Consider the following 1,138,675-nt stretch of genomic DNA (forward strand, 5'->3'; position numbering starts at 1 on the left):
AAAAATAAAGTGTTACTGTTATCTCCATTCTAATGAGGAGCTATAATTAAGATTAAATTTTTATAAAGATAAGTTTTGAACTGAAAAATAGATTTCAGTTCAAAATAGCAAGAAAAAAATAGAAAGTTTTTTCACGTTTCTCTTGTTTACTTTGGTTTTTATCTTTATTTTACTTTATGCAGTGAGAGACCATAATGGTGCAGTAATTCACCAAGTCAGTGAGAGACCATAATGGTGCAGTAATTCACCAAGTTAGTGATTCTTGTTATAAGGGGGAAAGAAAGTGCCTGTTGTATTTGAAGCTTTTGTTTCATAACTTTTTTTGAAAACCTAGCCCATTTCATAATCTCGAGTGTCTAGGGCCCTAAACAGAATTTTTAATCTGGCCTGGTAACTCTAGGAGTCTATTCCTGTCATCCACTGTTGAAATTTGTGTGTCTATTTTAAAGACCCTTTTTTTTCCCTGTTATTGAAATACCGAAGGAAAAATGTAAACTTACATATTCTAAGAATAAAACCTGAATTCTGTATAAAAAAATTGTTAGTTGCTGTGTGCAGCTCTGGGTGGCTGTTTTCTAAATGAAATGGAAGATTTGTATCTTTTAAGAAAGTTGCTATTTGAAGGATATCCACTGAAAATGGTAACAGACAATGCTTCAGTTTATTTACTTAAAATACTTTGGGGGGGAGGTCAATCTGACTGTTTTTGAGGTTTTAGTTTGCTACTGTATCATCTGAGGACATGTACATGATGTACTTTATTTGATATTACCTGTTTTCTGCATGTACTTTGTTATGTGTTTTTTATTAAGTGTTTTGAGTAGCAAGATGGTTTGGGTTTTTTACTGCATCTGAACTGAAAATATTTTATGTACTCTTACTTCTGTCTTATTTCTAATATACTAGTATTAATGCTGAGCTGAAAAGACCTGAAGATACCTTTGGTTAGTTTACAGTTTGGCAATATAAAACAAGTTTTTTATTTTTTTTTTTGATAGATTTTTTTTTTTAAAGCAACCTTAAACAATGCAGGCTATACTTAGACTTTAGTGTGCTATAAAACCTCTGTGACAATTAGTAAGCAATGATAACAGCATAAACTGAAAACCAGTTGTTTTTTCACTAGTTATTTTATTTCTAATGGACACAGGAATATTGTGATGCTTTTTCTATTCCATTTTAAGGCCTTAACACTAGAAACCTAGCTTCAGGGAATGATCTAATAATAGGTGATTCTTCTTCAGTTTTTGAGAGTTGTTTTTAATATTTCTATTTAATAGTTTAAAACAGGTAGATGCTTCAGTTTTGGGGCCTTGATCTGAATGAATTTATGACCTAAAGGTATTAAATAGACACTGTATTCTACAGTGATGCAGAGTTTTGTGCTGTGTGGTATTACAGCGTGTTTCGTGGAATTGTTGGAGGCTTTCTAAATACATAGTTGAAAATGAGTGAAAATTTTATGGAGAAAAAAATTATGCAAGATGACAAAAGGAGCTGATAAAGAATGATGGGTGAGCATGCAGTATAAACAAAGCAAGAATAAAAATGGAGGAGCTTGAAAGTTGAAATGGCTTCAAGTTGAGGGAGGATGGAGGTGTGGGGACACGGATACAGAACTATATGTCCATCTGCCGTAGAGCTCCCAGAGCAGAAATGGCTTAAGAGACAGGAGGAGTTTTTCTGCTGTCAGTTAGGTTTCTCTGAGTGATGTAAGCTAAGCCAACAAAATCTTCTGTCAGCATAGTTGTTTCTACAGAGCTTTTGCTGGTACAGCAATGTCATGTGAGAAGGGCATTCATTTTTCACCTCCCAAGTCAACAGAACTATGCTAGCAAAAACTAAAGATATGTCATGTTTTATTTCATAAGGATTTCTAAATAGTTCTTTCCTCATGACTTTAGACAGGCATGTTCTTTGGGATGGAGTGGCTTAGCCATTCAATATATATATATTATCCACCAACCTAATGCTTTGCTATTTCTGAGGTATGCCATTTTTGAAAGGTTAATGCTATAACAGACAAAGGGCTTTTGTCTGTCAACATATGTTACGCTGTGCAGATGCTTGCCAGTGAGACAATATAAAAAAATAGGTTTTAGTTAACTGTCTTTAAGTCTGTTTCAGAAATTATTTTCTTCCCCCCTCTCCCTCTTCAGCTTAAACTGCCCCCCCCAAACCAGTGAGAACAGATCCTAATGGAGCTACAGATTTAAACAGTGTATAAACCATTTAAGATTATTGTAGTTACCCTAATGAGAATGAACTAGCCACAGAGTTGTGTTTTATACGAAGGTGCGTATGCTAGCCAAGTCAGTTTTTATCCGATACAGATTGTTCAGTGCTAGAACGGTAGTTTCATTGGAAACCCTGCATCTGTTAAAATGTGGATTGAACATTCCTGGTCTGTCAGGAGGACTTTCATTGTGCTTCATGTTGTGTAGTCTCCCTAGTCCAAACAAGGATTGTAGTGTGGTTTTCTGTTTTGGTTTTTTGGGTTTTGGTTTTTTTTTTCTTGGGTAGTATCCTAGTATGCCAACCCTTTCCTTTTCCTAAAGTCATAGAATGGTTTGGGTTGGAAGGGACCTTAAAGATCATCTAGTTCCAACCCCCCTGCCATGGGCAGGGACACCCTTCACTAGCCCAGGTTGCCCAAAGCCCCATCCAACCTGGCCTTGAACACTGCCAGGAAGCCAGGGGCAGCCACAGCTTCTCTGGGCAACCTCTTCCAGTGCCTCACCACTCTCACAGTAAAGAATTTCTTCCTGATGTCTAAATTTATCCTCCTTCAGTTTAAGGCCATTCTCCCATGTCTTATCACCCCATGCCTTTGTAAACAGTCCCTCTCCAGCTTTCCTGTAAGCCTCTTTAGGTACTACAAGGCTGCTATAAGATCTCCCCGGAGCCTTCTCTTCTCCAGGCTGAACAGGCCCAGTTCTCTCAGCCTGTCCTCACAGGAGAGGTGCTCCAGCCCTCTGATCAACTTTGTGGCCTCCTCTGGACTCTCTCTAACAGCTCCATGTCTTTTTTGTACTGGGGACCCCAGAGCTGGACACAGTACTGCAGGTGGGGTCTCATGGGAGCAGAGTAGAGGGGCAGAATCCCTTCCCTCGACCTGCTGGTCGCAGTGCTTTTGATGCAGCCTAGGATACGGTTGGCTTTGTGGGCTTCAAGTGCACATTGCCGGCTCACGTTGACCTCACCCACCAACACCTCCAAGTCCTTCTCAGGGCTGCTCTCAGTCCATGGTTAAATCGTTAAATTGTCTGCACTTTTTAATTACAAGTGCGTATTTTGGCACCATAAAAAAAAAAAAAAAAGAAAAAATATCTGAAGCCTGCTAGATTTAATAGTAAGCTGGAAGCCCTTAGCAGAACCCCTTTGTCAAGTTACATTGTAGCAGGGGCTACATCCTGAGGACTGTTTAATTTGCCATGAGGAAGCTAAAGTTGTCTAATGTACTTTGGTCTGACTGTTCATATCGTTAAAGTCCGAAGTGAAGTTCAAGAAAAGAACTAGTAAGAGAATGGCAGTACTCTATGCAGAATAGAACGGCTGACCCTCCTGAGGAGTCGGTGCTCCAGATTACTCTGAAGAAGCAGTGTATAGTTCTGGTGTTATTTTCAGCCTATCAGTGTACATTTAAAGTTTTCTGGGACATAATTTTTGCGTTTATGGATAACAAATGCTAACAACAAACTCCTGCTGATCTGCATAAGCACTTTAATACTGTAGTTTCCTATCAATATCGACAATAAAGTTTGTTCTAGTCTTGCTGGTTGTTAAATTTCTTATTCTCATAAATGCAACTATATTTCTGAAGGAGTTATCTTGTTATTCTTTTGTCACTGTCAGCTAAGTGTTTCTATTGCATTCAGTAGTTGACTCACAGGAGAAGGTGAGACAGAGTTTAAAAAGCTTTAGATTATTGCTCAGAATTTAAAATATAAAAAAAGAGGGGTAGTTACTAGTAATATGTCTTGGCTTCTCACATGCCTATTACTGTGAAAGATGTCTTCTTTAAAAGCCTGTCAATTGTCCTATGAACAGTGGTAATGTCCTAGCTTATAGCCTGAATGTGACAGAGAGGCACTATATTGTTTTTTCAAAATTGCTTAAAAGATTGTAGTATGCAAAACTCAGTTTTGCAGGAAAGGAGGTCTTTAAGTATAAGACTGAGGGCAATTTCAATTTCTGTTTCTGATATGCAGCATTATTGTTGTGGAAATAATACAGCACTGGCAACCTGTACCTATTGGAGGTGTGTATAGGTTTGAAGTAGATGTATGACATATGTTCTGGTGAATCTTGCTGTCATGCTTTAACATGATGTATCTTTCTGTCTGTCCTTCTTCTCTCACGGCTGTTGACTTAGCACCAAAGTCAGTGGAGTGGAAGGTAGTATGGTGGTGCCTCAGTCACACAAGTGCAAAGCCCCATATCCTGGTGTATGCAGTCAGGGAAGGTCTATGTGAGCTTAGACACCAGGCCAACGTGGAGTGATCAAGGTGTAAACACATTCTCTTCTGCCAACTTCTGCTGGTGTAGTAGTACCTCTGACAGAGCGACAAGACAGATAAGTAAGAGAGCAGATTGTATCACCAGTGCAGCAAGATTAACTAGAGCATACCGAGGAGAGCCTTTTATTGGGTTCACGGTTGTGGAATTTTCCTTCTGTCTTGTGAATTTCTTTCAGAGGGAGTTTTCTCAAGAAAGTCTGCGAATGTCTTCTGGTAAATTTGGTGCTATTTCTGTCCAGTTAATTTTTTTAATGAAGTCTACACTCAGTAGGTAATAGGACATAACTTGCAGAGATGGTGGGATGCATCCAGTCCTTAATTTTGGAAGAGGTAGAGTAGCTGTACATTATGCTTTTGTATTCTGATTTATTATCATACTGTTTCTTTGAAAATCTGATTACTAAATAGCTTGATAAATTGAATAAAATAAAAAGTATCTTCTGATGCTAATGCAGTTGTTAACTGATTAATGTATAACCTCAAAACCTGTAGATGGTATCATTGGGAGAAGCATAAATCTTTGATTTCAGTGTATTTAAGTCAATGCAGCATGGATTCATTTGTACAGCATTTTCCAGTACATAAATGTAAACAAGATTAGGGAATTTTTTTTTTATTCATGCTTCAAAAATGGACAAATTTCTTATTTAAATACTGTCTTATTAATAAGATCAGACCTGCATGCTATTATAGTTCAGTATGGAGGCTGGGATTCTTTGCTCCCTAGTTAGTTTAATTGCTCTCAAACTTTAGACATAAGATAACATGCAGAAAGCATGTGCAGAGTTATGTATGTGTTGGCTTTTTTTGAAAGAAGGGAGCAGCTGCCTCTGCATAATTCCAGTTTCTGTGTCTCATAATTGTACAGAGCTGCTCTGAATTTTCTGTTAAATGAATGGTAATCTTAAGATCAGCTGCTACATTTTTATAAAATCTACATGGTAGGTTTTAAAAGTCTTTGAATCCCTGGGCCACAGAGGTGAGTAAAGCACTGATTGGGCGAGGGAGAGCAAAACTTTGGTTGCAGACCCTGGCTTATGGCTCTCAGAGCATCTGTGATCATAGCTTGGCCTGTTCGTGGGCAGGAGAATTGTTGCTCCCTCTGGAATCCTCCCTTGCTCTCCAAGTCAGGATTTTTAAGGTTGTATGGGTTTTTTGTTTTTCCTTCTCCTTCCTCTCCTTTATCACATGAGGCAGTTTGCTCCAGTCCTTTTCCTGCCCCTCTCCTAAGGAAACTTTCCCAGAAGGGATTAACCTGTTCCAAATAGAGGTGCCTATTGACTTGTCTGTCTTTTGTCCCAGGATTCATCTACAGGCTCTCAGTTAATACATACTTATTTTATTTTTTTTTCCCCCAAATGTATTAATCTGCACCTTCATATAGCTTTATTTTAATTAGGCTGGTGCTGTTGAAGAGTGTCTTTAATTGACTGCTGGGGCAGAGCTGATAGAAAAGTCACCACTGCAAAAAGAGAGAGGTACAACTGTTTCTCTATCCTCTTGTTGTTTACTTCGTGCTGGCAAGAGCTCATATAAACTTCCTGTGCACTACCGTAGCACAGCAAAATCTACCCTAGAGCTTTATGGTTCTCAGTCACTTGTTGAATCACACCATGGAAGAGTTCAGCAAACACTAGAGCTGATGCGAAGGTGCAGGTGGGATCACACTTCAAGAGCATGGGGTAGAGGGTACGGGGAGAAGAAGCAGGAGCAAGACCTCCCTTTTTTGACAGCAGTAGGGTTTCCTGCTAGCAGTGAGTTTTCCGTTGATTTAGCTGTCTGAGGCATTGGTCTAACTTGCCAAAATTGTTTGAGAACTGTGTAGTGTCCTCAAGAACTGAGCAGTAGCTGGATACAGTAATTCTCTTTTAGTTATACCCATACTTTTTGTTAATGTAAGAACAAGATAATTTTGATCTATATCTTTCTGCTTAAGGCATAAACATTTTCCCCTTTCATTCTAACAAAGAAACATATCTAACTTTTTGTGAGTGTTTTTGGTTGGTTGGGAGGGTTGGTGTTTGTTCTAATCACAGGAACCTTGAGGTTATGATACTAGTATAAATATGTTTATATTGTGTTTAAATGTTGCCTAAAATAATTGAGGTGAAAAAGCTCTTGAATTGAGCTAGAAAAGCTCTTGTGGCAAGGTTTTTTAATACAAGTCTTGAAAGATCCTTTTTTTTCCCTAGGGAAGGTTCTGACCTTTCTCAAAAAAAAAAAAAAAAAAGCCTCCACAACCAAGGCAGGCTTGTATCACCAGTATCCTAGAGGTAAGGCAAGACTGTTCCCAGAGGCTTTACTGTACTCATCAATCAGTTCTTCCACTTAAGCTGCAGAGAGAGTTGCTGCACAAAGCTGCTGTGTAAGTTATGGTAGGAGGCCAGTGTTTGGGGGATTTTATCCCATGCAACTATTTCTATAACAAGAGTTTTTGAAGTAACATGGATCCTATACAAAGCTCAGGTCTCCCAAAGGAGAAACAAGTGAATTTGTAGATTCCCTGTCTGTATATTCCCTGACAGTATAGCTTCTGATGAGGACAACAGTAGTCTAGTCTTTTTGTAGTAAATGTAATTGTTGTTTAATGCAGAGCATCTTTTATGTATTTTTCCCCTTCTGGATACTTTGTCTCCTAGGGGAGATTATCCTTATAGTCCTGCTTTCAAGGGAATAGAAGTAAACCCAACATTGATTCTTCTCATTTTAATGGAATACAGCATAAATAGTATAGAAAATAACCTACCGCTGTGATTCGTCAGTACATGTGTACATGCATAAAGGAGTCTTTCTTTTAAGCAGAGGAATGTCAGCTCTGTGACTCCAAGCTCGGAGAGTTAAGAAATATAATGTAGCGAAAGCAAACCAACAGCAAAAAATGTGTAATTGCCGGTATCTTTTATTAGATTAATATAGTCTGTTCTCAACTCTGTCCCCACTGTTTTGAGCACGTTCCCAGCCTCTTCACTTAATTTGATCATCAAGATGGTTCTTGTAGTTGTGAATGGAGGATTCCTGATTGCTGGTCAGAAATCTTCTGTGTTACACTATGTTTGTCTTCCTTAGGATTGCTTTTCTGAAAGACATGGAAGGCTTTGGAAGTATGAAGTGTTTTGGAAGTGTAGAGGTCCTAGAGAGAATCAGTTTCCCTCTGTATATCTTCTCACATTTAGCACATGGAAACTATATAACATGTAAAAAAAGATACAAATTTTTTCATGTGTATGTAAAAAGCTGGGGCAAATACCAGACTTTGTTACTGCCTGTCTCTGTGCCTTAGTGTTTATTTCCCCACCCCAGCTGCTTCTTGGTCCTGTATCTCACCTGTCTTTCCTGTGGTTGCTGGCCTTCTGGTGCTGGGATAGACTGCTGCTTCCTGCTTTAAATTTTAATACATTGATTATGTTTTCTTTTCTTTAAAATCTACCATAGGTATACAGTACATCAAGTATGGCTTTCTCTATACTGTTTCACATAAACTTGGTCTGGTTTTGGGGAGATGGATAATTAAGTTCCAGCCTCCAGTGCTCAGATAATAAAGTTAAAGCAACTTCTGAAGACAAGTGCAGCTGTACATGTAACTAGCACAAATGTTTAGAGCTAAGACAAGGTGCTGCATACAGTCTGGAGAGTTCTGAATGACTTGCAATGAGCCTCGCTGGGAACTTAGCACTGACTGATTTTGACTGTCAGGTTAGGGGGTAAACTACGTATAATCATAGTAAAAATGAGGTAGGTGGATATCGTCTGTAATAAGGAATACTTTTTAGACTTGTGCGAGAAATCTGTTGAAATATCTGGTGAACAGAAGCCTGTGTAAGAAATTAATTTTCATTTTACCTTTCCACTGACAGTGTGCCCACTTTGCATGTTGAATGTAGATTTTTCACCCCCACCCTTCTAATCCAATTTCCTGCCCTGAATTTGATTGATACCAGCTATTTTGACAGCTGTTCCTGGGGTCTTTTTGACAGCAATGATATCAATAACAAAGAACAAAAAAATTGCCTTCTGTCTTTTACCTTCCTTTTAAAAGAAAAAGAATCAATTTCTTCCGTCATGGGCAGAGCAAAGCTTCCTATCTCCATCTAACTGCCAACAAGGAGGTGGAAGTCTTGATGCCTATTAGAGAAATTGGATTAAGTTGAGTAGATCCTGTTCCCAGAAATATCCTCACTCATTACAAGTCAATTTAGCGGGTTTGCGTATGATTATTTTCAAGTCATAACCTTAAACAAAAGATGTAGTGGTTTTCCATGTATCATGATTCAGGAGGCTTCTGTCATAAAACTCAGCAGTGGTTTTGTCTGCTATCTTTTTTCACTTGTCCTCTGGGTTGTGCAAAAGAAAGCAATGAGACCACAGCGATTACTTCCATCTCACAGCTGATAGTAACAATTTTCCCTCTGAAAAGGGGCATGTTCAGAATAGTTGCCTAGATAAAGTGGTTACCACTCTTCAGAAAGAGAATTAATAAAATTTTAAAATGGTAACACTATACCCACCACCATTCAATGTGATGAAGAAGGGGAAGAGCATACATTTCAATACTAAGTGTTTGGATGGGGACAGCAATCATGAAGGTTAAAGAAGATAAACATGACTTGTTATCCTCCACTCTTATAGGAAGTACAAGGACTTACGTGTATATTAAAGTAGGTACCTATTATTGTCACCTATAAAAGACACTAAAATCGGAAGGCTTTTATCACGAGACCTGTTGCTAGCTGTTTGAATTAAGTGCAAAACTAGGTAATGTTCTACCCCTAATATTCAGTCCTTTCAACTGTTCTGATAATTTTAGGGCAGAGGTATCACGTCCCTCTGCTAACCTCTATCAGTCTATATTGCCGTCCAGTCTATGTCCCCAGTTTGCAGCACATAAAGTTACTTCAGTCTTTTTAAATCCAATCTGTGCAAGTTTAGAAACTAGAACCAAATTATCTCAGCTCTGAAAATTGTCTGAATTAGAGGAAGCTTCAGGGATGAAATCCAAGTACTAGTAACTCACTATTGTGAGTCACAAACACAAGATTGCATTATGACTTTCAATGAATCTTTGACTGTTACTACTAAAAAAAAATCAAATAAAATAATCAGGTAAGCACAGATTCATCTTTATCTTATGTATGTTTTGCTGTTAATCTGAAGCACAGGGTTTGTCTTTTACTCATGGGTGAGCATAAATTGATTCCAGTTAACTCAGAATAGCTACATTCTGTAAAACCAAAAAAAATATTATTTCACGTGAATTGAAACTACACAGCTTTTCCTTGATTCCATCCCTTTTGCTGTAGATTATGTAGCACAAAATCTGCAGGCTTTAAATCTGTCTGCAGATGAAGTATCTGTTAATAACAAGTTAAAGCTCATTGGCAGGTTGTTGTAGAAAATATAAGTACTTTTTTCTTGTGCATCAGTTTTCTGGATTGGCATAGGCAAGCAAATATGTTTGCAGCATGAGTTTTGCTAACTGAGTATGCTGATACCCTTTTTTTTTTTCTTCAGTGGTGTTGCAAAGGGACAGGAGCTCTTAGTGAATTTGATAGAATTAAAGAAAAAACTTCCAAGTGTTGATTACTGCATTTGTGACTTGTGTGGGGAGTAGCAATTAAATTACACTTAATTTTCAGGATTATATTGCAACTGGGCATAAATGTTTGGTTTTTTCCTGTCTTCAGCCTGTAATTTTTTTATCTTTTATTTAAATACAATATAAATCATGTCAATCAACAAAACCAGCATCTCTATTCAGGTCTTGTTTACAGTAAAGGTGGTTAATCCGAGCTTCTTCATAAGTCTTAAATCACCATCTGGATTGTCTGGAAAAACTAACTCAACAGCCAAACAGTACTGTATATCCTTTGTTGCATTTCTGCACCTGTTTGTTTCCAATTTGTTCTTTCATCTGTGATCCTTTTCCCCCTGTTAGATTCAGTGAATAGGGTCTTTTACAGGCCTGAATCACAGCCCCTCTTTTATCTTTTCCATACTTCTTTGCAGTAAGATTTATTAAGTCAAAATGTCTATAGTATCTCGTATCTTTTATCAAACTGTATGTTTTTTCAGATCTAAAAAAGTAATTGTAGCTAGGCTTTTATCTCGCCTGGAAGGAAACTTGGAAGTTTATGGGCCATTGTGCTCATCCTGCATGCCATCACAGTCTTAGTCGTGCCCAGGGAGTAGTTCAGCATGACAAGGTGTTCTCCTCAGAATTGTAACTATTTGCGATGAATTAAGATACCTTAGCGCTTAAGAAGAGGTGTTAAATGCTACACACTGTTTAAATGATAATTTAAAATTCTTCTTACCCAAAGCTCTTTTGCAGGGTTTATTTGAGGGCAAGGGGCAAGTATATTATTCTTCATTATTTATGTGCATCTATCTTCTGAAGTGTTGCTTTGTGCTGGCTTTACAGTTGTTGTTTTCCAGGAAGGGATCAGAAGATTGCAGTATCTTTAAGTGCATGCAAAACAGTTTGAACACAAGCTGGTGATGCTCTTGTGGAATGTAGAGGATATCAAGTATTTGCACTCTTCTGTTTCATTGTAAATCATACTTTCTATCTTCAGTTCTGTAGGATTTTCTTGAAACAGGATATGGCTTTTCTCTCATGTAAAGTCAGTGTTATATTTAACTGGTTTTCTTTACATCATTTTATATTAAATTCTGTTGAATCATTGCATTGACAAAACATTAAAACTGATAAAAGGCTGGGCACTGTCACAGCCTGACCTTGTAATTTTGATATTGCTTTCTAGTGACCTCATACAGCAGAATGCTTAAATGCTTTCACATTCTTTCAGCTAAGATGTAACGTGCTGTAGACATTAAGATCTTGCACCACTTGTCTTTCTATCCTTTCTTCCTGCATGTAGTGCAACTCTTCATTTTGAAAGAGAACTGTTCAGTGCAGGTTCTTCACCTATATTGATTGAAATAGTGTTTATAACTGGAATAAATGTCTCATTCGTTTCTTAATTTCCCTTCAAACAGTTCTGATGTTTTTCACTTGTTTGTTTGTTTTCTTGAAACGATTCTAATTATCATGTTACATGGAAATTAAGTTCAACTGAGGTGACAGAAGGTATTCTTGATGTTTATTATCATTTGTACTGTTTTTAATAAGCCCCTGACTAGTCATGAGAAAAGCGTTTGGGCGGTGCAATAGAGAGATCCTTTTCAGCTATTTTATTTCAGTGTATCTTTCACAGGTTTGAAATATAGTTATTTGTTTTCTTTGCTTTAGGATATTTTTGCTATGTTTATAGGTTACATTTTGTTTGCTGTTAGATGTCTGTTGTTGCCTACGACTTCAAATGCGTGCTTCCTTGTGGGTGGTGATATTACTTAGTTCTCAGAAAAGTAAATTTGAAGAGGAAGGAAGATGGAACATTGTCAGTTTTGTAGAAATTTGTAAATCCTCATTCAAGAGCAATTACTTTGAATAAAATAAAATTGTCCTCTGTAATTCAAGTTGCCTAAAATACGGATTATGTATCATGCTTGTAGAGTATTAGCTATGACAAAGAGAAAAATGCTGTTATGCTAACAGGGATTTGTGAGCTTTCATGGCCTATTACTCCTCCATACCTGCTGGGCTGCCTATTTCAAACTGTCTTTTCAGACTCTTCTGGAAGATACCTGCTTGTTTATAGAAACAGTTTCACTAGGAATGCCAACAAAATGTTTATTATGACTACTTGTTAACTCTGTAATACAGAAATATCTCAGAAGTCTAATGAAAATTATTACTGCTAGATAAAGGAAGTAGAATGAATAGACAGGACAAATGCTGACTACTTCTGTACTTTTTTTTCTTGAAATAACTATTTAAGGTTTTGGGTGTCATCATGTTCCCTCTCCCCTCCCACCCCAAATAAAAGTATCATGTATTTCCTTTGTTGATTTTTAGGCATTCGAAAGGGATGTTCTTGCTGATTCAAGACAACATAGTTCTGTCCAGGACTCTACACTGGGGATAAGGACATGGGACGACTCCTGCCGGATTCCAGATGGTTCATTACAACTGACATCTTGGTTGACAACTGTGAAAAGGAACTTAGGAATATTTTATTTTATTTTTGTGGGAGACCACAATCCCCAAACTGTAGGACATATCAGGTACTAAATCAGATACTTACTTAAACTTTTCCATAATGTTATTTCATTGTTACTTGTTTTCTATGAAGGATTTTAAGCATTCAGATCTTAGCCTTTGTTTCTCTTAATTGTAAAACTTTTATTTGTACATCTTGCACTGTAGCTGAGTATGTCAAGAAGTTGTATTTCTTCTTAAGCTGAAGGAGAGTAGATTTAGATTAAATAGTAGGAAGAAATCCTTTACTGTAAGGGTGGTGAGGCACTGGAACAGGTTGCCTAGAGAAGTTGTGGATGCCTCATCCCTGGAAGTGTTCAAGAATTGGGCTCGTTCAGCCTGGAGAAAAGACAGCTCTGGGGAGACCTTATAGCAGCCTTCTAGTACCTAAAGGGGCTTACAGGAAAGCTGGAGAGGGACTGTTTACAGGGGCATGGAGTGATAAGACATGGGAGAATGGCCTTAAACTGAAGGAGGATAAATTTAGACATCAGGAAGAAATTCTTTACTGTGAGAGTGGTGAGGCACTGGAAGAGGTTGCCCAGAGAAGCTGTGGTTGCCCGCTTCCTGGCAGTGTTCAAGGCCAGGCTGGGTGGGGCTTTGGGCAACCTGGTCTAGTGGAGGGTGTCCCTGCCTATGGCAGGGGGGTTGGAACTAGGTGATCTTTGAGGTCCCTTCCAACCCAAACTGTTCTATTATTCTTACTTCTTAGGTAAAATTGGGGTGGTTCTGTTACAGCATTATTCATTATAGTTGTGTTTATATAGTATTTAAAATAATACTGTTATTAATTATTATATTGATAAATTATAATTACTGAGAATTGTTGTTATTATCATAATGACCAAAGCATTCTCTTTTGGTCTTATTTATTGCTTTTGAGAGAGTTATTAAAACTAGTTTCACTACATTTAGTAAGTAAGATAGTTCCTGCATTCAGAACTTACCCAGTTGTTACCTGGCAACTTTGAAACTTGAAAGTTTTAATGAAATTTATGAATGTTTGCACTCTTGGTGCATTATGATTCATCTGTTTACTTGCAACCCTTTTAAAATAAATCTATATGTAATTCTCTTCCTTTCAAATGAGAAAAGCTTCCCTTGCTTCTGTTGGAAGCTAGCTTGGTTTGGAGTATCTGAATGCTCATGTGTTTATTTTACAATACAGAAGGGAAAATCTGCAAGTGTTATCCTGTAGTGTAGCTCTTAGTTCTCATTTGTATAGATGTCTGTTATTATAAGCCTCTTGATAAAAGTGATTAAGAAAATGATCACTCTCTCCCTCTGATACAAGACGGGGGAAAATGTCATAACAGGAGGGGGAATCCGTTTTACAGCATGTTATGTTTATTTTGGGTAGCTGTGTATGTATGTAACTTTTAAAATTAATTTAAAATTACTCAGTGATCCACTTTTTCTTTGTCCTAAAGGTTCCATATTTCTTGTAGAATTTTAAAATAACCTTTTCTAATGAGGATGTCTGATATTCTTACTGTAAAAGATGAAACTGATGCAATGAAGGGTTCAGAAGCTGAATTTAAGGATACAGACCCAGTTGAAAACCTTATAAAATCAGGAAGTCAAGAACAGATTCAAGCAGAAAAGGATGAAAATTGTCCTGATAGCAAAAACAATATGCCGGTAAGAAGCTTTTCACTTTATTTTTCACTACTATATCATGTTAAGTCTGTGTCTTGTTCTTCTCCCTTTCTTATCATATGTGTTTCTTTGGTGCAGGTCAGGAAAACCTGTCTGGTGTTAGGGAAGCAAGTAGGATGATTATTGCTTCCTCTCTCCTCCTTTGCCCTACTTCTTTGAGGCGCAGTCATTTTTAATTATTTGAAGTAGATGAGCAGTTTTCATGGGAACCAGACAGTTTGTCCATATTTGTGTTTTCCTGAGCGCACATGTGAAGTTGAGTGTCTTCAATGTAGCAGAACAAGGGAAGAACTTGGCACATAAGCTGTCTTTTGCTGTTGCTGAATCCTGACTTGAATTTCAGAGACTGGGTTGTGTTAAGAATACACTATATAGTAATAGTGTGATTTGATCAAAACACTAAAATGTTGAGTTTTGCTTGTATGAACAAAGCACTACAGCACAGCTCAGCATGTCTGCCCTGAGTAGAGATGACCTATCTGGGGCTCTTGAGCTAGGTGCAGCTCACGGGTGGCTCAGGTGTAACCTTTACAGCAGGGCTGTACAGCATAAGGCTGAAGTAATCAGATGCAGGTAATCCAAATCCCCAGGTGTCAGAAGAATCAAGCCAGCAGAGCTCCTGAGGCCAGTAGGTCTGGCTGCTGCCCTTGTCACCAGCAGAAGGTCCAGTCTCTTTCTCCCTACATCAATGGTGGAGTGAGCTATCATCCCACCTTGGCTGCTAGCCAGTACTCCCCGTACCTTCCCTTTTCTCCTTCACTGCTTGACGATTTTGGTACACGATTATTAGGTAGGAAAGCTTAGGCAGTCATCATGCATACACTGAAGAGGCATATAAATGAATGGCCTTTGCAAGGTGGGAGATGTACCTATAAAGAAATTGTGACATCAAATTTCAAGTGAAAAGGAGAGGGGAAATAGTATGAAAATATCTTGTGTTAAAGGAGAACACACCAATAAGGATACTTTAAGAATGTATGGCAGCAAATTTAATACCTCTGAAGTTTAGTTGTGCAGTTAATGTTTATGCGCAAGAGTCCTGAAATACCCTCTTTGACATGGGACAAACTAGCTAACTCCTGGCTGAGGCTGTCCACTTGGTCATTGAAGACTAAGTGTCTTAGATGAGGTGAGAAGTTAAGGAAAGCAACTGAAATTTTCTGGCACAACCTAGAAAACAGGGCACACTTCTAAGAGAAAACACAGAAGCTTGTGTCAGACAAAAACTACTTTTCTATAGGAATTTTGTGTCTGTGGGTTAATAATAAACAGTTTTCTGATAAAAGTCCTGATTGGGATATGGGGTGTGGTAGTATTCTCTTGTGGGTTACAGAAACAGGACAGTAGCTTATTAGATTCTTGTTATTGAGAACCAAGTAAAAGGTTCTTTTGGGAGTAGTCTTGAGCAAGAGTAACAACTCAATATTCCACTGAGTGAAGTAAGCTCTGTTAAATTGCTTCCACATAAATCTTGTAGAACACTGTAGTAACAATATAGTCTTACACTTTAATATCTGCTGGCTTTATTAAGGCTGGCATCATTGTAGATAGATAATTTTATGGGAAAAATAAATCCCTAAAATGAAATACTTCTCAGTAACATAAGAAATAAGTGCTACTGAAAAGCTGGGAGATGTTATAGCTGAGCTGATATTTTCTTTAATCAATGGAATATCCCAGAAGTGAGCCTTAAAAATTAATTTAAGGTTTATTTTCATACAGTTCAGTAACTTGGAAAAATCCCATTCACATTTTCTTATTCAACAAATCTCATTCAACAAATTTTAGTGTGGAAACTTCTGAGACTCAAGTGGCAAATCTGCTTTCCTGCAAAGAAGTGTTGCTGTATAGTCAGGCCTAGTCTGGGGAAATTAATCTGTCGATGTTGTCGACGGCTGTGGGGTTTGGCGAGGCAGTTGGTTTCTTGGTTTTGTTCTTATACAGGAGTAATAGCTGGTGGCTGCAATAATTATCTAGCATATGCACAATGAACTGAACAGCCTTCATTACACAGTTGTTCAGTTCATCATGCATATGCTAGATAATTATTTCAGCTTTACTGTTGTCTTCATTTAGTGTTGATGTGAGCGTGTTCAGGAGTCTCCATCACAATCAGAACATTGTTGTTACATGAGTAGTGTAATTAAAACCCCAGTTTGTAGGCTGAGGATGTTGATTTCCAGAGTGGTAGGATGACATTCAGTTACAAAGTGGAACCTTAGTAATGTAAGCCCGTTGAAGTTAATGTCACTTGTACTGTGGTAGCTGCTAGTGTAAATAGATCTGTCATATCTTTGAGGCTTTCTCATTGAAAGCATGTCTTTATGCTAAAATAAAAACCAAAAATTTTGGCCTGTCCATGGTAAACAGAACTTCTGAGAGTAGTACAGGAGTCAGCAAGTTTTTAACTAATGGATGATTAGTTTGACTAGTGAAATTTTACTGGATGTACTACTTTTCATTAAGCGCAGGTTAAATGTCATGGTAGTGGTGGGAAAAAGAGCAAAGGATTTGCTGAGAAATGTTAGAGAAGATTATCAGAGGCTTATTGGAATTTGTTGTGTTCTTTTGTTCACTAATTGAGTATATCAGAGGATGGGTTGGGGGTGGGAGTTGTATGGGGTTTGTTTTTGGCTTCCCTAGCTAGTAGCTAATTGCTTAACAGGTTTCGTACCTATTGGCACACTGCAATGATATTCCTGAGTACAGTTATCACTTGATTTCTAAGCTGCTATTTAGCTTTACAGACAAGTAAGAAACAGGCTATGATCTTTCCTCTGTCTAAACCTACTGTGATTTGAATTAAGGTATGTTTCTGGGTCTTCACAGTTCCAGAAACTGGCGATTATATTTTGAAATGTAACTTTGGCTCTAAATTCCAGATTATTTTGAGATTATATGCATTAGTAACCTATTGGCTGTTGCATACACTGTTGGAGATACAATGTACATGAGAAAAAATATCTTATAGAGTACATGGCTAGCGCTCCCAATTTCTTTAAGCAGTCCGAGAGTAGAATAATACAGAGATTATTAGGGAAGATTTTTGAATTGTCATATTCTGAAGTGACCATCAAGTAACATTTAAATGAGACTGAAAATAAGAGGCACTCATATGAAAAGTAATTTTAGAGAAGTCATGTGCATGTCAGCACTATGGTAGTTCTTGTGGTCAAAAAGGTTTTGGTTCACCAGTCACTGTTGTCTCCCACCTGTTAATCTTATCCAGGTCAGGTGACAACATACTAGTTCTGAATTAGCTAGAATACAGGGTCTGAAGTTTGTTTTATTACCTTTGTCACTGGGTGGTGGAACAGGCAATACTTCATCCACTATAAGGACTGCTGTTATAAAGTTAAGGTGTCAGGAAATATTGACAAAAAAATTAAACGAATGGCCTGGATTTATCTTATGGGGTAGTGCCTTTTATTCACTGTTAGGAAGATGTATTTTTAAAAAAACCACCCCAAAATATTTAATCTCCGTAACAATTTGCATTGGCTTATGTATAATCCAGAAAAGGAGGTTTGTTCTTATTCTACAATCCAGGGAACCCGAGGGAACGGAATGAAGCTGCGACGGGGGAGGTTTAGGTTGGATATCAGGAAAAGGCTCTTCACTGGGAGGGTGGTCGGGCACTGGAACAGGCTCCCCAGGGAAGTGGTCACAGCACCGAGTTTGAGTTCAAGAAGCGCCTGGATAACGCCCTCAGTCATATCCTCTGATTCAGCTGGTCCTCTGTGGACCCGGGAGTTGGACTCGATGATTCATATGGGTTCCTTTCAACTCAGGTTATTCTATGATTCTAATCCATGCATTATGGGGGTTGGAGGGAAGAGGAATGTTAGTCTTAAATACCGTCATCTCTGCACTGAAAAATAACCATTAATAAGTAGATTTAAGATCATTGATGGGATGATGATTGCCAAGGCAGTAAAAGACTGAGGGAAAGAAAGCTGCATATCGCTATGTATCAGGAAAAGCACTTGCAAGCTGTGGAGAGTGAAACCAAAATACCACCAACAAAAACAGCCTCATGGAAGAATGAATGCAGGAGTTGTAAGCATCTGCCGTATGATATAGGCAAGGCAAATGGATTTATTCTAATTAAGCAGATATCCCTGTCCTTTGGAGGAATTAATTTTTTTTACTTGGCACCTAGACATCTCTCTCTGCAAGTTTCTTCCCTCCATTAGTAGCACAAACCTTTGGTTTTTTTCTCTCTGTTCCACAGCTTGAGTTCTCTGATGCCTTTCTTTGTCTCTTCCCCAGCTGTTCTAGTCTTGTCAGGATTTACCTGCCTTTGTCTCCAAAATATGTGGCTTAATACTTTGTAATAGATAAATGATGGGGCAGATTCTGTTTAGTTTCTTCTGAACTGTTGAAAATGCCTATGTGTCCAATGGCAAAACTATTTTTCTATTGGTCATCCTCTACTATGTCATGGAAGATTGCTGTCACTACCTCATTAAACAGGACAGCAAATAACCATAGACCATGCTATTCTTTCCTTCAGTATTACAAAGCTATCTGTGGTTGTTAGGACTGTAGCCCTTAACTGGATTTATAATTGAGACCTAATTTAGAAGGAAGGTGAAAAACTGAATGTCCTTAGAACACACTTTGTTCAGGTCTGTCATGTCATGCCTGTCTTCTGAAATGTCCAAATGGTACTTCAGAGATGGATATAGTACCTTCTCACAAAACCTTTCACACTTCTAAGTTTGTCATCTTGTGCCTGACCTGTTTTTATCGAACTTGTTTAGATAGCATAGTGATGATAGAAGAAGGTGTGTAACAGCTCCAGTTCTTTACTTTGTATTTAATATATGTGATTTTGGAGGTAATTAGGAAAAAATAAAATAGGCAAATACTCCTACTGCAAGCCTGGATATATATGATTATATGTAGTTGTATTTTAATTCCCTTTTTTATTTTGTAGTTGGAAATGAAGCATAGTAGTTGTTCTTAAAAGTTGTTGGGTTGTGGTTTTTTTTAAGACAAAATCATTATTTTCTTTATGCAATTGTTTAGAATACTTGCTTTTAAAGACTGTCTTGAAATCATGCCCATAATGACTTTAAATGGGATGTAAATGTATTGTTAATCTTGCTTTCATTAACAGTGTTTTCTCAAGTCAGTAAAAGTCTTAGAGCTGCAAATAAAAAGAAATTGCTTCATTTGCACTCACTAAGGATTGCATATTCTAAAGTAGCTATAAATTGTTTTTCATAAATGGGGAACATAAAGATGCTCTGTAGGAGCAAAACTTGATATATAGAGAGAAATTAGGACAGAACTAAAATTCACAGACCTGAAAAGAGAGAAAATATGCATTAACAGCTACAACATGCATTGACTACCTATTGTCCTGGAATTCCAGTGGAAATGTAGCTATCCTCAGTCGGTGTGGTTTTGCCTGAGAAAGGAACTGTGCCCTATCATTTCCAAGTTTTGTGAGTGTAGTTACTGTTGATATCGCAGGACTTTAGGTGTTGCATTTCCAGGCGCAGACCTTAGATTATCATAGGCCTTTTCTCATGTTAGCTATCCCTGCAGTCCAGCCATACCAGATTTATTCCAGTGCTTCCTACCTGTCAGGTGTGTGGTGCTTATTCCTCACAGTTACAACTGGATGTGGGGGCTTGTATTTCAGGTTTTAACATCCTTAAAAGTCCTGCAGGAAAGCCAGGAATCCATGTCTATCAAAGGATTGTTTTACAAGGCAGTTGTTTCTAGATAAGAAGTCTTAATGTGATGGGTGGGATGATACTTATCTTGTGTAACTTTAAGGTTTGAGTCATTACAGTCAAGGGAGAATCTCCATCCTAGTTCTCCCCAATGATACTGGTGTTGGTTTGGTCCCTAAAAATTGTCAGCTGCTCATGAAATTGAGCACCATAGTATTTAAATACCTTAGTTTACTACCCTGAATATCCTATGTTGCTTTGATTAACTTATTTCCCATAAGTTGCAAATGTCGATCTTTAGGGGGAAAAAAAAAATCTTTAAATGCAGCGTAATTGACAATGTTAGTTGGGTTCACATTCCAACCTGGAAACAGAAATGTAATTCTGCAAGCAAAATGGAAGATGAGCTACAACACACAAAATGCTTAAAGGAATGTACCATCAAACTTGTCCTATTGTGACTGAAATCTGAAAACCACATTAATTTTAAACATTCTTACAAAGAGTTCAGATTCAATACTAGATCATTTCAATTTCAATATCTCAAATTTTGGGGCATTTGCTTTATTTTTTCTGGCATGAACAAACATACTTAAGTTTTGGCTGCAATGGATTCCCAAGTCATTACTGAAGTAAGGTGAGGAGGAAATATGTGCTTTGTACAGATATTAATTAAATTTAATTATGCTATGGTTCCTGCTTCCCAGCAACAATCTCTTCTCTGTTTGTTTTGGGTTTTTTTAAAATCAGTCTTAAAAATAATTGAAATATGTATGTCTTATCTAATTAGTGAGCAGTTACTTCTGTTAACCAAAACTGTACACGTTATTAGTTCTATTTAGCTACTTTAAAATGTCCTGTATAGTGGAGTTGAACTTGTCATTCCCCCTATCCCCCAGTGGTGGATATGGGGTGTTTTTGCTTCTGTCTACTTGGTTATATCCTGCCTTTTGCAAAAGGTAAATTGCCCAAGTGTAGGTTCTTTTGCCTGTTGCTTTGACAGTGAACTGAGGGCTCCACTGGCAATGCTGATTTGATTTTAAGTGTATGCTACTTGATTTGAATCTACCTAAGATAATTAATGCTGGAGTAATTTATATGAGTCTGGGAAATCATCCAGTTCTTGAAAGTTTAGTAACTTGGTATAATAGAAGTTTTGCCAGGGATATGCAGAGTGCCAGATTTTAATATGCAATGTGTGCTTTCAGCATAGCTGATTGAAAGAAAAAATATTTTGCAGGTACCAGCAAAACTCAAAGTCTCTTTATTGTTCCAGGTATGAGAACATTTAAACTGTCTTTGATGCTCAAAATCTCAGCAAGCTTCCTTTAAAAAACATGATGATGTTAGTTTTCAGTGCTGCTATTTAAAATCCTGTTATACAGTGAAATGAGCTTAAATGAGCTCCCCTTCTGCTGCTCTTCAGCTAAGCTGGTACAATATCCAAAAAAGGCATTTGCGACTTGAGGAAAATGAGAGAAATAGCAGTTCTTCTGCTTTTATGTGGTAGAACCCTTTATTGTAGCTTAGGTGTTCTTTTGAGCAACACGTATGTCCTGATAAGAAATTAAGGCACTTGATAGACATCTGCCCTGTGACCTAGGGCAAGGAGGGCTGTCTTCATCTAGTTTTCAGAGTCTTTATTTAGTTTCTTTCTGAAAGGATCGCCCTTTCATAAAGGAGGAATTGTTTAATAAACAACATTTGAAATTATATTACCAGTGTTACTTTTTCCTTACAAATATTAGACCTGTGCTCAGTAAAACTAGTTCTGTTAAAGGCTTGCCTATTCATCAATTTTAGTTCTACAGTGAAACCAATACCTAAATTATGTTATGCCACTGTAAGTGCTTCTATTCCTGTCACAGAGGGTACAGTTAAGAAATTGTTAAAACACTTTTGTTGATTCAAATGTACCTTTCAATCATGCATACTGGAGAAAAATTCTGGTAATGCTTTTTTTTTTTTTTTTAAAGAAACAGTAGCAAATAGAAGAAGGGATCTAGGAGGAGAAAGAGCAAATTAATGTATAGTAAGTTACTAAAAGGGCTCTGGGAGGAGAAAGAGCATATTAATGCTTAGTAACTTACTAAAATAAGGGAGGAAAAAAATTGACCAGAAGCTCATTTTAAAGTCCACTTCCATAGGTCCTAAGATGAAAGAAAAAACCCATATGTTTTAACCTGCTTATGGTAGGTCATCATCTGTCCCCCTGGTAGAGATAATGCTGCTGCTTTGGTTTTTTAAAATTTTTTTTTTATCCCCCTCATATCGTTTTTCCAGGTAGTTTTCAGGAATAGGAAGAAAATTTATAAAAACCATGTCATGTTGCCAAGGAAATTAGGACATGAGAATTTAAAATGTAGGAGCTGGTTGAGAGACTAAACTGCTTGGATCTTACTGAACAAGAATGATGCTTGCTTCCTGTTAAATTCCTGTAATATCTATTGTCCGTAAATGAAGAAGAGAAATCAAGGACAAGCATGATGAAATTGGGAGAGCATATAATCCTTCAGCCAAAAGCACCTGCTGTTCCTTTCACAAATTTGACCGCCATGTCAGTAATAACTCTTAAAGCTTTCTCTTATACAGACTTTTGCATTAATAAAATTGTACTATGGAGTTTAATACAAACATTTTCTGTTGTGCCTATCATTCAGCGGCCAGTGCAGTCTTTTGGACAGACAGCAAAAAGGTCAAAGGTACAGTAGACTTGTGTGCTGGCATGCTAAGGAAGCCCTTCATGCTTGATGAAGCTTTGTTACTTTGTGAAAAGTGCCTTTAGTTTTATTTTTTGCCATTGAAGCTTTGTTTTATTCTGTTGGATTTTTGTCTTGCCTAGTTGTCTGCTTTTGTGGTTTGCCTTTATATTTTTGGTGGCTTTTTATTGTTATGGAGAGAAACACTTTCCCAAAGATTTTATTTAATTTTCCTTAGATGTGCTCTATTGTGCTGACAGTGCCTTCAAAAGCTGCAATTGCTTGGGTATTTTTGTCCTAAAGGAAATGATTTATTCTACTGAAAATATTAAAAATGCTGTTTTCAGCCGTTTTGTTTTATATAAGAGGAATGGGAAAAGAATGGCTTATGGTATATTTATATAATTTTTATAAGCCATAGTTTTTAATTTTACTTTCCTTTAGTCAAACACAAAGTTAAAGTTAGTTCGGAGCCTTGCTGTATGTGAAGAATATCCACCACCTCCCACAGCTGAAATATCACAGGACCTCCAGGTAAAAATCATGTTACTGAAGTTTCTGAAACAATTTGAAGTAATTTATTGTTCAAAAGTAAATCTCTTTGGTACTCTTGAAATATGCAGACACCATATGATTTGAAAATTTTTTTAAATACAGCTTTAATAGAGTTGGCAATAGCAGATGAAGAATTTGCTGCTTTGTGTTTCTGAACTGTAATGGTTGATATCTGGGGAACAAGAGAAGGGGTTTTGTTAGTGGTTTTAACCTTCTACTGTTACAGAGCACTTGAGGCAGTCTTCAACTGCTCAAGTGCTGTCTGCCATCAGTAAGACAGAAAAATAATTATTATTATGTAGCATAACTTACCAGCTTTTTATATTTAGAAAATTTAAACAGTTGTAAGCTCTGGTGTCTTATCTGAATTCCTGCGTATTAGTCATAATTGCTAGTAGTTCTGTTAACACATGCTTGAGGTATGTCTGAAGACTAATCTATTAAGATGGTATAATACACTTAAAGAAGTTCTTAAATGCTGGACAAAATGTGTAAAAATACTTTTGAGAATTTAAAACAAAACCTAGCTTTCCTGAATTTACCTTCATACCAGTCTGTATTTTTAGAACAAAATACTATTACTGATTTTAGTTCTGTGTATGAATGAAGGACGTCAAAATGCCGGTTCCTCCCCACCCCTTCCTAACAAAACTGAAATGATCCTTAGTGGCTTACTCATAAAGCATGCTGACTGACTTTGCTGTTATTTGAAAAACTTCTAAACCATCTTTTTGTGAAAAGTTGCCCTTTTTTTAACAAGCAGAAGGAACATAGAATAGCAGAGTGTGAGGGGGTTTTGCTGGGGGAATGGTAATTCAGTTTTGGGGAGGGAGGTTGAGAACTCGCATAGGTATTTGTCAAGCTAATTAAAATCTTGCAAGATCAAACCACAAAGTATCTGGGGTTTTTTTCCTTTGGAAAACAGAGAAAATCCTAATTTTTGTTGTCCTTAACTAATATACTTCACAGTATTTGGAAGAATTGACTAGACAAATTTTGAAACTGGGCATTCTAATTTGATGAAAATCTAAGCCTTAGATTGGTATAGGCTGCAGAGTAAGAGATTAAAAGACAACAGAAAAGCTAATGCTATTTACAATGATCTATAACCTGTTGTAATGTTTTGCGTAAGACTAACAAATTTGACTGAGATCTATTCTAGTCTTAGTTGTTTAGTCTGAAGCAGTAGGGTTTAACTTTTTCAGTCACTCTAATTACATAAGAGACATTAGGATTTTAAAAACCTCCAGCACTATGCAAGGCCATGTATTTAATTCTTTAAAGTCAGACATTTATAATAAGTGTTCTCTGCAGATGGTATTTGTTACCATGTCCTCTGGGAATCTGTCCTTAGCTGCGTACTGCAAGGTCCCTGTTAAAAGGAATTATTGCAGTAGTAGAAAAGTTGTAAAGGCCAGTTCTTACAGAATGAGTTGAATTGTGTGATAATCTAAGTTTGTATGAAAGGAATACCATAAAGCAGATTGTATATTAAGAAACAAAATTAGATCTAGCTGTGAGTTTTCTTTAGAAACAGTAACCTAGAAGCAATGGCTTATGAATTGTAATAACTATGCAAATGATTGAGAGAACAAATATGATTCTTCCCTGTAGAGAAAAGCATGTTGACGAGAAGAGTTAGAAGTAGGAATTTGTTACAAGGTCTGATGCTGGAGTGCACATCCTATGGGGCACAGCTCTTCCATGACCCTCTGTAACAACTCAGGCAATTTCTTCACCCATTCTGCTTTCTTTCCCAAAGAATCTTTGGGAATGGCATGGAAGATTTCTTTTGTAAGCACCAGTTGGCTGCTGGCTGCATAACTAGGAACTGGTGTGAGTTTTGGGATAACTCTGTAGTCTTCCCTATGACTGTTTCAGTCACCCCTTCCTCTCTAGTGTGTGTGTATACAGCAGCTCTTAGCAAGGTAAAACTCCTAGGCACATACAAGTGTAGAAATCACTTAGCAAGTCGCTGCTGGCTGCTTCTCAAAGGCTTTAATGAAAGAGGTCACAGACCTGCCAAACTGTCTCAAGCAGATCAATTTATTTTCTCATATACTTGTTTATATTTTCTTGAGCAGTTGCAACATGAAAAAAGATACTGTTCCTTACTGAGAAACCTAGGTAGGACCTCACAAATTTTTAAGCCCTATCTGTTAAAAAGCACTGGCAGCCTTTTACTAAAAGGTGCTATGAAAGTACAATCTTATCCGTTTTTTGCAGGAAGAACAACATAACTGATTTGATCTTTTATCTTTGTGAATACACCAAGTCTTTATTCTCTTGCTATCCTTTGTCTAAATATTAGTTGCTGGGGTTATTCTAATTCTGTGTGCTCTAATATGAAGTACGAACACTAGCAAAGGATGATTCATTTAAACTCTCTTTTAAAGAAGGGCTGTTTTCATATGAATGACAGTTATTATAGGTAACAAGTAAATAAACCTTCAAAAGATTGAACTTTTTCCTCTTTAGCAAAATAAAACAACAGCGCGGGGAGACTACCAGGGTCTGTAATGCTAGTTTATACTGATCTGTGTAAATTCAGGTTTAGAGATTGCTGGTAAAAAGCCAGGTAATGGACCCAGGCCATAGCGCCATTATGTAATATTCTGTAATGTTTCCTGACTCCTAACATTTTCTCAAGTGTTTTAAACTGGAGGAATTTAGCAGGTTTTGATGGCTGGGCGGGGGTGTGTGTGTGTGCATTTACTTTTTATTTAGCTTTTTCTTGTTTAATCAGGATTTGGTGACAATTTCTTGTGCTATAATGAGGATTTCAGATAGGAGATCTGAGTTACAGTAAAGAGGTTTTAAATCAGTGTGCCGTCAGAGAGACACAAACAGGATGAGATTAAAAGAATTTTAGGAAATAGAAGTGAAAAGATCTTTCGGCAGCTTTCCAGTCAAATAGGTCATATTTAATTAGATGCTACAGTTTTTATAGCATGAAATCACACGAAAGTGCCCTTTGGTACACAGTTCAGTTGTATCACACTTTGAAGTAGAATTGGTTGTAGTAGAACTGGCTGTTCAGATGGCTATTCCTTTTTTAGCTCTCATTGGGAAAAGAAGTATGAAAATGATTACTTGCTGAAATCCTTTGACTAAACTATTGCTGTATGCTGTTACTTCAGATGAGTTTAGAATATATGTAGTCAATCAATTTTCTAGTGAAGGAAAATCAGATAATGAAAATCTCCTTAATTTACTGATAGTTTTGTAGAGTATTATCCAAGTCAGAAATAATTTCTTAAGACATAAACCATGTTTCTTTTCTTTTTCAAGTAACTTTTATGCAGCTACCAGGTGAACAGTAGGTGTAGTGCACTTTGTAGTGACAAATAAATTGCTTATGTGAATTATATTCAGGTTTATGAGGTGAGGAATGGAAAGATATTTGTTTTGGACTCCTTAAGGTTTGTAGCCAAGTGAATTCTCAAGATCAGGAAAGAATTATACAAAAGAGTTCATTATTAGTGATTGGTAATGTATTTTCATCAGATTTGTTTATAGATAATATCATAAAAGCTGAGAAATCTTCACACTTGTCATGCTGTTTTGCAGGGAGTTCATGAATTAGTAAGTTTAATTAGAACATATAGTGTGGGGAAAAATTATAATCAAAGGGAGAGCTGATAGTTTTATCAGCTAAACTTTTTGTCTCATTTGAAAAAGTTGTTACTCCAAAAATGCATAGTGAAACTAGTTCTTAACCATAACCTCCTTGGTATAGGGTTCTCGTTGCCCAGCTCTGAAGGGACCAAGGGAGAGCGAGCAGTTTGGTGTCCTAGGGCAGGGAGGAGCATCACTGCAGGTTGTGCAAGGATGTGTTTGTGTGTGAAATAGTCTTTAACCTTGGAGAATCCTGACTATATTTCTCTGGCCAGCTTACATGAGCGAGATCAAGTCTGTGGAATGACACGAGGAGAAGCTTAGAACAGGTTTGAAGGAAGAGCGAATGGGAAAGGGTTTGGTGCAGGACAGAAGAGTGATAGGCAAGAATGGATGAGGGGCAGGTTCTTTGGGTTGGGAAGGATTAAATGTTCTTGGGTGGGAGGAGTGACAGCATCAGCTCAGTTGGCATCTGGGGAGCAAAATAGAGTTCCAGATAAAAGGTGATGGGGGAGTCTTGCTCTTACAGGACTTTGCCACTCCTCCTCTTGGAGTCATTCAGACACACGGTGTCTCTATTTCCTCCTACCTCCTCTGGTTTTGCTGTCTGAAATATGTTAGTCCTTCACTGAGGGTAAAAAGAGTAGAGACATGAAAAACAGATTACAATCTTCCACTATAGGGGACTGTTATGTCACTATAATTTCAAAGGGAAGCTCTTTTTTGCTGTATTTGGGAAACAGGTTTTATGATACTTCACTACTTGTATAAAAACATGGCTTTTGAGATGATTACACACAAAGTTGCTTTGTCAAAATATACAGGAAGTTAAGAATCTAAGCCTTGATGACAGTAAGGTTTGCAAATTTTCCCTTGATATGTTGTACTGTAAACATTTCCCTTTTTTGTGGATCTGGGAATGCTGGTCTGTCTTAGATTGAAACATCTGTTTTGTTTTTCTTTTCTTCTTGACATAAACCAAATTGAAACTTGAAACAAGCTTTTATAGTCAAGAACTGTGATGAATGGGGGGAAGCATCGTGGATGATGCATTACTTAAATTTTATACAGCTTCTAAGGTTATAGATCTGAAACACTGGAATATTTTCACATGTGTATCAAATAAGATACTTTAAATTCATTTTGAAATAGCATTCAGGGCCTAGATGTATGTGTAAATTCTAAAATGTACATGATACTTTCTATGTCTTCTCTATAGTTTTTGATTTTCTGGTAAATAATTTCATTTTGTGGTCGCATAAAGTACATGAGGGATCAGAAAGAATATGAAGGCAATTATTTTCAGTGTTACTTGTTTATTTTCTGTGTTACTGCTTTGTTTTGTAGGTAATATAGTACAAAACAGTTCTCCTGTAGGTATTGTTTGAAATAATTTCCGTGATGACTGATTTTTACTTTTGACAGGAGAAAATTCAGATCCAGTTGTCACAGTCTTTTGAAAAAGAAGAAAAGCCTGCAAAAGATGAAACGGAAAAGGAAAAATCCAGTGATAAACTGTCCAGAAAAATGTTATCAAGAGGTTTGCTATCTGTCATTGTGCTTTTAAATGTACTGCATAGATAAATAAGATTTAGCGAAAATGCAGTTTGCTTCCAGAACGTCATAGCATAAACATTACTTTCATTTTTAGCAAATGAAGCAAATAGATCAGACATCTTCGAGCTGGAGAAGGAATTGGTCCCAGAGGATGCAGTGCTTTCGAGGCTTCCTCAAACATATGTACTCCAGCACATGCTTTTCCTTTCTTGCCTGTCTAGCTATGCAGATCAGCGTAAAACTAATTGTGTTGCCTCAGTTGTGTGCAAGTGTTCTTTGGAAAACTGACTGTACAAGTCAGTACAAGTTGTTATCTTATTCCAGACTTCGTTGTTACAGGTTTTGTGAAACTTAAGTGAGAATGACAACTACCTTTGTACTTTTTCTTATCTTTATTCAACAGAAGTCAGTGTTCTCGTTCGTTTATTTATTTTACTTTTGATAGTATCTAGAATTTTTTTATAATGTTTTGGAGCAAGGGTGGAACTACATAAGTAAAAATGGGAAGTTTTATTTTTTCACTTCAATTTCCTGCATTCTGGATTGAAGATCTATTCTATATGCTGAAAACCTTTGGTTTTTTAACCTGGAACAGAACTGCAAAATTAATGATGTAAGCCTGTCTCTGTCCATATTTTCTAATGCCTCCTAAAGGCAGAAGACTTTACGCATTTAAGTTGGCAAATCATTGTACAGATTTTGCTTTAAATGAAGGATCCAGAATGTTTATCTAAACATCTTAGATCAGCCAGCATGTAGGAAATGTCTTTAAAGCTAGAATTCTTACTGAGACAGGTAGCACTTGTCCGTCTTGTGTCCCTCAATTCCATTAGGCCTTCCTCATGTGGCATTTCAATGCATTTTGTCCCAGCTGGCAGACACGTATTTGTGAAATGAAAAGCACTGGGATGGAAAACTTAACTGCATTTATAAATCTCAGTCTTTGAAATGATGCCTTAAAAAACTAGGGTGTTCTTTCTGAGCTAACTTGCATTTTGTATATGCCCACCTTGTAAAATTGAAAAAAAAAAAACCCAACACCACCCCTCAAAAAAATCCCAAACAAAACCAAACCTGACCGATCAAAAAAACCCCCTAACACTACCAAAAAAACCCACAAAACCAGCCAGTGTGTAGGTAATGATAAAGAGTTAAGAGCGAAGTAACAAAATGCCTAAGATAGAGGTAGCTGTTTTAAATTCACCCACTATCTCCTCTGGAGGTTAATTACTTCCCAATTTAGGATGTGCCAAAATAGAAAATGATGGAATTTAAGCATCAGTCTTCTAGTAATTATAGCTAAATTATTGCTTACTTGCAAATTAAGAAAATTAAATAATTATTCAATCTTAAAGTTGTTTTACCGAGATACCTTTTTTTTTCCCCCTTCCCCTCCTCAGAATCAAAAGTAATCCCAAACCAAAAATGCACAAACTTGCTTGGTTTCATTTATACTCTCTAGTTAATATACAGGCAGGATTGATAGCGTAACAAGATCTACAGATAAAGGAACCCACTATCCTTCATCTTTAGGGAACTAGAGATTCCCTGTCCTCAGGTGGACTTGGATTTTCTCCAGGAAAAGTTTTAGTTTTCATTTTTGAAGATTGGACTCTTTGGTCATGCAGGTTCCCACTATGCCAAAAGAGGCTGTTCTGCCGGCACCGTTGCTCTAGTGAAAATGCCTGCGTAGATTCTCTCCCCGCCAAATCTTACCTTGCTTTGTGCATGATCCCCCTTTATTGCTAATAGAAACTGATTTTCAATGATTGCTCTCCATACTGACCGCAAAAAGCCCTGGAACAGCTAGGATGTAGGCATAAGTTTGAGCTGTGCCTAACTGGAGACTAGGTTGACACGTAGAAGTTCTTGGAAGAAATCTAGTTCCAAAAATATTGTTAAAACACCTCTGGCTTTTACATCTGAGACTTGGAACTCTGGAAGGTGCTTATGTAAGGGAAGATTTGGTGTTAAATCACTTCTTTCAGTGACAGATTTTAGAGAACAAAATGTAACTTTGAATACTGTGTTTCACTGAAACCAGAAAGAAGCCAGAGGTTGTGAGACTTCTTTTTGAAAACTTCTCAACATTATGTTGTGAAAACAGTCCAACAGAAGAAGGATTTTTAATAATATAAAATAATATTTGTGAAGGTTAAACTGTTATGTTCTGAATGACAGTATTTCTTTGGGCAACATCCAGTAATTCTATAGATCAGCTGCTGGTCCACAGAAGCGCATACAACAGTGCAGTGTAGTATATTGAGAAGTTGGGTGACTCACGGTGATACACTGCTTGAAAATACGTAGCAATTTGTTAATAGCTGGGCAGTGTTACTTGAAGCTGTTGCTGTATTACACTTGAATTAGGAGGATGGAGGAGGTGGTGTTGGGTTTTCTGGGTTTTTTGGGGTTTTTTTTTTTGTTTGGTTGTTTTTTTTTACTTGTGAGCCTTTTCCCTGGAAACGGGAAATATTTAATTTTGGGAATAATGTGCCTAATAGTTATATAGTATTGATTCATAAATACCATATTCAACAATAATTAAAAAAACTAGTATTAATGTTTGTTCAAAGTGTAATTTTGCTCTCTTCCCCCCACCCTTAGATTCCAGCCAAGAATACACAGATTCCACTGGTATAGATCTTCATGAATTTTTAGTAAATACATTAAAAAACAATCCCAGGTAAGCATCAGTAATGCCAACTTTCTGTTTTTCGTTCTTGTCGTTGCCTGAGGTGTAACGCCACCTGTTTGGATTTTTTTATTATTTCCCACCCCCTTACCTGTCTAACACTACATGTCAGCCTGTGCAACAAAATCTCATCCTAAATAACTATCTAAAGCACCAATCCACTGTAATTTGTGTGTTATATGAGCAGAGGTTCAAGACACTGAAGTGGTTTAAAAGCTTTTGATGTTTAATAAGCAAATAATGAGTCTGTGTGCAGTACTATCCCTGAAGGGGCTCTCGTACTATGTCTCTCAAACTTGTACTCTTTTAGCGTCTGCTTGTTGGAGACTAAACTGCTTTCTCTCACTTAAATCTGCCTTGCACTGAATTCATAGACAAAGGAACTTTTTTTTTTAAAGCTGTACCATATAGCCATAGTTAGAGATACAGATCTTTGCTCTGCACATCGGGAAAAAAAATCTAATCTAATTAAAGTCCATCATTTGCTAGCAACAGAGTTGCTAACTGTTAGCAATGGTTCTGTTGCTTTGAGGTTTGTGGCACATTGCCATCTATCTTGTTTGTTCTTTTCCTCAATGGGTTTAATACCAGGTCTATGGCTATACATACCAGGCAAGAAATTAACTCGGTGGGATTGTGCTGCTGTTGCAAAAGCTATTCCACTACGATTTGTTATTCATTAATATTATAGTTATGATTTCCAATGTGATAATGTAATGGGATTCCATTTTATTGGCAAAAAATGTAAAATGAGCTGTAATAAGGAGCCAACGCCATTTTGTCCTATAAAGTAAAATTAGAAAGCACAGACCTCTGCTAGACTGTTATGTTTGAATTTGAAGTTGTAAAGCATCCCAATGAAAATGTAGGTGAAGGTCTGCTGTGAGTTTACCTGCTCAATAACTGGAAAGCTTGGTTATCTGATGTGCACAAATTATGAGCTGTGGGACAGTTCATTTCATCACTTTAATGATTTATGGGAACTGGCATAAACATTTTTAAGACTTTTGTTTTATGGTGTTTCAGCTAATGTTCATTTCTCACCTTGAGTTTTAGCTTTTTCATTTTCTCTTAATATCTCATCACGCTGCAGTGTGTGTCAGCTGTTAACCACTTGCTTGTTGGTATGTTGTAGTGCCTTCCGTTATCAATACTCTGTCACTTTGTGTCTCAGTGATCCCATGATGTGCTTCACAATCCAGGGGTCAGTTCAGGCCTCTGCAAATCTTACTACCCTTGCTAGCCAACAGTAAACCACCTAGTCACTGTTTTTCCTCCTTCTTGAGACTGTCTTCTCAATGACTGTACTTTCTGTTGAGTCTACTGGGCAGAGATAACTTGGAGGATCCTTGTATTCTGATTTCTGAGATGAGAACAGCACGTTTCTTTAGGCGGGTTCAATTAAATATAGCTTACTGAAAAATGAATACTTTGTCCTAAAAATACTGCATTTGACACCTGGTGGTCCTGTTTACCGTCTGCCGTCATCCCTTGATCACAGATCTTTGTGTATTCTCAAGATGAATACAGCTGCAGTTATTGGAGTGTCTCATATGTGAGTTGCTGTGTTTTTATTTTCAGGGACAGAATGATGCTGCTGAAATTAGAACAGGAAATTTTAGATTTCATTGGTAATAATGAGTAAGTACTGTACTCTTATAGGAAAAAAGAATTCAAGAGTGTTCCTGTTTGTTTAATAAAGCTACTATTCCTTTCTTCCAGAGCTCCAAGAAAAAAGTTTCCCCCAATGACATCTTACCATAGAATGCTGTTGCACAGGGTAGCTGCTTACTTTGGATTAGAGCACAACGTGGACCAGAGTGGGAAGTCAGTCATAGTAAATAAAACTAGCAATACAAGAATGTAAGTTTAAAAGCCTTGAAAAAACTTTTTGGCATGTAGATTTAACACCTGGGGTATATAATGCAATGATGCTGCATCTGTAGCAACAGGGGTCTATCTGCTCATTGGGAACTATGCAGCAAGGAGAGGTAGTTGCAAGATCTTTACTGTTTGCGTTCCAGTGCTGTATAATAATGTGATGTTTTGTGTTTAAACTTCCTTTGGGGAAAAAAAAGGATATTATCTGTAAATTAAGAATTTTTGTTGCTTTTCTCACAGAGATGCATTGCTAACTTTGTTTCCATGAAATATGAATTTAAATCAACCATTTATCTCTTTAAAGATTTACACCAGTAAAGTGTACAAAGTATGTTCATTGTTTCTTTTGGAAAGCAGAACCAGCCCTTAATTTAGAACAGGGTCACTTCTGTTTTGGTGAAGGGAGGGGACAAGACTTGCACAACTTTTGGCTTTCGTACTGTAAAAATCCACTGGGAAAATTCAGGCATTGAAGTCTTTTGTTGGAATAATGTTGCTTACAGATCTCACATGGCCTTACAAAATAAACATAGCAGGGAAGTGTCAGCTAGGTTAACAAATCATGGCATGCTGCTTTACTGTGAGGGCTGGGGAGATGTTGGACAAAGCACTAGGCGAATCCATATTCTAAAAAAAGTAGCACTGGGGTCATAGCAACTCCAAACCCTGTGCGTAGTTGACATTTTCATTCAAAGGACCCAGCTGTTCTGTCTGTCCTCTGCACTTGCTCTGTCTCCTCATTTTCCTCTCAGAAAGACAAAGGACTGATGCGTTGGTATATTTATGCCACCTAGCTTCTAGTTTCAACTTAAAGCATTTGCCTTATGCCATTTTTGGTTGAGTTTGGGTTTTGTTTTTTTTTTTAGTACTGCATAATTTGAACATGAAAATAGGAGTTTACAGCTCCTGCATCCTAATCCTAGTCTCTATGTACACTCTCTAGCTTTGGGAGAAAAAAAAAAATCTAATGATCCACCCTAATTTTAGAGTCTGTAGAACTGAGATAATATACCACACTGAAATTTCACTTAAGTAAACAGTTTCCTCCTCAATAGTTTCTAGAAAAATATATAGAGTCTAAATATATGTGGAATAACTTATGTATTTGTATATGTGGTTTTGCTTTGGCTATACATTCTCTATCTAAATTGACTTATAAAGGCATACATTTAAAATCTGTCTTTGCATCTGTCAGCATCTCTAGACTGAAGCTTCAGTCTAGCACTTCAGGTGTGGAATAAGAACTATTAAAAGATGATTTCTTCATTTGTATGCTTTTTTTTTTTTTCATAGACTACTTAAATAGTGTATGGCCTCTGGAAGCCCTCTATAGGTGTAGTTACTAATTAGCAGGCATTTCATCTAACCTGCAGACATTATGATTCTTAATGTTTTCAATATTCTTATTTTAAATCACTTTGGATATAAAATAAGAATTTAGAAAGAAAACCTTGGAGATCTGCTCCATGTTGAATAAAACCAAACTTACCTTTTCCTCATAGGCAGATTCCCGGCTCCATCGCCGATCAGTGATGTTACTGACATCAACAACCCAGTGCATACTGGGACGTCTCAGTGGAGTGGGAAGTTGGTGATTGCAGGGCAGTAAATTCAGGGACCTTTAAAAGAAAGAGGTAAGACAGTCTAAAGGTTCTCTGAAATGCCTGCTAATTATGTTTGGGCATCCAGTAACTAATAGTTAGGCTTGGCTGTTTTATAGAGAAAGATCTCCTGACTCTATACACATGTCCTGGGTAATGAATAAATGAAACAGAAGTAGAGAAGAGTATACATATGTTTTGTCTTTTATGAGACAAATATTTCCTGATTGTCTGACAAATTCTCTTATGATAGTAGTAGTTTTATTGTCTAGGTACTTGGTATCTATTTTTAATAACAAGAACTTGCAAAATATCTCATTTTCTTTCACAAAACAATATATATAGAAAATGTTGATTGCATCATCCTCTCACTGTGATCTTGTGAAGCTCTTGCTTGCCTGCATTGTACTGTTCTTCGTCTCTTGCTTATTTCTACATAATTTTGGTTTAGAAGTTTGTAAGTTTCGATGCTTTCTCCTCTATCTTCTTATCTTCTGTTTTCCCTTGAAATGAATTCTGAGGTATTACAGCTCTAGCAGAAAGCACCTATCTTCACTTCCATGCATGCCCAATGTCCCTTGCATGGCACCAGTCTGGATTCAAGAACACTTCTGATTCCCCAAGGGCATGTGGTTTACTTGCCACCTTAATTGGAAATTGAAGCAAAAGCTTTGAAGGAGGAAGAGATTTTAAAAGCAGGTTTGTTATGCCTCAGGAACAGGACTTGTCAGGGGTACACATCATCTTACGTCTTTGGTACCTTTTCCATTGCCTGGACAACGAAAATCTATCACTTCAGTTAGACATATATAAAAAGTATATTTAACGTTAATCTTGAATATATTTCAGTTTGTTCCACTCTCTATAGTATATGTTTACAAAACCATAAATCTTGTCTTTCTAATGACTTTTCATAGACCTGACCAAAAGTTTTGTGAGCATATAAAGGATGAGAAGAGTGATGATTTCCAGAAGCGGTATATCCTTAAAAGAGATAACTCTAGTTTAGACAAAGATGACAACCAGGTAAATACATACGGATTATTTCCTTCCACTTGCTGTATTTGATTGTGTATTTATACTATTTTCCTGTAGAAGTTGACACTGTATCACTTAATTTAGATGAGAATACGATTAAAAGATGACAGAAGAAGTAAATCCATAGAAGAACGTGAAGAAGAGTATCAGAGAGCTAGAGAAAGAATATTTGCACAAGATGTATGTATCAAAGCAAATCTTACGGTGTTTTGTATGAATACTTCACACACATACATGCACATGTGGGTTTTGTTAAAAGATACTTCTTTCCAGAAGCCTTCTGTATCTGACGGGGACCGAGCAGATAGGAGTTGTTAGGGTGGCCTGAGTGGTATTGAAGTTTCTGAGAAAATTTCTGTTTTCTCTAATCACCACTGTATGAAACTCAAGCAACCTTCAAGAATTATTTTTGGTGCCTTATCTAGCATTACGTATTTCAAATTCAGCAAGGGGCGAAATAATGCATTAAGTTACAGAGTTTTGGTACTGCAATCATTTCAATTGTTACTCAGAGCAATAATTATTTAAAAGAACAAACAAAACCAAAACACTATTTTTTTTTTTCTCACTTGTATCTGTATCAAACACATCTTGTGACTAGCCACAGTAAAATGATTTTAATTCCCATATGTGATATTTCAGTCAGAAATGTAGAAATCTAGTCTTTCTTGACTGGAGTTATTAAGCAGGACAACATTGTAAACTATAATTCAATCACAAGTATATCTTTAGTTACATTGAGTGAAACAGAACAAATATGTTTTCAAAAATACACATTACTTCTAATAATCCACTTTTTCTGACATTTATCTGTAGATCTCATGCATCCAAACCCAGATTCTTGTTCTGAAAAAAGAGTAACGAGCTCTGAGATGCTAATTTGCTATATCCAAATCTTTTCTGAAAGCCTTTTTTTTTTTTTTTTTTTTGTTCACCTTAGTTACGAACAAAAAGAATGGTCTTTTGGATATAAAATTAGCTTTTGCATACTCACATACCATGCATTGTACCCTTAGAAGCTTTGTGCTACATGTTAGAAGTCACAGTCAAGGACAACGTAATTGAAGTTAATAATAGCCGTTTTGATTGTATATTCTGTCTGCTTTTTAGCATACGTACTTGTACCCAAAGAATTCAGTACAGTTATTGCAGTAGCCAGCATCGTCTTCTACTTCACACTTTCAAGCGGAAGACAAGGCAACTCAGGTGGTGTAACACTTGTGAAGTCACACATCAGCTGGAAGTTACATAAGGCAGAGAAGGCCCAATAGAAGAACTGTAACTTCAGAAAAGATATTATATAAACAAAATGGTCAGCATTGTAACTGTTCTAATGCTAACTTTTCTTTCCTGCAGATGGGCCTTTTTATATTGCCTTCTTTTTCCCCTAACATGGAAATTATCCACCAAAGAGGTTCAGTTTTCAGACAGCTTAACATAAAGAGATGGTGTAAAACTCCATGCATTATACAAAAGACTCCAAATTGCAGCATGTTTTGTCACTGTGCTATAGTAGGGTTTCTAGATGCCATTCATATTAATTTCTACGCTTCTTTGCCCCTCAGTCCCTGTGTTCCCAAGAGAATTATTTCACTGATAAAAGGTAAGAAAATTTGCAGTTTAATTCTGTTTAATTTTCCTATTTTCTTAATAAATATTAAGCTATCTTATTAAAATGTCAACAGAATCCAGGAGGAAGAAACTAATAGTACACAACAAAGACGACAGATACTTAGGTATTTGATGCTTTCTTTAAAAAAAAATAAAACTCTAAAGTATTCTGCATGCATTTCACCTTTTCTTTTCTTTCTTTTTTTTTTGTTTTCTTTTCTCTTATTTTGCAATTGATGCTTATGCTAAAAGTTTAGTTTATAACTTACAGAATCAATAAGGAAACATCAGGGAGATCAGCCAACAGCCATCAGAGCAGTACTGAAAATGAGCTGAAGTATTGTGAACCCCGTCCCTGGAGCAGCACCGACTCTGATAGCTCCATCCGCAATCTGAAGCCAGCTGTAACGAAAGCCAGCAGCTTCAGTGGGATATCAGTTCTGACAAGAGGAGATAGCTCTGGAAGCAGCAAAAGCACAGGCAGGCTGTCTAAGACAGGTATAATAAAATCTGTACAAATACATAGTTACATAGCGGCGAAGTACCTGATGGATTGATACTCAATGCGTTTTGCAGATGTGTACATATGTAGGGGCCTGAGTCTCGTAGGTGCTCCGTGCGTGCAACTCCCTCTGGATGCAGTGGGTGCTGCATACATAGAGTGACTACAGACCTAGCCCTGTAGTGCCTAACTGCCTTGGAGAGCTAGAATTCAGGTAACACATTAAATGAAGACATTTTTGACTTTGGAAGTAAAATTTTAAAGTGCGTTATGGATGGCTTGAAGCTAAATGCATTTCACATTTCGAAGCATTTATCAACATAAGTACTTTGTTCAAAAGAAAAATTTAGAGTTCAACTCTTCAGTTTCAGTGTGGCAAAGCTGCATTGTGCAGTCTTGGGAAACTGTGCACTGCTGTCCTACTAGCTAGGAAAAAACAGCATTAAAGCCTATGAATTGTTAGTTATCTTTGTGTTATCTTTCAGTGCCAATGTTAGATTTAAATGAATATGGCTAAAAAGCATACTTAATTTTTAGATTGAAAAATCAGATCAGTGGACCAAAGTGTACTGTTTAATTTTAAGATTCAGGAATGTTGGGGGAAAAAGACTCATTTGATGAGTCTGGATTTCAAAAGTCTGTTAACTTGTAATTAATGTCCAAATAAAATCTCAGAAAATGCAGATATAAATCTTCTGTGGGTCAAAATGAAATTTGGTAAATACTTGTATTCCAGATGCCAACGTAATTTGATCCAATAGATAATCTTGGTTGTGGAGAATTTTGAGGCTTGTAACGCATGGGTGGGTTACAGATGTGTTATTTCAGAATTTGAAGTAGAACTGTAGAAAAGCAGAATATTATTACTTGCTTCTATTATGCTTGGCTTTGATCTTATTGATAAAACTTGTTTCTAATGAGGATCTGTTTAAATTTTTTGCTCTCCCTTAAACCACCACTACCTTATAGGTATATCACCTCACTTTTGTATCTTAATGGAGTAAACCAGTTACAAATTCTGTTTGTTGCATAAAAGAAATACATTCCAAAGTACTTCTGCATATTCTGTAAAGTCGTGCCATCATGTTGGGTTATTTTGTTCAGCAATGTAGTAGTACTGTTTGGCACAGCTTGAAAAGAAACTCCAACCTGACAATAGTGTATATATAAAATATATTCTTAGAAACCTTTGTTTTCTAAATTGCAAGAACATAAATGGATTCTTAAAAACTTGATTTTGGCATTCTGAGAGTTAGGCATTCTGAACTTTGAATGTTACCTTGAAGGTTGTTGCTTCACTTGCAGTTACAGGTTGTGGTGATTTTGCATGTGTTGAGATTGGTTTTATTTGTTCATTTTGATCAAGAATGTAATAGGCTTTAATTATGATGGCTTCAGCCTAATTTCTCTACATAATCTAGAAGAGGATACACTTGCAAACAAATCTTAATCAGAGTAACTTTGGTCAGGTAAAGATTGCTTTACAGAGCTGGGATTTGCTATTTTGCCCAGTTTACAATTAATAGCTTTGTATTTCTCTTCATCTAGCGATGAAAAAGGTTAATAGCAATAGCAAATGCTTCAGGCCAATATTTTACTATTTTTTCATACATACAAGTAAAAGGGTTACAATTAGAAATTTTTATGAAGGACTGCAAAGTAACTTCAAACAGTAGATAAATTTTGTCACAGCCCTTTCTGAGTCTTGCTTCCTCTTCTAGATTGTATAGAGGCTGCTAATGAAGACTTCTTAAGTTTAAACAACTATATTCTGTTTCCAAGTACTGCAAGTATAGCAAAGACTTCATAAAAAATATGATAACCTGTATACCTAGAGATCTAGGTATACAGTGATCTAGGAACAGTGCAGTTCTACAGACCTCTCCATTGTGGACTTTGGAATATTGCTTTAGCTGCATGCCTTGGCTTTCAGAAAGCTTGGGGTCTGGTTCTCCACTGCCTTGCAATGTTTATAGTCATTCATATCTGTAAAACGATTATTGCTTTCCATCAGCTATTTCATATTCCTTTTGAATTTTGAATTGTTGCATCAAACTAGGCTAAAGCTACCATATTACCATAATTGTTTCAGCTGTATTCTTGAAAAGTGTCAGAGGAGGGAAGAAATAATTTTGGGTTTTTTAGTATTCTGTAATTTGTCCAGCAGGTGAGTCAGAGAAGGCCTCTGACATCTAGTAGTGAAAAGAAAATGGCCGTTGCTTGCATGCAAGCTGTGTCTCCAGAGCATGTGAATTTAGCTAATGTATCTGAACGGACGTTGGGCCCGCTGCATCTGCGTTACCCCATGGCCTGCACATGTGCAATAGTTGTAGGCTGTGTGTTCATCGCTTTGGTGAATCCAGTTGATAGATGTACACGCATCATTTTGGAATAAGTAAACAATGACTTAAATGAATTGCAGATGAACATGTGTATATGTACAGGCATGTATTTTCTGTCCAGAAAATCGGAGCTAGATATGAAAGCCTCACTTTACAGTGCAAAGCAGTGCTGAATTGACCCTTGGTTCACAGAAGGAATTTTGTAATGGTATTCCAGGGGAGATGAAGGGGGAAGTTCATTGAAAAGGCAGCTCTTTAATAATGTACTTAAATGCTGAGCTTTAAGGGTAAGCATTTACAAGTATATATTTTTAAGTGAGCATGATGTTTCTGTCTCTAGGTAAAAACAATTTCTCATTACTCCTTTCCTAGGTTCAGAGTCTTCTAGTAGTGTAGGGTCATCCACGGGTTCTCTTTCTCACACCCAGCAGCCTCTTCCAGTGCCAGCTCTAAGCCAGCCTTCTCATGGCACGCCTGCCGTCTATCCAACTGTCAGCACTAGTAACTCTCTTTCCTTTGATGGTGGCATAAGCGGGCAAGTGGCACCTACTAGCGCTAGCTTCTTTTTGCTTCCCTTGGAAGCGGCAGGCATACCACCTGGCAGTGTTCTGATCAACCCTCAAACAGGTTGGTACACGCTTGTGGATGTTTTTGTTACAATTGAGAACTTGGAGAAAAATGCACGTGTGTTTACATAAGGTTGAATGTCAGTATTGTCCTTTTTATTTTTTTTTCCTGTGGTTGTGTTTGTTCAGTGCACTTAATTTAAAAAGAAAGCATGACTTTAGGATCAAAGGAATAAGGAAAACTCACTTGTTTTTCTCTAGTAGATTTTTAACTTATATGTTAAATATTCATGAGTGACTTGCACAAAATAAGACAATCCTATGATCTCTTATCCAGAACGCAGAATAACTTAAATTAATTGTTTCGGGTTTTTTCTGGAGAGGGAAAAGTCATTCCCAGTGCTACTATGAAACAGTTTCCATGAGGGGAGAGAGCCTGAAGAAGTATTCATATTGACTTGAAAGAATTTATCATCCTTCGTACTGTTTGTCACAACATACTCTTGTGTCTCTATGCTCATGACACTAACTTAATACAAGTGAAAGAAACAAGCATGAGATTACATGCTGTTTCTAAATGTCTGTTTGCCAGTTTGAAACAGGATTGTAATTGGCCAATACTCATATTTTTAGTAAGTAGTAGGAAATTTATACTTCATAAAGTAGATGCAAGGAGATGTGTGGATTAAATGACTAGTTAGCATTCTCTGAGCAAACTTTTACTTTGTTGTAGAAGTCAAGAAATCCTGAGAAATTTAATTTAGCTTTGATATAACACATTGTAATCTGTGGAAAATTATTATATTTTAAGTTTAATTTAAAGATTTGCTGTCCTTGTAAAAAAGAAAATACTTCAGATTATATTTCCTATCATTCTGTAGGTGAACTTTATTGCGTTTGAATATAACTGCATGTGATGTTTTAAACTAAATTTTTATCATTGGGGTTGTTAAAATGATCAGTTATTAAATTATTTCTAAAACTGAAAGGTTTAACATTGAAATAGATAATTTTATCATTTTCCTTAATATAAATTAATTGCAGTTGTATACAAAATTTGAGAATTTTTTTTCATTAATGATTCTGCATATTGATACGCTGCCTAAGATTTCTCATAAATGCCTTACTGTATAAATGGTTTAATCCAGCCCTGCTAAAAATTGGTTACAAATGACTAGCTGTAGCATCTAATTTTCATAGATAGCCGTTGGATGTGGAGCAGGATGTATTTGCCAACTTAGATCTAGGTTCTGGACAATAGCACTATTGACTTTGGTTTTCTAGTTCTACTGTGATAGTTGTACATCTTATACGTGAATTTTCCATTGTCTGTTGACCATCTGAAGACAAATATGATTAGTGAACAAGTTTTGCTAGAAAAATAAGTGGGTTTAGTGTTTGTATACACTAGAATACTTTGTGCTCTACATGAAATACAAAGACTGGCTGTCATTTTTCATACTATGAGTTTATAGCATGACCATACTAAAATCTTTAGAGGTGCTGTATGGCAAAACAGATATTGCAGGCACTGAAACAATACCATCAGCTTGACAGTGATTTCATGTAAAACATGATACAGTTTTGTCATTTAAAAAATAGCACGTTTTGAGTCATCTTCATTTCAGTTATGTGCTTGTCAATATTTTTTGCATGTGATTAATGTCACTTTCTTCCTCCTGTACTGTTGGTCATTTTCCCTGTTACGTTGATGGGACTTCCACAAGCAACAGGGAAGGGCAGAGAGACGAGTGGGATTGTGAAGGTTTTTAATCTGAAAGCATCTTGTACTTGCACCCCCTCAGAAAAGGCAGCAGAATTACAGACTTGACTCTGTTTGGTATTCATTAAAATTGGGTTGATTTTCAAATCGTGATTATTCCTACATTGTATCAATTTTTAATATATTTAAACCAGTCATTAATAGTCTTTAATAACAGAAGATTATGTTAATATCTAATGAGTGTCTAATAGAAGATAAAGTACACTTCCAGAACAAGGAATATCTAGGTTCAGATAAACTTTCAACTTACAATGTACTCAACTGATCATATTCTGTAACTGTTCATCTGGCTTTATTGTTCCAAATGACAGTCAGACCTCAAAAAAACATCCACTAGTTTCTCAGCATTTCTGACAGAGGATCTCATGACCTTAGGTCAACAGAGTTGTCGTTCTCAGTAGTTGAAGATGGTTATTAAAAACACTTCTTAGTTAGCCACTATAGGAAACAAGCTACTGTGATTACCAGAAAAGGAAGTAAGAAAATCTGACTCCCTGTTTATGTGAACATGACCAATTCTTGAGCATTAAAGAGAAAGCCATTAAGCTAAATTGAATATAGCTTGTCCAGCTGCATAATATGTAGCTTATTTTTGCAAGTCTGTTCATGTTTCCTGTCTCTTGCATTAATCACCTCAGTCCTCTCTTCAGTAACTTCTACACTCTTATGTTGGCCAGTTTAATCAAGGCCAGGTTGGATGGGGCTTTGGGCAGCCTGGTGTAGTGGAGGGTGTCCCTGCCCCACGGCAGGGAGGTTGGATACTAGATGATCTTTAAAGGTCCCTTCCAACCCAGGCCGTTTTAGGATTCTATGAAATATGATGGGATGAAGAAGTCTGAAGGATCATTAGTCTCCTTTGACAGGACCGTGGCTAGAGTGCAAAGGTTTTAGTCTCAGTTTATACCTTTTGGGAAAGAATCTCAGACAAAAAAAATATATTGGAAGAGCGAAAAATTTACATCAATATTTGGTCCATAAGCATCAAACTGAGCCAATGCAAGGCACGTGTCATTAAGCAGCTAGACGCAGGTCCTTGCTAGCTAATCTGTTGTTCCTTTGATTTGTTTTGTTTTTTCTAACCCAGGCACCAAAATAAATCACTGTTTGTTTATAATTTACTTTTAAGTAGTTTATTATTTAATTGTTTTTCATGAGTCCATTGCTGTAATATTGAACTATTAAATGGGAGAATAATAATACATTATTTAATTTGAAAGCTGAAAGCCAATTCATCTATGAATAGGGGAAGAGAGTCCTTTAACAGTAATCTTATTAGCAGTTATGAGAATACCATTGCAGCTATTGTTTTATATATATATTTTTAAAATATTTGCCTTTAAGCTCTCCTGTGTTCTGGTTGGTGTTCAAACTGATTAAAGGAGATTCATTTAATGGACTTTTAAAAGGTCCTTAAAACAGTATTTTCAGTAGGGGTTTTCTTTGTTACTCCTGCCCTTTTCAATCTACTTTATTAAAAATGAGTTTTCAAGAAAAGCAGGATACAGCAGATATTTATCTGTGCTCACTAAGTAAAGACTAGGATATTTTTGTTTACCTTAAATGTTTTAGTTTTTAACTGCATGTAGTTTGTCGAATGAGGCCTGTTTAGTCATTGCTATCATAAATGTAGTTGTGGGGATTTGGCATAAATCTGTCATATAAACCAGTATGACTTTGTTTATTTTCAAATTTCATTATTTTATTCATTTTGCTGACTGTAAATATACTTGTCTTTATTTTCTCCAAACTTAGATGATGCAGCTGGCTGTCATTTGGTTGTGTCTTGTTCTTTTTCAACTTTCCAGGTCAGCCATTCGTTAATCCAGATGGCACTCCAGTTGTGTACAATCCTCCTATGCCTCAGCAACCTGTTAGGACCCAAGTGCCTGGACCTCCGCAACAGCCGCCTCTTCCTGCACCACCTCAGCAACAGCCAGCGGCTAATCACATCCTCTCACAGGTGCACATGTCAAATACATGATGCTTGTATTGATGACCGATACTGTCAGATTGCTGCTTGATAACAAGGCATCATCAGTAGGTTTGTTCCGTTGAAGCATAGGTTAAGAAATAATAGCTACGCAGGTATGGGTAACTAGACTTTCCCCCCCACAGTCCTTGGAACTATCAGCTCTGCTAATAACTGAGCATGGTAGGCAGCCTTTTCTTAGAAATATAGAAGATATTTTAATATGAAAAATGTTGCGGTATCAAGAACACGCCACACCTAGATTGCTCTGGAAGAGAGGCTCTGCCTTCGTCCTTAGTCACACTGTGTGGTTATGCCCAGCATTAACAGTCATATATTCAGCAATTTGGGAAAGAGAGTTAATCCAACTGAAATCTTTGTCTCCTTGTCTTAAGGTTGTTTTTCAGCCAGATGACTTCTTGGGCTGTACCACACAAGCAGTACGCATGGCACAATAGTAGCAGCTTAGGACTGGTAGAGTGTGAACGCCTCTTTAGTAGCACTTTGGCTTACCCTGCTTACAAAACTGCACACTGAAGTACAGGATATACTTTATCCTAGTCTTGTACAAGAGGAATTTAGTAAAATAGGCCAGATAAAAGATAACCTCAGCCATTGAAGAAGATAAAAGCAATGAGTGTGTATAGGCAGAAGAAGGGAGGATTCTCCCTCTTTACACAGCAGCTATTTCAGGCACCAAGCTACTGGCTATAGTCTCCTGTGGTATTTTCAGTTTGTCCTCAAATTTTATAGGAGTTATTTATAGAACTTCATCTAAACATTTATCTTTGTTCATTTTCCCTGTTTAAATTTTCTGTTCAGGATACCTGTGTATGCCACAATAGAGATGGTCTGTTTTGGAAAAGGCTCATTTGTAGTCTTTCTCCCTGTCTAGTTTACAGAAGTGTGTATGTGGTGCTCGCACTTTTCTTCACAAATTCCCTACTACTTCTATAATTGCCATTTCAGTGGATACTGGAGTTGAACCTGCCCAAAATATTATCAGCAATGACACCTCTCTGATGTTCAAATAGCCATAATCTAGAGAAAACACTTTAGTATTGTTGAATAAGTGAAAGTAATATGTTTTAATCTGTGGTTAGTAGTAAGTTCATTCTGTCTTTAGAAACTTTGAAACAACTTGTATTTAGAATGCATGTGTAGTTTTTATTTTATAATTTCAAAAAAATCTCTAAAACAGTAAATGTTAAATAGAAGCAATTTCCTGACTTAGAGCTAATAGAATGTGTAACAGTTAAATGTATTTCTGCTGGGAGACTGAGCTATTGACAATTTACTTGTTTTAACTCTATGCAGTCTTGAGCTTAAAAAAAAAAAGTATCCGTTCCCTTTCTGGTCATGGCGCGTAGTTGCTTCTTCTGTTACAGAAGACTTTGGCTTTGTTTTCACTCCTCTTACTCTGATGTTAACCATGTTTATAAACCTGTTATTTCTTCAGCCTATGCGGTCTCTGCAGCCTTCTTCCCAGCCTGTACAGTACTCTGCAGTCTCTTATCCACCCCCGCTCCTGCCAGTCTCCTCTACACAGCAATATTCTGTGGTATTAAATCTTCTCTTCATCTCCTCTCTGCATGGGTTAATCTTTAGTGGATGCTGACCTTTGCTTGGTCCTTTCTAAGTGCTGTGTGATACAATGTAATGACTGGCTAGCTTTTCAGTCACAGTAAAATATTACCTGAGGGGGGGAAATAGTTCTTGAGATCTTAATGTGTTTATTTCAAGTGCAGCACAAATATATCTAAAAATAGAGATATGTAGATATAGCCTTAATTGTATACATATGATTTTCCTTTGTAAAGGAACAGCTTTTCAATGCTATTGTTTTGTTAGCCAGTCAGTACCTTGCTATGTCTCTGGATTAATCTCTTTCCATCCTTTCTTCTTGTTTCTTTGTCTACTCTTCCACTGAACTGTAATACCTTTTAAGAGATCAGCTGTTGTGGTTGTTTGAGGTTACCTTTTTCTAGCTGCTTTGCCAGAACTCTTTAACACTCCCATTTCACTAGCATCCCTTGTTTAATAAATAGAAGCTGGAAATGAAATATCTTAGGTTTTTGTGTTTAAAAAACCAAAACAAATAAAAAAAAAAACCCCACACAAACTGAAACCTAGTAAAGGAGAAGCATTATCCAAGGCAGAATCTGAACTAGAGTCCAGGTCAAAAATTGAGGCTTCCCAACTCCCCGTACTGCTCTGATACTCTGATGAATTGTGTTGGGTTTACGTGGCAAGGTTTTGGTAGCAGGGGGCTGCAGGGGTGGCTTCTGTGAGAAGAGACGAGGAGCTGCCCTTGTGTTGGACAGAGCCAATTTCAGGCGCCTCCAAGACTGACCCTGCACTGCCCAAAGCTGAGTCAGTCATTGATGCTGGTGGTGTCTCTGTGATATAATGTATTTAAGAAAGGGTAAAAAAACCCACTCTGCAGCAGCTGTGAGGGAGAGGACTCTGCAGACACCAAGGTTAGAAGCAGGAAAGGGAGGAGGTGCTCCAGGTGCTGGAGCAGAGATTCTCCTGCAGCCTGTGAAGGAAACCATTGTGAAGCAGGTTCTCTACCTGCAGCCCATGGAGGAGGATGGTGGAGCAGATACCCACCTGCAGCCTTTGTAGGATCCCACTCCAGAGCAGGTAGAGATGGCCTGAAGGAAGCTGCAGCCCGTGGAGGGCAGCAGCAGGCTCCTGGCAGGAGCTGTGGCCCATGGAGAGGAACTCAGGCAGGAGCAGGTTTGCTGGCAGGATCTATGACCCTGTGGGGGACCCACGCTGGAGCAGGCTGCTCCTGAAGGACTGCACCCTGTGGAAGGGACCCATGGTGGAGCACGCAAGAGCGCGAGGAGGAAGGGAGGAGCAGAGATGAAGTGTTATGAACTGGTCACAACCCACATTCCCAGTCCCCCTGTGCCACTGGGGGCGGGGAGGAGGTAGAAGAGTTGGGAGTGAAGTTGAGCCTGGGAAGAAGCAGGGGGGTGGGGGGAAGCTGCTTTTAGTATTGTTTTTATTTCTCACTGTCCTACTCTGTTAATTGGCAAAAAATTAATCTTCCCCAAGTTGAGTCTGTTTTGCCTGTGATGGTAATTGGTGAGCTATCTCCCTGTCCTTTTCTTGACGCATGAAATTTTCATCTTTATTTTCTCCCCCTGTATTGCTAAGGATGGGGGAGTGATAGTTTGGTGGGCACCTGACAGCCAGCCAAGGGTAACCCACCACAATCTTAAACAATAGCTAGTTTAGTATGTATTCAGAAGTTTTATTTTATTTTCAAAATTAATCGGAAATGTCTTCTAATAATAGATACAGATTTATCTGAATTCAATAGCCTGCATATAGTTAAAACTATATTGTAACTGTTATCTGTACTTTAGGTATACAATTCTAAAAGAAGTTGTGCTTCATGGAGGGCGTTTATTAGCAACGTTGTTTCTCATGTTATTTCAGAGTTTGCATGCATGTGGGCTGCAGTCAGTATAACTCCTTAGTAATGAAATGAGAATAGTTAATTAACCAATGTGAGCTTCCTATGTGAGTTTAGCATATGACTAAAGTGCTGTTAGTAGCAGCTAGTTTGGGCGTTAATTCACAATCATTGTTAGGCCTATAGTTTTAAAGCAGAGAATGAAACTTCTTCCAGACTTACAATAATTTCAAAGCCTTTCACATTCAGGAAATGGGTTCAAATACTAAGTGTGCTGGCAGTTTCAAAAATTTATTCCTGCTGATGGTAGCTTAAGTAACATAATGAAAAGAATTGATGGTCTTGGTTTGTAATCTAAATGCAACACATCTGTAGTTGGTACAAGGAAAGTTTGCTTTATCTGTTTATTGGTAATGCCGTGTTTCAGAGGTTAATCATGCTTGTTCTACGTATCTCACTGTAGGACAAACTGACCAGATCTGAATTTACTCATATTGGTAGTGTAACAGAAATAAATGTGTGTTGCTTGGGTTTATCCTTTGGACATTTTTAGAAGTAATATTAACTCATAACTAAGTATCAGTATCTCCTCACTAAACTAGGTATTATGAAAAGCAGCATGTAAAATCCAATGTAGAAAAGCATTACAGTTGTGTTAATAGGCATCATCAAAGAATGAAATGCCAAAGGCAAAGTTAGATTGTTATCTAATGAAAACAGGGCTTCTAAAGGTATTCTAAACAACGTTTTAAGTGCAACTTCATATTTCCTGTGATATTAAGAATATCTTTAGCCTGGGAACTATAAAATTTCATCATAAAATGTGAATGTAGCTAATCATAAAAGACAGATGTTGCACTTACTCTTTCTTCATTAACTCCTGTCTTCTTCAGGATGATCTAAAAGATGATCAGGTGGTCTTAAAATATTTTTAATGTTCCTCCATGTTTGGAGAGTCCACTTCTGAAGTATGAACCAAATCTTCCTGTTTAGGAAAAAACCCACAATACTCATGATAACTTCTAATTTCCAGGATGTTGATAATTTGATGCTGAATTGCTTGTAAAGAAAAAGAGTTACAATAATAGAAGTTTCAAATTTCACAGGACTCCTGCAGCGCTCAGTGCAATCAGTATCATAGTTTCAGATGTTAATAAAATACCTATAGTAGGTAACAGCTAGACTACATTTCCTGCAACTGTTACTTGATTTCAGGCTAAAAAAAGTTAATCCTTACATGTAGTATAATACCAAGTTAGAGGAATGTACCTCGTTATTCAGGATTAGAGCCTCATTAACTTAAGCTCTTAAAACCAAAAATTACTTTAGCAATATTAATGCCTTCTGCTATTTTAACTGGGGTTAGATGTTTTCACCCAAACTTCGGAGTCCAATCAGACTTTGACAACTGAATTCTTACAATAAGTAGATAAGAGGCAGATGTAATCCAAAAATTGAATATTTGCAGTAAAATGAGTGAAGTCTCTGAATGTGGATGTTCTTTCGTGCTGTGAGCCCTGAAGATCATTTACTACTGTGTTCCATCTTGTTCTTTCCTGTTGTTCTTTGGCTGGTGTTGCTATTGTGCAGTAATCAAAGACGTGCATATCTGAAACTTAATGAGATATTTGGCTATCTTATTCATTCTTTCTGGAATGTACATTTGTGAATGTAGGTTTTCCTTTTTTTTTTTTTTTTTAAACTATTACAGCAAGACAACCTAGGATCACAATTTAGCCATATGAGTCTTGCCCGCCAGCCACCGGCTGACCCAGCTGAACCTCATACTGCTATGTTCCAGTCCGCTGTCGTCCTCCAGCCCCACCAGCAGCCTGGTTACATCATCACGGCTGCTCCACCGCCCTCTGGCCAACCAGTTTCTGCTCCAGGCTACTCGACATCTAGCCACTCTGTCAACCAGCAAGTACTCCAGCAGCAGGGATATGTGCAGCAACCTGTGCCGCAGGTACAATGGCTCTGGTTTCCTCCTCCCAAAAGCTATATTTAAAAACTGATGGTGCTGTTCTATTAGTGAGCTTTTTATATGGCGTGGGGCTCCCTGTTAAATTCCAGCTGTGTGCATTTATTCTGGGGTTGGGGGGGTGGTTCTGCCTTACTTGCTTTGAAATGAATGACTTCAGTTTCCTTGAGGAGGAGTAATCACTCAGGTTTTCCTATTTACCTGTAGCTGATACAACTCATGTTCTGCATAGTTTGCTAGTGTCTCAGATGTTTCTTTGTAGAAATTGGGAATTGTTACTTCTACTATGAAAGTAGAAGAAATCATCTGATAAAGAGGGAATTTATGTAGTATGTGTTGTTAATTGCTAAACTATTTAACATTAGTTGCACCTTTTAATAGGCTTTGCATCTTTCTTTTATCGTGTGATTCTTTTTGCGTTTAGATGTCTGCCTCCTATAAACTTGCAGGTAGTGAATCTCTTTAATTGTTGTTTGTTTTCAGATGCCAGCTTGTTATTGTACCCCCAATCAGTATCCGCACTCCAGTCAACAATATCGACCTGTTTCTGTCCATTACAACACACAGCAAAACCAACCGCTGGCACAGCCTGGACAGCAGACAGGTTTGTTGAACTTTTTCAGCATTTCATCAGAACACCTTGTATGCGTTTTCTCCTGCGTTTGCTTTTTAAACTTATTTTGCTGTATAATTTCAAATAAAGTAGAAGTTCAAATATGAGATACAAGGTATAACTAACCTGAGGTGGAAAAAATTGAGTCAGTTGTTCATGAAACTTGAGATTTGAGCCATTATTATGAGTGTATCATGCTGTAACTTTAATTATAGGATAATTTTTATTTTTTTTTAAGTTTAGAACAGAGTAATTTAAAAAAACTTGTAACTTAGTTACTAACTTTTTAGTAACTTGCAAAGCAAGATGAATTAGTACCTTTAAATGATGTAATGTTGCAGAGATGTACCTTAACTGAAAGTTCTAAACAAAAGATACTAATTTCAGATATTGTGGCATGAAAAGACCGTTATGCAGAAGATATTGGTGATACTGTTTTAATTTATCTGTCTGTCCTATGATTAAAGGTATCTGGGTATTGGATAGAATATATAATGAGCCTTAAGTGGTTAGAATTAGTTTTCTGCTCCTCCTATTTCTAGTAAAGGCTATTCTACTGTTTCCAGGTTACCTGTCTATGAATGTTATCAAGCTGTGTTTCTGTCTCCTTTCTTTCCTAGTGTGTTTCCTTAGAAATTGTAACTGTAGCTACCATTATTCTAATAATCTGTACTTAAAAATATTTTTATGACTTCTTCAATAAGATTTGGATTCCTGAAACAAATTTACTTCTGAGTAATATCTTGACTCACAGTCAAAACTTTCAGAAGTAACTAGTGATGTTTGGAGGCAGAGATCCTTAAAAATCAGGCTTTTATACCTTGTCTTAGTTGAATACACTAGACTTAATGTCCTTTTGAGCTTCCTTCGGGAAGAAGGGTATTTTTAATTCCTCCCCTGTCCCCAACTATGTGTTGTCCTACAGAAATACTGTGAAAGATCAGCTTTTACAAATATTAACTGGATTTCTTTATCGCTGTTCTATGAAGTAGCCTGTAAGAGGGGTGACTCCCTCTTCTGCAGTTCTTCAGGGAAGTGCTCCAATAGCAGCAACACTTGAAGTTGTTATTCAGGGTTCAGTTCACAAATTTAGGCAGGATTATTTCATTGCAGAATCATCAAGATGTGTTGCCCACTTATGGTAGGGCTGTCAGATCATTTTAAAATACTGTTAGTACCTGATCACTACTTTTCGCTCTTCAGAAGTCAAAGTATATTGACATTTTTTTCAAAGGCAAACTAATTACTCTGTTTTGCAACTTGTTTGATGCATTGGTGTTAAAGGTGTGTTATCCAACTGTGTTACACAACCTGCTTTCCTTCCTCAGAATTTGTAATACCTAGACTACTTAATAGCAAAAAGTCTGAGGCTCAGCTGGAGTTACTTCCCTGTGTGAATAGCACACAAACTCTGAATCTGAGAGAGCCCAGTGTATATATGTAGCTAAACAAAGCAATCTGAATTTGAAAGCAGGGGGTGACGGTGCATCAGCACCAAGATGCAAAGGGAAGAATCGGTTGCTATTAGGTAAGTAAGTTTTTCTTGTCTATTTTTAGCTCTTTAACTGAATTTCACTGCCTGTAATGTGGACAGGGTGAAAAGCATCAGCAGCTAAAATCTCCTTCTGTGTCCTAGAAGAAATAAAATAAGAAAGCTGTGCAGACAGCTACTTTTCTACTTTGATAATGTACCTTCTACCTGTAACTCTGACAGCAAGGGATCGTGTTTAAGTCATGAAGCCAATAATTGCATTCAGTCCTGTTTTGTTTCCTAGCACTAATGGTAGAGAGAAGTATTTTACTAGCAACTGGATAATTTAGTGTTTAACTCAAAATCTTCAAATTGCTACCTAGCCATTGCTGGCTCTCATTTACTGCTTTATTGGCAAATTTGACTCTCTCTTGTAGATTGATTTTAATCCTTAAATATTTGTATTAAGTTGACACAAAGCTACATCTGAAATGGTTGATGTTTATTAGCAATGGCTGGGTTTGAGACAAAAGGCAGCATGTTACTTGGCTAATACAGCCATGCGTCTGGTCAAAAATGAGAATTAACAAATCTTGTATTGCATAAAAGCCGTGGGGTTTATTCATCTTATTATAAAGTGGTTACTAACTATGAAATAACTTTCCAAACACAAATTTAGATAAAAGATGACAACTTCTGAGAGCATGGCAACTGAAGCCAGTTTTAGTTTAATATTATGGAGTGGCCTGACTTTATGAGCTGTTGGATTCGGGGCCGTAACACTGTCTGAGAGGTTTACATTTCTCACAGTGAACCGGTCTCTTTTTCAGCTGCTTCCTGGCTTCCTTTTTAAAGGGGTTTCAGGTGAAATATTTGAGGGGTTCACTTTTAATAAAAATGCTTTAGTTGTGCCAAAGACGTTGGGAGAAGAAAACTCTTAAGAAAAAGGCATTTCCGGTTGTCATGATAATGAAGGCCCAGTTACCATGAGACCTAACTACCGGTTGATAAGTTAACTTTTCTTATATTAACAGTGATTTCTTTTTCATTATGTAAATACTAAGAAGCATGCTTCTTTTTTTTTATCTACTATTTCAGAGTATTTCTGTGTAATGAGACAATCTGCTATGGCAGGTGTGGGTTTTCTGCTGAGTGCTGCATTTCTGTCAAACCACTCTCTATGCAGAGGTGAAATTGCGAAGCTAAAAATAGAGCATTCTTCGGAACGCTGTGGGGAACCTTCTTGGCAGTCAATTTATATTGTTCCACTTCTCTCTGCTTGCAAAATTGATCATGTCTGTGTCTGGAAGTGCCAGAAAAAGCTGAAAATATTCACAGCAACATTGCAGTTTCTGGGAAATGAGGGGTTTGGATTGCAAATATATTGATTGGATCTGCCATACCCTGCAGCTTCACATTCAGCTGCTTTTTAGGTGCCATAGATCATTTTGTAACAAAGTACACTTAAGCATTTTGTTTATTACAGATATGAGATGGATTTTTTTTGTGCACAGTTCAAACAAGAGTTATTAAAAATTCTAAGCATGCATTGTTTTGTATAGTACTCTGAAAATATTTATATTGCGTTGTGTGTTTCTAATGAATAGCTCTCTTGGTTTTAACAAACTGAACCTTCTTCTCTAATTTTCTGAAGCGATATTTGATTATATTAACAGTCTGGTTTAGTCTTCATTGTTGCAATTTCTATAGTGACAGCCAGCTGAGACTGTTAATTCACAATGTTCATTGTACCCTGTGTGTATGCAATCAATGAACATTGGTGTGTTTTGTTTACAAAAAAGTGTTTTGTGTTAACTGAATAATTATTTTCAAAATAGACCATGCCATTTTTTTAAACACAGTTTAAAAAAAAAAAAATCCAAGCGAGTTTTTGCAGCTATATTTACTTTATTATAGTTCCATACCAAAGTAGGGAGCATGGGGAATGTCAAGGTCAGTAGAATGTGAATGTTAAATACAGACTCTTCTTGCCATCAGTGCATCTTGACAAGCCCAGTTTTGTTATTCTGGAGCGATAACTGGCTTTGTCTCAGAAACACTGATAGTTAATGGGTTTTTGCTGATGTGGTAAGTAGCACATACCTGTACAATAGACTATGACAAGAAGAACTGTACTTGTGTTCTGCATGTATTTTGGTCATGGTAGCACTTACCTACTATATGCTTTTAAAAAAAAAAAAGTGGGAGTTAAGGTTGGATCTAATAAATGCACAGATTTCCTGTTTGGCACTCATGCTTGGTTTGGGTTGGGTTTTTTTGTTTTTTAGGGTTTGGGGTTTTTTAGGCCATTTCTGAAAGATAGCAGAGGATATCAGTTAAGAATAAATTGTTGTAGAGGCACTGTAGAGAGGTGAATATGAACATCTTCCTTTTTTTCCCCAAGATAACTTTGAATATGAAGTATCTTCCACTGTATATGAACATGGCTTTTACCCGGAAGATTTTTCTCAGTTGCCCTTTTTAAAAAGATTTGCACACATGCCTTACACAAATTTTCTTGAAGCGTGATTCATTTTTGAATCACAGTAAAGATACTGGGACACCTGAGGTACTAGTAGAATTTAGCCTAACTAGATTTTCAAAACTAAAATACCTAGAATGGCCTTGCTCATAATAATAGACAAATAATTGGTTTTGATATTATCTAGCATGCTTTGTTCAAATGCTTTTAGCTTTCACCTATCAAATCAAGGTGTTAATGCATGTAACTCTCTAGAGTGTAAATAAACACCGCAAGCATGTGAGAGCAGCATTGCAAATAGTATGTATAGTATTTCATGCTGGATCCAAATGAATAAATCTGTTAATTTTAATGTTGGCTTCTTTTTATATGCATGATAAGTTCAACTCTTTTATGAAGTTGCTAGATTTAAAAAACCATTGGAAAATGCTACACATACATTTTCACATAGGCAACTGTGTATAAAATGTGTTCATTATTTCAAAATAAGACTTTAAACATATAATTTCAGGTTACCAGGTTTTGCCTAACCAGCAGCAAAACTACCAGGGTTTAGTTGGAGTTCAGCAGTCTCAGAATCAAAATCTGGTCAGTGGCCAACACAACAATGTTGGGAATCAAATTCAAGGTGTGATTGTTCCGTATCCTTCAGTGCCATCTTATCAGGTGGGTAATTTATTCATAACTTTCCAATCACTCTTCTGTGTGTTTGAGTGATTTTATTTAAGTGCATTGCTTTGTAAATGCTAGAAGGCTGCAGGCAGGTGTCAAAGGTGACTTTGGGGACAGAAATTAAAAAACAAACAAAAAGCGCCACCATTGAAGTGAGAAGAAACTCTGTCACAAGCATACAAGTTCTAGTCCTCTTAAATGCCAAGTGCTGTGTGTTAACTGTGATTCAGAGGATGGGGAGGAAAGCTCATACGATTTCTGTTGTAGAGAAAATGTCTTTTGTTAATTTATGGAGTCCCTTGGAACCAACATTTCCATTTTTAGGAAAGAAGCTAAAAGATTTTGTGATGGTCAAGAGGCAGAAAGAAACGTTGTCTGCAGAAGAAAATCTTAGTGTGTTTTCAATTTTAGGTTTCGGTGCCTCAAGGTTCCCAAGCAGTGCCCCAGCAGACATATCAACAGCCTGTTATAATTCCCAGTCAGTCAAATCAAGGATTGCCCACAACAGGAATGCCAGTTTACTACAGTGTCATTCCATCAGGTCAACAAAATAATTTAAGGTGAGTTTAACTCGGTTATTTGATTTCTTGGAAACTAGGTTTAATTGCCTTGTAATAACTGACAGGATCTGCTATAGTATTGCATATATTAAAATGTATTTTAAAGGCAGACTTACAGACATTTTATTATCTGTTTATTTTTGCTCTTATGCAATTAACTAAAACATCCGGTACTGCTTTCATTGGGACATACTTGTTAGACTAGAAAACATGTTTTTGTATCGCTTTCAGCAATACTTTGCTAGAGTTCCACATCTTAATTTTTCTGCATTCTTTTTCTTATACATGAAAGACCAGTGTGTTCAGCAGCAATGTCTTTTTCCAGTAACATTTCAGCTGACTATCTATACTCACTGGTTTTGTTAAAGGTACTACTTTAATAACGTGTAGAGAAAAGAGAATTTGAATCCCAGAAAAAGACAGACCTTCTTTGTTGGAGCTTTGTCTAGAAGGAGCTTAGCTTACTTTGTCCTTGTTGCTAACAAGCCTCCTGGCACAAAGCTGGCTATGAAACAAGTACAGGAACGTTTTCTATGCTCAGCTTTTGATATATATAACTTTTTTTTTTTTTACTTACCTTGGTAGCAGCAAATTGATTTACATGTCCAGACCTCCCTGTGTATACATCTGTGTCCCCAACACAGTTTGAGTATTTGTGAGCGAACAGATAGGCAGATACCTAAAAGAATTCATTAAGATTAATACTTGTTACAAATTTTTCTTCCTTTAGTTTTTTTGAACTTACAAATGTGCATCATTTAAAAATACCTTGTTTGCAGCTTTTAAACAAGCGGCAACAGTATGAAGCTTGCTTCATCCTTTTGTGAGTGCAGAGACTTAAATAGTATTTGTGTCATCGCTGCATGGCTTCACCTACTTAAATCTGAGTTTTTGTTCTTTGAAGGTTCTTTTTATCCTTTTCTTCTTTAGTTATATTTGAGGTTCAATGAAGTCATAGGTAGACAAAATTCCAGACTTTTTTTGAAGTAAGTTTTGTTTCTTGATCTTTCCTGTCATTTAGAATGTCCCTTCCTTTTGAACAGGGACACGTTTGTTAGGGATTCAGAGCAGAGTGGCAACTGATGACAGCATCTTGCTTTTATCAAAATAGTTACATTGCAGCACTTTGACAAGGAAAGCAGAATACTGTTCCGCAGGAACTGAATAGTCTCAAACCTTCAGGTCACTACTGAAAACTAGAATCAGTAACCAGATGAGAAGCTGTGTGAGAGCACGCATCCCATGCAGATATAAACCCATCTGGTTTAGTTTTCTCTGAATTTTGCCTCCTTTAATGGAAGGGAATCTTTAAATTAGAATGATATAATTGAACTGTGGGACAAAGGATGGAACAAACTTCCTGTGACGACATAGGTAAAAATGGTAAGTCCAACTGGATGGCACCTACTTTTTTCCCCACAATTTGAAGTAATACAATATTTTTTATCTCATGCCCTCAGAGTGTTTACTTTATCTGTTAGTACAGAAATGAAGTGCAGGATTCTATAGTAATCATTCTGATTATGGTCCACCAACCTGAATGTGTTATCCTTTTCCTACATATTACAAACGAATGAAAGGTTGTTTATCTCCTTGAGTCATCTCCCATGACTGGTTATTTTTCCTTTTTCCACCCCCTATTTGGTAAAGCCATGGAAAGGCAATCATCTCTCTAAGCTGTGTTACTGTACAGTGAAGTAGAGGAGTGCTTTGTTGGTGTGCTGAACAAGCTGGCTCTGCTGCATGGGGCCAGCCTCCAGCTGAGGGACCGCATCTGAAATCATCGTGGCAGGTTCTCTGGTGATCACTGAACTGAGACCTAGTTCTGGTTAATTAGGCAAGACAACAAATTGTCTTTTTGTTACTATTCTACATGTCTTTACTGATATAGCACTATTGACACAAAAATAGTTTATCAAAATAGGTGAATTAGTACAGCTTCTTAATGTATGCAAGGCCTAAGTTTTTGCCAAGGGAGAGATGTGAAACTTCAGAGTCTTCTGAAGAATGAGTGTGTTTGGGGCTAGGTAGAAATACTATTGATTTTAAAACTTACAAAATCTCAGTGATTTGCAGTACATGTAGACAGCAAATGCAGCAGTCATAATTAAATAAATGAGTGTAGCATAAATGCCTGTTAGTTATGCTCTTTTTTTTAATTTTTATTATTACAGTTCATCAGTAGGATATTTGCAGCCTCCTGGATCAGAGCAGATACAGTTTCCTAGAACATCATCACCATGCAACTCACAGCAGCTTCAAGGACAGCAGTGTGCAGGTTGGGGGAAAAATGTTTTTATTGAAAAACTTCAAAAATGTCTAGCTGTTATTGTGCTGGGTGATTGGGTATTTCCTATTAAGGGTTTGATTTAGAATTAACTACTGTATTACATTTCCTTCTGTGTTCCGTTTTTGAAGTTACATTGGAGGCAGGTTAACTTCCCATCTCAATTTGTTCATTATTGAAAGCTCTCAAGTTCCTTTCTTAGAATTCACTAACGTACATCATAATGCCTTGCACATCTGCTTGTGAGTTGAGACAGACATGGGAACCACATGTTCTCATTAGAATGACTTTCATCTTTTCCTGAATAGCTACATGGCTCTGACAAAGTTGAGATTTTGGGTTACATTTGATAGAACAAGAGCAAGGTACGTTTTGGAAGCGGTATACTTGGCTCTTCTACTCAAGAAGCATTCTAGATTTCACTTCATGGAGTAGGAGTAGTGATTTTTCTTAAGAGTTCCTGAGAAGAGGGTGAAAACTGTAAGCGTTCTGGGTTTGGATAGAGAGGAGAAGTAGTTTTTTGACCTGCCGAAAAGCTAAATGAAATATTCCGAAGTTGTGTTGGGGGTGTTTTGGTTTTGTTTTTATGGCAGCCTTATTTACTACTTTTACTTTCATAGTTTATAGCAACCATTCAAGTCAGAAGCCATCACCTCCTACATTATTGCCACCTTCATCAAAGTCAAAGCCACAACAGGCTGCTTCCATTGTGCACTACAGCATAGTGTCTCCACCCTCATCATGTAAAAGTTCGCCCACTGGTCTTTCCATCATGCAGCCAATAAAAGGTATATTTTATTGGGATTTTCATCTAAGCCATTCTGTGTAGAAACCTGTTGTAAATTATCAGACTGATTTCATGGCTAACTGCTACACCAGCTGCAACTTGAGTGCCATCTCTGCAAATGCTGCTTTTTTTCTTCTTTTAATTCTTCATCTGAATTGCTATTATTGTAACTTCTAAACATGAATACTTGGAACTTAAGTGAACCAATAGACAACTTCATGGGGGCAGCCTGGAGGCAGCCTTCAGATGGTAAGTGTCACTTAGCAGAAGCATCTAAGTCATGTTCGGAATGGTTTGATCTACAAAATATTTGGCTAATTTTTAGAAAGTGTATAAACAGCAGCTTCAGTGGCTTGTGAAAACAGTGGTGACATAGAGCTTGTCATATCCATGAAATGTTTGTAAATGTTAATATCCAAACCCTTAAAAACTCTGAGTTTCCAACCATAAAATTGATGGACTGGTCAGGAAATTAAGAGTACAAGGGTTAATCTCCTAACAAGAGGTTATAGAATAATCCTGTGCTCACAGTGGTATTGTCTTTATTTTACCAATAGGGAATTAGATACATTAGAGGTTTGGTTGTTGCCCCAAAAGGGGTCATCTGAAATAATGCTCTCTCAGTATTTTGCAAGCAAGCAATAAACAACCCTAGGTCAGTGACCTAGATTCCACTGTAGATGTGCTGTTTATATGAATGTTTATCTTTTAAGATATTGTTACAGCCTATTAGTAAATAGATAACATGCAATTAAGTGGCAAAATAGCTGGATTAGCAGTGTATTACTGTTTGTGGGCAGTTTTGGGTTTGTTTCCGTTTTGCTGCAAGTTTCTTTGGTTTTAATTCTGGAAGACGGTCATTTCAGGATGTCTAAAATCGGTCTCACACTAGTTTGTTGTTCAACCCTCTTAATCTATCCTTGAAGTGCTAGTTTTATGCAGTTTTGAAAGCCCAGTTCAAACCTGTTAAACCGTATTTTAAAGAAGTTTGGGGAAGGGGAAAGCCCTCTATGACACAGGGAGAACAAATTTTGAGGGAATAAAGAAAAGCATGCTTTTCAGTAAGCGATAGAGATGATGAATCAAGGCCACTGAGGTAAGGACAATGAGGACATGCATAGATGAGCAGCAGAGTTGCGTTTCTTTTCATTTGAAAAAGTTATAGAGGACCAGACTGCAAATCTGGGAAGCTTTTCGATGATTTCTTGTGCGTTTCTCTTCTCCCTTTATTTTCATTTACTGAAATGCTGTGGGACTAGAAGTAGTAGAAAGAACAAGTTTTTCTGGATGTACAAAGTTTTCTTTTGCAGTTTAAATAGCATTTTCAGATTGTGACACTTTTTTTTAGAAATGGTGCTCTCAATGGTTTTGTTGGGTGTTCAGTTCTCATAGAACAGAGATAAGTCAAAAGAGTATGCTAGAGTGCTGCAGAATAAAATACTATAATATTATAAAACCCTAAGATGTAAGTAATTTATGTTTATAAATATATGCATAAAATACTAAAATGAAACCAAATTTCTTGTGTAAAACGTAGTGTGTGTATAGATGTTTCGTACACCTCAGGTTTACATACAGGGATTACATATGGCTTTACCACTTGGAAATTGTTGTGTTATATATTATTGTGATTATGTAGTAGATATCCACAAACAGTCTTATGTTGTATTTTGCTGCGCAACAAAATAGAAATATTTGCTGTGTGGCCCTTATAGGGACAGGGCAGAGACTCTTCAATTTATATCTTCTGCTAAAGTTGGCCAGATACCTGATGCTTCCGCTTCAATCTGTAACGCGTGGGTAGAAGTTTTTGCTGTTAAAAAGAAAAGTATAGATGTGAAAACATAGCTAATATTACTTCATTTATTTTTACAAATATCACTATAGTAAATATTTCAGAATACAAATTACTAAAGCTAAAATAGTTTTAATATTATGAGTTAGTTATTCTACATTGTTTGGCTTGCTTTTTGAAGGAGTCTGTTTCTTCTTGTGGAGCCCAGGGGTAATGAAAACAATAGTCCATTTTAAAAAATACAAAATGAATGCATTTTACAATCTGTATCTGACTGCTCCTAACTGATGCTATGACATAGATAGTAAATTGAGAAGACTGTAGGCTTCCTCTTTAAAGGTGGATGATTAAATGATGTTTAAACCATGTGTTTTAATTGTGGTTTCTGAGAAATGCTATAAACGGTGGGGTAGAGCAGAGAAGGAAATTGCAAACAACCATTTACGAGTATACAGGACATCATATAAATTACCTGGGACAGAGCCAGGTCAAAGGGGGACGACGGCTTCTCTCTCTGGCAGTCTCTCGACACAACTCCTCATGTGAAACCTTACGGAGCAGAGTTGGCTGTTCAGCTGTTCTCCCCTGACTTTGTCATTTCTGTAGCTACCGCAGTAGCTAAGTGGTACAGGGTGTGGGGATCCGTTTGCAGCCGCTGCCCAGAAAAACGTTCTCAAATTATAAATGATGGTAGTTTTGCATCAGACTAAAGATTGATTCCTGGTCTTTCTGATGTATGCCATCACATCACATCAAAGAAAACATTTTGAGTCCATATTGCTGTATATCACATAAAACTAACTAGGTAACTTCTGGTTTTAAATAAAGCATATTTTTGCTTAATATCATGTTGTTCAACACATTGCTTTGACAACAACTACAGTGACTGTTGAACACTTTCAACTACTATTAAATAGAATTATTTCTTTCAAAAATTTTCTCAATAATGAGTTTCAGTGGTTCCACTGTCTCTTGTAGTTCTGGGAAGCCCTAAGTTAACGATTGCAGATTTATCCGATTAGTGAAAATGTACAGAAGATACTGCTCTAGTGTTCTAGAATTCAGCAGCTTATTTAGCAAAACATTCATTATGTTGTTTCACTTTTTTTTTATTCATGTCTGTCCTGCTAAAATTAAAATTGAAATGTGTGATGAACTAACTGTATCCTACGGATTTCTTGTCTTGTAGCCGTAGCACCACCACCAGGTGGAGGAGTAGTAATGATGCAGCTAAATATACCTAACAGTCCTCAGCCTCGGAACCATTCACCTCCACAATGGAAACAGAATAAATATTACTGTGATCATCAAAGGGGGCAGAAGTCCACAGAACTTAGCACTTTAGACAGTGCTGCACAGGTATGAGTTTGTCATTTTATTTTCCAGGATGAATTGTAATTTGCATAAATTGCATCTTTGTGTGTTTTTCACAAGTTCTTTTTGCAGATTAAAAATCTGCTCTGACAGTGCTTAATATAACTATTTTCACTTTACTTAAGTCTTTGAATGCTGTAGCCAGTGTAGGTACCTTTTAAACTACTAACTTGTTTATTCCAGTTGCAGCATAGTCCTCAACTAGGTAGTCCTGTCACCTCACCGGCCCAATCACCAGCACCAGCTCAGCTATCAAATATGAAGAACATCCGTCCCACCTTAACACCCCTTTCTATTGTGTCCCAGTTTTCTAGACCTTTTGTCCCTGGACAAGGTATGTTTTTAGTTAACTAAAAACGTGTATATTTTTTTTTATTTGACTGTTTTCAAATACAAGTTTTAAGAGGATTTTCTGACGAACTGTGGCTCACTTTAGTAGTAATGCTTTTGAAGCTGGATCATCAAAATTATCTACTTGAGCATCATGGAAAACTTCACCTTATCTCTCTGCATTGATACCATCCCCTGTATTCTCAAAAACTTTTGATCTTTGTGTTATTGTGAACTATTATTAACACACTACTTTTCAATGCTGAAATGGGGAATTTCACATATGAAAAAATATTAATAAAATGTTTGATATAATTTAGCTTCAAGTTCTAACCATAAATCAAGAACTGGATGCACACTGTCACAAAGGATATAATTTTAGAGCTACAAAGGTAAAATAAATAACGTGGGACTAGGTGATCTTAATATATTAGGTAGACATAGCATCTTTTGGGGGAAAGGACATAAGAATGCGATGCTGAGATGAATGCTCTGCTGAACTCACGTATTAGTTGATGATGCACTGAATCAAACCACTGCCAATTCTTCTTTCCTTTGTAGAAAAACTAGCATGATGCGACTAGAGCCCCTAGCCAATACTGTTGCTACTTCAATTAGTATTTCAGACAGTACCCACCCAAAGACAGAAAAAATTCCTTGTAGAAGAATTTCAGTCCTCTGCTGCCATGTTAACAGAGAAACAGAAAATAGGGCATTTTCACTGAGATGCGATAGTTGATAACATTTAAAAAACAAATTATTAAAAAAACTTTGTCAGTGAGCAAAGACGTCCTCCCAAACTCAAAATAATGGGAATATTTTACAGGAAGATTTACTTTAACTTACAGAAAGTTCCATATGTCTTCCTTATTGATAAAGAAAACCTTATTTTTTTTTATCTTCTGCATGATCTTCATGTCATTGCTTTGTATTCTGATGTTGTAAAAATTCCAGGTTGCCTGCTGTGAAGTATACCTCTCAACTTTATTAATCTTCTGTGATTACTAAAAACTTCTATTCCATTGTCTTTGTGGATCCTTGGAGAAAATAGGAATGTGAAGATGCACCTGGCACTAATCAGGGATAAAACTGTGAAAATTATTAAATTAGTACATGGAGAGGAGCTTTAGCCTTATTAAGCTCATTTTGAAATGAGAGGATTTAGAAAAGACTGCAATGAAGACAAGCTTTTAGTGTGTTTTTCAGTGTAATCCTTAAATGCAAGAAAGCTTGTACCTTTTCACCTTGTGATCAGTACGTGACTGACCTACCTTTATTTGATCATGCCAAATCTTATTTTGTTAGCTTAGCCAAATACACTATTTTGAACATCGGTATTATGCTTTCTCTTCTGTGTAAGATATGCATCACAATAAGAAGATTTCGTATAACAGAAAAACCCTTCTAATTACCTTTCTCTTTAAGGAGATGCCAGATACCCATTGCTTGGCCAACCCCTGCAATACAATCCACCATCTTTATTACGTGGACAAGTAACAAGCCAACAGGTATTAAAGAGAACAATCTCTTGACAACACTGAAAAAAATCAATTCAGGACTACCATTATAACCACCGTGAACAGGGGAATATGTTATTGCATTAGAAAAGTAATTGAGTGGAAGGTGCTTGCTTTCCAATAACGGTTTTATTCTGTGTTGATAATTCCCATTGTTCTAGTTTGTTGCATTAAAAAAAAAAAAAAGATAATTTACTGAAATTTAGCTTTAGGCACAGTGTAGATTATGGAAATTATTATTTTTTTTTTAAGCAATTCACCACCAGTTCAAAAAATCACAAAGAGTACATTTGCTGAAAGGATTTTATTTTAAATAACAATTTTTAAAAAAATAGAAAACACACATGGCTATTTCTAAAGAAAGAGTGGGTTTGTTTCTTATAAGAAAAACAAAACCAAAATATTAGTGTTAGCAAAGCTAAAAAGTTTTGCCATCTGTTTAACTTCTGGGATGGACACACAGCCTCTCTACTTTGCTCAGTTCTACCCAAGATCAGCCAGAAGATGTGGTGGATTGGGGTGGGGGTGGTTCTTCCAAGATTGAAGGTGATTTTTTTCATAATTTCCTCCCATTCTTCTGAAGACAAGGGTTGAATGTGCTTGACTGCAGGATTGCTAAACTCCAAGAGTAAAATTGGCCATGAAAATCTTTTCTGTACCAGTAGTGCTGGTTATTTTCCAGACATTCTTCTGCATCGTTTTTTACTGAGCTAACCTAGAAATGTTAAGATATGGGTGCGTTGGCATTAAAGTACATCATTTATGTCAATCTTTCCAGTGTCAACCTGGAAACAGACATGGAAACAGGGGAAAGAAACCAGCAAAGAAGGCTGCTTCAGCAGATCTTGGTGCGGGAGAACCAGGTATGGAATGACTGATTGACACAGTCCTCCAGCAAAATGAATTATGGTGATGGGCTGGAAATGTAACAAGAAAAGCACAGGTGAGAAAAGGGCCAGAATGAAGAGTAATTGGACAGAAATGGACGTGGCAAACACTGGAAACATAAGGATGGAGAGAAGACTTGATTTGGAGAGAGAGGAAGAGGGAGGTTAAAAGAGAAAAGTGTAGTTTTGAAGGCTGGAGAAGAGACCAGAGATCAGGGTTGAACAATAGTAAAAGGAAAAGCAAATTTGTCAGTGTACTGGATGTAAGTTCTATTATATTTTTAATTAAAAATTGTTATATTAAATATACATACCCTTGCTTCCTTTTACTTGCATGAAATGTGAAATCAAACATAAACCACAAAGTAGTTTGTGTTTCTTTTTCTCTCCCCCCCTCCCCCCCCAATATAAATAAGCACATGGATTTGGGGGACATCTTAGGAGATCTGTAGATTAGGTCCTTCGAGTTGTTAAAGATGTCATCCAAATAAAACCTGACATAATCTGTCTTCATATCTTACTGGAAAGACTTTTGTTGCAAGTGTTACCTACTATTAACTCTTTGCAGAAAGTTACAGATAAATCATCTTTTTCTAACAATTTATTGAAGAGGACTTTTTGAGAGAAGACAGGCTAGTTTTTTAGCACGGTGATGCATGAAGAGTCAGATGCTGTCAGATGCTACAGTGAGTTCTCAAACCTGCAGCAAAATCAGGTGTTGATTATTTTATTATTTTTCCCTCTCTCTTTTGAGGGCCCTCTTTGTATTCTCAGCTTTTATTTGTAGGTTTGTAGCTGTAAGCAGTGCTAAATGTGAAAGCAAAAGGCTCTGTAGAATACCAGAAATGGAATGTCTGTGTATTTGCTATCAGCCAGCTGGAGATACAAGTATGAAGTAACTCACTTTCCCTTGTACTTGTTGTATCATTAAGTACAATGACCAATTTTGATTCAATGTTTTTTTTCTTGTTTCAGTTGTGGGAAAAGTTCTAGAAATTACTGAGCTGCCAGAAGGCATAACTCGTATGGAAGCAGAAAAACTATTTGGAGAACTTTTAAAAGTTGGTGCCAAGATTCGGTGGCTAAGGGATTCGCAGTGTCTACAAACACAGCAGCAGCACCACCATCGTCGTTACTGTGGCAGCGGAGATAGTAGTGTGAACACTGAGCCATCCAAACCTAGTGACTTGGCTTCCACTTACACAGTTCTAGCTACGTTCCCTACAATGTCAGCTGCTCAGAATGCATTGAAGAAACAAAGTAGTACCTCAGTGAACAAGTTCAGGCTGAGAACAAGCAAGAAGCACTACGACTTTCATGTTCTGGAAAGGGCTAGTTCTCAGTAGCAGTTACATCAGTGGACACTCAGCCTTTACTACTTCCATGTCCTCCTCTCCTTGATTGGCTTGATGTTATGGGGTTTCTGTTCTCTTCATAGAGACTCCTGGGATGTTTTGTCATATGACATTAGCCATTGAAGAATAAATAACCCAGTGATCCAGCAAGATGAAGAAGAAAAAATTACAGTTAATCCCAGACAAATAGCAAGGAATCATCTTTGAGACAGGCAGCTTTCTACAAGGAATGCTGTTGAAATGCCCCCTACTTTTATAGTAGTTTTGTTTTATATTTTTGAATTCTTGTATCAGATCCAAAGTTCTATTGTACAGCAAATGTTCATAAAATCCATATTCAGATTTGTATTTTATAAACCCTTTTCACAGCCAGCACACAGCTGTCCATTCCAAGGCAGGAACCTGAGGATTGGCGGAGGGGAAAAGAGAACCATTTTCAAAGAATTGTACTCATTTTCTAGCAAACTACCCCAAGTCTTCACGTGAACCTGTTCTTTGTCCCTCTTGTTTTTCTTTTTTTTTTTAAGGAAAAAATGATAAAATTTTAGTAACTAACTCCTTAGATGGTCATTATCTTTTGAGATTCATTCACGCAATGTCAAAAGAAATTACAAGTAGGTTGTACCCTTGAAGGACTTGCTTCTGATCCAACAAGCTTAATTATTTAAAGGGGAAGATGAATAGGTTACAAAGAATGTTCACTGAATCACATTTTAGTATTTCTTCTTTTTAGCAAAAGTGTGAAGAAACTAAAACGTATCTTCACAAGTGACAAAATGTTTGCACTTTAATTGTGTTCCCACCAGTATGGATCTCTTTCTCTTCCTTTTCACGCTAAGATAATTGTGTTTGATAAGTGCTGGAAACCTTTTTAATGGTTTAAGTTTTCATCATTTGCAGATGCTCACTGGACATTAAAGATTCATTGCACATAAATGAAACAAACTTTTTTCAATTTGTGTAATTTGCAAGGCTGTACAATGTGTGCTGATGCAAGCCTTTTTCAGTTCAAGAAAATAAATGTTTACAAACACAATCTTTTTCAGTGCACTTGTTTAAACTTCTAGGAGTCTTCTGAAACCCAGATGAACACGTATTAATGGTCTGGACCCCTTCAAATGTGAAAAAAGAACTTTAAAATTACACAAATACTAGAACTTCTCAAAGAACCACTATTGCTGTTCCTCTTCTTGAAGCATTTATTTACATTATCCTGCCCTTCATAATTTTTAAATGTTTCACTAGATAAGTAAAAAGAGAGAGAAGTTGATCAGAGACCATGAGGGACTGCTCCTAGGGTTTTTTAATTATTTTTAGCACAGGCACTGAGTTGTGGTGTAGAGAAGCAACTACTTGTTTCCTTCTTAAGGCTATCACTTTGTAAAAGCTGCATTTGTAACTCCTGTAAGTGGAAACTCAAGGTAACCATTATGTTTAAAAACACATTTTACATAGCAAAAGTAAAGAATTTAAGATGCCTAAACCAGCATTGATTTTCATCTTGTGTACAAAGAAAACCTACCCCTGAACAACCAAACACAAACACACGAAATGGTAAGAACAGTCCTACGCATGTTTAATTCTTAAATCCTTCATGTGATGAATCAAAATACTTGGAAGAAAACTGACCTGTGGGAATAGTACAGCCTAATAAATTAGGTATATGGGAATTGATTACATAAAACGCTGTAGCAACAGGTATTCACATGACTAAAGGTAAACTTACACACAGATGCTTCCCTAAAAGAGAAAAGAAAATGTTCAGCTTCAAGCCCCTAGCCAAAAGACAAATCTACTTATCCCTGGCTGCTTTTCTAAATGGATGGTACTTCTTGGCATTTGAGTTCTTAAGCTACTTCTTGAATGAATACACTAGTTGAATGAGGAGATCTATTTCTTCCTCCTCAGGTTGGATTGTGGTAGTTTACTGCACCCAAAACCAAAGATAAGAGCCCCAGTTTATGCAGATTAAAATATTCCCCTCCTCCGAAGAGGACAGAGATAACATGACTAACGTACAGGTTCTGTCACTGCCTCTTGCTGATTTCCAGTGCTAGTTTAAGATTACAGTCTTAATCCTGTAAAAGTAGTTAACAGATTAAAGGTCTGTAATGACAGGTGTCATGACCCAGAGAGGCATCTGCCTCCCGTGGATAACACGGTCCAGGACAAGATTTTTTCATAGATGTAGAAGAACGGTCAATAGCTGAGAGCTTCCGTCTATTCTGAATGACCTAAGAACTAAATCTAACATCAAACCATTTCCAAAGGAATCTGCATGACTTTCTTCACTTAATAAACTTCCCCCATGATAACCAAAGAGAAGAAAATGTATTGAGAGGTAAGCATGGAGAACACAAGCAATCCAAACAAGAGGGGAGAGATACACTGATTAGGAACAAAGCCCAGCAAATATTTAATTCTTACCAAGTAAGTTGTAAACTTCAGTGTGAATTACCCTAGAAGAAAAAATTGGAACATTTAATAAGCCAGTTGTATTCTAATCCTGAATCTGATACTTGCCTATAATTACTACAGTCAGGTCACCCCTTCTGAGTATGCTTTCCTCTGTGCTAAACAGGAGCAGGTACATTTTTTTTTTGATCTGGATGTGCCCATACAAGCTACACAGATACAGTTAACACGACTTTGGAAGTGTTAAAGGCCTCTGATGTCTACCACAGGCACGGAACTCAAATATTTCTGCTTTACAGTTTTGTTCATTCCTGATTTTGTGTTATTTCATACTGGCCTTAGTAAGTGAACAGAGTGTAAACTCGTCTAACCAATACCATTTGTACTTTCCTGGCTTTTACACTTCTGCCCTTTTGGTTCCCTAAAACACACAAGCCTAGGTCTACAAAACCCCTGGAACTGGATTTGTTCCATAAATTTGGATCATGTTCTAGAAAGCAAATAAATGCACTTTATGGCATGAAATAGACATATGTAAAACTAGCATTGTCAAGTGTTGTCAACAAATCTTCCAGTACTCTAGTGTATTTTAGCTTCCTGTCATTTAAGACTAAAGCCATTTTTAAAGCAAATAGAGGCAAAAGGAATTAAGTGGGGACTTAAATTAATTTGCAGTGATTTAATACATTTAATTTTGTTGGGAACATGCCATAACTTTTAAAGCTGAGGAAAAAGCATGGGAAGAATAACCAGAAAAGCTGAACAAATCCAGCCATTACCCATTCTACCAAAGGCTATTATTTATTGATTTTAATTTTTAATTAATACTATTACTGTGTAAAATGCATCCCTGAGCTGTGAACAGATTCAGTGTTATTTATGATATTACAGTGAAAATGATAATTCAAAATTAAGAAGAAAAATGTAAAACCACATGGCCATGAGGTCGGATTCAGGTAGATCATAACAGCACACCAGAGAATCTACTTACAGCCTTTCACAGACTGCCAAACTACAGCCTCACGTACCTTCTTGGTAATAGGCATCTTGCATCTTACCTGAGACTCCTTCCTGAGCAAATTTAACCTATTATAATCTGAAATCCTTTTCTTTGACTCACACACATACACTTAAAAAATGACATAAAAAGAAAAGTAATGGAATATCTACAAAGAAGGAAATCTAGCACTGTACTGAAGACTGTAGTGCTGAGGCATGTCTACCTGCAATCATCCCTAATGCTACTGGGTTTTTGTAGGACACGCATGTTTCTAGATGCAGGTGGTACAGGGCAGCTGTATGTAGGTGGGAGATCAGTTTTGTCAAAGCACAAGAACTGTTCAGCTTCATGAATCAAATAAGGTACTTCAATACACAACATGCCTTTCCCAATATGACCATTTTTTTTTTTTTGTCTTACAATATTCAAGTAGCTCTATACCCTCCTCCTAGCTAGTAATGCAAGCCATTTCCCTCTCAAGGTGGAATAGTTATATTCTCATGCTATGACACTCATTTGTGCCTTAAAACTTCACACGTGACATGTCTGTTGTTTTGAATTTATCTTGTACTAACTTGTTTGGATGTCTGAAAGGCTGTCATAATTAAAATTGCAACTAACTTACTTTATAAATATCTATTTTAGCTCCATGACTTTTTTTTTCCCCATAGAAAATTCATGCAGGCTGTAATTTCCTGTATTTAGCTCTGAGGCAAAAAATGTTTATATTAAGTTTTGGAGAAAATTGATCAAACCACTTTTACATTACAGGTCATGAAAAAATGATTGCAGCTGGAATTTTTATATATTTCCAGCTCAGAAAAGACTTATTTCAATCACTTCAATCTTTCTAAAACTCAGTATCCATGAAGGTTGATGAGCTGCCTCTATTTGATGTCCTGCTTCCATTCACATTTGGGTTTGGGTGTTTTTTGCTATTGATGTCAACAAGTACAAACTTAAAATGCACAATGTCAATGTGACTTCATTTTGGAAGCCTTATTTCTTGGGTGTAGACGAGAACCCTTAAAAGGGCCTAATTTCCAAAACATTCTGAAAATTAAGTCCCTTTAAGTTATTGTATACTGGAACCTAAGACCAAAGTCACTATTCACTTCAGATGCAAGGTCCAGTGTATATGAAGTTGTCTCTTGGCTGACTTGAAAATGTATGCAATTACGTTCTTGCCACAACATGTATGAGCTTCCTTTTAGTGCAATGTCTGCCTTGTGTGTTTAGGCTTGTAGGGCTGGAGTTTGGACCTGACTCTGTTTGGCAGCCCCTTATTAGCAAGGTTTATTTTTTTATCCTGCTTGTAGCTACTTGATGTTTTGTGATGTTTGCCATTTGTCAAAATTTGTCAGGTTGAAAGTGGATCTTGCTTAAGAGATAATGATTAAGAAACATTAAAATTTGGTCCACGGCACAAACACTTTAGTGTTTGCTGCTTTTTTTTTTTTTTTTCAGTCTTACTGGTAAAGCACATGAGCCTAGTCATTATACGGGATGCATGCAACTGTAATGAACTGTTTCTGCACTTCTGAAGAGAAACTTGAACGTCAGATAAGACTAGCACTGTAAACCAAAGAGCTATATAGGAAAAATCTGTATGTTGCTGATAGTTGTATGCTTTTTAAACTGGTATAAATTATTAAAATAAACTGTGCTGCTGTGGATAATGCTTAAAAGTGAGGTTTATTCTTAATTCAGTTCCCATGCCTCAGTTAACTGAGAATCTGACTTAGACTGAGGATTGATGATAATACACTGTGCTGACAGTAGTGAAATTTTTCGGACGCAGGGGCAACAGAGGTGGAAGGCATGCTAGAAACTGGCTGCAATATGGACTAGCTTCAACCCTAAGTGATCAGTTACATTTGATTTCCCAAAATTACTTGACAGCTAACTTAAAAAAAAAAAAAGGCAGAAATATTGCACATCATACTTGACTTACACAGAACCTCGGTTTGAACTTGAGAGAGGAGACACTCGCATTCCGCTTTCTAATATCTTAACTTTTGCACTAGTTGTAGGGTTAATTAGGGAGATTGGTATGCAGCACAGCCTTGCCTTTCTTTTGGTTTCCAAATTAGGTACTCTAAGAAACAGCATTAAGTGATTATGACAGTCTGTCACATTAATTTATACATACTAGGAAATACACCAGGGCTTGTCTCCATGTTTACTCAAATGTGCTGCCTTTTTACATGGCTTAAACTAATACTTTGATTTGTTAATGAATCATTGATTAGCATTAAACAACAATGCAATTTTAAAAAGTAATTCACTAATAAAAATATTTTCCTTTTTAATCCAAGTGGATCTGTGCTGTTTTGGGTTGGTGGTGGAATTAATCTCTTGAAATGTAAATGACTGTCTGGCATTGTTTCCCATACTGATTGCTGAATTTGGTTTTGTGTATTTATTTTAACAAACTAGCTGACATTTCCACAAGAGTAACAGATGTAATTTCACTCCGATTTGACTTCATATGTTTTGAATAGTCTTAGATTCCCAATAGCAAATGCTCCAGAGGTGGATTGAGGCTTCCTCAGACCTTACAAAATGTGATTACAAGCAATTTGGGAATCAGGCTGGATGTAGGAGAACCCTTTCAAAATGTTGTTCAAGAAAGGCTCAGGAAGTTTCCCTGATCCATGTGCAGTTTTCCTTGTCTCTGTGCTGCTTATTTGTGTACACACACACGTTTGAGATGGTGCAATCCACCCACCACTTGATCGCTCTGTCCTACTTTACAAATGTTTCCTATTTATAAAGCAATTTGCTGAAGTCAACCAGGGACTTGGCACCACACTAGGGAACTGAATTCCAGGTATCAAATTAGTTTTTATTTCTCAACAGAACTTACTACTTAACCCCTCCCTTTTCCCAGACCTGCAAATGGAAGACCTCTGCTGTCTCCCAGGGACAGCCGCTCTACGGGGTCTCAGATTAATTATAGCAGCAGAGGCATGTGCAACAGCAGCAACTCGGTGACCCTACAGTTAGGGAATTATACTTTTAAAATTATAATTATTTGAGAATGTAATACAAATAGTTCCTGATGATGTAAAAGATTGTACGCCCTCACAAAAGTTACCTATCCAATCATTAGTAATCCTTTCCACTTTTATGTTTAAACAAAATTTCTTCCTTGCTTGAAGTGGTGTAGAAATTTTTGAAAATCATATTTGCAAAATAATTTCCAAAAAACATGTTCAATACTTCACTCACCCTTCTCATGCAACTCGGCTTCCATCTTAGGGTTTCAAATGACGTGCAATAAATGCAAACTACAGCTGCTGGGAATGTCATGAGAATTAGTGCAACACATCCACATTCTTCACAGAGCTTAAGATACTAATACACATTACAACCTAAACTATTCCTCTGTGCACATGCGTAACAGAGATGTCTTTTTGTTAATCCCCAAAAAATTTATAGTGTAATTTAATACCATCCAACCTCTACCATTGTTCTTAAATCTATTTTGTACCATGACAAAAGAAAATACCAAAAAAAACCCCTAAAAACATCTCAGCAGAAAAGATAGTGTTCTGACAGTTACTGAAGAAATTTGCAGAAGCACATGTATGCAAAGCTTACCCAGTAAGCAGGGTTACTGCGTTTTCCACATGCTGCATCTTGAGAGGGGTAAAACAACTTCTGATCGTTGATAACATTGATTTGCCTCTTTTCACAATAGCTTTGTAGGTTTTTTTAGTTGTCATTATCCAGTGACTTTTCTAATTGAACTCCAGGTTACACAAAGCCCAACAGTGAAAAGCTCTCCAGGCTGAGAAGCTGTATTTTTTGGCCTTCGTATGTTTGACAGTATCTGCCTCAGCAATGGTTACCCCAGAGTACATAGTCACACTCCCAACTGTGTTTCAGAAAAACTTAAGTGCAGCATTTTTTCCAAAATCTTATCATCAGAGGACTTGAAAGAAGTCAGCCTGTCCTCATTACTGTGAAACATCCATCAAAGAGACTGTCTGCCTTGGTTGGCTGTACCCCTGCAAAGGCTGTGCTGTAAATGCTGTGCCATCCCAGTCACCGTCCCTCACGCAGCCTGGCTCACCAGGGAGCACAGAGGATGTCCTGGCCTCACCTCCTGCCACTCACAGTGGATCTGTGCATGCCACACTCTGTACTTTTAACATATTCAGCATGGATTTCTGTCAAACAGTTACATCCCCCATCACTCTTCCCCTCTGTTGCACCCTTCACCTTCCCAGGGTGGATTCTGGGGCCAGGGTTAACTGTTGCCATCCTGTCCTCAGAGGCCCTGGGCTGCGTGAGGCCTCTTCTCCCTGCAGCTCCCCCGAGCCTGCCTCAGCCATTTTGCGGCGGGACGCAGCTCCGGGGCCAGGCACCGCCATGGCGGCGCTGCCGCGGAAACACTCGAGGCACCAAGATGGCGCCCGGCTGAGGCGAATCTGCCGCCAAACCGCGCGTGGCCGAGGGCGGGCTCGAGCCGCACACAGACGCCAATCAGAAAGCGGTGTCGCGCCGCGGCCGCCGGCGCACGCGCAGGACTAGCCGTTGGTGCGGCGGCGGCGGCGCATGCGCCCGGTGGCGGCTGGCAGAGCCTGGGGCCGCCGGCACTATGATGTGGTTCGGGGGCTCCATCCCGGCTGCTATCGCCGCCGCCAAGCAGCGGAGCTCGGTCTTCGTCGTGTTCGTGTCAGGTACGGCCCGGCCGGGGCGGGGGGAGCGGTGCCGGGTGCCGGGTTTTGGCTCGCCCCCGCACTGACACAGCGCCTGCGGCCGCGTCTCCGCCGGGGCCGGAGGGGGCCCGGAGCAGCCGCCGCTCACCCAGGCCTCTGGGCTGCGGTGCCGTCTCTGAGGCCGGCCGGGGACGGCCCCAGGCTCCGGCGGCGCCCGACTCGAGGGCAGTTCCCGGGCAAGGCGCTGCCCCGTGGGGTGCCGCTGCTCGCAGCCTTCCCCGTCGGGTGGGCCCAGCTTGCGTGCGGCCCTGTCAGCCGGCGCTGCTCGTTCGCTCGCCCCCGGGCGGAGCTTGCTGGAGGCTCTGCAGCGCCTTCGCCAGCTGTTGCTTCCCCGCCTCCCCCCTCCCGCCGTGCAGGGATTTCTGCTGTGTCAGTACGAGTCCCTGCTGCCCGGCCCGGCGGTGCGTGGCCTGCTGTAGAGATGTCCCAGCCCCGGGCCTGGCTTATGTTGTGGTATATCGGGGCTTTACGAACTGCTCTAGGGCAGTGAAATTAGTTGTTCCGATGTCTTGCTTTTCCCTTCACTATATCCTTGCGTAAGCCTGCGTTCGGTTCTTACTGCTGTAACTTTCTTAGCTGTTTGTGTACAGTGTCTTTTTTCTTTTGAGTTCACTAGTTTGTTCTGTAACTGAATGGTAATTGGAGAAACCTATAGAAACTCACGTTGTGTATGTTGCCTTTCTGCCTGGAAGAATGAGAATGGGTAAAGGGAAAGGATGTAAGACAGACTCTTGGAATTTCTTGGGTTTTTATGGGGGTGTGTGTGTTGTTTCATTTGTTTTTACTAGTGCCTCAAGTGCTCGTGGCTTGAAGTTTTTCAGATGCCTCATGAAAAAACAACCACGTTAAATGTGTGGCTAGTGTTGTTCCCTTATTGAATTATTGAACTGTGGGATTCGCTTAGTTTCAAGAAGTTCGCTCCCAAAGGGGATGTGAACAGAAAAGTGAAGCGCAGTTAAGTTCTTTTGTTGACACAACTCTCCTTATACTTGGAGAACAGCATTTTCTACTGGGTAATAAACATACTGTGAGAAATCAAGTTCTTTTCACCCCTCAACGTGCTGTGTTGGAGGAAGGGATGAGGTAGTGTATGCAGGCTTTAAGGCAGCACTTTAAATTTAATCATGATGACAGGTGGGTGCTATGAAGTGAAAGCATTTTATCATTGGACTTTTTTTTTTTCTTCTCCATAAGTGTGTGTTTACCTCTAGTGCCTACCTGATGGCTCTCTGCCTTCATAGTCAATAATAAGATGATCATAGTGTGTTGTACAAAATTAAATGGAAAGCTAGGTGGTAAACAAGAAGAAACCTCCTGACAGAGGTGTTTGCAACACTTGACATCTTTACCTGTGAAACATAATGTGCTGTGACTTGGTTAAAGGCTGATCTTCCCCCCCCCCCCCCCCCAACTCCCTACTCAGGCTAAAAGTTTTCTACTAGATTTCTTGGATATTTCAAATGCTCCGTATTGGGTTTTTGTGGCAAGGTTTTGGTAGCGGGGAGGCTACAGGGGTGGCTTCTGTGAGAGGCTGCCAGAAGCTTCCCCCATGTCCAACAGAGCCAATGCCAGTCAGCTCCAAGACAGACCTGCCACTGGCCAAGGCTGAGCCCATCAGTGATGGTGGTAGCGCCTCTGGTAACATTGTTAAGAAGAAAAAAGCCCAACTAGGCAACAGCAATTGCAGCTGGATAGAGGAGTGAGAATATGTGAGAGGAACAACTCTGCAGACACCAAGGTCAGTGCAGAAGGAGGGGCAGGAGGTGCTCCAGGTGCCGGCGCAGAGATTCCCCTGTGGCCCGTGGAGGAGACCATGGTGAGGCAGGCTGTCCCCCTGCAGCCCCTGGAGGATGATGGTGGTGTAGAGATTCCACCTGCAGCCCATGGAGGACCCCACGCTGGAGCAGGTGGTTACACCTGAAGGAGGCTGCGACCCCATGGGAAGCCCGTGCTGGAGCAAGCTCCTGGCAGGACCTGTGGCCCCATGGAGAGAGGGGCCCACGCCAGAGCAGGTTTGCTGGCAGGACTTGTGACCCCGTGGGGGACCCCACGCTGGAGCAGTTTGCTCCTGGAGGTCTGCACCCCATGGAAGGAACCCACGCAGGAGCAGGTCGTGAAAAACTGCAACCCGTGGGAAGGACTCACATTGGACAAGTTGGTGGAGGACTGTCTCCCATGGGAGGGACCCCACGCTGGAACAGGGAAGAGTTTGAGGAAGAAGGAGCAGCAGAGACGACGTGTGATGAACTGACCACAACCCCATCCCCCTGTGCCGCTGAGGAGGCGGCAGTAGGGAAATCAGGAGTAAAGTTAAGCCTGGGAAGAATGGAGGAGTGGGGGGGAAGGTGTTTTAAAGATTTGGGTTTATTTCTCATGATCATACTCTGACTTCTGATTGGCAGTAAATTAAATTAATTTCCCCAAGTTGAGTCTGTTTTGCCCATGACAGTAATTGCTGAGTGATCGCCCTGTCCTTATCTCAACCTGCGAGCCTTTCATTGTATTTTCTCTCCCCTATCCAGCTCAGGAGGGGAGTGATAGAGCAGCTTTGGGGGGCACCTGGCTTCCAGTCAAAGTTAACTCACCACACAGATATTTTTTTTTATAGTATCTATGAGTATTTTGAACTTGATACATATGTATTGGGGGTTAAAAAGTGCATGTTGTAACTTACTTCCAATATTTTTTATGAAACTAATGTCTAAAAGAACAGGCCAGTTTTGTGTACAAGTTTAATGTTTGCTAGGTGGATGTAGGAATATGTAGATATACAGAGTGGAAATAAATTTATGATTGCAGGAATGTAACCTGGTTTTGACATTGTAGTATGCTGCAAGGATTTGTTTTGTTTGTTCTTATGAGCCCTGAAAAAGGGAGGGAGTTACTTCATGCAGCCATATCTCCAAAATGAAAGAGTTGGTGAGTTTTGCCAAATTCTGGTCTACCGTGGGAACAGTGGGATCAGGGCAGCTGACCTGTGACAGAGCTGGTTGTGAAGCAGTTCTGTTATGCCTGCTGGGAAGGGGAACTGGGAAGCTTAAGAACATACTTTCTCACCATGTGTGGAAGCAGGTGTGTTTGAAGGATGCCGAGTGCTGAAAGAATAGTCTATTTTTATGCTAGCAGTGATTGGGTTTGTTTGGGTAGATCCATATTTAAAACTGCACAGTTGGTGGTGACAGTAGCTTTGAGTCTTTGAACTACATGCTTGCTCACAGGCACTGGAGACAAGCATTGGAAAGCAGCTTTCTGAGCAGGAAAACATGCTTTCACAAGTGTTCAGTGTTTCTGTTTTGTACGCTTCGTCCAATAATGTATACGGGGACAAAAAATTAATAAAGGAAAAAAAAGTTGTGAGAGAAATTGAAAATATAACTTAACTGTAATTTGAGGGTGGGCACTGTGGAGGATAGCTTAGATACAGCCTTGACCAAAATCAATGAATTCTGGTAGGTCCATCTCCGATTTCTGTACCATCTGTCTGTTCCTCTCTCCCTCTTCACATCTCTAAACAAGCATGAGAAAACGAAGAACTGGATTATTCTTCCTGGTTCTAAAATGTTTTCCAGTCAAGCAAGGAATAATGTGGCTATTTATCTTAACAGTGAGGTGGTGTTTGACTGCAATTGCATGTTGTTCAACCAGTTTTTTTTCTTTAACATTTTTGTTTGCATCTACAATCCTAACATTTTTTAGTTCCGTTTTTAAAACCTTCACGGCATACTCTGGTGATGCAGTTGTATAAGTATATTAAAGATCCCATTGCATTCTTTTTCTACAGCAGTTGTTTGTATGGAAAAGTTAGTGTTAGGCAAGTATTTAGATATTTTTAGTAGCCTAACTGGATAAGCACATGTTCTTTTGAAAAAGTGTGTGTGGTGAAGCAGCTGTCTGTCTCTGAGCATTTGGAAATGGGGGAGGAGGCCGAACCACTCCTGGCAGAACAGCTGCATCCATTGACCACAGTTGGAAGCACTGCAGTTAAAGGAAGAGGAAAGGTTCCTACATAAAATATCCTAAATACTTATTTGGTTATGTAGAATAATAGTAATAGAGATGAATACTTTCTTGCTTGTTCCAGTTCTTCCAGGGAAAAATCAATACGTACGGTTGGAAAACACTTTTCCAAAATCAGTGTGGTTTTGATATGCGTGTCTCTGAGCAGCACTGTGGTCTGACAGTCAGGGACTTCGACAGGGGACTGCACATACAACTCCTGATCTCTAACAAGTGAAAAATACTGCATGAAACGACAACTGGGATGAAACAAACAAATGGTTTGTGTTGTCATTGAATAATGGACTACTATACTTCTATACTTGTGACTCAAATTCTTCATCAAGAGTGCAGTTGATTCCAAGCTGCAAAGTAGTAATACAGATTGAAGACAAACAATTGGTTGCAGTCCAGTTTACTTGTTGAAAGATAGTTAATATTCATTGGAATGTGCTTATTAACCCAAATCCTCACTAAACAGGTGCTTTGGAAGATAAAAGGATAATTTATGATGTTTCTTCTGATTAAAATAACACTTCTGAATCTGTGGCCCCGGAACACCTTTTCAGTTTCCCTTACTTAAGTAGCTCCTCTTCTACAGTTATTCTTGCTCCTGTGTGCTCCCCTCTCCTCTTCCTCCCCTCCTACTGTTACTGTTCATGTCAGGAACTGGAACACAAAACTAAGTTACAAATAATCCTGCAAATAAATTCTTTTTGGTGTGGGGGTTTTTTGTTTTTTGTTTTTTTTCTTCAAAACACCCATCAAACTGTGAAACCTTGTCTGCTGAACTATGTATTTACAAGGGGTGGAAAATGTAGTTTTACCTATTAGCAGCTGGTGTACCAATATGTAATTAAATTTATAATGAGGGGTAAGCGTGTTTTAGCATGACAGTCTTAGCATGTTAGCAGGTCAGGCTTAATGTCAGGGAGAAGCAATGGTTCACTCTGTGTTGCAAGATCTCCTTGCTTATTATGAGAGTATGAGCACAATACTGAAGTATAAGCATACTCCAGGTAACATGAAAATGGGGCCCCTTGGTGGCTGCACAATTAGATGATGCAATCAAGCCAATCTTTGGATGCCATCGCCTCCAGTTCCCCTGTCTCTTCCATCTGTGTGGTCCAGCCCCTTCTGCTACCTCGGACCAGCTCACCGTGCCGCTGAATGACTGTGAAAGCTACATGCTTGCTGGCTTGGAAGGGTTTTTAGTATATTAGATTTTTGGCATGTTAGCAAGGTGAATCAGCTGGCAGGAATTGTCTCCAGACTATTAAAAAAAAAAAAAAAACAACTAACTTGAAAATAATCACAAGAGTGTATTTCAGAGGTTAAAGTTGTCACAAGAGTGTCTTTCAAAGGTGATTTCAAGCAATTGAAGGAAAGCTAAAATCAGACCAAAGACAGTAATTTGTGGTGTGTTTCGCTTCACACATGTGCTGTATCTTGCAGGTGAGGATGAACAATCTACTGAGATGGCTGCAAGGTGGGAAGATGAGAAGGTGACTGAAGCTGCCTCAGATGATTTTGTTGCTATTAAAATTGACACCAAAAGGTTTGATCCTATTCTAATTCTGTCTCTTATACAGTCTTTCATTGATGATGATGAGAGTATGAGGCTTTTGAAGTCCTTGCCCTACTTTGGAGGTAGTCTAAATATGAGGTTCCAGAGCATGAGTGAATTCAATATTCCTGAAACCATTAGAGCCTGAGAAAACTCTAACTTTCAAAATTCACTGTTGTGTTCTGCAGAATATTCATTGCGTATTTTGGACTGTATTTCAGTACTAGTAGAAGAATGCTTGAAGTTGTCCTTTTTCAACAGGAAGAGACACAAAAGTTGTGTTAAAAAGCTGGAACCAAAATGCAAGTACTCTTGAGGCAGTTCTTGATTTGCCAAGTTACATAATGAATTTAAAAACTCTCATGAATTCAGAAAGATAAAAATCTGTAAAACCCCAGAGAAAATACATTTTTCTCTATTGTAACACATAGAATAGAGAAGCATTAAAGTTCCAATGTAAATTACTCAGTTATTTTTATGTTTAAGTGTTCCAGTCCATGTGCAGAAAATGCATTGACATTTCCCAAAATGGTATGGTATTAGTTTGAAGTGCTCTATAGACATTTTATTAGACTTACTATAGTATTTGCACTCAGTAGATGTTTTTTCTGAATTGTTTCTTAGCACTGTTTCCCTAATCTTTTGTAGTCAACTGTAATAACCAGGGATTGTCACCGTGTCAACACTTATGCCAAATATTAATGAGAAGATGCAATGCAAATTTGCTTTTAGTGTTCCCTCAAGTATTTAAATAGTTTTGTGTGTGGTAGTAGGAGAGTTATTTTTATGATGAAAGATGTAATCTAAGGTTGTTGCAAAATGATTGCTCCTCCTAAACGAATCTTTTCTTTTAAACAGTGAAGCATGCCTGCAGTTTTCTCAAATTTGTATCCTTTGAGATCAGCTTAGATGCTACATTATGATTACAGATAATTGCTCTATACAAGTTAATACTGCTCTTAAGACAAATATTTACAAGCAACGTTATTAAAAATACTTCTTATGGCACAAACATATGCAATAAACTGTAGTTAAGACACCCTCTATTTATTCAACTTATTGTCAGTTGTTGAGGAAGTCAGCAAGTTGGGGTTTTAATGTTAATCCTATGTAATTCTCCAAATAGAAAATTATCCAAAGTTTTATGTAAACAAAATAATCCATTGGTATCACTAATCAGCATTACAAGCAATGCTTTAAATTGTTAGCTGGAGTTCAGAGTTACAGAGAAGGAAGAACAAGTAGTGGATTGGGTTGTGTCAAACACACAGGTATGAAGTTAGGTAAACATCTGCCTACTTTAAGCAGGTCACTGTTTACAGCTCGGGAATTCTGTATGATGCTGAGAAAGGGAATTCAGTACCTTAACTTGGATTTTCTTAATGCTATAAAGAATTCATTATTATCTACATAAGTTGGTGTGTCACACTCAAAATCTTTCAAACCAAAGCATAATCAATTTTTGGATATTTGTGTGTTGGAGAAAAATATTTTGGCTTAAACCATTTCAAAGAAAAGAAGAAATATTAATGAGTTGTATGTAATGATTTCCAGCATTTTTGTTAGAGTCTTTTTTCTTCCTCCCTTGGCCATGACTACTGGCAACCAGGTGGAGATAGAATATTGGGCTAGAAGGTTCTGTAGGAAGGATTTGCACTTTTCGTTTTAAAGTTACTTTATAAACTTTTGTCAGTTGTTGTCCTTAATTGTTGCTGTGCAGATCCTGTAGTGTGTGTTCCATCGAGTTTTTTTATAGGAGACAATGGAATCCCTTTGGAAGTAATTGCTGGCAGTGTTTCTGTTGAAGAGCTTGTTACCAGAATCCGTAAAGTTAAACAGGTAATGCTTGCTGCCAGACTGGATCTTTCCAATGGAGTTGAATGTGCTCACATGCTCAAGACAAGAGATGTCCCTGGCCCTTTACTTGTGCCTTGGGGAATTATGAATTATTAGTTCTGTATCCTTCCAACAACAAAATCTGCAAACTTAAAATCAGTACACAAATTGAACAGGTTGGAAAGCACTAAGCAAAAATGCTACGTTGTTTATTTTGTTTCTCAGATTGTTTTTAATCATCTGTGTAACACCTACAGTATTGAAGAAGCACACCAAGAACTCTAAACTGGAATGACATACCAATTACTCTGTCAGTAAAGGTCATACGTGGCTTTGTAATATTGTCTTGTAATTTGGATTTATAAAATTATGCTATGGAACGTAATATAAATATGGATAGCTTTATCACTTTGACTTCAAGTGTAAAACTAAAATGAGGAAAAAATATGAAATATATGATTGCATCACACTCAACATGTGGTAATTTTAGTTTTGTATTTTAAATAGGACTCCAAATTCTCCAAAAATAACTTAGTGTTGACTTTTGAACCTGTGGAAAATACTTGAAGTTTCATAGTCTCGGGGGTTTTTTTTCCCCAATTTCTTAGATGCACAGAGTAAAAGGGCAGCCTTTGGAAAATGAAAGTCAGTCATCTGCTCCCTGTCCTTCCTCTCAATCTGACGGTGCTTCAGAAAATACGCAATCCAGACCAGTAGAGTTTTGTGCTTCTCCTGAATCTGTTATGTCTGAGACAATAAGACCTTCAGCTGGTAATGTATTTTTACACAAATGCTAGCTAATTTGCTCTTGAAATAGTTTTCTTTAAGTTGTTAGAATGATGGTACATAAAGGCAATATATTGAGTGGACTTGTTGAGGAAAAACTTGGATATTCCAAAATGCTTCTTGCAAGTCTAGAAGGAAGAATAACTTCTCATTCTGCTCAGTTATAATGAGTGAGAAATTGGTAGTTTATAATACAATAAAAATTGTATGCTCTGTCTTGAAATAGGATTCAATTTAAAAAGTTTTGCTGGGTTAGTAACCTGAAACCAAATTCTTGGGGGGCAAGGGGAAGTCTAAATAGCAGAACCTCCTATCTTCTTAAGATATCCTTGTTGCTGTGAATTATGGCTAACAATGAGCATAAAATAAGAGGTGTATTTCTTATAATTAAAAAAAAAATTTCTCTTACGCATTACTTTCTTGAAAAACACTTGAAGATGAAGCAAATTCAGGTCAAACAAGCCAGGAAGCAACTAATTCTTTAGATGAGCAAATGAGTGATGCTCAGCCTGTGAATGATCTTACACTCAAAGTAGAAAGGTAAGTCGTGTTTTGCAGACTTCCTAAAGTATTGTATTTGTTTCTCAGGAGGCAGTTTTGTTGTGGGTTTTGGTTGGGGTTTGTTGGGTTGGTTTTTTTGGTTTTTTTTGAACAAACAGGCTTAATTACAGGATTTTGGTGCTCACTCTGTTATAATCTGGTAAACATTTATGTGTTCCTGTTTTTTGTTTAGATGTCAGTGAGAATACTAGGGTTGATACAAAAACATCTTTTAAATTAATCTTGTTTTTAACATTCTCTGAAAGAAAAGGGTAATCTGGAAAACCATAACTGTTCATCTTACTTTGATACAGCTTGAATACGGATGATATATTTGCTACAAATTTTTGAATGAGTTAAAACATTGAACTGATAGCACTTGAAACTGGGGTAAAAAAGTGCTAGCCTAGGTTTTGTGCAGTGGTACCACCTTAGTTCTTCCTGTCTGTTGGTTGACTGTAGTTGAGGCATACGGAAAAAGTCAGAGGAATTCTATTCTGAGACTCTTCTTTTGTTTTGACCAGTGAACAGTAATGAGATCTGATGAGTTCTAGTATTTTAAACTATGGTGACCAGAAGCATCTGGTTCAGTCCATGGTTAATTCATTCAATTGTTTGGTTTTAAGTACAATATTTAGTGTATAAAATTGGAGTTTTTTAGCATCTGTAAGACTGATATTATTTGTTATATCCTACCTAAAACCAGTAACACATACTTAGTAAATAGGATTATTTATACTGCTAAAATATATTTTAAAACTTTTTCACATTTAATTTCAGGGATTTTTGAAAGATGTTAAACAATAAGCATAATTTTTACTTATTACTGATAGGAAAATCCAGTCAGTATTTTACTATAAATACCAAAGTTCTCTTAAAAGGTGCATTAATCTTGAATTATACCATATTTGCATATGTCTACAGCATTTCTTTCAGAGGTAAACAGGCAAAACTGTGGTAATTACCAGTTTCTTTTTTAAAAAGCAAAACAGCTACCATACAAACAAAATTTTTCTGATTATCTGACTTCTCGTGTTGTTTGGTCATGCTTGCTCTTTCCCCAGACTTAAAATATGTTGTAAATTACTGTGGTTTTTTCCACGTCAATCCTTATTCTAAGGCACCTTTCTGGATAGATGAGACAGATGTGTGTGCATCTATGTCAGTGCTAGATATTATTTGCTTTCCATTTTAGGAAGTGATGTGCAGAAGAAACCAGATGGCTTAAACAGCTAAGAGGAGACTGAGATTCAGTGTTTCTGTTATCACATATCATAAATAATATTTGCTTATTGTAAGTCTTACATCTTACAGTTGAACTAACTTGTAAGATTCCTCATTTACTGAGCAGAAAATAACAGAAGGAATGTTAGAACTCCACTAAAGTTGGAAACTCAGTGGTGAATCACCACCTCATCTTTTTATGGATGGTACACCCACACGTGAATGTTACACTAGGCACCAGCACTGTGTTACAGTTCATGTACATGTCTCCGTTCTTCTGCAAGTGTTTGCAAATGTTTCATTAAAATTTTTAAGTAACAGATACTGCAATTTTAAGATTTTTCAATTTGTTCTTAAATATAGAATAACAAAAAAGCTTGAAGAAAGACGAGAAGAAAAAAGGAAAGAAGAAGAACAGGTAACACAAAAATGTAAAACTGCTTGCAATTTTTTTATACCCTTATTTGAATAAATGCTTAATTCCTTTTTAAACAAATGTACTTCAGTCTTGTCTTACTCTTGTCCAAGGCAATTTTGTGGTCCAATTTTTGTGTCTGTTGTTTATTCAGAAAGAAATTAAGAAAGAAATTGAACGGAGAAAAACTGGTAAAGAAATGTTGGAGTACAAAAGACGACAGGAGGAAGAATTGACAAAACGTATGTTAGAGGAAAGGAACAGAGAAAAGGCAGAAGAGAAGGCTGCAAGAGAACGTATAAGACAACAGATTGCAATGGTAAATTTTTCCTTTTGGAAAATAATTTGCTGCTTCTCTCTCTGACAAGAGACACCCATGTACTAAAAGGATAAATTCTCTCATTCGGTGAAACTTTGAAAGATTGTCCAGTTTTCTGTTTGGAATCCTGTGGCCTTGTATTGTAACAGTTCACGTGTTTGGGGTTTACGTAGCATTTCCTGTGTATAAAATGAAGCTTCTGCTTTCATATTCATGATGATCTTTTCTATCCGAACAAACACACCAACTTTTCTGTCGTATTGCTTGAGTCCAGTGGAGAGTTATCACTTAAACATAAAAATAATTGCAATTTAAGCATAGCTCTGGAACAGAAGCAAGGGGATATTTAATTGTGGAACGTGCAGAACACCACTGATCTCAGAATGGTGGTGAGGGTTATTTTCTAAGTTTGTATATATGTGTGTACATATATGGATATAAACAATTCATAGCAAATCCCTCCTCATTATTAGGTTGTGGCCTAGAACACTTTAATTGTGTAACTCGTCATAAGATTTTTCCCTTTATCTTCGCTGGAGTGTTAAACTTGCATGGGATGATCATCTATTAACTTTTGTGGGAAGTGATTCACTGAAAAGTGTGTGATTTTTGGCTAATGCCGTGGGATTGTGCAGTTTGGCAGTGAATAATTCTTTGCAGTGCTACTGTCTTTTCTCCATATGGCCTGCTGATACCTGTGTAGTTGGGTGCTGAGTACAGATCATAGCTCTCAGTTTTAATGAATATTAAGCTACAATTTATGGTAAAAATTAAGGTTTTTGTTTGGTCCTTTCACAGGATCGTGCCGAGAGAGCAGCTCGCTTTGCAAAATCAAAGGAAGAAGCAGAAGCTGCAAAAGCTGCAGCTCTTCAGGCTAAGCAGGCTGAAATAGAGGCCAGAAAAGAAGCATCTCAAAAGGAGCGAAGGTGAGTTGCTGTAGAGAAAGAAGTCTATACTTTTGGGGAGATAGGTAAAGAAATGTAAACTTTCAAGAGATTTAATATTTGTCTTACTCGATTAATTGATGCCATGTTGAACTGTTTAAATAGTGACATAAAAAGTTGGATTTCGGGTTTTGGTTTTTTTTATATTTATTCGTGGCTATTTACATGAATATTATGTTCTCTGATTAACTTTCATCCTTTTGACATTCCTGATTATAAAACACAGGCAACCGTGTGTGTTATTTTAATTAGATAAGGGCTTTTTCTATCTGATCTTTGATTTAAACACATATTTAAACCTATTTAAGCTAGGTGGGGAGCTCGATAAGGTGAGAATGTGACAGATAATGACTAAGTAATGTCAGAACTGTGGTGGGCAGCATGATGCCACCCCAGCTGTTCGGCTGTGTGCGCAATTGGCTTGGATTCAGCAAGGCTTGATTGGGCTCATCAGCTGTCTGGGTCAGAGCTGTCTCCTGCTTTGCCAAACAAGAATTTAAGAAATATTCTAACCTGTAGAGACCTTTATGTGGAGTTATGGAGCCACCGTGAGTCTGGTACTGTGCCTGAACACAGGGCAAACATGGGACTTAACAGCTTGTGCTGGGCCACGGCTAGATGAATATAGAATTACTTGCCAAGCCAGCTTAAATGTCTGTGGCCTCACAGTACAACTTACTGAAAAAAAGAACAAAAGCAATACAGGCTACACCAAAGAAATACGGGTTATATTTAATGAATTTACTGGGTTTCTGCACCATTAATGTAAATATAGCTTGAATGGTGATGGGTCTTGGACTCTGATAAAAAAACAGAGGAGATGCATTGTGCTGTATAGGCAGGTGGTTATCAACTGTGGATCCAAACTTAGGACCCACCTGTACTGCCATAAGTAGGACCACTGTCCCTCTCTTCCCCATTTCAATCCTACCAAGTAAAGCCCCGGGAGCAGTTTGACTGTAACTGTTCATATGCTGGCTGACCCGATACGTGTCCTGCAGTGCAATAGCCAGGATTCAGTTCCGCCTCCCAGATGGATCGTCCTTTACCAACCAGTTCCCATCTGAAGCACGGCTGGAAGAAGCAAGGCAGTTTGCTGCACAGGTAAATCGCTGTTTTGTTTTCTCAGCTACATGGTGATTACAACTTGGTGTAGCATCAACTATCTGTTGTGGTGGAATTGTCATCAGCTGCTTTCCTTTTTGTTTATTTGAAGGGGTTTTGGTAGCAGCCTTTTCCAGCACCACCAACTGCCTTTGCATTACTGCAACATATCATTAGGTAGTAGGATATGAAAAATCCTTCATTTCTCTATATAAAGACAATTGATAGTTTGATGTAGAACTCTTGGGTCAATATGGCAAGGTGTACTCAACTGGCAAGTCTGCGGTTGTTTTAAAGTGAACAGTTATAAATCAAATGTTTTCTTTACACTTTCACAGACAGTTGGTAATGCTTACGGCAATTTTTCACTGGCGACAATGTTTCCCAGAAGGGAGTTTACCGAAGAAGATTATGGAAAGAAATTACTGGAGCTCGAGTTAGCACCCAGTGCTTCAGTAGTGTTGCTGCCGGTAGGTGTTGGGTTTGGGTTTGCGTTTATTTGCGTTTCATTTTTGTGCAAACAGCAGTACTGTAGCTGTAAATTTGCTGTTAGTCAGCCATGATAAGATTTGGCTTGAATTTTGGTCTTTTCTGTGTCTAAAATTGCAAAATTACTTGAATTTTTGTCAGGACTGAGTTAGGACTTTTTCTGAAGCAGATAAATGGTGGCATAGATATTTGTCTGATGTGTAACCAAAGCAGTGCTCTTCTGTCTGCTGAGCTGCTTCTAAATGATTGAAATGATTGATACTCTCCCTACAAGTGCATGAGTTTAATATCTGACAAGTTTGCTTTATGTGTTCGTGACCAGGCGGGGAGACCTGCTACCTCTGTTGTTCAGGCTTCAGGCAGTGATCTGTGGAAGTTCTTGGGTACACTACTTTATCCCCTCTTAGCAGTTTGGAGATTTATTAGCAACTTCCTGTTTACGAGTCCACCCCCCTCACAGTCTACTGTGAGATCAGCTCATCAGCAAGAGCATTCAAATCCTCCGGCCTCTGGCAGCATTGAGCAAAGCAGGTAATCAAAACTGTTGATTTCTCAAGCCGCTTGCTTTAATTGTTTTTATCTTGTAGTGGGGAACTGAGCTGCCCTCTCCTTCTAGTTGTTGGCCACCACCTTGGTTAACCTGGTGGCTGGTAAACTGCATGGCAGCTCTGACTAAGATTTCTTGGCTTTTACATGTGTGATTAAGCAAGGTCCTTATTGTTTGCTTCAGTTTCCAATTACAGAGTAGAAAAAGCATTGCCTTGCAGTCATTTATTAGTAGAGAATTGAACTGTAACTACAGATGGGGGCTTCACTTCAGCTGATACTGTTTGGAAGATGAAAAATTTGAAACTAGATGTCAGATGGTTATGGTTGTATGAGAAAACTCAAGCAGCTCAAGTCCGATTTTGACAGTGAAGGTTTTGTATTGCCCAGAGATCTCCTGTACCAGGAGAGCTGCTAGGCCCTGTCATGTGCAGCAGCCATGCACCGCTTTGGAAATTTTCCAGGGGAAATGAGATTCTGTCAGTTTGTCTGACTGCTAAATGACACATTTTCAGGTGGGTATTGCTTCCCAAGGAAACAGCGGGCTGAAGAAAGAAAACTATTATTGGGGGTAAGAGGAGGAGGGATGTATGATTTACATCTATTGCATTTGCTTCTCTTGTGTAATTATTACTGGGGAAGACGTAAAACCTCACTGTCATTTGTACCCTAGGCAAGCAGTCAGGAAGCGAGTAGTGGAAAAGCGGGGAGAAGACTTCAAAAAAGAAGGCAAAATATATAGACTGAGGACTCAAGATGACGGAGAAGATGAAAACAATACTTGGAATGGAAATTCTACACAACAAATGTAGTTTTGAGTAACTGCAGTAATCACTGTCTGGCTTTTTTATTTTTATTTTTTTTTCTTTTCTTCTTTAATCTAAGTCAACTAAAGCTTCTGGACAAGTGAGGCTTATTTTACACTGACTGAATTACTTAATTTTTATTCCTGCAGTGGAGTATGGAATAAAGTCACCTAAGTCAGAAAAATCGAGTGGGTGTAGCTGAGTCCTAGAAGCAAAGAATTAAAAAGACTGAAAATCTCAATCAGCTTTCATAATCATTACCCTACTGCCATAGAAAGGCACTTTTTAATCTATAAATATTCTGCTACATAAATTTAAGGGCCAGATATTAATATAACGGTCATGGTAGGCAATGACTGATTAAAATGAGGGTTTCAGAAGCACTATAAGTAGCAAATCAGGTAACTAATTTATGTTTAACTTTTTTCTTGCTTCTGCAACTGCAAGCAAAACCTTGTAGTTTTTAATTCCCCAAGCACTCAATAAACTATTTTCCAGAAAATGTAACTGTCTTCTCTTGCGAAATTCCTCTGAAGTACTTGTGTCACAAGGAAGAAAGTTAGGATCATACACTGAAATTTAAAATACAGTGGACAGACTTTTTATTCCAGTTTAAGTTACCTTACTTAGGTGTTGTTCATATTAAAATCTGGTAAAACACATCTGAAAGAGGGTTTTGGGTCCAGGCTATGGTACAGGAAGAAAAAAGATGGGGCTTTATCACACAAAATGGAAACGTTGTTAACAGGGGGCTGCAATAGAAGAGTCTGGAAGCTTTTCTTTTGGAGGAAGGGTCATATTATCCTGCATGGAAGTGACAAGCAGTGTTCCTCAGGGGTCAGTGACACGGACAGCAGGATGGAGTGTACTCAGCAAATTTGCCGATGATGCAAGGCTGTGTGGTGTGGTTAACATGCTGGAGGGAAGGGAAGTCATCCAGAGGGACCTTGACAGCCTTGAGAAGTGGGCCTGGGCAAACTGCATGAGGTTCAAAAAGGCCAAGTGCAAGGTCCTGTGCATGGGTCAAGGCAATCCCAAGCACAACGACAGGCTGGGCGAGGAATGGATTGAGAGCAGCCTGGAGGAAGAGGACTTGGGGGTGTTGGTGGACAACAAGCTCAGCATGACCTGGCAATGTGCACTTGCAGCCTAGAAAGCCAACTGTGTTCTAGGCTGCATCAAAAACAGCGTGTGACCAGCAGGTCCAGGGAGGGGATTCTGTCGTTCATCATCCAAAGGGAGCTGATGAAGCAACAACCAAAGAAAGTTCCAAGTTCTGAATCCTTATGCACATGGGAATAAGCAATTTTAGATCCATCTTTAAGAAATCAATAATGAGTGGGGGGAAAAAAGTTAACGCAGGAAAAAATAATTTCCTTTGTATTTTAAAGCTGGTAAGCAAACAACAGAAAGATGGGGAGCCCTCTCTGAGGGAAGACACCCAATTGCAGTAGTACAAACAGGTTTCTTTGCCTTGTGCTATAGGCTTTTTTTTTTTTTTTAATAAAGACCAAACCAAACAAACTTAGCAAGTGGAAACTTTACAGTTTACTAAGTTCCATGTGTGATCGTTTCCGGGATCTTTTGGATAATTTTCCATACTTATATGCAAGAAGAGCCAAGCCCAATGCTCCGACTGCAGAAAGCGCAAAAAGCACGTACAGTGCTATTTCAGCGCTTTGCGATGTTAAATCTAATCCCAAAAAGCGCACGATGTCAGCCGGTGCTGGTGGGGTGTCTGTTGGTGTCACTGTTTGTGGGAACACAATAAGAAAGTATTAGTACACAGGCTGGAGTGAACTCTCATGCATGTGCATGCATTACTGCTTTCTGCCTCTGCAAGGCTTTCAACGCTGCTGAATTACTCTGGCAGTAGCTGTAATTCGTTTGGGATCAGCCATTGTCACAATTCTAGCTCAGAGTAAAGGGACAACTGAGGCTCACAGTGTAACTCGAGATCGAGGAGAGGTGAGTATTCTCTGGCAGCTATGGTCATCTCAAAAAAGCTGATAAAAATGATTATTTAAAAGCCCCACAGTGAAATGGTTGCTGTTCGGTGTACTCCTCTAGTTCAGAGAATGTAAGTGACAAAAGCAGTGTTACCAAAGACTTATCCAAAACACAGATTATATAAAGTATTAAAAATTGTTTAGAAAAAGTGATGTGGGCAGACTAAATGTGCATGATTTGGCAAACATCTTGGACAGTTCTGTTAATCAGGCGACAATAGACTGGAATAACTTTTTTACTGCGTTTTAGAGACAGGCATGTATTGAGGTGCTAGCACACAAAATTTAGTCATTGTTCTGGTTTGTGTGCAGAACTGACATAATTCCACATGAGTGTCTTCAGTCATAACATAGACCAATGATCAGTCAGAGCACTACTGGAGCCCTTAAAAAGGATATTGCAGAAAATGGTGATGTCTTTACAGATTATGGAAATCTTGTGGGATCAGAGACAGACACACACACGCATGCACACACACACAAAAAAAAAAAATTTCTGCTAGCTCACTTACCTTCAGGCTCCAGCTCCAGACAGGGGTGCGGGCCTGTTGCTGGGTCTGGAAAGCCGTTGCAGTTTATGATCTGTGAGTAATACCTGGCAGAGGCCTTGGGGTACCGCGGCAAGTCGGGGTCTGAGAAATTCACGTGATAGAACCCAAACCGTTCATCAAAGCCCACTGCCCACTCAAAGTTGTCCATCAGCGTCCACGCAGTGTAGCCTCGTAAGTCGACACCATCGAGCACAATGGCTATTACCGGGACCAGACAGAACAGATTAATTGTACAGCCAGTGACAGGAGGCATCACCACTAGGCCAGCAGCAACACAAAGATGCTCCAGGGCACCACGCAGCAGCAGGGTTAGTGCCACATTGGCCTTGGTCTCACTGTCTCCCCATTCCCACCTCTCGCTCACATCCTGTGTTAGCTCAGTTCAGCCTTAGTAGTAGGTAGATGAGGTAGGTTGACCTGACAGCTAACAAGCAATTGGTAGCTCAGTCAGCCTGCCAGTACTGGAGACTTTTCATCTGCTCAAAAAAAATATCAAAGCTGTTATCCAATGAACAAAGCTTTAGGAACAGCAAAGAACAGCCATCAACATGCAACTGTTGCTTAAACAAGTGTTTGTGGGGCCCTAGCTGCTAAAAGGCAGTGACCAAGCACTTCTGAACATCTGGCAGGCACCTCCCAGTATGTCAGAAAAGCAAACTGAAAAAGCCCTTCCCCGATGTTGCTTGATTACTGCTGTAATTGAAACCCATTTGGGGTCAGGTTTTTTTGTCGGTTTTTTTTTAAAAAAAGATGCAGTTTTTAGACACAGCAATAGTTAAATGAGAAGTTAGAATAGGTATTTGTTAACACTTAACCCATCAAGTAGTGGAACCTCCTCCTGCCGGATGCAGCTATACAAGGAAGCTGCAGTGACCCTACAAAACCCAGGGTTTGTTCTTCCTTTAGATCACCTTTCCCTGCAAAGACAGTTTCGCATGAACCCAAAGGCTCTCAGAAATGGACACAGAGTAAACCCATGTGGGCGTGCAGCTTGCAAGTGTGATGGCAGAGCACAACTTGAGTTAATACACATTCCACTTGTGGCACAACACTGCTGCTCTCTAGAGATTCAGATGATAAGGTTTAAATAATCATTCCTACCTTTCAGTGCTTCATTAATGTAGTTGCGATAGTAATGTGTTCGCCAAGTGTCATTGAGGTCTAAGGCTCCCCTTTCTGAAACCCCATTTTCAGTCACAAAAATGGGAGGGTTGTTGTACTCTTCCTTTATCCATCTCAGGAGCTTTCGGAAACCAAAGGGTGTCACCTTTAGCCAGAAGGAACCAGAGTTCAGCCAGCTGCGGTCGGTTACTGAAGCTACACCTCTGTGGAAGAGAACATGCTGACCAAGGGAGCAGTCCCAAGTGCCTGCTGCTGTGCCTGGCACCTCATTGCTCATAGCTCCAAATCATTGTACTTTGACACCATTTCTACTGTTTAATGAATAATGCAGTGCTTAAGCACACAAACTTGCCATTTACACCTATGTACAAGAATGCAAAACTGAGCCCAGTGTCCTTCCATGGGGCTAAACCACAGGGGCTGGGATGCCACAGCAAAGGGAAGTTACAATAATTTCATCTATTCTCTGTGTAAACATTTCAGAAAACAGCCTATGTTCACCTCCATGTGTGGTCCCACCACTACCTTAATTCTCATCAGAAAAACTAGTAAGCTCCTATTGTTTACCTGTTGAGGCTGGGGAAAGAAAGTGGTATCTAAATAAAAATCTTATATATAGTTAACCATGAAGTGATTTAGCTATTTAGGCTCTGAACTTACATTTATCCAGTGTTGTGAGGGAACTAACAACTGTTTAACAACAAATGGAGCAGTATCCATAAACCAGGATAATCTAGCAGTTCACACTGCAGATTGGGGGCAGGAAATCCAATAAATACTGTTTACAGCCGATCCTAAACCATTGGGAAGCTCACAAGCACAGATTCCTTCCTTTAGTAGATCCTCTAATTGGCTTTGTTCTGTTTTAAACATTCACGTTTATCATCAGGTCTGTAAAAAAAGGGCTGTTGCTAGACTTTTGTGAAAAATACCAGCACCACAGGTGCTGTTTGGGGATATTTTCCCTAGGATTGGTTATAACAGCTTAAAATACCTCACGGCTTTCTTTGCTATCAGTTTACGTCACTCTGTTGGCCCAGGCTCCAGCTGTGCATATTTTACTTGCCCAGTAATTTACATTGGGCTCTTACCTATCAGAGTCATATGACAGAACACCAGCAGGATAGTTCATGTTGTATGTTAAAACTGTAGTATAATGATTTAGACCAAAGTAGTCATATGTGCCTTTAATTCTTTGCTTTTCACTTTCAGTAAATTCTGGAAGTCTGCAACAGAAAACAGAGAAAAGCATAAACCCTACAAAATGCAAGTCTTCTCAGGATTTCCCTGTTCTTTTGCTTCTACCCCTCCCCAGTCCTTTTTCTGGCTAGAATATACAATTCACACTGCTTGCACTAACATTCTCCAAGAGAGGAACAGACCTTTCGCTGACCAGAGAAGGGACACCTGATAGCTAGAGGTCCTGCATCATCCTGCTTTATGAGACAAGAAACAGTGTTTTGGCCCCTCAGGAATGCATTGGGAGGAATCGGCAACAATCATTTTGGTTGTCATGTGCTCACTACACCCCTATGGAGACCCAGAGCTGCAGTATTCCTGAGTGACCTGTCTCAGCCACCATCCTGCAAGAGCACGACTAGCTCTGACAGAGGGGAGTATGAAATGGTGCCTGCTAGCAGCCACTGACACCCAGTGGGTCCTGTCCCCGCTCAGGGAAGCTGTCACAAGCCCCCCTCAAAACAGTGTGCTCCTGCTGGCACACACCCAAGGTGGAGCCAGCTACCCTGTGCTAAGATGTGCTTCACAGCAGCAGGGGAGCAGGCATCTGCTACAAGAGGAGCTCTTTCTTCTCTGTGTGGCAGTAGTAGTACTTGGTAGGTCATGGCAGAGGCTAATACAGCGTTGTCTCGTAAACTATGGTTTCTGCACAGGAAATAAAAACTTTGGAGCTCTCTACCCAAGAGCCACACTTTGAACACACTCCATGTGTACTGCTGGTATCCCTGATACCAGCAGCACAAGCACAAGGGGAGGTACCGCAATCCTTCTGGAGGAACACGGGAAAACCCAGGGGCAACTGGGAACTAGGCTCTGTGTGCAGACTCTACCATTTAATCGCAAAGTGCTTGGTTCTCTTCAAAAGGGAGGCCTCCTCTGAGAAGAACATCCCCCTTTGGGATCTGCAGCCCTACACAGTCTACTCAGAGTAAGAAACTGGAGTGAAGGACATCCAAGGAACAAGGAGTGAGGTTTCAGCTCTCTTCTAGCCAGAAGAGGGAGAAAATTCTCCTGGGAACTGGGTCTCTAGGCAAGCCCTGCTGAAAATGCAGCCAGTGCTCCCAGCAATTTGGTGATGCTTGAGTATTTGCAGTCTTAGACTGAGGACAGGACTTCCTCCCTAGATGGAGATGCTTGGGCACATTATCTCATAAAGCAACATACATCACTTTGCTGTCTTAATAATGGCAGCAACTGCCAGAGAAGAAATTGCATGTCAAAAAAAGTGCCTAAGAATGCAAGTGGTTTGGATACATAAGAACATAACTCAAATCTTGGAGGAGACCTGCCTTTGCTGCAGAGCATAGACCGACTCTTCCACCATCTCCCTCATTTCAAAACGAGCGGTCCTTCACATTTTCAGAGAGGAATGATCAGGAATAGCCCTAGATCTAATATACCCCATTAAATTGCTATTAAAGTGAAGAGGGAAAAAAGTGCTTTCCTTGTATGTGCCTATAAAGGGAGAGAAAAGGAAAAGCATTCATGATGAAGCACTGCTACCACAATAAGAATAATTAATAGGAATGGAAACTAAGAACAGTAATTCAGAGGGACCAATGAGTTCTCAGTGCTCGAGTTCAGTCCACAGTTTTAAGAAAAGTTAAAACACGTTTACCATGGTTGTCAGGTGAAGCACTGTGGCTAATGCGGAGCATTTACTGTATCACTCTGAGCTGCCAACTTATTACCCCAAAGATATGTTATATTAGTAAATTTAGTTTGCAAGAGAGGTAAAGACAGGGAGCAGGCAAAATGTACACTAGAGTTTTTCTGGGAGGATACAGTAAGATTTTTGCAGTAACATTGCAATAGAATCTTTGAAATTTAGCACTTCTGTCAGAAAAGCAGGTTTCAGCACAGCAAGTAAAACAAAACCAGACATGTGCCTGGGCTCTTACCGGGACTGGCTCAGCCCCTGAGCCAGACTGCGTTCCCGAATCCTTGTTTTCATAACTTCGTTATAATCACCATTTTTGAAAATGGGATGAGCAAACCAACCTAGAAGAAACTAAGCCAGGAAATAAGGGAGAAGGATAAATTAGGTATCAAAACAAGGGATTTAACCATTTCTCCTTCATGTACTGCTTTATAGATAGGACCCAAATTTATAATGAACAGGGACGTGGAGATACCCAGGGATGCCCACATAATGGCAGTAAATTTAATAAGCTTTTGTCACTGCAACCATTTTTTGTCTCATTTCTGTTGCATACTTGATGAGCCACAAGAAGAAGGTGATGCATTTCCTTGCAGAGATGCTGCTGGCTCATACTTTTGTTTCAATGAGATGCTGACCTGGGTTCTGGGCATCTCCAGCACCCAGAGAAGGGGTGCCATCAGGAACAAACCGAGGAGCAGCAGGGAGAGCTATGACCGGGTGTCTCTGTACCTGCAAGTATCGCCTGGCAGCATCAACGTCCTCCTGGTTGTATGGGTTCCTTGGTTCTGCCCAGTCAGAGTTGATGGTGATAGAGATTAATCCTCCTTGTTTTGCTCGGTAGGTCTCGTTGTAGAGGTGCCAGGCTTCCGCGTGGGCCTTTATTAAGTTGTGCCCCACCACGTAGGGGGCTCGCCCTGGCCGAACAGAGATGCCTGCAGAGACAGTGACAGCACAGATAATAGAGCTGCAATTCCCAGCCTTCTCATCGACTGCTCCCCAGGTTAACACAACACCCAGAACTGCCTGCTAGTAAATGAATAAAAGTGCAGCACCTGGTGTCCTTTGGCCCAGCCCTAGGCTGAAATCCCCGCTTTGGCAGAGACAGCTGAAGGTGTAGCTGCAGTGGGTAGGCTGAGCAGGACCCAGCATTGCTCCTTCCTCCCCCTGCAGACGGTCAAGGGCTGATTGAGCTCTCTGTCTGTACAGGGCTGCCAGCACTGGCAACAGGCTGCTGCTGCCAGTATGAAGAGCAGAAAGCTGTGTGTTCAGCTCCCATCTCTCCCCTTCCTTTGCTTCTGCCCTATAGCTGAGCTTGGCCCTCCTCCAGCACTAACCCTTCTCCACAGTCCTGCGAGCTGCTCTGAAAATGGGGTCTGCTCCAGATAGCAAGTGTAATCCAGAGGCTGCAGAGCAGGGGTAGGTTAGAGGAGCAGAAGAAGGAGAATGGGTCTTGGAGGGGACAGGCAAAGTGAAAGAAGGTCCAGTTCACTGCACCACAGCAGTCCAAACCCCATTTATCCCCACCACGCTGTCCTCCTTGCTCTACCTTTGCAAGCCCCTAGCATCTACTCTGCTGCAGCATAAAACAGAGCTGTGCGTACAGTGCTGTGAAGGCTCTGAGGTTAGGCCCAGCAGTCTTACCTGGAGCAGCTGTGCCAACACCATAGCCACAATATGCAGTGTTGTAGGGTTCATTTAAGGTTATCCAAAATTTCACTTTATCTCCCAGTCTCTGGAAAAGGAGCTCAGCATATTCCTTAAACCTCTGAACTATAGTATCATTCTCCCACCCACCGAGGTTCTGCAGTGCCTGTGGGAGGTCCCAATGATAGAGAGTTACCTGTGGGGAAAGACAGCAAGAGAAAGGACTCAGTCACTCTTACTTTTGGAAATAAGGACAGTAACCCAGCCTTATTTATGAACATAAATAAACTGTGCTTTGATCAGCAGCTACCTGTTCCTAATGGTGTTTGAGTTTATTAGCGATCACTCATGCACTCAAATAAAATACCTTTTTGCCAATGTTTCAGTTTCTTTAGGACGTGGGGAAATGACTCAAACTTTTAGGATTAACTCGAACTCCTGACGATGAAGATGAAGGTTTTACCAAAAACCACCACAACCTTGTGACAGCAAGAACTTGTCAGTGAAGAACTGCTGTGCCTGCACTGACTCTCAGATGAAATACAGTCCAACAGAACACCTCTTCGGGCTGGTACATCTGTTGGACCAGCCTAGAGCAATGCCACGATGGCACTGGTTTTCTCAGGCATGATCTGATGCTTGTGTAGGTAGTCCTGGATTGCCCCCTGTATAGTGTGCATACACATGTTTGGTGCAGCCATGTGCACTCCCTACGTGTACCAGCCTGGTTTGGGGAGGACAGGGACAGCCAGCAGTGGGGAATCAACAGGTAGAAGCAGAAAAAAGCCACATGTGTCCCAAGTCTATGGGGACAGGTCAGAGTCACTCAACAGTGCTGAAAGAGCTGGCTGATGCAGTGGTGAGGTCACTGTCCATTGTATGTGACAAACCATGCTGAGCAGTGGACCTTCGTGACTCCTGGGAAAAGAATAATGTTACACCCATCTCCAAGAAAGGCAAGAAGGAGGATCCTGGGAACTACAGGTTGGTCAGCCTCACAGATCACTGCATAGGTCCTTATGGAACCCACTTCCAAGCACATAAGAGATGAGAAGGTAATTGGAAACAGCCAACAATAAGGTTACTGTGATCTTTCTGGGTAGGAATTTCTAAGACATCACTATATTCCCAGTTCATTTGCTTATGCAAACCCCACGTTTCCTCACAGAACACCATGAAAAACAATTTCTTTGTGAAGGAGGGCATGGATGAAAATACACATATGCTCTGAGCATCAGACCTGGGTTCTGCTATTTTGTAGTTACCTGAAAGTTACCGGTTTTAGTTACCTGAGGCATAATGTTAGCTGCCAGAAGAGCATCGATAAGTCTTTCATAGTAGTTCAGTCCCATTTCATTGATGTATCTGGTGGTCCCATCTGGGAGAACACGGGACCAGGAGATTGAAAAGCGATAGTGAGACACTTTGAGGCTTTTCAGCATTTCCACATCCTCCTCAATCTTGTGGTAGCTGTCACAAGCTACATCTCCAGTGTCATCATTGCTGATTTTCAAGGGAGTGTGAGAAAATTGGTCCCAAATGCTAAGTCCTCTCCCATCTGCTCTCCATCCTCCCTCAATCTGTAATTGAAGGTTGGGGGGGAAATTATTAGTAACCCCCAAATTTAGGTCTTGGCCTAGCAAAGAATTCAGCCTGTTGGTCTTTGTGGCACCACACAATATTTTGACTTATCAGCTTAAGACTAGAAAAGGCAATGTTTTTGCTGTACCAAACTACTAAGACCTCTTGGGCTTCAAGGCAAGATGTATTAGCAGAGTACAATGCCACAGAACAGTCGTCATTTCAGTTCACCTGCTGCTCCATGTTGCTTGGCTCTTGTGAAGCCCATGCTGCTATCTCAATTCCTGTGCTATAACCCCGCCCTTACATATCTCCAGGTTCCTCCCTTTTACAGCAGTTGTTACACTAACCCTCAATTACGGTAAAATCTAATATTACAAAAGCTGTAGGTGTCTCATCCAAAATTAATTAACTGTCCACAGATACTTTAAGAGCCTGTCTCAGTTTCCTAACCTGATATGCTGAAGTTGCTACACTCCACCAAAAGTTCTTTGGAAACTCTCCATATAAAAATTCATCTTCTTTTGGCAATAGGATACCATTATTGCGGATAATTTCTGCATAGTACACAGCAGAGCGCTTTGGGGTTCTTGGCCTGTTGGGATTGTCAAAATCAACCTGGTGCAGTCCAAATCTTGAATCATAACCATCCAACCATTCAAAATTATCCATGAAAGACCAAGCGTTGTATCCTCTCAGATTAACACCATCCAACTTGTAAGCTGAAAGACAAGAAACAAATGGCAGAGCATCAGTCATATAATCACACATTAAATGAACCACAAGAAATTCACATGCAAGCACATACACGCTTCCAGCTTCATAAAGCTGGGACTGGACAACTAAGATCATAAGAGACTCTTCATAGTTGGAGGATATAGAGTACAAACGGCCATGTAAAGGAGATCATAAAAAGAAACATTATGTTTATATTGTGTTCAGAATATTTAAAGTCCGATATTAATTGCTTTTAAAAACTAGTCCTCAGAGGAAGAAAGTAACCAGAAATCTAGGGAGGAGACACACACCACCAACAGAACAAAAGCAAACACTGGTACCTTTTAAAGCTTCATCAATGTATGTTTTGTGGTAAAATATCCTGGTATTGTCATTAACATCTGATTTGGTCTTTATCCCCACCCCATTCTCGATTATGTATATTGGGGGATTTCCATATTCTTCTTTGATCCAGTTCAGTAGCCTCCTCAGCCCCCAGGCCACAGCCCGGTGGTCGTTAACAGCTGAGGAAGGCCAGGAGCTGTCAACCTCTGTTGAAACTTCCTGGTCATACTCATAAGAGAAGGGCTTCAACCGGGTTGTTGCATGGGTTACAATTTTGGAGGAGTAGGTGTTGAAGCAGAAAACATCTGCTGTGCCCCTGATGTAATCACGCTCCTCTTCTGTGAAAACCGGTAGGCGAGATGATGGCAGGTTCTGGAGCTCACTCCTGTTCCCAACTTTCCACTTCATGACCTCGGGGTAGTCCCCATTTTTGAAAATTGGGTGTGTAAACCACCCCATCAAAAATTGCATATATCTGTCTGCAGCTTCTATGTCCCTGGGGTTGCTTGGTGTCTTTGGCTCAGCCCACTCAACGTGGGGACATAGAGCAATGATCCCTCCCTGAGTCGCTCTGTATTTGTCATCATACGTGTGGTAGACCTTGGCGTGAGCTTTCAGTAAGATGTGGGCAACCCTATAGGGTGCACTGCCAGGGTCATTGACATTGGGTGGAAGTGCCCCAACACCATAGCCAATCCAGGCAATGACTTGGGGTTCATTGAACGTAATCCAGAACTTCACCCTGTCCCCAAAGGTCTGGAAACAGAAGTCCGCATAACTATCAAACAGGTCAATCAATGCGCTGCTCTCCCAGCCACCAATGTCCTGGAGAGCTTGTGGCAGGTCCCAGTGGTAGAGAGTGACGATTGGAGTGATGTTGTTTGCAACCAGTCCATCAATGAGACGGTTATAGTAGTCAACTCCATGGCTGTTTATTGAGTTGTTCCTTCCGGTGGGGAAAATTCGAGACCAGGACAGGGAGAAACGATAGTTCCTTACCCCTAAGGCTCTCAGCAGGTAAATATCTTCCTCCACCTTGTTGTAGCTATCACAAGCTATATCTCCAGTATCATTATTCTTTATATTCCCTGGGACATGGGTGAAGTTATCCCAAATGCTGGGTCCTTTGCCATCAGCATCCCAACCTCCCTCTACCTGGTAGGCAGAAGAAGACACACCCCAAGAAAAGTCCTCTGGGAATGTTCCATAAAAGTACATGTCCCTTTCAAAGTCTGTTTGAGATGAAAACTTCTGCCAGACAATCTTTGCTTTGGAGGGAACTTCTGATGCTGGTAAATTCGGCAACTTTGATGGCATGGGTAGGTCAAACACCACCGGTGTAGAAAATCTGTCCAAGACTTTGGATGGGAAACCATTGTTTTCAATAACACTGGAATAGAAATAAGCAGATGCCTTGGGAGTCCTTGGTCTGTTGCTATCTTCAAAATTCACATGATGTAGCCCAAATTTTAGGCTGTACCCCACCGGGCCTTCAAAGCCGTCAACCAGGGATCGAGCAATATATGACCGAACATCAACTGTGTCTAGTTTTACCGCTGTCACAGAAACAGTGCAAGACATTGTTATTCATTTGAACATTTTCTGAATACAGCATAGCACGAAATAAGCACCACAACTGAGGGTAACAGTGATAAGCCAAACAACTATGAATGGTCTTTTATGCAAAAAAAAAACCCCAAACAGAGTATCTGGCAAGAAAAGCAGTCAACACTGTAATAATAGGAGCTGTTCAAATGATAAAAATGCATGAGAAAAGACATATTAGTCAAGAGATATTTAAGTACAGGACACTTGTGCCACTGGTATCCCTTTCCCTGTGTTCTTGTTTTCAAGCACAATTCATCAATTTAGGTATATGGTGCTCTTTTAGATTTAACAACTATAGCTAAATGGTAACATTACATGTATTTAGTGCTTGCCTATCTTCCTTGTTTCTTTTAGCAGGACAGTGTATCCTATATCAGCAGAAGCAAGTCCAGCATCCTTCCTCACGTTGCCTACAAAAAAGCACTAAATCTCTCTCCTTCCAGAGAATTTCACTTCCACTATGCAGTCCTTCTTCTTTACTTCTGCTGAGGCATAACAGCAATGCTAAATTGTGTTTTCCATCTTTTAACACTTCTATCAGTAAGGAACTAGGTCAAGAAGATCAAATGGTGTAGACCAATGACCAACATTTTTAATACAGCATATTTAATAAAGTTTTCCTGACAGTATTGATTTGTGTATCTCAAGAGAGTATCAGTCAAATCTCTATTTGAAATCTCAAATCTTTGTATCTGTCCAGAACTACATCAATTGATAAGCAGTTTGCAAAGATACAGGCATACCTTGAACCTTGCTCAAAACAATTGAGATACAAGTATCTCCCTAAAAATTCTAACCTGAAATGTCACAGGATGCTCTCAGTTAGATCTGCTTATTGAGTAAAGACATTGTTCAGTCCTGATCTATGAGAGCTCTGTAGGCAAGAGCCTGCCTGCAGGCAAATCATCTACAGGGTAACTGAAATATATAAACACCGTTCTCACAGAGGGACTGACATAAGGGTCCAGGCTACATTAATTCGTATATATGAAAAACCTATTCCCATATCTAAACAGTATGGAGAGTTCCACATTGACCTCACATCACTGTGCAAGTGGTGATGTTTTAAAGTTAACCACCATGGAAGTGACAGAATAACTAGTTGCCATTATATTAAAAAAAAATATTAAATTTCTGCATACCTTTTAGAGCCTCATTGATGTATTGGCGGAAATAATCTACTCGCAGAGTGTCATTAATAAGATCCCCTGAGTCTTCTGTTGGCATTCCATTTCCTGCTATGTAAATTGGGATCTTTGTCCCTGTATATTCCTGGGACACAAACTTCAGCAGCCTTCTTAATCCCCAAGGGACCACATGGATCCAAGAAGAGGCAGTCTGTGGCCAAGAAGGATCTACATGCAAGGAGAAGTTCCCAATGCTCTCGTAGCTTGGTGTGCACGTCCCGTTAGTCACAGCACTGACCAGGCGGGAAGTGTAATGGGAAAGACCAAAAAAATCTGCAGTCCCTTTCACCCAGGACTTCTCCTCTTCAGTAAACAGAGGCAGCTGTGCAATTGTTGCAGAGCACTGCTGGTTTACTTCCTGGATCTGAGCCTTCAGGATATCTGGGTAATCACCATTAACAAATATAGGATGAGCAAACCAGCCAAGCATGAACTGCAAGTACCTCTCAGATGCTCTCACATCCTCAGAGTTGGTTGGAGTCTTGGGTTCAGCCCAATCTGAGTTCAGCACCAGCCCCACCTTTCCCAGTTGCTGAGAACGGTATTTGTTGTTATACAGGTGCCAGACCTTGGCATGAGCCTTGAGAATTGTGTGAGCCACCTGGGAGCAGAAAGCACAGGAATAAGTGACACACTGCTTTGCACAAGAACTCTCAAGCATTGAGATTACTGCCATGTAAGAATGTCGTTTCCATTCAAAAGAAGAAAGCTTGACAAAACCAGTAATAATAGCCAGAGAGTGCAGTAGATTTTGGATTAAGCAGAAGAATCTGGCTATCCATCACCACCAGCTTTCAGAATAGAAAAATAAAATAAAGACGCCTAGCACCCATTAACTACCGCATTTTTTTGCGAGTATAATAAACCCAACAAGCAAATAGTTGTCCCAGAGGCCACATTAGGCTTGAACATAGTTAAAAGTACAGAACCATCAGAGGAAAACACCACAACAATGGCAGCTGCAGGACCCTAGTTATTCCTGTGTCCCTACCTTGTAAGATGCTACTCCTGGGTCAGTGATTCCTGGAGGATGCTCTCCGGTGCCATAGCCAGCATAGCTGATAACCCAAGGCTCGTGGAAAGTAATCCAGAACTTGACCCGATCCCCAAAAGTGGCAAAGCAGAAGTCTGCATAGTTTACAAAAGCATCTATGATACTGTCATTCTGCCAGCCACCAAGGACCTGAAGAGCTTGTGGGAGGTCCCAGTGGAACAGAGTCACCATGGGCTCAATGTTAGAGTCTAGCAACTGGTTAATTAATTGGTTGTAATAATCAACACCCTTAGAGCTGATGGTCTTGTTGGTGCCAGCAGGGAAAATTCTAGGCCAGGATACAGAAAATTTGTACAGTTGGGGATGAAGACCCCTAAGTAGGTAAATGTCATAGCTGGTTTTATAGTAGCTGTCACATGCCACATCTGCAGTTTGGTTCTTGTAGACATGACCTGCATGCCCAAACTGATCCCAGATGCTCTCTCCTTTCCCATCCTCTGCCCAAGCTCCTTCAATGTTCAAAGCACCTGTGGATGTGCCCCAGAGGAAACCACTTGGAAAAACATCTTCCAGAAAAGAATCCCTCTCCAATTCAGACTGTTTGGAAAACATTTCCCACACTGTTTGATAGGAGGAGCGAGGGGCAAGAACAGCATCTGGATACTCCTGAAGAGTATTTGTTTTGCTGGAAAAAGAACAAAAATAAGTTACAATCTCCAAGGTGGATGCCAGTGCCACAGCACTTGCAAACACAGAGGATAAAAGAATTGTTTGCTTCCCATTCAGCTGCCATAAGCCACTTAGGGTATAGTTCCTTTGCCATCTGATCAATCCAACCCACTGCCTAGCAGAGGAAGGTGGAGTGCAATGAGCTAATTGCAGAGCAGCTCAAGAGCTATATATGTAATGCACTTCTTTGCAGGTAGATACTCATAATTCATTACACCTAGGTCAGAGGAGCAAACAAAATCCTTGCAATGTGCAGCAATTTTGCATGCTACAACTGCTTTCATGAGTGTCCATAGCATAAGCTAAAACTAATCAATGCTACTTCTGTATTCCTTAGCATCTCCCTGTGCAATGGTATCTCCTACACTTCTGTAGGCCAAATTGGCTTCTCTCCTACAAAAGCCTCTATCGTATTTATTTATTATTAACTATTTTGCTCTTGAAAAGGACAGAATGCTTGGAAAATGTACCTGTTACTATTGGCTTGAAGGTGCAATCTGGTAACCAAGGATGAGAGTGGAAGAGGATCGCATTGCACGTAATAGTAGGATAGAGGCTTGCCCGTAACAGCCAGAGGCTGGGCTCAGCAGAAAGGCATTCCTTCCCAGTCCTTTCAGCAACTAACAGCAGACTTTACCACTAAAACTCTCTTGTGTCTGCCTGCACATAAATTTCTTGGGGACATAATTTCATTATAGTATCTGATTTAAGGGACAAAACCCATACCTTAAAAAGTGAGATGATGAGAAGTCCAAGAACTCATTGACGTCATACCCAATCGTACGTGTCTCTTCCTTATTAATAGCTGAAAACAAACAAATGGTAAGTGATGGACTTAGTCACAACTTAGATGCCGTGGACTGCATGACACAACTTGTACATACAATTACACCTTTAGAAATAAGGTGCTTTTCATAACTAATAGCTATTTTTCTCACATCAAATATGTTGGGGTTTTATTAGATATTTCCAATTTCATGTTAAAAATGATCATAGAATCATTTAGGTTGGAAAATATCATCAAGTCCAACCATAAACCTAACACTGCCAAGTCCACCACTAAACCATGTCCCTAAGCACCACATCTATGCATTTTTTAAATACCTCCAGGCATGGTGACTCCACCACTTCCCTGGGCAGCCTGTTCCAATGCTTAATAACCCTTTCAGTGAAGAAATTTTTCCTAATATCCAATCTAAACCTCCCCTGGTGCAACTTGAGGCTGATGAAAATGATGAAAAGCTTTGGGAAAGATTTCCTGCTTCCCCTCACTCTACACTTACCATCCACCTGGAATTTTCCAAGAAGGCTATGAAAGAAACCATAAAGTTATTTTATCTAATAGCAGTGGCCTGGACTGGATAATTTTGAATTTCCTCTGTAATTTGCCATGCAGAGCTTAGCTAAAAAACTCTCCTCCTTCTTAAAATATGTCGCTCACCTGTGACAATGGCAGCTACTGGAATGAAAGGATTCTCTTCCATGGAACCACAATCAAGGAACTTTAGACTGAAAACCAAGATCTCTATGTCCTTCCAGACATTCTGCAAAACCAGAAATCAGGGACTTGTATGGAAAAAAGCATCAGCCAGCTCGTAAAACCATGGTCTTGGCATTTGCTGCTTTTAACACAGAATAGTAAATACCTAGAAGACTGAGAATTGGCGATAAAGTTCTTCAAAGTTAAATTCATAAATCAACAGAGTAAACATTCAATACCACTCACTATTTTTCTCTGATCCAAAAAAAAGCCAAATGCAAATCAAAGCATAAACCCCAGAAACCTTCAGTGTTCAACCTGTCATTGAAAAGGCAAAAGGAACTATGTCTTTTTTTGAAAGCTTACTTGGTAAAAATCTGTTGCCATAAATGGCCCACTCCAGATTTTTAGCGTAACTGCAGCATGCCGGGATACTAAAGATGAGTCACGTGGGTAGCTCCTTATTCTGCTGCTCAGTTGCTGGATGAGTCTTGTCTTATGGATGCTAAGAATGCAGTCACTAACAGAGGTTTAATATCAGGTACTAGCCTAGAACATCACTGACATTGTTGCTGCCATGTGACCTAATCCTTTCACAAATTCATCCTCTTTAAGATTTCTGGTGCTGCCTCAACTGATGAGGAGTTGTGAAGTTTGGTAGTACCATTGCAGAACCCATGTTAGAATAAAACAGTGTCTTTTAGTTTGTAGCTATTAGCCTAACAGCTTATCAAACACTTAGGATGTGAGAGAGAAGGTTTTTTCAGTCCTGGACAAATGAATTAAGCCATTCTAGTAATTAATAAATCACTAATGAGTATTGACCAAGATGATCCTTTCCAGCACTTTCGAACACCTGTTTTTAAGTCAGAATAACAACAGAGAAGTAAGTGAGCACTATGCAGCTGTTTCCTAGAGTAGCTGTTGTATGAGCTCTTACAGCAAATCAGAACTGTTTAGACATGCATCAAGAAACATGAAATTCCCCTTCTATTTATGGTCTGTTGTCTGCTGCTCTAATTTTAACACTGTGCATAATGTTACCTGGAATTCATTCAATTTCTTGTAGAAATCTGTTTCATTTCTACAATGGTACTGAAGGCTGAGAGACAGAAAGTCTACCGATTCCTGGAAACAAGAAAAGGAAAAGAATCATCCTGGACCAAAACATATTTTTTTTGCAGGTATTGCATTAAAAATATATAAAATTGTGAAATGTTTGATAAAGATACATTGCTGGAGTAAGAAGCCATACAGCTGTATGGGAGCCCTGGACAATATAATGAGTACAAACTGGATACTGTATGGGAAGATGCATTTTGTATCTCTCCTAAACAAAGTAAAATTTAAACAGCTAAATGAAATTCTAAGAGTATCTTATGAATTTAATATTAATGATTTACAGTTGATTTTTTAATTTGCAAGGCTGTCTATGATTAATCAGAGAAACCTTTGCAACTGTGTGGTTTGGGAAGGTCTTATCAATAATCCTTTGGGTAAAGTCCACTTCAGAAGTCTTTAATCATTCCAAACTACAAGCGTTATCCCACTAGAAATTATCAAGTTCAAGAGAACAGATCATATTCTTTTATTAAGCCAGCTGATGAAGTTGGAAAAAAACTGATAAGCTTTCAGTTTATTTTTCAGTCCAAAGTTTTCTTCTAGTTTAGTCAATTCACCTAATACAACATCTTTGCTTTCCCTATGTTTTGTTTCCCTATGTTTCCCTATGTTAACCAGGCTGGCAGATAAAACCACCACACAGCCATTTGGTCACTCCCTGCCCTTCAGTGGGATGGGGGAGAGAATCAAAAAGAATAAGGTAAAACTCGTGGCTGAAATAAAGATAGTTTAATAGGACAGAAAAGAAAAATAATAATAATAATGATAAAAGAATATACAAAACAAGTGCTCACCACCTAGAGCCAATGCTCAGCTAGTTCCTGAGCCGCCCCACCTCCCAGCCAGCCCCTCAGTTATATATGGAACATGACGTTATATGGTATGGAATATCCCTTTGGCCAGTTTGGGTCAGCTGTCCTGGCTGTGTCCCCTCCCAGCTTCTTGGACACCCCCCCACCTTCTCAGCAGGCCAGTATAAGAAGTTGAAAGTCCTTGACTGCTTGGCAACAACTAAAACATCAGTGTGTTATCAATGTTATTCTCATCCCAAATCCAAACCACAGCACTATACCAGCTGCTAGGAAGAAAATTAACTCTATTCCTGCCAAAACCAAGACACCCTACAAACCACACCTTGCTTATATCCTTGAAATGTCATGCCTACAACATTGCTTACCCTCTTACTAAATTTTGGAGAATTGTGAATACAAGCAAAAAATCTGCACTCTCATTTGTTCACTGTATCCTACATCAACATCCTCTAGGTGAAGATAGCTACTAACAGAGTTCGGTTTTTACAAAAAGCATGTCATCATCTTTGTAGAGATTATGTTCTCCTCCTGCATCCCTGTGCAACTAGATCACTTTTAGCGCAGGTCAGTCTGTGTTTTAACATATTAAGCAGATTTTTTAAATAGCAGTTATTTAAAATAAAGTATCCATTTCTTCGGTGGTACATTAAGCAGACTTGCAAAGAAAATAACAATGGGTACACTTTTTGCAGACACCTTGTCATTGAAGCACATATATTGCTAACATTGCCAATTACGAAAGCAAATATGTCTCCATATATCTTCATCAATTCCTACTAGCCAAGAAAGGACACTGAAGTAATTTTTAAAATCAGTGAGCTTCACATGATCAGACTAATCAAATAAGTAAAATTTACCAAGTTGTTCAACTGACCAACTTGCTAAAATTTTATTTAACTTGCAACAAGTCACTTGATCCCGTACACAAAAATTAAGTTAAATAAAATCAAATTTATATAATTTTGGAAATAATTTCTATTAAGGTGTTACCTGAAGAGAAACTGAAAGAAATTCTGATGAAGCACTATCCAAGACATCACCCATACCTAAAGCAATGGACAGCTTTCCACCTTGAAAAAAAAAAAGAGGCAGTCTATTGCTAGTATGTTAAGGACAAAAAATTTCAGTTCACTGCAGTTATTTTAAAATCAGTTGGAAATTTTTGAAGACGTGGATCATCAGACAGTGTCCTAGGTAGCTAATTTCAGAACAGCCACTATGATTGCAATGGAGAGTTGAAGAAGGAAGAAATTCAAAGGCAGAGTTTAAGGTGTCTTTGTCAATAAACCTTGTGTTATCGTGACTGCTCATAAACATCTTAGCACTGCTGCTTGCAGGAAGGTAGATCTGCATACAGCTGTCCAGTGGGTGCCTTTCCACTCCATGCATAAGTAATATCTCTAATTTTCATGCCTTTGCGGTGGTTCTACAGTGGTTATTTTTTTAAATCCATTCTGTGGTGGGTGATGCTGGGATGTTGGGAATTTTGGGGGGACAGGTTATGTGGGAGGGAAGCTGGGCAACTTCTAAGGGCTATCGCTAGATGGCATGAACTGTACAGCAAACTATTCCTGACAAATGCAGGAATTAAAAATAATTTAATTAAAAATATGAAAAAATATGATTCAGCCAGCTCTGCTGGTTGTTTGACTGGGACAGATCAATTCCAAGCCCAAAGAAGGCAAACCCAGGAGGACAGCTGCTTAGAAAATCCGGGGTGCTCATCATAGAACAGGTGAAATTCTCTTCCTCTGTGTAACACAGGTAGAGTTAAGATTTAGTTATTAAAAATCCCAGTGCCTGCAATGAAGCAAGCCAAACAAAGGACATTTCAGACTTCCTCACTATTATTATCTCTCAAGAGACTTCTTGTACCTTGTTTTTTCATGGTTTGAAGTACATTTCAGGAAGTTTTTAGTCCTTCCTCTGTGGGTCAGGAAGAGGTACACAAAAGTATTATCTACAAAATACCTTGATTATTATGGCTTTGTCATTGTACACAGAAAAAAAAAATCGAATGAGACTGCATTTGAGTAATCTCTAAAGCATTTTTAACTGGTAATTTATTTTAAGCTAAAAAGTAAATACTTTTTTTCATGTTGGGTTTTTTAACTTTTTAAAGTTAAATAAAATAATTTCAATCAAATGATGATTTTAAACCACAATCAATTTGGTTTAAGTGAATTTTGTCAATACATTTTCAAGGATTTCCACCTTTTGGGTGGAAGGCTGATAGTTGAATTTGACCTGATTCTTCAGCTAGATCTGGACCTCCAAAGCTGTATCCCATGCCTTAATGAAAAAGCCCACACCCATTGAAATAAGGAGTAAGTCTTTAAAAATGAGATGTCTGGGCAGGAATCAAAGATTCTTCCTAAGTCTCAGTCCCACTTTTACTATACAACACGTTTAAGGTTTGGTATATGAACAGTATGAGACTACAGTTTATTGGGGGGCATCTGCTGGTCTTTAAATTAAGAGCATATGGACAATAGCCCTTAGAGAAAAAGTATAATGAAATATTACAATGTTTAGTTTTGAAGTACTAGTTTCTGCTGCTCAAAACAACCGGAGGCTATTTAATACTTTTCCTGGTACTTAAAAGATTAAAAGCAAATATGCACACATGCACATATATATATTATCCCCAACTCTTTTGGCTATCATTTCAACTAAAATGCAATTACCAGTAAATTATAAAACAATTATGAAAATAAGGGATTTGAAGGAACCTATTAATCAAGGATTTCTATGTAATTCTGAGAGCACTGATAGCATATTCACACAAAGATTGCACGTAGCAGTTGCCATGTAATCCCATGACAGAATACTTGTGAAAAAGTCATAAAAAAATCCCTCCCACCATTCTCCTTACCTGCCAGCGAATATTTCTCATGGTAGACAGTGTAAGCTCTTTCATGAGCAGTAGCTAGGGCCTGGGCTCGGTACTGGGAGTCATCGTAAGGCAGGCTTTTAAGGACCTCTGGCAGGTCACTGAAGGTGAGCCACACATCGACCAGGCCCCCAAAAACACGGAAGCTGAACTCTGCGTATTCCACAAAAAGGTCAGCAAAAGCGTTGGCTTTCCTACCCCTGGCCTGTATGGCCACAGTGCTAGGGACACGCTGGTGATGCAGAACTACCACCGGCCTGAGGTCTGCAGCAACAACGGTCTCAAGCAGCTCCTGGTAGCACTGCACTTGCGCTTCATCTGGCTTCTTAGCATCCGCCTTCGGAAGAAGGCGTGCCCACAGCAGGATGATTTTGTAATGCGTCACCCCGATCTCACGAAGGTGGGAGAAGTACTGGGGCAGCTCAGGAGCCACAAGATCTTGTTGGCACAGGTAATCATGGGCTTCAGCCACAGCAGGACCCTGATCTTCCTTGAGTAGGACTTGGTCTTGCAAACGCAATCTATTTACTAACTTGCTGGGTAGAGGTCCAGCAATGGCGATAAAATTCTGAGCAAATTCCTGGTCTATCCCAAGGCTGGGAGACACTAACAGAAAGAAGACGACTGTCTTACAAACCAGCTCCATTTCTGGACCTGCTTCAGAACCAGTTACTCCATACTACTTATATTACAGTAAAAGTAATATTTTAACTGAAATTATCTATTACACAGATAACTGTTCCCACAACTAGCTGACACTAGAATGATAACACATCAGGACTTTCAATCAACAAATGAACGAATAGGCAAATACAAAAAACACTGTCAAACAATTAGTTGGAGAAAGGTCATGTGGAAACATTTTCGGAGATGCTCAGGTTCCCCTTTATACCTGAACATCAACTGACATTTACTGATAGCGCCTCCATTTCAGAGGGAGATAAAATAAGTAGACAATGCTTTTGATCTCCTCTTGGCTTTTTTTTTTTGTCTTAAAAGGAATCCCAGCACAGCTCTGGATGCAGAAAATAACAAGAGCGGAGTTATCTGCATTGCTGTGGCTGGGTGCCACCATGGCTGAGGGTGGGCAGGACAGCAAGAGGCACGTTTGTATTGTAATTCTCAGGTGCATAAAGGAAATCTGAGATGTGGCATCTTACCCACTTGGAAAAGTGGTTGTTAAGTGAATTCAGACAGCCGTGCTTATGCCCGATAACATTGAGGAATTTGAACAATATCATTTTATTGCTTTCCAAAGTACTCCTTCCCTCCGCCTTGAGAACACATGCTCTCTCAGCAGGGTAGACACATACAGATCACCAACCTGAACTGCTGCAGGGAAGAGATAACTTGACATTTCTACATTCAAATACAGCAAAACTGAAGAGCTGACAATGTTCACCTGAAACTACTGTCTGTGCTGCCTAAATACAGAACATGTCTAAATCAACTAAACACAAAATTCTACATAACTATATTGAAAAGTCAGTTCCATCTCCCAGTTTGCTTTCTTTAATAAACAGCTTTTTGTTTAAAGCATACCTGGAATCATCTGGACAATTTATTACTCTGTCAAGCAGTATTAAGTTACAGTAGAAAATGTCTCTCAACATTTGCTGTTACTCAAATAGCCAATCTTATAGCAGGATTATAATTTGTGTACTTTCACGTTGTTTGATTCCCAGTTGACTTTTTTTTTTTTTAAGGAAGCCTAGAAAAGCTTGCTGTTCTGAACAACTAAGTACTTTTTTTTTTCCCCAGACAACCTAACAAGTTTGACTAGGAACTTTACAGCACCACCTGCAGCTTATTTTTCTGTAGAGCAGTGTTAACTCCAAAAGGAGAACACCCCTTCTAGTCTATGAAGCCCACAGAACTGGGGAAAGAGAAGCAGAAAAACTACTTACTTTCTCCATGTGAAAAATATTTATTATCAAAGATTGGGGTGAGGGGAGGGGGAAACAAAGAATGAAGTACAAACATCTTCCTGTCCTTATTTTGAAAGTAAATCAACAATATAGAAAAACATGAAACTGTTGTTGCAGGTGGGTGGCAATTTTTAATGAAATGGAGCATTTGCCAAGATGCAGTTTATGAAAGAAATTAGTGGAGAGAAGTTTCTGCAGTTAGAGTTAGTGCAAATATTTATGATTCCTTCCATTCTATAAATATAATTGTTATCTTTAATGATATGCTTACTAAGACCAAGGCATATCTCCAAAGTTCGAAGAGTCTAACAGGAAAAAAGAAGATGACTGTTACAAACCAGCTCCATTTCTGGACCTGCTTCAGAAACAGTTATTTCACACTATTTATACTTAAAATATCTAAGTTTGGTATCTTTCATGCTATTACAAATGTTTCTTAGGTGCTGATATCAGGCTGAGAAGACAAATATTCAACTATTTTTAATTCTTAATAGATTATTTAATAATCCTGTAGCATACAGCAAATAATGGAGAGCAACAGAAATTTAAGTAAAATTTTTCGTATAGAAAAATCTACAAACAAGTTTAAAAATATAGTCTTTAAAATCCCTCACAAAGGACAGCAGTTTTCAATTCACTTACAAGTCAAGACATTCATCAAGATGGGTGTTTCTGACCTCCTGACTTAAAGTCTTGCTTTGGGCTTGGCTATTTTCAATTTTCTATTTTACATATGCAACAGGAGCATACGCATCTTTAGTCCATCTAAAAAGAAAGAGAAGCAATCAGAGTTTCTCATTATCCATTACTGGAAGTTAAAAAAAAACCTTCTTAAAAACCAAGCATCTGTCATCCAGGAAATTTAATCTTTCTTAAGACATTAAACATTTAGATCACTATTTTTTCAGCCTCAAAGCACAGGCATAGAAAATAGCAATCCCACATATGAGTGACAACAAATACACCCCCACACACATACAGACATTTAATGATCTTTTATTTATGTTAATAAGAAAAAGTTAAAAACCTATAGCATAGAAGTCTACTAAATACAATAGAAGAACAATGCAAAATTCCTCTTATTTAAAACAGAAGCATCTCCATAGCTTGATGCTGAAAAGAGCTTTTGAATGATTCTCCTCTGCATCTGGATGATGGCATTAAAACCCAGAATTAATAATGAAACTAATAATTAAGTGTGTCATTTCTTTAAAAACTTTCCAGGTATGCTCAGTGTAAATGAGCAATCATATATTACTAACCGCACATTGGCACGGTCCACAGTAAAGCATTCATAGGAATTTAAAGTGTTAGCTATACAGCAACCCTTGCAAGAAAAGAATGCATTTTCCAACATGTAACTAGTCAGCTCTACAATCCAGTTCTCAGCCCTTAGTCTTCCAGCAGATAGTTTGGGTTGACAACCAGGTATGGATCTTCATCAAAAGTCTCCTCTTCTCTGGATCCTCTCAGTCCTGACTGGGACAGTTCTATCAGAATGTGGTCCTGCAACAGACAAAAATTTGTATTCAAACAAGAACAGAAATGTTTGTTGAAAGGCATCTCCTTTTTATACTAGTAGAACCTCTTATTGATGAATTATTTAACCCTTTTAATTGTGAACTCCTTCTTTAACATGTTCCTCATCTTGACAATTATGTTTAGTGGAAATCTCTCATATGTTGTATACTTTCTGTGAACACTTCGATCTAGTGGTTTTGTACCTTTAAAAGTGAGAATATTTTATATTTTCATACTTTTTCCTCCAAACTGCCCTAGTGCCCCCATGACTTAAAGCTATCCATTGAATAAAGTGTTGTTTGTATTTCTGTATCCTAATGTATAACTAAGACTATATAAATACAGAAAAATATCACCCACACTTCTACAGGGACATAATATGGCACTTTGAAATTTACTTACACACATCTCTAATTATTTTAGTGTTTTCTCTATAATTACTTTTAACAGGTATTAAACAAAGAACGTGTTTATACTGCATCAGTCAATAACACAGAAGCACAAAACATATTTCTCAAATATTGCACTACATAAGTTAAAACCCTTTTCCACTATGCACACATCTCTGTACATACATAATGCGTAAGTCGGTGAATGACTCTCTCTATGATCTTCTTTTTATTTATTAGGTCTTCTTCAGATTCTATTTCAGATTCAATTTCCTTTAGATACCAATTAATTAGTTCACTCTTCTTTAATGATGAATCATCCTCTTCTGTAAAGAAAATAATTTGCATGAATACAACAGTAGTAAGATACCATTCAAACTGTAAGAGGAAAGGATTTATATGTTAACATGTAAAAGGCTGAAGAGAGAAACATGCTTTTTAAGATGTTTAAGAAACATTAGACTTTCTTCTGTTTCTTAAATCATCATGTTTTGTACATGGTTTAATTGGAGATATTTAGATTGAGAATTGAAGCTTTCAGTTCTATGCATCCGAGTGGCTTACAAATTAAATGAGCAGCCTAGCAATCACATCAGCCTTCAGCTTCAAGAAAAAGTAGTCGTAAGGACTCATACAACTTTCTGCTAAGTAAGGGCAAAAGAAAAATCACTGTCACGCAAAGCTGAAGAAGTCATCCTTCTACATATACTCAGCATTTTGAACAGATATTGTAAGTCTCTACACCCTTCCAAAAACTTTGTAGCATTGGTATATGCTATGAGACAACTGCTGCGTTTCATTAAAGGAGTAGCCTCACCGCAACTGAAATATTTCAACTCCCCAAGAAATGATGCAGCCATTTGGCACATATTGGTTAAGTATATACTTTAGGCTGTGGTTGCTGGCATACATTGAAGCTCTTGCTACAGTTTTCATTGCTGCTGACTCATCTTAAACCAGCATATGCTACAAATCCTTTTCTGGACCTGCTCTGTTGACATCGACTTACTAGGTTTTGACAAATGACTAAGACATCAGAGCTAGAAAGTCCAAGAAGTCCTACCTGTATCATCAGATGTAGTGTAGCCACATGTGTACAGGTTCACACCAGACCTAACAAGTTTGGTGTGTCAGCAGGAGTGAAAATCCCAAGTGCAATAGCATGAGATGTAGTTACAGTTTCTCCCTGAACTGAGTCTAATGTCTTTTTAATAAACAAATTCTTACCTTCCTCTGCTTTCCTGAGGTGCAGCACCAGGAGATTGGAAATTCGTCGATACTCAGAGAAGCCCAGTCTAAGAGAAGCTTTGGGTGCAGCATCCTTGTTCGTGTCCTCAGAATGGCCATTGATCCCATTCACAAGACCATTGACTCCAGCTGGAGCTTCTGCCTCACCTGTTTGGACACATGCCCAGGTTTAGTCTGTATTATCTTTCAACTGTTTAATACTCTGAGCCACTGAAAAGTGTTGAATTGACCAGCCGGGTGAGTGGACCCACAAGGAGGCTGAAGAAGTAAGAGTTAAGAACAGGAGTCAAGATTTCTAGACCTTATTAGATGAGAAACAGGTGAGAAACTGAAGAGAAGCATATACTCAAACAAGGTAAGCTGTAAAGGCTGGAAGTACTTTCCCCTTTGAAAAAATTATCTATGAGTAATTTACCATTGACTCCTTCTTGGTCCTCTTGATCCTCCATTTGCTGTTCATCATCTTGGTCTAAATTGATGTCAGGAGTCTCAACTCTAATGATGGACTTATTTAAAAGCCTGAAAGCTTCCTTCACATGTTTCGGGTGAACCTGGGGAAGATTTGGAAAAAAAACATGTATTAAATAGGCACGGCGGCTCTTCTAGTGTTAAAAGCCTTTTTTCCCCGATAGCTCCAGAAACTCAGCTCTAACTCTGACGAAGGGTCTTTCTATCCATCTCACCTGATTAATCCTAAGCAGTAAAGACTCTGCAAGTCAAATTATATCCTAGCACAAGTACTGTGAGTTCACACAAGGTTATGGAGGGAATAAGCAGCCTGATGAATCTTTCAGGCTTTAGCGATCATGTAGAGTCAATAAAATTTTTACTTAAGCCAAGAACATTTTGAAGAAAGATCGGTGGAGCAAGAAACATGAAAGAAATGGGTCTGAACAGAAACAATATGGAAAAAGAAAGATGTAATTAATGAGATTCTCCTCCATAACTGAAAAGCAAAAACTGGAAAAATAATCTCGAGCTGAGCCATAAGCTAAAAGCTATCTGTTTCTTTATAAGCTGAATTTAATTAAAAAGAACCCAATGGGTGTCCTTGCTCACAACCAGTGAGCAAACTTCTGTCACTGCATGTGCCACATAACCCCTAATCAACATTTCAAAAGACCTGCTGAGTTTTAAAGCAGGGACTAGATGGATAGTAATCATACTACAGTTAATAGGCATAACACAATATACATTTCAACATTGGTTGATGTGAGGAGGAGCTCAGATCACACATACAGGTATGCTTAGGAAGGTTCAGATACTTCGATGAACTTTGGCTTTTTAGATTGCAGATGGAAAGAGCTGTGAGAGATTACAAACTATGCAAGATTAGGAGAGACAGTACCAACAGCTCTGGGTGATACTAATAGATGATTGTTGTTCTTATTTGTCATGATTTGACAGGAAACAGGCTGAGAATGCTGATACAACTGTAATGCAAAAACATGCAGGTTCTCAGTTTGGATCAGCTGATCTCAGTTTTATAAGACATACCTTAAAACCAGCTTTTCTGGCATAAAAATTCAGACAGAGTATGACCACTTGTTATCACAAGTGAAAACATTATCCAAGCTCTCCTCCTCACCCACAGGATTTAAATATGTACAATACCATAGTCAAATAGCAAAGCAAGAATTCCCACATTTATATAAACATTTATGCAAACTTTCATCAAAAACCTGATACCTCATCACAGCAGTGCATACGGGCCATAGCTTCAGACAGCCGAATCATGCTTTCCAACTGTCGCACTGTTATTCTCCAGGATGACTTTGTCACTCCAGAGCCATCACGCTGCCGCAGTCGTTTATACTGCTCCACTATAAAGTCCTCAGACTCCTTAGATATCTTTGTGACATAAGACAGTATGACAGTTTGCCATGTTAAAAGTATTAAAGTTTATTCTTCTTGCATTAGATTAGCAGTTCCCAGACTTTTCTGTACTAGCTACTGCTTTACTCTGAAATATTCTATGTGATACACACATTATACATAAAGATAATGACAATCATATTATATTAAAATCATACTGCAATAATGATCACAGTAACAATGATATAACAATAAGTACATTGACACATTAATTATTTTACAGCAGATTTTTGATCATTTCAATTTTTCTGTTCCACTGACTTGCTTCCAGGCATAATTCATGTCTGTCTCTACTTGATTGTTCTGTGTTTGTTTACCTTTCATTTTTCATGCAAACACACACACAAGCATACACTTGATATACTAACACTGACTACAGCTTTGTGTACACGCTTTTTAGCCTGAGTCTATCTGCACATACACAGATCCAGCTGCAAAACAAACTCCCCACCACACGGAAATGAAATGGGAGTTTTCAAAACTGTGTAAGGGAGGGTGTCCTCTCCTTCCATTTGAGAAGAACTACATTACAAAAACTTCTGAAAACTCTAAAACACAGCCCATCCAAGCTGCTATTTGGGCAGAGCACAAAATTTGTACTTAGAGCAGTTTTCCATGTTCTGTATTTTACCACAAAGCAAACAAAGAATTACCGAGGAACAATATCCTTTAAAAATAAGACCAAACAAACTGTTTGATAAAGCAGTAAGTCAATAAAATACAAAAATCTCTGCAGCAGCTGTGTTGAATAACTCGTGCCCTTGCGGTATGAGAAAGCTATGAAATGAGCCCTCAGTCGTTCTAGACAGAAGTTAAGAACTGCCACCAAAGCAGTTAAGACTACCGATTGTAACAGTCTCAGGCTAGGTGTCTGTAGTTCCAAAAGAAAACAGCACGTGGCTCCAAAATATGCTATGTTTCTAGATAATAACTGAGTTTATAGCTCCTTTCTTAAGAGAACTCTACATTAAGTGTCTTTGCATTTGCTGGAAAAAAGCATGCCATGGAGTGACTGTTTCTTTGGACTTCCTCCTCATACAGAACAATTTATACAGGAAAGTAGAATTACCTTTGGTTTAAACTGTCTTGCAAACAGCAGATACCTTCTGATATCATCTAATGAATAGACACGATCAACAGATTCTTCTACTCTGGAATGCAGATCCACTATGCGTCTGGCAATGGCGTAATCTGTAACCTGGAATATTACTGCTCTATCAGATCACTTGCCCAACATCAGCCAAATATCAAAACAACAGCTATATTCTTCCTTCCCATTCCCCTCCCTCACTTGCACTCCTCATGGCAGAGCTAGTCTTTCCAGAAGCCAGACTCTGCCAGATCCAGGAGAATGCACTGGAGGTTTTTAACACAAGGGAACAGCAGAGAATGGATAAAAGACAGTTTTAGGATTTATAACCTCTTAGAACTCTCTAGGGTTACAAGTTAGCCAGAGAACAGGCAGAAAGCAGCACTCTGCAGCGTGGGAACTACTTTCTTCTTTTTCAGATGTCTCTTTCATCAGTCCCTTCTCAATGAGATAATCAGACTGAGCAAAACAGTGGAGAGAACAGCACTGAACCAACATTAATCTCTGGATCTCACGTGTTCCCAAGGCAAATGGCACATAGACAGGTGGTAGCAGTCTTAGCCTTAGTGACCAGCGATTTGTAAAAATGACTAATGGTTTTAAGTATGCAGGCCAAATCACTACAAGATGAAAAGGCAGTATCCTTGTATTCAGCAGAGTGTGTTCAAATTTGTACTGACAGCTTTTAACTTTGCAGGCAGAGAAGAAAAGCAGAAGGAAGACACTCTCATGAGATTAGCTTCACCTAAAATTTCAGAGGGCCACCAAGATGGTTAGAGGGCAGAAGCACATGATGTATGAGGAGAAGCTGAAAGAGCCAGGTCTGTTCAGCACGAAAAGAAAGCAACTGCCTCACTGGTGAGGACAGATGTGATGAAGCCAGATTGTTCTTAGAAGTACAGATTGACAAGAAAAGAGGCAACAGCCACAAACTGAACCATAAGAAATTCTGATTATAAAAGTACATAAATTACTCTATAATTCCTTAAAATTACCTCATTACATTCATCCACAAGGATGAAGAAGAGATCAAAGCGAGACATGATGGGAGCTGACAGGTTTATATTCTGTTTCAGTGACTTGGATCTGTCATAGCGCCCGCCAACTGGGTTAGCTGCAGCCAAAATGGAGGTCCTGGCATTCAGGGTAGCCTAACAATAAAAAAATAAAAAACCAAGAATGATCTGTGACCACTTGCTAAACCAACTCATCACAATTCAAATGGATCAGCATAACATCTTTTAGATGGCGTTTCAATGGAGGTATTATAATAATCACTCCTCAAAAGAGCCCAAACTCTTCTAACCAGGTCTCTGTCTCATGAAACAGTTTAATCAATCAATACTTTCACATTGTTAAACTCGTGCCAACAATACTGAAACGAGCCCTTAAAACTGCTTTTCACAACACCCTGTTTTTAACAGTGCAAATATACACTTTACTTCTACAAACACACATAAATCTATATCCTCTTTTGGGGTTACTTCAAGGTTAGGATTTTCCCATTGTCTGTTTCCTACCCATTACTATCTCCTTCTTCCTTTTGGTAACATTTCTGATTCTTTCTGGGTATGTGACACAAAAACTTTGCAGGTAAGTGATCTCTCTCCTGCCACAGTGAGGCAGCTGCAGAGCTGGCAAAAAAAATCTGCGAGATGATGCTAGATCAGTATATGCAACAAACGGTCAGGCGATCGTGCAGACCACACAACCAGAGGAATAGCACAAGCTACCTTTACTCCTGCTTTAGTAATGGATATAGTCTGCTGCTCCATTGCTTCATGAATGGCTACTTGATCCCGCACGTCCATTTTGTCAAATTCATCAATGCAACAAACCCCCTGCAGTGAAAGAATAAAAAATAAGAAGTTACCCAAATTCAATCACTTTGGGGAGAAAAGCATCACTAAGACAGTTTCCCCAAATTGATCAACACCATTCCAGATGCAGAAACCTCTCCAAGTTCCTGGACTCACGTTATCTGCCAGCATCAGTGCTCCAGCTTCAATGACAAATTCATGAGACTCTTCATCTTTTACAACAGCCGCTGTTAGACCAGCAGCACTGGAGGCTTTTCCACTGGTGTATACAGCACGAGGACTGAACTCGTCCACATGCCTATGGAGAGAAAGAACAGTGAGGAACAAACTTTAAAAGTCAGATTAAAACCTGCAGAAACAGGTAACTGTAATGCAGTGCTACTTTCAACCCCTCAGGCCAGGACTTGTTCCTTCCTTCAGGAAGCAATTAACATATAAGTAGGTCCTCCCACCTCTAATGATGTTTGAGCAAGCCTTGGAAACTAATCCTTATCTAACTGCGATCTTTTGCAGGTCTGTCATTCACCCGTGGTTACACCAGCAGAAAAAACAATCCAGCCCTCCTCCCACAAGTTTTCTGCTGACTTCACAAGCTAATACAGCTCCTTACGGGTCAGGTAAATGTCAGCACAAGTGGCTCCATAGTAGGAAGCAGCGAGACTGATCACAGGCAGCCTACAGCAGCTTTCGTGGTGCCTCTACATTTCTGAGTTGCAGCGTATGCTGCAAGGACCTCAGCTTCGTGGAGAACAATGCAGAGGTAAATGAACAGCATGACCAAATAAAACCATATTAAATAGAATTTCCAATTTAAAAAGCATTATATTATAAGATGTAGCATAAAACATAATTATTTCATCATTATTTTTCAAGGCTAATAGTTGTCTATTTGTCCAAAGTGTTGGGACCTACCAATTTAGACTAAGCTAAAAACAGGGGGGGGAAATAATTATTTTAAGATGTGCAATAAATTTTGTATTTTTAATATTCAGTGTCTTTTGAAAATATTTGGAAATTCATACTTTCATAACTACCTAAAGAACAAAAAAAAGTCTTAATTCATTCTTTGTTATTAGCACAGGGGCTTGTTGAGTTTGCTTCAGCCCTGTTCAAATACTTCAACCACATCCAAACAATTCCTGGAAAATATTCTTAAATATTTTACTTCCCTTTCCTCTGTTTAACATAGAAAAGGCACAGTACACATTTATAGCTCTAGTCACACTAGACAATATTTAAATACTGAGTTTTAATGAGATGCTTACTTTAGAAATTGACTCTTGGCTGTACTTGGATCACCAACAACACAAACATTGATGTCCCCACGCAATGAAGTGCCTTCTGAAGTGGTCTTAGGAACTCCTCCAAAAAGCATCAGCAGGACCCCACGTTTCACTTCATCATTACCTGCCCCAGAAAAGACACTCCACTAACAATCCAAAGAAAACACCGCATTTTTCCTATTAAAAAAAAACTTCAGCCCACTAGAATTTTAGAGCATTTGGGCACATCCGCTCAGAATTTACCTATTTGCTAAACATCCACAAAAACTGCATTTATGTGCTTGGTAGAGTTTCACGGAAGAATGACTCATGCTACGGTGGCTCAGAATATGGACAAAATTCAGCTGATCAAATTTTTCAGGCATAACCAACACAAGTCCTCCTAAGTTCTGAGCCAAAACCAACTGCAAACATACACACACACACACGCACAACAGCATACAAATGTTTGGAATCCTTAAATCTTTTGAAGGACATCCATATAAAATAAAGCTTATATCCGTCAGCTGTAGGGTTTAGTAGTAGATCACCCAATAATAAACACAACCATTTTGACTAGTCTTGCAGGCCTTAATGATTAAACACAGCAAGTACGCAGGAAATAGATTCTCCTTTTCTAGAGTAACCAGTGCCGGCGGGGAGAGTTTGTGGTAGTTGGCATAAGGCTTTCAAGCTTTCCCAAAACAGTACTACAGGGAAAGCAAAAAGAGTATTTTCGCAAGTGAAATCTTCCCTCTCTGAGGCACCAACTGGACTCTTACCATGGATAGTGGGGAAGAGGCTGGTGCACAGATTATGGTAAAGGTTCTTATCTTGGCTCATTTCAAAAACCTTTTCCCACTCTTTCACAGACATTTGGTTTTTAATGCTTTCTGCAGTCTGCTCTTCATCTCGGAGCTCTTTTCCACCAAACTAAACAAAGGAAAAAAATAAAATAACATGGTCACTACTGAATCAGAGTACTGCAGACAGGAGGTCACAAAAACTTGTTCTGTAAGCTGAATGGGAGGAACACATTCAGAAAAGCTGACTTGAGGCTAAGGAATCTCATTACGTTAAACCTTTAAAAACCAACAGACAATTACCTAGGGGGCAAAATCAATGGCATGTAACTTCAGTTAGTGAGAAATACCCAGAAGAGATGCTTTTCCAGAGATTAAAAAAGAGAGTAAACCAGTATGGCTTCCTTTGGCTGAAAAATGCCTCTGTTGTAAGCATTCTTCATTAACTGGAATTTACAAGGTCTTTCGTTACTCTGGAAAGCAGCAGGAAACTTCTACACCCAGAAAACAACAGATGCTATTTTTATCCTACGTAATGATGAAGCTGCTACCAGAATTAGAGATTAAAATATCATACCATGCTAAACCCCAGCCATAGTCAGTATTACTTATGTTGTAGTAACATCCCAAGATGTTATGTGATAAACCACATGGAAGAAGGATCGCTGTTTTCCCTGTGACAAAACGAAGTAATAGGATTTGCTGGAAGAAAAGGAAATGCTGCAGAAATTATGAAAGCTGAAGGGAAATAAATGGACTAGTTAGCTCTTTAGAATAAATTGATAACATCAGCAAATAATCACATCTGTAAAAACTGTTATGAACAGTAAAGTCAAGAAAAAAAACTTGCTATATAAATCTAATCAGAATATAAAGACAGACAAATGCACAGGAAGGTGGTACACATACATATTCAAAGCTTTATCCATTCCCGCTCCCTAATTTGAGGTAAAACCATACAGAGCAGAAATCATCAATATCTTTAACTCTATTTTCTTTCCAGACTCACCCGTGGATTTGTTGGTGCAACGTAACAAGCTAGAAAGACTAGCTTATATGACAGCTCTCTGACTCCAAGGGCACGAAGTCCTCGGATGCCTTCGGTTTCATAGCCCTCTGTCCCACTCACCCGGGAGCCGGTTTCTGCGCGCACTCCTGCAGTTAGAGTGGGAGTCAGAACAGCAGTTCCCAGAACAAGCAGGAGGGACATGTCGTCGAGGTCACAAGTGGCAGCAACAAACCTGGTGTTGAGAGCTGGGACACATCAGGCACGACAATCAGTGACCCTGTGAAATCACATTTGTCACCTGCTTGAGCAGACTCCACTGCTTCTGCACGCAAGATCACTTCCACGCTGCGAGGAATGCTACCACGCGGCAGCTCGGCCTGTGTCTCCTGAATGCGAACCTGGGGAGGGAGAGAATATTAAGCACTTAGTGGATGTCACCAAATTTGAAACTGCTTCAAAAGCTAAGCTAATAAATATAGTAAGTAGCATTTGACTGCTGCCATCCATGTCAATCATGAAATTCCTCATACAACCAAAAATCCCTTCACCCATCAGTATCTAAGGAGTCTTGAAGAAACTTCAGAGGATACAGAGGGGCCACAATGACAATTCTGAGGGCTAGAAAGAGCAGCTTGAGTTCAGTTAACGTGACTGACACAAAATATTGCAGGATGTGAAGCGCTGATTATTTTGCAGAGTAAATCAATCTATAAGAGCAAAACACTGCAGATACTAAAAGACACCTCTTTTCACACTTATATAAAACAACTACACATGATGTACCTGCAATATGAGACTAACAATGGCTCTAATATGTGGGTTTTCAGTGGCTTGCTTAGACAATAACCGTCACGCAACAACACTGCTTTGATGCTATTCATAATTGCCCATGCTTAAACATAAGACATAGACAGAAAGAAACTATTTCCAGAAATTCCAGTGCTTTTTCTTGAGGTCTTTTGATGTTGACAGTACCAAAATTAACTGTTTTCAATGTGTAGCAGTACAAACAACACCCTTCAACTACCACAGGAACATCCATTGTTTGCTGTCGTCCTCCAACCTCACCACTGTACCTTTTGGAAATCAACAAATCTTGATTTGTTTGTGTCCAGCAGGAATCTCCTTCTGTTGGCACAGACTGGATTTCTGCAGATGTTTGGCTGCGTGTATTTAAATTGCTGTTCCACATCTTTAATCACTGTCTGGCAGTCGAGGCACAGGAAGGTTCCACTTACAAGCTCAGGATGGACTGGGTGGGTACGTACCACCTGTCCACTGATACGCATCAGTGAGCCAATTTTTGCTGATGTCAGTTCTCGAATTCTGTTTAAAACAGAAATTCATAGGGATTAAATCCTTGAGTTGACATTTTTAGCCCCAAGTACTAAGATGCAACATATTTGTTTCATTCAGTCTGTGACTAAAGAACAGCTGTAACAGATAAAAGCACCAAAGTTACTAGAATATATTCTCATTTTATGATTTTGCATAAAAGGTCAAACCAATGCAAAAGTTACTTCACTAGTACTTCAAAAGCAACATACTCTATTTTTTTTAAATTATAGAAGTTACATTTGTTTGTGGAATATGATGAATCTGAGTATGATTCACAAATGAAAAACTGTTTAGAAAAATATCCTGCACAAGATCAGGAAACTTCTTCACAACTGTATTGGTCAACTGTACATTTCACACTATATAACCAAGACATTTTCAGCATGCTTTGATGCTTTTTTCCCTAGTAGTAAAAATACACAAGTTTCTGGAATTAATAATCATCTTACTTGTGTCTGGTAGGTAGATCTTGGAATGCAACATAAAAGTCCTTGTTTGAAGGAACATTCCCATGGTCTCTGGCAAAAGTCTTTACTGCCCGGCAGAGGTAAGGGTAAACCCTGAAATACAGAAAAGAAGTTGAAATTTTATACAAGCTATCAAAATGCCTTCTTTGCTTTAGACTACATCAAAGGCTTGTATCATACATTTCCAGGTTCTGGCTTTTACTGCCACATTATGTAGGAACATACAAAAGCTAATCTAAATATGCTAAATATGAGATTACTGCATAATAGTACCATTTGCTTTATTGTCTGAAAACAGACCTTTTAAAGTCTCATTTTATGACGCTTTTATCCTAATATTAAGGAGCAGATGCTCAAAATAAGCCACTGGCTCAATAGAATTTATTCTGTATTCGTGTACTGGCCATCTACTTTTTCACCAGAATAAATGCAATTGCCTAGTTAACTAATGATTTCCAGAGAGGAATCCATTAAAAAATAAATTTTGATTCAGTAAAAAAAAATTAAAAATTCCTAAATGTGTTTTCATGATGTAGAAAGCAGACAAAGGTCTCAGTTTTTACATAACATGTAAGACATTATGGGCCTGAGCGCAGCACTGCTCAGCTCTCAGGTAATCTCTACACTTCACCTGTAAAACTCCTCCTGAACAGTGGTAGAGAGCTGCTGATTGAACTGCTCCAAATCCGCAAAGCTTACGATCAACGTGTTCCGCTCTGGCCGAATCAGTTCTTCAGCATCACGCAAGTATTTGACCTCCCCATCGCTGTTCTGGAACCTGAAAGTGATTCAGGAATATGTTTCACAGTTACCTATCAGGCTGCAATTGAATACTTCTGAATTCAGGAGAGAAAGAGAAGAAAAGGATCGCACACATTACGGAGTGTGCAAGAGAACGACGGCATCCCACAGTCCCTTGCAAACGTCTCTTCCTTGCTACATCTGTTCTATGAACAGCCCAGCACAGATGCCCTGGATCTGCATGACATACAGCTGGTTTGCCACACAGAATTCTATTTAGGGTTTAACAACAACTCTGCACCAGGAAAAGCCCCCCTCCCCCCGCCCAGGGGTGCATTAACGTTTCCGTGTTTGCTCCTGAAGGGTCCCTCAGGAGACAAAACGTAGCGAGTCAGACGTATGAAAGTGTAACAGCCAAGCCCCAAAAGGGGTTTTCAACCTGGCCGTCACAAAACGTTGTTAAAAGGGGCCAAATGCAACTAACAAATTCCCATCCAAAGCATTTTGGGAAGGATTTTGCCAACCCAGACAGACACCTCACGGCAGAGCAGTGCCTCAGCGGCGGGCCCAGACGATAGGAGAGCTTTTCTGACTGAAACACGAGGGATCGGGGCGACAGGCCCTGACAGGATCTCACCCTCACCAAATGGCTGCCCCCTCTGTGAGGCCCTTGCGGCCCGCCGCCTCCTGACGGCCCTGCCCGCCCGCTGCCAGGCCCGGCCCCCTCTCACTCACTCCTCTAAGAAGTCCTGGAACAACTTCTGGCACTTCTCGGCCACCTCATCGCGGAGCTGTTGGTGCTGCTGCGCCGCGCCCGCGTCGCCCGTCGCCACCGCCAGGTCCATTCCGGCCGCTGCTGCCGCCCCGGCCCCCAACCCGGCCCCACACCCGTTCGCGCCACAACGCACCCCACGTGCGCCGTCGCTCCGCCGCGCCGGCCAATCGGCGGCCGTCGGCCCGCGGAGCCCCGCCCCTCCGCCCCAGCTCCTCCTTTCCTCACGGGCCTTTTCGCGCCAAAGGCGAGGGGTGCGTCAGAGGTGAGGGCGGGGTTTGGTGGTGCGTGGGGGTTGTTGTTCGGCGGGGGCGGATTCGTGCTCCGGCCGGGGAGGGTTTATAAAGCGATAATTCAGGGGGTAGGAGGAGCCTGTGAGGGGTCGTTTGCTTTGAAGGCCGCTTTGTCCTGGGCTTTCTCGAACTGCTGGGGAGTTTGGTTGGTTTTGCCAGTAACTTGTAAATGTTGTGGAGGACTTCAACGTGTGGTGGAGGAATGCATCCCACAGACGTGTACATGGGTGGCTTTTAGTATTTTCAGCTACAGTAACTGGAGTTAAAGCTCCACTGGTACGTCCAGGGAGCTGCTGAGGAAGCACGGAGCCATGGAAGCTCCTACTCGTGTTGTGTGCCGGAGGCATCTCGGCAGCTTCTTGCTGACAGGATGCACTAGGTAGGCTTGCACCTTCTAAAGGACTAGCCTCGGGTGAAAAGGGTCTAAGTTAAACCAGGTGAGGGGCAGGCTTTAGTTTGGACGCTTGGCTCTGTGTTTGTAAAGTTGTGCTTATAGGTAGGATGGTAGAAGGTAATGGTTGCCAAGTGTTACCATGGCTGACGGCCATCACTGAGTGGCAGCTGCTGGCACACGATGCCCGCCAGCAGGAACCCTTTCAATAGCCATGAAAAATCGCTTAGAAGTTCTCTGCCACCTGTAAAGTCATTAATCTGTGCCTAAACTGGGAATCTTCTTGTAATTAAGGCAGCTAAGGGTTGACTTTCAGTTCTGAAACCCTTTGAAAGGTGCTAGCAGCACAAGCTTCTGTACCGTTATTTCATATTACGGTGTGCTTGCCATATAGTGAAGAGAGGCTTAATTCCAAAATGGTAAAAGGCTGCCTGGCAATTTGGGTTTTTTGGGTGTAATAAGATTCAGCTCTACATTGTTCACTCACTTTTCACTGCAGAGGCCAGAGTAAGAGGTTCTGGCTGGGTTAGTCTTTTTTGAAAGCTGGTATTATTTTAATGCATATTCTTATGTGCTTTGGTGCATAATTACAGCTTTTCTTTGGGTTTTTTGTTTTTTTCCTCTTTGAAGATGGCCAAGGGCTAAAGAGGTGGCAAAGTAGAAAAAAACCTGCACAACTGTTTACAATTTATCCTATGCTTACCTGTTCTTTTAAATCTGAAGAAAATAGTAGAACTTGGTAATTTTTAAAAAAACTTGCAGTGAATAAATTCCATGTTTTGTGAGATCATACTAGCAAAAAATGTGTGCAAGTTGTGAAGCTTCTTTAAAAGAAATAATCAATTAACCTAGATAATTTCTGCTATTTTTTCATGATTTCTACCAAAAATAAAAAAATCCACCCCCTCCCTGCGTGCAGATACCTAAACAAGAAATAGTAAATAATTAAAATATTTGGTTGTGTAATTGAGAGATGGCTGTCAAGAAAACATGCTTGGTTTTGACTTTTCTTTTTTGTCCAACACACCTGGAATTGACTGGCTGGGGGTGGAAGCACAAGGTTTTCCTGCTTTTACTCTTCCCCTCTCCCAGTGGGCAGGGAGCAAGCACCTGTGTGGTGCTTAGCTGCCCACTGGTGCTAACCCCCAACAGGTGTGTGCAGCCCTGGGGAACACTCCTGTGCTTTGCTTCCAAAAGAACAGCCCAAGTCCTCTCTCCTGCTGGGCAGATTTGGAGAGCTCAGTGAACACAGATGGGTTTTTACAGGAGAAACAGTTAAACTTCAGAAGCAAACTGAAGCTTTGTGATTGTTTTGAGCAGATGACTCCCTGGCTACTCCTTACCAATATCCTTTCCAGTTCCTTAGCTTAAAAAATTGCATGATTGTAATTACCATCTGTGTATCATGAAAGAAAAAAAAAATCCCAACACTGTAACTGGTGGAGAAGCAGCAGCAATGTGGGTGCCATGTAAAATGCTAAACTTACTGCAAGTTACTGGAAATAAAGGACTATACAGGTTTGATTTTTCCAGAACTACCAAACCAGAGTTGCTACTTATCAAACATAAAGTTCTGAAATTACTATTTGCAAGGTTTCAAAGTAAGCTCTAATGCTGTGCAGCTCCCACTAAAGTATCCTGTTAAGATTACATTCAGGGTGAATGCATTTTGATTTATGATCATAATTATTTTCAGTTAGCTAAGAAAACCTGCATGAAAGGAATCAAGGTCTCCATCTGAATTCTTGTTCTTGTGCAGCTACTGTGAATAAATCAAACTACAACATGAGCTCAAGTAACTAACAGAATGGGGATGAGCACAGTTGTTGGATGAATGTATGCACAAAACTTACTGCCAAATCTAGAGCAAGAAACATAGTTCTCAGGATATTTTTTTTTTGTTGGCATGAAGTGTAAGTCAGTAATTTTGCTCCTTATTAGAAGGATGAGTTTCTGATGTGGAATACATTACCAGTTTTATATGAACAAAAGTAATTAAATTCATTCCAGTTGGCTTAGCTGGATAAACAACTGTTTTGAAACTTGAATTTGTTGGTAATAAGTCTGTGATGATAAGCTGTGTGTATAATCCACTTAGCTTTGTAAAGTACAACTGGGTACACTGTTAGATTTTAGAGTTAATCATTTTGGGAAGATTCCATGGTAAATTAATTTAACAGACTCATAAGCAAAACTGCAAAGTATGTTATTCCTTGAATTGTGTGACTTCTAAACCGATTTCTACGTTTCCAGGACTTCACTGACCTTTAGTATGATTGTTTTCTAATGGAGAACTCTTGTCACAAAACATTAAAATTAAGTCTTGTTCAGTGGCAGCTGCAAAAGATGATTTGCCCTTTTGTGAAATTCTACAGAATTTATACACAGCCTCACTGACCTTTTTGTAGCATAACCAATATGTGACTTCTCTGACATTTAAAAATCAAGGTAGCAACAATAACAGTCTAAACCATACCTCCTACTGAAAGCTCTTTATCATGTGAAATGTAAAGCAAAAATTAAGTCAGGAATTACAAATGTGTATGAATATTAGAGTAACTCTATTGCAGTGCCCAAGGAAGGAATTTAATCCTTTACTCTTTGGCATCCACACTTTAAAAAAAATGTTTTAAATTTGAAAAACAACTATCAGATGCAGTCCATAAAAGGAAGATTCAAATACACTGGTTCCTCTCCAAAGGCAGGTCACATCCTTTGGGTTGGGAGGAAGAGTAGTAGTTTTGCACATCACTGCAAATTGAGGAGGTTCAAGTAGGTAATTCATTTGAGAAAAAGGATGTCTAGAAATAATTTTAGAAGTACTCTGACTTAAAGAAACACCCAATTTCTCTAAATGTAGAATGGTTGCGCTGTTCACAGCATTTATAAATGAAAAAAACACCCTGAAATAGGTTGGCTTACATTAGTTGCTTTTCTTTCATGGGGAACAGATACATGAAATCCTTGCTGATTTGTTTGTTATCCTAGAGGCTGGGTCAGGCACGACAACACATGACCTGTTCTCAGACTCACTGTCCATTTATTTTCTGAGAATATTATATATCCTTTGTGTATTCCATGAGTGTGTTTAACCTTCTATGCATTCTCAGATAATAACATAAAATAAAGAACAGGCCTATGGCTTGTATACAACTTCTTTCAAAAAAAAAAAAAGGGGGAAGAAGATAGAAAGAAAATAAATTTAAACTTTAGGCAGTTAATGCATCATTAAAAAAACCCAAACACAACCCATATCAATTCATGCTTATCTTGTGAGGGTACAAAGCAAAAACCAGAAAGCCAGATACTGTATCTAATTTACTTTGAGAGATTTATTGCAATCTATTTTCATACTTTCACATGAAGACTTTTTGTTAAGAATGTTGTTCTCACCTGCTTCTCTACCTGACACTCATGTAAATTAACAATTGGCTGGGTTCCTCCTGACTTTTAAATTGCAAGCATCCAGTTATTTGAGCTTTGAGCCAATTCTGTACTTCAGAATATTCAATCTTGCTGACATGTTAAAAATGCAGAATTTTTATTGCATAATTTATTAAAATGTTTAGAAACATGATACAATTTAATGTGACACTAGAATAATAACTCAAAGTATCACATTTTCATTAAAAATGTGCACAGCTGCCAATACAAAGAGTTTTGATCTGTTAAAATATTTTCTTTTAAATAAACAGCTAAGGATAAAAAAAATTATTGTGGCACTTTAGTAAATGAGATTTTTTTTTATTGCATATTACAATGCTCAAATCAATAGAGGTTCATCAGTAGCAGGGGATATGCTTGCAATCGTATCATATTTGCAGGGCAAATCATCTCAAATTTTCAAAGGCAGCTCGTGTTAGGGTGTCAGTCGTTTGGGATCCCGTGGGAACATGGAGGTCTGACGAACATTATGCAGCCCAAGGTACAGCATGGTTACTCTTTCCAGCCCTACAACAAATGAAAACAACAACATCAGTATAGTCAGTCTTCTGTTTGAAACTCTTAAGGAGGTGCCTCACGTAGTAGTGTGACCAAAGACCGAGATGTTCACATTAGCGCGTCCAACTACAGGAAGGAGTTAGAACAAAAATTAGGGATTTTACATAAAGCGCCGTCTGCCGTGATAGATACAGACTTCATTTGGAACGTGTATCACTGAGCAATGGCACTGGAGGCTCAACCCTGCTCTGAATCACTTTGGACTTTCAGGAATGATGGTGTAGTAAACTGAAATGGGAGGTGGGTAATTGGGAGAACTGTACCTTGAGTACAGTAACAGCACTATAATCCTGTCCTGGTTTCAGCTGCGATAGAGTTAATCTTTCTTTCTAGTAGCTGGTACTGTGTTTTGGATTTAGTATGAGAATAATGTTGATAACACACTCTTAATATAACCAGTCTTAAGAGCTTCAGAGTAAGAAACAAGTGCCATAAGCGACTACAGTAAAAACCTACAGTTGGGGAAGTTTATCCCAAACCCTCTACAGTACAAGAATGCAGATTCAGCAATATATACCCATGAAACCACCTGCTGGTATCTGTATGATACTAAATATTTCACTGGTCATTGTGTTCTTTCTTCCTGAAATCTTAGAGTTTATGTGTGTACTGTGGAAGAACATGGGAGGACTTCCTAATCCATGGGCTACATATGCACCCCTGTCTGCTGAGATGAAACCCAGATGCGTACTACTTTTCACACACTGCCCTCCTATGTTAAGGTTTCCATCTGAAACAGCTAGAAACCACTGTTAATTCTGACAGCATCTCCTGTTTGGCTGGTACTTGCCCTGACCTCCAGGATGTGCAGTGAGGAGCATTTAGTTTACAAAAAAGATGTAGCTGCAGCTTCCTTGATGTCAGCTCTGACTGGCCTAAATGATTTTGAGTCATCTGCAAATGCTGTATCTCCTCTGCTCATGAGAACTGCATGATCATTGACACTTACATCTTGTAGGTATTTCAAAACAGTTGTTGCAAGAGCTTATCACAAATCTAATGCATTTACTGAAAGCAAAGTTGTTCTGAGAACGTGCTGAGAATGTACTAAATACACTTTACAAAAGAAAGGCAAATGCAGAAAGACTAAATCAAAGACATCATTGTGTTTATTGATCGGGACCTACAAACTGTCCTATTTCCGTATGCATGAACGGATTTCATTCTGCTAATGAAAGCAATGTGTATAACTAAAATTTGTTATTGAGGTGCCTAAAAACTATGGTCTTTTTCATGTTAATATGTAAAATCCACCCAAACCACAAAGCCTCAATACCTTTGCTGAAACAATCAGCATCAACCAAAATGATCAATGACATTCAGTCAAATCACTACATAAGACGGAAGCAATCACTTATTTCTCCTCACTGCAGAACAGCTTCATCAAATGCACTAAGAGACCAGTGGCTTCTGGAATTAGTAGGCTATGATAAATCCATACATAATATAGTATTTTCTTGCTTGCTTAAATTTTCCTCATTGGTCAAATTTGAAAGTGATGCGCGTGGCTAATAAACTGGCATTTTTTCTTGTGATCACCTACTTTTTAAACTTGCCAGACTGTGCCATTAATATTTTGCCTATTTATTTTAAGATGATCCTTATATTTTAGCTTTTCTCCTTAAGTTCTCCAGGATAAAGAGCCCTGCTTGAGACCAAGCAGTTTAAATTAAGCTCAGGCTACCAGAGAACCAAATAAAATACAGATACTTACCTATCCCACCACCTGCATGTGGAGGTGCACCAAAACGAAAGGAATCAATATAAGCCTTTATTTTCTCCAAATCTAGAGAGGAAAAAGATATGTTTCTCACTTGCTTAATGAACTCCAGGCCAAACAACGAGTGACTAGAGGACTGCAAACACAACAAAAAAATTTACCAATTTAACCTACAAACTAACAGCAAGGTTTTACTCATTAAACATACAAATTATCCAGGACTAGCTAGAAATTATGACTATAACAGTTTTGGTTTATAATTTTGTTAATAACTTAATCAGGGAAGAAATTCTAGAACTGAGTAAGAGCTAGACCCAGCTGATCATTGTACCTTACAGAAAATGGTGAGTTCTTGAATAAACTGCAGTGAGAAAGCGAAGATTTAGCAACTCTTTTTCCATCTTGCTACAGTGGGAGTTACTCTTGTTTTGCTACTGCCTACCTGCGGCTTCACATTCACAGAAAGCATAATTTTAATCTATGTTTTAGTCTTCTGACCTCCACCTAATTTACTCTTTTACCCTTCTATTACTAGCTGGCCTTGTCCCTGCTCAGTCTTTTTTTTTTTTCTTTAAATTTCAACAAAGAAACACTTCTTGCTTATTTGCTCTCCGTTCAAGATTTAAAAAGGACAGCCAACCAAAACTCTGCCAGAGTATTCTGTAAAATGTTTGTGAGAGTACAGGGAGGCACAAACTTAGTTTGTCTGCCCTCATTCTGTTAAAGGTATTTCCTGCATTACATTCTTTCTAAAGTCCTCAGAAACAATTCCTTTTCATCAAGGTGTTGCTGGGAAACTAACTAGTTTCTTAATGTTACCACTCTAGATTAAAATGGTTAAACAGAACCAGATGGCTTAACATTAAGAAGGAAACAGTACTGTGATTTTAGCACTACTGCCATATAACAAATTCTGCCCCAAATTCTTCCTCTAAAGGAAACAAATTCAATCATGATTTATATTCTTTTAAATTCAGCTTCACGTTTGACTTGTTACCAATGCCATGATGCCGGGCTCTTTCTGTCAGCAGTTGAGGATCGTGAATTCTCTGAGCTCCAGACAAGATCTCTTCCCCTCTCATGAACATATCATAGGAGTTAGAGTTTTTCTGGAAAAACAAAGATGAGTTTATTTCCTGCCTACAGTTGCTCCATCCTTAGGTGGCAAATACGCACCTCTCAATAACTTCACTTATGAAATCCAAAGTTATGCAGTAAGAATGCAATGTATTTGGAGTCTGCCAGGGAATTACAGCCCTTTGGCTCCTCTCATTAAACTGGAGTTGATTTTAAAAACTTCACCCACACGCCCTCTGAAAAAACATTAGACTTGCATGTAGTTATCCCAGCAAAAGATGCTCTAAAGATATTTACCCTGGATTTAGGAATAAACTGGGGAATTTCTAACAATGTAGAAAAGCGTATTTTCTGTTCAAGTGTCTGTTGCCCTGGAAGAATATTTTTGCTTCTTTTCAGTGATGGTGGCAGTGCTCTGACCACGGAGATCTCTTCATAAACCCAGTTTTAGCTAGATTTCTTTCTTTCTGGTATGTTTTCACCAGTGAAGAGCAACTGTAAACATTTTACAATGTATGTTATATGTAACAGTGACCTAATCTTGTTATCAGAATTTTAATTAAAGCAGCAGATCATATAAATATACTTTTATCTATTTTGTCAAGTTATCCCTACATGGAACAATTTAAACTACAAAAAAACCCCCACTGACAACAACAAAGAATTTTACTTACAGGGTTTACTGGGTCTGGCATTGTATAAAAAGGCCTCACAGCAAGAGGATATTTGTCAAGAATATAGAAGTCCGTGTCATACTGAAAGAAGGTAATTTAAAATAGTTAGGACAAGAGAAGATGATGTAAAGAACAAATTACAAGAGGAAGACACAACCAGTGAATCTTTGAAATAAAGTAAAAAAAGATGTCCCAATAACTTGACAGTATTATCTTAAAAAAATAAGAGTTATACATAAAAGTGGTGTATTGTTTTTCAGTTTTCCAATACTACCTCCATGTAAACTTACAAATGTTTACCAGTAAAATGTCTTCTTGTGGTAACAGGTACTTACTTTTTTGTTAGAGATCTCATCTTCTCCTATAGATTTAGTTAGAATCTGGTTTGTGGGGTTTTTTTAATTATCATAAGAACTGGTTTTGAAAGTACTCAGTATAACATGATAGAAATAAATATAAAAGATTGAAAATGGTTTGAAAGAGCTTAATAATGATAAAGACAAAACTGTCAGTAGATTATATAAGCAGCAGCAAAATGGGAATGCAGACAATTAAAAATGCTTATGCTAATCACAACCTCTTCACAACTTCTGCATATTCTGAGATACTGTATTCTCAATCAGTGTGTAAAAAGTTGTTTCACATGAGTAGGCATTTTTACCAACCCAGTGACTCCATGACATCAGGTTTCAGATTCATTGACAAATTTTTTTATTCTAAAATAATTGTTACCTTTTCCTTTACCAGGCGTCCCAGGAGCTTTTCATTAGGTGTGCTGAAAAAAGATTATCACCATTAAAACTAAGTGATTTAAACCTGTACTGATGATATACTTCATAAAGCTAAAAGGATTTCAAGCTACAGATCTGCTTCCCCCACCCTTTAGAAAATCTAGTACTTGTTTCTGAATGTTTTGGATTGTCCAGACAGAAATTTCAGAAATAAAGTGTATTTCTGTTCCTAAATATTTTTATTGGTCCTAGAAATCCCTTAAATTAACTGATACCTAAAGATATTCTTGCTCTTAATGTAACTACTTCCTAGTCTCCATATTCTGTTTACTGAAAAATTGTGTACTCTATTTCCTCTTGGCATATACCTTATGCAGCAATTTCCTCTTAGGCGCAGTAAGTGAGAAACACCATAAGCAGTTGCTGAGGAAATTATTTTGCTCTGTCAAACTCCTATGATTTAAACTTTATGCACAGATCATTTAACTGTAAAATCACACATTATCCTAATGGTACTGGACATATTATGGGAAAGAAATTTATTAAGTGTCTTTAGAAAAGTTTATATATAATCAGTTAGTTAAACCCATCTTTCAGTAAACCAATGGGAATGCCAATCATGATTGCTTAATCATTTTCCTAAGAAGTGGAAAGAAGAAATGGGAAGGTGTTACTGAAAAGACAGACCTTAAAACTGAAGAATCCTTTTGCTTAATCCTGTTCAAAGACACGTGACAATTCACATGAAGGACTGCAATTGTTAGAAAAAGAAATGCTTCTTATCCTTCGAAGGTTCAAGTTACTCTCTTTTTATGTTCTAAGTTATTTTCTTTTGGATTTCAGAGTTTGTACGTGTAGTCTACATTAAAAGGAAGGACTATTTTCATATCCATTTGTTTGTCAGGAGATCTGGATACAAGTACTGTTTATTCCTCAAAAAGCTTATGGTTCCTTCTTGAGGACTGTTAGTTGCACAGCACAAAACTGACACTTTACTACCACTTTCACAAGAGTCTGACACATTTGTGTACTGCCAAAGTACCTCAGATCTTCTTCATCCCCCATCTCAACACCAGCCTCTCGAAGCATGGCCACAGCTTCACGATATTCCAGCCTCAGTGTTGGCTCCAAAAACTTAAATGGCTCACATGGGAACTGCTTGTTCACTGTCTGAATTTCAGTTTGGAATCTATATACGAGCAAACAAACACAGAAACAAAATACAAAACAATCACGGAATGTTTGCCACAAGAGGTCCCTCTTGCAACATAGAAAACTTTTAAAGCCACTTTGGGAGAAATTCTGCACAATCTTACATGAAATGTTTCATGTAAGTTAATCCATCTACTTCAATGGTATACATGTTAATATTTTAGTATTACTTCTCTTTTATTCCTTTTGTAAGAAATAATTGACTAGGTCAAATTTTCACAGTAAAGACGTTGAGAAATCATCCTTTGATTTGTAGTATTTACCCAAGTTCTTTGATTTGAGCAATATCCTATTTCAAATATAAAAGAGAAATTTCCTTCTAGACAGATGAAAAGATTTGCATTTCTGCTGGCAAGACAGTCCAATTTGTAAGCAAATTAAAACCACTTTCTAAACTTGTGGCCTGGCTTTTTAATGACTTAGACTGTGAATAACAGAAAATAATAGTTGCTGCTTTCATGGCAGAGATGCAGGCCATTACAATAAATTTGATTCAAAAAAAACTTTCTTAGATAATAAATATTAATTTCAAAATAGAACAATCAGTCTACCTGTAGTGGCACAAAAAGAAGGACCTTTTAAATTAATGACGGTTCCTTTCTGTTAGGAAGTCCTTCCCACAGTAAACAACAAGTTTTCCTAGTGCAAGCTAGCATACTCTAGAAGATGCAACTCGGGCTAAAACCAGACAGTTTGCTGGCCTATGGCTAGAGTGAACTTTAAAAGTCAGACACAAAGAAATAGTTAAGAGTAAAGCAAAAATGTCTGGTTTAAAGTTTTGTTGTAAATCAGATTACTAATGATTATCTGACAAGCTGGGGATAAAATGCTCACCCATTTCATACCACAATGCAAGAGATCTCAACCAAACGAAATTGCTCATGAAATGGAAAATGCTCTCATTACCTTTCCTGAAGTCCCTTGAATATCTGCACCAAGGTATCTGCAATCTCATCTACCACTTCATGATAGTGATAGTTAAAAGCCATTTCAATATCCAGACCAACAAACTCAGTCAGGTGTCTGTGTGTATTGGAGTCCTCAGCTCTAAATACTGTAAAATCAAACAACAGAAAGTCTAACTGACCTGAAATTATCATTCCATTTTGAAAAATAACACTGACAATCAATCACATCAGCATTTGGATCAGGCAGACAATGCTGTCTTTAGACATGACAATTCTCAGTGAAAAACAAACTAGCTGCCTGAGACCATCATTTATAACAACAGCGACAGCATTATTGTAGCTGTGGTGCTCAAAGGATGCAAGACTTGTGGAGGCAGTATCTCTCCTTAGACCAGCAGACATAAGTAGAAAAAACAGACAAGCTTTCAGGCACACAAGACCTTTCAGGTTTGAAAACTGCCTTTTTCAGAGGAAATGGACTTGTGCACGTGTGTGTTCTGTTGGGTTCTTTTTTCCAGATATATGAGTCTAATATAAAAATGTCTCCTAGAAACCATGACTCATTTGTTAGTAAGTAACAAGAAATTTAAATCTTCTGAATTACTTGCATCTTTTTTTAAAATTTATTTTATAAGCTGTTATTGACTTGTTTTCCAGCACTTCCAGCTAACGAATCTTTAAACCTGTCTTTGAGGTCTTCGAAAACCAATGCTGTATTACCACCTAAAGAGGCCATGACCTATCAGCTTTTGAGAAACAGACCATGACACTGGAAGTTATTAATTTTTTATTATTTACTGACAGCCCAGTTAGAAGTATGCATTTTCTAAATAAAGCTGTTTGGTACATATACAAAAGCAGGGGATAAGTATATATTAATATGCAATCTGAAGTACATAAAACGTAGCTTGCCTATTTTAACTGCTTACTACTGGGCAACTAAAGGCAAAGAGGCAACTACTGGCCATGGTTAATCGAGAACTACGGCGTCAGTAATCACAGTTGTGTTCCATGTTTTACTACCTTCATCATGTTATTGATTTCCAACGCAACTCTATTCTTTCTCCTCACAGAACAGCAGGCACTGCAGAAGAGCACTCCACCCTTATTTCAGCATTTTAGATTTGTTCCAGCAACTTCTCTGTCAACTTTACTCTCATTAGTTGCCCCAACTGAATTTTGTAAGTGAAACTGTATTACGTGAAACCATTCAAAGCTTTCAGCGTGACTGTTATCTTATTTGTACCACAGCTGCTAAAAGCCATCACTGCACACTTTGGATAAACCAACACTTTTCTTACCTGGCCCAATGCAAAAAACCTTTTCAAAGTCAGCACATATACACATCTGCTTGTACAGCTGTGGGGACTGAGCCAGGTAGGCACTGCTTTTGAAGTATGATACAGTAAACACATTGGCTCCTCCTTCACTGGCAGCTGAAAAGCAAATGCTTGCAGTAATTATTCAAATTAAAATGTAAAAAAGAAATCAGAGGTAGAATGATAGTCTATTGATCTTATATTTAGATATCAGAAGGAGATTTTTCTTCAAAGCGTATTAGTGGAAAAAAATGTATTTCCATCCTTTAATGCTAAGGGAAGTTTTGCAGCTCAGGACTGTCACACATTGACTTGCAAATCTGTCCATTTAGCTGGGGTAGTTTATAATGTTTCTATTCCCAGCTGTCCTTCACCTCAGAGCAAGAACAGCAGAGGATGCATGCTTGTACCACCACATCTACTTGCAGCCCAGTATCTCTGTGGAAATCAATCTTTATCAGTGACATAGGCTTCCAGGGGTTAATTGCAGAGGCTGAGATGAAAGTGCATATCCTGTTTTGCCAGGACCATCCTCTCTAACTGCAGGCATAAGTACCCCTCAGAGCCAAAACCAGATTTATCAGAGGACATCTGCCAAAGTTATAAAGCTGCCTCAGTTTGAGGCAGTTTTCATAGAAGGTTACCTTGAGAGAACAGGAACCAAGAACACATGCATTTGAATCCCTTACTGCAAACTGCCTACCAAAACTTTCAGCTGAGTCACTTTAACTCTCCATTTCCCAGTGTGTGATACAAGAGTTGTAGTTCCCTAACTTGCTAACAAAAGCATGCCAGACTGAAAGATTAATTAACTAATCTTTGAAGGTTTTAATGTTAAGATAACTCTAGGTAAAGTACTAATTATTATTATTATTACCAACCACTCCACTGAGATTAATGTTTCTTTGTTTGATGACCACTACTCCCACTGAAACGGTTTCAGTGAATAGTTATTTTTGAAAACAGTTAACTTAAAATCTCAAATCTTAGAACAGCTATGATATTTAAATTTGAAGTTTAGTAAGGATTGCATCGACTTAACTTAGTTATTTTTAAAAAGTATGATCTCATTCAAACAATAGGATGCTTGCTTGCTTGCTTTCAATGGTACGCTGCACAGTAAGACTAGCACACTTCCTCAAAGGTCGTACGTGAATAAACTACTTGGGAGTCTTTAGTACTTCATGCTGTTTCAACTGTCTCGGTAGGAAAAAAGTTATCTAATCTTACAGTTCAACAATACTTTCCATGCTGAAAGAATAGTTGCTTACATATATTTCCTTTAAAAACCCTTTTTTATCTCAGTCAAGACCTATCTTCAAAAATATCAATACAGAAGTATAAAATTCAGTAGGCAAAACGTATGCCTATAATGAATGCACATATAATGAGAATAATATAAATATTCTGCCCTTTATTTTCCATGCCGTATGTCTTTGTGACATCCACAAAACTTCAAAGAACACCAATAAGATGGAAGAAAAACATCCATTAGTAAATCAAGTAATTTGACTTTTGAAAACAATACAGCAGATCAACAACAAATCTACATTTCCAGACTTTTAGTTGGGTTGAAGCTGTTATGCCACACTTTCAGAAAAATGATCTACCACCTTCTATTCAGCCATATGCTCAGTGCTAAAGAAATGACATATTGTATATAATGCCATCATCTTTTATATCATGCTATGTTTGTTGTAACTTCTTTATGATGGCAGCTACTTTTAATCTACATTAGTGTTGGGTTTTTTATACTGGGAATGGAATTGGCAGTGCTTAACATTGAGAACACTGATTTGAAGAACAATGCATATGATCAGACATCTGTATTTAACCAAATTAAAACTTAAAATGCACCGCAGAGTGCATAAATCAGGTATGTATAATACTTGTCCTGTCATTCTTTTAATATCCCAAGTCAGGAGAAAAGTAAACAACTCTGTTACCTGCTAAAAGAAGTTTGCTATGTTGCATCTAAATCAGAAATAGAACTTTTTTAAATAAAAAGCTACTACATTTTTGGCAGATAAGTTCACTCAGAAACTGTAAAAGAAGCAGACCTGTAGCTGCTGGATCACATATACAATACCTGAAATGATTTTGGGAGTCTGAATTTCCACAAATCCCTTGCGAATAAGAGTTTCTCGGAAAAGCTGACAAATACCAGACTGAAGGCAGAAGATTGCCTGACTAGTGGAGGTCTATAAGAAGAAGATAAAATAATGAATCCTAAGTTAGTTTTTCCTGACTCTGTTACTTTTTCTGGACAGCTGGAAGGATGAATCTCTTCTCTTAGGAACACTTGATTACTGTATTTGCCTAAACAGAGAAAAGTGCAAATCCATAATTGTTTATTACACAAAAAGAAACAGCAAGGAAACAAGGGAAACTCTTCAATTTCTGGGATATTCAGTTATAAAGGAGGCACTATGGTCAATTCTGCATTTAAAGAATCATTGATTTATGAGAGGTGCTTCTGCAAATAAAGGTTTTATAGTAAGAAATTGAATAAAAACACTAAACCTATTAAAAAACTTTCAGCACACTGAACGAGAACAGCTGCAGTAATATACAGTGCATAATAAAAGCAAAACCCTTAATAACTTACATAAGGTAGAAATGTTTGTGTCTGTTAAAGGCTACCAAATACGTGTTTCATGTGAAAACAGTCACATGTTAACCATGTACAACACTGCCACTAAAACATCCTAAAACCAAGGTCTAAACTCCCAGCACTTACAACAGTCCACATAACACCTGATCATATGAACAGCAGTTCTCCTGTCTTTTCAAAATTTACTCCAAAAGTAGATTTAGCTGAATTTATCATCATCTTTTTGTTTATGTACATGACACAGTTAAGGTACTTATCTGGTTAGCAAATACCTACACTAAATGTTGCTGTAACATTCTTGGGCTTTAGTGTGAAAAAAAACCCCAACCCTTAGTGAATACTGAAAACACTGCAACACATCAACACTGAACCCATATCTGATTTTGAGCTTGCAGCGTTTAAGACCTGACAGTTAGCAACCTAGAAACGAATATAAAACCTAACAAGTTCTTGCAAACAACTAAGAGAACAGTTCTTTACGATGATCTGCGTCATACCACTGTTTACTTCTGCTTTCTGAAAGGTACCCAACTTTTCAGTTAGGGTAAGAGCAGCGTTGTGGGCTTTTTCACATGACTTCTACCAAACCACAAAACAAAAAACCCCCAATCAAAACACATTATATAAGTACCCAAATTTAGGCAGTCAGTCAGTACATATGTTGAAATAAAACTACAGCCATCATCTCTGCAAGATAAAGATATCGCTTCACTGAAAAAAACAAAAGGGAAAACTGTAATAATATTGCAGATCTGTAGTAATTTGGAGTTATGTGCAATTTTAGCTGACTGATAAAATATTTCAGGAGTGTAAGTGGTTGACACTAGTAAATAATAGCTAGCAGCTCTCACTGTCTGATAGCATTAACCACAGCCACTACTCCCACTACTTTCAAAATGAAGGAAATGAGGTTTTGAGCAACAGTTACAAAAGTATCCTTAAACTTTTTCACCTTTTTTACATGAGTCTCCCAGAATCAGACATATGCTAAGACTTTGCCTGAGTTCTGGGCATAATTTGGCAGTGTTACATCAAAGCACTGGATATGCATTGAAAGCGATATTTTAATTTTATTTTAATATTTTTATTATTTTAATTTAATTTTTCTTAACCATTTCCTTCCATTAGAAGGTGAAAGACATTTTCCAAGAGATGACAACTTAAACAGTCACATTTGGGTTTACCAATACAGTGTTTAGACAAATTTCTAAAAATGCTAAGAGACAAAATATACAACATTTATTTAAAGCAGGATAGTAACAATGGCTCCTCTACCCTTCTGATGAACTAACACCAGTTCCATGCCAGAACAGGTAGGAATGCAGTCCTAGGTCATAGAGTCCTAGGAAAAATGGTTGCTAAACCCAATTTGAAAGCAATTGCTCGGTCCGACCTAAAAGTGTGCACAGAAACACAGCCAGTCAATAACCAACAGAGTTCTCCACCAACAAGAGTTTGTCAGGTAGTAACTCCTCCTGGCTTTAGTGAGGATGCAGAAAAAGACTGTCTTTCTAATCCCATCTATAATGATAAATTATGCTTATAAAATAGTATTTATGAAAGCAGCCAAATTCACAGATCTGGACACTGAAGCTTTTATTTAACTATAGGTGAAGGAAAGAACGAGCAGCAATTTTCCATACCTCAAATTAGATCTGACAAGACCACTCTTCTTTCTACCAAAGGTAGCTGAGTTTCAGTGCTCGTTCATTCAGAGACTGCCAATAAGGATAACTGCTGAGAATTTGTGATACTGCAGTCTCCTTGTAAGAATTAAGCAGAACAAGACATTTGAGATAAGCTCCTAAAGAACTGCAACTGTCAACGTGCAGTGGAGTCAAATGGATGACCTCAAAAGTTTTATGTGCCACTGCAACTTTCCAAACATTTTAAAGAGGATTCTGTATTTACACATGGAGCAAAACTTTCCAGATTTAATTAGATCCTTTGCACTGGTATAATGTTTAGGACAAAAAGAGAGTGAATTTATCTGAACAAAATAATTCAAGCTGTTATCCTGCCCTTAACTGAGATGCTGGTATGTGTATTACTGTGTTTGGTACGGTGGTAGGTAACACAGTTACCATTTGAGCTACTACACTTCGGTACAACACAGCAAACTAAAGAGACAGTTGTCAAAATTAATTTTTACCTTGCCTTAAAAAAGCTTTTGCCATGGCATTCTTTTCCTGTAGCGTTTACTCTAATATGAACTCTTCCACATACATACTCACAAACTAGCTTATCTGAGACCATGGCAAAGCCAGGAAATATTCCTTGAAGAGTTAAGCAAGAACAGAAACAAACTGGTGCCACTTAAATGTTGCTGCATTAACAGTGTTAAATGTTGTAATTTGGTCTGCAGAGTTGATTTTACAGGAAAAGTCATTATTTTTAATAATCACCCATGTTACAGACAAAAAATGTTTAGCTAACAATGCTGAAATATGAGTTTCAGTCATAACCGCTAATTTCACCTGTGTATTTATTATTTAAATGCCACAAAGGAAAATAATAATAATAATAGAACAGTGTGTATTTTAATACTATAAGCAAGATTATAAAAACAACTACCATGTTTTATTAAGCACAAGCTGCAGTGTCAGAAAAATTGTAGCCATGTAAGTTGTCAGAGACCAACAAATGTGTTTCAATAGAATTGAGGACAGTTAACACCTTATGTGATCATATCTCAAAGAGGTGCGACTGAGGCACAGGCGTGCAAAGTTGTGAACTTTTCTTTTTACTCTCATGTCAGTTGTAGAATTTGTTCCACTCTAACCTCAGTTTTGTTTTTCTGTTTGCCTGCTGTAACTACCTATCTTCCACCATGAACAGTCACTAAATGCATGAAGTAGGCTAAATAAAAAAGGGGAAATAATGTAACCTATATTCTTTTAAGTAATACACATTAATATAAGTAAGTTTGCAGTTCCTCTACTATATAAAGTTTTTGCTAGGAAATAAGATTTATGTTAAATAACAATTTTTTAACCCCAAAGTGAAGTCAAATTTGTTCAAATTTCAGTATTACTTATAGTACAAGAAGAAGATGTGAACATGAAGTTTGTTGTCTAAACGACTGGGACTGTGTTGTCTTCACTACCAAATCAGTACCCACAATAAAATAAACTGTACCTCTGCTTGTTCATTACAGCTTGAATTCAGACAGGAAAAATACAGCTTTTGCCATGAATCAACTGAATTCAACACAATGAAATCAAGCTTGAAATAATCAAGTATTTTGAAAAACAACAACCCTGCATTAAGATCAGTGCACAGTTGGATTATCATATAAGACAGTCTGACATCCATAAACTACTAAAGATACAGTTTAATGTTTATGCTCTACACTGAGCAGTTTAAGCTGGATAATACTGACCCTAAAAACTGCTTTGGTCTCAATGGACTGTGCATTAGCAGACAAAATTACAGCATCAGGACTGCAAAATGCGTATAATGCAAGTCAAATTTGGATAGATACTGTTAAGATAAAAACCCTGCTGGACATCAAAAATAAGCCAGAGCAAGGACATCAGTCAGACCATTGTTAAAATACTTGATGAACCTGATTTTTTTCTTCAGAGGAAGACATAATAAGAAGCAAAACCCAAGTCAGCGTTTCACTTCATTGTTTTTCATCTACCACAGATCTTCATGAAACACGGTTTCTGTAGGTGTTTTTACAGGCATGGAAAGTCTACGTATCACTGAATACTTCGGTTAAACTTAAGAACTGCAGAAAAGTGAAGATTTAAAAACACAGTCAGTGCTCCAATTTGCCTTTTTAATTGTTCCAGTAGAGGAATGATAAATCAAACGTCTCTAGAATCAACTGTTTTGACTCTCATTAAGCTATCATGAAAAATAGATACTTAGGTCCTTACAGTCACCTGTGGTTATGTGAAAACACATCTGGCCTATACAAGGACTCGTCCTTCTTCTTACCAGCTCTCTTGTCTCTACACCCACAATTTTTCTACTCCACAAGTATGTGATCTGTATTTTATGAGTTAATCCACCAGGAACAGATTCATTCTTCCTCAGTCATAGAATCATAGAATAGTTTGGGTTGGAAGGGACCTCAAAGATCACCTAGTTCCAACCCCCTTGCCATAAGCAGGGACGCCCTCCACTAGACCACGTTGCCCAAAGCCTCATCCAACCTGGCCTTGAACACTTCCAGGGATGGGGCCTCCACAACTTCTCTGGGCAACCGGTTCCAGTGCCTCACCACCCTCACAGGGAAGAATTTCTTCCTAATATCTAATCTAAATCTACTCCCTTTTAGTTTAAAGCCATTCCCCCTTGTCCTATCACTCCATGCCCTTGTAAACAGTCCCTCTCCAGCTTTCCTGTAGGCCCACTTTTAAGTACTGGAAAGCTGCTATAAGGTCTCCCCGGAGCCTTCTTTTCTCCAGGCTGAACAACTCCAACTCTCTCAGCCTGTCCTCATAGGAGAGGTGCTCCAGCCCTCTGATCAACTTCGTGGCCCTCCTCTGGACTCACTCCAACAGCTCCATGTCTCTCTTGTACTGGGGCCCCCAGAGCTGGACGCAGTACTGCAGGTGGGGTCTCATGGGAGCAGAGTAGAGGGGCAGGATCGCCTCCCCCAACCTGCTGTGGTCACGCTGTTTTTGATGTAGCCCAGGACACGGTTGACTTTCTGGGCTGCTAGCACACATTACTGGCTCACATTGAGTTCTTCGTCAATCAACGCCCCCAAGTCCTTCTCCTCAGGGCTGCTCTCAATCCATTCTCCGCCCAGCCTTTAGTTGTGCTTGGGACTGCGCCGACCCATGTGCAGGACCTTGCACGTGGCCTTGTTGAATTTCAACAAGGCCAAATCGTTATTCCTTGGAAAGGATTTTTAAAACCCCTCCACCCTAAATAATCACTATTTTCCCTCTGTACATCAGAATAACAACTACAGCAATAGCTTGGGATCTTGGCATTTAAATACATCCCATCCCTAACCTCAAAAAAAATACCAGACACCTCTGGGAGATATTTGTCAGCAACCAAATGCAAGATTGTTAAAAATACAGAGCACTACTTGTCTAATTTCACATGTACACATGAATGGAAGTCTTGCAATCTTTATAGAATACTTTGCATATTATATCTCCACTAATGTCATTGCCTTATTAATCAAAGTCCCTCTACTGCATCATAATCAAACTCTCTTTGGTATAGCTGGATGGAGTGATGCCATTTTTGGAAATCCAGTCACTTTAATTCATGCAATAACTGAGCTTCACAGCTCCACTTTAGCACAATTTGGCCCTACACAATGACCTCATTGGTTAATCACTACTTAAAATTAGTTAAAACTACTTAACTACTTTAAAGATTGTATTTAAATGGCCAAAACAAATTTTAATTGCATACGAAGGATTTTTTTTTAATCTGTGCCTACCCAAGATCTATGAATTTAGTTTGTTAACTCTTTCTCCAAAAAAACAGTATCTCTCTTCTTGACGTTCGATGACCTCCTACCTTAAAAAACTGGGCCACTGAGGAAACAGAACAAGATGGTACATGTATCTGTGGTTGGACTTCCTCCCACACTTGTATGAACAGATCATCACAGCATCTCTATTAGAACTATTCTGTTAACATTTCTTCCCTGCTGCCCACGATTTGGTTTTCCTAGAAGGAAGAGGTGTGGGACAGTAGTAGCTAACAATGGTTTCAGGTGTCTCTCCAAACTTTTAACACATCATGTCTTCTAATCCTCCTTACAACATGCCTACTTATGCAATACATTTGAAACACAAGGGGGTCTCTGAAGTCCTGTTTGTACTACAACTCCAGTCTATGCAACCACATCACTGAAATTCAATTACTCCTTTTTGGATGGGACTTTTTTAGTTATTTTGAAGAACAAACTGCCTTTGTGCCGCTGCTCTTGTGATTCCACTGCATGTGGTGCTCAGGATGTGCACATATATATAACTGCATGTATTCTCACTGGGATTTCCCCTTTCTTTATTAAATACCTTTTCTGCTTTTTCAGCTCTCCTTTGAAAAAAAACATGTCAAAGTAACACATAATTATTTAGAATCTTCTTTTGCACAAGCAAAGCTCCTACAGAACAAACAAAGCAAACTTATGACTCCACTGTTCCACAATAATCTGATTTTGTTCTGAAACAAGTAACGAAATGTGCAACAGAAAAGACATACAGAAATGTGACACAATCAGAGACAGAAACTTTACCCACAAATAGGAGTAAGGCAAGATAGATATCTAAGCCTAATCAAGGCAAAGCTGTGGCCAGATTACATCCAGCCACAGGTACAAGCAGAGGATGAGACACAAGGCACTGAAGTACTGAGATTTGACATTTCATCCCTCCATCAATTTCTTAAACAGTTAACCTGAATTCCTGTTTAGCACGAAATTGTTGTTTAGCACGAAATTGTTGTTTAGCACCACACTGCAGCAGCTGTTGGAGCTAAGGAGAAAAATAGCTTCTGCAGAAGGCAGAGTTAAGGTTTGGACCTCAAACCAAGGTGCCAAACGTTGCTGAATAAATGCTGTGCCGACAATGGTTGGGACGTGTAAGTTAGAAAAGGTTATAGAAGCATCCAGTTAGGTCACCAGTTGTACCCTCCAGGCAGAATGCTGACAGCTAATGTTCTATTACTATACTGGCAGAGATATATATGAAGTACTGGGAGAGTCCTGCTGGACTACTGAACATGTACAGGGACAGAAGAATTTTAGCCCACCCCTTTCTGTTCCATCTCTTCTGTTTATTCTGGCATTAGAGTCTTCCTTCTTTTTCCATTGCTATCTACCTTCTTAGGTTTTATTCTGCAGATGCTCTCATCTGAATTACAGCCAAGGACATCTGAATTACAGCTGATACTTTCGTGCCATTATTTTCAGCTAGTATTTTTAACTGGTCTTTCCCTCTGTATTTTTTTTCTGTTCTCTTTGGGGTTCACATGGCTCTTTCCAGTTTATTATACAGGTATTTCATTAATTTAATGGATTTGCTTAAGTTTCTCTGGAGTGCTGTTGAGTATTTTTTCTTCATCATCAGAAGTTCAAGTAACACTTGCACTTTGAGCATCCCAGAGTTCTCCCTTCAATTTAGGACGCTGCCTTACCACTACCATAAGCTGATGATCCTTTAAACAATTTTCACTTTCAACCATTAGTATAGAATCTTTTTCATCAAACGCTTAATTTAAGACACAGATGAAGAGACCAATATGATGAGATACTGAGTATCCTGAAAAGTAATCACAAATTGGCTCAGTATTATACATGAGGACAAGTGAAAAGCAATTAACTTTGGTCCAAGTAAAACAATTTGCACAAGTAGTTTTAGTTGCTGAAATAAGATCAGATGTTCAAATGCTTTAAGCATCTCGGTGCCAGAACCCTTCCCAATTTTTCCAATAAGTAACTGACTTTTTTTGTTTTATTTCCCAGGCCCATAGACTGGTTTACTAAGAAACTACCATTATCAGAACTTTGAAGGCAGTACTAGTTACACCATAAAAATGAGCTAAGCACACTCTTCAGTCAATGAAGGTTAATTAAAAATTTATTGTGGAGAGCCAAGTATGGGAAAAGACCAGAAAGCCTCATGTCAATATGAACTGTTAGTTACTTACACGCTTAGTGTTAGTTGATGTTTCATTAAAAAAGAGGGAAAGTTCTGTAAGTGATTTAGTAGATAGTTTTTTGCTGCTGATCAGAAAGAGTAAATATTTGGGAGGTATATGAATTCACAGAAGCCTGTGTCTCTATGACCTGGATGAAGAAAGGTGTTTCAGAAAAAAAAAAGGAAAAGAAAAAGATATGAATGCTGTGGAAGAAACAAAGACAATGAGATGAGAATGCAGTACATAGTGTAGTACAATTTCACTTGTGAGACATGTGTTATAGCACCTCAGTTACGTGTTAAATTCAAAACTTCCATCTTCAAATCTGAGCTCTTACTACAGTTTTTAGGTATCAAAACTACATTTGAGAAGAAATGTTGTCTCTAAATTGTCCCTATTCAGTCACCTTTGACTTTTGTAAATAAAAAACCCCCAGTATACACAGCTCCGTGCCAAATCCTAAATGTTCATCTTTAAACTACTAATACGTGTTGATTAATGTTAGGAAAGGTCAACATTTAGGATTAAAAAGCCCTGTGTTTTCACACCACCACTCTCAAATACAAAAATACGTTGTTTATTTTTCGTCTGGCCAACAATACTTGGCTTCCATCAAATCCACAACTTATTCCTTCGTAGATTAGAAATGGGAAGAATAAACAATTGCAGGTAAGCATGCATCACAGCACGTTCCTTACCCTCAGATCAATCACTCTGTTGTCCAGTCTTGTATCTTGGTTTACAGTAGCTCTTCCATCCTGAACAGTTATGCAAAAATACATAATGAATACATACACCTCCAAAAAACCAAAACCCAAAAAACCCAACAAAGCAAAATCAATGGAGAAGAAAACATCCTTTGGCTAAAAGCAAAGGGCTCCTTCTAAGTTGAGCAGAATTTCTAGATCATTCCAGAAAGAACATAGAGCAAACTTGCAGCATAGCAAAGCTTAAGGTGTAGCTCTTCCCAGAGGTCACAGGCAGAACACAACTATGAGAATCCAGAAGACACACACACAGGACTGCAAACTCTCTGGTTTTGACCTTTTACTGCAGTTCAACAGACATCAAAGCTATAGACAGAGATTTCTAACACAGTTCTGGATAGCATAAAGGAAGCAAAATGCAAGCCTAACAAAACCCCCAAATCACTGCATTAAGGAAGTTGCCTGGCTTTCATGCTTTTGTTCAATTACAAAGACAATAAAAAGCATTTGAGGATGCAAAGTTTTCACCTCCTCTCCTTCCACTTCTGGCCGAACAGCATCATCCAGCTGTAAGGGCAATCGGGGTTCAGCTAAACTGATCACGTAGATCTGAAATTGAGACAGGAACAGAAATAGCATGAGACTCAGCTCAAAAGGAGGTGTGACTTATAAAAGGATATTTCTGGCATAGACTTGAAACAGTGTTTGCATAGGCTGTTAGCTGTAAGACTGTGATTTTTTTCAAATACTTGAGATACATGGGTGCATTCTCATGACAATACTGCAAGTGCTTAGTTATTATTTTTCTTTTGAAAGATTAAAAATCTTTTTTTTTCTTCTGGGAAGCATTGACTTAAGCAAGTACACATTGCCTGAGGGACAAGCCTATTGGCATGAATGCCAGGTCTGAAACTACTACATTTCACAGAGTTTTAGGTTCTGGTTCCAGCAAGATTATCCCGTTCTTTTTGTTGTTAATGTATTATTTTACTTATCATCTGATCATATCTGAAAAAGCCATTTCAGTTTGTAAATTTATGAGATACCTAAAATACAATCAGAGAATGAAAAACACCTTGCTTTGCCATACAATCTAGTCATATGTGCAGTGAATTTTATATTCAGAAAAACTGAACATATGATAATCTGCACATATATTAAAACATATTTCTTCAAAATCTGCCGATTTTCCCCAACACTGTTAGCTAAAATTTACCTTACTGCTCTAACTATAATAGCTATCATACTCGAGGCGACTGTGTTTCAGCTGTATTGTAGGCTCAACAGTGGTTGAAAACCTTTAGAAGGAAAGGATATTACATAAAGGTTTAAATATGCTTTCTATTTAAACAAATTATAAAGCTGCACTTCCTCCAGCCCTACAGCATAAGCTACAGGAATTTTAGATTTCAAGAGCTTCCATACTGTTAAGCCAGTGCTTTACTTTTCCTGAGAGTTATGTATTCCATCCCATTGTACTAAAAGGAAGATTGTAACTTTCTGATAAAGAAACTTCTGACTTGCACTTAAAAAGAGGCAGACTTTTTATTACAGTATCTGCTGCAGTTAAGTATCAAAACTAGAATTACAAGCATTCCTAGTAAAATTATTCTAGTGAGATACTTTATTTTACTGTAATTCAAATGGCAGATAAAAATAGGAAATTCTAAAAATCAAATCTCTTAAAAAACAGAAATGTTTCATGTTTACATACGGTACACTGGAATTTGTAGTCTAAAGCAGTTTATTTCTCTGGTAAGGGATGGCTTACTGACAAAGTTTATATATGTAGATAGACAGGCAACCTAGACAGACAATCTCTCAAACAATTAACCAGTGCTGCATTTGCTCAAAAATTTACCCTTTGAACGTGAAGCTCAACGTCTTGCTGAGTACAACCTCCAATTTTCTGATATGCTTTCCTCACAACACCTTCTACATCCACAATGCTCTCTTTGTTGATGCTGTCAATAAAGATAGGATAGGAGGCTTACTAAATTTCATCGCACACTGCACCCGACTCAGTACTGAGCACTAGGACGTTCATGTACTGTATGGACTGCTGGAACAACAAAACAGAGTTAAAGATTTAGGTAAAGTTTCTTATATATATCATAACTGAGTAATGAAGGACTTTGCTAAGATATTCCCAGTCACAATAAATTCAAACTGGGATAGAAGACTTGGGAGGGAAGGAATTAGTGCTCGCTCGTTCTTTGTGTGTGTATACATAAACTGACAAGTTGCATAGTTCTTTTTCTAAGCCACATATACTCTTGTATGTGTCCACTGATGCAATTATCTGAAAGATGTGTCTTCATCAGCAGAACAACAAACTGAAAGGAAGTGCTAGATCTGGAGGGGAAAATCAAAACTGACTGGGTTTGTTTAAACTACATGACTTGTTACTGAAAGATACAAGATGCTTGCAAGTCATTTCTCTACAACAGGGGACATCTTAATTGCTCTCCACTAACAGCCACTAATAGTACATTATAACACCACATAACATCTTGAAAGTCTTTCAAAAATATGATATAAATTATGTGTGCTATATGCAAACAATAACAAAAGCCTCAAGAGTCATAGGTGAGAAAATTTGTATGAACAGTTTTTATTTAGGTATTTAAAGTACTGGACTTTAAACTAGTAATTTTCTACAGATAATTTCACTCCCACTGGAAATATATTTTCACTGTCTCTTTGCTAGCCTGCTTACAAAAGGCCAAATATCAGAAAATATTTATTTCCTTTTTATGAAAAATAACTGTTACAATTAACTTTATCCTTCACTTCTCAGGCCTTCTTGGAAAGCACTTTATATACATCACTTGACCACATAAGCCCTTCGAAAGGAGGAAAGTAGCAGGCCCACAATTCAACTGCAAATAATAAGAGGTGAGGGAGGATGTTATCAGACAAGCTGGCCACTACTGATCTCCGTAAAAGCAAATAGCAGTTAACAATCTTCAAGTTTACAAGGTTGGCTTTTCTTTTCAGTAAGACCCCTCCCTATGCCCCAAAAGACCCAAACCAACAAAACCCATACAGCTAAGTTGGAGGGTGGTGAGATAAATATTTATATGCACAGGAGGGGTAATCGAGGGGCAATAACCCCCAGTTAAAGGGTAAGGGAGGTAAGGACAGAGTAGAAACTGGTATAGGCTACTGCTGATGGTAACTATAGACCTAATCACTTGCATCTGCATCAGTTTATCTACCATCACCTGGAATAAGTCAGTCTAAGCTGTGAACAAAATCTAGATATTCTAGCCCTACAGTCTTTTCGCACAGCTACACTAAAACCACATGAGACCCCTACTAGGATTGAGAAGCTTCCCTTTAGAAACATCTATGTTTGGAATTAGTCAGTCTCTCACATTTTCAAAGTAGGATTCACCTGGCTAAACAATTAAGTTTATCTTTTGAGTTGATGAGGGACACTTAGCTTTCTCCTCTGATAAAGCCCAAGTGGTGCGACCCAGACACAGCCGAGACAGAAATCACCCAGCGTTGCCAACTATGACTGCTTGCTTGCCCTGCTTTCTACTATTCCTGAACCATCCCTATCAGCCCTAGGACAAGCTAGATGGATCTTCAGTCTAACGTGGGACAAACTTTTTAATGCTATAAAGCTGAGTTCAAACTTAAGTTATCCAACAGAATTTTTGAATAAAAATGATCAAAGTTTTGAAAAATCTGAGGATATTAAAGTAAGAGTGTAAAATTCAAGCATCAAAATTCTAAAAACCTAACAGCATCACTATAAGTAAATTACAAGTGACTAAAAAAAGCAAAATTTGAGCATTTAGTTGATTACACTATTGATGGTAACACTCTCAGGGGATGGAACTCACTGGTAGCTGCTCTACAGACCATGGTGCTTCATATGCTTGACTTATTTAACCATTAGGTAATTCCATATACTATATAAAATTTGTGAATAGTATGTTTTTCTGGTACATTTACACTTTAAAAGTGCTACAGTTGCTCAGATCAGTAAAATGAACAAACAATTAAATTTGTACAAAGCAGAGGTTGACAGTAGGCTTTAAATCAGTATTCATTTAGTTAAGGGTGAGCCTCCATTCATCTCCATTATTTAAGCAGAGGCAACAAACTCAAGAAGGACAAGGAGAAATGAGACTAAGTGCTTAGAAGTATATGCTCTTAAAAATTATTCTGTTTTAAACTCCTGAAAAAGACTGAGGCAGCAATACAACGCCTTGGATGCAAGACAATGTGATAATAAGAAACACACAGAGAATATATCATGCTCAAATAGTATTTTAGGCATAACTATAAATTCCCTTTGCTTTTCAAATAAGTGAATGTTTCACAGAAGTTTTACTCTTGTGCTAACTTTTATTCCCCTATACAGTTTTCCTCTATTTTTCCCGCTTTCTTTTTCATGTCAACATTTTGGCAAATGCCCAGAAAACAGTACTAATGGCACTAACAGCAGTGTCTTCATTGAAAATAGAAGTTTCTAATCTGCTGAATAAAAGCCCTCTCACTAATACTTGCAAATAAAAATACTGTTTTAAACTTATCAAAGCAAATTTTCTGCACTGTGAAAAAGAATAGTTAAATATAAATGTGTTGTATGATGGATCCGTAATCAGATTAGTGATGCCATGGCTGAGTATTAGTGAAGTCACTACAGAGCTTTGATCAGAACACGCATGGAATTCAAAACATGCAAAATGGTATCACTTTAAACACACAGGAAGAAACTGACTTTTACATCATTGTAACTGTAATATTGCTTTGCAAACTTGCATAACGGAACTTTAAAACTTTGTACTTGTGATTAAATGTGCTTTTTCTCTCTTTCTCTCTAAACTGGAGTTGCAATTAAAACAGTATGTTTCTTGGTCTGGAACACACTTTAAAACTGTAACATCCCTTAGTCATTACATTTGCTGTAATTTTAGCATGTATTTCAACTCAGTTCCTACCTATGTAGATCCCTGTATCCACATATGCATGTAATTGCCTGGGCACACAAAAGCACTACTGAGTTTTCTACTGCATATGACCATCTTTGTATTTACAAACATTCATCATCTACTCTAAACTTCCATTTGATAATTAGAAAATATATTTTTGCTTATTCAGACTACACATCTAATCTGGTATGGAAGTAAAAGTTTGTATTTTGAGTTTTGTCTGAACCATGCTCAGCAAAATCTAGTGCTGGAAAAATCTGAAGTCCCTAACATTGTGCATCAAATGTAAACTACAGAAACCTAGAAGGTTCTGTTTTGATCCCAACAGGTAATTTCAAGAATGTTACTGAGATGGTAATTTCAGTTTAAGTTACAACAAGAAACAAAACACTTCCATTAAATGCCAGTAACGACAGCAAAGAGTTCTCTGCAGCAGCGGCACTAAGTCACCTAGGTGATTTTTTGATAAAATTCCCCTGGGTAACAAAAAAACCCCAACAAACCAAAAAAAGTGAACAAGTAGCAGAAAAGCATGCCAAAGCTATCATAATTTCCATTAAAGACGACAATATTAGAAAGGACTAGAAACTAAATTAGGATGCATGATGCATTAAGACAGGACAGGTGACATCTTTATATTGTTTAATCCTTAAGCTATTTTAGTAATAGATTCATAAAATCCAATGCTAAAAAATTCCTCTGTATAGCAAACTGCTTCTTTATATGTAATATTCCTTCCAGAAAATCAAGACTATTATTACTAAAATGTCCACTAGATGCCTTATGTCCCTCTTAATTATCTGCATGTCTATTAGCCAAGACTTTCTCTTTTAACCACAGGATTGCATTATTTCAGTCTGTATGACAACATCTTTCATCAACAGCTTCATGTTGCAAGCTGAACCCCATGCAGGCCTCCCGAAGTGAATCACAATCAACATTTTCTTGACCAAAAGTTTGAAGAATTGGAAGAAACTTGGCTATTTATAGACTTTAAATAGAAAATGTTTTACTTAATAGAAGCATCTATCCTTGCTCAGACATTTTCTTGTTTTTTCTTCAACACTGTTTTCTGTAAGCAGACTGCATAAATTATTATATTAATACATTAGTAAATCTAAAAATATTAAATAATTGTCATAAAACATAATAATCAACAATCCTTTATCTGAATGTCAGTGAAAGCTGAAGGCAATAGTTTGAAAAAATGAGTTCACTTTGTAAACAGTTGAAAGTATAAACATTTTATACTCAACATGTATACTGTAATACTGTATACTCAACTGTAATACTGTCTGCATAAATACAGTTAAGTATCCATTAAGCCCTCTGAAAGGGGAGTTAACTGACATTGTATACATGAAGGCCAGGTAAACATGTATTCTTACTCTGTTAATTCTAAAAATATAACAATCTGTTTCCTACATTCTGACACCTGGATGAACCTGGATATCTTCTGGGGAAAACCAAAACAAGCCTATATTCTTTTAAAGATTTTAAGTAACAAAATTGACTATGCATTTTTAATCATTTTCACTGAAAAAAATTCCATTTTATTTCCCTTCCAAATTTACCTAGCTTCACCATCTGTTTATTGCATCCTGTCATACTTTTGTATCTGCAAAGTAAAGAACCCTCCATTGGCAGAAAATCTTCTTGTACAGGTACCATCAGACTGGGATTTAAATTAATTACTGATTTCTCTTGGATAGAATAGAAAGTTTTCTTTAGTCTCACAGGAAGGCAGATTTACCTGACCACATCATTTCATCTTGCAGCTTCACCATCAACCTCTTACAATTTGACATATATTCAGACACAAAGACAACAAAACTGGACAAAATATTTCAGAAATGGTTTAATGACTGGCATATATTACATTAATGGCATTTTATTGCTCTTCTTCAAAACTCAAGAGATCTCCTAGCACAGTAGGTAAGAGAACTGCATGGACTCCTGTTAAGTCAGTTATCTGTCATGATCTCATATTTCTCATCACTTACTTTCCTACATATTAATCCTGAACATACACAAAATCTGAACTAATGATCACAAAGGTACAAATTCGCACTGAGGAGCATCAAAGCGATTATTCTAAATGAACCCTGATTACTATATACTACTAGCCCCTAGTTTACCATTCCAATTTCTGTGTCACCAGCAAACTTAACAGCTGCAATTTGACATTTTCTTCCAGTTCACTGATATAAAAATTAAACTAGAATGGATAAAGAAAGTACTCCTGCAATGTCCAGCAGTTTTCCTGGTATTACCAATTTATCCAGCTGATGAACTTATGTACATTTTTCTACATTGTGAAGTATTTTCATACAGGTTTACCCGCCTTCCTCCCCCTCCCCCCTTTCTAATCTCTTTTCTGGATTTTCATTCTCTAGCCTACTATGAAGAGCCATCAAGTTACTTCCTGTTACACATTGTTTGGGCAGCTGTTAACCACCTCTCCCAACTGTTATATCGTGTGGGTATGGTAGTGGAGATGGGGGTGAAAGGCTCAATGCTGATATTAAAAAAAAAAAAGGGAAAGAAAACCAAAACCAACCATACCCAATACTGTATGGAAAAAAAGCAGGTGAATAAATTACAAATTGCACCACTTGGCACCTCTGCTGGCTGAGAGAGACAATTAATTCTTTCTCTTATACAGCACCCCTTGCAGGACTACGCTGATTTTTTTTTTTTCTGACAAAAGACATAAGAACAACTCCACAGCTGCCAATCCAGCATCCTGACTGGCTCTATGTTGTTGGCTATGTATTATTTGAAAGTTCAACTAGAAACTTTTCATAGTTAAACTCACAGAAATTTCTTTGTAAAACTGAGTTAAACCAGTATTAAGTATCTTTCACTAAAAACAACTCACATTCTTATGATAATGGAGATAATTAGTATATGAATGTTGCTAGACCACAGAAGGTTATGAAAGTTCTTGGTTTCCATGTGCCAATATCTAAAAGAGGAACTGGTTTGGTTATTATTTATGAAAAATTGTAAGAAAAAATGCTCATGATTTAATCAGTTCTCATTAAAAATTCAAGAATCAGAATTCCACAAACAATTTTAAAGAAATTTTTGGACCCAGTATTAAAATAAGAGAAGGCAGCACATGAAAAATAAAGTTTATATACTATCAGTGAAAAAGTTTACTTTAAAAATTTAAATTAAGTATAAAGTATTTAAGTTAAATGTTTTCTTCAATTAATGTGTATTTCCTCATTTAATGCTTAGGACACAAGAGGAGGTGATAAAAAAAGACACTGAGAAAGGCAAAGAAACTACAGTATAGTTATTTTTAGAGATCTAAGACCACCTCATCTCGTAGTAACGGCATCATGCCACAGCAGGTGAAAACCAGCAGGAAAGTGAGCGCAGACAAGGCAGGTACTGGTGCTGTGCTTCAGGTGTTACTGACACAGTGACCGCAAGTGTACTCAGAAGTCAGGGAAAAGCAGCAGCCTCTGGAGGACAAGAGGCAGCTGCAATGGCAGTATTAGGCAAAATCGTAGAAGATAAAATATTGGAAAAAGTGAGAGCATGGCAAGGTATTAGTAAAATAATAAAATGGTGGGAAGGAATCATGAGAAGATGATTGCACTAATGGTGTTAAAAAACCAAAAGCAAACCTCCAAAAGAAAACCCAGAAGGCTGTAGCAGAGAAAGTTCTATCATTCAAAGTGCAGGATGATAAGCATTTAAACATTTCAGAAGCACAAATCATAAGTAAAACATGCATGCTATAAATTAGAGAGGCCAAAGTATCAAGATTTAGCTAGCAAATGCTAACACAAAAAGGAGCAGAATGAAAAGTCAAAACACAGTACAAACATCACGGTCTGGCTACTCAGAGGAAATCAGGTCTGTCACATCAAGAAAAGTGGGGAGATGACAGGGAGTTGGAAAGAACGTAAGGATGAGGTTCCATCTAATTTAACAGCTCACTGCTGCCAGAAGAGAAAGTGCTTTGCTCTCTTTCCAGATACCTTTTTCCACCGTTTACCACTGCTTGTTAGCTCTGGACCTCCATGACCTAGTTTAGTTTAAATCACTAACCTAACAGAAAACAGACTACAAAAAGATTAGTGAATTAAAAAAAAAAAAAGTCACAGAAGGCTTACAAGTGGCAGAGTCACCACATAGAAGAGAGCATCACAACCATGAAGAGTTGTTTCACTGTTCTGTAGCACAAGTTCATCGAGAGAGTACAGGCAGACTGTTGGTAGGTTAGAGGGAGATGAATTGAGGAACGAGTAGATTATACACTTAATTCTTTTCAAAGATTCAAAGCGCTGGAGAGAACAAACTATTTCATGAAGAAACAGAACACTTCACTTTGGCTCATAAACACCTGTAAACAGCATGCTTCACACTGGCACTGCCAACACTAAGCACCGCCAAACACTGCTGGTTCTGTTTTCCCGTTGCCTTGAACCTCAGCAGCAGCAGCATTATCCAAAACCTTCTTAACTTGGCTTCTGGAAGTCTATACTGTAATGAATCCCTCCTCCCCCTGACATATTGAAGGTTGAAGGCTGTAGCACTTTTGCAGCTAATTAGTGGGGGCTCCCTTCCCAGGCACAAGAGTAGTGCCAAGAACTAGACAGAAGCAACTCAAGTGCCACATGTTAAACATATTATTGCACCAAATTGATCCGCATTTCTATTTGTGAACAAGTAGATATACATGATTAAAAGCTCTACTACAAAAACACCTTTGTCATGCAAGCATATTTAGTACTGGACAACCTGAAAGCACAATGCTGAGGGAAGTGGCAGGGGAAGGTAATTTTTTATCTTTAAGAATAAAACAAACCAAAATAACTGAATTTAAATTGCTGCAATAAACACTTGTTTGAAGTGGCAAGTCTACTTATTACCCTCCCAAAAAACATTTTAAAAGTAACTTAAATCCCTCACTAAACATTCTAGTGCCAAAAATAAGGTATAAGTAAGATTAATTCAGTGCACAGAAGCTACTCTTTAATTTCTTCAACTCAGTAAGCCACTTGCAATATGGAACTTCTTCACATCAGTTCAAGCTATAAAATGTATTACTACACTGCACGTCTTGTAGAAGAAAAACCCTTAACATGTGCACACACACCACACAAAATGAAGTGTCCCACTAAGCTCAGCTTGCCAGACTTTTTGTTAGCCAGCTTGAAAGTAAATGTAGGTTGTCTATGGCGAGAGAATGCTGCTTCAGCAGTTCAGAATGAATTTCAAGCCTGTTCTCTATTTTATCTTTTGTCAGTGTAATGTATTCAACGCAATAGTGAGCTGACAATTTAAATAACTACATTTTAAAACAAACGAAGCATTGATGTTAATGTGTGAAAATGGTCCCAACCCCTGGGAGTCCTGGTTCCCACCATTGTTTACTCTGACAACAGGATATAATTGCTTACTTACTTGGCAGCAAACTTTACCATCTGCTTGCTTGCATGCTGTCCCACAGCCACAAGAGCCTGGATATTAAACTGCTGCTGACGCAGGACTAAGAAACACTGCTTCCCTGAATACAAAGAAAAACAACGCAGGTGTATTAAGGACAAGTTACTCGAGGTCTTTGTGAATGAACAAAAATGTTTTACTACTATGATATTAAGCTGAGCTTTTAAGGGGGTGTGTGTGTCTGTCTCTCCCTCGCTGCGCCCCTCCCAATACCTACATCAAACTAGTCAGCTCTGCATGTACGCACACACCCCAAACACTGAGATAAATGAAATAATTCTGCCTTACATCTATAAACATGTGAATGGACATTTTCTAAAAATAACAATAAGTCTTCCAAGATAAATAATATCTACAAAACCCAAAATCTAAAAATTATAACTTTTAAAATATCTACTATTCTTCAACTGCAAGAAGTAAATCATACTTTTCCTTGTTGCTTTGCTTACAACTACTTCAAGTCTACATTATTTTAAAAGAAGTTTTTTCTCATCTTCTCAAATTAAAGCTGTAGAGCTCTCTTTACAAAGCTGCTCTGAGAGAAATAGGCTTGATTTTGCACCACAGGGACTAAACCAACAATGTTCATTCTATAATACATCACACATTCAGAATGAAGGGGAACAAAAGCAGTGTTGATTCTGGTGAATGACAAGAACCTAAAAGGCCCAAGTAAAAATTCCTGTAAGAGCAATTTATTCATGAACAGCTTAAGGAAAAAAGTTAATAGGAATTAATAATAATTTACAAAGAATGTAATGCATTTTGTTGACTTTTAAAATGGGCATTTCCAAGTTAACAAAGCTCTTCCCAATTTGTTTACCTGACAGTTACAATCATTTCATATTTCTCCTCATATATCATAGAGCCATGGAATGGTTTCGGTTGGAAGGGACCTCAAAGATCATTGCGTTCCAACCCGCCCTGCATTGGGCAGGGACACCCTCCACTAGACCAGGTTGCCCAAAGCCTCATCCAACCTGGCCTTGAACACTTCCAAGGATGGGGCATCTACAGCTTCTCTGGGCAACCTGGTCCAGTGCCTCACCACCCTAACAGGGAAGAACTTCTTCCTAATACCTAATCTAAATCTGCCCTCTGTCAGCTTTAGGATATTCCCCCTTGTCCTATCACTCCATGCCCTTGTAAACAGTCCTTCAGGTTCTTCAGGTACTGGAAAGCTGCTATAAGGTCTCCCCGGAGCCTTCTTTTCTCCAGGCTGAACAACTCCAACTCTCTCAGCCTGTCCTCATAGGAGAGGTGCTCCAGCCCTCTGATCAGCTTTGTGGCCTCCTCTGGACTCGCTCCAACAGCTCCATGTCTCTCTTGTACTGGGGCCCCCAGAGCTGGACGCAGTACTGCAGGTGGGGTCTCACAAGAGCAGAGTAGAGGGGCAGGATCCCCTCCCTCGACCTGCTGGTCACGCTGTTTTTGATGTAGCCCAGGACACGGTTGGCTTTCTGGGCTGCCAGTGCACATTGCTGTCTCACATTGAGCTTTTCATCAATCAACGCCCTCAAGTCCTTCTTCTCAGGGCTGCTCTCAATCCATTCTATGCCCAGCCTGTAGTTGTGCTTGGGATTGCCCCGACCCATGTGCAGGACCTTGCACAATAATTTACTCCTTAATTTAGATTTAAGGAAATATGGTGATTCTTCTTCCTCCGAGAGAGAAATTAACAACAAATACTTCATTGTTGTACCAGTATCTGATAAAATGCACCAATATCATTTTGTTTCCATGTTCTGACTCATAACATTTCCATTAATATGGTGAGAATACGAAGAAGCCAGAAGCTTTGTCATAGATAGCTATTTCGTAGTTATTGTCGATTTAGACTATAAAACATTAAAATCAACGTATATCTAACTTGAACATTGACACTAAAAATTTATTTTCATTTGTAATTATGTAGATTACCATTCCTGACACATAGCTGCAGATAATTTAAACAGTATCAGAAGATAAATGTAGAACATTTGACACACAATCTGATGGAAATAAAAGCAAACATAAAAAAACTACTACAAAATATTATTAAAAATTAACATTATAATTATTGTAAATAACTAACCTTGTGCTATGATTCTGATTTCAGAAATGCAAGAAAATTAATTCCGTATTTTCAGCAAACAGAGGACAACTACTTCTGTATTCCAGAGGCTGCAATATCTAAGTAAAGAAGCTAACATGGTATGGATGCACGTATTTCTTGCAGGCAAACATTAAGCCACAGATTTAAATTAGAAAGTACAGGCTTCAGAAATTAAACAGAGCCTTCAGTGGTATACACGCCTGTGTTTCAGATCCAGCAAGTCAAAGTGCAATTTTTCCATAAGACACAATATGCTAAGTCTCTTTGGATAAGTTAGGTGTATCTCACATCTTTGACATCTCAGTATTTCTTGCTTACGGTGTGGTTTGATACAGTATTTGTCTCCATTTCAGTCACAAATACTTTAGCAAAATATGACTGAAGTTTCAGCAAGGATGTATTAGGCATTCAAACAAAAAATACACAGCTGAAGACAGCTACAATGTCACTCAACTAGTAAATATTTAAGGAGAAGATTACAAAATAAATGGAGGGACCTGCTATTAGGCTAAGCAGAAGCAAAAGTTTGGCAGTTGTATTTAATCCCAAATACTAGAAGTCTGAACAATATCTGCATTATAAAAGGACTCGAATCTTTTTGACATGAGGAACAGTAGTTGCTTTCATGAGGAAAGAGGATGTTTTGTAGAACATAACCATTTCTAATCACACAGAAGATAAGTGATCAAACAAACCTCATTGATAGGAATAGTTAAAATATGACAGTTACAAAGCTTGTAGGAAGAAACAGAAATTTTCCCTAAAAAGTCAAAGGCGTGCAAAATATCAAAAAGACAAGCCATAATCAAATCTACTTCGTGATTAGATGCTTCCCCAGATCAAGAGATGGAAAAAAGGAAGCATCAGAGTGAGAAAAAAATTGTGATGATGGGATGTTCTCCATGTGTTTCAAAATATTTACATGGTATTTAAGTGAAAAGAATTAGACCAACTTTACTCACATTCAACAGTAAACTACTCTAAGTTTCTATAAACCAAACCAATATTGTGTCCCACAAGAATGCATAAAAAGATAAAAAGTTTCAAAAAAAATGTGGTTAAAAAGGTCTGACTCAGTCTAATGCAAAGAACTTTTAGTCACTAAAGAAATGAGAGAAGCCACCACACACGGAATCCTGTCAAAAGCAAGCACACAAAACCAAACAGGAATCCGTTTCCTTTCTTGGATGTAAGTACCAAATGACACAAGACCTCATGAGAGAAAAGGACATAAGGAAGGAATTTATATAAAGAGTAAAAAATGTTTGGTCATATAAATTAATACATTCTAGTTACAGACATCTGCCAGTGAAGAGAAAACTTTATATGGTTTATTATAAAATTTGGTCCAATACTTAAATTGCTCTCAGTGGTACTCTCATTTTCAGACATACTATTTTGATGTTTTATAAAACTTTGCATTCATAAACTAAAACCAAGTTTAGGTCTAACTTACTGCCCAAGTCCCAGCTGCCTGGCAGAACCCAGACTGATTTCCCAACTGCTTTTCAATGATAAACGTGACCAGTAGCTTAGGGTGGCTTTAAAATAAGGCCAGAACTAACATTTATTCAATCTACAATAAAACCCACAGGGCCGCAAGCACTTTAATTTTAGTACAACCCACAGAAATTCCCAACACTCCATTCTTTACACATCCTTCAGTTAATTTCCATCAGACTTCATGAGTGGCTTGCTATACAAGACAGCTGGATTCTGCAGTTCACTTTTTTTTTTTTTTGGTTTATTGGTCAGAACTAGACAGGGCTAAATAAAGGATATGTTGGTTATTTAGGAGTCAAATTGGAACTTCTGAGAAAAACTAAAGCTATTTTTGTCTAAATTTTTCCTGTTTCCTGCAAGACTTTCCTTTCCAAAACAGCAGGAATAGTGCCACGATCTGTGTGGGAAAGGTTAGTATTATTTTTTTACTCTTAAACATTTGCTTTTCTTGTAAGATTCTTTCTCCCAAAGCTTGAGTAAACAAGCATATGGCATTCCCTAGCAGCATTCCCTGAATGTCAGAATCGTTCTCTGTTGTCAGACCAAGACGGAACAAGAAGCACAATCAATAAATTGAGAACACTTCATGCTCATAATCAACTCCTTTTGCTTTCATTCTTCAGGTTGTGTTAAAGAGTTTGGAAAATAAGCACTGTTATTTCATGAAAAACAGTAGTCTTTCCTGAGGTCAAAGGTGGAGGACAACAAGTACCTTATTGTAAGTTAATATTACCATGTTACATATATGTTACTCCGATTGAAGTAAATGTTTATATCATGCAAGATATCATATATAAATGCAATACAGAGACAGTAATAAACAACCATTGAACTTTTTGTTGTTTTAAAGGCTGCATAGACACCTGTCTCCAATATACTAAATTCTGTTAATAGTCTGAACTCCTCCTACAATTGCAAAGAAACAGCTGTAAGGATACTCTTATTTGTATACTCATAGTGACATTTAAATTAGATAAAGCGTCTCCTGTCTGAACAACTTCAAGTTGTAATGACCAAGGCTTTCACACCTTTCAGGGTTGACCACTTCTACACATAGCAAAGAGAGACTTCAATGTGAGACCATACTACAGAACTACTGAGGAAATCACAGAGGACTCTCTAAATATAAAGATTCTAATACAAATCAAAATATGCAGTATATGCATATATTTACAGGCAGTTCATTATTTTAACTGACTGCAATACAGACACTCATTAAGAGGGACATTTTTAAAGAAAATTAAACCTCAAAAAGAGAAATGAATTTGGTATCTGTGACAATATTCTGTACTGGATTCTCGCTCCTAATTCGCATTATTCCCAGTTCTAAGACTACTGTTATGTTTCAGTCGTGGAGATAATTTCTTTACGCTCTTTTCTTTCAAGTCTTGGGAAGACAAGGTATTTACATCTCACTACAGAGCTGCCAAACATAACCAAAACCAGTACAACAGTTGTCAGCATCTGATGTCAACTGAAAAGGCCAAAGCCTATTTAAGTTTGCATATGGCAAACTGATATCCAGAGAGAACTTCTGATTCCAGGGAAGAAATATGGCTGTCGGACAGCCAAGTACGACAGCCCACACTACTGAGAACCTATAAAAAGATTTTCCCTTTGTCTTGTTAAAGAAAGATGATGTTTCTTATTTTAAGTTCAAATTGCTATAATCAGATACCAATAACTTAGAGTAAAAATTCTGAAATTTTAACACAGATTTTTGTTTCCTGTCAAAGAAAAGGTATAGTGAAAATATTCACATGCAGCAGAATAAATGTGGCCTGTCTGAAAACTTACACATTTATAATAAAAGTACATTTCACAGCAGAAGCTTGTAACTGGTTTATCTCACAACTGTTAACATCCACAGAAGAATGACAATAATATTTTTAAAATCCTATTATTTACAATTGTCCACACATTATTCAGTAAATATGCCAAACATAACCAAAATTCACTTTTACTACAATGTAATAGTACTACCCCATTTCCACTCAGCTGAAAACAAAATTTCCTTTTCCCTGCTTGGAAAAAGAGAGGTGGAGAAAAGACAAAATAGTTAGTCAAAGTGAACACTGAGTAACCAGGTGGCCAAGTTTTCTTGTATCCAAGACATAACTAATAGGTCATGAAGCCAAAGTAAACATTCAGGTTATACTAACACTATGAGGAAATAAAAAATAAAAACCCTGAAGGCATCTCACCTTTAGCTCTGCTCGTATGTATTCTGCCACGAACCCAAACCACTTCATCAGCCTTCTCCACTGTCAAGTCTTTTATTCGAATCAAAACTCTATCTGAATTACAGGGGGGGGAAAAATTATAATGGTTTTAGTATTTTTTGAAGCAAAACATTTTTCATTTTAAACTCCAAATACACTTTCTGTCATTCCTAAAATTTATAATAAATCCAAAACATTATTTTTTGTATCTACGGTATAATAGATGCACTGAAAACACACAAGATCCCATTTCTTTTCTCAGTGAACTGTACTTGATCAAGTAGTTTTAAATTGGTTCAAGCTTATTGTTTGACTTGTATAGCAGGGTCAAACTGCAGTAAAACAAAAGCAAGACTTACTGTAGTTCGCAGATGGCAGAACCCAGCATGACTACACTGTTTTTGATAGGACTTCCCTGTGCTCCACTGTACTACCTGCAATTATTAGTCTGAATTTCTGTTAGCTAAGGGATGTCTGCCCTGCTCCCCTGTGCAACGTCAAAGTAAGTATGTTGAACACAGCAAAACACAGGCTCAGAGGCGACATGGCTATTCTCTGTATCTACACAAGTAGGGTGAATATCAGCGTAAAATAATTATTATTTAAAATAGAGAAAGAAACCACATATAAATGTGCATTAGAAATTAAAAGATGATTTATTTTGATAAAAATAATAGCATTTTGGAGCAGCAAGAGTGTTACTGTGTAAAACCAGTAAAATTTGTTTTAAGAGAGAATCTCTTCAACAATCTGATCAAGCATTACTATCATTGTAGGAGCCAGGATGCATCAGAAAGAACCTTCAAATTCTGTGTACCCAAGAAAGCTAAATAACAACAGGAATGCATGGTTTGGACAGGCCAGATTTTGGATAGTAAAGGAAAAAAACAATTATCAAGGAAAGTATTTTTAAATAAATCAGGACTTTAAAAATTGTATATAACCACTATGAACTACCAGTATGCTGGCTGCATGCCACTATTATTGGAAATGTACTTGTTTAATTGTATTTTTCCATAGATTTTTGGCCAAATGTATTTTTACATAGTCTCAAACACTTCTTATAGTATCTACAAATCAGTCAGAGGATATACATAGCACTGCATAGAACCTCAACAGTTCTGACAACTACACTTACTCATTTACAGTTCATATGTGGTTAAAATCATTGCTTATTAGACACAAAAAAATCTTCAAGGGACATATTGATCCTTACGCATCTCTTCGAACTCGAGATATTCTACGATTCTGGTATGTAACACAAGCAAATTCACTCTCTTTTTAATCACAGACTTCTCCCTTGTTTCAAAATAACATTAAATTTACTAAGACACTTCCACTCTAGACTTTCCCACCAGAACTCTGGAAAAGTTCGCCTACCCCAGGTTACCATCTGTCATTCTGGACTCCTTCCCTCTCTCTCTGAATACCAGTCACAGCTTGCCTTGCAATCCTATTATTCTGCACTGGGAATTTTGGGGGGTTGAAAACATTTATTTGCTTATGCTCAGGACAATGTAGTTATTTTCTTCACAGACACATCAAAACCAGAACAGAATGAAAGTGCACAGATAAATGTGATAGGAAATTGACTCAAATATATTAAGTGCGTGTGTGTGTGTACGTGTGCACTGGGGAAGGGAGAAAGGGAAATAAAGATGTTATCACTTGCCAGCAACTTCCGATGTTCAAACTTTATTGGTATAGTACTATAGGGAACATGCAACCAGCACAACCCATAAGCTTTAGTATTTCTAAGAGTTTGATATTCAGACAGTTAAAATTACCTCAGTTGACTTAAAATTGTATTGTTAGAAATTTAAAACATTTTCCAGGTGTTCCAGAATGAGGTGTTACCCTTTTTATGGATTCTTAGTGTTTCAGGAACCATCTGCACTAGATAAATATTTTAAAAAGTCTTTTGGATACATAAGTGTTCGTGTTTCATCAAGACTAAACAAGACACCTTTAACACAAACATTTTTATATAGCATTAATTATTAAAAATTATTTTACCTTTTATAAAAAGGGTAATAAAACAATATCCGAAAAGAAACATCATAAAGTCATTTTTTCCAACAGCACATCACAGAATCACAGCATGGCTGAGGTTGGAAGGGAGCTCTAGAGGTCATCTGGTCCAATCCCATGCTCAAGCAGGGCCACCTAGAGCCAGCTGTCCAAGATTGTGTTCTGCTGATTTTTTACTATCTCCTCAGAGGGAGACTCCACAATCTCCCTCGGCAACCTGTACGAGCGCTTGGTCACCCTCCCAGTAAAAAAGTGTTTCCTGATGTTCAGAGGGAACCTCCTGTGTTTCTGTTTGTGCCCACTGTCTCTGGTCCTGTCAATGTGCTCCACTGAAAAGAGCTAGAGCAACTGTTTTGTCACTTTGCCTCCTGCAACACTTCCCAAATCTAGCCTTCTCTTCCTCTCATTTCTAAAATACCTGTAGTTCATGATAATGCCTACATTTATTAGCGTAAGCAATCATTTGTCACTTATTTTCTGTTGTCCAACCAACATATTATAGCTCAAATCTTCCCTCTGTACTCACATATTATTTCAACTGGAATTCCTTTCACTTCATTTCTATCTCTTCCATGATAAACATGAAGCTTCTTGCTCTCACCTTTAAGGTCCTCCCACCATCCTCTTCAGACTACCACCTACTTGTTCTTTCTTTGTTCTTTCACAAATGCAAGCTATACTTACATTTTCTATCTTCTTGCCACATAAACACAGACAAATAATGCAAAAATAAAAGATGTTTTAAACCATGCTACAGTTGCAATGAAGACAAGGGAACAAAGATTTTAAGCAAAATTCAAACAAAATACTCCCTAAGTCTGAAATTACACTTCCAGCCCCAATTCAATATTCGTGTTATCTCACCTTCATTGCCATTTTGAATCATGTTTAAGGAGAAACTATATTTTTTGTTTCCTTCATGTATAGCACAATCTCTTTTTTTCACTATACTAAATATCCTTATCTTTCTCTCAGAACTCTAACTTCTTCTAAACATGGGAGGAGAGGATAAAAACCCAAAAAGCTGTGTGGGTTATACAAGACAAAACCATTTTTCCACTCCCAGACCCCCATTCCCTGCCTGTCACAACATTTGAACAAAAGTTCATTTATCTTGCATCATGGAATTTTGAACAGTATGATCAATATTTCTGCTGTGTCTGTGAAGTGCCAGCATCTTTACAATGTTGGATAAATTTGAAAAAAAAGAAGACAAGTTTAATAAAAAAATCTGAAAGCCAAAAGCAGTATAAGATGAAAGCAGCTTCCAGGGAGGGGACATGACAATCATCGGGCTGAAAGGAGAAAAAGGGAAAGGCAAATGGAGTTTTACTAGCAGTCATAGCCTCAAGCAGGCAGGAAAGACTTAAAGACATGATGTAACAGGAAGTGAGAATATCAGATAGCCAGGGCAGCCAACATTAGCAGAAGAAAGACTAAAGTGGGCCAAGAATGAAGGCACAGGCATGTGTGAGATCAGTAGAGCAGGGTGGAGCACCTATGCAACAACTTTGTGAACATGTGAAAAGAGTTTGAATTTGCCTGCAGAGGAAGAAGAATCTATGAGTACAGCAAAAGGACAATAAGCCTGTCCCTTGGAAAGGAAGAGTAATTTGCTCTGATCACTCTAAGCTTTTTAACTTCCCGCGTCCAGCCAGTGTCCTCAGGACAGTGCAGCTACTACAGAAGCCTAAAAACAACAGTGCTGCAGATGTCCAACTGAGCTCCTACCCACATTTATGCTGTCTCTATTGTCTGCTGGCTCCAGTTACCAGACAGTATGTGGATCTGCATGTCATGCCACAATTCGTTATTCTGACTCAGAAATGGTATGTACCCACACAGACTTCAGAAACAAACAAAATTAATACAGCAGAGACAGATGGGAACACTCGCACTTGTGCTTCCCCACCACCCCCCTGCCCCAAGCAATAGTTCCTCCAAGGCATCCAATACAAGCAGAATACTTTGGGGAAAAACAAATATACACTACTGATGCAGGAGTGAGGACTTCACCCTCCTGTGAGTCCTTTGATAAGGGCTCTCCCTGGCAGGATCAACTGAATCTTTAAGTAAGAGGGCATTAGTCTCAAGGAAAGGTCTAGGCTGATCTTGAACTTTTTTTATTATAGGCATTTTGGTTTTTATTGTTACCTAATTTTGGTGTTCTGGATAACCATCTTTTAAAAAATGGAACAGCAGGAGTGTTGTAGATTGTATTTTAAGCCCAACGGAAAACCTACTCAATCCTGTCTATATACTGGCTGGGACTTTTTTACCCAAAGAGGACTGAGGGTCAAAGAGACAACTGATCTAAACACAGCACTCAGATTTCTTCATATAATTTCCTGTAGCTTTCACCATTTTTCTTCTCAACGTATTTTTCTCCACGGTATTTTTGAGTGTTTCTTTTGAACAGTTGGCAGGGCAGACTTTCTCCACAGGAGTATGATTTGATCCACTATCTCAACCTGCCAGCTTGGGTCTCCCATACAGTTGTTTACTATGGGGTGTGAACTGGCAGAGGAAACACAGCTTGCAGAAACTCTAGTGACCCAAATACTATCACAGAAGAGTGCAGGGAGAGGTGATCCAACACGGCATTCTTTCAGCCTACAGTACAGGTTAACCAGCCAGATGCCAACTTGGAGAAGTTACCTTTTTATTAATATTAAACCTTTTAGGCTGCAACTGCACACCAATTTATGGATTGTTATGTGGCTACACGTAACTATGGACAGCTGTGTTCCTGCCCCTTCCAGCAGGCATCAGACTCCTGGCCAACTTCTTTCACTTTGCTAAGCTGGCTAAACAAGTTGTTATTATTAGCATGTTGAAACCGATCAGCAGAAGACCCAGCATCAGGAAGAGGCAGACCACAGCAGTCGGGCTGGCTTACAATGTGATTTCAACTTCAGTTCCCTTTCTTTGACAGTTATTACAGATTTTATTCAATAATGACTGTTAATACAGTCTCTAGTGATTTTCATGTCCCATTACATTCTTGACATAATGTTCCCCTTCAGTTGGTTTCAACCTATGATTGCTTTTGTGGCTCCTCCTCTTCCCTACATTCTGCATTTCCCTTCCCAAGGGAGGTCAACCAAAACAACCATTCAGAGGAGAAAAAAAATCACCTAATCACAGATGATGTTCCTTTTTTACATTTCACTATGAAGAAGTTACAAGAAGCCAGTCTATTACCTTCCCTCGTTCCTGTTTCATGCACTGAATAATATGAAGATTAATATTTCCTGGGATGTTGGCCTGGGAGATCGTTCTCTCGCTGACAAGTCTTTCTGAATCCCAATTCCCCATCAGTAGAAAATGAGGATTTCCTGAATTCACAGTGGTGTGAATAATGATAAAACCCGTAAATATTAATATATAATATTAATGGATTTGGTGCTCATATGCAGGAGTAATGAAGGCTGCATACATAAGCAGACAGATATCCTATTCGGAGAGTGATCGCTGTTGCAGCAAGCCATAGTAGAACTTATTCCAAACAAAGAACAAAACTGACATCTCGGGACTCAGTAAATTATAAATCATAATAATTAGAAAAAAAAAAAACCAACAACAAAAAACCAAAAACCCCAAAGTCAAGCCTGGAGTGATGTACAGAGATAAAAACTGAGAAGCTGTGTATGGCGTGGTCCAGGCAAGAGTGAAGACTGAGGAAATTCCATAATCTCTCTGGACTCAGCTCCAATAGCCAACCACACTTAAGATTTTTTTTTTCTATTTAATCAGAATTTCCTGTGTTCTGACTTGTGCCCATGACCTCCTGTCCAATTATGACACACCTTCAAGAGTCTGGCTTTATCTTCTCTATATCCTCTCATCAAGAAGCTGTAAACAGTAATAAGATCACCCCACAGCTTCCTCTTCTCCAAGCTGAACAAGCCCAGCTCCCTCAGCCTCTCCTCAGAGATCCTGTGCTCCAGTCCCCTGAGCAGTTTGGTAGCTCTCCATTGGACTGGCTCCAAAACATTACTGTCTTCCTTGCACTGGAGATCCCAAAACTGGACATGGCACTCCAAATGCAGCCTCACAAGTGCCAAATGTATTCAAGGGAAAGAATGGCAGCAGGATTTGAATCAAAAAGCTTGGTAAATGATTTCTCAAACAAGTACTGAAGATATCAAGTATACAACTTCTTTTTTTCCTTCCTTCCTTCCCCCCTCTTTTAAAAAACTTTTTTGACTTTTTAACTGACCTGGTTTCTCTTGGGATTGTATCATTGATGACACTCCATATCTTTCCTTAGCGTAATCCTAAAATGGAGGTGAGAAAAATATATCAGAGAAGCATACACAAAAAGATGAACAAAATCATTACAGAGTTAACTGAGGTAACACAAAACAAACAACTATAGTATTAAAGTCAAGAAATAGTGTTTAAGACTCTTAGAGACATGATAATTGTGTCCTGTAAGAAAAAAAAAAAATTCCAACAACAGCAAACACACATCAGGATAATTTTCTACACAGAAGTTAATGTGAATACCTTTATAAAGAGTCTACTCCTGAAAAAAATATTTGAGTCCTACAGAAGTAGATCCATTGCTAAATATTTCCTTCCTACATTCAGGCACACTAAGAAATCCAGCAGATTGGATGTTGTTATGACAGCCAAAGCAAGCTTGACTGACGACTAACAAAATCTGTTAGGTAAGACACAGGGAGATGCAGCCTTTTCATCAAAAGGATCACAATTCTGTTTTCCCAACTAAGCCCACTCATTTGCAAATAAAAAAGCCTTGGATTATTTGCTTTATTCTATTCAAGATATGAACTTAAATTCACCCTACGTTATTTTGGGGAGTCTTCGTTTCTCTGCTTTTGATGAATCGCGGCCCGTGTATAATTTTATGGAAGCCACCTATACTCAGAATTCCTTACTGCTGATGCATTTCAACAGCAAGCAAAATCGATTTTCTAACACAATGAACTCATGCTAACTATTAATACTTTCTTCTTCTTCTTCTTGTTGAAGAAATACTGGCCCATAATTTCTCAGCACTTATCTGTGATCACCAAGCACAAGACAGAAACACCTGCCAGGCCAGCAGGAGCCACCAGTGCCCCTGCAGAAGTGGCCTGCTATGGAGCAGCAGCTCAGATGTTTCTGTAGGGGACTGCAAGGGGGAAAGGGCACAGGGGCAGGGCACGGCTGTTCCTCATCGCTCAAGCAGGGCCTCCTCCACCCGCACACGCGGAGATCAGACTCCGGCAAGGCTCAGGAGACGCTGTGTGACCGGAGAGGGGCAGAGCTGTTCAGTGAATCACGAAATGACTGCACCCGGCGAAGGGGGAGGTAAAAGGCTGGGCAAAAAGCAGCTGTGCCCTCGGGCCCGGCCAAACCCTCCCCTAGGGACCGGCCTCCCCACCCCGCGGGGGACGCAGCCGCCTGACCTCTCAGCGCCGGCCCTCGGGCGGCTCCAACCCCGCGCTAGGCCGGACCCTGCCCCTTCCCCCTCTCGGGACGGGCAGCCTCGACGCCGCGCCCGCCCCCTCCCTGCGGACACCCACATCGGCCGCTGACGACTCTTCGCTCTCCGAGCGGCGGTCCTGGCCCTGGCCGCGGCTGGCGGCGCTCGGCATCCTGCTGCGGCCGGCGCGGCCCCTCACGACCCGGCACGACACGGCTCGGCTCGGCCCGGCCTCTCACGCCACGCCGCTTCCGCGCGCCCGCCTCTCGCGAGAGTGGCAGCTGCAGAGCGAGAGAGCCGCGCCTGCCCCGCGCCGGCCAGCCTATCGCGAGAGCTGAGCCGTCACCTCGGGGCGGGGAGCGAGCGAGCGATTAGCGCGCGGGTGGGTTCTCTCAGCGTGGCGATCGCCTCAGGGCTGAGCGAGGAGTCGCTTCTCTCCTTGCGACGGGAGGGGGCTGTTGTTTGCCGCCCCCCTCCTCCCCTCAGCAGGCGAACAGCAGCCGAAACGGTCATTTTCATGAAACCGCCCCCGTCCTGCCGAGGCTCAGCACCTCCAGCGTTGCTCTGATGCTGAGGGGAAAGCTGCCGTGCCGCAGCGGAGGTGTGGTGGTCTGGGCCGCGGCTCTGAGGCTGGGCAGCGGGTGGGTTTGGTTCTCGCTTGCCCTGCTTTGCAATCTGACGTGTTATGGCCTGAGGCAACGTGTTGAACTGTGAGGTGGCTAACTAGTGTGCTCGGCTCAGCTTGGTAGCCGAACCAAAGTGCACTTTTGCCCCACCTTGCCAGCGCTTAGCCTGATAGCAGTTCAGTCGCCTGTCCCGCTGGTAATCCTGCTGTTTATTATTAGTTAGCTAAAACCCAGATTAGGTCTAGTAACTTGGGGAGAATGAACGTCAGTGCAAATCCAGGTGTTTCCCTCCAGCTGGGCGCTTAAATCAATGCTATGGTCTTGAGGCTGAGGCTTGCTGCAGGTGCCAACTTTCAAATGACAGAAATCAAAGTTGCGAGCAGCTGTTGAATCCTATGGCTGTAGATTGTTTATTTTGTGCAGAACGAGATGATGGAGTTAACTGTCCTGATTTAAATTGCTGTTTTGAATTTTCACATTTGACTAACTAATCCCTCTTGCGGTATCGATTAGAGTTCTTCATTTCCTGTCCTACAGTTGTTTATTTTACAGCGCTTTGTACTGTATTGGTTCAACATCTCTTCTCGTGGGAATCCCCTTGCAAAGTTCCCCTTCTGCCTCTGTCTCAGAGAATTATGCAGTTCACTATAAGACCACAGCTTTCACAAAATCCTTTCTTCTCATGCAAAACAGTGTTGCAAAGAATTAAGATCCAGTAACAGAGAAGGCAAATCACATTCAGTTTTCATACCTCCTCACCGCAGGAAACAAAGTTCTGATAGTGTAGTGTACTTAAACGTTAATATAACAGTAACAAAACACGTGGTTTTCTTACAGCGTGTCAGTTGTGTCTTTTCTGTTACCTGTCACTTAGAACACAAGGCTGAGCAGAACCACTGCTGAACCTTAACTAACAGATGCAAATCTCGTGCCTCACCACGGAGTAGACAGTACCATCTGTACAACACAGTGCTCTGTAATTCTCAGCATTTCACTGACTTTGCTGTGAAACTCAATCAAAACAAACCAACCCTGTATCCCTTATTTTTATCCTGGGAGCTTTCCAATAGTGAATAGCATAATGAGTATTTCCTCTGGGTCAAATAACCTGAAGGTGGTTCCGAAGGAAAAAACCTTTTAATATAATGAGGGTGTTAACTGAAAACAAAATATGGCCATTTAAAGGGCACTGTAGCTAATTATTCCATTGCCAAACTTTCAGAAGGAGCATTTTCCAGAGTTCAAGCTCTAAGGTCATTTGTCCAGAATCACTTTGTATTGCAGTGCAGAAAGAGGTTTTTTGAACAAAATTCTACAATACACTGAAAATAACTAAATTAATTTTAGGAAGAATTACTGACAATAATTATTTCATATTTGGTTAAATAGACCCCTCAAAATTATCCATTTAATTTGAGTATGCAGCAAAAATTTGTTTTTCCATATTTATCTCACTAAATTTCTTGCAAATCTTCTGTTAAGAAAACAAAATGCTACGTGCAGATGATGTAGCTCATCTGCTGCACCTTCTGTTCCATTGCACTATTATTGAAAATCATGTAATTGGGGCAGTACCTGCAGTGAACCTTAGAGTGATAAGTAGGAGCAAAGCCGGTGCTGGGCCCGAGTGGAAGGCGGAGGGGCTGAGGGACCTGCTGGGCGGCCAGCGCTGTCCCCTGGGCCTTCTCCGAGGATTACCAAATGGAAATGACATCACCCGCAGCCAATCGGGGGGCCTCAAGGGTACAGCTGGATGGAAGCCATATTCCACTTAAGTAACAAGACATGACATACCATGTGCTAATGCTAAATAATTTATCCCTCAGGCATATAGTGAATTGCAAAGCCAAGCTGAGGCCTGGTCAACAGTTTGTAGTTTAAATTAAAACTGGCTTTTCCATCTTAAAGGGAGGGAGGGGCTTGTCAAATGTTGTGATCAAAAGTGGAATGCAGAAATCTGGGGTTTTCTCTTCTCTTCTCTTCTCTTCTCTTCTCTTCTCTTCTCTTCTCTTCTCTTCTCTTCTCTTCTCATTATAATTTGATGTAATCAAAACACTTTTTAGCGATTTTGGGAATGTGTTCCACATTTCTCTATTAACGTGGGAAAATCTTAGAGCAAGTTTTAAGTCACTGTGAATAATGATATGCAATATATCCTTGAAACTTAGGCATTAGCACCTGCAATATCCTAAACTGATGCTATTCCAAAATTTGGTCATATGTGTATTCATATTACAACTGTTATATGGGCATTTCCATAGCAGAGTTGTAAATACGTCTCGTTAGGAATCCCGAGGCATTTGCTTCTGCTTAGGCTGAAGATCACACTCAGACAGCCTCTCTACCGGATAGTTTGAGCTGGCAGTATACAGAGGCTGAATATGATCTTAACCACAGCATTTCGTTGCCTGCTCTTGGCTACTGGAACTTGTAGCGTAGCCTTTCTTACTCAGTGGTCCAGCTAAGCTTGGCCAAACCTTTGACATGCTTTTGTTAAAATACAGTGCTTGATTTTACGTAAGAGCTGGGTCCACAATATGCTAAACAGCACTTCTGCTGAAACCATGAGAAGTTGCAAGTAGCCAGGACATTCAATAATCTATCTTTATGTAGCACTTTACAAAAATGGTGTCTTTCATCTTCCACTGTACTATTGATCAACAAATAAACAGTAAAAATATACACTGTGTTGGTAGGAAGGAGATAGGAATTGCCTTAACTTATTTTAGGATAAGAAATCAAAAAGGCCATAGGCCTATGGAATAAGTGAGAATATATTTATCTAGTCTCTATATATTTGGGTAGTTAAAACCAGGAGAGTATGTGGTGGTACAGAGTTAAAAGGAGCATGTAGAAAAAAAATACAAAACAAATTGGTAATGTCTCTGAGGGGTCTTCAGGGAATTCAGCTTTATTGCCACAATAGTACACTTTCCAGTATGCGATTACTCGTTGTCATGGAAGGGGATTTTGAAGATTTCTGTTATTTTGGATGCTGCAAAACATGCTTAATTTAAGTAAGAGGTTGCATTTGATTTTTCCTTTCCATATGCATTTACTTATCTAGGTTCTTGTATGATTGTCAGGCCAGTACCCAAGTTCCCCTTAGATAACAAAAAAGAGGAAAAAAACCCTCCACCACTGAAAAAAATGCAGCAGCAGCAGCTTAAAAATGAATATATTATTTATTTTTTTAAGTTAGGTAAGTTCGTAGTGTACATTCTGTGATAGGGAAAGCTTTTCTATTAATAATTTTCAACCTTGGCAAAAATGCATTTTTGTAATTGATTATTCTTTTTTTACTGAAACATTTGTACAATGAGTAACAAAGCCTTTGCATCTAAATCCAAGTAGGAACAGAATTTGGCAAATCTAATTCCTTCCTGGATTTTCGCAGCTCTACTTCCTTTAGGAAGTTTTTAGTCAATGGGAAACAAAGGCTTATTGAAAGGATTAAAGTTACAACTATTCTCTTTGTTTTAGAGCTTCTATCAGGGTTTTCCTCTAGTAAACAACATTTGCAATTAATAAAACTTCTAAAAAAACAGGAACTTTGGGGAAGTACGTGCTTATGATAAGCAGCAGGATTTCTTTTAACAGAACTCTATACAAAGGTGTAGTCTTTTTAAGTCAAGACAATGATAACAATTGAGTTTCTCAATGTATTTTAAAAGCGTTCCCTCTGATAAACACAAGACAACATGCTCTACAGTCAGGGATGGGCAATACATTTAAATCGGATATATCTTGTCAACAGTTTATTGCGTCCCAAAATGATTTTAAATAGCTGCAAACAACTCACGTTTCATATCATGCATAAACCTAGTAATCATGTCTTACACAATGAAATATCTATGCCCATTGGACATACAGTACTGCATATATTTATGAACTATTACCCATAAATTGTTTATTGTTTCCTTTACGTGATGCTTGAAAAAGGCATTTGGATAGCAGTTATCTGTGCATGAATAAGAACACATGGAATATTTAATCTTTATAATTTATCTTTTACTCTTTTTATGTCATGAAATATCTTATGAATATTTTCATGTTTATGTCAACTATATTTTTCTTACTAGCTTTATGTGTTTACTCCCAAGGAATTATCTCCTGTCAGAGGTAAACTGAGGGAAATGTTGTAATTTTGTTGATGGCCCTCCCTGGAGGGCAGTGTGGAGCTGTGGAATGATTGGGACTGACCGTTGCAGGAGGCATTTCATGAACAGCTCAGCTATTGTTCTCACCCAAGTGTCCAGTTCTTTTTCTGGGGTGGCTTGTGTCCAAAGAGTGCTGAAAACAGCAATCTGGAGAATAAAGGAACTGTGGTTCTGACTGGTTTGTTAAGCGCAAGCGCATTGTTGATTCTCACGTGCCATTTCTCATTTACAAAAAGCATCTTAAGCCATTGTCCTTCTGATGATGATTTTTACACTTTTATCTCACAAGTAGGCAGGTTGTTTTCTTTCAGATTTTTTTAAGTAAATGTTCCTGTGAACTGAGAGTATCTTTGCTAACCTCTAACCCAGAGTCAACTTCTGGTGAAGTTTTAAAGCTTTAGAAATAGAAGGTTTAAATGGGAATCCTGACTCAGACTTTATTTCAGCGGCAGGAACAGTGCTCTGTTATCAGTAAAATGTGACTCAGGCACCAACAGTAAATTTGATCTTTGAGATCATCCATTAAGAGTAAATGTTCTTTGTTGCTGTCTGAAACAAACAAGAAACAGAGACAAGTCATCTAAATGATTAAATGTGACACAGAGGATGTTAAATACTATTTTTTCAGACATTTTCCTACAGCAGTCATGAGCTATTTTGTAAACAAAGTGTGTTATTGATTAAGGGTGCTACACCAGATATTCTGCATGTATACATTGAATCAGACTGTGAAGATAGTCACATAGAAATTTGTATGTTAGTGTAAATGGACAGACTGATTCCTAGAGGAAATAAGCGTTAGCATGAGAACAACAGCTGAACTAAAATCCCATAAGCCAGGAAAAACAGCTACACAATTACACTAACAGGTGGTTGGTTTCAAAACAAATTTCAAGGTCTGACAGCTCTGTGCACCTGCTTTGGGCTGACTTCTTTTAAGGACTTGGATTTGGCAGGAACCATTGATAAAAACCATAATTCTTTGTGTCTGAGAAAAGTCATCATTACCATATAGTGATGATAAACTACTAAAGCTTGCTAAAAGTAGTACTTAGCCAAAAGGTGGTATGGGTCATTCTGCACACTCTGTCATTATAGCTCAAGCTTTTCTCTACCAGAGAGCTTCAGGCAAACACTGTTAGGATCAAACCTCTCCTTCTGTAAACTGAGATAATTCCATCTCACTAGAGTGGTGCGATTTGAATTACTTATGACTTCAGCCTTTGCCTTCACCATCATAAGAAAAATCAAGTTTTATTTGATAGAGGATTTCAACAAAGATATTCAGCAAATTCTGTTAGTTCTGTTATAAAGGTTGTACTCTTTCTTCTAAATTTCTTTTAATTGTTAACATTTCATTTGGGGAGTTTTTTTCTTTGCTTATATTTGTTCTTAGCTTATAGGCGTTTTTCCTGAGTTTTGGACAAAAGAAGGACGGTCATTTTCATTTTGGCAAAAAACCCGAAAACATGCTTTTATCATTTAAAATATCATGTACTGGTGGTCCTTTAAGGATGGCTCCCACATGTCAGTAAGAAATAATATAAATCTTAAATTTGATCAGAACAATTGATAAATGTAGCATTTTGGGTTGAAATTACTGTTTTTCTGCAGAATTGAAATGAGAATGAAGTGGCCTAAATGGAAATTGAAATGAATGGTCTAAATACCTAGAAATTCAAGTTCCTCTAATTTTCAGGTAGTAGAAGTATATACAGCAACAAATTTATCACATCTCTGTAACAGATGTTTATCACGTCTCTTTAAGCCTTCATTTTGAACACCTCACTTTGCAAACCTAGTACATCATGTTTTTATGTGATGCAATCTCAAGTTCTAGAACTGTGTTTTTGTTAGTTTCTTCTAGAGGGAGCAATAAGAATATGATTCCAATTTTAAAGTCTCCTCAACTAGTGTGATTAAATGGTATGCATACCTACAGCCTAGTACCGTTCTGGGGACACCAGTATGACCTGCACACTATGCAAGCTGCAGCTACTTTTCACCACTGTACTTCCTCTCTCCTCTTGTCTGTTGAGCAAAACTTGTAGGCATTTATAACTTTATGGTGTTCGGGACTGTGAGGAGTGCGTACAGTTCTTTATCCTACTGTGGGGGTTTCCACTCTATGTTTTGTTGCTTTTTATAAGACATAAAATGATGAGTATATGGTTCACAGCCTGTACCAGAGAAACAGATAAACAGGATGATTAACTTGGCATATGCCATCTCCTTTTTTACAAATGCAAATCTACATGATAACAGATTTTTGTTTTAACCGTTGTTCATTCAGAATGACTAAATACATTACCTGACAGCAGGGTGAGGTTTTTTTTGCTGAAGATTTTATTTCTCAGATCTTGATACATTACTCCTTTTTTTGGGTTGCTGAGGACATTCCTGTTAATTTTGCTTGGCTGCTGTATATGATTTAACTGTGTGACTGTCAAGGTCTGTCTGTTAGTTTTTCGTATTTTTCTAGTTACATTCCAGACTCCATGATCTGTAGACTTGAACCCATCTAACTGGAAAATAAGATGTGAAAGATACTAAGTCACACCTTGGGAAATACACTTAAAATGTACATCTTTCAATTTGCTATATCAGTTATCTAGATTTGCAGTGGTTTTGCCTTTGTTGTAGTTCAGCTAATAACCACTGGGGTGCCCTTTTTTTTGTTTGTCAACTTAAGGCAGACACTAGCACAAAGCCAAAACCTCCTTGAGGAGGAAGAGTTAGCAAAGCTGAGCATTAGGTTCATGGTTTTATCACTTGAAGGATCAAGCTAGAGAAAAAAAAAAAAAAAAAGATTATGTGGATGAAGAATCTGAGGATCTGCAGATTTTCCCTAATGAATATCTAACAGCAAGCCAGGGACAACAGCCTTTCCTACCAGTAAGCTAGTAGATACTGGCTGTCCACAGTAGTATCTTAAAGGTTAGCTTCTGTGGTAACCTGCATTTACACCAAATTAAGTTCAATGTGAAGCCAGACCCTCAGGCTGAACTGCTCCTATAAATGCACCCCTGTCCATTTCAGATAAAATCATCCAGGTTAACGAAACTCTGCCATTTGTTTAATATAACCTGACTGGCTTTACTTGAAACACAAGATAAGGGTTAGCAATTTCCACTGAAGTGTAGCGTGATGAACAATTGAGAAAAAGCCAGTGGGCAGTAGCTTGTACAGTACAGCTGTTTGCAAAGGCATGTTTGTCTATAGTGTGAATCATTCTGAGAAGATGTGCATCTTGGGGTTTGTGCATTTGGAGACTACCACTATACTTACTGCACTGCTGTAACTAACAGTTTCTTTATCCGGTATGAAGGCTGCTTAGAGTTGTGTTGTATTCTGATACATTGGTGGCTTCAACCTGCTGTGGAGTGATCCTTTGTCACTTTCTTAGAATGTGGCTCTAAGCTTTTCAGGTCAGGACATCTCAGGACTTAGCTTTGAATGCTTTTCTCAGAGACCTGACTGTTAAAGAGTGCTCAGATTTTAAATTGAAAGATTTGACCCACTTTGGAGAACAACAACAACAAAACTGGAAGTGGGAAGGTCACCTTTAATAGCACATGAACTACTTCTTAACAAGCTTTACAATTGCTTTGTTTCTTCCTCTTCTAGTGCTGTAAACATGAGTAGCCAAAGGAAGACCTTAGAAAACAACTCAAGGAAGCTATGAAGGCTGTTGAGAAAGCAGAGAAGCCAGCTGGACTGGTTAGTGTTAAACACATTTTCTAATAGTTATAGTGGATTGATTTCTCTACATTTCTCAGTAGCTACACATGACATATTTTGAACTGGTACAGTGAAGCAAGTGAGGGCATTCTCATACAGAAAGCTCACTTTTTAATGCATAATAATAAGCTGGGTTCTATTTGCAGTCTTCCTAAATTCCTGGTAAATAGACAACTGCTTAATACAAGGTTGAACAGAAGAGGAAGATTTAATACATCCTTTTTTCACTTAGAGTTTAGCCACTGGGCTTCCTGCTGGAAGAGAACCTCTCATTTTTCTTGGTTTAGGCACAATTGCTAGAGCAAGCACATTTGTCAATGAATTGAGAAATATGTGGGGTTTTTACATAATGTCAAAATTCTGAACCTCGTGCTTAGGAGGCTGTATTGTTTAGAGGGTATGTTGAATTGCTAGTAGTTTGTGATATTTTATATTTGAAGAATCAAGGAGATGAGATAATATCGACAAGTCATAGGTTAAACCTCTTAGTGAGAATAAGTTTGTAGATATCAAATCTAACTCTTCTTAGTTTGTGATGTCTAAAAAAGGTGTTGGGACTAGGAGGTATGGTTGATGAATGCAGGTGGTATATCTGTGTCTGTAATTTGAAGTAACCATCATGTATTTTCAGAGTAGCTATTACCAAGGTCACTGTAAGGTTATGTGGCATCTATGATCCCTGTCCCTCCTTTCCTAATTGTGCATAAGTAGGAGGATGATTTGCTCAAACAACATGCAGTGCCTTTGCTGTCCAGGGTGGTCTGCACAAGCATTTGCAATATGTGCAATGCACAGTGGGAGGACTTGATATTTCCCGGCTCCCTGATCGCTTTCTTTTCCCTTTCATTCCTCCACTGGGCAGCCTGTGTCGGACTCCACAGTGTATTAAATCTTGCTTGCAGACAAACGTGGTCATTTGGTACCTGTCAAAGAACAGCAGTAGGGGCAGGTGTTCTTCTGTCGCTATATTCTACCCCTTGCCACAGCATTTAATCTCTCTCCCTCAGTATTTCACTGCCTCCCATTTGAAGTAGAGACATCTCTGATGTAAATCAAAGGATGTTTTCTTTTCCTGTTAGGTCTTCAAGAGCCCATTTCTCCTTGCATACACTAACTCCCATTTGTAAATAGTAACTCTGTCTCCGTGGTTGATTAGGTTATCGAAATACATTCCTCTGCACTTCATTTTTATTTTCAGAAAAGCAACGTATGGCGCTTTACATTAGGAATCAAGGGAAGGTTTTGCTGGAATGTGTTTTGCAAGCTGAAATGTTTCTGACAGTAACACCAAAATTCTCATCTCTGTTAAGGGCTTGGATGCATTTAGAATATAGTCTTATCCAGAATAATTTATCTCAAATTGGAGGGAAATTTGAATTCTGAGGTGACATCAGGTGAAGTTTAAGTCATATGTATGCACAGCATGAACAAAAGGAAATAGTTCTTTATGAGAGACAGCAAAACTGAGCAGGTAGGAAGAAGGAGAATGCAGATTTTGCGAAGGGAATACAAAAGAAAAACCTTTTGTGTAATCAGTGTAGCAAACAATAATAATAACAGAGACATAAATGCAGCAAACAAGAAAGGATTAAAAAAATGTAGTTATACTCACTGAGCTGATTGAGCTAGAATTGCCTTTGTATCATCTACTGTCTTGTACTTGGAAACTGAAGTATATTAAACAACAAAAATTAGAAAAATACCTAATAAGCTAGTTTTGACTTTGAATGTTTGAGCTGTGAAATGCCTTTGTTTCATGTATTTATTTGTTTGTGATGTTATCTACAAATGGTGACTGATTTCTTCCTGTACAGTATCCATTCACTGCAACTAAAGAGGGATGGGACATTCAACTTTTGTCTTGGGAGTGAGAAAGTAAATTGTACGTGCAAAGAGAACAGATTATCTGTGTTATTGCTGTGTCGTTCCCAGGGTTTCTGTATGAAGCTCTCAGCCTTTATAAGTTGTAAATGTCATATAACTTTTTCTAGAGTAGGTTGAACACCATTTTAAATTATGGTCTAGTGATAAAGCTGTAAACTGAGGTTGACATAGAATAGCAAAGGAAAATAATCTCGTTTTAACTTGCTCTGTAGGTGGTACAGTGTTCTACAGAATCACTGAGCCATTACTTGCTCTCTAATTGTCCTTCATTTTCCTGTGCTGAGAAGCTATTAGTGCAAGGTATAAATTGTGTCTGTACTGTGTTTCTGCAGCTAACTGGTAAGGAATTAAATTTTTAAATTGTCACATTAGAGCTCATCAGACACCTCTACAACTTCAGACCATAAAACCTTCTAAAACTCAGGGTTTTTGGAATCACCCATCTCTTCTCAGGTGCATTGTTGCTATTTTGAAGGCTTTTTGGTTGGTTCCAACTCTAGGCCATGTTTTCTGTACAATATACAGCTTCAAGATCATGGATTTGTAATTAGTAGGGAAACCAAATTCATAAGGCTGTTCGCCATTTAAAGTATCACAGTTTAAGCTTAGGAGACAGTTCATTACAGCAATAATACTTCTTTGTCTTCACTACAGTTACAAAAAGTGATTTTTACATGTTGTGCGTATATGATCGAAGTGAAGCCACGGTCCCATTACAAACCTCGTAGCTTTCTTCTTTTCTACTTTGTCACAAGCCACTTTCTGCCCAGGTGGTTAATTGTAGGTTTGCTTTGAAAGAGTGTTGATTCTGGCTTATTGTCTCAAAAGCAGTGGCCTCAAACTGAACAGGATATAGCCTGGAATCATTTGAAATCCTATTGCTTCCAGTAACCTTGAGAAGGCTCATAAAAACGTGACATGAACTCTGAAGAGATAAACGGAGAGATCTGATTATGAATGGGAAGAAAAACTTTCTGTCCAGAGCAAGTGATTAAGCTTCACGTCTCCATTTCCAAAACCACCTCCAAACAAGATCAAAATGATCCCTAGGATTTACTTCAGCTATTATACTCAGTGTTTTAGTTTGGTGTAATTTTCCATCGAATAACAAAAAATGTATATGATATATTATAAAATTATTATTCTTTTTTCCTTCATTGTGATCTTTTTCTAGTCTCAGTTGGGTTTTCCTCCCGTCTTTTCTCCTGTGCCTCTTTCCGGAAGTTCCTCTCTTGATTTTCTGAGTTTGTTTCTCAGGAATGCTCTCAGGCAAAGGTTCTCAATGGTACGAAGTCAAATAGATTATCTTTTTTTTAAAATTATTATTCAATATTTCTTCTTCCCTTCATAGTCTTTATATGTTTTAGCCAGCTTGGAGGGGTATTGCATTCAAATATACGCATCATTAGTGAAGATCTGTGTGTGTACAACTGAGAGCAGAATTAGCTTAAAGTCTGCTTCAAAAGGAAATTGAGTAGGATCCTGCAATCCCAACCTGTTTCCCTTTCCAACAGCAATGAGCTGAATCAGAAGGGAACTAATGAATTCTGGTCAATTTCCTTCAGTGCACCAAAGCTCTTTAAACACATACTGAAAAAGGGAAATGAAGTGGGATTAGTCCATTTCCCTTTGAAGCCAGCTGTGTGTTCACAGTGCAAGTACTGGAACATTATTTCACTTGCCACTTTCTGGCTGTGGGCCAGACTGTAGTGTCATCTTGAATTGATGCAAGATCCAAAAATACGTTGAAAAACACATAGCTGCCTCTGGACAGTGAGTAAAGAAATTGGTATCTGTATGGTGAGTTGGCTTGTGTTGCTGTTCTTCAGTTCTTTACCTGTTTGGCAAGGGATCACCGAATTATTTCTTTTCATTAGCTGTGCCATGGCCATGAGCAGTTCTAGGGCCTTATTTTCCCTTTTAGATTGACTTCAAATGGGAGTGTGAATTTTTAATGTAATGTTAAGACATTTTGGTATTTCTTTAGCGCTATTAAGTTGTCATTTTGAGGGAGAAAAGTCCGACGTGTTTCATCTTACACAGAGTGTGTTTGGGTAGGACGGATGTTTGAGAAGTTGTATAATACTGAAAGTTGTATATGTGTGACTCATGCAAGTACTAACTATTGTTTTGCCTGTATATAGCACCTTTCTTTCCAGAAGGTCTCAAAACATTTTGTAAATAATGTGGTGATTGCCTAGCACATGAAACTCTCAGGGATTGAAATACCTTTTTGCTTCAAAAAGATGAGACGTTGCCACTCCATTTGTGCTTAGTGTTGCAGAACTATGGCTGCCACACAGTTGAACAGTTCTGATCCTTTGTGTAGGAGATAAGCAAGAGATGAGAAAAAGATAGGCAGGATCTTATCCACAGCACTATACACATAACGTACACTGGAATGAAAAGTGGCTGCAATCTCAGAAGGACTGTGCCATTGGGAAGAATTGGAACATTTGGGCTGGGACCTTTCTTGTGCAGAGCTAGTGGATCTCTGTGTCTCGCAGTCTTCCTTGTAATGTGCCCACAGACACTGGCCCTGGTCTTATCTGTTACAGGGCATCCGCAATTCACATGTTTTCCATGCCACTGTGGTTTTGTCTGTTTAATTACAGCACATTTCTGAAGGCACAAACTTAGCTAATAAATGGGCTGCCCTGACGGCATAAATGAGGCTGAACCAGGCATTTACTGGTACGGCAGTGTCAGCTAGAGGTTATACGTTTTTCACAATTTGTGTTGACATAGCTATGCTGGCAGAAATTTGTAGTGTAGGGCTGACTCTAGGGATCAATGGATGAAGATTCTTGGCTGCCCTTAAAGTAGATGTGCACTAACGAAATTAGGGATTTGTAGATTAGGACTGGGACTTCAGACTTGGTCCAGAAGTGAGAGAAGGATCAGAGGAATACCCAGAGCACCAGAGCAATATTGGACTCTGTCAGGCTGAATACAGTGCAGCTTCTCTCTGAGGTTCACGTTTGCTTGCATGTTGAGTGAACTGCTGAGTTGGTACCAGAACTGACAAAAGGCAACTAACATAAGCAACCTTTGTATTAAAAACATGCTAACAATAAATTTTAGAAAGTTAGCAATAAATATAAGGAAACTTGCTTCTTATTCTGACTGCTGTTTTCTACCTAATGATAATACTGTCTGTAATAGACAGTGAACAATTGTGATTGCAGAATTGAGTTCAAACCACAAAATCTGAATCTGTATGGGCATGCCTTTTGAAGATTAGGCAGTCCAAAACTAAATCCATGGATAAAGCAGTGATCTTTCTTCAGGCTGTGGAAAAACCAAAAGGAATTTCTTAGTTTGCTGTTCTTTGTTCTCAGGAAACCACAGTGAAAGGAGAGAAAATAGGAAAGGCTATGCTTGCATTCCTAAAGAGGCCTTTAAAAAAACCCCAAACACCCAGGCAATAAAGAGTCAGGTAGGAAATGATGAATGGCCTTGAGAATTTACATGCAAAACTGCCCTTATGGGAGAGCTCCGGGAAAGCTTAACAGATCTCCACAAGTGCTATTAACTCAGCCAAAAGCTAACAGAAAATTGTCAGTATTCTACAAAGCCCAGTGAACAGTCCTAAACGCATGCATGCAGATTAGACATGCATGACTTCTGGGGGCCCTGAGATGGAAGGGGATGCACCCGATCAGGAGAGCCCGGACAAAACAAACAAACTAAAAGTGCAGATAATTCAGTACTCCCTAACCCTCTACTCTGGAGATGTTCCCTTTTGTATCTAACACAACAGAGGTAGAAATTAGGCCACAGCATCACTGGAGCAGACGGGCACGCTCTGTCTATGCAGCAGCAGCATGTGCTTCTTTTCAGGGAGTTGCCTGGCAACGGAATGCTGTCCGCCTGAGTAACTGCAGGAGCCCATTGAAACCCACCGACGGGCAGAGGGAAGCAGAGAAAGGAAGAAAGAAAGGAGGAGGGGGGAGAATGAGCTCACCAGTTTAGAAATTTCTGGCAGCAAAGCAAGGACAATAAGAATGAAAGAGGAAAAACAAACTAGGAAAGGGGAGAAAACTTCTTGCTATTCAAGAGTCAGTCTCTCCAGAGATGTCTAATTTTATTTCGTACGTATCAGAGAAGGATCTGTTTTCATGGATTTTATAGAACATGTGACTTCAGATGATCACACCCAAAGAATATATTACTTCTAATGTATAGAATATGCATTCTTCTGAAAGGCAAAAAGTGCTTGTGGAAAGCTGAATGCACGTACACAGCCTCACTGTAGGTAATGAGAGGCATCCTCCGATGCAGCTACTTCCCTTGTATCACACTGCGGGTGACTGGGCTTTCAGGCCAGTAAATTCAGCTGCTATTAGCTCAGCAGGACAGGACATGTGAGCTCCTATAATGACGTCATTAAATGCGTTGCTGGGGACTGAATTTATTATAGGGACCAGCAATTAGATTGCATCGTTGTGCCAAATGACTAATTTCTATTAGTGTGGGAATTAGTTAAATATCACTTCATCTGAGATTTTAAAGAACCTAAGGGAGTCAAGTGTTTAACTCTCACTGAATTTCAATTGCATATCTCCCAGGGAAAATTAATGAGCTGAGTCCTAAGAAGCCTTGCTGTTGCCAAAGAAGCCTAAATTTATTGTTTGTTGTCCAAGTCTCTTTTCCCCCTCACTCATAGATATGGAGTATTCATTTTTATGTGCAGAAATAGTTATCAGTAATTTCAGTTATTAACGGTTTGGAAATTTGAAGGCCTTGCTCTATGGGACAAGCTTTCAAATGATTCCAACTAAATTCTGTTGTCAGAGTTGTGAAGTGAATAGTTGTGAAGACAAACATCTTGACCATTTGAAGAGTTAGCAGCTCACTGAACTAAATGGTTAATTCTCTCAGAAGTCAAGATCTGATTCAGGAAATGAGCACTGATACAGCCTTCACTGGAGGCTGTTGCAGTGTGCTTTCTTAGTGAAAACTCAAGCCCTGAAGAAAATACTGCAATTAGTTAAATATCCAAACAGGAAATACTGTATTAAATCAGACCAATATTCCGTCTGATATGAAGTCAATTTTTGACAGTTACCAGAAGCACAGGAAAGTATATTACAAATAATTTTGAAAAAGATTGCCTGTAAAGGGAATCTCTTTCAAACCATAATCTATTGATGGTAGGATTATTTTTTTAAATGTAAAGGTTAAAGAAAATACATGTCAGTATGATTAGTCATTGTAAGAACTCTAGATGAGCCACATGTCCCTACAGACAAATGCATCCATTATAAGTCTGAATTATTTTTCTATGATGAACAATTTCCGTGGTGCATGCTGCCAGGAGCTCTGCTCACCCTAGGTTGTTCAGTCTTCTTTGGTTTTCCTCTAGGTATGTATAGGAATCCAGCTAGTAGTATGAATGTGCTTAATATATTCAAATTCATTGGACAGTCATTATTGTACATGAAACTGATGAGATGTTAAGGACTGATTATACCCTCCAAGAATAGGGACATGCTGTCATACTGTCCTGTTGTGTGAAGCTCACTGTTCTGCAGCAGTCAACCACTTTTGAATTTCAGCAATGAAACTAGCAGACTCAGGTGGAAGCAAAATGGATCTTTTCACATTTACCTAATCGGTTGATGATTTATGGTGAGAGCAGAGATTAGGAAACTCTCTTTGCAAAAAATACCCAAAGAACTGGGAATAATATTTCCATTATATCTGAAAATTATATATATTTCCATTATATCCTGTGAGGTAACAAACCCAGACAAATACACTTTTTTCCATCATGAGGCATGAAAAGAAGCTATAATAAAATAAAATGTAGATAAAGGAAATAATTTTGTTTCCTTTGGAAGCCAGAGTGTTAATTACTGTGTTTTTGTTGTCTTTTAATAACTGTTGTGATCTTTTTAGAAAAAAGTTCAAGTGTCTGGGGAGAATTAGCTATCCGGGCAATGGGTGGTTGTGACAGTTACAGCTGTAGCTTATAGGGCACTGAAAGAAGCAAATCTTTTGGGATCAAACGTCCTACATGCTGTCCCTATGACATTCATACTTTAATTCAAAAGTGCAGTCTTCTGGCGTATTTTTTAGATAGTATGTTACTGCTGTCATCCGGCATATCATTCCTATTATTCTCAGTTCACTGGGTTGTGCAAGAAACAGTTTTTCTCCCAAAGCCCAGGAAATGAGCCATGTTGATTGTTCATCAGAGAATACAACCGAAGTTTAGCTTTGTGTTTGACTGCAAGAGAATTTTCTGTAATCAAAAACTGTGTATCCATTCTATGTCTGAAAGTAGGATCAGAAATTCCCAGGTTTTCCAGGATATGTGATTATTTCAGCCATTCTGATACAATAAGACTGGGCTCAGTCTTTGCTTTTCTCTTATCAGATTTGCCATACTCTACAATACAATAAACGCCCACACAAAAAACAATGTTAAAATAAGGTTAAGGTGAGGACATATACTCACAAAGGAAGGAAGTTCTGAAATACTGTTTTCATTAAAATCTTCATTCAACAAGCAGAATGTTATCAAAAGATGAAGCGTCTCTGGCTGAGGACTGAAAGTATCCTAAAATTTTTACTGCTGTGGTATAATCTTTATTGTACAAAATGATTCTTCACTGATCTGCTCGAGCTTGATAATCCCATCCACTATCAAAATGAATGAAAAGTTATTGCAGTAAATTAGTTGCAATACTTACTGCTGTAAATATTTATGTATCAGTAGTTTTTTCTTTGATGTCTTACTGCTCTGTGGAGAAGGACCTGGGAGTCCTGGTGGACAACAAGCTCTCCATGAGCCAGCAATGTGCCCTTGCTGCCAAGGCCAGTGGTATCCTGGGGTGCATTGAGAAGAATATGGCCAGCAGGTCAAGGGAAGTTCTCCTCCTCCTCTACTCTGCCCTGGTGAGGCCCCATCTGGAATATTGTGTCCAGTTCTGGGCTCCCCAGTTCAAGAAAGACAGGGAACTACTGGAGAGAGTCCAGCGGAGGGCTACAAGGATGATGAGGGGACTGGAGCATCTCTCGTATGAGGAAGGGCTGAGAGAGCTGGGGCTGTTTAGCCTGGACAAGACTGAGAGGGGATCTCATCAGCACTTACAAATACCTATAGGGTGGATGTCAAGAGGAAGGGGCCAGACTCTTTTCAGTGGTGCCCAGTGACAGGACAAGGGGCAATGGGCACAAACTGTTATTCCATTACAGCATCAAAAAGTCACACCTTTTGCAAATGTTCTGTGCCTTCAAGCAAACAATGAACAAAAATAGGTAGTGTTCATTGAGCCATCTGAACAGTGTAGGAGGAGCTGTGATTTTTTTTTTTTTTGAAGGTTCACGCATACAGGAGAGAAACCATTAACCATATTAAAATAATTTCTGAGGATTTTCTTGCTACTGTCACTCTTGGATGGTTTTATTCTGGAATAAGAATGTCCATACATAGAGGGTTTGAATTTTTGGAATTTTTTAAGTAGTTGTTCTACTTTGAACATATATTGTATCTTATTTGTATGAGCCACTTTAGGAAAGGCCTTATTTTTTATCAAGGTGCCATTCCAGTACATGCAAATTTTTATTGCAAGTTGCTATGGAAAGCTATGGTACAATTCAATTTAAAAATTCTATAGAAAAGTCTGAGGTTGCATGTATGTTTGTAATCCTGTACTGAAGATACTGCTGCTGTGAGGAGCTCTGTATTTTTTCTTATTTACTGTTGATCTTTTTTCCTGTTTGTTTCCATTTCTTTCTCTTTCCCCCTCTATTCTTAATTATTTTCCTCACGTTAGACAATAAAATCAGTGAATTAACAGAAAAAAAACTCATAAGGTAAAAGATTAATAGATTTTCAGTCATAGTAAGCATTTTAGTTATTATGAATTGGGATGTGTTTCTTTAAATGGACATAATTAACTGTCAAAATATGATGGCTATCAGATTAAGAATAAATTTGATTTCATTTATTCTGTATATAGGTACAGATCCTTTGTTGTCTAAGTTGTCATAGCTGATGACTTGTTGAACTGTGATATATTACCGGCTGGGGAGTGGCCAGTGTAAGAGTATCAATAGATCAACAGTTCAGTTTTTCTTTCATTTTGTAATTTTTTCACCCTAGATTTTCCTGGATTTTACTCTCCTGTGTTTTCCTCTGTCTTTTTCTGCGCTGCAGGGTTATTTAGGGAACAATCATAGTGTGTATAGGGTTGTTTAGTATAATACATGTTTTCACATTTAGTTTGGTATAAAATTTACATATGTTTGACAGTGCGGTGTCAAATGGGAGTAAATCCTAAGGAGGTGCCCCTTACTTAACTCAGTGTCTTGTGTTATCCAAAGAATAACTTCAAAGCTGATTATTTTACCAAGAGGCACCACACAGGGCAACCCTTTGATTTTCTTTTTTACTGCTCACAAGCTCTGATACAACAAATTAAAATAAAATTTCTCAAAGACTGCTTTATATTTTTAGTTGCCCCAATAAAAGAGATCACCTTCACATTTTTGGGTGTGCTGTAAAGTGCTTTTCCGTTGAGCTAGTGTGATTACCATTTGCACATTCCTTAGTTTAAAGGAAAAAAGAAAGCTTTATAACATGGAGCCTGTATTACACAGCCCTGACATTGTCTTTAATGTGATTCAGTACTGCAGCTGTTTATTCCCTTTTTTCTTCTCTCTGACAACAATTTAAGATGATTTTGGTTAAAGTTAAGTTATGTTCCTGTTTTTCACCTTTGTTATAAAAATCCTACCATATTTGAAAGTGTCATCAGTTCAGCAAATGTTTGAAATTGTGTAGAGAATTTAATGGATATGAGCAGATGGGTCCCTAGTTTCAATCCCTATAGTGAAAGATGTGTACTGCCGAGAACCTGCCTTTAAATAACGACTGTACCATATGTTGTTGTAAAGAAACACATTAAGGTTTGGCAAACTGTTTAAAAAAATACTTTGTATCATTCAACCTCTTATTTTAAGATTACCAAAGTTATCTCAAAACATGGAACCAGTAATTTGTAAATCAAACACTTTAGTAGGGCTGATTAGCATTTAACCTGGTATATCCTAAACAGCTATATGGATAGTTGAGAAGGACTTAGAAAATTGCTAGTGCTATATCAAATTGTACGTTGGCAAATCATTTAACTGGGCTGTCCTGAAGTTTTGTTTGATATGTGAGAACATAGCCATCTCACACTGTTTTTATTATGAATGCAGGAAGTAATGGTTATTAGGGCCTGGGAATCCTGTTAAAACACGTACTTCAATTAATGTTACCACTGACAGTAGCTTACTTTGTTAGCAAAGGAAAGAGCTTGAAGTATTCAAGTATTAGAAGTATTAAAAAAGCAAAAGGTACAGTAAAAATAATGTATTCAAAAGTGAAATAAAAGATGAAGTCAACCACCTATCTTTTAGTGCATTAAAAGTAACCACACACAACATGTGAACTCTTAACTTATAATTGGAAACAGCAAATAAGAGAACATGAAGTAAGTCAGTCAAGACTTGTAAGAAGAACTAATATCTTTTACTAGGCAAGTGACTTAAGTGAAATAACAGCTGGACTTTCTGGGGTATAAGCTCTTATTTAGGCCTGAAGTAAAGCAACTAACAAATATATTGTTCTGTCTCGTAAAAATATTAAATATCCCTATACAGCTTAAATCATTTATATGCATACACTATCATAGCTGTAGCATCATTGCTGCTAGAAAGATAATATGTTTGTGAAAAGAACTTTTTTGTCCTAGTTAGCCTCCGTTCTTGTTCGCAAAGTGATTCCTATGCTTTCTGGGAGGGAACTCAGATACACAATGAGTGCAGAGTCAATAGTAGTGCCAGATCCCATACAATCCCAGTTAGAACTGGTATGCTTTGAGATAGAGTTCCGTAGATGCACCTTGCATGGAATTACCATCGGATTCTGTTAGATATGTTCCAAATCATGGCCACAGTGTTTTCTAGAGACTGTTTCTGAAGACTCTGCTTCTTTAGTCTACAGCTGAACATTTATCTTCCAAGGCTGAACCCTTGATAACTTGACATAATTTTAAGTCACAATTTGTAGTCTTCACACAGGGAAAACACCAATTGTAAGTAATATTTGGTATTTGAACCCTGTTCTGAAGTGCTTACTAAGTTCTTAAATGTTATTTCTGTACATACCTAAGATATGCGGTAAGATCAATGGTGTACCCTGGCAATCTTTTCAGATAGAGAATTGACTCCCTCATTTAGGCTGAATGAGCAGTTGTGTTGAATCATGAAGTCTAGTGGGAACATGCTGTCTGTACAGTTTTTGCAGTCTGGCTAATTCTCTCAGGGTACTTTAGATTTGTCATTGCTTACTAAGGTATTTAAGGCAATGTAACTGCAGTATAAATACACTTACTCTTTTATAATGCATAAAATGTATGACTTTCGAATTGGAGGTGAAAGGTTTTCTAAGGCAGTGGTAACAGTTAGGTGGTGAAGGAATGCATGTTTAAGGATGTAATAATCTGATGCAACATATGGATGGTACAAGTGCATCCATAATTAGTAGTAGTGCTGTAGCTGTGGTGATCTGAGAGTACAGCAGTACAAGCAAGGTGAGGCTTCTAGGAAGAGGAAAAATCTTACTATATTAGTTTTCAGCTGGAGAAATTGATAAGCTTTTGAAAATGCAAGACAGAGACATGAAGTAGAAGCAGCAAATGTCAAACTGTATTCTGCTTGGGAGTAATGGCTTTGATAATTTAAATACTTAATTATGTTAAACACTTTGAAGGAAAAAAGGTGGCAAGCACTGCTGCACCACAAAGAGAGATGGAAAAGTCATTAGTCACTGGGATACTGAAGGATGATGATGGAAAACTACAATAAAGGGAAGTTTAGAAGCTAAAGAAGAAAAAAATCTAAAGAAAACTAAAAAGAAAAAAGTCTATTGAGATAAAGAGTCTAGTCTAAACAAAACCACAACTATGCTCTTCCAAAGTAACCCTGTGAATTTTAGTAATTCCTTGTGGGTGTTTGTCAGGACAAAATTTCTCCACCAACATCCTTGCCAGACTGTGATTTACTGTCTTAATGTAATTGTCTTCACGTTTGTATTTAAAGTAACTAGGTTCGTTCTTTGTTCTTTCATTTCCTTAAATTGAATGTTTTCTCTCTTTAAGTGTCATGCACTTGTTCTTTTATTTGGTGAGAGAATCAAAGCGATTCAAACAGATTGCATAGCATTGTCTCTAATCAAATGAAAGTAGATAACTCTGTAGTTTTAAAGTGAAACCTAGCAGCAGTTCCAATGAAAACAAATCTCATTAAGCGTAACTATTTTTTCTATTTATATTGTCTTGTTTTTCATCTCCTTGCAAATTGCTGTTTCTTCCTTCTTCTTTTGTAGTTCTAACAAACCAAAATGAAACTAAACGTGCTTTGATTGCATTTATAACATCATCCAAAGAATTCAGTGACTTTCATATCGTATGGAAGGTATATGCTCTATTTCTTTAAAAACTTAGTTATTTGAACTTTGTAGAAAGTTTGTTGGGTTGTATTATCAATACTTCTTCTTCCATAACAAATTTGTCTGAAATACTTTCAAAGGAAGATATCATATAAAATTTCAAAAAAAGACATGGAGTCCTACTGAAGTGTTTCCTGTAACAATACGATTCTCAAACAAGTGTTGATTATTAAATGCCTTTGTTAGTGTATATATTTTATTTTTAGCAGATGTTTACAAAGCTTCTCTTGTTGCCTATAAAGTGTCCTACCAAAATGGAATAGACTTCTGTGAAGCAGAGAACGAGATTTAGGATTAGCATTGGCCACTTGTTACTGCAGTAATCCCACTGAAAATCTACTTCTAAGCAATTATATCTTCCATTACTAATACTATACATTTTTATTATGAAATTGATAGAATGACAAATATTGGTCTGATTTGCCAATATATAACAAAGAATAAAATACCTGAACTAGTTTTCAAAGTGACACTTGTAATTGTTTGTGAATGCTAGTGTTTGCACACAACATACTTGCATATGCAAAACCAGAAATTTAGGTGTTCTAATCATAGCTGTGCCTGCAAAAGAGGTTTAATATTAAATATGCAGGTAGATAATTTGAAAGCACAATTCCTCATGTAGCTCAGTACTTCTAATATCAGCAGGAGGTGAGGACAGTAAGAATTGTGTAGTAGTAGTTCATTAAACATTTCTGTGAAATATGTTTCTGTGAAAATAAAAGGGTTGTATATTTAATTGGCTCATAACATCACATATTGAATGTACTTAGTTGCAGTAGACATTCAAGGATGTAAGAGCTAAGATTTTTTTAAGCATATTTAAAATAAAATTTCTTTTGAATAAACTGGCTGCTTCTGCATCAGGTGATGCATGAACTACCAGTTCCTTAGCAATAGCAATTTTATAAAAGGTATAAAATATACTGAAGTCATCACCTGTGGTTCTAAACAGTGAAATGTACACTTCTGTAAGCAACTGCATTTTTTAATGGAGAACATAGAGAAGTACTTACAATAAAATGTGTAGTAAAGTTTTACAAAAAGATTGGTGAAAAAAAAATTGTCTTAGCAATTTGGAAGGGAAGGGATCATTCCAGATTAAACATATTATAAATTAGAATACTTCTGTGCTCTGGAAACTTAAGGAGGGAAAGAAAGAGGATGGGATGGTAAGAGTATAAGAAAATCAGATTAGAGGATAGTAAGATCAAAATTACAGCATGGCTTCATAACTAGTAAACAGAAAACTTTGGAAATCAAAACTACCATAATTTCAAACAAGATATGGAGATGACACTTAGACATTTGGTGCTGTTGAAAAAGAACTGATAATAAATGGAAATTAAAGAAAACTCCCAGACAGTGGTATTTTCCACATTCTCAGAATTCCAGAATGGTTATCACTGGAAGGGACCTCTGGAGATTGTCTAGTACAACGTCCCTGCTCCAAACTGGGTCAACTAGAGCAGGGTGCCCAGGGCTGTGTCCAGTTGGGTTTTGAATATCTCTCAGGATGGAGCCTCCACAACATCCCTGTGCAGCCTGTTCCATTTTTTTACCACCTTCACAGTAAAAAATGTTGTTTTTTTTCCTTATGGTTGAATGGAATTTCTTGCATGTGCATTTGTTCGCATGGAGAAACTGAACTAAACACTAAACCAACTGACACTCCTAAACACTGCATTTTCAGTAAGGAATGATTAATTTCTTTTTCCTCCACTGTCTTATATAATGCTGGCTTTTGAGCATAAAATTATTTTCTCCTTATGTAGAAGAGTTTGACCCTTTGAGGAAAAATCTGAAAATTACTGTGTAGAAATGTTTGTTGGTCAGCTGCCACTGAATAATAGCAACCTTTCAAGTGATTGCTGTAAAATACTTTCTACAAGAGGAAAGCTACTAACCTGCATAGTAGGTTTTACTTTTAAAATTCATACTAGTGCCACCTCTGTCAGTATTGCTAGGGTGCATGTGGCTAAGGGTAACCAGTGCCTTCAGATCTGGATCTCGTATCAATTAATTTTATTTTGAATAATTGCTTGCTCTGGACATCTGGCATGACTACTTCTATCACATTGCTTTTGTCTCTACTTCCACCAGACATCTGCCCTCCAGACGTTGTTTTCATTGCCAAAAAAGTCTAGAAAGCCTGAGTTAGTCTCAGCTAGAGAACAGACTGTAGACAAAATCTTAAGGAACATAAATCAGTTTGTGGTTTCCATAACATTTTTAGCTTGTTATAGTTGACCTGCTAATTTAGCTAAAACTATAAATTGTGTCCTGTTCACTAAGATTTCTGACAAGCTAAGAAGCACTTCTTAATTCTCTATCAGTTGTAGATTTTGTCAAATGCAACTCATCACTAGGTCGTAGTGTCCTATCAATACTGTGAAACAAGAACTGTTTCTCTAACATTGGCAAAAGGCCATTGTCACAAAGATTTTGCAAGAAGACTTCAATTCTGAATACTGATAATAAAGAATATTCCTTCATTTGCTGGATACTGACCAGGTGATGACTACTTATATAACAATTTTGTCTTTCTATTTGGTATAATGATAGTATGCTGATAAATTTGAAAGCTGAAAGCTGTCTAAAACAAATTATAAGCTTATTGGTTCTGCTTTTATTTAAAATTATTCCTTTTACTATCTACTGCAAAAAATCAAATAACATGTTATGAATTACATGGCATTAAAAGTCCAGTTTTGGAGTTAGAGAAATGTAAGCCTCTTCATAGTTCTAAATTAGTAACTGAAATAGATGCTCAGACCTGAAATCTGTGCATATTAGCAATATGCAGTATTCTTTTCTCAATGTAGGTATTCAGTTGGCTGGAAGAAGTTGCTGGAAGAGGAAGAAAATCTCATTGTATTTTCACATATCAAATTTACTTGACTATGTTTAATTATATCTTTCTTGACTGTCAGCAGAAAAACTGCTTGGGTAATCTTTTCCAAAAGCATGATTAAAAATAAAGAAAAAAGCAGCAGTACTGTCTGGGGTTTTTGGGGTTTTTTTGTCCCTATTCTGTTTGCTGTGATAGTGATGTTTCCCTTTTAGGCAATTCCGGTTGTTTAAAATTTTTTTAGTTCTAGCTTTGTGCTAAAATACTTCATTCTCTACCTTCTCCATTTTGCTCTACCCACTCAGAGTTTCCCATGCCAAACTGCTGTTACTAGGACAATTCCATGACAGTTCAAATTCTCAAAAATACTTTTATGGACTTTTGAAAGGACACATTTATAGTCTGATCCTGAAGTGTTGTGGCTTCTTCCACTGTCTCATGTAAGATACTTAAAATATAGCCTGCTTTTCCACTATATTTACTTTAATCTGTGTACTCCACAGCTGTTGCCTTCACAGCAGACTTTCCAAATAAAGTAGCTGCTCTTATAATCTAGGAGCTGCAGATTGTCTTCTCTTTTATATCAAAAAAATGAGGTTTACAGTATTTATTTTCTAGTATTGAAAGAATAAAAGAGGCTAGGGAGCCATCTCAGACTTTAGTTGAATGCTTTTATTGTCAAATTCAAGCTCAGGATAATGATGATGGTAATAATACCATTATTTCAAAGGGTTAACTCACTTTTCTCTCTTAATCTTAATTTATTTCCACATTATAATTAATTTCATAGGAAATGTCTTCACTTCGTTGCAGGCCAGTATCACTGTTTGTATAGGATTGTGCAGTTCAATCTTTCTGTTACCTTGAGGATCAATATCAAAGGTTCTTGTAGTGGCAGTTGCTCATACTAAGTTATTTTCTATCCTTATATTTGTAGCTGGCAGGTAAAATGTTTTACAAACTCCACAGTCTATTTTGCACTTCTGAACTCTTTAAGATTCAGTCAATATGTAACAGTCTCCTCTGAAGTGCAGATCATGATGTATATATGTAACAACCCATCTTGATTTTATTTCTACCAGATCTTATGTGCCTGGGATCAATTCCAAATGTTAGGATCTATCCTTCAAAAGGTGGAGGCTTGTTCTCTCATGTCACAGAAGACCTACTTAGCTTTGGGAACCATTCCCTTCCCTTGAAAGTTTTGATTCTAAGCATATAAATATGACTTTGAACTGCACCCCTCCAGTGGACGTGATGAACACAAAGTCTCTAGCAGTCAAATTTTTCATTAGGTAGTGGAAAAACCCACACAGTGGTATCAAGGGAATGTTCTGTTATCTTCGATCCCTGTCTAGGTCATCAGTTGTGTACACTTCTCTTGTCTCTGTCATGTGGACAGTCTATGACACAAGGTCTCTCCTGAGGAAGCTGGCTTGTTCAATATCAGGTTCCCTTGAGTATTCTCTACCTCTGAAGAATCCTAGACACATTACTGTACAACTGTGCTGCTGAAGTCTGATGAATTACAAATGAGACCTGTGGAGCAGTTCTCAGAGTTCTCTGCCAGGATTTGTGAGTAGCCCGAGAGTGATCTTCCTTCAGGACCTAAAAGAAAAGCTGCTCTTTCTGTGGCAGACTCAGGCTATCTTCTGGGTTCTTGGTATGCATATTCCAGCTGCTGAGGGAGAAAGTTTCTATATCTGCAGCTCTGCCTGATGATCATTGGAAGATAAAGCATAATGCAATCATGGTAATTACAATAAACCAGGGTTGGCCAAAGCTGTTCTCTTTCTGAATTTGTTCCAGCTCTTACAGGTGGCATGCAAAACCTTGTCTTAGTTTCCAGACTTGCTTTCACATCATCTCCACCTGCACCTGAAAGCCATATGCCAGTTGTTCTTAAGTTTAGTGCATGCTGGTTGTTCTCTGGTAGGACCTAGACTTCTTTCAGCTCTTACAAAGGATATCTGATGGACATATATATTCCCAAAGGGCTATGTTCTCAGTATGGAGTTTAGCCAGGTCCTAGTCTCAGCCAGGGACTCTGATCCACAAAATTATAGATGATTTTCTGAATTTGAAAAATAGGAGCAATCTCCATTAGTTGGTTAGCTAGCCAGCTTTTTCTGCCATGTGTCTCCCTAAAGATGGATAGTCTGTGTTCTTCCTTCCTGTAATCCTGAAGTTCCTAATATTCCGGTTGTGAATTCCCAATGTGAAAATAAAATGGATTTACATCCTTCGTTGGGAGAGCTGTTTGAGCTGTGAGCTTGTTGATGACTTCTTTTTATGAACAATAATGTTAATTATGCCTTTTTCTTCTTCCAGAAGTAATGGTAGAAATTTAAGCCATGTTTCTTCCTACTCAACCTTTTATCCTGGCAAAATCTCTCAAAATTCCTTCTTTGTTCAAGGTAAATCATAATTGCCAGTTAAATCAAAAGATTATTTTGCCTGAGTTTCTTCCAAAAGTATACTCTTGAAATGTTGAGGGACTGCTTCCTGCTGTAGAGGTTGAATGCCACCTTTGTGTTTAAATAGACAAAAAGTTGTCATCTTGTGGAGCCCCTTATAAATGTTGGAGCTGAAAACAACTGAAAGATGGAGAGTACAGTTTATACTTTTGTGCCTGTGTGTACGCAGAAAGCTGTCATCATTAGGTCAAGCATGTTCTCCTGTTATTATGGAGACAAAAAAGGCCTCCACTGTTTTGAACACCTGGTGTTTACACAAATAATTTGAAGAAGTAGTTGGGCAGTAGATGCAGAAGGAAACAAATTCCACTTACTAGTGGCAGAGGTGCTGGAGGCCATGTTCATAGACAAGTTGGCATGCTTACTTACATATAGGCAAGATTGCTTTTCTTTTGCTTGTGTAAAATCTTGCTGCATTAAAAAATGATAATAAATGGAAGGATGTCATAATGTCCTTAGTCCTTTTAAACTCATTGTCTTTGTGTGCTATCTCTAATCTTACTTGTGATAAGGTGTCACAGTTTGGGCTTTTATATGCAAAATAGCTAATTAAAGACATGCTTTCCTTTTTCCATTTGTATGCCAACATTTCCAGTTTTCAGGCTTACAAGTGTAACTGATTGTTTCTAACACTTTGATCACAAACTCCAAACAGCACCTAATCTCCATAAGTTTGTTTATAGGAAGAACTATAAGGATAATCAGAAATTTTCATGCTGCTGAAGTAAAATATTTTTGAGGTAAGTATAATGTACTTCTCATGACTTAAGTCTGCAGTACATTTTCTGTCTCTGTATCTCTGCTCTTGCCAGTTAAGTTATTCTTTTTTTTTCACCTTCAGGACCAAAATATTTGAATTTATCTTCTCATACCAGGTTCTTCCATACTGGGTTCCCCTTGTTGAATAGTCTGCCTGTCATCATCCCTATGCTGTTAGCTATGGATACTGGGTGCTCCCTCAGACTATAGCTATGTATTAGTCTCAGCTGTGATAACAATTCCAATTGAGGCTTTTGCATGTTCCTAAATTGTTGAGAATACATTTTTAGAAATGGCTGGTGATTGAGGGTGCATATCCAGACATTTCTTTTAGAGGTGCTGAAATTATTGCTGCTGAAAGTTGCTGAATCTGGCCAGTCCAAATAAAGGAAAAAACCCCTGACTCCTGTTGTCCAAAGTAGGAGGGCAGCAATCATGCCCCAGTCCCACTACAGGAATGCAGTTCTGCCATCAGTCTCAGCTTCATTAGCTTTCCATCTAGTGCCAAATCTGAAGCAGAACTGTCTTCCTGCTTTCCGTGCTTTCTCATGAAATTGCTTCAATCCCTTTCACAGAACTCACAAACCCAGTCTCTACATTGCTAACTTTTTTTTTAAAAAAGCCTCTTCTGTACCATAAAGCTTTCTGAAGTTACAATATTGTACAATATACTTTTGATACCTTTCTATCTTCTAGTGAGTTACTTTTTCTCTTGATTGTTCCTACAAAATGCTGGGTGTTCAGTCCTGTAGACTGTAAGAATTTAGACGTCCTGCTGATTTCAGTAGGACTTTTCAAATTTGAAATACTGAACATAAGTACAATTTCACTGGGTCAGACCAAAGGTTTGTCTGAATCAATGACTCATCATCTTGGCACTCACCAGCATCAGAGTACAAGAAAAAGTATAGGAAGATGGTAAGTATATAGTGATATTTCCCAAAAATGCTCTCCCAGCCTCCAGTGATTTTCAGAGCAGGAACTTCTTAAACCAAATATAAGCCTCTTTGCATTTAATTGTCCATGCTGGATTTTCTTCCATCAATTTTGTGATACCACTTTTTGTATACCTATAAACTTTAAGCATCTTTAGCAGAATAAATATGATCTATTAATTGATCAAATGGTTGAATCCTGGTAAATATTTTATATTCCTGGATTTCAAGCTAATTGTCTCTTTTTATTTGAATCTTGAAACTTTTGGTCATAGTTCTTTAATTTGTAAACTGTGAATTACATGCAGTTTATCACTTCAGTGTTCAATATCCAACAGATATATTGAGATAGAAATCAGGTGGGCTTTCAAGATAATACAAATGCTGCTAATTATTAATATTTTCTTATCTCTGAACTTTCCATTCTGTGTATCTGTGTAACTGGGGTTACTCACTACTTACAATTCCTTTATCTCATTAATGGATGCAGCCATTACCCTCCCTTCTCTTAGCCTGAGAGTTAACTCTTTTAGCCTAACACTGGTTAGTTTCTTGACTAAGCAGTTTGTTAATATGCCACCCTTTTGTCTTCATGAGCTGTTCTTGTGACTATATATGCATCAGTGTAAAGCAACTGGTAATTTATTTATGTAAGATAGAAGCTGTCTCAAAATTATGTTTATTACACAGGAGAATTAATGCAGGGGGAGGGGAATGCAGTTTCTTTAAGGGATCTGTAGACAGGAAAATTAATTTGTCACGTAGACTGCAGCAGAGTAAGCACAGGTGCTATCCAGTGCTTGTGGGAGGATGCAAGCTGCTTAACTCATTCAGTACTCCAGACCACTCATTGTATGTGAGTATGCTACAGCAAAGCCCTTTGGAGACAAATACCTTGTCTATGTGATGGAGAATCAAATACCGCAGCAAAAAGTTCCTGGGAGGAAAACATGAAGCTAGGAGAAAGAAAAAGATAAAATTACAGAAAGGTATTAATTGGAAAGAGTTTTTCCATTGGTTCTTTTTTAAAGAAGTTCACTTTTTAGAGACATGTGGCAGCATGTCTAGACAGTTCTAACATATTTTATTCTCCCTTCATCTCTTCACCGTTCATTCCCTTTTAATACATTTCTTTTTTCACCTTTTCCTTTCTACCTTACTCTTTACTCTTGTCATTCAGCCTTTGCTTTATATTTACCTTTCTTCGTCTGGATCAGTTACTAAAAGTAAGCAACTATGTTTGATGTCTCATTAGCACTTTTGGAAGCTTTCTTCTTGCCTCCCAGTTTCTGGTTACAGAAACATGACAGTTGTCATGAAACCAATACAGTAAATAGTGGAATCTGAATGTTTGTCTATATGATGAATATATAATACTCAGTTCCTATAATTAAGGCAACTGAAAAGGTTTTAGCGTATAAATAAAAATGCTGTCTCCAGTTTAAACTTACGAAGCTGCACACAGGCAGCTTCAGAACAGCCACCAGCAGAGGTGCCAACAACAGAATCAGATATCACTGCTGGGGAAAAATACATTCCTGGGTTTGACATCTGGGTCCTGCAGCTGGAGTGACTAGAAGAAGAAAGGGAAACAGTACAGACTGTCATCAAAAGGAGGTACTGGTGCCAAGTGAGCATGGAAATTACATACAGATGCCACTTTTTTTTACTAAAGACAAATAGCTCAACTATATATAAAAACAACAGCAACAACATCCAAAGATGTGCTTAGAAGTGCCTGATGGGTAAACGTGTGTTCCTTTTGTAAATATAACTGGCTTATAACTGGAGATGTGAGATTTTGAAGTCGAGTTTATAGTTGGGTACATTTTAACATGTGAACAAATATGCTCAAAAGAATTGTTATGTATAAAAAGTCAAAGAACAAACATAGTGTATTCCAACTGTTTTCTGAGTAACTCATTGTTTTAGCATTCCATCCTGATACTTCACTTTGCAATATATCACTCTTGCTCAACACATCAGTTAACTACACAGGGCCCACTGTAATGACTTTTCTGAAAAGCCCCAACTATCTGATGCAAAAATTAGTCAGAATTACTTAGGTAGCTGTGATGGCAGTAGAAAAGAATGGAGAAAGTCAATGTGCAAGAGAGCCTGTGTTAGTGTCCTGATCCAAAGCTTATCAATCCAGTGAGAGTCTCCACTGATTTTAGTGGGTGTTTGAATACAGTTCCAGTCTAATGTTCTTCATTTCTGTTTAAGAGGATGAATGAGGGTATGGTAACTGGAATGACCGGATATTATAAGATTTGCTAGAGAGAAACATCATGCCTTAGTTCTGCCTTTTCTTTTTTAAGATTGCAGGAAAGTAGTACTTTCATTGACCATTCTGTTCTGTCTCAAAAGCTTGATTATTAATGATTTTAGTGAAAAATGTTATAATGGGATCCATTTTGTGCATATAATCTTCACTATACCTTGCTTTTACTTCTAAATGATATATCATATCTGAATTGATAACCATATTTGCCTGTATACAAACCCCCTGAAATCAGTTATTGGATGGACTACTATTTTTCATTTCTTTGTGGCTAGAGTTAGTGTCATAAATCCTTTCATTTGAAGTTTTTGTTTGAAAATTTAATACGTTTTATTTTACTTTACTTTGTCTGTTTTGTGTACATATTAGGCATGCTCTGCTTCCTGTCTTTCTTTCAGTCAAAGCACAACTTTCCTAGAACCATGTGATTTAAGCATCTCAACAGAGAAATAATGTGTTTTCACAAATAAAATGGAAAAAATAATCTAGACTTTAAGGTGTTTTAGGAGTTGTTTGGCTGATCAATATGAACTTCTGGGGAAGACAGATAATCGAGTATATCCACTAACACACATGTAGTGCTGTGTGATGCGTAATACGTGCTGTGAATACAAAAATACTGTGTGCCCTCTTTGTTGAGTAAACTATGCAGTAAGAGCAATAAGAAAGCAAGAAAAGCAATAGCATGAAAGCTCATTAGGGATGTTCTGACTAGAAAAAGTACTACCAACAGCTTTAACTAGACTGTGACTGGAGAAGACACTAGATAATGCTATAGAAATAAGAAGGAGGAGGAAGATTGTTTGGCTCAGAAATTTTGTAATGGGATAAAAAGCTATTTCTCTTTGAGATCCAAAAGAAATCTGTCCTGGAAATAGTTGAAAGCCATCCATCAAGTGTTAACTGTCTTGAAATAAATTAATGGTCTGAATCTATTGTACAATGGAAACATGTCCATACACTAGAATCAGTTATGCCCTGTTGATAACCTCAGCAGGAAAGCTGGATAGTCTAGGAGTCCTAAGGATTTTCCCTTGTTTACAGAAGTACTCCCAGGAAAGTTGTGATGACCTCAGTGCTGTGATTTTTCTGTATATGTGTACAGGTTGTACACACTTCAGGATCATCAAACCAGGCATCTTCTACAGCAGTAAATCAACCTTAATTAATAAAACTGTGTCATTGCCATAGTATCTGATTTTAGAAATAGAGTATCTAAGCCTTCTCTTTCTATTACCAGACCTTCAGCATCTGCAAGGAGATTCCAAGCTACTTTACTAAGAGGAGTAAATGGGAATGTTTATTTGGGGAGTAAGTAATTGCATAGGTGGTTTTGAAATTCTGTCTACTGACATACTTGAGGAAAGGTAATGTAGTTTGGCAGCTAATTGTCTTCTTCACTGAAGGACACTACATAATATACTACAAATTGAAAAGAAAAAAGCTTGCACCCAAATCAATCCTATACAAACAAGACCGTTTCTTGTTTAGCTTGTATTATAACTTGCTGTCTTGGTGCTATCTGAAGCAGCATCAATGGGTCTTGCTACCATTTGGGAAACCTGTGTGTATTTCAGTCACACATTGTTCTTGCAGGATTTCCTTAGGCTAAGCTGCAGAAGTGAAAGAGCTCCATTTAAGAGACTCTGTGAATAACTAGGAAATGAGCATCAAACTAGGCATTATCTGAAGATGTTTGTTAACATGCAGGATGTTCCTTAAGGCCTCTATCTTGAATGAGAAGAGTTTTTATTCAGGATTGCTTTTTGAAAAAGCAAAGAGTTCTTTTGCATGCATGTCACTATGGGCCCTACTCAGGCAAAGAACGCTATTTGATGCTCTTGGCACATGTCTACTTCTCTAGTTTCCTTGGATATACTGCTACATGCAGCCTTATTTGGAAGAAGATTATACCTTCTCAGTAGTGAGAATGGGCACGATTTATGACCTTGCATACTTGCCTATAAACTACTCCTTTTCTATTGCAAATTTGTAACTGAAATAATAAATCAAAACTGGATCTCTACTGAGGGATCTCTAGAGGAAAAAAAAAACAAACTGTGGAGAGAAGGCTCTGCACTTTCACTAGCAGATCAACTGTGATCCTTCCCTTATCCTGATAAAATACTACATTTCGTACCTAGCTGAGAAAAAGGAAATACCTTTGTATAGGCAGCAGACATCGCTTTCTAGGGAGTGTTAGGCAAAATGATTTTTTATTATATAGTGGAATGACAAGCAGCTGGAGAAGCAAGTTTTAGAAGGGTTCCAACTCAAAAGTACAGCCATGGACAGAAATTAAATTGAAGTTTTCCTATCAAAATATAGGATTATGACCCAAAGTATAATCAGTTAGATTTGTGTGTGTATGCCTGTGTGCTTGGTGTATGAACAAAGAATACAAACAATATAACTTTCCAGATGAATGTTCTTATTTGAGGCCTTGCCTACAAAATGTACACCAATGAAAGAAAATCTTAGTAGTTATACTGGCGTAACTTTCTGTAATATTGACAGTCCCAGAAACAGCTTAAGAGAAGAGACAAGAATTAACTTTCAGACTCTGAAATCCTTAAACTGTGAAAGCCATCCGCTAAAAAGTTACAAAGCCATAAAGTGTAACCTTGTTAATGCAAAGACAAAAGGGATCCGTTTATACATTGTCTTGTGTTCTTTGTATGAGCATTATCCTCATCTCTAAAGAAGTAGAGACTTAGAAGAATATACATGCTGTATTCATGTTTATCTAATTAATTTATAGAGAGATTCCTAACTCAGCAGACAGTTTTTGTATATCTAAGTCAAAGGTCCTAACATATGTCAGCCTTCTTACACAGATGTTCTGCATTTGATATCTAATAAATAATTAAACATTGGATTAAGCAAAGCTCCACAGAATATAGATGTGGCCAATTTAATATTTGGAAATGTACTTATTTTTGACAAAAATAATTTAGATACAATAATGATTGTAATAAGGCAAGGTGAGTTTGTTGACAAGATTCACTTTGGAGGCTATGTCAATTTGTGTTGATTCAGTGCAAAACCACACTGGGATATTGAATATATTAACCATATTCCACTTTGTGCCCACTGACATGTAAATTTGAATTATTAGCTTTTTACTTCAGATGGTTTTATCAATTGCCTATTCTGGATGGAACAAGATCTTTAAAAAATGTTAGAACAGCATAAGCTATCCAATTCCCTGGTCTTCTCAGCTACTCTAAATTAGAAGTGAAGCCACCACGTACTGTGTATGAAGATACCCACAGTTCAAAAACATTAGAAGTGTGACTGAAGCGTGGCTACACCAGCATATGGGGACTAATTTCTCATCCTTTCCCATTTGTAAACAATTAACTATTTCTTTTCCATAAACCCTGACTGTCTATTGTAATGTAATGGAACAAATACACAGCATCTGGAAAGAAACGAATTATAATTAAATTAGACTTTCCAATTAGAGAAAATGGTGGGCTTTTCCCTTGATTTAGAGTTATAATAATCATTTGTAATCTGATTTAAAAGGGGCTTATGGTTTCATTCATAAAACTGGGAGACATTAGGATTGACATGACCTCTTAGGTATCTGAAGAAATTATAGGCCTACAGAGGTAAGAATATATCATTAAGGCCTGAGCTGACAGCATTTTTTATTTCTACTGACCTTTGGTTGGATTAAGTCCAGTCATCAGAAAATAATTCCATTTCAAGCAGCTGAGAATTATTATCAGGTTTTGCTGATTCAGGATTAAGTGTACCTCAGTGGCTGAAGAGCTTGTTAGGATGAGTCCATTCGTTTATGGAGTTTGTGAAAACAGTAAGGAGGAAAACGTTGTAGCTGTTTTATTTCTGGTGTAGAGCTTGAATTACGGGTATATAAAAAGCACCTACAGCTCTATTTTGTTAATGTGGGACAGAGTTCGGTAGTGTTCTAGACTCCACTTACAGCTAGATTTACAAAACAAATTTACATTTCCACAAACGATGTGGACACTTAAATCTAAACATAAATCTTAAAAAGCTTTTGTCGATTTCTGGGAGATCTAAGTACCTAAATATCTACTGCTGATAATGTACAGAACCATTTCAGACTTGATAGTGCCAAATGACAACATACGATCTGCCTAACCGCCAGCAGCAGTCATCATAAACAAAACACTTCTCAGCTTTTTTTAAAGGACAGTGCTTACTCCTATAGGTGCTTTTTTAAACCCACACTTAATGCTATACAAAACATTGAAGAGCAGGAGGAGAAGCCCTCTTGCAAAAACAATGTCCCTTGTCAAGGGACATCGGTGCAAAAGCTCGGGTTTCCTTGCAGTGTCAGTGCACTCTCTCCTGGGAGGGTGCTTAATCGCCATGCTATTGTATTTGGTCTTGTGTGTCCTTTTGAAAATGTTTAACTTTGCATAAATAAATATTCACTGAGTCAGAGAGAGACTAATTCTCTAGCCCAATGATCAGGATGGATAAAGAGACAGGTAATCACAGCTGCTTCTCTGGCTGTATTGATTTCTGAACTCAGTTAATATCACCAAACAATACCATGTTCCAGTTCAGGTAGGTGTACCTTCATTTTCCTTGCAGGGCATGGCCTACAGAGGACATAATGGGCCCCAGTTTTGCCAGCAACAGGAAGAGTACATGAAGAGTAAAGGGTGTGGTACTAAGAACAGAGGATTTTAAAATGGATTACCTTTAGAAACTGAGAGTATTTGAAAGAGATACAAAAATCTTTGTTACTGAAACTGGTGAATGAATGAACAGGATTTCTTTCAAACACTTGGGTAGCGGAGTGGTTCTTAAATATCACAAAGGATCTTGTATCCTTCATCTGTCACAGTTTTTATTACAAAGTCCCCACAAAGTGCTTGATGATGAGGAGGAAAGTTTCTTAACAATCCCTCCATATTAGCTTGTCAGAAGAAGCAAGAATGAGTAAATTGAAGGATTCGTGGCTCTGTTGACTGTTTATTCTCTGGGCTGAATTACAGTTAGACTGTTGGATTGGTGTACACTATACTGAATGTTCATGCAGTTGTCAGGCTCTCCACTGCAGAGTATTAGAAGAGCCATATAGCTCCACACATTCATACTGTACAATCTGAGCATATTTAGTTTGGCTTCAACATAATGGGGCTGACTACCTTTCTTCAGTGGAACTACGTTTGCATTTGAGGCACAGATCTAATGGTTTTTCCTAAGCAGATTTCATACCACGAGGCAATTTCTTCTTTCCTTAGTTGATAGGTTAATTATAAGAAGGAGAAAGTCACAGCATAATACTTAAACTAAATGCTTTGGATTTAGTTCTGGATTTTGGGGGGTTTTGTTTTGGTTTTGGTTTGTTTTGGTTTTGGTTGGTTGGTTGTTTTAGTAGGAAGCCCTGTTAAAATTTAGTGGTTGTTAAAAAGGAGAAAACTTGCTCTCTACTTTTCAAGGATTCTGCTTTTAGAAGCCATACAAACATCCATCACATTCAACAAGTCCTGTGGACTATATATATGAATGTAAATATGGTGAACAATATAGGTTATAATAAAGAACATGATTAATCATGCTATTACAGATCTCTTTAGTTTAAAATACTGCTATTCAAGATCTCTTTCTTGAGCTTTGTTTCAGGGAAAAGTCCTTTGCAGGACCATAGTCATGCAGTCAACAGGTAATCGTATTTTGTTATGGAGAAAGCAGGGCTCCCTTATTTTAGAGGGGCATCTATTTTCTCCATACCTTTTCAACCTCTTACCCTGTACGTGAGAAGTGGTTTATATTTGTTTAACAGTTTGGCTGTTCACTTAAGGAAGTTTTGACAAGATAGCCAAACTGGTCTAACAGCTTGCTGCTCCCAAAAGAGAGGGTCTCACTTTGTTTCTCCTCGCCACAGCTCCCAGGTGTATGATTGCACCCTCATTCCCCGTGCAATTGCTCTGGCTTTTGACTTCTTAGTGAGCAATTCAGTTCACTATGCTGGCTGAAATCTATTAACTTTATTTTTTTGGTTCATTTTCTGTGACTGGTGGGCTTCACAAACACAGGGAATCAAATTAAGACCTCATTGCTGAAAGAAAAAAGTGCAAAAACATTTGTGTTATAACTTTTCTTTCTTTGCTGAGCCATGTGCATGACTGCCTGTTTTTTTTATATCTTGGATGTAGTCAGCCCGCTTTTTGAGCTGACTAACTTAATTAAAATGGTATAAAATAAATTAGAAAAAATCTATCTGTTTAGTCAGTTAAGTCTGTTCAAAAGAAAGTGTGATTGATTCAGTAGATAATGCACAGCAGGAGACAGGTCCACAGGACTAAGAATTGGAGAGTATTGAAGATCTCTAATGAAAGAATTAGAAGAGGAAGGGAGGGAGTGAGGCTGAAGACCTTCTCAGCAGAGGAAGTTAGATTGCTTCAAGTTCCTGTGAAACTCCAATCCTCAAGAGCTGAACTGGCTTGCCAAGGAGTCACATGAGCAGCAGAGGTTGAGGGGTATGCATAGTTAAGAGTAAAGGAGAGAAGAAAGGAAGGGGATTGTGAGGTGTGAGACTATCCTTTTTGGTCCTGCTGATTAGTAGATCAGTTGCCATGTGTCTGCATTATTAGTGCCCAGTTCCATGCAGGATAGCACTGTTAAAGAGTCACAGCAATGGGCTTGGGGAGAAAGAGAGCAAGCAAAGGGAGGTGGGGGGCATGACCTGAAAGGCCATGGAGAGGAAGGTAGTAAATACTGAGGGGTAAGGGAGGGCAGGAACTCATTAAATCTACTTTGCTGTCAAGCTAAATCTAACATGAAACCATGCCCTTGTACAATAATCCCTTCTTCCCTTTTATTCATGTTAGAGGCTCTAGCTTCTCTTCCCAATGCATTCCTGTACTGAGTTCCAACAGTGCACTTAACACTTGTATAAGATATATAATTCTTCCCCCAAAGAGCAGGAGTAATAGATTTCAGGCTTGCAATGAACCTACTATTGACAAGATACATCTATTGCTGTCACATTCAAAAATACAAAAACAAACAAACAAAATACAAAACCAGAATTATTCTCTTACTTTCCACAGATTTTAGAGGTGGAGTTGATCTGTGCAAACTGAGGTCCCAGTTTGGTCTTCCACTGTTGAGCACACCAACATTTCTCTTTGGTGAACTCATGTAGACAGACCTGGCAGAATGAGTATTTTTAAAGATATTTTAAATATTAGATATTTTCCCCAAGGAAAAGAAAGCAAATATTAGCCTAAGAGAGGGCAGTATTGAAAAGGAGTAACGATAAGAAATGTGTCAGGTGGGATGTCCAATAAAGGGCTGAGTAGTTGTGAAAGGAGAGTTAAAGAAAGATGTTGTACTGGAATTATTCAGGATTATTTTGTATTACGTCTGTTGAGGAGTGTCATGCTCACCTTTGGCAAGGTGACACATTAGGAATATTACCAGTGGTAATTGTTGCTGTCTGGTGTTACTGTAGCCTTGTGGAGTGCATCAGTAGTGAGAGCAATTTATGGACAGCCTGTGTTCCTGTAGCTGTGTTGGCATCAGTCATGACACCGACCAGCAGGTCCCCTCAGCCTTTCTTATCCAGACCTCTCTTTGGGAGATCTGCCCGATTATCGAGTGCTAAATAGGAAAGAACCAAGAAAATAATAAACAAATGTGTGCTGTGATTGCACTATAAGAAACTTGATAATAAAACCAACCTTTGAGTTTAAACTTTTCATATGATATAGAAGTAATTTATCTTTTGGCTAAAGAAAAGCAGATGTTGGAAGGGAAATGCACATGAGAAGACACAGAAACTGTTGTGAAGACTTTTTTATTTGAACGGTCTCTCTTTACTTTTTCTTACTTGTCCAGAATATTGTGTGTAGTTGTAACAGAACAGAGCCATTAAAAATTATATAAAGGTATATTTTTAAAGGAAAAGACAAGTAGAATAGAAGCTGTGAGAAAAGAATAGTAAACAAAAGGCAGCATCAACAGCAAAAAACCCCAACCCAAAACAAAACAGAAGCCAAAGAACTCTTCACAATGATGTGACCCCTCAAAAGTTCCTCATAATTTCTACTTAGTTTGACATGTTTGTGTGGTGACACTCTGTTCCTGGTGTGAATTCCTAAAGATAAGGATATTTAAAATGTTGACCTATTTGTTTCAAACTATGCCATTGAAGACAAATTACTGTCAGACTGTTGATAGCTGGGTATGCAAAGCTTGCGTTTCAGTAAGAGAAAACCATTTTGCTGAAAATTTATTTCTCTTATGTTCATCAGAACAATTCCACCTGCTCCATACTGAAAGATTTAATTTCTTGTAGATCTCTGACAGCAGCTGAAATCAGAGGAACTCGTAATCTTTGTTTTGTAATTGCTTTGGGCTATACGGTTGTACACTTTAGGGAGCACAATTCTTTAGGTACCCTGCTCTCTCTGAATTCAGTGGGGGTTTGTCACTGAAGCTGCCTGTCCTTTTAAGAAAATAGTAATGTTAATCAATAGCTACTACATCTGTAATGAATCCTGACTCCTCTGAAGGCAGTAGTAGCTGTGCTGAAGCCTGAATCACTTGTATCAACAATTGAAAATAATGCTTATAATCTACATGGTTACAGATGTAGATATATTTATGTTAATATATATATAAATAAACGCAAAGTATGCTTATAATCAACTGCTATTAAAATATACTTTCAAAACCAGTAACCATATCATTGTTTTATTCTATGTCCTGTTAGAACTAAAATGGTGGGAAGGTAATAACAGAGATGATATTAAACATTGATCATTAAACTTAATCCTGTTAAAGATTAAAGATTTTCAAAGAAAAAAGAGTGACAGAAAATTTGTTGCATAAAGATAAAAGGTTTTAAGAAATCTGTGCCTTCTTTATAAAAAATAATCCCATTGCTCATGTGATTTCAATTGACATGTGATTTATGGCTGTGAAAAAGGGTCTGTATAGCTCTTTCAAAACATAAAGCGAGGGAGTGGCATCCTTTGAGCAAAAACTCTGGTGCCCTATCTGCTTAAGTGTTTCCTAAGTTTCAGCACTATGAGAATATGAGAATACTCCATTGTTAGGGGATTTTGGAGGCATGCCTGGATCAAGGAAGTACTTCCTCGTCATGCTGTTTCCTTTCCCAAACAATATAAAAAATGGCCTTTTCAACCAAACATCTAGAGGTGGTCACTTTGTACATTGTCCAACTAGAGCTCAACATCACAAGATAAACCATTCATTTGTATGAATGGCTCCATGTTATTACTGCTACTTCCTTTTTATTTTCGTGGTGATTTTGTTTTGATTTATGTATATGCATAGAAGTTGAGCCCCTTGTATAATGATTGTGTCATAAGACTAGCCAAGAAGACGCGAGAAACTCCACCTTACTCATTGCCCTCTGTAGCCTGCATATATTAGCTCTGACACCCTCACTACCGCCACTTGTCTTTTCATATGCTCCTCTAACGTGGACTCTGTACAATCTGATTAGACAGAGTAAAAATTTACCATACAAATAATGGATTATAGCGTAATTTTATCCCACTGCTTTAAGTATTCTAACTTTACTTCCAAACAGCATTTCAGAGGAAGCAAAAGTGAGTCCATGTACATGTTCTGCTCTTGGTTTAGCCTTGCATGATCCAAAGGATTTCTAACTAATCTTAAGCATTCAAAATGCGTGCATTATAGTATTAGGTGAATATCCGTGTTTTAGTCCAGCATTGCTGTTAGCACATTATAACAACCATGGCAAAATACTTCGTGCCTGAATTCTGTGGAATGTCTTTGTAAATTCATTATAATGTATTTAATCTCTTTGCAAATACACTATAAATCTTTTAAATTGCCATGTAACAGTTTTAACTGGTTTGTAACCAATACTCGCCCGTACCCACATTTGTTTTCTGTTCTGTATCCTGAGTTGCATATTTAAAATTACTTGGGCATGGCTATTATTTTATGACATCAAGAAAACGCTGAGACTATGCATTGTGTATATCTTGAAGAATGTTGTTATGATTATTCTGTATACTAGAGAGGAATACTTTGGAAAAAAAGACTTGGAAAGTCCCTTTGAAAACTTTGGAACGTTCTTGATGTATGTGGACTTGTCCAATGTATAAATTACAAAATTAGGTCTATTCACTTTTGTCACTGAATTTAAACTTTGAGAAATGCATTTACTGGGACTACTTTTGTTCACAAAGATGTAAAAAAGTCACAGCCTCAACAAAAATCAGCTTAAACATTATTTTCTTTTGAAAAGGAATAAATTCATATTTTTTACCAACATGGTACATTTGAAATAGCTCAGTGGCTTTCAGAGAGATTTGCCTGATTTGCTCTGACTTACTCAGAGGTAAAAAGACAGAACTGGATTCATAATTTCTTACTGTTTCCTCATGACAACTTCATTCAATTCGTAAATATTTGCTCTGTAAACAGTATAAGTACATGTTATATTCATATTTTTAGATATATAAAGTTATTTAAAAATAAATACATGAAGCTTTTGACTCATTTTGCTTGCTGAGGCAAAACCTCAATGATCTTGCAACTCCTTTTAAAGATGTTCTTTTGTCCAGTTTCACTCATTGTACTGAAAACAATGGCAGTTTTATAAAACTAATGTAGGTCTCATCCCTCTGGGGCATGGGCTGTTTTAATTTTGCTAAATTATTTTCTACACAAATGCTTTCTGTTGTTTGTTTAATGTCCTTTTAGTGGTCTTTGGCAGTCACATGGACTGCTGAGTTTATTCTGCCTTGCACCCTCTTTACTGCTAATTCTGAGGTAACGGTTGACTGAAGTATAATGGGAATAACCTAAGTTAATGTTAGAGGGCTCTAGACATTTCCTCAACAAATAAGCAGCAGTGTGTTGACAGCCAATAAGTATTTTATAAGTGCAATTAAATCACAGTGATTGATTGGGCTGGGGTGGAAATCAGAATCATTTAGAACAACAAATTCTTCATGGGGAAGTCCTCACTAAATTAAGAAAACACACAAAGAAACAACAAAAATAAACCATTTAAGAAGTTCTGCTCCTATACCACGTTTTCCTCATTTCTCAACTCTGTTAACAAGGAACACCTTGATGGAAGTGAAACATTTTGTTTCTTGAGAATGCATCTTTTCTCTTGTTAATTTATGTTATGTTGAGTGAAGATATACATTAGAGTTAACTGATCTAAAAGAGAGACCTGCTTCCTCTTCCTTTTATTTCACTTTTCTCTCCCTGTGCCTGGCTCCAGGTTACAGGGTCTTGCACTTTCATGGTGCTTGTTGGATTTCTCATTGAGCTCATTCAATTCACTAAATTGCTGGAAATTTTTTTTCCCCCTGCCAGGTTAAGTTTTGTGCTGGTTCAGCAAACTGAATCAGCTCAACATAGAATCAGATGACTACTACTGTCATTGCAAAGGAAAAAGTGTGCAGGATGCAGCCAAGGTTGCAGCCTCCTGACTGGAGAGGAGGGAAGCTAAAAACAGAAATGTCTTGTATTTATGAAAATACGTAAAATAAAACATGCAATTTAATATATAGTTTAGCATAGTGGTACATGCTTCACAAAATCACTAGGATGCTGTGCTTGTGAAAAAACATTCTTTCTGGGTAATATCATTGCAATATCCATGTTTCTTATTTCACTTCTGTGTGCCTAGTAGGTATTGTTGTTGGTTTTGGGGGGTTTTTTGGTTGGTGGGTTGGGTTTTTTTACTTCCAAACTGTTAATTATTTATAGATCAGTAACAGAATGTTAAGATTATATTATTATATTAAGAAAATTTGTATGTAGACAGAATAGGGAAAGCTCCATAGAGAAGAAACACTTGCCTTCCACAGGAGATACACCAATAACTTTATTTCTAGTCCAAATGCAATGTCAAATAGCAAAATGCCTTTGATCAAACTACTTTTGATTGCTATTAACATGTGAAACTAAACTTAGAAGAACAGCAAAAGGCAGAAGAAATGTAGGATTGACTTTATATGCATGGCATAAAGGTTAGTCACATGTAGTTATCTTAGTTTGACTCCTAAGAGGCTGTAAACTTAAGTGATTGCTTCAATCGATTGGTTTTCATTCGTAGATATTTTGCCCTCAAAAAGTTATTTGTTTAAAGTGATACTTTAAGTCATTCCAAAGATCTTAACTGGAGTAAATGTATTCTGGTGAAAAAAAACCAAATGACTTAGAACTCACAGGTGTCAACTGAATAATCAGTATGTACTGCAGCTCATGTTCCTACTTTTCATACAAGAACCAGGCAATTTTCAAAGAAATCATTGTGTATTGAGAATTGGAAATAAAAGCATTGAGAAAAACATTTAACCAGAAATAAAAATACCACTCAAAGTAACTTTTTGTCATATACTTTTATTTACCTTGAACAGAAAATTTTGCAAACCATCAATTACTGAGAATAGGGAAAAAAACCCTAGGATGTAACAGAGGAGGCTTTGGTTATAAGTGCCATTTCTACAGCAGAGTTAAGCTATTGTAAACCAAACATCTTGTAGTAAGGTAAAAATCTCCAGTCAAAATTTTTAAGAATTTAACAGCAACACTGAAAACATTTACATATAAACAACAGAGAAATATTTTCTAAACTTTTAACAGTCACTTGCTACAATCCAGAAGTGTTTAGTTCACGTATCTATACATACAGACAAGCACTAAAACTTTTGTGAACTAACCACTTGTCCACAGGACCTGCCTAGACAGTTTGCCATCAATACGAAAGTTTTTTTATATAAATAAGTCAATTAAACTTCACAGAGACTAAAAGAAACAATATAAAATTCCAACTGTAAATAAATCTGTACAAAATGGTCAGTCTTGTTTTTCTGAAATCTTGCGCAACTTTAAAATGTCTGCTTATAAAATGATGGCAAGGAGCAGCGTTAGCTGGAATGGAAACTTGAAGACTCGGACTCTGTAGAAACAGAAGAATGTCCCCCACGTTTGCTTTTTGAAAGGATCTTCAGGCTTGATCCTCTGCTAACTGATGTCAAGGCATTTTGTGCTGATGTTTTGAATTTGGCACCCAGGAAGGCATACAGAATTGGATTCAGACAACAGTGGAAGAATGCCAGGGCTTCGGTAATGGAGATCCATTTATGCACTATTGTCTCCAAGCTGCAACGATGCCTGATGACTCCTAGCAAGATGAATGTGTCGATGCTGATACCGATATAATATGGCAGCCAGCAGGCAAAGAAGGCGAGGATGAGGATAACCGTTGTCTTCAAGGCTTTGCGCTTCTGATGGCCTTTTGAATGTGACAGCTTAGATATTATAATACAGTAGCAAGTCAGGATTATTAGACCAGGCAAGACAAGTCCTACCAAGATATGCTGAAATCTGAAAGAAATCAGCCAGTTTTCATGAGGGTACATGCGATCACACAGATACTTTCCTTCTACTTCACTAGTACTGGCAAAAATTATATCAGGCACTGTCAGAAGCACAGCTGGGAGCCACACGCCTATATACACCACCTTCTCAGCCAACAGCTTTCGTGGTCGCTGGCTGTTGGTAGCATGAACTATTGCCAGGTAACGATCTAGACTTATAAAGGCCAAAATCAAGACACTGCTATACAGGTTGACTGTGTAAATGACATGAACTGCCTTACACAGAATGTTCCCAAAGTACCAGCTTATGGCCGCATCCACTGACCAGAATGGCAAGGTGATGACGAAAAGGAGGTCAGCCACAGAGAGGTGCAGCCTGTATTTATCAGTCATGCTTCTTTGTTTCTTCTGGTAGCCCATAACAACAATAACCAATCCGTTGCCGATTATTCCTGTTAGGAAGATGATGGAGTAGATTGTTGGCAAGAAGATCCGGTTGAAATCGGCATTCTCATGCTGAAAGCATGGCTCTCCGTAGTCTCCATAGTCACCTGAACCACTCTCATCCGTGCCATTATCAGAAAATTCAATGATTAACCCAGAGGACAGCTAGGGAAAAAAAAAATAATTAGATGTTAGTCCCTCTGCAAAAGCTGAATCTACATGGCAGTACGTTAAGAGTAGCCTGAACAGTGTCCATCATCATGAACAGGCAAACTTTTTGGAGACCAGACCAAAACCCACAATTTTAAAATACATATATATATATAAAAAAATATACAGCAAATAAGAACAAGTTAAAGAACTTCCTTTCTCTTTCTCTAAGGACTGAGATCTTGTAACTAAGGACAGGGGATGAAAGGGAAAAGATAATGGCTACTCCCAGAAGTATCATTGGTTCTAGACACTTCAGTGCTCTAATCAGATGCATACTACAAATGGAAGAGCCCAGCACGAGGTTAGTCTGCACAGAATATTACCCAGGACTTTCAACTCTTGGAACAGAAAGCTATAAAAAAAATTACTTAGACAGAAATGCTTCTGCTCCAAAGTCCCTTCTCATTAAGGGGATGGGGTCAAGGAGAAATAGAGAAGGTACCATTGGCTGATGTAATGAAGGATAAATAATACCAATAATTCCCTGCTGAGAAGCAACTGACAGCTGCACATATAAGAAAAAAACCCCCACCAAACCCAAAGCCCATAAAGAAGAGAAAGGAAGAGGGTCAGGTCACCTCTTAAGCAGGGGAACTCAAACCCCGTGGCAGGTCATTACGACCAGCCACGTTCCCCTCCCTTTCTTCCCCACCCTTCGCGGCTGTGGGGGTGAAGCTGGCAGTGCTGGGCTGGAGCCAGACGGCTGTACTAAGTACAGCAGTGGAAAAAGGAAGCGAAATTCTGGTGAGGGTATGAAAGCGCACCAGGAAACCACCAACGGTTTTGGCCACGGCGCTGAAAAGCTATGCAGGCGGGCGAGTGCCACCTGGTTATGTACAATTCCTCAGGTTTTGAGATTTTAGTTTTCCTGCCCTGTATACCATTTAGCCCTGACCTCCGGGCGGGATGCGCCCCGAGCATCCCGCGGCACTTCACACACGGATGCACCAGCTCCACGCGGGCATTAAGTGCGGATTAAAGTTAGAACTTGCCAGAGACGTCCGTTTTGGACCTAACTGCTCTCAAAACCCCGTGATAGAAGAGCGGCCTCCGGAAGATCGGGACGCCGCCGCGTTTCGGCCGGAGGGGACGGCCGGACGCTGCCGCCGCTCCCGGCCCCACCGTGCGCGGGGGCGGAGGTGGCGCGGCGGTCCCCGCGCTCCGGCAGACCGGCAGCCCGAGGTTAGGGCAAGCACCGTGACAGAGTGATGCCATTCCCTGGAGTCAGATCACTCCCAACTTCCTCGCTTGCTTCCCCCCCTCATCATTCCTGTGGCTGTAACTGTTCTACCGGTGTTTTTCAGCCCACAAAAGGCGCCACATGTCACTGCAACTGACGGCCAAGCAAGCAAAGCCCGAGGAAAGAAGCGGGAGTCCAGCAGTGGCTGCAGCTGTAGCAGGGTCCAAAGCGCTGTAGCCAGACGCAGCAGCGGCAAGAGGTCAGGACCGAGCCCGGCCCGTTTGCACCCCGCGGACCCTCGCAGTTACGCGGGCTGGGAAGCAGGAGGCGGCGCGGCGCCCGGCTCCGCGCCCCCCGCTTTGCCCCCGGCCCCGCTCCTCGCACGGCTCGGGGCGACCCCCGCCCGCCGACGCCCCCAGTCTCCGCCGAGGGCACCTTTGCAAACACCACGCACATGGGCGAGAGCGGCGGGGACCGAGGGCTGTCGCCCCGCTGCCGAGGAGCAGCGGCGTCGAGCAGCCAGCGCCGCCCCGCCGGCAGGCTCAACCCCCGGCACTTACATCCAGGCTGTCGAGGCTGTTGTCCATGCTCTGAGCCATCTAACGGTTCTGGGCTCTCGAGTTGTTGCCGCCGCGCCTCTCCGAGCGCCGTGACTCGCAGCTGTACCAAACACACGCCCCGGCTCTTCTGGCGGGACGCGGCTCTTATAAGTTCCCCTGCTGTTTCCCCCCCCGCCCCGGGGGCAGCCCGCGTCTGGCTCCTCCCCGCGGGTGTCACCGCGCTCCCGGGCTCCGGGCGGCCGCCTCGGGCCGCTCTTTGTCTGCAGCGCCGGGCCATGGGAACTGCATTTGCCCCAAGTGCCCGCGGGGGCGTTGCTCCTCGCAGGGGCATTTGCCACCGTCTGATTGATGTGTTCATACAAGCGGGTTTTTGAATTTCCCCTCAAAAAAATTCTTTGAAGTGTGTTGCCATGGGTACCCCAGGCGAACTCCGGGTGAAGTCACTGGTCCAGGAATTGTGATAGAGGAGGAAGACGAGAGGTCCTGCAATACCGTTCAAAGTATAGTCAGCTCAGTCCTCACAGTTGTCTGTCTTCCCCGCTGAAGAGTATTGGGAGAGGCAGAAAGTAGGGGGATAGTCCTTACTGAGGGATGAGAGGTTCTGCAGACCTTTCAGGGGCTGCAAGGCGAGTGGGCTGCAGGTTACCCACTGAACTCTTCTGGTGTCTGTGGTTTTGGGTGAGAAGCTGCAGGTCTGAGATACTATCATGGTTCATTGTTCCAAAAAGCTTTAGAAAGTTACAAGAAATGTAAGCGTTAAGGAAACAATAGAAATCAGGATGAAAATACAACATTGCCAAAATCATGGTGCTGCCAGCCATGGATTTGCATGCTCAATATCTTGTCATCTAAAAATAGCAAACAGTGAGTTCTTTATTTGGCCACTAATATCAGGAACATGTCTCGTCTTTCTCCTTAAGCTTGGTAAATTAGTTTTTTAAATGTGAAGGGTGAATATCTTTAGTAATGATCTGTTTACAGTAGTTGGATAATTAAAAGAGAAAAACCTGAAATTGTAGATGTAGGATATAAATAGCAATCATAAAACAGGTTTGCAAGGGAAAACAAACACAAGTATAAAGAAAAATAAAACAGAATCATGGATTTTCTTGACAGTTGTCTCTGGTGTCTCAGTACTGTTGATATTCATGCAGGTAAACTAATTTGTAGAAAAGATTTTGATTAGAATAGTGTGTTGCTCCCCCCCCCCCAATTTCACAACTCGCATCATAGTGAGTAACTACATTGGGAATAAATGATTCCATTTTATGGATTTGCTCTTTACAGTTGGAATTTGGAGTGGAAAGAAGAAGAAGGGAGAGGGGCATTCTTTATGTAATAACAATATGCTCAAATTACCCTGGCAGCCACAAGGGATGAATAAAATGAAAGTTTGACAAAGGTTTTATTCTTAAATGCCCCTATTACCAGTTTACATGCTCTGAGTTAGCCACCAGTTTTAGATGCAAAGATTATTTCCAGGTATTTGAGAAGAGTCACTCTCTTACTCTTCTACTAAAAGCTCCAGAACTCCTTCTTATGCATTACAGTGAGTATGAGTTTGGTTATGATTAATAACAGTTATTATCTTTCTTTGTGTTAAAAACATGTAAGGTATGACCTATAATGTGATTATGTATGTACTTTAAATACATAATGTGATAGTAATTGATATTTTGTTAGCAGGTCTGGAATATCGTGTACAAATTGCATTAAAAGTAAACTGTAATTGATTATAACTCAGGAATTAACAGTCTTCAGAAAATTCAATATCTACTTTGAGTTTATATCCAGAAAAAATTGAGATGGATATCACGCTAGAATTCTATAGAAATAAAAAATCTTCTACTGAATCCCCATTTTTAGATACTAATCCTAGTCTTACATTACCATAGTTCTACTCTGCTGAACTTCTTTAAAAACAAGTGTGATAAAATTATGATTCTTGCTATTTTCCCCTTGTTTTCCATAGAACCTGTGATGTGTTCACTACTTTCTAGACATACAAATAGGAAAAATACATGCCCCAAGTAATCTGCAGCCCAGCTTTAGATGACTAGGTGGACAAATGAGCGGATGAGGGATTTTTATGTATGGATAAGTAGGATCATGTCGATATAATAATCTTTCACTTTTTCTCTTATGGACGATGCCCAGCTCTTGGCACCAGCAATTGCTGTGCAGTTTTCAGCAAGGGTATGCTGCTTGAAAGGCTCTCCAGACTACTGACCTTGCAAACACGTGAACCAGATTTTCAGAAATAGGCATATTGAACAGGTGCTAAAAAACTAATCAGGACAGGGAGCTGCATATAGGGGAGATGAACTTTTAGGAAAAATTAGATCCTACCTTGCCAGAAAGTCATGTGGGTGACAGATGTATTTTTATGGAGAACATATTCTTATCTCAGAGGGGCATAGAAGATTAAACACTGCTCCTTCTCTATCTATGCAGTGCAGGACATTAAAATATGCTTGTAGTGCAGGTGGCTTGTGGCAATGGTTGCAGATGAGCAAAAAAATATATATGTGTACATGAAGTCTCAAGCTATTTGACAAGTTGGAGAGTTGTTGGGTTATTTATTGGGGTGGATAGCATGGAGTGCATTGACATGTGGGGTATTGATGCACGGAACTGCAAGTGTAATTACAGCCCAGGTAGGCAAGTGTTATCACACCTCCATTTTTCTGTGCAGATAGATCTGTAACAGCAAAGTGTATTACAGGAAAACTGATTTTGTTAATTAATGGGATATGGGACAATGACTTAGTTATTTGTGTTCATAGATAACATAAGAAATTCGGAACTGAGGGATGATCTAGTTCCACGGATTAGCCCTGAAGCGTGGTAGTGCCAAGTGGTGGGAAATGTGGGGACTGATACCCTATCTGATGAGACGTCACTGAAAGATGTGTTTGGATGAAGGTCCTCTAAAACTATCATTCACACTGCTGTTTTATAATCTACGATCTCTTTTGTTTCTCCTATCAGAAAACCTATGTGAAAACTTCCAAACTTCCTTTGTTGCACAGAGGACCATGGAGGGCAAGTTAATGATTTCCAATGTGATAAAAGAAGGGAGCTGTTTCTGCAGAGCATGTAAATCAGAGTTAGCGACAAATCTTCTGAAGACAGAGCTAGCAAATAGCAATTTCCAAGCTTATGTTTTGCATAACATGTTTTTCTGGTCACAGAATTATTGTGAAAATCAGACCCTTCCAAACCAATGTAATACATTTATTACTGAAAATGTGCCCCCTGAGATTCAAAATCCTACATTCTTACATTGTTAGGCTAAAAATGCAATTCCTCAGGTTGTGAATCATTAACATATTTTTTTGTCTTCTAAAAAGAGACATCAGTGATGGTCATGCAAGAGCAAAATAGTTTCTAATAAACTTTTCTAATGGATAAAATATCCTTTTGATTCAATATCCACAGAAATAGAAAAATAAATTGCATTTTATTCAACTATTTTAAATTACTTACTTGATTTGAAGGTTTCACAACTGTCTTTAACAACGTAAACTTCCCGCTAATAAAAGGTTGATGACACCATTGTCTGTGGATGACACCTAACACAAAGGAGCTATAATCCTTACAGTGATAATATATGAATACCACTGTAGTGTAATAATTACAATGGTGTATTAATAAACTATTCCTTATTTTGTAGCCTTAATGGAGCTCTCCTTTCAGGACATATAGATGATTATGTCTTAAAAATACATAACCAGCAACATGTCTAAAATTACTGTACTATATAGTTGAGAATGAATAATTTTCAAATATTCACTGATTTTCTCTGTACATGTCAATTCCTGTACTGGAAGACTTTTGAAAGTGGGGGGAATGTCATCTGAAAAAATAACAGAAAATATGCTCAGGCTTTGTGAGACATTAGGTTTGAGTTGTAGATTGTTCTATTCTAAATAATACTCCAGGGAACTGATGTTGTGGACTTGTTGGCCACTAGATGAAAGGCGGTTTCCTTATAAAACTCAAATGTTTATTACCATACGCTGGATTGACTTCATGACAAATGGGTCTTCAAGTGGCTTGAAGTTGTATATATAGAGAGGAAAAGGATATACACTGCTTTTTCCATCTGATCCTCCTGTTGAAGTGGGAAAGGTATCAATCTTACGCCTGTTAGAATGGTTACAAGCGGTTTGCTGGAGTTGGGTTTCAGTTAATGGCTTTCTTTGCTCTTGGTTCTCAAAGCTCCCTGTCTCCATTTCTTTCTGCCTGTGCTGCAGTGGAAGAAGCCTGCCAACTGTTACCCTGGTCCTGGAAGGAGAGCGTCTGCCCACCTTATGGGCAGGGTGCCACCTAAATTTACTGATTTCAAAGGAGAAAGACAAAATAAAATCTGCAAAGGAGCAGGATATCTCTTTCAATTGGTAGTATGTTGCATTACTACAGGAATAAGTCCCTGTATGAAAGGAATGGTACTTGAATATCAGAACAAAATTAAAGGAAAAGTCTTACATCAGTATAAGGCAACAAAAATGTTATCAACACTGGCATAAAAGAGAGATTTCTTTATGGTTCCTTGCTTTTAATAAAGAGAATTTATTTTGTTTCCTTTAAGTATTGCCATGAGGCCAGGATGTCTGAAGTCAGCACAGAAAAGTCAGCAGGAAAAAAAAGTGCTGTCCTCTAAAAGGAGTCATAGTCACTCTTGTGTTTTAATCCCACCTCCATCTGTGGCCTGCGGCAAATCACTTAACCCTTCTGACTGTGTTCACCCAACTGTAAAATGGGGATAACAATACCTACTTACCTACCTCAGAGGAGAGTCATAGGGATTAATTGGTTGATGTTTGCAAGGCACTTTGAAGACACAAAATGCTTATTTTAGAGCTTGTTGAAATTATTGGTGACACTGATCAGCTAAAATTCAAAGGGGACCAAACTCATTAAGGTTCTGATCTTCTTCCTCCATTTGGCTATGTTTATGGGTTAGCAAATCTCACTGCATGCGGACAGTTTATTGTTTGTTTGGAAGCAGAGTAGACTAAAAAGATGCTTTGAACAACTTTGTTAATCCTTTTAACAAACAAGTCTTCATTTGCATATCACTGAAGCTGAAGGTTTTATGTTTGATGATTATATAGCAGAACACTTCTGGAGACACGTTGAAGTGGGTTTTTTCCAGAATTTTGGTCAGATCAGAATTACGAAAACAAAGTAAAAGCTACCTCATCATATCATGAGTAATTTCTTTACTATAGCCAGGTAGGATTTTGGCTTTCATAGCATTCAGATAGATTTCTGCTTAGCTATGAGATGTGGTTTTTTACGATGTTCTTTTATGCTGTAAAATTCCATTAGAAACTTGCTTGCAGTTCAGCTTGGATTACTAAGGATAGGATTTGCTTCTCTGCACCCATATTAAAAGCATGCTATATTCCTGTCTTAAGAGCATATGGATAAAATTAGAAAATCTAGTTCAGATATTCATGTATACATGTGTGCATTTTCACAATTTCATGATTTCTTAGTACATAGCTTTAGAGTTATGGTTATATCTGGGACTGTGCATTGCTTCTCCTACCAGTGTAAACAGAACATAGCTACCTGGAGACTAATTGAACAGGGCCCTGAGCGACCTGATCTAGCTTTGAATCCAGAGGTTCCTTCCAACCTGAATTATTCTATGACTCAAAGTAAGTCCATCAGACCATGTCCTCATTCCTCTGCTATTAGCAGTGCCCAGAGTTACCTGGATCAAAATACATCCACTTGTATTTACGTACATTAAGCCCATTTGCTCTACACAGTGGAAATAGCATTTTGATGATGTGTTTCCGCCCTGACAGTTTTTGGTCAATCTTTTGTTGAAATGGTGTTTGTGGAACTGTGTACTTGGGATGTAACAAAGTATGCTAGCATGTGCCATGTTTTCTTTATCATTTTCACACATTTCTTCTAATTTCTTTCTTTAGATGCGGTAGTAGGTATTGATTTTTCATGTGTTGTGAGCTTCTGAGCTTGCTGAAGTAATTTTTTCAGTTCATTTGCCCACTTGTTTTGTGTCTAAAAAGTGGCACTGAAAGCAGAGCAGGAGCAACAACTCTTCCTGTTTAGCTCAGTTTAGCAGTCTGAAGCTCACAAATGTTTTAGTTTTATTGCAACAGCTTTGAAGTACAGTCTGTATATATGAGTGCTGAACCTCAGCTTGGATACTTGTTTTTGCATCTGCATGCCAGAGATTGCTCCTGTCTGTGCTTCCTCTCAAAACTGGTGACTGAATCTGTTGTTCAGCAAGTAGGGAGATCACCTAAATTCATCGTTTCTTTCTTTGGCAATATAATTGATCGCATTTACTCTGTAACTGTCCATCAGTTTGAAGTCATTGAAAACATGACCCAACATTTCTAAAACAACCAAAAAAATCTCCATTAAATGTTACCAGATTTTCAGTGCTGCAGCCAAGCCCTCTATATACAGTACTTGCTTAAATACCATGAGTAAATACACATATACAGCCTGCTATATCCATTTATTTGTAGTCAAATATAAGGATGTAGATAGAGAGCTGTAGGAATATTTATGGCAGGTTCCTTCCTTTCTCTGTTCATTAATTGCCAGTGAAATGAGTATGATATTATACACTTATTGTTTTGAGCTGATTGGTTATGAATAGTGATATTTGCTCTTGCTGTTTTGAAAATTTGGTAGGTAGGATTTGGGGCCTAATCTTTGTAAATAATCACTGAGGTCACACAATATGGTTTCTTCTCAGTCATTAGGTGACCAACCTCTATGAAAGCAGGAGAACTGCTTGAAGAAATAATTTGGATGTTGAACCTCTGTTTCTGATTTAATGGGGAGGTAAATACAATTTTCAGGGTATCTCTTACTTCACAGAGTGCTCCAGCCACATGATATAAAGAGCTAATCTCTTACAACTGAACTTGCTAAACTTTCATCTTGCTGGTTCAAATTCATTTTTAGAAAGTGGAACAGGGAACTTTGGGCAAACTGTATGCTGAACAAAGCATCATCCACATAATTTCGATAATGGCTGGAACAAAGACTTTACAAACATCATGGCATGGGCTTTGGCTGATTTGAACAGAAAAGCGATAGCGTGCTAATGCCTGATCCAGATCAGGTCTATACAGTTGGGTGATTCAGCAACAGTCTGTTATAAGGAACTGTGGAGCCCTCCCCTCTACAAGAGAAGGTGAGACAGAATCCTTAAGGAGCATAAAAAATAGATGACCATCCTAGAAAGTAAAGGGTATTAAAAATCTCTTCCTGCCTTTTCCTTTTTCACAAGGAGGACTGCATTTGGCTTGTACATGTGGCCTTAATGTGAAATAGCTGTGTTCCTCCCGGCCGGGGAGGGAGGAACTTTCAATCCAAACTGAGTTCAGCTCTCTTTTTTTCACTGTCTCACCACATTACTGCACACATAGGAGATGCATCGAGAAAATTAGTTGTCACGAATATTTGTTCCATGTGTGCATGTTTGTTCATGCTTCAGTATACCTAGTTATGCATCAGTGTACATTTAAAAAAACCTTCCCCAAACGTACATATAAACAGAGAACAGGTGAGTAAGTGTCAGTGGAGAAGTAAGAAAAAATGCCATTGAAGCAAACTGTCATCTGTGTTTAGCTATATCATTACCCTCCAAGGTATAGCTGAACAGAAGTCAAGGAGTGTAGAAGCTTCAATACTTAGCAGTGATGGTTCCAATTCAGCTTAATCTACACTTCAAATTTTTCCATTCAAAATTGTAGTCTAAGATCCTGTTCCTTCATTCATGAGTTCAGTGCAACTGAACATGGGAAGAAAGACTTCAGTCCTCAAACACTCATTTAATAAATGAGTTTCTTATTCTAGGTATTTGCCATTATTTTAAGTAGATAGTTCTATATTTCTGAGGTTATTTTTCAGTACTGAGTGAATATTGTGAAAAACATACAAGAGGGGAATTCTAAAAATATTTCTAGGTTACAGTCTGTGTTCAGGACAGTCTGTACTAAGTGCTATTTTATCTTTTTTTTAACTTATAAAAACAGGAAGAAGCCTTGCTACTTCTGAGGACCCTGATAAATGTTTCTACCTGTCTTTTTCTAGAAAGATCTCTTCAGGTGCCAAGTAAGGGTCACTGTAACCATGGATACTTATACTCCATTTTCCCCTTGGGTTTCTGTGAAAAACTTGGTATGATGCCCAGTTTAAACCACATTTTGTGTTAGGTAATCATAGGCTCAGTCTGTTCTTGGGTATTGTGGTTTTAAGTTTTCAACGGTTGCTCTGTGGTTTGAAAGCTGTGTTTTTTATTCCCTCTTCTTTTCTAAGCAAAGAAGTTGTTAAAGCAAAGTTGCTTGATAACAATTATTCCACCAAAATAAAGTCTTTTGGGAAGGATTGATTGTCGTGTGGTTTAAAACTGAAACCAAACCAAGAAACCACTTTACTCTAGCATCACGTTCAATGCAAAATATGTAACATTTTGCTGAATTTGTGAAGAGACTATTCAATTCCTGAAATTTGTCAAAATGCAGTTAGGAATCAGAAGAGACTTGATCTGTTTTTAACACCTATCTTACAAGGCAGTCTTAGAAAGATTTCTAAATGTATTTTAGTGAAAAGTGGAATACTTATTTTCTATGAAATAGCCTGTCAATCCTCCTCTGATGCTTTGATATAGATCTACAAAGGTTCTTAGGCTAGCTGAAGGAGCACTGTAATTCAGCTGAGGGGAGAAACTAATTATAGATTTTCCTCACTTTTCAAAAACATTGGAGGTGTTGAATAAGAGGACAATATGAATGAGTACGAATGAGTATATAGAAATGGAAACTGCTCTACTGGATCTGGAAGCGAAGTTCAACAAGTGCCATGTGATCACATCAGAAGAACTGTATCAGCTCCATCAAATTCTGAAAGAACTGTGTTAAATGATAAGTCTTGAAACAGTTGGGTTTTAATAAATCTGTCAAACCCAGGACAAAGTCATGTGACTATTGAATGGGAAATGCAGGGCCTATGTTTAGAAAGAATAACATGGGCTACTAGTGCTTTAGTTGTCTTACTAGCATGCAAAGGTTTAGAACAGTCTTTGGTGGGAAGAATATTTAAAGGTGTGGAAGTAAATGGCAAATAGAGCAAAAAGTTGAATTTATAAAGGTATATTGTAGCAGGACTACTTAATAGCTTTCATTGATAATTCGTTTTCTAGGGAAAGGAAATAGAGTAGATACCACTTGTCTGGACTTTAGTAAAGCATTTCATATGATGCTATTTGAGTGTTTATGAGCTTAGTTTGTTAAGAGTCTGTGGGAATTAATACACTATATCTAATATGAATGAGGAAGTTTATAAAGGGAAATAACAATGATGACACTGAAAGGGAAATAGTAGGCTGCAGGAAGGCAACCAGTAGAGCTCTTCAAGCTTCAGTGTTGGAATCAGTCACACATACTATTTTGCATTAGCTTTGGAACAAAAAGTAGTAAGCTACTGAAATTCACTACTAGTGGAAAATGAGGTGCCACTGTTGAAACTGGGATATCCTCAGACATGACAGAAGGGAGAATTATATTAGCCACTTGTGGGATGAGTCTGAATCTCTCAGATACAGCTGAGAAAGGGATGTCCTTGCTTACTGAATGCATCAAGTGGGGTATACTGAAGGGAGAAAGACGTACTACTGCTGCCATACAGAGCACTGGAAAAGGTGTATTCTGAAATATTTTTTACAATTCTTAACAAGAAAAATGATTTCAAATGGAATAGGTGCAGAGAACGATGATCGGGGTGAAGTGTGGAATAGAAAGCTGCTCTTGTGAGAGGAGACTGAAAGAGCTTCTTTTCCTTAGTTCACAAAATGAATGTTGAAAAGGACAGTGAAGCAGGATAGTAGACACCTGAAAAGGAAAAGAAATACTTGGGCCAGTATTAGCACACAAATGACTGGATATAATAATATGCTTAATACACATTGTAAAAACATGAAAAGGTTTTTAACTGACAGAGGAACAAGCTTTAGGAACAATTTCCCAATACAGAGAATTTTAAACAATTGAGTGCTTTGACAGATTTGTTGGGACTTGTTGACCCTAGTTCAGTCCCATCATCCTAGGTTCTGACCTGAAATTCCTTTGATAGCTGCAATGTCTGCGAAAGTTAAAATATCACATACGCTATGATCACAGAATGTAAGCATTTGTGTAACTTTTTTACTACACATTTTTGTTAAATTCAAAAGAGTTTATGTCCCTTTCTTTAGGATTTCAGGTGCTATTAGGGTAGCAAGATCAATTTTATGTGAGATGGAAATAACTGCTGAGAAAGTACCCTTCTGGTGCCTAAAGACAAAGTAGTATTGAGTAGTTCATAAAATCCTGATTTTACTCTAAGAGAGAAGCAATTTTCAGCCACAAATGTCAGATTTTAGTGTCCAAGCCATGAATCTATGCCAGAGCTGGTGAACAAGTCTCTGTTGACCAATATAGCAACTGTACTGCTTGTATCAGGTGTAAGTATTTGTACGTTGAAAATATGGATCTTAGAGTAGCATATAAAATCAGTCATGTTCTGTACTGCTGTTTATCATGGAAACGTAATCAAAATCATCAATTTAGTAGTTCCTGGCTGACCGTGTAAGAACCACTTTTGTAGAGAAGATCCGAGAATGGCCAGGCATAACCAAAGTGTTAGTCTTTGAATAACAGTCAAACACAAACAATTCAAATCTTATGAACAAAGAGACGAAGAGCCTTTTCATCATCTATCTGTGTTATTGCCAGTGGAAGGTGGTTTCCTATAAGAAAGGTAGCAATCAAAGGCAAGAAGAGGCAAGTAACAGCAAAATGTAAACATACAGAGGCAGAATCTAGGGGTTAGGAGGAGGTCGGTGCCTGACACAGTAAAAGCAAAGTTTAATTGTATTCTTAGACTTCGATTTTTAAATTAGTACCCCACTGAGGGAAAGACTGCAGCCTAAACAGCAAATACATTTGGTGCAGGATGTTATATATTAGGGAATACAAACACAATCACAAATCCATTGGAAAGCTGGTTTGTTTTTTTTAATTATTGGAAAGGTAGCTTGGATGCTACCAGAATATGTCTTTTAATATTCAATGCTCTGTAGAATTTGAATGTGCATTTGTGTCTGTTCTTCAAGATAATGTCTAGTTGATTGCAAAGCAAAACTTGTGCAACTTCTTACGCTCCAATCAAGGACAGATGGACAAGAAATGGCAGTGAGTGTTTAACTGGCCTCATGCCCATTCTTTGTTCTAAAGTCCCTGAAAAGACTCTTAGTTCTGAGTTAGAAAACACTGGTAAATCCGCCTGTGATTCTTTGTAATATTCGTTAAATGCAAACCACTTTCCATACAGGTAAATTCCTTCTCAGAGAGACAGCTTGTGAGGAGGGCTCACAGAACAAAATTTAGAAGCCATTTAACTTAGTGGTAAAGGAAAAAAGAAAAACATGTAAAATAAATCTGTATATAGAATGCTTGTACATATAATAATGAAACAAAGTCCTGTGTACAATCATCTCAGAATAGTTTGTCCAACAGAAAATATCATGCATGGAATAATAGAAGGATCAATATCAGCTCAATTTTTTACTTGCAAGCGCTAGTAACAGAAATGTAATCTCCCTAGGAGCCCGTCTAACTTATGCATCTGGCTTTTCAAAAAAGTTATGTGGTGAATTATAACAGGAGCACGGAGCCTAGCACAACCTGGATGCCTGTGTTGTTCTCAAGGTGGAGAACTCACCTTGAAGTTATCAGCTTTTTATTTCTGGAATGAGGGCCGCTTTGGGAAAAGTTAGGTTAAATGGGGTAGGGAGTGAGGAGTAGCAAAGAAGGAAAGATGAACAATACATTCAGAAGAAGCAAATAGGAAGAGAGACAGTAGGGTCATTGAGGGACAAGCGCATGAAAAGATGGTGACAGATGAAGTTGATAGTCCCTCTTTTTTATTTTCAGTTGTCACAAAACCATAGAGAAGCAACCTTATCCTGGTGGATAGGAAGAGGTGAAGATTTCACAGTCAAGGACCAGGTCTGTTTGAATTGCTGCAGGCTGAGCAGAATGACAAATGAAAATACAGAAGGAAATGTAGGCCTTAGGGGAAATTTGTCCTAGCTCAGTGAGGACAGGGATAGTGCCATATTCACAGAGACTTATTTATCATCCAAGGAAAAAAGACAAGGGAAAATAGAGAAAATAACGGACGTATTTAAACTTTATTTCTGTGAGAAATATTTTAAATACAAATAGACAGACACAAAGTCCTTTAATAATACATGTTGGTACATTTGTGCTTCTATCTACTCTAAAAAGAAAGGAAAGCAATGCTTGTGAAAGTGTAAGACTGAGAGCTTTCAAGACAGGAAAACCTGTTTTATTCCTAGCGCAAATCGAGCACAGTAAGTAGAAGTCAAATATGGATCACATTATAATTTCTATCTCTTGCTGTTAAATAGGAATTCTCTTTATCTGTTTGTCCGCCATGTTATTATTAAAACATTTTGGATATAATTTTATCTCTATCAACTAGCAATTTTCCTTCTACTACTGTTAAACAGGAAACCTTTATGGATTATTCCTCTGGTTTCTTGCATACATACGTAAGTACACACACACACACACACACACACACATAGACACATACATACACACATTCTCTGCCCTTTGAACAGTGAAATGGTGTGGGCGGCAACCTCTCTTTTTAACTGTAACAGTGGGCAACCTGTAGCATGTTCCCCACCCACTGAACCACACGACAAAGATCCTCTGAGGACCAAAACATTCACTGCAACAGCTCACTAAAATAGATGGAGGGCTTTATTTTTTGTAGAGTAGTGCTATCATAGGTCCAAGGGTACCACTGGTCTCATTCCTAACTATGAGGATCTACCTACGAATAAAAGGAGTTTATTTAGTTCTTTCCCTGCAGTAGTCAACAGGGTGTCATTTAGGTCGAAGTGTAAGATGGGGCCACTTGTCCATTAGGAAGTGGAATGAAACCACTAATTCATTTTATGTAGACTACAAAACAGCTGCCAGACAGTAATAATTTTCAGTCAGTGCTGACCTGGGGTAGCTTTAACAAGTGACCTAGAAATGAAAAGCTCGGTAGACAACTGCAAATCCCCTGAGTTATTTGAAAAGGCATGCTTCTAAAAGATTTAGAAATGTATAATTTAGTAAGGGACAGACAGTATGTTTTAATTAATATGCTTGTATTTTTCTAGGTCAGATTTTCTTTTCCAGTTTACTTGATATCATCATTTATATCAGTAAAGAACAAATGTGAAATACTACTTCGTAAGAATTGTTATGTTTTGTATCAACTTTGCATGAAGTTAAATTAACTCACAAACAGGATAGTGATACAGAATCAAACTCCTGGAGTGCATATTTGCTTTTATGAAAATGAGTGAAAATGCTAAGGGTAAATGCAATGCATTTTGAAATCAGCAGAAATATTTATTTGGTTATCCCTGTCAAGAGAGGGACCCAGGACTGCATAATGAGACTGTTTCAGGGCAAGGGCATAGGCAAAAAAGGCTGACACTGTTTGGTTTTGAACAAACGTGAATAACAGGAGGGTAAATCATAAAACAATGAATGGCCTAGAGAAAACAGAGGAGGAGCTTATTGTCTTCTAATTTTACAAGACTAAAATAAGGGGACAGTCAATGAACTTAAAATAGTGGTGACCTATTGCTCCCTTGGCTGAGGAAGCCACACAGCTGGTGTGCCTCAGTACCAATAGCAGAGGGAGGTCACTGGCCAGACGTGTTGTGTGTGCTGCTACAAGTTTCAGATCAGCGAAGCTAAAAATGTACAGGAATCCCAGAAAGAAGAAGATGCTTATATGCATATTGTATATATCCAGAGTTGTTACAATCAGTAATATCTGCTTCCATAGTAATAAGTTTCAGGCAGAAAAGGGGTAGATGACTTTTTTTTTCTTTTCTTTTTTTCCTTTTTTTTTTTTTTTTTTTTTCCCTGATAGGGTTAATTTTCTGGTGTTTTAGTTCTCTAAATTCGTTCATTGTGGAATTGGATCCCATACAAGGGAAGTGGTGGGATTATATTGCTAGGATCAAGATTGACATTGTGGGACAAGCTATTAGTTCTTCTTACCAGTAATGTGAAAATGCATTAGTGGGACAAGCCATTAGTTCTTCTTACCAGTAATGTGAAAATGCATTTTTAGAGATCCATGGAAAATATAATGGCTAGCATGGGGGGAAAAGCAAAACATTTGTCAACTGGGGAGCAGGGGTGAAGTTGCTTTTTCACTGCTGGCCACTGTCAAATGAAGGATAGTGTGTAACACACACTAGGGTCTAATGCAGTGTGGAAATTCCCATATTTCTATTGACATAAACCACAACATTTTAATTTACTTAGAGAGGAACTACACTCCAATCCTTGCTACATAGAACTTGTCAGTTGGGACTCCAGGGTTTTATTAATGGCTCTACCTTTCATGTGCTGGATGACTCCAGGCAAACCATTTAACCACCACTGCATCAGCTTAATGCTTTTTAAAAAGAAGATAACAGTGTGTGTACTTGAATCCAAGAAACCTTGAATATTAGATGATCTCATATCATATGGGCTCGGTTAGGGAATATGCATGAAAAGCTAATGTAGCTAATGTTTCTTAAGTTAGGTTGTTGTTTACAACAACTTCGGTTTGGTTTTGATCTGTTGATAAAGATGACCTCAAACTACCTTCCATTGACTGTGACAATACCGTGCCTAAGAACAAAGCAGAAACTATTAGTGTGGCCTGCTTGGCCTTCTGTCAAAGGTGCAAAGTTGCCTTATATTACCTCATGTTTACTACAAGGCATTACTCCCCAAAGGCTGACCATGCACACCTTTTACTTCTACTAAATCAAGGTGATCCATTGTCTTATTCCATGTCTGTCATGGTACTATCCACTCATTTTCTGAAACTGTAATGCATACAAAATATTTTTCTTTTACTTCCAGCTAGCAAGAAACTTTTAGCCACATTATTTTGGGCTGTTTGATGGAAATATTGAGTTTTGCAGTTTTCCCCATAGATGCTGAGGTTGTTGACCTCTATTGAAAGAGTTTGTGGGATAGCTGCTGAGCCATTTCTGTCTTCTGCACACCTAAATTTTGCTCTTGATGTTGACAGTTTCATAGTTCCAGTAGGATAGAGCTGTCATCAAGGGAAGTTGAGATCACACAGCATGAAATGGTCCCTCATTTAAAAGACACTAAAGGAGAGGTTTGGACATGGAGAACAAATAATTTAACCTAACTGAATGCCACCTATGAGAGGAATGAAGGGGACTGAACATGCAGATGATGATGGTCTTCCAGTAGTTTTCACTGGTTTGAAGATTTAATGAAATATGCTTCTGAACATTGATTACACATGTAGGCACAGAAAATTGGAGTCCTCAGATTGTTAGTTTATGAATTTCTATAGTAAAGTTCTAATGAACTGGTGAAGAACGATTCTTTTACCGATCAAGGTAGAAAAGGTTTTACTAGCCATGAATTCATAGATAGGACATACTACACCTTTTACTTAGGTTTGTATTTTGGTTTTAGTATAGAATGTCTGCAATCCAAATAGAAATGTCTTTATCTGGGGTATAGAAGGCATGTTTGTTAACAAGCTAGGGGGGAATAAATTTGTAGCTTAGGCAGAAACTCCTTTTTTTGCAACATACATCCAAACTGAATGACTGCAGTATTAATAGTGCCCACCTACAGTTGTCTGTGAAGAGAGTTACCTATCAGTTGGTTAGGGAAAAATTCTGAGGCTCCTCGTTAAAAAGAAACATGGGATATTCCTTCAAAAATATAAATGAACTAAAAAATAATGAGGACCAATAAACAGAGCAGGGCTTTGCAGAGTGAGGATTTTCAACTGGCATAAGTTGACGCAGAAATTTAGACATGTATGTCAGTCATCCAGGATAACTGCTATGCATAAATTTAACATTTATTTCCCAGAAGCAGTGAGCAATCAGGGAAAGTAATAATAAATCTTGACTTCTAATTCACTGACCTGAAAATTGTAACTAGTTGTCATATATTGTGATTAGTTAAGTACAGGGTAAGAAAATACTTTACATAAATATTGAATATCAAATAATATTCAGATCTTTAGGTATATATGGTGATATTTAGAATGCTTAATGAGTACTAGATGCAGAAGAGCTTATATTTAAACAGAGGGTACATGAGCTTGGGAAACTTTCAGTGCATGAATTAATGTACTCCATAAAACTCCATTTTACAGTTTATGGTAAATTATCTTGACATGAATAGCAATTAATTCAGAATATAGTTTAATGAACTGGACCACGGGTTAGCATCTCTTCTCTTAAACCTTGAAAATTAAGAAACATCAAAACAATGACTTCTGATAATCCCCTCAAATAAGGCTTAAATTCTTGAAGTGATTCCTTTGCTGAAGTAGCTGCTCTGTGTAACAATGAGCCTTATACAAAGGCTCCCTACGGCAGGAAGATCGGCAGGATGCGGGCTTGAAAGTTTGCTGGACCAGTCAAGATTTTTTCTAGCCTTGGGCTACACAGCACCAGTTAATTTGAGGAACTGTTTAACTGACTTTTATTTATACAATGTTCCTCTCTCTGTGTTTAACTGAAAGCTCTTGGCTGTACCAGTTGGCATCACTGTAGCGCTTCTAAATAACTAGAAAGCTGAAATCAGTGAATCAGTGTTGCAGGTACAAGTATGGGCAAACAGAATGAAAACAAAGAAGTAAAATCGAGTTTTTGAGTAATTTTCCTTTTCTTCTTGCTATAGTTGGCATGATTTCTCTGCAAAGCAGTATCCACCTACCACTGACTACTCAACACTGCAGCTCGACAATAAACCCCCCTGTTCCTCCCCTTGTTCCTCCCCCTCAGTCTTCCATCCTGAAAAATCCCCTCCAACATAGCATTTCATTCTGAAAGCAGAAGGAACTACATGTTATACCAAAATGTTTTCTAAACATCCAGTAATTAGAAAACACATCTATATTGTTAAATGGATTTTTATAGAGAACTGAGACCCGCTGAAGTTTCTTGTTTGTGATGGTCCTGTGTTTGTATCTCTCTCAGCACTGTAAGAACCCACTAGAGTGTGATGTTTCTAAGAATCTTTTGTAATGGAGAGTTACTTTATTTGACAGCTCACACCACATGTAACCAGTGACCATTTTATGAACACCCTACAACTTGAATACAGCAAATGAGCAGTCAGGAGGGATGGTTCATATCTTACATTTTTAACTTAAGAGATTGTAACTCAAACTGGAAATGAGAGAGCAAAATTAAAATGGAAAAAAAACCCCAGAGTAACATCTTACAAAAACATAGATAATATATTGGATTTTATAAACATACAAACTAATAATTCTGATCTTTAACATAACTTTAATCTATTGTCTTGCTAAAAGGAGATCTGTTGCATTTTTGAGAGCAGAGATTTGAAAGGGAGAGAAAGCTGCAGTGAGCAGGTTCCACTTTCCTATGCTTAACAATTGCAGACCCACAGATCTTGCTCATTTCTAAAAATAAAGCCTTAACATAGTATCACAGATGAGGAGAAAACGCCATCAACCTGCCACAGAGGGCACCCCAGTTTCTGCGGTTCATGGTGAGTATCTTCTGTTCATTAACATAATCAAAAGGCGGTTGGTGACATCAGTTGATCCCAAACCTCCTGCACACTACTCTGGTACTTTTTCTGGTTCTTACCTCAAGGCTTTCCTGTGTTTGGTTTTGACTTTATACGCAAACTGATTTGAACTTACTCCTTGAGCTGAGTATTTCTTTGTGTAATTTATATCAGAAATACTCTTTTTTTTTCCTCTGAACAATAGTAGAAACAAATTTCATACAATCAGTTCTCTGTCAGAGAGATCTTGGTTAAAATAACATTTCCTCTTTCCAAAAAGCTGCTTTTTTTGCCTCTGTTTTTCAAAGGCGTAAGAAGCATCTAGTCAAAACCAATCTGCTTCCTTATGGGAACACATCCAGCTCAGTCTTCTCACTGTATAGTGCCTTCCTGCCACACTCTTACCTAGGGATGCTTTGAACCACATTACATGTCTATATGCTCATAGCAGGTATTTTGAGCTCTAGCCTCTTCTTTACTTTCATGGAGACTACAGAAGAGGTGAACAGTTTAATTGATCCATTTGCTTGGGTTCCTGCAGAATTTCAGTGATGAATATATATTGCAAAGCTAACTAGAATAATAACTAGTACTTTCATTAACTTTGCTTGCAGCCTGAATGGATTGGTACTTTAGTTAGAGTTCCTTCAGTGTGGTTGTAAGCAGCATACACAATCTCACACAAACCACCTGATTTCATATCTGTGAGATATGTCTACAGAAATCTTAGCATCAGACATAAGTGGGATGCAATGTGAAAAGCACAGCAGTTCAAGTAGTTTTTATGGAGTGGATGCTCTCCTTTAAGCTACTAGATTGATTAGAAGGAAGTAACTCGAGTCCACAGAACTTGAAATACATGATATTGCACTCACAAACAGATTTGGTGAGAGTACTTGCACAGCAAAGTATACAACTAATGCAAGCTCCACAAGCAAATCTTTCTCATTTGTCTCTCTTATTTAAAAAAGAAATGAAATTCAAGAGGTGACACTGATCCTTACATAACTGAAAATTTTTGTAAAATTTTGAGTTTTACAAAAACATCTGTGTACCTACCAAAGCCTGCTGTTTGCAGCAAATGCTTTAGGACCAACGGTACGGTTTTCTATTCTGTTTTTTTTTTTCTTGTGAAGTCGTTACCATATAGTTTTTAAATGCTTAAGATAACTCAGCTTGTCTATGTGGTAGATACACTATAGCTTTTTGAACCATAAGTTTTGATTTTTCTTACTTGGTAACGTTGACTTTACAACCTTAATTTTTAACCTTTTTTACATTTAACATTACATTTAACATACAGTCTAGGAAGTATGGTCTTTGTGTGTATAGTGTTTTAAGCTACATTTTCTTTTTAAGGCATTAATACATGTAGTATTCATGATTGCATCAATTATTTCATGCTTTATAGCAATTACTGCATTAACAATCAGAATAGCTAGTAGCTCCAGTGGAACAACAAGAATAATGATGCATTAATAGAGAATGAAATCTATATTTTTTGGATCAAGAAAATTTTAAAGACTTCACTGTATAGCTGTTTCAGCTACAGGCAGCAAATGGGATGGTGTACAGTAATTACTGAAGCAGGTAAGAGATTTCAGATATTGCAGGCCTAATGTGTAAGAACTCTGAATAAGAACCTACATTCCAGCAACATTTCCTATTGCAACTTTTCCAAGATTTTGATGAGAGCTCAAAACAAAAGCTGCTCTGTTCCTCCTGGGGTTTACGTCAACTAGTTGTCTTATTATTCCTGATACTTTGCCAATCATATTGTATGCTTTGAGAAAGGGATAAAAAGCAGCTTTTCTCCTTTAAAGAGATTTAAACTTCAAAATCTTATTACTGTGACTATTATTTGCAGCAGAGACAGGCTGAAATGCCAGCTATGGAGTTCAGTAGAGGTACTGCTGACAACATTTTTACAAGGTTCCACATAATGGCATTTCTGTATGATGACCTTAAGGTTATAGATGTTACCATAAATTTCAGATTATTTTTTTTTTTTAATGGATAGGAGTGGAGTACAATGGATGGGAAGATGCAATTAGAAACAAATCCAGTATGATGAGCGATCTTTATTTTCTAGATTTCTTCCATTTTCTGGCATTTTGTAAATTTTGAGTGCTTGACTTTACAAACTTAGAGTTATTTTTAACACATTTTTGATGTAAACACATTTAATTTGGTTGTTTGCAACAGCTGTAAACATCAAAGCAATGCAAAGAGGTACAGTCTTCTATGCATTAACTGTGCTCAAAGAGAGTATGCCTAGGGGACTGAAGTCCAGGGAACTGCAGCTGGTTTTTTTAGGGGATGTGCTTTTATACTTGTATCTGCGGAATAACTTTGTCTTAATTGAAATGCATTATTTGTATTTGCATTGTATTGTGCTTATAAATATCCTTTAACACAAGTTTCACAGTGCTACAGAATAATTTGGTTTGGAAACCTGTTTCCAGCTCTTTTAACTTTCATTTCTAAACTAGTCTTGCAGTCTTTTTGCCAGGACGTTTCCCCAGAACATTTTCCCAAAGAGCAACTGGGATTGCGTCCACAGATGCACAATTACAAATAGCCCTTAAGTTGCTAATACGTCGAGCCAAATAGGCTACCAAGAAAAGCAGCAGGATTCCCTGATAGCCAAATGGCCTGTGCACTGTACACCGAACACATTTCTTTCTTTCTTGTCCTAGAAGTCATGGGTAAAACCCATGTTTTGAAATGTTTGTCAAACAAAACAATAAACCTGTAGTTCAGTGGTAAAGAAGAGGTGCAAGTGCCTTTCAAATGTCTCCTTCACTAGTAGTTTTGCTTCCGTTTTCTGTGCTACTGGAGTGATTGAGAAATCTTATTCCATCCATAGGCCTTGTTTGCGTTCTCCACAGGTTACATTTCTCAGGATCTTGCCAGGTTATTTCATTATGGACTCAGTATTTTCTGGAAAGGTTTTTTTTGCAGTCATTAACTAACTTTCACTTAATCAAGCCTTCTATTTAAAGAGTCTTTTGGGGAATGAAGCTCCTCTGATTTCTTCCATTTTAAAAATCATCTTTTTAAGCCACTTTTGATAGCTTTACTAAAGCAAAATTGCCACTGAACATGTTCAACACAAAGTGAGTAATTCTGGATTCAACTATTTTTTCTTAACTGAAAGCTTCAGAATTGCATTTATTATTATCATTAATAATGATTAGGTCTTGATTTTCCTATAAGGTCACAATTTGTAACAAAAAAAAATATATTTCCAAAGCTCAAATCCATTCATATCATAGTCTGAACCAGCACCAACTGAAATGGAGAAGCTTTCAGTGATTTTCATCTGATGTGAGAAACTTGTTCTCAAATTTTCTGGATATGGGCATTTAGAATTGTTAATATGAGTATTATACTACCTGAGACCTTGAAATTTTAGTGGTTTTCAGTGAGAAAACTATAAAATACAACAAATGAAATTTCACTCAGTTTATGTCAATTTTTTACATTTGGTTACCAGTCCTGTCCAGAGTCAGAAATGAAACCAAAAGCTGGCTCATGGGAGAAACAGTCATGTGGAGTCAAATCTCTTTTTCCCAGGACCTAAACCAAAACCACACTAAGTGCTGAACTATGAAGATAGTTTTCCCCAACAAAAGTTCTGTGGCTAGCAGGAGGTGAGACAGATCCACAGACCACTGACAGAGCTGCAAATATAGCCTTGGCCAAAGATACCATTGCATCTGCTTGCTAATTTATGATAGTGTTTTCAATAGCAATTGCTTATTTAACACATATTGTCTCTTTACACATATGCTTACAGGTTCTTTTTTTCTGTAGAGACTAATTAAGGAGAAGAGCTTCTGATAACTATACAAAAGATTGTTTTACTATCATCTGATATACTGAATTCCCATGAGGATCAACAAAAATGAAAAAAAAACTCAGTGGGGTGACCCACCAGTAGTCATGTCCTGGTTGCAGCTGAGAGGGTTAATTTTCTTCATAGTAGCTAGTATGGGGCTACAGTCACAAGGCTGACATTTTCATAGCTGATGGCAAAATCATGGAGGTAAGACCATGGAAGTATTAACAGAATTTTAAGGATAACTGAGGTCTTGATACTATGCTTTTCAAATATTCATACTGTTATATAAAGTAGTAGAAGCAAGCAAAGAAATTGGTTTATTACTGCAATAAATTAACCTAACAGAAAGACTTAGAAGTCATGGGTCTGAATCATAATGTTGGTATTAATGATACAGGAAGGCGATGTTCCTGGTGTAATGCTGCAAGTTTCTAAAATATGAAATGTCATGCTTGCTCTGTATTTCATAGATGAGAGATAAATGGAACTACATAACATGAAATATGAGGGACTAACAGATTCTGGTATGAGCACTTTGTAAAATTATAAAGGTTAAAAAATGTTATCACAGTAGAGAAGATTCATCATAATTAAATCTGGGGAAAATGAGGTATTTGCAGAGTTTATTTCATTACATTGACCTTTTTATCATACACTACTGAAAATGTGCTGTTGAGGACTGACAGAGGGCATGTTGCAGTAAACAAGATCAAAGGGAAAGGCTTTGTTTTGAGACCTTATTCAGTGAAGAAAAAGTGTATTAATGGTATTGAACTCTTATGTAGCATTTTATTTGTATATATCCAAATGCTTTGAGATGTAAACCATTACCTCTGTTTTACAGATTATGAGATGGAGGCACAGAGATTTACCTAACAGTGGCATATTGAAGATTATGAAGTCAGGAGTTGAACTTAGAGGAAACTCTAGATCTCTTCAACTCCATCACAGGATGACACAAAAGGTATGTTAACTATCATATATGACTCCAAAAATGAGTTCAGTTATTTCTTGATTGCATAGCAATGCATCCTTTTTGTTATAAATTTTGATAGCATTAATTATATTGGTTAACTATGGGTAATTTTACCTAAGCAATAAGCCAGGTTACAATTCCATTGAGTTTGATAGGAGTCTTTAGGGGACTGCTGGTATGGGGTCAAGTAAACCTCCTCCTCCTATTTTTGTTATTATTATAGTTACTCTTTGTTTGGGTAGTGTCTGCAATGTTCTGGGCAATTTCCCAACATAAAAGAAGGCAATATTTCCTTCCCTAAGAGGTTACATGATAAAAAAAACAGACAAAAAGATAAAGAGCAGAAAAGGTCAGAGCAGAAACCATTAGTGTTTTAGCATCTAGTCACAGTTAGTGAGTTTACTGAGTAATCGCCAAGAACCCCAGTCTGGCTATAATCAACCTAAAAGAAGGCTCATCCCATTTCTCATCATTTAACCTGTTTTTGTGCAAAAGACTGTTGGTCATTCTGAAGAAAGTCATCTTTTTTTGTGCAGCTGTTGATTTGGGAGGGTACCATGCAAAACCTAATGTTTAAATAGGCTTTAGGCATACAACTCTTACTGATGGTGAACCGCTCTTATCTGCTGCTCCGTGCATAGAACGCTTCTATAATCTATACACCCTGGGTGATTTTTTTAATGTGTGAATGGGAGCTAATGTATTAAAAATACCAGTCAGTGCACAGAGGTAAAGGTACACATATAAGCAATTGTTAATAATCCAGTTAATAATAACACTACAAAAGAATAACACATTAAGAAGTCAAATATTACAGACATTAGTAATGGGACAGATTGTCTAAGGCTTTTAAGTCCCCAATTCCAATTCAGTTTAGGTCTGTATCAACCAAATGTTACTGTTTGATTGTTTTTCACAAGTCCTATAAAAAAGACATTTACTTGTCTTAATTTGTATGCCTACATCATGAAAAGTATGACTGCAATAAAAATCTTATTTTAGCAGACTTCATAGATGTCCTTAATTTACTGTTGACAGCATGTGGAGACTTGGAAACTCTTAATAACCCTTTTGGGGGGATTCCACCTGCATATAGACCTCATCAGATGGGTTACCATGCTTACAAGCACTATTTAGATTAAAAAAAAGTGTGTTTATAAAATGCAAGCATCAGAGCAGGGCCAAACCCAGTAATTACACTTCTGAGCTTAATGGTTTTTGGCAATTCAGAACTCAACCAAGTATTTTGATATTATTAATGAATATATTTTTATCTAGGATGATGATAGTTATCCATATTACCTGTCTGTTCTCTAATGTAAACATGAAACCTCTTGATATATCATTAGAGGAACCTATCTTTTCCACATCATTCTATTGCTGTATCTTTAGCTGCTGTAAAAGATACACTTTCTTTTGTTACAACACACATTAGATGATAGATAAAACCAGAAGCAGCAAGAAATAAACATCAGAAAGGAACAGTATGCTTATTGTCACAATACCGCACAGATAAAATCTAACAAACATGAAAGACTGGACAAGGGGAAAGAAGATCTTCCTAATTGCTTTACAAGCAGGGTTAGCAAAAAATACCTGATAAAAAATTAAAACCTCCAATGCCAGGTTAAAAATGCATAAAAATTTAAAACAATCAAGTAAGAAAAACAGTAACGAAAAATAAAAGGAAAATGACAACATTTTAATGATGATTTTTTCCTTGGATTATGTCTCTCGTGAGCTAAGCATTTGTAAATTTGAAATACATTTCTCAAAATGAGTGTTTTGCTGTAATTTGTTTCATTTTAACTGTTCACTTCTTGTACGTTAGGATCTGTGTAGACTAGGGGGTTTTCTAAACCGGAATAAAGATTGTTGTTTTAAAATATTGTAATTGCCTGTAACAGACTGCCAGGTTTTTTGTACTATCTCACTTCTTGCTCAGTTTGTTTGGTTTTTTTTTCCAATTTGCTTTCTGTCTAATGCTCAGGTTTCGCAAGCAATTTATGCGAGGGTTAACTGTAGATTGTCACAGAAAGGGGAGTTTTCAACTCTTCAGAAACTGGCTGAAAACTAAGTATTTTCAGTGTTAGTTTTCAGTAGGATCAGTGAGCTGATCTTGTTTATCCTTTGGCTGTATGATCTCTAGAGCCCACACAAGGGAAGTAGTGGGAACACGCAGCTGGAGATAAAAGGAAGTTGGATTGCCCTGTTCAGGAGCAGTGCAGTCTTAGATCAGCTTAAATTGACTGTGAAATCTCACTTTTAGTAGAGGGGGAAGTTTGCTGATTTACAGAGCAAGAACATTTGCACTAATGTCTGATTTCTGTCTTACACGGGTTTAAATTTACAGTAACTTTATTGAAGTGAGTGGACTTAAAATAGTCGGGAAGTGCTAGGAGTATTTTTAAAATTAGGAAAATTGTTATAACCATCAAAAGAAATAAGTGAATTTGTTCAGTGATACATAAAACAGCTGTTTGATTCCTTTCATTTCAGCCTTTACGGGCTTCCCACTTATGCTTGGGTTCTCCTGGGGCTGTAGGATCTGCCCAGACTGATTTCTCCCTTAATCCATTTACTTAAAAAATCAAAAACCAAACATGAAAATGTGTGTAGCAACTTTCCCAATGCCAGCCAGTAGATCAATCAAAACAGATCTTCTCATAATGGTTATGTCTATCCTCTGCTGACTCCTCTTTGCCATAGAAATGTGTTGTTGGAGGTGAATGCTGTAGTTTTTATTTCAGTAGATAGGTCTTACTGACTTACCGTCAGGGCACAGGGGACACTAATAGCCCTTAATGGCCCTTACCAGCCTCCACAGGACCTCTGCTACCCCACCCATGGCACAGGGACCCCCAGGACCATCAGTCCTTGCACCCATGACCTGTAAGGTGCCAGTTTCCAGCCCTGCCACAGCCTTGCCCTGCCCAGCCATGTGCACCACCGAGCCTGGTCCACTTGCAGGCTGATGTCCCATCCTGACCTTGGTCCTTGCCTCCAGCACACACTTGCCTGGTGCTCTGGGGTGTCCCCAGCTGCCCCCCAGCCTGCCCTGCTCCCTCACAGGGGTGGTGAGACAGGCCCTGGCTGGTGCTTTCGAGTAGTTGTAACTGTTGTAAAGCAGGCAGTGGTTTCAGCTATTCAACTGTATTATAAATCAATATCTATCACAGAAAAAAAATGGATATTCTGCTGGTTGTCTCTTGGTTTTTAATTTTGCCGTGTCACACTTCCATTGGGGAGGTCTGTTTTCATAGTCATTTTGCATGAAACTAAATGTATATTTATTACATATATTAAATGTGCCCCAAATTGCCATTGGCCAATCAATAACTATCTGATACAATTATTGCTATCAGAAATTAAATTAAATTGATAAGTAGGCAATCTCTGTGATCAGTAAAGTTTAATATTTAATGAAATTATTGAAATGTTCTTACTGTGGTATTGATTTTCTTTTTAAAAGTAATCATTGGAAGCATAATTTATTCTATTTTGATTGGGTTTGTCTTTACACCCAAAATATATTTGTACACTTTATCTTAGAAAAGATTTTGCACAACACTGATATTTCACATAGATGACTAGCTTGAGTGGCCTGAGATCTCTTTTTGTTGTTAAATGGGGGAAAATTGTCTGTCACTCATCTTCGAAACAGAAGCAACACTTGAGTGAGAGCTTCCCTGTCACCTTCATGTGTCTCCTTTTGTTTATCTGACACCGTTGTGAGACATTTGGAACCCTCCAGTTCAATATAAAACATTTGCTTGGCAGGTTGGGCCTCCTCTTCCTTTGATGGATACAGCACATGTGAAGAAGAGTTGTTGGACACATCTGATCTTTTCCTATATGCCTGGGGAGCTTAGCTCTTCCGATTAAATAACTTCTCCCTGTCCTTGAATAAAAAGCAGCTCCAAACTCTGTCTACTGAAAGCATTTCAGTCTCAAATCAGAGCAAAATAACATACTGCTGTTGTTCTCTAAGCATTGTTGTTAAATACTTTGTATTTCACATCTCTGCTCATCCTCTCTGTTTTCTGAGTGGTCTTTGCTAGGATTTGAAACCGTCTGTGAAGTGTGCTGTCTGCTGTACATATACCCAGGAATAGTCTGTTCCATTTCAGATACAACAGCAGAAGCAAGACCTTTGCTGTTTTCTGTAGTTAACAGAGATTAGGTTTTGAATGTTTACACCATTTCATTATGGGGAAGGATACAGGGAGAAATAAAACAAGGAAGAATGTTTGAGGTCAAAAACGTAAAAAAATCAGCAGTGCATATCTGCACTTGGATTTTTATTCATTTTATGTAAGGGAAAAAGTTGGACAAAGCTGCTCAACTCATTAAAAATGCCATCACACTTTATTTTCATCGTGATTTATACAGATACACACCTAAAACTTGAACTGTTGTTGTTTAGTGCATGGAAAATTACCTGTTCCCATTATTTTAAGTAGGCAAATCTGTAGCTGGCCTCTTGTGAATCACTTTTTTCTACTAGAAAGATTTACATTTTGCCTGATACTATTCTTCAAGCTATGTGTAGCAGAACTGCTGTGATCCTAGTTCATGGAGAGGAGCATTTTGAGAGACTGGGGAGCATATCAGCAAAATGCACTAAGAGCTTGTTTGCGCGTCTGCTAGTTAGTTATTGAATTACTCCATTTGGTCAAGCGATGGACAGGCATGTTTTTATAGTTTGAAGATGCTGGGTTCAAATCATGCTGGCTTGTGGAAAAAACCATGATTTTCCTTAAGAATCTCAAAAGGAGCTGTGCACTGAGCGCTGTCCCACACGGGAAGTGTGCTGTATCGCAGAAGTGCAACTCCAACAACACTGAGGTGAGAGCTTTCTTACAGGAGTTTGCACATACCAGGACACGAATGTTGAGTTAGAAAGACTGGGTGCAGGTGAAATTTCCTTGCCACTGAGAGGCCCAAGGCCTACAGTGAGAAGTAACTGCAAGCGGCCCGATAGAATTGTCTGCTGCGCACACTGCACTTGCTGTTAAGATGGCATTTGTTTTGATTGTACCTTAGAGATAGCAAAATAATATTCATTGCTTTTTTCAAATATCACAAAAGCTGAGAGCCACCAATCGTCTAAAGTAAGTGTACGTAAATACATGTGCATGTATATGGATAAATAATAAACTATACTGTATGTGCATCCTTGAGGATAGATAACAAATTGTACTATATGATGTAACTATCTGTATGTGGTATCTTCGTGTGTATGTATATGTGCAAAATCCTGCCCTTAACGATACAGTAATACTGGATTATATCTAAGCCATCCTGCTCGTGTAGGAAAGGAAATCAAACATTTATATTCATATAGAGTACAGTATACAATGACCACAAACCTCTAAGACAACTTCAACAACAAACAGATGTGGAATCTACTATCTGTGTACTTACCAGTACTAAACCCAGACTTTTTGCAGTGTAATGCTGATACAACATTCACCTTTGAGTTATATGTCCCATTCACTTAGTGCGTGCAGATGTCTGGAATTAAAAAATCGTGATTAGAAAATGCTGAAAATACTAGAATAGAATTAGAATTCCTAATTTATGTAGCAAAAAGCTTTTTTTTCCCCCTAAGTGATGTTTAGTAACCTATCATCACAATTAAATACAGAGCATAATAATTGTTTTCCCTTCCTATATACTTCTAATCTCTTTATGCCAAACCAGGTAAGGTACAGAACATTCTGTAGTAATTCTCACTGATCTAATCTGGGACATAGATAAGGCATATTTGACCTATTCTGCAAACCTTCATTATGAAGAGGAAAGATGAGTCTGAGGAGAAGAATGAGCAAATTGAAATTGCAAATTCAGGAAACAGTATTGCAACTTAAATTACTTGAGTGAGGAAACAAATTGAAGCTGTGTCACAATTTAGGTTGCAAAATGTAAAAACACCAAGCATAAGTAAAAATAAACCTGTCATTAAAATCCATTTATCCATTTTAACAATTCTTTTCATTTTTCCCCCCAAGATTGTAGACTTTTTTTTATCTTAAGTGGAATTGTTTAGAAGAAAAGTTTAAAGTACTGTAAATATATCAGAAAAGTTTTACAGGAACTATAGAAACTCAACTAATTACATTTATTGAAGAATAGAAAGCTAGCATTTAATTAGGATAAACTAAGTTGTGCTGAATACTTTACTGAGATACTTTCCAGCATATCCATTTGCCTTAATACTGTGCAACCTATGTAGTAATAGTCTGGGAGAACAAAATGCTGTCCCTAGATCTTCAATTTGTTTCACATTTTAAGCTCAGCCTGAGCACTTGGCGCTGTAAAATGATTGCTAGTCTTTGAATATACAACTTAAGACTCCTGTGTTTGGTTTTCAGAGATTTGCACATCTGTATTTTCACTACAGATCAATGTACATACAGGTACAAGTTTATCTCACACTTTAAATTGGCTCACTACTGCCTTGTGTTTCTCTGCCATGCTATTGCATCACAGAACAATGCAGTTCAGTAGTTGTCCTAGCAAAATTAATAGTAAATAGTGGCAGTAAAATTGCCTTTGAAGAACAGATCTGTCATCTTAAGATTAGTATACAAAGTTTCAGAATGCAAAATGCTAGATTATCTTCAAAATGCAGACCCTATCCTATGGGCCTCTTCATTTTTCATTTACAAAATATTGATGACAAAGGGTACTTCACTCATAATTATTGTAGTTTTTGCATTTCCTTGAAGTGCTTTGACATCTATTGTGAATAAAATTGTTAATAATGATGGTGGCATGTGATAATGGCCTCTGTGTAATCCAGTAACTATTAGCAGAAAGAAAGCTTTTGGAAAGCTTCTGGATTCATGTGGTTTGCAGTACTGGTAGCTGTCAGGTGAATTAACAGAACTTTTGTAGGGTTTCAAATGTTAAAACCTTTTCTTTATACAGAAATTGCCAAAAGTGAGATGAAAAGAGGAATTCAATATAAGGGAAGGGTTTTTTAAATTCCTGTATTTTATTTCAATCTTTTCTGTTTAAGTTTTCCTTTTCTCTTATGTTGCAATTCAAAAGAATTTATCCACATGCTTAAATAGAAATGATTTCAACAAGACCTATGTATGTGCTGAAGCCCCCTTGACTTCAGTAGGTCATTCATGCACATGTAAGCTGAGCATTGACTTGGTACAGAATTTTAGAAAGATTGCCACTTTTTTTAACATGTTATAATATTTTTGAGATTCATTGCAATAAAGAAGGCAAGGGAATAAACAGGAGAAGTTGGAAAGCAAAAAGGCAAACAAGATGAAAAGGGAACTTCAGAGAAAAAGTCCTCTGAGCACGATTTGTGGAAAATACCAATGTTGTTTGTGTGGTAAAATAAAGTATTAGATCAGCTGTGATCTATTGCAGATGTTTGACAATGCAAATCTTACCTCCTGTGTCTGCAGACTATAGTGCCTTTAGTTCTGCAGAGAAAAAGTATTTTCTATAGGATATATAGGGTGCATTTGACATTAACCCTTTTTTCTCTATAGATGTAATGAGGATAATAGTCATTCTTGGAGACAGAGAGAGAGGCAGAAATTACCTTTCAAGTTTTTGAGCGCAAGGCTATGGGACAGATCATAGTGAATGGAAGTTGGTTACGGAACACAAGGATGCAGAGGAGTCATAAAATGAAGCTGGAATACAGAGCTGGTGATTAGACAAATTACCTTGTCAGGAGTCTAGGGACAAATTATATTCCCAGAGAAATTAAATGTAGACAAAATAAAATTAAAAACTTGCATTATTTCCTGCAGAGCAGAATTAGGAAAATTCAAGTGTAACTGCTGCAACCCTGGTGCTGAATCAAGCTCCTGCTTTTAGGGATCTGTGTAGATCTAGATCATGGCTCTGGCAACCACCAGCTGCTCAGATGTAAATCTCCCAGGACTCCATGCTTCAGGGCACTATTCCTGATTTGCAGAGCTAGCATCCATGTTAGATGTTAGGCTTTCTTCTGTACTGGCTTATTCTGTCCCTAAAAGGAAAACTTCACTCAGCTGTAGGCAAAAATACTTTATATACAGTGTGTCTAGAAAGACAGTCCCCAGAAAGTAACAGCAATAGACCAAGTACAGTTGCTGGAGAAATGGTTGGGGAGCTGTGATGCAAACAGGATGTGATATGCTTCTGGAGGTGGGCTGTAAAGGCTTGCTATGAGCCCGTGGAAAACTCTAGAGATCAAAAGTGCCGAAAAGCAGGTCCCTAGAGAAGTAGGAAGTGCTTTACAAGACAGCGTCAGAGGACCTGAAAAAAGTGTCTAAGAGAGCAGAGACTCCAGCAGTGTCCTGGGAGCTGAGGGGACTAAAATCAAGGTTTAGGAAAGCAAAGAATAAAGATAATCAAAACCAAGGGCTTTTGAAAGGACTAGTTAACAGAACCTCGGGGAGTTAGGCATCCTGTTAGAGTCAGTGTTCAGTTTATAGTGTACATATAGTGTTTATGAAAATGTATGGGGATAGATTAGCTCTTTGGAACACTGTTGGTAATTTATCAACAATTCTTTGCTCTGTTTTTCTATAAACATTTATATTACCAGTTCTTTTATATTTTATGCCTCACAATGACATTTGGCTTTGCCAAATGTATCTCAGAGGAACTTTATTATTTTTGTATTGTTTGTGGTATGAGCATGAACTTTGACTTCCTGCCTTCCAATTTAGTTTGGTGTCTAGCTTTTTGCTGTCTGGGTCACTCATGTTACAGCTGGAGCTTCCTGTTTTCAAACCCGTATCAGCCAACCATGTAAACCTGAGGGTCAGCTCGTTCAGAGATGATGCATGATTCCAGTCACTTGTTTGCTGAAATAAATTAGATTTACGTAATGAAAGCTGTCAGGTGCTGTATCAATCTTCTGCACTAGTCAAAGTACTTCCTTATTTACAATTCTTGTTTCTCCATGCGCAACTCAGCCACTTAAAAATACTTATATTATTTCACTTAGAGGACAACTGAAAACTTCTTTCAGGTAAAACTCCTATTGAATTTTGTGAGCCTGATAAGAAACCTCATTAATAGTGGAAGATTCATTTGGAGGAAAACGGTATTCTGTGTGCAAAATCTTGGGTGAAATAGTAATCGTTTGGATGTAATTGCATCCTCTGTACCTGCAAGTGAGGACGTCCATCTGTGTATGTGTATCATCCCCTCTATCTGGAAAAGGAACGGAGAGTGGAGGGACATCCCTAGGTCCACACTATCCTGAAATATAGGACTTGCAAGAGAGATTTTATTAGGAAACAGGAAATGCTGTGTCCTGACTCTAAAAAAGCAACTCCGTAGTTTCTGTAAGGATGACTCTGATGGGTCATTGTGAGCTCCCCAGATCCATTTCTGCAAGAGTGGAAATGCCAGGTCAGATGGCATTTTAGAGAAAGGGTCCCCACATGGGTCTCATCTGGAGATTTGTTCACTTTGTGCTGTCCTAGGAGTTCTGGAAGGCAAGGCACTCTACCTCTCTGTCAGCTGTCAGTCCTGGATTTTCTCAAAGTAGCTTTCTGATGCTGTTATTTCTAAAATAACAGTAGCATTGCCAACCACAAGTGTAAGCTTCTCCTTTGCCCAGAAGTCAGCCTTCAAAGCATCATGAGATTTGCTTAAATCATGAGAACTTGAAGCTGCCATACTTACGAAGTTCTTTTTATTTGACTTCTTGTTTTTGTGTCTTCAGGATACACCCAAGTCACACTGGCAAGCTTTCCTGCAGAAAGGTCACATGCTGACCCAGAATTACATCAGCTGAGGCCTGAAGGAAAACATGAAGCGCTATGTTAGGTGCAATCAAATGCTGAGAGTTAGCAACGCTCTAGCAGATGGAGTGCAATCAAAACTGGCTTGCTCTTCCTTTTCTGATTCAGCACGAATTTGGAATAACTTTTGTTAAATCTGAAAAGTGTTTATTTTGCAGCAAAAGAAAGTATTTATCCATCTCTTTTGTGTTGCTTGGTTAATTATCTCCCCAGAAGAGATGATTACTAATTTAAAAAAAAAAAAAAAAACCCAAACATTTGGAACACCTAGGTGTTGCTGTTATTTACGATTAAGGAACCTTTGCAGAGTTCTAACAATGTCAAATGGCCCTTAAGTGCACTAAAATTACATTTAGGCTACAGCAATGTAATAAGAATAATTTCCACTGAATTTTCTGTCCATTTAGGGTTTTTGATCACAGCTAAGGAGCTGTGTTTGGCAAACAGGCCAACTATTTTGCCTGAGCAAAATGTGTATACCCTCTTCATATCCAAAATATTCATTGCCAATACAAAGTATCTCCTAATCTGTGTACTTGTCTCTCTTGCGTTTTTGTGGTTTTTTTAAAAATTAATTTATCTATCTGATAGATAATAATATGTGAGTTTCAGCTCAGACAAATTCAGATTGTCAAAGCAAATGTTGCACAGAGAGTGTGAGTGGTACTAATGGAAATAACTGGGTCACGGATGACCATGAGGGGAATCAGAAAATTAACATTTTCTTTTTACTTCATATTCATTTTATACGACTGAGAGCTTTGTGCATCTTTGAGTTGGCTATTGTCAGCCTCAAATCTGAGTTTTATGTTTTTATATTCATAACTTCTAAATTCCAGCAGCTTTCTTTATCATGTAACTTTTAAAAGAGAGTTTGTTGGCAGCAGGTGAAGGATATTGCCATGTTAGAGTTCTCCATGAGTTGAAGTGGTGGTGGTTTGTTCTAGAGAGTCTCAGGTATTATGCTCATCCCTGGAGGCCCTTTGCACTATGCATGAAGCCAGGTGCATGGTGTCATGCAGGGTTCATCTTCTCTCTCAGTGTGTTGCCTGGGAGAAAGTGTGCACACAGTGAATTAACCTGTCAAGCTTTTAATACGCAAACATATGCATATATCCATAGACACACACATACACAACCACAAAGAGATATGCAGACACACACAGCTATGCACAATGATCTTTCTTTGGTTTAGAGAAAACCAAGTCAGACAAGTGCAACATAAACATGGAGAAGCCAGCACATTTTCGTTCTTGAGGGAACTCATACTGGAGGCCTACGCCAGCAATTCAGAGCATTCTTACTCTAGTACAGATCAGTCATATCACAGAATCATAGAATCGTAGAATGGTTTGGGTTGGAAGGGACCTTAAAGATCACCTAGTTCCAACCCCCTGCCATGGGCAGGGACACCCTCCACTAGACCAGGTTGCCCAAAGCCCCATCCAGCCTGGCCTTGAACACTGCCAGGGATGGGGCATCCACAACCTCTCTGGGCAACCTGTTCCAGTGCCTCACCACTCTCACAGTAAAGAACTTCTTCCTAATGAATAAGTGTCCTCATTATGATTGAGTTCTGAGGTTTCTAAGCAATGAAGTTGTCAACCACAGTCTTTACCCTAAAGGTGTAATAAAATAATTTATGCATCTTGCTAGCAAACTGGGGAGCAACCATATGATTAAAATAAATTATCTTAAACTTTATTCATCATTCTACTGGATGGCAACATAGGACTTATTTAATACATTCATGACAGTCTGTGTTTCAGAGAACATGTGTTGCTATATTTTGAATTGTTAGCATTTCCTGAGGGTCATAGAATCATTTTGGTTGGAAAAGACCTTTAAGCACCTTCATACTCAATGTACTGCATTGTTATAATCTAGTTGGTAGGTGACAAAGAGCAGGTCTGATCCTACAGGAGGATCACATAGAGTGTATCTATATTTAGTTCACTGGAGGCGTTCTTTTTTAGCTGTGGGTTTTCTATGTCTGTACTTGAGTGGTACAGTCTAGAGTCTCTGCACTACCGGTGTGCAAGAAGCAGTTTCACAACTGATGGAAACCAAGGTTAAGTTGCACAGCAAGCACCGTGCAGAGAGCAATACTTACAATGTGGGTGCAAGAGGAAAGTGCATCTTCTCAGAGGATGGTCCCCCACCAGTTTGCTTTCTGCATGCGTGGGATTTTGCTAGTAACAGGAGCATCACGGTGGTGATGGGATTGATGAATACAGGGCCAAGTACAGTCCAGCTTATAGGTTGGAACACTTATTGAAGTGTTCCTAGGTGTTGGCCTTTGGGCAGCTTTTTAAGGAGAATTTACTAAATGCTTGTCAGAATCAAAGGTGAGGGTCTGACAGAGTCGAGGTGAAAAGAGCGAGACTGGCCAAAACATCTATCTATTTTTTACTGGATAGAACTTGGTGAGACTTATATAGTGTTATGGGATACACATAACTATTGTAGCCCACAACAGAAATTGTTCTCAGAGGGGAAGGTCTGTAACCTCTCCATGATCAGCGTAGCATTCAAATGCTTACCTAGGCTGACACACCGACGAACAGATTATTGAGTCCCTCATCTATTCTGTTGTAACATATATATTTCTCTTCAAAGGTATTCAACAGCATTCATACTAGGAATAGTGTTTAATTTAAATTAACACTGTAATCGATGAATTACATGATGCATACCTCAGTTCTTTATACTTCTGCAGAACTTGTGCTGATGGTAAAGTAGCATTGGATCCCCTATCTTCCTTTTATTTTGGTATTGTAGTGGTCTCCCACACAAGTTAAGTTTCAGCCCTTACCTAATTGAATCCCAAATTTATTAACTCAGGCAAGATGTTCAAGAAATTGAGACCTTCAAGCTGCAGTGGTAATTTCCTAATGCTCCCACCTTACAACAGTAGAAATTATATATACTCTTAATTTTCCCTTCAGGAATCCTCCGTAACTTGTATGAGCTCTTTAACTCTGCCATGAAGTTTCATTTGTATCTGTGGTGATAATTTGAAACACTGAGTCTTGCTTGTAATTCAGGTAGGTTAGGCTTGTCCTATGTTGTGATTTTACCTAATAGTGATGCAGCTTCTCGATATACCAAATGAATAAAAGCATGAGCTTCAGTGGCTGCAGGAAATGTTCTGTGGTTAAAAATTTTTTTAGTTTGTTTGTTTCTGTCTTCAGAGATTACATGTGATAACAGAGATTTTCAAAACCCCTTTCCTTATTTCTTGGATAACCACAAGAAAGAAAAGGGACAGATGTTTGAAGGGGCTAAGAAATTAAAAGAACAGTACTAGGTAGCACCCAGTTCTGGATATTGATTTAACCCCACTTTAAATCCAGCACTTGACTACAGAAAGCCTGCTGCCGGCTGAATTTCTTCTTAAAACAGATTCTCTACGAACTTCCTCATATTCAGTTCATGTGAGGAGGGAAAACAGCTGGAACTTGTGTGGTTTACTGAGTAGACAAGTCCCGTGTGCTGGAGCCAGGGAGTATCTTGGATTTAATCTGACCTAAAGATTCTGACTCATTATGTGACCCTGAGCAAATCATTTGACCTTCTTGATCTTCTGCCAGCTCAGATGGAAAATTAGGTAAAAAGCCAAGACTGCAGTGGAAATTTGGTTCTGTAACTGAACTGGATAGATGAAATGAAATGAGTAAACTTACAGGTGTTTCCCTGCACTTACACTATTGATACCAATGGGAGCCATAGAAGGATTTAAACAAAAGACAGAAAACAGCAAATGTTTGGCATTTTCTCTGGCTGAGCATAGTCTTTCATAATATGTAGTCTCTCACTGGAAACGACCCTTTACCAATGTGTTAAAATAAAGCAGTTCAACGTGCTGAGCTTACTAGGGTGCCATCCATGAGCAATGTGACTTTTATAGTCACAATCATTTTTTCTGCTTTTATATTTCTCGTTCATCCTTGGCTTTGGCATGGTATTTGACAGCACTCCCCTCTGCTTGTCCTGCCTTGAACAGAAGAGCTGTAGAAGTTCATAAGCCGCCATAGAAGATCCTACACAATGGGTAGAAAGGGTTCTCACTGTCAGAATCACAGGGTCTTATTCCTACTTCTGCCACTACCTCACACTGGGTCTCTGTTTTTATCTTACCTACCTACAAAATGTTTGCAATGAGACATTCTCTAATATATTGAAATTAGCAGTACTTGGAAATCCTAAGATCAAATACCCAATTAAAAAAAAAAAAAAGGGTTTTGTTTTTTTTTTTAAATGTAGTTACTTGTAAAAGTGTGATGAAAGCAATGGATGTGATAATGTTCACATTGGGGTTTTAGGGCCTTCAGGAAGGAGGATCAGAGAAAGACATGGTACGATTAAAAAGAGAAGAAAATAAAGTACATGGTGTAGCCTGAGCAGGAATTGAAAACAGATAAAAAGTTTTTCCTTGTATTCCTTCTCCACCCATGTTCCCAAAGTACCTTTAAAAACTGACATTCTGGAAAAAATTATTACCATTCTGGTTACATCACAGGCCACTTGATCAAGCTTGTTATGATGTCACCACAGCCGCAAAATTATTTAAAGTCTTGCTACTCACGTTGCTTTTATAATTTTTTGCTATGTATAACTGTTACATTAAAAACTGTAAACACCAGCTGTAAGTTTGTTTGACCTTCCACTAAGAATTCAAGAGTGACTGACTTAGTCCCAGTTGTAATTTTATTGCATTGTTTTATTTTTATTACCATGCTATGGAAAACATGTTCATATTACTGAAATCCATCTGAGAGAGATCTTATTACCTGAAAAAATGGGGGGTTTTGATCTTTATACATCAAAGGTAATCCTTTTCAAGTCTACAATTGGTTTAGGGCCAGCCACATGAATGCCACTTTTATACTTGTTTTCTAAGAATGGCTATGTCAGAACTGCCCCCCCCCAACGCCCTTTAGTTTACATGGGTTTTGTTTTTCTCTTTAAAAATGTATAACTATATATTAATTATATTTCTTTTCCACTGGTGCAAAGCAGACTCCAGTCATCAATGCCTTAAAGAATTACCTGGGAGTAAGGAAATTTTATTTGCATTGTTATTAAGTCTGAGACGTCTTCCCTATTTTAGCATTAAAGAATTATTTTCTCACGTATTTTTTCCAGTTAGTATGCGAGCCCATTGTGAGTTTTTTGGCCCTGAACATCTATTGTCCCTGGTGAACTTCAGCCTGATGCAAACTACCTACAGTATAGGCGAGAGAAAATCTGAGCTTTGAACTAATTCCTATCCTACATCAACTCCTGTCTTTGAAATAGAAGTAAAACTTTCATCTCAGCTTCTGAGAGGAGTGTTTGAAAACAGGATTGAGAACTGAATTTCATGGCCTGATCCTGCTTTGCTGATTTGAATTGTCCTACAGTTACACTGAAGTTATTTTGATGAGAGTAGTAAAGGAAACTGTTTCTGATTCAGTCTGATTCATCATGCCCAGACTTCTTTCTCATGACTGATTAAACAAAACACCATTTATTGTGTGTGTCGGTTACTATGGTAACCAGAAACACTGAACATCAATGATACTGATTAGAAATTGTGATTCTTTATATTCAGAAACATATCTTTTTATGTGCAGACTGTCTTACAAGTTTGGATTCGTCAGTTAACTTTGGAAAAGTGATCTCTAAATTTCCTCCCACAAACACGTATGGACCTAGGTACATACTAGTAATTTGTATGTGCAAATTAGCATTTTCAGAAGAAGCAAACAAAGGCGAATCATTTGTTTAAGATGTGGATCTGGGAAGGCTGAGTTCTTTCCCAGATTCAAACACAAACATCTTGTTTCGCCTTGGACTTTGTCACAATAAGAATTTTTTTTAAAAGGCCCATACTTTTGGCCACTTCTGTTTTCAGGCACAATAGGTACCTTAAGCCTGTTTTTTTCCTGATATTCTGTATATCTGTCATTTTAGTTGTTGCCTGTGAGAAACTTTAGTAGTTTCCAACTTTAAAAAACATGTCAAGCAAAAATACATTTATATTTTTGTAATATAAAGCAAGGTGAAATAGCATAAGTACTTTGTTTTCATGTAATAGCCCACTGTGCGGAACATTTTTTCACTTCCCTTTTCTGGACCATTGATGAGATTTTCTTAAAGGAAAGGAAGTTTTTGTTTTCTTCTACCAGCAGGTTCTAATTATTAGGTTTGTTTAGTGCTGTCTTTTTCAAACAAGTAACACATGAACTAATCAGACCATTCACATTTATAAATGGTTATACATAATGGATGTCATTTGACACGAAGATTATAGTAAGATGAATCTAGCTTGGCCTGAATCAATTGTGCAGAAAAGAGAAGCAGCTTTGATCTTGTCTCATGCAACAGCCTTCAGTGAATTTCCCTATAGCAGCCTTCCAGTACCGAAAGGGGGCCCACAGGAAAGCTGGAGAGGGACGGTTTACAAAGGCATGGGGTGATAGGACAAGGGAGAATGGTTTTAAACTAGAAGAGAGTAGATTTAGATTAGATATTAGGAAGAAATTCTTCTCTATGAGGGTGGTGAGGCACTGGGACAGGTTGCCCAGAGAAGCTGTGGATGGCCCTGGATCCCTGGAAGTGTTCAAGGCCAGGTTGGATGGGGCTTTGGGCAACCTGGTCTAGTGGAGGGTGTCTCTGCCCATGGCAGGGGGGTTGGAACTAGATGGTCTTTAAGGTCCCTTCCAACCCAAACCATTCTATGATTCTATGAATTTTACTATTCCTGCAAGTGCACCTGCTCAGGCCTTGGAAGAGGATGCTAAATGTATGCAGAAGTTGCCTTTGCACTTCCTCTTTTACTTGTGAAAGGATATCTCCCTGTTTCTTATCCATGTCTGGAGTGAGATTCCATTATTTTCCCCTCTGGTTACATGAATGCTTCAGGTCAGGCATTAGCTCCTAATGTCTTAGCTCCTATAAACTCCTAGCAGACAAGTTCAGAGATCTTAAATATGAAAGCAGTCTGGCTAGACTGTGACGGAGAGCAGCTTAACATTGCCAAAGTCTGAAACATTAATGTGGTGGATTCAGTATGAGGTATCTGAGATTTTTTTTTTTTTCTTTTTCCCCACAAGGAGACCCAAAATAAGCTTGCATGAAGAATGAATTTACAAATTCCTTATTGAATATGATTTGTCCTGGCCACGGAAGGGTCACTGGTAGGGCAGTGTAGGTAGGATTAGAGATACAGACTTGGCTTGATGATTTATTTTTAGTTTGAAACTAATATCACTTTTCTGTTATAGTGCTCAGTTGCAGTCCATGACAGATGGGAAGAATCCACAGCCATTTGAACTGCTTATAATATTTCAGCATTTACCACTGAAACCCTGTAGTTTATTGTGTGCTATTTTAGAGAGAAGTGATTAAAACAAAAAAAACCCCATAAATCAAAATTTCTTTCTCTCTTTCTTTCCTCTCTCCTCCCACCCCCTTCTCTTTCTCTCTCTCTCTCTCTCCCCCCTTCTTTTCTTCTTTGGAAGAGCTCCAAGAGATACATTAGGAAATCTAATGCCAAATGCCAACAAAGACTGAACTACTATCAGGATAAGACTTTCAAATATTTTTTTGTTAGAACACAAAAGCATCTACAAAATAAAGACTTTTTTATTTTACTGGATTACAGATAAAATGCTGAATACTCAGTCATCTCAATCAGACATTAAGCTTTTTGAAAGAATTCCACTTGACTTTAATGGTGTAACAGTTTTTTATCCAAAGCTTTGCTTAAAATAAAGCTTGGGAGTTTGACACCCAGACGTGTTTCTTCCAACCAACTTAGAATAAAATAGAAGTGCTTAGTACTCTTTAACTGCAGATGCCCATGAACTTTAAAAGGTGGTGAAGGATTGTTAAATACACATCAAGACTCAAGGAAGTGATTATTTTATATTTTATTTTATTTTATTTTATTTTATTTTATTTTATTTTATTTTATTTTATTTTATAAAATGATCCAAAATATGGCAGAGGAGCTGACAGTAGAATTCAGGACTCTTGATTCTGTTCAACACCATAACTTTGGAAGATACTACTTCATTATTCATGTGCTCCATGGGAATATTGACTTCAGAAAAAACTTACAAGAGTAAACTTGTATTTGCCAACATTCCTTTGCTATTGATACTTACAAATGAAGAAAAGCATTAGCAAGTTACAGATATTCTTTGTCATTGTCTCTGCAGTTAATCTCTCGCAGAAGATGATGAAGCTGGAAGGACTCCCAGATAACAGGTGGGCACTTGTTTGACTGTCCAAGTAGTAGTATCCTAAGTAGGACAAATTCCTCTAATAAACATAAACTACAGTGTGGTGAATGAGATATTACACGACAGTGCTAAAATGCAGAAAGTGTCCGGGGAGGCAGGTTCAAGTCTCAGTCACAGCATGGGCCCTTTTATGGCCTTATTGAATATGAAGCTACATCATATCTCACACAGTGGAAAGGTTAGGTAGGAAAAGGTCATGTAGGGAAATTGCTTAGGTTTGGCGTACCAGCAACAATAATCACACAAGAATGAAAGTGGGATGATGCCTTCAGGCCCTGCCTAAAGTTGCTGTCTCTTTTGTAAAACTAGCAGACTGGCTAAGATTGTAAGAGTTAATTAGTATACGGTAGGTATGGATGAAAAGATGAGACGTGTGCTGAGACGTGTGCATGATTCTTAGGGACGAGGGATGGGTGAATAGTCAAGTCACAGTGGGAATCCTGAAATCCACTGAAGACAGAGGGATTTAATGGTGCCACTAATGTGTCTAACCTCTGCTAATGCCACTAATAGTTTCTCTGTAGGTCAACTATTCTCTCTCTGCCTTTCTCTACTACATTGTACTGAGGCCTGAGCTTAGGCTACTATATTCATTTGCTGGTGTTGGTGGTAATAGACTCAGCTGACTACACTGACAGGTAAGAGATATTGCTGCCAAAGATATAGGGGAGAGATTTCTCATGTAAAACAAATTCTGCCCATTTCATATAGAAATCTTCCTCTGCCAAAGGGTTATATAAACTCCAAAGCTAATCAGGACTGCAAAACAAGTGGTCTTTAGTAGACAGCAATTAAGGAATTAGGGGGGTTCTCTAAAAGGGAAAGTCCTTTGCAGTAAAATAGGTGCCATGAGAGTGACAAAGTGATTATGTGGCCTCTTTGGTGTTGAAAGGAAGTGCTAGTCAAACTGGCTCCAGGACCCAGCAGGTGGGTTCCCCACCTGAATGGTCCCTGGAACATGTGGCTGCACCTCAGAACAAAAGGAACGTAAACAGTTTTGGATGAGCTCACAGACAGAGTCTGAGCCATAAGATAAAATCTTGAAAGAAAGACACCAGATGTAAACGCAGTTTAAAGGAGAAAGAAGTTTTGGACTAGGATGAAAAAAAAGAAAACTGAGAATTGCAAAGGGAACTGTAAGTAAAAGTAGATCAAGAATTTGGTGTCCACTGGCTGGTCATTTGTCTCTTGAAAGAAACCAGTTCTCAAGTTCCTATGGACCAGCTGATCAGTACAATGAGAATTCATAAATAGAAACACAAACCTTTTCTTGTTATTGATGCTAACACATTTTTTGTTAGCCTGTTGTTCTAATGTCCTGTGCTTGGGCACAGTGGCAGGGTGTAAGTCCATTAGTGAGAGATGGGAGGGAACTTTGTAAGAATGGGACAGAAAGCAGGTGTGTGATGGACTGGAGAATTATGTCATTCTTGTTACAAATAATCTCATCTAATTTATTTTGTCCTTTTCTGGTCACTTTAATTTTGTTTACTTTTGTTCATGTTAATTTAGTTTTCCTCTTGTCATTTTATGTATTCTAGCTAAGACAAAGAATGATATCCAAACTGCTTGCTGTTGGATGTTGGAATTAGAGATGAACAAAAACCCTATTATGTCATAAACTACAATGAATTATATTGGGTTTTATGCTCTGGTTTTGCCTGCTTCATTTGATTCCCTATATACCCGCTTCTCTATTTCATACCTCTGTATTCTTTTCCAATTATTTTTTGTTTCTCCCCTTTTTTTGCCACTCTCATTATGGAAGTGATTTCTCTACAGTGGACAGCTGTCCACCAGGAACTAGTTTCACCTGCCAATTTACTTCTCAGTTGCCCAGCTGTAGTGACTTTCAATCACTAGTGACCTGGATCCCATTCATACCTTTGACCTGAGCCCAGTTTTTCTGTAATGGGCTCTGATGAGCTGCTGACAGGGGCAGGGAGGAGAAACTACAAATCCTTCTATTGTGAAATAGAGTCTGACCTTCCATTCACTGAAGTCAGTGATTCCCAGGGAATCAGGATTGGGTCCAAAGTCTTGAAAGAAGCTTAAGCTATTTAAATTTTCACATGTAGCAACAGAAATGGCATTCTTGGCTCTCTAAATTACAGCTCCCACAAGGCCAACGCTGCTGTTTATTCTCTCTTGCTATACTATCTTGGTTCTGAATTCATCATGTTTGAGACCCTAGAATACAGAGTCAAACAATGCCACTTACAATGATCCAGAGTCCTCATTACCTTCCTTCTTCAGCTATGGGCAGCTAGTCTTGCATACATCATCCTAATGATATTTACCCAAAGCCATGAAAACTGCTGGAATTGTGCTTTGCCTCTGCTATACAAAGTACACTTTTTAATAGACATGGGTCAAAAGCAAATTGATGTTTTAGAGGGAAACAGGCTGCTCCTCAAAAACTATTAGGGATTCTGTCATCTGGAATATCCCTCTCCTGTTGACCTTATTTACAGATTTCATGAAAAATACAGCATCATAACATTGATGTATAGACCCTCTAGCATTCAATTTCTTTAAAGGATGCCTCCATAGGAAATAAGGATGCTGGTCATGAATCCATGCATGCTGAGGCAATACTAATGAGACTAAGCACTGCGGAATATATTGCACACAAAGGCTTTTTTAAAATGTAGTCATACACTTTGGAAATAAAGCAATTTGGCATCTTACCATGGCTACAAATGAGGTAGTGTTATGGGAGGGAGAGTCGGGTAATAAAAGTGACAGTTGTGGAGTGTTATTGACAGCTTTTTCTGTAATTGCAAACTGGGTCTGCGTTTATCCACATTGTCCAAGCCTTGGTGTTCTTTATGAGTAAAACACAACCATAGGATGGTAACATTTCATCTGGTCCTTTGGAATAATACTTTATCATAAGCAATTAAACCAGCTTTTATTATTATTTTATGCTTTTTATTATTATCATGCTCATGACCATAATGCAAATGCTCCAAGGACCATACAAAACACGTAGGTAAGATGATAGACTCAAGGCAGGGGTTATATAAGTTGAAGGAACATTTTGAGGGCAAGAAGAAAAAAAAGCTGGATTTTTTGAGCAGGAAAGAGTAGGTGGGCTCCATTAGAAGCATGAGTCTGCACAGCAGAAAGTAAAGGGAAAGGAACTGTGCAAGGGAGACCAATAGAGGAAGGGTATTTTAATAGCTGTGGATGAGGACCAAAGCTGAGGTGTAGAGAAAGTGAGGGAGGCTAGAGGAAATAATCAGGAAGAAAAAAAAAATCAGTAGAAATATAGGAAGTTCTTTCTGGCTACCCAGACATCCCTATTGTGACTGGTTTGGATCTGATGTTTATTTGGCCGTTCTCTGGACTCTGTTACACTGCGCACAGTGAGGGGAAGCGCTGCCTGGTTCCGGCCCGGCACAGTTCTGGGCTGGGATTTCTGGCCAAGGGCTGGCACCAGTTTGGCCCAGTATGGAGTACTGCAGCATTGTGATGTCTGATGAGAGACTCAGCAATAGCAGAGAGCAGAGCAGTGACCCATCTCTCTGCTAATCACTGGCTGCAGCAATCCAAATCATGGGCAGAGATGAGAACATTTCCTAAACTCAAGCAGTTGCAGTGGAATTTTTATACCAAAGCATGGAGACAGATATCACAAATGTTCTTTAATTAGTGTAAAAGTACTGTGCCTGGATTACTAGATGGGGGCACAAATCACTTATTGTGATTTATTAGGGAGTTATTAAGCATAGGGGAACTCCGAGATATGAAACACAGGGAAGAGGGACACCCAGACAGATGAAAGAGGAAGGCTGAGCACTGACGGTAGGCATGGGATTGAGCCTTCATCAATCAGCAGTCACAATTTAGAGGGAAGAGATCAGGAGTCCTTAAAAAGCTCTAAGAAAGATTCAAGAGAGGTGAAAACACTGATCTTAGAAATGCAAATAGTATTTTGTTTTATTTTGTCTAGCACTGCAAATGGCAATTGCTCCTGGGAACCTGTGCAAGAGAATACAGGCTTGGGATTCCTGAGCCTGTTGCTGATAAGGGATGGTAAACAGAGAACCTGTAGTCCAAAAGATCAGCCAAACAACAGGCATCTCCTCATGCTTAGGCAGATTTGAATGGACATTGGGGAAGCCTAGGGAGTGTCCAGTTAGGGGGGGTTTGCCAGGCTTGTGACTTCTCCATTTGCTTTTAGAGGCTCCATCTTCTCTCTTATTTAAACAAACTTAGCAAGAGAGCCTGGAAAGGCTGGAAGTGTTTATTCTGCTAATCTTTCCCATAATTTCAGTGAATTCTGTGCTTGTCTGGAATGCTCTAATACTATTTGTGATCTTTGGGTCACAATACAATGGCAGTCATTGTAAAATAATAGTATTTATGAATATGAATGTGAACGTGTGTTCATATTTACCATGGATGGTAAATCATTAACATAATGACAGCAAAATACCAAGAGGATTATCTAATTATTTCTCAGAATTTCTCTATTTTCTCTGTTGTAAGTTGAAAGGTAGGTGCGTTTTTACTCAAATTTGTATCAGTCTGTAAAAGCTGTGCTCTATCTTGCAAAGAAAACAATTTATCACTATGACAAATTTAATTATAATTCGGCATTCAGATGTACAAGGGATCATATACAAATACATTCCAAAGTGCTTTCTAACAAAATAAAATAAAATACAACTGTGTTTCTGTGATACAAAATTGTCTTTGCCTGTAAGGATAAAGTTATCAGGAATAGAGATCTTTAGACTGAAACAAGTATGTTCATCTAGCTTTCTGAACCTTGACCAGCAGTGCATTTTGTGTCTGGTATACAGAAATTTATAGCAAGTGTTGCACGCACTTTTAGCCTGCGTTTTTTGTACGATCAATAGATCAGTATTGAATGATATTAGTAGCTCAGAGGCAGCAATTCAGTTTAATAGACAATTTATGAAATTATGCACCACCTTATAGGCCTTTAAAACAATGTTAAAAATCAATTTCATGTTTGGCAAACAGTCAGTGTAGCTCTGTCAATACGGAGTGACACACTGAGGTCATACAGTAGCAAATTCTGCTCTCAGGTGGACATATAATGAGAAAATAACACCATTAAAATCGGTGGGGTGACTAACTTTACAACAGTGCGCAATGGGGCAGGACGTGACTTTTATGGGAAGATTCTCTTCCCATTGGAGTTGAACATTTTTGCTCACAAAAATGTCTAACCAGCATATCTATATGGCAACACCTATACATTGATTATATATGATATATTAAGTTCATAAGTAATCATTCTGCTAATAAATGATAAAAAATGTTTTATGCAACAATGTAACAGGAGACATACAACACGTTGCAGAATTTCATCCTGCATGCCTAAATTTCTACATTTGATGAAAGTTTTTGGGCTTGAAAACGCCGAGGTCTTTATTTTCATCTGGAGGAGTTTTAACAATTAGTGGATGGAAACTTCGAGGCTGTAACTGAAGTGTCCTTTTTTTTTTGAAACAAATTAGTTAACTTTATGACTTGGGATAATTACAGCACATCATATGAAATTATATTTATGGGAGCTAATCTGTCTTAATCACTTGTAACAGAAGGCACTTTGTTGAGAGGATTGAGCAGGACTTCAGAACAATTGATTTCACCTTCAGCTGTATAAAGGGGAAAACCAAGTAAGGTCCATATCTTTCTGGTTTAGTTTTCTCCAAGACTGAAAGCTAAATCATTGTTGCTGCTATTAGAGCACATTTATAGATTAGTATTTTGTGTCAGGGAGCAGCAAGTGCCTGCTACCACCTCAGGGAAGGTGAGCCTGGTACCGCGGGTGACCTCGGGGTGGCAGTGCCCTCTGGCACAACACTAAAGGGTCTGACCATGGTGTCAGAGCCAGGAGCTGGTAACAGGGTCCATCCACACCCCCAGACAAGGCAAGCCATAAACCAGGTCCAGGGTCCGTCCAGAAATGAAAGGAGACAGGGCCAGGGCTGGAGACAAGGCTACAACATGGGTCCAAAGTCCAACCAGGAGATGAGGCCAATGACAGGATTAGAGACAATCTATGGCATACATCTGAAGATGCACGCAACCAACAAGGCCCAAGGTCCAGCCAGGAGGCAAGCCTGGAGGCAAGCCTACCTACAAAACAGTCCTGGCAAGGACTGGAAGCCTGGACTTACATGGAGCCCCTGGGCCCAGGGGCAGGGGAGTGTGGCCCCCGGGAGGTGGGTCAGGGCCATTAAGACCTATTAGTGCCCGCAGATCCCTGACATTTTAGAAAAGATAATCCTTTCTCTGAAGAGCTACAAAAGTCTACAAAAGAAAAATACAGGGAGTTAAAAAAAGAAATTGTGCACCTCGGTTTCTCAATGTGTCTTAGTAGCACAGGTCATCAGCTGAGGCAAAATTAAGTAATCATTTAACTAATATTTTAAATGTTTTTCATAGAAGTAATCACAACGTAACAGAGGAGTTGAGAGAATAACTGGAAAGCCCATTACGGTGTTTTACAATTTTGTACCTCTAATATGTGATCACTACCAAAGCTCTGAAAATAGATGACAGAATTTGCAGCTGCTCTGTAGTAATTTTTCAATATTTTTATTATTAACCTATATGTTATTGGGGTATTGAATGCATTAACCCAGTGTGTTTGTCTAGAAGGCAGTGGGAGGATGAAGAAACAGGAATAAAGAAATCATTGTTGAGAAGTGCCTTATCTTGAGCCCACACTTGAGAGCTATCAAGGGACAATGGTTGAGCCATTGGTTTTAAGAACTTTGTCTTAATCTCTTGCTGAGTTTACAGTACTGGTTTTATCTAGGAAGGGCAAACCCTGAGAATACAGAAGAATAACCCCCTTGTGACTCTGGGTGTTTAAATGGGATTCTTCCTCAAAAGTGAGGTTAGTGTTTTGTTGGGGGAGACAGGGCGACATGTGCAATGTTTGAAAAAGTAAGGCCTGCCCATCCTAATGGGTCATGGAGTGAGCCTGTGGCAAAGATAAGGCAGAAATGTGTCTAGCTTTTCAGAACCTCATTTCTTTAATGATTGCTTTGATTCTACAGTTAAATAATGAATGTTTTTACTTTCCGGAGCTGTTTTGTCAATACATACGTCTGTCAGAATCTCAATGACTCTAAAGTGGGACTAAACAGGCTGTTAACAACTGACCTAATGCATATATTGCTGATTCCTGTTAAACTGAATAATGTTATCGATTGAAAATATCAGTTTTGTATTTATTCTAGTTTAGTAAATCAGGGCTGGGTAAAGACATGATGTGGCGAAGAATGAGGAGCTTTAGCACAAAGGGGGAGATTACCGCTGTCTTGTGCCTCCTGGATCCACTTCCAAGTAAATCCTTCTGTGTAAACTTATTTCTGTTCTTGGTTGTTGTACTCCAAATCTAATGGTACAACGCATCCTTCAATATATGCTTTCTGGTTTTTATATTGCAAACATCAGAAGTGAGAAGAAATTCACTGCAAGTTTTTATATTAAAGACTTTGTTACCACTCGTGGGACCTGTTTAAGCCTAAGTTATGAACTACTATGTGACAAATTGTGTAAAGCTGCAAAATTAAATTAAACAAATACACTGTTTATGTGGTAACTATTTACCATATAATTTCCATGCCACTCTATGGTACGACATTGCAATTAAGTGATTAATAATGACTATGAGTGCCAAAAGCACTCACATTATATCTGTGGCCTGAAAATAAGCTGTTATCAAATGAAATGAGCTAAACTGCACAGGAAATACTGAAGGTACCAATCCACACTACAGATGGGTAATGCAGTCGTCGTACAGCCTGGCTACATGCTTATTTATGTCTATAAATTGAAAAAGATAATGCTACTATTTCACTTATCACAAGTGCCGTATGGGCCTGTATGCTGAGAAGCCCATATAATATATGGCCTAGATAGATCAGTTCAAAAGAGAAACAGATTGTAGCTCGGAATTACGCTGCTTATATTCCCAGAGAATTCAGCTTTGTAACTCATTAGGAGAAGGAGTCCTTGTTTCCAAAGTTATTCATTGAGAAACTAACAGCCAGCGAGTTTCTTTGTCACAAAGGAGTGGAGTATAGGACTTAGGGGCCTCTTGTATATGCTTCACATGCGTGGTAGAGAATTCTCCTCTGCCTGGCACTGGTACATGGGAAGCACTGATATTCCTGCTCTCCTATCAAGGAGAGATGGATGAGGGTGGCATAAGGTATTGCAGCTTTGTATTTGTGCAGCCATTGCACAGTAGAGGGTAAAAGTGGAATTTCTTATTCAGTGTCCTGCTGGTTGTTGGATTCAGTCTTCACCCATTTATTACCGATTTCAGCAGTTCTTGCTGTGGAAATGTGGCAGGTATGGTGATGAAACCTCTGCGGACTTTGCCCAAGATTTCCCCTGAATTAAAACTCAGGAAAAGATTCATCTGCAAACTACTAGAAGGAAGGACGAAAGACAGTAGTGTGCCTGCCAAATGAATCATACCATGAGAGGTTATACTTGGAGTTTTGCTATTAAACTTTCACTGGAATAGGACCAGGAGCCTTTTTAAGAAGTCTGCCACTTTGTAGCACAGGGAGGCCAATGAAATATTTCTCCTGGCTAAAAACTGACTGAATATTTGGAATAAAGGGAATGGTAACTTAGAAGGAGAATTTCCATGGCTTTCAAACTATACATCAATGAGTTACTTGCAGTTTCTTCTCATTGTTTACTTAACTGGTATTTTCAAATGTCTCTCTTGTCGATTTGTGGCATTGAAATATGAGTAGGGGCATGACAATAGAAAGTGAAAAGGCACATTCCCCAGTTTTTGGGTACATTATTCCACGAATCTCTTTTGTCGTTGCACATGACCAACTGACCTTTGAAACTGTGTCAGAAATAACTCCGCATCTTGATGGATGACACTGACCTTAATAACAATAACAAAAAGAGAGTAAAAAATGCGGTCCCTTTTCTCTGTAATCAGCATGGACTGCTGGCTGTCAGGCTCAGACTTTCCTTATTGTTCTTCTCATTTACAAGCCAGACAGCATTACAATGGTTTTTACTTACTGGCTAGTACAAGAGCTAATGTGAGGATGGGCAGTGCGAGTGCAGCAGCCAGAACTTCATGGGATTAACAGAGAGGAAAAGGAACTTTAAATATACAGCAGGGACTTTGCAGACAGCAGTGTTACAGTCTGTTGTGGTAAACTGAGATTTACTGGTGTTTTTCCAACTTTATTTCTCCTAAGAAAAAAAAAAAAAAGGCTTTCAAACACTGTAGTGCTAAACAAAGCATTTACACCAAGCAGCATTCGCTGATAACACACAATATATGCATTATCATTGTGTACGTATTCCATTAAGAAACAGGCTTGGATTAGATTCTTGTGGATAGATTATGGAATGTTTCCTTTGTATTCATGACTGAAATGGAATAATTGGATTTACCTGATTCAGAGATCGGACCAGGCCTTGTTTAAAAGAACAGACAAACCAAGAATGGGAACATAAACTTTTTGTATCAATCCAAGTAGGGAAAAAAAAAATAAATAGAATGGCCTCAACTTCTCTAATACTTTTATCCTGATGTGACATGATACAAACTACTTATCAGAAAAAAAAATAAGATCTTCTATGCAACCTTTCAGTTGAAAATACTATCAGTTAAAACTGTTGATAAAAAAAGAGGTAGGTAATATTACAATCTGCAGAGTTAATGAGAGAAGTGCTACATTGGTTTGATAGATCTTTTGTCCCTCTGTGTTTAGGAAGCAGAGAATATTCATGGTACACAATTTACTAAACTTTGTTTAAAGAAGTGAGCCTAATACAGTGAGATTTTACCCCAGTGCTTTAACAAAAGCAATCATGAATCTATTCCAATCGGGTACTTTTCCAAATTTCATGCCCATTAAAGCATCAATTACCTCTGACTTTTCTATCAGCCTCCTATTAAGTTTGCACTTACTAAGTTTCCAGAAATCATGAGCAAATTAAACTAGGCATTAATCAGATTGCAGAGGGAATAACTTAAAAAAGGAGGGGAAAAAAAAAGATCAGTATAATTTATGATAATAGATTTTCAAATAAATTGCTTCCTTTAGTTAATAATTTGTTCTCTTGTGACTACATACTTGATATTACACTGGAAGCAGTTGTTTTTCTGACTAGATCAATTAGTTAATGTTTACACAGCACTTTGAAGATGTATGGCATTATGTAAATGCAGACTTGCTGTTACTATTGCTAGATCAGTCAATAATTTACCGGGCTCATAGTCCGCTTTGTAAAATACATTTAACAACTGTCAAGCTGCCTTCAGCTATCCTGCAAAAGGGGTTGTTTCTTCTTTCTTCTTTCTTTTTCACATTTTTGGAGGACCTTCAGTTGTGTTGGTGGATTTTCATTTGGAGGTCATCTTTTTTCAGAATACCGAATAGCCACTTCATTGTACTGAAGAGACCCAGGAGGGAGACAGGCTAAAGTTATTATTACTTATTATTGCCTCAATTAGTGGGTTTAAAAGCCCACTGGACCTGGAATCAATAAGATCAGAAATGGAATAAATTAGTTATATTTACTCTGTTTATTTTCCTTCCTCTGCATGACAGAATACCTATCTGTTAACACAGGGGTAGGGGAACATCTCAGTGAATTTCAAAACTATTTGAGTTTTGAAATTATAAGGATTAACTGAATGGAAATAAACACTGTCTTTTCAAAGGGTCTTGTTTTGGGGATGCACAGCAGGGGGCATTCTGCATTGTATGCTGAAGTCAAGTTAGATATGGAGACACACAATGGGTAAGTAGTTAAGCTTCGGTTGAATTTAGGGGCTTGAAATACTCAAAGCTGGTGGGAGTTTGGCTGTGTGCAAGGAAGCTCGCAGATACTAATCCAATCGTTCCTAACAAAGAGATGTAGTTTCTGAAATGCAATGCTTGTTTTGCTCTAAGACTTTTTTTTTTTTTAATTTAACCTTACAAATATTTCAGTCTATTGCTGAGCTTTTATATGGCAAAGTACTCTACATCACATCCTTACTGTTCTTTTTCAGAATGAAATGAAAGCTAAGCAAAAAAATGGGAAAGTGAGAATAGGGGCATTGCAGACATAGACACCTAAGAAATTGTGATTAATACCACTCACCAGTTTTATAATGCTTTTGTCTAGTGGCACTGGCCTGGAACAAACAATAACAAACCAACCATAATGTAACATCCCCTGAGAGCCATTTGGATCATGCAGGAGCTGGAAAGCCGACAGCATGAGCTAGTGAAAATTGTTCTAATTACTTGTTAAGATACACTCTAAAGTCTGGCAAAGGAATCTGCACTGAGTACCACAAATGATGCAGCAGTGCCACCACCTGAAAGAAAGGGAGACTCTAAGGGTGGGGGAGAAAGCAGTGAGAATAAGTAAAATAAATTAAATCATAGTCAAGGTCTGATTTTAAAATCTAACTGAAATCCTACTGCAGCCATTCCTAATGAGGCCAGCCTTTGGCCTTTCTCCCAGAAATCAGGTTTTTTTTCATCTCCAGCACTCAACCCAAAACATACTGGGGATGATACGCACACGAAGCATGAGCAGTAGAGAAAGAAAACTCTAACAGGAAAGGGTTCTCTCCTTGCATGTAGAGTAGGAAGGTGTGATGTAGGATCACTTTTTCCCTGAGAGCCTCCTGGAGACCAATGTTCCTTTAGCATGCCTCCCACTTTCCTGTTGGTCTTTGCACAAGAGGATTCCAGAGGTACTGGGAAATGAAAGGAGAGGTTAAAAAAGAACTACACTCCTTCAGTGTCCGTATCTTTACATCAATCTCATGTGGTTTCATGACTGGGTGATGAGACAAGATAGTAAGAAGTATGCTCGCCACGGAAATATGTTTGCTAAGGATAGCAACTGAGCAACCTTGCCTTCAATCTCTTATTTATTAGGAGAGACACTTCTCTGGTGTGAGGTCCCACAGCCTACGGCATACCTGATAGGTCATCTTCACAGCCGTACATATATCAGGGCCAAATAATTAAAAGAAAAAGAATCGTACTGCTTTCTGACAGCAACCTCTCCTTCTGCTGTATACCAGGGACTGTTTTACTACTTTATGTTAAATTAAATGCCCAAAGTTTCAACATTTCTATAGGAAACCCCGATACTTACTGAGGAATCTCAAATGTTATGATTATGACAAGGTAGAACACCACAGAAAGAGGTGAAAGCTGTCTATATAAATTTGTCAATTTAAAGCTTTAAAGGATTTAATATTGTCATCCTTGGCTGACTTGAAAGGGCCATATATTATGCCTCCTGAAGACAAAGTAAGAGTGAAATGTGCTGTTTAAATAATTTAAATTTTTAACCAGGAGTCATTGTAAATATTTTCTGCGTGCGAAATGGCTTTGTGTTCAGAATTTCAGGCTCAGTTGTCACTGTTAGTCCTCTGCAATGCTGATGTATGTGAGCTGGAATCGTGGACTCTTAACAACGAAGGCTCTGTTTTCATTAGGAACTTTATATACAGTTTAATATCAGTTATGTGGATTCAGGTTATTTGATAATGTTTTGTAGGTTATACAGCATTCAGGCAAGCCTACCCAAGCACAACACACTAACATGTTATCAAAAGCAACTTGCTGATGATCACCCAGTCACAGGCTGTGCTGTCTCAGTCCTGTCAGGTTTCCACCATCATTTTTAAATACAGTTTTCTAATAAAGACTGTTCCTAAAAAGTAAAAAAAAATAAAAAAGTTTCCCAGTTGCTGAGGAGTTTCTATCCATTTACTGGCAGCATGAATGATAAAAAAGCCAAACAGGTGCACAACGGAGAGCTAAAATCTTTTGTGAGCCTGTAAAAACAAACCCAAATCCCTCCACTCTTTTCTGCTGAGGTGAGTCTAAGAGGGAGCCTTCCTGTTTGTTTTTTCCCAAACAAGGAGGAAGCACTGAGCTTTATTTTCCTATATCTTGTTTAACCACCTTGATTAGAGTCTATATTCAGGTTCCTTAATGGACAGCATATTATATAGGTTGTTTGAGGTTAAGTAACAATGGGTAGCATGGCTAGCCCAGTTTCCCATGTCTCTAAATATAAACACAATAAGAATCCTGTTAAGACAATGAAACAAGATAGAAACAGGCTTGCTGCTTGAGCGTGGAGGTTCTTTTTCTTGTTTTCTGGCCATTATGTAAACTGACATTCTGTTTTTCCCATTTGAGAGCGGACTTCTGCCTTATCATCGTCACAGCAGATGTGCCCAGCAAATGTTTACCAATAAGGAAAAGAGACATTGCCGTTGTCCGGGTTGTTATTTCCTACAACAAAGAATAGGGGAGTTGGGATGAAGGAGGAGGACGGAAGGCAGCCGGTGTTGAAACACAACAGCGACAATGTAAGCAGAGACCCTGATGCGTGGTTAGGAGCAGAGCTGTTGCATAGCTACCAACTTCATTCACAAGTGTAGGTGTATGGAAGAAGTAACTGCTACCCAAATCTGTACGTACGCATCCACACCCACAAGCACAATGCTGCAATATCTTTTGATGAAAACTATGTAAGCTTCCCCCCTGCCCAGTGATAGTTACCCCAGATCAAACCCTCCCATGCCAATTTGTGACAGCTCTGTGAGTTGGGTTTCAATCCATGTAAGCCATATTTCTGTCAGCTTCACTTTATTCTAGTGCTGGTCATTTAGACCAAGATTAGCTTAATTATTAGTAATATGCAAAAGCTCCTGTTTCAGTAAGGCCAACAAATATTTTCTACACATGGAGGAGACGTTAATTCCACTAGAAAACTGAATTTCTCTGCAAAGATAGAAAATGCCTGCTTTAGAGCAAAATCAAATTAAACTATAAACAAAGACAGAATATAACAACCTATAAGCAGGAAGAATGTGCAGTAATAGCAAAAATTTAACTATTACATATTCATGAATATATCCAAATTTAATAAAGACAAGAAAGTTACAAGATTGAACTCAGCTCTGGATCTGAACTTTTCTCACTGCTCAGATACGATTTCTTTCTGCCCAAAGTGGTTGTGACTGCTAAAAAAACAATTTCTGAGAGTCATGAAGTATTTAGGTCTGGGTTTTTAGGTTGCATCTCTGTCTAAAAAAAGCAAACTAAATGTCTTTTGAAAGTGTAAGTAAACCCCAACAGCCACTAAACAGTCCTTCCAACCAGACATGACCTTAAGCTGTCAGGGCACTTGTGGTCTGTAGTTTCTGCAAAATACAAATTATAATTTTCCCTAAGTAAGTGTTAGGAGAAGGCTTTAGCTGGTACTTGAGGAAAATCTTGGAGCATAGGCAGGTAAAGAGTGTAAAGAGCTGAGAAGTGGTTTTGCAAGTAGTACAGCCTTCATGCTGTTCCTTTCTCAGCGTATCAAAAGGTTCTTTAAATTTTTGCAGTGGGAATAATAGGCACAGAGTTCAGGTCTCACTTACTTATCTGGCTAAGAGAAATATAAACCAGAGGTAAAAAGTGCAATACTGACCCTGTTAACAAGTAAATGTAGGGTGTCAGGACTTGAAGTCATTCTGATTTCTCCAAGCTATAAATGTTAAAAACCCAGTAGTGTCTACATTAGGATGAAAATGCATCAAATTCTGTGTTCAGTAAAAACAGGTTCATTCTCTCTGCGGTAGCTGATGAAGACGTGCTCAGCTGTGTCCAGCGCAGGTATAACCAAAAGCAGAATTTGTGTTCTTCAGGTTGTTTGAAAAGGTTCAGCCTCCGAGACAAAGTGTCACCATCTGTGAGCAAAGATCTTGGCAGCTGTATTCCAGACGGTCATTTAACTTGTATTAATATAACTTCACCCTCTGCGTTCATCCCTTTGTGACAGTTTGGAGATGCCATAGATATGGAAAGCAAGGGCACAAGGTTAGTTCTTCTGTGCTGGAGTCAACACACATAATATATTTCGACCTCCTGGGATTCGATGGAGTGGTTCATTAGTGCAGTGGAACTTATTCAAGGCTTTAAGCTTTTTCTTCCAGGTGTTCGTCTCTCTAATTATGCTTTTTCTTGTTTTTATCAGAAGTACTTATTTCTAGAAAGCTATAGGGTTAATAAGCCTGGAATTTTTAAAGAAGTCTTTGTGTAATTGTTATGGCACATTTTATATGCACTGCAACATCATACTCCTGTAGAGAAGAAAATCTATATTTCCCCATCATATTTTAAAGACTAATTCCCTGGGGTAATCTCTGTTCTCTACTAGTTTATTCTAAATAAAATTGATTTTTTTCTGTGAGATTAAAACCTGCCTTGAAGATTTTGAATGGTTTTGTTGTGTAGGCCTTTATTAATAGACTCCCTGCAGCTAAATTCTGTTTATATAAGTTGAAAACAATAAAAAGAGTTGACAGTTTTGTCAGTTGCGTTTGCTTAAAAAAAAATAATAAAAAAATAAAAAAAGGAAACACAGACACCTCCTCCTCCTGATGTAGCAAGTGACATTGTTGTAAACAAACTTCAACGAAGTGTTTAGGAAGATCTGACTCATTACTCAGGGCAGAGCGGGCTGTTGAGTTTATCTATGAAATGTTAAATCATGCAGAAAGGGAGCCATAGGACTCGGTGTGTGCTTTGTTAACCAGGAGATGACTGTTTATCACGATCAACAATAACTGACGTATGAGTCTGTGCACAGAGATACATCCTGCTGCGCACAGGGAACATCACAGGTTTCACTGTGGTGTAACAGGCGCAGACATCAGACAAGTGCAAGGATGCATTGTAAAGTGGCTGTGGGCAGTGGCTTCCTGTAGAGATACTGAAACTGGTAGCTTGGTTTGGGCTGAAAAAAAAAAGAAGTGTATAGCTCTTTACTAAGTTGCATTTTTCCTTCCTAAGAGGTCCCTGCCAGCAGGTAGCTCCTGGCTTTGAAAGTTAAGGTAAACATTGCACTACCGGTGAACAAATGTAGTATTTAAATAGGAGATAGTAGTGCAAATTTACAATTTCTGGTCAATTGTCTTCGAATTAAGACAGAGGAGCTGAGATCTAGGTGTTAATGGTGAAACATTTAATTCTAAACGTGGTTATCTTCATGGCACTGAGAAATCACTTTGCAGGTGATCAGAGAATGTCGCCTTTTTAATCCGCCTTAGTTTAGGAACTGAATGAACCATGGCTCTCTCCCATGGCATCGCATCATAGTTTTTGTTATTACAAAAGCAGGATGAAAGCAAAATTTTTCTTCAAGATAATTTGACAAATATGATTTGAGCTTGCCTAAATTTCATTCAGCTTAGATTTGCTGTGGGGCAGGCTACCACAGCTGACTTCTGCCCCCAAGTTCTGTCACCAAAACCATTGCACCTTAAAATTTCAGCATGATGCTATTTATTGGCTTGCATTCACTTAAGATATCATCCAGTTTTACTCTAGACATATTCTGTACTTTTGCTTTTTGGTGAATGAGTTCAAAATTTGGAATTTGTACTTAAATCTCTTTCAGCAAGCTTTACCTCAGCACAGATAAGAATCATGAAAACATATTTTCCTACATGAAACACAATCAAAACATTGTTCTTCTCCATCCACTTAGTATTCCAGCAGCCAAAAGTCTTTACATGTACTCAGCATTAAGCACATGTATTCCTACTGATTTGAGTTTACATTGCTCTTAAATTTCATCAAAAAATGCCGTGAAACTCACGGCCTTTAAATTGTTGTAAAGCAGAAGGAACTTCAGAGACGTCAAAGCATGATATACCTTTAAATAGCCCAAATAATGACACCAGCACCTTGTGACATAAGATGGGACACAAGCATCTTGGAGGGTTCAACCCAAAATTTAACTCTGAACTGATAATGCTGGAAAGTTTGTATCTAAACGCTGCTGTACTCTTGCCCTTTGTCCTTAAGCATTTTTGAATTGAGAGATTTTGCTCTTTGGAATAAAATTGGAGGAATACAACTTACAAGGTGCCATCAATTTATTTGTAAACAGGTTGTGTTAAGTTTCACTGTGGCATGTTTTTATGTATTTTCTTTATAAAAGTTCAGGAAAGCAATCCCTAAGTCATGTAGGCAATGTAGCACTGAGAACGCATAGGACCAGGTTACAAATGGGTGTATCCGGAGTGGGTAACAATTCAGTCTTTGTCACAGAAATGAAAAAAAAAAAAAAAAAAAAAAAAAAATTGGTTGGCCAGCAGACTGGTGGGGCAACTTGAGGGTATGAACCAGGTGAAGGAATCCAAAGCAAAGTTACAGGGAGGAAAGTATGAAACTAGAGAAAGAAAATGAGCTGAATAGCAGTTTCAGAACAATTCTGAGGTCCCTGTGTTGGGAACAAATGGAAGAAGTGAGCTGTCCTATCTTCCCTGAGTCAGAACTTAAAAAGTTTTGAACTTCAGTTATCTTTTGTGCTTGCAGTTTGATATGGGAATTATCTTCAAAGTAGTTATCTAAAGTTTTCTATCTGGAGAAAAAAACCCCAACAACTTAAAAGGAATACTAAATACAACTGAAAGCAGTGGATATCTACTAACTGCTGAGTAAAAAATTGTCCTTTTATCTTTAAATAGATTATTGATTCTGACACAACCACATCACAGTGTGGGTGGAAGAAGAGCTCCGGAAGAATTGATCATCTCAGAGAGAAAAAAAAAAAAAGAAAATTATTTTTACCCCCAGGAATGGTATTTAATTTTGTCTAGTCTTTTAAAGCATATTTATATAAGACAGGATTTCTGTTGAGTTAATCATAATTCGAGAAACATGCTGTTATAAATTCTTGGCAATATATGTTTTTGAGATTTCATTTGTCACCCCCTGAAAATGTATTGAACTAATAATGAATGGGGACTCCAGGCCCATAAATAGAAATAGTTAGTCAGAAACACTTAGCTTCCAATCTGTATTTTGGAGAACTCGTTCAGTTCTTTGGAGTGTTTTGATCCAGCTAGTATGTACAATGTCATGAATATCCTTCCAGTAACACTGGAGCTCATTAAAGGCAGCATGATTAATTGGTGTGAGAAAGAGGAGAAAGTTGATGCCGTAGCCTTATGCTTTAGGAAAAAACAGAAAGAGATGATCAGTTAGAGACTGCTTCTCATGATAGGCTGTACTTTCATGTAGTCTGATTGTTGTAATTGAAGATGTACGTGTTATGTTAGAATAAAAAATAGAATAAAAACGTACTTGCTATTCCAGTTTCTAGTTACTGCCTACACTTAGTATCTTTTGCTGAGATACTGAATTGGTTTTTGAGTGATACTCCTGCTGCCTAGTATTTCTTAGGCTGTTAAACAACACTGAATCCACCTGCTGGTCTTCTAAGAAAGATCATCTTTTCTATAATTAGAAATATCAGGAATGAATGCAATAGTGGTGGACATTTTCTGTAGAGACAGATATCATAGAAGAACAAGGTCCCATTTGAAAAAAAACCCACCAAACCCAAACAAAACCCCCAAAAACTTTTGTCTGGTATTTTCTATGAAAACAAACTGATTCTCCTTGTGTATTGGATTAAATTAAGTGTAACATCAATGAAGTTATAGAGAGACTAAAGTAAAATGGGTTGCAACAGGAGAAAATCAATCCAGATATTTTAAAGCAAGAATAATATTTAGATGCAAAACATAGTAAGATCCTTAGTGATATTATGCAACTTGTGACACATTTTTCTGAAATATAATCAATGTTGTTTGAACTTGGCCTTTTTCTTAGAAAAATGAGTTCCAGGAATGTTACAGAGGTGGAAACCAGCGTTAACTTTAGTCTGCTGTGAACCTCCTCATTAATTTAAATAATGCTGTTCTCAAAGCTCATCCAACAGCAACATATCAGTTCAACAATTTCCTTTTCAGTCCAGTTCATTGTCATCTGCCTTTTACCCAGTTTCCTAATCACCTCATCGTGTCCATAGAGTTGTGCTACTAATTTCCCATGTAGCATTGTTTGAAGACTGGTGCCGAAGTCCATACACTGTTCATAGAATCTACATGTAAATTGGATTGAATGTGGTAAAAGAGGTTAATTATCACTGCTAACAAACCTCTTGTATACATGTGAGCCTGATGATACGGGACACTGAAGGCCTTTGAGAAATGCTAAACTCCAATTTCTGTCAGCATCAGTCTGCAGGAGACAATCAGCAGTGTGTATATATATATATATATATATAAAATTAAATAATATATATACATAATTAAATTTTTAGAGGTGCCTTGATCCTTAAGATTATTACCAGGGAACTTTTCAAGCTGCTGAGAAAAGGCTGAGAGAGTGCTCTAAATGGAAAGGTATATTTGATATATATATGCTTCTTAAGTTCTGATGCAAGGGGAGTTAGGTCATTTTATTACTTTATGAAATGTGTTTTGAGAAGATACATCTATGAGACAACAAAATTAAAAGCAATACTTGCTATGTCCTATTCTTAATATAAGCTGGGTAAAAAATAATTCAAGTTACTGGTGAATGAATTGCATCTTTACAGACCTTTGTAAAGCAATAGAATAATAATCACTGGTCTCGCTCCATTGTTATTCCCTTGTTTTTAGTCTTCTAGTGTTCGTACACTGAGGTATCGCGCTTACAGATGCATAATCATTTTCAAATAAATGCTTCAGGCAAATGGTTGATGGAGTGCTGCCATCTCTTGGTTATGCAAATTATATGTTGCAATATATCGGGCACTTTTCTCAGATGGAAATGCCCTCCCTAAATAGCTTTACTCTGTTTGTTATGTGAAGGGCAATACTCAGCTCTAGTATTCAACATATTTACTGACATTTTCCATTTAATGTGTCCAGCAAGGCTATTAGTGGTATTTGAGAGACATTGACTTTGTCCTTCATATTAAAGATGGAGAGGTGGGCTGCTGTTGAGAAAAAGTGGTTTAAAGCGACAAAAGCACTACAAATGCTGTTCAGACATCTCAGCATGTGGACCCCTGTTCTGTAGCTAGCAGCATTGAGGAGAGACCGTGCACGTGTAGCCTTGTAGCCCAGAAAATATGGTGTTGCCATTGCATGTAGCATGTCACAGGCTTTGTGCTAAGCCTCGGAACTTGTCAGGCTGTGCCTGGACTGGAGTTTGGGTTTAACTTGCTAAGTTGTAACGGCATTATCTAACAAGCAGCTAGCTTTTGCTTAGCTTTGTACAATTGTGTGCTAATGCTTATTGTTGTATGTATTTTTGTAACTAATATGTAGTAACAACAAGTAGTCCTTGGTGTAGAGTGAATTATCTGTGACCCTACAATAAAACACAGTGTAGAAAAGTACAGGCAGGTGATGGTAGCAGATGCCTTGGAAGGGTGGGTACAGGATCATGCCAGAGGTCCCAGGGCTATGGTCAGTGACAGGTCATCACATGAAAGCAACTTACCCCTTGAAATGTTAAAAAGTACCTTCTCTACAATGCTGAAAATAACGAGGATTTAATCAGAATCTCAGGCACATTTGTCCCTGTGGAGCTGCTGGTACTCCAAATACTTGAGACTGAACCCACTGATGGTATTTCAACGTGCAGCTGCTCACCCACTGGCACCTATTGCCTACTCCAAGTCTGACTCAACCTTACAAAGCTACAACACTCTTCTTCATAGTACATTTGTCATGCAGGTTTCCTTCTGAGAGCAGTATGATAGGTAATCATAACACTGTGTGCTATTTAAATGATACACACCGAGCTTTAACAGCCCAAATCCAAAGGAGGCAAGCTACGCATCCCCTTTATATGCCATTTCCTTATACATTGTATTATGAATTATCCTCCTGGTTATTATCTTTTATAATACAACTTTAAATTGGTTATTTATCCATGCATAAACATGCAGAAAATTCCACTTATTGGCAGCACTATTTATTCAGTTTGTGACAGGCACCTTTAAATACTCATTAGGTGTTTCCTGGTCTGTACATCCTCATATCATGCCATAGATATGTTGGGTAGATTTTCGTTAGTCCTTTGATAGTTTACAGATATCCTGCTTGGTAGTCTGTTTTCTGCCTGCTTATCAGTCACACCCCTGTTTCAGTTGTATTCAGATATAATAAATAGATCTCATGTATTTCAGGCCTCCATAGGCTTTCAGTGGTAGCCTAAAAAATGTTCCTGTCGCAGCTCTACCTACTACAGCTTTTCTGGTGTCTATCCAAGGGTTTCAGTGTTGATCTCTTTTGGAATGGTTCTAGTTTTGAAAAGGCGTGAAATGTCAATTTGATTAAAGTGGCTGTGTGCAAATAGGCTGTGTTTACATGAATACTTGTTACTTCTAGGTTATAAACGTGACTGTCATTCTGTTTTAAAAACGAATGGTTGACAATATACCTCCAACGCTCTATTCAGGGAATATGGTGTCTCTAATTAGCAGAGTAAGGAAACGCATGTCTGCTGTATCCTAGGGACAAGATACATGCATGGGCCTGAGTAGGAAAGAAATAAAAAAAAAAATTACCATCTTAATTAAGCTTTATTTTACTTTCCTAGTTCATCTTTCTTTACTCACTTGTTTATAGAAGGTGATAGCAATGGTGGGAGATGAAATAATTAAATGAGATTTTTTAAAATCCTTGTGCTCTATCTCAAAAGCAGCTGCAGTCCACAAAATACCCTGACAGTTTGCATGCTCTACTGTTCTTTCAGTGCTCTCAAATCTCCCGTGTTACTTCTTCAGTAGGAGCATGAGATAAATGGTCTCATTCGTTGGTTGATTCAGTTTAGTTTCTGGTAACATCATCCTTACCCAATTCCTTGTTAAGTTGGTGAGACAGAATTAAGGACTGCAAGACTCTTCCAATTTTCTTGTTTTGTGTGGGTAAGTATCAAAAATTCATAGAGGAAATATTAAACATTTTCATAAGACTTAAAATTGAAAATGACTAAGTGGTTTTGAAACTACTGCCTAAGGACACGTTTTGTAATACTTGGAAAAAAGGCTCTGTCTGTTCTTAAACAGCTGTAATCTGTATGTGAGAGGTGTGGTAGGTCTACACTGAAAACTCTTTTCCCTCCTTGTCCACTTCAGCAACAGTGCTGCAGGTTGAAGAATGTGAAGGGGTAGAAGGGGCTTCCAAATTCATACTTGTTATCAGAAAGGTCAGGGTGCCATTTCTCCATTGCTGGTTGCCTGTATATTTAGATGGCCAGTAGAGATACCACATTTCAAAAACAGCAGGGTGTTACCTCCATCCCTTCCCATGACAGCCAGCCTGAAACTGCTCTTTAACTTTGGACTCCTACATCCCAGGTTTCCTTCCAAAATGAGAATCTCCTCCTGCATTGCCAGCAGCTACGGACAATGTCTTTCTTCACTATATATCAGAATCTTGGATGTTTCTTTTAGAGCACTGTTCAGGTCAGAGAAGCATTTTGCAGGTAGGATAGCTATGTCTGCATTATGTTAGTATTTTGAGATGCCAAGTACAACTGTAGAACAGAAAGGAGATTCCCTTCTGCAAGTGAAAACGGATGAGTTGGTATGGCTGAACTAGAAAGGCTGCTGGAAATCAGGGAGCAAAATTTTGTTTCATGGCCTTATTTAGCATCCATTGAAGTTCATGTGTTGTATGTCAGTTTTGATGGATATCTTATAGTGCCTGTAGGATAACAATACAACTATCTGCCATGCTGGTTACACCACCACTCAGGCAATTGTTTTACCCAGTTACACCCTGCGAAGTGAGCTGCAGTTTTCATGCCTACTCTGCTGTCTTAACTGCAATTAATGTGTTGTTTGTGAATAACTTACAGTTATTTCTTCTCATACTCTCCACCTCCATGTGAGGACAGCTCTTGTGCTTCCTTGACCCACACAGGGACACATCAGGCAGTTTGGAAAATGCCTTACTGTAAAAATACATTGACTAGTTTAGGGCGGTAATAAATTATTTTTGTTTTCACTTCTCCAAAAATAAAATGCTTAGCTTTTGAGTCTTCTTTTTGCAGGTCATGAATCATCTTTGTCAGTCACAGGCATTTAGAGAACATCATGCATGAGTAGTTAACTGTTGCTACAATTAGGAGGACAAAAATAACTCCTTGGACTTGAGAGCAACAATGCGCACGTTCAGAGCGTTGTTGGTGTCTAAGGATATGCTCCCTTCTCTAACACCTGAAGCGTTGGAGGGTTAGAATGAGAGAGTGAATGAGCCAGCTTACCTCCGAGAAGGTAGTCATCAGCTGCAAAGATCGCGGTTTGCAGGGAAATGGCTATTTCATTTTTTTGTATTTGTGCTAGTAATGGACCCTGTCAGTACGCATTCACACACATAACTTTAAGTGCAACTGTCTTTGATCGATTACACTGCAAGGAGACTGTTTGTAATTCTCTGTTTGTTCCAGTTTATATACTAGACCGTTTCTTGGTCACCTTATTATTCTGATTCTTGGGTGAATATTTAATAGATAATCTCATATTTTTAGAAATTATTTTATTTCCAGGCTCTTACATTAAATCTAATCAATATTTATACTTTATTCAAATAAAGCATGATAATTTTTCTTCTACGTATTTGACCTTGTATAAAATAGCAATGCTTTCTCTGCTATAAAACTCGGGTATGTTTTCAATCAGCTCTTCCTTTATTGATCTAGACACTGGCAGCAAGTTTTACAAGCTTTTGTTTTATTTCCCACTCCTCTTAGATGCTCATACACAAATGTATTTCAAACAACTGGCTATGAACTATCTATATTATTCTGATCCATATGTCAGTGAAATTATATCAACAATATTTACTGCACTGAAAAGCTTTAACAGCATCCAGCAGAACATCAGCTTGCCTGGTAATAATTCCCAAGCAGAAATAGATTACATTTTTCATAGCTTAAGAAAAAAAGGTTAATATTGATTTGAAAAATTCATACAGAGCCTTTTTTTTTTTTTTAGCATATTCAATAAAATAAGAGTGTGTATGGGTCAGTTTTAGAATTTGTAAATAATATGACTAATACTGGTTAGTATGATTTTTCTGGCATGTAGAAACATTTAAATCTCAACATCTTTTGGTTATGTATTTTTGTCTTGCAGAGATATTGTGTTACAAGTTCTAAGTATTTTATGATGCAATCAACTTACCAAGCTGTTCTAGAGGAACAAACTCTAGCATAAAATTAAAGTACTGTAGAGACAGTTATGTTTCTGCCATATGTGTGCAACATTTTCAGATTCAGGAAGTAGACTGGAAGTCACTCTGTTTTTACACTACAGTTAAGAAAAGAATACTATTATTTGCAAAGTAGTATGCTGTATTTATACTATCACTGTTCTTTGCAAGTTTGTTCTTATGAACCATGAGGAAATTGAGGAGAAAAAGTGCTTCTGATTACAATCTTATTCTGAAATTGGCAGTGAAATTGCTTAAATGGTTCATTTTTTGTATACAGGTGAGTAAAGATTTCATATTATTACACATCTGTCATCTTGATTGTTTGTGGGTCACGTAGCCTAAAACATGAGATGACAGCATTGTTGGTAGGCATTTGGAAAGGAAGGTTGGTATCTCCTTCCCTTTTCAACAAAGGTTACAGAAAACAAGTAACAGTAATCAGGAATCAAATTCTCAAGTCCTCTTTCTAATTTCCCATGGAATATAAGTACAGTTTGCACAAGACAGAAGAAAATAAAAACCTGAGCTAAATAGTAAAATAGAACACAAAGTCAATAAGGTTTATTAATAACACCATTCTAAAAAATAATCATAGAAATTTAAATACATACATGTTGTCTGTGTTCCTGGTCCAATGAAAACACCTTTTATAGCAAAACTTATGTCCAGGCACAGCACAGAACTTTGCCCAGGAGAAAATGGGAAACAACATGTTTAGAGTAAGTCTTAAAGCAGACAAGCTACGTATGACAGACTGACCGGATCTGTGGAATCGATGAACTGAGAAACCTGCCTTGGCATGATACTGTATGTTTTTTTCTTATGTAACTTACACCATGGGGAGAACAAAATACACGCCAAGAAGTTCTACAGCGAGGGCTGCAACACCCTACTTTTTAAAAAAGCTCTTACAACTCTCTTTGTGCATGAAAAATAATTCAGGCAGAATGAGAATACAAGTCCTAATGCAACTTAATACCCACTTGAAATGTTAAAGCTCCTTTTCTATGATGCCAAAATTAATGAGAATTTAATCAGAATTTCCTGATAATATGGGGCACAACTGTAAAGCTACAAATGAGAAGTATTGACTAACACATTCATGAGAAGAAAATCTGCTGGATACTTTGCAGGTATTCATTTTTTTCATTACTTGTGAGCAGGTAAATCTGTGCTCCTGAAGGCAGAAGTGTTTTGAAGAGCAATGAAAACGTGACCTCACAAAGAAGTGGCTTGGATGCTCATTTTGAGGAGCTTGCAGAACAGAGTTATCAGGAAATTGTAAGTTTTATATATTTAAGTATAATTTAACTAAAAACCAATTCCCTTGTGTAGGTCACTCAGAGACAATAGCAGAATGACTAGTAGACCTTTCAAGTGAAGAGTGAATAGCAATCAGTCAGGAGGAATTTCTGTATTTGCAGACAAAAGTGATATTCATTTGACTATTTCAACTGATTAGGAAGTTAAATCGTGGCTTATTATAAAAACAAAAAAGATGAAACATTATAAAGGAAAATCATTAATTTGGCTGCAGGCAGTTTGTCGCCTATGGCTCTTTAAGGGTCTAGATCAAGGACAGTGTCACACCAGAGGATGTGTGTTCTCTGTGTGGTAGAACTTAAGGATTTCAATTCAAGGTGCAAAGCTAACAATGTAGTTCACCTTTCTGGAGGTTAATAGACTGTACAGGGGTTTTAGACTACAATTACTACACAAAGTGGGAACATGCCTTTTGATTCATAACGCTGTAAGCAAGTAGACGGCAAACTTTTAATTAGACCGCTTTGTAATGATCGCTTTCTGTATTTGCTATTGCTTTATAGTTCACTATTTGGGAGAACCTCCTAAGCTGTGCTCTGCTTTGCAAGCCATTGCTGGTCCATGAAGCAGATCAGCGTCATGCACCAGGAGCACCAAATTAACACTGGGCTCTGGTAAAGCTGACTTCCAGAAAAGTACTACAGAGTTGTCCAGCTGCCAACAGCTTGCCGTGATGTCAATCTGTAACTTCCATCTTGGCCCAAGTGTGATAACAGTGTCTGTCCTAGGTGATCACCTAGAAACACTGCTCAATTTGTACTCCTTGTTCAGGATGTAGGAGCAGAGGCTGAGGAGAAATGAGTGAAAAAAAGGAAAACATGGGATTGCAGTCTTGGTTTGGAGAGAGTAGGAGGAAGTCAATAAAAATGGTCTCAGGATCCTGGCCTGGGAAAACTGAGCTTGTGCCTATGCTCATGCCTGTGCTTCCAGGATGGAAATATATGCCTCTATGCATGTCACACCATATACCCTGTGCACAATAAGCCTCGTGTTTCTGAGAAGCAACAAATACAATGTAGATGTGTAATAAATCTGCTGTTTTGTAACTTCTTTATTCCTTATAAACTGAATTTTTCATAAACTTTATCCATTTTAACTGTAAAGTTCAATAAGAGAGCAAATCAAAGTAAAAAAAAATCCAAAGAGCCCCCATTCTTACTATGATTTTTAAAATGGATTTTTTTTACACATTTTTAATCCGCTGTAATAAATTCTGATGTATTACTTTTCTAAAGGATCACTGATGGATAATCTTGTACTACTACTGATTTACCTCACAACAAGCTGTACCAGTGTTTGTGTGACAGCATAAGGCAAAAAGTCATTCCGATCTCTTTCAGCTAGTGGAATTAAGAAAATTCATGCATATCCCTACAGTTCAGTCCTTGAGAACTATTAATTGCCTTAAGTATAAGCTTAGGAACAGAGCAGAACACTTAATCTTCTAGCAGGTCTAAACCTTATTTACCATTCAGCTACAAGCTCTTTATTAAAAAAAAAATCTCCAACAAGAGACGGTTTTAATCTTCCAGTTCTAAACCACTCACCAGATTCCTGGTTAGGTTAAATCTGATCTAATAACGTAATTGTTAAACAGCTGATGATTCTTGTCAAACTCTTTGTGGTAGTTGCTTATGGTAGTAGTGCTTGGACCATTTGCATCCAGGCTTGTGGTGCTGTGTATGAGTGACCTGTCCATGAATCTCCTCTATGTGTGTAATGTTCCTATTCACATAATTTTTATGAGATGCTTTTTAACCTCAGCAGCACTGTGCAGGGCACAATTTCTCTCCTACTTTGCATAGACATAGTATAATGGAATAAATTGCTTCCTTACCACTAGTTTCCTTCGCAAACTGGCTGATCCTTCCCACTTTGGATAGCGAGCGTACTTTGCCTTTTAAATACTGATGTTAGGAAGCCTGGGTATGGCATTGGATAGTTTTCTGTACCACAACTTGTTATGAGACGGCCAAGGTGGAACTATCAGCGATGCTTTGAGCTCATAGGAGTTGAAACAACCTCCAGTGTATTCTTATGAAACGTGTCTGCACTGAGATCTGTAATAGTACATGTGGCATTAGGTCACCTCCTGCACACACCAGCCTTTTGCAGAGGTTGCAAGATAATCTGTAACACTTTGGACCTCCTCTAGCCCCCTCCTCTTAAAGATGCTCAGGTGATTTCCATGTAATTGTGCTGGAGCCTAGAATTCTCATTGCCCTAGAATTCTCATTGCCAAGAGGGAGCTATCCTTGTTCCAGGTGACACAGCTCCCATCCCTGTGATCTGAGCGGGTTTGAGCATGGACAGGCACAACCTTGCTCCATCCCACTGGCTCCAGCCACTCTCCCAGGTGGGGCCTTTCCACAACCAGTCTTGCTTGTTGAATACACAGTGACAAATTACTAACAATCCCCCCTGGTTTTGAGGGACATTTGAAACCAAACGGGAGCAGGTGAGACCACTCCAGTAACTTCTGTAATAACTAAAGAAAGCAATTTTTTTTTTTATAGTGTGTAGAAACCGAATGCAATTATTCCTTCCTAATACTGACTGAACCACCTAGAAACGGTCCCCAGAGAAATCGCACGCAGGTACACGGTGTCGACTGAAAACGCTGTCCCTGCAGACACCTCCTCCTCACAGGGACGCCGAGCACCAACCGCCGACGGAAGTTTGGATTTTTAGTTCAAAACTGAAAGAAACTGATTATAAGAGATGACAAAGAATACATTATCCTTTCTCTGATTTTCCCCCCTTTACAGGGGGAGGTGTGTTTAGAGACCGAGCAAGGGAAGGGAGCTCTGACACGAGGCTTTGGGAGCCCGCCTCGCTCACAGGCAGTTTTCCTGACTGCTTTCGGGCTCCCTTAGCTGCCTCTGCTCCCAGCCAGCTCCGCAGCCTGTCACGGCCCTTCAGGCGGTTGCGAGACGGGTTTTGTCCGGCGGAGGAGGGAGGAGTACCAGGGCCGGGAAACACCGCCGGCAGGACCAGGAACCGGCGGGGGCGCGGCGACCTCGGGTGCCGCCAGGGGGCAGCCTGCACCCCCGCACTGAGCCGCCGGCTCGGCTCGGCTCGGCTCGGCTCGGCTCGGCTCGGCTCGGCTCGGCTCGGCTCGGCTCGGCTCGGCTCGGCTGTGTATTTGGGAATAGCAAGAAAGAGCAGCCCCTGCCCGCCGGGCTGGCAGTGTTTCGGTGCTGTGGTGGGTTGTTGTGAGCTCCCGGCCTGTGTTTTAAAGGAATTGCTGTAATTTGTAACTCCTTTGCGACCTGTAACGTCCCTGCGTTTCCAGGCTGGGCCAGTGTGTGAGCAGAAGTTGTTAGTTGTGCTGCCTGATCTATGACTCTGAGGTAGGATCATTTGAGGAGTCCTCATTTGTGTGGTGAATAGGGCACAGCTCTCTGGATACGCTCTACCCAAGGCTAGACGGGGTTGAATGAGGTGGGAGAAATGGGTGGCTGTGTCCAAAACCCCCAAATTCCTTTTTGTTTCAGAAGATGGGCTGATTTCCAGCCACCCCAGAGATGAAAGGGCCACTGTTGCTTCCATGAAAATACCAATCCCAAACGTTTAAAATCTGCCCATGGTTTTGCAGGCAAAACTGCAATCCACACACATCGTGGCATGGGAACAGGTGTCATTAACTGCCAGCGAGCTGCTCACGGGTCTCCCTTTGGGAAAAATGCAAATCTTTAAACATACCATTTCTCTCAAAACAACAGAGAATTGTGGGTATGGTTGCGTTACTGTGCTGTCTGCAGTAGCAGCACCTCTGCGAACAAGCAGCTTGTCCTTCGGGTGCGTGCAAGTGAGGAGATGAACGCTGCCACTCAAAGGCTATGATAGAAAATCAGGTGTAATGCTAAAGCTGAAAGGAAAAGAGTGAAAGAAAAACTAGCTACTCCCTAGTGTCTGGCGTTACACATTTGGGTATAATGCCAGATGTATTAACCCCAGATTACATAGAAATGTCAAAGCGAAAACCCCATGAAAGCCTTTAAAAGCACTAATATTTATTTGCTGACAACCTTTTTGCCTTTGAACTGTTATCCTATGTCTGTGTGACTACAATTTTTACATCTAAGAGAATTTCACTAAGCAGAGGAAAATATGTAAATAAAATCCTTTCAGAGGAGCAAAAATCTGTTCTAAGAAAAAATACTACCCTGTAGTAGGGAGAGCACTTATTTAGATTTTGGTGTTTGAAACATTTCTTGCTCTGACCAGCACCAGAGAAAAAAGGCTTGGTTTCTGAATAATGTTCTCCCACGCCCAGGCTTTGCAGCCAGCCAGCGATGCCACACCACCTGTGGTTTGCAGGATTCCTCTTGCCTGGAGGAGGTCAGAGGTGGCGTGGGTGCCACTTCTACAGCTCATGCTGTAGCACAGAATGTACTGTGTACTGTGTAGCACTTTCTGTACTGCATGAAAACAGCTGCTGATCAAATCATCCATCTGTGAATTGCTTTAGGTGAAAACTAATCATGTGACAAGTTTAGTGAAAACAGCAAAGGGAAGTTAGTTTCATTACAATTCAGGAACGTGGCAAAGGATGACCTTCTATGAAAATGCTTTATGATATCCCTTAGGTGTGTTTTGTCTGATCTTTACCGAATGGAGTAAAACTTTGTAGAGGATACAGCTTTAGAAGTAGCTATCAAATGTGCATGCTTTCATAGTTTCTGTAATTGGAAGACTAAAATAAAAACCTATAAAGTATTCAAAGATACAACATTCAACAGGGATGGAGCAGCCTATCCATTAATATTGTTTGTGAAAATTTGGATCTAGATTAGGGTTAGGAGCAGTGCAGTATGATTTGAGGATGAACATAAAGGCTATGGCTTAACATGAATGAAGTGTAGTTCTAATGTGGTGTTCTCACAAGATTTTGGTTCTAAATGTTATAAGTCTTGGGAGGCTAGGGGGTCCAGGAAAAGGACATACTTCTATTTATACTGGAAAATATCCTTTCCTATTTGGGATCTAATGTAGAACTTAAATCCGAGGAATGAATTGGAATGCGAAATTCCTTAACATTTGTTATTTGGGTTTCCTAAGTGCCTGTGTAATTTATTAGTAGCCATTTAGATTATAACACCTCATACATTTTCCATGATGTCTAAAATATGGCTAAATTGCCATAAGTTTAAATTATGTTCTGTTCCAAACACAGGTAAAATAATTTTTTTCCTGTTACCTGCCATTAGCTTCTATACATAGCTATGTTAACTAGGAGTATGCAAATAAAGTTTGTGGTTGGTACTTATGTTGTAAGTTCTTTTGTGACTTGGAAGTGTTGTATGGAGTTTGAATGTTAAGACTTGCCCATAAGAGGTTCAGGAAACAAGAAGATGAATTGAAAAAATTTCAGTATCAAAATAATTCAGTATCATCACCAGTGTAGGGTGCTGATAAGATGAACAACAATTTCCTGTGTTCATGACAATACGGACTTGGCAAAGCGACTGTGCTTCTCTGATATTCTACAAGCCAATCCAAAAGCCAGATGGAAAGGCAGGGAGGAGGTCTGTAAACTCCTTGATGACAAAGCTGTCTTGTCACAACCGTCATCATAATGTTTTCTAAAAATGAGAAACTGGACATGGGATTGTCTTAAGTGCTCACTTACAGCATTTCAGCCACAGTAGTTACTAGCTGCACCCTTAGAAGACAATGTGATGCTGAGAGCTGATTCATGGAAGGAGAGTCCAGGTAGCATCTGAAAATATTCCTTCTAATCATAGAACCTGGTTGTAACACAAAATTGCATGATTAATCTTGGATAAAGGCATTCCTATGTAAGTTGCATCAGTAGCAGGTCTTTTTATTAACAAGTCCCTCTCACAGATTGCAGGGCAAGGATTTTTTCTAGTGATCTGTTCTCTCTCTGATGGTGGTTTTGGCTAATTCTGATTGGTTTTGCCTATCCAGTTTGAAGAATTTATTTGCAGTTCTCACAGGGATTATTCTGTTTTCTGTGGAAGAGAATAGAACTTTACCAGACATTTGTTTGCTGAGTTTAGATGGCAGATACAGACAGCTATAGCTTAGATAGGTGAAGGACTCTTCCTGAGAAGTCTTTGAAATAATGTACTCTGGACAGGGAGTTCCTGTATGTACAAGACAGGAGAATGGCATATTTCTCTTAGTACCTCTGGCGAATATCAGTCTTTTTTTGTGGGAAAAGGAAATTGCATAGATTTTCATAAATTTATTTTGGTTTAGAACTTTGTGCAAGTGGGAAGAATGTTCTGAAAAAACAAATTTTATGAGAAGTGAACAAACTGGGCATTGAGTAACACAGTAACTTGTCCACATGCTTTTGTGGGTATGTGGCTGTTGAGTCACAAGGGCCCAGAAAACTATCTCACCTCCTCAAGAATAGCAAGCCTTACCTGTCACTTAGAGAATCTGTAAGTAGGTCACCTACCGTAACTCCATTACAGCTACTGTAAGCGCTTGGTAATGAGTGGTTACATTTTTGGGACGAGTTCTCTGATGGTGACAGGTCAGCAGTGCCCTTCTCTATATAGTCACGCTGGCCGACTGGTGCTGCGAAGCTTGTGAGCTAATGGGATGCAGCACTGGCAGTGCTGCCCCTACATGATGCTTTTCCCTCCCATCTCTCATAGCTCCATTTTGTTACTGTTGATCTCTCCAATAGGCAAAGGAAGCAAATATACAGGAACCCACCATCAGGCTCCCTCTTGGTGGGCTGGAGGGAATTGGGTTACGTACGTATACTGGGATTTGGGAAGCTGGGAGGTATGCACAGGGTACAGATGCTTCCCAAGAAGTGCTCTATAATAGACCATGATGAAGTATGTTCCTTCCCAACCTCTTGGGTGAGTAGCTGGCATATGTCCTGAGGCAAGAGAATTTACAGCTGAAAGAATAAATAAAATGTGAAGATCTGCCATATAGTTGGCACTTATGGGATTCTGACTTCTTAGCGTCTCTCTGATCCTTTGGACCTGAATATTTCCTTTGTAGCCATAAAATAGGCTTGGACAAACAGAGATATCAAGCAGCCTCTGCTTTTACTTGCATGTAGTGCTAGTGTTGGCATATACGCTCATTTACTTATGAGGAGTCACAGACTTACTGCTAAGTTTAAATTCAGAAAACATACTTGTGAATCCCTTTTCCTCTCAGTGGCACTGAAAGAACAGCCGAGGACCAACTGAGGTAAAGTTTAATTTGACAAAAGTAGGGAAAATAGCTATTATTTATTCATTAGCTGAATAACATCACAGCACTAAAAGTGTGAATGACAGAAATAACCCAATGATTCCCATTTAGAGCCACAAAATCTTGATGTAGTAAGAAAAAATAGTTTGATGTGACACCGATGTAGACAGCTAGTTTGAAGCAGTTGGTGTGTATTATCTAAAATGCCATTAAAGTAATCAGTTTTAAAAGTACTTAAATTTTGAAATATCCCTGGATGACTTGAATATAATGCTATGAATCTGAAGCAAAATCTTCCTTTAATGGATTTAAATCCATTGCACACTATTTGAAGACTTGAAAAAAATAATTTTCAGGATTTTGACAGACATGATGTGAGTTCTTTTAGGCTTAGAGGTAAGTATTAATGATACAGCTGAATGAATGTCTTCCTTTTACTTTTCTGTAATTTATATATAAAAGAGAAATTTTGCAATAATTTTGTGTCTTCAGCCTGTATCTTTGATTTCCTAAATAAGAAACATAAGCATAATTTCAAAGACCTTTTCTGTTTCTTTTAAGATGTTTTATATGTAATTAATAGACTGTAAATATGGGATTTTAATGTCTAAAGAGGGAATCTAAAGAAAATGGAAAAAAATTCCTTTTTAAAAAATATGAGTTACTTCAAATGTGAGTGTCAGTTGAACTGATTGATTCAATAATTGTGTGATTTTGAATATCTTGGGTTTGCACAGTATTACAATATACATAATTCTCCTCATGCTTTGTTATGCACTGCAGACTCATTGAGACATATTCTTACTGTAAGTCCGCTATATAGATTCATTTTTAGACCTGCATATAAGCTCTTTCATTAAAAGTATTGTTTTCAATATTAAGACAATGCTGTTTTCTTGATCCTCACAGCCCTAAGCAGACAAGCCTTCATTGACAAGTTTTATTAAATCCAGACTCTTCCTGTTTTTTAAGAACTGTACAACTGAAGAGTTCTTGTGTGCATTATTTTGAGATTCACTAATTACTTCAGTAGGTTGGGAAACAAGGTCTGGAAATACTGGTAATAATATATGGCAAACATCCATGCATATTGCACAATGATTTTATAGTGGAGGGAGACATACAAATGAAATAGAAAACAAACACACTAAGAATTACCTCCTGGGATTTCTTGAAATAAAAGGCAATGTTAGCCAACAGAGGGTGTTTCAGCCTGTTAATGAGCAGATGTAGCTGGCAATCTTCCATAACTTGCTCTTAAATTAAATCATTATATAAGTAAAGCTTAATTTCTGATTTCCCTTTGGTGAGTTGATAGTGAAATATGCACAAAAGAAAGCAGTCCATGCTGCACCATTTATTAAGCTTCTTTAATGGTTATTTATGTGCATGTCAGAAATGTGTGGTGCTAGTGAAAAGGGAATACACGAACAGCTGTAGAGGCAAAGCGGTATTTTAGAAGTTGTGTTATTCGTTCCTGCTCATTACCTTTAGGCATATATTGTTTGGATGCCCATTCTTGAGGACTCGATATGAGAAATTGCAAGTGACGCTTTTTGGCAATGCCTTGATATTCTTTTTCTGCATATAAATTTAAAAAAAGGCTCTCGATTTTGTCACATATGCTTGTCAGACGTATCGGTATTTTCTCACAATATAAGTCAAAGAATTGATTTAATTATTTGAGTTCAAATTGTGCTGTATTTTGTTTAATTTCTTTTTATACTGGGAGTGCTCAGAAGATCTAGTTATTGTGAAAACATTTGTTTAAGTTGTAATCTTTTTATTTGATCCAAAGTGCTTGATATGAAAGGAGCCCATGGACATTTGAGAAGAAAAAACTCCAAACGGGCCATTTCAACAGTTGAGTTAAACAAGAACTGATTTTGATGTTGTGATTCATTGCAGATCAAATATCTATATGTAGGAATTTATTAAGATATATTCCTCTCTAATCAATCAGCCATATTGATGTAATTTAAAAAATATTACATATTTGAGGATGTACTTCCTCTGGTTTGGTTTTCTACTTTACTTTTACATTTTATAAGTACTACTGTTTGCTTTCTCATCCATAAAAGAGTTTGATAGCATGAGCTGTGTGAGAAAAGATTATTTATTCTCATTAAAATGTATACCTTCTGGATATAGATTCTCTGAAGTAAAGAAGGTAATGACTTTAGTCAGAGATGACTCCTCAGAATGCCTGCAGTAATGTGAAGCAGTCCCAGGAGATGTGGACAATGTCGAAGTGAAACTGTCTTAGGCATTATCTGCAACTGTCTCCTGAATAATACTGTTACATGGTTTGTTGTTTGTTTTTTTTTTTTTCCCCTGTGATTTATTAACTTATTTTTGATCATATAGTAGAAGGAATAATTTTCCCAGGGTTGGAATAATATTTTCCCTTCATAGAGGAAGCTCCACCCAAAGACCTTTGTGCTTCACTAACATTAAATACTGACTTCTCAATTCACCACTTGGAGAGAAATGTAAGGCAGGTGATGCAGAAGGTGATGCAGGAAGATTTCCAGAGATTGCACTAGTGAAGCAGCTAACCTGAGATGCACTGTAAAAAGCCTGGAGCTTTTATGGGAGCTTAGCAGGAATGCCAGTTCATCAGTAATGTGAATACAAGATGTCTCAAATATAAAAATTAAAGTGAATAAGTTCTCGATTGGCTGAAAATGTGATTGTATGTAGATTGCCCAAAGTCACATAAGGATTCTACTATGCAGCTAGGAACAGAATCCTGCTCGGCTTTTTTTTTTCCCAGTCATGGAGCTTACTTACAAAGCCAAGCCCAGCCTTTTAGAAAAGGATCTTGATGGGGAGCGACGGTTCTTCAAGCACTTATGTGCAAAAATGTTTTAGTGTCTGTGTATTTCTCAACTATCCCTGTGTCTGGTGACAGTCATGTTTAATAAAGTTCTCGGTGGCTTTTCATCCATGAAACTGTTGTAGAAGGGTGTAAAGATTTTCCTTTTATTTTTTTATTTCTGAAAAAAGGCTGTTTGTAAAATTGCGTTGCAGAGGGCTATCAGTATCAATTTACAATAGCTTTAATTCATCTGTGACCAAAAGAAATTAAAAAGTGCAGGATATGTGGATGATCATTAGAAAAAATACTCTGTGACACAGTATTTACACATACTAGCAATACTTAGTTTTATGATCATATTCCTAAATTCCAGTCAGGCTGAGCTTCTAAAAAATGGGATAGATGGGAAATATTAAATACTCTGAAAACAAATATAGCATCTTACTAGTTTTGGCTTCTGATTCCTAAAGGTTGCATGGAAGAAAACTCAGAGATCTGTGGCTTAGAAAAGCTGTTTTCAAAAGCACCTTAAACTTTTAACAGGTAAGAAGAGACACTCACCGTCACATGCTGAGACACCTGGACTCGGCAGTCAGCGGAGCCGTCATACAAGTCAACACATTAAATGTGCCATATGCATTAAATGTACTTAGCACCATCAATAAACAATCTTTTGGTTATCTGCACATGGGCAGGAGAAAGAAGGACAAAATGGTGAAGCTCGTGTTTCATATCCTCTATAGGCGACTATGATAAAACAAATGTTTGTAGCTTCAAGCAAGGGGGACAGGATTTTGATAATTCTGAATCATAGACGATTCAGAGTTTTGGACTTGTGTTTATACAAAGTACAAAGGTCTAAAATTCATGTGTTTTTGTTCTGATTAAAGGTGTGTACCACATACGTACAAGCACACAAGCTTATATAGGTAAATTACTGCACTCCACTGCAATTGCAATTACAGGATCTTACACCTACATATTGCTTTCCAGCAGGGAAGAAATGCCCAAATATGAATAAAACTGCTTCTATGCAAAGGCATTACTCTCACACTGTGTTCATTTCTAAACTGATACAGATTGGTATATGAAATGCACAGGCATGTTCAGTGATAGAGAGTAAGAGAAAATTTCCTGATATTTTTGCATCTAAAATGGATGAATTCTCTGTCACTCTGTTTTTCTCCACAAATACTCTGACATAAAGGCTAGATGGTTTGTGCATAGCAGCAGAAATGCCATTATCATGTTGATTGAGGTAAAGGGCAGAAGTGTTGGTCATAGGGATGCAGAAGAGAAGAAAAATCTCTTACTGCAAAACTAAAGTTTAAATCAATTTAAATGAAAAAACCTTTTACTGTCCAGGGAGGGAGGGACTCTCACAAAATCTGAGAAAGAACATTGAACTTGATACTAAAGAGCAGCATAGGGGGGAAAAAACGTGATGGGAGAGAGAATAAATCAGCGCAAAAGAGAAAACCGCCCTGGAGAAAAATCTAACTAGAGCAGAAGAGAAACATGAAAAGCAAATCGACTCCTTTGTTTCACACTTAGCAAAGCCTCAGTGTGGATTGCAGCATCAGTGTCAGCTTGAAGTTAAAAAAAACCCCACAATACTGAGTCCCACAGGTCAGAAACCACCTCAGCACAACTTCAGCCCTCTTTTGCTGACACATGTCGTTGGTTTTATCTGGACTGCTACAGCCTCTTCTTTTCTGGCCTGTCAGGACCCTTTATGGTCCATACCAAAGAGCTCTTTTTTACATTTTTCTTTCTCACACCCCTCTTGCCACGCCTGGTAATTCCTTTTCCATCTACTCCTATCTACTGCACTGCTCCTGTTCTCCCTGCTAAGCTTCTACTTATGTATGATCCTTGTCTCTACATTTACCTTCCTCTTTGCTTTTTCAGGGTCTTGTGTTCCTTTAGCACCTCTTTTCCACAAACTGCATTTGTAGTGTTCTGTCCTTCTCTCTGCACCATCCACCTGCCAGGCTTAATGCACCTATCCTTCAGTCCGTTGTTTTTTGGGTGACTCTTGACAAAGCACTTTACCTCCCTTTACTTCAAATTTCACAACTGTAAAATGGTGATAATATTGTTGACTTCCTTTGTATAATGTTCTGAAATCTACTGGTGAAAGCTCTGCATAAAAGGTGAATATTATGCTATTTAAATCAATAAGTACTAAGAATAAGGTGAGCTGTGGGTATCTCTTTCAGAGCTTTAATTTAAGATCCTATTTGATCTTCCCCTGTCCAGCTGCGACAAAGTATGTGCATGCTGCGTATCAAATGCAGACAGCAGCCTAAGCTCTAGCTCAAATTTATTGATAATACACAATGTGTACATAATTTCAAGGTTATATCATTGGCTTGAAAATCTAGTATCATGTCTTGAGGAGGGATTGTAAACTGCATTTGTGGCTCCCTTCCTGCCTTGGGCATAAGTATAGATGAGAGAGGAAGGGCTGCTGCAGGAACTTCGATTGCTGGTCTGATGAATACATAGAAGTACATTGTTAAGTGCCTGATACACTTTCTACACTTGCTAACTAAAACATATGGTCATGGCTTTTCTTGAAATTTTATCTCAGAATCATTTATCTCTATGTTGAGAATAAGCATGAGCAATTTTCCCCAGAAGGTGAAGTTCAAAGCTGCTACTTATGAAAACAGAGGCTTTGAAAGAAAATGCCACATCAGTTTTGACTCTGGCATCTCACCAGCATTTCCAGATCTCTTTTAACTTACCCTTTTGTGAAACAAACAATACATGTAAGAACAGAGCTGGCATACACTTAGCTTTCATTTGAAATGAAGATCATATTGAAATTATTTGAGATTACTTTTAGGTTTTACATGAATTATGAGTTGTAAGCTTTACTTAGTGGAGACTTCATGTTTACCTTGTTAAGCTGTTATTGCCAATTTCCCCATAGTTTTATGTGTAGGAGAATAATGTGATGGTTCATCAGATACTGAAGTACAAGATATTCTGAAAAGTATAATATTTGTGTGAAAACCTGTGTTTTCATAAACCATGGCTAAGTTTTTCTGAACTTGTTAATGCTAAGTGTTACACATTGATATCTTATAGGAATAGGTGTGGCTGCACAATCTCTCAAGGTCATTTCCAGAACCAGATTCCAGTGTTTATGGTATGATCATAAACAATCAGTCAGTCATAAGTCAATTGATATAATGATGTATATTTTTATCTTTGTTTTTTGCTTGTTTGGGTTAATTTTCTGAAATTCATTTGGTACTGACATTCTTACAATAAACCATTGTGTTCAAAGCTTTTAGGGATCTTTGGTAGAACTGATCGCCTGCGGTCCGAATGTCTCCCTTTATTTGAACCCGCTTATTCCCACATTTTGTAACAAGCCTGTTGGTAAGAGTGGTCTAGACCTTAAGGTTACGCTGAATGTTGTACTTACTGGAACTTCTCGCTATCCTGAGATGGTCTCATTTCATTAGATGTTACTTCATTTCTTCTTCAGTGCTATTTTTTTTCTTCCTCAATAGGCTGACGTATAAAACTTAAAACGTCTGCAGACACTAAGAGATGAAAAGTAGAGTGATTCATCTTGGCACTGATCCAGTCTGTAGACTGAACAATAGATTTCGTAACTGTCACTGCTGAGCGGAGTTCCTTGTCTGTCCCTGACAAGATAACAGTCAACTGCACTACAAGGCTCCAGTCCCCCATGAGGGAAGCTGACTGCTAGCTCTGATTGTGGATGTTTTGTTCATAGCACCACAGAATAGCATCTAAAGCTATGTCTACGCTAGGAAGCAAAGAATTTAAAACTTTTTGAGTTTTATGACTCATATTTGCTGTTTCTATTTCCAGTGTAGCCTTTATACAGAGATAAGAATATTTCCAGACGTTCTTAATTAATCCACAGTGCATTTAAGAAGAGGAAAGCTTGGATAGCTGCTAGCTTGGTTTGCAAAGTGCTTAGCCCTTTCCGGGCCTTGTCTGCATGGCTCACACAAGTGTGAACTCAGACCTGTTGTTAAGGTAGAGAGGATATTTAGGCTACCTTCTACTGAAGTGTTCCTGAGTTTGACAGTGAAGTAAGCAGCAGGCTATGTTGATGTGATTTGGTAAGAGAGCTCAGATTTGCACCTAGATGACAAGGCAGATACTGGCAAAATGACTATGCTTTCTTATGTTAGTTGCCAGGTTGTAGAATCTTCTCTCTAATCTACTACTGTCTGCGGTAGCCTCTATCTTCCATTTCTCTTGAGGATGAAACACGGTTTTCACTCTCTTCTGGAGTGTAGACAGGTAATCTGTCTTAATCTCAGACCTTGCAGTCCTGCTTTCTCTGAAAACAATGACTGTACAGTTTCTTTAAAGCATAGTGTTCACTTAAATGGAAGCATCTGTACCACAAGGGATGACATATGTAGCTTGCTTTAGGCTTTTCCTTTAGTCATACCATTCCCTGAACCTGAGGAAGATAAAGCTTCTTTGGAATCTCTCTCTGACTGCAAGCTGACCTCCATCCTCTCTTCCTGTGAGAAGGAATTTGCTTGTCTTTGATTTCATACTCCTGCCTTTGACAAATCAAGTTGTGGAAGTGGAAATGAGATCCTTGATGGTGACTCATTTCCCTGCCATCTTCCAAGTATGCCCTGGACATCTGCTCTGTTGTGTTCTTCTTTACTCTTCCTACTACTACAACGTCGTCACACAGGGGATTGTAATAATCTACCATGCTTGGGTATTTATCACTAAATAGTAATTTTGTGAACTAATCATCCTAGTTGTTCCTCATGTGCAACAGAGCTGTCTGAGGTATCTTTGTGGTGAGGTGCAATCCCTATGAGTGTTTAGTGTCAATAATTGATCAGGTAAGGTTGTTTGCATGTAAATATCATTTTTTTTTTTGGTAAAAATATTTAAAGCATCATTTACTTCTGGAAACAAGCAGCTCACTTCATTGACAGCAGACAGGCATGTACCAAGATGATGGAATTTTCTAACTTTTTATACTGAATTACTTCTAGGGAAAAGGAGAAAACTTACTCCGAAGTAGAGATAAGAAAAATCATTGTCTGAATTGATACCATCTTAAGTCTAAGGATGGTAACTGCATAGGCAGAGGTCTCCAGATTAATTTCTTGTATATCCAGTAGAGTTAATCTAAGAATGGCATTCTTTTGGATCAGTGTGGTATTGATGTTAGAAAATCACTGGGAAAGAAAAGAATTATTTTTATTAAGCAGGACTGAGCAGAGAAGTACCTGAGCAGAAGATATAGAAATGTCTGTTTGCACTTGATAAGCAGTAAATCACTTTATTTGAAACATTTTCCATGCAATAAGTCAGTATTGTCTTTTTAAGGTACTTCTCATATGTGTGGGCTCCAGTTCTACTGTGCTATACACTGTCCAAATATAAAAAGAGTAAAAGCCAGCCTCAAATAGTTGAAAATCTAAGTGAAAGGCAAACATAAAGATAAAACAAATAGATAAAGGGAAGAGGGGAAGATGTAGGGAGTACAAATGGTTTGAGTGAGTGAATCTCAGCCTTGTGACTAGTACCTTCAAGAAATGTAGAGATCATGCTGGTGTGGAGTTTTATGAAACATTTTGATAGAACTGTTATCAAGGAATGAATCAAAATAGTTCCTGTTAAGGAAAACATTATCTTTGCTGCCTATTAGAATTCTTTCATTACTTGAAGAGAGGAAGTCTTGTAGCTACAATAGTAAATACAGTTTATGTGGATAAAACCACTCTAAAAAAAAAATGATCTCAGCTTAAGAAGAAAGTTCTCTTGTGGATTAGGGAGCTCTAAGAAGGGAAGAAGTAGGGACTTGAGAAAAAGATTAATAGTTGAGTAATGTAAGGACCCATACCGGAACTTGTGAAAATTATCTAGAAAGGGAATAAATAGTACTTGATTTTTTTTTATTGGCAAGGTGAAATTACATGGAGCTTTTTAGTTGTGAGGAGATACAAAGAATGCAGAAGGATCAAACAGTGATTGAGCATTCAGTAATAAATGACAGGTGAGCTTCAGGGTAGACAGCTGATGGTAACTGATTCTGAAGGGACAATTGGAACTAATCATACTACCTGATAGATTCTGAATTAGCTGTAACAACTCCGAGAAAAAGACTTGGTCATTGCAGGGAACAGTATAGAGAATGCTGCAGTTCAGTGCAGTCTAGAAAGAAATTGAGATGTTAGGTTGTATTAAGACAAAACGAGTATCATTATGGGAATTTATAGTACACCTTTGCCTGTATTAAAGTGTTCACTCTCCGTCATTCCATCTCAAAAGGCGTATGAAATAATAGGAAAGGTCCTAAAGAGAGCAACTAAACTGATGGAGAAATACAAAAACAATTCCTGGAGAAGTAAACATGAGGATATTTAAGGCAGTGCTAAGGGGAAATTAAGATGGGACAACGTAATAGATGAATGATAGTGAGGTGAGTCTTCCCATTTTGTCTGCCATAAAATGAAGTGAAAAGGATGCTTCGGTTAACTTTACTTAAGTGCCATTGAAAGGCAGCAGACTCAAAATAATGACTAAAGCAAAGTGAACACTCTGTGAACTAACCGAGTGTTTTCATTCGTAACGCTTTGCTGAGAGAAAGATTCTTGGATGAGATTTTCAGGACTGGCTGCTTCCCAGTGGCTGCTGCTCTTCCTGGCATGTGGCCACTGGGTTTTTCAGGGCTCTTGGCACCCTGAGGTGCAGTTGGTCACCCAAGAGCCACTGCTGGCCGCTCCAGGATCAGTTTCTGATCCTGTTTTTCAGGACCAGACTTAAAATTGTACCTTGTCCAGCTGCTGTCTGAATGAGCCCTGGGTATTCTTCTGAATGCAATGCTGTTTGTACAGGTGACCAGAACAGCATGTGACACTGTCCAGCTTTCTGGCATCCTACATCCAAAGAATTCAAACTACCGTTCATTTCTACCTTTCTACCTTCGGGTCCTTATATGTTCTATCGTGGATCCTGCCATGAACACTTTAGGAGGTTAATTACCTTCCGTTGTGCAAAGCACTCTCGTTATCTGGCTTCATTACCAGTGCCGTCTGTTTAGTTAGTACTTTATCTGGACAAGTTCTGGTCTAAGTTCGTAGGATTATAGGATATCCTGAGTTGGTAGGAACCTGTAAGGATCATCGAGTCCAACTCCTAGGTCCACACAGGACCAGCTGAATCAGAGCATATGACTGAGACCGTTATCCAGATGCTTCTTGAACTCAGTCAAACTCGGTGCTGTGACCACTTCCCTGGGGAGTCTGTTCCAGTGCCCGACCACCCTCTCAGTAAAGAATTCTCTCCATAATGTACCTTTCATATTTTGTGTAGACTTTTAAAGTGGGCAGATAGATGACAATAAAATGATCAGAATATCTAGAATCTGTCATTTGCTCCCTCAAATGTGTCATCGCTTCAATTGAACAACTGCAGTAATTGTAATATATTCCCTTTTTAGGTCTGTGTACCATTGTTTAGCCTAAAAAATGACCACTGATTTTGGGTAACTTAAGGGTAACTTGGTGTTTTCTGAAGTTCACCTAAAATAACTCTGGGATTTTTACCCTTTAATATACATTTTAAAATAAATTATATAGTGATTCTTTTGTTATTTTTTCTTAGATTTTCATGGGCAGAATAAGCATGCTTTGTATGGAGGTTTAAAAAATAACATAGAAAAGACAAAGGCAGCAGGTAGGATTGGAAGGTACTCTGAGAGGTCCCTTAGCCCACTCAAGATGAGATTAATTATGCCAAGTCATTCCTGACTAATATTTGTCTAATTTGTCCCTAAATAATCCTGGCTGCAATTTAAACATATTAGCAGAGTGGGTAGTACGAGTAACTTCTTGCAAAACTTCTGTGTTATTTGAAGACTGTTGTTATGTCTCCTTGAGTCTTGGCTGAGTTAAACCCAATTCTCTCAACCTTTCCTCACGGAATGTGTTTTCTAAACCTTTGATCCTTCTTGGAGTTCTCAGCTGTCCAGCTGACTCATATCTTTCTTGATGTTTGGTGTATTAAACTCCATACAGTGGTCCAGCCTCAGGCTGTAGCCTGCTGAGGGCTATTTCATATGTCCTGCGTGTGACATCTTAATTGTACACCCTAGTACGAGGGTAAGTTTAGTAGAAAAAACACTGACTTGTGTTCAGTTTGTAAACCTTTAGCCTCCACATCTTTTTCCTAATTAATTGTTGTATAATTAGGTGTTCCCCATGTGTTTGTGCAACTGATGATTTCTACATAAATACAGTATATTGCACTTGTCTTCACTGAATTGTATCTTATTTGTATCTTCAATTTGTTTAGATAAGCTTTGAATTTTAATGCTGTCCTCCACAGTCCTCATGTGTCCTTCCAGCTTGATATTATCCACAAATTTAATTACTGTGTGTTTTATTCCATCATTCAAGTCATTCATAAAAATGCTGAATAGCACTGAGCTCAGCTTAGGCTCTTGCAGGAGCTTTACTCAATGCATCGTTTCCTTTTGGCAGTAAACCAACAGTTTTGTGGAAATTTTTTAGTAATTGTACAATAACTTCATTGAGATTGTATGACCAATATCAGAAGAGATTGTGTAAAAAGCTTTTCTGAGGTTAATTTAGAACTAATTCTGAGCTCAGAAGCCTATTAACCTGTCCTAGAAAGAAATCAGGCTGACTTTTAGGAAGCCTGTTGTTTTATAGGTGTTTATTGTTTTCGATTGCTTTCATAATTATGAAGGAGTCAGCCCAAGTTCAAACAGCTTGGGATTTCATTGTACTGCCCTTTAGAGATTGGCACTATGTTTGCCTTTTTCAGTGGCTGGACACTTGCCTGCCACTCTGATTTCAAAGGTAAATCACTAATGGATCTAAGTTTGAACCAAAACAGCACAAAACATTTCTGGTTTTGTTACTTGATTTGTTTCCCTGGACCAAGTCTTTCTACTTATTACTAATGTACTTAGCAAGTAGTTTCATGTTGCTGTTTCTTTGTGTATTTATAGTTGTACTTTGGCTTTTGTATTTTGCTTCTATGTTCCTGCAACCGCATCAAGATATTAAATAGGATGCAACTGGCTTTTATTTCAAAGCCAAGCCCTTTTTCATCTTTAATAAGATGACCTAATGGTCACTGCTAACCAGTGATTTCTAAGCAGACTGTTCACAATTTTCTGCATTGTATGTCTTTGCCTATTTTCCAGTCTATATACACTGGATACTGACTCCATTAAAAAAAGACTCTATAAGCTCTTCTGTTGTGTCACTCCTACACATTCCTTCGTGTTCATGGTCGAAGAAATAAACTCAGCTGTAAGAGAGCTGATTGTTGCTGGTTATAATTTTTTTTTGTTTCAGATGATTGCCTATTTATTTCTCTTTCTGATGCAGCAAATAGTTGGTGGTAACTAGAAACAAAAGAGCTGGTGTGTATACTCATTGTAAAATAAAGCATATTTTGTTGCAACAGTGGTGATTAGACATAAGCTGTCAGCATATTCCACTGTTCTACAGTTAACTATGCATTAAAAATATTAATGGGAATAATAGCTTCTATTATACAGAACGGAGCTGCTTTACAGTCCCTACCTAATGTACTGTGGAAATGTAGCCCCCACCTGGGGAAGGTAACAATCAAATAGCATAGAGCATACCAGCTAAGTCTGGGAAAAAGTCAGCAAAAACTCACACAGGAATTCAAAAGAAATGGGAAATTTCAGACATTTCAGTTAACAGATTATCTGGGGATGTGGGGGGCGTTCTTTCTTGTCTGTGGGTTGCGTGAGTAAAGGTTCAGTGGCTGCATTCTGGCCCGCAAAGGTAATTTCACATATGGCAGTCAGCGACAGTCAAAGAAGTTATCTACTGTCTGTAACACAAGTGTAAACTTTTAATATTCTTCTCTATTGACATTTAACTGGCCTGTCTGTAGCATAGAAATGGTGGGACTTAAAAATCAACTCTTAATGGAGTTGCTTCAGTAATGCAGACCCTTTCAAAAGGCCTGATTAAGCCAAATCGTGAATCTGTTTCAGATGAGTCCATTTATTTGTTTGTGTTCACTTGCTGTTGTACTTTGGTGGCAATAATACTCATAAGCAATAATAGCTGATTTTTCTCTATGATCATTTGCATAAGAAGTTAGATGAGAAAAATAGTATTGCCCAGTGATCTGTGCATCATCATCATCTGTGCAACTAAACATCATTAGCCATGGAGCTCACATTCTGAGTTGTAATACCAAGAAAAGGAATGAGAAAACATAGCTGAGCTGTGATTAGCGAATCTGAAAGATGGGGTCTGATGGGGAAATCCCTGCCCACAAGAATGATTGAACTCATTCTCCTCCAGAGAAGCAGCTGCTCGTGGTAGTGATATGGATGTCTGTGTGCTATAACTTGGACCAAAGCCATCCTTTCTCTTCTGAAAGGTCACCAAAGAGCCATTAAATAGCAGCAACTTTCAGCTTCACGTCAGGAGTAGTTTGCTAGTCACAAGGCAGCACTTCACAAAGTTTTAAATTCATCCTGTTACATCAAGAGCAATGTAATAAGCTCTGGTAGTCACACAGGACACAAACTATCCTCTTGGATAGCACTTAATGTATGCTTTGTCATCCCTGAATCTCCACAGTCTTGTAGAGTTACGCTATTACACTTAAGGAAGAATATGTACCTGGTGAATCAGTCCTAGTAAATCTGATTTACTTGTAGCAAAGCCTAAAACAAACAGCCCAACACATTCACAGTAGTAAGATCTACAGCTTCCTTTGCTATTCTGCACACAGGATAATGACAATGAAAATAACAGCAAAGGGTACCAAAACACCTTGAGGAAAATGACTTCTTGTAGTAGTGCCTGACCTCTATCTGTTGTCTGTCCTTTATATGTTGCCTGTTCAAAAGTGGAACCAATACACATTATTAAAAACCAAAACCAATTCTGTAGCTACTGAATGATAGACAGGGTATATATTTTTCAGATCTATTTTCTTGCCTCCTACCACCTTTCTTTTACTACCAAAAAAAGGGCAAAAGGAAACATTTATTTGTTTAAAAATGTGTACCTTGCATTTCTCTTCTGATAACAAAAAAAAAAAAAAAAAGGAAAGTGTTCCTATACTATTATTTATTACTGTGCATTGTCTGCTAAGGCTATGTTTTCTATCATGGGATTCAAATTGCTTCTTGTGCCATCAGCATTTTCCTTTTTCACATTTCTTTCAAGGCAAAATAGAAAATGTATTTCTCTGCAGTAGCGACAGTGATCTGGGAAAACTTTATTTAGGGTGAAAGGGAAAATAATGCAGTCGGAACAAGTATCTACACTAAAAATCTATTTAGAACATCGAAAACCAATGTATTCACAAGACAGCATTGTATCTGTTTTAAATTACGCTCAGGAAGATACAGAAACATAGTGTGTAATGACCACTAACTGCCTATTTGCATTGTAGATTAAAAAATCTGATGATGTAGTAATGAAGAGCTGAATTGAAAGACAGTGTACTTATGGAAGACAGTATATTTATGTTGCAAAAAAGCAGTGTGAAGGCAGTGCCGCTCTTGTAACGGTAGTACTTGGAGTGCATTTAAAAATAAACAAATGCATTTCCATTCAGGGTTATTGCACAGGAGACTACATAAATAAAAATCCAAATACTGCTTTCTTAATTCACACATACAGTTACATTTAATGGCAATAGGACTTCCAACATGAGTAAAACCAGCAGGGTCTGGCCCATAAAAATTATTCTTGTTTGCAGTCTGCCTGTTTTCTAAAGGTTAGCACTAAGATTTCATTTACTGTCTTCCGTAGCAGCAGCTCTGATTTAAGGAGATGCTGGCTTCTGTGCTCCAGTTTATCATTCCCCTTCCACAGTACCTCTTCAGCTGCACTAACACAAGTGTTAGTGGGGCCATTTGGCTAAACAAATGTGGAACACCCCCCCCCCCCCCCCCCCCCGCCAGTATTGTGTCCTTATTCCACGATGGCAATGGAGAAGAAAAGTGAAGATCTGGGGAGTTTAATGAGTGTACCTCATCCAAAGATAAATAAAAGCAGTCATTAGGGAATGACAGATACAGAAGCAGGGTTTGGTTTTGAATGTCAGACCTCTCCTCTAGTACAGTAAATCTTTTAGTGATGCAGTAGTCAGAAAGAAAGGAGTATTAAAGCTGATTATCTAGTTTAAAAAGCAATATTAAAATGTACATATTCCAGCATCTTCTGAATTTTAGAGTGAATCTGTTTGCATAACTGTAGCATTTACAAAATTTAGCTATGACAGGAACTGACAGGTTTATGTCAGACAGCTAAAAGTTTCACGTTTTCCTCTTTCTCCAGGTAATTAGACATGATAAAGAATTGTGTCAACAATGCAACAGGAAAGAAAGAACATAAATTGCAATGCAGTTAGCTTCTTTCTCCTTTCTTCTCTGAATACACGTGCTAATAGATACCATTCAAACTGCTTGAGTCACAGACAATGATACAAGGTTCTGTTCTGAAATCATTTAAGTATGTGCTTAACTTTAAAAATGTGAACACTGTAAAAGCTGCAAATACTGAGACCACTTACACTTAATCTTTAGGATGTGCTTAGTATTTTGCTGGATCAGGGCTAGAGTACTGAGCCTTTACAGGAATGAATGCAAGCTGATCTACTTATGAGAAGGTTTAATGGAAATTTCATTTTTCCTTTCATTTAAAATTCTGTCAACAGTATATCCTTCCTGGCCCCTGCGGGAAGAACTGTTTCTGGATAATGTTTCATTGTTACTGCAGCAAATGGGCCGTAAAGTAAATGTTCTAATTAGTCTTTGAATCATTAGGTTGGGTGTAGCTAGTCAGATGGAATTGTAAGCTGGTGTGTAGAGCTCCTTTTTTTGGATTGGGCACCATGCTGGAAAGCAAACGGAGCCCTTTTGCATGTTTACATAGTTTCTTTTTGTTTTTAACTCTGTTGTGACTTGATAGCCACTTGCTGCCTGGTATCAAGGGGAGAATCATATAATCAATCATCATAGAATCATAGAATGGTTTGGGTTGGAAGGGACCTCAAAGATCATCTAGTTCCAACCCCCCTGCATCGGGCAGGGACACCTTCCACTAGACCAGGTTGCCCAAAGCCTCATCCGACCTGGCCTTGAACACTGCCAGGGATGGGGCCTCCACAACCTCTCTGGGCAACCTGGTCCGGTGCCTCACCACTCTAACGGTAAAGAATTTCTTTCTAACAACTAATCTAAATTGACCCTCCTTCAGCTTAAACCCATTACCCCTTGTCCTGTCACTACACTCCCTGATAAACAGTCCCTCTCCAGCTTTCCTGTAGGCCCCTTCAGATACTGGTAAGCCGCAATTAGATCTCCCTGGAGCCGCCTTTTCTCCAGGCTGAACAATCCCAACTCTCTCAGCCTGTCCTCATAGGAGAGGTGCTCCAGCCCTCTGATCAGCTTCGTGGCCCTCCTCTGGACTCGCTCCAACAGCTCCATGTCTCTCCTGTACTGGGGCCCCCAGAGCTGGACGCAGTACTGCAGGTGGGGTCTCACAAGAGCGGAGTAGAGGGGCAGGATCCCCTCCCTCGACCTGCTGGTCACACCTCTTTTGATGTAGCCCAGGACACGGTTGGCTTTCTGGGCTGCTGGCGCACACTGCCGGCTCATGTTGAGCTTCTCATCAATCAATACCCCCAAGTCCTTCTCCTCAGGGCTGCTTTCAATCCATTCCTCGCCCAGCCTATAGTCGTACTTGGGATTGCGCCGACCCACGTGCAGGACCTTGCACTTGGCCTTGTTGAACTTCATGCAGTTTGCACAGGCCCACCTCTCCAGCCTGTCCAGGTCCTTCTGGATGGCATCCCTTCCCTCCAGCGTGTCGACCACACCACACAGCTTGGTGTTGTTGGCAAACTTGCTGAGGGTGCACTCGATCCCACTGTCCATGTCGCCGACAAAGATGTTGAACAGTGCCGGTCCCAGTACCGACCCCTGAAGAACGCCACTCGTCACTGTTCTCCACTTGGACATTGAGCCGTTGAGTGCAACCATCCTTATCCACCGAGTGGTCCATCCATTGAATCCATGTCTCTCCAATTTAGACACAGGGATGTCATGCGGGACAGTATGAAATGCAGTGTCAAATCCTTATTTTTTGTTTTATTTCCATACTTTTGACCTGAGAAGAGAGGAGATGAAGGCCGGTATTCCAGAAAGCACATTTAGCTTTAGTCTTTGCCTTGAGGATTTCAGGTGCAGTATATGCATTCTGCTTCAGATGATCATTTATGCAGATGAAAAATACTATTTTTGACCTCCAGTACCATCTTTAAATAGAATATGCTTCATGGGTATGTCTTGGTGTCCAGAGAGACTTTTATGTGGGTCTTGATTAAGTTAGTGCTGATACTGACAACAGTATAGGTACACTAACATGACTGTTGCTTCTAGAATCTCTACAAGACACACTGCTGTTTCATAGAGGTACTGCCTTGCTTTGAGTACTCCAGAGATGTCTAGGATGGCATTAGAGCGGACAGTGTTGAGGTAGCTTTCAAATACATAAGAAAGAAGCAACGAACATGTAAAAAAGTGAACCCCTGTGCAAGAGAGAATTGCAAATGGAATTGGATGTCCAAGATCCTCAATGTGTGAAATATCTGAGGCCATTAGGAAGGCAAATAGACCGTAGTAAGTCAAGGAAGGAAGAAACTAGGGAAGCTTGAGCTGAAATACTCTAAATTGGTCTTTCCAGGTTGGTTTGGGTGTTTACAATGAATTGCCTCGTGGCATGAGAACACTTTGAGGCTCAAGTCAAATAAGTTAATTAAAATTAAGAATAAGCAGCTCTTCCAGTTAGAGATCTTATTGAAACCAAATGAAAACATACTCCTATCCATTGTATTGGCTCTAGACTTGGTTCATTCTCCCCAGAAGACTTCTACAGGCACGTGAAACTTCTTAGGAAGCAGCCTGGCAAAGGATCTAGCCTCTAACAGCAGCTGCGAGCGTGCTGTGTTGTTCAAGAACTCAGACTCACATCTCACTGAGAAACTGCCAAGAGATTAAATAAACAGTCAAGCAAAGTATAACTCCTTTACAGGAGAACTGCTTTTTGGTGCAATAACACTGTGGGGATTCCTGCACTGCTGTTTCACCTTATCTTATCTATTGACATGTTTGCTTGGGTTTTATCTACGCCTTGACAGTTCTCCAACAAAGCTGTGGGCAACCAGTGGTAGTGTAGAGTGACATTAAGAGTGATCTGATCTAAACTGCCTGAGAAACAGTTGGCTTGGATGCAATGCTAATGTAGAACAACATTAGGAGTGATCTGATTTATTGGCACAGACCTAGCATCAAGGTTGGCTTAATGGCAAAAATGGCCCGTCTGCAGCTAGGACTGCCGAACATGGAGGAGTTGCACTAAGCCTTAGGAATGGCTGGTGTGCTGTTGCTTTCTCTGTGCGCATCATGGGTGTGTGACAAATCTATTACCATTTATCATGTAAATATACATTTAGAGACCTTGTAAAGCTGCCTGAATTGTGGCATCTGTAGACTAACTGCTCCTTGATAGTGTTGGTGGCTTAGTTAAAAGGGACTGTCTAAAATGCATGTCATTAACTTGATGGACTACAATAGCTCCAAAGGTTTATCATACCAGTTCAGGTGTTGAACCTGAGCGTGGGAATAATTCTGGTGGCTAGAGCAGAAGAATTGGAGGTTGGAAATGTCATGGGGTCTCTCACTGGTGTATTTTGAGTCTCTCTTAACCTCATTTCTCACCCTACTTACAGAAGTAATTGAAGAGAAAAATAAATGTCAGCAAAGGCTTTTAAAATCTGGGATTTTTGGTGCCTCAGAAAAGGAAAGTATTTCACAAGCATTCTAAATCAAATGCCTCCATTCAGGAAATAACAGTTATTAATTCTTTCAACCAAACTACTCAGAGCTTTTAGTTCTTGTGTAAATTGGTAGTCTACAGCCTGTTTAAGTTAAAAAAACCAAAACAACAAACCAATTCTTTATTATGAGTTTATTATGGGAGCACTGGAAATCTTGCCACCAAAATTGCACTTTTGCAGAAGAAAAATGGCAGCTAAGTTCTCTCATTAAAGAGATACCGGCTACCTCCATTAAAAAAAATAATAAAAGCTTAGGTTTAGAATCAAAGCTTATAGTTTATGAACTCGCAGCATCTTAGAAAAACGTAGTTTGGAAGGGTCCGTTGAGGGTCATCTGATCCGACCTCCTCCCCCAAGCAGGACTAACATCAGATCAAGGATTGCTCAGGATTTTGTCCTGTTAAGTTCTGAAACTCTTCAAGTACTCAAATATCTCCTTTTTTAAAAAAGCAAACATATTTTGGAGGGATCTCATTCATGTCTTTTAAGTCATATGTTTAAAAGCTTAGGCTTTAGAGATCAGTGAGAAACTGTTGATTGAAGGAACCGAGAGAACAAAAATGGCCTTTGTCTCCAGGAGGGAGGTGGAAGCTGTCTCTATATATCCGTAAATATTTTTTGAATAACTGTCTTTTAGTACCTAAACAATTTAAAAAAAAAAAAAATTAAGCAGATTTTCCTTCTTTTATGTTTCATTTCCAAGCTAAATTTTAAACCACAGTACATTTTTATGAGTGCTATACATAAAATTTTTGAAGTTAGGGTAAAGAATGGAAACACAGAGCTTTTATTATAGTGCTGCTAAAGAAGTTTCTGTAGTAAATAAAGTAACTTTAATATTTAAGAATGGCATTCTTGAAGTATCTTACATGATATTTCTTCTCAACTGTCTTTCTTTAGTTGGAAGAAAGGTAAAGTAGTTCTCCTAAACACATGTGCCACTGCATCATCAGTTATGTATATATTTTTTCAGGATATAATTAAATTTAATTATATGAATTTTATATATCTAAATTAAGTACTTAATTTTAATACTAAATATAAATTAAGAATCTCTGAATGGAGTTAATTTGTATATTTCTGGAAATATTTTCTTTAAATAAAAAAGTGGACCTTTACTGCCTTAGAATAATGGCTATAATTATTAAATAATGCCCCCAAAAGACTCAAATGTGCTTAAAGTTGTTTATTCCAAACAGAAAGCTTGTATTTACAAAGCTTGTCTTATCCACATGGGTGGACCATGAAATTATGTATCAAATTATTTCAAATATTTAATGAGAAAATTGTAAAGTGTTCACAAATAATTCAAACAAAAAGAGATTACATTAATCAAGTAAATAATTAATTGTGAAGCATTTGGACAGCTCAATTCTAACCAAATTCTTACAATGTCAGGAAAAGGAAAGAAAAGGATCTTTGTAATAAACACAGATCACCTTCACATTGTTCCAGCATGAGCACTCCCTCACTGATATGGAGTATTTGCAAGAATTCTTCTGTAATTTCCCTAAATTGCCGTGTGTGTATTGCGTTAAATGGACTTCAGTCATAGGGAAAGTCATCTGAGAGTGGGAAGCTGGAGGTCACTTGAAAACTGTAAGATAAGAAGTGCCTTAAAATAATGTAATATAAGGAGTAGTAAATATGTGTAATATGTTATTTTTAAGGGGCTTTGAGCAGGGAACATTTTGATGAACCATGGAGCCAAATAAATAACTTTTTAAGTAGAAGTAGAGGATAGAGATGAATGAGGGAAAAAAAGAGAAATGGAACAAAATGGATCAGGTAGGAGTAAAATTATTGTGCCATACTGTGAGAAGGAAGAGAGCAAACCTCATGAGTGCCACTTTCAGTGTTTTGAAAAAGATAGTATTTCTTTGCTAGGAAATGTAGGCCATTATCAGTCACTGATATTTCAAGCATAACATGGGCAAAAAAAAAAAGGTCAGGCTCCATTTTCCCTCCCCTCTTCACCTGATAAGTGCAGGGACAAAAACTTCAGACTACTAAAAGATGCATTTATCTATTTATTTACTGTGTTAGCTAGCAAAAGTCAATATACAGTTATATTTTGTAATTTATTTCACCGTGAAACATGCAGGAATCTGTTTTCTGCCATGTAATATCTAATGTTATATGAATCTCTACTCTACTTATAAACTAACCAAGAGGGATATTAATTATTTCATATTGACCACAATGCATATAATTTCAGATAACACAAATGCATAGTTGAAAGGCATGTTTCTTCTTCCATCCACTCTATATCTATTCATAGGATATTGATCAAACAATTATGAAAGAACAAGCAATGCAGATGCAGGCAAGTCGTCACCAAGTTTATTCCATGGCAAATGACTTTTCACTACGGCTACCTGCAAAATAGCTTTTTTCTTTCATGAAATGTCTGAGTCCAAACCTGAAAAATTTCATCTTGTGCTGTGAAGTTTCCTGGAATTTGTACAGTAGCTATACAGTGCTTCACTTTCCCCGTGAGCTAGCTGTTGGGATGTTCTCCTTTTGTGTTGAAAACCCTGGTTTGGAGCAGGACTGATCCAGCCATTCTGAAGAGCTCCTGGGTGGGGGACTCTGATGAAAGCGCACTTTGGACAAAAGTATTTAAGTTTTCAAGACAAAATTTATTTTGTTTTGGTTTTGGTTTTTTTTTTTTTTTTTCCTTTTTTTCAGGAAACAGTGACTTTTCCACAGAAAGCAAACACCACTTGTCATTTTTACAAAATAGGGTTGTAATTTTTTATTCACCTGCTTAAATCGGGGCTTTGTTTTCACCATCCTTTCCACCATTTTGGGACTGTGTTGCTGGGTTATGGCTGAGATGTGCTGCTTTGCAGAGCTGTGGTAATCCATTTCTTGAGTGGTTTTGGGCGCAGTCTCTGTAGACTTGCAACACCGTGGAAGAGCAGAACTTGACTCCTCCTGTTCTTTTACCTGTTGCAGGCTGTGAACATAGCATTTCAGCCACAACAGTGTACCAAAATGCAGGCAACGCAGCATATGTGTAAGTGGATTACATATACTTTTAGTTTTTCAAGGATTTGGTTTTCAACTTTACTCTTGCTGCAGCATTTTGTTCCCAAATAATTTCTCCTTGCTGTGTTTAAATTAGAGATGGGGAAGGGGACTGAAGTTTTCACCGGCAACTCCATAAACATTAATTGTGCTGCAGAAATACAGATGAGAGCGAACTTTGTCTTCCCTTGTGAGACCTGTAAAATATACAGACAAAAATGATATCAACAACCAGGTAGTTTAGCAAATCCTTCCTTAAATTTTGCTCTATACAAATAAGCACCAATAAATGTTTTGACTTTAAACACCTTGATTGTTTCGCATGCAGAATTTTAGACATGTCAGCTTTGGTTGTTTGATTTATACCTTTGACCTATCTCTAATTATTTTAACCTTATAATTTGCATAAATCCAATCTCTGCTGTCAGACTTGGAAGACAACAGAAATCCCCTCATGCATTGTGATTCACTAAAGAAATTAGAGGTGTGATACTGGGTGGGCTTTTTTCATTTGACCCTTTACATCTTCCAATTTTGAATTACTCTAGTGAATTTTTCGGCTCTTGAAAGCAAAAGATGTAGAGAACAGATTACTGCTGAGTGCTGCCTCATGTTACGGAAACTTTTTTTGCCTCCTTCTGACAAAGGGGATCGATGACTGCCTGGAACATCCGTGCTGTACCTGAGCTGCCCAGCTCAGTGGGGAGGTTTGGACTGTGGCTCTCAGGTAATTCAGGTCAGAGGCACTGGCTTGCTTCATTATATCAACTATCAAACTTGTAAACTCAGATTTGAATCCTCTTTCGAATTCCAGACACTGACTCATCAGGCCAAAGAGAATTAAGGTTTTTTTAGATCTGGAGTTTTGGTTCAAGCCCATTTTGAGCTGTGAGAATGCTGCCAGACTGCTATTGACACAGCGCTGTACGAATTGGGAGATCTCTCCGAGGGGTTAATGGTCCCTTCTGGCTTTTCTCAGCTCCCTGGAGCCAGAGTGAGCATCTTTCCTGCGTAGGTGGTAAACAGATAGGCAATGTTTTGTGGGAAACGGCAGTTTTAAACTTCCAAAATTTATTTCTGTGGAAGAAAGTGTCTGTTGTGAGAAGGAACAGCACATTTCATTCCCTGTGCAGTGAACAAATGAGCTCCTCGGCTGAGCGGAATGAAGTTGTAATGCTGCCTGCAGAGCTGGGAGAAAGGCTGCCTTTACACGGGCGATGCTGGTATTGGGGGCGCGTGCTGGCATGACTAGTATAAATGGTGGGACCTTACCCCTTGGACACTTGAAACCATTCTCCAGAGGATGGTGTCCACCAGAAATGATGGCCTTTTCAGGCACAGTTTCATACATGAAATTGAAAAGTTTATTTAGTTGGCATTTGCCTGGTGCTTCACCTCTGTCCAAGAGGGTGGTTAGTACTTCCTTACTTCACAAAAAGTGGTGACAGGCCTTCATATGTTAAAAGATGGGGAGCTGTTCTGATGTTGCAATAATGAAGGCCATTACTATCTATTAGCTTAGATGGATTAAAAGGTTAAAACATTTCCTGGTGAAAATTAATTATCCTGAGAATTCAGTTAGAAGTGTTCTTTGATGTCTGGCATTTGCATGCCTGTGATGAGGGATAGGTCACCTGCTATGTGCATGAACTCTCAAGGCTTACAAGAGCAGGAGTAGCAAAGTTCCCTGCTAATCTACTTCTCCTGCTTAAGGATGAGCTTCTTACTGATGTGGAGGAAGTAATATCTCACTGATGTCATTATCTGCAGGTATTAGAAGCATCTTTGTGGCTTTGATTAGTGATATTCTTGCTATCCTCCTTAGCTGGAGCAAGAAGACCTCTCCATCCTTTTTCATTCTGCTTTTGTGGTGATGCTGGTGAGAAAACTGATAGTAAAGGGTGGCAATGCAGTGTATTTAATAGTAATGTGACCAATAAGGCCTTCATCGGTCTGGCCATGGGCTGCATGACTCTTCCACATCCTGAGGTTTGATTATGTATTGACATTGACAGCACTGCTCGCCAACTAGAGTTCACCTGGACTAGAGTTTCTGGGTCAGTGCCAGAGAGCTTATCGCTCTGAACACCTAGCACTTAGCATATTTGTTTTAGTCCTTCCCCTATCTTACTCTGCCTTTGTGTTGTGTTTCAAGGGGCAGCGTGGCATGCTGTTGACAGAGTGTCTAGCACAATTTGGGAGTGACCCAACACCTAGTAGCATCTTTATACACACACATTCCTTTATGGAGAGAAGAAGTGGATTATGATGACCTGCAAAAATAAACACTTTGAAACCGAGGTCAGTGAAACATTGCTAGGAAATTACTTGCAGTGAAGATTCATAGCCATCAATGTTACCGGTCTGTAGTTACTGCCTTCATGGTCAAGATGCTGTATGCCCATGAAGTGGCACGGCCCTTCTCTTCGCAGTGCCTGCCAGTCCTGTGGCACACTGGTTTCGGAGTAGCCTCAAAGATGTTAAAAATCTCTGGTGCAAACTTCTACAGTCGGCTCACTTTCTCTACAGCCTCTGCTGGCTTCAGCATGAGAGTTAGTTATGGTCACAGTTCTCAACATCTCCACAACATCAAACTATGGTTAATAATAGTCTTTTTCTACCTACTTTGTAATTGTTCAGGAAAGCCTGAATCTTTAACTTCTTATGGTCAGGCCTCATGTGGAATATGCTGTCTTCATTTAGTTGGGGAGCAGAATCTGAGAGATCTGGCATATCTTTAAATATTTTACCCTGAAAAATCACTTTATTTATCAGCTCAGCGGCTATCACATTTGGTCCCACTTCATGTCCTTTCAGACCCTATCCAAGATGTCATCAGAGTTCACTTCACCATCCTATGTAGCCCACTATATGTTTTAAATAATGCACTTAAAAGAAAATTGGAAGATGTAAAAATAGATAAATTAGTCTTTTCAGTTTAGAGATGGACTCAGCAATGGGACTCTGCATTCTCTTACCAGGTCTAGAAGAGAGCTGTGTGAACTTAAATCTTACCAATCTTGTATGCCAGAATTTATTTTTAAATTTTTGCTAATGTCTTTGGTAGTAGACATGTTTATAGATTAAAAAAACCCCAGGTGAGGAGTGAGTCATGGTGTGTTCTTTAGGTTAGACTGCTTATCAAAGTTTAGACTAAGAAGGGCAAGCAGTGTATTAATTTTACCAGTCTCTTTTCATACACTTCATGCATATAAATCTCCAAAAACCTCACAGATCAAGTTGGCTGATACAAAGTCAAATACAGCTTCATGACAAAATTTGGCCAAAGGATGTCTTAATTAGTGCATATAACTGTTCTGTTTTCTTCACACTTAGGGATATTATGTCTTTCATGACTGGCTATTTTACTTCTTAGCCCTCTTACAGACAGTATGAATTGAAAGTCTGAACATAATAACTGTTTTGTAAACCTGAGGTATCAACTGGTTACTCCCGTTACTTTGTGAACAGAGTCAAAATCAGTCTTGGGGTAATTCTACTCATGGCAGTAGCCTTGCAACTGTGAGTAAACTTAGGCTATTAGTGTTGATTCCACGTAGGGCAAGTAAGTGCTTAACATTGCTTCTGTCTGGAAAGATTCTTGCCTTTCAAAGAAAATAGAAAAAGAGAGCCCAGTCAGCTCTGTATTTGCAGCACTTTGCACACCTCTGCTTTTGACCTTTATGTAAATGAGATAGCCATTCCACATCATTGAAACCATATGTTTAAATTATTGGATACCTCTCAGACCAGTGATGCCAGAACAATGTGCAGGCAACAAAGAGGAAGGTGATTATGGAAAGCAAGAATTACCTTCTCAAATGAACAAGTCATGGACATTTTCCTTTCATGATACCTAGGAGAACTGTCAAGCTTCTGTGAGCAATGTGGATCTGCCAGTGATATGCTTGTAGCAACAGCTAAATACAAAACTCCCTTCCACCATCAAATACAGTCTGTAATTAATAATTATCTCCATTGTCTCCATTGTCTTCCACTATACAGGAAGCCTGACTGGGAAGGAAGGTTTTATTAGCTGACCTGGTGATCAAGCTTTGAAGATATAACTTTGAAAAACTTACTGTAGTGCACAGTATCAGAATAAATACTATAACTCAATACCTGTGACTCATAACTCAGCTTTTACCACTATCTCCCTTTGGTTAAGGGCTGTGGCTTCATGCGTCTAATTATTTTATTTCTAGTTCCACTCTTTATAGATGTAACATAACCATGTACAGTGGTACTGTGATGAGCTGTGGCTTGTAAATTGAATATCTTTGGACCAGTGTTGCTTAGCATCTCTACTTACTGTACAACTAATGAAAAGAGGTTATGCCTAAATTAATCCCTAGTGCAATTCCAATAAAGAGAATGGAGCCAGGCATGCATATACTGCTCAGCGTTTTTTTACTTCTCCCTGTTATTCAAGTCTATGAAGCCACAGCAGAAGAGGGAAATAAAAGAGGGTGAGGAAGAAATAAGAATAAATGGACATCTGGTGACTTTGTAACTCCACCTGTGCTATAATAGAGCAATGCAAGTGTGCCAGAAAGAAAACAGTACATCACGAAGATTCTGGCTTTTATCTGAAGAATATCTCTTATCCATAAAGATCATGAAAAGCTTTACACTAGTGGAAGTGTGAATAACACTGTTAAGTCCTTTCAGTCAGAGAGGTGAAAAGGCAGTCATTGGACTGGGAAAGGGTAATTGACTGGTGGCTTCTGTGACCCTGCTACTCAGAGAGAGAAGGACCTTGTCAGTCAGACAAAAATTACTGCTTAGGAACAAGCACAGAAATTTAGTCATGTAGCTCCAGTTATTAGTTAGGTCTGTGCATTTTAACCCTTCATGCAATGGTTTAAAAATACAGGAAGAGACAAAGCTAACAGCAGTCTGAAGACATTTATGCCTTTAATCAGAAACATGCTAGCTGTTAGTGTCCTTCCTTTAAAAGCACAATTAGGGAGCAGCAGGAGGGAAAGGAAGGGAAGATGGTGAAACCCGAGGGAGCCTCTGGGAGCTCTGCTTCCTGCGGTGCTAATAGCGCTCCATGGAGTCACCTTCACGTAGGGGGTATGATGTGTGGCTGGGGAAGAAAGCTGAAGGTCACTGCTCCAAATTTTGCTTTTACACTGAAATGTAAAAGGAATTGCTTAAGCTTTACAGTGGCTGAGAGCAGAATTTGGCACTATCTTCCACTTGTGCCCTCCCTATCACAAGATTAAAGTTTTGCAGTCCAGCAGGGTTTGAGTGACCTTCACATCTCAAGGTCGGGCAGTTTTTTTTGTCTGAACTTCTAAGGCTCTCCTTGCTGCTAATCTTATGTATAGAAGGAGAAATTGTTCCTGACATGTAAATGCATCTGTCCCAAATCAAAGTCTGAATTTGACTTCTGGAAGACCCCAGGAGAGACCTTTCTGTTCCCATTCTGTTCTACAGTAGCTCTGAAAAGACTGGCTTGTGGATTTTGCCCAAGGAAGATATTAGAACAATCCTGTGGAGGTTTGTTATTGTCATCAAATGGACTTAAAAGAAAGAAAACAAATTGCTGTATTTTCAGAGAAAACTAATGCATTTTACTTTTGGTCCTTGAAGGTTGTTCAGGAGGGGACAGGTACTGTTTCAACTGACTGGAACTTTCTTGATGTGTTTCATCGCTTTCTGATTCAACATTTCAGTTTTTGGAAAAGTTGCTTAAAGTATTGAGGTGCCTCTATGTTTTTCCCATTTGAAAAGGAATTTCATTTCTTTAAAGTGTCAGCAGATATTTAGAGTACAGCCTTCCCCTAAGGAGAACCAGCATTTGTTGGATTTGATTTATCTGTGGGATGTTCCTTCATTTGTCATTGGTGAGGCAAAAAAGTAGGCAATCTGGAGGCAGGCTATAGTGGTGTGAGCAAAGACAAGCTCTCCTGGTGAAAGGCTTCTAGCTGGCCAGCTCTGCCTAAGAATGAGCAATGGTGGCTGGAGAAAGGCAGAGCTGGGTTACAATACAGTTGAATCAATTTAGGACAATTTGAACCTGAATTCTTTCTGATTATTTGGTTTCAACTACTGATGACTGTCAGTGAGCATAACTGTAGAAACACACCCAGCTCTGCCATGGGAGTGAGCATTTACTGTGGCATGGATAAGTATAGAAAGTTAAGCAATGCCTTTTTTCCTTGCTCTAAGACAAATTTTTGTGGTTGTTTCCAGCGATCAGACAAAGGCTCTGATCTGTGACTAAGCACATCAAGTTGACTTCTCTTTTGATTGATTTTTGATATTTACAAATGCTGTGATACTGGCAGATCAGACGTTATGAACTATATCCTATGGTTTTGTCTGTCAAAATCTAAATACAAGTACTATATAATAAGGAAGGCATTAACTTAGATAAACAGATTTATAATGAAGTAAAAAAAAATCATAAGAAAAAGTTAGGATATAACAAAATAGTCTTGCATCACTTGTCATTGTCTCATAATTAGCAGCTCATCATTTCTTGACCTTGTATAGCGTTTGTAGGAGACAGTTCCTGTGGTGCAAATAGGTCAAGACTCAGTCTGGCATCATTGTTATTGATTTTTATAGGCCTGAAATCCCAAGGAGCTGATGTGTATAGAGATAATACCGTGTGCTGTTCAGTGTATAAAATATACGTAATTTTTTTCCCTGAAGTGGGGCTGAATAAAGACTGTTTATTTTTCACACTCCTTAAATGAGGAACACAGTGATTGACTATAGCTATGAGGTGTACATATACTATTGAAACAAATTATGGGAAAAGAGTTGTATAATTCATTCACTGTTGTGAGCTAAGTTCATATAACACTGTCTCAATGACTGACTGATATTGCTGTTTAGTAGATGTGACATTTAAAAGTTTAATCATGATCCTGCAGCATTCTCTGGCTCATTCTAAATCGTAGAATAAGAAATGGGGCATTTGGCATGCTTTCAGGCACACTGCTATCTGCTGCAAAGTACTCAGTAATATTTCTAAATGCATGTATCAACCTTTTCATCTATTGATCTCAAAATGTTTTACTGAGTTAAGCAAGAATCATCACCCTTCTATGTAAAAAAAAAAAAAAAGGAGGGAGGAATGAAGAACATTACCCAAGCCCTTTACAAAATCAGACTGTTTCTTGTGATCATATATACAGCAGGAGACCAGTGTCCAGCACTTCTGTGCATTAGGAGAATCTTTCAGGGTCTGAGCTTTGAGGCTCATGTCTGCTTACAGTGAGACTTTAATCATTTTCAGAATACCAATTCTGTCTTGACAGAGTTGTAGGTAGCTGCACAGATGAAGACATTATGCTAGATGTATCTCTTGCTCCCTGTTTTCAGATTTTTTTTTTTGTTTGGGAACTTGAGCAGTAAATCACAGGTGAAAAAAAAAAGAAAAGTAAATCATATGATTATATTGAATTTGGTCTTATTACAGATATCAAAAAAACCCCCCAGAACTAGTGAAGAAGTTTTAAAATATTGAAATGTCAGTGGTATTATGCACATGACTTAAATTACTTTTCCCAATGAAGAAGAAACATGGAAATGTGTTCAAATCTTTTCTCTGTCTTCAATGAGCTGACATAAATTTGAATTCACAGTTTTTACTTCGGGTTTTTTTCCAGTCTGTTAATAATTGAATTGAAAATATTCTCACATACTTTCAACTTAGGTTTACCTGAGACATTATAAGGACTATTTTACCTCAGCAAAGGCATGTAGCCTATTGAAACGGATTTCTTTTGCTGAATTATTTGAGGGATTCTGAAAATTTGATTGTATATAATTCAGACTCAAGAATTAGGCAAAAGAAAAAAACACATGTACATAGAAGAATAAATACAAATGTTCTTTGGACCCTTACTCGATGTTCCTCTTGGGAGAAAATAGGACTTGCTTTTATGTCCCCTTGAAATGTCAACACTAGTTTGGAGAGTTGGGGAGGAGCCACCTTCCTTGCAGTAATGATCTAATCTTTTAGGAAGTTCAGGTGCTGGCGGCTGGAGAAGCCTTTGCAGCCCATACCTTGGACATTTGATGTGGTGGTTAGTGTCAAATTTTTAGTTTTACCAGAACAAAGCAACTGTGCAGTCTCTGGCCTCCTTTCTTCCCAGTGCCTCTCCCTGATGTTATCAAAATGGTTTAATGGTCTGTTTTTACCTATGTTCTCTTAAGAATCATCAGTTGTACCCACCCTCATTTTGGGGTTGGATACACAACATCAGCATGCGTGTTTTCACCCTGTGGCCTTCAGCGTCAGCCTTGGTGCTGTGCCAGGGATACTATAGCTTTCTGAAAAGCATATGAGATATCTGCTAATCAGCAAGTGGTGAGCAGCTAATGCCTCTGATGAAAAGCATCTTTGGGGGTGAAGACTGAGAAAATGAAGGGGTCTTGGTATTAAGCATGATGTATTTCCTTAGTTTGGTCTTGAACTCGACCTGTCCCAAGTAGTTATTTACTGGCCTTATATGGTAAGTGCTCTTCTCTTCCTTCAATTCTGGTGCAAAACTGTGAGGTTCACCTAATCGCATTTTCATCGTACTGATTTAATGGGGGAACAACGGGAAGCGGAAGGATAAAAATCACGGTGCTGAGAGGCTCCAAACCTGTTTTTAGCACTTTCTGTTCACAATGTGTGCTGGTAGTCATTGCATATGATTATGTATCATGGTCACAATATGTCCCACAAAGTAAGGAAATATTTTGCATTTTATATAGATGAGGAACTGAGAGGAAATGTACATATCGAAGAAAGCCAGATGTTGAATGAGGAGTTCAGTAAGGTTCATGGAAAAAGAGCCTTTATTCAGTGGTCTCTAAAAAGACTATCCTCCCTCCTTTTACTTGTGCTTTTCAGTTCTTTCTAACTGGGTGTTTAACCTGCTTTTCTTTTTCTGTATCATTTGCCCTTCTACTATTTTCCAGAAATCAAAAGCTTTGCTAGTAATAGTAGCCCATGAACTCCATCAGAGAGTACCTCGGCAGTGTAGACTGTCAAGTAGCTGACTCACTGGAAGAGTGAAAGGTACTTGCATGAGGTATTAAACCTAGTAATCAAGCAAGAAGAGTGGAAAAAGGTAGATTGTCAGTTGGGAGAATTTGTCCACTGTAAACTGGCATGATAAAACCCTATGTAGAAATGCTTAATCCCATTTATTATGCAGGGATTAAAAGTGACTTTAACTTGCTTGTCAGAGGGATGATGGATGAAAACTTCTTATTTATGCATTTGCTCAGTAAAGTCTATTAAGATGCAAGTCTAGGTAGAATTGAGTATGCTAATTTCAGAATAGAGCAAATCCATTACACTGGTGAATCTAACAAAATGTGTTTCCTTAGTAGACCCTACAATGGTTCTAAATGAAAACAATGTTCAATATTTTAAACTACAGTCTGTGCATATGTAGAGAATTGATTATCTAAGAGAGACAAATGTTCACTCATGGCTTCCCTTCTGGGCCCAGCAAAATTCCTGCTCACTTCCCATTTTATTTCTCTGAGCTCTGTTAATTTGTTCAGTACTCAGATTCTAATGAAAGTTACATTTAGGAATGTTTTATGTACCCTTTACTACCAAAGTTTTCAGCTGCATTTCCTTTCCACACCCTGTTACCTTCTCTGCTTCTTTCTTGTGTGAAAAGGTGCAATTTCTGGCTACCACTGTGAGCTCTTCTGTTATTGGTATGGAGGAGGTTAAATGTTCAACATCTTTGTTGGCAACATGGACAGTGGGATTGAGTGCACCCTCAGCAAGTTTGCCAATGACACCAAGCTGTGTGGTGCGGTCGACACGCTGGAGGGAAGGGATGCCATCCAGAGGGACCTGGACAGGCTGGAGAGGTGGGCCTGTGCAAACTGCATGAAGTTCAACAAGGCCAAGTGCAAGGTCCCGCACGTGGGTCGGCGCAATCCCAAGCACGACTATAGGCTGGGCGAGGAATGGATTGAAAGCAGCCCTGAGGAGAAGGACTTGGGGGTATTGATTGATGAGAAGCTCAACATGAGCTGGCAGTGTGCGCTTGCAGCCCAGAAAGCCAACCGTGTCCTGGGCTGCATCAAAAGAGGCGTGACCAGCAGGTCGAGGGAGGGGATCCTGCCCCTCTGCTCCGCTCTTGTGAGACCCCACCTGCAGTACTGCGTCCAGCTCTGGGGGTCCCAGTACAGGAGAGACATGGAGCTGTTGGAGCGAGTCCAGAGGAGGGCCACGAAGCTGATCAGAGGGCTGGAGCACCTCTCCTGTGAGGACAGGCTGAGAGAGCGGGATTGTTCAGCCTGGAGAAAAGGCGGCTCCGGGGAGATCTAATTGCAGCATTCCAGTATCTGAAGGGGCCTACAGGAAAGCTGGAGAGGGACTGTTTATCAGGGAGTGTAGTGACAGGACAAGGGGTAATGGGTTCAAGCTGAAGGAGGGTCGATTTAGATTAGTTGTTAGAAAGAAATTCTTTACCGTTAGAGTGGTGAGGCACCGGACCAGGTTGCCCAGAGAGGTTGTGGAGGCCCCGTCCCTGGAAGTGTTCAAGGCCAGGTTGGATGAGGCTTTGGGCAACGTGGTCTAGTGGAAGGTGTCCCTGCCCGATGCAGGGGGGTTGGAACTAGATGATCTTTGAGGTCCCTTCCAACCCAAACCATTCTATGATTCTGTGAAATACTACTGGTGCCCTTCCAGCTAGTCAGGTACATATTATAATCCTGAGTTATAGCACAATAGCTGTTGAGGATGTTTCTCCTGCTTCTCTCTGAAGTCCTTTGAATAGCATTTTTTGACCCTCAGCACTCAACCCCAGCTATACTTAAATACTCATCGAAATATCATGAAGAGACAGTACCCTCAAAGCAGAGGTCCATGGAGATGGCAATTGCCCACGGCTGGCCAGTGGGATGGCTCCAAGCAGTCCTTATCTTACCTGGTGTAGTAGGAGGTTGTCAGAGCTGTTCAGTGTTAGCGCAGGGAACCTAAAGTCTTGGACAGTTTTCCAATTTTTCATTTCATCTTAACCCACCAGTCTGTATCTATTTTAACTTTTCTAGAAATTCAGTGGGTGGCACAGACTTCTGCAAGTGAGGAAGTTTCAGCCAAGGCATACCAGTTAGTCAAGGAACTGGAAAAGCCCATCTGACCATATCTCATATTTTATAGTAATGCTCAATATTTGCTTAGATTGGAGAGAATTCTACTAATGCATCCTTTTTATATAGTGTTAAGTTGACGAACGGAAGGTAAGTAACCAGACTGTACAGCAAGTCAGGCACAGACTTCAACCTCAGTCTTCATGTCCTTGCTGCTGCGCTGGTCCTGATCCCACTGGAACATGCTGCTTCTTTCGAAAGTGTGTCTTTTATTCTAGAAATAAGTATATGAAAACAAAATAATAACAATAAAAGAAAATATTTCCTTAGACATAGAGTATGTGAGTAGATGGAGTGCAGATATGGACAAAGCTAGAGAGTGTTACTGTCGCCACTGGTGCCAGGGATTGCACTAAAATGTGCCTAGATGTTAACTTAGGGTTAACACAGTCAATCTCTCTACTCAGAGTATTTTCAAGAGTAAACATGTTGAGATATTGCTTTATTGTTTCTGCTAGAAATCAGCTTTGATTGGATTTTAGGAAATGGCTTATTTTTTCGATACTTTATTTATTTTTTATATCAGACATTGTAGCTTCTGCTATCCTATACATCTTCTAGGTACAGATGGTGCAAAAGCCATCAATTTCATATGTTCAGAGAGATAACGTATTAAGGAAACTGTGACATGTATACTAGAAATACTGTATACCTGTAGGAAATACAGCCTTGTATTTCTACATAACCTATTTACATGAAGTTATTGGCACCCAGAATTTCCATACTTCTGTACCTACCCAGCAAACTGCTATAAAGTTTCTGTGGTCAGTCATTCCCTGCTTTGCGCCTTATTTATGCATTGCACAGTTGATGTCAAATCAGACCTGGCACTTTGTTTATGCTGCACTTATTTTGCACAGATAGGAATGACTGACAGGACTGCAATGCAGAAAGGAATGCGACCCCTATTTCTCGTATGTGTGTGCACTTCTGGAATTTTTTAAGGAATATAAAAATGCATATTCAAGTCTAACGGTGCAGAAATTACTAGAAAAAAATGTTGTATTTTAAAAAAAATTAGTGATGCCACTTGAAGCTGAACATGCACAACCAAGAGAGATTTGCTGATGAAGTGTTACTGGGGCAGATGGTTTCTGAATGGATGGATAATAAAACAGAAGTGTAAGACTACTCTGAGCTGAATGTAGGTGAAGTGCTTTCTTTGACAGTGTGGTGCAAATGTGAACAAAAGGAAAAAATGATTCAACTGAAAATATTACAGCCAAAAAACCCAGGCTGTTTTGTTACTTTACTACCAAGACTACAGTAGTTCACTCTCTAATGGTTTTTCATCCTCATTAGTTTGGATTAATTGGTGAAATAGTTACAGATTAATTTAGTAGAAAGATGTTGTTTTTGTTGTTGTTGTTTGAATCAGAGTATTCTGTTCTGTGATGTACTATAGGAGTCATTCATAGAGAACTCATGACATGTATGAATACTCTTTTCTATGAGGACCAAATATCTTACCAAATTACAATACTGAAATGTAAAGACTAAATAACATAAGTATTTTCATGATAAATGTTGAACTGCAGCTTTTTCCTACCAAACACTTGATACTGGGAAGATAACGAAAACTGTGCTGCAACATGACTCACCATTCTACCTCCACTAGTGGTAGCTGTAATTTCGATACGGAAAAAAGGTACGAATGAATTCCTAGTTGTAATAAAAGAAAGTTGTCTTTTTATCAATTCTTTCCTGCTCCCACTGAAAACAGAGAAGAAAGCTGCATTGGCTTTGCCAGGAGACCTTGAGTGAAGCAGGGGCAAGCTAAGACTGAAGAGCTGGAGAGGCCCTCTCTTTTGTCTGGTCATGGTCTGGGGACACCGTAAGTCAGGGGACTGGAGGAAGCAATGAAGTACCAATTCCAAGTGGAGCTCAATCAGAAATTTGGCCAAAGAGTCAGAAACTGAGGGAGCCCATGCAGAGAGATAGGCATCTTGCATAATATATGTTCATATTATATTATGTGGACATATGGGTCAAAAGTGCCAGGATGTAGAACCCACCCTTTCCCAGGTGTTTCTTGAGACAGGTGGCAGTGCAAGCTGTTGGACATATAGAAAAATGAATATATGTGCTGCTGAGCTGCGGCTGTGCTGCAGTTTCAAAGTGTCAGACTTGCAATGCATTTTCAGAATGTTTCTGCATCACTTCGTCAGCAGGACTGACTTGGCATAAGCAAACCTGAGACTGAACTGGATCTCAGCATCTGCAGTCTAGCACCTTACGGATATGACAAAGAAAGATATAGGGCAAGGATCAGGATGGGCTACAGCAGCAGGCAGGAAAAAGAAGCGAGACACGAGACCTACCTGTTTTGTAGCACTGTCAGTGCAGAGCTAGTTCATTCAGTAGAGATCTCAGCTACGCTATGTGCAAGACCTATAGATGTTGAGAAAATGCAAAAAGTAAAACAGTACGCAAATGAAGCGTTGAAGAGAGCGAAGTCACTGAGCAGTTGGCAGCCATCGGTTAACTATGGGGAACTGGAGCTGTTGACAGCAGTACAGAGAAAATACTGTTTTGTTTAACTTTCAACTTTGTCAACGGGTTTAGTCAAATGGCTCTTTCAAAATTGATAAACCAACTGGGAGTTGAAAAAGTGGGAAATGCTGTGTTCTTCCATGCTAGGGGTAAACACATGACATCACTGCAATGGGGTCTGAAAGAGACACTAGGCATTGGATTACAGACTGATTACCTTAGTCAAGTTCAAACATAGAGCCTGGGTTGTAAAAATGATGGCAGTCTTTTTTTTCTGTAGTATCATTGAAATCGATCACTTTTCATGCATAGAGGGTTGATAGACAAGTCCCAGACATCACTGGACATAACCTTATTGATTTTCTTGATAATCAAAAAAGAAAAAAAAAATCACAGGGGAAAATGAGAGACAAGATGAACTACAGACCTCTGACTGGGTGATCTCTCAGTTTTACCTATACTTAAAACTTGTCTGTACATGAAAAAAACCCATGTATCTGTTCTTGTCCTTTTCTTATGCTTTTAAAAATGTTGATTCTCAAATGTGTCCTCAAGCAAAAGGAGAGGAAATAATAATGAGGGGCAAGAGTTGAAAACCAAAATTTTTGTGAGTCTAGACTTCAGAAATAATTTGGATTTTGTCAGTAGTTTAGGCAGTCAACTTCAGCCTCCCTTACACGAATTGGCATTTTTAGGACAAAACTTCATTGCTCAGAAATTCCTGATATTTTTCTCCCAAATTTAGTTTTATTTATCCAGAAAATGTAAAAGGAACATCTGAATGAATTCTGCTTTTACCAGTTCTTCTGGGCTAGTGTGGTACTGTAATCATGGACAAATTGTGTAATTCTCCTGGGCATCCAGCCCTGCCGTACAGCTGAGCAAAGGCTCCCAGGATGGAAAAGGCCTTTCTAGGAAGGCAAAAGCCAGCCTGGCGTGACAGAGATATTTATTGTCATTTTCTGTGGATTTTGAATTATGTCAGTCTATTCTCTGCGGTTATCATATCTAATAATGGAAGTAATAAGTCACTGTAAATAACTGTGCATTTCCAGACCATTCCAGGTGAAATAAACATCAGAAAAATATTAAATAATGTAAGCATTTAAAGTGAGGTTTCCAGCTGCCTCTTCCACCTTGACATTGCTTTTACATGGGAAGCGATAGGACTGGAAGCCTTAATAAGAAAACTTTGATGGGAGAAGAGGGTGGAGGAAGGAAAACTTCCTGGAGCTGTTGTTTAGCCTGGGGGTAGGCAGCGCTGCATCCACTAACGTCAGCCACCTAAACTGACTGTTATCTTCCTGCAAATGCTGGAAACACACAGACACTTTCATTCTTAGCTATATAAATCTCACCAATTTCCGTGGAAATCTCTGAGTTGTTCAAGAGAAAAGGAAATCATAGCAATGATCTTTGCAAGAAAAGCATTTGAATGAAGGCATTTTCTGGGGCACGTTTCATGTGCTGGAGTTCCTGGAGGACTGGGATCATCTGGCTGATGGAAAGGAGGATGAGGAGAATGCTAAAGTGTAATGGAAAATCAGTAAACGGAACAGATGGTACATTCAGGTGGAAAAGGGTGAATGTTGCAGCAGGTAGGCACCCAGTTCAAATGGTTGTTTAATTGTCAAAAATTGCAAGCATGTCCTTAAAGTTCTTACGATACTCCAAACTCTGGCAATAAGGTGCAGGTTACTTGAAACTGGGGCCTCTACAGGCTCTTCTGGAGGTGACTGGGGCAGTGGGACAAGAAAGGCAGCAGCTGTTTTCAGTTTTGGAAAGCAAGATTTGCACCAGGGTTTGGTTCAAAATCTAGGGAGGACTCAAAGCACGTGATGAAAAGCATCTCACTTTTGCATTGAAGGAACTGGAAACCTTAAACCTCATGATCAGAAATGGAAATCAGTGTGCTAGCTCCCTCAGAACGACAGGTAAAACATGAACTTGCTGATGTGGTTTATATTGTGGTGCATTTTGAACTTTCCCTTAAGAGATGTTCCTGCCTCAGCCACAATATGGAGGGCTGTCCTGAGACCATCCTGGAGGTTTCTATGCAGTTAGCTTGAGTTTTCATCATAGGTTTAAATAAAATAATGTTGAAAGTACTGGAGATCTCTCAGATTAAGTACTCTCTGTTGTGTCTTAAGGTAGTCTTTAGCCACTACAGAAAAGACTGATAACTTACAGAATCTCCTCCTGAGACAGTCAGTTTAGACATATCTGAAGACTTTTCTGGGAAAACTTGGGAAGAAATATTCCAAAGTGCAAAATGTTTATCATTATATTTAAATTTTATGTAATTTGGGTTCTTTATTATTATATTTCATTTATAATATTGCCAGCACAGTTTTGTGCGGTTTTTTCAGTGCTTGCCTATTTATGTGTTCTGTAGTTGGAAAGCAGGATGAACAATAGGGAAATAACTGTTACATTGGTGCTTTTATTAGCTTTATATCCAACGTGAAGTTAGCCAATAGGGACTCCCCCAGTCCCCTTCCTCCCTTGAAAAAAAACATTCCATAGAGGTTGGTGGAGAAGAGATGCAGACCATCCGTACTTTTCACCTAAATTTCGAAAACAAAGCTCAAATATTTCTTGCATTACCCGCTGGAAGGGTGAAAAGAGAATGGAGACCTGGGAAGGGCTGAGTTTTCTGCATAGACGCTGAGTAATGCAGAGAGAGCGGGACGGTGGCGTGCCCGTTGCTGTCAGGGTGGACGGCACTGGAAGGGAGAGGCAGACGGTGCGGGGCAGGAGAGGGGCTCTGTCGGCCGTTTGTGTCTCACGATGAAAATGCTTAGTTTGTCTGTATTTTACAGTCTGTGTGAAAACGAGTAAGCAGCTTTAAGAAGACTTTTTTCACATACACTTTAAAAATGTGTTTTAAAATCTTTTTATAATCAAAAAGTTTGTCTGAGTGGAAAAGCAGTGAGAGCAGCCCGAGGAGGTGGTGGAACTGCAGCTGCACCAGGACAAGGCAGAGGCTTTGCCAGTGACTGCAGAGGGCTCCTGCATTGCTGCCATCGAGAGCAGCACGTGCATTCAGGAGGAGCACGTGCAGGAAACGACAATATAGAAATATGGGAGGGCAGCAGGGAGAGATGGCAACGCCGGTCCTGTGGGAGCTGATGACTCCTGATATGAGTCTGAATAGACACAGATGCTCAGGAGTGACACACAAGGAGAGGCAGATAGAAAGCCTCAGGGTACAGTTCAGGATAAAAGAAGGAATGAATAGGTTTAACAGGAAATGTAGGAGAAAACGTGAGGAGCCAAGTGTCCGTGAGGCAGTGTGGTATACAGGTATGGGGAGAGAAAGGGGCTTTAGGAGAGAACAACTTAGCTGTGGAGCTTCTGTATCGTATCTGTGGAACAGAGATTGATGGAGCTGGATGAAAAGGTTGGTGATGGAGAAAGAAACTGAGGAAGCAGTTGTAGACCATATAGTTGCATTTGGAGGTACAGGAGAAAAGAGGTTAGCATTGGTCTGCAGAGAAATAGATGGAGGACATGGTAAAGAAGGTGGCCAGTTTAAGATCATGCAAAGAGGTGGAGAGGAGGGAGAAACAGCTGGGAGGAGTGCTTGGGGAAGAGAGGAAAAGCAGGAAGTGAGGTCCCGATGTCCTGTATGAGATCCCTCAAGCTAGTGGAGGGATAAAACCAAACAGCAAAGGGACCGCCAAAGTTGCCTTGGTGGGCGGTACAGAAAGAGGGAAACTGCAGTTAAGTTTGTTAGGACAAGTACAAGGGAGGAGAGGATGAATTCCTATGGGAGCAAGGACAAAAGTGAACAGACAATACGGCTGTACTGAATAGGTGAACACTACTCACAGGATGAACTTCTGCATCAGTTAACTGTCTGATGGCACATTTTTGTGGCACTGTAATAAATGTCTGCTCTGCTCCCCTGTATTCCTGTGATTTCTATTGAGGAACCACAATGCACATGAAAGGTCTTTTATAAGTGACCAATTTGCGGACAAATAGAAACTGGTTTTCTAATAGAAGTGCACTTGAACTGCAAGTTGAACAAAATGCTCTGGAAACTGTAACATGGTCTCTGGAGACAGGGGCAGGTTAACAGAGATGGAGCATTGCTGAGCAGCCTCTGCAGTGTGGGAAAGGGCGTGCAGGCACGTGCACGTGGCTCTCCCCAGCCATCCAGCTTCATTCATGCCTCGCACTTCTCAGTTTCGATAGGCATAATTATTTTTAAATATATTTTTAAGCTAATGGAAAGGTTTTTAAAAATCTGTTGGGATTTGCAGACTTTAAAGAGAGGTTTCAAAGAAAGTAATTGGCTTTGCCTTCGTTCAGACACTGAAACTCAATTTTCAGTGCAGGAGAGCATTAAAAACAGTGAAGAAAAACGGCCTAAGTGCATATAGTTGTAATACATGCTGCATTTGTAGCATCCCCAACAGGATACAAAAACAATATAGCTCAGGCACTTTGCTAGCATGAAAGAGCATCATTCCTTTTGGTATTAGTTTATAGCACATGGAGTCATCTCTCACTTGCAGGAAAAGTCACTGAAATAATTTATATCACTATTAAACAGCTTCACTGCTGATCCATTGCAGCCTCAGCACATTAACTATATTTACCATCTAAGATACAGAAAAGAATCTGTCCTATCTGACGAGGAAGCAATAAAGTTTTAGTGAAATGGACGTAAATCAAAGTTTAAGTTTGCCTAGTAAAAATACATAAAGCTACGTTTCAGATCATGTTTTATGCATAGCAGTATTCTGCATTTATGAATAAAACCTGAATTTCTTGATAAATACTATTTCCATATTGTTGATTGTTTTGGTCTGTAAATTAAACTGTGTGTACTTTCCGTGATGATCTAAAGAAAAATGTGGGTTTTGGCCCACAATATCTCCTTTGTTTTTTTGCAAAAATAAGAAGTGTGTTGGATGGTAGAAAGGGGAGAGGAAATGGCCTAAGAATGTAAAGCTGATTGGCATTCGCTTCCTGGAATCATCTTGGTTTCCAGTGCACAGTTTGCTGCATAAACCTGGATTTCTGTTTTTCTTTTTGGAGCTTGTGGTATTGCATCAAGCTGTCACTTTGTTAAGGTCTTGCAGAGTGTCTGTATACATGACAGACTGGCCACAGGATGGGGTTTATTGCCATAAGTCCATTCCTGGAAGGTGATTTGGCCACCAAGAACCTTTGTACATGTAAGGTAATTTTACATGGTAACAGGGAAACATGCTCCGTGGTTCTTCTGTCCTTGCTTAGTTCTCTTGAGATTCTCATTCACTGATTACCTTTACTCAGACATTAACCAAAACACTGTCTTGAAAGCTGGTGGGTGGTTGCTGCTGTTGTGAGACAGGTCAGGTTTTTGATTGCGGCTCCCTTCTGTGATGACAAAGACCAGCTGGGTTTTGGAGGGAGCTGGGTGTGCACCGATGTGGAGCAACAGTGTTTTGAAGATGGATTGCAAAGCTGATGACAGTGGAGTGGTGGAGCAAGTCCACAGAGCTCGAAGGAAGTGCCATAGAGGAAGGCAGCAATAAGAGCTCTCTACGGTCAGGAAAATTCTCTTCTTTCCTCTAAGCAATTCTTTTGTACTGTATGTGCCAAGTTGGACCACACAATCTGATGACTTCAGGCCCCCTCAGACATTAGGTGGGCATTGTCATCACTGTTTTAAATGTGGTGTGCTGGATGTACTTCTTCCCCATAGATGGGGACAAAAGGATCAACCAGTTTCTAGCGACTAGAGAGAAAATCCTGTTGCAGTCCAAGGGCTTTGTGTGGTCTGTTGAAGATGACAGACATTTTGCTTATGTGCTGGCCCTCACATATCAAGGTTATAAATCGGGAGAGGGCAGGGAGGAAGAGGATGTTTGGGTTTGAAATATGTGATATTTTGATATCATCTGAGTATGGCTTAGCTGTTTCACAACTTGTCTAATTTTTCCAAGACCACTAACTGGTATAATAAAACCACTTGCAAATCTTGCTTTGAAGTTGTGAAGGTAACTTGCCAAGACTGTTTTTTTTCCCAGGAGAATTCAAGTCATGACATTGGCATTCAGAACCTACCAGTGCCCGGCTGCCTCCTGAGATAACTCCACGCCCGCGCAGGCTTACGCTGTGGCATGCCTGCCAGTTTCCAGCGTGGCTCTGGACTGTGTGCTGCATGGGCTACGATACCAAGTAAGCTGGCCTCATCTGGCAGGCAGACCATCTCTCTATGGACTTAATGGTCTTATATGGCTCACAAAATGAGATCAGATGATAATTTGAGCATGCTGTTACATTTTTTCTTCTCGTTCTTATCATCATTATTATTACCATCATTATTATTACCATCATTATTAACAGAACCATAGCTTATGCGTCTCTCCAGCAGAAATAACCCTCAAGGTCTGTTGTACCTAGGCATGAGTAGATGTTACAAACAAACAAGCTTGTTTGCTTCTCTTAGTTTAAAACAGACTTTTATGGTTACTTTAATGTATCCTTTTTCTTTATATCTTGAAGGCTTAAAAAATTTCGCTGAGACGTATCAGTAAAATGGGACCTATGCTGAAGGAGGCAGCTATCAGCTATCCAAGCAAAAGGATGCTTCAGAATACATCACTTTCTGTAGCATCTTTCATGTGGAGAAAGTTACCATGCTCGGCAGGCTATCTCAACGTGTCCGATTGCCTATTTTAACAAACACATCTTTAGGCTTCCCGAAGTAAAGTAAGGTCATTGCTTGGATGAGTAATCTGACACTTGGAAAGAGATGCAGTGTGATAGGTCTACTGCTCTCCAAACAGTGTGCAGAAAAAATAATAGTAAAACTAAAAGATAACATATAAGCAATAAAAAATAGCAAGTGTCTCTTCCTAGGCACATCAATCCTGGCATCATCAGCCCAGCCACGAGTTAGATGGTGAGGGGAAAACACAGACAAAATGTGTCTCATTATAGCACTGAAGATTACATGCCATCAAAAAGATAAAATTACCTGAGACCCTTCCAGATCACCTAAAAGTTGGGGTTGTGTATATGCAGCACATTGAAAATCTAGCCCAATTTATCATGTCTGCAAGAAAGCAAATAGTTGGTAGGTTTTGTATTTTAAACAGCACTTGAGGTGCATGAAAATAAATAAATAAGGTAACCTTAAAGTCTAAGCCCAGGAATGAAAATCTGAGCAGACTTCAGCCTTCATCATCAGCTAAGCTCTCTGGGTGTGACAGGCAATTTTCCTTTTTAATTTTCTCTAGCAGTAAGGTAGCTAATGGTACATCTTAAAAGATATGACCTTATCCTTGTAAGGTACCTGAAGCTTGGCAGTAAATAGGATGGCCTCACTTTCTATGAAAGGCCGACTTGAAGGGAAAAATTCCCTTCTTGCTTGCATCAACAGACTGAGGAATGGGAGGGAAGATTTGATTCTTGTACACAACTTTTATTCTGCTCCAAGTTTGATACCTGTGATGGTTTTTAGTGGTAGCATTTTATAACTTTTTAAATTATGGGTGCCCCATATAGATAGATATGATTCTATTTGGTCAGAATAAATATGGTATAGGGCCAAATTTCTCAGTAGCATACCTAGGTACAGATTTTTCTTCCTCCTCACAGTCCTCTTGAAGTCAACAGAATGGTCTGCATTCGTAAAGTTATGGATTTGCTGGGTTTTAACATGGCAAGGATTTTGATGAAATAAAAAGTATAAATTGCGGCCAGAGCTATTTCAGTGAGTAACCTGACAAAGTATCATTGTGAATCTGTCATAAGTGTGGTGGGAGAAAACAGTGAGTTCTTTTTCACTGGGTTGCTGATCCAAATACACCCGTACTTAATTGGGAAACAATACAGTGCTGTGGTTACAGGATGAACCTCTTTTCCTTTCACTGTTCAGCTCTGTTGTTGTACTGCTTTTAATTTGCTATATATTTTAATTATAAATGCATAATTTGTGGAGTTAATGAACTCTGAGACCCTGGTCTGTTCAAAGAGCACAATCTGGTAATTTGCACATATTTTTAACTGATTTCCAGTCTCGGGGCCAAATGCTGTGATGCTGTGTGAATCTAACCGTAGATGGCAAGCGGGATAAAGGAGAGCAGGAGGCAGAGCCCTGCTATTCTGGCACGAGCCAGACTCCAGGTCCCCCATGGGAAGCAGACACGGTTTCAACCTTCTGCCAAATGACTTGTCCAATTCCCATAACTCTGTGGATCAGCAGAAAACTAAACCTGAACATCACAAATGCCAAAATAATGATCTAATCACTGGACCATGTGTCCTCTATTTAACTTGGCTTTAGAATTTGCACTCTGCTGATGTGAATAGGACAGTTCACACGTCCAACTACTGTTATTACAGGTGTCTAAAGAGTTGAGCACACATTGCTGCGTCGATTTAAACTCATTTCACATTTCAAAGGTTTTCTTTGTGATCAAAGGGGCTAGAGACTTCTTTATAAATGAAAGCAGAGATTTTGGGGCAAAATATATAGCAACCATAGAAAAGAAAAGACTGACAGGGAGGAGGGGGACTGGGAATCAACACAAAGCAGGCTTTTTTTTCTGGTCTGACTTTGCAAGGATAAGACTTTGTTGGGAAGAGGAATATCTTCCCATTCTCTAGGTGTGTTTAGTCAGGAAGTTGTTGAAATGTAACTGCAGCTGAAATATAACTGAAAGCACTTCTAATGGCTCTAAAGAATGTTTTTTCAGAAGAGAAGCCTGCTTCAAACAAGCCATATTATAATTTCCTTGTACTATTATGTCATCATTACTTACAGCTACAGAACCAAAGACCAACATTTGAGATTCTGGCAAAATGACTATGTGCGTTTACATGAACTAAACCATTTACACACAGCTTAGTCATTGTTAAATTTGATTACAATAATTCCATCATAAGATCATAATCAAATACAGTTTTTGCATGAACTTAACAGAAATGAAGCTTCACTGAAAAGATATTCAAACTGAACATAAAGCTGGTGCGGACAATTTGAATTGATGGAACAAATGGTGAGGACACGGGCAAAGTCATGTCCTTGCTGTGCTGTGCAGGCTTGGAGTAACCCTTAGTGTTGTTTATGCACTTTATCCAATTATTCTTTACTGCAAAAGGCAGAGGGGATGCAGGAAGCAGGGACCAGACCCCAGGACATTGCTCTTCTGCCTGAATCCTCTTACTTTTGGGCTACCGAGCAGGTTCCCTGACTGGTCCTGAGTATTTGTGGAAGAGTGACCCAATTTCAGGAGCAGGGATGCCGCACGGCCACGTCGGGGGGGCTGTAGCCTGCCTGTGCCGCACCAGGGACCATCCCCTCCACTCCTTGGGAGTATCATCCAAACAGGGCAAAAGCTGGCAGCGGCCACCTACTCCTTCTCTAACCCTGCCTACGAGAAGCTGGCCTATGATTCTGCATATCAAGAGCGATTGGCCTCAGTTTCTCCTAGACAGGATTGGTCTTGAGCAGTAGATGTGTACCCTCCCTCATGCTAGCCTGTGGGTGCTGGCATTTAGGGTGAGTTTGGAGTTGCCTCCTCTGTGCTGCCAGGGGAAGACCTACTAGTTTGTATCCATTTTCTTGCATGCTTGATAGCTTAAATCTCCTGAAATGTGCTGCATTTCCTTCATCTAAGGGCAAAATCTACCTAGTTTGACTGGACTGGCTTTATGTGTGTGACTTTTTCCAGTTTGTGTGCCGCCAACCTCCTGGCCAGCTTATCACCATTACTCCAGAGCAAAGGTGGCCCACTGGCAAACTATGGCCCACAGCTTGGTATTTCAAGAGCTCTAACAGATCCTGGTAACTGTTTTTCATGACTAGTATCAAGATGATCTGTAAAGATACCAGGCGTAGAGAGAGAGAAGATTCAGACGCTGCCAGAAGATGTCAGGGTGTTTGTTTATTTGCTTTAATTGTTGCAATGGATGTTCTGGGTCATGAGCTGCAATTCAGGAAGATTTAAGCTAAGGTCACTTAGCGCAGCTGGAGAGAGCAGCTCAAGCTGTTTGCCTCTACATGTGCCTGGTACAGATGCAGATGTTCTTTCAGATGACTTAAAATAATGTTTGTTCTGTCTTCTTTGAACCTTTATAGTTTTAAGTGTCTGAAGTGAGTGAGCATTCTGGTGCAGATCCTTGAAATTTATGGCATCTGAGGGTCATGGTTTAAAGCATGACTCTATATTAGCTTCAGAAACACAAGTAAGAGATCTCCTGGAGATACTATTTTATCAGGAGAATATTAATTGACTGGACCTATCAACACTCCTTTGCTCTCTGACTGCTAACTCTGACTATTTACTGATCATATAGGATGTTAAAGCTAATTTCTGACTTGAGTGATATATTGATAGGGATGTGGCTTTGAAGTCTAGAAGAGTGTTGATTTATAGAGACTGTGCTGTTTACCTTTAGAAAGGGAGGAATTATGTTGCAACAACAGGAGCTCTCAGAAGGCAGGGTCAGTGGTTGTCATTCATTCCCCAGAGTCCCATTATTTGGGCCTTCATCCGATAGCTTAGGCCAAATGTTTTCAGATGTTTTATACCCTAGGAAATTCCTGCTATTTTGGGAACAAAAGCAAGTTTGGATGAGTTTCTGGATTCGTATTTGCAATGTTCCTAGTATGAGAATCCCCCACCCCAGGTTGTCTTGTGCAAGTGATTTGTGAAAAATTCAAGGATCCAAGTACTATTGTAAAAAGTGCTGTATAATGCTTATGAGCTTAATCCTTAGTATAATCCTTAAGTTTAGTCTATCCTGGCAAGTTTCCTTGAATAAGTGTACTTTGCAGCTAGATCCAGCAAAAAGAATAAATTCCATGAGTTAAGCAGAATGGCCAATATCCTTTTTTAAATTAATTCTTGCCTGTGTGACTCTAGGCTTGCACAACTGCAATTGCTACTACGTCTAGTTTAAAAAAAATTTTTTTTTTCTTTTATGTCCCTAAGAATCTCTAATGACATCTATGAAAATTCACTGCTTATTTTTTTCTTCTTTTTTCTCCATTTCCTGCACCTTTTTGCATATCTGTCTTTATGGATTGGTCAGAACTCAACTGGTACAAATGGGAAAATGGGGCACAATATCAAGGAACCTCTTCAGGACTTTGTAGATGATTAGCTAGAACGCTCTACAGGTAATTTTGTGTAAGAGTATAGGTTGGCTCTTGTCATTTGTGATCTGTGAACAAGAATACTTGCCATGAACGCATCAACTAGTCGGGAAAAAAAGTTGCAAAAAGATTTGATCTTCCTTTGCAATACTAGTTCAAAGCCTATATCGTTCCCCAAATCTATGCTTAGGGTGGAAAAATCTGGTAAAAGATGCTTTTCCTGTTAGTGACAGCTAAAACTGAAGTATCACTTTCCTTTTCCTACAGCTTTGGGATAGAACTTACCTGCTTTCTTCATATATTTCTGAATTTCACACAATCCTACGTATGGCTCCAGTTTTTAACCATCTTCATTCCGTGCTTGCTCCAGATCAATGCAGCAATTCCACAAGTGTAAAAATCTCCTCCTGAAATACAAAAATCGGAAGAGGGTCCTACAGGATAGAGGTTACAGCCTCTTTCAAAGGGAAACACGCTGTTAGCATGGGGCAGGGAGACGTTTGCCTTGGCACTCTCAGTGCTGGAGCTCACTGACTATTGCTCTTTGCAGGGAAGGTTTAACAAACAAACACCACAACATGCGTCTGACAGGACATAGCAGCTGAACAAACAGACAAGGGTATAATTTATCCCTTTCCCTGTTTTTCAGTGTCTATTTAATGCATTAGCTAATATGATGCTTACTGTGTGATGTCAGTTATGACAGAAGCTGCTCCGTGTGTTGTTTTTACCTGGGTTTAATTGAGAAAAAAGAGAGGGCAAGAGGTGGAAGAGTTGGCACAAGAGAGGAAAAGGAGAGAGCTGGGAGGAGAAGGGAGAAAGGGCACTGTCACTAGTGACTGTAGGACATAGACACACCCCAGATCTCAAGAGCTGTCTTTGATTAGGAACCTAACAAGAAGTTCTTAATAATCTTGTCTAGACTTTAATTACTTGTGTCTTGGTTACCACTGCATCCTTTTCTCTGACCTTGACAATTGTAGCCATGCCAAATGCTAACTTTTTTCCCCATCCCCTTGGTCACAGCCTTTCCCGATGGATCATCTCTGAGAAGTGATAGATCATCCCACGACACCAGCCTGGCTTTGTTGCGTTTACAAAGATAGTGTTTTCTCTCAAGCTGCCTTCAGCTTGACTCATCTTGGAAATGGCTTTGTTGCTGTCCCTCACATTGCTCCTTAAGATTCATGCTGGCTAGATAACAAACATGTGAGGGTCCTCTTGTGTAGAGACCATGTCCCGTCATCCTGATGGAGCCTGTCTCCTGGTGCTCCTTTTCTGACTTCCTGGAACCTGTTAGGTCCTCTTTGATTTTGGGGCTGAAGCCACCTTTTTGCTATTGTTTTGTAAAAGGCTTAACAGAATGTGATTACCTACCAGGACAAGGACTTTTACACAGCATGCTAATAGGAATGATAAAAATGTATGGAAAAAAACTATTGAAAACCAGCTTTTCCTTGTATTTTAGTCATGTATTTCTTGATACATATGATACCAATAACTCCAACTTTTCCTTCCCAGTTAGATGATGACCTCCAGGGTCATCAATACCGAATGGTTTTTGGTTTCATCTGGCTGAAGGGGCCCCTGAACCCAGCTATTACAGCCGCTATTTCCATGTGAGTGCTTCTGCAATAACTGTGATTGAGAATCACACGGTAGGACACTGTAGAGAGCTGGAAAACTGCTACCTATGAGGAAAATTAGAAAAAGAATTTCCCCCTTAAAATGAATTTATCTGAGTCCTGTCTTCCTCAGATACACAGATTGAGGCTCAACTGCATAGAGTAGTTTTTTATTGTTTCTGTCGAGGAGGATGAAGGAAGGATTCTGATTGAATAAATGATGTGTGTGAGGCATGGTTGATGACTAGCAATCATTGATTTGCCCAGCTCTAGTTTTCAAACACTGCAATTGTTTTCCTATTTTGCGGCCACTGTATCTGAAACTATATCATGTGTAAGTACTCTGAATATTTTATATTGCCGTGCTTCTTTTTCCCCAGGTTTCTTCCTCCCTGCTTTCCTCAGCATTTTAATGGCCTGGGCTTTGAATTGTTTTATCATTCTAAAAGAGATTGACTGAACAAATAATGTTGCTCTTTTGTTGATTGCCTTGTTGTCACTTAAATACTATTCCAATATAGTGGGTAAGTTATTACTTCTAAGATAGATTTGCTGCTACATTTTTTCTCTGTCTTTGAGAAGAAGAAAGTTATCTCAGGATAAATGTTATTTCCTAGGAAGGAAGAAGGTACTGTGCATTTGAAACCCATGAGAATAGTTGATTTTCAGTTCAGGGTAATGCAGTCTTTAATTAACTGAAGAGGAGACTTTCAAAGGCAAAAATACAAGTTAGGTTTGTGGTATTCCCTGTGGTTTCACTTTCCTTCTCTCAGCTCTATGATTTTGCAACTTTTTGACCAGTGATACAATAAATAAATACTCTTAAATCTATATTGCTCTAATTTTCCATAGAAGGAGGATTCCAGAGCATGCAAACAGAATGGGAGCAAGCCAGCAATCCTGTTCTCATTAGTGGTGTCTGACTACACACACTTTGCCTAAGTATTTGAAAACAGCGTGGTTGTTATGAATTTACTATGATGAATTTACCACAATGAATTGGGACAGAGTGCAGGTCTCTATTAGATGTATAAATAATTGCATATTTGTCACATCCAGAAAGCCGGCTTGATATATGGATAAAGATAACTGTTTCTTGATGAGCTTAAGTCCTTGAGTTTTAGTGCTTGAAGAGATTTATGGATAGTTGCCTGAGACAGCACAAAGTTTATGTTTGGAACAATGTATTTTTAGAACCAATGCATGCAGGTAATAGGCCTGATTTTTTTATCTAAGGAATACCCCAAACTAATGTTGGAATCAATAGAAAATGTGGATGGTCAGCATCTCTGAAAGCTAATGCCCAGTAAGAGAAGCAATTTGTTTTCCTTTTATAAAAAAAGAAATCAAGAAACAGAGATCAAGAAATAAAATACCAAAAAAGAAAGAAAACACTGCTCAATTCTCTGCTTATTTTCAGAAAACAAGGTTTGTGCACCTTTTTTTTTTAGCATTTATAGCTCTTCTAAGTGTGAAGAGCCAGCTATGAAGAGGAAAATTCCCAATCAAAGGTGTCATATGTGGGAGAAAAGGAGCTGCTTGTTTTCAGGCTGAAGAGGTAGAGGTTAAGTGACAGTTTGAAAACAGCTGAGGCTCATTCTAGAAAAATCAGCCTGGAGCACTTATTTATAAAGGGAAGGAGACACAGCAGAGGTGCTGATTTCTGCTTCTCTTCAAGAAATGCTGTGAGACTGGCTTTTGTGGAGTTTGACTAGCTAGGTAATAGCATGTAGTGTTATTAAAAAAAAAAAAAAAGTATCCAACCCAAAAAATGTTCTCTGCTTTAGGGTTGCCTGTATCATATTATTGTGCAGCAGGAACAGAGTGGTTTTCACAGGGAGTGAGGCAATGATAAAAAGGTGTATCAACAGGGAAACACCTCCTGTCTTGGTCAGAACAACCTGGATCAACTGTAGTCTCTCCAAATCGATATCGAAGATCTTAAGGGATATAAAACTTTGTGTTGGCCTAAGGAAATAGTAGGAGCTATTGGAGCAGATCTGAGAGGCAGGTTACGAAGAACATGTGCTGTGAGCATGGTACTGTGCTTCTCTGATGAGGAAAGAGTGGTTAGCTGGGACAAGGGGACCTCCTGCAGGCACATGAAGAAGGTTCAACAGAGTGCAAGTACTGGTTCTGTGAGCTCTGCTCCACAGGTTATATCCCCTTGGGTAGCTAATGACACTTTTAATCCCAGGTGGTTCTCTGAGAAAGGCTTGCTGGTCCTAAAGCCCTTCAGGGCTTCCATTAACAGAGCCTAGAGAATCAGTGTCAAGAGCCTTGGACAGGACACTTGACAGATGCAGGAAAAAAGGGAGAAACTTCTTCATAGGCAGGTTGTAGACCCTGTTTTGCTTTTCACTGAGGAAATAGGATGTCATCTGGAGACAGCCTAGGAATCTTCCTAGCAGTGAATTGCTGCCTGCTGTTCAGGACCCAGGATGCTAAACAGTTGTTCAAGATGGTCACAAGGTTCCTCTTTCTTTCTGAAGCACATTGATAGTATCCTGTAAAACCCTATTTTATGACTGACTGGGAAAAACAATTTAATTTGCCATGTGGAAAGCAGTAATGTATTACTGGGATAGGGTAACAGACAGATTCTGTGTGCAGAACAGACCAGTTCTATGGTGCATGAATGTAGCACTATATAAAAATAAGGTTTAAAAAATAAAGGAAGCAAATGGATATTAGATGTATTGCAATATCTTCCTAATATAAAAAATATTGTGTACTGCCTGCGCAGAGGGACTTTAGACTAAGCCGAAGATTTGCAAATTTACCACGGAGGCAACTTTCAATGTAGCAGAGAACTGCTGGGTTTCGTATGAATCTCTGTTTCTTGCTTGCTTTTGAAATCCAACAAAAAAGCAGTCATTATGACTTATAGGTAGCAGTATATAGAAAGGCCCATTTGTTGCTACTCCACGCAGTTAAATGGTAATTGTCAGCCACACTTTTTTCTCTCCAAACTATGAGCTGTCTGTCTAACCACAGTGTGGCACTAATGGTATAAATGCAGCAGAACACAGATGGAAATTAAACAGCAGCTGGGCAATCATCTTCATAAATGTAATATTAAAAATATCACAATCCTTTAATTTTTGTCCTGCTTGTATAAGGCAGAGCTGCATAACAAATAAGTATCATAACTTTTCTGAGAAGTGCAGGTTGTGACCAGTTTAAATCGAATGACTCTTTTGCCCTCCTGTTCTGCCAGCAACTGCTTGTCTCACTAGGGCTTTTCTTCTACCAGTGTTAACAATCTGTTATACACCAGATTAGGGTCATTAACCACTCATTAGTTCCTGAGAGGGGAAGGCCACCTCTTGGTTGTTGAATATTGATTAGGAGGCAACAGAGCATACCAGTCTGAAGCCACCACAGAAGATGCTCAACTTCTGAAGCATTACCTCTGTATTTTATAATGCTCTGGATTAGATCTGCTGTGGCTACTTTAATTTTCATTTTTACTGGTTGATTTCTTTGTTCTTCCTCTCTTGTACAGGACCAGGTACTGGAGTGCTGACCAAATAATAAACAAAAATAATGCTGTCATCCTCAGCCTCTTGCAGAATGGAGTAGTCGTCTGACAACTTAACTTGGCTTTGCCATCCCTCATGGGCAAGCCTACTTCCTTTCCTTCCTCTGATGCATTGCAAGTGTAATGTGTCTTGTCCTGCTGCCAATACCACCAGAATAGATTACAGTGCTTCTCTGAATAGAGATACTGGTGAGTAATTTTCACCTCTGCTGAAATTAATTCATACATTTTTTCCCCAGTTTGTATCAAAATCAAATAACTTGACTGATTTAAGGTCCAGACTTGCAATTGGTAAATATATAAAACTCTTCTAAAGACAGTTTCTTGAAACTGGTAACATAATGGTAAATCCTGTTGAAGTTGACCTTGAGGTAATAACTTAAAAAGCTGATAACAGGATTTGTGGTCTAGTAGTAGTAGGTGTTTAAAAATTAAACAAGCAAAACATTGTTTCAGTATTAAAAAACCTCATATGTTGCCTTAATATGTGCTATAATCCAAGCCTGACTGTGCATAATAAGCTTGTAATTCCATTGATTCATTGATGGTGAGATAACAAACACCTGTAAATGGCAAATGGATTGTGTGTGAGAAATGCGATGCGTGATGGACTTGCTTCAGTGTTGCAACTTTTCTGTAGTCTCACTATGTCTCTGTCCTTCTGCCTGTTCCTAGCATATTACTTGGAGGTTACCTGCCTTGCTTAGTGTCCTCAGCATGCTATAAAGCAAACCAGTTAGATTTTACAGATGATTCCACTAGTTCAGGCACTGCTTTACCTTTACGTGTTAGCCCTCCTCTCCTATACATTATGCAAAGACACTGATTGGTGAGCATGTACAGCTGGATAAAGCAGACTGATTATCACACAGGAACCAGACCAGTTGCTTATGTTGCTGTCTTTGTGTTTCTCAGGGTAATTTTCTCCAGTAAATCTGTGTTGGCAATAAGAATGCTTGGGGCATTGTCATTTTATGGTATGGTACACATATGTTGTGTCATAAGAAAGGCAACCTTTTCATATAAAATTAAACTTTAATGTTAATTAGAAGTGTGATGTGGATATAAACATATAAGGGGAATGTTACAGTTAAAAGAAACAAAAGTGTTTAAGATTGTGAAATTAATGGCAAAGGCAGGTCAAACTGCTCTTTAACTCATTGCACCCCCACAAAAGTTACAGGGCCAAAATATCACATTTCTTAGGGCATGATGCTCTACTATTGAAGTCAATGAAAAGAAAAAAATCCATGCTATTTTGATAAGTGAAGCTTGATGGCTTTAAAAACTGTTAATATCATCTTGTTCATTAGTTGTTTTGGAAAATGAACCAAGCTCCTTTAGAGCTTTCTTCCCATCTTTTATGTCTCCAAAATCAGTGTAACAGATTATGGGCTATAGATACCATCTCACCTCTGCCCTGCATTCTAGGGAGTCCAGGGTTGTTTTTACTTTTATGAAATGTACCCCTACAGAAAAGAGGAAGATGCTTTTAATTTTGTTCTCCATTATACACTCCAGAAAATGCAACTTTATCTATATACTGGCCTGTGATGAGGCAGAAAGCAGGAGCTGCTCATCTAATAATCTCGTTGTATCCAATTCAAAAACTTGCCACACTTTCTGAGGCAACACTGTGATCATTTCTCCATCCAATCTATGCTAACTGCCTCTCTTAGCTCAATGTAGACTTCATAAAAAGTAAATATCAGGATCATGCAAAATAAGTTTTGCTTTGCTGAGCGTTATAGTCTGCCCTTCTGGTGCAGACTTATTTTCATTCAGAGAAAGTCTGTGTATGAGGCTCATAACTTTTTGGAAATATCTGTACCATCATATGGGTTGTTTTTTTGGAAGATTAATATGACTGGAGTTAAAGCATTTGCTGTTAAATAAATGTTTCTTGTTTTAATTTCTCATCACTCCCGGAGAGTTTGGATGGAAAGCATAGTGCTTTAATATAGATAGAGCTCTGAGGCAGATTGCTACAGTGACCAGGAGATGTTAGACTTCTTAAATGGTGCATGGGTATCTAGGAAGAGTGGAATACAATCATCTTGTCTGGAACATCAGACAAGGTGCTGATTCTAAGAGCTTTATTTCCAGAGTCAGAGCTAGAAATATCAGCTGCATTCTGCCCAGATGCAGGGCCCATTTGCTCCTGCAGTGCTGTTTGGGCCTGTGTGACAGACTATTCACCTTCTAGTTCAGTCGTGGGGCCAGCCAAGTTGCACGTGTGTTTAAGCAGCACCTTCTTAGCTTGGTGCAAAAGCCTTTGTCCTTCCAAACCAGACACTCTTTCTGTGATTTTAACTCAAATGAGGGCTTTGTTAGCTGGGAAGTATAACTTGTATACGCATTTGAGTCCCTAAGGACATGGGGAGAAGAAAAATGTGTCCTGGTGCATATCAAAACACGCAGGTGCTAAGGATCATCCCAAGGGCATGAAGGCCAGCTGATGGGAGTGAGATGAGGCACAGCTGAGAGAGGTCCCTGGGTGCAGTGAGAGCTGCTTGGAGGGGCTGTCCCTCAGGAGGACTCATCTGGATGCCCTAGACCCAAGTTGAAGGCTGCTAAAGCCTGAAGGACAAGAGTTTCTCTATTTTCACTGGCATGGGTGACCTCTTTCTTTCCGTGTTAGAGACACCTCTCCTTGGGCTGGCAGACAGGGAGGTTACCCTGAGCTCTCCCCTTGCAGAAACTGCTGTCGATGGGGGCACACGCACATAAATGCTAACTATAAATACACCTAGATGCAAAATTTGTATCTTTAAGTCTGTAACCAAGCTGTGCATACCCTGCATATGAAGAAATGGTGTTCAGGTAAGAGAGTTTTGTGGGAGGGGGTTAACTTTTCAAGTTAAGGCAATATTAGTGACCTGTAGCTCAATACTGCCAGATTGTCTTAAAATTTTAGACCTCAATCTCTTTTCTGTTTGTTTTCAAGATAAATGTGACAGTCTTCAGTCTAAGCTGTTTTTTAATTCCCTAGCCAAAATTGTATACCACTAAAAATAGACTTATAATAGATGTTACGGCTTTTAACTGTGAGGCCTTCAGGATGGCTCCGTTATATTGCAGTTCTGTTAATTAAAATGAAGGAGGAAAAATATATAATAGGATTGTGCTAATAAAGCATGAAATGAACAGTCTTACCTTAAGACACTTGTCTATCTGTTTTTCCTTATTGCATGAGCAGTTGTCTTTGTCTTCTCCAAAATACACTGAAATTAAGGGAAGGATGTTGGGTTTTTTTTTTTTTTTTTTTTTAAAGGAAACTTCTAAGCCTTCCTATTCACTGTCATTCTGGCATCCTCTGATTTGTCACTTAATTGTGTTTAGGCATTTCTGGGCAGTGGGTGGGAACACAGTGTAGCCTTGTTGAATAGGTGCTTTGCATTTAATTCTGATTGCCAAGTGCTACAGACTGAATCACTGGAGCTCCTCGATTAATAGTTTGAGGTTTTCTTCCTTTGTGCTTTCAGGAGAACTTATACTGAAAAATAACTTTGGCTTCTCATCTTAAACCTAGAGGGTTTCTCAAATAGTCTGTGATATTGTAAACCTGCACTACAATTTGTAGTCTCTTAATAGTTATCATAATGCAGAAGCAAAGCTTTTATATCAATATGACTATACCAGGAAAGAAAATTGAATCTTTCTGCATGTTTTCTGAATTAAATTTTAAAATATGCAGCAGCAGAATAGATCTAGAAGCTGTAGGTAATGTTGAACTTGATTCCTCAAGCATGATATTATCCCCACAGCATTTTTCCTTTTTCATAGCTGTACTACATACAGCTCCGTTCTTCATCTACAATCTATGCACATTTATCTCTCTATATATTTTTACACAGTTCTACCAAGCAGAATCGGGGCTCTTATGAAATGGATTGAAATGACCTCAGGTGTTGGCAGGGTTGAGGTCTAACAAATGTAGATCTCTGGATGACAATGGCTGCATTAAATACCATTTAAAACATTAGATTTTGCTAATATTTTAAAGTCTTCCTATTTTGTATTAATATGAACATTGTTCATATGAATAGTATTTTTAAAAGAAATAATGCAACTGTCATGTTTAAATAAAGAGAAAGTATATTATGAAGTCAGTTTGTCTATGTACTTTCTAAGAAAGAGAATTCAAAGGTGAGAGCAGAGCACCAGGTTCAAATGGGCACGTTTGCCTGGCACTGCGTCACTCACAGGAAATCTGCCACTGACAGCAGCCAGCACAGCTTTCAAACGGGTTATAAAATCCTCAAAATCAAAGCAGAGGCAAGATGTAAAATATGTTAACTTCTGTCACTTGCATGGCTCAGAGAGACACCACTATAGAAATAAAAAGTAATATTCCAAGTAAACCAAAATGACAGAACATGCATTGCAAAGTGCTGCTCAAGCATATAAAGTGCAATGCAGTCACTAACTCAAATGAAACATTCTGCTAACTGTTACGGGCATCAGTCTTACACCACGGCAGTGTCTGTGCAGAAGAGATCTGGGTAAGAACTGGAAAAAGTTCTGATAACTTATCCAAAAAAGTCATTAGAGCTAGTAAGGTGAAATTTTTTGGGGTATAGCTGATCAATCCATCTGAAACTGCTGCTTAAAGGAAACAAAAATATATTTCTTGGTAAGAGTTTCCACAGCTGAATTGATGTTTTTCCAGAGTTGAAATGCATCAGGTTTTTGATAGCCATTATTAGATGAAATAGTGTTGGGAGACTTCAGTTCTGAGCCGATCTTGTCTCATTTTGCTAGAATTAAAGGGTGATTTGTGAGGTTGCTGTGGTGGGAGCAACACTAGTAATTTTTTGTTGCAGGGCTTAAGATTTTATTGGGTGTTGTGCATGGGAAAATGAAAAATCTCAATGTACATTCTCACGTCTATATTTTTAAAATAAGTGTAATGATGTACTCACAGCTTAAAATGGGCATTCCTTTTGGTGTTCAAATAATAAAGAAAAGCAAGCTTTTTGATCATACTCTGATTGTGCAATATTTTTAAATAGTGAAAAATAGCTTGGATTAAGATTTTAATCTCAAATATTAATGGGTCTCTATATAAATTTGTCTGCTCAAACTGAAATTGTATATTAACAATAATAATAATAAAAAAAGAAACCCCAAACTTGTCTGCTTCTTTACTGACGGTAACAAGGATTGTATTGCAGTGTGCTGTTCATCTTGCAAACTAGGTGCTATTTGTTCTGATGGTACCACATATCACATTCCTGCTCTTAAAACTGTTCTTTCTACGGTTTTCAGAAATGATACCACGCTGTGTACCTGCAAGTCTGCAATCAGCCAGTCTGAATCTGGGGTATTCCTCCCATGTGCCAGGTAAGACTGGTCCTGGTCTCCCCTTCCGCCCCTGCTCCTGCACCTTGCATAGTCTCTGGAGTTTTCCATGGCAAGGGTCAATGTGCTTCAAGAGCGCGAGCACATTAAATTAGCTTAGCAGAAGCTCTGGTGAGCACTTGCACTGGTGTAGTGCAAGGAGGGTGGCCAGGAGAAGATCTTCCCTTCCTGACACTAGCTATGTGACATTAGTGAGGTGGGCACAGCTGCGACTGCAGTTCATGGTGGCACTTACTTTTTGGTCACTGCTTCTTCCCGAGCTAGGTCTCCCTTGGAGTTCATGCTCTGTGTCAGCAGGACTGAAATCACTGTGGGTTTTAGGCTGTCAAGCCCATGGCTTCTGTTGTCCCAAAGTCTTGGTTCTCTGAGGAAGGAGACTGCAAACCAAGCTTTTCTTTCCAACTGCAAGTGAAGAGCCTCAAGTGGAGTTTCAGAGTCTCTTGAGAGCATCTAGAGTTTTAAATGAGGTGTGCCAGATACTGTGATGGGAAGCGGACCAAAAAATCTCAAGCTTCTGGGGCAAGACATAAGCCTCTAATCCAGTTACTAGGGACAGACATAATCACACACATTAAAGACTTATTTTATGCTACAGACTGTATGACTAACTTGGTTTGACATGTCTGATACAAGTTTTTGTGTTTCACATAGTATTTTAGCCATGCTGTGAGCTGCCTGGTTATTTCTCCTTGTCTCTGCAAGCTGCTGCAGCAGATTCACTCTCTGGGCAAGCATGCCTGCTCTGGCTGCTAGCACATGTTTGACTGTGGTGCATATATACCTTAAAACCATGGGGGTTTTATTTCCATAGAGCGTTTCCATTTGGGTTCACATTTAGATTCTTAGCTAGTATGTTAGACAGTGCTAACTGGGTGTTTCTACAATTGTTTTAACAGTGGTTTTTCTTTGTGGAGTGAGAGTCTCCAAGCACACCTCTGGGATAAAGATAAGATTTGAAACTGGGAGCTGTATCATTTAAGAAAAATTCCAAAAAGAATTCAAAAAGAAATAAACAGCAGGAGAGATTTGATTTTCAAATCATGTTAGAGGGGAAAGTTTATACAACAAGAACAGAAACAAATCTGTTTGTATCGTGGTTTTTTTTGTTGGGTTTTTTTTGCTAGGCGTCAGATTTAGGGTATCGAATGGATTATTATTGGTTCTTATCTAAGTTTAGAAAGAGCTGTGAATATATAATGAATACAACAGAGAGATTTCAGTGTTTATTAGTTTACTGGTTTATTGATGCTTCACTTGCCTGTCTTTGCAAGTGGTGCCATTCATGAAGACTTGGCTAATCTCCACAGTCTAGATTTGTTCCATTTATTGCTTTTCTGAGTTTGCCTTTTGGCAAAAAGTCTCAGATCAGGAGCCGTTTGCATATCAAGGCTCACAGGTCTGCTTTGAAAAGCTGCCAGGTCTTGGAAGTCATGAATCCTCTCACTATAAATTAAGGGAACAATAATTAAATGTATTAATTCTAATTCTTAATTTTTTTTTGTAACAGGCATGCTTAATTTTGCCATAACTTCATGTAACTAAACAAAGATTACCATTGCATGCAGTGTTCTGGTTTTCACTAAGGGGAAGTACAAGGAAATACTGCGGAAGGGAGGTATTTTGGACATAAGTTATGGTGAAGTTTAGGTTTATTATGCAGGAAAGAAAACAGCCAGCACAACACTGGTCATGGTGCTGCTGATGTCCGTAAGGAAAGGTCAAGCAGAGTTGTTTCATCTCTTCTAGAGAGTTCTGAATCTGCCACATAAATGATGGTTTATTTTGGTCAGCGGAGTAGGGATAGCTGCACAGACTATTAACTACTGGCATGGGAAGAAAATACCTCAAACATCTCTGCTTCTTGAGTGAATGCAATCTAGCAGCAAAGAGAACAGCTGAGCAAGGACAGCTTTGGGTTTGATTCATTCAGATGGAGACTGTTCGCTGGATGGGCTTATGAGCAGGCTGTAGGCAGCCTGGTGGCGGTGGCCTGGGAAGGGTTAGTTAAGGATGGCTTTTACCTTTTTTAAGTGGCTAATTGTAAATACCTCTTCTGAAGGAGCTTCAGCCTGCAAAAGGGGAGGGAAAGTGCTCTGGAAGGAATGATGAAGTGGTGTTGATGAGCAGAAAAAGTAGGAACTGGCAAATAGCAGGGGTTAGAAAGGTGCAATCAAATGCTTATGAAGGGCACTGTTGGGCTGGAGAACAGGAAGGGATGGGGGTTGCTCTGAGGATAAGGGTGCAGAGGACTAAGGACCTACTGTCGTGGCTTGGTGGGGAGTGCCCACACTCCTGGGTGTAGGACCCAGCACATGCTGCTGGCCTGAGGACAAATGTTTTCCTCATGCAGACTGGGAGGCAGGAGGATCAATTCATGGCACTGCTGATCTGTGGTCATTGCTAAGCATCTTTGCTGGCTGCTTGTTTAAAGCAAAACAGTGCTGCCTCTTTCCAATCTAGAAAGGAGCAACTGAATTTCTGGGCATCCGGCACCTCCTTCTGAGCCCAGATCCTTGTTTGTGTGTCACTGGAGAGCTGGACGTGTGGTTACTGAAAACAGTTGCACCCAAAAATCACTATTCACTCTTCACAACTTAGAAATGACTGATGAGTAGAGAACCCATCAGTTCAGAAGAGCAAGGGAAATAAAAGTCCCAGCTGTCTGGACTTATTTAATACTTATCCCAGACCTATGTAGTGCTTCTCCCTCTGAAGATCAATTCCAGTTTTTGCTCATTTGGTCCCTCTCTGAGCCAAATACGGACGTGTTCTTTTAAAGGGAAGAAAAGAAAATGAGTGCCATCAGCACGGACCTCAATGGCAAGTGTGCATGTTAGTGTACTGCACTGTATGTTCTCTTAACAAACAATCCATAAATGAGCTTTTTCCTTTTCACTATACTCTATAGCAGAGTTTAGATTTTATAAGTTGACCAGCTTTTTTGTTCCCCAAATCCTCCTGTTGTGCTGTAATTGCCTTAATAAAATTTCCATGAATGTAGATATTTATAATAAGTTCTCAATATGAAGTCCAAATAGTGACTATTCAGTTCTGTAGTCTATGGATCATCTCTCATATGCTCTGAATCAGATACTGATGTTGCTCTATACTATAATGGGGTTATATTTAATTTTCTTAATGTCACACTTTTATTAATTTCTGGTATTGGTGCTGTACTAAATATCTTACTCATGTGACCACAATCTTATAGGTCTAAGGTATGATTAAATATGCACTGGACAGGTGTGGCTTGCATCCTGATACCTAAATAATGTTTATAACCTCTTAGCTGTTACATATCCTATATTTCATAGGCCAGTGTGTCATATTCCACTTCATGCTCTGTGACATTCTTTAGTCTTCATAAGGCAGTTAAGTGTATTCTGCATTTTCTATCAGTCTAAAACTTGTTGCTTTCAGTTAACATCTTTTTTTTTTTTTTCTCGCTCAGAATTTTTCCCCAGTCTATGACACTATTGATTGTGTCACTCATCCTTTATTACCAAATGGTTTTTAGTTGCGTCAGTAGGACTTACATACTAATTGTAGTCTCCTGGATCAGCTTCTCCAATGTAGTGACACTGCTACTATGAAGGTACCACTTAGGAGATGAATTCTAGCAGTGGAAGTTTTGTGGACAGACTTGAAAAAGCGAAACCTAAAGTCTCGAAGTCTGGAAGGCAAATAAAAACCCCCGAAATTTCAGTTCTTCTGATGTGAAGGACAGCCCGAGTTGTGACTTGGGTGTGTTGCCTACCATTATTGCTGTGGGAAGTAATACTGTGAATGACTTTCCTCTGGAACTGAAAGGAGGAAAGATGTCTGAGTGCAAATGGATATGGCTCCTGTTTGCTTCTGGTGTGCACAGAGGTCGAGGGAATTTGCTTTGTACAAGATACGGTTTGTGAAGACTTGCTATTTCCTGCTTTGTGCAGTTTGTCTTACTTGGCATCTTCCTCTAAGATTAAGGGATGGTGCCAAGTAGCTAAATCCAAAATATCAATTGTGTATTTTGGAAAACTGAAACATTCTGCTGCAAGACTAAAATAATTTTACTTTCAATAGTGTTTTTTTATCAAGTATATAAGAATTCCAAGTCTTGTATAGGGAGGTTGTGTGGAACAGCGTCAACAAGGTATAAAATTGTAAATCAGCTCAAATACACAGCTAAATCTTTTGGTTTTCTCTCACTAACCTATTTTAATGGTCTGAGTGTTAGGTGTATATAGTTTTCCTCAAACTCCAGAGATGGTGAATGTTCTTATAAGCCTTTTTTTTTTTCCAACAAGGAAAAAAAGAAGTGTAGTTGCACTTCAGTATTCCTTTAGTCGCAACGATGAATCCTCTGGCACTCTTAACTAAGCGTTTAATGTCAAGTTTACCTTTCACCCTTAACTCATCTAGACATTAACTGATCCATAAAATTCACTTTAGGATTCATTGCCAATTATAAAACTCTTCTTCTGAATTGTGATTTTTTTTTTTTAATATTAAAACATTTTAATCAGTAAAAGATCTTCACATCAAACAAAGGATAAATTAATGATGTACTGATGATTCCTCTGGTTCATTCAGTTTTCCATTTTATTACTTTATGGACTAGGAAGATAATAGCCAAATTCTTCTGTTGATGACACCAATGAAACCCCTGACTAATTGTTGCAGTGAGTGGCGCCGATCTGCATTTTCACACATCATTGAACAAAATACAGTGCAGAGTGCAGAGAGGAAGGTAGCTCTCAGGGGAGTCCATGAAGGATATAAGTGTCATAAAACTCAGAGCAACTGGGCTTAGTTAAAAAGCCTTTTGGGGTCCTGCCTTGCTACAGGCAGGACAAAAAGATGCTCTCTACTCCAGGGCAATACCACATGTCTGGATCCTTTGCTGAATTCTGATGAAAATGTCAGTGGTTTGGCTGCGTCAGGCCAAGAGTCCGTCTCCCCTGGGAGCAATGGCCAGCGTGGGGAGGACAGAGGTGGCTCACCCACTAACCGCAGCCAGGGATGAGTTACAGCAGAATCCCACTTCTTGCCCTTACTGCTGTTCTATTCCTCCACTAATTCACCCTTTCCCCATACTTGTGTGTCATTTCCCCCTCCCCTTCTATACTCATCTGAGCCATCAAGTCACATCATTTCCCCTCCACTCCTGCCTGCAGCCTGAGGACCCCGATCCTGTTCTCATGTCCTCTTCAAAATTGACCCTCCCTGCTCCCATCCTTGATTCTCAAAATTCTTCTCCCTCCCAAAACCATTCCGCAGTGGCATGTTTTGGCAGACGAATATCTGAAGATGGAGAGCAAGTTCCCACCATGCCTGCTCTGCCTGTGGGGAGCAGGTCCTGGGGAGGGACTGCAGGAAGGAGGCTTTCTTACCCTGGTGCTCAGGTCTTTGTCCCTTGAGCATTGCTGCAGTTGCTGCCACGTTTGAGGCAACACTGGGAGATGCAGAGATGTTCTGATTGCCACAGGATCCTTATTTCTCCATTGGAGCTATTTGCCCTCTTTACTCCCTGCTTTTTTCACTTCTCTCATGAATATTTGATTTTTTCACCAAGTCTTCACCAAATCTTTTTCACCAAGTCTAAATACTCTGCTGTCCCTCCTACCCCTTGCTGGGAAACTATTGATTTTGTTAGGGACAGGCTAATGCCTAGTGCTTCTGGAGCACTTCAGTAGAAGTGGGCTGGTACTGATGCTCTGGGAGAAAGCAGACTTATGAAGTTATCACAGAAGAGCAAAAAAAATCAAATCCCCACCTCTGGCTAGAATGAGAGGAAACTATGGAAAACATTTGCTCTGCTTTTAGGTAAAAGTTTGCTGGCATCTTTTCTGGACTTGGAGGCAGACATCATGGTAAGATTAATGAGAAAAAAAAAAAAAGGCAAATTGCCCAGATGTCTGGAGCCAGAGGAAAGCTGCTATTTGGGGACCTTTGATAGGACAGGAAGGTTTAATGAACCGCTGCCTGACTGACAGTGAAGTCCCAGTATCTGTAACTGCCTGACCTCCGGCTCAGTCAGGTGTTAGCCCATTACATTAGCTTTCATATGCATAACCATCCCCATCCTTGTAGCTCTAATATTATTTGAAAGGAACTGAAGTGAAAATACTGTCAAGACCCCTCTTTACCTTGAGGAAGGAGTAGGAAGAAATGATGTGAGAAGCTGTATTTACAATGAATCACTCACAGAAAATAGCTTATTGCAGAGAGAGATCTATGAAAGTGAATCCAGGATGAAGAGCACGCGTATGAGACTACCAGATCTATTAACTGAGGTTGTCCGAGAACCGAGGTATTGGTAAGAATCAACAAGAGAAGATTTTGCACTTACTGCTGGAAAAAATGTCAGCATCCCCTAAGGAATTCTAACTGCCCTTTGGTAATAACTGCTAGACCCCAGTGTTGTCAGGATTTGTAGGTGCTGTGCCAATCTAACTCACGGGTTTTTTCTTACCTGTGATGTAGATTTCAGCCTATCTTTTTCTCTTAAAGTTTCTGTAACTGTGCTGCTAGAAAAAACACATTTAACCAGCAGACATCAGTTATGTAGTTTTTCAATGTATCATTCATACAGAGTATTAAACAAAATGGGTTTACTCCTGATCTGAAACATTCTGAATAATACATTTTTAACTGCTTTTGTATTTTCTGGAAAATGAGGCCACAAAGGTAATTCAGACGTTTCTTTATGATGGTTTATCTCAGTATTTTGAAGAGGGGTATCGCTGTGTGAAGGTTTAAAAAAAAAAAAAGAAAAAGGCAAAAAGCAAAGCATTGTAACCTCTATTTGTAGTGGTTGATGACAGTGACTTGGAAGTGTTAAATGAGAAAAATAAAAGGGCTGCAGCATTCTGTGATAGTTCTCTATTTTATTGACAAATGCTTTGATGTTGAAAACTGCCATTGTGATATTTTTTCAGAATGGAAGACTATTTTTTTTATTATCTTATTTATTTTATTACTGCTTTAAAAATATTTCATTGTTTCCGTTTTTACAGTGTATGTAGTATAATAACAATGATTAGGGAAAATAAAAAGCTAAACACTTCTTGTAGGGTCCAAAGACTTTTGAGAGCGAATGTTTACAATATTAACAATGTATTTTTCTTTGAAATGGGGAAGAAGGAACAGTCATTCTTGGGCTTTCCTGTGAAAAGGGCAATTTTGTGTTGGGCAACTAAAATACTGGTTGTACACCCATAAATCAGTGAAATAGATTCTGTAGCTGCTTTTCAGCTGTTGCATATTCAGGCTATGCTAATACCACGAGTTTCTGGAGCTTACCTTGCAATGCTGTAGACTTACCTGAGCTACAGTTACACTATCTACTTCTTGATATTGCTGGGCTTAAGATCACTGTGGGTATGTCCTCTGTGCTTACTGGTATCTTAGAGAGATGTATTTTTTAGTCTGGATGGAGATTTGTACAGCTTTCTCTCAGACTAGGAGCTTGAAGCTAGCTTGAGTATGACTGCTGTGTGCTGCAGCCTGGTAGTGTCTCCGGTGTAACTGCCTGTCATGAAATAAGAGTTGTATTTTCTCACCTTGTTATTTGATGTATGTCAGAGCTGGCAGTTCAGCTGAAGCCCTTTGTGCTGGCAGAAATCAGAGTTGGTTTTGTTGGGTTTTTGGCTCCAGCTGGGAGTGTCTAAATGTTTCTAGAAGGAAATGACAGCTTTGTTAGATGCTCCTCTTACACCTTGGACCATCTTGGAGCTCCCCAAAATCAGAAGGGTTGTCCTGGTGTTCCTGCTCTGTTGTACTCAAGCTCTGTGCAGGTTTGGAATGGCTGTAGGTGTAGAAGAAGATTTTATCCCTCAAGATGTTCTCTTCTGTGTCTGTGGAAGTTTCTCTCTGTCAGAGAAGACAAGTACATTGCCCTGCCTAAATAACGTGTCTTTGAGATTGACTGTGAGAGTATACTGTTAGGCATGCACTAAAGACACTATAAATAGTGAATAATCTGTTGCAGACAAACCAGCTTCTATAATGGAATCAGTTGGATAGGTGCCATTTATCCTTATCATTTTTCTACTAAGAGTTTTACATTAGGGGAAAAAGACATGAAGAAACGTTTTCTAGCTCCTTGCCCGTCATCCTTGAACCAAGATTTATACAGGAACTGATCTTTGTATCTTTAACATTTATTGGTATTAACAACATAGAAGTGTAACAAATAGTCAGACTCACCATTTTTATAAGACATTGAAGAGGTCAGGAATGATTTTTTTTTTTTCTTCTTGGAAGTCACAAGGTCATATATGAAATAATATTTGGGAGGAATACCAAGAAAGCTAGAAGAGCTGCTGCCTTCCCTATTGAGCTATGTAGCACGCTTTACTAATGAGCTACAGTGAAAGAAGCCAGGCAAATGAGAACACAATTATTTACACTAGATGTGTAACAGCTACACCAGCTTAAGAAGCACCCAGCTGCCTCACCTCGTCTTGGTCGGTGAACTCCCTCCTGCGTTGTGGTTGTTCATGCAATTGTTCGAGGCAGCAGCATAAATTAGAGTAATAAAATGATCTGGGTGAAGTAGGTTTTATGGATAATTTTATTGATCTGCACTGTGGCACCACAGGGGGGTGGCATCACTGAGAGGCGGCAGATTGAGATAGAAATAGGAATGAACACTTGAGAGCAGGGTGGAAGAGTAGAATCTTCTTAGATTAATTTTGGCATAGTCTTGGTATGTCCAGACCTGGCCCAAATAATTACTAGCACATGAACTAACTGTGTAATTTGTCTTTCATTGCATCATCTATTTTCCTATTTTATAGGTCCATCTAGCTCAGAGTGAGAAGAAAAAAAATAAAGCAATTTGTCTCTATCTGGCATCGTTGTTCACCGTACCATTGCTTATGTATTAGAGTTAGCTTTACTGGTCTGATGGAGAAAGTGGTAGGAAAACCTGGGTGAGAAAGATTCAAAACCAGGAACTACCTCAAAAAAATAAGGTCCTGTAGAAAGCTGAATCTCAAAAGGAGTTGAGACTGATTGTCTGGCAGGAAAAAGACAAGGAAAAAAAAAAGTGAGATGCAATAAAAACCCAATGATGGTAAAAGTAAAACAAAACGGTTTTCTGACTTAAGATCAGTCATTTTATTGATTTTTAAAATAAAAGCTCTATTTTATTATGTGTGTCTGAATATACCAGCCAAAACCTAAACCCACAAATGCTCATATAGCCTCAGGCAGCCCCCAGCCCCCTGGCCAATAACTCTTGTCTGGCTCATGCTGCAAGTGCAAGAGTGTGTGTACTCTGTTTGCAAGGTCATTTATAAACAAAATCCCAGAGAATCGGATGAAAAGGGTCAAGAATAAGCTCTTTTCGCTCTATATTTGGCAAATCACTAAGCTTTTGATAAAAATCAAAACAATTGCAAAAAATCAGGGAAAAAGTTTAAAAAGATCCAGTCCAAGAACACATGGTTACCACTCTGTGTCTAGAAGCTGCTTCTTAAATTTTGTTCTGCAGCAGTTTAACACTAAGCTACCGCTGCTGCTCAGATTTGCTGATAGAGGAAATCCAGGGATAAAATCTCCTTTCAAACAAAGCCATGCCAAAGACAATGAAAGGAAAATAAAGACTGTCACTGGGAGTGCCTAGAAAAAAATTAATCCCTTAATATGGTAATTTCTTTCTATGAATTGTATAATTCCATTGCCTTCAGTGCAATTACACCAACTTAGGCCTGCTGAGCATTTTGACCAGCGAGTCCAGCTCTGCACTGAATGAATCTTCCGACAATGAACTTGAGACGTGTGATTCACTAACTCGTGTTTTCCTTGACACTGAAATGCTCATAGCGCATCTAGAAAAGCAGGGTACTTGATCCTGCCAAACAGCACTTGCTTTTAAGGAGGTTGCTGATATAACTGCAGAAGGTGAGATGGGTTAAGTCTGCAACAACTGATCATTTGAACCATTTTTAGGGAAGGGGGAAAGGCATCTGCAGGCACCGAGTCTAGTGGCACTGCTGAACTGTCTTCACTCCAATCTGGAGGTGTGATTCACTGTCCCTGTATGGCTGCGGTATCTGTAAACTGATGTGAACATGGTCACGATTTGGCCTGTAACCAGTTATTGATTGAGAAAGGTGAAGTTACTGGACATCTGTGCTCATTTGGAGCAACTAATGACCGGTGATGTGGTGGGGTAGGGTTGGGAGAGAATTTGGCCTGTAGCCACTTGTTGATAGAGAGACATGGAGTTAATCCCAGTAATGGTTCTAGTGCTCTAGGACTGGCTTCTGATTCCTGGCTGTCATTTTCATAGCAGTAGTCCTCTGTGGGAGTTGTGTGAATACCTACAAAATGGCTGGAGACAGAGCGAAACAACCCCCTTTCTGCATTTTGAAGAGAAAGAAGAACATTCAGTACAATCCAGTCCTCTGCAGTTATTCTGTTGACCACTGGGACTCTGTAGGTCATAAATTGGAAACTTCTGCATCGGGTCACGCGCTGTAGTCTTTTAGTAGTCTTTTCAATTTGTTTCTGGTGTTTGTATTCCTTGGGCTGACACATGACTCTTATGTTGGTGTTGGACTGCATATGGTGTTTGAAGAGAATGGCAGAAAATCTGAATACCTTCATATTTCACTTCAGACTCTAAAATTAGCTTCATACATTTCATAAAAGCACCGTTTGAAAGTTAGCCTTATGCTGAATGAAAACTGAATGTATTTTAAGTGAAGAGAATAATCTAAGGATTTGGTTTATCAGAAATTTACACATAATTAGTGCAAAAAAGGTATTTATTGGTGTTTTAACTTATTATAAAAAACAAAACCAAGACAATTACTAGGATTTCCAAAGATTGGAGAATTTATTTTAATTTTGAGTGGTCCTTGTACTAAGAACTTACTAATGTAGTCCTCAAATGCGTACAAATGTTCAAAATAAAACTAAAGACTCTTGAGTAGACTTAAGACATGAGTCTGGATGACTCAGATAATTACTTAAAACTAGCTTTTTTCACTGTTAAATACTGAGGGCAATGCCCTAGGATACCAGTGAGAGCTGCTTGTATTCGGTCGTCTTCCTGCCACTAATGGTCTGTGCACCGAGTCACAAAAGGTACAAAAGATATGATAATATGACATGTTAGAAAATCTTACATGAAATTCTTATCAAAACAGAGATTGCATGCTTAAAAACTCAGGCTGAAGCTCTGACGTCAAATGCAAACAGAGGAGAAGTCTTTCCATGCGTTTCTACTAGAATTGACACTTGACCAAAAGAGCTCTGGACATGCCTAAAAGTACTCAGGCATTGCTTTCTGGCTGGTAGCAGAAAGAACAGATAAGTAAAAAAGTCATGAATGAAAGGGGAAAAAAGCTTCTTTCCATTTCACAGGATAGTAGTATTTGTAGGTGTAACTACAGTATCCTTGAGTAAGAAGAATGAAAATGTTTCCTAGATAATGCCTTAGACCTAAATTAAGCTATGCTTTGCTCAGGAATGAGTAAACTGAGACACTTCTTTCTTAACCACAGGCCATTTTGCTTGGCAAACTGCCTTGCTTTTTAAACAGTGAAACACTTGATAAAACTATTCTTTAGTCTGGTAGTGCCTCAATAAAATTAACCCATTAGTCACACTGGAACAGGCTGTCAGTCTCGTATGCGGTGATGTGACTGGCATCACCAGTTGACTGCCATCAGCCTGATGGCTTCTTTTGCTTCCACTATTCTGTACTGCAAGAGAAAATTAGCAACTGCAAAGTTATTTTTATGCTAGTGCAAAGGTAATATCTCACAAGGGATGCTTCTCCTGATACTTATTTTGCTTATCTGAAGCAAAATGTCCTATTGCGAAGCAGAGCAACTGCTAGCTGTGTTTCTGCAACATGGATGAATGTGTCAGTCAAGATAATGACTATTCCAGCACAATCTGGTCTTTTTGTCTTGCCGTCCCCTTATTCCTTGACCTGCTATCATACCCACACCTGGAAAATTTAGGTCAGACAGGCTCCTTTCTGGCAAAACAGAGCAGCGTGCTTCAGTAACAACCCCCATGCTATTAGCAGGGAACAGGGCTCTGCTTCTCGCCGTGTGAGGAAGGTTCTCAAACTTCCTTGCCTTGTGAGTCATCACGGAGAAGACTGGCATGAAAGGTTGCATAGCTCCCACACCCACACACCTCCAACCTCTCTTGTACAGACTCCCTGTTAATGGAGAGACTGCATTAAAAGGACTAAACCTTCCCTCAGAGGATCAATTAGCAACCTTAAAATAGAATAAAGGAAGACAGAAGCCCTTGCTGAGCCCTGCTGCTAGTAGCTCTCCTTCTCAGACAAAAATCCAGGAGTAAGCAAGTGCCTGACAGATGATGGAGAGCCTTCTGTCCTCATTCCCCTCTTAACACTTACCTCACTGTAATTACAGGAGTGTTACTGGTCGCAGCAATCCAGTTAGAGTTGCAGCAGCGCTTCTATTAGCAACTTCTCTTTCCAGGGCTTTTCAACTCAGCTGTAAATACTCACTAACGGGTACAGTTTGGCACACAAGGCCTTATGCAAGGTACAAAGTTCAGAATGATTTTTCTATGTAATTGTTCTAAATCTCGATATTTCATGAGTGCACAACAAAAATACAAGTTTTGCTGATCTAACACAGCAGCGTCTACGTCTGTGACTCTGAGTGAAGAGTTCAGATATAAAATCCAATCTAACCCTTGGGTCTGCCAGAAATACCTTGTTATCCCTACCAATCAATTGATATCATCTTGGGAAATGCTAGTGTTTTGATAATTAAAAGTTAACATGCAGCTGCGAATGAATACCAAAACCTTTTTGATAGCATAGCAAGGGCAGAAGTCTTAAAGTGCTCCTGAAAATGTCCAACACAGTCTTGCTTATTTAGGAATTCATAATAGCTGAATCTAAGTCGTAATTAGATGGCGTTACCCAACGTGTCTTTAAAATTTCCTGCTACGTTATTTTTACTTTCTTATTCATATTATTGCCCTCCCACAATTGCCTTTAAGTGTTAAGTTTCTCAAAAAATATTAAGTGTAATTTTCAATGCACTTTGCTATCAGTAATTTGACACAAAGGACACAACGCTAAGATTTCACAAAATATCTTTGACTTCATCACATTTCATTATATAACATTTCATGGAAGAGGAAAAATGATAAAAATGTCTCAGTCCAAAAAGTAGTTTGAGTAAGTTGCAGATTTGTGTATGTTAAGCTGCCCTTATACAGCTTTGATTTGTGTGACCAGCACTTACTCAGCAGTTCAGTATAACTCTTATTGACCTTGGCAGCTGTCACATCGCTTGCTGGATTTTATGTCGCTGGAGGTGTCAATGTTCAGGGGGAAAGATGTGCAGAATATGCGTGGTTTTATTTGCAGGCGGGAATGAGGGAGAACCAAAACTGCATTTCCAACAGCATTATTTCACAGATGACAGTCACAGGAGACCTGTGACCAACTTTAACCTTTTAATAGTATGCATAAATTAAGGCTACGAGAGAATACTGAGCTGCCAATTATAGAAGCTCTAGTTCTAGGGTCTTTGATTAGCATATCCTTTCCTATCTGCCCCATGACAAAAATGAAAACCAGAGGCTTTATGAAACATTTTCTGAGAGCAGAAACTCATAGAAACTTATCTCCAAATAAATGTAATGTGCAAAGTGGATAACTAAAGCTTCCATTAGCTACTAAATACCCAGAGTGAGAAGGTGGAGCAGAATGTAGACGAGCATTCCAGTTTCCTTTCTTCCTTAAACAAACACCTGGTACTTTTTTTTTTGGCCTACAACCCCTTGTGCAGAATGCAAAGAACTAAGTCTGAGATTGACCTTCCCCAAGGCACTCAAGTTCATCCTGAATCCTTATCTGCATAATGGTTCTGCAGTAAACAGATGTGGCTTAGCAGTATTTCTAATATAAAATACAATGCTTTGCGAATGTCTTGGATGTCCTCTCGAGAGCGTCCCAGGGTGAGTTTGAATTTCAAGTTCGAATGCTGTTGTACCTCAAGGCTTTCTTTGGGAACATGCTTCTAGGTGGTAGGTAAGGTCCCAGGCGTCCACAGCCTGCTGGGAACTTTGTGTGTTGAAAAGGTTTATACTTTCCCAAACCGAGCTTTGCAGGTTGTGCCCCCTTCTGATGCCTGGAGCTGTGCGCTGGGGGCACAGGGTAACCTGACCTCACGCGCTGACTCTTACCCAGCCCTGCAAGAGACTTGCACAAGCCAAGGGCATTGATGCTCGTAACAGGGAACAAGTATAAGAACGAAGATCGTCATGGCTTGGGAAAAACAAACACACACTTTGGACCATTATACTGCTCTTCATTTTTCTGGCAGTTTTATCTAGGTGGTTTATCATATACTTCTTTTATACTATTAGAGCACTTCATTTGCAGATGAGGCTTTGTGTCAGAGTGTCTAGTTTATAAGTGAACATTAGTACATTAATAAACTACTTGAGATGGGAGTCACTATATAGCCAAAACCTCGTGCTTATACTGTCTCTGGTTTCATTTACGGTGTTTGGAGTTAGGATGAGCTGCTGGAGTAAACAAGCACAGATTACAACAGGTTAAACTCCTTCACAAAACTCCCCAGTATTACAACCTCTGTTCTTTGCTCCGCTGATTTTTTTTCTCTTTTTTTTCTGCCGACGTATTTTTCATTCTGTTGATCAATCTGCCCTGCCAGTTCATGTAACCCACTACTGGGCATGAAATATGCCTGAGAAGTGGCTTGTGGATGTTGCCTGTGGAAGCTGCCCACAGAAATGCCCTCAGCATTAGCTGCTGGAGCATCGTGCCAGCTCCTGCAGTAACTCTTGGTGACAGATGTCACCTTTTTGGAATGGTCAAAGCCATCTGTGACACTTTTGTTTTGACCTTGTATTGATTAGCCCTTTGTTTTTTTAAGGTTCTAGCAAATAACAATGCTAATCCAGATAAACCAAGTCACAACTGAAGGTCAGCATTATCTAGATGCCAGCCTCCAGCCACTTCCTGATGGGAGCTGAAATGGTACCAGAAAGATTGCGTGTGATTTTAGCGTGCTTTTACAAGGGACTTATTTATTCTCTAAATGCTGATTTCAATCACTGAAATTAATTGTGCATGATTTCCCAAAAGATGTAAAAAGGCAACAATTCATTTAAATATGGATAAATTAAAAATTTTAAAAGCTGCAGACTGATTTCAGTCTGTGTTACACCAAGCCATTTTTCTTGGATCCAGTGTTTAGGTAGTGTTTTTTAAGCAAGTATAGAACAAAAAGCAAAATAGCATGAAGACACCAAAGCTGATACCGTAAGAAGCCCTGTATGGGTAGGTGCACATGAGACGCTGATTTCTACTAGATGGATAAAGCTTAATAGTTCCACCTTGCAGTATAGTTTTGCTATTTTTAATGGCAGATACCGACCTAGTTTTAGCGGCTGTGCTGTGAGAAGAAGTATCTAAACCCTGTCCCTGCAACCCCAAACACTTCTGTCTGTCACATAAAGGTGAGAGAATTGGGGACTGATACAGGGTTTTTGCACTATTTCATTGGAACTAAATTTTCATTGACCTTTGGCAGAAAAGTCTCTTTAAGTACAGCCTGGTCTTTTACTTCCTGGAGAGCTAGAAATCAGAGTTAATGAGCGTATATTGAGGTGAGAAACCCTGGTGCCCTTTTCTTGGAAACGTGCTACCCTTTCTCCTTAATGTTACAGGGTGGCTATTAGGAGAAGCTCACCAGCGCTACAGAAATGACGAGCAAAGCAGTTGTTCTATCCCTTGCTCTCTTCTGGGCAAGGATTTTTCAGTCTAATCCTAGTTTTAGGTTGGGGTTTTTCGCTTGTTTTTGTTGTTATTTTTTTTTAATCGCAAAGACAAGTTTTAATGCACATTTCCTAAGACCAACATAGAAAAACTTATGCAAGTTTTAGGATATAGAGCTGGCTGAACTCATGGTCTTCAGTCGCCTAGTTTTAGTTACCACATTTAAATGTTACGGCTTGGGATGCTTTTCTGCCCTTTTACTATACAAAAGATGCCACTTCTACCATCTCTGAACTCCTATATTATTCCTTGGATATTTGAGGCCATGAAAACCAGAGTGGGAAATACTTTAAACCGTACAAGATTTGCCGTGGCTTGTTCTAAGACAAGAGCTTTTCCATTTAATATTGTACCTTGCTTTATGTTGAAGGCGTACACCAGACACTCAATCAGCAACGTCCACTATAGCTGCTGAGTCAACAAAGTATAGAAGCAGAGGGCGGCTGTGTCATACTAAATAGTTTTCTTTGCAGATCCTTTCCTTCCTGAGTCTCTTTGTACCCCTGATCTTATCGATTTTATTGGCTCTGCTAATTTAGCAGTCCTTGGGGCTGATGATCATAATTATAACACACAGCACAGCTCGAGTAAACAGGTCCACTGCGGATCTAACATTTTTGGCAAATAAACATACTTTTGGCAAGTAGTGCTTCTTTAATGCCTTTCACTGGTTACTACAAACCCTGAAGAGCTATTGCAGTATTATGCAGAAAAGGGGAGTTGTTCTGTATTAAGTTCAGCTCCATATATTTTTGCACGTAGCTCTAAAATTATTGTAAGACTGAGTTCTTCTGAAGCAGATGGACATTGACAGGATTCAAGAGCATTTTTATTGTGCCTACCTAACTACAATCTTTTTATTGTTACTAGTGAGGTAAATATGTATGTTTGATTTTTCTTGGACAGCTATCACAGAGTAGCTGTGTCGTACAGTTGGCAGAGTACATTTTAAATTAAGATGTTTGTTTTAAAGTTCAGTGGTAAAATATAACTGCAGTGCAGAAAGTTGCATATATTATAGACAGTAATTGGAAATAATTATAAAATTCTGTGCTAGAAAATTGTGATGAAAGAACACTTAGATGAATGACAAATGAGCTGTTCAAAGTTCAGGTGATGTCAAAGGTAAGGCTGTGTGGGCAAGGTTAATTCTCTTCCTTTGTGTACGTGCGCTGCAAGTATTAATGATCCACCCCCCCACCCCCTTGCACCTTGAAAGGTTTCTGCTGCAATCTGTGGGCAAACCCTGTACTCCTCGTTATTTTATGCCTGCCCTTGAAGGAATAAACCCCACTGTCATTAATTGCACCTGGGGTGACAGTGTGCTCTGGTGCAGGCCCACAGACTCTGTTCATACCCCAGTATGACACCAGAAGCTGGACAATAACCCAAAGCTCTTATTTTCCTCCTTACGTATTCCTGTGCCAGTCATTCTTTCTTTAATTTAGCTGGAAGGCAGAAGAAATAATTCTGCTTGGCAAAATAGATGTGACTTGAAGGGATTTGTGCTTCCCCTCTCTGGCATGCCCTTGCAGCCCCTGCCCGGAGCAGTTTGCCAGCGCTGGCCGGGGCACTCGCCGGGGTGAAGCCCTTGCTCCTGGGCAGCTGATCTGCGACCGCCCGGGCGAGGGTGATGGCCACCAGCTGCTGACTGCTCTGGCAGGTGGCTAAAGTTTCGATGATAAAACACACCTTGGGTCCAGGAATTCAAGCTCTTAGCATTCCTGATGAAGTCTGCAGGGACTTTACAGGATTAGGCAAAATTCTCTCCTAAATTATCCTTTTAATTCCTTTAAAAATAATGTGTAGTTGGTTCTGAAGTAGGACAGATAAAGGCGAGTATTGAAGAGGAATTTAGTGGTTCAAGATACATTTTTAGGATGCGGGGAGGAGGAGTGATCAGAGTTGGGAAACAACTAATGTGATCAGTTTTAGCAGCATATTTTTCTGTCAGTTTTATCCATGCAGCTCTTTGAATAAAATAGATTTAGTGGGAGTTCTGGACATACCATGATTCATCTGGCTAGAGCATTTAAACTTGTCTCAACAATTTGTTTTTACTTTGAATGGTATTTAAACTCTATCTTTCAAGTAGGTACAGACATTATTTGTATATCATTTAATCCTATGCAAAAATTTTTTCCAGCGTATTTCTAGCTATTATATCAAAATCAGTTTGCTGCCAGAACATCAAGTACTGCTTGATCTAATACGGCTTTATTGGATGAAAATTATACTGTAAGGTAGGTCTACTATGGTGGAAAGCCTTTCTTTCCTGTAGACAAATATTTAGTATCTGAACTCACTTGTAAAGCTCACTTTACAGGAGAGATGCTTCAGAGGAAAACCTTATCACCCTCAACGTGACTTTACATGCAAGTAAAGTGCTGAAGTGGAAACTCTCTCTAAGAAAATGAATAGAAATAAATTATCACTATTTCTAATGTTTTCTCTTGGATATGATCAAAAGACAAGCTTCAAGCTGGGAAAGTGGATTTCTGGCCAATCCTGCTTTTGTTTTATTGGGAAGCGACTGTCGAGGTTTTGCCACTGCCGAAGCCTGCAATTAGCTCAGAGTGATTTTCGGTCTCCTTGGCCTTCACTTGATTTGTGGACTGTCATGGAACAGTCTGAAATGTAACAAACTTATTAACTATAAGGAATTTTTAGGCCACAGTATGCTCTATATTTTCCAGTTAACCTTTTACTTAGTGCGAATCTACTTTTGGGATGATAGACCTTGATTAATTATTAGCTTTTATTGATCACTATAGTTATAGGAAGTTTGAGGTATAATTCCCTTTTTTTTTTTTTGGTTGACTAGCTTGTCTTTGTGAGCTAGTATTTTGCAGAAGAAGAATCTGTGCAATATATAGGACATATATAGGAGCAAAAAGAAGTTTTTCAAGAACGTCCTGCTGTGGCATTATCTACTCCTCTCTCTTCCACTGCAGAAGACAGCAGCCGAATTTGCACTCTGTCAGGGAGCTAAGACGTCAGGCTCTTTCATGTGACCCACAACCATTTCCAGAACTGTCTGAAGGGTAGAAGATGATTTCTTTTTTCTCCTTTTATCTGGACAACAGGATGCAGACAGCCTAATACAGATTTAGGTTTTTTGTGGAGAGTTTCCCAGGCAGCAAGGTACACTGTCTGTTTTTAGCCCTACCTTCCATTTGCATTCCTACATGTTTCAAATGAGCAATGCGTGCCTAAGTTAGGAATAACAGAGATGCTACCTGTTACAAATGAGGTTTCCTCTCTCCTTTCTTTCCTGCCTGGAAAGATCTAAATGTGAAGGATCACCTTTGTTTTTATGGGACAAGATGTGCCTTGTTCTGCAGGATTATTTATGAAGTGAATGCCAACAGGAGAGTTAGCTCTCTGAGGATCAGTGTTCAGGTCTGAGCTACTACCTTTGGCACAGTAATAATATCACTGTCAAAAAGCGGAGGTTTTTTTCCCTTTGACCTACAAATTTCTAATAGCATATCTTTTCTATTACTTGAATTTTTGTATGCATATAACTCAACCAGCGCACTATACAATCTTCTTCAGCACTAGGTCCTTAAATGCTTGGCAGTTCAACTTTAAACTCTGGAAAGAGTATATGCATCAAAACGTTTTCATAGAGGCAAGGAAAGTTTCTGAATATTATAGCTATGTTGAATCTGTAGCAGCTTTTACTCATTGCAGGGAAGTCCTTGGATGCTGTTGAACACAGTTCAAGGAAGAGTTCTCAGAATTATTGATATTCAGGCCAATAAATGTCTGACAGTTACCACCTGACAGGGTGGTCACTCTTCACCTTCCAGGTATGTTGCAACTAAAAACCTTGCGCAACCGCTGCTCACAGAGCAGATAATTGAGTCACGCTAACTTCAAAGGTATCACTCACATAAGGAAAAGGGATTTAGTGCAAGGTTTATAAATATGCTATAATTAGACCATTAATTGTGTCATCTTTTTGGCACAGAAGTTGAAATTTCCTGTTCCTATAAGTATACATTATTTCACAGTTTCATTTTAGCAATTGTTTTGCCTCAGACTGAGGTTGTTTGACATCTGCAATGCTGGTGCTGTAGAAATAAGGCCAATCTAAGACGACATGGATTCTGCATGTTAGTTAATTGCCAGATGTCTTTTGCTTCCTTATTGCAAAGAAATATTTTTTTTACAAGTATTAAAATTATGTGTTTCCATTGGCTAAAATTTACTGGATGCCAAATGGTATTAGATCTGTTTCCTATTAAATGAAGAAGAATGAATCTGAGTATAGAGTGAGACTAGTGAGCAGCAGTGCTTATTTTTAGATTATACTTTTAAAACTAAACACTATCTTAAGTCCAAGAGGAAGGTGCCATTTCTTTCATTACATTTTTACACTTGATTTCTTTTGGCAGGTTAAGACAGCAACTTTACATGAAATGGATGATTGGTTGGGAGATTGTGAATCCTGATTTCCAGGTTATTTCATTTCTAATAAATCATTTGTAGAAAAAGTGGTCTTCTGAAGTTTTCTCGTTAGTCTTCATTTTTTCTGTCTTTTCTTGATTTGCTTTTAAAAAGACTATGTTAAATAACCACCATCCTTCTATTCAAATTCATGGGTGCAACTAACCCCTCAAAACGAGCGAATGACCACTCTTTGATCACTGCCATGGTTAAGAATTTAGCTTTCACTATGAATATAACGCTGAAATCCTTTTTTCTAAGCCTAGAAACCGGAGATGGGTTCCTGCCCCGTATTAAGGTCCCTTTCTGCCTCCCTAGGTACCCAGGGAATTCATCACTGGCTGTGCAGAGGTCCTGGCCTGTGTGAGAGCCGCTGCAGCCAGTCCCACAGTGATGCCAGGCTGTGAAATGTTCTCTGCTGCCTGTCAGATCTGGAAATAATTTACTGTGCTGGGGGTCAAAATGCCTTCTCACTGCCATTGTGGTTGTGAGCACAAATGGAACTTTAAAACTACCTTTGTTCTGCTTTGCTCAGTAAAGGCGGTGGACTTCCAGCTACCTCAGGACCTAAGCCAGTGGACTTGCCATTTATATACCCATGCAGGGTTTTTTTCATTCCTTTTGCTGCTAGGAATCAAATATTTAATCATTTAGAAGGATTCTTTTCAGATTTCTAGATGGGTGAGAAGACATCAATCAAATTATGGGCACTTGCTGGCAATCATATGGACTTGATCTGCCTGCTAAGAGGAGCATGAATGAATTTAAATTAACGTTTAATGACCTAAGAAAAAAATTTCTTTTTTGGTCCTCCGCAAATGAAACTCTGCTTGTATCTGGGGATTAAGTTAAACTGAATAGCTTGTGAGTTCCTCTTCCCGTTCCCTTTCTCCTCACCATGTTTTTTCTTGAGAATGACAGAATGAAATCTGCACGTGAGTCTCAGATTTTCTCTAAAACTTCAATCCATTTAAGCCAGGTTGCCATTTTTAGGAGTCAGGGAAGCACTGAGTTTCCTCTGATTTATTTTCATTTGGGATCATGTAATTCTAGATGCAAAACTAAGAAGAAAAAAGTTTTGAATTTATTAGACACTCTCGTATTACATCCAGAAATAATTTAAAGTGGAAGAGAAAAGAAGTTGGTGACTTTGGTTCTGATTCACCTGTTTCAAAGTGCAATTGTATAGCGTCTCATTTGCTATTGCTGTCGTACTCCCTTGCCATGGCAAATTGAGCCAGACCCGCAGCAATCCATAGCTGGTCACAGGATTTCAACGATAACTGATATGAAACGCAGAATGGGGAGAGGCTGCTCTCAAACTTGTCTGGCAGTTGGGAGGGTTTGAAGGTATAAAAACAAGTTTGGAGACAAGTTTCTGCAACTGGTGGCACCCTGGAGTGTGAGATGGGAAAGGTAGTTATCAAGGAACATTTTTTAAAAAAACTAAATCAATACCTTAAAACATACGAAGTTGCTTTTGATCTATCAATGAGTACTGAAGGATTTCTGAAGATCTGGCGTAGGTCTAAGGGAGTGATGGATGCATGTAGTCATCTGCAGAATGTCTGACATGGTAAAGAAAGCCATTACTTCTCCACAGCAGCTTGGAATAATCCACTGTGTCAGTTTTCCTTTGGTGACTTTTATGAGCAATTATTTTATTCCAGGTATGAAATTCCTCCTCATCAGTCGCTACTGAGATTTAATTAGATGGTAAAGTTTCTCTTGTTCATACTTTAATGATCAGTAGTATTGGCCCTGTTGTACTCTATCTGTGATAGAAGAAACTTTTTACACCTTTGTTTTGAGCCAAAAAGGCAGGTTTAGGTATTCCTCCTTTAAAATGCTGGGTTCAGATCTGCTGCTGGTAATCCACCTGGGGAGCTGGTATTAGAGCTGTGCTATGCTCTTCCATGTCCTGGCAGTGCACGTGGATGTAATCTGTGTGTTCAAGTGTCATTTAGCTACATAACAGCGGATTACCAATCAATGAGATGTATTACCTCATCTACTCAGTAAAGGTTAATCAGAAGTACAGAAGAAAATTTGAGTAAATAAGTAAATCGTTTCCCCATTTCTTTACATCCAGTTAAAATATTTCTGTATTGAATCTTATATTAAATATTCTTGAAACCATCTTTTACTTGTGTACATTTTCCTAGTAATGAGTTTTAGATGGCTGTAGACAGACTGCAGAAAGCGACTGTTTTGCCCTTCAGACCGGTGAAGAAAAGCTTGTGCAGCGTAAGTGGGAGAGCGAATTAAGCCATTTCCCAGACCTGACCACAAAGAAATGAAGTTGCTTGCGTATGGTATGGCTTCGCCGCCTGTTTTGCAAAATAAAGCCTTACCTTTGGCAGAAGCTTCCTCCAAGACAAGCCAGTGAAATCCTTACGCCTTACAGTGAGTGTTTCAGTTCTCAGCTACAGCTCAGAGTTAGATGAAACGGGTATATTAGGACTCTTACTTGGTCTGGCATTTCTATAAAAAGTAGCAGTTGTTACCCTGAGGCGTGGTGACCGACTCTAGACATAGTTCAAGAAAATGGATGACTCTGAAGACAGCATAGTCTTTATTATGAGAGGTTTGGGGTTTTTGGTTTTGTTTTTTGTTTTTTTTTAAATAGATGGGAGAGTGGGCCAAAGATGTTGTGGGAGGAAAATCTCCATCAGTCTGGAGCTTTAAAAGAAGCCTAAATCTTTTTTCACTTGGGGTAGTATCTGATTGTATCTCCTGGTTCTTAACACAACATAGGAGATGTCTTGGTGGATCAGTCCAGTGGCCTGTCTAGTACTCTGTCTTTGCTAGTGGCAATGGAGAAGCTATTCAGGGAGAGGATGAGCCCCCTGCCTCCCTATGTGCCTGTTCCTCTCCTAATTCCCCAGAATCATTGAATTAATATTACAGCATGAGTTTTAACTGAAAGTAGAGTATTCTAAAATATTTTAAGCCATGGAAGAGAATAAATATGGCTTACTTTAATGAATATTACATTAATTTTTATAATGCTATCTATCCATTCCCCCCCGCGATTAAATACAATCAATTCACTTAAGAATAGTAAATATTAAGGTTTTGGGATGACCTATGCAAAAGTGACAACTTTTAATCTCTTAAATTAGTGATCACTCACAGTCACTTGATGTAAGTATGTCTTTTTATTAACTGTTGTCAACAGGTGGGAGATATGAGTTCTGTTGCCTTTCAAGAAGATGTTGCAGAGTTTATAAACTTATCCTAACCTAGGAGAAACCCAAGTTGTAGGTAGTTTTATGTTATTTTTAGTTGGCACAGGTTCAACTAGTGAATTACCATTAGTCATCATTGGCTCACTGATGAATTCATGTCCTTTTAAATTATTTTTGAACGTGTGCCTACAGGCTCCTTGAAGTAATATAAATGAATAAATCAGCAATGGGAGTCCACAAAACTATTACACCACGAAGCAGAAGCACTTATTTAATATTAAATATTTGTCTTAAGCTTCTTGCACCTTCTGTACAACTCTTTAGCTGTTGTTAAAAATGTTTATGTGTGGTAGACAGGTATAAGTATCTATGTGAAAGCTGAGGGGTGCGTGGAGGAGAGCTTGAGAGCTCCTGTGAGTTAAAAATTAAGTTTGGGATAGGAAACAAATAGACATTTTAATCATGGTTGCTGCTAGAATTTTTGGGTGTGTTTTTTTTTTCTTTTAATCTGAGTGGTTGGGAGAAAAATGACATGATGACAGTTAATTATAACTAATCCTGCAGCGCTTCAACACAGACTAATATAAAGTTCTGCGAGTTCCACGAGCAGTTAGTTATATCCTTAGGAAGCAATGAGACTTTGCCTTAAAATAGCTGTGTTGTTTCTTGGCATCTGAAAAAACCACCACGTTGCTTTGTAAATACTTCTGATATGGTGCTGAAAACCAAGGCTATAGCAAAAGAAGGGATATTTCAGCATATGTATGTAGGTCCTAGGACTACAAAGTGTCTTTTAAAAATATCTTTGTTAAGAAAAAAAAAATACAGAAATGTTAATCAAACATGAAACTTAGCAGTTAGTAAGACCATGGTTCAAGTAAAATGTTTCAGCTTGTTTTTATATGCGTCCAGAGTGGAAAATAAATCACTACAGAGTACAGGAAGAAATAACTAGATGAGGATTTCAGAGGGAGGAAAACATTTTTAAAGTTAGTAACCATTGCCTTAATCAGTTAGTAATATTAAGGCACACTACAGCACATGATCATTGCCTTTAGAAAGGTTTGGGTCCATTACTCCCCTGATGCTCCTGGGTGGAGCACAGGATGGCTTTGTGAATTATTAAAGTGTGAGAATGTGCCAATGACTTGCTTCACAGATTACCCGATTTGTGAAATGACACCGATCTGGAGATCGGACAAACTGGATTTGGAGGACAAGCATGGTGGAGAAGAGAGGAGCAGGTACACTGAACTAATTCCTAAATGTTGTTAGGAGGCTGCAAATACAAGTGCATAAGCTGTAAATGCATTTCTCTGGCAGGACAGCCTGGGCAAGAAAGTGATGTGCACAGTAAGCAAGCCTTCAGGAAAAATAAACTTAAACACCTGGCTTGATCGGAAGCATCAAATTCACCATCACCCTTAAATATAGAAGAAAAAAGTAGGGGATGATTTTAAAGTGTTTAAATCTTCTTTAAAAAAAAAGCAACAGAAATAGTTTCAAACTTGTTTTGTCGCTGTCCCTGAACTTTAGTTTAGCTCTTTTCTATGTATATCCCACCTGCACAGATATGAATGATGTTTGAATTGAATCCTTACTATTGGAAACCAGTTAAATTTAATGTGTTATTTTATATTAGTAAAATGCAGAAAAGTACAATTGTAGAAAGCTATGAAAAGCTTGGTAAGGTGATGGAAAATTGCGTATAATGCATTTGTTGTGTTGGTGTGTATAGACAGGACATATACTCAGGCATTCCTAAATAATTTGCAGAAGGTACACACGGTGTGTACAAATTCTGAAGAGCGCTGTGATGTTTAGGCACTAAAGAGGGAACCCCTGGAGGAGAGAGACCTGATGTGAAGGGAAGGCTCTGAGCTGGGCTGAACATCCCTCTCATCTTTGGTTCTTTAGGCAAAAAGTGGTGACTGCTTTTTAGTGCAAGAGAAATCAGAGAAATCTGAAAAACGTGGCTGAACATTAAGCTGTTGGCTGAATTTCTGTTCATTCTTTCATCCTATTTCTGTTCTGGAATTTTAAAGTCTGTTGGGGTTTTTTTTGTCTTAAAAATTGCAGCCATCTATAGTGTGAACACTTTCCTGTTTCATGTTGACAGGGAATTTAATAACAGCTCATTTAAATAATAAATTGTAGCAAGGTATTCTGTAGTAATATGAAAGCAGATTTTTTTCTAGTGTTAGAAATACTTCTGTGTACTGGCTTTGTAAAATACTCACAAAATAAAGACAGCCAAATCCAGTAAAGCTTGGTAGTTAGTGAAAGCTGTTCAGTATGAGTGGGGCTGAGGAAAACTGGATTTCTGCAGACAGCTTTCTACATGCAAAAACTTCTCAGCACTGCTGACATGTTTGGAGGTACCCTTAATCTCTTGCATGGGTGCTCAGAAGTATGTGACAGGATTCAACCTCCTTGAGGCAAAACCCTTCTTGGGAATCTCCTACGATAGTGCGTATCTGCACAGCCCCAAGGTGTGACTAAGGATGATAGGCAATAACTAAGCAGCATGTTAAAAATAGCAAGTCAATTTAACATCAGCATCGGAACGCCATTATTGATTGTGTTGAGCAAATCCCTTACCTTGTATTCAATGCTTAATTAAAGCACTGGAACAGAAGCGCTAAAAAAGAGCAAAAAAACCCCCAAAGCAAAACTGAAATTATAAGAAAATATCTTGAATGTTAATTTACTGCTCCATAGGCATTGATAGATTTCAAATCTAATAATTAGTCACTAGCATAAGCCTTCTTTATCTATTATTATCACCTTTGCTACTAAATAAGTAGTGTCTCAGGACACAAAAACTTGACAGATTCCCCAGCTGCTAAATTATTGCCGAGTAGTATTTGCAGGAAAGCCCTTCTTCTAGTAGATACTTGCTGTGCTTTCTGTAAAGCACGACTCCAATCAGGAAAGGTTAATAGCTTGTGAAGTGCCTTCATTGAAGCTTTTCTTCCTTCGCATGGCAGGTGGAATTCTTGCCCCGCCACGGCTGGTGAATAGGTGGCGATGCATTGCTCCATGCTGCACCCTTCTCGTGTTTTTCTTTAACCGGCACGCCGTGGTACTTACAAAGGACATTCTCTTACACACCAATACAAGTATCGTGTTTCCTTGAGCATTAGCAAGGCTATCACATTTTTAAACTCCAGGGACTCTAGCCAAGAAGATAACGGGCCTTTTGCAGTAGTTCTGGTCTGTGCTTTAATTTGTAGTGATAATTTATTTGATAAATATTCCTCCTTCAACCCATCATTGGCATCAAAAGGTCCGATCCTGCATTCTCCAAAATAACACTAAAGATGATCTTGAAATTTGCACAGGACAAATGATTCCAGGGTTGGTGACAATGAAAAAAGCCCTCGTACAGATCAAATCTGTGTGAGCGCAGGTAGTGTTTTCTGATCTTCATGCACCGGTGCGGATATAATTGTGTTAGCAGGCATGCAGACAGAGGGTATGTCCCAAAAGGGTCTACAATGCAAATAGTTAATGCTCTCCGTTGGTGGAAGGAATGTAGGACATCGGTCCTTAAGTCTAAATGATAACATATTATAATTATTTTATAACAACCAGTGATCTTCTATGCAAATCCACTCTTCCCGACTGCATCTGGAGTGCGAACGATGTAAATGTTCAAACGTTTTTCTCCCTTTTGTAGAAGTTAACTTACTCTTGGAAAGATTTTCAGTGTGTAAAACGTTAAGGGACAGCTCTGGCCACGTGGCTGTTGTTTGTCATGGTGCTTGCTAGGTACAGAAAGCAGACCCCAGTCCTCCTCGAACGCTTGGGTTGTTGATGTGTTTGCAAAAGAAGCAGCTGGCCAAGACCAGTCAATCCTGGAGGAAATTTTCTACTTTCACTCCCATTATCAGAAAAGCTCTTTGATTGCTCGAGGGTTTTTTCCCCCTGTGTAATATGCAACATCTGTAATCCTCTGTGGTATGGTAGACAGTGGGGAGTGGGAATAGGAGGGATGAAGGAGAGTGAGTCCCCATAAGGCGGCTAGGGAGCCACTGCACGATGCAATGGGGTTAAATCTCTGCTGATACTTAGGTCTGATTTGCAGTTTACACCCTTCAGCTGTGGTGTGTAATAAAGTCATGGAAAGAGGAGCTGTGTGTCCCTTAGGAAACACTTGCCACCATTTGTGGGACACAAAGAGCAGATCTTGAGTGGAGAAGAATAGGAAGGGACAGATGGCTTGTGGAGAAGAGGGGGCTGGTGTGCTGATCAACCTCGGCATGGCCGGCAAACTCCGCGCCGCAGGGAGGATTGATTTCAAATCCTGGTTCAGCCGTTATTTCAGGATCAGGCAGGGCCTGCACACTGGGATTTGGGGTATTGTACTCACTAGTGTGTGTGGGGGTTTGGACCCAACATTAAGACTGGCTGTAACTATTCATAGAGGTATACTCTAACTAGAGTGTTAGTAAAGATAAATATCCTGCCTGCATGCATTTCTTCTGTTACTAAAGAAGTCATCATCTAAGGATATGTTCACAACAGGACTGCCATCAATTATGCCGGTGTCTTGATAACTCCATAATTAAAAATAAATTATGTTTGGTCCTTAATAGGACTAGTATTAAACTGAATGCCTGTTTAATCTCTGTTAAATCTGCCACAAAGAAATGACACCATGAGAAGTGCGAATGAATGATATCCTTTTTTCCCCCTCCCTGTTTCTAATTACACATGATGGCACTTGCAGTGTCCCTTGTGAATGCACAAAATTGGTGCAGCGGGGGAAATGCAAGCTTCCGTATGCTGCAGTCTGTTCATTAGCATCGATTTCTGAGGCACTGCCCCTAAGGATGAAAGGATAATTTCTTTTTTTTTTTCACGTTCTCATGATCCTAGCTTATAATAGACTATTAAAAAGAACTTCGAAACCTCAGTGTAAGTTCTGGAACAACGAGAGATTTAAGAAACTCCTTGTAACCCACCTTTCCATGAAGCATTAAAGCCCAACGAACCACACCTCCTTTGTGCTTGTCCACTTGTCTAAAGCTGTGCCTTTAGGCTGCAAATCCATTGTGGCAGGCATTCATTATCTGCTTGGCTTTCCGCTTCTTTTCTGTGGTGCCATTGACTTCAATATGAAAGCTGATACTACTCAGTAAAAATGCCATACTTCATATATGGAAAAAGCTGTCACTTATTTGCAGTTATAATATTCTGGTAAAGATTACATAGTTCAAAATTTTCTTCCTTTTTTCTCCTCCCGAGTTGTACGAGCTTTTGTGGTATGGTGTAAAAGCATCATTACCACCATGCTTACAAAGAAGTCACTACAACAAAAAATAGAAACCTGATCAATTAATCTAACTGGCTTTGATCTGATTTGTACAGTCCCCTTTTATTAACTTTGGGCACAGGAATAAATGCTGAGTAAGTTCAACGTTAATTGTTATTACAAAAATTGCACCCAAGATAACTTTCCTTGATTTGGGTTTTTTTTGGTATCTTCCTCTTTTTAAAAAAATGGCCATCTAAAGAAAGAATAAAATTTAAGCCCAACTAGCTTAAGTAACAAATCATAGTATGTGCATATTAATGGTAAAGAGTGAGAAAACAAATCGTGAGCCCTAATTTTGATAGCTCTTCATCCGCATTACTCTAGTAACTACTTTTAGATAACATAAAAATCGATACAGTATTATGAAAGAATTTCTAACAAATGCAGACTATATCAATAGGGACTATTTGTAACAGTTTGCTCACTTTCCATTAACGTGGTAGTAGGATGCTTGTTATCTCGTACCGTTTTGCTCTGAATTTTTGCTCCATAACAGACAGACAATAAACTTGGTGACACATTTTTATGCGAGCTTTCCTCTTCATTTTTAAGCCTGGAATTCCATGTTTTGAAACTGTTCTCTGTTTCTTTATAAGCTTTATTCCAGATGCTGTGCAGGCAGGTTGGTTCACATCCCCGAGGTACCGAGTACAGAAAAAGACAGCTTCTTTGCCCATCTTCCTGAAGATAGACCTGCCTGTAGTCTGTGGCTTTCTGCCCAGCTCTGCTGGAACTGGCTGTTGCGTCGCAAGGCTTGCCAAAATTTTGCACAATAACAAGCTCCAATCTACATAACACCTGGCCTGTACAAACCAGGTCATTATGAACTTGATCCAAGCTGTCATTCAAGTGGCTTTGTTATTCCCTTCTTAGGCTTAGCCAGTCATCCATGAGCAAGAACTGGCTTAATGCTTCCAGTACTCACAGTACTTGGGTACCAGTTTTCTTTCTTTGAACCCCACAAAGCAAGCGAGATCCATGTAACAAGAGGATCACAAATAGAAAAAAACAAGAAGAAACAACAAGCGATCTGGGCTAAAAACCAGCCTGACAGGTTACTCAAAGTTCCAGGCTCCTTCATGCTCTATGTGCTTTTATTTTCCTGTTGCTGCTTCTTGGTCTCTTACTTCAGCTCTTCTACTCAAATTGAGACAAGCAGATTTATTTCATGTATTTCCTACATATTCACTCCATATTAATTTCTTACACATCTTTTAGGTATATATAGTTCTCCATAAAGATTTTGAGAAAAACTAAAGTCTCAAGGAAGAGAGTCAAAGCCAAACTGTGTGCGCTGAAGGGAGCTGGCACTCAGCTGGCTGTGGGACTGGAGGACTCTTTCCTCACCCTCTTGTATTGCTGCTGCTTTTAATGAGCGCTGCTCTTGGGGCTGCGGGGGGGAGTTCAGGCTCCCGTACCCAGATGCTAGATTAGCTGCATTAATGCAAACTCTACATTGGCAAATTAAGCTAAGACTTGCAGCGGTGCAGTTTCCCAACTGCTTCAACTCCAGCTTAACCATGGGGTGCAAAATGCAGCTATTCTCGGCAGACGACAACGCGAGGGCTGTAGGAAGGCAAATGGAGCGTAACTGCCTGCAGTGCAGGGCCAGTCAGGAAAAAAAAGAAGTGTCACTTATGAAAAACTCTTGACATTTCCAGAGGTGTTTTCCATTCTGTATCAGACAAAAATGAGACCTTTTAAAACTTTTCAATGGGAAAAAGAAGCTGGGGCTGGTGCAGCCCAGGTGGGTGCCCTCTGCCACTCGCTGGTGGGCATTTGGGGTAGGGCTGTCTGACCTGGGAAACATCCGAGAGAAAAAGCTTTTTAAAACAAATAGTCTTTGAGGAAGTGCTTCCACTTTGACGAATACAACTTTTCTCAGAAAACTTAGTTTGGAACACTCCTGACCAGCTGGGGTGCAATCTCTGGTGGACTTTCCTCCCTCATTAAACTTCCAGGATGACACCAAGTAATTAATGAGAGAAATGAGCAGGACTGAACCCAGAGGCAGGAAACTTGTGTTTCAATCTCTGATCCGGTTTTCACACCTGATGATAAATATCATCCCATCTCTGTGCCTTCGTAAGAAATTAAGCTCTCTGAGGCAGAAACGCTTGTTTGCGATACAGAACGTAACACAATGAAGTTCTGGTTTCATTTGGAGTCTGTAGATGCTATGGTGATACGAACAATCCTTGCGTTAGGATTTACCGATATTTAATGTTTCTGCAAAGAAAAATGAGAAACACGAGTGACACAACTATGTCTATTAAAACATTATATACACTGTTCTTGTTGAATGGAAAACATCTGGTGAGTTAATTTTCAGAGCCTGAATAGATTATCCCCGGGGTACAGTGTTAGCGCAAAGGTCATGTAGGAGTCTTGAAGGGCCTGACTGTCATTCGTTTATACCAGCTTCATCTCAGTGGAGTTATTGCTCCATCTCCGTAGTCATAATTAGTTTCACACTCCACATAGTGTGAGAACGAACCTTCTTTAACAATGCAGAAATAAGAACTATGTGAAAAGCTGGAATAAATATTCTACTAATTTCATTCTGCGTATAGTCACCTGGTACTTGCTAAGTTAGATATATGCATTAATTTTTCCTGCATAACACCTAAACTTACTGGCCAGGTATAAAAAAAAAGTAGGTTGCACTGAATAATGCCTAGTTGAATTTTTAAACAGTGCAGATAAACTAAACTGAGATCATTCACTTCATGTATTTAAAAAGTGATGGATTCAGTATCCACCCTGCCTCCTCTTCCTGCAATCAATAAATATTCCCTCCTTAATCGGGGACTTCAGCGAGTTTGGTGATCTCTTGCACTAATTAAATTCCTAAAAATATGACTTAGATGACTTTCAAAGTCAATGGGACTAACGTTCCTCTGGCAAAGCTTGTAGAGAGTGTATTAGTGATTATCTGGAGTTGTTGTGGAAGTATTGGAATTATCCTCCAACCGCATGGTAAAAAGGATTAGAGGATCTGTGAAAAATGCAGAATTGGGAATTTTGGTGTGGACTAAATACACAATTAAAGCTTAAATTAAAAAGTATTGACTCATTTTGTAAAGCTGCTGCATATTTAGTAAGATATGTGGAAAACTCAGTCTGTCTTTATCTTAAAAGTCTAAGAAATGACTTTCCACGGGTATCTAAATCCCCACGAGCATTGCAGTGGGATGTGCCTTCGGGCCCGGCCGAGCGCCCAGGAGCCCCAGCGAGTTGAGGTGGAGCCGGAGCCACCTTGGCCAGGGCGGGGGCGCAGGCACAGCCGAGACCCGCCGCACCGCGGGAACCCCCCCGGGTTCAGTCGAGCCCTTCGGCCCGCACCCGCCGTGCTCCCGCTGACCCCGGGGGCAAGGCAGGGGCGTCCGCCACGCCACGTCCCGTCCCGTCCCGTCCCGTCCCACCGCCGCGCCGCTCCCCAGCCGCCCGGCAGAGGGCGTCAGACGGCGCCGGTTCCTCCGCCGGAGCGGAGCGGAGCCCTGCCGGCGGTGTCGGGATGGGCGGGCGGCCTCCGCCGAGCCTCCATCTTCGCTCCGCCCGCGGCAGCGCGCCGCCGCGCCCCTCCGCGCTGCGGGGCTGAGCGGGTGAGTGCGCGCCCCTCCCGCGGGAGCGGCCGGCGCCGCCCCGCCGCCCGCCCGGGTTCGCCCGCGGCGCCGGTACCGCAGACCTCCTCGCCGCAGCGGACCGTGCCGGGCTCCATGTCGCGCCCCGGGCTGCGAGGAGGTGCGGCCGCCCCGGTGCCGGGGGAAGCGGGTGGGTCCGGGGCGCGTGTTTGTGTGTGTTGAGGGGGGGGAAGCGGGTGGACGGACCCGCCGGGTCGCGCCGCGCGGGAGAAGTTGCTGTGGGTTTTGGGACCGCTCCGGCTGAAATTCCTCAGCTCGCTCCTGGGCTGGGCAGCCCGGTTGCCCGCACCCGTCGGCCCCGGCTCCTCCGAGACGCTCCGGCTCCGGCCCCGGCCCCTGCCCCGAGCGGCTCGGCCGGAGGAGCGCGGCTCGGCGGGAAGCGGCCGCTCCCCGGGGGCAGCGGGACGTGCGGGGGTTACGGGCTCGGAGCACCGTCGTCTCCGTGAAACAGGTGAAGTTTTAATAGATATTAACCACTTCGGGCAGCACGCAGCTGCGTTACCGCCTGCTTGGGCTTGGTAACTGCTGTGAACTCCCGTCTGCTAAAGAGCTTGTAAAAGTAGCACAGCTTCTGCTCGCAGAGCTGTCTCTTCTGGGGTTTGTGCTTTTTGTCATGCAGGGTGGCTTATAAAAATCATACTTGGTCACCCACCCGCCCTCAGTCACAGCGCTGAAATGGATTCGTCTTTTTCCCTCCGTTGATTCTTCAATCGGAGATTTTAAATAAGGCTCTCCAATATGCTTCTTCCTTACAACCACTCATTACTTTCAACGTTTATTCTTAATTTGTCATGCGTGTCCTTTTCTTTATTTTATGTATTGCTGTTCATTCAAGGTCAAACCGTGTAGAGTTTGGACTTTATTTGTGTGAAGGTAGGAATGAGGACCAGCTGTAGGACATGTTCCTTCCCTCCTCCTCCCTCCCTCCCACTCATGCGCCTGCCTGAGCCGTTCTGGAAGAGGCTTTTAAAAGAATAGATGAGGGTCATAAAAGTACTTGCTGACCGCTGCCTCCAGCTCTTTTGTATAATTGAAATATATTGTTTAATTCCTCTAATGAAAACCAAAAAATCAGCTTAAAGAATTGATTTCCTGAGAATGTGATTTTTGAAAGAAGCTGTGCAGGGGATGTCTTTATTGCGTGTGCAGGGTAATGTACCTGTTAGAACCGGGGATTGCTGAAAGTACCTGAGAGGGGATGTGGTGACTGGTAGAGCTGCTGTTTCTTGTGCCTTGTCACGCAGGTGCCTTGTGTGAGTCTTCAACTTGCAGCATAAAAGCTTCAAACTTTAAGGAACTGATTTAAAAAGCAGTGAACTCTTTAGTTTCTGAAAAGATTTCAGTGGAGTTTAAGTAATGTCATGCCACAGGTGAAAGGGATGGCATTAAAGCGACATGCTAGAGCGCAGGGATGCTTCTCAAAGATAGGTGTGGGTACGTCGGGGTGTGCGATGCGTGTGCGGCGCTGCACGTTGACTTGGCTGGTTGTTGGGGATGTGACCAGCTCGGAATGCATAACATCACGTCTGTGTGGGAGTAGGCTCTTGGTGTGAAGTGCTAAATTTTCCTCAGGATGGAAGCAGCGAGATTCTGTGCCTGCCTGTACCTTATACCTTTGCCGAGTCGGTTTTAGAGCATTGTGGAAGTTACTGCTTTAACTGATGTGAACATCAGCAAGAGGAGCATGATCCTGCTGTAAGTTACGAGTTTTGCTGCTTTCTTTGGTGGGACTGGATAAAGTTTCATCATGGATTATTACAAAAAGTATGTAGACACTGTTTTCTGCAAAGCCTTTTCTGCAAAATCAGGGAAGAGCAGGTTGTGCACTCTGCTTTTTTATCTTGGTTCTCTGAGGGGAAGCTATGTCTACTCAACTTCATACATGAAAACAGAATTTTTTTCAGACTGTGGCATTTAAAAGCATTTTCTGAAGAAGCAAAAATAAACACTCCTCATTAGTAAGCTTCTCTTCTGCTTTGCCACAATGGTGTTTCAGAGATCCCATTTCACTCTGGTAATGGAAGACCAGAAGAGCTGTTGAGCTCCATCTGTATGCATTAGGGTAGGTGGTTGATTTGTACCCTGGGGCCGTATTATCTGCTATTTCATTACTTCTGGATCAGTAATGATATTCAGGAAAACTGTATTTGCAGTGACTGCTTTCTAGGGACATCTTTTCACTAGAAAGCCTTACTGATAAGGATCACACTGACGTGTGTTTGCTGACACACTGCTTTGGTAGGAGGCACTCAGGCTGCTGCTTTTAGCTGCCTTTGATGGCACAAAAGTTCTGGGATTTGCAAGTAAGAAGTGGGGATTCCCACAGGTCTCCTTGCACTTCAGTACAATTTGGGTTTTTATTTTCCCCTAAGCAGTATTCAGTCTCTTACATCTTGCCCTCAGACAGATCAGCAGAGCTCTCTTGCCTGTTTTAGACACTTGCTCCTTTTGTATTTGGGCACAGCAGCAAATATCCCAGTGGCTGGTAACAGAGGAGAGCATGTGAGGAGCATGAGCTGGAGCAGGTGAGACATGCCAGATGCTGCGGGTACCCTGTGCCAAGCTTGCTGCTGAATAACGGCACAAAGGTAGCGATGTGAGAATGGTTTTGGGGAGTGGAAAAACCAGGTGATGGTTGCACTTTGGAAGGTTTTGATCCCCCGTTGCTGTTGGTAGGTGGGCAGGAGGGTCGTGGTGGAAGATGTGCCGTGATGTGAACAGTCCTATCCAGGTGTCCAAGGCAACTAAGCTCATCTGGCTTTGCAGGCTGTAAGCAAAGAGTGGGATAATAAAATAACAAAAAAAATGCTCTGAGTTGATGGTGCTGCGCCGACAACATGAATACCTGTGTCTGTTCTGCTTCCCTGCCCTGCAATGCTGCCTGCACCCATGTACCTTAACCGAAGGGGATTATGAAATCTGAGCAACAGGGATGCTGTTGCAGATGAAAGAGGTGATGGAGGTGCCTCCAGGCTGTTGTTCAGGGAGGTAAGTTCTCCGTTCTCCATTAAACGTATATGCTGTGCTTTAATGGTGTGTGCTGTGCTGGGGTTCAGTGCTATCCGTGGGCTGGAAGGTGGGAAAACAGAATCCTGTCTGTTCGAGCCGACTGGTGCAAAGGCAGTTCTGGGAACTTCTCGGGGCGTTTTGTAGGTGAGGGAAACTGTCCTGCTGGACTTCTCGAAGTATCTTAAAAAAGTACGTGTCTAGGTTGTCAGTTGTTGGGAATTTTCTTTAATCTCAGGCGTTTATGTTTCAGTGTGGTGAGACAAAAGCATTGTTTTGACAAAACATAGCTGCTTTGTTCTTTATTAACACAATAAAAAAAGAAAATTTGTCTTGTTCTGGCTGCAGTTTGCAGGCTCCTGCGTTACCAGGGTGGCTGAGGAAAGGGAGTGCTGCTGGGACTGCCTAGGGGTGAGAGCTTGTGTAGTTTGCCTGTAAACCTGAGATGTTTAGAAGTTACGGATGGGCTGTCTTGCCTCATTATAACTGACTTTCATGATATGACAGAATCAACTTCCTGGCCAAAAATCTCTGTGCCATTGTGGCTTGTTGTTTGCTGCATTCTGGGTCCTCCCGTGCCATGAGGTTTTGCCCACACGCCACTCCAGCCCTTTTCCTGAGCTTTAAAAAAAAAAAGTCAGTTTATGACGTATTATGAGATAGCATTCCAGATACAGGTAAAGCTAGCTTTTCTGTTATTTGCCCCAAGATAATGTGAAGTAAAGTAAGTGGGAGGGTGTGCTGTGAAATGGAGATGTGATTGCCAGTGAGGCCAGGGCGGTGCTGGTGGATGCTGGACCCCATGGTGCTCATACTGGAAGCCGTGCATCCCACCATGTCCAAAGCTGCTTCCAGCGTGGTGATGAAGTGAGTACCGTGGTAGGGGAAACAGGGAAGGCACTGCAGACAAAATAAAGTACTGTTTATTTGGAAAAAAAAATATCCCAGGGGATAAAAAAGTTCTGTGGGTCATTTAAAACCAGAAACTCTGTGAGGACTGCAGGTTTCTCTGCTAGCTCTGTGAGCCTGCAGAGGTCCAGCCTCGAGTCACTGACAAATTGTCCTACGTTACTTCAGCGTCTGAGCACAAGTGCTTGTTGTCTGCAGTCTTGTTTTGAACATGACAACTGAAAAACACCGTGCTTCGGACTAGCAGGCTTTCTATAAACATGCTGGTAATGCTGTTTCTGCTTTGAATACCTCCTCATTGAGTCATCTGTAGGCATTCCTTTGCCCTTCTGCTATATTTAACTTAAACACTTTAGGACATGCTGCATCATTTTTCTTGGGAATGCTTTTAGTTGTGATTCCTTTCTATTATGTTTATTTGTTAAGCTTTTATTCTGATTGAAACAACATCTGTCATTTTTTTTGGGAAAGCTTTTTGGTTGCTTTCTCTTTTCTGTTGAGTCTCATCTAGCTAATGCTCATATTTTATGTCTGAAAATAAGCTAGCTACTTTTAAAAGGCAGTTGTTGTTTTTTTTCCCCACCTGCACTCATATAGAGGGCAGCTATTTTCAGAAAGTGTATGAAATGGGTGAGGGAAGAGAGCTTCAAGGACCACTGGGAGAGCAAAGGAAAAACTGTATTAATGATGTAGTAAATTCTACCTGCCTAAGCTTTCTTCGTCTTACTCGGTGGATTGTGCCTCCCTGTACCTGCCTGCCTGTTCCAGCACTGTCCCCTTTGCTTAGGGTTGGAAACCAGCCCTCTGCGGGGCTGCCGAGCAGAGCCAGAACGTGTGTGTGTGATGTATGGTATCCATGCATGTGCTGGGTGGGCACTAGTGGGGACAGGGTAACACGTGAGATAACCTGCTGATTCCTGCAGGTGATGCACAGTGCCTGTTGATAAAGGCAAGGCATGCAAACCCAGTTGCAGTGCAGTGAGGTATGGAAAGTATTTGAGCTGAGGTGATGTGCACTTAGAGTAGTGTGAACGAGGAGAGAGGGAAAATAAATGCTTTCATAAAAGAAATGAACATTTAAAACTACTTGAAAACTATCAGAAAGTGGAGAAATAGTCACCCTCCTGACTCAGTTGCTGAAACAGAAAATGTAAGTGTTTCTGCGGAAAAGAGATATTCTGGTAGTGAATCGTGGGTATTTTTGAAAGGTTGGAGATAGCCTAAATTAACGTGGCAAGCTTCTGGTCCCAGCCTTGCTCAGGGTGAGGGGGACTCCTTGTCTGTCTTCAGGTTGCCAAGGATGGACAGGAAGACGTTATGTGCTGTTTGGCTCTTTCAGACTGGCGTAGCCTTCCAAGAGAAAGATGAAATGAAACAATCTCGTCGGTTGTTAGGTGTATTCGTGGTCGTTTCCGATCCATCTCCCACAGTAGCTCGTAATTCTTACTGGCGGTGTTTCAGCACATGGTGAGAGCGGCTTGGGTTTCCATCTGCTGGCTTTTTGAACAGAAGATTGTGGAGAGTTTGTAGGATATATAAATATATATATATAAAAAAGTTGGGTTTTTCTCTTTCTTTTAATACATATGTAACAGGAGAGTGATAGTCTTCAGATAGACATTTTTATCTTTGCTTAGGCATCTATTCTCACTGAATCTCTGGGTTTTCATTGCAAAATTGATGTCAGCAAATAGAGAGCAGAGCAGTGAGGCTGAGGGTTGTGCAATATGGGGGTAATGACTCCTGGGCGATAACGTATGCTTTCTGAGATACTTAGAAAACTGTAGGCTGCAAATATTTGAGATTCTGTAATTCATGTCGGAGAGCCGTAGTAAACACGATATACAGTTTTAGTAATGGCGAAAGCAGCAGGCTCTGTGATTGCAACTATCTCTAGCAATGATGTACCGTTTATGTAGTATCAGTTTTTAGTGTGTGGTATTAATTCATGAAAGAAAACTTAGGTGGTGGGAGGCTTGACAGATATGGCAAACTTTATTTTACAAAACCATCCCAACAGAAACACAGTAGTGGCCTTTTTTTGTGTGTCTTGTTTTGCTGTTTAAAAATTCAGCTGTGCTCCATCTTGTGAAATGTTTTAAATCAGTCAGGAAAACAACTTGTCCTGTGTGGGAATATGTATTGAATTATATTACAATTGTTAATAGAACAGAGATACGCCCACAGCAAAATGTGTACTGGATGGAAGAGCGACCTGAAGATGTAGCACAATAAAGGTGAGTGCAATCCAGCTGTTAATGAACGGGATTAAAATTCTTGTTTATGAGCGAGGGAGGCTTTCCACTGGGATGGAGTCTGTTTTGTGGCTGGCTTTTTGTCTCTAGTGGGTTGAAACAGAACTCTCTTCCAGAGCCTTTCTGAAGCTCAGCACGGATGATTTGTGTTCTCCTGGAGAGTAATTTGTCAGGAGATGAACGGCAATATGCTCTGTGTTTGCTGGAACAGCAAAGACAAGTCCAGTTAAAGACTTCTTTTTTGGGGTAAAGTAATTTTTAATCTTTCCATCAAAAAAACTCATAAATACCTCTGCTTGGCCTAGATTTTTTCCATCTCAAATACTTTAGTGGCAAGTTCAGGTGGTGCCTAAAATGGAGCAGCCCAGAGCTTCCATTTGGGGAGGACACAGCTTGGACCACGGAGAGTGTATTACTAGTGAAAAGTCGCTGGTTTAGACATATAATGATTTGGGAACTTGTTGAATTTTGTCTAAACATTGCAGGATTTCATTATAATATTTTTTTAATTAAAACTTTGATTCAAAATAGAACGTGAAACAAAATAAGCAAAAGGTTAAATTTCTCCCAAAGAGGTTATTTTTCTGGAAGAAAACTTGGCTGCCTCTAAGTGAAGGCTTTAGCTTTGCTTTCTAGCAAAAGCAAACAAGAAAATAAGCATTCAGTTCTTTTTTCTTTTGGGAAGGGAGGTGTGGGGTATGTGTGCTTTTCTTTTATTTTTAAATATTCTTTTCCATTGAACAGTAAAGCCTATTAATCTCCAGGTCCAGCTCTGAGAGTGTTGAGGATTACTGTCTTGTCGTTACTTCTGCTTCGGTGTTGAGCTGGGAATGATTCTCTCTCCTTCTCCGGTATCTAAGTTAGGTATTAGAAACATACGTTTGATAGAGTAGCTCTCAAATAAGTTATTTTCTGAGGTTTTTGTTAATACTTTTTAGTTCTAGATGATGCTCTACTTGGGTTTTTGTATCTGTGGAGCTTGGGGCTGGAGTTTGGTAGGGAAGGATTTCTTTGCAGAGGTCAGTGTACTACTTTGTTAATTTGCATTGTTTTGCTAAATGCAGACAGATGTGAAATGAGTCTGAGGTGTTTGGTCAGCGTACTGAAACGATCAAGAAAAACAGGGACAGGGACAATGCATTGTACTGAAGCTAACTTGGTGGAAGAACGAGCAAATGTAGAGAAGCTTTACAGGGAGCGGTGAGACAAATGTGTGGTTCATAGGAAGGAAAACAGTCGAATGTGTTTAAAATAATAGAAAATTGCTCATACTAGGAAGTTTGCAAAGATGACAAATTTGGTATTGTGACTAGGGAAAAAGGATATGTGAGTGACAGCCAGGAGATGGTGGCAATTTGGAATTGAGATGTGATATGATGGGAAAGAGTTTTGGTGAGTGCAAACGAGAAATGGGAGAGGCAAACAAGTGAGCTGGTGTTGGGAAACTGATTCGGACTGCAGATGTGTTCAGAAAGCAAATGGGTTGAAGTCTCTGAATGACGAGGAGGGAAGAAAAGACGTGATGCAGCTTCGATTTTTAGTGAGCTGCACAAAAAGGATGTTTTGTGTCACTGACCATGGTGGAAATAGGAACTAGAAAGGAGAGGAGAAACTTTAATGAACAAACAAGATGGGGACAGAAATGATGGAAGCATGCATGTCAAGATTTGTTTTTTTTTCCTTGAAATAAAAAACCCTACCTTACTCCCATCCTGCCAAAAGCCAAGCCACCCCCCCCCTTTCATTTTATATATTTAGCTACATCAATGGTAATATATCATGTCAAATTCATTTGATATATCTGCTTATATCATGTCTAATTTTGGCAGGAAGTATAACACTAATTACATTTACTGTCAAGTTGATTGCCTCTTCCCTGTGTGGTGCTAGCTGAGCCCGGCTCTCTCTCTGTTTAAATAAGTGTAACTTTTTCCCTGGCTAGTTGGAAGAGTCTCGGCTGCGGAGTACCCTTACTCTGGATCTGGAGAAGTGTTAGCTTGTCAGTCTTCCAGATGAGCTGTAACAACTTTTATATCAGGAAAGGTTTAATGCAGAATGGTATTGATGGGCTTGAATTATCAGATTTGATTTTTTTTTTTTTTTTGTGAGAGAGATTGGGAGGGATGGGATATATTTGATTTTTTTTGGGGTGTACACAAGGTATTTGGCACCTCATAAAAGGCTGCACACATTAATTATACTTTGAAAATAAAATGCAAGATACCTTCATGGGGTAGTTCTGAAAATGACATGTTTTAGTAGCTTTCTAGGTATCAGCTTCTGTGTTTGGTTTTAAAATACAAATGAGATGAAGACAACAGATAATAAGTATATTATTCTGATTCTGGGATGTTCCTCGGGGAATATTCCTGAAAGAAGCAACAGGGAAGCTGAATAAGTAATTTTGTGGAGAAGAAAGAGGGGCAGGAGGCTGAGTGGGGAGCAACGTTAGCAGGAATAAAAGAAATGGAACTTAGCACTTTGGCTTGACTGAAAATAATCATAGCAATAGTCATCCTCCTGCAGAGGATGATGAGGGGGAATGCAATATGGGATGCTAAAATTCATGGAGCTGTGAAAGCATTTTCAAAACGATTTTCCAAAATGCCTCTGGAAGGCAGAACATCCGAGCTGATTTTTCAGCAGGCAGACTTTGGTAGGCATCTGATCCTACAGAGGAGCACATTTGGAGGTGAAAACTTTGGGAATTACTTTTCCAAAATTGACTCAAGTTTGTGGTTAGGATTAATGCATGTCTGCCTTTAGGAAGACAGAAATAGTTACTATTTTCGGCTAAACTTGAAAAGAAAAATCTGAATAACACTACTGGGACTGAAAGCTAAAGGTCAGAAACTTTGGATAGCAACATTAATTGCTCCCTTTAAAGGATATAAAGGACCGGAGTCTTTAAGGGCTTGCTTGAGGATGAGAGCAATATTAATGCCAGTGATGACACAGCAAGACTCAAAAAATGTGGGGCAGGTTTTTTCCTTGTAATTCCAAAATAAGATCAACATACCAGTAACTTGGGTGTTAACCGCTTGAGGTATTGCAGCGTTACTTCAGTTGTGTGCAATGTTTAATGTTTTCTATTCCATTGCCTTGGATGTGCAGGGTCAAGCTGCAAGAAATATTAGCAGGATTAGATGTTGCAGTGCGTCACTGGATTGCCTTGGGTCATTCAGCATAGAGATCTTTTTTCTAATTTTTTAAAATTGTGTTAAGTCTCTGCTAGATTGTTATTGCAGCCTTTCAGTAAATGATGCCACGCTTGATTTTCCATCTTTGTGTTTGCAAGTTATGCTCTGTTCTCTTGGGTGATGTTTTAATGTTACTGACTCCTATTAAAAAGACATGGTGGCTTAGAATATGGGAATTATCCTGTGCATGCTCCTACTGTGTTGCTGAGCTCTTATCGTTAGTTCAGGCTCTATTGGAAAAATGTAAATATTGAGGGAATCAGTGATACATGATAGAACTTGCTGCTGAAATGGATTATGGTGTTTCATCGCGGCAATAATTTTTAAGAAACTTGGATTTCCACAGCTGCCTGTAAGATTCTCTGTAATGATAACGAAGCTATTTCTGCTTTCCTTCTTTCACTAACATATTCGGAAGATTACTTGCATGCTTATTCATGCAAGCAAGGATTTTGGAAATCGAAGTTTCCCAGTGTTGCAGAAACAAATAAAAAGCTTTATTGTGTCTACAGTTATGTTTGCAAAAAGATCCTCATTGTAAAGGCACATGATGCTAAAAATTTTGTTGGGCTTTTCTCGCTCCAGGGGTGCTTTCTCTACTCTCTGCTTCCCTCGCTGTGTCCTTCAGAAAAAAATCTTCTTGTCTCTAGGGAATGGGGAGGGTTGTGGGGGAAGTATCAGAACTTGCAAACAAGAATGTTTTTTAAATATTTAAATTGGTTTAACTTCATAGCCACAGGTGGCAGATTTTTTTTCCCTCCTCTTGTTTTCAGATATGCTTACTGATGATCTGTGGAAAATGTTTTGGATTTGTCTTTTTCAGTTAGAAAAAAAAAAATACATGCCTGCTGACTGATTTTTAGGCTAAGTTACTAGGAGCTCATCTTCACTGAAATAGTTTTTAGTTTGTAAGAAAATCCTGTTGGACTATGTAATGATGCGTTTGAGTTGTTTCCTCCCTATTGCACATTCTACAGGAAAATATATTTTCTGTTAGTCTAGTAGATAGTTGTACAGAATAGATTTTACGTGCTTTTGAAACAGCAGAAGTCTCCCTGGCAATTCTATTAAATTCCGGGTAATTTGAGGGAGGGAAGGGAGGAGCACACCTCCTCCCCTTTCCATAACCCATTGGCTCCTCCTCAGGCTGGGCTCAGGAGAAATGTATGCGAAGCTGATGGATATAGCTAAGAAACTTTTGATGTGGATCATCTTGGATGCTGTGTGGTAAGCAAAATAGGAGATTGCATACTAAAGAAGGTTAAAAACTTGTTTCCAAAGAAAAATATTTCAAACTCTAGCAATATACCCTTAGACTACGTAAGTGATCTTGATTTTTGCATTTTTATGTTAGTAGAATCATAGAATGGTTTGGGTTGGAAGGGACCTCAAAGCCCATCTAGTTCCAACCCCCCTGCCATGGGCAGGGACACCCTCCACTAGCCCAGGTTGCCCAAAGCCCCATCCAACCTGGCCTTGAACACTGCCAGGGAGCCAAGGGCAGCCACGGCTTCTCTGGGCAACCCGTTCCAGTGCCTTACCACCCTCACAGGGAAGAATTTCTTTCTAACATCTAATCTAAATCGACCCTCCTTCAGCTTGAACCCATTACCCCTTGTCCTGTCACTACACTCCCTGATAAACAGTCCCTCTCCAGCTTTCCTGTAGGCCCCTTCAGATACTGGTAAGCCGCAATTAGATCTCCCCGGAGCCGCCTTTTCTCCAGGCTGAACAATCCCAGCTCTCTCAGCCTGTCCTCACAGGAGAGGTGCTCCAGCCCTCTGATCAGCTTTGTGGCCCTCCTCTGGACTCGCTCCAACAGCTCCATGTCTCTCCTGTACTGGGGCCCCCAGAGCTGGACGCAGTACTGCAGGTGGGGTCTCACAAGAGCGGAGTAGAGGGGCAGGATCCCCTCCCTCGACCTGCTGGTCACGCCTCTTTTGATGCAGCCCAGGACACGGTTGGCTTTCTGGGCTGCACGCGCACACTGCCGGCTCATGTTGAGCTTCTCATCAATCAGTGCCCCCAAGTCCTTCTCCTCGGGGCTGCTTTCAATCCATTCCTCGCCCAGCCTATAGTCGTGCTTGGGATTGCGCCGACCCATGTGCAGGACCTTGCACTTGGCCTTGTTGAACTTCATGCAGTTTGCACAGGCCCACCTCTCCAGCCTGTCAAGGTCCCTTAGTAGTTTCAGGAGTTCTGTAAGGATGATGCAGCCTTGCTTATTGGATCAAATAAGAATGAAGAAGGGAAATGCTTAAGCCTGAACTCAACTTTAAATACTTGGAGGTATTTCATTATAGTAAACATATTTTTAAAATTTTAGCTGATGTTCGACAGCGTCAAGACTTGCATGCTCAGGATGGACAGTGAAGACCCCATCAGGCAGGTGTTCTCACTGTAGACTGAATTTCTGTACTAACAATATCTGTGGTTACACATTATAGAAAATATTTGCATTTTCCATAGATTCAAATCCCCAAAATAAATAGTTGCAGGTTGAAATGCTGGCAGCCTGGCAGTGTATTTAAGCTTGCTCTGTAGATTACTGTTATGTTTGTTTGCTATCTGGGGATGCTGCTAGCAGAGCTAAAAAAAACTCTGAGCTGATCATTATTAAGCTTTTAAAAGGAGTAGCAAAGTATAAGTGTCAAATTGTGTCTGAAATCTGAATATCTATTTTTAGATGTGAACTTACCTAAAACTTTTCAAAATGCCTGACCTTATAATTAAAACTTCACTAGTTTTTTAGGTGTTAGTTTTGTCAAGATACTTTTGCAGTGTAATGCTCTTGGTGGCAGAGCTTTTTGTATTCTCCTCGACGGATAAATGATTAATGGTCTCAACACTGCCTTCTGGATCACCTTGTAAGAGGTCTCCTTCATCAATCTGGCAAGGGGATTGTATGGCAGTTTGCACCCTAATTACAGTCCCCAGCTGGGGATGTGCAGCTTAACAGATTACTTGTAGCAGAAGTACAGGCGGTGCGGATATAGATGACCATGGAGTTGTTTGACACTCGGGTGCAACAATTAGATTTCCTTGCTGGAAAAAAAATCCACTTCATATAAACAGTGCAACAGATAAAAATGTTTAGCTGGAATTAACTCTGTAACTTAAAGGTTTAATAATAACAGCAGTTCTGTGTTTTCCTGTTTTCATCTTTTCTTTTCCCTTCTCTTGCAGTCTTATAGATGAGGGCAGTATTGCAAGCCAGAAATTTTATTACCAATAGAAACATTAAGGTATTCCACAGGGCAAAACAAAAGTGATTCAAAAGGTGCTTTTGCAGATAATAAGTTTTAGCATTGAACAGTTTACCCAGAAGACAACAGATTATTTCTAGTGGTCTGTCATTATTGTTGGCCTTTTTTCTGGCTCATTTGTGGTGTAATGCTGCTACTCAATTAAGATGTATTTCAGTAAAAACTATGAACGACAACTGCCCTGCTTCCACCAAGCATATTGCTAAGCATATACGTGTGTGCCTGTCGCTCAGTCTGACAAATATGAGCGTGTTGCTGAGAAACAGCTTATTTAAGGACTAAGGCAGGGAGGGAAACTTGCACAGCATCCAGTCAAACACAAAAGCAAAGTGCCTGTTTTGGTATTTGACAATGAGAGGATTTTGCACTTTGAAAGTATGTAATTGCCAAATTTTTTTGCATATATGTATCAGTGTTGTAGTGGTCAGTATGGTCAAATCAGGTAACATTATGAATATCTTGGCAATCTGGAAAAAATCTCATTTGTATTTTTAATGATAAGAACTTATTTTCATGACTTTTTAGAAAAACATTATTAAAAAGTCTGAGGATTGTTTAGGCATTGATCACTTCCCACTGGGTGACGTGTACTTGAAGGATAAAGGCAGTGAAAGGGGGTACCAGTAGACTGAGGCTGGAGGTAGAAAATTTGCACTATTTGTGCTTATATCCTGAAGAGCTAGAACTGAAGAATTGTAGGAATTAGTATTTGTGTTTAGGACAGTAGAAAAGTTCAGTTGTGCAGTGGCTGCTGCGAAGGTGTGGGTGTGCATGTTTGACTTGGTCTAACTTGAAAGGGGGGGGGAAAGGGTCTTCCTACTCAATGAAAAAATAGTCGAATATACCTGACGTGTGTTTGAGCTCGACTCTCTCGGTATGAACGGGAGCTGGTAGGCATGTGTAAAGCAGGAATCTATCACGGTGGTGTCCTAGGATTAGAAGAAAATCTCCGCTAAAGTTTTTATTCCTAAAGATGGTCAGATAATGATTGGTTACGGTGCATTTACTCTTGCTGGATTTCCTTCCCCGCAAGAAATGGAGGCATTGACCCTGGAGTTGTTATATTATCTGGAAATCGCATGCACTGTATGGTGAAAACGCTTTTGAGACATCATTTGAAAGGTTCTGCTTTCTTTGAGCCAGGTTTGTGATAAGTTGAAACTCGTGACTTTCCCATGTTCTGGTTCCCGTTGGCTCCCATCAGAAGCGAGCAGTCTTTCTGTGCCTCGTCCTCGCAGCTGAAAACCGATGGCTGGCTGTTCAACTTCTCTTTATTGTCTTGTTAAAAAGCAGATGCAATGTTTCCTTTGTATCAGTCTTTCAGATGGGATAGCAACATGGTTTGATGTTCTTGTGAGCATTCATCACTCCTCCATTTGCAGAAGCAATTGGAAGCAAATGACCCAGGTTGTAATTATTACTCATATTTTGTGTTTTTTCCAGTTCTGTGGCTTCAGCTACTTATTCGAGCTGCCTCGACACGTCATGAAACACCACATCTCGATCTGTAGTCGTGCATATTAATTGCCAAGTGATGCACTGCCTCTCGCTGATCTGAGTTTTGCTTTGGCGGTTCTCTTGGGACAAACGTTCCAGGACAAATGCATCGTAGGTACTTGAGAGGAAAACATTTTCTCCTATTAATTTTAGCAAATGGAAACACTTTTTTTTTTTTTTTTTTTTTTACTCTGGCTGAAGACTTTGTCTTGGCTGCAAGCCTGAGAGATTTAAGCATTTGCTGTTCCTTTTATTGTTCAAACCTGTGCAGCATATTTTGAGTGAGCAGTCTGTCAAGTTATTAGAAATCATTACTTTGCCACAGAGTTATTGAATGGATGTGAAAACAGGTGTTTGTCAGATTTTACCTTCTGGACTGAATATTTTTGATGTTTGGGAACTTTTAGCCGCAGTCAACCATTGTGCTTTGTATAGGAGAAGGCTTGATACAGATTATCTGAGCAATCAGGGAGCAGAGATGCGGTTCTGTGATTCATAATTGAAATTTAGCCTTTAGATTAACTTCATTAGTATGCTGTTGGACAAGAACAGGGTGTTAATAAATGAAAAAATTCTTCTGGGTTTAAGCAGAGAGTGCCACAATAGGTCTTTGCAGTTCATTATGAATTTTTTATTTTTGCTGCGACAGCACTATTTTTGATTTGACCATGCTCTTTTTGTCTTTACTCATCAAAATTGTACAAATATTTCTGTACAGAGAGAAATAGAGGAAAGGCTTTATCTAATGTGAGGTTAACCCCAAATTTGTTTTAGTAAAGCCACATTTATGAGCCATGGTGAGATCAAGAAAAGAAACTCTAAAAAATAGACTTCATTTTCCCTTCTAAGTCATAATTTAGAGTAACAAGTGAAACCTTTACTTATATTCTTAAAAACTTTTAAACTTTCTGGGAAAGTAGAAACTAAGCAATCATCTCCAGTCATTAGATAGTAGAGTTACAAATGTTTATAAAATACGTACCTGCTTATCTTACTGAGATGAAAAAATACTAATTTCTGGCTCCCATATTCTGATTACTTTGTAAATTCTTGATTTTTTTTTAATTTTTTTTTCTTGGATCTGGATTTGCTTTAGATCATAGTTCAGCAAAGTACTTACTAGTACTTGAGCACATGTTTTGAAGTCACTTGGACTCCAGGTAGCTTATTAAAGTTGACCTCTGTTCCCAGAGAGATGTGTTACTGTAGTGCCTTATATCATGTATCTCTCCCAGTAGTGCAGGTGCCATCAGCGTAGAAGGGAGTATTCAGACTTCTCCAGGTGGAATTTTCTTGCATGAAATAAAGGTTAATGTAGTTGAACTTTAGAATAACTGTGAGGAAGTTGTTACTGTTTTTATTTGTTAGGCTGTTTTTGCATTTTTATACAATGTTTTGTATGCTTTGCATGGTTTTATGGAAGATTTCGATAGATTCTCATTTGTTAGTCATAGAGCAGTCCTAAGAAAGTAATCCTGTTAGCAGAATGGAAAAGAAGATTTTAGGGATTTTTGGTTCCTTACCATCCTCACAGTTGCTCTTGATCTCCCTAAGACCTGTATCAGAGTATTTTCACTTGTCTGTACATATGCTCTTCAGTGGAGAGTTGTATGTGTGATGTAATCCTCCGTACTTTGAGGTGGCATGGCATCTGCTTCTGCAAGAAAGGATTACGAATTTAGCTTTTTTTTTTTTTCTCTATGTGCAACCTTGAAGAACGTGCAGATTGCTGAACAGCAATACAAGTTGGTGTTGAGTGCTTGGAAGGTTGGGAGCTGAGTGTGAACTCCTTACACGGAGTCCCTGTGGGCTTGGAGAGATCTAGCTTGGGGGAGCTTTGTGGCTTAGTGCAACTGAGAGTCTAGGGTAAATGTGGTGGTGATGTTGGAAAGTTTGGAGAAGAAAAATTAAGAGAAAAGCAGAAAGTCTTTTTTATAACATGAGTGTTGTGTTAAGAGTCCTTGAGTATTTGTGAAAAGCATTGATTGTGATCTCCTGGCGTATCTGAATAAGGATATGTATGTTTGTGTTACATTTTTTCATAGGGTTTCGAGCGGGAAGGGGACTTAAAATGCTGAAAGTTGTGACTGAGAAAAATTAGCTTGTGTGAGGTAGTTTAAGATATATGGAGTTTAATAATTTCCATTATTTCCTCCTGTGGAAGACCAGTCCTGAACAGCAGAAGTAGTACACACCCGCAAATGTCTTAATTCTCACAAAAAGCTATTGTTAGGAAACCTCACTTGGCCTTGTTGAACCTCATACAGTTGGCCTCAGCCCATCCATCCAGCCTGTCCAGATCCCTCTCTAGAGCCTTCCTACCCTTCAGCAGATCAGTGTTCCTGCCCAACTTGATGTCGTCTGCAAACCTACTGAGGGCGCACTTGATTCCCTTGTCCAGATCATTGATAAAGATATTTAAACAGAACTGGCTCAGATACAGAGCCACTTGTGACAGATACCGCTTATCTGTCCAGGTAACTCGAGATAGTGCTCATTTCAAAACAGTTAAGGCAAAATGCAAACAATCGTTTATCTACAAAATTCAAAATAGTAAAATCAGGGATGAAGAAATGAGAGAAAACCTTCGCTTACTTGTACATTTACAAAGGTTAAACTGGACAGGTTTGTCTCTCCCTTTGTCTACGTGATGTGCTGGAGCCTTTCTTGACGTGGTGGTGGTGAAGTGTTCCCTCTTCTTGCGTTCTTGGTGCTTCCCATAGTGCTAATCGGAGAGTTTTTGTAGGTATGCTGGTGTTTGCAGTCAGTCTCTCTTCTGAAGTCTTACAAGAGGTGCAGACAGATTAAACCTTTTAACCATAATCTAGTTTATTTTTTGTTATCCAGGCGTTAGTGTGACCGGTCAACTAAACAGACAATGCTTTGGAGGTCCAAATGTATATAATTTCCTATATTTAATTGACTACTTTGTTACTCCTTGCCTTAATGAAGGGTAAAACCCTTCTCTATCTCTTTGGTGACTCATTGACTAACTCCATGTAAGGTGTCTCCTCTACTGAATCTTGTTTCATGCTGTCTGGTAATTAGGATACTAGATACAAATACCTTAAATGTTGCTCATTACTGGTTCATGATTGAGACCGTGACATAATGACAGTTATCTGGCTTGGTGTGGTTGACCCCAACCATATAACCTCTGAGAATATTATAATATGTAGATATCCTTATTCTAATGACAAATGTTAGTAGTAAGTTTAGTTTCTGTAAGACAAATGTGTATGAAATACAACCACAAATGAAAACCTTTCACCAAGCCAACAGCTTCTCCTGTATGTTCTCAGTCTCTGCGCCCTTTTCGCCTCTTAATGCAAAATGGGAAAATGTTGAAACCCACGAAAGTCAGTGTGAGGTTTCTTGCTGGTTTAAATGGGAATAAGAAAGCTAGTGGTCTCGTATTTAGCTTTAAATAAATTTCCCACTGTCTAGAAATAAACTATTTCAGATACCTTCATATTCTCTAGTAACATAACAATATAAAGTCTGAAAATCAATGCACCTTGAAAGAATTTAAGCAAAAATGAAAAAAGCTCGAATAGAATCTGCTTCCGGCCTTTAATATTAGTACTTTGAGATTCCAAATTTTTATATTATTTTTTTTTCTCGAGCAATTCACAGAATCACAGCCTTAGCTTTTAAAATACCTACTCACTTGTGGAAAGTAGCCGGTAGGTTGTTTCTGTTGAAACGGAGCTTAGTCTTTGGATTCACTGATCCTCTCCTAGTCAGAGCTGTCACTTACTTCAGGTCGGTTCAGGCACACTATAAATCATTACCTTCTTACTAGTCAATCAGTGATTGATTCAATTTTGCAGCACTTGAAGGCAGTCTTTCCCAGTTTAAAACTGAGTTAATGTGGCCTAGAAGGATTGAGCACATAGCTAGGAGCTTGGGAGTTCTGGGGCTAAGACTGGTATTATTGGTTGACAGTGGGGGCTTAGGCAAAAAATGTTACATTTACAAGGTAGAAATATTTGTTGTGCCTGAGTGTGTGTGTCTTTTTTTTTTTCTTTCTTTCTTCCTATTTCTTTTTTTCCTATGTTAAACTTGAGTTCTTTAAGGACCTGGTATCTGACATAATGTTCAGAGTTGTTTTGCTTCCCTAGCATCTGGAAGTACTTAGAGATGGACAAACATCCACCCTGGTGTGTCTCTCAAATGGAGATATGTGTACTAATGGAGCTTTAAAGAAAAAATAAAAGCTGTGCGTTTGCAAAGGCCTTTGACACCTCTGCAGAATAATTGAAAATAAGACCAAATGAACCTTTAAGATGTCTTGAAAAGTTTAATAGAAAATTGATTTTCTTTTGAAGGTACGGAAAGCCTTCATCCCATGCCATGTCCTGTCTACACCACAGCCCATAGATTGGAAACACTCAAATCCTTTGCGGTACTCAATAGCGGGTAAGAAGTGCATCGTGATGGGACTGAACTCTGGTTGGTATTAAAAAGCACTCGGGAGTGACTAAGTCCTTGAATGTGCAGTTTTGATTTTTGTGCCTTGTAGTCTAGGAGAGTTGTTCTCTCACACATTGGTGTTCCTGTGAAGACCTATGGGTATAGACTTGTGCCTCTCTGGGTTTCAAAGTTGGCTTGTGTATACGTTGTGTAACCTTTCAATAATCTCAGTGAAGGAGAAGGCACTGCTAGTATGAAGATGTAAAACGTTTCAGCTTATTAGTAAAAAGAAAAATCCCTTAAAAATATATACTTTTTAAAATGGAACAAAGTTCAGACTTTTGTAATTGTTTCAAGATTAACTATGCTTTATCAGTAATAACAAAGCAAATCTGTTTTCTCAAGGCAGATGAAACCACAAAGATAACTGATAGCAAATAAAGGAAAGTAGAAATGGACTTCTATCCTCTTTATCTTACCTCCTGCTGTCTGTGGGTCTTCAGCTGTGGTATTTTCCTGCTTACTTTGAAATTGCCCCACTTAGGTTGGTCTGAAGTTATTGTTGCTGTGAGGGAAGTGAGGGAAATGTTTTTACATTAAAAAGGTGTTTCATCTGACTAGCCTTGAAAGGCTTTTTTTCAGTAGTAGTTCCATTTTCAAAAATACAGCCAGCATCATAGTGTGGGCAAGTAAGGAAATCAAAGAAATACATTTTCTGACAGTATGCTGTATTTTTTTGCTTATCAGAATGACTCTGAAATTCTGTTCTCTTGAAACAACAACAAGGAAATATTTCTGGTTTTCTGATTAAAAAAAAAAAAAGAAATATTCTGTCTGATCTGCTTAACATACTTGGAGCAATTCCAGTGCAGCGAGGGATGCTCTGGGTAGTGAACAGATCAGGATCCTGCAAGGGAGGCCGCCCTTGGTGCATGGTGTTCAACAGAGTGTCTCTAACTTATTTAGCTCTTTTATGGCTTTATATTCTGTATTTGCTGACAAGTAATTGTTAGTGTTCTGTGTTGGGTTTGCTGCCAGTGTCGCAAACAACTGACTTCATGAATTGGTGCTCCCTGAAGGAGCTTTGCTCTTAGAACTCACACGGCACATGCAGCCACATCCTCAGCTCTCGGAGATGGGCATAAGCGGCAACTGTGGCAAGCCGAAGATTAGTCCACAAAGGTTGTTTCTGTGCATCTTTAGCTTCTCTAAATATACGCCTGTATATATGCCAAAATTTCTGAGTAATTATTCCATTAAAACTTGAACATTTGAAGGAGCTAAAACAAATGAGTTGTGATAACATTGTATATGACTTAATCTGCATATTCTGTTTAATAGATACAAATTGTTACTGTGTTTAGTTTAATTTGTCATCATTTGCCCTGCTTTACTATTGTTTTGGATGCAAAAAATATAATTAAGGTCCGATCTTGTAGATTCTTACTCTTCCAGAGAGACTTACTGACTTCTATATAGGAGTTGGTTGACTGACTCAAGCCTGTGTCTGCTGAGGCTTCCACTCTACCTTCTCCTTTCTGGGTGATTCTTGGTACAATTTAGAGTTTGACCACCGCAGTGCTGGAGTGGCAGCAGCTGTAGAGATGAGAATGAACTGAAGCCAGCACTTGTAAAGCAGTGAGTTAATATATTTATAAGGATACTATATATAGGTACTTTGATATCAATATATGCTATTAAATAATGTATAATGTATTTACAGGAAAGAAATTTCAGCTCTGCAGAGCAATTGCACGTACAATTACCTGGCAACAAGAATTGCACGCTATGTTTTAGGTATAGGTAATGTTAGTCTGTTTAAAGCCAAGTGGAAAATTGCTGTAAATGTCCACAATGAGCTAAATTCCATGTAGATTCTAACAGATGTGGTGGGTTGACCCCGGCTGGAGGCCAGGTGCCCACCAAAGTGGTTCTATCCCTCCCCTCCTCAGCTTGACAGGGGAGAGAAAATATAATGAAAGGCTGGTGGGTCGAGATAAGGACAGGGAGAGATCACTCACCACTTGCTGTCATTGGCAAAACAGACTCAACTTGGGGAAATTAAATTATTAGCAAGCAAAACAGAGTAGAGCAATGAGAACTAAAACCAAATCTTAAAACACCTCCCCCCCCCCTCCCCTCTTCCTGGGCTTACCTTCATTCCCCAATTTCTCTCCCTCCTCCCGCCCAGCAGCACAGGGGGACGGGGAATGGTTGTTGTGGTCGGTTCATCACGCGGTGTCTCTGCTGCTCCTTCCTCCTCAGGGGGAGGACTCCTCACACTCTTCCCCTGCTCCAGCCTGGGGTCCCTCCCATGGGAGACAGTCCTCCACCAACTTCTCCAATGTGAGTCCTTCCCACGGGGTGCAGTCTTTCAGGAGCAGACTGCTCCAGCGTGAGTCCCCCATGGGGTCACAAGTCCCGTCAGCAAACCTGCTCTGGCGTGGGCTCCTCTCTCCATGGGGCCACAGGTCCTGCCAGGAGCTTGCTCCAGCACGGGCTTCCCATGGAGTCACAGCCTCCTTCAGGTGCCTCCACCTGCTCCAGCGTGGGGTCCTCCCTGGGCTGCAGGTGGATATGTGCTCCACCATGGACCTCCATGGGCTGCAGGGGGACAGCCTGCCTCACCATGGTCTTCTCCACAGGCTGCAGGGAATCTCTGCTCTGGTGCCTGGAGCACCTCCTGCCCCTCCTTCTGCACTGACCTTGGTGTCTGCAGAGTTGTTCCTCTCACTCCTCTATCCAGCTGCAATTGCTCTGTTTTTTGTCCCGTCCCCCCCCCCCCCCCTTTCTTAAATATGTCATCTCAGAGGTGCTACCACTATCGCTGATGGGCTCAGCCTTGGCCAGCAGTGAGTCCATCTTGGAGCCGGCTGGCATTGGCTCTATCAGACACAGGGGAAGCTTCTGGCAGCTTCTCGCAGAAGCCACCCCTCTAGCCCCTTGCTACCAGAACTTTGTGATGCAAACCCGAAATAATAGATATTGAAACAGGCTATAAAATTGTTGAGAGGAACCTTTTGAGGTAGTAAACAGAATTTAAAACTCCATGTGACTTTGAACTTGAGAATTGGAGCATCTTCTGTAAGAGATTTGTCAATGTGGGAGATGCAATGTTTTAGTGAGTTACTCCTAGAATAGTTCCCTTGGGGAGCTCAGGTTTATTGGAAACCTCTCCACCAATGTTGGGAATATTTGTTCGGCCTTGCCTTCTTTAATAGAAGCAGAAATGGTTCTATGATAGGACTTTGGAGATTAAATAATGTTCTTTGATTATATAGAAGAAAATGAGAGCTGCTCAGCAGTGTAGAAGATTGGTCTTCAAATCCAGTAAGGCGGGTGGTCATAGGCAGAAGCCAGAAATCCCTGTGTAAATGTTAACACTTATTAAAAATCAATGTTCTTCTTTCTGTAGTTTCAGCATGTTAAGAAGAGAAAGGGGAAGAAAAGGTTAATCAAATACCAGTATAAACAATATGTTGGCTTATAAGGCAATCGTTTCTTATTTCTATTCAAAGCCATTGAGCTATAATTATGAGTAAGTTTTCTAGTTCATATGTGTAAACAAAACCAAACCACAACAAAAACCCAACCACCCAAAAAACCCTCCAAAACAAAAACCTGAAAACAAACAAACCAAACACTGCTTTGTTTATGAAATGGTAACAGAGGTCAGATGAACCGCACTGCTTTGGTTCGGGAAGTCTTGTCCCATCACCTTGTGCCCACCAAGGGCAGTAGAGTTGATGCGCTTGCATTTACTCTAGCACACGTCGTATCACTTGATCAGATTTAAGCTGTTTGTTCTTATTTGAAATAATGTAGGAAGTAGTAGAAGAAAAAAAGAAAAACACAGCTAGCATAGCGAAGAAGAACAGTTGAGTGTAAGGGCTCAGTACTGGCGGTGGTGGCTTAGGTGACCACGGTGCTGGGGGCAGTACGGGAGACTTGTGGGAGTCGTGTATGGGGGCACATCCCTCTCCTGGGACTTTGGAGGGGAGCTGCTACTGCTGTGGTTTCTTCTGGCCACATGGTGCTGCTGTCACGTCATACCTGCTTTTTCTTGGCTCCCCAAGGGTTCATGCTGAGGAGTAGCAACCACAAGAGCTGCCGGCAAGGACCTAGGACTACCTTTAAGTGTTAATCAAATCCCTTCCTACTCTGTCACAGCTCCATCCTAATAACCTCCAACAAGGATCCTTACCTCAAAACAACCTGACATTGAATGAGGGTAATACATTGCTCCAAGATGATGATGGATTCACTAATGTTATGTGACTTATCTTTCACGTTAAAATTAATGTAGTCTTTGATGTTGTGAAGGTTGAATTCAGAGAAGATAATTGATCCTTGAGCCAAAAAGGTGTCTTCAAAGTTCTTGGCAGTTACTTGGTAGTTCAGGTTGCAGTTGTGTCCTGGTTGTCGTTCCAGTTGCAGACCAGCCTCTCAGCACGGTGGATAAAGTACCAAAACTGGAAATGACACATGAACATGTGGAAACAGCAAAAACTGAGGGGCTTGTGAGTTTTTAGCCTTTAAACTAAAAGATTGGGGATTTCTTAAAGTTGCAAGTGTGTCTGTATGATGTTTTTTCATTCAGGCCTATGTAAATTATTAAAATATATGTGGGAAAAATAGATTACTTGTTGGTTGTCAGTACGAGATAATGCTACTTGTTTTTTCCAGTGTGTAGGATTATTGTTTTAGAATTAAAAAAATGTTGCCTCCAGAATTTTTCTCTGAAATTTTATTTACAGAAGATAGTGAAGGTTCAGGTACTCATCCTTGGAAATGTGTTTTGGGGTGGTGGAACCAACCCTGAAATGGCTCCTGCATCCTCTAATTCTGGTGCAAATATCATGGATTCCTGACTGCTTGCGTAGTTTCACAAGTAACATTTTTGGAGGTTGTTTGCCCATTAGCAAAGAATTCTGACACTAACAGCTTCCATCAGTGATGTGAAAGCTTTGTATGGTTGAGACTACCATCGTTAGGATGGAATTTGTCTCCTGCATGCCCAGTACGGTAACAGGAATGCAGGTGGAAAGCGACTGTGATGGAATTCAGTGATATGTTGATTATTACAGCCGATTGCAAATTCAGTAGAAAGGGACTCTTGAAACTATAGTTCAATAACTGTTGAGAGTCCAGATGCAATGAAGAACTGTGATCCAAGGTCTCAGGCTCTGGACCGTTGCTTTTATTTTTCTACATCTGAAAGGAGAGTGGAACTTGGTCAGAAATTGCTCGTTCTGTAGGTGTAGTGATATATTAGGGGCATGATGAACAAACTGTGCTTCTGTGTTTCTGCAGTGATGCCCCCGTCCCCCTTCTTTGGGGGCGATGTCTTTAATCTGAAGATTTGACTGTTCTCACCTTAGCTTGTAGAAGGATAGAGTCCAATTTTGTAGAATACTGTCATTGGTGGACACTGTCATCAAAATCAGTAGGAATCTCAATATAGTTATTAGTACCCATGACGCGACCAAGTTCATATGAAGGTTTGGTTGTTAAATAAGTATTTAAAGTATTTTAAATGATACCTTTGATTATAAATGTGCTATGACAGATGAAGTTACAACTTTAATATTTTGTTTCAAAATTCTTCTGTATTTTCCTGAATATTCAAGTGTATTTTCTTTATTACTTCTTTAAGGCCAGCAACATTATTATTTTAATCCATTTCTTGGATATCGTAATAAGACTGTAATGTGCAGCAGTCACTGACAAAACATTAATTCATTATAATATCATCATCAACAAACTTCTAATAACTTTAATTACATCTTTGTCATATTAAATGTTCATGTATAGGTACAATGGGAAAGGTTGTTTTCAAATTCAAGGAAAGTGCTAAAGAATGCTATTTGTCCCTAATTAAATATTGAGGGCTTATGCATTAAATATTTAATTGGCCAGCTGTACTGCAATCGAGTAGTGGAAAAATGCTAAAACCCTACATTTGCACTTAAAGACCATTTCTGGGGCAGTTAAGTGACCTGGTGCTAAATGAATTGGAAGGAAGCGGCTTAAATAAAACCCCCCTTTGGTGTGTTCCCGCGCTGCTGGTCCTGAGAAGTGGCCTTTGTTAATCACGTGGCTGCACCGGGGCTCTTCGGAGCACTTTAGTGTATAAGTGCACTGAGGACCTATTTCTGACTTCTGGCTTTCTGGAGAAGAGTCCAGGATGTTTGGGAAGGCCGTAAGGCACTTGGGGAAAGCAGGGAAGCTGCTATTTGAACTCTGTTACATGAGAAGTCTGTATCAAAATTGGCATTAAAACGATGCAGATTGACAAAAATTGTATCAACCTGAACCATTTCAATTTTACAGACTTCTTTTAAGCATATAGTTACTAAGAAAAAGCAGAGATGCTCTTTTGCAATGTGTGAAATAGTCCTTGTACTTTGAGGAGAAAATATAAAGACAAAAGGGAAGTAGCACACGACACTTAGGCTTGTGTTCACAGGATTGTGGATTTGGAAGGAGCTTAGACCTGGCCTTTCTAGTTGTCCGTTTTGAACACTAAACATTATTCAGTTTAGAAACGGGTAACTGAAATACAAAGGATGTCAAGGCAGAGCTTTAGGTGTGGAAATATTGGAATACGCTGTGAAATCATCGTGGGTCCATAAGGCCTCAGAGAAAGAAAAACGTGCATGCGGTGTGAGGCAGTGTTGCATTATGAGTTGGTCCGACACCCCGGGGTTTGGGGTTGTCATACTGGGTAGACTGCTTAAACTCTGTGTCTCAGTAGTGGACACCTGTCCATAACGTAGGAATGAGAGTTTTATGGTGAGCCTTAGCAGTTGTTACTAAGATGCTTTGAGGAACACGTGTGTTGGGAGCTCTGTGTGCAGTGTGTTATTCCAGCCATCGTCAGAGGTGATGTGATGGCTCTGCTCCATTTGCTCATCCTCTCTTTTCCACCCTCTCCCTCCCATTGCTCTGTAAATAAAGGACAAGGAGAAGGGAAGATCAGCCTCTGATCTCAAGATGAATGATAATTTGTTATCAGATGACCTCGGCACATGTTTGTCCAAAACTATTTTAGCCTGAAAATTGAGAGAGGAGGGTTTAAACCACAAATGAGAGAAGTCCTGGAACAGCATCTATTCTGAGGGATTATGTATCTGGAGTCTCTGTCTCTGCTGTTATATCCAAGAGAAGTTCCGCTCCGTAGTACATAATTCTATGGATTTTTATGGGCTTTTGTTTTGTTGTCAACAGTGTTTTAAAGCTAGGTCACACTAAAGTTGTGCTGGTGTCCGTGTGCTTGGGTTAATCAGATTATGAGGCTTAAGGAATGGAAAGCATGTTCATCTTCATCAAAGAAAGTTGAGATTTTTGGCTTTCTTCTGTAGCGCCTGTTCTCGAATCATCTTGGGTGTCCGTGATCTGTGCTTCTGTGTTTCTGTTCCACGCTGTGGTCCTGACTACTGTCTTTTACTCTAGACTTGGTTTGTCACTGGATGTTTGAAGTTGATGGTAGTATATGAGGAGATGTGCAGAGTAGATGTTTCATAGACTTGTAGATTAAATGTCTACCACACCTTTCTGTGGCTGCGGGGGGCTGAGCTGAGTGGTGCAGATAGTTCTTCCTTTGTTATGTTCCTTGAATATACTAGCTATGTTTTTTTTTTCCAACTGGAACTGTTGTTTATTACTGTTGTAATAAATTTTGTGATTGAACTAATGAAATGTAAAAAGAATCCATGATTTCATTGGGATGTCATAAAGCTGTACCTTTTAAAAGGTGTGAATTAGTGTAAAAAGTAGCAAGGCTTACTAAAAATGGGCATTATGCTGTGCAAGTGTGCTAACGTACTATGCATTCAGCCAGTGCACTGCATCCTGACATTTAATAGTTGTATTATTCCGTTTGTTGGTCATTTCTGAGCAAGGAGTGTCAATGAGAACTACATAAAATGCTGTTTCTTAAAGACCAGTGAGTTTGAGTGTACCTCACAAACTAGATTTGCACACTCTTTTTTTTTTTTTCCCCCACCATCAGGTATTTCTTTGAATATTATCAGAGTGTGTGTATGTCATAATTGTTTTTATATTTGAAAATATCTAAGTTATGGCACATATAATGTGTATTATAATGTATATGGGGTGCATAGCACAGACCCAAGGGTAGTCAGTGAAGACTACCCTCGTATGCAGGATAGAGAACGGGAATTGAAACTTAAGCTCAGCCCTTGCATGGGAAACTGAAGTCCACTAATGGGAAAGATTACCCAAGATTCAATTTATTTTGATAATACTGTGTTGTGACATCTGTCACTTTGTGAGGATAATTTGTATTGCAGAGTGAGTTGGAGTTTTTCCTCTGCATTTACAACAGATGGCTTGTGTATCTTTCCTACGGTCTTCTGAATTACATATATACATCCATAGGGACAAATTCCATCATTTGAATGCCTAAAACTTTTTCCAACATCCTTATGCAAAGTATTTTTTTATCAGAAAACTCTGATTGCAACTGAGACAGCTTAATGAAGTATTCTGGGCTTGACTGAAGTTCTTCAATAATTTTTTCATGTTCGCAGTGGAATTTCTGGTAATTCACTGGAGAGTCTGTAGCTGGTAGGATGGGGGTGGAGATTTACTTTGGATGAGGGATGCCTGCGTTCAAATCATCTCTTCTTGGCTTCGTTCAGATCTGGGACTTGGATTAATATTCTGGCATTCAGTTGAGTATTTTGAATGTGAAGCTGCGGTGAGTTGTATCTCTCTCATGTTTTTGATGTAAAATATATGTGAGGAAGATAACCTTCATAATCAGGCAGAACGTTAAGAAGTTGCAGGATGAAGTAAAGCAGTTCAGTTTTAATGACAGTCACGAATGAACCTTGCAACTCTCATGGGCATAAGGCAAGACTCTTCGTAACTGGGAAAACTGCTTTAATATGGCTTGAAATGTGGTCTGTCAGGAAGCCTTAAAAGGAACTTTAACTGTATTAGGCAATGAAAGGAGGCTATTACTTATCTAATTACCTAGATTTTCATTAATAATGCAAAATGCTCTGCTTTTTCATTCCTCCAGGTGATTAACCGAAGATTTTTCTCAGCAATCTCACCTCTGTTTTGAGAGAGGTGCAATGAACAGCCAATAGATCTTTATCTCACCTTTTAAAAAAACCCAACCAAAACAGAGTTGAAGTGATTAACCTTTAACACAAAGCTACCATGACTGTTAACATCTTATAAGGTAGCCCTGCTGAGCGAATGCTGAACGGTTGGGAAGAAGGTTAATGACTGATCCTCAGGAGAGGGGAGAAATTGATCTCCCATGATTTAAATATAGATTCAAGTATAAGTCTGAGACTGTTAGAATTTCATTGCTTTTAACTTTTGGTCTGAAACTACAGCAAAGCTTAGGTGACAGAACCTGCACTGAAATTATTAAAGTTAGATGAACGGGCAACTCAAGAGTTAGAGCTGTAATTTTAGCAGGACAGTGGGTAATACCGTAAACTGTAAGAGCAAAGCTTGAATAGGTGATGTAGTTACCAGGAGCTGGAGACAGTGTTAGAGAATCATCGTTTCAAACATGCGGGCTGATACTGATACTGGACATGACACGGTGTCCCTGGATTGTGCGCTGCCCTCGGACTTGCTCCGTCACTTTTCGGCAGCGTGCTGCCCTCTAAACTTTGCTGCCAGCTCCCGGATTTCTAGCAAAGGGAAGCAGGAGCTTCCGGTGCCGGTGAGATCTCGAACCTTTATTCTGTATGTCCTGACCGGCAGTCCTGTCCTGAGGAGGGAGCAGTGGGATTCGTAGGAGAGCTGTGGTTTGTTAGCTGGATTGCTAATGGCCGTGGCGGGATCTTTCTCCGTGAATTACCTTTCTGTCTCTGGATTAGTGCCATTATCTTAACAAAGCTTGAAAATTGCTAATCGCTAAAACTAACAGCTTACATTTGTGTGTAGCTATCAACGAAATGTTGTATATAAACCATGTGTCATGTTGTGGCCTTAATTGGCTTTTATCAGTTTATCCTAAACGATGGCCCATGCTTCACATAATCACAGGAATCTTTTTATCTCAGTAGCCACAAGGCTGGGATCCACGAGCAGGGTAAATGCACTGACTGTTGCTTCCATTCAAAACGTTACTGTGCTCCAACTGTCATTTAAAAGACAAAATTCTCAAATGTAATATTTTTTAGAATTTATTTTTTATGAAGTTGCTTCTATGCTAGTTTTTATTTTCATTGCAAATGGCATGGTAAAAGTCAAACGGGTGAATGTTTTATTAAGCTGAAGACCCTTAACAGGGCTATTGTTGCTGACATTAGAACAAAGTGATCAAAACCCACACCTAACTTTTTAATGAAGTTTTTTATATTTAAATAGGAAAAAATGCTGTGTGATTGTATAGTCAATGCAACTGATAGAAGGACTTTAAGAAATAATATTTTATTGAAAGTACTACTTTTTTTTAAGGTATTGGTCAAGGCATAATCGTTCAGTGCACTGTTTTTTTCCATAGCCACATGTTCATTACTTCTTTGTGCAGCCAGCCTTAAATTAAAGGGTCAGTGAATTAGATCTAATGCTAAGCTATTGTGGTATCTTGCTAAATATAATGTTAAATCCAGGCATACATTGTAAATACATAGTGACACTTACCACAGTTGTGAAGATTGAAATACCATGTGAGTTCCGAAGTGAGGTACGATGAGTTTTAACTTATGTGATTTTGCTGTTCATTTGTGAAACTTTACAGCAGGTCTGTGGGGAACAAAATTGCCAATTTGAAAGAAAAAAAAATTAAAAAATTGAAGCTTTATATTACAGCACTGACATTCATAAAACAATTTCTCTTAGGTTTGGAGCCAGCTCCACCTGTGGTTTTTTGCAGTAGGGTGCCTCACAGCGCAGGTTCATTCATTGAAGATGGAGAGCTGCATAATCTTCTGCCCTGGTCTTTGGCTGGGTGATGTGTCCTTGTACTCGCTGGAGTGTTTTTGTGCCGCCTCCAACTTCTCTTACGGTGGTCAGTGTTCAGAAGCTGCCCTACAAAAGGGTTGTTGCAGGCCATCCTAACGAGGGTTCATTAACTTAATTCCTTGCCCTGCTGTTTTTTCCTGGTGTGAGTGCAAGGGTGATGGTTGGATTGCTCGGGAGAAGGTTGTCTGTCGCCTTGCTTCTCTGCTGGAACATCTCCAGCCTAGTTTGCAGCCAAATAACCTTCCTTTCCAAGCTCCTGTTGCTGCTGCTGCCCTGTTGCAGAAACAAAATGCTGGTTTTTAAAGAACAAAATGTAAGAAAGACGCCGTCTGGGTTTTTCCTCAAATGACTTTAATACTCTGGGAAGCTCAGTGGAGAATTAGGTGTTTATGCATGGATGAGGAGAAGTTTAATGAAGAGGAAAACTACAGTCTTTACTCATTTTAGCCTTTCTACTGTTTTTCAAATAAATCCACAGAGAAGTTGCAATATTAACAGCGTGCTCCTATTCTTATTGTACCTCTCGGCACTTTAGCATAGGAATTAGAGACAAATAAACCCCCCCAAACCAAACCCAGAGGCAAGCTTTGAAAAATGATAATGGGAAAAAGCCTCAGAGAGCTGTGTGTTTCAGGCTTTACAGAACAAACTTTTTGAAAAATGGGGGACTCCAGGGCTACAGTGCTGTAAAGTGAACTGCTGCTTTAATTTTAATTGTCCAGGTGTTGAGAAATGAGGAGAAATTTGGTCAGAAAGCAGGGATTTTGCTGGGTACAGTCTTAAAATAAATAAATATATATACACACACGCCAAGTGTAACTTGCTGAGGGCAAGATGTAAAATCCTATTTGGCTTTATCCCGTTTTCTCCCCATATGCACGTATTTTGCTTCCCTGACCACGTGTGAGAAGGGGCAGTGTGAAGTAACGTATTCTGTAGCATTTATATTCATAATTTATGCCTGCAGTCTTGAAATAATCTCATTTGTCTTCCACTGTTGCTGGAACAAGTTTTGCTAGCGTTGAAGGACGCTGGAAGCAATGAGGGATTCTGTTGTTTCAGGTTTTCATTTGTCTTCTGTAAAGAGCGGCTTTGAATAAAAAGATAAATCGAGGAGTTGTGTAATATGATTGCTGGTACGTTACCAACCTGATTTTGAGGAGGCTCGCAGGACTCTGGCTTGTCTGTTCAATAGATAACCAGGTTTATTGGGCAGATAATACATTTCTCTCAGGCACAGGGAAAGAACATGTCAAACACCTTCTCTTGTCTTCCCAGGCGATAGATAGTGTCACTGGCAGCAGGACCGGAGAAGACCCGTAGCTTTGCCGGTGTGCCTCCAAGGATGGAGGGAGGTGGTGGATCCCGGTGCGTTCCCTGCGGCAGCGTTTATCTGCCCCAAGCAAAATGCAAATAGAGAGAAGCCAGGGCTCTGATCTCTCTTGCAGCTGGGAATTATTCCTGAAGTAAGCTCAGATCAGGCAAGCACCGATTTTTTGAATGAACCCTTACCAGGAAGAAGCTCCTGCCCTGCACACCAGGAGTGGTGGCTGTGTCAGAGGTGTCCTGGGGGATGACAGCTTTGGTTTGCCTGCACTCAGTCACAGAAACAGCTACACAAACTTTAAACTAAGCCAAGTTTAAACCATTAGCAGTCCAGCAGCAGCAGTATGGCACTCAGCATGGATTAATTTTTCCCTCTTTTCTGGAGTTCTGTGATTGTAGAGCATGTGCCTGTACCTGTAGTTTTTCTAGGTTAAACCAGCAGGTTATAGACTGCACTGCAAAAAGTGGTGAATCAAGAGTCTGTGATTTAAAACTTTTTTTTGAAGGAAATTTGTGGAAGATCTTGGCAACTACAAACATGGGAAACAGACATGTTTGTGTTAGGCATTTTGTGCAGCTTCTCACTTTGTTTACACTGGAGTAAATCTGAGCAAGTGCTGGTGATTTAGGATTTATTTGGTGTAAATTAGATTAAAAGTCACCCTTGGGGCCTAATTAAGCAGTGATACAAATAGTGGAGTAAGTTACACACTAGCAGTAGATTTCCCAGATAACAGGTATGAATGGATGCAAATATGCTTAAATTTTCATTGATATAGAAATTTTAATTGCATTTGTTGCTTGCTAGCTGGGTGACTGCCTACAGCCCAGGACCACGACCCTACTCGGCGTCTGCGTTCCCGCTGGCGTCGTGCAGCATCTCCTGAAGCTCTGCTGCCTTTGCTAGGCCTGTTTGGTGTTTTGCTGGTCGCTTCCACTTGCTCCTCTGAGCCGAAAGTACATATAAATGCGCACTTTTGGTTACTCTAAGCAAGAGGGTAGGACTTAAGGAAATTTTCTTAAAGACTCTTCCTTATTGTTGGTAAAACGTTGTATAGACAGGCTTCAGTCTCCCAGTCACAGCAAATGCAATTGCTTTCTGACTGATTAAACATCTTACCCGCAGAATAAGTTATTAAATTTGTAAGCTCTAATGTGCTGTCTTCTGTCTTGTTCCCGATAGCTAAAGGTGGCTGTGGAAAGTTTTAATACATTGTCCCTTCTGTTTCCTTGATGGATGTTCCGGCAGAAATGGATAAGGTGACGAGATCAGCATCAGCCACGTTTCATATGCAGCAGCAGTGCTGCAGATGCAGGCTGAACCCTTGGCAAAGCATCTCGTTTTCATAATACATCACAATATCTATCTGATTGGCTTTTAATGTAAAAAAAAAAAAAAAAAAAGTGTTTTTGAAGACTGCTGATGTAAAAAGTCGTGAACTTTTAAAAGTATTTCTATTCACTTCCACAGTTTGATTACTGTAAAGTGTTTGTGCAACTGCAATTAGGGGATGTCACCTTGTGGTTACTAGTATTCCAGGGAGTTAACACCTGATGGGATTGATCCTGCTGTTCCCGAGTGCAGTGTTCCTCGAACCTTTCCTGAGTGCCGCAGTTCTTGTAGCTGGGGCAGGTGACATTTGCTTTGATTGCCAGTTTATTGGGAACCGAGGCCTCCTCTCCCAAAAGCAGGGGAGAGGATTGTGCAGGTTGGTTCGGTCTATTGAATTTGAGTTTTATTCCCTCTCCCACACAGTAATGCCCAAAAGTCCGTAGCAGCGTGTAGCTTCTCTGAATCCTTTTCCCTGAGAAGAGTTCTGTCATTTTTATTACGCTTCTGCTCTGGCAAACGGGGCAGAGTTTTGTAGGGCACTGAGCTGCTTTTCACTTACCATAAAAATAAAAGTGTGCTGGGGGAGTCCCTGAGCAGCAGCTGGTGATGCCGTACCTTTGTCTCCTCGCTCAGCTTGGGGGAGCTGATTGTTTGCTACGAGTCTCGTGGTACGCACGTAGCATCCTCCCGTGAATGCTTTTATTGACGGGCTGAACAGCAGGAGAACAGCCGTGGTTGGGGAGGGTGGATGACCCGTTCCTCTGGAGGGATGTGCTCCCGTGGTGAGGGAGTCCTGCTGGTGACGTCCATGGCTGGTGGTGGTCCAGTGAAGCTAGGACATCCTGCTCCAGTGCTGGTGACCAGGATTAGAGCAAGCCTCGCTTCTGCTTTTTATGTTTTCAGTAAAAATACAAAACAACAGCCAAACTAACTTCCTCAAATCAGACCAAAGCCTTTAGGTTTAACTTGTGCAAGTCTACTTGATTTTAAAGCACTTGCTTCGGTTACCTGTTTTGGAGGTTTTTATGACTTATCCATTTTCTTTATTTGGATTAAGAGAATAATTGAAGTGAATCCTTACCATATAAGATATGGAAGTTCAAATGTAGGTCATATTTAAAAGGGTTTATAATGAACTTTGTTAAAAATGTCTCCTGATTTCCTCTGGTGTATTCAAGTGCATATTTTAAAAGCTGCTGTTTTAAAACCCAGCTTATATAAGCCTATATATTGGGAAGTTAAAGGATTTTTTTTTTTATATGAATTTGGGCCAGCTGTAAAAGTGAGATTATACAGTGGGTCTTTAGGAGGTGGAGATACCGAAAATGTGTCCCCCCATATCTCCTCATTCTTGCAGATGTCTGCAGGCCAGACATCCTGTCCCTGAAACAACTCCCAAGGAACACACTGGGGCAATGTTACTGCATCGTACAGACCCTCTCTCCATCTCAAGACACCAAGAGGTTTCACATGAAGTTTCCTAGACACTTGTTACTCACAGAAACTTGATACTGTCTCTGCTTTGAAATGTGTTTGGGTTTTTTTTTTTATTTATTTTTTAAATGTGGTTTAACTCAAAGAGAATGAGTGGATTCCTGTAGCTGGGCTTTAACACTAATTTTGTATTCCTCGTTTAGTTGGGTATAGGTGTTGCAGAACACACATACCTTGTTAACCAGTTGTTAGGTGCTTGTCAAGAGTGACAGAGCAGAGCATCACCATTGCCTCACCTGATTTCTCACTATACTCTTCTGCGAGGCTGCACCCGCTCTAAAATAGTGATATCTGTATTAAATATTAAGAAATACTGTACTGTGCTATGAGAAGTCTGTTGAAATAGAGAATCAGAAAGCTTGGAAGAGTTCATTGTGTAAAAGTGTGTATACACGTATAGGTTTTCTCTTCCCTGTCAGGGTGCGTGGGGACTGTTGGTGCCTCAACGTGACAGAGTTTGGAGCTGGAAGCCTGGGTCCCCGTGGGAGGTCAGCTGAACGGCAGGCAATTAATTGTGCTGTATTGCACAATATCGTGTGGGAACTTTAATTTTGTCAAGTGAAAAGCTTTAAGGCCAATGGCTTTGGAGGATTGCTCTAACTGTACGCTTATCCCATTTTCTTTTCATCTCAGTGATTTTTTTTCATATTTTTTAGAATAAGCCTAATACTCATGATGTCTTACTGAAAAATTGTTCACAATTATTTTATGGGTATCAGATGCTGCAGAAGGAGTATGGTGGTTAGTACTGAAATAGTGAAACAATTGGGTGCCTTGTACCTCGTCTAGAAATAATTGACTCATTAATCTTAACCACATCGACCCCATCACATGAGGGTCAAACATAGTTTAATTCTAATAGGTGGGAATATGTTGGTTTACGCTCCAGTTCTGACAGTTATTCTTCTTCCTGGAAAATTTGCTAACATTTTTATAAAGAAATTAGGAAGAAAGAGAGTAGGAGATACCGAATAAGCTATAATGCGTAGATGGAGACAAAGAAGCTGTGCGACAGAATTTAAGCCTTTACAAATGGGATTTTGAGGAACAGTAAATGAGAGCCGTCGAATGAGAGCAAAAAAAGAAAAGGATGTGCCTTTTTTATTTTATTTGTGTTTGCCCTGTGCTTTTGGTTGTATGCTGGTCAGTTTATTCTGCTTTTGGAAATGATTGTTCACCTGCATACTCAACAGTCAACTTGAGTCAGATGTTTAATGCTGTCTTAGTACAAGATAATTTCTAAGCTTGAATTGGTTTTCTTCTACCAAACCTGCGGATTACAAAACACCACTTTGTAATGTTGCAGTGAGTATGCTGTATTGTAATTTAAATGGTGTGGTTTCTCTTTTCTAACCATTGGCAGATACTGTTCAGGGTCTGGTAAATAACGGACGGAAATAACAGTCAAAAGGTGAATGTTAAATAGCCATTGCTGAACAGATGGCCATCAAAAATCATTCAGCTTATCTTTTATAGACAGCACAAACACAGATATCTACACTGCTGCTTAACCAATTTCTACGTGAGCTCTCTGAAATCATCGAGCAGTGTCCCAGCACTGCTGGCAGGCACGGAAGGCCAGCAGATGTGTGGATTCATGTCTTGTCTGTGCACTGAAACGCATGTCTGAGCATCATGGATTCTGGATTCCTTGCCTGCAGGCTGCTGCTATTGATCCCATGTGAAAACAAGAGACTTTTGCCGAAGGGGAAGTTTTGGGCTGAGAGGGGAGAAAAGCGTGGTCTTCCTTCAGGCTTTCTTCCTCCTCCATCCTGGAGCAAAGATGCCGTGTGTGGTTGGGCTGAGGAATGGGTATTGCTGAGTACTACAGAGCCATGTAATGCCTATTAAGTCAGCGATGATGTACACCTGAAATCATACCATGGCCAGTGGTGTGTTATGCCCGTCTCTTGCAAAAACTGGCAGTAAGCCTGTTACGCTGAATTTCAGACTCTTACAAATACTTCCCTGCATTCCTGCAAAAGCAAAGGCTGTTTGAGAGCTCTAAATGAGTTGCTGCACATGGAGTCTCCTCAGAAGGTGCTTCCCAAGTTCTGGTCTGCAAACTGCCCCTCCTGCAAGCAGTTCTTGGGTTTGTATTAAGTATATTTATTTATTTATTTATTTTTAGTTTAGAAAGTTTGTAGAAAGTACAGATGAGCCAAGACAGGGAAAGGAATGGTGACTGGTAGAGCTGTAGTTCAGGACACTCAGCCAAAAATAGGAGAACATAGAATACTAAGTTCTTGTTATCAGTGTATGTATAGTGTGTGGCAGGATCGTCATTAAAGGGCCCAGGATGGCAAAAGGAAAAGGTTTAAACATTTTATACTTCCTCAGATGCCCAGTGGCACTGCAGAGGCTGTCCGTACTTTTGCAGATGTGAGAAATACAGGTTAGGTAATGCCAAGAGCCCTGTTCGTGATACTGGAGATATTGGTACCCTTAAGCAAACGAGTCCTGAAAAGGCTGGGAAAGCTTTGTACTTGTTTTGTACTATTCCAGTCATTCTCTGAAACACCTTTGTTTGGTTATATGGTACCTAAGCAGGGGATTGTCTTGAAAAAATATATCTGATGTCTAGGTTGTGTAGCCAACATCTAGCAGTAAGCCACAGTTTCAGAGATGAGCTTAAGGACATTGCAAGAAGTCTAAGTTTGGACACGTCATTGGTAGTCACCGTTATCTTTAATCCAATAAACTGATGAAAAAGGTGTCAAAATAAAAAAAAAAAAAAGCCACCTGAGAAAGCTTCAGAATCAGATTCTGTTTAGCAATGTTAAATTGCAGAGTGATGCCAGGGGTTGTCAGCTGCTGGTGTTTTGCTCAGCAGAAAACCGAAAGAAGAATGCTTATGCTGTCTGATACTGATGTTGAAGTCATTGGGGATTACAGATGTATAAAGAGACAGGGCAGAGCAATGAGAAAATCAATATGATTTGGGGTTCCAGAGCTTGCCTCCACTTTATGAAAATGCTGCTGTATGCCTCTCACGAGAAAGAGATTCAAGGTCGCGGGAGATTGTCGCTCCATGCTGTGGAGTAATAGGTGATAACACATGTGGATTGCAGTAGCGCAGGTGAAGGCTCTTGATGTTTCGTAAGCTCTCCACGAGTCCGATAGCTTGAAATGAAAAAGATGTTAAGGTTTCAGGACGTAGCACAACCTAGACAAATGAATTTGTTTCCCAGTGATGTTGATATTTGGAGTGGACTTGTGTCCATCCCAGGAGCAGCCTGAGTCACCTCAAGGACTAACTGATTATTGCTGGCAAATTTAGTTCATAGTTTGGCCGTGTCCGTTTGGATGTTCTGTATTGTTTAGTTACGGAAAGGAGAACACGGTGAGGACTCTTGAGGACAGGTTAAGGACACTCTGCCCATCAGGGCTTTCTCAGATAGAACATGTGAGAGGTGTCGGAGAGATTGGACACGGAATAAATCAGGGCTTCTGCAAGAATGTGAATCGCTGAATGTGAAAGCGTCTGAATCTTCAGATTTGTCTTGTGGGCCCCTGCGCTCAGTGCAGAAAATACATTGCCAGAAACACTGATATCAAGTGAATCACCTGTGTTGTTATATAGCAAATAATGTTTTTGAGTAGCTAAAACAAGCTATGTGCTGTGAGTCTAGTAAGATATATGTATGTCGAAGATGATACATGATTGCTGTTAAACTTTATAAATCTTTCATAGTGTGGTAAATGGGCTAAAACCATCTAGGCTGGAAGGAATATGCAAATAAAAATGGAAATTGAGAAGGCTATAAGGGAAAGGAGAGATACCTATATTTGCGAGAGCACATGAGAAGAGGATCTTCCTTGTATTGCATTTGCATTCATGTAATCCAGCTCCGAGATCTGGGGAGAGGAGGAATTGCTAATCGGCACAGCTGTCTCGGCAGCAGGCTCAGGTAAGGACGAAGAGTCTTTCTTTGAGAGGAGAGAGGCAGTCGAGATTAAAGACAAAACTGCTCTGAGCAGCTCCATCCCCAGGAAGGGAGCATTAGCTGCCCAGGCCCTGATGCTGCCCGACGTCCTGGTCTCCAGCTCAGACGTGGTGCGTGACGGTGGGAAGGGGTCGGTTTGGTAACATCACACCACAGGGCAGAAGCACAGCTGGATTCATCTTCGCAGCTGGTAGCTCGGAGATGCTCTGAAAGGAATCAGCAGCTAAAAGCGGACTAAAATTTCAGATACACTTTGATATTTTTCCTTTGTGACGTGTTTCCAACTTGGCCGTTAAACACGTCACCTCTGCTAGCATCAACGTCATGCTTCTTTCCCTGCCTGAGGCTGCAGATGGAGGGGTGATGGGCTGATCCTGCAGCAGGGGATGTCTCATCGCTTGGGGAGCGGGGAGGCTGTCCCCTCACAGAGAATCGCATCTCACACCATGGTTATGGGCCCTCATGGGTTGGAGCGTCTTTTCTACCAACTTGGGGGGATGGATGAGACTGAAGGACACCTGCTCTGCTTGACATGAGCCAGTGCCCTTCCAACAACAAGTTGGGGTGACTGGTGGGAAGATGGCAGTGACTTAGCCATCCATGTCATGTGTAACTACGGAAAGAGTTCCTAATTTTTTCTATGCATGTCCCTTGCAAGTTGAACAAACAGGAGTGCTCACAGGCTTTGAGAGGTGCCCATCAGCTGCTGGTGGTGCTTGAAAGATTTAGTGTAATTCTCAGCTGATGTAGTTGAATTGTGAGATTTTGCATCCCCAGAGGAGCGTAATCTGCAGTGAGGGAAGGCAGATAAAGTGCAGTGTGCTCTGGCATGTTGCCTGTAAGCATGTGGCTGATGGTTGTTCATAAGATGGGAACTCATCTAGGACTGTCAGTACTGGCATTTAACTGGGCAGAAACCTTAATCCAACGTAAATTGTTATGAGGCTTTCAATTCCCACAAATTAAGGCTTCAGCAGTAAGTTTCTTTCAAAAGACAGGAAGATTTCCTAGCAGTATGACCTGTGATGTATTATTTGTCTACCCTTATGATTCAATTTTCTGTGTGCTGCTTAACTGCTGTGAGGAGAAAGGAAAAGTGATTTTGCGAGGCCACCCGGGAGAGCTGCTGCAGAGCAGGTCGTACTCATGGGCGCTCGGGAGTGCCCGTCTGGGGCTGGCAGTGAGAAAAACGGGGGTTTGCTCGGACATGGACCGCCTGGTCTGGGTTGGCAGCAGGATCGGTGCGGTCCCTTTAGTGAGGAGGCTCCAGAGCGGCCAGGTAACGGCTTGGGGTGCTCCACCATGCCGTTATGGCAGGCATATAAGGATGGGGTGTTGCTGCAGCCTCCCTGCAGTACCCCAATGTGTGTGTTTGTTTCTCTGTTGTGCTTCACCAGGATCAACAGATGAAGAAGTGGATGCTACTTCAAACCATCCGTGCTCGTATGGCTCTGTGGGGCACTGAAGCCTTGGTCCTTGCTGAGGGGCCTCGATGTGCAGGGGTTCCCATTGTGATAGTCCTCTCTTTCGATTTGGTACTGGCTATTTTAATGCAAAAACGTCTGGCAATTCCCCCCAGTTGTACTATTTAAAGCAGTAAGATGTGTTGAGGTGCTTTTAATTTTCTCTTGGGCTTCTGAGCCCCTTAGGATGCATTGAAGATGATGCTTGCAGATTTTATGTTGCAGTCGTGAAAGACAGAAAACTTCTTCTGAGATAAAGGAGATGCTCATGTAATAGCACAATGTATAGATCTGGTCCTTAAGAAAAAGAAACAAGGGAATGGTGGACTGTAAGAGGAATATTTAGAGAGTCATGTGTTTTCCCATATAGCAAGGGTGCTGATTTTTAGTTGGAGATCTTTTACCATGCCAGTTGCAGACAATCAATTTCATATCAAATAATATAGAATGTGGTGTCAAATTATATATGATAATTGATCTTGAGCTTGTGTATAATGTATTAAATTTTATTTTTAGCCTGGATTGTGAGTACCCCGTTCAGTCTGCTGCACAGTCTAAACCAAATTTCTTAGAGGGGTAGATGTCTCAAAGGCAATTATATTTCTGTATGTGTCATGATAGCTGGTGGCTCCCTAGAGTAGAGAGGCGAAAGGAATGTTCCTGCTGATGGGAAGGCTGCAGCATGTATGGTGAGCATCCCGTCTGTTGCCGATATCTGTGTGCGGGGTGCGGAGCCAGCAGCAGGAGATGCTGCATGTTGGGCCGAAGCTGGAGGTGCTGCAGGACCTATGGAAGGTTAGAAGGTATGGGAAGGGATTGGAGGTGTTGGTGAGATGAGGCAGCTGAGGTTGTATAGGAAACTGGAGGGAAGAGGTGTGGGCTACTAGAAAGCATCTGTACAAATCCAGGCTTCAGTGCATCCACAGGACACCTTAATTAGGTAAAACAGTGAAGGAAATAAAAATCTGCAGTTTTTTGGGGGTCAGAACTTTATTTGAATTAATTGCTTTTAAAACGAGACCATAACTTTTATAAAGGAAAATGGGGAGCTACTTAGATTTCACACTGATAATTTTCATAATACTGTTTTACATTAGAAGCTCAACCTCAGACCTATAAAAGGCCACTCTTCTGTTCAAGACACTGAAGCAATGAGGAGTTGTGCTGTGCAATTGAGCGGCTTGATTGAAGAAGAGACCGTATGCGAAGACAAGGTGCTTCATGTGTTGCCATTTTCTCTTGTGGATGAGGCTTGATTCCCGTGTGAGCATGGGAATTGGCTGTGATTCAGAGTAGACTCTAAAACCGTACACACATCTTTATGGTACGGGCTATAGTTCATTTCCTGCAAGGTGACTGCATGCAGTTTTAGGATAGACCCGAATTTATTATCTCCGTTGGTTTGTGTGTGTCTGCTTGTTGCTCTTTGCAGCTACAGTTCTTGGAAAAACCTTTGGTTTCCATGAGAATCTTAAATTATTTCAGAATCTGAAGATAATTGCAGTTATAGATTTGGGGGTTTTCTGTTGCATTCCCCCCCCCCTTTCACTTTGGTTCAAGATATGCATGTTTTCTTTGCTATGGTATTTCTAAGAGGCTGCAGTAGATGGAATGTTATTAATGAACATGTTTAAGTACATTAATGAGTGTATTTTATGTATAGGACTGCACACATTACATGTTCTGGGGCTTTATTCAGAAATGCAGTTTTCCTTCTGGAAATAAAAAGATTTTTAACCAAGGGGTTTGTTTTTGAAGGGGATTAAATTGCTAACTGATTTTATTTGAGTTCAGTGATGGCAGAATCAGGTCCAGTATTGTAATCCTTCATATCAAATGGGGTAACTTCCTTTTATACAGGATTTATCTAGTGCTTCTTACAGTCTTTCAAAGCAAGATTTAGGGAGAGCTTTTAATTCATGCTGATTTACTTTTTTGAAAGAAATTGAAATTTTCATCATGAAAGATTCATATATACCGCACTAATGAAGAAGCGTATGCATCAGATTTATCTAGACATAATTTTTTGCACGGTTTCTCTCCGTTAGCACTACCTCCTCTTTTTCCTCTAGTACAGTCTTTTTGAACTGGATCCTTTCAGAATGGAGTCCCTTCTTACAGAAGCTTAGTCCCTTGCACAAGCTGGGGTTTTTAACATTTTTAATCTGTCTTAATATTTTTCATATCCTATAGCCATACATAATAGCTTTTATTAAGATACAATGTCTTTTTAAATCCCCAAATAACACTTGACATGTCAGGATTATATATAAGCGTAACCTTTTTTTTTGAGTGTCTCTAGAAATCACAACGAGCCTGATGGACACTTACTTTTCACAGGCTGCTGTTTTAACTCCCCTAAGGCAATCAGAAGAGAACTTGCAATAGCATATGTAATATGAATAATTTTGGATACATTTCTTTTTCCTTTCTCTGAGATGCCTGTAAAAGAGGCTGACCTCTGGAGATTCTTATTGCCTACTTTCTGCAATCCCAGCCCATTTACTGTGTCCTGTAAGGGGCACCTGAAATCACTGCTCATATTTGAGAGTATTGCTAAAAAGGTTACAGTGATTTTTTTTTTTTTACAGTGATTTTTTTTTTTGGTGGTCAGACTCGTACTACTATATTAGAATGGAGAGGTAGCGAAGGAGCAGGGTTCACTGCTTGCATACCTTTTTGTTTGTTTGCTTAGTACTTTGGTATTTAAATTTATAGCTTTAAATGATGGTTAACTACAAGAAGAACTCATTTAAATATAAAACTTTCATTTTTCAACTGTTGACAGTTTCAAACCAAGGTCATATCCATATTTAAAGTACATATCATAGCTTAAGTAGAAGTTACAGCCTGGATACAGATATTTTCAGGAGTCGTCTTTGGTCTGTATAATGCAGGAAATTAGACTGGGTGTGCATAGTCACCTACTTAAATGGTGTCAGTCTTTATTAAATAAAATAAAATTTAAAAAGTTTCCAGAAAAACACATATCTATTAATTTGTTCAGAAATTAACAGAAGAGTTGTAAAGAATTTTGAATGGATTATGAATTCAGACACTGTTCTGAGTTGAAATGGGAACATGTTAAGTAGCTTCTCGTGGGTTTGTTGAGGTGTAGACTTGGATGAGGGTACACTTGGAAAAGTGTGTATGTACAAAAGCAGAAGGAATTATACCACTGTAACTTAATTCCTAATGAACCCGTGTTCATAGAATAATATGTTTATTTTTAGCATTGGGAGCAACTCTTGATTCTTCTCTAATGAGAAATGGTATTTGAGAGCAAAAGCTGGCAGCTCATGGGAGGAGAAAGTACCAACTTTCCCTTTTTTTGACTTATTTCCCTCTACATGTTGTTTTGCATTAATAAACTATGATATTTAATACAACAAATATGTAAAATGTGGAAAACACAGTGTGTTTTACCTGTGTCTGTATGTTGCTTAGAGTACGTAAAGCTCCCATTGAAATATCACTAAAACCGAAGCCTTTGTTCTGTGTGAAATCACTGATAATGTTAAAGTTCACCGCTTTGCCGTGAAGTGTGGATGGTATGTCTAGCATGCGTTAGGGTGCTAAGAAATAAAAACACTTATGCAGGTAAATGTTGAGTGGGTTCACTGGAACAGGTATGGGTCTTACCCAGGTATTTACCCAGTGCTTGTGCAACCGAGAGGCTTTGTGAGGTTTGTTCTCAAGTTATGCACCTTCCCCTTACAGAGGGTCAGAATCCTGCTGCCTCTCATCCAAACATCTTCCCGTGTTTTGGGCTCTCAGTGGATCCCTGCTCCCCCCCTTTCCTGGTGCACGAGGGTGGGCTCTGCCACTGCACCCGCAGGCATCACCCCCTCCAGCAAGGGGCTTTCTTAAGGCACGGTGGCTCTTCTGTACTTTTACTGAAAAAAAAAGGTTCGAGTTTTTTTTGTAGCCCGAGGTACCACTTCAACAATTTCTAATAATTCTTTTCCTTCTTGTTTAACTAAGTTCTGTTCAGTGCTTAATTGGGTGTGATTCCATATTACATAGACTCTCTGTGGTGAGCTTCATGGATAGGCACTATCTTTAAATGGTTGACTGTGTCATCTTGTGGCAGATCCCTGCTTATATTTCATCTCATATTCACCTTCTTTGTGGCTGTGCAGTAATTTGGGTCTCACAGCTATAGTTTGCAGGGGGAATTGTTTAGAAAAGTTGCTGGCTGAATGCAGTGCTGCTTTGATTACCTGGAAGACAAACTGGCATTAGAATAAGACTCTTCTGCTCAGCCTAGTTCTGATGCCAGTACAAGTTTTGTTAGAGATGCGGTCATTTCTCAGGATCATCGTTGAAATATCTGTTAGTAATTTGCCTAACTCAGAAATAAAGGATAAAACTTCCTTTTTTCTTTCTTTTCTTGGTCAATCAGTGTCTGTATAGCATTCTCTCATGGTTTAAATGCTTTTGTCCTAGTTGGTGCACCAGGTATCGATCTTGCTAGCAAGCAAGACAAACGCTTCTCAGTTGGCCATCAGTTCCTCCCTTCCTGACTATCTGCTATCATCTCTGCACTCTTGGGAGATGTGACATCCACCACTTATTCCGATGGAGTCCAAGGACTATCAAGTGTTGAAAGTGACAGCCACTTCAGTGGATCTGGGGGGAAGCGAGTGAGCTCTGAATTTGGAGAGTCCTCGTGGCTTTGGTGAGATGACCTTCTCCCGAGGTGGTCTTGGCAAAGCAGTCTACAGCTCTTCCTGTATGGTCTAGTGTTGTTGTGAACCTGCCTTTTTCACTCATGCTGACAGCTGCTTTATCTGAAGGTAGGTTATGCGCTGATGTTTCAATACTGTTTTTCATCTGATCTTTGCACATCACCATGATCTGGGTGGTGAACTCTCCCATTTGTGTGTATAGGTGCCATCGATGCCCATGGAGGCATCAGGACCAGTCAGATCAGTCATATGTATTCTGGACCCACAGGCTTGGCAATGTCTTACATCACTAACAACACTGTTAAAATAAAGTGATATTGTAAAAGTGTTTTTTAAAGTTCTTCCCAAATAAATTTCATAAGATTAAAAATATATGACTTACAATAATGTCTCTGTATATTTTGTATGTGATGATCCATGGCTGGATCTCCTTGCTAAATGCTGCATATTGTGTAAGTGTGACTTGTGCTTTTTCTTATTGATTATTCTAAAATACAAATTTACAATTGATTCTCCAGTCTGCAATGGATGCTGCTGAAAACCTCTGCTAGAAATAGATTTATATAGATGATATTCACTGCTACTTCCAGCATATGGAAATATACTGAAACACTATTTTTAGATGTTTTATATGGCAGTCAAGCTTTTTGCTCGCCCTCTTGCCTGTACTGTTATTTCTTGCAATTTGGAGAGTTTTGGATTAAAATAAAAAGAATATTAGGAACAACAATCAATTTACCCTTAGCTTTCACAGTCCCTTATTACATTTGCTAATTTATCAGTGGGTAGTTTTATCAGTGGGTAGGCGCCTTTCTTTTGTAATGGATATTGAGGATAATTTTAAATGCAACTTTTAAGCTTAGCTAATTTACATAGTACTTTGGGAGATTAGTCGCTGGTGTATAAAGAACTGTGTGCATTTGAGGGGTGTTCCTGTAGCCCTCTTGTGTGTGTTTTGTTTTTTAAAAGTTTGTAATAATAATAATAATAGATTTCCGTGGTAAAGTGTTTACCACTAAGTAAGTATTGCAGTTGGAAAGGGAAACTTTTGAAAATTGCTTGAAAGTCTTTGGTTAGAAATAAGCCTGGAGAGTCGAGCAATCTTCCTCAATTCACAATTCATACTGTGTTTGTCAGAATGCCTGGAGACCAGGCAAAACTATTTGGGGTTTATGTTCTGCTGTAAGCTGTTTCCATGCTTCTGGGTTTTGGGCTCTTTGGTTTTGGGGTTTTTTTGCCCCATCAAATGATCTTCAGTTAAGTGGAAGCTGCACTTTCCTGTCTCCTCTCCTTCCCTTCTGCCTTTGTATTTTTACTTCCTTGGTTTTTTAAGACATTAACATCACTAGCATTGGAACAGAAAATGTGAGGGCTACTAAATAGAATTACATTAAAATGATGATTTAATTGAGCTCTTACACACGATAAGATTGTCTCATTTTGCTGAACTGCAGTTTATGGAGGTCCTTGGCAAGGGGATGCCAAGTTGCTTTTGGCGTTCATTAACACTGAGTCCAAATGACTGCTAATTTTTCTAGGAGGAAAAGTAACAAATAGAGAAAAGTAAAGTCTGTGATTTTAAGTTTGTTTATATTTGCAAATGTGCATTTTCCTGTAAGTCAGGGGAAATTCTTTCCACAGGACAAGCAATTATCTTTTTTTTTTTTTTTCTCTTGTATCTTAGACATGGAATGATCCTGTGAAACAATTGCTGGCACAACAAAATCTGAGTCTCAGAAGTAGGACAGGAGACATTTTTCACTTGCTACAGATCAATCTTTTTGTATAACTCAAAGCAATTGCAGTCCTTTAAAAAAGACTCATGTACTGAAGAAAAATTACATAGTAAATGGAGTTCTAACTCTAGTAGTAACCCAATTCCCCGCTAGTTTTACCACATAAGGAAAAAAATAATATAGGCAAAATTACGACCCCACTCCTGTGCTGCCTCTGCCAAATATTATCTGGTAGACCGATTTTTAAAGAAGTCCCCAGGGCTTGCAATGTATTTACTTTTGCCACTTAAATTATAATTTTATTTCAGATTTGTTTGTGTAATCAGATATATTTTATCACTGCTACTATCAAGTCCTGTGTTTGGTTCAGATTCTCATCTTTCTGAAGGAAGAAAATGCTAGAGGAGGGTAAAATAGTTCAAATAATGTGGAATACAAGCCTGAGAATGGATGCAGATTTTAATATTGAAAGTGTTTATAGTAGCAGTCCCAAATACTTTCAGCAAGCAAGAATTTATCAGACTTGGGAAGCTGTCGACAATGGAGATTTTATTGAAAGTGCAGCTGTTTCACTGTAGAAGCTGGTAATCTAAGTGTAAATCCACAAAGAGAACTTCTGCCAGCACCGATTTCTTCTGAAGGTTGACTCAATTTTTGTTTGAATTCTGAAACATGGAGAAAATGAAGTCTGGTAAGTATCCATCTATGTGTATCCTTTTACAAAAGTCTTTATGCATTAGTCGACTCATTAGTTCACCTAATTTGGAAAAGTGAAGTATTTTGGGGAAAAAAGTAGGCAGTAAAATCTATTAACCTGCAAAAATCTGACAACTTTGTCTTGACTAGTACAAAAAACATGCGGTTTTTTTCTATGTCTTTTTCTAAAAAGTTTTAGCCTACTCTAACCACCACAAACTCCAGTGGACAAAATGCAAGTCCAGTATGGGCAACTGGAATTGAAAACTTTGGGCAGCCTCCTGTTGACTATCGTGTTTTTAAAATTCTCCTGTTAGCCCCCCGTGAGTTGTTCTTGGTCCTTCCCCTGAAATAGTGTTTTGTACTCCTTGCCTGCAGTTTACAATTGTGCCCTGTAGGACTAAATATATGTGTTTTACTTTGCTATTAAGAATGAAATGCAGCTTTAAAGCAAAACTAGCCAGTGAACATCACTGATTTAGTAGCATTTGTTGTATGGACTCTGAGTAGTCTTTCTTTAACCAAATGGAAATTAGTCCCTGGTGTGTTTATCGAATTTTAAGTTATTTAACTTAATGTAGTTAAATACAAATCTGGGGGTTTTTAATGGTACACATAACTATTAAGAATTAAGTAAATAGCATTTTTTGTAATTGCATTTTTTGGATATTTACAGGTACTTTCTGCTTGTTTCAGAGAGGAGGATGAGTAAGGCTTTGAGAGGGTTGAAAGCAAGTGTGATGAATAGATAAAAGCAAAAGAAGTCAAAGATAGATCTAAATTACTTTTTAATATAGACTTTAGTAATACGGAAAAAAAATAGATGTCATCATGAAACCTGACTATTTTAATATATTCCTGCAAGGCAACCTTAATTCTAGCATTTCTTAAATGCTGATTATTTGCAACTCTACAATTATTATAGTGTCCTATTTTGGATATAGTGTAGCATGTCTGTAGTGTTTCCTCTGTGAGCTTTTCCAGGAGAAAACAATAGAGGAGAAAATGTGGGAGGCATGAAAATGACCCCGAGGAATTAGAAAATAAGAGAGCAGACGCAGGTGAATAAAGGGCTAGTTAGAAGAAGGAAGAAAATATGGTAGGGTGAGAAAAAGGTGGCAAGTTTCCTAAAATGATAATCTGTTGTCTTTTGGGAGAAATCAACTGATTTAGTATGGGAAAGAATTAGAGGCAGGAGATGGAAAGGTTTGAGCATTGAGGAGAAGGTAGCTAGGAGCAGATGTCCAGCCAGGTGATTAAACTGAAGAGCAGGAAGAGGTGGCAGAACTGAATGAAGGAGAGAGAATTATTTTGAAGTGGGGGGAAAGCTGCCTGGTTGTAGGACTCAGAAGAGATGAACCACAACTTGAGATCTGATGTCAGTTGGCGTGAGCTTGGTAGACTGAGCTTTCTGGTGGGAAGTAGAAGCAAAGTTGAGGACAGTGTAGAATATCTTGTGTGATTGCTAGCTGTCTGATTCCGCTTTGAGCAGAAGGCTGGACTGGAGACCTCCTGAGGTAGAGACCTGCCAACCTGGGTTATCCTATGGATGAGGATGAACAGGCTTGATGACTGTACTCGTAGGAAAGAGTGGTCAGTGCAATGCAAATAATTGTGTGCTGGGAGAGGATGTATCTCAAATAAAGCTAGTCTTGAGAGAAACTAAGCAGTGAATGTGGTGGTACAGGACTGTGCGGCCATGTAAATTCACCGTGGTTCACTGGCCATGTTATAGAAGCAGAACCTCAGGAGGAAACGTATCTTCTTCCCCCCATGCCTATCCTCCTCTTCAGTAAATGTCCACGTTAATGATATTAAGAGGACATAAAATAGAAAATTGTCTTTGAAATCAAGTTGAAAATGCCTGTTTCAGTGAATAAGATTGTTGAAATAGGGCTGCAAAATTGATGAGGATGCTATAACCACAAGGCAAAATAGGTCCTCACCCTAGAAGCTGAAGTTGGTGAGAATATGTGTGGGGGTTAGGAGGAGTGAGCTGAAGGATACTGGGTGACAGAGGAGTTGGTCAAAGTTTTGAACATCAATGGAAGTGGTGTAGAAAGGAGAATGTAGTTGGCTTCAGTACTCAGAAGAGGAGAAACGTGGGAAATAATGGAAGAAATTGGAAATCTCAAGAGCGGAGGCAGAGAAGTTCAACGTTTCCAGCGCTGTTTGATCCATAGCAGTGAGAGAAAGAACGAGCTCTACAGGAGACAATAGAGCCACGTCCCTCAGGTAGTCACTGTGACAGCCGGTGGGGGAGTAGGAGATGAAGGGACTGTAGGTGGCTCTGGGTTTTTAGTGATGGAATAGGTGTTCCTAAAGCAACAGGAGAGTTAGAGAGGCTAGGTGGGAGTTAAGGGAGGTACTCTGCAGGAAAGGTGCAGAGCGAAGCAGAGGGAGAACTGGAATTTGGGCACTGGTGAGGGGGAGGTGGTCACTTCGCTTTACGTTGATAATTTTGATAACATAGATAACTGTGTTCTGTGGGCAGGGAGAGAAAACAGAGGCTGATACTATCTGCAGCTTAGATAGAGAACCTAGGAGATTTTGTTTTTGTGAAAGTGTTTCACCCAGGTTTGACAGGGATGTGAATTTGATTCTGTCTGATTCACTTTGGTAGTAGTTTTGGCACATTTTCTACGCTCAGGTGTTTAATTTTCTAATTCAGACCTACCACTGCTGAACGCATGAGTAGAAACTGTTCCTTTGGTAGAACTGGCAAAGAGACAAATGCTTTCAGGAAGATGTGTCCTTGCAGTGTGGGAAGGGTTGTTAATCAGGCACTCAACGGGAAAAACGATTCTGGATCCTTGTGGGCTTCACCATCAGAGAAACCAGAGAATACTTTAAGTTACCAGTAGCGTATTGAAGCTCTGAAATATGAAATTAACTGGTAATTTTCATAGGTCATGCTCTTTCCCATAAACCAAACTCATCTGCTCTCCTGGGGGGAGACAGAACAACTGGGCTGACTTCTCATTATATCTTCCTATGGCGTATCCTTATTGAATTACTGCCAGGTAGAGGCAGCAGATGCTCATCAAGCCACTGCAGGACTCCTCTGTTAATTGAACTGTAATGGGGATGACAGCAGGGAAGGTCAGGATGATGGGACCAGTGATGTAACGTGAACTCTGGTAAGAACAACCTGCACGGGCAATTGACCTTGCTTAAATAATATACTAAGGGCTTTTATCGGTTGATATCATTGTGATTATTTTTTTGTATCAATACTGCAATAATGTCAGGGACCCCCCGTGTGAATCGTGTTATATTGTGTTCAGGGCAAATGTATTTCTCACCCTAAAGAGATTAGACTTTCCAATGTGATAAAATACAGTAAGCGACTATAACCAGCTACAGGGGAAATGACATGGCAATGAAAAAAGTAACAATGACAATTTTTAAATGAATATACAGCTGTACTCAACTGGTTGCTCCAACTGCTTTAAAGGGTAATATCATTCTTTCTAACTGCTTTTATGGCAATTTGGTATTTTTGTTGTTGTCATGCGTAGTTAATCTTGGGGTGAAAGCAAGTCCAATTTTAAATAAATGTGCAGATGTTAGTAATGGTTTTTGATATGAAAAACATACTCCTACACCTGGTTCTGTGGTTCTTGCACGGTGCTGGGAATGCCTGAGTTTCAGGCCTGCATCCCAATGCCAGGTTCTGAGCCGGAGCACACGCCTGGTGTTTATTTCACTGCGGGGAAAGCGATGTGATGTGAGGATGTGAGCTCGTCTGCTGTGTGGAGGCACGCTGTTCCTGGGTGCTGCTGCCACGGCGGGGGGGAAATGAGGTTCGTGAAGCCTTTCCCTGAAGATCCTTGCACAGTAGCATGAAGAAGTTTGGTATAAGCAGTAGCTTGCGCATTTCTGCAAATCAATTCCACCTGAAACCCAAATGCTGTGTTCCCTTACAAGCCATGTATGATTGTACTGTGCTACTCTTGGTGTGTTGGAATAAGTCTGTGTAGCAATTAGCAAAAGCTGGATTCAGAGCACAGCGTGTGCCCCTTGGCATCTGTGCGTGTGCTCAGAAGCAGTGTTTAGAAGCAGAGTTCTTCGTCCCACTGCCACTCTTTTTTTTTTATCTATATATATTTAAAGTAATATAATTTTTTCTTAGCCCTTTTACTACACTCTTTGCCTGGGCCAATTGGCATCAATGACTGAGACATCCAGCATGAAGTGGATGGAAGGAAAACGAATGAATCAGTAGTAAGGCATCACAGAATAGATTTCATTAATTTGTTTTGATAAATCTAGTTATAATTATTTAAAGTACATATTGTTACATGGGACCAGACATATGCAGGGTTTTTTTTCCTGTAGAAATGATGAAGCCTTGGCTATAGGAGACTTCATCGCAAGACTTCACTGGTGATGTTTGCTAGGAAATGAAGAACTACAGTGCCAGTGCTTGATTAAGAGTGCTCCTCCGGAGAGCCTGTGCGTGTTTTGCAGTGGTATAGTGTTTGCATTCAGTTGTGCTCCATATTTTCTCCTTTCCTACGAGTTTGTAGTTTGGTGCAGGGAAATAAACAGCTGATGACAGAGGATGCGTTGGAATAAATGCGTTATTTCAGCACTTTGGAAATGAGTTTTTTGAAATGGAGTTTATCTTGTGGATGTGTGTGTGTGTCTTCATATTAGCTCATTTGGGTACAGACTAGAGCCAGGCAGTGCAAATGGCAAAATTGTAATGACTACATACAAATAGAGGTATGAATATTGTGGAAATTAATCTTAATGTAAGCGTTACAGCAGAAGGAAAACTTCATACGTTCGAGAGCTGTTGAACTTGACCTCTCCATATTCGTGTGTGCAAGAGTGGGGTTATTTTAGCCATAGTCACCAATACATGCGGTTCAGTTTTGAACCCCTAAATACTCTCCCCAGAACTGAGTAACAAGTTAAAATTGTAACATTTTCCTGCCTATCTGTAGTTAATTTGTTTGGTCAGATGCTTGGGTGTGTGCATGCGCGTGGTTGCTCTGGTTGTTGAATAGAAATGTAGAACAAATTATTTAAACTGGCGATAAGCTTCACTGTGGCAAGGAAGCAGCTGGTCCTTCCCTGCTAAGCAGAGTCTAAGTCTTCGCTGAGCTCATAGGCTTGGTGGTACTTGATCGTACTATTTTGACCTTGTGTTTAAGATTGATAAAATCTGCGTGGTGGCCATGTTCCAGTGAGGAGAAAAGATCCCCTTGACCTACAGCCCGTGATGCTGTATTCATGTCAAATAATATAAAGTATATCAGAATGCAGAAGAAAATCACTGCAGTAAAGCAATTTAATTTCTCTGAACTGAAAGCACTTTAATGGAAATACTAGGAAAATCTGCCGTTGTTCCTGCAGCAGAGGTTATGAGGTGTGTTTTTCTTTTTTTTTTTTTGAAACTCTGCTGCCTTGTAATTGGTGACTTTGAAGCTTTCTGATGTTTTCAGTGTGAACGGTCATGCTGCTAAAATAGGGAGTTTGCTCTCTACTAAGTCTGATTCCAGGCTTGCCTCTTAAAGGAAAATAATTTCAAATACTAGTTTTCAAATGGTATTATACTGCTGAATGTGCATTATATGCAACGTTTTGCCAGTGAAGTGAGAGTAATCCTCTTTGAACAACAACTCGCAATAGCATTTAGTGAAATGGTGTTGGAAGCAGTGCCAGCTCCCTTTCCATTTGTCTGCTTAATTGCGATTTAACAGTAATCCAAGATCTATGCAACTGTGACAGCAATTCTTAGATATAGCTGAGTTTGAAAGGACCTTTCGTTCATCCAGTGCCAATGACAAAAGCTACAGCAGAACAGCATATTGATAATAGACTCAAACTTTTCTCTATCCATTGAAAAATAAACAAAAAGAAACTTTTTTTCCCCCTCAAAGCTATAAAGTTTTGTTGTTACAGAAAGGATGCGCTATAGCGTGAAGACATCACTGAGCTTATTCTGAGCTGTGTTCTGCTGTGCTGGCTGACAAGCCTGCCATGCGGAGGCATCCAAGTGTAGGTATATATAGGTTATGTATATAACCTATATTAAAAAAAAAAACAAACCCAAACCAAACTTACTTAGGTTCAGGATGTGACTCCATAAGTTTATAAGAGGGCTGTCAGATACAAAGATCTGACTCAGGAGTTGTGGAAACCACAACTTATTGGAGGCTGGGAAGGTATAACAAGAAGTATTATTTACGCATGCTTTGTTCTTGTACTGCACCTTGGGCATTTGGCATCGTTCTCCTGTCGGAGGTAGGATCTGGGATTTGGCGGATGTTTGGTTTGAGTTGCCGCAGCCTTTCTTGTATATAATTAAATATATGAAAGTGCACAAGCAGTGTGAAAAGGTTACTTAAAAGTTATTGGACACTTTCTATGTTCTGCTGCTCAGAAAAAAAAAATCAATGTCTGAGTTCACAAGAGAAACCTATTGACAGTCTTCAGCATTTTGATCTTAATTGCTCTGTACTTGTTCCTGCTGCGAGGAGTACGATAGCAGCTTGAAGAACATTTGTGAAGGTAAATTAGCCTACTTTGAGTGCTAAGACAAAACACCGAGAGCACCTAAATGTCCATGGCAGTTAAATACCATTGAGAAGTCCAAGACTTGGATAACATTTGGGCACTTGCATGTGGGGTGACACCCTGAATGATTTTTGTGGAACGAAATGTTGGAGCGCTCCTTGGTTGTTGAGCATCATTTGTCCTCTTCTCAACGGGCATGGGGGCTGTGGGGGGGGGGGGAGGGGGGGAAGTGATCGTCCTGATAGTCCTCAAATGCACAGCACCTTCCACAAAGTTTTGAATCCGTGACTTTGAAATCTCCCTGCTCTTCTGGCAGAGTGTAAGCCGTACGTGTTTGTGTACAAATGAAGCAAGTTTTGCTTCAGCTACATTTAACTCATCTTCTGAACTGGGTTCCTTAGAAAATTCTGAAATCATACAGACTTTTTATTATTGAAAGTCAAGTGTGTTCCCATAGAGTCCATTGGAAGTACTTAAGAGTGAAAGAGATATAACAGCAGCATCGTTTCACAGAACAGTTCTGCTCTATCACTGTTTTAATTAAAATCGTTCTACTGAATGGAAAGTCTATTCTCTGGTGTTTTCTTTAATGTAGTCATAATGCATCAGTTTGAGCTCCCTTGCTGGAACATCTTTCATTATAATCCACTTAACTAAGTTTATAATTAAACTTCTAAATTCAAACCTGTTTTTGTTACTTTTTTTAGGATGTACGAAAACTGAAGCAGGAAAACTTAGGATTCATGGTTTTTACCCCAAACAAATTGATACAAGTTAAGCAGCAGTTCATTGACAGTACAGGAATTTCATATTCTTGCTTTTAATCCCCAGGATCTTCCATAGCTTTGGGACAAGAAGCGGATATGACTGAATAGAGGAGAAAAGATGAAATAACTAATAGAGTCTTACAATTTGACTATAGAGGTCACCAAAATACCTGAACTTTCAAAGATAACTGGTGAAGATAAGCTTCCAGCAACTGAGTGTTGAGGATGGTTGTTAAGATTTACACATGAAAATGGATGAGGGTTGTTTTAAGTTCAGCTTTGTCGATCTAGAGGTAGTGCAGGCTTGCTCCTGCCCAAAGCAGGCTGGTTCAGCCCATCTGCTGATTGTTTGGAGTTATCTTTTGTATGCAGATGCGTTAACGGCAGATGTTCTTTCAGGCATTATTTGCCCTGACAGTTATTGTAGCAAATTAACAAAGAATTGTGGAGCGTAATGTTTCGATTTCTGATGAGTGACCGCTTAGGACAAAAGTACTGTCGGTCAATTGTCAACCTGATGCATAAATTTAGCTCATTCATGATGTATGTTTTTATCCAGGATTTTCTAAAATGCTCCTGGAAGAAGAGTAAATATTCTTAACTGAGGTTTTCAGATGAAGTAGAGATACGGAAAACCAAGCTACTGTCCTCATATATGCAAAGTTCAGGAAAGATGGTCAGGGACCGGTTACAAGGGCAGGGAGTGACAGGACAAGGGGTAATGGGCTCAAGCTGAAGGAGGGTCAATTTAGATGAGATCTGAGGAAGAAATTCTTCCCTGTGAGGGTGGTGAGGCACTGGAACAGGTTGCCCAGAGAGGTTGTGGAGGCCCCATCCCTGGCAGTGTTCAAGGCTAGGCTGGATGGGGCTTTGGGCAACCTGGTCTAGTGGAGGGTGTCCCTGCCCATGGCAGGGGGGTTGGAACTAGATGATCTTTGAGGTCCCTTCCAACCCAAACCATTCTGTGATTCTATGATAAAGTTGCTCCACTGAAATTAAGGGGAGTGCTTGCAGCATCAAGTATTAGTGTCAGAGCGTGACATTAAGTGACTTTTTGTACAGGAGATTTCTGACACAGGTGGAAGTGGAATGGATTTAGGGTGCCTGTACTTTAACCAGAAGACTGTCTTCCTCCAAATGTGTAGGCAGAAGAATGTGTAGTGTTTGTTTTCCATATGGAAGTTTAACTATGTTCATGAAATAAAAAATGGGGCAGTATGCACATACACCCATGTTATGGGCACGTAGGCACTTACATCTGAAGGTCTGCTCCTAGTTTGATGCGTGTGACTGTGCAAACGCTTTCATTTTGTTAAACTCAATCCCTGTAGCACTAGCATTAGTGTTTTTTTGGAAGTAGTTCCCCCAGGGATGGTCTGCAGTGCATGTCTGTGGTGACCAGCCGTTGCTATACAGGCCAGGGATTCTGCTGCTGTAGGACAGAATAGAATTAGCTTTTTGGATAACAGCTTCCTGAGAAGGCAAGGCAGATTTTACTGGTGTCTGAGGATAAAGTGTATGCTATAAACGTCCATATTATCTTGGAGTATCACAAGCAATGGGTTTGTGCTGTGTGTTGTAGGCAAACAGTTGCATAATTACTGCTTACATTTGTGTTAAGAAAATTTATTCATGATTAACGATGCTTATCTTTGTGCTAGACACCTGCCAAACGATTTATAGCCACGCGTATGATCTGCAATTGCTTTTTTTTTTTTTTTTTTTGGTTGCTATTTAAAGTGTTTGGGATTATTCTAATTGCATCATGTATTTTAAATGGAGAGTGCTACCCAGGTGTCCTTGTCAGCATTCCCTTCTCATACAAAAAAAAAATAAGTAGGTCAGTTTTACCCGTGATGGGGAAGGTCACAGCTCTCGGTGAACTCAGGAGGAATTTAATTGATGTATGACAAGGCTAAAATCATGTCTCAGGTTCGGATCAGTTTACGTTGATCTTTTTCTAAATTCAGTAATAAATACTGTATAAATCCACACTGGAGCAGAGCCAGATTGAGCTTTCCTAAACCACAGAAATGGTGCAGAACGACTAAAGAAACCTCTTGCCCCGTGGAAACTTGCAGAGTGCAACTGGTCCCTTCTCTACCAGTGCAATATGTGTAGAGTGGGGAGTCAAAATTGGACCATCAATCTTTTGTCTTTCAGTTTTGGATGCTTTTGAAGACTCTAATGTGTCTTGGGCTATCACAGTGCCTGTCACTCGGAAACATCTGTCTCTCCACGTCTGCAGCTTGTGGCTGTCCGAGCAGCGGCTGGAAAATGGGAAAAGTTTCCCAGAGGCTTTTTCCCTCCCTAGCTAAGCAGGGATTAGTCCAAGATTTGGCTGCTGGATATTTCGTTGATGTTGAAAATGAAATTAAATTTTGAACACTTCAGAAATAAGTTATTTGTTTGTCAGCTGTATGCATATTTATTTATTTATACCATTTTGACACTATATTTGAATGCCTTGTTTTCAGCAGAAATGTAGGTTTTAAAATGGAAGTCTGTTATTTAAAGCTAGTTTTATTCAATCCTGTCATTAAGGGAATTAGCAGTGGATTAGATAATGTAAATGCATTGGTAATCATCATTAGAAAACTTGCACGTGGCTCTTTCAGGACTGCCTGTATATTCCCAACCATTACAGCTAGTGTGCGATATCCTTGTTTTTCTGAACAAGATTCCGTGCAAACCAAACAAAGCTAAAAGGTGCTTGTGTCTAATCCTTCAAATATGTGAAAACAATACCTCACTATTTAATTTCAAGAGAATGTATTAGTGCAGACTATTAATTGGCTAGGCCTGTATTATAAAGGATATTGAATAAATCCAGATAATCAGTTTTGGAAAAATGAGGTATTTTTCAGACTAAAACACATATCTTGAACATATTGAAGCAATTGCATGAATTTAATCATAAACAAGTCTTGGTGAAGTCAATTTTTAAAATGTAGATTTCATTTTTTTTCTCCATTTTTCCTCTGTATTTGCCAGTTTACAGTTAGCCGTGCTGACACATTTGGGAGCTGAGATATACTGTAACTAAATTTGATGTGAAGTGTTGGTGGCCTTCATAATGTAATTTATTCATGTTTCTGTAGATAGCATATGTTGCCTGTGCAATAATTTTTTATCGTATCAGGACAGAACAGCTACTGTTCCAAATTGTGTTATACAAACCTAGATATACAGACAAATTTTTATTATGCTTTGCTGTGGTGTAAATCAGTGGACTCTATTGAGCTTTGCTGGGGTGGGTGAGATTAGAATCAGTCTCATGGCGTCTAATTTATTTCTATTTTTTCTGATTTAATATAATCTCTGTTCTTGCTCCATGGGGAGCAGCAGCCAGTTATCTTTGTAGTCCTGCCCAAATAATGAACATATGCGAAACTCCTTGTTTTGGGCAGGAGGCTGCTACTGCCAGGGATTTACTGCTGTTTACTGACCCTTTGAATGCTGAGATGAAGGCAGTGTATTGAGAAGGCAGCTGATGAGCGCTACTGGTGCTTCATTAAAAATCTCAGCATCTTTATCAGCTGTTATCTGAGGGTTCCTTGGATTTTCCCATTTCATGCCCCCACCTGTTTAAGATGCGTTGTTTTTACGGCATTCTTCTGGACCTGGAGAGCTGCCCTGCAATTCAGATGAGCGTTGTCTGTGCAGGCTGGGCACGCTGGCTCCCCTCCAGTACTTAAATCTGAGCATCTGAATAATTTCTGTTCTTGTTTTGCATTTTTGGGTGTGAACAGTGTTGGAGCCAATGTCACTAATGCCTTCTCTTTCCCTTGACAGAAAGTCGGTGACTCCGTTTTCTGACTGCCGTAGAAGGTAACTGCAATGCTGAAGACACTGGGCGAGTCGCTCCTCCTCAGCTCTTCTGTGTGAGGTGAGCAGCCATCTAGATGGGCAAAAAAAAATAATTGCAGGATGTCTAAGGGCCCCCTTTTGCCCTCTCCAAGGACTTTCCTACTGTATTTGTATTAGGGAGCAACGAGGTCCTCCCCATCTCATTTCTGAAAAATGCTCAAGATTTCTGAGCTTCACTTGTGCTTCGTAGGAAGCCACTTGTGGTCTGTGTTACATTGTCTGGGTGTTGGGTCTCAGTGAGTTGCGTTCTGAATTAAATGTGAATTCTGAATTAAATGTGAATTCTGAATTAAATTAGCCTGGAAGATGTGAGCAAAGCAATAAATCTGATCCCTTGCCCGCATTACTGTATTTGGTCACCTTGATGGTTTTTCAATCTTACCTGAAACGCTGTTCATCTGAAACTCAAGAATGAATTAAACCAGATAACAGATATAACATTGTATCTCCTACCATAGTTAGTCAATATCTGATTAAATATAATTGCATGAATTTATCATGATAGAAACTGTTTCAAAGTAATTCCAATACAGCTTGAAATTAAAAGTTTTACTGCATATTCAATATGTACTATTTTCAGGTTTATCTTCAGTTTCTTATCAAGAACGATGCTGTGTATTATGTACTATGACAATGTTGCTTTTCATAAGGTTAGGAATGTAATGGAATTTTCTGGACTAAACTTCTAATAACTGATAATTTTAATGAAAATCACCAAGATTATGCCAATGAAGATAAATTTTGAAGACAGGTGTTGTCGCTCTCCTTACGCTAATATGAATGTGACTTTTTTTGCTTATAAAAGTAGGATTAATCGCTAATGAGTAGAACTATGTTGAGAATTTAAACATGGTATAAATACAAAAGTTATTACATAAGAAAAAATTAATATGTAAATTTAAATCAGAAACTAGCTCTTGTTTGATGTGGCACGTATCATGAACACTTTTTCGAGACTTCAAAACAGTTCCCACTTGAATGTGGATGAATCCAAAATAACTTGAAACTTATGTAAAATCTGCCTGAATAAGTGGCTGGTTGGTCATCTTCTGGGACAAGAGAAACAGAGATTAGAATTACTGGTCTGAATCAGAATTTTTAAGATTTTATTTTGTTGTATGCCTGCCTTAATATCTCTTGTTTTGGAGCTTTTCCATGGCATATAAGCAATGTGGATGTTGATTGAAGCAGACATTTAGAAGTTGGGCTCCTGCTTTGTATGGAGACATGGCCAGACATTCCTCTTTGCTTCTGGCACTGCACAGTGATTATTTTAATGAGTTGTATGGTGTAAAACTGCTCCAGCAACAGGACTTGATACGTTTCTGTCTCAGTCACAACGTGGCTCTGGTACTCGTCTGAAGTGTTGAAGAGCTTAATTGAAATTTGTCAGTTGGAGAGACCTCTCTGGAGTAGCCAACCAGTTGCTGGTTGACCTCAAAGATCAGGGACTTAAATGTGAGTCCCAAATTCCAGAGAAATGCCCAAGTAATGTCTAGTTTTCCCTTTCAGGCTGGTTCATCATGTGCTGATAGGCAACTCCTGTTTCCCTGCTTTTCCTGCTGCATTTCTCATGTTTTTGTGTATCCTGTGTTCACACATGGTATGGAGCTAAAAATAATTCCAGGTCTGGTATTTCAGGTGTTGGGGATCTTAAAATGTTGGACATGAGGTCTGCATTCAGAGCTGAATATTGCACCTGGAATCTATTCTCAGCTTTGGTTTAGTCTGCCTAGAACATGATAATATTCATGCTAAAGATAAATTAAATAGAGAAAAGAAGGGAGACATCACAGACTGTTATCAGATCCCTTGCCATTTATTTGCACTGGCAAATTTCTTTGTAAGAACCTGCTAAAAGCATTTACGATGGCTGGCTTTGTAGGATGGGTCTGCAGGTCCTCTGGGAGCTGGCCCTCCTGTCTTCCTCCCCCTTTTTTTCCTTTCCCTTTCTCTCCAAGTTGAGCCTCTGTAACAGACTTGTCCTCACCGAATCTGGCACACAGGGACTGTGAAATGCACGGTGGCCACCAGGTTACCCTTAGGCTGAGCGTGCAGCCTTGGTGTTTTAAGTCTTTTAGCAAGTCTTTTTTTTGTTTTTTGTTAATTCTAGGGCCAAAGAAGACAAGAGACTGAATTATCTGAATTATGCTTCTACAACAGAACTGGGTTTCTCCTCATTGGGCATGGCAGAGCCTGGGGAAGTCCTTCCTTTTGTTTGTTTTCTTAATGTTCCAAACAGCTGATCTGGAAGCCAGAAGAGGTCATCGGTTTGTCTGGAAAACAGGTAGGAAAAAGATATGTTGGCTTATTTGCTAGATAATTCCTGTATTTGAGGACTGTGTGATTGCCCTTTCTCCATTCTGTTTTAGCTCAATAATAAATTAAAAAGGCCTGATAATGTCTTCTATTCTGATTTTTTTTTGTAACTGAAAAATAGAGGAGTTTAATCTCTGTTTTAAATTAGTAATCTTCATGTCTCATGCAGTTATGCACCAGAGTGACTCTAGAGTATAGTTCTAGTCTCCTTTAATGCTTTTAATCCAAGAGTAAAATTTTTACTGGATCCTGATATCATCATCCTAATGTTGCTTCCTTTGAAATATTTAATCATTTTCTTTTCATGTTTGAATGAAAAGGGCACACCAGCGTCTTTCAGGATGAACTGAGCCAGAAGTCCACACTCTTGGTTGATCTATTTATAATTAACATTTCACTGGCACATTTAATGAATTATTTCTGTCCATCAGTCAGATTGGATACATGCAGCGTATGAATGTTCAAAATTGGGTGCGCGCAATGTTTGGGAACTTTTGTGAAGCCACGTTGATAACACTGTGATTCTTAGAGGGAGGAGGTAGAGAGGAGGTGGTATGATACGGGTGCACAGAGCTAAGCACGGCACATTGGATGCTTGTTTTGTAGCACAACGTGACAATGAATGTTCAATGAAATGGAAAGATTGGCAAATTCAGGAAATGTTTACTCAAAGTACTTCATCAAAAATGTGCAACTGAACCAGGGGTTTCATTGCCCGGGTTTTGGCTTTTATGACTGAGCAGCAAGATGATTACATTTGATGGAAAAATAATGCGCCCCCCCCCCTTTTTTTTTTTTTGAGATGTTCTGTGCTGTTTTGGTTGTTTGTTTTTTAATTGTAGTTCTATAACATAAGGAACTGAATTAGCTGAATAATGAAACAGTTATTCTGGGAGGACTCCTGTCCTTCTGGTAGGATCAACACAAGCTTTTTTGCCCTGGCCACTGGGATGTGCTGATGAAGTGCTGGTTAAATACAATCTCATACGATATTTCTAGAGAACTTTTTTTTTTTAACAATGTCGTGCATGTAAAATCAAGAGGAAATAAACATCATCATAAACTGTCTTTCTCCAATTCACTGTTATTTATGTGATGTTTGAACAAGCTTTGAAAGGTAGAGTTGTTTTCTTAAGACAAATTAGATCCTAAAATGCTGTCTGTCTTCAGTTCTGAAGTGTATTGTAGCATTGGTCTTCAGAGGTGTGCAGTGGAAGTCATAAAAATTTAATTTGACTTCATGATGCCAGCTGACAATAAAGAGATATTAATGCTTCAAAGACATCTGCCTCGGATGTATTTAGGACAAAAAAACAGGTGGTGCACAAGTTTGTGTGGACGTGGGGTACCGTGCTCTGAAAGCCTCGTGATGAGCTCGTTGCAAAGGTCTGCTGTCCAGGTGCAAAAGAAAATTGTCAGTTCTTGTGACTCCCACAGTGAATTAGAAATATCTGAGCTCTCAAGAGTCATTTTGAAAACCTTAAATCCTAACAGTATTTTATTGCACTTTCTCTGCTTATGTAGTGAGGAGAGATAGAAAACAACTTTGAGTGAAATGTTTTCCGAATGAAAGTAACTTGGGAGTTTGAGCCACATTTATTGTCCTGTTTGGCAAAACCATTTTTTTTCCTCCTCTCCAGTTAAATATTTTTAGACTTGTAAACAAAGTTTTCTTTTTTTTCACTGGAGTATTTTGTTGGAAATTAGAGAAAAGTTAAATCTAAACCCAAAACGTTTAATTCTAGGTTGAAATGAATAGTATGTTCACCCGAAAACTTCTTTGTTAAGAAGCGATTATTTCTGAAGCTTCTACTTTCCCTGCAGTAGGAGTGAAGCAGCAGCGTTTCTAAATGCTGAATCTCAGTCTTTTGTGGTTGTCCTAAGAAATACCACAATGGGAAGAGATTTCTCTTAATAGTTTGAATGGATACTGTTTCTGGGGGAAAAAATGTTGGTAAAAAGGAGTTGGGTGTCTTTTGCAGTGTTAGGGCAGAGGAAATAAACTAATGGCTTTCTTCCGATAGTTCTGTATGTGTTGCAGATCTAAGCGATGTATAGAAGCATGTATATAAAAATAAAATGGCAGGGACCTTGCAAGGAGCAGTAAATAGCAGTCTGCTGTCAAGGTGGCATATATGGCTTGCTTTTGTATGCATTTTTCTTTTTTTTTTTAAATTTTGCCTGAAATGTTTTTTCAGGTGTGGGTAATCACAAAGATGTATCTTTCTTTCCAAAGATTACAGGGAAATGTTTTGGGAAGAGAGAGATGGTAACTTGAATGGAGCAGGTAGATCTGGAGAGGTAGAGGGATTAACATAACCTGTTGTGGCAGGATATTAATAATAAAATAGCTTTGGGGCGTAGATCGTGGAGAGCTTGGCCTAATGAGGTCTGTAGTTTGTATAATAATGGAAAAAAATAAATAACCATGTAATAGTTTGAGGACTTCTGTGCCCAATAAAAAAAAATAATAAAAATTAAATAAAAGCAGAGCACAGTGAACCTAAAATGAAGTAGCTTTTACTGGCAGAACTGAGCAGATCCATTCTGATAGAAAGAAAACTTGCGGCTGTTGTCGGGTTTTTTTGTGTGTGGTTTTTTTTTTTTTTTCCAAATAAAACAATCTAATGATAAGTGAGCAATCCCTAATGAGAAAGGAGATGATCTATTTTGTTTTTAAGTCTTGAATTGTCTGTCGGAAGCGTGGCAAGTTAGTTACCTGCTGTAGAGAAATTCAACTTCTTGTTGAAGTGCCATGCTTTATAATTAGATAAGATTATGTTACTGAAAGCTCTGACTTTGAGAAAATGAATTCATACGTACTAAATTAAATTTTCATAGCACATAGAAGTCCAGAGATGCATCCTTAATATGGATTAAAAAAACCCCAAACAGTCATATCAGCCCTGAAGTTTATAAAGCAGACCTTTTTTTCTGCTAAATCCTTGGCTGTATCTAATAGACTCATACATTTTCATGCTAAACTTGGTGGTCTTGGTATAGGTGAAAGCAATTGCGTTGAAATCACTGCATCCACAAAAACCCCAGGCTCTATATTTCTAAAATTTACGAACTTGGCAGTGAGGTATATTATACATATTCCTCCCTCAGCTATTCGAAGGGCTGGCACTTGCATTTTGCTTGTTTGTGTCCTGTCTCAAACCCATTGATTTTTAGCTTTTGGTTTCTAGAGATGATGTATTAATGTCCAAGTATCTGTACCTTGTATCTTTCGGTTTCAGGACATTTCTTGTCAGATACTTATTTTGTGACCACCAGCCTAAACATGAAAGCAGTAATTATACCAATTAAATTATTCAGCAACCTCAAATAGCTGAGTAATTTTCTGACACTTGCTAACTAACAAAGCAGTTTTAGTGATACAATCTTGAGAAAATTTAATTGGATCTAAATCCTTGTAAGTTAATATTGTTTAATGCAATAGCCAATTGGCAATTTGCATATTTCACCATGTTGATTTTCTTCAACTCTTGAATAGTCCTAAAAGTGCCTGGAATTTCTGTAATGCAAATATGTCTGTGTTTTACTGATGGCCATTCAAGCTTTTAAAACTGTATATAGAGTATTAAGGAACATATGAATCCATAGCATGATTCAGTTTGGTTTATTTTTTGGTGAAACTCTAAAATTTAGTTCTAAAGTCTAAATTAAATCTAAAATATGTGCAACACAGGAAATATTTCAGGTGCTTTACAAGAGAGGGCCTGATAATTAGGATTACAAATGCTGAAAATTAGCCCTTCCCATAGATGCCCACAGTTGCTGCATGGGCAGGTTGCAGTCTCACCATCACTGCTGATATCTTCAGCTCCTCCATAAAGCACACCTCAGTAACATGCTGTTTCCCCCAAAATACTAACAGAAATTAAGGGGGTAAGAGACGTAGTCTATGAAAGGTGGCACTCAGAGCTAAAGCAGTGATGTAGCTTTTTCTTAACAAGGGGAGTATTTTAAAAATGGGGTTTTTTTTGGATGACAATGTTCTGATTTTTAAGGAAAATTGTTCTCTAATTTATTATTATGCTATTTGACATGAAAATATTATTCTGTGTACTGTGGAAGGGAGGAGGAGGACTATTAGAAAACCAGATGTGATGGCCCAGTGAGTTCTCCATCTGTAATTCTCTCCCCAAAATGAATCAGGATGGGGATTTAGCCCCGCAGGGACATGCTCCCTGTTACGAATGGAAGAGCACTGAAAGAGATATCAGACTGGGAAATGGATTTGAAATACGGCTGATCACAGTAGAGAGATTTTTACCTGAGGAAGAAACCATTAATCTTCTGGTGTTTGTGGGCTTTGAGGAGCTAGGTGTGGTGAGCTGTAAGTTTTCTTGCCCCAGGTGCAGAGTTATTACCCATATTTGAAAGTCATTCTTAAAATAGGGTTAGCAAATGGGTTTTGATCATTAGTCTTCCTTCAGAAAAAAATCCATAATGGAAAGGGTACAAAATGAACTTTTCAGAGAACAAGTTCTAACGTGGAGGAACCTTTGAACTACTCGTGAAGGTGGATGAGCCAGTTACGGCTAAGATGAAAAAGATCTTTTGTTCTTTGTGCTCAGATAATGCTGCCATAAAATGCCCTTTCTCAAGATCGTACTTTCAGGAGGGCCAAGTGCTGGTTTGGAAGTGCCTTTGACCTTATGTCTTAAAAGACAAACTTTTACCTGTGTACACCAGATGTTAAAAGGAGTCTAGATCTGCAAAGGACAGTAGAGCTCAAACCTACTGAAAAGCAGTTAAAAGATAGCTCTGCTACAAGTGATATTTTTCCCAAATCTCTACAAGATGAAGAATGATAATCTATCCCAGATTAAGTGCTCTTTTCTATTAGATGGGAAAACAATTCGTGAATGAAGTGCAAATGTCTCTTTAGGGATCTTTGTGTGGCATGTGGAAGTTTAATGATATTTCTCAGACTGTCTGATGCTTCCAAACTTCTCATTTTGTGGCAAATGTTCTAATTCTAGGTTATTCTTGTACTGTCTCGGTGGATGGAATTTTAAAATATTTGAACTCTAAACTGGAAATTTAGCCTTGATTTAATCAAACTTTGAATGATTCTGTGGTTCTTCGCTATACTAAGAATTTAGGACTGCAGTGGTTCTCTTGGGTTAGAGGTTGCACTCTTGTCGTATTGACAGCAGCAACAGTTAATAAATACTTTTAAAAATACCTATTAAGTTCCATTCTAAAACTAGTCAGATTGCTACCATAAACTTGATAGTTGAAAAGTTGTTCCAGAATCATAAACTTTTTGATTTTCGACTTTATTCATGATCAATTTATAACTTTGTACTTGAGCCAGACTATTCTTTAATTTAAGTAACTCTTCTTTTGCTAGTTCCTCCTAATGTATTTGCAATTTAAGGATATCAAGATATTCTGGACCCCTGTAAGTAAACATATCTTCTTTGAACTGGTTTGTCAAACAGAATCCTTTCTAAACTTTGCTACTCAGAATTATATAAAATCTCAGATGAGATTTCACCCACTGATATTTCACAATTTTAATTAGAAATGCCTGGCTTAAAATACCTCAAAATCACATCGGTGGTGCTCTTTTTAAATATTTTGTAATAAACAGTTTAATTTGAAGTAGTTTAGTTGTTGTTAATCCGTTGGTATAGTTTCATTAAGTAGCCATTAAAACAAGTGATTTAAATATAAAAAAATAGTACTTTAAAATTCATTCTAAATTGGTCTAAAATAATTCTCTACAAAGAATATTTTATGGGACAATATAAATTGTACTTTTATTTCTGCTAAACTTTGTAGAAAACCAATAGTACTTGAAATTTTGTAAAAAAGGTGGTTTTGCGAAAGTTCATTAGCAGCAAAACTTAATGTGCTGGCTGATACCAGTCACTGATATTTGGGAAGATTTAAGGGTGGCCTCAAAGCTAGTCATTCCAGTTCTGATACGGTGTCCTCATCTGGTATTGCTTCTGCAACAGTTGGATCTAACTGTTGTTCTTGGACTTGTGGAGGTGCATCTGTTACCTTACTTTATAACCTTTTGCAGTGGTGGTACAAATAATATTTAAGAGGGTGAGACATTTCAAAGTTGGTGGAGACCTTGTGTGCTTGGGCAGTAAATATTGGTGAGTTTGTCAGAGAAGCGGACAAACGTGTGTGATTTCATAGAATCATAGAATGGTTTGGGTTGGAAGAGACCTCAAAGATCATCTAGTTCCAACCCCCCTGCCATGGGCAGGGACACCCTCCACTAGACCAGGTTGCCCAAAGCCCCATCCAGCCTGGCCTTGAACACTGCCAGGAATGGGGCATCCACAACCTCTCTGGGCAACCTGTTCCAGTGCCTCACCACCCTAACAGTAAAGAATTTATTTCTAACATCTAATCTAAATCGACCTTCTTTCAGCTTAAACCCCTTACCCCTTGTCCTGTCACTACACTCCCTGATAAACAGTCCCTCTCCAGCTTTCCTGTAGGCCCCTTCAGGTACTGGAAGGCCGCAATTAGATCTCCCCGGAGCCGCCTTTTCTCCAGGCTGAACAATCCCAGCTCTCTCAGCCTGTCCTCACAGGAGAGGTGCTCCATCCCTCTGATCAGCTTCATGGCCCTCCTCTGGACTCGCTCCAACAGCTCCATGTCTCTCCTGAAGAATCTTTCCTATGCTGGAAGCTCATCTTCCAGCCTGGCCTGTCCTCCAGGTGCTTCAGATCTGCTGCTCTGTTGGATAAATGTGCCACAACAGCTCATTGCATACCCACCTGGGTCACGTCCACCATAGCTTTTGGATTTATCCTTAACCCACAGGGCTAAAAGCTCAGTGTATGGGACACGGCTGAAGAACCTTGCTTCTCGGCACACAGGGTGCCAGTGTCAGAGACATCAAAATTATTCCTGGAAGAGTTTTTGGTCAGAGATGTGGAAATGCTTAAACTAGTGCCCTTTTTTCTTGTGTGGTATCTTCTTGTTATTATTGGTTTCCTGCAGGGACTCGAAGACACCAGTGAAACATTCTTGGTGGCACTGCTTAGGGAATGAGTCGCTGGCTTCTGCATTTTTTACCTAGAAAAATGCACTAGAGCAAGCAAGTCAAATTAAAAAGGCAAGCAGAGGAGGAACTGAAATGACACTGAAACATACGTTATGATTAACGCTTTCCTTACTTGGAGATAATACGTGGAGTACAAGCTCCTCAGCGGAGATGAGTACTGTGCACCAGCGTGGCTGTAGACCGCCGGCCGTGCTTGCTGAGTTGAGATGTAAGCTTTTACAGCATGTGCCTGGTAATTTTGTTATTGTTGGGCTTGCAAAACTATTTCAATCGTTCTTTTACACAAAGACTACACGCTTTAACAAATATCTTTGTCTACCCAACATCAAATGTTCAGTAGGCGGTGGTTTAAACTAGATTACACAGGAGATTCACACTAATCTTTTAATGTCCCTCTTTCCTTCCTGAGAATAATAGTTTTTGAGAATAAGGTGCTTTTTTCTGGTTTTTGTTGGTATTGGGAAAAGTGTAAGTTATGCGTCTTATCCTTTTCTTTCCTCAATAGTTACTATGGGAACAGAGCTGCAGGTCACAGGGGAAAATCTGCAAAAGTGGTTTCTTTTAAACTGTTCATTTAAAAAAAAAAAAAGATAGCTTATTATTGGAATTGTAGCACTTTTCATTCAACTTTGTTGGATTGTATTGTTGTACATATTTCACTCACAAAAGCAGCACAGTGAGTGGCAAGAAAAACAGATGGGGATGTTTTTGTACTTTTTCCTTGGGGTTAATATTTTTTTAATTGAATGCAGCTGTTAGAAAGATTTCTGTTGTTACATATAGGCGGAGCATTAAAAATGGATGATCACATTTTCAGCCTGTTTCAGAGAAGTACTAGATTTAATTATTCTGCTGCCCTTGTTCAGAACCCTGCAGGTTTTTGGTTTGGTTTTGTTTTTTTTTTAATAATTATCTCTTAAGTTATTTAGAGTAAGAGTTTCACTTCGCCACTTAATTGAACGATTTCAGTATATAGGGGTAATCAGGTAATCACTTTCTCATTCAGCTCTTGTGTGGAGCAGAATTATTATGGGTGAAAATACAGAAAATTTGTACTAGAAATCCCTAAAATGCATATTGTTGTTCTCAATATTCAGATAATGCAGCTGACACTTTCTAGGCACATGAGTTTTGGGTAGTCTGCCCACTGATACCCCTATTTCCCTAGATTTTGTATTTTTTCTGTCTAGTATGTATGAGAATAGTCCTGCTGTTTCTTTGTATTCTTCTTTTCAAAAAATTTGAATGGTAAACCCCAGGAAAACGAAACAGAGAGGTTAGAAGGGATGGGGGATATTTCATGGTAAGCCAGATTGTTGACATAGTATTCATATGGCTTATTTTAATCACCCTCAGCTAGTGGATAGATATGATGAAATGCCCACTTAATACAGTAGTTTCAAATATCTGAGCTTCAGTTTGCATTGGGAATTCCTGCTGCGATCAGGAGGAGTGCGGTGTGTGAATCCAGAGGCAGTATCTGGTCCTTACTCCTGGTTACGCTGCCTGGTGTCTACCACTTCATAGACTTCTGCAGTTCCTTCTAGAGACCTTCTAAAGTTTATGATCAAATGTATCTCCGTGTCATACTCTGTATCACAGCGACTTAGGATTACAGAGCTAAATGTGGAAAAACATGCTAAAACCTCATTATAGCAGTTCTAAATATATTGGTTCTCTATGCTGGGGGATGAGTTGTAGACAGTTGCTGAAGTATATCCAGCTTTTGTGTGGCATGTCCTGGAAGGCTAGCCATGAAAAATCACTTTTCAAATGAGAACTTAATAAAAACTTGCCTGTTCTGAACGCTAAGCCCTACCCCCCGTACAATTAGTGGTTTCATTTCTTTCTCAGCAGTTGGGTAATGATTATGGCTCCAGATGCTGCAGGAGTGATAAAGAGAGTGATTAATTTCACTTGAAAGGGCATATGTTCAAAGAGGAGCCAGCCCAACGCCTCGAACGCGGAGCTCACATCGCTGCCGCGTCGTGCCTCGCACGACTTGGTACCCAGCTGTTGCGGGGGAAAGTACCAGGAAACCCATGTTATTTCTCTTAAGCCGATATATTTGCTGCTTAGTTTTGCCCACTCTGTCATAAATTTTTCCTTCCCCCAGCGTATTCCACAGTATCTGGTTTTAAAAGCTTTTTGTGTCTCTGTAAAGCAATGCTGTCAAACTTTGAGCAGAAGACTCTGAGAAGGGGCTGATGCCACCAGCGCAGCCCAAGTACCTGCGAACAAGTTCAGAGTGATGTTTATACCCTGTGCAGCATGGAGCGCTAATAAAAGGATTCATATTCCCCAGCATAGTCAACGGCAACTTTAAAAGTGTTCCCACGCTTTATTTGCAATAATGGTTCACACTGTATGACTTGCTGAAAAATCCTGACATTTAAAGTATTACATTTTCAATAGACTTAAAAAATCAAATGTGTAAGGTAGGTGCTTTAATAAGTCTTTATTAGGACTTTATTGACCTGTTGCATAGGTCGACAGAAGTATGAAACATGGCTGGTGGTGCCAGCCACGTGATTAAATACAGCGCGAGGGGATATCTGGTGTTCATTGTGTTATCACCTGGACTTTTTCAGTGGTTGGTGTCCGCCGGGGTTTATTCTATCACCCCTGAGATCCAAAGACCTTCAAATATCAATAGTTTAAAAATATCCAGCTATGTGTGAGGCATGTTTTACTTCTCTACACTATGACATTTATAACCATAAATTTCACAAGTTTGAAGCTGCTGAAGACAAAAATAAATTACTTGTGACATCTTTAAGATCTTTTGACCCATTAGTTAAATTGATTTGTATCACCCGGTTGCTTTTAAGCAAAATAAGCACTTTTCTTCTAGCTTTTGAAAATACTCACGGTAGAGACACTGGATACAGAAAAATTCTTTCTGTACACTTACTAAATTCTGATGCGTATTAGCTGCGTAGTTTTGAAGCAGCTGCCTGGATGGAGTACAGAATTGGAGTTTTTACAGACAAGGATTAAAAGGAGACTGTAATGATAAAACAACAGGAACTTTTCAGAAGTTCTTTTATTAAATATAGGCCACATAAGGTAGTGCTCACGTGAAGTTTTTATTGTCGTTCCCTTAATACTGTTGCTTATATTAATAAAGTAATGCTGAATTCAGGCGGAAGGAGAAATGAATTTCAATAAATTGATTGCAGCTCTGTGTTTTAAATGTGTACGCTGTATGACTAGAATAAGTAACTTACCTAAGCTTTCAGTATTTTCAGTTAAACTAATTCAGTACATCTATTTTTCATCTGGCATTAAATATTTCATAACCCAAGTGTAGTTGTATCTTGATTTAAACGATTGTTAATGTGAAAATTCGTGATTCTGCAGATGCGGATTCCCGAAGTTAGCTGTATTCACTGTCAGCAGCGAGCTTGTAACGTGTGAAGTTGTGTCTGTGCTTAACAGGCAGCCGACATGGATTCGTTTTGAAGTTGTAGAAATCCGATAATGAGGGTTTATCCAAACTTAACTATTATTGATCACACTTTTCTGTTAAGGAAATATCAATGCTTTTTCTTTTGCATTCCTCTGCAAAGTGCTAAGAAACCCCTACTTTTAGAATTGGCTCCAAACATGAAAAAGTATGCAAAATAAACCCCCCCAAAACAAGAGCCAAGTATATCTTTGTACACGTAGCACTGAGACGGAAGTTCTACCGTGTGTTAAATATGTTGCTTACGTGTTAGTGTCTATGTGTGTGTATGTTTATGCGTTATTTTTTGTGTATATTTATACGCCGACTGTGTATAATCGTGTTGCCATCCAGCCAAGGACACTGGTGTAGTGGCAGAAATAGAAACGTAGCTGCAGTGGTTTGAAAACTGGAGGAGGATGAAATGAGAGGCAGGGAAGTCAGAGTAAATGATGACAGTAATGTTATTGTGCCCTAAGGGTCTTGCAAAGTACAGTACTTAAAACCCAATTTTTGCTTTGTAGATAAGTGAGCGTGTCTCAGTTAAGTCAATATACGTGTGCAATAGATGATAAAGCTTGGTATTACACACCTTCTTTGATATTTTTTCATACTTACTGCTTTAAAGGTAGCATTATATTTATGTTTGGAACACTCTAAGGTCCTTTATGCTTTTTGTTACGAGGTTTCAAATGTTGCTTGGTTTAGTAATGGGAGCTCAAGCAGCCCGAAATTTTCACTCTCACGTTAGGTGTTTATTGATGGCTAATTGACTACTGACCTTCGATAGGACTCTCCAAAAAAGTAGGGAGTGACACTAGGGGATAACAAATCAAATAAATTGAAAAGCGGCTGAGAAAATGTAATTCTATGTAGTTTGTTTACGTATTGAAGGCTACTTTTTTGAATGAAAGGTAAAACCCAGAAAAATCCCTGCTTTGCCTATAGATGTTTTAACATTGTAATGTACTCTGATATAAAAAAAAAAGTTTTACTTAATCATTTTCTTCACTGTGATTTACTTGTCCTTGATTGATTTTTTTTTTTTTAAATAGATGAGCCAGCTTTCAAAGTCCTCAAAATGATTTAATTATTACAACACACAGGGCCCCAAATCAGATTTAAGGTATTTTGATACAGTTTATGGAATAAACCGGCGAACAGATGCTGAGGATGGAAAATTGCTGGTGCTCAGATCTACTAGATGATTCTGCAGGCAGAAGATTCCCCATAGACCTTAACTGAAAGGTCAGGAGCTAACCTTAGTATATGCCATTTAATACAATATAATTGGGATAAATACATTATAACTATATGTCTGTGTGTCTTAGTGTATCAGGAGCTAAAGAAATGGTAAACTCGCAGTGTTCTGAATATATTACCAAATAAAGCTATGCAGCATTCAATAAAGCAATTACATAAAAAGCATTACAGTCAACTTCAATTCCAATATTAGCAGTAATAATAAATCATTTTCAATCCGAGGGATGGTCTAATCGCTTTTTGTTGCTGCTTTGAAAGGTTACATTACTCAGTTATCTTGCAGCTGAGCAACCTTTTCATGTTTGCTTCATGTAGGATTTTATAAATGTCCTTCCTTTTAATCTCAGTATCTTGGTATTGGCTATTTTGTGAGAGTTAAAAAATTTCTCTAACCTTTTCTCATCCCAATATAACTTTTTACAGTTCTTAAACATCTTTGGAGTAGAAGACCTAATTGTCATGAGCAACAGATGAGATTATTTTAATCTCTGTAAAATCTCCTTTTTGCTCCTTGTGCTGGTGTTGCCACTTTTCTTTGTGCTGGAATAAGCATCCTACGTAAGTAATGTCATTCAGCTTCATCCAGCACTTGTTCCTGTACAGTTCAAGGACTTTTCTTCCTTCGGCACGCTTCAGATTGTGCGTCTCACCTTCTCCCAGAGCCTGTTTATCTGTCCGATCCCCGTGCCTGACAGTCGTTTCTCTTCTCTGCTTCGATCTCAGCTGCATGGGCAGCACGCTGCAGGCTCTCTTCTAGATCGCTGCTGGTAGATACTAATTGATACTTGCTGGTTAACCCTATTTAATTCCTTCCTTAATCAGGTAATTTGGCAAATGGTTAAGGACAATTGTATCACCATTAGGAGAGTACTAGTACTTGGTACTTTAACATAAAGACAGACACATGAGAAAACAGGAATAAGGTTATTTCTGTGAAGCTTTCTTCCTGCTTCACCTCCCAAGGACAACAGGTAGACTAAAGCGACAGACTTGATTCATTTTTTCTTTTTTCTAAAAGTGTAAGTTTCATAGGGCCTGATTTCTTTTTTTTTCCCTTCTTTCTTTTTTTCTTTCTCCTCTCCCAGAAGCCAGGATACTTTGTGAAAGATCCTTGGTTTCAGGTCTTCTGGAACCAATTCTAGCCAATCTTTTTTACTTGTGGACAATGCCATTTAGGCAATATTAATCACAATGTAAAATGTTGACTTTTAAGCAAAAGAGTATCTCCTTTTCTTAGATATGAACCTGGCTAACAGTTGAATTACTGTATCCTAGATGATGCCCACTGGCCCATAAATTTGCTTGCTCCATTGACAAGTAAAATTAGCATATTTTGCATGAATGAGAACTAACAGGTCCACAGCATTTTACGTTTTTTCCCATGTAAATAGCAACTGAAGCAGCTGGGAAATTTTAGCTTAAGAATAAATTATCAGAGATTTGTTTCTTTTCATGTCTTTGATGGTATTGGCAAAGCTGTCTGTTAACGTGTAGTGCTGATGGATTTTTTTTTTTTAAAATAATCTCTTTTAAATCCTAACAGTTTCTTCATGCCTGTCCTGAATATACATTTTATTACTAGTAACTGCCCTGCTATCGTATGGACACATACGTGTGTTCTGGTCTGCTTGTCTTCAGGTAGCTATTAACATTTGGAAGATCGATACATCTGAATGAATTTCTGTGGTGGTGGTTTTTTATTTCTATTCTTTATCAACATAAATCTATTCAGTCTGACTTCTGTTGTCTTTACGCTCTGACAGCTGCACGGAGGTGGCATAGGATGCTACGTGAAACTGCTGATTGTTAATATCATGAATTATTCTAGCCTGACTTTTTTTTTTTTTGTGAAACTAGGTTGGTAAATGCCACATGTAAAATTTCATAACTTTCTCATAAACCCCTTTTAGTATCTCTCCAGAGACTTTATTGATAAACTTTCCTTTAAGCATACATGCAAATTAAATGTGAGAACCTGCGGCTAAAAGAAATTGCTCCAAGGCAATGATTCACAAGGATGAAAAATCAATAAGAGTTTCATTAAGGAAGGAAAGGAAGTTTAGACAGGCTCTTTGCTTTGCGTTCCTATGGAAAGTAGAGGGAGAAACCATTGATCATTTTATTCAGCTTTATTCTTAGAAATAGGAGTCATAATGTTGATGCGGGTATTTTTGAAGCATGAATGTGGCTGGGTGAAAGAACCTGGCGTCTGTGATCTCTTTGACTGTATCCCCAGTGTATCTTTCCAAATTCTCCTTCTTCAGCTCTGCCTTTTCATTTGTATGAGCAGCACCTGCTGTAAGTGGAATTATCCTCCGGAGAAGCTGCCTCGGCTGATAACTCAGAACTTGTTTAAGCGGGTGTATTTATGCAGGAGGTTACAGCGTGGACTTGCAGAGCTGCTGCCAAAGGGAGCTGTGTCCTCCCCTCAGTAGAGGTTTCCACCCATAGCTCCACTCCTCAGTGGGTCAGGTTGGGTGGTCATGCTGGATGAGTCGATTCACATAGCTGACCTGATGGAAACTATATTTTTTTCTATATATTTTTAAGGGTTTTCTGTTGAATCAGCTGTCTGAGAGGTGGCCTGCCCTGCAGCAGATGGGGTGAGGATGAGCCATGGGAGGGCAGGAGGATGCTGTGGAGTGGGTAGGGGAAGGGGGATGAGACCAGCCCACGCGTGGGAGCTGCGTGGGTGAGCGTGCACGCTGATGTTGACACGGACGCCTGCTCGGTCTGTGCGTAGGAGCTCCTCTCTGCTGGGAAGATGGTGCTTGTGGAAGCTGGACTTCTATAGCAACCGTATTTCCCTGTCATAACTCTCAATTTTTTTTTTTTTTTTTTTTAGTTTTGCTATTAAAACTTGGTGATGACACATGTTAACAATCTTCCAGTGACATTCGGCAGTTGTACATCTGTTTGTTTTCATTAAATACTGTTTTTTGAAAAGTTTTAGCGATGATCCGATTAAAATGCACTTAGGATGGAAAACCTGGCAGAGGTTCTCTCAGCCAAGAGCAAATTTATTTCTCCGTGCTTGTTTAAAAAAAAAGTAATGCTGGCAGGGTTGAATAGTAAATATGAGCTGTACATCTTGTTCAGTGGGCTTTTTTTGGATGCCTTGCATGAACCGACGAAGTAAGTGAAACGCACATGACTGAGGGCTATGACAGAGTTGTGGTGATGGATTAAAATCAGATGAGCGAAGCTGCTGCCACCCCTGACCATCTGCCCTGCTCTTTGTTGTGCATCCCAGAACAGCGATATTTGGTCTGTTCGTGAATCAGCTTTTATAAAACAGTTTTTTAGTCTGGAATATTAAAGTAAGCTGAACCGGGGTTGATTTATTTTAATATGCTTCTCCTAAATGGTTTTGGGGGAAGCTTTCAGACTGCCCCAGCTGTCTATAAAGGCATGCTAAAAATGAGGTGTCACTTGTATTTCTGAGGCTGACTAAGGTAATGTACTCGTGCTGCTTCCTCGCTTGCATCTTCTCACTCCGCTGCTCTGTGTAAATGCAAACGCGTACCGTTACGTGGCTGCTCTGCTCCGGCGTCGGGGCTAACGGCGTCCGCAGCCCTGAGTGTCCCTGTACCACACGTCCCTCTGCAGCATCGCCTGTCCTGAGAGCCAGCACAAATGCTGCTCTCAGCCTAAAGTTTCTTCTCGGTGTATTAAAATTGCAGTCCTTTTCACCACTTTTAGCTTAAGAGCAAGCTACTGTTTGTTACTTAGATATTTGTATGATAACGTGTACAGTGATTTCCTAATGTACATCTTTATCTGCAGAGCAGCTGAACTGTAATGTGGGGAAATCTTTTGCTTGGTTTTAGAGCAATACTGGGTTAAAGTTGATTAGCTGAAGCAGGCGTGGTGCACCACAGACCTACGCTGAGTCGTGTTCAATGCAGTAAACAGGAATAAACAAGTGTTTGAGGCTGAAAGTCCCGTGCCTCTAAGGGCTGTGGGCTGCCGGGTGACCTGTTCACCTTGCCCAGTTTTTGAACAGTGGTGAGTGAACAGATTGGATCAGATCTTGTTTCAGCATCATCTGTTTCCACAGCTGAAGCTCCCATATGATCAGATCATATAAATTATTTAAGATGCAGAAGTTGTGTAACCGGAGTCTCCGGTAAAGGTTAAGGCTCCATCTGTTCTGCCAGCCTCGAGGACTGCACATTTCATGGCATCGTCTGTTGCTGGGTGACATCATAAGAGTCAGGAACGCTCAAATGTGCCCCAAACTGTTGCTTCACGTTTGCTTCACAGCAGTGACGACCTCGCCGCGTTAGCACCGTACGCCTGAGATGCTCTTGGCCCAGCTTCATTCACAGCCTGTGCTGCCAAGTGCCCCTTCAGCACCAGGTTTAGCATCCTCTGACAAAAGCTGGGCTGGGCTGTGTAACAGCACCGAGAGACAACGCACGTGACGGAGATTCTTGTGCAATAGGAGGAGAAGACAAAAAAATTTAAATAGGAAAACCCCCAAATCCAATCTTTTGTGTTCCTGTTGCACATGCTCTGTCTTGTTTAAATCATGTTTTCAGTTTAAAAACTTAGAGTTTATCAGCGATTCTGTTCAGACATGAGAGCAGTAGCCTTTTTTTGTGTAACAAAACCAAATGAAATTATTCCATGTGCAGGTGATGAAGAGGCTGTGAACGGAGTTTGGGAAGTTAAAACTTTTCCAAGTTTCAGTGCTGCCGACCTCCTCTCGAAGTGCAGGAGCTGAGTTTCTGAAATGTTCTCTGAAAGAGAATTTTGCTTTGTGACATTAAAATTAAATATTGACACTGGTTTCTCCCCAAACCCAAGCAAAATATGTATTCTCTATGTACTATATTCTACATATATAAAAGAAAGAGAAATATATTTTCTTAAAATGTGCCTGGCTTCAGGTGTAGGTTTAAGGAGTTGCTGCTTACAATACAATTGTGAGAATAAGGAAGAAGTTTAGTCTCGTAAATAAAGATTACAAACCTCTAAAGCTGAATTTTCAGAGCTTCATTTTCTCCTGTTCAGTTTATTGTAACCCATTTTGGAGTCTTTTTCTTAGGGCTGGCTGATTTCCCTTCAGTTAGAAACCAGGCGGGATGATAGATAAAATATGTACGCTGAAACTCTTCTATCGTTTTTCTAAACATAGTAATTATGTTCTAGCCCTGCATTCTTCTGATACAAAAACAAAACCCCAGGTACTGTGTTCCTGCTTTTTTCCCAGAATAAAGCCTGAATAGGCATGGTGGTGACAGCTGGATGGTACCGCCGGTGCTACAGGTTGTTAGAGATGGCGTTAATGGGCTCTGTTCTGGGGAGAATTGTAGCTCACAGCGTTTGGAGAGAAGGAGAATAACTAAAGTTAAATAAAGTAGGGGTTTTTTTTTTGTAATTTGAGAAGATTTTTAGACAGATTTTGTTTGGCAGACCTGCCTGTCCTCATCAAAAACTTTTTTTTTGTGTGCGTGCGTGATAGCTCGAAAACGAAGTAATTTTGACTGTCGTATATTAGGGCTCAGCACTTTGCAGCTATCAAAGATGGATGGGACGGAGCTGACGTGGTTTCGGTACCGAACTTTGGCATTTATAGATGGCAGCAGCACAGGCAACGTAGATGCTCCCGAGAAACCCAATTTCTCTGTTGCCTGCAGTTGCTGGTGGGGTGGGCAGGGAGCAGAGTCCATCCCTGTCTCTGATTGGGGCTATGGTGACGGCCAAGGAGCTGCGGAGCGGTTTTTGGAGGCGCACGTTTCCCCTGCTCCCACCGAAGAGCGGCTGAGCCGTTCAGCCTGAATCAAAGATTTATCCCAGAGAGAAGAAAGAAATTAAGAGGAGATAGTTAAATCTCTTTTTATGCTTTTTGACTTTATGGGATTTTTTTTGTTCTGTGCCGTGACAGTGGTTTTCTGAGCTGAACGCTGAAAATATAACAGAACATAAAAGCTCATAAATGTAACATAAGGTAGAAAGGCCGTAGAATGAATAAATACATTTACCTTCCAGGGAATATCTTTTGCCAGTCCACTTCTCTTCATTCAGATTGAACTCCACCATCTCAAGCGTACAGACTCCTCTGTGAATCTTGTTTCCAGAAAGAAATCGCTCCCAAATGGCTTTAGTGGCTCCTTCGAAGGATGCTGCTAACCAGTGAGGGCAGGCGGCCATCCTAATCTTTCCTAATTTTAATGAAACCACCTAGGTTTTTTTGTACTTTTAGAGAAAGTAAAAGAATGAGGGCTTCTAAGAGCTGTGATCACTTTTCTCTTTTGCCCCTGCACGGCTAACCCAAGCCCCGTTTCCTACCTGCTCTTGCCTGCATCTCCCCCTGTCCCTCCAAAGCTTTGCATCAGTTGGGAAAAGAGGAAAAACAGCAAAATGAAACTTAGTTGTCATATAGGACACACAGCGCCGACGGCTGTGATAGTGTGGGAAGGAGGTTGTTTGTCAGCACGTTACCATGCTCAGGGTCATCAATAAAAAGGAATGTACTTGTCACTCTTTTGCAATACTTTCCCTGGATTGATTCCTCCCCCCTCCCCGCCCCATTTCTCTAAATTCATAGCTTTGGCAAGAAATGCTGTTTATGGGGAGCAGTCAGCAGAGAGTTAAACTCTGGTGCATGGTATATAGCTTACCAAAGCTTAGTGGAATTGCAGCAAAACAGAATTTGCAGCAGAAAAATAACAATAAAATCCAGTATAGCAAATTGTGAGATGCTAACCGCTGCTGTTGTAGCAAGCGTTCTCCTGCTCCGTGGCCTGCCGGTTGTTCTCTGCGCTGTTGTGAATGCCTGTCTACACTGGGAAAAATGGGTGAATGAACAGACAGAGACAGTAGAGAATATCTGTGGTATAATAGTTTTGTCAGGGCTCTGTTTATTATAAAATAATTTTTTTAACTTAAGAAGCAATAAACTTTTTATTAAAACTCGTTAGCTGCCCAAAAATCATGGTGTCCTTTTATACGGTTTTAGAGTGGTTAGGCTTGCTTAAAGTCAACGCGGCATTGTTTTTCTCAAGCAAAGGTGTTTTACTCCCTCTAAAATAATGGGCGATCATTTTCTGCCTGGTCAGTTCCTGAACCCATCAGTAATTTCCTTCAAGTGGCTGAATTAGTGATAAAATATTTGAGGCCTAAATTTTGTTCACCATATTAAGTTTTTCTCTTAATTTTTCAGAAAGACAGGCAGGGAAAGCTATGATACCCGCTTACTGCAGCGACAAGCTGCTCAAATAATCTAATATAAATCAAATCAGGATTGAAGCGCTTCATTGATTTATTAATGGGACATAATTAACCAGCAATCAGTGAAGATTGCATTCAAGACCAGTATCAGCAATGCACCAGATGAACCACAGTACAAGATGCTTATAAACACTTTTCTGTAACTAATCTCAAAAACTTTTGACTCATCCCCCCTCCCCCTTGCAGTTGTACCCCGCATCCCCAGCCACGTGGGGTCCCCTCCCATGGCAGCTGTGGATGCTGTGCCCGTGTGCGCCCATCTGCCCTGTGAGATCTGCCTCCCTGGCGTGCGATCCGCGCCGCTGCTCTCTCCCCTCAGCTCTAAGAAGGAAAAAAAACCCAAATCATGCTTTTTATACTTCGTCAAGCTGATTTCTTTATTTGTTTCCAAACTTTCTGTGTAGTTCTCTGGGTGATGGGTCATGGTCCTCCTCTTTAGCACGGACAAGTTTTGGGCAGGCACCATTTTGGCAGTTTTAGGTGTCCCCGCTACTGTACAAAACTGATAGACTCCATGTAGGAGCGATTCTTGGAACTGCTTTTTCTGGGGGTGATATTTAAATCCCAGCCATGGGATCACCTGGGGTAACGGACTTTCTTACTCGTAACGTAACATACCAAGCAGCGTGATACAGCCGTGGCTGCGCGTCTCCCCACTTATCTCCATTCGCTTTGCGGCTGCATCCATTTCTGTTACTTGCTAAGTGGCCTTTCCATTTGAAAAGGGAGAGAAGAACAGATGAGAAAACACTTGCAGTTTTTGCTTTATTATACCTCGCCTTAAGAGAGGATATACTATTTTCATTTTAGCAAAGAAGAAATACTAATTCATGTCCATAGCTGGTTTCCTCTGGGTAAATAGGCAGTTTGTCTGCAGTAATTTCAGAGTGATGAATCACACAGATAAATTTTTGGTCTTTTGTTCGGTTCAGTTGGGATAATCTGACAGGCCACATCTCCAATTTCTCATTCAGTTTCAAGCCAAAATATTATTCCTGGTATCAGTTTATATTTCTGTCATATTAAAGAAACAGATATTTTCTTCACAGGTTATGGAACTGTTGCCTATTTAACATTTTTTTCCCCCTTCTATCCTCCACGTTCGAGATCCAACATGCTTCTGTGTTCAGAATTGTTGTGGATGGGAAGGAAGCGGGGTACCTGAATTCTCATTTTGCCAGTGCTGCACATTGTGCGTTGAGAAGACTCTGTGCAACGTGACCACATCAGAAATAAGGGTAGAGAAAATACGCTTTTAAAAAAAAAAAAAAGCATTTGGTGTAAGGCCCTCTGGGCTCTTCCAGCGAGAAACGCGTGTGCGTGCCTTGTCTGGAGCATGGGCAGCACACCGGGTACTTGGGAGAAGTGCTTTACTTCTGCACGTGTGCTGGCTGCACCGGCGTCCTTCGGGTGCGTGGTACAACGAGGGGTTTGATGCAGGTCAAGGAACGTGTCGCTCAGCGGCCGAGAGGGATGCGATCAGGTTATCCAGCGAAGGCTTCGGTAGGACCTATGTGGCCGTTAATCATCTTGTTGGCATGATTTCTTTAGCTTGGGATAGTCTTGAAACCTCACATTATTCTTAGCGTTCCTGCTGACCATCTTTCATATATTTATATTTTGTAATAAATTCTAGAGGCTAATCTGTATTCATTTTTATTATTTATTGATCATTTTATAGTTTTCATTTTGGGATGTCTGTGATCTTTTTTAACAAATCTGTGCTTCTTTCTAGCTTTTTCCTTAAGTACTTTACGGTGATCATTTACATCTCTTGTAAAAATCGTTTCAAGAATATAGACTTTTAAACAACAGAGTAAATATGTTATGCATTGGTAAGTTCTTCAGTCCTTTTAATTATAATTTTGCAATTAAGTCAGAACTACTCGGAAAGCATAGGCAACTACTGTATTTTAGTTTCCTTTAATTCTTTCTGCTGCAAATACCAGCAGCTGGTGCTCTCCCAGTAAATATCCGACCTCAAAATATATGGAAGAGATATTTGAAATATTGACTCCAATTATAGTTTTTAAAAAAAATATTTTACAGACAATTAACTATGACTACCAGTAATTTTTTTGAAGTGTTATGTTGTTTTGACTGCATACCTAATGATGTTTTAATAGATGTCAACTCTTAGAGAAATATAAAAATTAGAGATGAGGGTGGATTTTTCACAGCACAAAGGATAATTGGGTGTCTGACTCATATCAAAAGTTAACGCAAGTTGAATGCCAACCCCTTTTTGTGCCTCCAAATATCTCCCTTCAGAAAGCTAACTAGTTAGTGCTCCCACTGCAAGACCCAGTTACAGTTCTGTGTACTTTTAATACTAATTTCTATTTTGTTTTTTAGCATTTTTTTCCAAGTTAAATGAACGTGAGTTGGCTCTGGAGTGAGTGACGCTTTTTTGTGTGTGTGGAGTAAGTTGCGTGTCTCGGGGGCGTTGGCTGGGGGTGATGGGTACAGCAAGTGCTGCCTCGGTACTTCAAAAATCGCTATTGGGAATGTCGGCTTGGAGAGATACTCTTGGTAGGCTCCTCTCGGCTAACTACAGGCTTTTCATAGAAAGCTTAACATTTTGATAGCCAGGTATGTCAAAACTGATCAGCTGCAAAATTAGTATTTGCATAGGTTTTTTTTTTGAAAAGAGTATTATCTAAACTTTTTTTTTTTTAATTAGGGTTATAATTATTTAGCTGAAGGAACCCTCTGCTGACAGTAAAAGGAAAAGCCAGCCATCAAGCCTTAGAGATAGACCTATTATAGATGACATTGCCTGTTATGATACAGACTGTTTTTTGGACTTCATGTGTTTTTCTTCCTGATGCCTATCAGTGTCTGCTGTGGTGTTCTTTGTTCTCCTTCAGTAACCAAGATCAGCACCAGAGCTGGAATCTTATTTGACCAAGCAGTTGAATAATTTTCCTCTCTTAAGCTGTAGAACCACTTCTTTTTTGTGGAAACGCTGGCTCTGATCCAACGTTTGAGTCAGCAGGAATTTCCACCGACTTTGTGTGAGGTCTGCGGGAAAAAAAAAAAGATGAATGCTGCAAATCCAGACACCACTTCTAACGAATGATGTCCCAAAAGACAGGTTGATTTCTGGAAAACATTAATCAGATAAATGCTTCTTAGTAGTTTCTTCTTTGATGTAAGGCCAGAAGATGATGTGTGTGAGAATAAACGTATGCTTCTTCCTGACCTTCTGCAAACCTTGATTTCCCCTTTCTTCAAATAAGACCAAGAGAGCAGCAGCAGTGAGCACCCCCCCCGCTCCCAGCGAGGCTGTCCTCGTCCCCAGCATTGGCCGTTCTGGCTGCCTGGGCAAATTGTATAGGAAAAGGGGCAAATGCAGAGACTTCCTTGCATCCCCTTCCACTTCTGGCAGCCTGAAGCTTTAGGAAGTCCTGAGGTGGTGCCTGCACCTTAGGGATAATCACCTTAATAGCCCTGATGGAAGTTCCTACAAGCATCTGTCTAAATTACTTTTTGAAACAATTTGTACTTCTGGTATCCAAGTATCCTAGAGCAATGAGGTCTAAAATTTAATTCTTCATAAACGAGCTTTGGTCTATGCTGAAAGCTTGTTTGGTTTTGCTAACTGTATCCTTTGGTCTAATACCTTATATTCCTTTTCCTTACAGTTCTTGCTTTCTAACTGAATTATGTCTTTTATTTTTGTAAGGTTTTAAGATTGCTGCCTATCAGCTAATGGTATAAGGAGTGCTGAATATTCTTTTCCTTTTTTCCTTTCCTCTTGCTGATTTTCATATTGCATATGCACGTTAATAGTTTGGGGTTTTTTTTAATTTTATTCCGCCCCCCTTCAGTTTGATGAGTCAATCTATGTAATCCTCCTTTTGAAAAAAAGCCACGTTACTCTTCTCTGGACTTTCCCTAATTTTACTGTCCTTTTCTGAAATGAGGAATGGGACTAGGTGCAGCCTTCCAAACGGGAGTGCACTGTCCCACGTACCGTACCCTGCCCATGGATGCTTTGGGCTCCGGCATTTCCTGATGTTCTGGTCTCTCTTTCATTGGAACCGAATGTTCTGTGTTTTCTTACCACTCTTCAAATGACTCCAAGATCTTTTTTCTGAAATGTTACTAGTTATGGAGCATGTTACTAGTTATGTCTAGTTAGGGTTGTGTCTTCTCTGGTTAAAGGACTTTGCTGCTGAGTATAAACCTGAGCCAGGGAATTTGGTACCGTCCTGCTTCATGCTGTGGTCAATAGCTATATTTTTATCTATGGGCTTTCTGGTTCCTCCAAAGACTCTATTTTTGAAGTGTGGCCTTTTTTAAATAAAATCTGTGTTGACTCTTCCCCATTATAGTTACACGTATCTATTTATTCCATTGATTTTAGAGCTTCTACCAGTTTAAATATTTGATTAAGTTGTGGTTCTCCTGGCTTTGCAATGAACTGAAGATGAAAGTGGAAGGTTGTACATCAGTTAGATAATGGATTTCCTCAAACCTTATTTCCTCAGAACCAGAGACAAGGAGAGAGGAAGAAAAGGGAGAGGAGCAGGCAGGCAAGCGTGTGTCTGTCTGCTTTTGGACAGCACAAACCTGTAACACTCTTTATTCCCAGACATCGCACCCGAACAAACCTACAGGGAGCCGGCATTGCGCATCCTTTCACTTCTGCTATGCCCGCTGCTATGAAATATTTTTTTTTTTCTGATATTGAAAGAAAATAACCTTGTTTGCAAGCAGTTCTGCTTACCATTTCATAAAAATAACTGAGGTTTTCCCTGTACTTTTGTTAATGTCTGCTGGAGTTAACCTTGTTTTGCTGTTTCTATAGGGAGTATTTGAAATGTTTCTTCCTGAAAAGCTGAAGCATTCAGTGGCACTGAATGTGTGACCCAGTGAGGTGGTCATCTGTCGTCCCTCCCTTTTATTTAGCTGGGGTTGCAATCAAAAGCAGCAAAACCAGCTCTAAAACTTGGTTTAATAAGTCTTTAACGGTGTTGCTCCAAATGCTTTGCCGTTTTCAGAGCCAGGCAAGCAGCTCTGGCGTGGTGGAAGCTCGGCTGCAAGACTTGGAGCTGGGAAATGAAAAAGGGAGTCGTCAAAGCGCAGGGAAAGATGGTGATAAATAGATGCCTTAATGTCTCGGTGACAGGCCAGGGGACCTGATGTGTCTCTTTAATTTCTGACATCTGCAGGAATGCTTTCTCTTGGTTATGATTAGAATTTTAGAGAGTTTACTGCTGTGAAAAGAAGATAGAAGAAACTGCTAGACAGACAGACAACACCGGTGTCAAATTGGATTTTGTGTTCCTCGAAGTGCTGTAAGCCGTGCAAAGCTTTGGTAGTAGCATACATGGGCAACTGCGTTGTCCAGGTCAATTATGCATGTCTCTGTTGCTATAGGAGTGATAAGGAGAGTTGAAAGAGTAGGTGAGACCGTCGTTTCCACTTTTCTGGGGAGTTTGCTTGAGAACTCTGCAATTTTGTGTCCGCCCCCCCCCCGACCATATAAAGTTTGTTCTAATTAACTTTCCAATTGTAAGTAATTGAGTGTGTACTGTTTTTGTTGTTATGTGCCACTAAAAAGTACAAATGCCTGAGATCATCTCTACTAGTAAAAACCTAAACCAAAAGTGGGGACATGAAATTTAAGACTTGTTTGGAAACTGCAACCTAAAGCTAGAGCCCTCCATGACTTCATGGGTAGTTTGAAGGCAATTTTCATTTCACCATTCTCTTCTTTGGGGAATCTGTTATTTTTTTCCCTACATCTCTCTCTGGTTCTCTCTCTTGGATATGTACTTGGCTACTTACTGCCAAATTACACGTTTAAGAGGTGAAAAGAAAACTCTTAATATTTCCCAACCTTGCTGTGTAATGCCCATCTGTTGACCAGGCTGATGGAGTGAATGATGAGATACCCTGCGAGATGTGTAAAGCTATTGAAAAATAATTTTTTCCTGTTTCCCTTTATTGTAATCATAAAAAATAGATCATTAAAACTGTTTTATAAACATGAATGAGCTAGAAAATATTATGACAACAAAAGTTAGTAAAGATACAGAAATGAAATTTTAAGATGAGATTTATCTTCTTACTCTAATTTGTACTCCTGCTGTACTGTAAATGTAATAACCATCAAAATGAAAAATGCAACAGATTGATAATACCATTGAGTTTTAATTAAACCACTGAATTGAAAAGGGCCCAGATGGATAACTGGAAAATGTAGTTATAAGCCTGGTATGAAAAATGCTGGATTGCTAGTGATATGTCTTATAAATAAATGCTATGCCAAAAATAACCTCATTTTTAGAACATCTTCCTAAAATTAATCATTAAAGTTTCTAAAACAGATGGTTTCTAGATTTTATTTAATTTGGCTGCCAAACACTTATCAGGAATTGTGCTTTTAACAAATCCCTGTCCGAGAGTCTCGTCCAGTTCTTCAGTGTCCCAGGAAACAGAGAGGTAGCACCAAGGCATGTGAAAGCTCAAATGTGTAAAATCACAGCTCAGCCTACTTAAATGTGGAAATTGCATTAATTTGGCATAAAATGCTTAACACACAGAACGATTCGATGTGAGATAATGTTAAACGCCACCGAAGTAAATTTGCATCTTTTACTGTTGCGTTTTTTTTTTCCAAATTATACTTTAAGTGGAGGCTCTTAATCAAAAGGTAGCTACAGACTGAGACCTTTCTTGCTTCCTTTCTTGTCAGTTTATTCCAGGCAATATTTCTGTCACTAAACAGGCTGGTGTGTGTATTCATACATAACTGTGTGTGCATAAATGAGTAAAAAAACCCACAAATTTTCCCAATTTTCATTTCTGATGAAGTCTCCTGAAGTTATTGTCAAAAGGAATGTTCAAGTTATTTTGTAGGTATTTAAAAGTACAAAAGCACTAGTCAAATTAAATTAACTGTGATCAAATCCTAAAATTAGCATAGAAAGTTGCACAAATCAATATCTTGTTACCTTCAAAGCTTGTTATCTGTACCTTCTCATGAATTAATTCTAGAAACTTTATGGTAAATGATGTAAAAATTGATCTAAAGCTTGAAAAAAAATTGGTGATCAATAATTTTCTTCTGCTAGGAGAGAAATTCATTAAATTCTGTAGGTATTACATTGCCAGATATTCTTACTGAGTTCTGTTCTGATCACTACATTATTCTTGACTGAGAACACATTAGCTGTAAAAATTCATGAAATGAGAAACAGAACATTATAAAGATTTTCTCTGGGTATTGTCAGTAATGAGTTGTGCAGAAAAGTGGAACGTACTCATATTACCAGTGAAGATGTGTTTATGTCTGGTATTGTTTTACACTTAAGCATGGATAACTGTGCTTTTTTTATCATTATGTAAAGAAATTATTTCCTGATAAATTTGGAGAAACATAAAATATTTTGGTTTTTCTCCCAGAAAGATTTACCTTGCCTTTTCTGTGCCCAAATATATTTCTGAAAACAAAAATTATGGGCAGGAATGTTGAGGTTCAGCATGTCATTCAGAGAAGCGGTGGAAAAAGTCGCTCTTGCTTCCTTGGCTGTTGTGATTTCTGACAGAATTGTAGCAGGGTGTTGGTGGTGACGGAAGGGACTCCTCTTGGGGCACAGTCATCTGCTTCAGCTTCTGCAGACCCAACTCTTTGGCACGCTGCTTTTAAAACTAGTTTTATTTTCCGTTCTTCTTTACAGCTGTTTAGACCCGGGATATTGTTCCTTTGATCAGCAGAGGTGCACTGTGGTCCAAATTAAATTGTCTTTAGGAAACCCTCTGTCTGGATGCGCTACCGGTGAGCGCGTACCCTTGTGTGCGCTCCAGGGAAAATTCCCCCTTCTATTAGTTACCGTTTTCTTGCCCTGTTCTACTGACTGCTAGATGTTTCTCCTGTCGCACTGTCTGCCCTCTTGCCTTTCTTGTCCTTTTTGGTATTATTTTTCAACTCTTTGGGCATGCCTTGGCTTCCGTATGGATGTCACCCGGAGTGAAAAATAGGAGTCGTTGATATTCGTGTAAGTCACTTCCCTAGTACTTCAGCTTATTTTGATGATTCAGGAGAGCCTACACATTATGTAAATTGAAGAGCAAATATGACTTCCTATTGACAAGACAGGAAAAATACGATCTCAGAAAAAAGTGAAAAGCATCTGTTTTACACTGAATAATAAATAATTGAAACTGACTGAATTGTCAGAAAATACTAGTTAATAAATTTTGACTGATGTGTAGCACTATTATAATAAAATCTTTTCTGTGTATTGTATGGCATAGAATACACACATAAATGTAAAGTCACCATTTAAAGCACATATATCTAAAAACCCCAGTATGATACTGTGCTCACACATGTGTATGTTGATTAACTATACGTTATACCCTTAGAGCAGTTCATAAATTCTTCATGGAGAGCATTATGCAATGGTGTAATATGAACTTTCTCTTTTCCTGAATCTCATATGTTTTTTCTTTAAAGGAGGGTAGCAATGCAAGTTGAAGTATTGCTAATTCTTTGAGCAAATCTGATTGAGGTTAGATGAAGCCCGGATAACACTTGTTATCTCTGTGTCAAATTTTGAGCAATCGCACTTAAATTGTTACAAGAAGCGTGCTGCTTTTTTTTATAGTAGGGTTTCTAATGGATTTGCATCAGCAGAAATGAAGAGGCAAAATTTACATTCTTTATTACTGGAATCAATCTTATAAAGTAAAACATTGCCATCTGTTAGCAGTTTTATACTCAAAGCTTCCCTGGTCAGGCAGAGCGAGATGCCCGGTGTGTGCTAAAACTGTTGTCTTGGGGAAGCCTGCACCAGCGTTTTCCAAACATGCCTTTTATGACCCAAAGCGTTTCACTACCTAGGAATTGAAAGCTGTGTGGTTATGTATTTCAGAATATTTGTGCTACCTTTATTCCATAAAACAAACAAAATTTATGCTTCGGGCGCAGTGACTTTGAGAATATTTTATTAAATCCTAGGTTTTGTAATAGCTCAGCCTCACAAATATATTTTTATAAGAGGCTCACCAGTTGTTTCATGCAACTATGTGAGCAGAAGGCAGGCTGCAGAATCCAGTCTGTAAGCATTTCACTCCGGTGGCTCTCGATAGCCGTATCTACAAATGCAATGGTTTCTCGGGGTAGCTCCGAGGTGCCAGCCATAGTCTCCCTTGTGTCATTCCTGTTGTAACTTCAGATTAATAGTGTTTTCAGTTTCCCAGTAGTTGAAGTTCTAATACACATATATGTAGCATACAAAAACCTCAAGTCAATTATTAGGTTGAAACTTTACAGGCTCCTCCTCATTTGAAACTTAAGTCCATGGTAAGCGTATTATTTTTACCAAGGCCACAGCTGTATGTTAACCTGAGCCAGAAGTTTGACAAGACGTATTAAAAGCCCCCCCCCAATCCTAACTACCCTGTAACTCAGTGTTATGGAAAATTTTTCAAATTTAGGCTCTCTTATTGTGTTTACTCATCCCAGTGCAGGTTCACCCATGCATCATCGTACCCTTGGCCTTGTTAATTTGTGCAAATACGGCTTTGAAGTACGTTTTTAGGGGATGAGAGTTGTTAGAGCTTGACAGTCTAAATAATGTTTATTGGTACACTGCCGTTAGTGTTATGTTCATATATTACAGTGGAAAAAATAATTTTGTCATGCATATTGTGTGGGCCTTTGGGAGGTTAATGTTATTCCCAGCCTCTGGAGTTGTTTATTTTTAGTTGAGAGGAATGAGGGAGAGAGGACCTCCAGTTATCTACTCACCTGTGATACCAGCACTCCTGTCTGTTTTCAAGAGCTTGCGGTAGAGCAGTTGGGTGGAGATGTCCATCTCTCACGTGCCTTTGCGTGTGCCGTACAAAAGGAGCCTCTATTCCTGGAGGAACTCAATAAAATCCCCTTGTCTCACTGTATTGTCATACTTGCCCCACAAAGCAGTCTGTGAAACTTGACTGATACCTCCCGAGTGATACTGATGTGGAAATATTGCTCACCCTTTTCACATCTTTAATGCTTCTACTGAATCTCTCAGTAAATCTGAATCTACTCATCTAGCTCGCTCAGCTGGCGGAATAATTTGGAGTTAATGGATAGTAAAATTTGGCCTTGAGTTTTTGACTTTAAGGAGAGTAACATGTGCTTCTGTGTAGTAGAGAGGTGTTTTAATACAAATATTACTGTGTTACAAACTCTTGTAAAACTGTTTTATCATGAATGTGAGAAAGTGATGGAAATGCCTACAGCAGTTTCTTTTGATATAACCTGTAGTTCAAAAATTTTGCAAGAATTTTGTAATGAAAGCACATTTCTGTCTCTATTCCCTTGACATTTAAACCCAGGAAATAAAGGCGTGTAGTCCTCCGTACTTCAGAGATGTATGAACAGTCTGTCGAACTACTGCCTGAAGAGTATGAGTTGCCTTTAGTAGAAGTAAAATAACTGTGGACCTCCGAGTCTGATATTTTACTGGTTTACCTATGATCTTCCGAAGCCATTGCTATTTGTTAATTCATTTATAAAACAAGTGCCCTATCTGAAATTTTCTTGACAACCTCTCAAGTCAAAGATAAAATCAAGTACAAAATAAATGTACAGTGAAGTACGGGAAACTTTTATATACAGTAAAATTTATTGATAAAAGTGGTGTTAGGCTTAATAATAAGCACTTGATGAAAAGCAACACGTAATCTGTGATATATATGAGAGAAAGAGATAAAAAATAATAGCTTGTAAGATGGTCTAAGGAGGGCTTTTTCTGCATTGTGAGGAACATCTGGGCTTTGTTTCAAGACTCCTAATCACCTTACTCAGAGCTTTAGATCAAGAGAATAGTTTTTGGAGAGATCCAGTCCCCCGTTCTGGGATACGCTTACCTCAAAATAACGACCTTGTTCCAGCCACGGGATTGATGGTACACCCTTCACAGCCATCACCAGGTCTCCGTGCCGCTGCTGTGGAGTGAGTCACTACCTGTAGAGTACTGGTTGTAGGACCAGGGCAGTCCTGCAACAGCAGGAATTGTTGTTCCTAGTGATAGAGCAGCTGGTTTAAGCTACCACAGACTCTTGCGTTATGGGAGGGCTGGTGCTCATACACGGATGGTGGCAGAGATGGGATCTTGTATATCTGGACACAACAGGCAGAGTGTGGGAAGACCCTCTTTGCCTTCGTGGAAAGGGAAGCTTTGAACATATGTGTGCAGCTTTAGTATATGCAAGGCATTTCTTTAGAGAAGTAAAGTTCTCTGACATTGCAAAATAATTGCAAAAATGCCTTTTTTTCTAAGAACGGAGCAATATATGTATATAAAATCATTTTTATTTTATGCAAAGTTTTGATCAAAGTGTGATGTGGCAAAGTATTTGTACTAATTTTCCATGTGTAGCACACTCTTATAAACAGTGACCCATCTGTTTCCAATTCCTGCTTTGCTTGCGCATTTATAAATTGAGTGTTTTGCATAATGCGGTTTCTTGAAGAAGCGCACCTGACTTTTTTTTTCTTCCTGCACTGTAATGTTTCGTGGAGTCTGTTTAATAAATGGCATTTGGGTACTTTTTGCTGAACATTCTGGTTTTGGGAAAGAAAGCAACCATGTCTAATAAAACAAACTGATTGTGCTTCAGCTTGAAGTCAATGACAGAAGTGCCTGACTGCTTAAAGGGACGCAATGTTGGGCCGTGGTATTAGCGGGAAAAAGCCGTAATTACATTTGTTGAATTTGAAGTCTGAAGTTGTTAACTCAGAATCAAGTCTTTTTTCACCTAATTTACTGAAACCATATGGAGAATCCTCCTTCCATCATCTTTTTGCTTTCCTCCTATTAGTATCGTCACAGTTTTGCTCCATTTAGTTCCTAAGTTATTCTAGTCTCTCTCTCCTCCCTGTATCTACAGTTAAAACATATAAAAATTCTTTAGTACTGTTTTTATGGGCCCTATTTTTGCACTGTAGCAGTTCGGTTTTCAAACTGTCCAAGGAGCTGTATGCACACCAGACAGTCTTACTCAGTTTCATTTTGTCTTCCAGTCGCTACAATAATGAGAGTTTTCGGAAATGCCTCACCAGCAAGATAAGCCATCAAATCCAAAGATGTAAACAGATCAGGGTTTTACCTACTGTCAGCTTTGCCCACTCTACCGACATGCTGTTTTACACCAGGCTTCGGAAATCATTTAGGTGATTGATATAGCAATAAAAGGACATTTAATAGCAACCAAGATAAAAAGCTTTGCCTAACGTTCTTCGTCGTGTAATAATGATCCTCACAGCATTCAAGACCTTAAAAGATGAAAGTATAATACATAAAAATGCTGTCTGACAAAACTCTCCACACTTTGAAAATTGCTTCTAAGATGAGAGGACCAATTAAAAAAAAAAAAAAAGTTCCTGTTTACTCTTGTGACACCTGTCATTGCAAAAGAATTTGGAATCGAGTGAAATTGGAAAATGAACTTAAAAAATGTGATCAACCCTCTTTGGGGATGGAGTTATTTCCTGCTGTGTACTGTAGTTTTATTATTTTTTTGTTTAAAAGGGACTTTGGTCATTATCTCTTGCATTCAGAGAAGGTTAAACAGTAATCAAAAGAAGGTAGTCGCTAAATATTGTCTGTTCTCTTACATATAAATTTGGTTGAGCAACACAACTGTTACTTTGCCATAAATATTTTCAAGCAATTTCCCTCTCAGGTTAGATGACTGGTGTATGTTGCAAATTGAGTCTGAGTTTATTCTCCTGGGAGTTACATCCCCCATAGCCAAGAGCAAATTTTTGTCCCTTAGGAGTTTGTTCCCTTGGTAGGGAAAGGAGAAGCCCTCGTACCTCTGTTCTTCACTGGAGTGGGAGGGGAGAGGACCTCGGCTCGTGCTGATGTCCACCAAAGCCAGCAAGAAACTTGACGCCGTGGTGTTGTATTTATAGCGATCATTTACTTGGAGGAAACTAGGAGTATGCACAGCATCGGTAGTGGGCAAGGGGAAACATAGTCAGGCTGGAAAGCATGCTATGGACTTTTTTTTCCACTAAGGGAAGTGGGCATAGAAAAAATGAAAGATGTGGATGGCTGATGTTTTTGCTGAGGCAAGGAGGGAGGTCTTCGGTTTTGGGCAGGCAGCCAGAGCCTTGGCCATGCGGCACCCTTTTCCCTGGGTCTTCGGTTAAAATGAGATATTTGTTACTCTGTACTGAAGTGTACTTCATGGCAAAGAGCAGGGGATGAGTTAGGAGTTGCTTTGTCCGTCTTATGAACGCATTATAGGGTGTGCAAAACTATTGAACGTAGGGCTTAAGAGATTATACGTGCGAAGGAGCAAAGAATCAATTTAAGCCAGTGAGTCAAGGATTTTGCTGTTCTGGTGCACCCAGTTTATTTCTCTTGGTATAATATTTCTTGCAAGATTGGGACAGTAATATTTAGAAACGCTTGAATTTTAGTGTAGTTTTTTTGAGGGGCAAAGAGAGACTGAGAATAGCACTGTCAGGGCAGGACTATGGATGAAATCTGTGCTGTTTAATTAGGAACATAATATTTGGTATGGCTGGATAATGGTGAGATCGCAGAGGTGAAAATCACATTTGAAACCCGGATTCAAAGTGATCTGATAGTTGGGTTTCTGCTGAGAAAAGTATTCACAGTGGAAGGCGTGTGCATGCTTTTCCTATTCCTTTTTAACCTGATTTCCCATTTAGTACTGAACTAACTCTTTTCCCGTCTATCCCCATGAACCTTCCCAGTTTTCAGCATTTTGCAGCTCAGTAGACCATTTCAGCGACAGCTAGAGGCTTAAAAACATTTCAGGTAATGAATGGGGTACGCCACCTTAAAAGCAAGGATTTATATGCTTAATGCCTACCAAATATTTTTTAAAATGCTGCCTTAATTAGGAGTGACTTACAGGTACAGATTCTTACTGACACAACTAGAAAATTCAGAGGTGTACAGAAAGACTGTCCGTATCAGTGAAAGAGGAGCTTCTCTGGGGAGAAGGTCCATGTGTGGACCTCACCTGGGTGCTCCCAGTTTGCTGCTGGAGGAACCTATTGCTCTTCATTGACGGGCGAGGGCTCGTCCCTTCAGGGCCCTTCGTGGCCACTCCGTCCTCTCGGCAGCAGTGTTTTGTCTCACAGAAGTCTCAAAAGGGTGTGTTACAGATTCGTCTTTAGGTCCTGACACCTAGCCAATAAAAATGAGTTATGTGTGATTCCTCCTCCATATGTACCTACACTCTCAGGTGAGCCAGTTCACAGAAAATGTGTAAAATGAGTACTGTGAAATTGCAGGGCAATAGTAGGATGCGGATTCCTGAATATCTATGTGGGACGTTTAAATGTAATATTTTGCCTTTTGAAAACACTAGTTCATTTTGGTTTCTACACTAGCCACTAATGCAAGGTGATCAAGTGATTTCCATTTCATAGGGAACACATTATATACCCAAATGTGGGCTTGAAAGTTCCCTTTGAACTTACATTTGTGGAATTATCAAACCAGAAGGAAAATGCCTGAGGTGTTAATGTTTAATTGGCATTGAGTCATACTGCTGGCATAGAATTTTTTTTTTTTTAATCCTAAAAATACAGAACAAATATATCTAAGTGTTCCAGTGACTTTCACAGGCATTTACTTAGGCTGTATAGTATTCCATTTTGAGATGGAATAGTATTCTGTTTTGGAACTGGCAGCAGTCATTTAAAAAAAAGAAGGAAAAAAAAAACAACAAACCCCTTACCTGCCATTAAAATGTCTGCCTTAGAGAATTACCTGATGCATGAAGTCTGAAGTGAGTGTGTATCCTGTTCCTAGATCTTTTGGGATATATATGTTGCTAATTTATTAGTGCTGAAATATTTTATTCATTAAATAGTATTATGATTTGTTGCAGTTCATAATTGGCAAGTATTATAATTAACAACACAACAGTGGTTATTTCAGATGCTGTTGCGAAGGCACGGGCTCGTTATTGGGCTTAGTAGCTGTTGCAAATAAATTAGCAAATACAGGCAACGCTGATGTTTTAGTGGAAGTCTTTGCTTCTTAGTGTGTGTGGTGTTTTTGTGTTTTTTTTTTTTTTTTCCCCAGACAAGCAGAAGTATTTGAAATTAATAGCAATTCTGTATATTGCAAACTACAGTACACTGTTATTCTGTAAAACTAAGGTGCCCAATCGCAGGTGTCCGGTGGAGCTGGAGAGGTTAAGCATCACCGCCTTGAGCTAAGCGGCCTTCATCTAAGATGACTCTAATATTCCTTTCAATGAAAAGAAATAAAAACCAGCAAACGTATAATTTAAAAAGAAGTGGTTTCCCATCCTTCTGTACCCATCCACGCTACCCCTCGAGGAGCCACCGGGCTGAAGAGTTCAAACTCGTGTCCTGGGAGAATACTGAGTGCCGCTGAATGGGTAGAACAGCAGGGAGGGGAGGAAAACTTGGCAATTTGTGAATTAGCACTGGAAAAGGGAAATTGTTGCCATTTCAGTTCTTAAGTTGTCACTGGAAAACAGGATTAGAGGAGGAAGGATTTCTCTAAGCCTCAGGAGAAAAGCTATCGCAGTGGAATATTGACACAAGAAGAAACGCGTATATTCTGTGCTATTAAGTGTACTTAGGAAAATAGTTCACTGCCAGTCACGGTTTACTGTTATGATATTTTGCTTGTGTAATTCATAAGAACAATCAGAGAAAGACGACTTCTATTGAAGCCAACCTTTTTCCGCTCTGGCGGTTCTCCTCCTCGGTTCCCACTTGGCAGCTGATGGCGATGAAGCTGTCCTGGTCCCTACCTGCTGGGGTAAAACCTTCCCTGGTGTAAATACCTCAGCAGGAGCGTGCTGATTTCTACGCTTGGTGTAGATGCCTGGAGAAAAGAGGCTAGTCGCTCCAGATAATGCCAGCTGGTGTGGTTTCCTGATCTGTCTTTCCTTCCTCTACAGGTGGTTTTCTTAGGTCTGCGTGTGTTAAGGAAATGTAAGTTATTTTGTTTAGAGCCAGAGTTTTTTTAAGTTGGTTACCCTCCAGGTTTTGTCTGGCGTATCAGATACTGGGCCTTAGTCCACGGAACTACAAAATGGTTAAATAGATGAGAAAATGGTGTAATAAGTGGTGGAACTTTGGCTATATGGTTTGGAAACAGCTGCGTAAACAGCCATCCAATGTAGATTGACTCGCCGCAGATTTATTTCTCAAAATTCAACATTTTTAGAACACTATAATATTATCTTGGTTAAATGCAAGATGTTAAATCAAAAGGTGCTTTTAAGGGGGGGCAAAAAGGACTCAAACAGTGGCAGCGATGAGATGTTCTCTCAGTGATTACTTGGGTTCTCAGGGGAAACTGTGGGGAAAGTGTGAAATGGGAAATAAATCACATTCTGGCACCCATCAGCGTGCTATGTATTACTTTTCTTAAGCAGGTCTTGAGGTAAAGAGCATACTAAAACCTGAAAGGCTCTTGTCTAGGCAGAGAAAGAAAAGGAACACCTTTAGGATGACAATAGAGAGAGAATGACAGAATGGGAAAGAGAATAATTTGTTTTACCAGCTCTGAGGTGGAGGTAGTCAAAAAAATGTATAAAAGAACAGGATAAGATGTATGTACATAGAATCCATTCATAGAGACTTCTTATTGTTTTTACCCTCCAATCTTCATGTTAATACCTTTGGGTGAAAGAACAAATAATTATTTGTGTTGTAAAGAAATGGTTTTTAGACTCATTTTAATAGGAAGTGTCACAGCGTTGTGAAAGAGAAAGAATTAGAGGTGTTGTGTTAACAGGGTCGGGAAGCAGAGGCAGTCGCCCAGAGAGCTATTTTGAGAGTGGGCGATTTCATCCAGGAGGAGAAAAAGGCTGCAAAAAATCCCTTCCCCAAAGAGGTGAATGCTGGAGGAGCTAGGAGGAGTCTGGGGATCAGCTCATTCTGCAGCTCCTAACATCTACTGATTGTTTTAACTCAGGTATTCACGCAAATGTATTGAAAAATTCATGCAGTTTGTTTTAATTTTATATTTTGGAATAATTGCGGTAGATGAGTAGCTCCCTTTTGGTTATAAGCTCTCATTATTTCCACCAATAAAAATTACTTCATATTGTTCCCTTGGGATTTTAATTGCATTAAGAAATGATTGGCCCTAATAAACTTCTACAGTCTGTGATAATTATAATCAAATAAGATATCCATATAAAAGCATAAAATTATGCTGAAGCAAATGTATTCTTGATCATTAATTAGTGAACTATCAAAGGCGTTACAGATGGTAGTCATGTTGTGCTTTTTAGAATGAAGTCTGACCGTCGCAGCCTCGACTGTATGTAATAAATTTATTTTTCAGTTATGCTCGCATCAGTAAATACCTCTGAACATGCGTTTATATATATATATCCTATCTGCTACGTATATATTCTCAGTTGCTTTTTTGTGTGTGGAAGTATCAGTAAAGATATCTGGTGGTTTTAATAAGACTGTAACACTGTACAGTACTTTAAAAAACAGGTAAATGGATAAGGCTGCAGACCTTGAAAGGTAAAATACTGAGCAGCAGTTCACATATAGTTGGGTGTAAGGGCAGCGGAAGAAGTCTGGCATAAGCAGTGCTTGTAGAAACCATTGACTTCTTGGAGAAGTTTGTGAAGAGGAGTTGATGTTTGGTGGCGGATCGTGCCATGTTTGAGTGGCGACATAGGGAAATGACTCAATGAGGAGAGAAAGAAAAATTAAGTGGACTCTGTAGTTGCAGACCGTAGTGAAGTCGAAACGACTCTCTGACTCAGTGTTGGGCCACTGCGTTTGATAGCTTGGGTTGCCTCTTCTTGGGACACCTTGGTACCATCCCAAGTTCTGCCAACCCTGGGTTTTTGAAATGAAGTGCAAGGTTAAAGGTACATTATACTTCCTATTTCTGGAATCCTTGGGGAAATAGTGGACCTGCAAAAAGCAAATCCAAAGTGCTAGCAAGGCCAGGTGGGCCCATCGTTAAAACCTCGTGAGATGCTGCCATCAAAGCTGTTGCAAGCGCAGCTTTATTTACAAAGAATGCCAACCAGAACTAAAGATCAGGAGCATCATTACCACCAAATTATTTTGATCTAATGATAGATGACTCTCTTGTGTGTGGTACCGAGACAGAATGTGACATTTTTGTCTTACGATAACTTCCCCTCTAGTTAAACGGGCATCACAGCTGTCTTTGACTTGCAGGAAGACTTTGATTCCTAAATCCTATAAAGTGGATTTAGGTCCCAGTTTCCCTTTTATTGATTAAAAAGTTAAATTTAATTGCTTACGCAATGTCTCTTTCTATTTTACGCATTTTATCAGTGAAATACAGGCCCGCATCTTTGACTTCAAACACTTATATTTACATAAGCCGCACATTTACCGTTCTCCCTCACAGTTTACTTACTGGTTGAGCTTGCCTGCCTGCCATGTGATCTGACCACAACGGCTAGCCGCTCCTTAGTGATAATTTACATTATTATTGTGATATGGATTAGGCATCAGTTGGAAGCGAGTCCGAGTCGATACTGGCTTCTTTCCTATGACATCTTAAAAGAAATTATTTAACAGTCTGATATCCATTTGGAAGTACAAAGACATTACTTAAAATGTTTCTTGGCAAACTGAGGTTCATCAGTGAAACTTAGCAATTGGCTGGATGTCCAAAATGTAGGGTGGAGATAAATGAGGAATGGAGCAGGAATGTGGACTCAGTTCGCTCACCTTGAATTGATGCTGGCATAACGGAGAGCAGAGTTTAGTCCTCTGTCTTCTCCTTTGGAAGGTGATGCCATGGGTACTTCTGTCAGGTAACTGCAGGTCCTGACACTCGTAACCCCCTGAGCAGAGAACGTGGATGTAGTAGGGGGAGATACTTGGTCTTCTCTTAAAAGCGTTTTTCTCCTTGAGTTAGCAAGCATGTACATAAAACTAGACTCGAAGAAATTAATGAAGTCTCCTGCCAGCCCAACCTGTTCATTTGTCTGGGGCTTGAATTCCCTAAAGAGAGGAAATATGAAGGATTTTCCAGGAAGTAGCAGCTGTTCTTCTTCCTCCCCGGGGCAAAGGATGTGCATCGTGATCAGTAAACCCACCTATCTTTTATCAGGGTGATTGGCACCCAGTGACTTGTTCTAACAGTCCAGCTGGTGAATGCTGTAATCCTTGTGGGTCAGATGACATATGCTGTTGTTACTGCTGTGCGCCGTTGAGGTATATACTTGATGCTGAGTTAATATTTTAATGTAGCTTGCATAAACAGTTTCATTATAATTGCATGACTTAGGAGTTTAAGGTGACCATAAAAAGGTATTTCTGAGCCTCACTGAAGTTTCGATGGGGAAAATCTGTTTGCCCATAAATTATGTATGTAAAAAACCCTACACACTTGCTATGGATGGGTTCATTCACACATGAAACTTTAGAACGGCTTTAGTATGGCCTTAATCTAAGGAAGAGTTTATAAAATGCTCTGATTAGTTGATATTTAAAAAAATGAAAAGCAGCTGTTATCATAAGTATCTTTGTCATGCATAGTGTTCTTCAGTTATTACATGTGAAATTAAATTAATTATTTTAAAAGATTAAGGTCTGTTGCAATACCCAAGATTCTGAATGTTGCATTCGGAGACCCATAGTGAACTTGTTTTTCTTTGGAGAGCTGTAGTGAACTTGTTTTTTTGAGGCATTTCAGCATCTAATACATGGAAAGAATCTTTCTAAGGGGGCTGATGCAAAACATCTTGATTTCTACTTACACAAATATCTGAATCTGATTTATTCCCGAGAGTAAGCTATTTGAATACATGGCATTACAGCAGACACTTGTGTTTTTACCGATGTTCTGGTCCTTGTTTTTGGGCAAGGAGGAAACACACCTTAGATGTAAGTATAGCCATAGCCAATTAATTATTGTTAGTATAACTGCAATCCTAAGTGCATAATCATTATTAGTCCACATCTAATTGTAGCAGAAAAAGAAAGAAGAGTAATGCAGTTAAAGTTGTTATACACGCGTTTCCCAGCTTCTCCATCTTTCCTGGTGTTACGCTCGCCCTGCTGCCCTGTGTCCTAACGGTGGTGGTGGGTTGTCAGCATCTGGAGGCTTTTCCTTGGAGGAATATGACGTTCATGATAATGGTTCCTTCTTCCTGCAGTAAGGAAGAAGATCCTCACACGGGGTCATAAATTTCCTAACACCGTTTTTAATCCGCAGTCACTACTTTCCTAACGCGGTTTTACAGCTTTCAACAGCGGTCCATGTTACGCCCGCTGTTTACTGGATACGACCTGATCGCATGTGGAAATAAATAAGGCTGTCACGCGGATATGGTGTGCGATCACACATCCGTCACTATCCCGGGAAAATTCTTTGGGCAGCAGCTATTGTAACCAGACAAATTTAGATGAATGGAAATGTTGGCTTGAGTAATCATTAATAATTTGTATTTGCATGTGTAAAAATTAACGTAGGAAAGTATTTAGTTGCTTAGTTTGCCTGTCAAGATGGTTTGATTTGTCTAAATTAGAATATTTGGGAGAATGGGAAGATGGTGCAGTGAAATCGTTTGAGAAGAGTGATGAGACAATAAACCTAACTGATCTCATTGATGGAGCTGTTCTGAACCTTTAAGTAGAAGAATCTATGACAAACCTGCCAACATGACCTTAGTGTCTGAGCTCAGAGGTCCTGGAGTGAAGTAAGCGAGTATAGTAGAAACAGTTTAAATTGAGCATGCTGTTTTTAATGTAAGAAAGAATTTAATGTGAATTTTTTAAAAACATGTCCTGAAAGCAGTAAATATTCTTTAAAATAATCTAAGTTTTTTTTGTTTGTTTTAAAGACACCTGAAGATTATGCACATCATTCGCCACATACATGCATTCTGTTTATACTTTTTGGAACCCACTTTCTATATCTGCAGTAATATCAAGATTTGATGTAAACTAAAAATCTATCTTCATCGTCTGAGAGAGAACTTGAGTCATTTAAGGTCAATTTTCAAAGATGAGGTATATCTTGAATTTCTAAATGTCAAATATGACAGACTGTAAATGTTTTTAACATTTAATTAATATGGATTACATTTTCTTAGCTCCCTTTCTTCATTGATTTTTGCCATTTGACCAGTCATTTCTATTTGTGTATATAAAATATATGGCTTACTCTTAAAAGGATCTCAAATCAAATTGGCTTTATTTACTTCAGAATATTCTGAATTACGTTTATCATAGGAATCATAAGAAGGGAATAGACATTTTTAATGGAAGCCTATTTCCAAGTGGCTTGATTGAGTTAAAGAATGCTCACTGGAAAGAAAACTCAATTAAGAGCAGTTATTTCAGTATCCTTAGGGGAAGAACCAATTTTTCTTATTTCACAGAACTACCAGTCTGATTTATCTGCAGCTGCGTGTTGTCCATCAGTTGAGAGTGTAGACAGATTTATTACAGCTGCAGTTCGTGGACGGATACGCTAACTTTGCTGTGAACTTTGTCATTCTTTAAACCTGCCTGGGGAGAAGACTAAGAGCTGGATTTCCTTCTAGAAGAGGCCAGGTAACCCACTCCATTTCTCAAGAAAGCCCTGTCTGTAGCAGTTTATTGTTTCCTTATGGTGATATTGAATCTCCATGTTCTGGTTAATGATCCAGCTGGGACATGCTAATGAGCTGGTTCATATGGAAACAGCTTACTCATATAAAAGCAGCAAAACTAAAAGCCTTTTAAAATCCGTAGTTCAGGACTACTCGCTAAGTGTTTTTATTCCCCTCTCCCCCCAAAACACTCCTTGTTCTGCCTGTCCGAATTACTGTCAGGGGGTTTGGAGTAGTTATATGAGCAGATTTCAGTTTTTTGTTTGTTGTCTGTCCATCATGTCATCTTCAAAAGTATCCGCAGCCTCCATGGTCACCTCCAGGACACTGGAAGTGTCTCCTCAGAGGATTATGAGCTGGCTCCGGCGTGTCAGAACCCATGATACGGCAGTCGTGACATTTTACATAGGCTTCTGTCCCATTGGGTACAGGCTGGCTGAAAAAAACACTGATAAATTCCAAAATGTAAGCGAAATGGCGTAATTTGGATATAAATCTCTCATAGCACGTATACGTATATATACATATTTGATAGCAGGGTTATGCACGCTCACACATATATTCTTTTCCTTTTATTAAATAACATATGATTTTCCTCAATCGGCTGTGCCTTAAAATATGAAGCAAAAAAAGGGTATTTGTCAATATTTAGTAAGTTGGGGGATTGCAGGTGCTATCGTGATGAACCTAAATGTCACCTAAATTGAACTGAAAGTAACTTGAGGTAGGAATGGCTTTTTATCTTCTTGAATGGTGGTTGAAGTTGTGATTGTTCTCTGAAGCATATTTAAATTAATAACCACTGCGTTTTCTTGACAATACTGGTAGAGATAATGTGGGATTTCCATTATTCTGGCCTGCTTTTCGATCATTTCTCGGTTACAGTGAGGATGATGAATGAACATCGCCAAGGAATGATATTTTAAAACATTAGTTTTGCCATGTTGGTGACACAGTGGAACAAAGATGATTACCAATGCTGATGTTTAATTTAAAACTGTCTGAAAAATTTTGTACTTGACCCCTTTATATCAAGGTGAACTTGAGGCATCTTTAGTTTATGCAGGTTTCACAGGCAGTCATGACAATAGTGTAAGTGTTAGGTTTATTTTGCAGGCTAAATGATCATTTTATATATTCACTAGAACCACTCAGAGCTACAAAAGAGAACTCTATCCAGTTGAATCTTCATGCAAATATCTTTATTTGTAGTGTAAAACATTAGAACAGCTAGGTGCACTTGTGTAAATTAGTAGCACTGTTTATAAATATCTCTGCAATTGAAAGCAGCAGAAGTACCAGATGTGTAATTACATTAGCACAGATATTCTACAGAAAGCTGCTTCTGTGAAACAGAAACAAGCTTAATGTGAAAATCTGTGCTTTTGAGAGCATGCATGCTATGCACATCATTAACCTGTTAATTAAATCTATTAAGGGCTACATTTTTTGAGGCCTTGTTAAATGATTACTTACGTATAAAAATCTTCAGTTGCAAAGTGTGGGCTAACATTGTAAAAGCAGAGGCTTAAGTTTGGATCTAAAATATGCGTACAGCATATGTGCATCCGTAACTGATATTTTTCCATGTTACCAGTCTTTTACTTCAAAACATCGTAGCGTGGTATCTTTTATGGCACCAGTGACCAGATTTCCAAGTTCAAAATTGTTCATCTCTGCTCAGCCAACAGCCCCAGCAGAATGCCGGAGTGCTCCCTGCACCCTGCCACTTCTCTTAGTGGTTTTCAAAAGAAACGTAGATCTATGTTAGCAGAGTCCTCCTCAGGATATATATTCTGAGCTGTTAAAACATCTCAAAGGATGCGGTTTTATCCCTTGTGCTGAAGCTTGTGAAATGTATGTAAAGGTGCCCGTCTGTTAGGATTTCAGTGATAGCTGGAGACTGTTCAGAAACGTGTAACCACTGTAAATTCAGAATAATGTGAGCAAAACATCTGCCAAAAAGGTAGTGAAGATCAACCAGTAAGGCTGACCTCTGAATAATTTTAGGGCGCGATTTGATATTTGAACAGTTCCATCTTTTAAATTATTAGAACCGATGTTCTATTTTCAGTTTTCTTTATTTCAGCCATGTAGATATTGAGAAGAAAAAAGCCAAACCAACCCCACACCCTGCCTCTTCCCCTGAACGTCTTGTTCCCACCCTGGGACCGTGGGTTAGCGCTCTGCCCGCCGCAGGACTTGCAATGCTTGGGCTCGTGTTAATGGCCTGACACAGATTTATGGCCAAGACTACGGTACTGTCTTCTCTGTTTATCCTTAGAGCGTTACAGGCTTTTGCTCCAAGGAATCTAACTCAGCTGGAAAAGGAAAAAAAACTAAATTAAAAAATAAAATGAGCAGAAAATCGCTCTTTATGTTGTAATGTGTTATCGCCCCCATTCTAGGTTTTGTTGCTCTTATTTGAGAGGTAGGTTTGCAGAGAAGCACTGCAGCAGGGGGCTGTTTCTCTGGATGGACGGTAGTTGAATGCCATAGCCTGCTCTCCAGCTTCTAAATATGTCTAACATGCTAGTTTAAAAAAAAAAAAAAGAAAGAAAAGCAAAAAAGTTCAAAAGCATCACAAGATAATACAACCTCTTCATCGAATCCCTGGATCTCAAGCCTGGCCTGATGCACAGATCTTAAATCTGACAAAACTTGCTTTCACTCACCTGCATGTGTAGTCATTTAGAACGATGCCTGGCAAAATGTGCCTCCAGATGGGATGGAGATTTTTTTTGCTTCATCTGCCTATCTAGATATGCTATGCTTATATTTTGTAATTCTTGTCACAAGATTCCCAAGATTTTTCTAATCTTAACACCTGCAAGTCTGAACACAGTAATGCGATCATGTTCTCTGAGTGCAAACTCAGGTATTTTAGTTATTCTGTTCTTCTGGACCTTGCAATCAAGGAGCTGAATTTATGATGTGATGGGAGGTAACTTCAATTTGGAAACGAATGGCTTTGTCATTATATTAATCCCCTCCCAGTTGAGTTTTTGTGAACTGGATTTAGTTAGTTGGGGTTTGGTGTTTTTTTGTGGTTGTGTTTTTTTGGGGGTTGGGTGGGTTTTTTTTCCAGTGGGGTGTTTGTGGTTTGTCTGTGGTTTTTTTTTTTTTTTTTTTGTGTTTGCTATATGCCTGTCACTCTTCCCTGAAGTAAAAACCATCTTAAAGCCCTTCATCCTGGTTCACACTGGAAACTTAAACTCTTTGGCCCTCTTCCATTGATTAGACGCTGCTCAAGGCTCAGCCGTTCCTCCTGTCAGCAGCCTGGGCTCACAGCATCTGCTAGACGAGCGGATTGATTTACTGCTGGAGAACACTTACCGGTCCAAGCTTTGGCATAGCTGCTCGTATTGTTTATTCCTGCACAACTATTCTCAAGTATTGGCAGAGAATTGTTCTTTTCCAAAATACTTTTCCTCTAGAATTTGGAGACCTTAAGAAGAGTGTTTAGGGTAAATGGGAATTTAATTATAAGTAATTAATAGTGGATAATTGAATATGGACTGTAAATTTAAAAAAAAAAAAAAAGATGCCCAGTAAAAGCAGTTTGTGGAGTTCTACAATAATCTCTGTCCAGTTTTTATAAAATTGATTGTGCGCATATTTAAAAATAGTACTTTTCACATGAATTAATTATGCTATCTGTTGTCAGGGATTTGTTATTGTCGGTGTTCTCCATCTATGCAGAAATACTACTTAGTAGCAGTTTGGGCACCGTGGGAAATCCTGTCCATTGCGTAGCTCTTCTATAATGCTCGTTAAGAATAATGAGTGTCTGGTCCATACGGTTGAGAAGGTATTTCTAGGTAAGTACACGGTGTCTATATTTTACCGTCTGCCTTTTCTGTTCGAAGAGCTTTGGGCAGCCCCGCTTGTGCTCCTGAGCGAGGGGATACCCACGGGCAGAGGGGCTGCTGGCTTGGTCCTGCCTGGAGAATATTCCCCAGTAACACCTCTGTAGGTGTGAGCAGATGAGCTCTGCAGGATGCAATTCCAGCGTTTAACCCCAGCCAGGCTTGGTAGCACCTCAGTATGCAATTGTGGATTTCGGTTCCTTTACCATGGCCTATGGATTGCTGTGGTATCTGAAAAAGTACGTTGGCTTCTGTGCTGTAGTGGGTTATAAAATATGTGAGCTGGGAATAGCATGAAGCCAAGCAGAAAAATGTAGTTCTCCCTTAAAATGGTGTCTGGAGAAGGATGTACATGTTTCTGTGATTATGTGCATGTGAAGTAAATTCTGATACTTCAGAAAGGTTTTGCAGGTGTGCAGACTGGGGTATTATTTCATGACTTTCTCTGAGAATTGTTTTGAGGAAAAAAATTATTGAAATTTTCAAAGTTCTGAAAAACAGAAGGTTGCTATTATTTCAGTGAACAAATATAATTTAAACTTCATGAAAGGGGGAAGAAAATTAGAAACCGCAGTTGTCACAGTTCAGAAGAAGGTATGGCAGTATCTGTGGGGCTTGCCAAGTAACAAATTACTGCAGAAGTAATGGAAGAATTCTCTCTGTGTGTTGGAGCTCGAACACCGAGCAGATGTTGAACCACTGCCAGTGCTTCCCCCGTAGCTGTCCCACCGAGACCCTGTCTCAGAGCAGCGAACCTTTGACAGAGAATTTCCTGGTGTGGTTCCTTTGGGAGTCCGTTAGCACGGATCTTGACATTGTTTGGTCAGGTTCTTCGTGGAGACGTGGATGAGGTGGTCTCTTCCAGAGCTGAGTGCATTGCCTCTGCAGAGATCCTACCTGTTGGTGGGCTACTAGCAGGGAGGTGGACCTGGAGTGAGACCTGGGCTTTGCATGCTGGAAAAACAACTCGAAGTGACTGCCTGTGTGAAGGGTGGTGGGGGGAAGCCAGCCTATGGAAAAGCAGAAAGAGCCTTGTGCAATGCTTGCTGGTGTTAAACCACGCAAGGACCTGTATAAAACTGGAGTGGGCCTTCTGAATCACCCAGTTCCTTCAGGCAAATATGAAATAATCCCATTCATAAATACATTAAGCTCCTTTCTTCTTCCGTGCAAATATCAGAATAGACCTCCTCAACTTCTTACTTTGCCTGGAGGGATCTGAACTTTCCTATGGGTTGGAGAGAAGACTTAAACATAAGAGAGGAGGCTGGGGATCAGACGAAGGTATCAAGATGGGTGTCCAGCAACGCCCCGTGCATTTCCTCCGGTTCCCCGCTGGTAAGCCAGGCAGTTTGTGTTGCAGGAGATGGTGTGCAACCGATGCTGTATTGATTCTGGGTGTTTTTTATGGGGAAATAATGGTTCCTATTGGGAAATAAAAGCCCCAAAGTCAAGGTGGAGTGACTGAAGAAGCATTTTTCAGCTGCATTTTCTATTAAGGTTACATTTACAAACACCTTATAAAGGCTATTATGTTTTAAAAGGAATTGGTTTTCGTAGGTGTTCAGAATTTTAAAAAAGGTCAGAGTTTGATTATAACTATCTATAATCCAGTACAGAGATGTTTTTAATCTCACATGCAGTATACTACTCATAGTTGTAATCTGCTGATAACAGCTATTTATACTTTTTGTATTTATAGTGTACATAACTTCATATATATCATGGCCTCATCTCCTAATGTCAGTTGCTATCAAGGCAAGAAATCTGGTTTCACAAACACTCAAAATGTGTCAGATGAGTATTACGGAAATGCTTTGGAATGTGTGGGTTGGGGTTTTTTGGGTGGTGGTTTTTGGTTGGTTTGGGTTTTTTTGTTTTTTAAACTAAGAGTTAAAAGAAAAGAGTATTTTTCCTTGGGCTGTCTCTGGGGTGTGGGCATATGATTGAGTAGCTCAGCTAACACAGTTTACATTAGTGCTTAATATTGAGAAGTCCTGCCTTCAAGTGCCAAGGGGTTAGTAAATCACTGAATTTTCCTAAACAGCAGTGTTCATTACGTTTTGCTGCAGAGTGTCTTTCTTGCCGGAGTGTGTCTTGAGTGTTACCACATGTGCATAATAAGGCAAAAACCTGAAATGTAGAATTGGAGCAAACTGCTGCATGGCTATAAGTCACTAAGCTTCACTTTTATTCTGATCTAAAATAAGATGAATAACTAAGTCGCTGAATTACTCATTTGTGTAGGTCATGAAAGTTTAAAAAAGTGCTGCAGGAATTTAAAATTAATCCTAGGAATCAGAGGAATTTTATATGCCCTGTGTGACACATTGGAAATAGTACTAATAGTCTTTTATTTTGTATAGCATCTTTCATACAAATTACAGAGAAAGTGTTTTACTGAATTGCTGTTAATAATAAATAGCAAAATAATTGAGACAGTTAAGTACAGGCAAGGACGAAAAGCTGTATTTTGGCTGAGATGCGGCAGTAGATACAGGGGAGGCATACAGGAGGGCAAAGAGAAAGCAAAGGAGCAGGCAGTTACGCTAACAGCAGCTATATTAATATTACTTTGTAATAATAAATACCTAAATGTATCAGGTCTGATACCCTAGACGCTGTATGAAGTTGGTCCCAAAAGTTTTAGTCTGTTTGGTCTGCAAGAAAAGATGTGACCGGACTGAGTACGCTGAGATGGAGAGCGCATGGTATGCAAATGATACGACTTTCATCAGCATAGTAAGATCTTTACCCGAATCATTAGAAATATTTTTCTTGGCGTTATATTGAATGTCTTTGCATCATACTGAAAAGGAGATTTGGTGGTGAGAAAATGTGTGGTAGTGCACGCCATCTTTATTGGTTTGGTTCATAATTAATAAATATACTGCCAAATCTCCTTAAAAATTACATAATTCTCATAAAATTGCATAAAACTCACAAAAATTTCTCATACGATAGGTAGAGTGTTGCTGATAACCAACTCTGAGGAAACCAATTCAGTGGAATTTATTTTTTACCACCATTACTAATAGTTACAATTAACGGGTTGTAATGCCGTTAGGGATAAAGCTCATGTGTTGTTTGAATCAGCTGTTATCTCTTCTCAGAAATCATGGAATGAGTAGGAGCTTTCCTCTGCATACAAACACGCTGTGGTGGAAGGATGCTGGAATGACATCCAAAGCGGTTATATGACATTTCAAGCAGAAATATTCGATTAAAGTGGACAATCACAAGCAGTGATCTTCAGGAGTTACTGATCACGTCTGGTGGAGTTATTCCTCAGCCAGGTGTTAATGAAGTCAAACGCCTCTGTTACGATATTTGGGGACCTTTGTCTTAAGAATTAGTATATTCTGTTGAAAAACAAATTGTTAAGATCTAGAACAATTACTCCTAGATTTGATACTTAAACGCAAAGAAAAAGTGGAGGACTATTACAGTGATTGTCCGTTAGATTTTTCTGTGTCCCATCACTACCTTATATATCAGATTTGGCTTGGACAATAGCTATTACCTGCTTGAAATAAATGACACAATACTCTCTTTAACTGATTGCCAATCTTGTCCTAAGTTTGCAAGTTAATAGATAGCTACAGGACCAGAATAATTGTGGAAGATTCTTATTGTTGAATGAATTCTCAGATGGTGAAATGGCTGCAATTAAGCTAAATGTCACAGTAAACAAAGCATAATTATTGTAGCAATCCTTATTAAGCAATAGCATGCTTATTAAGCAGGTCTTACTGGGATTCCTAGTTTAGGTTTGATGTTTAGTGGTGTTTCATTTTGTCTGTGATATGTAATTATTGTCTGAATAGCCTGCTTGCCTTGTGCTCGTGTGACCTGTGTGTCAAAGAGCAGGATGTCACTGTATCCTTTCAGACATAATTATTGCATAATTGTAGGTAGGTCTTGCAGGCAGGAAAAGCAAATTGGTGCACAGTACCTCAGATAAACTACAATTGCAGTGTTATTGCAAGCTTTTAAGGGGATTAGAGAAGCTCTATGGGATGATAGTAGAGTACTCTTTCTGTCCGATACAAGATGGCAAAGAGAACAATGTGTAGTTTTTCTGTATTAGATTGACTTGATTTATTAATGCTTTTCATGTCATTATTACCCACAGTGTTATAGATGTCTTGCAGGAGACAGTAGGATGTCTTTGTTCACAGTTTTCCATAAGCAAAGACATCCCACTGACTCTTACCAGCTTTATACAAATCAGGCAAGTTTTGCTTAACTACTTATTTTTGGAAATAGTGATTTGATTCAGTTTCTCTTTGCTTTGGTTGACTGATGGATTTATTTATGCTATTGCAGGTTCCTTGGTACTTTGTAGGTCTCAGTGGTATTTTTTAGTGAAAAACTTCTTTTGGCATGGTAGTAAGTCCTAGTGGACAAAGCCTTACTTTCAGTCACATGCTCCTTCGTCAAGTAATCCAGGTCAGAAAGGACCACGGGAGGTCATCTGGTTGAACCTCCTGCTCAGGGCAGAGTCAGCATTGAATTCACACCAGGTAGCCCAGGGCTTTCTTCAGTCAGATCTTGAGAGCCTCCAAGGATGAGATTTTGCTGTCCCTTGGGACAGCCTGTTCCAAGGGTTATCCTCATAGTGATGAGGTTTTTCCTTATATCCAGCTGGGAACTCCCCTGTTTCAACATATGTCCACTGTCTCTCATCCTCCGACCCGTGTCCTGTTGTGATGAGATCAAACATCCATCTGGTATTTGATTAGGAGACGGACGATACCTATCCTTTATCTTCATCTTTTTGTACTTTGTATAGACAGATCACTGTGAAATAGATTTCATTTTGTTTACTGTTCTGTTCTAATTACCAGTGGCCTCTCATTCCAGATTGGGAGTGGTAAAGTATCTTTCTGAAGTTCTGGCTTTCTATGTCTGAATTCCAGTGGGTTTTTAATAAAGTGTAATTATTATTATTATTCACATTGTTCTGAGATGTTTCTTTTAATTGACTTAGATTTCTTTCAAGGAAAGTGTAACTTATGACTCTTTGAAAAATAATTCTAATTGCAAAGCAGACTATTGACTAGGAAGTATTTACATCCTTCTCCTCATTTAAGCTACTGAACAGGATATTTAACTAAGCAATGAAACATTGTGGGTAAGTTTACTGCCATGTCCCAAAGAGATCATCGGGAAGTGGAAAAAATCTATGGTAATGGGATTTGCATCTAATTTTTAACCTTATTTTTCATGCTTCTTTTTTTGGCATGCCAAGAGCAGACTACATTTTTAGCATGTTCGCCAGAGAATAATTGCAAATTGTGATGTGTCTAATGATAGTGTAATTACTTATGAGTCCTTGCTTAACTGTTTTTCTGTAATTTTTCATTCTAAATTCACATCTGACATTAAATAATGGCCACTTCTTGCTAAGGCTTCTGCTGCTTCTCTCTCTATCCCGTTAATGTAGGGACTGGTAAATCTGCAGCTATTGCATAGAGTAGTTCATGAGCAACACCCAGAACTGTGTAAGAAGTACTAACTGGATGAGTTCTGTGCAGTAGTGGAAGAGTGGTGGTAGGTTTGGTGAGTGTCATTTGTCCAGTCCTCTGCTAGAACTGCTTTGTATTACTCCATGGGGGGGTTTTAATGCTATTTTTAATGCTTTTTGCTATCCTAAGAAATAAGGAATAAATCCTTAATTGGTGTAATGTGTTTCAAGCTCCCATTGATGAGTAAAATACTGTTATGCACAGTGAAACAATATTACTCTTGGGTTTTTGCTTTAAAAACAAGAGTGGCGAAACCCAAACTACTTCTGTACTGAAACATTCACATCTCAAAAAATTAAACTGCCATTGCTGAACAGCTTCAGAGAAACAAATGGTACAATTGCGTTGTAATGCTTAGTCTTTGTGCTAGTTACTTTCCTCTGTTTAGAAAAAGCCACCTAGTACTTGAGGTTTTAATTTTTGACTATTACTTTTAGTGAGATGACAGTATATACATAATCCGCTGTCTGGTTTTGAATTTTGTTGGCATTTGTCTAAGAATATTCTTCTAAATCAAAGTGACATATCAAGGATGGACATTTAAATTGTTGATGGATCTCGTCACGTAACTGAACCTGAAAAGCATATTTAAAGATTCTTTTTTTTTGAATATTCAGTTTTTAAGGACATTGAATTCTGTCGAGTGCGTGTCGTTAGTGTCGTACCCGTTGCAGAGCACAGTGTAGTTTGATGCTGCCTTTCCCATTCTAGAGACGTGTCACGGCTGAGTCCTTACCTTGCACGCATCTCTTTTGCTGTGAAATAGAGGCATAAAAGGGACAAAGATTTTTCATGTAGCCTGAAGGATTCAACAAAAGCTGGAGGTGTCTAAACCCTGATGACTCTGAAAACCCCTCTTGCCCCCTGCTTGTCCACCACGGGAGAAGGTGCCAGTCTGGCCTGGGGGATGAGGAGCACCCGCAGTAGGGACATCGCAAGAGCAGGGATGTGTTGGAGGAGAAGCTCGGCTATATTCCATTCCTATTTACTTTTCCTCCTTTATTAACAAGGAAAAAAAGAACAGGAGTTTTTATTTATTTACTTTTATTTTTTATTACACAATGCCAAGCCCCTGGCTCTGGAGGATTAACTCCTCTATTCATGAAGAAAGAACAGGATTACCAACAAAGCCGCCATCAGCTGAATGAAATATCTGGTATTACAGTTGCAGCCATTATGGGGCTGTTCTTGGTTTTTATGCGTGCGTTTGGTTTTGTAGTGTAAGCATATAACTGATTCCGGTAGTTTTAAAATCAATTCTAAAAAACTTGACTGGAGTAGTGTTTCTTTAATATAAATCGACTTATTTATTGTAAGTTCATTTTCTGCCTTGAAAAAATACAAAAGGTAGGGTAGTTGGAGGGTATTTTCAAGCGAGAATTACATATGCATGTTCCTGCTGAGTGAAATGGCTCTGTTATGAGGCATTGGAAAGTTTTTAAACTTAGAAATGAGATGAGACCCTCTTGAGACGTGATCATCAAAATCCCTTTAATATGTTAAGATTCAGTCCGAGTGCTTTTTCTCTACCTTTTCTCTTCAGTTTGCAGGCAATTTTGTACTTTATAGCCCTGAGATGATTTTTTTTGGCTTGGTGGATTTTTGTGGGCTAATATTGGCACAGAAAAATCTTTCTGTTTAGCCTTGTCTGATTAAGTTCACATGGAAATCCTCAAATAAGATTCATACAGTTACATATATAGGTTCATGTGCTCCAGAACCAAAAATGACATTGCTGGGTTGAATTTTGGTTCATTTCCCTTCCCAAATAACTAGCTTTACCACCTTTTACAGTGCTGCGTGCTGCAAACGGAAGCGACTCAGAGCAGCACCCTGCGGGACCTATCCTGTGGCACGTACACTATCATTTCAAGGCAGTTCTTCCATTTTTGAACTCCTATTAAGAGTATGCTCTTATTTGCATAGTATTTACCCTCACCATTTTATCACCGCAGATGATGGTTCAGCTGCTTCCCAGTGCAGTTTATTCCATTGACTAATTGCTCTATTAAGACTGTTTTCCTCTTAACTTGACTTTCTTTTCCTATTAGACTGTTGTTCCTTCATGATCATTTTTATATTCATTTGTACAAGTGAAATTAAATATTCGTATTTCCTCAGGCTTTGGGATGCATTTTACTGCTACAGAAATGTGCCTGGCCTGCCTTTAATTTGAGATGTTGTGGGGTGTTTTGGTTTTTTTCCCCCCGCAAGTTTCCCTGAGTGGTCTCGTGATGGGAGTACGCTAGGAGGAGAAATGGCTTGCAGCCTTTAGGAAGTTTTTAAACCATTTTAGGGACCAACTGGTAGTTAACTTACTTTTTAATACATGGCGGAATATGGTTTGGATGCTACCGGGTGTCAGGAGTATCGCATGGCATTTCTCAACGCTCCTTCTTTTGCAGGTCACTGGGGCCGGTGCGTAGGTGACTGCGGCTCGGGGGGCGTTCGGAGTCGGGCCGTGTGGTGCACCCACGCAGAAGGCTGGACAACGTACCACGCCAACTGCGACCAGAAGGACAAACCCGAAAGCCAGAGGAGGTGCTTTAAAGTCTGTGACTGGCACCTGGAGCTGTTCGAGTGGGAGGTTTCGGGATGGGACAGGTGTGGGCTTGTCCCCTTTGCTGGCGGTGAGGTGGGAGCTGGGGCTTGTGTCACCGCGCAGCACGGGCTGCAGCGCCGGAGCGTCCGCTGCCTCCAGAAGCTGAACAGAACCGTCGTCGCCAACGAAATATGTGAGTATTTCACGCCGCAACCGCCTGCCGAACAAGCCTGCCTGGTGCCCTGCCCGCGGGACTGCATCGTGTCCGAGTTCTCCAGCTGGTCTGAGTGCGGCACAGGCTGTGCAAAGAGCTTACAACACCGGACGCGGGCAGTCATCGCTCCTCCTCTCTACGGGGGTGCCCCGTGCCCGAATCTCACCGAATCCAGAGCCTGTGGTGCTCCCCCGTGTCCTCTCGGGGAGGAGGAGCACACCTACAGCCTCCGAGTGGGGTCTTGGGGTGAATGCCGGCTGCCCCAGCCTACGGACATCGACCTGACAGCGAGGACTATGCTGGATTTCGGTTCGGACTCTGGAGAGCGAAGCACGTCCCGACTTCAAGGCTATAAAACCCACCACCATGCCGGGGAGGTGGAGATCGGTTACCAAACCAGGCAGGTCAGGTGTGTAAGGAGCGATGGAAAAACCGCTGTGCTGAGGTAAGGCCGCTTCGTCTTTTGTTTCATCCCCAGTGGGTTTGTTTGACGGGGTGCTTGCTCGGCATGGCAGCATCCCAGCAAACACACTCCCGTTCTTGAGTTTTAAATGCAAATTTTTATGTGTTTTCATTATGTTTTTTTTTTTTTTTAATTTAATTCCTTTCTTGTAAAGCTAGCATATGAGGAATATTTTGCATTCTTCTACAATTTGTGACTGTTTAATTAATTTTATGTTTTTAATAATTCTCTTCTGGGTTTTTTTTTTTTTGTTTGTTTTGAGGAAACATCGAGGAAATGGAATTATATATCACTTTGCATTGTTGCTGGGCCCTGGCTGTGGGAGAGGGAGGTCTCATTCTCAGCCATGTACTGCATATATTTGGCAGAAGAGGCTAAAATTGCACCAGCTTAAACTCCTTCATTCTTACAAATCAACACTGGATAAAATAAGTCTGAAAAGTTTGGCCTTGTGAATTTACTAGAAGGTATTTCTTAGAAGGATAAATCAGTGAGCAAACCCGTGATTGTCCTCCTGCTTCCTGAGGAGCCTTCCCATCTGCGTGTAGCTCTCGGATGCTGCTACTGGATACGTGACTTGCTTTTCTTTCTTGTCCTCGTCTGTCATCTAACAATTGCTCATGGTCTGTGTAGGTTGCTTTCCTGTAATTCAAATGTGAAGGTTACAGTAATGTGCAGCAAATAATGGAAAGATTTATTCTCTCCATTTCTCATATTTAAATTTAAGCTGAATTCTGCCATTTGACTTCAGGTTGGAATTGGGCAGGTGCCAGGAGCTATAGTTGACTGAGAAATTGAGTTCTGAGAAAGTTAGGATTTCTGGAGAACTTCTCATGTTCTGTTTTTCAAGGACATTAGAAGTCCTTGAAAATTCCTGCTCCTGAATTTTGCGGAAATCAATGTTTCTCAGTCATCTGTAGATCCTGGCACCTGCACAAACTCAAATGGCAGAGAGAAGGGGCTATTTTACGTCCAATTCTCTACCCCTGCTAATGTCTGCAGTGGTTTTGCACACATACTGAGGTGAAAATATACATTCTAACCTTTTTCTTACCCCCTCCTATTACACCTGTAGCAAAGTATGGATTTTTTTTTTATTGGTTGGAAAAAAGTCAAGCTTCGTGAACTGTTTCAGCAGTTTCTAACATCTTGACTTTATTACTTGTCTCTAAATATATGCTGATTCTAAATATACAGATTTTATGCTCATGTAGCTGCTTGACTTTAATGGAGTCACTTGTGATTTATGCCGCCGTGTGACCAGCATGTCTGCTAACACTTGTTAGCTGTTCTTCTGCTCTTGTATCTCATTCCTTATCAGAGGGGAAGGGGATCCTGGCTTTGTTAAAATTCCACTTGCTCTGCCCTCACGCGCTCACTGCTATGTTAGCTGTGACAATGGGGAACGGAAGACCCTGGTTTTATAAATGTTTTCTCTGTGTTGTGCTACTGTGTCAGTTATATGTTGAATTTCTGGATGACAGTGCAGACGGTCCTGGGCGTTTTAGTGACTCTACCCCAATTGAGCTGTCATCTTACTTGCTCCTTTCTGTTTGCTGGTTTTTTTTCCCCCCTCTTTTTTTCTCTTTTTTTTTTCTCTTTTGTTTTTTCTTTTTTTTCTTTTTTTTTTCCCCCCTTTCTTTTTTTCTGCTCTAGCCCCCTTTTTGGGAGTGTACAACTCCTTTAGCCACCTCCTGGCAGACTTTTTCTGCTGAGGCTGTATCTCAGATTTACTGCAGAGATCTGAGGCTTGACCCATCCCTGACTTTTACTCTAAAATCAAGAGGAAAGCCCATTGATTGTGTAGAGGACAAAAAGTCATGTCATTTTACAGTGTCCAGATAGTCACACATTTTCCTTTCTTCCCCCTCTTTTTTTTTTTTTTAAAACCTTCTTATTAATTGTAATCATTCAGCTTGAACTGAGAAACCAAAAATCCAAACCTAAAAATCCAGCCTAAAATCCAATCCATATTTAATTCCAGGGCTGCAGTGTCACTGATATCAAATACCCCTGACAACGACTCCCTTTAAGCGTCCCCGGTAATGTCCTCCTCGTTCTGTTGTGTGGCATATTTGCTGCCATTCTGCTGAAGAACGGACCCGATCTCGCAGATGTCGCTTTACAAGAGTGATGATATTTTGACTACTGATGAAGAAGAGCAAACGCATTTGCATAACCCAGTAGGGGGGTTTGGCAGGCAGCCAACCGTCTCCTGTAAAACTAGAAAGAAGCGCCTTATTTGTGCTTTTTTCATTTTCCTGGCTGAGATTTCCTATTTCGACTAACACCATCGAGTAAGTACCAATGAGAGATACAAATTAAATGTCTGGAAAACTGAGGCAAGAGAGAGGAATATCCCAAGAGATGCTTTAGCGGCGGGCTCTGAGCTGCTGGTTTGCTGCTGCCGGTTGAAGGCCACGTGAGGAAACGCTGCTCATCTCGCCTTCTAATTTATAATGCAATGGCAAAGATGCCTAATTTATTATCAACGTTGTTTAAATTACTGGTGTCTAATCTCAGGGCTGTGGATCAGCTGTCGAGCAGCAGCTGCTGCGCTCGCTGATGGGACAGGGCACTGGGTACGCTCCTCGACGTGAAAGATCAGTCTTTTGCCAAAAACTGGATTTTGGTGGGCTTGGGTGCACACTGGTTGTTAAAGACTAAAAGATTGAACACAGATGCTGGATTACTGGCAGGAGATTCATTTTGGCCTCTTCACTACCAAGTTTGATGGGAATTGCAGATGGGGCATCCTTCCTCTTGTGAAATAGGTAGCGGCGGTGGGAAGTGTGCCTGATATTTGTTACCAGTTTTTCACTGGTGCTTAAGTTACGCTGTTGAACCCTGCAAAAAGGATCCTTTGGTTTTACAGTGAACCCCCAGGTAGGAGCTGAAGAATCCTTTGCATTATAAGGAAAATATTTTTTTTTCATTTAAATAAGTGGTTCTACGAAGATCTGTGCATCTGTACCAGCCTAAAGGTGCAAGCAAAAATCCTAGGAATTTTAAAGGTAAAAACTGTTAACGGGAATTACTTGGAGAGGCACAAGCACGTGGAAGATTGGACGTGGTGTATCAGGGAAACAGAGCTGGGGAGCGTTTTTGATGAAAAATTTTTTCAGTTTGGAGGTTCTACATTTGTCAATATGAAAGGAAAAGGGAGAAAGGGAGAGGAAAGGGAAGGACAGACCTTTTTGAAAATACTTGAAATGAAGACAGTAGAACAGCAGAACATGAATAGACCTTGAGACAGGTTTGTTTCTGCTCAGAAACAAATTTGGTGTAGAAGCTTTTATATTTGTGAAAATAAAAGGAGTAACGTAATAGAATGATTTTATGGATCCGATTTGAAGCTTTTAAAGACTCTGTTTTAAAAAGCTTGAATTTTTTTTCATTCTATTTCAGACAAATTTAGATTTCATTCTGTTTCAGAAAAAAGCTTTAGTTTTGCTTTAAATCTCATATGCATTTCCATACATTAAAAAACCCAGCCTCTCTGAAAAAGTTGCCAGAAAGGTATGTGCTAGAACTTCTGCTCTTTTTGGTCTTGTCACAGTTGTAAAAAATCTACTGAATAGTTAGACAAAGGCACTCATGTTCCTTTTTTTAAAAAGAAGTAAAATTATTTAGTTTAGACACTAAATTGTAATTTAATGAAATGAGTGCCCGTAGCCAGACATTGAAATCCTGAATAAATTGAACCTGATTTTCTAACTAAGCATACTGAGAAGTTAAAGTCAGGAGCAAACAGTTTTAGGGTTTTATTATTATTATTTGGTTTAGGAGTCTTTTTAGGTACATATTTCTTAAACTCTTCATTCTATGATTCTAAAGATGACAACAATGATAGAATAGAGTTGGATTTGGGTTTCTGTGTACTTTACCTTTGTAAGTGAAAATTCAGGTCAAACTCAGTCAAAGGATAAGGCATCCACCAAGGCTGAGGTAGAGCAGCAGCATTCAGCTCTTTTGTTTGCCTCTGTAATTTGAATTTCCATTACCTGTTTCCTAGTGGATCGCACTTAACCACTGTGCCATTATATATTTTTAGGAAAAATTATTTGCAGTTTCTGATGTTGAGACTCTTCTGTTCTCTGGATGAATACAAAATTGTGGAGTCCGGAGCTGGAAATGCTGTGCTGTAATATGCTCTTTGATGGTTATAATTCTGATCTGGGAGAGGAGATGTGTGTTCAGATTCCTCCCAGCAGATGTAGGGATCAAGTCTCAGTGCTCAGGCTTGAAAACAAACCCCTGACCTGTTGGACAAGAAGGAGAATTTATTTTCTAGTGTTTTTTTAAAAAGTTTTATCTCTCATTTCCTTTACTTTTATTAAAAACACAGAAAACAAATGAACAATGACCGCTTTTTTTCATTTTCCTTAAGAGTAACACTTTTAGACACAGAGGATCTGGTGCATTAAGTTTTGAAGTCACTAAAACTTAGACATCTTAGACACCAAAGCCCAGTGCGTGTGGGTGTTCTGGGTCTCCCAGCTCCCTTTCCCTTTGGTCGGCAGGTGAATACTGCCCGTCCTCCTTACCACCCTGGAGCAGAAGGGGCTGGTGTTTCTTCTGCTGCACAGATTGAATATATTGTATTGCCAGTATCCCAAATAGCCCTGGCAGCCCTTGAGGACCCTCAAATACATTAGGAATCCTTAAAAATATGCGTGTTAACATTGATTGCCAGTTTCCTAAGGGAGAAAAAAGTTTTGGGCTGCTGTTAGTAACGTGGCAAGACTGTGCTTGTTATTAGACCCTAATGTTATTAGCCAACGCTTCTCTGGAGCCTTCCTGAGCTGCTGGGGCAGAGCCGGCTGCTGAAGCGGTTCCCTGTGCTGCTGGTGCTGCCTGCCGTACCAGGAACGTGGGCATGGTGGTAGCTTCTTCAGCATGTCACGTTATTTTGGAGGTGATCCTTTCAGTATGAAAGGTTCAACAGTAACCACCCGTCTCATCCTCTAATGCAAGGAAACGCATTCACCTTTCATTCTGAATGCAGGGATACAGTTGGGAAGGGAAATCAGGGATAATTTCTGTGCTGTGCCCAACGTGATTTAATGATGCGCTGCTTCTGGACGATCTCACTCCTTTTTACTGCTGATAGATGTGTTTCCCCTCATTTCCTTGCAGTGGATGTGATCATTGTGTGACTGTAAGACATGTAGCACAGATGCACCGAGCTGTTGGAAAATTTACTATTTTTTGGTGAGTTACTTTTTGTGCAGAACAGAAAGGTGGAGTGGTTCAGCTTGGGGCTGCACGATTACTCTATCTCGTGGGGGACAGTGTGGCTGGAGATGGAGGAGAAGAGCCGTACGGCTCCGTCAGCAGCAGCCTGCGGTTCCACGGTCACGGGGGACGTGGAGCTGTGCAGTAGGTACACGGGGCCGCTTCTCCTCCTCCTCTTCTTGCTTTTCTGCCTGTAGCTCCAGGACTATGTGAGCGTGAGTAGGTTTCCTGTGGTTTAGTGTTGGGGTTTTTTTTTATATGTGCTTTATTCCCCTTCAATACACAAGAGAGTAAGAGGGCTCTCTGCCACTTGAGTGAGTTAGGCTTCATGCTGCTTCTGTCTGCTAACTAACCGATCCATTTTACGTCGCGGGCAACCTAACATAGGTTGTGAAACAATTCCTGTAGTTTTACAGTATCAATCCAAGCGTGTAACATAACATAAAAAAAAAGCATCAATCACATAAGTACCCTACTATAGCACAGTTACTAGATTGACTCCCAAGAGGAAGATCTAACCTGATACATTAATAGGTGGAAAGTTAGTTTAAAAACAAGGCTTGTATAGTATCTCCTGTCCCCAAGACCTCCTTCCTCTCCCTGCTGGTTCAGAGACAGCCAGAGCAGCACAAATACACATCTGGTTTGCAGCAGATCAGCGAGTGTCTCGCACGTCTGGGCTTTATCTGTACTAGATTGTCCTAAATACATCTGTGACATGAAAGGCTGTGTCTGAATTTCATGCAAAAGCGTGTTTTTACATTTGTCTTTGTGTTGCTCAGTGTCACAATTAATTTGGCTTTGAGGCTCTGAATGAGTAGGTACAAGTTAATTAGATTCGGTTTCTGTTAGGCAGTTGCATGTAATTCTCCCTCAAAACCATCCACTCGAGCGGAAAGATGGAAATTGCCGGCTCCACGTCTTGTTCACCTTAAGGTCAATGAAGTTATCTCTTTAGCCTTTTGTAATAGGAGCGGTGGAGGGATTTTCAGGGAAAGAAACAGCTATTCAGTCTTTGCATACTTCAAAGGCTTCTGCAAATAGCAAGGATGATTGCTGGGCAGAGATGTCTTTTGCGGCCAGAGTGTCAGCATAGGTTTGAATCCATTAGGAGAGGTGTTGTAGGTATTGTCTCGCTAAGAATTGGGACTAGCAACATTAATTTTAAAGATGACCCCAAAGCAGATTTTTAAAGGCTTCGTTTTGTTTGGTATTTCAGTAAAGATCAGGCCAGACTTAAATCTCCTTTGCGGTGGCACAACTCCAAAAATGGATTTGGGTTTTGGTGCTGGTATCTGAATGTGAAGTTTTGATCACTCTTTAAAAGGTGAGATCAGTTACCCACCATCCAGTGTTCTTAGTTTAACTCTGGTTTCCTAGTACAGTCAGTTAGGACAGTGATTTGTATGTGCTAATATTTTATCTACTCAAAATCAGGAATTCTTTTTTCTGGTTAACATTGTGGCATGGGTGGCTCACCCGATAACTGTGTTGAAAAAAAAATTGAAAGGAAATTAAAGTTACAATTCATTCAGCTAAGCTAATGATCCAAACAAGACTCAAAATCCCTGGGTTGGCACATACAGATACAATGATTATTACTTTTCAGTCCTTGGTGCAATGGTATTGATGTGTTGTACCAGGTAGAGCTTTGCAATCAGTAGCATTTGACATGTAATAGGGGAATGAGAAATCTTTTCGAGTTGTAAGCAAGAATAATTTTATTGTGAGGGGGCTATATCACAGGCAGTTTCTACTTTATGAAGTTATTAAAATAAACCTTAGTAAATTCATCCTCACAGCTCCTGTGGGATCCATGAGTTTTATTCTAGATGAAGAAACTGAGGCCAAAAGTGTTGTTAGGCTTTTTTTTTTTTGTTTAGTTTGAAGTATGAATTCAAGCTACCAAATGCTGTATTTTGCTGGTAGTTGAGGGTCTAGTCAAACTTGATCAGGTATCGGAGGGAATATTCCTATTGACCTCTGTGAAAATGGGACCAATTTCTAGCCTGGAGGAGAAGCGAGTGAATGTCCTTTATCTTCTCTGCTCCCCCTATGAGATTGCCCTGCAATCCTGAAATGATTGCCCCAGTCCATTTTCTTCAGAGAAAGTTCGGTTAGTCCAACTGTGCTGTAAGTAATACCAAGTGAGGTAATGGCTGGTTCCCTGGCAGCAGCTCTGGATTTCACACCTTTTAAGTGTACATGTATTTGCCTCTTACAGTTGGCAAAAGCCTGACCATGAGCAACTGGAGGCTGGAGTAGACAAATTTAGAGAGAATTCACACTGAGTTCATGTATGGTCTTAATTTTGGTGACCGATTTGCATCATCTGTATAACACTAGGCGGAAGTCATAAAATCTTGGTTCTTTTTCTCCTGGTGATTCCTTTTTTCTGGGTTTTATCTTCCCCCCCCCCCCCCCCCCGTCCCATCCTTCATGGTGCTTCAGTGATGTTTCTGCTCTTACATACCTCAGTCCTCTTTCAATATATCCTTTCCCGCTCCATTAACTCAGCTATCCAGGGTTTTTTGAGAGACGGGAAAGGTTTTTGTCCCATTCTGGGAGATGAGTGGTGACTTTGTGGCTGATCGTGGGCAGGGTGAGGTGGAGCAGAAGGATCCGTGCTCTGCAGGGTCCCTCCCAAGAGAGACATGTTCCAGCCCTCAGCTGGCTGAGAGTGAAGCAGAGAAGGAAGGATGGTGACCCTGATCTGGAGTTTTGTCTCCTCCCAGGAGTATTTGCTACATTTGACATACTTGTCTATACTGTGAAAAACCATTGTAACTTTGGAACTCTTAAAAATTTTATTCTGGGACTTTGTATCTCAATACCAAAATGCCATGGTTGGCAGCTCTTAAAATTGGGTTATGCATTGCATTGGGCCTTGTGTGGTGTTTTGGTACGTTACAAAATGAATGAGGATCATGTCCTAATGTCAGCAGGGGTAATTGAGTCCCAAAATACAACCACAGTTGCAGTGTTCCAGGGTCTCTGGTGGTTTGTCAGGTTTGGAAACTCTCTAACCTCTTGTTTGACAGCATTTGTTTGATGACAGCTTCACGGAACCAACACCCTTCTTACTAGTGTGTGACTAATTTTTTAAAAGAGCAGAGTTGCTCAGCAGGACGTGCTGACACCTGGACGGATGGATGGATGGTGGACAGCCAGTCTTGTGCGCAAGGTGGTGGGAATGGTTACCAGCCGCAGTATTTCTCTTGGGCTTGGCTTTTATTTTCTGTCCTGGATAAACTGTGACATTCTAACTGCACAGAGCAAATATGTAGTACTTTTTGTATCTGTTTTAAGTTGAAATAAATGAGGTATATTATTTGCAAACTACTCGACACGCAAGATTGCACCCACAACTCCCTGGAAATGCGTTATGTGCACTGCGTTACAGCTCCACTTACAATGCCATTGTATTGGTGTGGATGCAGGTCTTCCAAATGACCATGGATTTCTTTTAGTCTGAGGCCAGACCCTGACTTAGGGTAAAATATTAGGGTGGTTTGGGTTGGAAAAAAAAATAAAAAAAAATTATTAAGCAAGACCTCCTCAGCTGTTTTACTGTGTTCTTATCGCAGCCTCTGCCTGCAAGATCCCGTCCCTTTGACCTTCAAGTCCTGCGTCATTGCTAGAGACTGCGAAACGTCCGAGTGGTCCGCGTGGAGCGCCTGCTCGCGGACCTGCGGCTGGGGAGATCTCACCCCGAGCTTTCGGAGCCGGCACCGCGCCGTGCGGAGCGTGGCCGTGGGCGCCGGGAAGCGCTGCCCGGAGCTGGAAGAGAGGGAAGCGTGCAGCGTGGGAGGGAAAGAGCTGCTGCAGCCATGCCCCAGGTATAGTGAGTGCTTTCAGTCCAGTTTTTTGGAAGTAAAGAAGCCCCTGTTTGACTGTCTTGTGCAAAGCACATCTTCCTTGCTCAGTGTCTGTGCGTGGAGAGTCGCATGTCACGCTTTCTCTCTGTGTCTAAAAGATCATTGCTTTGATTATTGTTAACTGTGATTAGTGGTATTATTTATTGTTAGTAATATTCTTGTAATTGTTGCTATTATCGTTATTGCTATTACAATAATTACACTTATATAGGGAAATAAATTTAAATTACACTTGTTACAGTTTATATTTTCATATTTTAAAAATTGAGAGCAGATACTCTTGTTCTCTGAAGGGTCTTTCATACTGATTGCTGTTTGGGAGAATTTCCTCAGCTGCACAGAGACTGGGCAGGTCCCCATGGCGTGCTTTTATTGGCTTTGAAATTGTAATTTTTACATAAGATTTAATAATTCCCCTTCATCTCCCCATAAAAAAAAAATAATCCCAGTCCTTCTGGAGGAGAATGGGAACTGCTCAGAGGTAATAGCTTGGACTTTATTTGGCTTCCCTTCAGGTACTTCTTGAAATGGGAAACTTTGCAGTCCCTGAGTGCTTGCTAGGTTTACGGCAATCTTTGTTCTGGCAGAAGGTGAGCATCTCGCCTTTCTGGTTTGCAAATCCATGCCGTTTTGCCTGGCCAGGCTAGCATAGAGGGTTGCTAGTTTGTTTTGCAAAGAAAATAAAATAGTGCTTAATTTTTCGTGTGACGTGTTCTGAGATTGAAATGCTTCAAGATTGATAAAATTTGATATGCAGGCAGACAAATCTCCCTGTATGAGTATGTTTAATAGGAGGTCCATTCAGTGCTCAAGTCATGAGTTTCTGGGGCTTTGCCAGACACTGCCAAAACCTTTGATAAAGCCTTTGCGAGATACATTTCTTAGGAAGGTGTAACCTGTAAAAGTGTCTCTATATCGTTGAGTTCATTCAAAATCAAATGCTGATCATTTTTATGCACCCTGCTAGCAGAGGAGAGGAAGTATAAAAAAATATTCTGTTGCTTGATTACATCCTACGAAAACGCTCTTACAGAGTGATTTTTGCTCCTGCCCAAACGCACATCAATTTCAAAGACAATAGATTAACACATTGTCTCGCTGATTTTGTATAGGAGCGTGGGTGCCGGTGACACCTGATTGGGATAGACCGTCTGGTAGTTAATCAGGGAGTGAACAGACATATGTCTGTCCCTAGTTTCTCACTTCTGCTTCTTGACATTGCAATGTATCAAAGTGCAAACTATTGTAGGGGCTTGGTGTAGAGTCAGGAGAGCCCAAAAGGTGAGAACCTGCGTAATACTGATAATTTTCTGGAAGTGTCACTCTTTCTATAGGAGGAAACCTATTGTTCTTTCAGTATATCCCTGCTATGCCTAGGTTTTCATGAGCTTGTGAACTCATAAACCTTCCCCATCCTGCCATACCTGCACACCCTCAGTCCTTCAGGCAACATCTCCAGCGAAGTAGATGTGTGAGCGGGGATAAACCGCCTAATGAGCTACTCCAGAAAAGTAACATTAGACCTAGAGGTTAATAGAGCCGCTTAACCAAAAATGCAGCAAAAAAACCCCAACCAAAACCCAACCCCCTCTGATATTTAGTTAATTGTTATTTCTAGGGCTGTAATATCTCAAAATGCAGGTGGTAGGCTATGACCTTCTCACACTACGCAATGTTGAGGAGAATTTTACAGCGATGCCTGGTTAGATGACTTTGATTTGGCCATTCAATACTGCAGGAATGAGCAGGAATGCAAAGCTGTGATGTTGCAGTATGTGCTGTGGGTCTGCTGGACGTAAGGCTGTGGAGGCCAGAATTTTGTATTAATGAACAGAAGTGAAACATTTTAAAATATATTATTTAAGTGTCAGCAGTTGGTAAAGGATGTTATGGGTCCATGTTATAGTTTACAGTCTGGTGATTTGGTGATGGTGTTTGGGAATTGGTGATGGAGATACTGGAAGTACTTCAGACTGGAAAGCAGTAGCTTTCGGCCATAGAGGGATGTAGTGTTAATCCCTATGAAATAATATAAGAAAACTTGATGCCCCTGTTCTCCTTATTTGAGCATATTCTCTTTGCAGTGTAATACCTAGAAGGATTATGCTTTTTTTCCCCTTAAATATATGCCACCTCATCTGTGGCTTTGCTGGGGCTTAAAAAACAGTTATCTTTTCTTTCTTCCCCTTACAAGATGATGATGAATTTAAGGAGATTCAATAGCAGAAATAAAAGGTGCTCTCCTTCATTTATCTGGTCTCAACACTAACCGTTCATTCTTTCTTTCTGGCTTGTGTTTGCCTAATGAGATTAGTCTTAAAATCTTTCAAGGTGAGAGTCCTATTTACTTTCCCAGTTCCTGGAGATGTTTTCTCTGCTATTTTTTGGTTGATTTTAAGACAAGTAGCCTTTCCTTTAGCTTTACTCTTTGGGCAAGAATTTTCCAAAGCATGCTCCAGGCACAGCAAAGAAAACAGGTGAAGACATAGACCAGAAAGAGAGGAGATCTCTGAGCAGGAGAAGGAAGGAGATTCTCCAGAAGCTGTATTTTAATGCAGGGACAGAGAGCACGCCACGACTGAATGAAGGTACATACTGCGGACTACAGCCACCAACACAGAAAAGCAGCAGCTCAAGAGGTAGCACTTGCAGAGTTGTACTCAGCAGGAGGAGATGGGTGAAGTTATATTCCAGCCTCCTCAAAAGATCCAGAGGGGAAAAAAATACCTTCAAAAGCAGCTTCAAAATGGCTCTGTTAGGTATTACCTCTACGTCCATGGCAAGGCTGCAAGTTAAAGGTCCCATCGCAGATACATGGCAATTAGTGTAAATTTGCAGTTAAATGGGAAGGCCTTTTAATTTTATGGCTGAAGTTTACAATAAGTTCTTTAATCAATAGTTTAAAAGCAAGAAAATAAAACACTTTAACTGCATGTAGGACTCCAGAGCTTTGTGCTTTGTTTTACTTTTGGTTATTTGTTCTGACGGGATTAGATTAAGCGCTTAAAAAGCTTAAATACATAGGAGGTGATTCTACTTTCTTTTATTGTGATATAAATTTGGGATAGTTCAATTAAAGTGAATGGGTATATACAGGTATAAAACTTGTGTAAGCACTAAGAGCATAAGTCCTATAGACTGAAGAGACCAAGAGGTTACTATAAATTGGAAAGATATTGAGCACTTCTTAGTTGCATAGCTGTCACTGAGTCACCAGTTTTAAAACAATGTATTATATCATTTTTATCCTTGATGTGTAGCTTTCGTGTTCACTGGGAATAGATAGATTTTTCCAGAATTATGATTATGTCTTTAAATCTTACATTTTGCTTGTGGTTGCTATGTTACAGGACAGGGATTTAGAGAAAAAACCTCTTTGCTTTGTTCGAAATTCAAAGCTTTTCAGAAGTTAAATGATGGAAAATAGGAAAGTTTTAAGACCTAATTTTTTTCAAAAGCCTTGAGGTTACTGCTGAGATATGGGTGTGATGGTGTCACTTTGTAAATGAGGCCCATTATGTGCCCCAATTAAAGATAAGGCATTAGTGTGAAGTAGAAAAGACTTGAAAGGAAATGCAGAGGACCGTGCTGGTAGGCTGCTGGAGTTACGCTTTGGGAGTGGTAGCAACACTGCTTTTCAGCCCTTTGGCCTTCACTGGTCTTGGGCACGCAGTGATGACCTCCATTCAGCTGGGCAGCTTCCTTGCCTCCCCTCGGATCAAGAACCGTCTGTGGTGAAGCTTTGGTTCTCCAGCTCTGCATTGGACTCTTCTGCGGCCGCAGTTGGATGTCTCAGTGTGAGAGCATGTTTTGCCTTGATCGTAACAGAAACCCACAGGACCAACGGGGTCCTGCAGTGGGGTCTGTCAAGCTTTGAAACAGCTAGACCTCCTGTAACCCAAACAGTATTGTTAGAAACTGGCATGATACTAGATATTGGTAAGAGTTAAAATGAGATGTGAAATCTATTGACATTTGAAATTGTCGTCACCAACAGGTTTTGGCATAGGGATCACAAAAGTACACTGGAGCTGAGCAACTGATGATCCAAATGTATAATGTCCCTTCCAGACTCTTCACCCTTTAGGGAAGGTGGATGGGATGGCAGGATGGTGTTGGCCTTTTAGCTTAACGCTGGTATGGCTCATCTCTGGTACTGCCTGCTCTGACGACAGAATGTCCAAAGTGGCACTGGTGGCTTTGCTCCTCTTCGTTCAATTGGAGGAATGACAGTGGTGTGGTAAACCCACTGTGGATATTGGTAATAACTTGCAAGTACTGGCTTGAGGTTGCCGAAGTTACAGCTCTCCCCCCCGGGTATTTGCCAGCCAGTAGTCTCTGCTCTTTACTAATGGCTATTAACAAGCTTCTGATTAAATTTAAGTAGAGATTATGTTAATGTTAATTCTCCTTCTCTTTAGTATATTCCAGAGATGGGCTAACTAATACCAAGTATTGGCCATGCTGCTTAAAACCCTGCAAAGAGTCCGAGGTCACTGCTTCCATCTGGAAAGGTCTTGCGTTAGGTTTCCCACTCAGTGGGACAGCAATCCCTCGGATATGTTTCTGGCGTAGCGGACTTGTTAATGGCCAAGAAATTGTGTACCTTTTAAACAACTAATACTCGGGGTCAGGATTTGTTACTGGAAAACTTGGGTCGGCTGAGGGCATGTCCAGCTGGGAATAGCCGAGATGGGCTGATGGGGCTGATGCTTTAAGCTGCTCACAGCAGAGCAGGAGCTGGCTGGAGCCCCCGATAGCTGCTCATTAGACTGCTCTGCGGTGTAGCACCATATACAGTTACTCTCTGAAAATATCTAAAGGGATTTTTTTTTTTAGATTCAGAGGCTGATGAAGTTTAATTATCTCTGAGCTCAGATTTAGTTATTTTGCATAATTTTAATCACTGATGGCCTAATTTTCGTAGGTGTTAACTCCCACAGCTCACGCAGGTGCTCACACCTCTGGAAATGAGTCTTTAGGATCCAGAGTTCACAGCTCACTACCTAAGCCAGATATTGATAATCAGGTTTTCTTTGGTCAATTGTTGCTTTAAGAAATAATTCCCTAAACCAACTATTTCCATGGCTGCGGAAAGACGTGTGTGTTCTATATTTAGGCTTCTAGTTTTTAAAGCGTAGACCTGAAGTGCACGTTGTCCTGAAGTGGTGAGGAGGAGGAATCCTCTTCACCTGGTGTTTGATGAAGAGCACTTTTCATTGCCTTTATTGTAGGAGGAAGGTTGCATTTAACACTGTGGGCCCAAGGACTGTGATTAGGAATTCCCAGAAGGAACTACTAGAAGAAAAAATTCATGACTGTGCTTTGTATGTTGTGGGCGTTCAAGTATTTCATGCTTGTCATGTGAAGTGTATTCTTTATTGTTTTCTCTGTTGGTAATAAACCCTGTGAGTGTATCCAAATTTGCACATGATACTGTATATTATTTAAGAGAGCATAACAGCTCATCTGAAAAGTACCTGTAAATTAAAAGTAATTGGCAGTATTCACAAACGTTTTCCATGTGTATGTTACAAAATTCATAAGTGCTTTGTGGCTGGAAATCATTCTTATGCCCATATTTACAACATAAGAAGTTAAGAGAACATTGATGTGTGCTCAGACTAACTAATGTCTTTATTTTTCATATAATTTTGAGATGCATGTTTCCTTGCCACAGCTGCAGTCAGGGAACAGATACTCGCTATGCAGAATACAGAGTTACAAGGTGGAAGGCTTTTTCTGCAGAGACACCCCGTTGCTCTTGTGCTTACAGAGATCAATCAGGAGGTTAACAAACAAACGTAGTTTTAACAACCGTGGATCTGCCGTAAGAGGAGAGAGCCTTTGTCTTGAGGGTAAAAGAAGGAAATTATTTTACATAGTTTACCTTACACAAAACCCAAATATTGTATGGAAAAAAGTAAACTATGAAATTTAGAGGAGCAAAGGAATAAAGCAGCAGAAGTGTGAACAGATTGGTTATAAAACCAATATTGCCTAAGATTTGCATTTAGGAAGCTGAAGAAAGACTTCGGGCTCGTGTTTACTCACTGATACTGTGACCTGTGAATCAAAATGAACTATGCCTGTGGAAACTGTAGTATTAGAAATATGCTCTTTGTTTTCAGACAGGTTGGGGAAATAATTTTTGCTTTCCACTGATACATGATACTATTTTCCTTATAGTTTTAATAAGTTCTTCCTGGCATTTAAGCTGGTACACACCAATGACGATCACCTGTCTGTACAGCGTTCACATATCTGTGCCCAAGAACATTAGCCTTTCTCAAAAACCATTAATACTCTGTAGGCGTGAAGCGAATATAGAATGAAAGTAGTTTTATCTAGAGCTTGCTGTGTATCGCAACTTCTGGAACCTGAAATGAGAGAACTATGTTACTTTAGCCAGTCCCTTGAAGACATTGGTGGTGCCCTAGGCGTTTATAAAGCTGTCACCTGTAGAAAAGCCGCCCGGTGCTTGGAGCTTCATTGACATATGTAGGGTTTTAGCTATTAAGTGCATTTCAGAGTGAAGCGTTCAGCTCTTGGCAGACAGAGGTGGTTTAGTGGTTTGAGCCACATGTTTGAAAAACTAGTTTTTGCGCTTAATCGAACCTCTTAATCTTCGTTCCTTTTTTGCGCCCTGCTCAAAGGTGGTGTCAGGATGATTTAGTGTTTCAGAATGCTTTGGAGATTAGTGCTGTGTGAAAAGTTTTACACAAGTGCTCCAGACAAATAACAAATACTTAACCTTTGTAAATTTAACGTTCAAAGTGTTTCAAAATGTTCCCCGTTTCAGATGGGGAAGTGCTACTATAAAGATTAAACCAATTGTATTTTGTCATGTAGTAAAGTACCACTCCCTCACCCATAGTCTTTTCAAAACCTCTTGTTTTACCTGGTCTCTTTTCTTTCCAAAGGTTTGCCTGGAGGACTTCTGAGTGGAAAGCTTGCCAAGTGTCTGTCCTCCTTGACCAGCAGGACCCTCACCATCAAAAGCAGGCAGGCCTTTGTGGAGGTGGCATACAAACCCGGGAGGTCTACTGCGCCCAAATCACCGTAGAGATTGGGATGCACCGACTGAAGGAAGGTGTGTGCGTGGGGTCGTTCTGAATTGTCTGGCCCAAGGAGATCTGAGGAGCAGAAACAGAGGAAGAAAGAAAGATTACACGCAATCATTAGTAGGCTTTGCCTAGCTGATGCCATCATTGTGTCCACCTTACACAGCGAAGTGTTGCTCAGCATTAGAGGGAGCAGGAGGACATGGTCCTCAGGGTCCTGAGGAACTGCCAGGAGCCACAACCTTCCAGAGTGAACTGGTGCCATTTCTGTAGGTGTTCTTGTATGGAGGGGGTGTTCAAAGGATGGTGGAGCTGAATTTTGCTTGGAGTTGAGTTTTCTTCCTCTCTTGTATATCAGGTAGCCCACCCCCTTGGTAACTGAATCCATTTATCTGTGGTTTTAGTCCTGGTTTAGAGTATAAAAAAAGATGTCACACTCCATTCCGGATATGGCTTTAGCCTCTGCTTCAGATTGATACACAATCTTTCTTGTGATTTGAAGGGGAAAGCAAAAATAATATTGTCACAACTTCTGAGCAGACAGACGGGTTTTGGACTGTGGAAGTGAGTTATTTTTCTTTTAGAAGAATAATGAGTAGATACAGATGCATGATGAATAATTCATCTTAGGCTGTTTTATTTACTCTATGTAGTGCTCTTGCAGAATATGTTTTTGAGCAGAGATGTAAGATAATAAGAACACAATATCATGTCTTAGATTTATTTACTTACAAAGGCAAAGCAAATGTTTCCTGGAAGCCCAGTGTGTCCTAGCATCCTGCACAGACTCAGAGATTATGTAAAACCAGACCCGTTTTAGTCTCTACTCAGTCCATGTATGGTTACTGCTTCACCCATCCCAAACATGTGGCACTACCTTGCTCTCCCAGCACAACCCCCCTCTGTTGTTCTGCACAAGTGTGCGATGCACGTGACTTTGAAAGTAAGAAAAATGCTGTTGGTGACAGGCGTGTATCATTTCTTGACTGTCTTCATCCTTCTGACCGCTTCTATGGTCCGTGCAGCTGCTGTATGGCATGTTGGTGAGGAGCAAGCTTTCACTGATTTCATTCACACTTCTTTATTCTTTTTCAGTATTGTGAATTACTCAAGAAGATTAGAGGAGTGCATCTGAAACCCTTACACCAATATAATTCGTAACAGACTTGGTCCTATATATCCAGTGTGTCATCACCTGCAGGTTTTTCCCTAGTTCAAAGTTCAGTTCAACTTAAAAATTGGAAGCCCTCCCCTCAACAAAAAGAAAACACTGGGATACCTCTTCCTTGTTCCTACAGTTCTAACCCTTTCTTTAGGAAGGAAAAAAAAATAAAAATATAGCCATCTGAAAAAAACAAATGTGCGGAGCAATTATACAAGGTATAAATTGTTACTGCTGTTCCGAGGCAGTAGTGCAGAATTGCAGCAGTCCTTAGAAAGTGAGAACCTCATCTGCTGTCAACATAGTCACACGCAAAGAGAAGGAGGGAAAGCCTGCCCTGTTATCCCTCCCTATCCAGGAATATTTAGTGTGTCTCTTTTACTAGCTGATCAATTTTTGTTCTTTGAATAAGTAAGGAATGACATCTTTTCTGGCGTCTTTTCTGGCAATCTGAACTGATAGAATACTTTTATTCGTCACTAGGGCATCTTATATTTTATTGTATCATTTTTTCAGTGATGGGGAGAAGATGAGGAAGTTAATCCTTCTATGTATAAGCAAATAGAGGTCTAACTGCTACCATCAAAAACACAGTAATTTTTCTTTCTTCACCTCTTGAGTGTCCTTAAAGGGATCATTCAGGAATCAAACAAGCGAGTCTAATAGGATATTACCATCCGTCAGAGTTGTTATTCTTCTGGTTACTTCCTATGAGAATTTGGACCTAGGCCCAGTGACATATGTGCAAGAAGATTTTGTCCCGTGGTCTCTCCAGCAGCATTCTTGGGTAAAATATGTTGAATCCTAGTTGGAGACAGGTACCATCTGTGCTGTATTTATTACATACTGCTCAAAGCTCTTTTATCCCCCAAGGATATCTTTCCCATTTTTCATTTGTTTAGTCTTCCCATCTATTTCTTCTTTTATTCAAATGTGTACGTTTAGACAGGGAGCCCCTGTTTTGAGTCCTTATGTATCAGTTATTCGGAAGGTTAAGTCTGCTGAAATCTTTCTATATTTTGATTATAAAATTCCAACTTGAAGATACTGAAAATGGAAAACTTTTACTGAGGTATTACTTTCAGAAATGCATTGATAAGATTTCATATCTTTCCTCTCCCAAGAGGTGACCTAAGAAAGAAATCCCTGTCTTGGTCCAAGTGTAGTTACATATTTTTTAGCCCTTAAGGAAGAAGTCCATACTTTTAACATAGGTGATGAGTGTTTGGAAGCAGAAGGTCTTCTAGTCTTTGAAGTCCTTTGTAATATTCTTGCATTCTGAGACTCTTACATCTAGACGAAGCTGGCCAGGAACACTTAGTAAATGTGTAAAGTAGTGTGTCATTCAGGTATCTGCGTTTCTGTGTATGTAGGTAAGCCAATGTATAGACACCTAAGTTATGAGACTGCGCTGTTTTTAATGTTAGCTATTCGGTCCAAGGAACTACATCTCTATTCAGTTGTGAGGCTTTTGTTAATTTTGACTGAACTTTAACACAATTAGCTTTAAACTGATCCTTGTGTTTTTCTTTAAGTATTTCATTGAATTTTAACACATTTGAATTTATAATGCTTAATTTTCACGGAAAGGTGATCATCTAATACTTCAGATTTATCATTATTCTTTTGATATCCAGAGATGGAAGCATCAAATCTACATGTTTGAAATGATGTTGCTTTTAAGGAGGAGACAAATTTTGCAGAAAAAGTAGCATAGAATATGCAAATGAGCTACCTACGGTACAGCCCCAATCTGCCCTTTCTGCCCGTCATCTCTGGATACTCCCTGTTCCTGGACATCCCGTGTCTGGAACAAACCGTAGACGTGGTGGTGGTTACACTTCTTCATAGCTCTTTTTTGATGTAAATCTGTTCACTCATATGGAGACTCTTTTAAATAAAGCAGAAATGCAGATCCTCAAGTTACTTTCATAGCCAGACACTGCTAACATGGGACACGTATTTTCTTCTCTTTTGTAAGTAGGCTTTTCTGGATTTAGATAAAATCAACAGTCACAAAAATCTTATCTGAAATGTGTTTTCCCACAATAAATTTTAATTAATCTGTGCGAACATTACTAACTAGCAATGCCCAGTGTGCCAACAAAAAAGACATTTGGTAAAAGTGTGGAAGAATATTATGCAGTGATCAGTTTATGAAATCTCTCTCCTTGTTTGGCAATACAACTCTCCTCTCAATAAATAAGTCCAATAATATGAGAATTAAAATTCCTCTTAGAGTCTGGGGATGGCGTCTGTGTTTATGTTCAGTTAATAAACATATGAGGTCCCTACATTTAATCTTCTTCAGGAATTTTTTACCTTCTCTTCTGAAGGCCAGGGAGTATCCTTTTGTTTTCTAATTAAAGTTTGCTTTTTGGATGTATCTAGAGACTCTAACTCTTTATCTGTAGTCTGGGAGATTGCATCCTTTATAAAATTCTCAAGAAGCATCTCCTCTCTTCTCTGAACTAGTTACCTACTCTCCCTAGTGACTGGGATTGCCGTTGTCTCCATATTTTCTGTAGCCTTCTAACTAGGGATCTGCCTGTCCTGTCATTCTTTCATAAAATTTGTGCTTTATATATCTTGACGTTTTTTCTTTTTCACTTGCTTGAATGAGATCCAATTTACTTCTCACTTTCACAATTTTCTTAGAATGTTTTTGGAGCCTGTCTGCTTAAGTTTTAATTATAGGACTGAAAAGACCTTTGTAAAATGTTGTTCTTCCTTGAATCTTCTTTATTGTTTACCCAGCATAGTAAACTTGGCTAATAAAGTGTATCTCTTATTACCATCTCACCAGCAAATCATTGTAGTTTCCCATCTTCTTAATCTTTGTTACTTTCCATCTGAAAATCCACATTAAATTCTCATACTCATACAAAGTTTTAAAGTTTTGTTTACAATTTTTTTGCTTAATGAGTGTCTCCATCATATTTGTCTCCATATATTTATTTGATCTTGAATTTCAGTAACAGATACGTGAAGTTGTTGTGCCTTCGTTATTCTTAGATACCTTTTAGTGTTACCCTGCAAAACTATTTTTTACAGAAGTCTTTATTACCTTTATACCCCTATTTCCTTTGAGAGATAATCAACCCTCACCTGTTAGTAGACGCCTGACTTTCTTATTCCACTGTAGCTCACCAGCCTATGCCCCTTTGTGCTTTATGTTTGGGATGCAATTCCACCTGGTTCATCTTGCATCAGGGTTTTTTTAGAAACTTGTGTGTCATCAGCTGTAGCAGCAAAACCTCCTTTAGTCAGTTTACAGTCCAAGACTTAGTAAATACTCACGTACCTTTTCACGTCTAATGATTACTTTCTGCTCCATCGCTGTGTGTATTCCCTTATGTATTTTTGTCTTACCGGCCACTTTACTGACAGAATCCCCAGATGATCTGAAAGTGGTCCCCTGCACTTTCATCCAAGTCCTACTTACACGAGTCTAAAAATGATAATTTTATTGCCTTTATCCTTTCTTGTTTTCCACAAAATACTGAGTTTTCTCCCCACTTCTGATAGACAAAAATATCTAATCCTTTCTTATCTAATGAGTGAACTTTTCAGACTATAGTTAAGTCTCATATGGGAGATGTTTTGGCACTGTATTTTATTTTCCAGAAATTAACGCCTCTTTGGAGTTACACAAGATGACTTTGAGGACTCCTTTCATTCATATCTTGTATTATTCTATATTTATTCTCATCCCTTTCTTTCTGGCCTTTTGTCTTTTTTAGTTCTAAAATATGTGTTTTTGCCTTCTTTGCTCTGTACGCTGTTTCCTAATGAGGGTGCTGCATTTTTTTCCCATGCAAGTTCTTTGTTCTGCTGTGAATCATGATCTTCCAATGTGTGTCTTCTGGGGGATTAGTGTTTCAAACTGGTACATGCAGTATCTGTTCAATAAACTATGGAAGTAGTTTCAGGAAGAGAAAAATACCAATGGAGAGTCCTATTTGAACGTGCCACCATCCCCTTGGGTGCTAGCTGTCTTCTGAGCCACCAGGTCTGACTCTTTAGAAACAGGTTGGTTGCACAGGTTGTTGTCATTTCTGGCTGTTACCATCCTGCATATCAATTGGGAAAAGACTGCCTTGATGGAGATTAGCTGTCCGTAGGGGTTGGTGTGGGATATGCACTGTTGGAAGAAATATGAACCGTGTCTGCAGTACGAACCCTATATTAAATGCACGCTGGGTTGTGGGGTTGTTTTTTTTTTTTCTGTGTTTTTGTTTGTTTGTTTGTTTGTTTTTTCAAAGTTATGCTGGTGAAGCTGCAGGAATGAGAAGATTGATTGACTCTACGGAAATTAGAATGTAGGGACTTTGACGTTTAAATCCTGTTGTCCTTGTCTGGTTTATGAAATTGAAAAGGAATAGTTTAGAATATATTAGTCATGAGAAAACTTGACTAGGACCATGGTGGGAGAGAACTGATGGTCAGCGATGATGTGAAAAAAGCTTTGTTCGACTGGCTCATTGGTGCAGCAACAGGAGCGTCCAGCCAGGGGCTTAGTTGACCTGAATCACAGAAACCGTGTTCTTAGGTGGAAGAACCCCCCCAAAAGATCCCTCTCATCCCAAACTATTTATCACTGGGATGACCAAACTGGCTTGAAAAGATGAGAAATACACCTCTGAAGTGTAAAATGTATTCAGGCAAGTCTGCATCAGATTTATATTGCTGGGATGCCGAGTTATTGATCTGTAAGCTCACCAAATGCTGAGCAGAATTTACGAGATACAACTCACATAATGGAAAAATAAATATGTAACAGCTGGCTTCTTCGGGGGAAACCCTTTAGAAGCAAGAGAGGAAATGATTTTACTCAGATCGTTGCGGTGCTTGACAGTAATGTTTAAATGTGTATTTCAAAAATTTTAGTTTGAATCCATTAGGGAAAAAAACATTTTCCCTAATGTCTTTTAGAGGTGTAATATTTTCAGTTCTTTCATGGAAACTAATTAAAGTAAAATGAAGAGAATAATGTATAAAAAGACTTTGACAGTGAAAGAAAAGTGCCTTCTCAAAGGTGGCTTATAAAGAATATGCCTTTTTTTGTCAACAAGCTGTTTGATATGACCATGAAATATTTATCCCTTTATAAATACTTTTATTTATATAGCTGGCTTTAGTATGCAGCAAATAATATGCTGCCCAGTCAGTTCACATGAGATACTAGGTTTTTAGTTCAGGGTTTCATCTTTGAAAGCTAAGATTTTAATTGCATTTGTATTTTTGTCATTATTTCTTGCCACTGGAACTGGATTAATTTCATTCAAAACAGTGACGGTTTGTTCTGAGTAATTTTGTCCCATTGTTGTTATGAGGATGGGGAGCTGCATTGTGTTCAAACAATAATGTTGAGTCAGAATAAAAAATAAAAGGATTTGTATGTACGAGGCTACACCACCAAGTGGGACACTGGGGAGAGATAACGAAGCCGATGGTGGCTGGTCTGGTCCTGGAACAGCAGACATTTGAGATAAATGAAGCTTGTGAACTTGGGCCAGCTCTATGTGGAGCAGCCCTGCTGCTTTCAGGGTCCAAGCTGGCTTGGCCATGCTACGAGTGGACTACCTCAGCATGTCACTAGCTTAGCTTTGGGCCACCTGTACCATGTTGTAGTATCATGGACACATCCATCGTGGTGTTTTTCTCATGGTACCAGGACTCCCGCAGTGATGTGGCATTCACTGAAGAGATTTCTGCTCCTTGGTGCTCCTTCCTCTTGAATGAACGCTAAACTTAGCGATGGGCAAAGTTTGCGCTCTTACGAGGCTTTCATGAAGTATATCCCCATCTTTGGGTTTTCTTCCCTGTTTTCCTTGTGGCTTCTCTCACCCTCTCCCAACAGTCCCAGTGACTTCCAGCATCTGGTGGGCTTTTCTGGATAACAGCCAACAAGGCTCAAACATCCTGGGAGAATCCCTTTTTCCTTGTCGTCATTGCCTTCACTGGCATCCCATCATCCCTGTTGCCTCCACTGTTTTTCCTGGACACTCTTAATGACTCGTCACCTCTGATCTTCACTCTGAATTTTTGCCAGATCTGTGATTTCTGTTGATAATCTCTACAAATTCTGCTACAGTGAAACAAGACAATATCCCAGCTGGGATCAGGATCCCTTTGTACAGCAGAGGGTCCGGACACAGGAAAACCTTTTATTCCATGGAGTGCTAATAGTCTGTGTCACTTTAATAAAATTGCGAGGATCTTTATTGTTCTGAAATACATTAAACTGTTGTTGCTCTTGGCAATCTGCTATTAACCCTCTTTCATGCTGTGATTAGCCTTCTATTCATACTTTGTTTCTTGTCTATTAAATAGATTTTAATTGAAAATAGGACTTCAACTTTGTGCCTTGTGGCTTCAAAACTAATTGATTCCTCTTAAAAGCGTAAAGGCACCCTTTCCATCAGGCATGGGGTGCATTAGGCTTTTTAATGGAGAGATTCACTGGACTAGGCTTGGCGCTCTTTTCCAGGCTAGTTAAATTACATTCACCACTTCTCTTTTGTCTAATCTTTTGTTTTTGCTATAAAAGCAAGTCTTTGGAGTTAGAGAAATTACTTACAAATGTTGTGCTGGTTTATCCCTATTATATTATGCACGTGTAGGTGGTTTTATAACACAACTCATTCCTTTGTGATTTTTCTCAAGTAATTTCCCTTCGTATTGATCCAAGTGTCTTTGGTTTATAAGTCCTGGCAAAGGCAGTAAGAATTTTTACAAAGATATGCCATCCCTTTCTTGTACCCTGGCAATCATTAATTTGGCTTAGTTTTGCGGAAAGATATGGTAAACATCTGGATTTATTGCCTTGAGAACTGGATATCAGCTAAAACATGGCTGCACCAGTATATGAGAGACAGCCCTGATATTCTTTACTTGTATTCCAGATATGTTAGTGATATTTAGAAATGTCTCATTTAGGTGTTACTATCAGAAATACTTGGTTGTTCATTGTAAAAGGGAAATGAAGTTAAAGTCCAGGAAAAAGTATTAGTTACCTCCGGAGGAGCTGAAAAACTAAATTTGAAAGGAATCACCGCAACCAAAATGCCGTCCTGTACATTTCTCTGTCTGGCCATGAGTGCTTTTTAACATAGTGTTGGTATGTATGCCTACTAGTATGTGTCTATGTGACTATATTCACAGAGAATTTATTTATTGGCTTAAAATTGCATTATGGAAATAATGATATCAGAACTGATTTCCTCTTCCACTCTTCCTCCAAAGCACTACTTCAGTAAAAATATATAGGGAAACAAGATACTTTAGAACCCAATTTATTATCTCCTGCTGGTAGCAATAACCTGAAAATAACAGCAAATAGTAAAATTCAAACTTGAGGCAGACACTGGTGCTGGGAACAGCTGTAGTTGCATTTATAACGGATAGATTCAATATAACAGCTATAGAAATGTGCAATGTTTCAGAGGCTCCCAGATTAGTACTTGATTGCTTTTTCAAGTTTGTTCTATAGATTGGGAAGAACACAGGATTTTAAAAGGTATGAAGAAGTGTAGTAAATAATCTGCTACTTGAATCAGAGATATTGCCTCCCCCTCTCACTCTTCGCTGCCCTGGCTCCTGCCTTTCCCCTTTCCCTCCAAAAGTGGTTAATATTTTTCCAAGGAAAATAATTACACAAAAAGCACTTTTTCTATATGAGGATAGGAAAATGCCATTACAAAGTCAATTATTGAGCAAAATCAGAAGGCTGGTACGTAAAGACAGTCCTAGCATCTGTGTTCATTTACCGTAGGCAAAATAATGAAAGAATAGCAATAGAAAATCACATCAATTTAAATAAAACTGATGGAAATCAACTGATGAAATTTGACTTGTCAATCAAATGGCTGAAGAAGGGATGAAACTCTTTTATGGGGAACCTCACTGGTCCATCCAGTCACTGGCTATCGTGCTAGGAAACGTGGCTCTTTAGACCCGCCTGGTTTTGGAAAAGGATGCTATTGTATATACATTTCTTAATGCAGCTTGTTTCTTTTTGTTCTTGTCTTATTCCTGAAGTCTTTCACTGGAGGATTGTAGTCAGTGTAGAGTGAATATAAACTGGCACAGGCCTAGAATATATTTGGATATTTGATTAGAATAGTCTGTGTATTTTTCTGATTTACAGTTTATAGAATATATAGAATTACTTAAGGAAGTGAGTAAACAAGCTAACTTATACCAGTGACAAGCAGGTTGTTGGTCCTGGGAAAAGAGTTCCCAGTGCTAGAATTAAATAGGGCATCAGCCCGAGGGAGGAAGAGGAGCAGGAAGGTGGTTGGCAGGGAGAGGAAGGCAGGATTTTCCTCCAATATCGGAAGGAGTCTTCCATGAGTCTGGGATGGTTGCTAAGCTCAGCTTACCAACAAAAACCTGCCCCTTTAACTTTTTGTAATCATTGTTTCTTGTTTTTGTTTTATCCAAACTCAATTTAAAATACCCTCGGCACCACTGGTTGTACCTGGTTAGTTTTCAAGGCAGGAGACCCAACCTCCTTTATCTAGTGACTTCCACATTTAGTTAGTTACATTGCAATATAGAAACAATCAAACATTGTTTATAGGGGGGAAAGAGCCATTGCTAATGATGACACCTTGAGTTGGAGCAGAGTAGGACTGAACTTTATTCCTTGGGTTTCTTTATTTCCTTTCATTTCTTCAAGTGAACTCTCCAAAAATGATACAATTTTGCAACGCTTGATGCTGAAAGGCAGGTTAAGCCATGCATGAGACTTCTTGGTAAAATAAATACTGTTATCCTTAAAACTCTAATACTTATCTCATTCTGTCTGTCACTTCACTTGCAAGGTCTCTAGAAGGGGTCTGTTTATGTTAGCATTCAGGTGAATTGGATTTATGCCACCTTGTTGTAATCTCTAAATGAGCATGTCAAAGGCCTTACAGTGCCTCAGAAATCATTCAGAAAATGGTCTTTTTTGCTAACATATTATCTTTCAGCTTAGAATTAAATCACATCTCTTCCATAATCTTGTTGCTCTGATGAGCTGGAATCATAAACAGTGATATTGGTCTGAAGTCTCAAGCTTCAGGATGTGCAAATCAAAATTTATTGGAATTTTGAGCACTGAAGTCTTGTGATCAGAAAAAAAAAAGTTGTGTTTTTCTTCAAATGATTGATTTTAAAGAAAATGGTAAAATATCTGAAAAAGAAAAGATTATCCATATATTGGACATATTTTTATAAATTCTTTTCAAGTCAATTCCATGCATGGAAGCAAAGAAAAATAGCCATTAAAAATAAAAATGACGATAAAGCAAACTCAGTAGCTATAAAAATTAATGAAGTCTTGGTAATACCATGACAGAATAAACTCAAACAAGCCTTTGCCTTTTGAAAGACCGCTTTGATATTGATTTATCTAAAGAGACAGCAAAATTCAGCCCATAATGTAATTAAAATGCACTATCATATAATGACTCGAAAGATAGATTTAAGAGTCTTTCCCCTTTTTTTCCTTCTTCCCTCTGCCCCGAATAAAAAGTCGAGAGAAGTTAATTGAAATGAAGAAATCTCTTATGATAAATGAAAATACAAAGGGAATCAGGTTTCCCAATTAATTGTCAGTATCGACAAAAGTGTACTTTGGCAGAGTTTGGGGTTGGCTCATCTCGTAGATGAAGAGGTTTGGGGATCCATGCCTGCCTTGGGTGCAGGCAATTCAAGTAAACATCTCACTTCCCAGGCAGGAAAGATGCTTTTTGCATATGTGTGTGTAGAAGAAACCGAGAGCCCTGCTCAATTTTGTTGAAAATAGATGAAGAGAATGCAAAGCATCCTGCACCTGTAATCTTGAGGTGGCAGCATCCCTGAAGGGGATGGGTACGGAGGGGTTCCCCTGTGCTCAGCCTTTTGTCACCTGCCTCTGCCTGGCTCCCAATTGCAGCGTGAGCTTTTTGGATTTCCTTCTCTATACATCTGTCTCTTCGGTATGGTGTAAAGAAGCCTCCTTGGCCATAAATCCGGGGGATTAGATTCCAGTTTGTTGCTCCAGCATTGTAGAAAATCAGGACTGAATTTATTATTAAGCATCTGTTTACTATTAAGCACAGTCTTATCTGGCCTGCTGAATATATATGATATAGATAAAACTTTACATGCCTTGCTGAACAGAGGATTAACTTTTTGCTCTGGGAGGTAAGACCCTAAAAAAGTACTGTTTTTTGGAGCATTCGTGAAAGCTAAGGCCAGCAGTAAACTTCAGAGCTCTCTGTGTTGGTCAGGGCAAAGTTACTACCCTGCTTTTCTTTTTCCTTTCTTTTTTTTCCCCCCTCTCAGTTACTAGACCAGTTGATGGGAAACTATGCCTGGGTCCTGCTCCATCTACCTCCCAGCTGTGTTACCTGCCGTGCCCATCCGAGTGCGTGGTGTCTGCCTGGTCGGTGTGGGGTCCCTGCCTTCACGAGAACTGCCAGGACCGTCATGGAAGAAGAGGTAATGGCTGGTCTTACACACTGTTTTTGCAGCATTGGGGGTTGTAAAGTGGGTAATGGAATATTACGATAAGATTGCAAAAGCAGTGGTGTCAAATTCTACATTGGGAGCTTAATGTATTTTTTTAAAAATTAATCTAACGTAGGATGAAGCTCTTAGATGTGCGTACAGGTGTAGAATATGACCTTTAAAAGCTTTTTGCAGTTATTCTTGAGAGAAGAAAAAAAAAAAAGATAAGATTTTTCAACCTGATTCAGATCCTTTTATCCTGCCCTGAACTTGTAGAAAAGGAGGATTTCTTGGGGTAGCAGCTGCAAAACTCCGTAGTGCCAGGCTGTCCCTCTCATCCCCCTCGGAAGTCCTCTGCACACCTGGATTTGAGGGCAGTGCTTGGGTGAGGATGGAGGGCGTCAGGACTGAGGGGTATCCCACATCTTGGAGCTTAGGCTCACCCCAGAGGTTGTTCTCATTCTGCGTTTGGTTTTAAATTTCTGGAAGAAGAGTATGCAAATCTAATTTAATCCCCCTGGATCTTAATTGCCCAGCGTACATGTTTCTTGCTGCAACACTTTGAGATTTTTTGCAGAGCTTTCCTTTACTTACAAAATAAGCTGAAGGGATGGCTGCTGGAGTTCCTGTCAGGGAATGAATAGTATCGTTTTGAAATGACACTTTTCTGAAAACAATGTATGTTTTTGAAGTGATTTGAGCCGGTCAGAATTTTTCAAATAAAAAAAATAATTAAAAAAACCCAAAACAAACAGTTAAACATAAATATTTGCAAAACCATTTCACTATAAAATTCTTTTGAATGATTTCTTTGTGCTGGTTTGAGAATGGTGGAAGTTCAGTCTGTTGTATTCTCTGGAATCTTTTATTCTTCGTTTTCTCTTCTGTTTTACGGCCAAAGCATTTCCATGTGGCCTCCGCTAATGCTGTGTGTTTGTCCCTTGTCTGAGGCCACCATGTATTTTTTTCTGCCTTTCTTAGAATTCTGTGTCATTTACATAACAAAACATGCTGAAAGATACTTATGTATTAGTTCTGCATTTTATATGGCAACATGACTTTTGGTTTTATTCAGAAGGAGGTAGATTATGTAATCAATTCTTTCATTATTTCTGTAACCTTTTTCTTCCACTTTACATTTGAATCTTCCAATTTAATAGGATGTCATTTCAAAGAGGTCTGATATGCATTATGTATCAGAAGTCCTTACACCTTCATAAGGCAGAATGCTAATTTCTTAGTAAACTGCTTTGCTGTATCTCAAAACAAGTCTCTTCATTAGTGGATTCCCAGGCAGAATATAGATGTCCTTTACATCTTCCGTTCCTTGACTGTTTCTCTCTTTTTATCTTAATGTTGTTATTACATTAATATATGCATCAGTGGCAAATTCCTGTATTAGGACATGTGTTTTTCTATCTAATGCTGATGAAAAGGAAAAAGAAATGTGAAAAATGTGGGTTGTTGGAATTTTTTACGCACTAGTAGATTTTGCATGCCTGGACTGTGGGGACACAAAGCCAGGTACTATCCCAATCAATTCGGTTTGTAAATGTTGTGCTCTTGTTTGTCTTTATATCCCTCAGTTCCAGATGCCCTATATATTCCTCTTGTTACTGGATTATTAGTATAAATATTTTTTGCAGTTGTCCAGTTAATTCAGTTTCTCTTTTTCCAGGCTTCAGAATGAGACAAAGGCAAGTGATTGTAGATGCCGTAGGCACCCTGGCAGGTTGTCCACATTTGATTGAATCTATTCCTTGTGAAGACCCAATGTGTTACGAGTGGATCGTTTCAGAAGGAATATGTGTGACTGACCATGGAAAATGTGGACCTGGGAACCGCGTGCTGAAAGCTGTATGCAAGAACAAGAAAGGTGCGTGATGGTATCGTCTTGAAAGCCCCGTGGTTTTTCGTGCCTCCTACAATGGTACTCTTCTGCAGAGCAATTGCGATTATTTACAATAGCTCCTTGCTGAATTTTTATGAAACTTTCAGATTTTTGAGTTGACTGTGATGCTCCTGGAAGCCTAGTGCTGATATTACCTGGGATTTTGCTTGGAGCCTTCCATTCTATTTTATCCTAAAGGAGGTCGCTCACCACTACAGGTGATGTGTTGTCACTGCCGGCCTTATCACAAAAGTGGGATACCGATGGCCCATTTCTCCCTAGAATCCCTTTTTTTGCACATCTTGTACTAAAGTAGGGCTGCAGCAGCAGTATGGACATTCACAAAATGAATCTGACCCCTAGCATTTCTTCTATCCTCAGTTTTTAGCGTGCGGTCTGAATGTTTGTCTTGTTATGATAACCCTCTTACAATCCTGAGAAGGGACGCTTGGTTGTGCTGCCAAAATTAATACAAGCATTACATGTAAATGAAATGATTGTACTAAGTAATACTTTACTTGGCAGCAGTTTGAGACCTGCAGTGCGTTCAGTTTGCAAGTTGTTAATAATGAATAAGTACATTTTTATATGACGTTTACAAACAACCTGCAAGAGCTTATTTCTTGTGCATGGTTTGAACCTCAGCCAAAAGTTTCATTTCTTGATAAGGTCAGTGTTGTCAGATCTTTAGATTCAATTATATGGAGCACGATTTTGCAGTCCTTAGTCACAGTGAGACTGTGCTGTCATCTCAAAAGGGGCAAAATTGTGGAACTTTAGAACCTGGTATTATATCTGAAAAGGAGAATTCTTCTTTTACGTGGTGCTGAGACCGATCGCAGGAAACAATTTCAAGTTGATAATGAGGGGTTAATTGGCAAGTGGTTAAAAATAGTGTGTCATTTATGAGGCATTAGAATCTGACAGAATAAAACGATGACTGCTTTGTCTGAAGAGCACAGATTCTCCTGAAATACATTTAAAATCTATGTGGTTTTCTTGTAAGTTTGTGAAATGGGGAAAAAAAAAAATCTTCAACTGTTATAAATTGACATAGTCAGAATAGAGTGGAGAGCAAAGAGCTGGCTCTGAAATTTGTCTGAGTGGTCTCTTCCAATGTGTGATCATAACTGTAGGGCTGGTCCTGCAGTGATGTCTGTAGATGAAGTCTTGTATTGCTAAGGAGAACCGTGTGCTTCATGCTGTTAAAACTGTGCCAACATCCATTTTTATGCTCTGACTTGTGACTAGGAAGGAAAACATATAACATGGCAGATGCTCATTGATCTCTGATCAAACCGCACTCTGTGGCTATGATCCTTAAGAAGCCGTGCCTTTGAAGTGTCTCTTCTTCACTTAATTGTTCAACAAGATATTGGAAGTTTCATAGTACCCTTTTTCACTTCAGTTACCCTATGTGTGTTATAGTTAAAAAAAAATAATATTTGAGATGTTCTTCCCACCCCACCACCTCGAGGCACACAGTGTCAACGATGTGATCGTTGTCCAGTTGTAATTGAGAAGGTTTCACAAAGAAATATCCAGATCACTAGGCAGATTAGAAGCACTGGTTAATACTAGTTTTAAACTTTTCTGAATTTTTGATCCTGTAGGATAGGACTGGCGGACTGCTTAAAGTCAAAGCTGAAAAAAAAGTCAATTTGTTTCTTTTTTCTGTCAGTCCAGTAATATTAGTTGCTTTGTTTATAAGGGTTTTTTTTTCTTTCTTCTGTAATGTTCTCTTATCTAGATTCCCATTGCAATAAGTGCTCTATTTTCTTGGATGAAAGCTGGAGTAAGCGGCAGAGTTGCATAAAGTGTTTTGCCTGGAATAGTTAGTTAGGAGTGGGAAGCCAGTAGGGAGTCGTGTGAAACTGTGAGACATATCAATTACAGGTAAAATAGCGTAAAGCCTATACTAATGCATAGCATTATACAGTTCAAAATTCTGTGTGAGTAACTGCCCCGCTGAAAGCGTGTAGCGTAGCTGCATTATGTGCTGGTATTTTCATTTACTTGAGCACCTTTTGTAGAATTCAGCTCTGTATCCTAAAATCCAGTCTTTTATCCAGTCATTCTGTCATCTGTGCCTGGCATTGTTGCTCCGTATTCCCACTGAATGCCAAAATGGATAAAATAATACATTTTTTTGGACCCTGTTAAATGACAAAATTTGATGTATCATCATCTTAACAACAGTTCATTTGAGCCTGGAGTATGTTGATTAGGGTACTTTGGGTCTTTCATGTATCTCTGCCTGCAAGATGTCTTCATTTTCATATAAATGCCAGACTTTTTGGCATGATGCTCTCTTCTTGCTGCAGAAGTAGCAGCAAGTTAGAAGTAGCTGATTTGTCAGGCCCATTTGTCAGCCATATTGCAGAAGAGCTTGGCATCGTGGCTTCTTGCCCTTACCCATCTTCTCCTCTCCCTCCATCCACACCGTGGTTGAACCCGTGTCCTTCACCAGCCCATGCTCTGGTGTGTAATGCTGGGCTGTTGCATACTGCTCTCCATGGCTCAGAGACATGAGGCGTTTTTCATGAGGAAGCTATTTTTCCCTTTGCCAAAAATGAGCTTTAATTATGTAGACTGCAGCGGAAGGGAACCGGCCATGTTTTTCAGTCCTCTCTTCCATGGCAGAGGACATGGCTGCTGCTAGCAGAGCCTGTGGGATCCTGTTAGCCTAAACGTCCCTCCAGCAAGGTGGAGCTTGGAGGTACATCTTTGTCTCTGATATATGTTGACAGAGAGTGGGTGAAGTAACAAGGCCTTAGCCCTTCTTTGTCCCACTGCTGGTGTCTCCAATGTCTTTCTCCCATGCCACGTCTCTTGCACGCTCGTGGTGCCAGCCCGTGCTGTGAGAGAGGGTTGGGAAGAACCTGTTTGGGAGGTGAGCAGGGAGCAGTGGCTAAGTAACCTCTTTCTCCAACTGAAACCTTCCCTTCAGAGCCTCTTCTAGTGCCCTTTCTTTCCATTTTAGAAAGCTATCCTTTCCGGTGAGAAGATTTTTTAGTACTGACCCAGGTAACAAACTGCTGCTGGCCTGAGATGGAGCTTGAACAACTCAGGAGCAAGTTACACATGGCTCTATCTCTGTTTGCAGGGTTTCTCTGAAGACGTCCCTGCCAAAGCACTATCTCTTTGGAAGGGCTTGTATGAATTTCAGTGAGGTAGCACTCTTACTTCCACTTGGTCTAGAGGTACAGAAATGACTTTTTGTTTCTTAAATAGGTTAATGTAGGGGGTCCATAATGAAGGGGCCTCCACAGGGCATGTACTATGTACAACATTTTTTCATGGAGTAGCTGGAGTCTGTAACTTGGGATTTGCAGGAGCTGGCATAGATGAGGAGGAATGAGAACACCGTAATCAACTCATTACTTTGTCATTGTTAGGTGTCTCTATGTTCCCACCTAGTAGTGTCTCTAATCTCTGTTAATAACTTAACTGAACATGCATATGAGGCTTGTGAGAAACTCTTAGCGTCTGGTCCATATCCCTTGAGTACGCCTCTTCTGTAGCTTCAGAAGACAGTAGTGTTAATAAATCAAATGAAATTAAATAATGTATAGCAATGCAATGAAGTAATGCATAGAATGGGAAAAGGCCTATATTGTGTGCTTCTTCCAAACAAAATTTTGCAGCAAAATGTTTTTTATTTAGCTAGTGAAGGGCAATGGATACTTTTGGGGAAGTTTGTGAAGCCAAAAGAATAGCACAGGAAAATGGATGATGATACTAAAAATTGGATTATGTAACCGTATCATTGGGTACATGGATCTATGATTCAGATCAAAGAATTTATTTGAAAACTCTGTTTTTCTATTCACAGACAACCCAAGAATTATTTGTGATTTTTCTCAGAGTTGTTGTTTTAGGTTGTTCAACAAGGAATTGAGTACTCTCCTGTTTGTAATGTATTGTTGATCAGATTGTTGCAAGTGTTTGATGTTTGTATTTCGGCAGTCTTGATTAGAACCGACAAACATTACTGTGCATTGACCAGATCAAAATAGCTCTCTGAAAACTTTCCAGTTCACTTGCTCTCCTTAAATGTTGCTGCTCGGTAGATACAAAACCATGAACATGGTCAAAACGTACTTGTTTCAAAATGCAATTGGACAGTAGCCAAAATGTATTGCATTTCATTTTTTGAAGATGATGACCGAAGTGATCTTTTGTGTGCTCTGCTCCTTATGTCTTTGTGATAAGTACAGGCATTTTGAGTGTGGTGAGACAAAAGAAATTCAATGTTGTTGTAGTGTGCAGAAAACTGCAGGTAACGTTAGACAGCAGGACTTGGCTCAGGGTCAGCAGGTAGAAGTTTGGTCCAAAGAGGAGTTGGTGTGCCTTCATAGGTAGTTACCCAATCTTTTGATTTAGATGCTAAGACAACTGGAATTAACATATAAATGTTGTTGGGTTCAGTCTGATGGAGGAATTTGGGACCCCTTTTTATTGTTACTTTCCATATCTTATTTTACATTGTATTAATAATAAGAAAATAGAAAACAAGAGAAATGTTGAACCAAACCGTGGTTTTTAGAAATGCACGTAATACTCCTGTAGCATGTGAACAGAGCACTCATTATGATGAGGAGTACAACCTGGTTGTACTGAGAACGTACGTAAAAGGAACTATAACAATAAATTCATGCAATAACAAGTATGACTCATAAAACTAACAATTCATTTTTCAGGCATTTTGTAAATGTTTCTGACAATACTGTAAACTAAATCTCACCTATTAGCAATGCTCTTGAATAGATTGTAAAATGTTATTATTCAGAATCATACCCTCAAGTCGTCAGTCTATTTTGTTGTAATTCCCATGTCATCATTTATTAATTTGCTTCTGCTTGTTCTTATTCCTACCAGAAGAACTATTAGTAGCAAAGACGATTCCTCTGTGATAGTGAACAGCGGAGTGTCTAAATAATAAAAAATATGAAATAATTTATACCCAAAGGCTTCATTGTTTCAATGAGAAATTATCAGATTGGTGACAAGGTTTAACGCAGAGGTAATGTGATTTTGCTGGATTCAGGTGGTTTTACTCTATTTGTAGTTAACTAATCTAATCACAGCTCAACAGCTGCTGAGTGTTTGCCATTCCTTTCTATACTGTCAGCTGGGGTATCAGGCTTACTTTGTTTTGTGGGAATTAAAATTGTGGGGTGGCCTTCCTTTTTGAGGACAGTATTTATAATGGTGCCAAATAATCTGTCGGTTCCCTATTGATGCCGTGTTGACACAGTGGTAGGGAGATGCGGGTGCCGAACCCAGAGGAGCAGAGTCCCAGGGCCAGAGGTGCCCAGAACAGCAGTGCTGTTGATCTTCAGTAGCACCCAAATGACTATTCCTGGGACCTGTCACAAAACCATCTTCTTCAGCAGCTTCTGCCTCACCTAGGTGCTCCCAGGCCCTTTGGAGGTTTCTGTGCACCCTTCCCAGTGTATCTGATAAATGACTAATACCTGGCAGGTCCTGGGACTCCCGGCTGTAAGGGGCGAACCACCCTGCTACAGACAATCTGCCAGGATGGTAGCTTAGAAATAAAACGTGCTGCAATCCTACTGTCATAGCTGTCATGGTGGCAATGTGTTTTTTTTAAGTATTCTCAGTGGAGTAAGCTGCTGGCTTTGAGCTCAAGAGTTATCTGAGCCCCGGGGGGCAGCACCCATTGCCTCAGCCCGGGCTCATTGAGCCCCAGCACTGCTGGACACGGGGCTGTACGAGTGGTCAGGAACGTAAATTGTTGTGGAGTAAAAAAATCAATTGTCCTCATTTCAGCAGTGTTACACCAGATGATTCAACCTCTGTTTTTCTTTTTCCTTTTTTTTTCTCCTGGTACTAATATTAAAAAACCCCACAACGCCCCCCCAAAAAACCCCAGAGCATGTTTGTAGGGGGTGGAGAATAGAGGAAACCCACAAAATAAGGGTGTTCACCAAACTTTTAGGCCTGTTGCTTCTTTGACTTTTGAGCAGAAAACCTTTAGACTACTGCTGCTGCTGCTGTTCTGGCAGTACTGGTAAGTGTCATTTCAACAGGACAGTTTTGTTTATTTTTCTGTGCGATCTCTTTGGTTCTAGGCAGTCAGTATTTAGAACATGGCACTTGCCAAGAAGAAAAGAGGAATTTGGTTTTTAAGCATTAATAAGTTCACTGAAAAAGTACATGTTTCAGGTGAAATACATCTATTCCCAAATTTCTGTTCCATTTGTTTATTTGTAAAACTGGAGAACAATATTTCAAAGAGTCAAAATGTTTTCTTTCAGCTTTTTTTTTAGATTAAATATTCAATGTTTGCCAAGTCTGTAGCAAAATTAAAAAAACCAAAATATTTTTACAAGAAGGTGTTAATATAAAAGCAAAATATGCCTTTTAGATTAAACAAACATTTTACCTTATCTTAAAATTACATTTTTCCTAAATCCTCCCCCAATCTCTCTGCAGTCTACTTAAAACAGAGTTACAGAGTTTCTTCTTCCTTTTACGGGTTTGGTTTTTTTTTTTTTTTGGTTCAGTGCCCAAACAGAAATCCATTATTCACACAGCTCTATTGACAAAGCAGACACTGAAATCCTGTTGGAATTCAAGCAAAGAGTAAAGGGAAGTAAGGTAATCAAAGCAGTGTTATTTTAAGATCCAATATTATGTTCTGCCAGAGCTTGACAGTGAAACTCTGCACTTACAGAAGCTGAAGACTCTTTGGGGGTAGAATATTAATAATGGTGTGCTCAGTTACCTGTCTATACTTCCAGTTCGATCACAACGTGTCCTGTGGTCCCTGAGAATGGATGTCCGCAGAGGCAGCTTGCGATGTGTGCTCCGCTCGGTGCACAGCGTCACAGGAGGCAGGAGCACCCCAGCAGCTCTGCTCGATTCCTCCGGAAGGAAGGGGCTGCTAGGAGAGGTGATGTCTGTTTTTATTCCTGGTTGAGGCCATGAAGCCAGCAGCTTTCTCAGAAGTTCCATTTTAAGATAAGTCTTAGCAAAGCCCAGTTCTTACCTGGGGACAATTCTTGATTTTTTCATCTTGTAATGGATTAATGCTATAGAATGAATTTGCAGAGTCTGTTTAATTTCTCAGACAAAAGATTTACTGTGTTCAATTTATTGAAAGTAAGTTTCTGTAGCACTGTAGCTGTGCTTTTTCAGATGCTGGTGGCGTGATTTGTGTCAGTCATCCAGAAGGCAGCTATAATCGGTATCTAGTGGTGATGTTAGCTCTGTGTAGTTGGTGGACAGAGATACCAGTGGACTTGATTAGGGATATAGCCAGCTTTCATCCTCCCTGTGCTTGTCGATATAAGATATTTACAGCTACCTGTGAAAATAGTTTTTTTTCCATGCCAGCTAGGCTAAGTGTGAGCTTGTGGTCGGTGCAGAATGCCCTCAAATGAATTTCTATGCAAAACCATGTTTGGTTTTTTTTCAGTGTCTAGTGCTCCTTTTTGGTACTTGATGTCTCCAAAAGATGTTTTTCAAGACTTCAGAGCCGTATTAAAATGGTGAGGGGCAAAGGCCATTTCCTCCCTATGGCTGTTTCAGGAGAGAGGAGATGGATTTTCAAAGATCCAGCTCCTGCTTGCATTAGTGAGAGGGAGCAGCAGGTGCTGATTTTTTTTAAAAAATGAACCAGAGCTTCAAACACCTTTAGATTCAGAACAAAGGTTCAAGGTAGCCCTTTCAGAAATGGGAATTACAACATTAAGAAAAAATACAAACATCGTTTATTATGGCAAGATCTGTATTGCCCTTTTATGTTTTAAATGTTATGGAATAAGTTTGACATAAGTTGATCTGAGCTTGTGATAAAGGTTACCTAAAGAGCATGGCATGTGTGAGTGACCTGTAGATCTGTTACGTTGGTGCAAGAGGTTTGAAGAAACTGTATAGAAGGATTAATATTTGTATACTAGGCTAGTGCAAATGTATGTTTTTAAACTTTATTTATAAACAGTTTTTTAATGTTTAGGGAATCTTTATTGAGTTTGATGCTTTCTAATTTTTCAGTTACGAGACTGAAATAAGGTTCCTGTATTGTATTTTATAACTGCAAAAGTATTTATAGTTAATTTTTAAAGTCTTGAAAAGAAATCTTAAAATAGATTTATTTGTTTTGCTCGTCACAATATATTGTAGACAAAAATCCGAGGTTGTTTCAAGAAGAAACAGGAAAAATACCTGTAAGTGCTAATAGCAATTCCTGTTTTCTCAGTGAAATGGAGCATGCAGCCTAAAATACCTGTTTGGCTGTTTTCTTTAAACCAAGCATAACTTTACATACATGTTGAGTTCATATTCTTTTTTAGAGAGTTATTGTATTTCCTAGGGAACACTGGTTCAACAAAGCAAAATAAGATCCTTCTTGAACTGTATTTGAAAGGTGGGTAGTAGGTAGATGACAGGTACTAAAATTAACGTGAAGACTAATATTTGCAGATGGAAGAGGAAGGAGGCTAGGAGGATCAGTTTGAAAAGTGTTATTAAGGACAGGATTCTGGATCTGTGACCCAAAGGTGGCTGAAGGTACCAGCAGGAGCAGGTGGAAGATGTGACAGTGAGAGTAAATCTCATCCATAAGAGTTGTGGTTTTTGGGACTAAAATGGTTCCAAAAGTAGTTAAGGATTTCACTGCCTTTCTACTAGTGAAGGAAGCATTTAACGTATCTAGGTATTTTCCTCATTCCTTGTAAATGATTTGGTAACATTTGTGTTAAGTCTTTCAAACACACAGCACCGGGCACACAATCTTGAGGAATGTAAGAAGTGGGGATGCTTTTTGACATCTTTTTCATCCTCTTCATCCCAAGCAGAGTCACTAAGGCGTTTTACGCTTTAGTCCCACGCTTGTTGGTTTTGATGCATATATAAAGGGGCTCTCTGAAAATACGCAGTGGCTATTCGTAGCATTCATGTCAGTGGTACTTTCACCTGGTTTTGACATGGTGCTTTTAGAGCCTCTTTACGCACTTGCGACCTCAAAACTTCCTCAGGCTTTAGTTTCCTGCCCATAATATCCCCTTGAGATACACGAATTCAAAGCTTTTTGCATTAATGCCATTCTTACGCCATTTCTCTTTAACCAGATATTCCACCGTGTGTAGATGACACCATTCACCCAACTTTTCTGAAGGATCCTGTAGCTAAATTGCAAGAAAGCCCAGCATGGGTTGTGCAGCTGTGAGCCTTTCATTTAAGCAGCCCTTCTGAACTCTTCGTATTGAGGAGACAAGTGACGGTCTGCAGAAATAATCACAAAATACTTAAAAAAAAAAAAAAAAACCCAAACCAAAGCAGCAACAAACAGGGAAAGTTTCACGTTCTACATTCTTGTAGCATTTGTCCCCTTCTGGTGTTGGACCAGCCGTGTCCATCCATCGAGCACGGCAGAGGGATAACTTTCCCTCGATGGTGGCAACGGTTTGTGACTTTTCTCCAACACCCAGCTGCTACTTCAGGGAGGTATTTGAATCTTCAAGGGACCAACCCCTCTGTCAAATGTCGTTTACATTAAGAAATGGTTTCAAAATTTTCTGGTGTTCAGCAGATGGCTAAACAGCACGTTTCCTTAGGACATGAGGCTAAAACAAGCCAGAAAACAGTTTTTAATGCATTTGATATTTTTCAAATTCTTAATACATAGAAAATTACCCAATTCTCTTGGCTAACCAAGACTCTTTTTTTTTTTTTTTTCCCTAAGAGAAATAATCAAAACAGTATAAAGGCTTTAAATGATCATTAGGGTAAAGAAACAACTGGCTGTATTTTACTGCATTCTGTATGTGAGGTTTAGTAGGCTGGAATCCAACTCGTACGATATAACTCACAGAAGAAGAAAATGTTTCAAAATAAGCTGATCAAGTTCTGTATGAGGTAGTATCTAGGAATTTGTTTTCATCAGATAATATTAAAAGAAATAAACTAAACCTGATTCTGCAGACAGGAGACTGAGACCTGGTACTGAATATCTGTAACGACTGGAGGCGTGTGGGGCTGGGGCCTTCCCTCCATCTCAGTCCACGGGAGGGTTTGGGGTGTGGGGAGAGGAGAGGGGTGACGCGGAGAAGTCAGGGAAGAAGAAAAGGCTGGGAGCAGCCTGCAGCCATGAGGTCTTTTTGCTGACTGTGCCTCAGACAAGGTGAAGGAGCTTCTCCCGGGGCCTGGTGGTGTGCGGTGCTCTGGGGGTCAGCAGTAAGTTTCTCCTGAGGCTTATATAAGGGAATAATTTGAATCTAACTTCAAGACACAGCTTCTCACATTGATCTCTGACCACAGCCCTTTTAGTGGAGGAAAAAAGAAGGGCTTTTTTGTGTAATTTAATCCTTTCCTGCTGGGTGGCCTTACGGAAGGCTTTTTCTGTAGCTGAAATTCCTTCGGTGCTGCACGTTGCATGCTGGACAGGAGTGATTTGTGAGAGCCACCTTTGTGTGGTAGTTCTGAATGCTGCTGAGTGGAAATTAAAGATAAGTGTTGCACTTTCTTTGAGTTTCTTTTTATCAAGCTGTTTATGAAGTATTGCTGATTAAAAACAATTTAGTCACTTGTTTTGAGGTTAATGGATGCTGGAGGGGAAGGCTCCCCCTTAAAATAAGAAGTTTTGACAAAGTTTTAATTAAGAATTCAGGACATGGAAACTTCGGGCTAGTTCTGCACTACCAAGATTGGCTTTGGAGCACAGTGGTCTGTCAGGTTTTTAAAGTAAATCTTCCTCTTAATTCTAATTAAGTATTGTAATGCCGGTACTCTTCATTAGGCAGCAATTTGTGATTAGTCAGGTGGTCGTAATGGAAAGAGAGGAATGTGTGATGAAATGGTAGAGAAATTGCCAAGCAGGGAAAATGGCTGCAGGACGCAGCTCCTGAGTGCTCTTTAAAGTCCTTTGTGGGCAGATTTCCCGCTGAATTCGGTGCTCTCTGGGAAGGACTCAATCCTCACACAGATCCTGGCTTGCGTGGAAACACGAGTTGAGTGGGCCTCGATTGCAGGACTTGAGCTCTGAGGATGTGACAAGAAATAATGCTAAGAACAGCCGTAAAAAAGGGAAGACTCCTAATTCCCCCAAAACTTTGAAGCCAAGCTATTATTTTAAGTGTAGATTACATTATCACATTTGTTTATCTGTGAATTGAATCTCATATTTAATAAAAGGTAGCTTTTGTGAAGTGCTGGAGTGAATGTGAATTAGTGAATTGAGAAAGATTAGCTCTTTGAGGAGATTGAGAACAATTTAAAATTCCATTGTTCGGTGTTTTTCTTTCTGTCTGTATGAAGCATGTCTGTAATTGTCTCAAATTAGGTACTGCCTTTGTTTAGAAGAGTTAAGCAAGTAACAGGATAAGATATTTCATAGTTCCTTTTTAAATAAACAGCCTGTTCAGTTTTTATCTTTAGGCAGTTTGCAAATGTCAGAGCAAAGCTTTGGAAGAGAACATATATATGAGATGGAGTTTCTTTAGAAACTGAATCATCTGGTATTGTTGGGATGCATTTTCCAGTGTTGAAGCCTGGTCTTCCCATACTGTACGATTTTAGTGTATTGGTTTACCATAGTTCTTAAAACAGATGCGTTATTTAAAAATTCCTATGGAGATGTGGGACTGTAAACATGAATTTGTTCAGTTCCTTTCTGGCAGCTGTGGTCTATATTTTGCCATCCGTTGCCTGATGGTGTTGCTACCAATGAACCCTCACACTGACCCAGTCATTACCAAGCCCAGAAAGGGAAAAAAGAAGTCAACACATCCGTGTGGACTGGGTCAGCAGCTCTGCAAGCAGAAGGCAGTGCTTCTTCCTTTCATATCACCGAGGAGGGAAAAACAATCACCCAAAGTTAGTTCCTGGCTTGGTCTTGAGGCTTGCGGTGTCCATGGGGATTTAGGCGCGACGTCCAGTGGGAGGAGGATGTTGTTTGAAAAGTGACTTTTCTGTAAGAAGTGAGAATACTTTTCAGCCCCTAGCAAGTGAGTAGGGAGTTCGCTGGGACTGGATGAACCCCGGTCGCTTTGCTGGAGGGACAAGTCATGTTCAGGTGGTGTGAGATCCACCTGTGGCACTGCACTTAAGTCTGACCCTCATTTGAGGGTGGTTTCCATTCGTTACTGCATGAGAGATAAAATACTAGGTCTTTTTGGTAGTGAAAATGCGATGAGCTGGCAGGACTGGTAAGTCCTCATGAACTTCATGACTCTTGGGCAGTTCCGTACAAATGGCTTCATCTGTGGTTGAATCAGGTGGGAGATGGGTCTTGACTGCCTGTAGTACATTGTAGAAACCAAGATGATTCTGTGAATTCAGATTCCATTTCTTGTTACCAGATGCAAAATTCCCATTACGTTTAACGTGGCATGAATCCCCCCCCTAGTTTCACCAGATTTCCCAAGTTTCACACAAAGACAGCACTGTTTTCTTGTGTGCTTAGTGCTGTGTCAGAGGAGTCTGGAGCCAAGAGGGTGTTTTGTTCTTTTTTGTGGTGTTTACAAATAAAGCTGACTGATTTGGTAACTCTCTTGGAAACTCTCCGAGACTGTAAATTTAGCAGAGTGCTCCCCGGGCATGCATAGATCTAAAGATAGCAGTTTCTTGCCTATCAATAAGTATCTTAAGGCCTTTACTTTTAATGCTATATACGACTTAAATCCCAGGAAAATAATTCCACTACTGCTGTTCATTTATATCATAGGAGTCTGCATTATTTCAGACTAGGCTAGGTTTTCTAATACATTATTTATTTAGGTCTTCAAAATCTCTATGGTACTGCATGTGGTTGACAGAGCATATTCTTGTTTGTTAATATTATATGGCAACCTGTTTTCCCAAGATGCTTAAATAAACGAATGCCTTCAAATAAAGCTGTGATTTTAAAAGCCACTTTTTTTTTTTCCCTGTTGTAACTACAGCATCTCATAATCTTACCTCTGATTTCCCTTCTCTACAACTGCCTATTTTAAATAGTTCTGGAAAGATCCTCAGTTCTTTAAATTTTTTTTTTTTTTTTTTTTTTTTTTAAGGAAAATACTTCTTTAGGTCTTGATTCTAAATACCTAGCCCAGCTTCCTCCCCCTGCCCCCAGGCAATAGAAGCTTAGAAATACCCTTATATTCAATAAAAACACCTCTTACACGAAGGGTGAAGAACTGAGATCATATTTTCTGACAGTCTACAAAGCTTAAAAATCAAAATACATGAGTGCTGCGTAAGCGAGGGAGAAACAAATGGTGTACAATACTTGGAAATGAAAGTCATGTGAATGAACGTAGGCCTGTACATCCCCAGCTCTGTATTAAGATTAAAGCAAGTTGTCTGCTCTACAGTTGCATAATTGCTTCTGTGACTGATTTGGTGCTGCTCTGTAATAAGTTGTGAATACTGTATGCTGACCTGGTTAATGGGATGTTTACTAAATGAATATATTTGTATAGTTTAATAGGAGGATGTTTGGAAAAATTAGCAGGATGAGAAAGAATGGCTCCAGAGAGTTGTTTTTCAGCAAGTGCTGAGCTTGGCAAGAGAAGGGCAAGCTGCGTGGCTCTTGGTGTTTGGGGGCTGGAAGGGTGAGGTTGCCCAGGGCCAGGTCCCTGTCCCTCTACACCACAGGGAGATCCGTGCATTGGTATGGAGCATCCCCGTCCTGAATCCCTGGGCTTGGGCTACCCAGACTCTGCGCCTCACTGAAGATGGTGCCAGTGTGGGGATACACACTATGGGGGCCAGCAGCCTCCATCCTGCAGCTGTGACAGCTTCATTTTTTAAAATATCTTTCTTGAATTTAGCTATTTTAAGTACTATAGACTAAGATAATTATTTCATGAAGTAATACTATCTGCAAATTAACCTTGGATCTTTGCTTAGGTTCAGAGAGAGAGAGATAAGGAATTTTATCACAAATTGCAGACTTACTGGGTTTAACATAAAGGCCGTGGCAAGTAATACATTTAAACTGCATTTAAGTAGTAAAGACCAGAATATCAAAGTCTAAAAGCAATAAACATTAATTTATTCAGAAAGTTTTTATATTTTCTTTCTAGTTTATAAGTTCTTTTCACACACTGTCATTTAATGAGGTTATATTCTGATTAAAGTAGAAAAATAAAAAAGTAAAATGTTTTATTTCAGTAGATAAAAATGTAGCTTTAAAAGTATATCAGCTTGCCCTGCGTAGTCTGAGCTAGCTGTACAATTTTCCCTTTGTTCAGTGTGGCTGCTAGACCAGCGGATTTTGGGGGAAAAACTCCCCCTTATATAGAATTTCAATCGAAATCCATATTTTCATTTTCAGTGACAACTAATACATTTCCTGTAATCCCTTTCAAATATTCACTGGCAGTATTCCCAGACATATATTTTGAAGGTTAAATGGCTTAGGATTTATGCACTATACTATGTAGGTCGGTCTGAATAAGCTAATAAGTCTGTACGGCCCCTTCATTGCCAGCGACCAGTTTGTGTCTCAGAAACACTGCGGCTGTGGTAGCACCAAGTTTTGACTGGTTAATGAACTGTGTTTCTAACGAGCCCAGGGCGAGGTGCTGGGCTGGAAAACTGCTTTTGCTGGTTGCAGAGCTCACTTGGGTGTCGTTACGTAGGGCTGCTTCACATAGTGTAGATGGCACCTTCCAGGAAGCTGAAGGTTTTGGCTCTCTGTCCAGAAACATCTCTTTTTTGTTTGTTTGTTTGTTTTTGTTTTTTTTTTTTTTTTTTGTTATAGGCTGCAATTGGTGTGAGTAAAGAGCAATAATTAAAATATAATATTCCTCAAGGTTTGCATTTTAGTATGACAGTTTGATTAAAATTGGATCTGCCTTCTTCTCTCCCTTGAGGACCATTGCTCGCTTTGTGGCTAATGAAGTGGAACCAGCACTGTGATCAATATTTATGGTGTCACTCGGGGCACCTGCAGTTCTTTCAACCCTTCTTGTACTGTGAAGCTGGAATAGAGGTTTTTAACTCCGAGCTAATTAATGGCTAAGTGTGCAACTTGATGTGACGTCTAGAAAGACTGTTCTTAGTACTGTTTCCTATGGGTCACGTGCGACTTGCACAGGTTTGCTAGTTCTCATCTTCGATCGGACAAAAGCCAGAACTTGATTTTCTTCAGTGGTGTACTTTCGGTTCCTTTAGTCGTCCTTGGTTGTTAGTTTGGCCTCTCCCTGTGTTGGGAACAACCACCCTTGGGGTACCCATGAAAAAGATGACATGGATGTCTTCATGGATTCTTTCAGCTGAGTTTATAAATTTCTGCCCTACAGCTTTTCTTTTTATACTTTGGTCTCTACTACAGGTTCCAGTTACTGCTGGAGATTGCATGTGTTTAAGTCCAACATGAATGCTGTGGAATTACTGCCAGTCTGAACTTCTGCATCTTACCAGTTTGGGGGCTGCTTCCAGCTCTGCCAGAATATTTTTCTACAGCTGCTCGTGAAGTCCACAGACTTCATAGCAGTATTTTCTGTCCAAATCATAGAATCATAGAATGGTTTGGTTGGAAGGGACCTCAAAGATCATCTAGTTCCAACCCCCCTGCCATGGGCAGGGACACCTTCCACTAGACCAGGTTGCCCAAAGCCCCATCAAACCTGGCCTTGAACACTTCCAGGGATGGGGCCTCCACAACCTCTCTGGGCAACCTGTTCCAGTGCCTCACCACCCTAACAGTAAAGAATTTCTCTCTAACATCTAATCTAAATCGACCCTCCTTCAGCTTGAACCCCTTACCCCTTGTCCTGGCACTACACTCCCTGATAAACAGTCCCTCTCCAGCTTTCCTGTAGGCCCCTTCAGATACTGGTAAGCCGCAATTAGATCTCCCCGGAGCCGCCTTTTCTCCAGGCTGAACAATCCCGCTCTCTCAGCCTGTCCTCATAGGAGAGGTGCTCCAGCCCTCTGATCAGCTTTGTGGCCCTCCTCTGGACTCACTCCAACAGCTCCATGTCTCTCCTGTACTGGGGACCCCAGAGCTGGACGCAGTACTGCAGGTGGGGTCTCACAAGAGCAGAGTAGAGGGGCAGGATCCCCTCCCTCGACCTGCTGGTCACACCTCTTTTGATGCAGCCCAGGACACGGTTGGCTTTCTGGGCTGCAAGCGCACACTGCCGGCTCATGTTGAGCTTCTCATCAATCAATACCCCCAAGTCCTTCTCCTCAGGGCTGCTTTCAATCCATTCCTCGCCCAGCCTATAGTTGTGCTTGGGATTGCGCCGACCCACGTGCAGGACCTTGCACTTGGCCTTGTTGAACTTCATGCAGTTTGCACAGGCCCACCTCTCCAGCCTGTCAAGGTCCCTCTCTGGATGGCATCCCTTCCCTCCAGCGTGTCGACCACACCACACAGCTTGGTGTCATCGGCAAACCTGCTGAGGGTGCACTCGATCCCACTGTCTATGTCACTGGCAAAGATGTTGAACAGCGCCGGTCCCAGTATCGACCCCTGAGGAATGCCACTTATCACTGTTCTCCACTTGGACATTGAGACGTTGATCACAACTCTTTGAGTACGACCATCCAGCCAACTCCTTATCCACCGAGTGGTCCATCCATCGAATCCATGTCTCTTCAATTTAGAGACAAGGATGTCGTGCGGGACAGTGTCAAATGCCTTGCACAAGTCCAGGTAGATGGTGTCAGCTGCCCTTCCCTTATCCACCAATGCTGTAACCCCACCATAGAAGGCCACCAAGTTTGTCAGGCACGATTTGCCCCTAGTGAAGCCATGTTGGCTGTCACCAATCACCTCCTTATTTTCCATGTGCCTGAGCATAGTCTCTAGGAGGGTCTGCTCCATAATCTTGCCTGGCACGGAGGTGAGACTGACCGGCCTGTAGTTCCCTGGGTCTTCCTTTTTACCCTTCTTAAAAATGGGGGTTATGTTCCCCCTCTTCCAGTCGGTGGGAACTTTGCCAGACTGCCAGGACTTCTCAAAGATGATGGTGAGTGGCCTGGCCACTTCTTCCGCCAGTTCCCTCAAGAACTGCGGATGCAACTCATCAGTTCCCATGGACTTGTGCACCTTCAGGTTTCTTAGATTTTCTTGAACCTGATCTTCTCCTACGGTGGGCAGTTCTGCATTCTTCCAGTCCCTGCCTTCTGTGACCTGGGCACTGTGGCTCAAGGATTTGCCAGTGAAGACTGAGGCAAAGAAGTCGGTGAGTACCTCAGCCTTCTCCATATCCTGGGTAACCAGGTCACCTGTTTCATTTCAGAGGGGACCCACATTTTCCCTCGTCCTCCTCTTATCACTGACATACCTATAGAAGCTTTTCTTGTTGTCCTTGACATCCCTGGCCAGACTAATTTCTATCAGGGCTTTGGCTTTCCTAACCAAATCAGCCCTGAAGTACTTTATTCCGCAGTTGTCTTGTATCTTGACTCCTTCAAGGTTTTGCCAAAATAACATCATCATCTTTGGACTGTTGGTGGGTTGGTTTATTGCAAAATTTGCCTGTTCCCTGCCAGTGATAGTGGCTGGAGGCAGCCCAATGTAATTAGTAAGTATTTTGGAGACACTGCTTTGGCAACCCTGCTAAATATGTGCAGTGAAAGCAGGATTAGTATGGGACCTCATCTTTTTTTTTTTTTTTTTTTTTCTTATTAGGGCATCTCTATGATCTGTAAGCTTATATAATTGGAAATTACCCATTCTTATTAACACAGGAGATACCCTTTGGTCCAAATCCTGACACGGGATAAATGTATGTAGTTCCCACTAAAGAGAAAGATAATGCATCCACATACTCCAGGGTGGAAATTTGCCCTTTTGTGTCCATTGCAGTTCTCCTGGAGGAGAATTTCATTTTCTAGTAAAGGCAATAAATTTTCGCTGCTCAGATAAGTGACTACAGAGGTTCATCATCAGGATTTGAAGAAATAAGCCTCCTAAGAAGATGGATGATGACAAGGGGAGTAAGAGTTGTTATCCAATCATTTGTCATGGTCCAGAACATTAAGATATATGGGTAAGACCCCAAAGGTGTGTAAAAGTTCCTTTTTCCAGCCGTCGGTTGGTACGTAATAACTTATCCTGTGCAGTCAGCCAGTATTACACACTCTCCGAAAACTCATTTTGTTTGCATCTCTTTGTATACACAGCACCTAAGTGGCAACATCTTATATATTGCTGGGAACTATTCTACACGTCATCGAAATGTAGCCCCATGATTACTGAGTATAGAGAGAGACTTCACTGGTGCTCACATTAACTCCCTTCTCTCCCTCCTCCATCCTAGTCCAGATGTTAAGATTATCTGCCTTGCCTCTTTTGCTGTGATGGTGTTCTGCTCCAGGCTTTCTCCAGAGACTTCTCCCTCTGTTTTTCTGTGGTTCCTGGCTTTACAGCAATTTCATTCTACTTCTTCCCCTGTCTCAAGGCTTCAGAATCATGTAGTAGCCATGGGTACAGTGTCAGCTAGTGAAAAACTAGATTGAACGTTCATAGTTGTAGGAGTGCTTGTTAGCATATATGTATTAATTCAACACTTCCTGCTGGTTTTCAGTATGTTGGGAGGTTATGTCGCTGGTGAAGTGACTTTAAAGTCTGTAGTGGAATACATTTCAACTGCTTAGGAGCAGGTAAAAATCTTGCTCTGCTTGCTTAGTTTCAAAGAAAACCCTTTCCCCTTATTTTTTAACAGGTGAGTATTCCTCTCTAGACCAAACGTGGTTGAGACCAGATTTCTGAAAGACTTCTGTTAAATTCTGGTTCTGCAGCTGGGATAGCTGATCTCAAAGGATCACGTTAATGTAGGAGACAACATCATAGTTTGCTACAGTAAACTGCTCCCTGTCTTGCTGCATGTTGCTGGAAAGTCATGCAAGGATGAGGTTTGCCTTGTCCTGTCTGGGCTTGCCATGGCACAGAATAGCTCAGTAGCCTAAATTTGATCAACTGAGCCTGTGAGAGCTTGGTATCATGCACTGAGTCCTACTAAACTCTGGGAAATCCAGCATGGCAACTTCATTACGTCTGTGTACTGGAGTTAAAATACAGCCCTCGTGTGTTTCCCCAGCCTTGTCTGGTGTTTCACGGTCAAAAAGCTTGATTGGCTCAATGTATTTATTCCCTTGCATTTCTGTCTTGCAGCTGGCTCAGGAGGCCAAATCTGATCATGGCTTACTCGCAGGCAGAGGATTTTTACTGCAGTTCACTTGACAAGGGGTTAGATATGAAAGTCTCAGGCTTAGTCATCTGTGGTGGCCTGAAAGCCTGTGTAGGGACATAGATGTGGGATCATGGTGTTGGTGCACCTCAGAGGTTTGTGATTAGACAGGCTCAAGTCAGGAGCTGACAGCAGTCCTGGCTATTGAGTTTTCAAAACCCTAGTGTGATCATATCGATGCCTGTGGAAGTCAAGCTGACATAGTCTGCCTTCAGGAGGACAGGGGCGATGGACCTCTGGGTTGGGAGCCCTGGTTGGACCATTTCTGACTGCACGTCTTCAAGCGTTCAGGTGTTTGGTCCTGTGGGCATTCTGCAAACTGGCCGTGGTGGGGAGATCTGTTCCTACAGGCTTAGGAGGCATCAAACATCACGTGGCCATGTTTCCAGGGAAGCAAAATGCAATTCTTCTGAGTCCCAGCCATGTAATTACAGCAGTAATAATAGCTATCATTTTTGATGCCTCAGTGCCAAATGTAAAGGTTGTTGTTTCTGCTACGTTTTCAGAGTAGTCTGTTCTGCTGCTTATTTTCCCTTTTTATGCCTTATCTATGATTGAACAATTACCAGAAATGTGATGAGGACATCGTATGCAGAAAGGCATCCCCTTGTCTTTTTTCCCAATGACTGAGGTGCATGTGAGTGGCCATTATCTCGGCTGCTAATCAGTGAAGCTGGAGCTAATGTGTGAAGTGACCTTTGTGAAGAAAAAGGAGGTTATGCCAATATTACACTTGCAGTTTGAGTCAACTTTTGCACTTTGTCATGTATTTGGTTGCATGAGCTGCTCCCCTACTGACTTGTATTGCCATATCATTTAGTAGTATATCAACCAATTTGAGATGCCCAAAATTTGTCTCGTATGTCAGTTGTGATGTTCTCACTGACCAGGTATTAGTCAGTGTTACGTGACGACCTCGGATCTTCGTGGTCTAAATTCCTTCTGTGCTCTCACCTGTTTGTGCTTTGTTTATTTTGACGCTATTCCTGCATAGCTGTACACTTTCCAGTGAAGTCAGTGGGATTTTTACGGCTGGAATTAGACCCAGTTTACAGCAGCCTGTGGGTTAGCAAAGGTTATTCTCCAGCATGTCACTTCTCTACAATTTTATATTGCTTAGGAGTCTGATGGATGACGTGCTCAATTATTTAGCATCTGTCAAGCTTTTGCTTACAACACCTAAACAAACACTAGTATTACCTACTTTTTTCCGAATATATAAAATACGATTCTGCTACTTTAATCCACAAACTTAAAATAAGCATATGCTGTTGCTTAACCAGCCCTTCTAATGAAATGGATTTTGAATTGAAATTTTAAGTATGCATGAAGACAGTGAGATACCATTTGCAGTGTTAGGATTTCAATAATGTATGGAATTAGCAGAGCTTTATTATATTTCTGTGCCTGCATGCCCTCTGTAGAGTAAAAGTTGTAATAAGTATAAGTTCAAAGGTAAAATTTTATTGCTGTGCATCAGAGGAGAAAAAATAAATTAGAGTAATGTAATCATGCTCATATATGTTATGAATTTTGAACAGTGTCTATTAGAAAGTTTGTCAAAATGTGCTTAGCTTTGAAAATACAGATTAACGCTGAAGGTTTTAATATTGTTCTTCCTTATGTGCATATTCCTTGAGAATAGAAGTGTAAAATATCTCCTGCCGAAAGCAATTGTCATAAAATGACACTTTCCCATTTTAATAGCTGAATAATCAGAACAGAAATATTTTCTAAGTTGTGGAGAGGTTATTGCTTTTTTCACACAAAGAAATTTAGTGATAGAAAACCAAATTTTATCCAGATATTCTCTCCAGTTTTTCTGTTTCAGTTCTTATACTTGAAAAGCTTGTCCAAATGCCTCCTGACAGTCTTGACACTTCAGGGTGTTTAAAAAAAGGGGTGTGTGTGTATGCATTCATTTGATTTCATTTACTGATTCTGTGTTTTCCTTTAATCTAGTAGCAAAGTTAAAATACCAGTTCTCCAACAGGAGCTGGCAAACCTGCCAGGGAAAGACTGGTTGGTATCTAACCGGGACCTTTATGGTTCGTGCAACTTTTTTTTTCCTGCTTTGGAGCAAATAAGGAGTAGGTCAGTGCAGGAGGGCAGCTGGCGTGGGCGCTTCTGACCTCACCAAACAACATTTGTCTGAACTGCCAACTCAGCACGTGGTCCCGGCTTCAGCATCTCTGAGAAAACCCCAGCTTGATGAAATTTTGACATCTAAGATAATTCCTTCTGCTGTGTTTTTTCCACTTTGATTCCTTTACTTTGTCCTCTATCATCTTCCTCTCTTGTCTGTCTGTGAGCCCAGAGGACATTACCAAAGCAGGGGCAATGACCTTTCTTTTTAATAAGTCTTTTATAGGTCTTTTTAATACAGGTCTTCAGGTTTTAGCTTCACCACTTAATCTGGAAAAAAAGCAGCAGCTGTAGGGGCTTATGTGCCTTACTTTACTTTTAAGCAACGAGGCCAGAGACTTGTTTAATTACAATGGTCCAGCTTGGGTTGTGCCAGAGCCTGAACCAAGCTACCATGTCCAAGCCCGTATGTTTGAACTCTGAAAGGACATGGTGGTGGAGGGTCAGCGTATCCCACCGAGCAGATACCTCTTGGGGATGCAGCATTCATGTTCTGGTGGATGCTGCTCTGCTGGCAACACCCCATTTCGCCAGCCAATGCTGCCAGTATGCTTCATCTTGCTGTGTAAACAGCCAAGCAGCAGTATCCATCTCCAGCCGAACCCTAGAGAAAGAGTGAACGTTTTCATGGGAATTAGTTTCGTCAGCCAAGAAAAAAAGAAAGTGGACCGTGCTGCCTTGTCTGGACCAGTAAGATGGAGAACAAGCTTCAGGCAAAGTTGTGTCTGAAGGCTTCTGATACACATAATTAATTTTTCTGATGCACCAGCAGATCTGTATTCATTACTGTTTAATTACACTACCCAAATACAAGGTCCTGCATTGCATACCAGGAGAGATTTCCTCTTGGAAACCTTCATTGGAAACAATGTTGTTTGGGGTTTCTTTCCCAGTAAAAAGTATAGTCACAGATGCCAGCTTTTAGGTATTTTTTCATTTTGATACAATTTGGACTCTGAATAGTAGAGAAAACAATGATAGATTTCTGTTTTGTTTTGTTTTTTTTTCTTTCTTTTGTTTACCAAAGAGCAACTGTCAGCTTTAAATCTGTGTAAACTTTCTGGAGACAGAAAATAACAGGAAACTTTTCTAAATAAACCTTCCACGTTTTAAGTCATAATAGGCAATTCCTGCCTTCAGATTCTTTTTTTTTGATGCCATTGTAGCTGAGTTGTAACAGCAGCCTCATCCTGCTTACAGTATAATCTGTGAACCAGTTCCAGAGGGTGGAGCAGTTTAGAGACCAAATGCACCTTAAATGGCATTAGAGGAATGATGCACTACTGACTGAAAATGTAGGCATCGTTATTAATGATGTAATTAAAGTTCCACCTCATGGGCAAAGTGGAAGCACACAGAAAATATTATTAATATTGTGTTTCCTACATTTGATTTATCCCCACTTTAAGTACTAAATGATCTATGCAAAATACAGTGGAAATTAAGCACTCCTCCTAAAACTCACAACTTTATTATGTAAAAACGGTTCAAGCATAGGTCAGGGTACATTAGCCAGAAGTAACTTAACCCATCTGAACAATGTCTTATGCAGTTTAGATGCATAGTTGATACTTGGCCAAACCGGTGTGTACACTGGGAGGTTTAACTCAATAACCAAAGATCAGGGTTTGCAATTTGCATTGCTTCTGTCAAGAACAGATTTCAGTCATTCGTTTAGACCCTTGACTCACGATTGTCTATGTTACTGGGTGATTTTTCTTCCTATTGCAATCTTTTAACAGCTGTCGAATAGGGCATCTTAATACCACTCTGCTCTGAGTTTTGTGGATCAATTAGAGGCAAAATTGGAAAAGAAACTACTATGTTAGTAGTAATAATAAAAATAAAAATAGCCTAGTATTTGGTCCTGCAAAATCTGAACATTTTCTGATAGACTCTGAAGCTCTCAGAGTTGCTTTATGGGATTAGGCCAGACTCTACATCTGAGCTAGAATGCATTTTTGTGTTAACTGCTTCTAAATGAGCACTTAGTTTTAAGTAGTTGGCATAAATCTAATTTTAATTTACTGTTTTCATTTTCTTTTGCATTGATCCTCTTTCTGTAGACATTCAATTGTGGACTTGGAGAAAGATGTTTTTCAAAGAGTCCAGATGGTATTTGCAATTATTTATTATCATTAGCAGTCACTGTATCTGAAAACAAGACTTTTGCCAACTTAGATAAACCTCATCTGCTGCACTATTGTTTACAGTTTTTCAGTGTCTTATGTTAATACAAAATCACTCTTGGGGCAATTTCTGGGGCTAGAAGAGAAAAAAGATGCGTTGGTCCCAATATATGGCAAATTGCTAACTCTTATTTTGGGAACGTCGCTTGGATAACAGTCAGTCATAGCCTTGACAGCTATGAGCAAGCCAACAAGGTGCGTCATTCTTAAGAGTAGCAGAATCATAATAATCAGAACAAAAATCATCATAATCAAACCGGTAGGTATAAAAGCATTGCACTTTTCCGTGCGTGCACACACAGCTTTTCTTTTCGGGGTTGCTTACTGTGTGAGAGCACCATTACTATAGTTTGCCCTTTGTAATATGTTCCTTATAATTTTTTTTGTCATTTTGAGAGTGAGGATAGAACCTTAATTCTGCAAAAATGGACTGTTTAGAAATTGGTGGCTGTGGTGCATTGGGAATAAAATGCCACCTTCCTTAGTATAAATTAAAATGCCTGAATTCCTCCACTAAAATTGTTCTGCCCCACTGCACAGATATATGAGGTGAAGCAGACTCTATACACTATTGGAATAAACGAGTCTACTCTTGGTTTTTTTCTTAAAGTTTTGGAAATATATGTATATTTCATAATATTTTAATACATTTGACTTATTTGTGTAATTGTTTCTACAATATTTTGTGTTGATTAGCATTTGGAACAAAGCAGTAGAGAAGAAAATAGAGGGACACCTGTTTCAATTATACTACATCACCAATTTCAACACTAAATCTTAATTGCAATCAGTCTTGATCAACCTACCTGTGTAGATTCCCTCATTTACAATGAGAAGGGATAATGAAGAAAAAAGTGTAAAGAGAGAGGGGGGAAAAAAAAAAACCACCCCAGAAAACGAATATGGATTATTTTTAATTCTTATACTTTATGTTTTCAGATTGCTGCGCTATGTTAATTGCTAGGAACAGCAGCCTGAATTTCTATTCTCTTCTCCCGGAATACAATGAACCCATGTTTACTTTCAGGTGCCACATGAGCGATTTCTCTTAATTCAGGAGGGGTTGTGCAAACAGCCACAAAGTAGAATTAATTCTGCTTTTACGCTCAAGCCCAGCAGGTGAATGTGCAGCAAATTCCTTTAAATGACTACTTGTCTTTCTGTGTGGGATAGGAAAAAACATTGGAGCCAATCTCTTACATAGGTAACCTCATGCAGCTGTATTGTTTTTTTAACCTTGAGACTGGTAGCTGCTGTGTAATACCCCATAGAGGGATACCGGGCTGTTCTCTGTAGGCTTGGCAGCTGCTCGCTGATGTGCCTCCCCCATGCTCGCTTTCTTGGAGCTTCCTTAGAGTCAATTTTCTTAGGTGCATTTATATAAACAAAAAGGGGAAACAGTTGTGGGTAAACAGTCCAAGTTGCAGTAGAGGATGTATAGGAAAGAAAAACAAATGCCGCTTTTTTTTTTTCTCTATACTCGTCATCATCTTTTTCTCATAACCTCTGTAATGATTACTTGGACATAGGTAAGGGACAGGATCATGGCCAGAGCTGCAGGGATTTGGGCAAGACTTTGGATTTTGTGGGGATTTTGTAACATATTTCCAGACATACTATTTCTTTTCCACATTTATTCTCATTCCCTCTGTCCATTTTCTGTACTTCTTCATCTTTCTTTTTCCTTCTTCTCCTGAGTTGTTACTCCCTTTTTCTTCATTGTGCATTATGTGGTTAAAAATGTTTTTTCCTTAATCTAATGAATTGTTTTTCGTAGTTGCATTTTAACTAAGTCTTTTCACTCAAACCCTTAAAGATTGCCTCATCTATTCTTTTTTTTTTCTCTTTCTGAGAATGATCCTGGTTGTATTTGTGTTTATTTCCTCTTTTCCACTGTGAATGGCTTGTTCTTCTTCGCTGCTTCATCTTTTTTTGTGGTAGATCTTCACTTCCATTCGTCTTCATTGCTATTGCATTCCTCTTCTCCGCTATGGGGCTCTGATAATAGTGATGGACCACTGCAATTAAATTTATTCCATACACCACTGCTCTCCCTGACAAACTGACACCGCTCTTTTCTGATGTTCTTACCTGTTGACTGGCATTAAGAAAAGTCAACCAGGAGCCGCGGATTTCAGTGAAGTGTGACATTGGTCTCCCGGTGACGACTGAACATGGCAAGCCCTGGATGCTTTAAGGTATCTCTAAAGCTGGTCGTGCAACATAGAAAAGAAAAAGAGTAATCCATGATGTTGTGATGAGATGAACACATTCGAAATAGTTATAAGAAATTTCTCCTATTGTTGCAGTTTGATTGTTATTGCTCTTAAATGTAACGTTGTCATTAGCTGATGAGATGCCTAGGCCAAGACATTGTCAGCAGACGACTTTCTCTGAATGTGATTGCCGTTAGCAAACTGGCATACAGTCAGTAGGAATTCTTCTGAATTTACTACTGTCTGTTGACATCTTATTCTGTTACAGGCAAGTATTTAATCAAAGTTTATTGTCATTCTTTTCTGAGGTTTAAGTGGGACATAAAATTTTACGATACATATAGTATTTTAGATGACAGCTTCATTATTTCCACTGAATAATTTGAAATGCTACAAGGAGAGAAATATTGATGTCAAACTGGTAATTGTCATTAAATATGCAGCATTTTTGCAGCAGTCATTTGTGCAAAAAATAAATTTCCAGAACTTGTAGGTAGCAATGCAGAGCCATCTGAAATGCAATTTCTTCCTCTTGAGCCTTTCCCCACCATGGAGGTCACTCAAGGCTCCACACATGTGTGTAAACCTGAATTCTTCAAAGTAAATTTTCAAATTTTCCTTTTAAAAAATGAAGGCAGTATAGTGGTGAAAGTCAAAAGGAAGATACTTGGTTTGTTATTGAGTTGATCTTTCGATTCCTGCTGCCTGATGGGATTTGTATTTTTGCTGCTTTAGCTGTATCCTTGTCCAGTGGATGTTCCCTTTTTCCTGAGCCAGGAGGGATGTCTGTGGCAGGAGTAATTAAACTGTATCATAGGAGTTAGGTGCACAGGTTGCTGGGAAGAATGAGACTAATGCACTGGAGCTGCAAGGCATTATGTAAAACAGGCAGATGCAATTTAATATTGAACTGATTCAGAATGAAGTGTTCCTGTTGATTCAGTCCCTTGCTGTGGAGTGCGTTATTCAGGACTCTGCCAGCAGCTTCTCCTTCTAGGATGGCAAAGACAGTAAGAAAAAAATCAAATTGCTGAAAAAAAAAGCTCTTTAGTTCAAGCAGAGTTCTGTGTCATCCCTTGTTTTGTTTTCCTTGTTGGGAAGAATTTAATTTGCTTTAAGGTGAATCAAAAATTCCATTCAGAATTGTATTTCTCCATGTAGCTTCTTTGTTATGTTGCTAAAGAATTCAAATTAGGGACCGGTACATTAGGTAATGATCAACTTCATTAGCAAATATATTTACAAAAATGCCGTGCTCATCTTCTTTTTTGTAATCATTATACCCTAACTTTGGAAGAAAATGAATTCCATCTTTCCTCCATTGAAAATATTATCTGTTGAATATATCTTGTGTATTTAGCTTTAATCACTATACTATCATATGTCACTGATCGTGACTAGCATGAATCAATTAATAGCTGTAAATCTCTGTAAAATGTAGGTGCAAGTTCTGTTTTACAGCATGTGCAGTTGTACTGGCAGTAGTTCTTTGTGGCTACCCTAAGGATAGAAAGCACTTCCCAAGGTTCACCCCCGTCTGAGCCCCACTTAGTTTTCACCATGTATCCTCAATGTTAGGGTGAAACTGTTCAGTTGCTCAGTCACCATCCTAACCAGGTGTCCAGTTGCGTCTCAGTAACAGCTGTGGATTTGTACTGTTTGGTATTACAGCAAAAAAAATACTCTTCAGAGTAAACATAATTCCTTGAGGCTAATTCTGGGCACTTGGACAGTGTCAAAGGGGAGAAAAAAGACGAAATGAGAGAGCCAACAAAGACAGCGGTGGTAACCTCTGGGGTAGGTTGGATTGGAATGGGCTGGATCGGGCCAAGCTAACTAGAAGACCCCACACAACCTAAGACTTTTTTCTTTTCTTTTTCTTTCTTTGAAAGCATCTTCTGTCCTTTTGACTTGGATGGCTCAGTTTACTGATGAACGATGCTCTAGTTTATTCCAACGTCACAGCAAGTTGCAGATAGGAACCAGTTTCCCATCAAGAGGGAGCTGCTCTGGGCTCTGACCAGGATAGACTGGGTACCTGAATTGCCATCTGGGCTTATTTCCTGGTTACCACGAGATGAGCTTCAGAGCGTCATCGGTTCTCTTCTAAAAAATTCGAACAGGGAGCAAAGTTCTAGCTGTCATGGTCAGTGCTGTCCTTTTCCCTGTTTTTCCTGAAGGAACGGTGGCTTTCACCAAGGCTGGCGTCCTTCTGCTGTGATCCTCCACCCTGCTGCTCTCCAGGGCTGATTTCAGATGCTATGTCTTGAGATCTAAGCATGTGTTTGGAGAGGAATTCATATCGCATTCAGATGCATAATTTACGTGCTTAAAGGCATTAGTCTTATTTTGAGAGGGAGAAAGCCTCTTCTAGAAAGATTATTCAGAATATCTGAGATAAGAATTACACCTTCAAGGTACTGGGTGGACAATTTGGAAGATCAGGAGATTGTAATATTCCCTGTAAATCTGTGACAATGCATAAGGCACACTTCAGATATATCCTGTACTAGTATTTTTCATGGAAGATGAAAGATTATTACTTCCCTTTGTAGTATATGGTTGTTTTCTGAGAATTCTCTGCCAGGCAGCTGGTACAGAAGAACGTTTCCCTTCTGCAGTAATACAAGCCAGTAATTAAACCTGAACACAGCGAATAGAGCTATGAAGTAAATCAAAGTGAGTGTTGAATTGTACCTTCATGCACCGGGTGGTAAACTCTTTATGACAAAACTCAAAGCTTCCTTTCTTTGCTGAGGAACCACGATTTGCAGCCTCTGTTTGCAGCGTTACTGTTGCTGTCACCTGCTGTAAATCCAGCATGAACAGAAATCACAGAGGGAAGAAGTAGAAAGTGCGTTTTGCTCCTTTGCCTCCTTTCCCCATAGGGTGGTCACTTGAAAATCTGTGGCACCTTGGCTCGTGGGTGGAGGAAGCCACCCCAAAGGAAACCCAAGTGTTTTGAGCCATCTTCTGAGTGGAGTGGATTTGACTTTGTAAAGTCAGTTTAAATCAGTGGAAAGGCTCCCGTAGCTTTCAGCAAATAGGGTTTTCTCTGATGCTTACATCTCTGGCACTGTCTGATTGGTGGAAAAAACGGGCTAAATCCAGAATTCAGTGAATTTTCCTGGTGCTCCCTTGCCGTAATGTAACGAAGATAACTTCTTGCATGGATGGGGGGGGTGGGGGGTGTGTGCTTTTGCAGCGCCAGTGTCTCGTCTCATCCCTCCTTGTTCAGAAGCCTGTCGCTGACTGTTCGCCTGTTTGCTGTGTCGGCAGTGATGGGAGAGGAGGACAGATGTTTCACCCTACTTCACCAAAGCATATAATCTCTTGATGCTACTGTACCATTGACTCCTGAAATCAAGCCTGCCCAGGATGCCCTCATGTTATCTGCCATGGTACAGACAAGCTGTCAAAATGTTAGCGGGGATTTTGACACTAAAATGACTCAAGGAGACAGCTGGAATAAGACTTACAGGTTTATTTGGGGTTTTTACATTATTTTTCTCTAAAGATAGTTCCTAGCATTATGTGAGCATCCAAAGCAGCAGTGGTGATAATGGGCTAGTTGAAGCGAATGATGGATTAAGCTTGGTTTGCCAAACTTAGTACCAAAGGATGGGAGTTGACTGTAGGGCAGGTTTTGGTCTACGTTTTCTTATTTAGTAGACTTAAAATAGTAGTGCAAAGCCTGGGCATATCGAGTCTTCCCTGATGAGCACAGACGAGGGGAGGGAGTATAAAAATAAAGTATTTTTAAACATATCTTGCAGTCTGATTGCCTGCCAGATTCCCCGTTACTTCTCATAATATGCTTGAAAAGTTTTATTTGTGCCTCGAGGGCGATGAGCCTGTCTTCATTTAGGGATGCAACTGCAGATAATACCGCCGTGCTATTGACAGCTTTATGCACTCTCGCTAGCAGCCTGCCTTCTTATTTACTCACTCATACACATGTTGCCTTGCAAAGCAGTACGGTTTTCTACCCTCCTAGTTATAATTGCATCCTGGGCCGCCTTGTTACGGAGCCTGTTCCTGTAGCGTGAGGTGAAAGAGCCAGTTGTTGCCATTATAAATTTTAATTTTTTTTTTCCCTGTGTATAATTGAGCCTGGATAGTCATTATGTTCTTTCCTAGATTCGTAATTAAAGCAACCTCGAAGGAGAGCTTTGTAACTATTATACGGGCAAAAGAGGAGGGTAACGTTCAGGGGGAGCTTGTGGTTTATAAACAGGTAGATTTGAGCTTCTAGAAATTTTGGATTTGTAGCTGAAAATTCGTGATGGTCTACAAACACTAAGTAAGAGAACAGTGTAACAAAGTCAGTCATGTCTGTTCATCACTTGAATTACATTTGTAAGAGATTGTTTGTAATTCAGTACCAGAAGAGTTACATTTTATGATTTTTTTTAAGAATTCCTCGTAAATTCTATGTAACTAATAAAATTACTGAAAATCTCATTTGATATTTTAAAAATGAAACTGTATGTTATTTTACTTTTTAAAAACAATTGTTCCATGTGTTGTACTCCACATGACATCCCTCGTGTGCTTTGTTTTGCCGCTCATGCTGCCAGCTGTTCTTTTGGTTGGTAGTTTTTTCCCCACCACCCCCACTGTCCAGCCTTCTTACTGAAAGGGGTTTTGGAAAGATGCTCCTCATCAGGAGGGAGACTTCGGTCCAGGTCCCTTGGTTCGTCCTCAACAGCAAATATTTCTTCCTTGGATGGGGGTGCTCCAACAGATCCTTTCGTTTGGATCTCCTAGTTTTTGAGTGAGAAGCAGAGTCAGAAATGGTACATGGTTAGTTCTGGTGAGGTTGCAGGAGAATGACCAAAGCCTACTAGACACTTCTCTGACCTACAGTCAGAAGAAGATTGTATTCTGTGGGGACCTACACAATTTATGTTGTGGAAAATAGGTTCTGTAAGTGGAGATTGCTGGAAAACATGGGGCAATTATCATCAATTCTGTTGATAATTGATACTACAGCTTTTTATTGATTGAATTATCTCATTCCTTGTGCTTGCCTGCTTTATAAAGTGGACTGCCTCCAAGATGTCACAAACAAAATTTGAAAGACTTTTTTTTTCTTTTTTTCTTTTCTGAAGAAATACTTAAGTCAGTTGTTCAAGTATTGCACTTTCAAGCCTGAAGCCTAACCATGTGCTCTTTTGTAGTACATTCCTCCACGGGCAGGCAGACCTTTGATATAAAGTTAGTCTGTTTGATGCAGACTGTGGATATTGAACCGAGTTGAACCTTCCTCCATGTCTGCCTTGTTTTGTTCACCCCAGGTGAAGAAGTACCACACCGCTTCTGCTCAGAGCTTCCCCGTCCTGAAGTTGGGGTTTGTGAAATCCCTTGTGCAACTGACTGTGTCATCAGCGAGTGGTCCCAGTGGTCCCCGTGTTCCCACTCATGCTCCAGTAAAAATGCTGAGGGCAGTCAAAGCAGGAGTAGGTCTATCTTGGCCCTTCCAGCTGAGGGTGAGTGGTAAACATTTTGGATTAATCATGTGTGTTCGTTTAATGAGTTGACTTGCATTCAGCCAAACTGTGTTCAGATCGCAGCTAATACTAATACCGTAGCGATGAGGAATAATACTTAATATTTGTCTGTACTTCATGCCTAGCGACTAGAAGATCTTTATGGGCTTGAGCTAATGCATGTGTCACTTAGAGAAATTCTGTCACAGTTCAAAATTACTTACTTCAGCCTATGAATTATTGTCTGTTGAGGGCCAGTCTGGGTGTGAATTTACTTCAGAAGAGCTGCATCCTATCCTAATGAAGTTCCTGCATGACACAAACTCTTCATGCGAGTGTCTTTATATAGGAACATATTAGTACTGATTTAGAACAGTGAACTGTGAAAAATGAGGAAATAGAGAAGGACCTGTTTATTTTATTAATGCAGACCTAGGATGTATTGACCTTCTTGTTTTTTTATTGCAGCAAGTAAATAGCTCTTGATGAATATATATGATTTCCTCTGGATCTTCAGGGACACATCATGTATCTGGATTTTTACGTATCAACATCAATGATACAATTATTTCCACAAACTATCTTGTATTAGAAGCGTAGTCTTCTAACTACAGTTACGCTTATGGTAATTCTTTTAAGTGTGGGTTTATCACACAGGATTTGAAAGATGTCACATCATATGCATAAAAATTCATAAAACGTGAGCAGGTCTAACAGACTAAAGCCTTGTTGACACAACAAAAACATCCACTGTTGTCAGCATTATGTGCAGCTAATGCAGCAGCAAAACACTTTTAGATGCAAATCTAGTCTAGGACTCTGTTAAGTGCTATTTTGTAAATTATCATTAAAGCCACCCACTGTTTCTGGGGCAATATAAGGACTTGATCTTGCAAACCCTTACTCATATGAATGGTCTGTATTCACATAAACATCCTTATAAGCACTTGCAAAGAAAATTGGGACCCTTCAGGATGAAAACTGCTATATAATTGTCAATTGAATGATCGTAACTATTACAAAAAAAAGTCTATGAGCTAGAGAATAATTAAAATGAAAAATACAGTTGGCTTCATACTTTCCATGGAAGTAGCGAAATGCAAGTAACAGATAAACATGGAATTATGAAAGTGAAATGTTGAAGAAGTGAATTCTGGAAGTACATAAGCTCAGTCATCTCAACCTGAAACACACTAAACTAAAAATTACGTGTTTTGAGTGGAATACTTTAAAGTTTTTCAGGAAGAAATAATTAGCTATTAAAATCAAATGCCCTGACTTTTTCTGTACATCTTTAGCAGTGAGTATAATGGTTTGCTATGCCGAGTCACACGTCTGGATACAGATAAATAGCGATTGATTTGAATTTGTGGAGAGCGGAAGTGGATTTAATACCATTAGCGCTGCAGTACTGAGGCAGTGTAATGTTACCTGCTTTCTCTTTCATGCTCAGCTCAGAGCTGAGCTGCCAACTTCTACAGAGGTCTGGTACCTTTTAAAGTGACATTTCTTTTGTGCTCTATCAGCTGAGGCAGTGTTAGCCTTGGCTTTGCTGTCTGAGGACTTCTGGGTGCCATCCTACAGGCTGACTTCAGTTCAAACCCTTGGGTCATTTTTCTCCAAGCTATTCACCAGATCCCAGAATATGATAACCAGGAGGCTGTTAATGAAACTAGAGGGGCTTGGTTTAAATCAGGTTTAAAAAAGATACTTCTTTACACAACAAAGTTGGGAACTTGGTGCAAGAGAAGATTGTGGAGGAAGGCAGTCTCAGCAGGCTGAAAATGTAGTAGAGGAACTGATGAACAACAGGTCCATAAAAAGTCCCTAAATAGCTACTGGAACAGCTAGGTGGTGGTGTGCTGTCCTGCTTTCTTCGTACAAAAGTTGTCAATGAACTGCAGAAAGCGGCCAGGCTCTTGTACTTTTGCTAAACAGCATCCCCCGCTTTCTGTTTTGTGGTCAGACAGCTAGGTTGGATGGACCATGTGGCATTTCTTATGTTCTTAAGTTAAAACTGCCTCGTTATTACACTCCCTTGTTTAGGAGAGCTTCTTTACCATGATTATTCTTGAAGAAAACACCTTAATTTTTCCTTGGGAAGCTCAAAATTTGAGTTAGATCTCCTCCCCCCAGCCCAATGGACCAGGCATTTTGCTTGCTACTTTTTTTTTTTTTTTTTTTTTTTTTCTTTGCATGTGCTCAAACACACAAGAGCAGTAACTGGTCTGCATTTTTCCTGCCAAGTAAAAATTTCAGGAAAGTAAGTTACCTGGGGCATTTTCTACTCCATCATCGTACTAAACATTTCAGAGACTGAACACTATGTGGAACAGTCCATTTTCATGAAAAGATGAGCAGTAATGTGACATGATTATCCAAATCAGTGTGCTAAGAAATTTCTATGCCTCTCTTTCTTTTCTCAGTACTATTCATTATGGCCATTTGGGGTCATACCTTATTTGAGAAGGCTCAGTCCTGCAAGGCAATAGGCATCCCTTCGAGGAGCAATATATCTTCATCTCCTGCTGATTTCAGTAGGGCGTAAAGGTGCTCTGAACCTTGTGCTATCTGGCCCTGACACTTAGTTCTTTCAAAACCTGCAGCACTTTGGCCATGTCACAAGTTGCCAGATTCTCCCTCCTGGAAGGGAATGGTTTTGATTTTAGCCATTTTTACTTCTTTCTTCCTAAAATGTCAATGCTTACTGTTAACAATTTCACTGCATTACTCCTTAGCTTTTGAACTATGAACATCTGCTGCTTTTATGGGATAAATTCAGGCTGCTGGCTAGAGTGTAAAAGCTTCTGGGGAGGCTGTTCAAACTCTCGTACTTTGAGGATTTATTACAAGTTGTTGACAAAGTGCAGTAGCTTAGCAAAATCTTTGGATGCAAATTTAAAGGATGCTGCTTCAAAAAGTAAAGGCTTCATACTCAAACCCTTTCTTTCAGATTTTCCCCCCTTGATTTGCAGATGTGGGTATCAGTTGATACATTCCTGCATCAGTACAGTTCAGCACTCTCTACAGCTCAACTCTTTAAGGCAACATGTGAATAGAGTCCAAATATTAGAAAGAGATGTTCCTCCTTGGGAAATTAGGAAGGAGAATGAACATAAAAATAATGCTTAATTTGTCTTTAAACCTAATTGCATGTTTGCCGAGTGATACTGGCATTTAAATGGAATTAACTTGGCTGTGTGTAGGAGTATCAATAAGGTAACTCAGAAATATACTTTGCCTATTTCTGTTTCCATTATGCGTTGGAATACAATTTTATGCAAGGCTAGTTTAATGGGGAAACAATATTTTAGGAGGTTATTATTGCAGCCAAAAAGGTCAACAGCTTTAAGCTTTATTTATTTATTTATTTTTAAGGAGGGGGGGAGATATTAAGCAAACCTAACATTTTTATTTATTTTTCCACATCTTCCTTTTGCCACATGCCATAAAATAAAAGATGGTGCTTTCTTGACTCCAGGTGGAAAAGCCTGTCCCCCTGACCGAGCCCTACAGGAGCACCGTGCCTGTAACGATCATCCATGCGTCCATTTCTTCTGGGAAACTTCTCCCTGGAGCTCTTGTTCTGAAGACGCACTGGTAACTGTGCTCAACACAACCATTAACTGGAGCGGAGAAGCCACTTGTGGAGTGGGCATACAGACAAGGAGGGTCTTCTGCATGAAGAGCAGTTCTGGCCAGGTCACACCTAAAAGGTATTTAAAGAAAGGCTATTAGTGGTTATTTGTAGTTATGACGTATGAAGGCGTTTTCACCGAGTGTATGGAATCTGCAGTGTTGAAAATAATTTCATTTCAGGAATAATTCTCCAGCTACTACTCCATCACTACTATGAAAGGGATACTAATATGTAAGAAAAATAAATAACTAGCCCTTTTTTAATTTTCAGTGTAAATCCAAGCAAAATGCATGTTTTTAGTGGTGTAGCTTTTTTGCTGTAGCTGCTCTGTTACTCAAATTTACAGTTTTCTGCAAATATTTTTCCTGAAGGACAGGTGTGAGGAAAATATAAAGTACATCTGAATATAACGTTCATCAATACATTATTAACTATGCTCTAATAAAGTAGAAAAAGTAAATAGAGTTTGCATTATATTTACACCACAATAAGACAGAACCATATGTGTGATCTATATTGTTCAATTGATTTATATAGCTTCTATAATGTAATACCAACACAACAAAACTATGTATTCTGCATATTCTGAATTTTACTTTGCTTTACTAAATAAGGAAAATAAGTAGCACAGATGTTTTCCCTAATATCAAAAAATCAAGACATTGCTAATTATTTTTTGCACTGTTAATGAGTCTAGAGACTTACAGCTGAGTTTCATGTCTTATTGTAGCTCTCAAAACAATCCTGTTCGTATAAGCAGACTGTGTTGATTTCAGTAAAGTTAATTAAAATTCTTGAGGTTAATGAGCTTAATTAAATAAAAGGAAAGAAATCTAGTATTCATTTATATCTAGAATCTATTCATATGCTTTAACTTTACCTAATTAAACATATTGTTTATAGAGCTATATAAAGTCTAAAATAGTTGTTTGCCCCTCCACTTTTGAGATGGTGTGAGGGGAAATGGAACCGAAGGGGTTAAGTAAATACTTAAGTGAAGTATCTGAAGGGAAAATAGAGTTTCAGTGGTGGTAAAATCCTGCCAAAAGAAGAGATTTTTGTACTGGGGACTTCAGAAAGGGGCTTTCCTCTGATTTTGATGTGGTAGCTTCAGTGCCGTGGCGTTGCTTGTGTTAGGGAAGTGGCTGGAGCAGACAGGACTGCTGAGTCCTCAAAAGAGCTTCTTACTGAAATTGTTTCTTTTGCTGCCAGGCTGCATATTGCTCTTACGGTGATAATGGTCTTAAAAATAAAAACCGTAGACCTCTAGAAATCTTTATGAAGATGGTTCTAAGTGAAGGAACAAAATCTCCATGTTTTAGAATTAAATATTCCCTCGTTACTGCCCAGGAGGGTTTGGGCCAGTCTGGTGCTGGGGTGGAGGGCAGCCCTCCTCGCCCGTACTGGACTTTATGTGTGAGTTGATGAAAACTGTCCCAAAGTAATGCTGAGTTTAGAACTGCCATGGTGAAAGTGAATATGGCTTCAGAAATGGGATACGTCATGTGAATAAATAACCTTTGTGTGTTGGCATACTGATTTTTTTTTTCTATTCTGCATATTTTCTGATTTTCTGAAGAAAAATTACACTGTATCTGAAGAAGGTGCAAGCCATAGAAAGCCAAATAAAACTAAATTTTTTGCAGAAAAATATTTCAGTCTTCTGTTAGATAACAGAAATCTGCCCTCTAGGATAATCATGCTTAATGAGAAGACATGTCCCTTTGTATTTATTTTCTTTTAAATTATACCTCCAAGTATCTTATTACTATCTCAGTAACAGAATCATTACTTTAAGGTTTATTGTCTTTCCTAGTAGGGTTTAGTGGCATATTCCTTTTTCAAAGGGGGGCATTTTGGGTTGCATTACTAAGAATTTTTGAATGATCTTTCTAAATAATAAAAATTAAAAAAGAATTATTTCCTTTCTACTCCCCCATTTGAAATGCAAGATCTGCCTGATCCCAGAAAATTATCCCTTCCATCCTTTGAGTTTTTAAATATTAACTGTGTCTGAAACTTTTATTAGAATATGCATGACATATTTTTCATTTAGGAGTTAAAAATGAATAAAAAAAATAATTACAAAACAAGGCTTACTTTGAACAGAAGTGATATCTTTGGTATGGCAGTACCCTCACAGCCCTGTGAGTGTCTTAGGAATAAAACATTTCACTATAGTTTGAATTTTTTATTATATTTTATCTTTGTGTTTGGATCAATAGGTGTCCAGAGTCCATCAGGCCTGAGACCATGCGGCCGTGTCTCCTCCTCTGCAAGAAAGATTGCGTTGTTACGCCTTTCAGTGAGTGGACTCGCTGCCCAACAGCATGTCAGCCTGGTAAGCCTTTAAGAAGAGGTCAAAATTTGGGGAAAAATTAGAGAATTGATGTAGAAACATGTGGTAGTTGTAGTTCCTGTCAGTCTAATAATTTTTAGGCCATTTATGAGAATGAGTTTTGGACTTGGGGTGTTGTGACACTGATGATGTTGGGAGGGTGTGGGATACTCGTGAGCAAATTTGGAGCTGTAAGTTCTCTTTAACTGGAATAAATTCCTTTTGGGCTTCTGCCTTCAAAGTCAGAAGTCCAAGGCCCCAACGTTGTGTGGCTACACATGGAATTGCTACGTTATATGAGGTTTATTTCTCCTCACCATCCTAGATGTGTGCACAGGGTTGTGCGAATAACTCCTGTGCTTTGTGATTTTTCAAGTACCATACATTTCTTTGATCCAGTTGGTTAGCTTTTGGACGCTAGGTGCTTAGCAATGTCTCTTTATAATGATCTAGTGTTGGTTTTTGTGACAAATTTGTGTGTTTCATTAATTGTTCAGATGAAAGCCTTCGCAGTTATCAGAATATTTCATTTTTGTTGGTGGCTTCCTTGCCCTTCAAAGATTTTTCAGTGGATGCTCTAGCATAGTCTTTATTAGATTTTTACAGGAAAATGAGTTGCTTTCTGAAACAGTGAATCCTGTTTTAATTAGCAATTTATTTTTAGACTTTAAATGAGGTGCCTACAAAGTAGTAGAATAAATTACCTGGTAAATTACTTTGTTTATTAAATAATAGTCTACAATTAAAATGAGAAGAAATTAATTATTTAACCTCCTTGGCAGTGTTATCATTTTAATATAATTCTAAATTAAAACTTCTTAGTTGGGGGAGTTTGCTTTTTGCTAGATCTGTTATTGATATGGCTGCATTGCAAGATTTTTTTTTTTAATTTGCATTGCAGAATTAAAACCTCAGCATGATAATGAAATTTCAAAACCACTATATGTATGTGAGTAGTTAGGGTGGGGGTTTTTGTGGTTGGTTTTTTTGGGGGTTTTTTTTGGTAGAAAAGTTATATTTAATGAAAACAATCCACAGATGGTGAATTGCTAAGCAGATCAAGCAGGAACAGGTATTGCCTGGCAGATTTAAAATTAAATGTGTACCGGCATAAGATCAGAGCTTAGACAAACATGCAATCACTAAATCAGGTTTACACAGAACTTTACCAGTTAAGCTGTTTGTAGTTTATCTGAGAAAATGCATCCAACTTTACTATCTAACAATAAAAAAGCTGACATTTTCCCTACATTTAAATGTCATCAGACCATAGGCTGTCTTCTGGCAAAGGATTATCTCATACCTCAGAAGTGTAGACAGCGGTGAACTTAGAGCAATAACAGATGGACGGACAACATAATTCACAAAACAAGTGCAATTGAATCCAAACACCTGTTGGTGATGCAGGAACAGGGAGGTTGTTGCAAGTTATTGATTCTCTGCCATTTCAGATACTTAAAGGTGACAACTGTCTGCCGCAGTCTCCTATATTATATCCGTTTTAATGGGTCTTTGAGGCTGAATCAAAACAAGAATCAAAGAATCAATATGGAGGTTTCAGAGTATGAAATGGTTTGAGTGAGCAGCATGTAGATTTTCCTCCATCACCTCCGTAATGGGTGGTGAAGAAGTCCTGGGGAAGTAACTACTTTCAGCATGGGTGATGTGCTCTCTGGTCTGTCAACATAGATTTAAAACAGGGAGATTTAAAAAAGCAAACAACTGACAATAAATAACATTTTTCATCTTCCTCCTGAAAATAGATGGTACCTATAAGTACCTCTCCTCGTCTGGGCATTGGTTGTCCAAAGGGAAGGTTAGAAATTTTACTGTTGCTTAATTCTCTAAACAAGTTTACATGAAATGGTAAGTAGTAACTGTCCTGTTTATTTCCCTGTGCTCATTTGAAATGAGATGGGGTAAAAGTGGAGAAAATGCATAGCGTGCCACAATAAGAAATTCCGATGACCTCTACCTTGTGTCAGACCGTTTCTGTCAAGGATCTGCCACTTCCAGTTCTCATGAACAAACACTCAACCAGAGTTGGTCAAAGTTAAAGACTTACCCCTTCGAAAGCTCTTACCTGCACAAAAATACTGGAGACAGCTCTGATTTTGGAGACTAAAATCTCAGAGAATCTGTTGTTACTTGTGTGCTCAGAGTCTTGTGTTGACCAGACTTTTCATACGGTCAGGAGCAAAGACTACAAAGCTGAATGTTTCCTGTAAAAGCTGGACCAGATATGGCACGCTTCACAGTAGTGAGCAAGGATTTTTTTCCCTTGCCTGAGAACGATTGTGCACCTTTTTGAGCCCAGGGCAGGGTACCAGGGAAGCCTTCGGGGGTCAAATGCAGAGGAAGGTAAGATGCATGAGCAAGGGAGTAATGAGAAGAGCAGATTGATAGAAGGACTCATGGCTCTGTGTGAAAGGAGTGGAGACTGGAGGCTAGTGGGACAGCAAGGTGGGAGTGGAAGCAGAGGTAAGGCACCCCGGAAATTCTCAAGCAGCATTATCTGAGTTGCAAAGTCAAGGTCATAGATGTTAAGATGGTCTTGAGATCCTGAGGCTTGATTTTTTTTTTCAGGAAGTCAAGCAGTCATAGCCATGCTTGAAATCAGCTGAGGTTTGGCTTTAAAAGGACAGACCTACATAATGCTAATACTCTGGAAAATCAGGCTATAGCAATTTTAAATGAGATATAAAAATTATGTTCATTAACATTTGTAAGGAATGCTGTAGAAAAGCCAATGAGGAAATCCAATTTTGAAAATGGGGTTTGAGTAATGTGCAATAAATGTTGAGGATAATTTAGTTTCTTGAGGTGGAGAAAATTACTGTGGGAAGCTCATTTAGATTTGGTACTGATTAATAGGAAGGAAATGGCTAAGATTCTAATGGTGGTAGATAATTTGAATGAAAATCATCACAAAGTGATAGAGTTCATGATTCCTCGGAGAAGGGAAGGATGACAATATCAGCAAGACATCTTCAAAAAAGAGTTCAACAAACTGAGAAAATTGGTAGCTACACCTCTTGGAAGCGTGTTCTATGCAGAGCATAGAAGACCTGGAAGCTACCAAGAAATACTTTACAAAGGACTGAAGCCCTACTGGACTCTACTTTCTGTCCTGAAACTATTATAATACAGCAAGCCAGTAGCACAGGGGAACAAGGCATGTGTAGGTCTGTATATGACTTGCATGTTCAGGCTTCAAACCATGAAGAGAAAACCTCAAACAGAGCTAGAGAAGTCCTTTTTTTATCTTTCTCATCATCAGAGTTGTGCAGAATCTTGTTTCCTTTTTGATTGTCAAATTATTTCACAAAAATTAGAAACAAGAAATCGAGGTTACAAATTAATCTATAGGAGGATATTAGATAACAAGAATTACATAAATGGATTAAAAGTAAGGGGAAACTGAATGAAATATATGTCTATTACTTTCTGAGAAATGAGGGAAACGCAACATGGGGAACGTGCAATTGCTGCCATTGTTTCCTGTCTGCAGCCAGGAGAGGAATGGACTAAAAAGTATTTCCATAAATGAGATGTTCCCATGTCAGGAGGGCTGTGTAAAAAGAGAAGGCAGTAATAAAGTAACGCCAGAGCATCTAGTGACTATCTTCTGGGTGCAAAAATTGCTAGGTCCTAAGGAGCTAACTAAAACTCAGTAATACCAAGACAAAGTAAACCAACTAACCAATACCCCCCACCAAAAAGAATAAAAAAAGAAAGGTCAAAGAAATTGTAGATTACTCACCCTAACTTTGTTATATAGAAAACCATAAGAACAAGTTACTACTCAAGATAAAAACGTTTCAAGAATCAGATCCTAATAAACTGGCCAGTATGGGTTTATTGAGAACAAATCATGCCCAATAAATTTAATCTCCTTTTTTTGACAGCATAGCTGCTCTAATTAAGCGAAGTGGTAGATTTTTTGACACATTAAACTTTTATCAGGAAGCTGAGGAACATTGACTTGAATTAAATCACTGTTAAATGGGTACTCAGCTGCTTGAAAAATCTCACAGTGAAATCAGTGTGAAAAGAGTCTGTCTCCTTTACTGCCTGCCATCAGGCATTGATACACATTGATAAGATCCTGTGAGCCTTCTCTCCAGGCTGAAGAGTCCCAGCTTTCCTGGTCTCTTCTTGTGTGTCAGATGCTCCAGTCCCTAAATTTGTGGCTGTTCACTGGACTCCCTCTGGTGTGCCAGTGTCCTCCTCCTCCTGGGGAGCCCAGAACTGGACGTGGCACCCAGTTGTCTCACCAGTGATGAGTAGAGGGAAAGGATCACCTCCCTCGACCTGGATGCTGTGGCCCTTCTTTGCCGCAAGGGCACATTGCTGCCTCATGGTCCACTTGTCCATCAGGACTCCCACCTCCTTCTCTGCAAAGCTGCTTCCAATCAGTTGGCTGATAGATGTCTGCTATGCAAGATCAAACTGGAAGATGAGCCAAGGGGAATCCTACAGAAAACTCTTGTTGCCCCAGTTCTGTGTGATATTTGAACAGCTTGTGTGCTTGAATGATAACATTAGTGGATGGTGCAGAGTTGAAAGAGGTAGCGAACACAGTAGACAATATATTAAATGATATTGAAATCATTGAGAAATTTCTCAAAATGTGACTTAGGAAGGAAAAATTGATTGCACAAAGACAGAATGGGGAGTAAAGACGTCAGTACTGTCTCAGGTGCCTCTGGAGATACAATGGACTACAAAATGAATGAAAGTCAACAATTCGAAATGTTAAAACTAATACTGAGCTTGTCAAACTGATGGGCATGTTGTATGTAAAACACCAAAAGTGTTACTGTACTCTGCACTGGTGAGGCTGCAGGTGGGATTCCTTGGGCACAACATTGTAAGCAAGCGAGCAACAAGAGGTAATTGAATAGGACCTGTGAAGAACTGGGTTTGCTTAGTTTAGAGAGGGGAGGACTTAGGGTGGATACAAGCCCTTGATATTCCATAAAGGCTGTGCATCAGATGATAGGGATAAACTCTTTTTTTACATCTAATGGACAGGAGATAAAAAAGGGTTAGCTTAATTTACAGGAGTGATGACTTGGGCTAGATTTTAAGAAAAGGCTCTCTGTGAGGCTTTACAAGCACTGTCAGGCATCTGAAAGGAGACTGTAGGAAGCTATAGAGGATAGCTGTTAAAGAAGCTGGAGGGGAATGTCCCTGAATGCACTTATCCTGCCTCAGGGTAGCAGCTGGGGTGAGCAACCTCCTGCCAGGTCCAAAGTCCCTTTGCGGTGATCTCACAGTGATAGCGTGTGTGCGAGTGAAGGCTTGTATAACTTGATATTTTTAGAGCCAACCATTTTTACTGCATTTGTACTTGTACTTTGTGTTCCTGGTGTGACTTTGCCTAAGTTCTCCTTCTACTCTAATGCACTGTGATCTTGCTAGTGCAGCTTGGGCCTTATCTTGAGCTGGAAAAATAATACTCGTAAGTGGGATAATTTACACACTGCTTTCCTCTCTTGGACAAATTTGATGAAGTCCACTATTAAAAGATGTTTTCCTGGTCTGGAATCCTTTATGGAGTTCTGCTGAGATCTCTTTTCAATATTCTAGCATCTGTTTTCGAAGCATGAATACAGTACCCGAAGCAGTACTAATGCCATACATAGCAGTTAAACCAACTCTTAGTTTGTAATTAACCACTTACACAGCCAAGGATTGCATTTCTTTTTAGCTATAGAGATATATAGATAAATCTTATCCTTGTCTTTCATGCTGCATTCTGTACTGTAGATTTTGTGAATTGTGTTTCTAGATGTCGATCTTGCATCGACTCAGGTTAAGTAGAGAGTTAGCCTCTGTTGGTTGCAATGGTTTTCCTATCAGGAAGTGATCATCTATAATTTCTAGACCCATAAAGATGAGTTATTGGTAGCAGCCTGAGACCACCAGAACGTGTTTTCAGAAACAAAACCTTCCATTATGACAGTTTGCTTCTTTGGCTTTTACTCTTTTTCTCTTGTTCAGGTGTTTAAGTATTTGCTCATACTTATTTTCTTGTCTGATTTGATGTTCTGTTAAATAGACATTTTTTGATGCACTTCTTAGGCTGTTGATTTATCAACCTTCCAGGTGCTGTTCTGCTGAACTACTAGTAATTTTAAAGCAAATAGTGGTATCTTTTGATCCATCATACCATTACTTCCCTCCTTTGGGTAGTGCCAGAGTGCTCATAATTTGAAAATATAAATGAAACACAAAGCATGTTTTTAACCAAGACAGCTAGATCGCTAACTCGGGGTGCCAACTGTGTCTAGAAGGCATTTTTTTCTTTATTTACAGGCAATGCCACTGCAGTTAAGCAGTCCCGTTATAGGATTATCATTCAGGGTGCTGCCAATGGGGGACAGGCATGCCCGGACACCTTGTATGAGGAAAGAGAATGTGAAGATATTCCCATCTGTCCAGTGTACAGGTAAAAAGTGTTAGCTTGGACTCAATCTCTTGCTAGCGGGTGTCCACTTCTCCAGAAATGCCTCTTGTGCGATTGTCCTGCACAATTTTCACCAGAAAACAACATAATACTGGAAAATGCAGTGTAATAAACAAATAACATACCTTGCAAAATGTGCAAAATAGAGTTCAAATGGGCGATTTCAGTAGATCTGGCATCATCAGAACAAGCACCAATAGACACGGCTCCTAGAAATGGTAACCTCAGGGTTCGATGTGTTTAAGGAAGCTATTACTGGGAACTCCCTCCCTCAATGTATCTAAAAATCAGTGTAAGCTATTTTGGGACTGCAAGCACTCAACTGCCTTAATCATAATTGTATGCTTGTTGCAGAAACTCTTGTCTTTTCCCCTGATGCTCTCACTCTAGCGAGTAATATGCACTTTAAAAAATTCTAATTAGACAAATAGTACAATAGGGCAATTACTCACTGCTCTTCATTAAAATTCTGTGACCCATCTGTTATACAATATTAGTAAATAGAAAAGCATTAGATCTTTGCATATAAATCTCCATCTTGCCTGTCCGGTAGGACATGGTCTCAGAGCAGAGTGGAGAGCTGAAGGTGGTCCCAAAGCAGGAGTCACACCGCCTGGCTCTGCCCAGCTCTGTACCGCATGGCTTGTCTTCTTGACTGGCATGCATCCCAGCATAGAAAGCAGATTGGGACCAGCATCAATTATATGAGAACAGGCTGGCAGGAGGAAAGCCTGCTTTCAGAGCCCAGTGGAGATGTTTCCTCTGTATTTTATGTAACTTTGAACCATGTCCTGCAAAAATGAAAAAGGCAAACATTGTTGAAGGATGATATGGTGAACCTTGCATGTGAATTTCAGTTCACAATGCTTGTTTCAGGAGTAATTACAGCTTTTTGACTATATTTCCTTAAGTCTCCACAGTACATCATCATTCGCAACTGAAGTTTTTGCCTGGACAGTGTCAACTGTTTCCCAGTTTAAACCACTTAATTGTTAACCTTTTCCTCTTGCAGGTGGAAGACCCACCACTGGAGTCACTGTGTGCTGGTGCCGGATTCGGTGAGACAGGGTGTGCAGGGACACAGTGAGGCATGTGGACACGGTTTGCAGTCAAGGGGTAAGCTTTCTGCATGCAACCTCCAAATATTTAACATGTTGGAGTGTGGCATTTAAGTAGGCTCTTCACTCTTTTACAGTGGCTGATTTAGAAACTAAGGGACTGAAGCACTTAACATAAAGTATTTTGGGAAGTGGACCCTTTGTACAGTTCTGCTGCTGTGCTGGATGTTAACGTACCAGTAACATGATAGTATACTTTGGAGTATAGGAGGGGATTTATGCTTGATATTCAGGTGTCTTTACAGTAACCTGCTCTTCTGCCTAAAGATGTAGCACATGGGCTTTGAAAGAACTATCTATCTATAGACCTCTATGAAGTAATCCATTCTTGGTTGCTAAAAATGAAAAGGATAATTTCCTCATGATTTTATATTTTACTAATAATTTGCCTGAGACGTGATTTTCATTAAGAGTATTGGAGAAGTTCGGTGTGGGTAAAAGCTTTGGGCTCCTGCCCTTGGCTTGATTAAGTGCTTTGAAACTATACCGATCACATCGTCTGAACAAAAGTGTTGAGAAAAATTTCACCATTCAGAGTGTGTGATCAGAGTCTGTAGTGGTTCCTGCAGATGGCTGGAGATTTGGCTGTTATCAGTCTCCTGGGAAATCTAACGAAACCTGTAACAAAAGGTTATTTTTTTATTGAAAAAAAAATAAATTACTATACAGGTATGCTAACTGAAGAAACTTGACATAATAATTTACTCCTTCACAAGTGCAGAAACTGTTCTTTAAAGACGAAGTGAATTTCTTATATAATCTGGAAACAAAGGAAAAGAAAGAAAAGCCCTGACAGTATGTGGGCTGTATCTGAAAGAAGAAATGTGTTTTAAACTAAAGCTCAAAGGGGTAAATATCTTTAACTAGGTTTTGACCACAGTCCTTTCCACAAAGTTTTCAAAGAGAGCTCTGTAAATTGAGATGTCCTAAAATGTATTCCTCAATCTCTCTGTGAAGGGATGGTAGTCTTTATGCTCCACTTGGTGCATGAACTTTGTATTAATCTTACTCTGATAGAATTTGAAGTATAATAGCAGAGTAGCATGCTTATTTTTACTCTGTGGAGAGTTCTCCACCAATTACCTAGGCTGTGTGCTGATCTGGGGTATTCATGGAAAAGGAATCTCATGGCCTGGTGGGTATAAGCAAAATTTGTTTCAGTGTCATGTTCACTTTTTGTCACTAACTGTGGTTTTTGTAACAGCCTTGGTTTTCACAATTACATGTAGCGATAGAACCAATCTGCTAGGTATTATTGAGGATGAGTGGGGTTTCAGGAAAATGATTTCTCAGATGAAATGCATGGAAGATGATTTTCAAGATATTTCCTATGAACAAAGGGAGTGATCTCCATGGAGAAGGCAGCTGGAACCAAGCTGCTAACTCTGACCCTATTGCTGCTGGATTTTCAGCGATTCTGTATCTTATCTATAGAAGTGTTGAGTAAGGGAGACTTTCCTAAAGCTGCTGTTAATACCTCACCTTGCTGTTTCTTGAGCTCTTCAAGAGCAGCTAGCATGTGTGAAGAGATGCTGTGTGACCATGTCTAGAGAAGCCATTTAGCCAAGGGTGATGTTTGCTTACATGCCTTGCCAACCAGAGGACTTCTGATCTCTCATTCTTCACAATGAAGGATGTCTTTGAAGGCATTTTGGAAATAACATGTGAAGTGAGGCTGGGAATTTGGGCTTGTTCAGCCTGGAGAAGTGTCTAATGAGAGTGGGGTTCACAGAGGAGATGGAGCCAGGCTCTTCTGAGAAGTGCACAGTGAAATAACAGAAGATAACAGACATAGGCGGTAGTGAGGGAAATTCCCAGATTACCCAGAGAGATGGTAGATTCCTTGGAGATACTGGAAACTCAACTGAATAAGGTCTTGAGCAGCCTTTTCTGACTTTGAGGTCAGTCCTGCTTAGAGCAGGCATTGGATCTTCAGAGGTCCCTTCCATCCTAAATTATATTGTACAGTTTTGTGACAGGGGAATCTGTGCCATCAGCGGAAGAACTCCAGGTGTTAGAGATAGATGCTTTCCTGCAATATTCAGGCATCCTACCAATGAGTTTGCATTTGAGGTATCACCACCACTCCACACAGTAATTGGCTTGCATAATGTGTCAGCCTCTTTAGCCAGTAAGTGCTTATTCTCCAAAGAGTATTTATATGAATTTGCCCAATTTCTTTTTTACCATGTAACAGCAATTATCCTTTTACCACTGAAGATAATCAATCTTGCTGTTCCTTAGAGCATCCATTTTTAGGATTTCTTTTCTTTTGCTGTCCATATCCTGGCTGTCACATAAATAAGAAGATTTTGGATTTCAGTGACTGTCATAGCTAGCCAATTATATAAGGGCATTGAATTTGTATAAATTATTTCTAAAGAAAGAAAGTGTATGTTTATGTGTACCTATTTAGAACGTGCCGAGGGAAAATTAAGTCTGAAATTGCTTTCAAGCACCATTCTTTTTCTAGGCTAGATTCTGAGGTAGATACTTACAGATCTTGTTCCATGAGTGTTTTCACTGAAATTGCACGTAAACATACCATGTAACATGCAGAATATAGCAGAATTTGTCTGTGAATAATAAGCAGAATAGCCAAAGAGATGACAGCCGTCTGAAGCTGCGGTTTTCGTGGCTTTATCTTGGAATGATATTACACTAATTACAACAGCCTTTCATTTTGTATATCAGCTTCAGTGGACTAACTTATTCAGAAAACAATCATGCAGGTAGGAGAAAAGTAGCATGAACTAAGAAATATAGCTGTTATTTAAACTTCATTAAGGCATGATTTGCAAAAAGCCCCTGAGATAGGGCACTTGAGTAAAACAGGGTGGGGATGTTACTGTTGCTTGACAGTGACATAGACAACATTTCTAACAGTAAATGAAGAGCTTTACAAGCTTTTCTATTGCTATATAGCTGTCATTTTCCTCGACAAGTGACTAATTTACTAGAAGGTGTCAAGACTGTGAGAAAATTGCTTCTGCTTCGGATGCCCTTCAGTGACTTTACTGTTCTCTGATGTTTGTGATGGAGGATCCTTCAGAAATGACCTCTCCCTTCAGTGCTGACATGAGCAGCCACCTTAGACATTTATGTTTTTGGGAAAAAATGTGTTGCTCGTTACAAGGGATTGTTAAGGTTTAATTAGTGGATGGAAAGCCTGTTTTAAGCAAGTGTCTTTGAAGGCTGCTTCAAAAGCCATTGATAAAGTAAATAGACATGTATTAAAGACCAGACTGGTGTAATGAGATTCCGCTTTAAAAACTAGTCTTAGAAATACACTGACAACATGGTTATGAAAAAAGTAGTTACTTTCCAAAAGCAAGGAGAAGCTGCAGCAATGGAACGTGTCATGTCTTATTTCTTCTGCTCCTGCCACTTCTTAACTGTGATTCATTTGGGGGATGTGACCGTATCTTCCCCCATTAACGAGACAGTAAGTCCATCACAGAGCTGTAGCTCCCCATTGCAAGGATACAGAAATGCTGTGATACAGAGCAGCAAATATTCTTAGAGAATAATTTATTGATTTATGTACAGGAAAACAACAACAAATCCCCCAATGCAGTAATGAGAAACTACTCCTTTGCTTTGGAGAATTGCAGTCTCCCTGGCTCACTTGAGGTCACGGGTGGATCAATACTGGATGGGCTCATTGGGCATCTGAGTAGAATATTTCTTTTGGTATTCTCTACTGTCAGACCACGTATGATGTATTCCTTTCCTTTTTAACTGGGTTGTAAATTCACACCACGTGGACTTTGCTAAGATGGTTTGTGTTAAATATAATCCATTTTAGTTGAAAAGTTGATATATGAATTGACAGTGAAAAAGTAGAAAGCAGGCAGCACCGGACTCAAGCAATTTAAGATTCCTGTCTCCTTCATTGCAGGTTTCTGGCTCTTACTCTGGAGCTTCCTGATAGCTATAAGCTATTGCAGACAAGACCGTTTTAGACTGAGATACAGACAAAAAAAATTATCATTATGAGAACAGAAATTATAACAATCTGCTATCTGAGTCTTCTGAGTGTGTCTAAATGCAGTGATAATTCCAGTGAAATTATATATAAAATATAGGCAGAACTGTGATTACAAACATCATTTGTAATAAATTAGTGACTATTAACAAGTGTTCCAAAGTTAGCAAGATGAAAGGATGAATTTTGGTATTGCCTGTTAACATTGCATCTACAAAAATATTTCAGACAGGTATCCTGTAGCTGTATTGTCTAGTGTATTATCAATCTGTAACACGGTAATGGCCATATACACTATTGTTGTTTCTGCTGAAATTATATTATGGTAACCTATTTATAATGAGACGTGCCATCAAAAAAGCATCAGCGTTACCATGGTTTTTTGCTCATAAGATAGTCACCCAACAGTTCTTGTTCCCTATTCTGTAGGTAGTTAATATAACTGCTGATTAGCTAAATTAACGGACGCAGTCATTGTAATTTGAGTTGCAGAATGCTTTTTCAGAGAATTACCAATTTCAGAATCCTGTTATAATTTACAGGCTAGAGGCAATGTGATAGCCTAAAGTTTACAATGAATACATTTCTGATAGTAAATGTGATGCAGACATGGACTGCTTCAGTTAGATGGTGGTATTTTATGAGCAGTGTTTTGTGGTGCAGTCCTGTGTATAAATCTGTCCAGCTGATAGCGGCTTACATGTCATCAGTATCTCCCTCCAATATTAACTTGACCTAGCAGGACACTGGCACCTTGAGCCTTGTTCTGAGTGATGCTGGGGGTTCATTAGGTTTGTCGGTGTTTTTTCTGATGATACCAGAGTAGGGTAACAAGTGGTTGCAGGGACAGAAATGGGAGCACAGCGAGCTGAACTTGAGTGGTCCCAACCAGTTTCTGCAAGACACCTCTGTCTGACAGCTGGTGGCATTGGTAGCAAATAGTTGAGGGAAAGATAATCACAAGGGTAAGGACAAGAGCTGAGTCTTGTTTGTGATATGTTTGAAAGGAAAGTTTGTGAAGCAAAGTCTGCCTAGGATTGGGATTGAGGTTCGAGGGGTAGACTTTCCAGGATGAAGAGCATCGGCCTGTTATCAGCCATGTCTGCCAGGGGCTTTGCCAACACTTTACTGATGTAGGTGCTCTACATCATACTGCAAATTCATAGAGTATGTATTATCTGTATTGTTATTTTCTTGTCACTGATAATGTAACTTTTAGCTTATAAATGCATGGAAAGTAATAAGGTGATAAGAAACAACCACACCAGAAGTGATTTACTATTTTTTATTCTCAATAACCTAACTTCTTTCCTTGACAAGGCAGTGGGCTGGAGGTTAGGCAATAAGGTAAGTGGAGAGCGGCACAGATAATATTCTCTTGACTTTAGGAAGGCATTGAGTCTAGTCCAACGTGACAGTCTCCCATGTACAATAAGAAAGTATGACCTAGAGAAATGCAGGATGAGATGCTTGTGCAACTTGTTGAAACAATGCAGTCAAAGCTCTGTTATCAGTTGTTTGCTGCCAGCCAGGAAGGCCATTTCAGATGGCTTCACGTGGGGTGCACATACTCTTGGCTGTCTTCACTATTTTCACTAACAGTGTGCGTAGTGAAATAGTATATCTATAATGCATCTGGGTTTTTGCAAATTGTGAGTGCTCTGAAGGACAGGCCAGAAATACAAGTTGGATAGATTTGAGCATGCTCTCAAATCAGAAAAGTGAAGTTTTCATTAAAGAAAAAAATATGCAGCACTGACACTATGTAGAAAGATGAGCAGCGGTACTGCAGAGATAAGTCTGGAATTAAGAGTTATGGCCTATGCACGAGTAGCATTATACTGTTCTAAAAATGTACATCATAAAATCATGTATTTCTTACGTTTTCCTTCTGATCTCCAAGTTCTTGAAATTTCTTCTTCTGATTCCTAAAATAGGTAATCCTCCCTTTAATTTTGGTCCATAACACTTTCTGCCACTGTAAATAATGACAAACAATTAAGGTCAAATAGAAACTTCAGAACTTTCTCCTGAGTAATTCCAATTCCTGGTTTTCCAACAGATTCAGAATAGATTAGGATTCTTTTTGCAAAATACCCAAATTTCATTAACAGAAAAAAATCAGACGTTTAGGAGTCTAAGCTCTGGCAACTGTCAGTGAACGAATTAAAATCTCTTGAATTTAATAAAATTTTCCCCTTGATTTTACATTTAAAACTTATCTTCGGTGTTGGTGAATTACGTATATCTGTGCACAGAAGTTTGTAATTTGAGAGATTTATCACTGCAGTATGGATTTTTTTTTTTTTTTACATGACTCCGGATTGTTAGTATCTAATTTCTATCAGTTTACCTATAGGCTTTGATCTTTAAATTATTTCCCAAAGCCTGGGTTTAACTGTGGATTTGATAGTAGATTAGCTTCATGCAAAAATGTGTGACAGTGTTTCACAAAGGGGAAAATAAGGAAAGGAGGGAGACAAAAATACAATACTAATGTCGTGTATGCATTTTTAGCCTTTCGTGCACCAGTGGAATGAGGAAGGCGTCCTCTCCCAGACAGATTTTCTGTGGGATTTATTTCAGTTTTGGAACATTAGAATTGACCAGGAGCAGGAGAGGGGAAGGGACAGATGAGGCTATGTGAGATGTGATGGATCAATCTGAGCATTTCATGGCTGCCTTTGAGATTTCTGCAGTTTAATTTATGAGAAATAAAATCACCTGATCGTATGGAAATCATCCTGGGCCAATTTCTTAAAACCTGGTGGCATAGCAGGATTGTCTGTAAATATGTGCATGTCTGCAGCTGGGTACTGGTTTGCGGAATGGAAATTCGTCCTTGTATTGTATTACATCCTGCTGATCTCCAGGTAATGTGTTCCTGTAGACCAATTTTTCTTTCCTTGTGTCTTAGTTGATGGGACAAGGAGAAGAAAGATTGATACTGATTTTCCAGTGACAGGTTGTTCACAAAAGAGTGATGGTGGACGACCCTCCTTTTTTCATGGGAGATGTCAGCAGGCATCACAAGATGCTTAAAACAGTGCTACTATATTTCAGTCTGGGTCTGGCCCGGCATCCACCTCAGGAATAGCTGCTGTAAGAGTATTTCATAGGTGGTAGGAGAATTGGCATGACATTACTTTATAGATGTTAACTAATAGCAAGAGAGACTCCAACTCATTTCTGTCACTGTAGCCTTATGCCAACAACATAAAAATTGAAGAGACTCTTAGAGAATTTGTCCTGACAGCAATCTACAGTGCAACATTTTATCCAAAGGCAACTCAGTAATCTGTAGACTTTCCGTAAAATAACGATGATGAAGACTGCATCAGATAAATTACATATATTCGATTTCCTTCAAAAGCAGGACAGTATATTCTACTCTGTACAAGGAAATAAGCAGGTTTTCCAGCTTAACTATATACTGTTCCCATCTGATGAAATATCAGCATCTTAGTACCACACACAGCATTTGTTTTCTGCAAGGGTAGGGAGGGGGAAGTCTTGATCAAGCCTTTTGAAGCCAGAAGGCATAAACACTGAAAATATATACTACAAGCATATACCCATAGAGGGATTGTTAAAAGATCAAAATAATGAGAAGTAAAGCACAGGAACATCAAAGCTTTCCAGGCTATGTATTTCTGCCTTGATTAGGAGGGAGGAAGGAAGAGGGGAGAGAAGGTTTTAGATCAATAGTAAATGGCCCGATCACCTCAAAGTCAAAGGCAGCACGATCCAAATGTGTACAATTTACAGGAATTGCTAGAGCATCTCAATCATAAAAGTCCCAAATGATCTGACAGCATTCATACCATATTTAACAGGTACATAGAGAGAGTCGAGATCATCTTATCTGAAGGAAACTCCTTTTTAAATGTAAGGGTAGATAGATTTTCATTTTGTCTTTCATCCCTCTGATTAAGTTCAGCTCTCTCTGGTCCTCCTAAGATTTCTTTCATCTAGTGTGTAGTCTGTATGATCTAAGCAACTATCATTGGTGAAAGTATTTTTTGGGGTCCTTTTTTAAATGATGGATTGTCATTAAACAGAGCATAGTAGATGAAAGAGGTCCAAGAAGAACCAAACTGTGCTGAGACTTACTCAGGAGGATGAAAGACATAATGAGAGACATAATGAAGAGCAATCTCTCCCTGAAACTGGAGACAGGCCCTTCCAATTATGACTTGTTTTTAGCACCAGCTTCCAGCAATTTAAAATGCAAGTTATGAACAGTTGATTCAGACTTTTCGTAGAAATCTGAGAAATTGTTATTTTATGAACAGTAGGCCTGGGTGGTCATGCTTCACGGTTTGTGGAGAGGATGTTATAAGCTAACAGAAATCTTTTCTGTGGCCATGGGTGCGTTGTAAGTAGACCTGATCACACAACGTCATGTGCTCCTTATCAGAAATACAGGAGCCATTGCATCCTAAAACTGTGTTTCATTAACTTAGAATCTGAAACATGAGGGTTTATAATCCTTAATATTTTATATGATGTCGTGTAACTGCCACTGTAACTAGCTATAAAAATATCCGGTTTTTTTCATGTTCTTCCTAACCTTTTGACCTCTGCCTGTGTTTGGCATACCACAGTTCCATGGGTTAACCCTGCAGCGAGTAAACTGTTTTATTTTCTTGATGATTTTCAATTTAATTGAAACATCCTTTGTTCTTAAGTCATTTGAGTCCCGTTTAGTCTCCTTTTCTGTTTGCTATTTTATGTAACACTTTCATGTCCCTCTTGTTCACCTCTCCATGTTGCAGGCAGTCCCATTCAGTACTGATTTAGATCTACTTTTTTGCTTTTATAAAATTTTAATTTCCTCCTTGTCATGGTTGTGCTGTTTACAAATCCAAAGATAATTCAAACCAAAACTGCTGTGGTTCATAGGGAAATTGTTAAAAATTCATCTGAGCTGAGAAGGATAAGATCCAGGTTCTCTGGAAAATGGCCTGAAAGAGAACTTTTCTTCAAATAGATGCTTTAAATGGGAAGCCTTGAGGCATGACCAAAAATAAGCAAGTTCATTAAAAAGCTTTTATACTATTAGTTGTCAAGAAAACTTGAGACATGTTATTCTCGAAGTCTTTACTAGACTAACCTCTTCTTTGTCCATAATGATCTCAGTCAAGTGGAATACCAAATTCTGAGAAATTCCAGAGACATTACGTGGAAGGATAAAGATCAGTCATTTATTCTTACAATATGACAGTACCAAAGGAAATTAGTTTGATATTTATTTTCCCTAGCTGAAGAAACGGACAGTTCTGGATTGAAATGCTGATCCTGCTTAAGTCAATGAAATGTTAAGGGACTCTGTCAGTTCACTGGAACACTGTCTCCCCCAAAAAAACCCCACAACAAACAACCAAAACCAACTATTGGTGAAAGAAAAAAGGGAGATGTTGAAAGGAATGTGGAATTTGATTTGTAGTGGATATTGTTCATTGTCCGAGTGCTCAGGTTTGGACTGCCTGGGAAATTTCCTTCAGAGGAGCTTGGGAAAAGTTGTATTTTGCATTTTCCCTTATTCTGCATTAGTTAGAAAGCACTTGTTATTGGAAATTAATGAGTCAGGTTTCTTTGAATAATTAAGCGCTAATACTCAACATGAATATTAGCATCCTAAATGGCAGAGCTCATCAGTGTGGCTTACTTTAAATCTTCAGGCACAAGATATGTTAAATGTGTCATGCCACAAAGGTGGAAAAGGTATCCTGATGTCGTGTTCGTTGAATCTGAATTTGTATATTTATGTTAGTCCAACAGCTTTATGTCTGCAGTAGAGGTTTTAGACATGAGTTTTCAATTTCAGAATAAATGAATAACCTTGGCTCAAACTATCTTTCAAAATTCCCAGCATCTTTCTTTCAAACGGGTGCACTGAAGTGACAGTAGAGTAACTGGAAGTGACGGGGATACTTATGAAGTGCTCACACTTGCAAGAATACATCAGGTAACCGTGAAATGGTCAATATTACATTTGCTTTACACGTCCAGTGGTGCTCTTTTCTGTTGGCACAGTTTCTAAATATGTTCAGAAATATTAAAAATACTGAGCAGTGTGTTTCACACTTTCTAAACCAGTCTGATGATTGCAGCATTAATACTTCCAAGCATTTTCCCTGTTGGAAACACCCCTTCTCCCCTTTTGTTAACAGTATTGTCATTGATTTGCTTCTCAAAAGACTCAGGAGAAGATTCCATCTTCTTTATATTATAATAAATCAAGAGAAACTTCATCCAAAAAATTGGAATTCCACTGGAATAAAATTACTACACAAGAAAAAGCCATCTCTATACTTTGATGGCGGTAGATAGTAATGAAAAAACTGTCACCTTCTAACAAAGATTTTTCTAAAGTCAATTTTTTTCCTGGCAGCCGCTGGTTTTGCCTAGTGCGTGCATCATTTATTAAAGGATTGCTGATACTGGCTTTGTGAAATAAGGAAAGTTTGAAATAATATATTCTGATATTTGACAGAGTTTTCCCGAAGTAGGGTATTTTGCAATGTCAAATTTTGGATCTTGGATGTGAAGCCTTGTAGCAAATGTGACTTTTTACTGCTTTTCTGGTCAATTCTAATGTCAGTACTGTTGTTCCTTCTTCACGGTTCACTGAAGTTTCAGTCCTACAATCATATATTTGTTTTCTTTCATATGTGCCCTAAGCTGATTGAAATTTCTTCTAATTACCTCTTTCCTACTGTCTCTTGGATATTAAAGTTCTGTATCTTTGTTTTTATTCTGGTCTTTGTGTTGGCAAAGGAAATGCCTGAACCAGAAGTACACAATATGAGGGAATCTAACCAACCTATTAAAATGTAATAGGCTTGTCGAAGGCCATCTACTTCAGCATTTGTTTAATTTGGGGTGAAGCAGATCAGCACGTCCTCAGGGGATGTATGACGTGAGAGGGCAGCACTCCAGCCCGCGCTGTGTGATAGGAATACATAGCCTTCCACAGCCTCTGCCCTTGCTGACCACGAGCCTTCGCTGCTGGCTCATTTCATTCCGTATGCTCTGGGAGGGCATCTTACTAATAGGTACTTACTAACGATAAGGGGGAATTGGTCTGCGGAACTGAGCAGCGACGTGCAGAAGTGAACTCTTGAGAGAGTTTGAGGGGTTTAGATCTGCTGTTACATTTTAACCCCTTGGAACATGTGATGTGGTCATGGCAGACGTCGTTTGGGGCACATTGGGAAATTTGTGGGGCAAATGAGACGTACGGTGTTGGTGCGAAGTTGCTTTGACCACCAGGTGCTCTTTTAGTATTGCTTTGGAAGGATCAGTTAGTGGAGCACATAAAAATCACCGCTTGCAAGACAGATGGGTTTTGTGCGGGCTACATTGCTGGTGAAGTTGCATGTGAGCAAACCTTCAAACAAACAGGGAATAAATACATTTGTGCTTTAAAATAAATAGGTATCTTCAGTGCCTAGTTTCATGGAGTATAAATTTTCATGTAATCTAAGCACATCTGCTCATAATAATTAACTTCTGTGGTGTATGAAAGGAAAAGCTACATCAGCTCTATGGTACAAGGAGATGGATTGCTTTCTATCTGTTCATCATAATGATTAATTGTAGCGTTTATAGGAAGATGGCTGCTTTTTATTCATTTTTGTTTTCAGATCATGTATCTTGCCTTTTTTTAAGCTTATTTACATGTAAATACTCTGCAAATCTGGTATGAAAGCATAAACTATCCAATTTTAAGTGCTTTGATGAGAAACAGGGCAAAATATGTCTCTGCTTAAATTGTCTTATCTGAAGACTTTGAAAGATGCCTGTCTTTCCTAGTAAGATGAATTTCACAGGTAAATGTAAATATTGAAAGTAACCATGAAAGAAATTTCAAAGGATTATGGAATTTCATTTGACCCTGAGAGCTGGTGTTTCCAAGGGGCAAACTTAATAATAATGAAACATTAGCGATTTGCAGTTGGTCCTGTGGTTTTGCAAGTATTAAATATTTACTATGAGCGAAATAATAATCTGATGTGTTTCCAGAAGTTAAATACACTTAATTCTTGGGCTCTAGTTCAGTAAAATTTGAGGATGTGCTTTGTGGAATGTATGCTTTCAGGTTTGCAGTAGAAGTAGTGATGGATATGCAAGTACAGCTATCAATTCGTGCTAATCTGTCAAGTAGGTTGATCAGGGGAGCCCAGTAATCCTGTTTGTATTTTCTCCCAGTGTGGTCATCATCATCTCCAATTACCTGAAAACAAGTTAATGTGTGTTGTATAGAATGAGGTCAGCCACAGGTTTTTTACTGGTGTTGAGTTTGCACAATGAGAATGGTGGAAGTGAAAGAAATTATGTGAGGAAAGTGTTTATTGAGCAAAAGTCTGAAACTCAGGTAAAGTTGTAGGAGCTGTGTACAGAATTCAGCCTACTATTTAAAAATCTTTCTGGGTTGCTGAAATCATATTGATTAAATGATAAACAAAGTACTTTCTTGAAATCTCATGGCGGTGACTGGCATAAACTCCCCGATTGAATTATGCTGCAAACAGAACGCTGTAAGGGTAAATGTCTTTACCAGTTACAGTTATATCTTCTTTTTTTAAGGGTTTCTTATTAAAAATTCTATCCCAGGATTTTCTCAGAAGATAAACTAGACTCAACAAAGAAGTTAATGCAAAAATAAGCTATTGCAATGGCATCAATGAACAGATACAATAAGCAAATAAGCAATTTGCAGATAGAGAGTCAACATCCCATGAAATGTTTATAAAGGTAATATTTAAGATCTCATAAAATCAAATTGTATTCAGATACAATAACAAAAGTCAGTAATAAAACAGTGGTGAATCAGGTCCAGAGAGAACCATAAAGCAAGAAGCTCTATTCCGTTTCAGAGGTTTTCCTTAGTGCTAAACATACTACATGTTTTTATGGCAACTCCACCCAATCTTTGCTTACCCAGTTACTCATGGGTAGAGTGTGCACATACACATCAAACTGCTAAAGGCATGTGCTTTTTGATGCAATATAATTTAATTATTAAGAAAGTAATTTGGATGCCATTGAGGATTCACGGTCTGAGCATTTTTGTCCTCAAGGAAACAAGCTATTCTAAAATGAGGCTACCATTCTCCATTCTCTTTCCTAGAGTCCATCAATCTATTACAGAAAGAGAATTGGTGCATTTAACTTTTTTCTGTTTTTGTTTTATCTGTGGTAGTTGTTGTTATCTGCTGGATAATTATTTGTTCCAATACTGTTGTGCAAATCAAGAATAAGCTGATGGGCCTGTATTTCCATACCCCTCAACCTAAAAAAAATAAAAATAGAGCTGATGTAAGGATAGACAGAGTGTTCACTGATACGTTGTGCTTCCTCCGTGAGGTCTCAAAGATGCCCATTTCTGACACATCAAGATCGGTTTGCTGGAGCCAGGATTCATTAGGACAAACAATTTCAAAATAGCCAGCGTATCCTTGACAGCTCTTTCCCTGAAAGAGGACCGACAGGCCTGAGATACTAGTTTTTTTTAAACTGCTAATTGTAACACTCCTGGGATTGCAGCTGATGCACTCAGCGAAGGGTGGTGTAAACTTGAGCCAGTTTTTGCGGAGGTGGGGTGGGAGAGTGCAGAGTATCTGGATTTTACCACATTTGCTGAAGGATCCTTTGTCACCTTTAGTACCCATTGCTAATTATGATTTTTGCATGCTTGTGCTGCAATCTTCTGCTAACCCTCAGGAACTTCAGCTAGTTTCCACCTTTTTTGTGTGTTTGTTCAAGGGCAGTGAATAGCTTTTGACTGAGCTTAGCTGACCTCTCATACATGGGCTTACCCCTACTATAGTTGTGCCCATTTCCTAATAGGAGAGCTTCTACTTTGGTGTTTGACTTGTTTCTGAACTGCAGCTTTCTTAATATCTGTTCCTTACCAGCCCAGTCTTCCAGGGTACCTTACTTAGCTTTAATGCAAATGTATTTATATGAATGTATTAGTTTACCTGCCCATCCCAGCTGTTATCTGTGTAATTTGACGGTCATTCTCTTTCAGCCTGCTATTCACCCTGATGTTCTCCATTGGTTCCTCCTCATGGCTTATGGTCTAGCTGAGTAGTTTGGTCTGTTGGGGTGGGGACAGAGTAAATTTTACCAAACTCACTGAAACAGTCTATGAATTCTGAGCTGTTCTGTCTTCCTGTAGCACCAGATGGAGTGGTGTGAATGGTGTCCTCCTACTTGTTCACAAGCTCAACTCATTTGAGGTCCTTTTCGCAGCATGGCACACGTGTTCCTTTCCCTTTTATCCATCAGCGAGGCATTCAGTAGGTCAGTTGTTGCCTATAGACTACCCCAGAGTGAAAAGGTCTATAATGAGTACATGAAATAAAACATCTCACCATCACTTGCATGTCTTCCAGAAGAGCTGTACCCCTTTATGTTACTGTTCCAGTCACGTGAATTCAGCTGTTAAATATTGGCTACCAGAGAGTTTCACTCAAAAATATGTTAATGTGATAAGTGCGTAAACATTTTCAGTCTCGTTTTTAAGGCTTTGTTGAGTAAATATAGCTTTATTGTGAAGCCTCAGTTATCTTAGCTGAAGTATAATGTGATGATGATGGAGCAGCTGTCACAGCTCGGGAGAGGGATGTGGGTGCATCATTGGGCCACCGCCTCTGGCAGTGCTGGGGCAAGGTACATTGCGCAGTCTTCTTTTGGGGGAGAAAAACCAGATCCCATTTCTTTATTTCCTTGTGCAAGTTATTCTGGAAAGAATAGTTTAATATTGATAGCAGGTGACTTTTGTTTACCGTTTATTCAGTGTTTTTGTAGGTGTAGATTTTGTGTTGATAAAGGATAATTTGATTTTGGGAGGTGATTATGTGTAACATGTTTGTTTGGGGTTGTTGCTGAAGAGTCCCACCGTAATCTTAGTGGAAAGTATATTAAACTTCATTTTAAACATACGTGATAGGTAGATAAGCATTTGAAACATTAAAGCGTTAAACGTTTCCTCACTTCTTCACAGTCTTTGCTTGTTCTTTTGCTGGGAGAGGACTGTCAATCTTGTATCTTTTAACTGAGATGTAACCTGTGTCCCTACCTTCAGAGTACACTTATTTTTTCTAGAATAATGTTATGTAGCAGTGTGAGATGGCTTCTTTTATCTTAGACAATGTAGAATACAAGAATCTGTGCAAGGCATTGTATGAATCTGAGCTTTTTTTGCTTATTTACTGTACTGGAAAACCTTGTAGTCTCATCAAGATTTCTCTTTTATTAGTAGCAGACACATCAGTATTGGCAGCTCATCTTTTTTTTTTATTAGAAAAATCTTGCTGCATTTATTAAGTTGAATAGAGGAAAAAAAAATTCTGTTTATAGTTCCTGTGGGTACATAATTCTCATCACACCCAGGAGATAATGCTGTGGTTTGGGGTATGGTTTTTTTAAGCTTCACTGTATTTTTACAGTTGTATGAATACTTAGGACAGTGGGTTAATAGTTAAAATAGCCATTTTGTGCATTCCTTTATTATTTTCAACAGCTAGAGAACAACTTATTTTTTTACTTTGGTGTAATCAGTAACTTTACCAATAGTACTTTTCAATACTTTTTTCTTTACCTTTTGACAAATTCCTATTTTGAGTACATTGTTAATCATACATCTTTAGTATGTGGTATTTAATTTAGCATCATTCTAACTGTTACTTTTGATCCCTACATGGAAGGCTGTGGGGATGTCTTTGGTTCACGCTCCTAATACTTTATGAGATAAACAAATAAGTAATTCAGGCTTTGTAGTCTGTGTGCTACATAATGACCTAGTCAAATTTTTGAATCTATTGTCAACACGTATTAAATCAGAACATCTATTTGAAACAGTAGTATTTCATAAGCTGCATTTGACAGTTCATTATCTTATCTGTGAGAACTCCTTTCTTCCTTCATCTCGCCTCAAAAACAATATCCCTGCAATTGAACTTTTGGTAAAAGTCAAGGTCACAGCTTTGGAATAAACTTATATATGGGAATTGCCTGTCTTCTCATTGCAAATGTGAGTAAATCAAAAGTACTGATACGGTAATCTAAATCTACAGTATGTTCTCTTGTGTTTTATTGAAACTAAGGATAAGAAGTTTCATTGACTTTTTAAAACTGTTCTTAGTGAACCTTCCTTGAGAGAGTTTCTTAATAAATCTATATAGATTTAACCTTGCACTTAAAAAAAAAAATCAGGAATGGCAGTAATTTATAACAGAGAGAGATATATATATAAAAAAACCTACAAGGAATGGGTTTTATGTGCGTATTTAGATAGAAGTGTGATGTCTATGTAAAATAACCACGTAAATTATCTCCAAGTTTTCTGAAAGACAGCACAAATACCTTGTGCTTTCTGTGGGGTCCATTCCTTGGAGAGGGCAGGGGAATAAGGAAATATTTTAGTCCGAAATCCACCTTTTTTTTCCCCCCAGGTGTAGAATTTTCTCATAGAACAAATGTCAGGAAGGAGACTATCTTCATGTGGAAGACTGATGCCATTTGGTTTCATTCAATTAAAGGAGGCTTGAAAACATCTTTGCTGTAATGAGAGAAATTTCCCAGGAATCCATTTCAATTTGTGAACTAATTTTAGTTTGATATTCTTGTATGTTATATTACTAATATATCAAAAAAAATCTTTAGGATATATGAGTTTTTAATTGTTTTATTAAGTGTTGCCAAAAGTTACAATCTTTGTAACTTCTTAATGTTTCCAGTAACTTCAGGTTCTGCTTGTAATTTGACATTATGCAATTAAAGAATATAGTTAATTTTTTCATACTTTAGAACAAAAGTCTTTATTTGACTTTTGACCTGCTGTAAGAAATCATTTCGTGCTTCCTAAAGTTGATATTCTGTTACTTCTAACACAGGTGTTTAAGGCTTTCTTACTACTTCTGTGTTGCCAAGGGAGTCACAGACTGTTTGCTTCTGGAGGAGATTCAGGTTTAAAAGAATTTGTGCATGGATGTTAAAGAGGGTTTTTTTTTGTGTGTGTTGTTATTTTAATAGGATATCTACCTGTGAAAATGAGCATTGCTTTTAACATTTTGATGAACAGTTGTGTGACATGCAGATTGTGCAGAGAATAACTTTGGCCTGGTGGTACACCTGATTGACTCAAACCAATTCAACCTCAACCCTCATCCCCCCAAAAAAACCCCAAACCTATGAAACACATGGTTCTTAGGCCTAGCAATAAATATACATTCTGCCCTGTTCCTTATGGTATATGAAAGGGTGAGCAGCAGGATTATCATGGTATTTGGACCATTGTTTGAAGAAGAGCCAGAACTGCAGGTGACATGGCTTCAGCAGAAATGCGTAAGGCTATGGGGTAGTGTAGTAAAGCTGGAGAAAAAGTCCCATATGGGGCTGGCATCACCTTCATGGGAATTTTCTTAAGTTTACATCCTTTGGCACTGTGCACAGATCTTGGGGTGAGAAGGATGGGAGAAGGCTGCCAGCCTGCTGCTGCCAGAGGGACGTCTGCCTGCCTTCATCGGGTCATGGGAGCGGTGGGCTGCTGTTACAATGTTGTCTGCCCGGACTCTGGTCAGGATCCTGGTTTTTGCACCTTAATTTGTGACATGGCTTAAACTTCTGCTCACTTGTTATCTGATAAGATTGGTACATTCAGCAGCTGAAATCCTTTGTGGAGTATTTCAACAACAGGACACATTATTTTTTATTGAACTCTTTAGTAGGGATGGCTGGTATCGCACTTGGCTGCTATCTATAGATTTTTCTCCCTCTATTACTAAAACCCACTGCTATCCTATTTTTCAGAGATAAAATGTAAAATAAAGTTCATACTTGACTTTCATTGCCATTCCCCACCTGGTGATGTGCCCCTGGGAGACAGCCTGTGCTTTGGGTCCAGTCATGGGTTCCTCCAGTTTGGCTGGACCGATCTTGATGCCAGATCATGCAGCTTTTCCAAAAAGACAGGAGTTAGGAGCCCGAGGGCCTGATCCTCACCAAGGGGAAGAGGTGTGCTTGGAGTTGAGCAAGGGGCTGCCAGGCTCTCCCAGCCCTCACAGCATCCTCTCAGGCTCCGATTCTCATTCAAATTCTCTATTCTTTTTCTGTGTTTCATCCTTTTCACTGCTGGACCTTTCATTGTCATTTTGAACCGTGGGCAAAACTATTTTCAAACACTAACTCTTGTTGAATTCTCTCTTACCTGATTTTTGGTTTGGGTTTTCTGTTTGTTTGTTTGTTTCATGCACATCAATGAGATCTGCTGATGTTGGGTGAAGAGCCAGAAAAATAAAAATCAAAGTCGCTTCTGAGGATCCTCCTCTTCCTTATTTGTTGATTCAAATTTTCCAGCTTAATTGGTTTCTCCTTTATTCCTCATTGAATGTGACCTTATAAAGCCTGAATGAAAGCAGTGGTTTTCATTTCTTCTAGTATTTTGTTGTGAAATTGTTCATTAATTTACAGTGAAGGACTGATATTACACATCACACACCCCCACCCCCATACTTCCCTCTTAGCATTGCCTTGATCTACTGAAGAGTAACGTTACCTTCAAGGGATGTTTTTTTGGGAAAAAACCCCGCTTATATTGCAATTATTATTATTATTTTTTTCCTGAAATGAATTTTGCATTATTCTAAGTGAAACCGTGGATGAAATCTTGTTATTTTAATAATATAATGCCAGAACTTCATGGCATAAAGTTTAGTAGCTAGACCAATATTTAAACTGTTGAGCAATGTTATTGCTCTACTAAACCTCACCACTTCACACATTTCTCTGCAAGACCTACTTTTGCCTCTGGCTGTAAATGAAAGATGAGATTTTATTATAAGTCTCCTGGATTAGGTACACAGGAACCATATTGGTTGACATTGGCTTTGATACATGAGCAAAAGTTTATATAGTCATTTTTGCTGTGTTTCCATTCTAAAAGTTAATTAACTGATAAGATATAACCCTGGAGCGTGGGTCTTCAAATAGGGCAAGACAAAAGTTTAAAGAGAAATTGAGACAAAGGTCTGATGCGATGAATGATCTATAAAAGGCAAAATACCAATGCAATATTTTAGAGAATCTCTCAGTTCTGCATAGCCATACAATCTTAATTGTATGTGTTATTTGGCTGTGCCATGTCAAACTTGCTAATAGAAACAAATTACTATGAATTTGTGATGTGCTGTATTTATACTTTCGTTATAGCAACAGCAAGAGTTAGTTTCCCAAGTACAGCACATTTCTATGGAAAGTTCCCTTTCCTTTGGGCTTCTGATGAATTAAAAGCTGCTATTTACTGTTTCTTTGAAATACACACTTAAAATTCCAAGTATCAGTTATCTCTTTTGAAAAGGAAATGTGATGTGAATCTTGATGGATTTTCAAAGTATTGAGTTACTTTTGCATTGAATTTTATTTCCTAAATAACTTATTCTAAAATGGAAGAATTAATTACCACTTTGGGAAATCTTGGAAGTGGCTCTGATTACGTTTCCTTGGTTTTAAGGGGAATGATAGTGCTGGGTATATTGGCCATGGTGTCTCTTCCCTCTCCAGGGAACAAAGGGTCAGGTGTTCCTCTGGGCTTTGTGTCACTCAGGTCTGGGTCACTGATGACTTAATGACTCCCTCCATGGCTGGCATCGACCTGCCTCTCCAGAGGTTAGCGTAGGTCCTGATGCTCTGTGTGAACACTAAGGACTTCCTAGAGATGTGGAGGATGTTTCTGCTCTTACAGGAGGAGGAAGCTTGTGGCTGAACCACACGTTTCCTGGGCTCAACCACTACATTTTCGTGGGCTCTTGTTTTCCTGGCTTTTTTGTTTTTTGTTTTTTTTTTTAAAAGAATATTTTTTAAGAACTCAGAAAAAATAAACATAAACAACTTCTGCAAAATTTTACTCCAAGTTACTTTCCAAAGATGACCTTCCCCTGCTTTAAGTACTCCTCACTTTAAAAGTGATTTTCTCTGAACTTGTAATGACAGTTGGCAGAAACCTTCTGCATCACACACAGAGCAATTTGATGGGAGAAACTGCTCTGAGCTCTGGGAAAGATGAAAAAAACTTTATAGGTGAAAAGAGGGAATAAGATGAGAGTCAAACTGGTGATTTATTATAGCCAAGATTAAAATGGTTTGTACTGGAAAGACTGTAAGATAAGAAAATATAGCATAGTTTCCCAGTCAGCTCTACCCTGGGATTATCGAGAAATAAGCATGTGAAGAATAGCTAAAAATACTAATAATGTGCCAGCAGGATGGAAAGTATTGCTAATTCTGATGCAATTTGCTTTCTGTTGTATTAATTTGTTTTTATGGCATTTGATTGTGTGTTCAGTTGAACAAACCATAAATTATGTGATCTGAACCAATGGTAAAGAAATCACAATTGAGAATTCTTTGTGTCCAAATATTGTATGTGTTATACATGAACAATCCTCTAGTAATCAATCAGTGTTTGGATTGTGTAATTGCTTTAGAAACAAATGCTTGCAAACAAATGCTTCACTTGTAGATAATAATAAAAAAAAAAGTGTAATAATATTGGTTCTTTTCCTGTTGAAATAAACGTGAGTTTTCCCATTGTTTCAGCAGAAGTACAGTCTGCTTTATAATTCCCACCCAATTATAACAATTTGGTACAAATTCAAGGAGAGTAGCAGCAGCTAAATAAGAAATGTTGTTTCCTTTTTTTTTTCCTATAAGAAAGTAAGAGAAGATCATCATAAGAAAAACATAATGTGCTGTAAGATATCTCCCTTTGCATCTTCTCTGATCTTCCACCTTGTATTTAAGAGACTAAAAGGGGAAAGCAAATAGTCCCTGTAGAACTGTTAGCTTCAAAAGAAGAGTAAAAAGGAATGTACTAGCAGTGAGAAAGGTCTGAACAACAAACATAAGGAAAGATGAGTGTAATTATTTTTATTATTCTTAAGAGGCAAACCTATTGGAACTCCTTTGCTCACACAAAAAAAATTCATTTAACATGACCCAGGGGAAATACCAATTCTTATACTTACGGGAATCAGGGTCTTTTATATGCATTATATAGAAATATATCCTTCAGTATCTTGGACTGTTAGTGTCTTCTGGGAAAGTTGGGGTTTTTTGAGTTTTGTTTGTCTTTTTTTTTTTTTCCCTGCTAAAGAAACAATGCCCTGAGGTAAGGTTTCTGTAAAACACTTTTTCACTGCACACTAGGAATGTTTAGGAAGAGGTATAAAAAGCCTTTCTGTATGTATAATTTATACATTATATGTACATGTATGAAACTCCCACATATCAGAGTGTGACTTTGTTCTTACTGGGATTCAAATCTGCATGCTTAGGTTTCCTACTGGGCAAATCTCCTGAAAGGCCCCAAACGTTTGGTTTCTCAAGGTTGTGCGTGGGAAATTTTTCACAATCTCTTTCTGCCTCTCTCACCTTTAATCTAAGTACAGGTTCTTTACTGTACTTAGACTGTGCTGACCCTTCAGTCTCAAGTACAATATCTTTATTTTGTCTCACAAGGTAGACAATATTGTATGACGGCTGAAAGATACTTAATTTAGATAACATGAATTATTTGAGTATGCATTTTTATTAGATTCGGTCAAAGTAGATTTAGTTGTTTTATCAGTTTTAGGCTGGAAATGAGTAGCCAGACTTCAGACCTCAAAGCGTTTAGCATTCTTATCTCTTCTCTACTGTAGAAAAGTGATAGTTGAAGTCAAAAGTTTTATGCAGGACCATATCTGCAAAATCCATTGGTACTTTAGAAAAATTTAACAGCGGTTTCTATAAGTGGAATATAGAAAGTGGGGAGGGTGTTTCCAAATTTCCATGTTACTACTTTCTGAATTGCACTTTTGGACTTTGATAAAGACGACAAGTCAGTATGCTGTAAAATGCCAGGATTGTCTGAATTCTGGAAAAGCTTAGTTAAAAATAAATATAAGAGACCACATTCTTGTCTTTACACCAGTCCAAATCTGCATATCTTTACTGAGGTGCAATGGTATGAACAGCATTATGTGGGCAGTGCTGTCAGGGAGGAATTGATAATTTCAAACTTGTTTATTCTCCCTTAAATGGTAGCCATGTGGCCAGGCAGTGAGAAAATATGAATTTTAGAGAAAATGGAATGAATCTACCCCAATGGCTGTCACACAACCCCTTTTTGTAATGACGAGATCTCTGAACGACAGGTTAATTGTGTTGTCTTACTTGGGGCTTAGAGCATGCCTGGTAGGACAGGATTTGGGCATTCACAACAGAATTAACTGGGGGGTAGGAGAACAGGCAGGTGAGAGCATGAGGCATCTGGATGAGTTGAAAAGTTGCTGAAGGGCCCATCTATGTCCACAGTGGCTTAGTTGCTGATCCCCAACAGGCCAAGAGCAGCAAAGAGTTTTGAATGCCAAAATGAGAGCTGGGCAGTGGGGAGCTTAGGACGAAGGGTAGATTAAAATCTCTAGTTCTCACCTAGGACCATAATGTTTTAAATATAATGTTGGGGGAGTTGTAAATATGGCAGTATGTTAGTGTTATGTTCTAGATTTAGTACCTGCGCTTCACTGTAAAGGGATAGATGGAGGGAAATGGTAGAGTGTTTGCCTTGCAGAGCGAGATTTTTGATTATTTTCTTTTCCTAAACCAACATAATGCAAGGCTTTCTAATGTCCAGTTATCTGAAAGATGATACAAATGGATAATTTTATCAAACCCAGTACCAACAAAATTCAGACTGAAATGGACATTTGGCTTGACAAGTTTACAGAGCTGTCTTCTGAGACCTTCCTAGGGTTGGGTTTGCCATGGGAGTTGGCTGTAGCATTGAGCTCTCTACTGCCATCATGACAGATGAACATGGGGTGCTACCAAAAACTGGACCTGGCTGGAGTAAAACAGGCTGCGTGAGGTTTTGAGGTCATCCAGCTTTCACTAAAAACACTGAACAGTGAATGTATAACTGAGGCAGAGCTTTCAAAGTAAAGTCAATGCTTTCTTAATCAGCTAAGTGATTTTCCAACTTGAGTTACTAGAAATACTGTAAACGTTGTGTTTGTTTTCCATTTTCTCTCTCGTGTTATTTGGCATGTTTGATTCTCTTTATTTACTGTGGTCTCAATGTGTGTATATATAACAGGATGTCTTAGTTTTATTTTCAAGTCGTGCAATAAATAATTCATCTTAAATATAACTTGATGGTAGGTGCTACAAATAAATTGAACTCAAGTAATTTTAGTAATTGTGGGCCACAGAAAGAGGGGAAAAAAGGAAGCATATTTTTGTATTTTTTTGTGTTCTCTGAAAGGAGCAGAAGCATAATTTCTATCATTAATCATCTAATGCACTTCCATTGATTTTCTTTTTAATAGAAAATGAAAGTAAAAGCAATTCAAAACCTATAATAAAGTTAGGAAAAAAAGGAAAAAAATCGTGAAAGATTCCTTAGACTGATTGCATAATGTAGAAGCACTCAGATTGCAGTTATTCTCTGGCCAAAGTAAATTTAAAACATTAGAAAATCATATTATTTTGTCTTTCTAGCCAGGCAGAGTATGAACCACTTGCAATAAGAAAACACTTGTATTAAAATGAAAATAGTGCTAGACATTAATGTATCAATCCCGTGTTCTGCATTCAGTGTGTGGCTGGGAGGAGGAATGGGCTTTTCAGCGATGTATTTCTCTCCTATTTCTCCTTAAACAGTGGGCAGTCATGGTTCACAGATGAGGACAAATTAAAACATCAAATCACATAGCTTGGTAAAATTGACATGTATGGCTCAATTCTTTCAGTGATTCAAATAATATATTCCCAACCAAATAATCGATAACCTCATCCATAAGTACCAAAGAAAAATTGTACTCTTAAGAAGTAATTTTAAAATGGAACAGAGGTGAGTCCAGTTTAAGGCATTAAATGACAGAAGTCAGCCTGCGCTGATTTTACTGGTTTAAATATACAGCCCTGGCCATATTTAATCCCTTTCAGACAAACTGTTCCATTCTCGTGCTTGCGCTGCGGCGTTAGCTGAGAAGCTCTGAGCCCTGAAGAGTGGAAGGTGTGGGAAGGACGTGTGCCTCTGGTTTGCAGACCTTGTGTGCAGATCTCTTTGTCCTTTACCGTCTGGTGAATGCTGATGACGTGTAGCCACAGGAAACTCTACGGTTGGGTCAGACACATGCATCTGGGGACAACTGCCCAGGCAGGAACAGGGCTGTGGCGGTGCTGGGGGTGACCTCCCACCATGCTGGCCCCCAGAAGGTTGCAGCTGAGGCTTCTCTTCTTTGGCTCCTGTATCTAAATTAACCTGTCTTTTTCCAGCATACATGTCTTATTGTGGGAAGGCCACAGAGAGAAACCAACCCAAAGAGCAGCTAAAACATTGACCTTTAACTTGAGAAGGATCTTCACAGTTTGGAATGCTTCTTTTTCTTCTAATTCTATCCCAAACTTCTCCCCTTTCTCCTGTTATAGTCTCTTCTCCACGCTAATGCTCTGTACCAAACTTTTCTACCCAATTCTTCCCTGATCTCTTTTCATGCAAATCATTTCAGTTGCTTTCCTTTATCTTTTCAGTTGATATTTACCGTCTTTATTGCTTCCCAACCTCATCTCAGGCTCCTCGTTTGTTTATGGTGCGCGTTGGTTGGGGTCTGTGTTTATTCAGCGCTCTGTTTGCTTGGTGGCATTTGTTAGCCCTTTAGCACTACTGTCAATATCATTAATAATTACAAAATGGGAAACTAGGGATCTCAGAGCCAGTTTCCCTGCTGCATGACTAGTTGTTCCAGCTCTTCCTCAGTTATTTTTACTAGATTTGTGCCTGTGATGTCCTTCCTGGCATCATTTGTTCTTTTCCTTGGATTTATTTTTAATGGTTATCGTATGGTTTGCTTCTGTAAGTCCAAAATTTGGATGCTGCTGCATCCAAGGAGGAGGTTACAGTGGTGAGCTTAAGCCTATACTTTTGTACTTACAGAATCAGGGCCTTAGACTTAAGCCTGAGTCTCAGCAAAGCCTTATCTTATGTCTTCTATTGTGTCTGCTTCTGGTCTCCTCCTGTAATTAGAGGTTGCGTTAACATACCAAGAATAACATAAATGTTCCACCTGGGATTTTGAAGAAACTCATTATAAGTATGAAGGAGTATCAATATAGAAAATAAATGAGGTCACCATGAGTTATGAGACTCTGTTTATAGTCAGCAAGTCTGGATCCTTAAAGTTTTCTTGTTTTTTTCCTAACGTATTATCCCTAAACTCCTTTTTCGCTTACCGTTAGTGATACGCATAAGAAGTGATATGTTATCTTGTTACATTGAGGGCTAATGAGAATAATTACGCAACACAAAATGAGAATTTTTCTGAACAATGAGAAGGTAAACAGCTACATTAAAGTAATTCTGTTTACTTTACATACTGGCTTTGATTTTTCACACGTTCTTAGAATTTGAAGCCAGAGAAGATTATTACATCATCGTGTCTACACCTCTTTCTTGTCTAACCTCATAGGTCATCCTGTTGTTCCTGTACTATGTCCAGCCATTTGATTTACAGTACCACATGGCTTTAGTTTTAGTGTTTTGCCTGACTGTACCTTCCTGGAATTATCAGTCATTGTTTTCAGATGTTCTAATGACATTTAATTCCAGAGTTTTGAAACTACTAATTTAGGTTTCCCCAATTGAAGTGCCATGGTACAACATAATTTTACTGGTTGGTAGTTTATATTCTCACTCTTCAGCTTTTCACCCTTTGGAAACGCATTTTTAAGTGAGAATTGATTATAGCTTTGGTAAATGAATATGATTGCCAAGACTGTCTGTAATTGGATTTTTACTTAAGAGGAACTATATTTATGTTATCTTTCTTTATTGGATGCAATGCTATGCCTATAATGTTTCTTTCTCAATACACTACTTTTGTTAGGACCATCTGTAGTGCTGTTAAGTCAGGCGTGTTCCTACTGAGAGCACTTGAGTTCCCCCAGTTTGATGCTGACATGCTGCTTTGGTGGTGATGTAACATCATCTAAGGATGCATTCAGCGCCTCTGCAATTTGACAGCGTACAAACATTTGATTTCACCATGTAAAAGTTTATAGACGTGTCTGGTATTTACTTTAATTTAAGATAAATGTAGTTAAAGAATATAGCTTCCATATGCTTCCGTGTGCCATATGCTAAGATGATGGCATACAAACATACTCTTGTGGGAGTAAATATAAAACAAGCAGACAGAGACTGTCGTACTGAATATCCCGTTGGCAGTCCTTGTTCAGTATCCTAACGGACCCCATACCAGCAGAAAGGGAAATTTCCTCCCCAAGCCATACATTTTACGCTTGACTTATGCCTCTGGGCAAAGTGGTTGCATCTGCAGTTTTCATTGCACATATTAATCTCTAAGTTTTGTTGACACCTTAATGGGTGTATCCACAGTGTCTGTTAAACAACTCCAGCTCTGCCCTGAAAAAAAAGATATTTTCTTTTAGCATTTTAAACCTGGTTACCTTTCAATTTAATTCATGATCTTGTTTTTATCATTACAAGAGAAGATGTACTTTTTTTTTGTGCGAACCATTGTTTTATATCAACAGAACTGCATTAAATTGTCATTGTAGAGCTTGGCCCCAAGTGTTTAATTCTGGTTTGGTGGCATTTACTGGTGGTAATAAGAAAGAATAGCGGGAGTTCGAAAGGAAATCCTGCATTTCCCCTCTTTGTGGGAATCAATATTATAATTTGAAACCCTTTATCTGGCAGCGTCCTGTTATTAGCTATTTCTATTCGTATGTTTGTGTCCATTCTAAATGCGGGAGAGACTGTAGAAATCGCACATTATATCTAGGAGGGATTTATTGTTATTATGTGTTGTTTGGTTTTTTCCCTCAGTGCATAGGGCTGCAAATGGACTGCATTTGCCCTCCAGTGGTATCCCACCAAAAAAAAAAAATTAAAAAAATGTTGACATAGCAGAAATGGCTTTGCGTTATGAGTTTATTTAAAACCATTGTGACAGCTGAGGATTATGGGGAAATATTTTTTATGCAAGATAAACCACACATGAGCCAAACCAATCAGTAGTTCGAAACCACTGAGGATAAATAATTTTACTAACTTTCCTGAAGGCCCACTGAAAACACATTTGTCTCATTCTGTTTCCAGAAATGCCTGTGTTTGAAAATATTTTTTCTCTTAAAAGTTAAATCTAACTTAAATGGGAAATAAGTTTGCAGCAAGCAGAAATGAGGTGAGTAGTTCCTGAGTGAACCACTGGAGTGGATCAGTCAGCTCTGCTGCTTCCTGTCTGGCCCTTCTCAATCCATTAAAATGTCATAATGGGCTTTTGTTTTATTATTTAATTTATTTTAGCAGTTCATGCTGCTCACCTCAAGCATAGTTGTAAGCATGTAGCAGAAATCCTGCCATTTCTTATGACTGACACGCTGTACAGCTCAGGCCCATTAAGCTCAGGCTTTGGAAGATAATTCAGTTCAAACTGAAGAAGTCATGCATTGGCATCGTCTTTGAAGATGTTTCCAGACTCTTGAGTGGAAATGAATTGCCTTCTAACATGACTGAAATGCATCGTACTGCCTAGGCCAGTCCAAGGTGGTGTGGGGTTTTGGTGTGGAAGGGTGCCAGGTGTTCATGACTGGCATTTTATTTTATGCCTGTAAAACAAGAAGTGCCTGCTGTCCCGGCAAAGTGACCCAGCTGCAGGTTGGATCACCAAGGAGGTGCTCATCTGGGCCCACCAGCTTAGTAATAACACTGTTGGCATTGATAAATGCAAAAGTCCAGGTGAGTGGGAAGCAAGCAGAATATTTGCTCTTTAGGCAGTATTTTAGGCATCAAAATAAGCTTTTTAGATTCCTTGCTCTTTGGCTGCTGGCTTCTCTCCTTGCCGGCAATCAAGCTTTGTTGCTCTGTCAGGAATGACCTGTTTCAGTTACCAGGATCTGAACTTCTAAAATTTCCTAGCGTAGAGAAGAGAAGCAATTCTGTGTTTTCAACCACCTGGCTGTCCCTAATCACCTCACAGGAGATCTTTTTCCACTTTTCCTTTAGGTGTTCCTAAAACTCCCATGGTCTCGCTCTGTTCTCTCCAGATTTACTGAGGAGCTCTCTTTGATGACATTCTGATGAAGTCATCCTGCCTTCCTTCAGTCTTTTAAGTCTTTGCCGTTGTGTGTATTAATTTAAAATTGTTTGCTGTAGCTTTGGAGTCTACCTGCTTTCATTTTTCACTTCCTTTTGTTTCCCATTGTTGCTGCCAATAACATCACCCTCATTCCCCTCTTCCTCACTCATGCTTCTCTGTGGGACATCTGAAGATGTCTCTTACTAGACTATTCCTTGTATTTTCTCTTTTCAACTCCTCCTTGTCTCCATGCTTATACATGTATAATCCACTGTTATATTTGTTGGTTTAATTTTACTTTACTCTTGTTTACTATTTCTTTAAGCTCCATGATCTCTGTCGAATATTTGTCCTGATCTCACATGTCCTTATACATCTGTAACATCTGTTACATTTTGCATCTAAATAGCCTCAGTGAACTTAGTGAATTATTTGTATGCTTAAAATTAAGGACATTTGTGCAGAAGATCAGACCATTAGATAATAACTCATTGCAGCATGAAGCGTGTGTTTTAACATCGATATTTAGAAGTTCCATCACTTTGTGTCCAGGAATGAATTGTGGTCTTCTGTCAGATAGTAGTAAACATTGCAACACGGTGGTTTATCATGCAATTGCAAACACTGCTTCATGGGGCTGGCAGCGTAGGATATTGTTCGCTTCCCTGCAGACACTAGTGGATGTAGAGATGCTGAGAAGATGGCTTGCATACATTTGGCCATATATCACGTGGACACGTTTGTGTTGCTGAATCTTTGGTGTCCTTGCTGAAGGTAATGAAGCTGCACAGACCTTGGGCATCAGAGTCTATTACTTGTTTAACCTTCCTGAAGAGGGCAGTTACCCCGCTTACCCATACAGAGTGGTGACCTCTGTCCTTCCGCTCTCATAATTGAGAAAGGGAATGTCTCCGAGTTTCTGACTGCTGGAGTTGAGAGATAGGAAGGGTCACAAGGATTGAAAGTGAAAGGCAAGGATCAGCAATTTAGAGGTAGTTATTAATATGCTGATTTACCGTCACTTGAGTCTAAAGAGACTTTTAACGATTGCTTGCCTGTTGCACGCTCTTCAAAATGCTGATTTTTTTCCTTAGAAATCTAATTACATTTTAATAAGATACTTTTTTATTTCCAGGTGGTTGCCAACCCATCCCTTGCTCCCATACAGAGCTGTAGTTAAAAACCAAAAATCATGTGTATTCATTGCAAAGTTATACCCCAGTAAATCCTTTAGCTGTAAGAAAACAGAGAGTTATTCTTCCCTTTTTCTTCATGCACTCCTAGTTACATAAGTGCTGGCAACCAGGAAAAATATACGCAGCCTCAAAACGCTGAATTATTTAGGAATCTCCATAAAATAATATCACAGGTTGTTAAAGTTAAATGCTAAAATCTGGATTAAATAATTTCATCTTCTGTAGCTTTATGGTACAATGTGTGGACTAGTCTGAAATTAGAGAGCCTGACATGACTAAACTCTCGGGGCCAGATTCAATTCCTAACTCTGTCCCTGACCATATTACTTTAATCAAGTTGCGACCTATCTTTGCTTTGGTTAACCTACAATGTAAGATATAAATAGCCTATAATCTTGCAGATTTTGTGAGAATTAATTATTATTAATGAAATGAAAGACTCTATGATGTGCAGGCTATTTTTATTTATTATAATTACTTATTATTAATTCACTGAAACTTTAGCAAGTTTTATTATAGGTTTCCTGTGACTCAGATTTATACATTAATACTTTTGTCCTCCATCATGGCTAGGCAGTGCCGTTATCCACCCTGAAAAATTAATCATAACAGTCCTAAAAAGGACAGGGGTGTTGAAGGAAAGGGGAATTGGCTCAGTCCGTACTCAGGGGCTCTGCCTCTGCCCATATGCGAACGCACTTCAGCCCAGATGGAGCTTGCCAGAATGACACTGTCCTCAGCTGAGACCCCCCCCAGAGCAGTTGGATTTTGTTGGGGTTTTTTTTTTTTTCCTTTTTTCTGCTAATGGATCTGTTCAGTAGTGTTCTTAAAGCAAGCTGTGGTGCACTGTAAAAGCAGGCTTCTAGTAAAGTGCAGTGGCTGCAGCCCCTTTCTATCACGGCTGCAGGCTGAACGCTCGTGCCTTTCTTTCTGAACATCTCCATTTATGCAAGAGATTCAAAAGTTCATATGGCCAGAGAGAGGGAGAGCATGAGTGTTTAGGGAGCTTGATTTGAAGGAGGCAGACCTGGTGCTTACGCCTTGCTGCAAGGAGCATTTAGCTGTAGCATCTGCTGCTGAGAGCAGAGGTCACCGCTCTGTATGGGAAGGCTGCTCAGACACTTGTTCCATTCATCTGAAATATGGAAAAGATGGCAGTTTTGGAGAAGGAAGCTTTCTGTTATATTCTTTCATATTTTTTTCCCACTTTGAAGCAGTTTCGGTTCCCTGTGTAGTGTGTGCATCACAGCTTGGGAATTCTGGCCTCGACCAAATATGCTTTATGGCACATAGCTGTTGTATTGTACCTTTTCTTGTTTGGTTGTACAATGTATCATTGGTTAAACTTTTGCCCCAACCCTTAAAATGACAGCCTCCTTCAGAGTATTGAATTTATATCATCATTTAGATAACACATTGCTGAAATAAGAATGTGTCTTTATGGTTTTGTGAAAATTCTAGCCCATCTTTGAGTGATGCATGAATAATGACCTAAAACTAAATCAGCTTTATCCTATTAACCCTGAAGAGCGAATCTTGCATATAACACAAGTACTGACTGCATGGAGTATAATACGATATATATAACAATATAAAGATTTCTGTACCGTTTTCAGCTGTTACGTGCTTGTCGGAGTACAACGACTCTGCCGATGTCGATGACTGCATGCGTTGGGCAGGACCTATGCCGTCTCTTGTACAGGAGTGTCTCGTTCCCTGCAAAGATGACTGCACGTTTACCCCCTGGTCTAAATTTACAGCATGCTCCTTTGACTGTGAGTCAACTAGAAGTAGGAGACGGTCACTTACAGGTATAATCTTTTATAGTATTTATCTGGTGGTGATACTTGTGAATAGTATTTCTCAGATGTTGATGGACTGACATTGGGATTTGGGAAAAATCTAGACGAATAGGGATCATCCTTAATTGATTTATTTATTTCTGATCTGATACTGATCATTGCCTGCTTTATGCACATGCATTTCAGGATAAGAGTATTACAGAACAACTTGGTGATGGAAAGCCATTTTTAGACATAAACCAAATAAAACAGTGACTCTGCATTGTGCAAGTTTATCTGACCTATTATTGTTCTGCAAATCATGCAGCAAATGCATCTACAAGAATAAAAATCAGTGTGTTTTTCTGTTTAAGACTGTGAAATCTGGATGTTTAAATCTGGGAGTTTTGTGCTCAGCAGTATCCAGTAGTTCAACAGGGCAAATTAATACCATGAATAAAGAAAAAACAGTATCGTTGAAACAGTTTTGTTTGATTTTTATATGTATTCATTAAACACTCCAGTTCAAACCATTTCATGGAGCGGTCTCCCATACTTGCCGTTGTCGTTTGTTATTATGTTATTTGAATGCTGCCCAAACTGAAAAGCTTTAAAACTCCATAACATTAATAGTTTGGGGCTGCTTGTTTTGTTAGGAGTTTTCTTCCTCTTCCCCCCCCCCCCCCCCCCCCCAAATCAGATCAATATGAATTATTCTGTTTTCAGAAGGTTTACAAGAAATTTGCTGTTATTGTTCTCCTGAACACTCACATCTTTTCACATTTCTGTGTGGTGTTGGAGAGCTATGGTGCAGCTGGCTTGAGTTTGCTCTGTTAATAGAGGTGAAATTTCAAAGACTTCCGCTATGGAGTAAAATACTAACATCGCTATAAAAATATCTGCTGCTGTAATGCCTGGGAACTGAATGGCAGAACAGTATGGTGGCTACCATCGCTCCTTTCTTCTAGACCCACTTGTACCTGGCTGCATGGCTGTCTTGTTATTCAGTTTGTTACTCTTAGAGTGATCCAAGTTTTTAGTAACTAATAATTACAGTATACAGACATAATGGCTTCAAGCTGCCGTTTGTGAGTATGGCTCATTAAAGGATAAAGATTTCTCTTTTATATAAAAATCATTATTATAAAATGCTCTTTTGTTTCTGCCAAAGAGTATATTTTAAAATGTTCTCTGTATCAATGCCTGTGTGTTTATAGTAGTACAAATCCTCTATCCCTATTGGAACAATAGGTGCCTGATCTTACAGAAAATAGGATTCTGTGAGAAGTGAATTAAATCTGAATTTTCTTTATGAACATGTGTGCAAGTTACAAAACAGTATGGTCCTACCTATCCCCTTTCTTACTCTGTTCTACATCAGACATAGATCCATTCAAGTAAGCAGAGCAAAAATGATTTCTGATATTCAGGTTTCGATGGCTTGTTTCCTCACCCACATTGCATCTGTGACCAAACACCACCAGGGAACCTTGCTACGTTCCCTTCCTCCTGCTCCCAGCAAAGATGTCCTGGAAAGCAAGTGGTGAACGTGCAGCGGGTGTCCCTGGTGGTGCTGGGCTGGGGACAGCACGGCACTGCAGAGAGCAGCGAGGGAGGACTAAACCAGACATGGGATTTGGTTTTAGCACAGTTCGAAAGGAGAAATTGTTGAGATTCATGCTGAGTTGTCTTTGCATAAAACTTCATGAGACTTGGTGGTAGCCAAAAGTCTCATCCGTGTGAACTCAGTCCAGAGATTTAAGGAAAGTGCTGTTTGGGGAGTACTTCATGCTGTTAAGGCTCCTTTATCCATTTTTATTCCACCTTTCTCTAAGCGTGCATGGATTGTACCTCCTCGTTCAACTCAGTATGTCTATGCTCAAGTGAATGCTTTGACTTCATTATAAAAGTTCATTAACAATGTCATTTACTGTGAATCTACTAATTGTTTGCTAAGTATTTGCTTGCCTCCCACTCAGTTTTTAATAGTATTATTCATTTTACTTTGTAAGTAATCATAGACTCTACATAGAAAATTAGTCATTACTTGATCAAAAGACTTATTACAGAACATATCAAAATTCAAAGTCATTATAATCAAAACACAGTTTTTAGGTAAGTCTTCAGTTAATTAATACAGTCAGTTAATTCACTGTACTGTGGATACAATGCATTTTCTGTAGAAAGGTATATTTTTAATGTTTTGTATCATTTTTTATTATAGCGTATACTACCTGATAATATTTAATGTAAGTAATATTTGTTAGTGTTCAGAAATTTAATTTAAAAAAGAAAATACTGTTTAATTGAAGGATTCATATCCTTGAAAATTTTTGCAGTGGTATTTTTAATAGTAATTTCTAAAGCAGTCTGTGAAGATGATAAAAATATCACCATCGCTAATTCTAAAAGTACTTCTTTGTGAAGATTATGGGACAAATGTCACTTTTGCCCTCAAAACAGGGCTTTCATAGCAACTTCATTAGAGGGAAGATTCCTACAAAACAGACGACAGGGCAAGTTGGAAAAGAAGTGTTATGTAAGTGTGAGATTATTAGCATCCTTACCTGTGGCTGATGTGCTTGACGTAATAATGGCAAAACACGGCCAAGTCCCAAATTCCCATGTTTACTAATGCAGTGCAGAACATACAGCTTGGACGTATATACTGAACTTGTAGATTCTGTCAGCTTGTCAAACGTGAAATGCTGGAAGTGCCACTAGAGAGCTCCCGATCTACTTAAAGCCTTTTAAAAGACTTTCCTTGAAGTATGTGGAGTTGTATCTCTTATACCTTACCTGGATTTGCTCATAACTATATATACACACACACCAAAAAAAACCCCCAAAACATGAAGATGCTGGCACTATTTGATTTCTTTGTGTTTATTATCCTGTTGTGCTGGCAAATTTTACATTCCCTAGAACTCTGGAAATAGAATTTTGAAAGAGCTGGGGCTTGAAGAACAGTGATATCGAGGGCCTGCGATCGGTGCCCTTCTCTCTGGAGGTACGTGTTTGTATGCAAACAGGTATTGGTGACAGCCAGCTTGTGCTCCTGCTGACATGCGGTGTAATGACTCTTGGTTCCAGACTAGAAAGAGGATGCGTGGGTTATACAACTTATTTTTTTGTTTTAGTATCTTATTTGTGTGCAATACCAAAGAAAAAACCATTTCTTTTGGGATCAAAGCTTTATAAAAAAATTTGCAGAAGTATTTTCAGTGCATCCAAGGTCCTCAAGGAACATTTTGAGGATGGGATACAGATGTGGTTTGTTAGTAAAGATGAATTCTCCCCTCTCTGCAGATGCCAAATGCAAAGACGTTCCTGAGTTCAGCCACATAAAGATTGCTCCACGTCGTGTTGGCTAACCCATGCCAAGAAAAGCATTGATTTTTATCTTTAGAGGCTGTAAACAGACCTTTGTTCCGTGGAGCAGCTGTAGGGATGCAGGGAGCATAAATTCTCTTCTTTACATTATCTCTCCTTGTACCGGGGACCTCTTCTTATGCCTACAAGTCCTCCAGGAGGAGGGCATGGAGAGTGCAGTTGCACAGCACTGTACCACAGGTTTACTTGAATCCTGCTACTTCCTGAAGCTACTGAAAGAGCCTTCTTTTAAAACCTGTTGAAGGAATAGAACAAAAGAAAACATTAAACCAGATATAACCATTGAAATGCTTTCCAGCCCTAATAATTTACTGAGGATTGTCTTTTCTGTTTTCTTCAAAGTATGGTATGTGTGCAGAGTGCATCTTTAACTAATTTGTAAAGTAGCCTCAAAGGAGAAGTTGTGGCTAATGTGGAGTCCTCTGGAAGTTGTCGTGGCAACCATTGATTGCGAGCAAATAGAGACAAAACAATCAATTTATTTTCATCAGATAATTAGAGAAAGATGATATTATATAAAATTACAAAGCGTTTTCTGGAGAGACCGTTAGTAGAGTAAGACTTTGTGTTTTGCTCCTTGCCCTACCCATCAAAACAGTATTTCCAAGTTCTGTGGTTGCCCCTGGAGATAAATACATTGCCCTTGCACTTGAGAGCACTGGCAGCAGCTAATAGATGCTTCGGAAACCTTCCTGGATATTAACATTCAGATTGTCTTGGTTCTGATGTGTTGAATTCATGCAAGTATAAATAATACGACGTGTTGTTATCAAAAGTAGCAGATGTTAAGCTAACGAACAGATTTCTGTGGTTGGCACAGGGAGAAGCAGAAAGCGAGACAAATGCCAGAATACAGAAGTTTATCCTCAAGTTGAAACAGAGCTGTGTCCCTGTGAGGTGTTTACCTCCCAGCCCCATGGAAATTGGTCCGACTGCATTATCGGAGGAGGGACATCTGAGCCACAATCGGGAGCGCGATCCCACAGAGATGCCAAGGAGTGTGGCGAGGGTGTACGACTGCGAGCTATTGCCTGTTACGATAAGACCGGCAGACTTGTGGAACCATCTCGCTGTAGCAGTTCGGGTAAGGAGATTTAAAAAAAGCGCACACCTGTAAATAGCCCCGATACTGAGTGCAGTTATCCGCTCAGCGCTTCATTTTGGAGCCTGTCATAGGTGTGTACCTGTTTACTTGCTGGAACAGCTTTCAGAAGATTGCTGTGAGTGTTGAACATTGTCCTAGTATCTTCTTATCGCTCTTAAAACTGAGGTTTTCCTCAGTATGAGTGTCTGCTGGCATTTCTACAATGGAAATGAAGTAGAAGAGGGCTACAGCTGGCTATGCTGTCGTAATACCAGAGGCATTTCTTTTATTTGTCATAAAATCCCATAAAAGTATAAGCTTAGGCAAAGGAACATTTCAGTTAGCATTTTGTTTGAAGATACTTCCTACTTCAGCTTTTAGTGTTTATAAATTTTTATTCCTTTTCACTGAATTTGGAGGTTTGTACGGTTGTTTTCAATGAAGGAATCAGGAATCTCCTTGAGATAATCATATTTAATTACAAAAACCTTCTGAGGTCACCTGCTGTCACTCATGCCAAGTACACATGACTGCAGCAGCAAGCAGTCTCCTCCTTGCAATTTTGTGCCAGTCTCAAGCTCAAATTCATAGAAAGTGTATATTCCAACGTCACTGCTTGCTGGGGCTCCGGACTGTGGTTCTTTCTGCTTATATTTCACATGTAATCAAGTAGTTTATATCAAACAGAAATAGGGGAGAATCAGAAGTAAAGCAAGCAGGAAATGTCATTCCATTTGGATATTTTCTCCCAGTTTCCATGATTTGCAGTTTATTGCAATTATTCCATTAAATCAATTTACAGACAAAAGCCCTTATCTTGGGGGCAAATTCTGTACCTATGCTGTCCCCAAACCACTAATGTTCTCTGACTTACAGTCAAAAAGCTTAGGACAGGACACAATGTGATGTAGTAAGTTGGAAGACTGCTGGTGAGCTGTGTGATAGTAGAGGGAGAAACGATGTCTCAGGAGGAGATTAAGTAATACAACAGGAACCATTAATGTTCCTGAGTATAGAAGGGAGCAGAGAAAGAAGTGGGGCTGCTCTGTGGAGGGTCTTCAGGGTGAAGATCAGCAGCCTGAGCTGCATGTAATAAAAGGAGAAAAAAAACCCCACGCTAATGAAGTGATTCAGTCCTGGAGTGAATTCCTCTTGCAGCTGTTGATGGCTGTTCCAGCTGGCTGCACGGATTCATAAAGCAGCTTTCTGTGGTTTGTGTTTTGACAATGTGCTGTTATACCAATTGATTATGCCTCTGTGGCCCATGAAGGAGGAGTGCTATACCTTTCCCCCACAACATTACCTTTTCTTCTGCAAAAAGGGAGCTGTTGGGTTTTGAAAGGTGGGTTTGCCTGTGTCGTGACTTGCTCTTTTGAAAAACTCAGGGTTTTTTATCACTATTAAAAAGAGGAGGTTGTGTATGCGTGGGGTTTTTCTGAATAACCTTGAAGCTTGTTTTCTGTCAGTGATATTTATGTGGCATTTTTAATGGTTCAGCTTCTCTTGGAAGGCAGTAGGGAGTGGTAGCTCAAGGGGATTATTGTTGGCTCTCTTGTCCTCAGCTTTTTATCTGAGCAGAAATGATAGCAACACGTCCTTGGCCAGGACCCATGTCAGAGGCCACAGGGGTGGTCAGTTCTGTACAGGACAGCCCCATCGTATGCCCTTCCTCCTGCAGTTGTACACAGTGCTCTGAAGACCTGTAGGCTTGGAAGTGGTATGTAAAGGAGAGGTGAGATCTGTCCACCTTCCGCCCGATAAGAGTTCCCCTAAGGATGAACTATTGATCTCCAGCCAGACCCCTGTTTAATGCCCAGGATGTAGAAGCTCCTAATTGCTACCCAGTGTTGAACACCTTCTGTTCCCCGCAAGGTGAGCAGGAAAGCAGCGTTGCCTCGGTCTCTGGAGGACATGGATATTTCAGTGAGTTTGGGTGTAGAGTGCCCAAAAGTGGGCAGAAAGCTCCACAGGCTCCGTGTCCGTCTCTGGGACCTGCCTTCCAACCAGAGCAGTTAAATGAAGATAGCCCGATATTTATGGTCTCTAGAGCTGGGAGCTTTCAAAATGCACCTCTGAACACATTATTGAATTAGTGATAGAAACAAATCATTATCCAATTAATAATTAGCAGAATGTTATTCAACCATAATAGAGCAGAGCAAATTACGGAAGCGTGCAGAATTGCTAAGCCCTGCGAAATGATTCATGGCAGTTTTTTTTAAGCAGCTCAGTTTGTCTTGTTCACAATTAGTATCAGGTGACCTTTTAACATTTGCTAGCTAACCATATTTATGGCTAATTAAGCCATTGCCTTATATATTGAATGCCAATCACTGTGATATCTAGGCATTGTTCTTGCTTTATGAGCTGTAGGGCTAAGTGTGTTCCTCTTCTCTTTCTTTCAGGTCTTCTGACTTTTCTTTGTTTCCTGCTCTTTTCCTTTTGCAGGACAGTACTCTTTCTTTCCCTTGAACCAGGATGAAAGTGAGAAGTTGTAAGGCTTAGACCTCAGTTCTTTGCTGGGTCCTTTTGAATAACTTCTACAAAGTGTAGAAAGACATGTAAGGATTCAAACTTTACCTTAGAAGTAGATGTAAGTTTGTCCCAGACTTGATAATGCCATGAGTACAAGCTATTGGACAGTAGAATGGTATAGAATAGAATAGAATAGGTCGGTTTGTAGCTTTTCTAGAGAGCAAACTTTGGGCTCTTCCCTTCTCACAGCAATGATTTTCACTTTCCCTGGCTGAAGCCTAGCTGTTGAACTCACCACTTCAGTAGGATTTAGTTCACCTGTGTCAGTGTGACTTATTAGGTGAATGTATCATAGTTATCAGGTGAATGTACTGTGAGTTTGAGTCTAATGTAGAAATTAATCACACCTCAATGGGGTTCAGGGTCTGAGACCCTGCTCTTACACTGAGTTTTGTGAGCAATTCTGCATTTGCAAAAAAAAACCCCAAAACAACAACCCAACCAAAAAAACCATTGAAGTCTGCTCATCTGTGTTTGTCAGCAGTCTAGACTCCAACTCTCCTAAGCCTATTATCTGCAAATACATTAACGTACATTTAAGCATACCTTCTCAAGAGGAGATGGATTTTCTCCCCACTGGTGTAGTTACAGGTCCAAAACCAGTGAAGACAAAGCATTCTAGCTGTGCCTTAATGGAAAAGCACCAGGAGCTTGCCTGGTGGTCTGCAGTTTCTTCTGTCAGGACTCGGGTCCTGGGCTGGAGGGACCCCTGCCCTGCCCAGTGCAGCTGAGCACAGCTTGTGTGAGCACTTTGGGTCAGCTGCAGTGGCTACGCAGGTCACACCTTGGCTAAGTTACCCATCTTCCCTGCAATTTAATCTCAGGTTAGCTCGTGATCATTAGATATGACAAGCTTAAAAATACAAATCCCAGTTTTTTCTGAATTTTATTCCTTTCTACACCAAACCTCATCTGTGATGTCCAGAATAAACACACTGTAGCTTTGTTTTTCATGACTGGCTTTTGTGATGAGTGTACAGCTTTATTTTAGTGATGTTAGCATTTTCCTTGATGACCCATCCAATGAGCTTAAGAAATGAATGACCTGCAGTTTCCAAATTGAGCTAATTCTTTTTTCCTGGATTTAGTTCACTCTTGTGTTCCTTCCTTTAATTTGGAAATGCACTTATGAAATTATGGATAGAGGTAACTATCTCTATATTACAAAAATGTAATTGATAATTTGCCTCAATTTGTCTTCCCATTGGAAGACTGGATTATATTGCATTTAGCTCACTGCTAGTCCACAGGGTCTCCATTCTCTAGCTGGTCTTTGGAGCATCCTCTTTGGGCGTGAAATCGTCCTCTTAATTGCAGTTCATCCGCTTCACAATCTGTCATCTGAGTTCTTCGTACTATTTTTGAATTTCCACCTCCTTTGTTTTGAATTATTTCATGTAGTTCCTTTGCCTCTCTTTCTCGTGTGCTGTGCCAACAGGGTTTTTTTTTAATCTTAGAGGAACATAGGGTGCCTCATCTGTTCCAAATCAAAGGCTGGAGATTTTTGTGCTCTTGCACAGAGGTTCTGCTTTTGATCCGACGGGCAATTTATGGAAAGCAGGAATTTATGAAGAGCGCTTATGCTATTCAAATTCTGCTGTGCTCGCAACAACAGGAACCTGAAAGAAAGACACAACAGACAAATAGATCCTGGCTTTAAATCACAGAGCGGTTAGCGTCAACCTACACTCACCTTAAAAAGCTTTAATTATCTCTAAATTTATGAAGGGCACGGCAGGGATGCTAGTATACCTCCTTATTCTCAACAGCGCAGTGTTTTGTTATATGTGGTTTAGTTGCGGGTGGACAAATCAAAGAGGACTGGGGTTGCTCAGAGGGTTCCCTGGCACCTGCTGATGCAGGGGTGTCGCTCGGTTCCTCCCAGTCAGGTCGATGTAACACTGCTACTGGGAATGCTCCTTGGAAAACGTCAGCTCTAATCCCAGACAGGTGGGATTAGCAAACAGATGCACCAGGAGGAGTTAAAAATTTTGGTGATGTGAAAACTCATAGTTTTTTGTGGTTGCTGGAGGGATGCTCCCTGCTCCGAGGCACATCGGGGCAGTGTGTGTCAGCGGTGACACCGCTGCTTCTGTCCTGATGAGCCGTTTCTTCAGTGCTGGGAGATTTAGGACAGTATGCAAAGGTCATGGATCAAGAGTTTCAACTCCTCCTGCTGAAAACCAGGTAGTATCAAGTCTCATGAAATTTGATTTTCTGAAAGGTCAGCCCAGAGTAGCGCTGTATTTCCACCTGGGGCATTCCTCTGGGGCTTACGCTCCTTTACGTGAAAATCCTGGCCACCAGCTTGACCACCATTGCACGACCTACCTGTGAGTTAACGCGGGGACTTGCTCTGAAACCCTGTGTGAATCCCTGCACTGTCATTGTAGGAGAAAAAGAGCTATTTTCATGTAGCTTTTCATCACTAGATTTTAGTAATCTTTCTGCAAAATTATATTTGTGTGTGCCAAAAAAATACAAGCAGAGCTTAATAGGTTAAAGAAATGTGACCCAAGTTTATGGTGGACTGATAGCAAAATGTACCTTTTCTACAAGGTAGCAATTTTGGAAAAAAAAGCTATATTGAATACATGCCTGTTTATTTTTGGAAGTGTGTCTGTTCTGACATTTACTGCAGTATACATTTTTCCATATCCAGTAAGTTTTATTTTGAAGAATGAAATTGTTGCTGAAATCCCTGATTTTGTTCAGAAAATCTTCAGAAATGGAAACTTTCACCTGTGTTTTTGAAAATATTCTTCAGCATTTAATTTCATTTTTAGTCTGAATGAAATTGTCTATGAAATTTCATTTTTTAGCACAAACTATTAATTACAGTATCCAATGAGTTTTAGTTTTAGGTGGTTTCAGCACTTCCATAAACAGCATCCCACAAACATCCTATGGATGAGGCGTCATTTCTGGAGCCCTTGTTCTTGACAACTGCATTTCTTCTCCAAGGAAAATGGACAGCCTTGCCTCGGCTGTCCTTTTCCCGGCTCCAGACACCACACGTGAACAGCCTGAGGATGTCTCCTCCTCCCTAAAACTGTGGCAGTGGTAGGTGGTCTTGGCACTGCCGGTTAATGACAATGTGTAGACCCCATGTTCCGAATACCCTACCCTTCTTCTGGCATTTGGGTTTAATTAAATATTACAGTACTCCAGTTTCTCTCTGTGGGTTTCCCTATGTGTCTCTGTAGTATATTTCTCTATGGCCTTTTTATTACAGAAAAAAATGAGTTACTTCCCAGGACCAAGGTTTTCAAAGATTGCTTCAGGAAAAAGTTTCAGCTAAAAATTCACCTTATTTTCTGCCCATCCCCTCCCCTGGCATGGGAATTAAGGCTGGGTTTGGATCATGGGAGGCCGAAAGGCATTGCCAGCTGCAGAAGGGGCTGTCCTACCCTCGCATCCCCACTTCAGAAATCTTCAAAGCCACTGTCACCTTTGTCTGGTTTTCTGCTATCTCAGAGCTAACTGGCTTCTAAATTTAGCCCTGAAATCCTGGCTGGATTCTCCTCTGGACCTCTCTTCGACATTTCTGCACATCTCCTTGGGTGCAAAGTGACACTGTTAATTACAGCTGTGGCTGCCAGGGGAGCTGTAAGCGCAGAAGCAGAGCCCGTGATGGACCTGCCCTCCGTTTCTTGTTTGACTACAGGATTTTTACGTATTGCTCTCATTATAGTACTCAACATTTATTTATTTCCTATCTTTTCCTTTCTTTTTTTCCAAAGTTTATTTGCCATAAGAAAATTTGGCCACAGTTCTTCCTTCCTGGATGTTAAAAGAATTATCAAATGAAATTGGATCAGAAGACAACTGTTCAGACATTGCTGTTCTCTATGTTGTTTTTTTTTTTTCTGGCAACAGAATCAAAGTTAAAAATCTATCAAAAAATGTTATTTCTGAATGGGTCAAACTGGCTATCAAAGCAGCTTATTTAAAGCAAGGTAAGACTTCCCCCGAGGCGTTAGTGTGTTGAAATGCACATTCTTCTAGATCTTTATTTTCTTACAAAAGTAAGAGTGCATCTTATGAGGAAATATTTAGAGGATTAGCTATTTGAGCAGCATCCTCTGTTGGTGCTGCATTTAGTTGTAGTGATCTTTGTTGTTATTCCTTGGCTAAATATAAATCTTTATAGTGTGTCTTTTTGCCCAAATTTCTTTTATGCTTTTTGCTGTATTCCATAAAATGACCCTTTTAAAGAGGCAGCAATACCAAACTATGCGAAGGAATGATTTTTTTACTAACCTTAAAGGAGCTTTCTTGTGTTTGACTATCACCGTCAGCCTCTGCTTGCCGAACCACCTTTGCCCACCTTTACTCGTGTCCGTGCCTTTTGTTTCTATTATTAGTCTCTGTCAATTTTTCTCTGTTTTTGACAGGTCGATTAAAGCTCTTCCATGGGAGCTGGGAACATTTTTAGGGTAGAAATAGTAACTCAGTGTAGAAAGAGTCTATCAGAGGTGTAGGAGAGCTTTGATAGCAAGTTAATGCACGGGCGATCTACTGCCCTGGTTTCTGCAGTAGGCTACAATAAGAGTATCTCTCAAACGTGGCCCGTCTCATCAGCCTTAATAATGCATTTGTCACAAATACAGCCTGTTATGAAGCAAGGCTTTAAAAAAATGTTACCATATAAAGATAGATTTGGAATTAACATTTTTCTCTCCCTGTGTGTCATTCCATTTAATGTGTTATATTGGAAATATGGAGAACTATCACTTCAGCCTAAGCCTTTTTGGGAATTATGTCATGATGAGCGGGACTTTCAGGCAAATAAATGGATGACAAATAATTTTAAGTGGAAAGTCACAGTTTCATATCTTTACCGCTGGTAGGGAGCCCTGTGGCAGCTGGACATAGAAGGCGTTTTAGTGGATTTCAGTGAGTGTTAAGGAGTTTCACGTCTGACACATTCTGAAGGTCTTCAGACGCAACATCGTGTGTTTCTGCTTGTGTGGAACAAGAGTCCTACAAAAAGAAGAAACCCACTTTTTGTACATAGGCAGTGGGAAAGTAATGGGACAGTGGTGAGGAGGATTGTAAGCACACTCAAGTGACTTGCGGCTGGGGTGTAGAAAAACACATATATCATTCTAATTGTTGTTTAGCCTTTTGTGTTGGGCAAGTAGAACGTCTGTGTTTAGATAACATGGGCCTCCAATAGACTTAGAGACACCCTATTGAACATGCTTGAGATTCTTGCCCTGCTATGGGAAAGACCAAAGCAAAACTTGTGTGCCTCTGCCTGGGTGCTGCTTTGGGCATCCCCCGGTTGACCAGGTAACGAAAATAAATTTACTCTTTGCATTTTATTTGTGGTTGTTCCAGCATCCTGCCTGTGCCGGCTCACACGTAGGCCAATGCGTGAACAAAACAAGCTGACTGCCAGAGCAGCAATGAGTGTGCTGGGGCACTGCATACAGCAATAAAGTTAGCGTGATAGGGGGAGATGGGCACGTAGGGGCTATCTTCTAAGGTGCCTGATGTAGGCTGCTCGATCAAAGAGTTTGTGAGGCCATCTTAGAAACATAGCAACAGCTGAATTTAGAAGATTTGAAGAAATGAGTCTGAATTGGGAAACGTGGGTAAAATTAAACTTCGGCTCGGTCTGCTCTAAGGATTACCATAATAATTGATGCGTAACTGAGAATTTATCCTACCTTAGTCTGTTCCTGGGTCTGAGAATTTATCCTACCTTAGCTGGTTCCTGGGTCTGAGATATACTTTGAAATCTCTCTGTCTTCCAAGGTTTGCAAGTGAGGATGGTGTAAATTAAATCACTGAGGGCTTGGTTTGCAAAACTGCTAATATCCCTCACTACAGACAGAGATTCCCTCTGTGAAATCTTGCATCTCATTTGTATTTAGTAACATCGAGGAGTGACAGTTAAAAATCATATTATTCAACAAGATTGCATCGCTTTCTGCTTCTGTCTGAATTCATTGAAGTCCTCCAGCAGAGGAGATTGAGCTACACAACCAGAGTGCTCAAAGTCACACTGCAAAATTGAAACAAAAGTCTATCAGGAATTCAGTACATCAGTACTCTGTGCTGTGGCCTGCTAATGTCACAAAAACATCCTATTTCCATCTCAAAGTTTTTCATCATCTAAATGAGTTGTGCTGCTCTCCCTGTGCCCAAGCAGTAGAAAAGCAGGACTGTTCCCTTGCTTAAAATCCTGTTTCCATCAGATTTTTTGAATAGCACAGCTTTATTTAAGAAGGTCGGATGCCTTTGTATCCGTGCCTCGGCAGCAAGGTGACTTCTAATAGCAGGAGCAAAACTCCTCATCCGAGCAGGCTGGACCTCGCCGCAGCTACCTGGTGTTTGGAAAAGCGCTCTCAGATCTCCCTAATGTCGTTAATGGTTAGTGGCATCTTTAAAACAGTGCCTGTATAATTGAAGTGTGTAGTTAGGTTTCTTATTCAGCGTTGATGAGATGAGAAGGAATGGAGGCAGTGTATTGATTTAAATATATTGATCTGGAGGGTCACTGTGTCACTCGCCTCCCGTGACGACGGGGAGGGAGGCTGCGGAGGTCGCTGCGGGCTCAGAAGCTTCTCCCTGCCTTTTCAGTGCCTGTGTGACCTGCTCTTGAACAGAGGCACTTCCACTCAGTAATACCTCTCCAGTTTGTAAATTAAAGTGCTAGGAATGTACATTTAAAGAAAAAAAAAAAAGTTTTCTTTCGTGTTGTTATGAGGCTTCGTGATAATATTAATTGCACATGGATCTAATTGCTTTGTGTTCCTTTCTTCTGCAGAGTCATCTGGTGGTTTATTTTGCCTGAAATAAGAGCAGTATTATAATGCACAATACGTGCCAATTACCAGGATACAAGGAAACGCATCAGTGTTTCCCATGCTGTAAAATGGAAACGGTCGCATTGCTGTCCATGGGAGGAAGCCTGTCTAAACAAGGCTTGTCTGTGTCTTGGGGTCACAGCTTGGCAGCTGAAATGAGGTGGCACGTTGTGTTGACCGTGCCTAACGTTGTGTCTTTAGGAAGTGGCAAAAAGATGCTCTCTGTGGAGGGCCCCACACTCTGAAATTGAGTTTCTTATAGTGTGCTCCAGCCGAGCCTGAAACCATTGACCTTGAGGCCATATATGATTTACTGATGGGGGCGGATATTTTTGGTGACATTTGGCGGAAGCTTTCTCCCCGTGATGGACCCTTGGCTTTGGAAGACGCTTTCTCGCCTGGTCCAAATTACCCAAGTCTATATTGATCTTCAGAGCACTCTGCAATGCACATCTATTTTCAGAGCTACTGTGCAACTGGGCCTCTGAGAGAAGTTAGATGTAGGAGAAAGAGGGGAATTTGACGGTCTGTGGACAATTTAATTTTGTCTTCATGATGTATTGTGGAGGTGTGTTCAGCCTTTAAAAAAAAGCCTTATTTTATTATATAAATCTCATAATAATAAAAAATAAACACAATCTCAAGGGTTTTTTAATATATGCTAATTAATTCATAATAAACTGTAGTGGGATGACTTTCCTGATATACGGAAGATGACAACACTGATAAAGAGAAAAAAAAAAAGCTACTCAGTTTTGTTTGGACAAAGCAGATGATTTCCCAGTGGCAGAGTGATGAGCAAAGTATATAGAAAAACACAGCTGAGCTACTACCCTAACTGCTGTTGATCCCAGTGGATGATTTTTTATTTGAGTAAAGACTTTCTTAAGATGTCAGGGCTCCCAAGCAGCTGGCCCAGCCCTTCACTGGGGGGGAGTAGCCCCAGGAGGAGAGGAAATAATTTCCACATCTGGTTTTGGATCCCAGGCAGATTTGTGCAGTGGATTTCTGCATCGAAAATTCCTTGCCAGATGAATGTACGCTGTGAAGTCCTGTTTATTTGCACTCAGAAGGCAGCAGATGAGTCTCTCTTCTCCGGAAGACTTCTCAGCTTGTTCTGCAATCAGTTACAAGGAATGTGGTAATTAATGGCGATTTCCTTATTTAGTTAAAAGATTAAATATATCAACTATTACAGTATATATGTAGCTCAAAGTGTAAGCTTGCAAGTTCTTTAAGGAAGAAAAACTGTAATGCAAAATCAAAAGAAATTAGGAATCATAATGCAAAGTCAGCATCAACCCAACTGCCTCATCAGGATTTACAGAGACTGTGAAATTGAGCAATAAAACCAACCTTTGGATGAGTTTCAATAACAATAATGTTGAGTTAAACTTACCAGTGTTCTTTACAAGTCCTCTCTGGTCTGTTTAGAATCTGTAATCGGTCTGCTACAAGATAACGAGAGCATGTGCCTCTTTGTTGAGAAGAGCAAATGGGAATAAATTAGCTAAGGGTCCATTATTTGAGCATTGCAAAATATTTGATGTGAAAGTTATTTTTGCTGGGTTTTTTGGTTGTGCATTTACTGAACGTATTCATTAGATTATCTCTTAAAATTTCCCAGCTAGCAAACTAATAATGCATAAAATCTCTCAAATCCTTGCATATTAAAAAAAAAAAAAAAAAGATTAAACATTTGTTCCGTGGCAATATTACATCCTTTTCAGATGCAACTGAAATTGTTAGCAGCTTTAAGACTCCCAGACTTATTCTGCTTAGTTTCCTTCGGTTAATAATGTTCTCCTTTGATGCAGGATTTAAATGTTTGGACCTGGATTGCTTAGGACGAGGTGCTCCCCTTGGAGCTCACGAGCTCCTGGAGCCTTTGGCCATGCCGTGGCTGGTGATTGCCTTATCTGTGGCACGTTGGGAAAGCCCCAACCATACAGCTATGATCAGCTGGGGGAGTTAGTCTCTTAATTGCAGTCTATGCTCGATGCTGAATTTTAACCTGAGTTAAAACATGAGGTTTGCTTTGTAGGAGATCCCAAAGCTTCAGCTGAGCAGAATCTGGCCCACCGAGTGCCATGGTCCACCAGGTCTCCCTTATAAAGTCTTTAGCTATTAGACTTTTAGTGCCGTGTGGATTTACTGGTGTTATTCTACATATTTCACAGTCAGTAACCAAATGAAAGTAAATATTAATTGTAAAATGAATCAGATCTTTTTTTTCCTCTCCCTTTGGTCTGTGTAATTAGAAACATTTTTTCTGTGTCACTGTCCGCTGTGCTGCTGCTGCCTTTGTTAAAGGGTGATCTCTTTCACCCTGTAGACTCCAAGGGAAATTAGTGGTGTTATTACCAGTGGCAGTTGTGGTGATGCACAGAATTGTCCCCTCATAGGAATGACCTTGAGTTTTACGAAGCACCGCAAGGTTTACTAACAAGGGTAGAACGACTAAAAGTTTGTTAATTGAAATGATGAAATATGTTAGAGAGGATACAAATGAGTTTAAAGCCAATTCAATTAGAAGTGCATCTGTTTCCAAAGCTGCTGCAGAAATGTTGTTTATTTTCGAATCACTTTTAAGTCAACCTCTTGGAATCCTGTTGGCACTTTTGTTTAACGCTGTGTACAGACCTTACACCTGCAGCAAACTTATCATTTGGCAACAATCAGGTGGATGCCAGTGTCTTACGTTAGCTTGTCAACCTACTAATCGCCTGCTTCTCCTACTGCCATCCGTTTGCGAATATAGAGGGGGACACGGAAGGACACTGCAGCCCCTCGCTGGCTGTGCCTGCTGTGAAATGTATGGCGTCTTGTGTAGGTGGGAAGGAAATTGTGCTACTCTAAAGCTCCCCCCCGACGCTGCAGTGCAATCCACAGCCTCTTCATGCTTCTGCGCCTCCGACACCCACCAGCCCATCATCCTATTGCCTTGGCTCTTTCGGGCTGCACGACAAAAATGAGGCAAGAATAAGAGTTTTCACATCGTGTATTTGAGCCTTTGCCTCCGACACGCACCAGACCATCATCCTCACTTGGCTTATCTACCTGCTATTGCTTCATCTTGGGCTGCACAGAAGAAATGAGACAAGAGTGATGATTGTTACATCATGTGTTTGAGCCTTCCCAGTACATCCTGTTGTAATCATAGAATCATATAGGTTGGGAAACACCTTTAAAATCATCGAGTTCAACCATAAAATTGTGGGTGCTTTGTTTATTATAGACACTGTAGGGAAGAGACTCCATTTGTGGCTTGTAGAGCAACAAGCACGTTGTTCTTAATGAATAAATAATAGTAAAATGAGCTGTGCAGCCTAGGTAAATGCATTTGTTCATCCCATTATGTTGGCAGTGTCTCAGTCGTAAAACAATAGCACTTAAACATAGAAAAGGCTTATTTGATCATCCAGCTCAATTTTTCCTGCCAATTCAGGACAATTCCCAGTATATGTTTCAAAGTGCCTACTTAAATATCCCATGCACTGGGGTTTCAGTCACTACCTCCTGTGACATCTGTGTGTGCAGCTTCAGCTCTGTGGCTTTTGGTTCAGATAGGACAGAGGCTCTCATCTGTTTTTTGAAATTAAATTACCTTTATTTTTACAGTATTTGGGATTTTGAGGAATGAAACAAAAGAGGTTAAAGGAAGCTTCAAGAGATAACATAAGAATACATGGAAAGCAGACTGAGCAGGGCTGGGACATCTTTTTCCATAGAAAGTCTTGGAAACACAAAGAATTTTGGTACCAGGTTCTGCAGAGGAGAGAAAAACTGGGAATGTGATGGATGAGTGAGATGTTTAAGGATGACATTGACAAAACCAGCAGCGTAAACTCAGCCTTGAGTTAGTCTTCCCAAACCGAGCGACAATAACTCAGAAAAGTGTTTATGCTGTTTCCTTTATTTGTATTCTGTTATGGTAAGAAGTATTTCTCTGGATAATGGCCTGAATGTAGAATTCTTTATTAATAGCTTGTTTTAATAGCATATCTCCCTTGTGATTTTTTTGTGTGTGTGTTTTGTATTATGCGCTGTGCCAATGGTACAAGTTTTCTGGGAATGCCAATACTAGGATTACTGTGGATATCCAAACTGAACTCTTTTCAACTCCTGACAATGGCAAGCCATGCTTGGCTCCTATGGGGAAAAACAAATATCCTGTTCTCATAGGCAATGGATGAGCTGAGTACAACACTATTTACTAATTCCTCAAAAAGATAGCCATAAAGGCATTCTCTATCTGAGCAGGAAGGATATATCACATAAAGATTTTTGGAGGAAAATTTTTTGTTGAATGAAATCTTTGATCCATGGGTATCTCGGCATAGGATTAACCTCAAGTGATTGATAGAAGAAATAATGGCAGCCTGTGAGAAGAGCTTGAAAGAAAGTTATGCTCCCATTTGGATTCTGTAGCATTGTTCATTGTGGAGAATTGGCTTCCTCTGGGCAGTATGGTAATTTAATGCTCCATTAGCTGGCCATTATTTGTTTATATTTAATGTAATTTAGAAATATGGGTGAGGAAACTCAAAAAGTAATAAGCTGGCCCTTTAGCAACAGGATGTCTTTAGAAATTCTGTAGTTTGCTGAGGGATCCCCACAGCACCTCTCAGGGATAGGTTTCTTTAGTTTTGTTTATTATAACTTTTCCTTCCTCTTTCTTATATTTTTTTTATCTTATATTTCTTTTTATTATAGAGGTAGGTCTTGAACTGCCAAAAGGCTTAGCCAGTTTTGCCTTCACTGATAAGTTGATAACCCCTCTGTCTAATCCTACTTTGAAACAAGGCACTTTCTTTGTTTCTGTTGAGAGTTAATTACCTAGGCTGTCACACAGCCCAAGGAAAAATGATATTTCATACGGTGGTGGAACAGAACTCTTTGGAGAACTGCCTAAGAAATGCTTCTCATAAATCTATCATGAGAAAATTTCTTTTACTTATTATAATGTATTATGAATTGCTTTGAGTGGCAACCTGAGCAGGTGGAATAGAATGTTAGCGGGATATTTGGGAGTTTCATTTGGGGGAAGAAAGTGAGTCTGTTTTGGAAATATTTGTATACGTGTGTGCATGGGTGTAATCTCAGATGAGAATGCAAAACATGCAAAGTTGAGATATCTCAAATACGTGAACACCACTGTAATGGATTGCGTCGGAATTAATTAAGATACCAAATTCCAGTGGCTTTGGAGCTGCAAATGAAAAGGCAAGGTAACACATGGAGATAAGAGGTAGCAAAGAAAACCAGAGCACACCGTGCGGGGACAGGTCTGCAGCTTCAGGGAAGAGTTACGGCATGGGTTATTGGGGAAATGATTACAGCTGTCAGGCTACGGGGTGGCCGCTGTAAAGGAAGAGGGAACAGTACCATCACAAAGGAAAAAGAGAGCAGAAATAGAGCATCATTGAACTGAAGGAGGGAACTATTGTTTCTAGCATTTTTTAAGGCACTGTTTATAAAACCAACATCAATATTTCTTGTACTTCTAGAAGAAGGATATTTTCTGGTGGGGGATGCCTAAATAAGTCTGAAAACTTTCTTGATACTGACTTCAGCATGAAGACCAGGAGGGAGGCAGCGTACTGCTGCTGTGGGTTGATACTCAGGATGTAACACAGCCCTGGTTCAGGCATGGCAGAGCTGGTAAATCCAGCCCTGGGCCAGAATAATCTCCACGCCTCAGCCTTGATGTTTCCTGGTTGTTTGGGGCTATGTCTGGGGTTTTGGAGGGCAGCTGCTTCTGGGTTGGGTTTTTCTGGGGTTTGTTGTTTGGTTGGTTTTGTTTTGTTTTGTTTTCCTCCCTGCTACAGTGACCATCACCTTGATAGAGTGGGGAAACCCTTCGTAAAAGAATAATTGAAAGAGCTAATTTGGCATTATGTAGGTAAGGAGTATAGAGGGAGTGTTCAGTGCAATGAAAACCAAACAGAAAGAAAGGGCATAAAAATGAGAAACATCAGATATACAGTAGGGGTGAAATTCAGTTATTTCCATGACTATCATTGCCACAGCTGTCAGAGGGTCGAAGCTGCCTGTAATAAAGGCTAATCTTAGCAGCCACCGGATTTCATGGTCTTACATTAAATCTCTTTTGTTTAAATTAAAATAGTACATGCAGACATGACAAGCAGATAGTAGAAACTTGAGGAGAATGAATACAGGAAGGTGCAGGAGCTGTTCCACACTGCCGACCCGAGACTGGTGCCAGTAATTCCCTGGAGACCTCAAGGGTTTGGCCACCCTTCCCTGCCTTTCTGCACACCAGGAGCTCCATGGCCAGTGCTGGGCTCTGCGAAATCACTCTTCCCATGTGTCAGCTCCTAAACCAGCTGTGGGGTTGTTCTTGTATGGAAGAACCTTGTTTTTACAAGGGTTGAGAAACCCTGTTGGGTTTTAATTCAGCAAGGTGTTGGTCCTGCAGATGTCTGGTGTTCTGATTTTAAGAGGTGATGATCTTGGGAGGACTTTTATGTCCAGCCAGGTTAAGGTGAAAGCAAAGCTTTAAAATGCCATTTATGAAAGCCAGAATAGGCAAAGCAGTTGGAAAGATGTATAAAGAGAAGCTCTGGTGCCTCCACCATCCTCCGGTCCCATCTGCTGGGAAGAGAGCCTCTGACTCCTGTCTGTGCCAGCTCTGGAGATGGCTAGCATCTACAGGAGTACAAGATCGGGCGGTACACTTACTTCTCCAAAATTTATTATGGCCACAGTCTCATAGGGAAGATAACCACTGCTTGTTGGTGACCACAGGCTTCACAACAGATACTTTTTGCCAGTATGTGTCCTTCACATCAGTCGGTTTTATTGTGATATTTTTAATGACCATTGCACTAAACCAAATAGAAATACGTTTTAGTCACTGCTGTTCTTTACAAATAATATCATAATGTTGCGTTGGGAAGGCATTGTTAGTCTGCCAAATGTCTTCTCTTTAAGAAGTTCTCATTTTGTGTTGATCATACAGATTGCAGTGAGGCATCAGAGGATTGGAGTTCATTAGTTGCGGTGATTAAAACCTTTCTTAAATTTTTGGTTTAGGTTACATTGAAGAATCTTGCACAGTCCCTTGCCCGTTTGATTGCAAATTAAGCGATTGGTCCAGTTGGTCCCCTTGCAGCTCTTCCTGTGGACCAGGGGTGAAAGTCCGGTCCAAGTGGCTTAAGGAGAAGCCTTACAATGGAGGTCGTCCCTGCCCAAAGCTGGACCTCAAGAATCAGGTGAGCGGCGTTAAATAGCTAACAGAAATCTCTCTGTGGTTACTGTGTTTTTTGATTATGATCTAAAGGTACTGTGCTGGTGAAGAAATTAGAGAGGAGTTTTCTCTGGGGCCCCACCTTGTGTCAGATTTTGTAGGCAATCCTCAAACTCCTTGAGGATTGAGAGGGAGATGTTCACGTAACAGGAGAATTTGACCTGAAACACCGTATTTCTTATATGAAGAAATTTTTATCTCCCAGAGCACAGGAAGCCCTGGACGAATAATTCCACCTGGACAATGTATAAGCATCAGAGAGCTCAGATGTCATGGATATTTTAAAACTGTTTAATTCTCTCTGAGACTATGGTTGCTGCAGAAACATTTGTTAAATACATATTGCTATTTTTAGCAACATTTCCCTTCAACACAACACAAGTTCTCTTGAACATTAATCTCTGTATATTCAATATTGAAGTATCCCATCAGAGGAAAATAATCGCTAAATTGCTACTCTTAAAAAAAGATCAGCATCTATTTAAATGCTACTTAATGCTGTATGCATTTCTGCAAAACTAATAGTGATTTCCTACATTTGCTGATTAATTCTCAACACTAATTAACACTGATGAAGTACTGTTTAGTTTTGCCTGTCCTTTATTTCAGATTCAACCATGCAAATTAATTAATAGAGCAGAAACAGTCATGCTGAAGGGACTTCATATATGTGTTATGAATATATATAAAAAATACATTGCATAGTATGTGTAGAAGGACTTTAATAATATTCATACAAAGATTTATTTGTGTAGTGGCTTGTAGGTGCTAGAGCTGGTGGATCCAGTTGTTTTTCTGTGCAACCGTTGCTGCAGCAGTCGTGTCCTGGGATGCAGCACCACTTCTAAAGCCTGGTTCTAAACTTGCCTCAGTTTCTTCACAGTTTATTTTTTTCCTGTGGGAAACTTAGTAAATACTTTTTTTTTTCTTTTTCGTTACTACTATTTGAAATTCATAGGCAGTAGCCTAACAGAAGCAGCAGGGACTAGGAAAATATAAAACTGCAATAAAGTGTATGTTGTCCATACCTCAGTGCTTTTCTTAATAGATCAGACAGATCACCAAAGAGGCAAAATGAAATCCCACAGTACGTCGTATGGTAACAATAAGCTCCTTTGTAATGAAAAGATACTGGGGTTTGTTACCCGTAGATACAGCAGACTACATCTATTAAAAGTAAACTTATTGCTGTAAAGTGTTGCCTATTCCCATGCACATTAGATTTGCTAATTTCAAACCCCTTTCAGAAGATAATAAAGCAAAGAAATTGTTAAACTTTGAAATTACGTCTTTGTAAGGTTTATCGGTGCATGGTGCTTGCGAAGTGCCACGGCTGGTATTAATATGAATGTGGTTGGTGGTTTTTGCCTCTTTACCAGGAACACACGTCTTGATCTAAACCCACTGAATTCATTAGAGGGCTTCCTATTGCAGGCTCTAGTAGTGACACCTTGGAATTGCATTAAGGTCTGTTTCTTTAGGTTTGTGATTTTTTTGGGTTTGTTTTTTTTGTTGATTGGTTGGGTTTTGGGGTGGGATTGGTTGTTTGCTTGTTGGGTTTTGTTCTTTGTTTTTTGAACAGAAGCAGAAGCTATTTCTAGCTGTTTTAGTGCACCAATGGATTACCTTTTTCCAATTTAGATTTATAAGATTGGATCAGATCCTATTTATTTCAGAGTTTTTAGGGTAAGAAAAAATTGTTTTGCTAGTAAATGTGTGTACATATATGTATATATAATGTACACTTAGATATGCATGCATATACACATGTTGTATGTGTACTTATATTTATTGCCTCCCCAAATGCTTCTCAATCCTTTGTGCAGTTTGGACTTTGACTTCCAGCACCGATTCAGACATGCCGAGGTCCTTGTGCCTGCTGCAGTGTGCCTAAGTTGCCTGCCCAGATGGTAAACGAAATTAGCTGATCGCGTTGCTGTTTAGCTAAGCTGGACACATATTAATCCACTGCAAGGCAGACTGTAGTCTCTTTGGTCTGGGCAGTCTTTAAATACTAGAGCAAATCTCTATAGATTATTTATCTATAAATATGTGACATAATAATTATTTTTATATATAATTTTTATATAAATAATTTATATTTTTATATAATATTTTTATATATTTTAATCTGGTAAAATAATACTTGCTTTTGTTTGATATCAGACATGAGAAAGCTAAATCACCTTGGTGCTGACAGTTGCTTTATCTTTCACTGGCTCCTGTGCTATATTGTGTGTTATGCAGTTGATAAAGACAGATAACTTAGAACCAATAATAAACTCCTCTAGGTGCCAGTAGATTTCCCTTATTATTTCCTTATTATTTCCTCCACTATTTTTAGTTATTTTTTAAAAAATATTGCTTCTGACCTTGAGTCGTCTTGTTGCTTAATCAATTACTTTGGAGAACCCTCCATTTTCCAGTGTTTTATAACTAAAGCCCTCAGTCAGTTTGTGTGTTTTTCTCATTAAGCCAAATAATCTTTTCACCCTCTTCTTGTGAAAGGTGTTTTCTAGGCTTCTTGGCAGACCCCTGCATGCCTTTTTTTCCAGTGCCTTTCAGACACTTGACATAAATTTAACTACAGAGAGCATTACTATTCCAGCAATTCTCTCTTACCATTTCCCACCATATCGAGGGCCCTGCCATCACAGATACTTTAGCAAAGCTACTGCTTTGGAGAAAGGGGCAATCTGTGTCATCAAAACAATTTATTTGATGAATATAAGTAATTATTTGAGTCATGTAAAGTGTTTCATAAAAGATTGTCTTCCTGGAATCGGTTCGGTCAGTGCAGTGCAACTTGCTTGTGTATTTAGGACAGAACTTTCTAGCAGAAGTTTAATTTTATACAGAGATAATGACATATCCTATTACTGCATGATATTCTGTGGCTTTTGTGCTCTTAATTCCACAGACATTTCGGCTCTTCTGGAGTATCTCAAAGCCACTCTTTTGAATGTCTTCATCCCTCCCTGCCTGTAGAACCTCTCAAGCAGTCCACTCTTGCTGTAGATGTGAGAAGAAAACTCAGTGTTAGGAGAATTGATTCAGTGTTTATATGTTGTTTCTTCTCATTATAGCTGATGGACTAGGCTGAGCCCTTCCAGATTTCCGTTCCAGGTTTTGTTATTTTCTAGTAGAAGGTACAAACAGTTTGTTGATACAGTCACTTCACACTTAAGCTTCCTCCGTGTTATTGCCCTGTGAAATTAAAACATGAATTACAATATTTTTGGGGAAAAGATGACAGTATTTTAATGCAGACCTGTGTAATATGTTGAATTACTTTTGTCTGGTACCTCTAAGTGTTTGAAAATTGTTGAAGAGTTGGCTAACTACATTTTGCTCCATCTTTTAAAGAAAATGGGCATTGCATGTAGAAGCTGTGCAGCTCTTATCTAAGGATATGATTGCTTCTGAACAGCCGATTGGATTATGGGGTCAGCTGGCAGATGTTCTTGGCTGTGCAGTGCATTTTAAAAGAGGGGTAGCATTTACATTTTTCTATTTCTGCTCTTACTTGAATGCACTTACACAGCATGCAGTTGCTAAGCTATTTAATATTTAGTTCTACATGATGAAAGGTTAAATATGAGTTATGGGGGGTTTATTGCTTGAATATTCTTTTATAGGTTTTTAGGATTACTACAAGAAAATGCATCTTATTTTAAAGACTCATGAATTCCAAGGATTATCTTTTTATTGATTGCTCTAATATATATTCTTGTCAAGATTTTCCCTCCCTCTCCTTCCTTCTCTCTCTCTCTCTTACTCAGTCCTGCTAAAGGACAAGTATCATAGCAAGTAGTTTATTCCCCTTACACATACTGTATATATATAAGTAAACATTTTTACAGGATTGAAAGCATTTGTAAAGGCAGGCATAGCAGGAAAAAAATGTAGTGTATTTGAAATGTAAACTTACTGCTTTCTTTAAAATGAGTATTTTATTCTTAATGACATTTTTCCAGTGTTCACTCTAGAATATGAGAAATACAGACACCTTGCACTAACAATTTTAAGTACTTTTCTTGAAATTGTGTACAGAAGTTCAAAGAAAGGGAAAAGGAGAGGGCAGTGATAAATTTACAGATCAGATTTCTCTGAAGCAGGTGTGAAGATGTCTGAATTTCTGGTACCCTTTTCATGGAAAATGACTGGTTTAGTCCTACTTGCACTTCAGAGAAAACAAATTTTTGATCATCAAAAAATATGTTAAATTTCTTTTCAAAAGTGAAAAATCTACAAAATTGCAGGCTTTGAAAACTCACCATTAGAATGTACAAGATTGGATGGGCTCAGAGACTGCGGTTCATTGTAGAAGCTGCTATCTGTTGTTGCACTAGAGGTGGTCTGATCTTGGGGGGGGGGGTGGGTCATCTTTCCTGTTCTCTAATCTGTAATGTTAGGAAAGATCTGTTCAGGAAATGCCTTTTCTTAAGATGTTTCCAGGGCATTTCACGCTTTAATTCCTCCAAAAAACCCACAGAGAAAACCAACACAGTAGTATGCAGACTGAAGTTTGACTTGCTCACATTCAGTAGCTGTTTCTCTAGGCAATTTTTGGCTCACATTTGGCAAGCTAAGTTTCCGTGATCCAAAAATACTCCTAGACTGTGTCAGAGGAGCTCTGCCTAAGGAAGAGCAACGTAGCATGGTTTATCACAGGACACTGTAATGAAACAAAGTCTGTTTTTATTTAGGTAGGTAACTGCTCTCAGAGCAATAATTTTGTGTACACTGAAGTTTCTGAATAAGCAATGTATAACACTACTGTATTTCTCCTGTTTTCCTTCCTTCAAGTTATGTTCTTGTCCTTACTTGCTGATACAAAATATTTAAAACCTGTTTCATTTATCTTTGTTCCCTGACTGTGAATTATTATAATAGTATTTATTCTCTTAATCTTGAGTGTGTCTGACTATAAGAGTTTGTTTTCATGCTTTCTTTTGGTGTAATACTTGGTTGTACTCTTCCTTTGCATAAATATATCTTTTATACATATGTATGTATGTATATGTGTGTTCTATACAGCATTTTCAAAACTGTTAGGTTCCTGTGGTAGAAGACAAGTTGGAACCCAGCATCTTTCATTGCTGTCACTGAATTAGCTCACATCTAATCCCTAGATAGTGAGTTGCATGTATACCTTTACCTTTCAGTATCAGAAATTAGTCTTCAAGAATTCATTAATAATGTATTAGCTATAAATAGCTCCTGCTTAAGTCACTTCTTTTATAATACAGATTTCCAGTTGTCAGAAAAGCCACTGAACTTTTTTGAGGCACTCATAAAAACTCTTCCTCTCACCAATTTCAGCTGCCAGGAGTTTATTGCTGAGCCCAGTCCTGTGCCACTGTATCAGTAGCATCGTCTGTGTAAGATCTCTTTCTGTGGCATGCAAGGGCTTGGCTGACCTATATTTTCCTCTGACTCTGCCTGTCAAGACTCATTGGCTTCATGTGCAACCTAACTTCTAGAAACAAAAATCCTATCCTTAATCTTGGTTTTACCTTCAGAAGGTCTGATTTCCTCCCACTCAGCCTTAAAGGAAGAAATTACAGCACAGAAAGCATTTGCCCTCTGATTCTAGTGAGTTTTTACAGTATCATAAAAATGACAAGTTTTTTTGCCTGCTACACTAACATGGGAGAATTTTCAGTGTCAAAAAATAGCGAGAACCGTCTGGTTTCCTTACACTTTTCCTCCTGTGACTGAAAGCTTGATACTAAACAGTAATTTAGTTCATTAATTGAGCAAAAGTAGCAAGCCAAATCTGTGTAGCCTGAGAGCTAGCTCATCTTCCCAAAGCAAGTGTCTGGAGAGCCTGCCATGTGGGTACTGCTTCGCTTCCTAAGGAAAATAGAGCCATTTCCCGTGTTGTCCTTCAGGATCACAACCCTGTAGCATATACTATAATTCCCAGCATATATTAACTTTGTATTCAACCTCAATAGCTATCCACACTTGGTTTTCATTTCTCCTGCAGGTTCTCTGTTGAATAAAGAGTTGTATAAACATATTTTCACAATTGCCACCCATGAAAAGCATTAGCCTTGCAAAAATGGAGCAGTTTAACAACTTCCTAGAAAGTATTTTTCACTTAACTTTTTTTTTTTATATAGGTCCTTTAAGCTTTTCTGTAGTAACAGAGCATATTAATATATGGTTGTTGTGGTATAACCCATACGGCAGCTAAAACCACCCTACCCCCCCCCCCCCGCACCCACAGTGGGGTAGGGGAGAGAATCGAAAAAGACTAAAACTCGCGGATTGAGATGAAAACAGTTTACTAGGACAGAAAAGGAAGAGAAGAATAATAATAGTAATAATGATGATAAAAGAACATACAAAACAAGTGATGCACAGCACAATTGCTCACCACCCACAGACCACCAATGCCCAGCTAGTTCCTGAGCTGCGGCTGTGCCCCTGACGAGCTTTGTCCAGCTTTTATATACTGAGATGACATCCCTTGGGATGATATGGAATATCCCTTTGGCCAGTTGGGGTCAGCTGTCCTGGCTGTGACCCTTCCCAGCTTCTTGTGCACCCCCAGCCCCTCGCTGGCAGGGCAGAATGAGAAGCTGAGAAGTCCTTGACTTGGTATTAGCACTACTTAGCAACAACCAAAACATCAGTGTGTTATCAACATTGTTCTCATCCTAAATCCAAACCACAGCACTACGCCAGCTACTAGGAAGAAGATTAACTCTGTCCCAGCCGAAAGCAGAACAATAGTGTAATGCTGTTTTCTGTAACTGTGAGAATACATTTGCACTTTGTGAAATTTCGTAACATCCAAAGCCAGTTACTTCATAGAATTACTCTGGATACACAAAAGTTAGCAGCCTTGTGCTAATTGATTAAACTACATTCTTCCACCTACTACAGCCCTTACCAAATTCTTCATGAAATATGCATCAAATCAGGACTTTTTGCTGTAAAAGAAAGTGATATGTTTACATCTGTGGAACTGAAAATTTACCCATAATTATTTCTGATTCAAATACAGAGTTCCTATGTTTGTTGTTGAAGAAAATATTTGTTCTTTAATATGATAGCATACTGCAAAATACAGTGAAGGACGGGAGTTATACCAAAAAAGCTTTGTCCTGTTCCTCTGCAGAAGAGATGGAATTAAATGGAAAATCAGCTGTGGACAGTTGGGCAGCCCAGTGGAGAAAGCATTAGCATTTCACCTAAGGAACTGAAGTTAAATTGGTTTGGGCAATATTTTTTAAGGAAAGAAGTTTGGTTTGTGCTGAATCTCTTGTGGACAATGTGTCATGTTGGAGGACCAGCATACGCTGTGTGTCATAAATCAGTGTGACAGCGTCTAACACTGAGACTGAACTTACTCTTGCTTGTCTTTGTCTTAGGAACAGGAGAACACAAAGGATTGATGCCTTGGTTTTTCCTTGGCAGCAGATTTAATCTTGGGGGTTTTTTTCCCTCCTTCCTCCTTTTAGAAAGTTTTTGGTTTCTTTTCTGTAAAGTTTTGCAGTGTAATTTGTTCTTAGTTTTAGGTTCAGAATTGTTAAGGAAGGGGAAATACTGCATAACAGTTAAAGTAAGTACATAGCATCTGTTCAAATTGGAACAAACCCAAGAATATTCAGAATAAAAAATGTTGGTACATCTTCACCTTTTCACATGATAGAAGTTGTGAAAAATGGCTATTTGGCATCATGCATTTTATCACATGTGACTTAGTCTTCAGAAACAGTGAATTACACAGAAGTATCCTCTCTCTTGCTTTTGGCAAGTTAAATGAAGGTTTTGACACAGTTTTCTTCTCTTTATTGTCTTCTATAATTTTTTTGTGTACAAAATTAGTTTCCAAAATACTGTCTTGCCGATTACAAAACAATGTTTGCTATAATAGAAGACATGAATGTGGAAATTTCTTTTGAAATAGATTCTAAGTCAAGTAGTGAAATTAATTACAGTAATTTATACTTCTGTAGAACCTAGCACATGGTTTCAAAACTTTTTGAAGTGCAAATGCAACGAGATATTGGCAAGATGGTGAATGGGAGCGCATCAGGCAGGAGGCAGCCCAGCTCTGTCCAGTCTAGGGAAGCTTATGTATGCAATCAGAATCACAGTGCAGAGCATCCAACCTGGATGAGGGTTGGGTTGGTAAATTAGGTACGGGCATTGGCCTAATGTAGCATCTACTGCTGTCAGAAGCCAACGTGAGGCTACTCTAGGAAGCAGCTTTAAGGAAAGACGTCATGGCAGTGTACCCCTAGCTCTGCTGCTGGGAAAATTGCAGTAAAGAAATGAGGTTTCTCTACAGGGCAGAGTATCTCATATATCCTTTGGTCAACCAAATATCTGTGTGTCTCCTCCAGACCTCTATACTGAGGTCTTCTGTGTTGGCTCTGCTAGGTATGCAGCTCCGGCATGGTTGTTAAGATTTTGGTCACTTTTTAAATTTTCCCAGTGGACAGAAGTGTCTTCTAGAAGGACTGAATGTTCTCATAAATATATAGCTGATTCTGTGTGTCCTCAGTTTAAAGTTGACCACGTTCGGGTGGTTGGCTTTATTTTAAGAGGAACAGAGTTTGTTAAAGATGCTCTGACTCACCTGCATGCTGTGAACATATCCTGAGCTTTCCGAGCAGAAAATTCCTACTTTCTGACTTTCCTTTATGAATAAGAGAGAATAATTGGAAATGAAGTTGCTGTTCAAACAGGGAGAATGGATGTGAAGGTGTATGCTGTGTTACTTCATCTGTCAGAGCTACAGAGAAGCCCAGGAACGCTCAGGCACCTCTTGCATTATGGTCCTTAAAATAACCCTGGTCTGGCCTTTTTTAAGTACTTAATATTGCTGTGTTGTTCTGTCTACAGTAGTTACCATTGATTAATACTTAACAAGTATTAATATTTTTCCTGGTGCAGACGTTTCTTGTGGCTGTTTCCCAGACATTATACCCATCTCATTTGTTTGGTTTGCTTTGTTTTATGTGCTGTAGCTGATTGATAGATTCAGGAATGGATTTTATTTTCTTTTTATGTTGTTTAATTGGTTTCCTCCTCCAAGACAGCAGAGTAAAAGTGCAAATGACCTTCTCTATTCCTCTTGATCTCTCCTCACGTAACTGGAAGGATTGTGCTGGACTTGCCATCAGCTAAATGTGTGCATTTGAACTGCAAGTTGAATACATGAATTTTGCATCTTTTTTAGGTGACAGCATCAGGATCATCACCATTACCAGACTGCTAGCTGGAGTATAGACTATTTTGAGATTTCGCATTTCAAGGCCCAATTAGAGCTTTCTGAGCAGTTGTCAAATACAACCCCCGTGTCAGGGAGGTCTGTTGTTTGCGAGGGCTGTTTTCCAAAAGTTGAAATTCATTCTAGTCACATGCAGGTGGGTTTGGGGAAAGAAAGGTGAAATTAAAGCTGTCTCCACTCTATTATCCTAGCCTCCTGAAGTCCCTTTTTTAGCAGGGATGCTTAAGAAAAGAGTTGCAAATACGAGTTTGCACAAATTCAGCTAATCCTTCCTCGGAACCTATAGATCATGACACGTCTTTGTGTTATAAATAAGTGTGTTGCAGGCTATAGCCACCAGTAGAAAACCTAAAGACGAGTGGATTTTTATGTATGAATGAAACACCAAAGGATAGATTCTTCTTCTCCAATAAGATGTATATTCTGCCCTGTCTAATTTTATTTACTGCTTCTCACTTGAGGAGTGCATAAATCAACGGTCCTGTGTAGTCTGTTGTGATTCATTGCTTAATTAAAAGTTACGAGGGCTTTTAATCCAGATATATTTTGTATTAATTTTGAGTCAGCTGTTTCCCATATTGTAACTTGACCAAGAAACCCGCATTATTTTATGAAGGGAGCATTTTGTGAGCCCTCATATTCACTGGCAGATGTGGCACACGACGGTGCCTCAGATGGTCCAGATCAACTTCGGAATTCAAGCTCAGAAGCAAAGATAGTTAAATATTAGTGCACTTAATAAAGTTTACCCAGTATTGATTATTGTTTGATGGCGAATATAGTCTATGTGTTTGTTAGAGTTACAGGTTAATTTTAAAAGGGATGAGACTCATTTGTGGTTTCACAATAAACAGATGTTAGCTACACTTTAATAATTTAAAAAGCAGGCTTAAAATGGTTATTTACACTTTAATGGAGAATTAATTTGGCTCTAGTATTGAACCACATGCTGTTGTCAAAACAGTACAACAACCAGTTTTAATGTTTTGTTTTAGTTTGGTCATTGGGTCATTATTTCTTTTAGTTGGTAGGTTACTGCTGGTTTTTTTCCTTAATTAAGTTTATAACCAGCATGCATTATAAAACCAGATTTTTCTCCATATGAGTTACTATCGAAGAATAAATATGACATGCAAATTTCATTTTTTGTAGTGATAGCAGAAATCGCTACCTTGAGAATTTCTGCAAAATTTGAAAAAAATTCAGCTGAACAGTTTTGAGTTGCATATGTTTCAGAGCGCTCACCTGATTTGAACTTCAATGTGTTTATCTCCTGCTTTCTCAAATATTATCTTCATTATTTGAAAACATGTGCTAGTTCCCCTATCAAAGCTTTGAAATTTTTGAGGAGTTTTTGATGTCCAATCCTGGCATTATAGATTTCAGGTAAGAAGATTTGATGTCAGTTCGGATTTCATTGGTGGCAAGGGGGTTTTGCCATGGGTTTTGGCAGGAATAAGAATTTCATATAGCTGAGAGTCAGCTGCCCTCTGATGGTTAGTTCAGCTTTGCTGTGATTTCATTTGTGTTTCTTGTGACATCTGATGGGATGGATGGGAAGAGCCTTGGGACCCTACCAGTAACCTACCTCTGCTCCGTGCACAGTGTCACTTCTCTTAACCTTACTTTTAAGTTTTGGATTTCCTAAATAACTTTGTATGTAATTGCAGTGTTGTCAGTCAACAGTCTTAATTGTTTCTGAAACAAAAAATTTGTTCCTGGATTTTTAAAAACTTTTTTTTTTTAAATTAAATTTTTAGAATCATTAATAACAATCATGGAATTACTTTTTACTTGATGAAAATGATACTGTTTTGCTATAAAATCATGCATTAAAATGTCCCATACCTTCTTTTGGATAAAAACCATAGATGTTTTCTGGATAGTCAGAAAGATTTTATCCAGGCTGTTCTGCAGGAGTTGGACAATTATTATTAATCAGTATGAACTTTGGCAATTAGAAATGCTAAACCAAATAATATCTGTCAGCTCTGCTGGTCGGTCTACATTCAACAATTTATTCCAACATCTCTTACGCTTGTCCTTTATGCTCTCATAAATTAGCTTTAAATTATGACTTTCAGTTTTAAATTATGACTTTGCTAAATAAAGACGAGAATTTTTCCTTTTTTGAGTAAGTGACATTATGCGGTACATGAACTTTCTAATTAACTACCGGGCATAAAGATATTTTCAAGCTTGTTCTGAGGAGTCTGAGTAAAAAGAGTAAAGTTTATTAGTCTCTTCTAAGCAAGACTTTGAAAAGTAATGAAAACCTAGTCATATGCTACTTTGATAATGTCTTATTATATATGTATTTAACTAGTGAAAAGAGTTAATACACATTTGTTAATGCTGTTATACAGTGCTCTATTTAATACATGGAGTTCAGGTTTTTCATTCAGTCCTCGGCAAATAAGAAGATGTGTGATCCTTGGTCCGCGCTGGACTTTCCTGCGGCACTGCACTTGGTTTTGGGTTTGGTGGGAATGCTTCATGGTGACTAAGTCCAACATACGGCTCTTTATGAATGTGCAAATTTTCAAAATTTCTTAAATCCATTCTGTTGCTTTAATTTAAATTCAGTGTACTCTTAAGTGGCCATCTGGAACATGTATTTGTATATGTACATCATTTTTTTCACAGCTAAATGGTACCGTCTTTGCTGTTATTAGTGCAGTTACTAAGGAATTACTCCTTTGTAACTAGGGATCTGGACCTGGATCAAAACATGCATGCCAGATTTTTATCCATCTTGTACGTGATGTCTGTTTTGAGAAGTTAAGTCCTGGCTTTAAATCCAAATTTTAAATCCAAATTTGGATGTAAATCTATACCCTTTGTCAGGGATATTAATTTCTGTTAACCCAGTGCATATTTTTGATAAAATTACAGTACAGCAAATGAGCGCTTTTAATTTTGTTCTGGTTTAGCATGTAGTTTAGTTAGAGTCTGATTTACAGAATGTAATCATGTTGCTTTTTAATAAGGCTCAGATCTTGTTAATGCTTGCTACAGGACGGAGTATTTTGCTCCTCTGAGTAGTCACAGAGAGAGGCTGCAAGACGTTGCTCCCACCAGGCTGCCAGTTTGGAGCCGAATGTTTCTAAATGCATGGGCATTAATGTTGTTCTTTCATGTTGCTTTTCCCCAGCTAGTAGCTGGTTGTAAAATTGGGTAGTAAATAAACAGATTTATATTTGTTGGCACACAGACATCAGTGAGTACTTTAGCAACTAGAGTAGAAATAGATATTCATTAGAAAATCCATTGGAGAAATCAATTATACTTTGAGTTTGTCTTGTTGAGAGAATGGAAATACTCGGTCCGTGTAAACCAGATATTACTCGAGTGATCAGCAGGTGGGCAGACGAAATAGGCTTTATGGGTAGTCTCACAGGTGAGTAAAATAATAAGAAAAGATTAATTTTCTATTCCACGTGTTCCCAGAGCAACCATTGACAAAACAACTGGTTTTTTAGAGCATGAGATATGGAAGATTGTATCTTACAGTGCACAGTACGTACACAACTCATCAGTCCTTAGAAAGAAAAGTGATGATTAAACTCGATCAGATGAAACATTTGCATATAAAAGAGGTTTTTCTTAATATTCATTTCAGGTCAGTGTTTGATAAATGACTCACAGATTTTCATCAGCATTCTCATGTCTTCATTTTTGCATAATAAGTATCCTCTCAGGAGTTGTATGCAAACAGCAGCATTTTCAGCGTGGTTACTTATCACGTTTGAAATTCTAAGTACAAGTTGTATCTGGGTCATATCTGCATGCTAACCTCAGAAATTAATCCCAGCTAGAGGAAGAATAAATATTTTTTAACTTAATTTCCTTGTTTTCACCCTGTCATAATAATATAGCATACCACGGTACCTGGGAGCTTAGTAAGGGAAGACAACACAGATGATTTCTTAAGTGCTTCAGATAACACTAAAATATTTACTTGTTTTGGAGTAAAATGTTCATTTTAGACAGATTTCTTTTAGTCTGATGCTATAGCTTTTTTTTTTTTTTTTTTTTTTAAATCCTTTCTAACAGGTCACGCTGCCTGTTAGACTGCAGATTCCTCGCAATGCTGGCTCTGTACACCTGATTGAAAATTTATTTGTAATCAAGTCAAAAGAACAATCAGTGCCTGACAGGTATTGATTTTCTGTGATGGTGCTATGTTTAAAACCGAGGATGGGACTCTTTTCGTTCAGTTCCTAATGACATTAAGGGAGTGACTTCATCTTCACGTCTGGCTGTGCAGAACAGCATTGGACAGTAATTCTTCTGGCAGCATCCCATATCAAAAGGGAAACTCAGTTGTGAGAAGTTTGAGTAGGGATCCAGGCTCTACATGGCTTATTTCTTCTTTCCCCCCTGTAATTCACAGTAAATCGTCTGTGCCTGAGCCGGTGATCGGTACTTTGCGAGTGCCAGGACGTGTGCTCCAGCTGCTCCATGCTGCCTGGCGGCGGTGCTGCCCGGCCGGGTGGAGTTTATGGCAGCTCTTTGCTTCTGGAGTGTGCCCGTAAATCCATGGCATGTTGTGCGATAGCAGATGCAAACACCAGTTTTATGTCCTGTCTTCCAGCTAGTGTTTTCCTAACTACTGTGTTATTCTAACCAAATGTTATCCCTATAGTCTCTGGCCTAACTCTCATAATTTAATTAAATAAAGGCAAATTCCAATTAACTTTTAAGAGACCCGGAACTGGCTCTGCTTTTTTAGAAAATAGTATTAATTTGCTCAATATTTCCCTTTTTTCTGTCTGTTCAGTGAAGGTGAGACCTTTGATCCAAGTCATGTGTAAAGCCCTACAAAGTGGCGTCCCTATAGAATAGTCAGTCGTTTCATATGCCAGAAGTTTGCATATTTTTGCTGGATTGTGATCTGATTCGCAGACTGGGTAACAGATGAAGTTTGACTCTAAAAACAGAAAGATGATTTTTTTGGCTCGAATAGATGTTTATCAATGGAGTTAATAATGAAAGGAACAATCAGTCTCCACATGCTTCCCTGAAATGCGTCCAATTGCATTTGCAACACTATCAGAGCATCTTTTAAATGGTGAAATAGGGAACATTTGTTTCTTAAAAAAAGGTTTTGTGTGTTGCAAAGGGAAAAATACAAAAGTTTGGAGCATGTCTCAAAGTCACATGAATGTAAAATGCTCTCTGGATTGTATTGCAAGCATCTAAGGGAAAGGAATATGTTTCCCAAGAAGGAATTACAGCAGAACCAGGTGATGCCAGAATAACCCAAGATAACGTAATTCTCTTTAAAGTAAAAGTATTGTCAGAAGGCTGTGCTTTATGTTTCCTCAGTTTAAATTGTAGCTTCAGTTACGGTACTGTCCCTCCATTAAGTTTTGTGGAAAAAAACATTTATTTTTAGTTCATTTTAATTATGTTGTATAACTTGCAGTGTGTAGTTAGATTTTGCTTAGGGAAGACCTCCACTCTACAGTTTTCCCATGTGAAACTGTTGCTGACTTTTATTGTTATATTTGATGTGTATAAGGGTATCTAAATCATGACAAGTAACCTATCTTTCCTAATTTGATAGGAGGTAGATTTTTCCATTAAATAATAGGCTTTTTCCTATTTCCATCAAATTCAATTGATGAAAACTCCTAATGGCTTGTATGGAAACCAAAGTGGGCTGCTTTGGTGATGCTTCCACCTGGCTTCCCACGCTGGTCTTGCTTGGTTCCTGAGCCGAAGCTGTCAGCGCTCAGTGTTGCAAACAGCACTGACTGGAAAAAAAGCAGCATTAGAGGCAGTAACTAAGAACAAGTTTGTTTGTTTTATAATTAAATTTGGTAACAAGCCATAAAAACCGAGAGTTTACCTTAATCATTATACGTTAGTCATTGCTTACGTCAATTTATCTTATCTTTAATATCCCAGAACTACCTAAACCCAGTTAACAACTGCCAAAGACAATCTCCAATTCATTACCTGCTTCTAGTCAAAGATCACATTTTCAGTGGTCTTGAATTTGCATTTAATTTGAGGTTTCATCAAGATAATTGTCTGTTTGGTTCACTCCTGTAATTGAAGGTTTGCAAGAAAATGAATGTGTGATCGCCCGTGGGAGAGGGGAGGTGCCGCAAGTATTACACCACCACCTTCCAGGTTCACGTGGGAAACACTCGTGGTATTTTCACAGGACACAGGACTCGTTTCTCCAGCATAGTCCCAGAAATTGCAGGCAACTTCATTAGCTAGTTGCAAACATTATTTAACTCTGCCTTGGCATTAGGCAGGTGATCTGCATTACTCCGGTGAAAAGGCTGACCCATCCTCTCCTGTTTAAAAACCTTATCATTCCCAGGCTGAGTGGATGGGGATTTTTTTCTGTCTTGTCTTTGCTGAAGTTTCCATTAGTACTAAAAGCTCTGCTCTCTGGTATTTTCTTGCCCTGCAGACTTTATAGGCAGAAAACATCTCTATTCTCTAATGATAAGAGAGCCATCCCTCGCAGCTTTCAGTTTCCAGACATATCAAACCCTTTTAGCCTCTCCTTGCAAGAAGGGAGTTTCGTTCTCACAATCACCCTGATATTTCTCTTCTGCATTTGTTTCTGTTTGAATTTGGGAACTAAGTGTCCAGATTTGTACACACTACACCAGAGAGGGTCTTAGCAGGGCTTTGTAAAACACTGGTAATTGCATCCTATCTTGTAGGGAAATTCTAACATAATACCTTCCTGGATTGCATTTTCTTCTGTTTTATTTCACAACCACATCACATAGTGTTTCATCTTGTGATGCCCCCCTGCAGTTTCCCAAGGCTGATTTTTTTTTTTAAGTCTCTAAATAGATGATCTGCACTCTGTAGTACTGAACTGCAGCATCTCTCTGGTACTCCAGTCAAGGAGCTGTGCAGTTCTTGCTCCACACCATCCCAGTTCTCTCTGTATAGAGATGTCATTTAGCTTCTTGTCTTAAGTAAACTTTTAACAGGACTGTAGCTATTTGTGTGCCAGTACAATTGGTGAAATATTAACCAAGACTGGCTCTAAGACCAGTCCTTCAGCAGTGACGCTAATAACTTCCTTTCCCCGCGATGTTCTCCATTTAATGTTGCTGTTACTCTCCTACCTCTAGCAATTTCAGGCCAATTTAAAATTTTTGTACTAATCCCCATCTTCTTCAATTTAACTAATAACTTCCCAGGTGACATGATGTTAGAGCTTTATCAAAATCAGACAGCTGAGATCGATTTCATTTCCTTTCTCCAGAAAGTGAGTTGTCTTCTCTACGAAAGATGTCAGATTAGTCTTCTGTGCCTTACCTGTATTAAACCATGTGGTATTTTCCCCCAAATTCTCTTAGCTTCACTGGCTTTCATTATTCTTTCCTTAAAAATTTTTCTCAAGCTTTGCTGCTGCTGAGCTTAGAAGAAAGGGCTTTTAGTTGCTCTTTTTATTTTTTCCTCTTTAAATATAGATATGATATTTATTATTTTGGATCGCATGATATTGTTCCTGTGTTGCTTGATTTATTTAAGCTTGGCTACCCTACATGAAATTTCATATGCCACTTCTTTCACTATTCTGGATGGAAATTACTTAATTCCTTATTTTTGGACATTTAGTTTCTTGAGAGATGTGTTTATCCCAACCGTGATAGTTTCTATGTGGTTATCATCGTTGACTTCAGTGATAATCAAAGCAGGTATTCATGTAATTTGGAGTTATGTACTGTCTTTAATCTGTACTCCAGCCTTACTGTGTAGTAGCTCCACTCCTCAGCAGGTTATCTCTTCACGTAGCCAACAAATCTTTCATTGCTTGTTTTCCTATCTTCTGAAGCAGCTCCCTTGGCCAGGCTTTGGTAGCTGCCCCTCGCTGCCTGCTCCGCTCTCCTCTTCGGCCGTTGCCAAGCTCGGTAAGTTGGGCCTTCTCTTTGGTGCTTTCTTCATCTCCACATGAACTCCGATATCCCAGCAGGACTTGTTCTGTCTCTTGGTCTGCTTGAGGACTGGGCACACTGCCTTTGAGTTTTTACTTCCGGAGATATGGGATCCCTGTAAGTATTGGCATCTTTGACTTGAAAAACTCTAGTCTGCTTCCCCAGGCAGATCTTTCAGCCTCTTGATTAGTGACTTCCCTGGCTGGTTCCTTTGCTGTGCACAAGTTGCTCCTTTGAAGCCAAGAGCTGTGACTGAACATGCCAGCCTGCCTTCTCTAAGGGTTCTGCAAACGTCGGTGAATACTTTAATTTTGAATCGGCATGTAATCACGTACTCCAAATTTATTTTTGTAACCAGCTCTTTTGTTCCTCTTACATATCAAAAAGAAATCTAGAATAGCACCTTCTTGTTTCAATCGCTGAATTCACCTGTCAGTGACTGGTTTGGGGAATATCTGGTTCTAATATTATTATTCGAAGCATTTGTTCTCTAATATATAAGAAGTTTTGTTAAAAAATAGCTAATAACACTGCATTTATATTAAAATCCAACTCTGGAGGTCTTGCCAGCATCATCATAATGGAACTGTCACAGTGCTACTGCATGGTCCCCAGATAATTTCAGCCTGGTTTTGATAAACTTCAGTAATTTAATTCGCTGGGTCTCATTTACCTCTCACTCTGGTGAATCTCCATGACTTAAGTCTCTCCTGATTTATATGTCTATAAGAAGAAACTTAAGCTAGCTAAGTGTCATCTTTATTTAAAGCCTTCCAGCGCTGTACTGTGCTGCTTTTCAGGAGGTAATGCAAATGTTTGCATTTATTTCCTGATGCATGAATTGTAATTTGCTGGGAAGAGTTTAGACTTTTCAGTAATACAACTGAAGCAGTATTTTAGTGCAAATTTTGACTTAAGATGTGCGTGGGTATTAGGATGTCTGTGGATATACATAGAAAAAATATCAGACAAAAGAAGTGAAAGGATGAGCTGTGTTGAAAGCACACTGTGTAGTTATGTATTTTGATTGTCCTAAATACTCTCATTAAAACAGAAAATCCTAAATTCAGAAAGAACTTCCAGTGGTTAGTTGGAAGGAAACCCACATGTAAGATACTGAGATGACTTAAATCCTGTTGAAAATTGCAGAAACCAGTAGAGCAGTCCAGTTTGGTTTCACTGAATGGGCAGCTCTGTAGAAGCTGAAGGTGCCTTCCTCCTCTGGCTGTGTGGTATTGCCCTTTGGCCAAGGATTTGGTCGTGCATTCACTTATACGCAGTGTTCAACCTCGCTGCTCTTTAGCCTTAAATTAAAGATAAATTTAAGACTTCAACTGCAAGTATCATCACGGGAAATGTGGCGATGTTAGCAATTGGTGTTTGATGAGGAATGTTTTTCACCTTGTAATTAAATAAACCCTGTGAATGTCCACATGAAAAATTAATAAGAATGCATGATACTGGCCAGGAGGTCACTGAGAAAATTAATTAAGAGAAAAATTTTCTGAGAGATACTATGGAAAAATGAACTTTACAAGTTCATGGCCTGGATGCTATTACCGGATACAGTTTATAGCAAGCAAATGTGAAAATATACAGATTTATAACAGAATAGAAAAGTTTAAGAAGAACTTTCAGTGGTTGCTTTGTCCTGTTTGTTCTCTGAAAATGCTCGCCTTTGGGGATGCTAGCTGTGAGTTCAAAGACAATAAAGACAAAGACCCACACAAACAGTTTTCAAAAAGGTCTTCATTTATAAATAGTGCAAATCTAGGAAAACTCCCTCTTTTTTCATGTTGTAAAATACCATTGTCATTTTTTTCCCACTTAGCCCCCAAGCTGCTGAACGTTGAAAGGTCAGTCTTGACAGACTGGCCACGGAGTAGTACAAAATGGGGAACGTCAGATGAAGTGTCGCAGTTCTGTCTCACCTATCTATCCATCTCAAATACGCTTAAATGGCAAATTACCTGTAGCAGGAATGATGGTCCTGGCTTCATATTCGTTTCACCTCTGGTCTTCTACTTCATATTCTTATTAGACAGCCCAGTCATTTGGTATGGTGATGGGGTTCAGTAAGGACACTCACACACTAAATTTTAGCTATACCTAGACAGGGCTTCACTGCTAAACAGCAATGGCATTCCTGAAGTGAGTGCTCCAGATTGGACAACAAGTTTGAAATAGAGACCATGGTTGTGAAGATGCTTGCTAAACTATAGATGTGCTACCTAAGAGTTACACTTCTTTTATTCCTCATCTTAAAGGAGTTTCACAGGACCTATTTCTCCTTTACACAACAGGTAAAAGCCAATTATCAGAGGAATGTGTGCATCTTATACAAGAGAGAACTGATGTATTGTAATGCTCCTTATACTGAGTATTAGAGAGACATTAAATGATTTTGCAAAGCTAGCAGATATACTCTGATAAAATGTATTCAGATCCTTACCTAAACAACAGATGAGAAAATCTGATCAGATCAGACTGGTTTAGATAAAAAACTAATGAGCGTGAAGACTAAGTAATGACTGCCAAATTGGGTTCATTGTTTGTATGGTGCTCTGGGCTGAAAAGTGGCCATTTATATGATATGTGACAATGACAGCTTTATTAAAAGAAGCATTGTTTTGGTCCCAGTACAAATATCACAAGTATCCAGATCTCCTGAACAACTGCATTCTGTTTTTCTTTTTAATTTGCAATTCCTTTTATTCTTTGTGACTCTTCCAAATTAGTGAAGCATTCTTCTGTTTGTCACATAAAATATACTTTTTTTTTCCCTGTGCATCAACTCTTACCAATAGCCCAGACACATCAACATAACACAGAAGAGGATAATAGGCTGAATTATCCTTAAGCAATTGCAGTTGTAACTGTTTCATGTCTTATTGTGGTATGTAAATTTGATTCTTTGCTGGGTCCCATGGACATATCTTCATTTTGCCTACTGGAAGGCACAGTAGGATAAATGGATTAAAGTAGAGGAACTAGCTCTTAGCACTATTTCTTATCAGTTTTATGGTAATGCCTTCACTGATGTAGTTTCTGTATATACACATAAGACAGGTTTCTTCAAAAATGGTTGCCTATCAGTATGGAACCAAATGTAAAAAAAACCAAAAACCAACCAACTCACAAAACGCTGTGAAAGGATCAAAGACCAATGAAAAGGGTGGTAGTGCTGAGATTGTTTGGTCATGCAGGTTAACAGTAGGTATGGTGATGCTATTTTTGCAATATTATTTTTTGAAAGAACAAGTACAATAAATAGCAGCCAGTATTACCGGGAGCCATGCAACCTAGATGTCATGTCTGGCTGGTTTTAGAAAGGAGAGGTGAGGCTTACAGCAGGAGCACATCTCGAGAAAGTACTGAAAGCTGGGAAAGGGAATGATATTTCATATTAATTCCAGTTAAGTATTCCAGGGGGGCTGCATAAAGAGAAGTTCAGACATGAGTGCTCCTCGCTGGTGTCATTGACGGAGCGAGATGGAGACAACTGAAGTGAGAGTGAGATGGGCTAAAATAATGTGTTGGCTGGAGAGGAACACTTCAGATATGACAGCGTAAGCGCTAGTTGAAAATGGAAGTTGAAGCCATGGGGGAGATAAAATTAGCCACGGACAAGATAGAAAGAAAGAAAAGCGGGCGAGCTGAGGGATAGCTCTCCTGTGCTCCATAAAAAGGAGGATAAGTGGAGGGAGCAAACTTATGAAAGGCATAGCAAAGAGACAGCTAACTCCTGTTCTCTATATAGTTATTCCTCGGTGCAATATATATATAAAACATCTTTGGATTAGAGACCAGCTTTTGTTATTTCTGGTTTGGACCTCAGGCTTTTAAAACCATGTAAACACAAATCACGAATGATGCGCTCTGGCAGGAGCACTACATCTAGATTGCACATAGTGCACGTGCTCTTGCCTGTTTGGGCCAGCTTGGGACAGCAATTTTTTGATGGCAGCTTGTATCTGCTGCTGATGTTCCCACACCGGAGAGCGCTCTGGCAGGCAGGGACACATGGCTTCTGCCTTTGCAGATGGAAGTACCTCTGCAGGGAACATTTCCAGCTAGGATGAGGAGGGAGGGAGGAAGTCCATCATCACCAGCAGGTGGGAAATTTGCTACTGGCACTTAGCTCATAACTTCAGAAAGTTTGGCCCAACCTGGCACAGACCTGCATTGTGACCATATGCTCTCAATGCTGCTTTTCATGTTAGAATGGTTAGCTTACTAAATTTTTATTGTTTTCTTGCCAGGTTATTTGTTGGTATGGGCAAGTGGCAGTCCGCATGGAGTTCCCCTGTGCCCAAGGGAATGGGGACCAGCCACTTGGACACAGGGGACTGAGACCGTGTTGCATGAGGGTCAGGCAGGAGAGGCTCTGCAAGGACCCAGGATTGACATTTCCTGGGCTGACAGAGGTGCGTGAAGGAATGGAAGCTCCATCTAGCTGCCCAAAATCAGCGGCCTCTAGATACAGTCATAGAATCATAGAATCATAGAATGGTTTGGGTTGGAAGGGACCTCAAAGATCACCTAGTTCCAACCCCCCTGCCATGGGCAGGGACACCTTCCACTAGACCACGTTGCCCAAAGCCCCATCAAACCTGGCCTTGAACACTTCAAGGGATGGGGCCTCTCTGAGCAACCTGTTCCAGTGCCTCACCACCCTCACAGCGAAGAATTTCTTTCTAACATCTAATCTAAATCGACCCTCCTTCAGCTTAAACCCATTACCCCTTGTCCTGTCACTACACTCCCTGATAAACAGTCCCTCTCCAGCTTTCCTGTAGGCCCCTTCAGGTACTGGAAAGCTGCAATTAGATCTCCCCGGAGCCGCCTTTTCTCCAGGCTGAACAATCCCAACTCTCTCAGCCTGTCCTCACAGGAGAGGTGCTCCAGCCCTCTGATCAGCTTCGTGGCCCTCCTCTGGACTCGCTCCAACAGCTCCATGTCTCTCCTATACTGGGGCCCCCAGAGCCGGACGCAGTACTGCAGGGGGGGTCTCACAAGAGCGGAGTAGAGGGGCAGGATCCCCTCCCTCGACCTGCTGGTCACGCCTCTTTTGATGCAGCCCAGGACACGGTTGGCTTTCTGGGCTGCAAGCGCACACTGCCAGCTCATGTTGAGCTTCTCATCAATCAATACCCCCAAGTCCTTCTCCTCGGGGCTGCTTTCAATCCATTCCTCGCCCAGCCTATAGTTGTGCTTGGGATTGCGCCGACCCACGTGCAGGACCTTGCACTTGGCCTTGTTGAACTTCATGCAGTTTGCACAGGCCCACCTCTCCAGCCTGTCCAGGTCCTTCTGGATGGCATCCCTTCCCTCCAGCGTGTCGACCACACCACACAGCTTGGTGTCATTGGTAAACTTGCTGAGGGTGCACTCGATCCCACTGTCCATGTCGCCTCCCGAAACCCCCACTGCCATTCCCCACCTTCCACCCTTGCCTCCCCAAACTGTCGCTGGCTGCTGTCAGTCCTCTCTGCCCTCTCTTGGATCCAGCTCTGCTGCTGCCACAAAATTCAATTTTGCAGCCTGTAGAGTTAGGACAAAATAACTCATTCAATTTTGCCTACATTACTGAGCAGCCTTGGGCTGACTCGGCAGGCAGATGGGTATTTAATTTGACGTTTGTGCCTCTGTAAGCTGGCGGAGAGGTTCTAGCAGCATTGTGGGGGCCAGTTAATGCAGGTGAGCAATTGCCAATGGTGAACTAATCTCTTGAAGAACAGTAATATGTCAGGTTATGCTCCAGACTTCTCTCGGTGGGATGATACTGCTCAAGGAAATTAAGCCTAAGAGATAATTTGGCAACAGTCTTATTTTAAATACTGATTAATGACTATTGTGTTAGTGTGGCTCCTGCTCTACTTATGTGATATTTTAATATGGCAAAGGAATTATGATTAGTGCTTTTAGGTTTTTAATGTTCAGATAGTTAAAATGCCCCGTAATAATCGCTCCCTTTAATATTCAGCATAACTATTACAGAGATATAATTGCGCTTTGGTGTTGAAAAGAAGAAACTGGGATCCCAATGTGATCGTGAATGCCTTTTTCTGGTAGCTTAAATCAAATCCTTAAATTTCAAAGTCCTTGGCAGCAAGTTTTAAGAACTTTAATTAAAAAAGAAGTCTTCCTTAAATAAATCAAAGCTGAAAGACTAAAAATTGTTAAAGGAGTTACTGCAATAATTGCAGTAAAAATTACATTGGAATATGTACCAAAAAGCACAAGTAAAAGCATCAAAATCAGAAAACAGATTCAGGAAGCCTGTAATCCAAGATGTACCTGTGCAGCATACAAAGTACCCCCAAGATTTGTAATCATTATTCTCATGACATTAACATATTTTAGATCTGATTCTGCAATATCTCATGCTATTGGAAGTCGGGAGTGATTTTTCTAATAGAATTACAAAAAACCCAATAAAAATGAGAGCAGGCTCCAGCTCTGCAAATTTGGCTGATCCTTGGCAGAAGCAAGAAATGTTTGCATATATTTCCCTTCTCCTGCCTCGGAGGTGGTATCTTGCATGCAGCAGTTAGTTTTCATCTCACCCAGCTTGTAATTCTGTTGCCTTCTGTTCTCCATATCAGGGAAAAAATACTCCATTGTGGTTTTGTAAACTGTGTTAAGAGGCAAAGGAGCGTGAACTCAGACCTTCCCTTGAAAAGAAGAATCCCCCCAGCACCTGTGCAGGACTGCCACAAGGCGCAGAAAAGCATCTCTGTGTTTGGAGTCGCAGAACGTGCTGCGAGGGATTTGGCAATTTGTCTAAGAGAATTTTTGATGTACGCTTGCCTCTCACAAGAATTACAGCTCTCCCGTGCGGCGCCACAAGCTCTGCCTCTCCTCAGCTACATCAGCCCATTGAACTTGTCCTTGCCTCTACCTCCTTCCAGTGTTGTTGCTTGGAATGTGCTGTGGGCTTGTGCCACCTCCCACGACAGCCTCTGCCACCCGCTTGCTCCTCTCCTCCCCACGCATCTTGGGCAGTGTCCCATACTGCCTCTGTGTGTGGACAAAAGTCTCCTTAAAGCATTACCTTTCCTTCTCTTAAATACCATTTTAAGATGATATCCTTGATGATGTTAGTCTGACAATTCACAAGAGTCCTGGTTTTGGTGAGCTCTTTTCATTACATGCTCTTCCCTGTGTTCCCTCCTTGCCTCTGTGAATGGCAGTGTCTCTTGCCATTCTTTCAGTTCTGCAAAAGTCTTCACAATTACGTATTTCAGTGTAATTTTTTCTCATGATTTAGCTGATCTTGTCAGTGTGTTGACATACCACAAGTAATACAGGTCCTTTCCCCCAATATATAGATTATTCTTCAGCTGTGGGTCCCTCTTTCTGCTCCCCTTCCTCCTTCATTTACCATAAAGCTAAATATGGATGATTGATGACCCTCATCAAGCTTCCTGGCATGGCATTTCCCACTTTTTTGGGATGAACTCAGGGATGTCACATCTAGTTAAACAAGAGTTAAACAAAAACTAAGCAGCTAATTTAGCACTGGCATAGGGCTGGCTGCTTGTTTCTGTAGGAGGACACCGAGGAAAGGATAGAAAGGGCAGGCAGCAGTATTGTTTATACGAGTGGGTAATTGCCTGTAGTGAGGCTGTGTAGCAGCTCCTGGCTTTCCCTGATGTGATTCTCAGGTGAGAATGAGATGGAGAAGAGGGAGATAGCTGAATATTTTGTTTCCCCTGCGATTTTCTATATGCATCTTCCAGTGTCGATAGAAGAAGTAACCTCACTGAACTCATGGACAGCAGTAATGTATAGAACTACCTAAAGTATGGGACTAAAGCGGAGAGCATGACAAAGGAGCAAGAAATAGGAATGGCTTAGCTTCTAGGGTAGGATAAGTTGGAGGTTAAAGGAAAATTGAAAAAAAAACAGGCACTCTGGAGATATTCCCATTAATCTTTCAAGCTGGGAGGCTGACATCCTTCCATAGTCAATGGAAGGAGGTGAATGCCTATAGCATGCCTTAACTAGAAACGTAAATTAGAGGGTTTTAATAGCACCTGTTTTATTGTTATGATCCATGATCTTATTAATGCATTTTTAAAATGAAAGAGTCAGACATCAAGAAGGATAAAGGGTAGGTGGAGAGCCTGAACATCTGTTAAATGTTCTTTTCTGTTCATTTTAATCATAATTTTGGGTGGTTTTTCCCTTCCTGTTTCATTATTTTTAGTTAAATGATATTGCAGCTTAGCATTAAACTGATTTTGGAAAGAAATTTGACTGCATTCTCCTCCTGCAGAGGTGGCTTGATATCTGTCATGCAATTTCTCGTGTTAATGCCTGAACCTTTTAATGTTTGTTTATTACTTGTTTGCAATGCAGTGATCTCTTCTGTAAAGATCTGTCCTCAAGTGTGGATTACTAGATTAAAGAGTTTGGCCATGTTTGTTGCCAAAACCAATTTTTTTTTTAGCCATTTAACTATGTTTTTTTGAACAAGTACAGTGCTGACTTTACTGGCCAAATGGCTTCACTTTAGTAAGAGCAGCTGCATTTTCTTGTATTTTTGTATTACTGAACCTCTTGTATTTTTGACAGGGAGATACGCACGGCAGAAAAATTTGCACACCCAAACACAGCTCTCAGTTATTGACAACTTACAAAACTTTGCAAATGTAGTAAGTGTTTGAGTATGTCTGGATTCATTTTTCATAGAAAGTTTGTAGGAAATAGAAAAATCCTCATAGAGGTATCCAAATATAGCTTGACCATTTTCTTCTGTGTTAAAATATGTCAGAGCGATGTCTGGGAAATCAGTGTCTTCCATTAGAGCAATGCTAGACCTCAGACAGGTGCCTTGCCGGTGGCTGACCCCAATATAATTGTACTGGATCTGCACCAATCGGTTGTCCTCTTGTGCGTCTCTCCCACACCATCATCACTTCCCTTAACTTTTACAGTAAAACCCTGTCAAACTCATAAATGCCTTTCCCATTTTTTTTATCTCTGAGGGCTAAACTTCTAGCTGACATTCTGATAGATTTTTATAAGAAAATGCCTACCGAGCACATTTTTGACAGCAGTTCTTGCACCTGACCAATTAGTGGAGCTTACGGTAGGTGTCTCTTGGAAAGCTGCACAGGCAGAAGTCCACTCAAGATGATAAGCTAGCAGTTACAAAACAAATGATGTCTCACATGAGTTGGTGATTACTGGCTCCTCCATAACTCTGTGTTCCCACAGTGAAAATTGAGATTAAAGTGCTTTTTAGCCCCCGTGCCAGTTTTGAAATCGCTCTCTTTTCTTCTACCTCTGAAGTTACAACACTTGAAGCATATTAATGACGTGCTGTATGTGGCTGTCTGGAGAGGGTTTACGGACCCACCAACCTTCAGCCGTTAACTATGTTCTCCTGGAGGATGTGTAGCTGACGGCGTGCACACCACTGGGTGCGGTGCAGAATAAGAAAGGGTTTTCCTAAAGCACCTGCAGCACCACGACTTGGAGCAAAATATTTACTCCGTGAGAGCAGCATCCCCTAGCTTGATGATGGCCACTTCTTGAGCTGTTCAAACAGGAGCTCAAGTAATCATGTGTGGCCACTCAAATTCAAAGCTACATATGTTGAAACTCGGGGCTAAAAAGTCCTCAGAGGATATTTTAAAACTCATTATGAATGAACAGTGAGGTGTGAGTTGGAGTGATTCTTTCAACCTCTGTAATTCTTGTACTTTCTGGAAATTGTACTGACACTTGAAACATCAGATTAACCGAGAGGTTTTTCAGCTCTGATTTCAGAGGTGTTTTAGGCTGAATATTAAGGAGAAAAGAGCTATGCACAGTGAAGTAATATCCCAGGTAACCTGATGAAAGCCCTATAAATAACTCTTTGAAAGTAAGACTTTGTTATAGTGAAACTAATGCTGTATTGAACTAGTTGGAAAGTTATATCGATGTTATTCAATAATGTTTTATCTCTACTATTTGTGATTCTAAGCTGTGAATTTATTAGATGTTACTTTTGGGAAAATGGACACTTATATATTCCTCTAAGAAAGGACAGTCATCCGGGATTCAGCACATGGCTGAACAAAAAAAGAAGCAAGAAAATTAAGTTTCGCTAGGAAAGTGGGGCAAAAGTTGGAAAAAAATAATATTATGTGATACGCGGGGTGGCCAAGTGGAATCAGATAATCTAAAAACCAAAGGTCACCTGTTGAACCAAATAAATAATTCAGGAAGACTCGGGGTCCCCAGGGATCTTGGGCTGAATTGGCAACAGAGCCCTTGCCTGCTGATGTGAATCGATAGCTGACAGCTCTGCTGCCGCTGTGCCGGTGGCTGGGATACCCCCCGTGCTGATCCTGGCAGTCTCCATCATCGGCTCGCGTTGTCCTGAGACAGCCATAATCTCCCTGCCTCGCATTGTGGTGTCTGCTCTCAGAAATCACCTCCCGCTGAACCAACTCATTGACCTACTTTTCCTGCAGGAACTTCCATGCTCTACATATACAAGGCTGTACGTTTTGAGTAAAGATTTAACAGGAATAAAATACCCATCAGCCAACTGACCTTCCTGATGTGGACAAGAATGTGGCAACCCAGGCCAGGTGACCGTGTTTTGAGCACAAAGGTGTCCTCAGGGTGAAGTCCCATTGACACTTAGATTTCTGCTGCTTGGTTGCATCCGAAAGTATGATTAAAGTGCCTTGGGGCACTTGCATTTTAGCCTCATGTTGTTGTTAATGTACATATTAAATAATCATAATCTATGCAGAGAAATGTTTGCAGCCTAAGGAGAGCTGGGTCAGGCAGTAGTGTAGTCCCTGTGTTTCTTCTGACTTCCAAGAAACCTCAGCAGTTCCCTTGCCTCCAGGTTTCTGCAATCCAATGCTGTGATGAATCTCGATGGTTGGCAGATGAAGCAATTCGGGAAAACCAGCCCATATATATCAAACACCAATTGCAATAAATGCTTTCAGATCATTGTCCCAACTGGTTATTGAAGAAGGAATGGGTGAAGGAAAGAATGAGAAAATTAGTGTGTTTTGAGAAAGAGCAAAACACAGAGGGAGACCCTGGCTATTTTTCAGGCCCTATCAGAAAATCAGAAACATTCAAAACCGGGAAGTGTTGGAGGGAGATAAGGGACACATACACAGGGGTGGTGACGTTGCGGGTGATAATCTACAGGAACCTGAGAGAAACGAACTGGTCTAATCTTCTTAGGTTTATCTCAGAGAAGAGTAAAAACAGTTATGCAGTATTGAGACACATGATTCCAGTTTGTGGGAGAATGCAGATAAAAGCAATGTGGAGCATCCTAGGAGCCAGTGCAGCCTAATTAAGGGAAAATACTGAACTTAATCCCATAAGACTCGGCTCAGTGGCTCTTTGTTAAGGCAGTGGAGTTCAACGTAAACAAGTTAAATATACTGATATAAAACTGAATAGTGTAATAAACACAGATAGAGAGTTTGCCTTCCCCTTTAATGTGTGGGAAGAGAGCACAGTAAATGGGTCAAGAAGCCAGGGGAGAGCAAGTAATGTGATGTTTGAATGTTCTCGTTTTCCATCAAAGCCTGGATAAACCTGTGTGCCCTTACGTTAGGGGCTTCAAGGGTTTGTGAGGGGTGTGTTGCCCAGGATGTTTCCGAATGAGAATCCGTGCTGTATTTAATGCCAGCCGTATCATCCAGCTGCTAGGGCAGGGGGAAGAGTGAAGTATTGGTGTGAAAAGGCTTCTGGGGCTGAACAGTGTCTGCGGGGGTTCATAACAGTTCCTGAGTACATCAAGGGTGTAAATATCAAAGAAAGACAGCGGTTATACAGGATGGGGCCCAGGGGTGTAGCTAGGGTAATGGGGTGGAATTAAGAGTGGAGATAGAGGCTGACTGTAAGGAAAAATCTTCCTAGCTAATCAACCTGTAGAACAATGCCCTTTTCAGACTGAAAGAGCTGTTGAAACAGGAGCAAACTAATTCTTCCTTCAAGAGTTTCTCAGATTCATTAGGTGCTACCAGAGGCCCAAGTGTGGATTGCTGCTGCATATAATTCTGCTGATGGAGTGGAGCTATGGAGAAGAACAACCCCATGCATGCTGTAAAGTGCTTGTGGGAACGGCCCTGTTATTTCTGCCGTGTGGGATGAGCACTCGCCTCTCTGCTGCTGTGCCAGCCTGATGGAGAACGCAACCTCGCTGGAGATGTGCTTAGTCCTGTCTGCTATTGCTATGTCTGCGCTTTGCAGCATGGCATCCCGCAGAGATGCCTAATGTTGTTGTCTGTAGAGATAAAATGGGGTTGCATCGGTGAAGCCATCTGCTTCTTGGCAGCAGTGGTTAGGTGCCATGCCATGCTGCGTGAGTACAGCTATGCCATGTTCGCTTGTTGACTTGTGCTGAGTACGGTTATGCCTGTAGAATATCCTAAGGTACATTTGTTCCTGCTGCACCCAGAGCAAATTTAAATAGAATTTCACAAAGAAAACAATTCAAAGGAGACAATGTGGCAGAGAAAAGTCTGGATGCTTAATATCAGGTTGCTTTGGGAAACCCAAGAAAGTTAGGCTTCTGTAGGCAGTCAGTCTGAGGGGGCTAATTCCCAACAAAACTGTGCATTCTTATCATTAGAATTATTAAAAATGTCAGTGGTTGTAAGTAGATATGCTATAAAGAAATCTGACTGCCTATATTACTGCACCCAGCAAAGATAAGCTTATCTTACTGTATCCTGCTTTGTTCTCTGTATTTTAGAGCTGCCATTGCACACACCTGTGCTGGAGACCACTGGGATCTTCCTTCAGTTCCTAACCTAATTTTCTTTAAGCCTCCTGTAATTCTTCCTCACGGAAAGGTGTATTTTAGCCACTGTGACATCTAACCTCATCCTCAGGAGGTCTTAAAAGCACAGCTGTTAAAACAGTATCAGTTATTGGCATTCTCTCTGCCCCTGGTCCTCCCCACTGGTGATGTCTCTTCTTGACTCCAGGAGTGCAAAAATACTTGAAGACTGTAATTTTTGGAAAGCATCAAAGCATCTTCTCCAGTGGGCACGTAGGAGGATTGAGGCCCTTTTCTCTCCAGTTGACCATATGAACACTGCGGTTTTTCGTGCTCTTTTGTACAAGCCAACAGCTTCCAGTTGCTGCTTCTTTTGTGCCTGGTCCGGGGGCTGCAGTGACAGTAATGAGGGGCTGCAATGGCTTTCCGTGACGGAGAGATGGCATTTCTGTGTACACATTCCTGCTTTTGGGTGGAAAACTCAATTGTCAGCAGTGGGGACATCTCTGATGTCTTCTGCGTGTTGTGCAAAACTGCGCAGCTCCTGCCCAGTGTGCGATAAGGCTTTTTCTTTAGTTGCTTTGTTTTCACTCTGCAGTGTTCGGGCGCAGCCATGGCCATTTTGTTTGGATGAGCGAGGAAGGGAAATCCCCTTTCTTTCTGCATGGGAAGCCTCAACTCGGAGATGCTCATGAGGGGCCAACCGGCTGGCAGCACACCGCAGCCGCCCGCTCGCCTTCCTTGTGTTTAACAATGCAGCCTGCTCCAGAGCCATCCGTCCAACACACGGGGAAGCCAGGCAGGAACAGAGGGGCGTCAGTTTTGTGGGTTGGGTTTTTTATTTTGAATATCCTGAGTTTTGCTGACCATCATGGTGATAAACCTGGTTTGGTTTCACTGGTGTTCAGTGTTTGCCTAAGTTAGAAAGTCAGGGATTGTCCTTAAGAACCATCGGTCACAGTATTTAGAAGGGAAGCACGTTACCTCAGGCTTTTGTTTTCCTCCAAATTGTAATGTCTTTTGGTTTTATTAAAAAAAAATGTTTCCATGTCTAAACACACACAAGCACAAATACCAGTGTCATGCAGCTGATTGTTGGGTTTTTTTCCATCTCCATGGTGCACAAGAGGGAATTTGTTTGGCACTTTTCCTCTCTGATAATTTTTGTGGATATAATAGAAAGTAACAGAAGGCAGCTGTATTATTCCATTATATCATCTGAAAAAAACCAAACCAAAAAAACAAACCCAAACTATTATTTGTACCAAATGCAGTGGATTTTTCGGTGATCTCTACCCAGGGAGTACTTCTTTATACCCATCTGAAACAGTGTGCTGTATGTCGGTCCTTCACAGTCTAGCCCTGTCAATATTTGGCGATTAAAAATGTTATTTGCAGACTGTCTGATGTCTATATGATAAACAGAGAGGAATTTAATGCCGTGCTTAAGTATTTTTAAATGCAACTTTGAGTGAGCAATTACTTTCCTTGCTGTCTAGTGTTCATCTCTAAGTTATTTATCAGTCTAAGTGAAAAGGTGATTAAAAGTGGATTGTTTCTCAGTTCAGCATACATGGGCAAGGAGGATTTGCGTGCATACAGTCTGTTGGCTCAGCAGGCCAAAAGCAACCGTAGAAATGAATGTGCCTGGACCCTACATGCTGGTGTGCAGCTGCACTGTGGGAGAGGCTTTGACACAAAGCGGATGGAGCTCAACTCTTAACGCCTGCATCGCTCGCTGAAAGCAAAGATTTCCAAAAGTGACTTTGCAAAATAAGCTGAAAATAACCGTGGGAGTGTTGTCTATTGTTCATATATAGAGGAAACGATGGCACTAATGTCAATATTAAACTGTCAGTTGATAGGTATAAAAGCATTAGCCTTTTGAACATTACTTCTTTTCCAAGTATTCTGATCTATTGGATGTTTCTCGTGTAATCAGAGACTGTTACGGGACTCGCCAAACCACAAAGAAACAACCGAAGTAGAGCCCAGCAGGGCTGCACATATTCCCTATTGCAAAGTAACTGGCCTTGCCTCTCCGCGCGCCTCTGTCCTGCTCAGCCCTATTTTGCTTTGTCTTGTACTTTGTCAAGTGTCTGTAAAACACAGTGAGCCTCTTCCTCTAGTATTTCCCTTTGTCTTTTCCTTGCCTTTACCCCTTTCTGTGTCACTGCCAGTATTGCTTGTTACCACATTTCTCCTCTTTTTTTGTTTTCACTGAAATGCGTTTCCGTACAGTGAATATTTACCCTTATTTGCTCACATGCAATTACAGTTGTTCTCTCTGTTTTCTTTCTTTTCACTTTCCTGTCAATCAGCTCATATTTGCTCTTTGTGATGTCCATGCATACATGTATATACTCGTCCATATGCCGGGTACCACACACTGACTAAGCAAGGGGTGTAGTAACAAAAATTGGCAGGAGCAGTTGGCTGAGAAGCAACCCAAAGGCCTGGAAGCCTCCATCCAGAGGCTGGAGAGTCCAACTTGCCTTTCCAAGTATGCAGTCTATTTTACCCACACCTGAGTTACAGCTGAGAAATGGCAGAAGAATTGATGAACAGATGCAGCCAAGAGACTGTTTGCTTTATTTAAATAATTGCTTTTTTTTTTTTTGTTTTCCTCCTCCATCCTGCGTGCTACTGGCAACATCATGACCTAGCTAAAAAGTTTATCTTCTCTGTTCAATTCCAGCCACTCTCTTGGTTCCAGTTTAGTAGCTAGAGCTAGTACAGTAAAGAAAATACTGTCGTCTTTGTGGGATCATCATTTATGGGATGATATGTGGACTGGCTGAACTCCAATGTGATTTTGATCTATAATGTAGAACTATTTTTTTGACAACCTCTCAAAATGCATGTGCAATCCACGCAGGCATACTACCTCCCTTCAACTTTAATGTACAATTTATATTTTAACTATATAGTATGGGCTAGTAAATGCAGTGCTCACTTAATGATTAATACACAATTTAGAAATCGTCTGTGGAGTTCCTCATTCAGAGTTTCTAAGGCTAGACGTAGACCATGATGATGATGATGGTTTGTTTTGACCTCTTGTATAGCATAAGCTACTTGGCTTTGCAGTCAAACCCTGCCTACCTGTGGAGCTGGAGCAGGTTTGTAGACCAGCACCTCACCTTGGCACACACTTTGGCTGAAGGCGGATTTACTCTGGATAAGCTGATCTAGTAATTAATTTCCTTCATGCTTAAAAAGTTCCCTTTTTTTCATAACTTGACTATGAATTTGTCTAACTGCAGCTGTCAGCCTTGGGAATATATATCTGTATCTGCTAGCTTAAAAACAGCTTTTCTAAGAGAAACCCTCTCTGTATATTCCCAAAACTGATCGAGTCTCCTTTTCCCCACCTCTCACCTGAACCTAAGAGGTAGGTTTCTTTAGTTTGTTACTGTAAGACAAGTTTTTCAGACCTTGAATTATATTTCTCGGTTTCCTTTAACCACTCTGTCATTATCATTGTTACTTTTAGAATGCGGAACTAGGACTGTAGGCAGTGTTATAACAGTGCTGTTAATATTTAATATAATGGTAATTCCACTGCCCTATTTCTGAATGAGGTAGAAGAGAGTCCCTGGATTCCAAAATGTGGTCTGACAATCTGTGATTTATTCAACGGAGCTCAGTGATGCTATGGATAGATAGTTTCAAGCTGCTGGAAGATCTCTTTAAAGCTCTCTCAGGTGTCTTTCTGTTACTCTGCATCTGGTATGATACAGCAGAGTTATTTCTTTTTATGACTCAGTATTGCCATTTTATCTGACAGCGATACCATGTTTTATTGACAGAACTGCCATTGTATGGATTGTCACTAATTATACTGGTGTTTTAAATATTTACCTGTAAAACAACAGTGGACATGCCACTGCTTACCTTGGCAATTTGATTCTGGTCTTACTAATCTTACTGTCATCTGTTGGCTGTCGGTTCAAATCCTTCAAATTTCCCACAAAGTTGGGTGCACGTCTCTGGACATGCTTCCCGAGCTGAATCTGTGCCGTAGCTGAAGTGGTACTTCAGTGTTTTACAAACTCTACATTTGTCTTGTCTTTTTATGATAGTATTGAAGCACATTCTCTTTATGGTTCTCTAACATTTCTGGATCCAGGGCAGTGGTACCACTAAGGGACCGGTTGTCTCTCATCCTGTGTTTGCTGGTCGGTCTCTCATCAGTGTATTTCTGTACTTCTCTTTCAACCCATTTTTTTCCATCCATTTCTCCAATTCATAAAGCCCATTTTGAATTCTGTTCCTGTCCTCCAGTTGCCTCGCTATCCCTCTCACCTTGGCAGCATCCACAGCGTCGGAAAAAATCATTTTCAATCCATCAGCCACAAATTAATGAAAACAAGGAATATGACTGGATACAGAACATAAAGCTCTGCAAAGCCATGCGTGAGGCTTCTTGCCTTGTTTTACGCTACTAAGTATTCAGAGTATGATTTTCCAACATACTTTGCACTCACCAAGTATTAGATTCATCCAGACCATATTTTGTTAGCCTGAAAGGTAGTGTGAAAGGCTTACTAAAGTCCACATAATACCTGCCATTTCATCCCTGTCCACAGCATCTGGTATCTTGTTAGCGAAGAACATCAGAATGATTTCACACAGTTTGTTCTTGACAAACCCATGCTGCCTGCTAGTCATCTCCTTGTTATTTTCTGCTGCTTGTAGATAATGTCTGTAGTAAAATAGTTTTCCAAGAAAACTGCTATGCAGTTCACTGGTTTTTTTCCCCCTTTTCCTCCTCCATCTCGCTCGCATTGCATCTTCTGAAGAAAGCTGGGCAATCTTGTCTCCATCATTCCTAAATAACCCCATTGACCCAGAAGTTATTTCGAGTGTCTGTTCCAAGTTTGCCCTTCTTGTTGGCCAAACTTTCTGAGCCAGTGCCCATCATAAAAAGTTTGTCTTGCCTTTCTTTCCCTTCACCCCGTTGGTGATCTTTCATTTCCTACTGTTCCCTCTATTGTAAATTGACTGGTTTTAGTGTTGGGCTGTCTCTGTGTGGTTCCTGCATTGGGTAACAGCATGTCCCTTTTCTTTATTTCTTGTCAGTTCCTTTCAGATCTGCCATTCAACTTCAATTTCTTGTCTCTGCCTTTTAATTTTCCTCTCTTTCTAATCTGCGATGGGCTGAGTGAATACTTTCATTTAGACCGTTTGCGTGATCTGTAGATTATTGTGTCCTCTAATTTATACCACATGCTATTTGCTCTGTTGTATTATTTAATTCTCTAAAAGGTTTCAGGTGGAGTGGTTTGTGTGTAGGACGCACTGCAAAACACAGCTGTGTTGCGTAGTCTCCATGTCCTTCTACTTTTTTCCTTTTACTTACTGTTTTGGGAAACAGCCTTTTTCACTCCATTATTTCCAGAATCATGGATGCGTGAAGGTGGTGCTCCGGGGAATGGCAGAGGTGTGAGAACTGCTGAATCACTCGTGCCCTGACGTACCCCTCCTGAACGCCTCAGTGGTACAGAGCAGGACTGGTGCTCTGGTCATGGTTGTTATGGGGTACATTACCCACTCGTACAGGAACAAATAAGGAGTTCTGTTTTCTGGTGGGATTCCCATAGTCAGACACTCATAAACTTCTTAAGAACAAGGCACAAAGAAAACAGAAATATGTGCTATGTGCTGATGTTTGCGGAACGTGGGCATATTTGTATGTAGAGTTATGCAGTCATTCCTGGTCAGATTTAGTCCAAAAACATATATTTATTTGTTATATAGCTTCTCATTAACCAGCAATATATATAGGCACTATTGATGTGCATTTTAAATAAATAGGTACTGCAGCAAAAATTCACCATGATCAATACTTTTTTTTTTTTTCTAAATTTTACTGATCTACCTATAAATGTTCAGACAATCCTTACTTGCTACAGCACGACCCAAACAGTGGAAGTCAGTAGTGACTTTCCATTGATTCATGTGGATTTGTACAGGTCCATGTGAAGCATTTAATCTCAAAATACAGGCCAATGATAGAAATATAGGAATCTGAAAAAAAATAAAATATATATATATATATTCTGTGCTCGGAAAGAAAAGAATGGAAATGCAGAAGAAAGATACCTGGAACTACAGAGACCCCAGCTACCCCACGAGGTAGTGGCTCGCAAGCACTTCCCTCTTATCTTTTGGCTCGAGGGATACAAGCACTCCGATGTTTGAAGTAGATTGGTTGGAATTTAACTTTTGGCTCAAGGGGGCCTTTAGTTTATTAAATATGAATGTTCTTGCTGGGGAGCGGTCTCAGAGAGAAGCATGGTTTCTCTCTGCAGCACATCACTTTTCTTGAGTGAATGCATTTGGGAAAGAAAACTCAGCTCTTCTGTACCTAAATCTTTTCTGTCTGGATCCGCCTATAAGAAATATCAACAAAACCTGTCAGATCGTAATAATTTCAGGATTGTAGCTGCCTTCAAATCTGTGAATTCAGCCAGCTTGTCACGAGGCTGGCCTCTCAGCAGCACTGCTAGGAGTTCTGCATTACCTGTAATTATACAGAGAAAATTGCTCAAGGTAATGCCATGTCTAAACGCAGTACTAACATCTGCCTGTCTTGGCAGTAAGACAGCTACCATAAATATGCGGTGCAACAGGCTGTCAAATATCCTGGCTTCTGCAGTAACTTGCTCTTCTAAGGAAAATTTTCCAGCTCTACTTACTAATCAGGCTGTGGGTGATCTTTCTGAGCTTTGAAGCTATGGGATCTATCATGCGTCCATCAGCGTCTGTTCTGCGCTCCCTACGAGCATCCATTTCTGCCCGGATGCTGATGAGGAGGAGTCAGACCTGCTGCTGAGCAGACTGGGGGCTGAGTGACAGTCTTATCCTAATGAAACAATCGGGTTATGAGCTAGTTTGCATTTCTGTTCCTGCTTTTGCAGGAACCTAAAACCAGGCTGTTTCTTGTTGTGACTGCGGGAAGCCCCAGGAGCACTTTGCAGTTCTCTCTGCTTCAAGCCTTTGGTGTAGTCTCATGGAAGTGTATTTCAGAAAACATAACTTTCAACTGCCTGACACTTCCCAGTCTCTTCTATTTCTTGTCTATAGTGCTATCAATCAAATTGTTCTTGTCGGCTAACGGGTTTAAGTCTCGTGTGGAAAATTTTAAGTCCAAGATCATACTATGTAAGGACAAATGTGTGACTGCTCTGCCACGCTAATTCATTCTTGCTTAAGACATGAAAATAAATTAATAGAATATCAATTTGAAGTTTTTAGACCTCGAAATGATTTAAAATCTCTTAAAAGAAAGACTAGGGCTGAAACTTTGTCTCCAAGGCATCATTTCTAACTTAGCAGTAAGCTCTGATGGTCTTTTCTTTAAATTGCCTATTGTACAGATGCCTACAAAGAAAGTGCTTCTTTGGGACTGTTTGTGTTTAGTACCAGCATTTATTTCATTTCATGTGACAGATGACTTGGCTTCTAGATCTAGTAATCACTCGCTTATATCCCACCGGGGCAGGTTTTTGACCTACTGAAGCGCTGTGATTTGGTTTGGGAGTGCTGGCTGGCTGGGCAGGGAACCGTGGTGGCTGCAGGCTTGCTCAGGAGCCCCATGTCCCTCAAGCCCGGGTGGCTCCTGGGACACGTGTGCGTGGGCTTCCTTTGGCGTTTCGATCAGATGAGAGGAGTGGGAGCACCAGGCTGCCCGGGCTCCGTTAGAAAAGCTGATGTTTGTGTTGTCCCTGCTGATGAGCGAGGCTGCCTGCGCGCTGCAGGACAACTTGATACCGACTTAAATAGTGCGGCTCCTGCACTGCCGGCAGAACCCAGGAGATCTCGGTGTCAACCGCCTCTGCATAGCCCGCCTCATCTGTCAGATGTGCGTGTGCTGTATGCCCACGTTATTGAATTTTTATCATTTAATTATTTTTTCTGTAATGAAATCTACTTGAGTTATTGATGGTGTTCATAGAGATCGAGTCCCACCTGATAAAGGCCAGCTGGCTGCGTGCCACCTGGCATGCCTTCTGCATCTCACCTGCAGGCTTCACTAAAGACAGTGCCACCCAATTAAGATTTAAATGTCTGAAAGCCTTTCATATCTGTTGTGAATGACATTCTGTAATTGTGGGGTTTCTTACCAGATTTCAGGTTAAGCTTCATAGATTTTTAAAATTTTTTTATTATCCTAAGGCTTTGATTGTGAGACACACTTACGAAATCCAGAGGATTGCTGGATGAAGCTGAATGAGCTCTGCTTTATTCTTCAGCATAGTCATACACTCACAAATAAAGGCCTGATTTCTGCTTGAGGGATTTTTTTTTTTTTTTCTTTTTGAAAGATGGGGAAATGGAAGGATTGAATGCAACCTTATGTTGTAGCAATTTTATTTTAGGCAGAGTTTCTGCTTTTTTTTTTTTCTTTGCAATATTATACAGCAGCTAAACTAATGAATATGTAATTTTCTTTCCTTTCTGCTTGTCATGCCCTGCTAACATGGACATCTACAAAGGCTCAGGTTGGTGTTGCAATCTGTCTTCATCTTATCTTATTGTTCTCATTTAGTAAAAAGGGGCTTCGATGTTGTTCTTCATCAGTCAGCTTTTTTTCCCCTTCCTCTCTTTAAAACTGGATCCAACATTATTACTGCATAACAGATTCATCCAGAGAGGTGCCACATTCGTTTGTTACCCCTGAAACTATCCTTCAGCTGCAGCAAAATGTGCTGTTTCAAAAACACGGGACATCATTGATTTATTTTATATCTACTTAAATTTGCTATGCTTGCCTAGCTTTGTGACAGGGAGACAGCAGAAGCTACAGCACCTACAGCTTCTGGAATCAGCAAAAATGCACCAAAACTCCCACTAATGAGTTTCTGCCTTGCTTTAGACCCCTATATTTGACAACATAGTAAAATGGCATTTGTTAATATCTCATCCAGATTCCATATTTTCTTGATAGCAAAGAAGCATAATTAAAAAATAAAATAAAAAGCAGACCCACAGGAACTGGCCATTTGTGATGGTATTCGCATGTCCTCTATTCACACTTAAACATCTCCACTTTTTTGCATAACTCTGAGACAAAATTGTCTTGCCTGAGCACTTCAGGTAGAAATAAATACCTAGTATCTGCAAGGTTATACCCTGTGCTGCATTCTACTCCTCAAAGGCTGTAGTGACAGTAAAACCTGGAATAAAACTGGGGAGGCAGGTTCGGGCCAGAAGCTTCACATTCTCCCTTGTTTTCTCAGGTTGAATGATGCCAACTTCTTCTTTTAATCTGCAGGAAGGTGCGCTCACACTTTACAATTTGGTGGGTTTAATGCCTGCACCAATCTTACAGAAAAGAAAACCACTTACCACTAGAAAATATGAATTAATAAACCTTGCTGAGCTACGTGTTAGTTCTATAAGTGTGAGCTGTAATGACTGGGCTTTGGCAGAGCTCACTTCAATTAACTTTTTAAACAAGGCATTTTCCATTCGTTGCACTTAAGAATTTGAAATACAGCGGTGTCTGTCTTTGCATATTTAATCATCCATTAGAAGAAAATAAAGGATTTACTAGGAGCGTTTTTTAAAGTCCAGCAAAAGAGTGGATACAGTAAAAGCATCTAAAAGGCATGGTGAGGGAATGTGGAGCATCCAGATGACTTTATAGCAAGAATATTCTGCTACTTTCCTAATTTCTCCTCTTTTCTTTTTCCTCATTTTACAGCCTAAATTTTACAGTGCTGCTTTTTTCGATGGCTTCATCCTGAAATGTCTTTATTTGAACTTTTCAGTATCTGATTTTAAGCTGAGATGTCATCCAGTTAGTGCAAGAAATAGGGCATTTCCAGATTCAGTCTCCCACTCCCTGAGGGCTCCCTCACCAGCCTCTTATAAATCACTTAATTCTTCATCCTCAGTTTTCTCATGTGTAAATCAGGATTAAAGTTGAGCGGTTTTGAGGGTCGGGCTATAAATAGATTATCAAGAGCTGGGGAAACTTCAGAGGATTGATAGTTGCTTTTACCCTTCCTACTAATCGAGAATCACTTTTCGATGTGTTTTTGAAGGCTGTCACCATGGTTCATCCCTTAGAGTAACGGTGAAGGGTCTGTTTCTGTAGGAGCTTCCACACTGCCCGCAGGGCAGAGACCGGGAATTGGTATGTCTTTCTGTCTGTGGTATAGTAATTGTTGCCCAGACTCTCAATTTATATTTTGTACTTTGAATAAAATTGATCCCATCCTTTTGCCAGATGCAAAGTTTTAGGCAGGTCCAGGTTTTCTAGAAACTTGGTTCAGTGCCAGTGAAGACTTTTCATAACGTTAGCGAAGTTCTAATTGATTTTCTTTTTTCTGTACCACAAAGGAGGTAAAAAACAGTAACTCCGTTGACTTGAGTGTAATGAAAACTAAAAGTGCTGAATTTGCTTCACGAATATTTGTGCAGGTATCTGCTAGAGGCATGAAAAATTCAGGAATTCCAATAATTTCAGAAGTCTTACTGCATGCTGATCTATTCAAACTTTTGTGCTGTAAGTCATTCTTGAGCAGTATTTTTTTTTTTTTATTTTGGTGGCTATTTGCAGCATCCAGATACCTAAAGACAAGTATTCATCAGTGAAACAGCTGCTTTGCAAAATCCAAATTGCTTAAAAAGTAATTGTTCAATCAGTTTTAATACTGGTGAGTGGTTAGCATATTTCTGGCGATTGTGATCAATAGATAAACTAACATGAAATAAAATCAATTTTATTTTAAAGAGAACTATTTAATGTTGAAATTTTAATGAGGTCATTTCTGTGATGTAGTGTTTGTTAATGTGCAAGTACTTGTCCTTCAGATATACAGTTAATTCACTAAAGCTTTTAAATGCGTGCTTAGATCTGCCAAATCAAACATGCACTTAGGTAATTAACAAAGTACTCCATTTTGAATTCAGTTTTAAAGAACTAAATCAAAGAAACTTATTATTAGAAATTATCTGTTTTGTTTTAAATGGAATGTGAAGGCAGTATTAGAGCATTATAAAAATTATTCAGTTAATGTATGGACACCTTACAACCGAAAAAGAGATTCGGATGAACTAGATGGAGGCAAATTTTCAGGTAATTGCAGTAGACAGACATCTTTGGAGCTGTATTTCCCAACATGCTCTGGATCCGTTTGTGTCAGGCTGGTTGCACGAGAAGTGATGACCGTGGTCCAAGTTTCACGAAGTGGTGGCCAGAAGCCGGAGGAGGAGGAGGGGGCCACTTTTGCACGGTGACATTCCACCGCTGCCTGCTCTTGTAGCCTGGAGATGCAGGGAACATCAAAGTGGGTACGCAAAAAGTGTTAAAAGTGAGCACATTGCTGGCCAGTCTGAGTAGGAGTGGTTTTAATATCTGCGCTTGAATTTCCTTACCAGCAAGTGTCTTTGCAAACCAGAGCAAATCAGCTCTTTCCTATAGGAGATCTTTTCTAGCTTTAGTCTTATTCATGGTGGTCTCCGTAGTTTAAAAGTAGGTTGTTACTTCTTTGGTTCTGGCTGTTTCAATGTATTAGGTCTAATGTAACCTTGGTATAAGGGCAGCAATGTGAAATGAACTTGTGTTAGCAATGAATTTAGCCCATTTTTATTAGAAATGAATAGCACAGAGGTTGTCCTCAGGGTCTCAGGCAACTGCTACAGTGATCAGTTTGGTTGTTCTAATATAATAAGCAGATATTGACTTTAGCTGAGGTGAACACCAAGATTTACTGTCTTGAAAGCTAAAATATCGACTGAGGGAAAACCAGAGTCAATATTTACCTTGAGGGACAATAAATCTTGATGTTCACTGAAATATGAAGTCCCTATGATTTTCAGAAGTGTTGAACCTCATTCTAGTTTACTCTGCAGGTGCTCATCAGAAACACTACCTAAAGTATAGGTATGAATTTCTTTTAATGAATCACGTCAGTTGAGCAAGTGTGCATGTTTCTATGTGTCCTTTGCAAGGTCGGTATTATTCCTGACCTACATTTAAATAAATAAGTTACAGAACATTATAAATCACACCAAAGCTCTCTGGTGGTTAGATTTTCATTAGTATGCAAGTATCAGCTATTAAAAGAGAAAATAAATAGATTAATGTTTGTATATATTGTTGAAGTAACTGTTGACATCAAGATACTTTAGCAAGGACTCAGAGTTTGCATTGGAGTGCATGGGAGCTGGCTTATTTTTTTAGGGCAAACCTATAGCAGTTTGTCTCTTAAAAAGTAGCATTTGTCTTTCTTCCCTTTATTTAGAACTGTACCCATCAACTTGATTTTAGGATTCAGACATTAATATATTCCAGATTAATTGTGGCTACAAAGAGTGATACAAGGGTCCTATGAAAGTCAGCAGCAAAGCTCCCATTGACTTCAGTCAGGCATCATTTCACCCCTTGGTTCATCGAGCCCAAAACCCAACATGTGAATATGAATAAAAATTGAGGAAAACAGTTAGTTTCCACAAATGCTAAAAGTATTTTGATTGTGTTTAGTTCTTGAGAGGATGAAAGGCGAGGTGCTAAGGGATGGAGCCAGGCTGACCCCCGCCTCTCTCTCACCTGAGCAGTGCAGAACAATGGGCCCCTGTGCCCAACCCGTGGCCTTTAGTTTCTGTCGTTCAGGAGATGGATGGTAGTACAATTCTGTACGTGTGTTGGGTGGCTCGGTCTGGAGGTTTTTGTACATGCACTGTTTGCATAAGTTTGGGGAAGGGTGAGCATTAAGCAGATTGTTTTCAAAGGAACTGTTGTCTTTGGGCTTGGGAAGATAAGTGGTGTAGTTGGACAAGAGACTTTGGTATCTGCAGTGGATGGCAAACACATTGTGTGCAGGGATACTGAGACTTTGTTGAATTTGAAGCTTGGACGCGTTCTGTGTTGCAGCCAGGGATCTGTGGGAGCACATCCCAACCTTCTCCCAAGTCAGGTACTTTGGGTCCCTGGGTTGGGTGAGGAGTGAGGACACCGCATCCCATCCCAGCCTCTGTTCAGGGTCAGGAGAGGGTGCTCCTGTGGACCCAGGAGGTGAGAAGTGATCCCAGGTTACCCTGGTTGGTGGGACCAGCAAGGCTAAGCCAAAATCCTTTGAATATGTAAACTCAAGAACATCATCTGTTTGACCTTCTTAAGTATCACAGCTGTTAGCAAAAGATAGGAATGAAAGGCTCTCAGTCTTTCTAGTTTTTAAGTACAAAAAAAGAGGAATTGGAAGGGATTGAAAACAAATGATGGGAAGCTAGGAGAGAGAAACAGGAGGAAAACATTGCCATGTGGAGGAAGGGAACATACCCCACGTCACGATGGTTTTTAAATGCAAACATAGTCACAAATTATATTCAGAGCTTCCAAAATGTGTACCCACAGAGCTGCAGCAGTGGAAATCTTGTGCCTGTTTCAGACTCCCATTTAAAAGGTGTAACAGAGTCTACTGATACCTGTTGTAACTTGCTCTGAAGAAACCTGCCTCTCCCAATGACGTGTGGTGGTTATTCACACCTTCCCGCTATCTTGGAGGTAATACCAGAGGTGGTATTGCTTGGCGCAGACATGGGGCAGAGGGGGGTGGTTTGTTCACAGATGGGACACGCAGTGGTGTCAGCACAATAACTTAGTAAAACAGGTTATTTGTAACAATTATATTTTGGGGGTTTGATGGTGAGTGTACCCTGGGAATCCTGACTGCGTTGGAGGCACTGAAGAGGTCAGCAGCCGACCACGCATGGAAGGCAGAACCTGCAGCAGCTGCAGGGTCAGAGCTGGGCGTTATGGTCCCGCAAGGATCGTGCAGCCAGTGCTGTGTGCCCTCCCTCCTCTGGCGCAGAGCTGGGTGTCTGTGGGAGGAGGAGAGCTGATGGGGCTTCACGTGTAATCATACCGGCTTGACACCATTAGGCAGCAGAATACAAATGCTCTATTAATGGCTTTATTATTGCGATCCCGCCTGCTCTTGAAAGAGCACATTTGAAGTATCACTTCACATCACGTGTATTTGTGTCACTGCATATAGGATCTCTGTTTTGTCCTCACACGTTTCCTCACAGAGATTTTTAGTTCACGTGCCATCCCATCCCTGCCCGAACCCTGCTGGTTTTGTTACACAGAAATCACATCAGGTAAGTGCTGCAGGAGGCTTTGGCCACCAAAACACAGTTGTGGTAAATTCCTTTTGTTAAGCCTGTACTGCTAGCCGCAGGTGGGCTATGCTGGTTCGGAGAGCTCTGAGGTTTAACAGATTTTAGCGCAGAGCGATGAGAGGTCACTGAGAGAACGAGCATTTCCAAGCTCTCGGTCTTGCCCAGGCAAGGAGCAGGGGTGAGTGCTGCAAGGCTGGCAGCGCTCGCGTCGTGACCTGCAGGATTCACAGCAATATCCTCTAGCCCTGTGGACAGGTTATTAATTAGAGCAAGGAAAAGAACCTTAAATCCCTAAATCCACTGTTTGTGCTGTGCCTGCCCCTGCTGCCCAGCCATGCTTTCAGAGGAGTGCAGGCAGCACCCGTGCCATCACCTCCCACCCTCTCCCAACCTCGTCTTTCTCTTCAAAAGTCTAAAGAGCAGGAACAGGCACCCACCTAGCTCTTAACAAACATATTAATAAATAAGTTTTACCTCCCTTAACACTGCCCGGTGAGACGTCTCCTCGCGGGCTGCAGTCCCTGCCCACCAGCAGGCAGTTCTTGCAAAGTTCGGTGCTTCGCTCTCTCTTGGTTCTGTCTCCCCTCTGTGTCGAGGGAACCTCCGATCACGCCTGAAGCACACATTTCCCTCTTCGACTAATCGTCTCCTGCAGACGGCAGTAGGTTTTGTCAGGCAACATAGCCAGAGCATGGTTTGGGTTTTTTTTTCCTCCCCTCCCCGTAGAGCAGGGAAACTAACAAATACTCCCTGTCTCTACATCCATCTCCTGGCTGTCTTTGGGGAACGTGAAGGCTTCATGGTGCCTAAAGAGGGGTTGTTATTCTCCCTGGTGCGCGCAGGGGAATGGCTGCAGGAGTCGGTACCTCTCTGAAGGTGGCGGGCAGGACGGTGGCCCCGCGCCGGGCTGGCTGTGCTGCCACGTCCCCCTGCGCCTGCCGGCTCCCCGCTTGCTGGTGCTGAGCACAGGTCCTGCTCAGCACGCACTTTCTCTCTTTGCTCTTGTGTACACCCGTTGATGAGCGTGGCTGCACAGCTAATGAGGGATGCTTCTGGTGCTGCTTGCTCAGTCTAGGAAACAGCCTCTGTATGCACTTTATACAATATATAGATACCTATATATCATATAGTTAGGCCAAATATTGCCGCCTCAGTGTGCAGGAATCATGAGCCCATATCATGTGACTGCGGTGCACTGTGATCTTTCAAAGACTTTCCTGCAGGCCCAGCGAAAGCTGGAAGCATCACACACCGCCTCCGGGCTGCGGGGTGACCCCACTCGCTTCTGCAAGAAGGTTGTTCTACCAAGCGCTGTCGCTGTGCACGTTCCAGCCCTGCCACAGCGGTACCAATACATTTTGCACGTTCTCTGCTGTTATTTGTGCATGGACTGTGGAAAAGGATTTGTGCTTAATAATACATAGGAAGAATCATACTACTCGTATTACTGCCTTTGTCCCCTTCGTTCCCCTCCCTTTCCCCTTCCCCTGCCTGAAACGTGATGCTCTTACTAGTTCATGCCCTGCTTGCCCCCACCAGTCCCGACTTCTATTGCCTTCAGCCCTTTCTTTTCTCCTTCATGTATTCTGCACTTTTTAGCCTGTCTTACTCTCTCCTCTCTGCTAAACCTATGCCCAACGTTTATATGCACCCACAGTTCAAATTAGTTTCTGACATTTGCTGTTCCTGAGGGGTTTTCTTTAGCAAGGTATCTTCTTTTCGTTTGATGTGAAGGTAATTTTCTGATGGGGTAACAGTTTTGTTTTCAGACTGGTGTCTCGATCTCCTCGTCCCCCCACCTCCAAAATGTTGTAAATAAAGTTTCTTTATTGTTGTGACCACAACTCGTGTGGTGGTAATTACTATTTTTAAATGAAGCTATAAATCATTAAACCTGTGACTGTTGTTTTGGGGTTTTTTTGCAAGAATAGTCAGAAGGAAGGCTATTGAGTTACGATTATTTTAATGGTGAGAACTGAATGGCTCCACAGCAGCAAGGCCAAAGAGATTTTGGTGTGTGGAAGAAGAAATCTTAGATGCACTGTATTTTTTCAGGGCTTCATTGTGCTTCATACAAAGCAGCAGAGAACACTGTATCTTCAAATCAGCTTCTGCTGAAAAACTGGATTCAAAATAAATAAGTTTTATTCATAACTGTAATAGAACTGTTGCTATATTCATTTGTTTAAACCTAAAAATCTGCTAACGTACTATTTCTCAGTGTGCTGCTTCTAGCAACCTGAATATCCAGCGCCTTTTAAAAATGTTTATTAATCTTTTGGCAGTATTTTTCTCTCTACATAGATACCATAGTTCAGGTGAATACACGATTGTGTTTGGGAGATGTGTTAGAGATAAGTCACTTGCAGGGAAAAAATCATTTATAGTTTTTGTGTTTAAAAATGAAATTTGTAGGACGCATAAGATGTCATTCTTTTATGGTAAATGACTTACAAGGATACCTTAGAAGCAAAGGTAAATGAGTGCTGATTTTAAGTTTGTACTTTCTGAAACACAAAAGGATGCGGCACACACGGTCCTGGTGAATGACGTGTGATAGATTATAGCGAGAGCAGTCTGAGCAAATGAAATTGTAATGGAGTTCTGGCTGCAGGAAATAGCTGTTATTTATCCTATTTCCTAAGATGCTGCATACATACTGCTGTTTATTATATACTTAAAAATCCCTTGGCAAGTCAATAATGAATAAATGAACTTAAAGGGTATTACAACACCCTGCACATAAGGAGCATAAGCCAGGATATTTTTCAGTGTACTCTTTCCGGGGTTGGCTGAGGCGTTTCTGCAGAGATGCTAACCTGGATACTTCAAATGAACAGTTTTGATTCTTTCTCCCGGCAGGTGTACGAGGCAGTCCCATGCTACACCGAGTGCAATCAGTATTCTTGGGTAGTAGAACCATGGTCTCCGTGCAAAATCAACAGTGAACAAAATTCCCTCCACTGTGGAGAAGGAATACAAACGAGGAAAGTCAGGTGCGTAAAGACAAAAGCACAGGTACTCCAGATTTAAAAGAGCTGTATTAAAAATACTTGCATAAAGCTGAAACATCTGGCCACCTGACAGTGAGTACGCTGCTGAGTCCACTGTATTTCAAATGAAAAGAAACATGCGTTTATGTGCAATGGTTTACAGGAAAAGCATCTCAGAGGTGCAGCCTTGTGTTATGATCGAGATGTCTTTCAGGAAGATGGCATGATGTTTAAATTAGAATTCTTCAACCTAAATGCCATATATACATAAAGCCCCCTGAGGTGCAAAGCCTCCATATTCTGATTTGCTAACATTTTCCCCAAGTAATGGCATTGAACGCGCCAGAGTGGTGTTCATTATTAGTGAGTATTCGTTCCCTAGGCACAGGGAAATGCTGAATTATTTCCAAATGTTGGGATGTTACTAGCAGGTTACAAAGGTTTGTTCTTGCTGGTTGTCATTTTCTGTTCACTCATCTGTCAGCCGATCAAAGTTAAAATCCCTCTGTATGAAGTTTGAAATGTTTATTTAAAGTAGTTATTGAAATCTGAGAGTAACAAAAGCATGTTGTGCCTGTAGCTGGTTTCGATTTGCATTAACAAATTAATTCTGCATTTTGACCAGCCGTGCTGCATATAGCTATTGTGTTATGTATAGTGTCCTATATAGGGTCGAGCAGACCTGTTGATGTCCATCCCTTCTGTAGTATGTTGATGATTCTCTAATGAAAATGTTTTCTGTATAGGTGTGTGAGTACTGCTGAGGACAATGGAGGGGAGACTGTGTCCAATGCACTGTGTAATCAGGCTGAAATCCCAGACAGAACGCAGAAGTGTAGCTTGTACTGCCCCCGCGAGTGTGCAGTGTCGGACTGGGGACAGTGGAGTGAATGTCCACAGGTAGGCTCTCCTGCTTGTGTCTCTGTTGCAGTGTTCCTCACGCGTCAGTCTTCTCTGTCCTTCAGCTGTTTCATGAGATCGTTATTTTCTAACAAAGTAAATTATTTTCTGAGGGAAGTTAGGCTTAATGGATCCTGCCAGCATGGTTGAATCTGGAGATTTTTATATTTCTACAGAGCCTGAGCTGTAAAAAATTAGTAAAGCACATAGTCATAACTGTGACAAATGATTCCACTCATCTTTCCATTTGGTCTACAGGAGAGGAGCCACACAAGTACAGTGGGTGAAGGGACCAGTATTCTAGCAGCAGTAAGGGCTGGCCGTGTTAGGAAATATTTGCAGGGGAGAGCTCTGTGAGGGATGTACGACTACCATCACAACCTGCTGGTAAATGGTGGTGGTGGCACTCCTCTGAACAGGTCTTAGGCCCGAGGGAACCACAACTCTCGCTTCCCAGCAGACACTTTTTCTGTCCAGTATCTCCTCCTCAAAAAAAAATTGAGGGAAGATTTGAGGCAACAGCAACAGAAGGGCATGGCAGCACGATGCCTGAATAATTTGTCATGTCACAAAAATACTCAAAACTTTGTGAATTATGCGGGGGTTCAAGCCACCGCCAACTGCTCTGTGTTTTCCTAAGTGTGCAAGATGGAAAGAAGCTGCAAATTCTGTCTTGCGAAAACTCTCTGACCTCAAAGCATGTAATTTCAAACCCATTGTTTCTCTCTGTTGTAATAGATGCCAGGTTTAATCTCAGGGGGTTTGTAATGGACTTGCATGATGTATTTAAGTGACAAACATACATTCATTGCCCCTGTGTTAACAGGGCCATTATCAAAACTCTGAGTGATTATTGGACAGGTATTTGTACTACTGCTGACACAGGTAATTTCCTTCCATAATATTTTGTGTAGCGTATCAATATACTCGGTAAGAACATGTCAAATAAAATCTTGTGTTTCATTTCCTGCATTTGCTTCCTCCTGAGCCAGCATAGCTTTGATGAAGTATACCACTCTTGCAACCGATACAGATGCTTGGATACCTTTCAAAGTCCCACTGTGGTTGGGCTGTTTCTTTGCCATTGACTTTTTTTTTTTTGAGAGATTTTCTTCATTTTAGCATGCAGTAAGCAGAGATCCTCGAGGCTATAGGGTATTTTTCAGGTGTCTTGGTGGCAGTCAGTTGGTCGTGAAGGGCTGCTTGAAGCTTTAAGCACCCTAGTATCCTTAAGGCACCCTGACTTTTGGCCTGAAGACTCCTTTTCAGCAGTGACAAAGCCTCTGCAGCCCAGAGAAGCAGGAAAGGGATCCCCAGAGCTCGTGGGCTGCACTCCATCAGACAGCATAGCTCTTGGCAGCCCCAGGGCTGAGTGCCACAGTCCCTGTGTTTCCTTGTACATCCTTTTGCCACGATAGATGTTAATTCATAAATGTGAGGGCATCTGCATGCCAACGCAATTAACTGAACAATATGTTTTCACAAGCTGTTCTGCAATGCTTTGTTGTGAAACTGAGATGACTGTGTACGGATGGAGCATGTGTTTAAATACTTCTGTCCAGATACGAGGCAATAAACATCTTGAGGTTTGATGGACAGATAAAACCCTCCCTTTGAAGAGTTTACAGCAGTGCTGTCTCCCTTTTATAGTCACTCAGGCTATTTGTGTTCCTTTGGTTTGGAGAAAGCACCACACAGCACAGTTCCTCCCAGCCTGCACACACTTAACATCTCCAAAGCAAGTGGTAGGCTTGCTGTAACTGGAGAATGGCTGTACCACAACGGTGGTGTATCTGCAGTATGTGTGGGCATACCAGTGTGATGGGTCAGGGATCGAGGGAAACATGGTGACCAGGAGTGAGGCATTGCCAGCACCAGGGTGATTACTGCAACCCTCCATCTCCTGAGTCATCACTAGGAAAAGTGGTCACTGAGAGTGGCCACAAGCTGGTGGACATGGTCAGTGGAGTTACAAAGGCAATGGAGCCTACGGAGGATCCCATTTAGTCTTTAAGGGAGGAGCTATGTGTGGTCATTTGAGTAGCTCCATTCAACTGGAGTGAAAGTGAGAGCCTGGGTCTGGACCTTGCATGGAGACCCTACATCTAGACATCCAAATATAGGAGTCTGCATCTGGAGCTGAATCTAGTTAAGTCTTTTGGTCAGACCTGCTGTGCCTCCAGCCTGCTTGAAATGTCTTCCGACAGAGCCCAGAAAACATATCAGTAAGTTTTCCTGCCTAGAACCTCTTGCTCGTTAGGACTGTCTATTTAGTTGTGTTTGTGGGAATTTTGCTCAATAGCTGATATACTCATGCATGGTTTCTGATTCATGCCAAACTTGAAGTAAATGCCTGTCTTCCGAGGATGTATAAAATGCTTTTTGAATATTCACCGAAAATCCATTTTCTAAGTATGGCTCCTTCCTCTTCCCCAAAGAATCTGAAAAATTTGAGGGATCACATCATATTGAAAGGAAAAAGCAAAACTGTACATCCTGGCTGCTCTTTTTCAAGCACATTTACAAACATATCAAAATAGTTGGCACTCTTTTAGTCGTAGCACTCTTGTGAGGCAGCTGCCAAAGAGCATTCTGGGAAATCTTCCCATATCTCTGGTCATGTTTGGCTTGCTGGAGATAAAGAGGATTTATGAGACTTGACAAATTCTAGTTTGTAAGAAATGAGCAACCACAATTTCAGCCTCATCTTTGCCTGAGTAGCTCTTTGATTTGAGATATTTACCTAGGATTTTGGTCAGGTGAGAATTCTTCTCCAGTTACTTTGGTGTTCTGCTCATATTTTATTGTATTGATAATAAATTTATCCTGATAGAGGAATAACTAACTCTTCTCAGCTGAATATAAAAAGGCCTTTTAGAATATCCAGTTTACCTTTTGTCGATATGTCATTGTACTCTGGATACTTTCTTGGGTATTAGTTGGTTTTATCTTGTAGCAGTACTCTTCCCATGTGAATTTTCCACTTTCAGGATGGTAAATGATCTTGAATCATGTTGAAATCAATGAGTCACAAAGGTGGCAACTGCTTTGTCAATAGGAAGTATTTTCTTCAATACTTCTTTCTGCTAAAACATTGTATTTGCTCTACCCTTTTTGGGTGCATTTCCCTTTTGCTTTTAAATATTTGTGTTTCTAGGGTGGTCTTTTGTAATTTCAGATGCTCCCACAATTCTTTTATGTGTATTTTCCAACTGAATTGTGATTTTTGCATCTCGATTATAGTGCTCTTTAACACTGGTACACAAAGCTAAATTTTAATATTCCCTCTAATGGCACTTTGCCGTGACCCAGAAATGCAGCTGTCTGAAATGTAATACCTCAAGGTTACTTTTGAGGTTTTGTCTCTTTACTGGATTCAAGAAACTCAAAATTACTGATTTAAAGCTTCCCTATTATTCTCACATTCTCTACTGTGAGAAGTAAGTTCAAAATGGTTTTCCCTCTGATTGAAGACTATTTTTTGGCTCATAAAGTTTTCTTCTTTGTCACTAAGTAACATCCACATAACTTAAATATCAAGGCTTTAAAACCATTTAAAATAACAGTTTGAAGCTTGCTAGTCAGAAAAAAAATAATAATCATGAGCAAATTAGATCGACTTGCATTTTGCTTCAGAGATTTCGTATTCGTTGCAGCTACAATAGCGTGTTCAGTCAGACATCATCACTTGATTGCTCAAAGACCCAGCTAAACAATCTGGAAACCCAAATCCTATCATCTCTGTTACATATTCAGCGATCGAATAACATGCACTACCTGCGGTGTCTCGACTTTGTATTCATCTGACTTGGAAATGTAATTAATTGACTTCAATTGAATTCATCAAAGCATTCGTACAAAGAGTTAATATGTGAGTTGTGCTACAAGTCCCTGAAATAATTACCTCAAATTTATTTTGTTAGCTCTCTGCTGCCATGTGGATAGCTGTCGCAGCCCCCACAGCCGATCGGAGTGGCCTCCTTGTTTGCCTCAGCTGTTGGCATTTCTAGCAGCTAATTCTGAGAGGTTTGAAATTAGTTAATTATAGGAGGTTACATGTCTAGTGAGTGTGAACAGCTGTCCTTGTTTCAGCGAGCCTTTTTCCTCGTGGATCAATAGCGATGCACAAGGCTCAGGATTTGTGACAATTGAATTATTTTTCTCTTAAATCTCATGGGGGGGTTCATGTAATATTGCAATAACTGATGGTATTAAATGAGGCACCAGGCAATACGGCTGACTCTCAGGTTTGGCAGTGACTTTCATCGTAGATGCAAGTCGGAGTTGTTGTGGTTTGGAAATGCCAACTGGAAGAGAAATCGTGGACTCTTGTAGGCTCTGGAGCTCTCTGTGTGCATTACTGAAGTCTTCATCGCGACTGGTGCCTTTATACGTGGGTTTGGCAGAGGACCTGCAGTGTGGAGGCTGGACGGAAGAAGGAAGCTTGCACAGAGTTATATTTCTAGCCCAAGAGATAGTTCATTCAGGTCAAGCATGAGAATTTTGCTGGTCCAAGGCTTTTCTGGAAGAACGTGCACTGCTCCTTATGCATAACTGTGACTTGATTTTTTTTTTTTTTTGTATGGCTTTATCAAAAAGTTGGTAACAGCTGCATTTTTTAGATTCATTGTTTTATTTTTATTCATCTTTATTAACATTTTTTTAAAAAGAAATGGCTATATATGGGTGCAGATAAGGTTTCAGAAGCTAGATGCATCTCAGAAGGAAAATTTATGCAAATGCATTTTCATTTCAAAAGACTGCTCATGTTATTGTAAATGGCTTGTTAAATTGTTACAAAACATCCACATCGGCACGAACAATATAACGGTTCATTGCACTGTTAAAAATAGTCAAATCCTATTGCTGCCAACGCATTTACCTTAGTTTGAGGTTGTATGTTTCCTTATGAATAGCCAGTTAAAGATAATGTGGCCAGCTATTTATAGTGTAGTATGCATTATACAAGCTGTTTGCTAAATTAAACAGCTTAAAGGGCTCTCTGATGGGTTACAGCCTTTGTGCTGTACAATTATGATGCATATGAAAGCCTGGATCAATGGACAGCTTTTAAAATCCATCACAAGGAAGGTCTAATAGTGTATATTAATGTGTGATATGTTAACAGCTCTTACTCTGGAACTTAGCATTCATAACCTCGCGGTTTTATTTTATTTAATATCCTTCTCTTCCAGAATAAACTTTTTGTGCTTTGTCTGTTCTGTTATTGTCTGGAGCAAAGGCTGGGTACATCCTTTGTGTATGTTTGTGTCTCTCACTTTTTATGTTAGCTTAAAATAGTGACAAGTGGTCAGGGTGGAAAAATGGGATTGGCTAAAAGAAATATTAAAAATTGCAGTAGTTAATAGTGCCAAGAATTCCTCCATAGAATCAAGATGATGGCTTTCAGAATTTCTGAATGGTCCTCTGGGAAAAACTCCGATTCATTCCTCCCTTAACATTTTAGGTACCTCTCATTGCTTCGGAATATTTTATTTGTGTAGTGGTTTATATAATCTGGCCTATACATCCCTGGCTCTAGCTCAGCTTTTTCACACTTCATAGAAAAGGATAATGGAAATGGTGAGATTTAATACAATAAAGTAGGCTGAGACAGTATAGTTATGCACGTAGAGAAACTTACTGTGTCTGTGTATGAGGTCCTGTTGCTGTAGGCTATTAATCTGTGACCTGAGTTAGGTCCCCGTTATTATTTCCATCCAGAAATTAATTCCATTCCTTTCACTGATACCAAAGGAAGCACACGCCTGAATTACACACCCCATTGCTTACAGTCATTGAGGAGGAATCTGGACTAAATCCAACAAACAACTTAGTCCGTAAAACTTAACAGCCAAACTGAGATGGCACCTAACCTTGAAGGTATGTAGAGTTCTCCAGGCCTCTGACCTTCTACCTCCATGCATCACAGCTACCTCCATTTCTTAGGACTTGTTTCCTCTCTTAAATTTATGGCCAGTTGGCACCCATATTCATCGTCCTTCTTTGATCCATAAATCTTTTCTCTATTTCTAGCCTGGGTGGTGTCAGAAGTGGGTTTCATTTGTCCAGAATAGAAGCAGAAATTGGACAAAGGTTTTCCACTTGCCAAGCAGGCACTAAACTCTGATGGTCCCCAAGCTGCATCAAGGATGACTTGATGGTCCTGGTAGCACTGGTAGTCCTTCCTGGTAGCACTGGTAGTCCTTCCTGGTATCACTGGTAGTCCTTCCTGGTAGCACCAGCCCTCTGGCAGAGCAGAGCCTCATTTTTCTGGAAGGATCAGGTGAAGGTCTCCAGAATTGCTCTCACCCCAGTTCGCTGGAGATGTCCCTGGCACTGAGACCCAAGCGAGAGGCTGAATTTCACCCCACCTTCTTTTCCCATTTCCTCTACGTGAGCTCTGTGCAAGAGTTGCTCCATCTGGGTCCATGCATGGAGGAGCAGGCTCTGTACATGGGCAGTACGGAGAGGTTCAGCACCTCCATGGGGTTCTGCATTGCGCTCAGTTCAACCATCACCTGGCTGTGACGCTATATAAATCTCTCTTAATAAATCTTTGCAATCTAAATCTATCACCTTGACCTTCAGTTTCTGCATAAGGAGATTTGCTGTTATGCCCAATTCTACTCTCTTGTTAACATGCCACATTCTCCAGCTATAAAAACTATTTACGGGATTTATCACCACAGGCATAAAAAGAAGTAGCATGACCATAAGGAGAAGATGTCAAAAATAAAAGTCAAAATTAAACTCCCCCTACTGAACACTTCTGTTGTATGTACTGGCCTTTCTGTTAAGAGTGTTGTCGGCTGCACCTTTCCCTCTTACCTTGTACTTCCACTGTAGAAGTGTTGGCCAATGCTGAGCACAAAACAGTTGTGATTACCTTACAGGAGGTAATGGCTGACTTAATATAAAAATAATTTTAAAAATCTTAATATATGATCAGTAAAAGTAGCAGTTATCAGTAGAACAGTAGGAAGTAAAATAACATCTTTGAAAGTATATCATCCACTTAGTGGGAAGAGGAGTTGGAAATGAAGATAGTAAAGGGTTGCTAAATCACGATGGTTTTTATTTATTTAACCTCCCCAAAATTGTAGATTCATTTATGCTTGTGATAAGAAACTGGTTCATACTGGGGTAGAGCAGATCCAGTCTTGATCCATATATCAGAACGGCACCTTCACTATTTCACCTGGAAGAGTATTTGAACAGTCAAGTTGTTTTTGTCATTTTCTTCATTTATTGGAATACTCAGAATCAACCACTTTGATAATCTTGCCCAAATCCGATAATTTCTTACTTTGATTACTCAAGTCATATTTCAATGTTTTGCTACCTTTTCTACAATATTACTGACTGCTGGTTTTGTCCTACCTCCTAAAAAAATTGCCATTGATGGTGACTGGGTTTTCTCTCAGTATTTTTTAAGATCCAAACTCAGCACTATATACATATCATCGGTAGTGATGGCAGCGGTGACACAGTATCTTCCTCCTGCTATGCAGCTTACACACATCTCCTCTTTATTGCTTGTTAATACCCTCAGCATCTCCCCACTGGAAACAATCCCTCTTCTTTACCTCTCACTGTTCACACCCCCTAACGACTTAGAGTCCGCCAGGCCATTCCTCAACCTTTGCCACATAGTAAATATTTATTTTTTCCAGCCTGGGATTTTGGAGGGGTGCTGCAGGAGCTGTGCACCCAAGCCCTTAGAGATGCCACAGCAGCTGGATACTCTGATCCCTCTTGCTCCTTTGAAAATCCCAGTTTTCATCTTTTCCTTTGCAAGTCATTCCCTCCTGATGCTTATTCAGCTCCATATATATTTGGCTCAATTTTTTACATAGTTAACTTGAAAGAGTAAGGCCAGAAAATCAATTAGAAAACTAAATTGACTTCTCAATTGACGTAAAGAGAAATTCAGCAAATAATATTACAGGATATTAGTTACAGTTAGCCGACTTTGAATTTTTGCATGTATCCCGTGTACTCAGCTTGATTAAATGAAGACTTTTCCTACAGAGATTCTTTATTATTCAAAACTAGTAAAAGTGGGGAGCTTATCGCATCAGCTCTGCCTTCTGAACAACATGGCTCATCAGCGCACTGAGAACTCCAGCCTCAGAGCTGCAGTAAACCCGTCTGCTGTTTGGATCCTGGCAAACTGAAGGTTTTGACCTGTAATCGAGCACGATGGGGTGCACACTAGACGGGGGAGGGAAAAAAATGCTATTTTATTAAAAGAAGTTACTTATGTACCAATGATGCATGTTTTCTGTCTGCAGGTTCTTATTTTGAAGGGAGCAGAAGCAGGTATTTCAGAGATGGCAGACTGAACTTTCACCTCATTCATTGATTTCTTTCTTTTCCTTTGGTAATATAATGTAGAGAAACATTAATTAGGAGTAGGTACTGAGATACCTTCTTTGATTTTTTTATTTATTTTGTTTTATGAGCAAATGGTTTAAGTTATTAGTCTCAGTTGTGAGGATGAACAATCAGATTAGTTGTGGAAAAGGCAGTAAACTAAGGTAGTAAACACTTAGCATAGGTTTAATTTTCAGATAATTAAGAACAATTGGGTATTTTAGGTGACTGGCTATTCAAATAAGATTACCATTTAAAATTGTTTGACAAGATGTGTGTCAGCAATAAGAACATAATAGAATTTTCTGCACATAGTGTCAGCATAAGGAATATGAGCCCTGACAACGTATTTTAAGACTGGACCATACTTTTTTCCTATTTGCCCTGATTTTATTCTGTTTAGTTATGCTATCATCTGTGCAACTTAATCCAGTTTGTAGCATCTGAGATCTAGATTTATGCTGCAATGTCATTACTTTTCTCTTTAATATTCACAATACAGGAATTACCCATATTTTCACCCATGCAGGGTTCAGTGTTTGCAGGCAGTTCGTTGCATGATAAGAAGCCTGTGGTTTTAAACGGTTAGTTATTTTTTTGTAATTAAAGTGCTCTATAGAAAAATCATGTTTTAAATTTCCAAGCATTTATGAAAATGTATTTGTACATGCATTGTTTTTTTGGTTTTCTTTGCTGTTCCTGAGCAATCTTTAGTCCTAATGAGAGACTGTTAGGAATTAAATAGATCACCTTATGCAGTAAATGGCTGTGAATACCTTTAATAGGGATTTATCTCCATTAGGTTTGCTGGGATCACTTCCACGCACCCGTTCCCGCTGTACTGGATTGCGGACAAACTGCTGAGTTTCAGGGGGTCAGAGCCCCTGCCCCTGGGGCTGCTTTTCTGTCCCAGCTATGGCTATTACGTATTCCCGTAATCACCCTGGCTTCAGAATAAGCTTATTTAGGCTTTTCTGTGATATCATTTAATGAGGCAAAGCAGCAATCCTTAGTGCTCTTCACCTTAGCCTTGCCCGCTGTCACAGGCATGTAATCTTTGGTGCTGCGACTCCTTCCTCCTGAAATAGTTCCCCTTGGCATGAGACGTGGAGGTGACAGCCGGGGTGGGGACACCGCCACGTTCCCCGTGGCCCAGCCAGTGCTTATGCTATAGCCCCGAATTAAGAAAACCAAGGAAAAAACCTTAAGAAGTGCACGGGCCAAGCGGGGTGACGCCTCCGTGTGACATCGAAAGAGAAGAGCTGTCCTGCGCTGTGGAGGAGGGGTAAGCAGGAGGCTGCAGGAAGGGATTCGTGGGGATGAGATGTCCTCTACGTAAAAGGGATGTTTCCTGGAAGGCAGAAAACATTTAGTCACTATTGCTAAGTCTGCCGCGAAACAGAAGGCAAAGCAGCCCCATGCCACAATGCTGAGAGAGTGAGGATTGAAGGCTGCTAAAAACAAATCATTTTCATGCCTGTGAGGTACGAACACAAATGAAAACCAGCCTCAGCTGGTTCATATTCACATGAAAATGTAAACGGGCAAATCCTGGTTTATAGGCAGTCGGACATCAGTATTTGTATCACATACTTTGAAAAGTCACCCCATCTTGTCAGCATTATAACTGATTTACAATTACAAATGTCTGTCCTAGTAATGAAAGCTTTGCTGTAACATCGGTTATTACTTAAAAACACATTAATTGTACCAGAAATCCTGTTCCATTATTCAGTACCATGGCATTTTACTGAAAGTCTTGGGAAGAGGTGGAGATGAGAGCACAGCAAAATGGCATGGTCTTTATCCCATTGTCCCCAAGGATCCTTACAAAAAAATATGGGAATAAGTAGTATAGGAGTGCCTAAAATAGCCAAATCAGGGTGGACAAAAAGTGACTTTTAGTAATACTGGATTCTTACCTTTGAACCACATTTCTTTTCCTTCATATGCTTTTAGGTATCTTTAGAACAGAAGCGCGATGATATCGTACCTCGGTATGGCCGTGGATGTGCATGTAACAACCCCAGGGAGTTGGTGTCTGTATGATTTCCTAGGGTCTCTTGTACTGTCCATCGCTTTTGTGTATAGGTGTGTGATCCGAATATTATGCAAACCCGGACTCGACAAGTGCTAAGGTCTTCTGTCAATACAAAGCCCTGCCCCGAAGAGTCACAAATGAAGCCATGTATTCTTAACCAAAACTGCTTCCAATATCAGTACAATCTAACAGGTAGGTGTAACTTTCCAATATACTATTAGCAGGAAGTGATACCAATTACAAAGTATATTAAATTGACATTCTGCTTTTCCAAATATCTTTGCATTAAAGATTCAACTCCTTAAAGGCTTTCTTCAGTTGTGTTTTTAGTTATGTTTGCTTGTGGTGTTGGTTAAAGCCTTGACATTAAGAGTTACATGAAGACATCACTGATTTCAGTCAAGTTAATTACATGCCTATGTTTTACAGGTTACTGGACAGATACACAATTTTTGTATTTAAGTTGTCATTTCAGATACACTGGAAATAAAACAAGTTAAATGGGATCTCTTCTATTTGATGGATTATCAACAGAATTAATTACGAAATTCCAGTTAACAGAGTATCATCTGTATGATTCCAGGGAAACCAATAATACCAACAAAAGCCTGGTTTGAAAGCAATATGGGCAGTATAGGTTGGCATAGAATATTCAGAAAGAAATGCATTATTTAGGACCCTAGAAGCAATTAGATCTGTTGCAAACAAACTAACAAAAAAAAAAAAAGGAAAAATTCCTTTTGTTTTGACCAGCTCAGATAAATGAGAAAGGCAGAGAGAAGAGAGGAGATCTAAGAGGAATTTGGGGGCTGGTGGGAAGAGAGAACAAAGCAGGAGAAAATGTTATATCTGAATATAAACTCAGCCTGTTTGAAATAAAAACCCCTAAAAACACACAGGCAGCAGGACGATGCCTTTTTTATCATCGCATTTCAGAAATGCAGAACATTTATGTGTTCATGTTTATCAGAGGTGGAAGACACAAAGTAATAGGTTTTCTTCTCATATGCTTCCTATTCATTGGTGGTGTATGGAAATTTTTGTTGTTTGTGTTATGCTTTTTTGTTTATTTTAAATGGTGTTTTAAGGCTTATTTTCGTTCAGTTGTATTCTGACCATCATAATTTCAGACAAGTAATAAGATATGAATTTTCTTCTCCTAGAAATACTGTTTTTATTTCACGAATATTAAAGCTTAGTTATAAATAATGGAAAGCTTTGCCTTCAGGCAAGAAATAGGTTAAATCAGAGTTACCCTTCAGAAACTTTCCTAGTTCCTTTATCAAAGTGAAATTTTGCTTCAGACAATTCTGTCTTCTAAATGTGCCAACTGGGTTGAACTGATACACTTTATCAGTGTTTAACAGTTTTCCGCACACTCTGATGTACGGTTTTCTTTAAGGGGATATCTGAGTGCGAAGCGAGAGGTTTATCCTCCGAGACTTGCTTGGTTTCAAGAGCAGCTTTCTTTTGCGTGGGTTGTCCTTGGGTTTGGGATGCCCTGACGTGGGGAAGCACTGCATTAGGGGAAGGTAGCCCATGTGTGGAGTAAAAAGATGTAAAACCAGAATGATGGCCATGACCTGCAGCGCTGCATCCTTTGCTTTGTGTCCGCAGGCTGGAGTGGGTGCCAGCTGGATGCCAATGCCACCTGCGGGCACGGAGAACGGCGACGTCTCCTGAGCTGCTGGCGCAGTGATGGGGCAGCCGTCAGCATGCAGCTCTGCCAGCGGGTGAGGATGGCATGCGTGGGGCAGGGAAACACCTGGAGGTTCATTTTGTCGCTAGAAAGCCGGTGCCTTCTGATCCGCACCAAGACACTGTCCGTAGATGGTGGAGAAGTTGCGTTCGGTGCTGGGAGCACGGCGGTTGGGTGCTTTGGGGAACAAAAGCATCCCCGGGGTGTCGGTGGGTGGTATCACTCCTTGACTCCAACGGGAGGTTTTGGGGTTGGAGTAGACCCTGCACCAACAAAGCTGGCCACCAGGGAGATTGTGCCCTACTAGAAGTTTGGGATTGTCCTTTCAGAGTAAGACCCAAACACCGCAGGATTGGTAGACATGAAATGCTTCAACACTGAAACTGCTTTCACCAATTTCACCCTTGGGAAAACTGTAAGCAACAATGTTGGCATCCCACCAGAGTCACTGCCAATTTTTGGTTTCCTGACCTGGTGCCCAGCGGTGGCCAGAGGGGCCTGGGGAGGCTGACGTCTGTGTTTCCTTGTCATCTCACAGCTTCGCCTGGAGAAGCCCGTGCAGACGAGCAGTCGGTGCATGGTGGGCTGCACGGTGGACTGCCGGCTCTCGGCGTGGTCGGCCTGGTCACAGTGCTCGCACACGTGTGGTGCTGGCGGTGAGTCCCCATGTGCCCTTTTCCCCCCCATGCCTCAGCAATGCAGCGCAGACGAAACCCCCAGCCCCAGAAGGGCTTACGCAGCCCCCAGGCAGGGGCACAGGGATCGCCCCGAGCCGCGCTGAACCCTTCAGTGGTGATTTTTGGACATTCTCAAAATCCTGGGGTGTTGGGTTTTTTGAACAAAGCCGGCTATTTTCAAGGTACTCAAAAGTGAAAAATGCAGTTTAGGAAACCAAGTGGACAGATGCCTGAGGGATTATTTTATTAATTAATTCAAACTCTCAGAATTCAGTCGTAGGAAACATTGACCCCAGAGACAGGAGGTGTGCGTAGAGCTAACGAAGCACTGGTGAGTTACAGGATTCTTAAGAAATGGATAAGTAACTAAATACAAATCCTCTGGTGAAGTTACTTTTAGTGACGTAATTACATCCCATTGAAGAAAAAACACTAAAACTATTTTTCATCATTTAGTATATGCCTCTGTCTCCATCTTGTATCCACAGGTCCCTTAATACTTGTATGACTCCAGTAATTCAGCGAGGTTTTCTATAGCCAGTAATGCTCACCACCAAACAAAAGTGAAAGAATTAGGACCTTTTTTTTAACTTTGTATGATTTAAAAAACCCTTTGCATATTGGCGTGAGGAAACGCATTGAAGCTTTTATTCAAAATAAGCTCGTGATATTATTTCCCAGGCTTCTGATGTGCACTAGATGTACAGCTAATGGTCTTTAAGATTCAAGAGCCATAATGCATATTTGAATCAAATTCACTTAAGGTCAAAAAGAAAAAAGCTCTTAACTTCCATGAAGTGATTCCTTCAGATGGATTTTGGAGATCAAAGCATGTTACAGAAAAAGCTTAATATTTGGATTAGTGGTGTTCTTTCTTTGCTGAGCTTTTAGCCCGTTTGTAAAGTAGTGCTTTCTTAGCAGAAATGAATAATTCATAGACAGTGTTTTAACAACAACACACTAGGAATACAATTAATTCCAAATTTTATTTTTTCTTCAAAATTTATTTTGGAGTGGCAACGCTTATGTTGCTGAATGGACTTAAATTATTTTTTTTGAGTGTTCAATCACTTACTTACTAAAATAAACAGAGCTACGTGTGCAAAGGCAAGTTATAACTTCTTTATGGCTTTTAGCTTGCTAAAGGAGCAGTTCATCCTGTATAATGTCTGAAGGTTTTTTTGTCCTGAGCTCTTACATTGCATAGTCTGCAAGAGAATGTACTCAAGTAAAGGTATGTCTTGTATTCTGCTCCTGATCCTGAAATGCTTATCTAAATCCTAAAGACTGGTTAAAGAGCTGATGGTTCCCAATGCATGTAAGGAGCAACGAGTTACTTCATGGCCTAAATCGGAGCTGGTCTCCTGCAGAGGAAAACTGGAAACATCCGTGCCCTGCCGAAGCAGATCTCCATTCTTCCTGGGAGTGTCCTGGCTGTAGGTGCCAAACCTCATTAAGGTACTTGAGTCACACAGTAAAGCCCAAGCTCAGCTCAGTCTGTGTGTCATTTTCTGGTCCTCAAAGATCATAACTCCCTTATACTGCTAGCTGGAGAGCTGGCTCGTACGGTTCAGAATGTAGATGTGGACAATTTAAAACCTGGAGATACTGTTTGGTGAATCTCATTCCAAAGCATCAATGAAACAAAAGTACTTTGCATCCAAGTTATTCCAAATGCATGGTTTATTTTACTGCAGCCCCAGTCCTGATAGGAGTTTTGCTTCAGCAACCACCAAGCGTGGAGCTATCAAACACCCGTAAAGGAGGGACCTTGGCACCAGTCTTGCAGCCATGGCCTTCCTGTGGATCCAACAGAAAAAACACCGTCATTTCAGCTTCTTCACTGAGTTCCGGTTGGTTATAAATACTACTCGATGATGGTATGAACAGAGAAGACACTAATTATGTACTCATCTACAGGTGGTACTTCACAGGTGAATACAGTGAGGGTTTCCTACCCGAAGGTTCATAGGCTGCAATACCTTTGAAATCATCAGGAGTTTCTTACAGGCATTTGGGAGAACAGGATGAAGCCTCAAATTACTCAGGGAGAACCAAAGGATGACAATAAACGAGCTGTGGGAATTGGCTGCAGTAAACACTGATTTGGCTTCCCTTTGCCAAATACCTAATTGCCCACTATTTGATAAAGCTAAAATGTAGGACTTAGATGCATGGTTCTCAGAAATAATTCACAGCAAATCGGTTGTACAGACCGTTACTGGCTCCGTCACAATAATATTCTGCTTTTCTGGCTTTTCTTGGAGAGCATGTCAAGGGCCTGCTGAAGTACTATAAACAACTTCAAAGAGAAACATCATTTAAATATCATTCAGATCAAAATTTAATGGTGCTGGATTTACGTTTTCATATGTTTCTTAACTCAAGCATTGTTGCTAACATTTTTATTCTGTCCATCTCTTCCAGTAATGGTTTGCTGTGATATATTTTAATGGATGGTACCTTTCTCTTGCTCAGGTTTTATTTTATGGAACAATGCATTTAAGCATGAAGTGGTGCTGCTGCGTATGTGGCACTGACAGCTAATATGGTTCTGGTACACAGCAGCCAAAGGCGAATATATTGATTTTTATAAATGATGATGAGTAAAGTAGATCTCTCTTTCCTGCCTGCACTGAGCCTACGGAGATGTGTAACTGATATTTGCCTGTTGCAGTTGTAGTTCTGGGCAGCATCTGTTCAGGATGGTAGCTGGGGCTTTAGGCTGACATTGGGTTATATATTAGGGTTCCTCATATCAGTTGCTGTACTGCTATGAAAAGATGTATAGTGCTGCGTTAATGGATGATGCTCCCACGGCCCAAATCAAAGTTACTGGAAAGATGTTTGGTACGGATAATCCTGAGCAAATTGTATTTCCTTTGTTAAGGCAAATGAATACACGAGGATGCGGAATTTTTCTATGCGATTGTTTTCCAATCCCATATGATTTCTCCCAAGTTGTCTAACAGAAGTGCTAAATAGTACAAGAACACCTCGACCCAGCCTTATCACTTACAAAGCTGACTTCATCAGATAAATGATGGCGCTTACCTGAATTACCCAGGGTTGAACATGCTGCCGTGCCTTGCTCAGTCCTCAGAGCCCAGAAGAGGCCGTAGCGGGTTGCAGAGACGTGCACCCCAGCACCAGACTGAAATGAAGGGGACAGGGATATGCAACCATCTGAAAAATTTGCTGGTTACGTTTTTACTGATTCTTCACCAATTTGGGAAAAGATTTTTGGCTCTAGCTCCTGAAGAAGAAACTTTCGTGACTTTTTCTCCCTTGCTTCTCAAACTTGGCAAGCTCAGTCTGATGGTGCTGGGAGACGTTGCTGGAAGAGGGGCCACCAAAACCTCTCCCAGAGCTGTGGATGCCCCAGCACCCACTGGAGGCACTGCCAGTGGGAAGTAGATGAAAAAAAACATTTATCACCAGTCCCATTTGCTTGTGACTTAACCTAACCTGACCTCCAGAGCTGTATTTAAGTAACTCAATCCCCGCTCTAGTCTTTCGGCTGCCTGACAGGGCTGTGTTTTATATGCTCTGCTCACGCTCATCAAACGGAGAATGACGTGTCAGTAATTTTGACTGGGATGAACTCTAGCAGGAATTTTAATCGTCTTGGTTTCAGCTGCGACGCATCATTTTGTGGGGATAAAATGGCAAGATTTTTGGAGGGTAAAAAAATCTTACTCTACTGATTTGAAAATATGACCCTATCGTTCTGAGATGAAATTTTATCTGCTGATGCAAAACAGGATTTTAAGTGACCAGCATTAACAAGACTAGCCTCTTTTTTCCTGCTTTCAAAACTAATGACAAATTTGAGGATATGAAGAAATACTTACTTTCAATTTTCAGCACACTTTCTGTCTTAATTTTCCTATCATTTAACACTGCAGAGCAAAGGAAACAAAGGTGTGGCATATTCATGTTAAGGAAACAACTAAGATTATTTTCATTCTTCCAGAATTTGTGTTGGAAGCAAATTAATTTCAGATGCTGTCAGATTCTGTTCTCCATAGGCAGCAAAAGATAAGGTATTTAAAAAGTAAAGTTGGGGAGTTTTTCTGCTACTTGAGTGGTAACTGAGCACCTAGACAATGTTTATGGAGTGAGAAAAAAAAAAATCAGAGCTTTAAGAAGCTCACTGCAGCAATTGTGCAAAGAAGGATTTCAACAAAACTTCTGTCTTCGATGATTTGTTCACAGTATAAAAAGAAAGTGATAGACTAAAGAGTCAAGCACCAGCTGACCATTGTGAATGTTGTGAGTTTAAATGGTTTGGATAACCAACTGTAAGATAGTAAAATGTACGTAAGTACAGACCAGTTGTTAATTCCTCTTAAAAGGAAAACTGTGTTTTCTATTCAATGATCTTCCCATTTATGTTTTGCTAGAAAGAAGTTAAACAGAGTGTACCAAAGGAAATTATTTCTTTAATTAAAATAGCTTGATGAATGCTTCGGGCTTTCAAGTCCCTGCTAAGGAAATCAGATCTTTTAGGCTTAGGAGATCTCATTTTCTGTTGCAGAGCTCCCTGGCTGGGGTGAGCCACCTGCCCCAGGGCGTCCTGAAAACCCCTCAGCCGCAGGCTCCCCACGCTTTCCCAAAGAGCCTTTTCCATTGCTCGCCACCCCTCAGCATTCAGGATTAAGAAGAATCCAGCAAATTTGGTCCATTTCTGGAGGGGAAGAAAGAGTGAATTTTGGCTTGTTGGGCAGGGGAAGGCTGCCGTGGGGTTTGCCGGCAGTGGGCTGGGGGGGTTTCTCTTCCCTTGCTCTGACCCCCGGTGAACCACAGGAGTTTCTTACCTTGCCTCGCAGCTGGTAGGGTTTTTTCCCACCTCCTAATGTATTTGATTCCGTGGTGGCTGAATGCACAGTCATGTGGATAAGAGCTTTTATCATCACTTCTGTTACAAACTCCCTAGGTCCAGGGGATTAGAATTGGAAAAGGGAGAAGTCTTAAAATTGGTTTAAATGGGTTTAAAAATGGAATTCAATGGGTCAGAGCGAGGGAATAGCATTGTAAAGGTAAGAGAGCTTGCTAAGGTATCTGTCAGTAGCTTTTTCAGGTATGTCTGCTTTTAATTTTTATTTGCTAAAACGTTTTTGGAACCCCTGCTCCGTAGACAGTCACGATGGCAGCTATTAGAAACGTACCTTAAACCCAGCTGCAGTATCGTTAATTAAAAAGTGCATGCATAAATAGCTGGGAGAGGGATCTGGCTGGATCTCGCAGCCTCTCCACTTCGCAGGGGGGTTTGCTCCCCCCCGGCCTCCCCTCTACCCATGATTGCAGCTAAACGGCTGCGATACAAATGGGAGAGCTCCGCCGCAACACGTTATCTCTTTCCTTTTCAGTGGGTTAGCAATTACCGCTTGCCTCTGTCTTGTTGCATGTGTATACCCTTATTATCCAGACCTTTTATTTTTTTTTTACTGCCTCTCAAATCCACACCTATTGAAAGTCAAGGCAGAAATTTTATCCCCAACACAATCTTCTGCATCCTGTTGCATAAGGGCTTTTTTTTTTCTTTTTTTTTTCCACTTTTCTTTTTAATTGGAGCAGGGATTCTAATTGAAACATTTTGAGTGAAAACATTCCTGGACGTAAACGGACAACAATGAAGACGGAAATGGAATTGCTGTAACTTTAATGAATATATTCAGTTTTATTATTTCAAAAGTAGTAACATAATTGCTTTTTCCATTCAGTAGCTGGAGAAGTTTTCACCAATAATAAATAGAGCTTTAATGGAAATGGCAGAAGTGGTTATGGATGGTAATAGCCACTAGAGTGTTTGCAGTTTTCAAATTAGATGCATATAATTGGTCATAAAAAGAAAATTTCATTTGTTAAAAATCTCTGGAAACATACTGAATGTGTAACATTAGAAATGATGCTGCCACAGGAATTATTTTCTTGTCATATTTAATAATCAGGATTTAGTCAAGTATTTAAATGTGTTGCATAAACAAATAATATATTTGGAAAACATACAAAACTGTGTTTAAAATCTGTGTTTGAAAATACCAGTGACAGCATCACTTAGACTTAACAATTGCATCCGTATTATCCAAATAGTCTTCCCAATTAATTGCTGCTTAAACAGATTTTAGTGGTGGAAAATGAACTAGGAATAATGATAAATCACAAAATCTGCCTTTCTGTCTTCCTCCGGGTCTCCTTCACCGTGTCCTGTCTTCTCCCCTCGCCTAGGCCAGATGGTGCGTGGGCGCTCGGTGGTCCTGCGGGCAGCGGGCGATGGCAGACCCTGCCCGGAGCAGCTCACCCAGCGCAGGAGCTGCCCGGTGAAGCCTTGCTACAGCTGGCTGCTGGGCCCATGGTCTCCCTGCAAAATCCAGGTATGGCTTTCTCCTGCGCTCCCCGAGGGTTCCTCGGGGTCCCTGCGGCCGGGGTGAACGACAAAAATTATCGTTATATGGCAGAATTGATTGAGGCCGCCGTTCGTGGGGCGGAGGGGTCTCTGTGGCCATTGAAGGTGCTGGTAAGATCTGTAGGAAAGCAGGGGAAGTTCAGGAGTGGTAAACCTCTGCACCTCATCTTCCAGCCATCAGCAGCGATTTACAGCAGTACAGGTTCAAGTACTGCGAGTTTATAGAGGTATTAAAGGAGATTTACAGACTAAATGTGCTTGAGTGGGCATAGTCATGGTGACCTATAATTTAATTATATAAAATAACTCTAACGAGAAAATAGATACACTAGATTTCAAGAGAGCTTAGTCTTTTTTACCATTTGTTTCCTTTTTTTTTTTTTTAAAGTACTGAATAGCAGGTCTTTCCCACAAGGTCTCTGGTACAATAGTGTGAGTTATTGTATGAAGTGCTGGTTTCTACTTTCTCCTTAGCCTGGCTATCTTTTTAATGATCTAAAAATGGCCGGATTCAGTTGCGATGTGCTGTACCTATGCTCAGCACCTCTGCATTGCCGGCACTGGAGCCGTCATTTTCTCACTGCCGGTGACTTCCATCAGGCTTCAATTGATTTTTTTTTTCCCCCTCTTATGCTTTTTCTTCTCTCCTTATCTATTAGATCACATTTCCAATATTAAAACATATTAGTCAGTAACCCAGTTTAAGCAGAGGTGAATCTTTCATGCTGAAGTTTCTTGGATGGAGTGAAGTCCACTCGGGCTGCTGTGAGCCAACTTTGCTGAGATGCTGGTGGGAGAAGCATGCTTGGGGTGGAAAAGTCCTTTTTCTGGTCTGAGGGTACAGGACCTCTGCGTGGATCTGTGGCTGCTTCTCCACATTATACCATGTAGGAGATTGAAGCCAGTAATGAGCGTGAAGAAACTTCCCTTGTGTTTTCTGCTCTGCCATGTACCACACTGCAAACGCCTTGAATACCTTCTTGGTTTCTAGATGCGGTTAGGTGGACATGTAGCGAATACTGTGGGTGGCACAACAGATACCCAGAATTTTCCCAGGTTTTCACAAATGGAATCTTGAGCATGACAGTCTTTGGACAGTCCAAGATCAGAAAAACAGAAATATGTTTATATTTTATATAATGAACAACAACTCATTGCAACTAGGGGTGTGGATATGGTCCTGGCATGTTCTGCACTCAGTATTTATTTGTGTATAACATAAATATAACAAAATGATAACATCAGTTGATAATTTGTCCAGCTAACGTAAGCAAATTCTGTTAAACATTAGGGAAGAGACCTTCAACTGTAGGAACTAACATAGCTGATAAAAGAATTAGCAGGGAAGCTGAATTAACGCCCTGGCATACTCCAGATAAATAACACCTCGTGCAGATTAAAAGTGTGCGCACCCAGAACCCAGCCAAATTTCAGCTCAGAGCAAGTAATCACAGCCTTCCCTAAACCAGATAGCATCCCGCGCTTTCAGTGAGATAGAGCCTGCTTCTCTCCTTAAATTACTGTGATGTAGTTTCTCTGCCCTTTGCTTTGTTTTGGAGGGGAGGCATTTTATTCATGTTCAGTTCTCTTTAATGAGGTGCTTAGGAATTAAATATAGTTCATAAATACAGGGTGATTTATTCCTGAGCTTTACTGGAAAAGAAGCTTAAGCTTACTTTCTAAAGAAAGCTTTCAGAAGTCCTGTTTTCAAGGATGCTTTATTAAATAAGGTAGATGCATCCTATGGTAAGACCAAAATGCATATTGCAAAAGTGCCTTCCTGTAATAATATAAACAGGACAATTAATTATAAGGCTAAAATATTTTTTCCTTGTATTATGAGATAACCAAGACTGCATTTCTTAATTGTAGAAGGACTATTGTATGCTAAATCGACTTCATGTGAATAATTAGAGGTGTCTGCATGTTTAGGAATAGATCCCGCTAAGTGTTCTGTATTGCTGATTTTCACAGTATGGAAATCAGTGCATTGCTCTCCAGGTAATTACACATGTCGCAGGCACACCTCCGGCGGGTGTGGGGCACTTCTGCTGCATTCAGAGGGATGCAGAACTTGGGAAATGCTCAGTACACGTAATCTTAAAGGGTTACATTACATTAATCATTTTCCTACTGGAGTTGAAGTGGTTTATCCTGATTAGTTAAAAAAAAAATAAATTAGCAATGGCTGACACTGTTCATAATTTTTCCATTAAAGGAATATAAGTGAAGTAGCTAGACACTATCAAGCACTACCTGCCTACCATTCATAAGAAGACTAAGAACCCTTCCTTGCTAAAGTGTTTTAAAAGCAGTCCCTTAAATGTGATCACACAATGCTTCCTCATTAAAGAAAACTTTTACCTGATTAAATGCTCATCGACCTGTGAAAGCATTGCCCGATCAACTCTTTACCTAAAATAATTGTGAACACACATTCACCCCAATAAAAGCTGAAAAGGGAAAACTTTTCTTAAAGGCACATCTGGGCAAAGCATCTCATTAGGCTTGTTATCTCTTGTCTTATTAGTGTGTTACATGTGGAAAGCATCGGAGGGTGATGTGAGAGGTTTGTGCAGATGCTGCCTTATGTTAGTGTGTCGGTCAATTCAAAAGATGCCTGGCTGTCAAAACACAGGTCTGGCATAAACCTTCTCCTTATTTTATGGGTGGGTGGTTGGGGTGAGAGGTGGAGGCTCCGTGCAGGGGCTCCTGGAGGACCCATACCCCTGGGCTGTGTTTAGGGGACCCAGGGTGGGTTCTGCATCCTCCACAGGGTAAAAATTTTTGTAGCCAAATGGAGGGAATCCCCTCTGGAGTTGAAATTCCTGCATATTTCCTGCCAGGAGCTTGTGACTCGAGGCAAGTCCTGGTTCCAGGCAAAGCTCAGGTGATCACATCTTCCAGGGAAGAGCATTTACAATACAGATTTGGTCCTCTGAGTTTTGAATACATGATCATCTCTTCTGATTCGCAGCTATTCCCGGCATCCTCAGTGTGCCAGTACTGCAGCGAACTTCCACTGATTCCACATCTATTAATTAGATCTTCAAATGTATAATTTTGGGGACATGAATAATTTTTAAGATGATAAGTAAGTTAATGCAGTACTCCTGCATTGCTTATGACCTTGCCAAATATACCAAAACCCATCTCCCTCTATAAATGACAAGATGACATATTATCTTTTAAGTGTGTTCAATTGATTGTAAAAAACACATTGTTGGTCTTGAAAGAAAGCAAGCAAATGCAAGCCACTGTTAAAAACCTTTATCTTTGTTTGAGAGTCCATGGTTTCTATTTATTTTTTATTCTAAGCATTGGAAAATAGGAATGTATGTCCAATATCGCATGACAGAAGAATGAAGAATGTTGCATGTGGACTTTATAGTGGAGACTCCTGTATGAAAAAAATGTATTGCTTTCACCTGTTATTTATATTTATATCTCAGTATTCATACAACTATTTATATATGGATCGGTATATAAATACCTATATATTGTTTACACAACAATAAGTATCTTTTAAAAAACTTTTTTTTTGTCCTTTACAGTAATGTTTAGACATTCCCTGAGCCACTTTGAGCTGGAAATACACTGCAGTTTGATTAGTGCCCATTTCCTCCTGAGAATTTTCTCCACATCATCTTCTGTTTCCACCAGCCTTTTCTAAGAGCTCTAACCCAATTGACAGCTGCATGAGTTATTCACACACCATTAATCTCAGACCGCAATAGAGGTTTCAGTGGTGAAACAGTAATTTAGAACAGTAAGTTACATACTGACTAAAGTGAAACACGGTGTTAAAAACTTGAAATCTGGCTGCATATGGTAAATCTACACTAATAATTCTCTAAGATGCTTTTGATTAGCAACTGCTCTAAATCCAGCTAGTTATCCTTTTATTTCCATTTCATTGTGTGTCTGCAATGGAAGGGATGGAGAGAATGAAAAAGCTACCAGGTGTATGCAGGAGAGCCGTTGCTGCTGGCAAACCCATTGCTGAATGAATGCACTCGGTAGGAGCCATTCTGTTGTGCAGATATAGTCCATTATTTTAAAAGAATCCACTGCCAAGTGATCCAAAGGAGCACTTCCCTTGGTTATATAAAAGCAATGTTTCATCCTTCTTCTTCAGTTTTATTTACTGAATTTTGTAAAGTGCGGTTTCAGCAAAGCTTCAGGCGCAAGTTCGTAGAGCATCACACCTCAAACCCAAGGCAGCTCTGTTCTTCAGATGAGAACAATTCCAGCCTCTAGAAACAGGCTCAGTGCTTCAGCTCTTACCACATCCTCAGCCCTTGACCATCGCTTAGACAAACAATATCGATTTTTCTGGTAAAGGAAGTCTTCTTCAGCAAGTAGTTTGGTATATGACTAAGTATTTCAGAACTGGGCTGATGAGTGTGGAGTAGCTCAGATGGAGCCTCCTATTGCTTCTTCAGATGAGGTTCGGTGCTAACAGGTGACAGCTGACGTTGTTTGATGTTTTGGTAGAGTGTGTGACACAAGCTGGTGATCTCTGTCTACTCCAGAACCAATAGCTCCCTTTAATAAATGACACAAACAGCCTAGTGTGCAATAACCCTAATTAAGTGTGCTGGAGGATTTTTGCTGTTGCAGGATTCAGTCCATGTAAGGGCTCCTATCGGGCTGTATCGTCAAAGGACGTGAGTGGAAATGTCCATTCCTGATGGGCAGGCTCTGCTCTTGGCCTCTTGAGAGAAGCCAAAAATTTCTATGTTCACATAACTGGGCACTAATTAAGAATCAGTAAATTTACTAGCTCTAGTAAAAGGCACAAAGGGCCAACCCCAAAGACAGTATTAATCTTTTACGGTACCCACCTCTTCTCCTGCTTTGGATACAACACGTGTTTCTGTGTGGCTCTGCCTCTGAGCTTCTGTGGAGATGTGTACAGAGGAGATCTCCATTTGTTTTCCCATAACTGGGGATACTATTGCAGTCCAAAGACCAAATTTATATCTTTGAAGTCTTTTTAGGTGGAATCAACCGTATTTCTTCTGCCATCTGCTAACGTCGGTGACGTGCGTCTCTGTTCCCTTCTGTCCTTTCATAGGGTGGGCAGTGTGGCGATGGATTGCAAGTCCGCAACCTCACGTGCGTAGTGCACGATGCGTCTGTTTCTGCTACATCCAAACCAGTAGAAAATGCGTTATGTGGTGAGCTGCCATTGAAAGAGAGCGTGCTGCAGTTACCGTGCTCTGTGCCTTGCCCAGGTAAAGTCTTTGGAAAGTCCTGGTGCATTTCGGCCTGTGATGGCTGTCTGAGGTGGAGATGCTTCCGTGGCTCTCAGTACTGTCAGCCAATGTACTAAGAATTTGTACTTCAGCAGAGCAGGTGAATGCTCAGTCTGCTGTTTCTAGAGCATCTGAAAAAGAGTTTGCTTTGTTTGGTTTTGATTTTGGTTTTGTTTTTCTTGAGAAAATGAGATTCCCCATGAAGCAGAAAATCTTAATAATTCACACCACTGGGCGATAAACTGGGGGTATTTCACTATTGCAGCTGTGGTACGCTTACGTTGTCCTTATCCTTTAAGACTGATTCCTTTTGAAAACCTGTGATTTATTCTTTCAATGTGCAGGTGACTGCCACCTGACAGAGTGGTCAGAGTGGAGCTCCTGTGAGCTTACCTGCATCAATGGCAGGAGCTTCGAGACAACAGGTCGCCAGTCCCGATCCAGGGCATTTATCGTTCAGTCTGCTGAGAATCAGGAGAGCTGCTCTGGACAAGCGATGGAAACGCGGCCTTGCTCAGGTAGTGTGGCCACAGCACTGCTTTCTCCCCTTCAAGAGTTTATTCTCGTTTTGTTGCAAGGTGAAGACTAACTGGTGTTGGTATTACAGGAGGGAAGTGTTACGACTACCTGTGGAAAACCAGCCTTTGGCGAGACAACGTACGCACGGTGTGGTGTCAGCGCTCAGATGGAATAAATGTCACAGGTATATCCAGAAATTGCCATGCACAACTATGAATGGAAGTCTCCATTCAGGTTTTTCTTCTTCTGCGTCGGTTACTCAGAGGGCAGTTGGACAGCCTTCCTAACTCCTCCAGAATTTCAGTTCAGATTGGTGTGTAGGAAAGGCAGATGGAGCTCACCAGCCTTGCTGTCAGGTCAATGTCATGCATGTCATAACATGAGAGTGTTTGGGTGAGTTACCCTTACTGTTGGGTTGGTCACGGGAAGAAATGAGTGTACATGTACTAAAAGGGCTTCCTGGGCTGGCTGGTACAGCCGTTCGTGCAAACTTCCTGTAACTGTGGAGAACAGAAGAGAACATCACACATGTGGTAGAGAGCCCAGCTTCTGTACCTCTTCTTCTTTTCAACAGACAGGAATCTCAAATCCCTCAAGCTGTGAGATTCCTGCTGTTGCCGTGACCTACAAATTCTGCCTGTGAAGGATGAAAAGGGAAATTCGTGGTCAGCACTTTGAAGCTCCGCGAGAGATTGGCAAAGGCAGTAGGACCTGCACATCCATAGGATCTCTCTCAATATGCACAGGGTGAATGAGGAGAGAGTAGAAATAAAAAGGCAAATGTTCTTATCTAGTTCTATTTATAATGACTAGTTAAGATAATAACCAAAGTTTTATGTGCAAAGGTTGCCGAGTAGTTAAGAACTCATTAACATGTTTTTATTCCTATAGAAGCACAGACTTCCCCAAGTGAGGATGGGCAAAGGCGTTATGTGGATTATGTCTTCTTATGTAGATAAGACAGTAATGAGGACACAGAAGATCTGCATCTAATTCCTGATTCTGTCCCCAACTTCCTATGTGGCCTGTGGCAAATTGCTTAAATCTGTATATCTCTGTTCTCCATTAACAAGATGGGCATGATAATAATTCCCTGCCTTGTTAAGACAAATTAATTAATGCAGTGCCTACAGATATTATGCTAATGTGCTCAATAGGCTAGTATTTTACTATATAAAATAAGTAAGCAAGCACTGACATGATGGTGATCCGAGTCAAAAACATTTTCGAACAGGCACTCAGTAGTTTCTTTTACAGGAGGGTGTGCTCTTCGGACGAAACCTGCTGAAGTTCGGCACTGCAGCCCGGCGTGCAGAAAACCATTCTCCTACTGCACACAGGTAATTGCCTGCTGCAGAATATGGTTGAGAAATTAACACCACAAAATCTGTTCAATTAGCTTCTGTATCTTCAGTGCATTCCAGGACCTAGAAAATAGTTTAGTGTGTCCATGGTACCACCTCGAGGAAGTTGTGGGAATTTCAGTCTGAAAGGAAACCTTCATAAACCTGCGCAGACAAATGATGGGGTATTTATGTGGTGTTGCAAGTTTGGTTTTGTTCCATGGAGGAGTTTTGGATCATCTTGGCTTAACTTTCATTGAATGCTATTGTATTTTCCTGTAGAAAATTGACTGTTTAAAACTTCTGTAAAAGAGAAAATAAAAGAATATGTCCTCTCCTGCTCCTCCACGGACGCAGAAAGCCCCCATGAGCGTAGGGAAGCTGTAGCAGTGTGATCCCACCATCCCCATTACTGCCTTCTAAAGCAAAACCTGGAAGTGACCTTTTTTGCTGAGAAGTTGAGCATCTGCAACACCTGCTGAATCTTGGAGCCGCTGCCACTTCTTTGCCTCTGAGCAAACGTGAGCCCGGAGGTTACAAATGTCCCTTCCTGCAGTACCGAACTCCAAAGTAAAGAGCTTCCCAAAACACCTTATCTGTGTCAGTAGTGTGATGGAGTATAAAACCTTAAAGTAGCCAGGGACAGTTGGGGTTTAGTTATTTATATTTTGAAAATAGCCTCCACAGCTCTCAGCTTCACATGAATATCTGGTGGGAGGAATTACCATTGGAAGCTAGCTCATGGGCAATTGCATGTGGCTGAGAGGTGCTCAGAGCCTACCAGCACATAAAAATGACGGGTAAGCATGAATTTATTAGCTATAAAAACCCTTGAGACTTCACCTTTTGTCCAAAAAAAGCTCAGGATCATATCTGTCAACAAGTGGGGGATGTTGTGACAACAAAACTGATGTCAAGACTTAAGTTCTTATCACAGAGATTGTAAATCAATCACCTGTTTGGATTGTAACCGTGGGTATCAGACCTTGGACAGGCATTGTAATTATAAGATAATTAGGAAAGAAAAACAATCTAAATAAAGCTGTTTTAAAGTAGAAATCCAGAAAATGGAGTATCTATTTAGCAAACTACTGACTTCTAAGAAACGTCTTGAAGAAGCTGCTTAGACTGATCCAAGGCAGTGGATAATTGGCCATAAGAAAGCAAGCTTTATTTCAGATAGCCCTGTGAAATACCGGAGTGGAAATACATTGGGAGAGTTTGGGTCTGAAGTGGGATTGTTTCTCGTTCGTCTCTTCTAATCTCTAGCAGGGTCAGTGGGAAAATTGTTACTGGCAAGAGGAGTCTGGATGAAGCCACAGATGCCTGTTATTAAGCCTGTTAGCATGAAAATGTTTGTATGTTGCGCTTCTCTGTAATTACTGACTCTTTTTCAACCAATTCCCCGAGTATATATATTGGCTTTTGGAACTGAAATGGGTTTGTGGGCACCAGTTCCTGGCTTGTTTGGTTTGGTGGTGGTGAAGTTTTCCATGCACGATGTACCTTGGAGTTTCTTCTTATTTTGCCGACAATTTGCACTGTTCTGCGAGAGGATGCTATTTGGTTTAATACTGAATTCCCTTTTATCACCTAGAGAGGAGTCTGCGGTTGTGAGCGAGGATATACAGAAATAATGAGATCAAATGGTTTCCTGGATTACTGCATGAAGATACCAGGTTTAGAAGATAAGAAAGCTGATGTTAAGACCATTGCTGGAAAAAATAAACCTGTCAACTCAAAAATGCATGACATTTTCAAAGGATGGTCTATTCAACCTTTTAATCCAGGTGAAAAACTTAAATATGAATGAAATAAATTGTCTTTACAGTGTTTCTGTAGAGGAAAGGTACAAGCTTTGTAGATCATAACATCAGAGATTGTGTCTGGGAGCTGCAGAGCCGCCTCCCAGTTTCTAACTCGCATGCCATCTTTCATTCCTTTGTGCTGGTCCGGAGTAATCACAATCTCTTATGTTGAGAGATAGCAAAGACAGAATGAAGCAATAATATTTTGCAAAAAAGTATACTCATATGTGATTTGGGAGATGCTTAGAACTATTATCTGATGATGTTTGTAGAAGTAATATATTTGGACCAGGAAAGATATTGATCACTGGCGCTTCAGAAGATTCAGAGCGGAAAGTACTTAAGATTTCATTAAAGAAAACATTGGTTGTTTCTTGCCATATTTCAAAAGTATATGAAAAACATAGGGTAGAAAGTACAGAGTGTTAAGTGTTGAAGTAAAGATATTAGAAAAACAACAAAAAACAGGCAAGCTGCTGTGCCCAAGCAGTGCATCCCAAGTGGATCTTTGGCTTCCACACTGTAACATGCTTCCCAGTTGGAAGTGTGTACTGGATGTGCCCTGGCTGATCCACAGGACTGGTGCCGTAGCTGTAATAGCCAATTACCATGTTGACTGTTATTTTGCAAGATTAATTTAGTCAAAATAAATTTCTAAAATGCAAATAGGACTTTAAAATGGGAGGTGAAGGTGTCAGGCATGTCAAGGCTTACTGAAATGCATTAGCTCTCCCCATTTTCTAAAATACTGGCAGTGCAGCCTTCCCCCTCTTCTGTTCCCTGACATTGGTTTTGTTTCCTATTAGTTTGTAATGAACACAAGACTTCAGAAAACGTGTAGCAAAAGGTTCTGTTACAGGATTCAGGGAGCTGTAATTCTGTCTGATATATGTGATCACACTTTGAATGTTACATTTACATATTTGATTTGCATACAGTAGTTAACCTTTGCGTTGACAGTCTCTGAGCTAATAGAGCTCGGTCCAAAGCCTTTTAAAGTTGGCTGGTTTTTGATCAAACCCATCATCCAGAAGCCCACACAGTTCACCAGCAGTTTGAGTCACAGGTTTGGGGTTAATTGCCTTTTTGTCAGCATCCGTGGCCCTCAGTAGACTGTCTTTCTTAGGTGTCATCTCTTCAGCTGGTACCTTTACAGGGTTAGAAAAAGGGAGAGAGGTGTAGGTGGGTGCTGCAATCCTCTTTTTAAATCAGTGTTTGAGGCTGCAGCCCTGAAAGCTTCTGGTGGGCTTGACCTCAGTGCAGCATTTGTGAGCCAGTTCTCCCCAAGGGACTATGAGACAGAAATAGGGACTATGGAGCTTTTACAGAACATGGTGTTATTTAATTTTAGGGCAGAAATGTTATAGAAACAATATATGGGAACGGAATAAACGTGCTTCCCAGGTGTGCTAAGTGTATCACCAACCCCATGACATCCTGCATGTGCCCTTCAGACCCCAGCTCAAGGCTGGTCCTCTTCAAATCACTCCCCTTTGTCTTAACTTCTTGACAAAATATGTAATTACTCCCCTTAAACAGGCTCTTGGGCTTACTAATCTGGGCGTTTGCAATAATTACTGCTAGCTGAGCCAGGAAACCGCTGTTACCCACCAGTTACGCCGGTCTATGGTGAACGCTGCCTGTATGGATGGCATTTACCACCCTTCAGTACCATAGTCCTTTGCATTTGTGGATGTCTAAGGACTTACATCTGTCAGTAAAAGTATACATGCCTTTCTCCAGTTAATTTGTTATTTTCCTTACTGGTTACAGTTTGGAACACAAATTTTATTATGATTTAATGAGGTTGATGTTCTTTTAAATGCTCTGCAGGAGTGCTCAGAACTGATTTTGAATCAGGCTGTGTTGCTCCTTTCTTTACCACGCTCTGGGAGTCCAAGTTCAGGTACAAAACCTTTTTTCAAGTTGAGAGGCGATTTAAATAGCTTTGTTTAAATTGTAGGATGACATGGTCCAATGCCTTTACATTGGGGATGAAAAGCATAGCTGCCTTCATAGCAGACATGGTGGGATGCCTTCTTGCGGCTGTGACAGTCCCTTTGCAGGACTGCTGAATGTTTCTTGGCCATCTCCAGTTGAGAGGGCAACAAATTTCATATCCAGACTTCAGCAAAAAAACTCAATGACCCAGCCCTAGTGAATGGAGCTCTCCTCACATGGGAGATAAGCTGTAATTGTTTTGAGGCGAAAATCTGTGAGAGGTACTCAGCCTTTCCACAAAATCTGGAAGGAAAAAAAACCACAAACAGAAAGAATAGGATCTGATTAAATATGTTTCCCTTTTAAAAAATTCATAATTCAGAGATAAAATGTAAAACAGGCTCAGTGATTGTCCTGTGAAGTAACTCCCCACTCGCATGACTGAGTTTGAAACGGCCTCTGTCAAACCGTGTCTGTGGGCACGGCGCAGGTTGATATTCCTGCCTCCAGTACGTATTAACAGCTCTGCTGATAGGAATCAGCTCAGACTACTGCTGCATGGAAAAAATACCATCGCTGCTCCCCACAAGGAAAGCTGTACAGCCAGAACGGAGCTAGAACCAGAAATATTGGTCTTTTAAAAATTATTATTATTAATGCAAAGCTTGTAATTAAGGACCTGTCCAAATAACTTGTTTTGAGACTATCAGAGGGAGATGTTTCAACACACTCAAGCTCACATTTGCATGAGGGGTTCCTGCAAGGGTTGCAGGTGAGTCCTGGCATTGCAACCCAAACAGCCCTATCAAGAGCCTTACCATGTCTTAAACCCACTTACGTCTCCTGCTCCCGTGGGCCGGCTTTATCCCTCTTACTATTACAAAGCATATTCTTGGTTTTATTCTAAGCCGAATTTATTCCCATTTGTTGCCCAAGCATTTTTCACCTCTGAGTAGCTTTTTGACTTCTGCTCGCTGGTGTTTACCCTGATTGACCCCCAAGTATTTATGGAGAACAATCCCATCTCTTCTCACTCCTCTTTTCTTTAGGCTAAACCTAGCAGGTGTTTCCTGCCTTTCTGTCTGGGTCAGCTCAATGTTGAACTGCCTTTGCTCGAGCAGCCACTGGGGCTTCTGAGCGAATGTACCGCAATTATCTCGTGTCTCTGCTCCTTTCCACGGCCAGGAGCCTGGCCGCGTTGTATTTCCGCTGCTGCCCATAATGAACTGCAGGAGCTCAGCTGGAGGGAAGGTTATGAAATAACGCTGCTTTGGAAAACTGAGACGAAGAGTTCATTTTCTGTTTTCATTGAGGCAAATCTACACTCCTTACCAAAGTTAAGATTTAGTCTTCAAAACAATTGATTTTTATTGGAATCTTTTCTTCTGTCAAAAATGTGGAGTTTATGGATTATTCACAGCCAGTCCTTGCTGTGTTTCCCATCAGTGATGCTACTTATTTTGCTTGTTTGCTTTGTCTTTACTTAATCTCCTAAGAATTTGTGTATTTTAGAACAAAATTTTTATTCTCCACTTTTCTCCCCCTGTCCTTTTTTCTCATCTTCCAACAGATGGTAAACTGAAGATGTGGGTATATGGAGTATCAGCTGGCGGGTTCCTGCTCATAGTTTTCCTGATTTTTACATCCTACCTGATGTGGTGAGTATGGCATATATTTTGTCCTTAAATAAAAGCTAGTTTGCTTTTGTTTAAACAATCCAAAATGTATCACAGTGCTCTGTGTTGCAGAGATTTAATCCTCGAGGCTTTAGAAAAGGATGGAGATTGGATTACTTAACTGCCTTCATTTGGCCCCTACCTCAGAGTAATTTACAACTCTCCAAATTGTAAACGTTAACGGACGTAATTGTGAAGAAGTGTGGTGCCCATGCAGGGAAAGAATTCTTTTTGGTTATCAATAGGCCCTTGTATTTACTCAGACTTCTGCTGGGATTAGAAAGGGCTTTATATTGTATTCTTTTTTTTTTAAAAAAAGATAAAGTAAAACTGAAAAAAGGCAAGGAGGCTGATTGGATTGAGGAGCTGGCTTCTGCTCAAGGAAGGGCTAAATAGAATAGGGGCATTCAGTTGGAAAATGATGTTTAATGTGGGAATACAATAGAGATCTATGAAATCATGAATGGAGTAGAAAAGGGTGCTAGGGAATTTTTATTTCCCACAATACAAGAAGTAGGAGGCATCTGATGAAATGATCGTTTAAAATAATAAACAAAAGATTTTATTTTTCACACAGCGCATTATTACCTTGTGAGCTTACCGCTGCCGGGGACTGTGCATGCCAGGAAGATAAATGGATGCAAAGATGGCATAACAGTTCACGGGAGATTGGGTGTTAATTGTGGTTTTCTGGATGTATGCTCCAGCTCAGGAAATCCCTAAATAGGATTTTGCCGTGAATCCATCAGGTGGAAACATGTCCTGTGTCTAAAGCTGCTGTTACCAGCCACTCTTAGAGATAGAGCGCTGGGTGTACCGAAGCCCTGGTCTACGCCAGTGCGTCACTGGGCTTTGCTGCTGAGGGACATGCCTGCCCTTCTCCAAAGGAGCCATTGCCCCGGGCAGGGGTGGCAGGCCTAGCTTGACAAAGCTAGTGTTAAGCTTTCTGGTTTGAATATTTGGAAAGGTGCTGCCATTGATGCATCTTGGAGGATACGAAGGGAGCAATGGCCAGCATCCGTGTGTCCTGGAGAGGACGGAGAGGAACCAAATGAAGTTCAACAAGGGCAAGTGCAGGGTCCTGCACCTAGGGAAGAACAACCCTAAGCACCAGTACAGGTTAAGGGCTGACCTGCTGGGAAGCAGCTCTGTGGAGAAGGACCTGGGAGTCCTGGTGGACAACAAGCTCTCCATGAGCCAGCAATGTGCCCTTGCTGCCAAGGCCAGTGGTATCCTGGGGTGTGTTGAGAAGAGTGTGACCAGCAGGTCAAGGGAAGTTCTCCTCCTCCTCTACTCTGCCCTGGTGAGGCCCCATCTGGAATATTGTGTCCAGTTCTGGGCTCCCCAGTTCAAGAAAGACAGGGAACTACTGGAGAGAGTCTAGCGGAGGGCTACAAGGATGATGAGGGGACTGGAGCATCTCTCGTATGAGGAAGGGCTGAGAGAGCTGGGGCTGTTTAGCCTGGACAAGACTGAGAGGGGATCTCATCAGCACTTACAAATACCTATAGGGTGGATGTCAAGAGGAGGGGGCCAGACTCTTTTCAGTGGTGCCCAGTGACAGGACAAGGGGCAACAGGCACAAACTGTAACACAGGAAGTTCCATCTCAATATGTGGAAAAACTTGTTCGCTTTGAGAGTGACCGAGCACTGGAACAGGCTGCCCAGAGAGGTTGTGGAGTCTCCTGCTCTGGAGAGATTCAAAACCCACCTGGATGCCATCCTGTGCAACCTGCTCTAGGTGATCCTGCTTTAGCAGGGGGGGTTGGACCGAATGATCTCCAGAGGTCCCTTCCAACCCCTACCATTCTGTGGTTCTGTCCTGCAACACCCACAGCTGTCCCTTAGGACCATGGAGCTGGCCTGGGCTTTACGAACATTGATGGTGCAAGCTGCCCCAACCCCCGTCAGATCAGGGCAGGCCACCAGAGAGTCGCAACTGTGGCTTCACAGCATCATTACCCTCTTTCATCCAAAACCAATTTATTCTCTCTCACTCTCTTGGTCTTTCTCTCAGTCTCTCTCTTCAGTTAAAAGCTTAAATAACAGCATTCAGATGCTGCTTAGGAGTTGCAGTTCCCTTGTTTTCCAAGCTAGGTAGCTACCATTTCTCTGTGGCTTCACAGAGGATTTCTTTAAATAACATTACATAGTTCTCCATCACTCGAAGGCTGGTGTGGAAGTGTATTTCTCAATAATAATTATTGTTGCTTCAATACCGTACCAAAGAAAAAATGAGAATATCCCACTCCTAGACAGTTCATGTTTCAATTTTTCTGCAAGGTGTTCCTTGTTTTGTCAACTGTGAGAAGACACGGGAGACAAATATGCTTTATTTCCTCTCCAGATGAAGAGCAGAGTTGGCTGCCCGTTTTTGGCAGGCTGTGTGTCCGTACCACACACGTAATAGCGCACAAGCAGATCCGTGTGGTTTTTCTTGGAAGTAGTCCCTGTACCGCAGTGTCACCGAGTCGCAAAATGAAATAGCTGGTGTAGGAAATTGATTTTTTTTTTTTGGTTGAAGTTTGGTTTTTGATGGCGTTTCTGAGCTTATTACAGTTTATAATTTTGTCTCCTGAAATATTTTTCTTGCAGCAAGAAAACAAAGCAGCATCAAAGCACTCCTCCACAGCAGAAGCCTCTAACCTTAGCCTATGACGGAGACGTTGACATGTAACCTAAGAAAGAAATCCAAATGTAGACATCGACTGCCTTAACTGCTTTCTTTTTTGGAACTCTCTGACTTCTCAGTTTTTTGAGGAATCTTCTGATGTGTAATATACTGGGCAGAAGTATTGCAAGCTTAAAATTTTGCCACCTCTTTATTAAAAAAAAAAAAAAAAATGGAGTCAAAGACTTGGATCTTGTGAAACTTTTCTGAAGAGACCAGAAAATACATCTCTTCCTGTTGAGCAATGGGAATAAAATAGAAAAAAAAAAAAAAAAGAGAATCTACAGACATCAAAAAGAATTAGTAAAAAAAGGCATGACAATCCTGAGGAAAATCTGACATTTACTGTAAATGACAAGTTTGACACAGCATCATTATGCACTATATTAGTGCAGCGTTCTTTATTCTTCACATATTTCAACAATGAGTTTTCTAGTGTTTACATTTCGTTCAAAGACTTTAAAACCGGATCATGTATTTTGAGAAACACGAGGAAGAATGAGTTGAAGTGTCTGAAGTTACCAGGTTTTTTAAAGTTTCTTCCTTCTTATCCTGTTTTTCGGTCTGGAATATGATTTTGTTTCATTTCCACCTACAGGACAGCATAAGGATCGTTATGAAAAAGCATAGGTGGTTTCTTAACCGAGAATATTTTTTAAAGAGTTGAGTAGATAGGTGTTTTGATGAATGGCTAGAGGATTTGGTTGTTTAAAAAGTATTTTAAATTAAATTAAATTAAACCATGTAGATACATTATGGCCAGTTTAAATTGTTATTCAGTTTAATTAATACAAACTCTGCTTTTGTATTTAAATTTTCTTATCTGAAATATTTATAAATTCTTTTTTTGAATTTAATTACCTGACCTTATTTAATACACATCAAACACAAATGCAGTTTGTAGAAGGTCTTGCTTTTTTAAATGTTTCAAAACCACTGAGAAGTTACATGTCGTAAACATCTGGGAACATTTGAAGAGGGTAAGTGTTCATAATAGTGTGTGTCGCAAGTAAGAAAGTGCCATCTTGTGGTATTGACTTGTATTTATAAGCAAATAAAATGCTAAAGAGAGTGAGAAAATTGCTTCTGGTATGTTGAATTAAATGTGTGTAAACAACATTCGTTATTAGTCTTTTAATGTGTCTGAGATTGCTCTCGGATTTCAAACAATTCTGGCATGTTTTGTGCGGTAGTGATTAGTGAAAGAAATATTGTAGACAAGTACAAGTTGAGAGAATAATTGCAGATCTGGAAAACGCTTGGTCTTATTTTTAGCTCAATCCTCCTGCTTATTCCAATAATTAGAAAGAAGAGGAAAAAGAACTGTTACCAGTCTGGCACCTATGCGGTCCTTCTCAATCCGGAGGTACGTCAGAGCAGACCATCACAAGAGAAGGGTATGACTAGGGCAGAAGGCAATGCTCGTCTCGTTATGTTGCTGTTCACAGCTTTGTAAAGTGATTTGTATATTACAGTTTCATTGAAAAAATGATGGAGTGGTAGATAGGTTTCCTTCCCCAGGTCAGGATCCCACCTATCCAGCGTTTCTCCTGCAGCATCAAATTGAGGTGATACTGTGTCATCAAAGCAAGGTCAGGAACACGCTTTCCTCTTCCTGCATTTTTTTAAAAAAAAAGGCTGATGGAATTGCAAGGGGAAATTGTCTCACCTATTTCTGGCCCTAAAGGTGTTCTGCTGGCCCTGCTCTCTACCATAGAGCGATAACTGTTTATGGTATGAAAAGCAGGATCTGGTGTTCCCCAGTAACACTGGGGGCCTAAATCTTTTTAGTGATGCTCTGTACTGTACCTTTGAGTAGCATGTATAGAGTAAGAGTTACAAGGGGAATAATGATCTAGTGTTACTAGGAAGAATACTACCAGATCTTAATATATTTTGTCTGTGGGATACAATGTGAGGAGAATAGTACTCTGAATAATGAAGGAATAAACTCAATTAAGCATGCTGTTCAAAAAGGCATTGGAGTGGGAAAATTGGTGTAATAATAACAAAAAATGGAAGCTGCAACATGGGGTCATTGCCCTCAACATCAGGGTAGATTAGAGTCCAAGCCATGATGTCCCGCGCAGGAGATGCGGGCTGTACCGTGAACTGCTGGGAGAGAGAAGGAGCTCCAGGTACAACCCTGGGCAGCGTGTGTTCATCCTGAGCAGATGGATCTGGGGTTGTGCTTCAGTTTGGTGGCCTTCACACTCTGTGTCCTCACTTGTGCTGTAGCACCTTCTGGCCAAAGCCCCACGGGGTCTCCAAAGGGAGTGGCCATGGTTCACGCTGGGGCCGAGGGATGTCATCTGCTGCAGAGCTGTTGCAGTTCAGTAATGCCCTTTACGGAATGAGTGCACCTGATTGAAATTGTAAAATAAAATAAGAGGGGAAGGCTCGCAAGGCTGCTGTTAGACAGCTGCTGCCGGGCATGCGCTGTGTCTGCTGGCATGCACGTGAATCCCGCGTCCGCTCGTTGGACAGCGCGCTGATTCAAATGTCATGATGTAATTGCAGTTATTTGATAATTTGGGATTGAATTAAGCTGTGCGATTGAACCGAGGAGCTGGTGGCCCTGCAGGGTCCGTGAGGCTGAGAATGCAGCGTAAGGCAAAAAAGGGAATTGGTTGTTTAGACAGATACCAAAATTATTGCTGTTTGTAAGAGCCCTGGGTATCCTGCTGGGAGGGATGCCCAGCCTCCCGTGGGAGCACTGCAGTCAATTCCTGCCCTTCAGAGTCCAAAGTGAGTCATGACGTGAAAGAAGGATTACTCCCAATTCTTGCCTATTTCGGGGTTTCTAAACTTTATGCTGAAGTAGCTGGTGGTGACCCCTGCCAAAGACAGGAGAGAGCTCTTGGTGCCGTTCGGGAAGGTAATTCCTATACCCCCAGCTAGGGCATCTCATTAAAGACACGATGTCGTTGTGAGTAAAAGCATCTGCAAGTGAAGCGTTTGCCAAATGCCCTGGCAGTCTGTCTTGGTAGTTAATAACCAGATAATGAAAGTCTGCATTTTGTCATCTTTTGTTTCAACACTATTGATTTCAAAGTCTGCTGCCAGGTGTCTTCTACTTTGGTATTACAACTGTAAAACATACAATTGTTTTTTTTTTTTTCCTGGGTTTTTTTTTTTTTGAGATCTGTCTTCTGTGGCATTTTCTCTCCTCCATTCCAAGACCCTCTAACGCACAACAGTAAAACAGCAGCAACTGAAATAAGACACCACAGAAAACAAATTACCAAGAAGTATTTGAAGTGTTGCATACCTGCATCATTCCTGCAATTATTTCGGTTATGCTCAGAAATGGGATATTTGCATGCACAGGTACCACGTCTATGCATATCATTGTGCCTAAACACTGTGAACACCTGGGCTTTTGTATGAGGTATGTAAAATCAAATGACATTTTTTTCTGCAGAAATATCTTGAATTCTTGGGGAGCTTTCATGTTAGTAGGGCTGGATCCCAGCTGTACTCCCCTCCAGCAGCCATACCAGGACTGTCACTGAACACTTGAATTTGGGTGCTACAGTCAAGAACAAAGACTGTAATTTTCTTTGCTCTGAAAGCAGAGTAGTGTAAAAAATTCCTTCAAGACAATGTAGCTAAAGACTTGTAAATTAGCTTGTGCTTGTATTCATATGTGTCGAAGAAGAGCCTAATTACTTAGTTTTCTTTCCCTAGGTGCACTTACATTCACGGCCAGTTTCATCAGGAAATGAAAAAAATACTATCTTGGGAAAAAAAAAAAATTGGTTGAGCACTTCCAGTTTGGATTAGTCCTGATAAGTATGAAGTTATCAGAGATGAGGTCATTTGCTGCTAAGGTGGCATAGCTGGTTTCTTGAAAGACTTATTTTTTGTAAATACGTAACTTAATTTGCACTTACGAATGGAAGGAGAGATGTAATTTAAATACAATTTTGGGGCTTGTTTTCACTCCAGAGGTAGCAATGCAGAAAAAAATGATCTAGCTGAGGTCCTTTTGAAAGATGGATCCGGTTACCTGATGTATTAACATGCCTCGGGACAGATTACAGTTCCGTCTGGTTTAAAATCTAATTTAAATGAATTAACTTCCACATTTTACAGCTGTGACATGCGCCTGTCCTGGACAGGAGCTTGATTTATATTATCTTTATGAAGATGTATCTGTGCGCATACTATTACGTGCCATCAATATGCGTGTGTTGCTTGATTCCCGGAGCCACGACCTGACAGGTGACTCTGTTACTGTCATTTAACTGCTGACATGACTTGTGCCACCGGCCGTACCGTTAAGCGGTCATGATGTGACACGACCTGACTCGTAACGCTTACGACGGGTCACGCCTCCTGCTTCTGTCAGATGTGGGAGATAAAGTAAGTCGTGTGTAACTCCTCCTGGTCTTGCTGCATCTGCTTTGCTGGCCGGGGACGAGCATCTCCCTGGGTGACAGCGGCCCCCCCTGCCCAGCGTAGCTGCACATATGGGGACGGGATGTGTTTGGGAGTGTAACCGATCGAAAAAGTTGAACAACTCTGTGGTTGCCTTAAAGAAGTCTGTTTGACCCCTCGGGATAACTAGGACTAGAAACATGAGTGTAAAGAACCGAGGAGTTCACCTGAAGTACCGTTAAATAAATGGAATCGCACCCAGCTGTTTCTTGTTCCTACCTGGCAGAGAGAAATGCGAGTCTGGCCGTGAAGTCTGATGGCACGGGACCCCGCTGTCCTTGGAACGGGTTGGTACTTGGCCACGCTTTGTGACTTGGTTGTATTTACATTTGGGGAGAAAAGACTAGGTTTGAATGAAGAGTTATAATAGTAATCATGGCTACAGGATGCTTTCTGCATAAATTTTTAATACATACCCTTTTACTTTCCAATCTAATACAGTTTATTCTTATTTTTTAATGTAAACATATGGTAAAATGGTCACATATGAAATGTCTGTGAAAAGAATCCAGAAACCCTATATTTGCGCTCGCTGGTAATTATGCTCATTTACTTTGATTACATGCTTTGTTACAATAGCGTCTAGAATGGGCTGTAGACGGATACATGGGTTAAAGCAATTTATAGGATTTATCCTGTCTGGGAAGAGATGTTTTGATGGAATGAAAAATCAGATTCAATTTCCTCTGTTAAGGAAGAATGTTAATTTTCTCCTCTGCTTTATGAAGGTTCACCTGCATGTTATGAATATTGTGGCTGTTACATGCCAATATGACATTTGGAAAAAAACCCCTCTTCAAACATAATAACAGTGAGGAATCTTTCAGCAGTACGCGATGAAGCGGAGTACCGAGCATTAATTTTTCAGATGAGGAAGATGGCAGTTGTAATTTTATGTTTTTTGGGTGCAATCTGGTTCCTACCCCAGGTGAGCAGGCTTCAAGTAGCTTTTCTGCAGAAGTGTCTGAGCAGATGGATGAAGCCCAGAAATGGTGTTTCCCAGCTGCTGCCGTTGCCCGGTAATCACAACGCTGTGCAGCAGCAGGATTAGGCCAAGGAACGATGCGATGTTTCCACTCTCCATTGCAACCAGCCTTTGGTAACTGTGTTCTGAAACTCGGTTTTAGCAGGAATTAACGTACAGTTAGCGTCACTCCTCTGACGCTGTTGTAGCATCAGGCAAAATCGTATTTGGAGATGGCAAAGGGGGGATGTATCTGATCCAAAGTCAGTAAATGATGCCTATTGACTTCACTTAGAGGTGAGCAGATCATTTCCAGGTTATTATTATCTGTTGCTTCCTTAGAATTTTCCACCTTCGGTGCCCTTTGCCAATATGAATGCATCGATCCTCAAACACCTCATGTGGCAAATTAAGCAATTTAATTACACAATTTGGTTTTGCCTTCTGCATTGCTAGTCGATTTAATTCAGTGACACAATTACAGAAGAACATCCCATCAATTGATGGGTCAGACCAGTGAAAGATCCGTGTGTACCGTGAGAAATGCGGTTTGCGGCTGCTCTTCTGCAGCAGAAGGGTGAAGCTTCTTGGCTTGTGTGCATTGGGTAGAGCAAGTGTATCCAAATTTATTTAGGTGGAGTAGTTGGGGTCTACCTGAGGATGGAAATCCAGGGTTGTTTCAGTGACAGGATGCAACAGAGATTTAAATCTCATCTGTCATCTTCCACACTTAGAGAAAAAATGTGGAAAGTACACAGTGACGGTCAACATCAGTGTTTTTGCTATTTGTGGCAGGTGTTTTAAGTCTTTCCTCTGATGAGACAAAAGCCTTGTCCTCAGATAAGCAATCCAAAGCAGGACTTTGCAGAAGAGATTTCTCTATGCCAGAGGGTTTTTTTTCTTCCAACACACACTATGAAGAATTCGGGGAGGTTGTAGCCCAGCTGAAGCACCAGTGACTGCTTGTGTTTCAGTCGCTATAGGTGAACTGTTTGTTTTCAGAGGTCTAAGAAACACATTCGCTGAAACTCAGACAGTGTGTCTGAGCCGTCCCTCCCAGTGACAGACACGCTGAGGGACTGCCAGGAAAAGTCACAGCGGCGGCAGGTCACAGCAGAGCAACTGACAGCGATCTGTTCTTTTCTCTAATGGCCCCACACCACCTTTTCAACTGGGCAAAACGCTTCATCTTCCAGTCCCTGACAGTCCTGGAGTAGAGAAAATGGGGTTTTATATCCCAGCCCTGGTCCTGGCTCTGGTTTCTATTGCAATGGCATCTGCACGATGGCCTTGGCAGAGGAGCATCAGAGACATACATCTATATAAGTTCGACTCCGTGACCCGCGGCTGCACTTTGTGGTGGCAGCGATGACCTTCAGGCAGGTTTCTCATTGCTGGGAAGCATCACAAGATTGCTACTTCTTCTCCAGTAGAGACTGGTGGAAAATAGCTGTTAAAGTCTGAATTGAGATGAAAAGCTGTAATGCAGGTGTGTCACGTCAGGGTTGTGCTGTCACTCCATTCCTTTGTACGATACAGCAGATCCACAGCAATTATTTTTAAATGCAGTCTCTATTACAGTAAAGCGGTAACTTGAAATATTTACTATTTTATTTGCTTCATGCCGAGTGAGATTTCACTCAATTTGTCATTAAAACTGCTGTCCTCTTCTGAGGAAAGAGTGTGTTTACATAAACTGCTCTCCAGTAATTCTGTGTTTTCTACAGGAGTAGGGGCTGACATAATTTCCCACTTGCATCAGGCTTTGTCCACAAAAATCTGTGCTGATGAGCCTGTGGGACTGAAGGCAGGTGTGAGGGAAAGGACTACAAATCTGTTCATCGCACTCAGCGGGCTGCGGGAAGGCCAAAGGGATCCAACTCCTGTTCCTTTGTCACTCCTGTACGTGCAACATGGATCATCTTTGACCAAAAAAACCCTCGAAGCAGCAACAAAAACCCCTTTTCAATTTTGCAAAGTTGTGCAGGATTTTTGATGTGCTGTCAGAACACGATTTAGAAATGAAAAGCCGCCGTCTGAGATGAGTCTGCTGGATCCCCTCGGCAGTCCCCACTGCACACGGTTATGATTTCCCTTTCACAGAAATCATACGACTGGCTGAACTGGCAACCCTGCTCACAAATCATGAGGGACGACTCTCCCAAATGATAAAAATTTTGAGTGTTTTTCCCATATAATGCTAGTGCTTTTACTCTTCATCATCTTATTTCCATTACCATGACAGCCAGGAAGGAACAAGTAAAATCCAGAAAGCCGCCTGTCGCGCCTGATCGCATGAACCCGGGAAGTGGATGTTGCGGGGGGGGGGAAGCCCAGTGCCGTGAGATGTGCCATGCAACGGGGAGAACACGGGATGCGGCACTGGCTGTAGGACCGGTTCCCTCCCAGGTCTCGGCCGCGGCACGTGGGACTTACTTGAAGCTTGTTTGCCCTGTCGTTGTCCTACAGAGAAAAAATATATGCGTTTATCAAGGCTGTAGAAATGCAAAGTACACACTTGCACCCATGCCAGCATTAACCCCCCCCCCATTCAGTCATTAGTCCTCTTCTGCCTTAAAATTCTGCTGTTCAAGGCATGAGCCTCTTTTAAACCCGGGAAACAGTCCGGCTTTGTTTCATGGGTGCAACGGGTCCGTGGGTGCGACCGTTTGGGTACTGCCGCCAGGACTGTGTTAAAACCCCATTTAAACAGCCAAGCAAAGTCTGTTACGTGTGGGGGACAAACCCCGCTGCCGGTGCAGGGAGCTGCGGGGCCGGGGGCTGCCGGCCGGGGGCCAGGGCCAGCAGCGGGGCTGGGAGCTTTGGAAAAGAAATCTCCCGATTAAAATGCTGTCGGTGCCCGGAGCAGTCAAGCATGTTCTGCATTTTGTTTGATATTAGACACTTCGTCTGGCCTCTTCTGCTGCTTGCTTTGTTTCTATTAATTATCTTTGATTTTCTTTTGCTTCCTTAGCGGCTTTGCTTACTCTTTTCTGTAAAACTTCAGATCAGCTTTCTAAAGCCAAAAGAAAATTTGAAGTGGAGCTTTTTTCTCCCTTGCTGACACTGAAACAATGAATATGGATCAGAATTTTCATTTCCTTTTTTTACCACATCCATTTACTTGATAGAACAAGCTTGCCAGCCTAGTTTTACTTTGATAAACCTAATAAGGAAGAAGCACTTTCCACCTCCATATTATTTTATGCCTTGTTTGTGACTTCAGTATCCCTTATACAGGTTTAAAGACAATTTATTCTTTACTGCCCTTGAGTCATTTCAGGAGAGCACTTGTGTTTTTCCCGACATAAAAATGTCCCCCTGTAACATGATGAATATTAAATAGGCGCCTGAATGAAAATGAAACGGCGTGCTCTGACCTGATGGTTCCATTTATTGCAGCGCGGGCGGGAGAGAACCGAAATGTCAGCGTTGTCCGGCCGTGGGTGCGGGGCCCTGCTCCCCAATTACTTCGTTAAATGACCAATTTCGCGAATGGGCCTGGGCGCTGGTGTGAAATCTCTTCTGCGGAGAGTACGCCCTGCTTTCCTAAAGAGTTCGTTTCTTTCCGAGCTGAAAGCAGACCTTGGCTGCAGAAATACGGAGCTGGTTTCTGCTCCTCTGCTGCCAGCTGAGTGGAGTGGTGCTGGCTCGGGGTGGCTCTTCCAGCAGGCATAAGGTGAAAAATCTGGGTTAATTTATAAGGGGGAGATGTTGCTCTTAGAGACACTGATAGTTTTGGGTTTGATATGACCAGGGCACAGGGATCAGACCCTCGTTGTGCCAGCAGCTCCCCAAATCACTCATCGTCTCCATGCGAGCGGGACGAGGGCTGAGCATCAGCAGCGAGAACAGCTCGGGAGCACGAAATACCCCGGGGAGATCCGGAGGCCGATGCACGGTGATGCCGGCACACGCCGACCCTGACCGGGGAAGGGGGGAAGAAGCTGCGGGTGAGCGGAGGAGGAACCGGCGGGTCCCTCGCAGAGCTGTGCTGGATGCTTCAGCCCCTTTCTGTGGTGGGCTGCCAGCGCCGGTGGGAGGCGAGTGGTGGTGCGACGGCTGCAGGCAGAGCTCAGCGGCCGTGCTGCGAATTGCCCCTTCCAGAGAGCTGGGCTTTCTGCTGCTGCTGCCAAGGCAGCAAACAGGCCCTCTCTTACTACAAAAGAGTTTTAGGGGAAGGTGAAATCAATCCCTTTCTCATTCTGGTACTCAGAGGACAGTCCTGGAAGTGCTACCTGCCTAACCCAGGAGGTCTTCAATCACTTTTCTGACCCGGAGCCGTCACTGAGACGTGGACTTTCCCATTCCTGATGGGTATGTTCAGCTGCTCGCTGTGCGGGGGGTGAAGGACAGAAACCCTCCTTGCACACCAGGCAGCGCTTCATGTTAGTGCTGGCTGCAGCGCTGGCATTCACATTCGCAAGGTCTACGCATAACTCACTCCCCCCCCCCCTTCCCATATAAGTGACATTTTTAACATTTAAAAGTACAGTTTTGCCTTCAAGGTTAAAATGGAGCAAAATAAATTCATGTGGAGGCTCAGCAGCACGGCACGGACTGAAAACAAGGGGCTAATCCCTAACTGTGGTGCAGAGTTGGTGGTGCCGGTGCAGCGCAGGTCTCAGTGTTACTTATCGACGCCCGTTCCGTGGCTGGCCGTGTCTGCGGGGTCTCTGCAGGGCCTGCTCTTCCGCCGGCTGAGGGCGTATATGGGTCTTCACCGGCAGGTTTCTTTAATTCCTTTTTTTCCTCCAACACTTTGCTAGTCAGTAATTCCGGTGTGGATGTTTTGCACGTGTAGCTGTGAGCGTATTTTTAAGTGTTTGCGGGATCAGAAGGGAAATGCAACTTGGTTTTTAGCTGTTTGCTCCCTCGTTTAGCTCATGGATGGATTTTGCTGCTCACCTCCCAGCCATACCAACTCGCTCTGGTTGCTCTTCCTTCCCTGGGTCATGCTTTTTCCAAAGACAAATGCAGGTCCGGTCCAAGTGACGATACGAGTCATTAAATGACTAAAGATGATGGTGTCATTTCAAGGGAGCAGCAGATGTCTGTAGTGGCCTTTCTGTGCTGCAGCCGGTAATGAAAGCAATGGGGTGGTTTGAGTAGCGCGGTGCAGGCTGGATTTATTATTCTTTTCTCTCTAGGTGTTTCTACGACCACTATATTGCGTGAATTCATACTGCATTTTCTTCTGTTCCATTCGGGAACTGCTGAAAAGATGGCTGTGCTAATAGGGTGCAACACAAGCGCCCTTACCGAATCAAACACGCTCACGTTATGATAACTGCTTTTCCACATGGGAAGTATTTCTTTTTAGGGAATAGAAAAATGACTATATTTGCACTACCTATAAATACAAGGGGGACAACCAGCTTAATTACTGCTTGCTTCAGCAAAAATGTCTGTGCAATGGCACAGAACAATAGCGTAAATCTCCCAGCGATTATTTTAACTAACACGTTCTCTCAACTGAAATGAAAAAAAACTGTCCAGGACAGCTCCCCTGCCATCCCCAGTGGCGAATGGGACTGCCCCATGGTGTGCTCTGAGACCACCTTGTGCTCTTCCCTGTCCACCGCCTCGCAGTTCTGCCTTTCGTTTCATGGGAAAGAACGAATTGGCAGTATTCCTACTGGTCTGCATTAGTAAATAATTGAACTCTATAAAACTATTAAACATTAATAGATCAGATGGAGCTACTGTGTTAAGATCTATATGAATGTTAGCCAAAACAATGTATATTTAGTATTCAAAGATTTATACTACGTTCAAGTCAGTGTGAATGCAGCAAGGCAAGTGGTGATTGATGTGACTCTGGTCAGGACCAAAGCAAAGACTTGGGGATATATCCACACGCAGTAGAGATCCATCATATCCCAATTTCAGTCTGTTAAAAAGTGATGGTGAGGTTAGGAGCAGCTCTCCTTTGTCTCGAGGCCAGGTGGGACTTCACTCAGTGCGTGCACGCCCAAGCTGGTTTGCATGTCTGATGGCTCGAATTTTAAAAAAAATTTGCTTCCCAGATCTTCTGGAGACCCTTGAAGAAGTTGAGCGCTGGCACCACGGTGTGTCATCACATGGCCACGGGTCTCGGGCTGCCATGGGGGACATTGCTGCTGGGAGAGGTGGGTGAGGGCTGCTCGTGGGGCTCACACGCACAGATGGGATCGCAGAGCAGGTGGTGGGGACGGGGTGACCCTGGGCAGCTGTGCAGAAGTCCCCGTCCCTTGAGGAGGTGTATTTAGAGCAGCAAAAAGGGGCACCCTCAGGAGCGTGCAGTGATGTCAGCCGTCGTATGGTAAGTGTCACTGGAGCTCAGCGTCTCCATCACTGCCGGCGCTGCAGCTCATTAACGCTTTTTTCAAACTGCTCTTTCTTTCCCAAGTGTCAGGCTCGACACGCGGCCAGACCAGCCACCGCTGCCGGGTGCCGGTGTCCTTGTCCTGGCAGCACTGCAAAGATGGGCTCTGCCCTCCCCAACTTGAGCTGCGTTTCCCCTCTAGACTCTGCCTTTGGGGTGCCTGTGAAGGCATGGCAAAGCCCAAAACGCAGTATTAATTGCAGTCAAGTCTGCGTATCTCATCACAAAACTAAAGGACAGTAGTAAAACAGCTCCCTCTTATTTCCCTCCCCTGTAAGCGCTTGCAAAGGTGTTTTGCAATCTTGCCGTGATGGCAATAAGCCTTTATCTGAACAAATTGATCCTGAGATGTTGGAGTTTGTACCTTGTTTGCTGCCACCTTGCCTGCTGTTTCTATCCTGGCTCTGAGCAGGTACAAATAATGAATTAACTGCTGGATAAGCCCCGTGCTCCCCTGAGCAATTATTCTGGCTTCTGCCATAGCAGACTCAATTTGTCCTGCAGTAAGTACAATTTTCTGAGAAGTTAGTTCTGGTTCAGGCACTAATCATCTACATCTGTGCGGCGTGGGTATTTTTTGGGGGGAGCCAGTTGTGAGTCAAGTTGTCAGGTTGGCACGTGAAAAAGCACATCCCCAGAGCGCCGCGGTCCTTTCGGGGATGCAAACACCCTCACTGCTGTGTGTGGTGTGAAGTCAGTGGAGAGAGGAACGGTATAAAATATGCAACGATCTTGGGCACTTGGGTAGCGGGTTAGCAACCCTTGCTTCCCCATCTCTGGAAGATCAGCACTAATGATTTAATGCAGATTTACATCTCAAACATGTAAAATTTGTTTGCAGAAGGTGCCGCAGGCTAGAAATGGAGGTGCTGGTTAAAAAGGTTATTTTGTACATCTGCTAATTAATACTGGGCAAGAAGTGTCCTTAGATAGTAAGACAGAAGATCATGCCAAACAGTGTGTTTGAGCAGCAGCCGGCACCTGTAAGCCTCACGCACGCCTGTCTGCCAGCTGAAACAGCAAGTTGTGGTGGTGACTGGGAGACCCCAGTCTGGAGATGCTGACCTGCTCAAGGCTTTTCTCCCCGTGTTTGAGCTTCAGGGCGCTCAAACACAGTGTGAAACGGGGCAGCGTCAGACACAAGTTCCTTATTTTGCTGTTCATCAGGTTTATGGACCACGTTTACATACATTAGCGAGTAGGCTTTGGCCATTTTCCTGTCGCAAAGAAATGACTGGGATGAAATTTCCAAGTCCTAATAGCTGGAAGCAGCGAGGCCGGGGTGGCAGGGGAGAGCCCTGGGGGTCTGCAGAGCTGCTGGGAAAGGCTTCGGGATTTGGGGGGTCTTCCAAGAAATTCCAGACAATCTTCCAAGTAATGAGATATGCCAAGAGGCTTCAAAGATGTATGTAAAGGAAATGGTGACCGCAGCCCAGCGTCATGATGAGCTGCTGCTGGTTGCTTTTGCTACTGGGCAATACCTGGAATAACGGCAGGCGTGCTTTGTGTGCCCCTTCTGTTGCTGTTTGCCCTCCCACCTCATCACGCTGATGAGCCAAATCTGGCCAATTCCCCTCCTTGCCCCCTCCTCTCCCGAGGCCGGCTGCAGGGACCCCTCCCTACGTACAGCACCAGCAGCTCTCCCCAAAACTTTTCTCTGCCTTTCCGGCCCGGCTTCGATCCCAGCATCTCTCACCTTTGATGCCTCCATCCAGTGCTGACCTTTCCTTCTCACTCCCGGCTGGTGGCACTGCAGGCATTTTGGGCAGGTCTTCTGCTAGACCTTTTTTTCACCTGGTTCAGTCTGTCGTTAGCATGAGCAGTATGAAAAGCTCAACCCAGCTTGTCTGGGGCGTTGGACTCGCACAGCGTTGGTGGGACCTGTGTGCACAGCCCGGGGATGCCCATGGTCCTCCCAGACACCTGCATCAGCCAGGAGCCCTGAGCATGGGTGCTAAGTGATGCCTCAGGTGTCCATCAGACATCGCCTGCACATCACAGACAAAGCGTGCTCTGACTGGTAACAGCCTTTTGGGGGGAAAAGAGGAGAAAATAGCTGGTTTGTGTCTTCCCTCAGAGATGCAGGGTTGGTGAGTGCACAGCAGTAGGACGAGCTCCTCAGGGGTTCCTCCAGTGACAGGGATCCACAGCAGGAATGATAATCCCACCATTTTCCTGCCCTGGAGTGGGCGAGAAATTTGGCAAATTGCCTTTTTGCTGGGTCTCGTGAGGTTTGTGAGAGTTTCTGCACCAGCTCTATCTCCGTAACCACAGTTTCCTTCTTTGCATAATGTTTTGCTGAGTCAAAATTGCCTGGTGTGTCAGAACAAATCATCTCTGTAAACAACAGTAACCGTCTGCATAATTGGTGTTAATCACCTGTGAAACCTCTGCACATGGCCAGAATACTACCGATGTCCTGGGTGCGACTCTCCCAGAGTCACGCAGTTGTCCAAAACGCAAAATCCAACACTGAGAGGCTTTGGCAGTGAGATTCTTATGGTCTTATGCCTGATCTTTAAAAAGATGCAGAATCACAGTCAGTGTTATATCCCGTTTACTCATTTTGAATATATTATTAGGTGTTTTTTCGTACCGAGAGAGCATAATTAAATAGCACGCCAGCTGTAGATGAACACTATATTGATGATGGCTTGTGGCACAGGAGATGTGTGAATTTTATTAACATTGTCATTTCCAATCCCCAGCATCATAAAGGACTTTTGAACGTTTTCTATTACAGTTGCGGATCTACCTTAACATTACTAAAGCAATCATAGTGTGGGAAATTAGGTATAAACTGAAAAATAATTAAAGGCCTGGTGACAACTTGATAACACTGAATAATTAAAGTGTTGGCAACAAATCCTGAATTTTAATTTTCTCGCTATAGCTGATACTAGTAATCGAGATCAACAGCGTCTTCACTGTTTTAGGAGAGCTCACTCACGTATGTATTATTTAAGGAGGGGAAGGAAAAAAGATGAAAACCATAGCTCCGGGTTAGGTCTCTAACAGCTCAGGAATCACATTAAATCCCGCAGACGGGAACGTGCCAGAGCCGACCGAGCCGCTTCCCTCCAGCGCTCTTCGAAGAGCGTTCAGCCGCAGGAGGTACCTTCGGCAGCCCCTGCAGTGTTATTTGTATTTAGGATGCGCTCCTCAGGCAGTACGTGAGTGGAAGCGATCAGGGACATTCATTTGAAACGGGGGCAAACACGAGATCTGCAGCACGGACGTGGGCAAAGGCGAGCCCGATGGCACGAGTCACGGAGCGCGGCTAAGTTCAGAGAGAAGAGATGGCCGGGTTACACCGGAGCTGCCTCATTTGCTTTTCTCTCCCGGGGTTTTTGAAGCAGTTATGGTCTTGGCGCATCGAGTTTACGGAGATGTTTGGTGCTGGTCCTTTCGTGACTCCTCACGCCTGCTTGGAGCTGTGGGTCACCTCCCGGCTCAGCGATCGGACCCTTTCTGGGGTAAGTAGTTAAAATGTGGTTGGGAGGGGAAGGAAATGAGATTTTATGGCCACATGGGAAAGCAAGGACAGGCGGAGGGAGCCGGGGCCATCAGGGCCTGTGGTCACCTCGGTGGCCGTGAAGTGCAATAAGAATTGCTGTAATGATGGCTTAAAGAGCATCATTCTCTGAAAAGATGTTAAGTACCTTAACGTTGCCCAGAGCTCATGCTGCAGGTTTTTACCCATGCAGGTAGCTGGGGCTGATCCTGCACCCCTCCGCTGGCCAGGGTCACCCCACGAGGCTGGCATGGGGGGCTGCAGGGGCAGCTCTGCTCTGCGCTGCATTACGGGGTGTCAACCCCAGCTGGATCTGGCCAGGATGGGACTCGGTGAGGAGCCCAGCAGAAATTGTTCCTAGCTGGAGGGAATGGCAGGGTTGCAAAGAGCTCCTGGAAGATCCTTTTATTTTTATGTACATTCAGGTAAAAATAAATAAATAAATCATTGAGGTGTTACAATGGCACACAGGTTACAAACTGGAAAACTTCCTGCATTTTGCAAGATGATGGAAGGTTGTCTGTACTTGATGTTTGCAGTAAAATAATCCCATTTTTTCTTGAATATCTTGTATATATATCCACATGCACGTGTAAAATTTTAGAATTAATTCTATTTGCTCCCTATGCTGAAACTAGTCATTACCGTACAGGGTTTTTTTTGTCTAATAAGAACATCTCATAATAATATTTTAACATAATTTCAAAGCCATGTTTAAATAATGTTGCTGGCGGCTATAAGCTGTATCGTGACTCCAGAGAGCAGCAAAGCCGAGCATCTCCCTCGCTGTCCTTTTCCCGTTGGCCGTGTGTGATTCGAAGGCAGCACAGGGGCACTTGTGTGCGCCATGCCTTTCCGTGGCAGCGCGTCTTCCCCTGCGTGCGTATCACGCCATTGCATTCGTCTCTGTGTGTTTATCGGTCAGCGTTATTGAACTGAATTTGACAGCGAGCACCGTGTTGCTATTTCACATGGGAGCGGGCGCAGCTTACCGCGTGGTGAGGAGCATTTTGGCTTTGGTTGCACGTTTAGGACTGGAAGCGAGTGCCTTATCTCCTCCCTTATCTCATCCACTTCTGATCCCTTGTCGGTTACCTTAATATCCTTCGTATCCCACCTGAGCCCTCATTTGGAAACTCTTTGAGTCAGGTATTGGCTTTGCTATTCGGTCTTCATTTGGGATTCCAGCAACAATCCAACTGTAAGTAATAAACAGAAGCCGGAGGCGTTTCTGTAGGACTGGGACACTAGAGAGCGCTTGGGGAGAGACTACGCACTCGGCACCCGGCTGCCTTCCCAAAGACTGGGAGATCTTGGGACGAAATAAAGCACAAACACCTCGCAAAGCACAGACTCCGCTCCGAGGAACTGATAATCTCAGCGAGCAAAAGGAAGAGCTGCTGGGACGCAGGGAGGAAAAGAAAAAAGACTTTGCTGAGGTCTCGCAGTCGACCAGCAGCTCCTCTGCTGCATGGCATCCCATCGTCTCCAGCAAACCTACGCCCACGTTCGGTGAGTTTGTTAAAAATCCCTCTGATGTAAGCAGTGTCTCCCAAGAGCTGCTGCTGGAGCAGATGGGACGGGGGACGCACAGCTGCAGCAAGGGTGCAGGAGGCACCCGGGGCCGTGCCTGCGCCGGGGCGAGGACGTGCCAGCCCTGAGCACGTCGCAGCTGATGTCACGGCCCCATGGCAGGGCAGGACCCTGGAATTGCTCCCCGCTACCTTTCGGGGATACCTGCAGATGCCGGGGGGAAGCGTGACCCCAGGAGGAGCAGCAGCAGTTGAGGGTGGGGTGGGGGTGCATCCTGCACATCATCTGCCTTGGGTGTGCGGCTCTTGCCATGGTGCAAAGCCCAGGGCAGGGTGAAGGTGTATTGTCCAGGCAAGAGTTTGTGCTGGGTTTGGCTCTGCTGCCCCTGTAAGAGCCGAGCAGTGCAATGGCAGATTGCAAAGGGACCCAGGGCCCTGTAACTCTATCAGGTTTGATCAATTTTTCAGTTGAGTTAGTAATACACCAGAGAGCGTGTCAGCGTGCGTTGTGGAGGTCTGCAAGTGCCTACCATGGCTAATCCATAAAGCTCAAATGGTTTCCTGGAAAACAGACATTTTCTTGTCACCATGAGGAGACTACTAAGCAGTGGGGGGAAAAAAAAATCAGAAGAAAAATAGACGGAGTCTGCAGTACCCGCTCCAGCTGCTGGGAACACCGTGGGCAGGAACCACAGGCTGCACCTGAAGGCCGGGCTGAAGGCAGCTGCCTGCACTGTCCGACAGCCGGGGACACCGCTGCCGTGCCCGTGCCCCTTCAGCCCTCGCCCCTGCAGTCCTTCCACCCTCTCGCCCAGGAAAAGCAATTGCACTTCTGTTTAGCTTTACTGAAACCTGGCAATCCAGTTTTAGCAATTCACGGAGATGGAATTTAAAACACAAAACGGTCCCTCTGCCCTCCAGTCCTCAAAACGTGGATTGCTATGAGCTCCATGCTCTAAGCATATTGAGTAGGAAAGACATTTCATCACTTAAATATGTGAATGCTGCTCCTGCTTTTCTGAGTTTGTCATTATGATATAAGATTATTTTGCTTTCAGGGTATTAACAAAGCCTTTTTTCTCAGACTCTCCAAGACACCCTGATTCCCTCTCCCCGCTCCCTGCCAACCACTGAAAGCTTTCATGAAATTGCTTTTAAATGAACCATTTGGACTTGTTTAGAAGCATCTTCTGTGTTTTGAACCCTGGAGTGCATTTTGGGCACTTCACCATACCCCAGAAACTGGAATTTTACTGTTAAAAACATGCTAGGAGTTTTTTCACAGTCACCTGATTCCAGGAGCTGGGAATTAATAAAAGCACCAAATATCCTGATGCTTCAGACAAAATAATAAGAGTGGGCACTCACTGCAGAAGCCCAAGGTGAACGGAGGTCAGAGCTGAAAATGACTGTGTGGCTGGGACCCTTCTCGCTCCTTACGCCTCCCAGCGTTGCTTACGCGTTGTGTGGATTCCTGCAGCCCGGATGTGCTCATGGTATACATCTATGGAGGGCTTCTGCCCTAGAAAGCAAGGCTGATTCTGCCTCTCCTCTGCCAAACCAGTCTTTTTAATTTTATCGCTCTTATTCATAGGAAAAATATGGATTTTTTTTTAAAAAAAAAAGGCTGGAGATTTGACTATTGACCCTGAGGAAAAAAAAAATCTCCTGGCTTTTTTCCACCGTAACCGTTCCAAAGGACGGCCATTTTCAGAGATTACAAGTTTGCTGAATACCCTTTTTCCCCCACTGTGTTCAATAGAAAGTCGTTTTCCTTTCCACAACCTATAAAAGAAGACTAATCCGCAAACTGAAAGCCAAGGCCTTCGCTGTTCTCTCTGCTGAGCCTTGATGCCGAGAATAATATTCGGCAAGCAGTAATCACATCTTAACTGTTGCCTAAGGCCTGATTCGTGCAGGATGAAAACTCAGCGAGTCATAAGTTTCCCAATGACCTCTGTCAGCTCCTAAAAAGAAAAAGCAAAGACAACAACAGTCCATGTTAGCGGGAAAGGCCAGCTCAAGCACAGCTAAATGGGGATCCAAACGTAAGAGAAAATCAGAAAAATGTCCTTCCATCCCCATCTAGTGGCTTTTGGTAAAATAAATCTGTAGTCCCTTTCATTGGGATGTTTTCTTCTCTACCTGTTAGTGCAATCTGCTAAATGATAAAGCAGGTTGCATCAGAAGTGCTGGGCTGAGCCAAAGCTGCTCGATTTGACGTATTTCTTCCGATTCAATTTCTTTATAAACATCCCTCAGTAAGTTCTGAGGCTTTCAAAGGGGTTTTCTTCCTCTGCTCACTTTGTGGCCAGAGCCACTGCGGCAGCAGAGAGCTGCTGGGCTCCAAAGGGACCCGCTGCCACGCTCCGGGGACCAACGGGCACGTTTGCTGCCTCCTACAAATACCAGGGTCTGAGAGATGGCAGAACTGACTGTGCATGGAAAGGAAACATCAACCCAACTTTCAAAGCAATGTTCATTTAGCTGAGGGTATTCTTTTTAAGAGCAGGACAAACCAGAAAGATTCACAGAAGATCAGCCAACGTTTCTGTGAAAGGTGAGCATCCCTCGTTGGACTCGTACCCGCTCTCCCACTGTTTGCTCTCTCTGTTTACCCAGAAAAGGGTGACTCGTCATTTTGTCTCCATTGATGGCATAAAAAGAAATATTCCAGTTTTGTAACAGGTTTTTCCCAGCAGCTTCTGCTGGGGTGCTTTGGCTGCTCGGAGTGCTGAGGCCTCTTCCCGGCGTCGGTGGTGCAGTGTCACGCATGCCGTGACAGCTGGGCTCAGCCTTGCTTTAAGAGGACGTAAGTAAACAGAATTTCATTTCAGGTGCAATTGAAATGTAACCAGTAACATCAATAATTCAGTGCTACTTTTGTGTTCTTTCTGGCCCCTATGGGAGCTCAGCACCCATGGGTCGCTGGGTCTGCCAGCAGTTTGCATCCCCTTGCACCCAGCACCGCTGAGAAACCTCAAAATAAAGCAAAGCTCCCGTGGTGCCGAGCTCCTCTGGACGTACCCCCCCGGCCCAGCCACCCCAGCCCTGGGAGGGTCCCTTATCACAGCCGCCTTTCTTACCAAAATCTCCTGTCCTCCTTAGTCCGTCCTCTTGAACCAGAGAAATTTCTCAGGGACCAGTCTGCGCAGCCTTACTATTTGCACTGCTGACTTGGAGCTAGGGACAACCCCCCCTCTTTTCGCTGGCAATTCTCCACATTTCCATACGTGGGGTTTGCAAATGCCCTGGGTTTGGAGCACCGTACCTGTGGGATGTGTTTAATCCTGCGGACGCTGTGCTCCCAACACACGCTATCAGCAGCAGCACGGGTACAGCCAGGGAAATCTAAATGCTGAGCGTATTTTCGCGGCTGAAGACCCGTGAGCTCTTGAGGGGGTAAAAGGCACGCTTTACCAGACCTGTCTTTGCTCTCAGAGATTTTTTTTTTTTTTTTTTTTTTGAACACAGTATGGTGTGTAGAGCAAAAGCTGGTCTTGACCTTGAATCAAAGAGCCTCTTCTGAAGGCGGTCACGTTGGCCTCTCCCTCTGCCCTTGCCCTAGCTCTGTAATTACGGCTACATGAGGTATGACCTCTAGTCAAATAGTTTGAAAAGGGCGGTGTTTTTAAAGTTCTGGAGGAACTGCACCACCAGCCAGGCTTTAATGAAAAGGCAGGAAGAGCTGTGTCAAAAAGAAAATAATCTCCAGACCTAGATGCTTTGGGTTTTTGGGAGGTTGAATTGAAAAGTGGCCCAGGAGCAATGAGTGCTGCTGCCCTCCGGGAGGGACGGCTTCTGCTTCTCCAATGATGTCATTTGTTTCAGTATTTATCAGAAGTCATATTCTTTTTCCTATAGGAAAAAACCCCATACATACATATAAAAACAAATACATTGCTCAAATTCCAAGATCTACCGCAGCCCAGGAGCTGTTAAATATTTAATAGGATTAATGCAAACCAAAATTTCTTCTTTTAGTCAGAAATCTTGCTTTAACTTTCAGGAAAATGGGTGCTACAAAATTGCTGGTTATCTTCCTCTGTACCAGAACTTGCCTAATGCAGAACAGCACGTTTGCACCAAATAGTTCGCTTAGGCGATCACAGAAACTGCTGGCTATACCTTAGAAGATTTGGTTAGGGAACTGAAAATATCCAGTTGATGAGAACACTTTCATTAAAAAAGGAACCACTGATGCAGAAGAAGAGAGCTCTGCTCACAAGAAAATCAAAGTTAAATTATATTGGCCTTAATCAGTTGTTCTAGGTGGAGCTGGGAGGGTCTCAAAAAATAAACTAGTAATGCCGTGAGGAACTCTCTGAAAATAATGAGGACTTTCCTGACATTCACCAGCGTAAAAGCTGATCACTGTTTAGAAGATAAATTCATTGAAATTTGGTTTCCAAATACGCAGACTTTCCTGCCTGGCGGCACAGGTTCGAGGGTCGTCGTGGTGGGCTGGTGGGGATGGAGCACAGAGGGGGCTCAGCGCCGCGGGCGATACCGGTCTGGGAACACTGAATGACCTTATTTCTGCAGGATCAGCCCCAAACTGACCTCCACAGCCGCAGCACGTAGGGAAAAACACTGTTGCTTTGTTCTTCTCGCACTGCAGCCCGGCTCTAGCTTTAGCCATCATGTCACTGATCAACACCCCCCCCCCCCAAGCTTTTTCAATCTGCACAAACCCCACAGTTTAGAGCGGATTTAGTCACGAGCTGGCCAGAACAACCGAAAGCACAGCGTGCGGAGGGTACATCCCCCAAAGCCACCCTGCCGCCCGTTCCTGCCCACAATGTGCTGTTGTTTCCAGCGCCGGGGGAACAAAGGCCGTTGTTGTGGGCTAATGCCGGCTCAGTTGTGGCATGTGCCTACGTGGGCTGTTGGAGCCGGGGGGGGCACACGGGGGGGGGGCCGGGGAGGGGTATCATCCCCCACTGGATCTACAAGGAGGTTTCCAAGGGCTGTGCAGCTCCTGGATGCTGGAGGTTGCTCTACAGCTCCCGTCGCTCCGGGGAGGTACGGCTTTCAGCTGGGACCTGCAGGGTGTCCGTCCCTGCTGGTGGCATGGGGAGGTCGAGGGGTGTCTGGGCCAGAGCGGGCGCTGTGGCTTAGCTGGGACGAGGCAGGGGTGGCTGGGGGACATGAGGGAGCTGTGCCTGCAGCCTCTGGGGCTTGGCTGAGAAAAGCCAGGTGCCGCCCGGCGTCCGGGGGCTGGCGTCTCTGGTGGAAATATTTAGGGATTGAAAGGGCTGATGTGAACATCACTGCCTGGGCGGTCAAACGGCACCAGGAGCCAAATCTGCATTTTAGAGCTAGCAAAGAGGTTCTGGTCGTTGCTCCCCTTTGATGTGAATATTTTGGTTAAGAGCAGCAATGTGGTGGTTCTAGCTTAACGTGCTGCTGCAGACCTACCTTGGGGTGGAGATAACTTCAATCCGTTTGGACACCAAACCTAGTGTAAACCAAGAGAGGTCACAGAAGCATCCCCACCCGTGACCATGGTCCCTGGCCTCGGTGAGCCATGCGGGGCAGGTGGATCTCAGCGAGGGAGGAGGGTTTATTTGTCGTCTGCTAAATCTGTTCTGCCCGTTGCCTTCAGGGGAAGGGAGTGAAGAGGATCCTAATGCTGCGCTTTCCACCATCGGACCTTGCTTGGAAATACAAAGTGTCTAAATCTTTTCTTTTTTACATGTTGTTATTAGATTTTAGTCAAAAGGAGCATCAGTCTTGTGGATGCTGGTAGGAGAAAAGGCTGAATCCAGGTGCAGGGAGCACCAGGATTTGCTGTACTGGTAACAGCAACCGCTGCACCTCCAGCCATGCCATCCCATCCTGGGCGACCTCCAGCCACCTCTGGCTCGGACAGCTCTCCCCCAAAAATCTTTCCTTGCTTTCTGATCCCTGAGGTTTAGCAAGCAGAGAGGGAGCAGGCTGGGCTTGCTGCCCCCCCCCACCCGACGCCAGCTGTCCGTCCCTCCCCCCCGCCCCCATCCCTTTCGCGGGGCACAGACGGGGGGTGCCAGGCTGCCTGCAGGGCTGCAGTGCCCCTGGCAGGTACTGCCGTTATTCCCCTTTTTCCCCTGAATAAGTGATGGGAAAAAATCTCTTGCTCAGGTCTCTGGGCTGCCAGCGAGTCCCTCTTCTCTCTGGAGAAAGCAGGGATCTCCCAGCGCATCCCCAACATGTCCATCCATCAGGCAGCAGCGCAGCAGGGATGCAGGAATGCATCTTCTCCTGCCCAGGGCAGCGAGCACGGAGGAGAGCCAGGGTTCAAAGCAAATTAAAAAGTGGATGAAATGGTTCCCGGGTCTGCCTGCTGACACCCCTCAGCCACTTCCACTCACGGTTTAAGGGTTTGGAAGTCTCAATATGTCCCCTTTTTTTTTTTTCCCCCTCCCCTTGAAAACAGCGCAGCTCCCTTGCGATGAGGACAGCCCCGCAGACGTCAGGCCTCCCTCGCTCCTTCCCCGCAGGGCTCGGGTTTCCCCTTCTCGCTCCAGTGACGCTGCCTGTCCCGACAGGTGCCGGCAGAGCCGCGGCCGCACGCCGAGGTCACCGCCACCGTCGCGGTGGGTCGAGCGGCCGGCGTGGTACGGGGCGGCAGGTGGACATGCTCACGTAGGGATCAGGTGCCTGGATAACCCCCAGCCCCGTGCCTGGCTGCCGTGTCCCGGCACGGCACCCGCCCCAACCATGGACCCGGCCCCGGAGATGAAGAGGTACGTGGATTTTGGAAGGGAGCGAGGGTGCGCGTTTCCCCACCATCCGGCTGGGTGGCAGAGCCAGCCGCCGCTGTCCCTGTGTCACGGGTGGACGTGTGTAAGGTGGGAGTAACAGCAATGCGCCCCGTCCTCGGAGGGAGGGGGCTAAGCTGGCCTTTGTGAGGAGACCTTTAGCCCCTTAGCAGCCTATGTTTAGGTGTAACCAAATTATGAGTTAGGAAGATGTTCTTGCAATTTGTGTTGCTAGAAACATCTTGAATTTAATGACTTTTTTTTCAACTTAAAGGTGCTGTATCAAAGTGACACAGTGAATTCCCTCCGTGCCCTGCACGTGCTGTCCGTAGCGCAGCCTGCTCAGTTCGTGGAGGGGGAGATGTTTAACCTGGCTAGTGGTGAGCTCCGACTTAGCCGGGAGCCACAGCAGAAGGAGTCGTGCCCATGAGCATCCCGCTCCCTGGCAGTCACTGCTGCGGTCCAGCTGCTGGCTGCCGGGGTCCTGGGGTGGGCAGCACCAGCCCAAAGTATTGCAGTCAGTTTTCAGATCTAGGCTAGATTTTAAGCCAGATTTTAGAGGAAGTCCATTTGTTCCCAGCAATAATTAAGTCTGTTTCGCCTTCCCAGCAACAAGCATTAATCAATCTCAGAAACCCTGCCTGGGGAGAAATGGCAAAAGCCTTGGTGGAAGAGTTAACTTGGCATCATCCGCCCTGGTGAATACTTGTGCCGCAGTCTATCCAGGTCACCTGGCAGGTCTCCTGTGATGGCTGGAAACATTTGACCGGTCAGAAATGGAGTTCGTGTCCCCAGACTCTGAGAGCTGTTCCTCTCTGTGCAGGGGAAGCCACGCTACCCCTCGGCATTTGAATGGGAGATTTATTCTGAAAACCATCTTGCTCGGTTCAGCCAGCTGAGAGGACAAAATAGCCGTGTGTTCTGACAGGCAGAGATGGAAGAGGTCAGAGGGTTGAATGGAAATTGGAGGGACTGACCTGCAGCCAAGCTGGAGCTTGTGGAGATGGGTTGAGTTCAGCTTGTCACTGATGAACTTGTGTGAGGTCTTTTCTGGGGAGAAGTGAGGTCAAGGTGGTGGAACCTCATGGGAGCCAGGTACGTGACTTTGCCAGTCAGTCAAATGAAATCAACTGGTCTGGCAGGACTTTGGCAGTGCCTCAGCATCTCCGAGACTTCTGGGCCATCTTAGTCTTTTCTTGCCTTCATCAACCAAAGCAGTGCGTTATTTGCACGCATGGCCACTTCCTTGCTACCTGCTAGCATGGTCATTGCATATTTGTATCTCAAAGCCCTTCTACAAGACTCCCTTCTTTCTTTTCCAGCTTGTTTCTTATTCACACGGGAGGTTTTATCCTGGCGGAAGGGACTCGGGGCTACTTACTGCTATTGCAGACTGCTTGTCCTGAAGCATTTTCTAACAGCAAAGCTTTGGGAGCAGCAATGTGTCTAAACCCAGGTTATACAGGACTATCGCCCTTAAGTCTTGCTGTGCATCTCGATATTGAAATGGGGTTACCCAGAAATGACTATTTCCCTTGCATAGGTAGCCTCTCCTCAACACTTTCTTTGCAGAAGGAGGTCCTTGCTCCAATTTAATTTCATCCCTTCCTTTTGCTAGTGGCACCTCATCCCTGTTTTATAGATGAGGCATGTTGTCAAAGGAAAATGAAGATGTGACTTCATTGCTGGAAGTCTTCACAAAACCACCTAAACTAAGAATGAAAACATGTGCCTGAATGGGAACATTTATGGTCAAGTGACCTCTTTGACTGTTCCCTGTTGCGTCCTGTACCTTCTACAAGTTGCCAATGTAATATTTGCAGCCAGTAAAACCTGAAGTTAAAAAACAAAAAAACCAACAAAAAACCAAAGCAAAACAGTCCCTGAAACATTGGGCCAAGCAGATCTTTTAGCACTTCAGATGCTGAAGCTCACCATAGGCTTTTCCTAATTTCACTGCTATTTCTTCTGCTCCATTCATGATTAAATGTTTCACAGGGTGTGTAATATCAGTTAGTCTAAAGCCTTCCACTGTATTGACTGTTTGATGATTCTTCAGAGGTAGGAAAAGCTTCCACAACACATCTCGGACAAGCACTGGTGCAGGTGGCCAGTCTGTTGCTGATACTTACGGGCGATCAGCTAACCACAAAGTTTTGGCTTTCCTTAGTCTAGTAAAAGAGAACAAATAACATTGATTATCAGGCAAGAAAAATTTGTCCTGGAGCATCTTCCTTTTGTCCTGCATTTTCAATGCAGCTTCAGAAAAGCGTACAGGTTCTTCAAATAACTGAAGTGCTATACTTTCCTTACAGGAATAGGTTCCCCAGCATGAACTTTGAAGCAGAGATTCTGACAGCTCCACACGATAATTCAGGTATTTGGGAGAAAAAAACCAAAACAACAAACCCACAGAAAAGAGATTAAAGTAAAATGCCCACTCAGTTTGCTATCACTACAAACGTATTTTAATTCTTTTGGAGTTAGAGATTGTTTAAAAGAAAAAAAAAGAAAAAAAACAACCAAATTCCAGGATGCTAAACTGACTGCAATTCAGGTCATTTCAGGTTTATGTTAGGGCATAGTTCAAAGTGTAGATGTAGATATCTTTACCTCCGATAGGGCTGGACATAGCGTCTCCACACACACCTACCAGAAACACAGCTGCCAATGACGTGTGGTTTTGGAAACAGCACAGGCTGTTTAAGATTTAAGATTGCGCAGTCCTGTATGAGACATACATAATTATCTTATTAGTGGCAACTAAAAATCAGATGATACATAAGCAGCTCCTCAAAAGGCAAAAATGAGGATGAAGATGTTCTGCTGAGTCTGGTCCTTCATCCTCATTTCATTTAGGAGGAAATGTTGATTTTTTTTTTCCTATTGAATGCTACCGTTCCAATGCTGGTCTCACGCATTGAGGCTGTCGCTACGACTGCCTTCCTACTGCAGCGCTCTGAGATAGACCCCAGAGCCAGTACTCAGCTGCATGGCATCTTCTCATGAGCCTCAAGTCAGTCTTATCGCTGCTCCTCAGACCCAAGCAGCTGGCCAGAGCTTCTGCCCTGGCAGCAGCGCTGACATTAGGATGAGACAGCAGGAAAGTGAGTTTTTGCAATAATTGCTTGCAACCTTTGAGTAGCCCTGGGTGTTGGTTCAGAGCTAGAAATCTTGGTCTCAGCCACCCACATTTGAGCATGAGCCCATTCAGATGAAATGCTTTTGCTATCAGTTGCCCTCCTGGCCACGAGCTGCAGTTCCCAGCAGGGAATTCACCTCTCCAGCAGCGCATTTGCAGTCCCATGCCGGCAAGAGTTGGAAATGAGGTGCACGGGGTTGACTATTTTTGCTTCAGCTGCAGGTGGCAGTTTTTGTGTTGCATCACCCCTAATAGCAAGCGTGCCAGCAGCTGGCGATTTGAGTTACACCGTCCAGCATGTGTGCGAGTGACGGCCCCTCCAGGTTTGGACCTGCTGTGCGATTCCCTTCACCTTCTTGCCTCGAGTCTTCCAGAAAAACATTCCAGTTACCTCCCTTTCTGCAAACCGAGTACCCCGTATCTAGCTAAGCGTTTTGGAGACATTTTCCTCAGGCTGGCCTGTAGTAATGAGGCACTTCACAAATATGTTGATGTGTGAACAGGTTGGAAAGTGTTCGCATGAGCCCACCCGCGTGGACGGCTCCTGGGCCATGCATCCTCTGTACCATCTTCCCAAACCTCTGGCTTCTGTTGGGTTGGGTTTCTTCCATGAGGTAAGTGCGTTGATCCTTCACTTGCCTTGAAGCCACTAACACACAATTCGTATTTGTTTCTCAAGAGCTGTATGTGATCCCTTCCATGAGAAGTCTCACGGCTGAGGAGTATGTGGAGGCCTTTAAGTCATTTTTGGATCATTCAACAGAGCACCAGTGCATGGATGAGTTCAACAAGGAAGAAATGCCCAACATCATGGCTGGGTAAGGAGCGCTTCCACCAAGTTGGGAAAGCCATCTGTTATCCTGGGAGGGCAACTTGCATACAAGGGTCAGCAAACATGTTTAAGGATTTTCTGGGGCAGGAATGAACTTTTAATGCTTTTCAGTTTTAAGTCCCTTGATAGCGGTCTTTAGGATATTCTGTTTAATGACTCCAGAATACGTGCTATTTCAATTAATACACTGTGCTGCCTCTCAGCTTATGTTCAGGAAAGAATCAAGACCTCATTTTCATGTCCATCTCTTTTCATTAGCTGATTTTCCAAGGATTAAAAGTTTTGCTGTTGTTGATTGGTTTTTTTGGGGGGTTGTTTTTTTTTTTTAAAAAATAAAGCTCCCTTGTGCTCTCTCCCTGCTTTTGGGACCTCATCACACATCAGTCCAAACAGAAACACATCTCTAATTCTCTTCTAGCACTAATTCTTGGTTTTCTCAATCCCCTAAGACCTCCTTATTTCTATCCTAAGTCGATTTGCATTGCTTAAGTACCAAATGATAATCAGTTTTGTGAAGTACTGATGTAATATATTAAGCCTGGATGACTGCAGATAGTTTTGGAACAGCCTGGATTCTAACCACAAAACAGCCCTTTCAAGTTTGGGTAATTTCTGGATGTTATAGAAACTGTATTTCCCATTGATAAAAAAATTTAGGCAGGCAAATTTTTATTCTCCAGATCATATATATACATATCTATATATAAATGGATATATATATAAAATAAGCAATAAAATAGTAATTAAAAAAATTCATATTCGGAAATTTTAATGGAAAAATTTAGTTATGTGAATATTAAATGATACAAAACACTGCGGCTTCCTGTGATGCTGATTGTAGGTCTGTCAAAGGGTGTCAACCCTCATTAGGGCCAAGGCTCCTTGACTAGCTCACACCCTCCAGGATTTACTACTCGTTCCCCTCTTGCTGAATCATTGTTGTCGTGTCTCCTGAGACTGTGCATAGGAAACTCAATCCCCCTGCACAGTCCGTGCCTGAGAGCAGAATAAGACCATAAAGCATGTCAGAGCAGCGAGGCACCTCGAGCCTGGGTTCCTCATCCACAAGCCAGGCTGTTATTAAATATTCTACTAGGAACCACATGATTGGGGTTTTTTTGGTCTTTTCAAAAGTCATTTTTCTAAGATAAAAATTATTGAAGATTCTGACCTTCCCTCCCAATTTCAAACCAAGATTAATGTTGAAAAGAGAGGATTTCCAGTCACCTGGATAGCCTGATATTTTACTTTTTTCTGGGTATTTATATCCGATGTTGGAAAACCAAACTTTTCTCCTGAGAGTGCAGAGGTTTCGCTCCGGCTGACCTCGTCCCTGCATCCCCAGCAGTGCCCATCCCTGCCAGACACAGCCCTGCTACCCCCAGAAGGAACCCTTCACCCTGGGGTTCCCCGAGGCCTTTTTGCACGGTGCCAGCCACAGCTTGAAGAAAACTCTTTGGCAAAGGATGAGAAACACTATGTCCTGATCCTATATCCTACTGTACTTTGAAATATGAGCTTGCTAATTCAGGGCTGGCTCCCACCACGCAGCTGGTTATAGCTGGGCTCCAAAAGGGATGCTCGAATTTCTATCCCAATTCACGTGGCAAAACATGAAAATTTCCGGGCCAATGTGTCATCTACCGTATTAGAATTAAAATGAAGTTGTGTGACATAGTGTGGTTAAGTAATGTGTGCTTATAATTTCAGTCTCGGCAATGGAAAATCGACTATAAATGTTCTGGGAGTTGGAAGCGGCACAGGTAAGGAGCTCAGCAGCGCCGCCGGTGCTGGGGGATGGAGGGTCCCTGTGGGCAGCAGAAAGTGATACTGAAATTTTGAGCAATGGGGATAATTACTCAGGCTTTAATAACTGTGTTTCTTGTTGAAGCAGCAAAATGGGGTGTGGAGCCGGGACGAGGGCGATGCTCCCTCCCTTCCTTCCCCATCCCCTTTCTGAAACACTGCTACTCAAATCTTTCCGAGAAGTGAGATGAGTGTGATGATTTTAGCTTAGTCTCTGCTTCTTGATGGCTCTCATTTGACTTTGTATGTCTCAGAGCAAGGAGTCCTGCCCTGGGTTAGGTATAAGAGCATCTTCAAACCTCATCAGAGAGAATTAGAGGCATCCGAGGGCTTTGTTCCACCCAAAGTCCTGTTTAGACTGTCCCAGCTGAAGGGATCTCTTTTGGCTTGGCTTTTAGGGATCCCAGAGGCCAAAGCTGGGCAATGCTCTGCTCTAAGTGGTGCAAAACCATCTGACCACAACCGTTACATGGGGCTGCATCAGCTTTTTCAAGAAGTGTTTCTTTGTTACTGCTGTGTTTTTATCCAGTGATAAGTAGAGTTTAACTGCAAATGATATTTCCCCCTAGAGAGAAACCCATCTTTTGGAAAAATAGCTATAAAGCTGTTCTAAATGCATTTGTATTTAAAAAAAAAAAAAAAAAACAAAAAAAACCACCCAAAAGAAAAAGTGGTGAAACATCCAACTTTGCTCCTAGGGAAACTGGGAAAAATAAAAAGTAGAAAAAAGAAGTGGCAGTTTGATTTGTCAGAATTTGCTTTTGCTTTAAGAAGTATTTTCAGCTGAATTTTAAGTGTTAATACTTTCAAATGAAAGTATTTTTCTCACTTTTTTTGCTTGTTTTCCTGAGTAAGAGAAAAATAGCATTGAATTGTTTTCTCCAACTGGGAATATGTTGGAGCATATGAGAAAGCAAGCAGGAAGAAATCATTCAGTTCTCAATCACACTCTATTTTCATTAAGTAATATAAACCCGAAATTCTGACTCCAAGAAAACACAAGGGAAAAATGAACTTTTTGCACCATCCTCATTTTTCCTTATTTCCTCTTCAAAAGATGTTTTAATGGAAAAGTGAAAACTCTAACATTTCCTGGGTAACCGCCCCTGACAGATGACGGGACGGGGGTACACACTCACACCTCCTCAGCTTGCCCGTGGCTGCACGAGCTGAACTTGTGCGGCCGGGCAGGGAGTGATCTAGGATGGCATTGAGCAAAAGGTTATATCTGATCCCTGACCTTTCCAGGCTTGGACTCTGATTTCACAGAGCCCCCAGAATTAGTTTAGTTGACGAAAAGATTAATGGGGATTAGTGGCCGACTCCACATCCTAGAAGGCTGTTGTCAGGTCCGCATCACATTTTCTCGTTCACCCCCTGTTTGCCCATATACCCGTTTGCCACCATCAGTGGTTCCCAGGGCATGGGGCAGTGATGCTCTGCCTCCTGCCTGCCCTGACCCTTCGGGGAGCCCAATTGCTGGTGCTCCCCACCCCAGGCACATACTTACTGGCATTTAGGACTGTCTAAAGTGATTCAGCTACTTGCTATAGGGATCTTCCTTCAAATACCAGTGTCAACAATATCAGTTCGTGCACCCACCTTCAATGGATCGAGCTGCAGCCTCTTTCCTTGTGTCTTTGGCCAGCCCTGCACCAGGACCACTGCATTCCTCAGGGGTCTTGGGTATTTTTCTCCAATTTCAAAAGACCTGTCCTCCTTGGATGCCCCGTAGTGCTGGCATGGCTGATATTTCCTGCACTCGGTATTTACTGCAACACCTGCCAAAGATGACAATTTTTCTCATAGCTGGTACATCAGCTGAAAGGCTACGGAAGATGCAGTATCTTGTATCAAGGCCTCTGTGTGTGACATTTGCAAGGGCAGGACTATTTTTAGGCCCCACCATCAGCTACAGACAGAATTCGTGCAGAGGTCAACTCAAGCTGGTCACCTCTGCTGTTTATTTCCATAGTCCCAGACGAACCAGATGGACTTTGTGCACTTGATGTATTGTGGCTCTTCTGGAAGAAAACAAGTGACCTGCATCACCTCGAAAGAGGCTGGGAAATTCCTAGGACAGAAAGACAGACTGCCACTTGATCCTCCAGAGCTCAGACAGCAATGGAGGAGCACCACTAGCTAAATTTGCAGGGCACCTACACACAAATATATGAGTCTCTATTTGCAGCTCCAAGATAACAACTAGTTAGCAGACACCCAGAGCTGAGACCACGTGGATGGGCCCCTAAGAGGGAAGATCCATGGTGCTGCATGTCAGTGGGTCTGTCCCCTTGCGCTGCAGTTCCCCGGGTCTCGGAGCGGTGTCACACCAGCAGCAGAGCAGCCATCACCTCCCCGTGGCAGTGCCAAAGGCACGGGGCGGTCTGTGGCACGCTGAGGCTGCACAGCTGTGCCGACTGCCTCCTTACCCCCATTCAGACTTCGTGTTTGGGTTGAAAACTAATGCTTCCTGCTAGTTGGGTTTTTTTAAACACTGATTATTTTGACCTGCTTGTCCCATGACCCAGAATATTTCCATTAGCAGGTTTCTGCGCTGTTGCTCATCTCGTCCTTGTTCTTAGTCTTATCTGTAACTATACGTTACCTCGAGCGGTAAGCTGTCACGGTAAGCCTATCACCGGGTTAGGTGCCACCACACAGGCCGCAAGGTAGATAGTGCCTCACTTCTGCTTGGGGGATCTCCGGCAGCAGAGGCGGCAGGTGCACCGCCATCCTCTCATCTCCTTTATGCACTTATTAAAGTAACGAATTTGTGTTCATTGAATAGGTGAGCAGGATTTGAAAATGATCAGGATACTGCAGTCTGCACACCCGGGGGTCCTTATTGACAACGAAATCATAGAGCCCAACGCACAGCACGTGGCAGCTTACAAAGGTAAGGCTATACCCGCTGCCTGGGGTATGGCGAGGACCACCGATTTGAACAATGATGAGGTTTTGCTGCTGGTTTGTGAAATTCATGGGGGTTTTCTACTTTTTAAAACAGAGTTGGTGAATCAAGCTCCAGACCTGCAGAATGTCTCTTTTATTTGGCACCAGCTCACTTCCGCAGAGTACGAACAACAGGTTAAAGAGAAAGGTGCACATAAGAAATTCGACTTCATCCATATGATCCAGGTAATGGACTATTGCTTTAACTAACTTTAACTACTCCCTTCATTTCTGCTGTATGCATCAAGTTAGGGGGAGCAGAGCTGAGCACAATTGTCCCATGAGCAACAACTTCTGCAGCAGCTCTACAAATGCCAAACCCCATTCCCTATCCACCCTGGTTTGTACTGGTTTAACTGTGTATGGCGGGTAATAAAACAAGAAGAGTCTCAGACCATCACATGTCACACAGAGGCCAACAATTAAGTTTGCTGCTGCAAAAAGCTAGAATTCTTTGGCTTAATCAGAGTAGTTTGGATGGCACCGAAGGGAAAGGTTAGTGAATGAACACCTGCGTCAGGTTTTGGGTCAGAAATTATGCTGCTGTGTCTAATACTGATGACACTGATGTTGTACGTACCAATTATATTCTGTAAAAAAATCTGTCATTCTCTTCCTTTAGTTACTTTTTCCCCCCAATTTTCTTTAATTTCATTTTGCTTTCATTTCATAAGATCTGATTTTGCAGCTGGAAAGCGTCTCAGAGTTTTGGTGGCTGGGTCAAGGGCTAAGTTACAAGCCCCGAGGGCAGCCTTTGAGATGAGCCCTGCTTTGTCCCGGTGCAAATTCCTTGCTGTCTGGAAGAGATCCAGCCTGCCCGTGGCCCACATATGGCCAAGAAATGCCCCTGGTGATAAGGACCGGTCACGGAAACCAGGGGACTCTCCTCTGCACGTATTTTCTGTAGATAAAGGGTTTAAGGCTTCGAAGGGCCGTTGCACTGTGAAGGAGGAATAACGGCGTGTGTAACTCCGTCCCTTCCAGATGCTGTACCGTGTGGAGGATATTCCCAGTACTATCAAGTTTTTCCACAGCTGCCTTGACCATCATGGGAAACTCCTGATCATAATTTTATCAGGTAGGGGCCTTTTATTTTTTGTTTATTTCCTGGTGTTTTGAAGAGCTTTGTGTAGTATGAGAATCACAAATACTCATCTGGGGGTTTTAGTAGTGCTTATTAATTAAATAAAACAAATGCTGTATTTCATAGGGAAGAAGCGATCTTGGGCTTAGCTTCTTGGACCCCAATGTCTGATGGGACTGCACAGGCATAGCCTTCGTGCTCTTGCTACCCTGCTTATGGAGTAGGTGAATTGTTCTCTAACTTGCAGAGACCTCCTGCTGTGAAATTACTGGCTAGTGAGAAGTGTGGCTATTAATGAACGAGGGTCAGTCATCCTTCATGGTGAAGCTGAGCTCTGAGAGGACCCTTCTTTGGGGGTCTTCCCTCCACACAGCGGTGACCCAGATCCCAGCAGGATTACTAAGAGAAAAAAGAAGCACTTACATCATGGCACTTATTAAAAAAAAAAAAAAAAGTCTTTTTCTAGTGTGCCATTCACAGATCCCCAGCTTGTGGTGCAGTGGATAAAGCACACTCCTCCACATTTGCCATTAAAACTCCCATTAGCATTTCTGGGGATGTTTCCCTTGCTAGCTGGGACTGACTTTTCGAGTATATATTCTTTGATGTATACTTAAAGTTGAAGTGCAATGTATAAAAACATCCACACTATTCTATCAAAGGGGCAGGTAACAGGTAGCATGCATGTGCAGGCTCAGTGCACTGATATCTCTGTGTGTACTCCTACTTCTGGAGAAATCCAGTGCTGGACACTCCTTGGAGTTTCCTTTAAACAGGAGAGTTTTGGAAGGAGGGCTGATGGAAATCACAGTTTTACCCCTCTCTGGGCACTGATGTTTATAAATGGACTCAGGAATGGGGAAAGCTCTTCTTCTGCTTCTGGCAAGGTCTGGGCCATCAGCAAGGGAACATTTCAAACTCATTTGGTAGTTGCATTAGCTGCTGTTTGACTGCCTTGGTTTTGCAAAAGTAACCTTCCCTCCTGCTCTGGCAGACAGTAGCGGATGGGCCAGCTTATGGAAGAAGTACAGACACTGCTTGCCTTCCACTGACAGCGGCCACTACATCACCTCCAACGGCATCACGGATATTTTAAAGAGACTGGGTGTTGAATATTGCGTTTATGAATTCCCGTCGGGCTGGGATATCACCGAGTGCTTTATCGAGGGGGACCCGGATGGAAGCCGCATGATGGATTTCCTGACGGGGACAAAAAACTTCCTGGGCACGGCCCCCCCGGGTCTGCGGCGGCGGCTGCAGGAGGCTCTCTGCCAGCCCGAGTGCAGCAGCAAAAAGGACGGGAGGATCATCTTCAGCAACAACTTGAGCATGATTGTGGTTGACTCCTAGAGTCCGGACCAACTGCAGAAGACAAGTTAGGGTGGGTGTAGGGGCGATGTGGTTGCAGAAGGGCATAGTGGAGAAAGCAAGCAACTTGCAGGCAAGAAGGTAAGAAAGTGGGGCTCAGGCACAGCCCCCAGTTCCCAGCCAGGGTCAGCGGACATTGCAACACTGGGGATGAGCTTTTTGTCCCGCTGAGGTCAACGGGGCCAAGATTTCACCCTGGTTATTTAGTCCAGCCCTAGGAGAATGTTTTCCAGAAAGTAAAGAGCTCCATCTCACTAAAAGCCTACATGGACTTTTTTTAAATGGTATGCATCTTGTCTGTGATTTTGACACTGGGATTTCCACTTTTCTATATAGCCAGCATGTTTACATACCCAAAGATGTGTCTATAAGTCAGGTGCCGCTTTGCAGCGGGGAGGAGGCTGCAGCCCCCGTGCTGGCTGTGTACAGACCCACTGCTTCCAGCTGCGCCAGGGCAAAACCAGCAAGGTGTCCCCGCTGCTTTGCACCCAAGTAATGTGCCTCACTGCACCCAGATCTGAGCTGTGAGTTGCTCTGCGCTAGGCTATTTCACATGGTTTTATCAACGTAGGTATTTATTGTCCCAAGCGTCTCAGCATCTCGCAATATAGACATGTCTTAAAAATTTATCAGCCTTTTTGTTTGGAGAATTTCTGAATCCCAGGATGGTACTTGCCCTGTGCTCTTTCAGGCAGATATTAATTTTGTTACTTTCTTACTACTGTTTTTCTCCATGTAAAATAAAAACAATTTTAAACCAAGGAAGTCACATCTTGTTCTGTATGTGTGGGCTTACAGAAAATGAAGAGCGAAGAGGTTATTTAGTTAAAAACAAACAAAAAAAATGCAAAATACTGTTTTATGGAAGCACTAAAGGTTTCTTGTAAGTGAGAAAGATGAGGCTGAGAACATGGAAGAGCTGGGCATGAGCGGCAGCTCGTCCCTGTGCTGCAGCCACGGGAGGCAGCTTGGCTCACTCGAAGCAGCATCGCTGCAGCACAGCAAAGCAGCACCTATGTTACTTAAAAATCATGTATATGGTTAAGATGTTAATATGGGTAAGTTAAGACTATTTCCACAGGGTCCTGAGTTGTTCAGAGGGCTGAAGGAGGTGGAAAGGGAGACCCTGCACGGGAGAGCAGTCAGCTTTGGTGCTGTATTTAGGGCCATGGTGCTGTGCAGACCTTGGGCTGGGGACATGGGGAGAAAGGGGCCTACAGTCCCACCGGCCTCATTGCAATAGCTCTCGGGGCAGGAAGCACCAGCTCAGATGGAAAATACCTGCAGGCACAGAACTCACCTCTATAAATTGATTTTTCCATGCTTAAGCTGGAAAACCTGTGCCCCCGTGCACCTGAAGGGGCTCAGACACCATTGCCTTGCTGATGCCTGGTGTCGATCAAAAGGCTTGTTCCAGCATCACAGATACAGGGGTTGGCACATTGGCTTGCAAAATACTAGATGACATTGTCACCCAGAGCCCCACTGATCCCACTAAACCTACCCCATCTCACACACCGTCTGTCTGCCCGGATGCAGTTACTGCCCGAGGTAGCAGTGCTCCCATCTGAAAAGGTAACGTCAGCTCGCACAGTCGTCATGACGCCGCTTTGTGTTCCTTTTTTGGGGGTGTTTTTTGGTTTTTGGTTTTTTTTTTAGTTTTGGTGTGGTTTTTTCCATATCTTTTTGAAATACAGCCTTTTCTCCTGCAGATGTTCCCTCTGAAACTTCTGTAAGGAAAAAAAGAGGAAAGCAATGAGAAAAAGGTAGCATAACATCATCCCTCTTGCAGGACTGCAGCACTCTGGTCTGTAAGTACTATTGCTGTCAGTCTAAGAAACATCAATCAAAACTGGACGACCTCCTCCAGAGTACCCCATACCTATGCCCAAGTTCTTCATTTTGATCCATTTTATTTTTTATTCCATAGGTAGCTCCTTTGATTGTGCTCCCTGACAGCACTGGGCAGGGAGCGTACGGCTGGGCTGTTGGACGGGCTGTCAGCACCGCTCCCATCAATGTTCTCCTTCCACTATTAATTCACAATTTATTTTCCAAGTGTAAGTGATGTCTCTGTTTCTCCCTGGCAGATTAAAAGGAAAAAGAAAATATAGCAAAAACCAGACTTGCTTTTCAATCTCCAATGAACCACCTACCTGTTAGTCTTTGCAGAAATTTGGAACAGTCCAAGTTCCCCCAGATCTTCCCCAGCCCAAGAGGTTTTCACCCCTCCTTGGAGTTTCCTGAGCAGACAGACACATTTCCAGCAAGCAAAACCCCTGAGCACAAAACTTACCCACACGATTGTAAATCAATGCGCAAATGCTCGAAAGAGAAGGAGCACTTCAAAGCAGACTGTTTAGTGACAGCCTAGGGAGATGAAACAGGGCACCCCATTAAAAGCGTGACTCCTTAATGCTTTAGCTGTAATTTGTCTTTTGATTCTCGAAAAGCGAATCATTTAACAACGACTCTGCTTGTACACCTGGAACAAATCCTATCCTAAGTGTCTGCTCCATTTATTTATATATTTATTCTTGGAGGAATACGCTAATTAATAACTATTTGTTGCGCTGTTTCAAATACGCTGTGCTCCCACGCGGAACGTCGGTCGGAGCGTGCAGGAGCGCGGTGGGGTCTGTGTGGCCAGGAGAGGGCTGCAGCAGCCAGCGGATTAAATCTGCCTCCCAAAACGCTTGAGATGCTGAGCTGAAGAAACAAAGCCACGTAGCCTGGCAGGCGAAAGAGGCACCGGCTCAGCTCCGCTTTCTTTGCTGGATCATTGCAAACTAATGTCAGATGTTGGGCACTGCGCTTTTTTCTACTGCAGAGTCATGTTCTTGGTGCCGGGCTCCTGCTTATAAAAAAGTTACGATTGCACAGCATGAGTGCCAACAAGGGCTGCAGAAAATGTGCTCTTGGGTTATTTTTTTTTCCCCACTCGATGACCGATACGCTGCAGCTTAGTTATCTTTCAAGCACAGACCTGCAGATGCCTAACCAGGTGCCGCAGCTGATCGGGGAGAAAACACGAGGAAGGGGACGTCAGGAACATGAGGTTCCTTCTGCTTTAACTTTAAGCCAAATTAACCTTGCTGATCTCGGCCCAGGATGAGCCCTACTCAGCAATGAGTTTCATGGCAGTGGCCCATGCTGCGGTTAGCGAGGAGCAGGTCCGTGGCTACCCGAGGGAACCGTGACGTTCCATCAGCAGAACAGCTTGCTCCAGCCCAAAGTGAATGCTTTTGTGGATGACCATGTAGTAAGCTGCTGTGTGCACTTTGGAGTAGAAGTAATGCCCACAAACCTGAAACTGCATTATTTTTAAATGGAGCAGTTGCAGATTTTATCCTCATTTCAAGTTGGTAAAAGATGGCCATTTCAATGGCACAGCATTGCTCTGATTAAGTATTACAGCCTCCTAAGAAGGACGTACTGAAAGCAGCTCTTTATAACATCAAGAAAGGATAATTCGCTTTTTACTGGGCCTGCATTCTGTCTTGGAGGCTAAATGGTTTGCCTTTGTAATGAATATTAAGGCTTGTCTACCCATGAATATTACCAGAGGAATGAAGGTAGCATAGGAACTGGAAAACCTAATAGCTTATTTCTGAATAATCCCATTAAAAGAGAAGCTCAGTAAAATACTGGAGCATATATTGAAAAGATTAAAACTAACCTCATTCAGGGAGCAAAACATAAAAATATAGATGCTGAGCTTTTTTTTCCCCCTTTCAATATTTGCCTAGAAATCTGTTGAGGCTTGTATCAAGGATGTAGAAAATCTTTGGGTACCTCATGCATTCTTCATTAATAAATACATCAAATAAATGCATGGCTGTAAGGCGGGATCTCTAACAGTCATGAGCTGTAGAGCATCTGTGTTAACAGTGCTCATGAGACACCAGGCTTTGCCTTGCAGTCTTCAGATTTGGGGTGCTAGCTCTGGAGGTCTCTGGGGTGAAGAAACCTGAGCCAAGATCTAGTTGTGGCAGAGAAGTTCCCACAAGTTTGTACTTGGGTTTCCTGACGGACAGCCCTTTCTCAAAGACCTCTATGATGGGAAGGACAGGAGTAACATGCATGTCTTTTGTCTTTTGATGGATTGAGTCCTAATGACCCAAAGCATGAACCATCTCCAAATGCTCTGTGTTCAGCCAGACAAAGGCCAGACAAACCTCCCTGAAGCTGCTGGTTGTACTTCTGTGTACTGGTGCTAGGATCATACCAACCTTCCTGGATCTTACAAAGACCTACAGGATTATTAGAATTATTAACCTTCTGGCTCAGGTCATAACTCTAAGGAGATGTTTATCATGCTGCCTTTTAAAGTATAATATTTTTTGAATATTGACAGCTGAGAACAAATATCTAAACGAAGTCTAAAATATCTTTATTGTTAACCATCGTTCCTTGGAGTCACTCAACTCCAGTACTTTAGTCTTGCTAGATGGTCTCCAAAGACGTCTGTGGGCCAGTGCATGGTCACTCTGCCATGTGCCAAGCTGCCAGGACACCACACAACAAAAATCTGGAAATCACCTTATTTTGGTGTGGACACAGTGTGGTGGTGGTACTAGTAAACACACTGGCAGGGCCATCAGTGCACTTGTCCCGTCCCAGCAAAGTAGCTCCAGGCTGGCTGGGGAGAGACAGCCTTCTTGGGATGGCTCCTTCTCACCCAGGGGCAGTCACCCAAACTCCTGGCTGGGGGGTGAGTGTCTCAGGGTCCTAATAACACCAGCTCCCCCTGCTTCTGCTCCCTTGGTCAGCCAGCCCAATTCTGCTGGGAAATGCTGAAATTTAGATGCACACCCCTTCAGAAATCATAAAGCAAATGAAAATCTCCTTCTGACAGAGGTATTAAGTCCTTTCCCATCTCTAAGAGCACCCTTATCAATGCAAATGTTCCTTGCAATGAGTCCTAAAACAGGAAAATAAATAAGTTGACAGCTTATCCCTCTAATACAAGTGTGCTCATGCGGCCAGCCTGGCCTGGGAGCTGGGGCTGCAGCCCGGACACATGGAGGAGGTTGAGGGCCAGCTCTCCTGCACCACGTTATTTAATGCTGCTGGGTTTAGGTAAAGCAGCAGCTGTTACAAAATGCAGGAAATGTGTTGTTCATCCCCCATTCTCCTTTAATTTCTTCTTAGAAAATATTAAAAAAAATCCCTCCAAGATAAATGTTTGAAGACTACAAGCTACAGCTGGGAAGATCTCGGGTATGAAGAGGGCTTGTAGAACACGTGAGATGGCTGGATCCCAGCGGGGCTTTTCTTCTCATCTCTGAGAAAGAACAGGTAAGAGCAGAACAGGAGCTTCATTTCTACCAGCTGCTTTCCGATAGTCTGATGACACTTTCAGTTAGACCTGCCAGCAAGTTTGTAGAGAAAACATATGTTTTGTCGTACATTGTAATGATGGTACCTCTGGTGAATTTAGAAACGTGATAAAGAAATTTTCAGAGCAGTGTCTAAGTCCCTCTTGCTTTGTTAACATTTTTTAGCATGCTATTAATCACTCTGTATGTATCTGTCAACAGCTGATATTATGGATTAAGGAAGATTACAGCTCATTGCTCCAGTGGCTCTTTTATTTAGGTTTTAACTCTACGGGCACTTTGCCATTGACTTCACTGTGACAGGACCAAGCCCCTTGCTTTTATGAACATTTTGCAATGCTTTCCTGACTCAGTGGTTTTACTTTATAAGGTACCTAAATGATCATCCAGAGAGTAAATGTTTTGATTTTATTATTTCTGGAAGAAGGGCTAATATGCTTTCAGTGCTGAACAAACAGTCCTCAAGATCTTGATTTGCAGATGTTTTCATACAGATAAATGTTGGCTTTGGTTTGTCGTGCTTGTGCAGATCATGTCATTTTTATTTGGGAAAGGAGGATGGTATTTGAGAAAAATAAGATAAAAGTTCTACAGATTTAATACATTTAACTTATAGACCTTCTCCATTATTTACTATCAGCCACAGGTTATTCTCCAATTATCCACTTTGGGATGCAAAGAAATCCCTGTGACTCATATGATCTAACACAAAGCAGAGGTAATTAACACTGGAGAATCAAACAACTCAACTGTGAATAACCTTCAGTCTAAAAATTATTCACCCAAACTTACCTCCTCGTGCTGGGACTTGTTTTTATACATGCCTAAATATAACGACAAAAATACAAATTTCAGCCTAGACATCCTTCCCGAGCTTATTTAATTCTTACAGCTTGCCTCCAAGGTCTCATCCTTCCCAGCTCCCTTCTCCAGCAGAGCATCTACCCCTCCATGGCCTTATCTCAAGGCAGACAAATTAAGGAAAACTTTCCTCCCGTGCTCAGGGGACGCAGGGTCATGGCCAACCTCCCTGTGACTCACTCGCAGTTCCTGCCAAACGTTAATGCAGATTTGTTTTTGCTTCAGAGCCTAAGGAGACATGAAACAAATGGCCTGCACTCGTCTGGGTGTTTTACTAGGAACGTCTCACCAAATTACAAATGCCTTAAAACAACAAGCAGTGCCAGAGAGTATCTTCACTGCACTTTGTATAAATTATTCCTGAGCCACTGCTTGAGGTTTGTTAATATTTCTGATGCTTTTGAAATTTTAGAGTAAGGACATTAATATAACCTATAGTACAAAGCCGGGTAAAGGTATTAATGGGAGAGTAAGCTTCTTGCTTTTTCCTCTGTACGGGTAAGCTGTATTTTGGGTCCCCGTACATATAGAGGAGCAGCATCCCCAGCAAATATGGTCCCCAAATTCATTTTGCCTCTAGCAGGAATTTAAATAAATCTTCCAGTTCCATCACTCAGCAACAAATTGCTTTTGAACATAATTAGCATTTATACTGGTACTGGAGTCTTGTTTATTTATGCATCACAACGGTCCCTGGAAAATGTAGGAATATAAGAAATGTCACTCAGGCTCAGGCAAAAACTCCACCTTGACCAGAATCATGTCCTGGCTAGGGAGGGAAGGAGAGAAGAAGAGGATATAGAAAACAGTCAGTCTTGTATGACATCTTTCTTCTTCCCCCCATCCTCCCCTGCCTTTTGGCAACCTGACGGTTGGTGACCTCTTGCACCAAAAGCTGCATCCAGGTAATCATACCTCTTCCTTGCCTTTCCTCACTAATTTCCATAATTTCTTTCCACTTTTTTTGCATAGATGAGCAACAAATAAATCCATTTCAAGTGCCTCTCCACAGTCGCTTTTTATCTTGGTGAAAGATGTCTCTTTTTCTTAAAATTTCCTCTAACACGAGGACCATCTGGCCTCCGCAAACATGACAGCTCAGCTCTGCTCTTCATTTCAAGGTTGCTATGGACTGGATGGCACCTGCTTTGCCATAGAGTCATCAACTCCTTGGCATCAAGAGGTGGTAAGAGCAGGGTGAGAAGGAAACCAGGACAAAGGAGAAACAACCCTTACCAGCTCCAGCACTGATGGCTCGAGGGACAAGAGGTGGGCACCAAGAGCCGGCCAGGAGATGCTCCCTAATGTTGCAAGGGGAAGAGATGAAGGAAAAGTTTTTCCATCACACGTTTCAGTCCTCTGGGGAGAAACATATCAGCTCATCACGGTGACACCAAGCGTGTTTCCAGCTGACAGTTAACAGCTTGCAAAGCAGAACTGGTGGGTTGTCTGTTGGCTGTCAGTGGCTGCTTATGGTGGTTTTCCAGCAGGTATTGCAATTTTATTATCAGATTGAAGTTGCTCTGAAGGCAGAGCACCAGCACTGTGGTGCAGGATGCTGCTTTTTGGTGGGCTGGGTTTGGGCAGGACTTTGCCCCTGTGCTAGGCGATCCCTGCATCCCTCAAAAGCCCGTACGCCAGGTTTGCAGGGCTGGCTGTGACTCCTGTTGTGCCACTTCCCTCCCTGGTCTGCCTTTAACGTTCACGTACACCCTGACTGCAAAACGGTCTACCTCCTGCTTCCAAACTCAGGCTAGAAATCATACTGGAGAGTACCTGCTGTTAAAAACTTCTCACTTGGACATTCAACAGAGGAACATTTAAATCTGAGCATGCAAAGGGAAGTTCATTTCTGTAATTAAGGGCCATCCCTGTTCCCCAGAGAGCTGCATTTTGCTCGAGTCTCTGCCACGGGCTTCCAGTGTCTGGCCATAATCACTTCATCTCGCTGGTCCCCAATTTTCCATCTTCAACATCTTCCTTTCCTTGCAGGCAGATCACGAGGCTGGATCCATTACTGTAAGTGAGAGGCTTTATTACTGAGGTGATAAGTGTCATGCCAATACAATAGTAATAATAAATAACTTCTCTAAAAGTGTAAAAGGGTCTGACATTATTAATTGCATTTCAAGCACTTGCAGTGTGTGTGGACTGGGATTGAATGCAGAACAGACAGAAGGTTTTCCTCTTGCTCACATTTTTGCACTTTGGAAAGAAATGGCCTTTCTTCAGCTGAAATGTCCTCTGTGCATTGACCCAGCAAGAAACCTCTCACCTGTGCAAGTCCCCACCACTCTCATCGGGGCTCAGATGACCCTGCCAGGGTGCAAAGGCTGAGAGGAACCCCTCTGAGAAGCAGGGGAGGTCTTGCTTTGTCCCATAAGCTTTTCTATCTGTTTCCTTTCAGAATTGCTTCCTATTTCCCCACAACATTCATTTCATCCCCTTTTTGTTGGTAAGTATAGGTTAGCAAAGCAAAAAGCTTCCCAAAAGCATCCTGCCAGGGTACACGGGTGAAGGAGACTTTCTGACCCTGGGACTCTTCTGAAACACCTGCCCATAACAGCAGCCCAGGACTTCGGCATCACAGCCCCAGTGCTCCCCCAAAGCAACTTTGACCTTTACATGCTGCCAGCGTCATCCCTCTGACCGTGAGGTTCCTCTGCCTCTCTCAGCCCTTTCTGCTTTCATCCCAAAAAGATGCAGATGCACCCTTTAGCTCACATGGACCTAAGGATAAAGAGGTAGCATTTAAATGCTGCGTAGAAAGAAGATCTACAAAAGCAAACCCTGCAGTAGTGGGGCACACATCCTCCTTTTTGTGCAAGGGACACAACTTGTCCTCCAATACCCCACACTCCAGCTTACCATCACCTCTTGTCCCAGGGGCTCAGCACCATCCCTCCCCTCCAGCCAGGCCAGCAGAGCCACTTGCCAGACCTCAGGCTTCTTTCAGCCCTTCAAGCACACGGTGGTACTTTGCAAAGGGACCTGGGGTGAAAAAAAAAACCAACCCAAATTTTGCCTTTACTTCATCTGCAATGGTTTCTATAACCCAATGACTCAACATCGGTCTCCTGCAGAACAAGGAAAACCCCTTTCCCTCAGTGACAACCATTACTCCTCATGATTTTTGCCATTAGATTAAAAGTTCTGAAAGTATTTCTGTGTGGGTTTTATTCTGGTAAAAGATTAAGTATAAAGCCATTGTCTTTATGCCTTTTGTTTTAATGCATTCCAGGGAAATTTACTGTTAGGATGAAACCGGGCTTGAGAAATTTCTGCTTGAGAAATGAGAATCTGGGGGAAGTTTTTAAACACAGAAACCCAAGATTTAGAATAGGAACAATTAGAAAGCCTTAACGGTGACAGGTTTCTCTTGTTATAATTATATAACTTAAAAGATGTATAAAATGCAGCCTGCTAAATAGCAATAGAGAATCCTGAGTTCTTTAAAACCATTATATTTTCTTCCTAAAATATTTCTCATGTCAGTTAAATCTTATCTGAAAGAGAAGGAAATTTCAATATCTACAAAATGTTAGCTGCTGCCACCATCATGGTACAGGAGAACCACCCTGCTTGAAACGCTTAGACAAATACAAAACAAGCACTTTTCAATGTCATTCATGTAAAACATAGTAAGACCCAACCCTCAGCGGATTCTGAATTTCATAGGACCGGTTGCACAACAAGCAGAAATACAGCACTGGCATCAAAGCCTCCCTTTTCTAAAGAGTTAGAAACTTTCTTTTCTTTCGCCTTTAACAACCAATGCAAATGCTCTAAACCTTCTCAGTCCTAAGTAGAGATGCTGTCAGATGACTTCAACAGGAGGCAATGGTTTTAGATGCTTATAAAAAATGTGATTTCCTGCATCTCTCCTGCAGGCTGTTATTCAGTGATGAACGGCAGCGAGCCTTCACAATGCCCAAAAAGTGACTAAAGCTCTTTGTTAGAGGCAGAAGTTGGTCTCGGCTACTGCAGGGCGCCGGCACAAAGCATTGCACAAGGCTGAAGCCTACCCTGTACATCTGAGTCGAGACGCTCGTGGATAAGTTCACCGAGGAAAAAACAGGTCACATCAGCAGATCTAATGTGTCCTTTGAACCTCCGGTACCTCATTTTCTGTCCTTTACTCTGGCATCTATCTTCCTTTGATCATTGAGTAAAGGGCGGTTGTTTCATTACAATGGAAATAAAAATAGTTAACACGAGGGAGTGGTGTTTTGCCTATTCACAATGACAGTGGAAAGTTGCACTCCCGAGTTAGCTTGAATAGAGTGAACATTCCTAAGTGCTAACATGAAAAGGACCTCTCAAAGGAGGTAATGCTTTCACCCAATTAATCTTTCCTAATGAACTTACCCTTCAGAGGTGGGTAGAGCACTTTCAGCGTGAAGTTTGCTTCCTGTGATCATTTGTGCCAATAAAAGTCTTGCAAGAAAGCTGATGAAAACTGATACGAATGTGCCTGAAGTGAATTTATTTTGATATTTGACTTGTCAGAAAAAAGTGGTTTGTACTTTTCAACCCGATCTGCTGTCGTGCTCTCTCTTGATGATTTCTATTCTTTAATAACTCCTCAAATGATAATAAGGCTCCTAGGCATCCGCTTCCCTTTGAATTCGCAGCTGAGAATATTCCATGTTTGAAATACTTGGAAACGGAGTTTTGTTTGATAACCTGTATTTCTGAGGTAGATAACTACTTTGCTGAACACCTTGATGGTTATTTCAGTAATAGTAGTCTGAAAATGCTCTTCTGGCTCTGAGAAATTTCAACTGAGGAAAGAAGCCTTTTTCCATTTAAGCTACTTTTTAATGATACTTTGCACTTAGGCAGATTCTTTTATCAAAGCATGGTTTATTCATTGGTGCACCAGATCCTCAATTGGTTTTGTCTAATTGTGACTCTCTTTATACCACATAGGCTTAGAAGTCCAACCATGACAGTTTTTTTACTGCTTTTTGCTGTGTTTTGGAGATCCTGAGAAAGAAAGTGCCGGGGGGGGGGGGGGGGGGGGGGGGGAAGTGTGAAAGTTCAAACAAAGCAGAGAGTATCAGACTAAAACAAATCCAGAGGGAGGAAAAAAATCAGACGGATTGATGAGAAGATTTTTTTAAAAAATCATATATTTATGATGCGATGGTTCTTTTGTAAAACTGGGAGGTGCTGTTGAACTGCAATTAGAACTGGTTCCAGGTAGCCAAAAGTGTGAGACCACCTCCAAATGAGAGTACTCAAAATAAGCTTCCTAATTCCTACTTCTATTTTAGGAACTTGTACTAATGATCTGATTTTCACAGATGCCGGTGAGTATTTTTGCAGCTTTGGAAAAAGAAAGCATGCCTGAAAATTAGGACTTCAGCTGATAAACTGAAATACCCAAATTTTAAATGTTAGCCACTGCAACTTGTCTACTGCCACAAAATGATTCATTAATGTGATCGTGAATAGATATTCTCCATCTCCAATCTAACCAGCAAAAGAAAAGATATGTAATGAGGACAATGGAGCTAATAGCTGGGGAGAAATTACTTTCCAACTGCTGCACATTTTTGGGGTCATGATAAAATTAGCCACTTTGAATTTGTGCAGCCCGGTTTCATACCTCAAACGAAGAATTGTGATCGTTTTTGAGCACGGCAAGCAGCTAATACTTCTCAGCCCCTGTGGCAGGAAGGAACAGTTTTTAAATTGCACTTTGTTAAATACGGTTTCAGAAGAACCCGTGTATCCAGGTGATGGGCACTGAATTAATATTTCTTTCCATATTCTGGAAGAGACTCTCAATCAAAGTGAGACTTTACAGCCTGTTCTTAATTTCACAGTTATAAAGATGAACATGCAACTTTTTCAAAGAAATAATTAGGTATCACGGAATAAAGCACTTCCCTACCAAATAATAATAACAAATTTAATTAAGTGAGAAACTATACTAGCTATAACAGATTTTAGTGTCTATAATTTCTTTCTAGATTAATGGGTATTTTACAGTCCACCCTACTTAATGTATAATAATGTTTTTTTAATTATTATTTCTGCTTCTCTTCCATGTAGGTTAGCAACTATTACATCCATTCTTTTCAATGAGCATCTTAATATAGTTTCTTTCTAATAAAAATATTTTTTGCCTTGCTCATTTTTGCCAGACTTTGTACATCTGCATCTGTTCTGTATGCTGGGGGTAAAACATGCCTGCATCTCTGTTTCCCTGGCAGTGCCATCGATGAGCTTGGGTTAGGGGGGGGTGCTCCCGTTCGGGGCCATTGCTGCTGCTGCAATGAATTCTTAGAGGATCCTCTTACCAAAGTCTTCAAAATCAGCTGTTTGGGGTTTTATTATGGCATCTCTATTTCTGTTGGTACTGGTGATAGCCCCCAGCTTTTTGTCATCAACAAATTTCATGTTTCTGTCATATTTGCTAAGACTTTTAATGGAATTACTATCTGTGTTTAGTCCACAGACGTTCCCCAGTAAATATTCTTTGGTCTCACAGTTACCTTTTTAAAACACCATCAGATGTCTCCCTTTTAGCCATTTCCTCACCCACTTTGTCATCTCTGGATGGCTCACCTGCTGACACTGTGCCCTATGCGGCACCTTATCCAAAGACAGGAAAGATTAGAACAGCAGCATTTTTCAGGCTAAATAAGTAAATAATCTTCCCAAAGAAGAGCCCATCTGACACGACCTGTGCCGTGCCCGAGGACCCTGTGGTGCATGAGACCCTGTTTTCCATTTCCACCCCTTCAATTAAAGTTTCCTCGGGCCTTTGCAGCAAAGCCAGCCCCACAACCTAGGCCAGGCTATCATGGCTCTGGGTTCCTGCGGCACATTTTCCAGTCTGCGGTTCCACCACTGTTCTCCTGGCTTGAAAGGTTTGTTACAGATCCTTCCTCCTAGGCCTGTCACGTTACATTCTTGCATCTCAAAACACATATAATCACATAGAATTGCTTGAAAACTGTCAGTTAGGGCAGATTGTGGTCCATGCAGGTTGTGTAGTGGCTGTAAAACCTGAACCTAAGCAATTGTGAGGTTTGAGATAGCAAAGGACATTTCTGCTGGCACTAGTCTTCAAGATTCTGTGTTTCCATTTGATATGGTCTCCCCCTTGGGAGCACCTTGGGCTTGTGCCTCGGAGTGGGAGGAGGGAAATGGTGCTGTTGTCTTCCAGAACACGAGCAGGTCAGAGAAGACATGTACCCCAAGCTTAGTTTTGAAAGCTTAAACATGCTTTTTGGCTTGTGGCTGAGCTGATGCCTGACTGAGTCTGCTGATCATAAAAGACACTGGTGCATCAGCCATCAGCCAACACCAGAGCCATCTATTTACCCAGGGAAGTGCTGCAATAGATCAATGTTAAATGCTTATTTGCGCTTCACTGCTCCAAGGCACAGAAACTAATTACCAAAGATAAATTAGCCCTTGTGACAATGACTAAGAAATACACGTCCCAGGATAGACCTCCTTGACCACAAACAGACATAATTCTCCCGCTGATTAGGAGCGGCAAAGGGTTATATGGTGTATCCTTCAGCCAGAACTCGCTCGGGATGGAGAGCTGTTGGGTTCGTCTGTGTGCTGAGGAGTTGGCAACCCTTTGTTGAGCCCCTGCCTCTTCCTTTTCCCTATATGAGTCGGTCACTTGACTTCTCTGTGTCTCTGTTTGCCCAGCTGTAGATTAGCAGCAGTAATAAAACATGTTATGCAGACACCAGAAGGCACAACTGATGGCAAAACCTCCCCAAGGGTGTTGCATTAACACATGAGCTTTCCCTCTACACGCTGCCTGCTCAGGGATGACACGTGCTTTGCTCCTCTTCTGTATCGCCTGTACACCAGCTGGCAGAAAGTTGAAAGTTTTCTGTGTTGTATGTGAATGCAAAGAGTTTTTCTAGCAAAAAGGCCTCAGTGGTTCTCACTGCAGCTGTAATTGGTGGATGCAGAAGAGAGCTCGGCAGGATTGCAATTGGTTTGTAATGCAATCACTCCAGTTTTAGCTCCCCTGAACCTTTTCCTTCTCTCTTCCTCCTCCAAGAGTTGCCAAATTTCACAGAATCGTAGAATCATAGAATGGTTTGGGTTGGAAGGGACCTCAAAGCCCATCTAGTTCCAACCCCCCTGCCATGGGCAGGGACACCCTCCACTAGCCCAGGTTGCCCAAAGCCCCATCCAACCTGGCCTTGAACACTGCCAGGGAGCCAGGGGCAGCTACAGCTTCTCTGGGCAACCTGTGCCAGGGCCTCACCACCCTCACAGGGAAGAATTTCTTCCTCAGATCTCATCTAAATCTACCCTCCTTCAGCTTAAAACCATTACCCCTTGTCCTATCACTCCCTGCCCTTGTAAACAGTCCTTCTTCATCTTTCCTGTAGCCCCTTCAGGTACTGGAAGGCCACAATAAGGTCTTCCCAGAGCCTTCTCTTCTCCAGGCTGAACAACCCCAACTCTCTCAGCCTGTCCTCATAGGAGAGGTGCTCCAGCCCTCTGATCAGCTTCGTGGCCTCCTCTGGACTCGCTCCAACAGCTCCATGTCCTTCTTATGTTGGGGGAGCCCCAGAGCTGGATGCAGTACTGCAGGTGGGGGTCTCATGAGAGCAGAGTAGATCCGAATCCAGAAACACCTACCCCATATTACTCCCTTACTCTCTAACCGGCAAAAGTGTCTGTAGCTGAGCGATGCAGGACGGATCTCCAGGTCCCTGGGGGAGGTGAGTGCCTGGGAGGCCACAGAGCTGCTCTTGATTTTCCCTGCAAGGAAAGTAGGAGTGAGCTGCTTCTATTAACTTTTTGCCCCCGAGCCCTTACAGGAAGAGCTCACAGTCAGGCTGGGCACCGCACGTTCGGCAAATTGTGTAAAAACAGCAGAGTACAGGGAGCAGCACTGATATCACGGACTCCAGCTGGTACGCTGCATCCATCATAATGAGCTCAGGGGAGACCTGCAGGACTGCAGTAGGAATAACCTGAGTGGGGAAACCTCCTGGGAATGCTTTGGGAACGGTTTCTGGAGGTGATGTGGCCCTGCACGCACACACAGTGCTTGGGGCAGCAAACCCAGCCTGCCTGGGGGGGGTGTGGGGGGGGGGCCTACTGGTGTCTCAGCATCTGCAGCAAAGCTCGTCTGTAACCTAGGTTGTTAAATGGCAGACCTCAGATGACTCTGAACTGACTACATTGCTCCTCTGTCTCCATGGAAATCTCCATACATCTATGGACTGATAGAGCTTAGGATTGCATTTGCCTTTTTCACCTGGTTGTATTTCCGTGGCACCACAGACCCATCTCGTGCTGCAGAGGAGCGGTACCTTGCTTGTCACCTTGTACTGTCCCAAACTGTATTTTCACCTCTCAGCGTCATATTCCAATGGTCCTCTATACTGAAGGTGTCCCCTGGGTTTGTGGCATCAGCACATTTTTATCACCACACACTTCATTTTCCGCCAAAATCATTAATGAAATATTAAGCAGTGTGACTGACCCTTGAGGAAGACCCTAGGAAATGCCCCCAGGTCTGGTCCTCCTGTCCACACTTTTCATTGCTGGACCCCAAGTATACTTAAGAGGAATGAACTGTATTTTTACAATTATGTAGCGACAAGCTAAGCTTTTCTAAATGTGAAAATCCAAATTTCTGCCTGAGCAGCTCAAACACCACTTCTGGCTCTGTGGCACCCTCTCTCCACCAGTACCCTGACCAGCAGCGCAAAACATCGAAAACATTGTTGGAGACAGCAGAGCTGATGGTAAGACCCACCGTGCTGGATGGGGTGGGCACGTCAGCATCAGCAGCCGGGTGTGGAGACATCATCCCCAGCTCTCCCTGCCACGGGAGGCAACCAAGCCCCTGGCATCGCCATTGGGAAAGGGTTTGGCCCTGACTTGTAACCCAGCTGGCTTTTGTAGCATCTCCTCAAGGAGATGCTACAAGCCTGTGGGTCTGAACTAACAAACCTGTGCTCACCTGGGTGAGGTGACGTGGAAATCATATTAGACCTGGGGGGTGTTACAGCCGCTTAGTCAAAGCCGCCTGGACAAGCTGGTGCTGTTGCAGTTAGTTTTTCATAATTTTGGTTTCAGGCAGCAGAGGTCAGCATTGCCCTGCTGATGGGCAACCACGATTCCTGCCTGCAGAGAACAGCAGAACATCACAAAGATCATTTTTTATTAGTCCTTGTTCTTTTGTTGTGATGAAATGGGCATGAATTGTGTTTTTAAGCTACACCAACTCCTTGAGGGGCAAGTGACCAAGCCACAAGCTGTGCTGGCAAGGGAGGTGGCAAGAGAGGCTGTGAGGTGTCCTCGCATATGTCATGGGCTGCTGACGGTGCCTGGGGACAGCTGAGATGTCCTCAGGGTGCTGCCATGAGCCCTGTGCCATACTTATGTCCATCTAGAGTAGCAAAGCAGCAGAGAGGCTGATACCCCCAGCACCGCAAACATCCCCAGACATGGGCGGGCGATGGAGCCTGGGTGTCTTGGCCATGCTGGGGATGTTCCTCCAGCCCTGTTCATATCAGGACCGTATTTTATCTAACAGATTCACATTGTGTTAAATGGCTAAGAGATATTATAAGCATGTGACTGACCCGACTGTCATTGTATATAGATAATTATAACACTTCTAAACAACATATTGGACAGTCTAGTTAGTTAGTCCATTAAATAATTGCTTGTTCTTTATAAATGTACTTTTGACATACTGTGGGACCAGAAGAGGAAACAGAGATGTGAGCAGACCCTCAGGGGAACAATTTAAGGCCTTGAAACCCTCCACAGCACTGCCTGTATGAGGAGTCAGCCATGGAGGGGAGCTCGCCTTGCCGGAGGAGAAGGGCAGAAGTTTTCCTGTTTGGTGCTGAGCTGTTGGGTGGACAAGCCTTGGTCTGAACCATGGGGGAGAGGTGGCAGCAAATCTTCATGGGCCTAAATATGCCTTGGGGTGCACTCCTGCACCACACGATTTATTCACACTTCCAATCCTAAAAAATATCTTTGTGCATCGAGCCAACATTAGCCAGGTAAGTGATGGAAACCGGTGATTGAATGTGTGATTTCTAAAAGAGCTTTGAAACACACAAGTAGCTTGGGGCTTTTAACACAGAAATTTCATGTTTATGTTTGGTGGTCATTAGAGTTGTATCTGGCCAAGAATACACGAAGACCCATAACATTTGCAAGATACCACTATAGACTATGTATTGTAACTGCTTACTTAGACTTTAGCCTATTTTCCTTCCCCCCACCCCCCACCCCCGATTAAATTATATCTTCAAAACTTCTTAACCATTTTCCTCAATGACCTGTGCCTTTATCAATGTGTACATGAGCACCAGGTTGTCCAGCCGTCCCTCTCCTGCTGCCTGCTTTTCCCTGCTCTGTGGCTCCAGCCCATGGCAGATTTGTCCCTTGCAAATGTAGCACTACAGAAGTATTATTAAATGTATAACATTTATTTTTAGAGCCATCAGCCTGGCATCAGGCAGCCCATTCACCAGATAGAGTATCTAATTGCTGTCCTAAGTCCTTAATATTTTTTTCTGAGCCAGGAAATTCATCTTTCTGATTGGGAGTGGTCTTTATTTTGAAGCCTTTGATTTTTTACCTACATTTCGAGTGATTCAGCCAGGCAGTTTTCAATCTATATGTTCTGCACCATGCTAATGTTAGATTACTTTCGGTGCCTAATCAAAATATTACACATCAGCAAGCCAGTGGCCGTACAAATCATATAGGTTGCCTCAGTGTTGTTGCCTTCATTAGTCAAAATCCTCATCTCATAATAAACCACAGAGGTTCTCGACAGGAGCAGTTTCCATCAGACCTGCTGTCTGGCACTCATTGTACAAATGTATTGTATTAATCTCCTCTTGAAGCAGGAAAATGGCATGGAGCAAAGTCTGAATGGCCCGTGGGGACTGTATTGTCACCCATGCAAAAAAAAAGGGGGGCTTTTACGGTTCCTGATGTCTGGGCAGTGCATGGATGGCTGAGGTGCTGGCCAGCCTTTGGCCCGGGCTGAGGGAAATGGCAGAACTCACAGTACCTTTCCCATTGCCTTCCAGGAGGTACAAAAGGAGCTGAATTCGGGCAGACTACCTAACAAAAATAAGTAATTTGAAGACTGCATTTGGTGTATCCTGGGAATGACCAGGAAATTTAGATGTAGTGGTAAACCTGGCGAGCTTGGCCTTCAGCACTGGCTATCCAGTTGAAGCTGAACATGAAATTACCCCCAAAAATGTGTGTGATATGTCAGACTGTTGGATTTCTCCAGGCTGTCTAGGGAGCCCAGCACTGAAGTCTGTTAGATGAACAAACTCTTATTACTACTCCCTCAGCACCCCTCAGACATTTACTATATCTCATGTATTGCTATGCTTTCTTAAATTTTCCATCTCTTGCTCTCAAATGCAATTTGCCAAGACAGTCCCATGAAAAACCTGCGTTAGACCACAACCGAGAAGTATGCCAGTGGGACATGGGTTAACATAGCTGCTTTGGTCTCAAGACATTTGGACGCGGTGCCACATTGAGGTGAAGAACCCACCCCTTGCACCCCAATACCATGGTCGGAGCATCCTGGACCTGGGTGCTCACTGGTCCACCCACCTCTCCACCCTGCAGTTTGAGAGATGTTTTCTATAAAAGAAACACAACACGGAATCCCCTGGCTGTGGAATAGATTCAATCAGTCTCAGTCCATTAGTTTAAATAATCAATAGCTGTAAGTGCCATAATGCTGTCTCCTACTTCATCACGAAAGCTGAAAAGTTACAGAAGGCCACATGTAATTATGGGCACTCTCTCCATTAACTTTAGGAAAATTAAACAGTAACTATTTGGGCGTCTGACAGGTTACTTCTCTCAGTAAACCTGGTACATCCAGCTTAAACAGAGCTGATCAATGGAAGAATAAGACATATTTTTATCAAGGCTTTTCGTGGCATTATCATGTTACTATGACATCCAGCAGCTCAGTGTGTGTTTTGGATGGCACAGCTGCATCTCCCCGGCTGCAGGAGGGTCCCCCTTCTCTTCGTGGCACTGACCTCAGCTGCAGGGGTCTGAAACAGAGATGTGCCCCTGTTTTTGAAGGACTGCTAAAGATCCCCTTCCCTTCCTCTGGAGTCAGAAAATCCTTGATTTATTTATGGTAATACATAACACTAAGGGAAAAATATAATAATAATAATAATAATAATAATAATAATAATAATAATAATAATATCCCATCTTCCCAACAACTACCTTGTTGTTGGCTCCTTTGCCAGCACTGAGTTTGGATGGGGAAGCAGCTCCAGCCAGGGAGAGGGATGAAAAATACTTTCTAGGAGACAGTGCCTCACGGTACTGGCCCAGGAGGTACTGTGGGGTTTGGTGCAGAGAAGAGTTTGGATGCAGCAAAGGATGCTGCAAGTGTCTTGGTGATGGTTCCCAGCGTGAAACCCAGATCCACAGGGAGGGCTGGGGATCGCAGTGTGGTAATGCATTAAATACCAGTGACACTTGCAGCTGAGACCCTGTCCTCGCCTTTCTGGTGCGGCCACAGTCCCCTCTTTTTGCTTAAAACGTGGCCAGCTCTGGCTTTTCCCCAGCTCAGCCCGGGGGTCCCGGCACCGGCAAAGCCGTGCCCTGCTCCCGCCCAACCCTTGAGGTGCCTCCGTCTCCAAAGCGGGACAGCCCAGCATCAACACACCAGTGCACGAAGGAAGGCTGTAAAACTCCCCAACCCGCAGGAGGACGAGCACGAAACTGAGAGCAAAGCACTGGCTACCTAAAGCACTGTTTACAGGGTAACCGTAATGACTCACAAAATCATTTATGAATATTTCAAGCATGAAAATTTGCATTGCATTTCTGCATCCTCTAAATGTTCCAGGGTTTTTGAGTGAATTATTTTTCAACCTTAATTATAGCATCATTTATTTCTTTTCAGCGGGTACAAACATCCTCCAAATTAACGGTACGTTCCTATTAATGTTCCATTTCTGATGTGACAAAATGGTACATTCATCCCAAAATACAACTAGGCCAATGAACCAAAAAATAGGTGATTAACAGAAGCCCAATTCCTAGAATAAATCAAAGATTTGATGTAGAGATTCTCGTCTCCCCAGCGAGTGTCTTAATCCCTGGTTTATACGCTTATCTGCAGTGCATTTCTTTCTGCCCAACGCTTTCATTTTTGCACAAAAGCAAAACAAAAGGCAATTAATTCCCCATGGAACAAACCCAAATGTTTTGCAAAATGAAATTCTTGTTTTCTGGCCAGCCTTAAGGTCATTTACTTGGGGAGGAGGCTGCTGCCCTTCGGTCTGCAGCCAGACTGCACCCGAGGGCTTCGGTGCCGCAGCACCTCTGAGAGAAGGATGCCTGGGGGTCTGTAACTATCCCCATCCCAAAATCCTGGGTGGTCTGCAACTGTACCCCTCCCCAAAAATCCCTCTGTTCTAAGCCATCGACAAAAACACGGTGAAAGAGGATAGTCACGACTGGACCGTGTTACTGGCGTGGGTGGCAACTAAGCTCTTTCGTCAGAACTGGTGCTTTCGTCTCATGGGTGACCAAACCCAGCAACTTTACCTTGCCTCTCGTTACCTGACTTGATGGATTCCTTCCATCAGGAGAGATAAAGACAAATTTTCCTTGATTTTTTTCCCTTTATGCCGCAGCTGCCCATCATGCAGGATGGCCTGTGGGCGATGCAAACCCACGGTCCAAAGCCTGGACATCGCAGGGGTCCGTCCCCTGCCTGGGACCCCGCAGCCCAGGGAAGGCAGAGCCTGCCCAAGCCGCCCATCACCGCTCTTCTCCGCCTGAATTAGTGTTTTACACCACAGGAACTATCTGTGCTGCAGTTGGAGCTTCTCTCCCGATTACTAAGAGACAGCAACAAGAAGCCCGTGAGAAACTAAAGTGTGTGAAAACAGGACAAGTGCTTGGGTTTTGCTTTATTTCATATGCCCACCCAGCTACCAGTGATTTTAGGGGTTTCTGCAAGCTCCTGCTTGTGCTTACAGGCATCAGTGGATTTCTAGCCCTCATGGACCTTGACCTATGGACTTACCTAATAACTTATCACGGCGTTTATGCAAACAGCCCTGCCCTTACATTTGTGTGCTATTTTTCTTCTACGTTCACCGCTATTCTCAGACTTGGTTTTTTTCAGTTCCCTCGCTGATACAACGAGGAGAACTCATTTTGCCTGGAGCTGGCCACCGTAATGTGGAAGTGAGGGGCTGCTCTGAGATCAGTCAGGGTCAACAGGAGTATTTTACACATATATCCTGAAGACAGGAGCTGGAGAAATATCACCTGTAAGCGTTACAAGCTATGCAGATGTCTTTCAGTTTTAATCATAGCAACATCTGGAGCCCCACAAAGCTCTTCTGCCACCTATGCAACAAGGAGGGGGGACTGAAGGAGGATTGTCCCACCACGCAGAAACACAGACAACGGAGGTGGCCTCAGGCCGTGCTGGGGTGAGCCTGGAACCCCCTGGGTTGGCCTTCACCCCTACCTGCCACATTACCCTGTCCGTGGTGCGTGCTTTGGTTTTCACTTCTGGGGAATTTTGAGTTTTGACTCGTTGTTAGCCAGGGTTTTTTGGTTTGGTTGGTTTTTTTTTTTGGCGGGGGGGTTTTGAGGATTTTTATTAGCCCATCACAGCTGGGAGGGGACAGTGGCGGCTGTTCTCATGCTCCTTGTTATGAAATACATCCCTAACTTGTCCCCACTTTCCCTTTACTGTGCCAGCCGTGGACATGGACCCTGTCCGGCAGCGCTTGGTCTGCTTTCTGCACTCTTTAGGGAAATTTAGGTAGGGGAGAGATAAACCCTGAGCCCAGCTGGATCGGGGGTGGCTGTGAAAGCTGCTGCCCCTACATCTAGTCAGAAATGAAGAGAGCCAGGAGAGCTGCCGCTCTGCTGCAGTCCTGAGGGTGGGACACACCTTGGGGGAAAAGCTGTGGCACGGTGGAGAAAATGCCAGGTTTTCTGTGCATGCTGATTGTCACTTCATGTTATGCTTAAATTTGTTCATTGACAGAGGGTGTTGGACCTGTGGGCACCCCCAAAATAGTAGTGTCCTTTGTGGCGCGCATACTCAGGTGCTTATCCAACTCTAGTCTGGATGCGACGGTGTGTGTAACAGAAAGTGGCTGGAACAGGAGGTCAGATCAGCGTATGTTGTTTGCAGGCTGAAACAGCGGGAAAAAAAGAAATAAAAAAATAATTCCCAGCTGCCCTGATGATTTTTGCACATTTCCACATGTTTTTATTCACCTGTGGCTGTGCAGATGTTTGCCTCTGGAAAGATAGAGCTGGACCACTTTTGCGTTTTGCTGCCTGGAGGCGGGAGGTGAAGCTTTAACCCCGTGTTATCAGGAAGCATCCCACAGGTGTACAACCACAGCCCAGGTCTCCCTCCTCTGGACTCTGAGTGGCATGGTTAGTAAAATCCATTATTTATACCACGAAGGTGTATTTTTTCCAATTTTTTTTTATCTTTGACACAACAACCGCTGCGCTTTACTGAATTTCAGTTTGCTTTTCATTTGCATGTACAGTACTGATCCTTGCATATCCTAACCCAAAAGATATTCCCCACCATCCTCCCCTACCCTTTCCGGCCCCCCCAGAATCTGGATGTGGCTGCAACTGGGAAACAAGGATCCGCAGCATGACAAGGAGGTGAACTCCCGTCGCTGAAATCAGGACCAAATCCTGAAGTCCTTTTCTTACTCGTCCTTTTGTCACCATTAACTTCACCAGGGGTTTGTCAGAGCAGAGACAAAATCAAACCCAAGTAAAACACTAAATGTGATCCACAGAACAGTCTCGTCTCAGAGAAGAGATTGCAAAGAGGCTTCCTGCTCAATAAAAGCATGAATACACATATGTATAAAGAAACGCAGAGGCTTTTGTCTGTGGGGAGATGAGAGGTGAATAGGGATCAAAATAACAAGATGGCAATGCAGCTTTCTAATAAAACCCTGATACCTTTAGAGTAAGTGGTCCCAGGTTTATTTAATCAGGAAAATAGCTGGGAGTTTAAATAACTTGCAATATAAAGCCTGCACAAAGGAGAGAGTGGGCAGGCCGAGTCGGATGTGTCGGTATCTTGCGGGAGGATATGATGCTTGAAAGAAGCAGTGACACATGGAAACTGCCTACAATGGCACCGGCTGGATTGAGGTGAGAGATAGAAACGGTATAAAAAAAAATTATTACAAGCAACAGTCGTAGGCCTGCAGGGCAGAAAGGGAAGGGAGAGCAGGAAGCGTTGCAAGAGATAAGGGTGAGGACACCACGCCGGGAATGGCAATTACTTGGGCTGTGACAGGGAAGGAGCTCAAGGGCTGCGACGGGGAGTGGAGGTGGCTGCGGGCAGCACCAGGCTGTCTCCTTCCAGGTCCACCCCGCTGCAAGCTGACAGCCAGGCTACCTGCAGGCATCCCTCACAGCCCTCTTCTCCCACGCATAACCTCCTGAAAAATGCCTTTTCAGACAAAATTCTTCACGTCTGGCTTCAGTGCAAATAAATACGTCTGCGGTTTAAGGCTTGAGGAAACAACAGTCATTTCTTTGGGAGTGACTTTCCACAGGCACGGTGAAACTCTGCAGTACTTTTACTTCTGGGGAAGTTTTAAGATGGCCTTTTCAGCATCCTTTGCTAAAACATGAATGTGCTCTGCAGGGAGGAGATTTCCAGTCAAGGCTCCAAATTAAGTTGTAATTAAAAAAAAATAAAATTGACAGCACTATCCATGAAAATCTCCTGTACATTTTCATTTGAGCGATGTTATGGTACTACGATGTCAAGGGCTTTTGCGTGATCCATGTACCTAGCGCTGATAACTGCTAGCAAGGAAGCAGTGGGTTTGTACTGATATCTCACTGTGAAATTCCATATTTGCAACTCTTTTTGGCAGTAGGGGGTATGCCTAGCTCTGAAACTAATATATTAGTTCAAACTGTAGTACAAAATGTAGTATAAATTAAAGCATGGTTATGCTCAAAGCCAAGCTATAGCATGGCCATACGGGGCCCTGGCGGGTCACAGACCATCTCACTTTCCACCCTGAATAGCAGCGTTAAAGGCTCTAATTGCATGTGACAGTCGTTGGTCATAACATCTGGCATTTAAAAAAAAAAAAAAGAAAAAAAGTGATGTCATTGTTAATCTCAGTTTTACAAAAAATTCAGCTTGTTTCTGAGGTCCTAGATGGCATTTGTTTTGTGGTTAGGAATTACACGGTGCCGTCAAAACATACTCCGCTGGGTGCGCTTGCTGAAAATCGAGGGCTGGAGAGGCAGAGGGCACACGGCGAGCAGCCCTCCGTGTCCATCCCGCGCTGTTTGCAGGAGTACTTGATCTTTATTTTCCTTATTCCTCCACTTTTGACCCATTCTTAGGCCTGGGAGAAGAGCGACTGAAATAGCAACAGCGTGGCTGAGCTTCTCCTCCCATCATGTGCCCGAAGCCGGAGGAGGTCTGGGGCCACACAATTCCTCTGAGAAAGTCCGGTCTTGCTGAGCCGGCTTCCCACGCAGGCGGTCCAGATGCTTGCTGGCCCTCTGTAATTAAAAGTATCATCATCAATAACCTGTGAGAATGTAACCTCAGTGTAATGAAGCTGGCAGAAGGGACAAAGACTTGGGGGCTGGAAGAAAAAAAGGGCGAAGAAAAAAAGGGCAAAGAAAAAAAAGGCAAAGGCAAGCGGCTGGTATGAAGGGGCAGGGTTTGCTGGGTGCAAAGTCCCGCATTCAGAGCACCCTTCTCTGTCACAGGAAAAAGAAACTCTTCAAAAAGACATATGGATTATTTTAGATGCTTCGTATATATAGGTTGCCGCTGTAATTTAATGCCTAAATTGGTGCGTGGGCTCTGGGCTATACAGACACCAGTTGGGAATGCCACCCCTGCGCTGGTACTGACAGCTGCCATCCAGACCAGCATCCCATAGACTGAAAGATAATAAACCAGATTTTGTCAGAAGGATACTCTTTACCAGGTCAGAGTAATTTAAATGCTGGGGTTTGACATGAATGATGGCTTACAAACATCTGAAGTGTTCCTAATACGTGGCTTTACAGTGATCTTAATGCGAAGGTTTTGACTACGAGAGTCATACGCAGCTACTGCCATCAGAGGGGAGTGAGTGAGTCTAAGCCGTTTCCAAAGCTTATCATAAGTTCCCACAGGAAGAGATATGAATGGCATGAAAATATTACACTTCAAGCAGAGAGATTTAGGAGGCATGTGAACCGCGCCGAGGAGCTGCAAGTGGAATATTCAGTTGTCAAAATAATGCTGCGACGGCAGCTGCGGCGCTCGCTGCATTAACGTGTCAGAGCCGGCGTGACAGCAGACGTCAGTGCCGTGCGCTCGGGGGGGGCGATGCCTTCCCAAAGACGGGCTAGAAAAGAGCCCTTCTCATTTTGGTTGATTGCTTTTCAAATGTGGCTCGTTCATGCCCTCTCCGTTGCACGCGCTCATTAGGGAACAGCTAGAGGAGGAGCTAAGGGGAAATTAATAACGCGGAAGGTGCCGATCGCTAATGGATGTTGTGAAGGTATTGGAAAGACAGTGATCTTCTGAGCCAGGAATATTTGTTTCGGAATAAATAAACAGACTACTGCTGTTACAAGTGAAAATGATTTAAAACATGAGCAGGAATTAAGAGCTGCACGATTTCTGTGTCGCGTCGTGCCTTTATCACCGGTGGGTCTGAAGCTCCGCTGAGTTAGCGTGGTGCCAGGGGTGGCCCCATGTGACAGTCTCTGAAAGAAAATGTCCAAGATGGTATTTTTCATTTCTACATAGTTAGGTGTTTCTGTCAGTTCTGTCCTCATAGCACGGCTTCTTGAAAAGAGAAAATAATTATTCCTATATATGGGTAAAATGCCCTAAAAATTGCTTTTTTTTTTTTTTTTTATAATGAATGATTGTTGCTCGCTAAAATCCATACCTGTGTAGAAAACCTAAATCAGCAGCAAAAGAGGCAAAGAGGAAAACCCAGCTCCTCTTCCCTGCAATAATTCTGCTTTCCCACGACATCAATATCCTGAGCCAGGTCTTTGCCGAGTCCTTCACGCTTCTCCAGCGCAGAAACTAGTTTCTTGGCAGAGATTGAAGTCCCAAGGAAAAAGTGAGCTGCATACTGCTCAGGGGCAGCGAGAGGCTGGGGCTCTCGTGTCTGGTCCATCGCTGCCTCGTGGCTTTGCAGGACGAGAGCTGTACGCTCTGGGTGATTTCTAGCAGCATCACTTTCTACCAGCTCCTTCTGGTAAGGAGTACCAGTTGGTGAAGGGTTGCACCATCCTTTGCCACCTCCAAACCCAGACGCAATAATGAAATCCCTTACTGACATTTTTTGGAACTTGAATTTCTTTCTGAGATTAATTTAATTAAGAATTTCAGTTTCAAATTACTAACTCAAATGCTCTAAAAATTATTTTTTTCAGTCTGGGAATAGAGTGCTGATTTGTTTCACTAATTACAAGCCAGAAGTTTGCAGTGCTCCATAATGAGATATTTCACAAACAATCTTTGATTCAATTAACTTTGGGGAGGGGAAAAAAGCAAAATTATTTTAACTAAGGCACACATTTGTAAAAATTTAATCTGTTCCTCAGATGTACTTGGGAAAATAAAAGGACACATTTGTTGAATAAATTGTTCTCAGCAGCCAAGTTCCGTTTTGGCCTGTTGCAGTTGCTCAATGTATTATGACAACAAAAATTGAAAATACAGCCAGGCATTAATTTTTGCTATTTTTTTTGCTATATATTATATTCTTTGCTATATTTTTTTTTTTGCCTTCATTGGTGTTTAAGAGGTATTTGGATAATGCCTTTAATAACATGCTTTAACTGATGGTCATTGTAGGTCCCTTCCAACTGAAATTTCTATTCTATTCTATCCTATCCTATTCTATTCTATCCTATCCTATCCTATCCTATCCTATCCTATCCTATCCTATCCTATCCTATCCTAGGGGTGGGGACCACCTGCAGCGATGAACCAGCTGCAGTGGTTCGAGTCTGGCTGTGCTGGAGAGGGGCTGAGCTGCTGTGTCGCTCTTGCATGAAGAACTGTGGCAGTCCAAAGTGTGAAAAGCCCAATTTTAAGGTGATGATGCCTACGCTGGGTTTGAGGAGGGAGAGCAAATCCTCACTCAAATCACATGGGAAATTCATGGTGTGCAGCCATGGGGGAGCCCAACGCACCCACCCAGGGCTGCCGTACCTGCAAACCCACCCCAATGCCGTGGTGAGGATGGGGGCTGTGAAGACATGAGCCCCTTCGCTGCCATGCTGCCATTCCCCTGAGCCACCCCGGTTTGTAAGGGCTGCAACTCATGAGCCGCAGGCGGCTGTGGCCTTGCGGCTGGCCCCTCTCCCCCTCGAAGGGATGTCTGCACCCGTGGCTGCGTGTGTGTGCATGCAAAGCTTGGGAAATTTCCATTTTAATAAAAGCAACCTTGGAGGAGCATGAGCAATAACCTGTCTGCTCTTTGGCACTGACAGTTCGGTTGTCCTGTAAAATGAGATTTTGCTACCCCAGCGCAGCGATCTTGTTATCAACTCCAGCTTACATCAGCGTGCTTTATTAGAAGACAGCAGAAATAATTCTTTAGACATTAAGCAACGTCTAGCTTCTGCTTTTATTAGGCTGGCTGAGTGCGATTCAATCAGATCCAGAGGTGAGCCCAATAAACTCCTGGATCTCTGGGCTCAGATATTTGGTCCATCTACAGATGCTTTGAAGCCTGGTGAGAGGACAGAAATTCGGTCTTTCCTGCCCAGCCTTTCCCACTCCTGCTGCCTCTTGAAAATCCAGTTTCCTAGGTCTGACCTGTGTACTTTGGACTCTCGGGTTTTGTTAAGGCAGGGAGGACATTGCACGCGGATGCATCCCCTGCCTGTTCCCAAGCTCAGCTTTGCTCAGCTGTGACTCCAGGCTTTGATCCCTGCTCCAAAGGGATGGATCTTCGCCCAAGCGAGGGTTGCTGCAGCCCTGTGTGTGACTGATGGTCTATTCTGGCACTGCCATCCCTTCCAAGAAGAAATCAGCATTACGCAGCATTACACCTCTGATCACCTGGCTTTACGCCCGTAACCAGCAGCCTGCCCCAATGCCCTGCCTGTACCCAGCTTTTTGGTTAACTTAGCACTTTTCCTCTCTGAAGGCATCAGTTGATTAACGAGTCGTCATAACACTTCTAAATCTTCAGTGGATACTTTTGTGCTGCTATTCCCACTTCTGCCGTGGGACCAACGAGGCCGTTGGAGCTTGTGGATGGGCACAGCCTACGGGAAATCCTGCATTGCTGTGGACATGGCTGGTGGCCACCCCAGGGGTGTGTGGCCGGGCACGTTCCCCTGCACCTTTCCTCCTTCAGCGAGGGCTGGCTCCCAGCATCGCTCCCAGCATCCCTGGGAGAAGAAATTATAATGATTCATTTGGACCAAGACTGTAACATTTAATTCCTTTCTCCTCCTTCCCAGAGTATAAATTTTCAGCCAAAACCCACACAGATGTGCTCCAGAGAAGGAAATAATCTGCAGATGTTGACTGTTCCCAGCTCTCACCTCACCTAAAAGGGGCCAGTGACAACTACTTGGGTCCTTGTCAGGCTTCTGGGTGGACTCATCCTACAACTTTATTTTTTAATATTCTAACATGTCACTGTTGGCCAAGTATCTACAGAGCATGAATTGTCCCCTGAGCTGTTGTGACAGAGAGAAGTTTAATGCACAATAGCTATTCTTTCCAAATACTGCTGCCCTCAAGGCTTACGGGATGTCCTTTCAACCACTCACCCTCCTGCCCTCTAGGACAGCGCTGTGTACAGGAGGACGCATGGTAGGATGGCACAGGGAGGTGATTTTTCTTTTCTAAATATTGCTGTTAAACAGTGCAAAACCACCTTAACGAACAAAACCATAGACCTAGGACAATGTGACCAGCTTCTCTGCAGGATTTCATTTTGCAGAGTGATGCCAGCCCCCATCCTGGCTCCTGCCCTTCTCCGTGGCCTCTGGCTCAGCACAGCCCTGCCCTGGGCACAGTGGCCTCTGCAGCACATCACGTATGGACACCGTTGGGAAGGGAAGGGGCTGGGGGCGGTGAAAGTAAGGTCTAGGCAGTGGTGCAGCATCCCCCCCTCCCAAATTACCCTGCGCCGGGGCAGCACTGAGATCACGTCGAACTGACACGGCTGGGATTCGGCTTAAAGCTCACAGAATGTGTCTCCAGAGGAAATTAAAGAAGCCAATTAACAGCAGCATCTTTTATTTTCGTAAAGCACTTAAAAGCACCAGATGCACATAATTTTTATTTTTGGCTCTCTGAACTTCAGCTTTCATATTAATGGCACCTGGCACTCGGAAAACTCATTTTTAGTGGATTGCAGAGGGAGAAAAGCATGAGTCAGATACACTGAGTTTATTTTCTTTTAACCAACTTGCGCAGCTCTAGTGATGCCAATTAATCCGGGTTTCCAGAACTACAAAGAAAACCAGGCAAACACCACCGACCTTGCTGTTCAGCTACGTTTGAACAGCAGCACTTATCGCCGGTACGGGGCCAGGACAGGGCTTTGCACGGCATTGCACAGCTGCCGCTGCAGCGGGGTTTGCACCCACAGCCTGTGCGGGAGCCGTTGCTGCAGAATTAACGTTCGCCAGGACTCTTCAAGCCAAGAGAATCTGGCTTTGTTCGTGGCTGTCTGACAGAGTAGCTGGGGTTTCGTTTTCCTTAAAATGCCTCTTGCAAATAAAGTCGCGATCACCGGTTTGAAACAGCAAAGCAGTTGTGGGGCCGCTTGTCGGTCCCTCCTGCGTGGCTTTGGCATCCCTCTTTGCCAAGGGACCCGCAGAAGGTACTGAAACGCCGTGGCCCTGCAGCTTTTGGCTCACTCCTTGGCCAAGGGCTTTGTACCTCCTTCTCTCCAAGTGGTTTGGAAATGGTGCTGTGTATGGAGATAAAAAAATGCAGCGGGTGTTGCCTTCCCACACAGTCATTGTTCTAGCTGAACAATTTTAACTGTTGATATGAAATCTTTATTTCAGTAAACTTTCAGCTTAATGTCAAACTACAGCCATTCTCCCTGTAACCGTGCCTTTGAAAGCAAGATTATTAATATCACTGGTATTATTTTATATGACTTCCTCAATATGAACTGTTCATTTCTCCATGAGCAGTTCATTTCTCCATCTAAGTCCAGAAGGAAAACTTCTTCATTTAACTTCAAAAAAATTCCTTCTCACTAAACATGAAGGAACGATGAGGCACACCCAGGGAAAATATTAAGGCTCTGAACACCAAAAGGCAGTGTGATAGCAGACACGGGTCAGTGCTCTTTTCCACGCCTGCGTTCCCCGGGATAAACGTGCTCCTGACTGGGCTGTGGAGGGTGCACACAACTTGGAAAATGCTTCCCGTTGCTTAAGCCCTGGGAAGTAAGGGATAAGCAAAATTTCAACTGCTGGCAAGAAAACGAACTAAAAAGCAAAGCAGTTATATCTGTAGGCTTCTGTAGGCAAACTGTAAATGACACTGTACATTGCTGTGTGCCACACGCTGAGACAACTATTTCCAATTTGTCAAGAGTCGCATTTCTTATATACCAGTGGCAGGGCTTTATTTTTCATCCGGACTCTAATTAACACGTTGATAGACCTCTGCGTCTAAACGCTCCCGGGGTGCTGGTGCCTGCGCCAGGTAGGGCCCGCATGGAGGGCACCGGCCGGACACGGCGGGCAGGGTTTAAACCGTCCCCTCTGCCTCTGCAGGCAACTGTCGCTGCGCGAGGTTGCGATGTCGCCTGCTCCTCTCTCGGGCGGTAAAATCCTCCTGCGTGCCGCCACGTCGCGGCCCCGGGGGTGGGACGGCAGCAGCCGCCGGGCAGTGGCCGGCCGGCCGGGAGCGCGTCCCCAGCACCGCAGCGGCATCGTGCCATGGGAGCCCGCGGCCTGGGGAGGCACAGACCGCTCGCACGTAAGTACGGCCGCCAGCCAGACAAGCGCGGGCTTAGCAGATCGCGTTAAACTCCTCCAAGAGGGATCCCTGCTTTGTTAGAGCTCACTGACAAGCTGTAATCCTGTGCTAATAAGCCGAAGCTCCTGCTGCAAATAGTTTACAGCGAAGGGCAAGCTCGCTTTGTTTTCTGGCTTCACGGGGAAGGTTTATAGAGTTTTACAGGGAGTTTAAAGCAGGTTTAATTCTGCTAGCACCAGCGCAAACCAGGGGTGGATCAAGCAACTGCAGCGTAAACACAAAGTCCATTTTTGAAACTCCTCAATCTTTTTAGGGAGTTATGTATAAATTTGGATTATCACTGAAGGGGACGTGCCCAAGTGAACATTATTATCCAAAAGTTTCTATTGGCCCGATTCAGAAAAAAAAAATAAAAAAAAATCCTTCTTTTCCTTCTCTTTACTCATTTTTAAAGTTAACTGGCCACAGTTCAAACGGCAAAACACATAATGAAATAAATGGGGCAAATTCAAACAGTCAGAAGCGTAATGAAATAAATGAGACAAATTCCTTGAACTGCACCTAACATGAAAACGAATCTCAGCTGCTCATTAGAGACTGCCGAGAAGGGGACGTCTACAAATTAGATCACGGGAAGTAGAGGGAGGCATAGTAAAAAGGTCAATCATCTATATCTCCTCTTATTAACTGAAAAATATTTTTGCAAGATTGAAAGTAGTAAAATATGTTAGTGGCAAATGGCCAAGCCTGTTTACGCACTTAAAGTAAAAAAGTGAGGAGTTGGGCAGAGCAGAGGAATGGGTAAACAAGGAATATACCACATTATTTTCAGGGTGGGTTAGCAGTAATTCTCACCTGATGTACATCCAGATGTTTGGTCCCTTATTCTCTCTCACAAAATTCATACTTGTTTTCCCCAGGTTAATTCAGATTTTGCTGGGGATTCCAGTGATGACCGTCTGGGGAAGGATCCGGGGGTGTCGGCGTACCTGCCAGAGGGCTCAGGTGTGCCAGCTGGGCTGGGTGCGCAGCCTGAGAGGCAGACACTGCCCTGCAAGTGGTTGTCCTCCAACGAATAGAGTCAATTCAGCTGTGTTTGTTGGTCTGTGGCTAATGCATGGGCCAGATCGCCTCTCTTATCTAACACCACCAGGCTCACTGAAGCAGGTGGCAGGGGGTGAGCTCCGTGGCCGGGGGGGGACACCATTGCCTTCCCATGCTGCTCTGAACTGGCCCTCGTGGGCATCTGGGACCCAGCAAAGTTTTTAAAGCTCTCCCATCTGCCTGTTACCAGGCCCCTTTCATCACCGTTACTGTTTAACATACTCGGATTTGCTGGTTTTTCCTTCAAAAGCATCCTTGCTCTCTGTGGGGCTAGGGTGTGAGGAGCGTACCAAAAGCCAGCTGTGCCTCGGCGGTGGTGTGGGTCTGAAATCACACCTTGGGTCCTGCTCCGGAGGTTGCTGCTGGTCTTTGGGACTGTCTCAAGGAAGGCAATTAACAGGCATTGCTAATTGACCTAATGGCACTGGTAGCAGCACATGCTAGAGGAGGTGCATCACCACCTTTGGAATGTGCAGACATGTGGCTCATGGGATGCAAAACCAAAACATGTCATGAGTTGGATGTTACCTTTGGCATGTGCAGCAAGGGAAGGTGGGCAAAGCCAAGCAGCTCATGTTATCATTGGAAAGGAGACAGGAGGAGCAGGAGGAGCTGGGGACTTGCAGCTGCTTGGCAAGACAGCTGTCCCTAGAAATTGTCCTTTGAAAAGGAGTGAGCACCAGAAATAGAATAAGGGGATGGCCAGGGAACGTGGAGATGCGAGGGAGACATTGTGCCAAGCCCATCTTTCTGCCGGTGCTGTAACTGTCCCAGCATACAGGGGAGAAGGAGTCGCTCCTATACAGAGCCTTTAGGGTTGGCACCATCTGGTATGACGTTCTCATAAACAAGTGAGGAAGACGTGGCCTCGATGAGGCATCTATTGGGTGGGTCGAAAACTGGTTGCATAGTTAGTCAGAAAAGTCATCACCAGCTCACTGCCAGAAAGGGAGGCAATGACAAGTATGAACCCGAGCCTGATACTCTTTTGTGTTTCCGTTCATGATTTAGGGGAGGGACGAGACTGTTGTTATTCGATGTGCAGCGGCAAGGGACTGGGAGCACCACTGAGGACAGACTTATAATTCAAAGGGACAAGAAAAGTAGTGTGGAAAATCCATGGTTTGTATTTCAGAGGTGAGTGAAGGCAAAGGGGAGCGGGGGGCTCGGTGGGGTGAGGGACGCCGTCCCAGCTGCGCGGGGAGCCGGGGGAGCTCAGTGGGTGGGAGGCTTCGGCTGTTGGCTGCTGCGCTTCGACAGCAACAGGGCTTGGCTGGAGACAGTCCAAGGGGAGCCGTAAAAACGAGAGGTGGCTGGGACATAACCTCTGCGGGGAAGTCAGATCTGATGGTAAGAGCGGCAGTGTGGTCCTTAAGCCCAGGACCCATAAGAAGGAAGAGGACCTCTTTCTCCTTGCCAGTTAGGACAAGACAAGATAGACTTAAACTGCAGTTTAAGAGGACTTAAACAGGTCTTTGTGCACTTTTCAAGGTACAGCCCAACGTTTCCCGGTAGCACGCTCTGCCTCCCCCGCTCCCGACTCTGTGTAAGCCGGGTTTAGCACAACATCCATTCCAGTAACTCACGTGGCTTTTGTGAATTAACTACTTAGCCCATGGGAATCATACCATTATCTTCAGAGGAGTTAGAAAAATAAAGAGTGCATTTATAAGGTTTTCATTGTTTTCACCCCACCATCAGCATTCCCTTTAAGAACATCAAACGCTTAAAAAAACAGATAGAGACATCTGCCAGCATCTCTGGAGATGTGTGTTGCACTTTCTTCTAATCCAGACCAAGTCTTTGGAGCCTCTCCATGCCTTCAAGAAATAGGGGAATTTTTCTTTTATTTAAGAACTGACTAAAGACCCTTTTACTGGGTTTTAACAGAGCCCTGTGTCAGCACAGTTAAAAAAATGCTGGCATTTCCTCTGCGCAGATTAAAGATGATATATTACCCTTTGCTGGTCAAACCTGATTTACAGCTTCTATTGCAAAATTACATTATACTTTTTTAAATGCTCTAAGATGAAGCAGCAGGGCCGAGGAGGCAGAGCAAAGTCCAAGTGCGCGCTGGTTTTTACCTCTCTGGCGTTTGTTATTCCTTCTATAGGTCTGAAAGAAGAGCTGCAGGGAGCAACCTGTCCCCTCCCGCACCCTTCCGACCCGCGGCATGGCATCGCCCATGAGGAGCTTGCTTACCGACCCCGCCAGATACCTCCAGTCTTTCCGCCTCTTCCTCACGAATTCGACCGAGCACCAGTGCATGCGGGAGTTCGTGGAGAGGCAGCTGCCGGCTGAGATAGCGAGGTAACATGGAGGTGGCCACATGGAGCTGGAGGACAGACCCGTGGCACGGTCCTGTGGTGGGGACGGGCTCGGGGGGATGCCTGCGAGAGGCAGATTGCTGTTCCCTGCCGGCTGCCCCGTCTGAAGGTCTCTGGTAGGGCTTGGCTGGAGATTTCATTTACAGACGCCGCTGAAGGGCTGTTCTTCGGCGCGAGCCTGCCTAGCAGGGAGGAGATAAGGCTGCACTGTTTCCTTGAGTGCTTACCCTGAATCGACTCTAAAATGCAGTAACAGATACTACGTTCGAACATTAAATTTGATTGGAAGCATCTTTTTAAAATGAATCTTTTCAGGTAATATTTAGGCTCTCTCTAGTATGTGTAAATAAGGCTGCTGCCTAGCCTGCCGGCACGTGTTTTTTGCTGGACCCCTGGCTTTGCAGGCTGGCTGGGGCAGCAGGCAGCGTGGATGAAGTCCTGGCTCTGGGGAGACCCTTCTCAGGGCCCAGGGACTTATGGGGCTGACGAAGCTTCGTTAAGGGTTTTTGAGTGTTACACTCACCTTTCTTTCTCCCCATTTTGCAAAATGTAATTTTTTAAGCTGCTGGTCCAGACACAGGGATGTCTCTGGTCCTCGAAGCGCAGACATGGAGAAGGCACGGACCTGCTTCTGCTTCTGTGCACTCCTAATTATAGCAGAACTCCTCTAGAAATTGCCAAAATAACTGGAAATGGGGACTCTCCAAAGAGCAGAGTTCTGAATGTGATACCCGGTCATAGGCATGCCTGGACATGCGCACGTTGCATTTGATTTCGTCCTGCAGGTTTTAGTCTTCACGGGATCTCCGCTGCTTCACATAATGCATGTAACCCTCTCTACTGGGTAGCTCTCCTAAAATGTATAAATAATGTTTTTCAGTATTGGAAATGGGAAGTCTACAATCAATATTTTAAGCGTTGGTGGTGGAGCAGGTATGCTATGGACTTCAACCTTGGTATGCTTTTCCCGTTTTTTCAGAGAATAGAGGATTACAAATTGCAGAAACGATCAAGTGGTAAATAAGTATTTTGTTGAAAAGTCAGCTCCAGGGGACAGATGGTGTTAGCTGGTGTGTGCCCATATCTTCTGAAAACAGCTTGTGCCTCCCCACCCTGATTCTCATATGTCCTCCGTGAGAAGCCTCCTTCTGCAGCAGGAAGGGGAGAGAGAAGTTTGAGCTGCCCCATAGTGTTTCTATGAAAAAAAAAAAAAAAAAAAGCAGCGATGTAATGTCTTAGATTCCTCAGAAAATTACTTGCATTGCAATTACTCTTTCCTGTAACTATTTACTGATGTGGTAACTGCCCATCATTGCTGCCTCCTGCCCTGCTTTGTGACCACCTCAGCTGCCTCTACGTTCTTGCGGACCACTGTCAATGCACAAGCTCCTCCTGGAGCTACTGTCACCCCAGACACTGGAGCTGAACATAGCTCCAGAAGAAATCAGAAGAAATAAGTCTCTTATCTGAAGTTCACTGGGTGGAAAAACAATACCGATATCATCAAGTGGCTGCTTCTCATTAAATTCTTGCTTAAGTTCCCCCATAATTAAAGCCTATGTTTTCTAATTCTGCTCTGCCCGTTAAGTCATCAAACTTAAATTTTATAAGAACAGTTAATTTAGTTTAAATGCTTTAGTCATACCATCTCCAAAGACTAATCTCAGCTTTGTCAATCTCTCCTAATAAGTAAAAAAATTGTATGTAAATGATGGGTGTTAGTTATAAAACAGACAGTGTGGCAGAGTAGGAACACTGCTCTCCAAATAAAGGAAACTGTTCTTCTGCCCCCCCCCCAAAAAATGGGGTTTTTTAACATGAACACTTTACTTAGTGAAGTACTTAACTCCCTAACCCAGGACACTCTGGCTTAGCGTGATGAATTTTCAATCAATATCACGCAGGAAAAACTCATTTTGTGATATAAAAACCCCTACACCACCAAAACCCTGCTCCTTGCCAGCTTGTTCCCACCACAGGTCCTTGGGAGGTCGGGAGGCACCGAATTCCCAAATGCCCCCAGCTGACCCTGGCTGATGGCGGAGGGCAGGGATGGAGCTGCTGCCCTGGGCACATCCGCCCTGGTGCTTCGCGGGGAGGGAGCGTGGGAGGAATGCGATTCCTCTCCCCTTTTCCACCTCGAGAGACAAGCAAACCATTTAATGCAGCATCCTACCCCATTACACCCGCACATCTACCGCGCCTGCCTTCGCCCACAGCCTCTCCCTTATTAAGTTCACACTCCAGCGCGCAGCACTCTGTACCTTTAAAAACCATAAAAGTCATCAACGCTGCTATAAAGTAGCAACTGTGCTATAAACTATCCCGTTACGTAAAATGTTTAATTAGAAACTTAATGGTGAACATAGTGGTAGCCTTTAAAAGGTAATTGTGTTGGAGAGTTTAAATAATTTGGATAGCCTAATTGCCAAATTGTTGATAATGCAAGCTGCCACAGATTTGACTGTAAAATGCCTCAGGACACTTGTTTGCATATAAAAGAGCTAACTGAAGTCAATTAAGGCTGTGGATTAAATTATGAATCAAAGGGGTGCTTTTTTTTGGTTAAAAACAATACAAGGGTGGTTTGGCCACGGAAGAGTGGAAGGGAATGTATTAACCTATCTGCATGTGGAAATGCAAAATTCAGTTTTCCTTTATCAGGACCTGCACAGCCTTTTCAAAGGGCTAATCCATTTTACAGAAAGTTGGTAAAGCAACCGAAAATCAAAAATACTGCTGTAGTTCATGACAAATTCTGTGTTCCCAAATTTTACCACGGCAGCCTGCAGACGACTGGCTTTGCTCCGGTTTTTCAACAGAATACAGGGTTTGCAGTGATAGCGAAGCTGCAGCTGTTTCTGCTCCTTCAGAAATTCAATTTCTCTCCCTCAAAGAACGTGCTTGCACAGATGCCACGTGAATTTTGGTGTTATTAATTGCTTTAAGAAAAACATGTAAGTCTGAAAAAATTGAAGTCTCCCACACTTTTTATGTTAAATTCTTGGGGTGTTAATGAGCAGGTGAGACCGGGGCTGGGGTGCCTGATTTTGACCTGTGGTGATGTGTGGTGGGGCCAGAAGCAGGCAGGGAGCTCTTTGTAGTGAAAAGGACCCTCCTGGGGAGGACCCGGTGTGCTGGGCTGAGCTCTGGGGAACACATTACGGCTATTTAATCCCCAATATTTTCATTTTGTACCTCAGATCTTCTGTATAATGGAGCTAACGTTGACGTGGTGGGAACATGGGGCACTGAAAATCATGAGGATGGGCAGAGGCCGTGCGAATACAATGGGAGCACTCCCTCCACGGTCCCTCAGCAAGGGCCCGTCTGGCCATCAGGATTCGCTGCACGATCTTCTGTTGAATGCACAATTTTGTTCATTCGTAGGGAATTTTATCGCATGGAGTTGTGTGCAAGCACAAGTACATCTTTCAGGACAAAGCTCAATATTTATCTGCAACATGACCCCTGGGTCCATTATTCACCACAGTTACCCTCTGCATCACTCTTTCTACCTAAATTTATTCTTCTGTTATTTTTTCCACCTAAAATTTATTTGAGCACAATAAGCAGAAGCAAGCCCTAAGCAAGCTAAGCAAGCCAGGGTGATATCGTCTGTGGACCCATGCCTCGGTCAGGAGCATCATCTCCCTGAGCTTCCTATATTGTAGATGGGGAGTGGTGACCATGAGCGATGACAGTTCCTTTTAAATTTTGAAATGTTAGATCTGTTGGTTCTTCCATCAGTAAAAATAATTGCAGCTAGCCTGAGCAGTATCCAGAGAGAACTAACTGTTCCTCACAAAGAAAGTACAGTCAGCTCTGGGGTATTCTGCAAACAGGGATTAGGTAAACATAAATGCTATGTGCACTATTCATCTTAATTATGGAAAAAGTCATAGGACAGTAAAGACAAACAGACATGAATGTTGTTTCTGATTCCAGTATAAACACATATTCTCTTCTCCCTCACCCACATGACCTGATAACCAGTGAGATGCTGCATTAAAAATGCTCTTACTGACTCCAAAGAAATCCTGCTAGGTTTGCTGGTGACTTGGGACCATCAGAACTGGCACCATCAGAGTAATTTAGGATCTTCCCTGGGAAGTTAGGCAAGTCCAGAAAATATGAGGTCACTCCATGTGCGTGACTCTGGTTTTCCCTTGGCACTGATGGTGGTAATCAGAGATGAGGAATGAAGATAGTGGGGACTGATATTTAAATTTTTCTCAAATCCTAGAGCTAAACCCTCAGTGGCAATCTGCTGAGAACCCAAAGCATCTACATCTACCTGTGTGATACATTTTCTGTACGTGTATGGCAGGCATTGGGCTTCAAAACTGGGGATGTGATGATGGTGGAGACAACATTTAGCTGAGCTTTGCTTTCATCTTGCATGTCGTGTTGCCTGTTTCCCTAGGTGAGATCGACCTGCTGATCCTCTCAAAAGTACAAGCCAGGTATCCAGGCGTCACCATCAACAATGATGTGATAGAGCCAAGTGCTGACCAAATCTCCAAGTACAAAGGTATTTTTACATTAAATAAATTAGATTTACAATAACTATGCTAAATGTGTTAAAAAGACTTGAATGCTAGATGACCCCATATTCAAATGCTTTCTTGGCAGAATTGGCTCTTCAAAGTTAAAATTCACTATTTTATGCTTTTTTTGCCATCATTGCTTTTCAACAATGTTCAGTCTCTCATTAAAATCTTAGTCTCTCACACTGCAAAGACCTCTGCGTGGCAAACTCTTGGGCTAGACAAACTTTAAAAGCTAAGGAAGATGGGAACTGATGGGTGATTGTATGGGAACAGAGTTAAATCCCCACATTTCAGACAGCTTTTCAACTTGCACCGAATCAGGATCCTTCCTCAACGTCAAAGGGAAAATTTTAGTGTCTCATGGTAATTCTTGCATATATTAAAAATCGTTTCCAAATAACAAATAGCTAAACCTCAGAGTGTTGCACTAAATTAGTTGCCATCCTTTGCATTAGAAAACATGGAAAGGAAAGCAAGATGGATACGAAAGATTTCTGCTGCGTGCTCTGTGGCTTAGAGCTTGTTTCCTCCCACCAGCCCAAAGGTCTGAGCAACATTCGTGAAGGAAAGCCAAGCATTTTCCAAGGAGAATTGAATGTTAGCAGGGGTGCTTCGGCCAAATTGCCCCACAAAGCGAGCATTAAATATCAATCCACAGTTTGATTATCTATCACTGAAATAACACCTACCAGGCTTTACCTTAGCAGGTAATTATGGTCTTGTATGGAGGTGACACCAGCTACTCCATCCAGGCTGTGAGCAGCCCGGAGCAGAGCATACCTTGCTGGAAAGCTGCTGCTGAATGGACGTGGCAGTAATGAATCAACCTCGTCAGCAGTATGCGTTGCTGGAAATGCTCCAAACCATAGTAAATACCAGGCTGTAACCCCACACTGTAAATCTCCAACTCTTGCTTAAGTCCTTAAAAGCAAAACATTCCCAGTATTAAGCAACTTGTGGAAGTTGAAGGGGGAAAAAGAAAAAAAGTAACAATCCCTTTCTCCCTGTAGTGAGGGAGGTCAGAGTCACTGGAAGCACCAAAGGCTCCCAGGAAAAACTTTTTTTTTTTTTTTTTTTATATCTCTCTGTACTACACGGACCTGATCTTTGAACAGATGGCTCGTGCAAAATCCCAGGAGCTTTTACATTGCTCCAGGCTGAGATGGGGAATGATGGGCAACTGAGCATCTGCTCTGTTTATAAGACAATTTGGGCACTTGCACATAGCATTTCTGTCCTGTCTGGGCTGTGGACCATAGGCTACGTGAGACTGGTGTTCCTCTGAATCCACCTACCACCAAGTAACTGGCAGTCCCATCCTATTTCAGTGAGTTTCTTTGCAGAAGAAAGTTAGAGAAAATATAAGACGTTGTCCTTATTTTAAGTTTTATGCTAAACTAGAAATGAAATATTCATCTGAATTTCTTTCTTTAAACTTTCTTATTTGGTAATTAATCATGTCCCCAGAAGGTATCATTAATTGGGTTTCTGAGCCCTAAGATTTTCCAGGGAGAATTGGAAACATTATCTGTGCCTCTGAGGATTTGGTAGTTATGTTTTCTGCCTAACCAGATACTTTCTCCTTGGGAAGGAGAAGCCACGCTCACAAGAGAAACTTCATACTGGGATGTACAGCGATGACAAACTGAGGTTTATCTTAGGCTGCATTGTACGTTGGAGGTGCCCCGAAAAGCCCCATGGCCAGGCTGTGGTTTCCCTTCATTCCTGGTCCATGTCCAGGTGAAGTCCCTTGGGGACCATGGTTGGAGTGTTGGTGGCCCCACAACTGAGCTGCGTTGCCATTGCCTGCACGGCACGGCACAACTGCAGGATGTCCGGTTTTGATGGCACCTGTCCAGGGCACACGACTGGCTTCTGACCCAGAAAACAATCTGGGTTGAACCCAGGAGAAAATTAAGGAAAACTTTTTAAAATGGTTAGGGTGATACATTTTGGCTTCAGATGAATCTTTGGGCAGAAACTTCCCATAATCAGAATGAGTTTGCCCTTTCCGAAATGTTGACTTTAAAAGACCACCTTGGCAAGCAATTCAGTTTTCTTCCCAGTGTCTCCTCGTAGACTGTCTAGCAATTGAACTGAACCAGATTGCACCAGATTATTTGTGATGGTGCTGAACGAAGCCTGAATTTAAAACAGTAAATTAAATCTGAACTGCAAGCGCCGGGGCCAGTGACTGATAAATGGAAGCGAACAGAGTAACAGCAGCAGCATCCGAAAGGGGTGGACCATTTCCAGCTGTAAAAGAGAGGAGATAAGCACTGATGGAGCATTTCTCATCGGTCCGATGGGTATATGTCCTAATCAGAGCCCAAAAGGAGAAACGTTGTGATTAGCGGTGTAAAGGCGCTGGTCTTAGCAAATCATGTTGTTGTGAACATGTGTTCTATAGCTAAGGCTCAGTCTGCCTTTGGGCCATGTAAGTTTTAAATTTATGTTAACAACTCCATGAAGCACAGGAATCGCATCAGGGCTAGCTTTGTCCTGGAGCAATCCCGAGCACCAGGCAGGAGCACAGTGCGATGAGCTCCATATGCCAACAGATGGACATTAGTATTCCAGCATCCCCTAAAATATGAAATTATCCCTCAGTTTTGCTCCCATAAAAGCAAAGAAACGCAATGATGAGCCAAGCCCTTGGTATAAGTTATTCCTTGAATCCACTTCTCCAGCTTTCTGCTTTCCTCAGTTGCTGGATATGCCTTGTATCAAGGTCTGAAAACACACTGTGTGTCACTCTTTATACTGGTCTTTGCTTTAAAACACTATTATCCCTTTTACCTGAAGCAATTGGCCGAAACTATGAGCTTTTGAAAAATTATCTGAACACATCACAAGCTAAAAGTCAGGAGATGGGCCCTTGCTCCCTCTCCCACCATGCCCGTGACACATTCCCAGAGTGAGCCATTTGCTTTCTCTGCCCTTCTCGAGCTTTTAATTGTGTTTTCTCTTCAAAACACAACCCCCTTGATCCATCCTCGAGCCCCTGTATTTCTTTGTTCAGTCTCTGGAAAACCCTTTGCCATGGCCTGGCTCCTGCTCAGCCACGTGGATCTTGCATGGTACCTATGAAGGGGTCATCAGCACTTCTGCCATTCAGCATGAAATGTGCTGTTCATGGCCTCATAACTCTTTATCCCAGCCAACATCTTTTAGTGCAGCTTAAGCCAGTCATGTTGAAGAGTTTCTTATTTATTTTTTTTTTTAAATCAAGTAAAGATTGGAGGAGCCCAAACAAGGGCGCAAAGATTAAAGCATCAGACCCTCTTAAGACTTCATCTACAAAGACCTTTACAGCCCCGTTCTCACATACGGGCTCAAGGTTTTAAATATTCCACTGCTGTGTTAAAGTGGTACCAAAACTCCCTGCCCAAATATGACTTTTGGATGTATTAAAGCTCTGAGTGGAAATCAGTCCCGTATTTGCAATTGAGATGATAACTCTGTCCTGCCTTCTCCTGTATTTCAGAGCGTGTGGCTGAGACATCAAGCCTCGAGAACGTAAAGTTTACCTGGCATGAAGAGACAGCTTATGAATATGAAAGTCGAATGAATGCAGAAAAGAAGTCTAAAAAATGGGACTTCATTCACATGATCCAGGTAAAATTCTCTGTAAAGTAAATGTTGTCAGACTTGGCTGCTAAAAGTATGCATGCAGTATGTGACCTCATTATCCACTCTAAGGGGAAGAAAGGTGAGTTTATTTCCCTGTAATTTAAAGTATATAAGCATAAGCGAACCGCAAAAATGAAGGATGAGTTACAGCAAAGCAACTTTGAGCACAGTAGTCCTATTAACCAGGCTGTGGGTGGCAGTCAACTAAAAATACATTTTAACTTGTGTTTTCAAAGCTCCTTGTCCTCTCTGTGAAATTGCCTTTGTATTTCCAAGTTTACTGAAGCCATTACAAGCTATCTTCACTCCTAAAAAAGGCAAGTCTTTTTATCTCAGGTTAATGAATGAACATGAGCTCGGTCCTGGAGCAGCAGGCAAAGCAGTGACAGCCCTGAGCTTGCAGCGTGAGCCCACTGCCCGGCGTTGTGCTGACGCATCTTGTCATCCTGCTGGTCTTTTGTCAAGATTGCCACCATTTGGTTGCTTTTACCTAGTGGTGCCAGTTATAATATTCACCAGGACCTCACCATATCTCTGTAAGCATTTCTGCTCTTTCCAGATGCTGTATTATGTAGAAGACATCCCAGCGACCGTCCGCTATTTCCACAGCCTCCTGGAAGCGCAGGCGAAGCTGCTCATTATCCTGGTCTCAGGTGAGAGCTTTTCTACCAGCGCTGCTCAGTCAGGCAAGAGCCATGAGGACATTGGGGTTCCTGCAAGTTCAACACAGGCCAGCTAGAAACCAAGGCAGGTTTTTATTTGAAATATCCTTTACCACCAATAGAGGTGAACTGGCTGAGTAATAAACGGTGTCCATTCACCTACATCCATTGAAATCTGAACGCCGCCTGCATCCGCGCAGCTCCGTGCTGCAGGTTGTGAAGCCGAAGGCTTTGTGAGCCAGCAAAGCCATGTCACGGGCACAAAACGCCTTTCTTTCGCCCTCTGCCCTTCCCCATCCCACAGCCTGGCCAGGGATGGATGGCAGCAGAGAGCCCTGAAGCGGGCGAGAGGCTCCGTCCCGCAGCTCTCGCTCGCAACAGCTCCTCCAGCCTCTGCTATTTTCTGTAAAAGGCTTTTCGGGCTGGGCACCGCATTATCTCGCTCCTGGAGACTTGCTGCATTAAGCAAACGGCTACGAAGGGGCTCGGCTGTGCCATACAGCAGGTGTTAGTGCACATATGGTTCATTTTCTTCTCAAACTGCCCATTTCCTTAATATCATCATTTTGGGTGGAAAACGGCATTCTTAGGCTGTTTCCGATCTGAGAGAGATGCTCTGTGGTCAATCCAGCAGGAAAATGCGGGAGCAGAGTAAATGACGATCTTTTAATACTGTGGGCAAGGTACACAAGAGATACTGCAATGCTGGGGTCTGATTTGACTCTAGAAAGCCTTTGATTTGCCTCACAAGCTGTGGAAAGTTTAGTTGTGTATACAGTCACATCTGATAGTTTTGTCAGGGATGTGAAGTGTTATTTGTTCAGAGGTTTAAGCTCATTTTTTTTTTATTGAATTTGGCCATGTCTGCCAAATGTAATGTGTTTGATGAATTTCCTTTTTTGTGTTCGGGAAGTGTCCACAACAAAGTGACGCTTCTCTGACCTGAGTTTATTCAAACTATTTTTCTCCAAAATGTTTTTGGTTTGAAGTGTTTTCAAGCAGTTCCCTACAAGAAATCTGTAATTTAAATGATCTGAGTTATTGTCCTTATTCTTGGACTGAACAAGAATAGATCATAGTATCAGACTATTGCTGCATATACTTAATTGAAACTCTTTTCCAGTTGCTTAACCTGTCCCTTTGGATATTCGTGAAATGTGAATACAGGGAGGAACATGTGTCTATTCAAAATTAATGTGATTAAACAATACATTCATGAAAATCATGAATTCATGAAAAGTCTTCACAGTCCTCTCTGGGCAAGGTGACTCTGTGTTTTCTGATGGAGCAGAATGGAGTAGAAATTGCTGGGGCCAGCAAGAAAATGGGAGAGAGGAATAGGGCTCAGAGTAGCAGAGAGGAAAGGACGGGGAAAACCTGGGGGGAAAGAAGAGTACGGAGAGGGGAAGGAAGAAGTGCTATGAAAATGAGCACTGAAGCAAAAAGAGGTACTGAAAGATAAACAGAACAAAGCTCACTTCAAAAAATGAAGGTAATGTCATCTCAGGCACAAACACATTAGGATACGTTAATTAAAAAACAGTCTGGGAACAGGATTGATAGCAGAGGGCTTGGTCAGTCAGTGGAGGTTGCAATCCCTCCTGCTCCGTCCCTGCCGGGGGAGCCGGCGAGTTGCAAGAGCTATGCGGTGTTATTTTTAAGACGTTTAAAAAAATCTGTTTACATCGCCTTGAAAACAAAAGTAGTGCCATATGCTGAGCCTATTGAGAGCTATTATAATAATGCTGCGTTCAGGTAGTGTATAATTGCTCGGCTCAGAGATGGCACTGAGTCACACAACACTGACACCAGCAAATTTTCTGCAATTAGTGCTCTGCATTCAATTTCCACCAGGTGAAAGAAAATATTGTAGCCTCTCTTCTAAACACCAAACTGTTTATTTGACTATAAATAACTGTTTGCAGATAAAGCATTTGCAAAACCGCCGAGCAACTGGTTTTAGTAGTTATGGAGATTTACAGTCATAACTCTCAAGAGCTGCTCATTAGGCTCCAAGTTATTTTCATCCCATCCAGTCATTCTGGGTGATCCTTTTATCAATGATTTATAGCAGAAATGCTGAATCACAGATCCAAGGTGAGGGGAAATAAATATCTGAAGGCACATCTGGGGAGTTTTCAGCTTACCCATCTGGTTTTCTTTGTAAAACGTCCCTTGAGAAGAGGTGCATGCTCGGCATGGGCTCAGTTCTGGAGGTGACAGCGGTGCTACAGGAGCCTTTGTCTTCCTCACCCTTCATCTTTGCACACCCAGATAATACACAGCCAAAAACATCCTTCTGGCACCACTGGAGAGGTCTGCTTGGGGTGAGGGGCAGCCCTCTCGTTGCCCATGCCCAACAGCATGGGAGCGAAGGATGAAGGCTGGGAGGATGGTGCAGCTTCACCCCGGGCTCTGTCCCTCCCACCCCTTTCTCCACCACACATCCAGCCACATGGACAATGTGATCAGAGTTTTTGCACCCCATGTGTTTCATGTAGCAGAGAGATAGTTTACTGGTAATAAGTGCTTCAATGAAGCTCATGTGTAGCTTGACCACAAAGTAATTAGGTGAAGGACTAGAAGAGGATTTGGTCTTCCATGCCTCAGGACACACATCCAACTCCGGAGAGACCCTGCTCACAATGACAACTACTGCTAAAAAGCCCAGATGATCACAAATTTGTTCAAATAGTGTTTTCCCTTATTCCTGAGCATTTTTCTGGTGGTTTATCTCTCAGGAACCAGCGGCTGGGAAACGCTGTGGAAGAAGTTCGGGTCTTCCTTCCCTTTAAATGACCTCTGCTCTTACGTTTCCTCTGCTGACATGAAAACGATACTGGATTCAGCCGGGCTGAAGTACCAGCTGCATGAGCTCCCATCCTACATGGACATAACGAGCTGTTTTATTGAAGGGAACAAGGATGGGGAGCTGTTGCTGGATTTTCTGACAGAAACCTGCCAGTTTTCTAAAACCGCTCCTCCTGAATTAAAGCGTCAGGTAATGGAAGAGTTAAGAAAGCCCGAATGCAGTGAAAAAAGAGATGGGAAGGTGCTTTTTAATAACAACCTGAGTGTAATAATGATTGAGCCATGACTTAACCTCTTCTTGAGTCAAAGCAAATAGTCAGAACCTGTTAACAGCTGAAACATATTTCTCATACTTTATAAATGGCTTAGTTTACTTCAGTACTGAATATAATTTTTGGAGCCTGTTAAGAAATCAGTATTAATATCTGTTGTTGTAAGTGAGCTTTAATACCTGATTAATTCTGTACAAATCTGTGAATGTGTTACTCACCAAGCAGTTAACTGTGTTTTATCGTACGAACGTTGAATAATCAGAAGTAACTCCGATCATCCACTCGGGCACTGCAGAAACCTGACCATTTCCTACAAAGCAATCAAGAACTGTATGCGGTTTCATCATCTTTATCTAAAACCTCTCTACAGACCAAATAAACAAATCCCAGCCTCTCAGTGCAGCTGGCAAAGGTGGAGGCTCAAAACAACCAGCCATTTGGGTGGCTGCTCAATGGGATCTCTTGAGCTTGCTGTGACTTCAAATCTCATACCTCCAGTTACCATAAAAGTGGCCTCGCACCTTCTGTATGTGTGATGGCTGCTCACTCCTGCCTCCGCATCCAACTCCATTTAATGGCACTGCTTCCCTCTCCCTGTATTTTCACCTTATTTTTATGATGCTGCATCTGCAGCGTGATTTGCAGACAGGTCCACGCTGGCACTGCAAGAACCAAGCGATTGAAGATGGTCGAGACACAGCAGTGGTAACAACCGTCCTGGAGAGGTGGATTTCACTAACGAGCCTTGAGGCAAAGCCATCGTTAGGAATCAGCTACTGCTGTCACGTCAGGCGCTTTGGTATTGTTAGATAAACGCACAGAGCTCCTGGTTGCAGCCTTTCACTAGCCTGGTGGCAAGGGCCGCGCGTGGCTTGTGAGCTTTGGAACACAGAAGAAGATGTAGAAAGGAACTCTGATGCCAAACTGACAGGTTTCAGTGGGGTTTCTTTCATTTTCAACGGGATCATGTCAAGTTAACCTGCCCGATGCATAGTATAGGATGTTCAGCAAGAAAGTGCTTCACCTCCTTGGTCCCTTCTCCATGTGGCGCTGTCTCTGCTCTGGTGGTTGATGCATTTGTTTTGCTAAATGATTTTACGTGTTTAAGAAGTGTTATGCTCTCTACAATGCACAATGCATGGTGGAATGCAGTATAGTTGCTTGAATGCATTTAATAGTCTGAATACTCAGTTTATCCAGTGAGACAGGTGTGATTTCTGCCATTGAAATAATTTGACTCAGTGTTGAAATGGTTTACTTTAGGTAATGCTTTAGCTGCAAGAAATTATGTTTTATTTTTGCATATATATTTCTTATACAATATAGATTATTAAAGATTTGAAGTGATTTACAAGAGACCATATTGGGCATTAATGGCTGTTTATATTCATTTTAGAGTGAATTGTTTGAAACGCACACTTGTCCTGCTGATCAAATATTAATTCCAGAGTATTTTAGAATGTTCCCGTGGTATTTCTCAGCTGTGGAACAGAACAAAATCTATCTCCGCTTTTCCACAGTGCTATGTACAGATTCCTGCATTAGGAGACCTCAGTATATCTGTGAGCTGTTACGGTGACATGCTGAAGCGGGAAAGAAAGAAAATCTCTCATTAGGACAGATTGCTGCATGCATTTCTAATAGGAAACAAATTAAAGTTACAATTGTTTTCATAGCTCTTTTGTGCTGTCAGTGACCTCTTCTAAACGGTGCGTGTGAAGGAGGTGACCGCTGAATATTGCCATATCAACCCTGTCAGGAGTGACGCATCTTTGGGAGCCACAGAAATGCCAGGACAAAAAAACCAACAAACCCAACCCAAATCCAACAACAAACCCCATCAACGAGATGCACATGCATGTCCTGTTGTTTTCTGGTTGAGCAGAGGTAAAAAAATACAAGAAAAAAGCTTTTTGGGAGGAGGTTTGTTCTGAAAATTTGGGAGACAGCAGGGAAGACAAGGAGCAGAGGAGATGATCTGGAGACATGAAAGGAGGGTATGACCACACACACACACACACACACACAAAAAAAAGGAGATTCAATATGAATGCTCGTGAGAGTTCCTTCCTCCCTTTAAACAGAAATGGAAAGGCCGGGGAGAGGGAGCGCTCGCTGGGTGCGGGGAGATGTGCGGGCTCCTATCTAACAGCAGAATTCACCGGGGAAAAGGAACTTTCACCCCAGGCTGGAGAAGAAAACTTATCTAAAACCAGACATGCCAGGGCTGTCCTTTGCCATTGCTTTCACTTCTGAGGAGAATTTTATTAAAAACTGGTGAAGGAAAAAAATACAGTAAACTCCATTCTGTATATGCAGCTGCTTCCATTAAGGGGCTGAGGGAAAACTGAATCAGAAGAGCATCTTTAAGGGATAAATTATTTTTAATTTTAAATTTGCAACACATGCATTTCCAAGAAGTACGTACTGTAAGTATTATTTAGCAGGAAATGAGTTTGGGGAAGCACGATTTTATGCTCGTTTGACCATAAAAACCGAAGGAGTCTTTGCAAATCTCTCAAACAACTTCCTAATAGCTTGAAGAGCCACATTTTAATGAGAGAATCACCCTTAATTACACAGTGAGATACTGCTATTCCAGAGCGTGTTTGGGGAGTCCAGCCTGTCCACGGACGGGGATTTATACTGCCATTTTGAGCTTACCTGTGTGCTTTCCCCACCGAATTAATTGTTTTCCTCTCAGAAAGTCTGCCTGATCTCAGCCAGCAGAATTTCAGTCCAAAAGCAGATCTCCAGACCAGCCTTGCTCTTTGCAAACCCCATGTGTGGGCCAACGGGATGAGTCATCCTCGCTTGCAGCCCTGGAAAGTGAATTTATAGGCTTTATACAGAGGTTTGCTGAGAGCAATGGTCTTAAACCAGAATAACACCGACTGATGGAAATAAAGATGGACATCGGGCTACCTGTATTAAAAATACACCAGAAATGGTCCTGCAAGCTCTTCATGCATGAATGCCCCTTTCTGGCTAACTGTGTTTCAGATGTGAAGTGTAAACATTTTACAGAAATGTGACTCTGGGTAAACGCAATCCTTAACGTTGCATCTCTAGGTTCATCAGAGATGGTTCTGAACGGTATTTTATTATAAATTGGGAGGCATCCTTTTTTCTTTTCATTTCACTGGCACATAAACCTGGAATATATAGATTATATTACAGGTACAGGAGAAAAAAGCGGGAGGGAGGGAGGAAGAGGAGGAGGAGGAGGAGGAGTTCTCCTTGGAAATAGCAGGCAAACACGCAGCCTGCGTCCCTCTGATAAGTAAGCGTGAGCTTGTGGCTCTGATGCTGCACCAGGTGATTATTTCCCAAAGTAATTCCTGCGGGAGGTTTGCCGTGCAGGGAAGGGAATAGCCCGATGCCTGCGGATCAGGCATGGCTTTGGAGCGATGCCATGCGGGAAGGCTGGGGGAGAGCAAAAACGGGGGAGGAAGATGCTGACCCCCTCCAAAGGAGCCCGTTCTTCACATATATATCCCCTCTGCATCAAACGCATCTGCCTGAGCAGCTTCAGGGCTGTTACTTTAAATCATACGTAGAAAAATATTCTCACTGCTCTGTTAATTACAACGGCAAATTGAACAAATGCACTTACAGCGCAGTTGCTGTCGCCATTTCTACAGCGGTGTAATTCATGCTTGCAGCCCATGATAGGATTTTTTAATGTCATTACACAGTGGGGCAAAGTCTTCATTTTTAATAAAAATACAAATGCTAAAATGAAATGGATTAATATCTAATTTTACATCTTCATTTACATGATGTGCAAAATTATCTTAAATATTTGTTATGGATGGAGTGGCTTTCCACCAATTTAGGCTTTTTTTCGTCCTGGAGAATGTTAACATAAATTGTAGCATAAATCATCGCCTTGTAGAGTACCAGAAGGCGCATATAAAAACCCATATCTTTACTGCACATATTTCCCATTAACCATAATCTATTAGTAATTGAAGTTCATTACAAATTCTTGTAGACTTTATTGCTATCATGCTGCATGACATAGTGAACCTGGCTTGCATAACAAGAAGTCCTTGCTGGGAAATATCCTATTAACAATGACAGTGCATTTGTCATTGTGATAATAAATCCAAAGCTGCCTGTAGATTATAAATTATTGCGGCGCCATTTCCACTCTTGTAGTTTAAAAGTTTTGTCAGCACTTCCATTTTAAACCCCTGCTTTTCAGGCAGTTATAACTTGACCATAAAAAGCTGCAGCGAGCTGAATCTCAGCTTACAAGGTCTCGGTCCAAGAGTGTGTTTCTTCCCCCAGTGAGATTCATATTCCATCCACACGAAAATCTTAGAAGCAGAAGCTGTGTTTATGACAGATTTTTTTCTTCTGCATTTGCATAGCTTCTAATTGGAAAACCCAGGACATTTGACAAGCAATTTGTTCATAATCTTTCTAAAGATTGTGGTAAAGTATGAAAATATATCAAGACAAAAGGATGGGTGCTAGGTTGATCTGAGTGTTTGCTGGTTTAACACCTGAAAAAGCCTCAATCCTTATCTCCAGGTGCCACAGACTTTGGGGAGGCATTGGCCAAACCCCACTTCTCTTCAAAGGAGAAACCGAAGAGAAATGGTGCTACCCATATGCCTTGCAAAGGTGTTTTGAGGATTAATTAATAACGCTGAAATTCTGGCATCCACTCAAGTCATCTTTCATCATGTTTGTGCAATTCTTTGAGCTCTATATAGGTTTTAAGTGTTATTAAAAGAAAATTGCCATAGAGTTGAACTTTAAGTGTTAATTATGACTTGAGATATAAATGACATCAGGTCAAATCTTTCACCATTTAACTCCGTAATTGACTTCAGCTCGCTACACCAGGGGATATCTATCTAGCTGAATGCATCTGTCTATCATATTTCTCAAGTGCCTATAGCAATGCATCCAATTAACTGGACGTAAGCATTATGCCTCAGCTGCTCCTAAATGGCGTAGGATGAAGCCTTCACCTCCCTGAAATCACCAGAAAACTTTCCCTCCCGCCAGCAAGGCCAGGTTTTCACATCAGCTGCAATAGATGCTCTGTCTTGAAGTATCGCTCGTGTTTTCATGGGGTGGATAGCGGAGTTTGCAGTAAATATAGTAATTGTCTTTTCACATCACTAGTGTCTTCCATCTGAAAATGCCCCAAATTACTTTAAAATCTTGATATGCAAAACTGCTTAACTTACCACTGAGGTGCGGCAGTCTCCTGGGTGAAATTCAGCAGCTGTTGGATGGTTCATGGCACCATTTCACAGCGATTTATGGCAGGAGGAGGAGGCGGCGGCTGTTGGTGGTCAAAGTGGCAATGCCGAAGAGCAGAAAGTAATTACCTGGGCTGGCACTGAGCCGAGGCACGGGCACTAACGTGTCTCCTCTGGCCAAAATCGCCATTAGCTCACTGCTTCCCCTCTTCCTCGGCAGTGGAGTGGTGGGACATGGGGCTGGCTCAGGATGAAGCCCGGTGCCCACCGCCACCCCAGCGCATCCAACAGCTTGCGCCAGTGGTGGAACCAAGGGTCTCTGCCATCAATGGGCTTGACACCAGCTGTTGTGCTACCTACTCTCTTGGTGCTCCTTCATGCTAGTGGCAATGGGGAGTTCTCCTACAACTGTCAAAGTCAGCCTTCATTACCTCATACCTCCCAACGCCTCCCGTCCCAATATTCCCACTTCCCTTGCACCTCAAGAGGTGCTTCACCACCAGCCTTTGCTACCCAGCAGAGTTCATAAGGAAGTCAGAGATGGATCTGATGGGTTCAAGTGAAAAGAATGTATCTTCTCTTTTTGCTTTAGTAGGATATTCCTCTTTCCATTCCTAGATGGTACCTAGCAGACATGCATGAGTGTGTGGGTCCAAGGTGGTACTGGTGTGATTCAGGATGGTGCTTTTTTTTCAAGAAAGGTGAACTGCTCTAAATAAGCACCAGAAAAAATTACAGCATATTGAAGATTTCTTACTCAGTTTTGTGTGTTCTGTCTGTATGATCAGGTTTCTAGCAAAAAAACCCCAATGAACACAGAAATGACCAAATTAATGACTCTCTGAAATCCTTGAACTGAAACCGTGTCATACTTTCCCACTGAAACGGAATATAAGGACCTAACATCTTTAAGACTCTTAATGCTATAAATGCATTTTTGTATTTTTGTGCCTGTGGTTTTGCAGAGGTGGCAATGAGGTATCATTTATTTTGGTGAGGGCAAACAGGATATTTGCCAACACGTATAATTTCTTTGTTTTCTTAAAGAAAATGAAATGACATTATTTGGAGGCTCTTTCAAGGATCTGGTGTGTTACAATGGATTCTGGCGGAGATGAATTAGTGGCCAGAGTATAGGTGATCTTGCCAAAAATGAATAGCAATGCAATTTATCATACGCTTCTGTAATTTATCTCACGACCATGTATTAGATTAGATAAAGACAGAAAGACATGTGAATTGGATGGACTGGACTAATACTGAAAACTTACACCTGCTTTTATTGAGGCTGACAGGAAGATTTCTGTTGCCTGCATTGCAATCAGAATTTGGCTTCACATTTTTAATTTGCTTTGAAGTATGATCTTGTCCAGCAACGAGGAAAAAAGCTAACTCAACATTAAAAAGTTTGTTGATCGTGTCTGCTATTGCATATTCAATACAAATTTGCCCCATCATATATTTCATATACAAGCATTTAAAAATTGTGAATATAAAGAACACTTAGATGCTTAAAAATAACAGTTATAAGCAGCTGTGAAACCACTCATGACGTGCTACGCTGTTTTTAAGGTAATAAACCAATGGTTTATTTTGTCCCCTTCCAACAAAATCCAAACTTCAAAATCCACATTTCTTACCAAATTGGTCTGTCTGTAGGACAGCCAGCAGCTCAGAGTGTTTACCTACACACAATAAAAAGATGTGCTACACTGCCTTCAAATTCAGTAATATCACCAGGTACCTTCTTTAGGCTTGTTGCGAACCAGTGATTGATATCTGTTCTTTTGCATTGCTTTCCTCTCATATCTCTTTGTCCTGCTGCTATAATCGATCACAGATTTTTCCATCAGGCTTCATGTCAGATTAGGATAGTGAACATGACTTGCTTAGAACAAACTGCTTCAAAGCGCACCGATGCAAGCTCAGGAGTCGAACTGCTCGAAAAATGATTGTTTTGGGCACATCCATGAAGGCAGAGCAATAGCAGGGAGTTGGAAATGTGCCTTTATGGTAAGGGTTTGGAATTGCTCCTCTCTATGAAGCTTGACACAATCAAAGCTGCCACCATGGGACTGGTATTTTAAGTGAGGAGCAATGCCCGGCTCTTCATTTTCCCAATTCAGGAAATTTCTGCTTAGAAGTCAGTGGATGTAGCTGGCAGGATCCGCACACATATTCTGCCTGGGATGTGAGCTGCAAAGTCACACTTAGCTTTTGTGTTTGGTGCTTTATGCGTGCTATCAAGAATTGAAAGGAATGAAAGCCCAACAACTTTCTCTGCTCTGCATAGAAATATATTTTAAAGATTCACAGTGACTAGTCTTCCTAGGAGAACTAAACTATCAATTCCTTACTTGAAAAACTCTTTGGGGGATTACTGCTTGTTTTTATAGTGCCTAGCACAATCAAGTCCTCATCTTGGTTGGTGGTTTTTAGGTGCATCTGCTGTGTAAGTAACAAATGATTGATTTTTTGTGAAGGATATAGCATTATTTATGGAAAAGGATTGTAAGGATTTGATCCAAATTTGGATCAGCGATTGTGGATGAGTTTGCTGACAGCAATTTCCTCCCCCATGACTGTTGTTGTTCAGATCTATAAACCCTGAAGAAGGGGTGGCTCTTCCCACAGCAGCTGGGTGACCTCTGGGACTCCTCCTGAAAGAGGAACATATGTTAAACCTTTACATGGGTCAAGAGAAGACAACAATGTATTGGACAAGAAGGAACATCCAGTGTCCAGTGCAGGAGGTCCCTGAGCTGAAATGTTGAGGAAAAATATCATATGTGTTTGGCTCGGTATGTATAAGATGTATAGGATACTCTTCCCTAGGTCCCCACCTGTAACCACAGCTGGAGAGACACTAACTAAACAATCATGATAGTCCAACCATTTAGCGCTTGTTGTAGCCCAAGCTGAAGTGACCATCACTGGAGATACTATACAAGACATTCATAGAATCACAGAATCATAGAATGGTTTGGTTGGAAGGGAACCTCAAAGATCATCTAGTTCCAATCCCTCTGCCACGGGCAGGGACACCCTCCACTAGGCCACATTGCCCAAAGCCCCATCCAACCTGGTCTTAAACACTTCCAGGGATGGGGCCTCCACAACCTCGCTGGGCAATGTGTTCCAGTGCCTCACCACTCTAAGAGTACAGAATTTCTTTCTAACATCTAATCTAAATCGACCCTCCTTCAGCTTGAACCCATTACCCCTTGTCCTGTCCCTACACTCCCTGATAAACAGTCCCTCTCCAGCTTTCCTGCAGGCCCCTTCAGATACTGGAATGCTGCAATTAGATCTCCCCGGAGCCGCCTTTTCTCCAGGCTGAACAACCCCAACTCTCTCAGCCTGTCCTCACAGGAGAGGTGCTCCAGCCCTCTGATCAGCTTCGTGGCCCTCCTCTGGACTCGCTCCAACAGCTCCATGTCTCTGTTGTACTGGGGCCCCCAGAGCTGGACGCAGTACTGCAGGTGGGGTCATTGCAGCACAGAAGTATTGTTACCTGTTTTACACACTAAATCTCTTCTTCCTCAATTCAATTTTTTTTCCCTGATGACTGACATCTGAGCCCAGGGCAGGCACTGGGCTGTTGAAAGCAGTGCTGCCACAGCCCACGGGAGCATGAACCCTGACATCCTGCATTTAATCCCAGGGAAGACACAGGCAGTGGTGCGTTAGCGTAATACTTCTAAGAAAATTCTGAGTAAAAGGCTTTTTGCTGTGCCTGTGTGTAAAACAGGTTCTCTCAGGTTTTGCAACGTGAAAGTGGATGCCAACACTGCCTGAAATGGCAGCTTTCTGAAAACAAAACCCAAGAAGGCTTGAGAATCAGCAGTCACAGTATATTTTCATTGGAAGCTGTTACTGGGCTTGGGATCTTTCCTGAAATAAGTCAGGTAAACTGCTGCTGAGACGGACATACTGCCAGGGCAGTAGGCAAACTATGAAATAAATCCTCGAGTACCTATGGGCTGCTGTAATGCTGCATGGCTGCCAGCAGGTAACGGTATGGGGGGGTGGTAAAAAAAAAGACTGAAAAAAAAAAACCCAACTAAAAGCTTGTACTCTGCAAAAGGTAGAGGCTTTGCAGCACAAACTTTGCGATATTTCTGGTTCCTACAGATCTGGTTCTGGCTACTCCTCCTCTCACCGTGCAGAGGCTTTGAGGCTGTGTCTGAAGACAGCCCTTGCTCCAAGGCAGGAGCTGGGGTCTGCTGGAAGACAAAGGACCACGGCCAGAGAAACTGGGGGATTCTTACCTTCCAGGTGAACCTCAGGCCACCCGGCTGAACAGTTGATTTAAACCCTTGGGTAGCTAACCCACACAGCAGGAAAGGTTAACTCAGATTACTAAGGGAAACCTCATTCTGGAATGATTTATAGAGAGGCTACGAACGCCCTGTAACCAAACAAGGGACACAGATGCCATGGTTTACTGTTCAACTGGCTTATTGATGTGTAAGGTCATTCATCACACATTGCTTTAGACTCCCGGGCCAATACGCATAAAAGCCGGTCTCACAACAAGCACAGCCTTTTTGACTCCCATCTGCCCACAGCAGCCCTTCCAACGTTGCTAATTACGTCTCTGCACATTACTATATTGACTACAACTCGCCTCAAAGCCGCAGCTGTACTGATGTGCCCCAAGGGTGTGGATTGTGTTAACGAACAAAAAAGACCCAGGGTCTCCATTTAAGAACCTGTTTCAAAGCCCAGAAGTTACAAGCTCGACCTCTAGACAGCCACACTTCCATTTGGAAGGCAGAGTTGCTCCAAGACTGCCTTACTTGTTGCAATTTGTTTGCTGTAATTCAGATTCTTGTGTATATGTGGCTGCATGCTTGCATTAGCAGTGCATGGAAGGGCTCCGTTTCTTATGCAGTCAAAAAAGAAAGATAAAGAGTAGACATGCTGAGAAGACGGGATCAGCTAGAGAGGGACCCCAAGAGAGGCAGAGCCGGTGCTGTGCCTGGGCTGCGGTGCAGGAGAGGATGAGATCTCCAGCTCTTCCCAGAAGAGGCGTGAGTGGGGGAAGTGGCACTCCGGGGGAAGAGTTTCCTCTCAGATGTTATGAAAAGCATGAAAAGCAATTAAAATAACCTTAAAATAGGAAGGTCTCTTCCTCTTTTTTTTTTTTTCAGAACACACTTCTGCGCTCCCAAGGCTCTCGTTGACCTAGATAGAGGTAGAGGGACATGTCTGGCCTAATGCACAGGCGAAAGTTGTTCTGTTTATTAATCGGGGACATGTATTGCGGCAGCACTTGGCAGCCCAAGCCCTTGGAGCAGCCCGAGGGCTCGGGCTGTAGCTCCCCGCAGCACGTGGCCCCAGGGCCGTGCCAGGAGCGCCGAGGGCAGCAAGCAGAGCCGCCTGCACCCCCCGGGGGAACGCTGAGCAGAGGAGTTAAGCCCTGCTGTTTTTAGGACATAGGTATTTATTCTGTTCATTAGGCATCTTCATGCCTAGGGTGTTTATAAACCTTCTGCTGGAACTGGGGGAGTCAGGCAGAGTGGGGTGATGGGCGCTTCCTTCCAGGGAGGGCAGGGGAAGCTGAGGTGCAGCTTCACCTCTAAGTGCATCTACTTCACATGTGACAAACCTCTTCTTTGGGCTCTCCGTGTGATTTGGAGGAGGTCTGTGAGCCAAGTCCTCCCACTGCAATGTCTTCACCACTTACGTGGGTTATTTGCACGAAACACAGTGGTGCTCGCAGAACACGTTCCAGCAACACACAGCGCTGGTCCCAGCAGTAACTACGTGCCAAACAGCCCAGTTTTAAGTTACATTATTGGAAGAAACAGGTAATTCCGGTTTTATATACAAGATCTCAATTGCCTAATGCTTTTCAGTCATGAACCTCATGCTGAGAGCTGCCTCTCTGGAGCTCTGGCTGTGCACGCTCACTTGTGAGCAGGGAAAATAGATGTGGTGTCCTTGCGAGGATTTGAAGAGGGCTTGAGCTGGAGCTTGAGGCTGTTGTGGTTTTAATCTTAATAACAGGTAAATCAATGGGCAAGGAGGGTGGGGAAGAGGGAGGGAAGGGGGGAGAGGGCTACAATATCCGGCCAGTGCCACATAGTGATGCACACCCAAGCGCTTATCCATGCTCCAAACGATGGGCAAAACCACCAAAGACAATCCTAACCTCAGAGCAGTTGGTAGCTATGAGTGTTCCATGTGATGGCTGTGATTCACGTAAAAAATAGCAGCTTTTGCCCACCAAGTGCCAGACCACTGCTGAAGGCTTCGTAGGCTCACAGCCATGGTGACTTTTAGGGATAAGGCTGGAGAAGGACATGGGTGTGGCAGACTTTCAAAAACCAGCTTAGGATGCCTGGAAAGGAAATTTGGTGAGTGCTCTTAAAAAAAATCTGATTGTACCAACAGTGTCAACATAAATGGAGCAGGGAATAGGAAACTGTGTAATGGAGTTTTTTAATTACGATTCCTTTTGCTTTCCTAAAAACCATTAAAAAGTCATGATGTGACCAAACAGCTCGAGCCTACAAAATACTTCCAATTTTATTTTTATACTCATTGTGTCCCTTTGTTGATTTATAGGTATTGAAATAATAAACAAAGCCAATCTTATCTTTTACATCTGATACCATAAAAGTGGTAATTTTAAAAAGGTTACCTAGAATCAGTGCGAAGCTTTGATTTCTGTCATTAGCATATTTAAGTCTAGCTTAGGAAAGGTTTCTTCCCTGAAACACACATTTTGTTAAAAACTGTTTAGTGCCCATAACCATTCTGCTGATCTTCTCAAAATATGTTCTCCTCATAGGCCAGAGCTAACCTGTGCATATGAAATGAGTTCAGCTTAATGTTGTGTTAAGAGTTTCGTCTCTGGAGCAGTCGCTCTTCTTAATAACATGTAATCATATGCCATCTATTTAGTTTTCATTTAACTTGCCCCATACAAGCAACGAATCCAGTTTAATTAAATGTTCTTTTAAACAGTGAAATGACACTGGTTTGTATTTTAAAAAATCTATACGCCACAGGGCACCCTCAAGACACAAAATCCTAATAAAGAGGATGTAAGATGTACAGCTAATAATACAGAGCAAGTTTGACATTTGCAGGGTAATTTAGTGAACCAAGTGCTTCCTTACAGGCTTCACGTGGGACCGCAGTGGCTGCAGTACCATTTAATAGAAGATGAAGAGCCATGTTTGCAATAATGCTAATAAACAGCTAATCTGAAAATTAGACTAGCATGTGGCAAAGGGATGTTGTGCATGTATAATAAATGGTGCTCAGCGACAGGATGAAGGTTGGCCACTGATGCCGAAACCCTGGCGCAGCGTTAATCGGCAGCCTGGGGTGGCTGGGCAAGGCTCGGTCACCTGCGCCCCATGAGTCCCCAGGCTGCACGCTGCAGGGAAAGGAGTGGAAAAATGCATATTAATGCTAAGGGATGGTACCGGGGTGTAGGAAACAGGCACTGCAGGTACACCTAACAGAGCTTCAAATAGCCCTGAGGTCCTGATGACCAGGGGAATGGCTTTAAGTTCAACCAGTGCTTACTGGTCAACCCAATAAGAGGTGAGGGCAGGCGTTGACCAAGCATCCCCTTTTAGTGTTACTGTTCTCCAAGTTAAATCTGGTCTAACGCTAGCCAGTAAGTAATTTAACTCTTCTTTTTTCAAGGGCAGCATAAGGTAGAAGAGGAAAATGAGGCAGAAACGAGTGGTAAATGTTCATTTTTCTCCTTTAGAAGAATCAGGACCTTTAATAAAGTAAGTATTAGGGCAATGAAGAAATAAACACTGAAAGCATAGCACTCATTACTAAAATGAAAGTGCTTGCTAATATATGCAGTGCACCTGGAAATGCCTATTCAAGTAATTACAAAAGGGAAAACCACCGGGGAAACAGGCAAGCATGAAGACAATAGCCATTAGAAACAATATTAAATTAAGCACGCCTTTTGAGATCTACAAATTCACTGATTAAATTGTGCATTACAAACCCTGCCTTGACTTCACTTAGCTGGAGTCCTGGAGCGAACCTGCAAAATTTGAAAACAGCCTCTTGATTTGTATTGAGCTGCAATTTGTATTGAGCACTGCAATAGTGCTGTTCCTAACTTTGCTTCGTCCTGGGATTTTTAAAAGACCCCCAAAAAAAGTTTGGGTTTTTTTTCAGATTCCAGTTAACAGAAGGCATTGCACTCCCCCAGTCTGAACAAAACAAGGGCAGAAAAAGGGCACTTCATGCCATGCAGCCTTAAGCTTGGCAAATGGCATAAAGACCATCAAAATCAGCAGGCACCTTCTCATTGACCGAATAGCCCTTGACTGTGGCCTCCCATGTGCGTTTGGGTCAATTTGGCCACCCCAGCCCCTCTGTGCACCCATGATGAGGAGCCTCGTGTTTCCTTGGGGAGCCCCTTCCCACCCAGCTATGGGGCAGGATGGCTTCCTACCCTGCATTTTGGCTAAGGTGCCTTTTGCTATGGGGCAGAGCCTGCAGGTGGGGGGATTACACCCCCCTGTGATTCCTGCCCCTTGGATATTCCTACCCCAGGGACAGCTCATGGGGCAGCGACCGTGAGCCACGGTTCAGAGCTCGATCTGTTAAGGTGCTCACAACTGGACGGGTGTTTGCGTGTCTGTCCAAAGAAAGGGAGGAATAGAGACCAAGATACGACCTTACTGGTGACAAAACTGTATCTTCTTACAGAGACATGAGAAATGAGTGAAGACAGGGTTATTAATATGTTTATTGGAGTCTAGGGTTGTTTATAACCATTTTCCTATTGTTGATGAGATTTCCAGGGCTAATGGAAACTCTCCCACTTTCTCCCGTTCTCTGAGACATCTCCTAAAATTGATTGTGGAAGTCAGCAACCACTTCCAATTGATTTTGTGTCATTAAACATTAAAAACCGTGCACAGCTTCTGTAGAGTTCTTCCTGCTGGGAAGTGGGCTATCACCCACCAGAGATCCCGGGTTACTGCTAAAACCATGGATTAGATGGGAGGGGAGTAAAATTGTTAGAAAACTCTTTTCTAGCTAGCACTTTCTTGTTACAGCACACACACATAACATGTGCTCCTTCCTCTTCCAAAATCTGGGAGATAGGCAGCTTTATTTAATTTTTCAGCTTTCAGCTTTATTTAGTGGGAAGAGAAGGGCTGGATGGAGATCACTCATTTCTGCTTCTATCCACTTGGTTTCTCTCTGTTTTTTTCTAGGCAATGAGGTGCTCCTGCTTTGTTTGCTCATAGGGAGCCACTAACATCCTTCCTCCCCTCGTTCCCTCAAGGATTTCCAGTGAGCCAGAAGAAAATGGCACCTTTGAGAAGCCTTTGCTCCCAGGAAAGCAGAAAGTGAGGGCTCCTTCCCTGGTTCTCAGTTCATTCCCTCCATATGAACAATCTGGAGCCAATCTGCACGGTGCAGATGGAAATTCCCGTTTTAGCTGGTGATGGGCAGTGGGGAAGCAGCGAGCTCCTATGCAGCTGCAGACTGCAGGGCTCATATCTGAAGCTTATCATAGTGTAGGCTCTCCGGAGACATATTTTGGGAATACGTATATGTAAATGAGGCCTTTCCAAAAACACAGGGAGGTCTGTGAGAAATTAATTCATCCCCGTCATACCTAAATAACAGACCTCTGTGGTCCGAAGCTGTCAGGAGACCAGGAGAAAACTGGAGCCACACGGACCTTTCCCCTCCGTAAACCCATCGAGGTCTCTGTAGACCTCTCCCACCCCTTTGTGAGTCATATTTCCATGAGCTGTACCAAAAAACTAGAGTATTGATGGGCTGCTGAGGGGATAACAGCTAGATGACAAATATTAGGACCAGCCACCTCGAATGGTGAAGAGAGTCAGCTGCTTTGCTCAGATGTCCTGGATACAAATGGAAAAACACTCTGACTGAGGGACAAAGGCTCCTGTCCCTGCAGGGAGCACAGTCAAGAGGACAGCTTTTGTGCAGCATTTCAGACTTTGAAATTAAGGCTGGAATAGCCCATAAAGTGACACATAACATATTAAACACCTTCTGCATCTTAGGAAGCACAAACTAGGTGTTGCAAATGGAGACTCATATGGCCCAGCTGCCTCAGGCCATATGGTCACTCTGCTCCTCGCTGTGCCACTGTACGTTCGGAAATGCAGCAGGACAGCGGTCGGGATGCTGGCATGGGCAGGGAACAGCAGCACATGCGAGGGTGAAAACGATGCTGGTCGGACAAGGGCTGCTTGATATGCTTTCTCTGTTGGCATTTGTGGACTTGGTTCAGCTACTCAATTTGTGATATGTAGAGCAGCCAAAATAACTCTATGCAAAATAAACAGCTGAGAGGAGATGAAAATAGAGCTAATAATACAGTCATTAGGAAGACAGCCAAAGCACAAATTGCAGTGTCTAGTGTGAAAAGAGAAGTCAGAGAAGGGAAATGACTGTACATACCCTATGCCACATGGGGGACACAAATATGGCCCCAAATAGCAGCTGTCTGTAGCAAAGGGACAGCAAGAGGCTGTGTGGTCAGACCTGTTGGCTTGGCACCGGCCACCATCCCAGCAGGATGGTGCTCAAGTGCTGGGCAGGTCGTTCGTGGCCCTGCCTGGTGGGCAACAGCTCGGCAGGGTACAGCGGCAGGCAGGGCAGGAGCATCTCACACCATAAATTCGTGCCACCTGGGAAGATGGGAGCACCACCCTGCTACGACAGATGTGCAAGACACATCTGTGAGGGGGTAATTTTCTGGCAACAAGAAGAGTCATGATTGAGAGAGCCACAGCCAGACGTTTCAAACCTGCAAACTGACAGTCCAGGGAGGTCAGCAGTGTCGATGGAAAACCATCGTCACTCCTTGGATGGGCATCAATAACTGCGGCTCTGCGGCTGCCTCATCCTGTCTCGCGGAGGCTACAGTCCTGCAAGTGGAGCTTAACCTTGGTGCATCTTATAAGTCAGGCACAATACCAGAAGTGGTTAACAGTACCAGAGCAGTCAGGGATATTTTACTGCCGTTTTCTTGATAGCCAGTGTTTCTGATCCATCTAAGGTCAGGCAGTGTATTTCTTTTTACCCTCAGGTGGAAGCTAATGATAATGCAGCTTCTCGACCTGCCATTCACGGCACCTATTTAAAGTTGCTTGAAGAGGATGTGCAACCGCACGTCCTTAAACAGAAAACTTCAAGTGCCTTTTTGTGCAGAGTGCTTTTGAGTTTAGACCTACCTCCAACCTGAAATGGGAGGAAAGTCCTTCCAGAGAGCAAATAGAGGGCAATTAAATATATTCTTGTTTATATAAAAGCCTTCTGCCCAAGATGATCCAGGCTATTCTCTTCTGTACGAGCATTTCTGCTGTGATAAAACCACTGCAGAGCAAACGATGCAAGCCCACACTTCAGAAGTATTGACCGGAATGATTTCTCCCCGCTCCTCTCGCCGTCAGCTTTCTCAGGTGGTTCCCCTCCAGTCTGTTGCATTCTTAAAATGGGGAAAAAAAAATATCCTGATTTCTTAATCACAGGTTACAGAATGATTGTGATTTCCCTCAATATCTCTCTGTGCCTCTAGGGAAATATAGTCTTGGCCAATTTCTGGTATCCGTCTTTCATAATCCCCTGTGTACACCAAGGCAGAGGGTTTAATTAGTGGTGTGGGAATGTCCACCTCTTGAATGATTTTTGCCTGCTTTATTCTCTCATTGCTGGAGGAAGAATGTTAGAAGATTTTTAGTTTTCTTTTTTCTTTTTTTTTAAGTAACACCGTGAACCTAAGAAATCAAACATTTGCTGAACTATTTTTATTTACAAGTAACACTTAAAATTGCAGTAACAGGAAGGAATATGAGATCTATTCACACCCCCTTGATTTTCTGTCTCCCTTGAGGTTGTCAGAATTTCCACATATACAAAGAATTTTCCTATTTCGCTGAGGCACTCATATGGCCTCTGCTAGAAGTGTCTTAGCTTCTCACAAAAGTTCATTTTCTCTCCATGATACAGATGGGGGACCAAGATGCAGAGACCTGAACCAGATTTAAAAAAATAATTGTGGTGTCTAGAGCTGAGAGTAAAAACTAAATGGCAGTTTCAGGAGCTCTCACTGTGTGAAACCAAGAGGAGCTAGTAACTGTTTTTTCATCTTTCAATATCTGAATGTCAGAGGGTATTTCAATACCTCTGTCCCTCGCTGATGTGCCTGTGTTCACTCATGAAGCCTGTGCAAGTTAGACCTGCACTCCCAGCTCTGGCCCAAAGTGCTGACTGATCCCATGTCCAGTGGTGATGCAAACTTAGTTAAATATAGAGAAACACATCCAGAAAAGCACAAAACAGTGATGAGGGTAACTAAATAGACTTTGCAAGGACAGTGTCATGTGTCACAGTGTTCGCCCATGCAGGCACGGTCCACCTTTGCCAAGGTGGTGAAAGTGGCTCTTCTAAATAGATGTTCTGGATGAGCTGAATCAAGGCACAAAGATTTCCCTCTTTCCTCTTCACTCCTTGCACAAAGCAAAGCAGAAGATACCTATGCCAAATCATTTCATTTCTTCCAGCTTTACTGCCAGCCTTCGGGCTGGCTCATTCTGGACCTGCTGCAATCCAATCTGCTCTTGCTAATACTTCTAATATAATATTTATAACAGCCCAGGTTGAACCAAAGGCTACTTACGCTGACAGATGCCACAAGCTATATCTCTCCTTTCCCTTTTATTGTTTGGTAGCTTCTGGCAAAGAGGGAGAGGATCTGGTAATGAAATGTTCCTTCTCTCCTTTAAACACACAGGAACATTTTGCTGTGCTGCCTGTTATTCATGGGGGAGTAATCAAGTGGTTGCCGGTTGGTTATCAACGTGTTGCGGAAGGGCAGGATATGTGATTGTAGTGGATAAGATATGTTTCTGATTTAATTATCAAGCTGCAAACACATATCAGCTTTCACACTTGTGGCTTTGGGGACGTGCACGTGGGCAAACTCAGGTGCAACAGTGTGGACAGAGGGACCTTTTTCTGTAACGGCTGTAAAGTCATTTCTCTGTGACTAAAGATAATGAGTTCTGCAGGACTATAAATAGGTGTGGAGCTGTTTTGCAGATAAAGCATCCCTTTGCTACTTTGCTACAGCAGAACACTGGGGAAAATTCTGCAGGGAATAATATTCTCCTGGCAGATGGTTGGACCAGGAGACCTGCTTGACATTTTCCATGTCTAGTTTTCATGATTTATATAGCATCACCCCTTGGAAAAGCAATTCTGAGAGGACATTACAATTCTATGATAATCCACTGTACTTGAAAGAGAAAAAAAATGCCAATATAAATATGCGTATCCCCTACGGTTGGAGCTAACCGACTTCTTCAACTCAAGTTCTGTTTGAGTTTTTCAACTTTCTTGGCTAGAACGACATGGAGTTTTTTGCTAGATGGCTGATTAAGCAAATTTCCATAGGAATAATAGTGATTTTAGGGGAGAGGTGAGAATGGTCAGAGGGAAAGAAGAGGGGAGATGAAGACAATCAGGCACCTCGGGCTCTGCACTGCACAAGACCTAAGCTCAGTCTCAGGTAGAGACCAGACTGAGGAGGTAATTGGTGTCTTCTGCCCTGGACATGTGCCCTAGCCACTAGGCTACTTATAGCTTTCTGTGGGGGAGAAAGAAACTTCCTTTCTACTAAAATTCCTGTTTTCACTCAATCACAGAATGAGAAAGGTTATGAAATATAAAAAAGAAAACTCGTAGAAGGAAAATAGCTTTTCTCCAAGCTCTATTCAAGTGCCTTGGGGAGGGGGAAGATCCTCCTTCTGGTCTTCATTAGAAAGAGAAGTCAAGGGGGAAAATCAAGATCCAAGAAGAGTAAAAGGCTTCAGGGGAAAGTTTTTGCTCAGTACAACTCAGTGTAATGTTGCTGACAACTAGGAGAGTTTTGCATTGCTCCATTATGAGCCTTTGCTCCATGTAGCAGAACTATGGGGCATAGCTCTTCTCCAAGGGCAGCATTCTCAAGAAGTAAAGATTGAAATGTTCAGTCATGTTCATAAGGACACCAAAGACCAGAAACAAAAATATTTCAGATAGAGGAAATGTCATCAGGCCAAACTGGTATGATAAGAAAATGTACAGACCACAGAGCCCATGATGGGAAATGACTGGAGACAGATGATTTTGAAATTAACAAATAATTTTAAATCAAGCTAGCAATGCATTTAAAACCACAGTCTAAACAGAAGATGACAATTAAGTCAGTAAATACAGAAAAGCTATGGGAAAAAAATAATATACTAACTTCATTTATGTTTACAGCTGCAATCTGTTCCCCACCCTTGATCTTTCTGTAGAAACGCAGTGTGGAAAAAAGGCTCAGAGCTTTCCAAGTGTCGTGCACAAACAGAGCACAGAAACCTGACTATTTGTTGGTTTTAGTGTCTCTTGATATATGTCCATGGCTATGACATAGAGCCCACTGATAACTCCTACTTCATACTATTGCTCTGTCCTGGAAAGGAGCTGTGCTGTAAGCACACAGTTTTCTTTAAGGCGAACAACACTCTGAGAGCTGGAAGCCCTCATCTTGTGCAGATTTAATCTAAAACCACAGAAAAAAAATTTCAAAAAAAGTATTCTGAATGCAAAGTAAATAGCAATTACCCTGACACTTCCATATTTCAGCAATGAACAGCTGTATTTGCTCTTGTGCAGGGGAACTGTTTTCACTTAAGCCATGGGGAGAGGAGGCTACAAATCCCAGAATTTCATTGCCTGAGGAATCCCCACGGCACATGCATTTGGGTGTGAATTGCTCGAGTCCTCTGCTGGAAAAGAGCACTCAGCTTACTCTTGCTGCTCTCGGACACAGCTGGCCAGGACAATTTGCATTGCCTGGAAATCAGGGAACAGAGCTTACGTCCAACTGATTTTGCTCAACTATTATTTTTAAAAAGTCCCAGCCTCAGCAGTCCTCGAGAGGTCTCTCCCACTCCTTTAATTTCTTAATGCATGCAAAACCAAACAGAAGAAAAACAGGGCAGAAGGTTGATGCAGTTAAGCTCTAGATTGACTTCATCCAACTTAATGCTTTTTAATCACTCTTTGAACAAAAGATTTAGTCTTCATAATCCTCCTTTTGCTCAATTTGCTGTTCCTTACTTTATGAAATCTACTGTTTTTTTGGTTTCCCCGACTCCCACCCCCTGAACGAGTTTGCAGGAGAAAAAAATGGCTAATATCTCAGGGAAAATTACTTTCAAGAATAAAATAAACTACAAATTATAGTGCCAGCTTTTCTTTTACGGCTCTTCATTGGAAAGGTGCACCCAAAACCACATGGAGCCCTTTTCACCGGGTAATCATCTGAGCTGCTAACATACCGATCTGAGCTGCTGACCAAAACTTCTCGTCTATCTCCAGAATGCAATTAGAGCCGCTGATTTCAAAGCTAATGCAGCCCTTGTTTTGGAAGACTGCTATTTGTTTTTAGTGTTAGAGACATTTGCAAAGGAATTCCTATCAGAGACTCTGCTTCTTGGCAGTCTCTAGCAATGCTGTCGCCACTGTCCTTTTCCAAACACTTGAACCTATTTTTTGTTCATATACTTTAGCTTGACTGTGATGGAAATTACCAAATCCAGCCAGCGCAGTGGTGTGGGCTGTCCCACACGCCGTGCCTCTCGGGGGCACCCAGACCCATGGCAGGAGCCCTTGGCTGCTGTGGATGGTCTGGCGTTCACCAGCTCCTCCCTCACCGCTCCGTCAGACAGGGGAGCATAACTCTGCCCTGACAAACAAGTCTTTCTTTCCTTTCCAAACATTTATCTCTGATTCATTGGGCCTTCAGGACTGTTTAGGAGAAAGTAATTCAACCTCAGTATTTCAGCTGCAAAGAAATACACTGATGTGGGCAGCAGTGCATTAGGCAGGAGAGCCAGACCCGCAAATCACTGTTTCCCATCACCCAAATCCTGCTCTACCCTGGATTTCAGCTGGTCTGGGTTGAACAAAATCCTCCAGACCTTTTCGTAAAGCCCAGAGCTATCTGTGCTCACACCTTTCCTCATTTTCACAATATCTATCTCAGATGTGCTGTAGACCTTGTTATGTGAGAACATTTGCAAAATAAAAAAAATAAATACAGTTTATCTTTCTTACAGTCTGTAGAGCTAAAAATACATCTCATCTTCCATTAGCTCCTCATTTAAAATACATCAAATCAATTAAATATCACTTTTAAGATATTATAAACTATTATATACTTGAAAACATATTTATTCTCCAAGTTGATCATAAATAAATATAAGTGCAAATTAATCTAAAGTACTCTGTGAAATTTTATCTTTCGATTAAACAATTTCAACGAAGCTCCTTAAGAAAACTTATTGCTGTGTTTCCTACTGTTCCATAAGGTCAGACAGATGTGATCAAACATGCATAACGTCAGATATATGCAAAATTTTCTTGCCATCATTTTTCTTTATGAGGAACAAAGAATACGCCTTAAACCATGTGAAAGAGAAAAGACCATACACCTAGATTCGAACTGTATCTGTATTCTTTTGGAAAACTGGAACATGATTTCCTCTGAATAACAGACACAGAGCCTCAGGCACTTTATATGTTCAAAAATTAAACTTACAACTGGCATACATCTGGCACTGATCCTGTACACTAAATCCATTTGGTTGGCCAGATGGCCTGAGACTTGCAGCTTTTTAATCTCACACACAAAGCACTTTAGGCTGGAAAAAACAATAAATACAACATAATACAGCATCATGACAAAAAGCCTGGTTTATTGGTTTTGGAGCTATAGGTACAGAAAAATATCTGCAAAGCAAGTATTGTTTTCACGATTTACTTCCTAAAATGTGCAATATTCTGTGGCTGCATTCTCTTTTCCTCCATTTCTTATACCTAATTGGTCCTCAGCAAAGGATGAGTGATTTGTCAGGTACAAGGCTGGAAGCTGGAGGCAGAGGATGGCGTGATCTGCCACGACTCCTGTCTGATAACGAAGAACAGGACTGTGAGATCTTAATATCTCTTTTATTCCTGCTCTCTTTGGGACAAACATCCCACGTTGTCCTTACGAATTAAAAACAGAGGCAGCTTTAAAAAGTGAATTTTTCTACTGTCAATATCTTCAAACAGCCAAGTCTTAGAAAAAAACAAATGGTTCCTTTGGTTTGCTCTGAATGTGTGTTTCTTTTTCTCAAATACTTTTCTGTGTGTTGTCAGTGAAATCTCTTTCTCCCATTGACTTCAGCAGGAGCTGCAGTCTTTTTCCTATATGCTAGTGATCAATTCCTGTGCCTATATTTGCTTTTTCTTTTTTTTCTTGTGAGCTTCATCCCATTCACATCAATGTAAAACTCCTACTTTTTCATGGCTATGCGAACAGCCATCTACTAAGCTGCCACAATATCACCCTAACTTTCCTCTGCCCCGCACCGCTGTTAAATGAACGCCGTTGGGAAGGGAGCAGAGTGCTGTGAGTTCGCAGTCAGTCCTTCCATGTTTTCTGCAGCGAAAGCAGGAGGATTGCACAGCTGCATGAACGAAGCAGAAATTCAACCTTTTAGCGTTACGTCCCTGTTCTTGCACTAATAAAGGCTGCACGTTACCGTCAGCTCATCGGATATCCCTTTCTTACCCTCTCTTTGGAAAGGCTAATGGAGCATCTTTGGCTTAGGCTTCTGTTATTCACCACACAACTAATTCGCTCAGAATAGTGGGGTTTAGGACAAACCGATGACTTCACTCACGGGCTCATTTCATCTTTCCAGTGATGCCTTTTTTGCTGGCAGCTTCAAAGGCATCTTAGTGGATAAACTGTTTGACCTACTAAAAGAAGTACAAAGAGAATCCCCTTCTCAATTAATTCTTGTGCTCCAAATTCATACTCAGATTTGTTTCTGAGCAGCTTTCATTTCCGTTAATCAGCTACGACAGTTTTAGTTCCCTTGAGTTATTGCTTGGCTGCAGATGTCCTCCTTCACTGTACTTTTCCCAATTTTAGGAAACGTTGCTACTGAAAAGGCAGAGGCTTGGACCTCAGCTGAACTGAATCAATATCTCCACCAAAGGAAATTCTTTCAAATTCAATAAAGTTAAAGAAAGCAGATTTATGTCACCCAAGGCTCCTGTCCCTAAATTTTGCAGAGATAGCATGTATGTGTCTTATTGACTAAAGACATGGTGCCAATGCCATTTCACACTCTTAAATTCCATAAATACAACTGGCTTGGGGGAAGAAAATTGCTCTATACTTTCGTACCAAAGATCCTACAGTAAATTTGTGCTTTGGGAAAGTAGTTGAATATAATGAGAGATGTTCACAGCATACATGGAAAATAAGCATCATCATCACTGTCTTACAAAGAAGAAAGCAGAGGCTGGGAGAAGTTCCACCCAAGGCCATGAGGAGAATTGAAAGTGGAGGTGGGAGAAGAGGTTGGTGATCTTCACCTGTCAGCTCTCTGCTCAGAGCACTGGGCAGTGCCGGTGTTTCCGATGGATGAAAAGAAAGACGTGTGGTTTGGAGTCAAGATCTGTGGATTTGTTAAAAAAAGATAATAAATGCACAAAACTATAGGGGTTTAGCAACTACCTGAGGTAGTTACCTACAGCACCTGAGGCTTGTAGATGAAGATTTGAGCTGAGAAGCAAAGCCATCAGATAAACTCTTTTGCTCATCCTTGGTATCCCCAGCACCCCATGTGTCACTTGCTGAAATCTCTTCAGCCAGACCAGCAGACACACAGCACATCTGGAAGCAGAAGACTTTAATTTGGATGCCTAACTAATTTATGAGCCTAACTTTAGCCAAGCAAGTTTGACAGTCCTGGCCTCTGCCTTTAATGCTATTAGTATTCTGGAGGGTCTATTGATGATTTCATGCCAAATCAATTTTGGCACATTAAAGTGATTTGTCTGAAATCCAGCAAAAGAGCTTTCCTAATAATTCAGCTCTCAGACTCTGCGATGCTGGTGGGAAGGTAATATGTGCCTGCGTAACTGCCCTCAATTTGCTCTACAAATTTCAGAAAGATTTTACTGGAATTTAAAGCTTTTTAACACATACACCTTCTTTTAAACTTTTGCCACTCATTTTAATGCCGAGTAATTTGTAGTTCACGTCAAGGTAATTTTAAAATAAAAAAAAAATATCAAAATTGTCTTTAAGGAAAAGGCGTTTCATCTTGAACTTAAAATCTTCCAGGTATGTCTTTTAGATATATTGATATTTGTCCCTGCAAAAATGCACATTAGACTGTCAAAATGTACACAGGCAAAGTACCCCTGAGCTATTTGATGTTAGTCAGGCAATGTGACTGTCTTTCTGCAAGAGCAGAGATGGCGCATGAATAAGCAAGAGCCAATGTACGATTTATCAGTGTCCTTCGTGCAGTATGTATCAGCTCCTTCCAAAATATTCTATCTTTTCACCCTATATGTGGATTCATCCAAATGGGACAACCCATTGCTTTTACATTTGTAAATTATATACATCTGAGATGAAGGAGCATATTGGCCTACGTTATAGGAAAGGTTACTTACACAGCACTCAAACCTGTGAAAAGAAGAAATATGAAATACAACGTTCCTCCTGCCTTTGTGCATTGGGTGAGGCCGGTTTGGAGGTCTAGTAAATATTGACAACTGGGAATGCTAAAGGCATAAAAGTTTAGTTGCTGTCTGGGTTTGATGTGTATATTGTTAGAAGTTGCTGGTTTTTTGTTGAAGGATATCAAATTTTTCAGTTAGCAAAGAAACAGCCAGTGGTGCTAAATAGCTTGAAACGGGAAACAACCATCACCTGAACTGCCAGCTCATTTAAATGAGTGTTTGAGTGAATATATTGCTGCACAGAAACAGAGTTGTCCAAGGTCCATCCAAAACAGTGCCACCCAAATTCATAATGGCTAATGATAAAGGAAAAGGAAAATAAACATTTCTGCCTCTTTGCATTTTTCCTCCCCATTACGGAGTTTACTGTCTATCCCTCTTTATGGGTCTTGGATAGGGCCCCGGCGCCAGCTAATGGCTTTGGGTCCATCCGCGCGACAGCCAGCTGTCCAAAATGGCTGGGGTCTGGCTCTGGCAGCCCAGCCCGGTGGAGGGGAGACCATCTGGCACCGCCACCTCTCCGGGTACCCGTCCTGCAAAACTCACCAGAAACCCTGCGGTGTGCTCCGGGGCTGTGCTGCCGGCAGTGTGGCCAGGCCAGGGCGGCGGCTTTTCCCCCAGGGAATTGCCTGCCGCAAACTCGTTTTGGGGTGACTAAAACCCCATTAAGGAACATAAAAATTAACCCTCAGAGCCTTTAACATGGCGTGAGAGTCTTCTGGTAACTGATCTTGAATGCGAATGTGTGTTACAGAAATAGATGTTATACATGGGAAAAAATAAGTATCTTTTCCCTGACTTTACGCTATGCAGGATGGTCAAGGAGACCTTTACAAAGGGACTAAAGATAATGTCCCAGAAACAAAGAGCACATTTTTCTTGCTCTAGGTAAATATATTGATATGCATGGGCAGCTTTTCCAGTTCTGGCATGTTGCTTCGATCTTTTCTTTCCCACCATGTGAACAAATGTTTGTTTGCTTCAAGTTCAAGACAGGCTTTCCAAGGCAAAATCCATCCAGATGGTCACCAGACAAAGGGAAGAGTCTCAGATTTCTCTAAACAGTTTTTTAAACCAAAGAAATTGTTTTCCAGTGTTCTTCCCTGATGATGCCTTTTCTGCTATTGCTCACGACACTGATGGAATAAGCTGCTTTGGTTGATTAAAGCTCTTGAATCCCATAGGCAGTTTAAATCCTATCAAAAGGTTCATCTTTTCAGATGTTCTTTTCAAGTTCTATAACTATGGTTTCTGAATTCTCCCTACTATTTCAATCCTCATAATTAAGCCCTTCAAGCTATCTTTATGTAGTTCCTGGAAATGACATGAGCACTGTATGTAGTACACAATTACTTCAAATTAATATCTATGTTATTGTTGTACATGTATTGCACACGATGCCCCAAAATTGCACTCTTCGTGTACTGCACATGTAGTAGATGTGCAGATAGATGTTTGATGAGCACTTGTATATTATTCCTGGTTTTATTTCTTCAAAACCAAAACAATCACCCAAACCTTTAACCCCAAAACCTCATTTTACATCCTCTGTGCTATTTGAAATATTGCATGTCTTTTCAGACCAAATGTTCTTGCCTCCTGTTTCAGAAACAATCACATTTGTGGGCGCTGGTGACACTCCATTTGCTGCAGGCTTGCTCGTCACAAAAAACTATACGCTGCTTTCATCCAGAAGCAAAACATAACAGGTAAGATCTACCACTTAGTGCACAAATGAAGTATTGATTCCTCTAGCAGAGCAAAGTCTTCAGCTGTGATTAGCCCAAATACGTTGTTTAAAGCAGGAGGGTCTTTATCACAACCCAGACCTTCATATCCTAGACTGTTGTGCATAGTCCCCTTTACCCACCACCGGGTGTTGCAGAGCACTGTCTGGGCTGGGGGATGGTGGAGGAGGTTCATGGCTGCTCAATGCTACGGGGATGCTGTGGTGCATGCGCCCGGGAGGGCAAGCTGCAAGCATGGTGACCCGCTGCTGGCAGAGCATCGTGGACAAAGGTACCAGGAGGTCAGGGCACAAAAGTTTACGTATGCCAAAAGATGCCGAATGGAAAAACCTGTCCCCAGGAATGTCCTGTGAGAAAGCAGGAGAGAGCCAGAACAGCGACGTGGTAGGTGGGTCAAAGGAGATGACAGACGTGGTAGGACCAGGTGCTTGGGGCAGTGAAACATGGGCAAGAAACACCAGTGAGATGTTCTCACAGGTTTTGCTCCTGATTATGGCACAAATCATGTTATGCATGGGTAGTAAAGCTCATTTGTCAGTGGTTTTCTGTTCACATCATGTTCAGTAATTAACATGCATTTCATGTGAGAGGGAGAAGACTTTTTTCAGTGATCTGTAGAAAAATCACATGCATTTTGGTATGATTTATTGTGGTGGGTTGACCCTGGCTGGGGGCCAGGTGCCCACCAGAGCCATGCTATCACTCCCCTCTTTCACTAGACAGGGGAGAAAAGGTACAACGAAAAGCTTGTGGGTCGAGATAAGGACAGGGAGAGATCATTCACTAATTATTGTCACAAGCAAAATAGACTGAACTTAGAGAGGAAATTCATCTGATTTATTACCAATCAAAACAGAGTAGAGGAATGAGAAATAAAATCAACTCTTAAAACACCTCCCCCCACCCCTCCCATCTTCCCGGGCTCAACTTCACTCCCGGCTTCAACCTCCGCCCCCCTCAGCGGCACAGGGGGACGGGGAGTGGGGGTTACGGTCAGTTCATCACATGTTGTTTCTGCCGCCTCTTCATCCTCAGGGGGAGGACTCCTCTCATCATTCCCCTGCTCCAGCGTGGGGACCCTCTCATGGGAGACAGTCCTTCACGGCCTTCTCCAGTGTGGGTCTCTCCCACGGGGTGCAGACCTTCAGGAGCAAACTGCTCCAGCGTGGGTCCCCCACGGGGTCACAAGTCCTGCCAGCAAACCTGCTCTGGCGTGGGCTCCTCTCTCCACGGATCCACAGGTCCTGCCAGGAACTTGCTCCAGCGTGGGCTTCCCACGGGGTCACAGCCTCCTTCAGGTGTCTCCACCTGCTCCAGCATGGGGTCCTCCACGGGCTGCAGGTGGAATCGCTACACCCCCTCATCCTCCCTCCATGGGCTGCAGGGGGACAGCCTGCTTCACCATGGTCTTCACCACGGGCTGCAGGGGAATCTTGCTCTGGCGCCTGGAGCACCTCCTGCCCCTCCTTCTGCACTGACCTTGGTGTCTGCAGATGTTCTTACATCTTCTCACTCCTCTCTCTGGCTGCACAAGCGCTCTCTAACTGTTTTTTCTCTTTCTTAAATATGTTATCACAGAGGTGCTGATTGGCTTGGCCTTGGCCAGCGGCGGGTCCGTCTTGGAGCCGGCTGGCATTGGCTCTATCAGACACAGGGGAAGCTTCTAGCAGCTTCTCACAGAAGCCACCCCTGTAGCCTCCCCGCTACCAAAACCTTGCCACGCAAAACCAACACATTCATACTGCTTTTGTAATTTCTTGAGATTCACTTCACTACAGCCACCTTTTGATGTGCTGAGACATGTGAGATGGTTAAATAGCTGTTATAGTTCACTTGGTCATCACACTTGGTACTATACTCCACATATGGCTTGACGTGTTTGGGATTAAAGATGACAGATGCCTGTCAGGGTGAACTGGATCCAGAACCCACCCATTCAGCAGGTCACGTGGGATCTGGTTACCATCAAGGCCACTAAGGGACTTGAAATACCCAGCTTCAAATTCCTGCTCCTTCAGTGTGAATGACCTTGGGAAGCACAAGATGTCTTTCTCTGCCTCAATGAAATGGGGAAAAATATGCTTCCCCACCTCACGTAGTCATGAGGATAAATCCCTGAAAGCTGCTGAGGTGCTCAGATCCTACGGTAACGGAGGCAATATAAGTACAATAGATTGATAGTCTTCCCATTAACTTTGGATGAGACCTTATAGGAGGCATTGTGCATTTCTTGCAATGTTCAAAGTAAGCAATTATCATTATTTCCATCTGTTCTTTCTCTGCCTGTGTCCTTTAAAAGTTACGGCAAAGGCTGATGAGGTAGAAAGACTGTATGCCTCAGAAATGAGCAAAGTGAAACAAAACCTCTCACCAAGGTATGTCTGGAAAACCAATACATTCTCAGAACTATGTTACCCATTGAGCAAAAAAATATATACATTGTCTTAAGCCTGAAATTTTTTGCAAATTATTTTGTGAACCATCATGAAGAATGTCTTTGGGGCTGGGTGAATGGCACCTCCTCACCAGCATGTTCAGGCTAGTTTAAACTGGGGTTTAAAATAAGTAATTTCTGAGTATTGGTATGTTTTAGTTTTAAAAATACATTTATTTTACAATCTTTGTAAAATTGGATCAGAAATGGACAGTGTCATTGATTTCTTTGAGAAGAATAACACAAAAAACTTGCTACAGGTAAAGAAAGCCAATCCTACAGAATGATAACTTCTGCCTAACAAAGTAATGCTCACTCATTGTAATTATATCTTTTACCAGATGCGGTAAAAGACCTATAAAATCATATGAAAGTGGACAGCTAACTATTGGCTTCATATAAACCCAGCTGCAGCAAAAAAACTGGAGGTTTTTTCCTCTTCTCTTGGAGAAGGGGAAAGGCAGACTGGTGGTAACATACCAGCATAACTTCTGAAGAGATAGAACGTAATTCTGATATCTCTAAAATTGTCGTGTTCTTAAAACTTACATATATGTTGGCCCTCTCTTATATTCCGTTTAGTTGGTGACAAGTATGCCACTAAACCTTCTCCCTAAATCTAAATTCCCTGTTCCTTGGGAAAATGCAATCTCTTACCTCTATTTCAGTTTCTCAGCTCCTCCGCTTGTATGAAGGTTTATGAATTGATGTTGCATCCCATTTTAAACACTATGTTCAGAGACTCAGAGACATGATCAATGGTTAGGAATAAATTCACATTTATCACATTTGAGCCTAGATAATGTGTTAGATATTGTTTTTTATGTTGCATTCTCAGCAAGCTTTGGCATCATTCAGGTATCAGAGAAAAACTACCTCCAGCGAGCGCCCTGGGAAAGATTTTCAGAGCAGCACTCACCTTGACCTACCTGCAGCAGGTTCAAAGGACGTGGTAAAAGGACAACCAAGGAGTTACTTGTTCTTTCTCACAGGTGCCATCACTCCTTTTGGGAAGCGGAGAATTGCTTTTCCAGCTCTATGTGGCAGAAAATCACTGTTGGTGTAAAACCAGGCAAGAACAAGGGGACTCAGGAAAGCTTTGAAAAACTTCTGGAAGCAGTGCTGGCTGGGCACTTGCGTCATTTTAAAACTGAACAAAGCAGGTGAGAGCAGGCAGAATGGTTCATTTTGCTTCCAGGATGATTTTCATGTGAATTCAGCAGGATTACGAGATAGTCCTTCCTGTTCCTAAGTGGATGGTGCGAAGGGCCAAGGTCCAACACTGAACATTTCCAAAGGGACAGGTACTGGCTTTCAAAACTTTTTTACAGTCGTTCAGACCCTGCTCAGAAAAGGACAGCATCACTCACTTCCTTGATAAGCGTCCAAAGAGGAATAAAACCCGCGAGATTGCTGTTAAGTTCATACTGCTGCTTTCCTTATTCATAATCAGCGTATACAAAACACATTGGTGCCTATGGAAGCATGGATTTCTGTCAAAGGCTCTTGTGGGCAACTCCTGCTTCTGTTAAAGAGGTTCAGCTTCAGTTTCCCAGCTGAATCAGTTGGCAACCGAGGTGTTAAAATTCTGTATTCTCTACTAGAAAACATGGGTAGAAGTGAAATGTCCATTTCAAAATATATTTCCATCTCTGTGTGGATAGGCCTGTGTGTCTGGAAATGTTATCAAGGTTAATTAGAAAAATTATCTCATCAGAACAAAAAAAAATCAGGTGAGTGGAATCTCTCTGCCTGAGACATGCTAATCTTTCCTAGCTCGGTTTCAAGTGCAACTGCGATCCATCAAAGTCATTCCCCCATGCAGTCCCTCGAGGACATCAGAAGTTTAGCGGAGTGTGGCAAGACTTGCATCACACCTCGGTGTTAATGAAAACGGCTGTTGCAGATACTTCCTCCAGCAGCGTGCAATACAAAATTTTTTTTAAAAGCAAGGCATATCCATGCTGTTAAATACTGTTGTTCCTATTTGAAAAGATACTTACATGTGCTTTCTCCCTGTGGTTTGTGAACAACTCCACTGAGTTAAAAAGAAGTCATGGCTGTTCTCTGTCTCCTTTGTCGTTTGATTGTTCTCGCTCAATATTTGCTAATATGCTTTATAATGTTATTTTTTTTTATTTTGTTCTAATAAAATAAGATGCATGGCCAGGCAGTACAGTGAATAGAGGCGCATTTCTGTGAGAGTCATTTTCAGAAGAGAAGCTAATGATATCACTGGTTCTGTACTTGCTTGGGTTGTATCCCACTAGTTTTTTTTGCTTTTTTTGAGTGGGCCGTCATCGACGCTGATACCTTGCTGGCTGTTCAGGCCATTGGTTTTGAAATGTTCATTGTCTCCTCCAGCAAGGTTTTTTTTGATCAAAAAGTCTCTGATTCACTGCTTGCCTGTCATGCAAATAAGGTAATATTTGGAAAAGGCTGTAACAGAAGCCAGATATTTCTGTTTTCAGTCTGCTATTCTCCTTTGGGAGGATTTTGCTGTGTCTCTAATTCCCGGCCTTCTCTCTCATCATTCACAGAACGCATCCCTTTGACTTCAGTTTCAGGAGAGCTAGATTTAGCCTGAGGTGTCTTCTCCAAGAAAAACAAGTTATAAATTGTTCACTGGTTTGTTTTCACCTTTGCTTTCTTGAGATTTGCCCTGTCCATCGGATGCAGGCCTTCACCTGGTCCCTCTGCTCGGGCACCGCACCTCCCAGGTGGTGGAGGTGGGAGCTCCTAAGTGCCAGCCTGAGATCAAGAAGCAGCAAAACCGTCAGCACCGAGATCTATTTTTATATTTTGCCACACAGCGTCACCATAAATAAAATGGAAAAACACTGCCGCAGCTCTCTTGCTCTCTCTTTTTATCAGTCGTTGTCCTTTCGGCTGGTGCAATACAAAACAAGCAGGAAAGAAAACAAATTAAATTACTCTCTGGTGCATAGAAAGAAAACGCCATTTAGCCCAGAATTCCCACTGGAAGTGCCAGGCTGCAACAGGGAGAAAATTTTTGTAATACTGGTGCCGCGATATGCAAGAGCATTAAGCGGTTGCTCCCTCCGTGCATGGGAAGGCAGCACCTTCACCCCTCCTCCCCTTGCGAGGGGCGCAGGGAGCCACGGTACCGTGGTGGAAACTCCCCGGGGAGGCTGCAGGGCACAAAGCGCTTCCCAACACGTGTCCGAGGGGAGCGCCGCAGTCTGCCAGCACAGCACAGCTGCTTCTCCATAGACCATTCAGAGCCATCCTCCGGGGCACAACCCTCCCGTGTGTTTGTGCAGGGGCCTGTGGGCTGCCTGCGTTTGTAACGCGTGCTCACAGGCCATTGACCTCATCCTTCCCTTGGTTAGGAAGAACAGCAGCCATTGACCCCTTAATCACAGTCGTCCTCGCAACACCACCCTACGGGTTCAAAGTGTCGTGAGGGGTTTATGCTAACATTTTCAATGTTCTTACTTTGGCCGTGAAGGGGATATAATTTTAGCCCTATTGTATGAACAGAAGTTGGTAGCTATATACATTCCTTACTTCTTCTTCTTCTTGTTATTATGATTATTATTATTATTATTATTTATTACTACTCTATTTTTTTTGCCATGGCACCTGTGAGCCACAGCAGCATAATGAAGGGAAGTAACCCCAGTCTGTTGCCAGTTCCTTCCATCTGAGTATCTCAAGCTGGGTTGCACACACTAATTGGTTTCCAAATCTCCGGTATCAGTGTAGTGGCTTGTGTGGTGTAACCCCGGTCCAGCAAAAGCACTTGCTCAGGCACTGCGCCCAGCATGCACGTGGTCCTACCGAAGTGACGGACACCTGCCTGCAGCCACGGGCAGAAGGCACCTGGGGAGCTTTCAGAAGGGGTTTAAGCGTTGGATTCCTGCGTGCCAGACCACTGCTAGTGTCTGCCCTCAGCACTGCTACAGTGCACTGTAAAGCAGGTGCTTTATAGATTAGATATTCCTGCTCTATAGGCAGTGTTTATACTTCCAAACAGCTCTGCAGCAGAGCCTTCATCACTCGGACAGGATATTTCTTGACTTGAAATCTTATTCACATGTAAACCTGAGAGTTCAGAGATGTGTATAAATTAACCAAGAAATACACTCCAGTGGACAAATGTGTCAATAAGCTTGAATACCTTTTTAAAAACTATTTTTTTTGTGAATAATTATTGCTATTCAGATCGGTGGCCAGACACAATACACAGGCTGGCATTCACCAAAGTCAGAGCAGCATTGTGAGCACATCGCAGGCTGCTGCATGCGCTCTCCAGCAGCAGTTCAGAAAGTTTTCAATCTCCAGTTTACCTTGCATGCTACACAAATTGATTCCTTAAATGTATTTTTAAAACCCAATTTTGTTTCCAGTATAATTCACAATTAGAGACCCTCTTCTCTGTTGCGAAGTGTTTATTTTTTTCCGCACTGATTTGCAGTGTCCCTAATGAGCAGTTAACAAGATGTCAATTAATCATGTAAATGGGAAGAAATAGATGTTCAGATGATTGCACTACCTGGAGCTAAGATTTGGGACTTCATATAGTTAGTTGTCTCTTATTTGGTTCTTTTTTTGGGTGTGTGTTAATGATTTCCGTGCCTTTCTGCTTATGCTGTTGAAGATAAAGAGATGCTCAAGACCTGCACTGCATCATCATCTTACTAGTCCTGAAAAGACACTTTTCTGGCAAGACATATATCACATTAGATGCAAAGAAATATGCCTGTGTGTAATGGGTCCCGTTCCTTCAGAAAGCATGAGCCTTCCTGCATGCGTGCTGCCCAGATAGTCAGCACGTGTCTACAAATCCAGCTTTTCTTGGAAACATGGCGCTTTCTGGGAAAATACAAAGCAACTTTGCAGTTCAAAAGGGATAAACATCATTTTGTGGCCATGCTGGACATTGCACCAATAGATATGAGGTATTTGTCACTCCTGACCTCCAGTCAGACGCCTCCTTAGTCATGGAGTTAGTTTGCAAACACATTTAAGATTTCAGGACAAAACTCCCAAATTCTTGACACGCATGTGGACAACGCTGCTTGTCAGGAAATGAGGCTGGGCTCAGGAAAGCTTAGACACACAGCAGTGTTAAGACTTCAACTTAGGTCACCACCAGAAAAGCACAAGCAATATCAAGCCTGTTAAAGCCCAGTATTTTTTTCATTATCAGGCAAAGAGACTCAGGGCTTCCATATTAAACTATCCTGGAGGATAGTTTAATCACGGACGACAAAATTATTTCCCTTGCATGATTGATTAGAAGGATAAATCGGAGTAATCGCATAGATTTAGAGGGCTGGTAGAGTGGAGAATGTTGCTTCTGATGACCGAAACATGAACTCACAAGCAGAGAGCCAGACAAAGGGTAGCAGTGCTGTTAAATTTCTGCTTAGGACATTTCCTTGGCTGCCAGGCTGGCCGGAGCAGCTGCTCAGACTCTGTAGGTGCGGGTGTTTTGGGATGCTCTGGCTACCCAGCGGTGTTTTGAGATGAGGGGGTCAGATCGATGGGACGTCAGCCTGAGGAGAGGCTGCAGGGACCAGGAGGACAGCGGGCTATTGGGGGAGCTTCCCAGAGGAGTTGCCTCCCTCCACTCCCCCAAATCGGCCGGGGAAGGTGCTTCTCCGCCATCACGGACACAGTTACAGAAATCCCACACCAAAAATGAGGAAGTCCCGGGGAGGGCACATCAGCCGGGGCAGCAGCCGGGCTCAGGGACAGGGCTGGTGGCCACATGGCTCCTCCTGCAAAGCCGTGTCCTGTGGCACTGCCCCGAGGGACTGTGCAGTCCTTGCACGTCCTTTCCTCTTCCATCCATCAGGAATTTCCCCTCATTAATTCGATTTTGCAGTTCTGTGTTTTCCCGAGTATACGCATTGATTTTGCTTTCTTTTTCATTTTTTTCTTTTACTTTTTTTTTTTTTTCCCTGGCAAAACTTATCCAGTGATTATGTGAAAGGCTGCGAAGGCATCTGGGGAGTTTCTCTTGCGCTGTTATGATTTAGGCTTGAAATTGCTTAATTGCTGTTTCCTGTACTTCTCATTTTCAGTTCCCTAATGACTGTATCAATTTGTTGCCTATTATTCCCAATGACAGGGCAGTGTTTTGTGTGCATTTTTCAACAACACATTTTAAAATCTCTTTCCTACAAGCTGCAGAGGGATCTAGCCTTTCATCCTGGTTTGCTCCTTGTTCCTGCGGCCATGAGGAATTCTCACGTACAGCATCAACAGTTGCAGGCAAGATTACATTTGGTCGATATCTGAGTACCACTAAGGATGCTCAAAGTTTTCCTAAGTTTTTCTATCAGATATTGCTTTTAATTTAAATGATTAATCACTGATGGAATTCTATTGGCTTTTTGTGAGGAATGACAGTAATTAAAATGTTATAAAAATCTCGAGTTAAAAAATACATAGATAGCAAAACAGTAAGGACAACAGAGACAGAAAGGCAGCAAAGCAAAATATCAATGACGTGAACAAGTGAGAGCAGAGAAAAACAAAATAGGCACAAATTAATACTGGGCTAAATTAGAAATTAGTCCCCAAAATGCAATGCTTCAATGTTGGCGAGATGCACAATCAAATCCAGGATATGTTTTTACTGTTTAAGTAGTTCTTAACCTTGAGACAAAGACCCTTCTTTTTGATGCAGTTCCCCAAGATAAAGCAAGGACTCTCTTGAAGTCAAATTTGTGCTGCAGGTTGGCGACTATTTATTAGCACAATAAGAAGATAACTTGTAGATCACTTTACATAGTACTAAATAGTTTTCCTGTTGGAGACAAATGTACCTGTTTTCTCTGTTCATTTTCTGTTGCCTTTGCTTTCAAATGCCCAATTCTGTATTTTAGCATTGAAAGATGAGGAATAAAGACCTGTTTCAGACCCCTCTTTGCCATCTTGTATTTCCAAATATTGATCGGGTACATACGAGCTGGTTTTGTTTTATGGGAGACTTTGAGCTGTCTCTGCTGTCTGTACAACCTCAGGAGTTGGTTGAAAAATCCTCATTTTTATTTGCTCTTTTATGTTGATGGGCACTTTAATGTAACATCAGTCAAATGCAAGTTAAACTTGAGTGATAAAGTATGTTAGATGAATGTATTTGCAAATGGGAATAGTGCTAATAATTTACTTTTAAATGGATTTATCACACTGATTATGGGGAGTAGTAACATTCAAAAATGGGTTACGATTAGAAGTAATCAAGCTTATGAATGGAATGATGTTCAATGCAGTATTAGCTATATCTGAAACCATATGGCATACTTTTTAGAAGATGACAGGCGGTAGCCAGCGTTGAGAAGGAGACTCCTCTTGGCTCCAAGTGCTAATGGAGGACTCTCAGCATATGCTCCTCCAAGAAATTTGCATGAAGTTTGAAAAGGAAATGCTAATGACGCCTTCATAAATTCTCTTCTTTCCTGGCTCTAATGGAGTCATTTCAAGCTTCTGACATCTTAGATTATTACTTGATCACAGCACCTAACAGCAGCTGCTGATACTAATGGTCACTGATATTTCTGAAACATACAAACCAGGATGTCCGTAGCGTGCCACAAGCACAGCTTCAGTGAGGATGTCAGGCTTCCTCCAGAGGCAGGACCTCTTGTCAATTTTCAATGAACAACAAACATTCTGTTTTTAATAAATACATCATTTACTACATTTATCAATTTTACTTAATTTCATTTAATCTCATTTTCAAAAATAATCTTCATTATTCCATTTTTCAGAAGTTAATATCTAGATCAACTGGGCAAAGTTCCCACGAGTCAGACCCAGAGGGGTCCAAGCTCCTCCACATTAGGAGCATCATCTCAAAGGTGTCATCCCATATAGGCAATTTTGATAACCTGCAGGTTATCTGAAAAGGTCGGGTCTCAGTTCCAGGACTTGTCTTAGACCTGAGAGCACACTGTTTGTTGTATATTTTATCTCTTAGCACAGCTATCACCTGAGCATCTGAATAACTCAGGTTGCACTGTAATTTGATATATATTCACATAAAGGGAAAGTTTAAAACTCGCACAATTGCTAGTCAGAAACATGGCTGAACAAATGCCAATTTTTGTCCAATTTTATTCAAAGCATTTACAGCTTACTTGGTTACTTTGATGTAGTGCATTGGGTCAAAATACCCACCAAGCACTTTTTGTTGTGTTTGAGGCATGTATTTAGAATTAGCTTAGACAAGGTGCATTACCCTTGAATTATCTGTGTGAGCTAAAGCAAAGCAGATGCAGGAAGAATGTGATTATCTTGGTAATGTTTGTGAAACAGATGCAAGTGCTAGCAGTAGAATAAAGCACCCTTCTATGTTATTAATGTTGTTGCCACCAGGTTAATAATATACCGCACATCCACCATCTCCTTACTCAGTCTACTGGGTAGATATGTGAAAAAATATTGTTAGGAAAAGGTCATGTCAGAAATATCTATCTAAAATAAGGTTTACCCATTGAAACACTGAACAGACTTTGGCTTCTGACTCCTACAGCATCACATCCCACAGGTAAAAAAAAAAAAAATCAAGAATCACATTTCTGTTCCCTTCACTTTCTTTTTCAATTTATTTTCCCTCAGTATAACATATTCTAAAAGGACAAAAAACAAGCACAAACTACATGACAAGACCACACATGATCCATGCTCACCTCTCGGCAAGAATTTAGCCGTTTTTCTCATGTTTACCCCAGGTTTGGTGATTGTTGAGCCCACATGAAGGAAGTGCACAGGTACACATCCCCCAGGCAGCAGCCCTGTGCCCGGTTTGCCCCAGGTGTGTGGGTGGCAGGGAGGGGTTGGAGCAGCCAAATCATCTCTGGGGTTGTCCTCCCTTAGCAGCCCTTCTTTTCATCCTGCCTGAAGGTGCCGTGCTATGGAGCACCTGCCCTCTTGCTTGGCCCATACATTGGTAATGCAAAGGATAAAAGTCCTTCATCCCTCTCTGTCACTGGAAATAAACAAAACGGATGGGGAAGCTACTGCTGTGCAAGGCATTAAGTCATACCTGACACAAAGTTATGATGTGAGGTGAACCAGGAATGAAAGGACTTGGGTACCTTAACACTCAGCCCAAAGTATGTTGGCATCTGTCGGCTTTTTTCTAGGCATGATTCCTTCGCAGATTTCAATCCCCGGTTAAAAAAAACCCAAACAACCAACAAGCCGGAATCCATAAAGACATCACGCATTTGCCTGCTAAAGAAAATTGGCAAAGGAAAGATAAAAAACATATATATTTCTGTCACCAGGCTTCTAGGGAATAAGTACAGAGCTCTATCTTACTCTTCAGTACTGCATAAGAAACCAAATGCAAAATTTCCTCCTTGAAATACTTTGGCACAAACAACTATTCTGCACTATTTGTTTAGAAATCCAGTGGGGCTTCACGGAATAAAAGCTAGTATCTTCATACTGGTAGTTGAAATAAGAACTAATTTCATGCACAATTGGCAGCGCAGAAGGAACTTCCTTGATATCCAAAGAGCAAAAGATTTTATGAGGCTGCATATGTATTTATGATTATTTAAGGTTCTTGTTATAATGAGACTCCTTTAAGGAGAGGAATTTTGTATTTTAATTTGCATAAAGACAATAAAAACTCTTTGAGAAGCAATTTCTCTCTATATAAAAAGTGAGAACATAGCACCTTAGTGGCACAGACATCTGTTACTTAAGCAGATGTCACCATGTAAACTCCATCAAGCAACACCATCCACCAATCAGAAACCACCCAAACTACATCCGCAGCCAAAATTCAGTGGGTGGCTGGGAGCCTCCAAAACAGGTTGAGAAATGATGGGCTTTTCTTCAATGTCCTCATTAAGCATTCAGTGGCATTTATTTGTTCATCGTTAACGAACGCTACTGTATCATATGGCTCCGTAGCTGCTCTTTGGTATAAAGTTAATCCCCACGATCTACAATCTGCAATTCTTGCTCATGAGATTCATATCAAAGGAGTGCTAGCCCTTTGACGCGCGAGATGAATAACCACTTCTTTGTTTCTCATTATGACTGGGGTTTAACGTCCTCGTTCAGGAACTGATGTATCAATATCTCTGAAAGAGATTAAATATTGCCTGCTTAAGTGCTACATGCAGTGACATGAACTCAGGGGACTGTATTCAACAGCCAAGCAGTACCGACGAAGTCTGGGGCTGATAAGCCCTTTCTGAAGTTAGCTTACACTTTAAATCAGGAGTTCATGAAAGGCATTAAGAAAAACTATTATATTACTAGAATGTATGGCAGTACGGTTTATATGTTACACCTTGAAGTAAGCAGTAGGATTTTCAATCACTTGATAACCTTGAAACTGCTAAGGTATCAAATTGCTATCATGAATATTGTGCAGGAACAGAAATAACTCAGAAAGCTGCCTTTGTGAATAATAATGAGGGAGAGCAAAGTTCTTCTGGGCTGGCCTCACAATAGCACCAGCAGGCAAATATACACGAAGGCGAGGCATGTACTTAAACAAGCGTATTTGCATTTGACTATATATCAATCAGTTACCAGTACAGCTACATCTTACCTGACCCATAGAGAAAACAAAAAGCCTCCCAGATAACTTTGCCGTGCAGGAAAAAGGAACTGCAAGAAACTCATTTTTATATATGCAACTGAAACTATTAGGATAAGATACCCTACACCTTGATAGGCGTTACATCTTGAACAGAGTATTTTAAAAAACATGCACACTGCAAATCCTTCCATGCAGGGATTTAATTTAAAAAGCCAAACAACATATCTTCCTGGTTTGCATGCAAGACATTTTGATAAATCCTGAGCTCTGATTCTGATTTCATTCACACTGGATGAAAATGCAGAGATTGCCTGGGTAAGAGAAATCTGAGCCAGCCCTCCAGACTCCCGTGTTTATGTCCTGAATCAGTGGGGTTTATACCAAACTCCTTTTTTTGTTCTGAAGTACAACACGGCTTTAGTCTTGTGGCATTTTCAGGTGACACAGCCTACTGAGATCATCTGACAGCCATGTGAAAACTCAATGTCTGGAGTGATTCATCATTGTGTCAGATTGTCCTGCACTTTGTCACAATGACTGACAATAGGGGAAACTTGGAAATAATACAAAGATTCAACGCTCGCTGATAATGCCTGCATTGTGATTAGAGCAGGCGGCGAGCGTGTGAGCAGAATGCTAATTCTGGCCCCCACCCCCAATTTCATACTGCTTTTGCTTTCAACAGCTGGGCTTCTGCGCTTGCTTTCTTAATCTTCACTCCTTGTGGCATTTTTAAATGCAGAACCTTTTTTTTTTCCCCAGTGTGTTAAAGAGCCATATTATTACAAATGCAAAAAGAGGCAATATTGCGCAGAATGGTAAATTCTGCCAGCGACGCTAGGCACTGCGTGGTGAGAAGTGTCTCTGGGTGGATGTGCCCTTCCCTCCTAAATCCCAACCTTACCAGGGTATCTCACCAGCACCTGAAATAACAATAAAAACATTCTGACCGGTAATTCCAGGAATGGTATGAAACCCAGCAAGCACACGTGAATTTGCACGTGGAGCGGAATCTTGCAGAAGGGCCTTATAAAAAATGATTACAGAGAATTTTTTCCTTTATTTTGCATTGACTTGCAATAAAGGTTTAAGATAATTACTGACTCAATAGGGTATTGACACATGAACAGCAAGAAAAACTGGTTGCAGCAACTTTCATGCTCTAAAGCTCCTCAAGTTTTATCAGTGTTCACAGCAACAACATCAAAGACCAGGGACTCAGCTGCATAATTAATTGGGATGAAAAGAGAGGCCCTTTCTGAGCGCTCCAGCTGTCCAAGTTATTTTTCTGGGTAAAGAATAGGGGGAAAAAAAAAAAAAGCAGCAAGAACCAGCAGGTCAATCATCTCTGCCTCTTCCAAAGTAACGAAAGCAGCAGAATTTCTCCCACTTCTGTCAATGTAAGAGGAGCGAGTGGCTCCAGCTTGTGTCCCCTGCCCAAGGACAGGCCAGCGGTCCCGTTCTGGGGTGTGCAGGATGGGACAAGCTGCCCCCCCGAGGGTCTCCCCTGTGGTGACCCGTGTGGCACGTGCTGCATCGCTGGGCGGGATGCAGGAACGGGCATCGGGCTGCGGTGAGCAGGGCGACGGCACATGACTGCAGCTACTGTGGGTGACGCGGGCTGCAGAGCACGTAATTAACTACTCTAGTTTCTTGTGGGGGAAAACGGCAGCTCTCCTCAGAAGACAAGACACAGGCAAGTGGCAACCAACCACCTTTGCTCCGTCTCTCCTTCAATTCTGCCTTTTTTACTGCTTCTCCCAGGAAGAGGCTCATGAGACAGCTATAGCGCTGAGCTTGGCAGATGATGCAAATTCCATTTTTTCCCCATTTTAAAAATGGAGGAGTGCAAATTTCTCTGAAGAATATAAAACTTGCTTACAAACTCAGATGGTATTTATAATTTCAGAGCTCAATCTCACAAAGAGCCCACTTAATTCGATGCGCACCATTATGCTTTAGAAGCTGGGCCCTTAGAAGTGAAAATAAAATTTAAAAAAATTTCTGATGGAAGAAAAAGAATGATTCAGTTATCTAATTGGAACTAGCAGTGTATTTTTCTTTAAGCAAATACCAAGTTTAAATAGATCCCGAAGGAAAGATGGACAAACCTCCTGCAGCCTGGTACTCTGCTGTAAGGCACTGGATCTTTGTACGAAGAGCTGCACGATGCCAAAACTGGTTCAGTGCATCGGAGAGAAACCAGGGGCTGATTCCTGTCTTGCTTACACTGGTATAAAACTGAAAAAGCCACAGGCCAAGGTGCAGTCACTCAGAACTCAGTCACTGGTGCACCTGAAAGAGAATGAGACCAGATTAAAACAACTGGTAGGAAGTTATCGAATTTCCAGTGTTTGTGTGAGCTGGAAGCTGAGGTCATGTAGGTTGCTTATACTGGACCGTAAAAGGCATTTTACTGCAGTCGGCTAGCATTTTGTGTCTAACAAATATGGGCACACAGCTTGAAAATGTTTAATGAATTGGTACATTAATTTAAGCTCGATAACACATTTCCATCCGTAACTGTAATACTGCTCGGTGAACACAAGTATACGGTTTATTTGCTGAATATGGTTAATTTCAGGATGGTGAGTGAGGATGCAAGAGCAGGGTAGATGTTAAAATACATCCACACAATAAATGATCCATAGATTAGAAAGATGTCAGAAGTTATCCATTAAATAAAGCTCCACAAACATTGCAAGCTGAGGGAAAGAATGACTTTATTGACATTGAAAAATCTCATCATTCACTTCATTTTCTTTAAAATGAGCAGTAAGAAAACCATATTTATTTTTTCACTCTGTTGCTTTGGCAAGATGAGTTTGAACCATCAGCTTAAGGTCTCTGGACCTTTCACTTGTGACAATGGTGATGGAAGACGCAAGTTTCCTAAAATGTCTTAACAACCACAACAGCATCTGTCCGTGTAGATATTAAAGATATAGTTGGGGAAAGCAATACAAATCCACAATGAGATTACAATCTAAACAGCTGGGAAACAATTGCTATGTTCAATCATTCAGGTGAAATCATCGCTGGCCTTTGGACTACCCATTACATTTTTTTTCCCTGGTTGTTTCTTTCTTATAATTAACATGTAGTATCAAGTACAAGATTTTTTTTTTTTTTTTAAAAGCACTCTTCCATATGGATTGCAATTATCTTTGAAATATTTTAATATTAAGAAAACAGCAAAAAATAAAGAGCAGTTTCATTTTTAATGTTCCAGTTTAATTAAGAAAATGTTCAAGTAATTTAAAAATGTAGGCATTAAAATACCAATTAAGCTTAAGGCAAGTTTTCCTATTAATTTTGATGACACCAATACAGGGGTGTCACACAGAGGTGACCCTGTAGAAACAGGTTGAGTATTACATTTGGCTATACTAGTGCTGAGAGAAAATAAATTATTTTATGAAGATACTACACCTATTTGGCTAATCCCAACAGGCTGAGCCTTGAGAATCATGGTGCAGTTCTCACAACAAGTAACTTAGCAAATATAACCTCCTTTCAAGGTTTAATTACAATTTTAATTTCTCAGATGTCCACTTTGGGTGGCCATCTTGTTGAAAAGTGAAAATATTTAAACATAGCTTTGACCGTGCAGTATGAACAAAACTGAAACCTGTAGTTTGAAATAAAGGCTATTCTAAAGTGCAGTAATTATTTAAAAAATCATTTATTATTCTAATTCTGTGCTGGCAGCTAAATGATAAATGTACCATTTTAACACATTAAAATTCATTTATCGCCTGAAACTCTAATGCAGGAATACTGCAAGTTTTCATGGGTGGCAGTAACATTAAGAAAGCAGAAGTCCATATATCTGATCTGAGTATTTACAATTAAAATTTTGTGGGTAGCTGGGCCCATTAAAAAGTTCAGAATAGATTACCTTGCAGGAACAGCTACTGGAAGTATCCTTACAGACCCAGAGAAAGCAATTCTTAAAGCCAGCCTGGTTATGATGGATTTAAGTTAAATTTATCTCATTTCATTTTAGATCTTAAATTGGTTAATGAGGCTGAAATATGCTTTATTTCAGGGAAGTCGTACTGATCTGGACGAGGAACAGAATTTATGCTGACGTTCGAGTCAAGTGCAAATACCACCATCACTTCTTCATTACCGCGTTAACTGGTGTGATCTGTTCTGCTCAGCAGAACTCGAACAAAATGTCAGCTTCCTAAATGAAGAAGCTCCTGGCTCTCTGCGAGAAACAGGCTGATTGGTTAAAAGTACTTCAACCTTTATTTAATTCATGCCTTATAAGTGCTCTTTGGCAGGAGCTCTTGGGATCTGATCTTATGTCACACTTACTGAAACTCATTTAATTATTTGCAGCTGAGGAGGGCAGGGAGATGGTTATCGCACAGGGAAAATCTAATCCTCTTCTTTATCAGCTTAAACCCCAAACCAGGGAAGGTGGTTAGGATTCCTGTGCTTACCTCAGTCCCACCCCCTGGCAACTTGTCTGGCAGTACAGGACCCTTTCCTTTTGGTGATGGCTATTTTTTGGGAGGGGGATTTCTTCCAGAGATTTAAGGGGGCTTTGCAAGCACATGTCCACAGTCTCCCTGAATGCAGACCCTGTCCTGGAAATCTCTCAGCTGCTGCTCCTTCCAGTGCTTCAGTCGGCAACAAAGCCGTCAACGGTGGGATTGCAAATATCCCCAGCGGTTGTTTCAGTTGCCAGATGAAGCAGACGGAGCAATTTGGATACTCTGCAAACGCAGGCAGCCGCTGCCAAACCAGGGACTGGGCGTTCACGCTGCCGCGACGGTGCGAAGGGACTGTGGCCCCGGTGCCTCTGGAGCACAGGTTAATACCATGTTTTTATAAAGACCAAACTACTGCCATAGATTTCTAAATGTTTTTCATGGAACCTTGATCAAAAAAAAAACAACAAAAAAACCCAAACCAAAAACCCTATATGCTTTGTACTGAGGGGTGGGAAAAGACAAACCCCCTACATTCTGCCCTTATGAGCAGAACATGAAATAGTTTTGATGGAAAGCGGATGCAGAATATGGGATTCAGCCCAAAGCTAAAGACAGAGAATCAGTGACTTTTATAGCTTTAAAAATTGGCTTTATGACTATCATTAAATTAAAGCATCTCTCCTCATAGGGGACGTTTGTTTCATCAGGGTTTGCGTATCTCTTAGCACAATTAGTCACCTCCGAAGTGCCGTCATCATAAAACTTAGTATTTTAAATTGTAACTTAAGAGAACCAGAAAAAAACATTGTGAATGAGGAAGTTCAATAGCGGTGAGCCTTAGACCAGCCTAGTTAGATTTAAGATGAATTCTTACCTGTGTGATCCCCTTTTTGCAAATTCCAACCTGAGCAACATATAAAATATATGGTATAAATGTTTCCTTCGAAAACTTTTGTACGCTTCACGATTACATAGCTTAAGAAGTTTGGAAGCCTTGGGCAAGCAAGCTAACGTATAAGAGGAACGCTTAAGAATTGTTTATATGCTTGATTTGTTTTACAGTGCATTTGGTCTTTAGTTTTGATTGGATTGTCTTACTGAAACATGAAGGGCATTTAGAAAGTAAGAAAGTGAATAGGAAACATTTGCAACTATATGCCCAAAAGCAAGATCTTAATGTCAGAAGTAAATTATAACATCTTACATTACTGATGACATACATTATAATTCAAAGCTTGGCAAACCACATCTAGGTTGCTCTTACCATGATCTGACAAAAATGTCTTTAAAGCCTTGTGTTTTTCAGGTTTACAGTAACCAGGCTTTATTTATGCTACGAATTTCATAAATAGAAAGCAAGAATTACCAAAGACAAACCTATTTTTTCTAAATACTGCTGAACCTTGTAAAAATTAAAACATTTATGCCAATAATGATAAGGGTAGGATGGTCCCAGGGGTAAGAGAGAGTTCAACCACCATCTTTTACTATGGCACCTTTGGGTGACCTTGAAGTGATCTCTAGGGATAGATCTGTGAAAGGATTTAGATAGTTATGTCTAAACTTGTTGCCTATAGCTGAAGGTATCCCAGGCCTGGAAGCACTTCTGCTGCTGATGTGGGATGTGCAAATGTGTGAAGTTTTGCTTGTGAACGGCAGAGAAGCACATGAGACTTCACACTCCCCAGCACGTGGCAGCTCTCTCCCATGTGTATCCTGGAGGATTTTCCAGCTCAGCATTGCTCCACAGGGACACAATCTTGCAGGAGGATTTGGCCCAAGCTCAGGATTCACAGGGGGATGGGCAGGAGATGAAACCTTCCCCAGTCCCTCATCCACGCATGCAAAACCAGCCACAGTGCTCAGGCAAAGGGTGCGTTTTAGCTCGCTGCTGTCTCCGGCAGCAGCCGTGGGGAATGGCAGGAGCAGAGCAGTTCTGTCCGTGCAGCCCGTTGCACTGGCCGGGGTATCCATACCCACTCCTCGAACGTGACTGCAGCCTCCAACAGCCTGCAGGTCCTGGACTTCCTATGCAAAGGGTGATTTCCCCATATTCCATAATCTTTAAAAGATTTCTTTTCCATGGATTTCCCTGATCTTCCCCAAACCCCTTCAACATCCACAGCCTCTTCCGGCAAGGAGCTCCAAAGTTTATTTCCCACAAAACCTGTGATTTAACAGAAACAAATCTCCTTTTGTTTGTTTTAAACCTGTTCTTATTTTGGGAGAGGGACTGGAAAGTCCCTGCTCACTCTCTCCCTGCCATTCATGATTTTATACATTTCTGTCATCTCCCCCATCATGCTTTTTCCAAGCTGGAGAGTCCCAACTTGGCTCCTTTGTAAAGGAAAGCCTTTCCAGCAGCTTAACTCATTCATCTCACAGGTATCTGATTCAACGCCTGATCTCTCCAGTACGATTAAACCTCAAATTTCCCACTACAGTGACTTGACACCAAGTTTCTCTCCTGGGTAAAGAGAAACTCTCCCTCTGCTTCAGTTTTTATATAAACAGGAGAGGAGAGAGAAAGCAAGAAGCGACAGCAGCCACTTTCTGCAGGATCCCACTGGGGCACTTACAGGAAAGACAGACTTGTGTTTCAGTCCCTGCTCCGCTAAATTCTCCACCATATTATCCTGATTATTCAGAGCTCAGGCACCTTTCACTCCGATGAATGAGAGTCTAGTTTAACCGCAGGGTGAATGACGATGAGGAGCAAGGTGATTGCTCCCAATTTACTCTGGTGGAAGTGGCTACCACTTTAGAATCAGGCCCACTGAACAACCAAAAATAAAAATATTCACAGCCCTTAAACATAATAAGTCTGATTTGTCTTCATTTCAGCTGCAATCAGTGAGGAACAACCCAGCTGACGTAAGCCTGAATGAAACATGAGATGGGATATTTAGGTTAACAATGGCTGAATTAGTCTAGGTTTAGATTTTAGTGCAGGATTTCGGTAAAAAAATGATCCACGCTGTCACAGTGTCCAGACACTGGTGCTGCAAGATCCTGGCACGAGTGCCACAGCATGGCCACAGCAGCCCCCAGCAGATGGGGATGCAGTGGGACTGGAGAGGACAACCCCTCCATGGGCTGGGGGCATCTCACGTTGGCCACCAGCTCTCAGGGCTGCAGCTGGTTTGAATCCGCCTGGTTCTGAGCATTTCAGAGCTCCTGACCTTCATCAAGCCCGAATTTACACCTAGTCTATAACTAAACTCCATGGGGCTTTTATTTATTCTGGAAGTGTACACATACCAAACTAGGTCTATTCTCTCAGTAGAGCACAAGAGATATTTGTTTTAAAATGCACACAATATTATCATCTGTTTTCTGGAAATCCTACATATCCCTGAGGAAAGTCCACCAAAAGTAAATCAAGTTTAGTAAACTAAAATCTGTTAAAAACCACACTATCTACCTTAAAAAAGAATATCTCTCTTGTATGGAAATGTTTGCCAATTATGTTGACTGTGAAGTAGCGTTCTGCTTCTGCTCTGGTTTGTACAGACAGAATGATGTGTGTGTGTATGTGCATGGAGCTTGTTCACAGCATATGCACAATAACTCTGCACTGGGCTCTGCTGGCCCGAATGAGAAATTAAAAGGGAGTCGTCAGATGGAAAATTAAAAAGTGGCAACAGTTCCAAAAAAATCTATTTAATTCATGCTGCTTATAACCCCCTGAAAAGAAACTAATGAAAATTCCTGAGAAATCTTACCACTCTGAGCACCCATCGGTGCCGTCATGATTTGCTGTGCTCTTTACATGTGCTTAAACTTCTAGAAGCAAAGCCTGGGCACAATATTTCAAGGCACTAAGCTCTTAGCGACTAATGCAAAATGTTGTAATCACTCACTAACCGCTTCTTTTTCTGTTTGTTTTTATTAGTTTTTTATTGCTTCCTTTACTATGATAGCAGCAACGCATCAGTCCTGTGCTCCATGGAGCAAGATCTAGTAATCTTACTTAAATCTGAAGCCTCAGGATGCAGTCTTGAACGTGAGGATACCAAGTTGAAGCTTTCTATCACAAGAACTGTGTCTGTCTCCTCCTAGATCCACTGAGGCGTCCGCAAAGTAATGGGAAGGGCTGCAAGGATGGGAGGAAACTCTCCAAGTACGTAGCTTGAAATTGCTGTCCGAGTTCTCCTTTTTTTGTTATTGCATCTGGATATATCAAATGCATGTTTATTAATCCAGACATGGTCCTTGCATGCCCTGTGAGGCTGTGCTTGACCTTTTATCAGCAGAAAGTCTTAATAAATAACTTAATGGAAGAGCTACACTGCTTTCAGGGAAATGTATTGAAAAATCACCTTGCTTTTTCCAAGGTACCTAGGCAGACTACTGTCCTGGTTTTACACTCTAACATCACATTTACTCAATCAAATCTTTCCTCCTCTGCATATGAGAAAATTTTTCTTTTTGAGTCAGCCTCAGAGAAATGGTCACTGGATTCAAACTCTGGGCAGATGGAACATCTCCCCATTCTCCAAACACCATGAAATGGCACCGTGGAGAAGAGGAGCACACACCAACACAAATACCATCATCTGCTTTTCTAGCACATGGAAATAAGGTGACTTGGCTTCAGCTTGTCTTGCTGAAGACTTACAGCAGCAACCGCTTATAGGAAGGAAATAATGTTTGGTGATTTACTACTATATGATATTTATGTAAATACATATAAGTTAGACATTGACATTAATGCCATTTATTATCATCAACATTATTAAACCAAGAATCAAGATCTTCTGGTAAAATCTCTTTATCTAGTCTAGCATGTAAGTACAAACAGACAAGTATTTCTTTAGTATACTATTTAAGCAGCTAAAAAACTCCAAAACCACAGTTACCCCAATGATGTCACAAGCATCAACTATCCTCTCAACAGGTTCCCATAAATCTAAGAATTAACCTGTGTGGCATGTGACAAATTTGTGATTAGAAGAAAATCAACATATGCAAACTCTGTTATGCAGACATAATCTGGATCCAAAATGTTTAATGCTTCCTCTTTGATAATGAGCCAAATTTGATATGAGTGCTTCTTTAGTTTAAGGAGTCCCAAATTCAGACAAAATTATAGTGATAACAGAGGCTACTACCCACCTTGAGAGCCAAAGCACAGCAGTTCTGCAGACTAGGGCTTTTACCTCTGGAGACTCTTGGTCTCAACCTGTATGGGAGCTCCTTTGGAAATCTCAGTCTTGCCACTTGTGGGTGTACACCCAAATTCAACGTTAGCTCGCAACTCATGAAGCAGGCAGCCTCTCCGTCAGAGGCCCAGAAACACAGCAACAGCAGCACATCTGCAGGTCAAGGACAGCTGTGCAGGCACCTCAAATCCCACTCACCAACACCATGCCGGCACAGTGGCCAGTCACCTTCAGCTTGGAAAAACCCCACCAAATTCCTACAACAAATTTAAAAGGGACCAGGCAGGCCTGGAAGTAGATTTGCCACAAGACAAGGCTTTGCATGCAGACAAGCTGTTGCAAAGACCACGTCATAGTTTTCACTCCTCGATGTTAATAGCAAAGAGTTAATTAATTTAAATGATCCTCCATCCCTGTGTTTCTTAGCCTGGGAATTTTGGGTGACCAGCACCCACGGCTGGTATTCGTCCAGTCAGTCTGGAAGGACCAGCTCAGCAGGAACAGTCAACAGGGTTTTTTAATCTCTCCACTTCTCATTTCTTCAAAGGAGAACGCTGATTTTAAGACACTAGGTTAGCAGCACACAGTGCCTGCAAATAACAGGAGCCTATCTCGATTGCAGTTTATGGAAGAAAGCACCCAGCCCATGGAGATTACATTCACTTTCCTATACTAGGAAGGAGTTTGACAATAAACATAAGCATCTGCAAAGATCTAGTAATGACAAGAAGGCCCATTTGTAAGTGACTATGTCTATGTCCATTCTGTTCAACACTGACATTTTCCTCAGAATCCTAAATATCTCTGCCACCATCACAGAAGGAAGCAACTTAAAAAACCTTCAGTTCCTAAATTGCCTTACGCAAACATTTAATTCTTAGGATGAGAATGTCTAAGCAATACCAATTTAAAATGGAGAAACTACAGAAGCCAGTGGCTTTGAAAGTGAATGAAATTGGTTTGCGATGAGATCTTGGTCACCATTTATGCAATAACATCTGACTGTTCAAGACATAACGCCAGTTCAACATGTAGTGGAGCCTGAGAACCCCTTGGAGCCTTGTCACTTGTATTTCTGTAAAAGTTTTCCATCAATATATCCCTAGTACAGATATGTTTAACAAATGCATTAAAAAACAAGTCAAAATAAAGCAACATGCTCTGCCTTTTCCCCAAACGCACAGGAAAACCAGGAGCCATGAAGAACAAAAACAAAGCTAACTGAAACCAGTTTGCTGCAGAAGATCAAAACTCATAGATTAAACTTTCTAAGAGTCCAAAAATGTATCAAACACTAAGCTTACTAAATCAGACTTAGCAGTCATTTACTATGATGTATATTGATTAGATTCTAAGCCTCAGGACTCACTGATTCAGCATACAACAGACACTCAGAGCAGCGAACAGAATTACAGAAAGAAGGGGAGATACCAGATGGAAACACATTAGTCAGCCCATGCCTTCACTGGCAGAAGACAGGCCAACCCAAACCTTCCTCCACAGATGATCTAGGTTTGATGCCTGCCTTACCTGTCACAGGTGTGACAGCTTCCAAATCTTGAGACTTGGAATTCCAAGCATGCTCTATAGCAAACATTGAAAACAGATCATCTTCTGTCTTCTAAACAGCAAAGGCTGTCCTAGAAAAAGCAATCATTTTCCCACTCAGCATCCATTGATAGTTCAGGAAACTATGAGTTATTTGTCTCTTCCAAATGCTCAAAAATACTGCAGTGTTTCAGAAAGCCCAATAGTGGGATCAAGCACTACCACTGTGTCCATTACACAGCTGATAGCATTTATGATCACCAGCTAATTGGGAAAAAGCAAAATGCACTTTTGTGGCTGCTCTAAAGCACCAATGTTTTTATTTGATTTTTTTTTTTTTTTTTTAAGAAATAAAACATATTTACACAGTATGTTAAATCTGAAGTAAATTTCCACTTGTTCTGTGAAAATTGAAAGTCAAATGAAAGGGAACTAATCTGGGTATCTTACTGTGGCAGAACCTGCAGTGTGAACTCAACCAAGCTATTAGACACTAGAGAAACCACATGGGAGGGAGCTGCAGGAAATGAAGCTTCATAAGTTCCACTGGTCACAGAATGACTCGTTTCTTTCTTAGTTAGGATTAGCCCTTATATGAGCAAATGGAAAAGCTGTGAGAAACTCCAGCAGGTAACTAATTACAGAATGCAAAATCAAACACAGCCCATCAGATATGTTCTCTACCCCTCTTTGAGTATGAAAGTGTAGTCCAGCGCCAAAAAAAGAAGACAAATTCAAGGCATGTCCATGTTTCCATTTATTTGCTGAAATTATTCTTTTTAAAATAATGTGGCAAGAACTGACATTTTGTGAATATACTAATTCCTGTTACTAAACTGCAAATGCCACTTGCATAGGGAGGGAAGAAATCATGAGCCAGATGCAGAAACTTGCTCCATTTGTGGGTAGTGTAGCTATTTATATGTTGACAAACAGTTGTGCCAAGAGCAGATGGATATTTTCTAGTATTGAAGAACTGCTAATTGTTTGCTGCTGCTGTTCCTTTCAAGTTCATGGGGGAAAGCCATTGGTGTTCTGCAGAGCAACGCATGAAGAAACCGGTTCGAGCCATGCATTTGGCAAAGTGGCCTCGCACCTCCTACGACGGCATGGAGGATGCCCTGAAGCAAGAAGATGCTCAGCCAGATGTCAGCTTAACAAGTCTCAGCAAAGCATGACCAGGAGCAGTAGCACTTCCCAAATCTTCTGCAAGTCCTTCACCAAGCCGTACGACTAATGCAGAAGTATTCAGCACAGAGTCTGATAAATATCACATGCCTATAAAGATTTTACAAAGCCATTTCGGCTTTGTCTCACCCACATTTTAATTATGTGGAAATATAAATGTACTTATCCTAAAATGCTGGAATGATATCTATTTAATCTGACAAGGAAAAGGCATCTTTCCATAAATCTGTATATAAATTATCTCACCGCTGCTTGTTTATATATGAGACTGAGGCATGCACTGTCCGCTTATTGACATATCGAATCACATTACAGTGAAATGCAAAAAAATGTGAAGGCAGATGAAGAGCAGGAAATGTTTTTTTGCAAACTGAAGTGCTCTTGTCCCACTTTTGTAAAAAAAAAAAATAAAAAGAAAAAAAGAAATTCAGGATCATGTATCTTGCTATTCTTCTATATATCAGTACTAAAGTACAATTTAGTTAGCTTAAAAAAGTTTCAAATCTGATTTATCTATGAGACACACTTCACAACACAAACCAATTTTGCTGTAGTAATACCATGTCAATATTTCTTGACAGAAGACAAATGTTGTTATTATTTTGCCATTTCTTACCTTTGTAAAAGTTTAGAATTTTACAAAATGATTCTTCTTTACATGTCAAAATGGTAAGTTGTTGGAAAGAAAAAAAAATTGGACCTGTTCTTATATCTATTGACAGTGATGGATTCTACAGTTAGGTTAAAAATGATTCTGGCACAATATCGATGTTTAAAAAAATAAAAAGTAAACCATATTTTTTAATGGATATGTGAATTTTTCCTATATAAACTGAGGAAGATAAAGCAGGGAAAAAAAATACCAGAACCATTTTTTGTTGTGTGTTGTGGTATTAAAATTGATTTATCTGTATGCTGGCTGCTGGAGCTATTCATGCAAACCTGTGCAGACACACATTGCTCTCCATAGTGGTGATCTTCAGAAAAAGTAGCCTTTTTTACTTTTATATTCATTCTTTCCTTGTCCCCTACTATGTTATGAGGGATAAATATGAAATATCATCTCCGCTTTACATTTAGTTTAAAAGAGATGACTTTTTAAACTGGCTAAACCTCTTGAAAGTAAAATATTTCAGGATTTTTGCTCTGTCATATTTTTAAAATCTCTACAATGCTTAATAAATATAATTTTGAAGCACCATGTCTTGCACTTTCATATGGATCTCCCTATTGTGCTAATATATTCTTGTTTCTGTCTGCAATTATGTGCTAACATAACAGCATACAAAGACGTGAAACAACCTCTTACCTCTGCTATAAGCTGAGAAAGAGAAAGAGCTCATCTCCAGTACTGAGCCATGGGATTATTGAGTTATAATTTGCACAGAGGGGAGCAGACTTTCCCAGCTGATGTGCAGATGTGCAAGAAGCTCACCAGAAAATGTCATAAGAAACACAATTTACAGTTGCATTCCTAGGCAAGCCGGGATTAAAGGACGGGGTAAAGTAACTATATAATAGCCATAGAGTAGTTGTAGACAGAAACCCAAACGACGTTATCCACCAAGTTAGCCACTAGTCAATCGGCACGTTACTCTGTAATAAAACGTGGTCAATTTTGACCTTTGCAGAACGTGTATGAATCAATCCAATTACTTGTTAATCTAGCCAGGTTTCAAAACTATTCCTCCCACTATCAAGAATGTGCAAGTGGCAGTTTATAGATTACTTATGGAAAGACCAACACTGGGGTTTGATATTTAAGCCTCAAGAGTGCTAAGCCAAGTTACTAGTGAGCTGAATGCAAAGATATGACTTCAAATATGGATGTTGAATAACAAATATAAATATGCAGCTCTATGATATCTATATTTGACTGAATTATGCCGGCCAGCTTCAAAAAGCTTTGAGTTTGTGGAACAGAAAGACCTCAAAGGCCATTATGGTGAAATTTAACCAAAGTTGCAGTACTTATATAAATATTCACACACTTTTTTTTCTTTAGCACTGCACTAATTCATTTTTAATTGTAAAAAATCAAAGGCATTTGATTTTATTTCAAAGACCACAGAATGAAAGTCTAAACATTTTCACTTATCTAAGAAGCAGCTGCACTGAAATCAGTGAAAATATTTTTGTGCTTTTATTTATATTGCAATAGCTATACTGGCCTAAAACTGACACATAGGAAGAATTAGGCCATATATTTAAGTTCAACACATTCTATGGTTCACTTTCATGCTGATTATTTTGATACGTTTCCCAACTCCATGCTGTGTAAGTAATTGTGGATTATTATTTTACATTGCAGTAGCTATATGAATGGTCTGTCAATTCTGGTATAAAAATAAATGTAACCCATATTCTGAACTCTAAGAACAGTCTTCATTTTACCTTAATCCTATGCATCATATAAGCAGAACACAAAAAAATATTACCTTAAAAATAAATTACCTGAACCTTAATCTGAAAATTGTACAATAACACAGTTACAGTATTTCAAAGAATTTAGAATTACTTTTTTTTTTTTTGTTTCCCATCTTTAATTCCTTCCTAGCATTGGCAGAATGTCCCACAGAGTACATTGCATACATTCTCAGGTGAGAGCTGGGGATACAGCAGGGTCAGTGAAAAGCAGGGAATATTTCAGTGCTTGTTCCTGTAAAATTACCATGCTTCTTTCCTCCTTTATCCTCCACTATGAGACACTAAGCAGATGATTTTGCACAGACTTATGGACCCATTTAGTTTGAACCATGCCACATGTTCCTCCAACTTCAGCAGAATTGCTCACATACTAAATTTAAGCACATACATAGCTGTTTTCTGTATTGAATTTATTGGCAGTTTTCCCTGCATTCATGCAGGTTTTAAAAACAACCAGACAATGGAAACACTAATTTTTATATAGAATAGAATAGAATAGAATAGAATAGAATAGAATAAAATAGAAAAATAAAATAAAATAAAATAAAATAAAATAAAATAAAATAAATAAAATCTGGCAAAGTGGGTCACGTGCTGCAGTAATACATAAGACATTTAACTTGATTAGGCTGGAGGGGGGCATGGTGGCAGCATTTATTTACCCCTAAACTTTTTCTGTATATTTACAACATTTTTCCCATAGTATTCTGAAGCACATAGAGCCATGCTAGAAGTGATTTTTTCTCAGTATCTTGAGACTTTAAAACGATGTCTAATGTTTATTTTCCAAAACCTTTTTATTCATCTAGATATGAAAACATTATGTTTTCTGTGCACATAGCATGTTACTTGGAATCAATGCTATGTGTCCGATTCCCTTCTTGGATCTGTAAAAAATCATATAGAGAAATTAATTTCTACTGCAACCTCTTTGACTGAAAGTAAAGATTTGTGCACAGCAAACTGTATAAAAATTAAGCACATGTATTTATCTGATAGCTAATGATATTAAGTCATTTTTGAGACAAGCATATGCCATGTATGATCATTTTCCTATTGTTAGGATTTCTACCAATAACTCCTCATAAAATATAACTGTGATTTTCTATTGCCCTGTTCTATTTATTTGCAAAATGCTTTTTGAAAAGTTAAGAAGGAAGGTAATCAAATTTGCATCTTTGGAGCAGAAATGTGGTTGTGCACCCCATTTGTTTTACTAGCAATCAAAAATCCACACAATCAAATCATTAAAAGTTTTCTAGAATTCGATCTCTGCATATACAAAATAGCATTTCATTCCTCACCATAAAAATTGCGTACAATATAAACTTTCCCGTATACTTCTAATTTTAGTAAACTAATATGTATTTCTAAACCCCCCAAGTTAATGTTCTTCACTCCCCACCAATCTTAGCACATTGCTACGTAGAAACCTGTTCTGCCTGACACAGGGAGCAATTAATTCACACTGCCAAACACAAGAGGAATGTAATGCTTTTTCAAATATCAAATCAGTCCAATTTCATTTAGACTTAAATGATTTTTCTGGTCCCTCTTCATGTAGATACCTCTGCAGCCAATTAGCATTGTCACTTTTAATCTGTAATACTCAGATACTGGTCATTTCCCATTAGAGTCTTATTAAATAGATTCTTATGGTCAGATAGAACCTTCTGCAGTGTAATAGCTGAGGAGAGAAAACTGACAGTCATTATGCAGCTGGCATTTACTAAAAGGTTAGATATTGCAGATAACCTTAATCACAAATTACACTGAACATCAGTGAATTAGCTCACAACTTTACAATTCCACCTAAACAGTCGAGTTGCCCACCCAAACACTCAGAATATTCCTCAGTTAAACTTAACCATCTATATGTTTCCTGATTAAAATGTTTTTAGGCTTTAGAGCATCTGACTTCACATCAGACTGTCACGTCAGGCAGAGAAGCCTGCTTCAAGAGCTTAGGGTTCTGCTCCCTGCAAAACCATATTCCCTTAAGCTGTGGACACGTGTCCTCTGCTGGATCCATCTCCGCTGCCCCACCTGCTAGATGAGAACCTGTTACTACTGAAGCTGCCCACGCTAAATGATTCATTTGGAGAAATCCCACAAGCAGCTCAGCCAGCAGGCTGAAGGGGAGATAACTTCTGGCAACAAGAGCCACTGCAAGCAGCTGGACAGTGACTTCTTCAGATGTGCTACTCTTTCGTGGTACGAAGCTCAAAAGGAATCACTGTCTCTCAGAGTGATCGTTCCTATACGCAAAGGTGACACAGGACAGGAGTCCAGTTCCCAGGGTTTTGCTAGAAAGGAATCCTCCCTGTCTTGTTAAAAAGACACTCAATACACTCTAACCCAAGTAGATGACAAGGATAATTTTTTAATGAAATCATGAAATCTCGATATTTGGTGAGATTTTTTATGACAGGTGAGTTTGGAAAAAAAAAAAAAATCTGTAAAGCAGCAGAGAACTCCTTTGAGCATAAATAAATCCAGAGGAAATGATGTGTTAGCTAGGATGTTGGTAAATGCAGAAATCAATATATCTATCACTTGGCCTTAAATAGTGACAGTAAAACCAGAATGCAGCAAAACTAGGTGATAAAAAGCCTGATTTGATTATTTGATGCCCTTTGAACTCAATAGAAACCCATTGACTTAATGAACAACAGAGCAGGTTTGAGTGACCAAAGTGCTTGAATCACTACTGGCTTAATGGTATGAGATCACGACAAAGATTATTAAACAGCAATCCGGATATCACCGGGAATACTTGAACCATTTCCTAGGGGCATGAGTAAGTATCTACTCATTATTGTGTTGTGGTGCTTACGGTATGATGGCAAGTATAGGATTGAGGGCTTAGTGGCAGGGGCAGGGAGGATATAGTTGGGTTGTGGTTTGTGGTGTGCCTTCTTTTAAGACTGCTTGCTACACGGACACCACTTTCCCCTGAAAATTTTATATGCTACATAACTAGTTAGTGAGTGTCACATAACCACAATGACTGACTGCTGACTCTTCCTTACATCTGCATCTGGCCACACTCAGAGATGTTCAGCCTTGAAAGGGATGGCCAGCACCACAGCTGCCTGACCTATGTTTCTCACACAAGTACGTAACTTACTCCCTGCCTTTTCCCCTTGAAGAAGGGCCGCCCTTGCCCTAAGGAGGTGTACCTTGCACCATTATTTTTGTTTCTATAGTGGAGGAGCGGAGCTGTTACACAGAGGAGAAACTAAATGACTCAAGGCTAAATCTGTGGCAAAATGGGGGAACTGATCACAGATCTCCATGTTCTCATCCCTAGAACTTCCTCCCATTGCAACTCTAGAAAATAAATCATTTATGCAAAAGCTATTAATTAGTTACTGCCAGTCACTGTTTCCACACATCACATATTTTCATTATGCAACTTTATTAAAATATCTATTTCACCCTGAGCAGTGCATGTGCAATTTTTTTTTTCTACTCAGATTTGTTTAACTGATTGCCTGCCTGATCAATCCTACTGATTGTTTATCTCTGGTGGCGTAACAGCACGCACGGAGCTATGCTGCAAACTGACAGGCATCTCACTGTATGGAATAATTCAATGCCTCATTAAAAAAGAGAATTAGACGTGGCTTCAGAGATTAGTGCCAAGAGAGTTTTGCCATTTTACATTCTCACTGATGCGAACTGTAGAGACATGTAGCGTTGATCAGCAGGATATGATTCAGAAGACACCACAGAGGTCAATGTAAGCTAGCCTGTGTAGGCTTTCTCATGAGTTACAGAAATATGTGTGGGTTTGTTTATTGCTGAAATGCCTTCAAAATACTCCTGTTTACAGAGTATTAATGTGACCCAGGAGAGAAAAAATGGAATAAAAGTTGAAAGCTCAGCATTAATGCTGCTTCTCGTGCTTATGCATCAGAATAATTTCTGTCAAACTTGAAGACATTATACTGTCTATAACACAATGCAGTTTGGTATAGTCTTACTTCTGCATGCTCTACAGCTAAGTGTAATATTCTTGAAATCTGGTTTGATTTTATGTTCCAGTGGGATCTACAAAATAAATCAAGGGGAAAAACTTTAAACAACCTCCAGTTATCTTCCTCTGTCACGTGGTTTTCCTATAACTTCCTATCAGGGATGAGTAATAGTAGTTCATTTGCACATTGAAATGTCGTTGGATTAGCACGGTCACATTTTGAGGCTATCAGAGTAAATGTTATACTAAAATATTTTTCCCTGCATCCTTTTAAAGTCTCTGCTTGGACCTTGAATTGAAAGCTAGCAAACTCCCTAATATCCTGCCAGCTTTCCTTTCTAAACACACATGGGGTTTGGGAAGGGAGATACGAAGGCAGCCTAACTTTTCTAGCTGTGAGGACTGACTCAAGTCTCCGGGAGGAACCTCCTTCTATTGGCCTGTCTGCAAACACAGGACGTGAGGACAGCGATGCACTGAGAAACCCAGCTATGTCCTTGCAGACTGTGTGGACAGCAGCCAGGCAGTCACGTACCGTATGGCCCTGCTCATTAGTAAAGCTCATCGCGGTGGAGAAAGGCCACTTGCAATGCCCGCCGCAGTGCACCAGGACTTCTGCTCTATTGTTGTACAGAAGAAGGAGAGCGACTCCCTCCAGCCCTCACGCTCATGATAACCAGAAGGCATCTCTTTGTGTACAAGTAATACAAATATTACACAGCTCACTACAGGGAATGAGAATGAGAGACTAAACCCTAATACCCATTAACAAATAACCACTGTTTCATTAAGTTGTGCGGCGAGGACTGCAAGAAACAGAAAACCACAGTGATTTAATATAGATTTCTAGTTGGAACATTATGATACCTGTAGAATACTTTAGTAAATTACTGATGTCAATTGTATTTCTCTTTGAGACTGGGGAAATAGGTTATTGGCACAATAAAACATCTAGAGGCATTTAAAATGTCAGTCTAATAGCAAGAACCAGTAAGGCTTTTAATTACCTTCTGTGCAATTTTTTTAATTGCTTCAGTGGCTGCAGTGCTTAGTGAATTCCTGACAGAGCAGCTGCAACTGACTTAATTTAAAACGTTTTTGAAGCTCTGGGAGGAAGTATTAAGAAATACAACAGAAATCCATGGAACTACGTGGGATATTTTATGCGGTGCATGTGAGGAAATCTTGGGCTTAGTTTGCAACGTGGGTAAGAATGTTTTGAACAGTTTGAACGGATATCCACGTCAGCATTCCCCTGGTCTGGGTAGAAGATGGTGTTGGCTGCCTTTTGTGGGAGCCATGCTATGGCACTTCACTTTAAAGAAAGCAAACCCTATCCCTCATGGCCCTGGCTGCTGTGGGGAAAAGAACAGAGGCTCAAGTAAAAGGCTGAGAGTCAGAAGTAGTCCCAGGACCCTGGCATATTAAACAGAAATTACCTTTATCTTGCAGATGCACTTGCAGCTCTTGAGATCAAACTCTGTTTTTTTTTCTTCAAGAGAGAAAGCTATTCTATTAACAGGGAAGAAAGTGCATGAAAATTTTCCCCTAATAAAATTTAGTTTACAAATAACTGGCACACCTTACCCAAGGGCTATCCACAGTGATCACAGAGGCGGACTTGACGAATACCATGTAACCAAGAGACCTCGTTTTTTTCCAGCAGATACAGCAAACGGCCACTTGAGCTGGAAATGCTGCCTAAACCCCAACCACCTCAGCTGCAGCTATATGCTGCCCATAGGGTGGAAGTGGCACATGGGGAACATAATTTCTCTTTGCCCCGGCCAACCCTTTGGCAGCAGATGCAAGATCAGACTGTCCTTGCCGGGAAGCAAGGTGACTCCAGCAGCACGGCATCGTGCCCATGCACATCCTGGGCTGGGCTCTTCCCATGCAGGCTATACATTCCTCTATACATTCCTGCCCTCTCACAGCACAACCTAGGGGACTGCTGGGCTGCAAAGACTCAGACCCACCCAAACCCACGTGCCACCTCCAGTGAAGTTCTCCCATCCCTGCCCTCTCCAGCCTTGGGTAACCAGCTTGGCTCAGTCACTTCGGCACCGCTGACCCATCCACCTCACTGCCACCGCTGCAGCTTCCAAACAATGGGAGCAGCAAGGTCCAGCTGTTGGCCCAACGCCGTTGAAGTTTCCTGGCAGTGGGAGGCTGTGACTGGGAAAATCACAGCAGAACTTCAACCTATGGCTCTCCGGCAGGGCAAACCCATATGCTTTCAGGTTTATTTCATACTACACTGCACTCTGTGAATAAAATGGACTTTTAATCCATTTGAAAAACCACACGGGGCACAGATCCATCTCACAAACCTCTCTTTCCCTCCTGGGGTTTATCTTGATTAGGCTGTAAAAATGCATCATTGAAAAGGATTAGCTAACATGTTTTAGCATTTTTTCAAAGGGTGCTTCTACCCTACAAAAGCACAGCGGTATCATATTCTGACTAGAATATGGTTAAAGGAAACTTTTTTCCTAATAAAATTGCAGGGAAGGTATTCTACTCTGGCACATACAAGAAGGTGTGGACCTCAACCACATGTTTGGTACACAAACTAACAGTATCTAATATACTTCCATAAACATAGTCAGGAAAAATTCTCAGAAACGTGATGTTTATGAGGACACATCATGGAAAGAGAAAAGAATTAAATACTGCCTAATCCAGCACATTGATTCTGGTGGACACTGAGTCATAAAATAAGACTACCCATCAAAAATTATTGGATTTATTGTTGTCAATTGTAAGTGGAAAAGATATGTATATTCCAGCTGTTAATTTTTGTCTTCCATTGAAACTGGGAGAAAAACACAGACACTAAGTAGAGACGTACTAGCAAACTTTCTAAACTGAGGTTTTAGTTAAATATACAGAGTAGTCCTTAGAGTGAATATTTAATAGCAATTTTGAAGGTCAGCTATAGTCAGTAAACAGTTCTATAAATTACGTTGAAAAATTCTTTTGATGAGTCCTTGCAATAAATCCTTTTTGTGTAAACTACAACATATTCTACTGGGCCCTTTCTGATTTCATTCATACTCACATAAATCAACAGAAAATCCATAGAAGTCAATGGAGTTACACTGAAAACAGAAACTTTTCATTTGATTTTTCTAGGAAGCGTAAATTCATTGCATCAGCTTTTCAGGATTAGTATAGTTTTGGGAGAACATGTGCTGGTGACAAAACACACCAGAAGATCTTACGGTCCATTAGTCTAAAAATTAATCCTTAACAAATACTTGTCATAATTTAAAATAATCTATTTAAAGGGGAGGGAGTGTCAGATTTTACTGAAGAACTGGATCAGTATCTTTAATTTAAAGCAAAGTGAGATGATTTGAATTGAAGAGGGTTTTGTGGTTAACTCAGAACATGGAAAATAAATTTTAGCTTATGACTGTCTTATGGGACAGATTTTACCCTGCCTAGCACACCACAATGTCTTTTTTGTTTGTTTAAATGTAAAGATTGCATATTGTTAGATGTGCATACAGATAAATGCAAAGAAAAAGCCAATATAATACTCTATGTGCACAAAATGCATCATCGTCATGAGAGGAAAGAAAGCATGGCCATGTGTGGATTTTTGTTTTGGATGTACGCAGATACTCTTCTTTTAACTGGGCCAGTTGTATGATCCTGTGTAAGCATTTCAATGTCCTACAGACATTTCAGAATGATTTGATCTCTCTTCTTTCCTTAGCCACCTATTTTCACAAAACATTTAACAGCAATCACCGATTTCTTTGCCAGCTTTGGTTGGATGTGTTCAGAAGTTGTTAGCAGGTGCACTGAAACTGGATGACTGCATCAGCCTTTTTTTTCCAGAGGATCAGACTAAAATATGATTGTCTAATAGCAGACAGGCGGACACATGGAAAAGCACCTAGATATAAGTCTAAGGAAACACACACCTCTAGCACAGCAACATCCAGGCCTGTTGCACAGCTTGACAACGTGCATTTAGCAACAACGTTTTACTGAAGAAGAAATGCAAATCAGATACTAGTTTTATTTGTTTTAAATCAGAAGCATTCTGGTTTCTCGTTGTAACATCATTTTCATTAAAACTTTCATTGAAAAGTTTAAGCAAACAAAGAAATTTGGCAAATTGCCCCCCCCCCCTTCAAAACCTCCTGTTAACAGCTTATGAGTTTATGTGGAATGAAAATACCTAAGAGTAGGCATCAAAATCAAGTGAGCAAGGTACGTGAGAAGTAGAAGAGGACAGTAACATCTTTACAATGAGAAATAACATTTAATATGATAGTTTGGGTTATGTTGTGCTGCAAAAGGATCCCCAGAGTCTTTAACAAAGGTGGGGAAAAATTCAGATATTTCTCCCAGATGTGTGGTGGGTTGATTTAATTAGGTGTTCCCCCTCGTGTCAGAAAAAAAAGTGTGGAACCATTCAATATTTAAGTACTACGCTATAAATTTATATGGTAAGAGCTCAGAGGACCCTTAAAAATAGGATAGGTTAGAATAATTTTTCATACTTAAATTCTGAAACTCATTCAAACACCATAAGCAGTGTATTGGAAGGCTATGTTTTTTGTCTGGTATCACTGTTCTCATTCATTTATCAATTTTTTTTTTTTTAATACTAGCTTCATATTATAGAATTTTATTGGATCATTGAATAATGTTTTCTATTTTCCTCCTTCTGATTAATGTGTTTATTGATGCAAAACCAACAGATATTAGTTTTGGGAATAAAAGGCAATACACTGAATTGAGCTTTGATGTTGGTTTCTTTACCAAAGTGTCTAAAAATAAGGAATGAAAATATCTGCGTCCATTTATCATTTCACCTACACAAGTTCCAGTATCCTATTATATGCAAGAGGGTTTGCACTTGAGACAAAGGTTTAATTATCAGGTTGCTGCTAGAATTGTGATATATTCTCAGGTAGCTATATTACCTGTGATGTCCTAGCAGCATTTCAATGTTTTGATTTTAACCAACGAGACACTTCATTTTACATTTCCAGAACGCTGTTAAATACAGTGAACAACAACCAAATTTTTTATTGATCTTAATGGAGGTGTTCAATGTTAACTTCGTTTCACTCTGACATCCATTTTAATTCCTTTTATTCCTTGCAGTGTTTAGTTTGGCATAGGACAATACAATTCATCGAGGCTCAAATATGTTTAATTATACCCGGTGGAAACATGTTTAAAATTCATTCTAGTTCTAACAGACATATATAAGCCAAATGCTTCCATAAAAAAGAAAACCCAACAACTGGAGACTCCACAAATTTCAATTCATTCCATGTAGTGGAAAGGGAGGGTAATCTCTTTCCCATCTGCATACTTTGATGAGGTATTTTAGTCCACAAATTCCTAAATCTGAGGTTATAACTTCAAAAAGGCAAAGTCAGCAGCCCTGAGGCAAGTTACAATCAGCAAACTATATCAGCTAGCCCTCCCTTGGCACAAAGCTAAAACAGAAAAAGACAAAACAGTGGTTTCCTGAAGACTTTTTTAAGGAAAAGGCCACCCGCCAGCTTAAAAGTAGGTTTACTACGCAACCAGTGGCACCAGCATGAAGAGGATGGCTGTGCCCGTGAGATAGGCTTACCAAAGCACACTGCGGAACAATCATACTACAACACCTTTTCAATCAGCCTGTAGCCTTACCCTATTCCTGTTCAACTCGCAGGCCAGCTGCGTGAGCACCTTCCTACCAAGAGCGCTGTGGGATAACAAGGCTTGATGGTGCTACTGGCAGGGTCTCTGTGTACCTAATTGACCTTGCGAGGGGGCACCAGTTCATATTAAGCCACTCTTCTCTTTACACTCTGAGATCTCTAACTGGCTTGACAGCTGCAATTTACCTCTCCAGCAGCTCCCAGGGTTTGTCCCTGCCAGATGATATTTAGCAGGGTGACTTACTTTGCCCTTAACCCTTTCTGTGCTGGCCTTTTCAGCTATTTACTGAGTTGCCTTCTTTTCTATTAGCAGCCCAGTAACCACCAGAATTATAAGCAAGGCAAGCTGCAGCACGGAGCAGATCCAGCTCAACACGCATTACTATTCTTGGTAGAACCAAGTTCAACCACCTCTAATTTCTAGGACTGTGCAAACATATGGTGTAAAGTTGGGTAATGCTATGAAGAAATCCAAGAGGCAGAAGTAGATTTTTATATTAAAGACATAATCGGCATTCATTTCACAACTTACTCTGTCCTTTGAGCATGCCTGAGAACTCCGGGTAATGCCACTTCCATTAGCTTACCACTGACTGGAATAACACATATCATTAAATGTGCATTTTGTTTGAAGGTGGAATTTTGCCTAAATGTCCTCTTGGTTTTCCATTTTCCTCCTCTATTTTCAGTCACAAATTTCCTTCACTGACCAGAAGCTCCTAGAATTAATTCAATTCTTCTTTGCTCTTTTCCCTTTGGCTGTTGTTAACTTGAATGGTCATTCCATTTTTCTCTGTTAATGATTAGATTAACACTTTTCTTGTTCTGAGTTGTTTTGTGATCCACCTTCTCTAGCAATTTAAACTTTCCCCCTTTGATGTGAGTAGTATCATAAACAGTACTCTAGCTAATGGCCAACTCTACCATATGGAGCAATAGAAATGCTTGGATCTCCTTTTGATTTATACTGCATAGGACTAGTAATTCAATTCACTCCACTACTTGATTTGTTTTTCATTGCCGGTACACATTGGGATGAATACTTTAGGGATTATTTTAATGCAGAAATACCCAGATTGCTTTATTTGTCTAGATATCAGCACACTTCCCAGTTTATGAACAGCTTTTGGTTTTACTGTTTATTCATTTACCTGCACTGAATTTCATTTGTCATTGGTAGGTCCCATAATCTAGTTGTCTTCCCAGACAAGCCATACTGTACTCATGGGACTTTTTTCTTTATGCACTCAGTTGAAGCTAGCATTGCTACTTGGAGATTCAGCTTATAATTAAGGGGCATATTCTGCTGATGCCAACTGCAGCTTCCTCTGCACAGACCTATTATTTCAATCTGTCACAATCTGGCATTAAAGTAACATTTGTGTTTTGGCATAAGCCTGGCTCCAACACTTGTTGTGAAATCTGAGTTTGTGACACACAAGCACTAGAACTACTTCAGCTAGCTTTTATTTTCACCTTTGACTTCAAAATCCCTTTTGGACTATTATGAAAAGTCTTCTAAGAATCTAAATACGATTACCTCCATGTCTTCCTTAATGACCAGGAGAGTAACAGTTTATTTTTCTTATTGAACTGCTAGACCAGCAGTTAGTCATCCCCAGGCACTTTCCCCTGAGAGAGACAATCATGAGTACCTCATGGACACGTGCATGCTTAAAATTGCATGTAACTGTACTTTGGTTTTTGCCAGTACATTACAGTAACAAAGCCTATAACATTCATTCAAATGTTTACAAAAACACATTTTTAAAATTGAATACTTTTAAAAATACTTTTTCCTACCAAAGCTCAGTATATATAATACAGTAAGCCTGAACAATATACCAATTTATTTTGCATGATCTAGAATGTTTATCACTTATGCTGGAAATACTGATTTCTCAGATAAAAGATATGGTCTTTACAGCTTACCATCCTCTTATTTTGGTGCTGCCCTGAATCACTGGGAATGAGAACTTTCCCTGATTGAGGTGCACCATGTTTTAAGTCCCTCTTATCTTCCAAAAGGGTTTAAAGACACCAGTCATGCCATTAAAGTGAAACCAGCAAATCTATATACAAGTAATTCTGTAGCCTTCTAAAATAAGACTTAAGGATATTAATAAAAACAGGTAAAAAAGCTAGAGTATAAAAAGGGGGAAAAGAAATAATGTCACATGTGAACATTAAAATCTAGTAACACATTATCCAAAGCTGAGAATTTCCTCCATCAAGAGCAATTGGCTACTCCTTCTTTACTATAAACATTTCCATTTGCTTTCACACTCTACAGAAAATAAATTTAGATTAAAAGTCAGTTTTTCACAGACTTCAGAACAAACTTTTTAAAAAATCATTTTGTTTGACAAAGGTTTGATACTTCTTCCCTAATTTTATTCTGAGCATCTAAACACATTAGTAAATTGTAAGGATTTACAAGAGCAAATAATGTCCAAATTTCAGGGGTGATCCTCTACTATTCATGCATTTCTGTACTGTTGGAAGGTAATCACAGTTTTTATTGCTCAGGTTGTGTCCTTTAATGGCTTTGTCTGTGGATTGCTACTTTTGGAATCATTTCACATAAGAGGTAGTTATGTTCATTTAACAATGCACCTGGTAGCATTGTGAGCAGCAATGTTTGCTAAGGCAACTGCATCCACACAAGAAGAAAAGTGATTTCCACATCCCTTGAAATGTTAAGAGTGAGTAAATTATACTTTTCTGATGAAATAAAGTTATATAGGATAGGATTCTTGAAGGAGAATATATGGCTGTATTAAAAATAAAAAATAATAAATGCAAGCAAATTCATGCAGGTAATCCCTTAGACCTGAAGCAAGACATGTGTACTTAAATTCGACTTAGCTTTCAGTTTCAGTAGCTTCATAACACAAGGAGAATTGAAGCAGAAGATACAGCAAAGAAGATTTTTTACCACCAGTTTCTGAATGGAAGATGCAGCATGAAAATGGCGAGGATGTAATATCCAAAATATCCAATGAAACACAAATGGAAAATAGTAAACAGATCACAATAAGCTGTGTTGCTTTTTTTTTGGCAATTTTTTTTTAAAGTGGTCACTTTCTCTTACATATTCCCCACCTTCTCTGCATTTTTATGCTTATTATTATTATTATTTCCAGCATGACTTGCAGCTTCCAGGAGCAGAGCTTGGAATAGCCACCAAGGCTTTTTTGCTGTAAAACAAACTACATGAAGAATCAGCACTGTATTATCTCTACAAACATGTACTCTTCCTTACTCATTTTGCAGTTCTCAATCTAGTGGATGTCAGGGTATTTAATACAGCCCATTCTTCATGGAGAATAGTCGTCCCATTTGCTGCTGTGAGATTGATAGTGCTGCGTGCTATCAATCCCAAAAGCTCTGATGCAGGCCATGGACCTCAACCAAAAGATTCCTTTCTGTGCTATCAATCTCACAGCTCTGTATTCTCTCCAAGTCTTAAATCAGGCTGGTTGGTATCTTTCCTGTTTCTGTATTCCTGCATCAGCAGTCTGGCTAAACATGGTCATCATTCACTACCTCTGTTTCAGCAGTGGTTACAAACATAATATCACTTTCTGCAACGTTACACTATTATAATTGTCATTACTATTTATTTATATTACAATAGCATCCGTGATGCGATCAGTGCTTTGCAAACCTAGAGAAAACCATGGACTCCATCCCCCAAAGCGGAAGAGCCATACAGGGAGTTTTTACCATAGTACGGCTTTCAATCTTAGACAGCACTGGTAAATATAAACTACAACAGTTTTGTATTGAGTAGCAGGCAACTGCAACGTTTGCTCCATTACAGATGTTGCAACCTTAATACACCGACCTCTGAGGCACCACAAAGGGTTGTTGTGTGTTGGAGTGGAAAGGCACAGGGTGCCCTGCTCTGACTGGAGCACTACTGGTTACTTTCCCTAATGGCCATTAAGTGGCCTCCTTAAATACTCTTGAAAGGCTTGACATGCAATGTGCTCCTGGAAAATATTTTGTGGAAATGCAAACATTAAAAAAATTATTAAATCAGGTTTCTCATCATCTTTTTTACATGGCTCGGTTCTGATTTTTTAGGCCAAGTGCATCCATAAGATGTAATTTTTACAAACAGGCACCCAATAAAAACACATTTAGAATATGGGTCTTGGGAGCTAAGAGAAATCTTCAGTCAAAGCTTATGGTTCACACATAGAAGAGTTGAAGCGTCCCTTGTATTCAAGTCTTAATATAAGCTGATAATTAAACTCTCTACCATTATTGTTGAATGTGGATTTTAAATCCTTAAAATATGGGAATGTCAAGTCACCTTTCCCACTGAGACAATTTAACCATTGAAATTTATGAACCGTAACCTTCATTATGACTTCCATTATGTAAGGGGATCTTAATTTTAAGCCCATTCCATTTTTCAGTAGAAGGCTGATGAAATAGTATGAACCATAGCTTTTACAGAGCTTCTTCTGTACAAAAACGATTAGGTAATATCCTACATGAGTATTTGGGTCTACACAGTGTTGCTTCCATGAATCAATGTTTTAAGTCAAAACTAGGTACTTACTAACTAGCTACTTACTCTGTTCTCCACCTCGGTAATACAGGAAATAAAAGGGTACAAGGACTCGGCATAAAGCCAAGGAGACTGCCAAATGCGTACAAGCAGCAGGAAGGACAGATGAAGTACCGCTATTTCTCCCTCTGCGGCTCTGCTGGCTGAAGTGTGGAGCCAGATGCGCACACCTCTGTTTAGAGGTCAGAATACAGAAATGAGGGAGCTGTCAGTTTATCCAGCTGAACCAAAAAAGATAAAAGGTAGGACAAAACGAAGTACTAAAGTGATGGATCTTTTACTTTTCATTTTTATTCATCCTTCCCTAATTAATATACATAATAAATATTTCTGGACAAGCACCCTGCTTGACGTGCCAAGATGAGAATCTGTAATGAGAATCAATAATTTAGTGGAGAGTCTATTTACTATTCTGTTTTTGTTGCCCATAAAGGCTGTCACAAAGACTGAGGCCCCACTGTGCTACATACTGGGCAAAACAACTCCATCTGAAATGTTTAGTGCCTGCAAATACAGCAGACCACGAACAGAAAAGGAAAGGGGAAAAAATGCAAATGACCAACTCAGTGAAGAATTGGAAATTATACTCATGACTCCTAAAAGGTGATCCACTGCTCTGGATCTGTATGACTGGGACAAGTGATCTGTAAACTTAGGATTACAGAGTTATTTGAAAAGATGTATGATTTTACTCTTACCAAGCAGACTCTATACCAGGCAGGGCAAAGCAGTAGTCTGATAACATAAAAAGGGAAAGGATGTAAATTAGACAAAACTGGTAGCAGAAAATGAGATGATAAGAAAACAAGAAGTGCCAGCTGATGGAGATGAGGGAAACAATGCTGCCCTCATCTTGAGTTCCTGAAGGTGGGACTTGGAAAGGGACTCCAGTGCGAAGTGGGCTTCCCTTTGCTGGTGGAAGAGCCGATGTCACTGTACGTGGTGAGGCTCTGTGCCAGCAGGCTCCCCGCTGGGTATGGTCAGCAGAGCAATTGCTAGAGGATACTCAAGCTGCTTAGGCTAGACTGACAGCCTGAGCTTGACAGCTCTGTAGGTTTAACCATAAAGATGAATTTAAGTATAGAAAATCCCTGTGAAATGCAAGGCTCAAATGGAAAGCTTAGCTAAACAAAATGCTCCACCAGAAAAAATAATTATCAGTGAAAACCAAGAAAAATCTTCTTTTTATGTGTGTAAGTTTTGAAAAGATTTCATTAAAACTGATAATTTCACATAAAAACACACACAGGTGAAATTAAAATGTAAAATTTCAATTGGCCCAAGGAGTTGAGTCAAGTAGACGAAGACAGAGATGTTTTTAATTACCAACAAAAGGTCCTTTATTAGTCTCTGACTTATATATTGATTTTCTCTGATTAATTTATATATGTGAGGTCCATGGACTACTTATAATGCAAGTTTTTGTAGGCATTGTCTGCTATAAATACTTAATTTCTCTCTCATCTTTCAAGGACAGGTTTCTTTGTTTTAAACTAAATTTCTTTTCATTCTAGAAAAGATCTCATCTAGTCACAACTTCAGTCTGCAATGAATGTATTTAGTGAACTAATTTATTCCTTTTTCGGAATTATAATTACTCATTTTTTATAGAAACTGTTTCATGCAAGAACCGATTTAACTTTCACTGCTTATAGTGTGAGACTATAAAGACGCTTGTATGAATCTTACAGTAATATCTTTACAGAAGACAGAAATGAGGATATAAAAATCTGAAATACAGTTCACTTAGATTGCAGTTTAGTAGAAGTGCGTGACACTTTATCAGTTGTATAAGTCCTTCTGACTAAATTATGTTACAATGATGATGCTATTAATCATGCCTACAGTATTCTCCCCATCATAAGAGATATCTCATATATACTCAGGCTCTACTAAAGAAAAATACCACATGCTCATTTATCCTCTATTAAAGAAAAATAATGGAAGCAAGGTAATTACTAGTAACAGTGATGTAAAAACCAAAACATGAACATATGCCAAAAACAATTGGGAAAAAATGAACAGTAAATTGTATCAGTAAAACTGTTCTGTTTTTCTGCAATAAAGCAAACTATAAAACGTCTCCATAAAGCTGTTAATGTAATGTAAATCAAGGCCTCCAGAACCAAGGTCATGCAAAAAAATGGAACTTTCTTAAGCCAGGGAATCAAAGTGAGGAAAAAAAATTCATTTTATATGGTATATACTACCCTATGTATTAAATAATGGTGGCCAAGATGAAGTGAGAAAGGATATAAAACGGCATACTGGACATGAATGGGACAGAGCACTCATCAGTATGCAAAAAAAAAAAAAAAAAAGTATGTTTAGAGGAAGGATAATTTAAAGGTTATTTCAACAAAAGCATATTAACTGCACAGACTTCAATATCAGCTTCAGCATTACAATCCACCCTAAATATTAATGCAGAGAGCAAATAGCTACTATTTCTTTCCCCTCTATGGCATGTGATGCTGGAACACAGAGAGTTTAGAAGACTCATTTAAAATGAGTTACTAAGCCCGCTCTGAAAGAAAAATATTTATTGTTGCTTATTGACTTTCTTTTGGAGGAAGGGTAGTTCTGCTGCATTGCAAAGAACAACCTTTAATGTGATATTTTACATCTAAGTCCCCATAGCTATCAATAAACCTTCATTTATCATAGAACTCTGACTTTAACTGCAGTGATTCCAAACACCTCTACACAAAAATTGAAATTGCCATGGCATTGCTTCCGGAAGCCAGGACATGTGCTCTGAATAGATCTGTACGCACAGCTAAGGGTATTCCCTCAGCCCCTACACAGTACAGACATCACTGCAAAATGCTGACATCCCACCTGGTGTGCTGAAGGATGCTCCAGCTCTGATGGCCAGGGATGGATGTGGAGGTGCCAAAGTGATGCCCCTGCAGCGGGACGGGTGAAGTCACGGGACTGGATTCAGACCCACACCTGAGCTCTCAGGACAGCAGCCTTGGCCACACAGCAAAAGCCCCCAGAACTTTCCTGTGGATGTTTTTCTGCCTTGTTGACTCAGAGGCCAAAACCAGAGCGAGAAGCAGATGGACTCTGCTCGTGGCTCTTGGGAGCTGCTGGCTCTGGACTTCTCAGCTCCTGGCACTTTCTCTGTGCAGGTGCCCTTTACACGGGCTTCCTAAAGGACCCCAAGGTCCTGCCCTTAATTGTGTGAATTTATTGCCTATGGAAAGCATTAGAGCAACACACTCTGTGCCTGAACCCCTCTCGGTGTAAGCTGGTGCAAGCTGGAGGTGGGAAGCTGTACAAGCCTGCTTCCTCCTGCTTTGCTGGACACTTTCCTCCCCTTCCAGGTACCACTCCTTACACTGCTTTAGACTCTGGTAGGGGCTGAAAGAGTGGGGGCAAACACATCTTGGCGACTCTTTTACTAACTTAGATCACTGCAGAATTTGTTCATATTTAACATATTTATTATATGTTAACATATCATATGCTCAACACGCTTAGAAACGGGCACCGTTGTTACAGGCAGCTAAGTAGAAACCAAATGAAAGCCTCACTGGTTTATAACCAATTTATATTCCTTCAGCATTTTCTTAAAATCACCTGTGAACTGAACCCCTTTTTCATTGATTTAAACTGTTCGAGCAGAAGAAATGTTCGTCATGTGTCTATAGTTTCTGTCAATGCACAGCAGTGTTTTTATACATTGTTGCACAGAGCAGCTAAAATTATTTCAGTAAACAAAATTATTTAATTTTCCCATATATCATCATTACATTAGGCTGAAAGCTCAACATGTTTTTCAAAGCAAAAGAAATGCCAAGAATGACGCACAGAGGCTTCATATTCCAAACCTGCAATTGTCAAAGGGAACATAATTTTTTGGCTTTTACACAATTTATCCTGCTGCACATATTTAAACTTCAATGCCTGATAACTGCTTCTGTGTATGTGCTGAAATACTTGCATGCGGAAGCTAAATATGCACAGGAAGAAATGCATCATTAGCTTCTGCATGCACATTACTGAAAATTGGAACAAAACGCCCTAAGGAAAGGATCTCATGAATTTACAGTTGAAATGGTCAAAGACCAATGGCTAAAGCATGCCATTTAACCATTCCACAATATGTTCTGCTTGTTGTTTGCTTTCGGCTTTTTTATATGGACTCCAACATATGTGTGCGTGCATGCATCTTCTGGGCAGAATGTGAATTAGATCAGATAAAATATATATCAGCTCAACAGGGTGCCCCAAAACGCTCACCAACCAACCCATCCATTGCTGCATTTGCCATCTTAAGCAAATTCAATTTCTTTCTTTGTGATAAAATAAGCCAGTTCGGAGTAGATAGCATCTCACAATAATGAGTCCCAAAGCTGTAATTTAACACAAACCTAGCAATTCTATTACACAACACATCCAGTTCATTAAAAACAACAAGCCAGCTTGTATATGATCTGTATCACCACAAATCAAATATCAGCAAACTAAGCTGCTGGGAAATGCATGGTCCAGTTGAAAAAAAAAAAAAAAATTAAGCAATGTAATCACCTCAGAAGACAGCTAATTTAGATTAAATGTTCAGATTAAATTATGTTTAAGAGCCATTAATACTGAGATAACCCATCCTCATCCGGTAAACTTAAAAAGATCTTAACTCTACCCAATATAAATTACAGCATATTCATAGTAAATATAGTCATATTTAATGTATTATTCAAAATATCTTTGAGTTTATTCAGCCAAATGGCTCATAGTATCAGAGGTCTGGTTAACAAGTATTAGTTTATTTACTAGAAATCTGCGCGAAAGACAACAGAAATCCATTCACAAGATATAAGTGAAATAATTTGGACTCAGTCCTTCATTTCATGAGCTGCTAGACACCTGGAAACTCTCATTATCTTTAATGAGAAGCTTCCAAACCTTTTCAAAATATGAATACTGGGCACAATGGGACCCCAGCTGATGCACCTCAGCATTTTAGCATTCACACCACTACAGTGCTACTAGCTGTGTTGCATTATACTTGCTTCACTTTGTTTAATGGAAAGAATCTATCAGGTTTAATGCTAATGAAATATTTTTTAAATTCCGCTAGGGTCAATAAAAGGCAAGAGATGTGGCCAATACATACCGTTCAAGTGGTCAATTCTAGTTTTAAAGCAACAAAACGTGTAACTCTTTCTTACAGGTTTACCGTTTTAATTGCTCTCTTAATCTAATTTTACATCTAATAGACTGTTCAGAATGCTTTGAAAATAGTATACATATTACGCAGCAATTTGGTTACTGCCTTACCATCCACCTACTGAATCACTCACAATACATTTACTGCCACAGCATCGGAATATTCACAGGACAAGAGCTGGGGAACAGGGTGGTGTTGTGGGGTCAGTTGAGATCCCATTTTGGGATTCCCATAAACCACACTGACCACAGCAGAAACACATCTGGAAGTGCAAAATGAGGCAGGGAATGTCGCTGCAACCCCAAAGAGGCTCTGTGCCTCCATAATGCACAAGTGAAAAATGATTTCTGGCTGTTAGGATTTGCAGTTTATATGGCCATTCCCCTATCTCCTACAAAGAAAAAGCAATAGCTGGGTTATTTGGTTTTTCACATATAGGAAAAACAGGTTCCCATTCGGTTGTCTAAATGCTACAGGCTGTATCTTTTCACGGGACCAGGACATCACAAAGAGTGGAAAGCATGATTAGTACAAATCACAGCCACTGACGGAAAAGGCCAAATCTACCCAGCAATGCATCTTGGTCGCAATTGCACCGTCAAGCAAAAGGACTTTTCTTGCCATAATCAAGGCTATGTTACACCGGCTTGACAGGGGAGTGAAGGGGACTGTATTATAATCTCCACAACAAACTGCTGACACACCAAACAGGGCACAGCCATGCTTAATACAAACTTAGTCCATCCCTATAAGAAAATCTACTTTAAATTGCCTTATCATGCTTCTGTAATGGCTGAAGAGGCATCAGTGCTCCCACTGGGCAGACATGGACATCAGGATATCCATAAGAATCCGGCTACCTGGTGTGACTTTTGCAGTTGTGTGCCTCGATGTTTTGAGAGCAGAGCAGGCCAGAGTCATGTGCCTTGCTCACAGTAGTGGTTACTGATACACAGCTGGGAGAAAAAAGCTGAGCACTATTTTCAGTGTTTCTTGGGGTCACTGTCTTGGGATTTGCCTCTTTATTATATAATAGATTTGGGAGAGTCCTCAGAGAGTCTTGGGTGGGCATATGGGTTCTACGGACGCTTGAATGCAACATTCATTTCTATACAAATAACGGCAGCACTAGCCGAAAGGCAGTATGTTAATTAACATCTAAGTGATTTGGAGGAAACATAGTACTACAACTTCGGCAAAGCCTGAGAAATGTCTCTGCCATGACACTGCCTCCAGAGACTTCCCGGCCTCGGAAGGCAAGAAGCAGCAACTCACTTTGCATGAAGAAGAGGAGTGAGAGGTACCATGCACCTTCCTCCACACAGAAATCTGGCTCACCCTCACTGCAAGAAGGATAATACGAGTCTATGAGGAAGGCTTAGGGGGTGTCCCCTACCTCCTGGCACACAAATCCCACCAAACGAGACCGTAAGAGCTATCAAAGTCCTGGGAGACTTAGTCGAGTGATTTCCAAGTAGCTAAAGTTTAGCCACCCTGCCGTAGATATTATGAAATCAGTAACAGTTCATCACACAATTTCTATAGAGAGATCCATAGTATTCCTAAAACTGAGATCACTAGGCAAGAGGTGACTTTAAAGATTTGTTGTCTTTTCATGAAAAATTCTGAAGATTAGGTTCATACTCATCTGCACACAATAATTGACCCAGAAGAGAGGTTGCATTAAGAGAAAAATTGTTTGATGAAGGTGAAACTTAAGACATATCTTTTTAAGATACTCTCCCTCAGTTCTGGGACCCTTAATGCACTGACTGGCTATGTCCTGGCTCAGAAGTGACCATGGCACAGAAAGATGTATTTTTTTTAGGTGTACAACTTGTCCTATCCGGGCTTTAACAATTGTTTCTAGGTGTTAAAAGTCTAACGATACATAAAACATATAGAGGAACAATTATGGCATGGACTAAAGATAGCTAGAGAATGAAAATGTTGAGTGTTTCTTCCTATATAAATTTGGAAAAAAATATGAGAGAAATGAAAATTCTAAAATTTCATTTTGCAACCATCAAACCCTCACTATGTTTCAGTGTTTCCAAATGTTTTCAAGAGCCTTCAAAGCCTCTAAAACCCCAGCAGTGAACCAGAAATGTGAGGCTTCCCAAAATACTCCAGGGTCAGGGAACATGTTAGTCCTGGGTCAGTCCCCAGTGCCCCAGGAAGAGAAATTTCCTCCAATGATGCCAAGAAGCCAGGAAGCCTGCGTGTGCTGCCAGTCCAACAGGGAGGATGGGTTGGGAGCAGTCTCTGTTACATTTTCAGCCTGGATGTTTTAATTTTATGGCAAGTGAATTTTCTCCTGGAAAATTACTGTGATGGCAAGTTCCTAGACCTCAGTCCTGCTCTTACCTGAAACGCTTCCTTGAACAGGATGGACAGTCAGTAAAATCCTGGAGGCTTGGATCACTCAGGCTGATAAGGACACGTTCTGCAGCAATGGATGGGCTTCCATGGACTGGAAAAGATCACAAAATGCATTGAAATACGTCAGCTACCAGGCACCAAAGAAACACGGACACCTTCCCCTTTAGGAGTGTGTGGGGTGCCAGTGTAGCTACAAAATCAGGTTTCAAAGATGTGAACAGTGTTTAACAGCCACCGCCTGCTGGCTCATGTATGATCTGCACAAGGCTTCACACAACGTCGCCCCTTGCAGAACTGCTGACTGGATACAGAGATGTTCAGTTTGCAGCAAGGGAGCTTGTGGATGAATATCTTATTATCACAAATACATACATAATTCAGCAGTTTACTTGGTTTTGACTGGGGTTCCAAGCCTGGCACATTACACAAAACCTGGCTTGGGCCAAAACAATTACAGATTTCCAAGTAAGCTTCCAGTTGCTGGAGGGGGGAAGAGAAGGGTGACAAAAACCTGTTCAAAATAAATGGACTTCTAGTGCCAATGGACATTGCTTGTCTCTAAACAGTGGTTAAGAGGAGCTAAACAGAGGTGCTGATCTATACATCATAAACACAGTACATACACTTTTCCATATATTGCTTGGTTAGAAAAGTTTTGCAGTGTCGTTTCTGATTCACAAAGGACTTCTGTTTAGCAAATCTTCAGATCAGCAAGCGGTAATTTTGCAAGGTTTCAGCATCATTGCATCTATCAGCTGTTATAACAAACCCAAAGAAATCTTGGAACTTGGCTAATCTTTTTAACCACTTATTTCAGAAGTTTAACTGTAATTTTTACTCCTTAATTGTAAAGATCTTCCTATTAACTATGAAGCATTCCAGCCTAACACAGTCCATATCTTGAACACCACCACTTTAGCTTACTTTGACATAGACATGTATTATACGGTGCCAATACCATGTATCATACCAGTCACTATTAGCTATGGCAATTGGTAGTTTTAAGTTTCCTGCCAAAGGGACAAAGTGAGAAAATTTTGTGTAGACATTGGTTTCAGGTGTTATGTTTCAGTGACTTATAAAAAATATAACTGTGATTTGCAGAGATACCAGTTATGCTGCTCTGTGCTTACTTTTTTTTTTTTTTCTGGAAAACAGTAAGTCATGGCTCCTTTGGCAAAGCTACAAAATGAGGGGACCAAGAACTACATAGTTGTTTTGGAAATGTGTATTTGCCTTACCTGAGAGAGAACACAGAAGCAAGTCAAGCCTTTAGATACAAAACATACCACATACCACTCTCAACAGAAGTTGACAGCACTATTCCTTCAGCATAGTAAATTATGCTGGAAATGAAATGAGAAATTACTAGTTTTCCAGATTCTATACATTGAGAAGTGATATACAGGATGAAATATCACTTCTCAGGTAAAGCAGCAGCCCTCGCCTCCAACTCTATACTACAACAGTCACCAATGAAATATAATTGCTGGCAAGAGAGAAGTAAAAAATGAAGCAGTGGATTAAGCATGGAACTGCCAGTAGTCAGGCAGACAGGGAACCAAAGGCAAGCAGTCTTTTCATGTGGATTAGCTTGTTTCTTTCTGCTAACTTACCACAATTAATTCTATATATATTAACAACTTGAAATATAAAATAAAGAGAAGGCAAATCATTTTGGTAAGCTACTGCTATTGACTTTAATTGGAGCAATGCATGTAGTATGAATATCAGGCTCAGACACTCTAATTCAAGTAAACATTAAGTTCCTCATATTCATGACGCTTTTAAGACCTTTTTTTTAATAACTTCTGTTTCTGAATAAGGTTGGGGCTTTAGAACACAACACTCAATTATTTTATATTATGACCATGAATTCCCAGCATATGCTTAGTTCTGTTTCCTGAGGAACTTTTTTCAAGACACCAACAACTTAGAAATTCTGGTAGATGCCTGTGGCTGAAGGCAGATGATGTTGCTGTGATGCAATGGACAGCTTAGACTCATGCCAACGTGCAGCTGCAGCCTGGTTCAGCGAGGGAGGTGTGTGAGGCAGCAGCAGAGCATCCGGGCCAGCTTTTGCCCTCCTTGCCCATGCGGGGCTGCAATTTCCACTTTAAGTGTGCAGACGCTTGAGGCTGATAGGACAATTCCAGAAGTGGTTTAAAATGGTAAAAGCAAACGATGTCTGTCTGTACAGCCCTCCTCCACCAACCAGCTCAGTGAATCTTGTACGTCTAGATTCTGATCACCTTAACTGTGCCGTAGAGGATTTCCCATGCTGTACACATCTCCTCAGCTACAAAATGCTCTAAGAGTACATGGAAAAGCATTTCTCACGTACAGAAGCACTTTCTTTTTTCCTTTCATTTTTTTCTACATGTTTTGCTTTCAGACCTAGCTCTCCAGCTTCTGCTTGATCTTTGCTATGACTTGATTCACCATGTAGCTGAAAAATAAGACTACATATGCAGCTGGGTTTGGCCCTAGATCCTAGCCTTTGTGAGTCTCTGGAGCCCCAGGCAGGAGCTGACATTGCTCAGAACAAACCTATAGATTCTAAACTCATGGAAATTAAAAATCCTGTTCTTGAATGCAATTTTTAGATCCCATCTCTGAAAACCAAATGCCAGCTAAAAACCTGGCCCAAACACAAAGACTAGACAGCACTATCCATCTCAAGTCACCTCTTGGCATCTCAGACTGCCCCGTACAATTAGCAAGTCAGTTATTCTGCACCACGTAGGTGGTCTGTGATGGTTTGGGATAGGCCTCATTGGAAGGCAATGATTTGTAATTAATTTTTTTTATTCAGAAATATTTTTAGCCCATCTTTTACCTGAAAGTTTACATATTAAACCCAATTAAAAATGCACACACATTGTGCTTTAAAAATGAAACTCAGTATCAGTCACTCTCCTTTTATCTCTTCAGTGCAGTGTTACTGCTAGAGAGAGAAGTAATTAATGAAGAGAATCAAAAAGTTTCCAAAGTGTTTCCTCTTCACAATATAATCATGATTATATTAATGTAGTGTTTTTATTAAATGAAAATGAAGCCAACCTAGGCCTGTAAACGTTACTTCACAGGCAAAGAAACCCTTATTAGCATTCCCTAGCTGCTGCTGCAATTCTTTCAGAGAAGTTTTATTGCTGCAATATATATTCTCTGCTTGCTACTAGATTTCTGTCTTGTTTATGGAATTTAAATGGTGTATTAGACTAAATTCTTCACTTTGCCTCTTTCCAGAAACAGAGATCCTAGACAGATGAGTTGATGAAAAGAAAACCAAATAGAAATAAAACCCCAAACACTTTCAAATTAGAATTCGGTAAACAGCCACGTCTGTAACAGATATCAAATTCTCTGCTGACCTCTGCTGAAGCTGTTGTGGGAGCAAGAGCAAGGAAAACATGGTCAGGCAGCTGCAAAAGCCACACGTTACCCTGCGTCCCAAACTCTGAGCTTTTTAGCTGTGGGGATGAAGCACCAGAACTGGAGGTCTGCAAACTTCAGAGTACTTTCCTGAGGGGTGATCCCCGAGTCTTAATTACACCCAGGGCTGGAGGCTGTGGCCTGCATTCCCTCCAGCCACCACCCCCAATGACTGGTCCCCGACACTGAGGGAAAGGGACACGGTGGCAGCTACTGCCTGCTGCAAGAAGGAGGAATGGGTGCATTGGATGAACTTGCTGTCTTGGGAGATGGAGGCAGGGGGAAGGTGATGGCTTTTGCAGCACCTGCTTGTTATCTTCAGTAATGAGCAGGGTTCCTGCTGAACTCATCATCTGGAGGGTAGGAAATCCCTGTCCTTCACATTGCTTTGTCCTGGGGAGGCAGTAAGGACTCTGAAGAGCTAATGCCATGATATCGGCCTCATTTCTTAGGAAGTCAAAAAGCAGTTTTGTTTCCATAGCTGTGTGTTACAGCAACAAGAGACAGCACAAACATACCAGGTCTTAAAGCTAACAAATGCAACAGGTTCAAACTTCCTTCGAAGAGTAGAATCACTGACTACCTATCCTTAGTGTCCTCCAAAGGCAGTGTAACTTCACACAAACTCCAAGGTCATACATGAAATAGGGGGAATAATATTTAGAAGATGAGGAAAAATCAGCTCTGGCACGCAGAGTAAGACTACATCTCTATGAATAAAAATCCACACTGTAAGGAGCATGTTAACCCCATACCAACCCCTAAAACTGACAATATGCAGGAGGTGAGCAACCCTTCCTCCTCCCTCCCTTGTCTGCTGGCTCCCAGTGCAGGGGCTGGTGCACCCCCAGCGAACCTCTCCCCTTCCAGCCCAGCTCTCGTACTCCACACCCTAATGAAGCTGAGATCTCAAATGGTTTCGATGTATGGAGTAGGTAAAAGGCAGGACCTAACTCTGCTGCTGCTCTTTCCAATCAAGAAGTCCTTCTAATGGAAAAGGGTCCTCAGTGCAGGCCCAGCAGTGCATGGATTCCATGAGTAAAATCCATGTCAAGGGGATTCAGTCCATCTGGTCTGAAATGTCGTTCCTCTCTCAGACAATTTATTCCCACTAAGCAAACAATTCTGAAAGGCATGTAGTGACTCCTAAGGTGCCACAGGAAGAAATTAGGTAGATACTTTTATCAAATGGAGCCTTCTCCCACGTCCTACATTTCAGGAGGCATGGGGGCAGGGAGTGCCTGCCTTTCCCTAGGGTTTCTCTCCATCTGGTTAGACAGTTTATGCAAATAAAGTCACGCTGTGGCCTTCCCCTTGTCCAAATGGGAGCAGACAGCTTCTTTCCCCACAGCGTTTTGGACCCCAGGGCTTACGTTTAAAGCCAGAATAACTCCACTGAGTTCAGTGGAGTTACACTAACATTAAAATGGAGGAGCCAGAATCTTTGAATCCTTAGCACTCCAGCCTTGGTAGTGTTATTTTATTTATTCAGCTCGTCTTTCCAGAAAACATCCAATTTAGATAATAGCTAGTGGGAGAAGCAATCCCCTTTAGGGATCAGCAGTGGTTGTTATATGATTTCTTAACAACTATTTTCTCAGCAGCAAACAAGTCTGCTACTGAAACAGTACTTTTGTAGTATGTGAGAGTACAGCTTCCAGAACTACTTAGGTCTATTAGAGCTGAGAAAAAACCCAAAAGATTCATAAAGCAAGATTAAATCATTCATAACAAATGCATTTGGCCAAATTCATTTGGCCTCTTTTTCTCTTGGTTAGATTGTGCTTTTTGACCACAAAAAGGCTGGGAGACACAGTGCACCGACCTAGCCTCAATCCAAAAATGGGGCTGAGAAAAACTTTTGATATAATAATTTACTGCTGGTTCCATTGGACTGCTTGGCATGATGAGGCTGCAGCATTGTTTGTAGGTAGTATGGATGGTGGCACACAGGTCCTAGCAATCCTTAGGCTTCTGCCTGCCGATGGCACTGCCCTGCACAACACAACTCAGTGTATGGATGCCAACCTGTATTTTTACAATTAGAACAGTTTTATAATTTCTTCTTTCTCTAAGATTTGTTTTGACTGTACCATTTTCATAAAAAACCTCAATTAACATAACATCACTACGTTCCTCAAAAATAGCTAGAATTTTCAAATTTTTCAGATTTTCAAATTAAACCCAAAAGAAATACTTTTATGTTATTTTCCAAGACTTAAATCTAAATGTAGAGGGCATATCTAGGTCCTTATCTGACATCTGAATATGTACATAAACATCCTCAAATTTCAAGCAAATATGTTTTGCAGTTCCAATAGTGAGGAAAAAAGTCCAAACATTTTAGGGCCACTGGAAATGGTTAATAAAATCAATCAATGCAATTAAATCTGATTGAATTCTTCAGCCTGCTGATATTACATGTATACACGTGGATGAGAGTCAGAGAGGAATCTTCTTGCTCTTCATCACTTAGTGGTGACAAACTGCCCTGCCTACAGGACTGCTGTGGTGGCAGTTGTATGGGGCGATTGAGGGTTATATATCTCCACACAATAGCTAACGATTCAGCAGGTGTTTAACAGTTCTTCTGATGATACACAAAAAGCCAAATGAATTTAACCAGTCTCCTTTAATTATATGAATTTTCCAATAAAAATCAGAAAAGGAATCAAACTAAACCTCTCAATAACATTTATTAGAAACTCTGGCATTTCTCATTAGCTACTTTGTCATTAATACATGTCTCTCTTTCGGTGGGCCTAAATTGAAGCTTACTTTTTGACAGCAGTCAGGAAAGCTAAGAAATATGCAAGGAACACATCTGTAGACCAAGTTATCCAGCTGCACGAGGTCAGTTTTGAGGGTCTGCCTGGATCCTCTCCCTGTAGAGATCCAACACTTCTCCAGAACTTCATCTGAAGACCAGCTTTGGCTTCTGCCCACATTTCAGGCCACAATAGAAACATCTCAGACAAAGAAATAATGTTTCCTGGTTTTGACTTGGCATTTGAACAAGAACCTTCAGTTTGGAGGCTGCCAAGTGCAGATAATAAATCTATTTCCCAAATTTATTAGTTCTGTTTGTTGTATACAGTATCGATACCCTTCCTTTTTTAGGATTCTGTTTTAAATCACTGTCAAATACTTCCTAAGAGTCTTCATTGTATTTTACCTTCTGATTGCCCAAGCAAAACAATTTCCTACTGACAGCTAATAAAATATCAACCAGCCTTCCCTGCTTGTACTGGTGTTGTGTATCACGATACTCGACGCAGTTGCTCAGGACAGCAGGCAATGATACGCTGTAGTTGACAGCAAGGGGAGCGCGTTCCTCTGTGTACCACAGTCATCCCTACACTGATGAATACAGAAAGTAACTTTTGCAGATTACTCTCAGCCCTCCATAGCTGTTCAGCTCTGGCAGATCTTTCAGAGCAAAGGGAATTCACCTTTTACAGGCTATTTATTCACTTTCTTGTCCTAAACTTATACTATCATTCCTTATTCTAAATAGTGGAGTAGCCCATACAGAGTAGGACACATTGTGCTAGACAGTACAACAAATTTTAATATAGAGATGGCTGTTCTCCCAAAGAGCTTATAGTTCAGAAGAAAGAAGCTATTTTTAACAGAAAATAAACTGACATTGTTCAGAAAAGATGTTATATTCAATGGATGGGGTTTTCTCTTGCCTTTTTTTTTTTTAAATTTTTAAAATTTTTTTTAAAATTTGCCATTTATGGACTGAGCTCCATGTACATAAGCCCAGCTCTCTGAAGGCCTGTGGAGGAGATTGAGGCAGCTATACCTGCATTACTTTTAGTTCCTGCAGATTTACCTGATCCAGACTGTTAAATAGTGGCTGTAGCTCCTGAATCAATTGATTGTGTCTCCCATCCTACAGCATGCAGCTGACTTTTACTCCAGTGTCAAATAGGCCAAGGTACGAATGGGTATATACCAGTGATTAAGGCATTAGACTGGGCTATCAGATCTCTCAAGCCTCATATGATTTTAGTTTACCCATCTGTAAAATGGAAATAATAGCACTGTTGCAGATGTTGCAGAAATAGGAGGCAATCAACTACTCTTGTAATCCTATTACTCTTGTAATAGGGAGGCCACATCATTATCTTGGCCAAGAATAAGGTATCTATCTTGCTCCGAGGATATTTATGCCTACATGAGCACAAACTATAAACTGGAAGAAATGCTTTGAGTTTGCAAAATGTTAATTAGGTCACAGGAGGGAAATCATAAGGGTAAAAACCAACACCGATGTAACTACCCGACTCCTGCAATTAACTCCTCTCTTCAGAAGGAAGGGTAGTACTTAGCAGTAACCCAGCTCACATGCACTAACTTTCTAAAAAGCTCTAAAAGGAAACCAATAACTATGGGATAAAAAGAAAAAATTCTCACAATAAGAAATTGATTTCCTCTGGAGAATTAGTCAGCAAAATAAAAATGAAATAGATAAATTAAAAGATGCTTATAAAAACTACCAAAAAAACCTGCAAGCACACACACAGCAAAGCCACCATTCAGAACCTAGACAAGCCGGAGGAGTATGCCAACAGGAACCTTATGAAATTCAACAACGACAAATGCAAATAATCTCCAGAAACAAAACAGGCTGGGGACCAGCACTGCAGAAAAGGACCCAGGGGTCTTGGTCAGCAGTTGGATCCAGCCCTGAGCAGAGTGGTCTGACCCCAGAGCTGATCCCACTTTAAGCAGGAGTTTGGACTGGAGGTTTCTATGTATTCATACAGTCTCCTTCGCCTGGCACAATACCATCCTACCAATAAACACTGGAAGATACTATCTTGGGGAATGATACAGAGCCTGCTGATAATTCAAACCATCGCATTAACTATATGTGCAATACACTTAGGGTACCTTATACCTTCAAGTACACATTAACTCATGCACATCTACAGTACCATGAGAGCAATGACGATTTTACAAAGGCCTTTGCACTCACAGGGATACTATTAACAATCTTATCAAAATCCTTGGCACTAACACAGCCCAACCTTACTGACATCTTACCTTGTCTCCTAGTAGCAAAACCTCCTAAGACAGACTTGCATTAGTCCTTGTACCTTCTTTGAAAAGCTTTAAAAAGAACTACAAGAAATTTGTGCAGATTTTGAAGTTTTCAAATTATTGGAATAGTAGCAGCAGGCAGCTGGTTTTGAGCAATGGCCAACACAGGGGGTCATAGTTATTCTCAGGGACTTTGGGATAAAATTGACTTTAGGAAAAAATTGCAGAAGTAGTTATCATTTTAGTACTTTTCTTAGTGGGAAAGGTTGAGATAATGTAAAGAAAGGGCAGGTTTGTTGTTATTCAAGGGACAGAATCTTTTTTTCTCTCAAATCTGTGCAATAGTTGTCACAATCACACTTTTAATAAGAGGGGCCTAGACCATCACAGAAGTCACCATTAAGCACTGAGCAACTATACCTTGTTCAGTTGTAGCATCAGATACACACAAATATCAAATGCTATTTGCATGATAGCCTTCATTAGCAAAGGTTAGTTACACCTCTTGCACTTCAAAGGTTCTTGGCTCTTATCTATAATTATGCGCTAGCTTGCCCAGCTGCACAGGGAAATTGCACTGATAAAATCTTTAGAACTCACGTAGACCTGCGAGAGCAGGTTTGATTTAAATTACGCAGATACCACTGACTCTACCTCAGGAACCCTGGGATCAGAATTTGCTGTCTATTATTAACAATAAAAGGATTCAGCATGGATTTGTCACGGAATGTGAAGCAGGGCAAATTGTGCCTCTTGGGATGTGATCTCTGAGTAACAGATTTACTCCAACATATTATCTGAATAAAGGCCTCATATGAAACCCACTGAAGTCAACAGAAAGATGCTCAGAGGACCAGACTGGCAGATACAGAATTAGACCCCTACATACTGCATTAGCTCTCCTAGGGTTGCACCTTTTCTGGAGCACAGCTACCAAGCAAGAGATTTGCAGAGGTTAGAAATCGCTAAGTCAAGAGAGATCCTGAGGCTTTGGGGCTGGAATGGGGAAATGGAAGAAGCCCAAGGACTAGAGAGGTATCATCTCACTCATCAGCCTGAGGGATCCTAAAAATAGGTAGCAATGAGACTCATAAGTCACAGCCAGTTATCCATACAACAACTCCTAGTAGCTACTAGTACATACAACTAGTCATAGATAGTTGTAGTAAGGAAGATGATGGGTTGAGTGAGTTGCATGTGGCTGTAGTTTGAGCAGGCAGGAGATAGGTGAGTCAAGATGATAAGGATATCACTTGCTTCCTGGGAGGGAGAATCCCCCTGAAGCTGGGATTGTTTGGAGGGCAAAGATCAAGCTCTCCTTCACCTTTACTGGACAAGGCTCTGGTGAAGGAACTGGGGCACCTGGGAAGAATATCAAAATGCTTCTCCAACTTCTGTGACCACCACCTGCCATGCCATCTGCCGCTGCCAGTGCCACCTGGGCAAATCACCGCTTGGATGGAGAACCAGGGACAGCAACCAAGGGAAGGGCAGACATGACATCCCATCAGCCTGAAGCCACAATGGCCTCTAGAAATTGCAGGCAGAACTGTTCCCGCTCTGACCAGGTGTACCGCAACCATCAAACACACTGCAGTCACCAGAGATGAGTGGGTGACATTTGACAGCCCTGACACATGTTATATCTCTGTGCATAATTGTATTTTTCATATGCCAGGTGAGATGGCATGAGTTCAGATATTGACTTTGATTCTGTGGCTATTAAAAAAAATACATTTTCACATATTTCATATAACTGTCTGCATTTTGAGAATACTTTTAATTTAACATGAAATACTACAGATGGAAGTTCTCTGAACCGGTTTGCTTATCTACACTCCTTGTTCACTTACATCAAAGACTTCACCAATTTCAGTGCTAACTATGATAAAAATATATTTTAACCACAAACAACTGTTAAACACCTGTATTTTCAAATAAGCTTAGATTACATTTCAAAATCACTATAATGAATACACTGTCCAATATTGTGACATGTATAAAACCAACTTGTCATCTCAAAGGGAAATTGATATGCCATATGACCTTGATATGGACACAATCTGTTTGATTTTGCAGAAGCACAAAATGGAATTATACTGCTTGGTAACTTCCTAGCGTGGTTTTTGAGGCTAGAAAACGGCTGTTTGCTTTGCAGCAGCAAAGTCAAACCTCAGATTTAGCAGTTTAGCTGTGGCTAAATGCTTGTGCTGTTTGTACGTATGGAGCAGGTGAGATAGATAGTAAGTTTGACCACAAAATTGCTTTTAACCACCTCTGCAACATCACTTCAAGATACTGCTTTGCTTTACAGAACACGCAGCTTGGATGAATAGCAATAGTGTAGCTTGGTTACCATGTATATTGTCAAGTTGCAGTGAAGTACAGTACCTTAAACTTGTACAGGAGGGAAGAGTCTCTGACATGGCTCTTTAAAGCTCAAGGAACTTGAGCTCACAGGAGAAATATCCTCCAAAGCCCAAGAATCTCTTGTTTCCAGGCGACTCATTCAAAGTGACATGCTTTCTGCTGTATTACAATTTATGGGCTAACAGAGGAAGAAAAAAATACTTTAGTTCCATGTGTGTCAAGGGATCTGATTCGTAAACAGGAACCATAAACAGTAAGCTGCTGCAGAACATAAAATACAAATTGTCTAAATGTTGTAAGTGGTGCTGGTGAAAGGTCAAATTTTTAGATGAAGAAAAATTTCGGACACTAACGTCAGTAAGAGCCAGACTCCTCTTGACAATATCAAAATATTATTGATAAAAAAGAGTAACTTACAGTTACACAATAGTTACTGTGGCTTTTTGAACAGGGCTGTGTTATAATCCCTCCCCGAAAAACAGCCAGAGCCTTTTGGTTTCCTACAGGCCCAACACTTGTAGACTTGCCAGGTTACCACATGGGAAACCAGTTCAGGGAACCTAAAACTGAAAAGGAACCAAGCCAAATGCCATATGGACAAACCACCAGTTCAAATGCTTTTACAAGTCTCGGTGTCCCTTTGGAAGTCTGGGTTGAGTGAATTCTTCCTCCTGATCAAATACTGTGTCAGACATCTACAAGGTCAAGCCTTGGGAGAACTTCTCAAGTTAGAGGAAGTCTTTGACCTCAATTCATTTATTTTTTAGCACAACAAGTTCAGTGATTACCAGAATTACATCAGACATACTCAGCTATTAAATGTTTGCAATACAGTAGCCTCAGGGGAAGCTAGGAAAAGGTAAATAACATAGAGATGTGATGCGATGAAACACAGCTGTCTACAAGAGCAGAAGCATGGTGACTTACACAGCTTGATACCAAGAGGTGCTTCTGGGCATCCTTCCAAAAAACAGTATTAATTAGCAAGTATATCTAGGCCCCGATTTCACAGTCCTCCAGTAATATTCAGACTCGCAAGAGATTGCAGCAACCTTGGCAGCTATTACGTAGGATTCACACTTCACGACAAAAGCGCTCTGTCGTGCTTCCCACCTGAAAGGAATAGCACACTACAAGAACTTTCTTCTTCTGTCTCATTTCATTAGTTTTGACTTCCAGCGATCACCCCCACAAGGCTTCAACATGCGCTGAACAACAGCTGCGTGGACTCTCCAACCAGTTCTGAGTGATACATATCTGGCAGAGGGTCCAGATTAGAAGGCATCACATGTATTGAAGCTTCTGTATTAATAGTAATTTAATAATAAACTGATAGTAATTTAATCTCACTGGCCATTTTCTCTCTTTTTTATCTTATTAAACAGATCAAGTAGTGTATATATTGAAAATGCTCTGTTCCATTGTGGTTTCTTTATAAATATGTTTCTATTTCAGTGAGATTACAGAGCACATAAAATTTTCATATAACTGAAATGAGCTGTGTAGGGTAAAAGTAAATGCCAGCAGGCATCTAAATATTGTAGCATCTGTTATATTTTACACTCTGTGATCACAAATCTTATAAAGCTTCACTGCATTTTAGCGGTATTCTTCACAAACTATTGAAGATTGATGGCTAGTGTAATTGCCATATCTGATATGCTATCATTTTTAATATACTGAACTACTGCAACTGCCCCTTTCTTTGTACTATCAACCTATGTCTATTTTATGTTCCCATAAAGAGCATACTGTACCAGTAGCCAGTTACATTACTATCAACTAATATTTTTACACATTGTAGTGTTATCTTAATTTTCACTGCAATACATTGTTATATGTAAGTACGGACAATACATGATAGTATGCAGCAAGATAAAACATGACCTTTCCTTTTATAAACAGCTAATTCTACGTATTTCAAAGATATTATATTTTTTTTCTCTTTCTTGTTGGTTATTATCTGTACTTTCAAGATAAGACTGGGTCAAAATGGGTAAGACTGATGAAAACGGGCTTCTGAATTTCATACACATTTGCACATTAGATTATCCAGAAAGGACAGCAGTACCTATGCATATGCAAATTGCTAACCAAATTGGAAGTTGCTAAAGTAAAACCCACAAACTGGAGTTAGGAGGAGATCAAGAATCCTAACAAAATACAGTTACATGCATAATGAATATCTATTTAGAAGCACAAACAACTATCTCACCACCTTTCCATCCATCCTGTTGACTAATGATGTGTAAGATTTGAAGAAGAAATTAGTCTTAAGGAGTAGCACTAGCACCTTGTTGATTGATTCAACAGGAAGCTCACCAAAGAGAAGCAGATAAAGTACATTTCCCTAGCTATTCAATTAGAGCTCTCATTTGTCATCCCCAGCCGGGCCCATTACTCCAAACTGCATTTCAAGTATGTACAACTGTCTTTTTGCTTTAATTTCTAAATAAATACAGCCTTTCTTCTAGTGGGGAGAGCACAGCGTCAGTCAGAACTGTCTGTTGACTTCACCACTAAGAGAAAGATTTTCATTTACAACAGCATCCAGTTTCCCAGTCAGTTAGGAGTTCTGACTCAGAGATATCAGAGGTTTAAACCAAGAAACATAATCTGCCCTTTCATTAGTTGTCTGCAGATACAGGATATAGTAACTTTGGTAAACACCTATAGTAATTTAAGCCAAAAGCTGGCAGTGGGAACTCACGTATGAACCCTTCTTCACACTAAAAGCACAGCTGGCTACAGCTGAATTCCCGGTGGAACTAGTGATTTCTCGGTTTGCAAGAACATGCTCACAGGGCTCTCCTGGGAGCAAAAATTTCTATAGATCATTTAAACTCACTCATCTTATTCTTAGAGCACTTGTAAATGTGTATTAGCACTTATGGGTATAATATATTCAGAGGAAAGGTGTCAGTCTTTGAGTAACAAGCCTACCTCTTTTGCATCTTTAATAAATGACTCCGTGAACAATATACAAAGCCACACATTTCTCATTAGCTGAAAAAATGAGAATGCTTCAGAACAGCTAAAGAAATATTAAAACACTGAACATCTGCAGAGATATGGTTTAATGAACAAAGACTATTGAAGGCACTCACTGTCCTAATTTCCACTAAGTTGACAGACAATGCCCCAAAACTGCCTTTCAGATCCAACATTAACGAATAAGCTAATCAGAGCAGAACAAACCATTTGTGTATGACTTTAAAATAAAGAATGGCAAGTATAGTTCTGCAACATATGTAGTGTTTTGTTTTTGTTTTTAAACAAGAGAATGATTTGTTTTGCTAAAAATGCACACACTTATGCTGAATAGTCTGTTCAGTATAAAAATGCCCAGATTTGTCTAAAATTACTGTACATTTTGTATGAGCTGCAATAAACTCCACAATTGTGAACTCTGGCCAAAATTCCTTTCAAAGCTCGTGAGATGTAGCTTGCCATAGCTCTGCCATTTGGCCATTGAATTTATTTTCTGTGGTGAACCTCAGTGCACCCATCAGTCTAGCATCAATAGGTGCCTTGCAAAAATGTCCTTTTAAAATGCTCCACAGTACCATTCAGTACATTTTCTGCAGTGGCTAAGCTTTACTCAACAGAAAAATTCTGTATCTGCCTACTGCATGACTCAGTAGAAATATTTTATTAGAAATAGCTGGTCATAATAGAGATATAAAAGAAAGGTGGTTTACTCTGAACTTATTTTTACTCAGAACTGAATTTGCAGCCATGACGTTTCATACCCCCTACAGCTTATAATTTGGAAAGTGGTCTGAAAATATGTTTGAGGAAATATTTTGAAGTCTGTCTTCTGCAGTCATTTGCTTGAATCCTTCCCATCTCTTTTAAAATGCCAGCTCCCTGGGACAAAGGCTGCCACCTTCTTATGGCATCTTGCACGATGGACCACAAGACCAGTGTTGGGACTAGTCATAGTGTGATTTGGGACTTCAATGATAGCATGATTTAGTACAAATCACACATCAACTATTTAAATGGAAATTATTCTAAATTATAATAATTACTGTAGTAATTATTTTTTACTAGGAGCCATCCATGAAAATATTTGCACAAGACTGCATTTAACATTTAGTAGATTCACCACAATTTTATCTAGGCAGTGAAATTATAGAAGACTAAAGATAATGAACTCAAAATTAGATCAATGGCAACTGAAACATATCCAAATACATTAAAATAGAGCCTGTTAAAAAAAAAAAAAAGTTACGGCACTGTTTTTTAAACACAGAGCTCAATCATGTAGCTCACACTATTTCTGAACTATTCCCAGGTAAGCAGGTTATAGGACTTTTAAACCAAAGACAGGACATACCCATTCTCCTCAATGATCTGGGCTTCCCAGATAGTTAACATACTGGGATCTTGAGGAATGATCATTTACCTCACACAGAAACTCTTTTTTATCATAGGAAACACAGTTCAAGCAGGGAGCTCTGCTCACAGAGGATAAAACCAGCATTAAGCACTGAATTAAATTAGAATGAATCTCTGAATTAGATGTGCAGAAATATTGCTGGGTTTTTTTATTTGTGTTTTTTGAGGGGTTTTTTCCGTATAATAATTCCCAAATCCATTTCACTGTGGAGCTGCAAAACCAGCTGTGCTGACCCAGGGTGGGGGCTGTATTTTTTGTCAGCAGTTCTGGTTTATGCAAAGGTCCCTGTGAAAATACTGCTCCAGACTAAAAAGGCCAAATTTGCACTAGAAGGAAAGATGCTGAAGTGAATGACTTCACCTCTGAGATGAATTTAAACAATGGTGCCCACCTGCTAATAGGTAGCTGAGAGGCCCAGAGGCACAAACACCATGGCTTATCTTATCAAGCTGAGGCATTTAGGGGAGAAATTGAAAGTTCATATTTGCATTGCTCACTCAGTTATAAGGTATGCAGAAATGCTGATCTTTGTACTGTTTGTTTTACGCAGAGGGTATAGGAACACACTAATGTTCCAGTGAAAAATGAATCAAATGTGCAGGTAAAAAGTTTATATTGTACAATTTATGGCCTGTCATTTGTTGTTGTTTGAATGGGTCAGACTAAGCCTGCTGATCTCTGAGAAGAGGGATGAAAAACATCCATCTGGCTGCTGAAGGATAACTCCTCACCCTGGAGGAAGGGAGCACTAAGAACTGAACGTGAACCATGAATTCCTGGGCTGCTCCTGAGTCAATGTGGGTACAGATACCATTAAACCATGCAGGTAGCATCTCAGTATGCCAGAGGCCTGAACCTGAGACAGGCACCTAGGAAAACTTAAGGTCTCAGGTCAAAGATTTAAATTCTCCCTCGTCTCTCTCCCCGCTTCGTCTCTTATATCATGGAACGAATAATTTTATTAAGTTTCTTCAGAGTGTAACAATGAGAATTAATGGAGTTACTGTTTGCAATGTGTTTTAACAACAGGAAGCAATGTGTGCTCCTGCAGTTATTGATAAGCCTCAAAATCTGTACAGACGGTGGACTCAGTGTCCCAAGAGCTAGGAGTGGATTTAAAAAGACATAGATCTTGTTAGAGTATACTGGGGAAACAAAGCAGAGTGCGTAAAGGTCTTGTGTGCACTGCCATGTCAAGAAGACTTTATTGACATGATCCCATCATTCTGTTGATAGATTCAGCAGCTGCAATATCTAATGCAAGACTAATAGAATTCTTCTTCATGTATCTGTCACCAATGATGTTCCATGATCTTGGTGGAAACTGAAGTAGGAAGAGCACTGAGAAATCATGTTAACAGAAGAAAAAAACTTGGAGAGAAAAAGTGGAGGGGGAGGTTCTTCTTCTCATAAGACACCAGGAGCAGCACTATGTTAATAGTCCCATTGGGAATGGAGTGCATCTGACCACTTGATGTCAGACTTGACCCACATTTCAGTCAGCTTCCATGGCAGCAGAAGCTCCAGATGAATTTGATACAAACATTACTACACTTGAAAGATATATCTTGAATGACATTTCTTTGGAACACAAGTTGTGGAAGGTCAAATATATGAAATAACATGAAAAGTGGTATTTAAATCTTGACCTGCTCAAAGAAGCTGAATAAATCTCCTCACGGCAAGAAACTCACATGGCACTCAAATCTTAATTATATTGAAATCCCTAGATCCAAACATGTCTTCAGGTTGCAGGGAAGCTTGCGAAGGTCACATCTTGGGCCTGCACCTAGCACAGCTCTCCAGAAATCAACCAGACAGAAATCTGGCATCTAGTAGTCCCTCAGCCTCTTAAAAATACAAAATACAGGTCCATTCTCAGCTCCAAAAACACCTACTGTCTTGATTAGTTAAAACTAAGGTATTTTATGACTCTTTGCAAGGCAGGACACTCTGAAGTTACGATCTTGCATTGCCTTCCAGATGCAGCTGTGCAGGCTGTACTGATCCCAGCCTCTCCAAAACTGCTCATGATTACCCCCCTGTCAGAGGTAATCACCTTCTGAGCTTCTTGCTTGAACACGCATGCCACGTTCAAGTGATGAGCATTCTTTCTGTTGTGGAAATACAGCTTAACAAAATGGAAGAAAACCACTCATCAGCTTCTAATTTGGGCAACATAAGCCAATTTCTCATTACAAATAGGTACATTTAAACACTTTGCAAAGCTTTACTGCCTTAATTTCAATCAAAGCAAGTGAATTAGCCAGCATTTAAACTGCTTAACTTAAACTAGATCAAGAAAATGCTCACCAACCGCTCACCTGATGGGTGGTGGTAAATAGCAGCAGAGGAAGCGGTGTGCCACCAGGCACCAGAAATGGTAAACAACAGAAGTTACTCCTAGAAGACATGTACCCACAACCTAAATCCCCAGCTCAAGAAAACATCAACCGATACTGCTTAACTTAACTCTGTGCTTAAAGTTGCACTGAGTTCAATGGCATGGAAGCATTTGCTAAAAATTACACTGAGGCTTAAATGTCTGTTGAAAGAACAAACTTAAAAATGTGCTGAAATACCTCCCTGAATGATGTCTAGGTCTTCACAGAGGCTTGGATATCAAGAAAATTAGAGTGGGTAATATGAAGAACTAAAATAATAGCACAGAAAGCTCAAAGCAGCAAGAAGAAAATGGACAACTGAGTGTAAATTTAAGCATCTCCAATTGGCTTCTAAAATCATTTATTCACAGTGTCACCAATCCAAGAAAACATTTATGCACTCAATTTATACATGAGCTTAGATTTCGGTGGCTTTAATGGGGTTTAAGCACTTAATTTTGCTGGTGTCAAGGTTTTAGTGATCTAAACCAATATGGCCCTTAAGATCAGGATTCTCCTTTTCTCAAACAAACAAGAAAGAAAAAAAGAAGAGAGAAAAACAGTGGCTGCTTCCTTCCTGCCACTACATGGGAATACATGATGATTTGTATATCCTGCAGCAGTGATGTTATCTTTATCAGAGCATTCAAACCACCAACATTCGTTACCATAGCCTCAGTGACTGAAATTACTGTCTTGAAATATGCAGTGCCATTTTCTACTCTATATACCGATTTTCAGCAATCATAAAAGACAGACCTTTCTAGGATCCAATGAAGCAAGACAATAATCTATATTCCCTGTGCAGAAGTAGAAAAAAACACAATTGAAACAATATAGTATCAGCAGAGCATATAACATAACAAGTATTAAAACTGTAACAGGTGTGAATGATTGTCAGGTAACTAATAATAATCATAGGAGTACTAATGTCCAAATAATTAGATTTCAAACTAAAATGTATTAAAAACAAACATAGGAACAGGTGGCTGAGCAGTTAAAAACTGATGGGATTTTTTTTTGTTTTTAATTGCTACCTGTAATTTTTTTCTTCTTTTCTTTTTCAAAGTAATCTTTTATCTTACTAGAAATAACAAGAGAAGTTAAATATATCATTTACCAGCTTCCCCATGAAATTTAGCAAGGCAGAAAGCATAATGATTTCTTATCTCCTAAAAAGGAGCCATCACATCTCTCTGAATTTAGATGACCACAGCAGAGAAATGGCCCACACTACTGGAACGGAACATTTATCTTTGTACCTCTCAGTCCTGATTCTGACTAGAATTCTTCTACATTTTAAAGGGAGATGGAAAACCATCATACACCTTTTAGTGTCTTATTAAATGATGAGTGGAAACAAAAGAAGGTTTAGGTTTTTTTCTAACTCCTCTGATGATTCAGGTTTTACTCTGATGCCTGAAGATGAAAAGGATCTTCACTAGAATTGCAGTCCTCGTAAGGTGCATACTGGTAAGTAACCGGTAAGTAACTGCCTTTGGAAATTTTTGATAGAAACCAACTGGTGGTAACAGTGGCTACATAAGACATGCAAATTCTTCTCATTCCCTCACAAACTCTTTCCTTCTGTATCTGTAGTTTATCTGCTGCTGTATTAAAGTTCAGCACAATTACAGATTCCAACAGAGATTTCTTGATAAACAGCACCAACACCACTACAACTGGTGCATCTGCAGAAGTAATTACAAATCTATAACCATCTGCAAGCCCCTCTTCTGGACAATAGGTAAAGATGAGATGTTTTCTGGATGGCATTCTAGGCAAGCCCTACACAGAGGATTTATTTTAAAATGGCTTTATTTATATATTTATATAAATATATAAATAAATCTTTATAATTTTATATTTATACATTTATTTTTTATATTTATGTATTTCAAATTCAGGACACCTGTAGTTGTCTGACAAGAACTGTCACATATGCCTAAGCCTTTGTTAGGGAACAAACTTCATGATAGGCTGTCTCAGGAAAATTTCATCAAACCTAATAAAAGAAATGGACAACCCTGCCTTAGATCCAGTCACCCAAGATTTGGGAAAATTGGTCAGATTTTTCATGGATTGCTCACAGGTAGATCTCTTTAAAAACTCCAACCTCCAAACTGTTGGTGACCTTGGTGTTTCAGTGCTCTGGGACCAGGGCTAAAAAAGCTTTTGATCTCATAAGCTCACCCTGAGTTCAGAGCTTGAGTTTTCATCTCAAATTTATATCCTGCCTTACTCTGCTCCTACTTAACTGTGGTAAGGTAAAACACCAAAAAAGATCCCATAAGTAGCTAAGACTTGCCTCTACTTCTAAACTAGAAGAGAAAGCATGAAAAAGGGTCCACGTTAACTGATCTGACTGTTCCTTACCAGTGCAAGGCTTCTCTGAAAGCTCTTGGACAGCAGGCCTAGCTCATTGATGCAGATGTTTGACTGTAGGTATAGATGATTTAATGTCTGCTGCTCTTCCATGATTCAGAGTGATCATGTAGCTATCAGCACTGCACAGGAACTAATTAGTGGTGGTTGGCTAGTGTCTAAGCGATTTGGTGTTGGAAAGCTGAAGGTATTCCCCACGTATTGCATATTTTTTATCACAACTGATACCTCATGTCGGTATTTCATGCTGGATAGTACAAGCTTCTCTATTGAATGTCCAATGTGTAGATGTCAGATGGTACATTTTGGCTATGAAAAGAAAAATTATACTTGATCTGAGCTAGTGCCAGACAGGCTTGGAAGAGTTTTCCTTAATAGAGAGTGGAAAATCTCACAGTGTCTAAGGCCGATGAGGCAGAGTGCATGTAGCACCTGGATCAGTGCCTATATTTCTTTACTGGGGCTGAAGTATTTTCTGCCTTTGATCAGTTTATGACTTTTTTGGTGCATGAGGCACTACTACCACATTTCATAATTCCCTCTAGTTTTCAAATACATCCCTGTGCCTAAGTGGAAAAAGTATGGAACAGACCAGCAAGAGATCAGGTCATAACTTGTTTTGCTTAGATTTGTTTCTCAGAATTTCTGACAATAAATGAAGTGCAGGCTTGCATGAAGGTGGCCTGGGGTCAGTGGGATGGGGAGGGAGGAGATTCTTTCAAGAATACTAATAAACGTTACTGACTGGGACAATGAATCATTTGTAGGTCATGTGGGCTCTATGAGGTTGAATTCATAGGTCTTTTATACAGGTGGCTGAACAGATTAGAAGCAAACTAACTCACTCCTTGAAAAGGTCAGAACGATCACGAAACTTAATCACTTCACAGCAAAACATAAACCCACTTTTTCAGCCAAGCCTTCCCATACTAAAAGGAGGGAAAGTAATTATATACATGGGATTAATTCAATTTTGAGAATTCTCAAATCCGGGGGGGGGGGGGGGATTTTCTAACATGTTTAGAGTTTTGCATATGCTTAAATCCTTCTCTGGACTAAAAACCCAAATCTGAAGCACCTTTGCAGTCACTGTGATTAGGTAGCATAAATCCAATGTGAAAGAAAAGAGTGAGGAGACAAGCGGAGTAGTTTGAGCTGAGAAGGGAATAGTTGTCACATGTGTCCTCCAGTGTAAGATCTAGGGAGAAAGCAGCAGGTGTCAGACTGAGATAACAAAAACAAATAAAGCTGTGGACCTTCATATTCAAAAACAGATGAGAGAGATTCCTAGAGTGGGAGAGGATAGATGGATAAAATTAGTGTCTGCTGACAGAGGAAGTTATCACTGATCACAAACCTGCAGAACGTAGTGTCACTTTACTGTCACCCAGCTGCTATATTCCTTGATTAGCATCCACTATCACTGATGGTTAACAAGACACAAAGTTGCCTGAACCCTTCCTGCTGTTGAAGATTGCTGTTCTCATAGTCCTAAGTGGTTTAGATATCAGTGACACACTTGTTGCAACTGTCAAGGAGCAGCAAGTGCCTGCTACCACCTCAGGGAAGGCGAGCCTGGTGCGATGGGTGACCCTGTGGTGGCAGTGCCCTCTGGCACAACCCTAAAGGGTCTGACCATGGTGTCAGAGCCAGGAGCTGCTAACAGGGTCCATACACACCCCCAGACAAGGCAAGCCATAAACCAGATCCAGGGTCCATCCAGGAATGAAAGGAGACAGGGCCAGGGCCAGGATTGGAGACAAGGCTACAGCATGGGTCCAAAGTCCACCCGGGAGATGAGGCCAAAGACAGGTCTGGAGGTGAGCTATAACACACTTCTAAGGTATCCATCCATTCATCCATCCATCCACTAGACAAACTGCCTACAGTGTGGGTCCACGGTTCATTCAGAAGGCAGGACTGGAAACAGATACGCCTGAACTGTAGCTCCGGCAAGGACTGAGCTTAAATGGAGCACCTGGGTCCAGTGGCACCCACAAAAAATGGGTGCCTGTCAAGGTTTCCTTTCATCTTTCCTATCACCTTTGAGGACTCCTGGCCAATTGAAAATGGCCAGCCTGCACAAGTTGCTGCACTGGACATGTAAGTCTGTTGTGACCCAGTAACACTTTATGTGTGCCTTCCACAGAGGGTGAAGCACTCTCACTCAGTTCTTTTTACACAGTTTAATCCAAAACATATGAAAGCATTTCAGTAAGAAAAGACACAAAAGTGAGAAGCAATAGGGCCATTGACTATTTTCCTCAAATGTATCTGTTGTTTTCATGAATACATCAAAGCATTTGCAGGACCATGGCTCATTTGCTAGTCACCAAAGTCACTTTAGCATTGCTGTTGATCTATTTTCATGTCTGTCTTGCACTGGGGCCCCCAGAGCTGGACGCAGTACTGCAGGTGGGGTCTCACAAGAGCAGAACAGGTGGGGAGAATCCCCTCCCTCGACCTGCTGGTCACACTGCTTTTGATGCAGCCCAGGACATGGTTGGCTTTCTGGGCTTTCTGGGCTGCAAGTGCACATTGCCAGGTCGTGTTGAGCTTCTCATTGACAAAATGCAAGCAAATAAAAGTCTTCAGATGATACATAATTTTGGAAGCACAAAGGTCTGTGCTGAAAATCAGAGATCTTGAGGATGAAGTAATAATTTCTGAGTCTAGAAATAAACTGTTCTAACATTCTTCTGCATTATGTTCATGTGCACCAGTGAACAGCAGATCTAAAAGCGTACAGACTGGTTCTTCTTTCCAAATAAAGTGAGTTAAACCAACTATACTTTAGTAAGCAAAATCTTTTATGTAAAAGATCACTTAGATCTAGAACACAAGTGGAATATTAGCTATTTTTAGAGGCATGAAATTTTTTATAACCTTTGATTCAGAACATCCTACTAAAAGGCTCTTTTCAAAAGCATGAAAGGTATGAAGATCTGTCTATATTATTGAAACCAGCAATTAGTACCAGATGTTACTGCACTTTATATTTAGACACCAAATTTCAATATCTTAAACAGAAAGAACACTCTTGAAGGACAGAAGGAATAATTTCCAAATGTAATTACAGCATATTGTTTTGATTCTCTCTCATTAATTTACCTGATTGCAAAGTAAAATTTAATGAAGTTATATTTAAATTTAAAATTGGACCTGTGAGTAATGTAACATCTTATTATCTTACTGCATGGGAAAAAATAGTTTTAGTGTATATTTCACATTTCATTAAACAGCCCATGGAGAATATAAAAATGTCATAATGTTAAGAGTACACAGCATATCACAGTTATTTTTTAACAAAACCCCCCAAAACATCAAAGTTGTTTTTTAATAAATCTGCGAACAAAAAATGTTCTTAAGAAAAAGCATGTGATGTAAGTAGTTGTCACTACATGCATTTGATTGACAGTCACACTGAAAAGTTCACTTGCCCAGCGTCACAAAGAATTTGTATCAGAGCTCAGAACTGAAAGTCCATGTCAAGATCCCCATCCCAAGGGGAAAGCAAACAGCAGTAGCCAAGTCCGCGTAAGCCTCAGGCACAACAGGCAGTGCCCGATTCACTGGTGGATCTTTGGGATCGCACACAGAGGATGTGAGACTTGCTCTTTGGAGCTCGCTCCAGAGAAAACGCCTGCCAAGGAGATAAAGGAGCCCGACTAAATAGCAGGAGCCTAACTTGTCTGCTTGTTGACAGCACTTGGCTGGGAAATACAACCACTTCAAGTAAACAAAAGCATCAGTGTAAATGGTCCAATTCTTGGCAGTGTTGACCAAGAAGAGAAGATAGTAAGGCAGCCCTGCAGCGCTGAGTGGAAGCCAAATGCTGAAATACTGTATTTCACTTGCAGGTAGGCATCTGAAAAGTGTCTGCAGCTACCAACAACTTATGTTTTGTAAAAAAATTAAATATTTATGGTGGTGTTTCCAAGCACTAGAATATATGCTACAAAAATATTCAGACACCTGTAGTTTCATATGAAGTCACACCTTTGTGGATGTGATTGGAGAATTCCCTCCTGGTAGTCGATCTGTTCCTGTTCTGCAGACATTACTGTCCAAACCCAGACAACCAGACCAAAAAAGAGACATAAAGCCACAAACACCTACCTAACATTTTTCTTCCATAAATAGAGATTACCACTTTGCTTTTTTTTTTAATAGGGCATCTTAATATCACTTTTAATCTTCAACAACCTGCCCCATTTTCAGAAAAAATTGTCTGCCCCATTACCAATAAAATAAATGGCAACAGGTGTGCAAGGCTATGAGACTGCTGTGAAGACTTAGGTGCAAGTGTTGCAAGCATTCCCATGCAAATTCATTGTCACCACAACTATCTGTTCAAAACACGGAGTGCATACAGCACAGCTCAATGTTTTAATGTCCAGGGGCTGAATAGGAACTGCACATTTCACCATAATTCTAGTATAAGTGCTAAAATCTGTTTCTTTAGCTGCATTGAAACCCACAGGCTAAATAATGCAGTCAGTGATTCAAACAAAACTTTCACCAACTTGAGAGGAAAAGCTTAAAAGCATTTAAGGAAGTCTGTTGAGATAATTCCTGCAGACCTGTATTCATGAGGCTTATCTGTCCCATTGAAGTGAACAGAATATAACACATCAGCAAGAGTTAACAGAATTAGTGTGGGCTCCTCTCACATGAACTCACTACGGAGTAATACTTTTGATTTTCTTACATTCACCCTAAATTTACTTTAATGGATGCAAACAATCAGCACGTAGACCTTTGAATATTTTTTAAGGGACGGTTTTTGGCAGAGGAACATTAGGATATTCTAGATCTTCATTTAATGAGCTGGTATCAATCTCTGTTATGCATTTTACTTAAAACGTTCTTCTATCATTTGTCCTAATATTTAGACATACCACTGGCTCTTCGGTCATCGGTCATGGTAGGATCTGTATGTCATGTCACCGTATTTATCTAGCAGTACCTTTGGCCAGAAGGAAGGAGACCCAACCGTCCCATCTGCTGAAGGAATATAGGGAACTCAGACTGTACTGGACATGTCAGAAACTGAGGTGGTACACATCACTACCTCTGCCACTCTCCTACACCTTTTCAGACGACCTTCCTCTATCTACCACCAAATTCACTTAATTAGAAAAAAGCTCAGAGCTGGACCAGGGGAAGAGGTACAGCAGCAGCATGGATGGAGATACATCATTCTTTTTTATGGGAAAGATGTCCAGGCATACTCCCTCCCCTTCTTGTTGCTGGAGGACGCTCAGGTTCACCATAAATCAATAGAGAAGGTAATCTGAGCAAAGTGCAGGTCTGGGAACAAACAAAATCTAATACCTCTAGTCAGCTGAAGGTATTTGTACAAGCCTACCAGTGCAGTATTATCTGAGGGACTAAACTGAAGAAATGACATCTAGGTGATCAGAAGTGCCATGTATATTTAAATTTATTCTGGTCTTCAGGTTCAGAAGATCTCAAAAGAAAAGCTCCAACTCAATCTATTTTTAAAAAAAGCAATCCAGGTGCTTGTACTGGAAATACTTATAGCTGTAATGAATTTAGAACTTGATATTTTGTTGTAGATTTTATATATTATTGTCTCCTTTGAGAGACAGACCAACTTTTTTTTTTTCTTTTTTTTGGTAGCTAAGAGCAAAACTCTGCCTCCAGGAAATTGCAATCTTAAATATTCGGCTGACAGAGATCTGGCATTATCTGTCTATTGTATGGGGGTTTCTTCATCAGTATGTAGCAAATTTAAGAACTAATACTTGGTTCATGATTTATTCCTTTAAAAAATAAGATGAAGAATTTTAATAATCCCTTCCACACATTTATAGTCAGTTCCTCAAATATTTCTCAGGTGAGCTGATATAAAATTATTTCCATCATTTGCATAAAGCTCTGTCTCCTGTTTGAAAATCTGCTAGAATTTTCATCCCTAACAATAATCCAAGATCTCTTGTTTTAAGTTTGTGTATGACCATAACAACCATATTTTAGCATTGATCCATTCCCATTTTTTCAGGATCTTGCGTAAGAATCCTCCCTTAATCTCTCTTTCCTTAGCTACAGAGGAGAAACTTCCTTCATAAATCATGTCTTAGTTTCTAAATCATCTCGGATTGCCCCTGCCACACCTTTTCAATGTCTTCTTGTAATGAAGTGGCTAAAACTGAGCACTCTTTTCTAATGAGACTAGTAGCATGCCAGAATAATTTCTGCAGCTTTATATACCATACTGCCAGAGCTATATTTCAGAAACTTGTTTGCTCTTTTTCATTTTTGCTATTGTTACCAGGAAATAGTGCTAATGGTTTACTCTATTATCTGCAGTCCTTTCTAGGTTCTTTTCTTCATATGATTTCCATGTTGTGTTCCTATTTAGATGGCAATCTTCATGCTTATTCTTTTAGTAATTGGCTACATTACTTCACATTATGCTGCACTGAATTTTATGAACCACTTAGCCACCCAAAGGCCAATATGCTTGTGTTATAAATATTACATTTCTGCTCATTCCAAGCAATGTTGTTATCACCTGTGTTTAAATCCTTAATCCATTCTGCTCTCGAAACACCTCTGAGAAGGGTGAGCAGCTGCAGTTAAATGGACTAACTGCTATGCAGTCTCTCATAAAAAAAAAAAAAAAAAAAGAAAACAACCACAGAGAAATTAAAAAAAAACAATAAAAACCAACCCATATCATCTGTGTAAGGCCAAGTTCTCCCAATGGAGTGATTTAACCATCAAGGGAGTTTCCTGACTTCTTAGCCAACTGCAAGTTACCACATTTCACATTTTAGATGTGACCCTGCGACTCCTTTTCTTGACCCTTGTGATGTTTTTTGCCTGTCAATCAAACACTGAAAAGGGGAGCCCAAGATGTGTCAAAGCCTTGCTGATTCTTTCTATACAAGGACTCTGAAAATGCCTTTTTTTCTAGTAACATGCTAAAAATCTTGTAGACTTACAGCTTTCAGCAAGTATTTCAATTATATTTTTTTGGTCTTGCAAGTGTAAGTATTGCCTCATTTTATCTACACAATAAGTCTTCGTGCTTCTTGCTCTGACTCTGCTACCCTTCTCTTTTTCATCCCTTCAGAGGTACCACTTCTTGCTCACATTAAATGGAAGTTACTTGTTCTCATTTTCACGCCCTTCATAGCCTACGTCTCACTGGAAATGACAACTCCCGCCTCCACTGTCTGTTAGCAGGGTTTCCAGATGAACTATTCCCTGCTGCCATCCCCGCTTGGGACGGTTTTTCCCCAACCATCCACAGAGCTATCCCATTATCCTCTAAAACCATTCTTATACCGTTCCTTGGCTTGACATCTCTAATGGACAAATGTTAGGCAGCTGGTATGCTGATACTGTTTGCCTTCATGCTTATCAACTGTTTAGTAGTTTCTTTGCACTTCACCATCTGTCCATCTCCATCTGTTGTCTCCTGTCTTATATTTTGGATGTAAGCTCTGGTAGTGGTGACCCTCTTCTGATTTTTTTTTCTTTTGTTAACAGAGCAGCTAGCACAGGGGGCTCTGGTCCATGACCGCCATTTGCTAGGTACTGTGTAAAACAAATTATTCAGTCAGCATGCCAGTGGACTATTTTCTCTGCATGGAGCAAGTATGCAACTGAGGGTGCTCATGGACATCATATCCTTTTGAATCTGTAACTAGCAACCATTCCCTTCTCCTGCTGCTTCCTGTTTCTCTGTTAATGTACAAGAAGATGAGTTGAGAGAAGGTAAAAAAAGTCAACTAATATTTAGCAGTTGCCTTACTCCTCTCCTTCCCCTGCTTTTTCAAGGATCTCTAGGAAATCAAGCTCAAAAATTATTTCTGCAGTTCCTCATGAAAGAAATGGAGATGAATTGAAACAGAGTGACAGCAATGACCTCAAAAATCACGCCTGGGAAAATATTCCTGTAATTGATGAAGGATGAGGGAGTTCTGGAAGAAATTAAATGATTAGTGCTAGCACAGTGGCCACAGCATCATGACAAGAGACATCCAGAGATAAAAGGACAGGGAGAAGAGCAGTGAAGAAGTATGGTATTCAGGATGCGTGACTGTGAGCAGCAGTGATCTGCCCAGCACAGATGATAGTGCCCTCAGGTACACAGGCGAGAAAAGAGGCAAAGGACCACACCGAAGGTGTGTAGGCCAGGAATATGAAGGGAAGACTATGACAGCATGGAAAGAAATGTTTTCCTTCCTAGACCTCTGAAATTCCTCCAGAACATCATTACTGGTTTTATAGTAAAAAATCTACTATATTTTCTTAATCTCGAACTCATGGCACAAATAAAAAAATGGCTTATGATGGTAAACACAACTATTCTTCTGCTCATACAATATAGAGGTCCTGAGAAACACCAAGCATCTGTGCTTAGGTACCAGGAAACTTTTAATGCCTCTGCAAGGGGTCAGAGGTTTACTTAGCACCTCTGAAAAAGTGTTCAGTTCTCTGCAGGATGGGCCCTTAGTTCCCTTCTTTTAAGCCCAGAGGCAGGAAAAAATCCTAAATACACCACCCACCAGATGTGATTCTGGCAATTTAGTTTTTACCCTCAAATAACTTTAGGCACTTCAGATGGTGCAGTTTTTGGTTTTGGTTTTGGTGGTTTTTAAAAATTATTTCTAGACACAGATTTTCTATGAGCAATGAAATGACAAACGGCAACACCGCACCTTTTTAATGAAGTGTTTATGTTCACCTTTTCAAAGACTTTATTTTCCTACAACTTAGGAGCTTATATGAAAAGTTAAAGAAGATTCAGGTTGAATGTATTTTAAGTCAATAAGGGAAATTTGGCTGAGTGGTGTTTAGGAAAGATTTATGATATATCTCATATATTGATCAGCACTAATAATTTAAATGCAGTCTATCTGGTGGCTTAGTATTTCAAAAGACAGATCAAACCCAGCCATTTAAAACAGCTGTTGCTGGAAGTCTTGGGAACAGTTCTCAGCCTGTATAAATCAGCACAGTTCTGCCAATTTCAATGCATCTATACTGATTTACACAGCAGAGAATCTAGTGCTCCACTTTTGCAAAAGCTATTAAAATGCATGCAGTAGATTGACCGTGGCTTAATACTGCTAATCCAGCTGCCTTTGGTCTCTTTATTTTCTTTACTTAGACTTCAGAGATACTGTGTAGGTAAGCAGCATTAAACTAAGAGTTCTTCAAAGAACTGGACAGTATTGATTGGCAGATGTTTTAATGCCATTCCTGTAAGTACCGTGCGCTGTTACCAATAGTTTCAGCCTAATGCATATCAGCCCAAACTCAGTGTAGCTCTCCTGACACTGGTGAAATTGTGAGGCTATACAGCAGCAGCAGACTAGCTTCCTGTAACGTAGGACCTACTTTTCAGGAATCAGGGCCCAGCTTTTATTTCAGTCTGTTTCTCATGAGATACTTTACCAGAGGCAGTGTAGAAAAAAACTTTCAAGAATTGTTTTGCTTTGTGGGATTCATTGTGAAAGTAGATGTCAGATCTTGTTCATAACTTAGTACCAAAACTCTTATCTGCATGCAACAAAGAACTGTCAGTTCCAGGCTATATGAAAAGCAGAATCCAATGTTCTTCATCTCCCTTCCTTCCTCCAATATTTCCCCTTTATCACCTTTTTATATTAAAAGAAAACATACACAGTTTTACACAGTGGGCTCTCTGGGGCAGGGACTGCTGCTTTCTGTGCTATCATAGAGCACAATGGGATTTCCTCCAAGCACTGCAATGGTTCCTGAGGATTTTTACTATATCTTAAGTCAGAGACCTTGGTGGTGAGCATTCAGAGGTATCTCCCCCATATGATAACTTAGAATCATAGAATCATAGAATGTCCTGAGTTGGTAGGAACCTGTAAGGATCATCGAGTCCAACTCCTGGCTCCACACAGGACCAGCTGAATCAGAGCATATGACTGAGAGTGTTATCCAGGCGCTTCTTGAACTCAGTCAAGCTCGGTGCTGTGAGCACTTCCCTGGGGAGCCTGTTCCAGTGTGATCTTTATATCTGAGACCTCCTAAGAGCTCCTGAGACACCAGGAGTGCCAAAAGAATGTGGACATGTACAAATACACACACTACAAACTTTTTCTGTTTTTCTGCAGGGACCTTTCTTGCCCCTGCTAATATCTGCTGGGCAGTGAGTATGGAAAGAGATCTCAGGGGTGGGAAAAAGGTCATTTGTCTCACTTTCTTAAGAATCTCCCTTTGCTTAAGAAGGTCTCTTTTTACCATGTAATACAGAATGTTTCCTGAGGAGCAACATATATATGTAAAAAAACATGCATTGTGACATATGGGAGAGTGATCCCAGCCTCCCACTGCTGACTGATCTCCAAGTCCTGGAAAAGTTCTAGTTTTCTTCTAGCGAAAAACGACCTATTGCATTAAGAATATTAGAGCTTGCTACTTGTCTCAGCTCTTGATTAGGAAATTAGTGCTGCCCCCTCCCTTCTTCTTCCCAAATTACAGCAATTGTACCTGTGAACAGGTGCAATAAGAAACCAGCATCCATTAGTGTATTTTCTGGTTTCATGATTAGCTGATACAAAACTGAAATGTAATCAAGTAAGGATTCATTCGTTTGATTAGCCATTGAAATTATTCTGTGCCTAATCAGATGCCTGGCTAGTTTGTCAGCCTCCTTTATGGAGTCTTTATCTCTAATGGATGGTCCAAATGCATTCACAACAGTGGATCTGATTTAAGTGTATGTGTGGGTGTCCTCTGACTCATCTTCGAGAGTCAAAATAGATGAAAGAACAGCTTTGATGTGAGCTTATTTCATTCCTCACCTACAAAGAAAAAAGCAATTTTGAATTCCGAAGACTTGTACAACAGAACAAGACTAGAGACGTTAAAGGAGAGAATGATCTATTGGAACAAGTTCTTTGTGCAAGCTTAGCTATAAAAGCTGAGATCTGCCACAAAACAGATCCAGGCTTAAAATCCCTATCCTAAGTCACTGCTGATACATTTCTCACTTACAGATACCAAGATTTTTGTGTTCTCAAATCTTACGTTATTTATTTTTGGTAAGTTTTCAGTATAGTATCAAGGAAAGGTTTCCTTAAGACTGGATAATGGTAAAGAATGGGCAAACCTTTCAGGTCCTTACTAGAACTCATGATCTGACTATGAAAAGAGAAAGAGAAGACAAGAGGTATCATGTGCAGTTTGTTTTGGAAAATGGTTGTTTCCCAGTTCGTCATTTCTCTAAGTCAGTGGGCTGTGGGTGGGTTCAAAAACAATCAACAAGCTAGTCTTTGTGAAGTTTTTTTTTTTCTCAGGGGTTCTTAGAAGAGCAGAAGAAAATGAGTGAATACTGCTCCAGGGCTCCTTCCTTCCCCAGCCTCCCTCCAGGAGAGGAGACTACTGCAGAGGGATGCAGCTCTTAGTCATGGTAGTACATGGATTGCCTGATTTTGCGACCAAAAGGGTCATTCTTTTTTGGTATCCAGAGCTAGTCAGGGAGTGTGCTCAGAGGACCCATCCTTCTACCACTGTTGAGGCAATCCAAGTCAGGCCTGCAGCAAAATCAATTTCCCCAGCTTAAAGCTGTGATTTTCTGCCCCAGGCAGCTGTCTACATATGTCCAAAGCCAGACCTGCTCAAATCAATAGTAAATTTTCTATATCTAGCTCATTATTCAGGTTATTCTATGACTATTCCATAAAATAAATTTCTTGCTTACCTTGCTCCTTCCTCATATACCCTTGGGTTGTTACACTGCAACACATGTTTAAAAGAAAACTGTTTCAGATGCAGGTTACAGAAAAGTTTTTGCATCTGATTAGAACACTGAGGTCAAAAACTTGCCAAACGGGAACGTGAAACTGGCTGCATTTTTAATATTGCTACAAGACTAAAAATGCTTTTAAATGCTAAATATCCTAAAGTAGTTTTACCTCATTTCCACGGAAATTATTTGAGCACACAGTTAATCCTGTTTGCTTCGATATATTTTTCCAAATATTCTTTAAAAAACATCACTGGGTAAAATTACCATATCTCTTAGTTTCTCTTATTTCTATCAAAACAGCCTCCATCAATCACAAGTCATAGTGGAGGTATATTATAAGCTACAAACATCACCTTAAATTGAAATGTTGCTCATTGGTGACAAAAACATTTTTGCTCTTCTGATTTTTGATGTTTTCTCATCAGTTGCTGCTATTTAAATCTCAGAAAAAGGCAAAATGCCACTACAGTATCTCAAATAATTTCTGAAGTTACAAGGAATAGAACTATTTGGGCTTTCAAGTTCAGAAATAGATAAATATTATAGATATAGCAAATATGATGTTTAGATATTAGAAAGCACTGTACTGGAGAAGCTTGAATGCAATAATTTAATTGTGATTTTCAGCCTTTTAAACACAAACTCAATTTAAAAATTAATCTTTGTTTACACTATATCCAAGACCTGACTGCAGAGTCAAAGTCTGCTGTCATTGAATACCATACACATTCAAGTTCAGATGCTAGAGGAAAAAGAATATATCATTTCAGCTATCCTGTTTATAAAGAGAAGTGGTTTTCCAGCCTCTGGTAATTAACAACTGAGTTCTATACCAGGTGTCAAACTGTTATCATGATTTCGGGATGGAAAGAAAGAATACAAGAGTACTCTCAGGCTAAGGAAGTAGTCTACAGGAAATTGATAACTAGACTTGCCGTTAAAGTGGGATCTATTCAGCTCCACTCGCTTCACTCAAACAGCAGTTTGTACCAAGAATGTGTCTTCAGATGAGACAACTCTCTCTTCCTCAAGCCCCCAACTAAATCCAGCTGTCTTGAGTGGTATTTTTGAAAGGTTGAATACAGCTCGCAGGATTAAGCAGTATTCAAGGTTAAAATATTTCTCAAAAAAGGATCCATTATCCAGGATGGAAAGGATAAAAGCTAGGGTTAGTGTATTGAATCTTTTACTATTTTCAGTACACGAATCAGTTTAGCTTCTTATTAGTATTGGAAGAACTTCTCACTGCCACAAGCCTTTCATTCCCACTTCAACACCCACCGTTGAAGGTTTCTGCCCTCTACGGTTAGAACATTCCCACACAAACAGCAGGGGACAAGGCCTTCTAAAATGGGTCTGAAGTAACAGAAACCTGGCAGAAGCAGCTGTCAGTTTCCCACCTTTATCACTTACCCCTCTTCCCTTCCTCCCAGTTGTATCAAATCATATGGCCTTCTCTAATTGACAAGAAATTGGATTGGAGTCAAGATTGCTATTAATTTTTTCCCCATAATCAATTACTAATACAAGATAAAAACAAGGATCCTTGTTAGAATCCCAATTAACACTCTGTAGTTATGTATTTGAAGGCTGATTTTGCTTTTTCACCTCTGCAAGCTAAATACCAACAGAATTGATTTAGTACTTCTGAAGTGAATGAATCATCTATTATTGACATCAGTAGTCTCATTCACGACTTTGGAAACTGATTAAAGGATAGCACTGACCGATTTAGTAGTAACCATCCTCAAACACCACTTAAAGAGTTCTCATATTTTGTCTGATGCCCAGTGTAGGTGAAGCATTAGTGAAGAAGGAGGCGGCTTTCTGTGCTTTTCTAAAGGGAGCTGGAACTCCCTCTGCTGCTATCTGCTATGCGTAGGTTGCGTCTGATCTATTGCTGCCCTACTGAAGCATGGGATGAAGATTTTTGGTGTAACTATGAACATAATGGGATGAAAAGAAGTATGAATCCCTGAATCAGGGTAGAATAAGCTAATGGGTTCACAAATGTCATGTCCAGGAACAGCCTCTGGAAATCAAATGGAAACCTCAACCTGAGAAGACCACAGAGGTCAAAGACCACTTGCATAACCATGATGTGCATCTGAAAAGAAAGGAAAGACATCTGAATGCATTATCTGCTTTGGGAACTATTTGGCGTGACTCATCTAAACTGGACTGTAGAAATACCAGAGACTTACTGCTGATGGACCCCCCTAGGGACCCTCCATCCTCCTCTTAGGTGTGTCAGGTATCCTGGAGTGGAAGGCTCACATGCGATCAGACAAAGCTGAGTCTTCCTCACCTCAAGGTCTCCCAGCTCTCATTTGGGTACTGAGGACTATGAGGACCATCCAACCACTTGCTTTCTGCTGGATGATTACAATGGTGGTCATGTCATGTCCTGAAGGAGTTCAGGGACTTCATTCTGCTCCTTTATGCAGACTCTGACCCAGTGTCCATCAAGCTAGTGGGAGTCAAAGCAATGATCAGATGTAATAATTTCTGGAGTCACTCATAAGCCACTGATCACATGCAAAGTCATCCAGACCCTTCAGTCATTTATTCCAACAGCCTACCCTCTAATACCCCAAATCATATTACAGGATTTCTCTGTCTGGAAGAAGTGAGAGGAGTGTAGCCCTTCAATTGTTATGTAGAAAATTATAAGCTATACTGAAATATTAAATGAATGAAGACACCAAGAGAAAGCTAGCTGTCAAGATACTAGAAGAAAAACACAAACCTGAAATAAAGTCAGTGACATTTAAAAAGAAAACTAGAGAATCTATTCAGCTTGGCTTTACAGTCCAGCAGCTTGGAAATGACGGCTCATGAGATGTTCTGTAACACAAACAAATGTACCTTCTGGGCACAATAGATATTATTGATCCTCAAACAAAAAGAGAGGAGATTGAAAAACACAGATTAGAAAAAAAAAATCTAGGAAAACATCAGTTTCAAGCTTTATGTCAAGTTTTAAAATAAATGCAATTGCAGATGTATACTTGGGAAAAGTGCTTCATATCTTCTGACACAGCACCTTCATAACTGCTACAGTTCAACACAATACTGTAATTCACAAAGAATTCTCACAGGCTTCAGCTGATGTGGACACTAATTGGAAAATTCAATGAACAATGGAAACTGTAAAGAAGTAACATTTCAAAATACAAAATAGTGTCCTCAGGAAAAAAACCCAAAAAACTTCTATAGAACAATAGTACAATATAAGCTCTTCAAAAAGCTTACTATCCTGCAAGAAAACACAAGGGAATTAATGTACAATGTTAAACAGACATTAATGGTCTGAGCTCTGAAACAAAATGAATTGAACAGAATAGTCACCAGTCCTCCTGGTGGCCTCTCACTAATAAGTAAAAGACAGCAAAAAGTTATGGAAGCAAATTCTGAAATTATTATTACTACTAGATTTGGCCCAAATTATATAATTATGTATCTAATTAATTCATTTAATCGCAACTACTTAGAGGGTAGTGCGAGAATGTGTTTCTGCATACATTGTATTTTGTTTAAAAAACAAAAACAACTCTCCCCACAAACAAACCCCCACTTTTGGATAATTCATTTCTAGCTTAGTACTGCCCTCAGAAAAGCACTCCGTAAATGTTGGGTGACAAAAGATGAAAAATTTTAGTGCGGGCATGTAAAGTTCTGGTGTACTCAATACTTCATTGTTTAACTCTTCTGTCAACTGCACCCTATGTAAGATATTAGATATAATAAAGAATCTTCTGTCAACTGCATCCTACGTAAGATTTAGATATTATGAAGCAAAATGTACATTTTTAAAATCAAGTGTTAAAGTTTTCCATGAAATTCTTCTCTTAACTGGATATGCACTGCCCTTTTAAACACATCTCTGGCTATAGAGCCCTGCATGACGGATCTAGGATCCATTCTCAAAAACAATTTTTTTAAATCTAAGTCTTCTGTGATAGTGGGGAATAGAGACTAAAAATAGTCTCCTACTCATAATTAAGAGCATTCATGACTTTTCATTGTCTTTCCATTAATGATTTCAGAGGTACTCCAACTGGAGTTACATTTAAATTAAAAATTAAATGCACTTATCACACATTATGTAAATTCATTATGATTGCTTAGTTACAGAATTGTTTATTTGAGAACCTTTTTAACAGTATTGTTAAAATAGACTATCAAGTTGCAAATGCTAAAGCCATGAATAATTATTGTCAAACTGCACAGTGAATTACCAGTTATTACACATCTTACACCACAGAGATGTTGTGCAGTTTATAATTGGCTCTAGAAACACTGCCAGAATTGATGCTAACCAGAAAATTGATGAGATTTCAGACAACAGAGTAATAAACAAGGTAACAAACCAGACATTCTAAGTAATTGTATGGATAAAGTCCCACTTTTCAAACACAAATATGTCTAAAATTAGCATTTTACGTTCATATTTCAGAACTTAATTGGAAATCAGCTGACCTGAAAAGGTACCAAAAATCTACTGATCTAGTGGGAGCTGATATTTTCCAGTATCACCAAACCCCTGGCCTGCTCTGCTTAGGAGCTTACCATTCGCACTTCACATCATTGGCAAAATCTGAAAACCTGCCTACAGGTTCTTATTCAGCATCTCTTGCTCAACCTCACTGCCTTTTCATGGAACACAATAATGGTTGCTTTTTGTTTTTCAAAGCTTCCTTCCTTTACACGTTCTTAGATGGAAGGCATTTCCTGCATCAAGAAATCTTCTTTTTGTATTTCCTACACTGACAGCACACTGTTAAGGCTCCAGAAATCAGCTGTGTTATTAAACGATTATTTATGTATGAGGTCATGGTAATTACCATTCCTAATGCCTTGCATACCCTAATACCTTCAGGCTGGTAATCTTTAGCATGTCTTCTTCCAGCAAGTGTTAAGAAGCTTATGCTTGAGAATTTCAAACAACTTGGAGAACAAGACACAATCCTGTTGCATTTACAGCCTCACTTTTAACTGGCGTGCCTTTTCAGCTTCAGTTCTCACACGCGTTATCATTCTTTCATCATCCAATCTTTATAGCAAGTCCGCAGGGTTCCATCAATTCTCAGACAGTCTTTCCATACTGAGTAATACACTTGTTTAAATTCCAAAAAGACACTACCAACCTATCATTTCCATACTCCTGGCCCTATTTGTTTATTCGTCTCAGCAAGATCATCTGAAAAGCACAAGCATCCTCTTCTGAAACCAGATACACTTTCCTGCAGCTTGTAAGAGCTGTAAGAGTACCCAGGAGGCATATTGAATAGATTAATGATCTTTGAATACATATACAGTTTTCTGCTCCCCTTTCTGAGCAACAGGAGTATTGCTCCTATTTCACTCATCTTTCCTCATTATATGTACATTTGATTTGTCGACACTACCTATTGGCATTAAGTAATACTATTTCATATATCTCCCATACATACGATTTCAACTCTCATTTCTCATATTTACCACTTGTTCTCTTTTCTTTAATTCCACGTCTTTTTATTGCCCTCTTACTTCCCTAGAATATTTCTTCCTAGCTTATTATAAATACCTACTGGTTCCAGTCTATCTGCTTCGGCCCAAAACCACACTTGAATCCTTCTGCAGGTTTCCAACTCATCCCAGTAACTTGCCTTTCTAAATCAGGAATTTTCAGCATCCACTAACCCTTCTCAACCCTGAAAATCACAGTGAGAGATGTGAGCAGGTCATTCACAGAAGCATTGCTCCCAGTCCAACACTGAAGAAAAAGACAGCAAAGTTCAAGGAAACCTTTTCACTCTGAAATTATATCAAGTCCTGAAGGCACCTAAGCATCAAGGCAAGCATATAAGGATCAGGAAGCTTTGTACATACTTCCTGCCAATGTTAAAGACACAAATATAAACCCTCCAACACACTCTCCCCTCCCCAACACAGCTCTGTGAGCAGTGTGAATACAGGTAAGTTGAGAGCAGATAATTTTAACCACTTTGAGCCATGCAGACAGCATTTTTAAAGCAGAGAGGTTGTAACCCTCGATTGCAACATCTGTTTTTGCAGCGATTCTTTAGCCGTGGCCTCTCGCTGCTTTAGCAGCTAGCTACAGCTGAGCCAGGCCCCTGGCACCTGCAGCAGTGCCTGCGCAAGCACGGCCGGCGAGGAAACTCCTGCTGCCGGTATATGCTGCATCTGCACCAGGAGGCTCCGCTCACCCAGCCGGCGGTGGCAGAGGCAATTGCCGTGCAAACAGCCGTTCGTGCTTTTCTTCCACAATAAACTAGCACCAGCTCAGCGCCCTCATTCACAAGTCTGCCCTGGATCACATGTTGGCACATGGCTCTACGTCTGCCAGACCGATACACAACCGAGTTTGTAAGTTGTAGGCTTTTGGGTCAGCTTCACACAGTGTCGGAAAAGAGAGATGACATCTGATCTAGCCTGAAGCCTGTCAGTGGTAAGTTGCCTAGTCAATATTTTCCTTAAGAAATTCGTACCAGCAGAGCAAGGGTCAGTACAGTTCACACTGGATCGGTAATTCACATTATGTGAAAGAGTCAGTTTGGATCCAAGGAAATAGTCAGAAACTCCACTGATTGTCTCATCACACTGCAGTTTCAGAGGTATCAAGAGTGTTTTGAGGAAACAAGCTTGCTCATCACATACTTGCATGCTAATAAGGGAGCATCTCCACCACACCGTAAGCTCTTTTTTTTTTTTTTTTTCCCCCACAGGAAATTTTCGGTGAATCAGCTTCCTGTGCATGACTGCTGGCACAAAGAAAGTGGTAAAGAACATATGGGTGGGAAGGCATGCCCCAGAACTGATGAACTTAAGCTGATGTGGATCAGCACCCTTAGCCTTTCTTAGTAGCAAAGCCAGTTTAAAAAGTTCCTAATCTCCCCCATCCCATGAATTCCTTCACCTTCTGTTATGGTGTTGCAACTGTGTGGTTTTTGTGCTCAGAGGAGGAAACTAGAGACAACAGGCATTCTATGAGTGTCCTAAGCCAGTTTTGCCTCCAAAGAAAGCATTTTCCCTAAGCATGTGTTTAAAAGGCTTTTAAAATACAAATAAATCATTTTGCTAATAAATACAAGACTTTGATGACTACATGACTCACCTCTAATCCTAACTTCCAATCTAAACTTGCAAAAATTAGCGTGAAATATCTTCACTGCTCAAGATTCATGGTCAGTAAGTGTTGTATTCAAGTACTTTCCTTCCTGCCCTGATGACCAGTCTTCCTATCAGCACTTCCTACACTGTTCGGCCCCTCACATTCTCCCTCAGCAGAAAGACTGGCCTCATCCAACTATCCTTCCAACCATTGCTAGCGTTTTAGTCTTGCTTTGGATTTCTCTAGAGGCCTGATTCTAGTCCCATTAAATCTCAGTATTAAAAACTCATTTACTTCAGAGAGCTTAAGCACAATTATATTTGCATTGTCGTAAGAAAAGCAGGTTGTGTGTTCAAACATTTACAATTTTCAAATGAAAACAAATAAACTGACCCGAGAAAGTATTTATTTGCTTTTGTCAGCCTGTCACCATCATTTGTTCAGGTTCAGACACAAGGCCAGAAGAATCTCTTCAGCTGTTCTGACACAGAAAGTGGGAGCTTTCATTATAAGAGTGCTTTACCACCAAACCTATACTCACGTACCCTGTCTGTTCAGGGCAACTTGCAGCTCACACGAAGCATGATCTGAGCTCCTTCCAGTCTCTCAGTCAGTCTCGTCACCACATTTTCGCGTCTCTTTTTTATGGTGACTACGTATTACACTCACTTACAAGCTTCTCAAACACCCCGCCTGGAATGGGCTCATCAGCCACTTTACAGGTCTCCACACAAAGAAGTTAGACTCGGTTTTCTCAAAGTCTTGCATGTCCACCCTAACACATCTAGACACCTTTCAAATCAAAGCAGCTTGTATCCCAGCACTGCGAATGGCAGGCAGAACTCCTCTGTGTATGTCTACTCTTGACCACAGCATCCTGAGGCACACATCCAGTGTGGTAGCTAGTGTGGAAACACAGACTAACAGGTCCGGAGCCTGCCATTTTCATAGAGAATTCCTGTGATCCTCTTTGCCCTGCCCAAAATGGAGTGTGGGCACTATGAGGTCCAACGCCTTCTTCCCAAGGTAACAAGAACGTATTCGCTGAGTGGAAGTCAGCTCCCTGGCAGTGTTCAAGGCCAGGTTGGATGGCGCTTTGGGCAACCTGGTCTAGTGGAGGGTGTCCCTGCTATGGCAGGGGGGCAGGAACTAGATGGTCTTTAAGGCCCCTTCCAACCCAAGCAATTCTATGATGCTGTGATTCTATGACTGGTAAGAGTTTATCTCCTCAAGGCCCAAAGTGCCAATGCAAACTAATCATTCAATAGCTAAAGCAATCTGCTGTCAGTAAAGCTAAAGGTGGCTCTGAGAGCTTTAGACAATTCCTCCTTCCAGATTTGGGCTACTGTCTTCTTGCTGGAGTTGACAGTGGGATCATGTTGCAGAATCAGTAATCTGAACAGGCCAGTTTGACAACTTGCCCACAGGAGAGCTGATACCCTCCCTCTTCCTCCTTCTGCTTCACACTGTGCTCTCCAGCCACTGAACCCATGCTGCTTTGGCAAAAACACTGGTCATTTTCTTTCTCATTAATGTTATATCTGTTCCCAAAGGCTGGTGGAAGGCAGGATGAAACCAAGAGGCAGGGGAAGAAGTAGGACTTCCTCCTGGAGATGAGCAAGCTCTCAGAACTGCAGTATCATTCAACAGATCACATTCATGTGCCTGAGCTGCTTCAGTGCCAAGTCTAGATACAAGTTAAAACTGTCAGCAAAAACCAACTCAGAAACACATCACCCTCTGGGTACTGAGGTAGATTTTTCTGCTGCTGGCAAGAAATGTAGCATCCAGCGGACAGCCGGAATGAACAACTGGAGGAAAATGTGGCAACATATTTTGAAATATGATGAGTAGATGAGTTAGAGCTCATCTCATCATGCTGTCACAACACTTGAAGCACTCTTCTGTTCTTACTTCATGAAGAGCTGAACAAATTGCACAACTGAATCTGTCAGCTGAAACCAACCACGTCAATCAAATCTGCATAAAACCACCCAAGAAATCAAACCAAGACATTTCTATGAGGACAGCACCAAAAGCTTCAGCTGGACCCGTTTTGCTATGTCAGCACCGTTCTGTGCTGACTGCACTGTGAACACGCAGGGCTCCAGATGCAAAAGCAGAGAGGGCTGATCTCATGATTCTCGGCCCCAGCACTTGTATGGTCACAAAGTGAAGCAGATGAGGGATGGAAATAAACCTTTTAAGTTTTGTTCCACCAAATCTGTTCTTTTTGATACACATCTGCACAAATGCTTGTGCTGTCACTAGGTCTTTTCTGGAAGCAGTTCATGTAACTACTCAGCAAATATCCCTGGTCATGTATTAACAGCCTGCATATTACTTACCAGTTGGGATTTTGTTTCTGTGTTATGTAGTTCATACATGAGAAGTTTTATTAAGTTTCTTCAGAAACTTATCTATGAATTTAAAAATAAGGAGCCCAGTTTAAGTTTGAAAGAAATGAGGCATATTTTATCTGGCTTGGCAATCCTTTTTGAAGGTTTCCCCACACCTTTCTAGCTCTGAAGAGCAGCTCAAAAGAGAAAATAAAGAAAGATACAAAAATCTCCGGTTCAGAGTCATATTCAAAGTTATTTTTAGTCTAAACAGTTACACTTTTAAATAGACAGATGACAAACTGTCTTTCAATGTTCAAAATGGTTAAATATTAATTCATTTTAAATAAAAGGGCATTATAGGTATTTATAATCTCCACAGGTATTTATAATCCTTGCCATTAACATGTAACCCTACACAATGTGTAATTTTGTAATTCTGTCACTATACTTTCATATTTATGCAAATGAGCTCTTCAGTCTACTGCAGCTGTTTCCTCAACCACATAAAGTGTTTGCTTGTTGCAGGAAAACATACGTAATTACATTAGGTTGGCTGCCAAGAAATAATAGTCCTAGAAGTAAAACCTATTGATCAGACAACTGGTACATCAGTCTGTATGTCACAGCACAGCTGCTGTTGCTAGAAGCTGTGGGATCATTCCTTTGTAAACTTTCCAGCTCTTCACAGATTCATGCCATGTTTCTTTCCCTCCATACAGCAGGATGGCTTAATGCTGTAAAATCAGCACCCTTCATTTCTCCTGATAATGACAACTGCTTTTAAAAAGGCAAATCTTATAACTTTCTTATAAACGTGTATCTTTCAGGTGCATAGCGCACATGCATGTACACTTTGCAGTATCAAGTGTATTTTCCATGGAGGCAGTTATGCAGCGGAGAGTCTGCGTGTTCAATTTTGGATTCTGGAAATCACTACAGAAATTTAGTGGCGGGGACGGAGAGGTTTCAGACATCAAAAGCTTGGCTGCTCCTCCGGGCGCAGGAGCTGCTCTGTCTTCTCTAGGTCCATCTGTACAGTCATTCTCTAAAAATTTCAGAGGCCAGCTGCCCAACAGAACATGCAGCCATGCTAACGGTTCTACCCCTACTTGTTGCTGAAAACTCTACAGCATGGTGATGGCTTATGAATCAGTTAAATGTGACTTGTTAAACTATGAGTGGTGGTCTGCTGGAAGCTTTAGTGGAGTATTTGAATCTACTCTAATGTCAACAGGTTAAAACAAAGCACAACCAGATAACAACTTACACAGACCACTTTGCTTCACTGCAGCCATGCTGGGGTGGAGTAACAAGCGAAATCTTAGTACCTTTGCAAGCAAACTGAGATTGTGAAGTTGATGTTTTTGGCAGGGACAGGCAGATGATGCAAATCAAAGACAAGAGAGAGGAGAAGATAACCTGTTAGCGACTACAGCTCTAGATGATCTGGCAAGCTCTGAGACACACTTCTAGCAGTTCCACATCAACAGAGCTCTTTCCTCTCCCACAAAATGGCCAGGCAAGTTTATAAGGATCACCAGAATCAGAGAGGAAAAACTGATTACTGCTACCACCAGCCATGCCTTTTATGTACATATGTTTCAGACTGACCCACACCACAGCCTCTAACTTATTTATACATATCAAATGTTTTATCTGCTATGCCATTTTATGATCTCTGAATTAAGGAAGATAGAATCTTCACTGCAACAAACAACTCTCAGCTGTAAACTATCCGCCTGCGCTCGCGACACTGTAAGCTCTCTAACCTCCTCCTGGTTTCTGCTTTGGTGTGACCACGAAGGTTGAAGTGTAAACTCCGTTACCCAGTATCCCAAACCCTTGTCAAACTGTAACAAAACACTTTGAAGAGTCAGTACATAAAGACAAATATGTTGCTCTAGCTAATTATGAAATACCTAGCTGTGACAGTGAGATTTAAACTTTAACAATTACTTTAGAAAAATGCTAGATATCTTTATTATCCTGTCAATTTTCAAGATAAAAGAAAACCACATAATATGCATTTTTTAAACCACTAGCTCTTGGCTCTGTGGATATACATGGCCAAGTTTTAGCAGCTGCAGTGGCCTGTTCTTATGCTGAATTTGGCTTATTACAGCCTGAAATTTGTTTAGTTTTATCAGATGAAATAAAAAGGTTTGTCAACAATAGCATATATTCTGTAAAAACTTATTCCATATGTAAGCCCCTTTGCAAACCCCATCTCTGAATTTCTTCTCAAATGAAAGCTCACAAAGGAAGAGCAGTGAAGAGCAACATTTTGTCACAGCTAAGTATGTTTTTCCCTTCTGTTTTCTATTACCACATCTCAAAATCTGTCCTCCCTGCCCCTCTCCAAAAATAAAGATTTCTCATCTTTTTCTTACAGCCTTGGACTTCCCCTTTCATCATAACCCACAAAAATCTCATACTGAATCATCACTCCAGTCATGGGAAGTTGGACGTGCCTCATGCTGGGGAGCAGCTGAGATACAGCAAAACGAAGCACGTTTGCACCAGCTGAGTATGTGCCTTATCAGCACTCATAGCCCCTGCCAGCCTGGAAATGAAGGACTGAACTTGAATTGGTGATTCATTTTAGTACAGCTGAGCCACCAGCTTTGTTCCCACATTATATTAGTGTTTTCTCTTTGGCCTCTGTTGACAGAGCTTTGCCACCCACTCATGAGAATGGGCTGCTGGTGTCTGGCTCGAACGTACACAGCGGTGTGCAACCCATGGAACAAATGCAGTCAGCTCAGACCTGCCGAGTAGTCTGTGCTGCCTGACAACGGAGGGATAGCTTTAGTAATCGACAAGTCAAAGCCTGCAAACCTCTGCTGAGATACTCACAGGCACACCAAGATGAAACGCATCATGCTGAGACTTGTCATTGGAGCCATGATCTGGTCAAAAAGGGTGCTCTGACCTGCAGTCTGCCCTGTTTCAGACCAGGCAGGTGCAGAGCTGTGGCAACTTGCATGCTGCCAGCAGCACTGGGCAAAGTCTGCTTGTCACATCGTCAGAACACGCTCACCCTTAAATTCAGTTGTCTGTTTCTAGAGCTACATAGCTAGAAACAGAGCCTCCAGGAATTGCCATTTCTGCTGAAAAACTAGTCAGAAATCACAAGAAAGTATAGTTTGGAGTATTAGAAAAAAGAGTATCTATACAGGCACTACTTTCTTCTTTTAAAGAGAAGCTGATAAACAAGTGCAAAACAAACACCAAGTTTGTGAAACAAAGTTTGATGGGGTGCAGAAGACCAACTGAATTGATGCTAAGGATTTCACAATCCCAGAGAGATGTCCCACAGCGCCCTGTAAAGGAACTCCCACTCAACCATTGTAGAGGAGACTACAAAACACTCTTTTACAACACTGCACAACATCTGCAGGTAAAACCAGTCTCTGTGAGGACTCTCTGAACCCAGAGCAGATGAGTTACAGAAGCTATTGCAAAAGAGCGAGAGTGTTACCAGTTGAAGCCACCCAGTGCAGGTGAGGCCTAAGGCAATGGCAGTAACATAGGAAAGAATGATAATACAAACCAGTCCCTGAGAAATTGGTCATTATCGGTGGTTAGTGTCTATTTCAGAATAAATAGACTGAAGAGGAATTGATAATTAATATTCTCAAACTAATTATGACAAATCATGACTACAGCAATTGCTGCCATCTGAGTAAAGCTATAGATCTACTAATTTGTCATTTAAACAACACCACCACATTCCTTTGTTAGAGCCTGGATGTGTCCCATCAGGTTTAGTAAAAGACTTCATTGCTACTCTAAAAGGGAGATCCATTTTCTTTGGAGTAATCAAAATAAAAAAAACAGTTACTGTGAGTGAGAACTGATTTCTCATGTGTGCAATGGGAAATAATGAGCTTTCAGCTGCTTCTAGAGTCAAGGCTAAAATACAAGCAAGCACAGAATCTGTACCTGAAACAAGAGCTCAAACAGGGCAAAAGAATTAGAGCAAAGGGAATTATGTTGCAATCATCAGCTTTACCCCAAAGACCCTCTTGTTTTCTCTTTAGGCCTATTCCAGTTCCTAATGTGGGAATTTCATTGACTTCCCTTGAGCCTTGTGTCAATTTTTTTCACTTTTAATGCACGACCCGTCCTCATGTGTATTCTGTCCCCAGATCAGCCCCAAACAGCTTATCAGTCTGCACTGTTGCTGCATTTGAAAGCTTTTCAACTTTGGACTTCGGACTTCAGACACTTTTTGCTACCAATGGAATTGTCCCTTCAGAAAATAAGGATACTTACTTAACTAAAAGAGAGAAGATCTCTAATACAGAAAGAAGTTTTAATCCTACACATATCCATGTAACTAAGAAAAAGAAAGCAAGAGCCCAAATATATCAATTTTACTTTGAAGGACTTACTAAAACCCATAAACTAAAGAAGCTTATTTTCTTGGAGATGATTTTTGGCTACAGCAATATCCGACATCAGTGTAAGGCCAGCAAAACTTCCTTAGTATGCAAGGAGGCGCCCAGAGTACTGTACTAATAACACAGTTGGTAGGACGTAAACTCCTCTGCATTTGTGAGTAGCCTGTTAGTCAGTGTGTAAACTGTAAGGAGCACAGATGAACAGGCAAGGTCAAGTACCACATAAAAAAAAAAAAAAAAAAAGAAGGCAGGCACCTATATGACTATAGAATCAATGGCCAAGTGATCTGATCCCTCTGCATGTGGTAGAATAAAATCTGTGGAAGCCAAATCCCTTCTCTAAACTCCCATCTTTCTTGAAGCCATATAACACTAACCAATGTTAATATAAATGTTGTCAGGCACTCAACCACTATTTAAAAAAAGAAACATTTCTCTAAGAAGTACCTTCCCCAGGTCCCCCAGCACAGTTTGTACTGTCTGTCTATTGTTAGACTGCACACTCCTTGGGCCAGCAAGTGTCATTTTTACTGCCTCTTACAGTGCTAAGCACATTATCGAAGCTTAGCATCCATAACTATGAAAACGAAAGCAAAGAAAAATCCCGCAAGTTAACTTTCATCCCAGTTCTGTTCTGACATCAGGAAACTGGACTTGTGAAGGATTTGTGAAGGCTGTTAGAAAAAATAGTAAAGATATTTAGGGCTCACCTACAGAGGGACAAACGGGAAAGTTAACACATTTTACTCCTTTATTTAACTGCATGAGACCTCTCCATGGACACTTATAATTATAGTGGCTTTAATTTGATTAGGGTAGGGTCTCTCTGCAAAAGGAAGCTAGTGTACAATAAGCTGGGCTACAAGCTGAGCTACAAATTTCTGGCTCTCTGGCTGCTCCACACTCACTCCCTGTGCAGTGATGATAGCTGAATTCACTTATATATACATACATACCCCAACAAACCATGCCTACACAGGGAGTTAGCATGAAGAGGAATAAACGGCGTGTCATCAATTCACACGCTGCTGAACAGCACTCTGAAGTGTCAGATGACAGTGATACAAGTCAGATCTTCAGGGTATGTGTACCTTTGCCATCAAACTTTAATCCAGGCATTCTCTGTTGCTTCTGTGCCCTCAGTTACTTCAGATAGCTTTGCCTCCATGTAGTGTGGGGAATGTACAGGCTGGCATAGACTTTTCAACCTCTAGTTTCTATGGGGTGACAGTACTGTACTATCTAAGAACAGAAGTAAAATGACATCATGCTGGTTGCATATATAATGCCATAGTGAGAAAGTCTGTCTCATCTCCTCCTGTTGAATATTTATACTAAAGAAGTGACTAGATTCCCCAATGAAGTTTGGGGTTCCATTGTGTTTGCAATTTTGTGCATGTCTGGAACAAGTCAATCACCAGCCAAGAATATTTATCTCATCTGGAGATGACAAAACCCCAGGGAACATCTACCTCACATGATCCAAACTCCACATAACATCATACTTCAGCAAGACTGCATACTTCTCTTATAAATAGGTTTCAATAGAAGCTAGGATTTTCGTGTCAACTTCAACTCTTCCTAGGATACCTAAATTGCACTCCTTCCTGTCTGTATCCATTTTCAGTGCAGCTGGGAATGTTATCACTATTGTAAAAGCTAGGACTTAAAGGACAGCAAACTATCAGCTGGAAGGTATTGATACCAATGTATAACTGGTGATACAGACGCAGGCACTGACCATGGCATCAGGGCTTGATCCTGACCTTCCTGAATGATGAACTAGGTCCACCCAGATTTTGACAGCATTATTGTAAAATAGAAACTACAAAACCACATAGTAATAAATGCATGCTTAGCTACTTCATCCCTTTGGTGAGAGGAAACACAAATGATCTTCTCCTCTGGAGCTACGTTCACAGTAGTCCTATTAAAAAGCAGACAGACCAAACACTTTTATCATGTTATATTACATATTCAACCATTCTATTAGAAGGAGACTGAATGGATGTACTCCACCAATTCAATCCAATTCTCAAGCAATACTGTCCTTTCTTGCTATTAAGCATCTCAGCTTCCCAATCTATAATAACTAGAATTGGAATCCTCTGTCTTTTACCACAGCATTTCCCACTGATTTAATCATTCTATTCATATTTCTTGCTGACCTGATTTTTCTCCCCTTTCACTTTTAAATCCCCTATTGCCTTGAATTAATCTTGCAGAGGGTTTGTACGACTGGGAACTCACTGAGTTTTGAAAGCAAGCTCTGCTAGCTCACGAAAGGCCTTCTCACACATCTATTTTCAAAAAAAGGTTAAATGCCTAGTGACAGAGGTAGCCAAGTGTCATTGATAAAAATCTCAGCCCACCACACACGCAAGAAGAGAATGAAAGTGATGGCTAAAGCAAATCTGTACCTGAGAAGCTGTTTCAATTCAAGTTAAAACTAATTGGGGGGAAACTGTATAATTTTGCATGGGAAAAGTAATGACAGAATCGCTACTAAAAAAAGGACCAGCCAGTTTCATGTGTACAATACTTAGGTCCTGCAATAAGCTCTCTTACTGCATGCTGTGCCATAGGCAAAATACAAATTATGCACTGCATCCATCAAAATCTGCAACTAGCTACAGTGCTCATGCCTTAAATAACAACACGAAGCCATTTAACAGGAGTTGATCCCGGGTTTATACTTTTCTCCCTCTCTTAAAACTGAAGTATATTTACACAACAGCTATTTCTACCGACAAGGAGTCTTCAGTATGATATAGACTCATGCTGTGCACCTAATACAACCTCACCAAATAAAAACGTATTTCAGTTGTGAGATTGTGAACAGAGGGCATTGCAGGCTGCTGCAGTTTCTTGTGAAATACACATTTATTTTCTCAGCTTAATTGCCCCTTCTTAGCTGCCCAAAAGTGAAAAGAGACAGAGACTGTGATTTCATGACACACATTGGACCTCAGTTATATAATAATTAAGCACACTAGGAATATAAATTCAAAAATATTTTGTTATAATCAGATATAAGCTCATATGTTGTAGGAAAGAACCATTTCCCTACAGTGAAAAGGGTAGAAACTAGCATCCACTGGTGCCCAGAAAAATATGAAATAGGTCTTTACTTTTTTTCTTACTATAACAGTCATGCTATGGAGTAAAATACTTATTCCAAGTATAATGGTTGTACTTACCATTTCTACTACTATTTTATAGATAAGAAAATTCTCTTAAACAGGGATCAAGAAACAGCATAATACTGCAGTACTGAACAACATAATACAACTGTAATGGAAATTCCTACTAATGTTTGCATTTCATATAGTTTTATGGTTTTGGGTAGTGGTTCACAGAATGTGGTCTATGGATTGCTGTTTGTCAGCTAAGTCATGTCAAGGGATCTATAGAGCTACTGAACACAGTGTTTTCAGTAAAGAATTTGATAGAAGTGAATGTATTCCTGAGAAATTTAGAGACCTAATATTGGTCCATAACTACACACTCAACAATCAACCTCTCCTTTCAATTATAGAGGAATATTAACAGAAAGCAGCATTCTCCACGTAAAGAACAAGGATTCAGGTTTCAGCTGAAAATAGAAAGGTTATAACTGGCCACGAGCTAAACTTTCAGCCAGGGGAAGATACTCTTATCCAATTACAAGAAAACTTCTTTTCCTCTCCTTTGCACCATGGTCCATTTGGTTTTTGTTTTGTTTTATTTTTTTATTTTTTTTAAATAAATTACTAAGAGCTTTTGGAGTTTCTGGGATGAAAAATATTGTGTAACTATTGTGCTAAGACAGAAACAAATGAAAACACCACATTTTTGCTTAGGTGCTTAGACATATGGGAAAAGGTAAAGGAGAAAATAATTTCAGCTGGAGTGACTATTGCATTTAACAAATGTGCATGTAAAAATATTTATGAAGATAAATTTCAGATTACAGTAAAAGGTACAGAATCTTTTCTCCTATTTTGACAATTCTGCTCATTATAATACCAGAGCTGTTGATAGCAGACTTATGAAAGTAGGTATTACAGAAACTAAGTACATTACATCTCATTTTCCTTCTTTATGCTAGTACTTTGACCTTTGAAAATTAGTGTAGATTCTTTAAGTGATTATATAGCTGTCTGTAAGTTTATGCCCAGTATCTACTGAAAATATTTGCAAATTTAAAAGAAATCATTTTCACCTTTAATTGCAGTAGCAAGACCATTATCTTATTACTGTTCTTACTCACCATGAAACCGCAAAGCTTGTGTGGGCAAATTATCCCTCTTGCTGCTAGATAAAATAACTGAACGTGAAACTGCTGAAATAAACTTGCAGTACGGGAGTTTAAAAATGAAGTAAAAATGTTATTCACAGGTTCAGAGGAGGAGCAATAATGAACACTTACTGGCTTTAAAGGTATTTGGTGATTTTACTCATGCAATTTCTTTTAGAAAACTATCTCATTGTTTTAAATGTCCTTGAGAGTTCCATGCCATTAGCTGTGAATTTGAGAAAATGAAATTCTATTTTCCATCAACATGTGCATTAAATCCACATCAGATCTTCCTTTAAGATGTTTATGTCAGTCAATATGGGTTCTTTATATCAGCCAATGTTTTCCATACTGTACCACATTAAAATGAAACATCTCATAAAGAGGACAAGATAGGTACACATTGTTTTCAGGACTTGACAAAGAACCGTTAGCTGCATATTGTCACCATATCTTCACAAAGCTGGGGTTGAGGGAGTAAGGGGAAGCAGAGAACAACAGAAATAAGAAGAGGAGGAAAAATACGTGTTAAAGAAAGATTCAGCAAGGCCCAAGAGCTCTTAGACACTGGCACCATAGCTTCCAACTCAATGGCAAACTATCCCTCAGAAGTGTGGGTGGGTGCTCCTGGAGAAGGCTGCAGATTTATTCTCTTGATAACTGCTACTCCTGGTCACGCAGCTTGCTACCATCCTTACCGTAGAGAGATTGCCTTCACAAAGATCACAACCTTTCTCTGGAGGACAATCCACAACCTAAATAAGTATTCTCCACATCCAAGGGTTGCTCAACTGGAGCTTGAAGCAGCCAACCCCTTTCCATGAGTCTGAGCAAAGCACAGGTCCTCTGAAAATGCTCTCTGCCAGGAGGGTCTCTGCGTGGCCACTGCGTCCTTAAGTTTCATAGCAATGCAAATACTGCTGATTGTCTGACATGACAGTTCCGCTTTCTGGCATAGCCATATTTGTCTCGCCTGGCTGCCATGTTATGCCTTGCCTTTAAGACAGAGAAGAACACGAAGGTCAGGACCATTAGTCACCCTGTTGACCAGAGGAAGAGTCTGGCTGAACAAGCATGGTGTTAGGACCTAGTCCTAACTGAGAAGTAGGAGTGAAGAGCAACTTCTGGTCAAGTAGATTTGCTACGCTGCACGCCTAGGATTAGTTTCAGTTTAGCCTGAGGCAGTCTAAACAGCAGTGATAACTAGAAAAAGCTGGAGCTGGAAACTGAACCTAAAAGTGAGGGGATGAACCACCTTTTGAAGAGTGATCTTCCCTCTGTACTAAAGTGATTAATTTAATGTTTGCATTGAGTTACAGCAATTTCAGCCAACCAAAGGGCAGGATTCCTCGTTTCTGAAGATACAAGTTTTGTTCAGATAAAAAGGATATCCTTCATTCTCCCATGCATTGATTCCCTGAATTGTCAAGAACTCTCGAATCGGTAAAAGAGGTACAACTCCTCCAATTTCTGTTTTTGTTCGAAATGCCTAACTTATTTGGTCCATACTCAATGCCACGCTCAGTCAAAACATTAAAAAGAATTAGAGATAATAAACTTAAGCTAAGTCTTCAGATGTTACAATTCTTCTTAATCAGTTTGGCCTGTATAAAAAAGGCCTGTACTAAGCCCTGAGACCATGAAGATCTCAGGTCTCTCAGATTTTTAACCACGATCACAATTTAATGCAGACTACGGACACACCAGGTAAAAATCAAATAGTTTAGTCTTCTTAAAAGTAATACAGAAATATATACTCAAGGATGCAGTTTCAGTATTACATTTGACTTAGTACAGCTAAACTGTAACTTATTTGCAATTCCAAATCATTAAAATCACTCAGGAGCAGTTTGGTACAACATTCTGAGTCCACACAAGAGTCCTGATCACTCAGTGATGGTACAAGAAAGGAATACTTGCTGTTGTAATAATCATCTCTGGAGGACATGCCTTTCTAAACCGTACAGATCACATTATGAGAATTTTGCTTGCCAGTTGTGTTTCAAAGTGAAAACTGAGCTACTGGAACATTGAAAAAAAGTCAGAAAAGAACCTTGGCTATTTTTCAGTTTTAGATCCCCATAAGCATTCAGATATAATTCACTTTCATATGTTAAATTGGAAAGGAGAAGATTTGAAGTTTCAAAGGCCTATTTATCTTCCTCCTTATCTAGCATGCTTGTTCCCTTTGCAATGAAACTTTTACTGTTATCTGTTCCTGTCTATTATCACATCATCCAACTTCTCTCTGACCTTCACCTGCACTTGCTGCTTCTCTCATTCCAAGCTCCTCCAGGGGATGCCAGCTCTGAACTGAACCATATAGCTAGTTTTTTGCAAACTCTTTTTTAAAAATCCACATCTACTGTGACACATGCAAGTCATGAGGTGACTAACAACAGGTCTAACAAAGGGAATCTGGGAAATATTTGATAGTAAAAATAGAAATAGCAAAATTTATTCTTCTTTTCTGCTCTTCATTGATTAGTTTCTCAGGGCACGTCTGCACTGTACAATACTACAGGATGCAGAGATACCTGAGCTACTACTGAATGAGCCAGCTCTGCAGGACAGAGCTAATTAGGCTAAGCACAGTGCCATGCAAGCAGTGTTACATCGCTTTAAAGAGGGAAGTTAGTATGTCTTCACAATACTGCACTCTGCCCTATCACTGCACCAGCTTGCTCAGTGGTAGCCTGATGATTTCTGGATCCATCAGAGTTTAGAATTTCATTAGTAATTGTGCAGATGCAACTCCATTAAAGTTAGTAAAACTCATATGATGACTTTTTTGTAGGTAGGTTTTTTCCTAAGGTCTTAGGGGTGTGCAAATAAACAATTTTTCTAGTAAAAACCCAACAGTTTTGAACTTCGGTTCATTAAATTCATACATATTTACTTACATAAAAGATAAATGGTTTGTTTGTGTGTGAAGACAAAATATACTGAATGCTGAAGGAAATCAAGGGGATCGGTCACCCAGAAGTGTGTGCATATAAACCACTTTGGAAGACATGGAAAGCAATTTCTTGACATTTTTGAAACAACTTCTACAATACAGAAATTAATCTCTTTTTATGCTGTTTCAACATTACAGAATTTTGAATAACTATAAATTTAATTTCCATCTACATTAAAAACATAGCAAAAAAGTATTTATATACATTGCAACATTACACCAGCCTGTGAAAATCTTCCTGTACGCTCATAATGAAAATCTACATTATGGCTTTGTACAAATATAACAGACAGAGCCAAGGAAGCTGTTCAATTAGCAGAGGCCTCAGCCAGTAAGTCTGGCTGACCACAATCTATAATTAAGATGATGATCCTCAAAAAAGTCATGTTGGAAACTAGCAAAATAGAGGAAATAATATATTTATAAGATGAATGCAGCGCTTAAAAGTTTCCAAAAGGCAAAAGTATGTGAATTAAAGTGTTTAGGCCCAGCTTAGAGACTTATTAAGCTTACTGGCTAATTAGAAGAACCTGTGATTTAGAAAGGAAACAAATGGACTAGACTAAAACAGTATCACTGACCAGTAATATCTGTATAAAAAGTTATCCAAAAATATGAGTAGTGTTTCAAAATATAGAAATCTCCATCATGATCAAGTCAGCCATATGGACAAACTGCAGGTAGTGAAATGTAAAGTGGGAGTTCAGAAATCTAAGAATTTGAAGTCAAAATGGCAAGATTTATAACTTAACAGATTTTGAAAGTAAATCTTTCCTTCTTTCAAAGAAAGAAATGAAAATATGCTGAACTAAAAGTGTAGCTAAGAAAGATATAGTCATTAAGGGCAAAAAGGGATTTGAGATGTGTTCATATAGCAAGTATAGTTGTGGTTGGGACATTTTATCACATAACTGCTCTCTCCCTCTCACAGTAAAGCCCCTGACTTCACACACAGCCTGATATCTTAGTTCAAACCAGAAGTGACTCCAGGCACTGAAAGCAAGGCAATGGATGTCGGTCTGACCCGGGCTGTGTTCCCTCATCACTGCCAGGGACGCCAGCAACCTCTGCAGAGCAGAGGGCAGCCAGGCTAGGGCCTTATGTCCCTTTGCTCAATAAGGGCACCCTGCTACGTAGTAAGGACTGTTCTTGTTGGTAAACTGCTATTGGCCGGTCACGTAAAGATAGCTGGACCCGTTATCTGGATGGGATAATAATCAGTGGGAGACATTTCTATCTTCCACCCTGGGGTACCCCAGGGCAGTGCAGGTGGGGAGCTTTGCCAGCCGTTCAGACAGAGGTCTCCCATCCGCAGGATGGAAAACTTCCTGAGCCCAGCTACTCCATTTGCTTACAATTAATCCACTGAGCTCTCAATCACCACTTCCCACCTAGTGAGGCAGAACAGAGACCTCACTGCACACTTCAGGGCACTAACTCTCTCCATGGGAAGCTGCTGGTGCACGCCACCAGGCACGGCACCAACCAACTGCATTAGGAATAATGATCTGGGTGCAACCGACTATCAGCTCTGTCCTGGGGGTCACTATCACAGGCTCATCTGTATGTACAGCTCTGCAGTATCACTATCTATTTTTGAAAATGTAAAGCTCCTAAGTAATGTGTTTATTTGTAATGCAGTGTAGTGAAAATAAAAAAAATAATTTTGATTAACTGCATGTCTTGAATTTTTTCAGGCTAGCCAGTTCCATAAACTACATTTTTATGACGTGCTCATCCTTGACATTTTGGCTTCTATTTTTCCCAGGTGGGTTGCTTAATGACCAATTTCCAACATGCTCCAAAGTGACTCAAGCATCATTTCTGCACTAGTCTGATCTCCCTGTCACAAGTTCTTGCTCACACAGATCTCTACACCCACCTTCCCTCTCAGGCTGGGGGCCATATCTAATTGGTTGAAGAGCAAGAAAGCATTAACAGTAATTACAGAAATGTTTTTCCTCTGCTCTAATTACAGTGACATCAGCATTCTATTAACCTTTAAATTACTGGTATTTTTCCAGGAGAGAACTGTAATGAATAGCAGTTAAGAAAAAAGCTCCATGATCTTAGTGCAGAGAAAACCAGCAAGAAACAAAGCAGAGGGAGCATATCTGGCGCCAGTATAAATGCCTCCTAACAGTGCTCTTCTGCTGCTGGACACCACTGCCTCTTACAGGCCAGATCATCAGCTATATTGGAACAGCTTCACTCTGTCTGGTAGCCTGATAGCTCTAAAGCACAGTTTTTATTTTCAGTCTTTGGATCTCTTGAGAAAAACCGCATGGGACTCGAAGTGCTAAATGTGGTGTGGTAGGTACCTAGCAGCTGGAAATAGTGAGAAGTTACTGTCTTGCATGTGCTCCTGGACAGACAGAAGTAAGCATTGTGCTGGATTCACCTTAATATCCAATGAAACACCAATAAACACAAAAGAGAAATGGTTTTCTTTTTTTTTTTTTTTTTTGTGATAGTCTAATTTCACCTGTTAAAAAGTTGATATTTCTTTTTATTCCACTGATGGGATTCCTTAATTTTTCTGCAACTGACCTCAGAATGGAAATACCTTTTTCAGAGAAGCTAAGGAAAGAATAGGTTGGCAGAAAAACAGTACTTTATGGAACAAGTCAAATGAAGTAGCTGATATTTTTGTGTATTCTGAAAATGATGTTTAACGATTTAGGGATGCTTAGTCAGAGGAAATGTTTTTTGTCCCTCTAGGCTTTTCAAGCACTTAATTCCTTTAAAGGAAGTCTGTGGAAATACTTCGCATAAGAATACAAATATTCAGGAAAAACAGGGAACCATTTATGCTGATACAGATTTTTTTACTCTGTTGTTTCTAGCAGAGCTGCCTGTTCCCCAGATGTACCTAAGCAGCACTTCTATAGTGATGTAACAAAAATTTCTGTTTAGAGTAGCATACGCAGAGGCTTGGCATAGCGAGAACACAGGAGAACCAGTAATGGAATAAAACAGCCTTATTACCTTATGCACAACTAGAAAGAACCCAATGCAGACGATTCTTCATGGAAACAAAATTGTTCTCTTCTTCCAGTGACAAGAATCGCTTTCATGGACACAGGTCTTAATTTAGTCTAGAATTCTGCTGTGTGTCCTTTGTAAATGTGTTTAGGTCTATCACTTCAGGTTAAGCCTTCTCTGGTTTTTGCCTTGATTCTGGCTAACATATTTATGCATGTGTATTGTGAATTTCACTCAATCTATTCCTGCAGAATGAGATCTGGGTAAAAGAGTTCCCACTCAAAGAATTTTTTTAAATTAAAAGTCTATCTTAATTTCCTTTTTTCAGTGTCTTTCCTAAGAACCGTTCTAGTTCATGTAAATAATAAAAAAAAATAAAATTGGACCAGGTGAAGTGAGTGCTATGACAAAAGAGTGTCAGTTGAGACTCAAATCCTTGATCTGAACCAGGCAGAGGAGGGACTTAAGCCAGCTTTCTTCTCTTGCTGTTTGACAGAGCCACACTGCCACAGATAATATTGGATTGATTCTCTCTCTGTGTGTTTGAAATTTCAGGCAGGATTTCAGGGAAACCTCCCTTGACCAAGAACAACTGAAACTGCCCTTCTCAAAGGAGAAGTTTCAGCATTTCCTCAAAACAGTTTTGTCAGCCGAGCAAAATATCATGACCAGCTGACTTGTATCATTTTCCAAACCAGCCAAGAGGCTTCAGGACTATGAGATTCATTTTCAAAAGTTTATACCCTTAGAAGTCTTAATCTCACTTCATTTGCTTGAGGGTGAGAACAGTCAGCATGGATTTACCACAGATCGGGTGAAGATTATAGAAAGCCAAAGGCACAGTGGAGCATGTAACAGCAGTACAACCCTGGCAGCATTAGGAACGTGGCACTTTCTGAGCCTCGGCAGAGGTGACTAGCTCCAGTACAGGAGCTCTTAAATCAGCACACACGTTTATTGAAAATGCACCTACGAAGAATTCAGTTCTAATGAAGCAAGTAAAAGGAACTGAAATTGCTTGGTATACACCTTTAGAAAATATTATTCATCTTAATATATTGGCACTGCTACAATTACTAGCCTGTTTGAATTTCCCTTACAGTTTCTATTACAGGAGGTTTGTAATTCAGGCATGAAAACCTCACTCTGGGTTGAAACTTGTCATTTAATGTCTTAGCTCATTTCATGCAGCTTTTCTGCACAGCCCAGCTCACCTCCCACCCCCACCACAAACAGAAGCAGCTACATGGGGTTCCCCAACCTACCATGCTCGTAAGGGGTCAGCAAGCTCTGCCTGCTGTCTGGTGTAAAGTTTGCAAGAGTATATTTTTAAAAGAAACACCTAGGTCTGCCCAAGAGCAGATGGGGTAAGAGCTCAGGAAGTAGCTCTTCTAATGCTTTAAACACAGTCAGAGGATGTCCCTAGCAATTTACTGACTTCTTGTTTGCCTATCACCAATATAAGGAATTTGAATCTTCCTGTCACCTTGAATAAGGATCCTATTGGCATACAGGTTTGTCAGAGGGAATGGTCTTATACTGGAGACAGAATGAACAAGCATAGCATGTCCATTGAGAATGAGACCGAGAACAGAGGAGCAAGAACAGATCAGCAACTGGGAACAGACAGCCACCTAGATGGCCTAAGAGATAACCAAGGGCCATATTCAAAAAAACTGCTCAGTGACAGATCAAAGAAATGAGCCAGAAAGGGACTGGAAGCGGAACCCTCTCTGGATGAGACTTTTACCATGGCAAAAGAGGTGACAACATTGGGATTCTTTCCAGACTGGTCATTACTGTTCGTTCTGACTCAAGCTGTGACACCACAAACCCTAACCCCAGATCTGTACAGTATCGAATCAGTTTGCCATCAGTTTGTTTAGACTTTCTTATTACAGCTAGTCCGAATGGGCTGCAGCACTCTGGGATAGGATAGGCTCATGCAGCTGAACTGGAATCAGGCAATGATATAGTACTCAGGATCTGTGGAAAAAGATGATGCTCAACATTGACTGGAGTAGGGGGAAAACCAGGGTGGCAGGAAAGACATAGACTAGAACAGGTGCCTATAGACTGGAAGTTACGTAAATGCCCTTAGTTTGTCAATTCATATCTTGTGAATGCTTGATTTGGCTCTGCTGAAGTTGTTTTCATGTAGCTCTGTGTGGGGATGTGGAGGTGCCACCCATGGAACAGTGGCCTCCATTGATTTGAGTGGAACTGGCAGTAAAGATCTCTGCTCTCTATTCCCAGTCTTCCCATTACACAGTACCACTCACCATGAAAAGTCACTTTCCTTCTCTGTTCTTCAGCTTCCCCATTTATAAAACATGAATATCATTATTCACTTACTTCACAGGAAGTGTTAGTGATTCAGTTAATCAAAGTGCTTAACTGAAAAATAGTATATGTGAACCTTCCTCAAGGAAAACAAAACCTGCTGTTAGCATAGTTCCTGACGAAAGAAATCACAATGAGAAGAAAATGAGTTGTAAAATGGTCATTTTTAAGAACTTTACTAAACTGTAAAGGCTCTCACCCATGACAGCATGTTAGAACAGAGTTCATATGAAAGTACAACCCTACAGATGATCATAGATGAGTACTGTATAGGCAGCCACCAAGGAAGTTATTCAGTTTATGCTGAATCATTTGATCAGAAAACAGTGTTCTTTTTGAATTTTATGTGCATCACGTCAGAGCATGATGAGATTCTATCAGTTCTTGTGCACTGATGCAGATTTCTCACAAACAGAAAAACTCTCAAGTTAAATCCACATACTTTAAGTCAGAGGTTGGTAGAGTTTTTCATTAGCCTCAGAACTAACCTGTTGTGTAAGGTCTTACACATATTATCTCTTCTTGCGAGAGAGAAGAGACAATAACCTCTTGGATGTATTGTAGTTTTTTTCTGATGAGATCCAGTGAGCCTGGATGATGAGCTAGCATCTTCAGCCTGGAGTTCCCATTAAAGCATGGATGCTTCCTCACTTTGCTTTACACTGACATTTAAATTTTGAAGAGAGAACTAGTACAAAAGAATATACAAAATTCAACTAATGAGGTACTCCAACACTTAGTTTGGATATATGGTTGGTTTGGTAGTATATACTGGATTAGAGTTGGATGGTGTGTTTCTGATATTTGCAGAGAGAGAAAAAAAACAACTGAACTAGAAAGGTTTATAAATTCTCAGATAAAAGATATATGATTCATTTGAAGGTATCTCTCTACAGCTCAGAAGCTGTCCTCTACTGTGACAGATTGAAAAACTCCAGTACAATTTGTCTTTTCAAGCTGTCCCTGAAAGAAGATTCTGGGGGAAGTTTTTCAAGTGCAGAAACATGTGCTGTCTTCTTAGCTTTTAGTTTACATCCAAGCTACTAAAGTGAGAACATTTTATATCCTGTCAGTTTTAATGTTTGTCAGTCTACTTTTATAATTGTGTCACTTGTGAGATTTTTTTAGAACAGAGACTGGGGTTTGTAAAGATGTGAGGTGTAAACGTAACACAGTAATTCACAGAGAGCTTTGTTTTCATAAATGTTCCAACACAGAGGACTTGCAAACTCTCTGGTTCTCATAGATAGCTTTGTAAACCCAGGCTTTGTCCTATCTCTCATGTTCAAAGTGGAATCAGTTTCTTATTCCAGAGCAGTGAATTCTGACCGCTGCTCACTGTCAAGGCACATTTTTTCATTATTCTGGCACATGTTCCTTGATTCCCTTGGACAAATACTTATTTATTTGCCAAAATACTGAGCAGAACCAAAGTTGTTTGTGATTTAAGTCAAATTTTCTCTAGGTATGTCTAAAAATTGGCAGATAATGAGTAAAGACAGAAGTCAACACATTTTGGAACAGTGAAATATTCTATGTCTATGTTATACAACTGTTTAGTTTTCGCTTTTCATTGGGAAACATTTTAGAATTCACTTTAAAATAAAAGAAAAATATATATATATAAAAGACGAAATCATGTAACTTGATTTTAGGAAAAAAGTGAAACATTTCTATGATGGGTCAAGCTGATGGCTCATCTGAGATTTACTCAGCTGTTTCGGGAGGCAGTTTTCTTGGAAGGCAGGGCATTTCTGTGCCAGTTGTTAAAAAATTCAGGCAACACTATATCATCTTATGAGGAGGGGGTTTTTGATAGCCAGTCCACTGGTCTTGCAATGCTGAAGTTCTCTTCTCATGGTCACATATCAGCTGCTTCTCAGTGTTGCTGGAGTAAGATTACAGCTCTGCCAGTCAGCCAGAACCCAAGTTATCACTGGTCTTGTAGCAGAGTGGCAAAAACCAGCAGTCAGTCTTTTCTGGATAATAAGCGTGTGTACGGAGAACGTTGGAGACAGTCTTGTCACACAACTTGTGTTCTTTCTTGGTAGTCTCTACATGCACTTGCAGGTGCTTCCACTTTCATTTCCTTTAGGGAACTAACACTGGGATACTTTCATTGTCCACACAACTCTCAGTAATATTTTGAGACTAAGCATTTTACTTCCTGCCTTTTGTCTGTTTTCTCGACATTGAACCGCAATGTCTGCTTTCTCAGTGTCTGCCTATTCTGCTTCCCGGTTCCTTTACCTTAATCTGTTGTATTTTCACTGCACTAATGGCTATTAATGTTTTGATCCTTTCCACTCTACAGCCTCATTCTGTCTCAGGTCACAGTTCCCATCAAACACTTATTACCCATTCCAGTATTTCAGAAGTTATTCCTAGTAACAGTGTCAATTGTGTTTTGTCCTTGCTTCCCAATGGGAAACTACAGAAAGAAAAAAAATAACAAACCAAACCAACAATCCCCCAATTTTATCTTCATTTTTTCATCATTGTTTTCATGGTCAGTTCAGTTTATGGTAAGATTTAATGCTTTTTTTCTGATATCATGCAAGTTCCTTTTTGGTCTGGATGTGCAGGTGACCAGATGGCCTGTCTGTAGGTGTTGCATTTTCATCTTGTTAATTGTGTTTCCTGCCATGTTGTGGATGTCATAAATCTGCTCAATGACATCAAATTTCATCTAGAGAGTGCTAAATAGTAATGGCTCAAGCTTTACAATCAAATTGTTCTTTATCTACTACTTACAGAAATCCAAGAACTGTGGCAAATGTCTGAGTCATGCACATATAGATTTATGCTGTCTCATCTACACTCCTCTTTTGCAACTTGTGCTTCTCATCTAAAAGCCATCCCATTTACTACTTGCATTAAAGGCTCCTTACAGTGTGTGAATTGGAAAAGCTTCAAATGCTGCAGGTTTTCAGCCATTATTGCTGCTCAGCCTAAGCCTTATCTTCATGGCTGGTACTAACACCATTCTTAATTTGCCTTCTTTCAGGAAAGACACAATGGTCGGCAATAGTGTACAAACAGGCCCCACACTTCTAAGGTTGCCCTGGGTCTAAAAAAGCTAATTAAGGCTTTATTAACCAGCATGCCATATTATATAACTGCAACTTTACTATGAACTAAAGTGTTGTACTATCAGGAGCAGAGATTTTTCTCTTTCAGCATTGTCCCTAACTGCTCCCAGGAACTGTTCTGGCAGTTCTATACTCTGAAGTCCTTGGGTCAAGTCCTCGGAGGCATCCCTTATCTGTACAAATGTGTCTGCACAAACCTCCACTCTTCTTGTATACTTTTTCGAAAGTCCTGTTGCATTTCTGTACTCTATTATTCAGAGCACAGAGAGAAGAACAAGTAACATTGACCATTCAATAACTGAAATACTCTGATAAAGAGGCTAAATGAATGTAAAACACTGTTTTCTATTTATTTCAAAGAAAAAAATTGATAGCCTTATCTCTTTAAATACACCAGCAGAAACACATATTGCCACTGATGGGGAACTCTCATGAACTAGTTGTTTTTTTAAGTTCCTCTTGTGATTGTTCATTTAGGTAGAAAAGAGCCAAATTCCCAAGCTGGTGTAAAAGTATTTGAGACAAGGTGCACACCATTATAAGACCTATCCACTTTCATGTACATGAGTAGTCAAGGAACTAGAAGCAAGTGAAAGGGAATATTAACTGAGATAAACAGTTGACAAGTACAACGGAATTCTTTCCCTTCATTGGAAAAGAGATCATGCTGTTAGTAACTGGGATTCGCTAATGAAAACAAACCGTGGGAATTATTCATTTTCATCATGTCTTCAATGATCATTTAAAGCTTTCCTAGAATGTGCTTTCATATTAGACATTTTGAAAGTCAATTTACCTGAAGCAGATAGTACTGATGGAGTAAAAGCAGAGTTAGTTCTCTGTTAACTTCAGCGCTCAGTGCTAACAGTCCTTCCCTGGACTGAAGGAAGGCAGCTCTGAGCTCACAAGGGTAGAAGCTTGTGATGCCACACAGTGAGTTTAGATAGGACCACGTGTCTAGAAAACCAGTAGTTGGAAGTATTCAGAGGGTGTGGATCCTTCTGTTCCACATCAGAAGGTGAGAACTTAAGTATTTCCATTAAAGGCAGGAGTAGAGTCTTTACAATAGCACTGCTTCCTGGAGAGCTGGCTTTTTGCAGATGGATACGTACACATTTCTTAAAACAGTGTGGGCAAGCCTTTATTTAAAACATATTAAAAAGCATTATAATATTCACTCTGGCACCAGCTCAAATTTCTCTTGTTATTGAGCTTCCCCCTATATCTATGGCTTGCCTTCCCTGCCTAAAAATGTTCTTTACCTGCACCATGTACTGTACATGTACAATACACCTTGGGAATAAGTCTTGTCATTAGCTTTAGGGTTTCTTTAAGCTTTCTGCTTTCTCAGACATACCTAGGGAAGTTATTTCTATAGACAAAGATTTATTTTCCCTTGATTTCTATGCAGCTCTTCTGACAAAGTATCATATCAACACAAAACTTCCCCCACTGCCCTAGGCTTTGAGTTAGCCTGTAACTCCAAGGTCTTTTCCTTACATTCAATCTTTGAAATAAAAATTGATTATTTATTAGGAATACATGATTTTGGTGAACTGTTACTGGGCTTGACATGAGAACTATCTAATGACATTCTGTGGCTTGCATTCTGCAGCTTAATCCTATTTATTTCTTCTTTTCTTAACTTGGATAGACAAGTTCTTTTCCCAGGACTGGAAATAACACTTTGGAAAGCATCTACTTTCATAGGTTTCTTTATATTAATCAAAACATGCCACCACAAACTGTTTTCAGCATAGGTGACAGACATGTTCTCTCTCTTTTAAATTGTAGATGGGAGGTTTTCCTGCAGTGTGTTTTGAGCTTGTTGTTTTGCTTTTTTTCCCCTTTTGATGCAAACTAACAACTGGCATACAGGTGCTCAAAAGAGGTTTTGGAGAAGCCACACTGACAATAGTACGTGGAAAAAATTAATCTTGGTACTGGTTGATGAAGCTTTGTCAACTAAGACTGATCAGAGTACTAAACCGAAATCATTCTCTATCCAGACATTGTGGAATTCATAGACTTTTTCATAGAGCACTGGATGAAAAATTAGAACAGATTTCTAGAACAACAGAATACCAAAGCTACAAATCAAAAGTATTTCAAAGGCACTTTGATTAACTGGAGTTATGTATTGTGCCAATTGATCTGTTTCTTTCTTGCCAGGTATTGTTTCTTGCCTCTTAAAATAAACTGACTGTATTCAGCAGTGACCTTAAAATTATCATTAGGGAGATATAACTCAGAGAACCTTGGATAGCCTCAAGCTATTCTATGTTTATGAGATCACGGCTTCCTTTGAATCTCTTCATTTTGAGGAGATGCTGCTGTCATCTTCTGTTATCTTAAAACTTGCAGGACCAAACAGATGTTTTAGAAGACAAAACTGTGTTTTCAGAAGACTTTTTAGAGTTTCAGCCATGACTGCCAATGACTTTGAGATACACACTTCATCTTCAGGTTTTTGTTGGCACTTAAAGGCAATTCAAGGTAGTTATCCAGGATGAAGATACTTAACTTTTTTTCTTTTTAATGAACTACCTTATATGCTTGCAAAAACACCCTGACATACTAAGATTAAAAGGACATGTAACATTCTAGTTCTTAATTATGCAACAACTGAAGTGCAAGGTATCTGTCTGGTCTGGTAGCTATCTGGTCTTTGTCACCAGGACTCATTAGGGAACCATTATTTACATTTTCTGAATTTAAATACAATATATTGCAGTTGTTCCACAGTGAATTCCTGCTTTTTGGGTATGACCACTACTGAACCAGTTTCTATACCACTATGGATAATTCTGGATAATTGTTGAAATCAATAGAGATATTCCAGCATAAAAAAGCCACATGAAAAGATCAGAGTCTAAAATTAAAATATTTAATGTAAATTAGTCAAAGTATAAAACAAGAAAGAGTCAAAAGAAATTAAGCAACTCAATTCTGAGTTGCAAGAAAATTGAGGTTTTAATGTATGTATGGGAAAACTATGGAAAATTCTTTTTTAATGGATACAGAATGAAACCTGCATGCAAATATGCTATATCATGATGTATAATTACTGAAAATCTCCCATCTTTCCAAATCAATGGTGTCAATAGATTGTTTTAAAAAAAGAAGCTACTTTCACCTTTTGATAAAAGTGGGATTTTGACCTTGTCTACACATAATATGCATGAGTGTTTACTGTATAATTTTCTTCACCAATTAGCATTTGTGTTATGTAAATTTGGTAAAGCAGTTGAAAGCTAAAATCTCAGGCGAAATTTGCATCCAATTACAGTATTGCAAAATGATTCTAACACTGTTTTATCACTATATATTTCTTATGCCAGAGAAAATCTGACTCAGAAGACCATTATCTGCCTTAATCTACCTTTTTCTGACTGGCAGTTTTAAGCTATCTACCTAGACAGAATATCTCCATCACTGAGTGATGCACTCTCGTCATACATACTACATTATTCATCTGAGCTTTTGCTCTAGGAATAGGATATTTCCATGCTGGTCTCTCAAATCCCAGAGCAAAAGGAAGCTATTCAGTTTATGAATCATAATATGTCCTGAGATACAAAATGCTTGCCAGCAAGGAGAAACGAACTAGATGAAAACATCAACAGTGTAAAATCTGTGCTAATGAGAAATACAGTATTTAAAGCACGTGCTGATATGTAAAAAGGTGTTAAATCTAAATAGATGCCAAAATAAATAAAAATCGATAAGAAACCCCTATATTGTCTTAAAATGAAAAAGTTGGCTATGTCAAAATTTCAAATATCAAGCATAAGTCTATTAGAAATCATCATGGGGCTGTTCTGTGTTCCTAGCTTGGTATTTAGCATTTGTATTGGTATCCTTCCAACAATCCTGAAAGGTGTTGTTTTTTGGTTTTGTTTTCTGGTATTCAGGATATGCTATATATTCTTATTTCTATTCATAACCAACAGTGAATCACTTATTACACAAATCTCCAATATTGCTTAGAGATGAAATTCAGTGAGCCCATATCTTTTCAGCAAAACTCAGGCACCATTCTGCTTCCAAGACTTTCCAATAGAAACTCCTACTTGTCGCACAGGTTATGTTATTTTAACTACTGTTAGACACATATTATTATATACATATATGTGTAAGTATTGCTTATTATCTAGTGTACATGGTCCAGTACACTTTTAAATTAACTTTATTTGGAGGAAAGCTGCACCTTTACATTTTAACTACTTAAACACTATAAAGATCAGACTAATTATAGCTAATGGTGGTAAATAAAGTTGTGTAAATTATGATTTTTGGGGGGGACGATGAAATTGAAAAATTAGAAAAAACAGCACAGACAGTGGTGGTTTATTTTAGTCATTATTAAAAATTATATATTTAGTGCTCCATGCTAAAAATGTTAGGTTTGCAGAACAGCTCAGTCCTATAAAATGCTAAGTTAGAAGGAATATTGGGCTTCTACTATGTGTAGAGAGAACTGAGACAAGTCCTGTTGTGAAACTCAGGAGAAAACTCAAGACTTTTCTAACTTTCACCAGAGGGGTAAATATTTCCCACACAGTTTTAGTCAGCTTTGCCTTATTGAGCATATCAAATAACACCACTGGTTTGCTATCTTATTTGTGATCCCTAACGACACTGCAATGGCAGTGAAGAGAGAGTAAAGTAGAAAGAACCTGGGACACAGCACACAGTTATAGAGCCATAGTTGTGGAGTTCTAGCAAATATGAATGAATTCAACAACTTATATGTGCATGAAGGAAAAATAAGGAAAAAAGTAGAAGATTTGTAGAAGTGGATGGCTGAAAAGAATCTGGGAATTTTTTGGGCAAGAAACTGGGGCTAATGTGTTACAGAACACTGAGGAGGAACTAACCAAAAATGGTCAGCAATATGAAGCAAGCCATTCCGCAGAAAAATTAATGCCATGTAGTGCTGCAACCAGTCTCCAGTGAGTTTTCTCCCATTATGCATTAAAGAAATACCCATAGGAAGGTATGATACCTGCTTTGAAGTCCTTTCTACCTATTTTAAGATGTAACAGTGAATCGAGCAAATGCAGAAAGCGAAATTGAGAGAAAGAAACATGACAATACAAAGCAAATTCTACTTAATAATTCTTTTTTAATGCTATTAACATATAAGCTTTCCTTGAACTAAAATGTGTTGCAAAGCTGACTAAAACTGTGTGGGAAACATTTGCCTGTCTGGTGAAAGTTAGAAAACTCAAATGTTTTCACATTTCACATGAATATCTTTTAGGCGTTTGTTTATTTGTTTTTAAAGGAAGAAGAAAGGGAAGCTCACGCAGAACAGCTGCAGAGCTCGGGCAAAGATTGGAAGTCCCAAGTTCAAGTCTCTGCTAAAATGAGTGTTTGTTTATACAAAGTATAAACAGGGAGGAACAGGGAAGATTCCTATTGCATATCAGCCAGTAGCTTGGTGGTTAAGGTTTTACCTGCAATGTGAAAGACAGGAGATCAAAACTCTCACTGAAGCAGGAAAAAGAGACACCTGAATCTGACTCACCCAACACTGGCAGGCTCTTTGCTGTAGCCACCAGAACACTGTTTATTCGTATAATCTCACCTTCCTCTCTCAGAAGAAATTGAATTTTTGCTAAAATCTTTCTGCCAAAACTAGCATATATTTTACAGTGAAGAGTGCTGGTTTCAAAACACTGACCTTTTCAAGTGAAGACCCATTCTGTTGCAACATTACTGAATAATTTCAGAGCTGTATCACTAACTTGTAAGAAATGAGTTGTTTGTTGCAGCTTAACAGGTTTTATTATTTTCCTTTTCAGGAGGAAAATCTAGAAGGAAAATATAAAAAGCAGTTAAGGTGGAAAAGTCAATCTAAATTGGGTAATGCCTTAATACCCTGGAATTCCAAATTCTGAAAAGCAATTCAAATTCCGAAGCCACCATATTATAAAAAGACTAAAAACTTCCCTGATGAAATTTTATACACTTTTAAAACTGTCTATAAAATTGTGACTCATATCAGCTAGATCAAGTTTTGCATTTACTTAATGCAAAATCACCCATACATCTTGGCAGAACATTTGCAGTGTTGTCTGCTTGCTCTTTTAAAAGTAAATAGGGTAGAATAAAATTAGATATTACGGATTTATCATGATTCCTCCAGAAAGTGCTCTCATTTGGACAAGAGACAGGAAAGGAAAACAGAAAGCATGTGATACCAATATTATCCTGAGTTGTTTGCCATTGATTTTCTAGCATAAGTTAATAAAATAATTACGTTGATTTAAAAATAGATTAAATTAATATTCTTATATTGAATTTCTTTCAAAAAGCCATGTTAATATGCTTCCTTATTCTTTCTAGAAGCATTCTTAAGTAAAATTATTCTATAAAGAAACCCTTAAGAATTGTTAGGTAAGGTGTTTGAAAAAGTTGGTCCTCAAGAAGGGATCCAGATTGACTGTAGTAGAGGAATATGATCAGTTGGACTAGATGATCGTTGTAAGTCCCTCCCAACTGAAATATTATTCTATTCTATTCTATCCTATTCTATTCCAATCCTTCCCAGCAAAGGATGGCACCACCACGGTGCAATGGAAACATTGCTCTGCCTCAGTCGAAGCTGGGACGAAAGAATGTCTACAGCAGTGTTTTTCTTCCTTTGGCTTTAATCTCTTTTTAGACAATAAAGTAACATAGCACCTTTCTCTGAAAAGCTTTGAAAAGTATAAATACCCCCATGTTTCTACCAGAAAGTAGTGTATATTGTGAAGTGCATATTTCTGCGGGGCCTCCTGCCTGCTTTGAGAAAGTACGATCTGGGCCACTCACTCTGAAAGCAGGAAAGTTTGGTTCTACCTCTGTGCCTGCCAGAATCTTTGCTCTGTTAAGTGTGTTTAATCATTTCACCCTGTCTTGTTTTTCTCTACCATTTTCTATCCTGTCTAATTAGGATAACAAACTCTGCATTTGTCTCATATGTTTTGTAAAATGTCTGGCATAAAGGGCCACTTATTCCAAGTGACCCACTAAGTGCTGCAATAATACTGATGTATCCTGACGTGACAGTATTTCACCTTAATGTGACACAAGAAGCTGGTACTATATGGTGCACTTTAATTTAGCTGAGAGGAGAAACAAACTCAGGGTACAAAAGTGGGAATCTAAGGGGGAATAGCAGGGAATCGGATTTAGCAGTGGATGAAAAGAACAGGAAAATAAAATAAACTAAACTTCTGTTAAAACCAACTGGAGATTCCAGATCTGGAAAGCGCTACTTGCTTTGCTTGGCAACCATTTACACGCCCTTCTGTGGTATTTGCCCACACGTACAAGAATATTATACATCTGAGGGCGAGGAAAAGAACACCTCAGCCCAAGGGATGCATGCGCTCTAATCTCACCTTTTGTCTGCTGACAAACATGCATGCGTTTTTCACAACTTCTGTTAATGATCCATCTTTGCAGACTTTCTCTAGAGTAGGATTTAAGGGAGATGGTAGTTAGTTACTACGTATGAAGATTAACTTGGCTCGCTGCTTTTCCTATGAGCTACATCACTCTATTTAAATCATAAGATTCCCATTGCAGACTCTTCAGTTAGAACTAGGAATGCACCCCTGATTTCCAGCGGCAGAGACTGAATTCTGTCTTGGGAAAAAGCGGGTATTTTTCACTTCCCATTTGCAGCAGCGTCTCCAAGCACTGAACTACTGGGCTCGCAATACCAAGAATCCTGATAGTTTGTGTTCTACTTGTGTCTCACACAACCCGCAAAGGCACACTGTGTTTTCTTCTAAATAATGGGCCATATATGAAAGGTAACAGCCTGGTCCTCCTCCAAGCGTCCTGTTCAGCTAGATGGAATAAGTCCTGTCAGTGGCCGTAAAGCTATTTCCTGCAAGGACTGGTATGAAAAAGACTCCAAACAAACAAAAAAACGCTGAGCCATCTGAAAATAACAGCGCAATGTTCACCAGGTTCCTGAAATAGTCCAGAGTGAACTAGTATTTGCAGTTTGGCCCTGTCAGTTCAGTTTTTCTCTGCAGGATGAATTATCCAGGGCGCTGTGCCTCACTAATGCAGTTGTATTGATTTTGAGACCTTGCTAGCTTGGGTGTCCTTACGCAGTACAATGCTGTGTAGATGTATTCTCAGCGCTCGTTCTCAAGGGAGGCAATTAAGGTGTCACTGAGTCTTAATTGTCTCCATAGATGATATTTTCCTTAAAGCCCTCGCCCTTAGAAAAACAAAACAAAGTGTTTATTTCCAGCCCTCCACAAAGAAGTTTGCAGTACTGCATATGGAATCTACAATTATAACATCATTTATTTTAAAGAAGCAACTAGGAAGATAACGTCAATGATTTAGAGAAATTCATTCCCCCTGGGCTAAAGGAATCAGATCTGAACCACAACTCTCTAAACTGTTGGGTGGTGAACATATGTGGGAGAGAACAGAAGGGCCCCAGCCAGGGAGCTCTTCAGTGAAGGGCTCGAAGCCCACGCCTGTGCCAGAGAGCAGCGTGGAACAGATCTGTGCGTCAGGTAAGGTGCCGAGAAACCAACGTCAGCACTACGTGGGGGAGCAGTTACGTAGGGCCGGTTCTTGTCAGGTCCCAATACCTGGTAGCAGGCGGAGCTCACGAGTGTCGTTTTCAGGTTAAGTTCATCTGGGGGGAGGGGAAAAAAAAGTAGTCCTCAGAAGCCCCAAGTCGGCCCCGCAGCGTGAACCAGCCGGTAACGGGGGTGATGACCGGGCACTTGCCTCAGGGGAGCACTCCAACCCCACCGAAAGCCCACACGACAGCCCCCTGTGCTCCCCCACCCCGGCACCGCCGGGCGCCTTCCTCATCCGGACCCTTCCCAAAGGCGTTCCGCCGCCCGCTCCGCTCACCGGCCGCCTGCCCGCAGCCGCCTGCCCCTGCCCCTGCCCCTGCCCCTGCCCCTGCCCCTGCCCCTGCCCCGCTCCCGCTCCGCCAGCAGCGCCGGGGCCCCGCGGTCCTGGCTGCCGGCCGCCTCGCGCTGCGGCCGCCGCCTCACCCCCTCAGCCGCGCGGGCCCCCTCAGCCGCGCGGGCCCCCTCCGCCCCGCCCCGCCCAACGGCCGGCCTCGCGCCCCGCCCCGAGCGCCGCGGGGGAGGGGGCGGGGCCTCGGGCGAAGGCCCGGATGGAAGCGGCGCGGCGCGAGGCGGCGTGACACACCACCCCACCCCCCCCCTGCCCGGAAGTGCGGCGGCGGGAGCGGAGCCGTACGGGAGCCGCGAGGTGCCGAGCGCGGGGGAGGGGCGGCAGCGGGTCTCGGCGCGGGCAGCGATGCGGCTCCGCCACCGCCCGGCCTCGCCGCTTCCGCCTCCCGCCGGGCACCGGTGACCGCCACACCTTCCTCCGCCCCGGCAGTATGAGACCCGCCGCGCCCCCCAGCCAGCGCCGCGCTCCGGTACGTACAGCCCGGGGCGGGGGGGGGTGTGTGTGTGAGCGCTGCCCGCGGACGGGGCGTGCGTGTGTTGGGGGTGAGGAGGGGAGGCCTTTGTTGTGCTCCCCCCGGTGCCGGCGGGGCGGGGCAGGCCCGGTCCCCCTGCCCACGGCCTGCGGGGAGGCCGGCCGCAAGCGGCGGAGCTGCGGGCAAGGGCCGCTCCCGCTCGGCGCGTCGTCCTGGCTCTGGAGGAACCTCCTCGCTCGGGGAGCCGGCGCTGGCCCGGCCCGCACCGGAGAGGCTGGTGAGCGGTGTTGTTTCTACGTATGTAATCTATACCTCGGGCAGCACGCGCTTCGTAATGGGCTCGTGCAGGCCGCGGCACGAGTGGCTCCAGCTGCACGGCGGGGGGGTGGCAAAACACCCTGCGAGCCCCTCGGTGTGTCCGTGTGCTGCCCCTGCGCTTCTCAGCCCGGGCTGCCGGGTGACGGCTTGGTCGGGGAGCTCTCGTCTCCCAAGGGGGGGGGGGGGAGGGAGAAAAAAATAAATAAATTGGGGTTTTGGCTTCCTTCCTGGGGCCGTGGCAAACTTTCGGGGACGCTGTAGCAGCAAGTGAATAATGTTGAAAAGCTCATGCTTGATTCATCGGTGCGGCGTGCACCATTTTATACGTGGTCGGGAAGTGGAGTTGACTAACACTGGGTTTCACCTGATGATGTCATCTACTGAAATTCACTGGAGTCCGGTGAAATTTGCGTCATATTAAGGCTGTTTGAGTGCAGAAGTAGTTGAGGAGGAGCATAAAGAATGGAAAAAAAAACCAAAACAAAGAAAACATGAGCGCTGTTGATGAGTTCGCAATATTTTTTTAACTGCCGTATGCTAAAATCAACAACTTATTTTTAAAATGTAGCTTTGCTGTGCGAAGATATTCTTAACTTGCTTTCTAAAAGGGTGTTAAGAGTTATAAAAATAGTATTTGAACAAAAAGGATTGTTTCTAACCTCCTGCCAGGAAGAACAATCTGTGAGAGTCAAGCTGGGTCATTCCTTATTCTTATCAGTTCTGCAGAATGCATTATTTTGATAGATATCCCATATGGTTAGAGGAATTTGTACCACAGTGATGCTGAAGCTGAGCCATTTGTATGACTGCCAAGGCATTTTGTTTAGCTCTTTAACAAAAAAAGAAAAGGTTTTGGTCCTTTTTATGTTTCTACTAAAAACCTTATTATTTCTGGAAGTAAAAGTCCCTTTTTAGAGGGACCCTTAGCAGTCACTGTCGCTTCTGAAAGGATTTTACCTGGCTTCTCTATCTGGGCCTTCTGGGATGTGTGACGAGGACAAACGTAAATGTTTGTGAAGGATTTCCAGTGTGTGTCTACTGCATAGGATTTCCCCCCCCTCCCCCCATCTCTGTAAATGGATATTTGCTCAGGAAAAGGAAAATAATTTTTAAACAATATGCCTTTTGAATACAAAGCTGCAAACATGGCAGGGTTTGGTACATCACCAGAAACTACTTTTAACTCTCTTCTGGAAACCTGAGATTTTAAATATCCAGAAATATCCTTGGTGTTATATTGCCTTGAAACAGCTTTCTGCCAAACTCTTAACTTCGGTACTTTGCAGTCTGCTTTTAAACTGTCAGTGAAAATAAAGAATTACATTCTGAACTTGCATAGGCGTTGTGAGCTACTTGTTGCTATTAAAAACTTGGACAAATATAAAATGAATTTGAAAAGCCACCAGTTTTTTTCTGGCCTAATCACTGATTTCAGCTGTCAACCGCTTACAGTTCTTGGACGTTCAGCTGAAGTCACATATTACAAAACTACTTTTTAATCTGGTTTTTTTCCTGTACGTTGTGTTTATCTGTTAATTTTCATGCCTTTAGAAGCACCTAAACATAAATTTAAAGGAGAGATAGTGAAGGCAGTTGTCATTAACAGCATAAAGTGGAAAAGAAATCGCTGAGGACAGTAATAGGTAGTGTAGTTAAGACTTGCGTGTAGATCTCATCGACTTCTCTTTTTATTCATTCCTCCTTGGTTTTCTGTCCACATTTGTTGTTTTCCCACTCTGTCATATACAGCCTCTTCACATCTCTACCTTATCTGTTCACTTCTTTCCTCTTATGCCCTTGTAGGAATGATTGTAGTTAGAGATTTGTTTCCAGGTTCTGGGGTCTGCTCAGAAGTAGGCTTCTGCGTGTCTGGCAAAAGAAAACTATCTCATCCCTTTTCCACCCCCCCTTGATGACAAGTGGATGTTTGTGGTATTTTTTTCTGACAGTTTTTTTGTGACAGGCTCGTGTGCTCCTTATAGGCTTTTCTGTAAAAAAACCCCCAGAACTGTCTACAACATGCTGCCCGTTTTGCTTCCTGTGTGTTTGGCAAAACATGGCTAAGAGTAAGGAAATCTAAATGAGATTGTGATGCTCATTAAAAGCAGTAACCTGATACTGTACTGTTCTAATCATAAAATCCTGTGATCTTCAAAATACCATGCCCTGGATCAAAACATTAATGCTTTTGAAAAGTGTTGGTGTCATTCCCTTCCCACTTTTTTTAAGTCTTTCCTTACTATTTGTGTTAAAGCACTTTGTCTTCTTAAGAGTCACAGTTAGTGCTTCCTTAACCATCTCAATCAAATCAGCTAATTTACCACACAGGCAGCGAAACGATGTACTGCTGATGTATTAACTTGTGCGAATTGCATGGTTTCAGGAGTCTACAGGCATACTGAGGTTGGAGGGACACGCAGCCCTCTCCTGGCTCTCCAGAGGTCATCAGGCTGAGGAGGAAGAGCAGCTGGGTAGCCAGAAAGGCTCTGTGTTTTGTCCTGTGTGTCCTGGGACCTGCATTTTTAGGACAAAATAGAATGGCCTTGCCTCAGCGGCTGTCTGATGCCTGCTCCATCACGTCAGAGATGTCCTGTCCAAGAGGCTTTCATACCTTAGCTCTTGGTTCCCTTTCCTCCCTCTGCAAAATGTGTGCCTAGTCACGAGAGACTTCTTCCTCGCTTTGATTTCTTGAGTAACTTTCCAGTTTATGTCCTTATGGCTCTTTGTTTCTACTTCTTCTTGCCCCACCCATAGCAAAAGGACTCGTATTGGAATTGTCCCTCCAAATGGAAGTAGGAAATCTCTCCTTCAGCTTGTGCTGGGTACTTGGGGACAATTGTTGCAACTGTGTTAGGGGTGAAGGTATTTTCATTGGGGCAATTTAGTGTTGCAGTAGTTGTTACTGAGGTGAGATGGTCACTTGCCCTAGTTCAGTGGGTTTCTTAAGTAGTGTGTATACTATGTTATAGAGTGTGTATTGTTTTGCATAAGTGTTTCATTTGTGCGGTAATGTTTTAGCTGTTCAACTTGTGTGGTGGGGCTGAATTTTGACAAGGAGTGTATGTTCAGTATTGGAGTGAGCTTAAACAGAAAACCCCTCAACTTTCATAAGCCTATTTTACCAGAGTTTAATAGTTTTCTGGTGTGGTTTTTGGCAACCTGGTTTAAAATTATTCTTTGTCAGCTGTAAAGTTTTTTTTATGTTCTTTACAAGGAATCACTTTGCAAGCATGCATGTATGTATCTGTTAAGGTTCTTGTGATCAGTGTTTGCACATAGCATCTAGGAAATGTAGTGGAAAGTGAGATACTCTTTCAGCTGATTCAGAAACTCATTGCCATGGAATAATCTAGAGAGCTCACAAGTACAAATTCCCTGAATTAGACTATTTATCCTTGATTCTGCCTTGTTCTCCCAAAAGCCATTTATCATTTGAATTTTGTGAAAAATATTACACTTGCCATTTTTTGTTGGTTGTTTTTTTTTTTTTTCTTCTGTGGAAATCATCAAAAATAGGTGACACAAACCAAATGTAATGTGTTATTTCCGGAATTTGACAGTTACTTTAGTGGAGAAAGCTAGTTTCTTTTCCATGCTGCCTCTTCAGAGATTAAAGGTGGAATGGACTAAGTGATTTCAAAGTGGACTTCATATAAAGTTGAGTGGCAGGAGAATGGGGAGAAGAATTTCCGTGTTGAGTTCTCACCTCTGTACATGAACTTGTAACCTTTTTTTCTTAAGCCTTAGAAATGACTAATGCGCTCTCCCTCAATGTCGTTGCTATATGGAATGAAGCTGGTGGGTTTTGTGAGCGCTTGCAAGACGGTAATTTACTAATTGCGTGCCTGTGAAAGTGTTCTCGAGACAATTTTTTTTTTTTTTTTTTTAAATTAAACAAACTTCAGAGCTCACTTAGCTGATAAGCATTATTTGAAGCTCTGGTTTGATTGTACCCTTGCTGTAGGATTGCTTTAGAATAGGCAGCTGCTTAGCTTTTAATTAGTGGTACTTTATCAATTGAGTAGTGAACAGCCTGTGTCAGTTCTATCTGCCCTCGTTCGTGTGACATTTGCTCTTTGCACTATATTGTGACTTGACCTCTTAAGTAGTTCAAAGGTGAATTATCATTTGATGTGTGATTTAACTGGCTGCTTTATAGAAAGAAAAAGCATTTGGGTGCCAGGGAGAATGCTCTTGGCGTAGGCAGTGCAGCTACTCGTGGAGTAAATGTCTCCAGCAGTTGGGAAACTTCCAAAGTTCATGGGGTGGGAACCTCTTATTGTTGTACATGCCTGTGTTGTGCAGTGGAGAGGATCACTGGGTGAGACATGGGAGCCAAGCTTTCTCTCAACCTCCTTCCTGGTTGTTTCTTTAATGTTTATCCCCTCCCAAGAGCTCATTTACCAGTTGGTCAAGTCACTTGCAAAATCGATTCATAAGTAGAGTTACAAATGGAGATGAAGGCACTGGGGGGTGTGATGACTTGCACTTGATTTCTTTCAAATGACTTGTTTTCTTTGGTATTAAATGTTTGGAAAATAAATTAGGCTTGGGGGTCTCTAAAAGGGTTTGGGGTTAGTTGCATCAGCTGTTGCTTCCTGAACAACTGAAATTACGTGTAGGTGCAGAACTCATTCTGGCCTGAGGAATAGCTAGTAGAGCTTTCTCCTCTGGTGTCATACTTTCTAGTTCTCTATTCCATGTTGACTTTTTCTTTGGAAAACTACTTTTCCCAAAAGTTTTAATTTTCCTGGCTTTCTTTATTCATACTCAGTTTCTAATTGATGGATCTGTTTTCTCCATCAGCATGGCCTGTAGCTTGTGAAGGACAGCCATTTTCAATATACGGAGTTGCAGAAAAAATTGCTGGTTTAAGTTGAAGTCTAAGTAAAAGTAATTTTTTGCTTTGAGTGCTTAATGTATTAATCTAATGATTCGGATTAGTTAGCTAATAATTTCTTAAAATTCTTTAGGGGAGGTACTTATTTACTGTCTGCAGCATTTAACACAATAGGACTCTGAATTACTTAATCTGTAGACAACACCTCAGCAACAAAATGGCACTCTTTGGGTGGCAATTTTTCTTACATTTTAAAATGGATGGATTCCTTGTTAACTGAGTTTAATTTCAGACTCAGTTGTTTGCTTATAGTCGAAACTCTTGAAGATAAAATCAGAACTGTTTTGTAATGAATTTAGATAGCAAGTGCTTGATACAGTTTGCTTCAGCTTTTTGGATGGAGCAATATATAATTAAACTATTAAACTTTAACTCCTTTTTATGAGCATCGTATGTACCAGTGGTCACACTGATATTTACATATCAACTTGAATAACTGTTCTTGTAACAGGACAAAATACAGTCATTTCAACTGATATGTTGTGTCTGTGGTGTGTGTGAAGTTAATTGCAGCAATTATTTGCGTACATCTGGATTTGTACCTCTTTTTAGGTGTGTTTTCACCCATTTGGAAAGTTCTGCTTACAGTCTGTATGAACTCATTTAAAGACTTGAGTCATACCACTTCAGTTCTGGAAATGTTATACTAGAAACCAAATCGTCTGAAATCTCTTGCTGCTTTGGCTAGTTGTAGGTTAATATAATAAACTGCTGTACTCACTGTCAAAGTTGGTGCGATCGTACTCTTAGGTCTGGTACTGCATTTGGCATATGGTGGTTTCGGAGGAATAGAATATATGAAATCTAGTTTTGATAGTCTTTTTTTGATCTCCTTGCAGAATACGTCAAAGTAGATTGTGCTTATTACTTATGTGCATATAGCAAACTTTTAAAATTATAAATGGCAGCAGAAGAATATTTGTGTTGCAATGGGTGATACAGTTTACAAGAAACTGCAACTTCTTATGCTGACGTAGTTTGCATAAATACGTTTTTGCAAGTTTTGCAAAATACACTGGGCAGGTGGTTGATCTGAGGGGAAAAAAAAAACCCCACAGTAAATACATCTGGAAGACTTGAATTAATACTATTATATCCCATGAGAGGCTTCTGATTAGGGGAGTTCCTTTCTTATGGCAAAAGATGCCTTATCAATAATGCTTTCCTAAAGTGTGATGGTTTGCTTTAATTATAAAAAAAAAAAGAGTGGGGAGAGGAAAGCATGATATAAGGTGTGGGGGAAAAAGCTTACATAGGCAGTAGCCCACTCAGAACTTGTGTGTGGTAAACTGTATCCAGAGTTAGTTGCTATGATTTGTTGTATGAATAAGATTATCAAGCAAAATCAACCTTTATTCTGTAGTCAGTAGTTTGGAATATTGTTTTACAGGCCAGGCATCGTTTTTAATAATTTAAATACCAGTTGTGTTTGGAAATGTGCCATCCCTTCCAACAATTGTGAGACTCTGCTCACTGAGTGGTGAGAGGAAAAATATATGGCAGTCGCATCGTCAAATGTTAGTCTGGGTAACTAATAAATTATAGTGTCTAAGTCTTCAGAGGTTTTCGGTCACTTCTAAAGGTGGGCTCATCGCTTGGTGTTAGCTGACTTCTTGATTTCCTGATATTAAATTGCATTTTTTTCCTTCTGTTTTTCTTTTTTGTGAAAGCAATTTTCCGTGGCTGCACCACAGGCATTGCACTGCGCTACATTTAATGAGGCGGCCTCGTCAGGGTGATTCACAGCGGGGTTATGTCTCATGTGGACAGAAGCAAAAAGCAGCAGACTTGCGTCCGCTTTTGGTCTGCCTTGTTTGACAGCACCGAAGATGAAACTAAATGTATTTACTTGCCATTACCAGTGAGGGACTTTGCAGTAGTAGTTCACGGCACGGTGGTTTGTGGAGTATGTTGCCAGCAAGAGTCTCTTGAAGGCAGCTGAAGCAGTTTATAACAAGAGAGTTTGGTATGACAGAACTTACTGCCTTTTGTCAATCCTGTTGCTTTTGTCAAACTGAAATCTGCTTAACCGTGCCTGGATTAGCCAGGCCATTCTGACAGCCCTACACCAGCCTGTCTGCCTTACTGTTGTTTTTAAACTTTAGTAAAACAGTCTTACCTGTAGAGGAACAAACTGATGGCATAAGGAGACTGTGCAGGGAGGGGGGAACATGAACGAACATCCTGTTGAACAAGGTGTGAGTAAGATTTTACACATTCGCACCTTGGCAACCAGGGCTTTTTGAAAGACAGCATTTTTCCTATAGTTGTGAATATAGTCTTAGGCTTCAGTTCTAACCCTTAAAGAGTTTGCACGGGTTTTGTCAAGTGAGCAGATGATGCGTTGGCCTTTTTGGAGAAAGACCCCTAGCAGGGGAGCCTGTGGTGGAGTAAGGTGCGCCATGGCCTGCTCCCTTTCCCTCTCACTCTGGGTAAGCAGTCCAAGGTTGAAAATCAGAGCAGTGAATTCTGCAGTCTCAACTACTGGGGAAGCAGCGGGGTTGGGTCTTGCAGAGCAAGAGGTAGTTATTGCTGAGGAGTCTTTTCTTGTGAGGCATCAAATGGTTCTGTGGAAACTGAAAGCTATAGAAATCTTTTAATGCTCAAACTAATTTTAAAGAAATAACCTTTGTGAGGAAAAAATGTGAATACTGGTTTGTTTTTTTTTGGTTTTTTTTGTCTTGGGACTTACTCTTTCTAATCCATAATTTTAAAAGCTTATGGCTGCTGAGTTTGCTCAACGTACTGTCTAGAGAGATAAGAGATACTTTGAAATTTTTTTTCTGTCTTGAGCAAGTAAGACTGTGCTGTGAGTGGGCAAGGTCAGAGGAAACTGCAAAGGTTTGAATCACTTTTGTTGTGGAAAAATGTATCTTAAGCAGATTAAATGTTATTAAATCCAAAAGTATAAGCAAAACAACTAATATCTGGATGTTTTTGAAACAATAGAGTAGGAGAAATTGTGTACTTGTCTTTGAACTTCAGAAGCCAGTCTCTGTTGGACTCGATCCTTATGGGTCCCTTCTAACTCAAGACATTCTGTGAACTTTTAGGGTTTTCTTTTTTACCTCTGTGGGTGTAAACCACAGAGCTGTATCCAAGACGGAGATGCCAAGTTTTACTTTCGTGGTTTTCCTCAGGTCTTCATATCAGTACGCTTTCAGAGATTCCTACTTCATAGTCACCAAAGCCAGTGAATGTGCAGCTCTACCTCTTGACCTACTTGTCTTTTCTTGGATGTTGCCTAATCAACTGTTGTGGATGAAACTTAATCCCCAGTCTGTTGAAATTAGTTCAGTTGCAAGTCTGTTTGGGAGAACTAGCATCAAGTGCAGTTTGGTCCTTGGGCAGAACTGAGTTTTGGGGTTTGGAAATCACATGTAGTTTTGGGTGGTTTTTTTTCCTGTTTCCTAGCATATAAATATCAGTTATTCTTTTGCACAAAGTGTGATGATCTTTGTGACTGATTTGGTAAGAGGCATAAAGCAGGTCCGAGATGAGCTGTACCTCTTAAAATTTCCATGAAGGTGCACAAATTTGTCCACTCTTTACTATGACACGTAATAAGGCAATAAATGCATGATCAAAAACCTCTTCTGACAACATCTGCAGGTATGAACTTTTGGCTGCTGAAAGCAGTTACACCATGTCAGTGTGAACTTTCCAGGTGATAACGATCTGCAGAGGTTAATGAGGAGAACATTATGCTGCTGTTGCTCTGCAGGAAATGCATGCACCTGTCTCCAGAGAGTATAGTCCAGTGCTTTTCACAAATCTTGTGAATTTAAAAAGAAAATTTTTAAAAAACAAACCCAAACACCCTATGCTATATCTGCTGGAGAAAGGTATTTTTGTTACAATTGAATTCAATATTCTGTTGGCTAATAGGGATATTTCTTTCATGTGCAGAAATGAAAGTCAAGATTAACGTTTTCAATTTGGTGAACTCTTGATTGTGTGTAACTGAAGTATTTAGGGAAAAAATGTCTTCATTTAATATACTTTCACATGCCAATGATTTGTTTGAGTAAGAGTAATGGAGTGAAACTAAGGAAGGGAAAAGATCACTTTGGCTGTATACCAGGAAAAAAACCCCCAACAGCAATAGATTATTCGAATAGAATAGCTTCCCAAGAGGATTCATGGTGGAAATACTCATCTTTTGGGCCCCGTAAAACTAGACCGGGCAATGAAATTGAAATATGCTGTAAGAAATAATCTCACATTTCTTCTCCAGGGAAATGCATGGATGACTCCTGCAGGGAATGGTCTAGGTTATCTAATAAGGAGCGCAATGGTTTTCCTATATTAGAGAACAATAATGCAAGGCTAATGCTGAGGGATTTTTATTAATAAGCTTGGCTTATGTAAACTAGACAGTTACAGTTCAAGCTCTGCTGGGCACTAGCTTTTCTCTCAGCTGAGGTAAAATTCAACTTTATTTTTCAAAGGCTTAATATAAGAAAGAAAATTCAGAAAAGCCTGAAAACCACACGTACTCAGCTTTACAGTTTTTACAACTAATAGTACAGTCTTTCTAATTTTGAGCTGCTGACATCAATGTTATCAGTTACGGCTACACCACCATGCCCGTGGTGAGAAGTTGGGCGTTTCATGCATGCTGGATTTCGCCTTGCTGGGGTGGTTCTGCTGGAACCACCTTGAGGATGTGCTTTTAAATTCTGGAGTCTTAGTCACAGCTATTTTAAGATGTCTCTGACCCCAGCTGCCTGCCCTGTCTCTGCTGGAGTTTACTGTCCCTGGAGCAGGGCTGACGGGATGTATATGTAGTTTCTGAGCTGTCACGGTCCAGTCCAGGGTAGTATTTTTTTTTTTCTCACTGGAGAACTGTGGAGAGGGTTATGAATTGGCTCGTGGTGTGGGTGCTGAAGTGTGTGTGTTTTTCCTGGCTGGGTGGTAGCTTCCAGCAGAGCTCAGGGATGAGCAAGGGTGAGATCTTAAGCGTGAAGCATGTAGGAGCCGCCAGAGCTTAGGATTTAAGCCCCGAAACCAGTTTAGGTTTGTGTAGACTTGGTTGCTATTGTGTGGTTCCAGAGCAAACATATACTTAAATAAGCATTTTTTTAATATTCTAAAAAAAACCCAACCCCAAACATTTTTCCTTTTAAAACATTTTCCTGTTATAGACCTCTCACTTCTTCAGGAAGTGTTGTAGGATTTTCCTGTGTGTAGCCCAACTGCTATTCCCTTCTCCTTGCACTGAAAAGGAAATATTTTGTTAGGAGTACTACAAATAATGTAAAATGTAGTATATCCTCAACCTTAACGTAGTGAGGTGGATGTATATGGCTGCAATTGTTTAAGTATTAGCAATACTGTTCACTCAAATGTTGCAGTGATAGATAGGGATTAAATTCAATAAATACTAAACACTGCATGTAAATTTTCTAGGTATATCTTGAGTGTTTTCAGAGAAGCAAATGATCATACTGAAGAAATTGGAAAACTGCCTAAGCCTAATAGACCTTTCAAATGTCTGTTATTGTGTTGTATATCATCCAGCAGAAAATTTAGTTTAATAGTTAGCTATATGGAAAATACGCAGCAATTCTTTCAGAAAGATCAATTGTGAAGAGATGCAAATCCTGCTAATTAAGAAACAATCCTATCTTTTACAAAGTTCAGATTTTTTTTTCTACTGGTAACATCTTACGAAGTTTTGTAAGCATAATCTGCTTACAAGACAAACTCTTAAACAAAAAAAATGGTGAATTTCTCTCTTCAGCTGGATTTTTTTTTTTTTTGGAAGTCTCTGAGATTCAGCAAGAAAGATAGTGTCTGTTGTGTGGATTTGAGCAACATTCAAGCCAGTTTAATCTGCCTCAGGATAAGCATGGCCCGGGTGATGGGTGGTTGCTACACAAGTCCTTTGTGACCAAGGAGAGAGGGACATGGCTTTCTTGGCTCTGAAACAGCTTGGCCTTCATGAGTTGATGCTACCTAGAACTGCACAAGTGAACCGAAGCGTTGCTTCAGATGGAGGGGTGCAAAAGTAACTCAGTCTTGGGCCTTAAAATCTCTTTCACTTCAGACTTAACCATTTTGATCTGGTGGGTTTGTTTCCTCCATCTTTAGCTTCACAAATGTGTTCTCTCTCACCCAAGAACTGATAGGATAGTGAACCTTAAAGCAATTCAATATTTTTTTTCCCCCAAGAATTTACCTCCTCAGTAATTTAAAAAACAAAACTGGTTTCCTGAATAACAAGTACTGACAGATAGTATTATAAGTAATATAACGCATTAGTTATGATCACCAGTGAATAAAGTATTATATATAATTTAATGAGAGGAAATTAAATCAGTATCTCTGTAGCTAGAGTGTGTTTATTTTGAATGGGGTTTTGGAAACTGATTTTATTGAATGGAAGGCTTATTCACTTAAGATTTTTTAAAAACCCAAAGTTTTGGCTGCACAATTAGGCAAACTATAGTTGGTTTCTGAATGATGTATTTACTAGGATTAAAAAAGTTAGAGGAACAGGGTGTTATCAGAAGGTAATCTCTTTATTTCAGCCAGTGATGAAATATCAGTATTTCCAAAGGGGAGGGGGAAGTTAATTCGTAACAGCTTTGCATTTCTTGAAATGTCCAGCCCTGTTCAGGAAACGACTGTCACCGTTCAAATGGAATATGCAGTACGTGCACATGGGATTTATGGGCATGGACTTTTATTAGGCTTTCCTTGGAGACTCCTGAATGGTGTTAGCATCAGTCACTCTTAGTAAGTTACTCTAACTTCTATGTTAGCTGTTGAATGTTCAAAGTAGTTTGTTGGTTAGAGATGTTTGATGTTTCGGGCAGGAGGCTCCACAGCCTCTGTCTGGGGCTTTGGGGAGACTCTGCACCATCACTGTTCAGAACTGCACCGTCACGTTACTGTTAAATGTGGCTTTGTTACTGAGTTTCTGGGCAGGACTTGAGAAGAAGCCAGTGCCATGCCCGACTCACATTCAGTTATGTGTTGAGATGTTGGAAGTCCTATGATGTGCCAGCCCAGGAGGGAAACACTTGGATCCTGGAGACTCCAGCTCTGGAGGAAGGGATATCAGAGAGAAGGTCAGCAGGAACTGATCCCCTGGTTCCCAACCCGCTGGCTGCCTTGCTCTTGAGGGAGCAGGCTGGGGTCACTGATCTGCCGGTTAGATTCTGGCAGGCTGGATTTGACTCCTGGGGGGTGTTGGCTACCCTGCAGAAGGCAGTTTATCTACCTATTCCTGCCAGTAGCTTGTTGACTGTAATCCTTATGGAAATAGAAAGATAAAGCATTGCTGCGGTCCTAGGTTAACATGCACACCTGCACCAGTGATGCTATTACTACCCTGAAAGAACTATTAGGATATAGTTGTTGCACTGAGCTTCCACTCTTAGACACAAGAGCTGGCAACAGATGATGTTAATGCTTGGGGCAATTCTTCAAATAGGTTTCTGAAGTGTTTTGCGGGTTTATTATTGGGGGAGTAGAAAATTCTTCTTTGTGCGTTTATGAGCATGTGGTACTTTCTTAATGAGCTAGTCATTTTTTCGGTGAAAAAGTTGTTGAGATGATTCCAACACAAAATGTAAGAGACTGGGAATGTGTTGCTTGTCTGGCTGCAAGAGGTTGAAAAGTAACTTTATTTAGAATAATGTTGACAAATACTCAGTTTCTGGGAAGGGAAACAAGATATGTTTGATGAAATTCACATTGTATTGGTGTATCAAGTACCTTTTGAATCTTAAGATCTCCTCTTAAGGAAGTGGAGAGCTGATACAGCTTTTGATGAAATTTAGTGTCAGTATGCTTTATGGAGGGTAGCCCATGCTTTCCTTACATTCTGTGTGCAGGTAATTAATAGCAATAATCAACTTCAGATGGCTTGAATTTTAACACAAGTATTTGTTTGACTAGGAGAGTACTTCAGTCAATTCCTAAATAAAGTGTGCTTTGAGAAATACCTCTTTTTTCATGTTATCTCTGCCTACTTGCCTACTGCTGCTCTGCAACTACTACTCAGCTCTGTGAAGATCCTGATTTAACAGACTGGTCTATTTGGCAGAGTGATTAGCAGGTGAAACCAATACCTTCCTTACAAGATGTAGAAGTGATAAGGTCATCATGTTTGGGATCTGGGAGTACAGGTTAAGTAAAATACCTTTGAGCTTTTGTTTGCTCTTTTGAAGTAAGACAATGAAATCGAACTCTCAGAGAGTAAAATCATCACTGACTGCTGCACCACATTCAGTGTTTCACTTCGTTTAAAAAACCAAAGGTGCTTGACACTTAAATGCACCTCTAATTTGCATTTTGAAAGCCAGAAACTTCTTTTGCCTGCATCCCTTAAAACTTGTTTTACTATTCCTGGTGCATGTTTCCTCTGATGTTTGGAGACTTCTGCCTGGCACAGTGGCCATGCTGTGGCTGTTAGCTGTTTGTTAAGCCATGTCCAGACAGGCATGGCATTGCCTGGAAACTCTGAGAGGTATTACCTGATAATGTTCTGTCACCTGGGATGCTTTGCTCCTGATAGCCTGCAGAGGAATAAATGCAGGTTCTAGCATGAAAATTGTCCCTCTAAGTTGTTTCATCCTGCAGATAACAGGCCTGTCTTCCAGCACTTCATTGATTTAATTCCACCCAGTCATTCTCTGACTGGCTTTGTGAGCTGCAGCTCGGCTGTTCCCAAGCATTTGATCTAATGGGCTGTGATGAGGGTTTGGTACTTGAAAAACCTTTTTGTCAGAGCTGATGACTGGCTTATCAATGATTCATAAACACTTTCTTCAAAGTAGTATTTAGTCTTCTCCCCAGGCAGAGTACAGTACGTAGAGCAAAGAGTCTGTAGGTGCGTCTTTCAGTCTGCCCATGTGAGGTTCCACTTTGTCCTGGTACCCATCAGTGGCCCGCTTGGTCTGGCTGTCAGCCTGGGGACTGAAAAAAGTCCTTCCTTCCCCCAGCACCTATACGTTCCACAATAACGTCTTTGAAGCTTGTGTTCTCTTTCGCCTGGTAGTTTTGCTAAGTATCCCCATGTCCCCACCCAAATCCTGAGTAATGGATTGAGTAAAGTGAGGGACAGATCAGCAGTACTGCTAAACTGTTTCCCTGCAGGTGGAAGCAGCCTCTGAAGTACAAATGCCCTGGGTAGAACAGGTACAGAGACAGGGCAGCAGACGGACCTGAAAATAATTGAAAATAACCACCTTTGCTTAGAGTTAAATTCTCAGTGAATCAAGCTGATTTAGCTGTGAGATGGGGAGGGGCAGGTAACTACTGGTAGCTGGCATAAGGTCACTGGACACTTTCTGAAGGGGTTACTGTACAGCAGTTATTTTCAGCCTTTTTCAATTTAGAGACCCCTTCTGAGCAAACTTGGCTCAGATCTGCTCCTGCCTGGTTACCAGGAGCTGACTGGTCTAATGGACTGAAAGTATTGAGGAACAGATTAGAGATGAGACAGTCCTGTGTGAGTGGCAGCATAAGGAATGGGCTGTATTCTTGTTTTTAGCTTTGGAGAATTGAAGAACAAACAGATTTAGTAAGGCTGAGGTAAGCTGTTCTAACACTTTCAGGATATGGTTCTACATAAAATTGATCATGTATTTGGGTAACAGCTTCACTTGTTACCTTTGAATAGGATGTGCTTCCAGAAATCATGATAGTATAAGTACCAATATTTGCTTTATGAAAGAAGGATGCTCACATGTAAACACAGTTTCCACAATACATATGATTGCTGCTTAAAAAAAAAAAAAATACACAGCAAACAATTCCATTATCTTAAATTTAGGGTGGCTGTTTGTTACTAGTTTTCATTTATGGAAAGTACTAATTAGGTACTGAAGATTGCCATGAATAAATACAAGTTGTATTTGGAAAAAAGTCACTTATGAGAGGCAGCTGGATTGTAATTGTGATTACATGTCAGTGTCTCAATGACCCATATCTTGCAGGAGACCTATTCAATGATTTTTTTTTTAATCTTGTCATAGTAGATCTGTTAGTAGAGATTTGTTAAGGGATCTGATTATATAGCATCTGCTTCCTCATCTGATAAACACTGATAATTAGTTTTGTTTTCAAGGTTTTATACATGATTCAGAGCAATTCCCATGTCAGTAGGCTTTAATGAGGAAGGACTAATTCAGATCACAAGCAAGTGGGAAGTGGTACCAGAGAGGCAGGAGGGAAAGCATCCACTGAGGATCATAGCAATTCACAGATAATACTTCTTTCCATAGGAATAATAAACTCATTCCCATTGTTACTGAATTGCATGTGGTCTTGCAGTGTCTTCTTACCAATGTTTGCATAAAATCTTGTTTCAAAGTGTGTTGCCTATCCCTGAAGGAAGAGTTCCAACATGCTTAGTGATGTGCAATCATGTCTTTTGAATAAAACAATTAATGCTGTTCTGTCACAAGTAAAAAGACCTATATGGTGAAGCACTTCCAAATGCTGGAAGACTGTAGTCTTCTGACGTTGTTTTAGCGACAGCAGGATATTTTTAAATAAAATTTTAGTACTAAGAGAAAATATTTCGTGGCAGAAACAATTGTGACTTTCATCTGGTTTGATCAGGGTTCATTTCACTTCTTTTTAGGAATGCAATGGAGCTGCTTAAGTGAGAAGCTGTGCTTCTGGCAGCTGACTGTCTAAAGCTGACAGCAAACCCTACCTAAAGGAGAGTCAGCCCCCCCCGACAGGCCCACCTTCTTGCATTAGCTATGTCCAAAGGCTAGGGCCAGGAGGTTGACTGACTCCATGTCTGTAGTTAGATGTGATGAATCTGGGCATGTGATTCAATTTCTGATGGGCAGGAGAAATTGTAGTGCTCTGTTAGGTGATAAACCGTAACAAAACTGCTTTATTTGCTATTAGAAAGTTCCTCAGAGTTGGTGAGTTGACTCCAGCTTTGTGCTTTGATAAGGAAAGAGCACATGGTTGTGGTGATTATAGTTCTTCAGTTGAATCTATTGGAATTAAAATATATGAGACAGCCATGAAAGATGTGTGAAGAAAATACTACTTTAAATGCAAGTTTAATTTCTTACCCTCCCTTGAGAATTCCCACGACTGTTTGAACCTATTCTACTCCCAGGTAGGTGCTCTTTCAGGATTGGGTTATGCCTGTGTGGACAATGAATGCATTGGTACTAATAACCAAGTGCTCACAAGGCTCTAGTTACTCTTCAAATCAAAGGAGAAGATCCTGAAGAAAGTTATAACATGACTGGAGTGATCAAGGTGGTAATTTGCAAAGGTGATGTTGAAATAATGTTGTTAGTGTTATTGTATGATGCATAGGTACTTGCTTTTATAAAGTATTGCATGAGGATTCAGCCTGCAAATTTTGAGTACAAGTGTGACATGTGTGACACCTAGCTTGTCTAAACACCAAAGCCATTGTCCTCTTCTCAAGTTTAATTTTCAGATGCATCATTTAGTCAACAGAGTACTATGGATAGCAAAATATGGATTTTTATTTTTTCCCCCCACTTAAAGTGAACAAAACATATGAATTACTTTTTTAGGAGAATTACTGAAGTTTGGATTGCTATCTTGATACTATAAACCCGCAATAAGTGGCAATGTCAAGGGTTCCCACCCCACCTCCTCCTGGGGAGATGTCAAGTGGACCTGTGGCTGAAAGCTGGTGTTACACACAGGTAATCTACATAAATTCCAATGGCTTTATTTTCTAGTCATAATAATAAAAAACCAAACAACGCTGAAAATATTGAGTTGTGCTGATAGTCTAACTAGTTCTCAGTTAATGCTTGATATGTAAGTTAAATTTTATTGACATTTTCTACATCTTTTGTTCAGGTTAAAGTAGTAAAATTTTCCTACATGTGGACCATTAATAACTTCAGTTTTTGCCGAGAAGAAATGGGTGAAGTTTTAAAGAGTTCTACCTTTTCGTCAGGGCCAAATGACAAAATGAAGTGGTAAGGTCTTTATTCTAGCAACTGCCTTGGTTTTTTGTGGTTTTTTTTCCACTCACAAAAGTTGCGAAGTTAAATTGCAAGTAAATATTAAAATTTGGATATTTCTTGAAATTTTACTGTAGATACGGATTGGTTCTGATTTCAAAGTTTCAACAGTCATAAGGGAAACGTTTGTTTTGGTAGCATGTATCATTGTATCTTATAAAAAATATTTCTGAATTTATTCTGGGTACAATTTAAAAATGTACAATTTCTGCATTTCTTTCAGGTGCCTGAGAGTGAATCCAAAGGGATTAGATGATGAAAGCAAAGACTACCTGTCATTATATTTGCTTTTAGTCAGTTGTCCAAAAAGTGAAGTCAGAGCAAAATTCAAATTTTCCCTGCTGAATGCTAAAAGAGAAGAAACAAAAGCAATGGGTAAGGGGATGTTTATGTACTACATGTGAATTTGTAAGAACAACCCAAAGAAAATGCATACTGTTATTTTTTCAGTTGAGAACAGAATTTAATACTGAGATAAACTTTAAAATATCTTTTTTAATATCCTCTTAGAAAGTTAATTAAAAATCTTGTTCATGTTTCACACATTTCTGATCACTGAGCTATGTTAATTCTATCCTGAGCAGTATAAATTACAGCGCATTACTAGCTGCCGTCACTCCAGATTCTTGTCACTTGGCCTTTCCATCAGATTATTCTTGCTTCCTGTTAGTAGGGCTGTATTTGCTTTGTTTCTAGCTACAGTGGAAGTAAGTGTTTGATTTCCATAGTTAATTAGGATAAACATGCATGGCTGTTTTGAGTTTTTTGACACTTCTTTGCAGTGTTTTGGTCTGTTTCATCTGATTTACACTGTAATCAGTTTAAAAACATGAGCCACATATCCAAGGAATTAGAAGACTTTGAAATAATTGGTGATTTAATTGCCTTCTTGATATGAAAAATGTATGGCGCTCAGTTTCAAACTTACAAGCGCAACCTTCACTTGAAACTTTTTGAGAAAGCTGGAATTCTCGTGAAAATGTGTAATTTAATGCTGGTCTGCACTGAGTTTGTGCTGTTGCTAGTCCTGTATATGAAGAATCTGTCTACTTTTTTTCCTTCCTCCTACTCCAGGACTTAAGAGACCTTACAGGGTCTGTTCTGTTGCAAATTTTGAATTTCTTGGGAAAAATCTATAGTTCTCCAGGACTTGCACCCAAAGTTCATGCTACTTTCTCCTTATGTAACAAGGCCCATTTGTAATATTTTAAAGTAAATCCACAAAACTGAGTTCAAATCTAAAAATTTAATTATTGGACTTTTTGGAAGGAAAGTAAATGTATATCTTTCACTCTGTCCTCTTCTAGTGATGGAGTTGGTTGCTTCAATCTCTGCAAGCCTCCTGCTTCTGGAGCTTATATGAACAAAACTACACTTTCATACATTTGGATTGTGGTTTTTGGCTTGAGACAGTCTTCTGGTCTAGGAGTGGATTGGTGTATGTTATATGTAATTAAATGAAACTGTGGTGTGTGCATCAAAAATATTATGAGATGATAATCATAGAATCACAGAATTACAAGGTTATAAAGGACCTCTGGAGGTTGTCTAGTGCAAACCCCCTGGTGAAAGCAGGGTTGTCTAGAGCAGTTTGCTTGGGACATGTCGTGCTTTGAATATCTCCAAGGATAAAGACTCCACAACCTAGCTGGGCAACCTGTTCTATTATTTAACTAGATGCTGCTGGTCCTTTTCTTGCCTCAGGGCTGCATTGCTGGCTCATGTTTGTTTGTTGTCCACCAGGACCCCAATGACCAGTCACCTATTTCTTCCTCAGTGGGTTTGTAGCAAACCCCGAGCACAACGTTGCTCACATCGGCCTGCCCTCTAATCTCCACCCGTAAACTCTCAGCTGGCTCATCCATCGCAAGGCAGAGCTCCATGAGGGGTGGCTCCCACGTGTCCTCAAAGACCATATATGCGCCCACTGCAGCGCCCCAGTGGTGTGAGCCATCCCACCATGTCACTGTGAGGCCAAGGAGATCATAGCCCTGCAACTGCACATGCCCCTCTCATTCCTCCTGTTGCTTCCCCACACAGCGTGCATGAGTTCACGGGCACTCGGTTGTGGTGATTTCCCAGAAAACATATGAGAACTGTCCTAAATGAAGGACGCGTGATGGAGGGATTTTGAGAATCTGAAGATCATTTGCCAAGCGGTACTTTAAATGCTAAAAATGACAAGGTGCTAAAACCCCCAAATCCTATGAGTAGATGTGTCTTCAGTTTCTGCTATAGTAGCTGTCCTGTATTTGGCACTACAGGAATTATAAACATCTTTTCATTTTGGAAAATTGCCAACAGAAATCTTATTTCTTGGACTTTCCAGCCATTTACCATCTGCTTCTGGAGATGTTCTGTTTTTATTTATATTTTGTAATGACCTGACTTTAGATGTCCGTTGTAAATTGATAATTCATGCATAGATTGCTGCTTCAAGTGATGAAGCTGTGTATAAAATAGGTAATGAACTAACATTTAAACTTTATTAGAAAGAAGAAAAATACATTTACACTTTTATGCTGCTTTATTTTTGTGGCTTTGTGCACTTAAATTGCTACTGATCACTTAATTTCAGAGGCTTAACACTGGTTCTTGCTGATAAAAGTAAAATCTAAGTCTGCCAAATAAAGAATTGGGCTGAATGTGGAGAAGAAATTTTTGAAACCTTTTTTGTAAATGTGATTTTCTGACTTTATTTTTTCATTGCATTCCATGAGGTTTGTTGTGAGTTTTTGGCAAGTTGGTAAAAATGTGAAAACAGTAATGCAAATGCCAAAAAACTAAACAGTATTTTTTTTTAAAATGGCAATTTTTCTTCCTTGACGTACATACTTTAAAAAGTGAACGGTATTCTATGTTTGTTCCGTTACACTCAAAACCTACTCTGAACTTCAGTAACTGCATTTCCCTCTGCTTCTGCATGGGAGAGGGTTTTTTTTGTTTGAATACGTGAGTGTGATGAGGTGACAGGGACAGAGACACCTCCTGCGTTGTCAGTTCCTTCATTGTATTAAAAAAACCTGATCAAAACCTGTACAACTTATTTTACTTGATCTAATTCTAGGGAAAAAACTGTTATGAATATAATTTTTCCAGCTATGGGCAGTGAGGACAATGTATTATATGTGTGTTGTGGTTTAACCTAGCCGGCAGCTAAAACAACCACATTGCCGTTCACTCACTAACCCCCATTGGGATGCGGGAGAGAACCGAGAAAAAGTAAAACTTGTGGGTTGAGATAAAACCAGTTTAATAAGACAGAAAAAGAAGAGAATAATAATAATAATGATAAAAGAATATACAAAACAAGTGATGCACAGTGTGGTTGCTCACCACCTGCTGACAAATGCCCAGCTAGTTTCTGAGCTGGGTTCCTCCCTGGCCATCTCCCTGAATTGATATACTGAGCGTGATGTCGTATGATATGGAATATGTCTTTGGCCAGCCTCCTGGCCATGCCCCCTCCCAGCTTTCATGTACCTCCTGCGGAAGGCTCGTGCCTCCTTGCTGGCAGGGACTGAGAAGCTGAAAAGTCCTTGACTCAACTGTCAACACTGCTGAGCAACAACTAAAATGTCAGTGTGTTATCAACATTATTCTTATACTAAATCCAAAACGCAGCTACTAGGAAGAAAATTAACTCTATCCCAGCTGAAACCAGGACAATGTGTATGTTTTCCAATGTAAGAGTGTGTTACACGCTCAGTCTGTTTCAGTGATGCTACCAAGGTAATTAGCGTAGAGAAGTCTGTCTTGCCTGATGTCTTTATTTTGGATGCTGTAGAAGGAACAATATTTTAACAGATTCTGACATGAAAAATACTTTGTTTTTATAACAAACTTCTGACTTAAACTTCTAAATTGCTTTCCTGAAGGCTAAAGTATCTATCCATACCACAAATGAAATGGTGACGTGTTTCTTGCCCAGCTTTTTTGGAATTAAAGGGAAGTTCTGTCTTGGAGAATTCTTACTGAGATTGTTTTTTTTTTTTTTTCCCCCTCCTTTGGTATTATTTCAGAAATATTCGTGCTCTCTTCATTTTGAACAATCTTTCTAAATATACTGCAGAATTTGGTTTATTCTACATATATTCTCAAAGCCATTCCCAAATAACCTCTTTCCTATGTTTTAGCTCCCCATAAAAGTGTATGATGCTCTTTCCTGTGGAACAAGTGGCCACCTTACAGTGAATGTGTACATGTCATGTACTAATTTTTTGTGGGCTGTGCACATTAGAACTGGAAAAGAAAAAAGGGTTGTGTGGTCACAGCAAATCTGATGGATCAAAAAAAAATTATCATAACTGTAGCTAATAGGTAAATATAAATAATATCTTTTTATGACTGAAGAAATAGCTTGTTACTTGAAAGCTTTTATTTCTGTTTTGCTTTTTTAATGCTTTTACTGTATTTAAAAATAACTTCAACCTGTGAAACAAAATTTTCCATTTCAGGAAGAAGTCAAAACAGATTGTTATGACAACTGCAGAAGTGTTGTCAGAATGCATTTGTGATGACAAAGTCATTGTAATGGTACTTCGCTGTGAACAGTTTCTGTTTTGACACTTTGGCATTCTTAAACATTAACTGAAAAACTTCTCTTGCTGAGTGCCTAAGATAACATCTAAGGAGATGATATGGTTTGAATTGCAAATTGTGCTCTGCAAGTGCTATCAAGTATTTTATAAAATAACACTATTACAACATTAAAAAAAGTTTAATCAGTTGTGGATTTCCTAAAAATGTGACACACATGATCCAACTGTGTTAAATTGATTAATTTTTGGATTGATATTTAGCCTTAATATAGAATATTTAGTTGTTGTTATTAGTATTTTTATTTAACTTGCTTTATTTGTACATAACTGTGTTTTATCAGAAAGCCAAAGAGCATATCGATTTGTGCAAGGCAAGGACTGGGGTTTTAAGAAATTTATCCGAAGAGATTTTTTACTAGATGAAGCTAATGGTCTTCTACCAGATGACAAGCTTACATTATTTTGTGAGGTGGGTATAGGTTTTTAAGTGGTAAACTTTTAACAAAAATGTTTCTGCTTCAATAAATAGAGGTTTATGTTGATTTAAACAGTAATATGCTGTAAAAGTTGTCTTCTGTAAACTATAACTATGGTAAGATACACGTTTACTTGCTTTGTTTGTATTGTATTTTTTCTTTTTTGATACACGTATACTGAAGCGTAGAATAAGTCTGAATTGATCAATGTCTGCATGCTGGTTCACATTATTAAAACCCCAACTAATTGTCAGAATCTATATTCCTGTAATATCATAATTGATGGCTTTAACCAGTGAACAGGTCTTTTGAGTAAATTATTTATTTTTATAGTAATTGTTACATTTCGTTTTCTGAACAAATGCAAGTGTCCTGTAGAAGGACTGTTTAATACTGAGGATTTATATTCAGAGCTGTGGTGTAAATTTACAACTTCATGGTCTATTATGGGTCACTTTTATAATATCAGTTATGTTGGTAACCTAAATTGTTATATTAAAATTCAGTAAAACGCTTACTCAATGTTAAAAATGGAAAGTAGAGACAGTTGCAGTGTAAGTACAGTGTATGTTAAATATACATTGGCTGGTTATCTTTGCTGCCATAAAGTGATTAGTGACTTAGGAGGATGATAGATGCTCTAACTGCTAATAAGTTTGCTTTGATCTGTGTATTTACAGGAAATGTGTAAAATTGTCTTGGCAAGATTACAATTTAATTATATGTCATTAAACTGTGTAGAAAGAATAATTGAAATGTGGCCCCTGAGACTAGATATTGCAAATATAGTGCATCTTATTTTCACTTAGACAAGTTAAATTAGCTGCATGATAAATTTGTTATGAATACAATTATTTGGGTGATAAAAGCAGATGTAACAAGTGTTTCATGGTTCTGTAAAGATACTTTTGAGTATTTTCTAATTTAAAGTTTTCCTCATAATGAATACTTTGAGGTAAATGAACAGCTCTTAAAAATAGTGTTTGGTTTTTGGAAGTAGGTCACTATCTAATTTTAGAGATAAAGTTTGTTTAAACAGATGACTGAACAAATACTGAATTTTCCAGAGAGAAATATTGTTATTTAAATGTTGATGCTATTCTTTAAATATAATTGTGTTTACTTACAAAACTTCTCAATGTTTTAAAGTGAGTGGCTGATTATAAATGCTGAAGGAAGTACATCATTTAGTTGTGCACAGTGAGCATGTTAACATAACTTCTGGGTTGTTTCAGACTAAAGCAAAAAAAAAATCCAAATCTTTTTAAAACTTGTTTATTCTGATGTGTTCTTCTAGCTCTTCAGCTGTCATTAGAAATAACAGGTGTTGTTTGAAGGAGCTGTTTCTATACACAAGTCCAAAGTTTTTTGTCCTTTTAAAACTTTTAAGTTCTGATTTCTGTGTTCGCCTTCCTACTTGTATCCTAGTTGGAAGACTGACTTAACTGCTTCCTATAACTATATTGCACTTGGCTTGATAAGTCTTACCAGCTATAGCAGGTATTTAGTAAAGGTCACTAAGTACCAACTGTGCTGGCTGGCTCTTCTTTTCTGCCTGTTGGGTTGCAGAAGGATTATTTGGTCTTCCTTGGCGACAAGATATTGCCGAATGTTCTTAAGATCAGTTGGGTATGTCCTTGGACTGGAAACAGAAGGGTTAAGTACTTTGCAAAGTCTGGTGTTGCCACCAACAAGTGACCTATTGATTAAATACAACTTCATAATTTTATTTTGTTAAGCAAACTGATCTCTGTTTCGCTCAGTTCTCCCTTTCCATATAATCTGAAATTACTGAAACCTTGCAAGTATTCTTATTTGCTAATAGAATAGTAAATTCTCTGCAGGGATGTTTTTCCTATTGAGTCCTTCCACAGATCTCTTACCTAGCTTAGGTTGAGAGAGTAGTCTAGAGTATCACTTACCTCATCTTTACTATTAAACCACCGCAGAGTCAAAACCAAGAAAATTATATACATTATCTGTATTAACTGTCATCACACAGAGAACGTGTTCAAGTCATAGTTTATACATTTTCATATACCCTTACACATGAGGGTACGCAATGCAAACAGGACCCGTGCCCCTAAGGTGTGCATGCCATGCAAAAGCTGGATAGCTTCCTGAGAAGTAGAGTAAATCAGACCTTGTGGAGTACCTGGAAATCCCGGCTAGATTGCTACTACTCCTAAGGTTGTTTGCTATTAGTTCTAACATCTCATCATCATCCTGCAGTTTTGTGAAGAAATACCTTCACTCTTGTGAATGACTTGATAAACACAACTTTAAGGTGCCTGATATAAGAATTTGATATCAGGTGTTGAGACAGTCACAAAACAGTCTCTTTTAGCCTAAGTTTTCAATAGTTGCGGGATTAAGTTAAATGGATTTTAGCTTGATTTAAATACATTTTAAAAATCCACAAAGAATGAACTTGATTTTAAGCATACCATCTTAAAGAGATGACAAGAGAGAGATGAAATATTAGACCCCTGTAAGTGTTTATATTTAGGATCTTTAAAAGTTGTTACAACCTATAGATAATCCATGCTGGGCCATTCATGTGTAGGTGACTTGAATTAAAATTTTGCTTGGGTTATATCTCAAAAGGATGGCGTTGCACAACTATCAATATATATTAGAAACCATTCTAAAGCAGCAGAAGTTTGGAACATCAGATCAGTTTAAGTAGATATAAAGAATGTGTGATGACCTTCCTAGGCACTGTCTGTAGCTAACAAGAGGATGCTGTGTGGACAACTCAGATCATGAACTTTTGAGTGGAGTCTCTGGAGAAGCAGAACTGTCTCCTTTGACAACAGAAGACTAGCTTTGCTAAGCTAAAACTCCACTTGTGTGTATGTATATTTCCTGGAATCACTCTGTGTGAAAACTGAAATAAAGTACACAATAGCTCTGTAGATATTTCAGTGTTATAAATGTATAGTCTTACTGTGAAAGTGAAATTTCACAGTGCTTTCGGGTATTTTTTTTGTCCTTTAAAAGGTAGAAGAATATAAAGGAATTTCTTATAATCACAAGGGGGTATGGGATGAAACAGGGAATTAGGCAATGATTCAAATCCCCAAGCTGCTGTCTTAATTGGATCATCCTCCTCTTCTGATCTGGAATTTGGTTTGCAGTGCTCTGAATTTCTGTGAAGCTTAGCTGTGCTATTTCTGCTTTATGCCAGATTTATTCCAGATGCTGTGCCTCTGGAAATCAAAGTACTGATCTTAACTATATCAGCATTTTTTCATCATATATTAATCCTAATTTTCTGTATTTGGGAGATGCAGTGATCAAAATCTTGTAGTATAGCTCTTCTCTCCTTTATGAAGGTTTTATTCTCAGGCGTGTGCTCTCAGACAACAGAAGTAAAACCTGCTGAGCTCTTCTGCTTTCCCAACATACTGATTAAAAGGACTTAGTATGTCAAGATATCTGAAAAATGCAAGTAAGAATGCTACTGTCCTCTTTACTTATGTGAAAGACTTAAACATGGGGAATAATGGCAATATATTCCCTTCAGATGCACATATTTCACAATTTTCTTAACTAGTTCTGTACAAAAATTACATCCTGTGGGCATGCATTTCATTATTGATGTTAACCTACCTACTACATCTTATTTCATTGACTTCTATTTCTAAAATAATGGCTTTTAATCTTGTGTGGAAGACAATCACTTGTGATCCTGCATCAGCTGGACACAGTAACATGAGATAATGAAGGAGCCATGTTACTTGCACTTAGTTTGCATTATCACATTGCAGGTCAAGTATGAACTTACTGTAATTAAAATTAGGAATGTCATATGATTCAAAATTTCTGCGGGTTATTTGTATGAAACTTTTCTGTTACCTTGTGATTCTGATAATCTGTTTAGAAGTTTGTATTGTATATATTTTACTTAAATGTGTGAGGAGTGTTGTACTGTTGATTTATCTCTGAAATAGCATTAACATTTTTTGATCCCACTGGCATCCCAAGAACCGTATCTCCCCTTGACTGACTGACTTTGGCATTTCTGTGAGGTGGCATGTGGTATTGTGCTCGCTCTTTTTTGTTTTGGTTGGATAAATACACAATGTTAGAGTCTCTAAGTAAAGCTCTATTTGTTTTATGTTACTTAAACCGATGCTTTACAGTTTACTTTTATGGTTCTGGCCTAATGCCAGAAACACCACGTGGTTTTTGCTTTGTTTTGGAATTGCTGAAATTCTAGCAATAGGTACTGTAATTTAATTATTATTGGCATTCAGTTATGAAGGAGTTGTCTTGCTGTGATTTTCTGTTAGGTAAGCGTGGTCCAAGACTCAGTAAATATATCAGGACAGTCTAATACAAACACTTTGAAGGTACCTGAATGTCGACTAGCAGAAGATTTAGGGAATCTCTGGGAAACAACAAGATTTACAGATTGCAGTTTTTATGTAGGAGGACAAGAATTCAAAGCTCATAAATCTGTCCTTGCAGGTACTTTCTACTTTTGTATTGCTATTATTTTGTAATTAAAATTGCTAAAATTTTAAAATTTGATTATATTTAATATTTACTTTTCTTGCTGCAGCACGATCTCCAGTTTTTAATGCAATGTTTGAACATGAAATGGAGGAAAGCAAACAGGTAAGCCTTACTGAAAACTTTATACACAAATGTTTGTGCCTTGTGAAAAAGGGAAAAGTTGCAGAAAACTTGAAGCATTGCAAACTGAGGAAGATGAGGACTGCATCATGGTGCATGAGCGGAGGAGATACTACTCCTGAACGCTTTCCCGGTGATTTCTACGGGAGTTTCTTTGTGTAGAAAGAGCAGATAGGGCTGACTGGAGAGGTTCTGGAGGATTTCTTCTTTCAATTACTTGTATCTGCCCTAGATCAGTTTTTTAACTCTAGCTACTGATGTAATTGATCTAGTAATCTCTGCCCCCTTTTTGCTGTAGTTTATACCTTCACATAAGCTTATTGACTTGACTGAGGTTTTGCTGTAGTGTATTAAAACATTTTGTATGGGAGCTAGGACACAAAGAAACAACAGGTGAATTATGACTCAAATTAAGCCCTGAGGCCGTGAAGCACTCCTTTTCATTCACAGTTTCTGCAGGCTCTTGACCTGTATAAGTGTTTTGGATGGATAGTTACTTAATCAGCACGGAGAGCTGCTTCTGCCTTTATGCACTTGCTATCTCCCACAGCAAGGAGCTGTTCGTGTTTTTTGTGAAGAATATCTAAAATGGGTTGGTTATAGGCAGAATCCATGAAAAGGCAAGGAACTGATCACCTTGCTAAAGGATTGTAATAGACGATCATCACATAGTCTTGGAGGCTGCAACAATGCCACTTGTGTGTACAAATACATCGGATGACTACGGTGCTGTAGTACAACCGAGTTTCATAAACATGGCATTTTTCTTCCCTGTACTTCTCCAATCTGGAACCTTTCACAGGTAGAATTGGAATATATTGAAGCACATTTCTGGACTGAAAGAAACCCAGACATGGCCCAGCTTCAGAAATGTGCCGTGCCAGGGGCCTTCACCTTCATGTTAGCAGTAAATCTCCAGTGCAGCCCTACTCCTAAGTACTATATGTGGTTCAGTGGGTAGGAAACCAGAACATGTGCACCTCATGTGCTGGTAGTCTGTGGTTTTTGTACCCCATTCAAAAGTCTGGTGCTTTCTTCTACATCTTTGACATAATTTCCCACTTTGTTATTTGTTTGTAGGAGGTACTATTAGAGCATGGGGTCAAGCGTGCAATACCATAGTTTTAGGACTGTCTTCAGCTACATGATGTCAGTTAGATGTGCTTCTTTATTTGCTTTTTGGATTCTGAGAACAAAACATGGGCTGTGTTGGCTCAATGTAAGTTGAGCCACAAATGGCTCACTTTGTTCTGTCTGCTGCTCCAACTCCTGATATTCCAAGCACATCATTGTTGAGTTGGAAACTCAGCAGTATTTTTAAATATTCCTGAAACCATGCTTTGATTTTTACATACAGCCTGTGCAATACAGTCCGGAGTTAGACATTTTGAGAAGAAAGCTGCAGTTACTTTTTGTCTAAGCTTTTCCAGCTGATTTCTACCTGACTTTCAGCTACTGATTTTGATTACTTTCCGCTTACTGTTGAATGTTAATTGAAATTTGTAAGGATTTTGTATGATGGATGGCAAACGTAAACTTGTAGCGTGCATGCAGATGATATTTGATATGTTCACTTTAAAATGGTAGCTAAATTCCAGAGGGTTTTTTGATTATTCTTCTTTACCAGAATCGTGTAGAAATAAATGATGTAGACCCTGAAGTTTTTAAAGAAATGATGAGATTCATTTACACGGGAAAAGCACCAAACCTTGAAAAAATGGCCGACAATTTGTTGGCAGCTGCAGACAAAGTAAGTATTTGACTCCTAAGTTCTCAAACCTGATGTTTGCTTCTGGAATGTTGTGTTGTTTTTTTTAAAAAAAAATTTACTAAAATCTTTTTTCAGATTGATATATATTTTTTTTAATATGAGAAACAGTTCTCATCAGAAATGGATAAAGATGGGAAAGAATAGACTTTTTTTAGCAGTAGAAAGCTGATATATCTATCTTGACCAGAAGTGCTTCAGATATTAATTGTATTTACTATCAAATTTTTTTCTTTTTTTTAGAAATGGGGGACTGTAATACGATTTGGAAAATCAGTCTTGAATAAAATGTATCTTAGATCTTTGTATTCTTGAAGAGGATTTATACAAGTCTTTGAATTAACTGTGTGCTCCCTAAAGTACTGCTACTTCAGTCAGAACTTTCATCTTTTTGTCTTCCCTATAAACTTAATGGTTCTAATCTTTCATATCTTCTGTATTGAGATCTTGTCTACTCTTTAAATTGTTGCTCTGTGAAATACTTTTTTTTCCTACTATGGTTTTTGAGGTGGGGGAACTTACAGCAGCACAGCAATTAAGGTGAGATTATTCCCTTTCATGTTGTAACTTAGTTTTCTAACTTTTTATAAACTTGACCCAATACCTTGTTCTCTCTTCACTGCTTTACAGCTTGAGTTGAAATTTTAGTTAACTATCATCAGAGGACACCCAGTTGCCTTTCCCTGGGAAGGCATAAGTAGAATCCAGAAAATACTCACTTCAGAGTGTGTAATCTGAAACTTTTTCACTTTTAGCCAAGTGTATGGCAATTTCTTAAACTACTTTTGCAATTTCTGAATTGGTTGTGCAATCATATCTGTAAAACATTAGTGGTGAAAACTGCTGATCAATCCTAATATAAATCATTTCAGATAAGTTGTCCCAATAGTTAATTTCAAGAAGCAGTGATGATTTTTTTTCTTTTTCTTTTTTTTCCTGGCAACATAATATGTTCAATTTTTTTCAAGATCTCTTGACCTGGCACTGTCCTGGCCGTGGTGACTTACCACTCTTATTCTTTCCACCTCTCATTGCAGCAGCTCATCTTCCAAAACTGATTGTGTTTTGTCAAGTTTCAGTACACCCAAACGGAGAGGTGAAATGGTGTTATTTTATGAAAGCTGGCCTATATTTAGGACATAATTGATAAATGTAGAGAATATTCTAAGGTACAGTTGTATGATTGCCTGCAATAGCAGGAAATAAAAATGGTGAGCTTGGAGGTCTCTGTAGCTTTTTGTAGCAGTTAAAAACTGCTAGAAACTTTCTACCATTCCTTCTGAACGCAAAAGAATCTAAAAATGAGTGTCATGCATATTACCAAAGGCATTATGCTGCTGTATTATCTGGTAGGTACAGATTTGTTACAATTGATACCTCTATTTAGAGTAAATAAGTATCCTGAGGAGTAGTATAGTAATAAAATGTAAGTAAACATGCATAGGTCTAGAAACAGAGAAGTGTTAGGCTAATAACTTCTCTTTGGTGGCATTTCTTCATTACATAGAACAGTTGCTAATACAAATGTATGAGTGGCAGCTTGAATATATGCCACCTATACGTCTAAAATTCTTTTCAGACTTGAGAACTGTACGTGAAGGGTACTAAACTAAATGGGATGAGTAAGATCTCAGTAGAAATGTGTACAGCTGAATGAAACTTGGTCAGACTATGACCTTCAAAAAAGAAGCATGGTTTAGTCATGCAAAATATAATATGGGAATGTAATTATTTTATATCTGTTTTCTGGTAGGCTATGTCAAATGTATGGAAGAAATTAAGAAATTCAGATAGGGGCGGGGGTAAGCTTGGAACAAGCTAGTTTCAAATAGCTGATGTCTTTTCCCTTGGACAGTTTCATGAAACTGCATTTTATGATGTCTTGCCCCTCGATTTGAGATGTAAACCTGTCTAATGTTGGTTTTATTAAAGAGCCTGTGTCTGTTACTCTTCCTCCTTTACCAAACTGAAGGGAAATGAAAACTTCTAAATGAGTTATTTCTGTTGTTTTAATAGAAGTTCTCCCAGTAAAGAATTTGATCAGTTTGAAACCTAATGCATGTCTTGCCAATTGAGGACTCTTCAATGCAGCATATTGAATTTTGAATTACCTATCTGGAAGCTGCTTGATCTTAAGCTTGGGAGGCACCAAGCATTTTCATGACTGGAACTGTCGTAAAAACTGTAGAGATAACGGTAGAAAGAATGAGTTTGAAGAATGATTAGTGTAGTTTTTTCTTTTATCAGTATGCACTGGAACGGCTGAAGGTCATGTGTGAGGAAGCACTCTGTAGTAACCTCTCGGTAGAAAATGTTGCTGACATTCTTATCCTCGCAGATTTGCACAGCGCTGAACAGTTAAAAGCACAAGCAATAGACTTTATTAACAGGCAAGTAATATTTATGAGACTCTAGATATATTTGTGTTTATGCTTTGTGTACCTTTTCAATATTAGCACAGTTCTCTCTTACAGGTGCAGTGTTCTTAGACAACTTGGGTGTAAAGATGGGAAAAACTGGAATAGCAAGTAAGTTTCCCTGCCTAGCAATGTTCTGTACTGCTAAATAGACTGCAGATCTTAAGAACTGTTGTTTCATTTCCACACTACTGAGGCCAGTCACTGACTGTAAGTAAAGTAAGATTCAGCAGATGCTACCCTAGTTATGACTGTGACTTCCCCTTTAAATGATAGGGAGAGTTAACTGCCCTCGGTGTGAGATCCTAACAACAGCTGGTTTTCATTCCTCTCCTAGGGACATATCAGTGCCGTGAGATGGTGGCAGCAACCTTTATAAAGGAAACCATTCTCTTGACTAACCAGGTTTGTGCCTGGAGGAGTGACAACCCCAGTGTGGTTTCAAGACCTGCTTAGGTCAATCTGAGCCTGCAGTATTTCCAAAGAAAGGAGGGCGGTTGCTCTCTTAGCCTTCGGCAACATGTTTGTGCACCTTCCCACATGCCAGAGCTGGTACTCTTGAGGCCACACAACTAGTTGGTCAGGTCCCTCTGATCTGGCTGCCTCTGTAAGTGCTCCTGCCTGCACTGGAAATAGGTTGAGAATATGTGGCTCAGACTGTAGGACTGATTGCAGCATATATTTAGAACGGCTCGAGTGAATCGTGGAGTAGAAGACAGACAGCTTCAGAATAGCCAGTGGTAGGCTGAAACAGTAAGAGGACAGGAGAGCATGCACTTTGTACTATCAGAATCTCCAGAGAAGTTAAAAGCTGTGTTGTACCAGTTACTTTAAAATCAGAGTGTATCTCCTTAAAAATAAAAAGTTTTCACAGGCCTAATGGTTGAGCGTTATGTGGAAAAGGAGGGGGGTGGTAGAAGGTAAACAGTAAAATATCAGTGGAAAAACTAATAAAGATAAGTCAGAATACATAACAGTGTAAACTAGTTGATGTGTTCCTTCTCAAGTGACTTGGATTTACTGACCTGACTTCTGTCTTGGATAACTGCTAGTGAAGATGCTGGTCATCTTTGCTTCAGCTAAAAGCATCTACAATAAATCAGAGAAATAATGTGAGAGGGCCTGGCTTAATTTACTGACTCTGGGCACCAGGGAGTCTGAACTTTGGTATTGTTTCTCAAGGCACTTACCTTTACTGACGCACAGCAGAAGATTAAAGACTTGCATTAGCAATCTGCAAAAGGTTTTTTAGAGATTGTATAGTGTAGAGGTCAGCTGCTAACTTTATGCTTGACAGTGTTCCTGAAGCAGTATGAGGGTGCTCATAAAAGGCTTCTGAAAATGCAGGGCAGTGGAAACTTGGGATTGATGCATAAGCTGTTGGTTCCAAATTACACATTTATCCTATGTCAGTGTGGCATGCATCCCAACCCATGTAATATTCCTCGTGTGCAGAGTGAATTTTGTGCTTTTGTTGTATATTTCACACAAAAGTAAATATATACATTGAGTAAATACCTTGTTTTTAATCTCCTGGATGTCAATGTGATACTTGCTGAAATCTGTTGTTGCTTCTGTATTAGAAATCAACAGTGGCCACTGAAAGCCATTCTGAATGTAGAAAGAGCAAATATCCTCAAGTATGTTCCACTGTATTCAAATTGCGAGCTCCCAGTAAAGGGCCCTGTAGTCAGCCAGCAAATCTGTTTTCATGGCTTTTTCTTGTATATGAACTACATCATTTTTGCTGCAGTTTCAGCTGATTCATCTTGTCATCCTTCTCTCTCCCCAAATTGAGCATGCCCTTCTGTGTAATGAGATTATCATGTCTTCCCTTGCTTTTTGTCTCTGCACAAGACCTCATTTCCTTCTAGTTTTCCTCTTACCACTTTTATTGTTTTTCCTGAGCAATGTCGAGGCGGTTATCTTAAACCCAACACAGTGCCCAGTATTGGACAGGGTTCTCTAGCTGCGGTCTTGCGGGTGCTGAGTAGAGCAGAAAGTACCCTATGTCGTACATGTGATGGTATAATATACCCAAATTGCAATTTGCTGCTACTTTGCAATGGCATCCTTACCAGCATTCGTAAAGTCCGTTGATTTATAATGCTCAACTGCTCTTCTGCAGTAGTTTTGCCTTGCCTGCTCTTCTCCACTGTGCATTTGTGCATTTGGTTTGTAAAATTGTGTGACTCTTCTTAATACTTCTGTTTTCAGCCAAGCAACAGACATAATGGAAACAGCAGGCTGGAAGTCCATGATCCACTCCCACCCTCACTTAGTAGCAGAGGCCTTTCGCGCACTAGCATCTGCACAGTGTCCACAGTTTGGCATTCCACGCAAACGGCTAAAACAGTCATGAAATCTTCCATGAACTGTAGAGAAATTGAATTGACTCTACTCCTCCATGTCCAGAGGTGTTTTCACAAACCATAACAAGAGTTTTTGTTATCCTTGTCCACAGAACAGAAGCTGAAAAAGCCTATTGTTTGCTTTTCAGAGGGATAATTTATGGTTTAATCCTCAGCTTTAAATTAGACTGATTACTCTAATTCACTGAAAGGCCTTAAATTATCTTCAATGACTCTCTAGTCCATATAGTCTAATGTATCTTGATTTTTTTATTATTATTTTTTAATGTGCCTTGTCTTTTTGACTAGGCTCTGCAGGATTGCACTAGCTCCATAATGCAGTAAAGTTGATAACTGAAGATTAATTTTTGAAAGGGATCTTCCATTATTTTCAGAAGAAAAAAAAAAAATTATAGTTTGGTCCTGTGCTAACTGGAAGGTTTTAACTAGGCTCTCATTAAAAGCACTTGAACCAGAGGCACATAACGTACCCTAGACAAGTGCTAAATATAGGGAGAGCCTGTTTACCTTCAGCAAATGCCTACAGGCTATTTATGGCAATATACTGCTTTGAACATAATTTATTTTTCATTGTGGGGGCAAATATGCAATGGTTTGGCCCAAAAATGTATTTTCATTACAGTTTGTAATGCTTATTGTGTGTGTGTGTCAAAGCTGTCCAAACGGTAAAAAGAAACACAGAATAAACCTGTTGCTTGTGTTTCTTTATGGTCCATCATTAGTTTACATTTAATGCAGAACTGAACGAGAGGTAAAGAGTTCAATGTGAAAACAGAATAGCATTGTGTATGGAAAAAATACATCCCACATGTATGGTTACCTAGAAAAGTAAAGGATGCATAGAATGACCAAATGTAAATTGAAGAAATGGGCCAAATGGATTCTGAATATGCACTTTTAATGTGTAACTTTTGTATGTTGTGTGGTACATATATATTTTGCTTTTGATGAATTAATGAGGTACAGGTAATTGTGGCTTAACTTTTTAGATACATTTTAAGATGCCCACAGCCACATGGGATTTAGTTTTGTTAGAAAAGAAAGGCATGTCTTTTTAAGACTCAATTGAAGGTGGCTATTGCAAGCTTTCATATTTAAGTAACAGAATATTTTCGCTTATTTGAGAAAGGCATGTGAATAGTAAAACTTTGAAGGGATTTTTCCCATCTTGACGTGTATGCGCAGCGTCCATTAACACCTAAGGAGGTCGCATACACATCAAGAGGAGCGTTTCCCTGAAATGTCAGATGGTATTTGCAAGCAGAGACTTGCTCAGTCTTGCATTTCAGTTACTGTACTAGCATTGTGGATGGTATTGAAATTCTGCATAATGTGAAAAGGATGAAACATTTGTAAACTGCTTGTCATGGGCCAGTTCTTTATTATATGAACCTTAGCTTTAATACCAACATCCTCAGTGTTTGATAGCTTTGTTTACAATTGGGAGGAAAAGTCTGCAGTAGTGCACACTCTAAATGTTTCCTGAGTTACTGCATTGAGTTTACTGTAATAGTGATAATATGCTATATTTCTTTTTTTGGGAAGACTTGGGTTTAGCAGTGGGGAATGGGAGGAGAGCTCACCTAATTTATAAACGTATTTGCATAAGGGTTTTAGTTTGCCTATTTAAAAAAAAAAAAGTTATGCAGGGAGGAGAGAGGAAGAATTTCAGATTGTTTACTATCTTCAAATCTATCTCCATCCTCATTTCATTAAGATTCATCTGAACTGCTCTGAACGAAATTTTTAGAGGAAAGAGTATATAGTTTTATACTATGGCATCTAGTAAACCACTAGCAAAGGTAAATTGGAAAAAATGCCCAGCCCAATTTTGAAGAATAAAATAACCTCTAAACATGCATTTTCTTCTTACCTTGTAACTAAATCTTTATGATGGATAAAGTATAAAATCAGAAACTTTAATAGTACGTAAGGCATCAAATTATATATTTACAGAGATTTATCCTTTTAGCAATTTTAAAATATTTATCTAAAATAAGGTCTCATAAGCATTCTTCACAATAACACGTAAAGGTAATTGTTCCCTCCAAAACTGCTGCACTGTGTAATGCGTTAAGACTATATATCCTCATACTCATCACTGGTAAAACTTGCAGCTCTAACATACAAAGTGACTTGAATATTTAATGCTGTAATGATTGTCCACTTCTGCTTGTTCTAAAGTAACAACATACAGTAATCTAATGGAAAGCTTAAGGAATTTTATGAAGACTTTTTTTTTTTAGAAGCTTAATAGCACACTTTGTACCAAAAAAATGTCAGACACTGTGCTGTAATATTATCTACATCATAGAGCATCCACTTTTCGAGTCAGGCAGTGTATACCATACATTACACTAACAGAACAAAAACCCAACCCACAATAATTGATCTGTTTAGATTTGATATTATTTATTATCTGTATTTTTAAGTTTTTTGTCAACCCTTAAGAAAAAGGTAAAACAGTTGCTGTATTCTTAAGTGAGTGCACTAATTATTCACCTCTTCTTTAATTAAGTACATGCAGTGTTCTCACTGGAACAGGACAGCTGGTAATTACAACCTTCTCCTTCGGATTCACTAGCTTGTTTTGATTCCCCACATCTCAAGAGCTTGCCCTTCAAAACCTCAGTTGTCAGTTCTAAGTGCAGCAGATAGAAAACTATCTAATCAATGGACAGGTTTTTCAGGCTGAAATCTTAGGGGTTTTTTCTTAGTTTTATATACAGATAAGGAATATAATGTATGAAGGTGCCATGTTTTGGCTTGCCAACACTACTCCCTTGGATAGATGTGAACCACCGCTTCCATACTTTTCTGGGGAGAACCCTGCATGTGTCCTGTGTGTGCGTGCGTGTGTGCGTATGGCTGTGCGGTGTTTTTTGTCAAGAATGACTTTCTAAAAATAAGGACTCAATTTGCTGTTGAAATGCTATTATGTATTATATATATATTTTTTTTTTTTTCCATTTGAACCTCTCCTAAGGAGATGCTTTGGGTGGAAGATGCTTCAATAAATAATCCTTATTTCCTAGTCCATTTACTGCATGCAGAAGTATGAACACATTGTGCCTTTTTTAGGAAACTGTTGTAATGAAGGGAAGGTTTAACAGGATACAAGATCTTTTTTTAAAAGGTATTTTTAAAGGTGAAGCAGAATGCTATTTGATACACAATTGAGATGGAAAAGTTACGAATTACCCATCTGAGCTCTCTTGCATGTTGATTCTTGCTTCCTAAATTCAGTTTCACTGAGGTAGAAACACAAAAAAATGTGGAGTAAGTATTACAGATACAAGTTGAGTAATGGTATATTTTTGTGAAAATGTGAACATATTTGCTGTTACAAGATAAGTGTACGTCAAAATGTGATAATCATGGACACAAAGTTAGTTTTACAAGTTACTCTAGTTCTGATGTTTATCTAAACGTTGAGTATTTAGTATAAAACTCACCTTTGCACAGAAGGTCAGTAGAAGACCTATATGGAGATAATGTTCCTTTTAAATCCTCATGGAAAGGTTTCTCCCTTGGGAGAATAAACTGATGTGCAGTATTTGAAACTGTGTTTCATAAAAGACAGTGAATTGCAATTGTGAGGTATTGCTACCTGAAATATTGTTGAATTTTGTTGGTTAAAATTCCGAAGCTTAACTGATTTATTTTTTTGTAATTGACAGATGGAATGTTAACTGTCCTCTTTGTCTGGTGTTGATAGCATATTTAGTGCAGAGCTTAGCTCCTTAGCTAGCAAGACACTGACAGTCTCATAACTTGCCTTCTGCTTACAGTAAATGGACTATGTTTGTAAAGGGAATTCACTATTTCAAGTGTTTTGCAAGGAACTTCACTGTATTTGTAACCTGGTTTTTGAAGGCTTAAGATCACTGAGTCCTATTTTAGAAATTAAACCAGTGAAATGACTTAGACCTGTTTTGGGGTGGAAATGATTGAGAGAATTCAGATATGTAAACAGTTGTATCAAACCATCCAGCCTTTTTTTATCAGCTGATGTTAATGGTGAAATACTTTTTGTACCTTGTTGCTGAAAATATTTTTGCGTTTCAGCACATCAAGTTACAATAAAGTTGTTACTTCTACAGAATGCGTCTGTCTGGCTTGTATTTTTTCTTGTATACGTTTACGATGGCTACCTCTGCTTCCCTCCTTTGAGAAAGGTGTTTTACCAGCGCTGTCAGCCGAATGTAAAATACACTGCTGTCCTTTTGGGAAACCTTTTTTTGGGAGGATTGCATTGCTGTCTTGCTCTGATCTCCACTAACTTTGTTATTTTTCCATTTTGACTCTTTGAAATAACTGAGGAGCTCTGAATAGCCTATAATGTGCCTACCTGAGAAACGATTGCCTTTACAGAGACTGTCAGAACCGATACTCGGTGGGAAGAAGAGTTAATTCTGTGATGATGATGATGGGCTTCAAGGTTACCAAGAGATTTGGGGGGGTGTGTGTGTGTTTTCCACCTACCATGGAAAACTGTCTTTTTTTTTTTCTGTCAAGGAGTATAGGCTTATGATGACTGCATGCAACAGGAAGGTTGCTTGCATTTGTTACGGGAGAAGTGGTATGTAAGAATAATCTATATGGGTAGTTCGTGGGGTTTAATGTGTATATAGATATTTTGCAAAGATATATAGGGCTGTTGGTAATGCTGCTCTATATATTTCACTCTGGATGTGCTGAACTCCAGAAAAATGATGAAGTCACGGTAAGTTACTTCATAAAAAGTGACGCAGGCCATTTGAACAAGCACAATTACCTGTCTTGTGTTATCTAGGCTACGGTGGGAACGTGGCACAGTCGACACTGCGGTTCTTCCTAAGATGATTTGGGTCACAAGTAAGGTTACAGAGCTGACATCACAGGGCTGTCGTGGGTGTCTCAGCATAGCACGTCGCTGCTTTGTGTGTAGGTACATCTAAAATACTCCACCTTTGCTGAAAACATACATCCCTTGAGTTACTCCGCAGTGATTCAGGTTGAAGTTCCTCCTGGGGGTTATACCAACTGTGGCATGACTGACACCTTCACAGGCAGTTTCAGTAACCTCCAAGGTGAATGTGACTACGTACCGCTCTGAATGGTAATGGCAATTACTTGTGCAAGTCCAGATTTCTGAACTGCGCTTCCATTTTTGGGTAAAGAATATTAAACTTCACTATTTTTTTTTTGGAAGGATATATTTTTATCCTTAGTGTTTCTGAAGTAGTTTTTCTTCAGAGATGTTTACCCTGTCGTCATACAAAATGTTTCTTCATTATTCAGCTGAACAGACTCAATTAGCATTGATTAAAAAAAGCAGCACCCATTTTCCTTCTAAAATGAATTCTAATAGTCTTTTATGTAGAAACCGGGCACATAAATAAAGCTTTTCCTCCTTTCAGTTGAATGTTAAAGAAATATTTCCTAGTGTCAATCTATCTGAATCTCGGTTTAACTAACATATTACTAGTAACTTTAGCAGCTTTTTGAGAATTGTCATTTGAAGTCCAGCATACGTCCTTCTTTCTTTAAAAGGGGAAAGCTCAAATAACGCATCTCGATTGGTAAGATGCTCTAGTGAGAGATGCTTTTGACTCTGATATACAGAATTGCCAGCCCAGCCGTACGCTGAAGGCGTTTGATGCCCTACCAAGCAGTCCCTGTTACTGCCACTAGAAGAAAAGTGTTTAAGAGTGCAGCCTGCGAGGTGAGAAATACCCGTTAAAGTGTCTTTGTGCTTCTTCTTCAAACTCCATAGTCGTTATTGACTAATCATGACAACTTATATCTTACCTTTACCATGGGAAATTCTGATTTATTCTAGGATCTTACCGAACTTACTGTTTTATTTCCTAAAGAATTCGGCAAGTTTAGCTATGTTCTATATGGAAGAATATAACCTTTTAATATTAATGCTTTTCTATGTTTTAGATGACTTCTGTTACAATTACTATTTAAGTTAGTCTCACCCATTCCACTACAAATTTGACTTGCCACGTTTATTAAGTAAATCATATTAACGATCAAACTACTTCCATTATGCACAAATAACTTTGCACTTAACATTGTGATAGTATGGTAATAGAGGAAATGCTGTTAATTGCTGTTAAAATTAGAGTAGCTTTGCACGGTTTATCTTTCTGCAAACTTCTTGGTAATTTTCCACTAGAAGAACATGTTTTTATCGTCGTGGATTTTGAAGATTCCTCCTTTGTTCTCTCAGAGAAAGCTGGAAGAAATACAAGTGCAGAAGTCGAATGAAGCGTTTCAGATACCTGGTGCGAAGGACTTGCTTTTTCCATTACAAGCACTGCATCTAGGCAAAACAACCCAGCCCCAGACTCCACTGTGACAGTTTCCGAGTGCTTTGGAATAGAGGTGGCGTTCAGGGGTTGTCAAATAAGTTTGTTTTAAACAGTATGTGAATTTGATGCTTTAAGTGTAAAATTGGGTTTCTCATAAGTCAAGTATATATAACAGAAATGAGCTTGTGATTCAAGGGGAAAAAATAATTTTGCAGAGTTTGCTTGGCCTTGGCTTGTACAGAAACTACCAAGAGTGTTTTGAGTTCTTGGTTAAAGTACTTTGAAGGAGACTTTGAGCTGTAGCAATATGTGGTGATGATCCTGCAGATTGGACTTCCTTTGAAAACAGTACCTGACACTAACGTTTTTATCTTGCGTTCTTAGTAGTGTTTGGAGCATAACAGTATTTTTGTGCAGGTACTGTATTTCAATCAAGGGTACGTATATTATGAGCGAAGATCTGTGCTTTGCCAAGCTTCTGCGTGTTTCATGTGTTGGCAGTGATGGGCAGACAATAAACTGTGCTACGTCAAACTTGGTGCTGCTGATTGGAATGGAGGCAATTTGTGCTGCATTTTAAGCAGTTACGGGTTTTTGACTTCCCACATTTCTCTCTGCATAGTTGACTGAGCCATTTCAGTTAATAAAGGTAAATTCTGAAGCATATGCAAAAAATTCTAATAGGGTGACTTCTTAAAGCATAGAAGCTTTAACTGCAGTTAACCCATTTTAACCTTAATTGCCAAGTAAACCATTTAAATTTTTCCTCTCTGAGTTGGTAACTTTCTGTAAGCTTTAAAATTTCATGTATTGGGTACGCACAACTTTCTAACCCAGCTGTGTCAAGTTTATAAAGTCTTGAAATTTTAAAACAAGCCACCTACTTGCTACTGAAGTACACAACTAAAACACCTACGCGCTGTGGTCAGCAAAGGCTAAGTCCTGCTAAGGGTAGTTGCACCAGCCCCAGGTTTAAAAGCTGCCATGTTCTCTGTAGAGCTCCCACCTTATGTTTTACAAGAGGGTGGGGGGAAGTCTATTAAATTTTGCATCTTGTCCCCGTCAGCTCTTGCAGGCGGGCTGTTCCTTGAGTTCTTACACTACCAAGGCTTCACTTCTCCCTTACAGCACGACTGTGGTTTACTCTGCTGGGTCAAAAGACTCTGTACCAGTACAGCTTGCCTGGGGAGGATTATCCCGGGGCAACAAAGAGGGACATAAAAGTCGTTTGCCTTTGTTTTTTTAAGAAAAAAATAATAAATACAAAATATCTAGTGAACCTCCAAATGCTTTATAGTGGAATTTCAGCAAGTTCAATTTCTCTGATTAAAAGAAATGGAGATACAATGTCTCTTTGTAGCAGTGCATTTTAACAAAAAATGTATTGTGTCAGATGTAGTTAACCTCAGAACAAAGTATCAGAAGGGTTAAATTGTGTACTAGGTCAGGAAAATAGGAAGTGTTTTACCAGTGCTGCTAGAATAGCAGGCATCTACTTTTGACAAGCTGACAGACCGGAGAAGGGAAACTTAATGAATCTTAATGCTTTCTGTCATGTACTTCAATTTTCTCAAATTATTTCTCCAATTAGTTCTAGTCTTTGTGAAGGAATGATTAATGATAATTAATACATTCTTATAATTTGCATATTCAGGCTCCATTGTTTCTAAAAAAAATGTAGATTTGTGTATGTGGGTGAGCCAGTTTTGTCTGTTTTTTTCTCTGGGGCGTTGGGGGTTTCAGATGTTCGGTTTCGTATTTTCAGTTGAACAGGGAGAATTTGGTAGATGCATTAGATTGTTGAATATGCTTTTTTTCCATAAGAAATAATTTGGGCATAACCCAGGTCTTGGATCTTTGCTGTAAAGCAGTTTCTTCCCAGCCGCTCTTTAGTGGATGGGTAGGGGATGTAGGGATGGAAAGCTGTCGTCAGGAGGCTTAACTCATCCTTGAGTCTACAGCAGCTTCAGAAAAGATCTGAAAGATGGCAAAAATGGGTAAATCCTGATGTGGGGCATCTACTCGTCACAGGTTGCTTTTATTTTTAGAGTCTGTACGTCTCCTCTATGTTGTCAGTCAGGTTTGTCCTACTCCTGACATGCACGTGTGGGGGGACTTATCCAAATATATCTTCATATGAATTTTGTGTTTTAAAGTCAGTAGCAGGAGGTTTTGAAAGTGATTGGGGTTTTTTTTGTCTGCATAGGAGCTCAGGCTGTCCATGCTGCTCTGTAGGTGTCTAACCTTTGACTCCTAAAACCAACCAGACAAAACCAATTTTGGTTTCTGCTTAATTTGGTTTCTTCTGATAAAAATGCTCATCCAGAGGAAAGAGCTGAGATCAAACACAAGTATTTTCTCAGTAGCAGAAAAAAGGGCAGCGAGATAAAACTTCATAACAGATTGGTAGGAAATAAAAATTTAACTTGGAAAAAATAGAACTTAATATTTGGCAGGATAATTAACTCAAACAGATTTTGTGCAAAGGAGATGCTTTAAAGCTGCTAATGCAGAAAAATACCTCGAGGCTGTAATGAACGTGCACGGTGGGACCTCGCAAAACCAAACAAGTCAGTGTGACTGAGCTGCAGGTATCGTGCTGCGGTCTGAGGAGAAGTGTCGCTGCTGAGCAGTTCCCGTTTGAGTTTCCCCTTTGATGTTTTTATTCAGCTTTTGATCGTGCCCAAACTACCGTTTGGTTCTAGATCATTTCAGCGTTCTTCTGCATCTGGGAGAACATGGGGATGGAAAACAAAAGATTTGGAGTAAAAATGAAGCTGTGTCTTCTGCAGAATGTGGGGGTCGAAGGAAAACGCACGGATTTCACTGATCACAAGCTGTACGTTGTGCAGCGCTGGAAGACTGTTAAAACAAGGGGCTCCCCTTGCCCACCTCGTTTCAGTGGCTTAGGGAGCGGGGTGCTAGACTCAGGGCTAAAGGTGTGAAAATGCGGAGACGGTGCCACTGCAAACCCTCAGCGTGCTGATCGAGGTGCCCGCGGGAATTGGCAGGAGCAGGAATGGGTCTGTCCGAGCCCTGGGTTCTCTGTCTGAAGTTACCATCTCCTCGGGTAGCTACAAAAAAGGCTACTTCTTTAGACATAATTTATCCAAGAAATGGAGTGCTTGCAATTTCAACTGCTTTTTTTAAATCAACAATTACTTCATTTTATTGTCTTGCCACCTGTTTAGTTAAATATATGGTGTTTGCTGGGGCAGCGTGGCCTGGTTGTGTGCATGTCTGAATATTCTGTACACAATTTAATCAAAAGTACTCGGGCAGAATATTGGAACTGGCTCTCTGGAAGAATTATCCTGGAAAAAATACTGGTATAGATGGTTGGGAAGTGTTAAGAGGGGGCTGAGCAGCGGAAGTACACACAGCAGGTGGCTGCGGTTTTCCAATAAAGTCAGGTTCTGGGCAGTTAGAAAATGAAACACAGAGGTAAAAAGTGCAGGTATTTTACGACACTGTTAAGAGGAAGAATGTGAAAGGTCTGTGTGTTTGTGGGGTTTTTTAAAGTATATAAAATAATCAGCTCTTTAGGATACTCCACGTGGTATAAAACCAAGAGCATTTCTAAATTGGGCTCACTTTGTGTAATGAATAATAATCTCTGCACTCTTGGTCATATTCTATGAGCAGTCGTTGTATTTACTTTAAGTCAGTGCTCTCAGCGAGTCCATAATCATCCCTCGGTGCTTGTTTGCAGAGAGCAAACAGCATTTGTTCCCGATTCCTCCCGATACAAACGTGTAGAGGAAGGTGCCGTTGCACTGAGACTGTCTCTAACGATAATCCTTGTTTGCGTTTCAGCGTGAATTACAAAGACGGAAAGAAGTTTTTCCAGGCGTGAATGTTTTTCTTCAGTTTTTGGAACCAAACACAAACCCCAGGGCTGGCTCAGCACCGTTCAGTGCCACTGAGGCCACGTCAGTAATAAAAATAAGACATTATTTAGCTGTATGTAGAGATTCCTATCACAGAACCAGCAATAGTGCTGGTGTAGTTTTGTAATCTTTACTTGCTCCTTGTAAGGCTAGACTTTGAGGGTCAGGACTGGCCTCTAGTCCTGCAGATAAGCAGGGTTTAAATGCCCGTTCCCCCGGAGCAGGAGAGCAAATGGCAGGGCTGGCTGGGGAGAGCCGAGGCATCATCTGCTACCAGTTAATATCCTCACGCGTCGTTGTCGAAACTATTGATTCAGCAATTTTAGCTTAAATAGTGAAGCTGAGGGTGGGGTGAAGTTTGTGTTGGCTGCGCCAGTGGGAGCGAGCAGTTGGGCAGTAAAAGCTGTACTGGAGCCCTGATCGCTCTGGTGATTCTCCCGGTGAGCAAAGACCCCATCTGTAGCCTTCACCTTCTTCAGCTCTCACAGCAGGACCTTTTTTCCACCAGTAGAAATGCTTGAGGGTTTTTTTTTTCTAACCAATTCTCTAAACGTATTTGTGCATGCTGCATCGTCGCAATTTGCAGCTGAACGTACTACTGGCTTGACGGCAAGCTGCGTGCATCAGGGATTAACTTCCCTGAAGGACACTCACCTGTGAGTGCACACACCTGCACGCCCAGCAGAAATGTCCACTAGGATTTGTTCAGCGGCTGTGTGTGAGCAGCCCTGGGTGGGAACGGCTGCTGCAAGCCGGAAGGAGAAAGGGCAGTTGCAGCTTGCTTGTATTGTGATTTATTTTTTTTCGTTTGTGTCTTGAGCAAATATTTGAAATGGAGGATTCATCAACTGACGAGCAAGAGTGTTCACAAGGGGTGAGGGCTTTTGTTTCCAGCGAGTTAGAGCGGGAAGGGTCTGACCCCTTCACACTGCAAGCCAACTGCTCTCCCATTTGCACTTTGCAAATTTTTTTTTTCTCCTCTCCTCCTGGTTAACTGCTGCCGAGGGAGCAGGTGAAGAGAGATGACGCTAAGATGTAGATGGTGGCTCTGTTGTGAGCGCCGTGGGCAGCGGCCTGTTTCTGAGTGGGCGTGTGGCAGAGCTGCTGTCGCCTGGGAGGGTCCGCAGGAGGAGCGGGGAGGGGAACAGGCTCTGTCTTCGGTCCTCGCCCGGGAGCTGTGCTGATGTGGTGTGTGTCCTTCTGGGGGCCGGTAATGGGATGGGAACGCACACACGTGCAAGAGCCTGCAGGTTAAAAATGACACTTGCTAACCTGGCAGAGCGTGGTGGGTTGACCTGGGCTGGAGGCCAGGTGCCCCCCAAAGCTGCTCCATCACCCCCCCTCCTCAGCTGGACAGGGGAGAAAAAGTGTAACGAAAGGCTCGTGGGTCGAGATAAGGGCAGGGAGAGATCACTCACCACTTACCATCACAGGCAAAACAGACTCAACTTAGGAAAAAAATCATCTAATTTATTAGCAAGCAAATCAGAGTAGAGCAATGAGAACTAAAACCAAATCTCAAAACACCTTACCCCCCACCCCTCCCTGCTTCCCAGGCCCAACTTCACTCCCCATTTCTCTCCCTCCTCCCCCCCAGCGGCACAGGGGGACGGGGAATGGGGGTTGTGGTTGGTTCATCACGCGGTGTCTCTGCTGCTCCTTCCTCCTCAGGGGGAGGACTCCTCACACTGTTCCCCTGCTCCAGCCTGGGGTCCCTCCCATGGGAGACAGTCCTCCACCAACTTCTCCAATGTGAGTCCTTCCCACGGGGTGCAGTTCTTCACCAACTGCTCCAGCGTGGGTATCTCCCACGGGGTGCAGACCTTCAGGAGCAAACTGCTCCAGCGTGGGTCCCCCACGGGGTCACAAGTCCTGCCAGCAAACCTGTTCTGGCGTGGGCTCCTCTCTCCACGGATCCACAGGGCTTGCCAGGAACTTGCTCCAGCATGGGGCTTCCCACGGGGTCACAGCCTCCTTCAGGTGTCTCCACCTGCTCCAGTGTGGGGTCCTCCATGGGCTGCAGGTGGAATCGCTACACCCCCTCATCCTCCCTCCATGGGCTGCAGGGGGACAGCCTGCTTCACCATGGTCTTCACCACGGGCTGCAGGGGGATCTTGCTCCGGCGCCTGGAGCACCTCCTGCCCCTCCTTCTGCACTGACCTTGGTGTCTGCAGATGTTCTTACATCTTCTCACTCCTCTCTCTGGCTGGAAAAGTTCCTGCTAGTTTTTTTTTCTCCCTTTTTAACTCTCTTACGCCAGAGGTGCTGCCACCATCACTGATGGGCTCAGCCTTGGCCAGCGGCGGGTCTGTCTTGGAGCCGGCTGGCATTGGCTCTGTCGGACACAGGGGAAGCTTCTGGCAGCTTCTCACAGAAGCCACCCCGTAGCCCACTCTTCCCCCCCCCCCCCCCCCCCCCCCCCCGCCTTGCCACAAAACCAAATACAGAGAAACATTGTTCATGGTAGAGTGATTACTTGTTTTTCTTTAAATATGTTGCTACACTAGAATGCCAGACATCAATATTATTGTCACTAGTTTGCAAAAGTAACGAAGTTATAGAATCTATTCATTAGATTTGTGTTTACCTAGAAATAATTTTAAAAGAACCATTTTTCCTTAAAAATCGCAAATAGTACATTTCTGAAAGTGCAGAAGTGAGGAAAATTCCAAAACTCAATTCAGCTGGAGGGGGTTGTGTTTAGTAGAAGTGAGTATGTGCAAAGTGAAGGAAAGCAGCTCTGAAAGCAGAGCTTAAAACTTCCCGCTTACAGCTGTTAGTACCAGCTCATAATTTGTAACACTCCTTAAAGCTTCGTTAAACACTTCAGAGATTTGAATGAAGTGTAGGGAAATGATGATTTGAGCAATCTCAAATTTTGGCGGTGAAATTGTTGAAATTTCCAATGACTGAAAACCGTGAACATGTTGCAACGGGTTTGAAAGTCCGATCAGACATTTTACCAACTGCAGCCCCTTGTCTGTGGAAAATGGTAGATGAGGTGTTAACTAAACGTGTATCTGGCTTCTTCCCGTTTCTGGAACGGGCTCCGTGTTGACCGAAGGTAGTTCAGAAAGTCCCTGCGGGCAGCGCGCTCGGCATCTGTTCCAGCACTTGGTTTAACGCCTGGGTTCAGTCGAGACTCTTGGGCTACTTTCTTCCTCACTGCTCTTCCTTCGTGGTGGCAATACCCCATTTACTACCTGTAGTATCCTCTGGGTGGGGAGCACTTCTCTAAGGATGTAGAAAGAAAACTGTGCGCTTTGCGTTACGTCTGCTACCAAGATCTCTCTAAAGCAATTCTATAATTACTGAGAAAATGGCCATTAACCATCTTCTGTCCGTTGTCTGCCTCCTCTTGTAAAACGTATCCCAGTCACCAGGAGTCAACTCCTATTCTGTGATTGTCTGTAGATCCGCTTTCTTGTAGAGGTTTCTACACGTTTATGGGGAAACATCGTAAAGTTGTTAGTTCCAGAGGGGCCAGACTGCTGACGTAAGGCGCTGCTGGCTTGGTTTACGGGGTTATCGCTGGGCGCGTAAGCCAGGGGATTCAGGGAGGACGAGGCAGGCGTGATGGCGGTACAGCTTGTTTTCGGAAAACGTTAGCTTAGCAGAATATTTCCCTTATTAGAAAAATGCATTAGCCAAGTACACGTGCGTATTTTGAGCTTCGATATTATGCTTTTGTCCTGCAGTAGATTAAAACGTCGGTCATATTCGCCATATTTCATAGTTCTCTGGAAGCCTCAGGGAAGGTGGACATGTCTAGTGTTACTTATGTACCACCAATAAAACAACCCTCTAGAAGGAAATCTGTGCAGGCCATACAGCAAGATGTCAAATTAATTGTACAGAAATAATGAGTTAGCACCAAATGCTAATTAAATATTGATGGAAGTCATACTTTCAATTATCTTCATTATGGTGCAATGTTTTATGTAGACATGAAATGCTGGGAATGTGGGCATACATTATTATTAGTCTTGTCATATGAAAATAGTAATTTCTCTAAAATCCATTTAAAATGCACTGGAGGTCCATGGATAGTATCTTTTTTGACATAGTAGATTTGCATTAAGTTTTTTCATGTTCATCCTTTTTCTTTCCCCTTCCGTTAAAAACCCTGCGAAGCAATCGCCTTTAACGGGGAGGCTTTGTGAATACAGGTTCCGCTGCTGCTCTAGCCCATGGCGCTGGTCTGTTCCCCACGGCTTTTCTCCAGTCAACGCACTAAAACTTGGTGACGGGAATGGGTCTCGCTATGACTTTCAGCAGGGTTTTGAGCTTGCTAGCTAAAGTCCCTTCAGTCCTCCTGGTTCCCAAGGAAGTAAGAGGTTGACTTCATCTTACTGACAGAAGGTTTCTGAGCATTTATTCTCATTTATACCCACCCTTGTGTGTCGTCGTCTTCGTCACAAGTTTTTCTTTGCTCCCCTGAAGTGAGGTGGAGACTGTGAGAGCTCATGATGGGTATCTTGCCGCAGTTAGGCTACAGGAGCAGAGCTGGAAGGGCCAACCTCAAGCTCTAAGAGGGCAGCGTAGCAGAGAGGAGTCCAGAAGCCGGGAGCCTTGCAGTGGGAAGCTGAGCTGAAGCAGAGAGGGACGGGTAGGTAAGGTGTAAGCCAGGACACTGTGCTTTCAGGAGAAGGGGATGGGCAAGAGGGGACAAGGCTTTTAAGCTGAAGAAATGAGAGGACAGTTTTTTTGGGGAGGACTTCATCACTCAAAAGCAAAGGTCCAGGACTATGTGTTGCTAGGACTTGACTGCCAAGAGACTGGAGGAGTGGAGACTAATTAGATGGCAAGAGTCCCAGGAACAGTCCTACTAGAATATTGTCTTGCATGCAGTTGCCTTTGGGGAAGATGGACAAACTTACCACAAAATTCACAGGTCGAACATGTACAGTAGTGCGCAATCTCGTTACTCTCAAGTTCCTTTGAGCTCTTCTAGAAAGACAGAAAAATTACTTCCAAGATTTCCAAAGTCTTCCTGGAAAATGCTGTCCTAGAACTTTTTTTTTTTTTTTAAGAAGTAGCGATTTTTTAAATCGATAAATAGAAGGCAGAAACTGAGGTGAAAAGGAATCCTTTCTGGAGACTTTGTGGAAGGGAAAAGCTTGTACAGGACTGCGTGGGTGGGCTGCTTTCCCAAGCTGGGCTGGAGAAGCGGTCTACTTGCCTTGAGTAAGGCAGTGGTAAATGGGTGCTGGTACGGGAGGGAAAAAAATGTTTTAATGCTGTTCTTTTGTCTCTTGGCCGGAATGGGCAATCTTTGCAGCAGTGAACGTTATGGATGCCCACAGCAAAGCCCGCGTGATGTACATGTGTGTGTCTGTGCCTTGGGCGGGTGGGTGGGTGGGTGACAGAAAAGCCCCATCCCCAAGAGCACGAATGCTCCTTGTCGCTTCCGAGAGCACTGAGAGCTTAAGAGTGGAGGCAGGTGGGCGACGTGTGATTAGAAAGGAGCGTGCAGAGCTTTTTCTTGTAGAGGGTGCGGCCTTAGTGCCATTGTCTAAGTATAAATTGTTCCTAAGAGATAACTCTGATACTATTCAGTGTGGAATACGTGTGAATCCAGCGAGAAGAGTTTGAAAACTACCGGTGGTGAAGCATGGCAGAGCAAAAGGAGCACTTGAGCTGAAGAATAGATAATGCCCAGTAGAGCAGAACCGCGGTACCAGCTGCTGAGAGGGTAATTCAGCGCTCGTAATGATTTTCAACTTCACTCCAAACCTATCACTTTGGAAGTATCCCTCATCTAAAGTACAAAGTTTCCCCAGACCATCAGAATAGAATCTCCACATCCTGAGCGTGTGAAATTAATGACTGAATATTATGCTGAGAGCCATTTAATTAAAAACACTTCCATTAATAATACAGTTGGAGAGTGGATGTGTGTTATGTAATTAAAGATAGTACATCAGTAAATGATACTATGCAAAACCAATTCAAAAAATTCAAATGAGTTGGTGTAACATAAGGAACTTAATTCAAGTGGGAATAAAAGTCAACGTGAAATAAGCTCAGAGTTTTTTCCTGGAAGCTGCAATTAATCTGCTTCTGGCAACACAGTTCAATACTCATATTTTAAATACAGGGCTCTGCTTGTTTTAAAGATAAACTGGTATGGCAAATCGAAATATATTTCTCTCCAATCCTTTTGCCAAATAAATGTTACGACGTACCAATGAGCTCGGCTGACCTAATGGTCCTGGACCGCCTTGCACGCTCTTCGTCTGCGGTGCCGCTCGTGCTTTGAGCGGGCAGGTTGTGCTTGGCTGTGGCAAAACACTGTGGGGCTGGTATTTATGGTAGATTCACTTTAAAACCGGGAGAAGGAAGTGGACGGGAGAGGGTGTTCCCTGAGGACAGAGCAATCGCCCTGTGTGGCGTGGCCCCCAGGAAGGCCGGGTGAGCTGGCGTCTTGTTTGCCCAGAATACTTTGGCTAATCCAAATCTTCAGTGATTGGAGTCGGAAACGCTGCAGTTAAATATATCTGACATGAGAAGTGGCTTGGAGTTAAGTAGTCTTATGTACTATATAATAAATAGGCTTGCTTATCATCTTCAATATGGCAACTTGAAATATTTTTAATCCTTCTGGTTTACCTGCTCAGAAATCTGTGTTAAATATTCTGCACTGGGATCCCAGGTTAGCAGTGCAAGTCTGCTCAGCATCGCCTGCCGCTGCGGCGTCTGCTTCAGGTGCTCCTTCCGAGAAAAGGTGGTGGCAGCGCGTACGTACCGTTGGCTTAGACCAGACTGAAGGCTCCTCACTGACCAGTTCTCGTACTGAGCCGAAACACTCGTGCTCGTGTTCAATTTAAATCAGCTTGGCACATTTTGAACCTAAACTTATTTTTTTAATTTTTTTTTTTTTTTTTTTTAAGACAGCCTACAAGGAAATACTGTGAATTGTCAGGCGAGTAACTGCAGTAGCTAACACTGCCATTACCACGTCTCTGGGGGGATGCCCAGAGCTTGACCCTCCAGAGCTGGCGCGGGGTGCTGGTACCCAGTGGTGGGGTCCCCTGGTCTGCACCACCGCCCGCTCCCTGTGCTGCGGGGAGCAGCAGCCGCGCACCCACCCCGTGCGAGCAGGGGCACTTTGCCTGGGGGGGGACAGCCCCAAATCCTTTCCTTCGAGGACATACCTTTGCCATTCTCTAGCGCAGCTCGGGATGAGTGGCGTTTCATCGGGGGCTTTTGAAATGTGGGCAGGAGGGGGTGTGATCGCTGCCCACCCATCTAAACCCCTCACAATTAGGGCATTTATCCAGAGCCGGCTCTCACGGCCGCTTAGGTGTTTATCGCTTTCATCGCAGGGATGAGAATGAACGTTGCAGCAATGCAAGAAACTTGCTTTGAGCTTGCCTGCGACTCTGAGCTGTAGGCTCCAGAAAAAAAAATTGTCGAGGTGTATGTATAGAGGGACACCTATAGAGTCTGGGCACCTAAACGTGCCCTGTGCCAGGCTCCGGCACCCGTTGCCCTCTCCCCCGATGTGGCTCGCTGCTGGTGAGCGCAGTGGATCTACTTCACCGCCTGCGTTCGGGGGCTGGCAGCATCACCGTTATCTGTAGCATCTCTAAAACAAAAGGTCCCGAGTCTTGTTACAGCCAGGGTTACTTCTCAGGAAACAGGAGATGCAAACCTGGCCATCACCAGAAGATCTAAGCAAACACCCTGATAACTAGGTGCTTTTTTTTTTTTTTTTTTTTGGCCTTTTTTAACTTGAGGGCTAATTCAAATAACCTCACAGTCTCCTATTTCACTATCCTCTTTCTTGCCAATTTGGAACCAATTATAATGTATCACCTTTCAGGAAGATCACCAGTTTATTTGGAGCTGTTAAGATAAGGTAGCCAAAGCTTAATTGACTGCATAGCGATGAGAGAGCCACGGACTGCCTGGGAATGAGGCAAGAGGATGGAGAAACGGGATTTGCATCGGAGGGGGCCCAAATGCAGAGCTGCCAAGGGCAGGTGTGGAGGATGATGACTGAAACAGGAGCTGCCGGTCTCGGATCAGCCTGGTACTAAAACTGTCTTGTTTTTCAACAACGGTTGAAGCGAGAGGTGCGAGGTGAGTGGTGGGACGGCTGAGGAAAGGTTTGGGAAGGAGGTTTTGCACAGTCGCTCCTCTGTTGCGGACGGGCTGTGTCCCACCGTGTCCCGTGCCCCTGCCCAGCTCTGGGTGAGCCCCCCGAGTCCTGCCTGCTGACGGGGCGAGAGACACCCCCGGTCTCCCCGTGCGCCAGCTCTGTGCTTCTGGCATCGCTCCTTTCCTGGAGCCTTTTGACTTAAGCAGAGAAAGGCTCATCGTCTCTGAACCCACAGTATAATTTATCTTCCCCTGTCCAGGTGAGGAGTCATGGATGCGCGTTCTTCCTAAGATGAAGAAAATACATTAAAAAGTCCCTGAAATAGTAGATTTTTTTTTTTTCTCCTCTGTTCTGACCTGAGGTCAAACCCAGAGAGCAGTGCAAGAAATCCTGTCGGCTTGACCCGTGTGGCTGTTTCATCACTGTTGGATAGGAAGGTGCTGATATTTCTTCTGGATCCTTGTTTGAGTCCTACCGCTGTTTATGTAGGTAGAATTTTTTTCTTCCCTGAGTAAATTGTTTTCCCATGAACATAATTGCTTTTTAATTGGGCTGCAGCTGGTGCTGGATTTGTGCTGAGTTGGAGACTGAATTACATCTTTGGAAAAGCATTTTTTTGTGATTTTTTTTTTTTTTTTTTGCCTTCAAAATTTAGTCTGGATGACTGAGGTTCTTGCTTGAGAAGAGTACCAACGGCTGGAAGCTTGCTCTGACTGAAAACCCCCAGGTATTTTGGGCTGGAGGGCTGCAGACGTGGTCAGTCTCAGCAGGAAGATGTTGCCATGCTGCCAGCAGCATCCGGCAGACTCCGTTCAGTTCACATCGCTTCTGAACAGGTTTTGCAGACCTGTGCTTGAGGACCCTCCAAGGGAGGTGTGGTTTGACTGAACCCAGTCCCTCAGATCACAGAATCATAGAATGGTTTGGGTGGGAAGGGACCTCAAAGCCCATCTAGTTCCAACCCCCCTGCCATGGGCAGGGACACCCTCCACTAGCCCAGGTTGCCCAAAGCCCCATCCAACCTGGCCTTGAACACTGCCAGGGAGCCAGGGGCAGCCACAGCTTCTCCGGGCAACCTGTGCCAGGGCCTCACCACTCTGAGTACAGAATTTCTTTCTAACATCTGATCTAAATCGACCCTCCTTCAGCTTGAACCCATTACCCCTTGTCCTGTCACTACACTCCCTGATAAACAGTCCCTCTCCAGCTTTCCTGTAGGCCCTTCAGGTACTGGAAGGTGCTGTAAGATTTCCCTGGAGCCTTCTCTTCTGCAGGCTGAACAACCCCAACTCTCTCAGCCTGTCTCCGTAGCAGAGGTGCTCCAGCCCTCTGATCAGCTTTGTGGCCTCCTCTGAGCGAGAGAGGTCCCGGAGACCGTGATATAAATCTGTGACTTTAGTTTTGGTAAACCTGTTGAGGGGGTTACGCTAACCCCTAGGTTCCTGTCCAACACAGTACAGGCAATATCCTCTGAGTACCCTACGGTGCTAGTTGCCAATATGTGAGAAACGTCGTTTTATTTGCTAGTTTCAAAACAACGAAGGAAGCCGCTTCCGGCAGATGTGCGTAAGGGGAGGTTGCAAGAGACTGAACGGGAATGGCAAAGTCCAGTTTTTTCAAATGAGACACCCTGCAGCTAAAAGTCGACTTGATTGATGGGTATTTCATTGAGCTACTTGCTATGTGCGACTTGGTTTTATCTTTTCAACTGTGCATATTTGAATAGGGACAGTGGTAATGGCGAATCATTATTATTCTATAAATAAAACATTATCCAGATGATGCTGGTCAACAGAGCATAAAACAAATAGCAAATTCTAATGGCCTTGAATTACAATTAAAAACCAAACAGCGCGGGAGGCTGATTTGCACTGAACACCTTCGCCTCGTTGCTGTGAGAGCTGTTCCAGTTGCGTCAGGATTATTCAGGGGTTTGCTCTTTTAGCACAACCTAGTAAATTTGCCCTAAAAAGAAAATGTAGCAACCCTGGGGAGCTCACAGCAACCTGCGCTCCGCTCTTTGCTTTTTTTCTGTCTTGCTCGCCGCCGTAGGACAGCGTCGCCGCTTGTGTGATGTCGCCGGCGCTGCCGTGATTCAGAGGCCGAGGAGCTCGTGGCAGGATTCGACCAGGGGTACGAGGAGATGAAAGGGCTGAGGATCCAAAGGGTGAAATTCTTGAGGGGGTAAAACAAAAACCAAACTAAGTTACTTCCCTGTTCTAAATTGAAACGATTACAAAAGAAAATACTGAATGCGCGCGGTTCCCGCAGCGCCGTACGGTGGGCTGTCTGAAGGAAAAAAGCTGATATTTGTGTGCATCGTGAATTAGCTTTTTATTGGGATTTTTTTATACGTATGTCCACATTGGGAGAACAATACGAAGTGTATTTAGTAAGGAGTTTAAATATATGTTTGCATTGATATAAATTCATGCAAAATTATGCTGTTGAGATTTGGATTAAATTAAAATACTTATATTAGAAACTTTTAAATTCAATTAAGTTGCTTCAGTCATAAGTGATTATTGGCCACTTGGGACGCTTTCAAAAAATGGTATTTAATTTTCCAACTTTTTATTTTAAAATCCTTTGAATAAGACTCATGAGAAGAAAACCATTGAAATTTGAGACTTGTCTAAAATACTTATCTATTATACAGGAAAATGTTGTGGGCTTGGTTTTTTTTTTTTATATATGATCTGTTCTGTGTGAAATTACATCAAATTTAGTTCTGTTTACACGGGCAATGTGAAATTTGACCTAATGAAATCTGTCCCTTTGGTTCATTGGATTACCTCGCTAGGTGTAAATAACACCTTCTTAATCTGATTTTGACTGCAACAACATTGGAAGCGCAGTGACTTTCTCAAAATGGATCTGGAAAAAAAGTAACGCTTTTAAGCTGATTTTTAAAGCATTGTGATTGGAAAAAGAGTGGTGGTGAGATCTCTGGCACGATGGTTTTGGTACCAATGCCGTTGTCTTTCAGCAGACTTCGGCTTTCTCCAAGATGCCTTGTGTTCGCCAGGGAGCCGAGCGGGTTTGATGGTCGCTCCTTGACCGTTGGGACGTGTGGGGCAGGAAAGCTCCTTGATGGGACTTGCAGGTGAGACAACAGCTCCTCCCACCACCCTGCGGGAGGACAGGCTGGCAGGGCTGGGTTACCCCGCTCCTCCTGCTGTCATGGGCTCTGTTCCGCTGCTGCTCCTGTGGTGGCACCAGCCTGGGCTTTGCTTGAAGAGACTGAGACTTGATTGAAGTCAAAAGAAGTCAAAAGTTGGTTGTGGTTGGGTGCGTGTCTTCTTGGTGTTCAAGAAGCTCAGGTGTTAAACCTGTTACAATACTTGTCCCCTGACTGATCACGGCCTTTCCCTGTGAATTCCCAGGGCGCTCTGGGTGTTTCCGGAGCGATGTCTGTCTGCTGGAGGCCCTGGTTCATCCTCCTGAGGTCTGGAAACCCCAGCCTGGGACGTGGCTGTGCCGCAGCAAGATGTCGTCTGCCGCGGGGAGAATCCAGCTCCTGTTTCGATGAGAAACACTGAGCAAGGGCAGAATCGGCAGCGGGCTGCCGCTCTCCCAGCGCGCTCCTGGTTGGAAACCTCTTCTAATGCTGACCAACCCCTTTACTTTTAATGGACCTTGCACAATTATTAAACAGTTCATGATAGTCTTCGTCTAAACATGCACTTCACTTCTCAAACATCATGAAATGCTCTTGAACCTATCCTGCCCAGGCTTGTAGCACAGCTCACTGTAGCACATGCTTAAATATCTCCTAGAAAAACAAATTCCAGCTGGGGAAAAACGTTCAGTGATATATTGCAGCCCCTTGGTTTTACTTTGTGTCTTTATATATACAACACTTCAAAAAAAAAAAAAAAATCAAGTATGTCATAAGCAAGTGCCAGATTTAGCAAACTCTCTTTATTTACATACAAATACATGTACGCATATATTTGTATATGTACACATATTTAAGTGTATATACATATATGATTTCCACATACTCTACAATAAATAGCATGTAGGGTTTTCTTTTAATTGCCTACAGTGCTGAGTAAAAATACATGGCAATAAAATCATGGCTTACAGCTAAGTTACAAAAGCACCAACCACTGAACTCGTAGCAATAAATCCAAGCTTATATACAGCCAGAACGAGGACACGCTATACAGAATACAAAGTAGACCATCTTGTAGGAATCAACAGTCATAGACAAACTAAAAAACATCATTTAGAGCAGGAGAGACTCTGTATGAAATAAGATGAAGGAAAACATTTAGATTATTGATCAAACTAAACCACACATTTAAATTTGTCACCTAAAGAGAAAAAACAAATTAGCCAGTTACTTGTAGTATTTTTTTAACAGAATAATTTTTTTGTATGAGACTGTACCAAGGAAATCAGAATTAATCTCATGAATGAGTCTTTTTGAGCTGTCATAGTCATTTGTCTGGGTGCACACCACTCGCACAGAGTATTTTTATAGTACTTTAAGCTGAATGCAACTTCTTGGACCCTGCATGTAAGTTTGGAGGCAAAAAAAAAAGCCTCTGCAAAAAAGCACTTCCTCAGCCAGCATCTTCCACGGGACCTGTGACATCGAGCTGTCACAAAGGACTATGATAATGAATCGGCAACGGCGGCAAAATCAACACCCAACGAAAGCGCATCGGCCGGAGCTAACGGGGACGGACTGCCCTGGGACCAACCTCTGTCCTATTGACACAAAACCACAGCCAGACCCTCCCTTCTTACAACTGAGTGATGGAGTGATGCTGTTCTGGACTAGGGGAAGGTCTGGCTGAGTATCTTTGTTTGAAATCTGCCTTGTGAGGTGAAGATGCATAGATTTTTGTCCTCTTTATTTGTCATTGCTTATATTTTGACTTGAAGGACGCAACGCAATACTAAGGAAGACAACTGGGTGGCATTAAGCAGAAAGCTTGCGTTATTCCTGTATCATCCTTACGCTGTGATGCGTTCTCCTTGCTGCGATACGGTGCTAAGAGGGCTAGAGAGCAAGATAACGGCTTCCTTTACGTGGAAGCCAGCCCCCATTACCGTTTTCAGACTTAAACAGAGATTATCTTTTTCCGAGGTATGTATGTTCTCTATCACTGCAAAACTTGTACTGGTGTATATGGAAACGTTGGAGAAGAATCAAAACCAATGGTGACCAAGGAAGGAAGAAATGTACACCAAACCTGCACACCTGGTGGGTCTAATAAACTAAAGCTCATCAATGTCTAATTACATCATTGCATATCCACGGGTAAGAAGTCAGAAGGAAGAACTACTCACTCTTCACTTCAATGAATACATACAACTACTACAACTCATAGAAATGTGGATTCCTTTCCTTTTTTTTTTAATCCTAGAAATAGCACTTTCTCTTAGTATTTGGACTTGATTCCTTGAGCCCTGTGTGTGTGACATTCCTTATGAAATTAGCGGGAGAGCTGTTTGTTTGGATTTTGTATATTAGCAGCTGGGAGTCTGCTTCATCATTTGTTCTTTATATTGACATCTTCTAAAGTTCCCAATGAGAAATAGGATCCTACTAAGTGCTGTCCAATTCAAGTAAAAGACAAAAGCTCTCTGCCATCGAGTCTAGTTTAAAAAACTGTTTTTCCAAGATTGATGTTCAGTACAGACATAATTTTCTTTGATTTTTTTTTTTTTTTGTCATGTGTCTGCCTGGTAGTTCCCTTATTAATGATGAGAGTGTTAAAATGTAGTGGTCTCAAATGAAAATGATTGTTACATAAATAGTTTGATTATTTACGATACAGCACAAACACAGCTACAGTTTTTAAAGACTTTTTAACCTGATAGGAAAACATCTTCTTCTCCAGAAGGTTAATGGAAATGCTTATTTTTATGAGTGATGCTGTATCTCTAGTTACTCACAATTGTATCAGCCAGAGGACAAGTACGGAGTCTCACTATGGTAATTATAATCAGGACAGACCTTTTGCACCAGTTTGTAATCTACGCTGTAAAAAGCAATGTAAATGCAGATAACTTTAAATGGTTTGGAACACAACCAGGAGACATGGCTTTGAGTCTGCTCTTGATAGCAGATCTTTGAAGGGTCGAAATTGCACAAGGCAGTTTTTTTAGCGCGGTCTGTTTTTTCATACTCAATTCGGCAATTGAAGGACTTGGATTCCTTGGTCTCCAGTGTTGACTGTGGAGATGATTCAAACTCAACCACCTTGGAAGGTGGCACCAGGCTTACAGAAACATTTCCCAGACCCGTGGAGTTATGTCGGAAGTAAACACTGAAGGTCCCATTGCCGTGATCGACGATCTTCCCTGTGATCAGGAGGTTCAACTTAACAGTTTTGATGTTAGAGTGGAAATCGCCCCATCCAAACATTTTCTTGAATTTCCCAGTTTTTACTATAGGTCTGCGTTTAGTTCGTGCGAGGGATTCCTGAACCTCCGTGATGTTGGACAACCAATCCCAAAAGTTTTCTATGCTGTCAGAGTAGGACACCTGGCCGTGTTTCAGTACTGGAGATGGCTTAACAAACAGGCGTAAAGGATTGATGATCCTGGAGTGGACCACGTTGTCGACCAATGTCTCTGCAGCATCCTTGTCTTCCCAGTCCAACACGTCTGTGGCTTGTACAACTTGATTAGTGTCACAAAATACCTGTTTCAACACAGAAAGAATGGTAAATATAAAGTGTGAAAATAAAAATGTCAAGATACAAGAGGAGGCATCAATATTTATTTTTATACCAATAGGGTCTGAACCGGTCCAGCCAGGACTACTGTAAGGAGTAATGTCTTGCTGCCCAACGAAAGCTCAAGGATTTTACTCAAAATAGCTTACAGAAGATGCAAAAAACTCAGCGGGAGCTATCCACTGGGACAAATGGATAAATCTCTGCACAGGTCGAGGGCTGTGATATGTGAGAGCAGGCAGACAGCCTTTGCTCATAGGTTTGTTAGATTAAAAATGTACCTAAGGATGCTGGAAAACCTGAACAGCAACGTGGCTAAACAGCTAAAAGATGGAGTGAAATAGAGACACGGAATTTTCCATTCCCCTTTGGTTTTCTCCCCACTTAACCTCCCAACTAGTTTAGGCTTAAAATCCTGATGTACTCAGCTGTTCCTGGTGGCGTAATTGTGTGCTAAAATGTTTATTATACATTTGTCTTTTCTGGTCTTGCCTTTTCCATTTTTTTTCCAAACTGTGCATGCCTATTTGTGTTCTTAGTTTGAGACAGATCATGAAAATAACCCTATGTTTGGGTGTGTTGGTTTCAGGTACTAAGCTGCCTGTATTTAGCAAGACCTGACCTTCTAGAAGTGCCGAGCAATCCCGGCCGTAGAGCACATCTCATCATTTTTCAGAAATGTGACTAGACCAAGCACAGTCTAATGCAAAATTGCGTGCAATTGGAAGTAGCAAATAGCTACTTCTGGTAGCGACAGAACGGTGTGAGATTGTGGAGTCAAACATGCAGGTCTCTAAAGAGAAGATTTCTAATTTAATGTATAGACACATTGCCAATGTGTGTTTTTTTTTCTGGTTTGCATGACAAGGTTTTGGTAGCTAATGGGGTGGCTTCTGTGAGAACCTGCCAGAAGCTTCCCCCATGTCTGAGAGAGCCAATGCCAGCCGGCTCCAATACGGACCCACCACTGGCCAAGGCTGAGCCCATCAGTGATGGTGGCAGCGCCTCTGGCGTAAGAGAGTTAAAAAGGGAGAAAAAAACCCGACAGAGCAATTGCAGCTGGATAGAGGAGTGAGAGGAACAACTCTGCAGACCCCAAGGCCAGTGCAGAAGGAGGGGCAGGAGGTGCTCCAGGCACCGGCGCAGAGATTCCCCTGCAGCCTGTGGAGAAGACCATGGTGAGGCAGGCTGTCCCCCTGCAGCCCATGGAGGTCCATGGTGGAGCACATATCCACCTGCAGCCCGTGGAGGACCCCACACTGGAGCAGGTGGAGACACCTGAAGGAGGCTGTGGCCCGTGGGAAGCCCCGCACTGGAGCAAGCTCCTGGCAGGACCTGTGGATCCGTGGAGAGAGGAGCCCACGCCAGAACAGGTTTGCTGACAGGACTTGTGACCCCGTGGGGGACCCACGCTGGAGCAGTTTGCTCCTGAAGGTCTGCACCCCGTGGGAGAGACCCACGCTGGAGCAGTTGGTGAAGAACTGCAGCCCGTGGGAAGGACTCACATTGGAGAAGTTGGTGGAGGACTGTCTCCCATGGGAGGGACCCCAGGCTGGAGCAGGGGCAGAGTGTGAGGAGTCCTCCCCCTGAGGAGGAAGGAGCAGCAGAGACACCATGTGATGAACCAACCACAACCCCCATTCCCCGTCCCCCTGTGCCGCTGGGGGGGAGGAGGGAGAGAAATGGGGAGTGAAGTTGGGCCTGGGAAGCAGGGAGGGGTGGGGGGTAAGGTGTTTTGAGATTTGGTTTTAGTTCTCATTGCTCTGCTCTGATTTGCTTGCTAATAAATTAGTTTTCCTAAGTTGAGTCTGTTTTGCCTGTGATGGTAAGTGGTGAGTGATCTCTCCCTGCCCTTATCTCGACTCACGAGCCTTTCGTTATATTTTCTCTCTCCTGTCCAGCTGAGGAGGGGGGTGATGGAGCGGCTTTGGGGGGCACCTGGCCTCCAGCCGGGGTCAACCCACCACAACATTCTTCTGTGCACTGAGAGAGAAGTAGTGTTGAAAATGCAACAGGTCAGAAGCAGAATCCGTGTTTCAACAAGTCAGAAATGATCACCTAACTTTTTCTTTTTTGGTCCTTTAAAGCTTAAGTATAAGTTTTGGAGAATGTGTTTTCAGGGTTTGTTCTCTTCAGGACTGTCTGATACCATCACATACACAGAAAAACTTTCTCAGTTGCAATTATTCTTACAAAATGTGTGAACAGAAAGGAAAGGCGCTTAAAATGGAAAGAAGAACAGCATTGTACTGTCCTCATCCCCAAAACGCTGCCGCCTCTTCCTCCTGGCAAAATGCCGCGCTCGCTTCAGCACCCATCTCGCAGCGCCAGGATGGGGGAGGTGGGCTCCCAGCACTGCTACCGCACAGGATGGGGTTTGCACTATCCAGTTAACCACAGCGAGATCACGGGTGGAAGTTTGCCTAAAGCCGTCCAAACACGGAGCGCGTGCTGTCCTCCTCAGCCGCTGGAGGACACTCATTCATGGGGTGGGATTTTGTGCTGCCTGTCTCACTAGGGAAACGGCGATGCTGGGCTTGTTTTTCCTTCTGCTACTGATCCCAAAGGGGTCTTCGACGCCTTTAGTTCCTAACAGTGTTCATTTTCTATAATAGTCAATTGTTATTTCTATAATCTTTGATTTTTTGTTTCATCATCTGGCAAAGATCAGAAACTCCAAAGCCCTTGACCTTGGCTGGTTCCTGTTCTCTAGCAATAGGCTCTAAACCAGCGCCCGAACCCACCTACCACGTGCTCTTCCCAATCGTCCCTAATGCAGCAATTAAGATTGAATTTTGAATGACAGCCACCGCCACAACGTTCACAATTTGAATGTTGAAAGGTGGCCATCACTATCGCTAAATAAATCTACAGCTGGCTCTGTATGTATTGGCCAGGTGTGTCTCTGCAGAAATACATAATTTTCTTCTTTAGATTAGAAAGGGGGGGGGAAAGACAACAATGATCACTCGCAGCCTGAGACCTTGTACGCCAACTTTCCGCCTCTACGCTACGTTTTTTATGGCTGAGCTATGAACCCAGGAAAATAGGAGATTCTAATGGAAACAGTGACAGATGCTTATCTGTACCAGCACAAATAGCACTGTCATAACGGTGCTGGGGGAAGCATCGTTTCCGGTGTGATGGAAAGCTCCTGGTGAAGCAATGTCATGTTTATGCATGGTTCTTCAGCCGCTTCTAAGCCTGCTCGCAAGCTCGGAGTCAGCCGGGTGATGCCCAGAAGAGCTGGCCATCATCCCTGCCAGGGAAACAACGCCCCTGCTGCAGAGAAGTCACTCCGGTCAGATGAAACAAGAACCCATGCACACGCTCACCCATCCTTCACCCCAAAACTGACCTGAGGCCTTTAAAAGCATAAAAAAAGAGGCTTTTCTGCTGTGTTTCTAGATTCCAGCTGGGACCAGGGGCCTGACAGTGCTGAAATACCAGAAAGTTTTCTCTGTGTTTGCACGGCTAAATGATCTGCTACTTAACATGCTAACGACCACTCAAAACCGTGGGCGCCTATAGTTGGTATTGCTGTTAGCAACTGAGCCGGAGGGATCTGTGGCTGGAAATTTTAAGGAGAAATACATAGAAACGAAGCTGCTTGGTTCAGAGGACGTTCTAACTTTGGTTCTGTCTGCACCCAGCTCTGACTGTCCTCTGGCAAGGGCACAGGAACGCACACAAATTGTCCTGCTGGGCTACTTTTCTTTTGCAATGTTTATTGAAATCCATGCAATGGCTCTTCGGCTTTTTTCCTCCTCTCCTTTTATGAAGAGATCTAGAGGGCGTTGAGTCGTGTGTTGCTGGTAATACTCAGTGTATGTCTCTTCAGGGGGCTCTCACTCCAAATGAGATAGCAGAGCATTGCTTTCTGAACTGCTGTTTTCAGAGGGCTCTGATATAGAAAGAAGAAATATGTCGGTGTAAGGTTGGGGTGGCTGAAGGGTGGGAACCAGGCAGGTTGGTCACGTCAGTAAGATATTAGGGCACAATAATTTCAAAACCACGATGGTTGAATTGCAGAGTTGCACCGTGCTAAGCTACTAATACTTTTAATTATCCATGTGTTACACCGAATGAGGTGTAATGAAACATAGGATAATGAAACATGTCCCCGGAGCTACAGTGACGTGGACTAATTCATGTGGCGATGAAGCAGCTTTCATAACACGGGCATATGAAATCATTAATATGTCGAATTATAAGATGTAGTATTCCTGTGTAAGGCCTAGCCAGCAATCACTAGCCACTGTTGGAAGTCATACTTTCCACTAATTTTTTTCCTATTTCTTTCTCTCTTTGCAATAGTTTGCAGACTGCAGGATTCTCCGATCTCATGCAGCCTTAATTCTTGACTCTGCTTCACCCTCCTGCCATCTTGTCTCACTGATCTCATTGCAGGAGTGAGGCCCAGAGCCTGACAAAGTTGTCAGCTCGGTCGGTTGCAGGGAAGGTACTTTGCAGGCTCTGGGGAGTACATTTGTTGTGTTTTGCAAATGTTCAGTGCAAAGGTGTCTAACAAAGAACCGCCTGGTTCTGCTCAGTGCCCAGCGCAGGAGCAGGAATGAGGGTGCATTGTTCAGAAATGTGAATAATATTTGTGCTTTTTTAATGTAAAACCTTCTTTGTGTGTGCGCGCGGGCTGGTTTTTTTCTATTTTGAGTAACGCTTTCTGCAATATAGGAGAGCCAAACTCTAACACGCCATTTTCCTCTATACATTGCAAAGGCCCTTCGCTTGATGACAGCTTTTTTCTATTAGCAAGGATGGGCCGATGTTCTTTGTTCGGCTCTTTATTCACGTTGGTTAGCAATTTCCGGGAAATAAAATAAATGTGTATGAAAAGAATGCAGCACGTGCTGGAAAAACTACTTCCTCAGCATCTTCCTATTTCACTATAGTGCTTCTCTATAGTGGCGAATATTGCTAGTAAGGTATTTGAAAAAATACTACCTTAGAGAGGTTAGTGTATACATTTAAATAGATGGCTATTGCTGTCGTTCTCCTCTGCTGCACCTGCATTTTCCCATTCCCTCAAAACCATCAATTTCCAAACAGAAGAAATCACCTAATCTTTTTCCATATTACTGAGTCTGTAAAATGTCACCCAGTTACCCAAAAATTTCCATTAGACTGTAGATATTTTCCAGTAAGAAACATGATCTTGCACCTATCGAGACGTACAGAATCCACAACATGCCTTGCCGTTTTCTTTTGCTACGTTAACCGCAAGAACGGCTCAAACCAAACTATGATGTGCTTTGTATTTATGTAGTTTTAAACTTCAAACTGTCGGTTCTCCCTGTGCGCTTGTCTGAAAGATTGTGATTGCTCTTCAAAACCTTTTTTCTTCCATGAGTGATCCTGACCGCGGTAGAGCAGCACAGGGTTAAATAACGTTCCCTGTGAACTGTTTTTGAGAAGTGAGCATGCGTTGATGAGACACTCGTATAGGTAAGCGCTGCATTTTCTGTATTTGCCAAATAAATTTGGGTTCATTTGGAACTCGCTCCCACGCCTTTCTCTGTGGGCATGGCACTAAATACAAGCAGGTGTACCCGTGCAAGAGTTACTCGTTCTGATGCTTTGGGAATTTTATCCAGGTTATTCATCAATCACCAGCAATCATTTCTATAGCTTCAGCCCTGCCAGGAGTCGTTTAAAGACTCTCGGCAATTAGCTGAAATACATAGGTCTGTTGGGATGAACAGCTCTGAAGCAGCATTCGGCCGCTCACTGGTGCTGCTGTGAGCTTCTTATCCCGGCCATGGAGAGGAAGGGGTGGTAGGAAGGAGGTGGTACTTGGTAACCTGCCCTCACCCCCAGTTTCACCAGTGAAAAACTCGTACTGGAGGAGGCTTCCAGTGGTCTCCTCGCCCTCTGCTACTCCCATCCCTGAGGCTGTAGCTCACGGGTTTGCGTTTGTGTCACACCGCAGCAGGACAGGATACTTCTCTGGCTTCCTCGTGCTAATTTCGGTACAAGCCGGGTGCTGCAAAGATAACGCAGCATCATCGAGCGGCTGTACAAAAACCTCAGTTTGAAGGGGGTGTGAGGGGGGAAGAGAAATAGCTCTGCTTTGTCTGTTTGAAAATTCAATGATTTCAACACATTTATCAAATTTTAAATAATTTATGTCTTGACAGGCCTTATCAATTTTGCAAAGCACACACATTAACCAGATACAATGATCTCATATTAGCTTTTTCAGCATCTTACACTGGAGCCCAGAAAGATTAATAAAAACTCAGCCCGTCATCAATTAAATGGAAAAACATAAAATTGTGTTCCATTATAGCCTTTTTTTCTTTTTTTCTGTGCAAGAAAATGATGACGGGTTCTAATAATTCATTACAACAAGCTGAGCTTGAACTTTACTGATTATTAAATACGTTTTTCCCAAAGGCAGAGGCCGTGATGGGTTTTATGGCAGCAGATGTGATTGCTGTCAGGAATGCTTCAAGGAATTCAGGAATTAAGCAACACCTTCCTTCAGCAGGACTGTATAAAAGAACCATGTTTGTTCCATTTACAGCCTTAGTTTTTAGGATTTATAAGCCCGTGTGCTTTCATAATTGTAAGGTGGATTAACTTGCATTTACCACTGCAGTTTTTGCTAGGAATGAAAGCTGTGAATTAACAATTTAGGCTACGAAGCAGAAAAATCCTTAAGGATGTCTCAATCTTCAGCTGCCCAAACACATGCTCAGGTTTTTGCTTGGAAATTTTTGATCCCTTCTCCCAAAAATTCTGCTGGGAAGCTTTTGGATTTCCCTTGAGAAAACAAAATTGTGCAAGTCAGCCTGCCCCAAGAAACAAGGAGTTGCTTTGCACTGAATCAAAAATCTCCCATTTCCAGACAGTTCCTGAAATTTGCACTGGTTCCTCCTCCCAACTTTTCCATCCGTGGCAGCTCCTAGCCAACTGGCCCCCGTGCTGACGTGAACTGGACAACAGTAGCTGCAGCGATTGACAATTGAGTGTGTACTCTGTTTTGTAGGCAGCATGTAACATCCTGCCACGGTTTGGAGTGTAGTTTGTTTTTTTTTTTTCCTCAGAAGGCTTATTTTAAATTAGATAAGTATAGAGGAGTTGATATAAGCTACTTATTAGAAATTGGTTTGGTTAGTTAAAAAGTGTATGTGAACACCTGAGGGCCTGACAGCAGGGTATGTGGCTCTCATACTGGGAAAATAACAGGAGAGCTCCAATAAAATACAGCTTTCTTCTGTATTTTATTTCAGTTGTGAAAAAAAGTACAAAAGTGACTTGAAATATTTGAGATGAAGGGGCTGCTAAAACATGGCCACGTATTTGGCTGCTTGCTTTACTTCCTGAGCCGAATTCTTCTGCCGTGGTTATGGTGCAGCTGATGAGGGACCCCGAGGTGCTTGGGGTGACTGTCCCCTTCCGGGGGGCTGCAGGCTGCCGAGGGTGCTCCCCCGGTCCTGGTGATGCTAACTACCTGCGCGGCAGCCCGGTCTGACCCACGAGGAGCCCGTGAGCCGTCCGTGTTGCATGTAGTCCTCCGAGCACTGGGCAGGTGGGAAGGAACAGAGTAAGCAGGGATGTACTTTTGTCCGAACTTCAAAAAACAAAAGAAATGACAAAAGACATCTCAACTGGAGGTTGAGAGTGGGGTCTTTGTGTCCTCCGCAGCCCTGGAAGCAGTGCTTGCAGTTTGCAGCCTGGAAAAGAGGAGAGGTACGAGCAGCATGCCGGCCAAAGCAAGACCCAACTACTACTGCGAGTCCTGCCCGTTAGCTTGATTGGTTGAGCAACCCCAGTTTTGTTACGCATTTGTCAAAAGCTGGGAATTAATTATTTCCCCATGTAAATGAAAAGACTCCACCGAAATTGCCGTCACCATTTGCCCGTGCTAATGGGGGTGGTGGGAAGTAAATACTCAGAAGAGAGGCTGAACCTTGGAAGCGTGGATGCCCTTGCTCTCCAGGCACCTGAAACGCTTTCCTACACTTGTACAACCTCTCCTTTGTTAAAGTGTAAATAAATAAATAGTAGTTGTTGTGACTGGCTGTCTCTCTCCTGTGGGCGATGACAGACTCTTTGAGATACTCTGGGGCAAAGATAAAAGTCAAGTTGGAAATTCAGAGTTTGCGTGCTTGATTTCTGTATCATTTTAAAATGGATCCTAAAGAGGGACTGTGGGGTTCACCGTGCTAATTTCTGCAATGATATCCTTTACGGGGGGAAACTGCAGAGCAGGGGGTGGGTTTTCAGAAGCACTGATCTCCAGCTGGATGCAGGCAGAATACCCAGACTTTGCAGAGTCCCCCACTCACGTTGGGGGGGTTAAAATTTGGAAAATTTTAAAGGCTAATGCAGCTATTGCTACTTTCTTTCACTTGGGAAAGGTGGACAGAAATCCTCTGTTCAATAGCTAATATAATTGGATTGCTTTAAAAATTTTGTCCTGTCTCCTGTAGTTAAAACTAAAATGACAAGCTGCTTCAGCAGAAAAAAAAGCCTTCATGATCGAACCTTGCAGCCCATTAAATTTTCTGCTTGTAAATGAATCCTACAAAGAGATTTCCCCCCCTGCGGAGGGACGCTGTACTAGCATCCCCACCGACAGAAGGAAAGCGATCGTCTCTGTACTGCGTCCTGCTAGCAGTCACTGGTGATGGGGCTCCCTCCAAACCATCGCTCTTTGGGAAAGTACCAGAGCGGCATAGAAGCAAAGTGATGGCAGGAAAATGAGGAATGACAGAATAAAAATATATATCAATATATCCATTGTGAATATTAATGCTTTCTGATGTATTGTTGTCTGACAGTCAAATACTGCTAAACACAAGCACACACTTATATACCTGAAAGAGACACAAAAATAAGGATGAGCCTGAAGCTTTCCCTCACTTTTTAGCCTTTTCCCTTTCAGACTGTCACAGAAGGGAAGTCAGAAAACATAAATTGGAAACATGAAAGCCAATGTGCGACTCAGCACTATTTTTCCGTCCTGTAATCTGGCAAGTGCCTCTTCTGTTCTCACGCCAAGCGTGCGAGGAGCTAATGAAGTGTGGTTCACGGCACACCGCTGAAAGGTGCTTTGCCATTTTTCCTCAAAAGATCTGAGAGAGAAAGATCTCTAGCTACATCTGTACATACCTAAAGGCTAGGGAAGGTAACAGGTAGAAATCTTTAATGAGCATTTGAGATGATAACATTCAAATAACCCAAAGACAAAAATACAAATCTAAAACGAAGGGGTATGTTGGGAGAAGTTCCAATTCAGGCTATGATTTCATTGCATATTTTTAAACAAAACAGATACTTCAAACTCAGTATCATATTTTACAGAAAAAAAAGAATCACTTTAAAATTCTCCAGTTTTTGTAAGAAAGCAAAATAGTGTTTTACTAAAACAGCATTTCAGTAAAGAAACAAAATTGGGAGGAAGAAGCAGCTGAAGAAAAAAAGAGTGAAAAATAAAAATAAAGCCTGCAAGGATTTCCTTTGTCAAAAATATATTTGTGAAAAGTATGTGCCATCTTTCCCACAACCCTGATGAGCAGTTTTAGGTTATATCTGAAGTGTTCCCTCCAGCCTCAATTGGACAAATTGTTTATAGCATAGATAGCCTTTAAATGATACCCATGCACTGAAGCGATCTACCTTTTTGCCAAGAGAATAGAAGATGTGTTCTGCGAACTGCTTCTTGCCAAAAAAATGTGCACAAATTCTACTCATGAAGACTTCACCTCTTTCTACTTGTTTGGGGTTTTTTTCTCTAAATCTAAAATAGAGATCTTTGAGATAGATAGAAAATAGGTATCTTTCTTATTTGTATGTTTGTAGAGGAACAACTCATATAATTTGGTCTGGTATTATTAAGTAGTTTTTCTCTTTGCTGTATATGAGACATGCAGCTCTTTTTGAAGGGTGGAGAAGTAACATAAATGTAAACCATTCCGTGAATGATCTGAAAAAAAGCCTTGTACAAAAATATCTAATTCAGTTACAATAGATATAGAAAACTTAGATAATGTATTTGTATATATAAATATATTAAATGTTCAAGAAGAATTTTTGGTTCATGACCGGACAGATAAGGAGATGCTGTCAGGGAGAGGGTCAGTGATCCACCTGACTGGCGACACAGTGTCTTAAACTGTGTTAGAGATTGACCGTCCTTCAGCAAATAAAACAAAACGGTCATCAAGTCTATGACATACTAATGGCATAATCTAGCTAGGTGGGACTTCTGAAGGACTTCTGAAGATAGACGTTATCCCGTTTGGTGATGGCCTGTGTCTTCTGGCCGCCCGAGCACATGTCAAGGCTGTGGTGTGGGGGATGTTTCTTTTGGTGCCTCTCCCCAGACCTAGCATGACCATGGTGCCTGATGCAAAACAGATCAAGGTACTTGTCCATCTTTAAGAAGAAAACACAACTCATGCTCCGACAATGTATAGAAAAGAACTGATTTTCAGGTGCTTTTTGAGTCACTGTGTACATTTGCTTGACATTCAAGCTGCACTCTTGCAATCCTTTTTCACCGTGCTTCCCTGGTACTGTGGACACGTATTGTCTTATGGGACTGAGACTTTTAGGATGAAGATTTGGCATTTAGTTATTTTTAGAAGACATTCCTGTTCACCTGGAAAGCTTATGAGATGCCCCAGAGGTTTTCAATCTCCGCTGAAGTCACCATGCCACTTGCAGACGCTGCTCAGCAGCTTGCAGGACCAAAACCTGGATGAGGCTCCTCTTACCACGAATTGAAACGGGAACACTCAACTCCTTTGCCAAGACAGCACCTGCTGACCATCCGTCTGCTGAACTTCACAGTTAATAATTTTCCCTCCTGCTTATTTCTTTAATGCCTGGGAGATTTTGCTTTACATTTGCTGAAATCAGTTCATTAAAATACTAATTTCCAACTGTAATTATCTGTTGGTGAGCATTGCTGGTTGAAGCAGTGGTAGCACTGATACGCTCTTAGCTGCAGGAGAGTTCCCAGATGCTCGAGGTCCCTCGAAGCTCCTTGCAGGAGTCACTGTGGCACTCAGCTAGAGGCAGGTTGCAAGGAGTTTTTGGGGAAAACGTTTTAAGAATCATAGTTAACTATTAAGGCTATTTTATGTGGTGGGGAAAATACATTCACGGAAAACTGCTGTATCTGTTAGAAATGAACCTGATTTTACTGAAGTTGTCACCGAGGTTTTGTATGCCTTGTAAATCTTAAATTAAAAATCAATTACGGAACTGCCCTTAATCTCATCTTCGGAGTTGATTCATATTTGGATGCAAACTCGGAGACCCTGAGTGACCTCCCTCCGCGCTAAGTACGACACAGCAACGGCTGATTTTTCTATCTCGCTACTCACATGTCATTATTCAATTTTTTACTGCATTATGAAGAGAGTTTTAATAATCGAGCCAGATTAAATGAATAAAAGGATGCTTCTGACAAGTTAGAAACAGAGAGAAGCTGTGTGTTTCTAGCAGATTTCAAGCTCTGTGTTATTACAACACGTAAGAGATGATTAACAAAGAAAAATATTACAGTTATCTACTGCCTTTGAGAGTCTAACTAATGAACCTCTAACAGCTGCTGTTGAAAAATCAGTAACACTATCACTATCAATTTCAAGACAAAGCACAGCTGACAGATGTTTGAAGTGATAAATCAGGCTGGCACAAGGATTAAAATAACAAGCCCCAAATGGCCTTTAAAAGACAAAGGTGCTGCAGCAAACTATTTTCAGCCACTTTGGATACTGTCAAAAGTTAGATCACTGATACAATTATCTTGCAAAACACTAATGACCAAAGTAATATGTTATGAAAAATCTAACAATGGCGATACTTGAGCCAAGTTTTTGAAAAGAACAGGTTTTATAGTCATTTGTGCTTTTAATGGCAGAACTGAGAATGCTGCGCTGCCCTGAATATTACTTCTGGGAATGAGTTATGAAAAGTATGCACTGGGTTGAAGCATAAAATGTAACTGAATTGCATTCTTCTATGTTTTAATTAATCCTATTTTAAAGCAAGAAGTTAGATTTTAATAGGCAGCGAACACCGTTATTTAAATATGGCATAAGATTTTTCTGTTGCTTCACTGCAGGATGCATTTCCTAACAACCTGTCACTGACGTGATGGAGATAAAGAGCCCGTTCCGGGAAGATACTGTGTGCTCACAAACTCTGCTGCCTTTAATAGGAGACAACTGTAGGGAGGGGAGAGCGAGCTGAAACACAATCCAAGTTTCTGAACTTTATCTCAGCTTTCACTGTTAAGTGCATCTTGTCAGAGGGTGCATAACTCTCTGTCGGGGTAGGGAGGAAATGCTCAGTCTAAAGAATAAAAAAAATGCAAGTATTTTCGCTCCTGGCTCAGAGAGGGTCCTGCGGGAGGGATGGCAGGACAGGTGCCGAGCTGGCTCCAGTGGTACTCAGAGAGCTGCCCTGCCCCTGGCCGAGCACCGCTGGCACCACCTTCACACCGTGGTTTCGGTACAGCTCAGGGACCCCACAGAGCCCGGCGTGCAAAGCTCCCAGTTGAGGAGAGCTGCCACAAGTGCCTTCTGCGCTGACATCTTGGGAGAGCTGTGGTCATCCCAAGCCCCTGGGCAATACTCCTCTGCTAACTGGGGTGATTCAGTGACTCTTGGTGACTCCTCCTGAATCCTCCTGCTATTTGAAGAACAAATGTGTGTGGATGTATCTAAGAGTCCATCAGCTGGGCAGGGATGGAGGGGACAATTAGTAATCTCAAGTTCAATGCTTTCTTCCAGAAAACACGTTTTGTTATTTACTTCAAGCATGATGTTCCTTCCTGGAAATCCTACTTCCCGCACGTGCTTTTGTTAACGCACCGAGAGGGGGACAGCCAGACCCGAGCTGCTGCAAACTGTGGGAGCTGCGCGGTACGTTCTTGGCATGTTGTGATGGGTTGACCCTGCCTGGGGGCCAGGTGCCCACCAGAGCCGCTCTATCACTCGCCTCCTCAGCAAGGCAGGGAGGGGAGAAAAGAAGATGGAGAAAAACAACCCCAAACTCGTGGGTCGAGATAAAGGCAGTTTAATGTAGCTAAAGCAAAAAGCCGCGCGCGGAAGCAAAGCAAAAAGCAAAGATTATTCTCCACTTCCCATCAGCAGGCGATGTCCGCCCACTTCCTGGGAAGTAGGGCTTCAGTAAGCGTGCCCCTTACTCCGGAAGACAAACATTGTAAAAAAAAAAAACAACGAATGCCCCCGCCCTGTTCCTCCCCCTATTCTCAGTTTCTTACTGCTGAGCATGACGTCATATGGTAGGGAATATCCCTTTGGTCAGTTTGGGTCAGCTGTCCTAGCTGTGTCCCCTCCCAAGATCTTGCCCACCCCCAGCCTGCTGCTGGGGAAAAAGAAATGTTGGAAAGCCTTGATGTGTGCTGGCACTGCTCAGTAGTAGCCAAAACACTGGTGTGTTATCAACAGTTTGCTAGCTACCAATACACAGCACAGCACCATGAGGGCTGCTGTGGGGAGAATTAACTCCATCTCAGCCAGACCCAATACACATGTCCCTAAGAAAATTATTTCTGCTCAAAAGCTTTGTGATAGAAACACGTGGGAATTACGAGAGTCTGCTGGATTGCTATCGATGTGGAGGAAGAAGGTGACCTACAGCTCCACAAGCAACGCTACATGTTGAAGGTTAGGCTGCCTGGGGAGGGAAGGGGTACAGATGCCAGGCTGAAGCTGCTTCAGAAGCACAGTAGGGAGGTGTGAGGGTCACACGTCAGGGAGAAGCTCCTCCATTTATGTCTTTTCAATGACGTGGAGGCCCTTTGGGAGAAGCCTGGCTAGCACAGGGGTGCAGCCTTCCCGTAGTAGTGTAGTGTTCCCTGCGCTGAACGCCCGTCCCTTGTTGGGGGGTACTGAGCAGCCCCTTCGTGCTGCCTTTCCCCCCCTGCTCCGGCACAGGGGACTCCATGGGACAGATTCGGGATGAGGGCAGGGCTGGGGTTTGTCTTCCTCCCCACCACGCAGCCAGGTGTGGAAGCTGGGCTGGTCTGGGAGCTGCCTGTCCTCATGCCTGCTGGGGGAGCAGCAGCCTGCTGGCTCACAGCTTCTCTCCTCCCTGCAGTATGCGTGGAAGACCGCGGCAGTTTTCTAAATTAAATTAAAATCTTTTTCCTTTTCAAACCACTTAGCGTGAGGTAGCACATTGGGGCACTTTGAGATATTTTATTGCTGCCTACACACATACATGCATGCTGCTTTCCTAAATGGATTACTCTCTTAAAGAAGAGAAAATCATTGACTGAAGCTGCCTTATTATTAAGTTTTAAGGTAAAACAATATTAGCCTTTGCCTAGCAGCAGCCAGCCACGCCTGCGGCCATTGTGCGCTGCATAATGGTATAGTAACAGTGACTTCATACTTTAAGGTCCTATTGGAACCCAATTTTAATCCCTTTTAATTTATTCAGCCATCTTTATGTCCCCAAGAAGAGGAAAAACAGAATTCCTTTCAGCCTGAATTTGTTTGTGCTTTGAAGACTCGGGGAACAGTTTGAAATTAGGTAGTCAAATCTTTTCTAAATTAAAAGCTTTCTAAAATAGAAACATTTTACTTAGCATTTTTTTATCAATATAAAAAATCAGTTTTGATTAATTTTTAAAGCAAACAGACAAACAAACCACAATTAGTCCCACTCAAGACCAGTGCTAGGTACATAAAATGTTAATTCCAAAATGAAATGATAGGTTTGAGCCACTTTTAAAAATTACACCGTCCAAATCTGAAATCCAGTCACCATGTAAGTTTTAAGAGGGCTTAATTACAAGTTGGTTAGTCGTCTGACCTGATATAATAAATCCATGACTTGGGTTTAAAAAAGGGAGAAGAGATTAATTTGATATCCAGTCCGACTGGAAGAATGTCACAACGCGTGCCTGCTCGTTCCCTTTCAGTAATTTACAGAGATATGTAATATCTAGGATCTTTGTACATGCACTGTAAGAACAGAGAGAGGATCTGAAGAAAGAAAGACTTACATCAGATGAAAATGTTACATTCTAGCACAATAGGATTTAATACAAATTGCTGTCATTTGCATAGAAAAATATAATTTCAAACCTATTTGCTCCACATATGCCGTATCTGTATCAAACAAAAAGGGAATACATTCAACACATCTTTACATCTTTCAGTCTTTCTTTTACTGTGAATTACTGTGCACATAACCCCAAGTATTAATTTGGTCTCATCCCACGATGCATTTGATGTATTTCAATTAGCATATAAAGAATAACATTTTCAGGTTGTATAAAAGAACTGTACTAGCAGGGTGCTTGCAGTTGGTGAAACAAGCACTAAAGGCAGATACATCACCCGCAGGAGGACCGGGGCAGGGGACATGGGACTCGAGCACATTGCTTTTAAGGCACACATGTCTAAAATGTATAGCCTAGAAAATATACGATCCTGGAAACAAGGCAGTAGGAAGTGTTCTCTTCAGATGCATACTAAAGGTGTTTCAGAGGAAAGGCTATATAAAAGCATAACCTTAAAAAGTCTTCCCTGGGTTACCATGAATAATGCAAATTGGAATGCAAATTGCAGTGGATCCATGTGTTGTAACAGCAAACCGTATCCCAAACCTTTGACTGCAAAACCTCCAAAGGCCTAAATATGAGGTCAGGTTGGATAAGCATTCAGTGAGAAATCTCAGCTCTGTTGATTTTGTTGACTTCACTCACAGCAGAGCTTTTTTCCCCAAAGTTTAGGTAATGCCTACATTATCTGCATTCCTCTTTTAACAACCCCTTTGAGCCTCTTCTCTGCTCCTGGACTTGACCACACACAATAACGCAACAAAAGTGTTCCTTTTGTGCCTTGGTGTTCAAATTTTTTTCGGGATTTTTCTTTTTCAGTTGACCATAGTCTTGAGCTCTCTAGCAGATAATGAATTTGCTTCCAAAATGGAGTTTGCTAATTTAAGCTTTACTCTGAAAATAGCCACTGTGCAGTAATCAGTTCTCACTACTTTTTAAAAAGCAGAGCGAGCCAGTTCAGAAGAATCCATAATTGCAAGTAAGACTACAGGTCACTGCTTAATTCACACACTGTCTGAATGGGTTTAATAAAAAATAAAGTCTTTTTCATTAAATAGCCACATTCTAAGTCTGTGTAAGAAACCTAACCACAATTTATGAATGGGTTTGGGACTGAATGTTAACAAGTGGCATGAGTAATCTCAAAACCCAAACAAATTGGGGTTAGGAAGCACAACTTTTTAAAGCAAAAGATACGAGATGACAGCTGATAAGCAGAAAGTGCAAGGACTGATGATGCGTAAGTGAAGTCAGGCTTAAAAAGTCATACATTCCTTTGTGTTTCTAATGCATGTTTTCATACAGATGGCAGAGATCAAAGAAGGAAACAAATCTAAATGTAACAACTGCTGCCTAGACCAAAGCTGGTAATAAGCATATGACAGACAAAAAAGCAACTCTGTTGTAAATGTTTTCAACTGCACAGGGATACAAAGGGTGGTTCTCCAGGGACAGCAAGTAAACCCTTGTATTAAAATGGAATGTGCTGCCCTACTTGATCAATGACAAAGATTTTCTAAAGTCTATAAATATGTATGTGCATGACTGAATCAGTAATAAAAATGTGATTTTATAAATCTGAGTCTCCATGATCAGGCCAATAAACTGTGTGTTACATCAAATAACATCACAACTTGTGCTATCTGTGGAAGTGCCAGTAGCTCGTGATGAACCATTTCAGGAAGGGCTTGTTTGTCTGCCCTACCTGCCCACAATGCTGCAGAGGTACGGATGAAGGGAGCACAGCCCCGTGACAGTTCCCTGTGTGCCTGGATCACCCACTGGTACAAACTTAACCTGGACCAGGCACGACCATCAAATTAGGTAAAGTATTTGATGGTCATGTATTGCTAGCGTGGTGTGGATTTTGGGTCAGAAATTGGAAATAAATCTGGTTTTCCTGTTCATCTTGGCTGGGGTTGAAGCAGGGAACCTTCCAGCTCCTGTTCGAGGCATAGTAGCTTCTTCCATCCACAAGTCACGCACAGAGGAGAGCAGGATGGCTGGACTCACAGTGAAAAACAAGGACTGTTATCACCTATATTCAGAGAACAAGAAGCTTGAATACGTTACTTTACAGAACAGAGTTGGTATTTCCAAATCATGCTCCAGAAAAGAAAATCTTGGCAGATCTCCTTCCAGTCAGAAAAGGGCAACACCTCATTAGTGTAGATAAGATGTATATGGCTAGCGTTTGGCTTTGCTTAGGGCTCAGCTAAATTTCAGCCAAAATTCTGAGAGCTGAGTATGGATCAAGATGTCTAAACAATTTTGATGTGCACTTCATTGCTGCTCAGTACTCAGGAAGAGATGTTTTCTCTGGGGTGCCAACAGCACGCTTCACTTTTAGCTGCTTTTTCTCCCCTTGTCTTCATAGTCACTACACAGGATAAATGTAGCACAGATGGGAGGGAGGAGGAGAGGTCGCTAGGCTGCTGGTTTGCTCCTTGCTCTGGTTTGGGATGCTGCTTTCCTGGCCTCACAGCCAGACCATGGTGTTCCCACCACTGTTCCTCTCTTCTCAAGGTACGAGAGCTGCTCCCACTCAGGTCTGGATTCAGAAACTGGGGGTCCCTGCTTGTTCTGTTCTTCCCCAGAGCCACCCTGCCCTGTGCTGTACATTGGGAGCACATCACTAATACCAGGCTTTGCACTAAAGACAACCAGTCTCCTCTTCTGTCTCCCGGCTTGTCATGGAAACCCTCTCATTCCCCACTATCGGTGAATGGGCATTCAGGCAGGCACATACAAAACCAAGAGAAAGCAATGAATCTAGAAGAATGGAAGTACTAAAAGGTCAGATAAAGTCTGATGTTCCCCATTTAGAGATGTACTTGATTTCCTGTACATTAAGTCCAAAGCTAAATGTGCTATACTTAGGTCATTTTTTATAAGAAAAATCTTGCCTTTTTCATGACTGTATGAGAAAAACATCCCCTACCAGAAGTCAGACCAATGCAGCCATCCATGAGTTTCAGAAAGAAGTAGCTGGAAAGCATGCTGGCTGCAGATTTAACTTCTCCTGTCTGATAGCTACAGGCTAGGCTCATGCAAATAACTGATATGTGTGATTGTGACAAAAGCAAATTATAACACCAGGTGATCCTGAGAGAATATACGCTGTTGCAGGTCAAGAATGGCTAACCACTGCCTTTGGTTTTAATTATTCATATTACGTGATAAATGACTGAACAAGATACATGTGGTTTTTATTGCTCCACCCATGGCTTCAACCAAGCATCTCTCATTTTTCGCTGTGGCTAATATTACAGTTAAAACTTGGTATACAATCAGGGAATTTATATATAGATTAAAAAAAACAACCCACCTTTCTCAGCTGTGCTGTGCAAAATATTTTTTACACAACCATTCCTTTTCTGATTTCCTTCATGCCTATATTATTTACAGAGCAAACAGAGGGAATCGAATCACACAACCTACAAAAAGAGTGAAAAACAGGGCCTTACTTGCTCCCAATAGTAAAGAAATGTAGCGTTAAGACTTGAAACTCATTTCCAATTTTCCGTGTTCGTAACACAGTCTCTAAACAGTGCATTATCTCACAAACCAGATGTGCAGCAGTATCTAGGTACAACAGGGTGCGATAAGTATGGAATTTCAGCCTTATTTCTTCTTTTATGTTTTAAGTCAAATCCTTACTCTGATTTTAATTTAGGTTTTTGTCTTGTTTTCCGTGTGCTTTGGGGGGTGGGAGACAAGTGGGGACTTTGGCGTTCAATTATAGAAATGGAAAAAGAAATCATCTGGGACTCCGAGTATCTTAAGTTAACAGCACAAGAGAAATCAACATCCAAACTGCTAATTTTCTTTAAATTGGTATAAAACTAGAGTATAGAAACAACTTAAGCTGATGCGATTAACTTCACTTAAGTGGAATTTGCCCCCAAGACAGCAGTCTCTTGGCTGACACAACAAGCTGCATTTGGAACAGAAATAAAGTGGAGAGATCTTGAAAGTTATTTGAACCACTGTCAAATGCTATTCTGAAAATATTATTCAGATATTAAGTTATACATTTCAATAAATAACCACGTTATCTTTGTGTTACTAAGAGGTTCACCAATAATAGTAAGAATCCCCAACTGTTGTGTCTCAGCTGAGAGGTGAACCCTCGTAAAGCAGTCAAATGGTGTTGCAAGAGCATGTTTGTCATGTATAAGTAGTCACCCTGGAAGTACACGAAATAAAACTTTGCACCAGGATGAATATAAAACTTGGATACAGCATGCTAATCTTTGGGTATCTTAATAGTACTTGGGATTTGGAAAGTGAGTTTCAGCTCAAGGGAAAAAGAGAGACACAGCAAGAGAAAATTCTTCAAGGCACATTTTTGTCTTGCTATTTCTCCAGGAAGGTTCCTCTGTCTGCAAGGATTTCTTGCTGGTTCCTCTGGGCTTCGACTGGGACCCAATGCCTGAACATCAAATGTGGTGCTGATGGTCCTGTACATGCAAAGATGGTTTCTGTGGAAGTTGAAATGGTTCTGTTCCTTGCAGGATCAAATGGCTGCATACCTTTAAAGAAGCTGAGCATGATGTGCAGTGCTTCCAGTCATCCACAAATGAATGAGCTAATTAAATTATTTTTTTTTGCTCTAGTATACTGCATAGTCCAATTAAGTTGCTAAGCCAATCATCTTGAAATAAATCAACCATATTGTTACATAATTCTTTTTAATAAACAGAGATATCATTATATGAACTAGGTTCTAAGGGTGCCAGATGCTCCTAAACAGGGAGTCTAATTTATTGCATTGATTTTAAGAAGCAACCCATTCATGTGTGATAGACAGAAATCTACTTTAAACTCAGATAAGAATTAGCATTTTGGATGATAAAAGCTTTCTCAAACATAAATAAGAGCACAGAAGAGCTAAATATGGACCTTCCTTAATTCCCCATCACACAATCATATAAAACTGTTGTCCCAAAACACTGAATAAATGTCCTTTTTAACACAATTAATAGGATTGCAACAGAAAAGAGGCCAAAAGCCCCTTTCAAAATGATTGCACCCAATATGAAGAAAAAACATACAACATCCAAAACCAAAGGTTTTCCTGAAGAAAGCACATGCTGGAAGGTTAGTGCTCTGTGATGGGAAAAGGGGGATGAACTGGGTTCATTACCACCCCACGGTGCTGCCCAGTAATTGTGCTCAGCCCTGGAGGAGAGCAGGGACTGCAGCAGGCTTAGAGTCTCAGACAGATGGGGAAACCTGGTTCCCTCTGTAAAAAAAAGAAAAAAGAAAAAAAAAAATCACATGCTTTAGTTTTGATTAACGTTTCAAGGATACTATTAAAAGAGATGGGAAGTAGAGATGTTCCCTTCAAATACTGTCAATGACGTAGGCTCCTTCAGAGGAGAGCACATTGCGCACATCTAACCCAGCAATCAAGCAAGACTGTTTTTATCTTTCTGCCCTTGGTTTATGCTTTTTTTCTCCCATAAAGAAGATTATACAAAACAAAAAAATGTTTTGGTTGTTTTTTGATAGGTTTGTTGCAGGGTTGAATGAGTCATACAGAAGTCAAGGTATGCAAAGTAGCTTTAGTCGACAGTTCTCTTCTAACTCACCAGCAAGTGCTTCCTGAGGAAATTGCTACTGAACATTAATAATCTGCACCCCTCAAAGATGCAGGCCATCGAACATCATTGAGAAGAAAGAGGTGGTGATTACTGAATATTTTTGGTGCACCTATGCCTACCACTCCGATTTGTTCTTGTTTATTTTGGACCTCAAACAAAACAGCTTCTGCTTTGTATTTTTCCTTGGACAGCAATGATTGAAAGCTAGTTCTCTGGATAAAAGTTGAAGGAAAAACCCCTGTGGTTTCCATTTGGACATTAGAGATTTGATGTGTTTTGCTGTCACGTTCTATTTTTAAATGACACCGCACAGGTGTTCAGACTCCTAATCCTTAGCTAAATCTGTCATCTCCCTGCAGCTTGTCACTACCTCAGCTAACAAACTGAGGGGAGAAGGAAGTTCCCGTATGGTAGAAAAGTGCAAGTGCTTGACAATGGGTAACGGTAATTTCTTTCCATAGCTGAAAAATATCACTACACTTGATAAATTTTCAGGTGTTATAATTGCTTTGAGGTTCATTTGCCTATCTAGATTTTCTCAATTTACTAATTTATCTACAAGCCCTTAATATGTAGGACACAAACTAACAGGTGATTAAAAATGCAAATCGTTTTTGTCGGAGCAAAAGTTAGTCTGACTCGAAGCATAGGTTGGCAGTTTTACCTCTGTGCTTGCTATCCATAAAACACTGGTTGAATTCAGAAAGATGAGATTTACAAAGAATTACAAATCATCTTCCCATGTCTGCCTTAAGCATGTATTATTTCTATATCTGTACGTATTGCTAAAACGTAACACAGCAAAGAATATAACAATCAGTATTTTAAGCAAGTTGGTCTTGAGTTTTTACTCCAAAAATGGGGCTAACCCACACTAATGCTATTCTTGAAACTTCTACCGAATCTTAAGTACTGCTGGTGTAAACTTCGGGGAAAAGTATATGATATTCAAACTATACAAGGATAGAGAAAGACAGGAGAACGAAGCAGTTCTTACAGGACTGGTGCTCCAGAGTCACCAGGAGACTGCACATCGCTGGTCCCCCCGGAGCATCCTTGTCCCCGAGGAACATTGCCAATGCTCCAGAAGCACATTGCCTTCTGTCTCTACACAGCCATTCTCTGTTGCAATATTGGAAGACCAAACTCAAGACTTACCCTTTAAGGAAAGCTTAGATCTCCTAAAGAGACTTGAAGTGAACCATCACATCCTTCTAGTTAATTTAGAGAAAAAAAAATTATGAATGACAACTATTCTTTTACAGATGATTATTTAAATTTTGGCTTAATGATCATTTAGCATCCCTCACTAAACAAAACCAGTGGTGCCTATCTCAGTGATATAGTATTGAGCTCCAAGGGATGCACAACTAAGTGTAACTAATTCAAGTCCTCTGAAGTTTTGATTCTATTCCCTACATAATCCTTACTATCAGTCACAGAAGAGAATTGAGTCAGGGATTCCCTGAGCAATCTGAACCCATACATAGTCCACAGGGATGGATGAGTATAATTCAAGTGTCCTGAAAGAGCTGGCTGATGTTATTGTGAGGCTGTTCACTATCAAGTTTGAAAGGTTTTGGAGGTTGGGGGAGGTCCCTGATGATCAGGAAACAACCCAAATGTAGTGACCATTTTCAAAAAAGGCTAAAAACAATCCAGGAGATTACCAGACTGACTTCAGCCCCTGGGGAAATCATAGAGCAAATCCTTTCTAAAGTCACATCTGGGCACATGAAGGGGAAGATGATGACTGGGAATAGCCAACATAGATTTACCATGGATTTACTAAATTTACCATGCTTGACTAAACTGTTTGCCAAATATTTATCAAAAGACTAGATCTGTGGATGAGGAGAGAGCAAAGGAATGTCACCTACATTTTGAAACAGGTCCCAAGCATCTCAGTCTCTAAGTTGTGATGGGCTCAGGCTCAGAAGGTAGTGGTTGATGGGTCGTACCCTAACTGGAGGTCAGTAGCAAATGGAGTCCCATTCTTCTGTAAGACTGTAGACTGAATTCACAGAAGGATTTTGTAGGCTTAAATTTTCATAATCACTATCATTACTGAAAAGTTTTGACGTAGTTTTCTGGAAAACACAGTATAAACAAAATAAAACCCCTGAAAACTAATCTTCCTAGAGAACATGATTTAAACAATCTTGTTTGCTTCAGATTTCATTATAAAGTTATTTTCAAAATATATTGTTGAAATTTGTTGCTGTGGGGTTTAAGAATCTAAAGGAGGGGTGTTATTAAAGACGCAGAATTTCCATACTAATGAAAATGTAACTTTCAATTCAACAGACACTGATGGGTGCTGAGTATTTAAATTAACTTTCATCTCAGCATTAGCAGTGTGCTTTTACCCCTCAAGACCCGTACTTATGCCAGCAGTGCAGTGACACCGGGAGGGTGGACTTCCTTCACCAGGTTAAGCAAGCATGGCTACCAGAAAAGGCACTGCTGCCACCTTCCTCCCACTCTTCCAGTACACTGCCTTTCCTTTATCAGAGAAATGCTTGTGCCAAAACACTAGGTATGATCCTTTAAAAAAAAAAAAAAATTCCTAGCAGCTTTATTTTTTTAAACTTGAAGACTCAAAGTTGATTATCTCAATTATAGGCTTTGAAAAGCAGCATATAAATGAATTTAGCAATTCTTTTTCCTTGTTTCAAATGTACACATTCCTTGAAACAAAAGTCAGATTTGTACTGTGTGGTCAACTTAAAGGACAGCTTTCACCTGCTAACTTCCCAGGACATTGCCTTACGTATCTAAACTGAACATATCATAAGATGAGATGTTCTTCCTTGCATATGTGAGTTGTCTGGAAGACAGTGCACTTGAATAGATGGCTAGGGTGAGTGCTCAAAAGCATTTTGAAGAAAACATTTTTTTATTTTTGCTGGATGGAGTTATAAAGACAATTATCAAAAGATAACATTTAAGATAAATTCTTCTTTCACATGCTCATTCATATATCTGCACTGGGGTATTTTTATTTCACAAAGATAAAAAAAAAAAAAAAGATTCATTGTGATCTACTGACTTAATCTTTCATCTTACATGGGGATGCAGTATTGCAGACCCCATCACTTCCAGGATTGTGACACACCATAGGGAGAGCTCAACCAGTTGGTCCCAGAATTGAGACCGCAATCAGAAAATGAGCATCCAGATTGGAAAACCAGACACATTTTTGTACTTTTATGAGTTACATCTATCCGTTGTACTTATTTATACTGCCTTACAGAACATTAGTAAATGCATAGAACATTAATATACTTTTAAGGTAGTGTAATATATAAAAGGAAAAAATAGGAAAAGCTCTGATGCATCTACTATCAAATCTTTGCTGAGAGGGATGAAACTGTTAAACTTCTCACCTTGCAAATACTACTTAAATTGACAAAGTACAGCCTAGGAAGGTTATTCTGTATCTTATCCTCCAGGGTCAATAATTCTATACTTGGAGCATTCTCTGAACCTATTTGTGTTTCCATACAGTCTATAATTCAGATAGGCATGCACCTTGATGTTCCTAACCAAATTGATTCATTTCTCCCACACATTTATTGCTCTTCTTTCTGACTACTGCAAGAAAAACTAGCACCTTGTCTAGCTCTTAATGGAAAGTTTATCTATTAAAGAGGATGACATGTATGGGAAACAGGTGGTTGTTCCAGGTAAGAAGACTATTTTACAGACTACTCCAAACATATTTCTTTCAGGAACAGGAAATCTGAAGCAATAAGGTTTATAGCAACAGAACATCTGATGCTTTTTACAGCATCTTTCAACAGAAGTTTTTCTTACACATTGACAGTTACAAAGGTTGTCAGTGCTTGCAAAGAAATGTGTCCCCTGGGAATTCATGGGATATTTCTTTAATCAAAAATTACAGAGTGATCAAAATATTTAGGTATACAATCTGTTTATGTGTAATTCCTGCTGTTACTTTTCTTTTCAGCCACTACCGTATTTACTCAGAGCACTGATGCTTGCTCAGCCCTGTACACGAAGCAGAAGGCACCCCTGAAGAGCTTACAATAGAAGTAATACGTCAGGAAATGTTTCTGGCTAAATACAAAAATACTCTCCCTGAGCTCTGAGCTGATCAAACCCTCACAACTGTAGTCATCCTACCTTTTGGTGTTGTGCTTGCTAACTTGTGCAGAGTGCCAATATAGTCACTTAGTTCACATGTTCAGAATATACACATAGCATGCATAGCGTCCCATTCTCATGGGCTGACTTTGGAAAAAACAAACCACCAAACTGCCTAGGTAGTGTGCCCAGAGATGGATAAAAAAATTTGGTAGTGATAGCATTGCAGTTTGAAGTAGAAAAAATATTCCAAGAAAGTTATTCAGAATATAGTGTCTTCCTCCTGAATCTAGCCCATTTTCCTCATCTGCAAAATTGCCAAATTCTCCAAGAGTCCTCTACGGTTAGATGGTATCTTTTAACCCTAACAAGTTGGGTCAACACTGTGGATATCTTTCCATTAAGATGTTCTGTGAAAACCAACAGGAAAGAGGGAAGAAAAAAGACATTAAGTTAGTCCAAACACGTATGATCAGAAGAAGAGATCAATAAAGAGGCACAACTTGCTGTGACTCACAATACTAACGTTGTAGTTCTTTGAGAAAAAGGTCCCCAGGAACAGGCAAATAATGCAGCCTAAAGCAAAATGTCTCAAGAGTGACAGAAAAGAAGATAGCTAAGCATAACAGGAAAGAATTAGGAAAACTTTGTGTATAGTATTAAGAAACTAAGCAATATGATACCGTCAGCTATGACATCTTCCCATTATCATGGGACTTTCTTAAAAAAACCAAACCAAAACAAAACCCAAACAAAAAACCCCCAAACTGAGGAAGAATACTAGGAAGCGTTCAGTATGAGCAATCCTACAGCATAGGAAGATATTGGCTTTTCTTGGTATCCATCTGCTAAAGAAAACAAGAAAAGAGCAGGGAGAGCTTGAGAGACAGCAAGTACAGTTTTTCCACAGGTTCATAACAGATGCATAGGTCCTAAATCTATAACCTCTAAGATCACACTGTAAGACACATGACCCAAGTAGTCCTTATATTCTAAGAATGCTAATTCCTCGTAGTTTGTTTTGGAGCATGCCTCCCCGAGCACCTGAGCTCCTAATCCATGGATGGGTTCTCTCGGGATACAAGTCTCAGCATTCCTTCATTGATTTCTGTTGAAGGATCCAATCCAGGATGTAGTTTTCAAACACCTTTGACTAAGGTCACAAAAAGAGGAAAAAATGCTTGAAATTATACCTCCATCACTTTTTATTTTGTTTCATCTTTTTTAATGCAGTGTCTCCTTGCAGGAAGAAGTACATCTTTTGGTAGGTGTGAGAGGAAAGTCACTTTCCTGATCTCACTGAAAAGATGATACTGTCTTGAAAGATGCAGGCTCACTTTCCCTTCTGCTACCCTAATTAGGGGATAAGCACTGACTTATTTGCACAGAGAGAATGGAGATATTATCACCTATTTATCTGGTAGTCATTAAAAGCTTCTGTTCTTCTACTTTTGGCTTCCCTTAAAAAGCCTGCTAGTCTAAGTGAAAGGCGGCATCCCTGCAACCCAGAGGAAGGCTCTGAAGTTTCTAAAAGAGATACATTTTAAGCTACTGCTTCTTTCTTGGGACCTTGCTAGGTATCTCCCTTCCTTCCGTGTGGGGAGCTTGCTGAATCTCATTCTCGGGTACCATGTGCAAACTGCAGGTGTTTAATTCAAAGCTGTGATATAGAGAACATCTGTACTATCTTTCAATGACTTTGAATTTTCCAGAAATGCAAAAAAATTCCTGACCATATTTAGCTAAGATGTTATTCTCAAACTGAAGAAATGAGGAAAAAAAACCCACTTTATTTATGTAGGTTTTCTTGCCCACTAAAATTGATTACTACTTCTTTTCCAGTTGAGTATTTTAAAGAGGAGTCTGAACCAAATGAATTATACAGTAGCCCATATTTTCATTACAGCCAAGGAAAGATTAAAATGGGTTTTTGTAGACTCTATGTGTCTACATAATAACAACCAAAACCCTGAAATGTGGCCACCCCAGGAAGTCCTGGTGAACTTCCGATTGGGATGCAGGTGTGTTTTGGCTTTCAGGCTCATTTGTTTCAAATATTATTTTAGCCTACTTGCTAAGAAAATCAAGCTTCCTATGATGCTGTTGCCCATCAGTTGTATGTCATTCCCACTCAAATAACTGTTCAACCATTCTGTGCACTTCAATCAGATCTGCCAGAGCTGGTGATCTCAAGGATAATTAGATTTTGATTAAATAATTGTAGTGGGTAGGACAGAAATTGGGGCATAGGGCACATATAGTAGAGCAGGCTTTATTAATAGCTGCTTACAGACCAGTTTGGCTCAATATTCCTTGAATGCACAGAAGGAAATTACTATCACTGGTATGGGACAAGTCAGTTAAGTGACTATTGGTTTGTGTTATCAGGACTACAGTTTTATTATCTAAATAGAACATACAGTTGAATCTCCTTCACAGTTACCAGCTTTATTGACATCAATTAAAAATAAATCTAGTACTTAATCTGAACTGGACAAGACAATCCAACCCATCAAGACCCAAGAAAGATACAATACCTAATATAAATATATTTTTCACCATATTTATCTTTTTATTCCATCAAAAATATAACTGTGCTGTTCATTGAAAGAATATTGCAAACTCACCAGAAAGCAAATTTCTGCAGAATGTTATTCTTAGTCATCATAAATACAAAGTTAGCTATTTTAAATTCGTTCCTTCCCCCATTGTTCAACATTAAGTATTAAAACCAGCAACACTGACCCTTCAGTCTAAGCAAGCAGAGTAACAGATCCCATCCAATATCCACAAAAAGGTTTTGTTAAATAAAATGTGGAGTTTAAATTCCGTAGTCACAGCAGTGTTAGGCTGTCCATTGCTGATAATACATAGCTCATCCATATCTGAATAAAAGGATTATGGGGTGAATAACCATAAAATGGATCTGAGTATGAGGGTATGTCATGTTTTTTCATTCTTACGTTTAGAGGCATTTAATTTATTTTAAATCAAATACGTCCTAACTCAACAATGAATTTATTCTCCTGTCAGACACTCAACTACCTTGGTATTATTTTAAGCTAGCTTCAGTTAGGTGCCAGGAACTGGATACTGAGTTTTAGTGAGAAGAAAAATAAGAAGAGACTCGAAGAGTGAGATGGATGAGAATGGTTCTCTCACTTTTTAAGACCTTTAAGGAAAAACATCAGCTGTGATTTCACCAGAACTGCTGTAGAAAAAAAATCTGGGATTTTGGGTTCGAGGGGGAAGGAGAGAAAGCATGAAAAACCAAAACACCTCTGTGCCCCCAGAATGCTAATGTGATGGAAGTGCAGTTTGTTGTATCTCTTGTTCTTGATCTACATTTACACACCAGAGCTCACTGCCACTGCGAGACCTTGATAGGGTGTCAGAAAGGAAAAATATGCTTTGTAAAGAAATAGTGCAGTGTCTATAACATCTGCAGTCCTGTAAAATTTGCTTCTTAAAAAAAAAAAAGTATGACAACCCCCATATCATGTTCGAGTCTTTCACTTTAATAGTGGATATTCACTCAGATTTTGCCTTGTAACAGCTGAGTTAAAAATGGACAATTTTCAGTGGAAATACTTTAGAAGTATTTTACAATACAGCCTAGGACTCAAAGCTGATAAAGTCTTTGGATTGATCAGCTACCAGAGAGTTTGGACAGACAGCTGTCAGCAAGGGGTAAACTAATGACCACTAATAGATTCTGGAAAGGTGGCTCAGTAACTATTTATTTGTTTCCTGTACAAATACAGTATGTTTTGCTTTAAAAAACAAACAAACAAAAGTTGAAGTATTTTTTTTACTGGGCAATAGAAAGGAAGATATTTCTTTCTACCTGGTCCTGGCTACCATACTTTGGATCAGATGGGCATCTCCAAAAGGAATAGGAAAATGAGGAAGCTGCTGCTTCTCCCGGAGGAATTGAGCATTCTCTGCTTGGAAAAATCCTCATGAGGATGGAGTGGGGAGGGAGGGAGAGAGGGAGAAAAGGAGGTGGCAAGCAGGCAGCTCACGGCAGAGTACAGCCTGCAAAAGCTCCCTGGAGGGCCAGAGACTTCCTTACAGCAGAGAGCAGACCCAAGCCAGGGGAATGCAGAGAAGACTGATGGATTTGTCATTCAGTACATAAGATTGTGTAGTTTGATTCAAAATTACCTCAAAAATGGATATTTCCAGTACTGGAGGACTACCACGATGACTGCAAGTTACACAGCAGCTCAGTAGCAGGATGAAGCAGAGTCTGGCATAAAAGTGCAGCTGTATCAGAGGATTTGTCCCAACCTGATAAGGAGTTTAACATCAGTCTTTTCCTTGTCTTGAATGGACACAGAATTGAAATTAGCCAATGGACAAAAATTAATCTGTTTTAAAAGAAAGTAAGGTGCAATTTACTTAGCGATTTTCACACATAAGTGTTTCAATCATCTAATTTAAAGTGGCCCAGGCAACACACCTGATCACTCTTCAGTGGTGCCACAGTGACAGGTAACATTATCTACTACGAATGAATCTTTCCACAAAGCTGATTAGCATTTTGTTAGTTTAATGAGTGGAAAACAACACAGGCTTTAGCCTTCTCCCTGGCACACTGTTTGCTCAAGAAACTGAAGACTGGGCTTCACTCCTCCCTTGCTCCACATTATGTCACTCCAAAAATGTCCCTGTCGCCGGCCAATTAAGATCAGATTCAGCAGCTCTTCTCAGCTGCTATAGTGCTTTAATCATAAAACAAACAAAAAAAGTTTGAAGAGTGAAGTTTCGTCTTTAACTTAAATAAGATATTGCTTCCTGACTTTTTCTTTTTTATTGTTTCTGAATATCTTAGAGATTTTTATTTGCTTTTAAACCAAGGAGGCTCCAAACTAAAAGCATATTTTAAGACTCCATAACAGAACAAAGTACAAGACGAGGATTTTGTAATTATCCCCAAATTAATCATTAAAATCTGTGAAATAGGGACTTTAGTTTCTCACATGCAGTACTAACTTCCTGACCCATGGGAACACACACCTACATAGCCTACAAACAGTAGTTGTACAGTTATGTCTCCTGTATTTAAATCTGCATTTATACCTGGAGGTTGCTTAGACATATTTAGGTTTAAACCTTGCTGCTCTGGTCTCTCAGCAAGATTTCGTGGCACTGACCAGTGCTACTGTAGCTGACTTCCAGACTGGAGTTGGGTTGAACCCCATGATCCAAGGACTACAGTGCTGTTTGCATGTGCTTGTGTAGACCGCAGCCTCATAATGCAACCTCTACCCTGCAGTATATTAAATAAATATATTACAATTATACTTTGTCCTGAAATTATACTAAAATATATTGTAAAGATGTTCAGGAGGTTTTTATATGTTTTATGTTTTCCTCCTCGAAGTGTCACTTAAGGGTAGGAATAAAGCTATTTATGTCATTCACATACGCTCCTTAGTACAAACCCTGAATTTACTCAGTTTCCAAATACATGGCTCCGAGAGGACTATAACGCACATACAGTTTATTGTACTTTAAATACATACTCTTAATTATATATTTTCTTGTCTTTTGAAGACAAAAAATACCAAACTAGTGTGATATTTTATTAAAAATGCACATATATTAGAATTTTATCCAAGGAAAGCACGTGGTAGAGCACTAAAATCCAACTTGGAAAAAAAGGTGCAATGTCACCTTAATAGTAATGGGTTAAAAATCCTAAGCAATAAGTTACATCAATCAACATATGGTCATTCACCATGGATGCAAACACATCACAGGAGTCAGCTTCTCCTCTGACAAAGGTCATCCTTGTCTCTGTCTTTGTACGGAGGCGGGCCAGCGAAGGAGAGGGTCAATTCTGCCGTGCAGAACAGGCTTCTGGTCCTCTGGAGGTGAAGCTGAGAAACATACCCTGGGGCTCTATTTTGTTATGCTGAGCCAGCCTTTCTTCCCTCAGTTTCTCAAAGATAACGATGGCATACATGAACACATCTTGACTATACAGTACCACGAAGTCTAACTACAGAGTACTATAAAGCGACTGTTATGTACCTAGTCCTGTACTACAGTCTCTGAAGATTTCTGCTAAAAACCTCCCAACTGCTTGCAGTAAGAAAATTCAACTTGGGAATACCTTAAAGCTGCTAGTGGTGGAGGAACACACTCACTAGTAACAGCTACAGCTCAAGGCTAGAGAACAAATCACTGGCATGAGACCCTCTAAGCCCCATGTGGAACAGCAGTTCCAAGTTTCCAAATATTCCTTGTCATTGTTGGTCTGTCTGTCCCTCTCCTCCTGCAGTACCTACTCAGGCTCATACCACCTGCCCAGGGATCTGTTTTATTTCCATCTTCTTCCTCTCGCTCATGGTCACCTTACTCCCTCAGCCAAGTCCCGGTGCTCTTTTTCTTCAGGTCAGCCTCAAGCACAGCCAGCTCCTTCTCCATCAAAACCATAAAAAGCCATTATATCTACATAATAACAGAACAAATACAGAAGCACTTCTATGCACAATATTTTATTTTCCTAGATAATGGCTAATTAAGGTTGAGTTTATACTGGTGATTCATGGTATTAGAAATACCAGGTGATCACCAAACCCAAGTACTATAAAGCCAGGAAATTCTCAATTGATAATAAACATAAACCAAACGTGCTAGATCTGGAGAAGGAGAATTAGGGCATTTGAAGTAGCCTCAACTCTGCACTGTAATGACACAATAACCATAATTGGTCCCAATGCACATAAAAACTGATTTTAGAGACATTAGATTCTTTGTTTTATTTTTTATTTCTCCCTATTCTTTCATTTTCACTTCGCTGCTAATAATAGCTTCTATTACTACCAATCGTTTGGAACAAAGAGAAAACCTATCTCAAGAACTACAACTCTGAAGGCTCTTTAATTCTACCTTAAATTACAGTCAAGTCGTTCAAATTCTGTATTTACAGTAAGTGCTGCCATTCCAGAGAGAGCAGAGCATCATACCAGCACTGAAATCTCTGCTGCAAAGACAAAACTACTTAGCCTTAACTGTGGACCTCTCTTCATAGCCCTTTATTTCCTCTCCACTCTTAATTTGTTTCCTTGAACCTCTTTGTTAACTGTGACTGAGCTTACAGCTGACACAGAACACCAGCCCACAAGGAGATTTCCTACAGGAAAGGAATCAACATTTTTTACAAAGTCCTGACCTGCAGACCTCATAGGTTTTGTTAGAGATTCATCCAGAAACTCATCCACTCCTGTCCCATCTCTTGCTCTCCTGGGAGAGTGCTGACAACTTTCTATTTCTGCACAGAACCTATAGCTTTTCCAGCATCCCAAGTGCCTGGCATGTGGAATCTGGGAGCAGATGAACATCAGGGCTCCAGCCCATGCTCCATGCCGTGAGGAGTCCTGCTGCAAGGTCCAGACTCCTGGGCTGCAGCCTTACAGTGAGGGTCCTCCATGGGTTGATTTAGTGCAGGGTGTATCCCAAGTGCATGACTCAACGTGCCAGGACGACCGTGTTGTGTGACTCTGCACAGATGCTAGCGCATTTTCAGTGCTACAAGGGTACAGTGATAGTTTCTGAAGTACGAGCCACAAGGAAACAGCTGATAAATGGGATGAATATAGACAGAGTATCAGAGAAACCTGCAAGTGTGAAAAGTGCTAAATTGGGGGACAGGGACTCTAAGAGGGTGAAACACGACTCTTGTAGACTTACTTAACAGTAGCAATGCTCTGCTAGAAGCAGAACCTACCTAGCAGGTCCACCCATTATTTTCTTTACCTCTGACTGATTCTTTAATTACCTAAACAAACCACAGCTACAAACATGATGGAAAATTGAGAGAAAGAAAATGGGATGGGAACAATAAGTAGGCTTGGGGAAATACACACAAGCATATTTAAAATTTAAAGTCAAAGCTGACTCAAAATAGGATGTTTGGAAATCAAGTTCAGGATGAATTTATAATAGTCATGTGAATGGGAACTTTCACTTTCCTCTTTTCCAGTTCTGCAACATTTGATCTAGTAAAGAGTTCAAGGCCAGTATTTTTGCGTTTATAATGGGTATAGCGAAGTGGTGAGTTAAAGAGGTGGGCAAAAATCAAGACTAGAAGATAGATTATCAGAGCAAATGCATCATCTTGTGAACAGTCACTTATCACAGCAATTTTGTGATAAAGGCAAAAATTTCTTCCTTTTTCCTTGCTGGATTTGGTTTTGATACATTGACAAGTACGTGTGAAAGACTCAAAGTGACAGTCTTCCCTGAGCACCAGAAGAGCCCACTCTGTTTCTGAGGAAGATGTAACCCACACCTATGGAATTACAGCTTTTGTCTTAAAACCATTCAGCATAGACTAGCGCTGATCTTTCCTTATTGCAGCTATTTACCAGAAGTGCCAAGACTTACCATGTCTTATTCAGTACTTGAGCCAGATACAGGTAACACATCACCCACAGATCACAGGCTATGAATCAGTTACTGCCCAGTGCTCATTGCCCACGCTGAGCAGCTCTTGCTTCTCCTCATATATTTTTTGTTTGTGAAATGTTGATTAAGGGTAAAATTTTCAACAGCATAGGAGGAATTTGGTGCACCTAGAGCAGAGTTGCACCTAGAACAGGCACTGGCTACAGACCAGTGAGTGGTTTCTGCTGTTGCACCCTTTCAAATCGCACACCCGAGTGCCATTCTTGCAGAAACCAAGGCTCAGGAAGCAAAACAGAAAAGTGAGACCGATCAGTGCATCCCAATTTAGCATTTGGGCTCCATCGATCCTTCTGTTTCACCTCACTGTTGGTTACATTTTGCTACCGGTAATGAGAAGTACTTACAGCACATCTCGGACACGTAGCTCTCGAAATGCTTTACAATGGCAGAAAAAATGCTTTCCATGTTGCAGACGGAAAGATTGAGACTTGGATTTTACGTGCCCTGTGCTAGGGAAGCCTGAGGTATCTTGCGGTCTAGGGATGTCAGTCAAACAGACTTGCTGTGCAGATTTTAAATAGGATCTATAACCTTTCTGTGCCCCAGTCAACCTACAAATAAACTGAAAATTATCAGTTACCAATTCCACAGAACTAGGTCAAAAGATGTGACATAAGGACAAGTTGAGTTTAGCGTTGCATGTTAACCTCCTATGTAAACTAAACCTAGCCCCATCCACCTAAATACATAACTCCTCATTCAGGATAATAAATTCTCAAACTGCTGAAACCAGCATTTGTTGAGCGGTCTTCAACTTCAAACTGCCTGCCTTCCTTAGGTTACTGCTATTACTTTATTACACAAGAATGAGATGTAGGCTTACAATGCCTACAGCATCGAGAAAAATACCAAAATAAACCAAATGAAATGTTGGGCCCAATATATTTCATGACAAAGATCTCCCTGAAATTAAGGGGGATGGAATTTGATCTGTGTGCTTCAAGATGACCGGAGGGAAGCATTTACCTTTCCGAAACAGAGTTGAGAGTTTCTGATTCTCACTGCAAGGGCATGTTACGCAGACCATGTTTGTAAGGCTATGGAGACAAAATTAAAGTAGCCAGGAGGAACATACCTCTCTATTTCTACACTTCACGTAGTATGCATATTTTAAATGGAAATGCAGCTTTATCTCAGCTTTCAAGCTATTTCTGCGTATGAAGCAATGTTTTATTACTATGGCAAGTTATAATTGTTCTTTTCAAGGCAAGTTGTTAAACTCTGTTTTAACAAAAATCTCTATAAAAATTTTGGCTTAATTGTTTTTCATTATAGGTAAAAATTCCAGCCCTTGAAAAGTCCACAACAACAACAATCTGTCATTGAATTTCATTCATATCAAATGTTATACTTCAATCTCGGTGGAGAAAAAAAAAATCATAAAATAACATACCTTGTCTTTTTTCATCTATACAGACACTACTGGGGAAAAAAACACACACCTGCTTTTAAGGGTTTGTAAAATAATTGATTCCTATGTTTATAACATGGTGACAACTCTGCCATGACAACGTTAGAAGGCAGTTTCTTGATAGGAATGGTGATGCAACTTTGACTATAGGCATTAGAAAATGCTGCTATAATCTTTCCTTAATTTCAGATTGCAAAGATGTAGGAATAAACAAATAGTCGAGGTGCTCAATTACCCTGTCCTGTCCGCGAGTGTTTGTAACTATACCTTGCCAAGGGAAAGTAGTGGCTATACTAGCTATCTATAGCTAAAGCAAACTCTACTTCTTGATTCAAAGCCTATATACAGCCCTTATTTTTTCTCTTTCTTAAAGGGGTAAATTTCATACATTTCATGCTATTTTACACAATGTTATGAAACATAGCATTTTAAAGGTGCAAATTAATTGTCTGAATACAGACAATTTTTAATTTTTTTTTTTTAAAAACAAGATTTCCTTAAAATGACAAATAATATTCCCAGGGAAGTGGCAGAAGTCCTCCTCCTTTCAGGCGTTTAAAACTAACTTTACAAAACACTAGCAGACATACTATAAACCATATAATACTAACACCTCAGTCTTTTCAATTTCCAACATGTAGAACTCCGTTATTTATAAAGAGATAACTAACAGGGCATTCATCAATTATATGAGAATTGGAAAAGCTTACTGAAAATAAATAGTAAAGCAAGAATACCTATTAAGGATAATACAATACAACAATTTTTGCTCTTCTTAACAATAACAGCCAAGACATGTACTGACAGTGCATTGCAAATTATTGTTTTCATCTATATTGACAATATAAGGTAAACCTGACTTTTAAAATAAACACATTTATACAGAGGCAAGTTAGCACCTTAACCTGACTCAACAGCAGGCTTCCTATTTAATATACCCAAATATGCAAATTAAAGAAATATATATGTGTTCATACTTCATGAATACTGGTACACCATCTATTAATCAAAATAATACTCCAAGAATATGCCACAAAAATACATCCATACTAAAATAAGGAAGTACTAAACATGAACTTCTGATTGAACACTATTAGCTTCAGCATATAAACAATCATTTAGCTAACACTGCTTTCAGAAATCCAGTGAGATTGTCTGCCATAATCTTTAGCATCCCCTCAATTTTGTGAATTTTTATATCGGTATTATCCTACATTTGTGCGTCTTTAAAAAGTAGGGAAGTAGATAACACATTTCTGTATTTGAAAGCCAAGCAAGTGTTTGAAGTTAAATCTAATTATTTTTTTTTTAAAAAAAAGTACTTCTACCTTCACTAAAATGCAGTGGCAAAATATTTTGCATTCTAACATCTCTGTTTTCATTAAAAATTAAGATTGTACCATCAGGAAGGGTTTGATGGTAGTATTTCAGCATACAGAATGCTGCTGTATTGCAACACTGAAATACACAATTTTTTCTTTCTTGGCGGAAATGCCAAGCCTTTAGCCTTGTATTAACATTAACCATGTTGATCTTTGGTTTAAAAAAAACCAAAAACCCTCAAGAATTAGTACCACCAATGTCTGCCTGCTAAAACTGCTAATTAGATCCCAGGAAGCCACCAGTCACTCCAAATACTAGCCAGAGAACAAAGAATAGTACAGAGTATTCAATGCATTACCACCAGCATCAAATATTTCCAAACTCTATTTATAATGAACTGTGACTTTAACCAGATGTTAACTAGATATTCTGGTAATAGTATGCCAAAATGTATTTACACAACTTTTTATAATAGATTAGCATTAAAATATATACCTAAAATGACTTAAAAATCTCACACATTGTCATTTAGCTTTAATGTATTATTTGAACTAATTTATGTCAGCTATAATACTAATTGACTCCAAAACTTTGCCGGTTTGTATACAAAGAATGGAGAAAAAATGAATACTCCTGGGTAAGCTGAGTGCCACATCCACCTGAAAACCTGTACTGACTACACATGATTTTTGTTTGATTCAAGACAGCAACTTTGCCTATTCGGTCAGCCTTCGAGGCGTGCAAGACCACAGCCAGCAAGTTCCCAACATCATCCATAAAACATTGTGTAACAAACCTGATCCCTGTTGATACAGGTTTCAATCAATCCCTTTGATATCTGTTTAAAATAAATAAATAAGGAGGGTGTGAGTGAGTGAGAGAGGTTGCAGGTGTGAGGAAGGAGCGGTTTTATTTAGTTCCCCTCTGCTCAGCAACTTTGTAATCCATTTACTGTTTTCCTTTCCCATCTCTCACCCCTGCACGTTGTTTAGCTGGAAACTGGGCTGGAAGAACGTGAAGAATGTAAACAGCCTTTTCTTGTCCAAAAGGATAGGAGTGTGAAAGAAATGTGTGCCTTATCGCAGGACTGCAGCTCGCTACTTCATTGCTATGATAAAGTGCTGGAGCAAAAAACATTACACGACAAGCACAATCCAAAACCGGATTAGAATTTGACATAAGCTTCCTCAAAAACTAATCAATCAACTCACGCTGTAATATTAGACTCCAGTTCTTAAGGAGGGTGTTTAATCCCTTCAAGGTTTATTACACACTCCCTATTGACTACAGTGACAAACTTTCAGATACAAGGCAGCTAGGGAAGAGAGGCATAACTTTTACAGCGCGAACTGGAGATCATTATAGGAGTAGCTAACACCCTCCCTAAAAAAAATATTTCAAAATTATAACAACACTTGCTCAAGTGCAAATTGCCAAACTCTTTTGCAAATAGGTTTGTTTTTTTTCTCTTTTTAACCTCTCCCGCCATAATAACACGAAGACCCTTTGTTTTCTGCCACGAATGCCCCCCAAACAGGACAACTCGCTGCCTCAGGGAGAAGTTGGGCTCTACCTGGCTCCAGCCGCGCACCTCGCTTCGCTTCCCCCCACATAGCTTTGAGTTCTGAAGTCTGCATTTCACCCCGTCACCGCCTCAGATTCCCCCCACTGCGTGCAAAGGAATGTGTAGCGTGTAGTACAGGCGTGCGCGACAGCTTATAATAAAAATTAGTAAAAAACACCTTCGCGTGCGCTGCAGCAAGGCGATGCTAACGAGGGAGCTTTCAAAGCGCAGGTGACTGTACCCACACAACCCGCCGTGTCGTGCACACGAAAAGAGGCACTCGAGGACATCAGAAAACTTTTCGGGAACGGACAGTTTCGGGTGTTACTCGGCGCCCACCAGCCGGCCCGCGGTACCCGGCTCCACGGCGGCTCCCGGCGCATCCCGGAGCCGGGGAACCCCGGGCGCACCCCCCCGGCTCCCGGGGCCGCTCTTTGCTCGGGCACCTGAGAGCCCCGCCATCCCAAAGAACCCAGCCGAGTAGCAAACGCGCGGAAAAGCACAGACCCGCTTAAAAAAAAAAAAAAAAAAAAAAAAGAAGAAATAAAAAGAAAGAAAAATAGGTGCCGGGCTGTAGGAGGCTGCCCGCTGGTGTGGTGCGGGCTGCTCGCAGTCAGCCCTGCCTTTGCCTCCAGAAGGGACCGCGCCTGCCGCCCTCCCCGGCGGGAAGGGCGCCGGTTCCCCCAAAGTCTTGCGGCAGGGGGGCAAGGGGGCACGGGGAAGGAGACTTACGAGCTGGAGGACGCCCTGGACCACGACGAGGGGCAGGGGCTGCAGGTGCACCATCTTGGCTGCCGGTCTAGGAGGCGACTCCCCTCGCACGGGTCTCGCACATCTCCGCTCCGGGGAGGAGGGGGGGGGGGGCAGGACCGAGCGCAGGGACACACCGCCCCGCTTGTCCCCCCTCACGGGGCGCTGGCAGGCAGCGGCGAGACCCCGGCACTACCGCGCCGCTCCGCGCCGCACCGCTCGGCTCCGCGGGCGGCCATGGCGGGCGGGAGGCGGGAAGAACAAGGCGGGAAGCGGCGGTGGCGGCGCTGCCAGGCCGAGCGGCCGCGGTACCCCCCGCGGGGCGGAGGGAGGTCCCCTCACAGCCCGCCGCAGACCGGCGGCGCGGCAGCGTCCCGGCGGCCAGAGCCCGCTGCCCCACTGCCTACCATGGTGCTGCCGGGGCGAAGAACCCGCCCGGCCGGGCCGAAGTTGACAAGAGCCGTTGCGGGGGTGGAGGAGAGGGGGGCGGCGCGTCCCCGCCGGGCGCTGAGTAGACCCCGCTGCCCCGGGCGGGGCAGCCGTTCCCGGCAAGTTTAAAGCCGCGGCGGCCCCTCCTCCGCCTGCGGCCACCCCCCTGCCGCCCTGCTCGGAGGGGAATAGCGGTTCTCGGGGCCCGAGCCTGGCTTCGCCGCGGGCGAAGCGACCTGGGCGCTGCCTTCCCTCAGGGAGCCACCTGCACCCGGCCCTGCCGTTGGCCTCCCGCTCTGGTGTAAAAGGAGAGACAGAGAAAGGGTCTGACTTAACGTTCTCCGCCCGGTCCTGTTTGTACAGCAAACCCACTGTCACAGCCCCATTTCTCTCGGGAGGATCTGCCCCCCTGGAACCTGCGCACGGGTGGGCAGCGGTAGCCCTTGTGGGGAAACTCGACGTGTTTCTTCTTCTGCCCAGCTGTGAGGAGACACGGCGGGACGGCCGGGCCCCATGGCCTGTCCTGGCACCCGCCTGCCCAGCCGGGCCCCTCGGCCTGCCCCGGGACACCACAGCTCTGGCAGCTGGGGATGGCGTCCGCTGAGCGGGCACGGGGACAAGTTCAAGTGGGTCCTTGCGTGGGGCTTGAGCTGGGCAGGGGAGCGGGAAGAGCAGTGCTGCTGGTGCGGTGCGGCGAGGGGGGCCTGGGCAATGGCGCCCAAGTGTGCCGGGAGCCCGGGGGCTGGACAATCTGTCTCCATAGAAGTCACTCTGAGGTTATATCCTTTTATTAATGTAAATTAATGAATACGGTCTGGACTAATTTTTGAGATCAGCACGAGCTGCCTGAAACTTTTGTTCCCGTGCTTTCGAGCTGCAGGAGTGACAACCTTGTAATGTGGCAACCTTGAAAGTGTAAATAAAGTTTTGGGCACAGGAGGCCGGGGTCAGAGGGAAACCCGGGCCACGTTGGGCACACGTGTCTCCCACGCGGCTGGGACGGAAGCGGTAGCGCCATTACCCGTAATGGATACGCCTGTGTCACGTCTGGCGGTGCCGGCGTTTGCCAGTCGGTAATTCACACGCGACGTGATACGCAAGCTCCCTGCCGCGGGGCTGAAGTGGAGGTAGTGCTTTCTGCCTCCAAACGCTGCCTGTCATTTGCAGATTAGTTTCCTGTTAATTCTTGGTTGCCCTGTCTCATCTTCTTACTAGGTCTGTGTTCAGGTTACATTTTGACTACTTTGTATTTTCAGCCGCTAAAATCCTTGCCAGCAGAAATGGCTTTGCACAAGCCCTTCCACTGCACTCGAGAGCAGCCATGATTTTACCAGATCATGATTTTTTGTGGTTATTCAGTGGTATCCCATTGGTTCCTTTCCCAGCTCTGCTGCTAGGTGTCTCATAAAATGTACCATGTGGATGCAATTGAGCCACAAATCGCATTCTCTCATTTGGGTTCAAAAAAGATGCCTGATCTGTAGCGACGGAAATTACATATAAACTGAACAACTCTAAAATGAGTTCATTTGCAGCAGATTCAAAGATTCAGAGAGAAAACTGAAACACTAATGACCAAGGAGTCAATGTATTATAATGTAATTCATGTGGTTACTTCTTGTAGCAGTATTCAAAAGTTCTTTTAAAAGTGTTTATTTTAGTGATCTTCAACCTGTTGTGCTACCATTTGATTTTATTTTTAATATAGAATGATCAGCATAAAATATGTTAGGACCTATATATTAGAATTTAAATCCACAAGTTGTCTTCACATCCTGGATAGAAAACAGTTAAATGCTGCTATGCATACGTTTGATATCAAAAAAATGGTATTTTCTGTGGTACCAAAATGATATTTTTGCGCATGTAAATGAATCAGTTATTGACTTAACCGTAAGGAAGCGTTTTGTTGAGCTGGCCAAGGGTCTGGCATTGAGCACCCTGTGCAGGGATGAGCCAGGCAGGCAGGTTGGAGTTTATTTACCCTGTGCCCGGTCAGGTCTCGGGTCCTTATAAAAAATGGAAACATCTTGAGCGCTATCTGCTGCTGGCAGGCGGTACTGCCTGCAAGTGCCCAGCGAAGGTTTTATTTCTTCAAGACGAATTGCATTATGCAGCTGGGTGAAATGACTGTTATGCAATTAGCTAGAATTATGAAGACTAAATTCGGATGAAGAATTTAGATAGATCTTTTTTTAAAATGAAAAGCTATGCTCTATAAATTCAAGGAAAGCTGAATTTCTGTAATTGGCTTTTAATGGAACAATAGTGTTTAAACTAAAGTACTGTAGTTCTATCCTATTAAATACAAACAGATGCGATTTAAATGACATTAACTTTGTCACACAAGCTATCAGAAGCTAGCCTTAAATCATACTTTTTCCAGATTAACGAGCAGTAAATGTTTGTAAAGCGCTTTGAAGATGAAAAGCATCGTGCACAGTAAGTGATAAGTATTATTGTTATTTTTATTACTTCCTAGAAAAGTCACAGTAGTGTTGGTTAAGAACAGAATATAGGGCCTGAGCTTTGCATTCCCTTGCTTTGGTATGTTAGCATGATCTTCAAATGTCATTTAAATGGGGAAGGGAAAATTTTCTGGTCTAATTTTAAGGCACAATAAGAAATAGTTGATTCTTCTCAGGAAATAACAGTTGTATACTGCAGGAAGTAATCCTAATCTCTCTAGAAATGGATTGATGAGCCAGCTGTGGAAAAACTAAACTAAGAGCTCAGGGACCTACTAAACCATCTTGGCTGCTACAAGACAGTGAAAACTATCTGATTAACATATGTTCTCGAATGCTTGTGCACAAAGTCAATAGTAATTTTTATTCTTTTATCAAGTAAGCACCAACAAGTAAAAACTGTCATTAGCGTCAAACATATTTGTTATTCAGCCTCAATTAAATTCTCAAATCTCATTCCTCTGAGTTAATTTAAAACACTGACATCAACCTTCGCACTTCTTAGTCCTAAGACTCCTCACTCTGCTTCCAAATATTAGAAATGCCGGTCTGGAAAGAGCTGCCTGTGTCATTCAGTCCATCTCCCTGGACTGCAGGCAGTGAAGTGTAGGTTCTTCTTGGAAACACTTCAAGATCCGTCTTTCAATTAGCTAGCTAAAAGTGGGGGGAGTCCCATGCTGCATTAGGAACCTGTTGCAAAAATGCACTCTGGCACTTGAAAACCTTCTCAATTCTAGTTTCCAGATTTACTATATTTGATATCTGGTTTTAGGCACACTTGTCCTTTTGCAGTCACTGCTTTATCTTAATGAGCTCTTCTTTCTCCTTCTGACAAAGTGTAGCCCAAAAAATCTACAAGGTACAGATTCCCTTTAAAATTTTATTAATTATGTGAGCCAGGCAGTCTCTCTCAGGCAATAGCACTCCATTTCCTGTGTTAGTCTAGTAAAACTCTTCTTTTGTCTATTCCCATTGGAATTAATCTTTTTTGAATGTGGGTGAACATCCAAATTTAGATGTTAGTAGTCTCCTGGAATATCATTAATGCCTAATCTATCTCTGTTGAAAATATATTATCTGATATATGGTGTTATTGTATTTTCCTTTTCAAGGAAACTATATTTTATAATGTATTTTATTATATTACGTCACAATTATATTTTCTCTCTATTGTTCCAGTTGTTCTGATGTGTTACCCAGATCCTTCACACTACTGACTGCCTATCGGTTCTGTGTCAGCCCCATATGTCAATAGAAAGGTCCTAAATTTTGTATCGGAATTGCTAATTAATTTATTGAATAGTAGTGGTCCCAAGATCAATCTTTGACAAACTCTATTAGTTATTTCCTTCCAGACCTTGAACACAACCTGTTAAACCATACCTTGCCCTCTTCACAACTTTTTCCTAATCGCCTTCTCCAGCCTATCTAATTTTTTTCCCACATGACATCCAATCGTATTTTGATCGAAGTCCTGATAGATGACTCTATTTCATTTGTCTAGAAAATTAGTAACCTAATCAAAGGCTGCTAATGAAATATTCATCATCCTAGATTAATCTACCTTTCTGAAAAAAACTCCAAACCAAACCAAAAACCAAATAAATTTATCCCATTTTCTATTTACCCAAGTTTCCAAGCCTTCCCCCCCCCCCCCCCCCCCCCCCCCCCGCTTCAGATTGCTTTCAGCAGCTTTGCATATTTCTAAAACTCATGTTTGCTGATATGGTGTTTCTCTTCCTTTCCATATTCTTAGGGATAAGAATTGCATTTGCTCTTCTACATATATACCATTCATGATTTTACAGATTTATTACAGATCTCTTCTACCTGACTTGCAGTTTCCCATGTTGGTTATTTCAGGATTCTGGAGTGAAGATTGCCTGCCACCGCTTCTGCGTCTACGCTTGTCTGAATGTATCAACTGTTGGACATCTGTTTTATCATGGATGTTATAAATTTCACTTCCATTTTCTCCTGCCCTTTGTGTTCGCTATATTTGCCCTAATATTCAGAATCTTCATTCATATTGAAAACTAAAGTGGGAGATTCATCTGAGGGCACAACTAGACTCTCCTTAGTTCTTTCTTTATCCTAAAGAGAGAGTGCCTTGGTTTTTTTCTTTCCATATACTTTTGTATGAGGCTGAACAATCTTGGCTACTTTTTCATGTGAAATTTTATATTTCTCACTTTATTACACTTTCTGGCCTCTAATAAACACATTAGCTTTGATTATCAATATTTTGCCATTTTTTTGTGGTCTGTGCTTACCTTTAAATATTAATTTTTATCTAGTTAGGCCAGAACAATTGACACCGAGACATTAGGAACCTAAGTTGCAAGCCTATTTTTATTTATCCATTGATTTAATTTGAACTATCTAAAGTTTTTTTTTAAAACATCATTAGAAGTTGATTTTCTAAGATTGATTTCTCTAAATATCCTAGCTACACAGTAAGCAAATAAGCCTGGTTCAGCTTCCCCTTTTTTTGTATTCCTGTACTTAATTGTTTTCCTCCAGTCCATACAGGAATATTAGTAGTGTTGTTTCCCCAAGCAAGACTTGGCAAGCTGACGTATTTTGTGTCAGTACTCCTGGGTCCTCCCATTCTCCAGGATCCATGCATCGCTGCCAGAATATTTGAGTTTGTTCTCTTGCTATATGTAATGACTTTCATATAATTTTTAAATCTTAATTTTATCACTTTATTCTCTACAGCTGCTTTAACAGCAGCACTTTCTGTCTCTTTGCTATCCATCCTCTTATCTTCTTATTTTTTCATTATTCATTGTTCCCTCATTTATCTGAGGTGCTCAGTTGTCTTTAAGTTGACCTGTAAGCTTGGCTTGAAACAGAAATTGCCTCTCCACTGGAATTTTCTATCACATCAGTTAATTTGGGTTACACACAGTGTCTTTTTCTCAGTGCAGCTAGTGTACTGGGTTTCTCTGTAATGACTAGTCTAAATAGAGAATAATAGTCTGCTACTGCCATTTACTACTCCTGCTTTAACGCAGGTAATGGATGTGTGCTGTAGCACTGACAAACTCTAGTTCAGATCCTCAAAGGAGTTCATTACACATTTAGATTTAAAGCTTGGTTTTAGAAGGCTATGGGGGACCACTGTATCAAGCTGGTTTTCTTCTGTACCCTTTAACTTGATTTTTGATCTTGAAAACCATTTGAAAGAGAGAGAGATGAGTCACCAGTACTTACTAACTCCTTCTGGGTTCCTAGAGTTTACATATATTCAAAGTTGTTTAAAAATCCAAGCAAGTGAAGTATAACACAATTTACCAATGAGCACAGATCTGTGAGTAAATACAAAGGCGCATCCAGATCAAATTCTACAGACAAATACAACGTCTTGATGAAGCAAAACTTTTAGTAGACATGCTGACACTACTGGAAGAAGATCAGTGAGAGCAGGTCACTAATTAAAATGGAGAGGTATGCAGTAGTGGTAATCAATACATTTTAAGCCTTTTTATGATCATGAAAGAATGAATAAAAAGGGAGATCTGGAAATTAGTAATTGTTAGTTAAAGTCTAATGCTGGGAAAAATACCTGATCAAATGTTAAAGGAATTGATACAATAGGACCTAGAAGACAATTTGCTGACTAATCTTCCTGCTTTTGCATAGACCAAACTTAACATTCCAGCATTTTTTCTGATTATATCTTTATTCCTATTAATAATAATATTTTATTAGGTGCAGAAGAATTTGCAGGATTTCAGCTGTAATAGTCACAGTAAATGTTTGTTATTTGTTGTATTGTGTTTGGGGTTTTTTAAGATGTATTTATGTATTTGGTTTTGTGAATCAAATGTTTCTAGATTTGAGTGGCTCCTATTTAGAACTGTGTCAGGTGAAACAAGTAATCTATTTAATCTGCTGTACACAGTATCCCACAATAGTTTTAGATGTTGTTACGTCAAAATGCAGGGGATACTCTAGGCATAGATTAATTCTGATTTAAGGTACTGCTTTACATTTCGTAGAAAGTTAAGATGGCTCAAATTCTCCACATTTTTTATTTTAAAATCTACTAGATGTATTATAATTTACTAGAACAGTTAAACTTCCAAAGTTTATAAACTATGGCTAGACATGTCAAAACAGGAATATGGAAAAGATTTTGGAAGATATAATAACGAGAAAAAGTAGTGATGAAAATTTTTCTTTAAAGGCAAATGAGCTATCTGTAACTGGGTAAAAAAAAGGCTATTAAATAAAATTGGGTTTAGAAGTCATACTACCTAGAGTTATTGCAATACTAAATATTCACAGAGCAATCATAGCATTTGAGGGCAGAGTGTCCTTGTGTTAACACTGTCCGTTGGGTTCCCCCCCTTCAGAATTTTTAATGTCTTTTCCTCGTCATAAATTGATATATTATTTCATCAGTTGATTTTTTGCAAAGGAATATTTTATCATTTAGAACTGACCCTTGTGTGAGATTCATTTCTGCTGTGGCTACTCTATTTACTTTAGCTCTAAGGTTCTAAATTCTAAAATCGGTTTATTTTTGAAGATTTTTTTTGAGAGTTTTAATTTTTTAACTATTTTTTTTTCCTCATAGAATATGAATAAACCATATCAGCACACGTGTACCATGTGGTTTATGTTTGATCCAGGAGACAAAATAAGTAAATCTGCATTAAGGCAAAAATATTTGCTGTGTAATTCTGCTAAAAAAATTCTGACTTAATATTATGAAAAAAAAAAAAGTCACAGAGCTGTGCTAAAATGATGACTGTGACTCAGGAGATTAGAATTTGCTATTGCATTCATTTAGTATTGAAAAAATAATGTTCAGTGAACGCTTCCAAATCCACTTCACTGTCACTTTTATTGCAATTCTAAGTCATAATGTCTTATATAAAAAGATGCATTTTTTTTTTACTGTCAACTTTCATATGAGGAGTGATAAGAAGAAATCTGTATAGAACATGCATGATTACTAAGTATCAGGGTGAACTCTGGCTAGTTCTAAAAGACAACACAAATATAATACTTTTAATGTTTTTTAGAGTTTTAGCAAGTCAGGGATATAAATAGCTTAAAGAGATGGTAACATGCCCAAGTGAACTTTTTCAAAGACAGAGAAAAATCTATCTTTTTCTTCCTTAAATATGTCCCATGTGGTTTTTAAAAAATCATTTTTTCTGGCCAAATTGACCAAAATGAGTATCTCTTTATTTACATAATTTCCAACATAAGCAGTGACTTGAATCACTGATTAAGATACTGTGCTCTGCATCTATTTTCACATTGCTTATCTGCAATTGTCAGATTGTATTACTCTGTTATTCTAAATCTACCCAGGCTAGACCGCAGAACCTGTCCCAGTGGCCTTTGGTACCTCATGAGATAAAATTCTTCATAAAACATCCAGAACATGTGTTATGATATCAGAACCGTTATAGTAGGTTGACAAATAATGCAAGCTCTTAGGCTATGTACGTAATTGGTTGTTTTTGAAAATTAGCACAAATTCTTGATCATCTTCCACAATGCCAAAGCAATTATTCACAAGACAGTTTTATATCCCAGGGAAATCAGGACTTTTTCGAGCTTTCCTTATGTCGTGACACTATGAAAGAGTTTGTGTTTCCCAGATCCTGTCTGTAAGCTTGTCATTAGGCAGCCGAGGTGGAGAGTAAGCGCAATTTCTTCCACTGATTTCCTATACTCGCTGCCACAGTGATGGGATCAAAGAATTACAGCCTGTAATAGAAGCCCTGCTGCTGCTAAATGTGGTATAGGTGTTGCAGACCATTGCAGCCTGTAGTTAGTTACTCATTTGTGTGTTCAAACTTCTAAATGTACCTTTTTTCTGCTTCATAAATCAAAAGTTTCTTTTGACATTCAACATAAAATTTTGCAATTTAAATGATAAGGCAAAGAACCCTGTTTAACACCCCTAACATCTAAAATGGAGTATTTTTTTTCACTTTTTCAGGCACAGTAACCTTCGGAGCAAGCATCAGCCTACTGCATTCACTTTTAAATTGTGGCCCAGGTGGGTTCATAGCTGCTGGGGAATAAGGGAGTTACCTTGGGAAGGGTAGTTCAGGAGTGGGGAAACCAGCATGAGCCTCTTATTTTTGTTTAGAATACAGACCAGAACCAGTGAAGAACTTTGGATGAAATTGTCCTTTGACCCTGTGGAGAAAGAGCTTCCGTCTATGGATGAAGAGAGTAAGAAAAGCAGACTCTAATGTCCAACCCAGTTATTTTGGAGAACTGGAAAAGCCTGCTGTGAAGGTGTTTGGTTTGTTCAGCATTGGAATAAATCAGAGGGCCTAAGGAGTTTTCCCTGAAACAAAGTAGTTTATTTTGTTGCTTTTTGTTTTGCATTTGCTGGGATTTTATTTGAAAACTCTTTGACCTCTGGAGACGAGGTGCTTGAAATTCAAACAAATGTGGGGAAAAAGAATGCTGGCTGGGAGAAATTGTTCGTTTGTTGGACCAGAAGCCCAGGGGCACAGCCATAGGTTTGCAGTGAAGTTTGCTACATATTCCAGTCAATGCTATTTCGCTTTGCCTCTTGTCCTGAAAAACCTGTCTCAATAAGGGCGAGTTGTCTACAAATGGTATATTGAGACCAATTGTCTTATCTCAGGAGAGCAGCAATAATTTATGAGTGACCTATTAACATTTCCTATGTAAGGTCACACTGCAGTTTGTTCTATGTTGACCACAGATTTTACTCTACCATCCAGCTCAGGGGATAGATGCCTGTATGAAAATTGAAATATATCAGTGGATGTTACATTACCTTTGAGAGATCTGGGACAGACTAAGATTCCCCTTTTTCTGGAAAGTGTGGTGGCAATTAATCTGCAATGTCCTTGAGGTTACAGGAGTCTAAAAGTGCATCATCGGGTATCATCAATATCATCAGGTCTGATACTGCCGGACTGAATAGGAGACATCATCCCTCTGCCCAGAGGGAGACAAAGCCATGAACCTGGTGTGACTGGAAGATGAGGAACGGAATGTTCCTGCTGGTGTCTCTTCAGAGGTTTTCTTTCACTTACAGTGGAAAGAGGCATATATATATATATATGTTCTGTTCCGTTCATTTTTATCCACCGAGTCTTTGACAAATCTATCACGTTTCCATTTTTCCTGCTTGCAGAGTTCTGTCAATTTTTTGTGGTTGTAAGACAAAGTTGGAAAGACTCACGAAAACCTCTGCCATCTTTAAAAGTCTCAGAAGTAGGGAAAGAAAGATTTGACAGATTAATTTCTCTTTTCTTTTGAGAGAGGAACCAGGAGGGAGAAAGAAAAGAAAATGCCCAGGTGGATGAGAAGAGTTAGGTTTCTCAAATCAGAAAACATTCTTCAAAAGTGTTACCAAAGTTAAAACCCTAACAAACTTTGATCAGATGATTAGTGGAGGCGAGTACTACTGTAACTTTTCAATCAGCAAATATCATCAATACAGTAATTAATTGAGGGAAATATGCTTTGTAGGATTGAATAATTCATAAAATAGCTTGGGATTTCATGCGATCACACAGTTCCCTCCTTATTCTGAGATCACACGAGACACCATGTAGCAGACTGCGAATGGTCAAGTGTAGCAAGTAGAAACCTTCAATAGTGTGTTCACTATTGAAAGGCCTACAGCTCAAAATTCATTTTAGGAGTCAAAACTATTGGCATAAACAGATAATGCTCTGCACTTTGTCATCAGTAGCAATGCTTCCAGTCATTTCAAAGCAATAGTGGACATAAGTTTAGGCAAGTGGAACCTGACATATATACACTCCTTCAGAGTTACTTCTGAAAGTTTTTAAGTTACCAGGATTTTTTCTTTAGTAATTGCAATTTCCACAAGCTTACAGCATTTGTAACAGTTTTCTAGAGACACTTACTGTAGTTAATTTTCTAGGACAACCAATATTCAAGATGAAATCTATTGATACTGGTGCTTAATACCATGTGTTTGGCCAGACAAACCTTACTGTAAGAAGTGGAAAGATGCTGGGAGGTTAAAAAAAGAAGAAAAAATGTTATAGTGAAGTGGGTTATATTTGCTGTATTTCATTTTTCCTTCTCTTTGCAGGACTTGGAGAGGCTTTGAAAAGGCTTAACTACTTTTATTGCAACCTTATTTTAGCAGCCCTGTGTATGTGTGAATGGGAATGGCCAAGCACAGACCTGTGTCTATTGAAATGGTCTAGTTCCGTGGCTTCTGACCTGAGGCTAAGGTATTTGTTTTAGGAATCAAGAAAAATGGGAAAAATATGCTAATTATAAGTTGATTTACATTTACAGTATTGTAACGTTGAAACATTTTTAAGGGGCTGCCAACTGAGAAAAGGTGAAAAACACTGATTTAGCTATTCAACTTAATAAAGCAGTGGGTTTATACAGTTAGATGTGATTATGAGGTAAGATACAGAAATTTCTTCATCTCGTGAGACAGAGAGAGTGCCACATGTATGGCTGTTCTATCCATTAGGTCTTTTTATTTCTTCTTGTGTTTTTCCTGCAGTGTCACATCTGGCACATGTTGCATAGGCTGGTTATACACAGCAACCTTTCCGATGCTGATGCACTCCCAGAGTGTGGAGGTTCTTATCCATGAGGGCTGATGGTGGTTTAGCCCGCAATTGCTCCTCAGGGCAGAGAGAGTTAGCTGGTGCCTCTTCTTTCCATTTGTGACTGCCTAATGAGACTCAAAATATGATCAGTCACTCTGTAGTATGTGTTCAGTATTAAAAGAAAATCACGGACTGTAGGCAGGAGGTCATTCAGCATTGCCACTAACAGCTTTTGATATTTCTGCATTAAAACCCAAGCCAAACATTACAGGCACTGAACCATCTGCAGGCATAAGTGGGCTTATTGTTGCTTAACTTAGTACAAATGAAGAGGTCTGTTATGTACTTCTATCTGCTTTTGTGTGATCAGTGCTCCTAAACAATGAATCCTCTGCTGCTATCGCTGCTGTCAGAGTTGAATGAGATGCAAAGAGGTCCTTTTATTTTATTAAGTGTATGTTGTTGCTCTCTGCTCCCTCGCAGCAACATGATCTGACAATAAGAGACAGCTCTTCATAAGATAATGTCAATAGTTTTTTTCCAGAATAGCTTGTCATACCTGTAACCCTTTTCCCAGCGGTTCAGCTGTCTGTGATGCAAGACCCAGCTTGCACACAGCATGCTTGTAACCCTGACTTAGACTTCTGAGAAACCTGCTAAACTGATAGAAAGAGCTGTAAAAGCTTCCATAGAATAGAGCTGTGCAAAACAAGAAAGGTGAAATTGCAGAGGTAAGGTAGGTGAGAAGGGTATATTTGGCAGTTCAAGGATTCAAAAGGAAAAACAAATGTGGAAAGATATACAATCCTAAGGAGATCGAGGATGGCAACTCTGCAGCACTGAGGATCAGCCTCTCCCAAGGAGAAATAGAGAAAAGCCTCCTCACATGATTTGCCTGGCTGGCAAATGTTGGTTGGATGTCATCTCTGAAGCAGTGAACTCAACCATTGGATTGGTAGCTTATTAATCCTATCAATCGTTTTTGTGTATTGGACAATAATGAATAGGTTTGTACTTTTACATGGTGTGTACCCTACTACCAGAATCAGAGTGTGTGTGGTAGAAGTTGCCTAAAGTAAGCCAGAGTAAGACTGTTTCATACCCAAGAATTTGCCTACAGAGAAAACGAAATCAAATCATGCCTTTGGTTTGCCCAAGTGCAGCTTATAACCTCAGCTGATCATGTGCCCATGTTTCCTTTCTCCTTTCTAATTCCTACTTCTCCTTCAGAATTCAGGTTGTTAAAAAAATCTTCAGACCTTTTGTGCTTAAGCTTTCGGAGTTCAGCTGTAGTTTCACCAGTGAGAGCTTCACTCTTTCATCACAGCTGGCTTCTGTAGCTGTACTGCCTCTTCACAATCTAGGTCTGATTTTTGTGACTTTTCCAGCAGCCACATAAACCAGATTTCAAAAAATTTGCCAAAGTTAATTGTTGCTAGGGGGTTCTGTGTTTGTAACAGTGACTTCAGAGAACAGAAGTCACTGCTGAATCTGTTTGGATTGCTGAACTTCATTGCCATAATCTTCCACTGATGGCATTCAGCACAGCTGTGGAAGCTCGCTGAAGATGTGGTACCCAGTGTATGTTATTAACCTACACAAATTATGAGGACAGTGGAGCTAAAGGAGCAGTCACATAATCTCTCGGGTGAAAAAAGCCCTAACAAAATACCAGCTTAGAAGAATTTCAGAGAACATTTTTATGGTGTAAAACTGCTTTTGCTGAAGGTCTGAAGGAAGACCTGGAGATACAAACACGGCAGGCTGCCAGAGAACATTTTGTCCCAGATGGGTATCCAAGACAAAACTAAATCCTTTCAGACACTGAATCAATCAAAAAAAAAAATGGTACATGTGGTAGCCTGGAAAAGCCAAAGGCAAATACTAAAGGTTGCACACCCAGGTGAACATAGCCAAAATTAAATATTCAGATTCTATGTATCCACACACTTATCTAGAAATTAATTCTCTTTCTAATTTGTAGACCCTAATTTTGCTTCCTAATAGTGGGGGGTAGGGAGTGACAATGTGGCTCCTCATAAATTTTGATCTGTTGTTTTCAAACTGCATTTAGGTGCCAATTAACCTAAACATTTGAAACTGTCTAGATCAGATATTATTAGCTGCAGCTCCATGGCTGTTCTGTCAGCTGGAGGCAGTGCAATTATCTTGCCTCTGCTGAAGTGAGGCTAATTTCTTGCATGTTTCTGTGTCCTGAACTATTTCGCATGCATGACTCAAATTTAAGCCAAATTCTGCTTATTTTTTATGGTATCATAGTTCATCCATATAAAAAATATTATTTATATGTCTATATATACAGTTATATTTATATATATACAATATTTTTCTATATCTAGATAAATATATATATGTGTGGAGAATCTTCCTCTGTTATGCAAGCTCATCCACTCTGCTTTAACAAATACTGTAATACTATTAAATTTCTGCTGTGTTAGCTATTTATAACACTGAATGTAATCTTTACATTTCCAACTCTACAGAACAATATATTTCTGAAAGGACATAAACTAGAGCTCCAGTTCTAGTGGAGCAGATTTTATAATCTTTTTGTACTGAGATATGTTACAACAGAGGTTAAACTGGGCTATAATGTGAGGAGACAGAAAGCTGGCTTGTACCTTTAGGGACAGCTGGTAATTCTGGCATGTCTGCTCATGCACTATTAGCACTATTTAAATATATAATGACATTAGATCCTGTTGCTCCTCTTTTAACCTTATCTTTGTTAAATACTACTTCAGAGAAGATTCCTGCCTTTCCCCAATATTATGATACATCAAACTTATTAAGAACTGAAGAAATAGGGGAGGAAACACTAGGAAAGACAAATCAGGGAGCAAATTATGATTAATAAGATTAATGGTAAGGTAAAAAGGAAATGAACATAAAAAAGAAATCAGAGGACAATAAGAGTATTTATCAAAGAGATAAACCATTGTGTCACCAGTTGCCATGCTGAATATAAGGTGTCCTCAGAAACTGAGAAGCAATAGTTGCAAGTAGGGTATATTAGGGCAGAGTTAGAAGCTGGAGAAGTGGAAAATCTGTTTGCCTGTGTTTACAGTATTAGGTTGACGTAGACCTTTTACTGCTGTTCATCATGTTATCAGTGAGATTGTCATTACCTTGGGGGTCTTTAAATCTCATCATTGTTTTACTCCATTAATACTACTTAGCAGTACAAAGGATTTTTGCATATTTCTTTGCAGTTCATCTGTTTCAACTCAAAGCACACTGAATTTCAAAGACATATAGAAATTTGGACTTTTTGAGATAGTCTATGGCAATAATTGCCTGGTGATGCTCTCCATGAATGAGCAGCTGGTTTCAACTTCTGCTCTTTGACAGATGGGCTTGTAGAAACTTAATAATCCAAGGAGCTGCAAGGAGAAGCCTGGGGAGCACACGTTCCTCCTGCTAGGCACTGAGAGTCCTGAGGCAGCAGGAGAGGCCCTGATCTGAGTGCCCAGACTTCAGAGGCCTGGAGGACCCTGTGTCTCTGGCATATGAGCCCACCAGGAGCATAGGCTTCCCAGCCAGTGTTTCCATCAACGCTCCGGCCATACCTCTGGCATGGGAGCCATGCGAACTACCCTTACAAGCTCAAACCAAATGGACTTGCTGCTTTAAAAACATCTAAATGCTTTCACATGTTAGGAGACTCTCCTGAGACCTTGCCTTATTAAGAGCAATTGTGTGTGTGATACGTTGTAATAGAAAAACACTATGTTGTTTGACAGAAGGGCTTTCTTTTGCTACAGCGCTGAAGCAGCTGCTACTTACAATGTGGAGAAAATGGAATTTTAGCTGCTTCTGAGGGACAGAAGAAGGCTAACGAGGTCATTTCAGGTAAGAAAAAAGCACTAAAAATAAAATATAGATTCAGGTTTCCTTAACATGAATTTTCAATGGCCAGGTCATTCTGGCTGTAGCATCAACTTGACACAGGAGATGTGTGAGCTGATTGTTGATTCTTTGCACTTTTATAAAATTACCAGTTAAAAATACTGTTAAACTGATATATTGTCAGAAAGTGAAAAGGATATATCCAGGTTCCATTAATAGGGTAGGAGAGCATACATGAGAAGCTGCCTATATACTGTGAAAAATCTGTTATAATACACCCTAAGCTTCCTAACCTGAAAGAACCACATCACATGAATTGAAATAAGCCTTGCATACAAGGGAGCGAAAAATGCACTTTTGTTACGTTGCCTGCAGCACTTAATATAATTGCTTACTCATAGGAGCAAACCATAGATTGCAAGTGCAAATAGCAGTGCTTGTTTTCTCAAGTCCATTTTGATTTTGAAAACGCAAAGAATTATGAGTTTAGAATAACTAAAATCTGTACATGCTACTTACTTGGGTTTTGTTTCTCTTAAAATTATTGTATGGAAACCACTTAAGAGAGTAGTAAAATTTTGGAATTCATTATTTTAAATTTAGCAGGTGTATACTCCTAGATATACTGCTGCTGCCTTTTATACGGGAGAAATTGTTACATATGTGTGTGTATTGTTCGATAGCAAGAAAATATCTTGTGTAGTCAAGGATTCTTAAGAGGCAGGCATGGAAGAGTTGGTTTTGTTTCTAGAAATGATGTCCCGAACTGCAGATACAGGGCTAGAATTCCAAATTTATAAACCTTTCCATGTATCTGTACCAAGAGACTTCGTCCAGCTTATCTCTGCTTTCCAGAAATCTTGTAATTTCTGCAAAACATTAGTTTGAAAAACACCCAAACAAAGAACCACACACCAAAAAAACCCAAACCAAGAATCAAGGAAAACTTCACTCTGACTCAGCCCTTGAAGGACTTGTAAGAGACATGACTACAGTATTTTGGTGTGAGAGAATACATAGGAATGTAGGTTTAAAAAGACCCCAGTGTTTCTGTCTCAAAGTTTGTTTCCGCTGTAGGCGTTTTGCAGAGCCGGACGAGCTAAGCAGCCACATGCTGCCATCTACTGACAAAAGGCACGATAGGTACCCTGGAACAAATACTGGCAACTACGATCACATTTATTTCATAACTTTTTTCTTTAAATTCATGCACTGTAGAAGACAACTCAATAATTGAAAGGCAAAGTCTGAAGGAAAAATTGTTCAGAATCAAAAAAAAATTGCAATGAAAATGAGTGAAACGAGTGCTATAAATCACAATAGTATGCAAGTCATCAATATGCAGCATGTAAAAATTGTATTTCACATTTGAGGGAAAATGTGGGAGCAAAGAAACCACTTCTTTATTAATGTTTCATTTCTTTCCCAACATGCTGAAAACAAGAGAAATAGGCAACATTTCCCTCAAGTAAGATACTTGAGATTGAAACAGTTCTACAAATCTGAAAGTTAACGATTGTGCCGCCAAAGGGGAATGTTGTGTGAACGTGTGCAGTAAACAGTACTTAGCATGAAAGAGATTCAGTAGCAAAACGACATTTGTAATCCCCTCTGAATCTATCTAACTTCACATACTTGAATGAGTAATGTGTCTTACTACTTTTAACTCTCTTACTCAATCTCTTGGGACCAGGTCTGTAAGGAGTGAGGGCTTGTATATGTGCAGTCAACACATCATCTGGGGAGCATATGGAAGCAGCAACCATTCTTCAGTGCTTTTAATGAATTGTTATGAAAACTGTTTTTCAACACATGATCTGTTTTTATTTCCCAGACTGCTATATAACACGCTAAGAGAGTGGGGGGAAGATACTGTGTTTCTATGAAAGGTGCCTGCTAAATGTCGCTAAATATTTTGTATGTGAATGAAGAAATATATGCAATTCTTCCTTCATTCCCATGAAAGAGGAACCTATATAAAAATCCTGACAACTTGATCATATGTCTGGATGTTGATCAGAGAGAAAAATCATTCTGTTTGTGCCCAAGCTTACCATCTGCCTTTAGTGATTTGATGTATCTGCATTTGCAGAAGAGGTACCCCTCTCCATACTGCAGAAATGTCTAGAGTCTCTTAGCTTTTTGAACCAAGTATTGACTCTTGAGGAGTGAAATGGCATAAGCAGTCCAAAGCATCTCATGTGAGCCCTTGTTTCCACTGCTGGGAGTTTATCTATCTGACTGTACAAACTGTGCCTCCACACGTTTCCCGTCACGTCTTCTCAAACGTCTCATCCTCACGTTTCCTAAGTCACCTTCTCCCATTTCCTAGATTTGCCTCATTTGTCCACGCTGTTTGTGGTTGATAAATGGCTTTTTTTGGTGAATGTGAAACAAGCATTTTCCTAAAACAGTTTAAAATCTGTTTAGTTAAAACTTTGCTGTCATGAAGTTTACATCCTGTTCTGTTTCTTGTTTACAGGACATATCCATCTTTCGAGACTTCCTTATGCACATGAGAATGCATGTTTTTGAATGAACGCATGTAATGCTGGGACAGGTTCTCTTATTATTTGAAATACTGAGTTTATTTGCTGCAACTTAGAATTCTGATAAAAAAAATGAGGAAAAAAAATTTCCAAGCACTTTCATGAGTAATTTTCAGTGGTTTTTTTTTTTTCCTGTCTCATTCAGAATACCACCAGAGACACTAAATGTATTTTAGAGAGCAATAGATAATATTTGTGTTTGGATAGAGGAGTTTGTCCTGTAATGGAGATAAAAGGTTGACAATAAGACTTGTAAGCTGAACTTTCCTCTGAGGCAGTGTTGGGTCCTGATGAATTTTTTTGTATTACTTTACCATGTCGATAACTGGATTTCGTGACACTAACTTACAGCTGGGTGTTGATGCTGTCCAGTATGTAGCCCAGGACCTGAGCAAAAGCTGGAGAATTGGAAGCTGGACCTCAAAGTGCTCAAAGTTCAGTTGAGGAAAGGCTGAGCAGAAAGAGGAGTGGGACCTGTCTCTTTCCAAAGACTGTGTGTAAATGCTGCCAGCAGTGTTTGTAACCTTTGTGTAACTAGAGTGGTTGAAATTTCCTGACATTTCTGCCTGCCTATAGACTGCCAAATAGCCACAATGAGCTGAAAAACATGTTGTTGGTTATGGAGCCAGTGGTGGTGGTGGTGGTGGGGATTCCCCTCTTCTTGGTGTGTTTCTCTTTTGCCCTTGTTTGGCTAAAGGATTCCTATATGATATTCAGCTGCTTATTATACATTTCCATAGAAACTCAAGGCTACTATGATGAACCAGTTATCCAAGGCTGTGTTCTGAATCAGCTTGCGGAGTAAAATTGCACAGGACTTACGCAATGGTCAGCAGGCTAACCTGGGTACTGTCCCTGTGGATTTCATTCTATGTATTTCTGTTTGGAGGTTAAAGAAGTTGGCTCTGGGATGTCTAAATGGTGCTCACCTGCTGCCCTTAGACAGCAGAGATGCAGGAACTGTGATGGCGTAAAAAGACCAAGCAACCAACAGGCTCTTTCCCTTGTCCACCACTTCGGCTGTTGCTTTTCTTCCTACTAGAATTTGACTGTTGGAGTACCCTGTATGAAGTTTGTCACTTTATTCAGACTTTCAGGGTGAGTGTGAGGGCATATGAGTCTCTGCCTCTACTCTTTTGATTTTGGATGAAGTCCAAAATTGGATGGCACCTGTTTTCTACATCTGGATGGGATGCAATCCACATTGATGGAAATGTCATGAACAGCTGATCTTGAAGCAAGGACTGTCAAAACACCCGTGTTTTACAACCTTAAGCCCATTTTTAGCACCAAAAACATAAGAAGGTTCTGATACACTGAACAACACGAAAACCTGTTTTCTTTCTGTTGTTTTGTGTTGAAATTTTGTTGCGAACCATATCAAATACTGATGCTTTCAAATTCCAAATGTATGTTCTGGTACAGTCATAAAATCAAGCCTTGACTCTGAACCTGGCCTCTGAATCTAGATTTGATTACTGCCTCCTGAGGCTCTCTCTAATGAACAAAAATGGTAGGAGGTGAGATATGAAAAAGATATAAGCTTGTTCTAAATTAACCTCTAACTAAAGAACATTCTGAAAGAAGTTAAAACCAAAACCTTATAAGGATACATACATATTTTATAAGTCTTCTGCATGGCAAGATTTTTGTAAGTCTTGCCATAAGGTACAGATCAGTCAGGTACAAAAACATAAAAGATTTTAATGCTGTGCCCAGCCCTAAGTAATTTCAACACAACTTTGTCCTGTATTAGAACCTGTGCTGTCTCAGGCTAAATATTTCCTCAATTTTTGCACATGGTCTCATGGAAAAGTATAGGAAGTGCAATGGTGGTGAAGATTTTATAAAAGTGTTGCTATCCTGTCTGATTTTTACAGGCAGTCTCTTTGGGTACTGGGTTGGTGGGGTATGTCTGGTAGCAAAGCAAGTTCCTTCTAGCTTTTAATCAGGTTTTAAGCTAAGGGTTTGGCTAAATTTATGGGGCAGAGTATTTTATTGATAGAAGAGCTTGCCAGACCTCTTTGGCAATGCTCTCTTTTCAGTTAAAGACCTTGGTGTAAATCTTTTTAATGGTTCAGCTACAAAAAATTTCAAAGAATCTTTCCCCACTTCTTACCATTGCACTATCATCTGCGTAAATCATCTTGCTTACTCATTCTCTTAGCTACTTTAGATTGTTAGTCTTAATGACAGGATTGCAGTAAAAGTGGAAAAAAAAGTATTTTAAACTGTCATTAGTCCATAAAACTTTGATCATTTATAGTAAGTGGGAATTCATCTTGGACTTTTAAGAGAAGGGAGAGGTCAGTCAGACCATCCCTACTCCGTTGTGCACCCATGTGATACAGCACACCTCAAGGGAAAAATAGAAGGTGGAAATGTAAGTATTAAATGTTCTAAGACTTGGATACAGCTAGTCTGTAAGTTATAAAATATGATGCAATAAGTACCGCGGGCTTTTTCCTTGAACATTTCCTGTACTTTACTTTAGTGTTGCATATTTTAGAGTCAGAGTTATTTTAGTGGCACAAAGTCTGATTGCAGTAAATAATTTCAGAGTTATCATTGTCATCTTTCAGCAGTTCCTGAAATGTAAATGCCATGCTTATTGTAGTACTGAAAAAGGACTTTTCCATGTATATTCTGTATTTGTGTTTGTTTTTAATAACTGTGACAATGTGCAGAAAACTCTTCCAGGGTAAATGATAGTCCAGTGCAGAGAAATCTTACAATATCATTAGCATTTTTCTAGTTAAATCTTTAAAAAAGCTTTTAGTGAGACAGAAAGTCTTCCTTGGGACCTTGTGTTATATTAATATGAACTTCAACCACAGCCCCTGTTTGCCAAGTTTCACCAGTATTGATAAACTGGAATGCATGACCAGACCTTAAATATTCTAAAACCAGGCTTTTGCTGTAATTTTTAAGATATATTGTTTGTCAGATTAAGAGTCAGCCACTTGAAATGTTCATACTTCACGTATGAGTTCTCCTTGAACTTGAAGATGAATTTTGGATTACCTGAAAACATAAGTGCTGCTGAAGTGTGCAGGTCTCATTCAAAACAATTCAATTAAAAAAACTTTGCAGAGTTCAAAGCATTGCATAAGTATATAGGAACTTGTTTCCTAAACCAGAGAGAGGTCTATTCTGATCGTTAATGAATACAAGTTGTTTCACACACATAAATATTGGTCTAGTAGTATGTGTGTTTTCTGGTTTGTTTTTTTATACATGTATTATATAGCACATCTGAAAATTCATTCCTGCCATTCTGTCAAGCATCATTTCAGTTCGCTCAGTGACTCTCCCCCCCCCAGCTCTTTGCAAACTTACACAAAACCCATTTAGATTCTATTTTTATTGCTCTTAGTTTCAATAGAAACAGATATTTGTGGTAATAATTTGATGAAAATCTGATTATCTCTTTTAAATGAGTAGAAAATGAAAAATACCCTGTTATACCTGCTATGTAGAAAAGTCAGGCTGATTTTGGAATACTCTTGCCCTTGCGTAGTTGGTGTACTTGTGAAGTGGCGCAGCATGCTGCTTTGCTGTTCTGAACTCATGCTTTTGCTTCACTGTTCCCCTTATGTAAAAATCAACAAGCTTTAACAGGAGTAACCATCTATGCAAATGGAATAAAATAGCACGTGGACTGCCTTCCTTAAACATTCATACATCTTCTGGGCAAATGTAAAAATTGTTTTGAGCAGAAATTGTACATGGTGTGTACTATGCTAAAGAGGTTTGCCAGGTTTTCTCTTTCTCTGCTAATTTATATAAACTCAGGTTGCATGAAAGAAGAGGAAAACACTGGGTAAATATCTATATTGAATTTCAACCTGGATTATGAATAATGATTTTGAAGTCTTAGAACCCAGCTTATAATATATGCATTTCAAAAGGGCTTGCTCCTAGCTTGCTTTATTCAGCATCCTTGTGAATATTTTTTATTATTGATTTTTGTTGTTGTGTTTTCCTACAAGATTTCCTAGATGTACTGGAGGTGTCCTTTGTACAATTTCATTTTCTTTTATTGGTTCCCTTAGGACATCGTTATCATTTGAATAAGCACAGAAAACTGTATTTTCCTCCTGTTTGGATTTCTTCCATACACTTTACAACAAGATTGGTCAGGGAATTCAGAATTAAGACCCTGTTTCACATTTTCTTCCTTGCCTATCTGTGTTGCAACTAATATTGTCCTCAGGGTATTTAATGAAATGAGACAGGAATGTATCCTGGCAAAACAGTAGGGCCATGCGTAAGGGGCTGGAATGCACAAGATCACAAATTATATGAAAATGTTCTTAAACTAAAAAAGCTGATATGAAAAAGTTTGCAATCAGAATTACACTGTAAGGAGAAGGTATATGTCAGAATTAGAATATGATATCCACGAGTTAGGAGAAAACTTTTTTGAAGTGTATTCTTCTTGCAGATTTCTTCTCCTTTTCTGCCCCATCTATCTTTCTATATAGTCTGACTCCTACTTTCCATTGATTAAGAAAACCTCTTTAAAATGAAGTTCTAATCCAGCCGTGCAAGCAATTTCGCTTCAGTCATGGCAAAGAGAACAAAAGAAAGTCTTCTCTCAGCTTGCTTATCCCAAAGGTATGGATGGTTTCTGCTGTGGTTTTAGGAAAAAGAAATATGTAAATGGCAAGTTTTCTACTGACTCTAAGATTTCAAGGAATAAAAAAAAAAAAAAAAGAAAATAAGAGCACAAAAATCTTTAAATTAAAAAGCTGAGCAAGAAGAATTTTTCAACCTCATTTTATTTGTCCTCTAAAGCTTTGACTGCTGGGAAGGGAAAAAAAAATATCCAAATTTCAGCTGGACTAGGAATGAAAGAGAAAAGTGTCAGGCCTTTCAAAAAAAACCAAACAAACAAACAAAAAAAACCCAACCCAAGAAAACTAACGCCAAAAGCAAGCTGAAAAGCATCTTCTGAGTGCAGGATGTAAGGGATAAGTTCTGCCTTAATTGCAAGCATGCAAAACCTCAGAAAATTGCAGAGCTGCTTGAAGTTGATGCATCACATAAAAGCAGAGTCAGATTTTGCTGTTGCAAAGGGTCTTTTCTTTGGCTTTCATTTTATTGTTTTTCAATGTAAACCAGATTTACTTAGATTTATTGTGCTGCTAGTCCTGGTTTAAGATGTGAACTCTTCACACTACTAGAAGCACCACATAAAGATTTAAGCGTGAAGCACTTTTACTAAAACTGTTCCTGTTCCTCTGCTTTGGTATCATGTCAAACCCTTGATGTTTATTGCTTTATTATGTATTTGTGTTTGAATGAGCAGCTTAGTGAGGCTCCATCTGCTCAGTTCTGGTAGAGTCCAGGAAGATGTGAAGGATTCAGTTAAAGTGTTTGAAGAGTAGTAGACAACTCCAGTACTGTGGCCAACACTCCCTTCCCTCACTTCATAGCTCCACAGATTAACTGGCATTAATGCAAGCATTCACAGCTGCACATGGAATATTACAGAAAACATGATGGCTCTGTGTTTGCCTTGCATATGCTCATTTGCCTACAAATAGGTGTAGAGTCTTGTTCTGGTTTTCTTCTTTTTTTTTTTTTTTTAAATTACTTTTCTATATTCTCTCTCGAGAAAGTGTACAAGGGTGGCAAAAGCTATTTTGGTCAATGTACGGGACCATTATTTTTGTTTCCATTTATTTGCATCAAATAAAATCTTCAAACTATGTTCTAAAGACTCACATACTATTGAGGTCAGACTGAGGAATCTGTAGTTCCCAAGTTATTCCATCCATCCTTTGAAAACATACACAGTGTATTTTCCCTTTTCAAGCCTGAATTTCTTAGTTTTATTAGACATATCACACTATCAGAATTTCTTTATTAATGGTATTCATAATTGGATTCAGTAACATCCATTCCTCAACCTCATTGCAGTTAGCTGTCTCACCTCTACTGAAAACTTGAGAGTAGTCATCTGGGTGAGTATTTACAGAGACTAACTTGGGTGTCTCAGTCTAGAAGCCTAAACCGGGAACATAGCTGTCCTATATGATTTAGAGGCAGGAGCTAATAGATTTCCTCTTGAGGTATGTAGGTTGAATGCCTAAAATTAGGCAATCTAAATATTTTTAGAATTTTTAGTCACAGCCAGATTAGCTTTAATTTATGCCTGATCGTGGTTTCTTGCATCCCTGATGCTTATTTCCCCATTCTCTTACTTATTACTGAAGAATACTTCTGTTCTAAATTTTGCTGCAGATTCTCATTCTGTGTGGTTTTTGATAGGTTTCAACTTTTTCTCTTGGATCTTGAGATCACATTTGATCCTGAAAAGGAAGCAGCTTTCTTTGCTGAATGGTCTTTTCTGTTTTTATTCCCTGTAGCCTCTGCATATTTATAACACCATTCTGGGGTGGTTTTAGCTCAGTGTGAAACTCTTTTTTACTAGCTTTTAATCTTTACTTGAAACACAAGTGCCAAGTATATTTTGAATTTAAAAATCTTGTAAATCTAAAAGATTTTTTTGGCTAGTAATAGCTAGTATTTTCAAAAGGTTAAGCTGCATGGAAAATGTGACAAGATGTACTTATAAAATTAGTGATAAATCCAACTGGTATAAATTCAGTTTTTGATGTACATTTTAAATACACCACATCGGGCAATTTTAAATCAGTCTTCTATGTTGGCATCTATGGCTGGCATAGATGACAGGCAGCTGCCAAGTCCAGATCTTGTTTGTGATTCTGCAACCTTTACAGAAATGTCATGGCTGGGTATGGTGTTCAGTTGTATTAACGCTGATGTTAAATTTCAAAGCACCCTTCTTCCACTGAAAGGAGGCCTGAAGCATATCTCAAAATGAAGTTGATTTTACCACTTTGAACCAGATCCAGACAATAACTGATGCTGTGATACCTGCCTAAGTCTTCAGCCAGTCTGAAACACTTACTCAGTGTTGTGATCTGCATTACACAAAGCCTGCGATATCGAGTGTCCTTGTTGCTACCAACCCAACAATCCTCTACGTGCTACTTTGCTTCTATCAGTTTAATCCAGTTCTTCCTGGGTGAGGAGGAGGGAGATGTGCTCCTGAAGGAGATGGCCATCAGTGGGGAATCGCTGCCCTAGCAGGCTTGGTCGTAAGGCACTGTAGGTATGCGAGTGCTGGCTCTAAGGGAGAAACAGGAGGTCAGGCAACAGTTACCCAATTTCATCCTTTGGCTGACCCGGCTTTGTCTGATAATGTAAGGAGAGCCAGCAAAGCGTAGTTTGCACGCTGGGACAAAATCTGATTTTGGATGGATTCTGTGTACTGCTGCAGGGAGCTACTGAATTGTTGTGCTTTCGCTAGTTATATTATTGTGCTTGAGGATGTGCTCAGATTCTGTTTAAACAATAATTAAATTTCATTTGTAGGGGATGACTGAATGTGTGGAAAGACAGATAAAATAATCAAGGACACAATTATTCACAAAAGCAATAGAAATTCTAATAATCTTATAAAGTACCACTTGAATTCTTTCATAAAACTGCTGGATTATTCTTATTTCATATTTTTGTCTTGTACAAGTCAATTTTAGGTAATTAAATACACTTTTTCACTCTTATTGGTCTTTGAAGTCTACTGTACATCACCAATTTATATAAACTAGACTTCACAGTCTATTTTTAACTTTCCATACTTGAACAGAGTGTTTGGCTATTGACCTTTGCAGGGTCACACCTGTGTATATTACTGAGTAATAGCCAATTTGTTGTTCTAATCTGTTATGTGCTCCACACATTTGATCAGACCTAAAACCAAAATAGTTTAAGTTAATTTAATATCATTTAAAGATATGGAATTATTCTTGCTGGAAGATTAGGGAGATTTCTGTTAAGAAATCAGAATTTTTTGCGATGACTCACAAGTGCCTGACAATCTTTAGAGGAAGTATCACTATTCTAATCTTTTGGGACTTTTTTAATAATAAATTTTATTTCAGAATTGTAACACCTTCATCTATATGAAAATCTAAACCAGAGAAGCTCTTAAGTTAAAAATATTAAACCTCCATAGTTTCCCTGGACATCTTTATATACGTGTTAATGGCACCTAATTATCAGATACCCGCTGATATTTTCTTCATTCACTGAAAGTGAATGTCTAAATGGATTAGATAGATAATATATAAATATTTTCAGGTCATCTATGATTTAATTTCTTTCCACAGGTCTACTTACCAGGTGGAAACAGGCACAAAAATAAAAGCATATAATGTGATTTCTGCTTTTTAATTATATATCCAATTATAAAACGCAGACTTATACAAAGATGAAAATATACAAATATATGCGTATTTTTTAAATGAGTTATTAAGCACCAACTTACTTAATGAAGTGTTGGGGTCTGAAGATAAGCAAAATGCATAGTCCATCTAAGGCAATAGACTGTAGCACTGCTGTTACTGTCAGTCACAAGTTTAAAATACTCCTGATCACAAGCCTTTCTGTCAGCAACCTTGAATTAAATTCCACAAAGCTCCTAATTAACAGAGAAATGTACAGTAACGTCATGAAATGGGAGGTTTGTTCCTGTACAAGGGACTTGCTAAATCTTGCATTAATTTCATTTAGAGATGAACACCTAAAGTAATAGCTGCAATTTAGTGTCCATATTAGCATTATTCACATTATATTGCCTGCATTAAAATTATTTATTTTGCCCATGTAAAAAACCCAAACAAACAAAACAAACCCTAGCAAAACTAGATTATTTTTTTTTTCTAGGTTACTAGCAAGTATCCAAGAGCCATCTGCAGAGGGCTCAGGCACCTCAGAATATTGAATGCTTCAATTTCCTCTCTGTACTACATCATGGTGCTCAAGGCCACTTCAGTGCCTATTTGTCATGCCTGTAAGCACCTGAAATCTGATTTTTCTTATTCACCGTGCAGCATACGCAAACACCAATGTAGAAAGATCCATAATGGGATTCTAAAGTTTAGTGAACACGACACTTAATCAGTGCCATGAAATTTGTTTTAGCTATACTTTCATATACAAGCAGAACAAGAGGTACTATTTTAATTTTCCAAGGTGACACAGACTTATTAGAAACAGAAACCTATCCTTAAATGTTGAGGCAAACCGAGCTGTAGGCTTCATTTCTGTGTAAAATGGGAGCATAATGGAGTACCAATCCTGAAAAAAATTGGGACTTGGACATTGTCTGATGTAATATTCCAATTCTGCGTAGCAGATTGACTTGTCAGGGATTCACAAGAACACTCAAACCACGTACCATATGTCATCAAGTAGCCACACAGAAGGGGTTTTTGTTATTTTTTCCCCAGCCCGCACAGAGCTCTCCCTTTTTCTTCCAGGCCTGTACGTCGTTCAGCTGCTCTGCTGACATTTGGTTGTGGAACAGTAGTTGTGCGTTCGGGGACCCTCTCAGCGGAGATTGCAGAATACTCTGTTTTGAGCTGAGTTACTGAAACGTGTGTTTCAATTCTATGTCTTTGGACTGTAAAAAGGAACATACAATCATAGAATGGTTTGGTTTGGAAGGGACCTCAAAGATCACCTAGTTCCAACTCCCCTGCCATGGGGGGTTGGAACGCTGAGCAGAGCATCTTGTTTCCCGACTCCTCCTCTCTGTGACCTGGCTGCATGGCTTCTGTTCAACAGAGATGGAGTATACCTCCATCAGTATCTTTATGGAAGTAAGCTGGTAGCAACCACACGGAGGTTGTACACTCTCTTCATCACTACTTCGTTGATGTTCACCCCTAGAAATATTTCTGCATTAGTTTGATCATTTTCTTAATTTGGAATACACAAAGATGGTCTCTTGTGTTGCTGCTCATTTCAACGCCGGTCAATTTTAGCGCAGTTCAGGTAACGGTTGGTCTAGAAGTACATATAGAGAAGCGTGTTAGGATGTATGTAGATGTTAAATGTTTGTATGCATTGTCATTTTTAATCAGCATCTGAATACTGGCAATTTTTTTTCCCCTATAAAACCTTAATGTCATTTTCAAAGACCCAAGTCTTGTTGAAATTCAAATGAACTTGGATGTTGACAGGTAAGTTCCTGCAATTCCTGACTGTGCAGTTTTAGAAGCTATTGCCCCAACTGTATGTGTTTTCCTGTGGCAGAGCTGGCAAAAGGAACCGGATCTTTAACCACCACAACTAACAGTCTAATGTGTCTGCTATTGATCTAGTTTAAGCTATTATACCAGTCCAGGAACAGCAGTACCTCCAAGCTTTAATCTGCTTCTGCCGGTACAGACAGTAACTTTCAGCAGATGGAGATGGTGGGCAACAAATTCCAAATCACTGGTGCAGGCATTGCCTAACCTTGTCTTTTAACAGGCTTCATTTTCTGCATTACTTAGACTCTTAAGCTTCCTTTTTCCTTTTTTTTTTTTTTTTATTTTTGGCATCTGTTAAACTACTTATGAAAGAGAACCAGATCTGGAGGGTAATGGAGTGAAATTATTAGCCTTTTAGAATTAGATGATAATTAAACCAACATGAGAAGATCACTAACTATAAATAATGCCAGTGAAAATAAGTTCGCTAATTCTTATTTACATTATGGCTATTTTTGGACCCCTTTATACTCTTTGAGGCCATAAGATCTTTAAAGTCCATAATGGAAATGAGAATGGGCCTTTTAAATAGTTTTAATTAAACAGTTTAACCAACTTAATTAAAACATTTCAAGAGCGGTGGTGTTTTCCTAACAGTAGCAATTCGTTAAGTCATTTTTCCTATGTATTTCCCATCCTGGGGAAAGCTGGGCCACATGAGTATAGGCGAACACACCAAGACGGCAGCGAGAAATAGTTTCTGCACAGAAGAGGATCTGCTCATTTGTAATATGTTAGTGACAGCTGAAATGCGCCAATCAATGGATTGTCTCATGTAATGAAGTACAGTGCAATGTTATGGCATTTGCTGGAATGTAAAGGCACACCATAACGTGCATTTTATTTCTGCTTCATCTCATTACAGATGCTAAAATAAGCAGTAACATGTTTTATGTAGCAGAAAAGTAGTCTTTGATTTTTATCCTGACTCTAGCTGGATTCAGCTGTATTTTGTGCAGTGTAGGAACGTTGTGGATTGCTTTTGTTGGCTGTTTCTCTTTGGGCCTTTCTTGCTGGCCACTGCTGGTGCTTCAGTGGTCCTGAGCTATGCTCAGCTAGTCCAGGGCTGGTGCTTAGCACCTACCCAGTATAGACACTGAGCATTCCAGAGATTGCCTCCTACATCAGCCAGAAACTCTCACTTATGCTGTTATCTTTCGCAGCACCTGTTATTAAAGCCTGTCTTTCCCACTCAGGTTTTCTTTGAGCAGCGTGGCAAATGAAAATAATTGGTTGCAGTGGTAATAAACCAGCGCACAGTAGGACCTTACTACCCTGCAGCCTGGCTCCTGTTTCCCACGTATATGTCTTGAATCAGTTTGTTATACCTCTTATCATGATGCTAAAATTTCTATCATGCATTTCTGATACGCTAATTACTGTATATCCATGTATTTAGCATGTACTCAGGCTCCAACCACTAGCAGCACCACATGTTCTTTAATTGTTACCCTTGAAAATGTCAGGGTCTCATAACTTCTTTTTATACTGCTGCAGGTGTCTTCAGGAGGCCTTTATTTAGAGAAGAAGATATGGATATCCTGTGTCACTGTTACCTAGTTTGGCATTCACAGTCTCAAGTCTCCCTCCATCATTTCCTTTGCACAGACACGCTAGTTAAGACTATGTATTTATCTACATACAGTATTCTTTTAAGTTATAATTTTTAACAGATTTTCCACCCAGCCAGACATTTCAGATAGAACTCGGGGAAGTTCTAATAACCGCAGAAAATAGTGCCGAAAGGGGTCTTGATGAAATATGCAACCTGGGTGAGGTTTACTTTTCTGGCAAAGGCTTGTCATGATTGTGATATGCGACACCTTAAAAATCATTTTCTGCTTGTCTTTCTCCATCATTTGTTTATGCAGTAGATTATTCCTTTTCATGTGTAGTACTATGTATATTTCTATATTGAAATGCATCTTTTTAAGAACATTTTTCCTTTTATTTTTAAGTTCATCTCTAATTCTAATCCTATCCTCCAAAGCTATCATCTGTAAATTTAAACCTTAATCCATCATCCAAACAAATCATTAAAGCCTTTTTGCTAATTCAAGCCCAGAATAGACCTGAGAGGTCCTTCTGATAGAACCAGAGTCCTGCCTCTGACTGTTTCTACTTTTGGAAATCCCCTTTGCAGGCTTGTTCAGTTCCTCCTTTCTCCAGGAACCTTTTCCACTCTTCTGTTGATATGCATACCTAGATACCACTCATTTTCATCTGGAATAATAGATCCTGGCACTGCCCAGAAGTATAGATTTTTCCTGTGAAGTCCTTGCATTTTTCAAGTTTTTCTGATTATTTTGTTCTGCAATCTTCCTTTACAGAGAACCATAAGCTCATTATTTCATAGAATCATAGGAAAATTAGACTGAAAAGGACTTCTTCAGTTACTCAATACATCTTCCATTTTCAAAGCAAGGCTGACTTCAAAGTTAGACTAGGCTTGCCCCGTCAAGGTCTAAAATTCTCCAGGAAGGTTTCCACAGCCTCCCTGGACAACCTGTTCCAGTGCTTAACCATACTTGTGGGCAGGAACATTTTTCCTTAAGTAAAAAAAATTAAAATATTAAAAATTACCTTATTGCAACTTGTGATTATTGCTGCTGGTCCTTCCATTTCAGAAAAGCCTGGCTCCACCTTCCTTTGTAGCCACTGCAAGACTGCTGTTACATTTCCACCTAGCTTGCTTTCTTGTGTCCATTTTAAACATCCTTCTTCTCATAGCCTGTCCTAGGTGTCACGTGTTCCAGCCCTCTTACTGTCCTTGGTGTTCTCTGCAGTGATTGTAGCTGCTGAAATCTCCTCTTACCTTTGATTCTAATCTAAAGGATTAATTTGATTGAGAATGGAAAGTGAGATGATCCTCCCACGCCTTATTTTTCACTGTTTGGTAAAGATGCTATCCTCCTCATCCTGCATTTTTTCTCCTGATACAGGGTTGGTATTTTAGATAAAAATGAGAGTTTCTGTTTTCTCTACTTATTTGTTTGGAGACTTCATTACACTTTGCTGCTTTTCATACCAAAGATGTTATTTCCCTAGGAAAACTTAGCTTCACGACCCCCTTTCAGGATAGAGCACAGCTGTCTGATCTTATCGGGGCCTGACAGATGCCTACCCTTTCTGCCAAGCACAATTCTCGTCTTGAAAGAATTACCTTTTTCTGTAATCTTTGCCTTTAAAAAATGATCTGCATAGATATGCTTGGAAAGTAGGGTTTATTTTAATAATGTGAAGGAAAGACAATCAGATGTTAGAGAGATATGCCATAACAAGTAGAATTACTTTTATCACTTACTTATTTCATCACCCATTTCAGTGTAATTGTCTTATATTGGCTTCTCCTTTGGAAGAACCCATAGCAATTTCCAAATGTTTAATTAAAACCTTACAACACTACTGTGATGTGAACATAGTAAATGCATGAGAGAAGATAAGGCCTTTCTAAAGCAACTGGTATCTGAAGTGTTTTGTTACATGAACATTTTATCTAGCACCATAACAGGGGACACTTTCTTTGGTGCATCATGGTTCACTTGTATCAGGATGTCAAATCCTTGCAAGAGCTAGATTTCTTCGTTTGATTGGTGATGGTTGTTGTTTTAACATAAATGCTTTACCTCATGTGGCTTCAGAGAGTGTCCACAAAAAGTTCCAGTGACACAACTTAGGGGTCAGGAAAGAGAAGTTGGAGGAAAAACTGCCTTAAATTGGCCTTCTGCTGGGGAAAATGCATGCATGCATACATCCTGATTTTCAATTAGGCATAATTTAGGTACTTAATTGTAGCACAGCAATTCATGAGGATCTTTCCTAGTTGCCTAAATGACGATAAATATCTGAATATTCATTAAAACAACAACAAACCCCTCTCTGGTTGCCCAGCTCATGCCCAGTTGCTCCACAATCCTTGCAGAGCTGAGCATCCAGATACCGACCTCTCACCCGCGGCTGCTTCAGAGTCTCAAAACAGACACCAAATATGCCTTGTATGCACCCCTGGCAGGAGAAGGAGTGGGGGCTACAATGATTAGTGCATTTGTAAGGGGAAGTGTTGACCTGGACTTGAACCGGGATTTCTCCTGGCAGCACAGAGAATATCCTCCTCGGTGGGCTACCGGTTCCTCTTCTTTATCAAGGCACTATCTTTCTCCTTCCTCTCCTGAGGAAGCTGGTATTCATTACTGTACAACTTCAAAAGTGGGATGAATCTTCAAGGTTTCTGATACTCTGTATTATGTTGTAATAACTAAAGAATTTAATTTGAAATAAGATGCTGGGCTGCCTGGAATATGAATATCCAAATTTTGAAAAAGTTTTTGAATAAATACGTTCAGAGCAGCCAGTTCAGTTCTTCTCACCATTAAGTAATTTTTTTTCCTTAGCTTTCACAAAACTCTACAGTATTTTTAATCCCAGTAATAATTTTCTCTTCCTCCCCCACAATCCCCATGTTGATTCTTCAAAAACACTTTTCTTCAATCTCCGAAGGATTCCTGGTATAAGATATCCCCCAGATCTTTTGCCTTGGCAGCATGTGGTCTATTTTAGCTAATTTTATATAAACTCTTTATCTTAGCCTTGTATTATCCACCAGCTATTACTATCAATCAAGACGTTACTACTCTCTTTTCAAAAGTGGTATTTAGACAGCTCTTCTATGTGTTGTATATTTTTTGAGAGATTCTCTCAACGTAGTGTCTAGTGTTTCACTGTGCAAGAGGCCAAAACACAGAAAACAGCTTTTTTTTGTGGAAAGAAGTTGGAAGGTCTATTTTGAAAGAATCTAGTAACCAATGGCATAAAAGATTTTTGTGTCTCAGACTTTCAGTGGACTCTAATTTACGGTTAACCCATTATGGCTTCTGAGAAATGGCTCATACAGTCTCATATGGACTATATATAATGAGGGAGTATGTGATGATGTAAGGTGAAGTACGATGTTTAAAGATTTATTATTTACTGATTGCCTTTCAGAAAGGGCCACAGAGAATCATTTTGGTGACTAGAATGTATTTTCAAAGGGTGAATTTGGCAGACGTTTAGCATAGTCACTTGACTGAGAAGCTTTTCCTCTTGCAGTGACATTCTATTTGCTGCCTTAGGAACCATGAATCCTTCTGGTCATAAACACGGAACATCCAAAGGAAATTGCTTATAGAGAAACATGGCACTGACTGCTCATCCTGTGGGCTCTTCAGCTTATGTACTGGCTTGTTTAGCCTGATGCTGGAAACTGCTGAACATCCACTGGTAAATCAACCTCTTCCCTCCTTTCCCCTCTGTCCATCCTCCATCCTCTCCCTCCCTCCAACTCCTCCTGTATTTGGCACTTACAATGTCGCGCAGGTCCCGAGCTGAGGATCCTCCTTGTTCGTTTTTCCAAGCTTTCTACCCACTTTCCTTCTCTCCCGCCAATGCATGCCAAGCAGCCTAGGAGAGATGCGTAGCTTGCAGATCAAGCCCTACAATTTCATGAAATCACTGAGGATGCATCTTTAGACGCCACGTTAGAAATCTGAAGCTCAATGCATGGAGCTTTGGTAGTTGGAGTAGATACAAGTGGCTTGTGTCTTGGCTGGATAGCTCAACCTTAAGTTTTAGCGTAGACACTTACTATGACTTTCTCAGTGCTAAAGAGAGGGACGCTTTACATGAGAATGATGCCTCCAAAACATAACTGGTCCATGGTTAATGCAACCATTCTGGCAGCCCTGTAGTGTGTACGTACATACATACATATATATGCTGCTAAAATCTTGTATGGATAGATTTCAGAAAGGTAAAGAAAAAGATTAAATACTTGTATCTTAACTGAGATGACTATGGAAGAGAACTCCCACTTTAGTGTTCATAGTTTATTGTTAAAATTAGTAACAAAAATACTGTTTATTTTAGCAAATATAAGTACATTTTGCAAACAAATACAGATTCTTGTAAAGAAGCAGATTTTCCAAGAAGGTATTAGAGAGGAAAGTCCCATTTTGTAGAACAGAACTGAAAACAGTAGCTAACGTATGAAAGTACTTTGACTTACATTATGATTAATTCATAAATAAATAAGAACTATGTTCAAATACTTCTTTAAACTTAACCAGTAAAATCAAACAACATGATTTATTCGTTTTGCTTGATGCTGGTTTTATATTGTGATGTACCAAGCTAAGTACAATGATTTATACAAAGTACTATGCTTGGAATATTTTAACAATCATTTAATAGGATCTAAGATCAAACGGTGTATATCTCACCATTCCTGCTTTATTCATGCATCATCTAAATTGAATAGCCAAGTGTTTACAGGAAAACAGATGGGAGTGGCATTAGGCATGCCTCTGTTCATACATACAAAACAGAAAGCACTTACAAATATGTGGAAAAGACAATGTCTTAAGCAGAACAAGAGGGTGCTCAGCAGCTCTGGAAAAACTTGCATCACTCCTTACCATCAAGTAAGGTGCTCACTCTTACACACCCGAGTTTCAAAATTTTGGCTTATAAATATATATATTTGTGCATGCCACAAAAGTGGTTAAAAAAATAGAACTGATATTATGCACAAGCTCATACAGCAAAAATTCAATAAAACACCTAATGATGAGTGAGCTCTTTATATGTGAAATCTGAGCACTCAATTCATCTGTGTCTCTAGAAATTAAATTCTTTTTCCCTAGATTTATAGAAAAAACATTACACAGTAACAGGTCAATCCTGTATCTTTTTTAGCTCCTGGGGGTAGAGAAGTTTTACATTATAAATAAACTTCAGCAAAAGTAAGGAACCTGTCCCCACCTGTCCCCATTTAAATACATATCGTTACATATATATATAAAAATGCAGGCTTGGGGTCTGTTCCTTAGAGAAATCAGTGTCATAATTATTTTGGATAGATATTATCTGTCTCTACCATGAATATTTGGACCATGGTGCTCTGAGGCCTAATTTCTGCCATGATCAATCACTGTTACTGAAATTCCAATATTATTTAGTAATTGCAACTCTGAGCATTATACCAAAATCTTCAAGCCCAGTTGAATTCAACAGTTTATGCTGAGTAAAGAGAGAATTGGATGCTACGCTGAGCCACGTTAAACAGGAGAGATGGCCAAGTCGTAACAGCTGGCTCCTGCTTTTGTCATTGAAAAGCATTTTGTATAAACGTCATACAAAACTAGGGCGATAAAATCCCATTTAAACTGAGAACACCAAGTTATAAAATCCCATTTAAACTGAGAACACCAAATTCCTGTAGAATTAAGCAAATTATTCACGAGAGTTTCAAGTCATGAGCTTTCAGCTAATACTATGGTGCAAAAGTGGACCTGACTTTTTGGACTAATTTCCTTTGATAACTAAGTATAGAGATATCCTATTAAACCCAAACATGCTGCATTTGCCAAGAACTACTCTAAAAACTCTTAAAACTGCAATAATGTCACAACATTTTGAAAACTTAAAATAATTTTATTGTCTTACTTACGACTTGCAAAATTCAGAGCATACTCAATGCACAATTTTCCTAAAATTGTTTCAAACTGCATTATTTTTTGCCATTTTAGTGTATCATACTGAATGATACAGCTGAATGAATAGCTTAGTATTAATTGTCTGTAAAGCAGATCAGATGCTTTGGTTTAATGTGTTCATAAGAATGCAGAGCTGAACTGTAAGATCAGCTGTAATTATAAAGTAAATAATTTTTTAAAAGACAAACTTTTTCAAATTAATTTAAAAAAAAAAAATCCAGGAAGACACGTTTGTAGAAATCTTTATGCGCACACACATGCCGACACAATGCAAAAATTAAAAAGCACTCTGTATATATGAACATGAAAGAGTTCCAGCTTCACGAATCAATGCCAAAGCAAAACAAAGATCGTAATCTGGCAGCAATTTAAAGCTCCCCATTAAAAAACTCCAAACGATAGAAACCTTTTAAAACCAGAAAACACTGCTCAATCCAGGAAAATACAGCGTGTAGCCTTTAATCAGTGAATAGACCAAGATGATGTGAAATCACTGGAATTTTGCTTTCGTATTTTTCTTGATCAGGATTTTAAGGGAGAAGTTTATGGTAGGTTCTGTAGGTACAACAAGTTTTTCCTCATGGTGATAAAGGAAAGATGGTCAGGGCGTGTTGGGGAGGGGAGAAGAAAAACTAAAAATGTGAAGTTGCATGAGCAATATACCAAGATCTTGTTCTTGCTAAGTTCTTCATAATAAACGCCAGAATTTGCTTTGCACCTTCTCTAAGGGAAGAGGAGAAAATTCCATACAGAAAGTAAAGCGAGCACCGCAGCGCTGCTTCTTCCCTCCTCCCACCTGGCGAAAGCAGCAAGGCTGGCCCGGGGAACCGAACAAATGACATCAGGGGAGGCAAAAACCCCCAAGAGACAAGTATTCTTTGCAGCACTTCTCCGAGTGGTACAGTTACCAAGCTTTTAAAGAATACAGAGTGCCTCCCAAAGTAACAAGTTAAGCTTAATTAAGGCCTAATTAAATATATTATAAATAACTATTAAAAACATTGCAAAATTAAACTAGCTATATATTTTTTAAACATCCGCTTCCTGGGGTTTAAGATTAGCCTTCATTAACATCCGAAACTGAAAATACAACATGCATATTTGCTTTTTAGACTCAATTCTAAAAAAAAAAAGTATACAAGTTAATAAACTGAGGGGACATAAATGACATCAGTGATGTACGGTCACAATTTGGAAATGACCTGGGTGATGGGTAAATGTAGAGAGCCCTTGGGAAACCCTCCCTACCGCGTGCTTGCGGTAGAATTAGGAACATCCCATGCTATTTAAGGACTGGCACGGCTCACACTGCTAATAAGAAAAGAGCATCGCTTACGCAGCACTTCTCCACTTTCCTGTCCTGGCTACGTCCCGTGTCGACGCGCTGCTGTGCCTGCGCGCACAGCGAACTGTGGCGCTTTCGCTGGAAGTTTCCTGACTTTCTGCGAACACCTTAAAATAATCTTCCAGCGTCCCTCAAACCTCCCGAGCATGTCAGCTGTCGGTATCAGCCCCCCGCCCCAAGAATTAGCGTGCAGCTGGAGGAGTGGGCGGCAGCGCTGCGTGCAGCCCGAGCTGGGCTGAAGGCGTACGGCACGACGCGTTCATGACAGCTTCCCCTGACGGGAGACACTGTGTGTTCGGAAGTTCAAGTTTCATCATGCGACACAGGTTTAGGAGACATCACGCTCAGGGCTCGGCTGCTTAGGTTTAACGTTTCTCGCACTAAAATAGCTGCCGCACCAGGTGCAACTGTCTCTACAGCGTTCAATTTCATTTGCAAAATACCCCGAATAAACCTGTCACAAAGTGAAACAAAGCGCATATAGGCTTAAAAAGTAACTCCTTTAGGGCTGCGTTACTTAAATGTAAACATACAGCGTGAGTGCGCCGACGTTACCCGGAGCAGATTTACAGGCAGTGCAAGGTTTGCGCGAGATTCTCAGCCCGTTCAGTGTCCACTGGACGCTGGACCGGACAGCGGTTTCTCCCCTTCTCGGTGCTGTACGAGGGACAAAGAGCGCGGGTTAGGACACACCGAGGACAGTCCCAGCCCCGCGGGGGACACCGATAACCACCCTCCGCCGAACAGCGCCCGACGTGTTCGGGAGCCGGCCCTTACCGGCTGCCGCTGGTCGCTGAGGCAGAAGGTGCAGATGGACCGCGGCGCGGCGGCGCCCGGCTGCGGGCAGGGCTGCGGGCAGGGCTGCGGGCAGGGCTGCGGGCAGGGGTCCGGGCAGGGGTCCGGGCAGGGCTGCGGGCAGGGGCCCGGGCAGGGCTGCGGGCAGGGGTCCGGGCAGGGGTCCGGGCAGGGCTGCGGGCAGGGCTGCGGGCAGGGGCCCGGGCAGGGCTGGGCAGCGGCCGTGCCCTCAGCCTGCCGCCGCTGCAGCAGCAGCACGTTGGCCAGGTGCGAGATGTAGCTGGAGGCCAGGCGCAGCGTCTCCACCTTGGAGAGCCGGCGGTCGGCCGGCCGGGTGGGGATGAGCCGGCGGAGGGCGCCGAAGGCCGTGTTCACGCTGTGCGTGCGGTCCCGCTCGCGGGCGTTGGCCGCCGCCCGCCGCCCGCCGCCTCCCCGCGCCCCCCGCCGCCGCCTCCCGCCGCCCGCCGCCCGCGGCTGTGCCGCCCCCCCGCCGGCCTTCATGGCGCCCGCCGCCGCCGCCGCCGCCGCCCCGCCGCCCCATGACTTTTATGCGCGGCAGGTGCCGCATCGCCCCTGCTCTCGGTGGCTGCCGCGGCCCCGTGTCCCGCCGGCGGCGCGGCGGGTCGTGCTTGGCGCGGTTGCTGCTTTTAGCCGGGGGCCGCCGCCACCTGTCGCAGCGAGGGGCCCCGGGCTCGGCCCGGCACCGGCTCCCGCGGAAAGCCCCTCTGCTCCGCCTGCCGCTGCCGGGCCGGGGCGGGGGGCCGGGGGGAGCCCGCGAGGAACGGCGGCGGCGGCGGTTGGCACCGGCCCCCGGGAGCCTTGTGCCGGCCGGCACCCTCCCGGCCGGGCGCTGGAGACGGGCAGGCGGGGGCCGGGAGGCTCCCAGGGCCGCAGTTAGCCTTCCGGTGCCGGCCGGTGGGAACGGCCCGCGGCTCTTCGCAGGGTGAGAAACTTGTGCAGTCTTTACCCGGGCTGCGCTCCCCTGCGCTGCTCCAGCTGTGCACACGTGGATTCATGTATATATATATATGTGTGTGTATGTTAGTTGGAGTGGGCTAACAGAACAAGCACGGAGGCAGATTTCATCGCCTTCCCCAGCAAACACTAGACGCACATACAAATCCGATTTCTTATTCTGTTCAGAATGCGTGCCTGCCTCAACCATTCACTTATTAAAAGGTCATCATAAGCACTAGTTGATTACACCTCTTTTCTCCATAAAAATTTGACAGCCTGTCTGTGCTCAGAAACTCATGAAAGGTCATGGTGCAGCTTTTCTCAAATGAATCATCTCTACCTGATTAAGCAGCCTTGACTGACTGGTTTTTTACGGTCCCAGAAGCTTATTTGTGGTTGGTGGTGGTGGTGTCTAAATATTAACCCTTCTTCCCAAATCAGGGCTGGATTAGCAGAGCCGTATCTCTTTAATCACGGGCGCGCACATGTAGGACAGACAGCTGCTTTGACATATTTGGCTGGGAGTCATGCCCGCTCAAAATACAGCTAGTACCAACAGGCAGGGCTGCATCTATGCGCTACGTTTGTCTGCTGGAATGGCAAAGTGCCAGTTTGCGTTCGTTGCCCCTTCCCTTTGGGCAGAGGTTGTCGGCAAAAATGGATAAGCAGCTCTGTTGGCCAGGTGCAACTGTACCTTGGCGTATTAGTGAGCAAAACTTCTTTAATGTGATTTTTATTTATATTACTTGGGAGAGAGAGGGGAAAAGGGTTTTGATTTCCCATTGGACAAGGTTTTTGAGATTTTTGTGATTTCCATGCAATAAACTTAGCTCCAGGTTGAGGTACTTTACTAGCAAAGGCTGCAGAAATATGAGGCTGGACAAGCAGGTGCGTGCCGTGCCGTTGATCCAAAGGAGTTCCTTTGGGGTGCAGAGCAGGATGTGGCCCTTCATCATCAGATGCTGGGGAAAGCCGTGTTCAAAATCATGCAAGCGATAGTTTTCCCTGGAGTATGCGAATGTAACCGTATCATCCTTCCATAGCGTTAAAAGCGCGATCTTCTGTCTGCTTAACCTTTGAAAAAGTAAATGGTCTAGAAAGTTCTGAAGTTGAATTTCAATAGCGCTGCCTTTAGTTTCCTGAGAAATGAAGTTCCCAGGTAAGCTTGCACTGTCTTCCGTGCCGGTTTCTCCCGTTTAGTCACATACAATATTTCTAGAGTGAAATTCCAGCTCAGTTGACGTCAATGACAAAACTCCCATTGACTTTAACGGAGGCAGGATTTCACCCTTGGTGTGTTCCAGGAGCTGAGCAGTGTAGGTAATTGATTGTTTGTCAGACTCAGTCATTTGCTTACCAGTGTTTTCCTGTCCTTCGCATTTCAGTTTCTTGGGGTTTTTTTGTTTTTGTTTTTGTTTTTGTTTTTTTTTTTAATTACTGGAAGTAACACAAAACAAATCCAAGCCCCCCTCGACAAAAAGAACCCCGAGACAAAACTACTACTAGCATTATCAAAATCAGAATTTATGGCTTATTGATAAACTGGAAGAATGAGAAAAGGACTAAGCGGTACACAGGAAGAAGATGATGCTGTGTCTGCAGAGAAAAACGAAACGATTTTCACTGACATTACAGTAATAGCTAATTCAGGGGTTAAGGACAAAGGGGTGGCCAAATGATTCTTATTCTGTCACCAAGGCAGTTTGAAAAAGTAGAGCAAGAAATGTTTTTTTTTAGATAAGGAGACTTGTAAAAGGGCCAAAATGCTGGTGACTTTAATTACTGGGTTATTGATTGGGATAACATTTATGCAAGTGCTAGGGGGAGCATATTCCTCAAGGAAGGTGCAGTAGTGCAGGATTGCTGTTATTTTACAGTTTGCTGAATCGCTAATAACAAGCAAGAATGGGGCTGCATGAATGTAAAGCAGAAGAGTGGGCAGTATTTTATGTGTTGTGTTAAGGTTTTGCCTGAAATTTGCCTTCATGCTACATGGAGAAAGATATCTGATGGCCGTTGTTAGGAAGCATTCAACAATATTCCAAAGACTGGAAATATGAAATACTTGATTGATATAGTTGCAGTGTAGTGGCTGGCATTTCTTTAATTTGCATTTATTTTTTGAAGAACACTGTTAATAGGGAGTGTATACAAGAAAGAATTTGGAAGAAGACAGTTTGGAAAAGCTATACCTATGAAGAGAGCAAGTTAATTAGAGGATAACAAAAGAAACAAATCTAAATTAGTGGCTCAGAATGTCTGTGGTCACAGCCAAAGAGCCTTCCAAATGTATTTCCATTAAATAGGAAGTATAACCCAAAATTGTTTCACTTGCAACAAAGAGACATTTAGAGACAAAAATGCCTTAAAAAAGAGTGCTTGAACATTGACAACATCATTCCACGCCTGCAGATCCCACTGGCTTCAGCTGGATTCCCCTGTTTATTCAGGAGCAGAAATACACCATTATCCTATAGATAAAACCAAATATTTTTTTGCGTAACCGTGATCATATTTTCCTGCCTCACGCCGTGGTGCTCCTGTTGTCACGTGCCTGCTGTGCTTTTGGAGGACTATGCTCTTTAATGTGGTCCCCGTCAAAGCCATTAAACATACATACATATCTATTTCCTTCTACAGTATTGCACACACCTACGAGAAAGTATCTATGTGTCGCGGGCAACATTTGCACGGATCTGTAGTACAGATTTCCGAGCCATGGCAGGCAGTCAAAACTCAGATCAGCCATCCATTCGCGTGGATTCTTCAAGTGGCTACGGGGCTCCCTTCCTCGTAGGGAGGAATTTTGGCCAACGCTGAATTTTGGCATCGTTGTGAGCTCCCTCGTGAAGAGGCACCAGGCGTGCAAGCCGCGCAAGCTTGTGTGGAGTAATCTGCGAGGCTCCTGTTTGCACAATTAATATCCAGCATACGCTGTGCTACCTGATAAAGCAAGTCCGTGAGATATTTCAGTCACATCTGACAGATTCAAGGTAGAGTCCGGAGGGATCTAACAAAAAGAAACAAATAAAGGGCATTGATGGCTGGAAATGTCCACACAGTTGAGAATAATACATTTGACAAACTGTTACTCATTATGTGTCTGGCTGGCTGGCTGGCTGTGAGAGCTACTTCTGTCCTTCACAACAAACCTGGATGATGGAGTTGTCACTTTTATTGCAGTTCTTAATAAATGTGACTGCCATAAAATACACATTGATCGAAGAATCGTTTAAGTGGCATTTTACCTTATATGGGTTCTGTAAGAGAATGATTTTAAGGAGAAAAGATTGAGGAGCAGTCAAAATACGGAACGGCACCAGACAAGTTTTTGGAGAAGGACTCGCACAGAGCACGTTAAATGAGGAAAGGTTAAACGTGGGGTGGATTTAAGGCTTCATGTGTTTAAGTCATGTCAGGTGGGATGGTGAACCTTCCAAATTTTAATAAATATCCTCCACACATTTTGAACTAGCAGTCTGCTACAGCAGAGCAATTTCCCAGGTAGGGGAGGAGCAGGACCAGCTCTGCCCTGGACTGCTGGTAGTTGATTAATGTGGGATCTAACAAGTCCCTTCTTGATATTCTACCCAGCCAGATTTAGCATGACACTTATCTCTTCACTTGCAATCTCTTCACTTACAATCTCTGTTCTTCATCTGAATTGATCTGTGCCATGATTCTCCGGTGTGTTAATGAGTTTTCTGTGTGGTGGAGTGCTAGAGGCCTTGTTAAACTCCAGAGACATCCTGCCTACTGCATTTTATTTATACGCCCACTCTGTTACTCTTGACAAAGAGAAGCTGAGTTGTTTATCTTGAGTTTTTGTCAAAAAATTTGTCTTACAGTAATTTTCTCTGCTCTGGCTGCCCACGGAGGCAAATCCGAATATATTATTCACTTGTTATTTCAAAACCATTTAAACTTGCCAAACCTAAGTGGTGTTTTACAGAATTCTGCTGATACTCTCGAAGTTGTTATTAACTGCCTCAGAAGTAATTTTTGATCATGGTTGCATTCAGCAGAATGATGACAAGGCATGTTCTTTTCTCTGTCAAATTGAAACAATGGAAGGACAGTATACCTGCCCTCGGAAACGAAATGTTTTGCAAGCAGTGCAGAGACTTTTTTGTTCACTAAAACTGAATGCAGCTAAAGCTCTCCCCGCCTGCTCCCTTAGTTCCTTGCTTATTAGATTCATCCTAACCAAGCTTGACTGGGGGTTGGGAAGATGTTGTCTACAACATTCAGCTGTGGTCTGTGGTTTGGGGGCTGAGATCCTTTGCCGATCTGTTTGGAAAGCCGTGTGTTGGTGAGGATCCAGCCCTTTGATGAAAGCTGTGGTTGCTTGTGTCTCTTTACGAAGCTGGCTGCCTGGCTAGAAGGGGCTCTTCCACTGTCCTGTCCTGTGCCACGTGAATCCACGCCTCAAACGTACACTGCTGAAATGTCCTCTGATTTTACAGAGAAAAGGGACTTGAAGCACCGTCCAGCAAAGTGTTGTGGACTCTTATGACGAAGAAAACCTTTCTTATGACGAAGTACCAACAGCTTGTGCTCTTTCTGTGTGCTGCCAGATGCTGTCAGCGTGATGGTCAGTCTGTGTACTGTCTTACTACCCTGCAGTCCATGTTCTTGCCTTTTCAGAGGCTCGTGGTTTGCTAGGTCTGTTTTGCGATGTCTTATGATCCAGGCTTAGCAGTTTGGTTCACTCATGGAGAATCTAGTTTTTCTAGCTTCCATTGAGTTTTCTAGGTCACCGAGAAGGGTAAGAGTAGAATATCTATTATTAAATAGGCATAGAATTGTCATACATACCAGTGTTTGGGGTTTTTTTTGTTTTTGTTTTTGTTTTTTTTTAATAAAGGTGGCACGTTACTGTAGTAATGCAACTGAATGTTAGTTATAAAAAATACTTGGCTGCTGTAATAATGAACATGAACATGAGATGTAGAATCATCCACTTGTGTGGAACAACTATTGCAAATACTTCAAAATGCTTATTGCCATTTGATTTGTTCCATCTTCCCCTCCCCATGATTGCTAGATCTTGCAAAGAAAGCTTTTTTTTTTCATACTTGTAGTTTTACAATACGCTTTTATGAAGAGCACTATACTGCACAAGATTTTGTAGATACTTTAAAGGATGTATTTTCAACAGTTTCTTTCAAGTGCTTAGAGCTGACAAATACAAAGATATCCAAAAACCCATGAAAGACTGTATAATTACTGGAGCTTCTGCAATATAACCACAACTGAAGTTGTTTGTATGGTTTCTTTCCCTCTTCTTAGTTTCTTGAGTGTCCTCCTATGAAGATACTCAAAATCTGACATTCTTTAGATACTTCACTTTATTCTCTTTAGCGCTTCAATTGAATACCTACGCTTCTGTTAATGAAAACGACTGTGATCATGATTCCATAGTTCAAATTAGATTAGAGGACAGATTCAATTTCAGTCACTCAGGTTCAAGTCAGAACTGACTTCATTGTCACCAGTCGAGTTAATCTGTCTGTGACCAGTGTAGCTGATGGCATAATCAGAATGATAATCGATTGCTGAACTGTAGGCAAAATGTTAAGGTTATTTCACAATTGCTCAGTGTTACAAAAGCAGAATGTAAGAGTTGGTCCTCAGCTGTTAGCAATCCCTTTGGTTCCAAACTGACTTCATGGGGAAGCCAGTTTTAAGCTGCTGTTAGAAATATTACACTGATATTAAAAGGACACCTGAAGGTAAATTCCTTTATATTCCCAATTTTTGTAAAAGAGAAGTCAAAGTGGAATATATGTGCGTGTTTATAAAAACATAAAACTATTTCAGTTTCAAATGTGTGTTGTAAAGAAGACAGCCAACTTCTCAGTGCCATGGAGAGAAATAGCTGTGCTGGAGCCACCTTTCCCAGGGCAGCCTGGCAGGCGTGTGAGCTGCTAATGCCCAGTTGCGTGCCCAGGCACGGCCACAACCGACCAGCAGTGTCACGCAGTGCCGGTATTGCCCAGTACCCATCTCCTCTGCTCCAGCCTGAGAAGTACCAGAAGTGACAGGACAAGGGGGAACGGCTTTAAACTGAAGGAGGGTAGACTTAGATTAGATATTAGGAGGAAATCCTTCCCTGTGAGGGTGGTGAGGCCCTGGCACAGGTTGCCCAGAGAAGCTGTGGCTGCCCCTGGCTCCCTGGCAGTGTTCAAGGCCAGGTTGGATGGGGCTTTGGGCAACCTGGGCTAGTGGAGGGTGTCCCTGCCCATGGCAGGGGGGTTGGAACTAGATGGGCTTTGAGGTCCCTCCCAACCCAAACCATTCTATGATTCTATGACATGCTGGAACTGTTTTGTGAAATGGTTTCTGTTTACCGGCCACCCTCTGGATAACGCAAGGGCACCCTCATGCAAAAATGTTGTATAAGAGTCAGAACTACAATTTTGAGACCTGCTTAAATCCAGTTCAGCATTTGCAAAAAGCCTGTGAGATTCCGTAGAGATTTAACCAGGTATTAGCAGGCTGTACCAGTGAAGGGGTGGACGCGTAGGCTGTCTGTAGCATCTGGCAAGACACAGTCTTCATCTGATCTTCAGCTGGAGAGGACCTCTATGGGGCTATTACAGTTTGAACAAATTAATTCAGCCCTTAAATATCTCTGAGGTGTTTTAGGGTCTCCTTTGGTCCCGGTAGCAAAGTATGGGGAAGGCCATTTAGAATAAAATCATCTCATCCCTGACCTTTTACTCACGTTTGAGGCAGTGGGGGTTTCAGGCATACACTACTTTTATCTACCTTTAGATAAGGATGTGGAAGGTTTTCTAAAAAGATCCCTTAGTCAATTACTGATTAAACCTAAAAGGGAAGGCAGAAAATTTCACAAATTGGAAAAATTAAAACAGACTCCAAACAGTGATCTACTTTTAGAATTTTATCTAAACTCCACATCCTTTAATTGAAAAGAGTGTTTTGGAATCCTAAATACACAGCCGTTGATGAATATGTCTGTTCAGTGGTTCTTTGGAGCTGGAATAATATGGTTTAATAAATAATAGGTGAATTATGGCAAACAAAGAGTTTACAGTGTGAAAGCTTAAAAGGGTATGCTGTAATGCCAGACAAACATTGAATGATGTTTTTGGTATGATTTTTTAGCTCTATCAATGTAGATAGAATCACATAAAATAAGTTTGATTTTAAACTGTTTAGATTAGGGGCTGTGCAGACTATAACAATCTCATGTATACTGCAAGTATATGAATAAATTATACTGATGGATTTTTTTTTCTTGAATCTGTTATTGAGTAAGTCTTTTGCATATATTACAGATTTCACACCAAAGATCAAGCTTTCAGACACAGAAAACCCTCTACAAAGATTATTTGACCTTTCTTCAGGTGCCTATGGGGATATCACTTGGAAAAGATAAGGCACTCTCATTAAGATTCCTGGTGACGGTTGCAGACGAGGTGGTCCTGCATAACACAACTGCAGGGTCTTATATCCTGAGTCTTTAAAGATTGTGCAGGTACAAAGAGTGGCTTACTGGTGCTCCAAATTAAGCCAAGCTGTTTTGTTTTACTTTAAACAAGTGCTGTTTGCCTTGTGTTTTCTGAATATATCCTGCTTGCCTGATTTACTGTCTATCTTACAGCACATTTTGGAGTCTTGTAGACCTCTTCTTTCATGCTTCTCTTCCTTTTAGAACAGAGATATACAACCTTTCCATAACAAACAACTGCTGATTAGAGTCACAGTTTTTCCTTTCTCACTTCAGACTGTCGCTAACCCCTCTCTGTCCAAGACTTCTGCTTTGCTTTGGGCCAGCACACACTGTCACGGTGTTTCAAACGCTGGTCCAGAACAGCCGGCTTGTGCGCGATCTCAGCTTTTGTGGAAAACGTGAAAATGCAGATAATATTGTAATGAAGAAAACTTGAAATCCTGAACTGAGCATACCTGACGGAGAGCTGCCTGAATTCACAAACACACTGAAACCATACCTCTGTTATGCGCGAAGTAAGCTCTTCATCTTTATTAAAAAGCTTTTTAGTCGAGTGATTAGAGTTATGGCTTTGCTAAAGCCCTTGCTGATCGGAAATGTTTAAAATTTTTAATCCCTTTGAAATGAATGACATTTAAATTCATTTTATTGCTTTTTCCAATTCTAACTAAACCTCCACTGCAATCATTGCTGTTACTTACATTGATGGGAGAGAAAACAGTAGGCCAACCTGTGCTGATATTGGTAGAGTACATATAATTTCTTAGTGTGTCTGCTGTCAGTTTTCTTTTTTCCAGTTGTACTTGCCTGTTCTTTAGGACATTTTGCTCTCTGTAGTAACCCGCTGCCAAATCTTATAAAACAACATTTCCTTTTATATTAAGAATACTACCAGAACCTTGTAAAGAGGAATTCTCTTCTTGTATCTGGCATTAAGAGTGTGTCATTAAAGAAACTGCAGTTTGACATATCCAGCAGCTGTACTGAAAATGATTTCTTACAGGAAATAATGGCTTTCTGCTGAAATCATTAAAATGAATTCTTGACTTGTCTTGGGATCTTTGAATGTATGGAGAGGCAGACTTGCGTAGTTGTGTGCCTGTTAGGCGTATCCGCATGCTGACCTGCCTTCTCGGCAGACCCGCCTCGGCTGCATGCCTGAAAGGTGCTGTACAGCGGCTCATAACTCACTTGCCAGGCAGACAAGAACAGGTACCTGTCTAGGAGACATCCCCTTGTTGATGACCTGCCTCCAAGGCAGATCTGTCTAGTTATCTTTTCTGTCTTTGAAGCAGCTCCATACAGAATTCTGTCCTTAGCAGCCTGAACTGCTGCCTGCCTGGGAGGTACGTGGCTTGGTAAGCTTCCTGCTAGACAATCCCGAGCAATTATTTACCCAAAACATCATCTTTCTGAAAGGGACATTTAGAATGTGAATTTGTAAATGATGGTTTTAGTTCTGACTGATCACTGTGTCTGGTATTCACTGTTAACCTCACATGTATAAGAAATATAACAAACATCCCTTTCCCACGTTCAGAAAAATAAAGAAGCCTGTCAAAAAATTCTGCTAATATAGCACAGAGCTCGCACATGCCCGTGCTCACTTCTGTGGCAGTAATCTAGCTGCCAAACTCGCTGAAGGGAAGGAAGGGAGTGGGGAGACTTTTTTTTTTTTTTAAATTCAAAATTGCTATTCTGTGTTGAAGGACTATAGGGAAGGCGGACACTGTGTTTCAGTGTTCAGTCTTAAAAATTGCATATGATCATTATGAGTCAGGGAACCAGTTCTCAGTCACTTCCACAATATCCTAAGTGCCACATGCTCATTTTTAATCAAAGAAAAGCTTTATTTTACTTGAACAAAAAAAAAAAAAAACCACCCAAAAATTACTAGTTAACATTAAAGTACAATTTAGATCCTTTTCCTTTCCTAGAGAAATTCAGATTGCAGGTCAGGCATTAGACTTGAGAAAAAAGTGGCATGTACATCCTCAAGGCCATAAACCTGCAGCAGTAGAGTCACCTGATAAGGGATGGATCAGATACGAAGTATTTTTATGTCTGGGGCAATACTGTTGTGTAAGTACATCAATGCAATTCTGCAGTAGCTTGGCTGCAGTCACTCTGGCAGACATGGAACAAGCCCAGAATTAAGTTCTTATTTTATCTCTGCTTGTGTTTTGTAGTGGAAGCAAGAGTCTTCCTTTAGCTATGTTAGTCTTGCATACACTATGACAAATCCCATGTGTTTGGAAAACATTATATTAACTCAGGAAGTGCAGCCGGTAACAGTAGGTATGGCAGTACCTGTTGGTCTGTTTTTCCTGGGGTCTGAACCAGTTCAGTAGTGGACTAATATCTCCCGTCATGGGTAATTTCTCCCTCTTTCAGTCCCCCCTAGATCTCTTAGCTGACATCATACATCCAGGGCGAGCTCTTCCCAACTCGTGGCTGACCCCGAAGGCGTTTGCACGTGCGTCACACACCCGGATGCACGGGCTGTGCGATTTCTGCTGCAGTTCTGCACGTGGGCTAGGGACTACGGGGGGTTTTCCACCTCTCCTTACAGGCACTCTGGTGCCTCTGTATGATAGAAAAAACATAATTAAAGAAGACAATCTTGTACTTGGAATGGAAAGCAGTGCAATTTATATTAGGTCTTTAGTTCTGATCTAAGCTAGTTTCGTAGTCTGGAAAGGCTTTTTCTCTCTCTTCTGCCTAAATTAATTTCATCTATTGCATATAAGGAATAGCAATTAGGAGCCTGAAGTCATGCTGTGCTATCCAGAAATACAGGTATGCTCCCTGCTTTTTTTCCCCCCTCATCTTTCTTCCCCTCAACCTCTTTCACCCCATCTTTATCCCAACTTATTTTGACTAATGATTATGGTTGAAGAAATTGAAATCTGCTCATGGGTATTTCTCAAGCAGACTAAGTTTGTCAGCTAAATTATTCATTGTGAATTAGCTCCTTGGAGGCAAGGACTATACTTAGTGTGACGGTGACCGGACTGGACCTCTGGGTACTGCTGCAACAGTCAGATGTAGCGTTGACAACATTCACAGTTTCAAATGGGCACAAACGACAAAGTAGGTTTCTCCAGCACACGTTAGCTGTGTGGAGCTAAAAGGCATGACCTGCCCAGGAGAGGGGAGCTGGGTGCTGACGGGGAGCAAACACCCAGTTGCAAATAAAAAGTTGCACGTGCTAAAATGCGGTGACACTGTATATAACATTTGGGTGTAGGAGATTTGTTAAAATATTGCCTTTGTGGGAAATAGCTGTGTCCAAGCTCTTCCCAAGCACGTTATATATGTATCAGCTGATAATATGTGGCAAATAATTAGTCCAAATACGCTTAAATAATTTTTGAGAAGTGATTGGAATAGTGCATTTTAAAAACCAAAGTATATTGAAGAAACTGTACCAACCTCATGTTTTCATCTATGGCTTTATAAGCATTTATGTTTTTATTGGTGTAGTGTCCTTTTCTAATCTCAGCATTGTGGAACTTACCAAATGTGTTGCAGAAAAATCCTCTGATGCTCAACCATGTGCATTTTGAGAAACAGCGGACACGAAGGAGAAGACTTTAATGGATACGGACAGAAGAAAAGAGTTACTGAAATCCAGTGACTCTGTTAGAGAACTAATCCACATGGGTAAAACCCCTCCGAACCTTGGAACCCTCCAAGCTTTAGTGGGGCTTCTGAACCCTCCAAGCGTTAGTGAACCTGATAAAGAGTAACACAGATCCGACCTTACCATGATTTTTAGTTTGAATTTTGTGATGCTGAAGTCCCTGCCAAGTTTTTCCCAAAACTGTCTAGGTCCTTCATCTCTACCCTGCATAGCAAAATATATCCCCACACAGTATGCCACAATAAGAAAGATGAGTGCAATTATCAGCTGGGAGCGAGGTGGGAAAACCTCAGATTTTCCTCATTTCATAACCCTTCACTGGATCGAATCAGACACTTTGGGCGTTTGAGAAACTCATGCCAGCTTCTTACGCTCAGTGTTTTTTACACCTTGTTCAAGGTTACTTTGTGGGGTGTGAACACCCATTCTGGTGCACTGGGTATAGAGTAAATTGCCTGGAAGCACTATTTTAGGCATGAATGGAGAATATTTACTTCCATCCTTTACTCAGGCCAGATTTTTTCACAGGCATTATGGTTTCAGGATGAGCTATGACCTGTTTTTCATTTTCTCCTGGCTGTTTCTTTCAAAAGATGGGTCTATCTCTGTGCTCCTTTCCAAATGAAATCCCACTGCTCATCCTGTTTTTAAATCAAATCAGCGTTCCACCCCATCTCCTTTTTACCACCTGAGATATAATAATTTAAATGCTTTGGGAAGGAAACCCAACCACTCAATTTAGTGATAGGGAGAAATGTGTTAGACTAAGCATTAGTGCTACAGACACGGAACTCCTGAAGTCTGGTTTTCCTGTGGTTTTGTGCCTGTTTTGGAGCTTGGCTATGCCCGAGCTCTGATTCATGCTGCAGCTTTTTTCTTGATCAGCGCGCGAAGTGCATCATCGTTGTCTAAGCTTTAGTATTGAGAAACTATATTAGGAACACAGGGCCTTCGAGCCTGCTACCTCTCTGTCAGGCTTGGTTAAACAAGCTGAAAGATTAAAAAGTTACTGAGTGTACTGCGGGACACACGTGCACAAGCAGGATGCTCGCATACATTCGTTTCCCGGAAGAGTCACACAAAAAGCCCAACACGTCTGATCATCTCCCTTGAACTGCGCACTTTCGGTGGGTCCTGCTTGTCCCTGGCGTCACTTTAAAACCAGATGTAAGCTTACCTGAGCCTCTCTCTGTGTCTGACTGATGACAGTCTGTCTGTCTTTTATCCACACAGCCTTTGTCTGTCCTGGGGCGCTGAAACTGCTCCCAGCTGGATTCTGCATCTTGAGCAGGCGGTTGGGTTTGGACTCGGGGCAGCCTGCTCTCTGCTGCATCTTTTCTTTAGGTGTGATTGCATCACGGTATGACGCGTGGGTCCGTTCTTTCTGTCTCTGTGCCTGTTAGCTTTTGCTGCCTTTTAAGCCCTCAGTTCACAAAAACCCCCACGGCACAATAGCAGGCAAACAAACCAAGACGTGTATTTCTGCAAAATAATTGAAGTCTTTCCCACTTTTAACACAGCATGTAAGGAACCTATTTTCTACTTATGTGCACTGAGTCCGTCTCTCACAATTACAGCATCTCCGAATTACGGGCTCCTGGATGTGCTCTTGGTGCACGTCCAGGAGCGCACCTTGCCCAAAGGCAAGATGGTAGCTTTTGCTCACTCTGAGTTTACTTGTAGATTGGAGAGCACGAGAAAAAACGTGCTACCGGCATGGCCAGCAGCTAAATGTCAAAATTTGGCTCTAAGACAATACTACTTAAACTATTTCTCTAAGTAAGAGCTCCTTACACAAGGAGGGATTGAAGGATCAGACTCATAGCATTGTAAAATCACTCTCTTAGGAATTTTCAGAACTGCCTAGAACATTTTGAATCTAATTCTCCAAACCCTCAGGCAGCTTTGAATATCTCAGCTCTAATATATTGAAATAACAGACACTGATAAAAAAAAATGAGAGGGCGATACTCTGGTATACCTAGGCAATTCCCAGAAGGGTTGTCAGAATAACTGCGGGCCGTGCTGCAGAGCTGTGTCAGCACTTCGGTGTTGATCAGGGGTGCGCAGAGGGGTGACTCAATGGGCACCCTTGTGCCCATGGAAGCCCAGCGTAGCTGCAGCTGCCGCAAAACCCGTGCTTTACTGTTATAATGCAATTTTTGGTGGCAGTTGTTATTGCTACATCGGCAGACAGATCAGCTTTCCCTGTCAAACCTGCCTCTGTGCTGGGACTGGTTTCTTTAGTGGGTTGCTGCGGTGTAAATCTCCCCGTACAGAGGCAGCCTTGGAGGCAATGTAACTCAGAATTTCATCCTGATCTCTGCATTAGATGTATTTTTAAAGGTCTTTTATCTTGCTTGGTCAGATATATTTCCTTAGGAAAATTCTTATCATTTCTTTGCTTTTTCACACGTTATCTCTCTGCGTGCGCAGCAAGGTGATGTCTGTCGGCGGTGGCGTTCCTGGGGCGGCGAGGCCGAGGTGGCGGATGTTGGAGCGTTGTTTCATCCCAGAGCATCGGCCTGGCCGGCTGCACAGCCTCCCGGCACACGTTCCACGAGATGGCACTGCGTTCCTGCTCTTAAAACAGCTGTAACTTTATTTTAACCTTGTTCTAAGTTAAGTATTTCATCAGAAGAATTTCTTCTGAACAAAGATTGTGTTTTCCCTCAAAAACTGAACAGGGAAGATTGTTTTCATTGTCTTTTTAAAAATATAGGAGCTGTAAAAAAGCTGCAGTAAACTTCAGAGTTTAAAGCGGCGACTTTAAAGGATCTTCCTCTTAGCGTGGCACCCAGTTCACCACCTCAGGTCTCCCCCTCAGCTGCAAATCTTGCAGTTATGCAAGGGGACTGCGTGAGAAGCTGGCCACCTGATTATATGCCAGATTCGCATTTTTGTAATGGTGATGAGTTGTTTCTTTTCTGAAGAAATGTTTTTCACCTAACATTTTTTCCTCTTTCTTTCTTTCTTTCCTTTTTTTTTTTTTTTAACTCCGAAATCTCCAAGGGGTACAGTCAAGCCACTGATTGAGAAATGAGAGGTGGCGACAGTGGTGGTGGTGGGGACAGCATAAAAGAGTGAATTTTTCTCTTGTGCTATCAGCTGAAAAACACCTTGGAATGTTTGCAATTAGATTATTTTATAAATATTGTATTACAAGAGTATAAACACTAAAAAAATCACTTTGTAAATACTTGTTTGTAAGAATCGTGCTTTTAATTCCTTCAGTTGAGAGTCTCTGAGGGTAATACAGGAATAAATTTAGCATAAGTAGGATAAACTACCTATGCCATCAGTTTTCTCCAGTAGTTAATATTACATTTAAATTGATAATGATGAAAATGATTTTTGGATAACTTGCCATTTGAGGTATTTGTAATTTTAAAAATTACATTTTAATGTAATCTCTGCTGCCTTATATGAGCTTCCATTATGCATGTTGTTATAACAAGAAAAATGAAAGAGGAGAAAAAACTCCTAGAAAACAATTTCTATAAGGCCGACAGGTAGGGAAAACCTTAATTTACATTTCAGTCATTGCTTGGGACTCAGGAGGGAATAAATATATAAAGACAGCCTGTTCTGGATCTTACACTGTAATACTGTCGAGAGCTGCGAAAGCTGCGACTCCTGCCCTTTTAGTCATTGGTGGTGGAGTTCTGTACACAACCGAGTAGGAAATGCTTCTTTATTTCCAAAATGAATTCCAGTCAGAGGTAGGCTAAAAGCACCATTCATTTAGATTAAAGATACCGAAACTATCAAGTTTGCAACCATTTGTCACAGTTTAAGTAGCAGTGCATAAATGTCGTGCTGTTGGTATACAATTTAATCTCTGCTGACAACAGCTCCATTTCTAAAGTTTCCTCAGCATCTTTTTTTAATGGTTTACATTTCTTATAAACAGTCTCTGCTGCTTATGCAGGAGTGGGACAGCTCTGTGGGTTATCGGGCCTCTGTCTTCTCCGCGGCGGGCAAAACCGGTAAAGCACGGAGGGCAGCGTGTGTGTGAGCACCAGCCAAATGACGTTTGCATCTGATGGCATGTGTGTCTGGCTGAACGTATGGCTTTCCATTCTGCAGGGTCATTTGATGCTTTTTGTTGTTTGGGTCAGAACAAATTGGGTAGGTTTTGTTTTGGTGACTCTTCTGGTCTCCACCTCGTCCTTGCTCCTTCTCCTGTTACTTCCACTGTCCAGTGGAAAAATTACTCATATGAGTAGAGTGTGTTTTTTCTCCATGATCTTCAGAATTATTCTGTTAAAAAACATGAACAATGATTATGATTTTATCAAACACAAATACGTAACTTCTAGTGGTTGTCACTTATTGTACTGTTGGCAGAATGTTTACAGCTTTAGGACTTTACTTGCATTAAAGCATTGGCCCAGAGAGAATAGGTTATAAATCCTAGTGTCTCTTTCCAGCGATAATGTCCTCTATAGACCTCCTTGCTTTGTCTTCTGATTCTATCTGTGCTTGAGAATATGCCCAGCCTGGAGCACGTGGAAGAAAAAATGGTGAGTTATGTGCTGTTAACAAACTTTGCTGAGCTGTTTCATTGCAACTAGCAGAAGTTTTATGGAAATTTATCTTAAATAGAGAAAGTAAAGGTGTTGCTAATGTCAGAAATGTAAGTTGCAGAAACCACATTGTTTCATACTACCAGAGACATAAAAGTCTAAGTGTTGCCTAACCCAAAGTGAGAAGAGTCTGAGTTCAGGGTGTCCTAAAGGAACTGGAGGCTTGTTTTAGTGGGATACAGCTGAACGTGACTCCTGAAGATCAGGGTTAATGTGCTTCTTACGAAGTACTGATGAGAATGGTTTGTGGCAGAGCTTCTGAAAAACTCTCCAGTCAGTGCTGCCAGGCTTTTGTACTTATCATCCACAGCTTTTAAAATACCCACAATTGTTCTCAGTAGAAAAAAAGCAGATATGCTTGAGTAACCATTATACCCACAGAAGAAAAGTTTCAAGCGTATGGAAACAGAATCGGTCTCAGCTGACATGTTTAAGCCGTGTCAGTGCTGAAAAGCATTATAACCTCCTGAGTCTGCAGGAAAAGTGCCATCTCTTGAGCAAAGATCAGTTTAGCTGAAGACACTGTGAATAAATAGCAGCATCAGATTCAGATAAAGGAACAGGACTGACAGAAAAGCAGGCTGAGACTGGAGTTTGGTGGTAAGAACTAAGGAACAGGGCAGCGAGGAAGAGCAAAGAGATCAGGGGTTATTATATGCAAATACCTTATCCAAAATGCTATGAACTTTAATTTGCAGGAGCAAATATTATATGAAATTCTTGATAACAGAAAGCCAGTGCTACATCTGAATTCAGCTTGCAGCCTTCTAAAGTACACTTCATGGAAGATAGCTGTCCATCTTGTCGGATTGTAAGAAGTCTGCTTCACACTGGTGCCTTGCATCCTTTTTGGCTCATTTAGCTATTTAATTTACTTTGCAGCACTGGTTTTCACAGTATTGTGATGCTTTTACTGCACCATCTCTGCACATGACTAAAAATGTTGGACCATCTCAACACCCGTTGCATAAACGGTGTTTCTCTGTTTTCCTTTCTGCATTTTCATCACAGATCATCTTTCCCTGGCACCAAAGTAAGTCCTTTTCGCCCTTCGCCTTTGCACAGCTGACGGCCACGCTGGCCCGTCTCCCCACCCAGCCTTTTGGGCAAGCCCCACCACTGCTGGGACAAGTCCTGGTCCACCTCGCACAATGCCCAAACAGGTCTTGGGATCCCCTTTGCCTTTCTGATCCCCTTGGCCAGGCAGCCTTCCTTTCCCCGTGCCTGAGCAGGGCTAGCACCCTACTGCACAGGTCATTTGGTGTGCAGGAGAAGTCATTGAGAGGAGAGACAGATCCAGCTGGCAGGGAAAAGGCCAGATTAAATGTTTACTGGACCAGTTTTGGTCCAAAGGGAACCTCTGGACCAAATATATTGAGAATCCTGTTCTCTACCTTCTCATACGCTGCCCGTACAGTAACCCAACCTTAGCTCCTTTTTGTTTTCACCACTCTTCTTGAACCACTGCCAGGTTGTAGTCACAGTGATTTTACACGGTATTTCAACTGACATACTTTTTTCCCCGTTATCTTTTCCTCCTGTGAATGAAATCAAGATCCTAGAATCCTCTCTCCATAAAGGGTTTGGGAGTGAGTGAGAAGAGCCGAAATTTTGAGCACACAGTAAACACATTGTGAGTTTCAAGAGAATCTTATTTTCCCTTCAAAAACTTATCCTTTTCTAAATTTGAAACTTTTATTTCTTCAAGGTCACTTCAGATTTAATTTACCAATAAATGCGAAGAGTTAATTTAATAATCTAATATGGCATTTTTAAAAAAATGCCTAACAAATATATTGTAAGTATGATCACATCTCACTGAAATGAAAATCAAGACCACTCAATGTCCTTTTGTCAAACTGATTGTATCTAATTAAAAAAGAAAGAAATCCCAGCGATGCAGCTTTTCTTCCCATTAACATGCACCGCATAGGTTACTACCTAATTTAATACAGAATGTTGTCTTGCATTGCTCCATCCCTGATGAAACCGCTCTGTTTAGATGAAGTTGAGGGAAATTCTGAGTTAGAAGAAGAAACAGCAATCCCCACACTAATACACAATGATATATAATTTGACCATTTATTTCCTTTCCTTAAGAAGTGCATCCAACTATGGAAGCAGCTGTACTAGCCCTTGGCCTCATACCATTGCTAGCTTGACACTCTGATTTCTTGGTAAATAGATAAACATGCCTATAAGATTAAGTGACAAATTCACATCAGCACCCGAAGCTCTTTGATCAATACCACTAATCCATTAAAGATTACAACAAAGACTCTTACGTTTCTGTCCCTTCATTCTGGTATTAAATGCGACCAGAAAAATAATGGACTAAAATCTTTCTAAAATTAAATGAAACAAGAAAATTACCCTTTGCACATTTTAAAGATAAAGAACCCTCATTAGTGCATCTGCTGGCCCGGACAGACTGCCTTTGAAAGCACTTTAAGTATAACAAAGTAATTTTCAAATTAAAAAAGGAGCGGCAGGTGTAGAAATGAAAATGTAACAGGGGCAGCCACACAGCCAGATCCAACATCCCATCTATCTCCTGGATCTGACAACAGTTCATTTGACCAAATGGCAACTGCACCTGAAGGAGAGGGGGCAACAGCTGAACCCAAGCCAAGGCAAACTGCTGTTGAGAGCGTCGGGTTCAAAGTCCCTTCAAGTCAGTGGGAAATTTTCTGTTGACTTCACTTGCCCAAATCTGGCCTTCATTGTTCTCAATAAATGAGAGTTAATGATACAGCGTATCCTCTTTCCCAGGGGGAACCCCCCACCCTCGTGAGAAGCTTCATCGGAGTGACTGAGTTACAAGCCAACAGGACTTTGCTGTAAGTTATTTAAAGTTTTTTACATGCGTGAGAATGTGCTGGGCGAGTCAGGTTCCGCGGTGATGAAATCGGAAAGGGCACTTACTAACACAATGCTGAGGTGACCCAAGTAAGTGTGCCCTACTATCTGTGACCTGTTAGTTTTGAAAACCCACCTGACTATTGAAAGAGGTTTGTTTATTGCTTTTGATTCACTTGCCTCTGATTTCCTTTTGTGTTCTCTTTTTTATTTTCCCACTCTCCTCTGACATAGTCTTTTGCTTGTAATAATTGAAAACTGGTAAGAAAAATGTAACTTTTCTATAAACGTTCTCCGTGAAATAACATTTAAAAATGTAGCACTCGATGAGCCTTTGAGCCAACTGCCGGGGTTGTTAGATCAAGGTCATAATGAGTTGGTACGTTCGCTTACTACAATATATAGGTGTCTAATGGCAGCTGCAATCATTTACTTTCACTCCCTGGCTCTTTGAGAGTTATTTGCTTGGTTGCGTGAGGTGTCAACAATAATGCAGACGGGGATGAAACCTGGAGAAATTAACATAAATAGTGTCAACATGCTGTCTTCTGATGTAGTGCCAGTTTCTTTAGAATTGCATTTTATTGCCATCAATATTTTCTTCTGATCGTCGCTACTGCGACATAATTTCAACGCTGAAAATTAATTTCATCTAAATGTACTGTCCTGTTCAATCAGTGATGGAGGGTTCATCCAGTCACTCCCTCCTCCCCACTTTTTTCCCACCTGCTATGCTCTCTGCTGTTTACAGCTCCTTCTCTAGACTTTCACACCCCCAACATTTGAGAAAGACGGAAAAATGCCATGGTATTTCATTTAGTCTGTGCTAACGCCACTCCCTTGGGTTGTGAGGAAGTGAAAATTACTTTGTAAGAAAACACTTGGCTAACATAGGAGAAAATATCACTAAATGCTGAATCTGAGAATCAAAGTGTAGACAAGGTGCTGTTCCAAACTATTAACGTCATCCCTTTGATGATCTTTAGACATGTTGTTTCATGGCCGGTAGCTCTTGAACACTGCTGTGTGTCTTGCGTTTTTGTTGCTTTCCTTTTTCACCTCTCTGTTGAACGTTCACAATACAGTTACAGGTTCCTACGGTAGAGAGAATGGCACTTCCGTAGGGTTCCTCGTGTGGCAAGTTATAGTAGGGTGAGCACCACAGGGGAAGGATGAGATTGATGTCTTCTCTTAAAAGATAGATTTTAATCTAGTTTCTGAGAGGGATCTTGAATCCTGGAGGGAGAGGGAGACGAAGAGAGCTCAGGATGGGTAATAAAGTTCATAGCTTCCAGCTATGGGAGCAGGAGGGATGGAAACAGTTGCCAGGATTTCCGTGCATCCCTTGCCTGGGAGCAGGCATGCATACAAGGTTGTCTTTCTCTGCCAATTACATCCATTCCTCTATCTCTGAATTATTTTGCATGATTATAGTGTCTGGTTCTTTGGAGTGAGTTCCATCATGTGAAGTGAAATATGTGGGAGGAGATAGAGGAGGAAGGAAAAAAAAAACAGGCAAAAAACATAAAAAAGGGGCTAAAAAAGGTCACTCTAGAAATACTTGAAAAGAGCGGTCATATTTATATCTGCGAGTTGCAGCTGCAGAGTCCTAATAGTAGCAGCAGGGTTGTCTTGCTAAGAAAGAGCAGGAGGAGATCAGAAGACACTGGTCTGGTAGAAGACTGGACTGCTGTACCTGGTGGAGAGAGGAATAGGCAGCGGCCACAGGTTGATGGAGAGCCGCGGGCTGGGGCAGCCGTAACGAGGTGCCCGAGAGAGCAGCAGACATCAAGGTTAAATCACATCCACCCTGAGGCTGAAGGTGATGCCAGGTAGTAACAGTATAGGCTTTGGTCTGTGCTATTTTAAGTCCATTTGTCTGAGTGCTGTACCCCTTTTGACAAAATAAATCGCACTTTGTTTTGAAGAATTTGTTTTCTGCATCATGGCCTTTTAGTCGTGCCTCTCATCTTCCACAAGAAAAGCGGTTGGAGTCAGGTCTGGCAGGCTGCAGCGGCAATTATCGGCCAAGGGGATATGATTTAGAGACCTGGATCAGAGGGGTCCCGGGATCCTGTGTCAAACGGAAACAGTTCAGGCAGGTAGCTGCGAGAGGTGTGGACAAGAGTCTGAGAATTTGGGAGGGGACAGGTGCCTGCTACTACAAATACAGGAATTTCCTCCCTCCTGTTGATACCTAGCCCAACAGGGAAGAGTCATCTGTGTTATCATTAGTCTGTATTACCAAGAACAAACTGCTAACCCAGGCAGCCCAGTAAGATGATTTTGCCCCTTAAAATGGGATGCAGGGAGAGCTGGAAGTCTGTCTTCAAGAAATTTAATGCTCAGATATCTATCTGCAAACCCTGTGCGATGTCCAAATCCATTTGGATTCTGTGCTTTGAATGACAGCTGCTGTGTATTCTTCAGCTGGACGTACTCTGCAGACTTTTAGTGCATGGTAGGGGATGCTCAGACAAACGTCACCCACCGAGGGAACATCGCACCTTTTTTACAGAATTTTCACCTGAAAGATAGGTTATGTATTTTTTACCCTTCTTTTCTAGAGGGAGTAGTAACAGTTCTGATTACTTCTGAGTGATAATGATACTTAGGCCATGGGTTGCTGACAGAATAGAGGTAACCAAGAAAACAGAGACGCTGAATACATATATCATGTCTTGTTGCCTTTCATAGGTGTTTTGCCTGTGTGAGCAGGTGACTTTACCATTATGGGTTTGAGCATTTCTCTGCCTGGATTGACTCATTACGTTCCCTCCAGACAGATTTGCTTCTGTATCAATTTAGCGTACCTTTAACTACAACCAGGAACCCTTTAAATTTCATCTGTGTTGTAGAGGATTTTCTACGTTCTAGTCTGAATTCGAGTTTGCTCAAAAGTGGTCAAGATGCTCTGTGGATCAGACACATGCAGAGTCCGCTCGGACTGAAGGAGCTGGGAGGATATAAGGCTCAGAACTGAGAAATTAGCTATGAAAATGTAATGGGGTTTTTAACTGAGTAAATATTTTCAGAGACTGAAAATGTGGCCAGATTTGAATAGTTTAATGTGATGGCAACAGGATTTTCCTTCTGTGTGATTTGTCCCTCTGCTAAAAATTCAGTTCTCTGCTTCTGAGCATCAAAGTACAAGATAAGACTGTCCCAAACATTAACATGCACAAAGCGGAACTCATTAAAAAAAAATAAAATGGTTCAGCTGCTTTAGTCAAGACAAAAAAAAAAAAGTCAACAAACATCCAAAACTAAATGTCCCATTTGGAAAAATTCATTGTTACACTGAGAGATATTTATTTGCAAGGAAAGACTGGACCTTGAATAGAAAAGGCTAAGTATGCCTAACTACAGGCATCAGTAATTATGGAGCGAACGTAAAGACCTTCCTTTGAGTCAGATACAAATTTTTTAGGTCATATTTGAATAGTAACATGCAAAAATTGCAAATGTGCTGGATTTCTTGCTACTTTTTTCAGCAAAGGAAAGACTTCCAGTTATCTGTCCTGTAAGCTTCTGAGAGAGTCTATTTCTCTTGAATTTATCTTGAATTAAAACTTCTCATCACAGCAGTGAATCGTGCCAGAAGACAGCCTGGAGTTCTTACTGGTGTCCTGGACTTCCCACACCGTATTCATAATTCTGCTGGCCTCGGACTGGTGAGGCCAGCGTTTTCAACCTTAGCTTCTCCAAACGTTTATTAAACATGGATGTTTTGAAGCTTGACCTTTTCTTTGCCTTTTTCCTCTGATCTCGCACAACTCTTCCCCAGACATCCAAAATCTGTTTTCTTTGCATGTAGTACTTAAGGTGGTTTGCTTTCGTGGCATACCTACATCTCCGGAGAAAAATAAAAAAGAACATTTATTAATTTTATGGGTGCTACATTCTCCTCCTATGTCACTCTTTTGGGGTTTCTTCCCTTTTAATTGGGAATGTGATGTAAAGGGCTAATTCTGTAGTCTTGGATTTCCCAGTTCTCTTTTCTTTCAGGGAGTGTATAACACTTTGCAGGACCTTCACTCAGGTCTGGATCCAGCCATTAGATTACTGAATATTCTTCAAAAGGTAACTGTGAAAATCTCATTACTTAAAACTCTTTTGAATGAGGCAGTAGGAAATACACCACATGAAGCAGTCGTGCGTTATTATTTAAATGGCCTAAGATAGATCCTCTTTTTCTTTAATAGCATCTTTGACCTCCCTTCCTTCTGTAGTCAAGTCACAAAAAAATTACATTTTGTAGCATACAATTGTACATGGTGCTGTCATTTGGTTATTTCTTTTTCAAATGAAAACCACTTTCCTCTTCTTCCCCCCTCCGACTTTCTAAAATAAAATTGAGCTTCTAGGAACTTAATGTGCAAACTTCACTGTTACATCCTGCAAAATTGGGATTGCTTAATGGAACAAGAAAAGAAAGATTTTTTTTTTTTTTAATTATGATCAAACTTAAGCAATTTTAGATATTCATTTATGGTCTGGTGAATGCAGGGAACTAAATCCAGAGTGATTGCCAGAAGCAACAATTACAGTTCCCCTTTTCCTAATTGAATTCTTTGATGATAGATTCAAAATCAGAAGCTCAAGTACTCAGTCTCCAAAATTCAGACACCTGGGACATTACAATGATGAACTTGCATAAATATTACAGGGATATTTATGATGTTCATGCCAGCTGAATAGTGGGACGTTCTATATGGTTGAATTCCTTTTTTTAGAAAAATAAGGAAACAGTAAAGCTAGGATTTTTCATTTTATTCATTTTTGTTTTCACCCTGAAACTAGTGAATGGTAAACATTTCCCTTTTAAAGGAAAGAGTCTCAAATTTTTATAATTTTGGTGGATTTTTGAAAAATTGTGTGTGAATGAAGAATTTCCCACTGTGTTGGAAAATATTTCTGCAAGATTACCAATACCGGCTGTTTCCACCTTTACTAGGTACAAAATAATTAGTTCATAGAAAAATTCACTGAGAAAATTTTTTAAAACTAAGTGATTGGTGTTTGGCAGCAAGCAGAAAATTAAACTTCAGTAATTCATGGAAAGCTACTGTATGCGTTGCAGAGATTAGAGGGAATACTGGTATGTGTATAGCATAACTGAATGGTGTTTTTCAGCTGATTTGTAATGGCAGACTGCAGTATGTAAACACCAAAGTCTGATATAAATGCACTTTGTGTTACCGGTATAAAGAACATTTCGACTTGATGATGCCAACCAACCTGCCTGCTGCTAGATATAGGAACGTAGGGTGTCTGAAACGAAGCTGAGGAAACAGCCTAGAGAGACTGCATTTGCTTGCTAGTTTTAATTAGCCATTCTCCTCTCTCTGTTCTCATGCAGGATTTTCAACCTTCAAATACATTTAAAAAATTCATAATGTTTACTGCTTGTTCACATTGCAGGCCATTTGAGTTTTTTATCATACGTTTTTATAGTCTTCCTGGGAAAAAAAAATTATATTCTACCTTAAATCCCTTACTGCCTTGGTCTTTCTTAGTTCAGGTTGCTTGGTCATTTGTTATATATGTCATAGGAGGTCACATATCCTTTGTAGCATTTTCCTTCCCTGCTCCCTTTAGAACTTCTTTATGCCTCAAAGAGTTTGCTTCTTTATTTCTTCTTTAAGAATATCACCCTTATTTTTCTACTAAATCACTAGGCTATTCAATTCCGTGAATAACTTGTTTTCCCCATGTTATGCCATCTCTATTTCTATACATCCTTTGTATAAAAATGTGGCAGTTCAGATTTGTCAATATGAAAAAAATAAGGATTCTTCTGCTAAAATTCCTTTAAAGAGGGAAATTGCACAACATATCTTGACAATTCTCTTTTGCATTTAAAAATCTGTCTCTGTATTCTTAATGAAATGGTGCTAGGGTCTGTGCTTTTAGCATATATTCCCTGGAGCCAAAGGGGTTTTAATATAGGTGTAGAATTTTCTCTAATCTTTTTTTTTTTTGAGGTTCCACATTAGCTGTTGTTGTTCAGCAACTTATACCTGACTTGTTTCAGCTCCCTAAAGGTGTACTGATAGTTAATGACAGTTAAAATTCCTTACCCGCTTTGCCTGAATTTCTTTGTGTGTTATGTGTGCGCCCGCACATGCGTGATGTGTATTTTCATCGTTTCGTGAAAGATGATCTTTATGTTCTTGATCACTTCTTTCCATTACACTATTTTGAGTCATGACAAACCTTTTGATCTTTCAGTTCTTAAGACCCGTTATCGTAGTGCCGTAAGAACTACAGACTGGGCTGAGGATGAGCCCGCACTCTGCTGGATGCTCTATAAGCTTATACCAAGAGTTAGTAATTATAGGTTGCAAATTCTTTGAGATTAAAAAGTCAGATGTAGAAGAGGCTGTATTTAATGGAATATTATCATCCTTTTCTTATGAATGAGAGGAACTGAAGTATTCAGACAAGTGAGTGACTTGCCCAAGGTCAAAAAGGAAACCGGAGCTGCTGCCTCATCTCCCTAGCTGCAGTTTCAGCGACCTAAATGCACACTCATCCTTCATGTGAGTTCTCAAGCGTGGTTCTTTGGTGCTTCAGGCACTTTTCCTAAATAAGAATTTTGTGGAATCTTTTTTTTTTTTCCCCCCAGTTTGTTTTGCAGAAGTAAATAGACAGTAAAATTAAAGAAAGAAGATGCGATTAAAATGATTTTCCATAAAAGGGGAGTGTGGTAGAAGCAGATGGAAATATAAAAACATTCTGGCTTCGATTTCACGATCATCTATAACCTCTTCCTTTAAGAGTTTTAGAAGATTTTGAAATTGAAGGACAGAAAAAAGAACATCAAATTCTGCAGTTAGAAAAGGATGGAAATTTTAGCTGATTTCAGAAGAAACACTTCATAGGGGTAGACCCAGTTTAGCAAAAGAAGAATATCTGAGCACATATTTTCAAAATGGAATTCCCAAATTTTCTTTTTTTCCTACTTATATGATGCTTGTGAGGTGGGCAAAGCAGGCCCTTTTCTGGTTTAGCATTTCCATTTTGATGGGTGGTGTGAATAAGAATTTGACTAAGTCGGTGCCCTTGGTCCTCCAGCCTGTCTTCTTTTCTATTGCGCTTTCCCCCCTACCCCCCTTTTCTTTTTTATCCCCATTTTTTGGGTACTATTACAGGTGATTTGGCTGAGAGATGCAATGAGTGTTTGTACATGAGCAGCAATGCTTTTTTAGCTATCAGTAGATTCATCACCAAATAGGCTATTAAATAATTAATTATATTTATTTTTCCAGATTATTTTTATTGATTTCCAATATGCAAGACCATAGTGGCAAACATCAGTGCCTGTGTATGGAAAGCCAGAGTAAGATCCAGCTGGTGTGATTACACTACAGATGATGTATTCCTGTAGTAGTCACATGTGAGACATGGGGCACTTCCTAATTAAGCTTCTTAATTGTTCCTGAAGGTGCATTAAATCTGGTAATTTTATATATTTGAGTGGGGGTGTCTGAAAAGGAGGTACTAGCATTACTATAACATAAAAAAATGCAGAAGAGCAAATAGCGTATGTGGAGGGGATAGTGGCGATTCCTCGGGTTCCGCTGGTGGTTGTGATCAACAAGAGTGGTGGACGCCTTGCTGATGGCTTCCCGTTCAGTTGTTCCTGTTACAGCTCCGATCCCTGACAATAAGGAGGTCCGTGCTGATTTCCAGGAGACCTGTTAAGTCTTGAGCCAGCAAAGCGCACCGTTCCTGGTGGTAGAGCTCCTAACTGCGAGCAAGACCGCTGTGAGCTGCTCCATGTGGTCAGGCCCGTTGCTCACAACCAAGGCAGTAGAGGCCCATGGGTTACCTCGTGGTATTGAGGTGAGATTGTGTGGTCATGGTACGGGGGCCCTTTTTTAGCCTTTCCATGCTACAGCTTCATTTGGGATTCCTTGTTAGTAAGAAATCAGTCTACAAACGGCTCCTTTTAATGTTTGGGTTTGTTGTTGGTTTTTTTTTTTTTCCCTTTGTCCCAATTAGTTTCTAAATGGAAGCCTCTTGTTACTGCAAATGTGCTCATTTAATATTTTTAATTTCTCTTATCATTTCTGCATATTTTGGGGGAATAAGGCAGTTCATATTGATTCATATTAGCAAAACGATCTATTTATTCACCTGAAAAATATAGCCTTAAAATAATTTACCTCTCTAAAAGTTATTTAAATGTGTAACTGAGGTAAGTGCTCGATTCTGATTCAGTTAAATTCAATAAACACCTATTCATGCAAATTCGGTTAGCCTTACAGTTCAGACATTCAATTAATAACAAGATTGATACGTGAAAAATTCGCTTGCGTAATCATTAGATTTCAAAATGCCTTACAGAGAGGGCTGTAACATATTTCCTTTTTATAGATGGAAAAGCGAGGCTTGCAGGACTGAGGTGATTTACTGATGAAATGAACCTGCCAGCCACCAGCAGAACTGGGAGTGAGCATATACTGAGCCTGGCCAAGCCCCATCTCCGGACAATTATATGTAATGAAAAATAATACAAATATAATATGTAATGTAATATACGTAAAGAGTACTTAAGAGATGGAATTACTCATGCATATGTTATGAAATTGTATATATCACATGGGTTATAATGAAGGATATTTTTTGAAAATAAGATATGAGGATATTTATGCTTTTACTTGAATAATTTATGTAACTTGCATTTTTAATTTTTTTAACTTTTAGAATTATTTTTTTGAGGGTCTAGACACATCCTTTGTAGGAAAAATACTCATAAGAGTTCTTTATCTCAAAACTCGTGGCAGAGTCAGGGGACTTTGTTAGTTTGTGGAGCTAGTTTAGGTGTTAGAGAACAGTGTCAACCTGCAACTTCCACTAAATTGTAGAGAAACTGTAAGTGCAGTATAAATGGAATTAGAACTGGGTGAGAAAATATGGTTTCATCATAAATCAAGTGATATTTCAGGTGAAACAAAAAATAAATGTACAGGCAGAATATTGTAATTGAGTCACGTTCAAAAATATTAAAAGCTTCAAAGTGAATAATTGTTTCCTCTTGTGAGTTCCTTTCCAGCATTAAGAGAACACGTGTAATATTGATGTATTGCACCAGTCATCTGGAATGCTCCTTACTGCTGGAGTAAACAGAGTCACTTTAATATTTTTGAAGGTTTTTCTACATTGTAAGAAGCATCTTGGGAGCTTATTAAGTTCATTAGAATAGCGAAGAGATGTTAACAGCTTAAGTGCTTCTTTCCTCCAAAACAAGTTTTGTTATTTTGAGAGGAAAAACATAGGCAGCGAGCACTGGAAAGAGACTCATGCTGGATGAAATGAGGAGGGGGGAAAAAAAAAAAAGGCCACTATTGCTGTTTACAGTTGTGGAATCTTTTGGGAGGCTTTTGAGTTTAGGGAGTCTGTGTGTTTTCACTATTAAAGCTTCATTTTTTTGCATCATGTGAAGAAATATCTAGCAAGAGATAAAACACTAAAATAAAGTTCTGGTAACAAGATGCAGCTTTCAAATATCTCAGCAGAGAAAATGTTGGAGTGTCTGGGGCATCTGTTGATCTGACAAGTTGTATTATATACAAGCAAAATATATACTTTAAAGAACTGTGTGCCTCTCCTCCACTAAGAGTACTGTCTGAAGTTGACGCTTCTCATTTTCAGACTGGTAATGTGAAGAGTTATACTGGTCCAGAGCACCTCCTTATTTTATTCAGCAGCTGGGACCCAAGATGAAAGCCTGATCACATGGATCACAAGCAAGCCTTCAGATAAGAGAAAGGACCTCCTGGAGTCAGCCTGGATGTGGGAAGCCAGAGTAAGGTTTAACTCAAAGATGGACATGTGTGCTGGTTTTGGCTGGGATAGTGTTAATTTTCTTCATAGTAGCTAGTATGAGACTATGTTTTGGATTTGTGCTGAAAACAGCGTTGATAACACAGAGGTGTTTTCGTTATTGCTGAGCAGCGCTTACACAGAGCCAAGGCCTTTTCTGCTCCTCACACCGCCCCACCAGCGAGTAGCTGGGGGTGCACAAGGAGTTGGGAGGGGACACAGACGGGACAGCTGGCCCCAGCTGCCCAAAGGGATATTCCATACCCTATGGCATCATGCTCAGCGTATAACCGGGGAGGCTAGCTGGGAGGTGGGATCGCTGCTTGGAAACAGACTGGGCATCATGTTTGTTTTTCTTTCTCCACAGGTGGTAAGCAATTGCATTTGTGCATCACTTGTTTTATATATTATATTATTCTCTTCCTTTGTTATCCTATTAAACTGTCTTTATCTTAACACTCGAAGGGTTTTTTTTCCCATACTCCTCTCCATCCCACTGGGGACGGAGAGAGTGAGCGAGCAGCGGCGTGGTGCTTAGTTACCGGCTGGGGTTAAACCATGGCAACACGTGATGAGCACGTGAGGATGCTGCTTGTATCTGTATTGGGAGTAAGGATCCTATGGGACTGATTCAAAAACTTCTTGGCCTTTGGCTGACTGCTTGGCATGGAAAGGATGCTGGAGAGAGACTGCTGAGGCAGACCTGTCTAAGTGGAGAAATAGTTCTGTGAAACCTTAGCCTGAAGGTAATTGCTGAGTTTGCATTTTTGACGGCATTATCCAAATAGCTAGGAGCACCAATGGTGACAATGGATGCACCTTTGTGGAGCCACATAGGAAGTTGGAAGAGGGATAGAAAGGCTCATTTAAAAAGTGAAGAAGGAGAAGGAAAGAAGATTGGGAGGTGACAGCGTCACAGGGGAATCAGAGGAAGATAAAAATTCAAGTGAAAGGCTGCTTGCAGGTGGGATTCATTCACAAATGAAGCAATAGAAGAACGGAAACTGATTCCAGTTTTAGAGACCACATTAGGACTAAGTTAATGGTAGCTAAAAGCTAGATTGAACTGGGTCTAGTTTGAGACTGGAAAAGAACAACTCTGATCAGCTGTCGTAGACAAGAAGTTCAAAGAACTGAGAAAGAAAAATGATCAACTGAGAAGCAGTGGGGCTAATGAAAACGAACCTCTCTCAGGTTTGTACTGAGGAGGGGGACACTACCGCATAGTAGTGGCGTGAGGAAAAGAATAAAGAAGGAAATGTAGACAGTGAGTGAGATCAGAAGCTAGGATGGGCAAGCCGATGAGTTAGAAGAGTAACAGAAACATACACACCTCTGGCATGGAATGAGGAGAGGCTTGAGCCTGGCTCTGCGAAGGCAAGTATGGTGCCAGCAGAGCTGTAAGAGGCCCTCCTCCTCCCAGTTCCTTCTGTCTGCTCAGGGACATTTTAAAATTGTTGTAGTTGATAGGGAGGCCCAAAAGTAAGAAGTATTGTTAAAACCAAGAAGGATCAGCGTAATACACTGAATATAGAGTAATAACGATAGTGGAATACTCCGGCAGGAGCAGTAAGGGCACAGACCACAGCCAGCCTGAGTCAGAGGTTGGTTGGTTCATGAGGAAACTTATGCGTCATGGTTACTTACAACAGCAGAGGGTAGGATTTTGACCCTCTGATATTTTCTGTAGTTCATCCTCAATTTCTGAGCGGAAGTTGTGGAACCCAGAAGTGGCTGGGGCTCAGAGCCCATTTTGTCTTTGGGCACCCCAGACTTCCAGTCCTTGCGAGGGATTTCCATGTAGCTAATTACATTGGCTTTCTTTTTTTTTTTTTTTTTTTTTCTTTTTTCTTTTTGTCTGTTTGGGTTTTTTTGGGGCTGGGGGATTTGGGCATTGTGCTTCCTGTGAGGAGATATGAAGCAGATTAATACCTGTCCTGTTGCGCCTAACTAGAAAGGAAATCTTTTTCATCCAGTCATCCCTTACGTAAGTGTTTTGAGTCCTTGTCAGAATGATGTATTCCTAAATGGCACCAATACTAATGTGGATATTGAATTCTGAATAGATTTTTATGACACGTATATCAGAGTTTTGAAGATCACTAGGGAAAGTATTTCTACTGACTGCAATTTGATGAAAAGCATACAATGCCCAAAATAGCTGTTGATTTCAGATGCTGTTGCAGTTGCAAGTATTTGAAAAAAACCCAAACAGGTAAAGCAGAATGTTTTCTTCATTTCACGTGTATATGCTAGTTCCACTGTAAGATTTAAATACCACTGATTGTCCCTCAAAATAGATAGTTTTCAGAATTTAAAAAAAAAAAATAAAAAGAATCTTTTGGAAACCTTTAATATAATCATTGATTTTGGCTGAGTGTAGAAGAATTTTTGGAGCAGTTATGACACTAGATTTACAAGTCTCTGTGATGCAGAGTTAAAACAAAGCCCTGTTGATAGTGCAGAGGCTTTTATTTCTTTGTCTGCAAAATGGCACAGAACAAATTGAAAGGTGCCTTCACTGTAAGACATTTTGTTCTTTGATTTCAGCTTTGATTCTCTTCAAACATGCAGCATTAGCACCTTCATTTAGATGTTCTCAGTATGAACAGAAAATAGATTAATTCAGAGGGGTGCTATGAAAGAAGATAGTGCCATGTGGGAGAAGGATGGTTCCATTATTTATTCTGTTTGGCTCCCTGAACATTGAAATGCTCGTGTTCTTGAAAGACAAGTTCTTCTAGTGGAAATCAGTGTGAAAATGACACGGGGTAGTAATTACTAATGGAACGTAGTCTTGGGATACATTAATGGAAGAATTTTCTGTTTTCTGTGTGGACTTGTTCGTTATTGTCTCCATGCCTCAGTTTTCCTATCTGTAAAATGGGCATCCCATACATTAGCTATTTTTGGGGATTCTTGAGTAAGGTACTATATAAAAATGCAAATTTTTATATTTTTTCAGTTATGGGTTTAAAATTCCTTAAAGCAGTCATAAAGATAACCATTTTAATTTCCCTTTGACTTTTAATTCAAAGCAAAATAGTAATTCAGAAGATGGTAGTATATGAGGTCAGTTAAGTTCCCTTTATAGTCTGCATAATTCATTTCTAGAATAGCTGAGTCAACCATTTATAATAGTCTTTAAAGTTCTCAGTGATAAGCCAGAAAGCCAGTCTTCAGAAAGGTCAAAAAGACCAAAACATGATCTTTCTTGGAGTAGTAGCTGCTCTTGATAAATCTCTTTTCATTTGTAATTTATTGTTTGCACTCAGTGTGCCTCTAAAATTCCAAGGCTTCTCATGTGCTCAGAATAAGTTGTTTTTTTCCTGAAGTTTAGACTGCCAATCTAAGTGCCAGTGTTATATTCAAGTAATAAAGGAATTGGGACGATTTGGTTTGATCACGCGAATGGCATGAATATCTGCAGAACAAGTGGAAGTGTCGCCGCTAGATCTGTCTGTAATGATAAAGAAGTGCTAGACAATATCACTTACCTATGATTACTGCGTGTGGGGCACTGGGCTCGGCAGATCAGCGGCCCAGCACGACACCTGTAATGTTCCACCATCAAAGCTGACCTGTACTGCCAGTTGCCATGCACACGTTTAAGGAAACACAACAGAATCCATATGGTGCCGTACTACTATACTGTATAGAGCAGTGCCGCGGACCTCTTGTTTATGTCGTACATTTTTATTTGATTTTATATTTACCTAACACACTGACAGCACGTAACAAATAATAGCAAAGTAATACCTGTGGAGATATTATTTTTTATTAGTATAAGTAAATACATTCAATCAGGCATAATAGTTTCATTTATTTAAGAGACTAAGATTTATTACTTTATTTTTTGGTCATTTAAGTAAATAAATAATATTCTCTGTGGCTCGTAATCTTCTGTGAAACACTTCTTTATTTTCTTTCGTTTTAGCAATTCATAAACACATTAAGTAAAATTCCATATTTAAATAATATTAAAATGGTGACACAAATTAAAGTCGTAGCAGCGTGAAAAAAGTACAGCCTGCCAAGATAAATTTGAAAGTCCTAATTTTGATTATTTATGTTGCAATCTAAATGCTGAACATATTTTTGTATTGAATATGTTTGTAAATTTCCAATGGGATTTAAATTTTTAAAAATACAAAGTTACTGGTAGAAGAAAATATACTATGACTATAATTTTCTTGCTCCTCTGCTGACACAAAGAGCTACACAAACTTTAAAACTGTTATTTTATCAGAACACATTTAAGCAATGAAACACAATGGGTGGTGTTGTTATGGTAAGATAATCACCCCCCGAGGTGTACTGAGGCACAGTGTGGCTGATTACCTCTAATCCTGTTGGGATGTAATTATTTCATGGTAACGATATTCTTGGAACTGCCTTATTGCTATTATCAAATTTCCTTTAGCTTTATATCTAAACACATTAAACAATGACTTTGTCAACTTTGACGTCCGTTGAGATTAACCTATCTTTTCATGATGTTTCATTGGCAGTTGAAATATTTTTTTCAAGTCTGGTTTCAATTTCCTTCTAAGATTCCAGCTGAATTGCAAGCAGAACAGTAGAAGACTCCGATCCATCCGAATGAAGCTGCAAAGCACAAAGAGTTTTATAAAATGCGTTAAAATTAGGAAAGGAGTCTGGCTGGCTAGCAGGGATTCCAAGAGAATTAAGACTAGGTCTGCACTGAAGTCCCATCAGGTCTGCAAGCCTCCTCTCTTCAGTACGGGGTAAGACAGGTGAACGAGTGTGAGCTATGGAAGCTCACCAGGAAAGGCAGCCTGGAGGTCCTAGCAAGGCCTTGTTGATGGGCTGAAGAGAAAATGCAGCTCCATGCGGGCTAGTTTATCTTGCTGTTTGGGGGATTTTGCAGTCTGCACCGAGCTTCTTGCTGCTGGAGTGGCCAGCAAGGGTTTGCAGGACAGCTAGATGAAAGCTAGCTTGTGTCCCATGGCTGCGAGGTAGATGTGCCATCGTCTCCTCTTTGTATAAACACTTGCCAGGTGTTCAAACATATATATTTGCCTGATCAAAGCCTGAGGTGTCCAAGCTTTTCCGCTTTCCTTCAGATCTATGTCCCAGGTCAGCACGGTCACATACAGAGAGGATGGGAAAACTTGCAGTCTGAATGCTGATGTCTGGTGTGGGAGTGTTTATTTTTTTCTGGCTCATGAAGGCAGTTCTGATTTCTTCAGCCAAACTGGTTACCTGAAGGGAAGCTCCTCAAACTGAGGGCACTTGCAGACCAGTTCCCTAACTTTTAACTGGGACAAGTGACACATAGAAGAAATTCAGAGTAAAACTTCCATTTCTCTTGCTATCTTCAGGCTTCATCTATTGTCAAATCAAGATATTAATTCAAGGCATATTTGATGTTATATCTATGTGATCAGAGGGTATACTTAGACCACAGGGCAGACCTTTCACAGTCGTGCTCTTCTGCTCGAAGGCTTGTAAGAGCACGCCGTGGCTGTCCTCCAGCATGTGCGCCTGGCTGTCCTGCCCTCAGAAATCAAGGCACAGGAGGAGGAGAGCTCCAACCCCAATGCTGAACTGGAAGGGTGGGTTGAGGAGCTGGAAGCATTCCCCGTCTTACATCTCAGCCAAAGCCACTACAGCTCTGAAATCTTTCTTGGTAGTTTGTAAAACTGAAAAATGGCTCTAGAAGTTAAAATGGATTGAGCTCAATTTTGCATTTTGATGCAAGAGAGGGAGAAAAGCAAGAAATTTGTCAGTGGATAAAGGCGTATTGTTAAGTCATCACATTTTGAAACTATTGAGCTCTTCCTAGAGACGAAGAATTATTCTGCTAAATCCTCTGAGCCCTATTAACTTGAGCAAGGATAAAGAGTTGAAGAGTCCCTTTGGGGCAGAAGAGATTATAGGACGGAACAGAAAGATCCCCAAGCAAAAACCCCTAGAAACAGTTATGGGGGAAAGGCTTAGAGTAAGATTCATGCCTTTGTGTTGCAGAAATTTATGAAAGAAAGACTCTAGGAAACTGAAAAAGTTGGACCACCATTTATATACTGTGTCCAAAGCAGAGTAGGATCTTTTTACAGCATGATAGCAAAAAGTCAGATGGTTTATTTTTATTTATGATTAGTGTATATGTGAATGCTGGCTTTTAGGGATGATCTTATTACAAAGAAAGAGGGAAGGACGAGCAAGAGGTAATGCTTTCTGGACCTCTGCCCATTCCACAAATCACAGTCTCCTCCAGGCTTTCTCAGCAGAACATCTTTGTTTTCTGCTGAATGGTGTACTCAAAAATGAGTTGCATTAATTTATTTTCTAAAGTAGGGCTTGTTTGCACTCTATTTGGAATAGATTTCTGTCTTATTATACTAATGCACGTTCAGTCCTAATCTAATAATCTGATCTGGATTACCAAGTGCTAACAGAGCTGTTATCTATCGTGGATGAGTTTATCCCAGCGAAGGCAATGATTTCCAAAGGGAATAAGCAAGGCTTCAGAGTATGTATGTGAATAATAAATTAAGATACAGGTAGCACATTTTAGTAATGAGGAGGTAAAATGATAATTGAGTGGCTCGAAACTGCTGTGATTTAAAGTAGATTTTAATTGATAGAGATTTGCAAAGTACATGACCATTGTGCAAGTTAACAGTGTTGAACTAAGAGGACAGAATACTTTTTAAAATTACTTTTGCAAGAGAGGAGGTGTCAGCCTAAATGAATTCAACTCAAGTTCCACTTGGTACGGTTACACTCTGCCTGTCTGAGTTCTCTTTGGAGTTTAACTGTAATATTATGTTTTTAATTCTCACATACAACTTTTACATAAAATCATTGAATTTCTGATCTGAGTCATTGCAGATGGTTCTTAGAGCATATTCTAGCCTTGATAAAAGCAAGTTTAATGATAAAATCAATTATGAATTATTCAAAGGAACATGCATCAAATCCAAAATCACAACTCCTGATGGTAATCATAGGACTTTTGCAGATTAAAATGTTGACCTTCTGTTTTGGAGATGGGTTTCGTTTTGTGTCGGTAAGATAGCAGGTCTCCTATGACCAAATCTAGGAGTTCAGCTTTGATCTGTGAAAGTTTTGTTTGAGATATGAGACCTTGATCTAATATTTGAGTTTTACTTTAGTGAGTTTGCTGAGATACTGAAGGAAGAGACTGATCAAGTTTAAATGCTGCAACAGCAAACATTTGAGTAATAAATATAGAGTAGTTAATAGGGATGTTCCTACCGGGAGTTCAAGTTCCAGTAAGTACATTTTTGTGTCAATGATAAGAAAGGAGAAAGAATGATCAGTTATTGTGGCCACTACGTGATACGGTGTGTTTGCTGCCTGCCTTGAAGGGAGAGAAGACTTTGTCTGCCTGAAATGTAAGTTTGTATTTCTAATGGAGGAGATGGCTTGTGATCCTGACAAATAGGTGTCTCTCTTTCCAAGCCCAAAGCGACTGAGGACTTCTTGGATCCACAGATGTCATCCACGTAAAAGCAGGTCCTATGGAAGTGGGAGGAGGAAGGAAATCGAGGGGAAAAAGGGAAATATGACTACTTAAAATGTATCAGTTTCAGAAGCAGAAGAATCTGAAGGCTGCTTTCATAGCTGAAAATGTCAAATTGTTCCAGGGTTTAGAAAAGAGGAGGAACATTCTGCAGGCTGCAGAAAGTAAGCACAGAAATGATATGCAAGGAGCAAGGCGAAGGACAAACAGACAAGACAACAGGGCAGCAGAACATGCTTTCAGTGGGGATTTGGCCTGTTGGAAATTGCACTTCAAACACCATTGCAGGGATTTGGGAAGGGAACACAGGGAAACACCTATCTGTCCTGATAATTTTCCCAAAAATACTTTCTGACCACTGCGGGTGAATGCTGCTTAACAGGGCCTGATACCTGTTTTGGTTGTGCTTTATAGCAGATCTTGTCCCAGTTTTCCACGTTAAATTTGCATGTGTGTTTTGATGTGACACACCAAGCGAACAAGCTTGCTCGTGAGGATGAATTGTAATAACAAAGAAACATTTTTCAGATGTGCTGCTACTCTAGGTTCAGTGTGGGAAAGTTTTGGTGGCAGGGCAGCTTCTTGTCCTTCTTTATAATAATCAGGGAACATCTTCACTCTTGGAAGAACTCGGAGAATTCCAGCCCTCCTACTATCCCTCTCGATCATGAACAGCAGGGACGTAGGCCTCAGCAGAATATTCACAATCTCTGAATTTTAAAAAGCTGAATGAAAGCTGGACCTCTTGCAAATAAAGGGGAAGAAAATGTGTAAGTCACCCAACCCCCCTTTCTTTTCTTCAGAAGTTATGAACACAAACATTGACATGCACAAGGGTTTCTCTTTCCTTGGGTTCCCAGCACCAGCGTCTGGGATTTTGCGGGAGACCGTAATGATTGCTTGTTAGGCCAAAGCCTCATTCAGCCTAAATGAAAAGCAAGGGCTTTGCCTTTCTAACTGTTATTCATGATGGAGATACCCAACTGAGACCTTGGTCTAGGTAGGCTAAAATCCTTTGCATTTTCATTCAAAAATGCAATTTTCCCTATAAAATGGACAAAATCTGACATCTGAATCCTTTAATATAGATTGTTAATAAGTGCTTTCTTAGTACTAGATAATCCCTGAGACGTTCAGAGTATTATTCTTAGCCAGGAAGACAGCGTGCCTGCTTTGGAGAGTTTATTACCTTTGAGCGAGAGTGTAACTATGGTTTAAATCCTATCAGGGGCTGGAGTAATCCCTGTTCAAACCCTGCCTCAATAACCTTCCTATTAAACTTATAGCTCAGAATTTCTTCTTAAAAATAAAAATAATCCTGTTTTACGAGTTGAGCAGATGCATATTTATGAGGTACCCTGGTGGTACAGGTGTCCTGAAGACCAATGTGTGTTTGCCATGGGACCAGTACCGGAGCTGTCTGGCAAGGATGTTGCATCACACCTGCAGGAAAGCGATGGCTTGGTGGCTCCTGGGCAGCCTGGTGCATCAGCGGGGGAAGGAGGTGAGCTGGCAGGAGCTGCTGGACTTGGTGGGACTTGGCTGCCCCTGGATGTAGCAGCAGAGCGAGCCTCCTTGTAGGCCAGCCAGCAGTGGAGTAATAGGTCCCTTGGAGAATTCTTGTCATCTCCTGCCTGTAAGCCACTACCATTTTTTTCCTTCTCACCTTTGGCATCCTGGACTGTACAGCTGGCATGTTGTGGTTCTCAGCCTATGAAAATTTTAGTACTCTCAGGGAGCAGACTACTCTTATTTTGAGAGTATGAACCGGAGATAAAGGGTGGGTTAGAAAGGCACAGTTTTGCCTGCGCCTTGCACACTTTTTTACCAAGTTATTGCAATTATTCTTAGCAAATCTTCAGTTATCTGATTGATACGATTTCCATGTGCTCCGTGTCTGACATTCAGAAAGAACCTGATCTTGGCAAGCTGGGCCTTTGAGTCTATGTCTTGATGAGCAGACCTCAAATCTTTAACTGTCTTGCTGATGCCTAAATAGGCTGCTACTAATGATGGATGAAAAGCACACGGACTACATGTGTCCTGCAGAAAGAGGGGTACCCTGCCAGCCTTACCATCAGCCGCTGTAGAGCCTCCGAGGTGGAGGGCAGTACATGTGCTCGTATCAAAGAGGTCTGCTGCGTAGAGAGATAGTCAAGGCAAGGACGATTAAGAGTTAGGTAACTGAAATGTAAATCCTGAGTGCACCTCATTAATTTTACTATAGGCTTGTAAAGGACCCCAATTGAACTACAAGCTGGTTAGTTGGGTAGGTGATTGGCTTTAGTTTATTAATAAATTAGATGTAGGCTCATTATTTACCCCTTCTTGCTCTTAATCTCTTCCTCTTTCTTCAAAATAAAAATCTCCCAAACCAAATGCGAGAATGTGACCTTTACAATGTACTCCTTTTCCAATCTCTAATGCCTTCTAATTCTTTTCAAAATAATTTTCTCTCTTGTAGCTCACCTGACTCATCACTGCCTTGGCTCCTTTATATCTTTGTCTGTGCTATTTTCATTTTCTATTCTTTCATTCCTTTTTTTTTTTTTTTTTCCCCCCTTGAGCTTCTGACATCTTTTCCCCAATTCCTTCCTTAGCTGTGTCTCGTTAGACGGGCAGTCAGGATCCCTAACCAGCCACGATGCGCGAGGCTCGCGCTGTGTCAGGTCGGGGGCAGGCTCTGGACCTGCCTTGCACGCGGGGGCACGGGGGTCTGTAGCACAGATAACAGACCGCGCAGAGGATGCTCCGTGTGCCCCCCACACCCTGTCCTCCGGCTGAGTTGATATTTAAGAAATCTCAACTGCACAGACCAAATGAGGTTGTTTTCAGGAAGATCTCAGCAGTGAACCTTACTTTATACCAGATATGAACTGAGGACCAGGTCCGTAGGTGGAGTAAAACAAAATGCTGCTCTGGTGCCGGGAAGGGAGATGCACTGATTCACCGCAGCAGCAGCTGTGGACCGCTATGGTCTGTGTTCGGTTGTGGCTGTTACCTGTCCAGCCACCTAGCAATGCCAGTGTTTTATTACTTGAAGAGAGAACTCTAGCAAAGAATATAAAAAAACCCCGTACCACAACACTGAAAATTAATTATATAAAGGCAGTGTAAGAAAAACGAGTAGCAGAGCAAAAGTGCTGCAAAAAGATTGCCGATGATATACCAGAGAAAAGAGGGACTGAGTCAAGAAATGATCATCTGTACCCCTAACAGTAATTGTAAAAGCATTTGTTGTCCCTAACATTAGTCACAGCAAATTGCTACATTCCTGGAGCACATATAAGAGACAAAAAGTATTTTATTTCTGTTCCTTTTTTGGATTGGGTAGAAATGTAACCTGGAAAGCTAGACCTGCTTTATTTCCTGTGGAGGCTGAGCTGAGTGCTTTTTCCCGTTCTGTCTAAATGGAGGAAATAAAGAAAATATCTTTTCATTTATGTGCAACGTTCTTAGCTGAATTCCTTGGATTTTTTTTTTTTTTTTTCCCCCTGTGGAGCCGTAATCTTTCTTTTTCTGCTACTGCTATTTGCAAATTGTTTCTTCACGAGGAGAATGTGACGGAGCAGCTGGTTAGGCTGTGTCTGTAGATTAGCTATCTGCAGGTAGGATTCCGGATGGTACTCACAGCATCTCACCTCCTTCCCCTTAGTCATTTGAATGACTTTCTCCTAGAGAGCCAACGGAACAGTTGCAAAGACAGCGCGGGTATCACAATTCTCAATAATTAGAAGCCCAAGGAAGGAGCCACCAGTTTTGAACTGTTTTTTATGGGGGTGCGAGTGCCGGCGAGGGAGCAGGAGGCACCGTCTGTGCCCGTGTATTTTGGCACGCCGGTGCTTTCCAGTGCAGAAGCTGGGGGGGGGGGTAGCACAGGGTGCGGGTCCTCAGCCCCTGAAGTTGCCGTTCACTTATTTTAGAGCGCTGTGGGGATCAAAACAGCACAAAGAGCTGGCTGCCGGAAAGTCAGCGTTCACGGTTGGTTTTGAATTTTCTGGAGTAAAGGAACTTGTGCCCCAAATATCTGGGACGATTCTAAAAACGGCTTCTTTGAACAAACGCTTTGAGGACGCAGGCCGTTGCAGGTATGTTAGCTGACAGTATGTATTTTTTTGCCTTTTACGATAATGATAGCTGAAAATGTCACTGCCGTTACGTAGTACATTTTATGCTGTTTGTTTAATGCCCTTAAGCATCCTGTCCTGCTAAACAAAACTGCAAATTGCCGGACCTGGGTAATCTTCCCTCAGCGGTTTGATATTTGTGGTTTTAATTGTCAAACCAATTACCGGGGCTTTCTGTTAGAGATGTTAATATTGGTTTGTGCTTAGCCAGGGCAAAAATTACTATCTATCTTCTAGGAAATCATATTTTTGAAATACAGAAATCTAAAAAATTGCATATTTAAAACTCAGGGAAAAATGTAAAAAACCTTGTTTTTATTTGGGAACTATCGTGTACTTTAATCATAACAGAATTAATATTGCTGTTAATTTCTGGAAATCTCAGCACATGTAAGGAATTCAAATTGGTAGTGGAATATTGTGAAGGAACTTGTAAAAGCTTTGATAAACATAACAGCCTGCGTTGAAAATCATTCTGGAGTTTCTTATAAACAGGGTCAATGTAGGTTTACATGGTGTCAGTGTGATCTCTTTTGTGCCAGGCTACGAAGTCTTTTTTAGCACATTTTCCCTCGTGCTTAAACTCTGATTCTCGAGGCCGCGCGCGGTGTGAAAGAGTCGCCGTAACTGTGAGCGTTTACGCTGATTGCAGAGCCGTGCCTCTGAGCACAGACCTCAGCGCTCCCAGCGCCGGGAAGGACGGGGCCGTGGAAGGGCAGGAGTAGAGCGGGGAATGTGAGCCCGTTCTTCAAATCAGAGCTACGTGCTGGGGGGGGTGGGGGTTCCCCCCTCCATGAGGTTTAAATTATTTCAGAGGCCAGAAACTGTCTCTGGGAAATGTTATTGTGTTGTCTTGTATCTGAAAAGGAAATCTGCGTTCTTCTTGTATTAATGGGCTGGGCTCCCTTGGAATAAACTGTTGAGTGTGAGTTAATTGTCTCTGTCTAATCAAGTGTATTCTGGCCAGAGAATAAAAAATGATGATCGTGTGAGAAGCAGCATTATAATGGAGCCTAGCAATGATTTTGGAGGGTGAGCCACACTACTCCCTGGTATGGACACATGCACTGAGATCGTACCCCTGTTCTTTAATTTCAACTTTTAAATAGCGTGACCTAAAAATAAATCCTTCATAATGACCACTACTTGCACGTCCTTTGGGAACGGTCTGTGGCTGTGACTATGGGATTACCCATCTCAGGTGTAATACGCTTCCTATCTCAGAAATGTAGCATACATATATATACACACACACACACACACACACACATATGTGTTCACTGGGGAATATATTCACCTGTATTCACCTGTACCAAAATATTTTGCAAAAACTGGATTTTATCTTGCTTACTCAGCACACACAATTTTTGTTTGGACAAGGGCTTTTTCAGACACACAAAGAAGTTTCACGTAGCTTTAACACAGAGTGTTTTGTATGTACTTGCATGTATATATGCACAGGAGCGTATCTATATGTGTACACATATGTATGTGTATATATACAGGTATGTATGCACGTATATTTGTAAACACAAACAGTATTGTTTATAATTAATAGATGCTGACTATTTAGATTCTTTATTTTAAATTGACAATGTGATTGTACATTGATTGATAAATCAATAAATTGATAAAGGATTGATAAATCCATAGATGTTTTCCTGCAGATGGCTCTCTCCCGAGCTGCTTTGTTTGCGACGGCCTTTATCAGCTCTTTGCCAGCTGAAGTCTTGGCAGAGATACTGAATGAACGCGGCAGGGGCGACCCCCGGGCCGTGCTTCCCGCGGGGCCACTTGGGTTTGGAGCTGCTGTGGGCACCCAACACCCCCCCCCAGGGATGGCTCTCCATCCCACCTCCCATCGTGCCCGGGGAGCTGCAGCATATCGCCAGGCAAACTGGTTCAGGTGCCGCTGAAGGCGCTGGAGTAGTTTAATTAAAACGATGGGTTATGGAAGAGCTCCACGGTACCCACTTCAAAGAGGACATTCGGGTCCCTTAGCTTGGGAAGGACAGAGTTGGAACGAGATCAGCCTTGTGGTCCTGTTGCTCAAACTCTGACTGTTTGTTCTGGGTGAACGGCACCAGGAGAAGATTGCACACATCTGGATCCGCATCTGGTTCTGTACAAATTCAGCAAACTGGGGGCACAAGCCCAAAGCAAGGAGTGCAATCGGTTCAAGCAGTGGACATTAGATTTTACTATTGCTCTGTTTGCACCCTGGCTTTCCTGAGAAAGGAGGGAATGGCTGTCTCCTAATAGGAGGTAAGATGTTTTGGTTTGGTGGTTTTTCATCTTTACAACAGAAAAATGCAGATTTTAATTTTTCTTCATTTTGCATCTCTTCCACAAAAGCCGGATTTTTCTCAAGCCACAGCTATAATAGTTACAATTAGATGAAAATTTTAATCCCTCATTTGGTTGGTTCTTTTTTTAGTAAGTGTATTATTTTTTTTTCAAAATAGTATTTTTTTTTAATTGGAAAAATCTGAAAATGGGGTTCTGTTTCAGTTTTATTTGGATCATTTTCATATTAACTCGCCACATGGGAGAGGGAGAAGATCAAGCAGTTTGTAGACAGGTTCTGGGATGAAGCGTGGAGGAATCGTGCACATGCAAGTAAAAATAAACGTCAAAACCGAAGAAAATTTAGCACTAAGTGATCCTGCATATGGAGACGACAGAGTTTTGCCCACCTTTGCCGTGGTAAAGGTAGGATGTCATGCTTTTTTATGCCCTTGTGGTGAAATGTAATTAGAGAATGATACAATGTAGATAGAGAATGTATGGTTGAACATTATTTTTAGTCTCATGGGAGTGTCGATGTTTAAGAACAGCTTGCAAACTGATTAGTTTTAAATCCCTTAGTGTGAATAGTTTTTGTATTAAAAAAGAAACCCGTCAGGTGGAAAAGATATTGCTGGAGAAATCCACAAGGAATTGCGTGCCGCTTCTTCACGGGAATGCTTCTGTGGTCAGACCCATTCGGAATACTGTCCTGCAAGAGGATTTGGAAGTATTGAAAACTATGTAGCAAAACTTTTCATATTTTTCATTTGACTTTTTAAATTGTTCTTTAAATAATAATAATAATAAATTTTAAAATAGTAGCGTGTCCTGCTAAGCGAACCATCTGAAGTTCAGTGTGTACATTAACTGAAGCGAGCAGCAAGCTTCAGCCTGCACCAAGAGGGAGATTGCATCCTTCCCCCAGCACCCCAGCTGCACTACGCTTCTGGAAACCCAGCGGTCCGAATTAATCCGTGATGGAAGTCTGCTGGCATTGGTGAAGCTGCAGCAGGGACGAGCTTGGCTCAGCGCGTCAGGAATCATCACACCTTGATGGCTTCGGCGTAAGAAATGGTAGCACGTTCTCCCTCCGCAGGACCCCAGCCCTCGTTGCGCTGCAGTTATTCTCCAGTTCCTTGCTCAGTCAGTGGCAAGTGTTTGGCAAAACCAGTTTGCTGCCCACTCCTGCATTGGTCCCTCTGGTTTCGAGTACCAGGAGTGCAGTACTGGGCTTCGGGAACAGCCCTCTTGGGGCTTTGCTCCAGGGAGAGGTTTTGGTACAGCACGTGCGTGACTGAAGGAGACGTGGCTGGGGCTGGGGCTGTGCTTGCCGCTTTCTTTTCCGCTGTGTAGGAGATACTAGGTGGTGTGGGTAATGGTTCTCTTGCCTTCATCACCACGTATGTATTTTTCTCATTTTCAAAGCCTTAAGCAAGTATTTAACTTTATTCATTATTTCAGATGTGAAAGGATTTGTTTAGCTGGCGTGCTCTGCAATCCAAAGTCAAGAGTCTTCATCTTTTCTCTATTCTCCTTGCTTATTTTTTCCTTCTTCTTTTTTTTTTTTTTTTTTAACCTTCTTCCTTCTCTATTCTCTCTGAATCCAAATGACATGTTTTTTCCCAACTAATGTTTTGCTTCTGGTTGTGGTACACAATGTGTCAGGTCATCCTAGTCTATCAGAGAATGGTAACTTATTTAGCTATAGATTACTAGTGAAAGCTTTTTTACTAGAACCTTTCCTGTGGAGATAACTGCCCAAATGAAGATTATTTTAAGTGCTGAACCCTGTCCTCATATTTTCTTCTGCAGACGCCCTAGAATATATGCATCATTGTTTAAGAACAGGACTGTGGTAAAACCGCAAGCCTTTCAGAGGCCCAAATGTTTTTTTTCTTAATTTTTTTTCTTAATTTCTATGAAGGTGTTCTTCTTTACGAGCCGTCTTCCACAGAAATCCTCATCCTTCCCTCGTCACAGCACCTTTTTCTAAACTGCATCCCTCTGGGTGTTCTTGGGCCGGAGACGATACCTGCCCTCTGGTTCTTGCTCTCCAGTTTTCCCTTGCACGGATCAACAGGGCATGGTAAGAAATCCTTACTCCTCTCTTCAAAGCTCTTTTTCACATATCAGAAACAGTTTAAACTCTGTCCAATACTTTTCTCTCTATCATTTATGAAAATTCATGTCAAATTGTCGTGAGGTGTGAATGTACAACTCTGCCTATAAGCTCCAGTGAGGATTAAGATGTGATTGTGTGAGGCGCCATGTACTTGCGCTGTACATAATCTGTCCCTCCAGAAACTCCTACACTTTCAGCTTTTTGGCATGTCTACTGCTCATCTTAATCCTAATGGTGCATGTGATAATGATAGCATGATCTTTATGACTTTTCTCCATTTTCATTGCTATCAGGTGTCATGAACTTGAAATTTATTCAACTGCTTCTATAACTGTAGCAAAAAAAAGGATCTTACCTACTTTTTATTCCATTTTCCTTGTTCCTCAGCTGGAGCAAAGCCAGCTCGTGTTACTGCTGGCCCTCAGTTTTATGGATATCAAAGGAGCTGGTTTAAATCTCATTACATATTTCATTTCCTTACCCAATACTAAGCAAAAATACATGATTTTGAAACACCACCTGACTTGAAATGTTGCACAAGAGTCAGGACAGACACCTGACCTGCAGCTGTCATCATACACCATTCCGATCAAAGAAGCTCATGCCTTGATATACTTATATAAAATATAAACTTGCTTAACTCCAATGGATGGAATTGTACATCAGCTCAGGGATGTGTTAGGCATGTGTTAATTAGACAAAAACTCAGTTTATTGATGCGATGATGAACTTTATCTTGCCTGGGTTACCTGACTCTAGATAATCCTCTTTGCTGAAAAGTCATCAGAGGAGTAATTTAACCACAACCTTGTTCCCATTACTCACTGTCTTGAGGATCTTGGTGCACGGGAAGGGAAAGGACGGTTCAGATGTGTTGCTGCCTCACGTCCTCCAGCCATGCCAAAACCAGAACAAATACAGAGCATGCTTGTTTGAGGGATGTAGAAATAGAGTAAGAAAAAAGAGAAAAAATACATTTCTACCTGTTTGCAAGTCAATATGAATTATGTAAAATGTTCCTAATAATCAAACCGTACTTGCATTTACAAATTTCATTAGAGACATAAGGTAAATATATCCACAGGCATAAATAGCTGAAAAAAAATGGCTTTCCCCTCACATAATGTACTTCCAATTATACTTTTGACAAAATACTAGGAGAAAATAATTCATATGTAATGTCCTGCAGTATTTAACTATCAGACGTGTCTTCCTAATTAGGAATTCAGAAGGCATTAAAAATCATTACAGAAATAGCTGGGTGAATGTAAGTGATCTTTTTTTGCCATGAATGTCATCTTGAATTTGCAAATGAATTCACTTTGACAATGCTTCCCCTTCTTAGAGTTTTATATCCTGCAAGCATCTGAGCAACTGAGTTTTAGTATTATGAACAACAGAAAATAGGACTGAGTGTTTAAATCAGCGTGGATACATTTTAGATAAGATATGACAGCTTCCATGAGGACAGGGTTTACAACCTCCACTGCCACCACTCTACCACAGACATTAAAATGAGCACAGTATGGATCTTCTCACATACATTACAACTTGTACTTAAAAGCAAATTAGTATTGAGGAATAAATTCAAACTTGTGGCTATTGGATCTCATTCAAGATCTGAGCTTTGCAGGACACCTTTCCATACGTGTACATGTAACCCTTGCATCACACCCATATACACCTGATTCCCTGCAACAATATTGTAGCGTATCAGAGCAGGTTTTGAGGGTGCTGCTTCCCAGCGATGGGGAGCTTTACTTGATGGGTGAAAAGCTCACAAAACTTTGTGTCACAGCATGATGCAAGCTTGCAGTCACTTCTGCTCTTCTAGCACTTGGCAGCCAAACTTTTGTCACTGCTCACAAACATCAGAACGGCTTGTCCTGGTTTTGGCTGAGATATAGAGCTAATTTTCTTCCTAGTAACAGGTATAGTTTGGATTTAGTGTAAGAATAATATTGATGATAACACTCTGAGTTTTTTAATTGTTTAGTTTTTTAGTTGCTAAGTAGTGCTTATACCAAGTCAAGGACTTTTCAGCTTCCCACGCTCTGCTGACGAGGAGGTGCACGAGAAGCTGGGACAGCTGACCCAAACTGGCCACAGGCACATCCCATACCATATGGTGTCATGCGCAGTATGCAAACTGGGGAGGAGCTGGCAGGTGGAGGATCGCTGCTCAGGGACAGGCTGGGCATCGGCCAGCGGATGGTGAGCAATTGCACTGTGCATCACTTGTTTCGTATATTCTATTATTATTATTATTATTATTATTATTATTATTATTATTATTTTCTCTTCCTTTGCTGTGCTGTTAAAATGTCTTCATCTCAATCCATGAGTTTTACATTTTACTGGCTTTTTTTGGTTTTCTTATTTGTTTGGGTTTTTTTTTCCTCTCTCCTGATTCTCCTCCCCATCCCACCGGGGAAAGGGAGGGAGGAGTGAGCGAGTGCCTGCATGGTGCTTACTTGCCGGCTGGGGTTAAACCATGACAGGTTCTAGGTCTGCTTTGACTTATTCTTGCTGAGGAGCCTCACCTAATTCTCCAGTTATGCTTTTGATTAATTTACCACCTGTCTTTGCGGTCAAAACTACTCTTTCTGTTTGTAGGAGGCAATTTTCAGAATAAGCAAGTAGTTTCCAGTTCCAATTTTATCGTAATGATATCTTGAGTTCAGGAGATAATTATTGCATTGCCTGCCATGTGCAAAACCACCACGAATTCCAATACATTTATCTCATTTTTCCCTGTCTGGAGTTCAAATAATACTTTAAACTCTCTTATTTGAGCCAAAGAGAAAATGTGCAGGTTGGAGAAAGTGCATAGTGAAACCAGAAAAAAACCCCTAAAATTCTGCTCAAGCGGGTGATGCATTAAAAATACAGCACCATTCGCTTCTCCAGAATGTGAGTCACCAGAACCTGTGTTCTTGCTTTGTACTTTCACAAATCTCCTTTCTGCATCCTCAGTGCTCCCAGATATATGTGCTTCCATCTTTCCTGTTAAGAGCTCGACCCTCTACATTTGCAGAGTATGTGATTTCTAAGGAAAAGAAAGCTTTTATTAATATGTAGTCCTGGTAACAGAGCTCTGAGAAAACAGCGCGTGTTGCATCTTCCTCCATGTTGCAGGATATTGTGATGTAGAAAAAGGATAATGTCAATAGGAAAGAGGTTTTTATCTGGATAGAAAAAGGGCATTTTGCTTGTAAGGTAATATTAGAAATCTACGTGCCTACAACTGTCGACACACTTGTTAGTATTCAATGGAATTGTAGTAATAAAAATGGAATTTAAAGATGGACTTTTAAAGGAAAAATGAAATTGTTTGAAAAAAACAACTCCTGAGTGCGACTAGATAATCCCCTAGGAAAAACTCTACTGTAAATTTAGAACAATAAAAATTTGCATAAAAATAGATTGAAAATTAAACTAATGTGAGATTTCTTAAAGTGATTTGGCTCAAAATAAAAATTAGTGGATGAAACACAAGATGTGACCCAGTGTGAGCAGGGATGTAATTCCTTCCCTGGTGGAGTACAGCATTTTGCTCCTGATCTGGTCTACTCTGTCCAAATGAATCAATGACTGTCCTGTGTGAATTGTTCTTCTTGATTATTGAGAACGGATCTTCTGCCTGGACATAATTGCACTTGAGTCTGGTAGATTTTTGTCCTTCTCTGCAGAAGCTTAGAAGTTTGATCTTAGGTTAAATATGGTTCGAATTTATCGCAACGGATGGATACGCTACAAGTAGCTTTAATAGGTCAATACTTACACTGAACCTGAGAACAGGCCACTGAGTCCTCATGCTGGTTTTAAGACAGAGAATGATATAAATTTCACAGGTTATGACACCTCTTTTTATCACCTGCTCTTCAGCTCTTGTCGTAAGGGCCAGCAACCTGTAGAGAGCATGTGATGAATTGCTGGGGAAGGATAAGTAGAGGAAGGACTGAAATTCATCTTCCCTGCCGTAACTCAGACAGGTGGTATCATACAGAGTCCATTTAATTGCCTGATTGTAATGATCCCTTCTGGAGAGAGTGTCCAATCTATATTTGAAGTGTTCCTACAGCTCTGTTAAAGACGTGTCTGTGTCTTGTGTCTCTGTAGCACTCAGACTGTTTCCATAGGGCTTAATCAGACAAAACCAGTAAGTTTTAGTCCAGCTGAGAACCTCAAACGGCAGCAACAAACTATGGGGGTGGGAGAAGAAGTATGAAGGTTACGATAACGATGTGGCAAGCTATTTAGGATGCTTTGGCACGGATAGCTCGTTGTGTTATATGCACCACAGCCAATAAGTCATATGAACATAACCAATTACATCCTAAGTAATTCTGGGCCTGACAAAGGACAGTGGTTGTTCATTCGGTTTAAAGTGTCTAATGAGCTTTTTGTACATCACTATTCTTGGAAAACACCCAAAGCAGTCTTGTCAAAGTGAAAATGGTATTTTATCTTTGAAAGTAGGGTTAGAGAATTTCATTGCCCTGAATATTCAGCACTTCTCACATCCCAGTTCTGCTCATTGATCATGCATGTAAAACATTAGTGGCATCCTGGGTACTGAATTAAATTCAGTCTTTGCCATTTGCAATTCTGCTCACTTTGGAGGTCACCGTATGTGGCAAGGCTGCCTTTTAGTTTTAAAAGCCGTGTAAACACCTCCCTAGCCTGCTGCTACCTATCGGCCCAGGGAACAGCGTTGTACTTCTGCTAGGAATGAAGTCCAGCCCACAGCAAATTAGCTGGCTTTGGAAAAAAACCTCCGTGAATCTTCGAACCCGATGTGCCAGTTGGATTAGCAGTAGGAAATCGCAATATAAACTATCCGCGTGGCTGCCACAGCGACCGAGGGAAGAGGAATAGCAGGGCTTTCAGCGTCCTGACTGTTTACTTTCCTACCTTTCTTGCTTCCAGGTTTACCTCACCGGTGTTTTTCTTCCCTTCCAACCCCAGTTCTTCTTGCCTTTACTGCGGTGAGGTTAACCAGTGCGAAAAGCGTTTCCTGGAGATGACGATCTTTTAGACTTAGGACATTGTACTAAACTCCATTATGATTGTTACAAATAGCAATTGCTGTTAACGCGTCTGAAGTGTTGGGTGACACATAGCATTGCAAGATAATAGAGTTGATGAAAAGCTAAGAAATCGAAATCTGTGAGGTTAAATATAGGTAGACGTATCCTATGCTGTGTATACATTTGCCTAAAGACATACGCCTTCCCTGTTATTTTTGGTTATTTCTTTGCATCTTTATGGAAGAAAGTGATAAAGACAACCAAACCCTCACAGTAAATGTAAGAAATTGCCCATACTTTCATGTTTGTATGAAACTCTGCTTCCTCTGAACTGTCTCAGTCTATTTCGGCGCCAACCAGAAAAATCCTCTTTTCTGAGGAAAACCTTCCATTGAAACCGAATGAAACGCCTTAAAATTAATTGAGAATCTTCCCAGGAAAAAACCTGTAGGCCCAGCATTCAAAAAAATGATCTGGACGACTCAGCTATGTAAATACTGAAGTTTCAAATCATGTCAATATTGGTCCTGTTCACAATAGCGTAAAGCAGAATCAGAGGTAAAAAGTCTGAAAAGCCAAAGTTCATAGGCATATGGCAATAGGCACAGACAATACACTTTACATAGTACCAAATTCAATTGGTGGCACATGGTAATATATGCATAGAGTGACATGTTTCTTAGAGGATTTTAGGTTCCTCAGAATATTTTAGAATATCTGTTTTTTTATTACCATTATATTTAACAGAAATACTATTTTTCCTTCTCTGTAGATAAAATGTAAAATTAAACTCCTCGTTGTTTGAACCCCAAATCCCACGGCAGGTTAAAGATACGCTTGATTTTAATCATGCTTAAATCTTACTGAGGTCAAAGAGGGACTCTCAGGTGCTTAAAACTAAGCATGAGTTAAGTGTCTCAGAATGAACAGCACTTGGCTGGATCAAGGCCTCACGGAGTCACGGTGGGATTAGCTGTGTGATTACAAGTAGCTTTTTGTGTTTTAAGTGTTTATTAAGTTTGAATCCAGGGAAAATGTTGCAGAAGCTCTCCAAAAAGAGCTTTGGACAGTTGTCTCTAAAGATTTATTACTTTTTTTCTTACTTTAATTTTTAAAACCTCCTAATGATTATGCATTCTTTTCATCCGCATTCTTATTGCTGCTCTTTGCCCTTTTGTGTGTGTTGATTTTTGCTCTTCTCCCTTTATGCATCTTAGAAACTTAAACAGTACAACAGGATAAACAAACAGGTATTATGTGATAATTGAACTCGTAATGTCAGTGTTACGATGCAAGTAATGCAACTCAAGGTCTCTTATGCTTCAGTAGCTAGACTGTTGTGATGGGTTGACCCTGTCTGAGGGCCAGGTGCCCACCAGAGCCGCTCTGTCACTCCCCTCCTTCTCTAGACAGGGGAGAAAAAGTACAACGAAAAGCTTGTCGGTTGAGGTAAGGACAGGGAGAGATCACTCACTAATTATCATCACGAGCAAAACAGACTGAACTTAGAGAGGAAATTCATCTGATTTATTCCTAAGCAAAACAGAGTAGAGGAATGAGAAATAAAACCAAATCTTAAAAACACCTCCCCCCACCCCTCCCATCTTCCCGGGCTCAACTTCACTCCCGGCTTCAACCGCCGCCCCCCCCAGCGGCACAGGGGGACAGGGAGTGTGGGTTACGGTCAGTTCATCACGCGGTGTTTCTGCCGCCTCTTCATCCTCAGGGGGAGGACTCCTCTCATTGTTCCCCTGCTCCAGCGTGGGGTCCCTCTCACGGGAGACAGTCCTTCACGGCCTTCTCCAACGTGAGTCTCCTCCACGGGGTGCAGACCTTCAGGAGCAAACTGCTCCAGCGTGGGTCCCCCACGGGGTCACAAGTCCTGCCAGCAAACCTGCTCTGGCGTGGGCTCCTCTCTCCACGGATCCACAGGTCCTGCCAGGAGCTTGCTCCAGCGTGGGCTTCCCACAGGCCACAGCCTCCTTCGGGTGTCTCCACCTGCTCCGGCGTGGGGTCCTTCATGGGCTGCAGGTGGAATCTCTACACCCCCTCATCCTCCCTCCATGGGCTGCAGGGGGACAGCCTGCTTCACCATGGTCTTCACCACGGGCTGCAGGGGAATCTTGCTCCGGCGCCTGGAGCACCTCCTCCCCCTGCTTCTGCACTGACCTTGGTGTCTGCAGAGTTTCTCACATCTTCTCACTCGTCTCTCCAGCTGCAAAAGCTCTCCTTGACTGTTTTTTTCCTTTCTTAAATATGTTATCACAGAGGCGCTGATGGGCTTGGCCTTGGCCAGCGGCGGGTCCGTCTTGGAGCCGGCTGGCATTGGCTCTGTCAGACACAGGGGTAGCTTCTAGCAGCTTCTCACAGAAGCCACCCCTGTAGCCCCCCCGCTACCAAAACCTTGCCACGCAAAACCAACACAACAGTAATTGCCTGATGATAATCATGATAACTACACTCCCTGGAGTTACTTTACTGCTGTTGAGAAATATCTTCTGGATCTCTTACATGAGCATGATGAAAACCCCCACGTTCAATTATTCTACTGAAAGCTGAATGATTATGATGCATGTTCCCTGACATGGTGATTTACACAAATAGAAGTTTTATTCTGCAAGGAGAGATAATATTTTAAAGTAGAAATAATTAAATCCAATGTGGAAACTTCATTCACTGCTGAATGCGGGGTCTTCTCGTTTGCAGAGCAAGCAGTTGATTACCTGTACATTACCTACATTACGTCCCTCAGCAAGTGGGGATGTAACAATAACTGATTACATTAAGAGACTATTTTTGAAAAATGTGGTTGCAAAGGAGTAATCAGTTCAGGGCTGGCGTGAGGGGAGAATGGCGATTACATCCTGTTAATTGATTTGGCAAGTTCGTCGTTCCTGTATGAACGCTGATGCCTTGTTACCCAGCACACACACAGCCCAAGGTGGACTTCATTTGTTCATGACTGTTCTGCCAAATGCACAGTCATTCAGACTACCTAAACCAGGGGCAGTTGCTGGTGGGGTTTGAATATTAGTTTACTATGAAAATTAACCTTTCCGCATTGGGTATCACAGTGGATTGTGTATAAGATTTCATTTCTTGTGCAAATTATCAGAAAGATTTAAATTTTGGAACTGGGCAGAAATATGTTGAGGTATTTTTTTTATTGCTTCCTTGGGAGGTGAGGAGTGTTGAAACACAAATTTCGGAAGGTCTAGGTAATGCTGTATTTTGCAGGAGACTGAGCCTGCTTTGTGGCTCTGATGTGACCATGACTGTAATGCATGGGGTCAGCATTTGGGATGACGTGCTGGATGCAGAGATGGCGATGGCAGGTACCTGCTGTCTTCAGGGGGGGCAGAATTTCACTTGTCCTCCTTTGGTAACAGCATAAAACCTGGTGGACTGAAGTGGACCACTGTCTCCAGCAATTTCCAGTAACAGATGCTTAGTAAACAAAGCAGGAGGAGTGTAAGGTAAACATTGTCCTGGCATATTCATTCAGCCCAGGCAGGAAACGGTTTAGGGTGTTACTGAGGACTGGTTACATTTGCACTGTTCCTGGCAGCATTAATCTTCCTAATAGCTTTTAAAATTAATTTATTCTTTTGGTTTCCACAAAATTCTTTGGCAATGAGATCCATGATTAAAATGCATTAGGTAAAAAAGTACCATATGCATCATAGTATAGTCTGTGGGTTATCTCCATTCTAAAGAAATTGTCTTATTCGCCTATAATCAAATTATGCGTATGTATAAGGAAGGCTGCTCCACAACCTCTCCTCCTCGAATAGCCATCCTCCCTGCCTCTGATCCTCATCATCCTTCCTCTGCTATTTTCCAAGGTGCAGGTTAAGTAAAGACTTATTTTCCAGACTGCTGATCTTTTAAAAAGGTGCGAATAACTTAGGTTGTGTGCCTCAAACTGTACTAATTCCCCTTGCTTCTAAAACTTGTTCCTTGCTTATGTTTTTGAGTTCTTCCTAGTCCTTGTGTCTTGAAAAATAACGTGCAATTATTTTTCTCTGTGCTATTCATGTTTTTATGGTTTCCACCCTTCCCAATCTGATGAGTCCTTGTCTAGTTAGTCCCTTCTCGTATGGGAGCAGCTCCAAACCCTGCTCACTTAAGCCATGTGTCAAACAGGGATAACAGGTTATTCGCCTTACAGGTTATTATGAAACTAAGTGACTAGATACTTTAAAAAGCTCTTTTAAATCCTTGGATAGACTTATTTTCCATTTATTAGCCGTTTTCTCTCTCTCTCTTAGATTAATGCAGATACACAAAGGTATAAAACCCAGTTGTTTGCTCAGGATGTCAGAATTGCCTGATTTGAATTTTTGGTAGGGTTTGAGTTTATTTTCATCAGAAGCACCTCCTCCAACACTTAACAATAACTTCAGTAACAATGTTAGTGAGCCATTTAATTTAATTAGATAATCCATTACTCAAGAATGCACAAATCCAGCAGAACCAGGGGAATTTTTTTACCAGCTGGCAGCAGCGTTCTCCAGGCCTTGGAGCATGCATGAAGTGTTGTGAACCACTATTCCCCATTGGGTTACCAGCTGACCGCATGAGTTTTTGAGCAATTAAACAAGGTGAACTAAATTCTTTATGCCCTTACAATGATGATATACTGGCAAGTTTGGAAAAGTTTCACTGATCTCAGTGGAGTTTTTCCAGGTTGCATCAGTTATTTTATTCTTGTGCTTTTCATAAGATCAAAGTAATCTGAAGGGTGTGTACTTGTATATATTAGAAGATAAAAAAAGTTCACATTCTAAAGCATATTAAAACAATAATTAAAAAGTACGTGTTCTTCAATGATTGCAACAGTTATCCAGCTCTTTGGGAAGCCCTCATCTTCTCTGAAAATGATGATGGTTCCAAAGGACAACTGGTCAGATGTAAATCTCCTCTGAAGGGTTCACATCTTTTGAAGTCTGACGCAACCTCAGAGATTCGAGCCCACATCTTTCTCATGGCAAATGCAAAATGTGTTTTTAAGGTACGGCAATGAAGGTGTCCTACAGCTGGATTTGAAAAATAACTCCTGAAAGTCGTCTCTGTTTGCTCTCTCCCTCTGTTTCTTTTTTGAAGCCAGTCATATAGAACTATGCAAATTATTTTAAATAGACCTCAGGCTAATGCCACTGTTTTAAACGTGTAACAACACTGTGAAAGATGTGAGCACGCTGTTTAATTTAGTTGCAACAGTAGATCAGTGTTTCTCATATTTGCTTTTTTTTAATTTTTTTTTTTTTTTAAGAAAGATTTAATCCATGAGAGAGCAGGAGACCTAGAATTCTGCTCAAGGATCCATGTCCCCCTCCTGCCTGTGGAGCACTGGGAGGATGAGGAACACACTAATAATATTTCTCTACCGTAACCACCTCCATTTTCTTCTTCAGACGCTTTGTTTCCTGCACTAATATTCTCGTTTTCTTGACATAATGAATGAGCTTAGGGACTTGCAGGAGTTTCAGTACCATTTGTTTTTTATCCTAAAGGAAAATACAAACCCCTCTGTCAGATAGGACTCTGCATAAAAATAAGTGCTTTCTGTAGTACAGAAGTTGAAGGTGACCTATGGTAATAACTGATACATACTTTTTTCCAAGCTGAAAGCATTCCTCCCTAGGTTTTATTTGTTCTAGCTAACATTTCCTCACATGATTTAGTTACTGCATAATATTTAAAGCATACAGCACTTTAATGGTAATAGAAAATTGAGCATCTTCATGGACTTTCTTTTATATATCAAGTATAGTTTACTGATTTACTTGGTAAGAAAATGAAACTTGGATAAAAATGGATTTCCTTGTTTGACTTTTAAAATTTATGAGTGAAAGCAGATATTTGTTCCAAACCTAAAGCTGATAACATGTTTGGTTAGGTCAAAAAAGATGTTTATGTTTCCATCCTATTAAAGAAACACACAGTAAAGGAGCTATTAAAGAAATAATTTAAAATGAGAACAGAATCAAGAGACTTTATTTAAATGGTAAGAAGCTTGCCCATTTGTCCTGTTTCTTGCAATTTTTCTTCTATTTCTTAATTCCATGTTAGCTATCACCAATTTTTTTTCTTTAAATTTTAGTGTAAATTTCTTTTCTTGTCTGTACCTCTCTATGAGAAAGAACATTTATTTTAATATTACTCTGTACTATTGATCAATATTTATGCTATTAACCAAGCCATTGTATAACAACCTGTCTGTTCCAATACCTAACTAAAATATTTCTTTCTTCTTTCTATACATTACTCCTTTACATCTCCTGTTTATTGCGAGAATAAGTTACTTTATTTCATCAGTAATAAAAGTCAGCCTCCACAACTGAAAATCTGTGGGGAGTCGATAGCAGTTGGGGTCGGAGAAGTGGCAGAAATGCTCTACACAAAGACAAGAAAGGATGCTGTTATTCTCTTTCCTATCCAGAGATGCCACGGTTGGACTAGGGGCTGCCTGGTCCCTTGAATTGGAATTTTTCCTCATTTTCCATAAAGGCAGGACCAAGGCCCATAGATACACAAAGCTCTTAACAAACTAATTAATATTCACAAAAGCGAGCCAGGAATTGGAAGGATGAACTAATGAGAAATGATTAAGAGTTAAATATGCATGGCATGGCTTAACAACTATTAAAGCAAAGGACTCAGTAGTTGCCTGCAAATACAGAATGTAAATAGAAGGGGCAGAGGAATTAGTGAGGTTGGTTCTGGAACTAATGAAATAATATGCACTAAAGTTGTTGTCTTTTTGCTTATTAAACTTTCCCTTAAGCTCTAATGCAATAGGTGATACTTGAAAGAAAAATGAGAAGGAAATTTCAGGATAATAGGACAAAATTGAAAAAAACTCCACCAAATCCATGCTCTGGCCAAAATATCAGATTTTAATTATGCTTTCTGTATCTGAAATCATTGAAAAAAATCAGGAAGGGGAACCTGGGGAGTTCCAGGCCTCTCAGCCTCACCCCAGTGACTAAGGAAGTCACGGAGCAGGTCACCATGGATGTGATGCTGTGTCCAGACACTCGAAGGATGAGGAGGGCATGGGAGCAGCCAGCACTGGTTTGCAAGGGCGATCCGTGCTTGGCTAACGCGACTGCCTTCCCGACGGGAGGAATCCCTCTCAGCTGGGTGATGGCCACGAGTGCCATTCGCCTCAACGCTGGCGCAGCTGTCAAGGCAGATCCCACCAGATCCCCACAGTAAAACTGGGGTGGCAGGAGCTGGTTGGAGGAGGGTGGACCTCAGAGGGTGAGAGTGGCCACTGGGAACCTCACAGAGCCCAGCGAAGGCCAGTCTGAAGTCCGGCACCTGGGATGGGGTGACCCCGTGCCACAGCTGAGGCTGGGGATTCCCTCTTGGAATAGCAGCTGAGAAGTACCTGAGGTTCTGGTGGACAGCAAGTTGACATGAGTCAACAGCGTGCCCTTATAGCAACGCAGGCTAACTGCAGGCGGGCTTGCGTTAGCAGGACTGCAGCCAGCAGAGGAAGGGACGAGTTTATTCCCTCCTGGGGATGGCACTGGGCAGGCTGTATCCACAATACTATGTCTAGTTTTGGGACACATACACAAAAAAGAGTTCTCTGCGGAGGGCTGCTAAGGCGGACGAGGGGTAATGGCCTAAATATCTGATTACAGCTGGGTCTCTGCTGGCAGGAGGGTGTTCACAGAGGCAGGGTCAGGAGGGGACAATCTGATGAACTAACCATATATACGGAGGATTTCTGAGTGGAGTTGAGAAGCAGCTTGTGGTCAAAGATTGCAAATATTGCAGTCAAACTCCAGTGTAGCCAAGCAGAGATTTTGGGGACTCCATTGCAAACTTGCAGCTACCAGGATGCCCCTAGGAGGAAGCCAGAGCTCTGTCTGGGCATGGAAGAGCAATATGATCCCATCCCGTCCTGTGATCAGAGGCCATTTATGAGAGATTTTGTGTTGGCAATTGTTTTTTCTATTGTTCAAACTAGATTTAAAATGTAAGTCTATTGCAAGAGTTTTTTTGATATTTATTGTTCTAATTTAGTTGACAAATTGATGCTACTATAAAGCCAATGTTCCGTTAAATCTAGTTTGCTTGAAACAATACTTTACAGGTGAAACACGAGAGTAATTGAAGTGTGCATGCCTGTTATGCTGTTTAAAGTGATTCACCTGCCTTTGCGTGCATTCAGCAAGATTTACTTTAACACCCAGTGTCACACGATAGAACATTTCAGAACAATCTGCATATTTGAAACGCTGTCATTCTGTTTGGCGAGTCGGCTAAAGGAAGCACGGGCTAACAGAATGACAGTGCGAGCGCTTTCAGAGCCTGAGGTCTGTACAACACGGGTCTGGAGCCCGGTGTGTCGGTGGGGTGGTGGGACGATCGCCTGGCTGTGGCCCGGAGATACTGGTGAGGTTCAGAGGTGCAAGGTGAGCCCTGAAATTTGATTCCTGAAAGCATTTAAAAAGTGTAATTACTTAGAAGTATAATTAGAAGTATACCTAAAATCCTGATTTGGATTTGCTGGCATAATAGATTTCTGTTATCTCTAGAATATATTTTATTTTAAAATTGCACTGTATGACCCAAGCAGCTTTACTTGTGAAGATGTGAAGGAAACACAGGGTGAAAACCGGAAGATTTAAGTCTAGCCTCAGATTGAATGTTAGTGATTTATATTGGCAGTGGTGATTTCTGTGCTTAGAAGATGAAGAGTTCTTTTAAAACTGTATCTTACTGTAACAATATTGGGTCAGAAAGCATCAACCTCATCCAGGATAAAAAAAAAAGCCCTTTTTGCCTTTCTTACAAGAAGTAGTATTATTGCAAACTTGAAGTATGGAAAAAACCCATTATTGCCTCCAAGGTGGTATGCCATCTTAATAAGACTTATCTTCAAGACAAGAAAAAATGCACTTTTCAAATCCCACATGCATTATAAACCACCACTTACAAAACCTTTGTTCTAAAGTGCTGGCAATTTTACCTGGGGCAGACGTTTTACTGCATTTAAAAGGTCTCTACAGGATACTAGTAAATCTAAGGTGAACCAAAAAGACCTATGGATACAATGAAATTTAAAGTTTTTGTTTTTCCAAGTTTTTGTTGTTTGTGTTCTTTTAAAAAGTGTAACTTCCATCCTGCTAATATAATCTTAGTTTATACTTTATATCATGTTTTAAGAGAGAAATGGCTAGTGAAAAAAAAGAATTCATGTTTTTTTCAAGAAATATCATTAGAAAACATAGCACTGTGACAATTAAAGCAAATAGACAATTGAAGTAAACTAACAACATAACCAGCAATCTCTTTGGGTCATGAGCCAGAAAAGGCCATCTGGCATTCCCAGTGATAGCAGGAACAAGAGCTGCCACCTTTTATTGCATGTTGATAAGGTCTGGTAACTACTGGATTGCTCCACCTGAATGCAAAATTGCAGACATAGCGGGTAACAATGAATCACAAGTGGTAATTAATGCAACAGAAGAATAACATTACCGGGCACACGGCCTTTCCAGTTAGAATCTGTCTACTTTGCTCCAAAGACCTGGAAATTGAAATTCTGCAACCAAAGTGCTTATCTGAGATAAAACAAAAAAATTAAGGGACTGTTTATGCAAAAATAAATTCAATTCCTGAGATGTATGACTGGCTGTTAGGCCTGGCCTGCAAGCTATGCCTACACCGCAGCATGGCAATGGTGGTTCATCATGAGCATCTCCATGGGGTTAATGCAAGGACAAATCCTGCTGAAAACAGGCATGAGATAGCAGGCTGAGCATGAGTGTGTTTTCATTGCAGCCGTAACGAATGCGGCCCGGGAGGAGGTTGCAAGCTATACCCTACACCTTCAGCAACCTGGATTTCAAATAGTACGAAGCTTGGGTGAGAGGACTTTCTGTGAGCATGTGGACAGCTGTAGACAACACCTGGAAAATGAGGTTTTTTGATTGAGTTCTTCTTTAACTCAGTTTACAAACTCAGTTAGGATGACACTAATTTTGCCTTTACTAGAATATTATGTGGAATTGGCAAATGCCAAACCTTTTCCTCGTGAAAACAAGGCCTAACTCATGAATTACAATCCCACAATTAACATTGCACCAGTCACTCTTAAAAACGTTAGAAATATCCGTATAATTTTTGTTAGGGTTGAGAGCTTTTGGTATAATAACTGGGCGAGCTAAGTTTAATAACAGAGTTAAAAAACTGGAAACAAAAGATGATGCCAGAAAGGTTTCCTCTCCTTCCTTCCTTCCTTCCTTCCTTCCTTCCTTCCTTCCTTCCTTCCTTCCTTCCTTCCTTCCTTCCTTCCTTCCTTCCTTCCTTCCTTCCTTCCTTCCTTCCTTCCTTCCTTCCTTCCTTCCTTCCTTCCTTCCTTCCTTCCTTCCTTCCTTCCTTCCCTGGCATGTATTTGAATGCCTCTCAGCCTTTTATACCTAGGAGCAGAGGTTATAATAATGGCTTTAAATGTCTAATCTCGTGCAGTAAAACCCCTGCCATTAACACAAGGTTAAGTATCTGATTTTTAAACTTCTGAAGGTCAGGAAAGTAAGGAGATAAAATTACTGATGCAATTTAGTTTGGAAGTTTAATGCATTAAACAGAGTTTACAGCTGCGTGCTGTAGTGGAGGAGCATCTGTCCCCATAGTATGAAAAACGTGTTTATAGTGACTTAACTGGTTTTCTGAGTGACCAGTAAGTGGAGAAATCGATGCCACGCTGGGGCAGGACCACGCAGCGGGGAGTCTGCGGGTCCTCGGGGCCAGGCAATTGTCAGTCCTGTTCCCTCGCCGCTCGCCTTCCCAGGAGTGTGAGTTTATAAGACTCCCCTGCAAAGTGGGATATATAGCTGGGCACTGGGTCCATTATCTAGACAGAGAAGAAAAAGGCCTCTTCGATCAATTAATCAGTTTTTAGCTTCAGGCTTTAGGCTGCTGCTTGCTGGTGGGATTTCTTGTACCATCGTGGGCAAAAGTCTGAAATAGCAACTGGAGAATGCTCGCACAGTACAGACCAGCTATTTTTGGAAGGTGACAGCCTGTCTTATGCACTGTTTTTACAGAATCTATAAAAAGAGCAGGAAGAAAATTGTCTTCCTTTCACTTTCCTCCCTATTTCTGTGGACCTTTATGAAGTCCAGTTAAATTCTTCAGTCTCAGAATCCTCCCTGACAATTTAGCCATATTGAATTTAATGGTTTTTGAACTTGAACGTGGTAAGCGGCATGATTCCTGCCTGATATTCTCTTTCTTATGTGATGTGTTTTGTCTATAATCAACTGTGAAGCATTCCATCATAATTCCATACAAAAGAAATTTTGCAAAAAGTTTTATAACTACTTTGCTTGCAGCGAGTCCTGCTCCAGCAGTATTTAAAAACAGAGAACAAGGTGAAAATCTCTAAAAGGATTTGGTGCAATGATTTTAGTTTGCTTTTAATTAAGCTTTCTTCTTTCTCCCTTGAAGTTTAGTCTCCTCTGAGGCTTGGCACATGCTGTGGAAATATTCACCAAAATTCATATCCGCTCAGTGAAAATTGCAGCATGGCCCCAATCGCAGCTGATCTTCCAGGAACTCGTGGCTTATCTACAACGGGTGCCAGTTATTTGAAATGAGTCAAAATTCAGCGTGAATTTAGTCTCAGTCAGACCTGAGTTTTAGTTTTGTTGAGCTAATTTCCCTAAAAAAAGCGTGGGTAATGATGTGCTAATTTGATGTGTGCTGATCGGATGTGAGCTTCTGAGGAAGCTCACCCAAGGACTCAGCTTACTGGAGGAGGGAAGCTGCAATTATATCGAAATTATTTCATGCCTCTTGGGTGGTCTTTGCAACTGCTGCTTTTCCTTTGTTTTCCCTTCTTTCTTTCCCATCCTGACATCACCGGAGTAGACTTGTCCTTACCTGTCTCCTTGCTTGGCCTCTTCTCTTCCCGTCCCACACCTCTGGTTTTGTATGTCCCCCTCCTTTGTCCTTCCTGGAAATGACAGGAGATGGGTTGAAGCAATACAGGAGGACCTCTTCCTTCCTGGGTTCTTCTCGCACACATTATATTCATGCCAAAGCTTTTGTTTGCCAGTTACCTCATGGCAGCTCACATATTGGTAAACAATAATTTGGTCAATCTCAAAAAGTTTATTCCAGGCTACAGATGTTAGTTGTTTTGCTGGAAGACTGTCAAAAATAGCAGGGAAGAGAACTGTTGCCAGACTGGATTATCATCTGCCAAGGATGAATTTTCACTCGTAGCAAAACTCAAATTCAGATCAAAATCAGGATTCAGCTCCATACATGATCTAAAGGCAACAGGGATTCCTAGGTATTTAATTCACGAGGCATGTTGTGTCACTGAGACACGGATGATGCAAACACTGCGGCGATGAAGAAGGCGTAAGAAATAGTGGGAGGCAGACGTGCTTAGAGCTGGCCTGGGTCACTGCGAGTCCTTACAGGGGTGTGATGCTTCTGGAGAGACTGTTGCAGTAGGTAATGGTGAGACCATAAGGGATTTATTCTCCAGTAATCCTTTTCATGAGGTTATCTTTTTAAAGGAAAGATTTTCAAAACACAGAAAGCTCTTTATACATCTTAATAATGGGGGTTATTGAAGTATAGAACATTTTAATGCCTTTGCTGAAGGTCTATGGTAAATTTGTGGCAGATTTAGGATTAAAATGAATGTTTTCTCTCCCCTAGTCCTAAACTCAGTCTCACACAGTCCTGACACAATCTTTCTGAGCCAGTCCCATGGAAATGGGAGACTGGCAGGGTCTTTCAAGATACTGTTATATACTGTTAACTCATTCCTACAGTGTGTTCTGCTCCCTCCTATGGTAAACGAGACACAGCCGTATATGTCAGGAAACGGAAGAAGCCAGAATTGGTGCTAATCTTAACAAAAAAAAAAAAAAAAAAAAAAAAGAAAAAGCCAAAAAACCTGGCAGGAGATCAACTTATATGTCAATAGACTGACCACTTTCTATCCCTTGGTGCAAGCAAGACGTTGTCAGAAGATTACTGCTGCATAAAAATCTCTTTATAGAAGGCCAAGTAAAAGAATGCATCTCACTTAAAAGAGTATTTCCCAAGAGGCAGCTTCTTTCAGCTGAGCCTTCAGCCTGATCTCTCAAAAAATAAATAAAGATTCAGCTACACAGAATATTATTTAGCTTGTTGCATAAGAAGGCTGAAAAGATGTTATTGGTAGTTAGTGGAGGCACTAAGAAGGAAATTAATCTAATAGCTGGAAAGATATAATAGTTTATGGAAAATCCATTTATAACCTTAAGGGGCTTGTTCATAATTGTTACTGTTTTCCCCAGAATGGTTGAAGAATGTGTCATAACCTAGATTTTTTTAAAGCGCAGTAGCTATATTTTATTTTCACAATCTGTTTATCTTTAGAAAAGCCTTAGATTTCATAATGAAATAAAACAACCTTAGTAAAGTTCAGTTACATTTGTTTATTTATTTATCTGAGGTCAGAACATTTATATTGAAATCCGAGAGGCAGGAATAAATAGGCATGCATCTTACAGCTGTGCTGTGTATTAAGCATGGAGATACTAGCAGATTTCACAATGCTTTTAACACGTTCTTTGCCAGAATTGTTTGCCGTAAGCCTGTACCTGTGTTTAACGTGTGTCTGTTCTGTATGTTAAATACATAGTTTTGGAATTGAGTGATGTATATTTAAGTCCTATAGGATAATGGACAGAGAGATTCAGAGAGGGAGAAATTGAACATTATGCATTTTATTGGAGCTTTGTGAAGTTGCAGACTTCAATTTGCTACAAACCAGTGGAGCTAAACCAATGTTCACAAAGATGGGACATTTTAGAGCAATAAGCCTGTAGCTTTTTCCTCCTGCCTCTTGCTGTCTCAGAGGTTAAAACTCTATAATACGTTGTGCTAACAATAAGCTTTATTACACAGACTTTGCAGTATTTCAGGCTACTACTGCATTATATTGTTCTATTTCAGCCCTGATGCTAGATGCCAACTTCCAGGTGAGGAAGTTCTGAAGGAGCAGTGAATTTTACACCTCAGTGGTATCTTCTTTTTCTGTTAATAGGTTGTATTAGACATAAAACCACACTAAGCTAAAATGAACTCTTTCCTTCAGCTCAGGTAGAAAGCAAGTGTGCTCGTCACTGCAATAAGTTAAAAGACATATTGTCTCATTATCTTTGTAATGCCACCTAAAGCAGAATTAAAAATGCCATAACTGTCTTTCACTCATCTGAAAAATAAATAAAATTATGAGAAAATATAAACAATAATACCTTTTGTAGGTCACCACCTGAAATATGAGATATTTAGACCTCTCTCCTTAACATTAAATTCTTGCTTTTAAACTTGAAAGCAGTGGTTTGTTACAGATCAGCTTTGCATTTATTAATGATAAAAACTGTAACATAGATTGTACAACCTAGATTAAATGATTTAGAAATAAGAGGAAGTATTTTAATGTGAATATAATCAGTAAATTGAACAATTATTCGTTATTGTGACGTGCATGTCATGCAAGATGAATACTGATTGTTATTCTACTGCATTAACAGTGACAATAGTATTTACCTTCAATACAATCTTCAACTTTTAAAATAATAAGGTTGTTCAACTACTAGAAAATAATCAGATTTTAAGTAACGTAGGTCTAGAAATTAAATTCAATAAATTTTCTATCTGTCTATCTGTGTTTAAGTGTTTTCTTTCACATAGCATAATAGATGAAGTTCAGTTAACAAAAATGTTTTACTAATCTGGTAAAATACCAACTCACTTGTAAAGCTTTTCTTCTTGTAAAATTGACTTTTTTAAGGGGAAAAATTTCTATCAAGTGTCCCAACTAATTGGAAAACTGTACTTGTGATATAACGTGGTAGAAAGTAGTCAGGACAACAGAAGGTCTCTAAGGGACATTGAAAGGTAACAAGCCCTGCTTGTGTGGAGCTGACAGCACTTAAAATTCAAAAGATTAGCAGATAATACTTTATTACTCTGTTCTGATTATCATAGCTCTACATCTTATTTATATATTTTTAAGTGAAGCCTGCAGGCACTGAAGCTTGTAATGTTCCTTACCTCTTCCTTACTTACTTCTTCGTCTGCATCCCATTCTCATCCCCTCGTGTCTCCAGCAGAGGTTATTTCCTCAGTCTTTTCTCATCTTGCAGGCAGAGTTAGTAAGGAGGTTTTTTTAGCTATCAGAACTTAATCAGGGAAGGTGCCTGGGTGAAGAAGAGGAAATCTGCTCCATGCTCAGAGGTAGGAGATGCCAGATTTGTGGCAGGCTGTGTGGGATCTGCCTCTGGCCCCTTCCCATGTCCATACAGCGCACCAGCTGAAGCAGGGATCCTATGGAAAAGCGTGTGCTTGTAATTAAATTCCATATCACTCCGTTTATGATGCTATTGTTAATGTTTAAAGGGTAACTATCAGTCTGGCATTATCTGACACTGACAGCCTGACGTCGAAACTTTTAAAAGACAAACGGCCTGTTTGTAGGAGAAAACCAAACCGTATGCGTCATCTCAGTAGATGTTGTTACAGACTATTGCACTTGCAATCCTGATTCTCCTGCTGGCATTGCAGAAGCGGTTGTGTTATCTGGCAGTCCCGTGGTGTCGGTGCCCACGGTGGGGAGGGAGGGCTTGTGTGACCTGCTGCCCACGGGGCTCTTCCCTGGCATCCAGACCAGCTTTGCCGAGGTGGCTTTGGCCAGTGTGGACAAGCCTCGGATAAAATAGCTCATCAGGTTATTCCTGCTATGAAGAGGGGTCTGAGCGGTGTTCTTGCACAATGCTACGGGCCATCCTGCGTCCCAACCCTTGGCAGGCACAGTTTGCCCTTCCAGCTCCTGCAGCTGTGTCCCGGGAGCTTGAGGGCTTCTAGCGTTTTGGGAAGTTAGAGACAAACCGAAAGACATTTCTGGTCCCACAAGTCCCTATCCCAGTAGCCGAGGGCACGCGGGGTGCAGCGAGGACCTCCTCCATCTGCTCCCCCTAAGCACATCAGACATTTCTGATTAGACCTCCTGTAGAGTCACGTTAGCGCAAACCAGAGTTCCCATGGAAAATAATGTCCTACAGCCAAATTAAGTTGTGCTGCAATGACTTTAATGAACCTGCATTACCGAATGCTCCTTGCCTGTGTCTGTTCCCTTGGTATGCCTTCTGCTGTACGGAAACACCAACCAAACACGCTGCTTTGCTCAAAATAAGGTTTGACAGTTTTAAAAATGTCGACGTTGGGTAGGATAGCAAAAAATTCCCAATGCAGCTCATCAACAGCTGGGTTTTTGTGTGAACGTTTCTGTCCATGGCACCCGCTACCCATGAAAATGAGACTACACAGTCTCTTCATAAATATCCAATGAGCTATAATGTCATCAGTCTTCCTAAAAATAAAATATTAAACACTGTAAATGGTATTTGACCTCTATTATGGTGTCTGGAGGATTAAAAATGTTCCGATTTCAAGTGGCATGCTGTCCCACATGCCTCAAGCCTGTGCTGTGTGTTAGCGGTTTGAGCCCGGGGCAGGGGACGCCTGGACGGAGGGCAGCCCGACCGAGCGCTGCCTTTGCTCCAGCACCTGCCATCCGTTTTGTGAGCACAGCGCTTTTCTGTGCTTTCAGTTGTGTTTTAGAAATTATGTTGGAAATATGGAAAATGTGCTACTGTGACATCTCCAGACATTATCAACAATATGGTATCAAACTGCAATATGGCAGCTTCGCTTTCAGTTTTTCAGAGATAATGTTTTTGCAAGACTATTTTAAAAATCTATACTTACAGTTCCCTTCTGAGCACTGATAACATATGTTTCAAAACAAGGATGAATTTGCCATGGAGAACTGCCATATATTTCTTTAACAGCCAATAAATAATATTTTGTGTTGCTGAATGAGTGAAGCTGAACTGATGCCTTGTGTTATTTGAGAACACAGGATTATTATGGACTAATGTGTCTCTTCTCATGTCTATCAGAATATCCATCATACTTCCATTTTGAAATCAAAAATAAGGAGCGAAGAATATTATCTGGCTCTAGAGTTTTGACTTGCAATGGGATCTGCTTAAAGAAAGGAAGGGAAGAAGGAGGAGCAGGTGGGTAGAGGATTTTGTCTCTGTATGTATGTAGCCTGGTTACTAACAAGGACATGAATAATAGTCAACATTGATTCAGAAAACATCGTGTCAAACCAATCCTTTTCTGTGGAATGTAAGTGTCTTAACTTCATTGTCTTTTGCAATTGATTCAGAACTTTTTTCAAAAATAAGCTGAGGAAACCTGGTCCAGGTCTGTTTGCTGTGGGTAGAGGAGGGAGCAAATCTGAGGAGTTACTGATGGTTTGCAGTATCTGTGGACACATTTTGCTAGCAAGGCTCCGTTGAGTCTGCCCTGTGTTTGGTGGCAGTCTATTTTTGCTAGTGACTGGGATGGTAGAACAAAGAACCTGCCTGTGAAATGTGCAGGTTATACTCATAGAATCATAGAATAATAGTGTGGTTTGGGTTGGAAGGGACTTCAAAGATCATTTAGTTCCAACCCCCCCTGCCATGGGCAGGGACACCCTCCACTAGCCCAGGTTGCCCAAAGCCCCATCCAACCTGGCCTTGAACACTGCCAGGGAGCCAGGGGCAGCTACAGCTTCTCTGGGCAACCCGTGCCAGGGCCTCAGCACCCTCACAGGGAAGAATTTCTTCCTCAGATATCATCTAAATCTACCCTCTTTTAGTTTAAAGCCATTACCCCTTGTCATATCACTACACTCCATGATAAAGAGTCCCTCTCCATCTTTCCTGTAGCCCCTTCAGGTACTGGAAGATGCTGTAAGGTCTCCCTGGAGCCTTCTCCAGGCTGAATAACCCCAACTCTCTCAGCCTGTCCTCACAGGAGAGGTGCTCCAGCCCTCTGATCAGCTTTGTGGCCCTCCTCTGGACTCGCTCCAACAGCTCGATGTCTCTTCTGTACTGGGGCCCCCAGAGCTGGACGCAGTACTGCAGGTGGGGTCTCACAAGAGCGGAGTAGAGGGGATACTCAGCTGCAGTGGGCTGCAAGTAAACTGGAAGGTAGGGTTAGGATTCAAAATGAGTTTGATAAATTGGAGCAGTTGTCTGAAAAAAATAGGATGCTGGTCCAGCATGGAAAGAACAACATACCACACTCAGCAGGAATAATTAGCAGCCTGAGTACCAGACAGGTAGATAGCATTTCTGTAAAAAAGAAGGATTATGGTGGATTGCAGACAAAATGTGAGTTAATAGTGTCCTGCTACAGAGAAGAAGTCAAAAAGCATTTGGGGATATATAAAGAAAAGTATTGTGCTAGTACTGTTGTTGGCTGGCACCAAAAGGCGTCAGCTGAGGTATTGCACTCGGGGAAACTGGACCTCAGGAGAGGTCTTGACCCCTACGGAAGTGCAGAGGAGAGCAGCAAGAATGATCAGCCATGAGGAAACACGACAGGGGACTAAAATCTGGGAGAAACAGAGCCTAAAGAAAAGAAGATATGCTTGGTCTTAACATGACCAAGAAAGGCTGGTGCAAGCTGAAGGACTTTCCTGGTATAATGCCTCACTTGGTTATGAAGGGTTGGTAAACTCCAGTTTGCCTGTTAATCCCTTCTTCAGCTCAAAATCAGACTTTTACCTATTCTCTGCTAATATGAGCAGTGTATAAAAGGGAGGAGATAGGAATTGAGGTGTATTTAGTGATAATCAAAATATTACAAAACCAGGAAATGAGTCATTTTACCCATATACCATGTAAGGCTTTATATTTTGAAATCTCATATTGGCTGGAAAAATTATGTATTTATTTTGTCTCATTTTGAAGATAGATTATACAATCAAATAATTTTTTTTCCCCTTTTCCTTATATGTTTCGATCAACATCCATTCCAAGATTTGGTGCTCTGAGCTGGCATGTTTTCTTCACTAGAAATTGTCTACACAATTAGAAGGATAAAATGTAAATATTGCCATTGTCTTGGTAGCAATTTTATAAAATAATGATAAAACATACAGTAATATTAAACTAATTTTTGGAAAATCTAAAGGCAAGCTTGATCTGATTGTGTCTGTTTGAGTTATATGTTATTTTACCTATGAACTACTAATTAAAATGTAAGTGCATTGTGCCTAATAAATGTCCATTTGGATTTGTGTTCTCCAGTAGTTACTTCTATCAAAGAGAAGTAAACAATAATTTTATAATTTTTAATGGAAGTGTATTATTTAATGATGTTTTAGCTTTTGTCTTCGATAACTCTTGCTGTAATTTTGTTAACATAAAGTAATCTCTGCTTAGTTTGTATGGCATATTCAATAACGACACTATGCTTTTCCATAAAATACACTGAGTGCTGGCCTTGAATCCGAATGCCTACTAGACATCTTTCTAATTTGCAAATAATTTCAGTTTTTTTGTTTTGCTATTACGGACTGATAAATCCACAGCGTAGAACTCAGTTACAAGTTCTTTTCTCCAGACTTCAATTCTGTGGCTTTATAAAAAAAAATTATAACCTTTTGAAATCAAAGAAATTCTCTCTTTTGCGAAGGTTCACTTTCTTGTTAGTTCGTTCGAGCACTTGGATACCAAATATCTCCTGTTGCCCACGTGCTCGTTCTCTAGGGAACCCAAGGAGGAAATACAGATGGTTTTTAGACAGGTCGACTGATGCACGCTGAACGTTTCCTTGATGTGATACACCTTGCCTATGGGCTATATGGGCAAGAGCATCTGTAACTGAAAGTCCAGCATAGATAAGATGGTGTTGAAAAACATGTGGAGGGGCTACAGGGAGCTGCAGGAAAGCGAGGAGCTGGAAGTACTTTTGGCCTGGCTTCAGTAGGGCAAGGCAAAGCATACGCGTCTCCGTACAGCTGTGGAGTCAGAGGGGATTCTCTGTCCTTCAGGCATCTTCCTTTCTCTGTATAAGGGCTGTGAGACTGTTTGATCTTCAGAAAGTTCAAAATTAGCCAGAAAACTTTCTGAACTCCTGCTTAATTTGTTTTGCTGTTATTTTAAGTTTTCCCCGCACACGTTTCTGTTAGTAATTCTGTACAAACTTTGCTCAGATAGGAGCTACTTTAGCAGCATACAACGAATCTGTGAGCACACCTAACTTGCATAAAATTGAGTCTATTGCAAGTGCCCGCTCTTAACTAGGAAAATTTAAAGATAGTGACTACATATCCAAGCATGAAATGATCCAAAGTGGAACTCTGTATCTCATGTGGCCTCTTCTCCATCATTTG

General features: G+C 40.4%; 12 protein-coding genes and 4 long non-coding RNA genes across 40 annotated transcripts; 8 read left to right on the top strand and 8 right to left on the bottom strand.

Moving 5' to 3' along the window:
- Nucleotides 1–12,505: 12,505 nt before the first annotated feature.
- R3HDM1 (R3H domain containing 1) lies at nt 12,506–66,961 on the top strand. 11 transcript variants are annotated; one of them, XM_075757193.1, is made up of 27 exons: nt 12,506–12,644; nt 14,049–14,259; nt 22,628–22,669; nt 23,111–23,200; nt 28,265–28,379; nt 31,004–31,082; nt 32,673–32,732; nt 32,814–32,954; nt 35,491–35,599; nt 35,696–35,791; nt 37,177–37,214; nt 37,297–37,347; nt 37,494–37,720; nt 40,439–40,693; nt 44,221–44,375; nt 45,844–45,945; nt 49,526–49,780; nt 50,279–50,399; nt 54,873–55,027; nt 55,445–55,593; nt 57,768–57,871; nt 58,501–58,668; nt 61,652–61,821; nt 62,020–62,170; nt 63,592–63,674; nt 64,462–64,546; nt 65,546–66,961. In XM_075757193.1, the coding sequence occupies exons 2-27, from the start codon at nt 14,089–14,091 to the stop codon at nt 65,914–65,916; spliced, it is 3,543 nt and encodes a 1,180-aa protein (XP_075613308.1). In that variant the 5' UTR covers nt 12,506–12,644; nt 14,049–14,088; the 3' UTR covers nt 65,917–66,961. The 11 variants fall into 11 exon arrangements, with proteins under 11 accessions (XP_075613308.1, XP_075613315.1, XP_075613313.1 ...); XM_075757194.1 differs by having other exon boundaries at nt 12,509–12,644; nt 14,067–14,259; XM_075757200.1 differs by lacking the exon at nt 58,501–58,668.
- A 6,910-nt stretch (nt 66,962–73,871) lies between these two features.
- On the top strand, nt 73,872–89,149 carry UBXN4 (UBX domain protein 4). Its single transcript, XM_075757222.1, has 13 exons — nt 73,872–74,031; nt 79,522–79,624; nt 80,492–80,520; nt 81,354–81,472; nt 82,078–82,240; nt 82,693–82,795; nt 84,383–84,437; nt 84,589–84,753; nt 85,552–85,679; nt 86,699–86,801; nt 87,140–87,271; nt 87,613–87,821; nt 88,510–89,149. The coding sequence occupies exons 1-13, from the start codon at nt 73,950–73,952 to the stop codon at nt 88,646–88,648; spliced, it is 1,530 nt and encodes a 509-aa protein (XP_075613337.1). The 5' UTR covers nt 73,872–73,949; the 3' UTR covers nt 88,649–89,149.
- An 889-nt stretch (nt 89,150–90,038) lies between these two features.
- Nucleotides 90,039–110,984, bottom strand: LCT (lactase). Its single transcript, XM_075757223.1, has 17 exons — nt 110,321–110,984; nt 108,436–108,515; nt 106,556–106,639; nt 105,473–105,575; nt 104,758–104,836; nt 103,300–103,987; nt 102,264–102,909; nt 99,510–101,069; nt 98,905–99,173; nt 98,160–98,450; nt 96,868–97,066; nt 95,956–96,158; nt 95,465–95,574; nt 93,416–93,550; nt 92,304–92,527; nt 91,164–91,400; nt 90,039–90,392 (listed from the first exon to the last, which is right to left on the bottom strand). The coding sequence occupies exons 1-17, from the start codon at nt 110,982–110,984 to the stop codon at nt 90,184–90,186; spliced, it is 5,781 nt and encodes a 1,926-aa protein (XP_075613338.1). The 3' UTR covers nt 90,039–90,183.
- A 2,129-nt stretch (nt 110,985–113,113) lies between these two features.
- On the bottom strand, nt 113,114–126,726 carry MCM6 (minichromosome maintenance complex component 6). The gene is made up of 17 exons (XM_075757224.1): nt 126,565–126,726; nt 125,720–125,866; nt 125,071–125,181; nt 124,360–124,609; nt 123,516–123,681; nt 123,284–123,429; nt 122,254–122,404; nt 121,475–121,616; nt 120,366–120,507; nt 120,123–120,230; nt 119,385–119,540; nt 118,369–118,497; nt 117,114–117,275; nt 115,840–115,975; nt 115,404–115,571; nt 114,363–114,502; nt 113,114–113,772 (listed from the first exon to the last, which is right to left on the bottom strand). Exons 1-17 carry the CDS (start codon nt 126,672–126,674, stop codon nt 113,659–113,661), a joined length of 2,478 nt encoding a protein of 825 aa, XP_075613339.1. The 5' UTR covers nt 126,675–126,726; the 3' UTR covers nt 113,114–113,658.
- A 3,867-nt stretch (nt 126,727–130,593) lies between these two features.
- Nucleotides 130,594–173,856, bottom strand: DARS1 (aspartyl-tRNA synthetase 1). Its single transcript, XM_075757225.1, has 16 exons — nt 173,685–173,856; nt 172,370–172,427; nt 166,099–166,191; nt 160,255–160,357; nt 151,737–151,839; nt 150,404–150,484; nt 149,867–149,926; nt 141,018–141,129; nt 138,911–139,045; nt 137,608–137,755; nt 136,532–136,678; nt 135,491–135,533; nt 134,759–134,839; nt 134,005–134,116; nt 133,002–133,073; nt 130,594–131,236 (listed from the first exon to the last, which is right to left on the bottom strand). The coding sequence occupies exons 1-16, from the start codon at nt 173,754–173,756 to the stop codon at nt 131,145–131,147; spliced, it is 1,512 nt and encodes a 503-aa protein (XP_075613340.1). The 5' UTR covers nt 173,757–173,856; the 3' UTR covers nt 130,594–131,144.
- A 36-nt stretch (nt 173,857–173,892) lies between these two features.
- Nucleotides 173,893–345,561, top strand: LOC142602389 (uncharacterized). Of its 3 annotated transcripts, XR_012836180.1 has the most exons (6): nt 173,893–174,225; nt 181,998–182,090; nt 242,944–243,063; nt 261,068–261,116; nt 284,068–284,290; nt 290,051–290,817. It is a non-coding gene; the product is annotated as an uncharacterized LOC142602389 (long non-coding RNA). The 3 variants fall into 3 exon arrangements; XR_012836181.1 differs by lacking the exons at nt 284,068–284,290; nt 290,051–290,817 and adding an exon at nt 345,392–345,561; XR_012836179.1 differs by lacking the exon at nt 290,051–290,817 and having other exon boundaries at nt 284,068–284,775.
- CXCR4 (C-X-C motif chemokine receptor 4) lies at nt 217,176–220,688 on the bottom strand. Its single transcript, XM_075757226.1, has 2 exons — nt 220,569–220,688; nt 217,176–218,780 (listed from the first exon to the last, which is right to left on the bottom strand). The coding sequence occupies exons 1-2, from the start codon at nt 220,605–220,607 to the stop codon at nt 217,719–217,721; spliced, it is 1,101 nt and encodes a 366-aa protein (XP_075613341.1). The 5' UTR covers nt 220,608–220,688; the 3' UTR covers nt 217,176–217,718.
- A 5,144-nt stretch (nt 345,562–350,705) lies between the features above and the next one.
- Nucleotides 350,706–706,326, top strand: THSD7B (thrombospondin type 1 domain containing 7B). Of its 5 annotated transcripts, XM_075757230.1 has the most exons (31): nt 350,706–350,773; nt 401,680–401,770; nt 440,506–440,599; nt 442,694–442,867; nt 495,303–496,098; nt 504,942–505,193; nt 512,156–512,325; nt 523,779–523,934; nt 525,622–525,819; nt 556,848–557,039; nt 560,521–560,755; nt 562,905–563,020; nt 569,342–569,474; nt 570,505–570,608; nt 601,569–601,763; nt 605,947–606,210; nt 622,626–622,804; nt 669,791–669,924; nt 670,668–670,821; nt 681,292–681,433; nt 682,859–682,974; nt 683,479–683,596; nt 685,315–685,470; nt 689,849–689,994; nt 695,107–695,266; nt 695,632–695,805; nt 695,895–695,990; nt 697,064–697,146; nt 698,747–698,939; nt 702,469–702,556; nt 705,171–706,326. In XM_075757230.1, the coding sequence occupies exons 4-31, from the start codon at nt 442,729–442,731 to the stop codon at nt 705,250–705,252; spliced, it is 4,971 nt and encodes a 1,656-aa protein (XP_075613345.1). In that variant the 5' UTR covers nt 350,706–350,773; nt 401,680–401,770; nt 440,506–440,599; nt 442,694–442,728; the 3' UTR covers nt 705,253–706,326. The 5 variants fall into 5 exon arrangements, with proteins under 5 accessions (XP_075613345.1, XP_075613348.1, XP_075613349.1 ...); XM_075757232.1 differs by lacking the exons at nt 350,706–350,773; nt 401,680–401,770 and adding an exon at nt 383,197–383,315; XM_075757231.1 differs by lacking the exons at nt 350,706–350,773; nt 401,680–401,770 and adding an exon at nt 383,251–383,345.
- A 22,344-nt stretch (nt 706,327–728,670) lies between these two features.
- LOC104638553 (carnosine N-methyltransferase 2) lies at nt 728,671–740,720 on the top strand. 3 transcript variants are annotated; one of them, XM_010306369.2, is made up of 8 exons: nt 728,680–728,794; nt 731,125–731,186; nt 732,631–732,769; nt 734,494–734,546; nt 737,381–737,488; nt 737,600–737,730; nt 738,529–738,622; nt 739,623–740,720. In XM_010306369.2, the coding sequence occupies exons 1-8, from the start codon at nt 728,769–728,771 to the stop codon at nt 739,976–739,978; spliced, it is 969 nt and encodes a 322-aa protein (XP_010304671.1). In that variant the 5' UTR covers nt 728,680–728,768; the 3' UTR covers nt 739,979–740,720. The 3 variants fall into 3 exon arrangements, with proteins under 3 accessions (XP_075613344.1, XP_010304671.1, XP_075613343.1); XM_075757229.1 differs by lacking the exon at nt 731,125–731,186 and having other exon boundaries at nt 728,671–728,794; XM_075757228.1 differs by having other exon boundaries at nt 728,700–731,186.
- Nucleotides 740,721–767,151: 26,431 nt separating this feature from the next.
- Nucleotides 767,152–772,779, bottom strand: LOC142602391 (uncharacterized). The gene is made up of 3 exons (XR_012836184.1): nt 772,076–772,779; nt 769,759–770,192; nt 767,152–768,654 (listed from the first exon to the last, which is right to left on the bottom strand). It is a non-coding gene; the product is annotated as an uncharacterized LOC142602391 (long non-coding RNA).
- Nucleotides 771,018–787,945, top strand: LOC104641906 (histamine N-methyltransferase). 6 transcript variants are annotated; one of them, XM_075757238.1, is made up of 8 exons: nt 771,067–771,220; nt 772,141–772,225; nt 774,438–774,634; nt 775,532–775,584; nt 779,078–779,185; nt 782,692–782,822; nt 783,397–783,490; nt 786,241–787,945. In XM_075757238.1, exons 3-8 carry the CDS (start codon nt 774,498–774,500, stop codon nt 786,594–786,596), a joined length of 879 nt encoding a protein of 292 aa, XP_075613353.1. In that variant the 5' UTR covers nt 771,067–771,220; nt 772,141–772,225; nt 774,438–774,497; the 3' UTR covers nt 786,597–787,945. The 6 variants fall into 6 exon arrangements, 5 of the variants coding, with proteins under 5 accessions (XP_075613350.1, XP_075613355.1, XP_075613353.1 ...); XM_075757235.1 differs by lacking the exon at nt 772,141–772,225 and having other exon boundaries at nt 771,025–771,220; XM_075757237.1 differs by lacking the exons at nt 771,067–771,220; nt 772,141–772,225 and adding an exon at nt 772,790–773,446.
- Nucleotides 787,946–817,728: 29,783 nt separating this feature from the next.
- Nucleotides 817,729–932,969, bottom strand: LOC142602390 (uncharacterized). Its single transcript, XR_012836183.1, has 6 exons — nt 932,677–932,969; nt 931,456–931,526; nt 929,751–929,880; nt 862,723–862,828; nt 828,257–828,444; nt 817,729–818,485 (listed from the first exon to the last, which is right to left on the bottom strand). It is a non-coding gene; the product is annotated as an uncharacterized LOC142602390 (long non-coding RNA).
- Nucleotides 932,970–933,185: 216 nt separating this feature from the next.
- On the top strand, nt 933,186–971,028 carry SPOPL (speckle type BTB/POZ protein like). Of its 2 annotated transcripts, none has more exons than XM_075757242.1 (11): nt 933,186–933,488; nt 950,244–950,378; nt 950,539–950,660; nt 950,929–951,080; nt 955,588–955,715; nt 960,021–960,198; nt 960,293–960,348; nt 961,994–962,116; nt 964,382–964,524; nt 964,609–964,662; nt 964,889–965,528. In XM_075757242.1, the coding sequence occupies exons 2-11, from the start codon at nt 950,301–950,303 to the stop codon at nt 964,905–964,907; spliced, it is 1,053 nt and encodes a 350-aa protein (XP_075613357.1). In that variant the 5' UTR covers nt 933,186–933,488; nt 950,244–950,300; the 3' UTR covers nt 964,908–965,528. The 2 variants fall into 2 exon arrangements, with proteins under 2 accessions (XP_075613357.1, XP_075613356.1); XM_075757241.1 differs by lacking the exon at nt 964,889–965,528 and adding an exon at nt 966,769–971,028 and having other exon boundaries at nt 933,191–933,488.
- An 18,103-nt stretch (nt 971,029–989,131) lies between these two features.
- On the bottom strand, nt 989,132–1,030,701 carry NXPH2 (neurexophilin 2). Its single transcript, XM_075757243.1, has 2 exons — nt 1,030,237–1,030,701; nt 989,132–991,893 (listed from the first exon to the last, which is right to left on the bottom strand). The coding sequence occupies exons 1-2, from the start codon at nt 1,030,288–1,030,290 to the stop codon at nt 991,150–991,152; spliced, it is 798 nt and encodes a 265-aa protein (XP_075613358.1). The 5' UTR covers nt 1,030,291–1,030,701; the 3' UTR covers nt 989,132–991,149.
- Nucleotides 1,030,702–1,067,693: 36,992 nt separating this feature from the next.
- Nucleotides 1,067,694–1,077,353, top strand: LOC142602277 (uncharacterized). Its single transcript, XR_012835940.1, has 3 exons — nt 1,067,694–1,067,831; nt 1,073,369–1,073,496; nt 1,076,210–1,077,353. It is a non-coding gene; the product is annotated as an uncharacterized LOC142602277 (long non-coding RNA).
- On the bottom strand, nt 1,067,757–1,068,618 carry LOC142602276 (basic helix-loop-helix transcription factor scleraxis-like). Its single transcript, XM_075755772.1, has 3 exons — nt 1,068,082–1,068,618; nt 1,067,928–1,067,994; nt 1,067,757–1,067,807 (listed from the first exon to the last, which is right to left on the bottom strand). Exons 1-3 carry the CDS (start codon nt 1,068,444–1,068,446, stop codon nt 1,067,757–1,067,759), a joined length of 483 nt encoding a protein of 160 aa, XP_075611887.1. The 5' UTR covers nt 1,068,447–1,068,618.
- Nucleotides 1,077,354–1,138,675: the final 61,322 nt, after the last annotated feature.

Source organism: Balearica regulorum, chromosome 6 (genome assembly GCF_011004875.1).
Source record: "Balearica regulorum gibbericeps isolate bBalReg1 chromosome 6, bBalReg1.pri, whole genome shotgun sequence".
Taxonomy (NCBI): domain Eukaryota; kingdom Metazoa; phylum Chordata; class Aves; order Gruiformes; family Gruidae; genus Balearica; species Balearica regulorum.

Coding starts and splice junctions, on each gene's coding strand:
- CXCR4 (XM_075757226.1), bottom strand. CDS start 220,607: ATGGCTCAGAGCATGGACAACAGCCTCGACAGCCTGGAT. Junction 218,781..220,568: donor ACAGCCTCGACAGCCTGGAT/GTAAGTGCCGGG, acceptor TTTTTTCCCTAG/CTGTCCTCTGGGTTAATCAT.
- R3HDM1 (XM_075757193.1), top strand. CDS start 14,089: ATGAGGATGTCTGATATTCTTACTGTAAAAGATGAAACTGATGCAATG. Junction 22,670..23,110: donor AGACAGCAAAAAGGTCAAAG/GTACAGTAGACT, acceptor ACTTTCCTTTAG/TCAAACACAAAGTTAAAGTT. Junction 23,201..28,264: donor AAATATCACAGGACCTCCAG/GTAAAAATCATG, acceptor TACTTTTGACAG/GAGAAAATTCAGATCCAGTT.
- NXPH2 (XM_075757243.1), bottom strand. CDS start 1,030,290: ATGGTGCACCTGCAGCCCCTGCCCCTCGTCGTGGTCCAGGGCGTCCTC. Junction 991,894..1,030,236: donor TCCAGGGCGTCCTCCAGCTC/GTAAGTCTCCTT, acceptor GTGTTGAAACAG/GTATTTTGTGACACTAATCA.
- DARS1 (XM_075757225.1), bottom strand. CDS start 173,756: ATGCCGAGCGCCGCCAGCCGCGGCCAGGGCCAGGACCGCCGCTCGGAG. Junction 139,046..141,017: donor GACTCCCAAAATCATTTCAG/GTATTGTATATG, acceptor TTTGCTTTTCAG/CTGCCAGTGAAGGAGGAGCC. Junction 134,117..134,758: donor TGCCAGACCCAGTAAACCCT/GTAAGTAAAATT, acceptor TTGTTTTTCCAG/AAAAACTCTAACTCCTATGA.
- LOC104638553 (XM_075757228.1), top strand. CDS start 731,063: ATGCAGCTTCAGAAAAGCGTACAGGTTCTTCAAATAACTGAAGTGCTA. Junction 732,770..734,493: donor ATGCCCAACATCATGGCTGG/GTAAGGAGCGCT, acceptor TTATAATTTCAG/TCTCGGCAATGGAAAATCGA. Junction 737,731..738,528: donor ACTTCATCCATATGATCCAG/GTAATGGACTAT, acceptor CGTCCCTTCCAG/ATGCTGTACCGTGTGGAGGA.
- SPOPL (XM_075757241.1), top strand. CDS start 950,301: ATGTCAAGGGTTCCCACCCCACCTCCTCCTGGGGAGATGTCAAGTGGA. Junction 950,379..950,538: donor AAAGCTGGTGTTACACACAG/GTAATCTACATA, acceptor TCTTTTGTTCAG/GTTAAAGTAGTAAAATTTTC. Junction 964,663..966,768: donor GGGAAAAACTGGAATAGCAA/GTAAGTTTCCCT, acceptor TTCTGTTTTCAG/CCAAGCAACAGACATAATGG.
- MCM6 (XM_075757224.1), bottom strand. CDS start 126,674: ATGGACCTGGCGGTGGCGACGGGCGACGCGGGCGCGGCGCAGCAGCAC. Junction 117,276..118,368: donor CAAGACAGTTTAAACCAAAG/GTAATTCTACTT, acceptor TATGTCACAAAG/ATATCTAAGGAGTCTGAGGA. Junction 114,503..115,403: donor CCTCAGGAAAGCAGAGGAAG/GTAAGAATTTGT, acceptor TTTTCTTTACAG/AAGAGGATGATTCATCATTA.
- THSD7B (XM_075757230.1), top strand. CDS start 442,729: ATGCTTCTACAACAGAACTGGGTTTCTCCTCATTGGGCATGGCAGAGC. Junction 505,194..512,155: donor CTGCTGCAGCCATGCCCCAG/GTATAGTGAGTG, acceptor TTCTTTCCAAAG/GTTTGCCTGGAGGACTTCTG. Junction 557,040..560,520: donor CTTGGCCCTTCCAGCTGAGG/GTGAGTGGTAAA, acceptor TCTTGACTCCAG/GTGGAAAAGCCTGTCCCCCT.
- LOC104641906 (XM_075757235.1), top strand. CDS start 774,498: ATGGCATCGCCCATGAGGAGCTTGCTTACCGACCCCGCCAGATACCTC. Junction 774,635..775,531: donor CTGCCGGCTGAGATAGCGAG/GTAACATGGAGG, acceptor AATGTTTTTCAG/TATTGGAAATGGGAAGTCTA. Junction 782,823..783,396: donor ACTTCATTCACATGATCCAG/GTAAAATTCTCT, acceptor TGCTCTTTCCAG/ATGCTGTATTATGTAGAAGA.
- LCT (XM_075757223.1), bottom strand. CDS start 110,984: ATGGAGCTGGTTTGTAAGACAGTCGTCTTCTTTCTGTTAGTGTCTCCC. Junction 104,837..105,472: donor AGTAGCTGCCATTGTCACAG/GTGAGCGACATA, acceptor GTTTGTTTTCAG/CTATTAATAAGGAAGAGACA. Junction 95,575..95,955: donor CTGCCAGGCGATACTTGCAG/GTACAGAGACAC, acceptor TTCCTGGCTTAG/TTTCTTCTAGGTTGGTTTGC.
- LOC142602276 (XM_075755772.1), bottom strand. CDS start 1,068,446: ATGAAGGCCGGCGGGGGGGCGGCACAGCCGCGGGCGGCGGGCGGCGGG. Junction 1,067,995..1,068,081: donor CCGGACCCCTGCCCGCAGCC/CTGCCCGGGCCC, acceptor CCCGCAGCCCTG/CCCGCAGCCGGGCGCCGCCG. Junction 1,067,808..1,067,927: donor TCAGCGACCAGCGGCAGCCG/GTAAGGGCCGGC, acceptor TCCCTCGTACAG/CACCGAGAAGGGGAGAAACC.
- UBXN4 (XM_075757222.1), top strand. CDS start 73,950: ATGATGTGGTTCGGGGGCTCCATCCCGGCTGCTATCGCCGCCGCCAAG. Junction 84,754..85,551: donor TAAGACAACAGATTGCAATG/GTAAATTTTTCC, acceptor GTCCTTTCACAG/GATCGTGCCGAGAGAGCAGC. Junction 86,802..87,139: donor CAAGGCAGTTTGCTGCACAG/GTAAATCGCTGT, acceptor ACACTTTCACAG/ACAGTTGGTAATGCTTACGG.